The 1,153,433-nt window shown below is 38.8% G+C and overlaps 2 protein-coding genes, 1 non-coding gene and 2 pseudogenes across 5 annotated transcripts; 2 read left to right on the plus strand and 3 right to left on the minus strand.

Moving 5' to 3' along the window:
* Positions 1-208,796: 208,796 nt before the first annotated feature.
* Positions 208,797-209,096, minus strand: LOC123784292 (small ubiquitin-related modifier 2-like; annotated as a pseudogene).
* A 31,473-nt stretch (positions 209,097-240,569) lies between these two features.
* Positions 240,570-873,496, plus strand: LSAMP (limbic system associated membrane protein). Of its 3 annotated transcripts, XM_045785137.2 has the most exons (9): positions 240,570-241,167; positions 569,433-569,665; positions 640,086-640,211; positions 823,900-824,034; positions 833,234-833,354; positions 833,820-833,968; positions 840,880-840,915; positions 859,671-859,703; positions 865,500-873,496. In XM_045785137.2, the coding sequence occupies exons 1-9, from the start codon at positions 241,013-241,015 to the stop codon at positions 865,595-865,597; spliced, it is 1,086 nt and encodes a 361-aa protein (XP_045641093.1). In that variant the 5' UTR covers positions 240,570-241,012; the 3' UTR covers positions 865,598-873,496. The 3 variants fall into 3 exon arrangements, with proteins under 3 accessions (XP_045641093.1, XP_087717737.1, XP_045641092.1); XM_087861611.1 differs by lacking the exon at positions 840,880-840,915; XM_045785136.2 differs by lacking the exons at positions 840,880-840,915; positions 859,671-859,703.
* On the plus strand, positions 748,348-748,511 carry LOC123784471 (U1 spliceosomal RNA). Its single transcript, XR_006777462.1, has one exon. It is a non-coding gene; the product is annotated as a U1 spliceosomal RNA (small nuclear RNA).
* A 57,886-nt stretch (positions 873,497-931,382) lies between the features above and the next one.
* LOC123784242 (large ribosomal subunit protein eL33 pseudogene) lies at positions 931,383-932,755 on the minus strand (annotated as a pseudogene).
* Positions 932,756-934,434: 1,679 nt separating this feature from the next.
* Positions 934,435-1,032,839, minus strand: GAP43 (growth associated protein 43). The gene is made up of 3 exons (XM_087861294.1): positions 1,032,705-1,032,839; positions 978,693-979,299; positions 934,435-934,640 (listed from the first exon to the last, which is right to left on the minus strand). The coding sequence occupies exons 1-3, from the start codon at positions 1,032,732-1,032,734 to the stop codon at positions 934,552-934,554; spliced, it is 726 nt and encodes a 241-aa protein (XP_087717420.1). The 5' UTR covers positions 1,032,735-1,032,839; the 3' UTR covers positions 934,435-934,551.
* Between the last annotated feature and the right edge of the window lie 120,594 nt (positions 1,032,840-1,153,433).

A 1,153,433-nucleotide genomic window follows, 5' to 3' on the forward strand; every position in this document is an offset into this window, starting at 1 on the left:
GGATTATATATATATATATACATTGTGTGTGTATATCTATCTATGTGTATGTGTGTGTATTGGATAATATATATATATATACATTGTGTGTGTATATCTATCTATGCGTATGTGTGTGTGTATTGGATTATATATATATATATATATACATTGTGTGTGTATATCTATCTATGCGTATGTGTGTGTGTATTGGATTATATATATATATATACATTGTGTGTGTATATCTATCTATGCGTATGTGTGTGTGTATTGGATTATATATATATATATATACATTGTGTGTGTATATCTATCTATGCGTATGTGTGTGTGTATTGGATTATATATATATATATATATATATATATACATTGTGTGTGTATATCTATCTATGCGTATGTGTGTGTGTATTGGATTATATATATATATATATATATATATACACATTGTGTGTGTATATCTATCTATGCGTATGTGTGTGTGTATTGGATTATATATATATATACATTGTGTGTGTATATCTATCTATGTGTATGTGTGTGTGTGTGTATATATATACACACAATTTGTCATGAGAAGAGTTCCTTAATACATTGTTAAATAAGTACAAATTTTGAAACTTTAATACATTATATAATCTAATTTGGGAAAATGGGTGTATATATAATCATATGTATATGCTCACATTTGTATAGAACTTGAAAAAATGTCTGGAAAAATGTCTATAAAATGTTGACAGTGATTATCTCTGGATGGTGAAACTTCAGATATTTATTTTTCTCATTATACTTTGAGCAGATGGAATTTTTCTAATAACCATGTATTGCTTTCATTATCAAAAAGTTAAATCTATGTGTATATGTAATACATAAATATGTATACATAGATATGCATGCCTAGTTTGACGGCTTGCACCATACTAGAGCAAATACACAGCAACCACAGACTATGATTTGGTCAGAGCTCATGCAGTTCAACACTTAAGCCTTTGCTTTCTGACCAGATTGTGACAGTTAACTGGCTTCAAGTAAGAATAGAATCCTACCTAAAGTCACTTGGGTAGTTATCCAGGGATCATATACTTAAGGCCCGCATTTTCAAGATGTTCCACTTTTCAAAGAAGCTGGGTAGAGAGGTCCTAAGGAGCCTGAGCATTTATTCACAACTTGAGGAAAAGGGTTTTGGGAGCATGTAGGGTGGGAGGATGTGGTAATGGGTGCTGATAACAAAGCAGGTATAAGTGGGTGAGATATGAGCTGAGGGAAGCATTTTAGAGGGACTTGCATATGGTGGAAGATAAGTATAGATTTTAAAGATACGATTCAGATAGACTAGCAGGAAGAGTGGCTGTCAAAAGCCTAGACTTATAGTTCAGTCAGAATTTATTGAATGCTTATTTACCAAAAAGCCAGCCAAGCACTGAAGCAGAAATTTAGCAATCAGGTGTGAGAAAAGGAAGACATTCTGATGAAATGAAGAGGTAGAGTGTAATGAATGACCATTGAGCCCATGCCTGGAACACCAAGAGGCAAGACTGAGCCACCTCAGCAGAAAATCTTCCATTGAAGTTTTACATGCTGTCTTTCTTTCTGTCCCTCTTATTGCCATTACCTAATCTGAGCTGTTATTTTTCTTCTTAATTCATGCAAAAGTTTTGCGTATCTACCATTTATCAGACATTGTGGCAAATATTTGCATTTTGGTGACAAATAATACACAGCCCTGATCTTGGAAGCTTACAGTCTGATGGGAGAGTTAGAGAAGTGAACAGGTGCTCTTCAAGCATTTTAGCTGTAATGATGTGGAGAGACGGAATGGTAGCAGTTAATTCAAACTGGTGGATAGGAATAGTTTATTTGTTTGTTTTTTCCTCTATCGTATTTCTAGATTCCTTCAGTGTCTTCCTAATTGTTGGACCTTGCCTTTATTCCATTTGAAGCTAACTTAACATAAAAAAAAAGAAGCATCTTAATGCCGATAATAGATTAAAATGTTCTAAGAAAAGAAATTTAAGTCTGTCACTTACTTGTTCATGAACTTATAATAACTATATTGCCGTACATATTTTAAATTGAGTTCCTCATTCATTCATTTATTTAGCTAAGATAATTGTACCCCCTTGCACAATAAGCACAGAATTTGCAAAAATTAGTAAGATATGGTTCCTGTTATCTAAGAACTTATGGCCTAGTAATATGATAATAAAAATACATAAAAATAAGTACAATAAATGTATGATAGAGTGTATATGGGACATAGTATAAAGGAAGGAATTTCAAATTCTGAGAATAAAACTAACAGAAAAGTCAGAGTTTAAGCTAAATCTTAACATCAATTTGGACCTTACAAATTAAAGAACAGCTTTTTTTGCTAAAAGATAAACATGAGTAAGAGTTTGGATAAATGAAGCAACCTGTGATTTGAAAGAGAGGTTGACATTGAGATTGAGCTCAAGTTATTTGGGGAAAATTGGGCAGTGGAAATGAGTAGAGGTTAAATCATGACAGGGTCTCTTTATGATACTAAGTATTTTGTAGTCACTGATCTCCACTAAATGTTTCTAAGAGAGAGAGTGACATGACCAGATTTGGATTTTTTGGGCAGTGTGGAACAGAGATCACTGGGAGGCGAGGCCAGAAATAAGAAGACCAATTAAAAGCCTATTGTATTAATTTGGACAAGGGGTACCATAGCAAAGTGCTAAGACAAGTTAATAAAGGGAGGACACCGAAGCAAGAGCAGTTAAGGGTCTAGCAATAAGAATCTGTGAGACAATTTCAAGATTTTTCATTTGGTATCTGGATGGATGGTTGATAATCACCATAGAAGAGATTACATAAGATTATAGGAGGCAGAGGGGATGATGAGGAGATGTGGGGAGGCAAGATAATGAATTCAGTCTTAAGTATGCTGAGTTTGAGATGTTTTGGGGTGATTCAAACAGACAGTTGAATATATAAATTTTAAACTTAGAAGAGTCCTAAGCTAGAGAAATAAATTGGAAAACACATAAAAATTGCAATTGAAGTCATGGTAGTTGATCCATTTACTCAAGAAATATTTATTGGAAGTCAATTATAGGCCATAGAATCTTCTAGGTGCTGAGGATTTATAACTGAGCAAAATACAAAACAATTCCAACTTCTTGTAGAACTGGCATTTTTGCAGGAGGAGCTAATTGGTAATAAATAGGTAAAATGTATAATATATCAATGAGTGATAATCAAGCCTGGGCTAGGGGGATAGAGAGTGCAGAGGTGTTAATCGTGGCAAGGTGTGCAATTTCTGAAGGGACCTCACTGAGAGGGTGGCGTTCAAGCAAATACAAAAAGAGGCAGTAGAAAACCTGATGATTTAAGTTTTCAGGTCTCTTTTGAACTTAAAAAAAATGTTTGAAGATCTTTTTATGTAGTTGCAATATATGTTTGGTGGTGTTTTAATATGGAACTATCGGAAAAATATGCCTTAAGCGGAAATTGTAGCTTAATTGCTGGAATAAAGGAAATTACTAGAAATTTGAGAGGTTTACTTAAACAGTGAAAAAGGATATTTGAAAGTGAGGTGTTTTAGTAAACCATCTTTTATGTGGTTTCTATGTGTATATTTACACACAGATCTTTCTATCTGTATATATCTTCAAGTAACTGGATCATGTCTTGAAGTTCATGCGTTTGGTCTCTAAACAAGTCTGCAATGGCCCTTCACCATGATTAGGCTGTAATATTAGGGACCCTTATATTCTACAAGGGCTGAGATGGAAAGATCATAGAAGAGATGCCTAGAAACTTCTAAAACATACATCTCCAACACCTTAATGGCTTATGTGTGGGGGGGTGTTTTATCACAAAACTTGATATTAGATACTTAAATTTACTAAAAACTGTACAGAAGTAGTTTAGTATTTTCTTCCCGGTGTAAGAAAGACAAAATTTGTGGTCATTTGATTAATTTCCAAAGAACTGGAGGAAAGTGTTAATCTTTTCTATTTATTTATGTGATTATTTTGCATTTTTCTAATGAAAACAGTAAGATTATGAGTGACCAGTTTGGCATTATTTTAATATGACCACACACTGTATCTCCTGTCCTAACTGGACAAGTTAATTTCTAGGTGTAAGAGAAGTTTTTCCAGATATCTTTGTCATTTTTGCCTGAAAGCATTAATATATGTTATTTATTCTTGTTGACCAAATTGTTCTCTTACTAATATCTAGATATTTATCATCATTTAATTTGGAAGTCACAATTTTCTTTAAATATTTGCAGTGCATAACCTTTGAGTATGAGCACAATTATAAATCTCATACATTCTCATATATAGAAAAGGTTAGCTGTTCATCATCTTTATGACTCCCAAAGACAATACCAAATATCCCCAAGTTGCTCCAGGCCAAGTGTGCTCCCTGAAGACCAGCTTACCCTGTCCACGTACACTCTTTCTCTATAGGACTGTCATTATGATAGAAATCCGGAAATCTCAAAATTTCCATTACCATCAGGTATAAATCTCTTACTTAGCTATTTCTTTCTTTCTGTTAACCAGATTATTTGTGTGTTGTTCTCAGTTATCATTGTTCCTTATTAAGAAACTAATTCTCAGATACTCATCTAAAGATGTCCTTATGTTCAAACTAAATTTCCTTTTGCTGTTTCTCTTTCTATTTTTCACATAGCACTTTTTTTTTCGCTCTACGTAGTGGAAGTGTCCAATTGGACACATTACATAACAACCAGTTCCACAGGCACAAATACATCTATTCATTATACTTATAGAGTGTAGGGAAAATTTTGATTTTTTAAAAAACTTTTTCCTTCTTGCCTGTCAGCTTTCCCCTTCTGTTCCACCCTGCATTATTATCCATGTGGGGGGTACATATGTATTTTCCATATGTACATTTCCAGTGTACACTGTGCATAGTTTTTTGGGTTTTTTGTTTTGTTTTGTTTTTACTACAAATCCGTATTAGGTGGACACTCCTGGAGTCCACAAAATGAGTTCATTGTGGGCCATGACTTGGGTTAAGCGGCACAGAGGTTTAGAATTACACTGCTAGCCACACCAATGCTACCCTTCAGTGGTGTGGAAAAATCAAGTGTTCACTGTATTTCCTTTTTGAGTATTGTTATCATAAATCTCTCCATGTTCCTAGACTTCTCACTTAGTATAGGGTGCTTCATCTGGCAAAGTAACTGTGGCTTTACCCTCTACTGAAGACTTCTTGATTTTAGGCATGAGGGAACCAAAGATAGTCAGTACCTGCAAGCTCAGGATAAGCTACACCGTAAATGCACAGCAAATATCTCACAAAGATACAGTAATTACCCAACAAATACCTCTTTGCTAAGCAATGAATTATAGAGCCCAATATCCTGTAATTACAAACCATTTATATATCTGTTTAAATTACTGTGGATGCCACTTAGCGTAATCACTTTGGTGATTAATCAAACATTATGTGCGGTATGGAATACTTCAGAGTTCACAGGTGTGCATGTTTTTCAAACGCTTGCCCTAAAGTATCAAACCATAAAGTTGCTAGCATTTTCTTTTCCCCATATTTTGCAAAAATTTCTCTAATCCCCCATTTTTCTTAACCCATGGCTGTATGTTGGCTTTGGAGACATTGAGGAATCTACCACCTAGGTTTCAATGGTTAAAAAGCTTTGTTTTAATGACGACAGTTTTCAGAGCCCTAACATGCACACACTTTGGAAGGTTAAACCAGAAATAAACTCCTCTTGCCAAATATGTGTTTTGAAGTGAAGCTTTAGTGGCATATTCAGCTTCTGTTCTCTCGAGTGAGACCTTTAACAATATTGTCACAGTGCGTTCAAGAAATTGGGCCAAGTGCCTACCAAGGTGTTCCTTGGGCAGGGTACAGATCTGCCCTAAAGCCATGAATGACAGGGATTAGTCCAGGACTGTTGCTCTGAGCTCTTGCATTTTTGGCTTCCAAAGACTTTAATCTTCCTGGCAACAGTAAGTAAGGGTCAAATCGGATTATTCTAAACCAATATGAGAATAATTTGAGAACAATAGCTGGCTAGGGAGAGAACGTCATGCAACTGAATTACAGCAAATTATACAGTCTTGCCTTGGAAAGAATAATTTGATCACGAGACCTGCAAGTGACAGTTATTACTGATTGCAGCAGGCACCTCAGCAGTTCATATGCAAGCCTCCTTGGGCAATAAGCTACTCGATCCCCTTGGTTTGCACATGGTTCAAGTCTGTGGATATGCCGATGTTTACATTATATAGGAACATTAGTTAACATTTGCTATGTGGCAGGCTTTATCGTGTTTTATTGGTATTAACTGAATTGATCTTCATGATAACTTCGTAAGACACTTCCATTGCCCCATTTCACAGATGTGGAAACTGAGTGTGGATCTTTTAAGTAACTGGCTCATGTCGACTAAGTGGCAGAACTGGCTTTTCAACCCAGACAGCCTGACTTCTAACTCTGCTTCTAAGCACTATGCTATAGAAGTCTCTCCTTAAAGTAAAAAATGAACCCTGCTTGAAGTTATACTATTGATCACAATGGTATCTTGCATCTCAGCTGTATTCAATCTCAGAAGTCACATTCTTCCTGCCAAAGCTTTTGCACAGCTCTCATTTGTGCAACCATGCAGGAGTGTCTTAGAGCCCGAAATTTTATTACCTAGTGGTTTGGATCCAACTAACACCACTGTGTGGTGTGAGAGAATAGATCAGGGGATAAATAACTGGCAGCGAAACTCATTGGTAATTTACTGTCCCGGCTATCAGGTAATTTACTGGCAGCATGACTTGTGCCGCAGAATCTATCAATTGCTTGCTTCCTCTTCTTGTCTTCTTTTTCTTCCTCTTCTTCCTCTTCTTTTTGTTTTGTTTTGTTTTAATCAAGAAAAAAGCACCATCCTTAGACTGTAAAAACTACAGAGTTGAACTTCAGACATTAGGAGTTTCCTTCCTCCGGCTTAAAAAGGCAGGAACCGAAAACTGAAAAGCAGCAAACTATTTGAGGAGAAATTTGATAGGGAAATGTCACAGAAATCCTGGAACATAAAAATAACTAGTGGAGAAAAGGAAGGTAAACTGGGAATGCAGGCACTAGAAAGAAAAGCTAAAAACAAAAATACCTTTATCAGCACCAGGAAAAGAAAAACATTTTTTGTTCAAATGGATTTGCTCTTGCACGTCTGCTTTTGGCAAGTGTAATAATAAAGCACATTTGACTTAAGGAATATAAACATATGTATTGGGTCATGGTGGACTGGCTTTTTATCCAAGGCTGAGGGGACAAGTACAGAGGTGTGCTCAGGGTGCAAAAGTAGAGAGAAGGAATTTTAAAAGTACTAATTATTAGAAAAGCAGAAAGTTAGGAAGCATGGGAAATCTGCAGAGGGACAATGGAATCATTTTATCATTTTTGAGAAAGCAGGAAAGGAAGAAATTAACTGGTAAATTGTTATGTCTTGAAAGTGGAGAGAAGCCTCTTAAAGGGACTTTTTTTCAGGTCAGACAGGTCCTAGAAAATAGACTGAATAAATTGATTAAAAGGTTTGAGGGAAGCTCTTGACACCAATTTGAAGCTTGAGGTGTACAGGCAAAGCAATCCAATTCATTCCTGCATTCACTGAAACATGTTTATTGAGAATTAAAACCACATAAGATAGTGTGCTAAGCATAACCCCTACTCTCCACAGATCAGAATTTAGTGAAGGCAAGAGAAATACCCTTAACTAGTAATGTTTTAAAATTACTGTGTTAGGACACACACACACACACACACACACACACACACACACACGAGTCAAGAGAATATTGATATTGCAAGGAAGAGATAAAAGATGGTTGGGAAAGATCTAATGACAGAGGTAACATTAAACCGGCCTGGTAGGTATACTTTTACAGGGGAAAGGAAAGAGTCTAGTGCAACCTGCTGAGGACCAGGTGTGACCCTTTGGATACGTACGGGATCCACAGTGTTTATACTGCTTCCTTTCTGTCAGTAAACATGAAGTCATTCAAGACATTTTTGATAATCAGCAATGAATTAGGCCTTATGCAGGCTACTCAGGATACCAAGAAGATGCTGTCCCTGCTTTAAAGGGTTATGAGCATAGTTGGAGTAAGATAATAGACCAGTAAACAGATAAATTATGATACTGCCGGATATGACTGATAAATGCAGTCAGAGCATTAGGGAGTAAAACTCTGCCTAGAGGTGACATTTGAACAAGTCTTAAACTGATGATGGGAGAGTTTGGCAAGTGAAGGAAAATATTCTAGGGTGAGAGAACAGTATGTGGAAAGGCCTGGATTGTGCTTTGTAAACCACAGTAGCCTGTAGATCCCACATCCAACTGCCATCGTTGGTTCTCCTTGCATGGGCTTGATTCCAATATTGAAGGTCTCTGAGGAGAAATTGTACCTGTTTGCCCTGTCTTCTGTTGATTCCTTTTCCCCTAAATTAGAAAGTGGTACTCCATGGAGTGAACCTATGGTCAGAATCTTCATTTTTTGCGGAATTATATTCTACTGCACACCTCATTAAACTATAATTTTACATCATTTAAGACAATAATTTTGAAGTCAACACAAGGCATCCTATGTCATGTACTCCATCTTTTTAGCTCTATATTGAAACTTTTTGCTTCCTTGCTTTGAGCTGTCATCCTGCATCTTATTGCATGGGTGTGTGTGTGAGTGTGTGTGTGTGTGTGTGTGTGTGTGTGTGTGTGTGAAACAGAGAGAGAGAAAGAGAGGGAGAGAGTCTGAATTATGTATTTCTAACCTCAAATAAACATTTGGTTATAGAAAATTTCAAACATATTAAAAAGTAGATAGAATGCTATAAAGAACACTACATTGTTATCAACAAATTTCAATAATTACCAATTCATGAGTAATTTTGTTTCATCTATATTCCCACCCCATCTCTCTTCTAATAATTTTGAAGTAAATCTTCATCATATCATTTCATCTGGAGATAGTTTAGTACATATCTCTAAAAGATAGCCATGTTTTATTTATTTATTTTTATTTTTATTTTTTAGGAGGGGGCTGCAGAGGGGGATGGAAAGAGAGAGATAATCTTTAGCAGGCTCCATGCCGAGTGTGGAGTCCGTCACAGTGCTCGATTTCACAATCCTGAGATCATGACCTGAGCCAAAATCAAGAGTTGGACACTTAACCAACTGAGTCACCCAGGCACCCCTAAAAGATAGGAATGTTTTAAAACATAACCACAATACTACTGTCAATCTGTAAATTAGCAATAACTCCTTAATATGAAATATTCATTAGTATTCACATTCCTCTAATTGGTACGTAGATAGTTAGATAGATAGATAATCACAGTTGGTTTGTCTGAATCAAGTTCCAGGTCATTTCAGTTTCTTTGTGCTTAGTTAATAACATTTCTTCATCTCTTTTAATCATCATCAGGGTCAGTAAATGATAGCTGGTGAACCAAGTACAGCTTACAACCTCCTTTTTTTTTTTTTTAAGATTTTATTTATTTATTTGACAGAGACAGAGACAGCCAGCGAGAGAGGGAACACAAGCAGGGGGAGTGGGAGAGGAAGAAGCAGGCTCATAGCAGAGGAGCCTGATGTGGGACCTGATCCCATAACGCCGGGATCACGCCCTGAGCCGAAGGCAGACGCTTAACTGCTGTGCCACCCAGGCACCCCACAACCTCCTTTTATATATAAAGGTTTATTGGCACACAACTATGCTCATTAGTTCACATGTTCTCTGCGGCTGATTTCATGATAAGACTTCAATGTTGAGTGGTTGTGACCAAGATTGTATTGCCCACAATGATCAAAGTACTCACGGTCCCCAGACAGGAAATTTGCTGGCTCCTAATCTGTGGTTTCCCCCCACCCAACTCATTTTCGTCTCACTTGAAATGAAAAATTATTGAGGATAAATATCATATATACTTTGAGTACCAAGCCTGGCTGTGGAAGGAATGTGCCCCACCCTTTAATAACAAAATTACATCCTACAAACTACATATTCTTTTGAAGGAATATAGAAGAGAAACAGAAATAAGAAGGAGACAGCTTGGCTCAGGTCTTCACAAAGTGGAAGTGACTTGCAAAGTTTACTCTCCCAGGTCCCCAACATTATTCGTACTTGGCTTTGCCAGTCTACTCAAAGGTGCTCAAGTCTTGGGGACTAACGCCCACGTCTCTAACTCAGCTTTTTATCAGCATAATAATTTATAACAACAGTGATAAGATTTAACATTTAATTTGGAATTCAAGTGTATTTCTAGCACTGCTCTAAATACTTTACATGTATTAATTAATTTAATTTGTTCACACACTGTTATTAACTCCACTTTATAAAAGTGGAAATTAAGGCGTAGAGAAGTTAATGGAAGTGCCAAGCTGACCAAAAATTCATGTCAGCTTGCCACTGTATTTCCTCTTCTGTTAGAAAATCTACATGGGGAACCAGGTATTATCATCAGAAGGTTGCTTGCTGAGCATGGATCAAGAGCAAAGCAATTTAGGTAGATTTTCTTAATGGTGAAATACATCAAGATATACTGGTATAATCTGTACTCCATTCCATCAGTAGACATAAACGTGCCAACAAGAGATCCATATTCGCTCATCAAGGAACTCTCTGGCCTGGATAATGCTGAAGATACACTGACATCATTTCTTTGCCTTTTGGCTTCCTTTATGAACCTATGCTAACCATTCTTTTCTTTTCTTCAGGTTGGTTAAATAATGTGATTGAGTTTCACCTTTCATTTTCCAGTCCTGCTCCTGTAAGCTTTTGCCCAAGTCATCTTACTTAAACTTAGGCATTTCCAAATCTGCTTAGCTTCATGTTTTATAAACTCTCTCTGGCACTTCTACAGATGACTAATCTCTTCCAGTCTGTGTTGCTTCTTGCTAATTTCACTCTCAGTGGGTAAACCGATTTCCATATTCTTGGAAGCACTTTACATTACCTCTATCTACTTACTAAACTCTTGAGAGGATCAACTCTGTCAGAAGGATTTTTAAAGGTAGTTTATTTAATTTCTGAGTCCATAATAGTATACATGAGCACAGTCAGAATTGGCCTTTTACATCTACTCCAGAAAAAAGGGCAAGAGTTATTTTAAAAGTTCCTAGATATTCTTAAGTCTGAGTGCCAAACTTCTAAGACAGGACAGATCAAGGATGCAGAAAGACAAGTTGTCCTTCCAGTGTTGGTATGAAGCCTGACATGGAAATTTCTGCCTCCATGCTTGTCAGGTCTCCCTGTCTTCAGCAGGTGCAGCTAAAGTGTAAACTATAGGATCATTCTGGCACCACATGGCCACCCAGACTGTATTAGCAACTTTGTAGTCATTGTCACTTTCCTATTTTACTTCTCTGTGGATATGAAACGGGAATATATGAGAGAAATTTGAAAGGTAGGTTTAGGAACTCAGCTATATGGTAAGGTCAAATGAGTTTAGAATGATAATCAACCAGTGAGAAATTCAGTGTAGTGGTTATTACCTAAGAAGCATTTTAGAAAGAATTAAGTTATATGCTGTAATGTGTAGCAAAATGACATCTTCTTCCACCTCAGTTGCTACCCCTGGGTCTAGTATCTTATTGTCTTGTGAAAGTCAAGTCTTGAGTGTCATGGAAAGGGTCTATATTCCATGGTTAAGTCTATGTGGGACAAAGAGATAAGAAGAGTCAAAGGAAGCAAGACAAACAAGAGACTGAGAGAGCAGGACATGGGGTAGAGGGTTATAATCATGAGAAAAGAAGGTCCATGGACTCACGGGAATGTTGGAGAACATCAGTGGAACTTTCCATACATGATAGGATAGGTTCTGTGCCAATGTTATTTGGATTGAAAATTCAATCCTGGATTATCTGAACACTAAAATATGAAAATTAGGCAGTGGGTTTATAAAAGTTGGAGGGAGGTGTTCCTTAGCTTATCCAAAAGAATATTCTGGCCCAAAATGGAGTCTTCTGATACCCTCCTGTATGTCCCGTGTTATCCTGTCTTTACATACTGGGATGGACTCATTCTACTTATGGGGCTTCTTTTAATGATGTGAAGAAAATTCTTAACCATTGTGTCTTCAGATGCTGAAAGTTCAAGTGGAATTGTTTTCTATTGATTCTTATGGATGTTTACACTGTACAATATTCTGCAAAATGCTGATTGTCTGCATTACTTAACATCTTAGGAATAAATTGTTTTTGCTTACTTCTCCCTAAAGATTTCCAGCAACCTTCATTATTCCTTCTTATCCACATTTCTACCTTGCTACAAAAAAAAAAAAAAAAAAAAACTTAATTTCTTAATTGGAATGCAAAATAAATACAAATCCTTCCCTCCTCCCCTCTACCCCTTTCCCACAGAGTAGAAATATGGATGCCATGATACTTCCGGTGTTAAATCTTGAAGTGTCATTCTTCCATCAAGAGTGAAAGGTTTATAATTTCACACCAATTCTAAGGTTTTATTTTCATTTTGACTGCTGAGTATTTGGTGCTTTCGAGAACTGCTTTGTATAGGGAAGAAGATGATCACAGCTTTTACTTATTTCTAAAATGTTCTTACCCATTTATTGTATAGCTGTCAGATACTACAATAAGACTTCTATTTTTGCAGTTGCAACAGAAATGACCACTTCCTTTTAGTGAGACTTTAAACCACATCAAATGGGTGGGATATGTGCCTTATTATGGGTAGGTTTGATAACACAATTACTCTGAAGGCACAACTACATGAGCAAAATGCTTGGATTTTTTGTATACCAGGATGAGGGACCAGGCTATAATGGCAGGACAGGGCAGGAAGCTCCATGGAGGTTTCTATATTGTGCTTTCTTCCAAGGGAGAGCTGGAGAAAAATAAACCGCTGCCTGTTGCCTTAACGACCAGCGTTGCTTGTGACCTTCATTGAATGTCTGCATTTTTTAGCAACATTGCTGAGTAGGAGGAAGGCATGGATTGGAGAAGCATATTCTTGGAGACTATTGTGCACAGCCTAAATAACCATCATAATGCATAAGTGTAAAAAAACACAAAGCCGCCTAATTGTAAGACTTGAGTTGAAAGAGAAATCTGGTGGTATCAACTGGGGCCTTTGGCTCTGGGGTTGTTGAAAAGGTTTTGTGTAGGAAGCACTGATTGGCATGATTATGGGTCCAGGAACCAAGCTGCCAGCTGTGGCTGTGGATGTGAAGTGCTTCGGCCATCTTACCTGGGCTCTCAGAGTGGGGATCAAATAGATGCTGGGGACTGGGAAATGCATTCAGTTTCATAGACCTTGTGGCACAATAGGAAAATACCTAGATCAAAAAATAAAACAGTGGCTGAAACATTGTCTAATTATAGCTTCCTAGAGTCCTTCTGCTTCACCTCTCCAAGTCACACAGCACTGAAATGGTTGAGGGACAGGCGAGTTGTCTCTGTATACAAATGGACTTGGTCTGACCCTGGCCAGTGGCATTTAGCAAGACAGTTATCCTTTCATTCTTTACTCTCCCTCTCTTCCATTTGGCAGTGCTTTAGCCTCTGTCTGAATGACATGAAAGAATGTTTTCTAAGTTAAACCAGAGAAACCTGTAACTAGAAGTAATGGAAGTGAACATACTAGGCAGTATTCTCATATGGTTTTCCTCACCCATGCAGGGAACACTTGACATATTTCTTGGGAAATTGTGACAAAATTATTACAAAGATGACCCTTCCTATATTACTCACTCTGAGCTTAGGTGCTTGACTGTTTTAAGGCATCTTTTTAAAGAAACAATTCCAATATGCACAAAACTATTGTCTTCCTGCTTTGAAGGAGAATTCATAAAACATTGTAGCTTAAAGACAGAAGTATTTCCATTTTTAGGAATAGATAAATAAGCACATGAGTGTATTCAGTTGAAAAGGGAATCTGAAATTGGTAGAAATAGGTGTGCAATAGGAACAGGACACAGGAACCAAGCTTCGCATGAGGGGGGCAAATAAGTCACAAGCTTCCTTATGATCTGACTGAATCTGCCTTTCCTGTGAGCCCACAATGGGCCTGGAACTATTGGTCAGCTATAGATCTTGGAGGGGACAAACTTTGTTAGGAAACTGATTTTACTGTTTCGATTCCTTTCAATAATCACTAACTTTGGATCCTGGTGAAGAAGCTGGGGGTCAGTCATCATTGTTCAATGTGGAATCCTTCTTGTATTCATTTATTTAACAAATAACTGTGGTAGAAAGGAGATTACAAAATGGTTAAAAAGCAGACATGATTCCTATCCTCTTGGAGTTTAGAGTCTAGTCAAAGAGGTAGACATTAAACAAATGAGCACATAAAATAAGTACATAATTATATTAATTGTACAAAAATATACATTTGTATCAATTGCACAATAATATGGTTTTTATAAGATACCACAGGACAAATCCAACCATTCTTTAGAGCAAAAACTGGTTATGTGTAGCATTAACTGCTAGTTGTTTTTCGCTATCTAGTCTTCCCTTCTTTTGCAGTAATAGGGTTTTTCACTGGGTATGTGGCCACCCAGATAAAGAATACATTTCCAAGTCTTCCTTTCAGAAAAAGTATGGCCCAGTGACTTAGTTCTGGCTAACAGAATGTGAGTGGTAATGTTGTATTCAAGTTTTGGGCTGTTTCCATAAAAGCAAGAGACAATGTCCTTCCCTTCCTCTTCCTCCTGACTGAAATGTGTTTATAATGATGAGACATAAAGAACATTTTGGACCGTGGGATGGAAGCCACATTTTGAGATTTGCAAACTGGCAAGACCCAACACCATCCAACCACCATACCATACCCAAATCATCTACCCGAACTTTTATGTGAGAAAGAAACAAACACTGTTGTATTTATCAATGTATAACCTGTATCCATAATATTCCTCCTCTCTTAATGCACTGATACCAGTTTTCATTTGAAAAATATCTTCATTACAAGAAAACAAAGTGGCCATTTGGGGAGGCATTTTTCCTAGTGAAATTGCCTAGGATATTCTTACATTTCTAAATTTATATTTCTCGCAAAAATTGCAGCACTCTATAATGTGAATAAAACCCATATGATTTCATTTGCACAAAGTTCTAAAACAGGCAAAACAAATCTATGGTGTTAGGGGCCGTAATAAAGGAACTTAACCATTCAAAACAGCTTCATCTCCTAAAGATCTTGGAAAGCAGGGAGTCATATGGCTTTGGGAAAAGAGCTGAGAAATCGAGAGATGGGGGGTTAGATGCTAGAGAGCTGAGCTTAGGCATCACATAATCAGGTTGCTCAGGTTTGTGAGATGGTGAAAGAACTTTAAGTAATGGCACCCAAGGAGAAATCTCAGAAACCTCTACATTATATAAAAATGTTTCATCTCTTTTATTCCATTCTAGAGAGAATTAACTCACTGGTTATACTTAGAATCATTAACTCAATTTACTCTTCATAAAATTACATTCTCAAATAAATTCTAAGAATTTTCAAATTTTCATTTGAAAGGTATTTCTTATGTTCCAAATCAACTGCATAAATGCATAATTGTATTTTTACATTGATTATTTAAAAGGAAATGATATGTGAATAGAATAAGAATTTCTTGATGCATTTAGCAAACCAGTTTGAATGATACTCCAGATGACAAATAATGACACATTAAGTGTCACACATGCTATGTATATCCTTTCCATCTATAGTTCCCCAGAGTTTATTTGACTACTAATATCATGAGAGAGATGGTGTCCACTAAGGAAAATAACCTGAGAATAGAATCTACCACATTTATCTACCCCATGTATTTATTGTTTAAAATATTTTATAAACTTCCATAAGAAAATAGATTAATGACATAAATTTCATTGCTGAGGTCTGAGCACCTTAGTCACACAGCCATTAGAAAGTCCTGTACCTACATCAGAGGAGACAGTAAACTTGAAGTTCCATTTATCAACTTAAGTGAATTTAATGTACTTTGTCTCATAGCCTTGCCATCTTTAATCAAGGATGGCCAAGTCCTTTTGTCATCTGCTCTCTTCCATACTTTTATTCTTGTTCTGACCATCTAATTCCTCTCTTTCTATTGCTGTCTATTCTGAATTCATTTTTCTATTCCTGTCAACCTTTTCCTCTTTGTATTCTGGAATGTTTAACCAGTGATAACTCAATTTTCAAACATTTTCAACACCTTCCCTTCACCACTTGCTCTAATTAAAGCCTGATTCACTCTCAAGGATATTGCTTACCCAAGAAACCCTATAGAAAGTAGAAAATGATCATTTTGCCAGTGAATTCAGATCATCCTTGATCATTGTTGTTTATTCTCAACCAATATTCTCTGATCTCAAAACAAAACAAAACAAAACAAAACAGATCTTCCTTCAGTTCTCATGCCATCTGTCTATTTTCTACCATTCTTGGTCTCTATCTTTCCAGCTCGTTTATTTCTCATTGCTCCACCTAAACCCTGTCACCATCCTGTGTTTTTTTTAAGGTTCCATGTGGCTAGTCAATGCAACATTTTAATTTCCTAATTCTTTGGCTTTTTTAACTCTTACAAGTTTCAACTCAACCTCATTGCAATTCTTCGTTCTCACACTAATAATGGATTCAGATTTGTCAATTCTTAAAATGTTCATTTCTTACATATTAAATTTTCAAAATTCCATTTCCTAACCACAAGCACAACCCTCAACTTTCTTATTTCCCTATTCCAACTATATTACCTTTGATCTCATCTTACCCTCTGGTCCCTTAACTTATCCATTTCCTCTATAGATCTCCTATTTTAGAGATCAAATGAGGAATTAAGAATCTCAGTGTAAGTATATTAAGACTGAGGATTCCTGGTAAAAATCCAAGTATAGATATACACAGACAGTTCAGAGCTCACAGGATAAATCTGGGTTGGAGTTATAATTTGGGAATATTCAGCATAGAGATGACATTTAAAGACATAAGTCTGGATGAGATCAGCAGGGAGAAGTGTTGATAGAAAAAATGGACTGGGAACGAATACTGAAATATTTTATATTTTTAAGTCTGATGGAGGAGAAGCCAGCCAAGATGTCTGAGAATAAAAGAACAATGAGTTAGAAAGACACCAGGGGGTTGTGTACCATCATGGAAGTCTAGAGAAGAGAGTGTTTGAGGAGGGAGAATGTAATCTATTATATGGAATGCTGAATTTGATAGAATAAGAACTTATTCTTGGAATATGGAACATGGAAGTTATTAGAAGGAAAAAAAAGTTTGTTGGAATGTGATGTTGGAAACCAGATTAGAGTGCGCAAAAACAAAAAGGGTGCCTGGGTGGCTCAGTCAGTTAAGAGTCCACCTTCAGCTCAGGTCATGATCTCAGGGTCCTGGGATTGAGTCTGCACCAGGCTCCCTGATCAGCGGGGAATCTGCTTTTCCCTCTCCCTCTGTCTCTCCTGATCCCCCTGCTTGTGCTTTCTTTCTCACTCTGTCAAATGAATAGATAAAATTTTAAGGAAAAAAAAGATGAATAAAAGATGGGGAAGGTAGGGTATGAAGGAGAACAGAAAAATAGTAAGGGAGCCCAGGGAAATGATAGTTAGAGGAGCTAGCTTCCTTCCTTCCTTCCTTCCTTCCTTCCTTCCTTCCTTCCTTCCTTCCTCTTCCCTCTCTCTGCACTCTCTTCCCTCTTTCATTTCCCCCCTCTTTCTCTCCTCCTTTCCTTTCCTTCCTTTCCTTTCCTTTCCTTTCCTTTCCTTTCCTTTCCTTTCCTTTCCTTTCCTTTCCTTTCCTTTCCCTTCCTTCTTTCCTTCTTTCTCTCTTTCCTTCCTTCCTTCTTTCCCTCCTTCCTTCCTCTCTCCCTCCCTCCCTCCCTCCCTTCTCCTTACAAATGAGAGATACTGAGATTGTTATTCATGTTATTCAAACATGAGTAGGTTTGAATTTCATATGGAAATGATCTAGTGGTAAAGGAAGTGTTTACCAAGCAGTTAAGAAAGAAAAAATGAAGGAGCAAAGTCCTTGAGAAATTATTTGAAGATAGAACTTTGTCTACAAGTGGAGAGATTTTCCCTTTTCTGGACGAAAGAATGTTTTTTATAATGAATTAGGAAGGCTAAAGATGCAAGTTGGGTTTTCTAATTTGTTACCTCCAAAAGTTCATTTTATTAATGAAGTATAAGGCAGGTCATCAATTTAGAGTGAGGTGGGGAATGGGAAGCTTGAGGAAAGTTAAGAGTTATGAAATAACATATTCGGAGAGGGGGGGAAGCATATTTCTTGAAGAAAGTAATAGGATTTTGGCAGTGGTCAGCGTCCAAATGAGTTTATGGTCATGAATTAAAGTGAAGCCAGTCAGCCTGGTTGTATGTTCTTGTTTCTCCCCTCCCCCGCACCATTCAGCTGCTCCTGCACAGGCAAGGCAAAGGAGAGGTTGGTTTCAGCAAGGTAGGGCGTGGTGGGGAGGTAAATCAATGAGATGGAGAGGAAGAGAGAGAAGGGAGTTAAGGTCGATCATAATGAGGACCAATGGAATTCAAGACAGATTACTAGCCCAGACAAACATAAAACTCCTATTCCCAATTTAATTTTTATTTTCTTCTTTAGTCTACCACTGTGTTTTGTTTTGTTTACTGTTTCAGGACTTTCTCATGATGTTCAGACTTATTTCTTCAACACAACAGTCTTCCTAGGAGAAAGATACCACATCCTATTTTGCTTTTGTTCCATCATGAGAATAGGCATACTGTAGGTGCTCAATAAAGTGTACTGAATCAGTGAATAGAGCATGGGGGCCCAACTCATCAAAAGTTTTACATTAAAATTATTATCTCACTGCCAGAAACTTATCACAAGAAGTATTTGTTTAGTGTGAGTATTTACAGATCCAGTACGGTAATTTTAGTGGGATTTTAATTTGGGTTTTATGTAGTATTCCCAATCCATCTGTTAATTGCACTGATTACATCCTCTGGCTGATTACACTGAAAATTGCTATCCATGCCTCAGGTCAGGCAATGAGAAAGTTGTGGGTTGAGTTGTGAGGGAGGATAAATCGGTGTGAATTGAAGTAACAAGCAACTGAAAATAAAGGCAGGGGATGTTTGGAGAGAGTGTGCTGATTAGTAACCATGCTGAGCATTTCGCCTTCAACAAAATCTAACTCTGTGGGCTGATGGAAAACAAATTGCTGACTTACTGCAATAACACATTGTTTCTTGTAGTAAACTTGCCAACTCTCCAAATTTTATTTCATTTTATTCGAGTATAGGGAACACGCCCCTAAGTCCATCCATGACGATTGTTTACTTACTGCAATAGCTGGTCACCAATTGTTTAAATTCCCCAAATGAGAGTCATTTAACTCTCTGATCTGACCTCTTTGGATGTCCAGGGAACTTGTCTGTATTTTGCAAAGCAGTGTAGTGTAGTCCAAGACATACGCGAGGTTAAGAGCAAGTCCTAGTTAGGCTTGAGTATTATCTTACTTGAGTATTTTCTTGAGTATTAATCTTATGTTTAGGGAAGGAGGAAATTGGAAGGAAGAGTGAGAAACTAATAGTCTAAGTGAGGATTCTTTTAGGTCTAGTGTGTTCTCCCAAATATAAGAGCCTTGCTTAAGGCCAGTAAATGAAACAGTCGAGAGGAAGAAAGAGAGAGGAATGTTTAAGCTAATCTGTATTTGGCTGATGAAATATGCTGAAAGTCTCTATCAACCTGCATTTATACCTGCTTTGGGCCTTTTTGTATTTGATATTTTGACTTGGATAACAAAATAGAGGGCCTGCTTATTAAATTTTCAAAAGTCTAATTTGTGAGGGATATCTCATATTCTGAATAACAAAATAAAACTTCAAGACTGTCAGCTTAAACAGTGAGCTAAAACTAACAAGCTGAAAATCAGCGGGAATAAATGTGAAGTCCCACACTTGGATTAAAACTTCCATTGCACAAGACAGGTTGGGGGAAATGTAACTTAATATCAGTTTATATAAAAACAGACATCAACTTTTGACGCAATTTATGATAAAGAGTAAAGTGATCTTACACTGAGTTCAGAGATGTATAACATCCAGATTTGGGGAGGTAAAAATTAAAACATACTCTGTACTAACTCAGTTACATCTGGAGTATATTTCAAAGGACCCATTGAAAACTGGATAGTAATCGGATGGTTAAAAAAAAAAATCTGTATACCCCCATATGAACTACCCACACTAAAAGCAGGATATTTCATGGGGGCATAAGAGCCCTCCTTTTATTTCAAGAGGTCTTGAGTAGAAGTGAAATTAAACTTGTCCAAAGACCAAAACCTTCTTCATCCATTAGACTTAACTTTTGGCTCCAGTTTAAGGAAGTTTTTTGGTTTGTTTGTTTTTTGTGTTTCCCCCCGTAATTAAAGTGTATTCGAGAATTAAATTTTTTTGAAACAGGGCTCACCCTGCTGGCATGGAGCCTGGAAGGCAGGCTGGTAGGATGAAGAGGAAGGGGACGCTGGCTTTGGGGGGTGGAGGGCGGGGAAGGGGGTGTGGCCTGAATGTGGGTGATCTTTAACCTCCCTGTGATTCCAGGAGAGGATATTGGATTTAGGAAGTTAAATCTGGATAGTGAAAGTGTGTTCCTTGGTATTAGCCATCCTGGCCGGTGTGATGCACACAGGAGCTGTTTGCTGTTCGATCAGCTGGTCCTTGTCTGATGGACAGGTGTTGTTCCCAGTGAAGCTGGCTCAGCTCTCTTTGTTTTGGTTACTTTGAAGCAGAGGGACTAATCCCCTCTGGAGATATTTGCTTGTTTTTGCTGTCAAAGCAATCACACTTTTCCCTTTGTATCTCTTGGCTTGTTTTTTTGAAGTTTAGCTTCACAGAAAAATAGGCCTCGTGTTTCCTTGGTGATTCACTGGGTCTGGATGGCCCCTCCTCCACCCCTCAGAACAGAGGCTGATGGGTTCTTCATCTGGGTGTGCGTCTTAGCCTCCAGGAAGAACGAACGATCACATTTTGGGGCAAAACTTAAAAATTCCTTGCAAAAATACCTCTCAGATGTCAAGACAGGCCGGAGCCACTTTTTTTCCCCTTTATCCTTCCTTCCTTCCTTCCTTCCTTCCTTCCTTCCTTCCTTCCTTCCTTCCTTCCTTCCTTCCTTTTTCTTTCTTTCTTTCTTTCTTTCTTTCTTTCTTTCTTTCTTTCTTCTTTCTACTTTTTTTTTTTGAGGTGTCTTCTATATAAAAAAACGGAGAAAATGTTAAATACCATTTTATATGACAGGAATTAATGCTTTTATCAGAAAAAAATACAGCAACTTCACATTAACCCTATTTGGTAAAAGCATCAATGGTCTACATGTGAGGCTTTTGCCATTACAGTTATAGCGAATTGACCCTTCTGGCTATTTTTATACAGGACTCTTTTCCAAAATAGGATTATTGTCAGGGCGTGGACTTAGAAACATATTTATAAAAATTGAGCTTGAATTAAAAGAAGGAAAATGTTATAAAATCTTAATGTAAATAAAACTACAAATAAATGTGCCTGCTTTTTTCTTTTATTTATTTATTTATTTATTTATTTATTTATTTATTTATTTTAGAGCGAGAGCATGTGCATGAGGGTGGGGCAGAGGGAGAGTGAGAGAATCTTAAGCAGGCTCCATGTCCAGCGCGGAGCCCAACTCCGGGCTGGATCTCACAACCATGAGGTCATGATCTGAGCCAAAATCAGGAGTCTGATGCTTAACTGACTGAGCCACCCAGATGCCCCATGTGCCTGCTTTATTACCTGAATGCATTCTGTTAATACCATATGAAATGAAGAATTTCATTTCAAATATAAATTTTCTCTGAATGCACATGGCTAGTCTATAGCCATTTATTGCTGCTATGTCATACAGCTAGAATGAAAATGCCCTATAGAATCTTGCTATTCTAAATGTAGAACATGGACCAATAGCAGCAGCCTAATCTGTGAACTTATTAGAAATTCAACATCTCAGGCCCTAGTCTGGACTCATTGTATCAAAACCTGCACATTAACAAGTTTCCCAGGTGACTCATACATATGTTAAAGCTTGAGACATACTGCTCTAGAACTTATACGCTCAAAAACTTGCAGTCATCTAACATCTAACAGGCAGAGCCAGCTTTAAAGTGGGTGTCACTGTTTTAACGATAGCATCTCAGAAGGGTTGTCATGCCCAAACCATCCCTTGCTAAACTCTTCTTTGTTTTTAGGATAAATCCTATAGTTTTTAGAGTGAAGGCCAATGTTTCCCCACCCCCAACTTCCTTACACTCCCCTAGAGGGTTTTATATGTTCTAGATCAAGGGCATATGTTTGTGCAAATGTCCACAAATTTCAGGATGAAGAGAAAAATTTCTAAGAGCTCCTGGTTATACAAGGAAGATTCTCCTGAATCTTGGGGGACATCTTTTGTTCTCACTGGATTATTTACTTTGGGATTGATTCTTTTACTTCTTCCCAGTAGATATTATGGTAGAGATACTTTGGGGTTTCCTAATGGGTAAGAAATGTGTCCTTCTTTCCAGCAATAACTTAGAAAAAGCTAATAGGAAATCATTGTGTGGACCAGGGAAAGGAAGCCTGACACAGAGAATATAGTTCAGACTCTTGTCTTTGCAGAAGTGTCTTCACTACTTGTACACAATCCAGACCAGTTCATCAATGGGAATTTGGACCCAAAGCTCTAGTTAGGAACAATAATGTTCATACCTGGATTATTCTCTAAGTAGATCTCCATCAGAAATCTCACATATGGTAGGTGGCTGAAAGGATTCACAACCTGGAACCAATCAACAAAACACAAACGGCATCTCTTAACACATTTGAACTGCATCTCTTTAAAACACTTGATTCACTTTATGCAACTAATATTCTTGGAAGGCGTGGGCTATCATATTAAGTGGATCTCAGTAGTTTGCATTAATGAATGATCTGAGGGCTACAGCTGACGGAATGGGGGAGTCAAGTCATGATGGAGCCCATCACCCAAGGGAAGAGAGTAACCAAACAGGAATCATTTTCACACCGAGTCATCAATAGCATTAAAAGATTACTTACACAGTTTTCCTCAGGTAATACTTCATAACCAAGCTATTCCAGCAAAGAACAGCAAGAGAACAGGTAGGATGAGGACTGTTGCTGTCAACATAACTCTAGATACTTTTTCTAGATCGTGAGTGAGCATAGTCTACATTGTACTGGAAATCTGGAATATCTCCCGATTATCAACTCAGGGTTATGCATGTTTTGCATGTGAATTTCCTGTTTGCCTCAACACCTATGAAGAAGGAAACTTCAGCTTTTTCTTATTTAAGATTAATTAGCAATGGCGTAAGTTCAGTCTGTTAATTTAATGAGATGATGCATGTGGAAGCACTTGGTAAACTGAACAAGACAGCACAGATATTATATGTGTACATGCAAACAGATGGCCATTGTCTCACTGCAGGTCAACCCTGATTGCAACCTGAAAGCATGAGATGCAGCTCGTTCTCTTTAGACTTCACTTTGTTATTTATCAGAATCTGCAACTGATGAGCAAGCACCCCCTCTTAGGAAATCTCTCCCATTTCTTCAGTTCTGTTCTTTTGCTCTGCTTATTCTGTAGACCATCCTAAAAAGTTCCCTCTCCTCTCTTGGTGTTTACATTTCTTCAAACACTTGTAGACAGTTATCATACGGCACCTCAGTTGTTGCTTTGCCAAGCTATACAGATTTTGTCCTTTCATCTTTCCTCATAAGTCAGTGCCTCCATCTCTTTAATCATTTTTCTTGCTGTTCTCTGAATCCCATCCAATTTGCTGATATCTTTTGGGCACGGAGGTGCCAAGAACGGAGTGTATGGTGTGATTAAGGAGCCGTGTCCATCACTTCTCAGCCAGATGGGACGGTTGTTACTTCAGAGGACATGTTGAATGTATATCAGGGCTTGAGATAAAGGGAAAGGAAACAGTAAATCCTGAAAAAGTAATTCTACAATCCGTTGTCCCTAGGGAAAATAAAATAAGCATTTAATTAAAAGATGTGTTTCTCGTTTTGTGACTAGCAGATGCTGTTTGGGTGAGAAAGGCAGAAAATGGCATCATTTAATAAGTTAAGGAAATACTGTATCATAATGTCATAAATTAGACCTTTTCTCACATTTAGGGGAAAGAATGGTAAACTATGAACAATATTATCTTGAGAAATGCCTTTCGTTATTTTACTCGATATGAAAGCAGAAGGGAAATTTGAATCAAGTCATTTAAAATATTTAATACACTTGTACCATGCTAATGCAGATAACACCCGATTAATAAAATGTGCCCCACAAAAGAGATGAATTCTGTAAATTTATATAGAGTTTCCATTAAAGGTTTTAGGTATGTTTTAAGATTTAGGTTTAGTTTTACTTGCAGGATGAATGAGAAATGAAAGTACGAATATTTGTTCTCTGGAAGGCCCATAGTTAATACTCAACAGCCAGTATTTTCTAGTGTATTAGACTGAAGCCGAATATAGATATTTCAGCCAGATGCTTTATTGAAGCTGAGTTTCACTGCAGCCCTAATTTATCTTTAGCGTTTTGCTTTATGCTTATGTTTAAAGTTTTTACTGTACTCATTGAACTGTGCTTGATCATTAATAATGGCAGCTATCTTTAATGAGATGCATGTCACCCTATAGCAGGTGGTATGGTCTAATAGTCTGAGCATTGAATTATGAGTTAGAAAGAAAATACTTCTTATATAGGACAATATTGTGGAATGAGAAAAACACAAGTGTCTTAAAAATGGAATAACATTTGAAATGGCAGCATGAAAAAAACAAGCAAGTTTTCCTGAATGATAATTATGCCCCCTTAGTTCCTGAAAAGAGACATCGTAATTCACATATTGCTGTTATGAAATCCAGTAGACGCTTGGTCAATAAAGTGCTGACATTTTTAGTTGAGATAGTCCATCTGTTACTTTGTGCTGTAAGGAAGAGGGAGAGAGAGATGGTTATTTCATAGCACATGCATTGTCTAGCACGAGAGCTGCCAGAGAAAGTAACTTTGCATGTCCTTACTTCTTAGAACTCTGAGAGTATTTCTGAGGTTGTGTTGTCCTACATACTACCCACATTTCACCAATGGTGATTCTTAGATAAGGCCTTGTTAAAATGATTATTCTTAATTATTAATTCATATCTTCCCTTTGATACCTTTATCCTAAAATATGGGTTTGAGAGATGGGAAATAAAATCAAGATTTATGGGCAAATTAAAAAAGCTCCATTATTGGATTAAAAGGAATCAAGGTCTGGGTTCAGTTCACCCAGCAATGGGAACATAGGAAATGCCTTTGTCTTTAAATGGAATAATTATCCATGTTCTCTTTAAATATCAGGGTAGATGGGGACACGGGAATACCAAGGGGAGTATAACATGAGGTGATAGTAAGGAAACCGCTATACAGAAAAGCACAATTATGTACTATTGTTTTTCATTGTGTGGTAAAGATAATCATATCTCCCTGCATTTCTTTCATCTTCAAGGTTCATTCCTAAAATATGTTGCTTTAGAAAAAGGATTCAACTCTGCAAGCATGTCAGTGTTGCTGGTAAGATTCAGAGGCGATAATGGGAAAATTGCTTGTATTGAGTGAAAAGGAGTACTTATATTTAGAATCTTCTTTCATAATAGATATAATATTTGGAATTTTTAAAACTTAGTAGATAAATAAGGGACAGAAAATTAATCTAACCCCAGCTGGGGTTCTGTTATCTCGTGTGGCTATAACCCAAGTGTATGGTTACCATCACTTTTCTGATCACTTTTTTTTTTTTCCTGGTCTACTTCTTAATGTATCTGAGATAGGAGGAATTTGTGCCATCTCCTCTCCTGCTTCTTCATCTCAGCTGTCGCTTCTGCTTAGTATTTTCTCTCTTCCATTTTGCTGTGCCGTGGCTCATTGCACCCTTGTTGCTGGTGGGTCAGAGAGGCCCTGGGTGGCAGACACTTTTGTGTAAAGCTGAGACCCATTCTCCCACAGAGAGGGAGGAGAACGCAGGGTAGGTCTTTTTTTGTTCTCTCGTCAGTTACTCTCCCCGACAATAGTACTTGAAAAAATTACATGTGCATATGTATCATACCACTAAAACATTGGGAAACTATTTTAAAATTAAAAACGTGTAGAAAATTTTAACTTGTATACTAGAGCATTCATTGTTTAAGAGAAATGTGCTCAAGAAGTTAGCGTTGGCTTGGGGATATATCTTTGTTTACAGTCTGCTTTATAACATTACTGTCTCAGTCCTTGATCTTTCTACTTTTAAGAGGGGCTTTTCTTGTTTAAACGGTTGGCACACATCTCCACCACATTTCAGGGCACTTCATCCTCTATCCACAGGAGCTAATCTTAGCCATCTTCCTACTCCTAGCAGGATATTTCTCTGTCTTTAATGTGGAATCTATTTCTAGAGAAACAGCCCAGAACAGACTTGAGTAGCTTTTGTCTAACAGAACAGTCTAGGGTGTCATGGGAACTTCATTTTGTTTCCCATGAGATCATAGATTATTTCATCAATATGCCCCCTGCCCTGCCGCTCCTTTTTTAGTGTCTAGAAGTTACTTGCGAACTCAGATATACACAAACATATGCACATAGACACATACTCTGCTTGCTCAAGAAGGAAACATTGATTCTCAGAAACAATTCTTTCTAAATGTGAGTACTCAAACTAGTATTCCCCTATCCAAATTCATTCCACAACTATATATTTTATTGGCCTATATGGTTTTTGTTTACTTTTAGAATTGGAGCTAGCATTAAAAACTGGCACATTTCATAGAAGGTTCAAGACATTTGGCTTTGCTCTAAAAAAACATAATAAGATTTAGATACACTAGACCAATAAGTGTACATAACAAAATTTGGCTAAACTCAGGAAGCACTGCCTCCTTCAGACAGGAACTGTGGTCTTTATTCAACCGCAGTCTCTGTTAAGTTCCTGTTACCACTCCCAACATGGAGGCCATGCTAGCTTCATCACTTCGTTGTTTTTGTTGTTTTTCCTGATCCACTTCACTTCATTGACATTTGTTCCCTCTCCATTATAGGCTATGGTCAAAACCCATAATTTTGAGTCATGGAATATCAATAAAATGTTCCAATTTTTGGCTAAACCTGTTCAGTGGCAGTAACTACAATTCAAATTTGTCCTGTTCCCATCTATAACAAACCTACATCTATAGGAAACTTACATTTTTCCACCTTAAAGTGGAAATAGTGAGTGAAACTAAAAAATCTACCTGATCAAAATAATAATTTTAAAAATAAAGAAGGGGTAAAGATGTAGAAAAATTTATCTAGGGGCACCTGGGTGGCTTGGTTAAGCGTCTGCCTTCAGCTCAGTTCCTTATCCCAGCATCCTGGGATCCAGCCCTGTGTTGGGCTCCCTGTTCAGCAGGGAGTCTACTTCTCCCACTTCCTCTGCCTCTCCCCCTGCTTGTGCTCTCTCTCTTGCTCTCTCTCTCTCTCTCAAATAAATAAATAAAATCTTTTAAAAAGTTATCTAATGAACAGGGGATCACCATTGAAAACAATCTTAACTGTTCATGTGACTAGGCAAGGACAAGCCTATTCCATTTTTTCCGTAATTCATAACGTCCTTGAGTAGGCTCTACAGACAAATATGTAACAATTATAAAAATGCATAAGATTCCTTGCGGAGAGAGAAAGCAAAGTAAAATTCACATTTTCTCAATTCTTAAAATGTGAGCTACCTGGTTGTGGTTGAGGGAAAAGAAATCACAGAATATTAGCTCTGGAATGGATGGCTCTTCTTCCACACCTCAGAAACTACAGATAAAGAAAGTGAGAATCAGAAATGTTGAATGACTGGCCCATGGTCACACTACTCACCTTTTGCAAGGTCTGCAATAAAAGATCTTTGGCCAAGACATGGTGCTGCCCTTGATCATTAGAGATTGTTTTAGCACATGCAGTCGGCTCAGGTCTTTTATGATCTTTTATACCCGCAGGCTGCAAGATGTACTTTGTTTTAAATTTTCAGGAAGACTTAAGTTGGAGGAAGGGCAAGGAAGATGGTCACACCATGGACTAGAGACTATCAAATTAACGTAGTTTTGATTAGCATGGAATGCTTCACCTCTGAACCTGTTAAGCCGTGAGACTAATGAACTGAGTATAAGCCATTGCTCTTTTACCAATGCAACATGATAGACAGAATGGAGACCTGGTAATAGCTCAGATTTAAATTCAAGTTCTACCTAGTGTTTAGCTTTAAAACCATGTCCAGGAAATTTAATCTTTCTGAATTTTAGCCACTTTAACAGTACCATGAAGAGAATGCTACCCAGCTTGGTGGACTGCTCATTTATTCATTGAACAAGTAGGTATTAAACCCCTACTATGGATCAGGCATTCTTCTTAGTGCTAGTAGTGAACCAGAAAGCAAATGCTCTGCCTTACCTTACCTTCCGGAGGGCAGGATAGGTGTATGAATTAAATAAATATCAACAATGGTTCCTGGCACAAAGGGCATGCTCAATAATATACATTTTTCATTCTCTATCCTATATTCTCCAAAAACAATGCCTAAAATCAGGAGAATCTTTGCTGCTGAGCTTCAGTATAGATTGGGAAAGAAAAGCATATAAATTGCCAGGGACAGGACTCTGTGAAAGCCAGCCAGAATCTAAAAGAGTTATTTTCCTACATGCCAGAACAAGGTAGGTATTATAACACAGTAAGGGTTAAGTGCACAAGTACCTCCAACTACCTACTTCCCCATGACAACATGTGCAGTCTCTTCCTTATAAAATACAGAAGCACGCCCGATATTATTTGTATTGCAGAATTTTTCGGTTGTTCTTAGAGAAATATCACAGATATTTTGCTTTGTCATTGTTTCTTTGCGTAACCATTATAAAGTCAAGAAAGCATCTCACACCTCTAAGATTGGGGGTGGGTGTTTAATCAGGAAAAAAAATCTTATACCTTCTTTTGATCATCATCTGTGAAAAAGAGAATGGAGTTTAAACAGAATTAGGATGTTGGGAAGAGATCTTGAAGGCGTCCAGGAAGACTAATGAGAGAATCATTTATATTTTTACCCCAAAGAAAATGATCTGTTGATAATTGGGGAAAGAAATGAGAATCAGTTCTTTGGTAGGGCTCTTACATATGTTATTTCATTTAATTCTCACAACATGCAATCCAGTAACATAAAATATAAATGATAATACAGCTGGCAAAAAACCACCCATAATTTTAGTATAATTTTTGGTTATACATGTTTTGCCCCTGTTTGAATAGGAAACCCATATTTCTCCACTGTATCATAAATGTTATTCCCTATAGACCATTAGCCATTGTTATATAGGTCTGAAAGTGTTTGCCTGAGCTCTGTTTAATTTTACTCCAAAGTATACTTTCTTTCGTGTTATGTAGAGCTGTTTGATATGGTGAGTAATGTTGAGAATATTGGGTGGATATTATCAGACATCTACTTCAGGCATGCTGCTAACTGCTACAGGGAGTGGCTTGAGCAAGCCCCTTGATCTCACTGCGCTGTGGCTTCCCCACCTATGAAATAAGAGGAGATTAGAATAGATTACCTATAACAGCCTTGCAGCTCAACAAAGCCAGATTCTCAAGGAGTGTGTGTATGTGTTTTTAAATTAGTTTTACTTGAAGACATCTGACTGCCCCACTCTTTCAGAATACTGGAAATATTCTGAATTATCACGAAAGCAGGGTTCCAATCTTTCCTCAGAGATATTTATTATTAATTCTAAAATTCTGCCCATACATACCTGTGTTGGCACGAGCTCCAGGTAAAATGATGGACTAGGAAACAGGTGCCTACAGTTACGCATCTCTTGTTTCAGAACCCCAGATCCTCAATTATGAGAATGCTGTCTATTCCCCAGTATCTTCGTTGTTCTCACCTCCACTTTATCTCTAGCCTTAACTTCTCTTACCTATCTGATGGCTAACCCAGGCTAAATTATTTCTGAAAAATGTGCCATTGCCCTTTACATTCCGATATTGTAAGAGTAGAAATCAAGGACTAAATTTCCATTGCAATTTCAAGCTGTAGCCAAAGTGAGGGTTGTGGCAGGGATGGGGAAGAGATTTCAGTGTATTTGAGTTTTCTGAGTGGCCTCTATCAGATGGCAGCAACAAACATTGACGGATTTAATTAATGGAAAGCCCCCAGAGAATGCCTGACACATAGTAGGAATTCAACAAATAGTAGATGATCTTTTTCTTGCTCTGCAAGCCAGCTTCATGTGTTACATAATCTACCCAGATTCCTGGTAGGTTTGTCCTCTTTTAAAATCCCCTTGATGTCTTTGAAACCTGGGACAGTGTTTTAGAGTTTAATGTATCAATTCTACAAATGAATCACTTTCCTCTTGCACTTCCTTTTATCTTCCTCTGACTCTTGCTAATCTTTTATTTTATTCTTCATTCCCGTGTTTTCTCTCATTTCTCTTTTTGAATTTGTACCTTTTACATCTCCAGAATTGCTGTCCCCTAATATTCTTATTATCCGGCCCACCTTGCTTGTGGCCATGGGGCAAAGTATATTCTCTTGCTCGAGGGAAAGTCTGGTAATGTGCAAAAGCACCACACCTGAGGCTAGGGAAGACTTTAATACATTTTCTAATCTCTTCTTCTCCTGTGCCCCTCCTCTGTCTTCCCTTGTATTAAAGTACTGAGAGTCAGGCTTCCCCCCCACCCCCATCCCCGTTTTCTTTTCTCCTGCCTTGTTTTATTTTGTTTTGCTTTCTGTCAGCTTGTGGAAGACAGAGAACCAGGGATGTATGATTAGCGAGCCTGATAATATGCGAGCAGGAAAACAGCCGAGGGGCGGGCAAGCACCCAGGAGCCTGCTGCTGCATCCACGTGACATCCACCGAAAGGAAATGTATTCGCTTCTGTAAAAGTGCAGTCAGCTGCCCGGGGTTTGATTGCCCTCCTTCCCAGGTCTTTGGCTTTCTCATGCCCATTGTTTATTCTCCCCCTCTGCTTTTCTTCCACTTCTCTTTTCCTAGATAATTGTCCTCCCTCTGGATAGGTGGCAGTTGTAACGATGGTGGTGACAGTACTTCGCTTGTTCACAAACTCCATCTATCTTGATTCCTGCGTGAGAGCTAGGCTTGCTTTTCCTGTGAGGGTTCCCATTTGACAGATGCTGACCGTGAAGCAGACAGTGGCAAACCCCTTCTGCCTGCACTGCCCTTGTCAAAGTGATGAAGACTGAGGCCCTTTGGAATGCATATCACACTCTCTTTCACAAATGTGGACCCCTCTGTGAGCCACAGCAGTATTTATCCAGGAGTAAAGGTCAGATATGTGGACCATCACTCTAAATCTGGGTAAGCTGACAGCCATTGTGTTGTACTACTCTTGCCTTCTGGGTAAGATGATATTTATTTAATTCCTTTACTTTTTTTTGTAAATTTCTTCCTTTTTTTTTTTTTTTTTTCCTGGCAGAAATGGTATAAGGGGAAGGTAGAGAGCTGGCTTGGATGTTTTCCTTCTAGTAGGAGGAGTATCTCTTAAGAGAGGTGTTAAAGTGCATCTTCTCTTCCTTACCTTTACCCTAATCCCTACTTTTTCCCCGTCCTCCTAGTTGGCAAGAGAGTCTCTCTTTTGTGGATAAGATTTACAGGAAATGTTTCTTCCTCAGCTGAAGAAATATTTAGACAGCAGCAGAGACAGACTTGAATCCCCCACCAGCAGCAGACCTTCTGGTCTGATCCAGTCTTTCTCATAGGAGAACTGAAGCATGAAGGATGTTTCTCAGAAGTTTTAAAATTACCTTTAATCATCACAGTACTCTCCTTGGAGGCTGGTCTTGGGGTTTTTTGGTTTGTTTGTTTCGGTTTTTTAGTTTTGTTTTTTTTTCTCTTCACTGGCTTAATTGTTGCAGAATTCTGTCATTTTCTCTTCTTTTTCTCTTTTTCGAGGGTAGGTAGGAAGTCTACGCTAGGTTATCAGGCACGTGGCAAAAGATGCAATGCCTGCTTCATAGTCTAATTGGGAAACAGTGTTAAAGGAAGGGATGGTTTCATGACATTGGGTTTATTCTTTGTCCAAAAACCAGGCCAGTAGATGAGGTAGCACACATAATAAAGGATGAGAAAAGGAACGAGTGAAATGATATGACAGAGAAACAAAGCTCTTTCTCATAAAAGGGAACACGAAGGAAAAATTGGAGGCAGGTGTGCAGTGCAGGTATCATGGTGGTGGCTTGAGCTTTCTCAAACACCGGAATAGCGCTCCTCCTGGTTCTTCGAGCGCGTTCCTGGGATAAGCAGCATATCCCCGGAGCTTGTTAGAAAGCCCCTCCACAGATCTTTTGAATCAGAATCTGCATTTGACAAAAAAGCCGGGTAACTTTTGGGCATGGCTAAAAGCAATTGGTACTTATTCTTCCTGGTTCTGCCTTTTTGTGCCTGGCCTTTTTGCTTGTACCTGCCCCTTTATTTCGGCATGTCCTTACTGAGGATTTTCATCTGACTTCTTAGCTGCTGGATCAAACAGTCTGTTTGAAATAAATTGCATAATACCAAGAGGGAATCAGTATTTAGCTGGCAGAACACAATTCTGATGTCAGGCTAAGTATCTCTGGGGGTGCTGGTTGTGTATGCTGCTGGGTGCTGTGGTTAATATATACTTTCATTCTTGAAAGGCAGAAAATAGATCAATGTTTCTTCATTTCCTTGGATTTAAGAGTAACACACGCCAGGATTAATAGGTCTCAATTTTTTTTTCAAAACATTAAAATTTGTTCTATGTTGTCAGGACAATAAATCATTTACTCTCTGAGTTCTTCATGCTCAAGGAATAGTGAAACAATTACCAACTCTGGTCCTAAGATTAATTCTTCAAAACAATATTTGCTGATACATTCTTCTCCAGGAAGTACGACCATTTTATTTGCCAGTTACCGTGGGTTAATAATGAACTCCTGCAACTTGACCTATTGTTTGTTATTGCTTTATGCCAGGAAAACACAATGAAAGCATCCAGAAAATTCTCACCAGCTGTTTCCCCAAGTGCCATGACACCATGTTTGTTCTGCATATTACCATATAATTAAGACTCTAACCTGCTTTGGCCCCAGAGTGCGTTGCTGTGGTGTTGAGGTCTTTCTAGCATATTATACTCAGCATTCAGTCCTCGGGGCTATTTGTTGAAGGTCTTACTCCCATTTGATATTAGAATAAGAAAAATTTAGGATGCTTTTCCCTCCATAATTGAATACAGAGCCAAAATAAACTGGGGTTTTAACTTGTGAATTGGGATACTATATGATTCAAATCAAAATAAAAATCCATTTGGCTAAGTAGGTTCAACGCTGGGAGAATTAAAATTTCTTTCATTCCGTCATGTCTACCACTGTGACTGGGTTAGCTGTGGTGTTTGTAGTTCAGTATTTTAAACTCTCAGTCATTAATTGTACAGCAGAGGATTTGATCAACCTAGCAGAAATTTGATTTGATTTTTAATAGAATAAAAAAAATACCTATTTCTCTATGTCAGGGGAACTCCATGAACACAGTAGGTACACAAAAACATTTGTTTTATTTCCTGGATTAACAATAAAGATACTGAAATTCCACCCTTTTCAGTAGTTATGCCCAAAATCAAAGTAACAGAATACAAGGGAAATCGTTTCTTTTCCTTAATATTAAAGATAATGCACCACGCTAGAAGAAAAATTCTAACATCAATAGTCCATTAATCCATTTCTAAGAGCTATGCCTTTGCCTGGAGGTACGTTGATTGACCTTCAGGGTAATTTTAAACCCCAAACACCACATCTGAATTGGATTCAAAACATAGATCTTTCTTGCTGAGCACAATATTCCTTTCAATTCAATAAGAATTTATCATGTGCCCAGCATTATGGTAGGCAAGTGAAATGCTTAAGATAGAAAATATGGTCCCTCCTCTCAAGACAACATATGTTATTTCATAAAGGAATTAGAGAGAATCTGAAAGAATACATAAAACTGAGACTTGTCAATAGAGATTAAGTCGTTGTCTGTTTCCAGTGAGCTGGCTCTCCTTCTACATGTCCTCTTTTGCAAAGCAGTACTCAAGCTATCCAAGCCTCAAATTCAGATTTCACCTGATCTCCACCTTTTCTCTTCTTGCTTTTTTCCACCAGTCATCAAGTCCAGCTGAATCTACCTTCTTACTATTTCTTGATTCAACATCATTCTCCCCATCTCTTAATGCTGCTACTTTAGATTGGTCTGTATCACCTTCGGCTTGGATCATTACAGTAGCCCTTTAACTTTTTAACTGGATTCTCTGACTCGGGCTTACTACCCCAGCAGCTTCCTAAAACATAGATCTGAAGTTGATGCTGCTGTTATTAATATTACCTATCACTCACAAGGTAAAGTTCAGACCTTATGTTCTGGAGTTAGACCTTCAGTTTTGTCTCTATCAACATGGATACTAACACCCTACATTCCCACCAAAACACATGTAGCTCTTCCAGCATCTGGAGTTTTTCTCATCCTACGCCCCTGCCTGTAGTGATCTTTTTTCTCATCCTTTTTTCCACTTGACAACTAACAAAACACCTTTCAAATTTCCATTTGAGAAAGTATCCGCCGGTCATTTTCCTAAGCAAAACTGACCTTCCTCTCTTTTAGACCCCACCCATAGGCTGGGCACGGTTCTATCCTTATCCCTACTATGTCTTCCCATTCAGTTTTAAGACAAGGATCCAGATGTTTGTCTTGCCAACTCCTGGAAGAAGGAGAAGAATATAACAGGTGTCAATACAAGGCAAGTGAGAGGATGAATGACAAATGAGTGCCAAGAGAATGAATGCTCAAAATATGATATTCCTGGGGAAGAGTATCTGAGAGGAGGTTCACCTAGTATATTAGTTTCCAATTGCTGCTGTAACAAATTACCACAAACTTTGTGGCCTGAAACAACATGAATATATTACTGTATGTTTCTGGAGGTCAGAAGTCTTAAGTGGTTCAACAGGGCTGCATCTCTCACGGAGGCTCCAGAGGAGAATCTTTCCTTGCCTTTTCCAGCTTCCAGAGGGTATGTGGTTTCACTGGCCTTCGGCACCACATCACGCGGATCTCTACTTATGCTGTTAGATCTCCTTCTCTAAATGGTATGCCACCCTCTTCCACCTTTAGTGGAATTTGTGATTACATTGGGCCCACCAGTGTCATTCATGATAATCTCCCCATCCCAAGGTCTTTAATTAATCACACCTACAGAATTGCCATGTGAAGTAACACATTCAGATTCCAGGGATTATGATGTGGATATTTGGGCGGGGGGGTGGCATTCTGCCTACTATACCCAGGACTAAGCCATTTCTTAGAAATTGCGAATAATTTCTAGGCCCATTGCACTGAAAGGAAGATGGGAAGTAACCCTGCAGGTAGGAGATGGCTGGTGTAAAAGAAATTATAAATAAAACAAAAAACAAAGACCATCTGGGGTTCACAGGTAAATTTATGGGCTGATACACATGCCAACATATGCCTCATATCCAGTGAGCATGGATATGCTCATCATGCAATCATTCCTGATGCATCTCCAAGTCAAGGCCATTCACTATACTCCCTGGACTCCATTTTGTCCTTGCACTTTTTCCAAAATGTTTTCTGACGATGAACCTTAGCTTGATTTCACGTGTTATGATGTCCAATGGAGGTGATTTTCCCCAGTTGTCTCCACCTAAAAAGGGTTCAGGCTGGCAAAATTTTCTATTTCTGCAAGCTCACTTCAGTCTTCTCAACACAGCTAGGGACATTCAGCTCTGTCCTATTCAAAAGTACCTTCAGAAATCGGTTGGAACACTTGAGGGGAGAATGTGAATCTTTTTAGTTTGAGGTGGTTATGATTTTCCAAAGAGTTACTTGCTTTGTTATTCCTTTGAAAAGCCTCAGGAAAACTGTCAAATTGAATCCAAGCATGCTCATGGCCTGAAATTCAATTTGTTCATTGATATATGTCTCCCTTTAAGATTCTCCATCTCTCTTCTGAGGTCACAAGTTGTGTGGCCTAACTTTACAGTATTGAAAGCGCCTTTGATGCTGTTGCACACCGTCATCTTTGGCTGATAGATAATTGTGAGTCAGTCAGACAATTGTTTAATTTCTCTGCTTCTATTCCCTGTCCGATGGCCCTCCCTGTCCCTATTCATTAGCCCCCTCTATACCATGACTCTGAATTCTCTAAATGTGTGTTTGTGCACTCGTGTGTGTGTGCGTGTGTGTGTGTGTTGGTATGCTGAGAGCCAAATATCTTTTCTTTTTCCATTTAATAAGTGGATTCAGAATATAATAAGACTATGTTCTGAAATATCAACACTAATCCTCTTGCCCTGAAGGAAATGGTGTTAGGAATCTTGAAAGTCCTTTATCAGACTAAACTCTATTTCTCTATAACTGGGAATCTCCTTATATCATAAATACTTGTCATGCACATGTCTTCAGCTGACAAGACAATGCTTATCAATCATAAAATTTCCAAGTTATGTAGATGTCTCCTATTCTGTTTGTACTGTCACGTGGATAGTGCACAAGAGGTTGGAAGCATAGATGTGAGAAACCTGACTGGGTCACTCCCCTTATATGCTTGAAAAAACAAAGACATGTTTCTCACTGTTTTTAAGTAAGAGATTGTTACTCATGCAAAAACAGTTAATAGTACTTAGGCACTCATTTTATTGTGGGACATTGGGTGAGCGGAAAAGTGGCATGAGGTAACTTTCTTGCAAACTCAAGTTCTGAAGTGTTGACTGAATTTGATTTTTGTAGAATGGCTAACAACCCGAGGGCATTATTCAGAGCTGCCAGTTATATATCAAGACGCTCTCTGAATTTGGCTAAGCTTATTAGGGATAGCATTATCATTTATAAGAAAATTCCGTGAGGTTTTTTTAAGTACATGGAGTCCTCGAGCAATATGAAAAACACACACAGTGAACTAAGAGATAGGCAGTGCTTGGTCTCTGGAGAATGACAGGTTGTCTTGACCCAGGCTGGATTTGAAGCTGAGGTTCGAGATATTGCAGAGCTGAGTTTTAGATCACTAAGTAATCCCCTCTGGCTCATCTTTCTGCTTAGTCTGTGTCAATTTTTTTTAAAGTACCTGAATTACATTTTTATGTTGCTCTATAAATAAAGTGATTGTGACATTTTTAATACATTTAGAGTTCCTGTAAGTCATTGCTCCTTTCACTTAATTGAAAGGTGGGTTGGATCTTTGAATTTGGTAATACAGTATCAAATGGTGTTCAAATCCAACTCAGAAATAAACAAGCTCCTTCAAATTTAAGTACAAATTAGGACTGCTCAAGTCATAATTCAAAAGCATCTTTATTCAAGGAACTTACATCATTATATAAACTATCAGAGAAATCCACAACCAAATATAATGAACTGTTAGCTCTTTGAAAGTAGTCAGCCCATTTTATTTTTCTTTGTTATCCAGGAGCCCAATTGATTGTCTGGCATGCATTTAATTATGCATTCAACAAACATTAATTTATGCCCATCATATGCCAGGACTATTCCAGGGCTTGGAGATAAATAAATACCATAGTTCCCTTTTTATGATGAGCTATGTAGAAAAAGCTGTGGGACAATGTAGGATAGTCCTTTGACTAGCCTGGGGAATGACAAAAGATTTCCTAGAAGAGATAATTCCTGAGCTGAGCCTTGCAAGAGAGGAGAAGGTTGCCAAGCCAAGGACTGGGCATTAGTGGGAGGCCATTCTGAGAAGTGGGAAAGCTTCATAGGAATGGAGTTTTCAGTGTGTGGAATAGGAATGGCAAGAGATAGTTGTTAAGAGGTAGCAACAGGACTGCCCTGAAGAGCCTGGGATAAGATACTGGTAGTTTGGGTCCTAACCTGAAACTCACAGGTAGGTGCTAGAGAGTTTAAAGAAGTAACAACATGTGATGTGATTTGGGTTTTAGGAAGATGACTGTGACAACGTTATGGAAAACAGATTGCTGTTGGAAGATAGTGTAAAACTGGAAGCAGGGAGATTAATAAGAGATGTTTCAGAATTCAGAAGGTGGCTGTCTAATCTAGAGAAGGAAAGGTAGGAATGTGGGGGGCAAAGGAAAGGGAAAAGTCAAGGATAACTTTTTAATTTAATTTAATTCTATTTTATTTTATTTTTTTTTATTTTTGCCTGAGCATTTGAGTGGATGGCAATGGTATTAGCCAAGAGAGGGGACAGTAGAAACGCAGTAGTGCTTAGAGAAGGAAAAGAGGTAAGAGAAGAGGAATGCCGTGGAGGTTAGGATGATGTCACTACAATAACATGATAAATAAAATACTGATGCACAGCATAATGCCTGTTTGTGCACAGCAGTGCATTGCCATTTTCTTTTAGCAGCCCATACCTTTCATCTCCTTCTAAATGAAATATGCTTTAACTATACCGTATTAACATGATGAACTCCTGTGCCTTTTTTGGTTATGTCCCTCTTAGCACACTTTTTTTTTCTCTTCTTTGTAATGTCCACATTTTTACTTTCCTTTCTGACATGCCACTTACCTCTCACGTCTTAGTATCCCTGTCTGTGTTACAAGGCTAAATATTAGCATTAGAGATTCACCTGCAGTCTCCTTCCACCTCAGTATCTTATTCTATGAGTCTTGGGTGTATCTTATCCATACAGACCTTTTTTTTGCAAATAATTTGATATGCCTTGGTCAGTATCAAGTTGACTATAGGAAGGGTCCAACAGCGGTGGGAGCATCTAAGCCTGAACAAGTTGCCCAAAGCTAGTAAATCCCCCCGCCAATTCTGCTTATATATTTCCTTTATAAAGTTTAAGAGAAGGAACCTCAAGGAGCCTTGGGACAGAAAGAACAGTGAATAGTAAGACTCCTCAACCTATTTCTGGATCTTATGAACCATGTAAGCACCTTGATTTGTGCTAAAAATCATGGTTTTCTGATAATTATGCAACAAATGTCTTGATCATTACACAGTGGAATCAATCCTATGACGGATCTACCCAAATATTTTAATATCCTCGTTATAAAAAAATGAGTAATAGAGGTACAGTGAGGAAAAATGAATTGTCTGGAAAGAAAAGAAGGGAGCTACAAGTTTGAAAAGAGAAGGTAAGCTTCCAAAACACAACTTTTGCTCCTCACTCAAAACTGTCTGCTGTAAGTAACAGCGTCAACAGATTTGTGCTTTTTAAGTGCACAGATGAAATCAAAGATGAGATATGGTATCTGAGTCCCTTCTGCACATATCCACTTGGCTGTCTCCCTTACCTCCATGCAGGCTTTACTTAGGTAGTATCTTCTTAGTGAGGTTTTCATGGCCCTTTATTTAAAACAAATACACTAACCCATTCAACCTCCTCATTTCCTTTCCTTGCCACAGTTGGCTCCATATCACATCTGTTTAACAAACAACATATTTAACTTTTTAATGTTGTCATATGCCCATGTCCCCCTGCCCAAATAGGATGTTAAGTGATTTGAGGCATGAATATGCATCTCTTCTGTTCACTGCTGTATCTGCAGCCCCTAGAACAGCACCTGACATTTAGTAGGCACTCAGTAATATTTGCTGAATGAGTAGTCAATTGTTTTAGAGTTATATGTATCTCTTAACATTTTTTTTCTGAGAAATTTGTGATCATTTTTTTTTTTACATTTAAAAAAAGGAACTAAAATTCATATATAACCAGGGGGCCACGGTGGCTCAGTCGGTTAAGTGTCGGACTGTTGATTTCCACTAAGATTGCGAGATCTTGGGGAAGTGAGATCAAGCTCCCTGTTGGGCTCTCTGCTCAGCGAGGAGTCTGCTGGAGATTCTCTCTCTCCCTCTGCCCCTCCCCCCACTCATGCTTGCTTGTTATTTATTTATTTGAGTGAGTGAGAGCGAAAGCGAGAGAGAATGAGTAGAGGGGAGGAGAAGACTTCCCACCCAGCACAGAACCGGATGCAGGGTTCAATCCCAGGACCCAGAGATCATGACCTGAGCTGAAGGCAGATGCTTAACCCACTGAGCCACCCAGGTGCCCCTCTCATAAATAAATCTTTAAAAAAATAAAATAAAATTCATATATAACCATAAAATTGGGAATAGAAGGGTGATTGTATTAAGAAAGATGAGAAATACCTTAAGTAATTGATCATAGAGGATTTCCATCAATTTTTTTTTAAGAGGGAGAAATCTGTTTCAAATAGGTTAACTTTAACTCGTGATTCTTGGCATTACAAAATTCTTTAGATTTCTTGTGAAGTGTGTTCTGCAAATATGCATATAATGGCTTAGTTCAGTGGAGAGGGAATGTGGATCTTGTGAATATTTTGCTTCTGTTTTTGGAAGCTCTTTATTCTCATTTAAATCATTTGGATAATAGTCTCACAGTTGTTCCCCACTGTCAGTTAGATTTAGAGTTTTGGAGGAAGCCCAGAAAGAAATGAATGAGTAGGCAGAGTGCTAATTGATTACACATATAAGCAGAATATTGTCAATTTATTAATTTCTGGTTCATGCCAGTTTTTCAAGGAGTGGGGAGGAAAGGCATTCTGTGACCCAGATGGACTGGTAAAGTAGGCAGAAGAGGCCCTATGCCTTCTACTGAGTCTTGCTTAACCTGAGCATTCACACAGACTTGATCATTAACTGTAAAACCATAAGGCTGAATCAGAGAAGGAGAGAAAATAAAGAGAGGAGGAGATTTAGTCTTTAGATACCTCTTAGACGTGTTTTCGATTTTGATATGTTCGTGTGTTCATTCATTTATTCAATGAGCATTTTTGGATTGCTTTCTCTGTATCAGACACTGTGCTCTACCTAGGTAGTAGAGGAATTCATTCATTATTGGAAACATTTGTTTTGAGCCCCTTTTAGTACCAGGCCCTGTTCCAAGCACTAATGATAGAGAAGTGAATACATCAAAGTCTCTGCTTCTGCTGAGCTCACGTAATATGAACAGAGAATGACAATAAGCAAGAAAACTAAAATAAAAACACAAATATCATCAGATACTGGCAAGTGCTATGGCAGAAAGTAAAACCAGGAAAATGGAATAGAGTGAGGGTATGGAGATGAATCTGGGAGGAAACAAATGGTGATATTATTTTTAGACATGGTTTTGTACTTGAGAAAGACAGCTCTATTGATAAATGTGAGGGCCAGCTTAGATAATGGTGAGATGGTGTCTGGTGATTAGGTATCATTGTAATTGTACCAGACTGAAGTGGCAGTAGCTGGGATGGGGGTGACTGTGAGATACAGAACAGTCTATATCAATATATAGGTCTATATATGTATATGGATATATATGTACATGTATTTACTTACATATCATATGCATGTACGTATATAGATCAGGATAGAAGATAGATGATCGATAGATAGATAAAAGATAGATCTAGAGAGAAGTATATGGAGAGGGAGTATACTTTTAAAAGTAAACTAGTTAGGCCTCAGTCATTCTTTAAATCTTTATTGAGCAGCTGCTTGATTTGGCCCATACACTAGACACTCAGACATGCTGTACGTGTGTGTAGATACACGAGATTTTATGTAGGAAGGTCTGTTGTGTAGGAAACAACGTGGACTCTATCTGCCACAGAGAATACTTAGCAAATTCATGAATTGTGCCTATCATGTTTTTTGTGTCTTCTTAAAAAAGATAATTACTTTTTAGAGTGTGTTAGTAAAGGAAAATGTATTTTCATTTTAGAGTCATGTTTGTATTACATAAGCAAGTTTTCTTTTCCTGGGAGGACACAAAGCCTGGTCAGCCCTACTTTTACTCATAAAGCCATCAGACTTTCAGTAAAGAAATTGCCTTGAGGATGAGAAGTGTTAGCTTATATATAATTCAAAAATTACTGATTGTTTCCCATCCAGACTACCCTGTCAACAATTTACCCACTAAATCCATACACACACACACACACACACACACACACACACACACACACACACACAATAATTTTTTAAAGGGTTCTTCAGTACTGATGAGTTTCACTTCAAAATACTTTCTCTTCCCATTAGATTGGATTACTGAGCCGAAGAGTAGAGAGTTTGTCCCTTTCTGACCAGGACATTGATGAGCCTCATAAATTAAAATTTATGTCTTCCCTTGTTACTGATGTGCCACCTGGCTCTTTTGAATTATCACAGCTACCAAATGAATTTTATAGTCCATTGGGGGCTGTCCATGCTTGTTAAGGTGATATTTCCATCTCTGGCGTAGCATGGAATCTCATCTCCTCCTTGGTGAATAATCACAGTGCCCCATCAGCTATCTTTTGCTTTTTGCAGTGGTCCCTAAGTTTCGTATCCTCTACTTCTTAGAAGGCCAGTCAAAAGATGGAATTACAATCAAACCCTAACAGCGCTGTTGATTATCTCTATTATGTATCATCTTCAGACAACGTGAACCTCCGGTTTAATGACATATATTCCCTAGATGAGTTCTATTTCCATTTGGCTTTTCCCTATTTCTGTGTGTTTTTTTTTTTACTACTTTCTTTTATTTTCCATTTCTCTTTCTTCCCTTATTCTATTAAAGTCACTTAGATTCACTCTGCTGGGAGATTTATTTATATCATCACATTTAATTCTTTCAAGATAGGTATTTCTATTCCTAGATTATAGATGCAAGAAGGTTGCTCAAGGTCATGCAGGTAATAGGAGAAAAGGCCAGAATTCGGCTTGTCTTCTAGGATTTCAAAGGCCATGCTTTTCTGTATCTGATACTGCTTCTTAGGAAAGCCCTCATTCCCCTCGTTCTTCTAACCCTCCCTATAGCATCTCAGCATCTCACAGCAACCTCTCCTGGGAGAAGAGAACATACCATAATATTCACTTCAGTATCTCTCCAGCAATTTTCTTCTAAGTCATGAAAGCAATATGAGACGATAAAGAACATAGAATTTTGACTTAGGAACTTTGGTTTTGAGTATAAAGTTCTGAGTATGTTTTGAGTGTAGTTCTAACTAGGTGAAACAAATTCCTCTCAAGTAAAATGACCTAATACCCATAGAGTTTTGGAGTTGTGAATGGACTGAAATGAGGCTATTTAGAGATGTCCATGGCAGTCTGACTGACTCACCCAAAGGCATAAAATGCCTGAAGATCAATGGTTTGAAATCTCCTGGAAGTTTCTGCAAATCAAATCCTGGGAAATACCAGGGACCCTGTCTTTCCAAGCTGTGTTTATACAAACCACTCAATATGTTGTTCTAAGGTAGGCTTTCCCCCTACAGTATACCAAAGTCAAGCTTTATTGTTTACAACCCAGGGAATCTGACTAATACAATACCCAACTTACAATTCCCCATGAGTCTGATTCCTATGGTATCTCAGCGAGACAAGATTCAAGGTAGCTACCACTCTGAAGCCAAAATGGCTAAACTGAGATCATCAGCAAGGTGTTGCTTATGAAACTATTTGGTGGTCTCATCTAGTTGGATTCCAGAGATATCATATTCTGTCCTTCTCTTGTGGCCTGACATTCCTAGATTGGTCATAAAGCTCAGTAGAGGGAACCCCAGGGCCAGCAGTAAATCAGACCAGGAGTAGATTCTGAGAGACAGCTCTACACGATCAGCTCCCCTGAGCTTTCCTAGCTCTGTGGGATGCCCACACTCAAGGAACTGAGGATGACAGTATGTTTCAAGGTTGATTGCTAACTGAAAGCCACTTTGATCTTCAGCAGTGCTGCCTTTGTTGAAAAGGAGAGATAGGGGTACGTGTTCTAACTACTAGGTATCAGGTAAGTGTGGGTAGGCAGAGGTAAAGCGAACTTCATTGTAATGCAACAGTTACTGCAGATTTGTGACTAAAGCCTGTAAGTCTCTGCCCTTAAAGAGCTTCAAGCTCTAACAACTGAGTAAAACAGGGAAGAAAGAGGTAAATATTCTCCAAGAAATTTACCTTTTCTCACTAGCACAATTTGCCTCATGAGGAATTTTTAAAAATACTTCCTATAAATATTATTTTCTTAAGGTAAGCCTCAAATTTTGGATTGGTTTGGGTTTGTTTTGTTTGGAAAAAAATGAAGGGAGGGCTGTGTGTGTATTTGTGTGTGTGTGTCTGTGTTTGATGGCTTAGGTTCTGGTTTGTGATTAAAATAAAATTGAAATTCTGAATTTGGTTGGGAGATGACTGGTTTCCCAGCAATCAGTGTCAATATTAAACTGTTTTCTGAATGGATCTCTTTTTTATTATTTTATGCAGCATAAGCAGTATACTTGAGGCTGTACCATATGTGAAGAAATGAATATTCCCTTCATTTTCAGAGATATTTGGTCTATCAAGGGTGCAGTGATTTTGGGATAATACATAAAGTCAAGATCCAGATGGCTTGCCAATATTAAAGATCTATTTTAGGCATATAATTTTCAGGTCTTAACTCATCGCCCCTTAGCCAAATCCAAACGCAAGTTAATTATTGTCTTTTTCTCTAAATTCCCTCAAATAATTTGACTTGGATACAGAACTCTTCCCTGTTGCTGGGTGGTAGTTCTGTTACTGCTGTTAGACATTTGCTAGGGCCTATCTGAAGCATGAGTTAATGGATCCTAACCACTACTCACTTGCCTCATCAGTTATGTGAGACTTGGATAATTCATCCTTTGAAAAAAATAAATGAAAGTTGTTTATGTCACTTAATTAAAAGATGGCAAAAAAATCTAGCATTTCATAGTTTGCTTGAAGAAAAAAAAATACAGATATAAGGAGGAAGTTAAATGGAGAAAGGGTAAAGTGAGTATTCCATTCAGGTCCATAGACTACATGGCTCTCATTTATGGCTGCACATTAGAGTTGCCTTCAATACTTTTATTTTTTTTTTATTTTTATTTTTTTTTTATTTTTATTTTTTTTAAGATTTTATTTATTTATTTGACAGACAGACAGCCAGTGAGAGAGGGAACACAAGCAGGGGGAGTGGGAGAGGAAGAAGCAGGCTCATAGCAGAAGAGCCTGATGTGGGGCTCGATCCCATAACGTCGGGATCACGCCCTGAGCCGAAGGCAGACGCCCAACCGCTGTGCCACCCAGGCGCCCCAACCTTCAATACTTTTAAAAAGACCAATACCCTGGTCACCATCTAGACCATTTAAATGAGAATCTCTGCAGGTGGAGCCTTAGCATTGATATTTAAAATAGCTTCTTAGGTGACTCTGGTCCATAATCAGAACTGAGTACACTCACAGAATTCCTATCTCAAGCGACTCAATGATTCGTGTCACATCTGCCCCCCATTCTACATCATTAGCTGTAGAGAAGATAATGCCTAAATTACACATGCAAACTGTGCAAATAAGCTTAACCTAAAAATTCATCACCATGCAATAATGTTAAGTTTCCTCCAAAACATTCTTACCTTCTTTTCATACGTAAAATAATCAAGACTCTTAGGTTGTTTCTATGCTGCATTTCCTTTCTTCTGTAAGAACTAATATAATTCCCAGCTATTTTAAATCTTGTCATAACAGTTAATCCTACTTTTAGTTCTTTTGGATGACTGCAGAGCCACCTGGAAAGAAAACAACATATTAATTTATGAGACAAATCAGAGTTCAGAATGTCTCTTGAGTCAGGAGCTTCTGGGGACTTTGAAAGAGATCAAATGCATGTGAATTTGTCCAGTGAAATTAGGATTAGGGACACAGTGAATCAGTTCTGCCATGTCCTAGTGGCAGCAATGTCTGCATAATCTCACCAAGCAGGCTCTTCCTCGTTTGATCCTTATTATAACTCTCTGAAGTAGGACAGAATGGGGTTTATTGTACCCATTTTATTGATAAGGAAACTGAACCTTAAAGGTGGTTAGTGGCTTTTCGAGTAGAATTCTACTGCACTGTTACCTGCAACACAATGCTGCTGTAAATGGGATGCTTGCTTTCTTTATATTTATACTGGCATTTGCTTATATGTAAAAAAGCTATTGGTTTTTATACGTTAACTCTGCACAGACTCCTGTCAAATTTCTCTTATTGGTTTAATGCTTTCTCAGTTTTTTTCCTCTGGTTTTATAGATATATAAATATGAATAATGACAGTGTTGGTTCTGCTTTACTTCTTCATCTTGCCTATTTATAGCGATCTCTAATTACAGACCCGTGTTAAATATTTGTGATACTACATATTCTTTTCTTGGTACTAACTTTAATAGGAATGCAATGAAGTGTTTTACATCTAAGCATGATACTGGCTTTTATTTTGAGAGAAAGAGATTGCATGTGTGTGTTTATTATGTAGGAGCTTGTAAGATATATGTATGTATAAATGCAATATTAGCAAGAATCCAACTCTTATAACTCAACAACTAAAACACAAACTACCCAATTAAAAAAATGGGTGAAGGACTTGAATAGACATTTCTCCAAAGATATACAAATGGCTAATAAGCAAATGAAAAGATTCTCAACGTTATTAGGAAAATGCATGAGGGGAATAGAAATCAAAACCACAATGAGCTACTGCTTCATACCTACTGGAATGACTATATATTTTTTTTAATGGAAAATAAGAAGTTTTGATGAGGATATGGAGAAATTGGAGCCCTCATATATTGCTGGTGGAAATGTAAGATGGTAGAGCCACAATGGAAAACACTTTAGTGGTTTCTCAAAAAGTTAAATATAAAATTACCATAGTCCCCAGCAATCCCATTCTTAGGTATATTCCTCAACCCGAGGATCTTGTTAAGCACTATATTGCCCCACTCCTGCAAATTCAGATATGGAAGCCCTAATTCCTGGCATAACTACATTGTAGCTACATTGGGAGATAGGGACTTTAAAGAGGTAATTCAAGTTAACAGAGGTCATAAGGGTGTGGCCCTAATTCAAAATGACTGGTGTCCTTATAAGAAAAAAAAAGAGATTCCAAGATTGTATGCTCACAGAGAAAAGGCCATGTGAGGACACAGTGAGAGGGCAGCTCTCTGCAAATCAAGGAGAAACACGTGAGGAATAACCAGCCCTGCTGCAACCTTGATTTGGGTCTTCCAGCTTTCAGAACTATAAAGAAAAAAAAAATATGTTATTCATGTCACCCAATCTATGGTATTTTTGTTATGGCAGTCTTAGCACACTAATACAGATATTTCAATAAAGACTTGTACATGCTAGTTACAGCAGCAGTACTCACAATAGCCAAAATGTAGAAACAATATAAATGTCCCACAACCGATAAATGGATTAAAAAAAAATGTATCTCCATACAATGGAATATTATTCAGCCACAAAAAAGAACGAAGTACTACATACTACATACTGTAACATGGACAAACCTTGAAAACACTACACTAAGTGAAAGAAGTCAGACAGAAAGGATCACATACTACGTGATTCCATTTATATACAAAACCTACAATAGGCAAACCCGTAGAAATAGCAGATAAACAAAAACAAAAAGATTATCTATTTTATTCAGATTTATTTGCCTAATGTGAAAAGTGTGTGTTTTTTAAACATCTGTTTAACATTTTTCAACATATTTTTATACATGATCTCTTTTTTAAAAAAGGGTTTACTTATGTATTTGAGAGAGAAAGCATGAGCAGGGGGAAGGGGCAGAGAGGGAGGGAGTGTCAGACTCCCTGCTGAGCACAGAGCCTGAGTCGGGGCTCAATCCCAGGACCCTGAGATCATGCCCTGAGTTGAAGGCAGATGCTTCACCAACTGAACCACCCAGGCACCCCAATATTTGATCTCCTAGTACAGTGAACAGTATTAATAGATTTACCCATTGGGAAAACCCTTGCAATCCTTCTATGGACACCAGTTCATGTTCTGCTGCATGCTGCTGGTAATATTTTATTTCGTATTTTGCCTCTGTAACCATAAAATATATCTATGATTTCTCTCTTTTATGGGACTGGTTTGACACATCTTAATATCAATGTTTTGCTAGCTTTGTAAACAGAACTTGAAAGTGTCCCCCTCATTTATGCTCAAAAGCAATGAAATAATATCAGAAAGATTTTTCCCTAAGTGGAAAAGACTGGAAGTGTTTTTTGTTTTGGTTTTGGTTTTGGTAGAAGTGGGGGTGGTTCATGAGAAAAAGAGGGCAATTTTTTAAACAACTTTTCCAGTTTTTTTTAAAGATTTATTTATTTATTTTAGAGGGAGAGAGAGAGCACACGAGCAGGGGGAGGAGCAGAAGGAGAGGGAGAAAGAGAATCTCAAGCAGACTCCCCACTGAGTGCAGAGCCCCATGGGGCTCAGTCTCAAAGCCCTGAGATCATGACCTGAGCCAAAATTAAGAGTCTGATGCTCAACTGACTGAGCCACCCAAGAGCCCCCATTTTTTTTTCCTTAATAGTACACATCTGGCTAGGTTCTCCAGCTCTTCTAGGGCCTTAGAAAACAAAAACAAAAACTTAAGGAACCACTCAATGAATTTTCACTGAACGTAACTTTGTAACCAGAATACAGATATTGAACAGAATTTTACCAGCATCCAAAAGCCCTTTGGTACCCACTCCACTTGATACCCCACTCCCAGGGGTATCCTCTTTTCTTACTTCTGTCATCATACATTAGTTCTGCCTACTTTCGTTCTTCATATAAATGGAATTATACACTGAATACCTTTTGCCTGAATTCTTTCCCTTGACATTGTCTGAATTCTTTCTCTTGACATTACAGTTGTGAGATTAATTCATATTATTACATTGTTTATTAATTCTTATTGCTATATCATATTCCATTATGTGAAATGTGAACATACCACAATATACTTTTCATTCTTATGTTGATAAACATTTTGGGTAGTTTTCAGTTAGATGCTTTATGAATATTTCTGTTCTTCACATTGTAGCATATGTCTTTCTTTAAGTTATGAGTGAATATCTATAGAATATATACCTAGAAATAGAATTGCTGAGTGGTAGAAAATATGTACTCAGGTGTAGTGGATACAGCAAAACAGTCTTCCAAATGGCTGTACAAATTTATATTTCTGTCAGCAGTGTATGGGGCTTCTAATTGCTCCAATTCCCTACTGACCCTTGGTAATTTCTATATTTTTAATTTTAGTCATTCTGTTATGTGGATATTGCTGTGTATTGTGGTTTTAATTTGCATTTTTGTAAAAACTAATGAAATTGAGCACCTTTGATGTATTTATTGGCCATTTGGATAGCCTTTTCTATCAAATTTTATTAATTCATTTGGTCAAATCTTCTATTGGATTATCTTTTTCTTATTGATCTTTTTGAGTTATTTATGTATTATAATTATGACCTCTGAGCCCTTTGTTATAAATATATTACAAATATCTTCTCCTGGTCTCTGGGTTACTATTTTATCCTCTTTTTGATGGCACTATACATACTTTTTCCTTTATGTTACCACTTTATTCTGGCTCAATTTTACTTAGCACCCAAGTTTTGCAAATATCAGTATACATTTAAGGAAAAAGTCTCTTATGATGCTTCTGTGCATTTTTCTGTGAATAGTTCCCCATTCTTATTTTTAATTTTGAGTTTTTATGGTTTTTTTCTCTTATTTTGTTGGCTAGGTTCACTAGTATTGTATTAGCCCCTCCTTTTTTTTCTTCTCAAAAAAGCACATTTGGATATATTTACTGGTTTTGTAGTTTTTAATTTGTTAATTTTTATTTGGCTTTTATCTTCATTAATACATTACTTTCGTTTCTGTTAATTTTCTTTTGTTGCTCTAATTTCTTGAGTTGAATAATTAATCCGTGTATTTCTGTTCTTTCTTTTTAAGAGATATAAGAATTTAATTATATAAATGTTCTTTCAAGCACAGCTTTCTTTATATCCCTTGGATAGGATACATAATGTTTTCATCATTATTATTTTATAAACTAAATGTTTAAAATAGTGACCAGAATAATTTAGGAAAGCAGAATCTTCAGGTCTGGTAAGTTGTCAGAGAATATTTTTCTCTTCAAATTCACCAACTTCTCTACCGCTGTGACATGTCTTCGTTCTGTTAGGTCCTGCCGTCCTGATCAACAAGAGTTGTGCCGGCTCGCAATCAGCTTGGCAAGTGTGTAGCCTTCTGTGGTGATGTCGCATTTACCCACCTGTTTTTACCTGCTCTTCTCCATCTTTTCTCTGTCCACATTCCATCCTGAAGCCCATCCTACCTGCCTCCTAAAGAGGTGGCATATACCAACCCCCTTAGTGCTGTCTGCCCTCTTTTTTCTCTCTTCGTCCCCAGGGAAAGAGGCCCCAGGATGCTCATGTGGCCCATGTGCGAGGGAATCCAGTGAGAGATTGATTTTGATTTATGCATTAATGAACATTCCTCATAAGTTTTGATCCAAAATTGTTGGTATCTACTAGTTACACAGAAGATGGGGTTTCCTTCCCCACTTTTCATTTGCCTGCCAGCTTTCTGTGGGCTCCGTGGGGAGCAGAGAATGTTCCCTATCCTGCCATCTTCACCCAGACTTCTGCAAGTGTTAGTTTTACAGACAAATTTTATAAATACTGTTTTTGTCAGAAAACACAGCATAATTATTTTAAGCGAGTGATTTAAAAAGATGTCTTCTGTCTTTTTCTATAATTATTTAATGAGATGATCTCTCTCTCTTTCTTTCGGATTGTACCTCTTTGTAAAGCAAGGTGAAAACAATAAATGTATGTGTTCTTGTGAATACTTTTAATGAGGTGACAAAATAAATTTTGATTATACAGATGCTCCCTGACAGCATCCAATTCTAAGCAAACCCCATTTATTTAAATATTCCCCAAATCATCTAACACAAGCCTGGTTCCCATAACAAGTTCTTTCTGACACCTTCTTACTAAGACACTCCATAGCTCCTCATGGCCTTCTTCTTTTGTTGCAATGAATTAGAAATCTTTTTTTTTTCTAGTATAAGTGTTTCTGATGACTTTTACAGTGGGATATTGACTAGTAATATATTTCTCTTTAATTCATAAATATCTTCAGGACTATTGAGTACATATTATTTGATATAAAATAAATTAACAGCTAATATTGTTATATATTATGCATAGTTAACAATAAAAACTAATTATAATAATATGTGACGTTTATTTTATTTTTTTTGGTAAGATTTTATTTAAATTCCGATTAGTTAACATGCAGTGTAATATTAGTGCAGGTGTACAATACAGTGATTCAGCACTTTCTTACAACACCTGGTGCTCATCACAACAAGTGCACTCTTTAATCCCTATCACCTATTTAACCCATCCCCCTAACCACCACCTCTCTGGTAACTATCAGTTTGTTCTCTATAGTTAAGAGTCTGTTTCTTGATTTCCCTTGCTCTCCCTCTTTCTTTCTCCCTCCCCCCAACTCACTCTCTCCCTCTCTCTCTTTTCCTCCTTTCTTCCCTCCCCCTTTTCCGCCTTTGCTTGTTTTTTTTTAAATTTTTTATTGTTATGTTAGTCACCATACAGTACATCCTTAGTTTTTGATGTAGTGTTCCATGATTCATTGTTTGTGTATAACACCCAGTGCACCATGCAATATGTGCCCTCCTTAATACCCATCACCAGCCTATCCCAATCTCCCACCCCCCTCCCCTCTGAAGCCCTCAGTTTGTTTCCCAGAGTCCATAGTCTCTCGTGGTTCATTCCCCCTTCTGTTTACCCCCCCTTCATTCTTCCCTTCCTTCTCCTACCGATCTCCCTGCTATTTCTTATGTTCCATAAATGAGTGAAACCATATGATAATTGTCTTTCTCTGCTTATTTCACTTAGCATAATCTCCTCCAGTCCCATCCATGTTTCTGCAAATGTTGGGTAATCTTTCTGATGGCTGAGTAATATTCCATTGTATATATGGACCACATCTTCTTAATCCATTCGTCTGTTGAAGGGCATCTCGGCTCCTTCCACAACTTAGCTATTGTGGACAATGCTGCTATGAACATTTGGGTGTATATGGCCCTTCTCTTCACTATGTCTGTATCTTTGGGGTAAATAGTAGTGCAATTGCTGGATCACAGGATAGCTCAATTTTTAACTTTTTAAGGGACCTCCACACTGTTTTCCAAAGTGGCTGTACTGACTTGCATTCCCACCAACAGTGTAAGAGGGATCCCCTTTCTCCACATCCTCTCCAACATTTGTTGTTTCCTGCCTTGTCAATTTTTGCCATTCTAACTGGCGTAAGGTGGTATCTCAATGTGGTTTTGATTTGAATTTCCCTGATGGCTAATGATTTTGAACATTTTTTCATATGTCTGTTAGCCATTTGTACGTCTTTATTAGAAAAGTGTCTGTTCATATCTTCTGCCCCTTTTTTGATTTGATTATCTGTTTCTCGTGTATTGAGTTTGAAAAAGTTCTTTGTAGATCTTGGATACCAGTCTTTTATCTGTAGTGTCATCTGCAAATATCTTCTCCTATTTCGTGGGCTGCCTCTTAGTTTTTTTGACTGTTTCCTTGGCTGTGCAGAAGCTTTTTATCTTGATGAAGTCCCACAAGTTCATTTTTGCTTTTGTTTCTCTTGCCTTTGGAGATGTGTCATGAAAAAAGTTGCTGTGGCCGATGTCAAAGAGGTTACACCATATGTTCTCCTCCATGATTTTGATGGATTCCTGTCTCACATCAAGGTCTTTCATCCATTTGGAGTTTATCTTTGTGTATGGTGTGAGAAAGTGGTCAAGTTTTACTCTTTTGCATATAGTTGTCCAATTTTCCCAGCACCATTTATTGAAGAGACTGTCTTTTTTCCACTGGATGTTTTTTCCTGCTTTGTCAAAGATTAGTTGCCCATAGAGCCGAGGGTCCATTTCTGGGGTCTCTATTCTGTTCCGTTGGTCTATGTGTCTGTTTTTGTGCCAGTACCATGCTGTCGTTGTGATCACAGCTTTGTAGTATACCTTGAAATCAGGCAGTGTGATGCCCCCAGCTTTGTTTTTCCTTTTCAACAATTCCTTGGTGGTTCGGGGCCTTTTCTGGTTCCACACAAATTTAAGGGCTGTTTGTTCCAGTTCTTTGAAAAATGGCATTTTATTTTGATTGGGATGGCATTGAAAGTGTAGATTGCTCTGGATAGCATAGACATTTTAACTATGTTTATTCTTCCATTCCATGAGCATGGAATGTTTTTCCATCTTTTTGTGTCTTCTAAGAGTGACCTGTAGTTTCTAGAGTATAGATCCTTTACCTCTCTGGTTAAGTTAATTCCAAGGTAACGTATGATTTTTGGTGCTATTATAAATGGAATCGATTCCCTAATTTCTCTTTCTTCAGTCTCATTATTCGTGTATTATAGAAATGCAACTGATTTCTGAGCATTGATTTTGTATCCCGGCACATTACTGAATTGCTCTATAACTTCTAATAGTTTGGGAGTGGATCTTTTGGGTTTTCCATATAGAGTATCATGTCATCTGCAAAGAGAGACAGTTTGACTTCTTCTTTGCTGATTTGAATACCTTTTATTCGTTTTCGTTGTCTGATTGCTGTTGCAAGGACTTCTAGTACTATGTTGAGTAATAATGGCAAGAGTGGGCATCCTTGTCATCTGCCTGATCTTAAGGGAAAGGCTTTCAGCTTTTCCCCATTGAGAATGATATTCACCGTAGGCTTTTCATAGATGGTTTTTATGAAATTGAGGAATGTACCCTCTATCCCTACACTCTGAAGGGTTTTAATCAGGAAAGCATGCTGTATTTTGTCAAATGCTTTTTCTGCATCTATTGAGAGGATCATATGGTTCTTGACTCTTCTTGTTGATGTGATCTATCACACTGATTGATTTGCGAATGTTGAACCACCCTTGTATCCCAGGGATGAATCCCACTTGGTCGTGATGGATAATCCTTTTAAAGTACTGTTGGATCCTATTGGCTAAAATCTTGTTGAGAATTTTGGCATCCATATTCATCAGGAATATCGGTCTATAATTCTCCTTTTTGATGGAGTCTTTGCCTGGTTTGGGGATCAAGGTAATGCTGGCCTCATAGGATGAGTTTGGTAGTTTTCCTTCTGTTTCTATTTTTTGAAACAGCTTCAGAAGAATAGGTATTATTTCTTCTTTGAATGTTTGGTAGAATTCCCTGGGGAATCCGTCAGGCCCTGGACTCTTGTTTTGGGGGATGTTTTTGATCACTGCTTCAATCTCTTCATAATTAATCATTCTGTTTAAATAATCAATTTCTTCCTGTTTCAGTCTTGGTAGTTTATAGGTTTCCAGGAAGACATCCATTTCTTCCAGGTTGTTTAATTTATTGGCATATAGTTATTGATAATAGTTTCTAATGATCCTTTCTATTTCTTTGGTGTTAGTTGTGATCTCTCCCCTTTCATTCATAATTTTATTAATTTGGGTCCTTTCTCTATTCTTTTGAATAAGTCTGGCCAGTGGCTTAACAATCTTATTTATTCTTTCAAAGAACCAGCTTCTAGTATTGTTGATCTGCTCTACTGTGCTCCTGGTTTCTAATTTATTGATATCTGCTCTAATCTTTATCAGCTGCCTTCTCGTGCATGGGTTAGGCCTGTTCTTCTGTTTGAGCTCCAGCTTCTTGAGGTGAGAATATAAAAACTGCATTTTAGATTTTTCTATTCTTTTGAGTTAGGCTTGGATGGCTATGTATTTTCCCCTTAGGACTGCCTTTGCAGTGTCCCATAGGTTTTGGACCGATATGTTTTCATTCTCGTTGGTCTCCAAAAATTGCTTAATCTCCTTTTTAATTCCCTGGTTTACCCAATCATTCTTTAGCAGGGTGGTTCTTAGTTTCCAAGTGTTTGAGTTTCTTCAAAATTTTTCTTTCTGATTGAGTTCCAGTTTCAAAGCATTGTGGTCTGAGAATATGCAGGGAATAATCTCAGTCTTTTGGTATCGGTTGAGACCTGTTTTGTGACCCAGTATATGGTCTATTCTGGAGAAAGTTCCATGTGCACTCAAAAAGAATGAATATTCTGTTGTTCTGGGGTGTAGTATTCTATATATATCTATGAAGTCCATCTGGTCCAGTATATCATTCAAAGCTCTTGTTTCTTTGTTGATTTTCTGCTTAGGTGATCTGTCTATTGCTGAGAGTGGAGTGTTGAAGTCCCCTACTATTAATGTATTATTATCTATATGTCTCTTTATTCTGGTTAAGAGTTGGCTTGTGTATCTAGCTGCTCCCCTGTTGGGGGCATAGATATTTATAATTGTCATATCCACTTGTTGGATACATCTTTTAAGAATAATATAGTGTCCTTCTGTATCTCTAACTACAATCTTTGGTTTAAAATCTAATCTGTCTGATATGAGAATTGCTACCCCAAGAATGACAGCCTTGCTGGATAAAGGATCCTTGGCTGCATGTTCTTCTCACTTAGTGCTCTGAATATGCCTTGCCAGCTTTTCCTGGCTTGCCAGGTCTCTGTAGACAGGTCTGACGTTATTACGATGTTCCTCCCTCTGTAGGTGAGGATTCTCTTCCCCCTGGCCACTTTCAAGAGTGTATCCTTGGATCTAATATTTGCAAATTGTACTATTATGTGACATGGAGTTGGTCTGTTCTCATTGATCTTGGGAGGTGTCCTCTCTGCCTCTTGGACATGAATGCTTGTTTCCTTTGCCAGAATAGGGAAGTTCTCAGCTACAATTTGTTCAAATATCTCTTCTAGACCTCTCTCTTTCTCCACCCTCTTGGGGATGCTGATGATTCTGACATTGGAACGTTTCATTGAGTCAGTAGTCTCCCATAATCTACATTCTTGAGATTGGATTTTTTTGAGCCAAGTTTCCGTTTTTTCCTTCTTTTCTATCATTCCATCTTCCAATTCACTAATTCGTTCTTCTGCCTCATTTACCCTGGCCGTCAGAGCATCCAGTTTAGACTGCATTTGATTCATAGCATTTTTAATTTCTGCCAGATTTGCTCTCTTTTCCACCCTTAGAGATTCTATATTCTCATTAATATTTTCATTAATATTTTTTTCAAGCCTACACATCATCTTGACCATTGTTACTCTGAACTCCATTTCTGACAATTTGGTTATATCCATATCCACCAGTTCTGTGGCAGAGGCCACAGACTCTGTATCTTTTCTTTGTTGGGGGGGATTTCTCCTCCTCGTCATTCTGATGAGGAGAGGTTGCGGAGATGTACAGAGCCCAAATTATTGACCAGGACCCAAGCAATGTGCACTTGTTTTATAGGGACCTTAGGGATGTGGGCTACTTGATTTTTCAGCCTGCCTTCTGGGGGAGGGGCCTTTCGCGCCCATACTCAGGCAACCCTGTTTGGGTAGAGTCTCCCTGTCCCCTGCGAGGGGGGATGGGGATGGGCACAATGCAAACCGGTATTTCCGGGCTTTTGTTCTCTGGCAGCTTTCCCTGGCAGTTTTCTGTGACTCTTCTGAGAGTCAGAGCAGTAGTGGCTGTATCCTAGCCTCTGTCTCAGAACAGATAGATCGCAGTCCGCTCTCCACTGAGCTGTCCTGCCACTTTAACTCTGTTTCTGTTGTTGCTGCTAAAAACCCCGCAGCATCGGGTTGTGCACCAAATAGCCGCTCTCCCAGTCCTTGCTTCCAGAGCCGGCTTGTCTCTGACCTTTGTGCTTCTACCACCACCAGCCGCCCCCAGGTCCCGCGCATGCTCCCGCGCTCCCTGTTGCAGTGTGGTTCGCGCACACTGGCAGCGCAGGTTTTCAGTCTGGTCGCGTGCTCCTGCTCCCGAGCTCCGGGTTTCAGACTGGTTCCAGTGAGCGCTCCAGAGTTCTGGTTTTCAGTCTGGTCACGTGAGTGCTCCCGAGCTCCCGGTTTCAGTCTGCTTTTTTGCGGGTGCCGGTCCACGAGTCAGCCCGCTCCCCAGTGCAGGTAGCTACTACTTCCCCATGCCTGAGCGCGTGGGCTCCCTTCCCCTTCCGTTTATCTTCCGATATCTGTGCGCAGATTCACGGCTCCCCTCTTCGTACCTCAATATTCAGTGCCAGAGATGTTCAGTTGTAGAGATCCAGATGTATCTTCCTGTGTCTCAGGCTGATTTTGTGGGTGTTCAGGATGGTCTGGTAGATATCCAGCTTGATTCAGGGGACCAGCTGAAAAAATGTCCCCCACTCCTCCGCCATCTTTTTTCTCTCCAATATGTGAAGTTTATAGAACACTTTTGCGTATGTGTTTTAATCCTCAACTACTCTTTAAGATAACATTGTCTTTCATTTATAGGTGCAAAGATTGAAGCTCAGAAATATTAATTAGAAGTTATATCATTAAATTGTTAATCTATGGATTTTATGCCCTAATATTGATACTACTAAAATAGTTACTAATCATTCTAAGAAACCCATGAGGAAACTGAGGTTCAGAAAGCCCAAATGTATTTCCAGTGGTTGCATACTTAGCAAGGGGCAAAGCCAGGGCTCATCCCTAAACTGCATTGTTCCTCACCCCCCAGCTTTATTGAGATACAATTGACATATAACATTGTGTAAGTTTAAGGTGTACAAGTACAACCTGTGGATTTGACACATAAGTATTTTGCAAAATGATTAGCACCATAGCTTTATTTAACACCTGCATCACATCACGTAATTACTATTTCTTATGGCGAGAGCATTTAGGTTTTACTCTCTTAGTAACTTTCAAGTGTTAATACAGTATTATCAACTGTAATCACTATGTTGGACATTAGATCCCCAGAACTTACTCATCTTCTAAAAGGAAGTTTGTACTCTTTGACCAGTATCTCCCTCTCCCCCACCCCCAGCACCTGGTAGCCACCATTCTAGTCTCTGTTTCTGAGTTCAGCTTTTTTTAGATTCTACATATAATTGATATTACACAGTATTTATCTTCCTCTGTCTGACTTATGTATTTAGCCTAATGCCTTCAAGTTCCATCCGTGTTGTTGCAATGGCAGGATGTTTTTCTTCTCATGGTTGAATATATACATATCTATATCACATCTTCTCTGTTTATCCAGTGATGAACACTTAGGTTGTTCCCATGACTTGACTATCATGATAAATGCTACAATGAATATGGGAGTTCAGATATTTCTACAAGATCCTGTTTTCATTTCCTTTGGATATATATATACAGAAATGAGATTGCTAGATCATATGGTAGTTCCATTTTTGATTTTTTGAGGAAGAACCATTCTGTTTTACATAGTGGCTGAACCAATTTACATTCCCACCAACAGCGTGCAGGATTTTCTTCTTCACATGCCCACAAACATCTTGTCTTTGGTCATGGCCATTCTAGGAGACATGAGGTGATATCTCACTGTTGTTTTGATTTGTATTTCCCTAATAATTAGTGATGTTGAGCACCTTTCATGTACCTGTTGAATATTTGTATGTCTTCTTTGGATAGACATCATCATTATCAGTGGCACACTAATAGTTAGATGCTGAGAGGAGAAGAGTGTTTCAAGCAAAAACAAAGACTGCATGGTGTTTTTGAGGATATAGGATACATTTATTCCTGCTTGAGTGTGTTGTTAGTGAAAGAGAAACTAGGGATAGGGCTGGAGAAATGAGCAGAGCAGTAGTGTGTGTGTATATTGTGGAGGAAGGGGCAATATTCGACTACATTTGAAATAAAGTGAAAAGCTATTAAAGACTCACAAAGAAGGGTGCCATGTGAAATTGTGTATTTTTGAAATACTGCTCTGACTGTGAAGTAGAAAATGCATTTGAGGAGAGTAACACCAGTGATAAAGAGACCAATTAGGAAAGTATATTAGTGCTCTGAGAGAAATACGATATTGCCTTGAATGACAGTGGTGACAGTGACAATGGAGAGAAATAGAAAGATTTGAGAGATTTATGAGCTAGATTCCATGGGATTCAGTTATTGATTGGATTGAGGGGGTGGTAGAGTGAATGGAGTCAAGAATAACAACTAAATAGCAGACTTAAACAACTACTGGGATATGATAAGTAGAAGTAAATTTGTTGGGGGATAGATTTTTAGCTTTGACATGCTGATTTTCAGAAGTGTCTGTGTATAAGCACTTAATTATGTTGTTGGATATTCATGTGTAGAGCTCAGGAGACATCTGGTGTGTGTGTGTGTGTGTGTGTGTGTGTGTGTGTGTGTGTGTGTGTGAGTCATCTGTATATATTTGGCAATTGATGCCATGGGATTAGAAAGAACTATCCTGTGAAGTTTCTAAGAGTGAGAAAAACAGAAGAACTAGAACCACACTTTTAGAAATACCAGTATTTATATGTTAAGTACAGGAAGCAGAGCATACACAGAAGATTGGCAAAAAAGCATCCAAAAAGGGTGATGCCGTGAAAATCAGCAAGTAGGAGTAGTTCAAGCTAAGACATGGAGCCAGATAAGAATGCAGGGTGGCGTTGGATTTGGTAGAGACTCAAGGATGTTGAAAATCTTCTTTCCTGTTCTTTTAATCTTTCCATTGAGACAAAGGGCATCTACAGTGTCTTCTTGGATCTCCCTTTCTTTTTATACTTTTTCATGTTTTTCTTGGTCATTGATTTTGTTCCCAATTCTGCCAGTGGGTACTGGCTCCGTCCAACAAAGCATACCCCATGGTTTTTTTGGTCATGACGTTGTCCTGGAAGGGGATATCAGGTGTTTATCATGCATCTTCAGTAGATATTTCTGAAAGATATAATCCTCAAAGCAGTGCCTCTATGGCCAAAAACATCTTTCTCTTGATGATATTGGTCAACTCACATAGTGTTGCTTTCATGAGTTATGAGGAAAAATGTCTGGTTTTTACTCTTACCAAAAACACCTATTCCTCAAGGAGTGACGAGGAGGTACACAAGGAAATAAAGAGACAAGAAAATTCTATATTGTCACTCTGAACATATATGGAGAGACTGTAGAGCAAATGGACCTTGTGGTTAGATGTGGTTATTTATAGGACTGGATCTGGTTACTCAAAGGGTAAGAGAGCTCACAGATGTTATCATACTCCCATCTAATTCCATTACATTTTCAGGCACCTGCTTGAAATTGCACTTTTAAATAAATATTGCCTGTTATATATTAAGTTAAAGGAAATATATTTTTGTTATTGTTTTGGTAGTAGTGGTAGTAGGAGTACTAGTAGTAGTAGTAATAGTGGTAGCAGTAGTAGTAGTGAAAGTAATAGTTGTTGTCACATTGGACGTTTCTGTTCCCAAAAGGTAGATTGAAGCCAGTTCTACATAATTTTCTAACTTCTAGTTTAATTCTACAGACATTCAAGTTTAACATTTTACCCAAAAATGATGATCTTTAATAAAATAGTGGGAATGTTGATATTATTCTCTCTCCTAATCTATGTTCCACCCCACTTATTTTTTATTTACTTATTTATTTATTTATTTTGCTTCCTCTCACTTTGTGATCGTTAGCCATTCTGATAGTTTGTATACATGAAGAAGGAGGAGGGGTGGATGGTATTGCTACATTTTCCTTTTCTGGGTCCTGATTGTTTCTCATTTTATTTTTTCACTTACCATGTTTTTCCTCCTCCTACTCCATCTCACAAAAGAGAGAAGGAGAGTGAGAGAGCAAGAGTTTTTTAATATGTTAAAGAAAAGAAAAACCTTTGAAATGATACCGTCTCTGTCACTTCACTCTCACTTTTTAAATTATAAACTAAAATAAAATTTGGCATATTGATAAAAGCTTCCAAGGCTACTGCCTGCTGCATCCTGGTGATTAGGTATGAGAAGGTTGCCTTTCTCAGTTCAGATAAAAAATATGCAAATGATGATATTTAAACCAAAATGACAGTGTAGTAGTGGAGGGAGGAGCACATTTTTTCCCCTTTCTTCCTCACTCTTTCTCTTTTCTATGGCTATCTAGGGAACAGTTTATAACTTCTTGGATGAAGAGTTGACAATTAAGGAAAAGTTCATACACAACTGCACAACAGTTCTCCACCTTGGAAAGAAAACATTACTGACCTTGACTCAGCTATTCTAAAATGTTTCTTTTTCACTCAAATGATTCCTTAGGCCTATGACTTTTCTGCATGGGCAGGAATCTAACATGTTTTTAGCACTTGTTATGGGCCACCCTTTATGTTGGGTATTTAAATATAATTTTCTTTCAACCCATACTATAATCCTCTAAAATAGGCATCCTTATCCTCATTTTCACACATGAAGAAACTAAAACATATTGATATGACATATCCAACATTAACACATTCAAGATTACTCACTGGTAAGTGAGAGATGAAGGATTGGATCTGTTTGGCTTTAAGTTATGTACTATTGTCTTTTTTTAAAAAAAGATCAATTGATTGATTGATTGATTGATTGATTGATTTATGAAAGAAAGTACAAGCAGGGGGAGGGACAGAGAGAGGGGGAGAAAATCTCAAGCAGACTCCCTGGTGAGCATGGAGCCTGGTGTGGGGCTCAATCCCTGAATGCTGAGATCCTGACCTGATCTGAAAGTAAGAGTTGGAAGCTCAACTGACTGAGACACTCAGGCGCCTCTATACTTTTTTCATTATACAAGAAAATAGATATACTCAGGGTGAAACTAAGGAATGGTCAATGTCTTTGTGCATTAACTTGTGTCTGAGCAAAGCTGAAGACTAAACACAGATGTCATATCTATTTTAATGACTCCCAATCATCAACATGGATGATCTCCAGAAAAGATGCATACATCTCATACAGAGCCTGGAGGGGATGTAGAGATAACTTCTAACCTGGAGGGGATGTAGAGATAACTTCTAACTGGCATATGTAGAGACTCTGTGGCCACTCTCTAGAATCTGAATCTGAGCTTTGAATTTCCATCCTATACTCTGACATATTTATAGTCACAGTCAATTTAATAAACTGATTCAGTCTTAAGTTTTAATACGTATACAGGCCAGAGATTGGGGTTTTCTAGAGTAAACAATCTAGGAACTGTGACTTCACAAATATCGTGAATGTTTTGAAACTTAATGGGTGAAGAAGAAGAGTGTGAATGTAGTTTACTACACCTTGGCTAGATATGATGTGTGAATTTGTCTGCATGTATCTAGAAGTGTAGTTCTTTGCACAAAAAAGGCTGAAAGAAGAACTGGAAAATTGGAATGGGTAAATTTTCCAAACAATAGCTATACTTGTTGAGTGAAAGGCTCTCAGACTGCTCAAATTCTAAATTTCTATTTTTAGGATGCATTTAGTCTTAAAGTGACACTAACTGATATTGTAGGGATAATTCAGCCCTTAGGATACAAGCAATTTCCCTGTGAAATGCTGAGGTCACATGCAATCCCTGCTGGATCCAGAAGCAGGCAGGAAAACTCATTTTCTCACTGAAAAAAGCTAATACTAACTGACCAAGGATTAAATTTTCTCATATTCCTGATATCACTTAAATATTATATATTTAATTAAAACTTCAGAGGAAGAGGGGGAAAGAAAGAACAAGGTATAGCCAAAAGATCTGGCGCCTGCTCCTTTGGGCAAATGGCTGAATGACTATAGCAGTGATACTTCTGATGATGTTTAAAGGGCCACATGTCCTGTTCATATCTCATGGCCTCATTATTCAACAGCTTCTAACAAAACTGTCTTTTTTATAATTTCTTTTTTCACAAAAATTCAGTCCTTCAAATGGAGGGAGGTAGCAGTCTATCTCTGTAGTTTAAAAGAAAATAGTTGAGTAGAATTGGACATCTGTGTCTTTCATTTTATTATGTGGAAGAGACAAAACAAGGAGGAGACAGGAGGTATGGTTAGCTGGCACTTTGCCTGTTGTGAAGACCATGGGAACCCCAGCAGCTTCCTCTAGAGACAATGCATCTCTTTATTCTTTTATCAAAGAGAATTCATCATGTTGAAAGTCTAAACTCCTTTATGAAAGAGAGAGACCTGATGGTGCTTTTTTGTCTCTCATCACTCATTACTGTTTGATGTATGAGCCTTTTGAGAAGTAGGTAGCATGAGACCAGGAACCTAATACCATGACCACCCATTTCCCTTCCTCCACCCACATGCAATGGGCAGAATGAGAATGAAATCTTGTGAATTTGGAATATGATTCACCAGGTTTTATGTGAGAGAGAAAATGAAAGTGGTCATCAGGTATCAAGTATAGTTTCATGTTACAGACTTTAGATTTTCTATGAGATATAAATGAGATTCTTTTTTAGACAAACTTGACCCAGAATCTACTCAACATGTTTCTAATGCTTGTGCTTACACAAGTAATCATTTTGAGGACTCAAGGTCAACAACAAGATTGTAAGGGTGCCATGGTACTCTTTTTCCTTACAATTCACTTAAGGTCAAAAAAACCACCAAATTCATCAGTAGTCATGTCTTTAACCCAAATTTGTGAGTCTTATGTCAATCAACATAAGTGCCCCTTCAACATATGTGCCAAAAGTTGCATGAAGAAATGGTTCCCAGTTCCTTTGGGCATTGGTTATTTCTCATCTCGCACAAGCAAATAGTATTTATTCTGACATCAACTGGTACACTGCAATTCAATTCTGGCACTAAAGACTCAGAGATAGTGTGAAACTCCACAGGTTTAAGGATATGGTTTTCACCAGGACTTGCCCTTACTTCAGATGCCAGATGCATGTTGGGAGTCTCTAGGCCACTGGCACTTCCAACTGAGTGCCTTCAAATATAGGGGCTCTTATGACCCCCTTAGATTCAATAATTTACCTTAATACCACATTGAACTCAGAAAAGTGCTGTACTTAGAATTTTGTTGTAAAGGATAAAAATTAGGACCCGCCCAATGAAGAGATACATATAGGGTGAAGTTTGGGAGGGTTCAAAACTCAGAGCTTCCTGCCTTCTCTTCATGAAATTAGGGTGGGTCCCCCTCCTAGTGCATTAGTGCATCACTAACCAGGAAGCTCCATCAAGCTCAATCAGTCCAAAGGCTGTCTTGGAGTTTTAATTACACAGGCATAACTGATTAAATCATTGGCCACATGTTCAACTCAGTTTCTAGCTTCTTTCCCCTCTCCATAGTTCAGGTGGGCTCAAAGTCCCAACTCTGATCAAGGGGTTGGTCTGTCTGAAGACCAGACACCAGGCTGTAACCATCTGGGGGCCCACCATAAGTCCCATTAGTGTAGTCTCATTTGTGAGCCAAGGGGTTCATGAATAACAAACACTCTACTATGGCAATTCCAAGGGTTTCATTTCAGAAAGTCTGGGCTGGGAGCCTGGGACAAAGACCAGACATTTTTTTTTTTTTAATTATACAACAGTGTTAGATCTTGATAGATCTTAAATATTATGCAATTATAAGAGTGTTTGTTGACCCTTGATTACAAAACCTGTGTGGCAGAAACAGAATGAGCTCTAGAACTGGGTTCTGTGGCTTCCTGCCATGTCCTCTGCTCCCCATGTCTCTCATTTCATTAGCTTATAGTAAAATGCCCTCCTAGAACTGTCTCTATCACATGCATACTGAAATGGCTGATTTGAAATTAAGCACAAAGTAATTCAACATGTGGTAGGGTTTTTCTCTCTTCCTCTCTCCCTTCCTATGCTACAGCCAGAAGCCCCTTTTATCCATCAAAATGGAGAGATGGTTTCTTAGACTAAACATTTTGAGGGGAAAAAAGCTGTGAAGCATATGTAATACATATTTTTTGGAAAAGGTAGCCCAACTTCCTAGAAAGGGTAGCCAACGTTTCTGACAAGTTGAGTTTTTGAAAGACCCTTGACAGTTTCTGCCATTTTCCATTTTGTGATGTTCTTATTCAAACCAGTAATCCCTACATAAAATCCTACATATGATTTGATTTTTCAAGAGGATGTAGAGAAAATGGCTTGTCCTTGATGATACACTGTTTAGATTCATTTTATCTTACTCCATTCTTTGAGGGAGAAAGACCAATACTTTCCATTTTCTGAGAATCCATCAATCTTGTCCAAATACCTAGGTGGAAATGGTACTTCACTTGTTCTTTATGAATTTCTCTCTCTTGTCCTAAATGAGAAAAAAAAAAAAAAATCTTGTTCTCTCTCTACTGATCTAACCACAGAAGACACTTATGAACCAGCCTTGATGTTTGCTTTCACACACACAGGTGGCCATATTTATACATTAGCAGGATTATGAGGTTCCTACTGATCATTTGCACTTGAAGAAAATTGTGGTTTTATCCAAGATCTATTTCTCTTTTGGCTTGACTTCAATTGTTTGTACTTGCCTGCTCTGATTGAAATGCTAAGCTTTCTTTGTATTTCTCTTCGTCACCCATTCATCCTTCCTTCTCCTTCTACTTTCCATCATTCCAAATATTTCAAGTATAATGAGAGACTGTAGCTTTCAATATTGTTAAAACATCAAAATCTTCACTCTTATTCTACATAAAACTGCTACTTACTTTTCTTTTATTGAAATATAATCATTATACAATATTGCATTAGTTTTAGGTATACATCATAGTGATTGGACCTTTGTATGCAATGCAAAATGGTCACTTCGGTAACTCTAGTAACGATCCATCACCAATATTATTTTTTAAGATTTTATTTATTTATTTGACAGAGATAGAGACAGCCAGTGAGAGAGGGAACACAAGCAGGGGGAGTGGGAGAGGAAGAAGCAGGCTCATAGCGGAGGAGCCCTATGTGGGGCTCGATCCCATAATGCTGGGATCACGCCCTGAGCCGAAGGCAGACGCTTAACCACTGTGCCACCCAGGTGCCCCCATCACCAATATTATTGACTCTGTTCCCCATGCTGTATGTTACATCTAATGATTTATTTGTTTTATGATTGGAAGTTTGTGCTTCTTGATTCCCTTTGCCCATTTTGCGTTGCCCCCCCTGCTGTGCAACTACCAATCTTTTTTCTGTATCTATGAGTCTGGGTTTTGTTTTGCATTGTTTTTTAGATTCCACCTCTAAGTGAAATCATGCAGTACTTATCAATTTACAGTCCCACAAATAGTGCACAAGTGTTCCTTTTTCTCCACATCTTCACCAATACTTGTTATTTCTTGTCTTTCTGATAACAGCCATTCTGACAAGTGTAAGGTGGTATCCCACTGTGGTTTTGATTCGCATTTCCCTGATGATTGGTAATGTTCAACATCTTTTCATGTACCTGTTGGCTATCTATTTGTCTTATTTAGAAAGAATGTCTATTCAGATCCTCTGCCTATTTTTTAATCAATTTTTTATTATTAAGTTAATTGAGTTTTTTATATATTTTGGATATTATATCTTATCGGATATTATTTTCAAATATCTTCTTTCACTGGGTAGGTTGCTTTTTCATTTTGTTGATGGTGTCTTTCACTGTGCAAAACTTTTTAGTCTGATATAGTCTCCTTTGTTTATTTTTGCCTTTGCTGCCCTTATCTTTGGAGTCAGATCCAAAAAAAACACAAACAAACAAATGAACAAAAACACAAACAGAAACAAAACATACTGCTGAAACTGATGTCAAGGAGCTTACTGTTTATGTTCCTCCAGGAGTTTTATGATTTCAGGTGTTACATTCAAGTCTTTAATCTATTTTCAGTTAATGTTTTGTATATGATGTAAGATAGCGGTCTAGTTTCATTCTTTTGCATGTAACTGTCCAGTTTTCCTAACACCCTTATTGAAGAGACTGTCTTTCCCCTTTGTATATTCTTGCCTCCTTTGTCATTGATTAATTGACCATATATGCATGGTTTTATTTCTGAACTCTTTCTTCTGTTCTACCTGTCTGTTTTTATGCCAATACCATACTGTTTTGATTACTATAGCTTTGTAGTATAGTTAAAATTCAAGAAGGTGATACCTCCAACATTTTTATTCATTCTCAAGATGCTTTGGGTCTTTGGGGCCTTTTGTGTTTCCGTATAAATTTTAGAATTATTCATTCTAGTTGTTTGAAAAATGACATTGGAATTTTGATAAGAATTTACATTAAATCTGTAGATTGCTTTGGGTAGTATGAACATTTTAATATTAATGGTTCCAATCCATAAACACAGCATATCTTTCCATTTGTTAGTGTCCTCTTCAATTTCTTTCATTGATGTTTTATAGTTTTCAGTGTAGAGGTCTTTTATTTCCTTGGTTAAATTTATTCCTACATATTTTATTGTTTTTGATGCAATTGTAAATGGGATTGTTGTCTTGGTGTCACTTTTTGATAGTTCATTATTAGTATAGAAACACAACAGATTTTTTTGTTTATTAATTTTGTATCATGCAACTTTACTGAATTCATTTGTTCTAACAGTTTTTGGGTGGGGCCTTTAGGTTTTATTTATATATATTATTATGCCACCTGCAAATAGGGAGAGTTTTACCTCATCCTTCCCAATTTGTATGCCTTTTATTTTTCTTGCCTAATTGCTATGGCTAGGGCTAAAATACTGTGCTGAATAAAAATAAAAAGAGTGTACATCCTTGTCTTGTTCCTGATCTTAGAGGAAAAGCTTTTAGCTTTTCACCATTGAGCATAATATGACTGTGGATTTGTCATGGATAGTCTTTATTATATTTAGGTGCATTCCCTCTATATTCACTTTGTTGAGAGTTTTTATCCTAAATTGATGTTGAATTTTGTCGAAGGCATTTTCTGCATGTATTGAGATGATCATTTGATTTCTACCTTTAATATTGTAATGTGGTGTATCATGTTGTTTGATTTGCAGATGTTGAACCATCCTTGCTATCCCTGTGGATAAATACCACTTGATCATGGTTGGTGTATAATCCCTTTAATATATTGTTGAATTTGGTTTACTACTAGTTTGTTGAGGACTTTTGCACCTGTGTTCATCAGGGATACTCACCCATAATTTTCTTTCTTTCTTTCTTTTCTTTTCTTTTTCTTTTTCTTTTTCTTTTCTTTTCTTTTCTTTTCTTTTCTTTTCTTTTCTTTTCTTTTCTTTTCTTTTCTTTTCTTTTTGGTGTCTTGTCTTGTTTGGTTATCAGGGTAGTGCTGGACTCACAAAATTAATATCGAGGTGTTCCCTTTTTTCAGTTTTTTAGAAGAGATAAAAATAAGAGATATTGATATTAAACGTTTTTTTGAATGTTTGGTAGAATTCACCAGTAAAGCTGTCTGGTCCTGGACTTTTATTTACTGGGAGGATTTTATTTCTGGTTCAATCTTCTTACTTGTAATTGGTCTTCAGATTTTTTATTTCTTCTTGATTCTCATGGGAGACTAAAATACTTCAGTATTTTATTTTCTTCTTTCTAGGTTGTCCAATCTGTTGTCCAATTTATTGGTGTATATTCATAGTAGTTTCATTAAAAAGTTGTATTTCTGTGGTACCAGTTGCAACTTTTCTTTAATTTCTGGTTTTATTTATTTGACCCCCTCTCTTTTTTTGTTATTGTCATACCTAGCTAAAGTCTTGGCAATTTTGTTTATCTTTTGTTTATCTTTTCAAAGAACCAACACTCACTTTCATTGCTCTTTTCTATTGTTTTTGTTGTTTGTCTCTATTTCACTTATTTCCACTCTGATCTTTACTATTTCCTTCCTTCTACCAATGTTGGACCTCATTTTTTCCTTTTCTGGTTCCTTGAGTTGTAATGTTAGATTATTTATTTGAGATTTTTCTTGTTTCTTGAGGCAGGCCTGTATTGCTAGGAACTTCTTTCAGGAACAGTTTTTGCTGCATCTCATAAATTTTGGTATGCCACATTTCTGCTTTCATTTATCCCTAGGTATTTTTTTTTAATTTAGCCTTTGATTTCTTTGATGACCCGGTGATTGTTCAGTAACATGTTGTTTAATCTTCACATATTTGTGGCTTTTTTCTAGTTTTCTTTAGTTGATTTTTAGTTTCATACCATTGTAGTCAGAACAGATGCTTGAAAAGATTTCTTTTTTAATTTATTCAGACTTTTTGTGGCCTAACATAGGATTTATCCTGGGGAATGCCCCATTTGCACCAGAGAAGAATGTGTATTCTGTTGCTTTTTGTTTGTTTGTTTGTTTGTTTTGGGGGGGGAGCGTGTGTACACACAAGCGGGGGAGGGGCAGATGGAGACGGAGAGAGAGAGAATCTTAAGCAGGCTCCGCACTTAGTGCTGAGCCTGATTTGGGGCTCAATCTCATGACCCTGAGATTATGATCTGAGCCCAAATCATGGGGTTTCCCTGGTACATAATAAGTTGCTTTTCTCTTTCTGCTTTTAAGATTCTCTTTTTATCTTTAACTTTTGACGTTGTAATTATTATGTGTCTGGGTTTGGATCTCTTTGTGTTCATCAAATTTGGAACTCTCTAGGATTCCTGGACTTGGATGTCTGTTTCCTTCTCTGGGTTGCAGGAGTTTTCAGCCATTATTTCTTCAAATAAGTTAGTTAGCTTCTCCTGTGTGTCTCTCTTCTCCTTCTAGGACAATTTGAATGTTGTCCTATTGGTCTCTTAAGTTATCTTCACTTTTTCAAAATTCTTTGTTTCATTTTTGCTGTTCTATCTGGGTGAGTTCTATGCTTTGTCTTCCAGCTCCTTGATCTGTTCTTCTGTTTCATCCAGTGTGTTGTTGCACCCCTGTAATGCATTTTTCAGTTCAGTTATTGTATTCTTCAGCTCTTTGACTTCTGTTTGGTACTTTATATGTCCCCATTGTTGCACTTGCCAAGACCTATCAGTGTTCTGAGGGAAGGAATCTCATTTAACACATCATTTCAAGCTGATTGGAAGTCAGACCCTCAGGCATCAGCTTTTAAAATATGCAAATATATACAGTCCTGTGGGACTACAATCAAACCCTGCTGGCCTCCAGTTTGGGGAATCTGTAGTAACCCTTGGGCAACAATTACAAACATTGAGGCTGCAGATGAATGTATGTGCTCCTTTTCAGGAGGCCTTCTTGAGCTATAGTGAAGACAAGGAGGTGTCCAAGGATGCCATATCCCTGATTACATTCCCTAAGAGTGCCTCCATGGCCTCTAGATGTGTGGAAAACCTGAAGCCTGTCCCTCAGGCTGAAGCTCTATGATAGGTAAATGGGCCTTTTTCACAGGAAGACTAGGGGTACATCTGTGTGCTGTCTGTTCAGTATCATGGGGAAGTTGGCCTGCCAAGAACTATCTTTCTGTTTTTTTTTTTGTTTTTTGTTTTTTTAAAGATTTTATTTGTTTATTTATTCAACAGAGATAGAGACAGCCAGCGAGAGAGGGAACACAAGTAGGGGGAGTGGGAGAGGAAGAAGCAGGCTCCTAGCGGAGGAGCCTGATGTGGGGCTCGATCCCGTAATGCCGGGATCACGCCCTGAGCCGAAGGCAGACGCCCAACCGCTGTGCCACCCAGGCGCCCCTATCTTTCTGTTTTTTATAGTCCCTTGGAGCTCAGTAACACCAGGCACTTTGGCCACCATAGCCAATCAAATAAGCGGCATCCCCAAGTGGTTTTCACACACTCACTGTCTAGCAGGGTCACTGTAGAGTGTAGGGGACAAGGCACATTCTTTGGCTTGTGAAAGGAAGCCAGAAAATGTCTTGTCTGGGTGTACCCATGATCTTCAGTGATGCTACAGGAGAGTACCCTGTCTGTGCATGCCCAGAAGACCCAGGTTGGGGCAGGAAGATGCTGTGACCACTTGTACTTGCTAGCCCCAGGCAGGGTGCTGGGGAGTTTGAAACTGCCCTTGCTGACTTTAGCAAGGGAGTGAAAAATGCCATGACCATTCACACTCCCCTGCCCCTGGCTGGGGCAGGGGAGCACGACAACTCCATACATTCTTTGCTCTCAGCAAGGCAGTAAGAGGGTGCCATGCTGAAGCCTGCCTGTCTGTGCTAACAGGGTAGGTGGAGAGCACACAAATGGCATCTGCCAGCATCACATCTCCAGACAGCACCACCTGTCCCCTGCCCCTCCAGCAGATGCCCTTAAACTAGCAAGTGAATCTCTTTCACATACATTCCAGATGCTTTTCTTTTCTTTTTTTTTCCAGATGCTTTTCTTTTTTCTTTTTTTTTTTTTCTTTTTTTAAGATTTTATTTATTTATTCGACAGAGATAGAGACAGCCAGCAAAGGAGGGAACACAAGCAGGGGGAGTGGGAGAGGAAGAAGCAGGCTCATAGCAGAGGAGCCTGATGTGGGGCTCGATCCCATAATGCCGGGATCACGCCCTGAGCCGAAGGCAGACGCCCAACCGCTGTGCCACCCAGGCGCCCCCCAGATGCTTTTCTAATTGGTGCTTTTGTACTGTATCCCAGAGCAAGTGAGACATCATGCAATCCCTTTGAAAAGAGAATCTCAGTTTTATATAGCACTTTGGCCATCAGTTCTCTTGGTTTTCTAAGCCAGGAAGCTTATCTCCCTGAAGTAGACCCCAAGGGTTGGGGTGCCTGATGTGGGGTACTCATCCCTTGCTTCTCCAGGAGAACATCCAGAATGGTGAGACCCTCCCTACTGTGTGTCACTGTACGAGGGATGGGTATTTTGGTGAGACTGTGTCTCCACCTCTCCTACCCCTCTTGATGTGATCCTTTTATCCTGTGTAATGGAAAACCTGTTCATCTAGTTTTCAGATCTATTTCAGAAGGAAATGATCCATATGTAGCTGTAGATTCACTGTGTCCATGGAGGTTCAGAATTCTTCCTGCAGTACCATCTTGGACCCCTCTTCCTGCTACTTAATTTTTTTTTTCCCCAAAACATCACCAGTCATGAAACTGCTTCTCAAAAATCTTTTATGTTATCCTTCATTAACTTTAAAATGAAGTACAGATTTAGCCTGGCATTCAAGGTCTTTCATAACAAGATTTCTCTCTAATCTTATACTATCATATATATAATCTGCCTCTAAACAGGCCTACAAAGTGTTGTCTTGTTACCTGTCAGTGTTTTGCCAATCGCTTTTATTTCCACTGTCTAAAGTGACATCTCCTCAAGTGATAAAATTTCATCATCTTTGAAGATCCAGCACAAATATCTCTGCCAGAAAATCATTTATTCTGTCCATCTGAACTTCTTTTCTTCTTTTCACGGACAATAGACTTTTATTGATGACCCGCTTTATGGTAGGAAGAACATTAGTTATTAGAAATACAATTGTGAATAATTTAGCAGTAAGATTTTTTTTTTCCTTCAGTATTTTTAAGCACAAGGAGAGGCAAAAGAGAGGCATAGCAGTGTGCAAAGAATGTTATGATGGAAGATCCACGAGGTTCTATGGAGATACATAAAAAGGGAACTTGGCCCAGTCTTGAGCCCTGAAAGGAGGATTCTACGAACTGGTGACATCTATGCCAAGGCTGGAATCAGAATTTATCACATGTAGGGATGATTAAGGATGAGGGAATAAGGTTCCATGCAGATGGAAAACATGTGTTAAGGCCCAAACATTTAAAAACAAAAAAACAACAAAAACACAGAATATTTGAGGAATGGAGAAACTTTCCAAATAATCTGAGCATAAAACAAATTTAAACAGTGATAAAAGCTGACACTGGGAGGAAGTAGAGGTTTATAACCGTTGTTATCAAACTACAATAAGAAAGTTTATCCAGTGAGAAAGTGGTGTACAGGACAAGAAAGGAGAGAGCTGTAGTTCGAAAAAATTTAGATCTAAGTATCTTCGGTATACTGATGGTCACTAACTCAACAGCAAAATATGATATGACTCAAAATTCGTATGCAGGAGTGTGAACCTAAAACATGAAGTTGAAGAATACCAATATTTAAGGAATGGTCAAGGAGTCTAAGCAGAAATGGCCAGAATAGCAGGAGGAGAAACAGAGTGTGTAATGACACATCAGGAAGAGATAAGGCTAATCAGTAGAGCTAAATGCTCCTAAGGACTTGTGTACGATAAAGAATGAGAAGTGCCTGTTAAATTTATTGAAAAAGGAATCAATGGGAGCTCTGGAAAAAGCATCTTCAGTGGAACTATGGGGGCAGAGCAAGACTGCCCTGGATTGAGATGTGAGTGGGAGTAAGTAACACCGCAACTGAGAGCTGTTATAGGCAGACTGGCTATGAAGAAGTGAAAAGAAGGACATTGGCAACTAAAGGTAAATATGGGTTGAAAAAAAAGATATTTTAACTTATGAAAGAGATAATATGTTTACATACTACAGAGAAAGGTCCAGTAGAAAGTCAAAATTCAAAATACAGAAGAGAGGGAAAATTCTTATAAGTCTCAGAAAGGAAGGGAAAGCAAGCAAAGCATTAGCCTTAAACAGGAAGCTAATTGATTATTTGTAACAAAGGCAGAAAGTTAGGTGTGAATCCCCAGTAATATGCCAGTTTGGAGGGCAGAAAGTTAGGTGTGAATCCCCAGTAATATGCCAGTTTGGAGGGCAAGGAGTAGGGAAAGTCTCTTTCTGATGACTTATATTCTCTCCAGATTTCTATTATATTTCACTTATGGCCCCTTCTAGTACTTGATACCTGTCCCATAAGGTTTGGGTTTACTCGTTCTACATCAGCTAGATTATAAATCAGTGCTGTCCAAAACATATATAATGCAAGCCACTAATGCGAGCATATATGTAATTTTATATTTTCTTGTAGCCAGATTAAGAAATGCTAGAAAAAGAAATTATTGTTGTTCTTATTGAAAAAAATGCAAATGTATTTGTTAAAGCAGTTTTGGATTCACAGAAAAATGAGCAGAATGTACAAAGATTTCCCATATATCCCTGGCCCCCAAACATGCATAGCCTCCCCATCATCCACATCCCCTATTGGAATGGTACCTTTGTTAGAATTAATGAACCTACACTGATATATCAGTATCACCCAAAGTCTATTGTATTTACATTAGTGTTTAAGGAGGTAATTAATTTTAATATGTTTTATTTAACTCAGTGTATACAAATTATTCAACACATAATCTACATAAAAATTAATGATATATTTCACATTCTGTTTTTTTTTTTGTACCACATATTTGAAACCTGATGTGTATTTAACATTATATTAAATCTCAATATAGACCAGCCAGCTTCAGTAGGCAGATGTGGCTAATAACTACTGTATAGGAGAGTACAGATAAAGATGGCAAGTACCATGAGAGCCTTTACTGTTACTTTCCTCTACTTTTAATCTCTTTTGTTCCCTCAATGCTTGTTGAATTGAAATTCCATAAAATGAGAACATCAAAGTAATCATAGGACATTCAAGAATTTCTTAAAGAATACTTAATTGATCCAGTAAATAAAAATCAGCAGTGCCTACATAGTGTTTGTCAGCTTTGCTGCCAGAAAAGTCTTTTTTTTTCCCTCTTAAAGACATTTGGAAAACTGAGTTTATCTTCATGAAGGGAAATGATGCTATGTGCATTTGCGCAGTATAGATGGGATTAGGAAGCTTTGTGACTAAATCAGGCTCGGTTGCTCTACCCCAGGCTTTCCAACTTCTGCCTTTCCAGAAGAGATTCTGATTCAGTAAGTATACATTAATACAGAACTCATCTGATTTGATGGTAGAGCAGTTTTTCATCTTTTCAGTAAACTACCATCTCCCTCACAGGTGGACGGTTTGGATTAGTGGAGGATGCGGGGATTGCAGGAAAATTGCTACTGGCTAACCACACTCAGGAAGCAAATAAGCATTGAAGGTTCCTCTTCTCCAGATAGTCCTTGTGCAGATGGAAGACTGCTTTTCTTAGAGATAGAGCCTCTGGTACTGCCAGTGTGCTGCATGAATGAATGAGTGATAGAATCGTAAAATGTTGGAGTTAGAAGTGACCTTAAAGATCATCTTACTGACACTTCTACATCCTTGTCTCCCAAGTTCTTATTTTATAAGTGAGGAAGTAGACATACTACTGAATTTCTTCTGATTCCAAAAGCAGAATTGAGGATTGCACTGAGACTTTCCCTAGAAACACATTTTGCTTAAAAGTGTGGTCAGAGCAGACTGAAAGCATGCTATACCCTACAGAATAATTCCAGGACATGTGGCTTATGTATTTGCAACTGACAAAAAAAATCACTCTGACAGATTCTCTTCCTCTAAATAGTTAAGCTTTGTGTATTCTTGAAGCATCAAATGTGTCCCTTTAAATGGATTCTCCCATTTATTTTGAATTTCCTAAAATAAAAAAAGAGCCCCGCTATGTATGGACTTCTTTGTCAGTTCCTGCCACTGTATTCCCAGCTGTGGCTACTGAAGAGCTCCCAACAGATTGCTCAGCTTTGCCTAATTCCTGAATCATTAAGATTCAGGCATGGTGGTATATTAGAAACTAATTCTCTACCAGCAGGAATAAGAAAATTAGTCTGTAGCCCTATGCCAGGTGTCCCTTTTCTCCCAAGGACTGCATCAGCACCAAGCTGAGCTTTCTTTCTCTAATCACTGCCCCTCCCCTTCCCTGTGTATTTCCATTCCATTCTCCTGAGCTGCCTGCCCTTCTGGGCCTCTTGCAACAAACCCCAAGTCCAAGCCCAGTTGTGTAGGCCTCTAGACCCCTTCTCACTCTTGCAGATCTCTTCCGTCAGGCTCTGGGTCCTATTCACAGCATCATCTGTCACTGCTGTGGTCCTGCTTAAACCCTGGTGGCACTCCCTGACAGCGGGGCACACTCAGTACCCTCACCTGCTGGGTATCAAGCCAATCCCTCCTTGGCCTGCCTTGTTTCTGTTTCTTTAAATCAGACCTTTTGGAAAACCCAGCCTAAACCTAGAGGATTCACTGTGTTATTTTGGAGCTAGCAATTTGGCCTTCAGACTCTCTTGCCTTGGAGTTATCACATCTACCCTAGGATAACTCCTCAGAGGCTAGATTTCCTTGTTTCCAGATAGCTTCCTTCTCCCAGCTGCTCTGCTACAAGGTACAGCAGGGCTCAGGCTGAAGTTATGCAGAGTATCAAATCCTGGCCAATCGTAGAAACAAAAGAATAAATACTTGTTTATGTTCTAGTATTTCATTTCAGTGGGGAGTCTTCCTGCAGGATTGTTATACTTTTAGTGTCTTTGATGGCTGCCTTACCAAGAAAAATCAATCATCTATCTAATTTTAAACATCTAGTTTAAAAGGTACTATCAAAACTTTGGCTTTGGTATAGGGTCCCATAAAGATGAGAAAAGAGATTCTAATACTGTGAGTTCTGTTTATGTAGAAAATTACAGATACTTGGGTTGGTTGAGTAAGAATGGAAACACACATGTGGTACTACTCTTGACTTTTTTTCTTCTGCTTTCACCTTTTTTTTTCCTTTTTCTTTTGAGATGGTAAGAAGAAACCCACCGTACAAAGTCGGGATAGATTTTTTAGGCATGGAAATCTCAATTATCAGGACTGTGCACACTGAAACACACCCTGACTCCATATATTAGCCTGCAGAGACTTTGTCATATATTAGGGCTGCAGCAAAGAATGTGTTTATATAGCCATGTGGAAAATTGTCAGACAATATATCACTTGAAAGCTGTCATATAAAGTAAAACATTAAGAAGAATATTTATGGGGTTTTTGTGCTGTCCTAGCATTACAACTCCAGTAAATCATCCTGTAGCATGTGCCCCTCTTCCCTTTCTGCCTTTGTAAAAGTTGTGCAAATAGTCGGTTGGAACTTGGAAAGTCACAAGCCTCATAGAAACGTGAATTGGAGAGTGGTGATTAAAATGCCATCCTGTGGGATGTTAACTCCCTAGCCTGTGAGCACCAAACTGCACATTTCCCCTGTGTACACTTTGCACGCTCCTTGCATGAAATTAAAACTAGTTTGTTATGGGGAGATGGCTGCATAATACAAAAAAAAAAAAAAAAAAAAACATTCCAATTCCCAAATAGCCCTAGAAAACTGCAAATTAAAAAGATATCAAGTGGTACCAGTCATTTGGACAACGTACTGACACTGAACAGTTAGAGACATTACTCTAGTAGTTTGGGTTTAAGAAATGCTGTTAAGTAAGTAAAGGAAGAGTTTATCTTAGAGCAGCTGTGAAGCACTCTTGCCCTTTTGGGTGTTTTCTAGGTCGGTGTTGATTCCTGTGTCAGGCTCCATGCTGCCCTCGCTGAGTGGTAGGAATTTCTAAGCAAAAGTCAGCAGCTTTCATTCTGACAGACACCACCTTTTCAGGAGAAATAAAATAGCGAATAGTATTTCTGGGTGCAATTTCTGACATTCCATCCATGTGAGCAACGTTGTTGACTTGGCATTCAAAAGTAGCTTTTTTATGTTTTATGTTTTACCTGAGATGTATTGTGAGGTTGCTGGGGGGGGGGTACTCATTCAGCCAGAGATGCTAATGTATTCACAACTTAGAAGGAAGAGAGAAAGAACCAGAGTTGGGTTTTGAGCACCATTAATATTCAATCCAGAGCTTTCACAATAGGGACCCCTGGCCGACATGACAGGCAGGTGTGTGGGGCAGCCACAAATTCCGGAGGGGAGGGTGCTACTCAGGTCCCCATCTTCATCTGCATTTTGTCTCTGTACAGTAAGCCTTGCAAAAGAGAAACCGATAAGTACTTCTACGCTTTTATTTTCTCTCTCTTCCATGTGTACTTGTTCATTTGTACAGGGATGGGAACTGATGTCCTTCTCTCATTTGAAAATCTCATATCTTTTCATCAAGCCTGCTGGTACAGCAAGTACAAAATGCAAAATGTTACCATAGGACTAAAAGAAAGAAATGAGCACTAGGTGTAAAAGCTAGCTAAATATGACACAAATTTTCATATCTTATATTTTACTCTATTGTTTAAGAAGCCATACATAAATAAATAGAATTTTTCTGGAATGTCATGAATGAACACTGTGAAATTCACACTACCGGCTTGCAATGAAGACCAGTATGACTAATCCATAATTCAGTAGTGAGCATGATCCATGTTTCTATGATCCTACATGAAAATTGTGCATATATTTGTAATTGCTGGTTAATATGCTTACTTCCTTTAATTCCTTTAATTCTTATTTCCTTTAATTCCACCAAGGTATTGAAACACATTCCTTAGGTTTCCAAATCTTCCCTACCTAAAGGTTGTTCCTTAAAAAACTAAAAAAAAAAAAAAAAAAAAAAAAAAAAAGATCATGTGTTTCAAGCCAACTTCCTTAGATTAACTTCTGAATTTAGGGAAGTGAGTAATATTGATAACAATTGTCAACATTTACCTTGAAAACCAAATCAGTGCAACACAATTTGCATATGTAATATAAAACTGTTCATAAAATCAGACTTTACATGCTTTTAGTAATTTGTGTATTACTCACAAATGGCATAGAAATGGAGAGAGTGCATATGTTACCTAGGAATAGAGCTGAAGATAAAAGATCATTTATTTAGGGCCTTCCAACCGACAGGTCAAATTTGTGATCTTAGAGGAGTTTTGTTTTCATTTTTGTTTACTGAGTTTGTGCTTGTAAAATAAATATCTGGTAACAAGTATTGTTATTCCCATATTATTATAGAAAATTGTGTCAAGAAGCTGGCTATATCTTTGTGTCATCTCATCATCCTCTGAGTCTCCTACTAGCCTGTGAGATTTTTTTTTGTTTTAAGATTCTATTTATTTATTTGACAGAGAGAGACAGGAGAGAGGAAGCACAAGCAGTGGGAGCAGGAGAAGGAGAAGCACAGGGAGCCGACACAGGGCTCAATCCCAGGACTCTGGGATCATGACCTGAGCCAAAGGCAGATGCCTGAGCCACCCAGGCACCCCTAGCCTGTGAGATTCTTGAAGGCAAAGACCATTGCTATTTTTCTCTGCACTTAATGTAGTATTGACATATAGTACACATTCAATAAGGTTTATTCAACTAAGAATGCAAGCCCCTTGGCTTGGGAGTCACACAGATCTAAGATCATAAATGGGTTATGCCATATGATTCAGGTAACCTTAAGCAAGTTATTCATTATGTATTGGTTTTAGCATCTAAAAAAAAAGAGAGAGAAGAAAAAAGAGCTACTTCTTAAAGTAATTTAAACTTTAAGTAAAAATAGTTTACATTAAAAGAGCTGGCACATTTTCAGCACTCAAAACATGTAACTTCTTTCTCCCCTCCCAGCCCTCTGCATTGGTATGGTAGGAATTGGAATTTAAGTCGAAAACAAGAAAAACTTGCTAATACAGTTGTCCCTTGAACAACATAGATTTGGACTGTGTGGGTCCATTTATACATGGATATATTTTGATAAATATATTGGGAACTTTTTGGAGATTTGTAACAGTTTGAACAAACTTGTAGACAAACTGTGTACCCTGAAATATCAAAAAAAAAAAAAGTTAGGTATTATTGTAGCTATATAATAGATGTACAAAATATGTGTTAATCAACTCTTCATGTTATCAGTAAGGCATCGGGTCAGCAGTAGGCTATTTGTAGTTAAATTTTTGAGAAGTCAAAAGTTATACACAGATTTTTCACTGCTGGGCGGGGTGGGGGGGGTTTGGCATCCCTAATCCCTACATTGTTCAAGGGTCGACTGTACAACGCTCTCTAATCTTTCCGACCAAACAGCCTTTCTTTTGTTTGATATGCATATGGTATAAAGAGAATTTGCCTGGAATCAGGAAAAGTGAGTAGGCAGAGGAGAGGAAAGCAAGAAGGAAAAATGTTGATTTGGCCTTTGGAAATTTGATGGGTTGTTGGAGATGCGTACTTTAAAATGCCAATGATAAGTACCCTGGATATCAGGCACAGCTGTGATTCAGGTTGGTACGTGTCCCTGCACTACTCACTGCCTCTTCATAATTGAATCTTGACAGTGGTGGGTGGATGCTATTTTAGCTATTTGAGCCTTTGAGGAGCTAAAAACTCTAAAGACAGATTCTTTCTCATTTAAAATGAATATAGCTGGGTACCTGGCTGGCTTAGTTGGAAGAGCATGTGACTCTTCATCTCAGGGTTGTGAATTAAAGACCCATATTGGGTGTAGAGATTACTAAAAAATAAAATAGACTTGAAAAAAAAATGTAAATGCATAATCCAGGGGAAAAAGGTAAAAATATTTTTAAAAATAAATAATAAATAAATAAAATGAAAGTAGCTTTATTTACTTTTTCTCGTCATTGAGACAATCCATACATATATTATACAAGTATGGATTAGGTACAGGGGGAAAAAAGATAAAATAATCTCTTATAAGACTCCTTGTCTGAGACAACCACTTTTAACACTTTGGTTTATATAATATTTCAGTATTTTTCTTTGCTAACGTAGAAGGAAACTGAACTATATGCTATAACACATTTTATTCTCCCCTTTTTCAGTAAATATATTATGGAAAGATTTCTATGTCAACAAGAATAGACCTACATAATTATTTTTAATGGCTACATAGAATTCTATTGTATATTAAAATCATTATTTGTTTAATCATCTCCTTATTAATGAGCATTTTGGTTATTTCAAGTTTTACATTCTTGTGAACAATGCTTGTAGATCTTAAAATGCAATTTTGTTATTAATCTGATTATATTTTGTTATATAATTTTGGATTACATTCTCAGTTGAATTGTTGGGTATAAGCGAGTACAAATTTTGGGGGCAACTGGGTGGCTCAGTTGGTTATGCGTCTGACTCTTGATTTCAGATGAGGTCATAATCTCAGGGTTATGAGATTAAGTCCCATGTCCTGTTCCGCACTGGGTGTGGAACCTGCTTAAGATTCTCCCTCTCTTTCTGCCCCTCCCCCACCCCGCTTGTTCTTGCTCTCGCTTTCTTAAAAAAAAGAGAGAGAGAGTACAAATTTTAAATTATGATTCATTTTGCAGACTGCCCGACGTTTGAGCCATTTTTCCTTTCCACTAGGGGAATGCTTAATAGATCCAGGTGCTGACGTATATACATGGTAATAATGAAACACTCTTTCGTGTTTGTGAAATGTTTTCATATTCAGCGAATCATTTGGCCCTTGTAACTATCCTGTGAGGTAGGCAGGGCAGCTATAATATACAGTTGAGTAAATTGAGGCAAGCTAGTACATGTACTTCCTTGATGGTCTGACAAATGCTGCTTGAAATTTGTCTTTCATTATCATCTCTTCGTGGAAGTAGAATGATAGTTTAGTATATTTATAGTTCAGATCTATTATTTAAAAATCTGTGATCTCTGCTAAAGGAAACTAGTGGGTGCCAGTTAGCCTTTCATTTGCATGTCATTTGCATCTAGTCATTTGGGTATCATTTTTACAGATATTCTTAGTCCTTACAAGAAAAAAAAATACTTTTTTTTTTAAAGATTTTATTTATTTATTTGACAGGGAGAGAGACAGCCAGCAAAGGAGGGAACACAAGCAGGGGGAGTGGGAGAGGAAGAAGCAGGCTCATAGCGGAGGAGCCTGATGTGGGGCTCGATCCCATAACGCTGGGATCACACCCTGAGCCGAAGGCAGACGCTTAACCGCTGTGCCACCCAGGCGCCCCAAAAAAATACTTTTTTGAGTAACAATAACACTCAAACCTAAGGCCCATGCTGTTGAGGTACTTAATTACTTAGAAAGAGGGGCTGAACCTTCTTGGTGAAATTTATTCCTAGTTATATTATTCTTCCTGGTGCAATTGTAAATGGGATTGCTTAATTTCTTTCTGCTACTTTGTTATTAGTGTATAGAAATGCAACAGATTTTTGTGTATTAATTTTTCCTCCTGCAACTTTACTGAATTCATTTATTAGTTCTAAAATAAGTCTGAGATGAAAAGGACAGCATAGGGAATTTAGTCAATAAAATTGTAATAATGTTGTATGGTGACAGATGGTAACTATACTTACCCTGGTGAACATTGTGTAATGTATAGAATTGTCAAATCACTATATTGTGCAACTGAAACTATTATAACATTGTATATGAACTATATTTCAGTAATAGAAAAGAAAAGAAGAGAAAATAGAAGCTGAACCATTCAATGCCACTTTGCCTCTGTTGGCCACCTTCCCCATGGATTTTCTTACTAATAATGTCACCATTTCAAAAACTCTTATAAGACTTGATTTCCCTGCAAATACCCTGGCCATAGCCTGGATAAATAACCCTTCACTTAATACCCATTCCATAGCTGAGACAAGTCTGAAATATTCAAGCAACATATTAGTAAGGGAAAGTCAATAGAGGATATTTTGTTGCTGTGCTGTTATAGATATTTGAAAATCTAATGTAAATCATGGGTTCTCTTACTGATTAAACTACACATAAAGTCTGTATATTAATAAAATTCATGGATTCTTTAGTGTCCATATATGGGCCACAAATAATAATCACTTGTTGGAGATAATCTGATTTGAAAACCATATCTTACTTTCTTGGGTTACTGCTGATTTCTTCTTAAAAACTTGTTCTTCCTTGAGTGTTTCTTAGTAGCACCCAACATTATATTCCTATATGCCTTGACTCTCCAAAGTACAGATCAGGAGAGGCCAACATGTATTAGTTACTAAATTCAGACCCCCTCTCCAACAATTGACAGTTTCTTCCCTGACCTCATCCATCAATCAATGTCCTGGTTCTACACAGACATCAGAAGAATAGTCATGTTTCTATATAATACAGCCATCATAACATGCATACAACAAAAAGAGATAAATCCATACACAGCTTGGGGGGGAAGACCTTCCATTGCTACTCTGGTTTTCAGTTTCCCTCAACCTCTTTCTAATGTTTGATGTTGTTTCCTTTTTATTTGCTGAAAGAATTTAGAGTTCTATTTTATTGTGTTCTAAGAGATTCTAGGACTTGAAAAGCTCTTCCTTTCTGTATCTTAAACAGTTGCTAGGAGACACCAGCTAAACAGCCTATAAATCAATAAACCTGGGTCTTATGTTTTGTGGAAGTAGAGGGATAGTGTATCCCTGTGTGGGAGAGAATATACTAGAGATTGCTAAGCAAACTACTCAGAGACAAGATCTCCTAGTTCTTAGCAGAGGATGAGAGAACAGAATAACAAAGATGATTTTCTGAAGAAGTTCTGAGATGAGATAGAAAACTGGGATTTGATGAGAGTTGGTATTAAAAGAAAGAAATTGCTTTCTGTAAAGCCATGTAAATTTTCACATAGGGATGAGTGAGGTTTGAGGTTTAGAGCATCTTTATCAAGATTCTTTGCAGTCCCAATTGTGACATTGAAGAAAAAAAGGAGTGTCTCTGTCTCACTTGGCAGTTTGGCAGAACAGCTTTCCCCATTTTTTCTATGTTTAAGTCTAGTCAAAGTTTGTTCATCTTCTACCCCTCAAAAAATAAATCATGTTCACTGGGGCTTGTACCATGGGTTCCCTTTTTAGTACTTCATAGTTCTAGGGCAAGGCTACAGTAGGGTTTTGCTTTATTGTGTGATTTGAGCAGCGATAAAAAGACTGCCCCTCACTTTTTTGTGTTCACTCATCTGTCTATGCCTCTGTTTTCTCAATTATAGGTTTATTTCCTTGCCTATTAAAAGACTGTGACGTATTAAGCACACACTGTTTGGAAAGGAAGGAAGGAAGGATGGAAAAAAAGGAAGGAAGGAAGGAAGGAAGGAAGGAAGGAAGGAAGGAAGGAAGGAAGAAGGAGGGAGGGAAGGAAGGAGGGAGGGAGGGAAGGAGGGAGGGAGGGAGGCAAGAAAGACCCACTAAAAGATAATACTTCAGTTTTAAGCAAATCCCTTAGAGAAATTAGTTGCTATACTTGAACCAGGAGCCTCAGCAAGATGAATTTTTGGGTGAGGGTTGAGACCCTGAGAGGGGAAATAGGTTACTTACTTCAGCAGTTTTGTCAGAGGTCAATCGGGCCAGACCTCTAAGGATCATACAAATTCAGAGAGGCCAGAAAGGAAATTAAAATATCCAACTTGGGAGGCCAATTTGAGCTGTTCATTGATTCCAGTACAGAATTAGTGCTCTGTAGCTCTGGTCTCCACAGGCACATTCCACCTCAGTGACCCCCTAGTTACTAATGTTTTTAAAACTGTATGCTTTTTCACTAATTTAGGCTCTTAAATAGCATCTTTTCCAAAACCACACTGTAGAAAACCCCAAAGCCATACAAACAGTAACGACCATAGCATTTTTTCACAATCATCTTGGTACAAAAGATGACTGCTTTGTCTTTCATAAAGTTTTAGCATCAGTTCATAAAAGGCTGCCTGGGCTTGCTGATTCCCATTGACCTCAGCTCCAGGACTTACTTAACCCTCAGCCCCAGGAAATCTCCACATTGCTCTCCAGAGTTAGGTATCAGAGTATGGTGTTAAATGTTGCAGCCTTGGGAGAGAGCTGGATGCCAACTGTGATGATGCACTGTCTTAACATTTTAACTTTGGCAGGTAACTGGTCTGGGACTAAGTTGCTCCATTTGTATAAGGAGGATTCATTCATTATTATCAAGCAGTCACTTACTAAGAACCTACTGTGTGTTGGGCACTGTGAATCTAGATAACCCTTAACTTCCTTTTTGATCTGTAATCCTCAGGCTTTGTCATTCAGCCCATAGCAGGTCTCATCACTGAATCTAGTTTGCTGCTGCTAATCATGATATGGTCTTTCTATCCAGTTAAAATATTCCTTATTTCCCAATGAGTATTTGAGGTTCTATATCCAACCTTCTCAAAGACTGGATGTTCTCTATTTAATTTCCAGTCCCCCCATGATCATTACTGCCATGCTCCTACCTCCTACCCTTGCTTGCTAGCTACTATTGGAAATTAATCTTGTTGTCCCTTTTCTGTTTAAAAAGATACTTTGGCCTCTGGCCCAGCATTCTTGAGATTTGCACCCTTTTTTTCCCCTGTAGGTTGGTCAGAGTCTTGATCCCTGAATGATCATCCTTCCGGTAATGCACCCAGCCTTACTTTCATTCCACAGAGGGGCTCCACGGGGGGCATATTTGGTGCTGGCTTTCCCTCAATGGAATGATTCTGCGACATTCTAATCCCAGTTCTGACAGCTTTCTGATTAAATATACCAACCAAAAAAATGGAAAACGCTTATGGCAAATCTTCAGGCAAATACAGCATACTTGGGTTGGTTTGTTCTTGCTGCTTATTGAAATAGAAATGCCAAACAACAAGCACTCCCCATTGTAGCCAGTAACAAACCAAAAGGAAAGTGCCACATTTCTGTTGTCTCATCGTCTCCTTTTCTCTGTGTGTGTGTGTGTGTGTTTTTAATTTTTGATTCTGTGTCAAATATCTGTCTGTGCATAGCCTTTTTGCTTCCTAAGTACTGACTCTCTTTGGAGCTGTGGTTTTAGAAACATGCACACATATATATGCAATTAAATGCAGGCTTTGACTTTTCGCCTGGGAAACTGGAAGGATAAGGTGAGCTAAGCTTTTAATTACAAGTACCCATTCTGGGAGGCAGGGAGTTTGAGCTTCCTACGGCTACTGCTGCTTAGCCTAATCCCATCTTTCAGGGAAGAAAAAGAAAAAGCCCACATGTATCTATCTACAAAAATGTTGACTTAATATATTCGACATTTTTTTTTAATATTTGCTAAAGTAAACTCTGCTTGAAAACCAGAGGAAAAAATACTACTGTTGTTGTTAAGGTGAAGGCTTAATGTGCCTGTGGTTCTTTGATTCGTCTTAGATTATTGCATTGTTCTATTTCTGTTTTGTTTAAGATTGTCTCATGATATACAGACATGCTAGTATTCTGCACTTTTATAACTGCTTTCATCCAGAATCCCAAATCTCTTTACAAATACTAATTACTGTGATCTAATGTCACTGGAAATTGTTAAATATGCTCCAAAGAGGTTAAACACTTTAAATCCCGATTTACAAATTAAAAACTAGAATGTGGAAAAGCTAAGCTGCATTTGGGGATTTAAATAGGGTTTTGGTTGAAACAACTGGAAATGACAGCTGTCAACCCAATCCCCTAGTCCTTGAAGCTCATTTGATATCCTACACTTCTTGAATTATTATACATGTAGGAAGACAGGTTGCCATTGTGAATTCAGACACTGAAGATCTTTTTTTTTTTTTCCTGCTCCAAATCATATAAAACACCTAAAAATATCATTGAGGAGTTGTGCCATCTTTCCAGGTCAAACTTTAAGATATTATGGAAGTCATGTTTTTTAAACCATGGATTATAATCAGTGAAATTATTCCTTACTTCTTTAGCAATTTCTAGACATCTACCACCTGGATTCAGTTTTATAAGTTTAAAAAAATAGAGATACACATACACACATATATATGTATGTGTATATTGTATGGGTATGTATGTTACATGCATATATCTTTGTATTCATATATGTTGTATGAATATATACACACAGAGAAAATAAGACAAACAAAAATATTCCCACTTAAAATCTTGATGTAAGGGACAAGTACATGAGAATGTCTTATGTGTTATACAACCATGTGTCAATATATTTCTAGCATTTTGCCTTCTTATTTCTAAAGACTTCTCTGTATTTTGCATTTTGGTGAAGCAGGAAGAGATAACATCTCTACACATGAGCCCGTAGTCTAACTTCATCTCAGTATTACCTTATTATATTTTCCTCTCAGCAAGAGATGCTTCAGAGGCCAAACTATAAGTAGATATATATAGACTAGAAAGTGTGTCTAAAGAATGAGACTGATCTGAGAATAGGTAAGAGGTGGAAAGAATTTTTATTAAGACTTTCATTGGCTTGAAGTAAATAGATATGCCATTAGGAGATATCTGAGTAGATATTTGGAGAATGAGAGTAAGAACATAAGATATGTTCGGCTGTGTATAGATAGGGAAATTAAAAGACTGCCATTGGCACAAATATTCTGTGAGATTGCAAAGAAACCTTGCCAATGCAGTGTGCAAGTGGTGCCTCATTTCCTCCTGAGCCATAGCCTAGAGCATTAGATCTTGTGTCTGAATCCACGGGACATATTTTCCTACCTGGATGTAAATCAAACAGTATTTTTAGATGGAAGTGGGTGACATTAGGTAGAAGACATATTGGTTGGTCACTGCTTAAGAGGCCAATAAAACAATTTATTTAGCTGCCAGAACACTCTTCATGCTTGTCAAATAATTGGAGCAATATTATTTCCTATTCATGAACACCCTTTTATTAGAATTTCTTTTATTAATTTTTAAGTCTTCCTAAGTATCCTTCCAGCATAAAGTGATGACTATAACCTAATAATCTCTCTACCAACAATGATTTCCCTCAAAATTTCCTTCGGGTAAAAGATGAGCTCAGATTTCATGATGTCAAATTCCACGTGTAGAATGCTATTCCATAAGCTGAAGTGATTCCTGCCCTAGTCTCATGTGAGGAAAATCCTAAAAGTTTTGTTCCAATTCTATGCTAGGTTTTGTCACATGATTACAGGCATAAATATCCCCAAACCTGGAATGTGTGGACTCCAGTGTTCAGGTTTTCTGGATTGTGTCTGATAATTGGATGATTTGGGCATAGATTATATGTGAGAATTAACATGAGTTTGAGTTATGTATGGCTTATGTCTATATTTATATAGAAGCATCTCTCTGTATTTATCTTTATTACAGGAGTTAATGAAAATAAAGTACATAAGAGTCCCTGGCCCATTGTAACTCTTCAGTAACTATCACTGTCACTGCTGTTGTTACTGTTGTTTCATTTGTCATTTTGTTGTAGTCATTATGTGACATAAAAACCTTCACAGGGAGATATGAACCATCATGTGAAGAATACCTGCTTGATTAGCAACCCTTAGATTGGCGTATCACACACCAACAGACATCCGAACTAACTCTTTCCCAGACAACTGTGCTTCATCTCACTTCAAACGCTGGCATCTTCCATTCTAGAAGATCCCTTCGTGACTGACAGTTCTATTTCTCAGTCTGTCTCCTGGGAAGGAGCTATAGGCCATTCAGAATGTGAGCCAATATGTATGACCGTCTAGTGATCTTTGAATAACTGGTCCCTGTGGAAGGTGCATTTTTAGTCTGGCCAGTTATTAGCAGGATTCAGAGAGTCCAGGCTACCAATGACTTTCACTGGGGGCTTTTCCTTTGGCTTGACGAAGCCCAAAGAACTCCCACAAGCTGGCCCTGGAGAGTCTGATACTATCTCATAGCTGCAGGTCCACCTGACAGCAGGCGCATGTCTCAAGTTACCCACTTTCTGATTGATGCCTAGGGAAAGTGAAATTATACTGGTGTGGAACTAAACTTTGTATCAGAATGAACCCTGAGTCATAGTCCATAAGCCCAGGGTTGTTATCCATTATCACACATGGGAATAAGTTTTCCATCTTGTCACTGCCTATGCAGCAGCTTCTCTAATTTTTCTCGTAACTGCAGTTCTGCTCTCCAGTCTTCAATCTACCTGAAGACCTACTACCATCATCATCTGTCCCAAGAGTATGTATTGTTAACAGATTACATCTGCCAGATTCCTTAGCTTTCCACCAATTAATAGTGTTTTATGGCTATTTAGATCATGGACTTTGGAATCAATCCAACTCACTTCGTATCTCTTGTCCGATTTGCTGGTTGGTTGGTATTGGGCAGATTATTTAACCTCTCTGAGTCTTCCTTTCACTGCTTGTAAAATGGTGATATTAATAACCACAATTTAAGGAGTTTCTGTGAGGACTGAAAACAATGGTGTATGTAAAGTAGCTAGCAGTTGTTTGATTATATGAGATGAATAGGCAAAACAATGCAATATTTTGGTGTGGATGGGAACTCAATATCTCTGAGCTATCACTAAATAGTGCTTTTTAGGCCTTTTTCCCTTAGTCCCTTCTTCAACCTCTCTCTCCCTCTTCTAGGCTCTTTGGGATAGAATAATAGAGTAAGGAATCATCTCTGTCTTCCAGCTTTTGGGGGCAGAAAAGTGTCAGGTAGAAAGAAGAGAAGTACAAACAAATTATTATAGGAATTCTGAGGAGGGAGAAACTGACTCTGACTAGTAAGGGAGGTGTCAAAGAGGCTTCACACTGCAGGTAACGTTTGAGCTGACTCTTGAATGACTAAATGTGATTGCTTAATGATACAGAAAAAAGAAAAGAGAGAAAGACAGGAAATGTGATCATAGTCAAATACATTTGACGTGCTGTAACTTGTCAGGTAGTAAGAGTGAGGTCAGCAAAGCAGCAACTGTGTGCCGAGACTGTGAATATAAGGGAGGCATCTGTTCAGAAGGATTTGGTAAAATATTCATTTACTATTTCTCTCTTGAATCTGGCAGAGACCTCAAAGTCAGCAAGCAGAAGGCTAGCCGTTAAATTCATATTTTTGTTGTTGTTTTTAGGCATTTGTAAAGTCCGTAATGGAATGGATTTTTCTCTCCAAGAGGTACATTTTTCTAAGCCAGAGATAAGGTGGTTTGCAGTGTTATTTTCAAGGCACCCCACCCCAGTCCCTCACTGTACAAACAAATCTATCCACATTCAATATATTTGTTGAATCATAAATAAAAATAACAATGAAAGCATAAACAGTCCTCTTTCCAAATATTAATCATGACTAACCTAAACTTGTTTTGGTTTTTGAAAGACATAAATAAGAAAAAAAAAAATCCTTCTTGGCAATACAGTTGCTTGTGCTTGCACAAATACCATTTCAAAGAGCATTATAAGAGCCACAGCAGTTGGTGTGAGAGAGGAGAGATTAGCAGGACTCCATTCCAGGAAAATCGTTATGGTGATCACTTATCACTTGTCATTACATATAAATCCTATTGGTCCTTTTGCCTCAGTTTCAGCTTGGACTTAACTTACACTTGAGAAATCATTCTTTATCTTCTCCTCTTCTAGAATTTACTTTATTCATCTGAATGGCTGACCATTTACCCTGACTATCCTACCACCCACCTTCGGCCTCTCTCTCACTCTCTTCTCTAAAGCCAAAAGAAATAATATTTTTGCACTTATAGGTTCGACAGCACATACACTGCTATGTTGAACAGGATACCTTATACGATTTAAAGCATAAACAAGGTACTCGGGATAGACTACTGTAAACAAAATGTCATTGGATCACTCTTAAAAATGTCATATTGTTAGAATATTTAGAAATTCTGTAATCAATCATGGCAAAATCCATCCCCCACCAAATTTGTACTTGGATTTTGGAATAAAACTAACCTGGATATTATCTTAGGAAACAGATGTTGTCCCTTTCCTTTTTCATCATTTCCTTGCTCCCATATATATCTTTTAAAGTATATATATATATATATATATATATATATATATATACATATATATATATATATATATATATTCTTGCCATACTCTAAAAATTGATTCCTTTTTTGGCTATCATGTACAGGTTCTTCTCCCTGTATATGACTCTTCCACCCTGTATGTACATCTATTCCTTAATGGAACTTTGGCCTGTAAAATAGCTGTAGGAGAAAAATCTCCATATTCAACATCAAGCTCAACATTGGACGTATAATGAGATCTCATTGTTGATTAAATGAATAAATGAATGAATGAAAATTAATAGCCAGGGATGCTGGGACCTATGAAAGGTGGAATTACAATAGAGTTTCTACTCTTCTTATATCCTTTGTATATACTCTATAGCAATAACTTTTTTTTTAGCAGTGTTTTGAAGATACTACTAAATTGTTTTCATTAATGCATTAGTAAGTTTGCCAGTACAGTCATAGGAAGAAACCCACAATTTCAGGACAAAAATGAATAAACTGCTAAAGACCATTGAACTGACTTTCAAATTGGTTATAGAATACAGCTTTATATTTGAAACACAACTACCACTACTTCATTAATATATACATATATATATATCCCTTTGAGATGCTCTCAAGGTACCCTCCCTGAGAAAGACCATATTCTTTCATAAAGTTGTGCAGCAGAAAGTTTCCTGTACTAGTTTGCCACAGAGAGCTGTAATTCCACCTTTCAGTTAAGGAATTATCCCCTGATCAAAATGTTAAGAGGAGCGGCACTAGCTCCTATGATCAGGTCTTAACAGCTTAGCCTGGATCTATTTACAATAACCTGGGATTTCCTTCCAACCAGGGGAGACAGGAGACAAATTTTAGTGGGTAGATGTATGAAAAGACAGGTTAGGAGTTTTGTATTTAAGTACAAATGGACCAGAGTATCAGACTTGAAGGCAGGCCTGGATGTGGAAATGCACACTGAGAGTTGGTTAGAACAGCGGATGGTGGGTTTGGTGACGAAAAGGGTAAAGAAGGCATGGAATGGGGGGAGCTATGAAGATACCTATTTTCTCTAGGGCTGAACATAAACACTTCAGTCAGGTGAATTACACTTGTACTGTACATATTAATAAGATAAATATGTTCTCACTGCAAATGATAGCTTGTTGAAAATGAATAATATCTTCTTCTAGGCAGTAATTTCTACTGATTTACTATTAAGACAGCATTCCTGAGTAAGCGTGATTTGTATCCTACATGACAGATAATCTTTTCTTTCTGTCTCTAAGAATATACATAGCACTCTTTACAAAAATAGAGTCAAATAGAGCAGGACTTCTGAAGTCTTTGAGATCTCTGCTAATATTTAATGCTTCATTAATTGAAATAAACTTAGTACTCTTTTTCAATTCTGGTGATTTTTCTTAATATTTTCTACCCACCTCAAATAAATAAGCCTTTTAAACCGTGTTAGTAAGAATAATTTTACTTTATTATGAAACTTTTGTCATACCGAGATATCAAATGACAGGTATTTATTGAGCATCTAGTGTATACCTGGGAATTGGCTAAATCACACCACTTTGTAATTTACCAGCTTTAAGTAGACAAAAAGTAAAGACCAGAAAATAGTCTATTTATTTTATAATAAATATAGAATGACTACAGAGGAGAAGAGCTCTATGAAACAATTCATAATTAGAGCACCAGTGATGGCCCTTTGTAACGGTGTAATGATTCTTATGCATAGGTCACTTCTGCTTTTTGATGGTCCTGCAATTACATTCCACTTTTGCCCTAAGAGTTTCCTTATCTTTTTTCAGTATCCTGAATGTACACACTGCTTTCAACACAATCAGACCATTATTGCTCAGACTTTCCATGACCCATCCTCTCTCCTTAACCCATCCCCTGCCCTCCGCTGAGCATTATTTTATTTCCCGCATGCCCAAACACATGTTTTCACCTTGTACTCTTTTAGATCTTTCCTGGCTCATGTGTCCAGGAGCCCTAGGGTTCTATCATTTCTTTTCTCTCTTTTTTTAAAGATTTTATTTATTTATACGAGAGAGAGAGAGAGAGAGAGAGAGAGAGAGAGAGAGAGAATATGAGCGGGGGAGGGGGAGAACCAGAAAGAGAAGCAGACCCCCTCCTTGCTCAGCTCAGCAGGGAGCCTGATGTGGGGCTGGAGACCAGACCCTGGGATCATGACCTGAGCCAAAGGCAGGTGCTTAACTGACTGAGCCACCCAGGTGTCCCTATTGTTTCATTAATGACATCAAACCTCAACACTAAGAAGTCCATGAGGTTAGAAGTTCCTGTTTTAAATCTTTTCCCATTTGTCTTCAGAATGGGCTGTGCTTTTTTTTTCTTCATTTATTCTAAATTAAACTCTTTAGGCGTGGATTTTACAAGAATTCCTCTGCTTCCTAAATCCCTAAATCTACTTTCTTTCCCAAATCTATAAGCCAAGTGTTACTTGTCAGTTCATTGATTCTGGCTTGAGAGTGGAGAAAGGAAAAGCCACCAACCAGATAACTTTCTGTTCTACTTTCTCACTTTGTGAAAAAAGATATATCTTGTGTCAGATTTTTTTTTTTTTTTAAAGAGTAGAACTGTTCCTAAAGATAAAGACTTGGAAAGAAAGTGAACTTCTTAGAAGAATTATGCCACATGAGATGCCACCAAGTGCATTTTTGAGGTGCTTATAATGTATATGCTAGAACTTTTCATCACAGTTTACAATGAAACTAATTTGGCATTGAAAATCAAATCTATGACTCTAGCTAAAGTAGATTCATTATTAAAATATAAAAGCTGGGGCACCTGGGTGGTGCAGTCAGTTAAGCGTCTACCTTCAGCTCAGGTTATGATCCCAGAGTCCTGGGATCAAGCCCCAAGTCAGGCTCCCTGCTCAGTGGGAAGTCTGCTTCTCCCTCTCCCTCTGCGCCCCCCCCCCCCCGTTTGTGCATATGCTCTCTCTCTCTCAAATAAAATCTTATATATATATTTTATAAAATATTACATTTGTCAAATGAAATAATGCAAGTACTGCTCAGATCAGTGCTGAGCACATACAAAACACTTGGTAAATTTTAGTTTTCCTTCTCGTTTTTATATATGTGGCTTTTCTACACCCTCAGTGTCCTCTGTGTGTGTGTATTTAAAATTTACCTACGTATTTGTTTGTGAGGTATTATAATAATTTTTCTTGAAAGCTGAGGATATTTAATGACCAGCATATGGCATATGATATCACTTTATGAATTTCTTCAAACTTAGAGGCGCAGATCAATACATTATAACCTAGAGCGCATGATGAAATATGTAATGAGTAGCGATAAGGCCCATAAAGGCCCATATATCAGTTCCTATAATGCACAATAATTTCCACTAACAATTCTGACTTAGAAGCTAGTAGATATAGACCTTTCTTCTACATGCTTTTTGACTCTAGAATTAGGGACAGCCACAGATAGAACTTACATTAGTGTAGTGCTTGGCAAGTCACTCAGCCCAGCCCTCTTTTTGGTAAGCTTCCTTCTAATTTTAAACTGTTCAAAATTGTATGTTTCAATGACTACTTCTTGCCTCCTACTATATTTACAGAGTTTCTAATTCAATCCTCACAACTTCTAGGGTAGCATTTATTTTTGGTTGTTGAATAAACTAGAAGGCTGTGAAATAATTGCTTTTGTTTAGATGCTTTCACAGCATTTCTATGTTTTCATAATACCCTTTACCTTCTTTCTAAAATCCCAGTTTCATGTCTTTATCTTTGATATCTATCATCTTCCTAAGAGCCATTTCCTTTATTTTAATCTCTATATTTATTTTGCCCATTTATTTTGCGCATTATGAAGTAGAACTAAGGTTACAGTAGCACACTTCTTGCTAAGTTCTCAAAGAAAAAAGATGGATTAGCTACACTCCAACAGTCAGAATTAAATTTAGAGAATTAAAATAATACGTAATTATTTATAAAAGAAAGCTCTAAATAGACTTCAGTGTACTTTCTATTAAAATACAAGATGTTTTATTTCACTAAAATTAGCATTATTATATTACTCGTTTATGAACATAAATACAACCTGGATGAATTAAAAAATAAAACACCTTTTCTCAGTAGCCCCACATGCTTCACAACTTTCTGATTCATTAGAACACAATTCACAGGTCTCATGACACTGAATACCGCCACATGCCAGGCTATCATGAAGCAATGTGTTTCTCTAACTATAATACTTGGAATTGTGCATTAGTTTAGTTTATTCAAACTTGTAGACTTTGACTGCTACCTGACTCAAACTTCTGCAAAACTCTAGATGTCCCAATATTAATTCCACATTTACATACTTATAATCTCATTTATCCCTTCTGTTCCTAGGTCATGCATTCTATTTTTTTCAGATTTCATGACTTATTTAAGGTTTAAAAGAAATTATTTATGTTGAAGTATTATTTACTGAACAAATATATTTCAAAAGTTTATTATATACAGCACTGTTCTAGATATTGGGAATGAAGAAGTATAAGTAAAATGTTCCTGCTCTCACTAATAAGCACTTATTCTACTTAGGGGAAGTAACTGGTAAAAACTAAATAGGTAAATTTTATAATAAGTAGGGTGGTGTTAACTGTTACAGAGAAAAATAAAGCAATTAAGAGGAATGGGGATTCTGATGGTGATGGTGTTATATAGATATGTGTGTGTGTGTGTGTGTGTGTGTGTGTAGTGTATGTGTGTGAAGTTACTTTTACTAGGGTTGGCAGGAAAGGTTTTATGATAAGATGACATTTGGGCAGACACTAAAGGAAGCAGTGGAAGAAACTGTGAAGCTCTGGAGAAGGGTTTTCTACAAGAAGAGAACAGCAGGTATGAAGGCTCTGGGGGTGAGTCTGGTTGGTATGTTCAAGGAATGTTAAGGAGGCCAGAGTGTCTGGAACAGATTGAAGGAAAGGAGTGTGGTAAGAGATGAGGTCTGAAAGTAACAGGTGGATCTGAGAGAAGGAAAATTATGTTTGTACCTCTAAGGCTTTTGTAAAAATGCTGAGTTTCATATAGGACTACATGGTCTCCTTTGTTGTTTTTTTAGGTATTATTATTTTCTTTCTTTCAACTTAATGAAACAAATTTACCACAATAAAATGCACTAGTCTTAAATTTTCAGTACTAGAAGTCTTGACAATTATATATTTGTATATATCCATGTAACCATTGCCCCCAATAAAATAGAGACCATTCATATCACACGAGAAAGTTCCTTCATGCTCTTTCCATTCTGTTCTTGAACTCAAATAAATGGAATCAAATAGTATATACTCTTTTGTGTCTGGTATCTCTTGCTCAGTGTAATGTCTATGAGAGTTATCCTTGTTGTTACATAAATTAATAGTCCACTTCTTTTTATTGCTGATAGCACTCTAATGTTTATTTGTTTATATTTTTTATGTATCCCTTTTCCACTGCTTCCTTTAGTGTCTGCCCAAATGTCACCTTATCATAAAACCTTTCCTGCCAACCCTAGTAAAAATAACTTCACACACATACACTACACACACACACACACACATACACACACACTGTTCAGTAAATATTACTTTTTATGTATTCCCTTTTCCTGTTGATGGATATTTGGGGTGTGTCCAGTTTGTGCTTGTTATGAATATGGTTGCTATGATGTCTTTCTGAGGATGTATATTTTTATTTATTTGGAGTGTATACCTAGCTGGCCCATAGGGTAGATGTATGTTCAACTTTATAGTAAACTCCAACCAGCGTTATATAAAGGCTGTGGTTGTTCTCCACTGATATTGCTAGTATTTTTTTTTATTCATATAAGTGGGCATGAAGGGGCCTTTGTTGTTTTAATTTGCATTTCTCTTTTGGCTAATGATGATAAACACCACCCTGCATTTGGTGGTCATTTCTGTATCTTCCTTGTGACATGCTGGTTCATGGGCTTTGTCTGTTTGGTAAATGAGTCTCTTGTCTTTGTATTGTTGATTTGTGGAAATTCTTCATATATATTCTCACAAAAGTGCTTTTTTCAGATATATGTATTCTCAATATTTTTCCCAGTGTGTAGTTTGCCTATTTCATTTTCTTAACGGAATATTTTGATGAACATAAGTTTTTACTTTTGATGAAATCTAATTAATCATTTTTGTTCTTTTCAGATCAGTACTTTATATGTCTTGTTTAATATGTTTTCACAAGTTCACAAAGCTATTTTCTATTTTCGTCTAGAAGTGTTATAATATTAGTTTTCACATTTGGTTTGTGATGTATCTCATATAAATTTTTGTATATAAAGTGAAGTAGAGATTGAGGAGGGGTTTTGTTTTTGTTTTTGCTTTCATAGAGATCATATCTTCCTAGGCTTTCCTTTCCCTATTTTGTTAGCTCAGTGGTTTGGTTGAACATCAATTGATCATATATGCCTTACATTTTAAAAAGACTACTAATTCATGTATTGACAATATACCATGGGAGATACAGGAAGGGAAGAAGCAAATTTAACTCTTAAAACACTATTGAAATAATCTGATGATAAGGTTGGAGAGTAATGGCAGCAGGTCTAATTTTTGGACATGTTTTGAAGACAAAACAAGATTGTTTGTAGACTGGATGTGGTTTGTGAGAGAAGAGAAGACATCAAGGACAGCTGCAAATTTTTTGACCTGGAAAACCAGTAAAAATATGGAGAGATAAAGTTGCTACTTATTAAGATGAGGAAGACTCTATAGGGTGGCAAAATCTAGAGATATACTTATGCCTGGACATGTTCAGAGATGCGAACACTAATCATTACATTTTTTTGAACCATTTGTGATTTGACCATTAGGTTTTTTTTTTCTTTTTTTATATTTCCTCAGGAATCTTTATGGTAATCTAGATTCTTATATCCAACTGCCTACTAGGTATTTTTACCTGAAATGTTTTCAAATACCTCAAGATTGCTATGTTTAAAATTAGACTTAACAACTAACCCAATCCTTGCTCCCTGCAATTTTTTTTTTTTTATTGGCTGGATGATATTTAAGTCAAACAAAAACTAGAATAATTCCAGATGCTTTGCTTCCCTCTCCCTTACTATTATATCTAAGTCTTATCATTTACCAAGCCCTAGAAAAAATAGAAAAATTAAAAATATATGAGAAAAAATAAACTTCATTTATATTTCCTTTATAGGTCTTCCCTAAGAATTTTTGAGACCACATTCATAAAAGTCCCCACTAACTTCTACCCCCTTGGTTTTGCTCACTACGAAAGTCTGGCTCTGCTGAAGAGTAGTAAATGCAGCACATATTTGGATGGCCTGAGTTAGAATCAGGCCTTGGTTAGAATTATTGTTCTACTTTTTCCTAGATGTAGGACCCTGAGACAAATTAGGAACTGTCTTTGTAAAATGAAGTTAACATTGGCAATGACCTCAGATTAAGTTAGGAGCTATGCCTCCCAATCTAGGGCAATATTCCTCCCAGGGGTATTAGACAACGTTGAAACCATATTTAATTGTAGAGCTACAGGAATGAGGAGAGGGGAGTACTACTGGCAGAGACCAGGGCTGCTGCTGAATATTTTATTATGTACAAAGAATTACTCAACTCAGAATGCCAATAGTGTCAAAGTTGTGAAACCCTGGTTTAGATCTGTAATTACATTTGGTAAGACATACTTATTTTATGTATATATCTTCCCCACTAGACTATACCCTCCATAAGGAAAGACTGAGTCGATTTTGTTCACCAGTATATTCCCACTGCCTAGACTAGTGCTTGTACATGGTAGGTGCTCAATAGAGAAGCTGATTGATTTCCATATATTTGTTTATTCATCTGTCTGTTTCTCCACTGGATTGCTCTCTCACTGAGGGCAGTGGGCAACAGCATAAAGCACAGTGCTTGACATATGGCCCCCAGATGGGCCATAATATTTTTTCAGATAATGAAAAAATATGCAGATTTTCTGTAATTTTAAAGAAGGTGAAATGTGAAGTTAACACATACTGTCTTTTCTCTTTCAAAATCTTCTTCTAATCCAATTTTTTTCTACATTCTTAGACCAAACACACAGCCCACAAGAGTAATTTGTGTGTAGTATAATTAGTCCAAGACTAAAAGATTTTGTTTCAGGGCAAAAGAAAAATAATTTTATTTCTTTATAAAATACTTTTTGGTCTAATTATTCGCATCTAAACAATAGAAGGAGGTGGTATTTTAAGTTTCAGAGAAGGAGCTGTCTTTCTCAGTGATCTTTCGCATGCTAAGAGCTCATAATTTAACAGTGGAGATAAACATACAGATAATCATTATACAATGAAAAAAAAGAGAGAGTATGACATTGAGTTCTCAATGCCTAAAATATTGCCTGGTTTAGAGTAGATACTGGCTAGGTGAAGTTAAAAGGACCTGGTATAAGCCTGACAGTAATAAAGTTCAATACATATCCACTTTCACTTTTCTCCTAATGGGTAAGAACTCAGTGTGTGTAAGTTTTTTGTGTGTATATCCTTAGCATTTCTACCAGGTCTTTCATAAAGGACCTGGCTATTTACTGGGGGATTAAGGGATCACCATGTTTTGAAGCTTTGCTGAGGCTCAGTATGAATTCTGGGGAGGAAAGACAATGAAAGGAAATATACTTTCTTTCATTGGTTTTGTCCCCATATTCTCATAGATAAACACTATCCTTGTCCAAACGAGACCAACTTTAATTGCCAGACCCTATCCCTTGGGGCTTCAGCTCCATCTTTTCTCTCCTCATGAAATTACTTTCCTCTCTCCTCACCTATCAAAATCCCACTTGCCTCTTAATATCCAACTCAAAAGTTAACTTCTGCCATGAAGCCCAGTAAGTAGGTCTCTCCCTCCTTGAACATCAATAGCACTCCATACTTCCCTCTTTTTGAAGGAAGTCACAATGTACAGCCCACACTTAAAAAGTGGGAAGTTATACTCCACCTCCTTAAGAGTAGAGTATCTAAATATTATTTGGAATTGTTCTACATGGAAGATTTCAAGGCTCTCCCAGAGAAGCAGAACCAGTAGGTAGGTAGGTAGGTAGGTAGATAGATGATGATAGATGATAGATAGATAGATAGATAGATAGATAGATAGATAGATAGATAGATAGATATAACTTACATGCCTATGGAGGCTGGAAAATCTGAAATCTATGTAGGGTAGGTTAACGCACTAGAAATTCTAGAGCTGATGCTCCAGTCCAGAGAATCCAGAGACGGAACAACTTCTTCTTCCAAGAAATGATAGTTTTGCTCTCAAGGTACTTCAAGTGATGGGATTGTTATCATTGGATCATATTATCAATAATAAGCTCTTTTGCTTAAAGCCAACTGATTGTAGATGTTAACCATATCTATAAAATATTTGCATAGCAGCACCTAGATTAGTGTTTAATTGAATAACTGGACCCTATGGCTTGGCCAAGTTGACATATAAAATTAACCATCAAAATCTCATCTCTCTTATTTATTTATTTATTGAATTATTTATTTATATCAGCATGTATTCATGGACATTTATTTTATACATCTGGTTATAATCCAACACTATTTTGTTTATGATGTTGCTCAAATTGTTCCAGCTTTGGCCATTGGTAGCTTTTTTCAGTTTGCTACTGTGTGCCTTTGACATAATCTCACCATTTTGTGTGTGCGTGTGTATGTGTGTGTGATCATGTGTGTATTTACCCCTTCTTACTTTCAGGCACTACAAGATGCTTATCTAATGTATTCCCTGCCCCAGTCCTAGGATTAGCAATTTATCCAAGGAGCCCTGGTTCCTTTTATTGGAGAGTGGTATTAAAAACCAGATTTAGATGTTAGATGTGCCTATTGTTATTGGAATGTATTGTTTCTAACCCTCTCAACTCACAGAACAAGGAAATATATGTGTATCTACTAACCTGTATATACACACACATACCTATACATATGCTTCCCAACTTAATCCATTACTACATGGATCATACTATCTTCTGACCCTAGCTTCTCTGGAGACCGCCCCTACTCCAACAGTAAGAAAGTTGGCTTCTACAATCTACCATCCACTTACTAATTTCAATTCCATTGTATTTATACAGTGGTTTGAGAATTGTTAATCTGTACCCCCATGGGAAGCAACTTTATCAACTTCCAAAGTAAGGTCATCACCTTTCCCCCAACGCTCTTCAGTAAGGTTGTTTCATACATTTGTAATACAGTTAGATTATTATTTTTTTCACATTCTGTATTCCATCTGGGATCCTTAACCTTATAAATGATTTTTTAAGGATTTACATACATTAAAGTTCACTGCTTGTGCTACAAAGTTCTGTGAGTTTTAATAAATTCGTACTGCCATGTATCCATTATTACAGTATCATACAGAATAGTTTCATCACCCTAAAAAAAAAACCAAAACATGCTTCAACTATTCACCTCCCCGCCCCACCCTGGAATCCCTGGGAACCACTGATCTTTTTACTGTTTCTATAGTTTTGCCTTTTCCAGAATGTTATATAACTGGAATTATACATTATGGAACCTTTCAGTTATGCTTCTTTCACTTAGCATTATGCATTTAACATTCATCCATTTCTTTTTGTGACTTTATCATACATTCCTTTTTATTGCTGAATAATATTCCCTTATGTGACCATAGCACTTTGTTTGTTTCTTTTTAACCTATTCACTTTTTGAAGCAATATCTGTTGCTCCTGTTTTGGGACACAGTAATATTTGATCAATAAAAGAATGGAGTATGGGATCAAGTGAGCAAAACAGTGTCTTTAGACTTAACGATTTAGAAAAGGGGGAAGTACCTAACTCCTTTTATTTCAACCTTGACTTCCTTCATGCCTATTCCTTCCTTTCCATCACCATGTCTACTTACTGAGAATTTATTTCCAACTGCTTATCAGTGAGGAATGTAGCTTTTGAAGCTAAAAGACAATTTTATAGAATTGTTATACGTAGCCTGAAATAAATCTGAAATTCGAGAACAAAGAAGGGTACACTATCATACCCTTTGCACTGAGAATGTATGGACAAAGCCCATTGACATAAAAGGAAAAAATGAAACAAACATATAGCCATCATGAATAATTGCAAGAAGATCACAATTAGTATATTTTAAGATGCTACAAATAAAGTTCCCCATTTCTGGACACTCTTGGACCAGGACTTTAAAATACGAAATTTGATATAGATGGACAGGAGATAAAACATCTAAAGAAGATAATTCTATCTAAGCATTTATCTTTAACAGGAAATTGATGAAAATTGCATATACTATGTTTTTTGTTTGTTTTTAATCCTGTGCTCAGAGAGCCTTAAAATCTCTCCGGGTTGGAAGGCAATACCCCTTATATATTGGAAACAGAATTTGTACTGCGGCACCATCTCTGAAGCAGGAAAGAAAACACACCATCCTCACTGAAGCATGCCAATTCCAAGGCTGATTCACATTCCAAATTGAGTTGTTTTTGCCTTTCTTAGCTTTCCTTTGAATCTGTTTCCAAGCTATAATCTGTAGACAACTGTTCACCCACATACCTGCGGTTAGGCATTGTGAGACAGCTTTACCTTTATTCCATATTAAATGTAAAAATTACTTTAATGCAGCACTGAAGTAAAAATGCTGTAGGCACTCCAGAAAATAAAAGCCAGAAATTTCTAACTTAATGGTCCTACAGAACAAAAATCTCAGCTTCATAGTGTATCCTATGCATATCAAAATGTACATTTGACATAAAGCTGAAAGATAAATAAGATAAACCACTTTCATCTTACTACTTATTATGAAGGAGTTGAAAATATATATCAAGGGCAAGCCAGGGTCTTAGTCCTTCCACAGTTTTGCTCCCTGTGTATCTCTCTGGGCAGGGAGTTCTTAAGTCAGATTTCTGAAATGAGCACAGAAGAAGGGCAGAGAAAAGAACTTTGCTCAAGTGTATAATCTGGTTGAATGTGTCTTTTTCAATTGTATAAATTATCAATGTACTTTTATAGTAAAGTGGTTTAATACTTTTCTTTTTTTTTAATTGTGGAAGGTACTTTCATTGATCAACAATTGTTTTATTGAAAGCCTACTTTCGTGGTATCTGACTGGCTAAGTAGGTAGAGCATGCAACTCTTGTTCTTGGGGTTCTGAGTTCAAGCCCCCCAGTGGGAATAAAGATTACTTAAGAAATAAAATCTTAAAAAGTAAAATAAAATAAGAAAATGAAAAGAAAGACTGCTTTGGCCATGAAAGCTGATAAATTCTGAACAGACACCAAAATTCTAGGTAGATAGGCCAGATGTAGTACCTACTCGGAGAAAATAGACTTATAAGATGTTAACAATATGACAAAATATGATTAAGTGTCTGATAAGTAGTATAGACCAGTTGTTCCCATGAAAAAGACAGTAGTAACATTACATGAGAAAATAACAGGATCTCCTGGAACTATTGGTACAGTCAGAATGTCATTAAGAACTCAGAACAGAAAAAACAAACAAACAACAACAACAAAAACAACCTCAGAAAAGAGAGAGAGCGCATAATGGACCAGGGTATTTAAGAAGGCATCAAGAAGAAGGCAACTAAACCAAGGTATTGATTAGATTGTGATTCATAACAAAGCCCACCAGAACTTAGTGGTCTAAAACAACTAATGTATTTTGTTCATGATTTTGTGGATGGCAGGTGATTGTTCTAGTCCAGGCTGTGTTTGCTGATTTCTACGGGGTTTTTCATGCATATGTGGGCAGCTGGTGAGTTGGCTGATGGCAGGTAATTCAGGATGGCCTCATTCCCATGTCCATTGATTTTATACTGTCAGCCAAAGTATTCCTCCATCATGCTAGCTTAGGCTCATTAATATGGTGAGCTCAAGATTCCCAAAGCAACCAGATTGGGAAGCCCTAATGCAAAACCACTTTTTAAGTCTCTGTTCAAGTCACGTGTGCTATTGTCCCATTGGCCAAAGCTAGTCACAAGACAAACTGGAGAAATACATGACACATTTTGACTGAAAGAACTACAACTTCAATTTGCAAAGTGATATTCAGGTGAGGATGGGAAAAGTCTGTGGCCATTTTTTCAATATAATGCAGTATATAAAGCAGTGATCAAAGATGTAGCTTCAGTATAGTTAATGTTGAAAAGAAGTGAAGAAACATAGTTGTTTGCCCTTGAATGAGCCACTGCAGGGATTTGCTAGGGGAAAGAAGAGATGACTAAATTAACATTTTATGAATATTAATCTAAAAGTTGGGTTGACTATAGAGGAGAGAGAATTTAAAGAAACATTCAGTGCTTGTGAAAGCAGGAAGCAGTATCTGACACCTATCAGTTGCTTACTAAATGATCCCTATGTCTTAATCTGAATCCAGATGTGAAGTAATTAGGACGTGCACTCTGGTAATGGTATGAATGTGATGCAAGTGCCAGATGTGAGAAGCAATTTTGAATGAATTATTAGCATGCCTTGATTACTGATGGATTTGGGGGTTAGGGGAGAGAAGTAGAAGGAAATTAAAAAGAAAAAGATAGCTTCAAGGTTTCATACTTGATGACAGAGGAAGATTGGTAATATATTAACAGATACAGAGATGGAAGGAAGAATTCACTGGAATACATTTTTGTTTAGACACATTAAATTTTAGTGGATGGCAGCATATGCCATTGATCATGTTCAGTGGGGCAGTGGAAATATGAGTGCAAAGCTTGAGAAAGAGTCAGGGATATATAAATAAACAAATACTATTGTCCATCTTCTACATAAGGATAATTAGAAAATGTAATAGTTGGTTGAGGTGCCCAAGACAGAATACAGAGAGAAAAACAGAGCATGGAGATAATCATTGGAGGAGAAAAGGAGAAAAGAAATCAGAAAAGGATTATTAAAAAAAGAAAAGAAAAGAAAAGAAAAGAAAAGAAAAGAAAAGAAAAGAAAAGAAAAGAAAAGGCAGGGGGAGTAGTGGTCAAAGGATTAAAGATTGAGGTAGGGAACAATGTCTTATAACGTCAGAGAGGCCAAATAGGAGAGTCCAAAACAATTTCCTGAGTTTTTATCAGAAGTATTAGAAAGTAGAAATTAAATTTTGTTGTTTCAATAGGAACAGCAGTAACAAACAAAAGAGTTTGACATGAGGTTGTCAGCAATGCAAAGGAGCAGTCTAGAAAGATAACTGAGGCCTAACTCCCACTTGCAAGATACCTCTCCTGGATCAAGGAGAAGATTTATTCACTAAACTGTGTTTCAGCTCATCAACTTTGCTTACTGATTGCACCATTTGAACCAGAGCTATTTGACGTGATGATAAGAAAATTTTCTGACCCAGGCAGATACATGGGCAGAGTCAATATTTTCTTCATTCATTTTGCTATCATTTTCTGCTTTTTAAAGTGATACCAAAGTTTGTTATTTCCTAATGTTGCATGTATGTCCAGTGTCTGCTCAGCCGCTTCTTGATTGTGAGTTACAAAGGCAGTGAAAACAGACAGATTGTTAGGGCTCACTGTTTATGTCGTGGTCATGGTGGATGGGTTCCCTTAGAGTTGCACAGCGCAAAATGCGTGTGACCACTTATGACAGCTTAGGATGGAAGGAAGTCATCTCTGAATGATTTACACTCTATTGTGGAAGAAAGGCATGCAGAAAGAAACACACACGTACATGCAGCCACTGGAAAAATCCCAAAATACTGCTTTCACAGAAAGATCAAGCAAAGGAATCAGTGACAAAGAGTCGTTCAAGAGATTCTGGGATGTTTTTGTTTGGAGGAGAGTAAATAGAGAAGGTACCCTGAAAGAAAGCTCATGTTAGAGAGAAGTAGATGACAAGGTCGGAAAACAAAACGTGTGGGTCTCCCAATTCCAGATTCCATAGTTTGGATAACATTCCTAGGCTATATAGAAACTTGAGGAATGGGAACATTTTCAGAAGAATTCACAGTCAAGGGAAGCAGTTAAGGGATGCTTTCCTAGACAGAATAATTACTTTTTTTTTTTTAATCTTAAGTGTTTTATGTATACACACACACACACACACACACACACACACAGAGTTTATGCATATATACTTATAGAGAGAGTTTTATACATATATACAACATAAACTCATCTGCTTGGCCTAGGTAAGTATGCTGAGATGAAGCAGATCTAGGTGATATGCCCTTCACATTTATTTTACAATGCATTTCTGGATTTCTAGGGACATCTTGTAAATTGAATATTTTTCACATGAATCCTGGTTTTTCATCTTTGTAATATAAGAAAACTTAAGTACGTACATTGTACAAAATTCAACAGTTATTAAAAATGAATTGACAGTGATCAGTGCCCAGCATATTGTTCTAGCATTTCTTATTCTTCTACTTCAGATTAAATGATGTAAGTTACGACTGTCATCATCTTGTTGACTTGTTTAATTTGAAAAGCAGAGTTGTCGTTGAATTGATATGAATGAATCAATGGCTAATCAGTTTAAATAGCAATCATTACTGAACATATTTATGGGAACTTAATTACTGTACAGTAGTGCCATGTCAAGTGTGAAAAAGCATTGAAATATACTAGAATGTGTCAACAGGCAATGTCAGAAAGTGCAATGGACTATGAACCCATTAAACTTTTATATTTTTATGTACTTTACTTGGACAAATCATCAAATCTCAGTGATAACTTGTAAAATATGCAAATTAGTAATATTGCACTTCCAAGCAACCCACGACACATTCTTGGCCTATTTGTACATTCATTCACTGTATTTAACACAACTTACCATCGGGGTTGCTGTTGTTGAGTGCAGATTCCAGAGTAGTTCATCTAAAATTCTGGTGATGATCTAGGCAGGTGGTGAAAACTATACCTATTTAAGCAATTCCATGTACATCAATCTTATTTCTTTGCCATGTTTTGTACTTCATAATCTAGTTTATTTTATTGGACAAGCTTGCCCTAGAAAATGGGAACAACACACATGAGACAATGGAAAGGCAAATGTTCATGCAAAGGATCGGAACTCTGTAGAGTGTTTAGCATGGCTGGGAAAGATTGGGTCTGAGTTAGAAGCTGAAATGGGGGCTCTGTGAGCAATGAGGGGAAGGAGAAAGTGCCTATAGTAAAGATTATGAGAGTAATGCAAGGATAAATATCCCTACTTCAGAGTTCTGAAATGATTTTAGAATCAGAAATCACAAGCATAGTCATGGTAGGAAGGCAACACTTACTGAGAGATGTTTTTACAGCTCTCAGTTTTATCTGTCTCTCTCCTGTGTCTCGGATGCAGACAGACACACCTACCCCAAACAATGTGAGCATGCATACACTCCAGGACATAGCCACATATAGAAAAGTACACATCCTCTTTCCTTTATAATTAGAGACAAAAAACCTTATTGCTACTCTTATCATTTCACTACTCCTCTCCCCAGAGTCTTCTGTTGACCTTTTATTAAAAACTCCATTCCAAAAGCCAGATCATCAGTTAGGAAGGAAAATCTTCTTCTATTAAATGGAATCTTTGTCTTCTGTTTTAAATCAAAGGTGAAATAGGAAATAAAAGCAATCTGCTTCTTTAAATCAGATTTTTATCTTATAGTCTTAAAAGCTTATTGACAAGAACACTTGTGTCTTGAGGGCTTTTATTTTCCATCCATTCTCTTTATAGTTTCTATAAGAGATATTTTGTATATTTATACCCTAATTAAAATGGTGCTTAGAAAATGGGAGGAGGAGTATGGAAAAGGTAAGGAAAGTTCATTTTAATCAGAAAATAAATTTTTGAAAGGGAAACAAATTGACTTGGCAAGAGAGGCAAAAATCAGAACACATGGTGATTGGGAAAGCCAGAAGGAAATTAAATAAGGTATATAAGTTTTAGCCAAAAGCTACAGAACAACTCTTACTGATGCAGGTTTTCTCTGTTCATATTTCAGCTGCTCCTATGTTCACTCAGAGGTTTCATATCTTTTTTATTCCTCTTAAAAAAAAAAAAGAACAACCTCTTGGATTGATTGCTGGGACAATTGCACATGTAATACAAAATGCTTCTTTTCTAAGTTCGAGCATTCTAGGGCCATGGAGATGCAAGTAGTTGGGGATTACTGGCTCACAGTCAAAGTTTAATTCCCCCAGGCTCCTGAAAAATGGAAATTTACACCATCTGATCTGTACACTCAGTTTTTGAGAAAAGATATACATTCCTGTGTTTATGTGCTCACATCTATAACCGAAGAGTTTAGCTTATCGTGTATTCATTCTCCCCTTGACTCAAACATTTCCAAGATCCAAGCTAATAGTTACACTGTAGGGACAAGGATGTATTAGTCACGTCTGCTAACATACTTAAACACACACACACACAAACACACACATAAAGGAAGGAATGGTGAGAGAATGCAATCACACCAAGATGGCAGTACTCAGAGTCTTGACTTTAGAATTACTGGACAAAAACAAAAGTTTCTTCAAAATTTTCTTCCATCAAAAATATATATAATGATATCCATATAAATATTAGTGTTGAAATAAGTGATCAGGTAAGTAAAGAAAAAAGAAAATCATTCTGCTAAATTCAAAGAAAATGTGTTCCAGAGACTGGAGGATATTATAAGTAACATTTCTTCATTTCTTCTAATATTTTGCACTGACAAAGTGAAGAGAAGAGCTGAAGTAGCTGGATATTGAAAGTTGTTGATGAAAGAGCTCTGAATTGTCCATGCTAACTCTCTAATGAATCAGGTTCCCTGGAAAATCATTCTTTTCTTTCTTCCACTTTACCCTAAAGATCTGATTCTTGTGTTTTGTCCATTTAATAAGATAAGCATCTCATTCAAAGGGAAGCAAGCTGACCTTAAAAATTTCAGGCTTGTTGGAATCAATCTCCACTGAAAGGAGCTACTGCTGTCTCTGAGATCAAAAGTAGAACATGAAATCCATACTGGCTCATTAAAATCCTAGACTTCTTCAGGACCATCTGTAATGATGACAAGTAGTAATCAATGTGATTGCAATGTGTACTTAATGTTTTCCTATATCAACACATGCATACATGTAGCGTGTTTTAGAAAGTTTGGAAGTATTTCAAGACTACTTTGCTCTCAAACGTTCAGACTGTATCATGGTTTCTATTACACGGTATAATTGAAATGGGTGATGATCTAGGTAGGAGAGAAGAAGTGGCTATTTTGACTTTTTCCCTATTGTGGGCTTTTTTGGGTTTCAGCAGCCCAATGCTCTAAGGCTCCAATGTGATACCCAAAGATACTAAACATAAGCCAAACCAGTATCTAGTGTTAACACCCAGAGATGATACACCAGCAAATGTTTCCTCTGGGAAGCCTCTGAGGATCCCAATTACTCTGAATCAAGAGAGAAGTCAGTCAGGCTTGAAGAAAGGGGCTTGCATTTAAAATCAGCAGAGAGAGAAAAGTGTGATGAACGGATGAAGTTTCTTGGCTTGTCAGAGCTGCTGAAAACTATTACTGTCAAACTTACCACCTCCTTTCTACCCCTCCTTTACGGTATTGATAGGAAATGCAATCAGATCCATTCTTCTGCATCTTCCTGCAGGAGCATGAGGTTGGTTATTGACAGTCTCTAAATTTCAATCTGAGATGTTATTTTTCAGGACCGAATTCTGGAGAAGTCCCTATATCCCTCCTTACTCAGAATTAAAACCCAAAAGGTAGTTCCCAGGATAAAGAAAAAAAAAGGAATGTCTCCAGCCCTGTTTGCTGCCAAGGGACTTAATGAAAGATTGCAGGCAGCACATCCTCTTTAATTGAATTTCAGCTTGTTTCACACATGGGAGTCCAGTTGTCACAAGGGAATTCTAAACGAACACATTGTCCTTCATGGCTATGGAGACCAGTGTAGTGGAGGATGAGAAGAGCATTATTCACGGTGATTGTCCATGCCTCCTTAGAAGGGGTCAGATGGCTGGAGTCCTTGAGCAGCGAGACACTGGAGCTGTGCTTCCAGGATGCATTTGAGAGCCTAGCCAATCAAATGTTACTCATTCTTTAAACACAGCCCTCCTAGTGGCTATAGTAAGAAAGTGTATGCATTAAGGAGAGCAAATGATGTGATGAGCACCTGGTGTTATATGAAACTGATAATTGATTGAACACTACATCTGAAACTAATGATGTACTATAAGTTGACTAATTGAATTTAAGTTTTAAAAAAAGAAAGTGTATGAACATTCCGAGTAAATAATTTCTTCCCTGGCTTCTAAAACCAGCTGTCCATCAGTATCTTAACATATTTAGGTATCTTTGGTCAAGTAACTTTATTTTAGATTGTTTTCATTTTTTAATAATGAAAAAAATTTTAACGATGCTATAAAACACACAACATAGAATTTACCATTATAACCATTTTTAAAGGTACAATTCAGTAGTGTAACATATGTTCACACTGGTGTATAATAAATTTCTAGAACATTTTTTGTCTTCCAAAATTGAAACTCTGTACCCATTGAGCAGAAACTTCCCACATCCCTCTACCTCCAGTCACTGGCAACCACCATTCTGTTTTGTTTCCATGAGTTTGACTATTTTCAATACCTCAGGTAAGTTGAATCATATATTTGTCCATGTTTTGTGTTTTTATCCAAGTAGTTGACATATAGTTAACACTGGCTTAGCATTAATTCCACAAAAATTGAGTTATACTGTTGTAGCAACTATAGTAAGTCCTAAGAAGTAAGTTCCAGCCCTCATGAAACTTGCAATCTAGTGAAGGAAGCTAATATTTGAAGAGTCCCTACGGTGCAGTGCAATGTATACCATAACAGCGATATGTACATACATAATAGCACTTCAATTAACAATCTTAATTGTTTTTGCCTAGATACTTTCTACCATGATTCCAGATCAGGAAATTTATCTTCCATTTTCATATTCTCACCACAGGTCTTATTCCCTGAACAGTAAGATCATATTTATATCTTTCTATTAAAAGTCCAAGACTGCTTTTAATGTTCTACCCTTTCTGTATTGATCGATAGTCGTAAGTATTGTTTATCACTTTTTATTGTTGGAGAATCATAGTGAAAAGCACCCCCCCCATTCTACTTTATCAACTCTGCAATTCTGTATTCTAGCTGATGTTATGTGAGCATTTTTCTTTATTCTCTTAAGATTGTATATCTTCTGTCAGGCATTCTTCCCAACTCTTTGAGAAGTACTGTATAGTTTCTAGAAATCCCTCTTTTTGCTATTAAATGTTGCTTCTTGACATTTTTTTTCCTTTGAGATACCCATAGATTAGTCTCCACTTTGAATAGCTACATTCAAAAATCTCTTCCAAAATATTAACCTTTAAATGTAGGTGGAGATCCACTTGTACCCATAATTGCTAATCAGATTTTTAAATCATAAAAGTGAGGATCTTGAAGGGATACTCAATATCATTGGCATCAATGCTCTTATTTTGAAAATGAGGAAAATGAAGCCTAGACATAGGAAATGACTTGTCCAAGGTCAGAGTCTCTAAAGATATATTCCAGGTTTCTTCTGGCTCAACCATTTGTTCCCACTTGAATCAACAGAGTGGGTAGCAAATGGTGGGTTTGATGAGTCTTGGGAGGCACAGCATCACCCCTTGAATAAGTGCTCTGGGAAAATAATAAACCTCTGAATCAGCTTAGCAACATACATAAAGACGGTTCTATAAGTGATTGTGCTCATATCTTCCTCCTCAGGTCTATGATAAGATGCCTTGAATTTATTAGTGCCAATAAATCCTCTTTAATATAATGTGGCTCATGGGAAGTAGCTGCTTCTTCAATTGCTATGAGAAGAGACATATAATAGCTTTATTTTAGGTAATACAGATTTTTTTTCCTATTGTCTGTGTCATGTCCTTCCTCTAAAACATTCTGAATCTCCTTTACCCATTCATTCATCATTCCACAAGAGATCATTGAGCTCCTAATGCATTCCTGACATTTCATTTGGCATTGGGCATAAAACAGTGAATAGGATAGACTTGGTCTCTGCCTTTATGTCTCTTCTTTCAGAACTATCTAGCAAGATTATTTGTGTTTTCTACCTGCATTGTTTCTTCTAGGAAGCCTTTGGAATTCCTTGTTTTGTTTTGTTTTTTAAATAAATGTGAGGGTGAAAGAATATTCCTCAAGCTTTTTTACTGTGTCCATGCATAATTAGGACATCACATATAAGAAAACGAAAGTGACAGAGACCTCCTAAGACACTGGAATGATAAGTTTCTTGTCCATTTCCTGAGATTGCATATTAAACCAAAGTTTTCTGCCCTAGAAATTACCAGTGTGAATTGTGTCAATTGTTTGTTTTCCCCCTAGACCTGTTCACTTGGGGGGTGCTCATACATTCAGTAATCCATAAGCTAGTTACATGGCCTGTAGGTAGTAACATATCTAGTTAAACATTATATATCCATAGTGCCTAAAATAGTGCCTGGAACATAGTAAATACTTGACACATATTGTAGAATAAGTGAAATGAGCTTCAGAAAAGTGCTGGTTATATGCTGGCTGGTCATTTTTCTTTCTCGCTTCTAGAACTGCCATTAACCTGAAAAGGGGTTTAATAATTTGTACTGATTTGCAGGAACCTTGCTGTAGTTATAGCCTTCTTAAGGGAAAATGGTTTTCTGGAGTTTTTTTCCTACAATATTTAATGATGTTTCTTCCACATCCTGCTGCTTCCTTTCCTCAGCCTCTTTCCTAGAGGTGGTTGCCATTCTAGAAGCCCAGACATGTGCCCCAGTTGAGTGAGACCACCTCAAGTCATCTCAGCAAGACTTGCTTTGGGGCAGAGGTTGGAATTAGCAAGGGGGGCTGGGGCTTTCATACTATAGCAAAGACCCACAATCTAGTACATATTCCCGCTTCGCGTTTTATTTTTTTGCCTGGCTGATGGACTACTTTAGAAAAGGTATGAGGCAGTGAATTAAAAAAAATGCATTGAATTATTTTTTTTTTCATTTAGTAATTACTGCACTGCAGCAAACATAGCTGGGTCTGAGTGAACGCTGACATCTAATTTTCAGGTTTTGAATTGCTTGGAGAAAAGCAGGTCTCTCTGTTTTCATCTACTAACTTTTCACTGTGAGGTAATTATGCAGAACAGAGTATGGTCCTGGGCGATGTTTAACATAGGCAGGTCATAACTAGACAGAAAATGGACACTTACTTTTAGGATAGAAATAATTAAAGGCTCATAATTTTGAAAGAGCAGTGATGATGTCATTTAATAGACACACACTTGCAAGGAATTGCATGCTTGAAAGGCATGTGTTTTTCCACTTTAGATCATTCATAAACTATCAGCCTAATTTGGAAGCAAAGCTTATTTTCTCTCTTCATCCTATTGTTGGTGGCACATTTCTGTCTCCAAGAGGAAGATTGATTTATGCCATTCTATTGATTTTGTTCATTTGTACATGTATATAGATATATATTCCTTTTTTTTTTAAAGATTTTATTTATTTATTTGACAGAGAGAGACAGCCAGCGAGAGAGGGAACACAAGCAGGGGGAGTGGGAGAGGAAGAATCAGGCTCATAGCGGAGGAGCCTGATGTGGGGCTCGATCCCAGAGCACCAGGATCACGCCCTGAGCCGTAGGCAGACGCTTAACGACTGCGCCACCCAGGCGCCCCATAGATATATATTCCAATGGGTTGATTTCCTCAGGTTGCAAATGAACCAAGGAATTGGGAAAATGAGGATCTAAATGGAAAATAGCATGGAATCATGAATTTGGAATTTTCGGGGTATAAAGAAGTTTAAAGATCATATCTTAACTCCTTTTTTATACAAACTCTACATTGCAAGAGTTAGGCAAACTTCACAGTGTGAGCAAACATTTCTCATGATACTACCATCACTGAAGACACCAGCCACAGTTCAAGGGTCCTAAAGTTTACTCTCATTTCAGATCAGCTGGCTACAAGTTCAGGGGTTCCTACGACCAACCTTAAGTTTGATAACTTGCTAGACTGACTCACAGAACTCAAGGAGGTGTTATATTTATAACTGCAGTTTTATTATAATGCAAGACTATAAGTTAGAAACACCCAAAGGAAGAGAGGCATAGGGAGTAATGTGGGAGGTTTCAAAACATGACATTTTCATCATCCTCAGGGACATGTTATTCTCCCAGCATCAACACCAATGATGTTCACCTGAGCTCTGATGTCCAGAGTTTTTATTAAGGTTTTATTGCATAGGCATGATTAATTGAATTATTGCATTCTGTCTCTAGCCTCCCACCCCCACCTTCTGAGCACCAACCATTTAATCACATGTGCGGCCTTGCTGGAGTGTCAGCTTTCATCCTGGGTCATCTTCTTGGCCATAAACTATCTAGGAACCCACTACGAGTCAGCTCGTTAGCATAAACTATAAGTTGTGGTTGAGGGGCTCACCATTAATAACAAAACATGCCTATCACTCAGAAAATTCCATAGGTTATAGGTTGCCCCCCAGGGGCTATGACAATGGCTAAATCTCTCTTTGGGTGAAGACAAATACCTTACCACACAAACGTACACATCCCAGCATGCTGATTTGGTTTAAGGAAGTTCAAATACATTACAGGAAAGAACTAGGTATCAAGGAGAGATCTCCTGGCTCCTTGACCAGAATTTTCTTCCCTGCTCCCCAAAATGTTTACTAGAATATGAAATCTACTCTATAGCAGCTTTTATAGGAAAATATCTTGAAAAATGCTAATTATATAAGGCAATGGAAGGGTGATTATTGATTTTAGACTTGAAGGTTTAATTTGCATACTATGACCTCCAAGTGAGAGTGGGAACCTAATAAATCAAGACAAATCTTTTAGTAAAGAGAAAGGGGTAAAAAGTGGAGAGAAGTTTCTATAGAAGGGTAGCTGGCTTTCTGTTCTGCAACTCAAGAGGAACAAACCAGGACAGCGTTGTTTGGGTAAAGGTTAAAAAAAGGGTGGTCGTGGAAATTAGGGAAGATCGTTGCTTTAATGAAACTAGGGATTTTGAGTAAGTCTAGTTAAAGATGAAACTAAAGAGTAACATACAGTCTGTTTATCTAATTATTAAGAAAAGAATCTACAAATATACTAGAGCTGAGTAACTGGATAGAAGACCTTAGAATTAAAAAATAGGTCATAAGAACCCTCTTGCTCTTGTGTTTTTGTCCATTTAATGCAGACAGTGGATACAGTGTAAAAATACTTGCATGATCGTAGGATCTCTTCTTTCTTATTCATATATAAAAGCGTATATATATCACATGCTAAATTTTGTGTAAGAAAAGGGAAATAATAAAATATGCATGTACCAGCTTAGTATAGTAGATATAAACTAAATAACTAAAGGAATTATTTATAATTATAAGGCATTGGCAAGGGAAACAAAGTAGAAGGGGTGGGAGAAAATGTGAAACTTCTAGAGTATAATTTTTTGTATAGTTTGGACTTCTCAAAGATTTTTGGTGTTCTTTATATTCAAAAACATTAGAATAGGAAGAAGATAACTGGCCACAGCCAGAAATAAGCAATCCCAGTTGTCTTTTAAATGAAGATCATAGCCACATGTAAGGGAAAAAACAAAGTACTAATCCGAATATTTTAATGTAATTATATATTTAAAAAGATATGACTTACGTTCAATAAAGTTCATCGACTATCTTTCGAACACATACCCTCAATCTGGAGGGAAGAACTGCAAACAAATCTTAAACTTGTATTTATCCTTTTGTTTGTTTGTTTGTTTTTGGTTGTGATGTGGGTATAACAGTTTTGAAAGTACTTTGTGTGCACTGTAGCAAAGGAGTAAATGTGGTGATGGGGAAGTCAGCGAGTGTGGAATATGGAATGAGGGAAGGCAAAGAAGAACCTGACGGGATTGGATTGGAATCGGAGATAACAGATTTCCTGTGTTTGTTGAAAGTGTAAGAAGCAATGACATCTCAGGAAAAATGAGCATACTTAAAGCCTAGATGTTGGTCTCTAAATGTAATTGTCCCTTAAAAGGAACCAGGGCTATTGGGAGGTATGGCTGAGTCCAGGACGAGGGCAGGCAAGGTATAAGATGAACCTATATCATTTGATTGTTTAGGAGGTTATAACAACAACAACAACAACAACAACAACAAAACAGAAGAAAACAAAACGAAAAACAAAGCAAGCATGTTAAAGGGACAGAGGGGCCAGCTTGAAGGGACTTCTATTGTATGCATCTGGTGCAATTTCAATATCAGGAAGCATAATGGATTATAACACACTGAATAAAATAGGAATCTATGAATGCATACTGATCAATAATAGGTAAACAAACAAATAATGGGGAGAAAAGGAAAGCTCTTCCTAACTGATGCCAGCTGATCAATGTGGAGAGAATAGTGAATTTGGGAAAACACTATTTGCAACAATCACAGAAAAAAATGTTTTAGGCAAGAATTATCAATGGATACTAAATTTAGGGAGAAAAGTTTTATGAGAAACAGAGTATTTGCATAGTCCCAAACTGTTTCCCCACATATTGCTTATTAGTTGCAAGGGGAAAAGTAGTTACTAGTGGAGAAATTGGACAACACTCTGACCTGGTGATCAAAATTAACATCACCAATGAGTGACAGATGGGTAAGGTACCTTCAGATAGGATACCCAAGGAGGACACATCCTTTATATAATACTCCAACTGGGCATATATTACCTAAAATGAAATTAAGAGGAAATATCAGATGTGACACCTAAATGCAGTAAATAAACCATGAACTGCTGGATCTTCACTGAAGGAGAAAAATGCTAAAAGGGGCATAAGTGGGTCATTTAATAAAATTGGAATATAAGCTGTAGATTAGATAAGTATTGTATTACTATTAAATTTTATGAATTTAAAATATACATATATACATTTATTACATATATATTACACACACATATATATAATACATATCAACATTAAATTATTTAATGAGAGAGAGAACAAAAGTGTCAAAGTACAAACTGGTAAAACTGGGGAAAGTTATACAGATGTTCTCTATGGTAATTTTGCAAACTTCTGTAAATTTGAAATTATTTTACAGTAACATTAAATTTTTTAAGATTTTATCTGTTTATTCAAGAGAGAGAGGGAGGGCAAGAACGAGAGAGAGAGAAAGAGCGAGCACCAGTGTGGGGGGAAAAGCAGAGGGAGAGGGAGAAGCAGGCTCCCTGCTGAGCAGGGAGCCAGACATGGGGCTCAATCCCTTAATCCCAAGAAAGACCCTGGGATCATGACCTGAGCCAAAGGCAGACACTTAACCAACAGAGCCACCCAGATGTCCCTAAAAATTTTAAAAAGGAATACAAAGGCTAAGTTTCCAAGGAATGAACCCCTAAATTCTTGGCTATGGCAAAGTTAGGAAGTTTCTTATATCACTACCTTAAGATCCCTTTTTGAATAAACCCCTTTAAAAATCTTTCCTTTTCAGATCAGACCAGCTGCCTTTCATGAATCTTGTCTCTTAATTTGCTCTTTCCTCCTAATATAGTGTTCCCGTGGGTAATTCATGTGCTGCTTCTTTTGCTTCCCTTGCATTGTCATAATCCAAGGGAGGCTCCCACAAGAGCACAAGTGGGCATGTGTACAAATGCCTCAAGAGACTTGGGCAGGTTCCCAGGTCATTCCTTCCACCAGGGACCTTTTCTTTCTCAGCTCCAAATCCAACTTTTCACTCAAGGTAAGCAGCCAGATGGCTCTTCGCTTCCAACAGGCCCCATGTAATAGGAACTCACTTTATGTCTTGTATAGCTGTTGAGAATTAACAAACCTGCCTGGCCAAATTACATATTACCTCACATTTGTGATGCCTCCAGCAGCTAAGAGAACTTTAGGGATATCGTTTCATTTACTCTCCTGTGGTCTTTGGCAGTAGATAAGGAACAAGGATCACATGCTCCATGCTTCAGAAGAGAGAACCAATGCCCAGATCTATCACGTACACGATTCATGGGCCCAGCAAAGCCTTCTCTTCAGAAAAGAAACATTTTGCCTGTTTGACAACAATGTTTTGCTTTGAAAAATCCTTTTGAAGTTGTAAGGTAGAATAAGAACTAAAAGGAAACAATTAAACATATTATTATAATGCATCCAATTCAGGTCACCATGGATAGAATACCCTTATAGCATGTATCAGAGTCTTCATGTGTGCATATATGTACATATGACCTCCAGCACGTGATGCTGTGTGTGTGTTTCACTTGTCCTGCTAGAATATAATGTGTTTGATTTAGCAGTGTCTCAAGTTCCTCTCAGCTCCACGTGTCATTCTAGCACAATCCTTTTTACATGAATATTATATTCTTCCCTGTTATACTAGAGATTGAAAGAACAGTGGGAGCACATTGTAGAAGGGGGTTCATCACCACTATCAGTATGTTTAGTAATAACAAATTATGTTTTTCTATATACATCACTGGAGGTCTTGAGCATTGTTAACTCAAATTTCTTGATTCTTCTTTTTGTTCATGACTTATTAATAGTGTTGATTTTCTGTCTGCTCTCTGGACTTCACGTCCTTCTTTCACCCTTTCTTCAGCTTGATCTGGTTGCCGCACAGTTTTCTTCTAAAACCCTTTGAGTATTGTTTGAGCCTCTGCGTCTTCCTGAATTTTCCTCTGTATCTGCTTTTCCTCCTTCAAACTTAAGACTGAATCTTTGAATCTGACCCTAAGGTCTAGTCTTTCTTCCTCAACTAACAGTTACTAGATACAACAAGGATGCTGTGATCTCAGAGCGACTTCAGGGTTATTTCCAAGTTGTTGAGAATGGTTATTTTAACAGGGCTTTAACACGGTAGTCCTTAAAATTTTTTCCCCTGTAGGGAAATATTGTGAATTCGTTTCTTATTGTGTGGCCCACATTTTTTTCATTGAGATCTGTTAAAGCAGTGATTAGGAGATACTTGTTAATGGTGCTCAAAAGCTAGTTTCCCTTTCATGCTGCACACAACTACCAGGTGAATGCTGAAGCTTGAGCTCTGGGTTTTGGTAGGCAAAAATAACTGAGACAGGTTTTGGTACAATTTCCCCCTTAATGTTACCCACATAATGTAGTGTTACATACGGCCAGCCTCATACAACAGTAATTCAGGGAAATTATTGATCTTTCAGTGCTAGACATTGAACCAATTGTGTCAACCAGTTCTTTACTCTATTTGACAAATATGTATTGAGCACTACAGTTAAGAGGCGTTGTTTTAACAGAAACTAGATGTGGGGGATACAGTGGTTAATGAAACACTGCTCTCAAGAAGCTTGGACCTCATAGGAAAAGACAAATAATACACAGAACAGACAATGACTAGGGTAGCTTCAAGTAGTAATAAATTCTATGAAGAAAAACAACAAAAACGGGGTATTTTTGTGTGACAAAGTGAGGGATTAAGGGACTATGAGGGAAGTATTAGATTGGGTATTCAAGGAAGGTCTCTCAGAGAAAGTATCCTCTGCATCGAGACCTGGATAATAAGGGGCCTGCCATGGAGAGTATAGATACAAAGGTCCTAAGACTGGAAAGAAGTTGGTGAATTTGAAGAACAGAAAGTAGGTCAGGGTACCAAAGGCAGCAGTGAGAGAGAGGTGCAAGATGATGTCAGAAAGGTTGGTAGGGCCAGCAGATGCTAGACATGATAGACTGACACGAGGATTCCTGCCATTTGCGATTTCATGCTTATTGTGCATCTATGACAAGCAGATACATCGGAAGAAAGTAAGTAATTGTACAGAGGGGATGAGGCAGGTAAATGATTGATCTAAGAACATAGCTGTGCCATTTAGTCTTAGGGCAACATGAATTTTTACTCAGGCCTTTTAGCTAAAACATCTAGAGCCACTAAAGGAGGAATTGTGGGATCATTTTGGGGGAGAGTTGTGCTGGATTTGAAGATGTCGTGTCACCATTTCCAGCTCTTGATGGGTCTTTCAACAGGCTAAGTTCCAACAGGCTACCATACCCTTACTCCCAAGGAGTATGCACTGGTAGTGGGAAGACCCCAATTTTACACAAAGACAGAAAGAGTTTTCCTGAGGCTTCCTCCGAGTAAAAACAGTTTACTTAAATAAAATTGCATTCACCATGCTTTTGGAGGGGAACAGTGGTAGTGTGTCAGGAAGGAAAAATTCTTCCTCTACCTTCAAGCTCTTCCAACTGGACTAAGAATTAAATTTTATATGAGGCAGATTAACAGGAGAGAAAAAAGATAAACAACTCAGTTTTACTACATGCTCACAGAGTCCCACTAATGAAATTGAGACCCAAACAAATGGCAAAGGCAGGCAGTTTTTATACATTTTACACAAGAGACAACGAATTTATGAGGAATTGATAAAAGTAGATACATAGATGGATAGCAGGGGCGCCTGGGTGTCTCAGTGGGTTATTAAGCGTCTGACTCTTGATTTCAGCTCCTGTCATGATCTCAAGGGTCCTGAGATCAAGCTCTGCTGATAATGGAGCCTGCTTAAGATTCTCTCTCCCTTTCCCTCTGCCTCTCCTCCCAACTCTTTCTCTCTCTAAAGACAAACAAAAACAAAAGCAGATGTTAGGGAGCTTTTATTAGTAAGGAATTCTAAGCAAAATTTGGGCTGAGGTAGTATATTAGTGAAAAATTAACAGGGTTTGTTTCTATAGAATTCTTGGACTTAAAATCCCTATCTCTGGTGATAAGCGTGTCTTTTTTTTTTTTTTTTTTTTTTTTACTTCTTAGTACAGGGAGGGTAATTTCTCGCATGGGAGATTTGTTTCTGGCTTTCAAGGGGCCAGAGGAGAGTCTGAGTGTCCATGAATCAGCTGTTTCTTAAGTAACTTATATTTAAAATAATTAGTTTGCCAAAATAAATAAAATAAAATAACCAGTATGCCAAAGTGGCACATTTGGGGTTGGTGACCCTTGGCCCCTACAGTAGTGATAATCCCAAACAGCAACTAATGAACAATTTCATCTGTATTTTGTTTGTAACTGTATTATATTGGTTTGGCACTGAGTTTTACTTCTTCGTCATCTAGTAGCTGTATCACTACTAGCCGAGTCACTTAACCCCCCCCAAGTCTCATTTTCCTCTTCTGCATAACTAGAGTAATAATAGTACTTAACCTGACAGGATTGTTGTGAGAATTATATTAGTGAGGTAATATATAAAGAGCCCTCAGCACAGTGCCTCTTACCTAATGACCACACCACACAGTTAAAGAAGTTAGCAATAATAATAACCATTCACATTTGCATAATGCTTAAATTTTACAAGACATCTTCTTATCCACGATGCCATTGGATGCTCACAATTAGTCTGTAAGGTTACAGTTCTTGCTCAAGTTCATGCAGCTTTAAGTGGTTCAAAACTGATTTTAAAATAAATCCCTATTCCTGAAGAGTAGGCATTTATTAGGAGGAAGGAGGCAAGGGAAGGCAGAAATATGTAATGACCTAGAGGCCAATTAAGTAGTAAGGGGCTTCAACATAGGGTTAACATTTTTTTATAGATAATGTACAAAATAATGTTTTATGCATTGGCAATAAAATGATCAGTCTATTTTGTGAGTTAACTAAATGTCATTAATGCAATACCTTTCATTCTGTTGGAAAAATCATGTTAAAGATTCATAGCCAAATTGTGTTCCAAATTAGATTCACACACCATTCATTAAGTGATGCAGATGATCTGGTGTATTTCTATTTCAGACTTATTTTTCTGACACCTAGCCAGTTCTAGGAAACAACATGGCCCCTCTTCAATAGATATACAGCTACTCAAATGCTTCACACAGGAATGGAGGAAGGTTCTAATGCCCACTTCAAATGGCACAGAGATTTGGAATGACATCACCAGCAGAAATGTATAATTAATGTGCTTCTGTGGAGTGCTTGGAGTAGTCTTAATAAACCCTGTGAGTTGTTAAGCATTCAAACTGGGATTTGGCTAATGCTCTGGGACACTCCTCCTCCAGCACAACTGCTTTCTCTCCTAGGATAGGAATAGAGCCAAGTGGACCAGAAGTGGTGCTAAATAGATTGATAGAGAAATGTGTGTGGCAGCGATATTTTCCTGTGCTAGTTACGTTGTCTTCATTCTCATCACCCTACCTTCAGGCATTTTCTCTCTTTTATTCAAGGAACAGTGGAGACACCATCCTTAACAGCCTTGTTATGCCTTCAGGTCAATGCCAGACATTCAAGGGTCACTGGCTTACAAAGGGAAGAACCCTATCTCGTGCTGCCTCAGGCGAAATACAGGACTGGAATGGCTCAATGAGCTACCTTTGTGTTTTTTCTTAGCCAGAGTTAACCTTAGGCAAAACTGTAAAATAGTTGAAGTCTGAAGTTGATCTTTGGTTTCTACCTTTCTACACCCCGTTCCTCTTGTTTAGGGTTTCTCCTGTTACTTAGGGCCTATACTGCAAGACACTGTGGGGAAGGTTATAGAAGATAATAGAAAGTTATAAAGCACAGTCCTTCTTCAAAGAAACTTTTGTGACTGAAATAGCTAATGATACTACTGATGCAGGCTAGCTGGGTCCAAGAACCCAGAGGGGGTCCTACAGGACCAGCCAAGAGGATCCTTGGCTATGTGCAGAATAGAAATCAAACACAAGCCTAGAAGAAGTGGGAGCAGAGTTTAGTAAAGATCTAGAGAGATCGTAGATACGGACAGAGTGTCCAAGAGCCTCAGAAAGGAGAGGGGAATGAGTTTCATCTTTGCTTGGAGCCCGGGGTTTTTATTGAGGATGGTGGTCTAGTAATCCATGAACAAGGACAAGTGTTTAGGATTTCTCCATAAGTCACTTATGCCCTAGAGCCGGGGTCTTGATGAGTCAGTGGTCTTGAGGTTCATGACCACTCCACCCAGTCACTCCACAGAGGTTATCTATTGTGCTGGAAGACTCCAGAGAAATCGTTAACTCCATAACCTTTACAAGAAGTACATACATTATCTGTTCTATAAGGTGTGTGTAAGGCGGGGAGGGGTGTAGGTCCTAGCAAGAACAGAAGCAAGAAAAGGAGAGAGAGAAAAAAAAAAAAAAAACACCAGTTTTTCTTCAGGTCCCCTTAGTTTCCGTCTTACTATCTTTTCTGGCATGGAGAAGGAGGGTCTCTTTACAATAGGAGAGTATTTTCCAAACCATATGCAGCTGAGGACCACCAAGCCTGCCTATGAGTGAGATAAGGAAATGACCATAAATGACATGGCCTGTGGTGATTTGTCTTTGGAAGAGCCACTGGGTTGACACATCATACTGAATGTCCTTAGACCATTACTTACTCGTCTCTGGGGTAAAGCACAGGTATTATAAATCAAGAATCATGACTTAACCCTCTGGGCATGACAGAATTACCTAGTTTACAGCACCTGACTGCTGCTCAAAATAAATGCTAACACATGCTTATGATTTTGGTCACAAATACTAGAAAATTCTAACATAATTTGCTGTACCTCAGTTTGATTTATTTATACATTTATGTAAACTGGCTCTCTGAGCCGCTTCCCAGAATTCAGTAATGTAGTTAAGTTCTCCAATAGCAAATAATTGCCAAAAAGAAAGGAAGCTGAGAAATATGGAGCATATTTTCAGCTCTAGTTATCAATGAGATACAGAGTCAATAGTTTTCGGTACTGCTCCAATGAATAGTGGGTTCCCACGTGGAAGAGGTCACACTGCTGAAAAGTAAGAGCATAAAACCATTAGGACTCATAGATGGTGACATCCCAGAGCTCCAACTTAAGAACCACTCATACATACACACACACACACACACGCACACACCCTACCTAGATTCCAACCCTCTTAATTCAGTCTATCTTACATGCAATTTCCATTACCTACAGGTTTGGGGTAGGCAAAAATTTCCACTACTGGTATTGAAATCTGGACTACATTCTTGTTTCCATCCTCTTTGACGCAAGTGCAGTGCTTTCTAGAGAAAAACTAGACCTAGAATTGGAAAACTTGAGCTTTAGTCTTGACTTAGCCATTTATTAGCTCTGTGTCCTTTAAAACATTGCTTGTCATCTCTGAGTCTTAGTTTATTTTACTCAGAAAAAGAGGTTAATTATAGCTTGCTAATATTATTAAATAAACAATCTGCAGGTGTATAATGTATATCGGAAAACACCCTGTAAACTACAACTCAAATGTTTATGTAGTTGTAATGAGTTTAAGTTGAATGGAATTCAGAGCCTGTTTTTGTGGCTATCTTGGCTGGTGGTAAATCTTTTCACCTGGTGATTAGAATGGTTGAATGGTATGAAAGAAAATGAAGTCCAGGGGCGCCTGAGTGGCTTAGTCATTAAGCGTCTGCCTTCGGCTCAGGGCGTGATCCCGGCGTTCTGGGATCGAGCCCCACATCAGGCTTCTAAGCTGGGAGCCTGCTTCTCCCTCTCCCACTCCCCCTGCTTGTGTTCCCTCTCTCGCTGGCTGTCTCTCTCTGTCAAATAAATAATAAATAAATAAATAAAAAAAGAAAAGAAAATGAAGTCCATGTTCAGTTCAGTGCATTCAGTTGCAAGTAACCAAAAAAAAACCAAAAAAATTCATAGTGACTTTTAAAATAAGGATTTATTTTTCTCATAAATCAAGAAGGCCAGATGAAGGGGGCTGCAGCTTTTAGTTCAATATCTTATCATGGCTACAGCATATATATAAGCAATATTCTTGGGTTTTCCTTTATGATTGTAACATGATGGCTTCACATCCAGATACTTGGTTCTATTCAAAGCAGAAAAACGAGTGGAGGTATTCCAGTCACAAATATATTCTCTTTCATCAATAAAACAAAGGCTTTCCCAGGAACCTCCAGCAGATATCCACTTCCACCTCATTGACTAGAAAGAAGGTACTGTGGCTACCTCTTTGTGCAAAAGGGACTGAAAGGAGTACGTTTCTACCTGTGCACAATGCCGCTCTGAACCTAATGTGGGCTTTCTTGCAAGGAGAGGATAGAAAAAAGAAAAAGAAAAAAGAAATTGACTCATGTTATCTGTCACAAACTAAAACTTCAATGAAATGATTTAAAATTGAATTATTTTCCCCAACCAGGCACCAGTATTGTCTTTACCTTGAGACTTCAATCACCAACATCCCATGATCCAAATGTGCCAGTTCTCAAACAGGATGACTGCATTTGGTGTTAAATTTGCTTTTCTAATTACTTACTCTAATTGAGGAACAGTTAGCTTCTTGGAACAGAAACCATCCAAACCGTGTTGTTTGCTGATATGTCTGTAACTACAGAAATCAGCAAATAGGAGGAACCAGATTAGCAAGGCATTGACTTGTGTGCACATCTAAGTTTACCAACAGTAGCTAATTAGTAGTTGTATCTGGATAAATGATAAATGGCAAAAACATGGCAAATTAGCAACTGTGACTCCCATGCAGGCAGCTGATTTTAGTTGTATCTGTAAATATGGCAAGAACCAATAATGTGCTTCTTACAAGTTTGGAGAGAAAGATGCAGGCTAATGTGTGCATAAAAACTTTCTGGACATTTGATGAAGGTCATAGAGTCATGACCTTCGTATCTCACTGTGTTTACCCATGAGCCTTTCTGTATCCGTAGAGATAAATGCAATAACATCAATGTGGTCAGTTTATAGTACTTGTATGATGAGGATTCTGTTCTAGTCATAAGCTTTAAAAGGTGATTTTAAGGAAGAGCTAGTATTCAAAGGTGGGGGCAATCTGGGAGGAAAACGAAAGTGTAGAGAGATGTTTGGAACAGGAAAAATCATCTATCTGTATCATTCAAAGGTCCAGGATGTATTTCTTTAGTTCCCTTCATCAGTTTTCTACATAGGTACAGAAATATGAGTAATAGTGAATGCAGCTCGAGCTTTGGAACTACAAAGAAATTAGACTACTGTATGGACATTTTTAGAGCTCTTGTAAGGAGTATAGACCTGCATGGTCCTACTTGTCTCAAAATATTTAGATATTTATCCCTATGAAAATTAAACTATCTCTTAGCAATTTGATTTATAAGAAAGAAACATGTCAAAATTTTCTCAAAGCTGAAGACATGTAATATTGAACAACTTTAGCTTTTCCTTTTAATCACTAACATCAAAGCAACATCTGGCTGACTTAGTCTAGTGCATTGATTTGATTGAAATCATGCCCTGTATTGGACACTGTAAGAAATCCTGATTAGGATCCTTACAGACTTTTGTAGGACATCATCAGTCAAAAACCCATGCAATAACAGAATGGTTTTGGCTACAGTTTACTCTGTGATTTCATTCCTAAATTCTAAACTACAGGAAAATAGGACTAATCCACTTTGCTACTTCACTTTTAAAAAATCCAGAGACTTTTAGAAGATCTGGAAAACTGCAGCTCCCCTACAAGCTTAGTTGCCTCAAGAAACTTTCCAAGGCTACTTGACAGGTTTTTGTGTAGCCCAGCCTGCCTTGTCCCCTTAATTAATAAAGTGGAACACAGACACAATAGATCCATTAGTACGCTAGTACTTACCTCACTGTTCTGCGAGCCACGAGAAGCTTTGAGGACAACACCAGAACACATCCCCTGCGCAGATGGAAAACTTTTTAGCTCAGTAAGATTATGAAAAGCATTATAAACACTGGAGATATTTCCCCCCGGGGAAAAAAACTTCTTTAGTAGTGTCCATGCAGCATAACATGAAAACCCAACTGCTGCAGTGCTTAACTGAAGAAAATGCAGGTTGTAAACCTGCATAGAAGAAAACCAATACAAAGCATAGTTTCTATTTGCGATACAAAACCAGCCTGAGTGCTGGACAGTGATAAATGGATTGACCATGACCAGTAAAGTGAAATATAATTTATTTTTTGCCTGTCAACTATCCCTTTATTTGAGTAATCATCATGTCCTGTTCTCTTTTAACTCTGCTTGCCCACATAGGCCCAGGAGAAGGTATCTGACTTAGAACTGGCCAAGTAGAACACCTCACCGCCCCCCAACCCTGACCATAGGGATTGCTTCAGGAGTGGTCATGTGACCCAGCCTGATGCCTTGGTGTCCTCGCCAGGCCATTTATGAAAGGTACAGGGCTGAAATGCTTCTTAGAGCTGTGTGTAGCAAACTTACCCTCTATATGGAAAGAAAATATGCCTGAGAGTGAAACTGGTAGAGAGAAAAACAAAGCTGGGAGATGAAGGGACGGAGAGAGGGAAGGAAAGAGAGAGAAACAGAGACGGGGAGAGAGTGATTATTAATAATTTGTGGAACTAGACCCAGCTGTAGTAGAAACAAAATCTATTTTTGGACTTTCATTGCCAAGATTTTTTTTTCTCGACTAGCTTGAATTGAGATTCTCTCACCTGAAATTTTGCATATATACTGTCAAACACACAAAATTGAAATTACAAGGAGTTCTAGAAAGCAGCTTGTAGATTTAAGGGTTTTTTAGAGTACCAGAATGTCATCACATAGCAAGCCAAACCAGAGTCTGCCTTAGCTGTGGTCTGGCTGAGTCATATAGGGAATCTGGACCTGCTGACCTTTCCAACCTGGCTCTTCCAGTGATCTCATCACTATTATTCCAAATCAGACCTGCAGCAGTCTCTGCCCTCATTGACACCAGGCTCTAAGCTAAGTGACGGAACACTTGTTATGATCATTTGAACTCAGAGCCCAGAACAGTGGTAACATTTGGATACTCAATAGGAATGAGCAAGACTATGTCTGTAGCTAGAGGATGAAATTACTTTTGCTAGAAATAGTGAGAATTGAAGTTACTGTTATTTAAAAAATTCCATGAACATGAGTGTAGTGCTGTCAGTTTAAAATTTTATGGTATCTCCTGTCTAAGGCAGGAAATGGTCCTATGTTTATCCTGAGAACTACAGATTGTGGGGAGTAGGTCTTTTGCAGAGTTTTTCTTAGGGACCTAAAGTTTAGGGGCCCATTGCTTCTCTACTCCCAAACATTTAACCATAAGCAGTACTGGATGTAAGGGCTTCTATATAAATAGCATGAGATAAATGGGAATCCTGAATTGTGAATATAAAACAAAACCTAAGGAAAACCAAAACTATCTACTTAGTTGAAAAAGAGATGACTTGCAGTGCTTATCTGTCAAAGCTTTTAACTAAAAAGCCACAGGACACAAAGGAAAGGGATGCTGCAGACCAGACGTTAAAACCCTTTCCAGATCAGTTTCCCTTTGTACCTAGCCACTTGATATGCATTAGTCCAGTGGTTTTTCTACTTAATAAGCATGTTGTGGGGCTCATCTGGAAACCAGAGTCTTGTACACATTGGCTTTTTAACAGCTCCATGAGGGAATTGATCACAGATACTCTCTGGTTTTAACCTCAGAGCATGGGGTGGGCTTAGTTAAGTGCACTCACTGTCAATATTTCTCCCCCATACATAATGCAGAGCACATGCTCCAAGTGCTAACTGGGTAATTGGGAGTTCAATACTTAGGAGAGTGAGAGAGGGAGACTCTCACGTTATGCTTTATAACCGTTGCTGTTTAACACTTAGATCAAAACCTTTAAGGCAATCACACCTTTGGTGCATTTTACTTTTGCAAGAGTTGCTAGGAGTGTTTTGTTTTTATTATAACTTACTCCCTATGGAGAAAGTAGTAGATGTCATGGGTGAATGCATTAGGACGTGTCATACTCTACATGATGCTTGTGGAGCTAGTGGTGGTAGGGTCAGAGGGCACCTGCTGGTCTGTGGCATTCTTAGTCACAGACTGCTATAGTGTCTGTACCTTCTGATTTGGCATCCACAAATAATTTTGTCTCTGTTTTTCTTCTTTCATCCGTAATATGTATACACATATATTCTCTGTATACACAACAGAAAGGACTTAGACTATGTAGCAAGCTATGTTGACAGTGTGCTATGTTCAACCCTGCACAAACACTTGGGGGTCAATTAGGAAACTACAGATCAATCAGTCTTTTACCTGAAGTGAGTCTTACGCTTTAGGGCATCACCTGATTATCTCCCAGAGTCAACGCTTTACATTATTTTGGGGAGGGGGGGCTCTCTCCAAAGGTAAGTAGATGGTACTACTGGTGAAGCAATGCCATGCTTAGGGTAGCCCCAGTTGTGGGCCCCAGGGGCCTCTTTTCTCCAAGGCAGCTCCCATGAAACAGAAAGCTAGGGTTCGCGTATCAACAAAGGGTATCTCAGCACAGATCCAAGCCCTAGAGGTATGAGGAGAGCTTATTCTCTGCTTAGAATATATTCAGTTTGACTTCTTCAAGATCTCTGAGCACTTCATTGAGTCTAGCAATGCTCAAGGATTAGTTGGAAATCTTGCAGCTAAACAACAATTGTGAACTCCCACAGATCTGGGTATTTTGCCAACTCTGTGAGTCAGAATTATTTGGATATATTTCAGACAATCTACTAGTCCACTTTCACAGAGGCATTTGCCACAATAAGCCAGGTATAAATTATAAATGCACTTTTTAAAGCAACTTCGAAGTAAGTGAGGTCTTCATTTCTTGATCTCCACCTTGTCCTTTTAAAGAGAGATAGTGTAGAAGAAAGAGTCAGGATATGGGATCAGGAGCCAGAACACTGCATTCAGTCCCTGTGAACTTAATCACTGGGTGTAACGACCCAGTTATTAATATTCTGAGTCTTAGTTTCCTTTCAAATGAAAAATAAGAAAAGTTTACATTTGATCTAGGGCTAGGTTCAGACACTGTGACAACTAAATGTTCTGTTTACCTTACTTTGTTACACCCCCGTAAGGTAGGCATATCATTGTTCCTGCTACACAGATCAGGGCACTGGGACACAGAAGTTAAATTTTCTGTCTGAATTCACAAAGGTAGTAAGTGGTGAAATGGGGATTTCAACCCAGGAAAATCTGACCCTAGAGCCATTTTTTTTTTTGTTTTTTGCTAATTATTATACTCTACTTCTAATACTACTAATTTCTTTATGAGGATGGTCATAAGCATAAATTAAAAGCATCCATGAGAATATTTTGTTAACCGGAAGGTGATGCATAGATATAGCCAACATATTATTTTTAGTCAAATCTAGAAGTCTCTCCTCCTACTCCTCAGTGATCTGCTATTCCCTGGCTGCTACAGCTCCTAATGTAATGACTCATTCCAGATGTTTCTGCTGCCCATTAGTTCTTCCCTATTCCAGTCTCTCAGAATTCTGCTCCTGTTTGAAGTGTTGTCTATGCTCAGTATACTCACAGTCCCTGATATATTCAGTATATTTATTTTTCAGGTTAATATAATCATGTTTTAATAGATAGTGCCACCCCAATACCTCAGTAAAAATGGTGTTCTATTAGATAACATGATAAGCCTAAGTAAGGGAGAAGATACCTTTAAGTTAGTGGGGTTCTTCCATAAACTACCCCTAGAGAAGTCAACTCTGTAAGCCAGGACTTCCCAGCATCTGGGCTACAGACCACTTACATCTGAATCATCTGGCATATATAATCAAAATTCAGACTCCCAGGCCCACTTAGGGATTCTGATTTAGTTGCTCTAACAATATTCTCAGTTGACTCTTAAGCATACTCTGGTTTGATGCTCATTGCTCTACAGTTAATTATAGATCCCATTCTATGCTATCATACCGACAGTTTTATATACTAGGTGTCTCCTTTGAGGGGTATCAGGGACAGTTTGCTCAGAAGAGTGTTGACTTTCAAGGATCAGCATAGCATCAACTTGAAAAAGGCTGCGTGCAGCTTGCATGAAGGGGTAGAAGATGAGTTGTAAAACACATAGAGTGATTTATTCACTAAGAGGGGTCTTTTCCAGGACACCTGGGTGGCTCAGTCGGTTGAGCATCTGCCTTCGGCTCAGGTCATGATCTGAGGGTCCTGGGATCTAGCCCCGAATCAGGCTCCCCGCTCAGGCGGAAGTTTGCTTCTCCTTCTCCCTCTGCCTGCTGCTCCCCCTGCTTGCTCTCTCTCTCTCTCTGTCAAATAAACACATACAATCTTTTAGAATAAAAACAAAGAAAAAAGAGAGGTCTTTTCCTGGTCAAGGGTCAAACAACATTTTCTTGTCTTGGCTTACATAACACCTTTCCTGGAAACAACCAGCAATGCAAACAAACCCCGCTGCTTTACTTAGCTTCGTTTGTTTGTTTGATGGGTAGTTGATTCACTTGCAAATCTTTTCAAATTATTTTCATTTTCCCTGAAAAAAATTAATAAATATGCAGAGACATGTATTTTATTTTTTCAAGATTTGTTTATTTGAGGGGGGAGGGGCAGGGAAGAGGGAGAGAGAGACTTCAGCAGATTCTGTGCTGAGCACAGAGCCTGAGGCTGGGCTCGATCTCATGATCCTGAAATCACAATCTGAGCTGAAACCAAGAGTCAGTCGCTTAACTGACTATGCCACCCATATGCCCTCAGAGATTTTATTTTAAAAAGAAGACTTTTCCAATGTTCCTCCTGCATACCATATGAGAGACAAGAGAGATAAAAGAAAACTTCCTCTAGGTCTGACTAGATTGCAAACAGCCAATGAACAGGAGGGAAGGGGTCATTGAAGCAATCTCTCTCTGACATGGCACTGAATTGTAACACAGGAACTTTTCCTGTGACTGAAAGGGAAGGGGGAAAAAAAATCAACCGTCCTAGGAACATTGAGGTCTACCAAACCATGTACTCTAAGCAGCTAGAAAAATCTGAAGTCTCTCACTTTAGAGGTGTTGAAGATTTTTCAAACGCAAATGCCAGAAGGCCAGGACCCAGAGTTGAAAGAGAAGAGCATGATTTTTGTTTTTATTTTCAAAGGAGAATAGTGTCTTCTGGAACCACCGTGAATACATTATTTTAAGTGGAGGGAGTTTCTATTTAAGGGTCTCTGAAGGCAAGACAAAATATGTAAGGTTGATTGTGACACTTGAAAGCGCTCTCATTCCCGAGGGTCTGCCAGTCATCATACGCCATGCCCATTCTCTCCCAGCTGTAAAAAATGGCCCCAGGGTGCAGTATTTGACACAGAAAGCTTCAGTCTCAGAATATTTCTCTCAACCCAATTTTCCTTAAAATTGGTCTGGCCATTAAGTTAGAAGACAGAAAATATAACCTTAGTGAGGGAGATACATTCACGGGGACATCTGCCACTCAAAGCCACTATATTTCCACAGGCAAGTCTGTCGTCCATAAAGCACTGAAAGGCTCATGTCCATAGAAGAACATATGAAACATCGAATTTTGGCAACTGTTAGGAGATGAGTTCATGGAATTTGCTATAGATTTCTTTGTTTGAACAAATTGGGAACTGCTCCCCTGAGACCCCACTCATAGCATTTTAAAGTTTTCACTGAGTTACAAAAACAAAAGAAATGATCTTCTGGTTCAGAGGCTACACTATTAAATCATTTATTTACAGAGACTTAACTACAAAAAAAAACTTAAAATCCCATAAAATATAAATAGCATAAAATATTTCACACCTTTTGGAAATCTGTACATACACTTGATCCTCTGCGAATGGATGCACTTGGGCAGCTTCAAGGTTTTTAGCAGGTCTTCCTCCCTCTTGGTAGATGTTTACACACCAGCGGAACTGTTCTGTGCCGTAGCTGGTATTCTGAGTAAAGACAGGAAATCTTTAGGAACATATTGAAAATGGAAATCTGTTATTAAAATGAAATTGTTTTTCAAACTTCTGACTGAACGACTTTGGGAATACTTCTAGAAAAACATTTTCTATGATCCGACAGAGCCCCTTGTTTAGCCCAAGTTCATCAACCAATTGTGTTATTAAGATGTCTGATGCTTACTTTTTCCCCATTTGATCCGTAGAGGTATTTTAAGATTTTATTATTGTAAGGTATGTCTATGATTTTTCACTAGATAGATAGTATTTTGTTTCCAGATTCCATGCATATGGCTTCAACAGAAACTATATGCCTCCGTTACTATCTACGGGAATCTGTCATCTTTCTGTCAGCTACCCCTTCATGCTAGGGATGTGGTGGTAATGGGGAGGGTACCAGGGCTTATATCTGAATAAAGTATTAGAGAGAATCTTTCATTTAACAAGGATTTTATGAATGTCTAATAGGTGCCAAGCACAGTTCTGGATGTGGGGGTACAGTTGTGACCCAAAGGAGCAAAACTCCTCCTCTCAGGGGGCTTACATTCTAGTTGAAGTAGAAAGATACTGAGCAGTTAAACTACTAAATATGTAGTATACCAAGGACGATATGGAGGAAAAGCAAACTGGGCATAAAAAGTGATGATATGAAAGAGAGCAGGTAGAGTTATATTACTATATTTTGTCAAACAAAGACATGAGCAATTGTGAATATGCACTTACATAACAATAAAAAGGAAAGAAAGCTTCCAGTTACAATTGTAAGATGTCATCAGTTGTAAGATCCATCCAATTGTCAGAGATGTTCAACTTAAAAACAGAAAAGGTTATCTTGAAGAAATAACATGTATAGTGGGCTGGCAGGAAAGGCTCTACTGATAAAATGATATTTAAGCAGAGACCCAAGGGAATGGAGGCTGAATGATGTATGACTATTAGAGGGAGAGGATTTAAACAAAGAGACCAGCAGGTGCAAAGTCCCTGAGGTGGGGACGTGCTGTGAATGCTTATGTTTGAGGTATAACAGCAGGCTACTGTGGCTGGCTGCAGGGAAGTAGGCAAGGAGTGGAGCCCATAGGGCCTTCTCGGCCATAGTAAGAAATTTAGATCTTGCTCTGAGTGAGAAGGAAAGCCAGAGGAGGTTTTGAGCAGATGAGGACGCAATCTGGTTTAGGACGCCAAAGCATTACTCTAGCTGCTCTCTACTCTGTGGAGAAGGGGCAATAGGGAAGAAATAGAGAAAGCAGAGCAACATGGTGGGAAGCTATTGAAATCATCCATACATAGGATGATGGTGGCTTTGACTAATGGGTATAATGTTGCTGTGAAGTTTTAAGTGATCAGATTCTTGGTGTATTTCAGAGTTACAGTCCTTTAGAGCAGGAAGCTTTGTATGACCCAATTTTTAAAAGGCAATATTATTCTCTATGGATGGCAATCATGCTTGTTATACAGTTGAACCAGTATCTAGGGCACTTCTTAGAAAGATAAAATTGATGGAATTCTATGAAGCTGCAGAATTTAGAAATAGAAGATGATGTCCATGACATCTGGTGGAGTTCTGAGGGATTTCCCATCTGGGCATAGATGCTAGCTTAGAACTAGGGATTAAGAAGCAGAATTTCTCTGGAGAGTGAGAACAGCCTGTGTGCCTAAGTAGTGAATGCGTTGCGGAAAAATAGAACCAGTTGAGACTGGATGAGGAAAAGTCCTGAGATTCTATAATCTAGTATTTTTATCCAGCCTCGTTGGTGATCCCAGTCCATACCGTTCTATGAACTCTGTGCCAGGCAAATCAATATTTTTAATCTATTTTTATGTTTGCTTTAAAGAGTATGCTGCTTAGTAAAATTCTACTTTTTTTATTACTGAGAAGTAAGGGGTAATAGCAGGTGAGTGAAACAAATTTAACACTGGGGCCTGAGAGTCGGGCTGCAACCTCTTATGTACCTGGGTTTGGGAAATGTACTTAACCTCTCTGTACTCTCCATGGCAATGTCTGAGAAACAATACTAACAATAATACTTTCCTCATGAGATCGCTGTGAGGATGAAAGGAGATCACATCGTTTTGGCACCTAACACAGTTAGTGGAACATAGTAAGTTTTCAAGAAATAGCTATCATCATTGTTGGTACCATAAATGCATAAGAACATAAAGAAGAACATAATGTCCAGGAGACCAACACGGTGGCAGCAGTCGTCTTCCCAGCTGGAGAGCCAAGAGGAAATCTGCTGGTCTCTTACAGAGAGACACATCTAACTCCAAAGGGAAGGACAAGGATGAGTTCAAATTGTGGCTCTTCTCCTGCCTGGGTTTTCTTAACCTCTCACAACACTGTGATTTACATGGCAACCTTGGTTCTCAATCTAGTGTCGCCTTGAGTCTGTGTCTCATGGAATCTCAATGTTAGCTGGTGAGAGTCTTTGAGTTAGTTATGGAAGCAGGTGGGAAACCTAGAGAAATAATAGAAGACTTGCTATTGTGGGGTCCTTAGAGGATCTCTTTAGTGATCACCTGGGGATCATCCTTTGTTGTAACTCTGCACAGTTGGTGGCATCGCAGAGAATCCCTGCTGAATTTGGCTGTGTTGAATTCGTTGAATTAAACTCTTTGAATTCCATTTGGTGTCCCTCCTGTTCTGCTTTTGACTCTTGCTTTCTTCCTTCTCTTGCCTGCCTGAAGCATCATCTGGTTCCTCTCTTGCCTCTCCCCTTTCATTTTCCATCTGTTTGTCTCTCACTTTTCCCCATATCCTTTGTCGCTACACATTCCTATGGCACCTTTCACCAAAGATCTGCAGAGTTCAGCATGGTTGTTACTTAGTAGGTTTTCTAAGTAGAGCATTCATCATTTTTTCCATCATAGGAGCAATTAACTCCCTGCTGCCCTTCACCAACCTGTAGCAAGCGGCCATGCTGTTCCTGGTTACTTTAAGGCGGCAGGGGGCTAATTGTTCCCTTAGTCAGTGTGGTGGTAAACTCTTTTTATGATGTTCGCAGGTTCACACCCTGCTCTTAAAAGAACCTATTTTTACTAACTTCTTGGCTGATTACCACCCTGCCTGTAATCCACTCTTATGGCAGGAAAGGTACTGTCAAGGCAGCTCCAGGCAAAGTAGGATAATACAGTGTTTTTTGACACCTTTCAGTGTGAGCTCGGGCTCCCTTAAGTAACAGAGACAGCCTGCATTATTATTTTTAAGGAGAAAGATGTCACTGTGTATGAGTTTGTGTTCACTAATGTGCAGATTTGGGAGGCCATCATTTTCTATTTTCCTTGGATGCATTGTCAAAGAGATGGATAGAGCAGGGGCGCCTGGGTGGCACAGCGGTTAAGCGTCTGCCTTCGGCTCAGGGCGTGATCCCAGCATTATGGGATCGAGCCCCACGTCAGGCTCCTCCACTATGAGCCTGCTTCTTCCTCTCCCACTCCCCCTGCTTGTGTTCCCTCTCTCGCTGGCTGTCTCTATCCTGTCGAATAAATAAATAAAATCTTTAAAAAAAAAAAAAAAGAGATGGATAGAGCAGAGTGGGCCCTGCCTCACATTTAATGCTACAAGGCCTTGAAAAATGTAGGCATTCCACAAAGGCTACGATTTATAAACAGTGTGTTCATATCCGCCTGTGCATTTGTTGGTCTGTAGTTAACACCTGTATGCATTGTGAATGAGTATTAGACATATTCACAAGAAATGCTAAGTGTAGGCAAGGCAACACATATTTCGAAAAAATCTCTGCAATACCTGTGGGGGAAAAATCTGCATGCTCTTGATATTAGGGAAACAAATATGCACAGTAAAAATGTTATCTTGTCCATGAAGCCCAATTATTGATTAGCACCTGCTTGTTCTGCCTGCACAACATACATCCTAAGATACTGCCAACAATGAGAAAGACAGATTTCCCTACCAGTACCCAATATACTGTGGATGTACAATACATATTAAGCCACTACTGCTGCAGTAATTGAAATATAAAAGAAAATGTATCAGAATTGATTTACTGACACTGTTTATGAGTATGTTGATTCTTTTAGGTGAATCACCACACACACACACACAGGCACTATTCTTTTCCTTTTCTACCTAACTCTCCTCCTCTCCCTCCTCCTTCTAACCCAACTTTACCTCCATTTCTAACAGCTGTCTTTTCTGTTGGCCCTTTAATTGTTCTTTTACATTAAATTATTTCAAATTTGAGATTGTCTTAATAATTTCCAATCAGTCCTTTGCTTCAGTTCTCTCTCCATCTCTCTCAGATTCATCACTGTCTCCAATCCTATAGCCTCTACCTTAGGGCTTCGTTGGCTTTGAGTTGCTGACCTCAGTTTCTCCTACAAACCATTCATTCTTCATAAGCCTCTGGACAGTCTTTTCTTTGTCGCTCTACCCCACCCCATCAGTATGGTTCCTGAAGGCCTGGTTCACATTTCGCTCCAATCCCAGGACTCAAAACCCTCTGTCACCTGCCCACACCATTTTTGCCCAGTGACATCACTTGTTGTTCTTGCTTTGGGTCTGCCTCTATTCCCACCAAACCCAGTTGCCTCACACCCCTTCACACTGATGTGTATTTCCCTCACGGTGTTGTGGAGTCCGTGTACAGATTGTCCTGCCCGCACCCCGTCAATGCATGAGCTTCGTTTCTTTAGGAGTGGCTCGGAGCTCTCACCTTTCTGGAAGTGTTTCTGGAGATTGTCATATATCTTTCTGTGTGTTCTTCTGCTTTGGGTCGTTGTACTTTAGATATTAACATTGCTGGCAGCTGGTTTTCATTTGTTGTACTGTTACCTAGCAGCCTTTCTCGAGGAATTCTAAATGTGCATTTTCTTTTTTCCTGTGAAATTATAAATAATGCTTATCACTGACCTTGTTTACAAAACGTTTTGCATTTTGCTATGCCTGGTATGGAATTATATACATAATAGGAACTAGATGAATGTTTCTTAACTAATTCTTCCCTTACTTCCTTAATGATACATTCTTTGTGCTGCTGTTTCTTTTCATGTGGGTGTGAAATCTCCCTAGCTAGATTATAAACCCCCTGAAATCGCACATTTTTAACTCTTTTATAGAGCTCTACAATCAATGAGTAATCAAAATTGTCTTGACATACTAATGAAATTAATGATTTTTCCATTAGTTATGAAAAGGTTTATCCTTTTTTTTTTCTTGCTACTGCTTCTGTAATGCATATTGCTGTTCTTTCCAAGGATTTTGGCTACTAATATTATCTTTCAAAGAAAGTTTTACCTCCTTGAGGGCAGGATTGACTTCTGTACCTGTGTCTTCATAGTGCACGACAATGAAAAAGTTGAGCTGAAAAAGCAGTAGTACTAAGTAATAACTTGCTGATTAGACCTTAGAAGAGATGAGACTCTTGTTTTTTTTCAGTAAATAGCCTAACATAGTCAGCAGTTAGGAACATGGACTTTGGAGCCAAACTGCTTTGAGTCTGAATCTGAATACTACCCCTATAAGCTGTGTGACTTGGCCAAGTTACTAAACTTCTCTGTGCCTCGGTTCATGCATTTGTAAGTAGAAATTGCAATACATCCCGCTTCACAGGGATATTGTGAAGATTATATTGAGCTAATGAATGTAAAACACTTATTAGAAAAAAAGCTTGGTGTGTAATAATTGCAACAAGGTATTTGCTGTTCTATCTCGCCCTCAAGCACGATAGTCCAGTAGACAGTTTTCAACTTAACTTTGATCTTTGGTGACTCAGATAATCAGACTCTGCTGTGGAGCTTTTCTTATGAATTAATGTTATAAAGAAATAGTAGTACTAACAGTGTCTCATGATCCTTTTTCTGTGCAATGGTATTAATGACTGATCCTATTAATATAAGCAGCTCCAGGAATGCTAGTCTATAAAATAACAAAAAAAATGAACGATAAGGTCATATAAGATCTTCAGAGAACATGCAGAAAATACACCTTCAAAGTGCAAGTGAAACTAGCATTTAAATTGCTACTGCATGGCACGTATTGCGTGGTACACTGGGTGTTATACGCAACTAATGAATCATCGAACTTTACATCAAAAACCAGGGATGTACTTGTATGGTGACTAACATAATATAAAAAAAATATTTAGGGGCACCTGGGTGGCGCAGCTGTTAAGCGTCTGCCTTCGGCTCAGGGCGTGATCCCAGCGTTATGCAATCAAGCCCCACGTCAGGCTCCTCCGCTATGAGCCTGCTTCTTCCTCTCCCACTCCCCCTGCTTGTGTTCCCTCTCTCGCTGGCTGTCTCTGTCAAATAAATAAAATCTTTAAAAAAAAATATTTCAAAAAATTGCTACTGCAGTATTCAGAGCTCTTGATAAGAAGGATGTATATAAGCAGGCGTTGGTATTTTGGGGATGGTGGCTCTGGAGAGAGGTACTTTTCTAGAGTTCTTCTTGGGAAATTGTAATTTGAACTTATGCTTGGCGTGGCTGGGTCACTCATGATATATCCACCCTCAGCCCAGAATTCCTTCCTCCTCCTGTAACCATATCAGGCCTCCACCCACCAGGCAAACCCTTATTCATATTTCGGAACTTAACTCATGTATCATTTTCTGATTGTCCCTCTACCTCCATAAAATCAGTTCTCAAACCATCTTCCACAACTTGTTCATGTTCCTATCATTACGTTTATTACCTGTATTCTAATATATTTGTTTACATGGGTGTCTTCTTTTAGCTTCGTTACTTTTGGACGGGGCTTTAGAAAGTCCTCTATCCTGAGTTGTCAGCCTAGTTTCTAGTACACTTTAACTGTCCAAATAAAGTTTTTGTTTGTTTATTGGTTTTATGGAATTTTAAAACCCTATATAAAAATGTTGTGGAGTTGTTGAATGGGAAATCAAAACAGAGAACCACGAACATAAATTAGTATCAATAAGAAAAAGACTCTAACAGTAAATTAGAAAAGAAAAGAAAAAAACACATAAAGCAAAGATCCTTCAATGAAGAGTGTCTCCTGAAAGAGGCATATAAATGCTCTAATAAAGGTCTATTTTCTATAAGAGTTGGAATGACACAAAACAGAAAAATCTTCTCTGTTTGCTCACAAAAAAAACTAAAGGCTTAAAAGTAGAAGTCACAGAGCATTAAATTGGAAGAGTGTCTGGGGCAGGAAGCAGTACAGGAATGAACTTTAGGGTTTGATGGTTTTGGTTTCGAACTCCAGGTCAGCAACTCGTCATGTGACTTTAGGAAACTAACCCTGAATCCTAAATTAATCCTAAATTTCTTAGTCTTCATTTCCATCTGTGGCAAATGAAACCTACCTCTGAGGGCTGTTGTGAGGCTTAGGTATCCCAAGTTAAATGCTTGGCTTCTGTAACTGCCAAATAAATGTTAACTATTATTATCATTAATATAAATAAGATCCAAGTTTATAAGGGGAAGAAATCTAACATGACTATTATCTTAGTTCAATTTAGCAAACTTCTTGAGGAATACATCCACAGAAACTTGTTAAAAAAAGATTCACATAGAGGTATTGCTAGAAATGTTAGTACCTGATATTCATATACTTCCACACTCAGTGTTCATATATGTATAGCTTCATTTTCAGGCCAATTTATTATTACATACAATTTGTGGGTTTTTTTTTTAAATAGCATTTTTAGTACAGAAAAAATAAGTCTTAATGGCACAATAGATGATGAATTGTCTTTTCAATGAAATTAGATGTAAAAAGTAGATAGTTTTAAGTTTTATTAATTGTTTAAAGGTTTTATTTATTTGCGAGAAAGAGTGAGCACAAGTGGGGACGGGGCAGAGGGAGAGGGACAAGCAGACTCCCCGCTGAGCAGGGAGCTTGACTGGGGAGCAGGGCTCCATCCCAGGACCTGGAGATCCTGACCAGAGCTGACGCTTAACCATCTGAGCCACCCAGGAGCCCTTTTAAAGATTTTATTTATTTGAGAGAGAGCACGGGGGCGGGGGGGGGTGGTGATGCAGAGGAAGAGGGAGAAGCAGACTCCCCACTAAGCAGGGAGTCCAACTCAGGGCTCAATCCCAGGACCCCAGGATCATGACCTGAGCCAAAGGCAGATTTTTAACTGACCGAGCCACAAAGGCACCCCACAACATGGTTATTTTTAAGGGAAGAAAATTTAGTTTGTAACATGGTTTCATTAGCAATCATCTCAATAAGTTCAAGGGACTGGCAACCCAGCAAAAACAGACTAAAGTGCTTACCTCTTTCATTATTGTAAATGTCCACTAGACCAAGAAGGTTGGGTCAACTCCAAGCCTGATGTATTGTAGAGACCTGATTGAAACAGTCTATATCTCTTATGGAGATCTTCCTCCACACAATATGAGAATAAAATGTCACACAGTCCCCACTTTAGCATGACTGCGTATTATTTTTACATTAGATTATTATGTGTTTCTTCAGAGCACCCCTTCTGAGATAGGTTACACATCCATTTTCAGAAAAATCGGAATATAGCAAACTTAGTAACTTTCCCAAAGTCACAAGAGAGCCAAGCAGAGAAAAATTCAATGGACAAGGGTCAGAATGTAACCTGACACATTGTAAATTTTCTGGTAATTAGTTGAGAGGTACTCCTTAAAAGATAAAAGAAATGTGTGTCCACATATATCAGGATTAGGAGATATTTGGAAGCTTGAAACCTCCTTAATAATGTATTTCTTTGTGGACACATTTATTTGTAAATTATATCTCCTTCTTCATCCTCCTCCACCCTTTATTACAAAGGGGCTCCAAACAAAGTATCCCCATAAAAACATGGCCTGTGCTCCTCATACTATTCTCCTGCTTATACACTCACGGCCTTAGTTTGACTGCTAAATCAATTAGTCATTACCAGGCTCCTCCTGGCCTGACACAGAGACCCTTTTAGTTGGCAGAAGACAAAAAAAACAAAAAAAAAAAAAGACAAAAAGATTGAAAAATTATAAATAATTGTTTTAGTAGATTACTACTTCATTTGCATTTACTGCTTCCTCCCCCACTTGTGAATAGAACAAGCTGAGATTTCCAACTAGCAAAAATTTCTCAAATTTCTCATTGGCATAAAAAATAATAAAACTTTCTTAAAATGTTATAATAGAGTAATGCCTTTTATTTCTATCTAATACAGTGTCTATGTTGAAATAATCCAAAGCAGTTTAATGATTTAAAAAATAAACACTATTTCTCATCTGCCCTTTTCTACATAACCTTTATTATGTAAGATAATCACTACTGGGATTCTGAAATAGAGCTAGCTCTTATGTTTCCTATTATGGTTTTCTTAAGATTGGTTCTCCCTCCCTTTAAATCTCACCAGAGACAACTTCCCCCTCTTGGGAGCAAAAAATAAATTCTCCTAGGAGAATTGTGAAAGACATCTGCTATGGTTCCAACTTTCTCCAATATCTATGGGGATCTTGAAAGATCCCAAAGAGTCACAGGTCCCAGATATCTTGGAGCTGGATGTAATCTGCCAGAGATGTCCCAAACTAAAGACCATAAAAAGAGACTGCCTTTATGATAGGTAAAGTTGTGGACAGAGAGTTTCTTATAGTATAGGATTTGAGTGGGCCCTTGGACTTAACATGAACTACACTCTCAGATCCAGCAAGAAGTAAATAGTATTATTAATAACTCCTCTAAATTCATAATGTGTGCCTCTATATCCTTGGTGGACCAAAATAGATATCAGAGTTCTTATAATAGCCTGGTTCGTTTTGAGGTTGTTTTCATACAGTCTTTACTTCTGAGTAGCAGAGATTTCAAGGATGAAGAAAAAACTGGGGCACTGCTCACTTCATTTTGTCGCCATGCCAAATCCTCACCAGCATGGAAGCCCTTCTGTGAGTCTCACTGTCCTGAATACCTAGGTATGAGAGCTTTGTGTCTCTCTCCTTGGTCCTGAAGCAAAAATAGTCATATATCACACGCAAAAAGTTGGCAATTGCATACTTTGTAACAGAGTGTGATTTTCTTTTTCTATTTAGTTTAGAGATGCCTACCAGAATGGGAAAGAAAAGTAGACAAAAATGCAGTAGAAGTTGATTTAGAAGGTGAACTTGCACTTAAAGCAGGTGCTCAGTTGGATACACTAGTGTTAGTTTCTACAGTTACAAAAGTATTCTTAAAGTGAAGAAGGCAGCAGGTAGTGCAAATATTACCTAAATCCTTAAATATTCAAAATATAACAATTAGAAAATCAGAGAAGTTTACTCACTGAGGTATGCAGGTTTTACTATATCAGTTTGAATTCAGAACAAAGGAAAAAAATTGATATTTTATAATTACACTCACAATGTTAAATAACACTTGGATTATGAAACTTAATTCAAGGTATTCAGGTGATCACAACTACTATCCCAGTGGTAGAGATTCATTTATTCTGCCGGAGAAACTTTTAACATATCAATTTAAATCAGTTCTGCCCTTTATGGGAAGGGAAAATAGAATAGTCTCCCAGGGCACTGATAAAGAGAAACGTGTATCCTTCCACCCCCTGTCAGATCTAGTGGTGAAGCTGAGATTGTACCTGCTTAGTTTTTAATTGAACCAGGACACTGGCTAAAATTATACCCTCCACTGTAAGGCTTTCCAAGACATCTCTTTCCTAATCTCCTTCTCTTCCCCTGAAACCTACCTACTGCCCTTTCTCTTGGCTTATTAGAGAATGAATGTAGGCAAATACACAGGAAGAGCCTATGTAAAAACAGGGAAGATGGTAAATGCCCCTCTAGGAATTTTCTTAGTTAAAAAAAAAAAAAAGATATTTACTCCTCCTTCTTAACCATAGCCCTTTCATGAGCTTTCCATTAGCTTCAAAGCTAAAGTGGATTTGAGCACCAGGCTTCTCTACGTCACTGATGCTCATTGCCAATGTTGTAAAGGAAGAATGGTCTCAGACACTGGCCATTATGAAAAAATTCTGACCTCCCAGGGATAGCATAGTATTTTCTGAAGAATCCCCAAAAGATTAGAAAGAAAAAAATAAATACATCACCAAAGAACTGCTGGGGGACAATGACATTATTTTAAATAGATCTATAAAAAATATTAATACTATGCTACTTGTCTGAGAATTTCAGGACATCAAAATCATTTTTTGCCTTGTGTCTCAGAGAAATGTACATATGCTTTACATATTCAGGATTTAAAGAGAAACACATCTTTTTTTGCAATAAAAATCAGTCTGGGTGGTTTGCATTCTGTCCTTCCTCCATTGGGTTTTTGTGCTTATACATTTCAAACATAAATAGGAGATAAATGCTTTTTAAAACTAATTTTTTATGCTGTTAGTTCATAAAACACATTTTCAGTGATGTTATCTCTTTGATGACTTGTGATCAGTTTTATTCTACTGTATCATAATTTCAAAATAATCACAATACTGCTCTTATGAATCTTTATTAAAATTTGAATTATTTTGACTTCTTTTTCAACCCACCATGTATAATCTCCCAACCACTTGCAGCCATTTCTCTGCCTCCTCCATCCTTTCTGTTTCTCTCTATATAAAGTATGACCTCTCCAGAAATCTGAATTATCACAACAGCCCCAAACCCATCTCTTTCTCTTTTCTGTGTGGTTTTCAATCTGCCCTGCTCTCCACAGTTAAACGGCATTTTAAAAAGACATTTTGATGATAATTCACCATCTTTTAAAGCTTTGCAGGAGATCCTTTCTTTCGGTGGAATGCTTTAAGCTGACAGTTAAGGCCAAAATTTATTGACCATAGCCAGTTTTCCCAGCCTTTCATCTTATTAATTTTCCATAAGTCCTTCTTTCTGGATAGAGTGTCATGTGAACTGTCTACAGAACATCCTCACCCCCTGTCTTTTGGATTCTACTCATACTGTGCTCAAAGTCTAAATTCCCTGCCTCTTCCCCTTTGCTTATAAACATTGAACGTAAGCCCCTCTTCCTCTTCCATGAAGCCTACTCTAGCATAACTTCTAAGAGTAACCCATAACTCATGCCTTTATCATTCCCTCGGTCAGTTAATTTTCTCTCAGATTATTATGTAAATATTTCCCCTGTATACCATCTAAACTAACAACTCTCAGCATTTCCCTTTCCTTTGAATTCCCAAACCACCTAGCAAAATTCCAAGGGGTAATGGAGTGAATGCACAAATGAAACATATTATTAAAAAATAATTGATAATGAGATACCCTGATTTCCATTAAAAGTGTATTTTAGTCCCAATAAACTATATTCGTTGTTAAGATGTTAAACATTCAAAGCAGTGCATCACTATCAGCAGTAGGCATTTGGTCATTTGTAGTTTTAAGGTAAGAAAAAGTGATATTGGTTCACATCTGTGCATTTCTCTTGTTAAATGTATAATTTAATAAATTGTGACACTATGTTTAAATGCCCCATTGTTATACTCCTATAATCACTGTTTTCTATCTTTTTTTTTTTTTCCTTTGTACTATTTCTGGGTCACTTCAAGGTATAGTGGTAGTAAGTTACTTTGGCCTGATCACTTTGTGTTCCCCATCCATAACTATTCTAGTCCTATTTTCCATTATATAGCCTTCAAGTCCTAGACTCTTCCTTGGTCCTCAAACATATAACTTAACTTTTCTATGTAAAGATAAATATTTTCCTTGTCAGGGAAGACACTATAATCCATGTAAACCACTTGCTTACTAATGTCTATATTGGAGAAGTGAAAAACCAGTAATTTTAAAACTGCCTGTATTGATATGAATAAAAACTAATATTCCAGTTTTAAAATGGAACTTGTAGTTGGAATGTACCATGGTACAGCCACTGCGGAAAACAGTTTAGTGGTTCCTCAAAAAGTAAATACAGAATTACATATGACCTAATAATTCCACTCCTAGGTATATACCCAAAAGAATTGAAAGCAGGTATTCAAATGGAAACTTGTACGTGAATGTTCATAGCACAATTTTTAATATACAAAAGATGGAAGCAACCCAAATATTATCAATGGATGACTAGCTAAACAGATGTCATTTATCCATACGATGAATATGATTGGTCCATATAAAGGAATGAAGTACTGATTGATATATGCTACGAAGTAGATGAGCTTTGCAAACATGCTAACTGAAAAAAGCCAGTCACAAAATTACACATATTGTGTGATTCCATTTATATGGCATATCCACAATAGGTAATACTATAAAGACAAAGTTGATTAGTGATCGCTGATGCTTGCAGTAGGAAATTGGAGACAGAGGCATGACAGCTAAAGGTTACAGGGTTTCTCTTTGTGGTGATTAAAGTTCTAAAATTGTGCTGATGGCTACACACATCTATGCATATACTAAAACCTACTCAATTTTATGTTTTAAGTGAGTGGATTATATGGTATATATTGTACGCTATATAAAAAACACTTTTAAGATGGAGCTTAGAACAAATGATTTTCTATTTAGATAAATAGCTATTTACGTTGAGGCATTTACTCACAAATAATGAAGGAGTAAAAAAACATAAGCAAGTTTCAGTGCTGTTTCCTGGCATCCTAAGCCCATTGGAAAGGAAGTAGAAGAATCCTTGCCTTAACTCACATTAACTGTTACAGTTTCTTTCCAGTCTAGGAAAGCACGTGTTAATGTTAAGGAAGCCAAGGGTCCTCAGAGAGTTACATCCCTGGACCGCCTGTCAGAGGAAAGACAGGAGGTCTGTAAAGTCCCAGGTGAACAGAGTAGCAGTAGCATGGTCCAAGTGTGCATGTATTTACCATGGGTTATATTGGAGAGAATCCATCCAGTCTCCCCTTTTTTATAATGTTAGCAGGAGATAGTCTGATATTTATTGCCATAGGACAGCACTTTAGTGCCAGACAACCTAGCCACTTGGAGGGTGACCAGCTGTTTGAAGGTGCCTGATGCTCAGAACTCTGAAGGTAATAGCATCCTAAGTAAAACCAAACCAAACCAAACAAACAAAAAACCTCACTAGTCTTTTCAAAATACATAATGTTAGTGCCTAAATTCAAGTTATTGCATTCCAAAAAAATTTTTTTTCCTCTTCCATATTTTATTCCCCTGGCCAGATTTGTATCTAGAATTTATAGCCTTTATTTCACAGAATGACCTATGATCAACAAAGGAAGTCACAGTACACATGGTATTTAGTTAAGAGGAAGAAGCCCTAGAGTGGGCCAGTTCCAGGGATGGTTGACGAAAGCATTGCACTATTGTCCCCACCTTCTAGTTTCTGCCCCGAATGATCTCATTTCACGAGTGACCAAGACGATTTTTCTGCAATTGCATTTCCCATGTCCAGGGAAGATGCCATAAATGATATCTGGGGCTGCAACTGTCCCTGATCCTTCTTCCCTTTGATTCCATTCCCAAACATGAAAAATAAGGAAATTATAAACGTAAACACCACCTGTCATCAGTTGCAAATTGTTCCCTCCCACAAAAGACTTTTTTCTGAAAACACAAATTCTCCATATTACACTTTTTTTTAATTAAAAGAAATAGTTAAGAGTAATATTAAGGAGTTCTAGATTCTGATTTACTTTGTTGATTTCCCACTATTGTTTAGTAGGTAAGATTATTAATGCAAAGGCTAATGAAGCTTTCTGATGACTTCCTAGTATATACCCTCAAGTGACATGACTTTCCTTTCCTTCACCCACCCAAATTAGAGTAAAATAATAGCACACCAAAGATTTTCTCAGTAAATATAAAAAGTGCCATCTACCTTTTCCAATGTTAAAAACTAAATAATATATGTCGCATGAGTCATATACTAATGTTATTACTAGGTGCACTGGTAGCATCCATATAGGTTTGCATCTTCTAAATGAAAAATAGGGGCAAGTATATACACAGGGCAGTTGGTACAAAACACTGCTGTGCTCAGAAATGCAGTTTGTAGTAAAATTTTAAAACCATATACACGCATACACACATACATAGCATAAATTTTCAAATCTCTCCTTTTCCCTCTCTCAGTCTCATCTCTAAGTTTCCACAACCCTTCCACTCATGGTATTTTTAATGTAATGTTGATGTTCTGGTGTAAATCTAAGTGTTGTGCTGCTGAATACTTGTGATTAGTCACAGTTGTTTGTTCAGTCACACCCCTCCTGATAATCCTACACAGTCCACTCTGGAGTGTGTGTGTGTGTGTGTGTGTGTGTTTCTTGGTGGTCATAGCATATGACTGCAAAATTGCTGGTCTGACAAATGACTTTATATTTCTCTTGGGCAAAATTAAAACACACAGACACACAGACATACACACACATACACACACACACAGCAAAAACATAGACGTGCTCACATTCATGCTCCTTCCATCTTCTGTCTCCTTCTCCACACACCCTGCACTATTGAATGGTGTCTTTGACTAGAGCACATGAACAGAAAAGAAGAATGGGCTCTTGCTGAAGAGAAGAAAATCTCATTGATAACTCTTGGACTGTTTGCTCACTTACCTGGAAATGGCCCAAAGTACCTCAGTATTAAAAGGAATGTGGAATTTTCTCCTGCTTCCCCAAGGTAGGAGTTAGGGAACACCAGGTTTCTGTAATCCTGATATGTAAAACTATTGAAGTTTGCCCAGACTGAGATTAAATCAAGAGAAAAAAATATGTTCCAGGCCTAGCAATTATCTGTAGTCAGCTCACTGAGAAATATGCCACCAGGCTGAGAGTTACTTGGTTTCCCCTTTATATTGAATATTTTCTCATTTTACACTTTTTTCATTGTTAACTTTTGGAAGTTTATGTATTTGCTAGCCCACTGCTATTTTTTTTTTCAGGAATAAACTGTTACTATTCCCCTATAATGACAGAAATTCATATTTTCATTTTATTTCACAAAAGTCCCAAAGAGTGAATGAATCCTTCATTCCTCTTCACTATAAAAGAAAAGACAGTCTATGTTCCACTGTGGTTTTTTACAATAAAACAAAATCTTTCTCTATGGTGGTAAACATTAGAGCACTGTGCATCATTTTGTCCTACAAAGAGGGGTGTCCTAGGATCAGGAAAGGCTCAGAAAGGCATGAATGACACTACCATAGTGGGCATACAAATTAGGACTTTATTATAGATTCAGAGGGTACCTTCCTAGTGGGGTTGTATAAGAACTTGAATGTATTGTAGTCAGTTTACTGGACTTGGAGGATTGAGTTAAACGTAGGAAATACTGATATAGATCAGACTGGATAGTCACAAAAGAAATATCCCAAGATTTCATATTGTGGACATGTTGCCCAATACTTCTCTCATTGCCCTCTGCCACGCTCCCCTATCAAGAGTAACAGCTACAGTAGAATACTTAGATATGAGTGTGAGTTCCTGGGTTGCAGACATTTATATGGTGTTATTAATTCTGGTTGGAGCTAAATCCCTTCCCGAGTAGACCAGATCAGTGCTATGGATTCCCGCTACACATAACTCCTGGAGAGCAGAGAACTATCTTTTCCTTCTCATCATGCAGAACACAAACTTATTTTTTTAAATTTAAACTGATTTGCTGGAATTTAAGAGAATTTAAAAGGTTTTTCATTGCCCTTACTTACCCTGACTTTTCCTCCCACCTCAGGGTGAAATTGTATTGCCATTTTGTGATGGAAATGTGATTGGATGTTATGTAAACTTTAATGTGTCCCTTATCTGGGAAGACTAAGTTAGTGTCAGCCATAAATACGTTAGTTCACAATAGTGGGTTAGATTTCTGATAAAAAGAAAATCCCCACAGAGTGGAGAAAAAAGATAATGATCTTGGACTACTGCAGTGGTGGCTGCAGCAGCTGGCAGACAAAGGGGTTGGGGAAGGAAACCGAAAATATGAAGGCCTTGGATGCCCATTGGTACAAAGCCTGGCTGCAAAGGGAGCAGGGAAAACAGATGTGACCTACTTTTTAATTATACCTCAGGCAGGCATCCTTGGGACTTAGTTCTGAGAAATTTAGAAACTTGAAACTTTTTTTTATAAGAATTTATTTATTCATTTGAGAGAGACAGAGAGAGAGTGTGTGGTGGAGGGGGTGGCACAGAGAGCAGAGGGAGAGAGATAAGCAGATTCTGTGCTGAGTGTGGAGTCCATGCAGAGTTCCATCCCATGACCCTGAGGTCATGACCTGAACCAAAAGCCAGAGTCAGATGCTTAACCGTCTGAGCCACCCAGGCACCCCAAAACTTGAAACTTTTATTATAAAGTTTTTTATAGTAAATATTGGGGAGAAAACATGAGTCAAGGAAAGCCTTTATAAATATATATGTTACATATATGTATATACACACATGTATATGCATACATGCAAAGGTATTGGGTGGTTCAAAAATATTTTTCTTTGTATAGGTCAGGTTTTGACTGAAAATAAGTGATAATATGAAGAGAAACAGTTCTTGATTGAACAAAGTTTTTCTATATAGAAGCAAAGTGACTCACAGTCAAAATCAGCCATTTCAGGCCAGCTACTACATAAACATAGGTAAACAAGTGAATCGATTAACCAAACAACTATCTTTCATCCTTAGAGTTTGGAGTTCTCAAAAGACCTTGTGACTTCATGGGGGGCAGAAAAAGTTATTTTTGAGTTCTGATGCTAGTACTTGGCATTCTATTCTCAGCATAAGAGCCCAGGCCTATTTTTACCTTGTTCATTAGAAACCGCGTATGGCGATGTATTTGTCCCAAAAGCATTTATTGTGAGCCTACTGCGGGCAAGGCAATGAATGCTACTAATGCACACATGGATTGCACAAATTTCCTGCCTTCCAAACCTTATTGTATTGGAAGGCAGATGTGTAAACACATATATAAAATAAATAATAACTGTAAGCACCTATTCCTTGCTTGCTGTGTGCCAGATCCTGTTTTATGCACTATCTCTCTCCCTCCCCCCTTCTGTAGATGTATGTACTTATAATCCTCAGAGCAGCTTTGTGAGGAAGGCAGTATGATTATCCCATTTCACAGTTAAGAAATTTAGGCATAGGGAAATTAACTTGTCCAAGGTCACACAGCTATTAAATGGTAGAGTCAGGATTTGTACCTAGGCAGTTTAGCTCCTGAGTTCATGTTTGTAACCACAGCGCTATGATGGTAAAAACATAAGGGATATAAATGTGGAAAGTTGTTGGTGGGAAGAAAAGTTGTCCCAGAAAGAGGAAAAACTTAAATTGATTCTTTAAAAAAATATGTGAGAATGAGGGTGAGGAAGTGAGGGAAAAGTCAGGGATTTACTCCCCTGGTAGAGTTGTTTTTGTTAATGATTTCTCATTTTGCTAAACAAGACTTCTGTATGTTAGTAAACAAGGCTACTTTCATTCAGTCAACTGCACTTCAATTAAGAATAAGGGGAAAAATTGGTTTTCCTAATATCCCATAAATTCAGTAGTGTGATGGAAGGGAAAAAATAGATACCCTGGTTGATCAATTACATGAGGTGGAGTGAGGTAGGGCATCACCTGATTTGATGTAACATAGAAGTAATAAGAAAACATGTACCTGAGCTAAAATATTTCCACTACTTATGCTTTGGTGGTACAGCATTTAAGGCAGCAGATGCTATCTGGAAGGGAAAAGCCCTTTGGTGGTCATTAACACATTAGCTAACATTATGTTTATCAGCTCCCTAGCAGAGAGCAGAAAGCCGGAATGCTAGGCAAGTGAGGCAGAGGACAAATTGGATATGCCTGGTGGGACCAAAGAATTCGAAGAGGAGAAGAAAAGTGGAAGAATGGTCTAGGCCTTACAGGCTATAGCAGGCCCATATAAACAACAATGGCCAGGGCAGTGGAGTGTGGGCAAGGGCAATACTGAAGCCTCAGTTGTGTAACCAGATTTTGCACTCACATGCCCCGTAGTGTTTATCTTGGAAACGTAGTTTAGGGAGGAGAGGGGAAGCTGAAATATTCATCTGAAGGAATGGAATATGAGGAAACAAACCAGTCTTTGGATACAAATTCCTTATGTATAGTAGAGAAGTTAAGACAATAGCACTAAGAGAATATCCAATTTTCTGAAATTTGAAATCCAGGATTATTCTCGTCAGTTCAGTCATCCCCCAATTTATGGTGTAACTGTCACACTTTTGCTGCTTTTGATGCCAGACATTATCTTGAAAACTCTGATAATTTTCCCAAGAGTATAATGCAGCTTGCAGGAAAATGCTGACACTAAGTGGGACAGGTACCTCAGTATTCCCTCTTCTCTTTCATGAAGAATGCTTTGCCTTTTCATTGCTTTGTTCCCTCAAAGATAGACAGATGGATCCAGAGAATATATATGGCAAGGGTTGTCAGGCTTAGCAAATAAGAATACAGAACCTCCAGTTAAATTTGAATGTTGGATACTGATACATTTTTGGTATAAGTATATCCCGGATATACTTATGCTAAAATATTTAGCATCTGAAATTCAAGTTTGATGGGATGACCTGTATTTTATCTGGCAAACCTATATATGGCAGATTACATACAGCATAGGCCTTGGTGTTTAACAGAAGAGGAAATCAAATCCCAATGCTGCTACCTAGCAGATGTATGGCTTTAGGGAATTTACTTAGTCTCTCTGAAACTGTTGCTTCGTTTGAGCAATAGAGATAATAATAAATCTATCAAAGGGTTGATGAGAAAATTAAATAAGCTAATACATGAACTCTGGTAGAGGCCTGCAAATTGAAGTCTCAATAAATGATAGCTCAACTTGGGGCATAACAGCATTCAGAGGGTACTATAAAAACTAGTAATAGTTATTAATGATGGAGTTTAATTTTTTCACCTTCTGAACGGGTTTTCACTATCTAGATGCATAATCAATGTGTAATTTCCATGTAAATTTTAATATTTTTAAAAAATTTCTGGAGGATTTTAGAGTTGGTTTTTATGTTAAATATTTCAAATTCTAACTGAAAGCAATTAGTGCCAACTTTCCTTTGCAAATTCATCCTCTAAAAATTTGCTTGTTGTGTGCCTGTTTGATCCTCAAAGTTGTACAGTCACTCTAACAATTACCACTCTCCATTTATAGCCTATCAGTGCGTGTGAATTGTGCAGTACTGCAACTCCCACATGGTTATTTGTCTCTATGTCTCTCTGCCTCTGTGTCGGTGTCTCTGTTTATCTTTCTCTTTGTCTCAAACACACACACACACACACACACACACACACACACACACACACCTGCCCTTGCCTAGGGAAAAAAAGAGACCATTTGTCTGTCTCAAAGAGAATAGGGTAGGGTTTCTAGAGATTTTTTTTTTAATGCATTTTCTATTTAAAGAGGAGAGAGAGAAAGAAGGAAGAAGAGAGATAACCCCCAAGAAAGTCAAACTATCTATTTATTTAGTTATGTGTTTTGGGTTGCATTTTGCATTAATCGTCACCACACACAGGAGCCCTGCAATTTATTATTGGTGATAAGTGTGGACAGTAGCTATTATTTTCTCTCCCTGTTCTAAAATGTGGCATAGTGGGACACTTAGATTTATGGAACATGCATTATTCAAAACTCTAGTTCTGGGATGGCTCAGCAGGAAGACTCCCAGTTATTTCCATATCTTTTCTTCAAAATTCTTCTTTACTTGCTTTCTTTGTTTCCGTATCAGGGTGTTAGAAATCACTCAAAACTCAGAAGTGGGAGAATCCATCATGGAAATCTATCAGTACAGTATCTTTCACAACTGGAAATAACTATAAACCCCCTATTCTACACAATCCACAGAAAAGCCCTGGAGGAAGAAAGTAGATTTTCATTGGAAGTAATGAGATAACCACCTAATTCTCTAGCAAATTCCTTAAGTGTTAAAGACCCAAATGATACAGTATCATTTTTGTTTTGTACCCCCCAACCCCCAACTTGAGTGTGCTAGTAGCCAGGAATTATTCATCATCAATCATTTAAAGGTATTTTTTTTTTACCCAATATCCTAGTTTTACACACATATGCAAGATATTTGAAAAGAAGAAAAACAAATCAGGAATCTAAAAAGAATATACAATATAAAAATAATTAAGAAATGGAAAATATCTGGGAAATAAAGTATATATATAATGTGCTGTATATATTAACACTGGTATATGTAATGAATGAATTCACAAGTGAATTTATATATATAAACCCTTTGGAATTTTCAGAGTTCAATACTTACAATTGCTACTAGTAGTAATTATCATTGTATTTTAAAATTTCACAAGGCGTTCTATATAAATGAGAATGAAGCGTGAGTAAAAGATATTCAGTTTTTTTGCTCGTAAGAAATCCATTTAAAATGATTCTGGACTAATACGAGAGGTGGAAGCTCTCACAAGGTTGAGTTGGAACACCCACCATTGGGCGAAGTCTGAAAATGTCATTTGGATGCCATGGTAACCTATGAAGAATCAATAGGATAATGTAATCCTTGGCTATAAACAATACAGAAGAGAGATAATACAGAGTTGTGGTTAGTAACCTGAGCTCAAGATTGCTGATGTATTGTTCTCATTCGATTTGACAATTATTTCTCTAGCTTTTAAAAGGTTAGTTCTCTGCCTGACTTTATTCAGATTTGTAAGGCTTTGAGTTTCTTAAGGGCAGAAGCCATACTTCTTATTCTGTGGCTCTTAAATGCTTTGGGCTGTCATTCATACTCATTTGTATGTTTATGTATGCAAATAACCACTTACAGTCACTTTATTATATGTCAGCCACCATGCTATATCTATCTATCCATCAATTGATCGATGTACAAGATCTTAGTGAATGCTTACATCACCTTGAAATTTTTTAAATTACTATTAATATCCCCATTTTTATAGATGTTGAAAATGTGGGGAAAAGTTTGGTTGCTGAATTCTTTTTTTTTTAGTTTTTTTTAATAATATTTATTTTGTTATATTAGTCACCATACAGTACATCCCCAGTTCTTGATGCAATGTTCCATGATTCATTACTTGCATATAACACCCAGTGCACCATGCAATATGTGCACTCCTTTATACCCATCACCGGCCTATCCCAATCCCCCACCCCCCTCCCCTCTGAAGCCCTCAGTTTGTTTCCCAGAGTCACAGTCTCTCTTGGTTTGGTTGCTGAAATCTTAAGCAGTTTATCAACATTGAAATAAGAGAGAATGAGGCTTTGGTTCACTGAAACCAGCAATTACCTGAGAGGGTTGCATGCTTTACTACAGTTCTCTTGACTAGTCTTCTGGGAATAACCCAGCAATGAAAGTACTATCCATTGGGTTCAGGCTGGATCCAAGTTCTGCCATGTGAGCTGGGCCCCTTCCCAGGCCCACTTCAGTATAGCATAGTGGTTAAACACTGGGACCAGACTGCTTGGGGTTAAATTCCAGTTATACTGTTTATTAAAATATAGCCTTGAGAAAGTTACTCAGGTAGGAAGAGAGACAGTAGCCATGTCCTGGGTTTGTTGTGAGAATTAAATGAGTGAATAACTATGTGGCACTTAAAGCAGTGTCTGGCACATAGTGAATGCTATGTAAGTGTTAGTTATTTTCACTATCTGCATTCTTGTTGTATCCTGGGTGAATTGAGACGTCAGGATTTTCTCCATTGGGAATAAGCAGGCACCTTTAGATAGTGCAAGGGAGGATCCTGGGCTCTGTTAAATAGGGATGGAGAGATAAGATACAACCTTGCCTCTCCATTCCTGTCTTCTCAGGTCAGTTCACAATTTTCTAGGGAAAACAGGGATGACAATTCAGACTATTTGAATATCTATGATTCTAATTGGAGAGAATGAGAACACGCTACCAGTCAGATATAAAATGGAATTCAAGGTGACCTCCTAAGTGGCAATCTTCGGAAAAGAGCCTCTTCCAAGAGTTGCAGTTTTGTCCTTCGATGGCTTATCACATTGTAGGAATATTTTGCTCATCGGTAAGAAGCAGCTTTAAAACAGAACCCCTTCCTTTGTGTCCTGCTTGATTGGTGTATATAGATGGGTGGTTTGGGAAAAGTAAGGATTGGTAGAGAAAGAGAGAAAACAGAACAATTAAAAGCGTTCTGAGAAAGTTACCTCAATTTTTCCATGTTTACATTAGAATTCCAGGTGAGACTAACACCTCTGAGGCCAGTATTGGGTTAAGGAAGGTGGCAAATTAGTGGGTTGAAGCACCTATTTACCAAAAACTCAAGAAAAGTTATTGTCTGACCTGTGAGCTACTTAAGAATAAGCTTAAATTAACATTAAAGCTAAATGAATTTTTAGTTATTGGAAAAAAAGAATTGATAGGCTAGTTAGAAGCAGCATTTTAAGAACATAACTTGTATTTTTTCTGCTTATATTAGTAATTCGTGTTCATTGATGCATATGTAAAATACATCTAATCTCAACAACCAGATATAACCAGTCTTAACGTTATGGTGCATAGTCTCTCTAACCTTTTTTCTTTGAATATATGCATCAGTGATATTAATAGTATTTTACAATCACTGTGGCAATAAAAATATATAAATCAATATATAAATCCCAAAATTTTAAATTCCACCTTATTTTCTACACACATTCAGTTGTATATATTACAGATTTGTTTACCAAGTGATACAAGCTGTGGTGTAATTTTTTCATTAACTCACTCTAATAATTTCCTAATGAGTTGCCTTTTAGAGATAACTGGTGCCCTTTGCTCTCCCAGGTGTGATCTTTTATTTGATACTATGGCCAACAAGGAAGCAATGCTCCAATGTGCATCGTGACTTGACATAGTAAACCCTATCAAACTCTCCTAGTGATGTTTTCATTAAAATGATCATCGTTGGGTGATTGGGGTTCCAATAACTGTGGAGTTTCTCTTTTTTTTAATTTTTTTAAGTAGTTTTTTATTATGTTATGTTAGTCACCATGCGGAGTTTCTCTTAACATCAATTATATTGTCAATGGTACTTAATCTACTTGCAGTTTCTGCCAACTGACAGAAATCACAATAAAACTATTCTAGCCTTTAACATATTGCTTGCCATGTAAAAATATAGTAAATAGCTTTATTATTGACTCGGTCATAAGCATTGTTTATTAGAAAGTTATATTTGAATAGATGGAACCTGCTCTTTCAGTCCAGATCAGTAGTGCCCCTGGGCAGTAAGAACTGAGATCTGTTCCTAGGTTTCTTGGACCAAAATTCTTGCTGTGCTACTTCAGTTTTAAAAAATTCTCTTTGTCTCAGTTTCCTTATCTATAAAGTGAATATCCTATTCAACAGGGATGATAAAAAGGATACTCCCACAGGAGGTTACCACTGGTTCCCAGTGGAATAGACTCTCACTTGCCCCATCTATCCCTTAAGCTTCCTTTCTGTTTTTGGAGTGTTGCCCATCAGTGTCTAAGACACCAGTCAGTGCCTATAACAGCCTCCAGATGGGTTTTTTTAATAAGTTTGGTGGGTTTTGTTGTTGTTGTTGTTTGTTTGTTTTTTGTTTTACTTCTTCTCCCTTATCTCTTGGCTTTCCCAGAGTCCAAATCCTTCAGAGATGAACCAGATAAGCCTCAAACACTTGCCCACCAGGACACTAGCCTGTTGCTCCCTTCAGCACCTGGCTGGCAGGAGGGATTAACAAGCGACAGTGTGGCTCACAGGACGTATAGACAAAGGATATTGCATTTAAGAACCTTAGAAGAGTGATTATTTACCCTCTCTATGGAAGTATCATGATATTTTAGCAACTGCTAGGACTATATAGGTGTGCTTGTTGACTATCAGCCCTATATACATGTATATATGAGCACCCATACTTCTGTTAATATATAACACTATATAGTAAACCTTTTGTATAAAGCCATCTTATTTTGAATGATAAAATGCCCTGAATAAAATTTGGGCCTTCTTTAATTTTCTTAGTCTTTTCAGCCTTCTTGAGAGATGTGGATTTGGTCTTTTGAATTCTGGTGTCAAAGGAGTAAGTCATCAAAAAACATTTTTTGGGGAAAAAAAAAAAACTATCCTTAGTTTATCAGGCACTTTTTTTTTTTCTTTTGAGACATGAAGACTTATTAGAAGTCAGTGTGTAGGTACAGGGAAGTATGAATAACTGACATTGCAGAAAACACCAGAATAACCCAAAAAGAACAGCAAACACAGAAGAAAAGATGCTGTGAGTATTGGGCTTTTCATAGTTCCCTTGGTTTATATTTGTGTTTTAAATAGAGAGATATTGTCATTGCCTGGACTTATGGTATGCAAATGTTATACTATATCATTCATTTGCTTTCTACTTATTGGTCATGAATATGGATGCCGTTTACCCTGTAATTAAAATAGACTCTAGTAATTTACACCTGAATTCAATTACAGCCTTAAAATAGGTTCTCTACTGATATTGTACAAAGTAACTCTGAGTTATATTGCTCTTTTTCTCATGCTGAGTAATAATATTGGCAAAGTCTTGTCCTACCAGCCATCCAGTTCTCTTGCTATTGCACACAGGCACTCTTAGAGGCTTCTTCCCACATTTCAGCCTCATTAACCCTAGTTTGATTACACATTATGTTTGGAGAACATCTATTCTACTTCCTAACTCATTAAAAAAAAAAAGACAAAGTAAATATATATATTTTTTATATTTCTATACATTTGCCATACATCTGTTGATACTTATCAATTTTCAACCTATTTTACTGCGTCTCTCCCCTGTAATATATAGGACTCTAGCAGACAGATATTTGTCCAATTTGTGTTGGCATCACTGTAGCAAGCATGCTGGCTTATGCATTGTAAGTATTTTAAAAATGGGTTAATGTATGAATGGAGTGAATGAGCAAGACATGCAATGTAACAAATGCCGCAGTGGATAAAATTATCATCTCAGTGCTTATTCTGAATGGTTGTTTTAGAAAAGATAGGAGGTATGCACTTAGGTAGAAGTATATAATTATTGTCTTTACTTACGTTTACTTCAAAGCATGAAAGATGTATTCTAAATGCCTGTAACTCCCTCTTAAAAACACTTTACGAATCTGTCATTCATTATTTATCTAAACTTTTTTCTCCATCCTATGTCTTGTAGGAAAATATGTCAGGATGTTTACTATTACCTTTGTAAAACAGCACTTCCTTTGATTAGCTCAAAGACAAACTACTTCAGGCCTCAAAGGGGGTGTTCTGTTTTATTATTCTAGAATTTTGAGTATAAGGTCACTTTCATCCTATCCATAACTCTCATTGGTTTAGGACTCATATTCCTCAGTAACCTCATCTTGGCAGTAGGAAGCATTTTTGGAGTTTGTGTCTACCATCACAACACATGCACATCACTACTTGCTTCCATTCCCTTGCTAATTTTAATCACCCAGGTGTGTGTTTTATTTTTTGAAAAAAAAATAACAAAAATTCTGTATGCCATTTTAAGTGGGAAGAGGTATTATTTTGTTATAAGTACAATTATAATTTGGATTTTATTTCTAATCTCCTTCCTAACAAGCAATAGTCTCCTACTGCTTATCTTTTTATCCTACAGGAACACTAGCCCAGATTTTTCAAGGATTAATCAAGACAGTTTCTAATATCCCTTTCTAGGTTATATCTGTTAGGCCTGCACTTAATGAAAATTTTTTTAATAATAATTTTTCATTATGTTATGTTAGTCACCATACAGTACATCTCTAGTTTTTGATGTAATGTTCCATGATTCATTACTTGCGTATAACACCCAGTGCACCACTCTATATGTGCCCTCCTTAATACCCATCACCGACCTATCCCAATCCCCCACCCCTCTCCTCTCTGAAGCCCTCAGTTTGTTTCCCAGAGTCCATAGTCTCTCATGGCTCATTCCCCCTTCAGTTTACCCCCCCTTCATTCTTCCCTTTCTTCTCCTACCGATCTTCCGATTTCTTATGTTCCATAAATGAGTGAAACCATATGATAATTGTCTTTCTCTGCTTGACTTGTTTCACTCAGCATTTTTTTAAAGGTATTTGAACATGGTCAAGTAGAAGTTATTTATTAACCACTGTGTTTGTGTGAGTTTGAAATCGACAGAGCCTTTAAGGTATTTTTGCATTTTAATGTACATTGAGGAACTTAAGAGTAATCTAAAAACCTAAAATTTTCCCATATTCCAGAATTTATAAAAACAGTAGTTTAAAACAAGAAACAACAAAGATACCTGGGTATGTCCTCTATACTTTTTCACCCAAATATGTACTGATTGGTTTGTTTGCTATTATTTTTACCTATATCTGCCTTCTTTCATCATTATTTCATTTTTGTTGTTGTTGTTGTTGGTTAACAACCTTCAATTAACTGACAGTTATTATAAGAGGCTTTAAGAAAATCTATATAAATAATTGTTACCAATTTTTCTTTAATCACATAATATTTACCTTCTTTTGGGAACCCTAGCTAATTAATGAGCACATGCCTACACTTCAGTAGATACTATGTTCAGGATATGTCTTTAGTTTTCTCTGTCTGTTTTTAATTAGAACTAGAAGGAATATTTTATAATGAAGAATAGTAATATGACCCCTAACAAAGAAAATAATTTTAAAAGAACAACAGCCAGCATCTATTGTGTTTTTCCTATGTATTATTGTAAGTGTTTTCTAAGCCCTTTAAATGTTTTAAATCATATAATCCTCTTAACAAACTTCAGTGAAGAACAGAAATGTTGAGTAACTTTCCCAGGGTCTCACAGCTAGCTAATGGTAGAGCCAGGATTCAAACCCAGAAAGTCTCGATTTAGAGCCTGAGTTTGTTTGTGTTTTTGTTTGTTTGTTTGTTTGTTTAGAGAGAGAGCGATGTAGGGAAAAGGGAGAGAGAGAGAGACTCTTAAGCAGGCTCCACACCCAACACAGACCCAGTGCGGGCTGACACAGGTCCCAAATGGGCCCCATACAGGGCTCAATCTCACAATCCTGAGACCATAAGCTGAGCTGAAATCAAGAGCCAGATGCTTAACTGACTGAGCCACCCCGGTGCCCCTAGAGCCTGGACTTTTAACCATTTGATGACCCTGGCTCTCAACTCATTTTCTTGTGGTGGGGTTGAGACTATACTCTTCATACCTATATCTTTGAGTGATATAAGAAGAATCCATTTTCTTTTTCACTAAGGAAGAAGTGAATCCCTTATTACTGTTTCTAACTTTGTTGCTAATTGTTGAGTCCCAGAGAAATGTTTCTATGTGATAAATTTCCAAGGATTCTATTTATGAAGTACTTATCATCAAGTAATAGTTATAATATTTGCCATAACACATTTTTTTTCAGTGAAGAGCACATAGCAAAACCAAAATACCTAATAAGAATATTTTGATTATGCTTTCTCTTGGGTCTTCATAATTGTTACTCTTGGATTTTTTTCTGACTCTGATTCAGAGATGCCTCTCAGGGTCTTTTGTATACAGTAGGTATTCAAGAGTATTGTCAGGAATGAATGAATAGCATAAGTGACAGATAAATTCTTGGATTTCTCGTGAAATTCAGTTTTAGAAACCTATCTCCTTTGCCTCCTCAGATAATACAACTGTTGTTGCAGCATTAATTTTATCCAGTGTGTACATTTAGCTCAGCACAATTTTAAAAAACATCCTTTGTAATCAGATAGATGTAGATTCAGAGCTCCAGCTGGCGTTGTAGTTACTTCAAATGGTCATAGTAGTTACTTCAAAGAGTGGAGAGTTAAAGGAGATAATCTACATGAAGTACTCAATACACTACCCTCACTTGGAGGCATGACATTAATAGTGTATAACTACTCTTCAGCAATAGTAACAAGAACTGCTTTCAGGTACTGTTGCTTAATTTTTTCCCCTCACAGTTAGTATGCTCTTAAAATATATTTCTATTAACTAAATTTGCATAATGTTAGCTGTAAATATTTTCTCTGGTATAGCCTTTTGTTATGCATCAGTTCATTGACCAGAAGAGTCTTGCAGAGAATATAGTTTCTGGGTACCATTAGGTTTATGATGTATGTGTTTATTTTTTTGTGATTAATAATAGAAAATGGTAGAAAACATACACTATGTGAGAAAAAATGAATGTTTTCCTTGGTCGTGTGTTTTCCCATGAGGGATCTATCTGTCCCCATGGAGGATCTATCTGTCCCCATTCAGTCCCACATTGTCTTTGTGAGCCCCACCAAGTCTTCCTTGCTCCTCTGAGATTGAAAGGCTGTCATCATCATTCTAATACTTGCATAATTAAACATAGTGCATGTCCAATCTGCCAGTCTAATGCGGAAAGCTGACATTCTGGCATGTTCACGTGTGTATTCCACGTGCACCCTGCGGGCACCTCTCAGCACAGCTATTGAGGAATCCATAAAGAGCTGTGGGTCAAAATTAGGTGGGCAAAAGAAGTAGGGGTATGGGACAAAGGAATGCTTACACTGGGGTCTTAACTCAAATACTTAGGCTTCAGGTTTCAGGAAATTACAACAAATGCTTGGGTAAAGATTATGCTTTTTCTATTCCCAAACATATTACTAATTTGGGGGTCAAAATAATCATTAAAAGATTGAGGTAGTATTTGCCATAAAACATTATAAGAATGGAGTGGAAGCAAGAATCGAACATTTGTTAAACTTCTATGACAATCCAGATAATGAGCAAAGTATTTCTATACATATTATTATATTTAAAACTCACACTAGTTCTACAAGGCAAAGAACATTTAATCCATTTTAGAGATGATAATTTTGGCCCACAGATGTTAAGTAGTTGTTCATATAGCTGAAATATGAAAAAAAAGAATATTTCTGATTCTAAAGCCCACAAGTGCTTTTAATGCATAGTACTGCTTCTACAGGAACTTTGTGGATAAGGAAGTATGTCAGCAGTTAAGAACATAATTAAAGTCTTCAGGGAAGACACAGTGAGAAATTGTAAATCTCTATTATTTAGATGGTTCCAGGATCTCAGCAGAATGAACTTACTCTTCCCACTGCAGTCTTCAAGAGAGAGGGGTTGATCTGTGAGTCATGATGAAAGGAAAAGGAAATGGTTGAGCAGTGGATAGGAAAGAAATTTGGTCCACTTGACCTTGTATTGAAAGTTCTTACCTTGAAGTTGTCCCAAGTCTGCCTGAATAACGAGAGCTGTCACGAGGGAGACTGATAAAGACTGAATGTCTGACACTGGCAACAATAACATTTCATCATTGGTAAAAATGTTCCACAAGGGGCTGATAATATACCTAGGGATCATGCATGACTTATTCACATAATGGCATGGCTCGCATTCAGAACAGCCTCTGAAGGCAATGGGATATGGGCTGACAAAACATTTCTGCTCCATCAGCAAAGACATCTTTGTCCAGCATAGAGGCTGATGAAATAACACTACTTGAATCCTCTTTTGTGTGTGTCAGAAGGTGGAAGGATGAAAGGTTAAGGCAAGATTTAATGGTTCTGTGTACTATATATTGGTACATGAAATAGACTTTAAGAAGCAAGAAGTAGATAAAGGTCCTTTGATATTCTAGAACTGATTGTACTGAGGAGATCCATTTACATCTCAGGCCATGTGTGGTATCCTTTGAAAATTAGCAGAACCACCTGTGGATTTTGTAGAGTTTAAGTATGCAGTGCAGTAGACATTTTTATCTGAAGGTTTGGCTTTACTTTAAACTTTGTATAAAAGACATAAAGGAAGATAGTCACTTAGAGTTATTTGATTGTCCAACATATTCCTAAACATTCAGTGATACGGAGAAATGGGCATTTCTTTTATATGGGTAAAAATGTAAATTTGTACAATGATTTTTGAAAGCAAGTTAAATATACTTATTAAAATTTAAAATTTTTTCATTGATTTAACAATTCCTATATTACAACATCCACACAGAAATAGTCATACAAGTACACAAAGATACACATACACATATTCATTCCAGTGTTTATCACAATGCCAAAAATATTGTAAATTATCTCAATTAATAAGGATTAATTATATAAATTTTGGAAGATACATATATAGACTACTAAACAGTTGATATAAAGATTAAGATAGATCTATGTCTAGATATAGATAAATATCCATGACTATTGTCTGGTGAAAAAAAGCAAACTAAGAACAGTATAGTCTTATCTCATCTTATAAAATTAAAATAAAATAAAGTGTCTGTACGTGTGTGTGTATTGTTTTACAAAAGTAGAAAATAGAGGTTAATGAAAAAAATGAAGAGGTCTATACCACATAATTATTAGTGAGTAATAATTAGTATAGGGAATTTAAATTTGCCTCATTATACATTTCTGTAACATCTTATTTTTCATAATAAATAAGTGCATATATATAAAACATATATTCATATTATACATATATATATATACACACACATACATATAACTTTAAATCAGAAAAATAGATATGTATTTGTGGACAACTACAGAGTAAACAAAGGAAAAAGTAGAAACCCAGGCCTAAGGAAGCTTTTAAAGCTGTTGGCTGTGGCAGAAGGACATGGGTAGTACTGTTAGGGTCTCCAGTGTGTACTAAGGAAAACACCATAAAACCTCAAAAGCACAAGCCAAAAATACCTAAGATTTACAGTTCTTTGATATTTCCCAGTTCTTCCTAAATAATTTTCTGAGTGTCTTCGTATTTCTCTGTCCTCTGTGTTTCTTGCTGACTGGTGTTCCTACCTGGCTTTTAATGGATCAGAGGATAAGCAGAAAAATCTCCTATAAGAAGAAAATAAAACTCAACAGTTAGCAGAGAAGCATTTGAGGTTTTGATGTCTGTAGCCTTGAAATTGAGGGAGGTAGGGCTTGATGTCACTGCACATTTCTAGATAAATTATGAAGTATAGAATTCTCAGCAATGTCTGTTTTTGAGCTTATGTATGGCCAATGTTAAAAGAAATTTTTAAGAATTTGTAAAAAAGAGAGACACCTAGATGGCTCAGTCAGTTAAGCACCCGACTCTGTTTTGGCTCAGGTCATGATCTCAGGGTCATGAAACTGAGCCCTACATCAGTCTCCATGCTGATCAGGAGCCTGCTTAAGATTCTCTTTCTGCCCCTCCTCCCTCTGCTTGTGTGCATGCTCTCTCTCTCTCTCTCTTTTTTTTTTTTTTTTGTGAAAAGAAATACACATTGGTAGTCTTATTCTTTTTAAAAGGCTAGTTGTTTTTTAAAAAGGCTAGTTATAAATAGTTATCTGCTTGGAACCTTACATTTGGCTTCCATTTTATTTTTTTAAATAAAATATATATTTGATATCTAAAAATAGAAATGATGCCACAACATTTGGGTGAGCTTCTATAGAAATTATTTCTTGAGAACCGAGAAATACACTCTGACCATTTCCAGAGAACCTGGAACTTTATATAGTACTTGTCTTTCTCTAAATTACCTTGCTTAGCATAGTATTTTCAAGATCCATCCATATTGTCACAAATGGGAAGCTTCCTTTCTCATGGCTGAATATTTCATTGTATATATGTGTGACATCTTTTTTATCCATTCATCCATCAATGGGCATTTGAGTTGTTCCATATCTTCACTATTGTGAATAATGCTGTGATAAACGTAGGAGTGCATATATCTCATAGAAATCTTGTTTTCATTTCCTTTGTTTATTACCCAGAAGTGGAATTGCTGGATTGTGGGACTTAATTTTTTGAGGAACCTCCATTCCTATCAACAATATATAAAGTTTCCCTTTCACCACATCCTCACCCATACCTGTTTTCTCTTGATTTCTTGATGATAGCCATTCTAAGAGTTGTGCGATGTTGTTAAATATCTATGATTTTGATTTGCATTTCCCTAATGATTAGTGATGTTGAGCATCTTTTCATGGTTGACCATTTTGATGTCTTCTTTTTGGAGAAATCTTCATATAGTTCTTCTGCTAATTTTTTTTTATTGGATTTTTTTTTTGTTATTGAGTTGACTGGGTTATTTATACATTTTATAATGTATACATATTTATACATTTTAAATGTATTTATACATACATTTTTATTAACCCTTTATCTGACATATGGTTTTGAATTTTTTTCCCATTCTGTAGTTTGTCTTTTCATTGTGTTAATTGTTTCTTTTGTTGTGTAGTTTTTTATAATTTAAATTCAATTAGCCATGTATAGTACATCATTAGTTTTTGATATAATGTTCAGTGATTCATTAGTTGCGTATAATACCCAGTGCTCATCACATCATGTGTGTAGAAGCTTTTGAATTTGATGTGGTCCCGTTTATTTTTGTTGTTTGTGCTTTTGACATCATACCTCCAAGATTATCACCAAGAACAATATTGATGAGCTTCTTCTTCTAGAAGTCTTATGGCAGTAGGTCTTATGTTTAAGTCTTTGATTCATTTTGAGTTAATATTTGTGAATGGTGTGAGATAGAAGTCCAATTTCATTGTACGACGTGTGTTTCTACAATTTCCCCAGAACCATTTGTTGAAGAGACTATCCTTTCCCCAGTGTATATTCTTGGCTCCTTTGTCAAGTATTAGTTGACAGTGTAAGCTGGTGTTTAAATCTAGGATGTCTATTCTGTACCATTGGTTGATGCATCCATTTTCTGTGCCAGTACCATGCTGTGTTTATTACTGTGGCTTTGTAGTATAGTTTGAAATCTGGAGGTGTGTTACCTCCAGCTCTGTTCTTTTTTTCTCAGGATTGCTTTGGCTATTTGGGGTCTTTTGTGGTTCTGCAGAATTTTTGGGATTGTTTCTTCTATTTCTGTGAATAACGTAAGCATTTTGATGGGGACTGTATTGAATCTGTAGATGGCTTTGTTAAAATGGCCATTTTAACAATATTAATTCTTCCAACCCATGAGCATGGGTTGTCTTTCTATTTGTTTTTGTCATCTTTAATTTTTTTCAGCAAAGTTTTATAGTTTTCATTGTATAAATCTTCCACTTCCTTGGCTAAATCTTTTTTTTTAAGTATTTTATTATTTTCGATGCTGTTGTGAATGGAATGGTTTTCTTTTTCAGATGCTTCATCATTAGTGTAAAGGAATACAATTGATTGTTGTATGTTAATAGCCTATATTCTGTATGTCTTGTGTCCTGCTACCTTACTGAAATTTTCATTAATTTCAACAGGTTTTTTTTAACTAATTCTTTGGGATTTTCTATTTATAGGATCATATCAAATAACGATTTTACTTCTTCCTTCCTGATTTGAATGCCCTTTATTTCTTTGTCTTGCTTAATTGTTCTAGCTAGAACTTCCAGTATTATATTGAATAGAAGTGGTGAGGGTGGGTATCCTTGCCTTGTTCCTGCTCTTAGGGGAAATACTTTTCTCCCCATTGAGTATAATGTTAGCTATAGATCTGTCATCTATGGCCTTAATTATGTTGAGGTATGTTCCTTCTATATCCATTTTGTTAAGGATTTTCTTCATGAAAGATGTGTCAAATGCCTTTTCTGCATCTTTTAAGATGTGATTTTTATCTTTAATTTTATTGATGGGATGCATTATATTTATTAATTTGCATATTTTGATTCAGCCTTGCATCCCAGAGATAAATCCTGCTTGGACAGCATATATAATATTATTTGTTCTTGAATTTGGTTTGGTAATATCTTGTTGAGAATTTTTACATCTTTATTCATCAGGGATATTTGTCTATAGCTTTCTTCTTGTATCCTTATCTGGTTTTGGTATCAAAGTAATGCTGGCCTTATAGAATGAGTTTGGAAGTATTCCCTTCTCCCTGATATTTTGGAAGAGTTTGAAGAGAATTGGTCCTACTTCTTTAAAATATTTGGTAAAATTTTCCAGTGAAACTGCTTGGCCCTGGAGTTTTCTGTGTTAGTAGTTTTCTTTTTGTTTGGTTGTTTGTTGTTTTTTTTACTAATTCATTATCTGTACTTGTTATTGGTCTATTTGGATTTTCTATTTCTTCTTGATTCAGTCTTGGTAGGTTGTGTGTTTCTAGAAATATATCCATTTCTTCCAGGTTGTGTAATTCCTTGGCCTATAATTGTTCATTGTAGTCTCATGATTTTACGTATTTCTACAGCATCAGTTATAATGTCTTTCATTTCTAATTTTATCTTTTTTTTAGTCTAGCTAAAGTTTTGTCAATTCTGTCTTTTTCAAAATGAGCCCTTAGTTTCATTGATCCTTTCTATTATTTTTCTGGTCTCTGTTGCATTTATTTCTGCAAAAGATCCTTATTTCCTTCCTCCTGCTAAATTTGGATTTATTGTTCTAGTTCCTTGAGGTATTTAGATGGTTTGAGATCTTCCTAATTTCTTAATGTAAGGGTTTATTGCTATAAACTTTCCTCTCAGTATTGTTTTTGCTGCATCGTACAATATTTGGTAAGTTGTGTTTTCATTTTCATTTGTTTTGAGATCATGTTTTTTAAATTTCCCTTTTGATTTTTTTTTTTTTTTTTTGGCTCAGTGGTTGTTTAGAAGTGTGCAGTTTGGTTTCAACATGTCTGTAGAACATCTCACTTATTATTGATTTCTAGTTTCATACCATTGTGGTCAAAAGATAGTTGATATGATTTCAATCTTTTTGTTTTGTTTTGGTTTTGAGAGAGAGAGAAAAAAAGATGGAGAGAGAGAATGCAAGTTGAGGTGGGGAAGGGTCAGGGGAAGAGGGAAAGAGAGAATTCCAAGCAGGCTCCACACCCAGTGAGGAGCTTGATCTCATGACCCTGAGGTCATGACCTGAGCCAAAATCAAGAGACACTGCTCAACTGACTGACCCACCCCAGACACCCCGATATAATTTCAATTTTAAATTTGCTACAATTTGTTTTCTGCCCTATCGTATGATCTGTCCTGGAGAATGTTCCTTATGCACTTGAGAAGAGTGTGTATTTGCTGCTGTTGGATGGAATATTCTGTTTATGTCTATTAAGTTCATTTGTTCTGAATTGTGGTTCAGTTCTGACATTTCCTTGTTGATTTTGTTTGGATGATCTATCCATTGCTTATAATGGAGTACTGAAGTCTCCTACAATTATTGCATTGCTATTTCTCCCTTAAGATATGTTATTAATTGCTTAATATATTTCAGCACTCAGTTGGGAGTGTATGTATTTATAAGTGTTATATCTTCTTGATTCATTTACGTAAGGCTGGAACCCTGTGCTTGAAGTCTGTTTTATGTGATATAAGTATAGCTACACCCACCTTATTTGGGTTTCTTTTTGCTTTGAATAACAGCTTGCATCCATTCACTTTCAGCCTATGTGTGTCTCGTAAGCAGCATATAGTTGATTCTTTTTTTAAAAAAATCCATCCAGCAACTCTATGCTTCTTGATTGGTGAGTTCAAATCATTTACATTTTGGGTGATTACTGACATGTTACGATTTACTACTGCCATTTTGTCTTTTGCCTTCTGGTTATTTTGTCTCTTCATTGTTTCTTTGTCCTTCTGTTTCTGTCTACCTTTCTAAGCTGGTGATTTTCCACGGTGATCTGTTCAGTCTTCTGGTTTTTTGTTGTTCTTATGTTTTGTGTCTCTGTTCTAGAATTTTCCTTTGTAGCTACCTTAAGGTTTACATCAAGCATCTCGTAGATAAAATAGTCCTTTTTCTGCTGCTATCAGTTTATCTTCATTTTCCTGCAGAGTTTCTGTTCTTTTACTCTTCCCCTTTTATATTTTTGATGTCACAAATTACCTCTTTTTATGCTGTGATTTTTACTAAGGTTAGAAGCTATAACCTTTATGCTACAGTTAAGAGTTTAATATAGTATGCTAAAAAAAGTTACAGTATTCTATCACCTAATCAGAGTTTTGTGGACTCTCACCTTTTCATTTCAGCTTGAAGAGCTCCTTTCTACCCTTCTTGTAAGGCAGGTCTAGTGGTGGTGAACCCCTTCAAATTTTGTTTGAGAAAGCCTTTATTTCTCCCTCATATCTGAAAGATAACTGCTGGATTGAGTATTCTTCTCTTTCAATATTTGAATATGTCATCCACTCTATTCTGGCCTGTAGAGTTTCTGCTAAGAAATCTGCTGATAAGCATAATGGGTGTAATTTTGTAAGTTATTGTACCTCTCCATCCCACCCCCACTGGCTACTTTTAAAATTCTTAATTGTTGACTTTTGACAGCTTTAAGATACTGTGTCTTGGAGAAGGTGCTTCAGCATTGAGATAATAAGGTGTTCTATTAGCTTTGTAGACATGCATATCTAGTTCCGTCCCCAGGTTTGGGAAGTTCCCAGCTTTTATTTTTTTTAAGTATGTGTTCCACTCCCTTCTCTCTTTCTTCTCCTTTTGGGACATCCATTATCTTTATGTTGGCTTTCTAATGGAGTCAGGCAGTTTTCATAGAGTTTCTTCACTTTTTAAAAAATCTCAGTTCTTTCTCTTTTCCCCCCTTAAACATTTCCATATTTCTATCCCTGAGCCTGCTAACTCTCTTTTCCATATGACCTGCTCTATTCCCGTTGCATTCTAAGGCATTCTTTATCTCATTTATTGAGTTCTTCATCTTCAAAATTTGTTTGGTTCCTTCTTAGAATTTCAATCTCTTTGGTAAAGTACTCCTTCTGTTGATTAATTTTATTCCTGAGTTTATTGTACCACCTTAGTTTTTGTGTTTTGTTTTGTTTTGTTGTTTTGCTGTTTTATGGGTGTTGGTTTTTGTTTGGTTGGTTGGTTTTTTGTAGCTCATTGGTTTTCTTCATAATGGCTATTTTAAACTGTTTATCAGATTGCTTTCTCCCACATCTTTGGATTCAGTTCTGGAAAATTGTCAGTTTCTTTTCGTGATACTGTATTACCATGATTTTTCATGGTGTTTGATGAGAAGAGCCCCTGCATTTGAAGTAGCAAAGAGCTTTCTTGTTGAGGCAATGCTTTGTTTACTTTGATTCTAACAGTTCAATGGGTCGGTAGCAGGAACCTTCCTTTTGTCTTCCAGAAGGTGGTGCTATAGCACTAGTTTTTGGTTTCCCTTAACAAAGCTGACCTACCCTAAGGCCTGGACCCTATGCATATGTTTAAAAAACAAAACAGAACTTGGTGGCAGAGTGGGGACCAGTGTGTATTTAGCACTTGGGGCTCTGGGTATGCCCATAGCCTGGTGGGGAAATCCTCAAGTGGGTGAAGGAGAACCCCGGATGTGCATGGGCAGTCTCCACTACTTTCCAGGGAGATGCTTTCCTACAGTTTTCTTTGCCTACATCCCTTTCCTTTCCCTTCACCCCAGGCTCTGGGGTCTCTCTTCAGAGGGAACAACTGGTCCCTCCAGTTGCAGCACACTTGAATGGGCATGTCTCCACTCACCACCTTCACCCCCCACCTCTGCCAGAAGGGTCATGATGGCTTGCTGATGAGCTTACCACTGCCTTCTCTGTGGTCACCAACTCCACTGTCACAAGCTCCACTGCCCCTTCCCTTGCTCTGCCACCTCTGCAGTCCAGTCCAACAACCCAAGGTGCACAGACGGATAGGTATCTAATGTATCCTTGTATGCTGTACATAGGCTTTTGAATTTCTTTTTATTGTTTTTGGTTTTGGATGTCCAAGTAGTTATAAATCAAAGGGGAGAGAAAAAGGGAACAACTCATGCTGCCATGATGTTGACATCACTCTGAGCTATTTCTCCTTATTACTCCAACTCCTTTGTTTGAAAACTAGTGTTTACATACTTATTTTAAGATCTTAAAGGGAGGTAACCATTTCCACTTCAGGCCAGATAAATATTAGAAACTCTTAAATTTTATCCAGGGACCCCAGAAGTAAACATGTGGCAAACCCTGGGTAAGTGTTCTGCCCAAGGTGTATATCCAATAATTACCCAGATAATTCCTGAAAATAGGTCTAAAAACTGACCCCATATCTATTTTGAAATTAAATGGTTTTAGAATATGTATTTAACTTCTTGAAACACAGAAAACCCTATTTTTGTGGGGAGGGTATGATCCCTAGATATCCAGAAATGACATTGGTGGAACAGAGCTTTTTCTAATCAAAGTGCTGTGCTATGATTTGAGTTCCTGACACTATCAGTCTTGGACCCCAGATAAGACTCTCTAAATGAAGATTATAATGTAGTTTTGGCTGAATGTGTAATAGACAGCTTTACCCCATCTTTCTACATCTAAGTGCCATGTCAAAAACTTGTTAGGGAAAATGATTTGTTGTGAGGCCGCAGGGCTTGTGGTAGTTTTGAATTCATTTTTGTGCAAACAGGGTGGGACAAGTTGTTATATCTGTACTGGTCAGATAGATGTTGAAAGGGAGTTATCAATTACTCTACTGACAGGACCATATCATTTTGAACACAGCCATAGCTAGCCCAGCTCAACCACAGTTAAGGTAGTAAATATTCTGCTTTTAAAATATTGCATCCCCGAATTTTGGGCTGACAGAAATAATACTTGATACTGTATAAATAACAATGCCGGCCATGTACCATTTTACTACACATCCTCACTCTGGCACTACTCTTGTTATTCTTGTCTCTTTGCTTGTCATTCTCCCAGGTAGTTTGTAAGCATCTTGAGGGTGGAGATCATGTATTGTTCATCTTTGTATTCCCAGAGTGTAACTTAATGCCTGGCACAAAGTGGGCTCTCATAATTTTTGAATGAATTAAAAAATTGTATTAAAAGGCTACAACTAAAGACACAATTAGCCAGTACTTTCTATAGTAAGTATGGATGGACTGTGGATATATGATTTACTCTTCATGTTTAAAATCTCTACATAATTTTATATGCTAACTGGTTAGAACTACCAAGAAAGAAATAAATTTAGTATTCTTTCTTAGAAGATATTGGGAAGATTATGTAGATCTTTCATGGATTTCATTTTATTGAATTATGTCACTTCCTCTAGTCTCTTTGGGGGGGAAACTCCAAATAAATTGTAACCTCAGTAAAGGTACATACCATACATATTTTGCCAACCACTTTATCTGCTGTGCCAACAATGGTGCCTGGCATATAGTAGGTATTTAACATGTAATTGTTGAATTATCACTGAGCATTTTTGTTGATTTACACCCAGTCTCATTCTAAAAATGATAGGGGAAACCTTACATAAATAGATGCAAGTAGAAAATAAATGTATGAAAATTGGAGCAAGGGGAAATTGGGTACAAAGAATAAGTTGAAGGAGTAAGACAAATATATGAAAATACATGAAGTAATAGTCTTGTACAGTTGTTAAATATAAGCCCCCCCTTTTTTACTTCATGAATGTCAAAAAACAAAACAAAATACCCAAACCAGTAACACTGTAGCAGATGCTGTCAGCGCTCCGCACATGTTGCCTCAGACTTTCAGTGTGTTCCAGCTAGTGTTCAGGTGACTATTCCTGCTTCTGTGGCTAGGACTCCTTACCCCAAAACTTCAGGAACCAGATGAAAGTCCTGAGAACTTAACAGCGCAGAGTAGCCTCAATTGAAGACTAGCAAGAGTTGGTATATAAATATCCCTATCCCCCTGTCACTTACGAGTGACCCTTCTAAGGCACGTGTTTTCTGGTTGTTTTTGCTTTAAATCATTTCCCACACTCTCTGTGGAATAAAGTTTCAGTAGCCCACTCTGGTAGCTTTTTCATTTCCTTCCACTTTCTGTAATAACCTCACTCTTTCTTTGCCGTGTTCCCTGCTCTTTCTAAATAAACTACTTTTAATCTAATCTTCATCTTAGAGTGTGTTTCTTGTTAAAACCAAAATAAGACATATAAATAAAAATTATATTCTAAAGGTGACAAGGACAAAATAAGCCATATTGGCAGGAAGAAAACTTTTGTGAAAAAAAGCTGCTTCATGGACACTCCTAGAGTGGGCAGTGGCTGATGTATAAAACAGCATCTTTGATGATATTGATCAGGCAATGTCTCTGTCTCCTATGATCATGATGACTTCTCACTATAAGAAGAATTTGAGGAAGAGAAAAGAACAGTTAGTCCAGCTGCAGAAAGCAGAAATCTTTATTCTGGATTCTCTATAAACTAGTATTAGGATTATTCTATCTTTGCTCACTTGAGTATCATTCCATTTTCAGCCCATTCCTCATCTGCTTTTATCACTTTGGTTTTACCCATTTGAAAGCTGCTGTTCATTAGCTACTTGTTACAGTTTTGGCTGACATACTGCTCACTTTCAAATCTCTCCACACATCTGGTGTCACATGTTTTCCCTGCAAATTTACCTTCCAGAAGAAAAGTTGTCATGCATGATCCCTACGGAGATGAGCAGCCTTTCCTTTGTTTTCTCCTGGGGAAAGAAAAAGGAAAAGATGATGTGCTGACACATCGAATATTTAAGCCAAACACTTCATTAATGTACTCTAAATGTTTTATCAGGAGTCTGATGGGCAGTGGTAGTCTATTGTATGTTGCTGGTCTTGGACACAAGTAGTTGTCATGTCTCCTAAGCATCTGCCATACAATTCTAGCAAGTAACTCTGCTTGGCTTTTTTAATACCCCTGTTTCTTTTGTCACCCTCTAATTCAACAAAAGGCAAAAAACAAGATTCCAGGAAAGCAAGAGTTAACAAAAAATTGATTGAAGTGAGAGATTCGGGCCATGCTTAGATAACTGAAAAATAAGCAGATTGTGCCATAGTTGGTCTAGTTATTTTAGCTTCTTTGACAGCTCGTTCAGAGTACTGTAGTCTAGCTGTGATTAATTGTTTGGCTATCACTTGTTAATATGGTAAGATAAAAAAAGGAAAAAAACAACTATGCTGCTGAAGATTGGGCATGTTCTATAGACAGCAAAAAACTTCAGAGTGAAATATATTGGTGAATAATTAAGTGGTGACTGATCAGTGCAAACCACCAGTATGGAAAATTCAGCATTTCTCAATGCCTGCCACCCTCCCTAATCTCCCTTCCCCAGCTCTCCCTTCTCCCTTCTCCTTTTTACTCATCTGAATATGTGCTATCCTCGGTAGGTACCAAAGCTGTCAGTTTGTTTATATATGGTAAACATTATCACTAAATGTTAATGGAGAAACAACACTTGCCTCTGTCTAAATTAGGTAAAGCAGTATCACTCTGGATCTTAGAAAACAGATTAAAAGAAGATAGGTCCCTGGGGGGTGGAGGTCAGCACAGAGTTGGAGAGTAGGAGGACTATTATAGGGGATTTTATTAATAATAAACATTTGCTGAAAACTCATTTAGTGCTAAACTCACTATTCAACCCCCTTTATGCTATTCCATGTTTAATCCTGACAATAATTTTGAGTTAAGAACTACAGTGGTCCCTCCTTAACAAATGAGGGAATTGAGGCAGAGAGTTCAGTTGTCTGAGAGTAAATGGTAGAGTTGGAATTTTTACTCAGACTGATTCCAGAACTAACAGTCTCAAAGGAACCCGAATACTCAGGGAGCCAGGTGAATGTAAGTGATGGATAGCTCACTGCAAAATGAAAGACAAAATAAATGAGAGAAGAGCATGAAGAATCTAGAAATCTTCAGCAGCTGGGTATGAGAAGAGAAAGATGTTAGGTTCCAGCACTTCCAGAAATTCCAGCAATACCAAAGAAGAGAGTTCCCAGGAACCCAAGGACATTGACTATTGGATCAGAAATGGCTTGGATCTAGGCATCGAAGTCAGATATTCAAGAAAACATTATTATCAACTAAGTAAAAAAATAATGTCTGTACAAACTTGTTTAGTGCTGCATGAATAGATTTCCTAGATGTCGTTAGCAACTTAAGAATAGCTCCTTCATTGAGACCAGGTGTGTTGCCTTCCTCAACACTTGTTTCTGAGTTGTAGACTCACTTCTAGGAGGGTCAGGAAACTGAGGAGCCCTGCTAGCCATCCAGACCGTGCTTACACAATATGGGCAGCAAGTCAATTACTTTTTACCGGGTTTTATATTAAACTTACTTCAAAGATTGTTTTCGATATCAACTTTAATTTGCCCATGTTGGTAAGAAAAGAACAATAACAATAACAAAATGTTATTTTGCTACATAATCCAGGTACTGTAGAAGAGGTGGGGAAGAACAGGGTAACATTTTTAAATGGAGTAATACTGAATATTGAGCAGAGACCATTATCATAAGTTAATGAACAGGGGTAAAATTGGTTAATCTGTATATTGTAACTTTTACAGATTATTTATATGAAAAGGAAAGGTTCAAGAAATCCTACAGGTTCTTTTCTTCTCTTAGTTATTTTCATTGTATATTTACAGATAAAAGTTCTGAAAACTACTTCAGTAAAGAAATCCTACTAATTTTGTTTAACTTTCTGTTTCCCAAACTTAATTCAACCATAGAATCTATATATTTTTTTTCAGAGAATGCCTTTTAATATCTAACTGGTGAATCTTAGATACAATTTTGGGGAAAATTTCTATGGTTTAATCACTTCATTTTAGATAGGAAGAAATTAAGAGGTAATTCATATAGATATGGATATAGATATAAACATTTATTGAGTCCTCACCATGTGGCAAGCAAGTATTCTAGGTCTTTGGTAATGACAAAAATCCCTGCCCTTATGAAGTCTGATGTTGCCTGTGACAAGTTGTCTTCTCTAGAAACAGAACAGTCTCATTGATAAGAGACTCCAATTGGTGAGTTTCAGAGCATTCCTAAGAATCAAACTGATATTTCAAATAGATTAAAAACTGAAGGGAACATATGATATCCCTTCAAATCTGAGACTTCAGATTTAATGAAGGCTCTATCAGGATGAGATATGATTCAGATATTGAGTTACATTTATATAATCCAATATAGCCTTATAAATCAGTCACATTTAATAAATATTTATATTGTTTTAACTGTCATTTTGTGTGTTTCAGGGTTCTCAACTCTAGTTCAATATTTAATAGATATGATTTTCATTTCTTAAGTAATTTGTATAGTTTTATTTTATTTTTACAGTTAAAATTTACTTTGCCTATTTCTGTAAGATTTAAAGATTATGTTTTGATCCCTAATTTTGAAATATTAATTCCTACATTTTCACAATTAAATCATTAGTAAGTGACATAATTCTCTCCACCTACCCCCCGACACAGTCTAGATACCCAGATATGTGAAGGAACCAGCTTAAACACTTTCCACTTAACTTGCTAACACTGTGCACCCTGCCCCCATGTTCTCCTGCAGATCTGCCCCATCCAACCTGCCTACTCAGCAGGAGTTCCTCCACAGTGGCTGCTGACATACCTCATTCTACAAGCAGCCCAGACAATGACCTGTGCCATTTCCTGTCCTAGAGAGAGGGGAAGATAACCACATACACCAGTTTGACTACAGCCCCAGCAGTAGGCTGAAGGCAGACATTTGCTCTTAATTGCTAGCCCATCCATGGACAAAAATCTCGCAGAGAATAGCACAAGTAGAGAGCCCTTACCTCATGGTCACTGCAACCCCAACAGGTGGACTAGGGGCAGTCATCTGGTCTGACTGCAGGTCCTGTCCACCAACAAAAGCCTCTTAAGGGACAATGCAGGGAGAGTGCCCTGCAGTTTGCTGTGACTGCAACACCAGCAAATGGGTGGAGGGTAGGCATCTGGTCTGATGTAACTAAAAGCACAAGGCAGCCTCAGAATGGCCCCTTCATGGCACAGGAACTAAAACCTGTCTACATCAGGCAAAGTGGGCCATGGCAGTTTACTGGACTAACAGCAAACACAGCTCAGCCACAGTAGTAGAGCACACACAACACCTCTGAAGCACCTGGTTCTAGTGAATAGAGAGCATTGCACTATAGGGTACCACAGGACCTCTTCTTCATAAGACTCCTATTTTCAAGATCAGGAGACACAGCTGATTTTCCTCATACATAGAAACAAACGCAGAGGTTACAGAAAATGAGGAAATAGAAGAATATGTCCCAAATGAAAGAACAAAGCAAAATCACAGCAAAAGAATTAAATGAAATGGAGATAAGCAACATGCCTATTGGGGATTCAAAGTAATGGTCATAAAGATACTTACGGGACTTGAGAAAAGAGTGGAGAATCTGAGACCTTCAAGAGAGAAAAAAATTTTAAAACTCAGAGATGAAGAACTTGGTAACTGAAATTAAATGTATACTAGAGGGAATCAGTACTAGATTAGAAGAAGTAGAAAAATAGATTACCAAGCTGGAAGACAAAGTAATGGAAAGCAACCAAACTGAACAGCAAAAAGAATGACTTAAAAAATGAGAATAGGTTAAGGGAACTCAGCAACACCATCAAGTGTAATAACATTTGTATTATAGGGATCTCAGAGGGAGAAGAGAGTAAAGGGGGCAGAAATTATATTTGAATAATAGCTGAAAAGTTCCCTTTTCTGATGAAAGAAACAGATACCCAGATCCAAGACATACAAAGAGTCCCCAGCAAAATCAACCAAAGGAAGTCCACACCAAAATACACAATAACTAATATAGCAAAAAGTAATGATAAAGAAAGAATTTTAAAAACAGCAGGAAAAGACAGTTACATACAAGAGAAACCCCATAAGGCTATTAGATGGTTTTTCAGCAAAAACTGCAGGCCAGGAGGGAGTGCCACAATGTATTCAAGGTGTTGAAAGGAAGAAAACAAAACAGAACAAAACAAACAAACAAAAATAAATAAAAACAAAAAAACCTGCACCAAGATCTTATAATTACCATTTAATTCATTCAGGCATTGTTCTAGGTGTTATGGATGCAGTAAACAAAATTCCTTTCTTAAAGAGTTTGTGGAGTTTAAATAAAATATCATGTAGTAAAAAATGTTATGAATAAAAAAAGTGGAATAAGACCGTATGTGAAGCATATTTCACATATGCTTTTAAGTTATTACATTTAATTGAAATTTATGTTTAAAATAAGATATCCAGGGAAAGACATTTTTATAGATTATATGAATTGAGAACTGAAGAAAGTAAAAAAGCAAGCCATTCAAGATGCCTAGGAAGAGTTTTCTAGGGAGAGAAAATAGTAGGTAGTAGATAGAATTGCCTTGAGGCAGAAGGTAAAGACTATCAAAGAGGCAGTAAGTGAAAGATAGTAAGTGGGGGACAGTAAGTGAAAAAAATAGTAATAGGAAATGAGCTCAGAGAAAGGTAGTAGGTGGTCAATAATGTGGGACTTTGAAATGAGAAATCACTTTTAAGAAGTGGGTAGTTTTAAACAGTGATGAGATCTGACATATCTTGAAAGGATTACTCTAGTTATTGAGTGGAGAATAGTGTCTATGCTAGAGAATATCTTGTGGAAGGAGAAATGCCAGTTGGAATTATTGCAGTAATCCAGATAATAATCCAAATAAGATAAAAGTCTGGGACCAACTGTGATGGTTATAAGGTCAGTTTGGGGATATATTTTGAGAGAAAAGATAAGATCTGTGCGTGGGTTCAATGTAGGTATAAAAGAAAGATACGACTCTAGAATGACTCCATGATTTTTGACATAAGCAAGTAGAAGAATGGGTATGTTGAAACTGTGATGGGAAAAACTAGGTAAAGAGCAGGTTTAGTGGTGGGGTCCACTAGGTAGCATTTAAAGCCTAAAGACTACATGAAATTACTTGAAGATTAAGAAAGATAAAAAAGAGAAGTAGTGCAATGCTAGGTCCTAGGTCATGTTGAATGATGAAACAATTAGAATGAACAATTAGATACATGAAACACTTAGAACTATAACAAAAACAGTTAACACTAGAGAAAAAAATATAAATTTTACATTTTAAGAACCAAGATACAATCCCTACAGTGATATAATTTTCCCCCAAGGGAAGGCTTTGGGATTACCTTTTGAGGTCTGACCCAGCCAATTAGGCTGTAACTCTTATTTCCTTGAAATTTCTACCTATACAGGGTCCTTCTAATATTTCCCCTGCATCCTGAGTCCTAAGAATTGTTAAGAATTAAAATATCATCTCTTCTTGAGATATTGAAGCTATATAGAACCCTGGATCCAAAATCGGATATGAGGTAGGCCTTAGTGCAGCCTATTGATCATGTGAAGTTTGAGGATCACAGCTCTTGATTGTTCAGCTCCTAAGGAACCAAGAGTCTTGATTGCTGGCAGAGTCAAGCAACCCCAGGCTCCACCATATCTTCTTCATAAGGCAGTATATGTCTTCCTTCATATACCCAAAAGGGAGAAACAAGTCTCTCTGACTTTTCTCGTCTCCTCCTACAGGATGGGAGACACTATGAAAATCACATCTAGCCCAAAGTATTAATTCTAACCAGATGCTGGCTTTACTAAGAAAGAACATGAAAAAAACCAAGCTGTCAGAATTGAATTGAACATAAGGAAGAGTGCTTGACAACAAGGGTTGTTACCCTGCTGAAATACATTATCATTTTCTAAAAATGTTAAACATTTGAAGAGGTTGTAGGCCTCCATTTTTCTTTCCACAAGACTTTCAAAATCCCAAAGTATTTCTAGTCTAGAAATGTTTTAGGTGTTATTTGGATTGAAGGGCAGTGGCCATTCTAAATTAATATCCTCCAAGGTCTCATCTAGTACATGATTTTATTATTTTGTTTCCTTGGGCGGTTTAACCTCATTTACCTTTGATGTGGCAGAAGCTTTTTCCCTCTTTCATCGTATTTTCCAGATGACTGTGCAACCATTAGAGAGATGCATGGTATAAAGAATAGGAAGGGGGAAAAAAAAAACAGCAAAGAAAGTCCACAAGGGAATAAACCAAGTTAAACAAATAGATTTTGTTTCATGTTAGAAAATCAAACCGCTATCTCTTTATCATGGTAGGTGAGGAGGCTAAGGATTTCTGTGGGAAATTACCTGTCCCCGATCTTCTAAATCTAGATACAATTAGTTATGGTTTTGTCTCTTTGTTTGTTACAATATAAAAGGAAAATAAAATTACAAATGCTAAGGTACTTAGGACCCAAAGTATGCAAATATTACAGATTAAAACCTTGGAAATAGAATGTAGAATAACTCACAGTGCGTCGCTGATGAGATAACAGTGCTGGTTTATGATTATGAATCATAAAAGCATGACTAGTCAAAGAAAGTTCAATATTATGGAGAAAGTATTTCATTACTTGAGACAAATGGAAATGGCTAAACAAGGATTGTCTTCCAGGATTTCAGATACTCTGAACCCAACTCAAATTTGTGAAATTTAGTTTTAAAAGAAACATTTACTAAGTTAGCAGACTGCCACTGTTGCTCACCCTTGTTGTATGTGGCTTTGTTAAAAATAAGAGCTATTCTAACCCTGTGGTTTTCTCCTTTCCTTTTAAAGAAGATTCTATTTGCCTGAGCCTCTAACGTTTTTTTCTGCCTCATTACTTAATGCATCCAAGCTTCTCTAAGAACTTACAAATAACAACATGTTTGTTGCACCTCATTCCAATTTTAGTTTTCATTCAGTTTTCTTGGTGTATCATCCTACTCTTCAATTGTCCAGGCCAACATCTCAGAATTTGCAAAATTTGCCAAGGGATTCTGTGCTTGTCCTACAATTAATCATTGACATTAACTGACACAAGGAAATAGGCATTATCTTCTCTGTGTACACATAGCACAGTCAGAGAGTATTCTAGACATACAGTGGAGGTGTTTAAATTATAAGTTATAGATTAGCTTTCTAGATCCCTCTAGCCACTCCTGCCTGGATAGATGGATCCACTCTTTCCACTCTATCCACTCTTTCTAGATTCATCTATCCACTCTTGCATAAGTCCTGAACTACAAAGTTTGAAGCAGCAGAGTCTCTTGGAAACACAGAAAAGTCATCACAGAGAAGCTGCTATGTGTGCAACATCATGGGTGGTAGAGGTCTAATACCCAAGATGCTTCATGGTCTCTTTTACCTGCCCTGTTTTCCATCTATCTTCTTCCTTTATTTTGTTTCTTTCTTTCTCTTTCTTTCTATGATATATTTATATACCTAGGTATAATCTATCTATCCTGTGTAGAGTGCATTAGGTAAGTAAGTCTGGGAACCCAACAAATTTGGCATTATCTTTGGTACACGATCTGCAAAGTTAAGGCAGTTGAATTCCTAGAGATTCTCCCAAAGAGCCTTGTGTCTTTGAGTGAGTGTGTGTGTGTGTGTGTGTGTGTGTGTGTGTGTGTGTGTGAGAGAGAGAGAGAGAGAGAGAGAGAGAAAGAGAGAGAGAGAGAGAAGAGAAGAAAGCAAGAGAAGAGGCGAATGAGAGCTGAGAGATTACTTTAGCATTTCTTCAGCATTTTTACTTCATGTGAGGACTCAGGGATTTCAATATCAAAGGTATTTCACATAACTCTGAGGTGTAGGCCTCCCTAGAAATCAAGAGGCTTCATCTCACAGATAAAGAATTCAGGGCCTGGACAGTTCAGGTGACAGTACCCATTAATAGCCGAGCTTGCATCTTACACACACACTCCCTGATCTTTCAATCAATCACAATCCTTTCCTCCACCCTAGCTTAAATCTAAAAAGTTCTTCCTCTATTAAGAGAAACATAAATCAAATATGAATGACTATAAAGTGCAGAAATATTAAAAGGGAGGAAAAATGAAGGGCAAGTACAAGTACAATTTAAAAGTTACCAAGTTTTCCTTATTTTTTCCATCTTTAACATTTTTAACTCTTTTATGAAGTAAAGCAAGTTTAAAAAAAGCACATTTGGTATGGTTAGTGAGTTAGTTGAACCTACTTATCAACAGTTACAGGATATACTGCCTATCACAGTAGAATATTTTCAAAACGTTTTCAAAGTCCTCGAAAAACTAGTTGAGAAAGTCACCTAATACACTAAGGTTAGTGCAGTAGTACCTATAATTTCATGACTACCATCAGTGTGTAGGCCTTAGAATAACCACAGGAGGATATGATAGTTTTTCCTAGGACTGAATAAATGGTGTTTACATTAGCTTGTACCAGTTTTCTGATCCTAAGGAAACAACTGTCACCATTTTTTCATCCACATATGTCACTTTATAGCAAGGTTAAAATGCCTTCTGAGGTGCCCAACAGAGTATCTGACATTTAGCCACTCTTAAGGTCGTGACTGTGGAATGACTGTTTTTTATAAAATAATGAGAATCTTTTTCCCTAGTTCCCAAACTATATTAGCATGGGGACCTCTGAAGGGCCATGTCCAAGTGTGCTCATGATTCCTTATGGGCCTATGGAGCAAGTTCTTTCACATAGAATCAAGCAGACATTCAGTCTCAATATTCCCAGGTTATCGGGAGGTACTTGAGGCACATGGGGGCCCATCCCCCTGTACGTAAAAGAAAATAAACTTTGATGAAGGCAGTTGTAGAAAAAAGACCTCTAGACAAGGTGCCTTAGTTTCCTTTACTAAGGACACTTCCAACCTTTAGTTCTAGGATATGTGGATTGTGTAAATCCACTAAAGATAGCAGCCTTTCCTTCCATTTGAAACTTTCCTATTTTTCAAAAACTAGTTAACACAACAATCTGTCATTATTTATAATCTCACTGTCTTGGCCTTGTACAATATCTGATGGATAGGAAATCCTATTATGTCAAAAATGAATACATTTTAGTTTACAATTTTGTTGAGTCTTATAAACTATTTTTTTAACTTTGATTCCAGTATAGTTAACATATAGTGTTAAATTAGTTTCAGGTGTACAATATGGTGACCCAGTAATTCTATACATTACTCAGTGCTCATCATGGTAAGTACATTCTTAATCCCTTTCACCTATTTCACCCATCCCCCACCCACCTCCCCTCTGGTAACCACCTATTCTCTACAGTTAAGAGTCTGTTATTTCGTCTTTTTTTTTTTTCCCTTTGTTCATTTAGTTTCTTAAATTCTACATATGGGTGAAATCATATGGTGTTTATCTTTCTCTATTTGACTTATTTCACTTAGCATTATACTCTAGACACATCCATGCTGATGCAAATGGCAAGATTTCACTTTTTTATAGCTGAATGATATTCCAGTGTGTGTATGTGTTTGTGTGTGTGTGTTGTGTGTGTATCTACCATGTCTTCTTTATCCATTCATCTATTGATGGACACTTAGCTGCTTCCTAATTTGGCTATTGTAAATAATGCTGCAATAAACATAGGGGTGCATTATAACCTTTTAAATTAGTGTTTTCATATTATTTCGGTAAATACCTAGTAGTGCAATTACTGAATCATATGGTAATTCTGTTTTTAATTTTCTGAGGAAATGGTGACTGTACCAGTTTGCATTCCTGCCAACAGTGCGTGCAGGTTCCTTTTTCTCCACATCCTTGCCAACACTTGTTGTTTACTATAAATTAATTTTATCATCAATTCCCAAAGAGTGAAACTCAGCAAAAAATTCAAATATCTTTAGGAAATAGTATTCATGATTGCCTTCCTTGCCAAGTTTTTTTAAGTTAGTGAACAATTTCATGACCATAGGTCACTTAAAGAGCGTTCTTTCAGGGGAGCTGTAAAACCAAATACCATAACACATTTCTTTATGTAAAATAAGTGTGTCTGATCTAAATCATTTATTCGTTGTGCTAAAAAGTAGAGGATTCGTTTTCTTGGTTCAATTTTTAAACAAAAATGAGATAATGTGTGACATTGTTATTAAAATCTCATCCACTATTATTTGCTTTAGATAGGGGAAGGAATACCACAGCCCATGGGCCAAATCCAGCCCACCACCTGTTTTTGTAAATAAAGTTTAATAGGAATACAGCTGTGCTCATCCATTTATGTGTTATACATGGTTAAGTGTGCACTGCCACAGCAGAGCAGAGTAGTTGGGATAGAGATTTTATGTCCTGCAAAGTCAAAAATATTTACTTTCTGAACTTTTACAAAAAAAAGTTTTCCCAGCATTGTCCCAAGTGGTGATTCAATGGGAAGATAGCTTCTATAAATCTCCTAGTAGTTTCTGGTTACATATCCTGGTCAAAAAATGTGATTCTTGATATTTCAAAAGCCAAGGGATCTGAAGTCCTAACCAAAGTTTGAAAGGCCATGATATATGTGGAGAAGTATTTTGTCTTGAATCTAACATTATCATGCAGAGTCAGTGTGCCCATCTTTAAAAAAAGATTTAATATGAATTTTATCTTCATTTCCATGAGGTTATGTCATTTACTTGTAGTTGTTTTTTCCACCACCCTTTCTGTTCCTGCCATAGTACTTATACTAGTTATCTATGGTCTATGTGAGAGACAGAATGTGTGCACAAGATGAAAAATATTTTTTTCTTGACTAATTTTAATGCATCGATTTCTTTGCTTTCCCTGAAAATTATCCCTACTTTTAATCCACAGCAGGACACTTTAACAGGACATCATATGAGATTTCATTGTTATTACTATGTGTTATCTTCTACTTTACTCTTCAATTCACAGTCACTTTCTTTTTCCATGTCACACATGGTCTTCCCCAATACAGTGGTGTTTGGTGTTTATCCTTTGCATAGTTAATTCCATTTGAGTAGAAGAGATAAAACATAGCAGTCCTGGTCGTGAGCAAATTGTCTTGTGGTTCTCCTAGACTTCAGAAAAAAAAAAAATTCTCTTAATTGTCTCTAGAGCTTTGACTTTTATTAATTATTTTAAACAAACCTTTTCTATTGAAAAGAGACCCAGAAACAAAGTACAATATTGATCATTTCAATAATATTAATCATTTTAAGTATCAAGCCAGTTCCTACTGGACCTGTCATTGGATAAATCAGACACTAATGATAAGCTAAGGGATGATGTAGGTAAATAGGAACAATCACCTATGTTAAAGAAATCTTGGTCAATCTGATACATGGTAAGAGAGGTATCAAAATCTATAGCAGTGATTAGGGAGACACACTTACAAATATCCCAAATAGAGTATGATAAGCTTCTTGAGGGAATGAAACTAATACATCAATCCCTTCTGATTCTCTTAATAGTAAACTAAATTTCCTTACTAAAAATGCAGTAAATGCTAAGAGTTGACTGATGAAAATCCTGTAGGACATTAAGTCTTTCTCAGTAGATGAACAACAAAAATTAAAAGTGTTATTTCAAGTCCTTCGTAAGTATTGTTGAACACTCACTCATTCCTTTTTCCAGCACTAAGAGTACCTTGCCTGTTTAATTTTAAGAAAAAGTAAATGGCCATTGATTTTTCTAATCTCTAATGATGCAAACTTAGAGAAATTGAACAATTTTAAATTTACCTTCTTATAGAAATGTATGCCACTTTAGGTAAAAGTCTTTATGAGCAAGAAACATAACAAAGGATGAGAATATGAAATATATTTAAAATCACAATAAACGTCTAATAAAGAATAGAAAGATAAAGTTCCATTTGGCTGCCAGTCTAACCTATTACATTGCACTGTCACATGAGTCTTATAGTGTACATTTCATGGACAAAGTCAGATCATTAGAGCAACATGAGAAATAGATGACATGTTTGTCTACAACAGTTTTAGTCACCCTATAGAAAGATTCATTTTAACCTCTGCTCACATAGTTCTTACTACAATAGAGAAATGAACACAGATTTTCATTTTCTGGAGAGTCACCCACTCAATTCAATTCCAACTTTCAATTAAATTCTTAGTAACTATCAGATGTCAAACACCGTATCTTAGGCACAATTGCAAATTACAAAAATCCATTCATTCATTCAATATATGTCTTTTAAGTATCTCTCATGTAATTTGCCAGGGTCAAATATGAGAAATGAAAGTCACAACTCTCCAGTAACTTGTAAACCAAGTTGAGGAAATAAAACAAATGCACTAAAAATTGTGGTACAAGGCAACATGTGACAAACATTATTCAAATACTATAATCAGAAAAATTACCAAAAAAACCTGAAAGAAATCATTTCTAGCTCTAGGGATGAGAGACGGTCCTGAAGAAGATGGCACTTAAGCTGTACTTTAAAGAACGTGTAAAAATTTAACAAATATAGATGTGAGGAATAGAAACTGGCATCCCAGGCAAAGGGAATGGCATAAGCAAGGACATGAACTTAGGAAATGTGAATGTGTATTAATGGAATCAAGTGTATTAAGAGAATGTGGCAAAGGTGAAAGGGTATTAATAAATCAGTCCATATGTTGGGAACGGGTACAGGTGAGGTAAGAAATAAACAAGAAAAATGTAAGGTAGGGTCAGATTACAGAGGACCTTGAACGGCAGGTTTAGGTGTTTGGTCTTCCAGAGGCAATGGAAGAATTTTAAGCAAGGGATTTAACTTCATACATTAATTTGGCAACACTTGTTAGGAGAGAAAGTAAGGGGGAAAGAGATGCCATCCAGGGGCTGGCTGCTATGTTAACAGAGTAGTGAAGAACAGAGTTTATAATATCAAGCCAACACAGTGGATAGACGGTAAGAGAAAAATACTCAAAAAAGAAGTTGGTTCAAGTAAGTGAATCTAAAAGCCCTCATTTTATCCATTTTATATTCATTTAAATGTGCTGACAAGTGTGAGGAGAGGTAGAGAAAATGTGTTAAGAGAGCTCATGAGATAAGAAAGAATTTATCCAAGGATGACAGGAAATTTTTGGTTGGCTACAAAATGTTTTGCAAAGAAGAAATCATCATTTTTCTAAATTTTAAAATGGGTTTTGATATAATATTTGTTGAATTCACTATTATATATATGCACATATATATTATCATACATATACATTTAAATATATATGTTTATTATACAACACACACATAATTTGGCACTCTTAATAAATTCACCTGTACTACTAAAATTTTTATGTTAAGTTAGTGTTATTTTAGGGTGCTATAACAAAATATGACAGAATGATTGGATTATAAACAACAGAGATTATTTCTTACAGTTCTGGATGGTGGAAATTCTAGATCAGGGTGTCAGCATGGTTAGAGTCCGGTGAGAGCCCTCTTTTGGGCTGCAGACTGCTGACTTCTCCATGTATCCTCACATGGAAGAAAGAGGGCCAGAGAGCTAATGACCTAATTACTTCCCAAAGGCCCATCTCTTAATGCCATCATATTGGGGGTTAGAATTTTCAACATATGAATTTGAAGGGGACATGAACAGTTAGTCCATGACAGTATTTAAAAAATGAAGTCCATGTTTTCTGTTACCCACTGTTTTTTGTTAATACTTATTATCTATTGCCTATTATGGTGACCTGATTATCAATTTAAGTAAGAGACGATTGAACGTGTATAGATCTGTATTTGTTATAGGTGTTTAGGCTTCATTAAGTAGCTTCTAAATCAGCCTTAATTGTTTGCCACACATTAGTTCTTCAATAAAATGGCACAGTTTTAGCTGAAGTTCATGAATCACCAACTTTAGTCTTAATGAATCTGTCTTCCTTAGAGCATTATCTCTCTTTGTCCCATCTTCTTAAACACCATCAGTTCATTTGCAGCACATACTAATGCATGGTATAAACAGAACTTGTCAGTCTACAGTGCCCAGGTTTAAACTGCAGAAAAATGAGGATTGCTTTTCTTTCCTGGGGCCATGCACTCAGCAATGTCTTACTTCTGCTCCCATACTCTATATCCCAGTGACTCTTCACCCTTCTTTTGGGTGACTTCTATACGTCTTCAGTAAATTTTGGAAATATTCAGAAAGACCTCCCTTCCTTGGTTCTTTGGATACTCTCTGCCCAGATCAAATTTCCCTTCCTTCCTATAGATTCTGCCATATCTGACTTTTGGGGGCCCAGTGATCCCCTTACATATCACAAATAGTGTGTGGAAAAGTAAAGTTTTCTCAGCATTTAAGTAAATTTGATTAGGCTTTACCTGAACTGAAAAGTATGTTTAAATTTAAAAAAATATATATATAAGAGCAATGGTTGGATTTAAAGAACAAAGATTTCAGATCTGAACGATTACCTAAAAATAGACTTAGCTTGGCTTAGGAGGCTGTTGATTTCTCTCATCCCAAATATCGAAGACTTTAATGTAGAGGAATACACAGTTGACCAGAACACTCAAATAGCAACTCCAAGGTTTGTTTGGTTTAGCAATAAGGATTTTGGGGGTGCCTGGGTGGCTCAGTCATTAAGCGTCTGCCTTCAGCTCAGGGCGTGATCCCAGAGTCCTGGGATCGAAAGGCTTCTCCCCTGGGAGCCTGCTTCTTCCTCTCCCACTCCCCCTGCCTGTGTTCCCCTTCTTGCTGGCTGTCTCTCTCTGTCAAATAAATAAATAAAATCTTTAAAACCAAAACAAAAAAATAAGGATTTTGGCCTTCAGGATCTCTCATAACCTATGTCAGATTTTTATCTGCAGGCAGAGATCCTACAGTCGTTCCTTTCACTCCAGGTTAGGTAGACGTTTGTTCTTCGCATGGCCTTGACCTTAGTGATCTTTATTTCTCTAAAACCAAACTATCTGCTCTTCTATGTTTCTCTATACTTGGAACCCTAACTCATTGTTCTTTTTCCTATTTGATTTACCTAATCACCAGTAGGACTAATCCTACTTTACGGAGTAGCCAGGGGGAATTACCTCTACTTTGTCTGTAAGAGCCCTGTGGCCTGCAAGATACATCAACTTCCTTTCTTGAGGGTAAATCCACCTTACATCATCATCTTATATTCCCATCCTTCCTTCTGTTATTAAGTTCCTATCCAATGCAAGAATTTGACTCCTACAAACCAAATGCTAAGACCATGTGCATAACTAATGTGTGGCACCTGCCCTCAAAGTATTTATAATACAGTGGGGGAGAATCACTCCAGCAAAGATTCTGTTTAGTGAATCTGCTCTCAATTATCTCTAGTGCTGTGACTGTCCAGTGTCCCATAACCATATATGTACAGTATCAAATTGTTTTACATCTAACCACTAGGTCCTAGAGGAATAATGGGAGTCAAAAATTTTCATGTGAAGAAAACTAAGATCATAAAACAGAGGATCCTAGAATTACTGACCAAACTTTAATAGGCATATATTTTAAAGTAAGTATTAGCCACCTTTGCACAGGGAGAAGAAAAATTTCATGACATGAAATTGAACCAATAGTAAAAAGGCATTGTTACTCCTGATCATTTAAAAATATTGTTCCCTTTCTGCAACAGTCAAAACTTTCACTTATTTCCCATCAGAGTAGTCTTAAAGATATGAAGTTTTATGTCATTTCTAGCCCAGGGGTTGATTGTCTTTTGTCCTATCCTTTCAAGGACTGCTTTTATTTTGTTTTAAACTCAATATTATATTTCCATTCCATACATATTCTGAGAGGTCATAAGGCACCAACACCTTTTATGCAAATCAAATAAAAATGTACAGGATGTTTGGTTTTTATTTTCAAAAGTGGATTCACATGTGCTCCTTGCTGCAGTCTGCACATGCAGACACTTAAAAATAAGTCCAGTTCTTTGGCCTTGGCATCCTAACTCCAGTGGGCATCTTTTTTCTTTAGAAGGCAGAGGCCGCATTATCTTTCCTCATTATGTTTAACAGTGAGTAACCACAGGGTGGTATTTTCTCAGAACCCAGTATTGCTCCTGCATTTTGGCACCTGTATTTTGAATATTTGGTATGTCTTTAGTTATATTAAGGAAGCAAAACAAAGGTATTTCATTATTGTCCCTTTGGACATCTTACTGAATTTCACAGAAGTTCTTATATGTAGATACTTAAGCGCCAACATTTTATTACTATTTAGGATTCATTGAACAGATTTAAGATTCTGTAGCCAGTCTCCCACCCCCTTTCCTACCCATAATTAATGTTTCTCTATGCTCAAAGTACTTGAAAGGCTTATTTTTAATCCCAACACCTAGAAAATAACTCCTAGATAGTTTACCCACAGAATATACAATAAAGCATGGTGGTCAAGAGCATGGTTTTGGGAGACAGATAGACTGGACTGAAAACTTACCACTGTTCTCTACAAAATATGTGATCTTGGGGAAGCCACTTGACTTCTCCAGTTTCTTCCTTGCTAGCACTATCTCACATGCTTATTATTTACATTAACTAAGATGATGATTATAAAAAAACACTTAGGGCTTGGTACTTGTTAGGTGCCCAATATGTAATAACTATACTTATTACTTATACTTATTACTTATTACTTATACTTATTACTAATTACTTATTAGTAATACTTATTACTAATCACAGCCAGAATCATAGTCTCAAAACATGCTCCCCACAGCTCTCCTCACTACCTAAAATATCTCCTTTATAGCAACTCCTAGTATTAAGACACTGTCTTGAGAAAGGCACTGCATAGTAATACACCCACTAGTTTGGTTTAATTTGTTATAATAGCTGATTGTACCTCACTTTCAAACATGGCACAGAATAATGCCAAAAGGCCCAAACATTTTGATAAAAAGATGAAGTATATAGAAAATCTAGAACATGGAGTGAGGATGGAAGAGAACAGGACTTGGAGGCAATATACCCATTAAATTCTGGAAATGCAGCAATGCCAGGGTACCTGAAATTCAGATTTACTTGTCTTCCTATTTTCTACTCCATCTACTTCTCCTGAAATCCAAATAGTGTTGCCTAATCCAAAATACTCTCATATGAAACACAGGAGGCAGATGTTTCTAAATTATGGTAAAATTTAATCAGTATATTGATGACAATAATCGCTTTAAATGTAAATAGTACATGTACATATGCATACATTATTATGTTAACATTAATAGATAATATTATTTTAATTTTATAGATAAGTAAAATTCAAAGGATTACCTACCAAGTTCTCACAGGCAGTAAAATTTGGATGACATAGGCCCCAAAATGAGAAATAGAGAAATACTTAACTCTAATTCTGGCTCAGCCAAATACCTGCAATATAACCCAAGGATGCTGAAGCAGCCTCAGTAGTTTCTCACTGTGAAAAGTAGATAACATAGTTTTTTTCCTTTGCAGGGTTTTATGAAATCATGCATAGAAAGTACAAGATTGTATGTGGAAACGTGTAACACAGTGCATGACATCTTGTGCTTCTTCACCAACTGCCAGTTTTCATCTAACACTAAATTCCATACCCTTCTTGCTATCCCATGGGAAGACACACCATTACTGCATCATTTGTACTTCTAAGTTGAAAAAAGAGCTGGGCCTCTTAGTTTCTCCCCTAAATCTGGGACTTTCTACCTTTCTCTGTTTATCCATCTATTCATCCATCTATCCTACTCATTCCTCATCCATTTATTAATTTCCTATTTACAACACTGCATTACATTCTTCTTTCTTCAGCATTTTCTTTTCAGTCAAAATACTTAGGAGTTAAAAAAAAAGTGGTTATGAAAAAATAAAAAAATTAAAAAGTGGTTATGCACATAAAGATTGTTTTCAAAGTCTTGGGCTTCTAATTACTACCAGAATGTTTAGCTGCTACTACACACTCCCTACAGAAAGCTGGCCCTTCTTGAAAATGTAAGAAGAAACAGTCAACCCACCAATGGATTCTAAAATGCTTTCTACATTTAAGAAATATAATCCAACTAAAGCAGTATAGGTAATAGGGAGGACATGTTAGACTATAAGAGCAGATACCTAAGTTTCAATAGCTTAACACAATAGACATGCTTGGATAGGTATTCAGGGGAGCATAAAAATTCTCCTAGTGGTCATTAAGGGATCAGGTTCCATCTTGTTGTTCCGCCATCCCACAGAGCCACGTCATAATGAAAATCCAGCCAGAGAAATAGTAAGAAACAATCGTGGAGGAGACACACAACATTTCATGAAAGCCTTGGTCTAACAGTGAGCATATCACATTTGCTCATGCCTATTGGCAAGACATAGTCATAGACACACCTCGCTAACAAGGGAGGTGCCTAGCCACAATCCTATTACTGGAAGAGAAAGCATAATAGAATTCACTGAACAGTGAGAGATCACTGCCATAGCGTATCAAAGAGAAGCTATATTTCAACTGTATTTTTGTTTACTCTAAAATAACAACTTGCTAGTCTACTGATACTTATCCCATTTTGCTGAAGAATCCCTCAAGGAATAGTAATTTATTCTGCCTGTTCTCCAGTGGATAACATGTTATTTGGGAGTGTGGGTGGCATTAGTTGTAGAAGGGGGGTGATCTTTCTTAATGTAATTTCAAATAACAGACCCAATTTAGTGCAGCACCAGCAAAGTATTCAATTAAAAACACATTATTAAAATAAAAATTAATGTTCTGTTGCCGAACTGCTTGGCTGAATGCACCAATTAAAAGTTTTCTTATCTTCCCGACCTCCTCTCCAATCTCTTTGGGAAAGAGAAAAGACATACACACAAACACACACAATGTTCTGACCAAATAAATTGAGGTTAATTATGAACTTTGTCCCTGAAATACTGTAATCTTACAGTTACCTACAACATTTGACACGTGTTGTATGGCAAATAATTGTTTTTTAAAAAGCACATAATGCAAATCCCCAGAAGAAATCTCCGCGCAGGTAGGCCTTATTCTGGCTCAAGTGCTGTGTGCGTTGAGGCTGGTCCTCACCCAGGCCTGCAGGTCACGTGAATCTTCCACAGTGCCTGCTTCCCAAAGGCCTTGTCCTTCTGTTTCTGGATCTTCCTCACCTGCCCTCATGCACAAGAGGGATAGCTAGAAGCTGATCCTCAGGTAGTCTTCTGCTGTTCCCTGTGTTACACATCCTTCTTTGGGTTGCAGACCTTAAATCCACAGAAAACGATCCTGGAGCCAGTCAGTTGGCTTGTCCACATAGAACATGAGGATGAGCTCCAAAATCAGGCTCAGGTCCAGCTACCTGACCATCTTCTTAGTGAAGCCCAGCTGGGAGAACTCCAGGGTCATCCAGTCCTCTGAGGGCTACTTGAGTGTGGAGTTCTTCGTGGAGCTCAGGTAGGGTTGGCAGAGATGTTGTCCTCTAGCCGTACATGATAAATGCCTCTGGACTGTGCAGACGTCATGGGGGAGCAGTAATTAAGGTTCTGTTGCATTTTCTCCTATTTAAACATTTTCTTCTCCACTTCTTGTTTGCAGGGTATTTCATATCTAGGCTCCCCTGATAGCGCCTGCATATAAATTTGCTCTACCAATTTCCTTTCACCTCTTGGGAATCCTACTACAGAGGGTGTGTTTTAGTGTTCATCCACCTTCAGGCAATTCCTTTCTCCTCAAGATCTATTTGTGGATATAAGAAATACGGGATTCTGTGAAGCAACAAGTTTTCCAGGTAGATCCAGTAGCCATTTCCCTTCTTCCTTTAATCTTTTATCTTTCAGTGAGTTATCCTTTCTATTCTAATGGAACATTCTGTCAAGCTTATCTGTAAAGGTTTATATTCAGAGGAGCAGTGATGATACCCCCACTATTGAAGAGCAGTGAGAACACACAGATGATCACAGCAATTGGTGTGGAGTTACAAACTAGCTTTCTCATTTGTGTGTATTTGCATGTGCTGATAGATACATGTTTTGTGAATGCACTGAAGTCAAGTCTCCCTTGTTTTGTTTTTTTTAATAATAATTTTTTGTTATGTTATGTTAGTCACCCTACAGTACATCCTTAGTTTTTGATGTAGTGTTCCATGATTCGTTATTTGCGTTTAACACCCAGTGCTCCATGCAATATGTGCTCTCCGTAATACCCATCACCGGCCTAGCCCAATCCCCCACCCCCTCCCCTCTGAACCCCTCAGTTTATTTCCCAGAGTCCATAGTCTCTCGTGGTTCATTCCCCCTTCTGTTTACCCCCCTTCATGCTTCCCTTCCTTCTCCTACCAATCTTCCTACTATTTCTTATGTTCCATAAATGAGTGAAACCATATGATAATTGTCTTTCTCTGCTTGACTTATTTCATGTAGCATAATCTCCTCCAGTCCCGTCCATGTTTCTGTAAATGTTGGATAATCGTTCTTTCTGATGGCTGAGTAATATTCCATTGTCTATATGGACCATATCTTCTTTATCCAGTCATCTGTTGAAGGGCATCTCGCTCCTTCCACAATTTAGCTATTGTGGACAATGCTGCTATGAACATTTGGGTGCATATAGCCCTTCTCTTCACTACGTCAGTATCTTTGGGGTAAATACCCAGTAGTGCAATTGCTGGATCATAGGATAGCTCTATTTTTAACTTCTTAAGGGACCTCCACACTGATTTCCAAAGTGGCTGTACCAACTTGCATTCCTAACAACAGTGTAAGAGGGATTCCCTTTTTCCACATCCTCTCCAACATTTGTTGTTTCTTGCCTTGTCAATTTTTGCCATTCTAACTGGTGTAAGGTGGTATCTCAGTGTGGTTTTGATTTGAATTTCCCCAGTGGCTAATGATTTTGAACATTTTTTCATATGTCTGTTAGCCATTTGTATGTCTTCATTGGAAAAGTGTCTGTTCATATCTTCTGCCCATTTTTTGATTTGATTATTTGTTTCATGTGTATTGATTTTGAGAAGTTCTTTGTAGATCTTGGATACCAGTCTTTTATCTGTAGTGTCATTTGCAAATATCTTCTCCCATTCCGTGGGCTGCCTCTTAGTTTTTTTGACTGTTTCCTTGGCTGTGCAGAAGCTTTTTATCTTGATGAAGTCCCACAAGTTCATTTTTTCCTTTGTTTCTCTTGCCTTTGGAGATGTGTCTTGAAAAAAGTTGCTGTGGCTAATGTCAAAGAGGTTACAGCCTATGTTCTCCTCTACGATTTTGATGGATTCCTGTCTCGCATCAAGGTCTTTCATCCATTTGGAGTTTATCTTTGTGTATAGTGTGAAAGAGTGGTCAAGTTTCATTCTTTTGCATATAGCTGTCCAATTTTCCCAGCACCATTTATTGAAGAGACTGTCTTTTTTCCACTGGATGTTTTTTCCTGCTTTGTCAAAGATTAGTTGCCCATAGAGCCGAGGGTCCATTTCTGGGGTCTCTATTCTGTCCCATTGGTCTATGTGTCTGTTTTAGTGCCAGTACCATGCTGTCTTTGTGATCACATCTTTGTAGTATAGCTCGAAATCCGGCATTGTGATGCCCCCAGCTTTATTTTTCCTTTTCAACATTTCCTTGGTGATTTGGGGCCTTTTCTGATTCCACACAAATTTAAGGGCTGTTTGTTCCAGCTCTTTGAAAAATGTCATTGGTATTTTGATCAGGATGGCATTGAAAGTATAGATTGCTCTGGGTAGCATAGACATTTTAACTATGTTTATTCTTCCAATCCATGAGCATGGAATGTTTTTCCATCTTTTTGTGCCTTCTTCAATGTGTTTCAAGAGTGACCTGTAGTTTCTAGAGTATAGATCCTTTACCTCTCTGGTTAAGTTAATTCCAAGATAACGTGTGATTTTTGGTGCTATTGTAAATGGAATCGATTCCCTAATTTCTCTTTCTTCAGTCTCATTGTTCGTGTATAGAAATGCAACTAGTTTCTGAGCATTGATTTTGTATCCTGCCACATTACTGAATTGCTCTATAAGTTCTAGTAATTTGGGGGTGGAGTCTTTTGGGTTTTCCATATAGAGTATCATGTCATCTGCGAAGAGAGACAGTTTAACTTCTTCTTTACCAATTTGAATACCTTTTATCTGTTTTGTTTTGTCTGATTGCTGTTGCAAGGACTTCTAGTACTATGTTGAATAATAATGGCGAGAGTGGGCATCCTTGTTGTCTTTCTGATCTTAAGGGAAAGGCTTTCAGTTTTGCCCCATTGAATCTCCCTTGTTTTAAAAGAACTCTAGGTCCTCCAAAACCAAATGACCAGAATGGTACCTGTTTGAACTGGTTTTAAAATGTGACAAGTGGAGTCATAACCTCAATTTCTAAATTAATCCTATTTGATGTGCTTTGTGATGGGGTATCAGGAGGTGAGAAAATAGTTATTAAAATTTTATTTAAATGACCAATGCAGACAGCTATCAGGAATGGGCTCTTGTCACATCACAGTTTAGAAAAAAAAGCCATAGGTTCATAGGGAATTTTGTCTGGAAAGAGCCAATGAGATTATGCATAAACACAGGTGCATAAACAAACATACACACCATATATACAAACTCAACATATACACACCTGGATACAAAGACACCTCCATACTAAGACACACCGCACATCTATATACTCCAATTAGAAAGAAATTGGGAAGAAAACTAGAGGAAGAGGTCTTCATGGGTAATCTTGAGGCTATATTCTGAAGCTGCTTCATTTTTCCAGACTTTTAAAATTGGGCAGATGTCTCCTGGACAGTAATTTTCATTGAGGCCACAGCCTAGAGAACGTAGTCTTTCATTCTAGGAAACTTGTACATTTGGTGCAGAAGTAACATTGTGTTATGTAAGCTGCTGTGCCACCAGAGGCCACAAATGCTTCCAGTCAGTCTCTCTGGCTCCACAGGACAGCTCTCAGTCCCTAAACAAACTTACCCATCCTGGACTAATGGTTTCAACAGCATTCCGTTTCTCTATTTGGACATTTGTAAAGGGTTAAATTATGCCTTTCTCAGGAGGTGACTCAATTGTTTAACTCAAAATTAACTTAAGTGAATGTACCTTACTCCTAATACTTAAAATTTAAAAAGAAAAACTCCATAAAAGGTTTTATTTATGAGAATTTATTTTTGAATATGGTTTCTATTATATTGTGGATAAACAATAACTCTTAGGAAAAAAAAAAAAAGCTGCGTGAACAGATTGCTCTCCCAGTGGGAATGAACTCCAAATATCAGGGAGAGGGATGACCTAGAATCTTGAAAAGCTGAAACATTCCCAGGAGGAGGCAGCCTCTCAGGTATTTTCTTCTCATCTTTGCATAGCTTCTCATCCCTGAGAAGTGCACAGTAATGAAATAGGTCAGCATGTGGAGAGATATTAAAGAGGTGTTATCTGCCCTGTGAATCATGTCATTCACTGCTTTATGTTCCCCTAGAAATGGAGGAGAAGCAAGAACTCATTAGAGCAAATCAGGCCCAAATTTACAAGCATGTTTTGACTCTCTTGTGATGGATTCAGCTTGGAGCTCTGCTTTAGGTTGGAAGGATGATAGAGGTCAGATGCTGGGGAACGGCGAAGGGGAATCAGCATGCACCTGCTCTTTTTTTAATATTGTTTATAATTCACCCATGCTTCAGATGTCTGTCTTTACATTATACATAATACTGGGTAAGTGTTGTCTGGGATAAAATCAAGCCTGAGTTACATGTACTGCTTTCTAGGAACTGGCAGTCAGGAAGGGACAAGGAGAAATGTTAATGTCCACATTTAATTTGAAGGTGTACATGAGTTATAGTTGTGTATATATCTGACTCAGCCTCTGACATTTATCCAAGGGCTTACTATATGAGGCACTGGGCATGGATTATCTCATTTCATTCTCACAAAAATCCAATGAAATGATTATATACTTGGTTCCATTTTGCAGATAAGGAAGCTGAAGTAATGAGCTCAAGGTCACCTACTTGCTGCATGTAATCTCTTCAAACTTTTATGTGTTTTCCACACAATTGCCAGAGAAATCTTCCTAGTACAGATTTGAGCTGGATTTAACTCCTTATTGGCTTCTCCCAGTGATCCCTACTGCCTTGTAATAAAGCTATGGTGGATTTGAGACCCTAGTGTCAGAGCCCTACTTTGTTGCTTTATTGGCCTCTGCTCTCTCACAGGAACCAACTGTTTTTGCCTTCTTCTCTTGCTATTTCTCCACATTACTTACACTTCCTGGTGTCTGAGCCTTTGCTCCCACCTTGTGAATCCCTTGATTTCTGGGAACTTGGGATCTAATCTTCTGCCTGCCACAGAGAAGAAAGGTCAGTCAACATGGCTGTGCTTCTGCCATGGCACTTGCTGTTTGTTCAGCTTTTATACTGGGCTGTCTTTCTCTGACATCTGTACCTGCACCAGTTGTCCACAAGCCATCTTCCCAAGTTAGCTGCCTATGTTAGTTTTCTAGGGGCACCATAACAAAGTACCACAAACTGAGTGGCTTGAATAAATTGTCTTACAGATCTGAAGGCTAGAACTAGGACATCAAAGTGTCATCAGGGTTGGTTCCTCTAATGGCTGTGAGGGAGAAGCTGCCCTTCCTCCCCCCCAGCTTCTGGTGGTTTGCCGGAAGTCTTTGACATTCCTCGGCTTGTAGATGCATCACCTCGATCACTGCCTGCATCTTCACATGATGATGCCCTTGTGTGTATGTGTAAATCAAATCCCCCCTTTTTATAAAGAAACCTGCTGAAAACAATGACTCCATCTTTGACCCTCCATCTTGTTCATGCCTGAGAAATGACCTGCCTCGTAGCTACATGTTCCAGGCTCCCAGGAGGTTAGTGTATGTCCTGACCTGAATGTGGGATGGCTTGTTCTAATCTTCCCTAAAGTGGCACAGAGAAGGCTCCACTTTAGATAAGCAGTAGAGGTGACTGGTCCACAGAAGGCCCCACTTTAGATCCTAGTAGAGATCCTCCGGCTCACAGATGATGCCACTGGCGATACTACCCTTCGACCTCACCCTCTTGGCTCTCCTTTATAAAAGCTGGGGATTAAGGTCCGGACTGGGCGGAGAACGGGGGCAGAAAGGAACTATGCTGCTGCCATGAATAGTCCTTTCCCTGAGTCTCCTTGTCAGTTAAGTTACCCTGACTAAAGCTCTGTAAATAGTATGGAGTGGCTTGTGTCATTTTTCAATCTCAAAGTGCCTTCTCAGTCTGGAGTATAATTTACTGTCCCTCCTCCACCTTCTAACAACCTGTCATGTTGGATTAGGGTTCACCCTGATGACCTATCTAACTAATCACATCTGCAATGACCCTATTCACAGATAAGGTTACATCTGAAGTACTGGGGGTTAGACCTTCAACACACGAATGTGGGGGGACACATTTCCACTCATAACGCTGGCCCATTATTTATGCATGGTCTGTTATGGCTCCCTTTGATTTACTGTGCAACCACCAAGTCCTACATTTTTATACCCTTGTTACTATATGCCACATCTGGTAACTTCTGTATCATGGTAGGCATTTAGGAGATGAATGCAGTTAGAAAAGATCCTAGTGTGAGTCAAGTCTGATGGTCAACATCCAAGGAACTGCCTTACAGCTCAGAGAACAGAGAGCATTTCAAGTCACAATTATTAGGAAAGGAGTACTTTGTAAAATTATTTTTTGGTTGTGGAGTTTTTTGGTTTTTTTTTTTTTTTCATCTTAATTATGAACTTGATGCATTGGGCCCTATAACTGTCTGCAGAGTTACAGCTTAATCATATACGATGACGTATGGCCGAATAGTAGAGCTGGAACCAAGGAAAATGTCATTAAATCCTTCCAAATGTCATCAAGACAGTTTTTTGGATCAAATTAGATGGATTAAATGTTTCCTTCCTGCATCTGGAACAAAAGTGCAAAATATAGCTTATCAGTGTCTCTTTGAATTACCATGTAATTCTACAAACACATCACTTTACCCATGTAACCCATCATAGGGCATTCACAATAACATTAGGACTTCGTAGGGACTATGAATTTGGCCTGTTAAACCAATGAGATATTTTTAGCTTTTGGCAGATGTCACTGTGGCTGTGTTTAAGAATCGCTTTGTCCTTTTACATTTCAAACCATTTTTTAAAGGTTAAATAGAGAAAAACCTATTTTTGAGCCAAGGTTCAGAAAACATTTTAAAAGATTGTTTTGAGGTTTTGTAGTTAAGTTGTACAAATCTGCTCTGATCCCTATTCCAAAAGGAAATTCATTCAGTATTTACTAGCAATTAAAAAGAAAGAATATTTTAAAATGCCAAAGGAATAAACAACAGAGGAGAGAAGGAGAGTTTTGTCTTTGGAGTAAGGGTATTAAGATTAGAAAGTAAAAGTCAAAAGTTTGTAGGTAATTGGTAGAGAATAAGGACTAAGTAGGTTTTTAACTACTTTCTACATTCTAACTGTTTCTATTTTATTTCCCTGCTCTGTTATTTGCTATGGAACTATGGAAAATACTTGGACTTTTAGGAGAGCCTACTCAAGCCAGTCCCCCATTCATATGTAGAAAGTCACTAAAATTGTTGGTCAAAATACTAAGAGTACTAACTAATTGTTTTGAACATAATATATAAAGTCAAGCCTACATTTTTGAAATAGCCAGTATCTTGGATTTAATACCATTTTTCCCCATGGGTGCCAATTGTTTCAATCATAGCTGCCCAATACTTTATTAAATTTAGCTGAAGTTGGTCTACAGTGCAGTTTGGGAGATTTTGACATTTGCTGTCAGAGATTTAAGGTGTCACTATGACAGGGACATGAAAAGTTGGCAACACAGACAGAAATAGGCAGTGGCTTTTAAGCTTTTGTGTCAAAAGAAACCAGGCTAATAATATTGGAATATAATGGGTATAAGAAGAGGATTAGGAGAAGAGCTCATAGCATAAGTAGATAAGGACACCATGGAAAAATGACAAAGGGCACAGGGAAACTCCACAGAACAAGACAGGACAGAAGTCTTATAGGAATGCAAAATGAGATAGCATGGGGATTTATGGAAAAATGACTGAGATTGTTATACTTTTAAAACTTTTCATCCATTTAATTAATAATGAAAAGATTAGAGGACTATTTCCAGTAGTAGAAAACTAAATAAGTAGTACTTTTTTTAAAATTTTATTTTTATTTATTTATTTATTTATTTTTTATGTATCCAAATGAGTACATCATCTTATATGTCTCCCAAGAGGCAAGGGGGCTCTTTAGAATAGGGAGAGATGGGCTGCTCGGCAGTCATTTAATGCTTTCCAATTGCAGAAGAGAAGAGAGAAAACAAGGAGAAATTCAGGATTGGTAAATGCCAAGAGGGAGATGAAGACAAGGAAATAAAAATTTCCCAAAGGCATGCTTTAGCCAGGGAAAAAAGTCATGTCCTTTAAACAACTTTTCATAACTTTTTACTACAACTCATGATTTTAAAATAATTGTTAATTATTAAAGATTCTTTTGGGCAGGTTTTGTGTCCTTTCTATCAAATTTTATTATCTTATATTTTGTACTAAATATTTAACAAGTCAAGTTCTTTAACATTGATTTTCCTTAGATTTCTCACCTATAAATGTAGATAATACCAGTAACTAGCTCTTAGTGTTGATGGAATGGATTGTTAAAGAAGCTTCAACACAATAAATACTCATCGAGGAATAGGAATAGCTGTTACTATCCATAATAATGAAACATTTTTTATGTGAATTAAATAAACAAAAAATATTGCCACCGTCTTCCAAATTGAATGTGGTGTGTGTGTGTGTGTGTGTGTGTGTGTGTGTGTGTGTGTGGTGTGTGTTGGCACCATTTGTATTTCGGGTTGTCAGAGGATGCAGTGAAGACATTTTAAATCTGTACTTTAAAAATTTCATGCAGTGTCTTGTCTAAAAATTATTTTCTGTCATTTTTTGTTTATTTTAAAGGCTATTTTAGAATGCAGTTTATATCAAAGGTAGTTTGAAAAGGCCTCTGTAGGAATATGATACTAAGAGAAATGTAAGGCAATATATACACACACACACACACACATAGACACGCATATGTGCACACACTCACCCCAGAGACTATTTAGTAAAATATCTCACCATAAAGACCAAGAGATGTCTTTTTACCTTTAAATATTTTTTAATCTTTATTTAAAACATATGTTTGAACAGTGGGAAAAATCCACTTTTTCAATTGGCAAGGGCAGTCATGTTTGCTCTGTCAAAACAGTTTGAAATAGAATTTTTGATTCTGAGACCCTTTAAGACAAGGATTAAGTGTTACTCATCTAGTATACTCCCTGGCTCATTGTAGGCACTAAATACATACTTCTAAATCAATGAATGAACCAATCAATACATGAATGGGAGAATTAAAAGCAAAAAAGTTAGAAGCAGAAAACTACGAAAGGAACAGAACACTGACCATACATATCCTGATTTCCCCCCAGTTGTTTTTCTGTTTACTACTTTGACAGGGAGATCCTGGGGATATATTTTTAGAATTCTGAGAAACTGTTTTTTAAGCAAGAAGCATGTCACTCTGAAGTCTTAGTGGTAGTTGGCAGCTTAGAAGCTTCGTGTGCTTTGATAAATTGAATCAAGGGGCACTGAAAAGCAAATCTAAGCCCACACTCACAGACCAAATCAAAAGGTTGTAAGAGGACTTAATCAAGAAAAAAAGCACACATTTAATTCTTTTTTTAAAAAAATATTAGACTATACATTTAAAAATATAGACTATATATGTAAATCTTAGCATATAAACCCCAGGGTGGCAGGGAGATTCTTCTTGGCACCTACATAAGATCTTGCATGTTTCTGTTTTTTCCTTTTTGTTTTGTTTTGTTTTGTTTTGTTTTACTTCAGTAAGTTTTTATGGAATGAGTTAATGAATGAATTAATGATATTGTAAAATGTTAAGATGTTAAGGAGTTATGAGTATCGGCTGGTAGAGAAAAAAGATTGACCTAAGTAAATTTAAGACTGTGCACAAAACAAAGGAAAGCTTTGGACGAATATAAGGAAGACTGAAAAGAAGATGTTACAGGTTCCAGAGAAAGTGAGCAGCATGGAGTGTGGAATGAGGTTTTGGGTCAGGGTTTGGCCATATTAAGGCTTATTTTCTCTAACCAAAAAGTGTTTAAGCAATTCGGGAGAAAGGCAGAATTTAAAAATCACAACAAAAGCAAGTTATGTATTACGTTCCTCCGCAGACCTCATAAAAGAGCAGTTTACTCTTGCATGTTCTCTAAATGTTTGTAAGAGAGAATGGTTTAGGGGCGCCTGGGTGGCACAGCGGTTAAGCGTCTGCCTTCGGCTCAGGGCGTGATCCCGGCGTTGTGGGATCGAGCCCCACATCAGGCTCCTCCGCTATGAGCCTGCTTCTTCCTCTCCCACTCCCCCTGCTTGTGTGCCCTCTCTTGCTGGCTGTCTCTATCTCTGTTGAATAAATAAATAAAATCTTAAAAAAAAAAAAAAAAAGAGAGAGAATGGTTTATGGGCATACAGAGTTTAGATTCTGTCCCGTCTCTGAATCTTAACTAATTCACTTAAAAAACAAGATAGATTGGTATACCTGGCAAACTAAAAAGGCTGTTCTGCAATGGGGGTCTTTTGACTTGGAGATTTGAGTTCTGGGTTGGTTACTTGCAAAATTAACATAACTGAAAAAGCCATTTAAAAAAAAAGCAACTAGAATTCAAATAAAGGCCAGACTAGTCAGATCTCAGTTTCTCTAAACTCTCAGCTTACCTCACCAGAAAGGGCTCAGTGGCAACACCACACACTGGCAAGTGATGAAGGAACCATGTTATGGTCAAGAAATTGGGGCTGTCTCCTCCCATGATGTACAGTTTTCCCCTCAAGTTTACAGCTTCACAGTAAAGAGATGATAACCATCATTAGTGTATTAATAAGAATAAAAACCAATAAAGATGAGGGCTTAAAGTGATATTGGACTGACACCTTTAATTTTGCAGGTAAGCATTATAAGGATAAATGTCTTACTCAAGGTGACAAAGCTAGTCAAGGACAGAAATGTGAATAAAACTCAGGACTCCTGATTTGTTTATGCAGCACACTTTCACTGTATTATATACCAAAAAATAGTTGAGTATGTGGACAACAAAGAGAAGGATATGGTTGAGGTAGGTCCTTGGATAGCCTAAAAAAAGTCCATTTATTGGATTTTCTAATTTTATGAGAACAGTCTTGATCATCACTGTATCTCCAATGAGTTGCACAAAGTGTGGCACTGGTCCATATATATATTTTGAGATGTAATTTACATATAATAATTTGTACGGATGTTAAGTATTCAGTTTAATGAATTTTAGTCATTTTATTTAACCATGTATAGAATGTAACCAAGTACAGAATACAAATATTCTGTATATGAGTCTTTTGTCAGATATATGTATCATGAAAACTTTTCCTCAGTCTGTGTCATGCCTATTCTTTTTCTTAATAATGTCATCTACGATACCCCAGAAAATTCCCTCTCGTCATTTTATGGTCAATCTCCCCTTCGTCCTCCTCACCCACAGAGGTGACCACTGTCTGATTTCTATCACCATAGATTAGTTTTATCTGTTCTTGGAAGTAATATAAATAAAGTAATCGAGTCATGTTTTTGTGGCTGATTTTTCACTCCTCATAATGTTTTTGAAATTTATTTATGTTTTTGCCTATATCAGTAGTTTCTCCTTTTATATAGTAGCATTTTATTGCATGAATATAACACATTTTGCTTATTCATTCAGTTGGCAGATATTTGTGTAATTATGAATATGAAAGTTGCTATGAACATTCTTTGACAGGCTTTTTTTGGACTTTTTTGGACATTTTGAACACATTTGCATGCACTTGTTGGCCATTTGTATTTCTTTGTGACGTATGTATTCAAGTCATTAACCATTTTGTAATGGGGTGTGCCTTTTTATTATTTTTCTTTTCCTTACTGTATTATAGGATTTCTCCAATATTCTGGATATGAGTTCTTTATCAAATAGATGTATTATGAAAACTTTCTCCCAATCTGTTTTTTGCCTATTAATTTTCTTAATGCTTCTTTTAATGAGATGTACATTTTAATTTTGATGAAGTTCAATTTATCTTTTTTTTTTCCTTTTAGAGTTACTGATTTTGTGCCCTGTTGAAATCATCTTTGCCTACTCCCAAGGTTACAAAGATATTATTCTTATTTTTTTCTGTGCTTTATGAATTTAAATCTAAGATTCATCTCAAATTAATATTTTATTTATGAAGTATAAGGGTTGAGTTGTTCCAATATCATTTGTTAAGAAGATTTTTCTTTCTTCCATTGAATGAACTTGGTGCCTTATCTGAAGATCAGTTGACTTTATATGTGTGGGTCTATTTCTGGACTTTCTTATTTTCCATTGATCTATATGTTAATTCTTTAAGTCAATTATTCCAGTCTGTTGCTTATTGTAGCTTTGTAATAAGTCTTGAAGTAAGTCCTTTAGCTTTCTTTAAAAGGTTGTTTTGGCTATTCTAAATCCTTCCTATTTCTACCCAAATTTTAGAATCAGTTTGTCAATATCTGCAAAATACCCTGTTGGAAATTTGAGAGGTATTACATTAAGTCTATAGACCAATTAAGAGAGAAAAACACATCCTTAAAATATTAAATTTTGTCAGTAAACATAGACATAGCTCTTCACTTGAGTCTTTCAAATATCTCAACAGTGTTTTATAGTTTCATTGTGGACATCTTGCATCTTTTTCAGTAGATTGTTTATATATTCAATATTTTTAATAATATTGTAAATAATCTTACTTTTTTCTAATTTTTGTTTGTTTCTATATATAAACACTTGATTTTTTGTGAACTTGAATTCTACAGTTGCACTGACTTTACTTAGTCCTACTCCTTTTGTAGATTCTATAAAGGTTTTCTATATTTACAATTATTTTGCCTGCAAATAGGGCAGCTTTAATTATTCTTTTAGATTGTTAGGCTTTTATTTATTTACCCTGGCCCGTTGTACAGAAGGGGAACTCCAGGAAAATATAAAATAGAAATGATGAGAGAGGGCATTCTTCTTTGGGAGAGTACTAGGAAAGCCGTATTTCTACATCAATTGAGATGATTATATGGTGGGTATTCGTTGTTGTTTTCTCTTTATTCTGTTTGTATGGTGAATTATATGAATTTTTTAAATGTTGAACCACATTTGCATACCTGGTATAAAATCCATCTGTTCATGATGCATCACTGTGATTCTGCTTGCTGTACTCAGGTTGTTTCTATGTTTTTAAGATTTTGCATCTGTGATCATAATAGATATTAGTCTATAAAATTTTTCTTATATTTGCCAAGGTTTGGTATCAGACCATATTAGTTGAATAGTGTTTCTTCCTCTTTCAGTTTTTGGAAGAACTTATGTAGAATTGGCATTATACCTTACTTAAATACTTGATAAAATTTCGGTGAAGCCATTTGAGCCTGAAATAACTGGGGGAAAGTTTTTGATTATGAACTCAATTTATTTATAGTCATGGGGCTATTTAGATTGCCTATTTCTTATATTATTACATCAGTTTAAATAAATGTGTTGTCCAAGGAATGTTTCCATTTCATCTAATTCGTAGAATTTATTGGCATAAAGATTTTTTTTATCCTTTTATTTTTTGCAATCTCTAGTAATGTCCCTTTTCATTCTTGATGTAATTGTATTTTCTTTTTTCTTGATAAATCTTACTAGAAATTTGTCAAGTTTATTAATCTTTTTAATGATTCCCCTTTCAACATTTGATTACCTGTTGTTTGTTTTATCTTTTGTTGATTTATATTTTTGTCTCCATTATTTCTTCTATTTCCTTTGGGCTTAATTTGCTCTGTTTTTTTTTGTTTTTGTTTTTTTTTAATTTATTTATTTGACAGAGACAGAGACAGCCAGTGAGAGAGGGAACACAAGCAGGGGAAGTGGGAGAGGAAGAAGCAGGCTCATAGCGGAGGAGCCTGATGTGGGGCTCGATCCCACAACGCTGGGATCACGCCCTGAGCCGAAGGCAGCCGCTTAACCGCTGTGCCACTCAGGCGCCCCTAATTTGCTCTGTTTTGTCTAGCTTCTAAAATAGAAGTCTTATTTATTTTTAAATTATTCCTCTTTTCTACTATAAACATTTAAACTCTAAATGTTCTTCTAATGCAGCTTTAGCTGAATCATACAGATTTTTTTTAAATTAATTAATTTATTTATTTGACAGAGAGAGAAAGCCAGCGAGAGAGGGAACACAAGCAGGGGGAGTGGGAGAGGAAGAATCAGGCTCCTAGTGGAGAAGCTCGATGTGGGGCTCGATCCCAGAACGCTGGGATCATGCCCTGAGCCAAAGGCAGACGCTTAACGACTGCGCCACCCAGGCGCCCTATACAGATTTTTATATACTATGTTTTTATTGTCATTCATTTTGTGGCCTTTTCTAATTTTCCTTGATTTCTTCTTGACCTATGGGTTATTTAGAAATTTGTTGTGATGGGCGCCTGGGTGGCACAGCGGTTGAGCGTCTGCCTTCGGCTCAGGGCGTGATCCCAGCGTTGTGGGATCGAGCCCCACATCGGGCTCCTCCCTATGAGCCTGCTTCTTCCTCTTCCACTCCCCCTGCTTGTGTTCCCTCTATCACTGGCTGTCTCTATCTCTGTCAAATAGATAAATAAAATCTTTAAAAAAAAAAAAAGAAATTTGTTGTGAAATCCCAAATACTTTAGGATTTTTTATATAGCTTTTAAAAATCAATTTCTAATTTGATACCATTATATCCAAAGACTATATTCTATATGATTTTAATTATTTAATATTTTTTAGACTTTTTATAGCCTAGCTGGTTGTCTGTTTTGGTGGGTAATTTATGTGCACATGCAAAGACTGTGTACAGTGGTTGGGGTAGAATTATACATATACAGTTGTTGGGGGGATGGTTATGTATAATCTCTGACCGCAAACATGGATTTGTCTACTTCTCCATTTAATCTGTCAAATTTTGCTTCATGTATTTTGAAATCTTGTCATTGGGTACATACACTTTTAGAATTGTTATAACTTCTTGATGAGTCGACCCTTTTATAATTATGAAATGTTTCTTTATTTCTCCAGTAATATTCTTTCCCTTGAAATCACCTTAGTCTGGTATTAAGATGGCCAACCAATTTCTTAATCTTAGTGTTTAAATAGTATCTTTAACACAACAAATCTTACTTATAGAATTAAAATTTCTTAATCTTAGTGTTTGAGTGGTACTTTTTTTTTTACACATTTACTTTCAATTGCTCTGCCTTTACACATAAAATCTATAGTTATGTCTTTTTTATATAATCTTATTATCTCTGACTTTTACATGGAATGTTTTGTTTATTAACATTTAATGTAGTTATTGATATAGTTCTATTTTAATCTCCTGTCTTCATATTTGGTTTTATTAATCTCATTATAAAACATTTCTCTGGGTTTTTTTTCCTGCCTTCCTTGTGGTAAATCACATTCTTTTTTTTTTTTTTTTTTTTGGTATTCCATTTCTACTCCTACATTTAGTATTTAGATTTATATCTTTGTGTTGTGTTTTTATGCTTTATCTAGAGCAGTGATGTCTGAAATAACTGGAAATTTTCTATATCTGTTCAATCCAATATGATGGCCACTAGAGATATGTACTTACATAGCACTTGAAATGTGTCTACTGTAACTTAAGAACTGAATTTTTAATTTTATTTAATTTAATTAATTTTTACCTAAATTTAAGTATCAACATGTAGCTACTGATTACCCTATTGGAGAGTATAGGTTCAGATTTTATAATATGAGTCTTAGAGTCATTATAGCCTATCTTCAAATGATATTATACTATATTACAAACAGTTTAGTGGGGGTTTTTGCCACCTTCTTATCTTTCATGCACTTCATTTCTTACATTTTACTTTTACATATGCTAAAAATCCCTAAATATATTTGATATATTATTATTATTTTCTTTTAAATGCTCTGGAGTCTTTTAAAAATATACATAGGTATAAATACAGACATAAATTGAAAGATCTTTTATATTTTCCCAGATATTTACTTTATGTTATGTGTTTCGTCCATTCCTGCAGATCTGGGGTTTCATTTGGCATCATTTCTCTTCATTTCTGAAAAACTTCATTTCTGAAGAACTACTTTTAGCATGTCTTATAGTACAGGGCTGCTGGAGGCTAATTCCCTGAAGTTTTGTTCTCTGAAATGACTTTATTTGCCCTCTTTTTTAAAGAAGAGATAGATCTATATATAATATTCTTAGGTTGACTTTTGTTTTTAGCACCCTATATTATTGCTTTCTCCAATAATATATTCTCCAATTATTTTTAGTGGTAAATCAACCATCATTCACATTGTACCATTGAAGATAATGTGTCTGTTTTTTTGCTGACTGCTTTTAAATTATTAAATTTTGTTTTCAGCAATTTAACTATGAAGAGTTTAGGCGTTTTTTATTTTGTAGTACTCTGCATGAGGTCCACTGAGTATCAGATGTGTGTTAACATCTTTCAACCATTTCAGTCATTCTCTGCTATATTTCTTTAAATATTTTTTTTACCCTATTCTGTATCTTCTTTTTCTATACTCATGGTGGGTTTGATATTGTCCTACAGATCTCAAACAGTTCTCTCTCTCTCTCTTTCTCTCTCTCTTTTTTTTTTTTTTTTTTTTTGGCTTTAGTTTGGATGCCTTCTCTTGATCTGTTTTGTTTTGTTCATTTTAAACAAGAATTTTATTTAAACAATGAGATACTTGAAAAAATATCTAGGAATCTTCTTTTAGATTAATTTATTCCTACTTAAGACAGATCATCCTACATGGTATAGCTATGTACAAAAAGTTATAAAATTGTCCTTGGTTTTATAGTGACAAATGGAAAGCATGGGAATTTTCCAATCAAAGTATGCAAGGATTTTTATGTTGTTCTTTTTTGTTTTGTTTTGAGAGCAAAATAACTTACTGAGATATAAAGATAGGAGCTGAATGCCACAAATGGAGAAGGGGATATTTTCATAAAATCAGTATTTTTCCCTATCTCATCTCCATTTGGTACTGACCAAAACATATCATTGGCCATTTAGTTAAATGCAATATGCTTGTCTATATACACCAGTTACTTAATGTGCAATAAAGGATTGGGGAAAGGGAAAATGAAAGAATTGAGAGAACTCTACTGTAGTAGTCAGGATGAGGTGGAAGCAGATCGCAGTTTTCTAATTGAGGTTGTCCTTTTGGTCTGGAGGAACAGAGTTCTGGAGTAAAGTAGCAGGTTCCGTTTTTAGTAAACACCTTCTGTTTGCTGCTGGAACACATTAATTGTATCTTCATCCTCCATCTCCAACTGTGCAGGAATGTCTGTTTCATTGATTGCCTGCCCATCCCTTTGGCATCTGATTTGCCTCGTTGACAAAGCTCATTGACAAGCCTATTGTTCACAATAGGCTCTCATTAGTTTACTAAGTGCCATGTGCCTCTTAATCTTAAATGGCACCACAGAACCATCCAGACCCAACGCCTTCACATTAACATGATCCTTGTTCCCAATCTTGACTCCTTCCTTGGGCTCTTCATTTGCCATGACATGTGCCACATTATTCTCAGTTGCTGCTTCACAAAGAGGTCCAGGCCCTCACTTGAACCAGTGCGCACAAGCAGCACCAGGAGCTCTGTCGACCTATCTTCCAGGATACTTACTCTTTTCAGATTCCAGTCTGCTGTTAAATCCATCTAATGAGTCCTTCATTTATGGTATTGCATCTTTTCTGGAATTTTCAGTAGATTTTTGATTAATATAGTTATGTTTTTGCTAAAATCCCCCATCTCTTTACTCACATTGCCTACTTTTTCTACTTGCTCCTTTAGATTTTTTATTATACATATTTTATTAAAAATTCTGACATGTGGGTCATCTCTGTGTCTGCTTCTCTCCATATATTCTCTTTTGGCCATGATTCACATTTCTTATTTGTCATGCAATTTTATGGTGCTAAGGATATTTTGTGTAAGGAAACAATACAAAATGGATGTAAATCATTTATGTCTAGAAAAGATCTGGAGTGGAGAGCTAAATAAATCTGGTCTTTAGTTGAGATATGTTTGGGATTTGTTGCAGCTTTAGCTTGACCACAGGCTTTAAATGTTTTAGAAGTGGAATTAGAATGAAACCCTGCAGACTTGGGGTCTGAGCACTAGTGAGATCCATAGATTTCTATGCTTCTCTGCCCAGTCCTAGTTGTTTAAAACATGAAGGTTTCTGCTTTTATAGCACTTCCAGCTCTTCGTATTTCTAGGAAGTTTTCTTTGCTCTCTTCCAGTCCTACTAAGACTTTGTATGCCCAGGAAGATCTTTATCTTCCCAGAATGCCTCAGAGCAGTCCTTCTCAGAACACTGTCTGTCTCCAGCTCTTAGAAGCTGAAATCTTGAGTTGAAATTTATCCCCCTCAATTCTCCTCCCCTGCCTTCAAGCTTGTGGAGAACTGCCCCTGAACAGTCAGTAAAGACCCAGGCAATAGAATTGGTGAGTGCACATTTACTCTGTGACTTCACTAGAGTCTCAGAATCCCAATCTTTCTTGGCAGCCTACATACAGGCCTTAAAATTTTGTTAAAGATTCTGCTGATTTTCTGTCTGTGGAGAAAGTTTGCTTTTCTCGCTAGTCAGCCAAGGAGAATAGCTTTGTATGTCTTTTCTCTTATGAAGTAATCATCACTGGAGTTTAGCTTACTTAAAGAGCCTTTCAATGTTGCTTTTCTCAGGGGTTTAGGAAAATTAATATAGTACCTCACGTGATTTGTTTTTGCTTGTTATGGTGAGAGTTACATTCTCTTATAACTTCCTACTTCATAATATTGAGTTCGCAGGAGCTATGGGAACTCAATACATTTGTTAATGGAACAAAGGAATGCAGAAGAGCAGGCTGTCCTGCGTTAAGTTTTCAAATTCTAGGTCTGTTATTAATTTGTTCCTTCCTATATTCTTAAGCAAGTTTTTTTTGACCTTCTGTTTCCTCACATGTAAAAAAGGGGATAGTAACGATACCCAATTTGTAAAATTTTTTGAGGATTACGTGAGTTATATAAAGTACTTGGAGTGATGCCTGAAACATAGTAAAAATTATATGAATGCCTGTTACTTTTATTTTTTTTATTTGTAATAGAGTTTTCTTCAAAAAGTGTAGAATGTGTTCAAAAATCTCAGCAAGATAGAGGATCAAGATAATTAGCCCCACACACACACTTTGTAGAGGGTGGAATTAAAAACCACTACCAATTATTAAAAGAAAAGGTATTTCCATAAATAGAGCAGTGTTTAATCAACCTGGATAACACTTTAACAATTGAAAGGGGTAATCAGCCCCTCTGGCATTGAGATATACACTGTCATCGCTGGTCTGTGTACCTCCTGGAGTTGATGAAATACCCTACATAGCAATGCACAGCTGATTCTCTTACCTTTCTTTATGCCATTCCTCAAGCAGCGCTGGTCAACTGCGCCTTGTTCTCAGCTCCTGATATTGTCTATAAATGAAAGGAAGAAGCTGCAGAAACCAGATGGAACATTTTTTTTAGCCTCCAGTTTTTCTCTCTTCTTAATCTCTCTCTTTAAAGGCTTTCCCTCTTCAAAATCTCTCTTCTTACATTTTATTACCATTATGGTATCTTCCAGTTATCTTCCCATTTTCCCCTCTCCCTTCTTCTCATATACCTCAAGTCAAAATAACAGTAAGTAATAATAATAATAATAATAATAGTACTAGTAAGCTATATAGATTAGGAAGATGAATGCATGATGTGCTTCAATAAGTGTATCTTTTTATTAACACCTATTCAAAACTCTAAAACTGTGGGAAAAAATTAGAAGTGGAAAAAGGTCTTTAAAAATTAGAAACCAAACCAAACCAAAACCCCAGAATCATCTAAGTCAGGTCTAGCTTGTCAAAATGGCAATCTGGAAAAACTGTGACTCTTATCCACAAACTGTGTTTTCTTTGGTTTTCTCGGGCTATCAAAAGGCTTTCTAATTACCAAAAAAGTGGTCAGCTGCAAGGTTAGCATGTTTCCTATCATTGGGAGTATTGAAATAAACTCCATTCTCTCAGCTTGATTCTCCTCTAACACCCCCAAACAATATACAACTCTGTCTAGCACTCTCAGTCTCTCTTTTTCACATACATACACATACACACACACACACACACACACACACACACACACACACACACACACACCACTGAAAATAATACATCTATTCTGATGCACTTTCAGATCCTGTGACTGCTGGTTCAGGGAGGTATTTTTAGACAAGGGGCTCTTCCAGTATAAACAACTTATATGTAAGTCTGGCTACATTCCTAATGAATTTCTGAGAAACAAGAGTTTTCAGGATACAGTATGTACATTTTCTGAAGGAAAAATTGAAAGTGGGCAACCTGTACTCCCTCCCATCTGCTCCTGTGCACTCTGCTAAGCAAGCAAACAATATCGGTCACAAGGTCTGCTCCACCTACCCCACTGATGGATTGTTTTCTCTTTGCCTTGTTTTCAAGGTTGATACTCTCTGAGCCAAACAGGCAGGCAGCTGCAGAGGAAAGGAGCACAACTCTCGAATCCTGTAGATAATTGCCAAAGGCAGCTGAGTTCAGGAGCCCCACCTGTTAATGAGCAGCCAATTATTTATATGCTTATAAATCACCTTTTAAATACTAACAAGCACTAATAAATTTTGGCTACTAGTTACCATGGTAACCGACTATGTCACAAAGGACAAGGAGACTACTGACATATGAACAGTGGGTCAATGGCCCAGTACGTCCTGGGACTGCCATTTGTACTCCTTCACATGAAACTGTTATGTCTTAGAACAACTTAAAATCACATGATTAAGGAGGCATAGGACATGATGAAATGCCTGTTTTTCCTCTATAGCCCAGAGAGTCTAAAGGGAATAGAATGTGTCCAACTCCCCACGAGCTATGGGACACACTGCCCTAACTTGTTAAGTGGCAGTTCCTATGTATAGCCATACAGCTGGTCTACTTAGGCCACCTGCTGTCAGATATTTTATTCCCCAAAGCTTCCTAGGCTGCTGGGTTCCACCAGTCTGAAGAGGTTTTCCTAATGCATTCAGTTTACTGTTGCAGATAGGTAAGACAATAGGCTCCTTGTGAGATGCTCGGTAATATTTAGTGAAATGCAAGGAATGGTTTAGGATGAAAAAGAACATATTTTTGCTCCCAGCAAACGGACAGCACTTTCTCTCTTCTTTCAAAAGCACAGTGAGAAGGCAACCACCCGTGACCCAAAACTCTTTTTATAGTAGAGGAAGAAAACCACCTTCTGCCTTGAACTGGCTTTCCAAACTAGATATAGGGAAGCTCACCACAAGTGGTATGGGGTATGAAATAACAGCTCAAAGAATCCGATGGTTTCAGGGCATTAGTGAATAGTGACCTAATCAAGCAATAGAGAAATGTGATTATAATCATTTTGCCATGACTGACCCAGAAATGGCTTTTTACCCTGATTTCTGAAAGATACTAGTATTCAATAGAAAATTGAATTGCTCCTACTACAGAGAAGTCCCTTACCCTTCAGCAGGTGTTCAAATTGATACCTTTAACCTCCCAGCTGCCTACTCTAGGCCAAAGAGCATGAGCTTTAGATTAGGATTTATTAGTATCACTATCATTTATATGCCTCCCCTCACCTGGAGGATCAAGGAAATGCATGTAGCTCTTCACAAATACATTGCTCCTTCTAACTTGGGGTATCCTCTGTTCTCTGCATCCTTTATGTTATGGAGGGGGTAGGGGTTCAGAGGCTGCACCAGATTTATTTTATATACTTATATATCTAACTGAATGTACATACCTGTTATGTTGGAGTTACACATATGCCACTGCCAGGAAATTTGCCTGCTCTTACCACTACAACTTTCTGTGAAGGAGCATCTCCTTCATGTTGGGCTACTGCCAGTCCTTCTTCCATCTTCCTATGCTTGCTGGGCTGAATATTCAGATAAGGATTTAGAGTCTCTACAAAGGGGCAAAGATAAAATCAAGTTCTGGGTAGTATATTACAGATATACACCATTACAGATGTTCACCAAATGAAATATTCTGGTATGAGTAGGGTGACAATGTGAATAAAAATCCAGTGGAAGAAAAAACGTAGGACTGATGAGAGGTCAAAAGAGGATCAGTTATGTTGAAAACATTGTCAGATTTAAACAATGCTTAGATGAAAGGGCGATCAACCATGTGGATTGTAGGGAAAAGTTTGTGAAGGAACTTATGGCCCTTTGGTCTTGCTCCAGCAGGTTGGTGGGGAGGTTGGCAAGGTGAAGGCGTAATTTGTAAGTGTATGCATGACTGATTTAATAAGAACCGAGTCATTTGAAATGTCAAGGAAAAGCAAGCTAATAGCCTATGCAGATAGGAATTTAACACAACACCCCACCCCACCCCAATCTATTTCTTGAATACTCAAGTGGAAAGAGTGGAAACTGGAAAACAGGACTCCAACCCTACTGTCCTTCTGAATAGCTGTGAGCCAATGGGCAAGTTGTTTCAGGGTCTTAGGTTTCATACCCCTTTCTGTGTACTTTATAAGGGTATATGAGTTCATACCAATATAATTAATGTGTAAATCTATGAAAGGTGAGTGTCTCTAAATAAAATATTATCCATGTGGGAGACAATAATAATACTAATGATAATAATGACCTCTCCAGTCTTTTGGCAGTGGGCTAATATTCTCAGAATTGATGAGAAAAAAGATATTCAATAAAATACATAGAGAAACTAAAACAAGCTGCTCTGAATTAAACTATAAAATGCCAAAGGAAGAAAGAGTGGGAATTTTTTTAAAGAGAATAAATAGGTGCTAACAGGGTAGAAAGAAGAATTAGAAGAGTCAGACCTAAAGTGGCCGAAATACTTACTAGGTGAAGATTCTGGATACCTGGTTCTAAGCCTAGTTCTGTCATTACCTGAGTGATATGAAACAGTTGCTGAATCTCTCTTAGACTAGAATTTCTCAACCACTAACAAAAAGATCTTTTATCAAATGAAATTGAAAGTGAAACCTCAGTGTCTAAAAGCAGTTTCAAGTCTTGTTTCTTTGTTGAAACCTTTCTTGGCATTCTCTTGCCCCTATTCCTCGCTGTGGCCTTGGATCATCCGTTTAAAAATCAAAGATTTTTGAGGATCATACTCTGAAAACCAGGGAAGTGGATGGCATCTGATGGGTTACTTTTGAGATTAAAATAGTCCTAGAAATGTTTGATATCCTTTGAGAAGGAAATTCAAATGGATGTTAAAGATCAACTGGAAAAGGTAGCTGATTGTTGACTAAGCTTATTGTTGACTGGTGTGCAAACAAACATCTGGAAATAGTATTCACCATACAAGAAAGATGAGTTCATGGGGAAGTAATGTTCCCCCAAATCAATATTTTTCTAAGAAACCTATAAGTATACAGTTGGCTATTGAACGACATGGGCTTGAAGTGTGCAGGTACACTTATACACACATTTTTTGGATAAATACAGCACAGTGCTGTAAATGTATTTTTTCTTTCTTGTGATTTTCCCAATAACATTTTTTCTTTAGCTTACTTTATTGTAATAATACAGTATATAATACACATAACATACACAATATGTGTTAACTGACTATGTTATTGGTAAGGCTTCTGTTCAACAGTAGGCTATTAGTTAAGTTTTGGGGGAATCAGAAGTTATATACAGATTTTCAACTGTTTGGGGGATGCCCCTAACACCAGTATTGTTCAAGGATCAACTGTAGTGGGAAGAGGAAACGTGAAAATACTCCTGAAAATAACTTGAATCAGAAGACTGAACTCTGCATATTCATTAATAATCAATGCAGTCTGATCAAATTTGTGACTCAGAGGGGTGAAATGACCCAACGCAGCCCAACAAAATGTTGTTAGAGATAAAATCTCTGCCAGTTTTTGTTCACTCAGGCTTCTTTGTTCTATTTCCCCCTTTGCCTAATAATTCAGTGAAGTTCTCGTAGGGAAATATTGAATGCAGTGGTCCACTCCTAGCAAGAGGAAGCTGGACACATATCTAACTGGGTCTGTTCAGTCTTTTGCAACCATGAGTAAAGGAGGATTTGGAGGGCGGGTGGGGGAGGAGCTACCTGCCTTTTCAATGAAGTCATCATTTTTTTCCAAAGATGTTTGTAAAATGCTAATCAACAGTGCTTTATACAAAAAGTTCACACAGCTCTTGCCTGAATTTCAGAATAGGATTGCTACTGTTTGGGGGTTTTAAAGCTAGTGGGAAATTCTGAACATTTTCACCTTTTCTTCAAGGCTGAAATTTCAGTTTCCAAGTTTGAATTCACCCAGTGGTCTGTTCACTTCCAGATGGGCTACAGAGTCAAGAGAGGAAATGAAGAAACAGAGCTTTGGATGGGAAAACACATTTATATGATAGTCTTCTGACAGCTCTCATCTGTATATTGTTGATGCAGTAACAAGCCCATGAAACTAGATGTTAAAATCTATGTATTTTTAATCTTGAGAGGTATTTTAAATATTCTGAATTTTAAAAGTCTACTCAAATATTTCAAGTTTCTCTAACACCCAGTTTTGTTGGTTTTCAGATCAGATGCTTTCACTAAGGATTATAAATCAGACATTTGGCTGAAATCTCACTTGATGTGCCTCATAATCTTGGAAAGTCAGGTTACTTTATGGCTAATATCAGAAGGGGCAAATGATGACTAAAAGGAACTGGAATTCTCTCTCTTTATTGAGGTATAATTGACATACAATATTATACTAGTTTCAGGTACACACATAGTGATTCAACATTTGTACACATTGTGAAATGATCACCACAGTAAGTCTAGTTGCCACCTGTCACCGTACAAAGTTAATACAATATTATCGACTATATTCCTCATGATGTTTATAACATTCCCATGACTTACTGACTTTATAATTGGCAGTTTGTACTTCTTGATCCATTTCACCCACTTCACCTCTCCCCACCCCCTTCCTTCTGGCAACCACCAGTCTGTTCTCTGTATCTATGAATCTGGGTTTTATTTTGTTGTTTTGTTTTGTTTTACACACATGGAATCATGCAGTCTTTGTCTTTCTCTGTTTGACTTATTTCACTTAGTGTAATACCCTCTAGGTCCATCCCTAGGTCACAAATGTCAAATGTTTGTTTGTTTGTTTGTTTGTTTGTTTGTTTGTTTGTTTTTAATGGCTGAGTAGGATAGATAGATTCTTTATCCATTCATCCATTGATATACACTTAGGTTGTTTCCTTATCTTGGGTATTGTAAATAATGCTGCAGTTAACATAGGGACACATATACCTTTTTAAATTAGTGTTTTCATTTTCTTCAGATAGATACCCAGTAGTGGAATTGCTGGATCATATAGTAGTTCTATTTTCAGGGTTTTTTTTTTTTTTTTTGAGGAAATTCCATACTGTTTTCCAAAGTGGCTCCACCAGTTTACAACATTACCAACAGTGCACAAAGGTTCCCTTTTTTCCCCACATCCTCACCAACACTCGTTATTTCTTCTTTTTTTGATAATAGCCGTTCTGACAGGTTTAAGGTGATATCTCATTGTAGTTTTGATTTGCTTTTGACTAGTGATTTGTAATGCCTAGTGATGTTGAACATCTTTTCATTTGCCTGCCATAGTACGTCTTCTTTGGAAAAAATGTCTCTTCAAATCCTCTGGCCATTTTTAACTGGAATTTTTTTTTTGTTATTATCAAGTTGTATGATTTTTCTTGTATATTTTGGATATTAACTCCTTATTAGATATATGATTTGCAGATATCTTCTTTCATCCAGAAGGTTGCCTTTTCATTTTGTTGATGGACTCCTTCACTGTGCAAAAGATTTTTAGTTCGATGTAGTCCCATTTTTTTTTTTTTTTTTATTTTTTGCTCTTGTGGCCCTTGCCTTTGGAGTCAGATGTAAAAAACAAAAACAGGGGTCCCTGGGTAGCACAGCGGTTAAGCGTCTGCCTTCGGCTCAGGGCGTGATCCTGGCGTTATGGGATCGAGCCCCACATCAGGCTCCTCCGCTAGGAGCCTGCTTCTTCCTCTCCCACTCCCCCTGCTTGTGTTCCCTCTCTCACTGGCTGTCTCTATCTCTGTCGAATAAATAAATAAAATCTTAAAAAAAAAACAAAACAAAACAAAAAAAAAAAAACATTGCTAACACTGATGTTAAGGAGTTTACCATCTATGTTTTTTTTTTGTTTTTCTCCAGGAGATTTATGGTTTCAGGTTTTACACTGAAGTCTTTAATCCATTTTGAGTTATTTTTTTTTCTATGTGGTGTAAGATAATGGCACAGGTTCACTCTTTTACGTGATGCTGTCCAGTTTTTCCAACACCATATATTGAAGAGACTGTCCTTTCCCCACACTATGTTATTACTTCCTTTGTGATAAATTAATTGACCAAATATGCATGAGTTTATTTCTGGGCCTTCTGTTTTTTTCTTGATATATGTATCTGTTTTTATGCCAATACCATATTGTTTTGATTACTATAGCTTTGTAGCATAGTTTGAAATCAGGTAGTATAATACCTCTGGCTTTGTTTTTCTTTCTCAAGATTGTTTTGGCTATTTGAGGTCTTTTGTGGTTCCATATAAATATTACAATTACTTGCTGCACTTCTGTGAAAAATACCATTGGAATTTTGATAAAAATTTCGTTAAATCTGTAGATTGCTTTGGGTAGTATGGACATTTCAACAATATTCTTTCAATCCGTGAAGACAGAAATCTTTGCATTTATTTGTGGGTCTTCTTCAATTTCTTTCATCAATGTCATAGTTTTCAGTGTATAGGTCTTTCACCTACTTGGCTAAATTTATTCTTAAGTAGTCTTTCTGATGCAGCTGTAAATGGGATTGGTTTCTTTATTTCTATTTCTGATAGTTTGTTTTTAGTGTACAGAAATACAACAGATTTTTATGTATAAATTATATATCCTGCCACTTCATTAATTTATTAGTTCCGACAGTTTTTTGGTGGAGCCTTTATGGTTTTCTATATAGTATCATGTTATCTATAAATAACGACAGGTTTACTACTTTCTTTCTAATTTTTATCCTTTTTATTTCTTTTTCTTGCCTAATTGTTGTGGCTAGGACTTCCAATACTATGTTGAGTAAAAGTGACAAGAGGAGGTATCCTTGTCTTCTTTCTGATCTTACAGAAAAAGCTTTCATCTTTTTACCATTGATTGATTACTTCAATGACCCAGTTGTTTTTCAGTAACAATGCTTTAATCTCCACATATTTGTAGTTTTTCCAGTTTCCTTCTGGAATTGTTTCCTGATTTCAAATCAGTATGGTTGGAAAAGGTGCTTGATATGGTTTCAAACTTCCTGAATTTATTGATTCATTTTGTGGCCTAACTGGTGATCTATCATGGAGAATGCTATATGTGCATCTGAGAAAACTATGTGTTCTGGTTTGGGATGGAATGTCCAGTGTACATCTATTTAATTTATCTGGTCTAAAATGTTACTTAAAGCCAATGTTTTTCCTTCTTGATTTTCTGTTTGGATGATCTGGTCCATCGATGTAAGTGGGGTGTTAAAGTCCCCTGCTGTTATATTGCTGTCAACAACTTCTTTATGTCCATTAATATATGCTTTTTTATATTTTGGTGCTCTTATGTTGGGCGCATATATGTTTATAAATGTTATATCTTCTTGCTGGATTGACCCCTTTATCACTATGTAGTGCTGCTCTTTATATTTTATTATGGTCTTTATTTTAAAATCTATTTTGTCTGATGTGAGTATAGCTCTACCAACTTTGATTATTTGTTTGCTTCCATTTGCGTAGACTTTTTTCATCCCTTCACTTTCAGTATGTGTGTATCCTCACTTTTGAAGTGAGTCTCTTGTAGTAAACAGTGTATAAATGTATTTTGTTTTTGTTTTTGCTTTTTTTAATCCATTCAGCCACTCTATGTCTTTTGACTGGGGAATTTAGTCCATTTATATATAAAGTAATTATTGATAAGTATGTGTTTATTGCCATTTTGTTACTTGTTTGATGGCTATTTTTATAGTTCCTCTTTGTTCCTTTGTTATTAAATAAACTTCCCATTTTCCCTTTGTGTATTTGCTCTAAGTTTTTGCTTTGGGTTACCATGAGGTTTACATATATAATCCTATGATAAGATAGTCTATTTTAAGTTGATAGCAACTTAAATTTGAACACATTACAAAACTACATTTTTACTCCCATTTTATATTTTAATATCATATTTTGCATCTTTTTCTATTTTACGTATACTTTAATTATTTTATTTTTAGTTAATTGTACTACTTTTCTTTTTTTAATTTTCATAGTAGCTTTATAATTAATTAATCCACCACTTTTACAACATATTTACCTTTTCTAGTGGGATTTTTACTTTTGCATGTTTTTCTTTTTATTAATTAGTGCCTTTTTTTTCAATTTAAAGAAAACATTTAACTTTTCTTGTAAGGCCAGTTTCGTAGCAATGAACTTTAGATTTTGCTTGTCTGGAAAACTGTTTATCTCGCCTTCAATTCTGAATGATAACCTTGCTGGGTAGAGTATACTTCATTGGAAATTTTGTTTGTCTGTTTGTTCTGTGTTTTTCTTTCAGCATTTCAACTATGTCATGCCACTCTCTTCTGGCCTGCAGAGTTTCTGCTGAGAAATCTGCTCATAGCCCTGCAGGGTTTCCCTCCTATGTACCAATCTGTTTTTCTCCTTTGTTTTTTAAGACTCTCTTTTTTATCTTAAATTTTTGACATCTTAATTATTGTGTCTTGATGTGGATCTCTTTGGGTTCATCTTATTCAGAACTCTCTGGGCTTCCTGGACCTGGATGTCTTATTTCCTTCCTTAGGTTTGGGAAGTTTTTAGTCATTATTTTGTCAAATAATTTTCTGTCCCTTTACCTCTTTTCCTTCTGAGACCCTTATGTTGAGAATGTTTTTCCATTTGATGTTGTCCCATAGGTCCCTTATGTAATCTTCTTTTTTAAATATGCTTGTTTCTTTTTGCTGCTCTTTTTAGGTGAATTTTATTGCTTTGTCTTCCAGCTTGCTGAACCATTCTTCTGTTTCACCCAGTCTGCTGTTGAATACCTCAAGTGTATTTTCTTAGTTCAGTCATTGTATTCTTTGGCTCCGTACTTATATTTGGTACTTTACAGTTTCTCTCTCTTTGTTGAAGTTCTCACTGTGTTCATTCATTCTTCTCCTGAGTTTGGTGAGCATTCTTATGACCATTACTCTGAATTTTTATCAGATAAGATTACTTTTCTCCATATCATTAAGGTCTTTTTCTAAGGTTTTGCCTTGTTTTTTTTCATTTGAAATGTATTTCTTCATTTCCTAATTTTGCTTGACTCTCTGTGGTTGTTTCTATATATTAGTCAGAAATGTTACATCTCTCAGTCTTGGAGAAGTGGCTTTATGCAGGTGATGAAACATTCAGTCTTACCCTAACTCTTTGTTTTCTCTCAAAGCTGTGTGATTGTCCAAACAGCCTGCTTTATTCTTGATATAGTGCCATTGTGGAGGGTATGCCAAAACCTGTCAGTGTTCCAAAGCGGGGAGGGGAATCTCATTTAGCACCTAGTTTTGGCTGATTGGAAGCTGGACCTTCAAGCAGCAGTTTTTAAAATATGCAAATATACACTGTCCTGTGGGACTGCAGTTATAATCCCTGCTTGTCCTGAGACCAGAAGTTCTGTAGGTGTTCTTTGGACAACAGTTACAAAAATCAGGACTCCAGATGAGTATATAAGCTACTTTCTGGGAGGTTTTGTGGAGCTATAGCAAGACCAAGGTTGTGTGCAAGGATGGTGTCTCCTTAGTAGCTCCTCCTTAGCCTCTGGATGTATGGAAAATCTGAAGTCTGTCCCTTAGGTTGAAGCTCCAGGATAACTAAATAGTTTTGTTTTGTTTTGTTTTGTTTTGTTTTGTTTTGTTTTTCCACAGGAAGACTGGTTTATGTTTCAGTCTGTTTTCTGTGCAGTCCCCTGGGGGCAGTAGACTGCCAAGAACATTTCCTTGGAGCTCAGGAACCCCAGGCCCCTTGGCCACTAGGAAAAAGTGATCAAAGAGTGTCCCCTGTGTGAATTGCATATGTACTCTGGCTTTATCAGGGCAAAAGCAGAATGTGGTGGGTGGGCCATGCTTCCTGGCTTCAGAAAGGCAACCAGGGGGGGGGGGGAATGTCTTGACTAGGTGTGCCCACATTGCATGTGAGGAATACAGCATGTGTGCCATCTTTAGGCCAGGAACAGGAAAATGCCATGACTTCCCATGCTCTCCAACTCCAACCAGGGAGTTGAGGGAATATTGCAACCACCACTCTCCTACTTAAGCAAGGTAGCAGCAGAGTGCCACAAATACTTGTTCCCACCTGTCTTTGCTAGGGAACAGGAGGGTGCTGCCTCAGAACTTGCCCACCTGTGCCAGTTGGGTGAGTAGAGAGTTTTAAAATGGCCTCCACCAGTGCCTTCAACCCTAGGGAGTTTCAGCTGTCCCCTATTTCTCTACCCTATGCTTTTAGATTAGCAAATGAACTTCCTTCACATATAGTCTAGGTGCTTTTCAAACTGCTGGGTTTTTTCCCCCTCCACTGGGTCCTGAGGCAAGTGGGACCATATATAAGCTATTTTAAAGGGGAATGCCAGTTTCCATAGCACTTTGGGTCCCTTGAACATCAACGCCATTGGTTTTTTGAGCTAGACATAGAGGAGGGTGTCTCCCTACTGCAAATCCTACGGGTTGGGGTATTTAATATGGGATACCCACCCCTTGTTCCAGGAAAAGTGCCGGACTGGTAAGCTATCTTCTGTTATGTGTTACTATACTAGGTATGGGGTTTTTAGCAAGACTGTGTCTCTGCCTTTCCTACTCCTCTTGTTGTGGTCCTTTTATTTATTCTTGTTGAGAAGCAGTTCATTTGTTTTCAAAGGGAAATGATACATATGTAACTGTAGATTTGGTATGTCCGTGGGAGGAAATGAGTTTAGGATCTTCCTACACTGCCATCTTGGGGGTCTCTCAAACTGTCATTCTCATATGTTTCAGCTCTTTCTTGCCTAAGCAGTTGAAGACCTCACTGCTAGTCCCTTCTCTTTTTTTCCTGTCCTCCCCTCCTCCTTTTTTTTTTTTTTTTTTGGTTTCTCTCTAGCTTTCCTAATTCTGCCTGTAAATGTGCTTATGTGAGTGTGTACATGTCTGTGTGCATGTGAATGGTATGAAGAGGAATAGGAGAAGAAAAAAATATATGTATTAGGTTTAGCAATTTGGGGAGAAAATAGAAGGAAATATTTAAATATTTTTTTCATTATTTCAAGTCCTTCTTATGAACAGAGCTGACTGAGACAGACTCTAAAATGAATATTTAATTTGGACAAATAAGTTATATTATACTTCACTAATCTAGAAAGAAAATGAAATGTGTAGTATGTGTAGAGTGTGTGCAGTAAATCAGTGTGGAGGTACAGAGGAAGTGTGGTCATATGATTGTATATGTTGTCCTCTAACATCTTCACTCTCTTCCTATTTGGTTTCTAGTAGGAGTCAGTGCAAGTCCTCTGTTACTTGACTCCTGTGTGCCTCTCCAGAACTCCTACTAATAGTCTTCTTCTAGACATACCAACGAGCTTGCAGTACCAATTAAGTGGTATAATATATGATTTTCTTCCCACTCTTCCCTCTTCTCAATGAAAAGAAATGTATTTAGCTTTGGCATCCCTTTAACCATAGAATTTTCTTTGAAATTATTTGCTCTGTTCCAGAATCTTGAGAACACTTAATCAGTTTCACCTTTGTGCCCGCAGTATTCCTCCTACAAATGTCTGTCCTAACATCTCAAATTTCTAGTATGCTAATGTGCTAGTTTGGATGACATTCCCTGTTCTAGTAAACTATGGAAGTACAGTATATGTAATTCTTCCTCGTATTCCCAGTATCTGACAAAGTACCTGGCATCTAGAAGTTATTTATGTACATATATTATATAATATTAGAGTAACATTACTTAATATACCATCTGTAGTATATATAATATTATAATACCTCATAATTAATATATATTATGCTATAACCAGCATATAATTATATAACAATAAAGACATAATTAATATATATTTTATATAATATTATATATAGTATATTATAGCAATATACCTATGTAAACTATACACACATACACAATGTCATGAGAAAGCTCATTCTTGCAGGAGGCTCAGAGCATCTAATTACTCGCCAGTTATTTGCATTCTGCCTTGATATGCTGGATTTTAGGACTGGCTTGCTGTGAAGGCAACCTCTGGAACAACATAGCTGGGAGTACAAAGAAAGTTATAGGAGGCCAGAACCTGTGGCTGGGTTACTGAGTCTAGAGGGTGAAGGAATGGCCAAGTAAAGACCACTGAGCACATCCTGCCTTTGCTGAGATGGTGCCAGGAGTGAAACAAGCCTAGAATTCTGCAAGGGGGCTGATAGAGGATTGAAATGCCTGGGGCTGATTAAAGCAATGTCAAGAAAATGAAGTTGTGGTGACATTCATGGTTTGAAAACATTAACTTTACAGAACTGTTTTCCTAAGGCCTTTGGGCAGATTCTAATTTGATCCAGCATCAATATCTGCTTGGCTCCAAACTGTTCAGCATCTGCTAATTTTTCTAACCGCTTTAATCATTTTTGGGGCTCTGCTTTAGAACCTCTCCAAATCTCCTCCTTCTCACTAAAGGCTCAAGTCTTCAAAGTCTATGCCAATTTTAATAAAGATCTAAAAGGATTACCTTATGTTCCTAATTTAGTATTTCTGTTTAATATTCCATTCTTTGTCTCACTTCATATATCAAAATGCAGAGTGAGAATCCTTGAATTTCTGTGAGCCAATGACTTACAGAACAAAACATTGAAATTCAATCTCAGGTCACACATAAGCAGAAAGTAATTTGTGTGTCTGCCTTACCCAACACAGTATGCTGTTCTTGAGGACAAGGACTTTGTCTTTTTCAAAAAATTTCCCCAGTACTTTGTATAGTACCTATCTCCTTTTTTTGTTTCTTTGTCAAACATAAATATTCAGGGTGAGTTTAGTATTTTCATTTTCAAACACTCCTAATCAAGAGTGCTTGGTAACTGAAAACCAAGTAGGAAATTAAGAAGAGAAACACAAAATGTTGTCAGTAGATATATTAGAACATTTTTAAACCTGTGACTCCCTTTTTCATGTCCCAGTGTGAGACATGGGGTAAATGGTGAGGTTAAAGTTAAAAAAGAAAAAAAATGAGATAGTACTAAAAAAGGTAAAGTAGTACAAAGAAGGGAAATTTTGGGAATAGGAACTAAACTGAATATGAATCAGAAGAAATCAGGAAAGAAATCAGGGAAGCTGAAAAAGTGAAAACAGAGCAGAGGGCAAAGACAAAGATGTTACATGCTACAACAGAACACTGTGTGAGTGACCCTCCCCTAATTTCCCCAGTGATCAAAATCTGTCATATTTCAGCCTGTCAAGGTCTGGACATACAGCCGAGGTTAAATGATCTTCCAAAATCTGACATAGCTGAACTAGATGCCTGGCCCTTCTTTGTCTTGTCCTCAAAGGTCTCATTCACACTTTCTGAAATTGTAGCCTTCTCTAAATAATCTATTTTTAGTCTTATAGGAATAGATGTGATAGTTCGGATGTTCCCCAATAGCAAGTCTTCAGGCTAGTGAACAGATCATTAACTGAAGCATCACCCACTTATGATGAGGCCCGAAATTTTAGGTTGTCTCTGATGACTTTAACCAAATAGCTATAAATGGCTAAGAAATATCACACAGGGAGATAGCAGAAGATTTCAGTAGATCTTGAGAAGTTATAGGTAATATTTCTTTAGAATAAGACTTAATGAGAAATGTAGGTACCACTGTGGTTTCTGTCTTTCAAGGATGTGGTCCATTTCATCTAGGTTGCCAAATTTGTGGGTATAGACCAGCATTGCTTCTGAAAAACAATATGTGGTCCTGAGCCCCTGCCTCCCACAAAATACTCATTAAAGTTACGTCCTTATTATACTTTCTAAATATTTTGGAGGAATTAAAATAAAGTGCAGTGTGATGCCTACACAGTACAGGTATAATTCTTACACTAATTACTCTGAAGAGAAGGTTTTTGCTCAGTTGTTCTAAATGAAATTGAGCCATTTCTACAAATCCCTTTGGAGCACTCACCATCACCAAGCACCATGCACATTGTGCATTCAAAGGCAAGGCATTCAAACTTCTATCCTTAAGGAGTTTATGATGCAGTGATACTAGTTTATAACCTACTACAGTGAAATAGACTGAAATGTTTGCAAGGAACTCTGATATGTTTGCCCGCTGTGCTACCAAAATGTTTCAAGTGTGTTCTAGGAGGTTAAAGCAGTGGGCAGGAAGGGATGGTATTTGAACTGGGTTTTGATTAGGGAGTAAGAATTTGCTGCTTAAAGAAAAGTTGGAGTGACAAAGTTGGAGGAGGGGGTAGGGAAATTCTACCCAAGAAAACACATCAAGCAAAGGAAGTCAACACTCTTACTCAAATACACACTCGTGCACGCACTTATGTGTCCTGGAAGTCAGCATATTTCAATCAGAGTTCTGAACTATTAAGAAGAAATGCTTTCTGGGACTGGCTTTGTTAGGATCCATTGTATGACCTTGAGCTAGAATTTTAAAGTCTCTGAATCTCGCTTATTCCATTTGTAAAATGAAAAAGCTAGGTTCTATGATGGCGACAGCTCCATCCAATGAAAAAAACTGGGAGATATAGTTAAAACCTGTTTAATCTGAAACTCACGATTTAGGGGATACAAGAATAGTTTATGAGAAGTGATCCAAGCTAGCTGATTTTTAAATTTCATATAAGGGAAAACATTTTTGACTTTTATTGGTAGGAAAAATAATAGCAAATTTAATATTTCTTCCTACAAATTTCCTTACTGTTTGATAACACATGTATCTTAGGGTATAAATGTAACATTTTTCTTTTAAAATTAAGGATATCCCCCCCCTGCCAAACTTCAGATAAGAAAAGGCGCTGCTAAGACTTAGGACATTGACGTATAGTACATTATAACACTGTGTCTGGCTCTGCCTAGGCAAGTGGAGATGATAAAGAAGCAGTGCCGTGCACAGCTTCAAGTTCCAGGTGACAGCGAGGATTGAATGGTTGGAAATACAATGGGGATGTACCAAATCTTCTGCTCATATCTGAATATCTGTGGGATTTGCATTTGTCAAATATGAAAACCTGAGCTCAGAAACTGCATGTAATACCAAAGATAGCACCAGACATATTATCCTTCCTCTGCAAACATCTCTCCAAGATTTGGGGCTCAAGTTTCGTCTTCGGTTCTTTGGTACTTCATTTGCCCCATCTGGAAGCAACAGAAGCACAACTAAGAAGCAAACTTGAAATTTAAACTCTGCCAATTACATTGTTAGGTTTTAGGTGAATTAATAATGAGTTAATGAATAAAAATTAACTGGTTGGTAATCACCCAACTGTCCAGTTTTCCATATATTTGTGGTGGACATATTTTTGCACATGTGCCTCTGTGTGGGGGGGTGTATAATGTTCTATATCTTTTCAAATTAGATTTAAAATGTTTCCTGGGGAAAAAATGAGAATTTAGTGCTGGTTACTGAAAATAATTCTTTTCATTTGTAAAATGCTTGGATAACATCAGAATCTCAAACTGTATTTACAAATTGGAATAACTTATAAAATGGCATTTTAGGGAACGGATTCTATTTCAGTTGTTTACTAGAAAAACATATTAAACATATGTTTAATCTGCTCTCTTCTTAAAGGGCCATCATCTGCTAATGATGAAGTTATGCCCTGTGATGTTAGAATTTCTCCTGGGAACATGGAAGTCATGTTATACCTGTAGCAATCATCTCTCTATTCATCTGTTGATGAATCTCTCTACTCATCTGTTGGATTAGTGACAGGCCTAATGGAACTTTGGATGAGACAGAAAAGCACATTGGGGGGGAGACCACCCCTCTCCTTCAGTGAATTTATCATTCTATTGCATACATAGAGATGTCCTAAGTTTTGTCTTCCCTGGTTCTCATTGTCCTTTGCTATTGATCCAGACCACTTAGTGATGAATACAGGCAGCACTCTCTTTCTATTTAAAGATCATGAATATCTATTATTGTTTTTATGTTTATTATCTTAATACCTGACATTTATAACATCTTTCTTCCAAAGAGCTCTCTGGAGTGCAATAGGGTGCCAAGTGAAGACAAATGAATGCAGAAGCGCTTTGGGCTTTACAGATGAAAGGAGATTCACTCTGGATCTGCTGCTTTCCAGGAACAACTTCTCTTGCTTCTTGTTTTCTTGCTTCAGCATGGCATGCTCTACCCATGGTGCAGTTCTCAGACTCTGCTCTTCTTTATCTTCTTTTGCTCTTTGAAACACACACACACACATTTGAACTCTCATCTTTATCCTGATGACTCCCCAATCTGTATTTCACTACTGGATCCTTTCTTAAAACCCTGCTTCATATTTATAACTATCTTTTGTAAACTTCTTCTTTAATATTTAAACAAATCTAACATTCCCAGCATAAAGCTCATTATTTATTTATCATTAGAAAAACTATCTTATAACTTTATTTGATATTCCAAATGCATTTTGAAATGTACAGAATTTTTTTAAAAAAAGGCCGGTCCCCAGTTAGAAATAGATTATAATAAAGAAAGGCATACAAAGCTCAAGGGTAGAGAATTATGATAAACAAACAAGTTCAGTGAGCAGAGCTTGGGATATTTTGGACTGTAAGAGTTTGAGGACAAGATCTAGTGAGAACTAATTAAAAAAAAAATCTAGGGTTATGTTAGAAAGAAATTTAGGATAATCAACCTTTAGTGAGTAAGGTCCACTTTAGTCCAGGTGTTACATATATTTTAGATATTTTTTTATGTGTATCACATTTTTAGAGAATGGATGTTAGAGAATAACTAATGCTATTTTATTTATGAGTAATTATAAATATAAGCATGAATACTGAAAAGATCATATGGTTTCTTTTTGGAATTTTTTTCTTTCTTAATTATGCACATCTGGGAAATTCATACCAATTGAGCTAATGCAGCCAAATCCATTAACAAGCACTCTCCCTCCAGTCAGTGTAGCTAACCAAGTGGCAGTGCGGCTGCTACACAGCAGGTAGTCCTCCCCCTCCCCCACCCCCAGTATACTACACTCTGCTTTTTCAACTCCCTGATCTCTAGCAGTGATAACCCCATTCTCCACACACCCAGAGGGATTCACAGGACTCCTTCTGGATACCTTCCTCTTAACCATTTCATGTATCCAGTTAGTCAATGATTCATGTAGACTCTTCCTTTGCATCTCTGACATTTATCCTTCTTCTCCGCCCTCACTGTGAACTCATTACTTTTCAAGCCCAAGTTACTGAGACAGTATCCTAATTGGGCCCTCTGTTTTACACAACTGTTATACTGATTGCCACTTTTAAGACCTTGCCCAAGAAAATAAAACACTTCTTGTGTGCTAATGTATTAAGTTTAGATTTCTCCCATCCTGTCTTCTAAGACTTTATAATTCATCTCCTCTCTCCTCATCCAAACAAGTTTCATACTGCTCTCCAGCCGGGATCCTTTCTGGTCAGGAGCACTTTCTTCCTTGTCCCATTGCCTTGCGCCAGGATGTTGGCTCCTAACTCAGCATTCATCCCTCTGGTTTGCCCTCCTGAATTTTATTCCACACTCATTTCCAACTGTTAACGTCCCAAACATCCTTAAGGACCCAGTCCTCAAGTATTACTTTCTCAGGTGAATTCTTTTTTAAGATACAACTCTGTTACCATCTCTTTCAGAAAACCTTCCCTCCAGTCTGGATTAGGTGGCCTCCTTTATGGGACACAGTACCATGTAAGCATTTGTCCAGTTCATACTCACTGTCATTATCCAACCATTTGTAATCCCTTTCAGAACTAAGAGCAGGGGTCTTTCCCTGTGTTGCTTTGTGATCTCAGTGCCTAGTATCTTGACTGACATGTAAAAGGTTGAAGTGAACTCCACATGTTCAAGTTTCTTTGCATTTAGAGCAACTTTTCTGAAAATTTCAGACTTAATTGTATACTGTTTTTGAATCATTCACCAATCTATTTGTTGATCTTTTTCTAACAAGGTTGAACATTTCTTTTTTATTACGGAGGGATCTTATCCTAGAGCCCATAGTGAACGGTTCCCACAGATCTTTCGGAATACCTACTTACACAGAACTGATCATTAAATTCTTGTTATTTAATTAAGTAATCAAACTATTAATAATATCATAAGCCAAATATATCATAAGCCAAATTAGTAGGAGTAGAAAGAAGTTGCAAACCATCATTTAGTATTGTTTCTTAGTAACAAGGTGGTTATTTTTGTTCCAAGAAAAATAATTTTACTCATTTGCTATATGCATTAAAATAAGTACCAACATTAGACTGTCCCACATTAGCTGGTGAACAAAAATGATCTATTTTAAGAAATAATAAATCACATTACAAGTTTCCCTTCACTTATTATCTTCCTCTCTCATTGCCCCTGTTGTCTTATACTCCCTCTTGTTCACTTAGTGCTTTCAGATCCGTATCTTCACACCTGCTTATCGTTTTCTCTATCCTCCTAGTTCCCCAAACTGTCTAGTCCTTATATCCAAGCTAGATATTTTCTACATCAAAGCTCTAACTATAACCTATTTTTCCTGAAACAGCGAGTATTCCTTGTATCAGCTCATTCTCATTGCTTCCAAACATCACAAAAGGCTTCTAAAGCCACTTACCAACCTGATTCTAGCCTAAGATCAATACTCTGTCATGCTTTCTTGCGAGAGAAAAAGAGAACACCACTAAAGAAAAGGACTCTAATTTTGATTTTGCTACTGGAAAAAAAGTCTGTGTGAAAAGTTTAACTGATAAATTGTTGTTGGATATGGGTATTGGAAATATTTACCAAGTGTATTGGATGCAGTCTATGTTTTTGAATTGTCTGTATTGTCTATATTTGTTTCTATCTGTGTGTATATATTATATAAAATTTCACTGGTATTTCTCTATTCCTGACCAATATCTATCATCTGTATAGAAACTTTTTTTTTTAAATAGGCACAATATATTGAGTTGATGGTCTAAGCTAAGTTTTCTTCTTCTCGTGAGGGGATATTATGATTTAATGGATTAAGATGATGTAAGTTCTTTTTTAAATTTTAATTTTAGAGCTCTTAAGTTACTTTCACAGTTGTTGACTCAAAGATTCTTACCTTGTCAGTAAAAAACAAGATTTACTAAAGGGCTCTTCCATTTGAAAACAAACAAAAAAACCTTCTCTATTTATTTCACCAAATAGAGATTTACTGGGTTTAGGAAACTCCCCTTGTATAATATTCACATCCCTTCAAAAGCTGGAATTTACCACTCACAAGCAAGTATAAATAATTTTACTTGGCTTTTTTTTTCTTCCAAGAGAAAATGGGAATACCCATTAAAAAAGGAAATGACTTTGGGGACACCTGGGTGGCTCAGTCAGTTAAGCATCTGCCTTCAGCTCAGGTCATGATCCCAGGGTCCTGGGATTGAGTCCCATGTTGGGTTCCTTTCTCAGTGGAGAGCCTACTTCTCCCTCCTCCTGCTTTTCCCCCTCCTCATGCTCTCTCTCTCTCTGACAAATAAATAAATAAAATCTAAAGAAAGAAAGAAAGAAAGAAAGAAAGAAAGAAAGAAAGAAAGAAAGAAAGAAAGAAAGAAAGAAAGAAAGATAGATAGATTGGAGATGACTTTGGAGAATAGGATATTAGGTGAGTAGCCAGAGAGCTGTTGTACACTGTCTTTGGAGAGCATATAAGGAAGAAGAAAGGAGTGCTCCAGGTGGGTTAGAGGGTCAGGAATTCCACTCCAATTCTTCTGCTTACACAATCTGTAATGCCCTGGCAGCTCTTAAAATCATCTCAGGCATTGCCTATGGTTCTAGAGCCCCAAGGCTGGACAGAGTGCAAATCTATTCAAACAGGTAATTGGGGATCGGTCTTTGCCTTATTATCTATTTGTTCAATTGACGTATCTGCCTTTTTGGTTTTTGTTTGTTTGTTTGTTTTTTAATGTATCTATGGACTGTTCTGATGATCTGTAGATCTAGCCTTCAGGAAATGGGCATTTCTAAACTACAGCCCAGCCTACTTGTTTAAATGTTTCATCGGTGGCATAAGGATTAATATCCTGACAGTATTAGGCAGACAGCGTGGTACAATAGAAAGAGTACTGTTTTGAGAGTTGTACTCTCTGAATACTGTCAGTGATTCAAAATAATTGTAAACTCTAGGCTTCCATGTTTCAGCTGTAAGATGGAGGGATTGAGCAAGGAGATCTTCGGGTCTTTACCAGCTTTTAACAGTATGCAATGCTTTTAGTTTCTTTTTTTCTTTTTTTAATTTTTTTATTATATTATGTTAGTCACCATACAGTACATCCCTGGTTTCTGATGTAAAGTTCAATGATTCATTAGTTGCGTATAACACCCAGTGCACCATGCAATACGTGCCCTCCTTACTACCCATCACCAGTCTATCCCATTCTGCAATGCTTTTAATTACATATGCTTCCTGATTTTCCTCTAATTTCTTTAATTTATTAATGAGAGCTTAATAGGTTGGAGTCTAAGCGTTTTTTCTGACAAGTGGGGTGATAATACTTTCATTGTTTATCTCAAAGTGTTACAGTGAAGGTAAAATATAAAACTATGTGTGTCACTATGCATTACGAACTGCAAAGTCCCATACTTGTGCATAACAAATTATTATTGTATATTTCTATCTCTATTATGAAAGATACAAGATACTTCAGTGTGCAACCAGCAGAGGGAGACAAGTTCAGATTAAGTTCTTCTTCAAACAGAAGCAGTTAATTGCTATGTGCACATGCATTTTTAAAAATTAAAATGAGGTTCATACTATTGCCAAATATATCACCAGCTCAATGCACTATCTGTATATTAAAGTTACAGTAACAAATGAAGAGAAAGAAAACACAAAAAAAATTGGGGGAGGGAACGTTTGATTTCTGTGCTTACTTTATTATAGGATTCAGAGATAGCTCTCCTACAAAGCATGTAATATTCCTGTGACAACTTCCTAAGCATGTCCATCTGGAGGTACAGACTATTTGAGTACCAATTTAGGAACCAATTCAGAATTCTAAAAGTAGAATTTCCAAATTTCCTCTGAAACTAGTTTCTTAACTTTCTCGTTTTATCAGCCTGGACTTGAAGGAGGAAAAAAAAATACACACACACACACACACACACACACACACACACACACACATGGGGGTGGGGGAGAGAATGAAACCTTCTATATCCAATTAGTTGACAAGTCCTATGAGTCCCTCTCTGAAATGCCTCCAAAAGTCTTCACCCCTTTTCTCTTTCCACTGCCTTGCCCTGTGACTTGCTTTTATCATCTCTTGCCTGTTGTATTTCAGAAAGGTTATAACTGGTCTTCCTTGAGTTTGACTTGCCCCAGTCCATCTCCCATTCCATTGCCAGTTATCTTCTTAAAACACAAGTCTGATGGTGTCACTTGCTTAAAGCCTTTCTTTAATGACTCCCTTTTGCATATAGAATAAGGACAAACTCCTTGTCTGCAAAGACCCTCACTGACTCCAACTTGCAAAAATCAGTCATTTTCCATCTCTACCTCCACATCCTTTCCTACAACTTACTTTCCCCACTAACATAAAGTCTCTGAAGGAAGGTCTTCATTCCTCATCATTATTAGAAAGAAATGATGATGCTTATTCCCTTTCTCATCTGTCTTCTTTATTAGTCTTCATTTTTTAGCAGTTTTGTTAGTCTTCTAACTAGTTTCTCTACTTCATCATTCTTCTAACCTCTAATTTCTCAGTGCCAGAATAATCTCCCTAAGATGCCCATATCTCATCTCATCTCCTTCACAATTTAAAGTAGCCTTCCAAATAGGAGATGAGGAGGTGTAGTGTGATTCTACATTCAGGCATCCAGGATTCTTCATTATGTAGCTTCTCTCTTCAGCCTTTGCTCTCTCTTCCGTGCTGCTAGTCAGGTAAGTCTCCCTCCAGTTCCATTCTTTGTTTGGGATGGTTCTCATGGCCATCTTTTGCATCCTTTGCATAAGGTGTTGCCTTCCTCCAGTCTCCTCTTATGCATCTTCCAAGGGTTACCTAAAATACCATTTCTCCAAGAAGCCTTTCTCATATTACCTTTTCTAAACTACCATTGTGTTTTGATTCTGCTCCCTGCTAATTTACTACTCACTTGTTCACTGGCTATCTTATTCTCTGTTTCATATGTCTTTACCTAACTTCTCCATCTGAGTTGTGGGTCCCTGAATTTTATCAATTTGCAGTACTGCTCAGTACCAGAGAGGACTGCACATATATGTTGATTAATTTTGGTCCTGTTCTGTATTGGAGAGCCGCTGGGAGAGGCTTACCTTATAATTGTACAACGATGAGTTTAGTCCCTCTCTAGGAGGGGCTTTAAATGGCATTCCCCTCATTAGATTCCATGAGGGCAGGGTGTCAGTTGCGTACATTATGTTTCTCCAGAATTTAGCACAGTAGTTACGTGGTAGGTCTCAAAAAATTGCTTATTTTAGTGATCTTTATAATCTTACGTGGCAAGACCACTGATGAGACACAGCTTGTGAATCCTCTTCCTCTCACACAGGCAGTGTTCCTATATTCATTGTTAATAGGAGAGGGCTGAGAATGTGATTTACAGATAGGAAAGGAAGATACTTTTAAGCAGCAAACTTCTGGGACCTTTTGAATAAGATAATGACCTAACACTAGACTACCCTGCAGCTCAATATTGTCAGTAAACTCTTGAGAAAACATATTAGTGTTATTTAAATGATTGATAGCCTCAAGATATTTAACTAGGCATTCCATTTAGATTTAGTGGGATAACAATTGCCTGATAAATAAATACAGACATATAAGAAAATATTTAGTGGCATCTGCTCATTGTGTTAGGTACTTCTTAATCTGTAGCAAAGCACTTTCTTATATTGACATTTAGTTAATATATAATAACCATATTAAGGGTAAGCAAAGTTTATAGCTGAAGAAAAGCACCAACTGGGACACAGTTTTTTTTTTTTTTTTTTTTTCTTGACTATCTGCAAGGAAACACCAGAATTGAACTGGTACAGTAGAATTGAACTAGTAGTAGTGTGTGGAAAATACTGATCATTTGTGATAGAACATGGCCTTTTGGGAGAGGGTCTTCCCATCATGAGCAGGTCTAGTTAACTCAATCTTTCCTCCATTTCTGTTGCTACCCCCAGTCCAAGCCAGTTGCCACCGGATGACAAAGATTAACTTTCATTTGTCTCCTATTGCTCTTCTATAATCTATTCTCCAAATGATATTTGAAGCAATCTTCCTCTCAATCCCTTGCTTAAAATCTTTTACTGATCCTTCAAGTCACTAGAATAAAATCTAAATTCTTACCATCATCTCTTCATTATGGCCCCTCCTCAATTTCTAATTTCATCTGCTTTTTCTAGCTATTTCCCACAGCATACACATAAGCCACATTCCTGGGTCACTGTTCTTATTTTGTTTTCTTGTGTATGGTGTATGCATCCCTGCCTCAGAATCTCTGCACATGCTATTTCTTTTATCTGGAAAAGTCTTCTTGCAGATATTTGCATGTGTGCTTCCTCAGATTTCAGTGCATACATTCCCCTCACCATACCTTTAGGCCATTTTCTCTGTGTCACACATATTTTTCTCCATAGCATTTACTCTCCCAACATAATCTTAAATATGTATTTACTTGTTTATTGTCTATTTATCCATTAAGGATGTAAGTTCTATGAGAACTGAGTCTTGGTCTGTCTTGTGTAACTATCATATCAATAAACACTGAATGAATAAATGACTCATAAACCTACTGGGCATGTCAAAGTACAGAAGAGCACACCTGCCTCCACTCTTTCTCATTTCTCCTTCGCCTATTTCCTGAGTATAGGTACCCACGTCACTAGGGTAACCACAAATAGAGGATATAATTGTCTGATTGCCTACTTGTACTAACATCTTGCTATACTGAAGATGCTTTTACCACCATCTTTCCAGATGTTGCAGTGTTCTTCCCATATGGCAGAGATAGATGAAAGAACAGTAGCAGTGCAGATGCAGCATTACTTAGCAGTTGCCACCTCCTTGTCCATGGTGACTGACTGGACAATCCAGAAAACAGGAAGATCTTAGGGATAGTATGTACGTATCTGTGAAATAATAAGACATATATATGAGAGTAAGTTTGCTGGTGTGGGAGGACCCAAGTAGCAGCTCAGGAACCTCAAAGACCTTATGAAAACTTGGACAGATCCAAGTACTGATACTTACCAACACAGAGTGAATGAGCGAAGAAGCAGAAGACCAATATGGTAACAATATACCACAAAGCCATGAACAAAAAGCAAGGCGTGAAAGAGCAATTTTAATTGTGCAGACTACAGATTGAGTGCTTTACATCACTGAGAGTTCTGTAGTAAGGATTTGAACAATATTTAACTGACTTGAAGCTGATTGATTTTGTTAGGCAGTGAGGCACATGTGGATGAAGCTACCGTATTCAAAGGAGCCAGATTCTGAAGGAAATTCACGTGAGATAGTGTCATGCTTATGAACATAAACTGAGGTACTTGAATATTGCTAAATTATGATGAAATCATTGAAAATGTCATAGCAGGAATCCTAAGGAGAAGTATTAACAGTTCTGCATTTCTAGTTCATATGGAAATGCTAATTCCACTTACAAAAGTAAAGTACAGGCATGGCGTTATTTTGATTAAGACCTTACAACTGTAGAAATGTAGAGTGATACATTAATAATATTATAGACATGTTTAGCATAAAATGCAAGCAATGTAACTAAATTAGTTGTACATTCCAGGCTGCATCTGGATTTCCTGTGAGCCTGTTACGTTACAAAGCTAAACAGAAGAATAAACCTTTCATGCTTCTTAGGGTGCTCAGACGTTAGCCAGTTTTTGTTTTTTCTGCAGCATTTGTCCCTGGAGAGTGCCAGAATCTTCTAAAGCCTCTTTTAGAAGGCAGTATGTTATTTTAAAGTAGTAGTTAAGATCATCTTACTTGGGTGATGATGGCTGTTTCACATGGCTAACAGCCATACTTGCATCACAAATAACCCGAAAGTATGTTCATTTTTGCCAGCCCTCTTGGAAGAATGCAGATAGTGGTGTACAGAAAAATAGCTTGTATAAATTTCAGTAACTCGTCTATCTGTTTCCTGCTTTACGTTTCTTAGGAAAGCAAGCAGAGGAGTTCATATTGGAATACATTTGCGGGAGTGACCATTAGGTTGAGATAAGTTACTCAGTATATATATATAATGACTATTGGATTTATTAGAATTTATTAGATCTCAGTGAGAGATCCTGGAGGCAGGAAAACCAGAAGGAGTCCACAAGGGAGTAAAAAGAGGAAAAACTCCGAGAGAACATAAAGTTGAAATGCAAGTCAATGGTACACTCACAAATAGGTTTATTACTTTATAAATGATGGGATAAGCCACGTGAGTGGGCTTGGGCAGTCATTCTTCTGTTCTCACATTCATCAATTATAGAGTGCTGCTGCTGTGCCAAGAGTTGGGTTAAGAAGTTGTATTTGAAGTGACTCCTGGACATAAATTATAAATATTAAAGAATTAACTTATATATTAAACTTTTTTTGGAAATTCTTCAGAAATCCAGTATAAAATATCAGTCTAAATTAGAGAATTTTAAAAAAGTAGTCTTCTTAAAAAATAAATAAAATATAGTCTTCTTTTTGTGTTTTACTTCCAGGGAACATAGTAGTAAGTCAATTTAGTTTAACAAAAGTACCAATGAATGGACTTCAATGAAAATATTTTAAAAAAACTTTTAATTACATTATGTCATTTATTTCTTTTTTTTTTAAAGATTTTATTTATTTATTCGACAGAGATAGAGACAGCCAGCGAGAGAGGGAACACAAGCAGGGGGAGTGGGAGAGGAAGAACCAGGCTCCTAGTGGAGGAGCCTGATGTGGGGCTCGATCCCATAACGCCGGGATCACGCCCTGAGCCGAAGGCAGACGCTTAACCGCTGTGCCACCCAGGCGCCCCTATGTCATTTATTTCTATATAAAAATGTACTTTTGATTTTGTCTTAGGTTAGGCATGTCTATTCCATTTCTGATTACAATCCTGATTAACTTAATACATTCTTTTCTCAGAATGATTGTAGTGACAAACTCCAAATTTGATTGATTTGCTACAAATTCCACATTTCTGTTACTTTGGTGTGAATTATTTTGAGCCCCAGTATGTTAATCTTTATGTTTCATCTTAGTATCGGACAAGTCCTACTGGTAATTTGAGATCACTTGTATAGACATTAGTTAGCAACCCTTATACAGAATCTCCTGCAAATCATATGCTACCACCCCACTGTACTTCCTTCTTGCCCTGGAAAAAACCTCTTCATTTCTTCATTCAAAGTGTAGCCCACCGATATAAGGGGATACTGATACTCTAGTTCCCATGGGAGGAGAGGGAGGTCTCATACCATTTACCTGGCCTCATCAATGAAAATAGATTTTCTAGTAGCCTCAGTCCTTTGGGTCTTTATTTTCTTCCTTCTGACATTGGAGAAACACCACTCACCCAAAGAAGACTATTCTTCATCTCTAAAAGCTCAAAAGAAGCCCACTGGTGATTGTCAAGCCTATTGGCAGGGATGGGTGGGGGTGGGTGCTCTTTTCGTTGCAATCTTTGCATAGAGTTATATGTAATCCATGCATCTCCATTTGGCACTTGAAGTTCATTTTCCCGTTGATACTGAGAACCCAGGATTATGGGTCTTGTAGTTCACCTAACCACTTGACTTAATAATTTTTTGTGGCAAAAGGGGTTCCAAGTTTTAAACGGCTGAGTTACAAATTAAGGGTAGAATATCACTGGTTTATTATCTGGGCACTGCTTATCAGCACCAACATACATACAAAAACACTTAAGAAACACAATTTTTTTCCTTACTTTCCTCACATAATCTGTAGGAGTGCACCTACCTTTTAAATTGAGAAAGTTCAGCAGATAAATTCTTTGAATTCTGGGGGGACAAGACAGGTGTCAGCACAGTAAGTGCCTCCTTAGGGCTTGGACTCTGATGGGACTTGATAAGAATTCCTAAACAGGGGGAATGAAGCATGAGAGACTATGGACTCTGAGAAACAAACTGAGGGCTTCAGAGGGAGGGGGGTGGGGGAAAGGATAGGCTGGTGATGGGTAGTAAGGAGGGCATGTATTGCATGGTGCACTGGGTGTTATACGCAACTAATGAAACATTGAACTTAACATCAAAAACCAGGGATGTACTGTATGGTGACTAACATAATATAATAAAAAAATATTATAAAAAGAAAAGAATTCCTAAATATATTCTCCCTTCCACCCCATGCCCTTAGCTGATCATTTGTGTTACTAAGAGGGGTGAACATAATAACGTGTGTGTATTTATTTGTATATATGTAAAGATTTAGGGAAAGTTGTATAAGAAACTGGAAATACTTGTTGCCTCCACGCAAGAGAAATGGTTGCCTGAAGACAGGACTAGGAAAGAACTACAATCTGCTCTGCGGCATCCTGTACCACTTGATTTTTGCACCATCTGAATGCCTTAACCTTTCAAATAAATAAACAAAATTAAAAAAAAAAAAGTCCTTGGCTGGTCCACTCCTATCTTTTATCCTCAGCATCAGTAGTGAGGGAGATATCTAATAAAAGTGTAGGGCTGTCACATGAGTGACTAACACTGTTAGCCCCATGGTCCTTATCACTTGGCTTGACTCCTGGAGTAGAAGGAATGACAAATGATGGTAACCTGCCTGCCATTTGCGGGAGTGCGGACGTAGCCTCAGTGTGGTCCTGTAAATGACAAGCTTTCTGATATACAAATCTCTTCCTTACATATGAACATTTTGAGAAACAAGTGCCAGTAGCAACCGAGGTAGCAACAGCACCATGACATTTAGACAGTAATCTTTAGTACCATTCCTCACGTGTGGGACTGAGTGAGGGTTTCCTGGAGAGTGAGGTTGATGGAGGGATTGGGGATCAGCTGCTGAGGCTGGCACTTGGAAAAGACAAACCAGGCATTCACACTCCAGACCACTCAATACCAGCATTGTCTCCAATCCATCCTTCATAAGGGGGCTCCAAGAGGGGGAGGGGATAAAGGAAGAAGAGAAAAGAAACCTTTTTAATCCTGTAAAAGAAAGTGCAGGAGAGAGGAAAGAATGAACAAGAGGTGAGGATGAAAAGCCATTGGCCAGGAATATTTAGTTTTGAAATCAACTTTGGCTTTTAATCTTAGCCTCCCATGTCAAGTTTCTTCTGTTTTATGTTCCCCATCCCATCTTTGGGCACCGGTGCCCCTCCACTCCCCATGCTTTCTTAGCCTCCTCTGGTTCACTCCCTTCTTCTGTCCCGGTTTGCCTTCTCCTTGCTTTCTCTCCTTCCCGGCTCCTTTTCCTTCTTTCTCACCCCTTTCCGCCCATCCTTTCCCACACTCTTTCTCCTGTGCTTTTACAGCCTGAGTCCCTCTCCTTCTCCCCTTTCTCTTGCACAGTACATCCAAGCTCCATTCCCTCTTCTTAAGGAAATCAGCCAGGCCTCAGATGGAGCTGTTGTCCTGACAACCTAAAGGCGCATCAGGCTTTCACTGAGGCTGGCGGCTGCTGAAGGGGGCAGTTGTGCAAAGCGAGGGGCCAGGCCGGAGGGAGGGCGGAGGGGATGACGTGGAGGGGCTGTTGAAATCCGCGGGGGCGGGGGAGGTGCGAGCGGAGGGGAGGGACTGGAGGGAGAAACAGGAAAGGGAGGGGGGCAGGGACTCTGGGCTGCTGCCGCTGCTGTGTGGGTTTCTTTACACTCCCTGGCAGGCTTGGTGCCGGCTCCTTCGCCTGCCTGCCCGCCCGCCTGGGAAAGTGGGTTAGGGAGGGAAGGAGCTCAGCGCAGACACTGGCAAAGGAGCATCCAGCCACAGACAGACCAGAGAAGAACACCTTCCTTTTGCAGCTTTCTCTTCATCTTTTCTAGAGGGTTTTATATTTGTACTCTCTCCTTTTAAATTGTGTTCCTTTGACTTTCCCCCGCTCTGCTTGGGTTTTATGAGGCTTTGTTAAGTCTTAGACGGAAGAGAGACTGAGCCAGGGAAAGAGAGGCAAAGTGGAAAAGAGCACAAACTGGCAAAGCCCGTTCTGCTTGGCTGTTGATGAAAGCCCCGTGTTTGTAAAGCCCTCTCGGCGTGAGCAGCACGCACACACCCTCCAGAGTACAGCGCGGACCTGCACGGCGTGGCCACCATGGTCGCCAGAGTTCAGCCTGATCGGAAACAGTTGCCGCTAGTCCTACTGAGATTGCTCTGCCTTCTTCCCACAGGACTGCCTGTTCGCAGCGTGGATTTTAACCGAGGCACGGACAACATCACCGTGAGGCAGGGGGACACAGCCATCCTCAGGTAGGGCTTTCGGGCAACTTTTCTGCTGTGCGCGAGAGTGTGTGTGTGTGTGTGCTGTATGTGTGATCTTCAACTCCAGCTTCTGATGCTGCAGGCTTGTGTGTGTGTGTGTGTGTGTGTGTGTGTGCATGTACACGCGCCTTTTACTGCGTGCGCAGGTATCTGCCAACAAATTTCAAGGGAATTCTGTTTCCCCTCAAGGACCAGCAATGTTGGTTAAATGTTGTTTGGTTTCTTAGGACCTTGTTTCTCTTACCAAGAAAGCCTAACTTCACCTATGGTATTAGTGACATTTGGGCAGTATTCTTGCTTTGGTAATTTCAGATGCTTTGCACTTAAGAGTTTTGTTGGGATTCTTTAATCAGGAAAGAAGAGTTGTTGAATTATGGCTCTCAGAGAGTGATACACAGTACTGCATTCTCTGTGCTGTGTGTGTGTGTGTGTGTATGTGTGTGTGTATGTGTGTGTGAAAGGGGGGGGGGATGTATGCACATCAAGGCTCTCGCTCTGCCCCAGCAGTAGTTCTGACTGGAGACTTTCTGTAAGGATCATCTAATTGACATCCAGAGCAATAAATCAATCTTAGAACTTTGGTTGGTTACTGAGCCTTTTCTGGAATGTGTATGGACATCAACACATGAAAGTAGAGAAGAAAAAAAAGGAACTTGCCAAATTGCTGATATTTAAGAATAGCAATGTTAAGCGCAAAGGTTAGGCAAGAATTAACCTGGCGTAAAATGGGTATTTCAAATTGATTATTGACCTTAAAGTCCTATCTCTGTGTGGCTCTGCCAAACTCTGCAATATAATTTGGGATTGAAATTTGGAAAGGGAGAGTCCCAGTCCTTGGGAGTTTGACCCCTATAAGGGACAGTGAGCTGGAGAAACTCATATGGAACCTAGCCATAATTCTATTTCTAAAAAAAGCTTCAAGCTTCTTTTCCTATTTTCCTATGTTTCTCTTTTCTCTTCCCCTCCTCCACCCACTGCACATACCCGTAGTCTTTTTTTCTAGCTTTCTTAAATTTCTATCAGATACCACTCCCCCCCCTCAAAAAAAAGAATGAAAAAAATGTTCTCCTTGGAGATTCTTTAAAATCTCATTTTGTCCAAATAAAATGACCCAGTGTCAGTCTGTCCATACAGTTAATATTGCTTGTTGCGGCAATAAAAAACAGTAGAGGGTAGAAAGTAAACCTCTAATCTGTGTGCAAGGAGCTGATAGTGCATAAACCCTGGGGCATCAGGGAGCAGTTCTCGAGCAGAGCTGCCTACAGCAGCAAAGTTTTCTTTCCTTTCCTCAGAAATAAATTTGGTTGGCTGTCACAGTGTCCTGCTTTGGGATCTCTAGCCTTGTTAGAGAGGAATGTGTACGTGTTGTGTGTTGTGTTGTGTTGTGTGTGTGTATGTATGTGTGTGTGTGTGTTGCTGCAGATTGTAAAAACTCAGAAAATCCTAATGTGTAAGTGCTTGTTTCTTCGTTTCCTGAGCATTGAGTGATTTTGAATCCCAAAGATCCTACCATCTAAAGCAGATTTTCCCTACCAGCTTTCCAGCCCTGTAAACCTGCATGTGTGATTTATCCACATGGAGTAATAAGATTTATAGAGTAATTTATCTGTTTGCAAAGGGATTTGGATATGATGCCGAAAATGTTTTTTGCAAACACATAAGCATGCCATCCCAACTGCTAACATTCATACTCCCTAACATCATTAACCCTTACTAGTGAAGCACTCTATATAAATTTATGCTATCCCCAGGAAGACTTGTTTTTGCTGATTAGGAGACTGAATGTGGGGAAGGTGAATACCCTGGATGTGTAAGTTTTTATTTAAATGCCCATGAACTTTGTAAGTCAGCATCGCCTTTATCTTAAGCTATAGTTATTAAGGAGTTAGGTAAACATCTAAATGTTAATTCAGAAGAAAAAGGATGTTCTTTTATTTTCGTATAGCATATGCATGGAAGTCTATGTCTATGAGAGGTGTTTTACTATATAAATATCTACATATGATATAGATGTGCTTCCATGTGTCTCTGGCTTAAAAGAAATGGAGTCTTAAAGCATTACACTTTAGTAGACATTACAATGTGGAAATGGAGGGAGTGAGAAATGAGAATAAATATAGAAGCAGTTATTCACTGGGAAAGAGAAGATAGACAAACAGAGCATGCAGAGAAGTCACCTGTGAGAGTCCGTTGCTTTTCCAGACCTCACCTAATGTGCCCTCTTTTTTTAAAAATTTCCTTTGCCTTGGGCAAGGCTTTTATTTCTGGGTTGGTGGAGCTCTATCAGAAGTAACTATGGAGAGAGTTCCCTTTGTTTTCTTAGCTGACCTTCTTCTCAATCTCTAACTGAGCCCAGTAAGCTTTGTGGGTCAGTCTCCCAGTGAAGAATGGTTTTCTTGCTTTCTGTTTACAAGTCTAGCCTGGGAAAGGCTTGCTTCTACTTTATTTGTGACATTTTACTGGGAGCATGAGCTTCCAGGGGAGGAGAGGAAGGAGAACTTGATTCATTGGAAGCCACAGTAGATGTTTGGCACTGAGAAAGTGAAATGGCAAGGAGAAAAAAAAAATTGTCTCAGTGAATATGTGGCCCTGAATAATCTGAAATGGCAATGGGAGACAAGGAAGGTTTATAATTCTGGTGGCCCAGTGACAGGAGTTTGGCTGACCATCCCCAAAACATTTACCTTTACTGCCTTACTCCCATGAAAAGAAAAAAAAAAAAGTGTATTTTTTGGGAACTGTTGCTCATTTTTGTATAATTATGATAGGAGATGAATACTAGTCTTGGGGTCTTGCTTTGTAATTTCTATCTTTTGGGGGGAAAAAACAACAGAAGACTATAGAATGAAGGTGACAGAACTACATGGAAAGAGAAATACTCTCATGTGTACCAACCTCACCCTGTGTATCCCAGACAAGAATCTAGATCTTCAGAGGTTCGTTATGAGGTCCTTTAAGAACTAAAGAAAACCACACACCATCTTCTGTCTTAGGCATAGACAGAACTGGTCTGTAACAGACCAGTAGGTGGGTTTCTTCCTAGATACTGAACCAGAATTTGCATTTATATTTGTATGCACAGTAAAGTGTAAGACATACCCACAGGACTTGACTTGTGGGAGTGTGTCAGGTGTTTTTCCGAATAGAGCCCACCTGCCACCCCTCAACAAGTGTAGGAGTTCATCCATTACTGGACATGACTCTAGCACTGGTTTTTCTAACTTTTTGCCCTGGCACACAGGCTCCCAAAGAGATTCACCACCTGGTTAATTTTGGCAGGTTGAAATCATATGGCTCTCTTGATAAGTCAAAGGAAAGATGGAAATAGTGTTCTAATCTAGCCTTTAAAATTTCACCTCTAACAGTCCCACTGACTGTATTTTTAATATCAATAGCATATGTCTAGAAAGATAATTATAAAATAATTGATTCTAATGTATCTGTTCAGAAGGTAACTATGTAAAAATGATGTATATATGCATATTTGTACATGTTACCTAAGTGCGTATATGATAAAATGCAGAGGTTTCACTGTTCTGGGTTTAAATATTTTAAATTTGAGGTATTGAAATTTTATTTATTTCACAATTCTGACCCTATTTGATGTTTGCAAGATACTATGATACATTTTATGGTGATAACGGTTTTCCCATTTAAATGTAAATGTACTTAATAAGAGTTAGGTATAAGAAATTAAGTTAGTTTAACATAGCTAAGTTTTTAATTTTTTCAAAATTCTAGGTCATTATTCTGTTGTTTTTATACTAAGGGGAAAAGAGGAAACAACACAAAAGATATGATTATTTGACAGTGCAGTGTGAGAATTTTGTGCAAATTTCAAGGGAAAAATGGCTTCTCTTCTATAAGGCATCTGGAACGCCTACATTTATAAAGAAAGTGTCAACACTCAAACATACTTCTGACACAATATGTGATTTTTCTCCCACTTGTAATTCACTATTTGAAAACAAACTTTGTGGGCATCGGTCTTTGGGGAAAGTTTGTGACAATTATGAAGTTTTCTTTCTCTGTGGCTAAATCACTAATCAACATTTATTGGTTATTACTGATACTTTAAGAACACTTCATTTCACATTAAATCCTTTATCAAGTATATTTGGTAAATGATAGAGTATAGCACACTATATCTTGTCTAGGAATACGGCATATTCGACATACTTTCTAACATTGACGTACCTGTGAATTGTGTCATTTGTTGTTACTTATGGACAGAGGAACACAGCAGCCTCATGTGACACATGCAAATTGTGATCATTTGTGTTTTTATAAATATGAAATGCACACACCTCACATAATTAGGTGGTTTTCCATTCTATGTCATCTGACTTTGAATGAATTATTTGTAGAACTGTGGAGTGAACAACCAAAGGGGACTGACTTACCACTCAGTTTAGTTGGTGAGGGTTAAACATTTGTGTTTCTCAAAGCTAGTTCTACATAATAGCAAACTCGGGAAAAAAGAGGATTAGTGCATATTTTGCTGTGGTCTTTGAGGGCTCCAGGTACAAATGTCTGTAACTCATGTGATAGGAAGTTACCTGTGTGCTGGTACCCCTTGCTGTCATCGCTTGTGCCTTAGAGAGCCCTTCTCTTCAGGCCGTTACTTATGGCTTACGGCCGTCTGCCCTGTTTTCAGAGTGCCCTGCTTGTTAGTTTCTACGACGCGGAAGACCTGGACTCTAATTTTGGCTCCATCCTTGTTTGCTACATGACTTTGAACAAATCCCTTAAATATTTGAGCTTCAGTTTCATTTATAAAATGCTGAACCTCCCTATTTTAGTTACTGTACTTACTGCACAGAGTTGTTTTCAGAAGCTCAGAAGAGATAAAGTCGGGAAGTTTGTTCAGTTGTAAACTGCTACATAAGCATCAGAATATTAGGCATTTTCCAACCACGTTCAACCAGTTGTTCTGCATTTAGGGAGCTCTTTTGCTTAGACCAATGTTTCTCAAACTTGAAGGTGCATCAGAAGGTGTACCCGGAGTGCTTGTTATAACACAGATGGCTTGGCTTCTACCTGCAGAGTTTCTGATTCAGTAGGTCTCTGGTAGGGTCTGAGATTCACATGTCTAAGAAGTTCTTGATGACGCTAATGCTGCAGGGTTGGGCTGCACTTTGAGAACCACTGACTCTTGCTACTACAAGTGTGTTCTGCAGATGAGTATTTTAGGTATCACGCAGTTGCTGTTTAAAATCCAAAATCTCAGGGTCTATCCCACACCTAACAAATCAGAATCTGCATTTTAACAAGATCCCCAAATGATTCACAAACACCTTAAAGGCAGAGAAGTGCTGCTTGAGACCTCAACTGGAGACCTTTCAAAAATTACTGAAGCCATATATTTACCTTCAGAAATTCTTATTTAATTTGTTTGGGGTAGGGCCTGGCATAGGTATTTTTTAAAAACTGATTCTGATATGTATATAGAGTTAAGAACCACTGCTTTACCATTTGAGGAATCTCTTTTACAAACCACCTTTGGGGCAGTAAAAAATTAAAGTCATGTTGTATGGCTTGGGAAATATGTCAACGGCAAAAATGTACAGATTGAATTAGGAGAGAAGAGTTGAGATCTTTACCACACGATCCCGTAACTACAATGCCATGGAAAATGGAGTGACTTTATTTTAATATGGATCCAATTTACATAGTATCTATTGAAATAGCATTAAAACTTGGTTTTTAAAATATTATTGTCCTGTGTTCTCACTTTCATTTATATCAGGCAAGACACAAAACAGTTCCATGTTTTTTTCAGGGCTTTCTCTAAGAGAGAAAAGAGATAATATTTGGTCAAGAAAAATAGTCTTCAGTGTTAACTTATTCAAACAGGCTTAATTGTGTGCATTTATGTTGCCATATACACAAATATATGAGTTACAGTATGAAAGTTACATGTTTGTGGACTTCATCTCAATTTTACATGGTGATCAATCTTTAGCTGAAACTTAGGATCAAGTCTTTGTGTCATAAGTAAAGACTGTCAAGTATATAGTAAGTTCAGAATCCTTAACAAATACTCAGAAGACCTAGATCTAAATAGCTTGAAGTAGTTTGAGCTATTAAATGAGAATAACTGACAATTACTTGGCTTACTCCAAAAGCTATTTTTATGATGATCAAATGACCTATGTATTAGAGTGTTTTATAAACTATAAAATGGCATAAAATATAAGCTCTTAGTAAGATTACTGTCATATTCATGGTAGGAAATAACCTTTAGAACATTAGGAAATTTGATAAAATGGGCTTTTTGTTTTTATTTCTATAGTCAAGGATGGCCATCTGCTCTATATTTTGTATCATTTTTTCCCCTTTAAAGTCATTTAAAGTTACATGTATCTTAGAATATTAGTTGAGTTTCTTATCCGGAGTACAGGGCGAGTGAGGGTTTTTGTAGTCACTTGTAATCAAAATGTTATCTCAAGTTAATGAGTGATTAACCTTCACAAAAGAAAACACGTTCCTTCAGATTTTGTTAATTTTGTGGAAATCTAGAGTAGGAAAGGCCTTGGAGATTAGGCAGTCCACCATCTCATTCTATTTATTTATTTATTTATTTATTTATTTATTTATTTATTTATATTTATTTATTTGCTTATTTCAGAGACAGAGACAGAGTGAGTAAGGGGTGGGAGAGGGGGCAAAAGGAGAGGGATAAGGGAAGCAGACTCTCTGCTGAGATCCTGACCTGAGCCAAGTACCACCCAACCACCCCCACCTACCACCATCTCATTTTAAAGTGATGTAACTGAGGGGGAGCCTGGGCGGCTCAATCGGTTAAGTATCTGCCTTCATCTCAGGTCATGATCCCAGGGTCCTGGGATTGAGCCCTGAGTTGGGCTCCCTGATCAGCGGGGAGCCTACTTCTCCCTCTCCCTCTCCCTCTGCCCCTCACCCCAGCTTGTGCTGTCTCTCTCTCTCTCTCAAATAAAAAATAATAATAATAATAATAAATTGATGTAACTGAGAAGAGAACAATTTAGTTGGTTGTCTAAAGATTTGAGTGATTAGAACTAGAATTCATGTCTCCTAATTCTCATTCAGAGATTTTTATTCCACAGTAGCACTGAAGCTATCTTTCTGGTTTTCATGCTATCTCATGATACGCTATTTAAACTTATGCCACGGGGCGCCTGGGTGGCACGGCGGTTAAGCGTCTGCCTTCAGCTCAGGGCGTGATCCCGGCGTTACGGGATCAAGCCCCACGTCAGGCTCCTCCACTATGAGCCTGCTTCTTCCTCTCCCACTCCCCCTGCTTGTGTTCCCTCTCTCGCTGGCTGTCTCTCTCTCTGTCGAATAAATAAATAAAATCTTTAAAAAAAAATAAAAAATAAACTTATGCCAGAAGTGTCTTTCCCTTTCTTCTCTCCTTTCTCTCCTCCCCTCTCTATCTTTCCCCTCCCCTTCACTTACCTCCTCTCCTGTCTCTTCCTTTTTCTACCCTTCTCTCCCCTTCTTTCTATACCTCTCATCTCTGCTCCTCTCCCCTCTTCTTCCTTTCCTCTTTTCTCTCTCTTATCCCTGAAAATCAAAGCTAAACTTTCTTATGAATGATCCTCCAGCTATTGCTGGTCAAGGAAGAAGTTTCAGTAAATACTTTACTGTCCACTGTCATCTGTCATAGGCTTTCTTTCTTCACTTGATGCTTCTATCTTATCTTATTTGCAAAGCCAGTCTTGTACCTGGCAGAACCTATATAACCTTTTTTTTTTTTAAGTTTTGTTTTGTTTTGTTTTCTTTTCTTTTTTGTTTCTGGTACTCTGCCTGTACTCAGATTTCTTATCTGAATTCTTAACTCTTTACCCCAGTATTTGACTTGGGTTCCTCAACCCTATTACCTCCTTATTGTTACGTATGACTTACTACCTGGTTAAGTCCCCTTTTACTTGTCCCTCTTAGAGACCCTGATTAGGATGACTGCACAGTGAGATCATGGTCCAAGGCTCTGCCTCCAGTTTGTAGGCTATCCTTTACACAACCTCAAGGGATTTTCTACACATTGCAGTCATTGTAGATTATACTTAAAATTCTTTGAGGGAGGTAGAATTTATTTTCTAATTTGTACAGAATTTATTTTGGGCTAACAGTGGGGCTGCTGGTGGTCACTGGGAGGAACTCAACATAGATACAGACCAGTCTTCTGGGATGGTGGAGGCACTGGATGCTAAGTTCTACTGCAAGTGCCTGGGGGTTTCTTGTGTGTCATGTAGAACAAGGTTTCATGAAGCTTTCTTAACAGGTGAGCCAAGGGAGGTCCAGCATGTTACCAAAAAAAAAAAAAAAAAAAAAAAAAGTACAGAGCACCATAAGGGGAAAATAACAGGTTAGCAACTCACAGTGAGCTCTACAGGTAGGCAGGCATGTGTCACAGGGAGGTATGTCAGCTCGTATAGAGACTTAGTCACAAGGCAGAAATTCAGAGCAGAACAGAGTCCATGGCATAAGGGCTGGCTTACACGTGGCAGAGCCGTCAGTAATAAGGGACTTACACCCCAGACATACTACCAAGGTGGCTAGCTTGGTCAGGGATATAAGCGAAGCTCTGTATCAAAGCTGCTGTAACCAAGGGGTAACATGAAGAACTCTCAGAGCGCTGAACTCTACCTTTTTCAAACTTGTTTGGGATCATAAAACCTGGTCTAGTGAGGTAGGGAAAAGATAGACATAGAGGTCTGAAATGAGGTAAGAGTTAACACTACTTGCTTTTCCCTGACTTAGGCAACTTTCCCAGATTACATCTTTATTCTACTTAATCCTTTCAGACACCATGTAGTTGGCAGAATCATGGCCCTGATCTCACCTGTTTATCCTAGACCTATTGTTTTCCAGTATCAATCTGAAAATATCACCAGATCCTTCAAAGTCTTCTCTTATCTACAACATGAAGTCACAGGTCCTTAGCTTGGATAACTCTCATGCCCTGCTACCTCATTTCATCTACTAATTCAGAACCACTTACATTCTCTGGTCATGAGCGTGTGAATGTGTATACACACACACTTCCTTCTCTTACCTTTGTTCATGAAACTCTCTCTACCTAGAACCTTCTCTCCCCTCCACCACTCCACTCTTTCCAACCATACTTCTTTGCTAGGTTACCTCCTTGCTGCTCCTTCCAGACTCAAGGCTAGTTTTGGTGATATCTCATTCAGGAATCTTCTCTTATTCTCCCAGATTGGGCTAAGTACTCTGTTTACTATTGGTGATAACCTCTCTGCATATCTTTTTTTTTCTCTTCTAGTCTTATTGAGGTACAATTGATAAATAAAAATGTATATATTTAAGCTGTACAGTGTGATGATTTTATACACACACACACACATTATAAACGGTTACTACAATCAAGTTAATTAACACATCTATCACTTCACTTAGTTACCTTTCTTTGTGTGTGACAAGAACACCCAGGATCCACTCTGCATGCAAATTTCACATTACAACACAGCATTATGGACCATTGTCACCACGATGTACATTAGATCTCCAGAATGTATTCATCTTATAACTGAAATTCTACCCTTTGACCAATATCTCCCTATTTCTACCACATTCCAGTCCCTGGCTACTACCATTCTATTCTCTGTTTGTATGACTTAGACCTTTTTTAGATTCCATATATAATTGAGATTGTACAATATTTGCCTTATCTAACTTTTTTTCACTTACCATAATACCCCCCCAGGTTTACCCATGCTGTTGCAAATGGCAAGATTTAAAAATTTTGTGTTGCTAAGTAATACTCCATGGTGTCTGTGTGTGTGTGCATGTGCAGAGAGAGAGAGAGAGAGATAATATAGATACATCTCATGTTTTCTTTTTCCATTTATTCATCCGTGAATGCTTGGGTTATTTCCATATCTTGGGTATTGTGAATAATGCTGCAGTGAACATGGGAGTACAGATACTTCTTTAGGACACTGATTTCCTTCAGATATATGCCCAGAAGTGGGATTGCTGGGTATATGCATACCTTAGCTTAAAATTTACTACACTTTAAAGGCACTGTTGTCTTGCCTCAAATGTACAATCAGTCCTTCAAAGACAGGTGTCTCATCTACTTTCATTTTCCATCCAAGAATTTAGCTTAGTACATGTAGGTGCTCGGATAAATATTTATTCACTGAATGAAACAGAGACGAGGTAGTCATACTGTAAATCAAGCTGATCAGAAATTGGTTTATGGAAGAGGAAATAAGTTTGAAGGAGAGAGCAGAGATGAATCAAGATATGTTAGTGGTAAAACCAACCACTACTAGAGAAATTACAAATGTGTGGTTGAAGAAGGTTAAGTAGTAAAATCAGAGATGGATTATTTTCTTATCCCTGGTTGGGGGGATAAGGGGTTTGTCTAGAAACACTCCCAACATTTCCCATTACAGCTACTCTTTTTAAACACAGCTTTCTAGAGCATGAAAAGGGCATATGAGGGAATTTTAGGGGAACCCAAAACTTTAGTCACAGGTTCCCAGACAAAGTGGCTCCATTCACTGATGGATGAGCTTTTGACAAAACTGGGAGCCACTCAGTGCACCTGAAGTGAGTCACGTCCAATGTCTGTGAAGAGCTCAGAATCCCAGGTAGTTTAAGAGAAGGAATATACCTTCTGGGAGCTGCTGAGGCTTTCTCCCTCTAGAGGTGGCTGTGAACTTTCAGGGACTGAGTTGGCAGGATTGTTGTGCAGCAGGTATATTCACCTCATCTGTTCTACTTTCTTGTGAAATGAGACAAAGTACAGATCACTTGCACTCATTTGACTCAAAGTAATGATTCATACTGAACAATCATGCCTACTTGGGTTTTGCAGTGTTGAGCTCTTTACTCACTCCTGAGGAAATTCAAACTTGACTGTACAGTGGACTTTTTAATAATCCCAAATTCTCTTTGTATGTTTTGCCATAATGCACAAAAGCATTATTTATATGAGGTCAGAGGAAAAGCCTATAACTCTGAGGAAAATGAAACCCAGCTTCTCATACAATAATGCATTGCTGTTTATTCCATTATAATTTTTTTGGTGATGCATTTCTATATTGAGTTTCTATATTTTGAACTTATCAAAAGTTAATAATATCTTTTCTAAAGTAGTGCTTTAGTCATGCTACTATTTGCCATACTTCTCTGCTGAGAACAGTATAGATAAAAATGAAAGTCGCGCAGTTCAGCACTAAGTTATGCGTAGCCAAATGTATACATGTGAAACTATTGATTGGAAAATTACTTGGTTTCCTAATTTCTAATTTTTGTGCTTCTTCAGTTATACTTCACTCTAGCACACTTATGTCAGACCTGTTTACTTCATGGTTTTTGAGTCACATATGGTTGCCAGTTTGTGGCTGATCTTTGTCTTGTGATAACTGAGATTGTTGTCATCTTATGCATGTTCATGATGTAATTATAAGAGCGTACCTTAAGGTCAGCATTTTTTATTGCAGAATCATTAACTTAGCAGATGTTTTTTTTTTTTGACTTTTTGACCTTCATTCTTCTGTCTTTTTTAAAAAGCATTTAAAAATATTTATTTAGTTATTTATTTTAGAGAGAGAGAGGGAGAGAGAGAGCATGTGAGCAGGGGGAGGGGCAGAGGGAGAGGGAGAGAGAGAATCTCAAGCAGACTCCCCGCTGATCATGGAACCCAACTTGTGGCTTGATCTAATGGCCCTGAGATCATGACTGGAGCCGAAACCAAGAGTTGGATCTTCAACCCACTGAGCTCCCCCAGGTGCCCCTCTTCTATCTTTTGTTACTCTAATATAATGAACTAATAATATCTAATATCATCAGCACCTCAAGGAACTGCCTAAAGTCTATAGAATATCACTAGATCAGATAAACTTCTAGATTGAACACCAAGGGATTTAGGCTTTAGTTCCACAAAACCTTAACTGCAGAAAGTTGGGAATTAGCTTTTGTTGTTTTAACTCCAAAATGGGTATAGTTCCTACTTACCTGTTAAACAGAGATTTTGGTCTGGTCTGACATTAAGTTTTTGAATATGATTGAGTTCATTAGAAGAAATGTGTGAATGTCACTAGTCGGATGGTGATGTGCTCAAATAAAAAAAAATTAAACCACATTATCTTATAAATATCGTGGTTTAGGAAACTTAAAAATATTTTTGCATTAACGCCTTATATTTGTATAAAAATAAAACAACTCAAAATCTAGTTCTTCTAAAACTAGAAGTATATATTTATATAGAATGTGTTATGATGTATAAACAAATTATTTCATAAATATACTTAATTACATTGTATGGATTTTTTGAATACAAGATTTAATTTTTTTTAGTTTCTTTTGCACATATTAATAATAATATATAAAAAGCAAAAGGATACATGTGTTTTTTTGTGTGTATGATAAATTTACATACAAACGATAGAAATGTGAATGTTATTGTGAACTTGGGTCATAGTATATGTTAATAGGAATTTAGTTTAATTTGATGTACCAATGTAGAGAAGTTTATTGCAGAAAACTAAATTTTCTAGGTTATCAAGGATATTAACAGGTACAATATAGAAGCAGCATCATATGATGTCTTTCTAAATTTGTTTTCATATGTTTTATTTTTAATTAATCATTATGCAAGTGCCAAAATTATTTTATAAGAGAAGTCAGACTTAATGTTTGTTGTTGTTTTTTTTCCAGACTTAATGTTTCTTATTTCTGTTATATCTTGGTTAACATACATAGTAGTCCCTAAGGAGTAAAATAAGATCGGATAATATTTCTTCTATTTGGGTTATAGGATAGACACTAATGGTGTATTAGCTAAGTGAGAAATAACTTAAAAAAATGTAAAGTCAATTCTTCATATTTCTGATCTCAATTCTAGACTGAATTTCCATTCTCTTTTATTCTAAGTCACCAAGAGATCTTGTGATCTGTTAACAAGTATGCTTGCTGAAAATGAGAGACTGGGCACTGAAGGAGAAGAATAAGAATTTAAATTAAATTTAAATTTGTTTGTCAAGTAAAATTACCATAGTTATACTTTTATGCCCTTTTCAATATTAAAGATTCAAGGCAAGTGAAGAAATGATTAGAATAATACAAACAAATTCAGGTGTAAGACTCAGATGCATTATATTCAGAGCAATAAAATGACTTGGTAGTATGATTATAGACATACTATTGCTAACATTTGAAACCCTGTAGAAAATAGAAACCATTTCACAATATTGGTGACATATAATATTGTCCTAGTTAAAAGGGGAAAATGATATTAAATCAATAACAACAACAAAAGCCTAACTACTAGAGCATTTTAAAAAGGAAGCAGTGACCACTGGGAGCCAATACGGGTTCCCTGGGAACAAAGTGTAATATGGTAAATAGATTTCTTTAAAACAAACAAAATTCCAGACTGGCAGATCAGGGAAATGCCATTTACTCTGAGTATCTGTATTTGGACAAGTTTCTCCTGATAGACATATAAACAGATTATTGGTCTATAATGAGCTAGATTGTTTCAGTTAATTGGATAATCATGCCAAAGAAATACTGATTGACAGTGGTGAAGGATTCTCTCAGTCAGTCTTCGGCCATGTTCAATATTTGGATAAAAACATGGGAAGCAAACTTGCTGCCATGTGTATAACACAAAAATAAGAGGATAGCTTTGTGTCATACTATGTGTATGGCACAAAGATAAAACGATTCTGTGTTTTGACAGAATTATAAGATAAAAATGGATGAAAGCTTATACAGAGATAAATTATCACTCTCTATATAAAAGAATGTTATTCATCTGTATGTGTGTTTCTATCACACTTCATCCCCCCCAAAAAAGAAGTAAAAAAAAAAAAAAAGAATTTAAGATAGTTTATAATTTAAATAGAACATAATTTAAATAAGTAAATCAGGTTGAATTCTTTTATAAATGGTCTTTCAAATAGTTTTATGACATGATGGAAATAACACAGCTTCTAAGCAAGGAGACCTAGCTCCAAGCATTCCTCTACCAATCCCCAGCTTTGTAAGCAAGGGCAAATAAGAGCAAATAATCCCTGCTGGGCCTCAAGTCCTCTATAAAATGAAAATGGTAATACTACTTACCCTCTTACCTCAGAAGGCTAGTATAAGAATGAAATAAGAAGGACCTGTAAAATAAGGATCTGTGTATATATATATATATATATATATACATATATATATATACACATATATATATATATGGGTATATATATATATATATACATATATATATATACACATACATACATGGGTATATTTATTTTATAAACGTCTCTTGCTATTCTGCCAAGTGGAATAGGTTTCCTTGTAAAGAAGTAAATTTTTAGTCGTCTTTATATTTAAGCAGAGGCCAGGTAACCGCAATTAAACAATGTTATTTAAACAGGACCAAAACCCCAAAACCATTATGTAGTAGAAGGTTGAAATGGATGATTTCTCATGTACTACCACTAATGTTTTCTCATTCTCTGATATTCTGTATTTCTTCTCTAATTTCTTTTGTGTGCATTTATTTATTTATTTTATTTTGCTGTCATCCATTATAACTTTGATTGCGTATGAAGAATTTCATTCAGCAATATATTCTCTAATCATTTTTCAGTGAGTTTTAATATCCATACCTCTACTACTTTCTTCTCACTGGAGAATTTGCAAACATGTTAAAAGAGAGAGGGACTGTGTTTCATTAAAATGGAAGGTCTATTTAGGTCTTTCATCTTTCTATGTAGAGCAATATTAAGACAACTGTAGTCTTAGAAAGATACTTTTATATTCTTGCAGCTTCAAGGAGAGAGGTAAGATTGATCTGATCAAGTGGGGACCTCCTTTCTTACACTGTTCGACAGGGCTCAGATTGTTACTTTGTTTACTCCCCCAATGAACATGATATAAAACATGATCCTACCTCCAAATTCATGCTTCCTGTTGGTTCTCTTTCTACTCTGAGGACAGAGGTATCCTAGCCCTTGAACCCTCCAGTCCTGGCTCCCTCTGAGCCCTGACAGGACTAAGCATGCCCACCTATTTGATATAAGAACCTTCTCTCTGCTGACTCCCTCAGTATCATCAGAGGTCATCTCCAGTAAAATGGTAGTGGAGTGGCAGTGTCCGAGGGCTTTACCTGTGGGGAAATCTGCTATTGCTAAATTGCTTTGTTTGTCTCACTCCCTTACTTTCTGTATCACCTAGCTTTCCCAGAAATAATGAAGCAAAAGAACTTGAATGTCTGATTTGCTGTGCTTACATGTCAGATAACCTCTGCTGCCAGTAAATATGAGGTCAAATAGTGGATAGCATCCATCAGTATAGCTAGGTAAATCACATTTCCCAATGTTGCTGAACCCAGTCTCTCTCACCAACTTCAGCATTTTTGCTTTATTTTTTGCGTGCATGTTTCCTTATTTTATTTCTCTTGGAAAATGACTTTAATTTGCCTGAAAGTTCACCTGTTAAAATTTGTAAACAGCAATTATCGGAGTATTAAACCAGTCTCTTTCCTGTTGAGTTGACAGGTTCTTAGCCAATTACCTCATCGTTACCTTAGCCATATTCATACTGAAAGAATCACTGATGCACCACTTTGCCTGCGGAACTGGGTGACTTTTAAATACATAATGTAGCATTTTAGGTAATAGTTTTGAAAGAGCTCAGAAAGTTCGAGCAAACAAAAGCGAGGATTTCAAGGGAGAAATGGAAAGACAGGGACAGGTTAGGGCCAAGCAGATTAGGAAAGGACCAGATGTCAGGATGTCAGTAAAACACACATAGCCCCATTCCAAAGTGGGCTATCTGTGTGTAAAGCTGAAAATATTCCCACAAATGTCAGTTTCCCAATGGAAAATTAGTGGATGCTAAAATAAAAATAGAACTTGTTAAAAGATAATGACAAGGAATCCTAAGAATTATCTAACAAAGTCCTAAATATGTCAGAGTTAATTCCTTGTGGATAATGTCTCAGTTTCACTCAATATTAGTCCCAAGAGAAAAGAGTTAGACAATCAGTTTCCAAGCCCTAGTCTCTTGGGCAACTACAGAATTTTTTGCAAAGTTTCCAAACTTCCAGATGAACCTTAAGCATTATCTGTAGACATTATATATCTCCCATGTAAATAAACTGTCGTTTTTCAAACATAGAGGAGGTAAGGATAGGTTCAATCAAAATCTTGGTCGGAAATGGAAATGAGAAGGCTGGCAGAATGATAGAGAAAGAGGGAGAGTCCTAAGTAAGCAAGATAAAGTATTATTGGAAATACAGATATAGGGAGGCTAGGAACAAATATGAAAGGATATGTGGAATTAAATAGATTTTCAAACTAAGATTAATTTGGTGGTTACATTGAGTTTGAGGGCCTGTTAGGTATTCAGGTAGAGTTGCCCATTGACAAGTGACTCTGAGAGCTCTGGCATTCAGAAAAAGAACTGCGTGACTGAGGATCATGGAATATTTCCCTATTAGGGGAGAGTTTTATCTATAGTTTAGATGAAATTGCCAAGGGAAAGATTATAACATGGGTAGTTAGTATGCATAGCCTTGTGCTGGACATTCTGTGGGGATTAAATAAATGTCTAACAGAAGTAGATTTACAGTGAAGCTTAAGCTTTGGGCCTCTTCACTTGCATGGACCGGCTATTCCGAAGCTTTGTCTCTTAATTTTAATCTGCCATTTTGTATTTTTTAAAAGAAAGACTCCACACTGTATAAATTTCAGGATCCACAAAAATCTGGATCCATACTTGTTCTAGTTCCTCAGGAACGTGTACAAATGAAAAATTAAGTGACAAAGCAATATATTGCTAATGATGGTTCAGATGGCTTTTCCAAAACTGCTGTGACCTGGTGAGTTACCATGGACATTTTTAATGAAAGAGCTGAGTCTTGAGGGTTGTGGTGAATCTTGAATGGGGATAGAGAGAAAAAGTAGAAAGCCAGGCATTGCAGTAAAGAAGTGAGGGTATGATACATAGAGTAACCCAATCTCAGGTTGTGGATTACCAGAAAAACACCAGGAGATCTTTGTCTAAAACTTCTTGGCATACCTCTTCACCTTGAGGAAGACTAGTAATTAGGATTACACCCCACCATACTGTAGACTACTTTGACTCGTCGTTCTTTACCATGAAATACAGCCTCACTCTGCTGCTGACAGCTCTATGTTGCTTCGAAGTTAGGAAGTATGGTTATAACGGCTCCAGGGTTCAGGACAAAGAGAGACACAGGGCAGTCACAGAAGATATATAGTCCCATTTCAGATTGTGCCACAGTGCTATTACAGTTTTTATTATTGATATTATTATTATTATTTTGCTTTCATTTTTCTTTATACTTAGTAATTTTAATGAGCCATCACTGAGTGATGGAACTCCTTTATTCCCACTGCTGTCACTCTATTCCAAACCCTTATCAGTGTATGACTGACTTCAGTCTTTCCATGTATTGAGTACTTACTTTATGCTAGGCACTGGACTGAGTACTGGCAATGAGCAGTTAGTAATATGGAGATGATAGTCTAAACTTCTAAATTTTCACCACTGTTTAGATTCTTCTACAAACACAGCTTTTCATCAGTTCCTTTCCTTGCTTAATAAACTATAATTGGCCTCCAGTCTGTCCCATCAGCCTCAATTTCCAAGCACCATCAGGCCTTAGTATGTCTCTCTGAAATATCCGTCCTCTCTTTTTGTCAGGAATGTTTCCTGATACCCCATGCCCACATTTCCTTTTTTTAAATATTAAAGTTTTATCTTCCTTCAGAATGTATGGTTCATTTTTCCTCCTCCATTTACCTAAATTCTATTCACCTTAATTCCTTCCTCCTATAAGAAACCATTAATTATTCCATCCTCAATTTATTTATTTTTATTTTTTTAAGATTTTATTTATTTATTTGATATATATAGAGAGAGTGCATAAGTGGGGTGGGGAGGGGCAGAGGGAGAGGAAAAGCAGACTCCCCACTGAGCAGGGAGCCCGATGCAATGCACAGCTGGATTCCAGGATCCTGGAATTATGACCTGAGCCAAAGGCAGAGGCTTAACCAACTGACCCACCCAGGTGCTCCAATTATTCCATCCTCAATTTATTATTTTTCCTTACTTATTTGTTTATTTATTTTTTATTTTTGGAGTTCGAGGTGATACCCAACAATTTAGTGCTTAAGTGTTTGCTAATGGCTTCATGCATTTTAGCTTTGTATCCCCAACTAAGATCAGAAGGTTGGAGACAACAAAATACCTTGGTCTGGGTAACCTCTCCATTAATACTTGTATTGATTTACTTACTCAAGCATATCATATTATCTGCAAGAGGAAGACAAAAAACTCTAGGGAAAATAAATGACTTCCCTCTGGTCAAATAACTAGTTATTTGTAGATCCTAGTCTACATCACTATTGTTTCTATGAAACCTTGTTTTCCATCTGCCCCACATACTGCCTAGAACAAAGCTGGACACATGGCAGGTCCCCAGTCATTTCTTTTAATGGTAGGCGCAGAGTGAAGTGTGTTTGTTGCTGTGTTCTATTCTATGGCCAGAGGTATGGAGTGACAATAGGACATTTGCTTTCCCTTTGTCAGAAGTAAATATGGGGTGATGAAATCTTTAGGGATAATGAAAATACTAAAGATGAACAATTCTTTTGAAATTATTTTCATGCTGATTTTGTATGATAATCACATTCCCAGAGTGGATGACTTGGCAAAAGCTTTATGACTTAGACATGTAGTATTGCCACCAGATCTAAATGCCAAGCCCCCTCACAGTAGGCAATGTATTTGGCTTGGCAAATTCCACTCTTTTTTTTTTTTTTTTCATTAGTGAAGTTGGCCTCTTGGGTATGGCATTTTTAAGAGTAATGCAAATACCTCCTTTCCTATCAATAAAGCTGTGATTTACAGTATTTAATCTAGTTGAAGGGCAAGAAAAATGGAATTCTGCATGCAGGAGAAATGAAATTATAATAAAATGGCACATTCCCCAAAGTTTTCTTAATATGTAGAGTATTAACCTGGCACCGAGCCTTATTTGCTGCATACAGAGCTCCATCAATCAGAAGAATGGGAAGCCTGGCTTTCCAAGACTCTTATTAAAGCATTGGACTTGCTAGGTTCTGTAGATTTTATTGGGTAAATAACATGATATTTAATCCACAATATCTCCTCTATCATCTTTTGTAAGACTGAGTCTCTGTGTAAAACCTAGAGATACTCCTTATAATTTCTGCGCTGTAGTTGTCTGAGTTCTACGCTTTATCCACGTACTGCTATACTCTATATCATCAAATGATCCTCACTTGATTATAAAACATTCAGCTTTCATTAGTAAGAGCTTTCTTTGATTCCCAGCCCCCCACCTGCCCCAATTGCCCCTTGGAGAAGGTCGGGCTATGGAAAATTAGCAGTGTTTTGTCACTAGCTTAGAAATGCTGGAATGAAATTTAAATCTTTCCCCAATGAACTATAAACTGCTCTCTCTTGCTCAGCCTCAAAACTTGAGTGTGATTTAATGTTTATTCAGCACCAACAATATACGGGCACTTCAAAAAAGCATTCTGTTTATCTAGCACTCTAAAGTTCTAAAGACGTGTCACATACTTTGCCTAATTAATACTCACCAGACCCTAGTGAAGAAGGAAGGGAGGAGGTGCACATTATCCCCACCACATACACTGGAAATAAAGCTCAGACTTTTTAGCAAGATAATTGAAGACAGTGGCCGCAGGACATGAATAGAACACAGTTCCCTGGTTCATTCTGAACTAACCAATAAATTATATTACTTATTTTTCTCCACTTTCCCTTTTTAAATCACCTATTTCCACCACGTGTTTTAGAATTGAGTTCATTCTTTTCTTAAATTTGTAAGAAAACAAATATTTTTATCTTGCTATATTCTTCTCCCCTTTGTGCAGTGTTATCAGTGCATTCCCTTTTCCCATTCTTCTTTCACTTATGATTGCATTTAAACTCATTATTGTAAGAGACATCACCAGAGGGATAGATGGTGAAGACATTAAGATGTTCTCTCTCTCCCTCTCTCTCCTCTTGTTCCTGGTGCTGTGTTCAGTGCAGGCTCTCTGTTCTCATTGAGGCTGCCGTTTCTTTGCTGAATCACTGCTTTGTATTCAGCCAGGGACCATGGAGTATTCCCAGTGTATTTATTTTCTGTTCCTGAGCTGAATGCTGGGTGCTTTTTTGTCCTGATGCCTTCTGCAAAGGAGTTTAGGAGGTGGGGGGTGGAGGGGAGAAAAGGAGGTGGAGGGGTAAGAATGCCAATAAAGCTTTCTCTATCCCCCAGAGGAATGTGTGCAAACGTCTCTAACATTGCTTCACTCAATGTTCTCCTCTCTGCTGCCCTTGCTCTTAATTGGATCTAGACCCTGGAGAAAATCACTTTGTTAATAGGATGGTTAAAGACAAAGAGAGGTGGAAGATGGCTATGCTCGGTCCTGGCAACTTGTTCTCTCTGGGAATAAGAGTCTCAGATCCCTAATGTCGGGAAGGGGTTCTGCTTTCTTGATCATGAGGACATACCATTTCCCTTCTGTTGCATTTTTTTCCCTCTCAAAATGGATTATTTTCTGTGTCTCCTAAAATACACAAAACTAATTTGCTTAGAAAATGAGTAATCCATTCCCGCAGCCACTTATGTATTTATCCATTTATTTATTTATTCATATATTTGACAAATGTCTGCTAAACATGTTTTTGTGCCTGTTACTATTCTGAGAATACAATAGTAAATGAGAGAAATAAAGTACCTGCCCTCATGGGGCTTACATTCTAATTGAGAAAGAAAATAAGTATTCCAATACGTACATAACAGTTACAGCTTGTGATAGTGCTATACTTGGAAATCAAAAAGATGTAATAATAGAAACTATGAAGGGGGTACTTTGGATAAAGTTTCCAGATATAGCCCCTCTGAAGAGGAGATATTGAAGCTGAGACGTAACAACATTTACGTAAGCTTATCAGCACTGTTTATTTATTTTTAGCAGTCTTAATGAGGTATAACTTACATACCATAAAATTTACCCATGTAAAATGTTCACTTCCATGATTATTGGTAAATGTACAGAGTTATGCAGCTATTACCATAATCTAGTTTTAAAAGATTTTCATAATCCCCAAACAATTTGATTCCTTAAGCCCATTTTAGTCAACCCCATTCCCACCCCAGACACTGGTCACTCACCAATCTGTCTCTGTATATTTGCTTCTCCTGAACATTTTATATAAATGAAATTATACAATATGTGTGTGGTCTTTTACATCTGTCTTCTTTCACTTAGCATAATGTTTTTGAAGGTTCATCCATACTGTGTCATGCACCATAGTTTTTTTCTTTTCTTTTCTTTTCTTTTCTTTTCTTTTCTTTCTTTTTTTTTTTTTTTTTAGAGAGAGAGAGAGACAGAGAAAGAGAGAGGACAGAGAGACAGAGAGAGGGGTGGAGAGGGGCAGAGGGAGAGAGAGAATCTTAAGCAGGCTCCGTGCTGGGTGTGGGGCATGCTATGGGGCTCAATCTCACAACCCTGGGATCATGACCTGAGTCAAAATCAAAAGTCAGATGCTTAACCAACTGAGCCACCCAGGTGCCCCAGGCTTTGTTCTTTTTTTTTATGACAGAATAGTATTCCATTATATGGATATGCCATATTATATGTAATCATTCTCTAGTTGATGGACACTTTGGTGCTATTATGGATACTGTCACTATGAACACTTGTCATAGCATACATTTTTGTTTATTTTCTGTAGATATCTAGGATTGCAATTGCTAGATTGTATGGAAAATTTATATTTAACTTTTAAGAAGTCACCACATTGTTTTTCAGTGTACCGATACCATTTTACATTCTTATCAGCAATGTATGAAGGTTTGCTTCTCCACATCCTTGCCAACTTTTACTGATGTTTTCAATTTGGTATAGCCATTGGCGTGGATGTGTGTATTGGTATTTTACTGTGGTTTTAATTTGCACTTACCTAATACCTAATGTTGAATATCTTTTCCAGTGCCTGTTAGTCACTTGCATGTCTGTTTTGATAATATGTTATTCATACATTTTGCCCATTTTTAGTTGGTGTGTTCATCTTATTGAATTGTAAGACTTTTTAAATTTATTCTGTATGCAATTCCTTTATCAGATATATAAATTTGCAGATACCTTCTCAGAGTCAGTGGCTCATGTTTTCATTTTATTTTGAAGTACAAAAGTTTTTAATTTTGATAAAGCCAGTCTATCAAGTTTTTCTCTAATGATTTGTGCTTTTGGCATCAGAACTAAGAACTTTTTGCTTGCCCAAAGTTACAAAGATTAATCTAGGTATTTTTCCTAATTTTTTTTTATGCTTTTAGCTCTTATGTTTGGGTCTCTGATTCACTTTTCATTCCTTTCTGTGTATGGTATGAGGTAGAGTCTAAATTTATTTTTTTCAGTCTGCATATCCAATTGGTTCAGAAACATTTGTTGAAAAGACTATCCTATCCCTGTAGATCTGATTTGACACCTTTGCCAATATATTGATTTTTAGGTTGCTCTATTTCAAAGAGAATAGTGACCCATGAAGCTGAAATCTGTTATTTTGTCCTTAGATCAGTCATTGCCATAGGATGCCTGAAATGTATAGTAATACCTTTCTGTTTCTGCCCAGCTTTCTAAAAGATATACAAGAAATGGTTCTTACATTAAGTACCTACTGTATTAGGCACAGTGAGATGTGAGAACTTTTTTTCTCTCTCAAAAAGTTTTTGATGTGTATGCCTTAACATACATATCAATAAAGTTAGGTACAGTGTCACTTTTAAAATATTATAAAGAACAAAATGAAGCAGTTAGAATTTTTAAGTCAAAAGAAGCTAACATATGAAAGTCATTTTAATGAAAGACACCATGATAAATACATGACTGGTTATTTAGTTGTATATCCAGAATGTTGGCTTAAGTTTCTAAGTAGCCAATACAGGTAGAATACCAAGAATTATATCTAACACTACGTTAAACAATAATCAAGTTACCCTAGGGGTGCCTGGGTAGCTCAGCTGTTAAGCGTCTGCCTTTGGCTCAGATCATGATTCCAGGGTCCTGAGATTGAGCCCCGCATCAAGATCCCTACTCAGCGGGAAGCCTGCTTCTCCCTCTCACACTCCCTTTGCTTGTGTTCCTTCTCACGCTGTCTCTGTCAAATAAATAAATAAAATCTTAAAAAAAAAAAATCAAGTTACCCTACTTTTCTGGTCCACAGTGTCTATTTTTGCCTTTATGTTGTTTGTCTACACCCTAGTAATTTACACAGCTGTGTTTCCACCACTCTGCCTTGCTCCTGTTGATGCCCATTTTGCATTGTTTAAAGATTACTCTTTTATCCCCAAATAATTGTCTTTGAAATCTTGCTTGTCTCCATACTCTGAACCTTGCCCCCACTTTACTCCTCTTCTGTTGTTTTTTTTTTCTTTTTTTTTTTTTTCCCTAGGACCATTGTCTTGACTTAAACTCCAGCACACCAATTTTGTAGAAAGGAAATCAAAATTCTTCTAAAATGAGTATTACTTAAAATCTCACTAACCTACTCCCCAAACTTTCCAGAAACAAAGGAAATGATCTAATTACTATAAATTCAAAATACAAGCAGTAAATGATTTGTTGAATAAGAATTTAGGGAATTTAAGAAGAGAGAAATCACTCATAATGGGCATGGTCAAGGTAAGCTTTGAAGATAATATGGCAAATAAAGATCCTTGAAGGATGTTAAGATTAAGTTTGTACAGATGTGGGAAGATTGAAAAGTAGGCAACTCCAGACAGTATCATTTGTTTATTCATACATCCATTCATTCATCATCAGGTATAATGCTAGAGAAAAAGAAAGCATTGGTTGCTTTTGGAGAATATGTATGAGTCAAGGGGAAACACATCTAGAAAGATGACATTAATATTGACTATTTAACATTCAAATAGAGTTAATCCATAATGGTTAGGGGGAAGAAGAACATATGTTTCTGGATGAGGAAATAACATGTGTAAAGGTAGAGACACTTAAAGGTGTATGGAGAATTCAGGGACTTGAGAGTGGATTGGTATGGTTGAAGCATAGTATGCATGTGAACATGAGCAATTGAGGTACACCTGGGGAAGCTCAAGGTGATTTTAGGAAAATGGTGAATCTTTACTGGGAAGATATGAAGATTGCAAAGAGAATCAAAGTAGATCTATCTGGAAATATAGAATGGATCAGTTGTGAGTAACCTTAAATACCAGGTTTGGGAGTCTGAATTTAGTTTTGTTTTGTTTTTTTAATGTATTTTTTTCAGGCAAAGGGACATGATTTAGTAACTCATATTGCTATAGTTGTGGCCTATGAGATACTTTGAAGGTGAGGAAAGGTTGGGAACAGGAGCATCATTTAGAAGCTTATTGCAATATCATGTGTTTGATGTTGAAGAGATAAACTACAGTAGTGAGAAGAAACTGAAATAAATAAAAAGATATGAACAAATATCTTGAAAAAATGATCAACAAACATTTGTGGACTTACATGCCAAGGATGAGTGAGGAGTCCAAGATGTCATTGAAATTTCAAGCTTGCAAATAATTAAAAATTAAGGAAGGGGAGAATTTTTGGTGAGGGAAAATGATGAATTGGGTTTTTAGATCTGCTGATTTTTTGAGATGGCTTAAAATATCTGAAACTTTTTTGCTAGCCAGCTAAGATAAAGGACTAAATCTCATGAGTAACATCAGTACTGAAGATTGGATTGGGAAGTTTTACAGCATAGTGGAAAAAACAGTAGTACTTTAAAATAAACATAAATGGCATAAAAATTCATCCACTGTGGTTGTACAGGAAAATGACTATGTGAAAGTCCAGGTACCAGTGAGAGGGAGTGAAAAAGAATAAATGCATAATAATGAAATAAATGCCCTAAAAATGGTACAACTTTTAAAGATTGGATCAGTGATATGTCAAGGGGGGTTAGGTTATTAAAGTAACTGTGATTAGACTCAACCCTGTGACTTCTGTCTCTCTAGGAGGCAATTTTTTCCTCTGCAATGTACAGAAGTGCCATGGAGCCTTGCTGTGACCTCTCCAACAGAAAATCCATGAGGTCCACAAGATTTGGGTCCTGGTACTTAGAGACAAAAAGCAAAACTTTTTTTTTTCCTTTCCTTTCCTTTCCTTTCCTTTCCTTTCCTTTCCTTTCCTTTCCTTTCCTTTCCTTCCCTTTCCTTTCCTTTCCTCTCTTTCCTTCTTTCTTTCTTTTTCTTTTCTTTTCTTTCTTTCTTTTTCTTTTTTTTTTTTTTTTACTAATGGAATCTCAAAGATACACAAAAGAGTTGTGTTGACTTCTTGTTATCATTTATCATAATCAGGAATGACAAGTGAAACAAAGAGTTTCATTCCCTTAAAGCAACAGGGAACTAAGCCAGTTGATCAAACAACACACACACACAAACACACAAAACTCACAAAAAAACAAAAGCAGAAAGACTAGGACATAAGCCAAATCCTCTTTCCCTTCCTTCTCATCCCCCTGTCCTATTTCTGATTTGTTTTCCTGTCAGCATCTTCTCCACAGATCGATTCCTTTTCATCTAGTCCCAGTGATTTTTAAGCAAAGAGAGAAGCTTACTCTTTGCAGGTGAGAGATAATCAAATTGAATATTACACAGCCCCTGAAGTGCAGGCAGCTGATAACAAGCGCCAAACTCAATATCCTGACAGATGTTGTCTTGGATTGATTAATCTTTGCTCTCACTCCAGTATAGCCATCCTCTAGCATGGACAGCACAGCCCCTTGGCCCCATCCCAAATGGGTTTTTGTGTGTCTGGGGCTGGCTCAGAGAAACAGCCCTGTTAAGAGTGCAATAGAATCCCTTCCTTTTGAGGAGGAGGAAATTAAACCCCACCTTACCTACCTTTGTTTTGAAATCCATTGTAGTAGAAGGCCAGATTCTGGGCTTACTTAATGGTGCTCACAATAAAGGAATAAAGATCTCTCTCCTCTGAGTTTTTAGTTGAGCCAAAAAAAAAAAAAAAAAAAAAAAAAAGGTTGTTGCCTCTTGAACTTCAAGAATTGAGGGATGCACATTTTTGTGGTAGAAAAAGTAGTGAAAAGTAAAAGTAGAAAAGCAAATAATTACAAAACTGCTTCCAAATGTGAGAGAAAAAAGATTTATTCTTTCTTTAATTTCCGTTCTTGCCTTATTCTTTCCCTTCCTTCCTTTTGCCTTTTCCCTCCCCACCATTGCCTTTTTTTCCCACCTGTCTCTTCTTCCTTTTTTCTAATCTTACTTGATTCAGTTTAACAATATGTATTATTAGTGTACTCTCCAAATGCTGAGAATATAAAGAGGACCAAACAAAAACCCAAAAAGTCTCTGTCATCGTGGACATGCCTTCAACTCAGCAAAGGAGCCAGGAAGCAGATAAGTCACAAAACAGCAATGTAAGAAGCCTTTTAGCAGAGTACCATGTGCTGTGGGGCAAGAGAAAATTGAGGGAGGCTTCATGTAAGAGAGCAGATTTGTCCTGGGTCTTGAAAGATGGTTAGGTATTCATCAAAAGGATAAGGAGAGGAGTGTTTCAAAGAGAGGTAAGCATATGCAGAAGGAACATGATGTATTTCATGTAGTGTGTTCGCTATATACCAGCGCCACTAAACGGCAGTCTCAAAGTAAGCATGTATTCCGCCTTGAAAACTGTAACGGATATACTACCACCTGCCTTGATACAGTCACTTAACTTCATTGTTTTCTTATCCCCATTTTGCTTCTATACCTCATTCTTTTTTTTTTTTTTAAGATTTTATTTATTTATTTGACAGAGATAGAGACAGCCAGCGAGAGAGGGAACACAAACAGGGGGAGTGGGAGAGGAAGAAGCAGGCTCATAGCGGAGGAGCCTGATGTGGGGCTCAATCCCATAATGCCGGGATCACGCCCTGAGCCGAAGGCAGACGCCCAACCGCTGTGCCACCCAGGCGCCCCCTCATTCTTTTTCCAAATGCAGGATCTCAAACGCGTGAGCTAGTGTTTAGTTCCTCCAGCTCTAACCCTTGTGCTCCCGTAAAACCCCCTATATAGCATTTACATGTCAATACAATTATAAGTAAAAAATGCTTCTTTTCCAGGCCTGGTACAAAACACATGTTGGCACCTACCAGGGAGGGGTTCTGCATGGTTTGGAGAATGAGCAGTTAGGTAGCTTGAAGCCAGAAAAAGTAGTGAGAGTAGCCCAGGATGGATCTTGAGAAGGAGATGGGCTAAGAAATACGTTTGGGCTTGGAGTAGAAAATGCTAGAAGTAGAGACAATAAACAGAACAAGTAAGAATATGAGTTCCTTGAGACTTGTCCTGTCCAGGTTTGTGGTCCCAGCATTGGCACAGTTCCTGTCATATAGAAGTGCTCAATTAGTGAATCATTTATTTCAATAATGCTGACTGAAGGCAAATGGCCCAGAACCATTTCCCACTCTACCTTGGTTTTATAGAATAAAGTAATGTTTTAATCTGTGGAAATAAAACCCATGTGAATGATAACTTTGCTTCTTTGAATTTATGTATGATTTCTATGCTTAGAATTGTAAGAATATACAGTGACGCCTTTGTGAATGTCATCCTTAAAGGAAAGTGTTTGAATTGGAATAAACATTTTACTTTAAAATTTATAAAATTTCCAGAATACATTTGCCCCAGCCCTGTTCCTTTCATTCCCATCCCCCAATAGACCACCTGTCTTTCCCCTTCTGGCGGCTTCTCAATCCATCCTTTGCCCAAAGCCCTGTTGACATATTACAGAGCTTTCATTTGCATTCTCTGCAAGGGCCTATGTTAATTTGACATCAGTGACATTACAATGCACATGAAGGGTAAAGCATTATTATTATTTATTATGATGCTTTGAGTTTACACTTTACCTGTGGGAAGTTTCAAATGCCTTCATCATTCCAGTCTGCAGTTATCATATATACATATAATTTGAGGACATGTCAGCTCTCTCTCCAAAAGAGAAGAAGAAAATGAAGACAATCTGGGTTACTCTTCCTGCCACAGTTCCAGGAAACAGTCCCCTACCCTAATCATTTTGTTGTACATATTGAAAAGTACCAACGAACCTGTTTCTTGGTCTCAAACTCATTGACCTACCTATATTTATTATAGCAGATTTAACTTGGTCCTCTGATCTTTGTCAGGTTGGGCTGTTTTATCTATAGCCCACCTTCAGCAATATTGTGAAGTAGGAAACGTTTGTCTTTATTTTGTCAAGTAACTATTTTTTAGATACATCTCCCTATAAACCCTTACTCCTATAATTTATTACCTCAGGTGACCTCATGTGGCCTCAAGCCACCTCTGTGAACCTCACTTTCTTCATCTGTAAAATGGTCATAATAATAATGACTGTCAAATAAATATAAATCTGGCCTTAGATAGGAGAGACTTTAATTAGAAAGCAAGACTATCACAATAGGGAGAGCACTGTGATCTCAGAAATCTTCAAGTTTCTCAAAATCAAACAAACAAAAGTGTTATTTGATAGGGTAAAGGAGAGGTAAGCAGAGATAAGCAAAATCTTTGGAGGGGAAGTTAGACAAATAAGGGGAAATGAACACTGGGGTATGGTAGGAAAGTATTTCTCTGTGGTCAGCTGATTCTCAGGAGAAACTGATAAGGGGGCACAGTTCGCTTTTTTAGTGCTTGCTCAAACTTGGTGATAAGCAGAGATCAAGGGCCTGTAGGAAAGACAGAAACTTGGCTAAAGTTTGGTCAGGAAAATACAAAGTAAGGGTTAAAAAATGGGTCATTTTGAACTGTGAAAACTTGATCACTGCTGCTCAGGATTTTTGTGGAAATTAAGTGGTAGTGCATATGCAAGGAGTTGAGCATGGTGATTGCAGCAGACCACACAGTAGAATTCAAGGAACTCACTGAATTTTGTGAGCAAGTAAAGATAGGATACAACAAAAGTAGTGTGATTCCTCCCAAACTCCAATTCCTTCTAGCACCTCAAGGCACACTGAAGAGTCTACTTAGGCTTTCTTATGAATTAGATGATTTTTAGCTGAAATATAATTCCTATTGAGATGAGAAGGACCCAAGTTTGCATGATTGCTCTGTTTGCTCCAAATTGTTGATATGTAAGATTGCTTAGGTCAGACATATGTTAATACATGTCCAGTGAATGAATGAGTAAATGAATGAATGAACTAACTGCCTTGAAGGCACAAGGCAGGCAGCATTGTGATATGCTGAAGGAATTGTGCAGTAAACCACAGAGGATGGATGTATTATTGAAATCCACTGTACTGCAGGATGGAGCATTTTGAGAAACCTGCTACTGAAGGAATGGGGGATATTTTAGGGAAAACTTAGGATTCTAGTGCCTTTTTTTGAATACTTCTGTCATTTCTGCTTCCACAGTGCCCATTGAATAGTCCCTAGATCAGCTCTAAAATCCACCCTCCAAAAATATAAATTCTCTGAAATGAAAATTGGTATGATCTGACAGTGTACAAGGCCCTTTAAAATGAAGGGGGCAAGTAATGTCACCAAGACGGGTACATAGGTTGTTAGTGACTTTACTTCTAGTCATAAGAGGAATGAACAACTATTTAAGGAACAAGATACCTCGAGAGAATCCTAGAACACTGGAGTGAGACTGAAGCACCCCCCTCCCCACCAGCACCACAGAGACCAAGACAGAATGCATTAAAGGAATAAGAGAAGAGGCTACACGCTGACTACATTGCCCTTTCCCCATGCCAGCATTGGACCATTCAGAAAGGTCTTCTCTGAGCCTCTGGTTCTTCCACTGTAAAAGAGAATCCAGGAGGGACAGCTGGCTGCCCCCCAGCATTGTGGGTCACTTTGTGGGAGCCACTAATGTGACCTCATACCATAGGGATTGCAGTGGAATCTGTGGGTCTCAACCACTGGGGATCTGACTGGGACGGAGAAGGTGGAGGACTTGCAACAACCAGCACACAGATCTTGGCAAACCAAGTTCATACCTGCAATGCCCAAGTGTTAATCCCAATCAGCAGCTTTGCTCATCTGTGGAACCAAGGAAAGGGCTTATTTTGACCAGAGAACTCAGTGGGGTGCAGATCTGCCTGATTTTATGGGCCCTGGAGCCTGTTTGCTCTTGCCCAAGCAAGGAGCTAAATCACAGCCCCACCCACTGCTGAGAGTGTCTTCTGGCCCTATTGGACCAGAAAGGCTATGGAAAACTCCTTGAAGCAGTGTGGCCCAGGGGCACTTGAGCCAGAAGGTGGGCAGACAGAGATGATCACAACCATAGTGTTTCAGTATTTCTTTTTCTTTAGTGCCTGCAGGTCTTGGTCACACAGCTTCAAACAGTGGAGAGGTAGACCAGACGAAGAGTGGTGGGCAGCAAAGCAAAGTTTATTAAATGGTAGTACAAAACTCCCGTAGAGGGCGGGGGCCCAAGAGGGTTGCCGTTGGAGTTTCTAAGTCTAGGGGTTTTTATAAGAATGTTGACGGGTTATTTTAATCTGATTAACCCTCCACCTATCGCCCAATCAGGTTTTTGTCCATGTGCTTATGTACCTATCAGGTAGTTGTTCACATGGCAAAGGGTGGAAGGCTCCTTTCAGGGTGGTATAGAATAACAGGGTGGGTTCTTTTTCCTTTTAAGGGTAGTTTCCTCTTAGGATGGGGACCCCTTGCCCCTGCCTGCCTTTCTTACAACTATCCTCCATTAATAGCAAAGCCAATACAGGGTGTGGAGAGTTCCTGAGTTACACACAGGCAGAGAGGATTAAATCATAGCCAGGGCTGAGAATCCTGGCCTACCAGCCAGAGAGCCTATTTGGGGAACTGGGATTAGCCTGAAGTGGGCCCTCTCCCTTCTTGCCAGGCAAGGGAACTGAGACCACCCTGCCCACTATGGAGAGTATTTTCTTGTCCCATCTGACCAGAAGGGCTAGAGAGAACTTTTGGAACCTATGTGGTTCACTAGCACTTGAGCTGAGAGGCATGCAGGGAGAGCTGAGAGTTTATAGAACAAAGCCAATTGTCCTGTTCAGTCAGGGCGCTTGGGTTGTGGGTCATCTTGAGTTAATACAACAAACAAAGAGCTCAACTGACTTTAGAGCTGCTTCTCTCACTGCATCTGGGTAGGGAATCCAACTGATAGCCCCACTAATTGCTGAATACAGCCTTCAGCGTGTTGGACCAGGGAACCTAACCAGAGCACATGGGAAGCTGCATCATCCATGCAACAGCCCTATGTACAGTGGCACTTGAACAGAAAGCATAGCCTGTGGCTTCCCCAATCTGCAGAGCAAAACCAGTGGCCTCACCTGACCAGGGAATTCAGTGTACACTCTGGTCTGATTTGGGTCATCAATGAGTTGTATGGACTCTGGGTCCCATCCTGATGCCCTGCCAGGGGCAGGGAAGCTAATTCATAGCCTCATCTACTACTGAATATAGTTCCCAGTCCCTACCTTTTAGTAAGTCTGACTGGAGAATCCAGGCAGTGGTGGAGCCAATCCTACAGCCTCACTTGGGTAGGGAAGCAAGCCAGCAATCCTATCCAACTGTTCTCAGCCAGTGGCACACCCACCATTCCTCTCCTAAGAGCTTGAATAATTGCCTCACCCAAAAATAGACCATAATAGCAGGCCCCACCTGCCCAAGGACATTGCCAGCAGACACACCCAGAAACCCAAACTGAGCTGCTTGATGAAGAATCATCTCTGCTAAAACAAACCTGTCAAGTTTGGAGGAAGAGTCCAATTACTCAAATGCTCAGAGTCCATTGTAAGGAATCAAGGATCATAAAAAATCATGTAAATATGACATAAAAGAGGAAATTAGTAAAGCTCCAGTAACTGACCCTAAAGAGATGGAGATATATGAACTGTCAAAGAATTCATTTTATTTTATTTTAAGATTTTATTTATTTATTTATTTATCTATTTATTTAACAGAGAGAGAGCACAAGCAGGGGAAGCAGCAGAGGGAAAGTGAGAAGCAGGCTCCCCCCTGAGCAGGGAGCCCAACGTGGGGCTCAATCCCAGGACCCTGGGATCATGACCTGAGCCAAAGGCAGACATTTAACAGACTGAGCCACCCAGGCATCCCAAAGAATTCATTTAAAAAAAAAAAAATTAGCGAACTACAAGAAAACCCAGACAGATAACTAAGCAAAATTAGGACTACAATGCATGAGTGAGAAAACAAGAAATTGTCAAGGAAGTAGTAAACATAAAACAACAACAACAAAACCACCACCAGCAACAAAAAAACTCCAGAACTCAACCAGACCAAAATCCCCCCAGAAATCGTATGGTTGAAAAAATTCAATAACTGAAGTGAAAAATTCAATAGAGCATTTTCAAAAATAGACTCAACCATGCAGAAGAAAGAATCAGTGACCTGGAGGATAGGACATTAGAAATTACCCAGTCAGAGAGCAAAAAGAAAAAAAAGAGAATGAAAAAGAATGAAGAAAGCCTCTGGGAATTATGGGACATAATGAAAAGAAAATATACTCACATTATGAGAATTTCAGAAGGAAAAGAGAAGGAGAAAGGGACCAAGGGTATTTAAAGCAATAATGGAAGAAAACATTCTGAACCTAGAAGAGAAATGAATATCCAGATCCATAAGCCCAAAGAAACCCAGGCAAATAGGTTAAACCAGAATAGGGCTACGGAGAGACACATTATAATTAAATTATCAAAATTCAATATCAAAGAAAAGTCAAAATCAAAGACAAAGAATTTTAAGGGCAGTGAGAGAAAACAGAGAAGTTACACATGAGGGAACCTCCATAAACTGTGGGCAGATTTTTCGACAAAGACTTTTTAGGTCAGGAGAGAATGAAGTGACATATTCAAAATATTTAAAGAAAATACTTGTCAACCAGTGACATACCCAATGAAGTTGTCCTTTGGAAACAATGAAGGTATAAAGACTTTCTTGAACAAATAAAAATTGAGGGAGTTCATTACCACCAGATCTACCTTACGAGAAATGCTTAAAGGGAGGGTTTTTCTTTTTGTTTTGTTTTGTTTTTGAGTAGGAGTAAAAGAATGCTAGTTAACATCATAAAAACATAAAAAGATAGTATAAATGTCACTGGCATTGGTAAATTTATAGTTATAGTTAGATTCTGCAATATGGTAATGGTAGTACATAACTCATTTACAACTCTAATTTGAAAGTTAAAAAAATGAATGTAACAAAAATGATCATAACTCTAATGATCTGTTATTAGTTAATATAAAAAACATGTACATTGTAATAGAAAGAACTTAAAATGTGAGGAGGAGAAGTAAAAGTGTAAAGTTTACAAATTCTATTGAAATTAAGTTGTTATCGCTTACAAATTTAAAATATTTTGTATTAGCTTCATAGTAACCACAAAGGAAAATCTTGTAGTAATTACACAAAAGAATATGATAAAGAAGTCAAAGATACCAATACCAAAAGACATCAAATCACAACAAAAGACAATAGGATAAGAAACTTGGGACAGGGGAGCTACAGTACAATCAGAAAACAATTAACAAAATGGCAATAGTAAGCCCTTACCTATCAATAATTGCTTCAAATGTAAATGGATTAAACTCTATAATTAAAAGACAAAGAATGGCTGAATGGTTTAAAACAAACAAACCTAAATTCAATAGTATGTTGCCCAGAAGAGATTCACTTTAGCCTTAAAGACACACACAGACTGAGAGTGAGGAGATGGAAAAAGACATTTCAAGCAAACAGTAACCAAATAAATGCAGGGGTAGTTATATCAGGCAAAATAGACTAAACTAAAAATGGTAAAAAAGAGACAGAGAAGTCATCATATAACAATAAAGGGGTCAATAAATAAAAAAGATATAATAATTTTAAATATCCACCCAACATTGGAGTACCTAAATATATAAAACAAAAATTAACAGAGCTAAAAAGAGAGACAAACAGTAATGTGGTGATATTTAGGGTTTAAAGTACCTCAACAATAGATAGATAATCTAGGCAGAGAATAAATAAGGAAACAGCCCATTTGAAAAACGCTGTGGACCAATGGACCAAACAGACATAAACAGAAAATACTCTTCAACAACAGCAGAATATAGATTCTTCTCAAGTGCACATGGAAGTTTTTTAAGGATAAATCATGTTAGGCCACCAAAGTAGTCTTAGTAAATTCAAGGGGATCAAAATTATATCCATTATCTTCTCTGACAACATTGGCATGAAAGTAGAAATTAATAACAGGACAAAAATTGGAAAATTGGTGAACACATGGAAATTGAAAACTTTCTTGAACAACCAGTGAGTCAAAGAAGAAATGAAAGAAATAGAAAAGGTTTCTTGAGACAAATGAAAATGGAGACACAACATACAAGAACTTAGGAAATGCAGCAAAAGCAGTTCTAAGTGAGAAGCTCATAGCAATAAACACCTACATTAAGAAGCAAGAAAGATCCCAAATAAACAATCTAACCCTATGCCTTAAGAAACTAGAAAAAGAAGCACAAACTGAGCCCAAAGTTAGCAGAAGAAGGGAAATAAAGATTAGAGTAAAAATAAATGAGACAAAGAACAGAAAAGCAATAGAAAAGATTAACGAAACTAAGAAATGGTTCTGTGAAAAGAAAAACAAAATTGACAAACCCTTACCTATACTAACCAAGAATAAGGGAAAGTACCCAAATCAACTAAATTATAAATGGGGAAGGAAACACTCCAGTGGATATCACAGAAATTTGAAGAATCATACGAAGCTACTTTGAACAACTCTATGCCAACAAACTAGACAACCTGAAAGAAACAGAAAAAAATTCTTACAAATATATGGTTTATCAAGACTGAATCAGGAAGAAATAGAAAATCTGAATAGATAATTACTAGTAAGGAGATTGAATCAGTAATCAAAACTCTGCCATGGAAGAAAAGCCCAGGAGCAGATGGCTTCATCGGTGAATTTTACCAAACATATAAAGAATTAACACCAATTCTCAAATTCTTCCAAAAGATCTAACAGAAGGGAACACTCCCAAATTCAGTTGACAGTACCAGCAGTGTTCTGATACCAAAACCAGAAAAGGAAACTGCTAGAAGAGAAAACTATAGGCCAATATCCCTGATGAATATAGATGTAAAAATTCACAGTAGAATACTAGCAGACCAAATTCAGCAATGCAGTAAAAGGATCTTACACCATGACCAAGTGGGATTTATCCCTGGGATTGCAAGATGGTTCAACAAATATGCAAATCAATTAGTGTGATACATCACATTAAAAGAATGAAAGAAAAGAACCATATGATCATCTCAATAGGCACACAGAAAGCGTTTGACAAAATTCAACATCTATTCATGATAAAAATTTTTGACAAATTATTTATAGAAGGAACATATCTCAACATAATAAAGCCCATATATTGTAAGTCAACAGCTAACATCATACTCAATGTTGAAAGATTGAAAGCTGGGGCACCTGGGTGGCTCAGTCGTTAAGCGTCCGCCTTTGGCTCAGGGCGTGATCCTAGCGTTCTGGGATCAAGCCCCACATCAGGCTCCTCTGCTGGGAGCCTGCTTCTTCCTCTGCCACTCCCCCTGCCTGTGTTCCCTCTCTCGCTGGCTGTCTCTCTGTCAAATAAATAAATAAAATCTTAATAAAAAAAAAGAAAGATTGAAAGCCTTCTTTAATATCAGGAACAAGACAAGGGTGCCTATTTCACTCCTATTCAACATAGTACTAGAAGACCTAGCTAGAGCATTCAAACAAGGAAAAGATATAAAAGGTATCAAGACTCTAAAGAAAGAAGTAAAATTGTTCCTGTTTACAGATGACATGATTTCATATACAGAAAATCCTAGAGACTCAAGTAAAAAACTAAGATCTAATTACTGAATTTAGTAAATTTACAGGATACAAAATTAACATACAAAAATCAGTAATGTTTCTATACACTAACAACAATTTTTTTGAAAAAGAAAGAAATCTTTTCCTTTCACAATAGCATAAGGAACAAAAAAATACTTAGGAATAAATTTAACTAAGGAAGTGAAAGATCTCTACTCTGGAAACTACATGATATTAATGAAAGTTATTGAAGAAGACGTAAGTAAATGGAAAGGTATTCTGTGTTCATGGATTGGAAGAATTAATATTGTCGAAAGGTCAGTACTACCAAAAGTTGTCCATAGATTTAATGCAATGCCAATCAAGATCTCAATGGCTTTTTTTTTTTTTTTTTTTTTTACAGAACTAGAAAAAACACTTCTAAGTTTTGTATGGAGCCACAAAAGACCTTGAATAGCCACCAAAAAAAAAAAAAAAAAAAAATCCTGAGAAAGAAGAAATAGCAGGGGGCCTCATACTTTCTGATTTTAAGCTATGCTATAAGGCCACAGTTATCAAGACAGTATAGTACTGACATAAAAACAAACAGATCAAAGGAATAGAATCAAGAGACCAAAAATAAACCTAAGCATGTGTAGTCAACTAATATTTGACAGGGGAACCAAAAATATTCAATAGAGAAAAGACAGTCTTTTCAATAAATGATGCTGGGGTAATTGGATATTTACATGTAAAAGAATGAAACTCAACCCATATCTTATACCATGCACAAACAGTAACTTGAACTAAAGACTTAAATGTAAGACCTGAAAATATGAAACTTCTAAAAGAAAACATAGGAATAAAGCTCCTTGACACAGGCCATGGTAATGATTTTTTGGATATGACACCTAAAGCACAAGCAACAAAATAAAAAATGAATAAGTGGGACTACATCCAACTAAAACCTTCTGCATGGCAGAAAAGTCATCAACAAAATGAAAAGACAACTTACAGAACAGGAAAACATTTGCAAACCATTTATCAAATAAGGGGTTAATATCCAAAATACATAAAGAATTCATATAACTCAACAGCAAAAAATAAACAAACGAAAAAACCAAACAAAACCAAAACAAATAACCCAACTGAACAATGGACAAAAGACCTGAATAGAAATTTTCCGAAGAAGATGTATGAAAGACCAACAGGTACATGAAAAGATGCTCAACATTACTAGTCATTAAGGAAATGCAGATTAAAACTACAATGAGATAACACCTCATGTCTGTTAGATAATGGTCATCATCAAAAAGACAAGAGATTTTGTCATCTATGTGTAGAAAAGGGAAACTTGTGCACTGTTTGTGGAAGTTTTTATAATTTATTGGCACAACTACTATGGAAAACTTATGGAGGGCCTTCAAAAATTAACAGTATATGTGATCCAGCAATTCTGTCTCGGGGAATATATCCAAAGGAAACTCAAAAAGATATCTGCACCCCCATCTTTATAGCAGCATTATTTACAATAGCCAAGACATGGAAACAGCCTAAGTGTCCATCAATAGATGCGTGGATAAAGAAGTTGTGGTATATCATTCAGCCTTAAAAAAAGAGGAAATCCTACTATTTGTGACATGGATAGATCTTAAAGCATTGTGCTAAGTGAAATAAGTCAGAGAAAGACAAATACTGCATGATCTCAGTTACATGTAGAATCTTAAAAAAAAAAAAGCAAGAACAAGCTCATAGAAAAATCAGGCTTGGGGTAATCAGAGGTGGAGGGTTGGGGGAAGGGATATTAGAGGTAGGTGGTCAACAGGTATAATCTTCCAGGTATAAGATAAATAAGTACTAGGGATGTAATGTACAGCATGGTGACTGTAGCTACTCTGGTGTCATATATAGGAAAGTTGTTAAGAGAGGAAATCCTATGAGTTTTCATCAAAATAATTTTTTTCTTTTTTTTTTCTTTTACTGTATCTATATGAAAAGATGGATGTTGGCTGAACCTATTGCAACCATTTCACGATATATATAAATTAAATAAAAATAAAAGGAATACTTTTTTCAGACAATTATGTAAAAAAAATGAAGAAATTTCTCTTTGAAAAGAATAATGTACGTTCTTTTTGGGGATCATTTTTTTACCCCATCCCCCTTCCCTAACTGCTTTCCTTTTCACCTCTTTTAGAGTAATGTAAATATTAGTGACATGTATGTTCTATAAAGGCACAGAAAGAACTATTTTCCAAAATCTGTTTCCTATGTTTTTTTTCTTTTCTCTTTTTATTTTTTTTTCCCCTTGAGATTAAGTAAGTTACTGTTTTCATGAATCAGCCTGTGCAGACTGGAGCCATGAGTTTGCTATGGAGACCTTCGCCTCTTTCATGGGGCATCCTCTTGAATTTTTCTGTGCTTACTAAGGATACCCTCAACCACAATTGATGTCTGAAACTTTTTCTGTGGATAATTTGTACTTAGAGTCTTCACTGAAGAGAGGCCTCTCTCTTACCTGTGAAATGGATATGGGAGACAGGGGAGGAGAAAATGCAGGGTATCAGTGTTGATCCAGTTTAAAGTATAGCAACCTTGGGGCGCCTGGGTAGCGCAGTCGTTAAGCCTCTGCCTTCGGCTCAGGGCGTGATCCTGGCGTTCTGGGAGTCCCACATTGGGCTCCTCCGCTGGGAGCCTGCTTCTTCCTCTCCCACTCCCCTGCTGTGTTCCCTCTCTCGCTGGCTGTCTCTATGTCACATAAATAAATAAAATCTTATATATAAAAAAAAAGTATAGTAACCTTGTTCGTGGTGACTGAATTATTCGGTTCAATGAATATCTAATCTAGGAACAATTAGATTAAACCTCTCCATCCTTCATGCAAGCAAGTAAGAGGGCACATAAACACATGGGGAGAGCATTTGAATATCTTGTATAAATATTTTAATGATTACTTAGAATTTCTGTAAAGACTAGGATAGTGCCTAACATTAAGTAGGTGCTCAGTAAGTGAGGAGGTGTTTCTTTGTTTTTTTAATGATCTTTTATTAAGCATTAGTTTTCAGGACTTCTAAGTAAGTTGTTAATTTTTTTAGAAGAACTTAAATGACTGTAAATAAATGTAGAAATATGATTTTATATAGCTCTCATATTTATGATATTATGTATATGTTATAACACACACACATGCACGCCACCAAAAGAATGCTTTTTTTTCCTCCCCCAAAGCACGATTAATTCTAAATCATTTGTAGTTTTTCTAGTACTTAGTTGTTACAGTGGGATAGTGCTACGGTTGCTGAAACTACCGTAGACCAGGATTCTTAAACTTTAGCCTGCATGAGAATCACCTGGAGGATGTGTTAAAACACAGATTGCTGGGCCACACCACCAGTGTTTCTGATTCAGTAACTCTGGGTGGAACCCAATAATTTGGTTTTCTTGTAATTTCCTAGGTGAAGCTGAAGGGGCTGATCCAGGCAACCACAATTTGAGAGTCATTGCTGTAGTCAAATGTTGGAACAACCCAAGTAGTCAGCTACTTTTATTTTTCCAGCCTGGTTCCTTGCAAAAATTTTAGTATTAACGTCAAGGCGTGAAGTCCTGCTTCCTCACTAACACTTTGTTAGTGCTTGCACTTCATATTTATTCCCAGGTTTGTTTCTTTATGTCGAGGAGAATAAGAGACTCTTTAATTTTTCCCTGATTCTTAGGTTTATTTCATTTTCTGTAATGTTTAGAAAGTTACCAACTCATAACAATGTTAAATACTAATGCTATATGTTAGTTATATCTCAATAAAACTGGGCGGTAATAATGTTAAATGTTAAAATTATCTATTTTAAAAATATGGACCTTAGTTATCCCTTAGATTCTTAATGATATGAGTGCTTCTTTTGATCGAAGCCAAAATTGTGATATAATTAGTGATTTCTAAAGATGCTGCCAAACATATAAACTGTCAGTGCTTGTTTAAGTCTTGCTTGGTGGTAGGTTAAGTTCTCAGTAAAAACCTGTTTCTTAGGGTGCCTGGGTGGCTCAATCGGTTAAGTGTCCAACTCTTGGTTTCAGCTCAGGTTGTGATCTGATGGGTGGTGAGATTGAGACCATGTCCAGCTCTGCTTGAAAATTCTCTCCCTCTGCCCCCCCCCACATGCTCTCTCTCTCTCAAATAAAAAATTTTTAAAAATTGCTAGAAACTTGTTTCTTATTGAGACACGTCCTTGGTTTCTCAAAACATTTCCTATAAAGGAGGACGAGAGTTCGAGTGAGTTGCCAGAGATGTGGAAACAGACATCAGTAAAGCAAGTATTAGCAATGCCCTTAATGTGGGAGACTGTGATATTAGGACTGTATGTCCTAAGGGAGTTCTAGGCAGGCAGAGCCAAGAAAATCCTCTGTGACTTTTCCTAGAGAGTGGATCTTTTTAACTTAATGTAATCTATCATGTTGCTTCCCTGTTCATTTCATGATTTCCTCTCCATTCTGGCTGTTGGGCAGCATAATCATGCATGGACAATATTAGGACTTACAGCTGGGTCCAACCAAGTCCCGCTGAAGGAATAGTTCCAGGGGAGCAGATTTAGTGGTAATAACAGTTTCAGTAAAACCTTACAGCCAGACACCTATAGCCTGGAAGGATAAAGCTGCTATCGGGGAGGGGGAACCACTGCTAGAAGGAAGGTGGTAAATTGAGAAAGTCATTATAAAACATTTGCTGCTCACACTTCAGAAGTACAGGTGAGACCAGGGAAGAGAAGTCTTGAGAAAACTCCATCTCTCCCACAGGGTGACCAACCTTGGAGGAGAGAGTAAAGAGAGGAGATCTGATGTGAATAGGGAGTTCACAGAATTCCTCAGATGGGCCAAACGACAACTCGTGCACTTGCCTGATCACATTTTATTTCACTGTGACGTGAATTTTGCTCTAAGTTTTGGTATGAAAAGCAGTTAAGGAGAGTGTTTTAAAAACAGGAGCTAGAACTAGAAGAAAGCAAAGGAAGTTTGTGCCAAGATCAGAAAGACTAATTTGGTAATCCTACAAAGATTTTACACACCAGCAGTTTCAGAGGTGAATTCCAGCAGGTGATGGAAGAAGGTTCAAGGAGCTTCCTCTAACACTAATTCTCCTGTGCTGCAGCGTCCTTCCGCTTTGCCAGAGTCCACTGGAATAACATAACACTGGACGTCTTTGTGTGAAACTCCCTTTTATAATCTCCTCTTGGTAATTCAATATTTAAGTTAGCTTCTGTTGGTGGGGGCTAAGAAGCAAGGGTCTTATTTAGAAGAAAAGATCTGTTCTTTCCATTCATTATATCAGTCTATGAAGAGGGCTAAGCATCATACTACTTCAGAGTTATGATTTTGGTGTTAAATGGAGATTTAGCCAGTGAAGCAGAAGAAATTGTCTTGATGTGATGAAAATTGTATCCTAATAATGAAAACTCAGGAAAGACTGGAAAGTGAGATTCACCTGAGGTCCACTCAAAGACTGTTCTTGAAAGAGACCATTTAAAGAATCCATGAGTCCTCTTCGAAGCCCTTGGCACCAGCTTCAGTGAGAAATGCCCTGGCAGAGAAAGCAGAGAGAGCTAGGGGATCTGAGCATATATGTACAAGAGAGCGGGCTTTAACACACCAATAACTCTCTTTTATTCCGAATAGGTCTATAAATAAGTGTGTTTCTCCTTCAGTTCAGCTCCTCCAGAGCATTTACAGCTCCTTAATTAGACATATGTCTGCTATTTATTACCATTTAAAAGGCCAAGATGTTAATGTCCCATTGTTGAAAATTCCAAGTAATTAATAATTAACTAAATAAGCACACCTTTTTCTCTACCTACCTCAACTTTAATTGTCTCCCTGTATTTATGTATTAATACGGAGTAATTAAATGATGGCAGGGAAAGTGTTTCAGAGCTGGCATCAGCATAACAATGGATCTGTTGCTCACCCTTCCAGTCTTAATTAATGCTATTTCTAAAGGGTAGAATGGAGAGGGCTGATTCTACTTGTTGCCTTTACTTTTCCAGGTTACCAGGGCAGTTTCCCAAAGGTATAAATTGGAGCAGATAACTTTAACTTTCATCTTTAAAAGGGAGGCATGATGAATGAAAACTACAGACCCCAGCATGCAAAGCAGCTTCCTGGTGCTGATTAAAAAAAAAAAAAAAAAAAAAAAAGACTACATAATGAGTTGTTTCATTTCCCTGAGATATTGCTCATCAGTAAAGGGGAAGATGACCGAGGTCACTGTAAAGTGCCTTTACACCAGATTTGGCCTGAAAAACTATGCTTTGTCCACACCTGTCTTACATTGTGCCTGAAGGATCCAGCAGGAAAATGCTTAAACAAACAGCTGGTGGTTAAGCTTTTACTGTGTCTCGTAACAATGTCAATGATAACCTAAAGCTTTGTACTTAAAAGCATCTCTCATCCAAGAAACCTGAAGTGCTTTGCACATGATAACTCAGTAGAGCTCCGAACACATCTCCAAAGGAACTAGGAGGCACATACGATCTCTGGTGTGAGTGGAGAAACCAATGTAAAATAATGGCAAAATACTTTTATTTTTCCCATTTCTGCAATGGGAAATAGACTCAGTACCAGTCCCAGGAATAGGATGTATGTCTCCTGACTATGGTCTGTCTGTCTAGTCACTGGCCCACATACTTAAGGAGGAATTCTCTGTGAAAAAGACTCTACAACTAAAGCAAAGAAAGATTTATGTTTCTATAGGCATAACATATCTGAGAATCAGTGAGCTAACTTATTTTCAAACTGCCCTTTGTTATGGTTTTATACAGTTATGCTCCTGGTGTGATGGACGTTGACTTTGGAGTCAGACTGACTCAGCCACTTAACTAGCTGTGATATGTTGTACAATCTCTCTAACCTCTCTGAGCCCATAAACTGGGGAAAATAGTATCTATCATGCATCATGGCTCTGAAGATTACATGCCTATTTTTGCTACACCTAATTTGTGATGCCCATAGTCAAGATAGGATGCCTCTCAGTATGTTGAACACTAACGTAAAGCCTGTATTAGTCATTCAGTTGTGATTGAGTTCATAGGGAGAAAAACTCAATGTCCACTGCTTTTTCTCAAGATAAAATGTCAGGGAAAAAAAAGGTGCTAGATATCCTTCTCCATTCAGATTTCATTTTTGGAAGTTACACATTGTAGGGTTGTCTATATTAAATAAAATTCTAGTTTAGTGAATTTCTTCAAAGGAAAAAAATCATTCTGCATTTGTAAGAACGAACACAGAGTATTGATGTCTCATCCATCCATTTATTGACTTACATTATTATTTACCATTTTACAAGTGTAACTTTTTATATAAATCACATTTTCCGATGATAAACAGTATATACTCATTTTGTAAAATTTAAATGGCACAGATATGTGTAAAGAAGGAAAACGTGAATATTATTTGGTGTTTTTCTTTAAGATTTCTTCCAAGAATGTATTTCTCAGAGTGCATGTTTTGTCTCTAGTCAGTTTATAAGAAGTATTATGACAAGAAGCTTGTGTGATGGATACCTCAAAGGTTATTCCTCAATAAATTTACATCAGGCCTTGATATTTGCCTTCTTATCTACCATGGCTCATATAATAGTATGTTTTAATACTACATAAAATATTTTCTTTAAAAAAAAAAAAAGACTTGTTTACAGTCTAATTGTGTTCCTAGAAGTTTATGGTTTAGGAGACTGTCACTAGAATGGGTTTCCCTGTTGAATGTTGGTTGTATGTGGAGTGAAGAACAAATCCACCCATGGCCACCTGGGCAGCTGGACTTAGTAGGAACTGGCCTCTGGATTGCTCCTGTCATGCTCAATTTATAGATCCTAGCATGCAGATCCATCAGATTACATGACAGGGCAAATCAAGCATGCAAATCAGGTACCACAGTAATAAGAGTACTACATGAACAATAAATAACAATATCCTAAGACTGAACAGCCCAGGTGACTTCACAAGTCACCATTTGCTTTCCTCCAAATCCTTAGGCATAGTTACACCTTTCTTATAACGTAAGCATCTGTTGCAAAAGCTTGAATATAGAGAATATAAACTTGTGGTATCCCTCCTGGGAAAACAAAACAAAACAAAACCAATAAGTAGCATAGGGATTCCCCAAAGGCTTGCTACCATTGAGGATCAATTTTATTTAAGATTTACAGTATTCAATATTGAGATTCAACTAAGGGTCATCAGTTGTTGTAGACTAAGGTCTTTTAAATTTGACTTTAATTTTAATTACCTTCATATTTCTGCATCAAATAGCAAAGCTGTTTCTTCTTCATTCTAAATAGTCTCCCCTCTGTATCTGCTTCACATAGGTGTTTGATGGATGCATGGTTGGGAAGACACATACATAAATAATGCACCGGTGTAGACAAGTTAGATGGAAGATGAATAGGGAGAAGGATACATGAATGGATGATGAACTGATGGGAATGTACTGTATGTTCCCTTTACAGACAGATATGCTTGGCTATTTCTTTTTATTAGTCTTTTTAAAGAACTTGAAATTTAAATAAAAAAATCAATTCGTTAAAGCGAAAGTTAATTTTTTTTTCATACTCTTACAGCAGATGCTTTGAGAATCAAAGACAGGTGGCTTAAGAATTACTAAAAAGAGCCATCACTTGTCTTTTTCTTTCTGTATATCCTTTTTTCCCCCATAATTTCTTATAACTGTTTTTCCCCTTTTTACCTCTTTCTAATCTGCATCTTCCTTTTCTATACACTTATATATTCTACTGCTCTATTTGTTAATCTTTACTCTCAGTCTCCCTGCTTTTCTCTTTTTTTTTTTTTTCACCTAATGTCTATCAAACGATGATCATTTATTTCAGTTTTTGCTCTTTAGTATAGGGGTGCAGAATAGAAGGAAACAGAAGGAGGTAGGCCTTTAGAGAAGAAAAATAAATGCTTTTTAAATTTCCCATTTTTCCTTTCTCTTGCAGTAGTAGACATTTTCTACCCAACTCCTAATCAAAGAATGGGAAGAAGATGCAGAGAAATGGGAAGATAAATTGGAATAATTTGATTTAAATGTCAATAAAAAATAGGAAAGGCAGGAAATAAGTGTATGTCAGTAGAGTAATAGGGGGGTTTAGTGAGACATAATCAAGAAGGAAATAGCAAAAAAGGGTTTATAATGATATCATTCGTCCTGAAAGAAAGCCATGCCTCCAAGAATTTAAATCCAATAACTCTTTGATGTCACTTATTCATTATAGGCTATACTTTACATTATTTACTTTAACCTGGGTGTATAGTATGAGTTCCAAGGCATAGAAAGAGTTGAGTGTTTGCATACATCTCTTTGTATGTTAATTTATTCATCATTGGTATTCGTGGCCTCTATACCTTCTTTCATTCAGTACATCTCCAGAATCCCCTAAACTTTAAGTAAATGATTATTCCAAGAAGGAAAGAATTTTGGATACCATGTCCTTTGTTGACCTTTCATTTTTTTAGTAGATGTATATTTCTGGATTTTAGCCAGAACTAAAGGAAAATATAAAAAAGAGATAGAAATTTAAATGCTGTGGGAAAATCATACTTGGATTTGCAGCAAAGTGATGTGGGGAAAATCCAGAAGTCTCTTAAAGTGTTTGCCGGAGGGTCCAGATAATTTTCTAGACTAGGACATCACTAATAAATTTAAATTTTAATTGTTTCTAGTTTATCCAACTTTATGTAGTTCCTTCTGCTCTCCACTCTTTGATTCACATACATCCCTATTGACAGATCAGAAGGGTGGATTCTCTTCCTTCTTAGTTATTAACTAACTACATGATCTTGTATAGGTTTCAATAGCTGTGAATTTAGTATCTTCACCTGAGGGGATGGAAATGATCAATCTATGCCACTTCTTATGTGCCCTATAGATTTTAATATTTGAGACTCATTAAAAATTTTCCTCTTTCTTACATTATCCTTAACACTCTTGTTGATCACAAAAAAATGTTCATTTTAGTAGAGTTGTTTTGCATTTTCTTTACTTGTTCATTTGAAGTCAAGATGTAGCACTCCTCTCCAATTATTTATCCTATTGGAAACATTTCGTATTGCTGATGTGTTTGTTACTATCAGTGTGCCAGTCAGATAAGACATCTCAAAGAGTGGCACTTTTGCAATCTAGACAGAGAAGTCCCCACCACTGTCTGTCTCCCAGACAGTCCCCACCTATCATCTGCCCATATCAGGATGATAAGTAAATGGCTCATCTTCCCCATACAAATAATTTAGTAGCTTGTCTGTCTAGAAGGTAATGGCATAGCATCTGCAATTCCTGCAATTTTGATAGTGTAATATAATAGGATATAAGACACCCCCAAACTGCAACCCAGACAGCCCTGTTGTTGAGAGTGGGAAATTACTCTGGCCTCCTATTCACAGAAGTTTTGTGATCAGCACCACCTGCCTATGGTTGTTCTTTGAGTCTTTTTGACCTACCTACCTCTAGGAAGTAAATCCATTTTTTTTTCTACTACCTATCCCATTGATAGTCCAATTTGAATAAAAACTCCTAGCTCTGAATAAAATGATCTGGATCTGTTTTTATTGCTATTTCCCAATAATAAATATTTGTTTTTGTACAACGTTATATCTAAAGTCCTAAGTTGTATTATTATACTGACCTCGGATACTGGAGGATGAGACATTTAAAGGGAGAAAAATAGATTTGCCGTATGTTTGAATACTATACACAGGACAAGAAGAAAATTTCTAGGAAAAAGAATGACCTATATTTCTCCTTTTAAGCATGGCTTTTTATATTTAATCCAACAAAGACAAGTTTGTTTCATCCTTGGAATCATGTGATCTGAGGTCAGCTGATGAGAAGAAAAAAAGTATATTTTATTCAATTAAATGAGAGTATTTCTTTTGTGATCTATAGAGATGCAGCGTGGTTGTCATCATAGTCATTATCATCATTATCGTTATCTTTGTAATAATAACGAAAACATGTCTTCCTTCACCTGCACGACTTATTTGTATTTACCCACCCATTATTCATCCATCCATGCATACGTCCATCAATTAATATCACATGCTTTCTATGCATATGTTTTGTAAGGCACAATGCAAGGAACTAGGAACTGTCCTCAAGGAGTTTATTTATTTATCTATCTTTTTAATTAATTAATTAATTTATTTATTTATTTAACAGAGAGAGACAGAGAGAGCGAGCGAGCACAAGCAGGGGGAGAGGGAGAAGCAGGCTCCCTGGGCTCCATCCCAGGACCCTGGGATCATGATGTGAGCAAAGGCAGATCCTTAACCAACTGAGCCACCCAGGCACCCCTCCTCAAGGAGTTTAAAATGATCATCTATTCAAGCCAAATAGGTCTAGTTACAATTGGACATATACTTTATTAGAAACCAGTAGGGCAGGCAGAAATTAATACTGTCTGAGACTTTAGAAATAGAATTTCAGCTTTCACTATTACATCATAAGAATGAGATACTTAAATTCGATTTTGTAGGAACTGAATCTAAAACGTATAATCAATATATTCATGGAACTCATAGAATATTCATATCCATTCTTGCTATTAAAAATCTACAGTAACATTTCAAATGAACTCTTTACCATTTGTTTATTTGTTTTTTGAACTGTGAATTAAAACATTAGGGGGAAAATACTTTTTTCATAAATCTCTTATTTTTTTTTTAAAGATTTTATTTAATTATTTGACAGAGATAGAGACAGCCAGGGAGAGAGGAAACACAAGCAGGGGGAGTGGGAGAGGAAGAAGCAGGCTCATAGCGGAGGAGCCTGATGTGGGGCTTGATCCCAGAATGCCGGGATCACGCCCTGAGCCGAAGGCAGACGCTTAACCGCTGTGCCACCCAGGCGCCCCATAAATCTCTTATTTTTAACACGTGAATGATTCTAAGCCAAACTTAAATTTTGACACTTCTCATGTTGTTAACTAATCACGTTTGAGAGACATTCACCGTGCCAGTCTTTAGAAAATATGTAAAATAATAAGCCTATATGTATTCAACCCATAAATTTTTGGGAGCACATGGAATTATTTCAGTTAGACTTTTAGCTAGATTTTATTAATGTGGACTTAGTTAATGCATGTTCTCCGGGTTGTAAGTTGATTGATTTGTACCAAGAAATTTTTTTTAAAAAAATTATTTATTTATTTGAGAGAGAGAGGCCACAGGAGCAGGAGGGGTGGGGGGAGGGAGAGAGAATCTCAAGCAGACTCCACACTGAGCACGGAGCCCCATGTGGGGTTTGATCTCACGATCCTGAGGTCATGACCTGAGCCAAAACCAGGAGTCATTTGCTTAACCCAGTGTGCCACCCAGGCACCCTCCAAGGAATTTTTTAAATAGCCTTTGAAAATAAACAATATTTTCCAGATTAATCTAGCCTTATTGGTAGATATTTATTCAGTAAATATGTATTATAAAAGGAAATTCTAGGATGCATAACTAGGTGTCTCAATGTTTTTTTAGTGATTTTTTATGGAAATAAAATCCATTATTCCTTGTTTCCAACAACTCATCATCTTTTGTACCAACCCTGCATCTCAACCCCACTGTCCTGTGTTTCTTAAGTGGCAATCCTGACTGTTTTAGGTATAGACTCCCTTTTAAAAAAGAATTTGCTCCCCCTGCGTAACCCACCTGGCTTCCCCTGCTGTTACCATTCATTCAAGGATAGTTCTCCAGACCTTATTTCTACCTTTTCTGACCACAGTTATTAAGGTGGAAATGGTGTCTGTCATGATGAGGATTTCATTCTGTTAGATGTTTTATGTCTCTAAAACCTTCCTAAAATGCTAGTCTTTAGATGAAATGTCTTTCATTTTTCAAATGAGCATTGTTACCTCTAGGAGACTGGTTGTTCTTGTTATAATTTTTTAAAAGATTTTATTTATTTATTTATTTATTTATTTATTTATTTATTTATTTGAGAGAGGGGGAGGGAGAGCACAGAGGGAAAAGCAGACTCCTCACTGAGCAGAGAGCCCAATGTGGTGCTTGATTCCACGACCCTGAGATCATGACAGATGCTTAACCAACTGAGCTACCCAGGCACCCCTGTTCTTATTATAATTTTATAATAATTCACATATGCACGTAGTTAGTGCCTGCAGTATGGGTATTTGGGGGCATTAAAATTTTATAATGAAAATCTACCCATTGATATACATGTGTAGAAATTATTGGGTTCTTATCCATTTTTGTCATTACAAAGGAAACTCTTTAGAGGCAGACCATGAAATGCTGAATTGCATTTATTATTAATTTTAGGAGAATTTATTGAATTTTCATTGGATGAAGGGTATAGGAAGCGTATCAAGTTTTCTTTAAAGGGGATATCTATTTCTCTTAGAATGAGTATATGAATAATATGAAAGAATAAAATAATAATTTAGACTAATATAGAAGAGATGTTACATCTGTAAAAAGAAACGGAAGGAAAGACAATGACCCAAGTTATATGCCTACTTGTAAATATTTTGGACCTTTGGATAAGTAATTTAACCTGTGTGGGCCCCAATTTCCTCACCTATAAAATAAGGGACTTGAGCTAGATGTCCTACAATTCATCATTTATTCAGAGATATGCAAGTAAGAAAACCCAGCTCTTACTAGCTTGAGAAAAAATAATTGTCTCTACAGATACGAATAAAAATGGCCTCAAGATGCAGTTGAATCTAATTTTCTAACTTGTGTACACTCTTATTTTTTCTCTATCCATCCCCTATTTCTACCTTTTCTCATTTCTGGCTTCTTTCTTTTCTGCTGCTCATCGGCTTTTCCCACATATTAGAGGACTACAGTGTTGCTGGTAGTGCTGGGCTTACACCCATAATTATAGAATTATAACCATAAAGGAAAGGAAACTTTCCATGCCAACACCATCTAGAAAATCTCTGGGAAGGTTATCATTAGTCTTTGTTTATTGTCCAGGAAACTTTAAGCCTCTTGTCTCAGCGTAACTATTAATAACACTCTTTCACACTCAGAAGTCTAGTTTGGGCAATAAATTATTTAATCACCCTACCTTGGAGAAGACTGATTAACTTAGCTTAGGTTTTATGGGATCTCCAGAGCAATCACTGTGATCAGAGGAAGGAGATAACAGTAGTTGTCCATGTCTGGCTCATATGTTAACAGTTAAGGCAAGAGACTTGGGGTAATGGAATTGGCAGCTTTCATTCAAAACATAGAGGAATGAGGGGTGCCTGTGTGGCACAGTCCATTGAGCGTCTAACTCTTGGTTGTAGCTCAGATCGTGATCTCGGGGTCGGGAGATCGAACCCTGAGTCAGGCTCTGTGCTCAGCATGGAGTTTGCTTAAGACTCTCTCTCTCCCTCTGCCCCTCCCCCGGCACTCTCTCTCTCAAATAAAATAAATGAATCTTTAAAAAAAACAAAAACAAAAAAACATAGGTGGATGAGTCCCCTATGGGGCAGTAGTCCCCGCAGGTAAGAGTGGCTTCAACCAGATGAATAAAAAGCATGAAGATGTACTTACTGCATAGGAGAAGCACATATATGTCTACTGTGTCATGAAAGAGTGCAACATATATACAAGGAATGCTGAACAGAGGCACAATCATCATTAGATGGGGTTTTATAGCATCTAGTCTTATACATAGTAGGTTTATTTTTTTAAATTGAAGGTAATCATAGGACATACTGTAAATAAAGCATCTCAGTTTTATGTATATATGTGTGTAATGATGTGTATATATGTGTATCTACACATACACACATAAATATGTACACATGCATACATATTACCTATATAGTCACGTATATATGTATATATATAGTTTTATAGATATAGTTTTATATATATATGTGTGTGTATATATGTGTATATATATATATACACATATATACACACACACAGCTTCAATTTGGTTTAATGTCCATGAATAGTAATTTAAGTATTAGAAAACTAGTATTATGATTGTGTTGGTATTTCTATAAACAATTAAAATGACTTTTTGTTTAAACAAATATCTTGGAGTGTTCGTGTGTGTGTGTTAATTCTTTACTTCTGATCATTGAGATATTGAGATAAGCTGATTTTAAATTAAAGTTGCATAAGTAACGTGCACACATTTTGCTTTTCCTAGTCAGTCCTAACCTCAGTCATCAGTTTCATAGGATGACAGTTTTCAGGGAGAGTTGAGATCTTTCTTAAATGAGAAGTGATTATTCATCAAAATAGAACTGCAACCAGTACCTTAATGAGTGGATGTGCTAATGTCTATTCATTCTTTAGACATATTAGCCTAAATTTGTTTTTAGCCCTAAAATGTGAAATCACAAATAAAATACATAATTATCTCTTTAAAATAGCATCATATCAGCTGTTCTTACAGTATATTTAGGCTATGAGTCACCAAATGTTTTCCACAATGAAGAGAGTGAAGTGTATTATTGAAAAATGACAGTGGTTGAATTTTCTATTTTGGTTTTCTATATTGGGCAATGGAAGCATGAAATAAGATTGTTCATGGACTAGCAAGTGGTTTAGTTCTTTTCATAAAAAGAATTACCTACTGTATATCAGGTATAGTACTAGGTGGTGAGGATGTGAAAATAATAAGACCAAGCCTCTGATCTCAAGATTATAATCTGTAGAGTGAACAGACTTGCACAACTCAATAAATATGTATAATGTGTGTATATATACATGCGCACACAGATATATACACACACATGTAAAATATACATATATATGATTCTATATGGCAGAACATATGTAGCCTTTACTTGGTCTATTTTTCATGAATAGTGAATTATTAGTATGAACTGCTGTGCTCCGAGCTATTCAAAGGAAGAAAAACCTAATTCTGCATAAAGGAAGAGCCAGGGGCCTGGTTAGGTGTGCTTTGCAAGAAAAGATTACAGATGAATCTTGAAGGATTGGAAGAGATGATCAAGTCAGCAAGGGAGGGTGTAGGGTGATATAAAGAAATCACTCTAGATACAGAGTACAGCCCAACAAGCTTTTACCTATCTAGTCTTTCCTGGATGCTATATGGAAGCTCTGAGATACTCAGTATGTGGCAAAATACAGAGAAAAATTAAGTAACCAATAACTTCTTAGAAGCCCTTACCATTTTCATGTCTCGGATGTTCTGGCAGCCAGAGTTGGCCCAGGAAAATGCAAGGCTAGAGCAGAACTATAGCATTACCATCAGTGGGCCTTCTCTTGGGGGATCTGTACTTGTGTTATTCCTTTCGAAAAGTGAGGGTTTAGAGATGGGACATTTTTTGCTTGTAAGTCCATCCCATGGCACTTAGTACATATGCACAGGTGACTAAACAGTAGGATCAAACCATTATAGAGACTTAAAGAAAAGTTAATAAACTTACTAAAGAATGAGTCATAGTGGAGTATGAAAAAAAAATGCACTCAGGAAAAAAAAAGTGCTATCTATAAGGAACAAGGTCAGAAGTGGGTGGAAGTGGTACTAATGTTGGCAACCCAAGGGTGGAAGAGCACCTGACTTTTGGGAAGCTTAGTGAGAATGCCACCACATTTCTTATGACTCACTGGTTGTTTTTTTTCCCCCTCCATAATGACAAAGCCTCTGTTTTTTCACCCATCCTCAACTGGAGTTTTGCTAGATTGCCAATTTCTAGTGCTACTACTTTCTGATTCTAACCCATTTGCTTCATTATGTTTCTTCTCTTTTCCAGAGTTTTCTGCAGTGAGTTCCTGCCAATTTCATTTCTTCAACATTTCTCAACTTTATCCCTTTATTTTCCTTCCCTGTCATCACTACCCATACTCAGGCCTATGTTATTTCTTGCTTGTATCATTGAAAGAACCTCCCACTGACTTCAGTGCTCAGTGTTGTACCTCCAGTCTATTCTACAGACTGTAGGCAGAGCTTTCTAAATGTGGTTCTACTTTAATTATGTCATTGCTTTTCTTATACTACTTCGGTAGCTCTCCATTATTTTTAGAATAAAATTAAAATTTCTTCCAAAAGCAAACAAACTCTTTGTAATCTTGCCCCTACTTATCAACTTCCTAGTCTCATTTAAAATTATTTTCTGCCTACCTTCTCTTCCCCTCTCTGCCTTTCTCTGGCTTTCAGTCCATTTGAAATTAAAATATACTGAGCTGTGTCTTCTAATGTGCCATTTTCTCTTTCACAGTTCTGTTTAAAGCACTTCTTCTGTCTAATTCCAACTCTTCCTTCAGTCTTTATCTCAATTTTCACTCCTGGGAAGCCTTCCCTGAACCACCAGTGGTCTTGGTTAGGTAACCCCTGTATGCCCAACACTGTTGGGTTCATTTATTTCATTATGTTTCCCCCCTCCAGACATTGCCAACTCCTTGAGAACAGTGATATTTTATTTATTAGTGCACTTAGTGCACAGGCTGTTACATATAGGTACTTAAAACTTGAGTGTCCCTTTTATACTGAGATAATATTCAAGATGCTTACCTTCTAAATTAAAAACCTTGTCTAAGATTCTAGCAATTACCAAATATTTTCACCTTCCTTAAATACACATTTCTAAAGTTTCTCTGAACACATTCAGTATTTGGGTAATTTTCTCATGTAGTCTAAGGATTACATGGTTCAAGGACCATCTCTTTCTTTATTCGGTAAAATAAACAAAAAATCTTAAAACTTCGTATCTCTCATGGAGTTTTATGAGATAATGAGTCAAATTAATAAGACAGTTCTTAATCACACATGGTAATCAAATAACATCTTCCGTCTCCTCATTTCTTCCCTCCTCAATGAGCACTCACTCTTAACAGTAAGTTATATATTTTTTTAAACTATCTTTTTATTCAGTGAACATTTATTGAGCAAATACTATTAACTAGGCAGTGTTACTATATTGAGGATATAATTGTCAAGCTCAAGATTATAATGCAGTATTATAAAGTCTAATTATGTCTTTATTTTATGTTTTAAATTTATGGTTCATAGTTCTTTACTTGTTTTTCTACATCAGAATGTAAACTTTGGGATGATAAATCCTATTTTATTTACCAATTCTGTATCATAAGTCTGATACTGATATAGAATGCTATGTAAGAGATATTTAACTCTATTTTAGAAGTTAAATATTCACAGAGAAGACAGCATGAGAAAAATTTATAAAACAATATACAAAGCACTCAGGTCAAAGTCAGACATCATAACAAATTTACTCTCCTAGACAAGGAGAATATCCATCCTTTCCTGGGTTTATGTAGGTAACCAGTGGTTGAGTTTGCCCTGAGTCTACCATCCTAGCCATGGTGGAAACATACAACTACCCATGGCAGAGGAGAAATGTGCTTTCTTTGAGTACTGCCTGTCTATGAGGCTTTGTTCAGAGCAATTCCCATTTATGTTATACTGCACTCATTTAGTAAGAACTCAGGCATTTAGCAGAACTATATTGCTGCCTGTTTATTCATTCATTCATATATCATCAAAATAATTTCTGAACATCTACTTCTTGCCTAGTGATATTCTAGCACTGGGCAATAGAGCAGTGAACAAAACATACAAAAATCCCTGCCCACTAGAAGTTAATATATTCCAGTGGAGGGAGACAGATAATAAAAGAAATAAAATAAGTAAACATTTTAGTATGTTCAGTATGTTTAGATAGTGATAAGTACATGGAGAACAAAACTTAGTTGGAAAGGGGTGTGCAGAGGTGTATTGCCAAAGGTGTATGTGTGTACGATTTAAACAGAAAAACACTCCAGGCTGAAGAAAAAGCAAGTGAAAAGGCCATTAGCCGGGAGCTTATGTGGAATAGTTGAGGAATAGGCAGGAGACTTGTGTTCAGGAGTGAAGTGAATGGTGGAAAGAGAAGGAGACAAGGTCAAAGAAACGGTGGAATGTCTCTAGGGTTTTGTAGGTCACTGTTAAGGTGTTAACACTACGCTATTAAGAAGTTTTTGTTTTTGTTTTAAGATTATTTATTTATTTATTTTTTAGACAGAGAGAGAGAGCAAGCACAAGCAGGGGGAGTGGCAGAGGGAGAGGGAGAAGCAGGCTCCCCACTGAGCAGGGAGCTCAACTTGGAGCTCGATCCCAGGACTCTGGAATCACGACCCAAACCAAAGGCAGACGCTTAACCAACTGAGCCACCCAGGAGCCCTTCCGTATTAAGACTTTAACTCTGAAATGTGAGGCCATTGGAGGGATTTGGGAAGATAAGTGACATGATCTGACTTACGTTTTCAAAGGACCTCTTGGCTCCTATTCGAAAATGGATGGCAGAATACAGGATGGAAGGTTGGAGACTGATTAGCGTATTTAATATTTAATAGTATTATAATAGGAGAGAGATGATGATGACTTGGCAAAAGTGATAGCAATGGAAGTAGAAGAAATTATCATATTTTGGGTTTGTTCTGATGACAGAAATGAGATAATTTCAAGATAAATGAGACATGGAGTATGACAGAAAGATGAATCCAAGGTATTTTGGTGTGAACAACCAGAAGGATGGAACTTCCAAAAATTGAAATAGTGAAAACAATGTTCAGGGCAGATTGTAGACGGAAAAGATTGAGGGTTTTGTTTTGAATGTAGTAAGTTTAATTGCCTATTAGACTTCCAAAGGGTGATGTTGAGTAGAGAGTTGGATAAAGAAGTCTAGAGTCCAAGGGAAATGTCCAGGATGGAGATATGTTGGATGTAATGATAAATCCTACAGGAGATGGATGGTAACTCTGTGCTTACCATACCATCTGTGCTTTTTAGAAATGTATACTCTACTGGCTGGACATGATAGACACATAAAAGTAATAAGCAATGCAAAGCAGGAGAGGCAGTACCAGAATGAATGCTGGAGAACGCAGGTGCAGTGACACCTCAGAGAAGGGAGATGTACATTCAGGAAAGGGTCCAAAGAGAAGATGTGTTTCGAAATAGCCTAGCAGCAAGTGTTGAATTTCAGTAGGTGCAAAAGGGAGAGGTATCCCAGGCTGGGAATTGGGAACCAAAATTCTTGAAACACAGGTCAGATCTTCCCATCTGTCTGGGAATGTATGTATGGAAGTCCCAAATTAGATTATAAAAGATAGAATTGCTTAAGAAATGATGTGGGCTTGATCTGGTCAAAAAGTATCCTTAGAGCTTTTTGGCTTAGTGAATAGCATTTTCTAGTATGTATACTAGTATAATACTAGTAATGTATTGTTTTCCATAAACGAATCTGATGGCCACATGGAATTTTACTCAATTGTGCAAATCCAGCTTTAATACTTCCCCTAAAATATTGTCCATCAGAATACCGAAGTCTAAATGATAAAGGGACAGAAATGTCTGATTCCATAGCTTTGAAATACTTCCACTATTTTAAGATATAAGTAGATGTAACGAAGTTCACATAAAATTATTATCATGTTCTCAAGTTCATACTTGTGACCATTAGGCAGCAGCCATATTAATGTTGTAAATTTGGATAGTCTGGGGAAATATATATCTTTTTGCTCTAGGCAGACTGTTTTTGGCAATTTTCCAGTGACCAGTAAAAACCATCCTGCAGAAGAGGAACATAACAGTAGGAAGTAAAGAGGTTGAAATACTTTAAACCTCAAAATATGTTTGCCATCCATGAAGTGGCTACACTTGCCCTGTTTCTAGTCACACCTTAAGTTTTCCAAGTAGACTGTATAATCTGAGTCTTTCTCTGGAGATAATACAGGGTGCAAGCCCCTTCAAAGGAGGGATTTGTGCTTGCTGGCAGCTCCCAGAGCTCTGTTCTGTCTAGTAGTTAAGATCCCCAGAGTGGCTTATGGGCTTTGTGTAATTTCTGTCTGCACCCAGACAGCCGGACTTCATTTCATTTTATTTGCATTTAATAATAAGCTGCCTTTCCTTAGCTGTTAAATTGTGAATTATCAAACACTATCAAATCCTCCTTCCCATATTCTGAATACACTTACTTTGAAACAGACCCATTGGTAACATACTGGTTCCAGGGAAAAGCTGGGCTTTGTGCCATGTATTTCAGGGTGGGAACTACTCTGATATATTTCTTTTGGGGCTAAAAAAAATGCCATTTCTGATCTAATGTGAACACTGGGAACGGCAGAGCGAGCTTTGTGGTGGATTCATCTTTAATTATTAAAACAGGAGAGATCATTCATGCCTCTTTGAAGTTCTTATTTTATTTTCAGGAAAGGAAATGAATGTACTAGTCACTACATGTGAGGCAGGGTAGATAGTGATGGTAAAAAGGAAAAAAAAGGAACAGAATAACAGAAGGAATAGAAAATAGAGGGGAATCGTAATTACAAAGAGGAAAGGAACTGTAGAAATGAGAACAAAGGGCAGAGTTGGCCTGGTTGGTAGGAAGCTAGTGCAGGGTTCTCAATAATATTTGGAAATAAGTAGATTTGAGATCTTTTTGCTGAGTCTTTGTCAGTCAACATAAATACAACTGTATGTTGGCAGCCAATGGGCTTATAAGAGCTAGTGATGAAAGAAAGGATGAAGGATGAGGGGGAAAGATTTTATATATTAAAACTTCTTGAGGAATTATGTCCTCTTGCTATGGATTTGGGAGGAAAACCACATATTAGTTCAAAAAAAAAACTGAGGAAGCTAGAACGGAGTGAGGAATTGTGAGAAAGAAGCAGTCACACCCACAATAAAAAGTCACTCAACATTGAGCGCCAGAGATCTCAGTATGTGGTTTTTCTTCCTGTCTAAAATTGTCCAGTCCTAGTAATTAGAAATTGAGCATGATGAGGGGGCTGGTCTGAGTCACACTTTAATGAATCAAAATTATAGCAGGCTGGCATACATTACATGGAAGCACTTGTGTGTGTGGTGGGGGTTGGGGCAAGCAAGGTGTCATTTTTCAGGAGAGAAGATTACTAAAGCTCAAGGTGTATTGAAGGAATTTGTCATGGGTCTAGGCTAGGAGTAGCAGAGGGACATGGGATTTAGGTGCATTAATGGACTCTATGATTGTTATTCTCAATGTTGTTATAATCATGGATAATGTTGTATACATATATCAAAAACTAATTATCATTTAGTTGCTTCTCATGCTTGAGGAATTTGAACCTTTTCTGGCTTACAATGAAATAACCATAAGATAAAGAATGGGTTGGGACTAGAACAATGTTGCTGATGTACACAGAACCTGGCTGTTTGCCACTGTAATAAGGTTCCTCCTTATTTGATTGTCCTCTAACCTGACATATGTGGAATTGAAATGAATTTTCTCTAATCAAGAGAGAAAGACGGAAAGGAAAGAAAAAGCATTTGCATAATGGGTGCCTTAGATACAGAGAGCCCTATGCACCTGGAGTAAAAGGATCAGATTGACAGATCCTCCAGCCGTAATATCATCAGTTCCAACCCAGGACTTGCCCATGAAATGGTGCTCCAATGCAAATGAAACAACTAAAGCCTTGCTTCCTTACTGTTCCACATAACTGTATAAATGTACAATTTCATCTATTCTTAATGCTACCAGCCTTGCAATACACCACAAGCTGATTAGAAACATTTCTCATTTCATCATGGCTTTCTATTTAGTTTATCAATGGAACATTTTCTGTACAGATTCACTTTATTAGCTCACAGCCGTACGTTTAAAGGATATCTTAGATTGGACTCCCCCAGAAGAGTGGACCCTGAAATGAGGAATTGTGTCTAATTTATCAGGAATCATTCCAAGGAAAAACCGTAGATGAGTAGGAAAGTGGGTATTGAAGGGGAGAAATCACAAGCATGAGTAAAATATCAGGCGGACTACCACAGATGGTAAAGGCATGCTTCAAAGTTGTCCTCACTGAAGCAAGAGAGCCTGAGTATCCCAGCACCTTCAATCATTGGTTAAGGCTTTACTGGAGGAACACAAATTTGGGGGCACTTCTAGTGCTCCATGTTTAGGCAAAACAAACTCTAGCGGCCTGACCATAGCCCACTGACAAAGAGCCTCACTTGCTGGCTTTTCTGTTGAACCTCAGTGGGAGACAATGTACATGACAATGGCAGAGGATTTGAGGGGATATGAGCAGAGCGCTGACCAGCACTACTGCAGAGGGTACGGCACTTCATAGGCTCCATATTGCCTGCAAAATATGGAGATTGTCATTACTTCTTTGTGTTACTCTTGCTTTTTCTTCAGTGCACTCCCACCCCTCAGCCCATTCCTTCCAGCTTTTCAAATGCACCACTTGTTATGTGTTTTCTTGCTTTTGTAACATGGCTTTCCTTCTCTGGAATGCCTTTAACTAATCTCTTCCCTTTGATTGGCTGATGCGCTCTTGCCCTGTCCTTGATGTCCTACTGGAGCTGTACCTTCTACATGAAAATTTCCTTGATTGAACCTGGAATAATTGACACTAGTTCCATCATAAAACTGTAGCACCTTTAGTCGCTAATATAGGACATATCATAGTGCATTGTAATTTTTCATTTCGATGACTGCTTACTTTGGCTATAGTGTCTATGTTTTTATTTATCTTTGAAAACTTAGAACACTTGATCCATGTCTGGCACATAGTCAGTATCAGTGAATCTTGCTGAATGTAACTGAATGTATAAAAAAGAATTTGAATGTAGGAGACATTGAGGATTTTACTTGGAGGATCTTTTTGAGTTAATGAAGTCTAAGCTCCCACCCAGTGTAAAAATCTCTATCTAGTTCATCCGCAACCAGTGGGATATTTGGTGTGTTTATTTTAAATAATTTTCCAACCCAAACTGTCACCTTTTGTTTAACTACGTGTCCTGCAGCAGTAACAATGCTGGGAGTGTTTGCTCCTTGGATCCCCCACCTCCACACTCTATATTATATTGTGCCCCAAATTCTTTTTTAGTATTTTAGATAAAATTTTCACAGAAATAGTAATAGTGCATTCACGGTCAACACCTTATAAATTGAGAAGTCAATAGAGAGTATCAACACAGGTTATAGATTAATATCATGCTCAAAACTGACCCTGTCCCGGCCCTGGATGTTTCACGGACATTCAGTCTTGTTTGTGTGTTTTCTCCTGCTTATATCAAGGGAAGGATCTCCTCTTGCTGAGTCTTTTCCTATGACCCTTTGCAATTCGTGTGACCAAACTTTAGCAATGCAGTTTATGTCTTTCAAGTTGTTTGATGTGAAGAGGAAATGGAATCTAAATAATAACTGAATAATGTTTTGTCATCATCAGAAGGACAAAGAATGTAGAACTTAGACAAAATATAGGCTTGTTGGGGTGCCTGAGTGGCTCAGTCAGTTAAGCATCTGCCTTTAGCTCAGGTCATGATCCCAGGGTGCTAGGATAGAGCCCTGCATCCATCCATCAGGCTCCCTGCTCAGCAGGGGGTTTGCTTCTCCCTCTTCCTCTGCCCCTCCTCCCTGCTTGCACTCTCTCTCTCTCTCTTAAGTAAACAAATAAATAAGATCTTAATGAAAAAAAGACACAGGCCTGTTATAGAGGCAGAAATCATGGGTGATCCAGGAGAGTTACGAGGTACAACTGATATAAAAGTGATTGCAATGTGAATTTATCTGACATCACTGTAACCAAAGAAATCCCTTCCTGCCTGTTATTTTTCACTGTTAGAAAGTATCAGAAAGGGGGGGGGGTAATCAGAAGGGGGAATGAAGCATGAGAGACTATGGACTATGAGAAACAAACTGAGGGCTTCAGAGAGGAGGGGCTGGGGGAATGGGATAGACTGGTGATGGGTAGTAAGGAGGGCACGTATTGCATGGTGCACTGGGTGTTATACGCAACTAATGAATCATCGAACTTTATATCAGAAACCAGGGATGTACTGTATGGTGACTAACATAATATAATAAAAAAACATTAAAATTTTTAAAAAAATTAAAAAAAAAGAAATGTGAAGCTTCAGTGAAAAAAAAAAAAGAGAGAGAGTATCTTTTCTGCTCTTTAAACAACTCTCCTGTACCCACTAGGACCTTTATCGTCCCTTGCCTATCCTACCACAGCTGGAAGTTGGCTAGCTTTTGGAATAGACACTAGAGAGCCTGTGTTTGCATTTTTTCCTCCACACCATCTGTTCACAGAATGGATTACAGTTGCCTCCAGTTAAAAAGCAGATTGTCTTGGCCCAAGGTCAGGTGAGAAGTCTCAACATCCTGTTTGATTGTTGAAAACCTCTTCCCCATCCCTGCAAGATAGGAATGTAACATCTGCAGTTAGAACTTGGGTCCCTTGCCTGGGTCCTCTGGCTATTGCTTAGCAGCTCTCAACTGGAAATTCACAAAAACACCTCCTCCTCTCTGGCCTGGCCTCCTAGTTCTTCATTTCAATGTGTTTTCTATTAGGCTCTTTTTTTAAATTTTAAGATGCTTGCTGTCAGCCTTGATTTACCTTCAAATGTGCTTATGCTCAGAACTTTCAGAGCTGTGGTCCCAATATACATTAGGGCTGGTGAAAAGACCTACAGTCGTCTTTTGCCAAATCACTTTGGCATCACGTTCAAAAGATAATTTTGTTATGTTTTTGTCTCTTTACTTTGTTTATTGGAGATCAGGATCAGAGAAAGAGAAGGTAGTGAATCTGAACATTAAAATCTTCCACAGATTGCTAGGCCACCACTTTGGAAGAGAGGTAAAAAGATGCTTCATATATATATTTATTTTCTATCTACCTCCTTCTCCAGAGCTTTCTGTTGGCTTCTAGTAAAAGAATTTTCCGTATCTCAGAGCCCTTATTTTCATTTTATTTTATTTTATTTATTTTTAAAGATTTTATTTATTTATTTATGAGAGTGCGTATGCGTGAGTGGGGAGGGGAAAAGGGACAGGACAGAAGGAAGGGAGAGGGAAAAGCAAGCTCCGAGATGAGCATGGAGCCTGAGGCGGTGCATTTTACTGTATTCCTTGCACCTTTAGGAGTACTCTCAAGTAATGGGAACTATAAAAATAAACATTTGAATGCCAAAGATGTAGCTAACATTGCTGAAGTCTGCTTACGTGTACCCTACTATTTGGGACTCTAAGAAGTTATTTCATAGACACATAACATTTTACTGTTTGCTGAGAATTAAAAGGACTTTAGTCAACTTTCTCATGTAATATGGAAACTGAATCTAGAAGATGGGAAGTGTCTTGGTCAGGTTATGTAGCTAATTTCAGTTCTCCCTGATTTTAATCTTCCATTTTAGACTCTTGGAGAGAGAGAATCAGATAAACACAGTAGTACCCCTCACCTTCTTCCTCTTTGGTTTTGTCTTTTATTTCCTCCTTCTCAAGGTTCCTGTGGAAATAAAAGAAGCTAGATTCTGACCCTGTGACTGAGTAGAGCTCAGTGACTTACATGCACCCCTGCTTGTCCTATAATCCAACCAGCCTCGGAGACTGCTTAGCTCCTAGGATCTCAATAATTCATGGCACACATTCTGGTCAGTGTTGTTTTGACATACAGCTTTTGAAAGTGAAGGGAAGGAGAGGAAGGGTGAAGAGAACTTTGCCCTGGGTATCTATGCTGGACTTCTTTGAATTGGGAAAACATAATCACTCAAAAAATAGTGTGAGAGAATTGTACCTTCTAAAATATATTACTCAAAATTAAATGTTTTTTTTTCTGTGTAGGAGGACAGGTGGTGATATGCAAGAAAAGGGAAAAAAAATCACAAAACACCCCCTCAAAATTACCTTTTCTTTGCCTAGGATTTTTAGATTGTTCACATGTACTGAGAACAATACACCATCTGTCATCAATATTGGGAATAATCCAACTGATTTGTTAACTTTATCACTCCATATATCCCACACTACCCAATATTCCACATTAATGGGCCTGAACATATATTTGAAGATGCAATAACTCCCAACCCCCACTGCGCATCAGACTCACCTTGTGAGCTTAGCACAAATAAATTAACATAGGTGCCCAGCCCCACTCAGAAATTCTGAGTCATTTGGGCTGGAATGTGGGTCATATGGCAGTTATTTCTTCGAAATCTTTCCAGGTGGTTCTAAGGTACAGACTGCTGAGGACAATGATTTAGTGGTTCCATAAGCCAAGGCAATTGATATGTGAAGTGGATGAAATACAAGAATATTCCTCAGAATGAAGACAATAAAGTGAGAGGTACCCTCTTCCTGAGTTGAGATTTGAGATAGCAGAAGCCTAGGAAGTAACCAAAGTCTGGAGGATCCTGCTGTAATCTTTTGTTCTTCCCCAAAACACATGACATGTCATTTTAATCAGAGGAAGATGGTAGATTACTGCGCATTGCCTAGCAGAGATTGGCCAAATAATTCTCTGGCTTGATGAATGAATTTCTTCCTAAATAAGGAAAATGGATTTGTACTTATTTAACAGTCTTTTTATACGGCTTGGTCTGAGGTTAGTAGGTTTCTATCTCAGATGAAGGAGGAAAGTGCTAGTTAGAATACAGCTATTAGACACCAGTATACTAATGAGCAAACTATGCATGTCATCAATGTGTGAAAAATGGGTAATTGTCACTAATGCCCTGCTAATGTGTTCATAATGATCTGTCAAAGTACTGGAGCTAATTATTGTCATGGCAATTTGGCCCAACTTCACTGGGATAATCCTGGCATTGGTGAACAAGAACATACATTGCCAGTTTGTTATCCACATTGAGTCTTTTTCCTCCTTATATAGAGACGCTGTGTGTCATTTCCTATATACTTTTAAAAATGTATTTACATATATCACTTTCCTTTTATTGTTTTCCAAGCTCTGTGTTTCATCCCCCCATTTCCTTTTTTTTTTTTTTTTTTTTTTAATCACAGACTCAAACAGCCCTACAGTCTCATCTTGGTTCTACTAAAAGGGCAAGTCATTTCATCTCTCTGAGCCTTTTTTCCTTAAGTATAGGAATAATATAACTAGATAGCTATAATGTCCTTCTTACTTAAAATAATAGACTTCTAGAATGCAAGAGTTCTTGCATGTCTGCTCTATGTCTGTATCCATAGAATCATTTTTACCAAGTTTGTTTATCACATGATGACTCATTTTGGAACCACAGGTTGCACAGCAAGCAAGGTTCCTGCTATTAGTAGGCAGTGGCATAGGAAATGAAGTTCACTTGCTATAGAGATGTAGAGGAGGGAGAAGAAAATAACCTTTAAATATGAAAACATACTTCCAAGTACATTGCAGGGTGACAGTGCCACCTCCAAATTTTCTCCTAGAATAGTTACTTTTACGGAATAGTTTTTCATTAACAATCTCTTAAATAATAAATAATTGTAGCAGTGCCTAGGATCTGTATAACATCTAGTGAAGAGATCAGATCTCTTTTCATTTCAGTTTATAATATCCCTGAGAGATAGTTGGGGCAGATAATAATTATCCCTTCTTTTTTGGTAGGAAGCAAGATTTGGCCCTTGGGCCGTAGTTTGCCAAACCCTGCCTTACAGTCTTGCCCATATTGTGTGGTCCTGAGACACTTAGGCCAATAGGTACACTGATGTTCACATTCAGGTGCTCATAATGAGATATTAATGTATCAAAATGCATTAAATTAACATTTAAGAGGTGATCTCTGTGCTGTTCAACTTGATGACCATTGAAAGCAAGACTCATTTCTTGCAAGGGATAAATTTTCCAATAAACAACATGAAATCTTGAATAGCAGATTTCCCAATTCTGTCCAAAGGTCATTGGGCTCCAGATATAGGTTGTTGTCCAGACTATCTCTAGCTTATACAACTGATGTGTTTCTGAAAAATAATGCTAAAGTTAAAAATCTGTGAGGTGGGGGCACCTGGGTGGCGCAGTCGTTAAGCGTCTGCCTTCGGCTTAGGGCGTGATCCTGGTGCTCTGGGATCGAGCCCCACATCAGGCTCCTCCGCTAGCAGCCTGCTTCTTCCTCTCCCACTCCCCCTGCTTGTGTTCCCTCTCTCGCTGGCTGTCTCTCTCTCTGGCAAATAAATAAATAAAATCTTTAAAAAAAAAACCTGTGAGGTGATTTTTCCCCCTTTTCTTTCCCATATAACTTCATCTATGGCTTCCCCTGGGGGGGAAAAGTACTGTGAGACATAATGAAGAGTGTGTCTTTTATAATACTAATATTCCCTTCATTTTTGGTAATGAACAAATTTGTATTCACTTCCTTCTCCTCTACAGTCCTCAATGAGAAAAGTTATTCAAGAGATAACCAGTATGCATGATCTTTCATACACATATAATGCACATACGCATATGGCTACATACCGCACAGTGGTAGATAAGTCAGTTAGTTAATACCTGTTTCACTGGTCATTCTGAATGACACTTAGACCTTGTATATCTGCAATAGAGTCCTTAGTTGAAAAAGACAAGATAAACGCTTTCTAGGAAGAACCCACCGATTTATTAATATTCTTCACTTGTTCGGATCTGATGCAACAAAAGGGAGTAAAAAACAAAAGGAGTAAATAGCTTTTTTAAAACAAATCAAGTATTTCTTCCTATATGAGTGCCAGTGAAGACTGAATGCCTAAGTACATTTTGTCAGAATTCAGTTCAATGTGCATGGTTTTGCCCTGTACAGTAAAGAACATAAGGTAAGAAGCAGCCTTTGATTTAGGATTCCGACTTTGCTGAATTAATCCTATTAGTAATAAGGTTATAAGTCCACACTGTTTTTACTATAGCAATAGCTGTAAAAGACAAAAACAAAAAGCAAAAACTATAATCAGTCCGAATATTCATCGATAAGAGAATGCTTAAAGGTATCATGATATATTCACCTTATGAAATAGTTTGCCGTCATTGATAAGAATGAGTTAGATCTGAATCTGTTGATGTGGAAGAATGTCCACGACTCATTAAATCATGGAGTCACTTATATAGTGTGTCCCCCACTTTGTAAAAACAGCACCCACGGTATGTGTATAGGTTTAGATGAGCATGGAGAAATATGAAAACAAATATACATCTAGGCTGTTAAAATTGGTTGCCTCTGGAAGGTACCAAAGGGGGAGGAAGGCATAGATGTGTAGAGATTGAGAAACTTATTCATCAAGTTAACAAAGAAAATAGACAGGGAAAGCATGCAGATAAAGGAAATACAGGGCATAAATACATAAATGTATCCTTAATCTTAAACAGATAATACCAGTTAATGAGGTGAGGCATACATCAATTCTATGCCAACCAAGATATAAGAACACATTAATTTTAATAATCATAGATTATATAACTTTAATCTGACATATAATAATAATAGCCAGGAGTGCCTGGGCGGCTCAGTTGGTTAAGCTTCTGACTTTTGATTTCGGCTCAGGACATGATTTTAGGGTTGTGAGATTGAGCCTCATGTTGGGCTCTGCACTTAGGGTGGAGTCTGCTTGAGGTTCTCTCTCTTCCTCTGTCTCTGCCCCTTCTCCCACTTGGGTGCTCTCTGTCTCTCTCTCTCTTGCTCTCTCTCTCAAAAATAAATAAATAAAAATAAAATCTTTAAAATTAATAATTATTAGCTAAAACCATAATTTTAAATATATGATCCAAGTACTGTGCTCAGCACTTTATATGAATTATCTTTTTTTGCCACCCATAGCTGCAACTGACAACTCCAGTTTACAAATGAGAAGACCATGATTGAATCATTTGTTCATACTTCTTGGTCTGAAAGAGGTTGGAATCTGCCTTAATCTAAAGCCATTGTTCTCAGCAACATGTTGCAATCACACAAAAGGTATGGTAGTGTCCTGGAAAGGCTCCAGGTACATAGAATTTTACACATGGGAAAGCCAATGATTATTGAATGCTGAATCAGAAATTCTGAACATACAAAGGAGTCTGGATGAAACCCACAGTTCATGACAATGACTTACTTTCTATCCTTCAATTCTACATTTGCCTGCAAGTGGGTGTTTTCCTTTATGACATTATCCATGGTTATCCATGTTAGACTAATTTCCTTTCTTGTCAAAATATTTATTGTAATCCTGCTTCTTCTGTTTACTACAAATCTCTTTGTGCTGATTTATATGGCTTCTACCTCTGGTGAGATAATTTTTTTTTTCCCTTCTTAAACCCTCTAATTTCCTATAAGCACTTCTTCAATATCATTTCCAGGTAGACCAACTTTTACTTCCGTTCTACACGCCCACTTGATCCCAAGAGATTTTAATTTGAACAGTTTTCTAAAAATGTAAGTTATCATGTCACTTTTCTGCTTAGGATTCTTTAACATCTTTTCCATAGCTTTACAAATAAAATCCACATTCCTATCCCGTCCTACAAAGGCCACACATGGTCTGCCCTTTTTCTAACTTCCAATAACATGTATTCTACTGTCCGTGACTCAGACTAGCTATACTCTCTTGTTGAAATGCCCAACCTTGGATCTCTGAGCCTGGGTCCTTGTCTTTTTCACCTCAGAGAAGTTGTTCTGGCTACCAAATGACTTCTTATACCAGCAGACTGTTTTAATTCTCAGCATAACTCTGAGAACATATAAGGATATATTCTTGGTTGTATCAGTGAAAAATGATCATCATTGTCTATTTGTAATTACTATAGCAATAAAATTTATAGTCAGTAATACAATTAAATTATTCACCAGTGCTTTTATGTCTTTAAAATCTACCTGAAGTAAAAGCAGCATTCAGAATGCCTGCAAACACACAAATGCTTTTAATAAGAATGAACTCGTTCACATCATGGTAGGACTCACTGTTTTTTTGTCTAAGCAATTATGGGTGGTAAAAGAACAAACCAAGTATAAGTCCTGTTACATGTGTTACTTCTGCCACCTAGAACTACTTGACCTTGGCCAAGGTTAATTTAACTTTGTCAAGTTCAGTTCAATCAGTTGTAAACTTAAAATGATACTATTTATCATAAAGCCGCATCTAAAATACAACCTAGGTGAGGTGGTTCTCTAATTGAGGGGTGCGGGGGTTGGGTTCTCATGTCAACCTTATTGCAGTATTTACAGTTGTAACTGACATTTATTTGTATAATTAGCTTATTTGTTGTCTGTACCACTGGACTGTAAATCTCATGATGTCAGGGATAGTATCTATCTTGTAAGTCTGTGAATCTTCAGCATCTAATTCAGTCCCAAAACACAGAAGACCCTCAATAAATATTTATTGCAGTAATTAATTAAGTTCTTAATGAGGATCAAATAAGATGATATGTGTGGTATCTTTTTATGAATTCTAAAATTCACTACAAATGTATAGTAGTAAATTATTCTCCTTACTACTGTAATTTCTTCTTATTCTTCATACCACAGAAGGAGGACCACCCCTAGGGTGAGTGGGTTTCTGGAAAATATTGTTTGTAGAGGCCTCCATCAATATGAATTTAAAAAGTTCCCCCAAATTAGTATGTCTGCACCATTCTGGTAGCCCAATGTCATGTGATCCCTTGAAGGAAATACCACATCAGCCCTCAGGAGCAATCTACTAACTAGGCTGCCCACAAGGAACTGGGCCTGGCCATGGGACCTCAGGTTGACTCCATAGTCATGAGTCTTGGCAAACATTTGGTTGACTCCACATAGAGAAGAGCTTCAGAGTACACTATGAAGAGGAGAAACAGTTGTGCCTGGTTTTAGGCCTCAGAGAGAAACAAAAATTTTGAAAACGGCATTCCAGATTTTAGGCCCTCTTGAGGCAGAGGGACAAGGTCATGGCTTTTCTTTCTTGGGTCTGGGGTAGAAGAAAGGTGCTGACATCTGGGGCATGGTACACTCAGAGAGATGTGCTACATTAATTTGTAGCTCTCATTCTGGCTTCCAATTAACTGGTTATTTTCAAGCCAGATGCATTCTCTGTTTTCCTATTGCTTAAAGGGGATCAGTGATGTTTTTTCTATTCTCTCTCGATAGTCTATGTGTGTATTTTTGTGTGTCATAGACACACATATTCTTTATGAAAAAGAAAGAGCTAGATGGAATTTACATATTAACAGTCATAGAAATAAAAGGTGAATGAGCTATGACTTTGAAGAAAGTTTAGGATATCGGTCAATAAATTCAATAGCAAGGTTTTGTGTGATAGGGGAAATAGTATTTGAACTGGTAGGGTGAAGAAAGGAGGGAATACAAAGTGAAAGGTTTGAAATTGTTGTCTTGGAAATAGTTAAAATAGATAAGAGAGATTCTGTTGATGGCTATCTTAAAATATGGAGCTAAAGAGTTGGATTTTATTTCATATCTGTGGAGAGGTTATTGAACATGGAACTGATTGACAAAAAAAGTTTTAGAAATATTGATTTGGCATTAAGTAATGGATTATATAAATATTTATAGGTGTTAATTGACCCCACAGGGGCATCTTTGAAATATGTTCTCCTTCTTCAGCTTCATTTAAATTTTGTTTTGGCATCAGTAAAAATACCTAGTCTGTGGATATCCAATATGTAAATCAAAATAGTGCTCTTACTAGTTAGATGTAAAAACTGCTCTGAGGAAAAATGCTTAAAGACAGATTGGCAAATAGTACAGAAATGTTCTTTCTTTTGCTGAACCCAAAGAACCATTAACCATTAATTGAAGAGGTTGTTGACAAAAATTAAACTATGGCTTTCATGGAATGTCTGTGTAGTTTCAAGGGTAAAACTCCAGTATCACTATAATTGCCTGATATAAAAGGTGTTGTCATTGTTTTGTCTTTTGTTTTGGAAACATCAGGTCAAGCTGTAGTTTGGCTTGTGAAAATAAAACACTTTGTCACTGTAATAAGAAGGAATTATTTTTCATCACGCATTTTATCCATAATGAGAGACACAACGTTTTTCTATTTGAGAAATAGATAATTAGATGCAAGAATACCTCATCATCAGTATTTAAAATTAATTCACCCAGTGGGTGTTTTACCTTATTATGATTGTATTTATCAGAATTCAAAGAGTCTTCCTTGTAAGGAATTGATAAGACATACAACATTTAATTGCAGTACCTCTCCAACTTACAGATTGTGTTCCAAAAGTTTCTTGGCAAGCATTATTCTAACTAATTATTTTAAAGTTCTGAAAAGTAAATCCTGCTGTATTAATAGCAAAACTCCCTGAATATTAAATGAATTTAGTGTATTTTTGGAGTCAAAAATTATAAAAAGTAAATTATATACATAGTAAAAATATGCACAATAGTTATTATATCCTACAAAGAAAGTAGTCATAAATGATAAGCAGTTCATATAAGTGTTTACATTTTGAAGTATTTTTGTGTAAAGTGATATTTTAGTGTATAGAAAAGTATGTTGGGATTTTAATCATGAGACTACTATTGGATTCAATCACTAAAGTAATAATCTAGAATGCTCTTAGAGTGAATGTGTTGATTGCATCCAGTTTCTTTACAATACTTAATTTCAGGAAGATCGCTTGAGTCTCAACTATAAAAGTCAAGACAATCCCGTATAGATATTACAAATGAAATCTACCATTAAGCACTGTTGTTATTATAAATAACAAAAAATACTTTATTGAAAAATGAAGAGAAAGAAGGAAAGATGCAGCATTTTATGTATACCATGATGTGCACAATATAAAACAAAAACCAAACTAATGCATAAAATAATCTTATAGGAAAAATATTAAATGTTAGTAGTGTTTATCATTAGATGGTAGGACAAAGGGAGTTTATTTTTATTATTTTTATTTTTAGGTGTATTAATGAATTTCCTAAAATTGATCAACACATTTTCTTTTAAAAAAACATAATAAAAATTGTTTATTTTTAATGATGAAAGGATTTATTTTTTCATTCATTCATCATTCATTCATTCATTCATTCATTCATTCAAATACTATCCCATCAACAAACGGCAGCTCAGAACTATTTAGCATGAAATGCAGCTTAGAGTCCTTTTCCCCAGCATTGGTTAAAATAGCCTTTTTTTCTTCTCTCAGTAATAATATAATGATGATCATAATAGTGATGATAGAGAAGACAAAGCACGTGTTTGAAAAGCATTACATGCATTTCAAAGCAATTGTCACATAGATTTACTCATTTGTTTCTCATGATATCAACTCTGTGTAGTAAATGACTTATTTACCAAAGGAAATCAGTCGTTTTTTGGCTGGGTCCAAGGCAGAAGGATTAAAGGAGCTATACAACTGGCAGGGAGACATCTTGCATCTTGGCTGAGCCATTATTTATTCACCCAGGGAGTATATTCATCACCACTTCCTTGCTCTCAAAACCTCCATTGGTAGTAATTCATACTCTGGGGTCCTAGAAGAACTTGTGACCGCCAGTTCCCAAGTCTAGATTCAGTTTCATAACTTGTAGAAAAATCTGTAAGCTGATTGTAGTTTAGGTGATACCAAAAATGCATCAGCAAAAAAGTGTTAACAGTAGCTTCAAAAAGCAAGAAGTGATTGTCAACAACAGGGATTTTTCTAATCATCTTATGTTGCACTTTGTTGTTCTTGTTGAAATTTGATGCATTTTAGAAATAATAGAGCAAGATAATAACCAAAAATGTAATAGCTAAGGTGTAGATGACAAGATGTTTGGTTTCCGTCGCTATAGTTGACTTGTTTAGTGACTTGGGGTCAGACACTTTATCCCTCATTTCATTTCTAGTAAAATATATTTAATGTTGTAATAATACTTGGTAAGCTCATTGAAACTTCTAGAAGGTAGGTACTAAGTGTCAGGTGGCAGTATACCCATAAGATGACCAACACTTCCCAGTTTCCTCAAAGCTTTTCGTGAAAATCAAATGTCTCCACGCAAAAAATAAGTACCCCCTTGAAAACATTACAAACCAGCTTCTTATTTTATTACAACTTTATGTAGTTTTATTGAAAATGACTACAGAATCATTGCTCTCCTCAGCAGAATAGAGAAACTTCCATTGTCCTGCAAGTTTTTTTTCCTTACATGATCATAAATGAATACCATAGTCTAATCTCTTTACTGTTGATCTGTCTCATCATATAAGTTGAGTGCTACATAGATGACACTTTCTTTCGTGTATGACATTAATGATAGAACATTGAACTAGACATTAAATGGAGGAAATTAAAGAGGTTATTATAATACAATGTGAGAATTCTTGCTTATTTTGTGTCACCAGACTAGGATTTTTAAATTTTGTAGATTATTGTCTTTGATCACATTGTCTACTCAACCTAGAATGTTCTTCATCACCTTTGATGTGTGAGAAACCAGTTGTTGGTTTGTAAGCTTCCCAGGTGTAAACTGAAACTGGACCCTCTATGTGGAGGGCATGGAGAGGCAGAAGAAAGAGGCAGACCACTCCAGATTGGTAGGTGGCAGTTTTAATGAGCAATGGTATTAACACAGGAGAGTTGCTGTGGGCAGCTGCTAGGTCGGGTAGGCCTCTATACCCACCCACCAAATCTTAAAAGTTTATAGGAAGGTTTTAACTGATTTCAGTCATGTGTACTGCCCGATGATCTCAAAACCACATCACTATCTCGAGGTTGTGTCCTTGGAGCAGCCTCTGAGGGTGAGGAAGGCAAGAAGAATGCACCTTCCAAGGATGGGGAAGGGGTGGGGAGCTTATGATTGCTGGGTTTGAGCTGATGGGTTAACTAGCGGTCATGTCTTTTTGATGACCTCCCCCAACACCAATCCAGCATGAGACATGGGTATTGATTATAGACTCTCGATTTACAGTATGTGATAATGCAGATGCTCCCTATTTATCCAGATTATTGGAATCACCTTTTCTTCAATATGCAAAATTATTCAACACACATTTCATTTAATGAAAGAAGTTCAGAAGTCTTCCTTACATTTCTGAAAATAGGGTGTTATTTGGGGAAGGTATGGTGGGGGGGGAGTTGGGAAGATCATGTGAACCTCTGATAACTTTTGTCACGATTTTTTATTGTGGTAAAATACACATAACATAAAATTTAATGTCTTAACCATTTTTAAGTATACAGTTGAGTGATATTAAATACACTCGTATTATTGTACAACCATCACCATCATCTGTCTCCAGAACTCTTTTTATTTTGTAAAACTGAAACTCTATATACATTAAGCAGTAACACCTCATTCCTTCTCTCCCGGCTCCTGACAACTACCATTCTGTGTTCTGTCTCTATGATTTTGACTACTCTCAGTACTTCATGTAAGTGAAATCATACAGTGTTTGTCTTTTGTGACTGGCTTATTTCACTTAGCATAATGTCTTTAAGACTCATCCATGTTTTAGGATATGCCAGAACTTACTTCCATTTTAAGGTAGAATAATATTCCATTGTATGTGTATGTCACATTTTGCTTATCCATTCATCTGTCAATAGAAACTTGGGTTTCTTCCACATTTTATCTATTGTGAATAATGCTGCTAGGAACATGAGTATGCAAATATCTATTCAAGATCCTGATTCTTTTGTATATATACTCAGAAGTGAAATTATTGGACCATATAGTAATTCTATTTTTAATGTTTTGATGAACTGCCTTACTATTTTCCAAAGTGACTGCATCATTTTACATTCCCACCAACAGTGTGCAAGGTGTTCAATTTCTCCATATCCTCACCAGCACTTCGTGTTTTCTGTTCTTTTGATAATAGCCATTCCAGTGGGTATGAAGTGGTGTTTTATTGTAGTTTTGATTGTATTCCTGTAATGATTAGTGATCTTAAGCATTTTTTCCTATGCTTATTTGTCATTTGTAAATCTGGAGAAATGTCTGTTTAAGTCCTTTGCCCATTTTTGAATTGCATTGTTTATTTTTGTTCTCTCGTTTTACCAGATTGCTACATGGTCTGGATATTTATCTCTTACCAGGTATATGATTTAGAAATATTTTATCCCATTCTGTGGATTACTTTTTTACTCTGTTGATGGTATCTTTTGATATATGAATCTTTAAAATTTTTGTGAAGTTCAATTTGTCTGTTTTTTTCTTTTACCTATGCCTTTGTTGTTAAATCCAAGAAATCATTACCAAATCCAATGTGGTGAAGCTTTTGCCTGTGCTTTCTTTGAAGAGTTTAATAATTTAATATCTCACATTTAGGTCATGGATCTATTGTTTTTCTTTTTTTTTTAATTTAAATTCAATTAGCCAACATATAGTATATAATTTGTTTCAGATGTAGAGTTCAGTAATTCATCAGTTGTATGTAACACCCATTGTTCATCACATCTCATGCCCTTCTTTTTTTTTTTTTTTTTTTAAAGATTTTATTTATTTATTCGTCAGAGATAGAGACAGCCAGCGAGAGAGGGAACACGAGCAGGGGGAGTGGGAGAGGAAGAAGCAGGCTCATAGCGGAAGAGCCTGATGTGGGGCTCGATCCCAGATCGCCGGAATCACGCCCTGAGCCGAAGGCAGACGCTTAACCGCTGTGCCACCCAGGCGCCCCATTTCATGCCCTTCTTAATGCCCATCACGCAGTTACCCCATCCCTCCACCCAGCCCCCCTCCAGCAGCCCTCAGTTTGTTTCCCAGAGTTAAGAGTCTCTTACAGTTTGTCTCCCTCTCTGATTTCTTCCCATTCAGTTTTCCCTCCCTTCCCCTATGATCCTCTGCACTGTTTCTTATATTCTACACATGAGTGAAACCATATGGTAATTGTTTTTCTCTGATTGAGAAAATACCCTCCAGTTCTATCCATGTCAGTGTAAATGGTAAGAGTTCATCCTTTCTGATGGCTGAGTAATATTCCATTGCATGTGTGTATGTGTGTGTGTGTGTGTGTGTGTGTGTGTGTGTGTGTGTGTGTGTGTATATATATATATATATGTATATACACATATACACACACACACCACATCTTCTTTATCCATTCCTCTGTCAAGGGACATCTGGGCTCTTTCTATAGTTTGGCTATTGTAGACATTGCTGCTATAAACAATGGGGTGCAGGTGCCCCTTTGGATTACTACATTTGCATCTTTGGGGTAAAACCCTAGTAGTTTAATTGCTGGGTCGTAGGGTAGCTCTATTTTTAACTTCTTGAGGAACCTCCATACTGTTTTCCAGAGCAGTTGTGCCAGCTTGCATCCCCACCAACAGTGTAAGAGGGTTCCCCTTTCTCTGCAAGTAATGGATCTATTTTAAGTTAATTTTTGTAGATGGTGTTAGGTAAAGATCTAACTTAAATTTTTTGCATGTGACCATCCAGTTTTCCCAGCACCATTTCTTTTTTCTTTTCTTTTCTTTTCTTTTTTTTTTCTTTTCTTTTCTTTCTTTCTTTTCTTTTTTCTTTTTTCTTTTTGAGAGAGAGAGAAAGACACGTGAGGTGGGGGCAGAGAGAGGGAGGGGGAGAGAATCTTAAGCAGGCGCCACACCCAGCATGAGCCCAACTTGGGGCTTGATCCCACAACCCTGACATCATGACCTGGGCCAAAGCCAAGAGTCGGAGGCTTAACCAACTGAGCTACCAGGTCCCTCCACCAGCCCCAGCATTGTTTTTTTAAAAACGATTGTCATTTCCCCCATTTAATGGTCTTGGCACCCTTGTCAAAAATCATTTGGTCATGTATATAAGGATTATTTCTGGACTCTCTATTTTGTTGAGCTGTATGTCTGTCTTTACAGTGGTACCACACTGTTCTGATTACTGTATCTTTGTAGCAGGTTTTGAAATCAGGAAGTTTGAATTCTCCAGCTTTATTCTTCCTTTTCAGAATTCTTTTTTTTTTTTTTTTTTTCCTGTCTATTCATGGTCTTTTGAGATTCCATCTGCATCTTAGGATGAGTTTTTCTTTATCCGCAAAAACTGTATTTGGGATTTTGATAGGGATTGCATAAATGTGTAAATTGTTTTTGGTAATATTGACATCTTAACAATATCAAATCTTCTAATCCCTGAACAGAAATGCCTTCCCATTTATTTTTGTCTTTTTAATTTTTTTTCAGAAATGTTTTGTGGTTTTCATTGCACAATTTTTTTTACCTCCTTGGCCTGTTCCTAAGCATTTTACTTTTTTTGATGCAACTGTAAATGGAATTTTTTCTTTTTATTTCCTTTTTGGATGGTTCATTGTTAAGGTATAGAAATGCAACTGATTTTTTGTGGACTTTGTGTCCTCCTACTTTGCTGAATCCATGTATTAGTTCTAACTTTTTTTTTGGTGGGATCTTTAGAATATTTTATGTATAAGATCATATCATCTACAAATAGAGATAATTATACCACTTTTGTTTTGGATGTTTTTATCTATTTTTTCTTGATAATGTCTCTGGTTACAACTTTCAGTACTATGTTGAAGAGAAGTGGTAAAGCAGGTGTCTTTGCTATCTTCCTGATTTTAGGGGAAGCACTTTCCGTCTTTCACTTTTGAGTATGGTAGGGTTTTCATATATGGCTTTATTATGTTTTAGGTAGTTTCCTTCTATTCCTAGTTTGTTGAGTGTTTTTACCATGAAACTGTTATATTTTGTCAGTTTTTTCCCTGAATCAATTGAGATTTCTTGTGTTATTTTTTCTTTTTTCCCCTTCATTCTGTTAATGTTTATAATAGTCATTTTATATTATAATATTATAATGACTATTATAATAGTCATTAAGTTTTTTTATGTTGAACCACCCTTGGATTTCAGGGGTAAATCTTACATGTGCCACTGTGTATAATCTTTTTAATGTGATACTGAACTTGATGATGCTTTGTTGAGGATTTTTGCATCGATGTTTTCTTGTAGTGTCTTTGTCTGACTTTGGTATCAGGGTAATACTGACTTTATACAATGAGTTAGAGAGTGCACCTTTCTCTTTGTATTTTGGGAAAAAATTGAGAAGGGTTGGTGTCAGTTCTTTAAATGTGTAGTAGAATTTACTGGTGAAGCTATCAGGTCCAGAGCTTTTCTTTACTGGGAGATTCTGCTTACTGATTCTATCTTCTTAGTAGTTATAGGTCTCTTCACATTTTCTATTTTTCATTGTTTGGTCTTGGTAGGTTTTGTGTTTCTAGGAATGTGTTCATCTCATCTAGGTTATCCAATTTGTTGGTGTACAATTGCTCATAATACTCTCTTATAATTTTTCTTTTTTCTATAGAAATGGTTGTACTATCCCCACTTCCTTTTCTAGTTCTAGTAATTTGAGTCTTCTTTTTTTTTTTTTTTTTAATTCATCTAGCTAAGGTTTGTCAATTTTGGTGATCTTTTTGATAACCAACTTCTGTTTTTTAAATTTTATTTATTATTTTTCTAGTCTTTATTCTACTTATCTCTGTACTAATCTTTATTATTTCCTTCCTTTTGATAGCTTTGGCTTCTTCTTTTTCTAGTTCCTCAAGTGATAAAATTAGATTATTGGTTTGAGATTTCTTTTATTTGTTTTTAATGTAACCCTTTTTTAGCTCTAATTTCCCCCCTTAGTACTGCTTTCACTGTAATTTACGAGTATTGATATGTTGTGTTTTCATTTCCATTCATTTCTACATATTCTCTAATGTCCCTTGTGATTTTTTTGATCCATTGATTAAAAATGTGTTCTTTTTAATTTCCACAAATTTGTGAATTTTTTGTTCTACTTCTGTTATTGATTTTTAACTTCATCCTGTTATCATCCTTTGTAGATATCTAACTATTGAGACTTAATTTGTGACTGAATATATCATCTTTCCTGGAGAATGTCCCATGTGCACTTGAAAAATATGTGTTCTGTTGTTGGTGGGTAAAGTGTTCTGCATATGCCTGTTAGAGATAGAGTTGCTTTGTTGTGTTGTTCATGTCCTCTCCTTCATTACTTATCTTCTGTACGGTTTTCTATACATTCTTAAGAGCAGGATATTGAAGTCTCTAACTGTTATTGTAGAACTGGCTTTCCCCCCCTCCACTTCTTTCAATTTTTGCTTCATATTTTGATGGTCTATTATTAGGTGTATAAATGTTTATAATTGTTATATCTTCTTGTCATATTGAACTTTTTTATTAATATATGTCCTTGTTTTTTTGTTTTACAGAATTTTTGAGTTGAATTCTATGTTGTCTGATGTTAGTATAGCTTCCTCTCCTCTCCTTCAGTTACTATTTGCATGGAATATTGCTTTCCATCCTTTTTTTTTTTTTAAGTATGTGGAATAAGGGGATTTCTTTTTTTTTTTTTTTTAAAGATTTTATTTGTTTATTTGAGAGAGAGAGAGAGACAGCCAGCGAGAGAGGGAACACAAGCAGGGAGAGTGGGAGAGGAAGAAGCAGGCTCCCAACTGAGGAGCCTGATGTGGGGCTCGATCCCATAACGCCGGGATCACGCCCTGAGCTGAAGGCAGACACTTCAACGACTGAGCCACACAGGCGCCCCTGCTTTCCATCCTTTTATTTTAATCTATTTGTGTCTTTTAATTTAAGGTGAGTCTCTTATAGACAGCTTATAGTTGGATCGTGTTGTGTTTTTTTTCCCCCATTCTACTCATCTTCATCTTTTGATTAGACAGTTTTTATGATCAATATAGACTACCTCTCTACCAAAGTATGAGCCTAAGGGAAAAACTTACATTATTCTCAGGTCCTTTCTCTACCTGTGTCTTCCTTTGGGCTTGTGCAGTGATTCTCTCATTTCCCTGGTGTATGTGGTTGCTCTTAAATATCTTAGTCTTCAATATCTAGCTCCCAAAAGAGGAATTAAAATGAGGGGAAAGAAGTTGCCAACTCTTTAATCCTCTTGAATTTACTTTAGCCAAAGGGGCAGGAGTTTGCAATAATGATAGGAGGTGCAAGAACAATGGCCTCCTCCTCTTTCTCTTCACACCTCTGATTGCTAGCAGCCGTCAAAGCACAGATCTCTGATATTTGGAGGACAAGGTCCTTTTTGCCCGCTCTGGTTTCCACAAACTGTGCGCAAGCTGTTCCATGGACATGTATATTTCTGCCTGCCATGGGGATGAGGTGGGGTGGGAGGATGGGTAACTGCTGCTGTGTTAAGAGCTGAAATTGACCAGAATTTATCATCCAGGCCTTCCTCTGGAAATTCCATGTTTTCAATAGACTCCAGAGTTCCAAAATAGTTGTATCAGCTAGATTCTGCCAAGGCAATTGTTGTCTAGGTCAGGAAGACAGATTTCTGATGTTTCCTATGCCACCATCTTCTCAGAATCCTCCTGGTTTTCTGATAATTTTTATGCTAAATTCCTGCTCTTGTTGAATTCTTTATTGTGTATTTATAGACTCCCTTATTTTAGCTGATGTCTCGTCTCTGCCTTGAATTCCCTCCTACACCACTTCTCTTCTATTCTTCAAAACACTACAACCACAAAATTGTTATGTGAATAGTTTTTAAAGGTTTGATGATAATAAAGGGACATAGAACATAACACATAATAAAATAACTTAAAATTATAGTTTTTCTATTTTAATATTCTTCTGTCTTCCTGACTTCACTAGTTCTTTGTATTAGTTTGCTAGAGCTACCATAACAAAATGCCATAGACTTAGGTGTTAAAAACAATTGATATTTATTAGCTAACAATTCTAGAAGTCCAAGATCAGGGTGCCAGCCCTTCCCTTATATAAGGACACTAGTCACATTAGTTTAGGGACCTGCTCTAAATGTCTCATTTTGAAATGTACACCTGTTTAAAGGGTTTATTTCCAAAAATGATTACATTCTGATGTCCTGGATTAACCTATGGATTTTGGATGAACAAAATTTAACCCGTAATAATCGACTTCCCCTAAGACCCCAGACTACCTTTATGTCCCTTAGGTAACCCTTCTCCTCCACTTCTCCAGATTCCTATGCCAATCCATAAAACAGTTTGTCATTCTTGAGCTGCAGGAGGGCAAGCCCACCTTCCTGTACTTTATTACTTCTTGGTCTCTCTTTTCTTTGATGGACCTACCAGGATGGGGAGAGGGAACATAACCAAAGAGTACCAAAAACATGTTTTCTAAAAGATAAGAGTAATTCTCTTCTTGGAATAAATGCTTCCATCATTGTGACTCAGATTACAGCTAGTGTTGTAAATAACATTTTTCTTCTGACTACTCTACGTGCATCACATTCAGTCTTTTATTAAAACTATTTGCTGCATCTGTCTGCCTCAACCTGTAGGTTGTAAGGTCTTTGCAGGCAGAGGCTATGTCTTATTTATTATTGTATTGCTCACAACCTCTGTCTGAAGACCTTTATATCATAGGATCTTTCTCCTTTTTTCTAGCTTTCTTCTTTATGCCCATGGAAGAGCCATGACTTCCTTTCAATATTATGCACTTAATAAAATTATTTCTTCTTTAAAATTTCAGGCTAAACTTTCACACATTCAGTCTTAAGCTTTGTTTTTGAATTTGTCCTTACACCCTACTTATGTACTTCTATTAGCACAAATTACCTTATATCAGCTCCAGAATGTTCACTTGTTAATCTCATAGCTGCCTCAGTTTATTAAAAATAAGCATTCTTTTCTGATGAGGTAAAATTCTAGTTTATTGGCCATGAATTTATGTTCCATCTTTTAAAATACTTCCTGTTTTTGAAATCTTATATAGGGAAGATTATAGCCACCTTTGGGTTTTTCTTCAGTTAAATTATATATATTCACACACATATATACATATATACACACGTTCATGTATATACAAATGTGTATATCCATATGTATATGTATGTATATACATGCATACATTGAACTATACATGCATATTATGTAGGCCTTGAAAATACAAATATTTTTCCTAGAAATAATTGCAATTCTTATATTCTGATTTCTGTCTGTGATGATAGAGACATTTCTCACTGCTCTGAAAAATAACTCCACAATTAATAGAAGTACTGACTCCTATTATGGCTGGTCTTTTTTTTTTTTTTTTGTAAGATTTTATTTATTTATTTGACAGAGAGAGAGCACAAGCAGGGGGAGCTGAAGAGGGAAAAGCAGGCTCCCTGCTGAGCAGGGAGCCCGACACAGGGCTCGATCCCAGAACTCTGGGATCATGACCAGAGCCGGAGGAAGTCTCTTAACCAACTGAGCCACCCAGACGCCCCTATTATAGCCTGTCTTGAAGGAACATTCAGTCACTAGTTCTTCCGTTACTATGTCATATTCATAGTATATCCTAGAAAAGTGTTCAGTATAATTGTTGACATTACTTTTCCTTTGAGTTTGGGAGCTAAGAAGCCTGTTTGGCTGGTGTCAGCTTCTTCAAGCTAGCCATCTTTTAGGAGGCTTGTAAAGTAGATTCAAAGCCGGGTTTTTCCAAATACTGTCCACTTTACCTTGAGCATGTTTTATTGACCAAATCTGAATTCTTTTTCTTTCAGTTGATCCCTTAGTTTGTTTAGAATCTGCATAATCACTGTCAGTTGTGGATATTTGTTAGAACTTTTCACTTGATGATCATCTTTTTCTATATTGAGAAATATGTATGTCTTCTGACGTACAAGTGGACTACATAGGTATTAACAAAAGCGTTTTGGAGGGCTTACAGAAGAGTCAACATGACTCCTGCCCTACTCTTGGCAATCACCTGTTTTGGAGTTATGAGTGCAAGGTTGTTTTCAGTTCCGTTTCAATGTATATTAGCATGGTTTTAACCTGTCAGGGGATGTTCTCCACCTCCTGGATGCACAGCTGCCGAAGAACACTGTGGGCACCCTTCTGAGCCTCTACCAGTGCTCTTCTCACACTATTAATTAAATGAGAAATATTATTACAGCATTTAAAGGAACCTATCAGGCAGCTAACATTTTCCACCCACCTGCATTTACCAGAAGCAATTTTGCTCCCACTCACTCACCTGCCAGTCATGTCCTTAGGTTAAGAGAATATTTGTTTGTGCTTGCAGACCCACATATTCAGAGATGGCATATAGTCGCAGTGATTATGCCTGGAAGAAATGTGTGGGGAAACAAAGATAAGAGAACTAGTGAGTAGTTTCTCTTGCTTGTAAGCAGTGGGTTTTATATGAAATAAAAAGAAAGGCAAGAAAATGAATAACTATAAAAAGAGGAAGAAATACCCTGTTCAGAGATGAAGCAGCTTAGGTCAGAAAGAAGTACATTTAATAGGAAGTGAGGAAATAAAAGGGATACAAATCATAAGATATATTTGCATCCTAACATCTTTATAACGGATGGCTGCCTGATCCTTCTTTTTATGTTTTATGAAGTATTTAGCACACACAAACTCCATCCCCAGTTTAAGAAATAGATCAGTGACTCTGTTTTGAAGATGGCAGTTTGTTGTGATTTCTTTAATTTAAGGCCTCAGATACACATACTCAAAAAATATAGGTTATATCCATACCTTTGACTCTTCCCAATGAAAGGATCCAATTATCTTAGTATTAATCTAATCAACTGCTGTTATACAGGTTGTTAATGTCTAATGTGCCAGTTGGAATTATTTAGCAAGGTATGGCAGTAATTGTTTCAGGTCCAAGATACGTCAGCTGCCTTATTCCCGAAGTCTGGCAAATCGAAGCTATCCACCCCTCCCCCATCATTCATATTTTGTGAAGGGCTGGGCAATGCAGATAGCAGGAAAAAGCCTCAAGACGGGCCAAATCTCTGTCTTTATTATTTCGGCCATTTAAAAACCTTCAGTATCTTGATCCCGTTTATTTGAAGCACACCAAGTGAAAGATAGAAAGACTCTGCGTGTGTGTGTGCGTGTGTGCGTGTTATGCATGTGCGCCTGTGTGTGTGTGTGTGTGTGTTTGATAAGGAAATGCCAAAAAGATTACAATGTGGCAGAATAAATAGGTCTTTGGTTCTAGTACTTAGAATATTCCCTAATACCCTTTTAAGGCAAGGTAGAGAGGCTAACTCTGAAGAGCACAGAACTGATCTATCATTTCTGAATTCCCAGCCCTTAACACCAAATAGTTATTCAGTAAAATGATTTTCCAAAACCATAAATGAACAAATATGCATTACTTCTCAGGCACTTCCTCCATACCTCCTTGGGGACTATATAACTGGATTTCTTTGATCCTTTGAAACTTTTCTCCATGTTCCTTGAAACTTTATTCACTGACATAAAAATATGTGTGGGGAGGATCTTGAATGACAGTTTTGTTTTGTTTTGTCCTTTGTTTTGTTTGAATGGCTATGTAAAGACAAAAACAGTGATAAGCAGTCTGAGTAGTTAATGTCAAAAACTATCGCTGTGGATGTAAAGACACGCGGATTCTCATTGTTCATCATCCTGGTCTTCACTTTTATGAAAAGTTGATGAGTCTTGGAAGGAGATGCTTTTGATAGAAGTAAGGTATTGGCCTCTAGGAAATTGAGTCTCTCCTGGACCATTTCACTAGAAAAAGATAAAGCTTACTTCACTTCAAGTAAACTGTAGTTTATTGTCAAGGCTATTGTTTTGGAATTCATCATCCTAAGGATTAAACCTAAGGACATTCTTGTTGAGTTCTACCTTAAAGCTCCTTTCCCTGGTGTTTTATTTTCCTAAGGGCTGAGTAGTGAAGTCCCCCACTGGCACCACCCTCTCAAAAACAGCTGCTGAGGGGCATAGGCTATGCAAAATTTATACAATTGAGGTACTTCCAGCTGAGCTGACTTTGACACCTTTGACATGTATTCTGTGTCACCAGGACGATGTGGTTTGATTCAGTATGATGCCACAGGGCTTGTTGAAGATAGGCCAAATCTATGTCTTTATTAATAATTTTGGCCATTTTAAAACCTTCAGTATCTTGGGGCGCCTGGGTGGCTCAGTTGTTGGGCATCTGCCTTCAGCTCAGGGCATGATCCCGGCATTATGGGATCGAGCCCCACATCAGGCTCCTTTGCTGGAGGCCTGTTTCTTCCTCTCCCACTCCCCTGCTGTGTTCCCTCTCTCACTGGCTGTCTCTGTCAAATAAATAAATAAAAATCTTTAAAAAAAATTAATTAATTAAATTAAATAAAACCTTCAGTATCTTGATCCTATTTGTTTGGATCACACCAAAAACATTTTATTCTTTCAGCAACTACTGATTCAAGGGGAAATGATTTTTTTTAAAAGATTTATTTATGTATTCAAGAGAGAGAAAGAGAAAGAGAGCATGAGGTGGGGAGGGGCAGAGGAAGAGGTAGAAGCAGACCCCCTGCTGAGCAGGGAGCTAGATTGGGGGGCATGGAGCTGGATCCCAGGACCCCAGGATCATGACCTGAGCCAAAGGCAGACGCTTAACTGACTGAGACACTCCGGTGCCCCAAGGGGAAATGATCTTTACGCATTGATAGATGGATTAATTAATGAATTTAATATATACACATAGTATAAATGTACCTCAGCTTAGAAGAGAGCTGAACTCAAAGTAATATATATCACAACCTGTGTTCTCTATAGGTTTAAAAGATAATCTGCAATATATTTAATAGTAATCAAAATTCAGAGGTTCAAATAAATCAAAATTTCTTTCATGGAAACTAGGTTTTCCTCCCCTTAGTTTAGTATGGCAAAAGCAATTTTATACATGGTACAGATATCAAAGACAGATAGGCAGATATTTAAATGTAGTCCAGAGTTTATAACTGGACTATTTATTTATTTATATCCTACATAATTCCAAAAATACTCTTTGGTGGAGAAGAATAATTACCAAATGCATTATTCAAATCCATATTTGTTCTGTTAATAATTCTTAGCTTTTTATTTGTACATATTACTATTTTTTAAAAATCATTAAAATCAGTTAGCACCTTTCATTAAAGAATAATGTTTGAACATCTCACATTTTTATTTCATAGTAGCGACTTTGATTTAGTCAACATTTTTATATAGAAACAGGTGTGCATAAAGACAGAATGTCTTTTATCTAATATATCACTCATATCAAAGTCTTAAAAATGCATTCCAACTGGTGAATTTATTATTGTATTCCAGTAATGAGCAAGCATATCTAATGGCCTTTTTTTTTTTTTTTTTAATTCTTCCATTAGATGTAACTTGGCATAACAAAGCTTTCGTTCCTCCCAAATGTGAGCAGGCTCTTAGGCTTTTATGCCAGTCCCTCTTATGTGTCCTTAAAATTGAGGTTAGTGCCTTCTTCTCAAGGTATCCGTCCTCACACATTAACTCACTACTGAGGTCCCATGAATGCCTACATTGAACGAAGGGACTTGGCCTGCCAGAATGCCTTTTCCTTTATTCCTGAAAAAGCAACTAGCTTTTCCTTTGGAGAACTGCCACTCTTGTATTCCACCTGGTGCTATTTGGGTTGTCAACCATGAAGCCTTCTTTACCTTGATTAGGGCAGCTAGACTGAACAGCTCTTCTCAGTAGTTTTAATATGGATTATGCTCACGTGAAGATGGAAAGCAATTGGAACTCATCCTGAAGATGAAACCTAAGGAGACTGTTAGTGAGTCTTGCCTCAAAGCTCCCTAAAGTTTCCCTGGTGTTCTACTTTTTTAGGCCCTGTGTATTCAACTCTCTTTTTAATTTAGTCTTACCTTGTGAAGCTAGTCAATTCAATTTTTTTTGTCCTTATATTAGTCTCAGTAGAAATTTTCTGTTGCTTTCAATGAAGAACATGAACTGATATGCATTTTTCTTAGACTCTGTTTTCAGTGTTTATTTATTATTTACTATTATTAGCATTGGAACAAGATAATTGGGCCCAATGGTTGTAAACCTTACCTAAAATCCATGTAGGATATACATAAAATTGGCCTTTAAACAACCACTGGCTTTGCATGCTTGACCATCTCTTTGAGGATTGTATTCTGTATATAAACATTTCTTTTTATTGTCTTATAATGTACTGGGTGAATTATGGTTTCAAATCTCCTAGACCCAGTCTTCTGGGAACGATTTAGTTACCACTGTGCATGATTTTGGATTATCTACTTTTACCTTTAAACCTATAGATGTCATCCATTTTCAGTATTTGTGATAATCCAAGCGGGATATTCATTGTCTTTTTTGAACTTGAAGAGACTTTGGTCCCATGAAGTCTCCAGTAATTTCACAAAAGATTCATATTTGTCAAAGAATATTCTGGTAATTTACTTCTCAAGGCAAATGTTGAAAATGATTACTTTTAAATGAATATAACTTTTTTGCATTTAATTACATAAAGATTAATTAAATGAGTGAAATCTGCTTTTATCTTATAAAATTACAGTTTTCAGCATTGACTTTAAGAAGTAATATTGGGGTAGTCAGACCTAGTGATCTTGTTTGGCAATTTGCTGATCTTGCTGTAAGGTTAAATAAAGGCCTAACTCTTTATTAGGTCTGTAATTATAAGAAACTGACTTCTTATAGGAAAAAAATGAAAAGATATTTTCATATACTAATTCCTAATCAGCAGGAATTCTTATCTTTTTAAAAAGAATTATCTTAAAAGAAAATTTACAGTAGACTATGTGAATTTGCTTGTTTTCTCCTTATTGCAGTTATTACTCAAATCTTAAAATTCAGAATATGTATGTACATATAAATGTGGAAAACAAATATATGTTCTGAACCAAAGTTATCTTTATGTGTGGATTTCATTTTATAGGATCAATAGCTTAATAGAGTCAGCTACTTATTCGAATTAATATAAAAGCAAATTGGATATTACCATATAAGAAACAAGCAACATCTGTAGCGGAATGCTGGAGAATTAGTCATGCCATTTAGATGTAAGTGTTGTTTGCATTTACCCAGTCTTCTAAATCCTCTCTTTCTCAAGGAAATAGAACACACACGCACACACACACACACCCTTTTTCTGCAGCCTTAGAAGTCTTTGATGGCTTTCTCCATCTTCCTGTGTGGAACTACAAAACATTGGTGATGCCCCCAGTATCTGTCTTGGTGTTTATTTCCTTTGAGAATACGTGGGTAGTAGATATATGTTCGTCTTTTCTCTGACAGACTTAAGGCAACTTATCATAAAATGTTGCATTTACATGCGATGCCCAATTCAGCTTTAAAATTGAAGGATCTCTTCAGTCCCTCTGAGCTCTAAAATGTTATGATTCTGTGATTCTGAATACAAGAAACTATTGGAGCTCTCTCATTGCCAAGAAAAGCCACCAGAGCTGTGATTCTACAAATTCAGCAAAGACAAAGCAAGATCTTTGGAAATTATCAAAGCCATGGCTCAGGCAGTAGTGGAAACAGTCGAGCCTGGAATGGCTAACTTGGTGGTCAAGGTATTTCTAAGAAGGTGGTTTAAATAGGATACAGGCAGAGAAATTGAGAGCATCAGCAAGGTCTGCAGTTTGCATTGCAGTATCTGATCTTGGAAATGCCTGCTTTGGAGTTTGATTCAGGGATGGTTTTAGAAAGGATCAGGGATATATGGCTGGAAGGGATAGGACGAATTCAGGATTCCCATCTGAAGATAAAGCAAAACTTACGATTTTACTTCTTTAAATGTTTCCTGTTCGGGGTTAAATGTATACATTGGTGGTAAGTGGCTCTAGCTTCAAAGGTTGAAAGAAAAGGGTGAGAAGAATTCTAGCAGATCCTGATAATATCTTTTCAGCCAAACTCTATTAGTGATACTCTAGCTGTCAAGTACCAAAAACAAACAGAAACAAAAAACACATTGGATGGCATTGAATGGATATGCAGTTATCTTAGAAACTCTTCTACAATGATTTTCATGAACTTTCTCTTAATTGAATCATTTAGTTGATAGATTCAAGTGATTATTTCCTGAAGTGGGTCTCATAATATATAATCAAGTGTTTGTATGAATATGGTTATACCTGTACACTTACATAACTAAGGCATTCCATTATATTAAAATATCAGATGGAGAGTAAATTATGTGACTTTATTACACAATATCCCAATACTTAAACCTACACACTTTTCCTCTTCTCCCATATTTGTTTGTCACTGGGTTAGATAGGAGCAGAAAGAAATTTATACTATCCAAATTCCAGCTTAATTTGTCAAGATTCTTATATAACAATTCAATTCAGTACAGAATTACGGAGTGTTCTCATGTATACATGCACTGGATTATCTGGGGAGCTGTGGGGAAATCAAGTGAGGTGGAAAGACTTGATCCCTGCCTTCAAGGCGTGCACACTCCTGTTAAGGAAATAAAACTTGTGAACATGAAGCAATTAAATAGCAATACCAAGACAGTGTATAATAAAAGTGTTAAATTAAATATCATCAAGCACCATAATTATATGGTTCAAACTGTAATTCTTATAGGCAGAACTCACCAGAGTTAATTGATCATTTTGAATAATTCAGCAAGAGTAGAGGGCTATAATTTATCTTTGTCTTAATTTTCCCAGCTAGGTCACCCAACCCTTTTTATAACTTAGTCACATTCCTAGGCATGCGACATTATTAACCCTTGTTTTCTCTTGATTTGCCTACAGCTGTATCTCTTTCTCATGATCCCTGTGTTTTTGCTTAAGTATGATACCCAGGTTAAGTAGAGGTTAGACTATAGCTAATCACTACCATCCAGAATGTATTCTGAACACACGAACAAGTAGACTCCGAGGTCTACAAATTCCAACCGAATGAGTTTTAGAAGAGGGTGAACTCTACTTGTGTTCTTAACCAGGTTTGATATGACATTCAAATCCTGTACAAAGAAGTAAGTACTTCTGTGTACAGGCAACTAATGACAAAGGGGAAAAACTAAACAGCTATAACCTTGGACAGGATCTGAGGCATTCCACTTTGGGGCAAATAACCCAAGCATATACACTGTCAAATCCCAAAAAAGTCTTTTACTGCCTTATACAAGGCAGTAGAATAACTGATGCTTGTTGGAATGGAATACATGTGAATTAAATAAAATAAATGATTGATATATTTTATAATTAGTTACAAGAAAAACTGTTAAAATGAAAGCATGTTTTGGAGATTAAAGAGATAACTTTCAGTTATTTTAATGTTTTCCTTTGAAGCATACCACATTTTCTGGAGAGAACGATGTAAAGGAATTATTACTGCATCTTTAACAGACTATTTCCATATTAGAGCTCAAAACTTGAAAGGAGATTTATTTAATGGCCCATCATTAGTCCTAGAGCTGTCTCTAGCTGACACTGTAAAGTAAACAAGACTGCTTTGCCTTTTCTCATTCCTATCTCCACCTGTGACTTCTCTTGCTCATCTGATTGTCTTTGTACTGCTCTCCCTGTGACGTCCCTAGCTCCCTACGAAAATGCTCCCATTCCACTTGGCCTCCGCTGGCAATTCCATGCTTTCGATCTGTCTCGTCTTTTCCTTTCCCATCCCAGCTCTCTTCTCACATACATCTCAGAGCTCCGTTCTCTTCTAGATACCTTCCTAACCAATTCTCCATTAATTAAATGTGTATTAATGAGTGATGTGTGGTTTTTAAAGGATCCTTTCTGTTGACAGTTTACCTTAATGGTGGCAATGTCAGAGAACTCAGGCAATATTTTTAAGACAAGTGGAATTTTCTGCTTAAATCCTAGAGTAGATGTCTGCTTCTTCTGTTTCTACATATGGTGAAGCCTGATTAACCTTTTAACCAAGTAAAAAAATCATGTCACAACAACTGAAGGGTTAGCCAAAATTACCTCTGACATCGTTGCCGACATTTTCACACTCCGTTACCTGAAAATTACCTGAAAGAAGATAATATTCACATGTTGCTGATATTGGTTTATTTTAAAAAGGGGCTAGTTGGTGTTTGTCCCTGAGAAGAAATGAGGTAACACCTTCGTTTGGCTTCTAGTTACTACTGTTCTTGAACAGTTCAAGAGCTTCCAATGTGTTTACCCAAAGCACGTGTGAGCCAGAGCAGCCAGTTTGAAGGGAACGATAATGGAGAGCAATCACGTCTTTTCTGTTTTCAGCAGCAATCCAGATAAACGGACAGTGGCTTTTGGGACTGTGCTTTTATTTATTTAATTAGTTCATCACTGCCATGCATGATGTAGTTGGAGTATTTTTCTAATCGTTAGAAAGAGTGTTTGGTCCAGGCTAACACTCTGACTTTATTCAGTTAAGAAAGAACATAATCACATAATGTGAGAGCTAAGGATGGATGGCTACATATGTGAATATGCTGCTGACTCTGGAAAATTCTTCAGAATCCTTTCCTAACATAGCAAAGGCCAACCCTCTCTGCAATTTCCCTGTCAGGTGCTGAAGCCACCTTTCCATTATTCAGGAATTGATGCTGCTGACGTGTTCTCATTCTGTTTCTTCTCCCTTCAGATGTTTAGCTTTTGATCATTTTTGTTGTGTTTAACAGCACCTCCAATGAGAAGTGGGGTGTAGAGAAGAGACAAAGGCAAAATTCCAACAAATCAGTTGTATTGTGTGTAGGGCACAGCAGGTGTGCTGGCTTTACTGTCAACAATGCAATCCTTATAGTCTCCTCCCCCAGACCCAAACTCCCAAATCCCTCCTGCCTTTATGCAAAGTGTTTCAGCAGACTCTCGGGCAGTCTTCAGGGTTGTAAGAGGAAATTTCTTTACAAAAAGTACTGAGGTAATGCTGTACATAAATCCCCTAAGTCAGTATAGAGTACGTAATATCATCGATTAAAACTTTTGAGTCTTTAAGCAACATTTAACTTCTGTAGGCCTCAGTTGCCTTATCTGCCAAACCCTGGAGATTACTTGAGCGATACAAAGACACACTTATATTTCAGGTCTGCCAGTATTTATTGAGCACCTACTATGTGCTGTGATAGGAAATCTATTAATCTGATGTTTGGTCTTTTTTTTTAATCTCCATTTCTTTTTTTTTTTTTAACTTATTTGCTCTAATTTTCTTAATCAGTTCATGTCAAAAATAACATTTGCACCAATAAAAAATGTATAAAGAAGATAGTAATAACCTCCCTCAATCTTGTTTCCTTTCAATCTCTGTCTTCCCTGAAGTATTCAACTTTAGTACCTTGGTATATTCTCTTTTTTACATTACTTCATGTTCATAAAAATATACAAATGCATCCACATAATCAGAAATCATAGAACTGTACTTCACCTTTTTACCTCTTTTAGGATTCTGGCTTATTAGGATTAGTCTCCGCCCCCTTCCCTCCCGCCAAAGACCTGTCCTAACCAGCCCAGTATAAAGTCAGGATCCCACCAACTACCATTGCCTCCTCACGTACTCTCTGTGTGCAACTATACTACTTCATTTTTTTTTTCTTCTATATCACTTATCACTATTGGATATACTGTATATTTTACTTAATTATTTTTTGGGGGAGGTCCCTACCCCCTAGAATATAGGCTCCTCGAGGGCCAAATTTTGTTTTTCTTATTGCTGTAATACATTTGACAGTCAATGCTCAACAATTATTTGTAGGATGACTATAAATATATATAAAGAGCACATTGCTTTGGGGATGGTAATTTTGCTTTTTAAAAAGTGGGATTATACTGAGCAAATAGGATCTGTAGTTTGCATTTTGTACTGAGCAACCCAGCAAAGACAATAGATACACAACTAACTCATATAAACATTTTTAATGTATATAATATTCCACAATATGGATTGTACATTATATGTAACCATCATCATATTGATAGACATACAGTTTTTACATTGGGAAACAATATAACATATTTTCAATGTTATCCAGTATTATCCTTATGAAAGCTGGTGCTTTCATTTCTAGTAACAGCTAAGTTATTGATTGTTTTTAGGCCTGGACTTTCTTAAGCATGTTACGTGCATTAACTCATTTAATTTTTCCCATAGTCCTATACAGTAGGTTTAGTTTTAATTTCTATACAGGGGGATACGGTGGAGGGAACTGAGATACAGAGAGATTAAGATACTTGCCCAGAATCACACTTCTAAGAGACGGAGCTGTGATTCAAACCCTGGCAGTCTGCAGCCAGACTGCTCTCTTAACCATTATGCTGATTACAAAAGTGGGATGGGTTTATCAAAGATAAACATGTTTTAAATGTAGTAGTTAATGCCAATCAATTACCAAACAAGTTGTGGAGTTCATACTGTCACCAGCAATAAATGACTCTCTGTTTCCCTTTATCTCTGTTTTTATGTCATTTTATTATTTTTTAAAACTTTACAGAAGTAATGGATTAAAAGAAAAGCTTTTCTTGAAAATAGCTTCTAGTGAGGATTAATCCTGTGGTTAGAAATGAATGCTGGTGTGGTTATGTTGTTTTACCAGTGAAAATGCCTGTAGCAAATGCCTTCAGTGAAATGGGAGTGAAGGCTAATTGCTACTGGTTACGTAGTCATGTACCTTTAATTTAATACTAGGGATACAGGGATTTGGGAATGCCTATTCCTAGCAATAGAGGTATTTCCAACTGCCACTGCCCTTTCCTTTACATAGGACAGGATGAACCAAACCTTGAATGTCAGGTGCTTTGTTAAAGAGGCAGGAAGTTGGACACATGGTAGTTGAGCCATAATGCTAAGTACACTTAGGATGTCGGTGTGTTGGTACTGGGCTAGAGATTCACTTAGTTCATCCTCGAGAGGTTTCCAACAATGCAGTTTGGCTGAGTTTATTCTAACTAGGATCAAATCCATTGTATTCAGGCATGAAGAGAATATGATCTTTTAGTAAATGAGTCTATATTATAAACAATGGGCTATGAATAAGAAATGAAATAAAATTTATTCGTTTGTCATATTGCCAACCTATTATGAGTAATTTCTATCCTTTGGGTAACCATGGAATTTGTTCGAACGGTGAAACGTTTGAGAATGGAAGGAGCGCTCCCGCTAGTTACGCTGGGTAACAGGTGTACACCGAGATTTTTTTCCATGCAAGTCACGATGTATGACCCTTCGACATATCCCAGACTTTCATTTTTTACTTTTTCTACATATATGCTTCAAAGTCTACTTGTGAAAAAATATGGAAAAAGTGATGGGCAGTGTTATTTTCTATCTCATTTACTTCATGTCTGCCATTTTCTGCCCTCTTTCCTTCTCTTATTTGTTATTTCTCCATCTTTCCACATTGCCGTATTCCTCCATCCTCAACATGCAATTGACAATTCTTCTAATTGTTCAGATTGTAGATAGGAGAAAAAGACCTGAAGCCTGCTGTGAGTTTCTTGAGTTGTAGTATGGATGGACCATGGAGCAGTGGTCCTATCCTCTTGGTCTGGACTCTGCTTGCCCTTTATGTACTGTCACATTACCTGTGGTTTGCATTTTAAAAATCCATTGTATAGACTATTTCTAGAATAGAAAGTCTTCAGTCCATGAAAATAAACATATCCAAATATTTTAAAGGCACAGAGAAAAAGAGAGATAGACAGAGATAGGCACAGAGAGAAAGAGAGAAAGACTGAAATAATAGTGAAAAGGAGAATGGGTGGAAAGGTATCCTAATACAAGGGGTCACATCCTTCAATTATAGTTCATGTCAGTCCTCCACACACGTCTTTACTGCCTGACTATGTTAAACTAGACCTAAATGAATCTGCCTATAAGTCTAAAGAGACCCAATATTTGTTTTCTGAAGCAGTTATTTGGCTGACCTACTAACTGTGAAAATGTTTCTTCAAGTTAAGGGCAAACTTAGGGAAGAAGAAGCAAGTTCTATATACAACATCCGAAGATTGACCTTCATCATCAAAGCTCATTTCACGAAGAGTGAATAGAAGGAAATACTGTTCTTATTATGACTTTGTTCTATCTTGTGTTCATAAAATTATCAGCACTTCAGCTCTAAGCAAAATTAGAAAATGTACTTGTCGTATATTCTTCTAGCAGTACTCTGGATAACACAAGTCTTTAGTGGAAAGTTGATTTTCTGTGTTATGGTTTCAACATAAATTAAGTGTACCACTTGGCTATTTTTCAAAACTATACATAAATAAATCATTTGTGTTTGTTTATTTATCAAGTTTGGGAACTGATCTTAGGTATAGAGGGACTTGTTGTATAACAGTCTACTCTGGTGAGTAAAATGAACATATAGATTTAAAAGTATCGGGAAAGGGAAGGAGACGCTTGAGAATATGTCAGGAGACTACTGGTGTAGGAACACTCCCGTAGGAAGCAATCAGCAGTTATTACTATCCCCAATTTTGTTTTCCCTTCTCTGTTTTATTTTGCATTTTTCTTTTTCATCACATAGTTATACCAGCTCCTTCAGGCTTAAGACCAGCAACTGACAACTACCATGCCAAAGTTTAGGGAACACTTGCTGGGCTTCCTGGGCTAGGTACATATATTAACAATTAACATTTTTTCTTCTCCCTTAGGTTAATCAAAAGAGGAAAAAAAAAAGAAGTTCTAAAAAAATAATATTTGGAAATAGGAGTTGAATTAAAGATCTAAAAACTAAAATTATGGAAATTAATGAAATTGTGAGCACAGTTTTATTTTTCAACTTAACTGAATATCCATCCCAGTTAGCCTGTTCCTGGAAGTCACTGGAGACATCCCATTTCAATGATTGTCATTCACATAAGGTAGTTATTTCTCTGTTCATTTACAGAAAAGAGAAGATTGACGTACCCTGAGTCTTGAACCCTGGGGCGGGTGTTTAGTTATTCTCATTTCTCCAGGTGACCCCTGCTCTGAGGGTTGGCAGTCCTGCAGAATTCTAATTTCTTCAACTTTACAATAATAAAAATTACTTCATAACTATAATAATGGTGATGATGACAACAATAGTATTACAAGGTTGATCTCTCACTTATGGTTGATCCCTTAAGTAGGTACATATTTCTCTTTATAAACCCCAGCCTTCACCATGCTTTAATGCCTTGTTTTTGTTTCTGTTTGTTTGTTTATTTGCCTTTGGCTGCTATTTGGTTTTTTTTTTTCTAAAGATTTTTTTATTTATTTATTCGACAGAGAGACAGCCAGCGAGAGAAGGAACACAAGCAGGGGAAGTGGGAGAGGAAGAAGCAGGCTCATAGCAGAGGAGCCTGATGTGGGGCTCGATCCCATAACGCCGGGATCACGCCCTGAGCCGAAGGCAGACGCTTAACCGCTGTGCCACCCAGGCGCCCCTGGCTGCTATTTGGTTTTAAATAATCTTGCCTCATCAACCAGAGCAGGCAGATAGATGGTACTCTCTGTGAGAGGAGAGACCAGGCCTATGGTTTTATCCATAGTACTTGGCACAGTGCCTCGCACAGGGTTAGTGTGCAGTAGATAGCTGTCGAACAAAGAAAGTACATAAGTGCTTATGTGGGCACACACACACTCAGACAAAGGTGTCACAATCTGTTTGCTTATAGACTAAAAGAAAATTAAAGTAAGTTTTACAAAATGCTTCCAGGGAATGCTATAGAAATCAGAGTGAGGCCTAAATGATTTTAAGGAAATCTATGTATCTCTTGTCATTGTTTCTCTGCTGGAAATTTGAGAGTTAGCTAGACTTGGCTTTGAACTTTGAGTGTTAAGCTGACTCTATAAATATTTATCCTTCCAGTTTCTTCTTTAATATCGGAATAAAAATACTTAAGTCTTAGAGTTGTGTATGGATTAAGTATACTTATGAAGCCCTTGACACATTTTGTATCTAGATAAATAGTTATTATTCCATTGCATGAAATTTAGATTTGGGATCATCTGGGGTGGGTTTTCTAGATGTTAGCATTAGATGAGTTTCAGATGTGACAATTATAAGAGGTGGAATGGAAGAGGCTGGAGGTAGAGATTTCTTTAGTAAGTATTGTATGGTTAATTTAGGTTTATAGGTGTAATAAAATTTTCTCTGTTGAAGGGTGTCTCAAATCTCTCTGCAAGTCTACATTGAGTTTCAGTATGTTTCCCCTCCTCTATTCCACTTTGACTATCAATCAGTTATTATACTTTGCATTGGGACTTATCTTGTCCCAAAAGCCACACGTTGACTAGGGATAGTCTGGGTCATTTGCTTTTCCTTTTATAATGTACAATTATAATCTTTCTTTCACTCAAATCTTTATGCATGTCTCTTGTCTGTATCTCTGAAATCGCAGATGACTTGGACTAAAAGCAAAAGTTCAGCGCACTTATGGCCTAATACTTGTAGCCAATCCATATGGCAAAGCTACCTGGTATTGAACGGGGGATGGTGGTACCATTACTCAAACGCGGTCACAGGATCCTCCTAATTTTTTGTTTGCTTGTTTGTGGTACCTACATGATGAGCTTATCACTCTACAGTTCAAATCCTTGTATTTCTTGAAATGTTACTTTTTGCACAACTCTTACCTTAAAATTGCGGCAAAGAGATTTTCACATATTATAGATTCTTTCTTAGTCATGAATAATAAATTTACATTCTCACAGTGTCTATACAGTGATGCTGTAATTGAAAACTATCCAGGTTTATGTGGAGACATCAGGTGGCTGAAGAATCCCTACCTATACATGATTGAAACCAAGACAGACCACAGGCTGGTGAATTTTGGCTATCTCTGTATTTCAGAGTGACCTGCATCCTGTTTTTGACTTCTGTGGCGTTGACCCAGGCTGTGCCTCTTGGAAGCTAAGTAATTTATGAGACATGGCTAAAGTAGTTTTTGTGTTTGGCTGCTAATAATCAACACAGAAAGCCATGCTATCAGTAAACTCTGAGTGACCCGAATCCATCATAAAAACTGCTTTTGGCCAACTGTGCGGGACATTTTATATGCAGCACAATACATTTTACTGACTCTGGCTAAACTGGCTGCCTTAGGTGACTATCTTTGTTTCCATTAAAGTACTTGTATTAGGAAATTACCTGAAACCTAAGAAGTTATTTTCTTTGCTATTAGAATATAAATAACAGGTGGACCCTGGTGTTTATTACATTGCTTTCCCATTTCCCATCAATCCCTTCAGGCCAGTCAGTGGCAGATCTAGGGTGGGTTTTGCTCTGCCTGCATTGCCTACTTTCAGGGTCACAAACCTGTCCTCTCTGTAACTTAGGGGCTCTTTAGTGACCCATGTTTCACTGTGTTTGCTCTACAGCAGATGTCTGACTCTTTAAAGTTTCCCCTGAGCAAGATATCCTGTCTTTCCAAATACATCACAAGTAGGTGCAGGAATTTCACATTTTCCTCCCTTCCACTCTAGGGATCAGTGATGAATGGTCACTGCAGTCCTTTTTTTGTTTTGTTTTGTTTTTGTTGTTGTTGTTGTTGTTGTTGTTTTTAATTTCCCCCCTTTTGTTTGCTAACCCTATATCACTCACTTTGTTTTCAAATTGTATCTCCCTTGTATTCTAAACACTTAACATATAATGGAACAACTCTTCATCTCTCTTTCACCTTCTTTCTCACATTTTCATTTTGGAAAGAATTCATTAATATTGACTCTTGAATCATGAAAATGATCCTCAGTCATTGAATTATAGAGTCATAGAATGTTGGAGCTGGAAGGGAGCTAAGTTATATTTCTCTTACATCTATGCTTCCAGTCGAGTATGTCCTGGCTTGTTGTAGCTGCATGAAAATTTCCCCCACATAGCTTCAAATGTCATAAAGCATGTCACATGCTCTTGATGTTTGGGGTTTTGCACTAAAACCCCAAACATCTATTAAATCAAGCCCATTCACTCGCTAAGACTATGCTGCAGCTATTCTAGCAGCTTGAAATGGTGCAGGGGGCACTTCCAAGTATAAGCATTTGCCACTTGAAAGCTTAGAGAATGTGATTTGAAGGGCACAGGGATGGTCCATATCAAAACATTCCTCATCTGTTGGAAAGAGACCTTTCTTGTGGGAAAAAATATGTTGTTATGCATGTATTGGAGAAATACATTGAGCTGTTCTCTCACAGACTAGCATCTTAGTATAAATTGGTTCAGATCCTCCATTTTCTTTACTGTTTGACTTAGGAGAGAGTTCCTAGAGATGGATAAGCAAAAGCAAAATTTGAAGTGGGTTCTGGAAACAAGGCTAAGCAGATTAAATTTTGACTGAAGAATAGGGTAATGGAGGCTAGTGTTAAGAAAAGCACTAAAACCATGTACACAAAATTTAATTGTTCCCAGTAACAACTCCCAGCCGTTCAAGTTTCTCTACCATGACGTTGAGAAGAGAGGACCTGACCAGCGCTTTCCAACAGCATAACAACTGAAAGGACTATTGTCAGTCTAGCTGATGTCAGGAAGTGATCTCAAACATTAGCCATGTACAGACTACACCATCCCATCTTATACACTTTCCCATGGCATCTTAATACTGTTTCTCTTATTTTACATTTATATAGCCCTTTCTCCTGAGGAAAATTACAACTCTCAAATGCTGACATTGTTACACCTAGCCCTGTTTGTTGTTGCTTATCCAGGCAATACATATTTAGCTCCTTTAATCTTTCCCCATAAAATGCATCATTCCATTTCTTTAATCATTTCAGTGCTATCCTCTGCACTCAGTTCTATTTCTCAACACATTTCAAGTATCAGGAATCCTGACAGTAGTCTAGCCTAACCAGAGTCAAGGAAGGTGGGAGTCATTTCTCTATATTTTTGCTCTGTCGCAACATAATGGATCCTTGTATTCAGTTCAGAACAGGATCAGCCCCTTTGGCAGCCATATTACTTTGCAAACTGATATCTAATTTGTCCTCCATTATCAGCTCCGGTCTCTGTCAGTGTTGCTATTCTCCAGGTTTCTCCTGCCCACTGAATTATTTTGCTGAAGATATATTGGTTTTCATATTTCTAAGCTGAATTCATTTTGTTATTTTTGACTCATATCACTACCCTCTCTGAGTCCATTTATATAACATCTTAGGAGCTTCATGGTGCCTGCCATACATCTTAACTTATCACCTGGAAGTTCCATTAATGAGCTATTTTTACTCTTTCCTTACCTAAGGGATCATTAACATAATGAAAATAACCCTTCTTCCAGGTCATTTTTAGAGAGATTTATTAGGACCTGAGCTAAGAATATCCCCAAAAGAAAAATATCGTGCAACATTATTTTCATACATAACAAGAATAGTATTTTGACACCTTTCCATTTTGAATTAGGTGAATTAGTGGGAATTATTTTGTTAATAGGGATTTTTGAGAATTTTCTAATACTTACATATTGTCGTAGAGACTACATTTTACCTATGCATGATTTAGAGTTGTTAAAACAAAAATCACTGTTGAAAGTGTTTAAATGTCATTATCTCAGTTACTTGGAGGCCATCTGGATCCCTAAAAGGATCATTTAGCTTTTCTTTCCTCCATATGCCACACAAATAATCATACCAGCTTCTCTTATAGGAATACTGATCATGATGTATACAGAATTATCAGAAATATTTCCCTTCTATTAAGAGCCAAAGAAAACTACAAAACTTCTTTCTAATTGGGTGTGGTTACATAGTATCACTTTTGAAAAGTCTAGATTTGGCAAGTTGGAAAGAGACTTGTGATAAGAATTCCAAGGTTGTGAGGTTTACTGAGCAATGAAGACATTTGTTCTAATAGAGCTTTGGATCTGTATTTGGAGAGTATTGTCTGTAGGCTGTGTGACAGGTAAACACTGCTATTTTTAATATGTATATAGAAGTTATGGGTTAGTAATAAAATGTGCCTTTTTTTCCTAAAGCAAATACTATCATATGAGTGTCCGGTGTTTTTGTTTGCTTTCTTAACATTAAGAAAGTCCTTATGTTGGAAAATGTTGCATTCACTGTTCTGGAAAAAATATTTCAACATAGTGTCTCATCTGTATAAGGGGTATGTTGGGACGGTCAGATTCTGAAATCCACTTTTCACTGTAAAGTTTATTTGCCATGACTTGGACATTGTCTCTTTCTTTCCCTCAGTCATAAGGGGTAATGGCTTTGATTGCCACTGAGATATCCAGGGATCTTTGATAATTAGTTACAACAATGTCAACAATAATAATAATAAAGATAAGAGTGATAAATTGTTAAATTCTCATTATGTTACAGGCACTGTGTCAGGCACATTCTTACACATTGCCTCTTTTAATCTTTACTATAATCCTGGGATACACTTTTCTCTCCAGCTTACATATTAGGACTCTGATCTTCTGAGAGCATGAGTAAGTTACCCAAAGTCACACAGGTTTTAAGTGAGTGACAAGGATAATTGAATGACAAAGCTAGGACTATTAGATTCTATAATCCTTGCTCTGCCCACAGTGCCTAGAATGATTTCTGGCCCTTACGTATGTTCTCCCCTACAACTTGTCACTGTAAAACAACCATTATACCCAAGACTCTGTGGGTCAGGAATTTGAGAAGGGCCCTAATAAAGATAGCTTGTTCCTGCTTCACAATATCTGGGACTTCAACTGGGAAGACCCAAAGCTGGGGGTGACTTGATGGCGTGGAGTGACTAGACAGTACAGAGATAGTAGTGTCTGGGGCATCTTCGTTTAGATACATGGCCATTGATGCTGGCTGTTGGCTGGTTCCTCAGCTGGGGCAGTTGGCCACAATACCTATAGTTATTCATGACTTTATGTGGAGCATGGTAACGTAAGACTTCTCACCTGGTGGGTCAACGCTCTGAAGACAAGTGTCTTCAGAGAATCAGGCAGAATCTGTACCGTCTTTTATGACCTACACTTGGAGATCATTTAGTGTCACTTCCTCTGTACTCTGTTTGGTCAGCTGTTTCGTAAATTTAGCCCAGGTTCAAGGGGAAGGGGATGTAGACCCCACTTCCTCTTGGGAAAATGTCAATTTACAGACATGTTTAAAACCTCTGTAATTCAAGTATTGATGTGGTTTCTTGAACTCTGTTATGGCTTTAATTTATTTACTGTGGTTCTCAATCATGACCGCAATTCATCACCATTGAGGAGCATGATAAACCTATCAAGTTCCAGACTCCATGCAAAATATTCTGAAACAAAATTACTAGAAAGGGAGCTTGGGAATTTGTAGTCTCATCAAGCTCCCGGTGGTTCTTAGACAGCCAGTCTCACCTAAGCACCAAGTTTTACTTACACTGCTTCTATAGGTAGAGATGTTCTTAAAAGCCTGCAGCCAGGCCCACTCTTGGTAGGATCGCCCCAATCTGTTGGGCGTCTGTTATTAAGGCTGCTTGTCTGTCATCTCTACCTCTTCTCCCTGCCTTTGAGGGGCATTGGAAGCTTTACAAAACACCACCTCTACATTTGCAAGAGGAATCCTGGGAGCTCCCTTCCCCATCTTCTCATGGATAGATGACAGGACTTTAAGCAAAATATCTGCTGGAGCCATCACAGCGGGGGGTGTAGCAGCTTCAAGCTGTCAGTTGATAATCACTCTACTGTGAATGGTTGGGCTAGTGGCACCTAGTGATTCAATTTGCATATTTATAACTTGTGTGCATAGAACTGCCACTTTGGGGTGCCACTGCAGCAGCTCCACTCCAATGAAGACATCTTCAAAGAGCCTCGTCATCTTCCTTCAGCATTTTTTTGAGGTTTAGAACCAGAGGAGGGTGGCAGTCCACACCTCAGGAGGAATGGCTGATAAAATCTATTAACTCTTTCCTCCTCTTAGACATCATCTCTCACATCTGCATCAGCAACCAGTCCCCTCCGTGGGAATTAGAGCTCTGCTTAAATTAAACATAAAAGAGAAAGGATGCTTCTATTTTACCTGCCTGGGTTCCAGTCTTCAGATTATCAAGAGTTTCGCAAGCCCTGGTATCCATGCATGGAGCGGGAGAGAATAGACTATAAAGGATCATCTGGGGAGGATGAAGAGGTTGGAGGAAAATGCTTACAAGGAAGAGCTTTCTGTAGCTTTGAGGCTGGTGACCAAGTTACTAAGGAGATTGTCTTGCAATTCAATACGAAAGGCTATAAAGAGAACACTACTGCGTTCATGCACTGGGCAGGAAGGTCAAACTCTGCTTGCTGAACTTCCTGGACTCCAGTCCTCCCAAATCTCAGCCGCTGTTGCATCGCTCTATCTGTCGGAGACCTAAGAGATGACAGTCAGTAATAATCATGTTCTCCAAATCCTCCAGAGAGGTGAAAGTCTTTGGGAAAAGTAGATAAAAATACGCAAAACCCAATGAAAACCATGTGATAGTCTTTTAGGACTTGAAGTAAGGTTGTTTAGGGCAAGAAAGCAAGAAGGTAACATTTTCTCTTCCTTTCTCTCCTCTTTGGTGATTTCAGACTGGGTCCAGCTAAGTGTATCTTCAAAAGTGTATTTCTTGAACAGTCTGCTTCAGAATCTTTTAGGAGTTTTATGAAAAATGAAGATGTCCAGAAACCACCTTAGATCTACTTAATCAGCAACTCTGGAGATGGGACCATAGAATCAAAATTAATGAGGAGTTGCCCAGTGACTCGGAAACACACTCCAATTGAAGAAGCATTAACCTAGATCCCATCATTGCCAGTGTTAGGGGTGCCAGGAATAGTGTTGCTAAAGGTCTCTATTAACATGCACACACTCTTTCTCTGTCCTTGTCATCCCAGGGGGACCCACAGGCACTAGGAGGGTCTTTTGAAGTTTGATGGTGTTAAGTGGTTGACCTTTATGAAGTAGTTAGAGTCTTCTTTGATATTAATTAGTCATTAGGTCAGCAAACATTCTAAAGGACAGGGCTACCTACAGTGCAGAATACAGTAAAAATGACTCTTTGGTTTTTGAATAAAAGTTAGAGATTATTTTCTATATTTGAAACCAGTAAAATTGCTTGTCCCAATGACTACTAATTTTCGCCAACCCTGGAAGAGCCAGTAGAAGCTGTGTAACATTCAAATCAAATCAAAGTCCCAACAGATATCAAATTAACAAAATCAATGTGCTTTAATAAATGGACACTATACAAAGATCATGTGAGTTAATTGCCCTATTTGACTAAATTTCTTAGAAGAGTGATGTAGAAAAGAGAAATGAAAAGTAGTAATTATTCAGCAACTTATATATGCCAAACGCTGTGCTGTCTTTGATATCCAAAATTTCATTGAATTCAAAGCAAGTGGGGTTTTTATTTATATATCAAAAAGTATCATTTTAAATAAGATTCTTTTTTAGTAAGTTAAGATTCTTACTGCTTATTTATTATGCATGGCACTAATTGCCCCCCTCGAGCCCCACTGATAATAAATCACTAAAAATAAAATGGATTGGAAATACAATAAACTGATTAGAAAAACAAAATTTAGATGTAGTGCCATCTAATATTTGAAGTGAAGTTAAATGGTACATTTGTTCTAGTCCAGTCTTTACCATTATATAATAGTCCTCCTCCATGGTATTTGGAAAATGTATGAACACCTGGTGTTGGCAGAATTACTGTTGAATTTTGAAAATTTGGACATCCCTCCATTTGTGACTTTTTTGATAGCTAAAGATTTGCATATGTAGCATCAAAGAATTTTAGATTTGGCTAAAACATTTCCTCTTTAGATGAAGAAGCCAAAATACAAAAATCATATTTATTAAATTGTTGGGGTTTTTTCCTGCTAACAATTTGTCTTATTCTTAATAGGGGGATCTATCATTAAATCTTTAATTTCCAAGAATTTCATAAAATCAGAAACAAACAACTAGAATTATTTCGGTTGAACAATTGTAATAGAAAATAATTTAAATGAATGTTGAAAGACATTGTGTGTGGATTTCTCCACTTACAGCTGATGTGCCTTGGATGACTGAGCTTTAGTTTCCTTTTTTCTTTTTTTTTTAAAGATTTTATTTATTTATTCGACAGAGATAGAGACTAGAGACAGCCAGCGAGAGAGGGAACACAAGCAGGGGGAGTGCGAGAAGAAGAAGCAGGCTTATAGCGGAGGAGCCTGATGTGGGGCTCGATCCCATAATGCTGGGATCACGCCCTGAGCCGAAGGCAGACGCTTAACCGCTGTGCCACCCAGGTGCCCCCTGGGCTTTAGTTTCTTTAACCCTAAAATGAGGATAAAAGATGGATCAAGTTCATTGGGCTGTTGTAAGAACTAAATTAGAAAATGTACATTCAGTGCTTAGCATAGAGCTTATTGAAGTTCAATACATGTTTCTAATTATTATTTTAAAAGGTAAGTTTATAACATGTATTAAATTCTACCTTCAAACAATAGTCTATTCTTATTAGAAACTACCCTATAATTCATACATTGTAGTAAGCCAAAAATGCCTTGCCCTACATGACTCTGAATTGGGTGACATTTTACCTTGTTCATAATTACGAAACATTCTTGATGATAATGAAATTCTGCATTATAAAGATCCGGAAATTCAAATTCATTTGTTTTTATTTCTACATACATCAAGCTGTAGTCTTAAATTGTAGAGTCATGGAGGTTTATTTCAATGATAAATAGTAAAAATTATTTACCCTTAATTTTCTACAAAAAGCATATAGAAAAATACACGTTTTTAAATAACTGAATCAGATAAAAATGGGCCATCTTTGAAGAAAGATAATTACCTTATTTTCATTGACCATGTATAATAGTACTATCCCTTTCTCGTTTTGCACTGGTAAATGTCAGTGTACAGAAGGGCCTTTTCTGTTGACAAGGTAGTAATGACGATGCCCCATCACTCGTCAGCTGTTCTCATTAGCGCCTAACCACCTTCATTTATTACTACCGATTCCCTCATGTTCAGTATATTAAATGTTAACAAATCGTTCTCATTTTACATGACAATTCTAATAATTAATGATTATAGAAGCATATTAGACACATAATGCCATAATATATTACCTGTAATGTTAATCTCTAATTTGAGTTCCTTTCATATGTTGGAAATAGAATATGCTTTTTAGAGGTCAGAGCAGGAACACAAATGTACCTCTACACCTCTTCTTCTCGATCTTATGCCTATTAATTTAAGTCAGTGAAGAATTCTAAATCTAATTTTCCATTAGTGGTGTCAGGATTGCAGGAAAGATCTCTGAGGCCCAGAGAAGAATAGCTGAAATTCATAATGGAAAGAGATTGAATGTGATGAAGGAAAATATTCTTGGCCTGACATCTCTTTAGTGCCCAAGTGACTATGGGAGACCATTTCCTTTGCATGATGGATTACCACTCTTCCACCTCTCCAGCATTGGGAAAGGATGATGAAAGCAAAGGAGCAAGCCTAAACCCTTGGGTACTCAGCTAATGAGCACCAAGAGGGCCATACACGAAACACTGGGAAGGAAAATACAAGAGGAAGGGAGGTGAGGGAATCAGTGCCTCAGAAGCAGGGAACGGAACTGAGTTAACTGATGGAGGGTGGTTACACAACCATACCTGAAGTGTCCTGACCTTTGTAATGTCTCAGCATGAATTAGGATGGGTGTGAGAGACTCACTGATGTCCTCAAGGCACATGTCACACAGACTCCAACCTAATTCACTCTGCCTGTTATAATTTTTTAAAGATTTATTTTCTGGTTACTTTTATTTTTATTTATTTATTTATTTAAACATCTATCACACTCTTGGCCGAGTGTGTTACTTCGTAGTAAGAAGCATAATAAGGTGTTAGTAGGGACTGACATTCTACTGATCCTGAACTGCCTCATCAGCCAGGTGTGAGTCTCGAATTCAGCGTGCTCTTTATATACTACTTAGTTGAACAAATATTTACAAAGCGCCGTTGTATGCCACAAAGCGTGTCAGAAGCTGGGAAAATAGAAAATCAGATGGCGTTTTTGTCCTTGATAACTTTAGGGTCTGATGAGAAGAAATAGCCATATAACCATAAACCTTGATATGAAGGTATTGTAGAAAGGACAACAGTGCAGCAACTAAGATAGGAGGTTTCCAGGATAAAATCCTGGAGAAAATAATCTTTCGGCAGAGTCCAAAAGAGATATAGAAAAGAATATTCTAAAGATAGAAATTAAGATGGGCTAAAGTATAGAGGAAGAAAACCACTAGAGTGTTCCTGGAAACAGCAGTTGGGTCTTACTAGAAGAGAAGGTGCAGGAACACTGTAGGATATATGGTAGCAGAGGAAGGCAACAAATCATAGAGGGTCAGGTAGGACCTTGTTACTGGAAGTGTTATCCAAGCCCTCAGCATTGGCCTTGGCTGGAACTTGTTGGAAATGCAACTCCTTTGGCCAGATATTCTACATCAGAATTTGGATTTTAACAAGATCCCCTGGTGATTTGTTTGCACAATAAAGCACGAATAGCACTGGGATAGTAGTGTTGGACAGATCTGAGGAAGACTTAATTGGAAGCTGAGGGACCAGAAGTTTTCCTCGACCAGTCTCTATCTTTCTCTTTTCCTTCCTCACCAAGAATAGACTCCTGAGTGGTTTCAGGTTTAATTTGAGCCTCGAACTCCTGCTTTCTGCTGCTTGATTTCAGTGACACCAGTCCCCCACCCCCTAATCCTTACCATTGCAAAGCTGGCATGGAAAGCCTTGGGTATATGAGGATAAAAGGAAGGTAGCAGGGACACTTTGAAAAATCTTGAAGGTAATGTTAACAACTTAATAGTCTTCCACTGCATATTTGTTGTCAGTTTTTCACATATATTTTCCTTACTTCAGCCCTGTGAGATCATGATCAGTCTTCTCATTGTGCAGATGAAATAATTGAAACAACTGATGTCAATTATTGAAAGTCACATGGCTGAGGGAGAAGTGAAAGAAAGAAAGAAAGAAAGAAAGAAAGAAAGAAAGAAAGAAAGAAAAGAAAAAGAAAGTAAATTACCTTTCCTAATATGAAGTTCAATGCTGTTTCCTCTTATCTAAGTTCTTCTCCTAACTCATGAGCTCATGGAGTCCTGACCTGGATAGATCCTGGTGCTGCCTTGTATTGTAATATCATTTTTCTTAATATTTTATTTTTTAAGTAATCTATACACCCAACGTGGGACTCAAAGGCATAACCCCAATATTAGTTGGGGTCACCTTCTCCACCTACTGAGCCACCCAGGCGCCCCAGGCTTCATTTTGGAATGAAGGATTTAGAAGACACTCAGAGCAGAGGTCCACTAGGGGATGGCTGTGTGTACCTGTTTAAGGAGTTGGGATTCAGTGACATGTTAAAGCAATATAATTCTTTTTACTCTTTAAGCAGTTACAAAGGGAGGCAGAACAGAGCCAGGACAAAAATTTAAGTTAATTTTAGATTAACTCTAAATAAGAATAGGGATCAAATCCTGAGTAAGTCACCTTGCTTTCCTTTTTCACTGCTCAAGGGTATAAAAGACCATGACTGCAGACCACTGCATAATGGCCAGTTTAAGGTTTAGAATTCATCTTAATGACTGAATTAAAATGTCTACATAGATAATCTGATTGATTAAATTGAAACTGGTCACTACTTATATAGTTAAGTTGGAAATAAAGATTCCATTGAGAAATGTTCAATTTGGAAATATGAGTAGAGTAAAATTTCCCACTCCTCAATTATTCAGCCTTTGATAATCAGTTGAAAATGGTGATAAGGGACTTGTGGAAAAATCACGAATGTCTTTAGATATGTTTGTGCACTCTTCACTCTATTTTCTTTGAGGGTTTGAAGTCCTAATCCTTTCTTTGACTGGTGGAGAGAAAGTGGAACTTTTTTCAGCATCGAAATAGGAGGGCTTCTCTGCTCTGGTGGTTCCCAAATAATAGTTTGGTCATCAAAGGCTCAAAATAGCTCTATATTCAGTTCTTTGGCAACTTTAGCTCAGAGGCAAATAGTGTTGCTTAAAGCCTACACCCTGAGACTCTGCATACCGTTAAAAATTCAGAGAACAAAATCACAGAGAGAAAGGATAATATTTAAGAGATGAGCTTAAGGAAGAAGTATGAAGCTTAGATCTTCTGTTTGTTCCTATCGTTAAGAGATGTCTTTTCTAGCTTAGGAAATTCCACTTCCTACTGGACATAAAAAACTTGAGTTGTCTCAAGATTTGAGGGACTGCTATGCCTTCATTGAAATCAAGGATGTTAGCTTTTAAGGACAATATGTGACTTTCCCTCTTCATTCACTTCATAAGACTAGGAACACCAATAAGGTAGGGGATAAGAGCGTGTGGGTAGAAGGAGATTTGATTAGAGCAGAGGGCAGCTGGAAGAGAGAAGTATTGACTTCTTGTCAAATATCTGTGTATCTGTATCTATATATATAAAATTTTATAAAATATATAAAATATACATATAATTTAATTTTTAATATATATTTTATTTAATATATATTTAAACCAGCTGGATAATGTGATAAAAGATCTGTGGTCAGATTTTCTACAGACGGCCAAGAAAGATTAAAAAAATAAATGTACCGGGGCGCCTGGGTGGCTCAGTCGTTAAGCATCTGCCTTTGGCTCAGGGCGTGATCCCAGAGTCCTGGGATCAAGCCCCACATCAGGCTCTTTCACTGGGATCCTGCTTCTTCCTCTCCCACTCCCCCTACTTGTGTTCCCTCTCTCACTGACTGTCTCTCTCTGTGTCAAATAAATAAAATCTTTAAAAAAAATAAAAAATAAATAAATGTACCATCTTGGATTATGGCGTGTGAGAGGGATGCGAGAGGCTGAGGGGTCCAGTCTAACCCTGGAAGGGCAAAAAATGAAATCACAGTCCGTGTAGCCTGTGAAAAAAGGAGGCAGTTAAGATGGAATGTAAATGACTATAAAGTCTTAAATATTACAGATAATGCCAAGGCACACTGGTTGTTTTGGGCCAGCTTAGAGAAGATAAACTGCAGAAAAGAAAAAATAATTTCTCTCAACTCAAGAGGAAGTACTTTTCACACAGGAGCTATGGGCACCAAACATGACTTGCAAAAAGATGAATTTAAGGCAATCAAGAGCAGAGCATCCAGGGGGAAAAGAAAGCCTTGTTTGTTGTGGCTCAGGTGTCTAAGAGCTCAGAATGAATAGACTGTGACACTAGGATTATTAATGAAAAGAAGTTTTATTGACTACACAGTGTGTAGATGTCTATATAGGTCTGGCTAGGTAATCTAAAATAGACTTCTGGGGTCTGAGTCTGAAGTAAAAACAAAGATGGGTAATTTGTGTAATACCCCAGTCTGCTTAATTCCAAAGGCTAAACTCAAGGTTTGGAAAGAGCTTTTATAGCCTGAATATCCCAGAGACAGAATTAAGAAGGAAATGCTGCTTCAGCTCAGAGCTATACGTGTCTGGCGAGATGTTCCCCATCCCAACTTTAGCAGATAAATAGAATAAATCAGTTGAATCCTATACTTGGATTTGACTCATGTATAATCGTTACCAAAAAAGGGGAAGCTCTGCAGTATGAGCTGTGGCATCAGTTTGTTGATCACTGCCTTTATTCATTTGTTCACTCATTAATGTACTCGTTCATATGTTCACTCGTTCTATAGATAATACTTGAATCCCTAGGAAAGGATCAAGGAATATTCTGAGTGCTGGAGCTACAAGTTGTCACCACAGAGACCTCATCTTCATGCTCACAGAGCTTATAGACCAGCAGAGAAAGAGAGATAAAAACAAATGCTAAACAAGATGACTTCAAAAGACAACATTACAGCGAAGGAAGAAAATACTATGGCATTATGGAGATCCATTGCTTAAATAAAATAAAGAGGATAGACCACTTAAGTAGAGTAGTCTGGGAAGTCCTATTTAGGTGTCATTTAAATTGAGACCCATGGTAAGAAGAAGCCAGGTTATATCAGCAATATACATATATTTAGGAGAATGCAAAGGATATCTAATTTATTTCAGAATATGCAGATCAGAGATTAAAGAGTAATTTCCTAAGGTGGAAAGTCCTTAAATTTTTTAAAGGGAAGAATCTCTCTGCCCCCTTTCTCTTTCTAATTATTTCTATTTCTTTATCACTCTAAAAAGTGGAAACTAGCAGTTCTTTATGTGTCCATGAAGTTCATGTGTCTCTGTCTTCTTAAGCACAACAGAAAGCACATCTAGACTTCTATAGTTCTTAAAAAAAAAAAAGGTTTTTATCCATCAGAGCTCAAAGAATTGTCTTTAATACACTGTTGTGTGCATGGTTGTTGCTCATTAAAGACCAATTTAGGGAATGGAGTTTTGTTTAAAGATGGTAATTGCTAAATATATACTTTTTGATTTAAGTATGAAATTAAATTTAATGAGTCATATTCTGTTTTATGATTCTTTTCTAAACACTCTAAAATGCTTTATTACTCATTCCACGAATAACTGCCATTCACTTGACTAAATCAGGTATGAGTATTAATCCTGAGACTAGCAACCCTGAGTAGTGAGTCATAGTGTTGATTCAAAGATGAGATTCAACTGAAAGCAAGACTTCTGTCCCTATCACTAAAATGTTACTTACATAAATAACAGTATAGGGGAAAACACACAATGAGATATCACCTTACACCTGTCAGAATGGGTTGAATTTTTAAAAAGACAAGAAATAGGGGTGCATGGGTGGCTCGGTCAGTTAAGCATCTGCCTTTGGCTCAGGTCATGATCCCAGGGTCCTAGGATTGAGTCCCGCATCAGGCTCCTTGCTCAGTGGGGAGCCTGCTTCTCCCTCTGCCTGCTTCTTCCTCTGCTTCTGAGCTAATGCACTCTCTCTCTCTCTCTGAATAATAAATAAATAAAATCTTAAAAAACAAAGACAAGAAATAAAAACTGTTGGTGAGGATGTGGAGAAAAAGGAACCCCCATGCAGCTGTTGGTGGGAATGTAAATTGGTATAGCCACTACAGAAAACAGTATGGAGTTTCATCCAAAGGTTAAAAATAGACATGCCATATGATCCAATAATTTCACTATGGGGTATTTATTCAAAGAAAACAAAAACACTAATTTGAAAAGATATATGCACCCCTATGTTTATTGCAGCATTATGTACAATAGCCAAGATATGGAAGTAACCTAAGTGTCCATCAATAGATGAGTAGATAAGGAAGATGTGATATATATATGTAATGGATTATTATACAGCCATGAAAAAGGATGAGATCTTGCCATTCGTGACAACATGGATGAAACTGGTGGATATTATGCTAAGTGAAATAAGTCAGAATGAGAAAGACAAATACCATTTGATTTCACTCATATGTGGAATCTAAAAAACAAAACAAATGAATAAAGAAATAAAAAAGCAGAATCAGATGTAATACAGAGAATAAATTGATTGTTGCCAGAGGGAGGGTGGTAGAGGGATAGGCAAGATGAATGAAAGCAAGTGAGAGATACAGGCCTCCAGTAATGGAATGAATAGGTCATGGGGATAAAAGGCACAGCATAGAGAATGTAGTCCATGATATTGTAATAGGGGTGTATGGTGAGTAGACTTGTGGATGGTAGCTACACTTGTGGTGAGTATAGGATAACATATAGAGAAGCTGAAACACTATGTTGTACACCTGAAAACTAATGTAATTTTGTGGGTCAACTATACTCAAATAAAAATAAATAAAATTTAAAATAAAACAAAATATGATGGACTTTGGAAACTTGGAGCTAAAAAAAGAGAAAACATTTTTATATATTTTTTTGTTTTCTGACTAGATTGTAAGATACGTGAAGATAGGAGACAATGATTTATGCCTCTTTAGAACCCTAATTTCTAGCATATACAAATGATGAATGTTAACTAACCTTTAAGGCTGTGGGTCAAACTGTAAAAACTGTGTTTAGAGCTAAACTGTTTTAAATCCTGGTCTGCAATTTGCCAGCTCTTAGAGGTTGATCTAATTGATATGTCAACTGAGCCTCACTTTTTTCACCTATGGAATAGAGATCCAACTACCTTTCAAGGTGGATTTGGATATTAGTGATACCTTAGGCAAAATAACCATGCGACAGCTATTAATATTTAAAAACAAGAAGGAAAACAGGCGGACTGTGCTCTTAAGTTCTGTAAGCGCAGAAATGGAAACTGTGTCTTTCTGTATCCACAACTCTTGGTTCTTAGATCTTTCTGTAGCCACAACTCTTGGTTCTTAGGAGTAGATACTCAACAGGTATTTGCTGAATGAGTGAATAAATGAATATTATGTTTGATGATTTGAGATGGGTACGAAGGTAAGAAATACAGAGAATTGAAGAATTTAAAGACCGCACTGGATATCATGGCACCTACAAATTTCTTATTGCCTCCAGGAGGAATACTGTTATATTATCTCCAGAAAGAAAACTATCCCTTTTATTCATAAAGTACTTCAAAAGAAGCATTTTCAATTATTCTTACTTTCCTAAAGCAATTCCCCACAAGTCAAATATACAGAAACTTAATCAAGTAAACAATACCGAAACACTTCCTCAAATGTTACTTGGAGGAGTTACCATGCAATGATTCTTTGAACAATTGCAGTTTGGCCCAGGGAGGGAAAGTTGAAAATTGCTTGGGGTCTTTAGTTCTTAAATCTTCATGGGGAATAAGTGAAGTTTAATGAAGCTGAGAGATTGTTCTAAATGAGGCAGTTGAGTGGTCTCTGTGCTTAGAAAGCAGGACAGTATGTTCTAAGAATTTCTGAGGGCCATGATCAAAATCTGTAAGTTAATCTACATGCCTGTTGGAAGAGTTAGTATCAATATAAAGAGAGGGAAGATTCTGCTTTTCCAAGGACCTGAGAATCTGAGAGAAAGGGCTGTTTTATACTGATGGTAGAAATAAGGAGACTTACCAAGGAGGAAGGGAATTTATCCAGTTACAGAAATATCTGGACCAGATAATATGAAGAATAGGGTAGTGTAAAGAATACTGCTTGTAGGGGTGCCTGGGTGGCTCAGTTGGTTAAGCATCTACCTTTGGCTCAGGTCTTGATCTTAGGTCCTGGGATGGAGCCCTGCGTCTGGCTCTCTGCTCAGCAGAAGTCTGCTTCTGCCTCTCCCTCTACCCCTCCCTCCCGCCCCCGCTCATGCTCTCTGTCTCTCAAATAAAATTTTTTGAAAAGAATACTGCTAATAATGCCTCAATTAGACGTTTTCATTATGGTGCCTGCAATGAACGCAGCCCTCTTGGAAGGAAATTGTACCATCCTTCACCTATAGCCTCTGGTGGGAAACTATCTGTGTTACCATGCTTTTGCCGTCCTGCCCAGACTATTCTCACTTCAACCCTACCACAATTCACTGGAGTGGGTATCTGCTAACTGGGAATTGAATCTATAAACTGGCCGATGCAAAATGATAAAATGGGCTAAAGAAATTTTTTCTGGACTTTGAAGTGGAGGTATTACTGCTATATGGCTTAGTTAGGAAAGGAAATTGAAGCTGAATCATGCGGCGAACCCATGAGTTAATGGTCTTAAGGAGCTCAAGTTGTGACTAACCAGAAGTTATGAAGTTATGAAGTTGAGAAAAGGTATGCAAAGGTAAGAGGAAGGGATTCCCAGTGCAGGCGGCACTAGGAAGAGAAGTGCACATCCAGAGAGAGAGATCAGTAAAGAGTAGCTGTCATATTTCTGATCAACGGATAGTAACCATCTCCTGTTCTTCCTGCAGCCTTGCTCTTGTATCATTCCTGCTCTTCCTGAGTTTGGAGTTTTCAGTTTTTTTTCCTGGCTCACTGGACAGCATATGTTCACAGTGAGAACCTATTCTTTGTGGTAAATATACTTTATAACCGAACTATCCAAATTAAAACTTGTATGATGACTAAGCAGTCGGTTTTCCTTGGCACATTCTCAATTTTATATAGTTTGTCCCAATGTTCACACACAACCAGTAAAGTTGGTTCTGTTAATGGTTTGGGAAAATACGATTGCTGTATTCTTAGTTGGCCTAATCTAGTTTGCAGAGAAGTAGAGAGGGGAGAGAGAAAGGAGGAGGAAAGAAGATTGGGAAGCAGAGGAGGAGGGTGGAAGGGATAGAAGGCAAAAAGGATGGAAAAAAGAAGACTGAAAGAAATAAGGAATGAAGAGTTTGAAAGATTTGGATAGGAGAAATATGATCTAATCAGTGGTTAGCAAGTCCCCTTGAGTTTGGAGTTTTAAGGGGATTTGTTCACCAGGGCGCCTGGTGGCTCAGTTGAATGTCTGATGCTTCGTTTCAGTTCAGGTCATGATCTCAGGGTCCTGGGATCGAGCCCTGCAACAGTTTCCGCACTCAGTGGGGTTCTGCTTAAGGATCTCTCTCTCCCTCTTCTCCTCCCCCGGCTCGCACTCTTTTTCTCACTCTCTCTCTAAAATAAATAATTTTTTAAAAAGAGATTTGTTCACCAATAAGTCTTTTAAAGTTACCATCTGTCAAAAGGAATAAGACAGTCAATTTTGAAAATTTTGCATGCCCAAATACATAAGTCCTAAATCTGGGTAAACAACATGCCTCCAAGTATAATGTAAACTAAGCAGACTCAAATAATGTTAAGAGAGAAGTGGTGTTTGCATGTGACTTGTATACCAAGAATCCATGTACTACTAATATTGTCTTTAAAAAAATGTGTTAAGCCTCCTTACAGAGCCCAAAAATATATTAAAGAAAAATGTCTGGATGTCCCTGGTTGAGTTCACATAAAGGAGGCAGGCATATTTCCATATAACAACTCAATGGAATAGTTATAGCCATTTCAATAATACAATACAATAAAATTTAGCTTTATATTGGGTCATAAAATTACTATACCAGAAGTGGTCAACAGTTTATCAGTTCCAAAATGGCTAGTGTAGGATGTGACTGAGAAAGGTGTAAAATCCCTCAAATGTGTCTAATTATCCCAAACTGTATGCCCAAGGGAAATATTCTCCTAACCCTTTCTGTTGATCAGTTTATGTTATAAAACATATGGGTTGATGACCCTTACAACATAGTTTTGCTTCAGTGGATAATGTAACTACAGATCTCTTTTATTGTCCTATAAATACTCCGTCTTCCCTTGAAATAGTATTGCATTCATAGTGTGTCTTTCTCAAATTATTTTCTCGTGTCATTATTTCACATATTAACTGAATATCACTAAGCCCTACATTGTAATGAATGAATTTTGGAAAAGAACTATTGAAAATGACTTAGGCTTTAGAGCATGGAAGTTTGTTGAAAATAACTGGGACCAAATTTAAATTCCAAACCCTGTCTCACCAGCAGTCGCAGATTTGACCCAATTAGTTGGTTTTGGAGGAAAAGAAGAGGTTTAGAAGCCATTTACTCCTTTCTTTTCAAGCTCTAAGAATGAGTGAGTGTGTGTGTGTGTGTGTGTGTGTGTGTGTGTGTGTGTGTGTGAAAGAGAGCAGCTCTGAAACGACACTGAGATGAAAGAATGAAAGTCAAGGTACTTAAATTTGAACCCAGGTTCCATCACTTACCAGCTGTATGATCTTAGCAATTAATCCTTCAACTCCATTTTCTCAGCAGTAAAGTATCAAAAATAGAAACTTCCTCATAGAGTTGTCGTGAAGATCAGTGAGAAAGAGCCTGAAATGCCCCTCACGTGGTACTTGGCATGTGGTAAGCAACCAGTAAAGGCGAACTGCTAATAAGGACCATAGCTATTCTTGATGTAACCTGTTCCTGTATGTAGAGCGAGGGATTTCCTTTTTTAGTGTCTCTCATGGAAAGAGATCCTCACAAAGTAATCACCGAGAGAGGTACGGGGCAGGTTTGGCTCAGAAAGTTCTTGCATAAAAGAAGATTGGAAGAAAAATGCATAGCCCAGATGCCCTCACAATGATCCTAAAGGCTGGAGGAGAAAACTCTGAAGGCAGATGAGGGGACAAATGTGGAGTAAGTGTATCCAAGTGTGGTATTCCAGTCACTACCTGCCATGTGCTATTGCTGCCACTGTAATGGAGGCTGGGTTTGGGGTAGTAAATGGTGAGAGGGAGAGAAAAAGCATCCTTTTTTTTCACTGAGATATAATTGACATATAATATTGTCTTAGTTTTAGGTATAGGACATAATGATTTGATATTTATGTATATTGCAAAATGATTACCACAATAAGCTTAGTTAACATTCGGTATCAAGAGGACAGTAGACAAAAGAAGCAGAAAACAGGGTGGAGAGAAGCAGGTGAGAGTGAGGATAATTGACATTTAAGCTTTGTCTCAATATTTGATTCCTGACCCATTCTGACCATGATTTCTGAGCAACACAATCAGCTAGATGCCACAGCACCCTCAGAGAATCTAGTACTTCTGGCTTGTGCCAACTGTCATGCATGCTGACACAGCTGTACAAAGGGAGAAATGGAGGAAAGTTTAACTGGTGGTACAGATTGATGCCTTGCCAATGTTATTAATTACTGCCATTGTTTCCAGGGGCTGCCACACTGGAAACATAATAGCAGTTTTCTCACACACTTACCTGAAAGGCTAGTGTCTGACATCATTTCAGAGGAGTAGAGGTTGGGGGTTATAAACATAATGTATTGTTTCGCTGACAATATGCAAATGTTTGGAAAGTCTTCCAATTTTAACGAAGGAAAAAAAAAACAACATAAATTGTAGTCAAAGAAAAAAACAACAACAAAAAAAACCCCACGTTGTTTGGTTTTCCATCTTCCCTGGGGAGCAGCTGCTGATTTCACTCTAATTTTAGCTGCTATTGCTTTGAGCTAAACTTTCCATTTTTATTAAAAAAAAAAAAACTTTGAGTCTAGAGGATTACAAGCTCCTGTGCTTTTGATTTTTAATAAAAAGCGAGCATTTACCTCTGAACAGTAGCAGCAAGAAAGGGAATTAAACCTGAGGCTAGTGAGCTGACCTTTAGAGGGGTGCCGATCCAGAGGGAGATGAGAAATCTAACACACATCCCTTTTCTTTCTCATGTACACATTCTCCAGCTAATATTTTTCTTTTTATATTTATTTAAATGGGAGAAATCATTTGATTTTTTTTTTAAATTTGTTCACTAATGTTTGTGTTTCATGAATTGGCTAAGTGGATGTAAGTCCTTCCAAGTGCTATGCCTACTGGTATGGTTGGACTTTCATATATAATATGAAATGAACGCTGATGGTGCTGGTAAGATACAGAATAGAAAGAGAAATCACATATCCATCTCTATACAAGACTACTGAGTGGGGAATCTGGGGTGATGCATGACAGTGAAACTAATCGCTCCAACATGGCTGACAAAATACTACTTGCAACTGGGAATATGTATACCCAAATTGCAGGGAAATCTCATTCTTTAATCTGTTCACTTTTTTATAGAGGAAAGGAAGCATAGTAAATTTAGTCTAATTTGCATATGACTTTTCTGTAAAACAAGTGTATTCCTGTGACATTAAATGAATACCACTGTTTAAAGAAAAATGGGCTATGATCCATGAACTCAGTTTACAAATTACTGTTTGCATTCTTCCCCAATCCTCCCCCACCACCAATTCTAAGCAACAGTATTTTGTCTCCGCAAAGGAGCTCACCTGTAACTAGCTTAGGATACAAAATGTTGAGCCTCAAACTCGGCTCTCTACTTCTTTTGCTTTGTTCTGCATTTCTCCTACATCTTATGGAAAGAGTCTCAGCTCTTTCCATAGGGTAGAGTAAAGGTTGGGAGTTTGCATTTCTTTTTGAAATCATTCATAGCTTTAATTTTCTCTGTCAAATGGATCACTACTCTTACAGAATTTAGCTCTCTTTATCATCCCAAAATGCTTCACTTTCAGAGAAAATATTTAAAGATATAAATGTTAAAGTATCCAAACATAATATATTGCACTGGGTTTTGTTTTCATGAGTTTTGCCTTCATGTGGGTACTGGTGTTAATTAGATGTGTACCTTGAATGCTATCTGCATTATGTTTAATTACTTTTGTTATTTAACTTTTCTTATAATTTTAAGTTAGCTGAAATTATACCATGGGATAATGGAAACCTCTCATGGAGCTAATTAGACAAGGAAGGATCGTTTATAAAGGTCAGGCTGGCAGTTGGCTTGGGTGAAGAAGGGAGTTTACTGGGTAGAGAATAGCAGTGAGGGGACAGTTTATACAGAGTTAGAGAATCTCAGACTGGAAGGGCTTCAGAGATGGTCATGCCCAAACCCTTGCTTCTCCTGGGATAGACTAAGTGGAAACAAGGTTCTGCATCTGTCTATGGTTTGCTATGAATTCTTTAGATGAATAACTTAATTTCTTAATGTCTGGTTCATACAATCTGTTATTAAAACCCCAGCTTCTGATTAATGCCATGTAGGTTATCCAAGGGGCTCAAAGGATTTGACACAACTTTGCTGCCATAAGCAGTTAGTTGTTTGTTGTTTTTTGTGTTTTTTTTTAAGATTTATTTATTTATTTGAGAGAGAGTGTGTGTGAGTGGGTGCATGGGGGAGGAGGGGCAAAGAGAGAGGGAGAGAGAGAATCCCAAGCCGACTCCCCACTGAGCACAGAGCCTGGCATGGGGCTTGATCTCAGGACCCCGAGACAATGACCACAGCCAAAATCAAGAGCCACACACCAAACCGACTGAGCCATCCAGACACCCCATGAGTGTTTTATTACTGAATTTACAGAAGACACTTGGATTCACAGTTTAAATGAAGAGACTTCTGACTTTGTAAATGGATTCTTGATCCAGTTGCTCACTTCCAAACCTCTTTTCCTGCTACTATTAAAAACAAAAATCATAGACTGTATCTGTTGCCTTCATTTCTCTTTTAACAGCATGCAGACTAGGTTGTGCTCTTTTCATCACAAGAACAGTACTCATGAAAATCACTCAGTTATCCCTCCAGCCAAATTAAATGTTCCTCTTCTCTACTTTCATTCTCCTTCACTTCATTTTGATATCAACTCTTATTAACTCATACCTACCACCTCATTTTTGAAGCACACCTGCTGTATTTGTCTTCCCATTCGCCCTACCCTATTATCTCCCAAATATCTTTTCCTCCATATATTTATTCTACAGCCATTTATGATCATTTACAGTTTGCCAGGGATTTTGCTGGGCAGGGAGGGTACATGATGAATAATAAATGATTCTAAAACAACCAAAAAATATAGCAGGGAGATAATTTTGTAGAGAATATAGGATTGTGTGAAATTCTGCTCACAAGTAAATCCCAGGGATCAGTAGTTTCAATCTAGCAGCCTCAAGCTTCACTAGGACTGATGATGGTTCTGAATTACTTGAGTGATCACATGTCAACTTTCTAAACTATGGTCAAGGTCCTGTATCAAGTGTCCTTTTTTCACCTATTAGTCCTTATTAGTCCCTGGGTGTCTCTGCAGAGACTATAGTTGCTGTCATCTCTATGACTTGGTTGAAGTTTATCTATCCCAGATGTTACACTTATCTTCTCTAACTGTTCAAACAGTACTTTCTTTTCTAACCACCTTCTCTCTGAACACTTGGGCTTCTTATTTGAATACACTGACATTATACCCCCCTCTGAACACTGTTAGTTTCTGAACATGTCTTTGGTAGTCCAAAATTTAGCTATTTATCGTATACCAAAGACACATCAAGGACATGAATTCTGGAGTCATCATTTCATCATTTACTAATTGAGTGATGGCTCCATGCTTCTGTTCTCTCCTTTGTAAAATAGAGATAATAATAGCCTCTACCTCCTGGAGTTCTGGATAGAATCAAAGGAGGAAATAGGTAGCTATGTAGGTGACAGAAAAATGGAGATATTCCTTCATCACTTAGAACAGTTCTTGGAACAATAAACGCTCAGCAAAGTGTCAGATGCTATTATTATTTTATATTTACATTTGTAAATAACTATTCTCTGTGTATATGTCTTATGTCTTATATCTTTAAGCATAATATTTTTAAAGGTAGTTTCTCTCCATTTTATTTCTCCCGTAGCCAATGGAGAGCTGTCTATGGTGCTTGTCATATAACAGACACTAAAATTGCCTGATTGTGGTGTTTAACAGCTATTTTTTTTTTCCTTTGGCTCTGTGTCTGTCCCCAATATAGATCCATAGATTTCCCTCTTCTACTTTTTAAAAATGTATGGTATTTGCTATGGGTCTCAGTTTAAGAGACTATCTAAAACTAGTATAGGACTAGAAAAAGAAGACATAGATGAAACTGGGCCCTTGTTATATCAGGGGAAATTTTTGATTCCTTAAAATGGCTTCAGGAAGGAATAAGCATGTGAGTGAATCTTGGAGGCTTCAGTGCATAGAATTTGAGACATAGACATTAGGATATGGATCAAATCAACTCAGATGGAGGGGCTGGAATGAGCAAAGTCTGGAAGGCCAGAAATTATGGAGACAGGTTTAGGAAAATTGCAAATCATTCAATTTTGTGGGTAAAGCACAGTACTGGAGGGGGAAAAAATAGAAAATTTGGGTGAAACACTGAATTTTAGGGTCATTTTTTTAAGCTTGAATGATATTTTTATCTGGTTTATATTTTTTTAATATCATCATTGTTTAGTAGATTAAACAAAATCTAGAAGTTGATTTTGCTTTCTGTTTTCTGAGAATTGTGAGACTCTTTTTTTTTTTTTTTTTGAGGGAAAATGACTCATTCTTAGGCCTTATGTATGGCATGTTTGAATAAGAGGAGTTCAGTTTTATATAAATGTTGACAGCTCTAAAAACAGCAGTACTAATGGTCAAGCTAAGCTCTCCATACAGCAACCCCAGAGGGCTTCCAGAAGCAGGCAGGGGAGTTCTGAGTAAAAAATGGCCCCTGGAACTACCTTATCTGTCTATACCAGTTAAACCCATAACTATTTTCTGGCACAGCCAGTTTCCATAGATACCGTTGTTGAGTTTTGTTTTCCTTTCATTAAGGTAGACTCATTTCACATTTTACAGGATGGGAAGTGCTAGGTAGTGAATCTCCTCTGAGCTCCCACTGCATTTCCTTTTCAACTTTATTTTAGTATTTGGCATGTTGTGGTGTAATTTATCTGTTTATGTGTCTGTCTTCCCCACCAGCCCTGTGAGCTCTATCAGAAGTTTCTTGAAATCTTTGCCATGTTTCAGGCATTGTACTAAGGGTTTTATATGGATAATTTATTCACCTTCATAACAATTCTATGAGGTGGATACTATTGTTAATCTCATTTTATACGTAGAGAACTGATGTATATAGAGGGTAAGAAAATTATCCAGCTTGTATAATTAATAGATGTTAGAGCTAGGATTTGAACTCAATGTTAATTCCAGAGCCTGGCTCTTAAATATCATCCATGCAGAAATGAATATCTATCAACTGAATGTATGAATAAATGGAACTAATGTTGTTATGTGCATTTTGTTAGAAAGAACATCGGGTAGGGAGCTAGGAAACCTGATCTCTAGTCCCAGGTTTGCTTCAAACTAGCTGGGTGACCTTGGGCAATTATCTTAACTTCTTTGAGCCTCATTTCTTGGTTATTGTGAGAATTAAGTTTTATGACATGTGTGGAAGTGTTTAGCAAAAAGCCTGGTACATTCTAAGTTTTTATAAATGCTGGTTTTTCTTTCTTTCTCACCCTTCTTTGCCCTGAGAGTCCTGTGAACCAACCTTGACTTTTCTAAAGCACATGACATCCTGTCTCCATCTATGCCCAACCCCCATGGGCCAGAAGGTCCGTGCCCTTACTTGAAGGAGGGGGAACGTGGGCAGCACCAGATGATTACTGAGAGAGCAGAACTCACTGAGGTTATTGCAGCTGCCGCTTCAGTGACCGATGATGGCAAGGGGCCACCACATCAGCGCAGGGCCCCATGTGTCCATGCTGGGTGCACCCGCCTCAAGTCACTCTGGATCTCTAATGTGAGTTACACATGTAATTGTCCAGGCAGCAGGCTAAAATATCTCCACAGATAGCAAAGTTTCATCAGCAGAAGGGCACATGTTTCATGTGACTCCAGCAGAGCCTGCCAAGTGTTATAAAGCTGTGGTGATTAAATGAAGGACAAGTTAGAAAGTCATGGAATAATATGTTGTCCCTATGGCCAGGCCTCCATGGGTTAAGCAAAGCAAGAGGTTAAGGACCCCTGAGCCTGTCAGAAAAAAGATACCCCAAAAATCATGTTTAGCTATGGGGTCCTCACTAGAATGTGCTTTTCTTCCAAAGAGCTGAGAGTCTGTATTTTTGTTACAGAGTCCTTAATATTGACTAAATAAGGTAAGAAATCACATTTTATTGTTTCTTTATTCTATTTTTAAAATATTTATTTATTTATTTGAGAGAGAGAGAGAGAGAGAATGCGTATGCATGGTGGGGAGGCAGAGAGAGAGGGAGAGATCAGCATGGAGCCCAGCACTGGCCAATCCGACGACCAAGAAATCACAACCCATGCCAAAACCAGGAGTTGGATGCCCAACCAACTGTGCCAACCAGGCACCCTAGAAATAATATTGTGGATAAAATTTTGTTGGGGAGCAATGGCATGAATGAAATACACATATTCTGTGAGTGAGTTGCATGCCTACAGAGCAAAAGAAATGAACACATACATGTTTGCAAAAACACACTTTAAAAAAAATCATTCAAATAAAAACCTTATTATTCTCTTAATGTGGTATTGTTCTTACTTCCATTATCCTTCCAGCTGACCTCAAGTTCCTGACATGAATCTTCTGTTGTGTGTATGAGGCTAGAGACCATACTTCTTGTAAGGAGTATAGACAGCTGCTAAGCCCTGTGTGATCTTTGGCACCTAAGAACTGCTTGTGAGAATTGTGGATAGGTTAAAAGGCATAGAAAATGGAAGAAAAAAACAAGGAAAAGGGAAAATGAAATAGATTATGAAAAAAATGCAAGGAAGAAGCAAGACTGCAAATAAAGAATTCAGAATGGAAAAGAGGGAAAGAGAAGGAGGTGAGCATGGTCAGGAGAGGTATGTGTCTCGAGCAGTCATCTATGGTGCTACATAATGACTGACTCTGTTGAGGATTCCTAGACTGACTCTTCAGATATTAATGCTCATATTAGGCTTAGGATATTTATGTCATATTCTCTAGACAGGTCAAAGAGAAGTCCAAAGACCATCAGGGTTGCTGAACCAACGTTTTTTAAAAAAAGATTTATTTATTTATTTGAGAGAGAGAGAGAGAGAGAGAGAGAGAGCATGCTGGGGGTGGGGCAAGAGAATTTCAAGCAGACTTCCTGCTGAGTGGAGAACCTGGTGTGGGGCTGGATCCCATGACCCCAAGATCATGACCTGAGCTGAAACCAAGAGTTGGACACTCAACCAATTGAGCCACTCAGGCACCCCTTGAGCCAAAATTTTTAAGGAGGACTTTCTGCCTGACCTACTCCCTTTACTGCCATCTGTACCCAATTCCCACATAAATACATTGTTCATGATCCAGCACAATGTTTTTATTTTTTGTTTTAATGTTTGCCTTTTTGGGGGGAGCTGGCAAGGAGAGAGAAATGGGAATGTACAGGGGCATTTTGAGTGTTGTAGCAAAAGGGTTGAGATGCACAGATCTAGACCATCTTTTACCTGCTTATTGACAAGAGTGCAACTGAATCAAAGTTATTATTTGTTGATAGATTGAATCTGTTGCTTTCCTTTCCTGCATGGCCACTGTATCTGAGATGAAGATTAAATAAATAACTTGGTACCATTTGCTCCTCATGCAGGCATTAGTTGTTGCTCAGAGCTTTATTTCTTCTAGATTAAATAGATTGTTTTAGTTTGTTCCTTAGTTCAATCAAAAGGTATTTATTGAACAAGTACCGCTAATATGACCACTACTACTGCTATTAATACCATTATCTCTACCACTATAACCACGAGTTACCTTTTATTAAGAACCCATATTATTATGGTTTACCTGCTTGACACATCATCTTATTCATATTTTACAACAAACTTTAGGTGTATATACAATTATATGAGCAACCAGGGCTCACCTAAGTTTTGTAATTTGCTAAAGTCATGGCATTAGTAATGGCAGGGCTAGAATTCAAACTAAGATGTATCTGGCTCTAAACCACTCTCTAGATCACTATGGAAGAAAAAGGGTTGGACCCATACAAAAAAAAAGTAATAATAACACAAATAAATAAATTGCTATCCTCTAATTTAAAATTTCCTGGATGAGAAGACAGATATATAAATAACTCTAATTCATTGTAAATGGTGTTTGATGTTCTGAGCAGTGATTTTCAAATGATGCATCAGAATCACTTGGAGAATTTATTAAAAGTGTAAATTCCAGAATGCAAACAAAAAACCCTGGTTTGGGATCCAGGAATCCATAATTTAAAAAGAAAAATGTGTGAAAATCTCTGCTGATTCCAAAGCCCATCCAACTTTGAGAACTGCAGTTTATCCTTAATAGTCAAGGCCATATATTATCCCTTCTAATAAGAAGGGATAAAGAGTAGGGACCCCTGGGTGGCTCAGTCAGTTAAGCATCTGCCTTCCGCTCAGGTCATGATCCCAGGATCCTGGGATCGAGCCCTGCATTGCATCGGGCTCCCTGCGTCCCCCTCTCCAGGTCCCCCTGCTTGTGCTCTCTCAATCTCTGTCCAATAAATAAATAAAATCTTTAAAAAAGGCGGGGGGCGCTAAAAGGTAAAATAGGTTGAATGAGAAGACGTAGAGATTGTGGAAGTCTGTTTGAGGTTGTGTAATTGACTTAATAATTTCCAGGGTTATCTAAGTCTTAGAAATCATGTCATGATTTTTGGAAAATAGTTGTCAGTAGCTCTAGACTAGCATCTATCAATTCTATAAATGGCTATCCTCAACCCTTGCTGGCTTGAATAGATCTTACGTTTTAAAGTGCACTTAAATTGTTGTACTTTGCTACCATAATGTGATGTTCTAACCTTGCAGTTTATTTAGTCTAGTAATCTAGTTACCATACATGAAAAAAAAAGAGTTTATCATCATCATCAAGTTATAACTGTCAACATTTTTGCTTAGACATTATTTGTATATGATCAAGGCAGTTCACTTCTCTGGGCCTAGACTTCCCATCTGTGTAATGAGGAGGTTGCACTAAATAAACTAAAGTTGTGAAAATACATGGAAATAAAAGTATGGGCCATCTTCCCTCAGTACACTATTATCTTAAGACATTTTTCTTTCCAATTGAGAAACTTCTTCACAATTCAGTAAATATAGAATGACTATTTCAAAGGCCAGCTCTGGAATAACTAGGAATCATTCTGGGCAGACTTGAGCTTGTGTCTGAAAAGCTATATATACAGAAAGCCTGGAGGATCGAAATAGTCCAGAACATTTCAGGACTGGACAGCTGACGAGTGGGTAAAGGTTGCCTGTGCCTCACTCTGTCAGCTTGTCATTTTAATGAATATCAGGATCACCCACACACCAAATCAAGAAGCCCAAGACCTCATCTTCACTGAGAATGAGCCCCTCCCAGAACCTGGTTTAGTTCTGTGAAGCAGTTTCAGCAGCTAAAAGTCCCGCTCCCGCCAGCCGCTGCGAGGACTCGTATTGCAGGATCTGCGACCTCTCTTGTCCTTGATTATAATATAGGCGAAAAACTGCCTTGAAAAGATAAAGATGTTTTACATGATTTACAGTCTGACCTTAAGATGCTCTTGACGGTATGTCTGAAGGAAAAGAAGGAACGGCTGTTCCCAGACAGGTTGAGTTCTTTCCTTATCAGAAGGGTTAAAATAAATATTCTTTCTCTTCTATGCCTTCCCAGTATTTCTCTGGCTGATAAAAGGGGAGATCTGTGTGTTGGACTGAGAGTTATGGGGAAGCAAATCTGAAGAGATGCGACAACTTTTTTTCTTTGCCAGTGCACATTAAGTGTGAGTTTGCAGAAAAAGAGAAAGAAGGACTTGTCAATCAGAAATGGGGTTGGCCGGGAAAAGCAGAGTCACTAAAGCAAGGGCAGTAGTGCCCACCAAAGCAATAGCCAAGGAAAGTCTTGGCTGGCAGACTAAGTATTCTAGCAATAAGACCAGTTTGTTTTGTTGGCCAGATTATTGTAACCAGATGCCATGAAACATTTGACTCATCCAGTCATTCTCCTTGTTCTGATTCTATGCCCTCTAAACCAAGCTCAGATCATAATGTTTTTCCAATGAGGAAAAGACACCATGCTGAAAGTCTGTGTGGGAATTTTCTTCCCCATTATAAAATAATAGACTGCCATTCTTTTTTGAGTGTTAAAGTGTTCATTTGGCTAATGAGCAAATGCTCATGCTAAATACAGTGACTAGTTAAAACTGTACTGTTTAATATAGTAAGTAACCACTAGCCAAATATTAGCTGTTTAAATTTAAATTCATTAAAATTAAATTTAAAATTAAACTTCTAACTTCAAACTACATTTCAAGTGCTGAAAGCCACGTATGGCTAGCGGCTACCATACTGAATAGTGCAGATTATCAAACATCTTCATTATCGCAGAAAGTTCTGTTGGGCAGCTCTGGATTAGAAAGGAATCCTCAGTTCCTTTGTCAGATCATTCTTGGTAATATGCAATAACACACATAGACCTAGCTGTGCCTCAGTTTGCCTTTGAAATAGGAGATGGATGCTGTCAACCACACAGGAATTATGTGGGCATTTTTAGTGTAATTGCTAATTGATGCTTTATAAATAGAACAAAGAAGAGTGTTTGTATATTTAAATATTAATATGAATAATCCTCCACATTTTCACTGTGTTCCATAGGAGCTCTATTTAGCAGTTTTAAACCTCTCCATCTTTCCAGCATCTTGTTTGTAAAATGAGGTGGAGGGAAATACTGAAAGGTTGTCCTGAATCTTGTCAAAGAATTATAGGCTACTGTAAATTTGTAAAATAGTCTAATATTAAATATGAACTTCTGAATGAGGAAAGTTTTACCAGCAAAATAACTAATGATGATACGTCATATTTGTATACTGCCTTTCCAAAATGCTCTCATATGCATTCTTTAATTGATATTTAAAATAACCCTATGAAGTAGATTGGGGGGGCAGGGTGTGTCTTTTCATCCTTATTTTACATGTTCAAAGAAGTTAAGTTACTTGCTCAAGGTCATATGGTTTGAGTATCAGCCGTAGAACTTTTGACTTCTAAGTTCATTTTTTATTCTGTTTTACCACCCTATTCAGTTATCAGGACAAGTATTGTACTTTAGAAAAGGCCACAATAAAAAGAGAATAGAAATGTTGAGGATTTGGAGTCATGAAATATGGGCTGAAAATATCCCCCATTCTTACTCCGGGCTGAAGAAGTACACCTGAACCTTTGGAAGTCACAAGAGAAGAAACTGCTTTTCATCTTCCCTTTCTGCCTGCTTCACTCATAGAACTTAGCTGGCATTTATTTCATTCATTAATCCAATGGGAACGAGCACTTTTCTTATGCCAAGCACTTGTTAAGCTGTGGGGGATAACAAAGAGGAACAAGACTGCCACCAATATTGAGGGGTCTACATTCTGATGGGGAAAGGGGTATACATTAATTACCATCCTGTAGCATAGATGCTAGGATAGTGTTTATTACAAAATGCTCTGACAGTGCAAAGGAAAGGGTGACTAATTCTTTTTCTTTTTTTTTTTAAGATTATTTATTTATTTATTTGAGAGAGAGAACAGAGCTATGGAGAGAGACAACAAGTGAGGGGGGGTTGGGGGAGATGCAGAGGGAGAGGGAGAAGCAGACCCCCTGCTAAGCAGGGAGCCTGATATGGGGCTGGATCCCAGGACCCTGGGGTCATGACCTCAGCCAAAGGCAGCTGCTTAACCAACTGAGCCACCCAGTCACCCCAAGGTGATGAAATCTGTCTAGAGGTGGGTGGTCATGAGAAAAAAACTCCATGTTCTTTTTAGGTAACATGTGAGCTGGACCTCAGAGGGCAAGTGGGAGCTAATAGGTAAAATTTAATAGAAGTGTAATAAATACCATGAGCAAAATTATTTGATTTAGAACAAATAAAAACTGTATATGTATTGTAGTTACTGTATTCCTGGCATTTTGTAAGTACATTAAACATCTCTTCATCTTTATAGCAACACTATGAGATAGGGACTGCTATTATCTGCATTTTATAAATAAAGAAACTGAGGCTCAGAAAGGTGAACTAATTTAAATAAAGAAACTGAGGCTCAGAAAAGTGAACTAATTTACTCTAGGTCAAATATCTCATAACTGATATAATCAGGAATCAGATGTACTTAGCCAGATTCCAGCATTGTGCTCTTAACCTCGTAGTGCTGATAATAACATATAGTCAGTTTTATAAGCTGATTTTTCTTCCCTTTTATGGTATATCATAAGCTCTTTCCAAAGTCATTAGAATTCTTTATAAATGCTATTTTAATAGTATAAGAACCTATCCTACTGATGTATTATAATTTGTTTAACTAGTCCTTTATTGCTGGACATTAAGTTGTCTCCAATTTTTGCTATTTTGAATAACAGTACATGACTATTTTTGTGATTCAGAATTTTTTTTCACAGACTCAAGCTTCACAGACTCACAAAAAGCGTCAGAGATTTCCTTGGTACTAGCACCGTACTGAATGTGCTGTATTTTGGATTATTCATTTTGGGAATTATCTTCAGTGTATTGAACAACACTAAGTTGCTACTTCTCAAGACCTGGATCTTTCTAGGCCTCTGCTACCTAGTTAGAATATTCTGAATGATTACAAATTAGTTTTAATATTAACCTAAGAAAAATATAATTAAGAAAGCAAATCAGCTGAAAATGTTATTAAAACCCAAACAGAGGTGATTTTTGGATTATCTGCTCTTCTGAATTACTTATTACATTGTTCCATTACATATGTCCATTTAAGTGAGTGCTGGCAGTTTTTGATTGCTTTGCCCTAAGTCGAATTTGGCAGAGAGAAATGTGAAAGTTTAGGTTAAGATGTGAGGTTTTTTTTTTTCCCCTAAATTAATGCAATTAAAATTACTAAGCTTCGCTTGACCCATACTGATTGTACATCTCTTTTCTTGCTTGGTGATGGCATCCATTTTAAGGGAGAAACCTAGAAATGCTGAGTGAAGAACACACACCCTTCATTTCTGAAAGGTTCATTTCCCACTCCTGCTTTAGATTGACAATGAGTTGTAGTTCAAAGGCTGCCCTGCAGGGAAGCTCATATACCCTACAATTTAGAGGGCCTGAGATGCCTCATGGGAAACTTGGTAAAACATTCTATTTAGAGACATGCCTGCTGATATGACATATATTTTTATAGTTATACCTCTTTATTGCTGGGACATAAAACCTGTTTTCACTCAAAATGTGCCTGCTTTCAGAAAATAGAATAAGAGACATGCAGAAAACAATGATTCTATTATCGTGTATTATAACTTTTGTTTTATAGTTCTCTTCTGCAACTCATCTCTTTGCCCGGTAGCTATGGAGTCTGGACAGGAAAATCTACACCATTTCTTCCACTAAGCCCAGGGATGAATCCCAAGTTGTAGACTAGTAATACCTGCTTTGAAGGACACTTCTGTAGCCCTCGTTAACTTTTGACGGGTCAGGCCATCTGAGTACAAGTGCAACAGGGTCATTCAATTCTTCATTCCTTCATTCCCATTAAAAAGCCATCTTTACAATCATCACTTCAGAAGTACCAGGTATGTGCTAAGAATTGTTCCACTTGTTGCCAAGAATATGCACATGAGTAGAAGATTCTGACCTTACCCTCTCCATCTCTCTCAGCAAATGATCATCCTTTGTAGGTTTTTGCATGTGGAAATATTCTCCACTTCCTAACTAAACATTCTAATCTGACTATACCTTCACCCATCCCTTCAGCCACCCACCTTCTGTTACAATGGAGTAGGGGAGAGGGAGGGTGTGGTATGCTTCTAAGAATAATTCCTTCACTCCCCCCACCCCCAACTCCCCACCATTTCAACCTCTTTGGAGGTTGGGGATGGCACCTGCATTTATGTACCATTGGTTTTTCAGGGTCAGGCACAATTCTGGGTACATGATACTCTCTCAATAAATATTTGTTGAATAAATAAATAAGTGAATTTTACTCTAAAAGACTGATAGCCCCATGTGGAAAATTAGACGTGTGCTGGGCACAGAATAAAACCTCAAAATATTAACTGAAGAAAAAATAAATTTATGATTAAAAACACTGAAGAAATAAGTTCAATATCAGAGACAGAGGGAAAATATTCTTCAGAAGTTCAGATTCCCTTAAGCTGGGAGACAAGAGCATTTTTTTATTTGTGATCATACTTCAAAGTATGCTAACTTTGGTTTCTCGTGGAAAACCATTTTCTTCTATTACATTCACTAGGTTAGATAATTTCATGTTTCAGTATCCTATTACAAAATGAGTCTTAGGAGGACACTCAGGATACACACAGAATTGTGATGAATATAAATAATATAATTATTTTTTTGTAATTAAAAACCACTTTTTCACTGTTTTTTTTAAATATATTTTTAAAAATATTATTTATTTGAGAGAGAGAGAGAATGAGTGTGGGGGAGGGGCAATGGGAGAGGGACAAGCAGGCTGTCTACTGAGCAGGAAGCCTGCTTCGGGGCTCGATCCCAGGACCCTGGGATCATGACCTGAGCCCAAGGCAGATGCTTAACCAACTGAGCCACCCAGACACCCCCACTGGGTTTTGATGTTTGTGCTTTCATTAACAATGTTATATATTTCTTCATCTTCCCCTTCTTCTTTTATTTTTAAGCTAGCCCATAAATTATTTTACCTGAAGAAGATGAAGGATAAAAAGGAAATGGAAATGAGACTAGAGGTAGTAGATTGTGCTGGAGTCAGACTCTTTTTATATTGTTATAAAGTTTTTAATTTTAATTCCAGTGTAGTTAATGTACACTGTTGTATTAGTTTCAGGTGTGTAATACAGTGATTCCACAATTCTATACATTACTCAGTGCCTATCATGATTAAGTGTACTCTTAAATCCCCTTCACCTCTTTCACCCATCCTCCCACCCACTACTCCTCTGGTAACCTTCAGTTTATTCTCTGTAGTTAAGAGTCTGTTTCTTGGTTTGTCTCTCTCTCTCTCTCTCTCTCTCTTTTTTCCTTTGCTCATTTGTTTCTTAAATTCCGCATATGAGTGAAATCATACTGTATTTGTCTTTCTCTGATAGGCTTATTTCACTTAGCATTATACTCTCTAGATTCATCCATGTTGTTGAAAACGGCAAGTTTTTTATGGCTCAATCATATTATACGTGAGCACACATACATATACATAGATACACACCACATCTTCTTTAACTGTTCATCTGTCAATATACACTTGGGCTGCTTCCATACTTTGGCTATTGTAAATCATGTTGCAAATAACATAGTGGTACATGTATCCCTTTGAATTAGTGGGGTTTTGAGGGGGGGGGCGTAAATACCCAATAGTACAATTACTGGATTATAGGGTAGTTCTATTTTTAGTTTTTGAGGAACCTCCATACTCTTTTCCAGAGTGGCTGCATCAGTTTGCCTTCCCACCAACAGTGCACAAGGGTTCCCTTTCTTCCACATCCTTACCAATACCTGTTGTTTCTTGTGTTGTTGATGTTAGCCATTCTGACAAGTGTGAAGTGATGTCTCATGGTTTTGATTTGTATTTCCCTGATGATGAGTGATGTTGAGCATCTCTTCATGTGTCTGTTGGACATCTATATGTCTTCTTTGGAAAATTGTCTGTTCATGTCTTCTGCCCATTTTTTAATTGAATTATTTAGTTTTTGAGTGTTGAGTTGTATCAGTTCTTTATATATTTTGGATACTAACCCTTTATCAGATATGTCATTTGCAAATATCTTCTCCCACTCAGTAGGTTGCTTTTTTAGTTTTGTTGATTTTTTCCTTTGCTGTGCAGAAGCTTTTTATTTTGAGGAGGCCCCAATAGTTTATTTTTGCTTCTATTTCCCTTGCCTCGTGAGACATACCTAGAAAAATGTTGCTTTGGTCAATGTCAGAGAAATTAGTGCCATGCTCTCTTCTAGGGTTTTTTATGGTTTTAGGTCGCACATTTAGGTCTTTAATCCATTCTGAGTTTACTTTTGTATATGGCATAAGAAAGCGGTCCAATTTCATTCTTTTGCATGTAGCTGTCCAATTTTCCCAACACCATTTGTTGAAGAGGCTTTTTCCCATTATGTATTCTTCCTCTGTAGATTAATTGACCATATAACTATGGGGTTTATTTCTGGGTTTTCTGTTTTGTTCCATTGATCTATCTGTCTATACTGTTTGATTACTACAGCTTTGTAACGTAACTTGAAGTCTGGAATTGTGATACCTCCAGTTTTGTTTTTTCTTTACCAAGATTGCTTTGGCTATTTGGGGTCTTTTGTGGCTCCATACAAATTTTAGGATTGTTTGTTCTAGTTCTGTGAAAAATGCTGTTGGTGTTTTGGTAGAGATAGCACTAAATCTGTAGATTGCATAGTATAGAGATTTTAACAATAGTCATTCCTGCAATCCATGAGCATGGAATACCTTTCCATTTCTTTGTATCATCTTCAATTTCTTTACCAGCGTTTTGTAATTTTCAGAGTACAGATTTTTCACCTCCTTAGTTGAGTCAGATTCTGTTTGATTTAAGGGCATCTTGGCTCAGGCTTTCTAGGACTTCTTTATTCAAGATGAAATGAGTTGGTGTAGGGTAGACCATATAATGCTGTGGTCCATTATGGCTCTCCTCTTCCTCTTACCTCTTTTCTTAACCCAAGAATTCTGTTTTCTTTTATTGGCTTATTTGTGTAAAAGAACTCATCCTAAAATGAAATCTTTCTGCTGTAACAAAAAAGATACTGTGAACTGTAATTGGGATATATTATGATTTTGAGGGAACTATAGTATAATTATGTACAGGCTGTATTACCATCTGTAATTCATTGGCTTTTGATTGAAATGGGGAAGGACATTGGAACTATGTGCCTAAGCAAAAGGATGTTGCTGTGTCCTTGATCTTTATTTAAAAGACAAACTTCTTATGCAAAATTAGCTCTAGATATCTGGCACCATCTTGAAATCTTAACATCTGAAGTCAAATACTTTTACTTCTTTCCCTGATCCTCATCTTGGATTCTGTAGCTCAGCTTGTGACTTTCTTCCCCTTCTCCATAAGGAAATCATTAAGAAGCGTAAACAGTAACATTCTTGCATAAATTTCTGTTCATTCTAATTCTGTATCACATACACACTCCCTGTAGGTACCATCAACACCATTGCCTTACTCTAAGTCCTATCAGCAATCACCAGACTATTATAATAGGGTCCGTAATATTTACCATACCCAAGACTTGCACCAAAATTCATTTCCCCTATCTGTTGCTAGTGAACTCTTCCTAAAATTTACATCTGACCTTCTCATTCGCCTGCTAAAAATCCTTTGTTTTGTCTTTATTTTAGATGATTACAAGCATGTCATACAGACCCATGCCTTGAGGCTCAGTTTTCTCTGCCATAGCTCCCTCCCTCACCCCACTCATCCTTCATGCTTTGAACGTCAGCAAATGTGTCTTGTTTGTTTCCTAATGGACTCCATGTGGTTTCACAGCATTGGCCTTGTAGTTTCTTTTGTCTGTAACAACGTCTTCATGTCTGAATGTCCAACTACTTTCACCTACTAAAAGAAACCTCCCTGATTATGAACGTTCCTTTCAATCCCAGGTCCCATGTTATCGCTTACCCCTTCCTCTGTGTATTCCTGTATTTTACCTGGTTTTCTATGATTATAAGTATATTGGAATGAACTATTTGCATCTCTCCTTCCTTCCAATTAACTCTTGACTCGCGGAGGCAGAGGTTGTCTCTTACTGGTTCTCAGGTCCTCAGGATGTGGTACACAGCAGTGTAGCTTAATACATTTGTAGAAATGTGTGAACATTCCACCAGATATTCAGAGCTGAGTTAGCACAGCCAATGAGAGAACATATTAATAACCATGCTCCAATGAGTAAGGTAGAAGTTATTTATGACCTGTTCATGATGATTCTTGACAGGTTTTATAAAGCTTTGCCCCTAATCTTATTCCTCCATGGGTATTACCCCAGCCCTGCATTTGATACCCTTTTATTTACCTTTAAGTGATGGTGTCCCTTAAATTTGTTTGACTGTTCTAACACTTTCATCAGTTCACACTTATTTTTCACAGTGATATAAGAGATAGCAAACCAAATATCACACACAATAGAAAAGATTGCTGTGTGCATCCAGTTGTTAAATCTGTTGTGCTCTGGGCATGCTCGTGCCAGTCTGCACATACAGATTATTCCCTTGCAGGGTTAGTGACTGTAACATTTTTGATTAACCTCTCTGTACACTTCACAAGCACTTACCCTGGACCATGTTCAGATCATGAAGACACCCTGAATCACTGAGATGTTGCTGGATATCTGTTGACATAGTTTTTACCAGTGTGGAATAATTCAGTGTTCCTCAAATTTAAGGAGAGTCAAAATAGCATATTTTTCTTGTTTTATTCATTTATATCTCAGACATAACGGACAATGAATTACAAACTAAAAAGAAGAAGAAGGAGAAGAATGAGGAGAAGAAGAAAAGAAAGAGAAAAAAAATCTATTAAAGATTACTTATACCTCCATACCAAAATTTTTCTATTCACAGGCACACATTCAATTCTTCAGTGTTTTTACCTTGAAATAAGCAGAATGATGCATACCTTTCATATATTTTCTAAGCTTTAATGACATATGGCAAGTTTTTCAAAATCTTTATTTCTCCCAAATATCTTCTATGGGACGTAAGACTTCTGTAGTTTGCTTAATTCAACTCAGAGACAACTTGACATTTCAGTTACTATTTACCCTCCTTCAAGATGAAGTTAGGCATTTGTAAGAGATTGAGAAGGCCTCTCTAGTTGTTTCATTTTCCAGTGTTCATGGGCACACGTTAATTTCAGAGTTCATGAAAAAAAAAATAAAAACAAAAACAAAGTCAGTATATATGTAATTTAGAACTATGAGCCACTTACAGCCAAATGCCAAAATAGTTTAGAATTCTAGAGTCTCTAATTTAGAAAAATTGTGTATTTGGTAGAATGACACACACACACACACACACACACACACACACACACACACATATATATGTATAACTAGTTTTTGCATCTAGTGTATCCTAATGGAAAAATGCTGGGAATGGCCAGCAATCCCTGTACTCACGGATGAAAGATTACTCCAGACTTTGCCATGAAAGAGAGAAGAGCAAGGGGGTCAGCGCTCAGAGACAAAGACCCTTTGCTGTTCTTCGCTCCCGCTTTTATTGGTCCTTCAGGATAATCACAAATCCTTACCACTTTCTCAAGCACTTGATGTGTCGCAAGGGGTCTTACTGAAACTAGTAGGATCTGTTTACGGAAAGATACGATATGCTAATTGGGACATGCTCCATTCAACATAGCCCAAGGGACAGCGCTACATCTTTTAGATCACAGGGCAGCTGTTTGGGCTAGGAAAGCTTCGGGAAGGAAACTCCCCGTGGCATTCCAACTGCTGAGTGGTCACGTAGGCCTCGGCATTCCAAAGGCCTACACCCTTCTCCAAAACCTTCCCTGCCCTTAGCGGCCTCCGGCCTCCGTGTTACATTTTGTTACATTTTAGCAAGCCAGGTATTATGGCTGATTTCATGCTCTACATTAACCTCAACAGAAAAAGTTATTTTGGGGTTTAGAAAGATGAAAGCTGAGGACTAGGTCATGGAAGGAGGAGCTGGTAAAATGAACATACTTACAAAGGGATAGGGAATTATAGGGGGAAAAGTTACTTATGTACAATTTTGCCTAGGACTATCCTAGGTATGTATACGTACTGGGAAGGAATATTTTCTGAAAATGTGCCAAAGTAAACAAAATGAGCACATCGTGTAGAATGCCACTGGGAATTACATAACCTGTGGACCCTTTCTGTTGCATTGTCACAATTATTATTGCTTTCATTTTGGAACACATTCTTCCTTCTTGACAGAATGCCATGATCTCTACAGTAAATGAGTATAGTTTAATACCTGGAGCCATTGAGCTGCGATGTCTTTAACAAAGAAGAGACCCGAGCTGGAGAATCTACCTTTCCCTACCAAACAGAGTTGTTCTGGATGGTGGAAATGTGGGTGAATTTTGACCATGTTCACACAGCTGCAATTGACCATTTTTCTCCAGGAGGTCTTTTCATTGGGGTAGAAGGAGGAACTACCAATTAGCATCAAATTGCCAGTTCTATCTTGATGGTTTTATGTCAAGGAAATATTTTGCTTGCTGTCTTTATAGTATCTAAAATCATAATTTTACACTTTCATTATTTTTTTTTTTCATTTACCTTATAAAGCCTTAATTTCATGGTTTGGTAGGAATGCTTTTTACTATGAATATATGTATGAGGAATGAGGCCCAATCATATCTCCAGTGACTCATCCACTGAAATTCATAAATCTCAGGCCATTATTGGAAATACCTCTCAGTCCCTTCAGGGTGGACAGCTTTCCCAAGAAACGGTTTGAGGAAGAGATACAGCCTTGGAAATCAGCAGTTTACCTCTTTCTAGAACAAGAGAATATAAAAAAAAAGTTATTGACACAATCTTCTATCTTCCTTCACCTGCATCACTGGATTGTGTTTGTTATGGTCTCCCTCGGTCTTATTTTCTTTCTGTTTGTTTGTTTGTTTGTTTGTTTGTTTTGACCCCAGGTACAGGAGGTTGAGTTAATCTTCTCCTGAGTTCTGTGTCAATTGTTATCAAAATTAGTTTGGTTGTCATAGGATCATATTTTCAGCTGCAGCCTCCAAGTAATTTGATAGTCTGTCTTTTGGCCTTGGTGAAATACTTTAAGTCTCAAGCATATAAGTGTGGCTTTTTAATTGCATATTTCCATTCCTGGATTTTCATTTCAATAGACATTTTTAAACTGATGTGATCCTGGTTATGGGTGGTATCAAATTTTTTTCTTTCCATTTCTAAATATTAAAAATACTGTTTTAATTCCTCAAATATGTGAGAAGTGTACTTAATATATTAACTTTCGTTGTTTTTAAATGAAATAATATTCTGAGTCATTAGGTCAGTAACCACGTATTAAGAGGTTATTTATTGTTTTGGGTTTTTTTGTTTTGTTTTTGTTAAGACAGACACAAGCGACCTGAAAGAGTTAAGTCATTTCCCCAAAATGAGCACCCTGTTTCCAGAAGTTAGACTGGTCTTATCTTAGAATATCACCTGCAATCTTACGTGATGAGTTAGACAAGACAGATCATTGCTATAAGTTAAAGTGACTCTATTTATGATACAAATCAAGTCAATGGGAGAGCAGAGAATAAATTCCAAGACTCCTGAGTACTTATCCAGAGCTCCCTCCATGTGATTATGTGTTGTCACGTCCTGTGTGCTCTGGGATCAAACCCTTGGGGACTGAGGCCAAGCTCTTTTCGTTGCTTTCCAAGATGGCTTTGCCTGAGCAAGGGGAGGGATGACTGAGTGCTGCTGCACAGCCAGCCTGCTTTCTTCACCTCTCTGTTAAATGGATGTGATTAAAATGTGCCTTAGACACGGGAGCCTAAATAATGGGGCTGTGTTTCCTTGTGGAGTTCAGTAATATTTACTGAGCCCAACAGCTTCATTTTCCTTGGTTTCTGCTGCATTAATGGCTGGCTTCAGGGTGGGAGGTGAGAAGGGGGGGAGTGAAGAATTGCTGAGAGGGACTCAGATGACGCGGTTAACGGATGGCCTTATTAGAGACACTTTCCCTAGGCCTAAGTGAAGCCTTTTTGTCTGAGTCGGCAAGAAGTGGGTCATTTTCCTGAGCTGTCAGGCCCAGTGCTTACTTGGCTTGTGGCTGTAGCTGCAGCAGGCTGTGGGTGTCCCCACTGGCTTTTGGTTTCCTGAGATGTGCTATGAAGGCCCTGTCTGTCTAGGTCTTCCTAGAGCAGGACAATACTTCCACATAGACCATTGTTTGTTTGCTGGACCGCAGGCTGCCTCATAACTCTGCATGCCTCATGCACAACCAGCCACAGGCAGGAATCTCTGAATCTCTAACTCTAAGGCTGGGCCCTGATCTGAGCTGGTGCGGTGGTCCCATGGTTCCAGATACCTGGAGAGGAAAGGAAATGCTGTGGAGTCTCAAAATAATATGCACACCAAGAAACATCTGTGTATGTAGGATAACGAGCAGTCCTAACTCATCGCTATTATTTCCCAAAGTAAATACATGTTATGGTGAGTAATATTTAAATTCATTTAAAATATTTCTGAATTTATAGCCACTTCCCATCACTATGCAATTTTCAATCCAATGGATATTGAAAGAATAAGCATGGTTCCATGTGGTTCTATACCGTTCTTTTACAGTGTTTTCATAGTATTTGCTAAGAATTTGCTCTCCATCAATACTGTTTCCAGTATGTGACGTGCTGTCTCCTGTAGGCTCTACCTGTCACAGATTATACATCAGTGACCTTTTAGCAAGTCAATAGTAATCCTTCCCCACTCACAAGCTGCTGTTTTAGAAGAATTCAGTCATTGTGTTTCTACATCTCCCACTCCACCAGTTTAGGGCCTTATGGGTGGTCATTCCCTAGGGATATTGAAAGGGCAGAATACTTAGCCGATCAAAACAAAAGGCAATCTACAGTCTGTTACTTAGCAAGACTCTGTACTCTGTGTCATTTGCATTAGTTTGCATTCCCCTGTCACTCCCGCTGTTTTTTTGTTTTTGGTTTTTGTTTTGTTTTGTCTTTTTAAATTTTGGTTTCATTGTCTCCCCACTCTCTACACACCTTTCTTCCCAAGTCCTTGAGCGATTGACATTCATATACCATATATCAGGGTAGACACCACTCAATTTCGTACGTACACCATATATCAGGGTAGGCACTGCTCAGTTTTAAAAGAAACCTCTACAAAGGCAGGTTGTACATATTTCTGATTCTTGAAGCAAGAATGTAGCACAGGAGGGGAAACTTTAATGTACTAGGAAATAAACCAGTATCACTATACAGTCTCTTGCATATTTAAAAGTCATAAGTGCTGGGGCGCCTGGGTGGTGCAGTCGTTAAGCATCTGCCTTCGGCTCAGGGCGTGATCCCAGCGTTCTGGGATCGAGCCCCACATCGGGCTCCTCTGCTGGGAGCCTGCTTCTTCCTCTCCCACTCCCCATGTGTGTGTTCCCTCTCTCACTGGCTGTCTCTCTCTCTGTCAAATAAATAAATAAAATCTTAAAAAAAAAATAAAAGTCATAAGTGCTTAGTTAAGCCTGACTTGAAAATCATTTCCATCTCCAGCATGAAGAAAAACAGAAAATAAAGTGAAATCTGTGCCTTGAAAATAGTTCTCAAAACATATATAACATACTTAAATTGATAGATAAGGAAATAATTTTATGGAGCTGTTTTTTCCCCAAAGCCACAGATTAATGACTGTATCTTTACACATTAAGAAAAGAGCACTTAAATACATTTTCTATTGAACAATACTGCCCAGATTTATTTGTGCCTCTGTGCTCTCCCCTTACTCCCTCTCTTCTCTAGCAAACTCCAGAAATCGGAGAAAAGCTCCCTAACTTCCAGTTTTTTCACTTCTGAACACATACATTTTTCAAACACATTTAAACATGTTGGAGCCAGAAGAATAAAGCTGCTGGTTTTAAGTCCATGATTTATTTGCTAAAACTGGGCATGATTTTGGGCAGAAAATTAGAAAGGGGAACAGAAGGAGGGTTTCTCCCTTCTGTCCAGGGCTCTGCAGGGATTTCTGTTGGAACCAGAAGAGAAGAATCAGACAGAAGGTTTCTTTAGCTTCCAAGAGATAGTAAGTCAATTGTTGCATTATATTTTAGGTATCCGTGTCTGCAACAAAAGCACAATGGATAGCTAGATGGATTTATAGATAGATACCTAGATGGATGATAAAGAGAAATAGAACATGCATTGAAGAATTGTGTCGCAGAATGCCTTTTGGAAGATTATTTGGCTGCCAGAGATGCCACACATAAAGAAGATAAAGGAGAGCCAATAAGCAGGAAATCTATTATGCCTACAAAGTTGGTGGGTTCTGGAAGAAGAGAAGGGGTGGTCGTGGGAGTATCACAGAAGAATAATGAAGATAAAAATTAGAAAACATGAGCAAAACTGAAATACTATGCTTTTTTTCCCTGCCTCCTGTTAACTCCAAGGATAAACAATTACTTTCGCTAAAAAAGATCATTTTCGGCTAGTTTATTCTTATCATATATGAAGAAGCCAATGTACAGAGAAGTTAGTTGACTTCATCAGTTTGCTTAGTGTGTCTTATAATAATCTTGAGATTTCTACTCTCAGTTTATCCAGAAAAACATTTCTGAAGATGAATGAAAGTAAAGGTATTGAAATGTAGCATGCTTTATGATCATTGTCAAACCTATCACTTAGATTTTAGGTAAATCAATACATACTATGATATTATATATCATTACCTATACAAGAAACATTCTTGTTTTTGTCCCCCCAGAGAATGACATGAAGGTTTCATTTGTCAAATAGAAAATATATATACATACTTTATTATATAATAAATATATAACTTATATATATTTATATATATAATTTTTTAAATATCAGGCAGTATTTTCTTTAGTATGCAGAATATTATATCATGACTCTGCTCTCAGATAGGGGTCTGGACCCTTGCCCTTTGTTATCTAAAGCAAATTTCTTGGACCACACAAATGATGTCAGATCCTTGGGAAGTTCAGTGGTCTCCCCAAAATTTTAGTGATTCTGATTAGAAGAGTATTAATAACCCTTGTGGACTTTAGTCTTATAGCTTTCCTCCCCTCAGTATCTTCTATCTGTGTGTCTCATCTCTCTTTCACCCATTTTCAATTTAGATGCAGAATTTGGTCTCTTCACTAGGATAAAAAAAAAAAAAAAAAATCCAGTCACATTTTGTTTTGTTTGTAGACCTTGCAGAAAATTGGAAAGAACGTACTGCATGGTGCTTAGAATCCTTCCCATACCTTTTCCCTCCACAAACAGAGACAATGGATACTAGAAAAATAATTATTTGAGGGCATTCAGGACATCTAGCTTTCAGTTCAAGTCTGCCCCTACTGACTGTGTGATTGGGGGCTTGTCATTTAAGTTCTCTGGACTCTTGTTATTTGAGTTTCTTATCTGTAAAATGAGGAACTTGAACTATTTTTCCAGGTGTTTTCACAGTTCTAGATTCCAAGGGCCTGCATGGCATAAGGGCTATGTCTTCAACTTTGAATCCACCACAATAATTGGTCTGATGTATTACCCATGGGAATGGATTCTCAGTAGATATTTAGAATTAAAAGAAAGAAAGAAAGAAAAGGAAAAGGAAAAGGAAAGGGAAAGGGAAAGGGAAAGGGAAAGGAAAGGAAAGGAAAGGAAAGGAAAGGAAAGGAAAGGAAAGGAAAGGAAAGGAAAGGAAAGGAAAAAGAAATCCTTGTTCTGGGATAGGCCTCACACCTGAAGAACTCACATGGACATGAAACTACCTCACTTTGACAAAGCAAACACTGCTTTAGTCAAACAGTGTAGCTTTAGGCTATTCCCACAAAATCTCTTTTAGTGCAAGCTGTTTTGTTTTTAGGATATTTCTTAAAGTAAGTAAAGCTCTTATGGTTTATTTTCTTTATTTTTTTATTTTTTAAAGATTTTATTTATTTATTTGACAGAGAGAGACGGCCAGCGAGAGAGGGAACACAAGCAGGGGGAGTGGGAGAGGAAGAAGCAGGCTCCCAGCGGAGGAGCCTGATGTGGGGCTCGATCCCACAACGCCAGGATCACGCCCTGAGCCGAAGGCAGATGCTTAACGACTGCGCCACCTAGGCGCCCCAAGCTCTTATGGTTTAAATAACCCACAAAATTTATCAGTTTTGTCTTGTTTGGTACATAAGAAAAGAGTCTTCTTTATATTCAAAGTTCAGTAGGGAATTGACAAAGGGAGGAGATTAGCAGCTGCAGTATATTTTCCTCTCATGCTCTTTAGCAGTTGATCTGGTTTGTCTGCATATGATTTGGCTGCAGTGACCATACTGACACTGGTACTCATACTGATACTCGTACTCATACTTATTGCATTATGTGGCCAGAATATTTTCAGTGCACCCAGCACACACAGATGTGGATCTTGTATACTCAGTGGAAAAGGGTGCTTTATTCGAAATTGTATCTTAATGTCCCTTTCAAGTTTATGTAAGCAAGTATGTGGGTTTTCTAATATGTTATTCTAAAGGCAAGAAAAATGCTTTATTCCCTCTTGTTCATCTGAGGTTTGAAACTTTAGGAGTGTATTTCCTTACATAATGTCTCATCAATGCAGCTATTTTCATAGCAAAATACTCCCTTAAATCCCCTTTTGGAGACTTAAGGGAGGAATCAATATATGATACCCATTTTTGCCCTTCTGAGTTCTGATCCAGTTTAAAAAAAAGATACAGAATCTCTTCTGATATGATGAGATGGTGATTTCTTTATTACTGATAATGCTAACTGGAACTAAAGCTATAGAACTGTGACTAAACTGATACGCCAACACTTCCTATCCCCTCTGTCTCCCTCCAATTTCCTTTGTCCCTGATGTCTAGACCTTGGGACTGACCCCAAAATAGAAGGTTTAACTCCACAGAATAGGCACACTTAGAATTATAGCTTTATGTTTTTCAAGGTAGAGAAAGAATAAGTAAATTCCTGTAGCATGCAACTGTTAAATGGGGGTCAGCTCCACCTAGTCAAGAAGTGTGGCTCCATGGATGTCACTTGATACCTAAATAACTCAATCTTAGGGAGTTGGAAGGTCAAGGCATTACCGTACTGAAAGTCCTTCAAGGTGGAAAATAGAAATCAAGAAAAAGATGCTCCCCTTCAGCATTAATTTTATTCAGAATTCAAAATTTCTTTAGTGTTGGCCAGATGTATATGACTCCCCAAGAGTAGGACAATTGTGTGATTTCAATTGTGGACACTTTTTCTTTTTCCCTCAACTGTTAGGATACAGTTTCCATGTCCTCTTTTATCACTCTCTTCCCAGTAGTATTCTGTCAGTCTTGGGTGTTCCACACAAGGCCAGTCTTAAATCACTAAGGCCAGGAGATAAAACTTGTCCTGTTAATTTCCTATTTTCTGCTCCCTTGCCAATGAGTTTTAATTGAGCTCCAGGAAAAGATTGTAGGAGAACTAAGGAACTTAGGGCTCCTTTGATCTGGCCTGTAGTCAGCATAAATGCTCTAAGGTCTATTGGCAACAAATTGAATTTCTACACCCTCTGTCACCTTCCCTCACTACCCCCTGTGTCCAGTCACTGTGGGCTTGAAAGTTAAGTGCAGGTTACTTTTGTTATTTGATGTTAATGGTGAAATGGCTGACCCTATAATATCCCACATCAGGTATTATCCATACAACGTATAAATTAACCTTTGGTTCATAACATTTCTTAATATTTAAATTTAAATAGCAATTTAAGCTTGTAACATTGTGTGTTGCTTTTAATACCTTGAAGCACAATAGGAAATGCTGATTACTATAATGCTGAATCTGTATGAATAGCATTTAAAAATCACCGCCGCTATGGTAACCAAAGGAAAAAAATCCTTACTCTTTATTATAGTCTGTTAAATGTTGTCTTTTTACTTCAGATTGATTTCCACATGCTTATATTCAGTTCATGTAAAATCACTTTTCTGAAATAGAAGTGATTATTTGTTTTGCTTCTTATTTCTGAATCTTAGAATATTCAAACACTTTAGTAGACTATAGTATGATTCAGCAATCAACCTTTGAAATGATCATAGTAAAATCAGGACTCAAAAATCACATGGAAATATTGTTCCCAAAACATTGTCCTCCCAGCCTATTTTATGAAATTCAACCATAGTTGAATAGTTAATGATCTTCACTGACGAATCTACTATATGGACTGATTATAACCAGCATTCAATGTCAAATGGTTTTTCTTCAGCTACTTACGATGGGTGTGGGTCCTTATACTCTAGTGTTACTACGTACGTGTGCAGGAGGTATAGATCCAAGATGATGGCAATGATGATGATTATTCCTTCTTTCATGTATTCAGTTATTCATTCATTCACCCCTCAGCTAGACAACTGAACAACCAATAAGTAACTAACATCTACTGAGGACATGGTGCATAGCACTATTTTTTTTTTTTTAAGATTTTATTTATTTATTTGACAGAGAGAGAGAGACAGCCAGTGAGAGAGGGAACACAAGCAGGGGGAGTGGGAGAGGAAGAAGCAGGCTCCCAGCAGAGGAGCCTGATGTGGGACTCGATCCCATAACGCTGGGATCACACCCTGAGCCGAAGGCAGCCGCTTAACCGCTGTGCCACCCAGGCGCCCCATAGCACTATTTTTATGTTGTAGATCACCTGGAAGGATAAAAAGTGTGTTTTCTAGTGTATGTAAAATAATACATGCACGTGGCTAAAAACATTAAAGTATACAGTAGTCTCCTACCTTACCTGCCCCCAAATTCTACTTCCCAATTTACCATTTGTTTTGTTGTGTTGAGTAGCTCCATATATTTCACTGTAACACTTATAATGATGTTACTAGATTGATCAGTTTTAGATATTATCTGTTAACTTTATGTTATGATAAAAATTTAGCCATTTAAACTATCCGCTCATTTTCCCAACCCAATATGGCTGTAAATATATTCTTAATTTTCTTACTAGTTACTTCCATTTTTTGTTCCATGAACCATAGACAATATTTCCTATCCCTGTCTTGTAAGTTAAGAACATTTAAATTTTTGCCTGTTCCTCTATCTTGTTTCTCAACTTTCAAAAGAATTTTTTAATGGAAATAGGAAATAAAATGTTATTCTAAATTTCTATACTCTTCCTAGTTTATAGAATTTTCAGGCTTGGGAGATAATCTTCAGGGCTACTGATAACCTCTATTACAATTTAAAATGAAGGAGATCCGTATGTGAATATTAGCCCTATTCTTCATAAGGTTCCTTGATATAATTACAATCTAGATACGGTACTGTGTATTGAGTCCTGTGAAAGAGAAATCATCTCGGTGGCAGCACCAGTAACAAGGGACAACCAGAAGAGGTATTGCGGCCTCATAGGAAAAAGCAAAAAGATATAAGGTGAACAGTCTTTGAAGAAAATTGTGGTGGGTGTAAGAAAAGGAAGGTGGCACAAGTGAAGGCCTTTGGGTTGGTATTCATTCATAACAAAGAAAATAAATAGAGAAAGAAATAGTTTTTGCTTCCTTCTGTTAAGGTTGGCACAAGAATGTTCTAGAGGTAATTCTTCATAGGATTTGGACTTAAAAAGGTTAATGTGCTAGCCTTTGGGTTATTGCACATTGCTATTATTCTGAGCTTTACCCTTATTTGCTCTTAGGTTCACTATCTCATAAATGAACACTTTCAGGAAAACAGAGACACTATGTGAGCAAACCATTTAACCTTGTGATCTTCAGTTATCTTCCCTGGAAAATGAAGGTGGGGAACAAGATCATTTATGAAGTCATTTTTTGGTGTTAAATTTTATACTGTGGATCAGAAGTCAGAAGGCTAGACTAAGATAAGCTGAGGTTGAGTAAAAGATCTATGAACAATTTCTTACATTTGTAAAGCACACTAGAAATTATAAACTCAAATGTTCACCTTGCCCTATTGATTTCTCGGACAACTCTGGAATATGCATTGGGTGTATTTGCCTAAGATCTTATAGTTAAATAATGGCTTAGTCAAGATTACAAACCTGTTTTCCTTCTACGTAATAGACTTTTTTTCTCATTTATCTCATGAGGTAGACAGCACACCAGCACACCCTGTCTTTTATCCATATTCATAATTTATGTCCGTCACATATACTGTGGTATATGTGGACATCACATTGGTGTCTTGTAAACACCACTTGAGAAGCTATGGTTGATCTCATCTTTTTATTCTTGTATGCTGCTTTTGCATAGTGAAACCCAGGATTAAAGGTGAGTTGACTTGATGCACTGACTGTTAATATTTTGGGGGAGATTAGGAGCCTTGTCAGTGAGATACTCTTTACTACTCGAATTTAATTATAAAATGTATATTTGATTCAAACTACAGAAATGAAATAAACAAAAGAAGTACAAGAGATTATAAAAGGTAAATTTTAAATGAACTCACTGAGGATCAGGAGAGAAAATACCTTCTTCTGTACATCTTTTGTGAGCGGTGTCACTTTACATGGATGGTGTTCCCAGAAAGAGTATGTTTCAAAAGGTGACAAATTATAAGTCTTTCTAGGATTTGATTTTTTTTTTCTTTTTGGCTAAAATTATTGTTACACGATTTACTTTGAAAATGATTGCTGAGTGGTGACCTTAAAGGTAGGGCAATTTGTAGGGATATGGAAAAGAGTATGAAGAGAGATAAAGAGGAAAAAATCCGAAGAATTGTTGCCTGGCAGATCATTCCATAACAATGGGAGCTCTGCCAGGCACTTTTATGCTTGAGTCAAGGACTGTTTTTCCCAAGAAAACTGTAGATTAAATGCAACTTCTGAAGTCTGGTCTGTAAACGGATGTGTCTATTTCATAACTGGGGAACTCTGCCAAAGTTTCAAGCACCAAGAGTTTATCTGAAGCGCCGGTGAGCACAGGAAGCTGCAGTGGAGCATGAGAAATACCTGGGCTTTGGAGGAGGAAGGAAAGAAACCACCAAAGCTTGATTGTGTATCTGAAATGAGCCTTGCATAAGTCCTGTATCCCAATTCTAACCCAGGTCATTTCCCAACCTAATATTAGTTGTGGCAAACCACTGAAGCCAACTTCTGTTAGGATGAAGACATTCATCATGGCATCTTAGAATGTGAGGAATTGAAAACACTCCAGGTATCAACTAGGTCAAAGCACTCATTTTGCAAGTGAAGAAACTGAAATCCAAGGAGGTTAAGTGTCTTGTCCAAGGTTAAATAGCTTGTTAGTACGGTATTTGAGATTAGAGCCCAGATCTCAGGACTCCTAGGCCAGTGCTTTTCATTAGATTCAATATAGTCTGTCCATAAGGTGTCTCCCAAGTCCATAAAACAGAGTCCTCAAAGACCTAGTTCTGCCACAAAAAATCTAAGCTGGTCATTGTTTTCTTTTTAATTCTGTTTCCAATTCACCTACCCATATGTGTCAACACTAATTAGTAAGGCACAGGCTTCTAATTTCGAGCATTTATGTGTAGACAAGTAGACAGATTAGATTAGGGTAAGGAGGCAAAGATGAGTATGTCCAGCAGAGACAATAACTTGAGAAAAGACATAAATGTGAGAATTTGGCTGGTATCCTGAGCAACTAGTGCAAAGACTAGCAGTTTCCTGTTGGACAGAAGGGGTACATAAATTTAAAGATATAGGTCAGGGTCAAGATATCTAGAATCTTCAGTGAAATTTCAGAATTTGGGATCTCGGAAACAAGGAAGGATACTGGAGATTTTTAAAAACAGTGGCTTGTCCTAACTATTCTCAATTTGACTAATGCAATAGCAAAAAGTAGAATTTATTATACTAAGGAGATTTTAGAGGCACAAAGACCAAGTAAGAAAGTATTTTTATGTCTAGATTATTTTTACGTGTTTCTTGGGGAAGATGGGAGAAAATTCTGCAATATACAGATTCTGATTTTTAATGTCCACTTATTCTTGAATATGGTATAGCACAGATAGTGAAATTCACATCAGTGTAGCAGGGGTCAGTGTACAGGGACATGCCATGTAAGGATACTGCCACATAAAATGTCTCTTATGGGGGCACCTGGGTGGCGCAGTCGTTGAGCATCTGCCTTCGGCTCAGGGCGTGATCCCAGCGTTCTGGGATCGAGCCCCACATCAGGCCCCTCCGCTAGGGGCCTGCTTCTTCCTCTCCCACTCCCCCTGCTTGTGTTCCCTCTCTCGCTGGCTGTCTCTATCTCTGTCGAATAAATAAATAAAATCTTTAAAAAAATAAAATAAAAAGTCAAATAGAAGAATTTTTCTGAACCTGCAGTTGGGAAATGACATGCATAAAAGAAATAGAGTAGAAAGATAGGAGAAATTGATTACAAAGTCAATGGATCTTCAGTAGCCTTTGCTGCATCATTTGGCTATTGACTAACCGACCATCTCCCTAAATGAGTTGTGACAAACTAGGGAATCCTGTAACTGTTAGTGAGTATTCCATTTTTCTGGGAAAAAAAAAAAAAAAAGTTTGTTCTGATTTCAATATAGGCAGGGATTGCTGTTTAGACAGGTTAACCAAATTAAACAGGTTTGGGGAAACAGACTTTTCAGAGCCTTTTTATGTTATGGTGCATTGTGAATAACTAAAAAGTAGTACAATATGCAGTTGTTTGCAAATGTTTGACAAGAAAAGTCCCTACCATCAATTTTTGAGAACTGTTTATTCATATCGCAGGAGAATACCAGTCTTGATTTGCCCCTCTCTCTTATAAATTGGTGTGTTCTCTCTTGTGTTAGGCTTTCTCTGATTGCTGTCGATACTACTCATTGTTTCTTTCATGGAATTTTATAAAACAGATAAACAGAAACTTTCGGTTCTTTCTATGAGTTTAGTTTCCATCTCTAAGCATGCACTGTATTTTAGAGTAAATCATTTCAAGCCAACCTAATAAACCCATGGGATTTAAGACTGAAAAAGCACGGATTTGTTTTTACTGTTTGTGAAATGGCTTAAACATTTGTAGAGATTTGAACTTCACTTCATTTATTCTCAAATGAGTTGGTCTACTATTTGCTTGTTTGTCTCTTCTTGGAATTGACATGTCTTAAATACTAGGGCAGTTAACGCAGGAGCCTAGCTCTTGTTGGAGGTCCCCTTATGAAAAATATTCTACCAGGTGATTTGGGAGCAAAGAAATTTCTCACTGCCTTATGCCAGGAAAATGAATAGTGCTGCATAGAAGACCCAAGGGATCAGAGTAGGTTGAAAAAAATTCAGCTAGTGCACGTTATGAGGAAGTCAGCAAATTGAAACTCTTGGTGCTTTTAGGGGCTTATCACAGAAAACCTTTAGACTTTGTGAGAGAGCACAACAAAATGGAGTGAAGTTTTCAGTTGGCTTTTTAAAGTTTAAAGAGTTAGAAATTTCACAGACCTTCACTCCACAGGTCCCCAGTGAAGATTGAACAATGTGAGAATAATCCTATGTGCACCAATGAATATTATATTTTAATTCACTGCTGGTAATGGTCAATGGTGAGGAGGAGGGCACAGGCTGAATGACAGTTCTGCCTTGGTTTGCATTTTTTTCTTGCTCCTTCCCTCATTCCCTCCACTTCACTTAGACAACATCACAAAAGACACCAGGATGGTCATCTCTGCCTTCTAACCCCTAAAATAAAGAAAAGAAACATACTCTGTCCTCTTTTACATGGTCATAGTATCCTACAAATTTTTTTTGCAGCACTGTCTGTTCTCTTTCAAGGTCAAAGTTATTAGAAATGAAGAGGAAGTATAATGCTTCCTGAGTCTAAGCCAGCTGGTTTGGAATTACATCAAGTCTGAGGCTTGTGCAGTGTTCTTAGCCAGGGAGGCTGCCCATTAATGCTTGTGGTTGAGGACAAACTAAGAGCTCTCTCGGATAAGAGCAGGCAGAGAAATCTGCATTGTGGGGTTAGCGATTGGAGCATGAGACGATCAGAATGGAGGTGGGGCTTTGGGACATGCTGGTGATGAGAATGGGAAAGTTAGATAAATGGTCATTGCTTTTGTTTTCCATCTTTTTCGTCTGATAAGAAAGAAACATTTTAAAATTTATTCCCTTCCCAACATTCATTTTTGTTCAGGTTTATTTTTCTAGTGCATTTTGCTTTCAGAGTCCTTAATATTTTACGTCTTTACCGTTAGTCTTTGGAAAATGCTAAATCCATCAAGCTGCAGTAAGTGATGGAGCCAGATACAATACACACCAAAGGAAATAAACATTTGACAGGCAGCCCCTCTCCACCGGTGCGCACAAGCACACAGGTACCATACCAGAGCCTGATATTATGCCCTCAACCCACTTTGACAGAGGGATTTGTGTGCATTACAAATTAAGGCTTCGTGCTTGGGAGCACGTCTTCTCCTATTACAGGGTCATGTTGTGAGAGCTCTAGGTGAGAAAATCACAGAGGAGTGCTCAACAGTTCTGACCTCACCTCTACAAGGCAAACAACACCACGCCAATATCTTACCTGCAAAGGGGAATTTCTGGCTCTCTGCATGTGACGCCATCTCCATTTTCCCTCTGGGGGCTTGCACACCCACACATGCACAAACACACTCCCATCAATCTGTAAACAGTTAACTTTTTACAAACAAGTTACACAAAAATGTCTAAGAAAACATGACAAACTTCAGCCGATTCTGCAAGTGTCTATTATGAGGCAAGCAGTGGAGACTGGAGGGGAATATTCTGTCTTTATCTAAATGGGCATAGATAGAAAGGAATAAGGTAGTCATAGCTAGTGATGACAGTGTCTTTTTATGCACCTGTTAGGCCCTGGTTACCCTTCATTTTTTAACTGACAGACATGGTATCAAAGTAGGAAATGCAAAACTGGGACCTGGGAACTGGGAACCACCAGTCTCTGGTGTTAATGTTCAGTATTAGGTTCTTGTACTGATAAAAACTAGCTAGATGCAGACTTTCTTTCACCCCAGACCCTGTTTTTGCATGATACAGATGATTTGTGTAGCTTTTGGTATAGTTTAAAAATCACTAGTTTCATTGAAAAATGTGATAGCAATTCCTCTGCTAATCAAGGTAAATGAACCATAGTCAGATAGATGGAAAGATAGACCAAAAAATGAAAGGGAGGGAAAAAAGGGGGGGGGCTAAAAGGGGTGAGTTAGAGGAAGAGATTAAAACCACAGAAGCCTCATCTGAGGACATGAGCCTGAAAGAGAACAGTATCGTTCTGAGCCTGAGTTACTGTAAGAGCTGTGCCTTTCTGTCATTTTTAATGGAATGTTATTAAAGACAAATCTGGAGTAGTGAACCCTTCAGTGCTTTCTTTTAATTTATTTATTTCTGCAGAAGGAAACCCTGTTAACCCCAGCTGATAATGTATTCAACAGCTTGTATCCATGGCAAGGTTGTTTCCTAAAAATTTTATGGGATAAATGTAGTTCAACATTTGCACATATTTACACGTGAGGTCTCCATTTCAAGGTCTTTGGCTTAAGTAAGAAAGTCATCCCAAGGCAGGATGTCTGCCAGGGCTACAGAGTATATTCCATATGCATCGTAAAGCTCACCCGTTTCCTAGGACATGAAGAGGACATTGCCTCCAGTGACCTCTTCTCCTCTTGGGACTTCAAAGTGTAAGCTAGGGCTGCTGTGAACCCCACAGGACACTTGCTACAGTGAAGCCCTCTGGGTCATGTCTCAGGCCTAGGCTGGCTCCCCCACAGTCTTTGCCCTCCTTTTTGTAAGCCCTAGAGATGAAGCCTGCTTTCCTTTTCTCTTTAGAAGAGCTCTACCCCCACTATATGTTAACTAACTGGAATTAAAACAAAAACTTAAAAGAGCTCTGCCCCTTGTAGCTCTTTTCCCTGTAGGAACTACTCTAGAGTGGCATATAACCGTCCTGTCTCTCAGATTGCAATTGAATCTGCACAAGCCTTTTCTCTCTCTCGTAAGGGTTTTATAGCTAATATTAGTGTAGGGAGGGGAGTGGTAGCAAGAGAGAGGACATTCTTTTTTACCTTCTATTGACATCTAATGAGTACCTCACTTGACCCTATTTTAGTTGCAGGGGATGCCATGGTCTAGAAACAAACTCACTATTTTCATGACTCTTACATTCTAGTGAGAGAAAACAATAAATATCATGACCTAATTTTTATATAAATTCTAGGGGAAAAACACTGAAGCAAAGTAGGGCTTTGGGATGGGGAATATTTTGGAAAGAATATTCTGCTCTTTTAAAAAATAGACATTTCTCAGGAGGAATTGCATTAGAGCAGAGTCCTAGAAGAAGAGGAAATGAGCCATACAAAAGTATGGAGACAAAGCGTTCCAGGGAGAAGAAATGGGAATGGCACCATTAAGTTTGGAGTGTTTGAGAACTGACAGGGTTGCCAAGGTATCTAGAGGAACCAGAGTAAAGCAGGGCTTGGTGGTATGAGGATGGCCTCCTGTAGAGTCACCAGGAAGAAGTTGGGATTTTCTCTCTTGTGTGGTGGGAAGACACTTCAGGAGATTGGCATGAAATGATTTACATTTTAAAGGTCACATGGTTCAACGAAGGATCAGGAAATTAATACTTAGTCGATTTGGGGCCAACCCAACCCTGAAGTTCAAGCTTCAAATAAGAACTACTCAGGAATAGAGGATTTTATTTATTTATTTTAAAGATTTTATTTATTTATTTGAGAGAGAGAGTGAGCTCAAGCAGGGGGAGAGGCAGAGGGAGAGGGAGAAGCAGACTCCCCACTGAGTAGGGAGCCCAATGTGGGACTCGATCCCCGGACCCTGAGATCATGACCTGAGCCGATATCAAGAGTCAGGTGCTAAACCAACTAAGCCACCCAGGTGCCCCAGGAATAGAGGATTTTAGTCTCGGCTTTGTGATTAAGACCTTTACTTTATTTGTTCCTTTGAGTATTTATCCTTGCAAGTAGCAAGGTCCTTCAACAACTTACTAAGCAAAGATACTTTACTACAGTGTGAGGAATTCTTGGGATATATACTTGTCCCGGTTCATTTTGTTTTCATAATTGTATCATATTTTATGTTTCTTTGAATACCATTGATGAGCAGATGATTTAAAATTATGGGTGAAGTTGGTCGTTTCAGAAATCAAGTCTTTTAATTTCATATGCAATTGATCATTTTAGGAGGATTCTGAAGTTTGGAGACTCTCCTATGGGTTCTTTGGATTGGGATTCCATGAGAAAGAAGTGACATTGCTGATGGGCTGTCCTATGTACAACAGGGTGACAGGCAAGGAGGAGTTAACCTCAGTAGTTAGCTTTTCTTCGGTACCCAAGTAGCAGTGCCCTGGGCTGGAGTCAAGGATGAAATAAAAATATCTCACTTGGTGGTAGGAAGGAAGATAGGCTGAATATGTCAGAAATGGTCCACAGCTTCTGTAATGTATTAGCCTTAGAGAAGATAAAATTTAATTTTAAATTTGAACAGAATCATGCAAATGCATTATTAGCAAATCGCATGTTTTCCAGGTCCTTTTGAGTGCTAAAGAACATATATGTTTTCTCCTAGGAAAGAAATATAGAAAAAAAATCCTAAAAGTATGTACTGAAAGTTCTGTAAGATCGATACATAACAAATGATCATTTTGGGGGCACAGAACTCTGAATTAAAGGGTCCAGATAGTGAATTACTCCACAAGAGGAAACACAGCAATAGAGAAGCAATTTCAGGCATGAAACAGAATGATCTTTACAGTGATTTTCCATCTTTATTTTTAGAAGACACAAATAATGAAAGTGTTTTCCCCATACTTGCCCCACTATTCTAACCGTTCCTGACCGTGTATAAAATCACAAACCTATCTATAAATAAATGTCTTGAGAAAGTTGGGACCATCCTAATGGGAAGCGAAATAAGAACTACAGAAGATGGAGAAGGGGGACATGTGATTTATTTTCATTGAGTTAGACTCCTCAGACCATCACACCCTCTATCTGGACTTTTAAAAAGCAAGTCTTATGGGTTTCATTATAAATCATCTTTATTTTTTCATACTATCTCTTTAAAATTTGTTCACTGGGATATTTTTCCCCTTTCTTTGACCAGAACTTCACTGATCACTCAGATAGTACAAAGTCCTAAGCTTTAAATACAAAGGATAGATTTGCTTTATAAGTAGACTGTTAAGCCCTGTTAGTCAGTCAACAGTTTTGTCTTTATTCCAAGGTTCCTCCCCCATCTCAGGATAAGGTCTACTTCAGTCAGGAAAAGAGGATACCAGCTTCTTTTCTCTTTCCTTCCTCTTAGTAACTATTTTTTCTTTTTTACTTTTTTTTTTTTTTTCAATTTGTGTAGAGTTGGGGCTCTGGGGAGGGAGAAAGGATAAGGAGAAGAGGAAACATCTTATTGGTGCTCTCATAAGACAATTTTACATTCTGTAATCCTGGAAAAAGTTTAAGCTGACTCTTTCTCTAGTGGACACCTTCAAGGATTCTTAGAAGACCCCATTCATCTCTGGAAAGCACTCACCTGTAGCTCTTTTGATCACACTGAATGCCTTCCTCTCCCAGTGATGACTGGCTTCTTCTAAAGCCCTATAGGAATCCAGTTATAGAACTTCAGTTGATCTTTACTTAACCCTGCTTTTCTCTATAGTTTGCCCTTTCGAAAGGACCTAAAAGGACTTCATCCTGGCTGTCTGCCATGCAGTGCATGTATCTCATGCACAGGAAATACCCAAAGATTCTTGGAGATACTGGGGAGTGAGGACCATAGAGTATAATCACTTCACCGTAGCTCCACTTTCAACCCATCTCTTACCCTTCTGAATGCTCGGGTGGAAGTCAGATACAAGTCCATTGTAATCCCTCACTGCCTATAAAGCTCTCAGAGAGTCTTGTTGACACCTCTCTTGAGGTGATTGGGGAGCTGTCAATCAATTGGGAAAAGGGATATAGCACAGCTTATTCCAAAGAGTTTCTCTTTTTTATATCCTTTAGCTTTCAAAACTTTTATGCTTTTTTTTTTTATGTTGGTGGGAAGTTTAAGTCTTCTAACCTACCACTGTTGTTGTTGTTTTTTTTTTCTAAAATGAATCTCACGACTCCCTTTGATATTTGATATTTTTCTTCACCAAAGCTTACATTGTAACATTCTCAGTACCTTGTTTAATATGGGGAAGGCTGTATGTTCGTTAAAATCGCCTCAATAATTGTCCTTCTTATTGCTTCATTTAATGAGGAACCTTGCAAGTGTTCTGATTTAGACTTAGGTTTTACCAAAGTGTATACTTGAAATTTATTTCACCCAGTCTACTGGAAGGGTAACCTGAGTGTTATGGCTTTATCTATAAGCAGCTTGTCTCTGTGGCATAATTTAATGGCTCAGAAGACCTTTATGCCTTTTGATAACTATCTCCCCCTGTCTCTGTCTCTCAGTAACTTGTAAGGTTTTTGAAATTCCAAAAGAAGAGAGCATTTGCTTTGAGTTCACGTTAGAAAACCTGAGTTTAAACCATTTCCATTTCCCTTCTCAACACCCACAGGATTTCATTGCTAGTAGAACAAGATCTCTCTGAATTTTATTTACTCATTTGTGAAATGTGGTCAGAAATACCCTCTTACCCAATCCTGTTGTATTGATTAAATAAGATGATGAACATTTAAGGACAGCACAGGATTCAAGTATTCACCAAATGTGATTTGTCATGACTACTGCTGCGCCTGCTGTTACTACGACAGCAGCTACTACTGCACTCCATTCATGAGAGGGAGGGCAGAGAGATGCCTCCACAGGGTGGAGGAGGGGTACGTTGTTACAGAGTATTGATAGGACCAAGATGGTCAAAAGCAGGATGAATGCAATAAGGAGCTTGTTAGAAGAGAAGTAGAAGAGAGAGTAGAAGCACTGAGAAGGAAACTGGCAAGGGGCCCAAACTAAACATTTCCATGAGTTTGCCTTAGGTTTGTCTTGCCTAGAAGAAAGACATTGGATTGGCTTCAGTTTAGGTCTCAATGTCAGCTGTGCAGTGGACCATGTGTATATACTTCTCATATTTCCTTCATAAGGATATCACTGCAATTCCTGAGTTAGTGGAAGATCTTCTGTTTGGCAAAAAGATATATTGCAACATCCTTGGCTTAGTTATATTCCAGAACATTTTTTTGTTGTTGTTCTGTATGGTCTGCTTAGTGGATAGTTAAAATTCATATACCAGAAAATATAAGTTTCAGAGACTGGAGGCATACATATGTACAGATTAAGGAGTATGGGGACAGGGTTCATAGCATAGCTTTCAACTTCCATCATATCCATATGATATATGAATGATATGTGTAAGATGTAACTCGCATCCCTGCTATAGTGAAGCCATTTAAGGAAGTTATATTGTAATTTCCTATTTCATAAGGAAGAACCCATGAAGAAAGGATATTAAGAGAAAAAAAAAGTGTTACAATGACCTACAGATACCGATTAAGTTAGTTTTAAGAAGAGTTTATCTACCGCTGGCTAAAACAACAGAGGTTGTGCGTGTGTGTGCCTACGTGTGTGTGCACACGTGCACAGATACCCAACCTATAGGCTGTTTCCAGGGGCTGACTCTCCAAGAAATATTTTGTAATTACATGGTGTTCTTGCTCTTGGAAATTGGCGATGGAAGAAACCAGAGGCAACTGGCTCTGACCTTCACCTCTAAGCCCTTCCCTCTATATCTTATCCTCTTTCTCTACTTACATCAAACCAAGTTGTCATTATTTCAGTTAAGTCCTGCCAGCATGAGCCTAGTCCATGTTCTGAGCATGGAAATTTATCAAAATTATCCTCCTTTTTAGTAAAGAGTGAAGACATTTTTAAAGAGCATCTTGATTTTCTTATAGAAAGTAAACAAAGCAGCAGCATATGCAGAATCATTTACATAGCATCCCTTTCCATAGTAACAACTTACATAGCATCCCTTTCCATGTTGGCAGTGTCGGAAGGTTAATTAAGGGGGCTGTTAATGTGAAGAAGGATGTTTACATTTCAGATCAACACCTCTCAAGACATAAGTGTAACTAACATTTATTGATTAGTACTGAAAGATAACGTAGACAATGTGAGGAAATACCCAATAGCCATAGAAAATGCAAAGTCAGATCCTGGGGGGAATATGCTCCAGGTTGTTGCGGTACACTAAATGAATTAATCTTCCTCTCAAAAGATGTAACTAGTATCTTTAGATTTAACGGTGCACCTAGCCAACATAAAGAGATAGATGCTTGGATTTGCATTCATGCTAAGAGTAATGTAGTAATAGCATTTTATTATTTGTGTAGTGTTTTATATTTTACAAAATGGTTTCATGTTCAAATTTAGTCCTCACAAGAGTCCTATAAGGTGGTGCTGTTGGGCCTGTTTTTCAGATGGCAGTTTAATGCAGGCTCTAACTGCCATGTGTGAATCTGGCCACTGTAGAGATAAAGTATGGCTCTTCTGTTTGCATTTATCAGTTATGCTAGCTGTCGTGCTTTCTCATCTAATTACAAAATGAGTAATTGTCATGAACACTAAAGGAAAGGGACTCTCTCACCAAGTTCCCTAATAAGTACTTCTCTTTGCAAACAGCAAGATGTCAGTTCATGTGAAGCTTGAAAAATAGATTGTAAGAGTTCCAGAAGAAGTACAAGATGTCCTCCCCAGCCTCTCCTCTACTCCACGTCCATGCATCTTTAATGTCCTTCTTTTCCCCCCTCTTCAGTCCTCCTCAAAATTCTCCACAAAGCTCTTCAGTCTAACTTCCTGTACTTCTTGTCTTCCCTTGTTTCCGGAATCCCACACGTCTCAGGCGTGTATGGTTTCAAAGCTTGTGGTTGCTGGTTTTTCTTTCGTATTTATTCTACCACCTGCATTTCCTTTACCCTCTCCTTACCCTTTCATTTTCATGTGTGAGCTCAATGTCTTCCAGTTTCTTGAGGACAGGTTAATTTAATTTACTTATTACATGGGTATGTGTCAGGGAAAAAAATTACATTTCTTGGGTTTTCACAAGAGGCAGCATGTCATTCTCATTCTGCTCTTTAAATTTGTACTGAGTGATCGCTTCCCCTGGCTGGAGGAAAATGAACAGAATCGTGAAGGAGGGAAGCAAGACTATTGAAAAGAAAGAGGAGCCATAGGACAGAAGCCCAGGGAATGCTATCAGTTGCTCCCTCCTGTAAATGAACCACTCTCAGAAGATGCTTATTTTCAGATCTGTACCAGTTCATGTAGAAGCCCCAGCTGCTAAGCGTCATCCAGTAACACAGCACTTTTGAAACTTCCCGGCCAGCATCATGGAAATGGATGCCAGTACTAGGTCTCTTTCCTCAGTCAATTGAATCCTGACCTGCACCCAAGCTACTTTAAGGAAGGAGAACAATGTAGCACGTATAAATGGGGAGTTACAGTCACCAAGTCCCTGAAATTCCTCCTCTTTCCTGTTTGTACAGGGAATAAAGCAGAGGACTGGGGCTCAGGAACCTAGATCTGGTTCCCGTCATGTTCACTCACTGGTCACGGGACCCTGAGAAGCTTCACTTCGCAGAGCATCTCTGTGATGAGTGTCTTCATCTCTAAAGTAAAAATACCTGCCATGCTTTCCTGACTCAGCTGTCATGGCAGGGAGCCAATATGATTTAGGTGAAATATGTCACCTAAATATTGATTTAAAACTATTATCATTTTTTATTGTTTTGTCTTCTATGGTGTAAGTATTTCTGGTCAGATTTTGTTTTGTCTTAGGTTACACCAAAACAAAAAGTTCACAAAAACCATCAGTAATTGGAACCACTAGTAACTGGAACCACTAGTGTTTTGTTCTTGATTTTTTTTTTTAAATTATTTATTTATTTATTTATTTGAGAGAAAGAGCACAAGCAGGGGGAGCTGCAGAGGCACAGGAGAAGCAAGCTCCCCACTGAGCAGGGAGCCCAATGTAGGACTCGATCCCAGGTCCCTGGGATCATGACCTGAGCCGAAGGCAGACGCTTAACTGACTGAGCCACCCAGGCATCCCTGTTTTGTTCTTTAAATATAAAAGATTCCTTATAAATGCGTATATTAATTACAGGGTGCATATTTAGCCCAAACTCAGATTTCTGAATTATTGTTTTCCTAACCAGGACTGCCCATAAATAATGATAAATGTTTGCAATGTATCCCTAAAATTTCTGACGTGTACCAGAATAGATGATATTGGAAAAAAGGGTAAATTCAGCTAATCTATCGTAGTATATGCAAAACTCATTTACAACAGGGCGGAATAATCATTAACTTATGGAATTTGGGGAAAATGTGTCTCCAAAAGTGCTTAGCATTTTAGATGAAATTTTCATGTACTGTATAACAGATTTCCAAAATTCAATACAGATAATATATGCTCAGCAGTCAGCAATATACAAGTAACAGTGTTATTGAACATAACTTTATTTCTTCAATAATTACAAGCAATAAAATACAATAACCAAGAATATCTTTTCTTTAGGCAAGCACATAATTCTTTTTAAAAATGTGAAAATTTATATAACTTTCCAAGATTTGAGACTACCACAAGCAAAAATCAGCACAGAGAATCCTTCACATGATACAGTCACAATTACTAATGGGCTTCCTATTTCTTCTAAAGATGGTTTCAGGCAGAGACTATAGTTAAACTAAAGAAGGGATATTTATCTGGGGAGAGAAGTAAACTTTCCGGGCAGCCGAGAAAGCCCGTATCCGGGATGCCATTCATTGTGGAAAGACCCTGTTGAAAATCAGGCCTTTTGTGAGAAGGAGCTTTAGGCAGTGCTCATGTGTGATTCTTTTTCCTCTGGAAGACAGACTTTTGTGACTCTTAATTTACTAAGGGGTGACATGTATATGTTTGAGAGCAAGACAGAAGGCTCTCCTGCTCTCTCATGGTTTCCTCTGTACCTTTTTTTTTCCTCAGGGACTCATAAAATTTAATATAATTTTAAAATATAGGACTAGGGCCTGAATGGCTCAGTCAGTTAAGTATCTGACTCTTGATTTCGGCTCATGTCATGATGTCAGGCTTGTGAGATTGAGCCCCATGTTGGGCTCCCCACTGGGTGTGGGGCCTTTCTGGAATTCTCTTTCTGCTCCTCCCCCTCTGCACTCTCTCTCTTTCTCTAAAATAAATAAATAAATAAAATTTAAAAAAATAAAAATAAAAACATTTAAAAAATAAAATATAGGATAAAAAATGGTGAATGCATTCCTTTGACTCATGTCCAAATTTTATTCAAGTGGCAAGTACTAGCAAAAAGATTTCTTTATGAAAACTCCCCTATGATAAAAGCAAACACCGGATACAAAGACTTGCTGACAGTTTTGTAGAATGAAGCATCACATACACTCTCCCAGGGCTCTGGCGGAATAAGGGTTTTCTCCATTGTCCCTTGAGGCTGACCATAGGCCAGAAGAGCCACCCATCTTATGTGAGGCAGATGAGTTAATACAAAAGGGTTACCAAAGCATTCAATTTGGGAGATACATATTCTAATTCAATAATATGTATTTTTCAAATATCCATTCAACAAAAATATGTAGAGCAACAACCATGAGCCATGCTAGGTGTTGCGTGTTGAGTTATAACCTGATTAGCATCAAGCATGGACAACTTTATCATCCTGGGAGCTAATTTTGGTAGGTATGTGTCCAACAGAAAAGGGGTTTCTTACTTTATCTATGGCCACAATTATGTCACAGTAAAAGTAATTCTCAGTTACTTGAAACATAGGTAGTTAAATCATCAACTTAGAGGTGAAAAGAGCCATATGTGTACCCGTCTCCCCAGAGATGCCTCTGTTCCTGGCTTTTTATGCTTTACAAAATTCTTCCATTCCTCTTGTTTATTTCCCCCCACTGAATTCATGTTCCTGTTTGGTTGCTTTGCAGATGAGTATGATATGAATTAAGTATAATAACTTCAGGTGGAGAATAAGCAGTAAAAAAAAAAAAAAAATCAGCTAATAGTTTCATTTAAATGTCCTCAGTAGTAAAGAGCAGGAAGAGGAAACCTAGACAATATATAATCTAGGAGCTGAATTATTTTCAAATGGAATAATTTTCAGAGTTCCACAGAGTGACAATAGCTCTTAAATCACATGAAGGGAAAAGCTTATTTCAGCTTCTGGGTATGTGTGTGACTTTTTTTTTTGCTCCCCAAAGCTAGAATTGCTCTGATAATCAGCACACAGAAGGGTTGTCCCGCTGGGACTAAATTATAAATAAGAGAAACGTTCAGCACCCTCAAAGGATTTTACCTGTGGTAATAGTGCTTTCCATCTTTAATACACTTCACTTTTATTATAGGATTATTACTTTTAGCCCCTCTCTTAAATGTGTCATTTTGTCAGTACAATATCTCATAGAGAGAAATAGCATTAAATAGGGTTACAGTAATTATGAAACATTACAGTGACATCTTGCATATCACAGTACTGATATCAGGTAAGCATCCAAAAGATAGGATGACTTCTTAAAATAAGCAAGAAACATGACTTTCTTCTTTTGTATGGTAAAGGTAAGAATAGGCTAAGTCCGTCCTGTCTTTCTAAATATTTGGTGTATTTATCCTGGGGCATTTACAACCTTATACCCGGTGACTATGAAAACTCTTAACGTATGTAGACGTGGGTAGACTGATTGTGATCAACACTGTTTGCAGATCTGTAAAAACTGACACAAGAGGAACAAATGAATTGTTACGTTAAAAGCAAATGTTGAACGAGTACCAGGAGAAAATAGCTCTGGAAATTCTTGTATCTAGAATGATGCTACATACTTGCAAAGTTCAGTATATTATCTGAAGTAACAAGTATTGACTGTTAACATTAGCCACATGAATATTAGCCACACGCTGAGGACGTGTAACTTCCTACCTATTATGATTCACTTCTGTGTATAGACCTAATGTTGCTTGATCCCTCTTGTCAGGGACCATGTTCTGTTGCCTATTGTTTGATGATCATTCAAGTGTTCACTCATGTGTAGACAAAGTGTTCAATGCTGCAAGCCCTACTGCTACTACTGCCTTTCCCTTCAATGTGTTTGTCTCGTGCTCCATGTGTGCGAACCTTTGGGTGTCAGCGTCTGCCACAACCATGACTGAGAACGAATGGGAAGAACGTGAGTGCACTGGAGTCCTTTTCATTCCAGAGTTCATCTTTGGTGACCATTGGTGGTCAGCTCATTCAGCAATGGACACTGCTTGGCTGCCTCTCTCAGCAGGCTGTGTATAATGTTCTCAGTTCACCGGGCCAGCTCCATGTGTTTGTTCTTATATTCTTTTCTCATGGGATTTGTTTACAGACTTCAGTCTTTAAGCTTAGTATCTACCACAAAGACCCTCTTCTCTTAATAATACCCTATATATCTATTACCCATGAAACTCCTTCATTCTTTTTTTGAACTGCATTTATTTTCAGCCTAAACTAACTCTTAAAATAATCCTTGCATCCTGTGTTGACTAATCATGCATAAAGTAATGTGTTTTTATTTCAGATTTATCTTTTTGAGAGCTTTAAAGGTACATCCAACCACATGAAGGAAGCAGGTGGATGCATTGACTTTCTTTCTAATTCTAATATTTCCTAGTTATAGATAACTCTTTCTTTGCACCACCTTCTCTCCAGATTTAAAAAAAAAAAAGTCCTAAACTATAGAGCACTCAGTACATTTAAAGAGATATTTTCCAGGAGCTATCCATCACATATTTACAAGGACAATATTTTGAATCCATCAAATCAATATTAATCACAATCAATCAATCAATATTAAAACACAGCCCCTTCTAAGTCCGATTGCCCTTAAAATCTACAGTCATGAGGTTTTTTGTTTTTTCTTTTATCTCCTTGTGTGTGTATATATATAGTTCAAGAACTTAATGATCACATATTTTCACCTTGTGCTTTTCCCTGATTTGGTCTTCTTCAGTTAAGAATAGAATGATCCTACCATTATTATAGCTTTCTCCTGTTTGTCCATTATGGGAATAAAATTAATTGTTATATAGGTCTCATTTTGGAAGAATGCAGGAAATAAAATATGTAAATATAGGGTAATGGAGGGGGAAGGGGTTGCTACCTCATACACCTCATTATCACTAGTGATGTTTAATCCTCTTAAGAAACAGATTTTGAACTTTTATCCATAATTCCTCTTTCAAAAATCAGGGGAGACTATTACTTTTCCTTGACGATATTTCTATATTAGTCTGAAAGTCTAAAAATGGGGTTAAAAAAAGAAAATGCGGTTATATCCTATACGATTTTTTTTCTTTTGTTGTGAAGCTTGAGTTAGATAAAGAATATTTATTTAAGTTGTAGACCTCCCCATCCCCATCACCACCACCTACAGACACACATTGGATTTTTCCACAGAAATGACTGAGATGGTTAAACATAGATGTTTTTCAGATCTCATTTTATGAAGAAGAGACAGGATAGAAATTTGTGACCATGTTTACAAGATAGCCAACCAACATTTTAAGCAGTTCAAAACTAAAAGCCTGTGCTGTGGGTATCAGTTTTTTGGGTGTTACTACTTGATGCTATTCTTATCAATTATGGAAATACTTTATGAGCATTGTTCCCTTTATATTCCCAGTTCTTAACAGCCCCTGGCATTTATTTATTCTTCTATTACATAAATCCTAGTAATGCAAACAGCAAGATAATGTGAAAAAACACAACTACAAAATACAGAATACAATAACAACTTATTTTTAATCATATTCCAATACAAGCAGCATGTCTTCCAAATTCTAATACATGGACTGTAATACATGGAAACCCTGAGAGGGAAGTTCAAATGCTGATTGGAAGGGGGAAATGCAAATTTTGAAAATAATATACTAAGTGTGAGTCAGACCAGGAAGGAAAACTGTGCTGAGGTGCAGTTTAGTGGGAAAACACAATGAAGAGGTGCAGTTTAGTGGGAAAACAGAAAGGATGTAGAGAGAAAATAACAGATTAGAGCCAGAGAAGAAACTTAAACTGAATCTTAGTGGTCTCCTGGGCCTAGTGTTCTGGCCCAAGGTAAACACCTTTACAGGGGTAATAGGAGGTCATCCAGGCTCTTCTGGACACACACACACACACACACACACACACAAAGATGGAAAAAGCACATTACACATATATGTAATTCACAATAATTGTAATTCTGAAATAGATTCCTCTAAGAGAGCAGTAAGTAATTTCTATCTGAGACTGAAACTACACACCCAAAAGAATTTTGGGGGTTAATGTTTCCTGTGTTATAGACCAGAGTGCCTGTTTTCACTCCTGGAATATATTTTATAAGAATATTCCACTTCTGTCAGTTGCCTTTGTGTATTAAGATGGTCTAGGTTTCCATCTGTGACTGGAGGTGAGAGGTTACAGAGCGAATCAATTTAGAAGCCAGGATGAGAATGGAAAATCAAGGAGTCCTTATCCAGTGCTGTGTTAGTCAAGGATAGGGTGAGGTAAAGATAGGATTGATAGGGACAGAAGTTTGGCTGGTGTAGCCGGTCACACATGAACTCACATTTGATATACAGATAAGGTCTTCTGTCCTGCTTATCTCTTTCTGAAATTATTAAGTGCTTTGATGACCTTTTGGGGAACAGTGAGCAATTTTAAGTAGTGTTCAAACAATGAATGACAGCACTTAATAACACCAGAAGGACTCAGGAAATCCAAGGGAACACATTAGCATGTCATAAAGTCCTAGAAATAATTTACCTGATTCTGAGAGGTTATTTATACTCAAAGTGCTGCTTCCGTGAAAGAGCAGAAAATTAAACAACAAGAAAGTTTGTTATAGCTAAGACATTTAAATCAAAGAGCAAACCAAAATTTCTGGATTATTTTTTCATGTTAATAGACTTTTCTAGCATGTATTTAGAATAGATTCCTACACATAACAGATGACATTATTTCTGTGTGCCCCGAATCTGTGGAAACCAAAATCACACAAAAAATAATGGATTCACCCGGCGAGGAATAGTTATTCCTAGTGTTTTTTAATGAAAACAAAGCAAAAAAAAAAAAAAAAAACAAGAAAATACCATGACTGGCAGAAATAGAACATCAAAGTAGTTCAAAGTGTTTGCTTCAAAATATAGAACCAGGACAAATTAGGTTAATTCTTTTTTTTTTTTCTTTTAATGTTCAGTTAGCCACTGTATAGTACATCATTAGTTTTTGATGTAGTGTTCAATGATTCATTAGTTACATATAACACCCAGTGCTCATCACAACTTACGTGCCCTCCTTAAGAGCCATCACCCTTCTTTATGAAGAAAATGCATCTCCTCGTTAGCCAGTGGGCCACCATATGACAAATTTGAGGATGTGTACTGAACACTACCTCTAGCCATTATCAAATAGTTAGCTTGGGAATAATCATTTGATGAGTGCAAAAAGACCATTCTAAATGGTTTTTGTATCAAACAGTTGGACATATCTTACCAAGTGAAAGAATCCTAATTCAAAGTCTTGGTGTTGTAGGTTTTTGGGTTTTTTTGTTTTCTAGTGTTATTTTTGCCTTTCTCCAAATCCTTAATTAGTAGCTTCAGTTCCATGATATAAAAGGACTCATGATAAGTTCTGTCCATGCGCAAATGCATCGCGAGACAGGAGTTGTATTGATATATATATGGTCCTTGTCTTTGTCACATCTACATTTAGTTGTTTATGGTTCCGTGACTCACAAGACATATAAATAAATAAGTGGTCAATGCTATCACAAAGACAGAAAAAGGGCTTCACTAACTCCTCTCACTTTTATATCCATCTCCTCTTTCACTCTGCGTGCTTTTCTAAAATCCCATTTCCATTTCATCACTGTTTTTATTTTTTTCTCTTTTCACAATTGCATCTTGCCCATCTTTTTTCCCCCGTACTCAATTCAGATAAATTATATAAGAATATACTCATTGTACTTCCTTACTTCTCTCCCTAGTATTTCTAGCTGTCCTTCTCTGTAGCAGAAAAGAGCCCAAGAATGAGTTTGGGTATCATTATTGGATTACTCCTCTACAAGACAGTAGTAAAAGTCCAGCTTCTCTTTTATACTAACTACAGCTTGGCTCATTAACCCTCAGCAAATTGTATTTTATGCTCTATCCACAAAGTAGATTATACTTCTATGATATAAGATAGGAAATTTAAAAGAAAAATGTTTCCATTGTTTTCCTACTGTTAGTATCATAGGATGTTCTTGTTCAGTAATCCTAGAACACCTAGCCCCAACTGTTGACTAGCGCGAACAGATTTGTTATTTCCACCTGAAGAAATTTAAAATATGAAATTAGCTAACTGGGAGTAAGCAAATCTGGACTATTGCAAGTTTTGCAAACTCAGGGAAGATATTTCACTTCTCTAGGTCTGTTTCCTCTTCAATTCAGTTACGTATTAGAGATTAATTTTCACACTGAAAAACATATTATAGTGGTAATAACATGATAATCTTATGTATGGATACTGAAAATAATGTGTATCATATCAGAAAGGCTGAATTCTGTTTTTATTGGCTTAACTCTTAGTTAATTATCTTCTTGGTCATCAACTCTCTATAGTGGAATCATGGGACATCATTCTACCATCCTATAACATCCTAGGTTTCTGTCTATTTAAGGCTTCAAAGAATCACTTCTAAAATGCTAGTTATGAAAGGAATCTAGAGTATATATGGTCCAATCCTTTACTTTTACATATGAAGTAATTGAAGTCTGGAGAAGTAAACAGTCTTTGTCAAGATCTCAGAGCTAGGGCGCCTGGGTGGCTCAGTCGTTAAGTGTCCATCTTTGGCTCAAGGTGTGATCCCAGAGTCCTGGTATCAAGCCCTGCATCAGGCTCCCTGCTCCGCTGGGAGCCTGCTTCTTCCTCTCCCACTCCCCCTGCTTGTGTTCCTTCTCTTGCTGGCTGTCTCTCTCTCTCTGTCAAATAAATAAATAAAATCTTAAAAAAAAAAAAAAAATCTCAGAGCTAATGACTAATACAACCTGGGCTGCACTTTAAATTTTCCTGACTTTAGGTTATGGTATTGTTACTGCTTATTATATATAGTTATTCAAGTGGGATGTTTGGGTGGGTATGGAAGGGCTAAGAAACATGTTAAGATGTTACTTAACATCTTCTGTAAAGTGACATTCTGTGTTCAGAGCTCAAACAGACAAAAGTCACAACTGAAAGTTTTTCTGAAACCTTCCAACGTATGTTAAACATTAAAACTCCCTCAGCAAGTCAAAGTTATCCAGGGTTTAAGCAATTACAGTGCCCAAGTGCTTTCAGGAATACATTTTCTTGGACCTAATTGAGAGCAACTTAACCAATGTTTCATTTCATGATTAGCCACTGAAGGACCAAAGCTGCTGATGGCATTCTGACAAACTCCACTGCTAAGATAATCTCAACCTAGATCTCAAATACAACAAAGAACCTCTGTGATTCATCTTCCCGACAACCTCAGTTGCAGACAACTTGAGTTTCATGAGGCAGAAGGATGTTAATTCTTTGGCTACCCATGGAAATGGGGTGCTAACTTGAAGGGAAATTGCCCTTTCACATTGCTTAATGACAGTCCTTTTCCATTTTTGTCTATTACCCCAGTAAGGTAACAGCTTTCATCCCAGTAAAAGTCTTGTATGCTGAAAGGGTCCTAGATGACTCATTGGTCATTCACGTCTTATTAGGACACATTTCATACAAGACTCTGGTATAAAGGTATATCGTGCTTTGGAAAACTCGGTATAAAACTAAACAAAACAAGCTTTAATTTGTAAGCAAATAAACTGGATATCAGGTTTCATGGTGGGAGAGTTGATTATTCAAGTTTTAGAATTTATCCTTTTAACAATGGTTCAATACCAAAATTCTTTATAGAGTGCCCTCATGGAAACGTATATGTACTTCCTTTCTTAAAATCCAAGAAATATCGTTGTTAGGGAAGAGATCCATTGCACAGAAGAAGGTACACTTGTACAATGTTTGGGCAGTTCTTTTGACTTAAACATTAGGAGCCTTGAACCTATGCGTGCTTTTACAATTACAAATTCATCTGCAATCCTGACCCAAGGGATCATGCAAAAAGTCAAGTGCTTCTTCAGAAGGTGATCATATATATGTCCCTATTTGCCCAGGACAGTCCCAGTTTATACCAGTTGTCCTGCAGTAATTATTAATAGTGCTCCCCTTTTGTTGTCCAAAATGTCCTGGTTTGAAGTATGTGGTCACCTTATTGATAGAGTTCCTGCATAATGGAATAAGCTCAATGTTAGCTTGGATATAAAATAGTATTACACGAATAAAATTTAGCAAGGACTCAGAACACTGCCATTAGGACATTCATTCATTAGTTCATTATATGTTATTCACACTTTAGTGAATATTTATTGAGCATTGTTTGTGGGATGCTGGAGATTCAAACATGAGCTGAAAATGACAAAGTATATGATATGGGTGTTTTGTATTTCATTTAACATTTAATAAGAGGTTATAATTCACATTGTATAAGTGAGGAAACAGGGTTGCATAGGTTTCATATCTTATTATCCCACAGCTCAAACACAGAAAAGTTGAAATTATAGCTACTCATTGTAAAAATTTTGTACTTGTCCCTCCATCATTTCACCTTTAGGCTTAATTGAGAGAAGCATTAAAGAACCTTATTCTTAGTATATGGGAAGGAATGGACAGGGATAATGATGAAAAAGGAATGGGTAGAGCTCTACACAACACAGCAGCTTTCTGAGCTATAGGGACCATTCAATGGGAGGGCTTATCTAGGCCCTACGAAGGCAACTCATGATCCATGTGGATACACTAACAGGGACAGCATGGCTATCCAGCCCACTGAATGATCTGATGTTACATAGATTCTCCTGTCTGGGTGGACTGCCCATTTCATTGGCTATTTAAATCCCAAGAAAAGTTACTTTTTTTTTTTTAAACTCCACAGAGTGTTCTGCCCTCTTACCAGCCCTGTCTTCATTGTCTTCATCCTTCAAAAGAATAATATTTCTTTCAATGTACAGTAGTTTCTAAAATTAAGAATAAAGTCCAAAAGAAACAAAAGTGAAAGAAATAAAATAGAAGAGAGACAGTGAAAGGGAGAGTGTTTGAGAGAGAAGAAATGAAAGAATTTTAGTAATCCTGAAACACACACAAAATATTGAGGTCAAATAAAAAACTGGAAGGAATCTGTGCTTAAGTATTTCCAAGGAGCGATGATTTTTTCTGATGCCCTCACAGATTGCAGTTCCTTAAGGATGTTAAAGAGGTGCCATGAACGGTTAGGCTCCCATCCAGCAGCAGCATATAAAGAAGCTCGTTCTCTGCCTCCAAACCCCATCAACCCACATGAATTCCTCAGATACAGCTAAGAAAGAAAGAAGAGGGGGAGAAAAAGTCATGCCTTACATGAAGGATAGAGCATGGAGTTACAACTACTCTTTGAATTAAAGCAAGGAAGAGGAGTTTTGGTCAGCCAGGCAAGGAGGCCTTCATAGGTGGCATAACTACTATGCTAACCAAAAGGAGTACCCCTTAATATAAACAAGAAGGGGTGTTTATGTTTTATCTACAAGGAAAAAAAATGGCCATTCATATTAGTCTAGGAATAGGAAGAAAAAATTGGGAAAAGGATGTATTAGTTGAAGTTAGATTTAGTTGCATATTCCAGAAAGCTCAAATAAAGTGGCTTAAACAAATGAGGCCTTTTAGTTTTCTTTAATGTAAGATAGTCCAGAAGAGAGATCCAGAAATGAAATTATGTCACAACTGTCCTGAGCCTATAGTTTGACTCCGTCATCTTTAATATGTGGCTTCTATACTCAGGGTTAAAGGAAGTTTTTAGGGGGTCCAGCTTTTACATTGTCATCTCCCCTTCCAAGCACATCCCTGGAGCCTCTGTTTATTGCCATTCATACATTTCATGGGCCACTCCATCTACAAGAGAGGCTGCAAAGGGAAGGTTTTTAGCTGGGCTCATTGCCAATAATACAGATACTCTCTAATGCTTAGAGAAGGGAAGGATAAATATTGGGGCGAACACAAGTGGAGATTGCATTTTATATTGAAATGCACATGATATGCACTTGATGGCAGGAAAACAGAAGTTCCTAACCTAATGAGCAGTCCACTAAGGGAGTTGCTGTTCTAGTGTCAGTATCTCTGCCAGCTTATCTCTGGGATTCCCAAAGGGCCAGAGATGGGCATTGTCTTCTCCCCTTTGAAAGTAAAGAACTTTTCTATAAATCCTGACTGCTGCTTTTCTTCTTTCTGTTGATAAAAAGACTTAAGGAGAAAGGGAGAAAGAAAGACTTAAGGGAAACACTAGCAGAGCACATCAAGAAGCGTGAAAACACATTGGAGGGACAGCAAAATTAAATCATTTGCTGTGCTAATTCTTTTGCTTCAAAATGTGTTCTTTAATAGAGTTTAAGTAATAGATCCCAAATACATGATTGTGGCAAGATCAACTCAGGAAGGGGATGGATCTCTTCAAAGTTCATTTACATTGCTAACATTCTATTGTTAATTTCCACTTAAAGGGTATGGACACTCAAAAATGCAGCTTTTGCCTTGCATTCCAGTTCATTAGGCACTGTGGGAATTCATTCTTGCTGGTGTATTGCAAAAGTTCTTAGTTTTGAATCTCTATTTTGAGACAATGGTCAGAGACACTGCTTCAGAACCCTACATTGACCTTATCATAGTCTTCTCTAGGATAGGATGTCTGTAAAATAATGCATGTAAAGTGCTTAGCAGGTGCCTGCCTCCCAGAAAAGGAAAGCCCAGTAAGTGTTGGTTATCATTATTGTTAGCATTAGTGTTACTATCTTCTTGCTCCTTGCTAACATCCCCATTTGTAATACTTTTCTCACATCAGACAAAAGTGGGTTATATATACTTATTCTTTTCCTTTTCCCTTTCTCATCATATCCTCTGTTCTCCCTCTGTCCACTTCTCTGAATGCCTGAGACCTCACTTTGTGTGAAATGCCAATCTTTTTAGGCTGTTTTGGGGGATTTTTAAACAACTAAGCTCAAATCTGTGGACAGATGGCATACATACAAGTCACTAATCAATAGTTCACTTTCAATATGCTCTTCTTCCATCACTGGGCCCACCAGAAATAGTAATGAGACTTCCCTATTTATTGAACACTCTGCCATGTGCTCTACACATCCCATGGTTTCGTATAAGCCTGATCCTCAGATTTGTCTCTTGGTTTCAGCTCAGTTGTTGCTCTCTCCCAGTGATTTTGTTGCTTAACCTTTCTGCCCTCTCCCAAAGTTCTTGGCTTGTAAGCGGCATAATAAATTCCCATCTCATCATCATTAACTGTCAACTGGAAATCCACAGCCAGGTGAACGGTAGAATAGGAACCCATGTCTTGTCACTAAAGCATGCTGGATCTCTAATAGCTCATTAGCATACCATACACAAGCATCCTGCTTTTAATTAGTTACGTGGTGTGATAATTAAGTAGTATTTCTCTGCAATTTCCCCTCATGTGGGGAAAAAAGGGGGAGGGAAGAGGTTGGCTAGCAGTGGAAAGGGTGTTAAAGCTAAGTATAAAGTTTTAAATAATTGTGACCCTGGAGACAAAACAGCTAGCAAACTCTCAAGGGAAGAAAATAAAATACTTCCCTTGTGTTTAAAAAAAAAAAAAAAATGAAGAGATAAAAACCTCCCTGTTTCCATTCTTGCTGGTAGTAGTTTGAAGGAAAAAGCTTTTTAAAAATTTAAACCAAAGATAAAAACATATATTCTCTTTGATTTTGATATGAGACCACAACGCATGTGATAGTGCTAGCCCAGGTCCAGAGAAAAGGACAAGGGGAAGACAACTGCCCAAACTGTCAGCTGACTAAGGAACCCTAATGAGGCCTTGATTATTCAGCACCAGAAACATTTCAGGAAGCCTGTACGTGAGTGCCAAAGAATGACCAAGATAATTACACCGTATGTGATTTCTTCTTACCTGTAGGAGAAATGATGCACCATTTCTCTGGACGGTTGTCATGGCATTGGACTGTGGCGAGGCACTGGGGGGAGAAATCTCCTCTTAAAAATTCCATCACTTTGGGGAAATCTGGGTGGCTCAGTCAGTTAAACATCTGACTTTGGCTCAGGTCATGATCTCCGGATCCTGTGATCAAGACCCATGTCAGACTCTGCACTCAGCAGGGAGTCTGGTTCTCCCTCTGCCCCTCCCCCACTCAAGCTTGCACATGCGTGTGCGCATGCACTCTTTCTGTCTCTTGCATATAAATAAACAAATAAATAAATACATCTTTAAAAAAATACAAAATAACTCCATCACTTTGGAACCATTATTTAGATTACTATGGGCAGAGCAGCAGGACATATAAACTAAAGCCATGTTCGGCAGAGTATAAACTATTGGGTTCCCTCTGATGAGGAAGCAGATGGCAGGGCTACGAGCCCTCTATATGTAGATTTGAAAAGTTACCATATCATGAAAAGGACAGATGTAAACCTGTTAGGATATAAAGTACCAAATGGAGTTCCACATTGAACCTTAATGGTAATACAGTCCCGTAATCTCTTGGAAATTATGTCCACCTCAAACAAGTGCCAAATTTCCGATTTAAAAAAAATTCCAACGTGAACTTTCGCTTTTCTCCAGGTGACCTTTACTCAGAAAGAGAAGAATTGACAACTCTGGTGCTCTTGAGAACAGACTTTTTCATGCCAAAGATGATTTTCAGTAAAGTATGTGCAGCATTATAAATCTGTTTCAAATTAGAGACTAATCTCTAACCAGCTTCCTTCGACTAAAAGTTAGTATAAAGAGAATAATACAGAGTAGCGCACGGATGTTAGAAAACAGTTGCCAAATCACTAGGGACATTGTCAAAGAAAAAGACGACTCTAATATAGAGACTTGGAAAATGAGTGGCTTAAAAATAGAATAGGGCTGATGAGTTTAATGTTTACCCATCCCTGCCACCATCTTCTCTATCTCTTCTTTATCCCTCCCATCTCTTCTTTATCCCTCCCCTCTCTTGTTTTCTTGGTGTTCACTGCAAAGAAACACTGAACAATCTCCCTTAGCTGCTGTGAGTCTCCCAGAGAGTCGGACCTCAGAAGCTGAGCTGTGCCAGCATTCACCTGGCCTGCACGAGAGCCATGATTTGGTGTCTTGAAAGCCACTCTTTGCCAGTATGTGGGAAATATCACAAGACCATTTCGTTGCCCAAGGTTGGCAGGCTCTCAACTCCAGATAACTCCACCTTGGTCCAACGTGAAATGCAGATTAAGAATGTAATCTGAAAGAAGAACAGATGGAGAACTTTCTTATCTCTTCATCCCAGAAGAGTGAATTTTGAGGGTTCTGTCAGCTACAGAAGGAGAGACCAAGGAGGTGGCAGAAAGTGTTCCGCAGGATTAGCAGATGACTTACTATTAAAAGGTGATATTTCCCTTTAATGAGAGAGGCATGTGGTAACAGCAAAATGCAAGCTGATACTAGACATGTTCCACTGCTATCCTGCCTGGTAGAAACACACTGTCATTTTCAGAAGGAGCTTCTCAGAATTGATCTGTACTGTCCTCTGTACTTACCTCGCATTCTCCCAAGAGGCTGAGTATGTCCCATTGCCATCTGAGTGAAGAAGCTACAAGTGACTTTCTTCGGCTCTGAGTAAAAAGCTTGGCCTCAAAACCATGCTGCCATATTTCCCTTAGAAGTCAAAGGATGCAACAAAGAGAATACGCTTTTTATGTAGATTAATTAATATTATTGATATTAGTGGATATAGTCATTAATTGTTAGACTGGAGTCTTATAAATACAAGGTCATATTTCTAGAACTCTGTACTTCAAGACATAAAACTGTTGATCTAATAAGAAAGAATATAAAAATTGTAATCTTGGTGTGTGCTTATGGAAGTATGCCTCACTTTGTAGAAGCAAAGCTGAAAGTATTATTTAAACATGGCACTTAATACACCGTTTCTTACCAAATATGGGACTGTAAAAATACTCATCCTTTTTATATAGTAGATTAGTTAATTTCTACAATTGAAAGTATACATAGTTCATTATGATCACCTTTATATCTCTGTCCTGATCACATGCTTTATTATCTTTGCATTCATAAATTAAACAGATGGCCTTTTACAGTTTTTTTCTTCCTCTCCTACAAAGTGTCCTCTTCTCGATGTCTGTTGGAGAGCAGACAGGTTTCCCCAGTGAGGATGGGTGGAATGACAGAGCCCTACCCATAAAATATCTCCTTAAACAAACCATTGCTTTAAGAGCTGACAAAACAAGATCACTGCACTTTCTACTCACTGGGCACCCAGCAAAACAGTTCCTGTGAGTCCATCCGAACATCTTAGTCCCTGTACCTACTTCATGTGGAATCTAGAAGAGGGTTCCAAGCACAGAAAACTACATGCTCTATGGCTTGCTTTGACTTTGATGATTTCATGCTTCCCCAGTAAGTGTCTTTTTCCTTCTTCCTGCTGCCCTCTTAACAACATTGTATCCTTTTGAACATTTTCCCTGCTTCCTTAGCAAGTTGTGCTGAGTGATTTATGACTGGAAATTTACTACATTCTTTTCTGTGCAATGGTAGCTTTACAGATACAGTAGTCTGAGATCTAAAGAAGTTTTAGTAGTTCTGTTTTGCATGCACAAAAGGTACCTGCCATCTCTCTGGTACTCACAGAGAATATCAGAGTGAATAGAGAGTCACATGCCTATAGCCCCAAAGTTCAGAATCTCAGAGAGGGCATTGAACATTTCGATGAGTCAAAACTGTTCAAAACATCAACACATCAAAAAAAAATGCACTTATGGGCGGATTCAAGACAGCAATACAGAGTCAGGGAGGAAATTTATCAGCATTTGTATCACTTATCCCCTATAATCTAAGCCCAAGAAGACTAAAATCTCACAGCACCATCTAGAATCTATGGTCTATGATTACTACTTCCCAGATAGTTAAAATTAAATTTTAGGTTTAATATTAACAATTCAAAGACTCAACAAATTCTTCTCTCTCTCTCCTTTTCTTTTTTTAAGATAGATTTATTTATTTTAGACCGAGGGAGGGAGGGAGAGATAGAGCACTTGAGGAGGAGAGGGGATGAGAGAGAGAAAGTCTTAAGCAGACTCCACACTGAGAACAGAGCCCGACTTCGGTCTAGATCTCACTACCCTGAGATCAAATCTGATCCGAAACCAAGAGTTGGGCGCTTAACAGACTGTGCCACTCAGGTGCCCAAGATGCTTCTCTTTTAACACAACATTCTCTACACTTAGGTGAAAAACATCTAAAATGGCAAAAATGAGTAGTGTATTTCTACCTCAATTTGGATCAGAAAAAAATAATAAGAGAATGGTAAGGAATAGGATCCATTAGGCTCATTAGGGAAGTAATTTAATATTTATGATATTCTCAAATTGTTCTTCTATTGTATCTATCAACCACATAGAGTATTAAAATATTTGCTCAATCCTGTCTTACTTTAATTTAGGAAAAAGATGGGAACGTAGATATGCATACGCAGATGGAGAAACACAACACATTCTAGTGGCAAAGAGGCCGATCAAAATTAGAGCATTTAGGAAAGGAGATTTCCAAGATCAGTACATTCTGCAAACCTACCCACAGTTGGCTAAGAATTTTCTGAGGAACCTAGTCTTCAGAAATCTTGGATGCTAATTGACTGTGCTAATTTCCTAGAGAGGCAATTGTTTCCTAAACAGGAAATGGTGCAAACCACAGATCACTTCAAGCAAAGCAAAACTGGAGAGAAGAAAAAAAGAAAAAGAAATTCAAAGCTATGAGAATGAGCTAAAGTGGAAGGATGCCATGAAGAAGAAAGAATCAGATGACAGCTTTCTAAATAGCAAGGTGACATGCTGATAATTCAATGTGATGGTAAGATAATAAAAATGAATGAGAACATTGGCTTCATAAACAGACACACGCTATCACAGGACAGGGAAGCTGTAGCCTATAAGTTCCTATTTATTCTGTGAGGGGAGACTCTATCTGGCATTCCCCTCCTAAGTCTTGAGCGCCCCAGGATCAGAAAGATACTGATAACTGGAAATGAAAGAAGAAACCAACAACAAAAATAATTAAAGAACTTTAGAACGAATGAAGAAAGATTACAAGAATAAAATAGCTCTAGTTTCACTGTGATAACTAGGAAGGAATATGCATGATCACTATCTGCAAGTGCTATGTCAGAAAGCTGTAAACACTAAGGAGGCAAAGAAATAATTTCTAATACTGTGATACCAAGGTGTATGTGGCTAAGGGTAATAGCATAGAATTACACTATGCAAAACATGATTTGAAAGCTCTGGAATATACTTCAGGAAAGTTAATTGTGCACAAACTGTTTCACACGCTCAGAATGTTAATCAACTGCATCCTCCCCCAGGTGATGCTCTATCTTTGCCTACACCTCTACCCCCATCCACAAACACTCACGGAGAAGCACTTACTGAAGGCCGGACCTCCCACAGGTAATGCTGCCTTGGACTTTGGGCCTTGGGCCCAGGTTCTCCCTCCCCAAGGCACAGATACACACTAGTTGGCTTCTGATTCTCTGAACCTCACAAACATTGATCTGGCTCAGGCCAGAGAAGATGGGACTGGAGGTGGGAACCGAGAAGTGATGCTACTGGAGCAATGCAAGCCTTCTACCCCAGCCTCACCTGGGAGCCTCCCCAGTGATCAGCGCTCCGTCGAGGTGTCCAGGCACAGTTGCTAATGACCTGGTAGACCATGCAGTGGTCTCAAAGAGGGTCCCAAGAGTATGCACTGGGGTCTTGAAGAAATGATTAGAAACCCTATATTTCTATCTCATGTTTATTTCTGTATAAATTATATTTCTATTATATTAGTATGGCTTATATTAGTAAAGCAGTTCATGCATATTATTTTTAAAAAGCACATGTACATAGATTGAGGTCATGTGCTTCAATACAATTTTACTAAAAAAAACCTATGTATTACTGGATAGGATGGAGACTCCTAGAGCCTGGAGTCAGTCCTACCTACCACAAGGGGCCTCAGTAATAGCAAATGAATAAAATGTGTTTAAGTCCTTTGAAAACTTAAATGTGCTCATACATAAAAAGGGATCTTTATTAAAAGATTAAAAAGAAAGGAAAGTTTAGCATCCCTTTCCTTAGAGAGAGAACATCTTCCTGAATGCAAACGAGAGATTTGACCCTATTTGTGAGACAAATACTAAACTTGGAAATGTACCCTTTCAAGCAACAACACATACCTGGGAAATAGCACGTAGAACTTTGTGGAGAAAAACTATAGGAAAAAGGGAAGGATTTTGAGATTAAATAAAATGAGAACAAAGAAGAGAGAGTGCACAGTGATGATCTGCAGTGGGTCAGGCTGGTTGTTTGAATGGCAGGGAGTGAAGAAGTGGGAGAGTCACTCTCTTATATCTGAGGGTGTTTGTTACCTAAAGAATTCTCCAGTCATCTTCACACTCAACCTGCAGGAGACTGCAAGCAACCCTACCACATCCTCACACACCGACACCACCAGCATCACCAGTGCACATATTTATGTGCTGCTTTCTAAATAAAAACTAGTTCCATTCACTTCACATCATCTTGGCTTCTAGTTGTCATAGAGAAGTAATCTATCAAAGTGTCTATAAGCCTTAAAATAGGAAAACACAGGGGAGCCTGGGTGGCTCAGTAAGTTGAGTATCTGACTCTTTATTTGGGCTGGGGTCATCATGTTGGGGTCCTGGGATCAAGCCCTGCATCTGGCTCCCTGGTCAGCGAGGAATCTGCTTCTCTCCCTCTCCCTCTGCCCTTCCCCCCCCCCCATGCCTCTCCTTCTCTCTCGAATATATAGATAAATCTTTAAAAAAAAAATAGGAAAACACACATAAAATTATAAGGAACAATAAATATAAAAAAAAACTTTGGCAACATTTTTCAGTTTTCGTTTATGTGTTGTGTCAGGACTGAAAATAAACCGGTCTAAATCCTTCACCACGTGAGAGCAAAATAAAACAATTGAATACTGTCTTATACCCAGAGAGCAATATTAGACCATGCAAACCACATTTTGTTTGGGTGTTTCTAACTACTACCTGTGGCCCTATGTATCAGGAATAAGCTAAAATAAATGTTTTTGAGTACGTACAATTAATTGATTGAGGTCTGTGCATTGTTGGCAAGGGATCATTGGCATTTTCATAAAAAAATGAAATCTTGCCATTTGCAACAACGTGGATGCAACTGGAGGGTATTAGGCTAAGTGAAATAAGTCAATCAGAACGACAATTATCATATGATCTCAGTCATATGTGGAATTTAAGAAACAAAACAGAAGGGGAAGGAAGGGAAAAATAAGGAAGACAAAATCAGGGAGGGAGACAAACCATAAGAGTCTTTTAATCATAGGAAACAAACTGAAGGTTGCTGGAGGGGAGGGGGTGAGGGATGGGGTAACTGGGTGATGGGCATTAAGGGCACGTGATGTAATGACCATGGGTGTTATATGAAACTGATGAATCACTGACCTCTACTTCTGCAATTAATAATACACTATATGTTAATTCAATTTAAATTTAGAGAAAAAGAAAATAAAATAAAGACTAGTGAATCTGAAAAAAAAAAGAGAACATTGACATTTTAAGGTTAACATGTTATTGGATAGCTAAATGTATATTGTGAAAATATATCAGCTAAATGCATAGCAACTGAACAATTCTGCAGAATTTTGAATTTCTTTTGTCCTAATCACCAAATATGTTGAAAAATGTTAGAGCACCAGTGAACTAATATGTTTTGGTTTAAAAAAAAAAAAAAAAAGGCAGTCCTTGTGTAAGTCAAGCCAAATTTAAGAGTCTATAAATTCAGTGTAGTAAGGATGTATGTGGGATTTTTAAAAAATGAAATTTTTATGGGTCTCTGCTGGGAGCACCTCTCCTGCCACACTCCCTCTTCTCCTGAAAACGTATACCTGCTCGAAGTTCATCTACATCCGCTTCTTGGTCAGGAGCCAACCGCTGTCTACAGTAGTGCTAAAACAAGCAGAGACGCTGACAGATGAGAATCTCAGCAGCTTGGTAGCCCCATCCCCTGCCCTCACTTATTCCTAGCTGTAGCTTCCATCTCGGGGACATTTCAAGGATCATCAGTACGGCAGCCACGTTCTGTGGGGCTGGGGCTGCCACAAGCAGAGGTGGCTACTGAGACTGGAGTTGGGATTGTGTTTGGGAACCTCATTGTTGCTTCTGCCAGGAACCCTTCTCTGAAGCAATAGCTTTTCTCCGCCGCTGTTCCGGGCTTTGCCTTCTCAGAGGTCAGGGAGCTCTTTAGCCCGATGGTGGCCTTTCTCATCCTCTGCCATGTAAAGGAGCCGTCTCCACGTCCCATACCTGGGTCTTTCTCCCGTGTCTCATCTGCCCTGTTATTTTCGTTTTCCTTTACTTCCTCAGGCAGCCTGGGGAAAATAGTTGACTCACAGTTTGACAGAGGGAAGATAAATAAATGCTGTATTAATAAGATATCTTAAAAATGAAATTTTTATTGATGGAAAATATCATTCCAATAATTTTCCAGAGCGTTACACGTAAACCATTTGCTAAGAAATTGCAAATTTATGCATAAATGTGTTTCTGTCTCTCTCTTTCATGTTCCTATCGAGTAGTCACTTTATCTTATTATACATGCAAAAAGGGATCACTCTAGAAGCATATGCTCAACTGAGAGTAACAACTCTGTTTTACTGTTAGACAGTTGTGTTCCCTTCAGGAAGCAGAATTAATACATGATATTTTCCTGTTGGTGATTGTTGCTTCCTTAATTCAAACTATGGACCTAGGTGTTACTTAGAATATAATACATTTCGGGGCGCCTGGGTGGCGCAGTCATTAAGCGTCTGCCTTCAGCTCAGGGTGTGATCCCAGCGTTCTGGGATCGAGCCCCAAATCAGGCTCCTCCACTAGGAGCCTGCTTCTTCCTCTTCCACTCCCCCTGCTTGTGTTCCCTCTCTTACTGCCTGTCGCTCTCTCTGTCAAATAAATAAATAAAATCTTTAAAAAAAAAATAAAATAATACATTTATATTAAAGATATTTTCATCACCTAATTACAGTACAAGATTTTTTTAAATGATGCTTTTTTCTAGAATTCTGTTAAATTTGAGTAAAAAGGACAACCTTGAAAAAAAATTGTCCCTGACAATCTGTTTAGTACTTTTTAAAGATTAAAGTTTTCAAATATACTAATCTTTAAAATGGAGAGGATTCTCAATGGGGAAGAAAAAAAAGAATGAAGTAAAGCTTCCATATTTAACTATGTTATTGTTAATGCTCAGCTAATAAAAGGCATTTTAAAAGCTACTGAAAATTCAAAAGAGACCTATACAAATGATAAGAAAGATTATAATGAGGGTTGGAAAACAACTTGGGAGAAGATAGATTCATCCTTAGATTACTCATTAATTTTGTAGAAAGGCAACTGTTAAATTTAGTTCAGGAGGCCATAGAATTGCACATTCTTTATTCTTTTATGAGAATGAGATTAAGGACAAGAAAACAAGCTGGAATCAAAGAATCAGTCAAAAGCAAAGTGGGGTGACAATTAGGGTCAATGAGGATCGGCTTTAATTCCTCCCATTTTACCTGGTAATTGTCAGGTTATTAATTTTATAGTGTTAATTAATATTACTTACTTAATGAGGCACTGAAAATTCTGAGCCATTAAGGAAAACCCAAGTATGTTTCTGTGTTTACTGAGGGAGCAAAGAAATACTTTAAAAAAATCAATAAAAGAGTGGGAACAAGAAAAAAACACAACAAATAACATTCACTTTAGTATTAATTGATTTAACTAATATTTATGAAGTACCTACCATGGATCAGAAATTCTAGGTAATGAGGTTACAGTGATAATAAGCAAACCTAAAAATGTCCCTAGTGGTCATGGAACTTAAATTCAAACAATCAGAAAAATTACACTGTTCAGTACAATTTTTAACTAGGTATCTAAACTGATTCCATGTTCTGTTCTTGCTTTTGTTTAGATTACAGTTAACAGCAAATATTCAGAATAAACCTCTAATTTTATATAGGATGTACAGTAACACCTTTCATGTGATCCAAATTTGTTACATAAAATAGTCATACTGTATGTACTACTCTTTGAATAGTTACAAACTGAATCTTGCGTGACTACTCAACAAATTATCCAAAGAATGTTGGAAAGCAGAAAAGATAGAAGAGGGGGAAAAAAGAGGATGAAAGAAAAAGAAGAAAAGAGAATCTGTACTGGACTGACTGTGTCCTCTTCGAATTGGTGTTGTGATCCTAACCCTCAATGCCATGGTATTAGGAGGTGGAACCTTTATGAAGTGATTAGGTCATGAGGGTGGGGCCCTCCGAATGGGATTAGTGTCCTTATAAAAGAGACCTTGGAGAATTCTCTTGCTTCTTCTGTCATATGGAGGACACAGTGAGAAGATGGCCATCTATGAACCAGGAAGCAGGCTCTCCTCAGAAACCGTAAACGCTGGTGCCGTGATCCTCAACTTCCCAGCCTCTAGGACCATTAAGAAATAAATGTTCATTGTTTAGGTCACCCAGTCTGCGATCTTTTTTTTTCAGACAGCACTTGTGATGGAAGAAGAATGTTTTACGTATTATGTGTTTAAAGCCTACCACTCCTTCTCCCCCCCCCCACCCCTAGGTTTCTGATGGATAGAGTATATACGCACAGCTTGGATCTACTCCATTTGTAAATGTGTACCAATTTTATTTATCTGCATACGTCCCCTGTAACTCCAATGCTTGGTTCTCTGCTGTGGGGGGCATTAGGGAATATGCTTCTGAGGCTAAAGGGCAACCTCTGGCCTCCCATGCTAAGTTTAGAATTTAGGACCTCCACACTGAGTGTGCCTTCTTTGAAGAGCGCAACTTTGCTATGGAAACCACGCCCCGGGCTTTGCCCAGAGGGCCCCAACAATTGGAAACAAATGACCCAAAGCATGGCCGCTCCAGATGTGGAAGAGCAGGCAAGGAGTGCTGTTGCACGTGAGAACAGGCAGTTGAAGACAGGTAACACGGGCTTGTTTCCTGCTACTGGAGAACAGCCATTTGGAGTGACCTAGTGGATGTCAGGTTCTGAGCCATCAGATTCATTTGTTCTCTCCTTCCTCCTCACTTGGACTGGAGAAAGGGAGGGTAGGAAACAGGTCGAATTACTTGACTTCATAAGAAAATGAGGTGATGAAGACCCAGAAAAGAGAAGAAAGAAAGTACAGAAGAAGTGGATAGAAGGCACAGAAGAAGTGGATAAATTATTTTAGAGTTTTAGGTAAGATTAGGTATTTTGAACAGCTTTTACATACTAACCTGTGTAGGTAAGTTATATATAATTACAGCTGAAGGCATATTATATATTAATCGTGTCATCAGTATACTGTTCTGTTATTCCCTTCAACCAGTTCCTTGCCTTCACTCAAGCTGCAAATCATACTATCAAAAATTAAAAGATGGAAAACACCTGCGAGGTCATAGCTTGTCCCTTCTCTTGAGCAGTGTTAAGGAAAACCAGTGTTTTCCTCAGTATTTTGTAAAAGTGATTTTCTATCTTCCCACGCTGGCGTGCACAAAGGTCTGCCTTGCTGGTTGGTTTTGCACAGACAGGTTTTAAACACACTGGGGGAAAGCAGCTCTTGCTAAATGTTTTATAACGTGTCAGGAAACCTTTATCGAACATTTAATCCAAAACCTGGCTTTGAACCAGGGAGGCATACAATTCTGTAATTAATTTTTTTTACCTTCTTTTGCTAATCGCTGATAAAAAGCTTAATTCTATTAGCAACTCGACTTGACAAATTGCACCGCTCAACGGAAGCGTTTAGAAATTAATTATGCATTTTATTGCATTAGATTGGATAAACAGGGAAGCACCAGCAAGAAAAAGGAAAACTGGGACAGAAGGAAAATGGTCACAAATATAAACAATCCATTGGTGTCTGACCGTTTCCATTGTGACTCAGTGTGTCACTTAAAAAATAAAATAAACACACAAACTTCTCGAATGGCGCCTCCTATATAAGTATGGTTTCTCCTCTGGGCCATGTTAGTAATACAAATTTCTTCTTTTTCCTGAAAGCATACATCCCCCCCTCCCCCAAAGCCCAAGCTGATTTGAATTCCTAAAGGGACTTCTCATCTAATTGTCATGGAAGCCCAATCCTTCCCCCTTCTTAGATCCTTCAACTTCTAGTCCTAGGAATCTCAGAGTGTGGTCTTCAGGGATTTAACTAAGAGTAGCAAATTGTAACAGTAGGTGTAATATTGTAGCACCAAAGTATTAAAAAACTAGGAGAAAGGTTAAATTGGCTTCCACTTCACTTCTCTAGTTAAAGTTAAGTGCTCAAGCAGTCAAAAGACCATATGCAATTTTTATGGCTCTCCTTGTCTATAAATATACATGTTTCAAAGTGGCTGTTGAAAGAGACTTCTGGCGCATAATCAAATTGTGCTAGCATGTGGACCTCTACACTGTGTCTGCTCTAACCAAAGACTTTAACCCAGTAGCAAACTTGTCATTAAATTCATGTTTAAAGCATCATGCTCTTTCTCTCTGGTCCTCCTTTGCATCTCTCTGGCCACTCTTACTTTTCTTAACTTATGTGCTGAAATATAATTATGCTTTGAGATTTTCTTCTAAAATCTAATGCACTCAATTATTCATTTTTTGTTCATTTTCAGTTTCATAATTGTTAGGTCATAAGCATGTTATTGAAATGAATATCACCATCAGTGATGGTGAGCAGATCAGAAGAGGGCCTTGCCTATAAAAATCTAGAACTGTTCTTTGAAATGAGATGGAAATGTAGATAAAGTGTCATGTCACACAGAGCACAGGAGAAAGGTGCTTTTCTGATGCCCAACTTCAGTAATTGGTAAAGAGCCCCCCTTCTTCAGATTGGATGAAGGATGGGGTAAATTTCTTATCAAAAATCCTCTCCAGGAAAACAAAGAGATTGAGAGATTGACTAATACCCAATGCAAAAGTGAATATTCTTGGCAAATTTGTAAGTTTTTAACCAGGGAGGTTTGGGAAAAATACATTATGGGACAATTTTTGGGTTCTGGGAAATTTCTTGGGAAATAGTTCCAATCATTAGAGTTTTTTCTAAAGAGATTAAACTAATGAGTTCAACCACTACACAGACTGTAGTCAGAGTTTCATATAAAGCCATGTGCTAGCTTTTTTCTAATCCTGGTCAAGTCAGTGGCACTTGCTTCAAGTTTGAGTCTCAGCAGGATCTGTCTGTGACATTGTTGAGAAGAGGTGTTCACAGAGGAATGTTTATTCGTGTGAGGCAGAGATGGAGTAGACCAGGCCAATAGTCATCTTTACCATGGCATGTGGGGCCCCCCTCTTTTAATCTCTGTTGTAAATAATCTATTCCCTTCTCATTCTTGGTCTGGCCACATCATGCCATGTCCTTTTCTGAAATGCAAGTAGGCAGTAATGAGTGAGATCTGTATAAATCTATTTGTTGGATGAATGAATATAAGAACTGTCAAATCCAGATCTAAGTTTTGGACAGACTGCTAGTTATAAAATAGGTGCAGAAGCTTTTATCATCAACAGATAATTTTTTACCTTCTTTGTGTGGGATGACAAAGGGGTTTTGGATACTATGAGGTATATCACGGTCTCTGTCCTTCGAGAATACTCCATGTATATACAGGGTATGTTAACAGAGAAACTACTCTATGGGTTATCTTATTAAATGTCCTCCATGAAGGATGTGTACAATCAGTGCTGCTGGACTGTAGAGGATTTTGGCCCATCGTGGAACTCCAGGGAAAGGCAGTAATGGGAAGAAGCTCATGGTATTTAAATTGGGAAGAACTTGATAATTTGAAAATGTGCATGCAGTTACAAAATGTTATGATGATTGGGGAATGAGAATGATCTTGCTGGGCACTTGTGAGAAGGAAGTTATTACCATGCCCCTTACAGCAGCTTGAATCCTACCAGTCCACTCTGGTTTCTTGATATCGCCCTCCACTCTCAAATTTCAAACTGTGTTTTATCTATTTATTTTCTTTTTCCACTTCAAAACTTTGAGTTCACTGAAGCCCAGCAGCTGCTAATGTCCAATGTACAGCAACAAATGAGAAATTTCCATACTTCTAAGAGGAATACACATAGGTCTTCCTGCAGACTAGGTTCAGCTATATGAACAACAAAGAGAGATCTTAAGGGTTATTACACTGAATGTTATCTAGTGCTCTCTTTTTCCCGTGCCTCTGCAGTCTTATTTTGGGCTGCTGTGAATTGTCATCTGCAAAGATATGTGAAAGATAAAAGACAAATAATAGTAATAAAAACATGCTATATGTATTACATATGTGCAATGTTCTAGAAAAATGTGTTTCTCCAGGGAGTTTAGCTGATGTTTACAACCACCACAGAAACTCTTGGTTCAGAGATTGGATCTTGCTAATGGAAAATACCACCTCCCGTTTTCTTTCTTTCCATGGATGACATCTGATTACTGAAAATCACGTTATATGGCTGGTCAGTATGTGCAGATAGTGAAGGGCGTTTTATTTCTGTATTTGTTCAATTTGTAAAATGTATCCATTTTTTAGATTCCTTTGCAATAGTAATATATCAAGAAGATCCCTAGCTCTCTCTTTAGGAAGAAAGAGGAGGGAAGGGGTGAGGCCCTGTGCTATGCTCCATAGCTCTGATAATTTTCCAAATCTGGAATAGTTCTGGGACAACAGGTTTAGCTGAAGATCATATTGACCAAAAAACTCTAGAAAGGGACAGACTTACTTAAAATTTAGTGGGCTTTTCCCCCCATTGGTCAGGGCAGTGTAGACCAAAGAAGCCTCTGTCTTTGATCAGGACTTAAGCCTCTCTAACTCACTGGAGTCATCCCCTAATTCTTAACGATGGGTGTTACCGAATTGGCCTTCTTGGAGGCTGTTACAAATCAGAAAGAGATCCCTTAAGGTTAACTTTATGGTGACATTTGTGAAGTCAAGTAGACATTTATTGCAGTGAAGTTTTCCTTGAATTATTCACATTCATAATGCTAAAATATTTTCTTCGCAGAGAAAAATCCGAGGCATGTATTAAAAATGTTTAGCTACTTAGAGTCACAGCGACTCATGATTACAAGTGCCTCTAGAGATTTTTCAAATGAACCAACTACCTACTCACTACCCCTAGAGTGCGCCCTCTGGTTTTCCCTACAAATTATTGAGGGAAGCGGCATGGAAAAACACCAGTGATGAAATTCTCTAAGTCCTCCACAGGCGGAATAAGAATCTTCATCTTGCCAGTCACAGGTTACCTAAAGCCACTTCCCTTATGCCTAACTTTTAAATGGACGACTTGAAAAGTCTCATTTTGTCTGTATTGATTATGTGAGGGTTTCTTCGTGGTGTGAGACTACTGGGTTGTTTCTCTCTCGAAACGTCCAAACTGTCGCCAGTGGAGGCAGAACGCACTGTGAACTGCCCTAACCTTCTAAGTGTGTATGGTTGGGGTGGCCCTCACATTTGTCTCTTTGTGTTTATAGACTGCATGCACGTTTGTAGACAGTTGGCCCAGGATTGGCTGTGTATACAGAGGCTCCCCAATGTGTTTAAGAACAACGAATGTTAATGTTCCTAGCCAGCAATGAGAGGAGCAAAGACTCTCCTAACAAGAGCTGACACAAGGAGAAATACTGGCTTTTTGTCTGTCTTGTATGTTAAACAATTCATGAGGTTTGGGGTGGAGTGAGACATTTAATGAACATTGGCCGCTTGGGCTGCTTTACAGCTGGTGATTTGTCACTATTGGTCAAATGTATGAGAAGCAGAATGAGTGTTTCAGCTTGGAGGACTTAAGGCTTAACAAATAGTGCTCTTTACCATCCATTTAAATTTGAAGGCACAGCATGATTCAAGTGATAAGCACTGAATTTTGGTCTATCTAAAAAAGTAAGGCTTCCATAAGAAGAAACTAAGGTATTTGCAAATTGAAATCTTTCATAGAATCTTAGCACTGGGATTGTTTTTAGAAGTGATTCAACCTTAGCTGCTTTCCCATTACGGCAATCCCTCCTGAGGAATGGGTCAGCTATCCTTGCTGAAATACTTTGCTTGACCTAGTTCAGTTTCTTTAAAGGAGCTGCGCTCTATGGTCTTGATATGAAAGAAGTGACCCTCTAGATTCCAACTATCTTACCACACTGCCTATAGATGTATCTGTGACCTCTCTTTTGCTAATGAATTCACCTTCTTTCAGTGTGATTAACCTTACAGGTAAAGCACCTGTTGGGTGGTTTGGGCCCCCCATGACCGACTTCTATTAGAAAGTTTTTCTTGGTATTAAGGTGCTTGCTGCTTCTTTCCCATCTCTACCTTTTATATTAACCATGCCGTCTGCAGAACATTAACATTAAATTTTGTAGCTGAATTAGTAACATTAGATCCTAGAGTTTATGAAATTCTAATAAGGATTTCATCAGAAAAATCATAAGTCAAATAGAGGCTTAAGTCAGATGTTTCTACCTTAAATTAATAATAATGTGCTCCAGCAGAATATTGTTGCAGCTGATCTGTGTAAATGGCAGGGATGTGTTTTATTAAAATGCACACTGTGGCTTGGGGCAGCATGTCTTTGCACGGGGGCAGTGTGTCTTAGCAAGTAGGGGTCTGAACAGCATTGTCTTAGCAAGTAAGGCAACAGGACAAAGGTGGGCACATGGACAGCTAACCTTCTGTCCTTTGAAGGAATCCCACCTAGAGAATGATCCAGTCATCCATTCTCTGCTTGCATATTTTGTTCTACCTCCAAGAAGGAGGTGGGCACATGGACAGCAGTGGTTCCTTTTCCTTATCTTTCATTTTATAGCTTTCTTTTGTATTTTCTTTTTTTCATCACAATTTTGAACATCTGAAGGAGGACGTAGGGAATATGTCCTCCACTGTGGGTAATAATTTATGTTTAATTTCTATACAGATATGGTTCTTTCTTGGATATATTTTTTTGTATGGGTGAATTGAAAAATGAATGGATGGAGTGCCTGGATGACTCAGTTGGTTAAGCATCCAACTCTTGATTTTGGCTCAGGTCATGATCTCAGGGGAGTGAGATTGAGCTCCACATCAGGCTCTTCACTGGGTGTAGAGCTTGCTTAAAATTCTCTCTCTCCCTCTGCCTCTCTCCCCTACCCCCCTCACACACTCTCTCTAAAAATAAATTAATTTAAAAAATAAATAAAATAATAAAAAGGGAAGTGTTACCAAATACATAGTCAACAGTAGTGTGGATTTTTCTAGATTAGATAGAAAATTCCAAAAACTCCAAATATGGATTTGACATCGTGTCTCAGGCAGCAAAGAAGATGTCCTCTCACTTGAACCAAGTATTCATAGGGAAATAACAATATCATCTTTAAACTAAAATTGGAAAGGAAATACAGTATGAGTATTACTGTCAAGTACTCTGTTACTCATTTTATTGAATCTGAGTCTATTTGGCACAGATCATCATTCTAGGGCAATAAAAGACATAGGATTCAGAAGAAGATCTGGGTTTTTCTCTGGCACTGCTATCAAATAACTGAGTGATCCAGGGGAAGTCAGTTATTTCTCTGGATCTCAGCCTCCTTATTTATAAAATGGGGCACAAAGTAATGTTTATTTTGGGGTTCATGGGAAGCTTAAATGAGATAGTGCACTTGGAAGCACTTTACAAATTATAAATGATCATTTTAGTAGCCTGGTAATTGACAATATGATATTGTTATTGTGAAACTATAACAATAATAATAGTAAATTTATGCTATAAAGTAGTACTGGCTTGTAACTTTGGCTAAGTATTATTTAAAGGGGCTTGCTGGAGCAGTATTTTTTGGGACTTCCCCAAATATGCAGTTCCCAGAAGACTAGATATTGAAGGATCTTATCTAGTTTCCAGAAGCATCTGAGAACCTCTAGCTCCCAGGATTAGGCAGACAACTTTGCCAGGCACCAAGGCAAAAAGAATATCAGATAAAGTGACTAGATGACTTACTAAACCTTAAATCAGGGGATATTATTTTGGACACACCTTAGATCAACACATAACCCAACTCTCACATTATCAAAAGTGTTATTAAACTTTAGTGCATTTTAAAGACTCTTCTGATGGGGATTTTATCAGCCTGAAGAACAGATGCCAGTTTTTCACACATAAGGTCATATAGACCTGTGGGTATACTCATGTCTACATATACGCACAGGAGTCTTTGGCCTGGTGTCTTCCTCAAGGAACCTCAATGAGGCATGAACAGGGTAGGGTAGAGAGTTCAAGGCCAAAAGGGTCCAAAAGGAGCTGACCTGAAAATTAAGCAGCTTGGCCATGACATAGAAGAGAGCCTTGTTGTCCTTTGCCTGATTTTTTACCAAGTCAAGGTAATGTTTGCAGAAGAGAGGATATGGACTAAGTGGTTTATTCCGCCCCATAGGTCTTGTCCAAACACCACAGCTGCTTGGAATGGCCCTTTCTCTTTTTCTGGCTGTCAAAATCAACTCATCTTTCAAGGCTCTGGAAGCTAAAATCCCATTTCCTTTTTTTTTTTTTTAAGATTTTATTTATTTATTTGACAGAGAGAGACAGCCAGCGAGAGAGGGAACACAAGCAGGGGGAGTGGGAGAGGACAAAGCAGTCTCCCAGCAGAGAAGCCTGATGTGGGGCTCGATCCCAGAACACCGGGATCACGCCCTGAGCCGAAGGCAGACGCTTAATGACTGAGCCACCCAGGTGCCCCTCTGGAGTCATTTCTAACTTACCCCAGAAGGCAGGCCTGCCTTGTTGCTCCTAAGTAAAGTAGTTCTGTGTGCATCAATCTTTCCTTCTAATGTTTGAACTCCTAGAGGTAGGATATCTATCTGCTTCATCTTTGTATCTCTAGAACCAAGCACAATACCTGGCACAGAATTTGGTAACTGTCATTACCCAGGTGACTAATAGTATCACTTTTAAAGAATATATCCTTGAGAATATGTCCTCAAGCTCACCGCCCTTTTTGTTATTCTCCTGTGATTTTTCTACTATAGCATACGGACACAAGCCCACCATGTTCTATAGTTCTCTAGATGCAAATATTCATTATCATTTGAGCGAAGTGGTAAGTAATTGCATAAACTTTCTCAGATGGGTCAGTTTGGTCTAGCAAAGATTCCTGTTGGTTGGTTTTCATGATCACTTTAGGTTTAGTTACATTATTTCACCTATACTTTAAGAAGTCAAAGACCAGAGATAGACCTCCGTTGCTAAAGTCTCTTATTTTGGAATACATACTTGATTCAAGGCCACAATTCAGCTTGATATTCCCTCCTGCTTTCTACCCACACTCTTCTCCCTGGAGGGTGCCCATAAACTTATCCTCGTCCTAAAACTTCTTCCTTTCAAATGTTATTATATACTTTGCTCCCACAATTTCCCCAAAAATGTCTACAAATATCTCCATAATTGTATTTTTCTATGTCATATTTGTGGGACTTTTATTTCTCAAATCAGCAAAATGTATCTTGACATGTTAACATTGTTAAATACTTATCCAACCCATGTATTATGGTCTTAGAGGATAACACTGATGCCATATAATGACTTGTTTCATTTATAAACTGAGAAACTGTGTGACAGATACACCCCCAAAACATCTACAAAATCTGGAATATATATAGAAAGGTGTGATAGAACAAGGTAATGAGTTTCCTATCACTGATTATGGACACACAGAAGCCAACTAAATACAGAGGTAGGGAAATTACAGGAGCAATTTAAATACTAGATAATGGTCACTCCCAGACTTAGAGTTCTCTCAATGTTCACACCACTTTATTGAGATTGGAGTTCCATGACTTCACTTTTATGTCTTACTAAAAATGGTGTATAAGTCCTGCATGAATTATTAATACCAGACGTTTCTATATAATTTTATGATCTTGCTTCCTAATCACATACTCATTTTCTGACCATGTATTCATTAGTGAGAAGATGACCACAGTCCCTAAAAAAATTGAAGATAAGAAAGCTAATATTAGGTTTGTTGATTTCGGATATTCTGAAATGAACCTCATCCTCCATCCCTATTCCACCTCTGCAGGACATTTGCAGAGTCAGAGAGAATTTGTCCCTTTGTTGTTTTGGTGTTTCTAGAACGGTTCTCCCATTCTTTCCTCCAAGTGTTCACTTCCTGACTCTCCCTTCCCCCACCCTGCTATATGCATCACTTTGGATGTGACATAGGGGACCACGTCCCCTCCCCTCTCCTGCCCTGAGGTGCTTGTGGAGCTCAGAGAACCATGTGCAGTTGGGTTGTTTATCACGATGCTGAAAAATGGAAGGATGGCATCGCTACAGGAGCAGATGGCACTGTACGCTTGGCATAATTTTCTCAGACAAACTAGGACTAGGGCTGCAAATACTGGCATTTGCCTGCTATAGTCATTCATATCAAAACATAACAATGAAAATAAGATACTTTTGCAGAAAAGGTATAGAGACTTATTTTTTTCAGAGATTTAAAATTACGTGTGTTGAAGTGTCATAAGCTCCTGTTGTACGCATACAACATGTTTGCACTCCTAACATATTTTTTATCAAGTGAAATTTTGTATATGATGTTTTTGGGTTGGGTTTTTTTGTTTTGGGGGAGTTTTTCTGTATTTATCTTTCTATGTATTCCCCTAAATGTACTTAGGAAGTGTTATATCAGAAAATTGCATTTAAGCTTGTAGAATGTGTTTGGAACGTAGAAATAAAAATGGTAGTAGAAAGAATAAGAGTGTGTTTTAATTCTGGGAACTAGCAAATGTCTAAAAGAAAAATTTGATGTGGGAAGGGATCATTAATCTTTATTTTAGAAAACTCAAAGTTCTACTACTTATTAAATGAGTGGTTTTAAGCCAGTCAAACCTATTGATGTATAATTTTTCTCACTGGCAAAGTGAAGACTTTAGACTGGATGATTCCTAAGATTTCTAATTTTGTTTGATTTGATATTTCTGTGAGAACTAATGAAACAGTAATGCAGACCACCTACCTTTTGACCTGTGTGTGTGTGTGTGTGTGTGTGTGTGTGTGTGTGTGTTCATTTTCTTTTTTCTCTCCTCCTCCTCCTCCTTTTTCTCCTTAAGAACCATGGAGTGAAAGAATGCATTTCATTTCTGAAGTATATTCCACTTTTCTCCCCCCTTTCTTCCTTCTCTCTTCCCTTAGAATCAGTCCTTCTCTGTCTCAATTTTGATTTCCTTTGAGAAAATAAAAAACTCCCAAGAAAATGGCTATAGTCTCCCATGTGTTTGAATTAACAAATATATGTATTTATCCATTCAGCAGATTCCGTTGTAAGCAGGTGTTGGGCTACAGGGATACAGTGATGGCTAAGATATGTTCCCTGCCTTTCAGGAATTGACAGTCCAGTGGGAGGCATACTGCCTACATATATATGTAGTGTGATGTAGTAAATGCGAAAGTAAAACACAAGGGACAAAACTGATTTTGTTAAAATATAGGAAAAATGTCACAAAAGAGGTTACATTGGGTTTTAGAGGAATTGTTATGATGAAGAAAGAAAACACACTATATGCAGAGGGAACAGTATATACTAGAACTAAGGGTCTGATATATGTGGACAAAAACGAGAAATTTTATACATCTTGAATATAGGGTGTAGATGGAAAAGGTAGGAATAAAGGCTAAGAAGAAAATATGGGCCAGATTTTGAAATGTTTTGTTTTCCTAAGACGTTAGGATTTTACCTTTTAGGGAAAGAAGAAAACAGCAGTTGATTTTTTATTGTTGTTGTTTTAAAGATTTTATTTATTTGAGAGAGAGAAAGAATACATGAGCAGGGGGAGGGGCAGAAGGAGACAGAGAAGCAGACTCCCCACTGAGCAGGGAGCCCGACTAGAGGCTTGATCCCAGAACTCTGGAATCATTACCAGAGCTGAAGACAGACGCTTAACCAACTGAGCCACCCAGGTGCCCCTAGAATTTTTTTTTTTAATTGAAGGATAATTGACATACAGTATTATATTAGTTTCAGGTGTACAGCTAAGTAATTCAATATGTACATTACAAAATGGTTACCACAATACATCTTGTTACCATCTGTCACCATACAAAGTTGTTAGAATATTTTTGACTGTACTCCTGTGCTACACATTGCATCCTGTGTCTTATTTTATAACTAGAAGATTGTACCTCTTAATCCCCTTCATTTGTTTTGTCTATCCCCCCACTCCCTCCCCTCTGACAACCATCAGTTTGTTCTCTGTATCTGTGAGTCTGTTTCTGTTTTGTTTCATTTGTTTGTTAGATTTCCTATATAAGTGAAATCATACAGTATTTAGTTCATCTGACTTATTTCACAGTGTGATATCCTCTAGGTCCATCCATGTTGTCACAAATGGTAAGATCTTACTCTTTTTTATGGCTGAGTAATATTCCATTATATATACATACCACATCTTCTTTATCCATTCATCTATCAATGGACATTTAGCTTGCTGCCATATCTTGACCGTTGTAAATAATGCCACAATGAACATAGGGTCTTTTCAAATTAGTATTTTCATTTTCTTTTGATAAATATCTAGAAGAGGAACTGCTGGATCATTTGTAGTTCTATTTTTAATTTTTTTAGGTACCTCCATACTGTTTTCCATAATGGCTGCACCAATTTACATTCCCATCAGTAGTACACAGGGGGTCCATTTTCTCTATATCCTTGCAAACAGTTGTTATTTCTTTCTTTCTTTTTTTCTTTATCCATTCTGACAGGTGTGAGGTGATATCTCACTGTGGTTTTGATTTACATTTCCATGATAATTAGTGATGTTGAGCATCTTTTCATGTGTCTGTTGGCCATTGGTATGTCTTCTTTGAAAAGAAGAGTCTATTTATGTCTTCTGCCCATTTTTAATTGGGTTATTTGTAGCTTTTTTGGTGTTGAGTTTTATGAGTTCTTTATATATTTTGAATATTAACCCCTTATCAGATATATCATTTGCAAATCTTTTCCCATTTGCTGGGTTGTCTTTTTGTTTTGCTGATGGTTTCCTTCATTGTTCAAAAGCTTTTTTTTGTTTTGGTGTAGTCCCAATAGTTTAATTTTGCTTTTGATTCTTGCCACAGGGCAGCTGTTTTAAGTTGGTGTGGTTAAGTAAGTCTCACTGAGGCAAAGAGGAAAATGATAGCAAAAATCCAGACATGCAAAGATTAGTAGGAGGAAGAATATTCTAGACACAGAGATGAATTCTTGTTTTGGAATTTAAGTGGATTAAAATGAGGGGAACAGAGAATGTTTGGAAGAGAAGATAAGGACATGTTAGGTATCAGAACATGGATTTTCCTGGTAGGGAGTTGGAAATATATCTGGCTACATGATAGGAGATTAGATCATTGGAAATGAATTTGGGAATAAAAAAAGTTAGAAGAAATTTGAAGTTAAATGATTGAGGTTGAGAAAGAGATAAAGTAGCAAGGTCCAAAGAAGAACCCAACTGATATAACCAGAAGAGTTGAGAGGATAGTTGCTAAGACCCAGGGTAGCATAAGATTCCAGTGTGAAGAAACAGAGTACTCCCTCTGTGTTAGGGAGTAAGTAAAGGTCAATAAACCCAGAAGTGTTAAAGTAGTAGGAGAGGAAATTGAGGAAGATCTCACCTAGAGGACTTTATTTTGAATGTGTTTGAGGTGTGGACTTAAAGCAGAGTGGTAAGAGTTTAGGGCACCCACTATAGGGAGTGCATAAGAGAACTTAAGAGAACAAATAAAAGATTTGCCAAGCAGCATAGAATGTTCTGCTGAAATGACTACCCTATTCTGCTCCTTCTGCCACTCACCAGATTTATAATACAGACATACAAATTTCATAATTGTAAGTCTTCAGATCATTCATAACAGATTAAGTATGGTCTTCAAATAAAAAAGTACTTGTCATAAATTTCATTTCCATTTACTCCTCCATATCTTCTTACTATATCGCTGTACACATCTGGCTTGGTAGCGCCAAATGGTTTATGAAATAAGTAAAAGTCATAACTGCACAGACACACTATCTTTTCCTAGTCCAGATTCTCCCCAAATTGTATGGATACAGAGGGAAAATTTTGTCTGGAAGCATAGGCGTTCTTGAACCTTCACTGTTTCAGTGTAGCTAGTTCAAAGTTAAAACATTGCATTGAGTAGTTAAGACTTTGAGAACTTAAAAATTTCAAAATAATGCAGATGTTAGGTCTCTTATAGATAATTGAATTCTGTTTTAACCCAGGCATTGACAATTTGCTAACACATGGGAGATTAAAAATGAAAAAACAGAATGATCCATTCCCTTGCTATGCTGAAGAGCTAGAGTGTGCTGGCCCTATGGCAGTAGCTTCTTAAATCCAGTCCTCACACTGTTCTATTCCTCTCTTTGTGGCTTTGTAGCAGGAGTTTGACTTCCACGGGCTTTTTGGTTCCACGATTCCCCTGTTAAGCTGACCTTCTTGCTGGGCTCAGGCAGTGGGAGGCATGGTGGGAAACTGGAGAGTAAGAGCGATGAAACAGCTAGAGTATTTCTCTCTCTCTTTTCCAGTCGGTATCTTGGACAGCCTACTGAGTTTCTCTTGTGACACCGGATCCCCAGGATAGACCTGTATAATTCCAGTTTTTACTCCTGGGTTTAAGCATATCATCTCCTCTGTCTAGTCGAAGGAAGGGGTAGCTTTCTGCTGCTGCTAATCACTTTTTGGCCTCAGTGTCCCCAGTGACTTCTTATCCTCTTCTAGCATCTGTTTATCGAGTTCGTATATTAATTTCCTTCCCTTTTAAAGACTCATGAAAGATTGTGTTTTTTGCTTATACCTTGACTAACACAGTAAAATTAGGAACTTGTTTCAAGGTAAGAAATTCTGATATTTTAAATCACAATGAAATAGAATTCAATAACTATTGGAAGGTGTTTTCCTAACTACGATGCAGAACAGAGCAAAGTGCTGGATATATTCCTTAGAAGCCAACTCTTACGATTTTTTTTTCATGTTAAAATTCAGGTTAGATAGGTTGAACATATTTGGGCTGCAAAGATCAGTACACAAGGAAAGCATATTTATAAGTAGAACCAAAGCAGGAGAGAAAACGTATTTGGGGAAGCATGTAATGGGGCAGCAGAAAGAGAGAAAAATGTCTAAAACACAAGGAAAAGTGGGAAACCGGAGGATCTGGAGAAGAAAAAAAGGCAGTCTTTTCGGAAGCAACTTGATGAAGCCGACGCAGAACTTGCCCACACTGATGCTGTCCCACTTCTGGATCACTGGGCCTGCCTGGAGTATCCAAGAAGCTTTTTAATTTCGGTTCATGACCAGCCCTTTCCTTCCCCTACCATCAACCTGCTAATGCTTTGCTAATAATTGCCATTTTTGAAACTATGTTGGCTGTTAAAAATGTTTCTTTTTAATAAGCTGATTAAAAGAGGCTGCTTATTAGCATAAGCTCTTTGCTGTGCAGCCCTCTTCCTAATTAAAAGCACTCATCAGTGGAGACCTCGATGTTTCCTTCTCTCTGTGATGAGTTTTTGGATATTTTTCCTTGGCAATTTGTTTTATTTTACTTTTCCTTCTTTTCATAGTTTTCTGCCCTGTATTCCACAGAGACAGAAGCTACTGAGCAAAATAACACAAGGGAGGTGATGTGTAGTCTGAATATCTGAGAAAGGACTGGAAGATGCAGCCAATGAGGTTAAGTTGCATCTAAAGAGAAAGTCCTACTTTTATGGTGGTTGTGTAGTTGTGTCGAATTTCCAGGATCATGAGTTGCCAAAAGTCATATGTAGAGGTAAAAGGTGATGAATCCCAATCTGTTGTTCTTTGCAAAGGATTATATTCACAATATCAGTAGATACACCCTTAAAAACATTGCTTCCCTCAGTGTTGAGAGCACATATTTGAAAGCTTCCTCATGATGACCCTGGAACATGGGGATATGCAATGGATGACATTCACTGATTATAGGTGCACCCACCCCTCAGAAGTGATTCTTAAATATGTGATTAGGGAACTTGGGAAGCGATTAGACCCCAAGTGGTGCGATTGGCATCATAATTTTATGTATTTTTATGAGCAGAAGTTTTTAATACAAAGAAAAGTATTCATTTAGAAATTGCATAAAGAATAAATTAACAGAAAGAGTGGTCTGTAAGAAACTTGGAACAAAGGGAGTGAAAGAGAAGAATGTGTGTCTCACGTTGTTGAAGGGAGAGAAATTTCTGTGTAGATGACATGAGATTTCTTGTTCACTTGGCATGGCATATCATTTAATGCTTAACATTGTTTGTTTTATGGACCCTCTTGAGAATCTGATGAAACTTTTGCCTTCTCAGTCCAGTAAAACAAACATTTGCATATAAATACACTTTTATTTTTTTTGCAATATCTTGAGTTTCACAGATGCCTTAAAGCCCAAAAGTCCATAGCCATGAATTAAAAATACTTGATACAACTTCTGTAATTGGTGCTGCTAGCTATATAGATCATTTTTCATTTTGGCTTTAATCTCATCCTCATCGAGTGAACTTCTAATTTCAATTTTCTTTCTGTTGTGTTTTCTGTAGGGGAGAGATTGTGCCAACTAGATGTAGTATGAATGTTTCGCTTCACTTAGCAGACATATTCATCAGTGAAAATTACTAATATAGCATTCTTACTTAATATACATCCTTTTTTAATCTTGCTACTGTGGATTGCCCCTCTGAGTCTTTTTAACTCCAAGCTATGTGACAAGGTTTTCCTTTGATACTCAAAAAGCAGCAGATCCAGGTCTGGTGATGTGGTTTTCCTCAATAAAGTCTTATGGAAGACCTTATGGAATTTTATGGGTTTTATGGAAGCTCTAAGAGACCTGGCCTCTGCATATCTTATAAATAGCATTTATGAGAAGTATTGTTATGTCCAATCAAGCATTCATATCATGAATATCTTCTTTGTAAAGGGAAGATTAAGGGATATTTTGTTTTTGTAAAACTTCTTGACTTAGTCTCAGAACCACACTTCCTTATAAAGCCATTAACTATGCAATTTGGGGATATTTCCTATATTACGAAGATTTTGTAAAACCATGAAGAAATAATCCCATCGAGTTATTTTATGGGTATTAACAAACTGATTCTAAAGTTTATATGAAGAAGCAAAAGATCCTAGAATAGCCAGTACACTATTGAAGTAGAAGAACAGATTTGGAAGACTGCCACAGCTCAACTTCAAGACTTGCTATAAAGCTACAGTAATCAAGACAAAGTGATATTGGCAAAAGAATAGACAAATAGATCAATGGAACAGAATAGTAATAGACACATAAATAAAGTTAACTGATCTATGAATGAGAAGCAAAGACAATACAATGGAACAAAAGTAGTCCTTTCAACAAAAGGTCCTGGAACAACTGGATATCCACATGCAAAAAAAAAAAAAAAAAAAAAAAATTGAATCTGTATATAGACCTTACATGCTTCACAAAAATTAACTCAAAATGGACTGTGGATCTAAGTGTAAACTGCAAACTATAAAACTCCTAGAGATAACATAGAAGAAAAACCTAGATGGACTTGGGTGTGATGATGCCTTTTTACACCAAAAACACAGTCCATGAAAGAAATAATTGATAATTAAAATTAAACACTTAGGGGTGCCTGGGTGGCTCACTCAGGTAAGGATCTAACTCTTGGTTTCAGCTCAGGTCATGATCTCAATTTTCTGAGATAGAGCCCTGTGTCAAGCTTCACACTCAGTGTGGAGTCTACTTATCCCTCTCCCTCTGCTCCTCCCTCTGCTCTCTCTCTCTCTCTCAAATAAATAAGTAAAATTTTTTTTTTAAAATTAAAAACTTAGGGGCGCCTGGGTAGCACAGTTAGTTGAGCCTCTGACTCTTGGTTTTGGCTCAGATCATGATCTTGGGGTTGTGAGATCAACCCCACATCAGGCTCCACATTTGGCACTGAGTGGGCTTAAAAAACAAGACTCTCTCTCCCTCTCTCTTTGCCCCTCCACTCTCTCTCATAAATAAATAAATCTTTAAAAATGATTAAAAATAAAATTAAGGGGCGCCTGGGTGGCACAGCGGTTAAGCGTCTGCCTTTGGCTCAGGGCGTGATCCCGGCGTTCTGGGATCGAGCCCCACATCAGGCTCCTCCGCTATGAGCCTCCTTCTTCCTCTCCCACTCCCCCTGCTTGTGTTCCCTCTCTCGCTGGCTGTCTCTATCTCTGTTGAATAAATAAATAAATAAATAAATAAATAAATAAATAATAAAAAAGAAAATTAAAAACTTAAAAAAAACATTAAATACCTCTACCCTGCTAAATATAATGCCAAGATACTTAGAGGATAGGCCACAGACTGGGAGAAAATATTTGCAAAAGACACTTCTGATAAGGGACTTCTGTCCTCATATACAAAGAACTGTAAGAACACAATACTAAAACAAGCAAGCTGATTAAAAGATGGGCCAAAGATCATAACATATACTTTACCAAAGAGTATATACAGATGACAAAAAAGCATATAAAAAATTCTCCACATCATAAGTTATCAGAGAAATGCAAATTAAAACAATGAGATACCACTATACCCCTGTTAGAATGGCCAAAGTCCAGAATACAGACACCACCAAATGCTGCTGAGGATGTGGAGGAACTTTTTTACATGTTGCTGGTGGCAATGCAAAATATACAGTCATTTTGGAAGACAGTTTGGTGCTTTCTTATAAAACTAAACATAAAATCCATCTATTGCACTCCTTGATGTTTACCTAAAGGAGTTGAAAACTCATGCCCACACAAAAACTTGAACACACATGTTTATAACACCTTTCTTCATAATTGTCAAAACTTTGAAACAACCAAGACATGAAGGAAACTTAAATGCATATTGCTAAGGGAAAGAAGCCAATCTGAGAAGGCTACATACTGTATGAGTCCAACTATATGACATTCTAGAAAAGGTAAAACTGTGGGGAAAATAAAAAAAAAAAATCAGTGGTTGTCAGAGGGGGTGGGAAGATGAATAGGCAGAGCACAGAGGATGTTACGGGCTACAAAAATACTCTGCATGATAATATAATGTTAGATATATATCCTTATATATTTGTCCCAGCCCATAGAAAGTGTAACACCAAGAGTGAACCCTAAGCTAAACTGTGAACTTTGAGTGATAATGATGTGTCAATATAGGTTCATCCTTGGTTAAGAAAGAAAGAGAAAGAAAAGAAAGAAAGAAAGAAAGAAAGAAAGAAAGAAAGAAAGAAAGAAAGAAAGAAAGAAAGAAAGAAAGAAAGAAAGAAAGAAAGAAAAGTACCATTGTGGTGAGCGATGTTGATAATGGAGGATGCCACGCATGTGTGGGAGTAGGGGAGCATATAGGAAATCTGTCTGCTTTCCTCTCAGTTTTGTTGTAAACCAAAACTGCTCTAAAAAATGTCTTTTAAAAATGAAGAAATATTTTTATAATACTAAATGGCTTATAAATGACTAAATACATATACACTATGTCACAAAAGTGGAAAAAAAAAGAGCAATAGCAGCTAGATTATGTTCAATTAAGGGGACTTCAAGTGGTAGAATTTATAGATCATACACTTGTGAATACAAGGAATCATGGAATGTAACCTAACTGGTTAAATCTAACCTAGAGAAGAGAATGCAGACATGACTGTCTCCAAATTCATGAAGGACTGACAGAGGAAGGAATACAGTTATTCTCAATTGATCCAAGCGTCAGAACTAGGCTAGTGAGTATGAGATATATACAGGGGGTAAGGTAGAAAGAAACCAGATTAATATCAGAATGACTTAAAGCAAATAGATCCATCCAACAGAAGAATATTGGATTTTTTAAATCGTGTACTCTCTATCCCTGGAAGAGTTCAAGCAGAGGTTAGATAACCACACATCAGAAAGCCTGTTAAAAGTATTCTAAAAATTATACTTTTAAAATTATTCTTAATCTAAAATCTATGATCTCTTATGTAATTGTTATGTACTTGTATTCCACCACTAGTTGGAAGGTGTATTTTTTTTATATACTTAGGTGCTTCTTATTGTTTTGCAAGTTAATTTATCTTCTCTGCTTCAATCATTTAACAATTTAAATCATTTTTTACTTAGGTACCATTAATTTATTCAATAAATCAAATAACATACTTCTTAATATAGTATCTTGTCTCAAATTTAATTAGGATTTTAAGAATAGGATTCCTGGCTCTCAATAGATCTGATTTCACCAATCTTTTTCTTTATTTTTTTTTCTTTTTCTTTAAACATATGTTCTGGATCCTGTATTCTAGGATTTGTGGAACTCAAGTTATAATTCCAAAGCTTAGTGAGCCAGGAAGTCACTTCAGTTTTCTATAGTTTAGCAAGTGAACTTTATCAAGACAGAGACATATGGCTGTGTGTGCATGTGTGTTTCCACTTGAACATTCATTCGGCAGTATATCATGATTGGGACCCCAAGTCATCCACTTCACTCTCCCAGTGGAGAATTCTATATCTATTTCATAGTCCTGTGGTGAGGTCAGCAACCCTCACAGAAGAAGAGTTGGAATAGATTCTCTTTATTCTAGATTTAGACTATCACGGGTGACATGACACAATGCAAGTCTACTACTCATAGTTTCTAAAAGCGTTGCTATCCTCAGCTACATAGGGAGAGCTAAGCTGAATTCACTCTCGGCCTTGTGAATCATCAAAACCTTGTCAATTGGGTTATGGTTATAGGATGTCGTGTTGATGATGCATGGGGTGAGGGGGAAAATAAAAGCACAAAACTCCATCTGTTTTTAAGACTGCAGACAGACTAGCTTATCATTGCTGCTCTCCAAAATAAAACAAAAGATAACCATGTCATCATTTCATTTCTATTTTGAGTGCATTTTCTGCTGAAGTCAGCAAATGCCAGTACATATGACTGCTTTGATATCAGGTTTATATTTTCTTAGCTAATTTTAGAGGAGGGTGGGTGGACTAGAATCTCATAGGCTGATTTTACTGGGCACAAAGAGGAGAGGTGACTGCCGTGCATGAAACTGATGGTGACACTGACATGACAACATAGGGAAGGGTCTCTAGTACCACCCATTAAATAGGTTTTGTAAAAGGCATTAGACACAGTTATCTTCTTCCTCTTTTTCATTCCTTCCCCTCCTGGGTATCTTGCACCTGAGCTGTGAGCCAGGGGGAACTCAGACTTAGAAAATGTTGTTTGCTTAGTCCTGGTCCCACGTATGAGTAACCCCCTTCAGCAGTCAGGACAGGTACAGGTTTTCCTCAACTTATGTTGGGGTTCCATCCTGATACACCCATCATAAATTGAAAATATCATAGGTTGAAAATGCATGTAATACGCCTAAGCTACTGAATGTCGTAGCGTAGCCTCACCTACCTTAAACGTGGTCAGAACATGGTAGCCAACTGTTTTATGATTAAGTATTGAATATCTGGTATAAGTTATTGAACTCTGTACTGAAGGTGAAAAACAATATGGTGGTGTGGGTCCTGAGAGGTTGCGAGTGTGTATCAGTTGTTCACTCTCATGCTCACCCGGCTGACTGGGAGCTGCAGCTCACAGCTGTTGCCCAGCATCACGAGAGTATCCTACCACATATCACTGGCCCATGGAAAGATCACAATTCAAACTTTAAAGTATGGTTTTTACTGAATGTCTACTGCTTTTGCACCATCGTAAAGTCAAAAAATCGTTAAGTCGAACCATCTTAAGTCAGGGCCCATCTGTGTTGAAGCAGATCACAATTATGCAGGGATAGTAAAAAATTCAGAAAAATGTTTTCAGAATTACAGCTATTTTGTGCTTCTGTTCTAGAATCTTAGCCATTTTTCAAAAATGTCAGGCAGGATCAAAATAACGCTGCCATGATCAAAAGAACTTGATTAGCTTAGTGAAGGCCAAAATGCTTTGTTGTTTAGTGAACCTTTGAGGGAACTAATCCCTTGGTAGGAGAGAACTAGGAGATCCAGGCCCCAGAAGGCCAGTTGTAAGTACTGGACCCTTGCGGGCATCACTTATTCAGGTGGTCATGGTAAAGACATCATTTCTCTAGAATCTGGGCTGTTTCGCCCCCAGGAAATAGTTGGTGAGATCCAGAACCAATTTTGGTTGTTACGTCTTGGTGGGGGAAGTGCTGAATGCTAAGACATCTAGTGAGTAGAGCTGTAGGTGCCGTTAATTACCCTACGATGTACACGGCTGTCCTTCACAAGAAAGTATTATTCATTTTAAAATGTCAGTAGTGCCAAGGCTCAGAAACCTTCCTCGAGGAATTTCTTTGGACTGGCCTTTAAATGTCAGCCACCTGATACCCTGTCCCTCCATCAATTCTAAGACACACATGAGAACTTCTTTAGTACGTTGTCGAATTACGCAGTGATAGAGGCATGGGCTTCACAGTTAAATGACCTGGGTTTGAGTCCTGGTCAGTGAGTTGTGTGACCTTTGGCCACTTACTATCCTCTTTGAACCTCAACTTCTTCATATATAAAATAGAGTTAACAACGTCTCGAGGGTTTCTTGTGAGGACTAAATGCTAGTGTGAGTATTTAGTAAATGATGGTGAAAACAAATGAAGGGAATGGAAGTAGATATCCTGTAATTACAATACCTGTGTATTAGTTGGGCCAGGGGACATGTATGAAGCTCGTGTACTTGGCACTGTGCTAAGTGTTCCATTCCATACTTCATTACATTGTACAAATGGCGAAGCTTCTGGCTCTCCTTTTATTTTTTCTGCGTTGCTCAAAGATTATCAACAATTATTAGCATTGCCACCATAGAGGCTAAAAGAGGAGAGAAAACAAAAAAGTGTAAAATTTACCAAACCACTACGGATTTGGATATTTCATGTTCACTACATTGAACAAAGAGTTACACATATTAAGATAAGAGGAGCACTCTACTTATAGGGTCTATACGTTGCCACTGATACAGCTGTTAGGCTCACCTTTGCTTAAGTCTTTGTGAGGAGGAGTGGAGAGTGGATTTCTTTTTAAGGTTTTGTTTATTTATTTGAGAGAGAGAGCGAGAGAGAGAACACGAGCAGGTTGAGGGGCAGAGGGAGAAGCAGACTCCCCATGGAGCAGGGAGCCTGATGCGGGGCTCAATCCTGGGACTCCAAGATCATGACCTGAGCCGAAGGCCGACTTTTGGAGAGTGGATTTAATATAATGTTAAGATGGGACTAGCCCTCGTATTCCTACTACATTTTATTCATGTAGGCATGTTTTTGACGTTACCATCAGAAAGTAGTTTTAGTGTCTTGAGTTTTTACATTCCAGATTTTGAAATAGCAAATGTTATGTCTGAAAAAAAATGTGTATTATTTAAATTGCAGAGGCAGAGCATGTTTGAAAGAGAAATGACCTTGTAAATCATCTAGAATAGCTCTTCTGCTTTACAAATACAGAATCTAAGGCGCGTGTAGGTGAAGTAACATACTCAAAGTGTAGCTCAAAGGAATTTTTTTCTGAATATTTCTTGAATTCGTGTATTATTTCTTATTCAAATATATAAAGATAAAAAACTTTAAACAATGGACCTTTTCCAAATACTGTAACGTTAACGGCAATGTATGAGCCCAAAAGGTGTTAAGTAAGCATTTAAATAGCATTCAGTAGATTTTCAATTACAATCATGCATTTGCTATCATCTTATGATCTTGGGGGATGCTTTTTATCTTACTCATTTAATAACTGGGGGCTATAAAAAAGCCATTACTTAATGTTATGTAGTTTAACATTTCACAAATGAAATCAAGGTGGGCTCCAGCACTGAAGTTTGAGTGTCAAAATGGAGGTCAGCATTGGGAGTAAGGGGCATGGATAATCATTTTTTTTTCCATTTTTTTCTTTTAGTATATAGTATTCTTCTCTTTTAGATTTAATGTGAATTTCAAAACATAGATATATGAAACAATGAAGTTTACCCTTTATACTATACATTAATGGGCTGGAATGAATCCTGTTCCCAACCTTCTGACCAGTACAACTTGGGTAATTTGTGTGTGTGTGTGTGTGTGTGTGTGTGTGTGTGTGTGTGTGTGTGTTTTAAAGAAAATGCACAGCAGATTTAAAATCATAAATTGATAACATTAAAAAATCTAATTATAAACCAAATATAGAAAAATAAAAGTATTTTTTAAAGGGAAATAAAATGAAGAAAAAGTAATGTTTCACCAAAAAGCAAGCCTTTCTTTTTTCTAGTTACCTGTGAGTTGAGCTCTACTTTTCCTTAGTTTTTTGATGATGATCAGTATAGAGTGGAGAAACACAAGTGGTGTGCAGATATACTAATAATATTAATAATAAACACCACAGACAGTTACTGGACACCTACTATGTCCCTATTGGCGTTTTCACAGATGTTGACTCATGTGTAAAAGAGTGGTGCTTGGATGTGCGATCTAAAAGCTGGAAAGGAAGACACATTTTAGTCTAAATCTCATCACAGTAACTGGATTAAAATAATTTATACAGAATTTATTCTTCAGCCCTTTACTTAATTTAAATGTAAAAACAGAATATCGACATCACAGGAAATATGGAGGTATACTACTGTCTACATAGTAAAGCCACATCTTAGATTTATTCTGATCTCTTCAGACAAAAAAATGATTTTGTAATAAATATTCTAGTAACTTCATGAAGTAACATATATAATGTACCTTTTTAAAGTGAGTGACGCATAGTAGATCTTCAAATGTCATTTCCTCTTTTTCTTTACCTATACACATTATTGTTATATAAAACAACAAAGATTTGGAGACTAAGTTATTTAAGGCTTAGGGCAAAATCAGTCTCTGTCTCTCTCTCCTTTCTGTCTCTGTCTCTGAGTCTCTTTCTCTGTCTCTCTCTTCCTTACTCTCTTCCTCCCCCTCCCTTTCTCCTATCTTTTCCTCTCCATGCATTCATGCATGTGCATGTATGATTTCTAAGTTAATAAGAGCATGCTTTGGCAAGAAAACAGAAACTTGAATGTTGACCTACTTGAGTGGTTGGTCTGTAGTCTTTGCACTGTAATGGCATAACATGTCCCAAGTCATGTCTCTTAGAATATTTGTTCTGCAGAAACATAATTGTGTTCCATTAAAAATATATATATACATTCATGGTCAAAAAGTTTGGTGGCGGGGCACCTGGGTGGCTCAGTCTGTTAGGCAGCTGCCTTCAGCTCAGGTCATGATCCTGGAGTCCCAGGATTGAGTCCTGCATCAAGCTCCCTGCTCAGTGGGGAGTCTGCTTCTCCCTCTGACCCTCCCCCTCTTGTGCTCTCTCTCTCTCTCACTCCCCCCTGCTCTCAAATAAATAAATAAATAAATACATACATACATACATAAATAAAATCTTTAAAAAATAAAGTTTGGTGGATACCAATTAAAAGCCTTTTTTCTACAGGACAACTCAGAGCTTTTAGTATGTTTGCGTGGACTGTCAATTTCCAAAGAGCATATTATCATCTAAAATATCCCAAACATTTCCCAAAGCACCCACACATTCCATGAAACGTAATTTTGAGATGTGTATTACACTTCAGAGTTGAAAGTGATAGAAAAAAAGTTCTGCAAAAAATAGCGGTTTCCATTTTCAATATCAAGAAATCCAAGTACTTGTGTCCTCAATTCAAGAGCAGAGAATTAAAAATTGGGATGTGGAAGAAAAAATAAATTTTATTTTTCAGAAGAGACCTTGTTTTTGTTATCTTTTGGTTAACACAGAATAAAATTTCTCTCTTTTCTAATAATATACTTCAACAGGACTAATGCAGTCAGCTCTGATGGTAATTCTGTGGTTGAGTTTTAAACAAGAAACCATTTTCTTTTGATGGAATGGGATTTGTTATTTAAATGAATGAATGAAGTCTTAAAGCTAGCCATAATGTCCTTCACCATGTTTGTTTGTTTGTTTGTTTTTGTTTGTTTTTTGACAAGTTCCACCTTTTTATCTTTTCAGTCAGTATTTGGTCATTTCATGCATCATTCTCTGTGTATGCCCTTTCGTTCCTTCTTCTTTCTTCTAACATTCATGCCCCAAGTGAAGTTCAAGTGCAAAATGAATGAGCCTATACTCTCCAATCCATGGGATCTGTGATCAGACCTGTAAACACCTAAGAAAAGCCCGTGTTCAACATACACAAGAGGAGACCGAACTATCAGAGAAAGAGTGTGCATAGAGGTAGTTCGTGTCCAGCGCACCCCACTCCCAGATCTCTGACCTCACTGTATCTGTTTCTAAGGGCCAAGTCTTAAGGTATTGCAGCCGGTAGTCGTGCAGGGGCCAGCTACCAGTCAGCAGTTCTTTGCTCAAACCAGATTGTAAATCCAGAACTTCAAGTGGAGAATCTACAGTCAGCAGGAGAATTTTCTGCTGCTCACAGAGCATGTTGCTATGCCTTCTGGAACTGGGAGGGGAGAATCAGGTAAACCACGTGACCATTACAAACTGAACTGCAGCATGGAATTCATAGAGGTCACAGGATTTCAGTAATTCACCTTAAGCTAGTAATGTATTATAATTTCTATTCTGGCCCATTTTCCCCCACACTGCTTCATCACTTCAAGGTCCATCTTTTCTTGTCATAATCTAGTCCATAATTTCTTAATTAAAATGTGGCTGCACCTTTTTTCTTGCAAGCTCTCAGGTATTCTAAATGGTGGTTTTCTTTTCTACAAGGTTCTGAGGAATGTTTAAAGAAGGCTAGAGAAAGAATCAACTGTTTACCTTTGTCAGTGCCACACAAGTTGAAGTGGTCCATACATCTGAAAGGCAGGTGGGGTAAATAAACGTCCTTTGCTTTTTAATTTTTTGCTAATGTAGCAAAAAGATGCTTCCAGTTGCTACAGGCCCCTTCCTGGTTTGAGTAGTTCAGCGGGTGCTCTGAGGCCACCTGACATCCATCAAAGACCTAGCTAGTTTCATTTAACCTAACAACTCTACTTTCTTGGTGTTTAAGACCTGTGCTCATCTGAGACTCAGGACCTTTCTTGTCTCAGGTAGCACATCTACCCTGCTGCTAAAGAAGGAAGGAAGGAAGGAAGGAAGGAAGGAAGGAAGGAAGGAAGGAAGGAAGGAAGGAAGGAAGGAAGGGAGAGAGAAAAAGAAAGAAAGAAAGAAAGAAAGAAAGAAAGAAAGAAAGAAAGAAAGAAAGAAAGAAAGAAAGAAAAAGAAAGAAAAGAAAAAAGGAGAAGAGAGGGGAAATAAAGCTCTTCAGACCATCTCTTTCTTTAGCTGAACTAGCTGGACCTATGATTGATTTTTCTCGCTTAGAAATTAGATGCTCCACCAAGCCAAGACCTTTATAAAGCATCTGGGCAGCTTCTATAGGACTCAATAGATTGTCAGCAGGCTTTCCATCTAGATTTTGAATGGAGCAAGTTAACATTTTTTTTCTCTAAACATCTTTGGTTGAAGGGACTTTTACAAATTCCCTTTGCACAAATACAGATGGCTTCACTAAGAGAATGTCAATTTTGTTCTTAAGTCTAAGGAATCTAATTTTACAATCTGTAACAGACGTTGAAGAAGTAAGTCATATGGTCACGCTTACTACCAATTTCTTGGAAAGCTGTTACCTGGCAATGCTAGTGAAATGGGCCCAAACATGGGATGACTGTGGAATTGGAGGACTATATGTAGTACTTATGAGAGATGATCTGAAGGCTCTCCAGCAGCTCTTCTTGTACTAATTTCAAAACTCATGCGGAGTGCTGTTGGTTCAATGTATATTTCTCTAAATGTGCTTAGTTCATGCACCAAGGCTAGAGCCCTAACCTTGAAAGATGAACCATATAATGATTTACATCTACAAACTGTGTTTCTTTTTCTTTTTTTTTTTTTTAAAGATTTTATTTATTTGAGAGAGAGAGAGAGAGAAAAAATGATCAGGGATGATTGGCAGAGGGAGAGAGAGAAGCAGACTCCCCGCTGAGCACGGAGCCCCATGTGGAGCTCAATCCCAGGACCCTGAGATCATGACTGAGCTGAAGGTAGATGCTTAACCAACTGAGCCACCCAGGCGCCCCTGTGTTTCTGGCTGAAAATGTAAGGAATGCATATCAGAGACTGAAGGCTTAAAAGGGTAGACTATTCAAAGTTTGACAATCTATAGAACACCAAACAGAACCAAAGGAGTCTTTTACATATTGTTAGAATACAAAAGCCTCCCAGAGTGCCTGAGAAATACCAGGATCATTAACCTGCTGACATGTTTTTTTCCCCTCTTGACTGATGACTGAGATATATAGAAATTGTATGTTCTCAGCTGTGGTGAAAGTTCTTTCCTCCTTAAATGTGTCTTTTTTTCTGCTTTTCTCCCCCTTTGGTTTATTCTCGCCACGAAGTCACTACTGACTTCTCCACACCAATGTGCCCCTTCTCTTTATATAGACTTGCATTTCACACAGACTGTCAGAGCCTTTTAGCCTTTCATTGTGTGCTCATAAGTAGTTCATGCAACTTAGTTGTTGGTTTTCTAGTGAGTGTATCAGTTCTTGGAAGACACGGGTAATGTTTTTCACTCTTTCTGCATGCCCTGTATCAGGAGAGCGGAAGATGCAGAACTGGTCTCTCACCAAGCCTATGCTTCAGGATGGGAAGGAGTCCGTTTTCTCACTCGTGCTCTGCTATAATCAGTGATTGAGTTTGTCAGGACTTTGTCCTGTGAAAAGAACCAGACCTTTTCACTGCCTCAAGTGTTTACCAAAAAAAAAAAAAAAAAAAATCAGGCATCAGATCTAATTAATAATAATATAAAAGCCAATTTCACAGCCCATTACCTCAAACAGACCAATATGGGAAAATTGAAGGGGGACTTGAACAAACATGGGCGTTCATATTGGTGGTCTTCAGAGTGACCCACGGTCAGGTCGAGGAAAAGTGGAGCTTCCTTGTATTCCCTCCCCAGCTGATAGCTTTTGGCTCCATTAACCCAGACTGTAATGCAAAGGAAAAAGAATCAGGAGAAAATTGCAAGCCCAGCCTCCTCAGTTTGCTTCATGAATAAGGCTACAAACTCTTTGTCAGGTTCCTCCTCCCTTTACCCCTCCCTTTCTCTTTCCGTTTCGTTTAACTGAAGGCAATTCATCTCATTTTAATTAATTTTTACTTGAAGCATTATCACCCTGAGTATAAAGGCAGAAAGTTTTTTTTTTTAATTACAAAGCTAACGGCATTAATTACTAGTACAGTGAACGCATCGGCGCGCGCAAGCCGAGTGGGTTCCAAGGAGCTGAGGCAGCAATTGGTGAACATCTCAACAGCTGGAAAAGGCTTAGTCACAAAGGAGAAACCTTTCTATGGTAACAATACGAAGGCTGTCTTCACACTGATTGAGCCACTGTTTAATTGAAGGTGACACAGCCTACAGACTAGGGACAGCACTATTGCATTACAGGGAAAAGGTGATTCATAGAGTCTCTCGGGACTTCCCACCAGGTCTCCTGTCTGATAGGAAACTCAGAAATCAAACAAATTTTGAAATAGATGAAAAGAGCTGCAGTAGCATAGCCCTACAGTATGTGTGAATATGATATGAAGTGTCCTTTTCCCCACCCATTTGGTTTCTGTCCTATTAATTAAGAAGCAGACTCATCATGTGCTAAAAAGCTAAAACCCAATACCTAATTCATGGCTAGAGAGGACTGGCTAATATTGAGTGTTTGTAAGTTCAGAAGGTTTGCATATTAACCTGGTAAAGATAAGCGAACGTGTTTTACCTGCAAGCCTGAAAGGCTCAGTAGTATACCAGAGCAGAGGCTTCTAAGTGTTTTTCTTCATGCAATGTGTGTGCATTCTCTGTTTGTCAACCAAAATGTCATGAAGAAACATCCCTGCCACTTTGTCGACAGCTTGTAGAACAAGTCGGCCCCTAGTTCTGCCCCAACGCTTCCTTAATTTGCTGCCAAAGGATTATACACAATTCTGCATCTCTATCATTCTCTGCATGAAGCCCAAAAATTTTTTCCCAGCTAATCTCCTTTGATTCCAGACATTTGTACATGCTTATTTAAAATCTCCTCCCATACCACACCCCCATTTCCTTGTAAATCGGTTACCCTCTCTTTTTCTCTATTACATTTTTTAGTCAATACCTGATAATATTTAAATTGGTTCTGAAAAACTACCTGTACCATCTGTAAGATATGAAATTATTTAGGGAAAGAGAAAATCTTGCCTAATCTCTGAAGTCCTTAAAAATACCCATATTTATGGCTTATTCAGAAACTCTACCAAAGATAGCACAGCTCTCTTCCCTTTTAAGTTTTACCATCATTTCTCTAATACATACAATTTTAAATAAATATAAAATAATACTTTTTATTCCAATTTAGACTTATTTTTATTTTATTATTGAAAAATTATATATTAATTAGTTTCTATAGATGTAAAATACTTCAAAATGATTTTATATAAATGTAGCATTTGTAGCCTTACATATGAACTTACCCACAAATTATAAAAGTGTTTCTATGGGAAAAGCATGTTGCCAGTTCTAAATGACTGAATTATAAATGAAATTTTGGGATACGTACTTTGTATATTGGCAATTGCTGATAGTTATTGGTAATCAGGAGTGTAACTTAATGATATCCATATAGCAATTTATCTCTAGCCTAACAAAACTTAAAATAAGCAGGAATTTCCAGCTAATTTTACCTCTATGGTATTAACATTGATCCAGATTTATATTTTACTTGTAACTTCTCTGAGAATATATTGTAACTTTTAGATTTCCTTTTGTTTTCCTTAAATAAGTAAATGAATCTTGTGTTTTTACTTGAGGATGTGAGAGAAAAGCAAATGTTTCTGCTGATTTTTCTCTGAATATCTTAATCTTGCATAAAAAGACTATAATTCCCCCCAAGAAGATATTTTCAAAAGAAGGTTTAATATCCTTTGTTTGTGAAATTTCCATGAGAAAGCTTATAAAGCATAATGAAAAATTTACAGAGAATTAATTGCTAAATTTATTCACATTTTTATGAAACATGACGTTTATTTGGATTTGAATTTGTTGAACATTTTTATTACTTTCTTAATCCAGATGGTTTCACTAATCCCCGAAGCAACATGATGGGGCTGATACTTCCCAAGTGGTTCCTCAATTTATCATTTGAAAGAGCCTGTAGGAGATACTGGATGGGCTACTGAGAAGCTGCTTGCCCAAATGCTTCCAGCTTCCTTCATGAGTAAAGAGAGAATTAATGTTAATCTTCTTTTAAGAGTCCAGACTAGTTTTCTTTTTTTTTTTTTTTTTTTAAAGATTTTATTTATTTATTCGACAGACAGCCAGCCAGAGAGGGAACACAAGCAGGGGGAGTGGGAGAGGAAGAAGCAGGCTCATAGCGGAGGAGCCTGATGTGGGGTTCAATCCCATAACGCCAGGATCACGCCCTGAGCCGAAGGCAGACGCTTAACCGCTGTGCCACCCAGGCGCCCCCCAGACTAGTTTTCTTACGGTACCCACATTTGCTTTACTTGACGTGTTTTCTGTTTGACAGCACTTAGAATTGACCTCCCTTATTTTGCCACATTCTTTTCACACTTCACAAGAACAAAGCGATCACCACTGCCACCACAGCAACATAGCAATACGTAGGAGAATCACAGTGATAGTAGTAGCTGTCATTTAACTGAATACGCACTCTTTATACTTACCCAGTATTGCAATAATCAATTTTGGGGCCCATTCAATCACCCTATCAGGTAGATAGCATCATTACCCTCATTTTACATATAAGGAAAGTGAGGCTTGGAGAGCTCAAGACTTTGCACAAAGTGACATGATTAGTAGGGAGAAAACTTCACTCAACCCAGATCCATCTGATTCCAGTGCCTGAGTTGTAACTATTCTAATGATATTAATGATTAATGTATTATTAGCCTTGGCAACACTGATTCGTCATCAGATATCATCACAGCTGCTTTTCTGAAGGATGTCTTCTCTAGTACTTTGCAACCTCTTCAAGAAGAGTTTTGTTGGGGTGCCTGGGTGGCTCAGTTGGTTAAGTGACTGCCTTCGGCTCAGGTCATGATCCCAGGGTCCTGGGATTGAGCCCCACATTGGGCTCCCTGCTCAGCGGGAAGCCTGCTTCTCCCTCTCCCTCTGCCACTCCCCCTGCTTGTGCTCTCCAGCTCTCTCTGTCAAATAAATAAATAAAATCTTAAATAAAAAAGAAGAAGAAGAAGAAGAGTTTTGTTGAGTAGGAAAAACTATGGCCCACATGCAATAAAGAGGATTTAAACAACAACCACCACCACAACCAAATTTAGGGAAACTAACAAGAATGATGTTCTCTCACTTTTGAAGGCAGGCTCTACTGAACTTGTACATCCCATATTTTATACTTTAGGACTGGCTTATACTACTTTTTCCAAAAATAAACAAGCAAACAAAAAATTAACTTGTATTTACCGTGTACAAACATAGTGACACTGTTGCATATAATTAACATAAATTAATAGAATACAGAATGCTTTTTCTACAGTCTCCCTTGAAATAGTACCAGCATGACTAAATTTTGGTTCCTTTCAAAATCACAGCCATTGGGATGCTAAGCAAAACTTTGTGGTTGAAAATTATGACCCTTTAAAATGTGAATCAACTCTCAGTTCCATTGTTCAATACTTAATAGATATCAAATGGGGCTATCTCTTCCAGATGTGAGCTGTAACCCATAAAATTCATAAATAGGGTGACAGAGAAGAGAGAAGAAAAGAAGGGAAGGGCAAGATGGTAAAGCAAGAGAAATAAGAGGAGAGATAGGAGAAGTGAAAGAAAAATAGAGAAGGAGAAGAAGAGGAAAATCCTGTTATGAAAGGAAAATAGCTTGGACCTAAAATATAAATATCAGACATCAGTTAAGCGGGGTAAAGCTGGGCTTTGAATGTATGCTATACTCATTCATTTAACACATACTTATTAACCATATGTATGTGGTGTATCTGGTACTGTGTTAGGTTTATGGTAATGAAGAAAATAGACATGGAGCTTTGAGCCAATTGAAATTAAATTTCAATCCACAAATACTGTGTAAGTGCATAATCTGGTTAACACTATGATAAAAATATGCCTGGGGGGTGTGCCTTAGATTGTGTGGTCAGGTAAGACCACTCCAAGGAGCAGTTAAATTGAAACCAGAAAAATGAGAAGATTCTACCTGTGTGAAGAGCAGTGCAAGAGACAATACCTAAGTGTAATTAACAAGTAGGTGTGTAGGTACTACTGGAAGACATTCATAATGTAAGTAACTTCATGAATCCTAAACAAATGCTTCGGTGATGATATAGACACCTCACTATGAAGGGGGCTTGACGTTAGATGTATTTGAAGCAGAATGGCAAACCCAAGTTTGCTTTTCAAGGAGGACCCTTTTAGCGCCTTGATAATTGTGATAGAAGTTATCAGGATAAAACATTGGTTGCATGTTTCCGGAAAAAATAATCCATGACTTAAATTTGTTACAGAATGGAAGGAGAAGGAAGGAATGGCTGCAAAAGACAGATCAGTGGTGGTGTGGTATGATGGGAGAGGGTGGGAGGGGGACTTTATGGAGCCTGATTCCTCAGCGTCTACTGCAGGACAGGTAGGAAGAAGTAGTCTTCCTATTGTAATAATGCCAGCCATGCACTTTATGAAGCCCATCTGTGATTTGTCTACATTACACACACAAAACACAGAGAATAACCCTTAAAGGGATTAAGCCATCTAACATATAATTCTGCAAGGATAAGGGCCATAAAAGGATGAAGAACAGCTATTACTAGATGTCTCTCTCTCTAGACAAGGGAATACCCATGATGGTACTGGGGCCTGAGTGATCGAAAGATACGTTCTGTTGGCCAGAGGGTGGTGTCACTAAAAGACAATTATGAGAAAATTTTTGGGTGATAAAATAGAGCAAATGGACTGCTCTGTCCCTCTAGCAAAGATCAGCAAATGGACGAGAGAGAACCAAGGAATACCAGAAAGAAAATTTCATTTGCTGGGATCGCCTTCTAGTAGAAGTAAAGTAAATGGCAATTTGTCAAACTTTGCTCTCATCCCTCTGAGTTAGACAATCAGCTCTGTTGAGAAGCTGAGGAGACAGGCTATCGTTGGAGGAGGGGACTTGACCGTGAAGCATGAGAACAATCACCAGCTTAGCACCTAATGTTTAAGGGAAGTCGGAGGGGTGTCGAGATTTGTAGTGGCTGTTCTGTACAGCAGTTCATGAAGTTTTGGGGTAGAATCAGACATAGAATTTAGGAGAAACCTATTGATTTTTCACTGGTTGAATCAATGATTTTAACCTGAGAAAAAGAAAAATTTGAAGAGGTACCATGAAGAGCGTTCAATTTGATTTTGAAAGCTGGACAGCTAGATGCATAGAGCAGAGTTGTGAAAAGATTAAATAAGCCAGTCACACAGCCTAGAAGGAAAAATAATGGAGATTAGAGCTTTCCTTTTAGACATTGGAAGATGATTTGTAAAATTGAGTGTCTATTTTGGAGAACTGATTGTTATTTTAAAGAACTAAACATCGTGATATAAGACAGCTTGAGGAAGTGTTTACTTTCAGCATTTTATTTATTATTTTCAAATACACAGGAAATAATAGAATAATATAGTAAAAACTCAAATATTCAATTCCTGGATTCTATAATAATTATCATTTTGTCACATCATCTATATTTGGATGATGAATTTTAAAGTCAGTTAAAGATAACATATATTTCATCCCTAAATAATGAAGTTTTTAACTATAAAATCTGTTCCTGCATAGCCTCAGTACCATTATTACACCTAACACAAACAGCAATAATTCATTTTTTTCTTAATATCCTCTATTGTAAGGCCTATATTAGTTTTCTAGAGCTGCCACAACACGTTACCATAAACTAGGTGTCTTAAGACAGTGGAGGTGTGGTAGGGAGGCACTTCCTCTGAAGGCTCTGAAGGAGAATCTTTTCTGTCTTCCAGGTTCTGTTAGCTGGAGGAGTCCCTCGGCTTATGGAGGCATAGCTCCAATCTCTGTCTCTGTCTGTGGATAGCCTTCTTAACTGTGTGGTTTTTCTCTCTATATCTTCTCTTTTAAGAACACTAGTCACTGGCCACCTAAAGGATGATCTCATCTTAAGATTTTTAATTATATCTGCAAAGAACCTATTTTCTTATAAGGTCACATTCACAGGTACTGGGAATTAGGACTCAGGTATTCTTTTGGGGGGCCGTTAGTATATTCAGTACATGTACCTATTCCAGTTTACCCCAGATATTTTCTAAAATACTCTTTATAGCCAGTTTGTTCAAATTATTATCAAAGTCTGTTCACTGGACAACATATTTAAATTACAAGCTGAGAAAATCTGTTTGTGATCCGTAAATCAAAAGTACTGTAGATTCATTCATTTAACAAATACGGGTTAATGCTAAGCACTTACTATAGGCAAGATATACTGTTGTAGGTGCTGGGCGTACAGTGGTAAACAAAATAGACAGTGAGTTATAGGAATCAATCATTCTAGGGCTGGCAGCACTATCACTGAGCAACATGACCTCACAAGTGTCCCTTCAAGCCAAATAGGCTGAAGGAGGATGCCTCCCACACAGGGATATAAGGTTGCCTCTCCCTTTGTGCCTTTTGACCTCTGTAAGGTTGACAAGGCTTTTGCTTAGGTCTCAGAATTTCCATCACATGTTGCTTCATTGATTACATGTTTGTAGGTACTTTATAGATGAGGATGATTGATGAGGAAGAGGAATAAGTGTATAGGCTGTGAGGATTTTCAGAAGGAAAGGAACATTTTTGTATCCAGAAAAATATATCCTCTTTATTTGTTTGCCTTTCCCCTCAAATCAAATGTTTATTGTGTTATCTAGTTCTGGATTCTGCATCCTTTTGTCAGATTCCATTGGAATCTTCAAATAAGTTGAAAAGCTATAAGAAGAGAAAGAAGGAACTGAGGATGAGTCTATACTATTTTTTTAAAGAAGTATGATTAAAGAAGTAGAAGTATGATTTTTAATATTGCTCACCTGTTTCTTGGATGTGTTATGCAAATGACTGATAAAGAAATCTTGTAAAATGCTTGGATTTCCTTGGGTGAAGGGTCTAATTAAGTGAGAATTACTATTTTTATTATTTTCTGGGTATGGTTTAAAATAATTTTGATGGGATAACATGAATAGTTGTTCCTTGAAATAGCTAACTCGGCAGCCTAGTAGGGAGGCGATGATCTTGGACTTGTACACCTAGGTGAGTCATTAAGTAACAGAGAGAACAATGTAATTACATTTGACACCCTCACATGGGAGTCATACCCAGGGGTAGTACTACAGCATGAAACTTCAGGAAGGATTTTTTTTTTTTTTCTTAAGAAAGTTCATTAGAAAGAGACTGAGGGGAAAAGTTTGAAAATGAAAATTTATGAAATCAGCAAAGGAGCCACTTTCAAATATCCCCCTGGAGAAAGAATTAGAGCTGAAAGTATCAGCAGTTTCCAAAGGGTTATATACTCTTCCGTGCAGTTGGTATGCACGTAGGGTCAGACCTCAGGCAGCCACATTGTGGGAATGGAATCACCGTGAACCTTAAGAAGCCTCTCATGTAGGTAAATGCCATCACATCCACACAAAGTGTAATTAGGGAATGAGGCCTCTTTTTCTTATTGAACAAAGGTACTATACTATCCATATTAAACACCATCTTCAGAAGGATCATGCACTATATCACCACTTTAATAAAAACTGGTTCACTTTCTAAAAGATTTCCTTCAAGTCAATGTCCATGTGAACATATATATTACACGGTTGAGATGCTAGTGGGCAAGTTTGCTTTTTTTTTTTTCGTTAAGTAATCTCGATAGCCACCGTGGGGCTCAAACACACAACCCCGAGATCAAGAGTCAGATGCTCTAATGACCGAGCTGCCAGGCACCCCTATGGTTTGCTTTTCTATTTAACATGATTGCCTAACCATTTTCAGGAGCTTTCATATTTGTATATATTTTAATGTAAAGTGCCTTCATACCATTTGACTAAATTAATGTGCCACACTAGATCAGTCTTTTATTTTTAGACATTTAGATTTGTTCTAATTTTTGATTACTATAGATAAATTTTAATTAACTTTTGACTGATTTAAACAGTCCTTGATATAATGGAAGTGCTTAATAAATATTTGGTGAAGGATGAATACACTTGTTTTGTCCTTTCTTGGCTAATATTACTAGGGGTATCATTCTGATTTTGGAATTTCTATTACTTCTCCAAAGGGTTGTATATTTTACAGTGTTAACAATTGTAGGTATACCTTTTATTCTCAATCTGTCCAGTATCTGTTATCTGTTACACATTTAAAGACCAATCTAGGGGCACCTGGGTGACTCAGTTGGTCAAGCATCCTACTCTTGATTTTGGCTCATGTCACGATCTCAGGGTCCTGAGATTGGTCTCTATGCTGGGCATGGAGCCTGCTTAAGATTCTTTCTCTCCCGATACTTCTGCCTCTTTCCCCCTATGCACATGCTCTCTCTCTCTCAAAATAAATAAATAAATAAAAATAAAAATAAATCTAGGTTAATAGTTCCTTTAGTTTGTAGGCATTGCATTGGGTCTATTACACTAAAGAAAACTATTCTACGCTTTATGCCATTTATGTATTTTGAAAAGAGGATTTTTATCTAAAAAAGTCTATTTGAAAATGGGTGAGGAGATGAAAGGTGAGAAAAAAGAGCAACAGTCCTGGGATCAAGCCCCACATCTGGCTTCTCCGCTGGGAGCCTACTTCTTCCTCTCCCACTCCCCCTGCTTGTGTTCCCTCTCTCTCTGGCTGTATCTCTCTCCGTCAAATAAATAAATAAAATCTTTAAAAAAATAAAATAAGACAGGATAATTACATTTTTATATAGGCCAGTTTTAAGGTGAAATGAAGCAGTTTGTGTAAACAACCAGTTATCAGTATTTTAAATAAATACATGTGTTTTTTTGTTTGGTTTTGTTTTGTTTTGGGTCTGTCCCTGTTTCTTCATCTCAGGGTCAGGACTAGGACTGTGCTTCCTGAATCCCATTTGATACACTTTGAATACAGAATGGCTGCTTATTTTGCCCATGTCAGAATTGTTTTCCTATCCATTGTGCTTGATTACGGCAGTAGATACGTGGCCCCCAAATCCCGGATCTCATTCTTCAGTTCCACTTTGATAAATACAAATCCTGAAACTCCTAAAGATATGATGCCTGAGAATCCATAATGGTTGCTCCATGACACACCAAATGCTGATACCTGATCTGAATAAGAAATTGGTCTTTTGAACTGTCCACCCTCGCTAATGCTTGGCAGCACAAAATGTCCCAAAGTCCCAGTACTCTCGTTTACCAGTCTCTGATAAATTATGCTTTATTATACATTTTCCCACATTTAGCTCCTCTTCCAGTATCAGCTCCATCTCTTCTCATTGTCCCTCTTTCTCTGGTTCTTCGTTCCTTTTAGAACCATCTTTTTGTGTATGTGTGTGTGTATATATGCCATACACATAACACATAGTGTATACACATATTATGCATACACCTGTACACATACATATACACACATGCATGCATATATGCAAATAACACTTTATTAAAATGTATGTAGTTCTTTTGCTACTAGGGCTCAAGGGCAGAAGTATAAACTGTTACCAATAAAAAATTGGAGCCCACGCAGAATAAAGTTATAAAGCGGAGGACTGATTACACGGTATTGAAAATGAAAGCAGAGTGGAGGGGGGGACTACAGCCATTCGGAAAGCTGTCTCTGAATCCGTGCAAGTACTGCTGGGCACAGAGAGGACCTCGGTGCTGTCACGTTGCTTGGCAAACTGTTGGCGGGTAGGGGCATGGTGGTGGGATAAGGGAGGTGCGGTGCAGCGAGTTAAACAGTAAAATGGTGAGTGTATTCTGGTGACTAATAACTAGGAGAAACTGTTTCTGTACTTTCTAAAGCAGAGTTCATCCGATACAGCCAGTTACGATCTCCTGCACTCCGTAGGTACTAGGTTGACCTTTGATCCCTGTTGTTTTCTTCTGGCATTGGTTACATCATTAATCTGCATCTTCTTTCTCCTAAATCCAGTCTGTAAGTCTGCCTTTTCTAATATCTAGTGGCCTCTACTACTCTTGGAAGGTGATTACATCAAAAGAAGGATTTCCACTCCGGTTCCTCGTTTCCTTCCCCATCTCACACAGTTGCCTCCCGCTCCTGAGTACCGGGACCACATGCTCCCCGTTCCCTATTCTTTCTTGCGTTGTTAGCTTGCTCAGTAGCCTCTTTATGTGCTCAGAGAGTTCAAGACTAGACATGCTATGCACCCAGTTTTAAAGTGTGCTCTCCTGGGGCACCTGTCAGGGAAGCATCCGCCTTTGGTTCAGGTCATGATCCCAGGATCCTCCCTGCCAAGGGGGAAGCCTGCTGCTTCCTCTCCCCCTGCAGCTCCCCCTGCCTGTGCTGTGCTTTTGCGCTCTCTTTCTCTGTGTCAAATAAAGAAAATCTTAAAAAAAAAAAAAAAAAAAAAAAAGAATTTTAACGTGTGCTCTTCTTTCACCTGAACCACTATGGAAATAAAAGCCTCTGCCAAACGAACTAAATATTATTACTCCCTGGGTTATGGCCTGGTGTGGGAGCCCCTCAGCGAGTCCTCCAGTCCCCTCTTATTCCCTACCTAGCACGTAGATATAAGTAGCATGGTACAGAGACTGCGAACAGAAGCACCAGGCTTAGAAATACCTGATTTCAAGTATTAACCTGGGCAAATTACTTAAACTTTCTAATCTTCAGTTTCCTTATGTAACCAAAGATACTAATATCTTCATAGAGCTTCTGTGCAATATAAATAAGCAAATACTGTATAAAATGTTTAGCACGGTCCTTGGCGCACGGAAGCCCTTTAAAACAAGTAAGGAGAACACCATAATCCAACGTGCTTCTTCCCGCTAGACCGTAAACTCTCTGGAGCAGAGACATGTCTTAATAGCTGTGCAGAACGTAGTAGGCACTTAATTAATTTGGAAGTAACGAGTGCAAGAGTGCATGTATTTACGAACAAATTCTGAAATGAGAGCTCAGAAGATTAAGTAATGCGCCCAGGGGCGCCTGGGTGGCACAGCGGTTGAGCGTCTGCCTTCGGCTCAGGGCGTGATCCCGGCGTTGTGGGATCGAGCCCCACATCAGGCTCTTCCGCTATGAGCCTGCTTCTTCCTCTCCCACTCCCCCTGCTTGTGTTCCCTCTCTCGCTGGCAATCTCTATCTCTGTCGAATAAATAAATAAAATCTTTAAAAAAAAAAAAAAAGTAACGCGCCCAAAGTCACCCATTGTTCGAAGAGCTGGAATTTGAAGCCAGATATGTTTTATTATATGCTGCCAGTCAGTCTTCTGTAACATAAACGCTTCCTTTAGTTTCTTCACCTTGTGGAGGCTTAGCTCTTGCTTTTTCAAGCACAATTCCTTGAACTGTACAGTCTTGGTGATGAAAACAGCCATAAATCCTTGAGACTCAATATTAAAATGTTTTGGCTCAATTACCTGCCTGAATTTATCTGTTTGGTGAAGGTGTGGGCTCATACCATAACAGCCACCAGCAGTGAGAATTAATCTCCTGAGTCTTAATTAAAACAGTCTTTGGAGAATACAACTGCCTCAGGAAGTGCCAGAAATCTCATTTGAAAGCTTCCTGATTGTGATATGTCCAATGTCATATCACAGATTCAAGAAACTTGGGTGTTTGGAATAAGCTTTGGATAAGAACAGCCTCACTTGTAGTGCTTATCTGAACCACCATACCATCTGTTCCTCTCCCATCACGGTTCTGAACAGTACAGAGAAACAAACGTTCCTCTCTCTGTCCCACTTTGCATCTGAACATGATCTCCTTCCAAAGTAGTTTATTTCTCTCCTTTCCCCATCAAGTAAAGCAGAAACTAGCTGTGAACATTTCAACAGCACTGAAAAAATCTCTCTCTTTTCCTAATACCTCCTCCCCAGCACTCTTTCCCAAATCTCCTGTTTTAAACTCATTTCAGTGAAGTTTTCTATTTTTTCAAATTTTATTTATTTATTTATTTATTTTTACTATTCGCATCCGATTCATTACTACACCTACTTTTTTTTTCTAAACCGTTTCTTGTATGTCTCCCTTTCTCTTCACTTCATGCATTAGATTATTACCAAAATCTTTTTTTTTTTCCTATTTCTCTGCTTCTAGAATCTCCCATGCTCATACCATCTCAGACAAAATGTAAGGGTAATTGGTTTTAGATAATAAAGGAGGGCTACCAGATAAAAGAAACAAAAGATCTAAAAAAAAATAATAATAATAATAATTTGATCTTATTCTCTGTTACAAGATGTACAGTGCCCAGAACAAGAACAGTGGATATCAGTTTTTTTCTCTGTCCTCATCGGGACGTACTTACAGTATCGCATTCAATTCTGGGCACATTTGAAGAGTATCAACAAACTGAAGACAGCAGTAGGCTTGGAAGTCTTGGGAGGTAAGGGTCAAGTTAAAAACCCCTGAGGAAGTTTATTTGAAAATAAAGAGGTTAAAGGGAGACCTGACAAAGGAAGATTTAAAGGGATGTTATATAATAAGAGGATTAAACTTATTTTTTTTTTTATCACTTTTAAAGATAAAGCTTGAACCACCGATTAGAGACTAAGGAGAGGTGGCTTTCAGATCTCTCTACAGAAGAATTTTCTAATGGTTAATCTTAATAAAAAGAGATAAGCACCGTTGTGAGGTAGTGACTTTCCTGTATAAGAAACTGTTGCATGGCTACTAACTCCAAATTTTGTAGGAAATACATGTGTATAGAGAAGGGAAATAGACCACATGACCTCTTCAGGTGTCAGCAGTGGTGAATGACTGGGATTCTCCCATCATGTGAGCCTTTCTCTTCACCATTTTCTTTTCTTTTCTTTTCTTTTCTTTTTTTTCCCATTTGTTTTTGTTTGTTTTAAACAACCTTATTGAGGCATAACTTACATATAGAAGTCACTTAATTTAAATGAACATTTTGAGCTTTTAGAGAATTTATTTTTTTTTAGAGGAGTTTTAGTCACCCTAAAATTGAAAGGAAGGTAGAGATTTCCCATATAACCACTGCCCCTGCATGTGCATAGCTTCCCCCATTATCAGCATCCCTCACCAGAGTGATGCATTTGTTACAGTTGACAAATCTACACTGACACATCATTATCACCCAAAGTCCGTAGTTTATCTTAGGGTTCACTCTTGCTGGTGTACTTTCTATGCATTTAGACAAATGTACAATGACTTGTATCCATCATTATAGTATCGTAGAGAGCATATTCAGTGCTTTAAAAATCCTCTGTGCTCTGCCTGCCCGTTCTCACCTGCCAGTCCTGGCAATGACTGATCTTTTTACGATCTCCATAGTTTTGCCTTTTCCATAATGTCATATAGTTGGACTCACAGTAGTGGACTTTTGTTTTTGGCTTCTTTCACTTAATAATATTCATTTAAGTTTCCTCCATGTCTTTTCATGGCTTGATAGTTCATTTCTTCTAATGCTGAATAATATTCCATTGTCTGGATATACCCTAGTTTATTTGCTTATTTATCCATTCACCTATTGAAGAAAATCTTGATTGCTATTTATCACTTTCTTGGTGAACCCCTCTTTCTTTAATCAACTTAATTATCCCATCTATTATGGATTATCCTGATCACTGTGCCACTGCATATGTGTGTGTGTATAGATAGATATATATATCTATATTCCTATATAGATATATATATCTATATTCCTATATAGATATAGATATATCTATATTCCTATATAGATATAGATATATCTATATTCCTATATAGATATAGATATATCTATATCTATATAGGAATATAGATATATCTATATTCCTATATAGATATAGATATAGATATCCAACTTCTAGACAATTCTGGCTGATCATCTTCCTCAAAATCCACTCAAGGAGTCTTCTCTAATTAAACACACCTCTCTGAGTGCTTGGCAGGTGAATTAGTTAGGGTTCAGGCTAAGAATCTGTCACAAGTAAACCAGGGGGGTAAAAAAACATTGGCAGAAATGCAACAGATCATTTGTCTGTCAGATTACAGCTCAGAGGTGACCAGCCTTGCTGAGGGCGGTTTTGCATCTCCATTGAGTGGCCTCCATCTCTCTGACCCAGGCGTTTCTCCCCCTTCTCACCTTCTTGCAGCAGCGGGCTCCTGGAAAGGTGCCAAGGCAGTGCATGTTCAATCATTCAAAGTGCAAATGTGGAAATGGCACATAGCACCTTCCCTCACGTTGCATTAACCAGAATTTGGTCTCATGGTTGCACCCAACTGTAAGAAGACTGGGAAATAAAGTCTTCCTTAAGTGCCCAGAGTCCAGCTAAAACTTGATTGTAGGTGAAAGGAAGAATGGATATTGGAGAACATCTCACGGTTGACCAAGAGCGTCTCCTCAGCGATTATTTACTTGGGGGTTTGTTGCTTTCTTTCTTTCTTTTTTTTTTTTTTTTTCCTTTTCATGACAGTAAGTTTTGCTTTTCAGAAAGCAAACAACTTTATTTTGAATCATAATTTGCCATTAAATTCCTTTGAAATTTTAAGGATGAATTCATATGTTTAAAATTTGTAGCTCTTGATCTATCAATAATTTTAACATTGTCTTTTTTCAGTGTAAAGTCTCTGTGCTTTAATTTGTCTCAGAGAGAGAGAGAGCGTGCGTGTGTGCTGGAGCACAAGCAGGGGGAGCAGCAGGCTCCCCTCTGAGCAAGGACCCACCCCCACCCACGCCCCACCCAGGCGCCCCAAGTCTCTGTGCTTTAAAATAAATGTCCCTTATTTAAATAATTGGTAATAGTGAAGTTTCGGAATCTTTGAATATGGTTTTAAAATACACAAATTACACGGGACGCCTGTGTGGCTCAGTCGTTAAGCGTGTGCCTTCGGCTCAGGGCATGATCCCCACGTTCTGGGATTGAGCCCCGCATCAGGCTCCTCCACTGGGAGCCTGCTTGTGTTCCCTCTTTCGCTGGCTGTCTCTCTGTCTCTCAAATAAATAAATAAAAATCTTTAAAAAAATAAAATAAATAAAATACACAAATTACAATATGATACTGTGAAAATTCTCATATTACTGGATCTTTTCACTTACTGATGGGACCTAAAGTCTTTATATTGTCACACAGGTTACACTAGTGCAACACAACTTGGTGTTTAAGAGACAAATAAGTCAGGTTCCCTGCAACCTGGTGCTCCCCAGGACATGTACACAGGGTTACCCTCACCCATGTGATGAAGAGGAATGAATGCTACAAAGAACTAGCCCTTGCATAAACTGACAACTCTAAAACCTGTTTCCCTGATTTTTGAAAGCTTTAAACATTAGTTATTTGGTCATTAAATGCTTAAATAAACATTTGTTATATCTAGTCTTCTCAGAAGGGTGTCTTTGAAGTTCATTTTACTTCTGTGGTTTCTTTGAAGTTTTATTTTGTCTCTAAACAAAATTCTCTACATTAAATCTCTGCCTTAATAGGATAAATGCTAAAAGTGAGATTGCATAGTAATATCCTCAGAAGAATGCCAGTCTGTATGGATTAGTTCCTCAATTACTTCCATCTCTATGCTGTTTAAAATTGGCTTTTCCTTTGATTTTGATGCTTATCAGGAAATACTATGGTATTGCCATAAATGGAAAAACCTTCACCTTTTAGCATCTTTAAAATTTTCTCAAAATCATCACTACGGGGTCATTTTGCACCTAGAACTAAACTTGGTGAAATTTTTCAATTGGCTGATCATAAGCATTCTCTCAATTCCAACTTCCATTTCTTTGATATCACAGTGCACATGGTTCATTATTTTTCAGAAGTACCAGACTGTGAATTGCCTTGGGGCTGCCCAACAAACGGTGGCAAGCAATACAATCCTGTGTCACTGGATTGGGTAAAAGCCTTCCTCCTTTAGCATTCTTTCCGTGGCCTTTATCACAATCAGAATCCCCTTGTAACCTGACTTCTCTCTTCTCCTACATGTGCGGAAGCACTATCAGAATACCGACCCAAGCTTTAACCTGTAATACCAAGGTCTCCTGCTATGATCCCTCTCTGGGGCGTCCCTCATTCTTTGTGTGTATCTGAAAATAAAGGTTGGTAGATGGAAGAGTCCTCATTAAACAGGAGGTATTTGAGCCTCTTCCTTTAGCATACATTATAATCTGAAACTATTTGTCATTGTTTTGTTAGATTGACTATTTCTTTTCAATCCAAGACCCAAATCTGAGTATCTAATAAAAATTCAGTCATATACACATAAAGTCAGCACATTGCTGCCCACCATTGTATTTAAGGTGTGAATGATGGGTCAGTCTACTTTATCCTCTCTTTAGATTCTCAGTTTTTATTCTACCCTAAAAACCTTTGGCTTCCCAATATTTCTGGGTTGGCAAATTGTAAAGTCAGCCTCGCTTAATACAATCTTGGTTGCTGCCTTTTGATCAAATGTGCCTCACTTTTTATTTAGTCATTCAGAATTAGAAGTTGTCTCTACTACTGGCCGATATGATATATTTATGTTTCCAAATCATCATCATCGTCATCAAGAACCTCATCATCACAAGTAAAACCTGGAACACTAAAGCCAGATAGAGACATGTTATTTATTTCTAAACAGTTTCCTCTTACGTGAGCACTCAAAAAAATCCAAAATCTGTTCAGTTTGAAACTCTAAACTAAGGACTAAATCCCAGCTCACTGATCACTGTTTGCATTTCTTTGGGCTCCACATTAACTCTTCTTTGTTCTCCAAAATCAAAGTCCCCTCCCCACCAAACACATATGAACGTATATACACTGAAACCAAAGTATATGCAAGAGATATTTCAGTTTGAGCCTTTGGGGCTTACATTATCATGCATGTATGAAAAATTGGGAAAACTATATGCATTGGGGAAAAAAACAAATTAAAATGCAGATATTTTTAAAAACAGATTGGAATTTGGGGAGGGTATTTATGTAAAAAGCAATTGAGAAAAAAAACCTTTGATAAAATCTTATATACATTCATAATAAACACATTTTGTAAATTAGGATTAAAGGAAACCTTTTTTTTTTTTTTTACCTCATAAAGGAAATCTAAAAAAATATAACGAAATACTTACTAGTGAAATTAAGTATCACCTTGAAAATTAGTAATGAGACAAAGATGTTCGGTATCACAACGTCACACTGAAAGCCTCATAACCAGTGCAGCAAGACAAGAAAGGGAATAAAAGGCCCACAGGTCAGAAAGCAAGAAATAAAGCTCTTATTATTTGTAGAAAATATGATTGTCTACATGAAGCAAGAGGATTTATACACTACTAGAACTGCAGAATAGTTTAGGAAAGTGGTTGGATACAAAATCAATATACAAAAATCAATTGTGTTTTGTATACTTTTGTAGCAACAAAGAACCCATTTCCATATTTCTCCTTCTCAGGTAACTGTAGTGGTAGTACGTACAGTGATTGGGGCCTGGATGCGTAACTTGCAAAGAGATGGGGGCCTCCCGGGAAAAAGGCAGAAGTAACAGCATCCTCGGGGAGTTTATTTACGAGGAAAGGCTCTCTGGAGCAGGAGTTACCAGAACTAGTATTCAATGTCGGTAGGAATGAGCAAAGGATGTTGGATGGGTGGGACCAGGCTAGTCCTGGCTGCGGTGAAACGCAATACCGAGATCGAGGCTAGGGCGAACACAGAATTGCAAGTGTTGGAGAACAGATCAAACACCTCAGGGGAGGAAGTGAGTATATCATCTTTCCAGGCAACACCAGGGAAGGATTTCATTGTGTAGTTCACTGAAGGGGAAATGCTAGGGGTTTCTATGTGATGGAAGGTGGGGATTCTTGGTGTTTATGCCAATTGAGGATGAAAAGCTAGCACCCTGGATAGGATAGAATGAGTCAGTTGGTCTCAGTACAGTTGGTTAAAGTAAGTCCCACTTTTCATTCATCAGGAGAGGGTCTTCGGTAAAGGTCTGGGGATGGAGGGAAAGGAGTCCTTCAAAATCCATGGAACTTGAAGAGCTTCCGCTGGTTAGAGGAGTTGCAGTGAAACAGCATTTCGTTTCTGTATTTCCTGGGCAAATGCCTAAGTAAATGGAACATTTTCCTTTTACAGTAGTAATGTGGGGTGACTGGGTATAGATTAGAGGCCATTTTTAAGGGGTCTGTGAACCTGTAGGCAACAGGAAGCCAGAAGTACCCCCAAGAACAGAATGGCACACACAGATTTCTGCCCTGGGGGCTGGGGGCACTCTGGCAGCCACGCAGAGATTGTTCCTGGTGGGACTCACAGAGAGGAGTTGACTGCCCAAGACTCTTTCAGAGAGAAATCAATTTGGTTTTATGAAAAGACACTACAGCACAAAGATGAGGATGGCACAGCCCCTCCCTTCCCGAGAAGTGTTAACGTTTTGAATGTTTGGATGAGCTTGGTGTAAAGCGGCAAGGCTGTTTTAAAATCTGTCCTGGCTGGTGCCGCCTGTGCTTTACCCAGGCCTGAAGGAGGCTCCGCTGGGAATGGCCATTAACAGTCTAGGCGCCTGCTAGGAGCCAATGCATGCAAATGAGAAACAAACAAACTGAAGGTGGGATGGAGAGAAGGAGGTGCAGGGGGGAGGGACAGAGAGCAGATGAAACAGCGAACCCACCCATCCGATGAATTCTTCTCTGCTCTCGTTTCCAAACTGCACAGGCTTGGCTAAGCATGCACCTCACTTGTTAATCTCCTTTTTGCATCCCTGTTTTTGTGGCTGTCAGAACTCCATATTATGCAAATTGGGCTTAAGCAATTAAGGCAATAATGTTTCCCTTGAAGAGTTTGACAAGGTGGTGGGAGCTAGGACTGAATTTTGCAGACAGGAGCTTGGATGCTTATTTACCTACAAATAGAAGAGGAACAAGAAAAGGGAAAACACTGCAGCACCAGGCTTACCTGAGCTGTGCTGCCGATTTTCTTGCTTTTCCTTGGCGCGGAAAACAAGGGGTCACGCCACAGAACTAGTGGGTGGTAAATTTAAAACAAATGAACACTTTTCACAGGATGCAGCTTTAACCTGTTGAATTCACCATTGCAGAAGGACACCAAATCGAATGAAGTGTTCTGGCAGGATTTTAAAGACTGGACAATTTCATGATAAATAACATTTGAAGCCACTGGGGTTGTGTCTCCTCTGTTTGGGGCTAGGAGCCAATTGTCTCGCATCTGGAGAAAGCAAGTCCAGAAAGCTGGACTTTGTCTTCTCGTTGCACAATAAATGAGAATGTCACATTTACCTTCCTTTGAAAAATCCACTCTCATTAGGAAACCAGATATGATATATCAGACTCTTAATTGGGAATGGCACATTCCACATTTCTATACTTAGGGGAACAGTACCCAAGTGACACTGTCCTCAACTTGAGCATGTGGCCAAAAAAACCCTCTTATACTTTGCCAGAAATAGTTTTTAAAATATTTACTAAACTTCCAATATATGATTGTGAATATTCCTCTTCCTCCAATAGTGTGGTTGAAGCTTTCCGAAATGTCAGAGTATCAGTAGAAAATGGTGCCCTCTCTCCTGCCTGGCATTTAACTGTTCAACCTCTCATTAGTCTATCAACAGATAGTTACAAAATGACTGCTATGCATTTAGCTGTGTGTGTGTGCATGTGTGTGTGTGTGTGTGTGTGTGTGTGTGTGAGAGAGAGAGAGAGAGAGAGAGAGGGAGAGACAGACAGACAGACAAGCAGAGAGACAGAAATATAAAAAGTGAGACTATAAACAATAAATTATGAAGTGTCTTTCTCTTTGTTCCTAAGTATTCTATTACTATATTCCTCACTCCCAGTTTCTAATACACACCCTTTGTTTACATCATATGCAAATCATTTGCCAAGCTTTCCCCTTCCAAAAATATAATCCCTGTCACCCAATATCAACATCTATACTCTCCCTTTCTCTTAACTCTCTTTTTCTGATACAGTCAGCGATTGGTGGAACCACCTCCTCCCTTTCATAAATTCATCAAAACCCTGAATTCTGACCTCTGTTCCCTGAGATAATCTTCTTTTTAGGAAATCCAATTAAATAGCATTTCCTTAATCTAATCAAGTCCTTCTTCTGACCTCACCCTACTTGACTGCTCTGCAGCATTTCACAGCTAGACTTCTTGAAATTTTGCCTTGCTTTCAACCCATCTTTTTGATAAATTTCTGTGTCACTGTTCTTCATTCTATTTAATTCATTCACTCATTCCTTCATTCATTTATCTAGTAGTCATGTAATAGACCTCTGCGCTAAGAACCGTGATATGTGGAAGTTCTCATCTTTCTCCTTTAACCTAAGGACATATTGGTCACCAACGTCTACAGATTCCACCTCTCTAAAGAGCTTCAGATCTACTTTGTCCTTTCTGATTCTGCAGTCGCGATCTTCATCATATCTCATTATGAATAGTGACAACTGATGTTGTTTTGGAATATAGGTGAGGTTCAGTGGGGAGCCGATGGCCAAGAATTCTTGAGGCGTCTCTGGTGCAAAATGGTGGTTTATTAAAGCATGGGGACAGGACCCATTGGGCAGAAAGAGCTGCTCCTCCAGGGTTGTGAGGGGTGCCTGATTATATACTATGGGGTTGGGGGAGGTAAGGAAAAAGGGAGGTTGAGAAAGTCTTTCATATGTTAAAGAAGACTCACAGGATACCAGAGGCCTTGCTATTGTCAATCTAAGGTTGTTTTTCCCTCTAGCAAGGCATTAGCATTAAGATGGTTAGGGGGCTTCCTGGAAGAAGGTCACGCTTGTCCCACCCAAGAGCGGGGTCTGGGGGGAGGTTGCAGGGTGTCAGATTATGCCTTGTCCTCAGCCAGCCTCTGGTCCCTCATCAACAACTTCCTGATCTGCTTGAATTTAGTCTCACAGAAATCCTTACAAAAGAAAGTCAATGCATTTTTTTTAAAGATTGTATTCCCTACCTTTACCTTTTCAATACCATCTTTCCTTATTCTTTTATTCCTGCCTTGTACTTCTTCCATACCAGACTCTTCCTGCTTACCTGAGTAAGTCATTTTTGTTTATATCTGTGTGCTATTTCTCACAGTGTTCCTTATTGTGCAATAACCTCTCCCCTTTCTCTGGTGAAATTTAATTTATTCTTCACATCTCAGTTTAAATGCCACCTTCCTGTAATTTCTCTGGGAAGAATTAGTTACTTTCTAGACAGGTAGATATGTAGGTAGGTAGGTAGATAGGTAGGTAGGTAGGTATATCTATTATATATATAGGTATATCTATTTATACATATATAAAAACAATAGCATATATCATGTTATAATAAAGTCAGCTATACATGTGTCTGCCCACTAGACTAGTCTATTTGGGAACAAGGACTGGGTCTTATACTAGTGTTCAGTAGGTGCCCAGAAAACATCTACAGAGTTAAAGTGTGGTTCCCCGGACTCAGTTTCCCAGTGTTCTTGTGAAGAAACAGAGGCTCTTATTATTAAGAATAATGGAAAACAGATGATTTAATATTGGAAGAGAGGACTGTATTGAGAGAAAAAGAGAACAATCCGAATGATTGGGTTACAAAATCTGCTGTCCTGCCTGGAAAGTTAAACAGGGAAGGCTTTGAAGAGTTGGCACAGAGCTTCAAGCAATCTTTAACTTAATACGCTGACTCTGTAGAGTTGTAACTTACCCAATCTAGCTGAGTAAGGTGAGTTTGTATACTTCATACTAGTTTGTAAACCATGATTGCCTGGCACTGTAGTTTTTTAAAAACGGTGTTGTCTGCATCTTGAAGCAGCTGGCTCTATGTGAATATTGAAGGTGAGCCATTTGGACGGAGGAGTGACAAGGACACAGTTATAAATTCCATACCTAGAGCCTGCATTTGTGCAGCCCTTCTGCATCTCTCCCAAACCCATTCTGGTCTTTCCAGGGTAAAAAGCGCAGACAGAGACAAAGGTAGCATCAGGAGGTGGGAAATGGAACCCAGATAGTGTGTGTGTGTGTGTGTGTGTGTGTGTGTGTGTGTGTGTGTGTGTGTGTGTGTGTGAGGGGTGGTTACTTTTGTTTCAGGGCTGGCCAGAGGATCTATTTGATCAGAGACTGCTTCTTAAAAACTCTTGTTATTTGGAAGAGAGATTTTGAATGACCTCTAATCCCCCTTTAATTTAGTGGACCTCTTAGGAGATGCAGAACACTTGGCCCCCAGGTGAAGACAGTAACGGATTGAGAGACAATGGCAATAAAAAACCCAGGCTGGGGGAGGCCGCGGGAGGCTTTCAGGAGTTAATCAGCAGTAGCAGGGATGCGGCCACAAAGAATGGGGGAGGACAAGAAAGAGGTGATTTCTTGAATGAAGGAGTGCTTGGAAAGAGGGTAATCCAGAGAAGACTGCTGGAAAGAAGGAAGGGAGAGGACAGTGAGACTGTAAAAGAAAGATCCACTTCACCCCTTTCCAGTTTTACTCAAGGTAGGCACTGGCTTGGTATTTTGACAGGCACGATAAAGCAGATTTCTAAGAGGGAAAAACTCCTGCTATATTTTTCCCCTAAATTCTTCTCCTCTTGGCAATATAATTTTCACAGAAATTGAAATTTTAACTTGGCAACAATAGCTGAAATACAAATCCTTGAAAATGAACATGATGGCTTAGGTACTATATTGGGGAGAAGTAAAATCAATACTATTATTAATTATGATCTACTTGAGACAGGACTCAAATGTTTTCATCTGCCAATGGTAAATCGGCATGAAATGAAAGGGTTTAGTGAAGTTGTTATTAATTCAATCATTTCAACAAATACTTACTGATAGTCAGACACTGTATTAGGTTCTGTGAGTAAGGAGATGATTAGATCGTATCATAACCGAATATTTACTTACTAGAGCCAGGACTTACTAGAGCTAGAAACTGTTCTGGTTGTTTTGATAAGATGGAGCCTAACATCACCGTAACTATAGGTGAAACTTTGTCTTCTTGACTACTTAATTATCATCTTGGTCAAAATCATAACAGAATTCAGCTAAAGAGCCCTGCATATCAAAATTCAGCAGTCTTGAGAAGACCAGTAAGAAGATGCGGTGAAGGGACTGACCATTATCTCTATTTGTTATGGAAAAGAAAAAGTTGTTACATTTCTGAAATATGCACGTTATTCCAACTATCAAATTATTACCGCCTCAGTCATTTCTAATCATCAGTAGTATTGTATTTTCTTTTTAGGGCAATGGTGCTCAAAATTTAATGCATCTAAAAAAATCACTAAATGTGCTTTTTTGTTTGTTTTGTTTGTTTTACTAAATGTGTTTTTTAAATAGATTTCTGGATTCCATCCACCAAAGATTCTAATTAATGGATCTAGGAATAATTTATTGTTAACAAGCAGCCTGAATGATTCTGATATAGTTGGTCTGTGAACAATACTTTGAGAAACATTGCCTTATAGGGAGACCTTTCTTTGAAAATTTGTCCCCATTTTTTCTCCTAAAAGACCTTTCTCCTTGAACAGTGAAAAAAAAAAAAAATCCATTCATTTATTTTTGTACTTCCATCTATACCAAAAAGTCCTATATATTATTTCAGCTTTCTTTCTGCTAATTTACTTTGCTCCTTGTTCATGCTCCAGATGATAGTGATTGTGGTAGATTACCTACTGTTGTTGATTCATTGTCCTACCAATTTAGGAGAAAGTTTAGCAAAACTGGAGGTAGAGTTAGATTGTATATATTGGCTCCCCTATTTAATTATATTTCTGTTATATTCATCCAATATGACATATATGAATATGAATAGGACATGATGATTTAATCAGAAATATTAAAATAGGTCTTACACTAGAAAGTCTGAAAAAATGATTTTTGAGTCAGTGAAGCTACAACCAGGAAAATATAAATTACAGAGTATTTAAATAAAATAAATTTTAAAAAAATTTACACAGGCAATGGAATTGTGAGAAGCCAATCAGAGGGCATCCAGGCAACATCAAGATTAGCATCAAATACAGAGACAGTGGGAAGGATTTGGGTTACCCCGCCAAGGGATTGATCTCCAGAGGAGATAGAGCCATAGCTAAAGGTGGTGACCAGGGACAAGGGGAGAGAACTACCTGGGAAAAATACCATATCTTGTGTCCCTGTCCTCTAATTTTCTGCCAGTTTTCTTCTTACTAGATAAACTCAGTTGACAGGGGAGCCTGTGAAATGCAATGTGTACCAGTCACCTCCACAGTGATTCAAGAGAAGGTAGGGGGGTGAGGAATAGCTTCTAGGGTTATTAAAAGATAAACTGAGGCATATTAAAAATTTAGGAATTTATTTGAGCAAAAATCAATTGGAATCGGACAGTGACAAACCAGGAGTGGTTAGAAGCCTTCTGTCTTCTGGGAAAAACTTAAAGACAAAGGGGAAATGCAGCTGGGAAAAACTTAACTTCCTGGCTTTGCTTCCCCTTTGTCTTTATCTTGGGCTATGGCTTAAAACCTAGCTGGCTGTTTGTGATTTGTTGTCCTTAGTTTTCAGTTTTGTAACCTTGAAATATTTACAGGCTTAGATTTTGGTTTGCCAGCAAACCAAAATCTAGTATCAGGGCATTTGAGCCACCTCAGTCTAATGGCCTCCTTATTTAATTAATAAGACAAAGTAATAGAGCCCAGGACCAGCAGAGGTGAATATATCCCCAAGTTGACCTTAATGATTCTCCCGATCTACTTTAATGCCAAGAACTTTGTCTCTGATATTCTTTGTAAGTCCCTTCTTGTACTGTACCCAACCTGAACCTTCAACCGTGATTTACCTGAGCATAGGCAAGGTCGGAGGGGTGGGTGGCAGGGGTCATTTAAGAACGCTCCATCTCACTACAGTTTGCTTCCTTGGGAGTGTAGTGCTTGAGATCCATGGAAGTTGAAAAAGAAAACAACTTTTCTCTGCAGGTCTCTTCCACTGCTGACATTGTTCCTAGATTGCTCTGTGCAGTTTCTCTCTAGGGTCTCACGTGGTGGCCGTGCGCATTTGACCGTCTTCGCTTGATATATTCTGATTTATGCAGAAAGATCTTGTATCCATTTCCTAACAGCTGTCATCACTTCTCAGCCCTGATCTCTCTTGCTTCCTCCACTTCTTCCCAGTGTGATGTGTTTTTTCATGTTGACTTCTTTCTTTCCTGGGGAAGGGGGCTTGCTTTAGGAATGGCCAGTTCCAATTGCAGCTTGAATGCAACTACAAAAGGTTGTCAGCTCTCTGTCTGAAACTCAGCATGACTTTCCTATAAAAGGAAACACTGCACGTACTAAAACAGCGGCTGGAGAACTGAACTGGGGTCAGCAAAGAGAACACTGGAGCTGGGGAGAGTGTGGCATTTGATTCAGTTCCTAAAGAATATTACAGTTAATATTTTATTGTTTAGCCAGGGTTTTAATGTTTCACTTTCATGGTTTTGTATTCTTCATTTCACTTTAAAGTTTAGTTGGATGGTGTGGGCCTGAAGGGCGGGAAGATTTAGGTGTATTTTCCTACATTCTGATGGCCAAGCTTTCAAGTCTTCTCCAGCTTCTATTCTTAACATGAATTTGAGGCGGTTCTAACCCCAAAATGAAGTATATTGTTGCAAAATGGGATTAGACTTCGTCTAGCACAGTGTCTGGCTTGCGGTAGCATGATTTGATTTTGTTTTTGTAAATATATATATTTTTACAAGGTTCAATTCTTTTAGATGAGGGGCTTTTCATTTACATCTGAGCAATCATCGCATTATAAGACAAATGATACCTTGCTTTTCCAAAAACAAATGCCTTAATGAACTCTTTCTCTGCCATGAATTAATGATTTCTAGGGCTGTAGGTCATGTCTATTGTGACAAATAACACTATGGATGGAGACTTTGAGGAGAAGACTGTGTTCAAATCCTCCAGGTATCTGAACAACAGAGGAAAAATTGAGACAATAAGAAGTCAATTTACCTTCTTTTATGGGAGATGGGAGATAGCCTTATATAGTCCCTGGTCAACCTTGAACAAATCAAATGATTAGCACTGTTATTTGTAAAAGATGGTAACTGCGTATAGCTCAGGGTTTTACTGAGGATGTCGTGAGTTCCTGGGTGTGGAAGTGCTTTATAAACACTAAAGCATCATAAAAGCAAAGGACATTGATTAACATCACCCTCCTCTTCCCTTCGATTGCCCAAGAAACTAATCATCTACCATGGGGTTGTTCTGTCACAGTGCAGTGGTTCGCATATCATTACAAAAGTTACCTAATTAAATGGTAGTGAAAGCACCTCTGGTCCCAGTGTAATCCAATTACATTTACCAGGTAAAAGAAATTAGACTGAAAATATCATCTCTGGCTTGGACAGCTCCCTGTTTGTCAGGCAGCCTTTCAGAGCTGGAAAGCTGCTTTAGTGATCATCTCTTCCAATATCTTAATTGGTTCATGAGAAAAGTCACTGAAAACCAGGGGGGGAAACCACTAACCTTTACTAAAGTTGTAGCATTAATGGTAGGGGAGGGGGTCAGAAACTATCCATTTGCCTGTATTTGCTGACTCATCCACCTAATTCTTTAATTTTCCATTTTTCCATGTGTCACTTACTGATAATATTTTGATATGCCTTCCTATTCTCCCACTTGTTCTAATTCTATTCCCCTAGCACTTTGGCAGATAAAGGAGAAAAGAGTTGGATTGGGAAAGGAAAAGATACACTCAGAAAGAAGGGGAAAAAAAAAAAGGAAAAGTTTACTGGAGAAATTGGAGAAATTTCGAGAACAATGGAAAGCAAAAAGGTGATGAGGATGGCTGGGCAGACAGGCAAGTGATTAAAAAGAGGTAGATGGAGTGCTAGAATTTAGAAGGGATGTTTGATATTTCCTGCTCTTGCTCCATTTCCTTCCAGATCACGTTTACTCCTGTGTCACCACCACAGCATATGGTGGTTCTCAAGCCACTTCTCACTGACAGGAACAATCAGAAAGTCTCTGTTAAAGCCTTTGTTTGGCTCATGAATTATTATATTAATACCTTGCACAATGGTCGTCTGTTCTCATGGATTTAACAATCGTCAGGCCACACGAGCCACACTAACTTGTGTTGCAAAAATAATACCTCTCTCTGTAATAGGATATCTTAAACAGTTTTTAAGTTAGTTTATGTCTGTTATCTCATTTTTCCTCACAGTAATTCAGAAATTTAGACGGATATTTTTAACTGTTTTATAGATGAGAAAGCTGAGACCTGTGGATGTTAAGGGACCTACTGGATGGCAAACATCGAGTTAATAATGTACATCTAAGTGATGCAGGAGTTAAATCTGATTCCTGAACGAAATAATAATAATAATCAGGATATGGTTGAACAGGAGCTAGAGATGTTATTTGGATGTTTTTAACATTTCAGAAAACTTTTATAGTTTAGAAAACATGGCTTTTGAAGTCCTTTAAGAGCCTTGAAGTATGTCACTGGGCTAACTGAGGGAATTTGGGGTCAATAAGACAGTACAGAAAACCAGATGCAGACCAGAGTAGCTAAAGCAAGAAATCAGACCAGGAGAGGAAATGAGTTCCATTTCTCCAAACAAGCTTCCAGGTTCACTGTGGAACTCAGTTAGGCTGGTTGGGACCCAGAAGTTGAGGGGACTCCCCAGCTGTTCAAAATCATCTTGTCTCCCCAAGGTCCTTATCCTTCTTTGAATTGCAGACTTATTCAGGAATCCTGAGAAAGAACCACACAGTTGTAAGAATTCACAAATGACAATTTTATTCATTATCAGACTTTCACAGATTCCCCAAAGCCTGTCAACTGTGTTTCTCCATGTACACACACCCCTTGGACCACTTCAACGGAATCTCCTAGAATGCTTGCTTCTTAAAATGCAAATTCCTGATTCGCATCCCAAACCATTAAAACAGTCTCTGTGTGCGGTGGAGGCTAGGAATTTGTATTTTTAACAGGTCCTCTAGCTGATTCTTATCCAGTGTAACATTTGAGAACCTATGTTACAAGTATCCATTGACCCGAAAAAACCATCTGTCTTAGAAAAAAATAAATGTGAGACTGCCCCACAAACTCGGCCTTCCCTGTTCCAACATTAAACAATGTTTCCATGTAGCCCATATGAATGCTAAGATGAACACTGCCTCCAGGAAGCCCAGGGGTCCTTAGTTCTTGTGTTTTTCTCCGCGGAAGGTGCCCAAGATGGGAGGTCATCTAACAGCCTCACAGGGCATCTAAGGGAGCGCTTCCGCATTTCTTAACACCATCTGAAACCATATTCTAAGCCGCTAAATTCTGTTTACAAAATGTTATGATCCCATTTATACCAAAACTCCACCCATAGTTAACAGCAAATATTACTTCCTTGTAGTTTTCCACTGCCTGTGACACATGTACTTTTTTACTGTATCCCTCTGGTTTGGAAATATGAAGCCAGTGTAGTAAAAAAGTGAATGAGCCGGTCTATTTATTTCCATTAAAATGCAGGTACACACTGTTTGTTTATCTCCCTCTGGGAACAAGCTGGGAAACTGTTAGTGTTGGGGAAAATAATAATAATAAAAAAAAAAGTCTTAAGTGTTGACTCCACATTTTCAGGGCTTGATAAGTCCTTCTGAGTGTGGCACTCCATCACTTTTCTCAGCAGGGTATAATTACTCATAACTTGAAGGTTTTATCTCTGGGCTGCTTCTAATAAAAAGGGGGGGGAGAGAAAGCATATCTGTCACTCACTGCAAGTATAGATGTTTAATTAAGTATCACATATAATTGTTTCAGTCTCTTGTGTGACAATTGCACAGTCCAGGAGTTTGGGGTGGGGGTAGGGAGATCATCTAGCAGATTTATGAGGATTTATAAAATAGGGATTTTTTTAATGCATCCCGTGTGCATGCGCAGGGGTGCATGCACGTGGATGCTTCTGCTGCGTCTGAGGCTCATCCTGCTGTTTGGTCTTTGAGTCTTATGTTGCCTGATACTCATTTGCATTCTCTCTGGTTACCCTTCTCAGTGTTTTTAAGCTGTGAAGTAATGATTTCCGCTTCTGTATGTTCCCTCTCCTGTCCTGGCCAGGGTGTCTTGTATTCAGCCTTTACGTGTGCTGTATCTGTTGTAACCCTGCAGGACGAAAAGTAGAGCGGGCGAACTGGCCTTCTGCATTGATAAAAAGGTAGGGAGGTGGGATCGTGGCTCCTTACAAGATAGTATGGGCCATTTAAAGCCTAAGTAGACCTTCTGTGTTGGTTCCTTCGACCCTGGATTTAAACAGCTTTAGAAGTTTCCAGGCACTATGGTTGCAGGGTTGAAGCTCTAGGACTGTCCATCTCTGTTGGAGATCGTCTTGGGAACAGAGATGGTTTTGGAGGTTTGAGAAGTATGCTTTTTCTCTGGATCTCTGCAAATGCCCAAACAGCGGATTTCCTGAAACCCTGACTTGTAGTGTTTGCTAATTTCCATGATGTAAAGACTCCCATTATGGCCAACTGAGGGGCTCTGCTCTATGTGTTCAGGGTTTCTTCATGTTCCTCAAACTGTCAACATCATTCTCACCTCAGAACTTTTGCTATAGTTACTCCCTACACTAGGAGAATTCTTCCCTTAGACCATCACCTAGCTTTCTCTACCTTTCGTCATTTAGGTCTCCACTGTTATGTCACCTCTGCAGGGAGGCCTTCACTGACCACACATTAATTTTTTTTTTTTTAAGATTTTATTTATTTATTTAACAGACAGCCAGCAAGAGAGGGAACACAGGCAGGGGGAGTGGGAGAGGAAGAAGCAGGCTCCCATCGGGGAGCCTGATGTGGGGCTCGATCCCAGGACTCCGGGATCACGCCCTGAGCCGAAGGCAGACGCCCAACAACTGAGCCACCCAGGCGCCCCCACACATTAATTTTTATCCACCTTTTCTTCATAGCACTCATCATGACCTGAAACTCTAGGTTTACATGTTTATTATCCATTTCTTCAGTTGTTTTTCTTCATTATTGTATTTCCAGTACCTAGAATAAAGCTGGCATGTAGTAGATACTCAGAAATAATTCTTGAATCAAGAAATAAAATATATGATTAATCAATAGCATTGAGATGAAGACTGCAAAGACTTTATACAATTTTGTAATACTTTCAACTCTCAGTGTAACGAGAGCTATCCGTTCTACTATGTCTTCCGCAGGCCCCACTCATCTTCCTATCCTAGAATCTACTGAGTATATAGTGATTTTGTTTTTCTGTTGGACTAGGAGCTTCTTGGAGGAAAGCATCATTTCTTATTTACTCTTAAATTTCTCATATCTGGGATATAGTAGAAGCTCAATAAATACAGGGAGACTGACGATGAACGCACCACAATTTCTGTTTTTCTTATTTCCTATGTTTCAGGGATGGTTATCAATACATCCATAGGTTAGAATAAAAGGGGCCTGTGTGCATCTATCAGAGCCAGCAGGAACTTGAGAGCCAATAAAGAGACTGTATTTTTGCGACACAAACAGGCTGGAGGGAAGTGAGGACGTCCGGGGATCCAGTGAGGTTTGGCAGCTGCCAGTGGGAAGCATCTAAAATCCCCAGGGTCTCAGAGCAAGAAGAAAAAACCCTGAGGCTAAACAGATTAATGGCTTCCATGGGAGCCCCAGGACATGTGCAGATGCCAGACATTGCTAAATGTGGTATAAGATGTTATATTAGACCTCTAATCAACTGAACGTCCTATGATAGTCTCAAAGTTAACTGTTCCTGGGGAGTCAGCCAGAAAAAGGCATGACAGGAGGGTCTACTGAGGCAGTGGATTTCCCACATCTGCTTTTCCTTGTACCTAGCTGGATCACTGAATGAGGCAAAGAACTCACCCTTACAAGTGTTCACGGTAGGGAGAACATTTAAGGACATGTAGGTATGGTGTTGGACATCAGCGAGGAGATCCAACAAACTTCTAATGAGCCTATTGTTTTTGTATATTAGGATGATTTGCGTAGAAGAATGTGTACGAAGGTAAAATATGCCTTCGTAACTATGTAACAAAAAAAATTCAGGTGTGATGTACCTTTGGTGTGGTCAAGCAAGTATTGAGGGGAAGCTGTGTCCTGGGAAAAGAATGATGTTGAATGAGTCAGAGGGAAGTTTTAGAACTCATAACTTGCTGTATAATAACCAGCAGAGAAGAATCTCCTCTCAAGAGGGAAAGGAACAGGAAGAATACAGAGCTTTCATGTTGTGCTGAGTACTTCATACTTCGAAGAATATACAGCTGATGTCCTGAGACAATAAAAGATCATAGCAATTGAGAAAGGGGGGGTGGGTAGGGAGCAGGCAAAGAAGGAAGGAAAGGCAGCTCCCACCACCCCACCCTCGCTCCAGTTCTTAGAGGAAGTTAGTACTGAAAATCACTTTAAAAGTTCCGAAGTCTAACCTCTATATTTTAGTTCATTTTTCTGGTCCAGTTTTCCCATCTGTAATTTGCTTAAAGCTGCACAGATGGACATTGACAGGGATGGAATCCAAAAAGTCTTCAGTGTCCCCTTTAAGACAGTCTACTTTTGGACCATACTCCACTAGGATGTCCAGTTAAACTGATGCCGCACTACTTACATACTAAGTATATATGGAAAAAAATGCAAAATGAGTTGATGTAGATCTAGAAGACGAGAGAGTTGAAATCACTGAGAAGAACCATGAAAAACAGAGGGGTGAGGGTAAGGGCATGATGCACTCTCTGTTGTATTTTTGTTTGTTTGTTTTGTCCCAGAGAACATGGTCATTATTACCTGTAACCCTGAGCACCAGGGTGGCCCCCAGCCCCCAGAAGGAGTCTCGTGGGTAGGTTCTTTCTCTAATACTAACCCAGCTCTGTTCAAAGCCATAGGCTTGAATATACTCAGAGGTGTATCCAGCTGAAGCAAACCCTGCTGGTCGAATAGTTTTTCCAGACAGAGGGAGGGAGTCAAATACCAAGAAAGAGAAGGCAGGGGTAGAAATGGTAATTAAGGTCTTCTGAGAGTAAAGGGAGAGATTATATGGTATTCAAAGCAGGAGTGTGCAGAAATGGATTGTAGTCCTGTAATTCCATTGGACTAATTGTGAGTCCTTGAAGCTCCATTTCCTCTTTATAAGATGAGGGGATTTGTCATGATGTCCTAATGGTGCCAATGTGATGTAATTAAGTCTATTCATGAAATAATCCTTATCTTGATTAGGTAAATAGGACTTGATTAATTCCACTCTGATTAACCACTGCTTCTCAAACTGTGCTAGAGGCTTCTACCCATCCTACCTAGCAACTTACTGTGTTCTCCTAGTAGAAATGAAAAATGCCCCGGTATCCCTCAAGATAGAGATCAAGCCAAGATCCAAATGCTTTAAAACATTAAACAGTTCCACACATGGTTGTGGTTTGCCTTGCAAGTGGGATGGCATTGGTGGAGATAAGATGATGAGGGAAAATGGGAGGGGGAGGCAAAAAGGAGAGGTCCTTTAAAACTTCAAAAAGACTTTATACTTCTTTTCTGCCCTTTCATAAAGACTTCATCTGGCAGCCAGATTGCCTAAATGGTCTCCCTAAAAAGGCCCACCCTGGACTGACAGAGCCAGGCACACTCTCTCCAGCTTTGCTTTGCTGCTTTGATGCTGTCACATGTCCTTCATTTTCTACATTTCATTCATTCCTTGCCTTTAAGCTACGAGGATAAAAGTCCCTGGCATTAAAAAAAATCAGCTTACATTTTTTAAAGGGGTAGACAGTTCATGCAGTCTTTGATTTTTTTTCTAGGAAAAAAATGTTACTTTAAGGAGAAACTAGAGAGATTTTTTCTGGTTTCTTTTCCCCCTTTGCACCCTTCACCCCAAATCTTCCATTTTCAGCAGGAAGACACAGGAGCGAGTATAGTACAGGAAAGGGTAGGGGAATGATTGTCTGTTAGAAAGCAGTTAAACCACTACAGTGAATAAAAAAAAGCCTGAACATTCATTTACTGCTAAACAATGACAAAAGATAATTAGAATGTTTGAAAGCACTGCGCTGTATTCAACATCTGTTAAACGTTGGTTGAGATAGCTGTTTTTAAAATTAGGTGGTGTTGAGGAGGAAAGGTAACCAGTAGAGTACAATGCTTATAGCCATCACAATCTATATGAAGAGTACATAGAGATGTCTGATTATTGTATATGAAGGAGGGTGTAAACAGCAAAAACCTTATAGCAGGAGGAAACACTATATGATAGGATTCCTGTGTGTGGAAATACCCACTTAAATAATAAAATGTGGACATAAGGATACTCTCTAGATTATCTCTCCAAAATAATGAGCATAATCTTCAAATGTAGAGGACATGAAGAATCTGTAAGAAAAGGACAAGTAGCAATACTAAAGGATGAGAGTTGGCCAGAAATGAGTGTGAGTACACACATGGGGGAAAAAATAAGAATTGGTAAGATTTCCAGATAGGATAAATGACACCTGCAACAGGTGTTTAGAACCCAAATGAATAGGAAATGTCGAGGTAATCCTTAGATTTGAATAAGAACTGATGCTGCAGATATGTATAAATAAATGTGTACAAACCAAACCACACAATTCTAGAGATAGAGGAAACAATGATGAAATCTATCACCCAGCTATTAAACTCCAGGAGAGAAAACTTTGCCAAAATGTGAGAATTGAAAAAAAAAAAAAAATTAAGAAGACCTGCAAAGTTAAGTAAACCACAAGGAACCTGGAAGTTCAGGGTAAATGTCTTTTGAGGATCAAACAGACCGGGGGCTGGTGAAAGAAAACGAAACTGTCTGAATAACCAGTAAAGTCAAAGAATCTCTCACTGGAAGAAACAAAAAAAGGCATCTTTGGGAGAGAAAAAAACAATTAAGAACTGGAAAATCAACCAACCAGAGCAAGCACCAAGCCCAAAAGAAATCCACATAAGAGGATCCTGTGAGAGGTGCTCAAAATATAGTACTAAAAGTGGCTTTAAGTCAGGTAGCCAAGTCTTCCTTAGGAACCTGCATAAAGCTCAACTAGGGTCACTTTCGAGGGACAGAATTCTTTGGGGAATTTGTAGTACCGTTCGATGGTTATTGTATGAAGAGTGGGCTTGGGAGAAAAAAGGAAAATCAGAGAAGCTTATTTAAATATTGACTGCCTTTATTTATAAAATAGGTCAATAAGTTCCTGTTAGCCAATATTCCATTCAGAGCAATTAGGTAAAATAATGACAGAAATAATTGACTATCTTACATCCATACTGGTTTTACCAGTGGCATGCATGATGAAAAGAAGACTCAATCAATGCTTGTAAATCCTCCTTTGGTGAGAGAAAGATAGCACAGCTCCTCTAAGGAGAAGTAACATAATAAAACTATTAAGACTCTAAGTTCACCACATTTAAAAATTAATTCTTAAAAAGCTAAATGGGGAAGGGGAGCCTGGGTAGCTCAGTCAGTTACCCATTTTGCTTCAGATCATGATCTCAGGGTCATGAGATGGAATCCCAAGTTGGGCTCCATGTTGAACATGGAGCCTGCTTAACAGTCTCTCTCTTCCTCTCCTTCCCCCCCAAAAGACCCCCCAAAAAATCCATATTGGGAAATATTTTGCTCTTTTATTATGGGCCAGGATCTTAACTTAAAAATAGGAAATCAAACATAAAGATAACACACAAAATATTGGCTCAATACAAATGTATACACATTATACTTTCCGTGAAAAAGCCAAAAAGGGAATGATTAGTAATGCCTTCCAAATGGTGCCAGCATTTTGGGGGTTGTGAAATGCCAGCCCAATGGGAATAAACTGAAATAAACTCCTAAAACAGGCTGTAACTGATCAGAGAAGGGGGGGTAGGTTAGACCCAATACAGACAAGTCGAAGAGGTCAACAAAAGTATAACAAAGGATCTGGAAGCTGTTATATATATGTCATTTTCTACTGATACCATCTGGATTTGATATCAGTAAAGTTATCCAAATTTGGATATCATCAGATGGGAATTCATAACTAAACACAACAGGGAGACCTGGGTGGCTCTTGGTTTTGGCTCAGGTCATGATCTCCGGGTCATGGGATCAAGTCCTGCATCAGGCTCCACACTCAGTGTAGAGTCTGCTTGTCCCTCTCCCTCTGCTCCCCCCCCCCATTCTCTCTCTCTCTCTCTCAAATAAATAAATAAATAAAATCTTTGGGGGGGGGAACCAAACTAGACACAACATAACCTTGCTCTTGTTCAGCTGAACTGCACATGACAAAATAGAGTTCTACAGAAAGTGGAAAGTGAATTAAAGGGCCAAAGGAATGGGAGCCCAGCTGTGTGGAGACCAACCACATGTAGAGAATGTAACAGTTAGAATAGAGGAAAGCTGAGCTGAGATCGAACCATGATAGAAATGTTTAGTGAGAACACCACTTTTAAGAGAGCATGATACACCAACATTATGGGCACCACTGAAAACATGAAAAAAGTAATTTTAGGACAGGTAAAAAGAAGCTACATTGTGCATAACATATTTTAAATTCGTAGAACTTTAAAATCTTCAAGTGGTAATTGCTAAGTACATGAGCAATGTAGTAAAGGGTGTGTGTGATTTCAAGGATGCTGGTTCCAGGATGGGTTTTTAGTGGTAATAAGAGGGAAAATGTGAATATTCGAACGTGAAGGTTGAAAACTATGCCCTTTCACATTTGATTCTTTGGCGCCTCTGTCAACTAAAGAATATTCACTACTGGATTGGGATTTCACTTTTGGTTTGTTGTTTCAGGGCTTGAATTCCCAAAGGACTATGGGGAAAATATCAAGAGGTCAGACGACCAACACTATGACGCTTCAAATACACTATTTGGTGAAGGTGCTGAGGGACTCCATTAACAAAGGAGAATATTTTATGTACTTCCCTCCATCCTATGGCAGCCCCTTCTCTAGTCTCCAGCCTTTAAATGATGCTATATCCCATTACACAATAATTTTGTACATCTCCCTAGCTGTTTAGTGACTGGAAAGACAACTAAAACATGATACAATTTTTCTGTAACTTAACAAATGTGATGTTGCAATATATATTTGATAGAACATAGAAGAAAGGAAAAAAAGAAAGAGGAAGAAGAGGAAGAGAGGGAGATGATAGATGGATCTATCATAAGGTTACATGGTTAAAAGGTGGTGTTCAAGGTAATATGTAGGGCTAACAGAAAAAAAGGATTTTGGGAACCAAGAGGCTATTGACTCAGCTCTGTATGATGATTTTTGGATTGGTATGTTCATAGTCCATATTTCTAATCAATTTCTCTCTCTCCCACCATCTTTCTGTCTGTGTCCTTAACTTCCTCCCTGTTTTCTTACACAGATCCATATTTCAGAATCCTTCCAAGTGCTGCGCGTTTACATCTGCATGGATGCCTCTGCACGTACCTACAGCACATTCCTCAAACCTCCCTGCTTATTAGCAATAGACTCTATTGCTCCCAATCCCAGTTACCTCAGTTCAGAATGTCTGAGATATTTTTGACTTCCCCTTTTTCCTAGTTTTCATATGCCATTCAGTTACCTAGTTATATTGATTCTATCATCTCGAAACTACCCTTTATGTCTCTTTTCCACTTGCCTCTTAGATTCAGTGTAATGTAGTGATTGAGAGTGTAAGCTCTAGGGGCGCCTGGGTGGCGCAGTCGTTAAGCGTCTGCCTTCGGCTCAGGGCGTGATCCCGGCGTTCTGGGATCGAGCCCCACATCAGGCTCCTCTGCTATGAGCCTGCTTCTTCCTCTCCCACTCCCCCTGCTTGTGTTCCCTCTCTCGCTGGCTGTCTCTATCTCTGTCAAATAAATAAATAAAATCTTTAAAAAAAAAAAAAGAGTGTAAGCTCTAGAGTTGACTGCCTACATATGCTTGTGTTTCATAGCCTTCTTTTCCCACTTACTGCATCTGTCATCTTGGGCAAGTGACTGAACCCTTTGCCTCAGTGGTCACAAATGTGAACTAGAAATATGGTGATAAACCACATCATAGGGTTCTGTTCAAGTTTAAATTAGTTAATACATGCAATGCTTGATAAATTTATTTATAATTGTGGTGGTGGTTGTGGTGGTGGTGATGATGGTGGTGATGATGAAGATGATGATGATGATTTCAGAGCCATCTAATCTTTCGTAAGACCCAGTTTTCTATTGGGTCCCCCAGATTCCACTTTTTTTTTTTTTTTTTTTTTTTTTAGAATTTATTTATTTATTTGACAGAGAGAGACAGCCAGCGAGAGAGGGAACATAAGCAGGGGGAGTGGGAGAGGAAGAAGCAGGCTTCCCACGAAGGAGCCTGACGTGGGGCTCAATCCCAGAACTCCAGGATCACGCCCTGGGCTGAAGGCAGACGCAAAACCGCTGTGCCACCCAGGCACCACCCCCCCCCCCAGATTCCACTGTTTTTCTCTCAAGTTCAGCCTTCATGCTTCTATCAGAGTTGGAATCCTACAACACATCTGATAATGTTTTCCTCCTGTTTATAGGATGGCTCCCATGTCTATTAACATGGTATTTAAGGTCCTATTTTACTGGGACTCAGTATCCAACTACACTTTACTCTTGCTCATATGGCTGTTTTCCTCCCTACCCCACATGCCCTACTTGTTCTTTTGCAAATGTATCCTAAGTAATGATATCTATTTATCTTTCTTCTTACTATTCTTATTATTAGGGATATCTTTCTATCCAGGCTTTGCCTATTATAATTCTTTCCAGGTCTTCAGATAAAGATGTTGTCCATTCCTAACATCTAAATATTAATACTAAATATTACTAAGTTGTAGTACTAAAATCAACAACTGTCATTTATTAATTGAATGTTAACAGTGTACTGGAATTCTCTACTATTAGGTAAGCACTATCATCTGCATTTTAGAAATAAGGAAACTTATACTCTACAGTGTAAAGTAACTTAGTCAAAATCACCCAACCAGAAAGTTGGGAAGACCTGGTTCTGCTCTTACTAACCCATTACACTGCCCTGACTCCTGTGCATGTGTTTATTTCCCATTCAATATTCTTATCTCTTTCCCCATATTAAAAATCTCTCTAAGCTCTGTTTTACCTGGACGTATCTCAGCAGCCCATGCTGTGCTTTCAGCCCAATAAACAAGCAATCATGATGAATTGAATTGACTTTCCCTGGTGCAGCCAAAAGTGTGTATGGCCATGATAGAGGTGTGGGATGCTATATTAGCGTTAGCCCTGTTCCTCATTTATTCTGTCCCTAGAGGTCATATACAGATAGTCCCTAACTTCAAAATATATCAAAACTAACAGCCCACATCTACCTCAGTTTTAAAATGTTCTGTCATGGAGTCAAGTTTGGAAACTCAAAGATACTGAGAACAGGTGTAATGCTTTATGCAGATATAAACATTCATAGACCAACAGTCAGACAATAGTGACAGTGACCATTAACCCACCTCCCCCATCTCATGTTCCTCATCTGTTACAGATCTCTCTCATTAGTCACAAGTTATTGTGATGAGAAGGTCTAAGTCTCTTCAGCTTTGTCTTACCAAAGTATAGCACAATGCCTGATATATAGTTAAAAACTTAAGACATATATTTTAAATTTAGAATATATAGGGGTGCCTGGGTGGCTCAGTAAATTAAGCTTCCAATTCTTGGTTTCAGCTAAGGTCGTGATCTCATGGGTCATGAGGTCAATGCTCTGCATTGGGCTCTGCACTCAGCGGGAAGTCTACTTGAAAGATTCTCTCCCTCTGCCCTGCCCCTCCCTTATTCTCCCCCCCCCCCCCCCCGCTCTCTAAAATAGATAAGTAATCTTCTTAAAAAATTAGAATATATAAAAATATACATTACCATGCTCAACTCCCCCCTCCCCAAACTTAGATTCGGTAGGTCTAGCGTGGAGCTCAAGCATCTCTATCAAAAAGCAGACAAACATCAACAAAAACTCAGATGACGCCTTAGTGCCTTTTAGTCTCATTCTATTTAGAAATGATATTAGGATGGGTGCCTGGGTGGCTCAGTCGGTTAAGAGTGCCTTCAGCTCAGGTCATGATCCCAGAGTCCCAGGACTGAGCCCCGTATCAGGTTCCCTGCTCAGAGGGGAGTCTGCTTCTCCCTGTGCGCCTCACCCCATTCTCATGCTCTCTCTCAAATAAATAAATAAATAAATAAAATCTTTAAAAAAGAAATGATATTAGACAAAATTTGCTCTAGACAGTCTTCTTGTCTTCTCTCACCTTTCCTTACTCCTTCTTCACACACATGCAAACACCTACACTGAAACAGTCCAGTGCCATCCAGAGGCATTTCGATATCATCCTGTCATAGCACTTAACAATACTTTCTTCTTATTGCTTATTTTAACTGCCATACTCTTCCATTAAACTACAGGGTTTGTGAAGGCAAAGAATATTTTCATTTTTTTCAGTGTCTTATCTTTGGTGTCCTGCACGGTGCCTAACTATACATGAAGCCCAATATATATTCAGTATAAAATGGAATATTTTAATGAACAGAAAAAAACAGAAAAATGAGGTAATTAATTCCTAGAATGTGGTATCTATTTTCCTGTAGAAAATATATTTTATGAAAACAACTGTAGGAATGCCTGGAGTAGTAACTCATGACACTGGTTATTTGGCTGCATCATTGACCTCAGGTTTCATGAATGTTCTTGGAGGTGACCAGTATCTACCAGGTTATTTCCATGCTCTTTTAATTTAAAAGAACTTTCAAACCTGACACATTCAGGACCTACCTGTACAGAGCAGGCAGGCAATTCTCACTGAAGCTGAAATATAACATGTTCTGCTCATTCTTAATAAAGTTTGTATCTCATCATCTCTGAATTTCCTTCCACAAGTGTTCTGTAACAAAGGCTCCTAAATGCAGTCATTCCAGAGGCTGAAATGCAGTTGCCTGGAAAAACCTTATACAAATACAGATTCCTGAGATCCACAGGAAATCTTCATTTGGAAAATTTGTGGTAGGATTTTTAAATCTAAATCTTTAGACCTCCTCCTAAAGAAAATAGACGCATGGACAGGCTATCACAGTCTTAGGTCACAGGGGCTATGAGGTTGGGAGTCTGGTGTTTGAAAAACAAGGCTCTCTACCTCAGGATATTGTGATGAATGATAGAAACAATTGAAAGTGCTTTGGGGAAGTAAGGGGACATACAGATGCCAAGCATTTAGGAGTATGGTAATAGTTTTACTTTGTATTAGTTATACTGGTGTCATTATGCAGTATTTGCAAGGCTTTTGATACCAGGAGTGATGGGCATGCTTAGGGAACTGAGGTGTATTTGGCATGTCCTAAGTCATTCCAGACAGAAACTTTCTCTGTAGATATGAAATCAGATATTTTTACAACAATTATACCCGTTCAAAACTCATTATCAACGTTCCTTGCATCAACCTTTACATTTAAGCCCGGCCTCTGTTGAACTATGTATTGAATAGCACCTTTCACTGTGGTTGGAAATCTGTCCTTTGTTATTGCGTTGGTAGGACTCTAGTGAAGAGAAGAATCAGAAAGTTAAATAATGACCCCAATAAGACTACTTGAATTATGGTGCAGTGTTTTAATTTTTAAAGATAAATTATAACTGGATGCAGTAGGCTACTATAATACTTCTGCATAAATGACAGACTAAGGACTTAAATAATTACTTGAAGTACAAAACGTTTTGAAAATCATCTTGGACTATTCTTAGCTCATTTTCAGCAGCACCCATTTGCTTTCTTTCTTTTTTTTTTTTTTTAAGATTTATTTATTTGAGAGAGAGAGTGTGCAGGTGAGTGGGGGGAGGGTCAGAAGGAGAGAATCCGAATCAGAACTCCCCCTGAGCACAGAGCCCTTGTGGGGCTCAATGTCACAACCTAAGATCATGACTTGAGCCGAAACCAAGAGTAGGTTGCTCAACCGACTCAGTCACCCAGATGTCCCATCCTTTTTTTTTAAGATTTTATTTAGAGAGAGAGAGTTCAAGATGGGGGGAAGGGGCAGAGGGAAAGGGACAGAGAGAATCCTAAGCAGACTCTGCGCTGAACACGGAGCCCAGTGCAGACTGAATCTTATAAGCCTGAGGTCATGACCTGGGCCAAAAGTCAATAGTCAGATGCTTAACTGAGTGAGCCACCTAGGCGTTCCCTACTATCTTTTCTTGAGCAGATCTGTCAGTATTGTACAAACCATATTCATGGATCCCTTCACCTACCTTCAGACGCAGCAACTTTCAGGGTGAAGAGTGATAGCTATTTCATAGCACTGGCCCACAAAACACCGCATCAACTTACTATTCTGTCCTCACATGGTTAAAGGGATTGGTAATAATGACAAAAATGATAGCTATGAATTTTATTATGCTGTTGCTTTGCCCTACTTACAGACCAGAGGTGTGATTTGGTAACAAAAACATAACTTTTTCAAGTATCAAAAGAATTAGCTCATAAAACTACTAATCATCAAATCCAGTCATATCTCATATTTACTCCTTCTTAACTTCCTCAACCATGAGGATAAGTAATTTATTACCTCCTAAGGAGATTTTGTGATCATTTTCCCTCTGTAATAGCTAAAAGCAGTCTCAAATGACACCGTCCATGTTCTTCATCTTCCTGGCAGTCTTCTCGATGGAGCAGATCTTCTCAGCCATGACAGATACTTAACTAATTTAGCCCCATCTCTAATGCTTTGGGTTTTAAGAAAAAATATAATACAAAACATCTGGAACAAGAAACCTAAATCTTCAAACCTTCCTATCTTCAGGTTCTGGTAATGCACTCTCAATAGCGTCATGTATTTTGCCTCTCTTTTCCTTATCTCAATTGTAATCACGTGTTCATTTGAACAGTTAACTTGCTCGATATCTGTCAGCTGCCCCAAGTGAGCTCTAAGTTCCTCGAGGTCAGGGACAATGTCTATGTAATCCAGGGATATGTCCCCAACATAAAGCATGATATCTGACATTTGTTCATTGTACATAACCCCTCTGATGTCCTGGGGACTAAGTATGCAGTTATAATCTTTAAAACATTTGTCATGTGATAAAAATTATTGACTGAAAACTAGTAAACATCCCCAGACCTGAGCCCGAGCTGTTTGCTATAATGCTATTAAAAATATGCTAGATCTACCTGAACAAGTGCAAGCATGCTCTATAAAGAAATTCAGTGAAGAGACTGAGAAGTCAAAAAAGTATTTCTTTCTAGCAGCAATTGGTTAGGTATAATTTTATTACATTTTTCTGACATTAATATCATTGGGGACTGTCAAGCACCCTCATTAATTGTTTGTCCCCTTTCTAACTACCTTCGTCTTTTGAAATTCATCTTCCAATGCTCAGATATCAAGCATAGACAGGGTTTCCTCATGGAAGGTGCTTCAGAAGTTATGCACCCCAGTGACGTTACTAGTTTATCTTTTTGTGGAGCTGAGGAAGTGGATATGAGGAAGTGACTGTAGATGAAACTGTCTGCAAAGGTTTTTGTGGTCGCAGCTTAGAGCAGCAGGAACAGGAAGTAACCTGGGTGTGTAAGTCCTTATTTTCAACCATGTGGCAGTACTCTTGGAGAAATGTAAACTATGATGCATTTCTTGAGGAAATGGGAGGAGGCTGCTGCTGTCAAGAGGCTTTTTTTTTTTTTAAGTATTAAAAGTTGGCTAACTGAGACCCTTGCATAGGCACCAGAATACAACACCTTTTCATGATCTAGAAAGTGATTAAAACTTGATTTGCTAGACTCCCAAGAATTCAGACTGGTTCAGGAGAGGGGGAGTGGGAAGAAAAGACCAGGAGACCAGATAGCACGTAAAGGAGATTTAGGTAGGAAGTTTTTACCAGGAAAGAACTGATAGTTTTGTCAAAAAATGCCCCTTTAGTATCGCCTTTATCTGTTGAATTTTAAAATTTAACTGTTTTGTCATTATCCATTTTGGAGGCTAAAATAGTCAGGTGAGAAATGGATTTGGTTTATTTTGGACTCCCAAATGCCAAGAATGTGTTCCTTTTTTTCATTGGTAGCCTTTTTTAGGGGAGCAAAATATCTGTTACATGTCTTAATTCATGCTACTTCTTCTAAGCACTTACAGCAAGCACCCCCTCAATCATCCTGCCCTTCCCACTCTCTACCATTTCCCTGGTTTACATAATAAGGCTGAAATTATAATCGCCCCTAATCTGATCTGTCTGCTTTAAGTCTCTTCCTTTTTTCAAGCATGTGTGTGCACACGCAAGCGTGTACAAGTGTGCCTGCCACACAGACATACACACATATGCAAGACAGTATGACTGCCCTTAAAGACAGATGTTACTCTGTCCAAACCCTGCTTTCAGTGTTTTCTCATTTTCTCATTGAAAATCTGAACTTCTCTCCTACTTTTAAGGCTCTCCATTGATTTTACTTCCAGTATAGAGTAAACTCTGATAGAATTTAACATGATCTGCCACATATCCTAGCAGCTTGTTAAGGAAGCATTACCCTCTCCATCTAGATTGTGAACTCCCACAAGTCAGAGGCAGTGTTGTATTGATTTCTGCATCTCTATAATAACTAGGATGTGATTTTCACGTAGTAGGTGCTCAACAGATGGGTGACTGTTTTCAGCGATTTTGAGGGTGATCTCATGTAGGCCATTAGAAGAATCTGATAAAATTATCCCCCTTTTCTTCCCTGTGAGATGAATTTTTGCAAAAACCTTCAGTAAGATTTATTACAGTTCTCATCCCTGGACCATTCTTAAGGAACTGTTTTTATTTATTCCAATTTGTTTTTCTATTTACGCTGTCCCCTGATCTTGCTCACATGGTGACATTTCCCATTGTAAAATGCACACAAAACCCCTTTTGCTATGTTATAAAAACTTCCAGACCCGTTTTATAATTACTGAATCTCAAGAGGGCTATATCATGCCTGCCTTGTGGGAGCTTTCTTGTGTATTCATATACTCTATAGTACATGGATTCTTATTTACCTTGATCACAGTGAAGTGTTTCTCCCTTTGATTCTGGTCTAGTTTCTCTTGTCACTTATAAAATGTGGGATCCAAACATTCCTTATTCTAAATCTCTGAGACAAACTACAATTCAGAAATGTCAGCCTTGGGAATTACTGTTCCTTCTGCAGTCAGTGTTGCATACAAAGCTGCAATCCGAATACACAAGCACTGCACCTTAGAACTGCAATGCACTTCTTGAGTCTTCCAGAGTAGTGGTTTTAAACTATATCCCCATGACTGCTAGTGTTCTTAAAAGACTTCTGAAGATGTTACCTCCGAGAAGAGCTGCAACTTTTGCCAACTTTGCTTTTAAAACTATCTTGTATAACTTGGGTTCCAAATAAGATTTTACTTTGGAAAACAGCATCCACAACAACATTTCCAAAGCTTAAAAAAAAAAAAAAAAAAAAAAAAAGCAAAATCAACTACATTAGATGATTAAAAACAAAGGGATCAAAACCGGATATTAACTGTAAACAGTCCTTCAACTATTAGAAGTTTTTTAACACCCATTTCTAATTGTTCTTAACACCCATCCCACCTGAAAGTCACTTATGCAGGCAGAATGTTATTGCTTTCTTTCACACCCACTTTCCCTCATAAAATGGTTCAAGATTCTGTGAGTATTTTCTGAGTACCTCTGTGTGCCAGACATTAGATATATTGCTGGTTATAACTAGTTCAAACAAACAAAAATTAGATAGGTCCCTGCTATAGCCTGAATATTTGCATTTGCCCAAAATCCGTATGTTAAATTTGAATCACAAAGGTGATGGTGTTAGTAGACTGGGCCTTTGGGAGGTGGTTAAGTTACTGGGACAGAACCCTCATGAATGGGATTTCTGCCCTTATAAAAGAGGCCTCAGGACAGATCCCTTTTCTCTTCCACACTGTGGGGATACGAGAAGTCTGCAGCCTGGAAGAGGGCCCTCAGCTGACCATTCTGACACCCTGGTCTTGGACTTTCAGCCTCCAGAGCCGTCAGAAGTAGATTTCTGTTTATATGCCACCGAGTTTCTTGTGTTTTGTTACAGCAGCCTGAACCTGATTGGACTAAGACTGTTCCCTAACCACATGTACCTTTTTGTTTAGTGAACATTACTTTGTGATATCTGTTATTTCGGATACTAAAGAAGAGCCTTTGGTTGCTTGGTTGATTGGTTAGTTGTTTGCTTGTTTGGGGGGTTGTTGCACCCATTTATTAATTTGACAAGATCGTGTCAGTGGTTACATTGAGACTGGGCAACATTATGAAATGCTGTTAATCGTTCTTAGATATGTAGCACTCTGTCAGTGAGGTACTGTGCTCTAATTTTAGCATGGAATGGCTACTTCCACATTAGCCCTGCACTTAGCATTTCCTTCTTTTTTCTTTGTGTCTCTTTCTCTGTAGATTTGTGCCTTCCTGCCTCTTTTGAGGGCCAGATTATTTCTCATCCATCTGTGAATTGCTCCATTCCCTACTGTTTCTAGCGCAATTATTTGCACGTATAGGGTACTCAATGATATGTCTGAAAATACCAGTTATTATATGTCTGCATTTCTGACTCTCCCAGTGAGGAAAATGATTGAAATATTGCAGGTTTTTTTGTGCCTCATGTCGAGCTCTGTCAAGGTGGAGAATTATTTTTAGCAAGAATATTATATCATGAATTCCTGTGTCAAACAAAGGGTTAAAATTGAGTGACCTCCAAAGCTTCTTCCACCTCTTAATTTTTATGATTCTGTGTTATTGCACAAAGGTGCAATTTTATAAACAGAAAAATAAGTTTGCCTTTGGGTGTTAGGCTTTCACATCCTTCAATTTGAGTTTTCATTGGATTTACTATAACCATTAGCACAATGTTCTTTGCATTGTCCTGAAAGTCAGGGAACTTGGCTCTGCTTCTTAGCACAGTAATGCCTTCATTATGAGCCACCCTGCACAGATATCTGCTTGTACCTCTATGACATCCACTTTGACCCAATCTTTTTGTTTTTGTTTTTTCCAGAAAAAAAAGGGAATCATTCTAAGATGTGTGTGTACGTGATTCTATTTGTGTATGCACACGTGCTGACACAGATCTGTTTCTTCTTCATATTCCTTGGGGATGTACCTCTTATACAGTCATTTAATCCATGTTTATTTAGTACTTCCTTGATTCCTGCATTGTTCTAGATACTTTGGTAAAGTCAAAAAAAATAAGAGGACACGCCCACTTTGCAGAGCATAGTGTAACTAGGGAGACCTAAAAATACTAGAGAATGATAGTCTCAGATGTCTTGAGGCTAGTTGGATATACCATGAGAAAGGATCACCACATAGGCTAAAGACTGGTTCCAGTGGTGAATTATTTATTAAGGAAGAACTTTTGGAGTCTAGACTTGTCATATTGATGGGGAGGCCGTTTATGAAGGTGGGTGGTAGAGGAATGGCAATAGCCAACACAAAAAGGTGAGATATCAAAAGAATAAGGTCAGGTGATGGGAAATGGGTTGAAACAGAGGATAACCCACATAGTCAAGGTCCAAGATAAGAATGGAAAAGAGAGTGGGGATGGGCAGGATGAAGGCGATTTTTAAAGGAAATTAGTAGAGCTTGTATACAATGTGACAGACAACAGTAAGCCATTCGACATGATATGGGTTAAGTAAATATTGTATTTGAGATATATTTAGCTATATGTAGAGGAGGAGCAGAAAGATAAGAAAGCCATCTGAAAGTTGGACACAAAAATCTCCCTGTGGCTCATTATCATGGTTGTGGAAGTGAAGGAGACAGGATAAATATGAGATATGACTGGATTTGATGACCAATAATTTTATAAGCTAATTCTTTCAGTGCTTTTTAGTGAAGTTATGTTTTCTTACTGAACACTGCCTCTGGTCTATGAGTAGGGCAAAAGAATGAGCATAATAAAAGACATAGCTATTATGATTGCTATTATTATAAAATCCCCTTGAAGATTTGAAGAGAGAATAATAGTCTTAATGTGGTGTTTTGTGGGCCAGTGCTATGTTAAACAGCTATTACTTTTTACCCTAAGGTGGCTGCATACTGAAGATGGGTGAAGTGATACCCAAGAATATGGCTTGTAGAATGTGTAGGGATCAGCTCAAATTAAAGACATCATATAAATGCAAGGTGTCATTACCAACAGTCATAACCGTGTTGGTTGTCATTGTTGTCTTGGGAATTTATAAGAACTAATTGCAGTGGTCGCTCGTACTGTAGCCATAAGCTGTAAGAAATAATCTTTTGAGTCATAATATTAAATATGTCCAAAGGCAGCTAAACAGCCTTTGGAAATAAATGAGACTGCTTTGATTTTTACCTGTGACAATGCACAAATCTGGTATTTTCTGATTTGGAAAAGTTCTAAGTCTGGAAATTAAACTGTCAGAGTTGAAAAGTATGGGAATGTGAGGACCAAAAACTGTTTAATCAAAGTGCTAGATACTTTTTCAAAAGGGGTAGGAAATAGATTGTCCAATAACAATGTAACCATGTGAAATGCATCTTCTGAACAAGGAAAGATGGAAGAAGAGGGAGAAGGGTAGAGAAACAGGAGATTGCTTTTTCAACGGTTAAGGAAGAGAAAATATTTCTTTCTCCTTTCCACCTATTATGCCAGATATAATCAGCTGTTAAATAAACTCTATCTTTACCTTCAGTTAAAACACCTGCTTTTAAAATTATTTTTTAATCCAATAATGCAAGTTTCTGGGTTTTAAAAATATTTGATGGAAGATCAAAAACATATATACATCATAAAAAGATAGAAATAGACAGATTTCATCTTTAAGTTTAAATAGTTCTGTTCCTGCTATAACGTAAGTAATGACAGATTTACCTACCTTTTAAGTCCTGAATTATTAGTGGCACTGGATTGTGAGTTCTAGAATTACTATTAATGCTTTTCTAATAGATCTTTGTTATCCACAAGTTGAGCAGTGTGTAGCCACTTAATTGACAGACTGAAAAGGTCACAATATGTATCATGCTCTATTATTTCAAGGTTTGGGAGGAGCGAGTAGGAGATATACAGTAGGATTTACTACAAATAGGGGCTTCCTCTACTTAACCAGTGTCTAGGACGGTTAAGCTGGCTCTTTTAACTAACAAAATTCATGCATGTTGAAATAAGTAGATATTAAGATTTTTGAGAACTTAGTAGATGGCATTATTGACAATTTACTTGACTCTTTAGGTCTTATTTGAGAAGGTAGAACTCTCTTCTCTCCTTTTAATCATTCCTCTTCCTATTTTTCCAGTAGTCACTGTAAGTGTAGAGACTTTATTCTGTTTCCTGTATGGGGGTTGGGGGGAGACACCTCACTCAGCAATGCCAATGTAAGCAAACTGATCCTCATGTTTAGGTTATAGGTTATAGAGCAAAGCTTCAATCCTGACACACCACATCGATAACATCGATGATTCCAGAAGCAAACCTTGAGAGAAGATTTGAGAGCAACTATGTGCTTGCATTTCTATCCCATATCCTCTTTACAATATTGCTAGCAACTTCCATGGGAGTTTTCAAATGCTCTTAAACCTGGGTTTGCAGTTGTCTTTATCTTCACTCCATTTTCTCTTCTCTAGTACAAGTTTAACAAAACTATATCAGTTGTTTGGTAAGCCCCAGTAACAAATTCCAGATATTTGTATCTGGTTCCTATGGATATTTTTATCTCTATGGAAGTGAGAGATGCTGATAATTAAGGTAGAAGAACGTAAAGGCTTTGACAAAATTTGAAAGAAAAACCCTTAAGACAATGGAATTGCTAAATACCGACTTCTCACCTATTCTGCCTGGTGAAATTTTAACCCTTTTTGCCACCAAGTATGGAGGATTGTGAACGCACAAACAGGCAGCTACAATCACTATATCCTCAGAGGTCCTATGTTTATTCACCAACCCATAACTAAATACTTGCCCAGTACCTGACAGGCTATTGATGAATTAATACTTACAGAATAAATTTGGAGGGAGAGTGTAATCTAAGTATTCTGCATCTTTATTGTGTTGACGGTTACATAACTGAATGCTTTTGTCAAAATTAATAGAACCATACACCAAATTATTTTATTGTATGTAAATATTTTTTTAATGATTACACACTCACCTCTTAAAGGATCCATGCTTGTTCATTCACTCTCTCCTTTATTCATTAGATGTTTTTTGGGGAACCACAGTGCTTTGGGCACTGTGTTTTATTCTTAGGAGATACAGATAAATAATCTCTTCCCCTCCCCCCTAGGAGTTTGTCCCCTTCTCCACCTGGTTTTTATACTCCTACCTCTCGTAGTTCCATTTTGTTGTTAACCTTACCTCACCGGAGCCCATGGATCTTGGTTCCTTAGAGGACAAGAGGACTCAAATATTCTGGATCCTTGGGCTCAGATGCTACAGCAGACTTCAGACGACTCAAGACTAGAGTATAGTCCTATTTCAGTGATATCATGAGTGACAAGTAGTTTTGCCCATATATTTAAAAAAAAATACTTGCTGACAAAAGTATGTTTCATGTTCAAAATAACATAAAAACTAAAATCATCAGGTATAGTTCCCTGTAGTTCATTCAGTAGATCTTCATTTTGGGAGAAAGGTCATATGATGATGTTATTAAGTAAAATAGGAATAGTAAGAGTATCAGTGCTTTGAGTTGGTGATCAGACTTGGTTGCCTACCTGATGTAATTCAGTTTTGTTAAAATTTCCATTCACCCACATGATTCAGTGAAAAGTGACCTTTCCTCCAGCTCATAAACTGTGATTAATTTAACCAATTCCTCTTCTCAGTGATTGGTTTAGAATATAAAATAGCAAATACTTCTCAAACATTTGTTATGTGCCAGGTACTGTTCTAATTGTTTGCTTTGTCTTAACCCATGTAATCATCACAACAATCCAATGAGGAAGGTAATATTGACATCCTCATATTATAAATAAGGAATCTGAGGCACAGAGAAATGAAGCAATGGCACAGAGATAAACAGCTATGAATTGCAACACTGAATTCAAACTTAAGCCACCTTATTCCAATTACCATTTTCTGAACCACTCTTTTATTCTGCACATGACCCAATTCTGGCAGATGTGACATGAGAAAAAAATTTGCTGGGAATTTTTTTAGAGAGCATTCTTACACTTGAGTAGTGAACTCACACAGAAAGGAAGAAATTGCTGGGAGAAGCAAAGGCAACAATCCGACATGCCCCTCTGGAGCCTGCCCCCGCTCTGTAATTTGCCACAGTCATATAGTACATAAGAGGCAGAAGCCAGGATACTGGACTCTGGAGCCCATGTTCTTTTTTTTTTTTTTTTTTTTTTAAGATTTTATTTATTTATTCGACAGAGAGAGAGACAGCCAGCGAGAGAGGGAACACAAGCAGGGGGAGTGGGAGAGGAAGAAGCAGGCTCATAGCAGAAGAGCCTGACGTGGGGCTCGATCCCAGAACTCCGGGATCACGCCCTGAGCTGAAGGCAGACGCTTAACCGCTGTGCCACCCAGGCGCCCCTGGAGCCCATGTTCTTAAACACCCTGCATGACTGTCTTTTCCCAATCACAAAATTATTCCATAATAATAACCTGTTTATCCAATGTCTGTAACACAAAGCAAGTTTTACCTTTTATAATAGGAAAACCACACATAGAGATAGATATCTCTATCTCTATCAAGCCTTAAGTCAAAGAGCAGCCATATAGCACGTGCATTACACTATCTTATGCCACTAAGCAATTAGATTGAATCAAAAATACTGGTCTTGTCTGATTGATTTCTACAACAAGTTAAGGCAATTAATAGCAAAAATGTTGACATTTTTCTTACTTTTCTTGCTTTTTAATGCAGGTTGAAAATTATTTCCAAATTGAATTTTATTTAGTTATGCTTACTCAAACAGCTAGTCTTAAATATATATATGGTTTTTATTGCATTGGCTTATTGTAGAAGAACAGGAAAAATTTGGTGTCTGAAAAATGTAAATACTAGGGTGAAAGCACACATGCAAACACACAGGAAGCATAAGAGATGGTTTAAAGTCTAACAGGAGAGCTGGCTGTATGATCATGATTTCTCATAGAGGAGGAGTAGGTCCATCAATTACCAACAGCTGTGGGCTTTGGCCGAGTAAGTCATCAGCGCCCACCATTGGTGTTTACAGCCTTTAACAAAAGGCACAAGCTTTCCTCAAACTCACACCTATTTATTTTAAAAATGTACTGATCAGGCAGCAAGCATTAAAAAATTGATGAGTCTGGTTTCACCAGACCCATTGACAGTAATCAACAATATGTGTAGGGAGAAAAACAAATTAGATTTTTAAAACCTTTCAGCCGAAATCATCAATGATTCTTCTGATCCAACAAATAGTGGAATGAGTTTAAAGAAACAGCGCTATCATTTGGGGGTTTGCTTTTTAAATGAAGAACAAGGCTATAAAAAATAACTTTCATTTCTGGAGGGCCTTCCTCCTAAGCAGTGATGCCTTTCTCTGCAGGGAGTGGAGAGCATTGCTGGGCTCCACACTTCCTGGAAACATGCAAAAGGACTGTGTCATTCACGGCTACCCATCTCGTGGCGGGAAGCAGAGAAAGAGAAGGGTGTGCATTGGGAGTGAGGCGGGCTCTGGGAGGCTAACATATGCAAATGCCTCAGGCCCTGTGCTCAGCCCTCGCCTGAGCCTATCTTTCTCATTCTGTTTTCTGGTTGGAATGTAAACTGGAAAATAGAAAAGAGTCTTCAAAAAACAATTGTTCCACTACTAGATTCACTACAGGCCGTTTAGGGGAAAAAACAATTCAAGTTTGGGTGTTTCTTGCCTTTTCCATTTTTCTCCTATGTCTTTTTCTGACTGGTAAGTGTAAGGAATAAAACTGTTTGATCAACAAATCAGTTTTAAAGTCTTCTATATCTGTCCCCTTTAAGAGATTTCCATTTTAGAAGAAGATACATATAAGACAGGAGAATTAGATTTAGTGTTTAGAAGTATATACTGAATTGTACTGTGCTTTTTGGTAATTAAATTAAGAAACTGAATGTGCAAATATCTTGGCTAACCCATAATGGCTCCTTGATTTCCCCTAGGTATTAATCACGAATGCTGGAATTTGAGGCATCAGTGGGGGAGATGTTCAGGTCCTCGAGACTGTCCTCTGCTCCGACAACTCACACCACAGGGGTGAAAACATACTGCATAGCCAGGGGTATTCCAGGCAGTCTTGTCAGGATTCAGTAAGTTAATGCTCAGAGATCAGGTGTACGCAGAAGAAAATGCCTCCCTCCACATGACTTTTGGGGGACCTTCTTGGAGGTGGTAAACATCAAAATCATCTCATTAAGATTTTACATCCTGTTTCGGGGATGAATTTCTATCAAAGGTTTACTTGGCAGTCATGGTGAGGGGTGGATTGATTAGAACAAAACTGACAATAAAATGATGGATTTTTTTTCTTTCATTTCAAATGTAAATTAATGTCCTTTGATTCTTGGGAAATACAGCCACAGTTCTGCCACTCCCCGTGGCACAGAGAGAGCTGCCCCCTGGGAATATCATCTCCTGTACCCTAACAGACCCATTGGTTGTTAAAGAAAGAAAAGCTCTCGCGGAATCTTCCCCAGAACAAGAACAGGGATGATGGGCTGGTGGAGTCTTTGTGTTCCTTAAAGAAATATTTTTTTTTTAAAGATTTTATTTATTTATTTGACAGAGAGAGAGACAGCCAGCGAGAGAGGGAACACAAGCAGGGGGAGTGGGAGAGGAAGAAGCAGGCTCATAGCAGAGGAGCCTGATGTGGGGCTCGATCCCGGAACGCCGGGATCACGCCCTGAGCCGAAGGCAGATGCTTAACCGCTGTGCCACCCAGGCGCCCCTTAAAGAAATATTTTAAACAATTAGTTTATTTCCATTAATATCTCTTAAATCACTTTGAAAAAATACTTTCAGATAAACAGCCCCACTTGTCCTGGGTACATGGACCAAACTGCTGAGTCCGTTGGGACAAAGTCGTCCTTCCTTCTTTGATTCTACCTCTTACCCAGCTTCCCCTGCTTTCACACCTGGCTTCATACCCCCACTTTCCCCTCACTGCTCCTTTGGCCATTACCCAGTGCTGCTCTTCCTGATGACTGTGCCTCTGTTCCTGCTCTCCCTTTGGTCTTCACACTCACACACAGATTTTTCTCTGTCCTGTTTACAAATTGGCACTGCATAAAAACTCCACATACGGGATGAGGGCCAGGGGTGTTGAGAACAATACATGCCAGAATGCATCTCCATGGGAGCAGGGGCAGTATCTGCCTTGGTCACTGCTTATGTCACTGACACAGCAGTGAGATAGAGCAGACATTTGACAAATGGATGGGTGGATGGATAGAGAGACATGTGGACCAGGTACAAAGACTACACATGCTTCATAAGGTCCTGAGGCCATTCTAATTTCAATTGACTTTCATAGTTTTACACACACACACACACACACACACACACACACACACACACACGGGCCTTTTGATGTTACTGTTGTCTTATTTGTGCAGTTTCTTATGATAATGATATAAGTTGAGAGTTGATATGATAACAGTCCTCAGGAGCATAGACTCTGAAGCCGTTCTGGCATAAGTCTAAATGCTCCTTCTGCCTGTTGGTAACTCTGTGGACATGGGAAAGTCGCTGAAGCTCTCTGTGTTCCCTCTGCTTCAAAAGAATAGGGATAATAATGGTGCTTGCCCCCTCAAATTTTTGTAGGGATTAAATATGTTAGTGTGTAAAGAACTTAGAACAGGACCTGGTAGGTGGCCATGCTATGTAAAGAGAAGTTCTGATGGGATCCACTGAGGAGTTGTTACAATAGCAAAAACTGCTGGAAATATTTTTTTTTTTCCTGAGTAACTGTCACCTCAGTATAGTATCTATTCATTGATTCAGCATGTCATTGAGCAATGGCATGTGATGGGTATTATGGTAGTCACTGGGACTGCATAGGGAATAAAATAGACCAATTCTCTGTCCCCACTGAATTACCCCATAGTGGGAGAAACAAATTTTTAACGAAAGGAAATGCATAGATAGATAGATAGATAGATAGATAGATAGATATAGATAGGTAAAGATATCTCTACCTATCTATCTGCAAGTTGACTTCAGATGATAAAGGTTCTAGAGATGATGCAACAGGGCTAAGGGGCTCAGGAGAGCCTGGGTGGGGTGGGAAGGCAACTGAGAACCAGTGGTAGGAAGCTAATCATGCATAGAGTGGGGGAAGACATTCAACAGATCAGCAGGTCAGGGCCCCTAGTGATAAGGAGCTTGGCATTTTTGCTGCATCGAAGCTAGATGGGGGAAAGGGATCACAGCAGATGAGGCCTGCCTGTGGGGTCAAGTGGAGCTAGCCTGTTCTGCTTATGTTTCCCTCATAACTAAAAATAACCCATCTAGACTACTCTTAAATTTCCAAGGCACAGATAGAGCCCAAATTTTCTTTAATCATCATTTCCTGTCTAGTGGATTTCCAGGGAGGGGGAGGTATACACACACACACACACACACACACACACACACACACACACACACACACGTATGCACAAAGACAAAAGTCATATGCCTATCTTTATTTGGGCTTCTGATTAATCCAGTTTTAATCCATCTACCTAATTGTGCTTTGTTGTTTTCTCTTTCTTTATCCTCCAATTGCTCCACTGGGTGGGGGGTCTGGAGGGCAAACACATTCATTATTTGCCAGCAAACAAGATAGGAATTGCACTGCAGGGGACAAAATTAAATTTACAGCTTTCCCTTGTACATGTCATAAACTATTGATTTAACACAAGAGGAGAGAGCTGCAATGATGGGGCACAATGGCAGTGTGGAGCCAGGTTCTGGACAAGGAGATGTTTAGTGGTGACTGCAGATAAGGTTCTGGCTTCTGGGAACAGCCCCCGTCCCCAGCCAAAGGGCAAAAGGTAGGTAGACTTGGTTTATATGCTGAATGTACAAAATTTCAACCTGAGACCCTTCCCTGCTCGGAAATACCAACTCTATGCCTGGACAAAGCATTAGTGATCAGTATGGGGAAGTCAGATTCAGTGAATATTGCCATCTACCATCCCTGGTATATAAGAGCTGCATGGGATATTTTTTAGAGTTAAGTGAAGAGTCAGGCTCAGAGAGGCAATAGTTGATAAAGACCATCCACTTTTAAGTAATAGAATTAGTTCATTTCCTATAGGAAGCCTTCACTGAGACCTCAGCACTAGTCAGGGACAGTTCTGCGTGTTTCGCTAATACTGTACACATGGCAATTGTATTGCTCCCTGTTCCTGTCTTCACGAAACTGGAGGCTGCAGGTCAGAGGATGGACTATGTGCATGCTTATATCTGAAGTGATGAGAAGAGATCTGAAACATAAAGGTACTCTGTATCTATTAGTTGAATTAACAACCCCATGTTGATTTCCTATGAGACAAGATTAATTACAATAAAAACATCTTTTCCACATGGAGAGCTTCACCTCAAAACCTCTTCCTTGTCCTTATTTTCTTTACTGTTTGGCACAATTCTTAGGAGATGGAATCAAGAATGAAAGGGAAGGAGAATGGGCTAGAATTTCAAAGGATTTAACTGCACTGTCTGTTGCTCTATCCATCCTAATAGGGCATTGTTGGGTGTTAAATCTGACAATGGAAACCAGATGCTTGTTAATTGCATTTTGCGTGAGTAAATAGAACAGGAATTCAAGAAGCAGGATGAGTGGTTGAGTTAAAAAACACTATTATCCAGGGGCGCCTGGGTGGCACAGCGATTAAGCATCTGCCTTCGGCTCAGGGCCTGATCCCAGCGATCTGGGATCAAGCCCCACGTCAGGCTCTTCTGCTATGAGCCTGCTTCTTCCTCCCCCACTCCCCCTGCTTGTGTTCCCTCTCTCGCTGGCTGTCTCTATCTCTGTCGAATAAATAAATAAAATCTTTAAAAAAAAAATTTAAAAAAACACTATTATCCAACATTTGTACAAATATCCAGCATATTCATGATTCAGAGGCCCAACTCAAGCTGAGAATTTAGTGGGAACAGTGTTAAAATGCAGAACAAAAGTCAGTAATACTTAATAATCTTTTCTGGCAAACTTTAGCCTCAACTATGAATCTGTCTAGACAATTCAGACTCCCCGGGATGCATGTATGATTCTTATTTCCAAATGGAAAACATTCGAAAACTGCAAACTACATGTATGTGGCCTTCTTCGTTTTTCTTTTCTTTTCATGTTGTTTTCCCTCTTCTCCAAGCTCTTTCCCTTTTTCCAGACCCAGGAACTTCCAATCACCTGTTGATCCCAGTGGGGTCAGTGAACAAGAAGTCCAGGCATAGGGAACAAGTAGGCTGACGGCCAAGCCATGGCAGCCATAATGAAATCTGTGCAGAGGGCATCATAAGAGAGAGAACAAAGCCTAGAATTGCTGCCAGAACAGTAGGTTACAGAATTTATCAAGGCTACAACATCTTGCAAAATTAAAGCTTTAGAATGGAAAGTATATATACACACATACATTCCTCCACATCTGTGTGGACGAAAAGAATTGTCAGTGCATGAGTAACACACACAGACAGGTAATGCCAAACTTTTTATTTTTTTTAAATGAAATCTGTAAAATTCTTTTGCTTAATTCTTTAGAAACATAGTATTAAGATAGGGCTTGTGCCGTATTATAAAATGTGCCTGAGATTAAGCATCAGAAAACCAGAATTTAAATCCCAGATGAACCACTGGCTTTTCATATGACCTTACTATATGAGCACCCACTTTTGCATCTATAAAATTGTGACAGGGGAGTTGAGCCCACAAAGCGTTCCTCACAAAAGGAAACTGAGGTGTATCATAGAGAGGATAGCTTTTTAAAACATTATTCTAGGGAATCATTTCCCAACTCTGATTACAAAGAGAGTCTTAAAGAAATAATTTATGAACCAATCGAGCCCTCACTATGTCCTGACTTCATCGGGGAAAGATTTAGAGACATTGGCTACAAAATCCATCCCTCCCCCTGTTTTCTGGCCAGTACCAATTTTCTCAGAAAGGTTCTCCCAGGCACCAGCCGCTTCACCACATAGCATGGTCATGAAATATTGCCAACACTGACTTGTACACAAAATATGTCTACTGTCAATCACCAAATCTCTGACAACAATTCCCTAAGACCACTTATTGCCAGCCACATGAAGTTGTCTAAGATTTTAGTTAGGAGAGCAGTAATTTGTTGTAGACTGGCATCAGAATTCATTTTCATATGCCAAAATGCTAATGTGAATGGTGCAGAAAGAACCTTTGTCTCTGGGGGTAAAGGAGGTAGATCCATTAATGTGTTTTGGTTTTTTTTTTCCCCTGCCCTACTTCCCTTTTGTTTTATTCTCTGCTTGGGGGTGAGTTATTTTGACATGATTATGCATTCTCATTCCAGCATCCAAACCCACTATTCCCCACCCTCGCCTGCCAAACTCCATCTGTTTAGCCTGTGTGTGTGTGTGTGTGTGTACGCACACACTCGTGCACACACACACATACACACACACATACACACATGCACGTACTTTTTTTAGCTTTTTTATCAAAATGCTGGTTTCAGAACAGGTCCAATAAAGATAAAGCTTCACATCCCTGCTAAGTCTGGCCTAAGAATTCAACAGATATTTGAAGGAGAATCTGCTACATTGTCTCTTTTGTTGCATGAATACTAGACCCTGATGCTCATTGATTTAAAATATTTTTTTGGCACTAAACGCATCCATGAGATGGCTTGGAATCTCCATTTGTTCCATGGTGACTTTCTTGGCAGTCTCCAATGCTGGTGTTTGCTTAGGAAGGAGAGGTCTATGGAGTTTCTCAAGCCCATAATGTAACCCTTTTTAACACCTCATCAAGGCTTAGGTGCCTGACCTGATTAGCCGGAGGCAGAATAGTCATGAAGCTTAACAATGAGATTGCCGCAGGGTCCAACAATATACCCACTGTATGGTTCTCGTTCATTTTAAGTACAAATAAATGGAGATAACCTCAGATCGCTCATTTAGCTCACCCTATGCATATAGCATAACTTGCCGTTTACAGACCAGGATAGGAATAAAAATGTTTCTTCTGATAATATAAAAATCACCCTTGTTTATGCACTGGTGGATTGAACAGAAGCGTCCTGCAGAAAATGTTATTTCATGCTACTCCTACTGAGATCTAGTATCTCTTGCTTCCTTGCTGTGGTGGCTACAATGCAAAGGAAAGTGATGCTCCTTGTCCCCAAGCAAAGTGTATTCTAAAGCTCAGCTCTCCAGTATGGCAGCCCCTAGCCACATGTGGCTATTTAAATTTAAAATAATCAAAATTAGGTAAAATTTGAGAATTCACTTCCTTACCTATACTAGCTCCTTTTTAAGTACTCAGCAACCACATGTGGCTAGGGGCTATCTCATTGAAAAGCACGTATATAGAGCATTTCCCTCACTGTGGCAAGTTCTATTGGAGAGTGCTATAATTTTTCTAAACACAGTCTGTACAGTTCTTTCTGCTTATTAAAAACACAAATTTCTGTCATCGTTCAAGGCCTACTAAATCAGAATCTCTGGGGTGCAGTCTTCAAATCTGCATATTAACAAACTTCTCAAAGATTCTGTTTCTGCAGTGAAGTTTGAGTACACTTCATTGTGTATGTCCTTACAACCATTACACATTCAGATACAGTCACCAAAATGTTGCCAAATACTCTTTATTTAAAATAGTTCTCCCTTGCTCATTTTCTTCTTTCTCCTTCCCTCTCCCTCTCTCCCCCCCTCTTTCGCTGAGGTATGTTTTTCCCCATATGTATTTTGGGTCATAATGTAATTCCTATTGGGAGAGTAATTACTAAATTGTTTTTGTTGAATTGATGACCAAGAATCTTTATATCTTCTTTTTGCTGGTGACTGTATAGGTGGACATCAGCAGAGAATAAATTATAGAACGTAGGAGCACCTAAAGAAATTAAAAATTCTCACTGAAAACCTCATAAATCATAAAGTTTTTCAAATCTTCAGTGACGCCTTTCTCCTTCTACCATTTCTTTGATTATTGCTGTCTCCAGCAGTTACGCAGAAAGGTAGAATCGGGATCTTGGGGATGAATCTCACCACCAATTTTATATATTTATATATCAGATGAGATAAAATAAGGATAAGGATAACCAGCATTCCTTCCTTCAACCCCAAACCAAATTAGAAGGGTGTTATGTGACCTCATGCATTCTTTTACTCAACTTTTAGGTTTTCAGACAGGGATATCTGTTGTCTTCTGTGACAGTACAAACCTATCTGATCAGTTCTCATACGAGTCAGTCCTAGACGTCTCTTTCCCCTTCTTTCATTGTCTTTCCTGCAGTGTGGGATTATAGGTTTGCCACCCCCTGCCTGGGAACTCTGATTCAGACCTAAAGAGAACTGGAATTTTCACCAGTGTCCTAAATCACCACTATTAAGTCCGAAGAGCACATCCTGTACAGGAAAATTGCAGCGCCATATGGGCAGCCCTCTGCACTTCATATGTTATCCATCACATTACAGAGCCCCTGCCACATGTTCCTGAAGCGGCCAGGGAAGAGCTTGGCTCAGTGCTTGCTGAGTAGGGCCTCTTAATCTGTTTTACAGCAAACAGTTTTGCAATTACTGTGGGCATCATGGACCCAGCTGATATTTGAGCTTTGTCCTGACAAGTCTATAGCAAATAAACATATGACACAAAAATAATCCACTGAAATCAGTGGAAAAAGGAGCTAGAGAAATGAAGAAAGGGTTTATTGGTTACAAAGAGAGAAGGAAAAAAAAAAAGTCAGCTCACCCTTAAAAGAGGTTTTATTTTGACTAACTTATGTACGTATACACACATACATAGACGTTTTGAATATATGTGTATAGGTAGATATTTCAAACATATACTGTATATTTCAAATATGTATACATTTATATGCTCCATACACACACACTCACACTTACCCCTCTGTGTTCATTAAATATTTATCAAGCACTTACTATAAGTCAGACAACATGCTAGGCATTATGAAAGAAAAAAAGGTGATCAGAAATGGACCTTGGTGCCTGCCCTCATTAGAGTCTAGTGAATGAAAACAGACAATTAAATAGTGTCAGAGGTAAATATAAAATGAGAACTACCACTACGCTTCACAGAAGTGTGTCATGCTATGAGTCTACAGGGAGTTTTTGTCTTAGTCTGACCGATAAAGGAAGGCATTCATAATGAGGTAAACAGTTCAGCCACTGGGATATTTGTGATGAGGTCACATGAAGAGGTAACAGTTGAGGCAGTGGCCTGCAAACAATTGTTTTGCATCATATCCTCCAAATATGCATTTATTATGTATAAATTATCTATGTATGTTCCTGCCTATGGATATTTCAATATTTGAAAGCATAATTTACCTTTAAGTTTAGGTAAAAATAAATAGAAATAGAAGCTTCCCCCCTCCCCCTTTCTAGGCCCCAGGGGACTGTCTTGCATTCCCCACAGGGTATATACCTTCTACTGTGGAGACCTCTTTGAGGATGGCATTAAGTGGACGAAACAAAATGAGTAGGGGTGGGGAAGAATATGTGTCAGGGCCTTGAAGAAGGAGGGAGCAATGTATGCCCCAAGAGCTGAAAGGGGCCCAATATAGATGGGAGGGAGAAGGTAAACCTTAGGTAAACCTAAGAAGACCTTAGCTTCCAGACCAAGCATGGCTTTGTCAAACCCAGTGATGTCTTAGGTCACCAACCTAAGACCAATGGGAAGCTGTGAACTGTATCATCACTGGGTGAGAAGATTCCATTCGAATTTTGAAACCGTCGTTTTCAGTAATTGTGGAGAATGAGTTTTACCAGAGCATATTAAACCTTGAGCAACTGATTTTGTCAGTGAATGGGTCGCTTAAGACAAATTAAAGTTTATGAGAATACTCTTTGTGTTCCAAGCGTTGTTATTAAAAATGCCTTTCTAAATTAGTCAAGGTTCATAATGTACCAAGTGGCATAACAAATATAATTGAATCTTTGGTCTTGTAGTTCCTCAAGGTAGGCCAGCGCATATTTGTGATTGACAATTATCATGACAGTGCTCATCATCGTCATCATTCTGAATCACATTTTCCTTTGGCATATTGCTTTATTTTGTGAAAATGTGTAACAGAACAGGAAGTAAGCGCTTTACATGCATTAACTTTGTTAATCCTCACAAACACACTATGAGGTACGTAGCCCAGGAAAACCACTAGGCTGCTTATGTTACAGGTTATCATTGCAGGTTATTCCATCATATTAGCTATTTTGGTAGGTTTGTCCCACTTTTTGAATAAGTAAACACAGATTTAGAATGTTTACTATGCTAGAGTTCTAGTTGATTAGTTGGTTTTGACTCTCTGAAAACAAGGATTGGGCAACAATTTTGTATAAGATTTATCTTGGGTTTCCTTTCTCTTATATACAGAGTCAATCTACCAGATCTTGTTAGCCAATGTAATGAATGAGTAGTTGTTAGCCTCTGTAAATGTTACAATTTAGACTAGATTTTAGTTAAAGGCAAATTGTTAGAACTATTCTTAGAGAAATCTATGAGTTTGAATGAAGATTGAATTCCAGGCCAAGTACCCCTTTGCCCCTGGATCTTGTTCTCAGCCTTAAGCAAAGGCTGAGAGATAGATGATCTAATGGACCCAACGCCAGTTCTCCTCCAAATAATATGACAGCTCACCCATAATTTTCTTTCTTTTTTTTTTTTAAAGAATTTATTTATTTATTTGACAGATAGAGAGGCAGCGAGAGAGGGAACACAAGCAGGGGGAGTGGGAGAGGGAGAAGCAGGCCTCCCGCCAAGCAGGCAGCCCAATGTGGGGCTCAGTCCCAGAACGCTGGGAACATGACCTGAGCCGAAGGCAGACGCTTAACGACTGAGCCACCCAGGCGCCCCTCACCTATAGTTTTTTATGAATTTGTAGAAACATTATGATTATCATCTTATAAAAGCTTTTATTGTTTTGAATTAAATCCACTCTTGGTTTTATATGCTACCATAATTCTATACAAAAATAAAAAATAATTTTGTACATACTGCTGCATTAAAGTTGGAATAACAGTCTGTAGTCCATTTAGTAAAATGGGACAATTTGAGAGTTCCAGGTTGATCTTATTTTTTTTTCCTTAATTACTGGAATCATTATAGGAAAAATGTGTGGCCTTTCCAGCACCAAAGCTGTTGTCATTTTTGTTGAGTTCTTTTGCCTAGTCAATTTAGTAAAGAGATAGCACAGTTTGATAAGTCATCTCTTCTTAGGAGAAAGCAAGCCCTCCATAGCATGGGGCATAATTTACAGCCATTATTCAGGGGAAACCCTGCAGAGCTTAGCTCCTAAATATGGAATTGCTCTCATTTTCCTATAGTTGAGTTGAGTCATTAGCTAAGTCATGTAGGTACAGTCTGAGAAATCCCTTTGTGTTCTCAGATGGTCTGGAGTGGCCAAAAGATAACAGAAGGGTTTCAGCTTTAGAGGAACTTGAAAAGAGCATGAAATCAAACTCCAAGGAATTTTGGAACAGTGCAAGTACTGGTTTGAAACATTAAAAAAAAAATTTTTTTTGAGAGGATTCTTTTTTTCAGTTTAAAATTTTTTTCCTGACTATTTGTATATCTTTAATGTAGGTCCTTTTTTAAGTAAAAAAGACAGTTTAAAAAACATTACCCACAATATCATGGAAAAGTAAACACTGATAATATTTTGGCAAATTTACTTCTAATCGTTTTTCAAGCATTTATTGGTAGAACTGAAACCATGCTCAGGGGCTCTTTAATATAGGAAATGTTTACATGCTTTTTGGTGTATAATGTACAAAACCAGTAGGATGGAATACAGGTACTGGATTCTAGTCCACACTTTTCTAATGATATGTTTATAAATTTAGGTAAGGGGTGTGTGTGTGTGTGTACTTATGATGAATTTTATTTGGGGTCTCTGTTTTGCTAAATAAGTAAATTGGGCTTGATCTCTGGATCTCCTGCAGGTTCTGCTTCACATGATCTATAATTTCTATTACACCATTAGAATTCAATCTATTTGAGAATATCAACCACATGACTTCTCTGCCTGTGTATCTAGATGCCCAGAACAGGGAGCCTGGCACATAGATGTTGCTCATTCAATATTTGATCAAGTAATTTTTACAATAAAGGACCTAAGTGAAGATGCAATCAATAGCTTTTCTAAGTGAGACAAACTCAATTTAGTACAACTGAGGCACAATATCGCAGAGTGGTTGAGCAGTACAGGGTCATGGCTAAAAAGGCAAACTCTGAAGGCAGATTGCCTGGCATCACACACCAGCTCCTGCATTTACTAGCCATGACCTTCTACACATTCCTAAGCTTTAAAGTCATTGATTGAATCATAGAATGTGGGTAACAATTACAGATAAATTATAGTGTGATTATTAGGAATAAATTAGTTTATGCATAGAAAGCAGTTGGAAGGGTATCTGCCACCTAGTAAAGCCCTCAATAGATGTTTGCTATTAATCATAGAGTGTATTGCAAGTCTAGGAAATAAGAATAAGCCCAAAGAATGTGTTGGCATTAAAAATGTTTAAAACATCATAAAATTAAAACAACTTTTGTACCTAGAGGTTATATCAGACTTGACCTGGGGCAGGAACTAAATAAACAAGCTTGCTGAGGAAGAACAGTCCAAGAATTGTGTTTCGACTGGAGGTAAGGGATAGTTAGGTAGGCCTGAGGTCAGGTCCAGCATAATCAGATAACTTAAAAAGAAGGAAAACATTGAGCAGAAATATAAGAAATTCTTAATCCTTTGTTTCCCCAACGAATTGCAGTCTGACAGCTAGAGTCTTGTGTCGGTTCTGGATGCCTCATCTAAAAAGAAACACGCACCTAGTCAGCCTTCTCCATGTATCTAGAAGCAAGTGGCCAGCAGAGTAGGGAGATGAGGGGAGTTCTTTGGTCTGTGTTTTCAAGAACAGGTGAAGTTGAGTGACCTGCTCCTTCTCAGCAGTGTTCAAGTTCCTGGAGTTTGGTGTCCATGGGCAGGTCCTGGCACTAAGGCAGATACTGTGTCCAATCTGTGGTTCAATAGCAAAGTCAGATTTTCCTGTTCCTCCCCTCCACCTTAATTGAACAACTTGAGGGAAGAAACTGAACTGATACACAGAAGAAGCATAATAGACATTTTTGTATTTTCTAATAGACATTTTTGTATTTTTTTTTTAAAAATGTATTTAAAGATGGAGTGGACACTGACTTCTGTATTTAGAGTTACAGTGAATTTTATGTGGTCCCCCAGTCAAACCAATGTCCCACTGGTCTCCAGACCTCTGAAGACATCATTGTCTTCCCTTAGAATGCCCATTCCTGATAATTATATTTGGTTAACTCCCACACATCCTTAAAAACTCAAATGACATGTGACTATCCTTAGGAAACCCATTACTATGTCCCCTCCACCTCAGTTCAGGCTGAGATGAATAAATGCCCTCCTTTGTAACCCAGTCACACCCTATACATATGCATGTTTCTCTCATAATCTAATGCAGCATTCATAAGTTCTACTATTACTTTTCTGTCTCCCTCATTAAATTACAAGGTTCTTGGTGCCAATGACTTTGAATTTCAGCTCAATATCCTCAGGGCCTAACTTTGCTCAATGTGAGGAAGGATTTTTGAAATAATAGGGTTTAAAATGGGCTGTGTCAAGAAGAAGCTCTATACTAGTTAAGGATGGAATAGAGCCTATGGCTATATGCCCTGCCTCAACCGAGATTCTGTGGAATGACTTTCCCCATCCTTACCCAGGATCCAGTAGGACGCTACCTGGAAATACATTATGAGCCAAAGATAGTTTACATATGCTAAAGTAGTGAAATTGCTTTTCTTTAGTACATTTAGCAATTTAGATTTTTACCTGTTCAGCAAGTTTCTCTTCTCCAAATTAGTAGTTTGTATTAAACCAATATATCCTCATATTTTTCTTTATATTTTAAAACTTGCTTCTCACATTTTCAGGTCAAATTAAAAACTGCTTGTTCCTTCTCTTATGATATTTTCTAGCCCTTGAGGTAGATAGCTATGTGCCTCTTTTCATCACATCCTTAACCATTATGGTCTCTGTAACCATGCATCACTCAGCATCAAATTCCTTTCCCTGGCCCTCAGCCACATGCGGTCTTCCACCCTTTCTCTCCATCTCCATCTCTAGCTTTTCTTTGACCATTTTGTTTTGTTTTGTTTTGTTTCTATTAAGAGAGAAAGAGAAAGAGAGAGTGTAGGGGGAGGGGTAGAAAGAGAGGGAGAGAAAGAGAATCTTTTTTTTTTTTTTAAGACTTTATTTATTTATTTGACAGAGACAGCCAGTGAGAGAGGGAACACAAGCAGGGGGAGTGGGAGAGGAAGAAGCAGGCTCATAGCGGAGGAGCCTGATGTGGGGCTCGATCCCATAACGCAGGGATCACGCCCTAAGCCGAAGGCAAACGCTTAATGACTGTGCTACCCAGGCGCCCCAAGAGAGAGAGAGAGAATCTTAAACAGGTTCCATGATTGTAGAGCCCGACCCCAGGCTCGATCTCACAACCTTGAGGTCATGACCTGAGCCAAAACCAAGAGTTGAATGCTTAATGGACCGAGCCACCCAGGCTCTCTGGCCAGTCTTCTTTATTGGTCATAGAAATGGCCATTTTTCACTTTTCTTTCTGCTACCAGGTAGTTGGTATTTGAATTATTTCAACTAAAGCATCCATTTGCAACTTAAAAAAGAGTCATAATAATCCTCCTAAAACATACCTCCTTATTCTTGAGGCTGTTTCAAAGGTTCTTTAAACTAAATGTCTAAGGATATTTAAGTTGACAGGTGCAGACGTTAGACTCAATTATCAAACAATAGCTAGAGTCCACAATAAGAGAGAATAATTAGCTCTTTTATGAGTTAGAGATCTATTTATACATTGGAAATCTTAAAAAAAATAATTTGTTGACTTAAATAACCTCCAGGCCTTGATTTCTTGTGTTAGTTTAATTGAAAATGATGACTAAGCTCAGGCCTCTGCTGTGAAAAGCAAGTGTGTGAAATTCTAACACACTTGTGAGGTCAGGAGAGTATAATTTACCAATTAAAGCACGCTAAATGGTTTTAATAAAGTCCACCTACTTTTGAATCAGCTTTATACATTCGGCTCAACATTGTATAAGTCATGTAATAATTGAACATGTTAATTGCACTGAGATTAATGAAGGTCATTATTGCTTTTTCATATATACCATGAGTAATATTCAGTGCTATAGTAGAAATATATTTGCTGTTTCAACCATATGTATATTTTTTGGTAGAGTTGTAGATACACAAGGCTTTTTCATGTTTGTCACAGCTGCTGAAGTCAGTATGTGTATAAGAAATGCTTCCAGTCACTCAGAGCCCCCCCCTTTTAAAAAATGATATTTATTCAAGAGTTCCATCAAAAAAGAAGTGCATCACCATCCCAACAGCCTCCTTCCCTGAGATCTTGCAGAGTAACAGTACATATTCAGATAAATGAACCATTGAATGCTGTCTGTAATAGCAACAGCTGGCACCTCTCAGATAACGCTGAGCTGCCCAGCCCCCATAGATGAGAAAATAGGCAACGACTAAGTCGAATTTTTATAGATCTGAAGTCTGCTGAATACCCATTGAAAGAGAGCAAAATGTGCATTAGACCTCACTGACAAATGCCCAAGGTTCAACCTCTCAAACAGTTTTGCAGACCAACAAAAAACAGGAGTGAAAGAGATTATCTCCATCCTCAAATTTTCAACATGGTCAAAGGGACTGTAAAATCCTTCTGGTGAGCAAGCCAGGTTTAATGGTCGGAACAAATGCTTCTTTAGTCACAGGCCAAGCCTTCTGGATTTGTTGTAATTTCCTGTTAGGGGCAGCAAAGACAGTGCGCAACCTCCTCTCCTACCCCACCCTGCCCTCCAGTCCCCTTCCCCATACTGTTTTCTCTTCCTCTTTCCTTTCTCTTTCTTCCAGCACAATTTGAGCTATACTGCAGGTTCTCCTGGAGGCTGCACTTGGAGGGCGTGAGGGCCATATTGTGATCCGTTCTCCACAATTCTGCACATAAACCCACTCTCCAGAGAAGTAAATATGTACCCGAACTGCTAAGTGTAAGCATAATTGGTGCCTAGTGGAAGGTTGAACAGAGCACTAACAACAGATCATTAGGGGCTGAATAGATGATCTTATGCAATCAGTTGCTCTGTGACTGTGCCTTAGCATAGCAGTGGGCCCCTATTATAATTAGTCTTTTCATAGCCTGTGCCATTTTCTCTATTGACGTCTGTGATTGCGAATAGCGGAAAGTAGGTGCTGTTGTCCAAAATCAGTAGTTTGCTCTATGCACATACTACTGCAAACTACTGCCATTCTTTTGAAACATACTGGGGACTATTGTTCAATATCAGTTACTCATTTTTTCTGAGTCTGGAATAGACCTCTTTCTGTTTACCAGTCGCATGTTAAATTACTCTGACAGATGCACTTTTAAAGGCAAGTAAATTCAGTCCCTGAGATTAAATGGAACAAAGATGTTGGATGGCTTGTCATTATCTTCTGGTGTCATTAACTCACTAGGACTTATATATCCATGAATTTCCCACACAGCTAGAAACTGCCTTGACTTATTAGGGGCTCCATATCTACTGCTCGAACACTGGTTTGTGCTCCAAACAACTTCTTTTATTTGGAGTTGGGTATAACTACAGAGGCAAAATGACCAAAGTCCTTTATGTTGTAGCAACATATAAGGTTTTTGCTTCAAAATGTAGGAGAACAATGTAAATTTCTTGCATTTCTCCTCACTGGACTAACTTGAGTTCTTCCTAATAATCATAATCCAGAGAAGGTGAGCAGGAACTGACATTTTCTAAGCATTCATCCGGGTCTGCAAAGTAATTCTCTGTTCCATATAATAGGATATTGGCTAAATGGTCAGTTTGTGTGAGTAAATAATCAACGAATCCTACACAATTCCTTATTTGTAGTTGATGTTCTTGTTTAGTTTTGAGGGTACACATGCAAACTGCACACCATTCCTCATGAACAGAAGAAGCATACATTTTGTAGAAAAAAAAAGATCAAGGGTTAGGATATGATAAAGGAAAAAATGCTCAAAAAAAAAAAAATGCCACAAACCTCCAAGAAGAGTGTTTGGAAATCTTAGCATTAGGTGAAATTCGGGAAAAATGTGTAAGGACAAAATATTATATATTAGTTTCATTCAAATTAAGGGGAAGAATAAAGAAGAGCTAGGTTCAGATAAAAGGGGAAGAACAGAACCACTCTTTTCCAATTTTGAAATTGTCATTTAGGTAATGAAGAAAGATTTTTAAACTGGAAAAGATGAAGCTCAAAACATGCAGAAATACGGAAAGCATCTAACTAAATTGAGCTCCGTTGTCCTTGATCAGGTGAAATACGCCCCAGCACCTGCTGATAAAATCAGTAACACTGATTTGGGATTTTTGAAAAATCAAAGATAATGGACCAGAAGACCAGAGAGAGGAAAAACTGGGTCCCATTTTTTTTTTTTTTTAAAGAGTGAGGAATAAATGTCTCCAACCATATAATGTAGGACCTGTTACCAATTCTTAAAAAATATTACAAACAAATTACCAACTTAATTGTGAGAAAAGAAAATGGTGTTTAGTCTGAGCTGGGACAGGGTCACTGAAAATCAGGTGATGTCAGACTGCTTTTCTGACCATCGTACAAAACTGTTTATTAGAAGACTGGAGAATATGTAGCATAGATGAATGTTAGCAAAACATGAGAGAATATATGCCCTGATACCATTGGTGACAGAATGGAGAAAAATGAGTAGAATTTTTAAAAACTGAGTTAACCTAGAGGGAATTTCTTAAGGTAAGGATCAACATTTCTTTTAATGGGTTCTATGAGGAGATAAAGCACAGAGACTGGGCATGTAACAGGAATGTGGATGAACATATAACATGCTAAAGAGCAGACCTGGAATTTTAAAAGTTTTCAAGAATTTGGAATAATATACAAATCTCATAAAATAAGACTATAAGAATACATGCCAAGTCGAACATTTAGATATGTGGGGGAGGGGGGGAAAACTTTGCTGTCAGGTGGACTGCAGTTTCAGTTCAAATAAATAATCTGACAAACTTATACCAAAAATAAAGAGATGCTTAGGTTACATTAGGATTAAGGGGAATTATGATCCACCTGTACCCCTAACCATGAGATACTAGTTCTACAGTTTTCATCTTGCTCATTTTTTTTATGATTCATATTAATTCCTTCAACAATATTTCTAGTAAGTTGTGTTTCAGCCTCCTCATACCACAAAAACGGGGCATTCTATTTTTATATAGTTAAAATTGTCATAAATGTCTTCTTTTAGGCCCAAATTGATTTGCCTGTAACTTTTATCAAATAGATATAATTCTGTTCACTTGAATCACACAGAAGTCTTAATCCATCTTCTATCTGACAACTCTTTAGGTATCTAAGAATTTCTTTCATTACCCTCGTCAGATTGTATTTCCCTTTTGAAATATACACTATCATGTCAACATCTCCTCTTTTGTTAGTGTTGCCATTCACTGGTACAACACATAGTTACTATTCCAATTGATGTGCTAGTACTGGTGATGAAAAGAAAAATAAGACTTTTTCTCTGCACTCAAGGAGGCATTTTGTCTAAAAGGGAACAACATACTATTGACTTATATTGGGCTCTTTGTCAGCTAAGATCTCTAAGGCTTCTTTTGTTTCTACAAATAATAGCGGCTATTAAGTCATGTCTCACCTATTTTACCCATGCACGTCGTTCAGTGCCAAGCCCACTGAAAAAGAGATGCTTTGTGGTCTGGTAATATTAAATTGTCTTAAATTTGTAAATTCAAAGCAATCAGCTTATATTAGGGACCAGTTATATTCTAAGTACAACTCCTACTCTTAAGACCACCAGCCTTATGGTAGATGGAGAAATACAAATCAAGAATCACATTATAATTTTGTATATTTTAGAACAGAGATATGTAATGAATGGTCCTGGAATACAGAATAAAAAGCAGAAACTATTTTGCTGTTTGCTATTTCAGTGAAAAAGATTCATTCACAATTGCCCATATGGCACTTTTTTTGAAAGACAGTTGGCATATGAGATTTTATTTTTTAAGGACTGGAGCTATTTACCTGGAGAAGACTAGAGGATGATCTGAATGCTATCATCCAAATAATTGAAAGGCCAATATAGAGAGATAAATATAGATATTTCACTCTGGTTCTCTGAAACCCAGACTCATACAGAATGAGAATTCCAAAGTAGGCCTAATAGGGGTTTTGGAAAAAAGAGAGTACAGGGATATGCAGCACAGATGAATGTTAGCAATAAAGCAAATGTCACAATAAAGCAAATCAGAGGATTTTTTTTATATAAAAGTTATGTTTATACTATACTGTAATTTATTAAGTATGCGATAGCATTATCTCTAAAACTATACACATACCTTAATTACAAATATTTTAGTGCTAAAAATGCTAACCATCATCTGAACTTCAGCGAGTTATCTTTTTGTTGGTGGAGGAGCTCGCCTTAGTGTTGCTGGCTGCTGACTGATCAGGGTGATGGCTGCTGAAGATGGGGGTGGCCGTGGCAATTTCTGAAAATAAGACAACAATGAAGTTTGCCACATCAATTAATTCTTCCTTTCATGAATGATGTCTTTGTAGCATGAGATTCTGTTTGGTAGCATTTTGTATACAGTGGAACTCCTTTCAAAATTGGAGTCAATCCTCTCAAGCCCTGCCACTGCCTTATCAGCTAAGTTTACGTCAAATTCTAAATCCTTTGTTGTCATTTCAACAGTTTCGCAGCGTCTTCACTAGGAGTAGACTCCATCTCAAGAAACCACTTCTTTGCTGATTCTTTAAGACGCAACCGCTCATCCATTAACATTTTATCATGAGATTACAGCCATTCAGTCACTTTTGGGCTGTAATTCTAGTTCTCTTGCTATTTCCACCACATCTGCCGTTACTTACTGCACTCAAATCTTGAAGCCTCAAAGTCATCAGTGGAATCAACTTCTTTCAAACTCCTGTTAATGTTGATCATTTGACCTCTTCCCATGAATCATGAAAGTTCTTAATGGCAGCTAGAATGGTGAATCCTTTCCAGAAGGTTTTCAATTTCCTTTACCTAGATCTATCAGAGGTATCACTACCCATGGCAGTTATAGCCTTACAGAATGTATTTCTTAAATAATGAGACTTAAAAGTTGAAATTACTCCTCACTCTGTGGGCTACAGAATGGATGTTGTGTTAGCAGAGAGGAAAACAACATTGACCTCATTGTATATCTCCATCAGAGCTCCTGGATGTTGGATTATCAATAAGCAGTAATGTTTTAAAAGAAATTTTTTCTTTTTTTCTGAGCGCTAGGTCTCAATAGTGGGCCGGCTTAAAATATTCAGTAAACCATGTAGTAAACAGATGTGCTGTCATCCAGGCTTTGTTGTTCTATTTATAGAGTGCAGGCAAAGTAGATGCGGCATAATTCTCAACGGCCCTACGGTGTTTGGAATGGTATATGAGTACTGGCTTCAACTTTACGTCACCAGCTGCCTTCGTCCCTAATAAGACAGTCAGCCTGTCCTTGCAAGCCCTAAAGCCAGGCACGGACTTCTCCTCTCTGAAAGTCCTACGTGCCATCCTCTTCCAGTAGAAAGCTATTTCATCTGCACTGGAAGTTTCTTGTTTGGTGTAGCCACGTTTATTAATGATTTTAGCTGGATCTTCTGGAGACGTGCTGCTGCTTCTTTTTTTTTTTTTTTTTTTAAGATTTTATTTATTTGCCAGAGATAGAGACAGCCAGCAAGAGAGGGAACACAAGCAGGGGGGGTGGGAGAGGAAGAAGCAGGCTCATAGCGGAAGAGCCTGATGTGGGGCTCGATCCCATAACGCTGGGATCACGCCCTGAGCCGAAGGCAGATGCTTAACCGCTGTGCCACCCAGGCGCCCCCGTGCTGCTGCTTCTGCATCAGCACCTGCTGCTTCCCCTTCACGCTTTAATGTTATGGAGGCAGCTTCTGTCCTTAAACCCCAAGAACCCACCTCTGCTAGCTTCCAACTTTTCTCCTGCAGCTTCTTCACTGTTCTCAGCCTTCATAGAATTGAAGAGAGTTAGGACCTTGTCCTAGATTAGGCTTTGGCTTAAGAGAATATTGTCATTGATTTGGTCTTCTATCCAAACCGCTGACACTTTCTCCACGTCAGCAATAAGGCTGTTTCACTTTTTTATCATCTGTGTGTTTACCGGAGTAGCACTTTTAATTTCCTTCCGGCACTTTTTCTTTGGCATTCACAGCTTGGCTAACTCTTCGATGCAAGAGGCCTAGCTTTCTACCTGTCTCAGCTTTTGAGGCACCTTTCTCACTAAACTTAATCATTTCTAGCTTTGACTTAAAGTAGAGATGTGTGACTCTTCCTTTCACTTGAACACTGAGAAGCCATTGTAGGGTTATTAAATGGCTGAATTTCAATATTGTTCTATCTCTGGGAATAGGGGACCACAGGAGGGGGAGAGAGATGGGGAGCAGCTGGTTGCTGGAGCAGTCAGAATACATACACTCATGGATTATGTTCGCCATCTTACATGGCATGGCTGTGGCACACTAAAGCAATTAGAATAGTAACATCAGAGATCACAGACCATAGGTCACAATTACAAATATAATGATAATGAAAAGTTTGAAATACTGTGAGAATCACCAAGATGTGACACAGAGACACAGAGTGAGCAAATGCTGTTAGGAGAAGTGAGCAAACACACCAACGGCTTTGCTCATTGCACAGTTACCACAGACCTTCAGTTGGGACAAAATGCAATCTGTGAGGTTCGAGAAAGCAAAGTGGGATGAAATACGGTAAGCCTATTTAAAAGATGAGGAAGAAGAAATCAAAGGGGATAATAGAGAAGGTGAATAAATTCAAAAGCTAATTATTTTGAAAAGGCTAATGAAATAAAGTCTATGCAACACTTGATCAAGTAAAAAAAGAGAAGGTAGAAAAATCTTTGCTATGTACAAAAGACGACATAATTAAGATATGGTAGAAATGTTTATATAGTAAGAGCAATAATAAACATCTTTAATCCAACACACTAGAAAACTTTAGAAAAAAAATGATAAAACTTATTTAAGAGGAAATGAAAATTATTTTTTTACCTCCCCCCCCCCCATTATTTGCTTTGGTGAGGAGAACTAATACATGTTCTAAAGAGAATGACCAGGTTGATAAGCAATATTAAGGAGTCATTCCTTTGCCTGCCTTGTTCTGTAATTTAACTTGGGATTTGGAGAAGTTATTAGAGAGAATAGGGAGGTATAGAAGTGGTAATGAGAATGGGGGACATAATGGAAATAGAGGAAGGGAAGAGGCAAAGGTGAAATGGAAGGCTAAGAGTGTCCTACTTCTTTATCCAGCTAGAATTATTTTTTCACCCTTCTTTACTAATGCACAACGTTCTGAAGCATCCCTCCCTCCATTTCTTCTCACCCTCTCCTAACCCCTTCTATTCATCTATGTTTTACCTTCCCATAAGTAGAAACAGTAGGCAGTAGTTGAATGGTACGTAACAGGGAGAATTCTGTTTATAAAGAGGGGGTCTACACGTATGTCATAGTTCTGCCACTTACTGTACGTAAATTTTAATATAAAATAAATATGGTTTCAAATCAGCTATAAATAGAATTTCAGTCACCTTGGCAGTGAGCATATTTAATATATTGTAGTAGAAATGAATGGAACTTCAGCCATCAAGTCTTAACCAGTTGTGCAATGGGGTGCTCCTAATTATAAAAATAGCTTCCTGGTTGATCTAGCTCCACTGGATTTTGTTTTTGTGACTATTCCATTCAGGCAAGGTAAATCCCTTTTAGTTATCAAGCTCCAAGCCTACAGGGAAAACCGCTGATCATTTTTCCCTTCTCCCTCTTATTCCTATGCTTTCCAGTAACCTGAATTTCCCATTTTATTTGGATTAGTCGAAACATTCCCCCTCTATAGTTTCACTTAAAATTATGACCATTTCAGCAAATGAATCTCAAATACTCATTGTATCTACATTAGTTAATGTAAGCACTTAAGATTGATCTTTTGGACAAAATTATATGAATGTTATTCTGCTATAAATTTGTTGCTGTCTACTGCCTTAAAGTCTCAATGTTTTTGTGTCTTGTTACCATCATGTAAAAAATATGAATTACACTTCATACCTTCTTTAGTTTAATTTAGCTGATCTGATTTTCAGAGGAATTGCTGAAAATTAGGGTTTGTTTTTTTTTTTTTTAAAGATTTTATTTATTTATTTGACAGAGATAGAGATAGCCAGCGAGAGAGGGAACACAAGCAGGGGGAGTGGGAGAGGAAGAAGCAGGCTCATAGTGGAGGAGCCTGATGTGGGGCTCGATCCCATAACGCCGGGATCACGGCCTGAGCCGAAGGCAGACGCTTAAAGGCTGTGCCACTCAGGCACCCCGAAAATTAGGTTTTTAAACTGCTTACCAGTTTTCTAAGATGATCCAGTCATTCTGGCCTATTCAGTACTAGAGTAACCTTCCATCACTCTCACTTGGGTGTGTGATCTCATCACATTTAAATAACTGTAATTAGGAAAAGAAATTCCGTTAGTGGTTTGACTTACTACTTAAAAACAATCATGTGATTTTTCATTCACCTGTCTGTTAAAATGTGGTCCCATCTACAAAAACAGGTCCGGGTGCTCTCAAATGAGATTAATTTTAGAAACACTGTCACCTGGTGGTATATTCAAGTGATTGCACTTAGCTTTTCCTCAAGTTTTTTTTCAGTGTCCATGTCTACAGGAGAAATGAATCAACCTCTAAAAAACTAAACAAAACATCTTAATTTACCAAGTGTAATTCAGAGTGAGAATGACACAGACCTGTTCCATCATGCTATAAGACTTTAATTCAAAGACCGAAGATCATTCCTCATTCTGAAAAGTCCAGCCTAGCGTTCAGGGATCCTTTACGTTTCCCCTCCTATGTCTTTAATCACATGTATTTGTAAATTTGCAGAAACTTGAAGAAATCTTGGTGACATTTGGGGCTGATAAAACCATCTGTCTTTTATTGTGCCTCTTTGCTTATTTGTGAAAAGTAGAACATGTATTCCATAAGAACCACGGGCAAGATACTGTACCCCAAAGAAAAGTCTGTCTGCAGGCACAATGCTCCTCTCTCTATACTGAAATGAGTCATACAGTGCACGGCTGGTGAGAGAACAGAAAACAGTGTTGTCTCTTGCTACATCTTCCCCATTATTCCAGATATAGGAACCATGAGAAGCGTTATAAGTCTAAAAATATGTCTCATGTGCACTGTAACACAGTGGTCTGAATTGACCTTTAAGGGGGAGTATAAAGGTGCATAGCTTGCAGTGAATGACTTAAGCAATACAGCTCTACATAAAGCCCCGCAGCATACATCTGGCCATTAGCTAGCTTATGTGATCAGCGAAAATAGCAAACCCAAATATTTCATCCATTATGTCTGCTTTGAGGGTGAAGAGATAGTTAAACTTTTTGAAGACAGAATCTATCTTTACCTTATGCTATGAGATCTGCTCATGGCAGTTAAAATAGCCATTTGCCGTCTTCTCTGATGTGACGAAGGACTCCAGGTTGGCCTCAGAACTCTCAGTCCACAAGTTGGAGAAGGATCGTGTCTAATCTCAGAACTAAATATTTTTGTGGTCTTGAATGCTTCTGATCAAAATAAGTTTAAATGTGAACAGTTATCCTTTGAAAATCGGGCCCTGATATCAGGCCAAGTGTGTGATGGTGGCGGCGAAATAGTTGCACTTTTTGTGAGAACTTAACTGGGTATAACTCAAGATGCTGCAACTTCCTTTGAGTCTTCGGCCCTGAAGAAGATGAGGAAGTCACTACTGCCTTCCACAGCAGGACTCTGAGCAGATTCCTCACAGGGCAAGTTTCCCAGGACCTTAAAGACCCTCCTGAAAATGTATATTATACACACACACACACACACACACACACACACACACAATGATAAATACATATTTTCAGTTGACAGCGCAAACGTCTAAATGACTGTTATGATCAGAATAGTCTTTGGTGGATTCTCATTCAAACTGACTCATTCAAATAACAAATTGCCTTGGCGGCTACATGCCCACAAAATCCCCAATTTTAACCCAAACCTACATGAAAAAAGAGGCAACCGTGTAAGTTTAGTCTTCAGCAGCCAGGGCCATTACTCTCTAGCATGTCTCTTTAGCAAGGCATAGAATTAAATTAAACAAAAAACAAGAACCTATTGATCTTTTTATAAATTAAGTACTTTCTTCTGTGAATATTTTATTATTTCTTTGTGAGTCATTCCTGCTCGTTGCTGCATTTTCTTCCGGCCTGGAACCCACAGCACGGTTCTGATTATTGGTCCCAAAATCTGAGCAAGAGTTGTTATGCTATCTCCCTGAAAATCGTCTTTAGCAGTCTCACTGCTGAGGGGATGTATCTTTTAGAACAGAGACCAATTGCATCGATTTTTATGAAATTAGTCAATGTAGGTCAACTTTTTTGCCTATTTATAAAATATTTTATTTCCATTATTTCCCTACTAGTCTTTGAAAAGGAAGGAAGATGCCAAATGTTAGACCTGAAAAAAACAAATCCATAATTGGCTGAGAGAGAAACTCCTGAGGATATGGATTATATTTAATTTATCTTTGTATTTACCAAAAATGACTGCTACAGAATAGGAGCCCAGTGAACGTCTGCTGAATGACTTAAAGCCTTACAATCTTTAGCCTATGTGACATGATAATTTGCCAGTCCTGTTAGAATAACTTGATCCTCTATAACTGTGGTACTCAAAGTGTGGTCCATGGTCATTATCAGGACTTAGAAATACAGATGCTCAGGACCTACCACTGACGGGAATCTGCATTTTAACAAGAGCCCCTAGGTTCTTCATATGTGAAAACCCTGCTGCTCTATATGTCTGTTCCTTTATTAGGATGGTCAGGCTTTTTTTTCCTAAGCTGTTGCCCTATGAATGTATTTCTCAGTTCTGTGTTGATTCCTATGGGATTTTTCATTGAGAAGGACAGAGAGGATCTGTTTCTATCTCTTGCCTGTAGACACAAACATGCCTCCCCATTCTTTCGGGTGTTCTTTATCCTTTATAAGGGTATCATTATCTACGTTAACATGGGAGTGATCCTCTTTACATAAAACACAGTGGTCTCCACTGTAGAATGTAAAATATTTTATAAGTATTCAAAATTTTTCTGTCCTGTATCACATTCTTCTGAAGATTTATCAGTAATTCCAAAATAAATTGATTAGCTGGGGTAGCTAAAAATCAGTTTACAACTTGCCATATGTAGGGCGCCTAGGGGTCTGTTGATTAAGCATCTGCCTTCTGCTCAGGTCATGATTCCGGAGTCCCAGAATGGAGCCCCTCATTGGGCTCCCTGCTCAGCTGAGAGCCACCTTCTCCCTCTGTCCTTCATCCCACTTGTACTTTCTCTTTCTCTCACGCTCTCTCTCAAATAAATAAACAAAATCTTAAAAACAACAACAACAACAAAAATTGCCATGTATATATAGTATAGAGGACTGACCATTTATTTTTTTGAAAGATTTATTTACTTATCTTAGAGAGAGAGAGCAGGGTGGGGGAGGGACAGAGGGAGAGAATCTTAAGCTGAGCACAGAATCAGGGTGGGGGGGGGCTCAGCCTCATGACCCTGAGATCAGGACCCTGAGATCAGGACCTGAGCCAAAACCAAGAGTTGGACGCCTTTAACTGACTGCGCTGCCCAGGCACCCCAAGGACTGACCATTTTTAAAAGATGTATATTAACTTCTTTAGAAGTATGAGAAAAGTAATTAGTGCCCATAGTTTCTCAATTTGCAGGTCATTAGCCAAATTTTTATACCTGTGGTTAGTCTTAGAATATATATTATTGCCAACTAAAAAAGAGAGATACCCTTAGTATGTTTAAATTAATTAAATTGAATATCTGTAAATGACTGTAGTGAATTCAGTGGTGACCTGTTCAAAGATATGTCTAAAGTCCTCAGAATATAACCTTGTTTGAAATAAGGGTCTTTGTAGATATATTTAATATAAGGATCTCCAAATGAGATTATTTTAGATTATGGAGGGTGCTGACTCTAATGACGAATGTGTCTGTAAAAGACCAAAGAGAAAACAGTGAGAGACAAAGGGAAGAAGGCCATGCAAAGAAGGAAGCAGAGGTTAGAGTAAAACCTAAAACTCTCTTTAAAACCAAAGAATACCAGTGATTGCCAGCAATCACCGGAAGTTCGAAGAATCTGGAAAGGATTCTCCTGGGGCCTTTGGAGCTTTGCTGACACCTTGATTTTGGACATCTGGCTGGCAGAACTGTGAGAAAATAAATTGTTTTAAGCCACTAAATTTGTGATAACTTATTACAGGAACCATGGGAAATTGATATAATAGGCTAAATAATTTAATTGTTTGGTGATATCCTGACTGAGTGAGTGGCTTTGACAATGCCCAACGTCATAACACCCCTACTTGAATATCATCTTCTGGTTCTGTGTCTGCACGTGTGGAGGCACGCATATACACAGGAGGCAGGACACACGCACAGATGGATAAAGATTGATAAAACAATAACAGTAGACGAGAAGAAATGATGCTGCCAGGAATGGGAAAATGGGCAGGGAAAGAGAAAGGCAAAGTAAGATTTTTAAAGCAACTTTTGAAACTGTAAGGCAGAGATTTAAAAGAAACAAAGATCTAGAACAACTGTGTTTATGAAGAGCCATAACCTTTGGATGATGCTATTCCCATTACATCAAGAAATTATTAAATAGCCTTTACCCTCTAATTCAACAATCACAGTTTAATTGGGGGGCAAGGGGGAAGGAAGGGGCTTTGGCATTATTACAGTTATGGCATTGTGTCCTGTTATTATCTCTGGATTGACCTCTGTGTGTGTGTGGGGGGGGTGCATCGCATGCGTGTGTGTGACTACTAGGCATTCTTACCTTCTAGGAAGTGTCCCCTGCGCTCTTTCACAACTAGTGTGCATAGGGCAGTAGTCATTGGTCTGCTTGAATGAATAGCTTTGTGGTTTATTCTGCGCATGCTCCTATCCCTCGCCAAAGCTGCATGATCCAATAGGGTGTTGAAACTATTGATCTATTAGGTGTACGAAAGAAATGGGTGGTTTTTAAATAGTTTGCTCCATCTGTGTCACTAATGTGGGTCTTGCCACCTTGTAGCCTCACAAATCAATATCCAAATTCAATGACAAACTCTTTCAAAAACATAACTCATTAAGCTTTAGTGCTACTTAAAACAAGGACCTTGCCTGTGTGAGGCCATCAAATACTGATATTGACTCTCTAGGACATTTTTAAGGCTATTTATATCACAATAAAGGCGCTTTATTAGCCTCATCAATCAGAAGAGAGCAAATTCCACCCTGAAATCAACTCTGCCTGAGCCTGTGGAACGAGGAAGGGTGAGAAATTATGGGATGCATTATCTTCAATCTCATTTGAAACATCCTAATTGAAACAACGGACGAGCACGGTTTATTGCTTATAAAATAAATGAAGGAGGTACCACTCCTGTAATAATGAAAGTTTAGGCTTGTGGTTGTTTTTCCTCTACTTGACAGAGAGTTGGTGGTCAGCCAGCAGAGTGATTCCTGGTTTCCACAGTTAGAGACACAGTGCATCTGTCATTTGACCAAGATGAACGCGCTGGCCATGCAGTAGGGCTGCGCGCGGCTTGTAGCACAGGCCTAGACGGGTGGTTCCTGTCGTCCGTGACTTGGCGAATAGTACTGCCTTTCACGGGTTGGGGAAATGCTGTCCCAGAATAGTTAACAGTCCAGTCTCAGGAGCCACAGAGGATCGGTTCAAATTCTATCTGACCTGTTTGAGCTGAATTTTTCTCATGAAAAACAAGGGACCTGCATCTTAGGGTTGGTGTGAGAATTAACAAAGATAATACCCTGTGCGTAGGCAGCACTTGGGACACGCTCTCTGGTAACGGTATCCACTGGGACAGGTTCTCACTTCTGTTTGGGTATCTAGGACGGGTGTGAAAGGATATGATTGGTGGTGATGTTTGTGAGATAAAGAGCACCAGTTTTAATGTCAGACAGAGTTGGATTTGAATCCTAGCTGTGCCATACATGAACTGAGAATTCTTGGCTAATAAACATATTTTCTCTGAGTCTTAGTTCCCTGAGTTGTAAATGGGTTATGAACATAATAATGCCACCCTGTCAAAGTTGTTGTGAAGACCGGATGAAAAATGTATGTTGGTAATGTATGTTGAGTGCTTTCTATATGCCTTTAGTGCCTCGTACACCATAAATGTTCTATAAATAACCTTTTATATAATTATTGAGAGCCTGACAAAATTTTAGAAAGAAATATCTATGTGCATGTGCAGAGAATTATTTAATTTTGTAGATTTTATACATTTACTTAACAAATATTTATTGTCTCTTACAGCTAGACAGTGGGGATACAGAGGGGAACAAGACAGTAAACTCTCTGCTTATGGATCTTATAATCTGCATGGGGAAGATGGATTTGCACCCTTATGAAATAACTAACAGAGGGTGATGTGAAGGAGAGTAATGGGGGATGGGAAAAGGTGATTGGTCAGCACTGGCCCCTCTCCAACAATGCATTTGGACTAGGAAAGAGTAAGCAATGCAAATATAGGAAGGGAAGATGAGCACATTTTAAGCCAAAGTTAAAGTTAACAGTGCAGGATAACTTAAGAAAGTGTATTTGTAGAAGCATATATCCTAAGGCCAAAATAAACTATGAAATGATTCACTGAATGATACAAAGTCATTAATTATTACTCGAATGAAATTTTTGTTGTTGTTATTCCAGTTGAAGAGAAATAAAAGTGCTAAACTACTATAAGAGATGTAAGGGAGAGAACTGAGGGAAGAAAGAGAGAGGAAAAAAAAAGGGGACAGTTGTAAAAATACCAGATGATACAAAATATTCCCTGAGAGTTTTTTCTCTTAAAAATTTGGGGACTTTATCAGTCATGAGAAGTTCATGAGAAACACATTATGTACTGAAAGATTGTATTCTTTTTTGTTCAAGTCCTTATAGTACCTATTTCACAAAGGAAATATGAACAACTGTGTCTTATTACAAATAATCCATCAGGTGTGCAGCAGGGAGGTGAAGACAGTGTGACCTTTTGCATTCTCTTCATCCTGATCCTTATTGCCAAGTGGTGCTGGTTAGGGCTTATCATAGCTACTGGGTGTCCTGTGGGGAATGATGTGTGTTAGCAGGTTAAAGATGTTTGCCTGTCAAGGCCCCAAGGGACATTAATACTGATTTGGACTATTTTCTTTATTATATAGCTCTATTGGTAACTTGCTGTTGAGCTGCAAAAGATTAGAGCGGTAGTTCGATGTATGAGCAACGGTTATTCAAAGGGATTCTTGGACTTGAAAATGTGGGAGCTACTTGTATAGGACTCCGTCTCTACCTGTTTGGCATTGTTTATAGGGTGGGTTTATCATTAAGGAATTTTTGGTTACAAGACACAGAATACTTGACTTAAACTGGCTTCAGCAATGAGGGAGTTTATTGGTTCACAAAAGTGAGAAACACAGTGGAAGGGCTAGCTGCAATTATTAGTCGACTACTTTTTCTATGCCTTGCTTTACTTACTTCCCTGTTAACTGTATTCCTGAATAGGTTCTCTTCTCATGGTCATAAGATAGCTGTAGAGCACCAGACCTTGTATCCTTTATGTGTTGGATCCCTTGGGGGAAGAGCAAGCCTGTCTTTCCCAGCAGTCAGTTAAAATCTTAGACCACCTCATTCTGTTTTACTGGTCCTGACTGGGTCACATTCCTATCCCTGAACCAGTAACAGATCCAGTCTTTGAACTAGCCCTCGGTACCATCCCTACTGTCAGCAAGTGGGTCTGAGCCAACCTACAAGGGTGGAGAGATAAACATGTGTATCCTTAAATGGATCCTTAAGGGAAGTGAAGGAAGCCTGAGTGACTAGAGAACAATACGTGTTCGTAGAGCAACTTTGACTAGAAGAAGTAGGAGGATTTGAAGAGGAAAGAGAAGGATGATGGAGAAGAGGAAAGGAGGGGGAGTATCTACACAGACATGATCTGTACTTAGAAATATGTTTAGAATTTCTAGGTAGATAAATGATTTTTTAATTTATGGAAGAATCTGTGACTATACCACATATATTATTAAAAAAACATATTAACAAAATATTTAAAAAGAAGGACAGTGAAAGTAAAAAGGAAGCATAAAATATTTTTGTGTTTCATCATTATCATCAAAAAGATGCCCCTGTTCAACTTATATTTTCAACATAGTCACTCAACAATGTATAGAAAAATACAAGTATCTCTTTTCACAGCTCTGAAGCCTTATCTTTAAAATGGCAACATTTGTGGTCCATGTTTTAGTATTAGATACTTATTTATTTTTTTCAATCAGGCATTAGATGACTGAACTATATTTGAAAGGACAAGCCAGCTCTTGTTAGAACTTTTGCTGCCTATACAGTTGAGATTTAGTCAGCCCAAGTATTCCATCCATATGCCAATAACCTTGACTTTCATATACTGATTCACCCTACCAGCTTGTAGGATTCTTGACCAGCCAAATAACCTTCCAAGGGATTCCATGGAACATGGACAACAGTTTTATAATTAAGAGAAACAGCTAACAAGGTGGGGAGGAGGCAGTGGCAGATACATGAAATGAAGGAAAAAGAAAGTTGGCTTGATAGAGCAGCTGTGAGATGGGCTAGAAAGCATGGTTTTTGGTACAGTTACCCAGAGCATTTGTCTTCTTAAAATTTTGTCCTTGAATCTACTGAGAGTGTTCCCTGATATGCTTGGGAAAGCTTCTTCATCTTCATGTGTGGGCTCTGCAATAAAAGATTATTGGGCCGCTGTTTTGGGGGTGGTGTCAAGAATACAGTGAATATTGAAAGTGAGATTGATAACCCAGTTCTTCTAATTACCCTCCAGATGAACACCTCAAATCTAGAGTCCAGTGCATCTCTCAAGGCTTTACTTTCTACTGGACTGACCTCAAAAAAGAGATATCATATCCCCGCAGGGCTCTATGCATCCCTGGGGCCATTCAGGCAGAAAAGGTAGTATTTCCATGGAAACCTTGCATATGCTCATGTGAGCACATCCCTACCTGGCTTTTGTCCTTCTAGTGAGCAAGCCAAATGAGGCAATTTGTGCTGTGGCTACTGGAAGCAGGGATTGCATTAACACCATATCGTGTTAGCAGGATTATAGGGAAAGGAGTTTGGGCTTCCTTTAGGGAAGGTGATTTTCTACTGGGCCCTTGCCAAAGGTTGTACTGACTGTGTTTGGAGACAAGCTGGGCCATACCCTTCACATAACTGCTGTGTGCTTTGTGGCCAGCGTTCCTTTTTGTAAATAAAATCCAATATATCAGAGACCTACTTACCTTGGGAAAGGGGGATGCTATTTACCCAAGGTAGGAAATTGGCACTATATTATCAGAGGGTATTTTCTGAGCAAATATTTAATCAGAACCTCTCCTGTTTGTCTTTTTTGGCCTGAGGATGTTCTGTGAAGTGCAAGGCAGTTCCACTCTATGTTCATGATTTACTCAGAGCTTTGCCATAAGCTGTTGTGGATGCAAAAGGAAAGTTCAGTATTTTTAATTACATTGTGTAACTAGTCTGTTATCTGACACTCCTGTGTTGCCAAGTAAATTTTTATCAGTATTTCTTATTGCTACCTATCAAGGTCTCGTGAATCCATATTTTGTTAAGTTTTTCAAGGGATAGCATGGATGTAATATAATCACGCAGTCTTCGCACGCTCTTACTGTACTGTGGACATCTGTGAACTTACTGAATCCATTCTCTTTGTGATTTTATATTTTTTAGTAGCCTGAACGTTTGTTTTTGACAAATAGCCAGGAATGTTGTCATATTGCTGAAAGGTTTTTAGTTAACTCAGGTGACATATGATTGGCATTGAGCAAAAATATTGGTGACTTGTTTTAATGTTCTTTTTCTTTGTGGAGGTCACATGAAAGTGAGAATTAAAATTTCCCTCCTTTCTGCATTGTGTTCTTATCCTACTTATTAATCTTAGTTAATGAAGTACATCGTTGGGATCTTTTCTCTCCGTCTCCTTACCGAACAGTGTGAGGAACGTCTTATTCCATTATAGTGATGGGACACACCTCACATACAGTGATAATGATCACTTAAATGATACAACTGTTACATCTTTACTCCTCATATCCACCAAACTTAGGGCATTCCCTGAGAAAACGTTCCGTAAATGTTTATTAAATGACTGAGTGAATGTTAACCTTTGATAGATGCAGACGATCATACCAGAGATTCTAATTAAAAACTACAATGAGCCAATAAAAGTCCGCTAAGGGCCTGGATCACCCTGTGCTTTGTGGTGAGAGCACCTGGCCTGGTTGTGGTAATGAAAATAAAGCTAAGACTTGAGGAATCTGTTGAACAATTGACAGTAAACCTTTGAAAACTATTAGAGATGCTAAGCAGTATGATGTATGAAGTTGACCCTTAAGAATAGTAGCTTTAAAGGAAATACATGTTGCTTAAAATTAATTCTCCTAATAAATAAAAAACAGCAATAAAGAAGCGCTTCAATTTTTAGTAGTCTCCATCATAAAGTCAAAGGGTCTCACTATTTGCCTCATGAGCCAGTGTCTCTACAAGAAACATCCACAAACACTGAAAAGAAAATATTTGCTTACTCAGCTTTTAGACTGTCTAGAGACACTAATTCCCACTTTGTGAGAAGGTGTATTAAAGGAACTTTTTTCCCCTCAAGTTTTATTGTTAAATATGGTATTTTTGTACTTGCGAATTTACACATCTCTTGAAAATGATTCAAGACTTGCAAATGTATTCTGATAGTATTAATTTGAACATGTTTTTCTCTTCTTTTTCTGCCTTTTATCCACCTGCTAGAAAAAAGAACATTAATTGAGTTCGACTAAGGTGGAGTTCATAGATGCAAAGGAACGGGAAGGATATATCTATATCTTCTGACCAATGCACATATGTGTCTTGGATGTGATTATCAACAGCCACAGAAAATTGTTCAATCGTATCAGCCACTATATAATTTTAACATATAAACCAAACTTATTTGGTATCTAAATTAATTGAACTTTCGTGTGGTAAATTAAATAATAAAAGCATGTAAATTTCTCAATTTATTAGTAGGCAGTTCCTAGCAAATCTTGGAGATGCCTGCCATCTCATTTTACTTATTCCTTGTAAATGAATCAAAATACATGAATCCAGACATCTGAGAAGTTTATAGAAAGACTAGTTAGGACTTAAACCAGCAATTCTCATTTTACCTAGATTTCTATTTCACAGAATGCCTTGAATTTCCCCAGAGCAAGGAAGAGTTAGGCTCCAGACAAATCTCATGTGCAAGTAGTAGGATTTATTGACAGATTTTTAACATCTCTCCGGCTAAATTCTTAACTCCTGAGGAATAGATCAAAATTTTGTTCATATCTGCAGGCACCCAACATAGTGCTCTGACTCTTGACTTGGATGCTTAACAAATATAAACGAGGGACATAATCCATGATACTACTTTCTATTATTCATTAGACCTTGATTCAACCCTGCCTTACTTCCAACAAAAATTTGGCAGATGATGTCGTATGGGCCTGTCCCATTGATAATGCTCTTCAGAGGGACTTGTCTTCTGAAGTTCTGCCTCCATAGATCCTCAGATTTCGCCAGTTACACTGAGGCAGCTAGATGGCTCATGACTCATATTGATTGGCTGAGATTCAAGTTGAGTTTTCACATTGCCAAACAGAAAATCCAGATGTATTAGCTGTATGTTTCAGTTTCCTTGTTTCTATTAATGATTTTTCATTTCATATAGAAGCTTCAGATCAGTATATTCAAAGTTCGAAGCCATGTTTATTTCAGTTTCTCAATCTTCCAACCCCCAATCAAAAAACAAAAAAACAAAACACACCACCACCAACAAAAAGCCTTTTCTCTTCAACCATGGTATCTACAGAAGAAACCTGCCTGCAGATGATGGTAAAATGGAGTGAGAGTGTCGGAGTTCAGATTCTATTATCCACATTTTCCCCACAGTTACAGATCTCTTAGTGTATGAAAGAATATCATTTACCCTTAAAGAGCAATGAGCTCAGGTATAACCATAGATCCTAACTCCTTAACCCTTACTGTCTTTTCTCTTCTGGTTACTAATTAAAAATCATTTCTAGTTTTCATTGTTGCCAGAAAAAAATACCATCAAATACATTCTTCCAAGTTTTGTTTGTTTTAAGACTACCCTAGTTTATAAAGCTCATTATGAGTAGTGTATTGAAATTGAGTTCAGAGCACAACTCCTAGGAACTAATGTACAAAATGCTCCTCCATTTCATTGTTTTTCCAACTGAAATAGAGCAGCAAATATATACAATCATTCTGTGGAAACCAATTCTGTTGAGTATAGGACAGTCTAGTTGAGGGGAGTTAAAGAAAAGAGTCGGGGAGGGTGTTGGAAAAACAGAGAAGGAAGTCAAGACAGTGAAGGAGGATAAATGAAGGGGAGAAGGCCCAAGGTTGAAAATTCAGCCAAGAAAGAAGGATCACAAGAAAGAAACACAGACACCAAGAAAAGATAAAGGAACCTGCAGAAAAAAAGAAACGGAGGAGGAAAAAAAGAAACTGCAGTAAGTAATTAACAACTATGAAAGGGAGAGAAGTAAAGAAAGGAAAAGCAAACAGAATATCCCAAGAGATGGTATCTCTTGATTATTGTTGGGGAAAAATACATATGAAACAAATGAAGTCTCATTTTGTTCTCATAAAAGCTACATTATATGATGATATTTCAGAGCTGGCTTTAGATATGGAAATGAGTTTGTCACTGTCTTGCTCCCTATAACAGAAGCCATTCTCTGCTTTCAAGTGGGAAAGAGACAACAGGAGCTAGGACATCATACACAATGGGAGCACATCAGGCTAAGCCAGAGGTCCCTGGGAAATAAATGACCCTGAAATGCTACAGGGAGGAATTTCTTTTTCTAACTCTCTCCTTTTGAAAACCAAAATATCAGCATCCTTCCAGACACTGCTATCCGATTCGTGCTCCCCAAATTAGCAAAAGCCAGTCAGTTTTTTTGCTGTGCAAAACTGAGCGGAGTTTTCAAATGAAAACAATAATTGTTCACATGTGTAAAACGAATATTTTTGTAAAACTTCCAAATATTTATGACCCCAATTGTATTTTCTTCTTTGAGTACGTGCATGACTATCTCTGTGTCTACAAGCAGTCTTCATTTCTTTACTTAGCTCCTAATTCCATGCATTCTGTAGTTTTAAAGTTGAATGGAGAATATTTGCTATCTTTTTTATTTTCCTCACATTTTTACATTTTCATTTTGTGTTTTCAGATCTCTCTTGGCCAGAAACTTGTACACAACTGTAATATGCTTTTATAAATATGGTTAGTGGTAAATAGACTCTAAAATGTTTTCAAAGTTATTTACACTTTAATTAACTTAAAATGCTTAAATGTTAAGGATATATATTTAGATTTTTTTTCAAATGATTTAATCTGAATAAGCTTTTCAAGGCTTGAGACAAAGACTGCACCTGAATGGTTTCCCGAAGACTGGATTAGTTTGAGAATGTAATATTCTGATATAACTCTGGAGCAACTCACAAGGCTTTGGAGCCCACAAATAATGATCATGAATGAGAAGAAACGATGTCTTTGATTATCTGAGGGTAGGAAACTGTAAAAGTTCAAGTGATAAAGAAGATTTTGGGCTCTTTCTCCATTCAGGTTGCTCAGTTACTTCTCATTTTTGAACATTAGTGGATGATGCTGAGTGATACCATTGTTCTTTCTGGGTGAGAAGTTAGTCTTCCACCTGACATATGAAAAAATTTCGTGTTTGTTGATTTTATGCCTGGCAGTTATATTCTTTTTTTATTAAGGTTTTTTTTTTTTCATTTTAATTCCGTTATTGTTAAAATACAGTGTTATATTAGTTTTGGGTATATAATATAGTGATTCAGCATTTCTATACATTACTCAGTGCTCATCATGGTAAGGGTACTCTTTAATCCCCATCACCTGTTTCACCTATCCCCCACCCACTACTCCTCTGGTATCCAAACCCATAGTTATATTCTTATAGTTTCTGAGTGTGAAGGTCTTGTTCTCTAAATCATATCTTGCTGGGAAAGAAGGCATGTGGCCCCTTGTTCCACATATTGCTGCAGTTCTTTAATGAATTATAGACTTTTTCTCCAAATCATACCTTATATCATCTGACTTCAGTCATCCCCAAATTTATGGGACTATTGCACAGCATCAAAGGCAAGGCATTTAGGACATACTTCAAGGATGGTTTGGGTAAACCTAATTAATATCTGCTATGCTAACAAAGTTTCAGGGCAAATGGAGATTTTTTTTTTTCTTTTTTCCATTAATCAGACCTACTATCCTGGGTACACTTATTCATTTAAATTGAAACGTAATCCAATAAAACACTTTTGATTCACAGTGGTTTTAATGAGAGGCAAAGAAGAAAGTGTAGCAGTTAAAGTAGAATGGCTTTTGTTCTTCAAGTTCCATGGTAAATTAATAATTGTTATTACTCTTTTCAGTTTCTTCCACATCATAATATTTCCCATGTGTTACAGCTTTGCCTATTATTGGAATGTCATTGAAGTTGAAAAACCTAGACTTCCCTTGCTATTTCTTTCCATATGCTTTGTCAGATTACAAGTTAAATTTAGAATATATGCAGAGGGTAAACTATATCTCTAAGAAGAAATGCTTCAGCTGTGGACCATGTCTGAAGGAGGTGTCATAGGCCACTTTCTCAAAGCTCCTATTAGGACACAATCACTCTTATCCAAATGAGAAGGCAGGCCTCTCTACCTTTGGTTATATCTATCTACAAATGGGCAGAACCTGATCAAACACTAATAATGTACTGCTGTTTTTCTATTATTGATTTCACCATAGCAATTGCTTTTGTAATTTTTTGATAGATTTAAAAAACAGGTGAGCTATTTTGGCTTCTCCTGTTTGGAAAGTAACTCAAGAAAAGTTAGTCTTTCTTCTGAGTGCCTATAGTGGATATTTGCTATTATGTATCTCTTATTTGTTATTTGTTTAAAAGTCTTTCAGACCCACTGGATGTAACTTTCTAAGGGCAGGGAACATCTTCTCCATGTCTCCTATGGCTACCATAGGTCAGCATGAACCAGTTACATGTGGAGATAAGTGAAAGGAAAAAATCAGTGAGCTTCCTTTGGTTAAATTTGCGGTTGAGATTTGCTGTGATAAAATGACATGTTTTAAGAGTCTGTTCAATGGTAGATATATCATTTATTCATTTGTTATTTGTTCATTCATTATTCAGTAACTATTTACAGAACACACACACAACTTTCTAAATCATGGGAATATATAGAAGTGAACAAGAGGAATGTGGTATTCATACTTGGAGATTATAGTGGAAATGATAGACAGTAAAAACATAAGAAAATTACTAATAAAATATAAAATTGAAGTATGATGATATAATTCTTATCATATAGAGAGATGTAAAGAGAGTACCTAAGTGTCTCCTTCAGACTAGGGCATCAGGGAAGGCCTGTCTGCTAAGGTGACATTTGAACTAAGCTCTAAAAAACAAAAAGGAGCCAGCTGTGCAAAGATCAGAAGAGTGTTCTTGAGAAAATAAATGAAAACTACCTATTTACCCACTACTTGGTAATCATAATTAACTTGGTACTACTTGATAATCATCATAATTAACATTTTGATATATATCCTTTGTCTTTGTGAGTGTCTGTGTAGGTATATATGGGTATATGTATAGATGGGTTTTACTATAGAGTGTATTTGCTTTATTCATTCAAGAATATATTGTGAATATTTTTTCCAGCCCACTAAGTTTATTTCTACAACCTATATCTGAATGACAGCATAGAATTCAACCGAATTCAAATAATAATATTTAATCAGTTTTCGCTGTCATTTCCACTTTTATCTTATTTCCAGTGTTTTGATATTTTAATTTTTATATTTGTACAGCTGAGAAGGGGGTATATCGAAATAATGAAAAGTACAGGCTTTGAAAGCAGCCTGCCTGAATTTTCACCTGACTCTGCCATTTAAGGTCATACAGCTTAGGCAGATTGCTTCACCTATCAGTTTTGTCATCTCCAAAGTGGTCATAATAATAGCACCTCACTCATAGCATTGCTGGTAGAAAGTTTCATTGAGATGATACTCACATTGTGTGCAGAGGAATGCTTGGCATCACCTGAGAAACTCACTAAACGTGAGCTACCATTTATGGGTTCTAGAGAATTTGGCAGAGAATGAAGTTCACTGTACCAACCAGACATTGTCAGTTATTATCCTAATTGTGAGAGAAGTTTGTGATTCATTTCTAAAAGCCTGCAAGGAAGTTTAGGTAAAGTCAAAATTGTGTGGATTAAAAAATACTGCATGATACCCCCCCAGGAACTGACTCAAGAATAAATAAATTTTCATGACCTGTGAAGTTTGTGGTTGTTTTTCCTGGGAAGGTCAGAAAAGTGGCAAACTTGTTGCTGGGCTCAATATTTGTACATTGGCAAGTACTTATCTTTTACTCGCTGAGGTCTCAATGCTAAACAAGAATGCAATATTTCAGTTTTTAGCTGTAGGTCTTACAGTAAGCAACTATTATTGGGTGAAAAGGTCTGCAGAAAGGCCAGTGAGTTCAAGTAATGAGAAAAGTGCAAACAAATGAAACGTGATTGGGATGAAAAATTTGAAGATGTTGTGACCTTCATGACTCTAGGTCGTCACATTGCCCCTAGCTTGAGTGTTCTTAACCTGAAGTTCCCGTAATGGGCTTCGTGGAATCTGTCATCCACCTGAAATTGTTGATATTCTGTAATCAGAAGGTCACTTGATGAGCATACAATTAAAGTAAAGGGAGTTAGCGAGAATATCTAAATGGCTCCCAACCTCAAGTTATGATGATAGCCTGATGCATCCATCAAATTTAGCTTGCTTTTTGTGTTTTGTTTTCTGTTTTATAAACTCAGGGTCCAGGAAAAGCTTAAAAAGGTCTCTGATATTCTTAAAACCCCTGAGCCCAAACTAAAACTTTGCATGTGTTTGTCTATCTGGAGCTTTTCTAAGTAGAAGTTAAATAGGCTTAGTCAAATTTTCAAAAGTATCTGGGCACCAAAACTGGTTAAGGGCCGTTCATCTAGACTGCTGGATCGCTCCAGAAGCTGGCCTCAGCCTCCTGTGAACCTCGCTTTGGTGACTGTCCTTACATCGGCTTCCCAGAAGCTTGGGTACCTGGCTTCTGCTCCAAGTAAAGGGTTACTGGGCTCCTGTACTGTCTTTGAGTCTCCCCGCTGAATGTCTGTCTCCCAGAGACTGGTTTCCACACATTTGCTGCCACAATTCTCTAGCTGCAAATATTTTCTTCTCTTTCTTTTCTTTTTTTTCTTTTCTTTTCTGTTGTACTTGTGTTCATGTCTACTGACCACAGTGCAGAACCTACTTAGATTGAGATTGTATATATTCTTAGAGATTTTGCCAACATGTAATATACATTTGTTCAGGCACGTTTTTATTTCTTACTCTATAAACTAGTCCACACCCTCCACCATTCCTTTTGCTGAGTTAATTTCTTCCTCATTTGGGCTACTTTCCTACCTTGTACCTCTATTATAACACATCTTCGTTGAAATTTCTTAATCTGTCCCTAGGACTGTGAGCTCCTTTAAAAAGTGTATCATTTTGTCTCTCCATCCCTAGCACCCAAAGTCATGCCCGAAAAACTTTTATTATCTGGGTTGCCTTCGAAGACAGATATAAGGGTGTCGTTGACAGTGTTGTATGGAACATTACATGGCCTCCTCTTTATAAAGGTAAACTAAAGAAATTGTCTTTTTAGCCAAAGTGGCTTATGTAAATGATTATGTATCTATCCATTTTTGCACTAACTACCGAGAGCCATATTTATGATACCCCTATCGTTAAAGTGCTGAAGTCACAGCACGTATTGTGTTCTAACCTCAACATGTGTTTTATTTTATCTTTCTTATTGTCATTTTTCCTTTGCTTTGATTCCCTAGCTTCTTTTAGTAAATACTACTTGCATGCATAGTTAATCCATTTTAAATCAGTTTGGTATAATTTATAAGGTATGATACACACACACACACATACACACACGTAGTCATGTAATAATTTCTACACCCAGCCATTTATCTTATGGATGGAATCTAGTTCCCACTAAAATTAATATATATATACATATACATACACACACACACACTTTATTTGTTTTATTTTGTTTTCTTAAAAGCTGGATGTGTTCTCACATTTTATACTATGTCTTTATTCAACTGGTAGGTTGACCTGAGCGCCTAGTTCTTTCGTTACCCAGGACAACTAAACTTACTGCTACCAAGTCCTGAGTTTGACAAAATTGTTATGCAAATGGTACCTCTACAGTAGAAATAAGATGTGAAATGGCATTTTACCATGCCAGAATATATAGTGTCATTACTAAACATCCTTGCTATACATGTTTGTGGTTCTTGGACCAGAGGAAACTCAGCCCTGCCCAGACTTAACTGAATCAGAATCTACATTTTCAGAGATCCCCAGGGCATTTGTATGCACATAAAAATTTGAAACACACTGATCTGTATGATCTTATGGATGAAAAATTCCATTTTAAATGCTGAAAGTACAAACTTTATAATTGATGTGGTGTGGAAGTTTAGTGTAATGTAAAAAATAAAAATTAACTTGGATTTAGATTTGTATTTGAGTCCTGGCTCTGCTTCCTATTTTCATTTATAGAAACTCAAATTAACTCCTACTCTTTATCAGGCATGTATGTGGGTGATGGGGATACAAAGATAAGTAAGACAGAGCCTCTGGTCTCACAGAGCTAACTCTGTAATCCTAAACAAATCTATGAAAAGGTGGTGGATTGAACACACATCCACTTTTGCTCTCCCCAAACTGTACGATACTTACTGTAAAGGAACTCTTTTTCCTTAAAGACATACATACAAGGGGAGGTGGGGAGAACAAGACAAGAGAGCACAGCAAAAACAATTTTGGAAGCTGTAAAGCACAGGGATGAGTGAAACTGATTTAGCAGACAGGAATATTCTGAAGTTTAAGCCAGTAACAAAGAGAGCTGAAAACCAAACTAGTTCTTCCTATGAATTGTTCAGGAATTGGCAGTACCATATTACCATTGGAAGTTGGAGAATGATCAAGATTAGGGTGGAGGGAGCAACTAAAATAAGAGAAGTTGTTTGATGCTTAAAAGTGAATTAAATCCCTAAATCTCTTCTCTCCATGCTCCTGGCTGATTCTTCCTAGCTAAACCAAGCAACATAATTTAGGTTCATTCTCCTGGAGAAAGTAAAACAGTGTCTCTGTACTGGGGATACCGAATACAGTTAAAAGTAGGGTACATAATATTTGTATAGTAAATATGAGGTCCCCCACCCCAGTACTAATTTTCCACTGAGATTCCCAAATATTGGCAGCCAGATTTTACCTTCTATGCAGAGTATTGTATGACTCTTTCCTGGGGAATATAATTAATTCAAAAGAATAAATGTAGGGAAAAGGGGGAAGGCATCATAAAATAAATATCTGTGGGTCCATACTGATATAAACAAGTGATTAAGCAAATAAATGTGGAAAGAAACAAATCTCCCATGCAGAAGAATTCCAAATAATCTATGTAGATTTTGTTCCTTCCAGGAAATGGAGCATAACTTCCCACTCTTTAAATGTAGGCTGTTCATAGTGATTTCCTTTCAAAGAGGACACTATGAAAAGGGAGAAGAAAATGAGTTATTGTACAGGAGAGAAACCTGACAAACACTGTTTCAGGCAGATGATAGAGGTCAGTGTCAACAGTGACAAATCATATTGATAGAACGTACCCTTCATAATAAGAGGTAACAAAAATGGCATTTATCCCTGTGGTTTCCTCCCCAAGACCCATAACTCCAGTCTAATTATAAGAAAAACATCAGACAAATTTTATTAGAGGATCCTACAGAATACCGGACCACTATTCCTCAAGACTATCAAAGTCATCAAAAACAGGGAAAATATGAGAAAATGTCACAGCCAAGAGGAGCCTAAGGAGACATGACAACTAACATGGAATCCTGGTTGTGATCCTGAAAGAGAAAATGTACGTTAGGCAAAAACTAAGGAAATTTGAATAATGTATGAATTTTAGTTAATAATAATAACGTATCAACGTTAGCCCATAAATTGTGACTACCATACTAATGTAAGTTGTTAATAATATGGGGAAATTGTTTAGGGTTTATGGGAGCTTTATATTTCTTTGCAGTTTTCCTATAAATCTAAAACTGTTCTAAAAGTTTATTTTAAAAATAAATAACTAACAGGGGGGGAAAGGCTGTGCTGTTCCTCTAAGAACCAGCATAGGCAGATTGCTCTTGGAGCCAAGTTCCTGGTCAAGGAGATCCACCCATACATTAGAGTTTTGAGTCACCATTTCTTTGGTCATTATAACAAGATGCATTTATTTTAATTTACCAATTTTTCAGACATCACTTTTCCATGTTAGTACATACAAATCTAGTGTTTTGATTATCCCTTGCTGCACTAAAAATTACCCAGATCTTAGTGGCTTAAACAACCACCATTTTGTTTTTTCTCAAGATTCAGGAATTTAGACAGGGCTTGACTAGCTGATGTGGTGTTGACAGAAGTTGCTCCATGGTATTCAGCCCACAGTCGGGCTGGTCTGGAGGGTTCAGATGGGCTTCACTCAATTGTCTGTCACCTTGACAGGATGGCTAGACAGGTGGGCTTAGCTAGAATTCTTGGCCGGAGTGCTTAATATACATAGACTTTCCAGCATGGCAGCCTCATGGTGGTCAAACTTCTGACATGGCTGCTAGAGACAGTCTTCCAATAACTCACATTTTATTCCCCATTTTAAATATGAATAGCATATGAAGATTACCAGATATCTAAGGAATGGCTGAAAGAATATGAAAGAAACCAAAATAAACAGATAATAGCAACTTGAAGAAAAGAGAGTGGGTTCGAACAAAGAAAACTTTTAAATATCATTAACATTCTTGACAAGAGAAGATATTGGAGATTGAAAAGAGGTCTTGGAAACTTAAAACGTGAGGGTAAAAAGGAAAACTCCGTAGATAATGTTGACATTAGAAGCTGAGAAAATCTCTTAGGAAGTGGAGGCAAAAGACAAAAAAAAAAAATCGTGGCAAAAAGAAGAGAAAGGAAAAAAAGATTGCATTACAGGACAAATCGAGAAGACTACCATCCAAATAATAGTAATTACAAAACCAGAAAGTTGAGATAAAGAAAGGGAGGCAATCACTAGTGAAATCATTCAATAAAGACTTCCTAAACTGAAAAATATGAATTTCCAGATTGAAATGATTGAAAGCACATGGAAAGTAAACCCACCTCAAGGCACTTCACCTTGAAATTTCAGAACACTGGGACAAACACAAGAACCAGTGAACATCCAAGTGGGGGGGGGGATGGAAAAGCAAGTCACATTCAAAGGATTAGATGTTAAATGATTTTGGACTTTTCAATAGCAAAACTGAGGTTTAGAATTTGATGGAGAATATCATCAAAATTTGAGAGGAAAATGATTTCCAATCTAGCATTCTTTACTCAACAAAGTTATTATTATTATTTTCTACCCTCACACTTGGTTGATAGACATCAAATTCATCACATAATTTACACGTCACACATCTTAATCAAGAAGTTCCTAAGGGATGTGTTCTATCACAATGACCAAATAAGTAGAAAAAGAAAGATATGAACTAGAGAAAAATAAGAGATAGAACCCAGGACAGAGGCAAAGAGAAATAATAGGATTATAGTTCTTTGAGAAATGTAGGCAGCAAACAGTTGAGAGTGGACCAGATTCTATTCCCAACTCCACTGTTCACTAAGACTCCTGGAGAAATGTAACTGACCTATCTATGACTCACTTTCTTTCTGTAAAATGGGGATAGAGTACCTAACTTATATAGATTGTTGTGAGAATTAAGTCTTACATATAAATATATTTGAGCAATGCCTGGCACAGAATAGATGCTCGACAACTACTGGCGTTTACCATTTATTACTAACGCCCTTCCTTGCTTTGCCCCCCATTCAGTCCAAATTAAAAGTAACATTTTAAGAAAAAAAATAAGTCCCCCAAATGCACGCCACATTGTTTCCATTTTATCAGGCCATAAAATCTGAGCTAGACTAAAGATTCCATTTAAAGTGTTTCCAAAAACGCTTAAAACCTGCAAGCAATTATAAAGAAATGAATAATAAGCAAAACAATTCCTTCCACTTCATAAAATACTATTGAAAAGCATCTACATTTGCAAGTTATCCTGGATACTAAAAGTGGTGATATTTGACTGTTAACACAGTGGCATAAAATAAAAGGAAAATGTAATAAAATGTAGGGACTCTGCACCCTGCTGACATAATAACTAAACTGAACAGACCAAGGATGCCGAATTCCTAGCTTTATGACCCACGTGGAGGGATGTTCCAAAGCACATGTGGATCAGCAGAGTCTAAAATCTACCTGAGGGGTTCGCTTTCAGTATTTTCATTATGTGGCTTATTTGGTGGGTATCACAAGATTAGAAATGCTGAGAGTATTACTGTTAATGTTTTGTAAAAGCAAAGTTACTGTTTCTCTTAAATATGTGAGTGTAAAAAGTGGTACTACTGCTTGCATAAATGTCTGATTTTATTACATTTCAGGATTTCATTATACCCAGGGATCTCTGGTTTTCTAATAGCAGACCCTAAGGCACCAGAAAAAAACGCATTTCTGGAATGCATATATTTTGTGAAATAAGGGATAATATAATGAATAGGTTCACACTCAAAAAGGAATAACAACTTCCCTTTCTACCCTCATCCTGCCATGCCATGCACTGTCCAGCATTGCTCTGGGCACTGCTCCCAGCCTATGTTTCCAAAGGGCAACCCAACACAGAGAACACTGTGACACATGCAAAAAACAAAAGGGATATGTTATTCAGGCTGTTGCAGTAAGAAGGAAGGAAGCCTGGGGTTTGACAGGGGCAGGGAGTTATCAGACTCTTGTGGAAGTCATGAGGAAGAATGAGGACGAGTCTTACCTCATATTATGTGAGGGCAGTGGGGTCCTTTGCAGTTAGCCATTTCCTGGAGCATAGGGCGGGGAGATTTTCTAACCATTCCTGCTTTCTGGGAATGCAGGGGTTAGATAAAGTTCATTGTTTTCCACGTGGTCTTCTATTTCCTTTCTTCCCATTCAGAAGTTCTGCTCATTAACTTATATCTCAATCAGTGTTTTCCTCAGAATGGACATTTTTGGGACCCGCCTTATTGCCTCTTGTATCTTACAATTATTGACCCACTTGATTCATTTAAAAAAAAGTCTCCCATCTTGTCTTTCCTCATTCCATTTTTGTGGCTAGTAAATAATGGTAACAATAAAACAACAATGACAATATGTGTAACAATTATTGGTCATTTTCCATATGCCAGGTGCTACTCTAAGGTCTTTACATGTAGCGATTTATTAAGTCCAAAAACAATCCAGTAAAGAAACAGAGACTTAGAGAGGTGAAATAATTTGCCTAAATTGTTGTAGCTGATGTGTTGTGGAGCTGAGATGTAAACTTCCTCAGTCTGCTCGCTCCAACTACACCACTCTAATTTCAGAATCCCACACCGCACAGCAACAGATGTACCTGAGGACATAGCCCAGTGTGAGTTAGAAACAGTGTAGGAATCACTTATAAATCCTGAGAGTGTTAGTGAGGGAAAGCCTTCGTAGCTTAGAGGAACAGCTTCTCCAGCTAGGGTTTATTTTACTGATCACAGTGAGTTGACATTAAAGTCTACTCTCATACCTGACATACTACACAAGTGTTAATGTCGGTGGTCCCAGAATTTCTATTCTATGGGAAGTAGGTAGGAGGAAAGCATATTATTCAATGATTAACACACACCACTTATCTAATAGAGTCATTTTAAAAAACAGTTCAAACTTATGTACGTTTATAAGGGTATAATTTATAAATTATAAGCTCAGTGTGATTCCAATTAAATGTAAATGTGACTATATGACTTTAAATATAAATCACCAGAGATAAGCATTGTTAATATTGTGATGGTTTTTGTTTTATCTAGACTTTTCCATCGTTTCTGAATTTTTTGATGCAGAACAGATGCTTTTCATAATCATAAAACATACAGTGACCACATTTCTAAATTTCTAGTCTTCTCTGTCCTACATCATTTACTGATCTTTCAGGTTTGCTGTTTCCAGAAGAGTGGGAGAAATGGTGTGGGACTTGAGATGAAGAGAGAGAGAGCATGACCTAACATTTGTGAATGCAAATATTGTTATTTCTCCTTTCTATACCTTGTACTTAAAGAAGAGTCATTCTGAACATCTATTCTAGAATTTCCTTTGGCTTTTCATATCTGTTTTTTAATCCGATTCTCCAGTAGTTGTTCTGCAGCACCCCTCTCTCTCTCTCTCTCTCTCTCCTTACTTTCTCACTGTTTCTCACACTGTCTCACACTGAGTTTGTGTATGAATCTCTCACACTCTCTCATGCTTCCCTTATTTATTATTTTTTGTAGATACTTTTCTGGTTTCCTCCATCTGCCCGAATATACTAAAACAAAACAAAACAAAAAGTATCTGAACACTGGAATTCCAGAAGTTTGAACTCACAAGTACTTAGAAAGATATTTCAGAATCTCCTCTCAGAGCCACATAATTTTCAAGAATATATATGTGTAAAACTCAGATTTAAAATTTCAAAGACTAGTTGTGGCAGTTTTTAGGTAAAGATTGATTAAAATGTAAAAGGAAATATTTTACTTAAATCAGCTATTGGTAAATCCAATCAATTTCAAATCCCTGTTATTGAAATAACCTAGTGTGGGGTAAAAGAGAAATAAAGATATAGATATTGATATAGATATTGTGGGGTGCGTTAGCTCAGGAAGTTGAAAGAAGATTCCCTGGAGAGACAGCATAATTAACTCCCCTGATAGATCTCCTTTCAAAGCAAACTCTCCTCCCTTCCTTCTCAAAGTACTAACAATCACCAGGAGTTCCCAAACCTGCCTTGTAGATTCTGCCAGATCCGTTCCTTCCACCTGCAGACTTCCTGGGCTGGTTCCTATGTTTCAAAAAATCGCCGAGATATTATAAGCTATGGATCAAAAGATCCATCTATTAAAATACTAAATGGTTGAATAGAGATTGTAACATTTAACTATTAAACAAATTGTGATCCTTTCTGATTCCTAGAGTTTTTATTAGTCTTCATGTCATAGTCATTTGGAAGCTCATGTCCATCCCTACACCTCTTCTTTGAGTTCTAAGGAAAGAATGTACTGGCTGTTTCAGACTGTGTAGACAGGCTGAATTCTGTTCTCCTCTCACATTCTGCCCTCCATCATATTTGAGCCCTTTTGTTAAGGTGCACATATCTGCATACTCTGTATCTCTAAAGGAGTGATTGGTTTTGATCCGCTGTGATCCCAGCATCCACATTTCTAAGGGATATCCCTGTCCTGATCTTCAACTCTCTTGTTAAAAACATTTCTAGAGCTCCAATTTCTCTGTCAGAGCGATACAGCATTCCAGGTTAGAATGCAACTTTCTGTTTTGTAATCCAGCTGGAAAGTCTTATCCTTGCAAGAAAGCAGGCCTCATCAGGAGCACATGGCTTCTGTCCAGGTAAATCCCACTGAGTAATTATCTTTCACATAGTGGAGGAGAAGCTGTCTTACACTATCCAAACCCTTCTTTTCATCTCCCTATCTTTGCCTTTGAAAATTCAGGGCTGGTTAGCAGAAGCACAGTGGCTTTCACATGCTGCCAACTGTTGCTGGAGTCCCCTTGATTTTGCACCAATATCCATTATAGAGACCACCACAACCTCTCTGAAAGCACATTTTAAAACAGACAGCCAACATTGGAAGACTCATATCAGGAGAGTAGTAAAAAGGGAGTGAATTACCCAAATTAATGGATAAATTAGCAGAATTAAGGAAGCAGAATTTTAAAAACAACAGCCTTACAAATCTGTGCGAATAACACACTTAACTAATTTTTCATAACCTATGGCAAAAAAAAAGAAATGTGTATTAAAGTGGGAGAAGGGGGGCGCCTGGGTGGCTCAGTCGTTAAGCGTCTGCCTTCGGCTCAGGGCGTGATTCTGGCGTTCTGGGATCGAGCCCCACATCAGGCTCCTCCGCTGGGAGCCTGCTTCTTCCACTCCCACTCCCCCTGCTTGTGTTCCCTCTCTTGCTGGCTGTCTCTATCTCTGTCAAATAAATAAATAAAATCTTTTAAAAAAAAAAAGTGGGAGAAGGAAGGAAAAGACAAAGAACTATATTACTTTGTGAAGACCTGCTTTTATATAGGGTCTTACAGGTCCAAGCTTCAGAGTCGGGACATTCTGAAATCAGTATTTATTAAGTGATTCTAAATAAGCTCTTTGGACACTCTAATGCCGTTGATTAAGAATTAACCCCTGTCTCGGTGCAAATTCATGAACCCACACATGTAAAGAATTGCTTTCTCTTAAGCACCAGTCGGAATAAACTCCTTATTGGTCAAAGGAAGCCGCAACTCCCCGCGGAACCGTTTCTCAATGGCAGAGCCTGCTTGGCTGCACACAGTCCATAACCAAGTGTCCTGCAGTTGGCTCCCAAACTCTTTCTATTGAGAGATGCACCTCACAGTTCGTAGAATGTTTGAGAAGCTGGGAGGCCTTTGCAGCAGTTAGTCCTCTCACACTGGGCTTCTGCTGGGGCTGGAACAGAGTCTTGAAGGGTTGGCTGGCATCGTGTATTCCTTATTCTGTACTGTGTATCACCAGCGTGGGGGAAAAAAAATCTAGGCAAACTGAAAAAATATCTCTTCACTAGCCAAGAGCCCTGTAAATGCCTTCAACATGCTAACTGTCCCACACCCCAGACTTTCAAAAGGCTTTTACAGAGTAGATGGCTCTTCTGGGTTTGTGCGTGGTGATGCCCCTGCCTGTATCCTGCGCTGTTCTAACACTGGAGTCGGCTGTGAAAGCACCCAGGACATCCAAGGAACAGCTCTAATTCTGAACTCCCGCTAGAGCTGTAGGACGTTTCAGGAGGTCGGCAAGGGAACATGTGTTAAGTCAAGTATGATTCCAGCTTGTAGCATTCCAGCCTGAGAAGGAATGGTATATAGCTATGAGGTCTTTTGGGAAGATTTTGGCATGATCTCACACCCAGCATCACCAACTGGAGAGGTAGGGTGAACAGGTTAAGTATTTTAAGGTAAGATGAAAGAGTTAATTGTGTTTTCTGATTTTAGAGAAATTTGCCCTAGTTCACTTGTGGGTGGTTTGCAAAGGATCACATTGTAACAAGCATATTATTTTCCACAATATCTTCATCTTGTGCAGTATCTGATCTTCTATGCTATTTAAAAATGAAGAATTTAAGCAAAAATAATAAATATAAAAGGTTAGTAGCTGATGTAAGATTGTTAATCTCTTCTAATCTTACTTGTAAAATAATACCTGATATCCTACAAGATGGACAAAGACTGGGTGAACTAAATGGAAGAACAAAATGCAGGTCTGGTTTGCTATTGTTGTTGGCTTGTTGATTTTTTTTTTTTTTTTTTAACATTGCCTCTGGCAGATTTGCATCTAGCTTTAGCCTCCCGGAAACATACTTTGCTACACTGTGGAGAATGTTCTCCACTTATTTGTTGCTTGGGGCTAACAGGCTGAGCTGTTTTGCATTGAATACGTATCATTTGATCTTGCTTTATTTCCCTCTTGCTATTTTGTTGCCGCTAAAAGCTGGTGATTAGGAGAAATCTGTAAGTGAAAACGGCCAAAGGGTTTTGTTTTTTTTTTTTGACAGTTTTCCATATTTTATTTATTTTTTTTAAATGATTTTTTATTATATTATGTTAGTCACCGTACAGTACATCCCCGGTTTCCGATGTAAGGCTCGATGATTCATTAGTTGCGTATAACACCCAGTGCACCGTGCAATACGTGCCCTCCTTACTACCCATCACCAGCCTATCCCATTCCCCCACCCCCCTCCCCTCTGAGGCCCTCAGTTTGTTTCTCATAGTCCATAGTCTCTCATGTTTCATTCCCCCTTCTGATTACCCCCCTTTCTTTATCCCTTTCTTCCCGTACTGATCATCCTAGTTCTTATGTTCCATAGATGAGAGAAATCATATGATAGTTGTCTTTCTCTGTTTGACTTATTTCACTTAGCATTATCTCCTCCAGTGCTGTCCATGTTGTAGCAAATGTTAAGAACTCGTTCTTTCTGATAGCTGAGTAATATTCCATTGTATATATGGACCACAACTTCTTAATCCAGTCATCTGTTGAAGGGCATCTCGGTTCCTTCCACGATTTAGCTATTGTGGACATTGCTGCTATGAACATTGGGGTGCATATGGCCCTTCTCTTCACTACGTCTGTATCTTTGGGGGTAAACACGCAGTAGTGCAATCGGCCAAAGGGTTTTGAAATGATGAGAGTGGACTCACTGGCCAGTGCTCACACTGAGTTCTATGGGGACCACAGAGGGCCTGTGTAGAACTCAGTGATTGGGAAAGAAAATCAACTTAGAGTCACTTACAAGAAGCATCTACTTAATGAACAGTACATTCTTTCCTCTTTTGTGCTCTGATTCTGGCCTCTAAGTGCAGATTTTCTAAAATTCCTATTTTGTTACCCTCAATCACAGTAGTCTGTGATTAGATGTTATACAGAGGAAGAGTAATCCATAGGAAATTGTATATTTGAAATTTCCTTCATTGTTAGAGAATTTTTTATTGAATATCCACAGATTTTCATGCACTCAAATCATTTCTGCACTGATATACTTAGAGAAATTAGGAACTCTGACTTCCTTACTTTTATAGTTTAGCAGAGGTATAATTCTAATGTGAAGCATCATGTAACATAGTAGTAAGTCTTATCTAGACAAAAGAACGTTCATAAAGATTAAGGGACTCATATTACATAAGAGCAAAAGGTAAAGACATATAAATAAGCCATTTTCTTTGATTCATGGTCTCAGTTGTAAAGAGTATGGCAGAAAAGAGATGGAATGAGAGGAAGTGACACATAAAATATGAACAAAAATATATGATTTATACCATAGTTATAGATCACCATATTCTAGTTTCAAGACAGATAAATATAGTGATTGATATTTAGTAATTAGTGCAGAAACTAAATATTCCACTTCTGAAGAGGCCATCCACAATACCATTCCTGAAGTTTGAATATAAGGGTGTATCTTGAGCTAGAGTAGTTCCTTTAATAGAGTTCTTTGGGAGAATACTGTGATTCAGGGTAACAGAATAGGAACTCTAAGAAATCTTGTCTTAGAAGACAAAAAAGAGCAAGATGTAAATCATTAAAAATATTTTGTTAATGCTTATTCTTCTCTCATTCTGTATTTTGGGGAAGTTTTACATGATTCTAATGACTGATTTGGAGGCTGACATCCGAAATGAAAAGATTATATCTTGTAATAATCAGAGTAAAGAAATGTACCAAATTTACTAATATTAGAGAATGGACATAGTTTTATCTGAATAATAATAGTGTCCCATATTGACTGGAGGACTCTAGAATGTCAAAATTCAGTAGCTTCCCAGACAAGAAAGTATCAGTGAAGGAAATTTCACTTTATCTACCTGTTTATCACCCTGCTTGGTTGCCTTCTTGGTCATATTATTATCTTGAAGGAAAAAGTAAGAGCTAATTTTACAATGAAATATACTGGGGAGAGAAAAATTTTTTAAATTTTGTGAGATCAAATTAACCTGTTTCACTAGAGATGAACAGTGAAATTATTGGGTATGACTTAGTCAGAGACCCACTATAAGCTCATAGAGATTAGGTTATGTAGCTGGAGGTGGTTAGTCCTCAGTGTGACATCTGAATACTGATAAGAAAAAAAAAAGTTAATTTCTATCCTTAAATATGAACCTCTAGGGCAGGAGACACCAGTAGGATAATATCAAGGATAGTATTCAAGTCCACCAGAAAAGAAGAAGGGCACTGGTGAATTTGAAAACATCTTATGTTTTCACCACACAGGATATTTTTAGAATTTTTTTGAGTAAAGTTTCCACCACACATTGTATTTCTTTTTTTAAAAAATTTGTTTTTATGTATATAGTATAGTGTATCACAGATATATCATTAAAAAGATAATATCAGGGCACCAGGATGGCTCAGTCAATTGAGCATCCAACTCTTGATTTTGGATCAGATCATGATCTCAGGGTCATGAGATCAAGCCCCAGTCAGGCTTCACACTCAGCACAGAGTCTGCCCGAGATTCTCTCTCTCCCTCTGCCCCTCCCCACCCACTCGTACTCTCTCTCTCAAATAAATAAATAAACAAAATATTTTTTAAAATAAATAAATAAAAAGATAGTATCATCTCTTCCAGGCAAAGAGAGACAGAGAAAATAGTAGCATCAAATGAAGGGAAATAAAATGGCTAGATTAGAAGAGACAAAAGGGCTTTCTCCTGCCACACTTTTCTTTTGAAACCATTGGGAATAGTAAGATTTTTCTACCTTCAAGATTGTATTAGGAAGCAGAAATCTCTAAAAATGTGAAATGAGAGGAGAAAGATTCTTGGTATATTCATTCATCCATTGAATAATTATTGAGGGATTTTGTATCAGGCGTTTTGTGAGAAAATAGAGATGCAAAGATCGAGAAGACATGGTCATGCTTCACTCTTAAAATAGTGATGAGCTGCAGAGAAAGAATTAGAACGTTAGCACGAGCAGGGAAGCAACTACAGAATTAGAGAATGCATCACAAGGGAAGGCACACCTGAGATGGGTCGTGTAGTAAATACAACTTGCCAAACGAAAGAATAAAGTTCATGGCAGAGAGGGAGTGTAATGTTCAGAGATGAGGCTGGAAAGGTAGGTTGAGCTGACATATGTTATGCCAATCTCTTTGAACTGTTAAATGTACAAAGACCAAGTAAATAAGAAGTTTATATGATCAGCTTTATGTATGTTCTGTATGATGGATGAATGGTAGAACTGTAGGTGAGGGACGCAACATCGGAGGCCAGAACACCAGTTAGAAGGTGATAACACCAGTTGGAATGATGTTGACAATAGAGGAGAAGGATCTGAAACAATGGTAGTGATAGTATGGATGGAGATTAGAGGTCAATCTTAAGGAAAAAATATAAAAATATATTTGATTACATAAATGACTTGAAGGAGAAGGAAACAAGGACAGCTCTGTGGCTACTAGTTTAGATTAATAGATGGATTATGGTTCTATTAACCAAAAATTTAGAAAGAGGACAAGAATAAGATGGAAGATAATGAGTTTAGGTTCAACACATGCTGAATTTGAGGTACCTTCAGATATCTATGTGGAACAGCTGAATATGGTATTTTAGATATCAATATGATAGAGTATAATTAAAGGCAAAAAACCTTATGAAATATATGAGGACTATTCCATGAAGCCGGGAGGTGAGTGGAGAAAGAGGGGACGATTTGGAAATTGAGAAATACTGGGAGTTAGAAAGAGAGACGAGAAAATGAAGAATGAGTGGCGAATTGTGTTGAAAGCTATATAGAGATGAAGTAGGACAAATACTTAAAATAAATCCATTGGATTTGGCTATTAGTGGATAACCAATGTCCTTCTGAAAGTGTTCTTGATAGAGCCAGGTAAAGATGACTTGTCCTTGGGGGAGAGGGACATTAGGTAGTCAACGTAATATTGACTACTACTATCAACATTATGATTAATAACACAACATCAGCATCATGTTGACTGTTAATTAATCAATATAATTCTTGCTGCTACTCAGATCAGGTTCCTGAGCACATATGGAGAATCCAGCAGAGCTCCTGGTGTCATGTCAAAAGATAACAACCACAAATGGTGATATAAGTAATCCAGAATAAATAGAGGAATGATTTCAAAACAATGTCTTATTAATCTCCACTTAGATTTAGCTCTTTCTTTCTCTCTGCCTGTCTTTTCATTTAACAGCCAACTTTGAGAGTTGCTGTGAGAGAAGATGCCTCTTCTGTAATGTAATCTCCAAGGTAGATCTAGTGCTCTAGGGACAGAGAGGGTGGGAAAGTGAAATACAAGTGCTCACAGGGTAAAGAGATGGTGCTTTTGAATCATGTGACTCTTCTTAGAACTCAGAGTGTGACCTTCACCTTGAAGTATCTGCAGCTCTCTCTTTAACTGAGGCTGGCTATGAAATTTTAGAATTAATTATGTGATGGATGTAGTAGTACAAAGGGTAACTGGCCTTTAACTTCCTCTCTCTCTCAAGTCCAGACACCACTTACCTCCTCTCCCCTCCATCGCCCTCCCAAGGTCAGAGTTCTGTGTAAACTGGGGATTACAGTGGCATATATCCTCCAGTTTGAGTAGACTAAGTTATGTAGAGTAGCTCACAGATGGGTTTAAATCTCAAACTCCTCGGGTCTTGCCTTTATGCCCATTTCTCAGTAACTTCTGAAGCTCTTTTTGATTACTTAATCCCGAGTCCCAATCACATCCTGATTGTTGATATGGTCAAGACAGGCAGGCCTTCAAGGAATGGTTTAGGTGAGGGGAAAAAGAAACGATGGAGAGAGGAAGAAGAAAAACCACAAGAATTGGCTATCACACAAGGATGAAGACCGGCTCACGTCACTGCCCTTTAGAAGAAAGTGCTGAGGGGGGGGGGGGGGGACAGAAAACTTCTGGAGATAGGAAACAAAGGAAGCGAGGTGGGGTAGAAGGTGGGCGATGGAAAAGTGAAGGTGGAAGTCAGAAAAATCCCTATGAATATCATTCTCCATGTGAGAACCGTCCTTGTGATTTATAAGCATTCATCAGTGATCTATTGGCTTCTTGTCAGTAGGGGGAGGGGACCACTACATTTCCTTCAGCTGCGATGGATCTGTTTGATAATATGTGCTCCTTCAATTTGCAGCTTCCAGAGTTCCCTATTTCACATCTGTATCCACAAAGTACATTTAAAAAACAGACCTCTTTTGCTCTTTATATTTGTCTGCCTTTATTTCTTCTACCTCTACCAGGGAAGGCACACTAGACAGCGGAGCCCTTTTCTAACGGTAAACAGTCTCATTACTTACTTCTTTACTTACATACTTACTGATAAACAGTAAGTCTCATTACTTACTTCTTTACTTACATACTTACTGAATGTTAACTCTGTTATATCATACATGCTGTATTTATTAATTGCCATGTCTTAGAGGGCATAATTTGATCCAAATTATATCTAAATGCATGTAATGAGGAGTCGTATTATAATGCGGTTCTGCTCCAATGATAACATTTACATAATGCTGTATATGATAAGACTATAAAGTAAGGGGCTGGGTTTTCAAGTGAGACTTATGGAAAATAGTCTCCTGACTTTATGGCCATGTCTCATACAACAGAATGCTCATCCTAAGTGCATTATAATTTATTGTGAGCACTTTTATTTCTCCCCACTGCTGGAATGAGATAAAGAGTAAACTCAGCATAGTATAGAGCACATTTTTTTTCCTTCTAGAACTTAGCATACTTTTGATATTTACTTTGTAATGACTCAGAAGATAACAAAATTTTCTTTAAATAGCCGCAGAATTGTTTTTAATTGCATAGCGAGTAAAAATTTTAACTAGAAATCTGAGCCAGGATTCTAAGACTCGTTTTATTCTTTCAAAGGGAGAACTAAAGGCAGCTTCTCCCCGACCCCATGAGAGAGATTTTTCACAGAGAACAGAGACGCATAGCAAGAATCAAAACAAAAGCAAGATTTAAAATTGCTTCTCATCCTCACTCAACCAAGTGGTGAGGAAAGAGGAGAATCCGTAATTTAAAGGAGAGGAAAGAGTTATAGATACTTGCTGTTTTGTTGAGAGGATAATTGCCACTCACATACTGAGAAGGAGAAAAGATAAGCCTTGTTCTTGCAACCTGAGGGTCCATAAAGCATAGACTGTGACTCATTCAGTCCAGGAGGAACCCCAATTCTGCCAGGCAGTTTTCAGCAGATCACAAAGTACAGCATGGTCCAGCTGTCCTCTGTTTAGGCTGCCCTGGAGAGAGAGCCATGCGTGCGCTCTGACTGGGTCTGATGGAAAGTGGTAAAGCATTGAAGACCTAAGCTGCCTATGCACAGGTATGCCAAAAAAACCCTTAAAATTGTTCAGAGATGGCATTAGAACCTCAATTTACACTGTTGCACCATAATCATACTGCATCATCTTGCTTTCAATTTAACACCTGTGGGCTTTAGGGGACCAACTACAGATCAGAGGGGCCAGAAAGGTATCAGATACAAAAAAACCAAACCAAACCAAAACAAACAAACAAAAAAAAACCCAGGCCTGTAGAAGGAGATTTCCCGGAAATGGCTGTTAGTAAGTAAGGAATTGGATTAAACAGTTTCTGGACATTGCTGGATTTAGCCCAACAATGGGATTTACGCAGAATGAAATGCCCGAGATTCAAATTATGAAAAGCAATGGGGACAAGATTTTATTAGGCTCTTCCGAAGCTCACTGAGTATTCTAAATACTTTAGCCCATTTAATCATCACAATCATATGAGAAGACATTATCTGTGTTTTGCTGTAGAAAAATACTGAAGCTCTTTGGTAAGAATGAACCCTTTTAGGGACAGGCACTGCTCTGTATGTCTAAAATTAACCCATTTAAACATTACAACTACCTATTGAAGTAGAAACTATTATAGTCTTCATTTTACAGATGAAGAAACCTAGGCACAGCCAAGTTAGCAAATAACCCTGAGAGCAGAGAGCAAGGATGTGACGGTCTAGAATGCAGAGCGGGAAACTGGCTCCTTCTTCTCAGCTTGGACACAGAAACGTGCCCGTGCTGCCTTTCTCTGCTAAGTAACTTGACAAAAGCTACTAAACTGTGGAACCCCTGACTTTCCCACTCACTTATCACAAGAAAATGGAGAATCTTGAGTTACGGTGTGACTAAGAACATAATGATTCGTTTTCCAAACTGATCGAGACTCTTGGAAAGAACCTAGAAGAGCCCTTTCCAACCACTTATAAACATTCCTGGGATTGATGCTATCTGTGACTGCGATAGAGCTCTGTTCTCTCCTGGCCTCAGCCTCAATTCTTTTTTTTTTTTTTTTTAATGATTTTTTATTATATTATGTTAGTCACCATACAGTACATCCCCGGTTTCCAATGTAAGGCTCGATGATTCATTAGTTGCGTATAACACCCAGTGCACCATGCAATACGTGCCCTCCTTACTACCCATCACCGGTCTATCCCATTCCCCCACCCCCCTCCCCTCTGAAGTCCTCAGTTTGTTTCTCATAGTCCATAGTCTCTCATGTTTCATTCCCCCTTCTGATTACCCCCCCCTTTCTTTATCCCTTTCTTCCCCTACCGATCATCCTAGTTCTTATGTTCCATAGATGAGAGAAATCATATGATAGTTGTCTTTCTCTGCTTGACTTATTTCACTTAGCATTATCTCCTCCAGTGCTGTCCATGTTGTAGCAAATGTTGAGAACTCGTTCTTTCTGATAGCTGAGTAATATTCCATTGTATATATGGACCACAACTTCTTAATCCAGTCATCTGTTGAAGGGCATCTCGTCAGCCTCAATTCTGATCTCTTTTTTAGAATTTCTGTCTTCCTGTTTTCCATTCATTTCTTCTATATGAATGTAGAGACGACACAATTGATGTGAAAAGCAGAGGAGCACAGATTGTCCTAGAATTGAGAGGTTGTTGCGAGGTACTCAGGACCTAATTTGGTGGATAATTTCTGCTCCTTCTCTACTTGCTTTCCTCACCTGTGTCACGTGCATGGATATGCGTTAATGTTCCTTCTTAAAGAAAGTGAACCTGAAAATACAGCAATACATGTGTCATATCATGCCTATATAGGGATGCATGTGTGGCTGGACAAGTGCTCCCTACTGATAGTAAGAGAGAAAAAGCATTTCTAGGGAAGACTTTTCATGGCTTCAGAAATGACACAAACTCTCCTGGCTTTATTAGTTGCCATTGTGGATTCTTTTTTGCTCTTATAGGTGATGAATCATCCTAGTAGATAGTAACCCAATCACAGAAAGGGTGTTTGTCAGCATAGCACATGCAAATAACTCGTGCAAGTTGAATATTTAAAGAAATACATGATTGATCAGAGAGTCTGGGAAATAATACATATTTAGTGGGTGTCATCACACTCTGAAGAGATAAACTTTTTGAATGGCCTAGGGAAATCAGTGTTTTTCCTTCATGGCTGCCCCTATATATAACTATTTTCTTCTTATCTACCATGAGAGAATATGAATATGAGCATAGATATTGTTTTACATCTTATAAAATGTTTCCGCATTGCACATCACCTCATTTTATTCATGGAGTAGTTCTGGGAAATTGGGTAAAGTATCATTAGCTTCATTTCACTTATGAAAAACTAAGATACAGGGGCGCCTGTGTGGCTCAGTCATTAAGCGTCTGTCTTCGTTTCAGGGCGTGATCCCAGGGTCCTGGGATCAAGCCCCACGTTGGGCTCCGTGCTCCTCTGGGAGCCGCCTTCTTCCTCTCCCACTCCCCCTGCTTGTGTTCCCTCTCTTGTTGGCTGTCTCTCTCTGTGTCATGTAAATAAATAAAATCTTTAGAAAAAACAAACAAACAAAAACTAAGATACAAAGAGGCTAAGTGATTTACGTAAACTGTGTTCTGAAGGCCAGAACTAAAATCAGTTATCCTGTAGGAACTAAACAGCATGTCTTTTACCCTAACTTTCCATCAGAAGTGTACAGATTCCTAAATCATTATGCCCAGTAATAGAGTCATATGAATCTGGTTCCTGTGGTTTGCTCCTTCTGCATTCTCACCCTCTCCGGAACACCTGTCACTACTGTGTATGTTCAGATGCATGTGTGCATGCGGGCACTCGTACATGAATGTGTGCGAAGCAGCTCAGGTGAGGGGAGATCATCATACCATGTAGATACTGTATTGGTGTTAGTTGGACTAAAATTCAGTAGGAATCTAGAAAAATAAATTATCATCAAACTAAGATCAGTTCAAGAGGTTTAAGAGGTTCGAGAGGTTCAAGAGGATCAAGATTAAGAGAGCACACATGTGTAAGAACAACAGAATGAGGTCAAGAGAGTAGGCAGGGCTCAAAGCCATAAGTCAAGTCTGGAAGGCAGTAGAAATGGGAGCAAGGCAGCTAGAGAGCAGAAGCTTCTTGCTGCAGACAAGGCTAGCAGGAGCACCTAAGGGTCACCAGTGACCCACAATTCTTTTATTTCTGAGTTTAATCTTATAACATGGTAATGAAACAAAGATGACCCAAAATGATTAATAATTCAAAAATATTTAAATTTGGTTTTTAACTAATTTGGCATGTATTGTTTTTAATGTGTTTACGCAGTGCTGTTGGAATTCACTATACTTAAAATAATATGATAAAATCAGACTAAGGACCTCTGATGCAAGAGAGCTTACTTTATTCCATCATCTGCTGTTCCTGATTTCACGTGCTAATGCTGGGAATGCGCAGCCTTACCTCTTAGACGGAGAATCTTTCTTTCTACATTCTAAGATAGTTTTGATGATTCACTAAGGATTTTGTTTGTAGGGTTAAAGTTACAGTGCAAACAACATTAAAATCAAGGGCACACATATTCTTGAAGATTTCTTTTCCATTCACCTCTTGAATCATTACACATCTTACAAAAGGGAGAATTACAAATGTGAAAAATAATAAAAGTTAATTTAAAAACAGCTTTCCAACGAATAAAGTTTAATAATTTCTTTAAAACTTAAATTGCCCCAATTGAGTTGATTCTTCTTTATCTGTTCTGGATGTTATGGACCCATTTATATACAGAGAAAAAAAGAAAAAGGCTAAACTTAAATGATTTCTCCAGCATTAAATGAGGAAGCAACCAAGTTAGAGCTTTCATATTCACCATCAGTAGTGTACAGATCGTCCTTGACTCACAATGGAGCTATATTCCATTAAACCCATCATAAGTTGAAAACATCGTAAATCAAAAATGCCTAACCTATCCAACATCATAGCTTAGCCTAGCCTACCTTACGGGTGCTCAGAACACTTAGATTAGCCTACAGTTGGGCCAAGTCATCTAACTCAAAACTTATGTTATAATAAATTATTGAGTGTCTCACGTAGTTTATTGAATACTGAAAGTGAAAAACAGAATGGTTGTAAGTGTATCAGTTGTTCACCCTCGTGATGGCCTGGCTGACTGGGAGCCGTGGCTCGCTGCCAATGGCCAACATCAAGAGAGAGGATCGTAGCCATATATCAGTACCTTGGGAAAAGATCAATATTCAAAATTCAGAGTATGGTTTCTACTAAAAGTGTATTGCTTTCACAGTGTTATAAGGTTGAGATATTTTAAGTCAAATCATTGTAAGCTGGGGACTGTCTGTACAAGACTCTATTGATGTCTAATTATGCTACTAAAAGAAAACAGCAGGGGCGCCTGGGTGGCACAGCGGTTAAGCGTCTGCCTTCTGCTCAGGGCGTGATCCCGGCGTTCCGGGATCGAGCCCCACATCAGGCTCCTCCGCTATGAGCCTGCTTCTTCCTCTCCCACTCCCCCTGCTTGTGTTCCCTCTCTCGCTGGCTGTCTCTATCTCTGTAAAATAAATAAATAAAATCTTTAAAAAAAAAAAAAAGAAAAAAAGAAAACAGCAAAGGGATAATGTTTCATTTACTATTAACTTATAACTAGAGCATGACTAGACTTCATTGTAGTGATTCTGTCATGAACATGACTAATAATTCAGGGACTTTGCTGGTGACTATTAAGTAAGAAGCATATGCTTATAAAAAAAACAACACCATTGTACTGTAGATGTTTGCCCTATGCTTCCAGATATTTAAACCAAGAGACCAAGGTCTGACTCAGGGTTTTTCAGCTCAGCCCTGTTGACATTTGGGATGTTTTTATTGCGGAGGTTGTGTTTTATGTTGTAAGATAAGTTTAGCAGCACCCTTGGCCTCTACCCACTAGATGCCAGCAGCAACCTCCCCACTTCACGTTGTGACAACCAAAAAAATATCTCCAGATATTGCCAAATATCATCTGCATGCGTGGATTGCCCCCACTTGAAAACCACTAATCTCACATTCTTTCTTAATTTTAAAAACAAATCTCTTACCTATCCAGTTCCACCACCCTGGTCCTTATAGTTGAGAAGTATGAGGATAGACAACTGGTGATAGATTGAGTAAAACGTATTTACTTGTGATAAATGAATAAAACCAGATTATATTCCTGAGAAAGAAAGGGAAGTTTGGATAAATTCTAATGCTAAATCAAAACATTTTTAGCAGCAAGTAATGTTTGTTAAATATGAAGAGATATGTCTGTAGCAATTGAGCAGGCTTAATATCTGGTAGATCTGATTACTTATCTCATGGACATACTGTCAATAAATATGCTATTAAGCAATCTATTGCTACAGACCGAGTTTAGCATATCTTTTCTGCCTCCAATTATACTCATCGTTTTAGAAGCAGACTTAGGCAATATGAGTAGAATTGTCGATGTACCTGTTTGTATAAATGTGCATAATACGCTTGGTGTAAACTGTTTGCAGAGATCCAGTGCTTGAGATTTTTATGGGTGTATTGATTTTTTGTGACAGTTTTATGGCTGCAGATATACTGAACAGGGAAGATAAAAATTTATTTGCCTGCCTTTCTTGTAATTTTTTAAAGCTGATTTAAAAAAAAATAGGCCCATAGTTAAGGTAAGTAACTCACCTGATATTTGCGGGTTCATCGTTAAAGTGAGCAAACCACTAAACACTTTTCTAGTGCTTTAGGTTTCTTTCACTTTTTCACATTTGACATAGCTTATGAAGTTCCCAGGGATGATGTTTCTTTATAATAAAAGCACTGAGCACATACTTTTCTCTCCTTTACTTTCCTGTTACTACCACACTCAGTAATTCTCTTTTAAAATTCCCCTTTGTGTCTGATACTTTTAATTATTTCTTAAGAAATGTTAAAATAGTTATCCATCTGTTCTGCACCTCTTAGATAATTAACAAATATTTGATGTTTGACCTAATAGCAATGTATTAAATTAAATTCAGTTTATTTATTCTACATCTCAGTGGGTGCCTACTGTGTACATGGTGGGTGTGTACTGCTAGGCCCTGTGAGGGATCCATAGGTAAATTCCTGAAGGTTACTTTTATTAATAAGCTTATTAGGGAAGGTAAATACAGATAACACTAATGCAATGTAGAGTATGATGATGTCATAAGAAAGATCCATGAAAAAGGATAGTATACTAATAATAGAAGATTTCCTAGAGAAGTGGTACTCTGTATCATAACCCCATGTCCTCAGCGGCCTGCCAGAAAATCCCACCTGAAGTAGATGGACATTCTCTCCCTCTCTTCTTGGCACCAACACCCACTCTCTTTAAGGAGCAGTCTTTTCTAAAGCCGGGAATGATTTGCAAGATCATGAGCTTTTGAAGAAAACATTCTATTAAATCTAAACAACACATAACACTTACAGATTTTTAAAATACATCTCATCACCTCATACTGATCAGAATGGCTAAAATTAACAATTCAGGAAATCACAGATGTTGGTGAGGATGCAGAGTAAGGGGAACCCTCTTACACTGTCAGTGGAAATGCAAACTGCTGCAGCCACTGTGGAAAACAGTACGGAGTTTCCTCAAAAAGTTAAAAATAAAACTACCCTATGACCCAGCAATTGCACTACTAGGTTATTATCCAAAGGATACAAACATAGTGATTTGAAGAGGCACATGCACCCCAATATTTATAGCAGCAATGTGCACGATAGCTAAAATATAAAAAGAGCCCAGATGTCCACCAACAGATGAATGGATAAAGAATATGTGATATATATAGAGAGAGATATGTATCTATCTATATATATGTATAACACATATATGTAATGGATATATATCTATATCTATCTCTCTCTCTATATATATATACACACACACACACATATACATACAATGGAATATTACTCAGCCATCAAAAGGAATGCAGTCTTGCCATTTACAATAACATGGATGGAACTAGAGGGTATTATGCCAAGTGAAATAAGTCAGTCAGGGAAAGACAAATACCAAATCACTCGTAGGTGGAATTTAAGAAACAAAGCAGATGAACATAGGGAAAGGGAAGGAAAAATAAAATAAGATCAAAACAGAGAGGGAGGCAAACAGAAGAGACTCTTAACTCTAGGAAACAAACAGCATTGCTGGAGGGGAAGTAAGTGGGGGGGATGAAGTAATAGGGTGATGAGCATTTAGGAGGGCACTTGATGTAATGACCACAGGGTGTTATTTGCAACTGATGAATCACTAAATTCTACCCCTGAAACTAATAATGCTATATGTTGACTAAATTGAATTTAAATAGAAATATTCTTCATACTTTTTCAGCTTTAACCACAGCTAATATTAAAGATAAAGTCATTAGGTATCCAGTTCTGAACTAGATTGTCTGGTATTAATGCAACATTCTGGGTAGGGGTAATTCATTACTATATTATGATGGCATGGCATGAGAATTCTCATTTACTCTACAGGAATGCCTACTGCACAGTTAAGCCAACTTACCTCCTAGATGGAAGCTCATGATGCTTGCTAGTCTGTCAGTGCACGCTGGTACCCTGGGTCTCCATTAAATCAGCATTTCCTCATTTTTTAATAACTAGGTGTTCTGTGACTACCTTATGTGACTGATTATTTTCATTGAACAACCATAGGCTCTACAAATTGAGATTATTTTGACTCTTACCATCTTTTACTTATGTGCACTTCTTATAGTTTGAATAGTTGCCGCCTTAAATCAAGATATCGAAATTTTAAAAAATTAAATTAGTTCTGAAATTGTATTATTTTTGCCATTTTTTTCAGTATGAAAGTTTTAGTCATGTTGTGGAAAGATGATTTTCTAGTTCATAGAGTCAATATATTTACTTTGGAACTACTGACTACATAAAAGAGAACCTTTAAATATCTGGAGGAGTGGTTTTCCTTTTAAAAACACTACGTTGTTGGGGCACCTGGCTAGCTCAGTCAGTAGAGCGTGTGACTCTTGATCTTAGGGTTGTGAGTTCAAGCTCCACATTGGGTGTGGAGGTTACTTAGTAAAAAGTAAAAATTAAAAAAAGAAAAATACCACATTGTGCTCTGCTTAGCTTCTTGGCTAGCCATACTAAGTTAGTAAAAAGTGTGGGTGTATATGTATGTGTATATATTCTGATATGCCTTTCATTTATTTGTAAGTAAAAGATAAATTTTAAAAATAAATGTAAGATGAAACACAGTGTAAGAATAAGATGTTATGTAGATTGTCATAGCAAAATTTCCACATAATGTATTTTTTCAGTAGATACATTTTTGTGGGTTTGGCAATTTTGCTGTAATAGTCAATTACGTCTTTAGGTAAGATAAATCTGAACACTCTCAGAGAATAATTTGGAATAATGATCTGTGTGATAATTTGAACTTTTCCACGGACAAAAATTACTAAAATGTCCAAAGGACCCTAAACACCTAATTTAGAAACTCTCCCTTGTGCTGATAAGGAAATTCGTCCAATTCATTTGTTGATGTGTAGGGTTTGGGATGAGGAAGTGGAAAATAGGTAACTACATGTCCTCTTCTCTATAAGGGTGACACTGTCAATTTAACAGCAGGCATTTACAAAGTACCTATTTTCCATAAGATTAATTTTTGGAGATATCTAAATGAATAGAGCAAAATATCTGTCTTTACTTGATTTGTAGGCCATATTTATGTAAAATAGGTTATATAGTATTTTTTTTCCAAAATGAACATATTAGGGGCACATTTTTGGCTAGACATTATTCAGAATACATTTCTATGATGTAGCATAGCTGTTTGCTGCTGTGTTGAACTGCACAGATGAGAAAAGTGCAAGGAGATACATGATAGAAGATTAAAAATGCATTTACAGAGGCAAATTTCCATTCTTCTCTGTAGAAAAGAAAAACACAGTAAACCTACATCAACAACTTCATTTATGTTCTAGAAAGAAGCAAACACCCTATTAACTCATAAATGATTCTCAATTGAGAAGGGCCACAAATACCATGAGGGACAGAGAAACAATGCCACAAAATAATAGAACAGGAAAAGTCAAATCAAGTCTGGAAAGAAGCAGCAAGCATCCGTGAAGTTAGCTTTGTACTCCCTCATGGAGAAGTTCTAAATTATCAAACATATAATTAATCCTAACAATATCTCCATGGCAGAGAGACACATATTGGCTAATAGAGACACTGAATGATGACTTCATCTATTTATATTCTTGAAAATAAATAAGTAGAGAAAAAGAGAGACCTGCAGATCATGGAACTCAAGTAATTAAATAAAATTCTCATGTTAAATAAAATTTCAGTTCACTTGAAAATAATGGGCTTAAGGGGTCTTTTGAACCATAGTTGAAGTATTTTAAAAAGATTCAGCTTTTCTCTTTTTAAGACTGAGTTGGCCTCTGTGTAACACTGTAGACAGCCTGTAGATAATGCATCGATTTCCTGTCTATGAGTGGGTGCAGAATCTCTATGACTGAGTTTTTGGACCTGAGAGAAGACCCGAATTTGACTTAGTTTGGAGAATACAGAAATGGTATTTGAGTTGTTCTGTTGTCATGCCCCTGGCTTCTTCTCACCATCCCTCATGCCCCAGAGCTGAGCAGCTGGCTCTACAGTTGTGAACAGGGTCTGGGACAATCTTCCTATGGGGCAGACATAAATCTTGCCAAAGGGATACAGAGAGAAGTTTGTTTGTTTGTTTGTTTTTTGCTCGATTTTTCCATTTCCAGATTCTCACTGGAATTGAAGGAGAAAACTGCATTCACCACAAAGCATTGACCTCTTCCCCATTAATCTGTGTTCTTTGCCTCTTTCTTTCAAGTTTCAGAAAGACATCCTTTGAGGTTTTTAAAATAAGTAGTCATTCAAATAAACATGTTTTCTTCATTTTTCTTGGAATAGGAACTATGATATTGGTTACTTCATCTCCCATAAAATATTTAACTCATTCTGATGCACCAGAAATGCTGGTTATAAGCCATCTTGCCAGCAGACAACCTGCTGCCCTCAGCAGCTGGAACCAGACTTAGGCAAGATGATGTTAGCTTTGATTTCCTTGACACACCACCTACCTACTTACCTTCGGATCTTACACTTCTCACTCCTGGGAGAGGGCGTTCCAAACTTACAAGAACCTGAAGCAAACTCTGAAATCTAGTCTTAATTCTTACAGCGGTGGGGCGTAAATTGTATCTACCATCACATAGGACTTTAGGAAAGACTTATGAAAGAATTAATACAATTCAAACCTCAGTAAATGTGCCACATTATCACTTGTCAAATTCTCAGGTACTTAAACAGATGGAGTTCTGTGTGAATGACCTTTTCCTAGACAGGAAGAAGATAATCCATTGGGAAGCCAATAGCTATTTAATTTTATTTGCTTGCATTTTTCATACCGATTGTTTATTGCCAAATTGAGTCTAATACAATGACATCCATCTATTGGATGGTAATTAGTCTTGGGAGAAATAGTGACAATACTTAGGACTTTAAAAAATGGCATGACAGGGGCGACTGGGTGGCACAGCGGTTAAGCGTCTGCCTTCGGCTCAGGGCGTGATCCCGGCGTTCTGGGATTGAGCCCCACATCAGGTTCCTCTGCTATGAGCCTGCTTCTTCCTCTCCCACTCCCCCTGCTTGTGTTCCCTCTCTCGCTGGCTGTCTCTATCCTGTCGAATAAATAAATAAAATCTTTAAAAAAAAATGGCATGACAGTTATTCATCCTGCATATAATTATTGTTCTTGATTGGTCTCGTTGAGGCCAGTGATGTGGAGAATGAGTGCAGAAGCAGGTGGGGCTGAGGTTCTAATGTTGTCATTCTGCTCTGCCAGGTGTGTTGTAGAAGACAAGAACTCGAAGGTGGCCTGGTTGAACCGTTCTGGCATCATTTTTGCTGGGCATGACAAGTGGTCTCTGGACCCTCGGGTAGAGCTGGAGAAACGCCATTCTCTGGAATACAGCCTCCGAATCCAGAAGGTGGATGTCTATGATGAGGGTTCCTATACTTGCTCGGTTCAGACACAGCATGAACCCAAGACCTCCCAAGTTTACTTGATCGTGCAAGGTAAGGAAAGGTGGGATAGGTGGGTGGTAAGGGAGAGGTGAGAAGCAGAAAAGAAATGTGATGTATAAAACATTTGCAAAGAAACCTTTCTGAAAACAAATCTTTCAAGTGCATTATTGCAGTTCAGTGTCTATTTTCTCTCGGAAAGGACAGACTTAAAATAAGAGGACTAATGAGAAAATAAAAAGTGCCACTGTGAGCCAGTACCCTTGATAAGAATATTCTCTCCTAGCCCTAAATATAAAAGCACGTAGCAAAGGCTGTATTTATTGAAATAAGCTGGAACAGCATAACAAGAACACAGAATGCTTAGAACCATGTGAGGTGCACTTTATCAGCTATTAGGTACTGGGTGCTTTGCTGAAGACTTGATTTTTATCTTCAGCATAAAGAATGTTAATTATCTGTTTTTATGATAGTAAATGTTATTTGGAAAGATAAAAATTTCCGGAGGCCTTGACATTCTCTCGGCTGGCCAGCTTTCTTTGGAAATTGTATCTCCATTTAACACTAAGTTATTTGTGAGCAAGTCCAGTGACCAGGATCTGCAAAGTCAATGGGGACAATCTACTTCTAGATTGGGGTTTCCAAGGGCACATCTGAGTCCTGGTTTTATAGGATGAAACCCTTAAGTGGCATACACATGCCCCCAAACTATAGCTCTCATGGGTCCCTTTCCCCATAATTGCAGAATGAAAACAAAGCTGATCAGCTGCACAATTTTATTGCAAGCGAAGTCAAACCACCAGCAGTTTCAATCCATCTATCAGGAAAGATCTAAGCACTAACAAATATTAGGGCTGTGTTCATGTATTCTTGATTTACAATTTTATGTAAATTTAATGCAAATTAGGCATGGCCCTAGGGCTCCTGTCAGGATTCCAATGCAGTCAGTGGTGTGGGAAAGTTTGACTGTAGCTTCTATTAATGTGTTACGGAATTGATTATTGCAGCATTTAAATTATTGCTCTCCCAATTCCTGTGATTAATAGATTGAAACTGGAGTAAAATACATCAGAGACTGCCTGGTCCAGAGGTGGTTTAGTCACGTGACCTCTATCTTGGTCCATTTGCAATGGCTGACAGCTTCATTTTATTGCTTGTTAAAGGCATGTCTACTGACTTGCGAAGTTCCTATCACAGTCCAGGCATAGAATGTTTTCCCTGTAGTTGAGTACAGAGTCCTGGAGCTCCGTAACGTGATACTTCAGGGCTTGGATCTCAGGCAGTCCATTTGAATGTGTAAACATAACCAGAGATGTGTAAATATGTAAATGGGTTAATTTGCCAGCTCCCTCAAAAACACAAGTAGGACATATATTTTCTCTCTCTCTTACACACACACACACACACACACACACCCCCCTTCCTCAAAACAGAAGGAGGCTTTCTACCCCTGCAATGGCAGATGGAGGGGAGGTAACTAGTTTTCTTAAAGCCCTTTAGAAAAGATTTTATCTAATGACCAGCTCCATATTATATTATGAGGTTCCTACACAATTTTGATACCTTACAGGCTTTAATGTCACTGGAAAGCTACTAGAGACCACAACTAGAAAATGTGTATTGTACTATATTAAATAAAATTCGGCAATTTGAGTATATTATATTCCTTGGTTTCTAGATGAGGAGACAGAAGTTCATTGAATTTAGGTTACATGTTCAGGGTTACATGGAGAGTTCAAGGGGTGAGTAGTTTGGAGCCAAGCAGACCAAGAATCAAATCTGAAGCATTTTCTACTGGAAGGGAAATTTATTGTTATAACTTTAAAAACTACCATATTCATATTTAAGTCAGCTCTTAGCACCAAATGCTCCAAGCCCTTCCTTTTTTTTTTTTCTTATTTATCTGTGTACATTTTAGTTATGAACTAAATGTACTAATCCTGAGAGGGTTAGAGCTAGAAGTAAGTTAGATCATACTTGCATATACCTTCATACTGTGTTGGCAGAAGTGAAATTAACTTAAATTTAACTACCATGAAGTTAAATTTAATAACTTCATATTAAGTTTAATAAATCAATATTAAGTGATGGAGAAGAACCTACTAAGTGCCAGGTACTGTTCATTCTGTTGGGAAGCCTTTAAGGTCTGAGAATTAAATTGACATGAAATAGATTAACAGGAGAAAATCAAATTTAATTTCATATGTATGGGGATCCACATAGACACAAGATTCCAAAGACAGGCAGAATGAGGTATATATATCATCCTGAACCACTGGTCTGGGACTTCAAAGGAAAAGGAAAGCAATTCATAGGAAAATGAAGAAGAGTAAATGTTTGGTAAGCAGATGTGGCTGAGCCATCCAGAAACAAGGCGATATACAGAGGACTTTGATCAAACAGTGCTTGCAGGGGTCCTCATGTCTACCACCCCTAGTTCATATAATAATGTAGATAGTTATGGTGATAGCTCTCTTGCTGGAGCAGGTCCTCTATCTAAATTCTTCTAACAGTTAGGGGGAAGGTCAATATTTCTTCCTGAGTCATTGAGCTTTGATTATTTTTAGCTCTAAATAATCTGCATGCCAAAGGTACAAATCTTGGGGCAATCCTTTCTGAATGCCTATAGTTCATTTTCGCATTGGATTCTAATAATATTATTGTTATTTAGTAGGTATTAATAACTTAATATAAATATGCAAAAGCTTAAAGTTCAGAGATAATAAGGAGCCTGCCTAAGGCTGCCTATTAGCTTAGGACAGGCTTTCAAACCCATATCAGTGTGGCTCAAGATACTATTGTTTTATTTTATATTTTTTAAATCACATTGCTATGGAAGAAAAATGAGCAACAAAGCCTATACTTATAAGAGAGATGAAGAAAGGATCTTCTCCTCCTTGAGCCTAAGTCATGAAGGGGGATTTTTTAAATAATTATATGGATGTTGACATTTTATTTCTAGCACCAGATGGCAGATCCCCTTCCCCTTAGGACATTAAACCTTATGACTATATCAGTGATTCCATCCCATCATCCTGTTTTGTTCATACTGCTTCCTACTCGAGCTTTAACCCTGTGTTTTCACCATATCAAAGATTCTCTCTCTAGGAATGGCTGCCGTTCTTCTTCCTTCCAACCCCACAGCACCTTCGCTCAAAGTATGAGTCTTTTGAATTTTTCAAATTCTGCCTTCCTCACCCTCCATGATTTCTGCTCATCTAGTTTAACTAGTCATTAAATAAATATGGTACTCTTTTTTTCTTGCCTAATGGTGAGTCCACCTTTAGCTCCGAGATGTTATGAAATATCACAAAAGAATAGCAGTTGAGAAGGTGGGCCTTGAAGTCACACCGCCTGTTTCAAATTTCAGTTTTCTTTCTTGCTACTTAAATAAATTGGGTGGTAAACTGCTTAATTTCTCTAAGGCTCAGTTTTGTCATATATAAAACAGAGATAAAACTTAAATTTTAAATCCTCCAAATTTATTGTAGGGATTAAATTAGATGATCCATAGAAGCCCCTAGTCCAGTGTCTTGATATCATGTGTTCTCACCTAGAAAGATGATAGTAATGGTGATGATGATGGTGGTGATGGTGGTGGTGATGATGGTGGTGGTGATGATGGTGATGACGATGATGGTGGTGACGGTGGTGGTGATGATGGTGATGATGATGATGGTGGTGATGGTGGTGGTGATGATGGTGGTGATGATGGTGATGATGATGGTGGTGATGGTGGTGATGATGACGGTGGTGATGATGATGGTGATCTGATGGCAATGACAAGAACCATGCTGCTACTGCTGCTGCTCCTGTATCTGTCAGAAATATGGGGAGGGCTTACTTTTCTGGGCTCTTGCCCAGAGTCTAACAGCTGCTTCCACTTACTGCCTGTTACCGTTGTGGTGGACTCTTTCAGCTTTCATTTTAGATCTTTCCTGTGCATTTTCTTCAGTTGTCCTTTTCCTTAGCATTCAGTCTTTAACTTTACTTCCTTAGGATTCTGACAGGCTTCTTAGACCAGCACCACTTTAAAGTTCTTAGTTATCTTTATTAAGGTACACAAGTGAATATTAAGGAGAAAATGCAGCATGCTTCACAACAACACTTAAAGGGTTTGTTAAGTTTTAGATTGCTGGGAACTTCGCAGACTTTCTGATGAAGTTGTTCTGGAGACAGGGGCTGAGAATATGCATTTCTAACACATTCGAAGGTGACAGTGATGCTACCAATACAAAGACCGCACTTGGAGAAACACTGCCCTAAAAGAATTGTATACCTTAGGAACATCGGGAGAAATATTCCTGCATAATTGCATTAATTTCAGATAGTGTTGCACCCCCAAATACTCCTAAAACTAATCTCACTGGACATGAGACAGGGAACAGGTAGATTGACAAATACCTTAAATTTCACAGTAACATCTTAGGCCCTCTGAGATTGCTTGCCTAGCCTAGTTCTGTGGAAAGAAAATCTCCTCTCTTCCCAGACTGTCCATTTTCAGGTATCAAAGCCGGGAGGAAAAAAAAAAAAACAGTTGAGACAAAATTGCTCCAGGCTTCAAAAATCTCACCTGTATAAATTTATAAGTATTTGTATCCCCTCATGTTTTTCGTGTTTCATTTTCCCCGGAAGCCTCCTTTCTTTTTATATGTATTCCCACCATATCAGTGACAGTTTAACATCTCCAACATTTTCTTTTCTAGGTTTCTATCAGTTCATGAGGGTCATTATCCATAAAATATCCTGTGTTGAAATAAATATGCTACATGGTTCACTAAATTCAATCCTTAGCTAAATGACATCTCTACACACCTTCCTTATGAGGTACACAAGTGAAAGTTTTGCATCAGCAAATACACAAATCAATAATGATCTCTGGGTTGACTTGTGATTAGTGGTAGTAAATGTTGCATCTGTGGAAGCCAAAGCTATTCAAATAAAAACATGCATTTGAGATACTTAATGAATGGTGGGACTCTTTTCTCAAGCCAGATATTTTGGTTCCCACACCACCTTCTTTACAGATGGTGAGACAAAAGATTAAGAAAACATCATCCATCCTTCACTTTAATAAACAGAGTACTTTGACATCCTTCCTATTAATGATGTCCATGTCTTCTCCAGAGGTTACCCTCCTGTGATCTGTTTTTTCTGATCATGCCACAAATGGATCCTTTATGGGATTCTTGCATAACCTGCAACAAAGTCAACGTTTTGGTTTATAATACTTGTCAAAATATAGATTCCTGAGAACCATTCCAGAACAATTGAACCAAAATCCCTGGGAATACAGCCAAAATTTGCAAATACACTGTGTTCTGCAGGCGATTCAGATACATGTGAAAAACCAAGAACTACTGTTCCAGGGATCTAAACAACTAGTGCGAGGAATTAGCTGCTACCTGCCTGTTCATCTTCTTGTATGACACAGCATCAAATTGTATCTAAAGCTCTGTGGAGCAGGTACTAGAGCCTTATAATAGAAAAATTAAAAAAAAAATAAAATAAACACATGTCTTATTGAAAACAGATGTTCTTGAGTGCTGGGACTAGTGGCCTCAAAAATGAGATTTTTTTTTTTTTTAACGATAGCATTAAGAATCTCCATGTGTAGGGGCGCCTGGGTGGCACATCGGTTAAAGCGTCTGCCTTTGGCTCGGTGTGATCCCGGCGTTACAGGATCAAGCCCCACATCAGGCTCCTCCGCTATGAGCCTGCTTCTTCCTCTCCCATTCCCCCTGCTTGTGTTCCCTCTCTTGCTGGCTGTCTCTCTCTGTCAAATAAATAAATAAAATCTTAAAAAAAAAAACAAAACAGAATCTCCATGTGTATATGAATATGAAGGACACCCTAACATGACAGGATTTTTAGAAAGTGAATCTTATTTTTAAATATCTTATGAAGGAGCACCTGACTGGCTCAGTCAATTAAGCAATGGATTCTTGGTTTCAGCTCAGGTCATGATCTCAGGGTCATGAGATCTAGCCCTGCATCAGGCTCCACACTGAGTGTGAAGTCTGCTTTAGATTCTCTCCCTCCCTCTCTGCCTCTCAACGCCCCTACTTGCACTCTCTCTCTCAGATAAATAAATAGATAAAATCTTTGTGAATAAATAAATATCTTATTCACCATCCCTTGCAACATTTATCATATTTTCAAATTTTTATTACATTATTCTTGTGCCCAGGACCCGTACTAGAATGGTCATTTCCATATTGAGTCTTCTGCTCTTTTTATGCGATTCTAATTTGGTTACCATTGTTGTAGAAATGGCCTAATCTGCATATAATAACACTGGAGATTTTTTAGAGAACATTTTTTATTTTTGAAATGTATTTCTAAATGAATATTTAAATTTCACTATAATATTAAAGAGAATCCCAGACATTTTTTTTACCACCGTGATACAAATCATGTGCATGGATTCTGAGAATCTATTACATGTAACAATATTTATTGCAAAATTACCTTAATTAAGCCAATATAATTACGGAAAAAATATGAAAATGGGACTCCTTGTAAGATCATATTTGGCCTTTTTTTTCAACTCTATACACCTAAAAAGCCAAATTTCCTATATCTCATTAATTTTAGAATAGCCATATTGACTTACAATTATAATTCTGTAGATTCCCTTTTAATTTAATAATTGAAAACTCAACTGTTAAGAAACACAAATGTAATTTTTTCATGAATACTAGTCTGGAACTTATTGTTTCTAGAATTCTTAGAAGCATTTTAAATCCTATTAAACATTCCTAATTCTGACCTGAATGTATCACCCAGAACTCTAAGCAGGTATCTCTTTTATCTCTCCTAATCTGTCTTTTCTTTCCTTCTTTCATTACTGCATTCCCCCTTTAAACCATTTTGTTTCCACAGTTTTAGTTACACACGTCAACTGTGGTTTGGAAACATGATCCTCCTTCTGACAAATAGTCAGAAGGTCAGTAGAAGTATAACATCACAATACCTATGTCATTCACCTCACTTCATCTCATCACATAAGCATTTTATCATCTCATATTATCACAAGAAAAGAGTGAGTACAATACAATAGGATACTTTGAGAGAGGGAGACCATATTCACATAGTTTTATTGTAATATATTGTTATAATTGTTCTTTTTTTTATTATTACTGTTTTTCATCTCTTACTCTGCCTAATTTATATATTAAACTTTAGCAAAAGTGTGTATGTATATATAGGAAAAAACACAACATCTGTAAGGTTTAGCACTATCCATGGTTTCAGGCGTCCACTGGGGGGTCTTGAAACGTACCTCCTGCAGATAAAGAAGGGGACTACTATACTTCCTTTATTCCCCTTTCCCTTCCATCTTTCTTCTTTCCCTTCTTTAATCAGCATCATGTTGCATTGATTATTTTTTCAGTAACTTAACATTGCCTACCAAATTTCATATAAAATATTTGCCAGTGCATTCTAATTGAACTTAGCCTGGAGCTCTTCACATTTTTAACACAATCTAATAAAATAAAGAATTTTAAATCTTTTATAGTTGGATTTGATCTAGGGTTAATTCTGTTGATTATTGAGAATCCCAATGATTAATTGGAATTCTCATTTGGAGTTTATGTGCTGAAATCTACTAATTTTCCTACTCTTCAGCTTAATTTTTCAGATAACAGTCTCTTAATTGGCTATTATAAAGCCAGGTTCTGACTTTAAGGATATCACTATTAACATCAGCAATCAGGCAGCTAGTGTAATGGGAAGAAGTGACTTTTGGGGACTAAAATATTTAAGATTATTTTGTTGGGGAGGAAAAATTTTTATGTATCCTTCAAAGTTCTTCTTGAGATTCATCTAAGAATCATATTGACATGAAACAAATTAGCAGGAGAAAAACAAAACTTTAATAACGTGTACACCTTCTGTATACATGTGAGAGACCCAGGAATACTGAGGAACTCCCCAAAATGGCCAATGCTATCACCTGAAATGCGATCTTCAGCTAAAGACAAAAGGTGTTGGAGGTGGGGAGTCAGTTGTGGGAGCCTACCAGGAAAAGCACAGTAAACGAGAGTTAAGGTTGTGCAGAGCTAAGTCATTGCCTTCTCCACTGATAAGAGTTTCTAGAGATTTAGAATCAACACCCTCTTCCTGGTACAGCAAGGGAGACACCCTCACAAATGGAGATTTCCCTTACAAAGGTAAATGTCTCTTACAAAAGAATAACTTCTCAGTTTTCAGAGCCTCTGTTATATTTGCAGTTTTAAGTTGATATTCCACCTGATGGAAGGACTTCAAATTTTATATAAATCAAGCTCATCCCCTCAAAATTAATTACTATCTCCAAGTTTTCTATATGTATCTGCAGTGCACATTTTAGTTATCAAAAGAAATCAACTATTTATGTCCACATACTTTCTGTTCTAACTTACATTTGTCTTTATTGAAGATGACAAAAAATAAGGGACTAGAGACAAAGGTATTTTAGAACCGAAAGTTGGTTCAGTGTAAAAATTTGGACTCCATGAAAAGAAGAAATTTACCCGAAGACAGAGACCAATTAATGATCAGCCATATTCAAATCTTGAATCATTATACCATTACACCAATTTTAATATGTTATGGTCAGAATTTTGATGGTGATCAGGAAGAATTTGGCAGTAGGATTTGATCCATTTTGGAACTGCATATGCTGGATGGTTTAGCCATATCCAGTCTGCACTACAGATTGTTTCCCTTATGTTTATATAATATCATTTGTGACAACTGACAGGTGGGCTAGTTTTTACACAGACATTTTACCTATCAAGATAAGGAGAGCTACGCTTTCTAATATTTTTAAATAATACTGTAAACTACCTTCAGTTGTCATCATCTGTAGTATTTATGTTTTCTATACATTACCAAAACCAAATAAACAACCCACCAAAAGAAACCTGTGTACTCTTAAAGATATTAAAGGCAACTTTTTGAAGTCATATATTTAAGTCAAGAAAGATGGCATATATATTTATTTGTATTTTTAATATACAAGTACTTTCATTGTTTTCAGTTTGCTCTAAATAGGTAACATTTATTTTTGGGCAATGAGATGATTTGGGTTGTCTTTAAAATTTGTCAGGTCTTAGGTCTGTTTGAGTGATGAAGTATACGAAACACAGTGAGGCTCCTTTCCTTATTCTCAATCAAAATGCTAATAGGCAAACTCAAGTGTAGTGGAAAAGCAGCCCAACCTGTGCCAGGGCCTGCCCAAGTGGAATGCAAACACTACAGGGCCCAGGGCTCACAAAAGATGGACATCTGAACAAGGAGGCGTCATGGAGGATTATGACCTTAGCTACATTCAGGAAAATTGAGAAAGTTAATAAATACATAGAGGTTAATGATAACCAGTTTTCCATTGTTGGGGAAGAGAAGTATAAATATGGAAAGGGGAGAGCTAAAATAACCAAATGGTGTTGGATCAAAATTGGAATTACTAGTGTTTATTCATGAGTTTTAACAGAAGATAGATGATTAGATAGATAGATGATAGATGATAGATAGATAGATAGATAGATAGATAAATAGATAGATAGATAATAGAATGATATACACACATGTGTATGTTTTCTAGCTTTGCCCACTGAGAGGGCCTTTGAGCACTTACACCTCAGTAGCAGTGAGCATAGCTAGCATCCAGATGTTGATTTTAGAATATCACTCTTAACACAGTCAGTAATTTCTTTGACGTCAACCATAGCAACATTTTTCTAGATATGTCTCCTAAGGCAAGGGAAACAAAAGCAAAAATAAACCATTGAGACTACATTAAAACAAAAAGCTTTTACACAGCAAAGGAAACCATCAACAAATCAAAAAGGTAGCCTACTGAATGAGAGAAGATATTTGCAAATGATATCCAAAATATCTGAACAACATATATAACACAATACCCAAAAAACGAATTATCATTTAAAATGGACAGGGAAACTGAATAGACATTTATTCTAAAGAAGATGACCAACAGACACATGAAAAGATGTTCAACATCACCCATCATCAGGGAAATGCAAATCAAAACCATGATGAGATATGACTTTACATCTGTCAGAATGGCTATTATCAAAAAGACAAGAAATAACGAATGTTGGTGATGATATGGAAAAAAGGGTCCCTCATGTACTATTAGAACAGTACATTGGAAATGGGCACAGCCACTGTGGAAAACAGTATAAAGTTTTCTCCAAAAATTTAAAATAGAAATACCATATGACCCAATAATTCTACTACTGGGTATTTACCCAAAGAAAATGAAAACACTAATTTGAGAAGATACATGCAACCTTATGTTTATTACAGCATTATTTATAATGGCTAAAATATGGAAGCAGCCTAAGCAGCCATCAAAGGCAAATGGATAAGAAATATATATATGAATATAGGTATTTATATTCATATTTATATATATATAATATATATAATATTATCCAGCCATAAAAAAGGATGAGATCTTGCCATTTGTGACAACATGGATGGACCTAGAGGGTATTATATGAAATGAAATAAGCCAGACTAAGACAAATACCATATGATTTCACTCATATGTGGAAGCTAAACAACAAAACAAATGAATAAACAAACAAGAAACAGAGTCAAACCTACAAATGCAGAAAACAAACTGATGGTTTCCAGAGGGATGGGGGTTTGCAAAATAGGTAAGGTGGAGTGGGAGATAGGTTTCCAGTCATGGAATGAGTAAGTCACAAGAATATAAGGCACAGCTTGGGGAATATACCCAATAATATTATAATAGTGTTTTATGGTGACAGTTGGTAGCTACACTTGTGGTGAGCATATAATAAAGTATAGAGATCTTGATTCACTATGTTGTACACCTGAAACTAATGAAATATTGTGTTTCAACTATATCAAGTAAAAACAATTTTTTTGAAAATAAAATATCCCTTTCTAGTAAAAGGAACAAAAGTTACTTAGAGAAATAGATGATTCCAGGACTGGGACAAGGAAGGGACAATATAAACTTGGAACATCTTTTGTGTCATTAAGCAAGGAAGACTTCAAAGAAAAACTTGGCATACCAAAAGTATAGAGAAGCCAGCTTAAAAGGGACTTCTACCTGCCAATTCTGGGACAATTTGGTTATTAAAATAAATGACAGCAGCATATTATAAAGCTGATATAAACTAGATAGTAGTTGTTCAATACAGAGAATATAAAGCTCTTTCTTACAGTGGAATGTCAACTAATAAATGCAGAAGGAATGATGGAATTTGAAAATTATTATTTGTCACCGTTGCAGAAATAATCAGTTCAGGCAAGAAACATCAGTGGATTCTAAAAGTAGCACAAAAAGTGAAATAAGGGCTGAGTTTTTTACATAATCTCAAAGTAGCTCCCCACAAACTATTAAGTACTATTTATTAAGGGGGAAAAAAAAGAAAAAAGAAAAAAAGTACAAAAATCTAGTTGATTTCATTCAGAGTTAATACTACCAGTAATGGGACAAATTGGCATCGTGTGCCCAATGATAAAATACAGTGATCAAAATACGGCATCACTTCTGTGATATTTCTATCAAAACCTGAGTCTAATCATAAGAGGATGTTGGGCACACCGAAATGAAGGGCATTCTATAGAAGAATTGGCCTGTAATCTTGTAAGTGTCAAGGTTATATAAGTTAGGAGAGACAGCGGAACTTCCCCAGACTGAAGGAGGCCAGAGATGTGGTACATCTGGGTATAATATGTGAACCTACATTAGACCATTTTGCTAGACAGACATTATTGGAACAAGTGACAAAACTTGAATAGAGTCTCTGTGTGAAGAATATGTGGAGGTTCTTTGCATTATTTGTGCAATTTTTCTTAAATTTGAAATTATTTCAAAACAAAAGTAAACAGGCTCAATAACGCTTAAGGTAGGTGTCAGGGTTAAATACTAGTGAATAAAATCCAAAATTGTATTAAATACTAAATGTAGCATAATCAAGCAGGATTTTTTTCAAGCATAATCTATTATAAAGAAATATAACTACTCACAAATTTAGTGAACTTAGTCTATAGTAGGTATCTTTTTTAACATGAAAAAGATAAGTAGCCTCAACAGTAATTAATTCAGGAATAAGGCAGGGATACCAACAGTCATTACTTTTTTTAAAGATTCATTTATTTGTTTTAGAGAAAGAGAGCATGTGAGCGAAGGGAAGGGCAGAGGGAGGGCGAGAAGCAGACTCCCCACTGAGCAGGGAGCCCAGTGCAGGGCGTAGTCTCAGGAAACTGAGATCAGGACATGAGCTGAAATCAAGAGCCTGATGCTCAACGAACTGAGGCACCCAGGTGCCCCATCAACAATCATTACTTAACATAATTCCGAGGTTGTAGTCAATGCAATGGGAGAAGAAAATAAATTTAAAAATGTGATTGTAAGAAAAGAGGAGAGAAACTTAATATTCTTAGGTAAAATAATTACTAACTAAAATAAAAACCTCATAAATTAATGGCAAAAAACATTAGCACCAATAACCATTTGATAAGTTGTCTAATTATCTGAAGAAGTATATAAAATTAATAATTTTTACATTTGTTTATAAGAAACACATAAATTATACTATAAAATGGCCATTCATGAAGCTTCAACAATATAAAAACATTTAAGAATAAATTAAATAAACAATGTAGAGAACTTAAATACATAAATCAATAGCACTACCTGGGAAATAAAAGAAAAGGGTGTTTTGTATGTCCGTTTATTTTTTAATGGAAGGGAAATACTTAATTCTTGAATGGACACACAAATAATGTAAGGCAGACGTTTTCCCCAAGGTAAATACAGAATATTTTTATGTATCTGAAAATTAACTTTGAGGGATTTTTTTACTGAAATTATACTGAATTTATAAAAATAATTACAAATAGGTGGGCAATAAGGCAATAATTTTTTAAATTAATTTATTGGGACAGGAAAACTCTTGTACTGGTAGATGCTAACATATTTTATAAAGATAAAATTATCAAAACACTGTATTTTTGGTTTAAGAATGACCAAGTCTATGGATATAAATGAAACGTGTAAAACACTACCACGTATAATTAGAACACACATGATCTAGATTTATTTAAAATCATGGAGAAGTTATGATTATTCAACAGATGGTTTTAAATAACTAATTAAGAAAAAATAGAATTGTATTTTTACTGAAAAACCACTCATGAAAATTAATATCACATTTTTAAAGACTTAAAAGTGGAAAATAAAGGAAAAGTCTGGGAGAACCATCAATAAATATGTACCTTAATAGAGTGAAGAAGGCTTTCTTAATATAAAAGCAAGTGCAAAGAGCACAGAGAAAAAAATGAATAAATTTGACTACGTATATATAAATTCATAAAATTAAGGGAAGTGATAAAGTGATTTAAAACAAAATATGTAAAAAAAATAAAGCTTTAATGTTGTTGGTATATGAATACATTTCAACAGGTCAATAAAGAGAGAAAAAATATCAGTACAGAAAATATCACTAGAATTTGTCTAAGGGCATAAAATCACCAGTTTCCAAAGGACCCGTGGATATAGCAAACATGAAAACTGTGAGAACCTCACTTATAAGGAAATGCAAAGGAAAACAGCAATAAATCATTTTTTAGACCAATAATACTGGGAAAGGGTTAACAAAATGTGGTTAGCCTGAATTGGCAAGTCAGTACGAGAATTGACACTTTTATATCTCCCTGTTGAGAGTGTAAATTAGTGGAAACTTTGCTAGGGTATTGTGGGGATGTCTATCAAAGTTTTAAAACGTATTTGTATCATTTGACCCAGTAATTCCACTTCCATGAAAATCCTTTGAAATGCAAACAGATTTTTGTACAAAGTGGTCATCACCAAGTTACTTTTAAAGAAAAGTATGAAAACACCCTAAATATTCAGAATAAAAAATGAGGAGGTTAAGTGAAGGTCGTTTCCTAAGCAGAAATACCACTAGAATGGACATGAGAGTAGCTGCCAGCACTCAGACCTCTCCCCTGTGTTTAGAACTTTTATCCTCTCCGTATTGGGATGTAGACATAACCCCCCAGTGTAAAAGCAGAAATAAAATCCAAACGCCCTTAAACTATGGCTCGGACATGAGATCCAGTCCTTGAAAGTTGTACCTGCCAAAGACTTGGAATTATTAATAGATATTATTGGCACAAGAAACTTGAGACCAAAAGAGTCTATGTGGGTAATTGGTGGCACTGTGGAAGTGAGTTTATATATGGCGATACCTCTATCACTGAGGTTTCGCTAAGGCCTGGATCAAGCACCATCTTGGTAATGGTGAAATCTAAGGCATCGCATGTTCAGATTTACCAGCCGTCATGCTCCCCTCATGATTTTTTGGCTCTCTTCTGATTTTGCAGGCTTCCCAGTGATACTGTGAGTTGCAGTGTGTTCCCCCTCTGCACAGGACAGCCAGAGATGTTTTCTCTTTCTTCCAACTAAAAACTCCGCGTCACACAACTAAGCAGCCATTGGCTATCATGCTTTACAAAACATTTTATTTCGTGATAAATGTTTGCTATATATGGTTAAGTGAAATGGTAGGTTACAAAAACATATAACCCATAACCTGGATTTTGTAAACTATAATAAATACACATACCGTATGCACTCATACATCTATTGGAAAAAAAGAAAGAATGAAATACACCAAAGTTGTTTTTACAGTAGTTTTTTGAGTGTTGTCTTCATAGGTAAATTTTTATGTTATTTAGTTTCCAAATATGTGTGTGTGTTTGTGTGTGTGTGTGTGTGTGTGCATGTGTATCATCTTTGGAGAATAGCTTAAAATTGTTAAAATAATAATTATGATTATTGAAAGGGCAGATTTTTAGAAAAATTTTCAGAGAGCACAATTTCTCCTTGGTGCCTTCTACCTCCATTTTGTTGTTATTATTGTTATTTTGTCCATCCTTCCATCATTCCCTTGCCTGAGTGTTTTTCTAGTTTTTTCTTTTTTCCAGAGTAGAAGCAAACTCATAAAATTATCTATTCTAAAAATGATAAGGCCTAAATTTCTCATGTCTTGCAAAGATGCACTCTTTCTAAGAGAGATATTATAAAGATAATGTTAAACACACACACGTGGCGATGTCTTGGAGAAGAGGAACAAAAACAGAGATTTCATGTGAAAAGACCTTGTCAGTCTCCTCAAATCAAGTACAACTGTAGAATAAACAAGTTTTTGTATAAATTTCTAAGTCTCATCCTGATTTCAAAACAAAACAAAAGAATACAAAAAAATAAAAACCTTCTCCCTAGATTTTTTTGGATGCTGCTTTGACACTGCATTCATTTGCCTGTCTGCCCAACTGGAGCCCACAGTCTGACATTTTGGTGGTCTCCTTCCTGGCACCCTAAATTGAAGTCTATTTGATTTTATCTTGTTTTGACGTCTTCTGTCCCTAGCCATGGGTAACTCCATATTCTTTATCTCCATCTTATCTATAAGTTGCTAGGAAATGGGAGATCATAGCATTTTATTGAGTACCCTACAAATTCATGCTAATCTCAGCTGAGTCCTCATGCTTTCTAGAAATCTCCATTCATCACTGGTGGATTTTCAACTCAATTGCCTAAAACATTTTTTACTAGTCTTCCTTATTCTAAGTTTACAAACTTCCACTGTTCCTCTCTTCTTAAAGTTCTAATCTTTTTAGAATTTTTTCTATTTATGCTCTTTAAAAAAAATTCTATTAGATACACTGCTAATAATTCTCTTTTTTCTTGCAATCCCTTTCTTCTTATGTCCTGAAATAATGCCCTTAGTGTTCTGTCTCTCAGACTATGTCAACTTGAAATTTTTTAGTTGTATGATCTTATTTCTGTATGTTTCATCAGAACTGTCAGTGCTTCTCTTTCCTTTTCGAATTCTGTCCATTGGTGACCTCATCTTTAATGTAACATCTGAACGGTTTTATTCTAAGCCCTTGTTGCCAGGCAGGGGGGTTGGAGTAGAGAATCCTAGTCCAGAAATATTTCATAAGCATTTTTTTTCTGTCTACCAGCCACTCCATGTTTATTGTGCTCAAGTCAAAATTAACCACTCCTTCCAAAGCATCTCCTCCTCCTCCTTCTGATTTCCTTTTTTAAAAAGATTTTATTTATTTATTTGAGAGAGAGGGAGATTGAAGGAACAAGTGGGAGGAGGGGCAGAGGGAGAAGCAGTCTCTCCGCTGAGTGGAGAGCCCCATGCGGGGCTCCATCCCAGGACCCTGGGATCATGACCTGAGCTGAAGTCAGCCGCTTAAATGACTGAGTCACCCAGTCGCCCCACCTTTTTTTCAATAATGGCACAATTGATCTCCCCGAAAAGAGGGCTATTTCTAACTTGTTATCCCCGTCTATCCCAATCTATCTCTTCCATTCAATCAGTCACACATTTTTGTGAATCACGTTTTCTATATTCTCTAATTCAGTCCCTCATCACTTCTTTCTCATAATTATTTCAAGAAAAGTGGTATCTCTTCCTCTTATCTTTCTGTATGCTAAACTGGCCTGAATATCACTTCCAGATATTTGTCAAATATAGCTCTGATATTAACATTCCTTGTCTCAAAACTTTCAACTTCCCATAACTGTGCACAGAATAGTCTAGTTCTGAGTGATTTTTCCTCAACATATTGTTCAAAACTAACTTCTTCTTTTGTGCATACTCTGTATCCTAGATAATTAAACTCTTCCCCAAAGTTGTGAAAGTAGAGTTAGCCAGGCATGGAGTGTGAGAAAGAGGATTCCAGGTAGAATTAGGGCTTGTGGCTGGTAAGCTGGAACATGGTGAACAAGGAGGGATGGGAGACAAGAGGAGGTTGCCAAGATACACAGATCCTTGCAAGGTATATTAGGGTTTTATTTTGCTTTGGTGTTTGGAGGGTGTATTTGCGTCTTCCAGGTGTGATGGAAATCAACTGACAATTTTAAGCAGAGGACTAACATATGCCCCCTGAAGTTTTTATTTATTTATTCATTTTTTTTTAAAGATTTTATTTATTCATTTGACAGAGATAGAGACAGCCAGGGAGAGAGGGAACACAAGCAGGGGGAGTGCGAGAGGAAGAAGGAGGCTTCCAGCGGAGGAGCCTGATGTGGGGCTCCATCCCAGAACGCCGGGATCATACCCTGAGCTGAAGGCAGATGCTTAACAGCTGAGCCACCCAGGCGCCCCCCATTGAAATTTTTTTTAAAAAATCACTCCACACACTTATGTAGGGTAGTTTTTCTATCATGGCTTATTTAATTGTACCATCCACAAGCAAGCTCTCTTTTTTGTAACACTAGAAGCACTTTATCTCTCTCTGAACACATATCACTTTATACTTTATAACATGGCTATTTGAATACACATCTTATCTCTTCTACTAGTATAAGCTCTCAACATGCACAGACTGTGTCTCATTTCTCTTTGAAACCACACAGAACTTCAGAAAAGAGTAAGTTCAGAAAATACTGGATAAAGGATCAATAGTCTTACTTTCTAACAATAACATCCAGGTTCTTAGTGGAGGGTGAAATCATATAGGGAATGTTCACAGTTGATGAAAATTTTAGTCTTTACTCGTGATTCATCATCACCCTACCTTTATATGGAAGGAGAAAATCTTTCTAATTATTTGTGCCCTATTCCCTCTATCTTTCAAACAGCAATAAATCTCATCAACTTCTTTACAGTGGTCTAGCAAACATCACCCAACTAATAATTTTTGAATATTTTAAGTTTTCCCAAGAAAAATAGCAGTTTTCTCTTTTAATATTTGCTATAAAAAGAAAATATTAAATCTGAAAGATAAATACTATTTTCTATTAAATATCCAGTCATAAGAGCTGTACCAGGCTATGAGTTAACAAAAATGAGAGCATTTCAAAAGGCTCCAAAGCAGAAAACAGGGGTAGATAGCCCCTTCCTGAATGCTGTTTGGTAAGCCTAACAGATAATGATTTGTGGGACATTTTAAATTACTCTTCTGGATGGAATGGTTCATGCAAGGGGGACGTGGGATTATTCTTTAACATCCTGAAACATCTAAAAACCTATGCAATTTTCATTGATCTACTCTCTGCTGGATAATCCTGCTATTTAAAATCGATGACATATTAACTTCTCTCAGAATGCCTCTATGGTTGTAAACCATTCTTCATTTTTTGTTGAGAAGTAAATTTCTTATTCACCCCCTCCCCCCCACATCATTAAATGAGTTTCCATAGACTTCAGGGATACCACAAGTTTGTCAGTATCACTCTTATTTTTTCATCCTTCTCCCCATTTCACTTCCATTTCATAATCATGTTTGATAACTTGAGAGTATAGAGTTTTTTGGGACAGAGTAGTCTTCAAGAGTCTCTGAAAAAAAAAAAAAAAGATGAATAAACTACCAATCTCTGCACATGGTTCATTACCCATATCCCAGCAGAATCTTTCCTAAAAGTTCTTTAATAAAGAGAAACAAAACATTAGCTTGATGTTCCTGTTTGTTTTGTTTGACAGGGAATGAAGGGGAGAGTTTAGATTTTTTTAAGCAGCAAGATACAGGAAAGGATATGTCCAGAGTACAATAAATTCCCTGTATCTCTGACTCAGATCAAACTTCATAGCAGCTTATTTCATCACCTTAAAAGAAAAGTTATTTGAGTTACACTGCGTTAAAAGGGGGAGAAAAACCTGTTCAAGAATTCATCTTGGCCAAATGGCCCTTGATTGATGGGGCAGCAACAACCAGCGGGTATTTGCCAACTCACCATTGCCAAGTCCTTAGAGTGATTTTGCTGCCTGTGACAGCTGGTGTTCTCTATTGGAAGGCTGTGTCTGTATACATCTATGATTTGCATATTTATATACCTCGGCTGCTGTATGAGGTCTGCATTTCACAGCAGTTTGTGTAAGCTGTGCAGTCTTGCTGCTTGAGTGCCTCTGGGCATGGGATGGTAGAATTGGTTTGGGTAAAATTAGAATTTTAAGGTTCTGTGGGTTAGCCAGCAATACCATATTTTTGTTCATCTCCCTCTTCATCAGCTTTCAGTAATATTTTTGAAGCATCTCTGCATGGGCTACCATTTGAGGCAGACACATTATATGCTCTGTAGGAGGGTACAAGCTCAGATATTAAGACATCATACACAGATAGAAAGGATGACATCAAAGGAATGTATTTAGTCAAGTTGAAGCCTAAAGAGGGAATTGTGGGACTTATACACTGTAGGGAATTACTGATGCTTTTCCCTAAGTTGATTTAAGAAGGTAAGAAATTCTCTGTAAGGCAGATATGAACTCAGCTAAGGCTTCTCTTTCTAAATAGTAATATCACAGAGTGCCTGGAATAGGAGGGATTTCCCCAGTTATTTGGAAGATCAGTTATGGAATGCAGAAAAAATGGGGGAGGGCTCTGGAGGAAAAGAATACAAAAGCTTGAAAAAAACAGGAGTTGGATAAAACAAACAATGACTACTATGGAAATGAAGTGATTTTTAAGAACAGAGAGAGTGGTAGGTGATTAGGAAGAAATATATTAGGGTGGGGGATGTCATACGAAGAATTTTGAAAGTAATTGATATGAATATTAGTCTTTGCTTCCTGTGAGAAATTCTCTTAAGGTCAAAAAGCGTTATTTGGGTAGAAATCATGGTAGGATCTTCAGTGATGGAAAGATAATCTGAAGTAGGATATTTTTGAAGTCAGTTTCCAGAAAATAGTATTATCAGAAAGAGGGTATCCAGATTATAATTCTAATGGATGAAGAGAATGGGGCAATATTTTTAAACAGGCAAAGACTGTAATATCTGGCAAAAATATTCAAATTGTGTCAGAAAACAATACAGAGTTTAAAAGTTAACTTAAACTTTCTTCTAAGCGTGTTTCCACTCAAGTGGCGTGGAGTGTCATGGTAAGGCAATAGTCCCCATTTTGCAGAACCTACCCTATGTGTCAGACACTCATACACCTACAAACTTCACACAAACCCTCTAGAGTGAGTATTGTGAGCCTGGTTAAAGATGAGATAATGGAGGCAGAAAAAATTAAATAACTCACCCAGTTGCACACAATTAATATGTGGTAGTCTATGATTCAGACTTGGGTCTGTCTGATTCCAGAAGTTATTTTGCTTATTTGTTTGCTTGTTTTCCTAACATGCTGCTTCCTTGGACGCGGTGGAGGGATATAAAGAAAAAAGAGTGAACAGTTCTCTTGGGAATATTTAATTTGAGTTAGCAGGGAAATGGCCATCTGGAGATATTGCTTATACGAAGTACTTGCTGGGTTTGTTCTATGCGTACCTGTGAAATATGTGGTGTTAGGTATTACCGTCCCTATTTGAGGAATGGAATGGGTAAATGACTTGATTATGTTAAGAAAACTAGTTTGTGTCAACGGTGTTGCTGAAAGTGAGTGTGATTCACATGCCCTATCTGCATTTATCCCAGTTACCACCTGCTAGTACAATACCAGTCATTGGAACAGCATCTTGATTGCCTTACACAGCTACAGCAAACAACAATTATCACAGCTATCAACCAATTATAGAAAACAAAACCGAATATATAGTTCTAAAGAAAACTAGAGAAATAACTGCTTTTGAGGTATTACTATGTCATGAAATAATAAATATCATATTTTTTAAGTTTTTATTTAAATTCCAGTTAGTTACATACAGGGTAATAGTAGTTTCAGGTGTATGAATCTAATTGTTTTTTTAATCATCATGATTTCTCTTCTTATTTGGCTTGGCATGGGCACAGTTTGGACCCACTTTCAGCATACTGGCCATATAGTCCAAGTGAACAGCTGTTCACAGAATCCTTTGCTGGCTCAGTCACAAGCTGCAAACTGAATGCTATCTACCCATCTACAGTAGACGATCTTTTTTTCCCCGGATGTGTTGTCTTTTAAGAAATATCTATCAAAGTACCGCTGCTGAATTTTGTTCTTATACATCAGGTTAAAGTCTGTCTGAAAATCAGCTCATACATGGTAACTTTTAAAAAAATATTTTATTTTTAAAATTATTTTATATTATCTTAAAACTGACATTTAGAATATTAGACTAAGGACCTGCCAAAATGCCATATGTAGCCATAAAGATTTCGTACATAGTGGCTTAAAAGCATAGGTTGTAAGGTCAGAATGTATGGATGATATTCCAGTCTGATTCATTTGCTAGCTATGTGATTTGGTGCATCTCTTTTGTGATTGTGTTCCCTTTTCTGTAAAAAGTGAATGTAACAGTAACACTTTTATACTTGTGTGTGTGAAGACATTGAGAGAAAGTGTAAAGTCTTTTTCACATTACCTGACATGTAGTAGATGCTCAATTAATAGTAGTTTTGTTTTGTTTCAATTTTATTTACTTTACAAACAGGCTAACTATATCTGGGCTATTCTGTACTACTTCTTCATATTAAGAAAAATATTTTATGGGCACCTGGGTGGCTCAGTTGTTAAGCGTCTGCCTTCGGCTCAGGGCCTGATCCCAGGTCCCTGGGATCAAACCCCACATGGGGCTCCCTGCTCCGCTGGGAGCCTGCTTCTTCCTCTCCCACTCCCCCTGCTTGTGTTCCCTCTCTCGCCGGCTGTCTCTCTCTCTCTGTCAAGTAAATAAAATCTTTAAAAATATATATTTTAAATAACTTATCAGCCTGAATTTCCATAGGGGAAAAGGGTATAAATATATATTCTGTGTTTCTGAAATTTTTCATATTTATCTTGTGTAGAAAATGCCAAATGCTTATGCCATTGAAGAGGAAGAAATTATGCCTTTAGGAATTATGAATGAAGTTTGACATATCAAATTGTTGATTTTTATTAGAATATTCTTCTTCTGAGACCAAACCCTAAAAAGGAAGAAAATATGACTATAATCCACTGGCTTACTCTTCTACATCAGCATTCGTTTATTGCATTTGCCTAGAATTTGGACAAGGAAACAGCAAAAAGCCAAACAAATAACATCAGATTAAAGGATACTTCAAATTATGAGGGAAAAATACTTGGAGGGAAGGGGGAGTTAGAAGAAACATATTGATAGGACGCCATGCCTTTTGAAGAATAAAAGGTATTCTTTTTTTTTTTTTCAATAGACACTTCTAGAAGGTCTGTATTAAAATTAATCTTTATCTGATATTTTTCATATACTTACACTATTTAAAATGTTTTCATTTCCTAATTGATCTTTCATTTTGGATTCATATCTTCAGTGCAATGTTGGGCTTTTATAGAGCAGGATACACAGCTATTCTGTTTATTTTCCCTATAGTATAGATGAGTCAATCCTTTGGAAACATGATATAAATTAAGTTGCTTTTGACAATGGATGAGAATAATCTTTTATTCCCCATTTAGAAGAAAAGTGGTTTAGGCTGCTTTTTGTGTGTTTTGCCACTTCAGTGTGTTCTAGCAGCTTAATTGATTTAAAAAAATATACTGTGTAGTTCAGAAGGAGTACTAGGAACTATGTAGCAATTTCAGTTGTAAAATGCTTAATGAGGTTTGTCAGATCCAAAGATCAGGACGCTATAAACACATACCCAGATTTCATGTTTATATTAAATTAGGCAAATTTACTCTAATTTCTAGTTGGTTATTTGCACACACACACACACACACACACACACACAGAGCAAACGTAAAGAAACATGTACAGACACAAGGAGTGTTATAAAAATAAGATTAATTTATAAACAATATAAGAGTTGTTTATAAATTCAAATTATTTTTATCCTTCAAAATAGTCCACTCTCTTTGAGTGGTATCCTCTTCTTTGAAAGTTGTAATCCATTCACCTTTTTGGAGAATTTCTTGTTTACTGATAAATTTATGAACAATAAGAATTTTTGTTGGGGTGCCTGGTTGGCTAAGCAGTCAATAGAGCATGGGATTCTTGACCTCAGGGTCCTGAGTTTGAGTCCCACATTGGGTGTAGAGATTACTTTTTAAAAATTTAAATTAAAAAAGAAGAATTTTTGCTACTTTGTGAATACTTATTTTTTAAATTTCTCTACCAAGCACAGTATTACCCAGTTCAATCACACACTTGAATTATTGTTAGGATTTAGTCTTCATGAATAAATATTTGTTGCCTTGGTACCAGGTTACTAAAATCTTAAGAATCAGTTCCAAAAATAATTTCTAGAAAAAATTGGAACAATAATTACATTATTGAAGTAAAGATATAGTTTTCTAAAATGAAATTCCTGAAAAGCTCATAGATAACTCTGCTGTACTTATATTTTATTAAAAAATAAAAGTAGCTAAAAGAAGAAAGTAGTTCTGTGGGCATAATGTAAACATACTAGATATGTCTGTGTCAACTCACAATCACACATACACACAAATTATATCCACGTACCATAATGGAATAAATCCCATTTTATGATCTCTGTATTTAAAAAAAGTTAATATTATTGATGATATTCTACCATTTCAATTGAGTTAGACAAGAGAAGTGAAAATAGTGACTGTTAATAAAGCTATATACCATGTTATACATCCTATCTCCCCCTTTAGACTGAATGTCCTTATTCCTTGGTAGTTCTTCACAAATGGCACAAAGCTGAACACATATGTCTTTCGTTTTTCAAGGTAATCCATCATTCATCAGGAAAAGATATGTTTAAGTGTCATAACTAACAAGGTAATCTCCAGATGCCAAAAATTAAGGGAAAACACACTTAGGTGAACAGAAGTTAAAAGTAGAACTCCAGGGGCGCCTGGGTGGCTCAGTCGTTAAGCATCTGACTTTGGCTCAGGGCGTGATCCCAGAGTCCTGGGATCAAGCCCCACATCAGGCTCCTCCGCTATGAGCCTGCTTCTTCCTCTCCCACTCCCCCTGCTTGTGTTCCCTCTCTCGCTGGCTGTCTCTGTCTTTGTCAAATAAATAAATAAAATCTTTAAAAAAAAAAAAGTAGAACTCCACAGTAGTAGCAGAACTGGTCAAGTGCCAAGATACCCTATGAGGAGTGGAATTGATAGGACTGGTCTTCACACTTAAAGCTAGGAGCTAGAAAAGATCTGTCACTAAGAAAACTAGCTGTGGAGTAATTCCACCTCCCTGTTCAAGGACCTAGAATAAAAATAGTTCTGAATAACATCTGGAGCTGAGACTAGAAATCTACCTATACCTGCATAGGTCTTTCTTACTTTCAAACACAGAAATAATTTAAAAGTAAATACATATTGGGCTCAAGATTACCACATTTTGTTATTGTTTATTCAAGTGTACATAATAAATATACATTCAAAACTAATGATTATCATATATCTCCAGAAAAAACAGTCATGAGATAGGGCACCTGGGTGGCTCAGTTGGTTAAGCATCTGCCTTTGGCTTAGGTCATGATCCTGAGGTCCTGGAATCCAGCCCCGCATCAGGCTCCCTGCTCAATGGGGAGTCTGCTTCTCCCTCTTTTTCTCCTCTGCCTCTACCCCTGGCTTGTGCTCTTGCTCTCTCTCTCTCTCATATAAATGAATAAAATCTTAAAAAAAAAAATTATAAGACTACCCCATAGGGGATATCTTTGACCTAGCACTTATTCTTTCAGGTAAAAATTCCCGTTTAAGATGAGTTTACAGATTTAAAATGTATAAAGCTCATGAGAAAATTTGATGCCATTAAATATTTTGTCAAAGTCCAGTATATTGGAGTATTATACTTGCTGATTGTAGGATGATCTAAAAAGGACTTTAAAATTACTATGCTTAAATTTTTAAACAGGTTATCCATTAGGCATGAACAGGATATCATGAGAAAAGAACAGGTACATTAAGAAAACAAAAACAAAACCTTCCATGAAAGAGTTAAGTTCTAGGTTATACATAGCAGGAGCGTTAAGAAATTGGAAGCTAGATCAAAATGAGTCACCCAGGATGAATCCCATGTTGATAAACATATGGAACATCTGAAAAAGAAAATGTTATGAAATCTGAAAAATTGAATAAATTGCAAAATACATCTAATAGCAGTTTTGGAGAGAATAGAAAGAATTGAGGAGAGATATTAACTGATTTGGGTTTGAAAAAATTTCCAGAACTTAAAATATAAACCATAGATTAAAGAAGCATATTCAGGCAATTCAAAGAATAAAAATATTTACAAATTGAGACATGTTATGATGTGACTGAAACACATGGAAGACTAAGGAGAAAAATCCCAAAACATTCATAATTAAAGCAAGTTGCCTATAAATGAGAAACAGGCTGATTGAAAACCATTCTTCAGTAACAGTATATTCCAGGAAATAATGGAATAATTGTTTTTAAAGAGTTGAGGGAAAATAAGTGCAAGCTACCTAAAAATCAACTCAGGTAAAAACATTATTCAAGATTGATGGCAAAATAAAAATAGTTTCAAAACCAATAAAGACTATAAGGCTATAACACTCACAGACCTCACTGATATATCTCCTTGAGGGTAAAAATGTTTTTCATAAGAGAAAAGGTAAATGTAGAAAGAAGTAAAACACAGGAAGAAATAGGGGACAAAGGTATTTCCAAACATTTTGGTAATTATATACAGGTATTGAATTAAAAATAATGGCTAATTTGCAGTCATATCATCAGAGATATTCAAACTACAAACCAGGATAATCTGTGAGATTGTCACTGTATCTGAAAATGCTTTGTGCCTGACATCTAGAAATCTTGACTGGCTGCCCTCAGAACTCAGAAACTGGGATTGTTGTCTGCTCCAGTCGTTAACTGTTGTATTTCTATTGTTTCCATAGATATGCTTTTATTAAATACTTGGTTGCTTGCTTATATAATATCTGCCTAACTGTGGGGGCCCACCTGCATCACCCACTTCCTGAAATGAGACACAACTGTTTAATTGCACTGACCTATTCCAAGACCGAGACTGGCCAACTGAAATATGGAGCAATCTATCAATTTAGCTGCTGGATTGTGAAACTTCTTATTTGAAGTTTCAAAGTGGAACTGAAAGGGAGCAGATTTTGCCACCACAAAATATGTTTCTTTGCAAAAGAATTATTTTGAGCTAAAGGCAATCAAAACCCAGCAGATTTAAGAAAAGCTCTTTACCTCCCCCTCAACTGCCTAAATTTACATTGGAGAGGGGACCTGTACCCAGAAGAGAGCTATTAACAGAGATAACTTTTTACCTAAGAAACTTATCCAAACCTCTCCCCTGTATTCCCGTGAGCGGCTTTCCTCCCCTTTTCCTTCCTAGAGCTCAGCCCCTTTTCCTTAGCTCAGGGTGTTACATAAGCCTCAGTTACCTGGCTTCCTTTTGAGTCTTCAGATCTTCGTTGGGCTCCACTACATACATAATTTTGTTTTGCTTTTCTCCTATTAATCTGTCTTATGTCAATTTGATTATTACACCAGCCAAAATCCTAGAAGGATAGAAGGAAACTTTTTCTGCCCCTGTAGCATAATATTTCTTTTTTCCACACTTACTGCACATTTGAAGAGGGGTGAAAGGGAGCATCAATGTCACCTTGCTGGTGTTGACTTAGCTTTGCCTTGTGAATGGATAGAAAGCTGTAATTCTTGGTAGAAAATGACCCCAAAGAGAAAATGAACTGCTGTGAAGGTTATGGCAAGGAGGAAGATATGAAAGAGTCTAAGAAGGAAAATAAAAGCGTCATGAGAAAATCATATGCTGCATTTGTGTCATCAAACCTTTAGATTCAATACCCAAAGAATTAAGAGCGGAGACTCATACATTAATAAACCCATGTTTGTAGCAGCATTATTCACAATAGCCAAAGGTGCAAACAACCCAAGTGTCCATTAACAGATGAATGGATAAACAAAATGCAGTATATTCATACAATGGAATACTCTCCAGCCTTAAAAGGGAAGGAAATGCTGATGCTACAAATAAGCATGAGCCTTGAAGATACTAGGTTATGCTCAACGAACTAAGCCCATCTAAAAGAACTGGTATTGTGTGATTCCCAGTAAATGTAGTACCTGGATCGTCAAAATCCTAGAGACAATGTAGAATAGTGGTTACTAGGGGTTGGGAGCAGGAAGAAATGGGGTTATTTTTAAGGGGTACAGAGCTTCAGTGTGGGATGAAGGAAAAGCTCTGGAAATGGATAGCAATGATGGTTGCACAACATTGTGAATGTACTTAAGGTCACTAAATTGTACAGCTAAAACTAGTTAAAGTGGTAAAATGTTACATATATTTTACCACTATTTTTTTAAGAAATGAGAAAACATCTTGGGATTCACAAAAATAAGTAAATAGATAAAAATAAAAATGATGGCTAATTTGAGAATTAAAAATAAGTGGGAACTATAATACACTACAATGTCAGAGGAGATAAAAGGATGAGGAGCTGTTTGTTAGTTAAAGCTATCTAAGATCCTTGAGTTGTATGGGAGGAGCGATTTCAGGCTTCATACCACACACCAGACAGCTCTAGCCTGCCCCTGAGGAAAGAGCAACAGCAATAGATTTAGGCACTTGCACAGGGCCAGTCTGTGTCTGAGGAAGAAGCCAAGCAAATAAACAAAACTTCCTACAACTTCACAGATTGTTAATTATTGGCTGTCTGCAATTAAGGAAGGGAGAGGAATGCTGAAATCCATCCCCCTGCTCCAAGAAGAAAGAATACCATTCCTGCCTAAGTATGGGCAGGGCAGAAGAACTGAGAAAAATACCTCTTGCACTTCAGATCTTAAATTAAAACCAAAACACGTCAGTCTATCACTGGGAGAATTTATTCTTAGTGATGTGAAACAACATAGCCGAAATTCAGATCACCTCTACTTTGACCCCGTCCTCATCATTAACAGCCCAGAATTAAGAGAGATGGGCCTTTGTCTAAGTGGAAATATATTATTTATCTAAGTCTCTCTTCTATTATGCAGTTTGGGGCATATGATAAAATATTATGGGGCTATATAAGCAAGAAAATAGAATCCATCATTAAGAGATAATAGAGTCAATAGAAACAAATTCAGACATGACCCTAATATTAGAAATATTTTTAAAAGGCATCAATGCTATGATAAATATGTTAAAGGATTTAATGAAAAAGATCAGCAACATGCATGAAGAGATGAAGAACTTCAACAGAGATGGAACCTGTAAAAAATACCCAAGAGAAATATTATAAATGGAAAACACATCTGGATAAAGAATTAATTTGATGACCGTATCAGCACACCAGACACAAGAGAGAAAAGAATCAGTGAATATTAAGACAGATTATCGTAATCTCCAAAATGAACGTATGAAAATAAAATGTTGAGAAACATGGAACAAGGTACCCTATTTCTGTGTGAGACCATGAAATGGTAAAATCCCAGAAGGAAAAGAGATAATAAGACAAGAAATATTTGAAGTGATAATAGTAAAAAATTTTCCAAAATGAGTGAAAGACACAAATCTCCAATACAAGAAATCTGGAATTATTTGAGATCAAATGAGAGAAATAAATGATAGATAGATATAGATACACACACATACATATATATGCTTCATATGGTATATGTGCTTAATAAGAGTTAACTATCAGTGAGTACAGTTGACCCTTGAACAACACAGGTTTGAACTGTGCAGATCCACTTATATGCAGATTTTTTATACATACAGTAGTATAAGTGTATTTTCTCCTCCTTATGATTTTCTTAGTAACATTTCCTTTTCTCTAGCTTATTTTATTGTATAAATACAGAATATAATACATGTAACATACAAAATAGGTGTCAGTTGACTATTTGTTTTGAGTAAGGCTTCTGGCCAACAGTAAGCTATTAGTAGTTAACTTTTTGGGGAGTCAGAAGTTATAAGCAGATTTTTAACTGGGTGTGTGTTGCGGGAGGGAGGGTCAATGCCCTTACCCCTCCGTGTTGTTCAAGGCTTAACTGTACCTATCACCACCACCTGACTCTGCCTCTTACACAGATTGGGCTCTGTCACATAAGCACCTTAGCTGTGCATAGAAGAAAATTAAGACCAGGCCATGGCAGGCTGCTCCCTCAACCCCCTGAGGAAAAGGGACCTAAAGAGTTTATCAGAGTTAATTACATAATTTTCATTTTATAACCTATTCCATTAAGTGATCTATGCATGGTTCCCTTTTCCGTGTGACATGCTAGAAAGAGCATGGGCTTTGGAACCAAGAAACCAAGATTCAAATCCTGCTAATTATTAGCTACATACTTAATATAGGACAGGTTCTGTTTACTGATTTGCCAAGTAGAAATATTAATATTAAAAGTTCTTATGAGAATACAATAAGCATTATTACTACAGTGAAGTATGTTACGTGCCCATGCCCTATCCTAGTCCCTGGCTCTGCTCTATTCTTTTTCATTTTTTACAACTTGTGATTGAGTAGTCTCATGTCCTCTATATATCTTTCTACGAGGAAGTAAACTTCTAAATGGCAGAAATTTATTATTTTTAAAAATTTTTCATTGTGGTATTTTATTTTTATTTTTGTATGTTTTATAGTCCTGTGCCTTGGATATTAAAGGCATTAAAATTTTGTGAAATGAATGGGAGTTTTTTGTTTTGTTTTGTTTTGTCTTTTAAGAAAGAGTGCAGTTGAGCTCGAGGGAAGGGCACAGGTAGAGTTAGAGACAGAATCCCAAGCAGGCTCCACACCCAACCAAGTGTGATCTACACTGGCTGGCCCATCTCAGGACCCTAAGATCATTCATGACCTGAGCCAAAAGTAAGACTCTGAGGCTTAACTGACTGAGCACCCCCAGGTGCCTCTGAATGTGTGGTTTTTTTTTTTTAACTACTTTTAGAGTTTCTATCTCTCAGATTTTGAAACAACCAATTCATTAACACTTGAGGTTTTTTAGCTATGAAAATTTATTTGCATTATCTCTTTAAAGCCAGATTTGATGTATTTGTGTGTTTTTCCACCTTTGTACTTTGAAAGGAAGAGAGAAGAATTCACAATCAACTTTTATTTGGCTACCTTCATAGCTCTGCTAGCACAGAAGTGTATCGCTGGAATGAGTTAGGCGAGAGAGAACTGGACGGGGGGGACCAGAGGAGGTGATGAAAACAGAGGGAAGGAAAAAGAGGCAGAGAAAAACCCAAAGAAAGCTTTTGCATTTTCCCATCTCAGTACTTATTGGCAGCATTTTCTGCCTGGAGGCATTGGTTTGTCACGTAAATCACAGAATGGCTGTGGTCAGCCAGGAATCCAGGACTCAGGGAGAACTCCAAGTGGTGTGGCAAGGCAGCCATTCCTCCGGCAGGAGGGCAGCAAGCTCGGTTGGATCAGTGAGGACTCCTTATTACCCTTCCTCATGATTCACACCAGCCCCCATATGCCAGGGCAAGGAATTTCATCAGAGAGGTTTCAGGTGATTTTTCATCCTCTAAAACTGAACTGCAGCCAAGTCAACCAATGGAAATCCAGACACCTAATTAAAAGACCTCATTTACGTCTATTTGGCTACTTGTGTGTACAAGACCTTTAGGTTATCACAGCTGAGATTTGAATGAAAATTCCTATGTATTCCTATGTTAGAAAACACTGGCTCAGCCCATTGACTCCTCAGGAACTCTGCCGTGCCTTTCCCCAGGTGAACTATAATGTTTGATAAGAAATGCTGGAGGAAGAAGGAAAATAGCTCAGAAAAGAAGAACAAAGGTGCTAATTGTCAGAATTCTCAGGAGCTAGATGTCTTCTCCCACAGCTCTTTCACTTTGATAAGGAAAATACCAAGAGGGATCCAAGATAAGCAGAATTGAAGAAACACAATATTTTCCAAATTGCATTACTTTTAGTCCCTTTAAAAATGTGAGTGGCTGAAGAGAGCTGGGTAAGACAAAATGCTCGTACTTCTTCAGATGCCTTATCTCTGCAGGAGGCTAAACATCCCCTATGAAAATAATTTATCTTTTTAATCCAGAGAAAAAAGTAAAATAAGATTTTAAGGTGAAACCTAAATCATTTAACATTTCAGCTAACCAGGTGCTAAATGAGCTGCACTGTTGTTCAGACATAGCAAATTTAATTGCTGGAACTTAGCATTTGCAGCTGTATCTGTTTAAGCTCACATCTGTTCTTAATTGGATGGGGAACATGTACAGTGGTCTGCCATGGTGTCCAGGACAGAGGAGACCTAGAGCCATTGTTTGTTGGTGATGTCAAAAATAAAACAAAAACATTTTTACTAGTTTATGAACACCATTCATCTGTGTTTGGTTTCTTTCCTAGTGGCTAAGAGGCTGAAGGCTTGTATGTGTCTTAGAAACACATAAATCATTGATCTTTATTCATCTTTTTCAGGCATCTTAGTTTATCTTTTATGTTATGGTGCTGTAAATTGGGTTCGTGCTTTCTCTATTCCTTGGGGCTTCTTAATCTGAGTATCTAAAACACTAATTTGAACTCCGAAACTAAGTTTTCTTTTTTAACTGTTACAACCATACTTCACAAAGGTAAAGATTCTGAGTTTTCAAATGTGACCAACGGCTTGGATTAATAAAAGCAATCATAGAAGATGGTTATTTTCTACGAGTAGCAATAATGTATTGCTGGTAGAAAATTTAATTTGGAGATTAGCTTCAACGAGTGTTAAAAGCATAAGGGACTTAGGGATCATCAAGCCCAGTGGTTTTATACTTTTTTCCCCCCAAATTTTAAATGACAGAAATGCTTTAGTTAAAAGCTGACATTCAAGCTTAGTAGATGAAATGATTATGTTTAGAGCTCTTCTGGTTTAGAGAGCAGGGTGGAAGAGTATGGGAGCCCCCCTTTTTACCCCTATCTCACATTCTACCCCTCAGTATACTCCATAAAGCCCCTAGGGATCTAGAGAGTCTAGTGTGAAAGCCACTGCTCCAGCCCCCTCCTTTTACAAAGGAGGAAACTGTAATCAAAGCACTAGCTTGTGACAGAATTGAAACTAGAACCCAGACCTTCCTTGATTCATTTCAGAAATGACGCTGCCTCATTAGTTTTCTGATTTTAAAAGTAAAACGTATTCATGGTAGATAATTCAGCAGAACTGTCCCTTCTAAATCCCAGTAGAATATTCTTCCCACTGTACCATGCCACCTTATTACAGTTTCACTAGAATAAATGCCATTCGTTTTCAAATACCTATGTTAACACATGACATAGAAGGCATGGGCACATTACATTCACACAATATTCCCTTTTTCACCAAAACAGATTCATTTTGCCAAATCAATTCTCTTTATTTAATTCAGCTCATATGTGTATATGTGTATGTGCATGGATGCGTATGTGTGCATGTTCAAACCATAGCCATAGTTTTAATTTTTTTGGAGTGAATAAATTAACAGCAAAACTCATATCAAAATAGGTTAAGTAGGAAGGACAAGGAATGGCTCATGTAACTGGAAGATACAAGGGTGGTTTCATTTCAGGGATGGTTGGATCCAGTAGTTCAAATGATGTCATAAGGATCCCATTTTTCTCTGTACCTCTTGGCTATGATTTCTTCTTCTACGTTAACCTTATTCTCAGTCAGGATTTCTATATGCAATGGCAAAGTTGACCCTGAAGGAGAAAAAGATCGATCTCTCTCTGAATCAACCTCTTCGTCACCATCTCTTCTACCTTCTCCCACTCCCTTCTCTTTCTCCAGCCATTATAGCCCATGAAAAGAAAGACTCTGATTGGCCCTGCTTCAGTCAGGAGAACAGTATTCTGATTGGCTAGCACGAGTCAGATGACCAGCATTGTATCAGTGGAGCTTGAGTCAGATGATCAGCCCTGTACCAGTTGTTATGATAGCCCCACCAGGTGGATAAAAAGTAACAAACAACTGTACATGAAGGTAAATTACCTGTTCTTGTACAGTGAAAAATGACAAAAGAGACTTTTTCATGCTGAAGTTTTCCCCCAATAATCTAGTTACCTGGGTGACTGATTTGTGTTTCTTATCTGTTTCATATTTGCTTTATTGATAAAGGCACCAATAACCAAAGCCAAGTTCAAAGTGAGGGTTTCTAGGAAACAGTGAGTCTGCAGCATCCAGAAATAAAATAATATGTCAATGGATCTTGACTTTCAGTGGGAAATCTGTTCAGAAGAGATCTCAGCAGGGTTAAGTTTTAGTGTGAATGAGGTGTGCTAACTTTATAGAGGCTGCACCCAGAATTCTTCATAGCTCATTTTTATTATGCATTCCTTTATACTGTACATCAGGCTATGTCTCTGCCATTCACTTTATGAATGCGAACTTGGCATACAACTCAGTACATAGTAAGTTCTCACTAAAGATTTATTTAGTGAATCCACAAATCAGTGAATAAAAACTTCTCAAGGGATGGTGTATCTAGATCCCTAATGCCTTGCTGAGGATTTGTCTCTTGGTTACTTTTCTTCCAGTAACAGAAAAGAAAGTTCTGTTGTAAGTACTCGGGGTCTCTGGCAGATGAAGGAGATGTTGGCAACAAAGAAGATATGGCAAGTGGAAGCAAGGGCACTGGAATCATATTTTTTTAGTTCCCTCTCTGAACTTGAAGATGAATTTGCTATTAAAAAATAATAGTTATGCTCAGAGAGTTAATTAGAACTATTCTTCCAAGAATTCTTATTTCTGACTAATATCATTGTATAATATGTTGTGCTCTTTGCTTTCTATTAATAATAAGTACACTTATGATATATCTGAGTTAGGTCAGTTTTTCTATTGGAATCCTGTTTTTAGTTATGGGTTATATTCCTACATGAATAAGTTATTACTCTATACCAGATTTCACTGTTGCTCAAGCTAGTTCAACATGTATATTTGGTCATGGAATAGAATGGACAGAAAAGTGAATGATCAATTTGATCCATACCCAATTAGAAAAAGATAGCCTGATGACTATCGTGCATTCAAGTAGACGATCTGTGTTAATATGCAAAACAATGTACTATTACTACATGATAATTCTATCCCCTATTTTGTACTCTTTCTTATAGCAGGTGTACATCCCAGAGAGGAAAATAAATAAATAGATAGATGATGATAGATAGATAGATAGATAGATAGATAGATAGATAGATAAACAAAATTGGCATCAGAGTAAGAATTGAGAACTAGTGTAATCATGGAATAAGAAACATTATTTTATAAAAGGCAGGTCTCCAAGCTAAATGTAGCTGCTACCTCATAGTCTTGTGAAATCAAAAGAGCTGTGAAAATACACACACAGACACACACATAAAACAGGGGCCCTTTTCCATCTTTTAGTCCAACTGCAAATTCTTTGAAAATAGTGATGATGTAAGAAGAGGAAGTATTTCAGAACCTATATGGAATTTGCAACCTTAGCTTGAAAAATCCTCTCTTGACATGTAGACTAAGGGGATTTGCTATATAAGTGATTTTAAAAAGAAGCATATGGAATTCACTGTCACTTTTCTCCAGTTACTCATTACTTCTTCCACATACTTTTGAAGTAAGACAAATTTGACTGATCCTGGAATAGGTCACAGGGTAAGCCAGGACTAAAAATCATGGTCTCCAGTGAACTCCAAAGAGCCCTGTCCCTCTCCATTAGGCTACCTATGAGCTGAAGGCATTGCCAATTGCAGTCATGTTCATTTATGTATGAGGTAGATCAGTATCTTTCAAGGTTTGGGGAAGGAGACCTCACCCCTGAACCCTGACTTCCAGAGAATGCTTGCCTACATCATTCTAAATAGTCTTCTCAAATCATTCAAATACCAGATAAGGTAAGGGAACACACAATGTCTGTACCTCTTAAGGCAATGATCTGAGTAATTCTCACCCACTCTTGCTTCAAGCCATGTATTATTTTCACTATATCCCCAGTACAGCACCACACATGACAAATAGCACATGGTCAATGAATGCATAGTAACCTCCATTATTTTTGAACTTTTTTCAAAGGACTTTCTCATACATTATCTCTTTTCATCCCTCTTCTCCATAACATACCTTAAGCCAATATTTTTTTAACACTTCAGTAACACTGGAAAATTAAGGCATTATAGTGTTACTAATCTGCTCCTAATCAAATAACAAATTAGGGACAATCACAGTGTTTCTCTGAATTCAAGGCTAAGAATCTTTGTACTACATTCTTGTATTATCTATACTTATACTTCATAATATATTTTCATGTATGTAGAGCATGAAGAATATAATTGAAAATAAGAAAAAAGTCAATAAACCTTCCAAAGCCTTAAGCCCTAGAAAGGAATACCCTAAACACAAGGCACTGTGTTATTCTGCGATCTTGCGTTGGGACATTAACCACATGGTGGTAAATGTGACTATAAATGTCAGGCTCTTTGTTGCTAATTTTTCAGGCAAAAGCAAAAGAATGATCTCAGTTTTCCAAATGTTTAATCCATTTTTTTTGCAAAAAATATTTTTCTTCTTTTCCCTTGACATTAAGTGGATATAATCTTTTGTATTCTTGCTAAATCTTTACTCAGTGTTGATCAGCAGTGCTCATGTGAACAGTTTAAATATGTAGGTGGGGCAGAAAAATCCTAACTGAAGCCCTTTCCTCCTGGATTATTTTGATCTGCCTATGGGTAACTCCAAATAGGGCCAGTTTCTCTGGTGGAAATCCAAGACAGGTCATGGAGCAGCACACTCTGCCCTCTCCTTTTAAACCTTATACTCTGACCTAAGTATGTCTGTGGTAGACAGAATAAGGCCTGCACTCTGATGATGTTCACGTTGTGATCCTGGGACCCTGGGATATGTTACCTTCCATGGCAAAAATGACTTTTCAGGTATGATTAAGTTAAGAACTTTGAGATAAGACTATCCTGGATTATCCAAGTCAGCCCAGTGTAATCACAAGGGTCCTTAAATCACAAAGAAGGAGATGTGATCATGAAAGCAGAGTGGCAGAGAAGAGAGATTTGATGATGCTATGCTTCTGGCATTGAAGATGGTGGGGAACCAGGAGCCCAGGAATTCAGGCAGCCTTTAGAAACTGGAAAAGGAAAAGAATGGATTCTCCTCTAGAGCCTCCAAAGGACCACAACCTTGCCAACACCTTCATTTTAGCCCAGTGAGAAGCATTTCGGACTTGTGACCTCTAAGATAATACGTTTGTGCTACTACCACCGAGTTCCTGCTAATTTGTTATATAGCAGCAATAGGAAACCAACATAATGCAAAATGAAACATTAAGTGTATAAGATCGAAAGAAAAGCAAATTTAACAGTTGTCCCCAATCTAATACCCTCCGTTATTTGAGTTGTCTTTCAAAAACACACCAGTGTCTTACTCTTCCATGCAAAATCACTTGAATGGCTCCACATTGTGTACTAAATACCTACTGATAAAGTACCACAGTTTAGCCTGACCTTCATCATTCCCATAAATTTTGTATAACCTTGTATTCAAACCATGTATCTTTTTACATTGACTTACATTTCCCATGTTTCAGTCATATCAAATTACTTGTCGATTCCTGGAAAACTCAAGAATTTTACAACCTTTGAACCTTTACACATAATGTTCCTCAACCTAGAATTTCCTCTTTATCTCTTCAATTCTGAAATATTCCTGTTCATCTTAAATGCTATCCCCTCAAAGAGACTTTTCCAGCATTCATAAATGATCTCTCCTTCCTCAAAACTCTTTTGTTGTTTTTATTCCACAGTGTCACCCGTATCATTGTGCTATGCTTGTCCATATGCCTATCTCCTCTGATTGTAAGAACACTGAGAGTAGGGGAAAATTATTAGTAAATTTCCTATTGTTTTCTGCAAAATGCCTTGGGCTAGGAGCTCAATAACCTGGTCTAATTGAATTGAACACCTGATATTTGAAGTTGGGGCTATAGGTCTAGGACTAGGATATAGAAAATGGAGATCAATACTTAAAGTTATAAATTAAGAATTTTTACTTTTGGTAACAGTGAGCAACCAGTGATGGACAGTGTCACCAGGCTCCAGGATTCTTCTTTCCTTTCCGCCAACTCAGAGCCAGGCTGACTTGTAAATAGAGATACTTTACCCTGATCTCATTTCCAGTCTTTTCACTCTGCATTCCACTCTGCTTCCTTTAACGAAACTGAGTTTTGCTCAGAACTGGTTGATTCTCTCTACCAGGTTAGAGAGGCCAAAGAGCATGTACAATCACATCCCATTCAGCTAAGCAATGAGATGTGAAATAGGTTTGGGAGCACATGAGCACCTTGAACGACACCACACTGACTTGTTTGCTACCAGAATGCATGAGGGCAGGAAATGTCCTGGGTAACGGAGCCCAAATGCCTGGGAAGTAGTAGCAGGTGAGTAATTTCTTCTTAATGGGAGTTTAAACACTTGAACTGTTCTGCAGAATGTCTTGCCTTGTTGCCCCTCATCCTTTAACATTGAACTTCTTGGTCTCACTGACATAGTGTCCACCGATCAGGGACCTAGAAACATAATGCTAGCCAGGAGTTTTCTGTGCAACATCTTGGAAGGAAGCCATTCTTAAAATAAATTTATATACAGAAAGTATAAATTCTATGATTGTTTTCTTAATTTAAAATAAGTACTTATTTGGTGAAAGTTACAAACCTCCCCCCAAAAAAAGAAAGTTACAACCCAAGATGTTTGATGGATTAAGAAGGAAATAAAAGCCACATATAACACTTTTTCTATCTTCCTTTAAGTTCTCTCTATCCCTCCCCTCCCCCCACTTTGTCCCCCTCCCTCTGTTGCTCTTCTTTCTGTTGTCTTCTTCTTTCATCATCCTTCTTCCTCTCCTTTCTCTTCATTGTGAGCTCTATACACAGAGGATTTTGTCCACAGTCATTAACTATCAGTTAGGGTACCCTTGTGAAGCAACCATGGTTGACCGCTATCCACAGTCCTGAAATATTTGGATCAGTGACCATCATGGCATGGCAATTCTTCACCCCACGGCTACTTTCCCTACCACCCTCTTTTCTTCTTTTAAATCCAACCTTCCTCTCTTTTCTTTATCTTACTTTGCATCTTAGCACTTCTTGTTTTTCTGTGCTTTGCTCAACATTTAAAGATTAAATGGGTGCAAGGAAGCTCTGAAACAGTTGGTGGTAGGATGACAGCTGTTCCACTTGTGTTCCCCCAGGGAGCAATTTTACTCCATCAGGAGAGGCAAATTGAATTGTCCCCCTTCCCCAGCCCCCTGCACCATTCTGGTGATCAGCACCTGCCAGTGCCTCTCGACTGGCAGCCCTGGTATGAATGGAGCCTTCACTGAGTTCTGTGTAGGCCCCCAAACTAGAAGTGATATCCCTATGACTCTGCTGGCAGCCAGAGCTGGTCAAAAAGCCATTGTTCACAACTCTCTATGCTAAAGTCCAGTGGGAAAGAAGACCAGGGTAGTGACTTCAGTGAAAAATTTTCCTTTGAATTTTCTTTACTTCCTCAAGTAAAGACCGTTGAAGCTAGAAGGTGATCTTCATTTAAAAAAAAAAAAAAAGAATTCCCAAGCAAATTTCAGTCATTTGAAGGGGAGAATGCTGCTGCCTTTCCCAGCAAGTTCTGCCTTTTCAAAGGGAGATTTGTGCTGCAAGAAGCAGCTTTTGGAAGTCATCTCAGGAGAAGATCCTCTTTTTTTGCCTCACTAATCAGCCCTTTTGTGCTGTCTGGGTCCAGTGACAAGTCACATGGAACCTGCAGGAAAGCTATTTTAAACCCTCGTTTTTTGTGCCAAATGTATAGGAGGCTAAAACCTGACAAGGGAGGTCACCGTCATTCACCTTGCTGCTCCTGGGCTGGCCTTGATGATTCACGGCTCTTAGCTATGCCAGGTGCCAAAGCTCTTTCATTTTCTTTTCAATTGCAGATTCCATACCTCTGGAGGGGAAAATGAGGTTCCCAAATAATGTCCCTCTCTGCTCCTACCACCAGCTTTCTGCTGGAGGCAGTCCTGAAAGAAGATTTCATTATATCACCATTTCAAATATTTTGTACTTCTTTTATTGTTGTTGTTGTTGTTGTTATTATTATTATTATTTGACACTTTCCTGGAATTTCTGGAATTGTTGCAAGGAGCCATGTTGGACTTTTGAACTCTAATGTGCCCTGCATTGTGTCCTTCTGAGGCATAATTTATCTTTGACAAGATGCCATTGATCACGCCACTGATACACATGAATTTTATGGCTGTTAGAAAAAAGACAGCATTTCATAGCAACTCATATTTTGGATCTTTTAAAAAAAGAAGTCATTTAGATGTAACTGGGAAATATGCCTTTGGCCTGGGGAGAGCATAGCTGACTCCAAACCTTTTATTTTGCTATTAAAACTTTGGCTGGGAAGCATGTTTCAGTGGGTGACTGTGAGCCACATTATAACGGCCAGTATCTGGCATGGGAAATTCATCCGGTTTCCTGGTGCTTTTCTAGGCAAAACCACCCATGTTTGACACTATGACTTAGTGGATGCATTTTTTTTTTCTAATTTCCCCAAGAACCACATTCAGGCGTCGGAATAAAGGTAAATCTGAGTTACAGGGCTTTATCAGTCAAGGTCCCTGCAGGAAACAGATGGCACACTAAAATTGGATAATTTCAAAGGAGTTTAATAGAGATTATTTTTTAAAAATATTTGGGCAAGAGGCAGGGGGTAAGGAAATCACAGGGGATAGTGCACTGCCTTGGGGCTGGTAACTCCAGGAAGCTGTTATCACCTCTAGGTCTGAAGAGGGTAATGGGAGGAAACAGTGACTAGAAGCCAGAAAAAGAGAGCTGTGTGCAGAGAGCATCTGACAGGAGCTGGGTCATGTAGTGGGAGGCTGCCGCCAGCCCATGGAGACCTTGGTGCAGGGGCCAGGGTAATAAATGCCTAGACCACACTCTGCTCTGTCCTTTAACTCTTAGCAATATTCCTCACTGGTGGAAGTCAGTCCCTCAACTGGAAGCCAGAGGCAAAGATGCCATTGACATAATTCATACGGTCAGCCTTCCAGGGCACAGAGCGGGGGGAATCTGGGAAGGGACACAGTGTGCAAATGGACGCTATCCAACAAAATAATAATCCCTGGGATGCGTGCAACCCTTTACCTTTTCTTTAAAAGAGACAGGTTCTGTTAAGTAAGGTAAATAAGCAAGACCTTTGACTTTTCCTCAAAAAACAAACAAATAAACATGTATTGAGCCTACTTCTATGTTGCTGTCTGTTTTGGTTCAGCAATTAATGTTGATTTAAAATATACATGAAATAGAAATATAAAGTGAAACACTGCTGTTATTTTATCTAATTTCTGAAGGCTGATCAGTGATGTTAAAAATGTATTTATATGCATTCAGAATTACACTTCTCCAGAAAAGTTCATGGATTCATGAAAATAAAAGTTAGGAAATGCATGAAGCGCTCAGAGGCCCCTCAAATCCAATCCAAAAAATGGGGAAAAGGCAGTTTATGCATAGTCAGCAAAGGTAGCTAAATCAGAAACCATGCTATTATAACTTCTGATGCAACCACTGTACAGTCATAGAACTTAAGACAGAGTTTAAAAGGCAAATACCCTTTTCTGGGAGCAGGTGGAGGAGAGAGAGGTGGCAGATGCCACCAACACCTTGCTATAAATCACTGGAATGTTTCAAATACTTTCTTTCCCAGCTAATGGTCACTGGGAAGAATGGAACACTTAGGAACATAGAGAAGATGAACTGCCTACTCCCTGGTCTTGCTGCAGGCTGGCCCTGAATCGAGCTTTACTGTCCATAAATTCTACTAACAGCCACTTAGGTAGCCAAAAACTGCTCCCAAATTACTAACACTGATGCCTTCTGATTCTGTTTGGCAGAAAGCAGAGATAGCAAAGCCTGATCAATCCCATTAAAGCTAGGACAGATGGACACCCCTGGCTTCAAGCTCTAGTAGGGCACCGCACGCCTCTATCACACAAACACTGTATCTATCGCCTATTAATCATCATCTGAGAGTGAACCAAGGAGAGGTTCTGTGCTCAGCTGACCTTCCATAGCATTAGCTCTCAGACAAGTTACAGCAGTAAACCCCAACGTACTCATTCCTGCACTGTCTTTCCCCTCTTCTATTTCAGCGGTGCCCTAGTCTTCTTTGTTTTCAGTTCCTGTGTCTTCTCTGCGTCCTAGTTTATTTTGTCTCCTACCAAACAGGAAGCAGAAAGTTATTACATAGGAAAGGAGAAAGGAGTGAAAGGAGTCATGGCCTTGAAACCAGAGCTCTTGTTTGATTTTGGTAATACAGCTTCAGCTCTGTAACTTGGATGAGTTATATAATTTCATTAAACTGCAGTTCCTAACCTTTTAAATGAGGATGATAATACCTTGTCTAAAACAACGTAAAAGGACTTGATATAGGGTGTAATATATAATAAGTGCTAAATAAATACTTCAGTTTGATTCTCCCCTCTCTGGTCATTAAGGTAGTATAGAAGAAAAAGAAGCTCACAGGAAAGACTGTTGTTACATTTCTATTCGTTTACCTACTCACAGTGAAGTTATGTGACTCTGTTTATTTTATATTTCTTCTGGTGGATCTAAATCATGGCCCATAAATAAATCACGCTGATCTGAGATATGATTTGGGGGTACCCTATGCATTATCTTTTGTCACCCCCCACTTTACTTCATTGTTTTTTTAGAGTCTTGGATATAATTCACATAACTTAGTCCTCAGAACTGTACTGCACAAAATATTTCTTCTTTGGTAGACTGGTGACATTCCAGGACATTGTGTTTGGTGATTCTTTGCCATTTTATGTAAAGAATGTGTAGGCATGACCAAGTTTTCCAAGATGGAGACATTTGTCAATTCTACCAAGAGAAAGATACCTGGTCATTCAGAACTCCTACCCTTGATACTGTTTGACAATGAATCACTCCATCACCTGCTACCAAGATAGTATATTCAGCGGCAAAGTTTGTTCATAAATATATCTCTTTGACAAACATTTATTAAGGGCCTACCATATGCCAAGCACTGTGCCAGATACTGGAAATTCAGAGATGACTAAAAATAATAACAAAGCCCTGCCATCAAGGTCTAAAAATGTTTGGATGCTGAGGAGGTGAGTTAAGAAGGAAGAATAGAATATATATATATATATCTCATACCATATGTACATATATGTATATGTATGTATATGTATATAAAATATGTTTTACAAAATCTGTGGAAATATGAACAAAGTCTAATTGGCACACAGAGAGGGAATGACTCTCTGGAATATGAGAAAATTTTCACTGAGTTGGAGAGGTGCGCAAGGCTTTGAAGGATAAGTCAGAGTTGTTCAGATAGTCAAAGGGAGTTAGGAGTCGAAAGAAAGACATGGAGAGATGGAGAATTGGCTAGGATGTTCAGGAAGTAGCAAGTAGCCTATTTTAAATGGAATAAGAGGAATTTGAGGAGATAAAGCTGGACTAATCACTTGAGACCAGAATATGATGGGCTTTGAATACCTTACAAAGGATATTTGACTTTACCTTGTGGGCTTGGGTAAGTAAGGATTTGGGGGGAGGGGAGTGAAATGATGAGAGGCATATTTTATAAAGGATGCCAGGCACAGTGAGGAAAGATTGAGTCTATATCACCAATAGAATTATTTGCCTGTATGTAAGAGTTTTCTCTTTTGGACTGAGATGCAGTCTTTTCTTTCACCAGTTGATTTGTAATGCATAACATTGTACTGCTTCTGAAAGAGGATCATAATCTTTTAAATGTATTCGTTGGGACGGTAGTCATCAGTATAGACCAGCTAGTAGAGGATTTCCTTGAGGGCATCAGATGATTTTTTTGACTTGCTCAACTGCAAACATGTCCCAAAGGATAGGAACTGCATTTTGGCATGAGTTAAGTATTTGAGAACGGCTGCATAAGAAAGAATAAATAAATCAGGACTTACTTCTCAGCCCTTTGCAATGGGAGACGATTTGGACAAGTCTGAGCTGACCAGCATTCTGTCACCTGCCTGACTGGTGTACGAGTGAGCTCTGGAATCGTCACTGCATGCTAATGTCTGAAATACAAGAAGAGGTGAGGCTTGGGGAGAGAGAGTAGGAACATCTACAGTGCTTGTCTTTATTTCATGTGTGTTTTGGCTCTGTTCATGTCTGGAGCACCTTTGTTTTGCCCTTGGAAGTTCAGACAACACTGATTATTTGGGCAAATGCCTGAAAGGATCCGAATATTATGTACAACTTCCATGGCTTCCCAGCCATTACCATTTCTTTTCAGGGTTGCTGCGACAGAAGTATCTGATGTTGCTGGGGTGCTGGCAGACTCTGTCTGTTGTCGTTCCTCCGTCTGCTCCAGGCTCCCAAACCAGGGCCTTTGAGCTCTGCTCCCCATCTAATCTGCGCCTCCCTACCTAACGACATCCACTAATGTGCGCTAACAGATGTCTGAGGGAAAATTAGCTGTGGTGTCCAAATCAATTAGACCAGAGTTGCTGTGCAGGAACAATTGCTCTGTAGGCTGTGTGGGCTGTATTTTTTTTCCTGTTTCTTTTTTCCAAAGGTGAAGTCATGTAGCCCAAGCTGAGCTTCCCCGCTCCATATTTTCTACTTCCAGGCAGTCTACCTCAGTGCTTAATGGGTTCTGATTGGACCACCAGATGGAGGTGCCTCTACCAGGTGCAGGCTCCCAGCAACCAAGTTAAGAACAGGAGGGCGGTATTCGCCCCAAAGGCAATGCAGCCCAGAATAAGAGCCATGTGAGCTTCAAAAATACAGCTTTGGTATGTGTGTGTTTTTTTTTTTAAAGATTTTATTTATTTATTCGACAGAGATAGAGACAGCCAGAGAGAGAGGGAACACAAGCAGGGGGAGTGGGAGAGGAAGAATCAGGCTCATAGCGGAAGAGCCTGACGTGGGGCTCGATCCCATAATGCCGGGATCATGCCCTGAGCTGAAGGCAGACGCTTAACCGCTGTGCCACCCAGGCGCCCCTGGTATGTGTTTTAAATTCTAAGATAGGTTATGTTAATGGAGTTGCCTTATATGACTCTTTAGAGAAAGACTGACAATTATATGGGTGGAGCCAATTATATGGCTCGAGTAGCAAACACACCTATTTTAGCCCACCAAAAGGGATTTCTCTTTCCCATCTCCAAATGCAATCCATCAAGACCACAAGTAAGTGGAGAAAAAGAGCTTCTACTTCTACTCTGATGTTAGGCAGGCCTAGACTCTGACTCTGTATGCTGCAAGACTTTGGGAAGCCCTAAGCCTTGGTTTTTGCCTTCTGACAGTGATGCTGTTTACTTGCGGCATGGGGAATCTCTGAACCTCAGTTTAATTATGTGTTAAGTGGGTATAATAATAACCTCCATTTCAAGAACAATCTGATAATTAAATAAGACATTCTTAGAACAAGGCTTACTATTATATACATGCTCGATAAATGATAGCTATGTAAGCATCAATCTTTCCATTCCGCTTCTCATGGAATAGAAATTGGAATATTCCATTTGTGAAGAATTCCCACCTTTTTACTTTTTAAAAAACCTCCTCCCCAAGAACAAGCATTCTGAACTGTCTGCGGCTTTACACTTTCTTCTTTTCTTTTATTCTATTATCATATTCTCCCAGATGTGCCATCTGTTTCCATACTATGGTCACCAAACCACTTCCACTGCTACCTTCAGTCTCTACTTGTTTCCCGCCAGTGTCCTCCTCAGAGACACTCATTGTGCTTGTCTGTGTACTTTTGTGTTGTGAAAATAGACACTGGTTCCCAAAATAGAATCAAATCTCATAATAAAAATTAATAAAGAAGTACTAAAGAGAACGAAGGGCACTGTTTGGAGGCAGTTGTAGAAAGAAGTTCAATTTTCTCTCTTTTATTCTATGGGTTCATATTTGGAGCTTTATCTTGCTTAGGCTAGAAAATTCTTTATCATAATTAATAACTGCCTTTATGCTGCTCATAATCTTCCTGTATTACATCACTTATTTATGTATTCCCTTTCAAAACTAGCGAACTTTATAAAGCCCTCTTCAAGCAATCTATATATATGGAATGAACCTATATCCAAGAATCTCTGACATTTACTCTAAAGCTTTTTCAGAATTTGGCAGTCTGTCTTTCCCCCCTGCCTTCCATCTGGGAATGTAATCACCACAAGGCATTTAGTCTTTCAGGGGCAATTTCCACTGTTAGGGGGAAACAGAGAGAAATGCATTATGAGCCCTGCAGGCTCACCTCCTCTCCGATACACACAGGTTTTCTTCTCATTACCTTCCTGTGCATCTTTCTGGATCTGACCAACCAGGGCTATGAGAACTGAGAATTCTAATAAGTGAATAACCTCTTGATCAGAAAGTAGTGGGGTTTGTTTTATCTTTAAAAAAATTGCGTGTTTCGTTTTATTTTGGATTAGGGTTTGTTGGTTTTTGTTTTTGTTTTGGTTTTGTTTTTAAGTACAATTACATTTCTACTTTAGGTTACTAGCTGTGGCTCAGAAATAGAGACCTGCCAGACTCCCCATCTCCGTCTGTCCCCATTTTGTGCATGAAGCAGTTCCCCATGAACACACAAATATCACACTCAGCTCTGTCAGATCAGCTTCATGGCCACATTTATCAAAATTATCCCAGAGTCCCTTGCAGAGGCGAATATTAATAGGGTTCATTTAAAACCAAGAGTGTTACTAATGCTTTTTTCTATGTGCTAAATGGGAGGAAACAAGAATTACACAAACAACAACAAAAAAAAGGCAGGGTTGTTAGAATAGTTAATAAGGCGAGGTGAGATCTTTGGGCAAGGGGAAATAACGCTGAGCTTTCAGAAATCTTGATACATCAATTTACATATTATTATTCCCATTGCTTTCCATCCAGAAAGCAGAGCAGCATTTCTGTCAGTACACCACACACTGCCAGGTAATCAGCCCTGAGCATTTCCCCTGAGAACATTCTGTCTGTCCAAGTATCTAAAGAATTTTTACTTTGTAATACTGAATTATAAGGAGAATAATGTTGCCTTTGCCTTAAGTTAGTAAAGAAGGATCAGGGAAGTAGAGTAGAGGAAACTATGAAAGGGTAAGTGGAAAGACATGAAGAATGGATTATTTCCATTTTCTCTCCAATCATATAGTGCCATTTGCACACAGGCCAGGTGTTATTGGCAGGCCTGCTTCACATAGCAGCAAGCGAACATAGTGCTGTTCCTGGTAAGTTTTGTTGGATAGTATTTCACACTGTGATGCTGCTTCAGTGCCCAGGAAATGCCATTTTGTTGCCTTGTGCTGAGGCGACATCTGCTCTGAGTTAGGTAGATAGTGGCATCACTCCTCTCTCAGGCAAAGCAAAGAATCAGAAGCAACCTTTTCATGTCTACTGGCATTAAACTGACTCTAATAATTATGTATATTAGCCTGCCAGAACCATCATGGCTCACATTCTACATGGAAGAAAGTAAATAGGGCGCTGTCATAGATCCTTCTGCAAACACCTATATTAGAAGGTTTTTAATTAATTAATTAATTAGTTTTTAAAAAGGGATACAGTATCTAGATACGAATGTTTAAAAGTAATGGTAATGGGTTAAACCATCCTTTATCACTTTTTAATTAACTGGAGCAACATTCCAAGGAATGAAATTAATATACTTTCTGGAGCTGCTTAAGAACCTGATGCCATAGTTAATTTTCCTCTCTCGGAGTAGAGACAGAAGAGTAATTTATTTCAGGTCCAAACTCTTTATTGTGGAAACTACTATTGTCTTTGAGAAAAATGGATCATGCCATCTATATTTACCAGTAACCTGGTAAGTCACTGTCTGTCCTTAGTCTATCCAACACAACTCTCTAGAGCAGTGATTCCCAATCAGGGGTGGTTTTACCCCCTGTGATATTTGGTAATATCTGAAGATATTTTTGATTGTTGCAACTAGCCAAAGGATGGGGGAAGGAAGAGCTACTAGTATCTGCTGGAGAGTTACCAGAGCTAAAGCTTAGCATTCTCTCTTTCTTTCTTTCTCTTTCTCTTTCTCTCTCTAGATAGATAAATAGATAGATATAGATATATAGATAGGACAATTCCCACAAAAAAATTTAACCAGCCCATAATGTCAGTAGTGCCAAGGTTGAGAAGCCCTACACTAGAAAGATGTGTAGAAAGGTATAAAATTTCCAAACAGATCAGGGATGGACTGAAAACAAAACAAAACAAAACAAAACAAAAACCTTGGATCATTACTCTCCCAGTTCTTCTAGCAGGAGAACATAGCTATTTCTACAACTCTAACTGAAGGATTATCTTCCTTGTCCTATAAGATCATCCTTTGGTACCAAGCATGCATCTTTGAGAGACACACAGACAGAGTGCATGAGAAAGAAAGAGAACATATTGTCAGGTTAATTGACTCAGAGTTTGTTAATAGACTGACAGATGCCTGTTGAGAATATGAAGTAGGGGTTAAGAGCACAGAGTCTTAAAATAAATAGAAATTAACAGACATAGGAATGTAGCCCAGGCTAACTATGTTCCACAGTTTCCTCATCTCTTAAATGGAAATATTAATGGTACTTGTCTCCTAGAAGGGTAAAGATGATTCATTGATTTTATGTATACAAAATACTTAGCAAGTAATTGATAAATGTTACATATTGTTATCATATCCCTTAACATTTTCTCATAGTGAGGACATAAGAATAGGTAATCCTAGTGAGACCTGAAACCATAAAAATCTTAGAAGAAAACACTGGCAGTAATTTCTCTGAGATCACCCATAGCAAAATTTTTTCTAGATATGTCTCCTGAGGCAAGAGAAACAAAAGCAAAAACAAACTATTGGGACTACATCAAAATTAAAAGCTTTTGCACAGCAAAGGAAGTCATCAAGAAAATAAAAAGACAACCTACTGACTGGGGAGAAGATATTTGCAAATGATATATCTGAGAAAGGGGTTAATATCCAAAATAACTACAGAACTTATACAACCAAAAAAATAAACAATCTGATTTAAAAAATAGGCAGAAGACTTGAACAGACATTTTTCCAAAGAAGACATACAGATGGCCAACAGACACATGAAAAGATGCTCAGCATCACTAATCATCAGGGAAATGCAAATCAAAAGCACAATGAGATATCATCTTAAACCTATTAGAATGGCTTAAATCAAGAAAACAAGAAACAGCAAGTATTGGCAAGGATGTGAAGAAAAAGGACCCTTGTGCACTGTTGGTGGGAATGTAGATTGGTACAGCAACTGTGGAAAACAGTATGGAATTTCCTCAAAAACTTAAAAAGCAGAAATACCACATGATCCAATAATTCTCCTAGTGGGTATCTACCCAAGGAAAACACAAACTCAAAAAGATATATGCACCCCTATGCTTATTGCAGCATTAATTAAAATAGCTGAGACATAAAAGCAACCTAAGTGTCTATCAATGGACAAATAGATAAGGAAATAACACACACACACACACACACACACACACACACACGAATATTACACAGCCATAAAAAGGATGAGATTATGCTATTTGAGACAACATGGATGGATCAGAGGGTATTATGCTAAGGAAAGTAAGTGAGACAGGAAAAGACAAAGTCCATATGATTCTACTCATAAATGGACTCTTCAAAAAATGAATAAACAAACAAAAAGTAGACTCAGAACAATAAATACAGAGAACAGACTGATGGCTGCCAGAGGAGAGGGGAGTGGGATTTTGGCAAAATGGGTGAAGGAAAGAGGGATCAAAAAATAGGTAATCCTAAACTTGAGTCACCCATGCTTCAGAATGGTAGACAAACTTCTCAGGCAGTGAAAATCCTGTTCATCACAAACATTGTTCATAAACTTAATACACAATCAACTTCAATCAGTCTAAGGAAATTGTACGTATGTACATATGCTGCTCTACCGTAGCAGCATGTTAGAGGTCTATGGCAAGGAAAAGCAATCATGTAGTTTACTTCAGTATAAATTAATGCTCCAAGTATATTCAAGTACAATAACCATAGAGAAAGTGCTCCCATATTCAAGAAGCTTTCGAAACGGTTATATACAGGGGCGCCTTGGTGGCTCCATCAGTTAAGCATCTGCCTTCAGCTCATGTCATGATCCCAGGGCCCTGGGATCAAGTCCCACATCTGGCTCCCTGTTCAGTGGAGAGCCTGCTTCTCCCTCCCCCTCTCCATTGGCCACCCCCCCCCCCATGCTCTCTCTCTCTCTTTCTCTCTTTCTTGTTCTCTATCTCGAATGAATAAAATCTTCTAAAAAAAGCAGGTTGTACACGGAATGATGTCTTCTATTTGGAAGTCAGGGTTTGCTTTTGTGGTATTCAAAGCATATGCATGACTTTGTTTCTTTCTTGCTAAATTAAAATGAAATGATATCTCAGGAACTGTATCTATTGGGAATAGGAGAAGTTTTTGTTGGTATCAAGCATTAACTTCTACTGCCATTTCTGCTGGTTCATTCTTTGTGGTACACACCTCTAGAGCCTGATGAATGCCATTTGAAAAGTAAAAATACTAAGTTTTACCCCCTCTTCTTCCACTGTACAAACAGGCAGAAGAGGCCCCATTCCAGGGGACATTCAAAATGTAGCCATTCATTTGCAAACCAACCGAATTTTTAATAGGAATCATACTCACTTATCTAAACTCAGAGCCTTTGATTTCTCAAAAAAGAGAGAGAGTTTTGAGACAGAGGTGTTCCATCAGTTTTTAGCTAACCCTAGGACAAACATGTTTGATACATTGATGTTTATTACCAGACAAGAGTACAATTAAAACAATCACTTATTGTTACATGCTCTACTTTTGATTGTTTTTTTAGGATCTGTTTACTGTTTTGTTGACTAGAGAAGGCCTTAAAAATGCCTCAGGGCGCCTGGGTTCAGTCGGTTGAGCATCTGACTGGATTTCTGCTCAGGTGATGATCTCTGGGTCGTGAGATCAAGCCCCATTTTGGGCCCTGTGCCCAACACAGAGTCTGCTTGAGATTCTCTCCTTCTGTCTCTGCCCCTCCCCCTGCTGTGCGCCTGTGCTCTCTCTCTAAAATACATCTGTACATACATATATTCATACACTCTTAAAAAAAAAACACTTGACCATCAAAAAGACAAGAAATAAGTGCTGGCCATGTGGGGAACAGAAAGTCATGTGCACTGTTGGTGAGATTGTAAATGGTACAGTTGCTACAGAAAACAGTATAGAAGTTCTTCAAATAATTAAAAATAGAACTTTCATCTCTTTTGCTATGAGCTGAATAGGACTGTGCTAGAAACTGAATAAATTCATTTCAATGGGGAAAACAAAACACCATGTGACCTACTTCACCCCAGACACGTTAGAGTCCCTAAAATGAAGTCTCACGGACGATCCTACTATGATCTTTTCCATCTGCACCAAAGGTGTTCAAAAGAGGATTATGATTATGATTATGATTATTAGCTGATTTGAGCACCCTCATGGCCTTTTGAGGAATTGCTACGATAGTTAATAATGAGAGAAACACAGGTGAAGAACCAATCAATATAATAAGAATGGTGGATACAAAAATAAACAAGTGCTGGCGTGTGTGTCATGTACATTTCAAGGTTATGTGTGCTTCTCTGTGAGGGGGAAATGAATGGATGGTGTTTTGTCCAGATGAGCTGTACCAAGAAAGCAGTCATTTCTCCTTTCTTATCTGAAGCAGGGATTTGGAAGACAGATTGCTCTCATCAGCCTCTCTCTTCTGAATTCTTTTCCTCTGATCTGCATCTCTTAAGTCCCATCCTGTCAGTTGGGGGAAAGGCTTTGAATTCTTTGCTATCTGTAGAAATGCTAGAGTGAGGTCAGAATCACAGTGTTCTGCCAGAGCTCCCCTCCCCCCTCCCCCGTTTGTGTTTCCAAAGGTAAGACAAAATCATCCATACCCAACACACATTTGCTTTCTCTTCGGGCATGTTGTTCCACTGTGCTAGCTTCAGCGTTTTCCATTGCCTCTTTTTTAATTCCACTCCCAGTAAGCAGAGAAGGGGACCAGGACATTTTTTTTTTTTCCCAAAAAGAAAGAAGGTAAAGAGTTGCTGTTACCTGGAGCATAGGGACTCGAGACGAGGCAGAGCTCTGGTGACATACATTGAGGGCAAAAGGGAGGACTTTGAAAGGTGAACCTTACAGAGACAAGCTGGTCATTGAAAACTAAATTGCCAACTTGCCTCCAGTGAACAAATGCACCTGCCATTCGTATTGCAGCCAATTTGCTGTTTCTACTTTTATCTGTCTCATGCAGCAGGCTCCAAACTCTCAAAGGTTTTCTTGTGCCTCTTTTTGTGATGCCCAAACCAGCAGGACTATTTGATAGAGGCTTCTGTGTATGCATTTTTTCCCCACCTTCTCTCCCACTCATTGCGTTAAAATAAATTGAGACGGTAATACTCATAAAAGAAGTAAAGTTCTAAGGAGCAGCAGCTCTTCCTCCAAACCCTAATGCTACTGGAAACTGTCCAGCTTTTCAGGATGGTGCATGGCATCTACATAAAATGCAAGCACTGGAACCGAGCCACCAAGGGAGAGGTGCTCTGTGCTGCGAACACCTCACTTAGGCATGAAGTAATGCTTTTAATCCCACTCTCCAATAGTGAATAATAGCTTCTGGAGAAAGACCTCCTTTGAAGGATGAAATTTTACAAGCAAGGTCTCAGCCTCAAAACATTTTTTTCCATGTGCGGAAATGTTTGATAATGAATGATCATCAGGTGACCTTTTTTAATTACCTAAACAGGAGGGAGAAACACAATCTTTCCATAAAAAGCATTCAGAATGACAAATATAGATTTGCTTATTTGAAAACATCCAGTTCAATCATTTCCAAAAGGATTTAATTATTTCAACATGTATTGTCGAGTTTCCACAATAGCTTACATTGCTCAACCCCAAAAGATGCTTCCACTTACAGACTTCTAATTCTCTATGATGGCTTCTCTGAAGGCACCTCTATACATTTAAATATAGGCCATTTCAAACCCTGGCAGGAAAGAAAGACCTTGGAACTGCATCAAATTAATGTTTTCTTTTCCCCTCTCATGAAAACCTGAATATGTGAAATATTCTGATGTTGCCTTAAGGTTGGGTATTTTAATAGCATAAAAGAGAAATTATTCAATTATGGCTTTCCAATCAACTATAAATCTAACCCAACATAAGGGAAGATCTCAGTTATTAGTCTTAGGATATAGAGAAAATGATAAGCATGTGAGTAAAAGTTCTGTTCTGGTGCCCTGCCCTCCCTTGCCTTTCTGACTTGCGCTTCCTTATCTCACTTTAGACCAACCAAATGAATTGCCTTCAATTAAAAGTGGCAGTCCTGAGCAACTGTAGTATACATCTCAGAAGGGGAGCTGGGCTTCAACTCATCTGAAAGCAAAGACATTAGAAATAGAAAGAAAGCATTTAGCGTTTCACGCTATTGAAGAAATAAATATTACATAGATTTCTCTATTCAGAGAAATCACAGATTAAAGTACATAGAAATTACTGGTCATTGTTACCTCCCAAAAGTGTATTTCCAGAGAGTAGTCTTCTGTCTTCTATTGTTTTGTTCATTCATTCATTCTTTAATTTATTCATTCATTCATTTGTTCCCTCTTGTGTTCCAAAAAGTATCTTAAACCACTGTCCCCAATTTCCCAGTCAGGTGCCACTAACATGTTCCACGATAAATAACATTTATTATAAGCACATACTACACATTCCAGGCATCCAGTTAAATATTTTGCACACGCTAATTATCTTGTCTAATACTTGACAATCTTATGAGATAGGTTAAGTCTCTCATTCTTCAGATGAGAAAACTGAGTCAAAGTTTTCCCCAAGATTTAACAGCTAGTATATTGAGGAACTGGGATTGGAGCCTTGCTTGGGTTCAGAATCCAGTGTCCAGCCACTAAGTTATACTCTGTAAATATATATTGAAAGAGAGGGTTACTACCCTTGTATGTCCTCAGACATTTCTGAGTTATTCCTTTCATCAGAGCGTTTATCACACTACACTTTTGACTTTAGATCCTTGACCTTTATCCTCAGGAGTACAGGGAAACATTAGCTAAAGGGCTGTGTTGCCCAACTCAAGGAGGAGCCCTCCTGATTGACTTCCAAACCTAGACAGCTCAATAGAATAAGCTTAAACCACTGAGGTTGGGTAGAATCTTTTTATATAAGATATTATTGACCTATATACGAACTATAGAGATGAATCCCTGAGTCCCTAATTAGTTTTACAACATGTGCTAGACCAAGTGTAAACATGAGGTCATTGGATGTAATATAGAGCCCCACATGAAAATCAGTCATGTTACCATGCAATCCTGAGTCAATTTTATCTTCCTTTTTTGCTTTCTGGGGGAAAAAAAAAAGTTACTTAAAAGAAAATATCCTAAGCATATATACCCAGTATACTTTCCCTAAATGATTTAGTTAGTCCTTACATTATCTTGGAATCAGAAAATTGACATCTGTTATTTTTAGAGATGAATACACTGAGGTATAGAGAGATTTTTGTGGCCTGAAGGAGCCCTACTGGGAGTGAGAGGAAGTATGGGGCTCAAAATCTAGGTCCCCTTGAAGCCTTGTATTTCGTGAATGGGGCTGCTTTTAGATAACTCTGTTTACTTATGTGGGTCAGATCTTATTTTCTATTCAGAGTCACACATTTTCAGTATGTTCTTCTCACTATTATCCTGAAATTCTCCCTGGTTGGCCTTAAAAATAACTCATGTACTAGAAATATATTCAGTGAAATTCCTTTATGTTTTTCTTATGAAGGAATGATTGTGTAATAATGAGGCCTGCAGAATGCCAAATATAGAACCCTTTCACTATGGGAAAGCTAAGGACAGACTCCACCCTTTTTAGAAACCTTATTTGTTCTGATAAAGTATGATTTTGTATTTAAGTAAGGGAATAATACAGAGGTCTCTGAGTCCTTGCATGGATTATGTAACACAGTTTCCTTAAATATATCCTGAGGCATTGTCCTCCTCCTTTTGCTTGGGGGGGAGGAAAAAAACCCCGCAGGTATAAAAGATACCAAGACAGAGGGAAAGCCAAAAATATATCCTAAGACTCATGTATTTCCAGGCAGCTGTGCTATTTACTAGCAAGCATATGCAAATAGTGGGAAATTTGGTTATAGTACCTGGAGTACGAAATAAGCATTTTTAGTACAATATTTCCTCAGGCAATTTCTAGAAATATCTTGTACTGTTTCATTATCTCTATAGTTGTGAATAGAGGTTGTGACTCCCTTGATGGGAAATGCCATTTTGCTAATTCAAATAATATTCCTTTACACTGTGTTTGCTTAGATTTTACAGAGCATTTACTTTTCACACTGTAAATCTTATAGAAGATTATAAAATTCAAACTTGAGAATGCCAACTATCTAGGATATCTGACTTACAGGTCAGGGGTCTGGAAGCAGGTATGTCCCAGTTCTTAACACCAAAGCTTATAAGCAGAAGTAGGTGCACAGGTAAGAGAGAACTGGTCGGTGGCAGAGACACAAGCAAGGCCCAGAAGTAGGCGGACTTCCCTTTCTGACTGCACTAGGCTTCGATACCACAGAGCAGAGGAGAGGTTCCCAGTCTTAGCGAAGAGGGCCAGTATGCGGTGGGAGGCTACAGTTGGTCAGAAAATAAAGAAATGGATGAGTAGGTTGGAAGACGTGAAGATTGATTGTGTAATCATTAGCCATGGCTAGTGTAAGTCTTCACTGAGTGGAGGCAAAGACAACAGTCATGATTCACAAAATACGAAAGACCTTGAGAGAGCATCAGATCGTTTCCAGCTTTAGGCCAGTTTACTTCTAAACAAAGGTGGTATCGTTTGCTCCTCTTAAGGATGTTTTGATCAAGTAATCCGTGCTAGCCGCCACAGCATTGCTGAACTCTTGTGGCTTCTTTCTTTCTAACGAAGCCCAGTTCGGGTCAGGCAGCCCCCCGCTGCATAGCAGCTATGCCATCTGGACACGTGGCCCCACAGTTGCCATCACAAGATGGGCAAGGGCTGGAGCGACCTGTGACAATTTTGAGGGGCCAGGCCTAGATGCGGCTTACCTCACTTTCCTCAACATTTTATGGGCCCAAGCCCAGTTTTATGGTCCTCGACTAAGCACAGCAGTTTGGAAACTGCGGAGAAGCACAGATACTTGGTGAGCACTACTAGCCTCCTCCACCACCTCCCAGCAATTACCAGTGCTTGGGGGATACCGTTCTGCAGAGCTCTGGACACTAGGAGCACATGCATGCGTCCGTCCGGGGGGCCGATGCACTAAAGGGTGAGCTCCATGCAAACACAACCTAATGTAAGACGTGTCTGGGCAGGCAGCTAGTCTGGAAGCCAAGGATTAAATGTTAATGTGTTTGTCTTTTAGTTTTGCACTGCGATAGGGAGAATGTGTGGCATTTCAAATATTTTAATAAAGGATGTTAAGTGGAAGAGGATCAATCTGCACTGGGAAATACACACATCCGTGTAAAGTATCTCTTCCTTCTCCCACCGCCTTTTCCTTCCTTTGACTAATTGTTACCATTTTAATGAAGCAGTTTGAAGTTCCCTTCATTCTAGTATAAGTGAAATGTTCCTATTCCCTCTCATTAGGATCCATAAACTAAGGTGTACTTTGAGTCGAACAGTTTAGCATCTGATTGAGAAAGAAAGGTTATAAAGTTTTAATGTGTGAATGCTAGATTCCGGTGTCAGAAATAGAGTATATAACAGTTATACACATGAATGTCCTCCTCCCTAACGATGCTATCAGCTACCAGCATAGCAGATTTCTGTTTGGTTGATAATTTTTCTTTTTTACAGTGTTTTAAGACACTTCTAAAAACATTTGTAATAATTTACTCTACTTTGTAATTAGATTTAGTGATTAGAATCTTGCTCACTTACATAGCTGTTTTCCTTTAAATGAATGGCACCAGCTGGCTTATAGCTGAAACCTGATCTGACTCTCAAACTAGCAGAGGGGCCGGCATAAGGCAAAGCCCGATGTGTTCTGGAGCTTCATGAAAAGTTAACAGAGGGAGATGTTTTACATTCTTTTATATATCCCTTATATTCTTGTATATTTCTAACAACATATATGTATACACATGTGTGTGTGTGTGTATATGCACACACATATGTTACATATATTGGAGATTTTCTTTTAAATGTAAACCTTAGCTACTCTGGGCATACATTCAACTTACAGGACATGAAAAGTGGCCGACATTACCTTCTCTTACACAGTCTCTGATCATTAGAGGAGAGAAGCTAAAAATTTGCAGTTTGGACTTGAGCTTCTTGGGCTATTTTACCATCAGGAGAAATGTGATGGCTGTATAATTACTGAAAGAAAGCATTATCAAAAGGCTAAGAGAGCAATCACAAGTGGCTCTGAGTATTGTTTCTATGTAATTTTACACATGATATTGAAGATGCAGTTAAGTTATTCATTCACTCCTTTTACTGCTAGTAAGAGGCCACATCACACTAAGCACTGTGTTTTCGGGCCTGTGTGACAGGTATGAGTGATAACTCACAGAAATCAAAGATCCTCAATGGGCAATCTCCCAGGCCCAAATCATTTGCCAGATGAGGCTAAATGACTTGCCCAAGGCCAGAGGGAGGACGGTTAAGAGTAAGAGAGAGTGTACTTGCCCTTTCCCCAGGAATTGAAAAAGGAGCCTTGTGGACTGAGAATCAAGAATACTTCTGGTGGCCAACAGGCCTGGTTCTCAGTCCATCTGGAGTTGTTTGGAACCAATAAAAACCCAAGAATCCCACTCATGGCTACAGCACGAGTCTGCCTTGTGTGCCCTCTGGTTTGTTGGGAACAGAACCCGCATCGTGTCAGCTGCCTTCAGACAGTTGAATGGTGGTGGACAACAGGACTGACCAGGCCAGGGTGCATCCAATCGCATGACCACTGTGACCACCCCATCCGAATTCCTGCTCCACAACCTGCCTCTTGTGCTTGTGACGGACACAGGCTAAGAACAGGTCATGGTTGCTGCTCACTTTCCCCTCCAATGCTCACACTTTCCATAGAGTCTACAGAAACTTGAATGAATTTCCAGTGTTTTCTGACCTAGGCCGTATGCATAAGCTGCTAGCCCTGCTGACCACCTGGGCGCTATGAAATTCAGAGCTGATGCCGAGCCAAACAGGAGCGTTTCCTTCCGCTCCCCTCGCTGACATGTGGCTGATTCACACCTGTTCTCAGTCATGTGTGCGTTCTTTTCTCCCCCAGCCTTGCCCTCTTTTCCCAGCATTTTTTCTTGATATGAACCCGGAGTTGAACTCGTAGTTTAAACCACCCTCATTGGCAGACAGGGTCAGCGGACACACTGTGTTATTTAAGCACAAGCACTGTGAGAGGGAGACAGACACAGTCACGGAGGGCCCCGCCGCCTCTGAAATCCCTGGCCCGAGCGCTCTGGCCTCTCAGCATGTTACCTGAAGACTGCTCTTGGCGAGAATTGATCCACTCTCCTAAACACAGGTGTTGGGCATGTTTCTGTGTGAGACTGGGAGCCAGGTGGAGGATTTTGATAGCCAGTGTTTATTTCCTTAGGACGTGGAAGTTTGAATAAAACATCTTGGCAGGGTGCAGAAGCAAGAGAAGAGAAATCTTTGACATTTTTCTCCGTAACATGCCTAGGGCTCTGAACAAACAGTGGGGACCCGAGGTGCCTCCATGTCTAACTTCACATTTAGCTCAAGATTAATGAGACTCACCCGCTTCGGGATTCGTTTGTGAAAGCGGGGACAGAACATTTCTTCTCACCACCACCACCTGCCCCCACTTGAGTTTTAAGAAGAGGAGGGAGAGTTTGCATTGGCCAAATTGAGGGAGAGGAATGTGATAAGGCCTGTGAGGATGTCTCCAGTTTCCACTGTAAAATTGTGCAAGCTTTTCAAATTACAGGTAAGAATGTTATCAGCATTATTTTAAAAAATACCTCAAATCCAGGAAGCCAAATTCTCAACCATGTCATAGTAATTGAACTAAAAAATTGAACTAAATAATGCAGAGAAAACAGACTGTAGTAAATCAGACTCCCGATCTGCACGGGATCACTGTACGATCAGTGGCATTTCCATCACTGTACTGAGCTCAAGTACCTACCTGCCCAGACTTTCTCTGCAGCCCTTTAATTCAATCCACACAGTACCATCTCGCATCTTAACAGTAGATATCTAATCTTGAAATACCAAGGTCTTCCTAGATCTTCTCAACACAATCAGACGAGCTAGTTATGAGCTTTGTACTTTCACCTTCTAGCTTCATGACCTTGGCCAAGGGAATGAACCTCACTGAGCTTCAGTTATTCAACCAATATATAGGTGGGAGATGGCAGTAATAAAACTTGCCCAAGCCATCCCATCGGGATAGGGTATAGATCAAATAAGACAAGGCACCTATCAGCATTTCATAAATTGTATAATGTTATACTACCTCAGATATTGTTATTATTGATTATATTTATTATTTTTATTATTTCTCCTTTCTACTTGCTTATGTCTATTTTCATTGTTTAGTGTTCCTTTGTCCCTCTAACAGAGGGCAAGGAAAGATAAAATGGAGATCTAACTCATATTCATCAACTCCAGGCTCTGTTTTTTATATTTCCTTCCTCCCACAAATGCCGCATACCTACTTACCTCTCTGGGAATTTTTAAGCCTACTTAGAATGGCAGAAAGTATGCTATTTCTTCTAGTTATATTTAACATTTGCAACAATTACTGTATTTTTTACCATTACGTATAACTTTTGAAAAATTATTATTGGCATGAATGTATTAATTAATTCACAGTGAAGACTGTTTAGAAGGAAATAATGTGAATACTCCACATTCAGTTCATAATGGTTCATAGTAAGCTTTGAATAAGGGCAATGCAAAGAAAGAAATTCTAAAAACCTCCTGTCAATCCTATTCTTTATCTAGATATGCTATCTTCTGGGCCCTTGAGCAGTGGCAGGAAACAACTTTTATTATTTTCATTGTATTCAAGGCATGCTTTAGTTCACCCTAGTTGGTTTCTATTAGAATCTACCTCCTTCCCTACAAGCAGAGAACACTATATGCCTTAAGCAACTAAAGAAATAGAATTTAGGCTAGTAATGTGGGCATGAATCTTTAAGTTTAAGGGATTCTTACAAACACCATAGTGATTTCTACATATATCTGATTCCCAAAATGGAATGAAGAATCGAGATGCACAGAAAACCATTTAAAAAAATGTTACAGTAAGTATTCTTATTATTTTGTGGTAACCTTTTATTGGCACTTTTGTTGAAATAATAAAAACTGGCTGATCTAGATCATAATTTTCATTGTTTTATCTCATCCTCACCCCTGGCTATGCCTAGCACAGTGCCTGTACGTGTTATAGGCTCTCAGTAAATTTGTATTATTTCTAAACATAATAGATGGAAGATTAGTCTCTGAACCCTTTATACTTCTGTTCTCTTAACTTGTAGTTTATTTCTCTCTGATTTAAAATTCTGTCCTCTTTTGGGGCACTTGGCTGGCTCAACCAGATGAGCATGCAACTCTTGACATGAGGGTTGTGAGTTTGAGTCCCACAATGGGGGTAGAAATTACTAAAAAGAATTAAAAATAAAAACTTTTAAATTCTGTCTTCTCTTAATATAAGGACTTATCTATAGTAGTCTCTTAATAACTAAAGCATTCATCCATGGGGTACAGGTAACTTTTTCTCACCTTTTTTTTTTTTTTAAAGAAAACTAATGGAACACAGGGGGGAAAAATTTGTTTTGGCTAGCCATAATGTATTTTGTAGCTTTTAGGATATGTCAGGGTTTAGGGCTAAATCTTTACAGGCTTTTCATGGACTAAGGAGTGGGTTTTCAGTAGATGCCAGGAATATAGCCTGAGTTTTCATATATTCTAAGAATTATACTGAACAACTCCTTTAAACATAGAAAAATCCGGTTTTGAGTGCAAAGAGAGAAAAGCTGCACTTCTCTTTTCTCTGCTAAAGTCTGTGGGTACCATTTCTGAGCCCTTGGAATCCACCCAGTTGCTATTTGCTACCTATCCTAGGTAGCCTGATATTTTTGAGCTTCCCTCTGCCCGATACCCCCACTTCTGCCAGATAGCAAAACCATCTGCTGCTTCAGACGGTAAGACTATTCTGTAAGTACCAGAAATGATACAGCTATTTTGTCTAGGTAAAGGAAAAATAGTAGATTTATTTCTGACATCTATTGATTAAATTGGTTTCTGGATGTTTTCCCAGATTAGCAAAAACAAATATCCAAACAGCTGGAATAAGGGTCTGGGAATATGAGATTTTGGAGAAGCTGCTGACTTGTTGAGTAACTGCAGCCTCAGTGAACAGAGTCAGGATAGTCCCATTTGCTCTTATTTAGCAAGGCAATGACCCGTACATGAGAACAGCCATTTGACATCCCGCGGAGTATACATATTGCTGAAGCAGCAATAATGAATGCCCTTAGCTGGTCATGAATGCAAACGTTGGTGCTTGAACAATTTGTCCCCTTTCTAAACCAGCCCGCATACTTAGATTCCAGGGTAATTCTGAACATTTAATAAATACAGAAAAAATCCAATTTAATGTACTTTCTTTGTAGGTAGACTGGGGGCCTCAGTCAGATGCAGATCCCCATGCCACACATGTTGTCACCCTAAGTACACGTCCGCCACAGGGTGTATAGGGAATTCATAGCATTTCTTTGTACCATGGCTACTGTGTTTGAGTTATTGAGAACAGTCTGACCCAAATTAACCCTCCTTTGTGATGCTGGCTACTGTCTGGATGAGACCGTAGGGACTATTCTGGTGTAAGTCTGACTATCTGAGACCATGCCAGCAACTCACAGGGCCACTTGAGAATGTGATAATGTAGGGTTCAAAGGCCAAAGCGGATGTCTTGCCCAGCTTACACCTTTGGCCAACACAGTAAAACGCCAGCTGCAGCTCGGAGACTATGTTAAGTGAGGCTTCAGGCACTAACTTTTAGTTACATGTATAATTCAGAAATTGCTCCTTTCCGATTACAAAAGGATGGCTTTTTCTTGACTGCACGTTGTTTCAATATGTCATGTTCATGAGCTTCCTCGCTCCCGTTTCCCTGACTGTACCACATTACCACTCATATGGCACTTGGCTTTGTTTTATATATATTTTTTATCTTTTCCTCTAAATTGTTAGCATATTATCTCTAATTTCCTTAAGTTACTGTGTTCATCATTTAATGCAGGCATAAGTGCAGCATTTGTAATCACTCGTGACAAAAAATTTGAGTAACTGATATGTATAATGAGTTTCTTCTACTTTCAAATTCATCTGACACTCAAAGAATCTATAGTTTCCATATTTTCCCTACTCACCCATGAAATTTGTGTTTAAAAGGAATCATGTTCCTGGAGCACGCTCCTTTTCACGTACCTACTTCAGATCGCATGTTTCTGGCTTTATAAATGGATTCTTGTAAGAGTAAGAACTAATACTAGTGGAAAAGAAATGATCATTGCTGGTTGTTTTATTCTGCCAGGGTTAAGGCTGCAGAGACTGAAATTATAGTCGCAAAGTACCTGGCAACCTCTGTTGTCTATGAGAACAACAAATAAAAGAAGACCTCCCTTTTACTGAGACTTACATTACAAAGTCTGTAATGGTGATCACATTTTATTTGGAGAACTTTTCCTCGGGAGCCCAACAGTTAAACTTCTAAAATTTATTTCGTTTATGATTGTACATTCCCCCATCTTTGTGTCACTTTTTAATATTGGTATAAAATGTCTGGACATTGACTAAAGGGCTGAACATATTGGCATAGCTCTGCCCATTAGTAGAACTGGATACATATCTTTGGGGTGATTTTTTGTTAATGCCAATATTAATGATTAATTACGAATTATAGTAATTATCTAAACCTTCTGGCAATAATGGTGTCTGCAAAAATATAACTAGAATGCCATTAGCCATAGAAATGCATGAACTATTCTATATGTTATCTTAGGAAGAGTTAAGCCAACAGTGCTTCATTAGCAAGCTTTAGCATGTAATAAATAATAGCTACACTTAGAGAACTTCTTCCAGTTTACAGAACAAGGGTACGTGAATTATTTTATTTGGCTCTAATAGCAATCCTGTAATACTGATTATTATCAACTTTGCACATTACTTTCAATTACCAGATGAGGAAACTAAGTCTCGGGGAGATTTAAACAATTTGTCATTGATTTGTCTATTCATTCAAAATTTGTTAAACAGCTATGGTGTGCCTGATGAAGAAGTTTCAAAAGCAAGATTCAGAGAATATGTGGTTGCCTTGTGAGCCAGTGTCAGTGTAAGATCAAAATCCCTGGCTCTCAAACTGGTATACTGTGCTATATTCTCCAGTCCTATCATCCATATCCCGGAAATTACCACACCATGCAGCAAATCATGCTTCTTTGGTGTTTTCAGAAGCAAAATGCCAGATTAGATAGATGTTTGATGTTTCATAAGATGGCAGTAACGTATTATATTGTATACTCTTATTCTTATTGTTGAATTCTTGGATCGTGCTTATTAAACCCAAGTGCTGCCCAAAAAAACATCCTGTAGATTTCTGAACCCAACTCTTATATAGGCATGCCATACTTTTCCAGTCTGTTACATGTGCAAAAGCTAGGGTTTAAGCTTCTCTAGCCATACCAAAGAGAGGTGAGAAATCAGGAAGGGATAGTGCTGTGGTTTTAAGAGCCCCTCACCACCACACACACAGTAATACCTGCACCTTGCCCAGACTGCAAATAAATGATAACTAATGAGACCAATTTGTTAATAATTTGTGCAATTACGAATAACATTTTGAATTGAATACAAATTATAACTGCTAATTATTTGAAGTTAGAGAAGTGAGCCAACTGACCACTTTTCTCTCTTACTCTGGAACTGATTTATTATCCTGCTCTCTGGTCAGTTAGGGACTATGGATAAAGGTATTTAAACATTCATAGCTAGAATTAGATGGTCTTGCAGACCTAGGATTATTTTTAAAGCAATGTGTACTGGCAGGTCAGAACCAATGCTGGACATGCAGCTAACTTGGTTTTGTGGAAACCCAAAGGAGTACCTAAGCATAGATGACAGTTTACCCATATGAACAGGTTCCTCTTCAATTTTTCCCTTATTATGACTACTTCCCAATTTGTACCAATTAGGATTCTTTGGTTTAAGCAACAGAAATTGACTGGCTAATTAGATGTAAAAACAGGGCAATTCTTTGGAAGACTATGGAATAGCTCACAGAATCAAAGGAAAAGCAGAAAATACTGCTTTGGAAAACACAGAGGCCATGCATCTCTAGGGAGGCAAGTTGCAGACACTAGTGAAAAATAATAGTCCTTTCAGGTGACTGCCCTTTCCTGATATGTATTAGCTAACTGTTGCTGCTGAATAAACCACTCCAAAATTCAGGGGCATAAAACGATAGTTATTTTTTATTTCTCACAAATGTGCAAGTCAGCAGATCCAGGCTGGGTTTTACTACAGGTGACTCTCTTCTTTGAATTGTCAGATTTAGCAAATAAAAATATAGGATGCCCGGTTAAATTTCTAGTTTCCATAACAAATAATTTTTAGTATAGATATGTCTCATGTAATATTTGGAACATACTGTACTAAAAAAAGTATTTGTTGTTTATCTAAAATTCATATTTGACAGAATGCCCTGTATTTTGTTTGGCAGTCCTATTTGCCATCTCCCATCCTCCTTCCCTTGAGACCAACAGGCTCAGCTGGGCATGTTCTTGTCATGCAAATGGCAGAGGCACAAGACCAAGTGAGTCCAATCGTGCCAGCACTTCTCAAGACTCTGCTTGTGTTCCCTGTGCTTATATTCTTGGCCAAAACAAGTAACATGGTCCAGGGATGGAAAAGCATGCACCATCCACTGAAGGAGGGCATGGATGTGGATATAGGAAAGAGTGAATTGAGGCCATTAACACAGTCTACCACTGGTTGAATCAGTTTCAACCTCTGTTGTGTCATTTCTTATAAAAACCAGGTTCCAGGGAGGGTAAGTCCAAGTAGCCCAGCTTAGGTCACGCACCCACTCCTTGGCCAAGGGAGAAGAGGTCATTTGATTGATGGTCCCAACAAACCAGTGGTAGTTGGTGAGACGTGTTTTCCCCAAAGGAAAACCAGGGTTGTCTTTCCAGACAGAAGATGGCATAGATTTGGGCAGGTAAGATAATATATGCCCACTCCATTTATGTCCCTGACTTTGCCTGCATTTCCACTTTTGGTCAAACATAAGAGATGTTAGCCTCATACAAAAGAGAAGGAAGGCACAGTAACCTAGAGAGCTATACAGACATGTGCAGGCAGGTCTAGGGTCCCACAGGCCGGGGCAACCCCTGCAGGTCTAGTGGAGAGAGTGGATAAAGGAATTACAAGAAGGATGAGGAAGGGCAATAAAAGCATGAGAGGCAGAGGCAGATTGACTGTGTCATAACCCTACTTACTGCTGCTTCATTGCACAGCTGAAGGAGGCCATGTATACACATGTACCTAGATATTAGCATTATTTTAGAAACTGTCATTGAATTTGCACTGCAGGGACAAAATGTACATTCTTTAACACAGAATTTATGTAGATTTCAATGAAAGAGTATCACCTACTTAGTAATTCAGATTTAAAAATTACAACTTTTAGGTGTGGCATACTTTTTTTTTTTTTTTTGCAGTGGAAACCTTGAGAATTCCTTTGAATAATGAATTTCACTGATGTCCTGAAAGAGGATTATCTATATTATGTTTTTCATTCAACATTTTAGGAAGTGTTCATCTAATAAACAATTGATTTGGGGACTAGCAACACATAGTAATAGTATGGTGTCCAAAAGATTAATGACATATTTTAAAGTATTTTGATACAATTACTTGGCATGGCAAGTAAGGTTTATATTTATGTATTTCCCAGAAATACTGCTCTGGCCAAGTTGGTACCGCTATGTAGGGTAATTCTGAAAACCAAAACGATATATACATTTTAAATAGTTTAGCCAGTTATATTGGGGCAATTTACTAAAACATCATGGGGGGGAACATAGTTATAGCTCACACCATAAATAAATTCCAGATGATTTAAAGGGTACAATAAAAAAAATTGAAAGAGAAAAGAAGAGATAGTCATAAGTATTTAACTGATTTTATGTTAGGAAAGTACCTTCTATGCATAAAAGCAATGGAAGAAATTATTTAAAAAGCTCAACAAAGAAATTTAAAACTTCTACAAAACAAAAATGGTCATAAAATTAAGAAGTTAGGGATGAATTAGGGAAATTGCGAATAATATGATAACAAAAGGTCAATTCCCTAGGGTATAAGAAGCTCTCATTAATTGGTAAGAAAAACAAAATAATCCAGACAAATTGGAGAGATTACTGAAACTGAATAGGTTGTAAACATCAAATAAATGGTTCATGGCATTACATTTAGGAAAATATAATAAGGTACACTAATATCCTGTGAATAAAAATTATTAGGCAATACTCCAGAAGAAAACAAAATAACTACCCAGAATATGTGATGACCCATGAGCATAAGTCAGTATTACAGTCATTTTGATAAATAAACAACTTATGTTTACTGATGCAAATAAGATTATCTTGTTAAAAGTATTTCCTGTAGTCATCCTTACTGAGAATTAAAATAGAACAGAAATCCTGTTTGGAACCACTAATGCAAAAGTGAACATGATCTGGAGGAAGAGTTAAGTTTGGGATATCTATAAACCTTAAATTTTGATACTAGCTTATAATTATTTAGCTGTGTGATTTCTACCCATTTTGTCCCTACGTCTACATCTGTGAAATGGAAATAATGAGAATATTTTTTACTTCCCAGAATCTTTATAAAGATTTTATGAGGTAATAGAATAAAAACTTTGTGTTACCACATTCATGTTATATTATTGGTGACAGTGTAGACTACATGAATTGCTGTGGGAAGCTAGAAAGGAACTCTTAAGCCATTAAACTAAAAAAAGTTATATATTTATATGTATATACATACATACAAGTATGTATGAGTGACTGCTTGTAGAAAAGAAAAAAAACAAAGTTAAACTCTGAAAGTGTCTATAATTCAGGAAGTTGGACACCAAGTTGATCTTCTTTCCTATGATCCTAACCTACACAAACATTTCTCGGCCCCATGGTTAATTTTTTCTTTATTATTATTAAGAGCTAAAAAAGTTGATAGTGAACAAGATGGTTAGAGGAGTAGCTAAAGAAATATTGTTGAAAGCTGTATTTTACAGGTTCAAAATAAAAGTTTGTTCCTTTCTGACAAAAACTCAATGGGATGACTTCCTTGAGCTCAGAAGAGTTGGGGCAGGGGAGTAGGGTGGGAATGGATTTTCATTAATTTCTTTTTTCAAACATTCTGTGAGTAACTGCCATGTTTCAAGTGCTATGGTCTGTAAGATTCACTGGTCAAGAAAACAAACCCTCTCACCTGCCTCTTTCCGTTTAGTGACAGGCACAGGTAAGTAATCTAGCAGTGATGATTCAGGGCTGTGGTGAAGAAATAGATGGCTCAGTGTGAGAACACAGGAGGGATGCTTCACCCAATATGAAGTCAGGAATGGGGTCAGGGTGGGGTTAGGGATGAGGGTGGTAAATGACAACATGGTCTTCCTGGAAAAAGTGAGAAAACAGGCCGACAAGCTGAAACCTGAAGGGAGAAAGGCGCTGACCACATGAAGGGTTGGAAGAAGAATATTCCATGTAGAAAAAATGGAGTGTTAAATACCTGGGAGTAAACAAGCATAGTATCTTCCAGGAACCAAAAGTTGTTTGATCCGACTAGACAATACAATGAAAAGGTAGTAGGACTATGACTAGGGAGATAACCAGGGGCCAGGGGCCAATCACATTGTGAAGTTTGAATTTTATCTTGAGGGCAATGAGATTAATCAGGGCATATTATATTCACGTTTGCAATTTAGGGGGGAAAAGCTTCTTATTGCAGTGTGATGAATGAATGACAGTGAACCTGAGGAAAGGAAGGCTAGAGGCAAAGAAATTCATTGTAATGCTCTTGCAGAATTCAGGCAAATAAAAAGAAATGCTTATGCTGGTGGGGGTAGGGATTGGGAATAATGAATGAATCTGAGAGAGATTTAAAAGGCATAAACCACAGAACTTGGGACCTTTTTTACATGTGGACAGTAAAGGAGAGAGAGCAGTTAAGGGAGATAACTTTCTTTTTTTGCTTGGGCAACTGTTTGCATGATGACACCATTCCCTGAGATAGTGAACAAGACTACGAGTGTTCTGTAGGAGGGAAGAAGATGATTTCTGTTCTGAGTATGTTGAATCTTGAGTATCTGTGAGGTATCTGACGAAAATGTAGAAAAGTAATTGGAAAATAGGTGTAAAAGTCATGAGAAAAATCTGGGCTGCAAATACTGATTTGGGAGTTATCAATAATATGGCCTTAGCGTCTAAACCTAGAGAGTAGATGAGATCACTCACCATGAATGATATGAAGGAAGAGGACAGTGATCAACATTTCAGAAGTACAGATATTTAAGGAATAGGTCAAAATAAGCCCAAAAGTTAAACTGGGAAGGCTGGCCAGAGGAGTAAGACAAAAAACAGTTGAGTTTGGTATCATAGAAACCAAGAAAAGAAAGGACTGGAAGAAGGAAGATGTGGTCAACAGAGTCAAATACTTCAGAGAAAAATGGGGTAATAACAAAATTGTTCACAGGACCTAGAAACAACATGGTTCAAATTGGTGAGCTTCCTGAGAGCAATTTCTTGGGAGGTTAAGGAGAGATCCAGATTGCACCAAAGGTTGAAGTGTGAATGGGAGAAGATGTCATGTAGGACAATTCCTTCCAATGTCTACATGAGTAAATTTCTGACTATTGAACACAAACACTGTCTGAATCTCCAGTATCTAAGATCCAGGACCTAGGTATATTGTCCTTAATTAAAAGAAACAATATGATTTGATGGCCAAAACATAGCCTTACACTCAGTTATTCTAGGTTTTATTCTTAACTTTATCATCACCTGTCTATGTAACATTGAACAAGTGGTTCAACTTGCATGCCATACAAAAGCAAAGTCCTTAGATACATATTCCTCTTATAGAAAGAAAGGTAATTATGAGTAAATTTTATCACAGATAATAATTCACTGGAAACTTGACCACTAGACATCCTTTCTGTTTTGCAAATTTGCATATTTTTATATTAGGAATATGAAGTCTCTTCCTCTATACATTTTTTTTAATCCAAACACATCTGTATTTCTTCTTTCTGTTCTGTGGCCTGTCTTGCAATTCAGAATTAACTACAAACTGAGTAATATGAGTTATTATAGTTATTACATAGCTTCCTGTTGCAGATTTTAGATTATTGAGGAAGATGCCTAGAATGTCTAAATCTTATTCTTGAACACCACCATAGATTTTTAGTATATTGTAGTTTTTTGGAGATGTTCAGAACACTGGCTTATTTAGCTAGGAATTTAAAACAATAAATATTAAACAACAGAACAATTGACAGTCAGGAGCCCTGAATTCTAAGCCCAGCCATATTTTGTGACGGGATTGCCCTTGGCAAGCCGTTATTACTCTCTGTGCCTCATCTTCTTCCTTAAAAAATGTGTATAACTTTTTAGGCCCTCTTAGTAAAAGCTTGGGAGGGTTTATTGCAAGTCAATGTGCGAAAATGAGAAAAAGACCCATAACCCCAGTAGGTAAAAGAGAAATAGAAACCCTATAGATACTGCTAAATAACAGGAATCAACTATATTCCATTTCTGCCATTGGGTTTGATTTAGAATTACTGGTTTCTACCCACAAGCCCTGTAAGATGTCATTGTAAGAGAAATGCTAATGTTAAGAGTCCTCCTCCCACTTCCTCGTTCCTCCACTCTGACCTGGTCAGTTGTCCAAGTATCATCCGTGTCTCCTAACAGATCTGCAGGGATCGTATGGTTGTCAGACAGCTATCTCTACAGGCAGAAAATGTTCCTGTTTCATTTGTCACTACAGGGCAGAGAGAGTGAGAAACAATAAGAGTTTTTTATTATTGAACTCTTTTATGCTGTCTTGTTCTCCTCTCTCACCCTGACACATACTTTCTCAGGACCAGCATAAGCAACTAAAATTTAAAAAAAAAGAAAAAGAAAATCACAGTCAAACCATAAACTCTGCTATTTGTAATCAGTGCATAACCTCTGTGATGAAATTTGTGAGTAATTCACTTTCCACTTAAGCCTACCAATATGAGATCTAATGTTGCCGCCCTGAACACTAATGAAGGAAGTCAGACAGCAGTACAGCTAGCCCTTGGGGACTCATTTCTCACACCACCAAAAAGTAATTTCCGTCATTTTCAGCCATCTGGTAGCCTGGATTGTGAAGATGAAGTTTCATTCAAGTGTAGCTTGAGAGTGTGGGCCCTGGAGTCTTCTTGGATTTGAATCGGGTTTCTGCTTCTTGCCTCGTTCTATCTATACATCAGTTTCCCACCTGTAAATAAAATCCTCATAGGATATCATTTCTTTCTTATAAGGAGTTACTGCTATAATACTTATAAGTACTCTACATAGGATCTTACATATAGTAAGTGCCTAAAGTTACCCATTATTAAATTATTAATAATTGTGTTAGTGAGGGGCACCTGGGTGGCTCAGTAGGTTAAGCAACCAACTCTTGGTTTCAGCTTTGGTCATGATATCAGGGTCATGAGACTGAGCCCACATGGGGCTTCCTACTCAGCAGGAAGTCTGCTCAAGATTCTCTCTCCTTCTGTCTCTTCCCCTCCCCTCTACCCCAACCCTTACTCACACGCTCACTCCCTCTCTCTCAAATAAATAAATAAATAAATAAATAAATAAATAAATAAAACCTTTAAAAAATAATAGTGGTGGTTAAAGTATTAGGCGTAATAGTATTATTTTTGTGATGTCTGTGACAGAGGCCTTATTAATTCAGTTTTTAAGCTCTAAAGTGCCTCATCCAGTCTGTCGCATAGCACGGTGATACTTAGAGGCTTTCTGTTAGGATTCACTGATGGTTGCCTTATGTGGCTAGATTATAAGTAAACAGGTACTGCCACATCTTAAGAACACAGCTATGCAACTCATACTAAATAACACTGTTTTTCTTTTCCTGACATTTGGAGGAAAGATTGGACTCTATTAGTTTTATACACATAAGAAAATAAATATAGATACCATGTAGTGATAAGAAAAATGTATTAATATGTATAAATGTATATGCTCTCTAATATTCAAATAAGGTCTATTCTAATGAGAAAAGAGCTAAGACATTTTCATTATACCCCTCTGTGAACTTCCTACACTACTTGCTCATAGTGGAGAGATTCTTCTTTTAGTAAGACCAATGCTTTTCATCTGCCAAGTCCGTAAGGAGGTCCTAAAGCAGCCTGGCTTCTTAACACAAAACTTCAAATGGTTTAAGTCATAAAAGCATTTAGCTCAGATTTGCTATTTCCAGTGGCATGGACCCATGCTGCAAAGCTGGTTTTATGGGCACGGTTACATATTCCATTTGCTTTTGTCTTTACAGTTCCACCAAAGATCTCCAACATCTCTTCGGATGTCACTGTGAATGAGGGCAGCAATGTAACCCTGGTCTGCATGGCCAATGGCCGTCCTGAACCTGTGATCACCTGGAGACACCTTACGCCAACTGGTAAGCAACCGTCTAGTCTTCAAAATACCACACATCATGTAAGATATCCTCATGTTCTGAGATTCCACTGGATCAGAAAGGCAAGCTAATACAATTGCAACATAGGACTTGCTTAGGTCCTCCCTGGTCTTTGCTAATGTGTTCACCTCTATAAAGTCTACAACCATTTCTTATTTCATTTTCAATAGAACACCACCTCAAGGCAACAAATACAGAAGAATTAAATGCATTAAGTGGCCTAGTATTATGTCTAAAATGTATGCCAGTTTTGTGCTTGAGTGTCTTGGGGCAATGTTTTGTATGAATTAAATTTACTTAGTTCTTTGTATATTGTTTTGTTTGGCTTTGCTTTTTAACTATAGTTTCCTAATATGTTGCACCTTGTGAAAAAACCTCTCAGGAATAATACAGAATTGTTAGTGACTTCTGCTATCTTGTCCTTGGCATCTGTCTCTGTGGAGGGGGATCAGGCATGAACTAAGCTGCATGAGCTCATGATGGGTTCCTAGCTATTGACGCAAATTCAGTAAAACTCAGAAAATCCTTTCCCAAGAATGTCCTCTGCATCGTCCCTTCCCCCTTCCCAGCACTATCACCATAACTGAATTCTCAGGCCCTGCTGCTTTTTGAACGTTTCTTAAATACGGTGTCAAATTCCTTGGGTCAACTACCTACATACTCTCCTGATCTACAGATTACATTTTCTTATATGCAGCCCCATGCTTTTACACATGGCACAGTCTTTGTAGAAAAGGGCCTGCTATTTGATTTCTCAGGAAGAGGGGCTATGGATCAATAATTCTTATAAAATGTAATTTATTTTGGTAGATAGCCCTCAATTCTTAATTGATTTATATTTGATATTATCTTAAAATTGCCTTATATAAGGATTTAGAGATTTGATTAGCAATATGGTCATTTTGGAATGAACATCATACAAATTGTTATGCAAAGTGAGTCCTACATGGAAGCTATCCTGGGGTATTTCTAAAAAGCCAGGGTAGTGTTTACTTAAAGCATCTTTAAAATCTGTATTTTGTGGTTGAGAATAGGGGCCTTCGTGTCATATTAGCTCTCAAATTAATTTTTCAGGTGAATTTGGACCAGTCTATGGAATAGTCTCTTATTTTGGCAGCTATTAAAGGCTTCTATTTTCTTATGAGAGTGTCACTCGGAACCCATCCTAATTGTTAATGAGTGCAACTTGTCATTTATTGACAATATATAAGAGCAATAAATGAGGCACTTATTTGGAAGATCAATCTCAAACTCATTTCCTCTCAGAGCCGTTTTATACTTCACATGGAAAAAAATGCATATGGAAGATTGTCTGAAGTGTGAACCTCTGGATATCACACACCTTTCCCATGGGTTAAATTAAACATCCAGAGCACATTCTGCCTGGATGGAATTATATTATCCTCCAACCCCACACCTACTCCTTTCCAATGTAGAATTGTTTTTACTGAATGACTATTTGGTATAAAAGCTATTGGCCCATATTTAAAGATGTTATAAAAATATCCTTTAAAATCATTGCATTTACTATAATGTTGTTTTGAGAGATTGTTAATTTTATTACAGTTTCCTTTTGAAAATGCCCTTTGAGGAAATTCCTCTTTGTTTTCAGTATTTCTACTGCCTTTTTTCTAAGCAATGGTTTGGTTTTTTTATGAATGAACTCAGTGAATTTTTATAAATGATTATGAGTCCATGGATTTGACTATTACTAACCTAAGAGCCAAATTTATTGCCTATTTGTAAAAGAATTTAGGAAATCATATATAAAATACACTTTAATAAGATGAATTTTAAACAAACTCTGAGATTTTATGGCATCAAATTCATATAGACTGTGCTCTTGCTTTCCTCCTGTTTTCTTACCATTATTTTTTATACTGTTTCACCTTTTCTAATTAATTTAAACATCTATATAAATATATTATTTATAATCTCATTTTTTGTGGAACAAGTGGTAGAGAGAAGAAGGAAGGAAGATAAATTATATTCAATTTATAAACAAGGAATGAATTAAATTAATAAAAAGACTTTCTTTTGGTGTACTACTAACTATTAAGTAGTTGGGTTTTTAAATGTTTTTATTTATTTTATTTTTTTTTCAGGGAGAAATGCTATTCATGACCTGAACCCAAAGATATATTCTTTTTCATCTTTTGGGTTCAGAAAAATAATGAGATAGAATCAGAGTTTCAAGACTTTTCCAGGCTGGACCTAGGAGTTTAGATCTTCATGGCTAACACTAGGAAACTTTTTAATGGTAATGAATATCTGATTTGAATCCTGAATAACCTGGTATCCATGTGTTTTAAAGACAATGATAGACCATATCTTCCAGAGTAAAGGTAGCATTTACATACATTCAGAGAACCCTGGACACTTCAAAACCAACTTGAAAAATCAGAATACTCACAGGGATTTCCAATAGTAATGCCAGGGGGTCAGCAAACTACAGTCTGTGGGCTAAATCTGGCCTGTCCTGCTTTTGTATTGCCCACAAGCTAAAAGTGGTTCTTAAATGATCAAGTGGTTGGAAAATATCAAAAGAAGAATTTTATTTTTTGACATGCAAAATATTTGACATTCCTATTTGAGTGTCCATAAATAAAGTTTTATTGACACGCACCATACTTACTCATTTTTGTGTTGTCTATGGATGCTTTTGTTCTAAAATGGGAGAATTTAGTAGTTGTGACAAAGATGGTTTGGCTCACAAGGCCTAAAATATTTTCTATTTGACTCTTTAGAGAAGTTTGCAGACCGTTGCTCAAGACTATGGCTTAGGGCACAGACAAGGATTTTCTGCACTCATCTATGACCCCATGAGGCTCAGGGGTATCTTCCATCAAGTTCCTAAATACAGCTTAAGGGAAAGAACTTTATTCTTCTATAATCCTCTATCTAGGCCCTCTCTGTGGGTCAAATTCTATTCTGTCACATGCAAAACTAGCTCCATGCTTCATTCGCAAACTCAAGGGCAAACTCCAGTTTCCCTTCCAAAGGGTCTTAATTCCCAGGCCCACTCTTTCATCTCTTTCACATCTGACCTAAATAACCACCTGACCATAAACACATTCCTTGTAACAGGAGAGAAAATTTGCCTTCACTGTTCTATAAGGGAAACTAGGTTTATTGTGGGGGTTTTGAGGTTTTTTTTGGTTTCACGTGGGTTTTTTTCCCTTCTTTTCCAAATTTGGAAACAGGCAGTGATCTTTTCAGTCTATAACATGAAACCTTTCTTGGAGGCACTCAAGGAAGAGACTCTACTCCCTGTGTGACAGCAAAACTGCCTGCAACCCATGGCCATGTGAGCAAAAATATCCAGCTAGCTTTGTTCAATTATTAATTGTGCCTTCAACAGTATAGAATGTGACTGCCTTGCAGAGGAAATGTACCTGTAATTAGCTCGACCCCACAGGGGCATTGAGCCATGAAAGGGGGAAGATTCTATGCAGGGTTCACACATACCTGATTACTTGTCATTTGATGACACAAGGGGGAGAAAGGAAAGAGGGTGCAAGGTGTATTTTTATTAGGAGAAGAATATTTATTATCTCTTAATTTAGTTTTTAAAAAACACTTGGTTGTGCCATTTTGTTTCTCTTTATTTTGACATTTGAAATTTATTTTTCAAATACACTGCAAGAGTTTTTAAAGAGGGAAATTTTAAGAATGGTGAATCTTTTCATATATACATAATCAAAACATACACCTGACTTGGAGGAAAAGAGTTAATGAATTCCATGGTTGATTTTCTTATATTTCTGATTTCTTCATTTTTCTCTTCTCTCCAGTTATTCTCTATAGTCAAAATGATATGTCACATATACAGTTGTTAAATGTGACCTATTTTCTCCCTTAATTAAGTTAGACTTTCATAATCCTGTAACTCCCAGAGGGCAATCGCACCGTAACATGTATTTTCTATGGACTGTTTGATCTCCCTTCTGTGAGCAGTGCTGCTCCCATCTTCATTTAACTTTGTTTCTCCATCTTTCTTTTCACATTCCAGAGGAAGTCCCTTTCTCAAGTGTGCCTCACATGGTATCAGGATTGCCCAAGGTTACAGAAGGAGTTTCTATGCATTTCATTTCTACAAAGGATTTTTGCATCCTTAGTAGCTTTCTATACCTGAAAAATTCAGGCACACTGAGGACTTAGCCCTTTAGGCTGAGACCAACTTAGCAGGTGCTGTAAAATTCTCTTGTCCGAGGAAAAAGCTAGATTTGACATCAATATGGAATATAAATATATCACTTGAGAAATATTTTGTGTTTTGATAGGGTAGTTAGGAAAACATTGTGCTGGAAGGAGCTAAGAGGACTACAGGGCATCTGGAATCCCATTTCTCATTGGATATTGGGTTTTAATCATTTGGTCAGAGATTCCCTTTCAGTTCTTTTCCAAATTTGAATCCTTGCCTGATGATACCCTTGAATTCCATTAATGCTCTAGCCCTATCTGTCTTACTTCTAATATTATAGATTAACCAATTCTTAATATACGTAGCCTAGACTCTGCCCTCATGGGTTTGGGAAAAATATATAATGTTAAACGAAACTCATTTCTTTAAGTTGATTCCCAGAGGTATGTGTTGCAAGTAACAAACACCAGCTCTTGTTAGTTAGCATGTTAGAACTAGTATGACTTCATATTTCACACAGTGAACATGTGAAATGCAGTTCAAGTTTGAGGAGATTCTTTCTCCAGGGTTTTCTTGTATGGACCTTCCAGAAGGTTCTTTGAGTTAATTTTGGTCCTTTATGGATGTGGAAGAATCAAACTGGTGACTTTACAGGTAAAGGCTCTTGACCATATAGTAGTAATTTAAGTGAGAATGATGATTCAACCTGTTATGCTGAATGTTTTCATTTGTTTCTTGCATTTGAAGAAAAATCCCATTTTCCCTTTACAAAGAGCAGAAAAATGAATAAAAAATCCTGCTCTGTTTTCTTTTTAATATCTTACTTGTATATTGGTTTTAAAATATGTCGTCCACCAATACAGAATAATATTCAGATTAATCTTGATCTCCATTTCATAATTTGTTCTTTTGGCAAAAAAAAAAATTCATAAATGCTCACTTTGTTAAAGGACAAAATGAAAAGAAAGACGTGATCCCTGCACAAATGGAGTTTATAGTTCAACAGGAAAGCAGAGCATTGAACTAATAATCACATGAATAACCACTTAATTAGATTTATACAGCATAAAGAAAAATTATAGCATTCAATAAGACCATAAAACAAGGCCGTATAGCAAAATCTGCAAGGCCAGCAAAGCTCCCCTGAGGGGAGCTTATGCTGAGACCTTAAGGATGAATACAACCTGGCCAAGAAAAGAGGAGAGTGAAAAGTATCCTAGGCAGGGAAGAGAACATATATAATAATGCATTTAGGAATACAGGCAAGCTTCTTTATGTGAAACCATGATGTTAGTGTTTTTTTTTTATACTAACCTTTTATTCTTTAAGCACATATTATTATTTCCTTTTACTTTTTAAAATATTCCTGTTTTCCCTTTCAAAGAGTGGAAAATATAAAGAGAAATCTTGCTATATCTTCTTTTCAGTACCTTACTTGTGTATTGGTTTTAATATACAAAGTAGTATATAGCACAATACATACTGGGATATGTACATGTTCCCAGTATAGCAGGCATATAGGCGGTTATTTATGTGTGTGAATATCTTAAATTTAAGTCAGAAACATATTCTTTGCCCATACAGGTGATTCCGTAATAGCCTAATCAAGTAAATACAAATTCTTTTTCAGTAGCTTTACCATTAAAACAATTGGGTTATTTAGAAAATGAACACGATAAAATTTAACCACATGATCACTGGCCTCCAACCCTTAAAATCCTGGAGAGACTCACAATAACTGACACTGGCAACCTGCAAGCCATGGAAAGAGCTCCATAACCAGATGTGCTGGCCATTGTGATAATGTTGGACAAATGCTCTCCTCCCACCTCAGCACCGCACTCTTGCCCTACCCAGATTTGTCATCAGGTGCCCAGGGTACTCTTCCTGAAGAGAAATGAATCACTGTGGATGTGTCCTTGGGGGGACTAGCTTGGACTTGAGTGCTCCAGGACATTTTGGAGGCTTGGGTCAGGAAGGGACAATAAAGCTTAATTACAAACTTTGCACATCAACTAGGAAAACAGAAGTACAGAGTCCACATCTCTCAGAATCTTACTGTTTCAACTCTTCGTTGCCATTATTCCGAATAGTCTGTGTTTTACAATTTAACAGATATAAAAATAGAATTTGTCAAAAGTTATGAGAATTAAGGTTAAGTTCTTAATAGAGTGTTAGATAGTATTGATACTATTTTTATTTATTTTAATTGTTAGTTATCCATATATCAGTTTTATATAGTGATAATTTGGGGGGAGACTGATAATTTGATTGAAACAACCCAGTGTTGGGATGCCTGGGTGGCTCAGTCGGTTAAGTGTCTGCCTTCATCTCAGGTCATGATCCCAGGGTCCTGGGATTGAATCCCACATCGGGCTCCTTGCTCAGTAGGGAGTCTGTTTCTCCCTTTGCCTGCTCTGCCTGCCTCTCCCCCTGCTTGTGCATGCTCTCTCTCTCTCTCTTTCTCTGACAAATAAATAAATAAAATCCTTTAAAAAAAAAAAAAAGGAAAGAAAGAAAACAACCCAATGTCATCTTTATCCATCCCAACACAACAACCAGGGAGATTTTTTAAATGCTCTCTCTCATCAAAAGTAGTCTTAATATTTTGTGTCTCACATTATATTACAATATATTGCATCAACATACCCACTTGAGGTGTTCCTTTTTTCAAAAGGTCATGACAACAGCATCTTAGGGCAAGATTTTCTAGCATGCTTTATCAATGTGTTCATTCTCCTACGGGACAGTCTCTCAGAATCTGGCTGTATAACAGCAAATACCTTATTTACTATAGCTATATAAAACCTATAGGTTGTAAATTACAATGCTTATTATTTTTTTTACAAAATTGGTGTTCTAGGTGATAATTATAACATAACACCAAAAAAAAAAAAATGATCGGCAGTGTTCAGGAGCAAACCATTGAACAGTAACAGAGGGGCTGCACGATAAAAACAAAACAAAAAGAAAATGGTAAATTATAGATTTTTTTTTGGAGAAGCATATGAAAAAGATCAAAGTAATCATAGAATTGTTGAAATGGGCAGATATTAGAGCTACACAAACTGCTATAGAAGAGGAGACAATAGGACTCGCATGGTATTTGATAAGGCTTACTTATACAAGGAAAAGTCAGGGTAGGTTTTATAATTCTGTGGACCACCCACAATGAACTTGGGCATCTTGACTGTGGATGTCAGCTAGGGTCTATCCTAAGATCCCTCAGGAGATGTCCGAGTGGGACTGATTTAGGTCCTTGCTAAGAGGGGCAATCCTGGGTCCCATGAATCAAGGCATTTACCCAACGTGGTCAGAAGCAAAGGCGTTAGAGGACAAGTTCCAAGAGATTGTAAAGGGAGGAGATACAAATTGTCTAAGCCAGAAACTTGAGAGTGATCCTAGCCTCTTTTGCTTCCTTTGCCCCAGCGGTAATTCATTTGACACACTGTCTTGATTCCACATCCTTACTGGCTATCAATCTATTCCTCCTTCCCCATTGTCACACTGTAGGTACACCAACATTTTTCTCACCTGTATTTCAGTAGTTCTCCAGTTGAACCCCTTGCTACTAGGTATTTACCCCTCCTACAAAAACACTATTTCTTAATATAAAATTGGTCAAACCCTGACTAATTTCCCAAGTTTCCAGTGCCTTTGGGATAAAGTTCAAACTACTTCACATGGCCTTAAAGCCCTTCATCAACTTCTTCTCCTGTGCATAAGCCCTTAACCACTCAGCTTTATGCATTAAGGAAATTATACTACTTATAGTTCAAGAATATGCTTTGTCCCCTTGCTTTTGAGCCTTCACACATCCTGTTTTTTGTCTTAAAACATGATTTTCATCTCACCTATGTCATCATTTTGCCAGCATAACTTCTTGCAAGATCTTCAAAATGACACTTCCTCCAAGAAGCCATATAAAAGAACTAACAAAATTACATTTTAATTATGTGTAATCTCTAGATTGTAAGATCTGTAAAAATGCAGAACTATGTCCGACTCATATGGATATTCTCAGCACATTGTACTCAACCAGTCAATCAATTAATTGAATTATTTAGGTAAGGGATTTTTAAAAATACTATTATTGGGAAATAACTCACAGCATGCAGTGAAAACTAAATACACATTAATAAGTGATTAAAGCATGAATGAATGGAAAGCAAACTTCAAAGAATATGATAGAATTATAGAACTAAAGCTATCTAATAGCTTTATTAATTTCTTACGGAGAAAGCTTTGGAAATTTCAAGGAAGTTTCTGTCTAGGCCCTATTCAGATCCTTTTCTCCTTGTGTTGCCTTGATGTTCTGATCTGCTTCTGACTCTTGTTATTCACTAGGCTCCAGAGAATGCTCTGAAATCTTCACATTTTTGTATCAGATCCTCGAATACTCTCTATTTCACCCAATTATTATTAACGATTGTTCATTTCCTTCTGAGCAGTTATCACACAGAGTAACTGTCTTAAACATTTGTTTACTTTTTTACTGTCTATTTTCCTCATGAAATCAGACCCCTACATATCCTTAGTTCTCATTGTAGTGTCTGGCACTAATTGAGTAAATACTCAATACTCAGTGGATGAATTAATGAATTACTTATTCCAGATAAAAGTCAGACTCTGTGTTAGAAACTGCTTACGGTTTAGACTTTAAGAACAGAATCTTCTTATATAAACTAAACTTTTGCTTTACTATATCATATGCATCTCAAATATATGGGACAGTTTCTTTCCATAGGACGCTCTGTGCAATGTCTACTGCAATTTCTGTATCTATATCTATATATCTATATCTATATCTATCTATCTATACACACACACACACACACACACACACACATATATATAGTGAACTAGTGCTATAGTGGGGGTTGGGAGTTTGGTGACAGGCATTCAGGCCGACCCTGGTTTTAATAGTAGAGAACAGGTTGAGTCAACCTGAATAAGGATCCTCCCCTGCAGAGCTGTAAGTTTTATAATATCTCCTGTGATTCACTGTTATAAACTGTCCCTTACAGGGGTAGCCATCTGTGGCATAATTTTCATCTCCACTATTAGAAAATCAACTGGATTCCCAAATCTGGTTGATCGTCAGAATTACCTGGAGACAAAAGTTTTTAGAAATACAGATTCCCTGGCTCAGCCCACACATAAAGCATCTCTTTTGGTGAAATTCCGGGATTCTATGGGAGGAGTAAAGCCTCCCAGTGAGTCCAGTGACTAGCCAGGTGAGCAGAATGATGACTGTGTAAGCACAGGAGGGCAAGATCTAAAGGAGTGCTGGAAGGTCATCTGGAGGATCTGGTTAAAATGCAAATTCTGATTCACTGGGCCTGGGATGGGGCCTGAAATTCTGCCTTTCTAACAAACAACCAGGTGAAATATGGGTGCTTCAAATCCATGGACCACATTTTAAGCATCATCTTGGATCTTGAGATCAGAGTAGGCTGGAAGGTAGCAGGATGTGTAAATAGCCTAGCACAGAGAAACACCTAGGTAAGTCCCACAATGTACACAGTATTCACCAAATATTGTTAAAGTGTTTTATATTTTAATTTCTCTGTTCCATCCCAGAAACTCAGAGATAATTCAGCGAATAATAAGAATCACTGTAGTTTTGAGAAATAGGATTAATCCTTGCCTATCAAGTTTGGACCATGAGCAACAGAATTGGCATCATCTTGGAGCTTTCTAGAAATGCAGAATATTGGACCCCATTCCAGACCCACTGAATCAGAATCTACATTTTATCAAGATCCCCTGGTGGTTTGTATGCACCTTCAACTTTGAGAAGCCCTGGACTATGGGTGAAGAGTCTTTCTTTGTGTGCAGAGAAAGCTGCTTTCCTAAGAACTTAAAGTGTAGAAATGAAAGAACTTTCCCCACTTTCCCACTAACTAGTAACCCTAAACTTCACCCCTTTCTCCCTTCCCTCCAAATGTATTTCTACCAAGAAACCAGAAAAAAAAATGGTGTAGGGGCGAGGGTAGGGTTACAATACTGAACCATTGAATATTTATCGCTTGGAGAGGAGAGCATCTGATGCTTTACCTACTCTATCAGACGCTGCTAAATATTGCAAGCAAATTTAGCCTAGCATGTGAAGAAGTGCTGCCTGAATGACAGGAGCCACTTTTCTCATAATCTTTTATAATGGCTTTATCTGCAAAATTTAGACAATATTACGTGCCCTACCTGCCTCATGCTCTTGCTCTGAGGGATCAAATGAGATGAATATGTAAATAGTTTGAAAAGTGTAAGGCTCTCCACGAATGTAAGCAATTCAGAGAAAGAGTAAGTTGGTAGGAAGAATACAGAGTTTAGAGTGAGAAAACCCAGGTTCAAGTCTCTGCTCTCTACCATTTACTTTTTTTGGGGGGGTTGGGGGTAAGTCCTTTAAGCTCTCTGCTTTTCATCCATAAAATATTAATATAATGCCTGCTCACTGCTAGGATTCCTGTGTTGTCTCCAGTGATATAATGTATACGAAAATGATTTATTAATGATAAAGCATGATTCAGGTGCTGTTATTACTATTATCTTAGATACTGCAAGGCAAACGAGGGACTTTAATTACAGTAGTCATTTTTGTTACTATTTGGATAGTAGAAAGGACTAACTACAAGACTATACAGCTCTCCATTTGACCAAAATAAGTATTAAAACCAGAGTCTCCAGATAGTGTAAAGCAGTGATTCTTGGAGTGTGTTCCCTAACCCAGCAGCATCAGCATCACCTAGGAACTTGTTAGAACTGCCAATGATCAGACCCCAACACCAGATCTAGATGAATCATAAACTCTAAGCCCAGAAACTACAGTGATCTGTAGTGTAACAAGCCCAGGTGATTCTGAGGCACAATAAATTTAGAGAACCCCTATGCTAAAAATGCTCCTTTTTGAGACAGTCAGGGTTGTGTGCTATTTTTACCAAGCATGTGTAATAATAAATCAGTAGAAATGTTTTGATGACCTGGGGGAGGTGGGTGTGGCGTGTGTGGTGTGTGTTTTAAACTATTTGATATATAAAAGCACTATCACATCTCTGTGGTTAGAATTTTTTATCACTTTAGATGAAGAGGTTTAGAAGTAACAACTGCACAGAAATCCAAATCCCCACTTTGTCTTTTTCCCTCTACAGTCTAATGATATTTGAGGCTAACATATCACTTAAAATGTGCACACAATTCTGAAGTCCTCATCCTTCTCTAGGAATATTCATTTTCAAGTCTCCCAGTGCACTGAGGCTGCAATTAATTCTAAGAAAACAAAGAAACCTCAGTAGGTAACTCAAATGGGATGGCTCTGCCTTCAGAAGACATGCCAGTTAAATGCCCCCATATCGTTTAAGAAACATTAGTGAGAAGCAGACTCCTTTACAAAAACCACCTGGCCATTTCCTTTCTATGTCTTCATCCACCTCCCTTCATTTTATGGACTCAGATCAGGTATTTTTGTCAAGTTGGTCAACAATTCAAAAGCCCAGAAAGCTCTGTGAAATCATATGAGTGTTAAATTGTGGCTTAGTCTGCAGTTGCCTAAAGTGTTAAAATCTAATGAGGGGAAGAGAAAAGGAAAAAAAAACAACTTTAATAATTCAGTTGGCAAATATCAATGCAAATCAGATCTAATTCTTCAAGGTATTCTAGTAATAAAAACGGAAATGTCAGTCTTTGAATGACATCAGTCCTTTTTTTTTTTTTTTTTTTTTTAATATTTTTGGGGCCTGGTCACTGAGGCTTTATGCTGTTTTGACTGTGGAAAGACAGATCCAGATCAGGGAATGAGGGATTTGAAAGGCAGACAGGAAAATAGTTACTGAAAGTTAGTCTTCATAAAGCAGTCCAGGAGATACTTTGCATTTTTAAAAATTCCTTCCACCTGATTGATAGATAGATAGATAGATAGATAGATAGATAGATAGATAGATAGATATAGATAGAATGAGCGAGCCAGCCAGCCATGGGAAAATTGCTTCAAATTGCAACAAATTATAAATTCCAGAATTTCACCTGAGAACAAAAGTCATTCCAAATGTAACATATGGTACTGAGGACCTGGCTGTGCATAGCTTAGAGTCACTTGATATGGATACAGAGATGACAATTTTGGGGGTAACTCTGGAATTTAGACAACATACTTTAGTAGCCATCTGGGAGAAGATAGGTGAATTCACTTCTTTCCTTGAAGAGAAAAGAGGTGGACATCTTTTATTTTCTAGCAAAGTAATTATTTTGATGACTATGCTTGCCATACCTATAATGACTCCTATAAGCCCACTGACTTAAAATAGTTAAGTAAGCCCACTTGTATTTTTTTCAACTCTCAAATATCATAGACTAGGAGTGCTTAAACAACAAAGATTTAGTTTCTCACAATTCTGGATGCTAGAAGTCCATGACAAGGAGGCAACATGGTCAGGTTCTGGTGCGAGCTCTCTTTCTAGCCAGTAGATGGCCAGCATCTCCCCGTGTGCTCACCAGACCACTTCCCACAGAGAGGGAGAGCAAGCAGACTTTCTGGAGTCTCTTATTATAAGGGCCCTAATTCCACCACGAGGGCCCCGCCCTCATGACCTCATTGAAACCTAATTACTTCTCAAAGGCCCCATTTCCAAATATCATCACATTGGGGGTTAAGGCTTCAAATAAAAATTTGAGGGAAACACTAGTCAGTCCATAGCATGTAGTATCTGATCTCCCGAGGCTAGCCACCTGGACGCCTGGCTTACCTGTCTTTCTCTAAGCTCCTGAGTGCCTGAGACTTGTCATGGCTCTGTTGTCACATTTCTTTAAGACTGAACAGATCCCAGAGTTAAATCCTCTCTTAAACTCAGGATATGTAGCCATCATCCAGAGACCAAATGGGAATGGCATTACCATTCTATTGCTTGAATCCAGATGTCCTGTCAGTAGAGGAAAGGTGTCTTCTCCATAATGTCAGAGAACCGGCAGGAGATCCAAAGTGTACCCCACTCAGTTATCCTTATAACACCCCCAGGCCAGGCTGACAGGAAATTTTTTTTTAATAGTGTGAGCAGCTGTAACTCTACCAATGGCAGTTCTGTTGCTGGAGGAGGTGATTCCCCCAGAACATTTAAGCACTCTGAGTTCCCCACAGGAGGCTGACTCAGCGGCTGAATGTCAGAGTGGATCAGGGGCTGTGCTGAGGCTCATGTGCTGAACTGTTGGGAATGCATGGGATTCCTCCCTTGGGTCTCTTTCTTGTCCATGGTATGGTTCTGCAGAGAAAATGTCTGGCAGCAGCAGTAAACCATAATCTTATTTTACCAGGCTGTTTAAGGGTGGGTGACTGGGTGACTACAGGAGGTGAAAGTTACCATGGGCAGCCTGTAACCACCACATCTTGCTTCTGACCTGATTCTAATGGAATCTTCTTACAGAGATAGGCTGAGTTGTTTTAGCAGATCCAGAAATCCATTTGTGATCTCAGCTGCTTAAGGTGGTACCTTTCTGAGTTGGAACAGAGTCTCCATTTTACCAAAACACCAAGATAAGGAGCTCATTCCTTGTCCTTCTTTGGAGCATCTATGCATGAGTTCCGTCAGATTTGTATTAAAAAAAAAGGTTATTCAGGTCTTTTCTCACCACACGTATTATTACTGTTACTATTATTACTGCTACTTCTGCCACCACTAGTAATAACTTTACAAGTTTGAACTACCATTGTCAATGATGGAATGCCTTCCTGCCAGTCATGTTTACATTCTGCATTTGTAATTGCCAATTTTTATCGTATCTACTGGCCAATCATCCATGAATAATTCCATGAACCTTCAGAACCCCTTCCCAACTCAAGCCCAGAAGCAATCATTTACAAATTAAGAACTGGGCCTGAGACCATTGCCAAGGGGCATTCTTGATTTTCATCAGGGACAAAGCAAAATCTACCAGATATTAATAGGTTATTTGTGAGAATTTGTCCCCTTGTTGGCCTTTCATAGGAAACCAATCAAACATGCAACAAGTGATATAAAGATTATTTATACATTTATTCATACATTTATGCATTGATAGACACATTTGCTTATATTATTTGTATGAATTTGGTATGATTGTACCTTTTAGGTTTTTAAAAATAAATATTCCAATACCTTGAGATTTCTCAGTTTGCATCAGTAAGAAACTAAGGTACAAATCTGCATTCATAAGACCCAGTTATAGTCACGAATCACACAGTTTTCCTTGGAAATGTTCATCAAACTATTCTGATATCTGCACCATCGAAATACATCTTTGTATTAGTTTTCTAGGGCCACCACTGCAAATTCTCACCAGCACAGTGGCTTAAAACAACGGAAGTGTATTTCTATCATTGTTCTGGAGGCCAGCAGTGTAGTCAGGATGTCAACAGGGCAGCACCCCCTCTGAGGCTCTAGGGGAAGATCCTTCCTTGCCTCTTCCAGCTTCTCATGGCTCCTGGCATTCCTTGGCTTGTAGCAGCACAGCTCCAATCTCTGCCGGTGTCCTCACACGGTCTTTTCCTGTATGTCTTTGTGTCCAAGTGTCTCAGCTCTCCCTTTCCATTCTCTTATAAAGTCATCAGTCACTGGATTTAAGTTTCACCCTAAATCCAGGATAATCTCATTTCAAGATCCTTAAATTAAATACCTCTGCAAAGATTCTTTTTCCAGGTAAGTTCACACTCATTGGTTCTGGGGGTTGGATTTGGACAAATTTTGTTGGAGGCCACCATTCAACCTACTACAATCTGCTCTGCAAAGAAAAAAAAAAGAAACTTAGAGAATAATGAGATTCAAGTGGAACAAACCTAATTGACTTTTGAAAGGCAAAGTGTGGGAAGCTCCAGGTATTGCCATATTCAAATCTAATGTAATTAGATCTTGCCTTTATTAGCATGTGAGCTGAGGAGAAGAGATTTTATATACTGCACGGTTCTCTGAGTTAGCCTATGAAGACCAAGATCTTTATAGAAAAACATAAAAGAAGTACACGTTGTTGCTAAGAGGATAAAATTAGGAAGTAGGCCAGCCTGGTTTGGAGTTTTAAATATGATTTGCTAACTGTGTGACCATGGCAAAATGTCTTCCTTCAGCCACACAATGACCTACAAATGGGGGGGAGGGGAAATATAACCTTCTCATTATTGTTGTGGTAATTAAAGAGACAGTATTCATGGAGCACTTCCCACAGTACATGAACTATTAAGCTCTTAATAAAAATAGTTACTGTTATTATTGTTCCATTGACATTTCTAATGGGAAAAGGTGTGGTCTATGTGCAAAGCACCAATCTGCAAGTGACCCTGCTGTACAAAGGACCCCCCCCCCAAAACGGCCAGCTAACAATAACACATCTTCATCTTTCCTTCCCCCCAGTGCCTTAGCTATAGAGGAATTTTTCCATGTCTTAACTGGGCTTGAACACAGTGAAATGATGGATCTTGTTCCTTCAAACATTGCTTATAATAGATCTGTCAGGTGTCCTATTTAAACCCTAATGGTTTTGCAAATAGCAGAGCTTACGAAACACCCAAATTTGAGGTGAAAAAGAAATATTCAACATAATTCAGAGGCAAGCAGTCAGTGTGAATTTAGGGTAAAAGGTTAGCAGAAAAGACATTTGTCTACAGCTGAGAAACAGAATCCCCATCTGGCTTGACCTGTGTGAACTTTCTTCCTATCTGAACATCTTGTCCACACAGGGCTAACCTCCAGTAGCCCTTGGCTCGTGTCTCTTTCCTAACCTTAGTCATACTTTCTCTTATCCTCTGGGTGCACTGGAATGTTTTTTTGCCAAGGGATGCTTTCCTGTTTCTGTAGCGAAGTGCAGAGGGAAATAGGGTGCATGGCGTAGCTGGGCAGGCAGCCAAACCTACACATTCAAAAGGCCTGTCAGATGGCATCCAAAGTTTCTTTCGACCTGGCTTTCTGCCTCCTCATTTCTCCTTCCTAATCTCCTTTTGTGTTCTCCACTGTCTGGCACCAGAAAAATATTCTCCATCATTTTCTTTCTTCCTTTTATGCTCTAACTTCAAGTTGTTCTAATACTCTAAGTCAAGACTTTAAGAAACAGAAGTTTAAGTAACTCCCATCACTGGTGCATAAGTACACATGGTGCAGCAATTGCCAGCTTAGCGCTTCTCTTGCTGGCTTGGACCCCTTGGTTCAATATTAGTAGAGCCTCTGTATGAAATTACTTCCTTCAATCTCATGAACTTCAGTAGTTTTCATTTCAGGATCACCCTATTCCTCATAGATGAAAAGAGACCATTGCTTCCAGAAATTAGAAGCCAACAAGAAAAGTCAGAGGAGGAGAACAGTATGATGAATGAGTTATTGTTTAGGAAGTGTGGTAGACAGAATAATGTTCCCTTGAGATGTTTCCATTCTGGTCTCCAGAACCTGTGAATATGTTACCCTACGTGGCAAAAGGGATTTTACTGATGTGATTAAATTAAGATTTCAGAGATGGGGAGAATAGTCTGGATTACCTGGGTGAGCCCAATATAATCAAAAAGATCCTTATCAGTGGAAAGCAAGAGGATCAGAGTGAGGAAGGAAATATGATCACAAAAGCAGGGGTTACAATCCAAGAGAGATTTGGGGTGCTACACTGCCAGCATGAAGATAGAGGAGGGGCCATGAGCCAGAGACTGCAGGCGGCTTCTAGAAGCTGGAGAAAGGCAAGGAAACAGATTCTCACCTAACGCCTCCAGAAGGAATGCAGCTCTGCTGACAGTTCAATTTTAAGCCTTGTTAGACCCATTTTGGATTTTCCACCTTCGGAACTGTAAGTGGCTTATTGTTTTAAGCCACTAAATTTGTAGCAGTTAGTTATAGCAGTAATGGGAAACCAATTCAAGGAGCGACCCCTTCCTATTGTTCATAGCCAGACACACAATTATGTAAAATTAGTTTGAACTGTTTTGGGGGAAAATCAGATACTGAAAACGTCTGTACGGAATTACTTGTTTTGTCCTAATGGGTAATTGAAATGCTCTGATCAATGGTATCTTCACATATTTTATTACTGGTGGCTAATATTCAAAGAATTGTATTTTGATAAAATAATACAAAAATATACTAAAGGAAACTTCTTTTTTCTTTCCTTTTCTTTTTTTTTTTTAAATGATCCACAAACACTGCCTCAAGGTAATCTTTGTGACCATCAATTATCATTGTACCATTGAAGCACAGAAGCACCTGTTAGTGGTGACATTTCCAGGTGACGAACACTAGATAAGCCATCATTTATTATGACCCAGTGCCTCAACTATGTCTGTTACACTACAGCTTTGGGAATACTGCCTGCTTCAGAATTAAAATTTACTCATTTTCAGTATTTCCCTTGAAATTTCCTGGAGAGTGACAGGATGAGAGATAAAAGGAGGTCTCGTGGTTACGATTAAGTGCAACTATTAAAATACTGAAACTAGAACTCACCATCTGCTAGAACAGGGGTTAGGTCAGCAGTTGTTTTGTATTAGTCTTCTTTGATGAGCATGTGGGATGTCCTTGATTCCTGGTGTTACGAACCTGCTGTACAGATACATTATTTTTCTTTTCTTCCTAACACTTGATAAAATGTGAGTTACTTGAGGGAAGAGCCAATATCTTCTTTTTTCACTCCCCTTCTCCATATGTTATACCTATTGACACTTCATAGAATAGAACCAGGTTCTCAGCAAGTAGTCAATGAATAAATAAGTTAATGTCAATTTCCTTAAATAACAATAGCTACCATTGGTGCAGCACTCGGTGTACAACGTGCTTCCCCACCCACGCTCTAGTTGACGACCCAGACATAGCACGAGGTGGGCATCCTTTTTTGAGGAGGCACAATGCTAATGAATGAGGCCCATGGAGTTGGACAGCCTGGGTGGAATCTGGACTCCATCACCCCTCATCTGCAGTTGTGGAGGAAATTTACTTCAGCTTCTCATACCTCAGTTTCCTTGTCTCCAAAAAAAAAAAAAAGGTGGGGGAGGGAACAGTTCCTATCTTACTGGGTTATTGTGAAGATTAATTGAGGTAGTACCTACAACATGCTCTAGCCTGGGGCCCAGCAGGTACTGAGGGTTCTAGAAATCATAGATTGCTGCTGTTCTCCTTTGGTGGAGAAGGAAAAGGAAGACCAAAGACATAAAATGACTTACCCAGAGTCCCTAATAACAAAATGGACGATCTGGCTCAAATCCTACTTTCTTCTGTCTATAATGTATCAATATTTGAGTGTTCAGAATCTGTTTTTTAACCTCTCTTCTTTTTTCTTTGTTGTCTCTTCCCAGCACACACACATTTTTTCTCTCTCTCTCTCTACACACACACACACACACGCACGCACGCACATGCACATACACACCTGCATCACTGCCCAGCTTCGATTGCTGTGGCGAAGCACTGGGGAGCTCCACATGTCCCTGTCAGGAATCTGCTAATGGCAGATGACAGCTGTGCAATGACAGAAGCTGTGTGCTTCAGGGGCCAGGCCCCCGCAGAGAGGAACGGTTTCACATCCAGCCCAAAAAAGGCACGCGGCTTTATCCTCCTTCCCGTGTGAGCCGATAGCCATCTCCCTGCCCACCGACCACTGTGGTCATACGGTGGTTGGTTTACCTGCCCTTTATAAGCTCCGCTAGCACCAGGAAATCAGAAAACCCCCTCGGCAGAAGGGGCTCACCAAATTACTCCCGGGCTACAAAGGAGGCGAGGCGGCCCTCACGCTTCCAAGCCTTAGAGACAGAGATCGGTATCTTGTCAAATGAAAGGCCGCCTTGAGAATTTGAATCACTTTTCTTATCCTTCTCTCCCCTCCAGCTCATCCTCCAAAGCAGGCTCTCTAATTTATGAGATGTTGGGGACCACATATTGGGATAAGCACAGCATATTAGCTCTGCAGGAGCTGCCAAATAGGACAGTAGCTATTTCGCAACTTAGGTTTTGAGGAGAAGAGAATTTGACAAATGGTCCATCTCCCTGGAGGATGAGAGAGCAGCAAGTCAGCTAGCCAGAGAAGAGGATGATAAAGACAAGGGGAGCACAGACTGATACTCGCTTTTCCAAAATCTCTCTTTACCTGGAGGGAAAAGAAACGTGGTTCAAGTTGCAAATCCTGCTGCCTGTGATCTGGAAGATTCCCGTCACTGAATGTGCAGCCAAACAGCTCTCTACGCAGGAGCTGATCTCAAAGCCTCCTCGTCATTGCCCACACCCCAATCCTGGCATCACTTTGCAAGGGATTTGTTTTGTATTTGCAATGTTAACACTCTGAGCAGGGGAAAGATGCCAGCCCTGTGAGCAACAACAACACAGCTTGGTAATTGGTTTTTAAACGCTTTTTTTGCTTTAAATTGATACCATGGATCTTTTATTCTTCCTCCCTGGAGGAATTTCAATCTTTTATTTTTTGAAGGGTGACTTTTCCTTGTCCTATGAGAATTAACGGACAAACTTGCCATTTCTGGTTGAGAAAGGACTCTAACAGGAGATACACATTATCCTACTGAGCCGGCTGCTGAGAAGGAGCTGGAACCAGGGAACTGAATGCTGAATCCCAGTTCTGACTGCCCCTGACTCTCTGTGACCTTAAACAGACCACTCCTCCTCTCAGAATATTTCAGACTTTTACATACATAGCAATCACCTGGGGGATTTTATTAAAATGCAGATTCTGATTCAGCATGTCTGGGATGGGGCCTGGGGTGTTGCATCTAAGCTCCCTGGTGATGACCATGCTGCTGGTCCATGGATCCCATTTTGAGTAGCAAGCGTGGACATTGTTGTTTCTCCAAGTGTGGTCGACTGACCACCGGAAGTTCTGCCAAAGTGCCTTCCAATATATATTCTGACTCCAGCATCTTCTCACTAAATATTTTCATTCCCATTATGTCTCTGCTGAACTACTGCAGTTGTCCCAACTTCCACTTTCCACCCCCTCTGTTCCCTACCCAGCCATCAGAGCATTCTTTTAAAAATGTAAATAAGATTAGATCACTCCCTCAGCCCCACTTAAAACCCTTTAATGATTTTCAGAATCTCTTAGAATAAAATCCAAGGATTATTATGGCCCTACGTGATTTATCCACTCTCTATTACCATCTCCTACCATTCTCCTTCTCCCACTCTCTCTATCCTAGTGGTTCTCAGCTACAGGCAATTTTGCCCCCCAAGGGACATTTGGCATGGCTGGAGACATTTTTGACTGTTGCAACTGAGTGGGTATAGTGGGTAGGGGCCAGGGAAGCTACTGGAATCCTACAATGTACAGGAAAGCCCCATACAACAAAGGATTATTTAGCTAAAAAATCAGCAGTTCTATTGTGGAGAAACCCTGCTGTGACCACACTGCCCTGCTTTCTATTACTCAAGATTACCGAGCTTCTTCTTACCTCAGGGCCTTTGCACTTGCTATACATCTTATGCCTCAGACTATACAGATGCACATATACATGTATATATATACACACACACACATATGGATACACACATGCACACACACACACACACACACACACAATCATTTTTATCATTAAAGTCTCAGTTTGAATACAGCATCCTAAGGAAAGCTGGGATACCTAAAGGTATCCCAGATACCCTTAGCTAAAATAGCACACATTCCCTGCTACTTTTTTGCCACTGTGCTGCTTTATTTCCTTGTAGTGCTGTCACTATTTGAAAATTTATTATTTACTTATTTATGAGATTTTTTGATCTGTAGCTCCATAGTAGAGGATACCCAGGACGGTATGCACTTTGTTCATCTTATTTGCTGCCATATCCTTGGTGACACTGCTGTACCCTACAAGGGTGCCCAGGGCGTATTTTCTGCTCAAAAATATATGTAGAATTAACATTAACAAATGAGTAAACATACAACTAAATCTACTTGGGTGTTTATTTTTTAAAATGTAGAATTCTAAGCCCTATTGAAGACTTACTGAAATATAATCTTTTAGGTATGGGATCCAGGAATCTACATTTTAACAAACTTTCCTTGTGATTTCTATACACACTGGAATGTGAGTTCCACTGGGTTAGATAATAACAAATAACTAACTCTTATGACTCACAGTGAAGTGCTCACTTGCCAGCCTGCACATGGATCTTGTCAGCAGGCCTACTTCTCTTCTGTCCTGTTGGAAAAAGGCCAGGAACCATGTCTTTGGATTTATCTCTGTGGGTGGAAGATGGAAAGGAAACTCCAGAGCATGACTGACCCAGAACCCCATCCATCTTGACCTTGAGATTGACTAAACCTGTTTTATTTTTCTTGAGGGTTGAAAGGACAATGAGGGAAGGGAAGGAAATAACTTCCTGAGAAAATAGCAATAAAGTGAGGAATGAATAAAAGATAAACAGAAAAATATGAAATTATCCTCGAGATAATGAGTATCATGAGGACTTTCAAAAATTTGTGGGAATGTTTCTGCCCACAGCCCTACCAGTGGCTGTGAGAGATTACAATCAACCAAAAAGCTTGTGAGTGATCTCACACACAAAGCTAATGAGCCATCTATTTCCCATCTTAAATTTACATCATCTTTTTTAGTGGAAGGAAAAGACTACATTTATCCCCGTTACACACAATCTTAGTAGATTTGCTTTATTGTTGAAGTATTCTAACAAGGCTGTGATCTTGAATTCTTGTTACAATAGTCTAAACAAAACATCAACTCCCTGAAGACTTTCCTTGAAATCAAAGATGTTGGGGGATTAGCTGCGTATGTCAGTGTAGAAGTGGAGCTAACCCTTCAGCTACTATTCTACCATCTAACTACTTCTAACGTAGTAAAATTCAATGTGTGATCATTATTATTACTGTTATTCTGTAGTAGCTATTTTAATCTGTTTAGTTATAATCAGTAAAGTTGACTATCATGTTCTTTTCTAGATCCTTCAAAGTGACATCAATTCTTTAATTCTTTGGGAAATTTTTTCAATCAGTTATGAATTCTCTTTACCAGTCTACCAGTGTGGAGTCACCTCTGGCCAAATTTCATTTTAGATTCCAGTATACAACAAGACTCTCAAAAGGAGAATTCAGTCTTCATGACTAAGTTGATGTTGTTTCTCTTCTCCATAGAAATTCCCAGAGCATTTCACTACCGGTATGTAGGGATCACTTATTCTATGCTGAAATGAAGGTGCCTTTCAGCAGTTAAACCTGGCCACTGTGATTACTATTCAACAGCACAACAACATATCAGTTACAGACAAGGACTAAAAACATTAAGAGAAAGTTAGCCTTATAAAAGGGTCACAGGATCCTGACATTTTTATAACTCAATAATTTTATAACTGATATGACTCACTCCTAAGTTGGGTTACCAAATGAAGTTGCATTTGAGGTGGTGGCAGTTAGTCGTTTTTATCATAATGACTAACACTCCCTTCTTGCCCGCTGCAAGTATTCTTTATCCTCTTTAGGGTCACTTCTCAGGACTCCCCAGGTGTAAACTCATGAAATTCCACCTGGTTCCTCCCTCCTGCTCTGAAGCTGATAGTTTTTTTTTCTGAATATGCCACTATTAAGAGCGGGAGATCTGATGTTCCAGACTGTCTCCAGTTTGCTGTTGCCACTGCTGCAATGCTGAGTTGCCACTGCTCATTTCCAAAGGCCGGGTTCAAATCACAGGGGTGGGGGAAAAATAAAAAGTTTTTAGTCTCAACTTCCACCATATGGAAGCTCCAGAACCTGTACTCCTAATTTTTAGACTCTGAAAACAGAACTCAAACCTGGAAAGCAGTCTTCGCTTTTTTTTCCCCCGAAGTGTATGCACTCATAAGGACCCATCAGCACTGATCTTTTCCTGTATATCATGCCTATGCTGAGATAAATCAGCATTTGCATCTTGAGTCTTTCATTTGTCAGGAGTAAAAATATCGCATATCAATAAGAAAGGGAAAAGGATGGGAGAAACATGATCATTTTACATTTTACAGAGGTACTTCATTTTTTACATTAAAAATTTAAAAATACTACCATTGCAGAAGTGTCACAATTTTCAGGGCAAAATGTGAAGAATGTATGTTCATATCTACAGTGAAAAATAAAATCTGTCCCTTTAAGAACATAGGGGAAACAATCATGAAAATAAAAAATCGAATTAGCATGAAGTGTCATGACTTAGAAAACTTTCAAGAGACAAGTTATTAACAAATTTCAAAAGTGAAATAGGTGAATTTAGTTTACATAATCATTAAATGTTAATAAGATTATCTGAACCTGTGTAATATAGTCAGAAATTTAGAGGACTTGATTCCTTTATGGAATACTAAATTTCTTACATCTCCTAGATGCACTACAGATCAGAGGAAACCTTGGCCATAGGTAACACAGCAGTTGGAATGAAAACCAAAAGAAGAGTTTTTCCTAACATCTTCAAGGTTGTCAAAAGAAAGTGTTGGATTTTACAATGGAGCTAAGCTCAGGTTTATGTCATATTCGAACTGCGGCTGAAAAACTTTAAGGGGTTGTTGTTTGTTTCTTTCTCTAAGCATTTATTTATCACCCTGTCTCAAGAACCTTTGTGCTTTACAAATATTGACTTATAAATAATAAAAATAACCCTATTTGGTACGTAAGGGAAATTTGAAATTATTCCCCGCTTACAGGGTGAAACACTGAGGCATAGACAGCTTTGAGGCCAGATATTTGCATGCTCGATCAAGCTTTAGAAACCTGACAAGTGCTGGAGAAATTGCCACCATCTATACACCAATATCAGCCAGGTAGAGAGGAAGAAGAAGCAGAGAAGAGGGCTCTACCAACTTTTCAAAGTCCTGTGACTGAGGAGGCAGAGAGCCCTGAGGGAGGTCAGTGTTATCCCGACACACAGCATTAATCTGGGCAGCAGATAAATTTATGAGTAGTCACGTCATGGCAACTTCCTAATTATCCATCTCAAGATAGCTTTGATTTGTCATGAATTTACTTTTACTTCGATGTACTCCATTGTTACTCTTTAGTCATTTTTATGAACTATGTCAACATCACGTCATAGACCTCTGCAAAGGAAGGCTATCAATTCAAAAAATCCATTTTTGAAAAGTTTTTATAAAGAAAACAGTTTAGAAAATAGATCTTACTTTTATATTTATTTGCATTATGAGAAGACTCATCTCTGAGGTTTCAAATGATCAGAATCAGCGGATCATCTGATTTGCATGCTGACTGTGCTCCTGAAAATAGAGGAAGGAGGGTGGCTCTGACCGTGTGACCTACCTGTAGGAGCCCAAACATGTATTTTTTAAACTGTAAGGTGAAAAGGCTAGCAGCTACAGCAGCAAAAAGATTTTTGACCCCAGGGAGAATTGCAATTCTGTGAATCATCACTACATCACCCTCACCCACCCTGTAGCCCTCATTAACCAGAGCTGTCATTGCAAATGAGGGCTTAGGCAGCCATTTTGATTGGGTCGCCATCTGTGTGTGTCATATAGGCTGATGCTGGTGCAAAGTTAGAGATAGGGGCTGAGAACATCTAATCTGGGAAAAACAGCTTGAAATGTTATTCTTCAGCTAACATTCATACTTTGTAGGGTATGTCATAACAAAATTGTGTGTGTTGCACATTTTCTTCTCAAACTATACTGATGGCAAAGAAAATAACTTAGTTCCTGTAGCCATGCTATCCACCTGTCCCCTTTCAGAACAAGACAATGGGCTCTTTGTGGGGGAAAAAAATCATAGCATATGCACAAGCAAACATGAGTGGGGAAAAGGAGACAGTTCCAGATGATCTGCTTTACCCCAGAGCATGGCATTGCCTTATTCCTGCCATCTGAGCTTGCAAAGGTATTGCTGGGCATGGGCCAACCTCAGCACATTTAGCACGTGCAGTGCAGTCCCAGGGCAATCCTTCCAGTGCTTCAGCCTGTCTATCTTTAAATGGCATTCTTTCTTTCTTGGGTTCAATTCTGCTTTTACTCTACCTATAAGGAAGACTAGGCTAGAGAGAGTGACTAGAAGCCATTTTCCTTTTCCCAGATGGACAAAGATATTTGAGGATGTTAAGATTTCTCTGTAGTCTCTTGATGATTACAACAATAAGATTACTCTGGGTCAAGTACTCTATATATACATGCATATATACATGTAAATAATTGTTTAATTGTAAGATATATATTACTCTCCCTATTTTACAGAAGAGGATACTGAGTATTAGAGGGTTAAATAACTGAAATCTCATAAGTGCTATAGATGGTACTTGAATGCACATCACATGATCATACTGTGAGTTATGACCTTGGCAAAGCTTTCCAAAGTCTAATCTCTCTTCATTTTTAAAATCATGCTATGAAACACAAAACTCTGAGTTTTTTTACCTTCTTTTTTTCCCCCAAGGAAATAAATGCACTCAAACATTCATTTACAAAATGCTTTAGAAAAGCAATTGTTTAGAGGAAATGGAAGCATAGGCAAAAGAAAGAAAGAAAGAAAGAAAGAAAGAAAGAAAGAAAGAAAGAAAGAAAGAAAGAAAGAAAGGAAGAAAGAAGAAAGGAAGAAAGGAAGAAAGAAAAGAAAGAAAGAAAAGAAAGAAAAGAAGAAAAAGAAAGAAAGGAAACCATTTTATCAATGTTTTTAGATAAAATGGGAAGATGTCTTTACCTATAGTAGCCAATCTACCAGTAATTGGCCTAATACAATATTTCTCAAAATGTGATTCAGGGCTACTTATAATCAAAATCACTAGGATTCTTATTAAATGGAGTTTCCTGGAATCACTTAAGACATAGTAAGTAAGAGTCTCTGTGGATAAGTCCCAAGAATCTGCATTTCAAGCATAACCTCCTGGTGGTGCTGATGTCCACCATGGATTGAGAACAAATGGCCTAAGATCTTTTTATTGTTTCTCATCATGTTAGTGTGACAAGTTACTGGAGAATGCTGTTGATGATAGGCAAATGGTAAGTTTTAGCTGAACTAGGTTGTGGCTTTCCCAGTACCACTTAATGCAGTCGTAGAGCTTGTTTTGCAAGCTCTAGTGCATTATCACCAGCCCATTAGATCTAATCTACTTTTGGAATTACTGAGGAACTGGAAGCCTATCCGTGCGTTCAGGCTGTTAGAACAGATGACTAGGAAGCGAATAGGCATTTTAGAGAAAAATTCTCTCACATGGTGACCTTGTTTTCAAACCAACGTGCCTACTACTAGGTCACAGAGTTTATTTAAAAGAAATGAGCATTTATCAAAGGTTTTGCAACGTGTGCTAATCAGAAGCTGCCTGTCAAGTTGAAGTAGCATCAAGAGGCTCAGAATAAGGGCTCTTGGGCGTTAAATGGTTCCTACCAAATACCAAACCTATTATCATGATTGGCTGTTATAGCCCTCTAAACGGCAAAGTGATTAAATTGGTCGTTACGAAACCCTAAAGATGCATAATTTTGACAAATAAGACTCAAGTGCAAGGAGATTTTTATCTCACTGACTAGATTACTTTTCAAGGAGGAATCAATGAAGGAATGTTTTTTTAAAATCTCTGTCCGCTGTATGGAAGCTGCTTAGCTAGGAACTGGATTCTCTTTTGATCTTTGGGGAAACCTCTTTGTGAGTCATCTTAACACACTCAGTTCAGGAACCTTTCCAGATTGTAACACTGATTCTAGATGTCCATTCTGTACAACGACTCGTCTTCATTTACATTATAGCCCTGAATCATACGTGGAATACTCTTTTTGATAGTTTTGCTGAGTATCAGATGCCTCTGACAGAATCCTGGATTTATTCTGAGTCACTCTAACTTGCTCTAAGTCAAGTCCCCAGCCTAGATTTGATCTACTTATCGTTACCAATAGTAATGGCTAAAATCCAGGACTACAAAATCAGCTGGTTCTGTGCAGTCTCTTCTACATCGAAGAATCAAAGAAAAAACCAAAACAAAACTGTGACTAAATCTCACCAAAAAAATGTTTCCGTCCTGGAAACATACTACAGACCCTTATAACGTATTCCTGGGTCAGTGCCAATAAGGATATACCAGGTTGTACCCAGAAATTCTAGTGCACAAAGTTGTTGTTGTTTTTTTCTTTAGAACTATAGAGAAGACTGATCATATGAATCCAGTGTCTTGATAGAATACTTTTTAATTATTGACAGATGGACAGAGAGAACATGGAAAAATAACTCAAACAAGAAGATTTATATGAACTTTTGGATTTGGCAGCCAGATATAATACTAATATAATGTCCAGTATCAAGCTGCATTTGCAGTAAGATTTGTCATCAGTAGAAACTAAAAATACTCTTTATTGAATACTGATATTTGTCAAATTACTGGTGGCTTCTTGGGAAGAAGTCCCTTCTAAATACCAAACTATCTGAGGTATGATGCAAACTATAATTGTGGTGGTTGATGTTTTCTTGAAACAGGAAATCACCAGGAAGGTAACCAAGATTTATTCTCTGTTTACTTATGTCATATACAGAGAATAGACTATTCACTCTCCCCCTTTTTTCTTTTCTTCTCTACCTATGAATTTCTTTCACCTTCTTCAGTTCTATTTACCATATACCTTAAACTGTGCTCCTCTCGTTTAAAGAAATGCTATAGTTTCACTGGAGAGAAGGGAACACCGCAAGAGAAGGGGAATCAAAACATCCTGAAGGGTGAAAGAGTTATAATTGTTTTCAAATACATTTTTAGACAGTCATAACAACACAGGAAACAGAACAAGATAGATGATGTTGATGAATATAAACAAGGGCATCTGGATGACTTTTTTTTTTGTGACTCAACTGCCAGAACCTTTATCAACTCAGAGCTTACAAAATATCAGCCATGTTGATGATCAAAAGTATTGTTTTCCTAAGAAAAAGGAAGGATATCAGAAAAGTATATAAAGAAGTCAGGACGTGTTTAAATTTGTATTTCTCTAATTTTCAAATGAGATTTCAGATTCTACTCTTCACAATTATTCATTATCAAGAATGCCTTACCCTGTGGCCATTCTATTCTCTGCTTTGAGAGCCAATTTTAACTTGTCCCAGAAGCAAGTTTGGGAAAGCACTCATACCTTGCTACTACTCTTATCGGTGCAAATGGACCCAAATTAAATGCTATCTAAAAAGAATTAACTATGTCATTTTAAGTGAAATATAGCAGCTCATAATGAAAATAAGGTATCCATATAATATTTGGGGCATTTGAAGTGAAAATTTTTATGTGATTTTGTTATCACTACATTAAGGAATAAAGAAGTCACCCATTTATAGTTGTTTACATTTATCTGGTTTCCATGTTGTTAGAAAGCTTTTGGATGAGGTGGATCTTCTCATATTTGTAGAGGAGAAAGGACAATGTAGACATTATCAGAATAGAAATTCATCTAGATAGAGAGTGATTACAGAGGAAATGCATATTTGCCTTTAGAAAAATCACAGACATATAATTTCTAATTGCCCTTATGTATAGAAAAGCTTAAAAGGAAAGTAGAAGTTCTGGCATGCTGGAAGAATTTCAAGAGTTTGAATATTTTCATGTATACAGTGATAGGGAAGCCATTCCATGCAATGGTTTAAATAGAAAGAAGCTGTGTAGTTAAGTATTTTCTCCTAGTTGCAAAATACACCTGTATTAAAAGTTCCATATCAGAAGTATCATTTGTAGGTATGGTGCACAACTCAGTATATACATAAAATAAGTCCTGATACATAATCATTATCATAGCATAAACATGAATTCATAAATAATTTAAGAAGCCTCTCTATAAATGAAACATTGTAAAACTATTCTATCTGATAAATGGTTCCCAAACTTTGAGGATATTAATCCTAATAATATTATTTGTTTAGTAGATTTTTTTCTTTTTTTCTATTCTTATGTGAGGTGGAGAAGGTAAGGGAAGGGAATCTAAGTGAGTCAGGAGAATTAACCCTACCCACCACTCTAGCCCCTGGAATCTCAGTGGCTTAACACAATAAAAATGTCTTCCTCCCTCACATTACAGTCGTAGGTGTATCATTCTCTGCTTTATAGCTCTGCCATCCTAAAAAATGGCCTTCAAGGTCATCATGAAGTGGGAAGAGGAAGAGGACAGGGAAGGCCATGTTCTACCTCAGCCCAGAAGAAGCACACTTTACTTAACTCACAATTCATTGGCCAGAACTCACTCTGTAGGAAAGGCTGAAGAAGAAATAAAATGAGGTATGGTGAACACAAGGCATTTTCTGTGCTTCAGTCAGCACTTCCAGCCTCCAGATTGTCATATACTTCTCTTACCACACATAGTACCATCACCCCCTCCCTAGGGGAGGCAACCCAGACACTACGTGCACCACAAATTCCACAGTCTTACTCATGAGGTCCAGATATTGTTCCTCCCCATCCAACAAATGAGGAAATAAAAAGATAACTTGTCTGTCTCTTCACCTCTCCTATCATACATACACCAAATACACAGTGATGGAACAGAGAAGGTGTAACCTCAATAAACTCTTTCACTGGAGAAAGGAATGAATGGGAGGTACATATTGATCACAGGTCCAAACCGATTTAACATCTTTAACATCCTACCAGGCTTCTGATCTATGGGCCTCTAGTCAGCAACATGTGCTAATAACTATGCTCAAAGTTCTTTTGAGACACAGTACTCAAACGTGTTTTGTTTCTTTTCCTTTCTGAACTCTATATCCTTCCCCCAACAACTTGATGGCCCCACCCTTAGTTAGATTTTTTTCCCTGAGTCTCTTTAATCAACTGAAAGGCTTTATTGGCACTTTGTTACTCTTTTAAAATCATATTTCCTAGTACTGGGGATCAAGAATCTGTTGGATTTTCTAACCCTTCAAAACTTCAGATTTCTGGACTTTGTTTTCTTTTGCTTCTGCTTGCAAACTTGCCGACTCTCTTTCACTCATCTCTTCCAAAAACAACTGTATTAGTTACGTATTGCTGAATAAAAAATTGACCCCAAATCAATTTTTTGGTTTTATTAGCCAAAAATAGCAAACATTTATCGTCTCATAGTTTCTGTGGATATGGAATCCAGGAGCAGCTTAACAGGGTGCTCCTTTCCCAGGGTGTCTCATGAGATTGCAGCCAAACTGTCCACTTGAGGCTACAGTCTCTAAAGAATTGACTGGGGCTAGAGTGTTGACTCCTAAGTTCACACACACACAAGGCTGTTTGGCAGGAAGCTTCAGTTTTTCACTCCTTAGGGCCTTCCATTGTACTACTCGTGACATAGCTTCCTCATGCATGCATGTTTCAAAGAAAGGGAAATAGGGTGAGTGAGCAAGAGAGCACCCAAGACTGAAGCCATAGACTTTTATAACCTAATCTTAGAGGGGACATGCAGTCACTTCTGCTATATGCTGTTGGTCACACATACCAACATTAGTGTGTCATGGGTACAAGGTATGAATACCAGGAGATGGGGATCATTGAGGACCATGTTAGAGGTTGGTTACAACAGGCAACCAATTGTAGCAAACACAAGGATTTTTTTTTTAAATGGTTTTTTATTATATTATGTTAGTCACCATACAGTACATCCCCGGTTTCCAATGTAAGGCTCGATGATTCATTAGTTGCGTATAACACCCAGTGCACCATGCAATACGTGCCCTCCTTACTACCCATCACCGGTCTATCCCATTCCCCCACCCCCCTCCCCTCTGAGGCCTTCAGTTTGTTTCTCATAGTCCATAGTCTGTCATGTTTCATTCCCCCTTCTGATTACCCCCCCTTTCTTTATCCCTTTCTTCCCCTACCGATCATCCTAGTTCTTATGTTCCATAGATGAGAGAAATCATATGATAGTTGTCTTTCTCTGCTTGACTTATTTCACTTAGCATTATCTCCTCCAGTGCCGTCCATGTTGTAGCAAATGTTGAGAACTCGTTCTTTCTGATACCTGAGTAATATTCCATTGTATATATGGACCACAACTTCTTAATCCAGTCATCTGTTGAAGGGCATCTCGGTTCCTTCCACGATTTAGCTATTGTGGACATTGCTGCTATGAACATTGGGGTGCATATGGCCCTTCTTTTTACTATGTCTGTATCTTTGGGGTAAACACCCAGTAGTGCAATGGCTGGATCATAGGGTAGCTCAATTTTTAACCTTTTAAGGGACCTCCACACTGTTTTCCAGAGTGGCTGTACCAACTTTCATTCCCACCAACAATGTAGGAGGGATCCCCTTTCTCCACATCCTCTCCAACAATTGTTGTTTCTTGCCTTGTCTATTTTTGCCATTCTAACTGGCGTAAGGTGGTATCTCAGTGTGGTTTTGATTTGAATTTCCTTGAAGGCTAATGATTTTGAACATTTTTTCATGTGTCTGTTAGCCATTTGTATGTCATCATTGGAAAAGTGTCTGTTCATATCTTCTGCCCATTTTTGATTTGTTTATTTGTTTCTCGTGTATTGAGTTTGAGAAGTTCTTTGTAGATCTTGGATACCAGTCCTTTATCTGAAGTGTCATTTGCAAATATATTCTCCCATTCCGTGGGCTGCCTCTTAGTTTTTCTGTTTCCTTGGCTGTGCAGAAGCTTTTTATCTTGATGAAGTCCCACAAGTTCATTTTTTCCTTTGTTTCTCTTGTCTTTGGGGATGTATCATGAAAAAGGTTGCTTTGGCCGATGTCGTAGAGGTTGCTGCCTATGTTCTCCTCTAGAATTTTGATGGATTCCTGTCTCACCTCGAGGTCTTTCATCCATTTGGAGTTTATTTTTGTGTATCGCAAACACAAGGATTTTGAACATCTTTTCAATCTGCCCATTCCATAAGCATGCAGCCTACCTCACAAGTTAACACAGGTGACAGTCTTACTCTTTTGATCGCATCTCATTTCAGAGATCACACATCTAGTCCTTAACTGGCCACCAAACTTTCAGTTTGCTCACCAATTAACCACTAAACCAAAATTACATTTTGTATTTTTTGTTACGGCAGCAGTTTACTCTTGGTAATGAGTACCGTTTTTTTTTTAAAGACAGGATATTTAAATAACAGCTAACAAAACAAGGCACCACCAAACCACAAACAAAAAAAAACCCCACTAAATTATCTTAAATGTTTCTTGTTTCCAGGTTCCGTTATAATCTATTCTCCCTAAAGTGATGAGAATTTCTTCTGTGAAATATGTGTTTGAACATATCAGTCTGTTAGTGAAAACTCTAGGGCCCCAAACCTTCAGGACAGAGTTCATTTCCTTACTGTTGCTTACAAGGCTCTTCATATACCAATCTTAGTCTGTATTTCCACCTTAGTCTCCAACTAATCCCCCCAGATATTCCATACTTTAATCCCACAAACTGCTCACTATCTATGGAATATCATAAGCAGTTTCATTCCTCTGTTTTTTGTACATGCCAAGTACTTTACCCGAGATTTCCTGCCTTCCCCCAGAAACAGTATAAAGCCCTCAGGTCACTCTTCATTTATGCTACTATTGCAGTGTATACATAACTTTACTAGAGCACTCTTACTATGTTTTATTTCATTGTCTCCTGAACTATAATATTTATTCCTCAAAGGAGCTACACTAGAAATTACTTTCCATTACCATAGAGACTTTATCAATCGTACTTCCTAACTTACTGGATTCTGAGCAATGATCATATACTAAATGTTTATTAAATGCAAATAAGCAAATATGTGAATTAAATGGCAAGGATCATTCCTTCTTCTTTCTATCCTTACCATAAAGCTAAGCTCCCTAAACTCCTCATACCTATAGCAGACACTCAATAAATGTTTAACCATTGTAAAATGGATGAAAATGGCTCATTCTTCTAATTGTACCTGTTCTCCCTCAATGATAAAATTTATTTATATTTCTATTTATATTCTATACCTTCTAAAAATTTAACTCCAGTACAGATCACTACCCTGAGTGTTAGGGCCATATAGCTAACTCTCTGATAATAATTTCCATTTGAAATTCCCCAAATGAACTTGAATTCAGTATGTGTAATATTAAATTCATCATGTTTTCCATTCATACCAATTTTTACTCTTGCATTTTCTTCTCTGTGAGTGGCACCACCATTCACTCAAGCCAGAAGCTTGAGTGTCGTCCCAGACTCTTCCTAAATAGGAAGTGTTCCCCACACCCAATTTGTCACCAAGTTTGTGACTTAAATATCTCTTGTTCTTATTTCTCAGATTTTTCAACTTCTTATGATGTTTTGTGCAGAATGCCACAAGAACCTCCTAACTGGTTTCCCTACTTCCTATCTGACATTCCTCCAGTTTATTTTCTACACTGATATAAAAATGATTATTTTACAAGATAAATTAGGCCTGCGCTATTTTTGTTTTAACTCCATCAGTAGTTTCTTATTACCTTTATGTTAGTATTATTACTTTTTTTTTTTTTGGTGTTCAAAATATATGTACTTCTAAAAAATTTTATTTAAATTCAATTGAATTAACATATAGTATATTTTTAGTTTCAGAGGTAGAATTTAGTTATTCCTCAGTAGCATATAACACCAAGTGCTCATTACGTCAAATGCCTCCTTAATGTCCATCATCCAGTTACTCCATGCCCCCACGCACCTCCCCTCCAACAACTCTTACTTTGTTCCCTGTAGTTAAGAGTCTTTTGTGGCTTCTGTCCCTCTCTGTTTTCATCTCATTTTATTTTTCTTTCCCTTCCCCTATGTTCATCTGTTTTGTTTCTTAAATTCCACATATGAGTGAAATCATATGGTATTTGTCTTTCTCTGACTGACCTGTTTCACTTAGCATAATACCCTCTGGTTCCTTCCGCATTGTTGCAAATGGCAAGATTTCATTCTTTTTGATGGCTGAGTAATACTCCATTATATTTATATACACATCTTCCTTATCTATTCATCAGTCTATGGACATCTGGGCTCTTTCCATATTTTGGGTATTGCAGACATTGCTGCTATAAACACTGGGGTGCAGGTGCCCCTTTGAATCACTACATTTGTATCCTTTGGTTAAATACCTAGTAGTGCAGTTGCTGGGTTGTAGGGTAGCTTTATTTTTAACTTTTTGTGGAACCTCCATACTGTTTTCCAGAGTGGCTTCACTGTTTGGATTCCCACCAACAGTGTAAGAGGGTTCCCCTTTCTCCACATTCCCACCAACACTGTAAGAGGGTTCCCCTTTCTCCACATCCTTGCCAACATCTGTTGTTTCCTGAGTTGTTAATTTTAGCCATTCTGACTGTTAATATTATTACTTTTGTGCTGACATAGAGAACACTATGGCTCTACCCTCGACTATCTGGAGACACACGTCTTGCCTCTTCTTTTTCTCCCTGCAGGGCACAAATGTGGGAGCCATACCTAACTAACCTAATAATTTATTGTCCTTAGAAGATACTATCCGCTCATGAAAAATGCTATTTCCTCTACATGACTTTTTCTCTGACAAAATGTTAAGTACTTATTCTGAACAACCCTCCCAATAACCAGCCCTCTTTGTAAATAAAATCAAAATGTATTTTGTAATTTACCTATTAATTAATTTACTTATATTGCCAAATGTTACCTTAGATGTTGGGATTGTCCTATAATGCCTGAGGTGATCCATCTCTGTTTTCTTTTTTGTGTCTTAGAAAGCCAGGTTTTTAGTTTGGTTTTAGTAAGAACAGCAAGAAAATGATATAAAAAGTTTGGTTTTCCATAGCTTCATTTTTAAATAGAATCTCAAATGACCTTCCTGGATACTATTCATACTCTGTCTTAGACTAGATTAAAAAAATGCGTCCATGAGCAATGATTGGTTAAGACAGAGAAAAGAGATAACGATTCGCCCACGGGAGGAGGCGAGGCAAGCAAAGACGGTGACAAGCAGATAAACAGAAAAGGAGGAAGCCGTTGGAAAAAAAAAAAGCTTGAGTACTTGAAAAGCCTTGGCTGAGACAGTGGGGGAGATAAAAAGAGAAAAAGGAGGAATACAATCAGCCCTGCTAGTAATTGGAGAGGCTGGAGGAATGGGGGTGGGGGTAGAGGCTCAGGGGGGAAAGAAGAGCAAAGAGAGAAAATGAACAATAACGGTGAGGGGGGAGGGACATAGGAAGAGGTTGAAAAAACGAGAAACCAGTCAAAGAGGATAGAAAATAGGAACCTCTGGGGTCTCACTTCTCAGTTGTTTCATTAACTTATTACCACAAGAATCATGTGTAATTTGGAGGATTTTCCCCCCTTTCATTTAAAGTAAATAAATATTTAAATAAGGAATGTCTGCCTTATGAGACAGAGCTCAAAATCAGGGTGAACTTACAATATGCATTCAGATGATTTTGAAGCTCAGTTCCTAATATAGGAAGTTAGAGAACTTAGCAAGTGTACCTCTGAACACATGTCATAATGTCGGCATTTCCTGCATTTGCCTCCCATCCCTGACATTCTGTCTATAAATGTTTTCTTCTTTATACAATTCATCCTTGACCGTCTACCAGTTGCGTAAGATGTTACTGCCTCTCGTTTACCAGTAACAATGGATGGAAGCCTGAGAATGTTCCAATCCTCTCCCTTCTCTATCTGAAGAATGGATAGAGTGATTATTCAGTTTTATTCGATAGCTCCTCCTTCCTTCAAGGCTGAATACAATGTGAAGGCATTGATGTTTCAAAATTGCCTTTCTTTACTGGAGGAAAAAAAACTTAGAGTGGTTGAGATGGGTACACTTTAGACCTCCAGTTCATACTTTTCCATTGTTAGTGACATCTTCACCATTAGACACCTCGTCACACATAGGTAGGTTTCCTTAGCAATCTATGTGAAGATTTTCTTGTGTGACAATTTAAAGGAAGGTGCTGTAAAAAGAATAATGTAATTTCCAAAGTTGGAGTTCTGCTCAAATCTGTGTGGATTTGAGGGGTTTTTGTTGTTGTTAAATAATGCTCTCAAAAATCAGGTCGGCAAGAGAACAAGGGACAATATTGACTAAAGTAAAAAACAATTCAGCAAGTGACCTTCATGCTTCTAAGCAACTAGCCAGTCAGAATTCATGGCAGGCAAGATACCATCCAATCAGTATTCATTTCACATTATTAGTAACCAGCTGATGTGAGAAAATGGATGAAAGGCAGCATTCATGTATGCAATGATTATAAAATAATGGATCAGAATGTAATTCTACAAAGCTACAGCGTTAACAGGCTTGGAAAATGTATTTTGCAGCTTTGGAAGAGATGACATTTTTTATAAGTTCTTAATATCAATAGTAAAAAAGAATAGAAACCCCCCCCAAAAAAACTAAAATTTATGACATACCTGTCGCTTTCTATTTGTTGCCAAAAACTCAACTTTAGATAAATATCTAATGACTTGTTTAAGAAAAGTAGTATTTCTATCAAGCTGTGGGGAATGTTAATTTCCCAATATCTTTCCAAGAACTCAGCTTTGGAGGGCAGAAACTTTTAGACCTATCTTAATTTCCATTCTGTTTGATCAGTAAGCTCACTTCTTTTCTTCTGTCTAAATATTTTCTGTGATGAAAAAAATTTGTATGAAACAACTTTCATTTCTCCCCAGGAATACCATGCCATTGTTGGGTTATAGTTTACGGAGTTAAAATGGGAAGAGAACTCAGTCTGGGACAATGGCATTTTGACCCAGGGTTGAAAACAACTCTCAGAGGTATTCCCCAAAGCTCTGGTTATCACCAGTGAAATAACAATTCACCTCTCTGTTTTCTTTTACTGAAACTGACACTGTAAGTAACAAAATGTAGTGAGGTTTCAGAGAAAGGAAAATGACCTTTAAATTTTCTGAAGCATAAAGGCCACTTCATGCAACAGAGAACAGCAAGAGATACGTGGCCTTAGGAGGTGAGTGAGATGACTCAGATTAGGGAATAAAAAGGGAACGCAGCTGGGACCTTTGGGCTTGTCTTTTCTGAAAGCACAAGGACCAAGGTCTCCTTTAAATGGAAAACAGAGATGGATGAGCTTCAAAATACTTGGTACAGATAATAACCAAAGGTCTCAGTAATTATTCAAGGTATCTAAGAGTTCCAAGATGGGTTAGTTAACTTGCCGTATTCCAGTATTTTCCATTATGCTTTTATAAAAGCAGGATTGAAGGGAATATATGTGAAAATTAATATGGAAATGTTTCCTACTATCTATAGTCTCAAAGTAAAAATTAACACAATTTTTTTTACACTAAGTGAAAGACAAACTCTAAACTGAGGATATCTATAGGACTTATTTTTCTTTGATATAGAAAAAAAGTTGAAGAATTGCAAACATGATCTCTTCAGAAGGTCAGAGAACTGTGGCAATTTTTCAAATTATAAAGAGATGATTTTAGCAGCTAAATTCAATAGGAGAAAAATAGTTACAGTCTACTTTTTTAAATATCATTATGAAACTCCAAATAATAACAAATGTACAGTTTAAATGAAGTGATTATTTCTTAAAAGGGGAGTGAATTGGCAAAGGATGAATAATCTGAAAACTTAAAAGAATGTTTTTCTACATATCAAAATCTCTCCCAGTTCTAGGATAAAGTATAAGTCTTGGAATCTAACATGGAGTCATGTATTTTATATGACAAGCTTAACTTACAATAAGGTGCAGTGAATTGCAGGTACTAAATCTTACCAAAGTTGAAATACGAGTTGGTTTTACAGCCAAGGAATATGTGAATTTAACTTATTAGGATATGTAAGAAAAATAATGAAACAAATATGCCAATGATGAAAGGACAGCCTTAAGCAGAAAGATCATAAGCCTCATCAAAGGTCCTTCAATCTCTCCAATCTCTCTTGCACTTAGAATTATTTAGCAAACATTTATTAAACACCTATTGTATGCAGAGATTAATATTTGAACTTAATGGAAAATATACCATGATTAAAAGGAATAATCTCGGTCCTTTCTTTGTCTACTTAGAGGAGAGTAATCTGGTAAATGGTGATCATAACTCATGGAATCACAGTATTCAAAGAAACTTCATTGTTCATTCGATCCTTGGAGATTTTAGAAAATGGAGATTTGTTAATCTCCCTTCGAAGCTCATTCCAAGGTTATGTCAAAAAACTATGTACTAAATCTCTAATGAGGATAATAGCCACTGTCTAATTCCTGTTTATATTCCCAGGCCCCAAGGTACTTGGAAAGAAAATCATAGAACCATCAAAGCCATGCTTTCTAATACCAACTCAACCTTGCTGCTACTGGGAAATACTTGTATCTAACTCTTTCTGAATAACTCGTATACATTCCATAATAGCTGTAACAAGAGTTTTCCATTCTTTTCAAGTTTTTAAATTTCACAGTATTTTTAGCTTCTCACTTTGTTCTGCCAGATAAGCTAGAACCTTGGGCGTCAGCATTTTCATCTTCCCTTTTCTCTTCCTCGAACTGTCCCTCCCGAAAACAAATACTAGTACCAACTAAAGATTATTCTAGGATCAATGGAGAAGCTCCAGTAAGACCAACTACCCTAGTCTTTTCTTTCCTCTCTCTCCGTCTGTGTGCACTTTTTCCTATCTTCCAAATATTCTACTGTGTCAGCCCTCATATATTGATCTTATTTTGCCTTCACTTCTCTCTGTTCATTCTTAGCTCTCTGCCTTAAATGCGTAAGACTTCATTTTATTGATTATTTTATTTTACAATGTCATCCCTCTTTACCAATAAATAAATTTCTTCTTCATTTCAGTCAAATTTCTGAAAACAATAGATCTCATCTTTGTAGTCACCTCCTTCATTTTCAGTTAAATTTGGCCATTGCCAGTTTCTTCCTAATTGCAAAATTAAATGGTCTTGCGTTCATCTTAATGCTCCTTATTTCACAGAAGCACTCAGTCTCTTAACAATTACTTCCTCTTAAAACCTAAGACTCCATCATTTCAGCCACTGCTATGCCCTACTTCTTTATTTTTTTTCCATCCTTTCCTTTCCTTTTCTTTTTCATCTTTTTTTCTTTATCCTTTCTGACCTCTCTTCCTTTTTCATTGCAAATTTATTTTCATTTTCCCATCTGTGAAATGAGATGACATTTGTTTGTTCCCTTGGATGAGATCATCAATGGGTACAGTTTGTTTACTTAGTAGTAATATGATTAATAATACTGTATTTCTATGCTTATTTTCCCCTTGTAATTTGTCACTATCATAGAAGGAAAAAAATGTGGTTGGTGCCTTGCTTTTCAAAAATTCATAGTAAATTACTGGTGAATCATTTTTGATATGGTATAAAGACTACTGGATTAGAATATTAAAGACTGTAGTAATTTAGCCTCACTGACTTTGAGTTTCCTCACCTGCAAATGAGGATTACAATTTCTGTCTACATCATTGTTGTGATAATCAGATGACACATTGTACATAAAAGCATCTTTAAATATTAAAGCACTATTTTGATCCATCATATATTCTTACTGGGAACCAATGTTCAATGTTATTTATTTATTTAAGTAATCTCTAGACCCAATGTGGGATTCCAACTCGTGACCCCAAGATCAAGAATCACATGTTCTAACTGAGCCAGTTAGGTGCCCCCCGAAGTTAAATAGATCCATATATTGCCACAGTTGTCCTCTAGTTTTCTCTTTTATAGGGGACATTGCTTTTGCTTCTGCCATATGAAGGAAATGACTATATTCCTTGCCTTAAGACAAGATTATACCCCTTCAAATTCCTTCCAATTCCTAGAGCTATGGCCTTGGGGATTTTACCTTCCATGGCCATTCAAAAATAATAGCTATTGAGTCTGTCCCAACTTCTTAAATAACCTAGAGTGAATTTAATTCATTCAACTCTTCAAGGCTGTGAAACAATATCTTCTTTCTATTTTAGTTCGGTCCTCTTTTCTTCTTCAACCAAAACCACTGGAACTTGCCCCAGTCAACTATTCATATTTAAACTTGAAAGGGAGTGGGGGCAGGGATAGAGAGAGAGAGAGGGAGGGGAGGGGAAAGGAGGAAGAGAGAAAAGGAAGAAAAATGGAAGAAGGGAAAAAAGAGAAAGAGAAGAAAGGGCAAGAGGGAGGGAGGAAGAAGGGTTATAAGACAAAGATTTTCAGTGTTCTGTTATGTTCACTGGTGCCGTGTTATTTAAAAACATACCTAGGGGCATCTCTGTGGCTCAGGCAGTTGAGCACGGGACTCTTGGTTATGTTTCAGGTTATGATCTCAGGGTCACGAGATCAAGCCCCATGGTGTGGTGGGCTCTGTGCTCAGCAGGGAGTACACTGGAGATTCTCCCTCTACCCCTACCCCCTGTGCAAGTGCGTGTGTGAAAGCGTGTGTGTAGGGGTGTGTGTGTGTGTGTGTGTGCGCACTCTCTCTCTCAAAGCATCATACCTAGTTTAGAAAATAAGAAGATATTTAAGCTTAGAGACACTCAATAAGGAGGAATAATTGAGGTTGGATCTTCATTAGTAAGTACAGTTCCAGCTGGTGGAGTATGTCAGTCAAAAAGCATTTCAGGAAACAGACAAAACTGGGATAAAAATTGAGTTGGTAAGGTATAAAAAGAGATTCTGAGTAATCGTGTCTGGCAGGAACCTATAGTAACATTAGAGGGATTAGGCTGAATCTGCTTTAGAAAGATAGAATCCTGGATACCATGGTTTGGAAGACACTCTAGATACCATGTGGCTCAACACTCTTTTGTTGATGTTTGAATTAATGCTATAATATTCCTTCTGAGTGGCTACTTATTCAGAATAAATCTAAAAATTACAATGACAGAAAATCCACTCTTTTCTGAAGCAAACTAATCCACCTTTTGCCGCACTGTAGAACAGCTATAGAACGTACTAATGATTAATATGAAAGAGGGGAAAGTCAAAGTTCCTTGTAAGATTTCAAACAGTGGTGATGGTATATTCATTAGGGTTCTCCAGCAAAAGAGAACCAAATAATTGCATTTATATAAAGAATTGACTTATACAGTTATGGAGGCTAAGTCCCAAAATCTACAGTCAGCAAGACTGGAGATACAGGAAAACCAGTGATGTAGTTAATAGTCTGAGTCTGAAAGCCTGATATACCAAGTGAGCTGATGTTGTAAATCTCAGTTGGAGGAAAAGAGAAAACTGATGTTCCACCTCAGGCAGAACAAGTTCCCTCTTCTCCATCTTTTTGTTCTATTGAGGTCTTCAGTTGAGGTCCATCTTCGTTAGGGAAGATGGACTGCTTTATGCAGTCTACCAATGTAAATGTGAATCTCATCCAGAAACATCCCTACAGAGACACCAAGAATAATGTTTGATCAAAAGTCTGGCACCACGTTGCCCAGTCAAGTTGAAACATAAAATTAACATTGAGAGTATAGTGCAGTGATAAAGCCAAAAAAGGAGTTCCTTTGGCAAGAAGGTATTACTGGTACATGCTGAGCTTGAGTTTGTGAAGACACATGAAGATGACTATATAGATGGCTATAAATGATAGGCTAGGACTTGGGAAAGAGATAAGGATTTGAAATATAGATTTGTGCGTTATTTACGTAAAGGGTATTAGTGAAGGACTTTTAAGAAGTTAATAGCATAGGATACTGCTAAGAGGTTACTTAGGGTGATGACCAAGAAAAAGTCAACAGTTTGATGGTTTTAGAAAACTCTATGGTTAGAAAAGTAGGAGGATAACTGGGTGGGCAAAGAAGTACAGAAGCCAAAAGAATAGCTATTCTTGAATAAGTCATCTCTCTTCACTGTAGCTATACTATTACCTCCCTTCTCTCTTATTTTCTTGAACTTTCGTTAATCAGCCTCCTGACTTTATAGATTTACTGAAGTTGATTTCTCAGGTACATTACATTCTGTGTCCCATTGGCTTTCTCATTTTGTCTTGTAAATGCAAGAATCCTCCAAAGCTTTATCCTTTAATTTAGTCATCTCTGTAAATCAGAAAAATGCAAAACTATATCCCAATTGCTTTCAGTAGTTTCAGACCTGTATTTATAATAAACTGGCCAAAAAGCCCATCAGAATATCCATGTTTGTATCTCAAACACAAAGTATCCTAAATAGAACCAATAAAATCCAGTAAAATCTCTGTAATGGCTCAGGAAGACTCCAAGATGCCAAAGTACAAAACCTCAAGAACAACTTTCATTTGATTCTCTATCTTGCCCCTTGTTATCCTCCATTTCCAAGGCCAAATCTTATCAACTTTACCTAGAAAACATCCTCCATATTCATACCATATTATTGCTGTTACCACCACCACCATTCAAATTCAAGAACTCATTGTCACTCTCATGTGGTATTAATCTCCTACATGAACTTTCCATATCTAGCCATTCTCACCTCTACTCTGTCCTTATCGATTGCTGCCAAATTAATCTTCCTAAAGTACCACTTAAATCATGTCATGCTACTAATCCAAAGTGTTTAAGTGTTTTTTATTACTCATTGAATAAAATCCAAACTCCTTAAAATAACATTTAACGCCATCCACCATCTGTTAATATCCCACATTTCTAGATCTATCTTCCTTTTCTCCCTTTCAGAGATTCAGTACTGCACTCAAACCACATGTCCTTTTCCTGTCTGTCCCAGTCACTTTGTTCATTCTGTTTTCCTTGCCAGTAATGTCCTTTCTACTCATTCTCATCTGTGAAGCCTTTCCGATTGCCCCAGGAGAAGGCAATGTATGATTCAGATGTTTGGGATGTATCTTAAGTGTGTTATAGACATTATCATCATAAATTCTCACAATAACCCTGTCATGTACTTACTCTTTTCTAAATTTTACCATTGAATAAGCTGGCATTTATATGGGTTTTTTAAATTAGCCCAAAGTAACATAAAATACTCAGTTTTCCATGTTTGTTCTAATATCAAAATCAGTACTCCTGGGGCACCTGGGTGGCTCAGTTGTTAAGCGTCTGCCTTCAGCTCAGGTCATGATCCCAGTGTGCTGGGATGGAGCCCTGTATCAGGCTCCCTGCTCAGCGGGAAGCCTGCTTCTCCCTCTCCCACTCCCCCTGCTTGTGTTCCCTCTCTCACTGTCTCTCCCCCGTCAAATAAATAAATAAAATCTTTAAAAAAAATTAGTACTCATAACCTTAATCCAAATATGTTTAATTTTAGCATCACCCCTTTTGGTACAGTTATTAGTCCTATGGCTTCACTGAAGCTACAGTAGTGGGAGAAAAATTTTAGTAGTGACATATTATATACTTCTAAAAATGCCTTTTTCTTAGTCTGGTTTATAGAAACATGATTTACATACAGTACAATTCACCCTTTTTGGTGTACAGTTCTATTAATTTGGCATTTCTACCTTTATTTTTCCAGGGTTCTCCCTTTAGAGTCAGGTGATTTAGTTTTACAGTTTACCTTAGTTGTTTGATTTAGTTTCAGCAGCTTTTGTCTTTCCTTTTGCCCTACCTTTCTTTGGAAATGCTGGATGTTGTCAACATTGTTTCCAGTAACTTGTCAAACACTTCTTTATGAACTGGTAGAACTAGTTCATAAAATGAGAAGCTAAATAGTATATAGGCAGAATTCATGGATAGTCTCCCATTAGATCTTTCCTATTACTGTCCTACACCTAATGAAATTTATACTCTTCAAAATTATTTTCTTCATCTTTACCTAATGGATGTATAGAATTTGAAGAATGTATGTAGTGATATAGTCACAAAATAGCTAGAAAACTTACCTTCTCAAATGATAGTTAAAAGCACTTTAGAAAGAATTCATAGGGGAAAATGTGGGTATGGAATCCATTTTTTCAAAAGGTACATTTCTGCTAAATCTATGCAGATGATTTGTCCATACATTCTTTTATCCAATAAACATTTATTGAGCACCTTCTTCTATGTGAAAATCGTGAAATTTTCCCTTACACAGCCTACCATCTAATAGGTATTCTAATAGACTGATTACATATATAATATGTAAAGGAAATCCCCAGGGTGATAATGACTGACAAGAATTAATGGCTAAGTTAATTAAGTGTTGTAGTCATCAAAGGAGTAGAGAAACTTTATATTTTGTATTAACGTTTAAGAAGAGCCAAGAAGATAATATCTGGCATATTATTCATGCTCAGCAGCAGTGAAATAATAATAATTAGGAAAAGAAGACTTGATGCAAGAATGGTTCTAAAGCTTCATGGTATCAGGTCAACCAGTGCATCAGAAATAAGAGAACTCGTTTTCGCATAAAAACAAGAGTCCTTTTAGTAATGTGAAAGCAAATGAGAAAGTATTCCCCTGTAGGGCTTGTGAAGATAAGATAAAGCCCTTTTAAAGAGCTTTATCATGAAGTTCTAACAATAGTTTTCCTGCCATTATAGTCTAAACAGATCATTGCCCTAGTTTAGAAAATCATCTTGGGTTTTGACCTCTCTGTTTATTATTAAATTAAAAAAAACCCAAAAAACAAAAACATGTACAGGCATAATGCATCATAATATACCTCTCATTGACATTGTACAGGCATAATTTTGAACTTTTCTTTTTCTCTTGAGAGAGAGCACAGGTGGACAAGCAGGGATGTGGGGTGGGGGTGGGGGACAGGGGGAGAGGGAGAGAGAATCCTAAGCAGGCTCCGTGACCAGCAGGAAGGCGGAGCCTGGCCTGATCTCAAGACCCTGAGATCATAACCAGCGCTGAAATCAAGAGTCAGCCACTTAACTGACTGAGCCACCGTGGTGCTCTGAATTTTGAACTTTTAAAATGAAGAGTTAAGAAACCTGTTTTGCAGCCCTTTTCTGATTCCAGGCCCACTGCTCCACAGCTTCCCTTCCAGTGATATTCACTGCCTATCCCACATGGAATTAATTCTCATGCCTCAGAATCCACTGAACACACCCTTTGATTTCCTAGCCCTGGCATGCCTTGGAGAGGTTGAATGAACTATTTCCATTACTCTGTCTGCCTCCTTTCTGTCTCCTATTCGCAACTCCCATAACATCATTAAAATAAAAAAGATGGATTAAATGAATTATGTAGTCATTGCTACAAAAACCACATAATGCATATATACAATAGAGCTCATGACAACACATATATCACACAATTTAGAGGAGGAAGGATTCTCTCACATACCCCACCTGCTAACCAGCAGTACCAAAATTATCTTTTTAATAAGTAGGTAAATATCCTATTTTTAAAGAATTTTTGCGAGTACGAAGTGTTGTATTCCCACCCTAACAATCTGAGTTTTCACACCCCATAGAGATTTCTACATAGATTCGTGATATATACATTCAAATGCACAGCTAAAATATTCAAATATACAAAATAAGTCAAAGCAAGAACTTTTTTGTTCTGACCTAAAAGTATCTCATTAGCGCAGATGTCCAAGATAGACAGCCCCAAACACACGAGGTCCAAGGGCATGAAAGAGCCTTACTTCTGTAGACTAACAAATGGATTCATGCAAATTAGTGTGTGAACTTGAAGATATTATTGTGACAAACTGATTGGTATACTCACACTGCCAAGGGGAAAACACCAGCTAGGCAGCATTATTATTGCCACTGCCATAATTATTGCCAAAACCATGAGACCTTAAAGCTTTCTGGATGAAAGGCTTTTGAGGGAAAAACAATCTGTCCTAGGGTTTGCTCTGTGGACATGAAATTACTTTTCAACCTTTTCTTCTTATTTATCCAACTCATTTCAGAAGATGAAACACCTATTGCAAGGTGAGGAAAGAGGCTTCTGGGGAAAAGAAAAAAATAAATTCTTTAAGATGGTCTTATTATTTTCTGTTCATTCTCCTGATCCTTTTTTTTTCTGCCTATTTCCCTGATTTTAATTTGTCTTACTCCTTTTCTGTGCTTTTGCCCTCAATTTTTCAGCATGTCCTGTGTCTTTTCTCTCAGTGTCTCATCTTCCAAACTCTCAGAAGTATTGTCAGTAGTAAGTCATATCTTCTCTACATTCTTTTTTGTTACTTCTTTAAAGCATCTCTATGAATATTGCTTCAGAGAAACCATGATACCAATTATTGTGGCTGAAGCAGTGACAGTAAAAGTAGACGTATTTGAAATGAGGGCTATGGAGAAGCAGTATGATGGGTATGATGGCTAAGAGTACACATTTTGGAAGCAAGCGGGTTTGCATTTGAACCCACACACTGACATTTACTAGCTGTGACAAGGCCAGTTTATTCATTCACTACTCTGAGCTGCACTTCAAGCAGATCTTATAAAGAGTTAGTAATATCTAGCCTATGGAATTGTTCAGGATTGTTGAGATAATAATATAAAGCATTTAGTAAACTGCCAGGAACCTAAGAGACAATACAAAGTAACAGCATTGAGATGGCGGTGAAGATGATCGCTATGGTGGAGACAGTTGTGATGTGGTGATTATAGACTGACTTTTTAGAGTCTCTTTGTCAATAGAGGCAGTTACCTTTGGCCATTTGAATTGCAGGTACTTGATAATCATTTGCATATGTAAAAGCAGGAAAAGAAGCACTCTGCCATAGCACTTGTGGTCTTCCAGAGATTTACTGCACACATGCCTCAAAAATCCAAGCACTACTTTGTCCTCCCTACTGTTTTTCCCACTCTTTTTTTTTAAAGATGTTGTTTATTTATTTGAGTGAGAAAGAGAAAGAGCATGAGAGGGGGGAGGGCCAGAGGGAGAAGCAGACTCCCTGCTGAGCAGGGAGCCTCATACGGGACTCCATCCTGGCTGGGACTCCGGAATCGTGACCTGAGCCAAAGGCAGTCGCTTAACCAACTGAGCCATCCAGGTGCCCTGTTTTTCCCACTCTTATCGTAAAATTTTTTACACAGTCAAAGGAATATCTACACACATGTACGTTTAAAATAAAAATAATAGGGGCGCCTGGGTGGCTCAGTCGTTAAGCGTCTGCCTTCAGCTAAGGGCGTGATCCCAGAGTCCTGGCATCAAGCCCCTCATTGGGCTCCCTGCTCTGCTGGGAGCCTGCTTCTTCCTCTCCCACTCCCCCTGCTTGTGTTCCCTCTCTCGCTGGCTGTCTCTCTATCAAATCAACCAATCAATCAATCAATCTTTTTAAAAAATAAAATAAAAGTAATAAAATTAATATCCTTGTACTTAGCACCAAGCATCAAAAGGTATGGAAGGTTATGAATATTTTAAAGCTCCCCCATAGCTCTCTCTGATTGCAGCCTCTCTCCTTCCCACACCGGAGGTAATGACTATCCTAAATTTGCACTTATCATTCCATTGCATTAACTTATAAATTGTATAGATGGATGTATCCCTAAATAATATATTAAGTTTCCTTGTTGTTGAATTTTTATAAATTACATCATGCTGGTAGATTCTTTAGAGATTGAGGTTATTCCTAGCCATTCTTCTATCTATGAGCTTTTGGGTTATCTCCAATATTTAGTCTTAGAACTATGTTATTGTTGTACATGCTTCCTGGTGCACGTAAGAATGTGGTACTTCAAAGCATAAACTTAGGAAAATGTAGGATATGTACATCTTCAACTTTATGGGATAATGCCAAATTTTTTCCTATTGAGATTGTATTGGTTAGGACTAGGTTAGGATGCTGTGAATAATAAAAAATTAAGAATCATAATAGTTTGGGGCGCCTGGGTGGCTCAGTCGTTAGGCGTCTGCCTTGGGCTCAGGGCGCGATCCCGGTGTTCTGGGATCAAGCCCCATATCAGGCTCCTCCGCTGGGAGCCTGCTTCTTCCTCTCCCACTCCCCCTGCTTGTGTTCCCTCTCTCGCTGGCTGTCTCTCCCTCTGTCAAATGAATAAATAAAATCTTAAAAAAAAAAAAAAAAAGAATCATAGTAGTTTAAAGTCATGCATATCTGTCTCAGGTTCAAGAAGTTTGGAGGAAGCCAGTCCAGAGATAGTAAGATATGTCACAGTATCGAAGACACAGGGTCCTTCTGTTGTATAGGTCACCTCATGTATGGTTTTCATCCAAAGTTCACGCAAGATCCAAAATGGTTTCTGAAGCTTCAGCTGATATATAAAATTTTGGCTGGCAAGAAACAGAAAAAAACAAATGTATAGCCCTTTCCCCAAAGATGCACACAGCACTTTTTTCTTGTATCCCCTTGGCCGGAACTTACATGGCCATGTCTGGCTTCAAGGGAAACCAGGAAATCAAGTCTTTATTCTACCTGGCCATGGATCCAGTTAAAATAAAATTACTGATGAGAAAGATACACTGGGAGATAAGTAGCAGTCTCTACCCATATTAAGTTGTACATTCACCAGAAGACTAAAACAGTTTATTTCCCCATGTATTTGCCACACTTAAAGTTATCAGACTTTAAAATTTTTCAAGATTACATTAAATCTTATGCCATTTAAAAAATTACACCTAATTAATACTAAAGTTTCATTTTTCATATGTTTATTAGCCATTTGTATTTCCTTTTCTATAAACTGCCTGTTCGTATCTTTCCCATATTTGTGTGGTTTACCTTATTCTTACTGATATTATGAGTTTTGAATTTATTCTGAATAATAACCCTTTATCAGTTATATAAATTGCAATTGCAAGAAAAAATATCTTGTTAGTGTCTTAGCTTTTTATTTCTTCAAAATGTTTGATGGAAGTTCTTTTTTGAAAAGCTTAATATAGTTGAATTTATCAGTCTTTTCCATTATTGTTTAAACTCTTTTATTAGAGAAACCTTTCCTAACTTCATGGTCATCAGACATTCCTACAATTTTTTCTAAAAGTTTTGAAGTTTTTATCTTTGCATATATGCATTTCAATGGATTAGAATTGATATTCTTTATGTGTTTCTGAGTAGAACTATAATTTCATTTATTTCCCTCTGGATAAATAATATAGTCTGAAAATGATCATAAGAGTTTAATTTTTTCTCACTAATTGGGAATGCCAGTTTGATCATATGCAAGGTCTCTTACAAACAAAGATTTGTGTCTGATAACTAGTTTTCTATTCCTTGTTATACTTTCTCTGTATATTTAAATATCTGTATATTTGTCTAATATTTATAAATAGACTTGCTATTGAATAAATAAGGACCCTCTCTATATCTTTTTTTTTTTTTTTTAATGTCTAGGTACTTTTCCTATTTTTAAATTGGGTCATTTGTTTTTTGTGTGTGAGGTCTTTTTTGCGTGTGTTTGGTGGTTTTTTGTTTTGTTTTGTTCTGTTTCTTTGTTTCTTTGGTGGCGTTTGGGGTTTTTTTTTTCACTTAAAATTTTGTTGGTCTTTCCTTTTTCTTCTTTCCTTGATTAGTCTAGCTACGGATTTGTCAATTTTGCTCTTTTCAGAAAACCAATTCTTAGGTTGGTTAATCTTTTATATTGTTTTTCTGTTCTCTATTTCATTTATTTCTGCAATAATATTTATTATTTCCTTTCTTCCGCTAACTTTGGGCTCAGTTTGTTTGTTTTCTAATTCCTTAAAGAGTAGAGTTAGATTGTTTAATTGGGATCTTTCTCAATTATAAATGTAGGGATTCATTGCTATGAACTTCCCTCGTAGGACTGCTTTTGCTGCACCCTGTAAGTTCTGATATATTATTTTTCCATTTTCATTTGTCTCAAGAAAATTTTTCATTTCCCCTTTAATTTTTGTTCCAGTAGTTGTTGGGAGAGTATTGTTTAATTTCCATGTGTTCATGAATTTCCAGCTTTCCTCTTGTTGTTGATCCCTGGTTTCACACCATGGTGGTCAAAGAAGATATTTGGAATTATTTCAATATTCTTAAATTTTCTAAGACTTGTGTTGTGGCCTAACATATGGCCTATCCTAGCAAATGTTCCATGAGTGTTTTAGAAAATGTGTGTTCTGCTATTGTTAGATAGAATGTTCTTTAGGTATTTCTTAGGTTCATTTGATCTATAGTATTCAAACCTGCTGTTTCCTTATTGATTCTCTGTGTGGATGATCTATTTATTGTTAAGAGTGGGGTATAAAAGTCCCCAACTATTCTTGTATTACTACCTATTTCTCCTTTTAGCTCTTATTTTTTGTTTTATATATTTAGGTGCTTCAGTGTTGGGTGCATAAATGCTTATGATTGTTATAACTTTTGATGTATTAATCCCTTTATCATTATATAATAACTTTCTTTGTCTCTTTTTACCACCTTTAGCTTAAATACTGTTTTGTCTGATAGAAATATAATATTCCTATTTTTTTTGTTGTTGTTACTATTTGCTTGAAATGTCTTTTTCCATCCCTTCACTCTCAGTCTATGTGTGTCTTTAAGGCTAAAGTGAATCTCTTGTAGGTAGCCTATTTTTGGATTTGTGTGTTTTTTTAACTCATTCAGTAATCTTTTAATTAGATAATTTAATCCATTCATGTCTAAAGTAATCATTAATAGGTTATATTATATAAAATATTGAGGACTTAATATTGCCATTTCAATTGTTTTCTAGTTGTTTTGTGGATCTCTTTTTCCTTGTTTCTTATCTGCTGTCTTTTGTTATGTTTTAATGTATACTGATACTTTGACTCTTCATCATGATCTTCTGTATAATAACTACAAGATTCTCCTTTGTGGTTACCATGAGGCTTACATAAGGTATCTTAAACTTATAACACCCTATTTTAAATTGATAACAACTTAACCTCAGTAGAATTTGTAAACTTCACACTTTTACTTCTCCTTCCACCCCAACCTCACATTTTAGATATTGCTGCTACAATTTACATGTTTCTTATATTGTGTAAGAACAGATTATTGTAGTTATGGTTAGTTTTTTTTTTACATCCATTCTTTTTAACTTTTAAATTAGAGTTGTAAATGAATTATGTACCACTGTTACCATATTGTGGAATCTACCCATGACTATATATTTACAATTACTAGTGAGATTTATGCTAACTTTTTATGTTTTGTTAATTAGCCTTCTTTTACTTCCAGTCAAAGAGCTCCCTTTAACATTTCTCATAAGGCACTTCTAATGGTCATGAACTCACTTAGCTTTTGTTTGTATGAGAGAGTCTTTATCCCTCCTTCATTTCTGAAGGACAGCTTCACAGTTATTTTCTTTCAATATTTTGAATATGACATCCCATTCTCTCCTGGCCTGAAACGTTTCTGTTGAGAAATCCACTGACAGTCCCTTGTATGTACCCTCTCTTTTCACTTTCTGCTCTTAAAATTCTGTCTTCATCTTTAACTTTTGATAATGTAATTGTAATGTGTCTCGGTATAGCCTAGTTTGGGGTTTGATCTACTTTGGATTCTCTGGGCCTCCTGGGTATGGATGTCTATTTCTCTTCCCAGGTTTGGGAAGTTCTCAGTCATAATTGCTTTAAAGATACTTTCTGTCCCATTCTTTACCTCTTCTTCTGGAATTCTGATAGTATAATTTTTTTACATTCTTATAACCTGTAAACTTTCTTCACTCTTTTTCATTCTGTTTTCTTTTTGCTCCTAAGTAATTTCTAATACCCTATCCTCTAGGTTACTGATTCTTTCTTCTACACAGCTGAATCTACTTTTGAAACTCTGTGTTGCATTCTTTAGTCCAGTTATTGTATTTTAAACTTTAGGATTTTTTTCTTCGATGGTTGCCATTTTCTTGTCAAACCTCCCATTTTGTTCATGCATTGTTTTAGTAATTTTGTTCAGTTGTCTGTCTGGGTTTTCTTGTCCACTAAACTTCTTTAAGAGAGTATTCCAAATTATTTGTCTAACATTTCATAGATCTTCAGTTCTTTGCGGTCAATTATTGAAGCTTTATTAGTTTCTTTTGGTGGTTTCATATTCACCTGATTTTTTGTGATCCTTGATTCCTTACATTGGTATCTGCACATTTGCATAATTGGGCTCCTCTTCCAGACTTTATAGGTTTGCTTAGTCAGAGACAGTTCTTCACCAGTCAGCTCAGTTTGGGTTTCTGGATGTGTTTCCTGGTAATCTCTTTGGGCAGGTGGGGCCTGCTATTATGCTCTATTTTGAGGTTAGGTAACTGTTTGACCTCTGAGAATGGGGATGAAGGGTTGTGCCTTTGGCTGAGAACAGTTGGATAGGACTGCTGGCTTAGTTCCTTATCCAAGTGAGGTTGTAGGATGGGCTCCATGATTGTCTGGATTCTTGGGTGAGGCTGACTAGGTGTTTGGGACTTGGTACTATATATTCAGGAATAGTTTGTGCTATGAATTAGCTTCCCTGCCCTAGCAGGGCAGCAGGATGGGGTCCAAGGCCTATGCAGCTTGTTTGAGCACCCAAATCAAGATAGAGTATACACTGAATTCTCTGGTCAGGTGAGGCCACCAGGTTTGTCCTGCAGACAGAGGAAGCCATGGCTCTACTCTCTGTTTAAGTGCCATTGTACATAGGTATGTTGAATGGGTTATAAAGCTTCCTGTGTGCTCTCATTGGGTTCTCTAGCTGGACAGGCTGAACACTGTATTCAGTGATGAATGGGGCTGTAAATTAGATTCCCTGACTGGGGACAGTAGAAAAAGCAGCTATAAAGCCAGCCAAGCTCTTTGCTTCTTATCTTAATTCAAACCAGCCCACTCCCCAAATTTCCTAGCCAAACAGGGCCACTAGCTTTGCTTTGCTTTGCAAACTGTCACCTCTGCCTGCCTTTCTCTCACCTCAAGTGCCACTGAGCTCCACAGCTTCCGGGAGTTGTTGCCAGGCCTTCTGGTCAGATGGACCCAGAAGATACTTCACAGTAGGTGGGGACTATGTCTCAGCTCCTTTGCCTGGGAATGTGGTCTATAGGGGCCATTCTGTACTACCCTCAATTTCTCAAACAAGCTCTTCAGTTGGGAGGTCCCCAGCACTACCCTCAGCCTTAGCTGTTAATTTAACCCCCTGCCTGTGGGTAGCAGTGGAACCCTCCATGCCCGATACTGACTTTGCTCTGGGGGTGATCAGCACTGCCCACCCTTCTCTGGTCTCCAGTTCCACTGGGCCACTCAGCTTCCTGGAGTTGTTATCAGCCCTTCTGGTCAGATGTGATCAGAAGGCACTCTCCACAATGGGTGGGGCTGTGACTCTTCCTTTCCTGGGCTTGGGCAGACTAGGCTCTAGCACTGGCAAAATTTTTCATTTGAGGATCTGAATCAGGCAGATCTGCACTCCACCAAGTTACCTGGTCAGAGTGCACCCCCCCAACTTAGTTCTTTGGATAAGAAAAACTGCTAGTTGGAATTACTACTTGGACACTGCAGGTATGAACTCAGTCTGCCAATATCCGTGTGCCTCCTTCTCTATTACAGTCAGATTCCCAGAGGTTGATCCCTGCAGATTCCCCTGCAGCCTTTGTGGTATGAGATCAAAAAGGGGCTCCAGCAAAGCAACCCCAATTCTGGGTTCTTTTTTCCTACTGGAGGAATTGGTGGCTCAGGGAGACCTTTCCATGTAGTATTGTACTGGCCCAGGAGAAGGGTAATGTGGTCAATATATAGTCACTTTTCTTACCCTTCTAATGCTATCTGTCTTCGTCTCTGTAGTATAGGGGGTTGCTTCAGCCTCACTCCCATGCTCTAAGATTCTCAGTGGTATCTTGTTCTCAAATAGTTGTTAGTTGTTCTTCTCATGAGGAGTAAAGTCAAAACCTTTCTCATTATCTGGGTGCATCAGTATATAGACAATTTTGTTATCTGTGCATAACAGATTCCTTCTAGTCTTTACACTTCTTGTCCTTTGCTACTGGCTGGGATCTCCATTATAATGGTGAACAAAAGTGGTGATAGAAGTCATTTTTGTATTGTTCTAATTTTAAAGGAAATAATTTTTAATCTTTTTTTCTTTACTAAGTTTTTATTGTAATTTCAGTATAGTTAACATACAGTGTTATATTAGTTTCAGTTATACAATGTAGTGATTCAGTAATTCCATATATCCCCGGTGCCCGTCATGACAGTGCACTCCTTAATCACCATTTCCTATTTCAACCATCCCCCGACCCACCTCTCCTCTGGCAGTCATCTGTTTGTTCACTATAATTAAGATACTATTTCTTGGTTTGTCTCTCTCTCTCTCTCTCTCTTTTCTCCTTTTGCTTATTTGTTTTGTTTCTTGAATTCCACATATGAGTGAAATCATATGGTATTTGTCTTTCTCAGACTGACTTATTTCAGTTAGCTTTATACTCTCTAGTTCATTCATGTAATTGCAAATGACAAGATTTCATTTATTTTTATAGCTAATATTCCATTGTGTGTGTGTATATATATATATGTGATATATATATATAGCTATGTGATACACCTCTTCTTTATTAAAGGAAATATTTTTTAACATTTCACCACTAAGCGTAATATTTTATGTATGTAAACTAGTTACTTACTTTCTGTATGTACAGTTACTGCATATGTGTATGTATGTGTATACATATGTGTATATACTGCTTATACTATATGTATATAGAGAAACTGCTTCATAACTCAGTAAACTACTATTAACTGAGGAAATATAATGTACAAAGCTTAATTTAGTTATATGAGATTCAAAGAAGGGACACAAATCCTATCCCCCCCAATTTTACTACATATAAGAAGTGATGAGAAGTATATAAAACTAGGGGCGCCTGGGTGGCTCAGTCATTAAGCGTCTGCCTTCAGCTCAGGGTGTGATCCCAGGGTTCTGGAATTGAGCCCCGCATCAGGCTCCCTGCTCCACTGGGAGCCTGCTTCTTCCTCTCTCACTCTCCCTGCTTGTGTTCCCACTCTTCGCTGGCTGTCTCTCTCTCTATCAAATAAATAAATAAAATCTTTAAAAAAAAAGTTTAAAAAAGAAGTATATAAAACCAAAGACAATAAAACACAGAAAGCAATAGGTTCCATAAGAAAGGTGCTAGTCAGGGGGCACCTGGGTAGTGCAGTCGTTAAGCATCTGCCTTCGGCTCAGGGCGTGATCCCGGCGTTCAGGGATCGAGTCCCACATAGGGCTCCTCCGCTGGGAGCCTGCTTCTTCCTCTCCCACTCCCCTGCTGTGTTCCCTCTCTCGCTGGCTGTCTCTCTGTCACATAAATAAATAAAATCTTTAAAAAAAAAAAAAAAAAGAAAGGTACTAGTCAGGTAAAATGGAAGCTCAAGGAACACAGTAAAAGCTACCAGCTGGAGACTTATCAGGAAAATCTTTGTGACTGAGATGGTATATAAGGTGAACATCAAAGAATGGGTAGCGTTTGAATTGGAAAAAAACATTCTAGATAAGTGAACAACATAAGCAAAGGCCTCCATCTCTTGCACCTATACTTTGAGTAAAGTTAAAAGCCAAATGCCTCTTAGGGGCACCTGGGTGGCTCAGACTGTTAAGTGTTTACCTTCAGCTCGGGTCGTGATCCCAGGGTCCTGGGATTGAGCCCCATATCAGGCTTCCTGCTCAGTGGGAGCCTGCTTCTCCCTCCGCCCCTCCCCCTGCTCATATACTCTCTGTCTCTCTCTTGAATAAATAAATCTTAAAAAAAAAAAAAAGCCAATGCCTCTTAAACAGATTCAAACTAGATGTATCCAGTATACCCTCATGTCAATCCAATCTTACACTGGAAGTCAAATCTAATACCCAGAGTTTTGTTCTAGCACTGTCAGTCTTCTCATACAAGCATATACGGGATGAGACGGGTCCTTCAAGTGATAACAAATAGGATTATTCTGCTTGATCACCTACCTTGATAACCAGAGTAGATCCAAACATCCTTTAGTTGCCTCCAAATTTAAATCTACCCTCAAATGATAATGTGCTACCCCTGGGAAGGTTCAAATGAATAAATGAGTAGGTGAGAGCAATTCTCAGAAGACTCCCTAATTTTTGACAATTTTGGTATTATTAAACAAGTGCAAAAATCTACAAAGTGTTTGAAAGCAAGTAACCATTTGGATGAATTATACATTGTTAAAATTCCAATCACATTATTTAATAGTGCACTTATGTGTTATTTCTGGACCCCTTCTTACATTGAACCATAGGAATCTATGGCCCTTCACAACCGAGGTATTCAGAATCTTTATAGGATGGAAAACAATAAGAAAATTAAAAAAGGAAACCTTTAAATGCATAGATAACCTGAGTCCTCCTCATATCATATTGCTCAGTAGCAATTTTATCCCTGGCTAATGTATTACTCATAATTTATTGCAAATTTATTAAAGCTCGGTAGCTCAGAAACCTAGTGGCTCATGGATGATTCTCTAATTAGTGGAATTAGAGGATGATACTCTTTCTTTTGATTAATTGGCACATGTGGAGACTGGGTGCCCTCTGAGGCCTTTCATTTGCATATTAAGTTACCACATATCCATGTGCTGAAATCTGAACGGCTGGGGGCTCCATCTACCCATGTGAAGGCAATGTCCTGCGGATCTAATTAAATCACTATGTGTTTGCCCTTTTCCCTTTTTTACCCACGTTAGCATAATTTTCCAAGGAGTAACCTAAAAAGTAAAAAAAAAAAAAAAAAAAAAAAAAGAATAAACAATTTATGTGTATGTAACAATTTACCATTTACAAATTCCTTTATATATATTATCCCATTGAACCCTCTTAGCAACCCTCTTGAGGACATAGACCTTTACTCTGATTTTATAAACAGTTAGATTGATAGGCCTCCCAATTTATAGGGTAGTAATTGAGCAAGCTGAGACTCACACCTGTATCTTCTTACTCCAAGGTCAGAGCTATTTTCGTTAAGCCAAGTTGCATCATTAGAGAATTATCCCAAATTGTATAATAAAAGACATGAAGAAAATGTTGCTCTTCAAACACTGGTCATGTTCAGTACAAACTACCATTATATTCATGGTTTGGGGGAAAGGGACAGGCTAAATGGAATTGGTAAAAGAGAATTTAAGCATACTAAAGGGGAAAATGGGGTTCAATGAGAACCACTGTGCAGAAGGTAGTGACTTCTAGATTCTTCATCCCAGGATTTCAAGCCAAGACTGGATGGCCACTTGGTTGCAATTCTAATTCAAATGTCAGCTGTGTGGTTGAGCAAGTGGATCATTAAGATCACATTGCTGAGCTTCTGTGGTTTTAAAAAAAAAAAAGTAATATACTATATTACTGGGTCAAAGAAATTTGCAGGCCAATGTGTTTGCTAGACATTTGTCAGAGCCTGGACACAAATAAGGGAGTTATTTTAGACAGTGGGTAGTTCTAGTAGCCAAAAGCTATGCAACCATCTTCTGGGCACATGTCACAAAGCATATTTTCTTTGCTGGAGAGAAGCAAGAGAATATATTTGGAAAGATTTAATAAAGGTTCTGAAGGACCCTATTGGTATAAATGCCTATTATTGTTGTCAGTGTTATTTAAGAACAGCAGGAGGGAGGCATTTCAAATAGAAGTTCAGCTTCTATTCCAAGAAGGCCCTCCAGATTCAGCACTGTTGCAGTCTGTAACAATCTGTGAAACTGGCCCCAGGGAGGGAGTGAGGGAGAAGGCTGAGCTGCCCCACATGGTATTCTCCTTGCCAGCACAAGGAATGGGTTAGGGGATGTTTCTGTGTGTAATTACTGAGTCGCTTCTCATTTCGGTCCCACTGCCAGAGGTGAGGCCCCCTTTAATGGCAGCTTGGGAGAGCAAGCTAGATCAGCTCCCCTAGCGGTGATATACACCGTGAATGTGCTTCAAACTAGACTGGACTGAGAGCAAAAAGAAAACGTGTACTTTTCTTAGTGTTTCTTGCTGTGAATTCTAAAGGAAGCCCCAGACCTGAATCTGTACTCCACCTTGAAAGGAGACAGATCTCAAGTCTTCAAGAGATGCATGAAGAGAAACTGGCATAGGGCCCCCTAGTTTCTCCATGAGATAAAATTATGTGAGGGTGGCCAGCTTGCTGTGATTTGGTGCTTCCTAACTCATCTTCCGCTGCCTATTCTGACATTAGGAGATTGGAAAACCACATATCTGCATAGAAATGACAATATGAGAAGATCTTAGGAGAAAAACTCTGTTGCTTAATGGCCTATACCCAGCTTTTCTCCACAGCGGCTCCTCCTTCAACTCCTCTCGGTCCTCCTAAAACAGCATTTGCCTCTTGGTGATGCCAGCTCCCTCACCTCGTTAAGCTGCTGCTGCAAAGGAGACCGGGGATTGATGGCGGACAAGTTTAAAGTGGCTCACACAGAGCAGTCAAGTTTGGCATGTGGGAGGCTGCTGGGGAGATATCACCGCAGGCTCGGGCACATCAGCTGATTGAAGTATTGAAGTTGCTGTGAACTGACAGCTAATGGGGAGCCTTTTTTTTTTTTTTTTTTTTTTTTGGGATAGCTCTTTCATTTTGGGTGCAGCTGGATTTTAAAAAAATTTTTTTTTGATGGGGAAAAAAATTAATGATTTTTTTTATTTGTTTGCCTTTTGTTAACAGTTGATTTCAGGATATTCCGGAGGCATTATCTTGGCATACATTATCTTGTCTGATGAAAACCTTGACTGATAAACTCTTTAAGCCCTAACTCTAAGTGGTGAATATGCCAGACTCCAGGGTGCAGCTGAGGTGCCAGCCACGTGCTGGAGATGCCATTATAATGACTCTGAAAGAGTAGAACTGGCAGAGAATAGCAGATAAAAAACTGGCTGAAATATGTTGGCAGAAAAAATTAAATGCTGATGAGGGGGCTGCCTTAAAGATTCCAATGTGTACCAGTAGCATTTTCTTTTCTTTTTTTTTAAATACTGTTTTATTATGTTTAGTCACCATACAGTACATCCTTAGTTTTTGATGTAGTGTTTCATGATTCATTGTTTGCGTATAACACCCAGTGCTCCATGCAATACGTGCTCTCCTTAATACCCATCACCGGCCTATCCCAGCCCCCACCTACCCTCCCCTCTGAAGACCTCAGTTTGTTTCCTAGAGTCCATAGTCTCTCGTGGTTCATTCCCCCTTCTGTTTAACCCCCTTCATTCTTCCCTTCCTTCTCCTACCCCTCCCCCTTCTATTTCTTATGTTCCATAAATGAGTGAAACCATATGATAATTATCTTTCTCTGCTTGACTTATTTCACTTAGCATAATCTCCTCCAGTCCCGTCCACTTTGCTGCGAATGTTGGGTACTCGTTCTTTCTGATGGCTGAGTAATATTCCATTGTATATATGGACCACATCTTCTTAATCCATTCGTCTGTTGAAGGGCATCTCAACTCCTTCCACAATTTAGCTATTGTGGACAATGCTGCTATGAACATTGGGGTGCATATGGCCCTTCTCTTCACTACGTCTGTATCTTTGGGGTAAATACCCAGTAGTGCAATTGCTGGATCATAGTGTAGCTCTATTTTTAACTTTTTAAGGGACCGCCACACTGTTTTCCAAAGTGACTGTACCAACTTGCATTCCCACCAACAATGTAAGAGGGATCCCCTTTCTCCACATCCTTTCCAACATTTGCTGTTTCTCGCCTTGTCAATTTTTGCCATTCTAACTGGCGTAAGGTGGTATCTCAATGTGGTTTTGATTTGAATTTCCCTGATGGCTAATGATTTTGAACATTTTTTCATGTGTCTGTTAGCCACGTGTATGTCATCATTGGAAAGGTGTCTGTTCATATCTTCTGCCCATTTTTTGATTTGATTATTTGTTTCTCGTGTATTGAGTTTGAGAAGTTCTTTGTAGATCTTGGATACCACTCTTTTATCTGTAGTGTCATTTGCAAATATCTTCTCCCATTCTGTGGGCTGCCTCTTAGTTTTTTTTTGACTTTTTCCTTGGCTGTGCAGAAGGTTTTTATCTTGATGAAGTCCTACAAGTTCATTTCTTCTTTTGTTTCTCTTGCCTTTGGAGTTGTGTCATGAAAAAAGTTGCCATGGCCGATGTCAAAGAGGTTACAGCCTATGTTCTCCTCTATGATTTTGACAGATTCCTGTGTCACATTGAGGCCTTTCATCCCTTTGGAGTTTATCTTTGTGTATGGTGTGAGAGAATGGTCAAGTTTCATTCTCTTGCAAATAGCTGTCCAATTTTCTCGGCACCATTTATCAAAGAGACTGTCTTTTTTCCACTGGATGGTTTTTCCTGCTTTGTCAGAGATTAGTTGCCCAGAGAGCCGAGAGTCCATTTCTGGGTTCTCTATTCTGTTCCATTGGTCTATGTGTCTGTTTTTGTGCCAGTACCATGCTGTCTTGGTGATCACAGCTTTGTAATATAGCTTGAAATCTGGCAGTGTGATGCCCCCAGCTTTGTTTTTCCTTTTCAACAATTCCTTGGCGATTCAGGGCCTTTTCTGGTTCCACACAAATTTAAGGGCTGTTTGTTCCAGCTCTTTGAAAAATGTCATTGGTATTTTGATCGGGATGGCATTGAAAGTGTAGATTGTTCTGGGTAGCATAGACATTTTAACTATGTTTATTCTTCTGATCCACAAGCATGGAATGTTTTTCTATCTTTTTGTGTCTTCTTCGATGTCTTTCAAGAGTGTTCTGTAGTTTCTAGGGTATAGATACTTTAGTTCTCTGGTTAAGTTAATTCTGAGATATCGTATGATTTTTGGTGCTATTGTAAATGTAATCGATTCCCTAATTTCTCTTTCTTCAGTCTCATTGTTCGTGTATAGAAATGCAACTGATTTCTGAGCATTGATTTTTGTATCCTGCCACATTACTGAATTGCTCTATAAGTTCTAGTAATTTGGGCGTGGAGTCTTTTGGGTTTTCCATATAGAGTATCATGTCATCTTCGAAGAGAGACAGTTTGACTTCTTCTTTGCCAATTTGAATACCTTTTATACGTTTTTGTTGTCTGATTGCTGTTGCAAGGAGTTCTAGTACTATGCTGAATAATAGTGGTGAGAGTGGGCGTTCGTGTTCCTGATCTTAACGGAAAGGGCTTTCAGCTTTTCCCCATTGAGAATGATATTCGCTGTAGGTTTTTCGTAGATGGTTTTTATGAAATTGAGGAGTGTACCCTCTATCCCTACATTCTGAAGGGTTTTAATCAGGAAAGGAGCTGTACTTTTTCAAATGCTTTTTCTGCATCAATTGAGAGGATCATATGGTTCTTGACTCTTTTCTTGTTGATGTGATCATCACACTGATCGATTTGTGAATGTTGAACCACCTTAGCATCCCAGGGATGAATCCCATTTGGTCACGATGGATAATCCTTTTAATGTACTGTTGGATCCTATTAGCTAGGATCTTATTGAGAATCTTGGCATCCATATTCATCAGGGATATGGGTCTGTAATTCTCCTTTTTGATGGAGTCTTTGCCTGGTTTGGGGATCAAGGTAATACTGGCCAATAGAATGAGTTTGGTAGTTTTCCTTCTGTTTCTATTTTTTGAAACAGCTTCAGGAGAATACATATTATTTCTTCTCTGAATGTTTTGTAGAATTCCCTGGGGAATCCATCAGGCCCTGGACTCTTATTTTTGGGGAGGATTTTGATCACTGCTTCAATCTCTTCATAATTAATCGGTCTGTTTAAATAATCAATTTCTTCCTGTTTCAGTCTTGGTAGTTTGTAAGTTTCCAGGAAGGCATCCATTTCTTCCAGGTTGTTTAATTTATTGGCATAAAGTTGTTGAAAAAAGTTTCTAATGATTCTTCCTATTTCATTGGTGTTGGTCATGATCTCTCCCCTTTCATTCATAATTTTATTAATTTGGGTCCTTTCTCTATTCTTTTGAATAGTCTGGCCAGTGGCTTATTGATCTTATTTATTCTTTCAAAGAACCAGCTTCTAGTATTGTTGATCTGCTCTACTGTGCTCCTGGTTTCTAATTCATTGATCTCTGCTCTAATCTTGTTCAGCTGCCTTCTCGTGCATGGGTTAGGCCTGTTCTTCTGTTCCAGCTCCAGCTTCTTGAGGTGAGAATATAAAAACTGCATTTTAGATTTTTCTATTCTTTTGAGTGAGGCTTGAATGGCTATGTATTTTCCCCTTAGGACTGCCTTTACAGTGTCCCATAGGTTTTGGACTGATGTGTTTTCATTTTCATTGGTCTCCAAAAATTGCTTAATCTCCTTCTTAATTACCTGGTTTACCCAATCATTCTTTTTTTTTTTTTTTAAGATTTTATTTACTTATTTGACAGAGATAGAGACAGCCAGCGAGAGAGGGAACACAAGCAGGGGGAGTGGGAGAGGAAGAAGCAGGCTCATAGCGGAGGAGCCTAATGTGGGGCTCGATCCCATAACGCCAGGATCACGCCCTGAGCCGAAGGCAGACGCTTAACCGCTGTGCCACCCAGGCGCCCCTACCCAATCATTCTTGAGCAGGATGGTTCTTAGTTTCCAAGTGTTTGAGTTTCTTCCAAATTTTTCCTTGTGATAGAGCTCCAGTTTCAAAGCATTGTGGTCTGAGAATATGCAGGGAATAATTTCAGTCTTTTGGTATCGGTTGAGACCTGTTTTGTGACCCAGTATATGGTGTATTCTGGAGAAAGTTCCATGTGCATTCGAAAAGAATGAGTATTCTGTTGTTCTGGGGTGTAGTGTTCTGCATATATCTATGAGGTCCATCTGGTCCAGTATGTCATTCAAAGCTCTTGTTTCTTTGTTGATTTTCTGTGTAGGTGATCTGTCTATTGCTGAGAGTGGAGTGTTGAGGTCCCCTACCATTAGCATATTATTATCTATATGTCTCTTTATTCTGGTTAAGAGTTGGCTTGTGTATCTAGCTGCTGCCCTGTTGGGGGCATAGATATTTATAATTTTCATATCCACTTGTTGGATACATCCTTTAAGAATAATATAGTGTCCTTCTGTATCTCTAACTATAGTCTTTGGTTTAAAATCTAATCTGTCTGATATGAGAATTGCTACCCCAGCTCTCTTTTGAGGTCCATTGGCATGAAAAATGGTTCTCCATCCCTTCACTTTCAGTCTGGATGTATCTTTAGGTTCAAAATGAGTCTTTTGTAGACAGCATATGGATGGGTCATGCCTTTTTATCCAATCTGCAACCCTGTGGCATTTATGGGAGCATTTAGGCCATTCACATTGAGAGTGATTATTGAGAGGTATGATTTTAATGATGTCATATTGCGGGTGAAGTCTTTGTTTCTATAGATTGTAAATTTCTGTTTTGAATTACTCTTGGGGTCTTTTGACTTTTATAGAACCCACCCCCCCCCTTAATATTTCTTGTAGGGCTGGCTTTGTGGTCACAAATTCCTTCAGTTTCTGCCGGTCTTGGAAGATCCTTGTCTCTCCATCCATTCTGAATGACAGCCTTGCTGGATAAAGGATCCTTGGCTGTATGTTCTTCTCAGTTAGAGCTCCGAATATGCCTTGCCAACTTTTCCTGGCTTGCCAGGTCTCTGTAGACAGGTCTGACATTATTCTGATGTTCCTCCCTCTGTAGGTTAGGATTCTCTTCCCCCTGGCCGCTTTCAAGGTTGTATCCTTGGATCTAATATTTGTGAATTGCACTATTATGTGATGTGGTGTAGGTCTGTTCTCATTGATCTTGGGAGAGATCCTCTTGGACACGAATGCTTGTTTCCTTTGCCAAACTAGGGAAGTTCTCAGCTACAATTTGTTCAGATATCTCTTCTAGACCTCCCTCTTTCTCCATCCCCCACCCCCCGGGGATGCCGATGATTCTGATATTGGAACGTTTCATTGAGTCAGTAATCTCCCATAATCTACATTCTTGAGATTGGATTTTTTTGAGCCAACTTTCCATTTTTTCCTTCTTTTCTATCATTCCATCCTCCAATTCACTAATTAGTTCTTCTGCCTCATTTACCCTGGCCGTCAGAGCATCCAGTTTAGACTGCATTTGATTCATAGCATTTTAAATTTCTGCCAGATTCGCTCTCATTTCCTCCCTTAGAGATTCTATATTCTCGTTAATATTTTCTTTGATATTTTTTTCAAGCCTACACATCATCTTGACCATTGTTACTCTGAACTCCATTTCTGACAATTTGGTTATATCCATATCCATCAGTTCTGTGGCAGAGGCCACAGTCTCTGTCTCCTTTCTTTGCTGAAGATTCCCCCTCCTTGTCATTCTGATGAGGAGAGGTTGCAGGGATGCCCAGAGCCCAAATTATTGACCAGGACCCAGGCAGTGTGCACTTGTTTTATAGGGACCTTAGGGATGTGGGCTTCTTGATTTTTCAGCCTGCCTTCTGGGGGAGGGGACTGCTATGCTGATACTCAGGCAAACCTGTTTGGGTCGGGTTGCCCTGTCCCCTGCGAGGGGGGATGGGGATGGGCACAATGCAAACCGGTATTTCCGGGCTTTTGTTCTCTGGCAGCTTTCCCTGGTGGTTTCCTGTGACTCTTCTAAGAGTCAGAGCAGCAGTGGCCGTATCCTAGCCTCTGTCTCAGAACAGAGGGATCACAGTCTGCTCTCCACTGAGCTCTCTTGGCCACTTTAAATCTGTTTCTGTCAGTGCTGCTAAAAACCCTGCAGTGTCCCGGGTTGTGCGCCCCACAGCCACTCTCCCAGCCCTCACTTCCAGGGCCTGCACATCTCTGTCCTTTGTGCTTCTAACACCGCCAGCCACCCCCGGTTCCCACGTGCGCTCCCGAGCTCTCTGTTTCAGTCTAGTTCTAGTGTGTGCTCCGGAGCTCCGGTTTTCAGTCCAGTCGCTTGCACGCTCCCGAGCTCCCAGTTTCAGTCCGTTCCAGTGAGAGCTCTGGAGCTCCAGTTTTCAGTCTGGTCATGCTAGAGCTCCCGAGGTCTTGGTTTCAGTCCAGTTCCAGTGAGCGCTCCGGAGCTCTGGTTTTCAGTCTGGTCGTGCGTGCATTCCGTGCTCATGATCTTGGTAGGCTCTCTCGCGGGTGCCGGTCCGCGATTCCGGCCGGCTCCCCAGTGCAAGTAGCTACTACTTCCCCATGGAGCGCAACGGCTCCCTCCCCCTTCCGTTTATCTTCTGATATCTGTGCGTGGATTCACAGCTCCCCGCTTCGTACCTCAACACTCAGCGCTGGAGATGTTCATTTGTAGAAATCCAGATGTATCTTCCTGCATCTCAGGCTGATTTCGTGGGTGTTCAGGATGATCTGGTAGATATCCAGCTCAATTCAGGCGACCAGCTGAATAAAGTTCCCCTACTCCTCCACTATCTTTTTCCGACCCCCCTTTAGTTCCCAGTAGCATTTTCTTAGGAAAAAGGAAGAGTCATAGAGCTGGAATTCTAGGAAGTACTAGTCTCCCACTTGTCTTCCCTACATTTGGATTGGTAAAAGAAAGCTACCTTTCCAAATTAAACTAAACTATGAAATCTACAAGATTTCCTAAGGCTGCAATAGTGGCTTAAACAATAGAAGTTAATTCTTTTACAGTTCTGGAGCTTAAACATATGAGATCAAGGTGTCAGGAGTGATGTTTCCTTCTGAGGGCTGTTCCAGAACTCTCTCCTTGGCTTTAGAGTCACCTTCTCTCTGTGTCTTCGCATCATCTTCCCTCTGGATACTCAGTGTCCAAATTTTCTCTTCTTAAAAGGACACCAGTCACCTTAGGTTGGGGCCACCCTAATGACCTCATTTTAACTGAATTAGCTCTGTAAAGACCCTACTTCCAAACACAGTCACATTTTGAGGTATTAGGGATTAGAGCTTCAACATATGAATTTGGTGGTGATGACAGGGACACAACAGAATTCAGCCTATAACAAGGGACATAAGTAAGAGATACAAATCTTCAGTTTGTCATGGGGCACGTTCAGCCACTCAGTATGGCCCAGACCCTGAAATATCATCTTTCCTTGGACTCTCTTTCTCATTCTGTTGCCACCAGAACATTCATGCTCTCTTTTCATGAGTGGGGGACCTATCATTCATAGTTAGATCATTAAAGTCCCACCTGCATTCTCCCTAAATTCCAGCTAAAATAAGTCCATGAATCTGGTTTGTTTGAATAGATCTAATAATAACCACAAAAGTAATGGTAATATCAATGATAAAGTTATAACAGCTGCTATCTCTTAGTGAGTGTTTACTCGTGTGCCAGTCTCAATGCTAAGTACTTCCAAGTATTATCTCATTCGGCCTCATTACAAATCTGTGAGGTAGACACAATTATTACCCTATTATTACAGGTAAGGAATCTAAGGCACAGGGGTCCAAGTTCAAAGGATTAGTTAGATGCTGAGCTATATTCAACTAAAGCCAATGTCCATACTCTATACTACTATAATTTATTGTATATAACCAACCATTTCCTAAATCAGGCTTTTAAAACTATCTTTTAGTTACAAAGCCCTCTATTTTTCCAATGAAACTCTTACAGACTCTTACATTAAGCTCTATTATACAGAACAGACATACAGCACATAAATTGAAAAGTGGAGTACAGAACCCTTTCCGTGCAGTCTCCCTAATTCCTTTTATTGGACTGTCCACCAATTTGAAAACCATAGCCCTAAATTATGTCTAAGGTCCTTGCGCTTTTAGACTCTGGCTTGGAAGGCTTGGACCCTGAGTCCTCTCCTCTCATTTTCTTCTCCTCCCTCATTTGGCTTCATTACAAATCTGTGAGGTAGACACAATTATTACCCCATTATAACCCCTATATTGTGTCTCCTGCTCAAGACAGAATCTGAGGCTAAAATCTACAATTACTTGTCCAATGTTTTGTATAAAACCTTTGAATTAGATTATTAGTGGCATCTACTTATTTATATTGATAAAGAAATAGGTAGGTCATATTAAGAGTATAAAATACAGATTACTGCTAATGAGAATAGGAGCATCTAGACCAGGAGACATTTCTAGAACCTGTGTCCTAAATACAGGATGTGGTTTGCTGAGGAAGGAGAGGGAATGGCAATTATAGACACCCCTCCAGGTATGATGCTGAGTGCTCTGCATGGGACTTATCATTATTCCCCGTCACAGCCTGTGGGGAGATCTGCACACCTCCTGACCTCACTTCTACTAGCTTCCCCTGACAATAGGAACACCCAGAAATTGATCTCATTCAAGGGGAAAAGTTGTATCATTTGGAGACAAAAATAAGAAAAGTGCTTAACGCTTCACTTACTGAATCCTCTACAAAAAAAAAAAAAAAAAAAACAGCCTTTGCAGCCACCCGTCTGCAGGAATGAATCCTGCCATGGAATATTATCTTCTCATCCTCTCTGCCATATGTTCAGGCAATCTGTGTTTCACAGTCTATATTAATGCACTGAGTCAGAGACAGTGGGGTTCAGTGGGCTAAGCAACAGTCTGGAAAATGCAGGGGTGTGAGTTCTAATTCCGTCCTTCTCCTAGCTTGCTGGCTGACCTTCAGGGAAGTTATATCAACCTCTCATTGCCCTCCATTTTCTCCTCACATATCACACATGGTTTACAATGTCTGAGCAAATTGAAGAGGAATACTAACAGTGTCAGCATAGAATTTCACAAACCTCTTCAAAGTTTTTAAATGCCTACCATTTAAAAAACTAATGTTCTGGGGTGCCTGGGCGGTTCAGTCAGTTAAGCAGCTAACTCTTGATTTCAGCTCAGGTCATGATCTTATGGTCCTGGGATTGAGCTCCGCACTGGGCTTCCAACTCAGTGGGGAGTCTGCTTCTCTCCCTCTCTCTTTTCCCCCTCTCCCTGTTCTCTCTCTCGTTCTCTCTCAAAAATAAATTTTTAAAAAAATTCTGTTCTGAGCTTATCAAAGATCCTTAAAGAAATGATTTCCTATCCTTTGGTCATTTGTAATCTAGTTAGAAAAGAAAACATATATTTATAAGATATGTTAAAATCTAGTTAGAAAATAAAACATGTTTATAAGGTATGTTAAAACATATATTTATAAGATACTTACAGATACTCATTGTCCCTCTCAAAAATTAAAGTTCTGTTAAGACACTGAATAACAGTGTATTTATGCAACACCTCAAATCCTTCATAAAAATGAGCTAAATATATATGTGTGCACATATATGTGAGTAAATAAACCAAAAAGTAATTATTTTCATCTCAAAAAATATAATAGGCTCAGAAATGTTTATTACTACAATCCTGGCAATCAGAATTTTTCCTACTGCTTTCAGGGACCAGAGGAGCTTCCTTCCTCTCTCAGTCCACTCTTGGGAAACATGAGCAGTACACACCTGAAAATGTTGGACAAAAGATGGAAGAGACATAGAGGTTGCCAACAAGGACTTTCCATAACAAGATGATAATTTAATTACAGTTGGAAATCATGTGGTTTAGGAGAGTATGTTTTTGAAAGCTATTCTGCATAAGAGAGTCACCATGCTTTCCAGAAAAAGGTACAAAATGGTCTTTGAAATAGAAGAAAATGAATCATTAAGTTCATTGAAATTACACCATCCAGGCATTTGAGGCCAATATGGAAAATGCAAGTTTCCCAGCTCTTTGTCCTGGCACAGAACTCCTAGCGGTGACATACTTGTCATGTAGTATCAAGAAACCTGGTGAATTAGTCATTGTCCCCAGTGTCACTTTGAGGGTTAGGTGGTACTATCCAATTGCCACAGATGTATTGGGTTTTAGGTCTTCCCAAAGAAGAGAGTAAAAATAAAAAGTAAATATATTGGTGATGAGGACTCCAGATGCTCAGGGTGCAGTTTGGGGTCAGGATAGAATTAATTGACAAAGGAACCACGGAATATCAGATTGGTCTATGGCCAAAAGTGTTTGAGTTAGTTTCCTAAACAAACAGGCACTGTTTGCCAACATAAGGCACATGTGTAGTGGTTGTGGCCTTGGGAATAGATGTGGTATGGAATAGACTCCTGCATCTATCATCAGTGGAGCTTTCTGGTTGTCTGCTGTGAATTTTGACCTCTATGGGTACTAGACTTCCTCAAATATAAATGTCAGACCTCTCATGGGTATCTTGACCCCACATATATTATTCAGCTATTTTAAGCTAAACTTCTCTACGATATTCACAATGAGAAACAGAAATAGTATCAGGGTACTCAAAAAAAAAAAAATCAGGCAAACATAAATGTTTGAGGTATTAACTTTGACCATAAATGATTGTGAGAGTACTTTTGGACTGGACTTCTCAAAAAGCTGAATAAAAGTAGGCTTTCAAGCTCTAGAAGGTTTATGGCCTTTGAAGAATACTGGATTGACTTTCAAGAAATCTATAAGGAGATTAGGGCTGAAGGGATGAATATGTTAAATCCAAGAACCTCTGAATATTCTGAATGTGCTAGGGCTGAATCTAGACTGATATCTTTTATAGGGAAGAAGTTAAAAAAAATTGTAAAGGTTTTCACTGTAAGTCCCCAAATTTTTCTTTCCCTTCTTGCCTTTTGGATATATTCCATCATGGAAGCAAGCTGGCATGGACGTAATTCCAAATCTTTAGTGAATTATTTTCTACATGATAAGTATACTTGTCAGCACTTTCATGGAGGATATCTTTAGAACAGGGATATCTTCTACCAAAAAATAGGTCCTGTCTAGGAATAGAGGTGGGCAACCAGCTGAATATAAAGAGTCAATTAAAGTCCGTCGTTCAGAAATAGTGGATTCAATGGGATAGGTACTCAATCGTGTCAATCTGAATGATGCATATTGACTCATACTGAGATTGGAGGCCCTCTAGATTAGGTGTGTCCTGCAGAACTCTATGTGCAGGTTCAGGCCCCAATCCCCTGATCAGATACCCACCTCAGTGCTTTGCAAGTCTTCCCCTCCTGTCAGATTGTAACTTTTACAGTATAACTATATGGAGATAATAATCATGGAAGAGGTCACAAGGTCTTTTTTTTTTTTAAGATTTTATTTATTTATTAACACAGAGAGAGAGAGAGTATAAGCAGGGGGAGCAGCAGGCAGAGGGAGATTGAGAAGCAGCCTCCCCACTGAGCAGGGAACCCAATGTGGGACTCGATCCCAGCACCCTGGACTCATGACCTGAACTGGAGGCAGATGCTTAACCGACTGAGCCACCCGGGTGCCCCAGTCATGAGGTCTTCTTAAAAGTTATCATAGAGGGTAGTGTGTCTCCAGGTGAAGTTCTGGGCAAGAAGATGTGTCATGGTAGCCTACATTTGAACTGGGTTATACCCCTGGTAACCCTGTTATATGGCTCAGTTTAAGTTTTTCTCTTTGACAGTAGCTTGAATTTTTTAATAAAATTATTGGAAAAAAAGATCTGATACTGGCCTAATGAGAGCTTTAGGGTTATTTATGTATAGAACCTCACTCCTTTCACCTGCCAAAATAGTTGAGTGAGGAAAACTACTGACCTTCCCAGGATCAACAGCATTCTTATTGGAAATTTTTGTTAATGGCAACTCCAGGGACACATGAGCTCCCTACAATAGGCAGGATGTGGATGCCATGAGAGCAGCAAGTGGAGAGTTTTTTTTTGTTGGTGATCATTGAGAGTACCTGGCTAATTCTGACTATTTCTCAGATTCCAACTTGGATGGCATTTCATCCAGAAAGTTTTTATCTAGTAACACATATACACAAAGCTACCTGCTGGGTTAGCACCCCTTCTTTTCCCACTGGTAGTTATTACAATGACTTGTTTAAATGCCTGTCTCCCATAACTGTAAGTTCATTAAGAGCAAGTACCATGCTGATTTTATTTACTGTTGAATCCTTAGCACTTAGTAAGTATCTAGTATATAGTAGGTGCTTGATAAATATTTGTAAATGAATGGATTAAAAGAATGAATGAAGTCTGATACCACTTGTTTTCATGGGATGGGAGCATGGGTGGAACAATTGTAATTTTAGAGAAACAACAAGAAAACACAGAAATCCTATTCAGGATGCAAGGGTTGAGTATGCGGTCAAAATGTACCAAGTTATAAGATAAAATATCGGAAATATTAGGAAGCAGACAGGTAGAAGAGTGATGCCAAAGTACAGAAGGCCTAGCATAAATTATCATGGACTAAATGGACCAAAAGGATCAGGAACCAGCAGAAACCAATCTGGTAACAGGATATAAGGCATTTAAGAGAAAATAATTATAGAAGCTACTTCAAGAGACTGGCCCAATGTCTTATTCTTTGATCAGAGCCTATCCTAAAGGTAGAGCTACTAAATGCTGTGCTCTGGAAAGAGAATGCCTTTTGCTTTGCCAGCCATCTAAAATCATTTGTTTGGTTAAAAACTCTTTTATTCTAGTCCATATTTGGCCCTGACATGGAGAGAGCTCGGCCATAGTGCAACTCAGTGTCTGTGTCAGTGTCACAGCTGATGCATCCAAGAGAAATATGTTAGACCAGTACTCTTTCTCTCTGCATTTGTCATGTTCATGTCAACTTCTCCGGCCCCTTACTAAAATAGTAACTTGGTTACTTTTGCACATTCAGAACTTGGTTTTTCTTGCTCCTCATTGTGGTGTTCCTGTACCTGGATAGCTAGCAGAGCAGGCAGGTCAATTTCATCCCATCAGTATAAGCTTACAGAGCTAAGTACATGAATGCCCAGAGGTGGGGGAGTGGAGGCAGGACACTTGTTTGTCAGCAAAGGCCCAGTGTGACTGTCTGCAGGAAAAAGTGGGCTCCTGTCTTGTAGCCCAAATGCCAGAGATGGATGTGGAAAAGTTACAGATGCTACAAATAAGCAGTCTCAGAAAATAAAGTAAGTAAACAAGCAAGCAAACAAATAAACCTTCAAACAAATATTCATCAAGTATCTTACAAACTTAACATGCCAGCTGGGAACGAGAAAAAAGTATTAGAGGATAAAGCAGAAAAGAAACAATTAAAAAGCAAATGAAAGATATATTCTTAGATTATTATATGTGATACAAAAGAAGTAAAATAAACAGGTGATATAAAAGGAGATCAAGGGTACAAGGGCAATTGCTTTAGCGAAGGAGCTCAAGAATGGCCTGCCACAGAAGGAGCCATTTCACCTGAGACCTAAAACGTAAGAAGGAACCAACCATGGGAAGAAATGGGCAAAAAGCATTCCAGACAGAGGAATGAAGAGGACCAAAGGCCCTAATTCAGGCAAGGACTAAAGGAATAGAAAGCTGGACAGTGTGGGTAAAACACAAAGGAGCAGGCACCGTGTCATAAGACATTGGAGAGGGGGGTAGATGTTAGATACTGCAGGGATTTGATGGCCATGGTAAGGAAATATGCATAATTCCAGGTCTTTCTATTTTGTTTGGATTCCTTAAAACCTTACTCTTATAATTTCTAATTTTTCTTCAGGTCATGTTTATGGTATCTAGATTGATGAGCTTTGTTATCCTGATAAGGAAAAAATTGGGGAACAGGAAACCGTGACTGGATATTATATTGCAGAAAACTCAAAAATTGCTGATCCAAAAGAAATTTATATTTGGCTTATCATAGATTCATGTATAATATATAAAAACAGACTATATTATTTCTTCACTCCATTAAGTTTCTATCACTGCTCAGTTTTGCTAATTAACATTGGTCTGATCCCACTACATATATACATATGTGGTTGGGATGTTTAGAAAAGGGCTCAGGATGAAAATTTGCCATGGGAAATCAACCCAATAATCAAAATTTGATTGCATTACTTTATCCAAAAATAAAATAAAACAAAACACATGTGTACAAAGAAAAAAGTCAAGAATTGAGTAACAGGATTTGAGATGCAATCACAAAGGACACGTCCCTAGGACCATCTCTACTGGAGGATGGGTGAGATGTAATGGCTGAGAAGTGGCTCTGAATCAGACCGAAAGAAGAACAAATCCCAGCTCTACCAATTGCTGCCTATTTCTATGACTTTGGGCAACCTCCAAGCCTCTCTTTCCTCATCTGTAACTTGGGACTAGCAATGCCTTTCGCATGGTGTTTTTGTCAAGAATAAATTAAATAGGGGCGCCTAGGTAGGGCAGTCGTTAAGCGTCTGCCTTTGGCTCAGGGCGTGATCTCGGCGTTCCAGGATCGAGTCCCACATCGGGCTCCTCCGCTGGGAGCCTGCTTCTTCCTCTCCCACTCCCCTGCTGTGTTCCCTCTCTCACTGGCCATCTCCCTGTCACATAAATAAATAAGATCTTTAAAAAAAATAATAAATTAAACAATAAGCACACAGAGACAGTATATGATAAGCATTCAGTAGTGGCTTCTACTATTATAATAATTTTCTTTAAATCTCGAATTTATTTTACCTGTTGTTCTTTGGTTTTATATATCTTGTTGTCACCTTAGCTTCTTCCTAAATCTGGTCCATAAGAGATTAGGCCCTAAACAAGTTTATTGAGCCTGAGAGACCACCAGGACTTTTTGAATAAGCAAGGAAGAAGGGAAGCAGAAAGGAACTGGAAACCAAATGATGAAATCTACATTCAGTTAAATCTTGTCTTAATACTCATATGTGGAATTTAAGAAACAAAACAGATGAACATAGGGGAAGGAAGAAAGGAAAAAAAGAGAAAGAGGCAAACCATAAGAGACTCTTAACTATGGAGAACAAACTGACATTTGCTGGAGGGAGGTGGGTGAGGGATGGGCTAATTAGGGTGATGGGTATTAAGGAGGGCACTTGTGATGAGCACTGGATAGTGTATATAAGTGATGAATCACTGAACTCTACTCCTGAAACCAATATTACATTATATGTTAACTAGAATTTAAATAAAACTTGAAATAAAACAAAACCAAAATCTTACCTTTGTAATATGACTTGTAATATCACTTGAAGATAAGAGTATTTGGAAATTCACAACTTTTCAACTATAACATTTTTGCTGTTAAGACCTAATACAGAAGAGACTGAATTTCTCTTGGACTTGACTATCTGTCCCCAAGATTTTCTCTACTTCATACTTAAGTGCAGCAGTAAAATGAGTATCATTTTTCTGCATAGCTCAGTCAAGACTCCACCTATACATAGATGTGCTTTCCATCTGAGCTTTCTATCCTTAACACTCTCCCAAGTGTGCAGTCCTAGAACAGATTGCTAAAAGCGGCCCTCCTGTCAGCCAGTAAGATGCCTAAGTAAGCTGTTACATGACAAGAATGCACAGTAACATAGCTGGTAATATGTCACCTGTAAGGCTGGCTTATTCCAAGTTTATTACTTTCTCAGTTTATTCTTCTCTCCCCGGTTTATTCACAAACTTGTATTGCACGTAATTGCCAACTTACTGATTTGAATCTAAGAATCTAAGCATATTAAAGGCATGGGTTATCAGGCAATTATTTTTTTAAATTATTTTTATAAACTTTTAAATTAAATTATAATGTGCATACAGAAGAGATTAAAAATTGCATATGTTTTGATGACTTTCCACAAAGTGAACACACTAGTATTACCATATCCCATTTTTAAGAATCGAAACACAACCAGAAACATAGATGACACCCTGTGCCTTTCCCAGAAGTAACCATTAGCAAGACTACTTCTTTTACTGCAGATAGGTTTTCCTGTTTTGTTTTGTTTTGTTTTTTAAATATAAATGGGGTCCCATAATATGTATTCTTTCATGTTTGGCATCTCTTACTATTATGTGTATATGCCATCTGTACCATCATGTCATTTGCAATTAATGACAACCTTATTCTTACTTTATAGTTCTGATAACTCATTATTTTTCTTGCCTTATTACATTACTTTAAATGTTTATACCAATTCATCAGTGAAGCACCTGCAGTTTACACTGTGGGAAGATTTTAACTGGGAATTAAATTCCTTCAATAATTATTAAGCTACCTAGATTTTCAATACATCTTGTACCAATTGTGGTAAATTGTTTTTTAAGAGAGATATTATTTTCATTCAAGTTTTCAAATTTATTGCTACTACCTTGTTTACATCTAATTTTTATATTTTTAATGCCTGTAAGTTCTGTAGTATTGTACACCTTCATTCCTGATATATTCAGAAGTTTGAGTGGGTTTCTTTTTGTTAATAATCTCACATAGGGCTTATCAATTTTATTAGTCTCTTCAAAAAACTAATATTTAGCTTTAATTTTTAATAATATATTTGCCTTCTGTTTTATTAATTTCTATTTTTTATTATTTATTTTCTCTATTTTATTGGGGTTTGTCATTGATTTTATAGCTTCTTGAAAGAAATTCTTATACCATTATTTCCAGAATTTTTTTATTTTCTGCTGTATTTAAATATACAAATTTCCTTCAAATACTAATTTAACTACATCCCTTAAGTTTTGATATGTCTTGTTTCATTATTATACTGTTTAAAATATTTCTAATTTCCACTGCAATTTCTTTTCTTGATCTGTGCCTTATTTATAAAAGTGTTAATTTGACATATCTGGGTTTTTCTAGTTGTTTTCCATTATTGGTTTTTACCTTACTTTCACTGTGGTCAGAAAACATACTCACTGAGAGATTTCAATCCTTTGAAAGTTATTGAGTCTCACTTTATGGCACAGGATATGGTAAATTTGGGTAAACGTCCAGGTGCACTTGGAAAACAAACAAACAAGCAAACAAACAAACAAATATGTTTTATGCTGTGGTTGTGTGGAGTGTTTTATATAGATCAATTACATCACTATGTTTTTCAAATTTTCCATATACTTATGTTTTTTTTGTCTGTTCATTTATCAGCTACCAAAAAACACATGTTGAAATATTATACTTGTGGATTTTTCTGTTTCTCCTTTTGGGTCTGGTGATTTTTGCTTTATATATTTTGAGTCTTCGCAATTAGTTATATCCAAAATACAGGATTATATATATTCTATTACTTTATTATTATAAAATGTTCTTCCTTATCTCTAGTAGTAATCCATGCCTTATATTTTCTTCTTTAATTCTGATATAGCTAGATGAACTTTATACTTCTATTTAGAGTATGCATGGCAGGGCATTTTTTTTTTTTAACTTTCAGCCTTTTGGTTTTTATATTTAAGGCATATCTCTTTGAAGCAGTATATAATTTGGTAATCAGTCTGACAATTTATATTTTTAATTGCAATATTCCATGTATTTAAACTTAACGTAATTATTGACATTTGTATACTATGATATTATTACTTTTCTCTTGGTCCCATCTATTTTTTATCTTTTTTTTCATCCCTACCTTCATTTGGATTAATCACATATTTTAAAAATTATTCCACATTTGCTAGTTTGTTCATTATATATCTTTAAATATGATTCTTTGAATGAAGACTGCAACTTGCATCCTTGACTTATTAGAGTCTAAATCAGTACTTTCACCGCTTCCAAGATGAAGCAAACTTTCAAATCCATTTACCTACCTCTCACCTTTATTCTATAGTATATTTTAATGCAACATATCTCTTAAACACTGCAAAATGTTCTTATTGTTTTAAACTGTATATATTCAATTAGATTGACCACACACTTGTCCTCTAGGGTCCTCATTTCTTCTGCATTACTGTGCTTCTATATGGAATCATTTGCTTTGTGCCTGAAGAACTCCTGTTTGCAATTCTTTTAAAGTTTACTATAGTTCACCTGCTAATAAATTCTCTGTTTCATTTAAAAAAATATGGTACTTTGCCTTCATTTTTCAATAGATTGCTTTACTGGTGTAGAATTCCTGATTTTTTTTTAATTTACATATAATGTATTATTTGTTTCAGGGGTACAGGTCTGTGATTCCTCAGTCTTACACAATTCACAGCACTCACCATAGTGCATACCTCCCTAGTGTCCATCCCCCAGCCACCCTATTCCTCCCACCCCCTCCACTTCAGCAACTCTCAGTTAGTTTCCTGAGATTAAGAGTCTCTTATGGTTTGTCTCCCTCTCTGGTTTCGTCTTGTTTCATTTTTTCCTCTCTTCCCCTATGATCCTCTGCCTTGTTTCTCAAATTCCATGTATTAGTGAGATCATATGATAATTGTCTTTCTCTGATTGACTTATTTGGCTTAGTATAATAACCTCTAGTTCCAGCCACATCATTGCAAATAGCAAGATTTCATGTTTTTGATAGCTGCATAATATTCCATTGTCTATATATACCACTTTTTCTTTATCCATTCATCTGTCGATGGACATCTAGACTCTTTCCATAGTTTGACTATTCTGGACATTGCTACTATAAACATTGGGGTGCATATGCCCCTTCGGGTCACTACATTTGTATCTTTGGGGTAAATACCCAGTAGTGCAACTGCTGGATCATAGGGTACCTCTATTTTCAACTTTTTGAGGAACTTCCATACTGTTTTCCAGAGTGGCTGCACCAGCTTGCATTCCCACCAACAGTGTAGGAGTGTTCCCCTTTCTCTGCATCCTTGCCAACATCTGTCATTTCCTGACTTGTTAATTTTAGCCATTCTGACTGGTGTGAGGTGGAATCTCATTGTGGTTTTAATTTGTATTTCCCTGATGCTGAGTGATGTGGAGCACTTTTTCATGTGTCTGTTGGCCATTTGGATGTCTTCTTTGCAGAAATGTCTGTTCATGTCTTCTGCCCATTTCTTGATTGGATTATTTGTTCTTTGGGTGTTGAGTTTGATAAGTTCTATATAGATTTTGGCTACTAGACCCTTTATCTGAAAAGTCATTTGCAAATATCTTCTCCCATTCTGTCAGTTGTCTTTTGGTTTTGTTGACTGTTTCCTTTGCTGTGCAAAAGCTTTTTATCTTGATTAAGTCCCAATAGTTCATTTTTGCACTTGCTTCCCTTGCCTTTGACGATGTCTCTAGGAAGAAGTTGCTGTGGCTGACGTCGAAGAGGTTGCTGCCTGTGTTCTCCTCGAGGATTTTGATGGATTCCTGTCTCACATTTAAGTCTTTCATCCATTTTAAGTCTGTTTTTGTGTGTGGTGTAAGGAAATGGTCCAGTTTCATTCTTCTGCATGTGGCTGTCCAGTTTTCCCAACACCATTTGTTGAAGATACTGTCTTTTTTCCATTGGACATTCTTTCCCGCTTTGTCGAAGATTAGTTGACCATAGAGTTGAGGGTCCATTTCTGTTCTGTTCCATTGATCTATGTGTCTGTTTTTGTGCCAGCACCATACTGTCTTGATGATTACAGGTTTGTAATAGAGCCAAAAGTCCGGAATGGTGATGCCACCAGCTATACTTTTCTTTTTCAACATTCCCCTGGCGATTCAGGGTCTTTTCTGGTTCCATACAAATTTTAGGATTATTTGTTCCATTTCTGTGAACAAAGTTGATGGTATTTTGATAGGGATTGCATTAAATGTGTAGATTGCTCTAGGTAGCATAGACATTTTCACAATATTTGTACTTCCAGTCCATGAGCATGGAACGTTTTTCCATTTCTTTGTGTCTTCCTCAATTTCTTTCATGAGTGTTCTATAGTTTTCTGAGTACAAAATATTTGCCTCTTTGGTTAGCTTTATTCCTAGGTATCTTATGGTTTTGGGTGCAATTGTAAATGGGATCGACTTCTTAATTTCTCTTTCTTCTGTCTTGTTGTTGGTGTATAGAGATGCAACTGATTTCTGTGCATTGCTTTTATATCCTGCCACTTTAGTGAATTCCTGTATGAGTTCTAGCAGTTTTGGGGTGGAATCTTTTGGGTTTTCCACATAAAGTATCATATCATCTCCAAAGAGTGAGAGTTTGACTTCTTTGCTGATTCAGATGCCTTTTATTTCTTTTTGTTGTCTAATTGCTGAGGCTAGGCCTTCTAGTACTATGTTGAATAGCAGTGGTGATAGTGGATGCCCCTGCCATGTTCCTGACCTTAGGGGAAACATTCTGTTTTTCCCCATTGAGAATGATATTCACTGTGGGTTTTCATAGATGGCTTTTATGATACTGAAGTATGTACCTCTATCCCTACACTGTGAAGAGTTTTAATCAAGAAAGGATGCTGTACTTTGTCAAATGCTTTTTCTGCATCTATTTTTCTTGTTCTTTCTTTTATTAATGTAGTGTATCACATTGATTGATTTGTGGATGTTGAACCAACCTTGCAGCCCAGGAATAAGTCCCACTTGGTCATGGTGAATAATCCTTTTAATGTACGGTTGGATCCTGTTGGCTAGTATTTTGGTGAGAACTTTAGCATCCATGTTTATCAGGTATATGGGTCTGTAATTCTCCTTTTTGATGAGACCTTTGTCTGGTTTTGGGATCAAGGTAATGCTCGCCTCATAAAATGAGTTTGGAAGTTTTCCTTCCATTTCTATTTTTTTGGAACAGTCTCAGAAGAATAGGTATTCTAAGAAGAGAATAAAGAATTCATCTTTAAATGTTTGGTAGAATTCCCCTGGGAAGCCATCTGGCCCTGGGCTCCTGTTTTTTGGGAGATTTTTGATTACCGTTTCAATTTCCTTGCTGGTTATGGGTCTGTTCACATTATCTATTTCTTCAGTTCAGTTTTGGTAGTTTATATGTCTCTAGGAATGCATCGATTTCTTCCAGATTGTCTAATCTGTTGGCATATTGTTACTCATAATATGTTCTTATAATTGTTTGTATTTCTTTGGTGTTGGTTGTGATCTCTCCTGTTTCATTCGTGATTTTATTTATTTGGGTCCTTTCTCTTTTCTTCTTGATAAGTCCGGCCAGGGGTTTATCAATCTTACTAATTCTTTCAAAGAACCAGCTCCTAGTTTCATCGATCAGTTCTACTGTTCTTTTGGTTTCTATTTAATTGATTTCTGCTCTGATCTTTATTATTTGTCTTCTCCTGCTGGGTTTAGGCTTTATTTGCTGTTTTTCTCCAGGTCCCTTATGTGTAGGGTTAGGTTGTGTATTTGAGACTTTTTTATTTCTTGAGAAAGGCTTGTATTGCTATATTATACTTTCCTCTTAGGACTGCCTTTGCTACATCCCAAAGATTTTGAACAGTTGTGTTTTCATTTTCATTTGTTTGCATGAATTTTTTCAATTCTTCTTTAATTTCCTGGTTGACCCATTCATTCTTTAGTAGGATGCTCCTTAGCCTCCATGTATTTGAGTTCTTTCCAACTTTCCTCTTGTGATTGAGTTCAAGTTTCAAAACACTGTGGTATGAAAATATGCAGGGAATGATCCCAATCTTTTGGTACCAGTTGAGACCTGATTTGTGACCCAGGATGTGATCTATTCTGGAGAACGTTCCACGTGCACTAGAGAAGAATGTGTATTCTGTTGCTTTGGGATGGTATGTTCTGAATATATCTGTGAAGTCCTTCTGGTCCAGTATGTCATTTAAAGCCCTTATTTCCTTGTTGATATTTTGCTTAAATGATCTGTCCATTTCAGTGAGGGGGGTGTTAAAATCCTCTACTATTATTGTATTATTGTCGATGTGTTTCTTTGATTTTGTTATTAATTGGCTTATATAATTGGCAGTTCCCATGTTAGGGGCATAAATTTTTACAATTGTTAGATTTTCTTGTTGGATAGATCATTTAAGTATGACATAGTGTCCTTCTTCATCTCTTATTATAGTATTTGGTTTAAAATCTAATTTGTGTGATGTAAGGATTGCCACCTCAGCTTTCTTTTGATGTCCATTAGCATGGTAAATGGTTTCCCACCCCGGTAGATTCCTATGACATGCTCCCATGCTGCTCCTCCCAGGGGAGAAAGGGGAGTCTCCCTAGATCAGGGGCCTAGCTGTGCTGCAGATCATGATTTATGGCAACTCTGAGCTGAGAGCCCACTCCTCAACTCACTCTTTGCAGCCAGCTTTTCCCGCTGTGATACCTGGGAGCTCTGCCTCACTCAGGCACCCTCAGTCTTTCTGTGACCCCGAGAGTCCTGAGACTACACTGTCCCAGCGAGTGTCCCACCCCCCCGCTTGGCCACTGGAGCAATGTCCCTCACCAGAGCAGACTTGTAAAAGTTCCACTTTTGTGCTCTGCTGCCCTATCACTTACCAGTAGCTGGCTGACGACAGCTCCCTCCCCCACCCCATGGTCTGTCTTCCCGTATATCACCTCAGGTTTACTTCTCTGCATGTCTTACCCTTCCAGAAAGTGGTCTCTTTTCTGTTCATGGAATTGCTGCTATTCTTTTCTTCATTCTTCAGTTGAGTTCATAGGTATTCAGAATGGTTTGATAACTGTCTAGCTGAATTCCTGGGACCAGACAAAATTTAGGTCTCCTACTCCTCTGCCATCTTGCTTAGAATTCCAGACTGATAGATATTTTTCTTTGGTGTTTTAAAGGTGCCATTCCATTGTCTTTTGCTTCCACATGTACTGTTTAAAATTCATCTGTCAGTCTTATTGTTGCTCCTTTGAAGGTAATATGTCTTTCCCTACAAGGTGTTTTAAAACTTTCAATTTCCCTTTGATTTTCAGTAGTTATAATATGATAAACTTAGGTGTGGTTTTCTTAAATACACCCTTCTTAATGTTTATAGAGCTTCTTGGATTTGTAGTTCAATATCACTTGTTAGCTTGGGAAATTTCTGGTTAAGTATCTCTTTAAATATTGCTTCTGCCTGATTTTACCTCTCTTCTCTGCTTCTAAAACTCCAATTACACTTGTTGCAGACTTTCTGTTATGTTCTGTATATCTGATATACCCATTGCTGTATTTCCTTTTATTGAAAAAAAAAAAACTGTGCTTAAATCTGGGTGGATCAAACTGTCTTCAATAACTCTACTTACTGTTATGTCTATCTTTTGAGTATTATTTCAAATTCTGAGGTTTCTAGTGAATTGTTTTTAGAGATTTCATTTATTTTTAAAGTTGTCCAAGTTGTCCTCTATTTTCTTAGACATATTAATTATAAGATGTTAAAATCTGCCATCTGATAACATCAATACCTGTGTCACTTATGGGTCTGTGTGTGTGTGTGTGTGTGTGTGTGTTTTCTCTTTGTTGCTAATTATTGAATCCTATTTCTGGGCAGGTTGGATAATGTTTTAGTGAATACCAGAAATTGTATTAAACAATATTAGTTAGAGACCCAGGTGATGCTATCTTTTTCCAAGATTTGTTTCCTCATTCTCAGGCAATTAGAGCATGTGCAGCTCAACCTGACCCAGTCAAATCTGATCTATTTTAGATGTATTAAACTAGAGGAATACTCTTCCAAGTCTCAGTTGAAAGTCTACGCTACTTTACCAGGCCCCTAAGCAAATTTAACTTCAGTTTTTATTGCTCAGTACTATGAGAATGACATTTCTGCTTAGATTTTTCTAGCCTCTTAGCAACTATTTTCTTCCTGGTTTCCTAGCATCTTGCCCCCCATGCATATACATCTTGGAATTTGACATACACCTTTAGGGGAAATTTCTTGTAGATCCCAGGATCGTGACCCCTCTTGTTCTCACTGCATTGGTAGCACTATGTATGTATGTATGTATGTATGTCTCACTGGTTCAAGGACTGCTGCTTTCTTTTGGCCTCTTAACCCCATTACTTTGAATCAACAAATGTTCCAAAGGAAAACAAAACAAAGTAGCTGCAAATATGAGACTTACCTCAATGGTTACCCTCCCTTTTGGGATCTTGGTCTCCCAAATCCAGCTGTCCTAGTTGCTTTCTGATGAATCTGAAGAGTTTTGTGTGGTTTTTAAAATCCAACTTTTATAATTTTTCTCAACAGAAGAGTTAATATAATACCAATTACTTTGTGATATTTAGAAATGGGAAGTCTCATGACATTAATTTTTATATTGACTATGATGATTTTTTCAATCAAACTGTAATAAATATGTAAGAACATTCAAAGAGTGTTCTTTTTAGGAGCTTGACTTTAAAGCAGTCTTTCCTTCAAACTCTTTTTGTATTTAAAAACTTTAGAAGAAGAATGTACTAAAGGTGCCTTAACAAAGGATTTAACTGATTTGAGTAGGTGATAATGTCAATAATAACTGAAAAGTAAAATTTGTTCTTGATGATCCATCTGTGAATAATTGAGAGGTGTCTACTTGAGCAAAGAGTTTCTAAGACAGTAAAGACTCTATTAAATTGAAACTGTTTTTAAAAAGATGTTAAATAATTTTATTTCTTAAAGCTTAAGTCTGATTTCTTCTAACGTTTCCAGTTACATTGTAAGGGAAAAGTTGTTGGACTCTAAGACCAGAAAAATTGATGGCAAGGTATTTGAAATGTCACTGGTGGTTCTGTTTGTCAGTATGATGTAGTAAAAAGAATGTTGCACTAGTATGAAGGTAATATGAATCACAGTTCAATGACTCTGAAGTTTCAAATTTGTATGACCTTTGGTAAGTACTTCCTTCTGCTTCTCATCCCTCCACTTCTACAATTTCTCAATCCTGGCACAGCCTACAAACTTATATCACAACGCTTAGTCTTCCACTTGGGAGACAGAGACTCGTGATCCCAGACCCCCATATGTGAATACCTAATAGGACAGTTCCTTAGTCTGAGCCCGGATTCAGATTAATCTTAGAAATACTTCTAGCAAATAATATTTCATAAATGTTTTATTGAGTATCTGCCATGTGGAAAATGTTTGATTAAGACTTTTAGGGATGTACATGAGCCATAATTTGAGTTTATAGTTAAGTAGTCAAGTAGACAAGACAAAATAAGAACCATAACAGTTGTAAAGAAGTTGCTGAGAATACTCAAAAAATGGAGCCCATATCTGGTTAGAGGAGTGTAGCAAAGCAAAAAAGAAAATTAAAATAGGCTTCATAGAGAAGATAATATTTGGATCAGCGTTGAAGAAATACATAGACTTTTGATATATAAAGGGAAGGAAGGGGTTGCAGATAGGGAAACTATTAAGATGGCGCAAATCATCTGAGCAAACGCATAGTGGGAGGAAACATGGATGGCCCCAGTAGGCTGGAGAGAGGCCCTGTGCTATGGAGATTAAACAGCTCTGGCTTGAAGTCAGATAGTCTTGGATTCAAATTCTGACACTTGGAAAATATGTGACCTTGAACAATATCTTAACTCTGGGTCTCAATTTTCTTAACTGCAAGATGTGGATATTGATAGTAACATACAGAGCTAGTGCAATTATTAACTGAGATAATTTGTAAAGTGTTTGCCACAGTGTCCAGCACTCCGTAAGTGGTAGCTAAGATTACTTCAGTATTGGCAGAACAAGGCACACTAGGGTCTCAGAGCCTTTGGAACCTATCATTTTGTTTGTTTCCATGAGGAACAATTAAACTATCTGGAGGTGGAGTTTCAGGTTGCTGAAACTTAGCTGATGAAGTCCTCTTTAAAGTTTGGAATTGACAATCACCCAAGGGTTCAGTGTGAAACATAGGGCGGAATTTCAAATAGGCAAAACTGTCATGTTCTTGATAACAATGCACGTATCCAAAGAGATTGTCTTTAATAGCCTAGGGTCAATATGTTCTTGCTTTCAGTGAGAGCTAATACCTCACCTTCAGTTCTTCATCTCCTCAGCAGCATTAGCAAGGACATTCCTACTGGAAAGGGTTTAGCACAAATTCTAAATGCCTCATCCAGCAGCAGCTTCCTTCCCGAGAAGCCCCCTGGCAAGAGTATACAGGCAGAAATTTATCATTACCACCAGTCATCATCCCCATTAAGTACTGTGGGGAAACTACATTAATGATTGTTTTTAACACTGGACTGGAAATCTGTGTATTTGGTCATGTATCATTTTCTTCTTAAGGAATCGCTAGGTTTTGAGCCACCAGAAGGATGGCTTCAGGGAACTTGTTCCTAAATAAGCCTGTTACAAGGAGTTGCACTCTCCCTTAGGGAGAGACAGAAGCAGTTGCAAGCAGTTGGGAATTTCCCCAAAGGCTTATTTGAGGACGGGTTCAGATATTCTTGGCCAAGTAGGATCCTCTAAAGAACCTGTTAAAGGCCTTCTGAGGGCAGCAGTGAGGGCAGATGAAGAAACTCTAATCTTCGTATGTGTACTTTAGTTCCTGTTTCAGATTAGACCTGAGAAGGTAAAGTAGCATCTCTCTAGAAAATGCCTATTTAAGTGAGAACAGCTTTATCAAGATATACAGCTATTACTTAAGGAAAATCTCCTCAGTGGAAGCTTAAGGAGGTAAAATCCCAAGGAGTTAAGAGCAGACAACTTGTCTGCCGGTTTTAGGGGATCCTAATCAGTCTAACAATAGCGGCGGAAAAGAAAGAAACCAGCATTCAACATATTCTTTCATTGAGGGTGGATGCCCGGATTGCGGGAAATGCAGCTCATTTTGACTTCCGGTGAAAAAGGGAGGAACTGCCAGCTTCCAAACTTGATAGACAGGTGCGTGCAGCTGGTCCAGGAAGTCCAGAGAGAAGCCAATCTGGATGAAGTATTCTGAAGAAAAGTCAGAGCCAAATCAAGGAAGAATGAGATTGGACCCATAATCTAAGTCTTAGTCCCGTGGACATCCCTGAACTTTCCTCCCAGGACACTCGGACAAGCATCTGGTGCTCCTGCCTCACTGGCTCACTTGCTGCACCACAGGTGGAACCTTCTTCCAAGTGTTTTTTCTTGACTTGTTCCATTACTGAAATGCTTTTCTCCCGTTTATAAATGCTCACCTTTCAAATCTCATTTTAAATGAATTCATCTCTTGAACCTTACAACTGAAAATGATATTTTCTTCCTCTGAGCTCTTCTTATGTTGTTCACCCATGCAGTTCACTGAGTACTTTTTTATTGCATTGTATTATGCTTATTTGAGTTTATGCTCATCTCCTTTCACTAGACTATGAAATCAATCTGTGAAAGCACTAATGTTGACAACTATATACAAGAAGACTGTTACAGCCATGGATGCTAGTTTGGTTCTACTTTCACCTGTAACAGAAACCCAAAAGTTCAAGATAGGTCTTTATCCAGTGTTTCCAAAATGTGGCTACAGATCACTTGCATGAAAATTTACTGGAGTGCCTTTAAAATTCTCATTCCTAGGCTTCACCACGGATCTACTGAATCAGAATCTTTGGGGAGGGGATCTGGAAATATGCATTTTGACAAGCATATCAAGAGCTTTTAGTGTATACTGAAACTTGAGATGAGGGAATCATTGTGTTTATGGTTATTAGATGAAGCAAAAACAAATGATGTGAGTGAAACCAGAAACGTTGCAGTTCAAATTTTGTATACAAAGATTGGAACACTTTTCTGCATGTTGCACTCTTTTAAAGTACATATTCTCCAGTGCCCAATTGTTTTGTAATACTGTGAGATAATTATCGGCTTATAGAGGAGAAATGGACTCAATCATCATGGTTTAGCTTTGAGTTTTTACAAGCGGACCATTTTGCTCCTTCATATGCCAGTAGAATTATCACTCTCGGTGATGGGAAATACTTGCACTTTTATAAGGGAGTCAGGTTTTCATATAAAGAAGAAAGTGATGACACACACTTGATGCTGGACAACATTTATGATGGAATTCAAAGAGACACTAAATTTGTTTGCAAACCTACTTCCTTATTTGTTTTCTTTCCTTAACCTAGCCTTCCTTTTCTGTCTTTGTAGAGCATGACTCTGCTATTTCTTCCTTTATCAACTAGCCAGTGTACTGGTTCTCTTTTGCAGTATGTCCTTTTTAGTAGAATTTATTAAATAATATCAAGTTATTATAGGGAAACTGTAATGAAAAAATAACATTAAGTTTTAAAAAGAAATAAAACATTATCCTTCAAGAAGCAATCTGATATAGTGAAAGAAGCATGATGTTAACTTCTGAGATGAGGTCAGTGGGCACTTGTTTTGTTCTATTTTAGGTTATACATTTCCCCCGCACTTTTTTTTTTATTAAGAAGACCTATCTTAAGATGGAGAATCTTAAGACCTTGATGCTAAATTTATTTTATTATTTGTGAGAACCCAGATTTTCATTAATGGAACGTCTCTATTCACATACAAAACTAATTTTGTGACCGGCATTAAATCATTTTGTGACCCCTAGTACTTGCTTTTACGGTCAAAGAGCATTCCCTTTGTTATTTTGGTTTCTATATATACCAAAAGTCATAGATTCAGAATCTGAAAGTCAATGAAGCAGATAGAACAAAAACTATCAAGTTCTGTATTCTTAAATTAATATTTACTGAATACCTGCTATCCTGGTGCTATGAGTTCAAAAATAATTAGACAAAGTACTGAAATAGATGAATTCGGTGTTTTATAAGGAAGATATTCACAGGTATAAAACAGTATATTTCAGTTGGGAGATTGGCAGAGATGTTTGTTTTGATAGACTTACATGACTGCAGTTGTTCGCATACTGAAAATCACTATTAATCCTTCATATTAACATGACCATTAAATAAGATGTACCCATACAATTAAGGTTTTGTGTTTTATGAGTCTTCTTTTGAATACACATTTTATGTAAATATTTCTTAAAACCTTCTATAATTCAAAACTCACATTATTCAGGACTAATTCTACCAAAGACAGTATGGATTGGTGTTTTGCTTAGCTAAAGTGGTGCCTCCATTTTGTAAGAGCATAAATATAGTTTACAGTTTATTCAACATGCCATCTCTGATAAAAGTTACCAACTTTCTGTTAAATATTTGCGGAGATACTCATTACAAAAGGAAACTGATATAGGAAATCTAAATGGTTGGGTATTGGAAAAGTCAGTTCAAACATGGAAATCATAAACATATATATCTCATATATATATATGTATATATCTCATAAGCATTTCAATATTTCAGTGTACGTAAGTGAGTGTACATTCATATCATCATGTCTTGACTTAGGATTATGGTAATTTTTGTGAGTCTGCTCATTAGAGTTCAGTGTCATTTTTCTCTTATAAGCTATGCCCATAATAATTATCTTCAATTTCCTGTTTTAGATTCTTTTAAGTGCAATGAAAACCTAAAGACCTTTGTAAAAATAACGTGAGTGCAGTATTTTTGCAGTTGCTTTCATTCTTTTACAGTTGTCTTACACACATCCAGTACAATAGTACTGTTTAAGCAACTTTTCTTTAATAACTATTTCCAGTGTATTGAATATAGTTCAAATAAAAACCTTTTCTTTCACACATATATTGCAGTAATGTGCACAGTATTAAGTTACTTAATTACAATTAACAGTACAACCATGAGAAACAGATTTGATAATAAACAACAATATCATAGTAAGCAACTTAGCTGTAGAAGAAGTATATGGCCATACAGAATTAGCCAATACCATTTGGTATGCTGTGGACATCCATTTTAACAGAGGAACAGAGTGTTAAGTAAGGCAAATGTGGTAAAGTGAACACTGATTAAAAGATGAACCACTGTAGGGGTGCCTGGGTGGCTCAGTCGTTAAGCATCTGCCTTCGGCTCAGGGTGTGATCCCAGAGTCCTGGAATCGAGCTGTGCGTCAGGCTCCCTGCCCCGCTGGGAGCCTGCTTCTTCCTCTCCCACTCCCCCTGCTTGTGTTCCCTCTCTCTCTGGATGTCTCTGTCAAATAAATAAATAAAATCTTTAAAAAAAAGAGAGAGAGAGAGAGAGATTAACCACTGTATTTAAAAATTTGTATATAACACAAGACATTACATTGTTATGCCACCATATGTCATTTTTTAAAATTACAATCCACATAAAGAACTATTCCATTGAGCTGTAGTCCCTGTACATTGTTGCCTAAAATTCCAGAAACTGACATCATGTGCTGCTACCAGTGATTTGGCAGATAAAGTGGTATGTTCTCCTTGAAGAAAAATTTTATATAAAAAAACACTAAAAGTACATCAATAGATAGGATTCATGTTTTCAGGTTAAGCTATGCTTTGTGATCTAAAAATTCTTAAAGATAAATATTATTTTAATGACATACTTAGTATAATTCATGAGTATATGAAAGAGATACAACTTGGAGAAAAATTAAAATTAATTAAAATATTTGAGTATAGTTCATGTACTTAACTGACGACAACTATTGATTGCAGCTTATCTAAGACAAGTTCCTCAGGTTTAATTTGCACATTTCCCCAAACTTTTTCCTGGGATCAGAATTCCCAGAATTTAGCTCACTTCAGCATGGGAGCTCTACTATGTGCTCTGTTAAATGTATATCCTGCATGTGGAACTGTACCAGAATATTATCGGAACTTAATCTAATAATTTTAAACAAATGGATTGAATAAATTAACTTTGGATATGAATTTTCCCCCTGACTTAAAGACCCCAAAAGGCAGTTTTTTAGATTGCTCCTTTCCATTATCACCTAGAAGTCTCACTTTTCCCCCTTAACTCTAGATGATAGTGATAGGTCTTTGTCAACTCCCTGAAAGGCCAGAGTAAAAATAGCCTTCTATCATCACTTCCAATTCTCTGTCCAGAGTAAAGTCAAAAAGAGTCTGTCAAACCTATCATTTGCCATTTTTCTAATCTCTTGGCCTCCATCAGGAAAATCCTATTATTTTGGCAATAATATTATTGTGGTCATAATATTGTCACTGTCTCAAGCAAACTGAACATTTAAAACACACTTGAATAGAAAGAACAAAACAGTTGTACATTTAATGATTTTCTCTTAGTAGGACATCATTTAATAACCACTGTATAATTATAAGAAGGAGAATTGATCACATAATGTGCCAGGTATTATGTGCAGGTGATAGAGATGTACTGAAATAAGGAGCCCAGGTAGGATCAGGTAATTTGATCAGGTCCAGAGTCCCATGACCATTATGTGGCCGATCCAGGATTCCCTTTCTATGACAACTCACCCTTTCTGTGTTCTCAGAATGAATTTACAAATAGTAAAGGTGGGGGGGGACCATCCAATTAATAAAAACATGAAGTGCTTAGATTGAAGGACTCATTTTGTTCTGATTTCCAAAGTGCTAGTAGCAGCAACTCAAATCTATGCCATGCTGATCTTTGCTTGCAATTTAAATCAGACCAACACAGTCTTTGACAGGACCCTCTCTCCTGACTCAAGTAAAGAGCCACATGAAATCTAGTCTCTTAGCTATCCCAGCTACCAAGGAACATTACTCTCTAAAGCAAACTTGAGATATTTTAAGTAGTAATTCACTGAAAGATACTGGAAGTGTTATAAGAAAGTATGGCTCTTTCAGACTTCCAGTTCAATTTACTTGTTTAGAGAGGTTTGGATGTGACTTACAGAGAAGGTTAAAGACCTTGCCTGGTGGGTGTTCAATAAATGTTAATTGAACTGAATTGAATTGAGACCCAAGTTCAAATCCAATTTAATACCAAAATAGTGAAAGTTTGGTCAGATCACAAAGTCACAACTGATGGGATTGCCTGGGACAGGTATTACAGCATGTGTGGTGGGAAGAAAGGAGAGGAGACTGGCAGGACACCTCGAATTACGCTTTGGGTTCTGAAAGAGTGCTATTTACAGCCAAGAGGTGTCATGACACCTTGCTAGCTTTTACAGATACTAAAACATTTTGCTATTTCTTGAAATTGTCATGATGTGAAAAACCTTGTCTTTTCTTCTCCTACTCCCCCAAAGACATCCCCCATCCTGCCACCCTGAGATAAGAGTCTTCTCATAAAATACAGCAGGTGCAGAGCTATATCTCAAAATCAGAAAGAAATAAAGTGGCAACTACCCAACCAGCTCCAAATAAGGTAGACCTTTTGAAATCATGTCCCAAAGCAGTGGAGAGAGGGGTGATGAGATAACTTGGTAGAAAACAGCAGAGCCACCTGTCTTAGTCCATTCAGGCTGCTATAACAAAATGCCATAGTCCCGGTCGCTTATGAATAACAGACATTTATTATTATTTATTAAGGAGGGCACCTGTAGGAAATCTAAGATCAAGGTTCTGGTAGATTCAGTGTCTGATGAGAATTCATTTCCTACATAGTTGTCTTCACCACAACCTCACATGGCAGAGGGGCAAGGGAATTCTATAGGACCTCTTTTATAAGAGTATTAATCACATTAACTAGGGTAGATTCATGGCCTAACCACCTCACAAAAATCCCACCTCCAAATACTATCACCTTCAGGGGTTAAGATTTTAACATATGAATTGGACTGGGGGAGTTTGCAAACATTCAGACCATAGCACCACCTATGCCTAATGGACCTCCATTCTTCTAGGACCAGCATCATGTGAAGTATAGCTCACACTCTGTCTGTCTGCTTCCCTGAAGACCATGAAGGCAAGATTGTGGTTTGCCGTAGTATGCAATTCTTTCCACCTGACTTTCTCAAGAGGATCTTTATCCCACATCACTTTCTCAGAAAACAGAGAAGTCACATCTCTCAGGGCCTCTTATGTCTCCAGTTGATTCACCATCTTGGAATCAAGACTTCCATCTGAAACTAAGCATGGTACAAAATTGCCTGCATTAAGTAAGCTTTACTTCCTCTGTTCCCTTCCTCCTTCTCCCCTCTCCTTTCTCATTTTGCAAACAGGTTGCAGCCAAAGAGACTGTCAAGTATCTAGCACAATGAGAGCCCCTAGCACAAACCCCTAGCACAGGGTTTCTTAGTCATTAAACCAAAAGAAAATCTGTGTCTAGGAGTTCAATATGACCACATAAAAAATTGTCCTTCCATAGTTTATTTATCAAGCTAGACTTTCCTTTTATTTTATTTTTCAAAATTATATTTAACATTCCAGAAACTATCATTCTCTTCCCCCCGCCATTGGTGAATTTTGTGTATTTGTCTCATTCATGTCTTGCCCTTTTTCCAAACAAAATAATTCAGTGCTCACTCCTTGAATTTTTTTTTCTTAAAGCTTGACCAATTTTCTAATTCTACTCATCACATGTATGTAATGTTTTCAAAACCCTCCCCAAAATTAGCCGGAGTAAGAAAGGGAATACATATAACATTTTCTAGCTGGAATCTGTCTGAGAGATCATCAAGTCTGGAATATTCATTTTTCAAAAATGGTATGGAGGCCTAGACAAGCCAATTAACTTGTCCTAGACTGCAGAGCTGGTCAATGATACACCCAGGACTATTACGTACACAAGTCTTCTACGTATGGAAGCAGAGCCAGATAGAAGTAATCTGTGCAGAAAAGAAAATAAATTGTCAGACACTTATCTGCCTAAACTGTTAGTTCATCAAGTACTGCTACCTTATATAATACAGTATTCCATTTCTCATGGTCCAGATATTCAAATAAAATATAGTATACTTGTATTTTATGTAGGATTTTTATTCAGCTCAATCATACTTTTAAAACACAGTATAAACTATACATTTAAAGAAACCATTTGAAGGAACTATTTTAGGGTAAATAGATTTAAGCTCTTAAGTTGAAAAGCCATATCTAAAATAGAATTATGTTTTCCATAGTAAAAATCTTCCCTAGTTCCTCAAGCCACTACTCTATCTTTCTCCTTTCGTCTCAGTGCCAACAACATGAGAAAAATGGATTATAGTTATTGCCTCTGCTACCTTGGCATATATTAATTCTACTTGATGACTTCCGTCCCAGACACTCTTCTGCCTTCTCCCCAGAAAGTTAACAACACCAAATGGCACATCCTCATTTATAAGTACTACAGCTTTTGACACAGTTGACTCTCCTCTCCTTGTCACCTGAATATTAGAAATACTCCTCATTTTTCTGCCACTGGTATTCTCTCTATATACACATTTTCAGGGCTGCTCTTCTGCCTATGTAGACCAGAGCTTAAAAGCAGGCTGTAATGAACTCTCAGCCTGAATTTCCATGCCTACTGATCATTTTATTTGGATGTCTTAGATTCTTCAATTTCAACATGGCCAATAGATCTTTTTAACAACAACTAATTTCTTTTAATGTTAGCAATTCTTTTCTTATGTATCTAGCACTGTCTTCTTTTTTCTCTTTTGTTAGGGAACAAAATTTAGTCATTCACAAAGCCTGTTGATCTTCTCTCTGTAACATCTTCCAACCCATCCCATCCTTTTCATTAGCACTTACGTGAGCCAAAAATATAGAGTTCCACAGATATTTCCTATCTGCAGTCTCTCCAACTCCAAACCATTCAAAATTACCACAGTAGAGTCAAATTTTCTAATGCTGTGCTGCTCTGCTGCTGTCACTACAGAATGAACTCCCTTCAGTGGTTTCCCATTGCTCTCCTAGTAGAGTCCAAACTCAGTTTGGCGTGCATGGCTATGACAGAGCATACCCATACCCATACACACTCAGAATACTCCCTTTTGTGAGTTCTGTGTCCCAGCCCTCCTTGGTTGCTAGCTCTCAATGTGTTCACTCCAGTGCCTGCCCCCTTTCATTTTCTCTTTCTGCCCCTGAATCATTAGCAGTTGAAAGAATGCTCAAGGACTAGTTTTGTTCCACCTCCTTCCTCTGACAGCATCTAACATGTCACCTCCTATCTCTATCACCTCTATCACCTGCCTCCTATTCAACATGGAGAATTAATTGTGCCAGTGCTTTATGTCTCCATTTGAATTGAATTGTATCTCTTCAATTTAATATGCATTCCTTGGCCATTACTCTCTTATTTATACAGTGACTTGCACAAGATCACTAATCAGAAGACATTTTTAATTGGATTAGGATTTCCCTAGTAATGAGTAATTCCATAGTCATGAGATAGATATAAATTTTAAATGATTACCATGTTAGAAAAGACTAAAAATTGATAAAATAGCATACCTAGAGATGATCTATAGAACCATTCCATGTGTTATAATTTTTCTTTCAAAATGGCCACTCTATGACTTTTCTAATGTATAAGTTGTGCTATATGTGCAGCACAAAATTTAAGTAATCATTTTTTTGGGCTTTAGCTTTCGCAGTGAACTGTCTCTCCTCTCTATCCATAATTGACTCTTCAGTGATTCTGGAATCTATCCTGTTATCTTATTGCACATTTTCTCCACTACCTGGAATGACCTGAAACCCCCCTCCAAAAAAACCCTTTTCTTATATTAAAAAAAAAGTATCCATTTAGGCCCAGCTAAAATTACAATTTCTCTATAAAATTTTTCCCTGTCAGTTAGAATTACATAGAAGATAAGAGTGTGGTAACTGTGGTCAGAAGACCCAGGCCCAAAATCTGTATCTTTTATTTCCTCAGTGATTCAAGGTAAAACAAATTTTCGTTATCTAGGATATGGAAATAATCACAGTATCTTCTTCATAAGTTGTTGTCATATTTTAAACAAATGATGGCTATATTATTATCACCTTATTCTCACCTTAGTGTTACCAAAGCATTTCCTTTGTACCCCTGTCATGGCACAGCAATTTTCACAGTCTTCCTTATAATGTCCTTCTATAGCTTTTTAAAAGATGTTATTTATTTATTTGAGATAGAGAGAGATAGAGAGAACACAAGCAGGGGGAGCAGCAGGCAGAAGGAGAAGCAGGTTCCCTGCTGAGCAGGGAGCCTGATGCGGGGCTCGATCCCAGGACCCTGGGATCATGACCTGAGCTGAAGGCAGATGCTTAACTAACTGAGCCACCCAGGCACACCTTGTCTTCCTATAATTTAAGTATATCTTTGTTTCATCTTTGCATCCCATTCAGTGCTATGTATATTTTCCTTGCTATGTCTTAGAGTTGGAACTAATAAGTTTTGGAGACAGATAACACTGAGTTAAAATCTCCACTCTGCTACTCACTAGCACTCTCTTTTGGGGCAAGTTACTCGACATTTCTGAGACTCAGTTTCTCCTTTAATAAACTTGGAGTGAAAATAGTTTCTACCTCATGGGAATATTATTAAATAAGGTAATGATGACTGATACAACAATTTGTGTAGGATGAGGCAGGTGCTCAAAAGAATAGCTGTATAGTAGATATTCCACAAATCTTTCTTGAAATCAGTGCAGATATTTTCATGGGAGATCTTTTCCACAATTTTAAAGGTGGGTCATGACAAGGAGAAAGGAGAGACATGGTGCGGGGGGAGGGTGCTCTCAACAGGACCCTCTCTGGTCCAAGAGCTCATTTGTACCTACAGTCTGACCCTATGCCTCAGAGCATAAGAATCACTTTGATCCAAACCCCTGACACTTGATTTCATTCTTCTCTTTGTGAAACAATCTCATTAGAGAAATCGTGCTGCTGAGAAAGCAGGTCACTCAGCTGGGGGCAGGCAAAGAAAGTTTGCTCGGCTTAGTCATGACCTCCATGAAAAGTGAAGTGTTAGTGAGGAGCCCTGGGATTTGCAGCGTGCCATGGCCGAGGTTTTCACCAGAGGCCACTGGGAGTTTGGGCAGAAGGAAAAGTAATGAAGGGGTTGACTGAACTGCTGCTGTGTGTGTTAGCATCAGTTCTCTCCTCCTGGTTTGTAATGAGCTCTTTCCCCATCTGGTGGGAAATCCCGGATGGAAGGAGGAAGCAGGGTGCTGCCAAGGGTGATATTGGCAGTGATATATTTAGAATAAACACCCAACTGGGTTGCTCATCATCTGTAGTCAACATTGACCTTATCATATTTTTTGCAAGAACAAAAATGTTCATTAGAGAACCAAGGGGCTAGCTTCATTTTAAGACTATTTCTTTTTCTTTCTTTTTTTTTTTTTATGATATGTTAGTCACCATACAGTACATCATTAGCTTTTGATATAGTGTTCCATGATTCATGCATATAACGCCCAGTGCTCCATGCAACACGTGCCCTCCTTAATACCCTTCACCAGGCTAGCCCATCCCTCCACCCCCTTCCCCTCTAAAACCCTCAGTTTGTTTCCCCAAGTCCATAGTGTCTCATGGTTCATCTCCCCCTCTTTTCTCCTCCCGTTCATTTTTCCCGTCCTTCTCCTAAGATTATTTCTTTTTAACTAATGCATAAAATTCTGTATCTTGTTATTCTTATAAAATGCAATAGCAAATAATAATCATAAAAAGCAACAACAAAATATGCCATTAAGATTTTTAGGTTCATATCCTCATCTCATGTATCCAGATATGGAGGACCAGATGACCTCCCCAAAACAAGCCAGGAAAAGCCTCCATGGTATGAGGGTGTTTAGAGCCAGAAACTCCCAAAGGCAGATATCACTGTGAATTTCCTCGCATCTTTCAACGTGGAAAAGGCAAAGGTTAGCACCTAAGCTGCCAATAAAATATTTTGCTACACTTTAAAACCTTGCAAACTGAAAGATTCACAAAAGTTCATTGGATCATGGGATATAAAATGACACAAAGTTAAGAAGTAAAGATAAAGAATGCAAGTCCCGTTCAGTTGGAGTGGGTTTTCTTCTTTCATATCTCTCTCCTTTTAGTTACTATACACTGAGTTTCCCAACTGGATCTCCCTCGAGATGTACTGACTAGAAGACAGTCCTACCAAAAAAAACCTCCACTTTTCACTGGTAGCAAATTAGCCACATAAAATCCATATTGTTACCCTTGAATCTTTCAGTATCCCTCCTAGAGGTGGTGCTCAAGTAATAAACGTGAAAACAAAACACCCAACATTGCCAGACCCATAATAGATGCATAATAGGTGCTCACTCTTTTCTTTTCGCTGTAGTGCCACAAGGTACCAAGGCAGCATTCTGACTCTCAAAAAATCAATCTGTAACTTTAAATGAATAAGCTTTTTCTTAATTCAACATGCATCAGGCCCAACTGTAAAAATGGATGGAGCTGATGGTTGGAGTCCTACTCTAAGCCACTGGTTATATAATTTACTATCTAACCGACGCTTTTCTCCATTCTGAATTCTGTACCCCGACGTCCCAATACTTCACGAGACCTATTTTACATGTCACTCAAAAAAGGACCTGGTAAATTTACAGCTCTAGTGTATAAACGTTCCTGTGTGTACCTATTATGTGTCAGGCACTATTTCTTTCAGGAATGCTGGTGTTTTTAAGATGACTGCTGCCATAAAACTATACTTAATCACTAAACCCTGAAACCAAGGGTAGAATTTCAAGAATCTAGAGGATGCAGGAGTGGGGAGGAACCATTTAGCCCTTTCAAGTTATCTTGGGGCTTGCTACTTTTACTACCAAGTCATAGACACAGCCCTGTATATCTTAGGAGGGACTCTTTTTTGCTTTAATGACATTATTTTCCTTTATACAATAAATTCAGAATTTCATAGCACTTTTGAGCAGGAAAGGAATTTGTAATCCACTTATTTAACATATAAAATTTACTAATCTAAGATTACAAAACTGGTTAATGTCTGAGCTTCTGCAGCACACCAAATTCTTGACTCCCTGCCAAGATATTTTATAAACTCCACCAGGCTTGCAGTTCTGTGTGCATTTTCACCTACCTGCTCAGTAGATCTGGAACATTTCCTCTTCAGAGCCACCACCAAGCAACTAAAGGAGAGGATTTCTTCATATTCTCAGCTACTCCACTACTATATAGAATGTATAGTTTGTTCAAATGTCACCAGTTTGGGGGCGCCTGGGTGGCTCAGTCGTTGGGCGTCTGCCTTCGGCTCAGGGCGTGATCCCAGCATTATGGGATCGAGCCCCACATCAGGCTCCTCTGCTGAGAGCCTGCTTCTTTCTCTCCTGCTCCCCCTGCTTGTGTTCCCTCTCTCTCTGGCTGTCTCTCTGTCAAATAAATAAATAAAATCTTTAAAAAAAAAAATGTCACCAGTTTGAGGATTGAGTACTGAGGTTTGAGATAATGTCACAAGTAGAGTCACATATGGCCTCTTTAGCTTTGCCCAGGTTTATAGCTCTTACCAATCCTTACAGACCATTCCTGCCTCTTAAATGTTCTATGCCCCCTCTTCCTGGCTCTTTGGATTAAGGTGTTTTTGTTTTTGTTTTACTACTCTGCCATACATTCTACTCTTTATTCCTGAGTTAATCAGTCATTTGCCTTAATTTCTCCCTTTAGGGTATTGCTTTCTAGTTAGGGGCTAGGACACCTCTTTAGTTACATTCATGGTCCATAATAATCAGCCAAGATTCCCATGAATATTATTATAGCCAAGGGGTACCTAACTAACCATGTTCAACCTCATAGTGTATACACAGTAAATCATAAGTCGAATAGGGAAGAGAAGGCCCACGGACATTCCATTATTTGTGACATTAGTCTTCTTACATGTAAATCCTTACCTCTGTATTCCTCGTTCTGCCCTTCACATCTCAAATGAAAATAACATTCTCCCAGGATTCTCATTCTCTTGCCATTTCCTTTCATTGGGCTGTGACCTGAGATGCATGATTACAGAGTGTAATTTCCATATGTTGGGATCAAGTATCCTGAATATTCTAGACCCATGATCTTCTTTCTCTCATTCTTCTCCTGTGTGCCTCCTCCCCACCAATACCTCCTCCAACCTCTCCCTGCCCCCAACAATCACTCCATTGCACTCTGACTTTCCTGCCAGGGGTCATCTCACTTGGATAAATTCAACAAATATAAAACAAATCCGATGATTCACAATAAGCATTTAATATTTTAAAGGCAGCTCCCTATCTTCCCCAAAAATCCCTGATTTCCTTTAAGTAATTAAAGCAATTGCATTTTCGCATTTACATGGTAGCAAAGGAAACGTGGTGTAAACACTTTCCATAATCCACAGTCTTTGGGCAGAGGACATTTTTATCAATGTGTTCTCTTCATATCTTCACTGTGAGGTACTTGGTACTGTCTTCTCTTGCTTTTGCCTCCTTCAAGAACCTGGTGAGAGGTTCTATACACAGTGATGTTAAATAAATGCTTTTTGAATAAAGTAATCATTGAAGATGCAAAACTTGTGAATGCATGGTGGAATCTGAATTCAAAGGACCAGTGGTTCCCAAGTTCTTTCAATGGAATGAGAATTGTTTAGTGAACTCTTTCCTGGATTTTTAAAAAAATTTTAATATATCATTCATATATGTTGTCATTTTGTAAATATTGGACAGACCCTATGTGGAAGGTACTTTTCAGCTCATGGGGAATACAATTTCAAACGAAGCAAGAGTTCCTCACTGCCTTCATGAACACTCTGGTACAAGGATGTGTTGTGGGAAGATAGTTAATTAAAAGTAATAAATAAAATTTAAAAGCACGTTATCATGTAAGAAATACATGGAACAATGAAAATCATGGAGCAGGATATTGGTCTCAGGAGTATGTGGAAAGGACAAGGTTTCTGTTTTAAACAGGGTTGTCAAAGTGAGACTCACTAAGAAGGTGAGATTTAAGCAAAGACTTGAAGCAAGGGAGGGAAATAATTTAGTGGTCTTCTGGAGGAAGACCTTTGCAGGCAGAGAGTATAGCCAGTGCAAAGCCTGGGGCATGCCTGGTGGGTTTAAAGAAAAGCAGGAAGGTCAGCATGGCTTTAGTAGAGTGAGCAAGGGTAGAAGTAGCAGGGGACAAAAGAGGGGAGGACAGAGAAGGAAGTATGCAGATCCTTATCTTCAGGAATGAAATAAAATATGACCATGGTTTGATGGGGGTAGGCTGGTTCTTTCTTTGGAAAAGAAGAACGACTTTCTGGGAGTGGATGGCCAGGCAGCAAGCTGCTGTGTGTGGGAGGCAGGTGGGAGGAGAAAGTCATAGAAAGCAGCAGATTATAAATGCTCACACAGATCCCTCAATGCACATCTGTTATTTCAGAATGTGGTGAATATTTCAACAAGTCAGCTACCATAGCCAACTTCTCAGCAAGCTGTTTCACTCCAGTGCTCTCTAGTTCCTTCTTAATTATGCTGTCTTTAATGCCAACTCTCCCCTCATCTTCTTCACCATTCCCTATCTATTCTCTGTGGCTGGGAAGAAACTTTTGAGATCAGTCCTCCATATGATGCATGATTTCCCCTAAAGCATCCTCAAATAATGTGGTCAGCTAGCCTCTGCTTGAACATCTTCCCCTTAAGGGGTGGAGGGCATTCAATTTGCCAATTAAATCATCCATAAATCAATAAGCACTCGTTCATATATTTATCTGCACATTGATTTCACAAATATGTGTTGAGCATTTCTGATTTCCCAGTCTTTATTCTAAACAATGGATATAGAGCAGAGAATAAAACAAAGTCACTGTCATCGTGGAACCTATATTGTAGTGGCAAAGGGACCAATAAACAGATAAACAGAATTTCAGATAAGGGGTGAGTACAAAGAAGGCAAAGCAAAGTGATGTGAAATGGACCTATTTTAAATTGGAGTGAAGTGATTGAGCAAAACTTTCAGAAGTCTGGAGAATAATGGTCTAGGCAGAGGACAGCAAATGTGAAGGTCCAGAGTCAAGAAATTAATAAGCTTTTAACATGTGTCAGGCCTTGTATTTCACAGTAAGGCCATGGTTCTCAACTCCTGATGCACATCAGCATCCCTATAAAATAGGTCAGGACTCCAGAAGACCATGCCCCTGTAAGACCTCCTGAATCCAAATCTCTGATGATGGTAGCTAAGTATGCCCTTTTTTTTTTCTCCAAAGGCTCCACCAGATGTTCAGCCAAGTTTGAGAACCACTACACTAGTGAGACAGCCAGTAACACAGCAAATAGTTGCTCTGTCCTCATGGAACTGTGTAGGTGATCTCACAACATTAGAAGCTTGTTTATGGATATGTTTGTTCAAAACCCATTTCCCTGTGACTTTCTCTCATTTACTCTGTCCTCTGGGACTACAAAGAATTTCAGTTGAACTTGAATGTAGCAGTCCTTCAGGTATTTGAAGACAGCACTTTTACTATGATGTTCCCTTGATCCCTCTGTATGAATGATGTCAGACGCTTTACCATCCTAGTCACTCTCATGTAGACATGTTCCAAGTGCCCACATTTCTTTTTTAGTGCAATGCCCAGAATTAACACAGAATTGCCCATGATCATGGAGGCAGCATCTGCTCATTTCCAGGCACCTGTTTTCCACATTTCTTCATACATCCCAACAATAGTTCAACACACCCCTTGGATGGACTGTGATGCTTCTCTGTTATTTCCTTTTGTATCTTATGTGTTTAACATTTATGTTGTTCAGTTCTCTTTCACAATTTGCCCTTTGGACCCAGAGTTTTCCTCAAATAACATGACTAAATGCATCTTATTTGACTTATAAAACCCCTCCTTTTAAAAACAAAAACAAACAAACAAACAAAAACTCTTCCTTTGGTTAAGCCTCTTTTTCCTGTTTTCCTGCACTATGCAAAGCAACATCTTCTATCCATTCATAAATAATATTATTCAGAAAATGTTGATTGATCCAATTAACTGGAACACTCAATCAGTGGCATTCCATTTTTAGAATAAAAAGGGAAATTTTAAATAAATGAGCCAATAACGGAGAGTTTAATTAAGAAGAATTTCAAAGTATATTTTATGGTCAGTTCATATTAGCAAGCTACATTCCAAAAATGTTTGTAATGTTTCTGATCCAAATTGTTGTACAGGTTACAATTGTCAAAACAAAAACAGTTGTACTTACCAAGTAAGTATTCTCCTAATGTTTGTGCGTCCTAGAACGAAAGTGCAAATGGAAGCCCATGACTTAATAGATACATATTTTAAATCTACAAGGAAAAGGAGGGAAAACTAAATGGGAAGAAATCAGAGAGGAAGACAAACCATGAGAGACTCTGGACTCCAGGAAACAAACTGAGGGTACAGAAGGGGGGTGGGGAAACCAGGTGATGGGTATTAAGGAGGGCACATGTGATGAGCACTGGGTGTTATATGCAACTAATGAATCGTTGAACACTACATCAAAAACTTATGAGGTACTATATGCTGGCTAAGTGAACATAATAAAAAAAATGAAGCTACAAATCAGGCTTTAAAAAATTATATCCTATAATTTACAAAATTATTTTTACAATGGCGTGGAAACCAAGTTTGACTGAAAATTCTTGAGTGCCTCAGAGTTCTGTGCTAGAATTAAGAGCTGAATCTTGTAGCCTGGCTTGTAGCCTATCCCTCTCCTCTTTCCACACTTGGTTTTGTCTCATAGCACAAGCAACTTGGTGAACATGTGTGTGGCACTCTGGCCCGAGTATTTAAGATCCATACACATTCTCTGTAAATAGTTGTCCCTTATCTATCCCCTGGGCCTGGGAATTCACACACCTAGGATATGGCTTACCTTCTAAAGAATGGACTGGAAAGGAATCCCAGGCAGAGCCTTGGAGGAGACCAACTGCCATTTAGGTGAGGGATTTGGGGGTTCCGTATACCTAGAGCATGCTGTGGGAGGGCATGTCCCATTGGTCCCATAGATTCCTTGTCTCCTGAGAAGGATAATGACAGGAGAAAGGGCAGAATAAGGCCTGCTGGGTAGCACCCGCATCAAGGGATTCCCTAGCCTGAGTCTAAGCATAGTACAATACTAACAGAAGAAGTGAACCTCTATGTTTTAGAAGGACTTTAGTTGCAAAGACTAAAGTAAAATGAGTTTCTAGTTAACGTTAATTTCACCCAACATCTTTTTATGCATAATTTCTAATGTGGTTTTTAAAAGGACTATTATATTCCCCTATAGTACTCAGTAAAGAATTCTGCAGGACAACAACAATAACAAAAATCTGTCCTCCTTCATCAGCCTAAGCAATGTTCGATGAACATTATGTTCAATGAAATCATCATTCATAATCATCATTCAAAATTGTCCTTTACCCAAATCCACAATGGGGCAATGTCTTCACTGTTTCTAAAAGGCCGAGTGACTTTAGATAAGTTGCTTTACCACTCTAGTAAATGAGAGGGCAATGTTTGGGCAATCTGTAAGTTTCCTTTCAATTTCAACATTGTCTGTGCTGTGCTTGTGCATTCACTGTTCTAGAACCATACAGAACAAGCCCATTGATGTTTCATTTCCACTGAGAATTTTAGTCAAGGCCAAAACATTCAAATTATAAAAAAGCAAAACTGATCTTATGCTAATGTGAAACTGAATTAGATTCCTAGGGATTCAGAGAAAGCAGCATGACTACCCTATACAATTCAGTTGGTAAGCATTTAATAACCACCTCATGCCAGTCCCCTTGCTAGGTACTAGACAGAAAACAGAAGACAGGTGTCGGCAATAGAAACACATCAATTTAGGTAGTACCCCTCACCTGAAGAAGTTTAGAAACAGATAATGTTAAACCTGTTATAATACAATACGGTATGGGTTCTAATGTAAAAATGAAAAAAAATGCTATGAGTATTATAGAAGGGGGAATTTTTCTCTGGTGACTCACAATGAACTTGACACTCAGGCTTCTTCTAGAAAGCTAAGTAGGAGTTCACTGAATGGAAAAGGAAGGAAAGGCCATTCTAGACAGAAGAGACAGTATAAGACATGGAAGCATGCTACGTTCAGGATATAATATAAATTTTCAGTAAAGGAGAACATTGTCGATAATAGTAATAGCTAATGGGATATAATAGCATATACTATATACTAGGAAATGTGCCCAGCACTTTATATGGATTTTCTGTTAAGACTTCAGAGGAATGGGGGCGCCTGGGTGGCACAGCGGTTAAGTGTCTGCCTTCGGCTCAGGGCGTGATCCTGGCGTTATGGGATCGAGCCCCACATCAGGCTCCTCCGCTATGAGCCTGCTTCTTCCTCTCCCACTCCCCCTGCTTGTGTTCCCTCTCTCGCTGGCTGTCTCTATCTCTGTCGAATAAATAAATAAAATCTTAAAAAAAAAAAAAGACTTCAGAGGAATGATATCAGCAAGATGGTGGAATAAGAAGTTCCAGGCCTTGTTGCCCTGTAGAAACACCTAATTTAACAATGATATGTGGACCAGAATATCTTTATGAGAATTCCAGAATCCAGCTAAGAAGTTTCAGTAGCCCACGTGAGCACAAAGCCAAGAACAGTTGTGTTGAAACAGGTAGAAGAGCAATTTCACATTTTCTGCATCAGCTGTTTCCCCAAGCTGACACAGCTCAGAACTGGGAGAAATGCACCACCTCACAACTTTTCCCTCAGGGGAATAAGAAGAGGGGAGTATGTGTCCATTGTTCCAGCTTTTTGGAGAGCTGCCTGAGGGATTGGTTTTGTCCTGCTTCACCTGGAGTGCTGATGGAACAGACATAGTTTGGATGCCTGCAGGCTGCTATGAACAAAGAATATCCTGGGGGATGGCTTGCTGTGGCTGGCACAGTTCATCATTATCAGGAGAAAGCACATAATTTGAGGCTTCTCCTATGGGAGCAAAGGAGAGGAGTGGGGGTGGGTGTTCAGCATTTTCACTTTTCAGAGGGCTCCTCATGGAACTGACACCTATATCTCCTGACTCTGGGTGCTGATGGGGAACCAGCTGACTTTGGATGCCTGGTGGCTGCTGAAAACAAGGAAGAACAGAATAACTTGCTGCTGTCCAACCAGGGAATTTACAGTGCCATAGGTAGACACCAGAGGGAGCAAGAGATTAAGAGGTCCTGAAAAAGAAACGAGCGTACCTCTCTAAATGAGAAATTAAAGGCACAAACTCAGGAAAATATCATCACCCAAAAAAAGTTTTCAGAAGCCCCAGAATCTCTAGCTGGGCTGATTGGTGAGGGCCTTCCCTTTTATGAAGCCAGTTCATAAAGACTGGAAGAGGTGTTATTTTTTTTTTTTTTCAAATGTGCAGACCCCAACACAAAGTTATGAGACACACAAAGAAGCAGGAAAACATTTTTCAAGGAAAGAACAAAATAAATTTCTAGAAAATGGTCCTAAAGAAATGGGATATATTAATTACCTTGTAAAGAATTAAAAATTGCCATCATAGAGATGCCCTACAGGCTCAGGGAAACAGTGCATGAACAATATGAGAATACCATCAAAGAGACAGAAACATAAAAAAGAAATAAACATAAATTTCAGAGCTGAAGAATGAAATGAAAAATTCACTAGAGGAATTCAACAACAAATTTGATCAAGCAGAAGAAAGAATCAGTGAATTCAAAGATCATTTGAAATTATCCAGTTTGAGGGGAAAAGGTGGGGCTGAGGGAAAATGAAAGAAAAAGAATGAAGAAAGCCTAAAGGACTTATGGGACACTGTCAAGCCGATCAATACATGTATTAGGAGAATCCCAGAAGGAGAAGAAAAAAAGGATCAGAAAGCTTATTTAAAAAAATAGTGGCTGAAAACTTCCCAAATCCAAGGAAGAAAGTAGACATTCAGATTTAAGAAATCTAAGAGACCTAGGAAGACTCAAAAATTCTATACCAAGACACATTACAATCAAATCATCAAAAGTCAGAAACAAAATTTTAAAAGCAGCAATATAAAAGCAATTGGTCATTTACAGGAAAGCCCCTCCCCCCATAAGAATATAAGTGAATTTTTCAACATAAACTTTGCACACCAAAAGGGAGTAGGATGATATATTCAAAGTACTGAAAGCAAAACACTGTTAACCAAGAATATTATGTCTAGCGAAACTACCCTTCAAAGACGAAGGAGAAATAAAGACTTTCCCAGAAAAACAAAACCTGAAGATGTTCATCACCAGTAGATTTATAAGAAATGCTAAAGGGAGTCATTCCAGCTGAGATGAAGGGACACTGAACAGCAACACAAATGTATATGGAAGTAAAAAGTGTTAGAAAAGGTAAATACATACGTAAATGCAGAATATTTTAATACTGTAACAGTGGTACCTAAGTCACTTTTACTTCTAGTATAGGAGTTAAAAGGCCAAAATAGAAGAAATAACTATAACTATAAAAAAGTAATGGATAGGGGCGCCTGGGTGGCTCAGTCATTGGGCGTCTGCGTTCGGCTCAGGGCGTGATCCCGGCATTCTGGGATCGAACCCCACATCGGGTTCCTCCGCTGGGAGCCTACTTCTTCCTCTCCCACTACCCCTGCCTGTGTTCCCTCTCTCACTGGCTGTCTCTCTCTCTGTCAAATGAATAAATAAAATCTTTAAAAAAAAAAAAGTAATGGATACACAATATTAAAAGATGCTATTTGTGACATCAATTATATAACATGTATGCAGAGGGGGAGAAGAAAAATAGAGGATTTATGTACAATTGAAGTTAAATTGTTATCAACTAAAATAGACTGTTATAACTGTAAGATATTTTATGTAAACTTCATGGTAACCACAAAGAAAATACCCAGGGAAGCTATACAAAAGAAAGTGAGATAGTAATCCAAGTATATCACTACAAAAATAAATAATAAATGAAACACAAAGGAAAACAACAAGAGAGTAAAAGAGGGACAAAAGAGATACAAGACAGAAAACAATTAACAAAGTATCAATAATAAGTTCTTCCCTATCAATAATTACTTTAAATGTAAATAAATAAGTTGTCCAATGAGAAGATGTAGAATAGCTCAATGAATAAAAAATCAAGATTAAACTGTATGCCGTCTAAGAGAGACTCACTTTAGATTTAAGCACACACATAGGCTGAAAGTGAAAGTATGGGAAAGATATTTCATGCCATTGGTAACCAGAGAGCAAAAGTACCATACTTACATCAGACAAAATAGACTCTCAAGTAAAAAACTGTCAAAGAGACAAAGAAGAACATTATATAATATAACATTATATAATAAGAACATTATTTATAACATTATATAATGAAAGGGTCAATTCTCCAGGAAGATATAATTATTATCAGTACGTAAATATCCAACATCAAAACACCCAAATATATGAAGCAAACATTGACAGAACTGAAGAGAGAAATAGACAGCAACACAATAATAGTAGAGAATCTCAATAACCTATTTTCAATAATAGATAAAATATCCAGACAAAGGATCAGTAGGGATGCAGAAGATTTGAATAACATTATAGACCAAATGATCTGTCAGACATGTACAGAACATTTCATCCAGCAGCAGCAGAATACACATTCTTCTCAGGTGCACAAAGAACATTCGTGAGAATAGTTCATGTGTTAGATTACAAAACAAGTCTTAACAAATTTGAGAAGACTGCACTAAATAGTGATAAATAAATAACCCAATTAAAAATGGGCATATCTCCAAAGAAGACATACAAATGGCCTACAGGTATATGAAAGTTGTTCAACATCAGTAATCATTAGGGAAATGCAAATCAAAACCACAGTGAGGTGTTACTTCACCCCAGTTAGGATGGCTACTATGCACAAAACAGGACAAAACAGAAGATAGCCAAGTGTTAGGGTGTGGATAAATTGGAAAGTAACTTTTCTGCACTATTGGTGGGAATATAAGATGGTGTAGTTACTATGGAAAACAGTTTGGAAGTTCCTCAAAAAAGCAACAATTTAATTGCCATCTGATCCAGTAATCCTACTTCTGCGTATTTACCCAAAAGAATTGAAATCAAGATCTCTAAGCGATATTTGTACTCCTATATTCATTGCAGCAATATTCATAATAGACAAGAGAAGGAAACAACCTAAATGTCCATTGATGGTTTGATGAATTTTTTTAATATGTGATACATGCAATGGAATATTATTCAGCCATAAAAGGAAGAAAATCCTGTCATAAGCTGCAACATGATAGTACCTTGAGGACAATATGCTAAGTGAAAAAAGCCAGTCACAGAAGGACAAATACTGTATAACTCCACTTACAGGAGGTTTCTAAAGTAGTCAAATCCATGGAAAGAGAAAGCAGAATGATTGCCGCCAGGGGCTAGGGAAAGGGAGCAATGGGGAGTTGCTGTTCAATGAACACAGGGTTTCAGTCATGCAAAATGAACGTGTTCTAGAGATCTGCTAACAACAGTGGGCTTACAGTTAGCACTTTACTGTACACTTAAAAATTTGTTAAGAGGGTAGCTCTCATTTTATGTGTTTTTTACCACAAAATTTAAAAAAAAAAAGACTGACAATGACCCTACAAATAGCTATCACTGTCTAATTTTGCAGATGGGAATTCTGAGATTTAGGCCAACTTTGTAAAAGTCCTCACAGCCAGCAAGTGATAAGCCGTGATAAAGTTGAGATGTAGTTTCCAGATGCTCTAGGCCACCATGCTGTTTTCTTCTGTTTCCCTTAAGTGAGTTTAAAGAAGTATGCTTTAAAACATCTCATATACCTTGCTAAGGAGTTTGCATTTTTCAAGAATCATTGAATCTTCAGGTTGAAACAAACTTAACCAAAACACATACTCTCTCCTTTCTCTCTCTGATATATATATGTTCCAATGTAGATTGAAGTACAGTACATTATGCATAATACATATGAGAGACATTTTTATTTTTCAGGGATGAATGATTATAGTACAGTCAGCTTTTTAATCCCAGATTGGGCCACTCCAGAGAATCCACCAAATTTAATCTATATCAGAGCCTATCTCTTTCAATCTGGGGTTTCTGTAGACACTGAGCAATTAGGAAAAAATAGCAAAACGTGTTTTGTAGCATTCTCAGATGTGGGAAAGGAAGAAGTAAACAATGGAGATGCTAACTCCTCACATCTCAGAGAGCCCATTCACAGTCGTTCATGGATATACACTACACAACACACACACACACACACACACATCCCTTCAGAAGTCACATTCTCACACACGCTTCACATCCAGACCCAAGCCAAAACGGCCCTGTAGATTTGTAATGGAAAACAAAGTGTTAGCCAACAGAACTCTGGCCTGTTTTGAGGCAGTTATAGCCTTTCTTAGCTGGTCTGGTCGAGCTACTTTAACTATATGTATTTTTAAGTCTAGTAAGCACAAGAAAGAAAGGTCACTTGCAACTGTTTCCCTCAGGGCTAAACAAACCAAGACGTATAGAAACGGGACTCTGAATACTTACCTGGCAGGGGAGATACCATGATCACGAAGGTGGTTTTCCCAGGGCGAGGCTTATCCATTGCACTCCGGATGTGCTGACCCCTGCGATTTCCCCAAATGTGGGAAACTCGACTGCATAATTTGTGGTAGTGGGGGACTGCGTTCGCGCTTTCCCCTGTTGAAGAAAAAATATAATTAAAAAAAAAAAAAAGAAAGAAACGGGACTCTGACTGGATCATGTGGGCATTTAATTTCTGGATTCGCAAAGCTAAATTTAGAATGCCCTATTGACAATCCAGCATACAGCAGGACAGTCAGGGGGAAGAAAAGCCGAATTTCCCAAGTATTGTGTGGCATGTCCTATAGGAAGTGGACAAGCATCAGCTCCTCTAACAGCAGATGATGCATCTGTCCTCACCTACCCCAGAGGTAGTGCAGATCGTGTTCAGATTATGGATTAAATGAGATAGTGCATATATAAGGAGTTTAACGCAATGGTTGGCATATAGAAAACACTAAATAATTGGTATTGATTATCTAATCTGGTCAAATTTAACTCATTCCAAACTGCTTTTGAGGCAGTTAAGAGTATCCCCCATCCCTTTGAGCTATATGCATGGTGAAAGTAGAAACAAAATACTGTCTTTCTGGATCTTGTCCCTAACCTAAAAATAAAGCCATCTGGGGATTTACTCTGAGCAAAGAAGCCACTGAAAGCAGCAGTTCATCATCACTAAGCGAAAGCCACAGTCAGGATCAGAATTATTGAGCTGACTGTGGGCTATTCTGTACCTTTCATCACAGCCGTGCCAGTAGGAGACTAACAGAGGTATGAGTCTTGGCCATAGACAAAATAAAAAGCTCCTCCCACCCTCACCTCAAAACTTAGCAAGCTATCCCAAGAGGTTATCATGATCTCAAAAGTGTTGCTCGAGTGAGTGAATCTGACCTTGTTTTACTGAAGGAATGCAATGTTGTGCCAGATAACATCATTCATTTCTCAGCTTTGGGAGAAATCTTTGAGCATTTGATTTCACTTGGTGATTTTTGCCATGTCCAGGAAGAATAATCCTTAACCTTTGTATTGTTTGGAATAATATGATCTTATCTTAGACTTATGCTAGTAATCTTCCTACGTAAGAATCCGCCAATAGATAGGGGTTTTAAAGGCACTCAAAGAATAAAACCACTTCTTTTGTCCTTTGCTAAGAGTCAGTGACCACTGACATGAATGATCAGAGAGCCACAGAGATCAGTAGGTAGAAATATACAGTTGAGCTAAGCAAAAGAAGTCAATCAGAGAAGAACAATTATTATATGATTTCACTCATAAGTGGAATTAAGAAGCAAAACAGGATCATAGGGGAAGGGATGGAAAAATAAAATAAGATGAAATCAGAGAGGAAGACAAACCATATGAGACTCAACTATAGGAAAAAAACTGACGGTTGCTGGAGGGAAGGTGGGTGGGGGGATGGGTTAACTGGGTGATGGGCATTAAGGAGGACATGTGATATAATGAGCACTGGGTGTTATATGCAACTGATGAATCACTGAACCCTACCTCTGAAACTAATAATACATTATATGTTAATTAATTGAATTTAAATTAAAAAAAAAAAAGAAATATACAGTTGTACCTGACCACCTATAGCCACAGCCTTGGCTCTGGGTTCTACTCTGCTTCTCTTGCAGCTTTTATTGAAAAGTACTTGCATTTTGGTTTTTTTTTTTTTAAAGATTTTATTTATTTATTCGACAGAGAGAGACAGCCAGTTAGAGAGGGAACACAAGCAGGGGGAGTGGGAGAGGAAGAAGCAGGCTCATAGCGGAGGAGCCTGATGTGGGGCTTGATCCCATGATGCCAGGATCACGCCCTGAGCCGAAGGCAGACGCTTAACCGTTGTGCCACCCAGGCGCCCCAGTACTTGCATTTTGAAAACTGCATCAACTTAGAACAGGAGGTGCACTTAAGAAATAATAATATATCATTAAATCTCTCTGATGAACAAAAAAATTTTATCTCACGGAAGTTGCTGAGGCCGCAGATTTTTAGTCATTCGCGTATTTGCAAGGTTAAAGTACTATACTTAATAAAGCAAATAAAGTATTTTATAATTTTTCAGGCAAATAATAAAAATGGGAAAAGTGAAGAACATTCTATTCCATTTTGAATATCCAATAGACACCAAATTAATCTTTCTTCCTATTGGTGATACTATTCTTACCCAAAGCAAGATTTCAGATATCTAGAAGTTATGATGAACTTGAAAAAGTTGTTCATTAACTTAAAAAAGTGTTTGATAGAATGAAGAGGAGTGGAATAAATGGATAAGAGAGTATGAAAAATATATAAAGACCTTTAAGGATGGTACAAAACAGAGAAATGGGTTATACAGTTCTTGAGGAAAAGAAAAAAACTAAAAGTAAATGCATTTTAGAAGTATCAGCAAAGAAGAGGGTGGTAATAGCAATACTTTGAGGGGTACCTATGGAAAAGTGATAAGAAGAAATCACCAAGAGACTAGTCCTGTTTCTATAGAGGTTCTATGATCCTTGGATTGGAACATTTTATTTCAGAAGGCAGCAACAATATATGAGCAAAGGCAAGTAATAAACAATCAGTTAAAGTGGTGGAACCAAAGGGTTGGTTGCAAGTTAGAAGTATGGAAGCAAGTGTCTAGGGATTGCCCAAGGCTATTGAGCACTTTTTAATATCCTATTTCAACACTCGCCTTAATATTTTATTTTTCCCTTAAGTTTCCCAACCTACGAAATATCTGAAACCATCCACATAAGTTACTGTGTGCCTTGGGATGCAATCATTTTCTTCTTCCCAGCTGCAAGCCTGAGGCAAGTTTCAAGAAATCATTAGCAGAGGCCCTTGTTCCTCTACTCAGTATTTTGCAGAACTGTGGGTCTCTTACTTAGACTTTTTAATATACACATTGGGGATCTCATTCATTGGAAAGTGAAGGTATCCTTTATAAGGAGAATGTTATCACTTTTCTATCCCACTATTTTCTATCCTCCCCCCATCTCCAGAAATATAAAGGCATTTACGTAATGTGTATAATTCTTTGATGACAGACAGACAGACCCGGATGTAGTTTCTGATCTTGGGCAAGTGACTTACAGTCTCGGAGCTTTAGTTTTCACATCTACAATGTGAGAATAGTATCTAGTTCATCAGATTGTTGTCATGAAAAATAAAATGAATTACATTCATCTGTATCCTCATCCTAGAAATACCTTCAAGTTCCTACTGTCAAATAAAATGCCTGGAAAGCTGGATTTAAAAGGAATGAATGAATGAGTGAAATTAGTGTAAGAGAATGAAAGTTGCTAAGAGACTAGATCTTAAATGTTCTCACCATCACAGGAACAGCAAAATGGTAATTACGTAAAGTACATGTTAACTCACCTTATTGTGGTAATCATTTCACTATATGTATGTATCAGATTATCACGATGTGTACCTTAAACTTATGAAATGTTATACATTGACTATATCTCAGTATATAATGGGGGGAGGTATGTAAAAAAAAAAAAACCTAGTGTAAGAGAAGATAAAGATTATCACTAAACACAATAGAAATTTTCCTTAGTTTAATACATCTTATACTACAGTATTATACATGACTGAATGACTTTTATGCTCTTGATCTGAGCTGTACAGAACAATTAAGATCTGTTAAGTGATGGGAATTTCACTTGAGAGGAAGAGTTAATACTTGACAGGTATGTTATAGAAAGTTAAATTTCTGCTTGCTTATTGTATATTTCAGGTATTTGCCTTTGATATCCCATAGTGTAAACAGATGTTTACTTTGTATCTTGACTGCTGAGCCCCTCAAAGCTCCCCATTTTTTCCCATTCTGAATCCCTCATAGTTCACGCCCCAGCTGGTTAAGCAGTGGACTTTGAAAAGAAGAGGCAAGTGGAGGCATCCCCTTAAGGAAGGCCGAGTATCCTCTGTGGCCTCCTGTGTCTGCTTGCATCTACTTCTCTCTTGCATAATTGGTGTTGGACCTCAAACTTGAATTTTCTACATTTCAGATGTACTCCATTCTTCCATAAAGTGAACAAATGAACAAACAAAATAATCTCATTCATGCTCTGCCACATGAGAATGACCAGAAACAGGGTAGTCTGCCCCAGGCATTTCTGGTGACCTATAGATGACTTGTGTGCTGACTGCCCTTATTAGAAGGTGGAGGGGGGACTGTAAAGTATCCTCCAAACTGAGAAAGCACTTTGAGACCAAAAAATGAAGCAGGCAGCTCCACACAGTTTATACAGAGTTTTATTCAGGGTAACTTACCGACAGGGAGGATTGGGCAGGCAAGGACCTGGATGCTGTGCAGCTATTCTCTGCTAAGTTTGGACCTCAGTGTACAGATTGTATAGAGTGAGGAGATGGGCGAAGGGCATCGTGGTGAGATCAGAGGGTTGCATACCTTTGATTGATAGCTAACACTTAACAGACCGCATGGCACCATCTATGTGTCAGGAGATGCAGGGGAAACTATGTTATCTGTACTAGTTATCTAAACAAATTTAGGGAAGACCGGAACAAGGCTCCTCACATTCTGGTCAGGTCCTACATTAACTTCTAAGGGGCCTGGAGCACACAGCCCTGAGGGAAGTCGTTGCACTACAAGAATAGGATGGAGGACCAAAGTCAGAATTGTCACCACACCTACACTCCATCCCCAGTATTTTCACGGCGTGTACATTCTTTACATGTCATTCTTCCACAATGACTCTAGAGCCAGATACTGGCAGGTAACTTGCATTCCTATGCCACAGCAGCAATAGAAGCTGCAGCATGAGGTTAATATACCTAGAAGGTAAAAGAAAATACTTAGAGCGATAGCTTCCAAGCACCCCAGTAAAGAGGTGAGCCATCTAGTGAAGGCATCAGCAAGAGAGACCCCTTCTGTGGGGGGAACATTAAGTCAGTAACATTACTGTCATAGGAAGGTGTATATGAACAACATTCATGTCCTGTCCCTCCTGGAGCAGCAGTTAAAATATCTAAAGCCATGCCATTTTATAAAAACACCTTTCTCATTTGAGCATTTTCTTGATTGAGTAGAGAAATGCCTTGGTAAGAATTATTTAACATACAGACTATAAATTTAGCCAAGGCCTGAATTTCTAATTTTGCACTAAGACTGGCATATTGAGATAGGAAAATAGATGCTGGCCATTTCCACCAGACTAGACTTCGGTTCCGTCAGGACCTTAGGGATGGTAAGTTATGGGGCTCCCAGAAAGGGTGTCATATTTGTGCCCAGGAAAGTGCGAGAAACCTAGCGTGTATTGCCCCTATCCATAAGGTAGATACAACCATAAGTTACTTCTACATCCCCAAATTCTGTTTTGGGGGGTAGAGAAAGCCCCCACCTTTATAAATTTATTTTCTCATCCTGTCCAGTCTGTATCTAATATTTTATGTATCTTTTGATATGGAGAGTAGGGCAACCATCCCATATGTCAAGGGATGGCAGAGATATAATTAATCCTCTCAATACATAGAGGGGCTGTTAGTCTTAATATGCCATGCTCTGCTCATAGATGTTCCAGGCCATCCCAAATGTGGTAGTTAGTAATAATCTTGGAGTCATTAGTTCCCTGCCAAATTATATTAAAAACGTATGTGTTAGTGGAAGGTAAGTCAAAAGTAGGGGATGTCTGACTTTTTCTCTGCAGGGGTGGGGGGGTGGTTACTAGACTTAATCACCATTCTAATTCCATGATATCGAAAGGTATCACTGCCCATGGTATCCTTTCTGAGCTGGATAGTGACAGCATTCCACAAATCCCATAGTCTCAGCAAATGTGAACTGCAGCGTAAGTGGTGGCCCATGATAAGTGTTTCCCACAACAACAGGGAGGGAGGGACAGCAGCAGTGAGTCTAGAGGCAATAAGGCAAATGTTTTACAGGCAATAAATATGGCAAATCTCCATTTAGCAACAAGACAGTAGCTGTTTGGTCCCCATTCCTGGAGGAATGATACCATATATTTTTGTCTCTTAACATCATCAGAGGGTGTGTCTATATTGTACATAGGTGTTTAGGTTGCCACCCATAATAAAAATGCCACTTCAGTACCAAACATCAGAGGTCCAGAAGCAGTTCTTTGTGTGTATGTGTTGGGCCCTGACCAATACAGAACAAGAGGTTAATGATAATATCAGATGTGAGCCCTTGGCCCGAAGGAGTTAGGATGCCATGCCACCTTGGTGGGGGCAGGGGGGCCACTCCAAGCCAGTTTCCAATGAACTAGAGTCTTACCAGGTGGGAGGACTTGTGGCAAAACAAAATGAGTTCCTTATAGGGCTCAAACCTCCCAGCAGTATCTGCACCTGCAGCACCTGAGCCAGGCATGCTATTTGTTCGGCATTCGTGTGCTGATGTCTGTCTCACTGTGGGCTCTCATTAAAGAGCTGAATCTCTTCTGTTAGTTGTGGAGGCCATCCTTCGAGGAAGCTGGCTGGTGATAATGTCTTTAACGTGTTTTTTATTAGTCCATTCATCCTTTCAATTAGGCCTTCAGCAGTGGGACTGTATGGCAGGTGCAAAGTCCATAATATATCCCAGGCCTCTGCCCATTCTTGGCCTTTATGGCAGGGAAAATGTGTCCCTTGATCACTATCTATCTGAGTTGGTGTTCGTATGTGCCGTCCAGTTTTGTTAATCCTTTTATAGTTGCGGCCTGATTGACTCTCTTATAAGCAAAGGCTTGTACCAAGTCCTGTGGAAATGTGTGCACGGGTCAATGCATATTTGTGCTCTTCTGATACTGGCGAAGGGCCTATAGAGTTGGCCTTGCAAATCGGCACGTAGTCCACCTAGTTTGCCCCAGTGTGTGGTGCAACGGCCATCGCCTAAGGTGGCACTGGAGGCAGTCCTTGTCAGCAACTCACTGATCAGACTATTTTAAAAGTAAATATAATCTTTTTACTATTTTCCAAGTAGTTTTGGGACCTCGGTGTCATGATTTGCAGTGGACCCATTCTGCTACATCAGACAGGTCAGCATTTCCTTTAGCAGAAGGACTCCCACCCAGGACTAGAGCATCTGCCTCCATGATTACCTGGCAATGTGGATGGGGAGTGAGTGGACACACGCCATTCACGGATGGCTACATTAGGTTTAGTGCATACTCCCCAAATACTTTTCCCTAGTTCCACTCCCTGCAGGTGTCTGTTTAATATAGTATCCACATTGTTCACCCTTTCCACACTGCTCAGCTTTCAGTGGGAAAATTGATGAGGCATGGGTTCATACATCAGTACCATCCATACCACTCTCAAGTCTGCCCAATGACTACTTTGTTTCGTTCTATCTTCAAACCAAAATACGTCAGAATCCAGTTGGATGGCAGAGAAAGGCCAAGTAGGTCTCCCTGGCAATTCCCATAAGTGTACCATGTGTCTGTGTCTGCTGGAGGCAGGCATATCCCTTTCTCTAGTGGGGGGAGAGAAGGCATAATGTCAGTGACTTCTGGAACTTGAGCTGGGTAGACATAGGTGACCAGCCCCACTAACAAGTGCAGTTCATGAGATAGCAGGCTGGTATTACAAGTGCTCCTTTGCTACAGAATGATAAGCATGCCATTTCTGTAAGGTGCTTCCCTGGGCACAGGCACTCTAAGGTTTGCTGAACATGTCTTTAACCAACAGACAAGTTCACATCATCACAGGCAAGTCAGCAGTTAATCTTTCCACCTGTTCCAATGCAAGATACACAGCTAATAGTTGTTTTTCAATGGGACTGTAGCTGGTTTCTGTTCCCTTCCATCACTGGGACTAGAATCCTAACAGGATTTGTTTCCCATTATGTTGTTGCCATAAGTCCCAGCCAAATCCTTCTGGATATAAACTTATATCTATTTCACAATTCACATCTGACACTAATGCCCCCAGGCTTGTACTTGTTTTACTGCCATTTTTGCCTTTAAGAACACCTCTTGTTGGTTAACATTCCAATCCCATCGACTCCCCTTCTTAACCAAGGTGTATAAAAATCTTAATATCTGTGCTAAATGGGAAATAAAAGGTCTCTAGTTACCCAATAAAGCAACAAAAGTCTGTAATTCCTTTGCCATTTTAGTGATTGGGAAAGCTTATATTTTATCAGTGACCACCTCTGGGATCACTTTTGTCTTACTGACCATATGATGCTCAAGCACTTTACTGAATGACCAGGTTCTTGGAACTTGTGGGTGTTTACCTCCTATCCTCATGACTTTGAGTACTCTTATAATGATGCAGTTGCTTGAGACAGGATAAATCATCCCAAGTTAACATAATGTCATGTATATAATGATAAAGCACAGTTTTTCTCTGGCAGTCTCCATTTTTCCAAATCTCTGGCTACCATCCTATGACAAACTGTGGGACTGTGGAGATACCCTTGGGGCAATGCCTGGAAGGTCCATAGTCTCCCATTCCACGTAAAGGCGAATTGGTCTTGTGATTCAAGCCTTCATAGAATGCTGAAAAAGGCATCAGCCAGGTCCAGTACAGAATGATAGGTCTTAATGGATGCCATGATTTTCTCAAACAATAAGGCTATATTAGGCGCCATGGCATGATTGGGCAGAATAACTATATTGAGTCCCCTATAATTTATTATCGTTCACCAGGCCCCATTAGATTTCTTTACAGGCCAAAACAGGCTATTGAATGGCCTTTGAGCAGGCCTGATTACCCCTATGTTTTCTAATTCTTTAATGGTGGTGGTAATCTCATGTCCCTTCCCCAGGCAGCTTACATTGTTTTATGTTAATTACTCTCCGGGGAACCAGCAGCTGTATAGGTTCCCATTTTGCATGACCTGCAACAACAGGTTTTACTACCTGGATGCACAGTCTGAATTCACCTGTCTTTGTCTATATCCTGTAAAACATCTATGCCCAAAATAGACTCAGGAATGGAGGAAATATGTACTAGAAAACAGCAGGGAGGGAACCTGTCAATCTGTAGGTTGAGACAAGTTTTTCTGACCTTGATCATTTGCTACCCATAACCATCGGTAGCCTTTATTACTCCCCAAAATTTTGACAAGTTACTATATATAAGTGTGGATTCGATTCTAGTGCCTATTAGAACTGGCATAGTCTGTTAGTGCAAAACCAATAAATGATTATTTCAACCTGGGCTCTCTGGTCACCACCCATTGCACATGCACTAGTGAGCAATGTTGGCCTGACCCCTAAACTCGGGAGGTAGCAAGTATCCACCCCTGAAATTCCTCTGTTAGCAGAGGAACTCGGTGACACATCTGGCTTTTTTGAGCCTTCCCTCAAGGGAGTAAACTAGTTTTCTTTAGGTAATGCTTTCCATAGGCTCAGCAAGACCAAATTGAGTTGTTTGTCTGTATTTTCTCTTGGAGTCCCAGATAATATAAAATCTTGCCATAATTGTTTATGAAAGATCTTCATGGCCACCCTTTCTGCAATCTTATCGTTGCCAGGATCATTTGTCTTTGTTTTTCAAGCCGTTTCTTTCCTTTATAACCAGATTCTTTCAGTCTCACTTGTGTCAGCACCATAGCAGCTATTGTAGCAATGGGTTAATTAACCATAGACACAAAGATACCAAAGTCCCATACCATGCCCGGAGTGCTGACTGTAAGGTAATGGTGTTTCATACCAGCAGTAAATAATTCTTCATCTGGGCCTCTAAAATGCTGGGTGTAAATGACATGTTTTATTCCCAGTTCACGTATAATTTTTGTAATTTTTCCATAAAGGTTCAGCATAATGGAGGGAAGGTAACATTTCCTTCATTAGGCCAGGTCATCTTAATGCCAGCATTTATCCAATCAATCAGTTTAGCTAAGTGCCCACCATTCTCACCCATGCCTGCAGCATATAATCTTTGTCAAAAGGCAGGTTAAGCAGTGTGACTAAGGCCATTTTTGACATCTCAGACCCATTTAACATAATACCATCTCCCCCAATATCCCATTGCTGTAACACCCAAGCTGCCACACTTTCTCAGCCCTTTTGCTTAAAGTGGCTTATTAGCTGTACCAATTCAGTGGCAGAATATTCCCTCACAGTTGTTTTCTGACTGGTGGGATTTTCTTCTCAATTATTCTCAGGCTCATGAGTGGCCTGGGTCTTTTATTTGAATCAAAGGTCATGCCTATAACTCATTTTCCTCCTCTATGATAATATCCTCCTCGCCAGCGGAGTTATTATCTCACAGATCCCATACTTTAGGGTCCCAGTTCTCTTGAGATAGAGTAGTTCTGACTTTACTGTGTGGTCGTCTGTGCCCATGCATCTTTGACATCCTGTGTGCCATAATCTCTAAGCATCCCTCCTGCTGTTGGATTCTTTTGGACATAATGTCCTCATGAGAGGAACATGCAGCTTACATCTTTTTCTGAAGTCAATACTTCTCTAGTCTATTCTAATTCTTTCCTCACTTGTAATTCCCTTTCCATGGTGTCTCATAATGCACAGAGCAATGGCCAAGCTACTGCAGCAATAGCTTCTTCCTGATCCTTTTCCATTTCCATCTGTCTTTCATTTTGGATAGGATATCTAACAATCCCTTGGACATTTTCAGGGCATCCCCATATGCACTACTGGTCTGAAATGCTCAGACAACCTGGCCAAGTTTCCCCACATGGAGGTGGCTGGCCAGCCTGGAATTTCCCCCACAAACAATGGCTTTTCCCCCATGGACAACAGTCTTTCTTCCAGCATGCCTCCTGTTCATGCTTGTTTCATTTTCAGTCTCATCCTCGCTGGCTCACCAATTGTTAGATGAGGGGGGACTGTAAAGTATCCTCCAAACTGAGAAAGCACTTTGAGACCAAAAAATGAAGCAGGCAGCTCCACACAGTTTACACAGAGTTTTATTCAGGGTAACTTACCGACAGGGAGGATTGGGCAGGCAAGGACCTGGATGCTGTGCAGGTATTCTCTGCTAAGTCTGGACCTCAGTGTACAGATTGTATAGAGTGAGGAGATGGGCGAAGGGCATCGTGGTGAGATCAGAGGGTTGCATACCTTTGATTGATAGCTAACACTTAACAGACCGCATGGCGCCATCTGTGTGTCAGGAGATGCAGGGGAAACTATGTTATCTGTACTAGTTATCTAAACAAATTTAGGGAAGACCGGAACAAGGCTCCTCACATTCTGGTCAGGTCCTACATTAACTTCTAAGGGGCCTGGAGCACACAGCCCTGAGGGAAGTCATTGCACTGACATGAATAAGATGGAGGGCCAAAGATGGAGTCAGTATTGTCAGCACTAGAGCCCTTCTTTACCCTATGAGCTAAAGTTAGCATAATATTCTGGGGTTGTATGTAGTACAGGGTATTATCATCCCCAGATCACTTCCCCAAGCTAACATTTAATATTTAAAGGCTGCAGCAAGGTGAGCTCAGGGATTTTATATACAGTGATGGGGGGGGGACTAAAAATGAGAAAATACAGATTCAAGATCTACCCCAACGATTAATTAGCTGGGTGATCTAAGTCATATCGTTTCACTTCTCTAGAATTCTTTTTCCTCGTCCATGAAATAGGAGGAGTCGACCTAGTTGATCTCAAAGGTCTTTTCCAGCAACAAAATTCTGTAGTCAGCAAAAACTCTTAAAACTGGGCAAGCAGACACTAGAGAAGCCCCATCTTATTTCTCCACTTCTAAATTTATCACTTCAGTCGTCAACAAGACATTGCCCAATATAAGGGAGCTGAGTTAGGCATATTTAATAGCATGGGAGTTGTCTCAGCCACGTTAGTAATGTCAGACTTTCACTCAGGCGTTTGGTCACAGTTGAAGAAAACCAGAAAATGGAGGGGTGCAGCAAATCCCGAGTGTTCTAATTTCAGCTTAACTTGCATAACAGCATGGAAAGGGTAAGAGGGCATCCTTTTTTCAGACAGTTTCTATATCACAGCAAGGCTTCAGCTTCTCACTGCCTTCTGGCTTCCCAGTAAATAAAAGAAGTAAACAGCCCCCATCTTCTGCACCCCACCCCCTTTTAAGGTGATTGTTCTCTCACCCCCTTTGGAGTCCGATCCAGGATACAGTCCTTTCAAGTATAAAAATGTACTTCCAAGTCCCAACTTCCCAGCAGTGCAGAAGAATCCTAAGAGGTTAAGAAGAATGAAGAAGCTTCTAAAATCTATGTGCCTGAGAGTACTTAGTGCCCCATTCTTCCTGACACAATAGATCTGGTTTTATGTGGTATACAGCTAAAAAGGCCACATCTAGAAGTAGCACTGAGCAGTTCCATCTCCCTATAAGAGAGATGCTTATCTGTCTAATTTTTCTCTTAGAGGTAATAGAAGGAAATATAATAAGAGAGAGGAGGAGAAAAGAAGCTGCCCATCAAGTCCTCCTCTAGATTTAGATTCTGTTAAAGAAAAAAATTTTCTGACACTCATTAAAATGGTAAGGAAAACTTTATTCAGAACTGTTGCAATGCATGTTGAGACCATCCCAGTAAGGGAGAGAGATTGAGTTCAACTCCAAATATAAGAACAAATGGGAATTTATAGTCAAGAACCTGATTGGGTCAGGAGATTGCGTTGTGGGGAAGGGTGTTGGCAGATCAAAATTACTAAGAAGAGACATCAAAGGTTAAGAGGGATTTCTTGCTGAACTGACCTAACAGGATTCTTGCTAAAGGCAGACCAAGACGATTAGATATCAAGGGTGGGATAGTAGGGGATAGAGAATTTGATCAGATATTGAGGGTGATCAAGGTAGGGGGATTCTCTCTAAACTGACTTAGCAAGATTTTGGGGGAAACCAGGCTCTGCAGTTCCAGCAACAGAGGCCAAGACTGAGATCTAGTCAGAAAGATGGCTCAGAGGACCCTGACTAAAGTTTGGTCAAGGAGAGACCAAACTTTGGTTAAGCTCTTCTAAGCTCTGTTTTTGACAAGGTCTTGACTTTGGGGCTTTTAGGTTTGTCTCTGCATTGTTCAATTTCAGCAAGAATTCTGCTAAATCAGTTTAGCCAAAATCCCTCACCCTTGAGATCTGGTCACCCTCAATAGATGGACATCCTCCACCATCTCTCAGGTGATGTCCAATCACCCTGGCCTGCCTTCAACAAGAATCCTGTTAGGTTGGTAGCCAGAATCCCTCCGCCTTTACTCTGATGTTTTCTTTTAGTAATTTTCCATCCACTGACCCCCACCCTTCTTCCTTGGCTATAAATTCCCACTTTTCTTTGTTGTATTCAGAGTTGAGCCCAATCTCTTCCCCCTACTGTAAAATCCCATTACCGTGATCTCTATACCTATCTTGATGGTCTTGAAAAAAATTGGCCTTACTGTCTCACAAGTGTCATGAACAATTTTTTCATTAACAGGTCTGCCAATTCTCTGAGTCTTCTGTGTTTTGGGGGCTGCCTCCTCCTCCTTCTTTTTAATCACCCTAACTCTTATATTTGCACTGCCATAGTCACACAGTGATCTTATGAAACTTACTGATTTAATGGTCTTCTATTTCTGTATCCTTTTTTCTTTTTTCTTCCTTCCTTCCTTCCTTTCTTTCTTTCTTTCTTTCTTTCTTTCTTTCTTTCTTTCTTTCCTTCCTTCCTTCCTTCCTTCCTTCCTTCCTTCCTTCCTTAGTTCATTCTTTCTTTTCTGAAATGTTTATGCTTTGGATTTGTGGAGTTTGGTTCTCTGAACATTCTCTTCTCAAGGTCCACTTGGGGCTTTCACATGATTGTGGCTCAGTGTGACAATGAAGGGTTTTAGCCTTTACTCTGTGCAAGATGCCATGCTAGAAGACATATGTGAAAAAGATACAGGTCCTGTCCTTATGGAAAAACTGATGTTTTGTGGCAGAGCCCACATAAATGCATTACTCTGTTTTATCTTCCATATTTCCGTGTCAGAGAGATTCTTCATCAATGGAAAGGGAATTTACTGTTTTGTTGTTGTTATTGTTTTCCTTTTCTCAAGATAATACTCAAAAAGCTTTGTTGAAGAAAGGCATTTGCAGGACACATTTTTTTTTTTTAACCTGAAACACCTGTGCACCCTTCAGCTGTCTGACAGTCCTTGCCCTGGGGGAAGCCAAAGGCCAAAGGACACTGGCTGTTGCTAGCCTGCTAAGCACCCACCACAAGCCTCTGCCCCCGGGGGCATTCAATAAATATTTGTAGACTGACAGAAGCCTGCAGGTCAGTAAGGATGTGGCTTTGTCATGCATCCAGGTGAGCTGGAGATATCAATACAACAATTGAATGAAATGGAGAGAAATGGCTGGAAAATGAGTTGGTACAGGTCTAGAGGAATATGAAGTAAGAGAAAAAAATGGTATCAATTATATTTTCTCTCTTCCCTTAGGGGTCACTTAGTGGGCAGATTACACAACTGATAAAGATGAGTTTTTTCATCTCTTTTTTTAAATCATCAACATGGAAATCCTGTAATTTATTGAAGCATCTGTCCTCCTTATAGCCTTGTGCTATGGACTTTGAAGAGCACATTAAAATAATACAGCTTGCCTGCCAGAATAAACATGACATTTTCTAGATCATCAAGTTTTACTTAAAAATCAAATTGGGGAACATCCACTTCTGGAAAGACAGAGTAGACATACTTATCCCTATTTTTCCAGAAAAGTGCAATTATAAAACCCAGCATATTATATATAAAACAAACATAGAAGACTCTGAAAGTTGGAGAGAAGAGACATTCTAGGTGGGGACCTCAGGATGTGAGGAAAACATGGTAATAAGTTCCCTGGGTTTTGCTTTTGGTTTTGGTTTTGGTTTTAAGGGTTATTTTTGGTTTTCGGTTTTGGTTTGTATGTTTGTTTTTGCTTTTTTGCTTGTTTTATATATCCCAGTTTTGGAGTTGCAGAAGCTGGTAACCTGGAAATGCCAATAGACATAGACAAAAGAAGCCCCCACAAAAGCCTGCTTTCTCTAACCAAAAGACCCAGAAAGAGGCAAAATATCAAGACAGAACACTTTTAGACAATAACTGCTGTACTCCAGCTAAATACCACAGGAAATACTGGCTCCAACCCGCTCATGCCAGGAAATGCCAAGTAGAGAGCCTAGACTTCAATAATCATGTGGCTGTAATGAGGTGCCGTATTACCCCTGCCAACATGTTGTCAGGGAAGACCAGGTAGACAGCTGAGATTTTCATCCCCACTGGCCAGTAATGTGCCCCCACCCACTCCCTGGGTGCAAATGGAGTCCATGTGGAGAGCCTGAACTTCCACACCCAGCCAGTAGTAATGAGACCCCCCCTTACCTCCACAGCTGGGTTGGTGTGAGACAAATGGGACAAGTGGTATTGTAACTGTTGGACATCCACAGGTGAAAAAGAAGAACTGAGCATCAACCTAACTCTAACATATTACACAAAAGTGAATTCAAAATAGATCACAGACTTACATGTAAAATTTAAAACCATAAAACTTCTGGGAAAAAAAATCTTCATGATCCAGATCTAGGCCAAATAGTCTTAAACTTGACACCAAAAGCATGATCCATAAAAAGAAAAAACTGATAAGTTTGACCTCATCCAAATTAACAACTTCTACTTTGGGAAGGATCCTGTGAAAAAGACTAAAAGACATATTACAGCACGAGAAAAACCACTTGTTTAACAAAGGGCTGATATCTAGAATATATAAAGGACTCTCAATACTCAACAGTAAAAAAATAAACAAAAAACTCAATTGAAAAATGGACAAAAGAAATGAATGGACATCTTAGTGACTAGGATTTATAGATGGCAAATAAGCATGAAAAGATGTTCTAGATCATTAGTCATTAGGGAAATTCAAGTTAAAGGCACAATAAGGTATCACTACACATCTATCAAAACAGCTAAAATAAAAAATATTGCAACACCAAATGACGGCAAAGATGTGAAGAAACTATTTACTCATACATTGCTGGTGGGAATGTAAAATGGTATAGCCGCTGCAGGAAAAAGTTCAGCATTGTCTTAAAAAAAAAGAAATTAGGGGCGCCTGGGTGGTGCAGTCATTAAGCGTCTGCCTTCGGCTCAGGGCGTGATCCCGGCGTTCCGGGATCGAGTCCCACATAGGCCTCCTCCGCTGGGAGCCTGCTTCTTCCTCTCCCACTCCCCTGCTGTGTTCCTCTCTCGCTGGCTGTCTCTCTCTGTCAAATAAATAAATAAAATCTTTAAAAAAAAAAATTAAACATCCAGCTACCATATGCCTTAGTGATTGTACTCCTGGGCATTTATCCCAGAGAAGTGAAAAGTCATGTTCATACAAAAACCTAATGTTTTCACTAATGTTTATAGCAGCTTCATTCGTGATAGCCAAAAACCAGAAACAACTATTCAATGGGTGAATAGTTTAACGGTGGTATATCCATTCCATGGAGTACTACTCAGCAAAGAGAGGAATAAACTACTGATACACACAGTAAACTAGGTGATTCTCCAGTGACTGACGCTCAGTGGAAAAAACCAATATCAAAATTTATGTACGCCATAATTCTGTTTATATAACACCCTTTAAAGGACAAAATTATAGCAATGAAAAACATAGTAGTGGTTCCCAGAGCTAAAGAAGAGGTGGAGATGAGGGGGGCAATACTGTAGCTATAAAGGAGCAACATTAGGGATCATCATGGTTATGAAGATGTTTCATATTTTAACTATATCAGTGTTGATATCCTGATTGTGCTATTATGCTATAGTTTTACTACTGGGGGAACTGGATGGAAGGTTCACAAGGATTTCTGTATTTCTTACAGCTACTTGTGAATTTATAATGAACTCAAAATTAAGAATAATTTTAAAAATCAAGTGGGAGGGTAGAAAAGTTAGAGGAGACATTGCTTACATTAAAATACACTTACATATAAGGGTAGAATGCAAATTTTCCCTGAATTTTTAATAAAACATGAAACATCAAGACATTTTACATTTGAAATAGAATTTTGAGACTGTATTGCAGACCCCTAGGAAGAAGCATTTGCATGACTCTGTTTCCCAGTGTCCCTGGGTGAAAAGACTTGAGGAGTGTTGGGTGGAAAGAAGGGAGGATTTAGAGAAATACCTGGATCCTACTTTTTATTAGCCATGGGACTTCCAGTATTTTACTTAATTTCTCTGGGCTTCTGTCCCCTCCTCTGTAAACTGGGAATACTAAAAATGTATTCTTCCTTCCTTCCCAGTGTTATTACAAGGCTCAAATGAGAGAAAATGCATCTGTAACTTGAGAAAGTGTTGTTATTATTAAGTTAAACACTGATATGAGCACTGTATCAAGGATTTAGATATGTCTTAACAAGCAAAAAATAGCTAACCTAAACATATTAGTGCAAAGAATAGGATAAATATATTTGTGTTGGCTTTTTAGAAGAGGGAAACACAGATATTGTAAATTTCTGTAGAATGAGCTAGGCTAAAGCAAAATTACCTACTCTTTAATAAAGCAAACATCTCATTAAGGTCTATTTATCTTGACTAGTCTCCTACTTTTCACCCAAAACTGATGGAATGCAGATGATCGCTTTATTGATTTGGAACATTTAAAGTTTTATCTTTGTGACACCATCTCCCAAAAATCAAATAGAAGAGACCTGCATCCTATTGAACTGATACCGCTCATTCTAATAAGTGATGCACTTCTTGATTTAAAAAAAAAAAAAAGGAAATAGAAACCTACAGATTGAGCCAACACCTAGAAATAGGAGTATCCGAGGTATATTTATGGGAGATGTACGGGTGGTGGGAATCTTCTATTGTTCCTAAAGAAAAGACAAGTAGTAGTGTGAGTTAGGTGAATAACTATACCAAGGGAACAAGAATAAACACCTGGGCATTTGACACTTTAATCATTCATTTGATGAGAGCTTTCAACTGCTTCTTTATACTCATAAGTCATAATTGAATCAAAGAAAGAGTCATTTGCATGATTGTGCAGACTAAGAGAAGCCAAGATAGGGAACTAGCAGAAATGTGGGATCTGGCAGGTGGGCAGGGAATCAGAAAGCTAGAACCAAAACTTGGAATTCTAGAAGGCATTTGCATCAGAAATCTGTGTCATTGGGTTGATAAAAAGGAGGTGAAGACTAAGGAAGGATGAGAAGAGAAGGTCTAGAAAAAGATCACTTCCTAGTCCTAGATAGGTATTTAATCTAGATATGCCATTAGGAAGGAAAAGTATGTATAGGAACAACCCAGGAATGCAGTTTTTTACCGGAATTAGGGTCTAAGCTGAAACTTTGAGAAAAAGGCAAAAGTAATACTATTTAAATTTAAGTACAAAGTCATGGGAGACAAAACAACAGCAAGGATGACTTGGTTTGCAATCCTGAAGAATGAATGAGCACCTTACGTCTGTTGACTTAGGGTAGGAGAAAATCAGTGCCTGGGGCAAAGGTCGATCACCTAGGTAGGTTGGACATGAAGACAGGTAAGCCGTAAGTGGAGGGGACTTCAGAAAGGAAGGTATAAAGGCTCTGATGTAGATTCATTTCCTGCAAATTCCTTATCTAAGATGACTCAAAAATAATACTCTTCGCACTCCTTAAAGAAGATACAATATTAACAGTAATCAGAGCAAAATCACTACTTCTTGTCCTTTTGCTTTTACATTTCTTTTTTGTGCTATGGTCATAGTAGAAATAAGTTCTATACAAATATCAAAGGCTGCATATCTGAGAAATCACAGGAAAAATGTCATGCTATGATAGCAACTTCAAAATCAGGCTTATGGAGGATCTGTACAGGAGACTACCCCATTCTTCACTTTGTTAAATACCAAGATAGATTCATGCATTTTGGTTTTTGCCAATCTGGTCATCTGCACTGTTTTATTCTGAGCCTTACAGACAGACAAATATTAGCAATTTCATACTAGCATAGTAATAGTAACATAAGTGATGATGAGTCTATACTTGAATAAGCTTGGTGAAACGTGATCTTGTAAGGTATGCAGTGAACTAAAAGCATTCAGTCGGATGTTGGGGGATAGGTTTATGGTGCTAGTTAGGTGATCTTTTCCCTAAGAAAATATAAGGCATATTTTCTTATCCTCCCCTTATGGTTACATATGCTGGCTTCAAATCTCTTCATGAATTAAGTGCAGGTTGCTAACACTTTTAACATTAAAGATCCATGGATTGACAGTTGAAGTCAGCAGTCATATGGGGACAAGGCTACATTGTCTGATTCAAAACTGCCCAGCAAGTGTCATGGTGATCTTCAGGATAAGAAGGCTTTGAGTACTCCCCAAATGGTGTCATGTCTTATTCAGCAGTAGCTGGGACATACACCTTCCTTTTTCTGTGGCAAAATGCTTCAGAAACAAATCTGTGATTTTGCTTTGATTACAAGCTAAATCATTTCATCAAAAAACTTTTCACTATTGAGTTTATACTATACTCACAAACCAGTTCCCAAGTACTGGGGAGACAAAAGTGCCTTTTGCTATTTTATTGTTTCTAAGTGAATTTTCTTTCATGTAGTCAAGCAGATCTGACTGGGGAAGTAGACTGCAGTGAGCTTGGGGGAGACCGGAAAGTCAGAAGATGGGTAAGGAAAATTAGGAATGGAAACTGGAGCTGATGTCAGAAACTAAAAAGGAACCATATTCAACTGGGAGCAACAAGACTTGAGGGTGACTGTAACAAATAAAATTGGGTGTTGGAGTTGTTTAACAGTATAGGGCTGAAACAACCCCTGGCACACTTTTTGTAGGAAAAGGAGTTTGTTTTTAATATTCAAATTACTCTGATATTGTGCTAACATGAAATTATTAGGATTGTTGTTTAGCTGTTTACTTTTTTTTATGTAGAACCTAGCTAAGAATTTAAATAAGCCTCAAAAGTTATTTTGCTCACTCTTTGAGATCAAACTAACAAAGCCATAATTAGCCTCCTTTAATGCAGTTTAATATGTAATACCTGCTTATTGGACCACATCTTATGTCTGAGCTCCCTTGGAAAAGCATGTCTAAAATAAGGAACAGAACTTAACATTCACTGAACACCTGCTGTGTGCCAAAAACTGTGCCAAACTCTTTATACATAGTAATTTATTTAAAGCCCTCAGCAAACAAAGCTATTAGCTTTACTTTACAGATGAATAAATTGAGGCTTTGATGGTTGCAGTAACTTGCTCCTGGATACACAGCTAGTAGGGGAGAGAAATGGAATTCCAAAGTTAATGCTCTTTCTGCTCTTCCATGCTGCTCCCTCTTTGGATTACAGAGCTATGAACTGCCTGCTCTTTGAAGTTTACTCTTTAGATGGCTACATGTTGCAATAACTAGGATAACAACTAATAATAAAGTTGGTCTCATAGCAATACCTACACCCAGACAACATCTGATTCATTTAAGTCATTTGCTCTCAAGAGCAATATTATTTTCCTCAAGACTTACATGCAAAAACAATAAAAGAAAACTGAGGGGAAATCAAGTGTAATCTTAGTACCATGCTTAATAAATGCTAGTCTCAGATAGATGAAATGGAATAAATAAAAGTAACTTCACTTAGTTACCTCTGCTTTCCCAAAGACAAAGTGACACATGTTACAAATGGCAGAGCTCCATCATTGAATGCATTTCTGGCATAACACTGAAGGAGAGTGCCGCAGAGCAAAATTCCCAGGGCTGGTAACCTCATCAGCTCTTTCTTCCTTTTGGCATTGGCAAAAGCCTGTAATCTGGATGGGAGCTCTAATTGCTTGCCAGAAGGTTCCAGCACCTGTTTCCATGGTCCAGTGGTCAGATGAACAGACTGAATGCCAAAAGTCATGTTTGCTATTTCTAGTTCTGCCATAGCCTCGTGACCTAGGCATTATGGCTCTCCCTAACCTTATCCCACCTCCCCAGCATTCCACAAATCAAGAATGCCTACTGTTTTCCCACTCCCAGAGCTCCCTCGCAAAATATCCTTGAGGCTTTGGACTTCCTAACACCCTAGAATGGGAGATGTTCCTGAGATGAGGGGCCACCAGAATGAGACCTCTTTCCTTGGAAACTGCAAGTGCCAATTCAAGTGAAGGCAATGAACATCTTGGCTTCTTTTGCTGGGTTCTCAATGCTGAGCCTCCGATGTGTTGTAAATATGTGACTTCTCTATGGAAGGCTGTATTTTCTATAGCACATGTTCCCAAGTATGCTCTCTATAGCAGCACAGCCTGTGACTTTAATAACTCTCAAAGCCTTTTCCTAGTTTTGTGTTACTGACTCAATAGCAAAGGATCAATTTATATTAAAGACCAAATATTAAAAATTCTAGGGAGGACTCTGGGGTATCTATTTTGGAATTTAATTGAAATCAGTGTAATGTTGTTCACAGATGAAAAACCGAACAGGTATATTTTGAGGCTTGTAACGATAGCTCTGTATTGTGAAATGAAACCCAGCAGGGAGGAAAGTAAAACATCGATTTTTTTCAGGATGCCATGTGTCCGTGCACTAAAGGATGCTTCCCAATATCATCACTATCTCATATTAGAGCAACTGTGAGTTTCCTGTCTTTTGAAGTATCTAGGAGAGAAAGATGATGCTTTTATTGTCTCCCCATATCCCAAACTTTTGAGAAAATTTTTAAAGTTAATAGAGATGGATCCCAACCCAGAAATGGGTTGTATTCCAAAAGTGCATGTTTGGTTTTTCTTTGTACCCTGGAATGTATTTTCTTACAAAAGTAAGATTCTTCTTGATGATTAAGTTACCAGAAAAGCTATACAAAAAAAGGACTTCTTCCGTGATATGCCTGAAGTATGTATCCACCATGTGCCAAGCATGTTCTGGGCCCTGAAGATCCACGAATAAATTTCCTCAAGGAATTCAGATTAATGTGAGAAAGACACACTGCGATAGTAAGCAGAATTTAGTAAGGCGGGATAGGTGCTGTGAGGATTTGCAAAAGTGCTCTGGGAGTCCAAAGGAGGGACCGACTAAATCTAGTTACCGAAACAGTGTCCCTGGTAGACTGAAATGATCAGGTTTGCATTTTAGAAAGATCACACTGATAACGAAGTGAGAGAGGAGACTAGGACACAGATTAGGAAGTATTTCAAAGTTTTGCTAGCTTAATAAAATGAGTTGTAAAGTATTTCCTGTGCAGGAAATAATGTAAATATACATAATAAAAATATAAATGCAAGAGTAATATGGTAAATTTGAATTGTTTTTATTATTTTACTTCTTAAATGTTGAGTGGAACTCTCCTACAAATTTATCTGAGCCTGGTGTTTTCTTTATGGAAAGACTGAAATCTACCAGATAAATTTCTAAAATGGTTACAAACTATGTTTTCTATGTCTTCTTGACTCAGTTTTGCAAATTTATGTTGTTTTAAGAATTTGAAATTTCTGTCTAAAATTTTTAAGTATTTGGCATCATGTTTTCTAATTTTCCAATAGATAATTCCTAGAATAAGTATAATAGTGCCTTGTTTTTAATTTATAGTGACATCCAATTTTTGATTAGCATCTGCATAAATAGTCACTTTTTTATTCCTAATACTTATTTGTTTCTCTTTTTTTTCCTTTTTTGATCACTCTTGACAGATAATTTTTAATCTTTTTAAAGAACAAACTTTCAGTTCTGGTGATATTTTCTATTATTTGTTTCCTATTTTTTCCTTTTCCAATACTTTGGGTTCTTATTTCCGTCCTACTTTCCAAGTTTATTATGGTTTTTTGTTTGTTTGTTTGTTTGTTTTGTAACTTCTAAAAACACATGCTGGAAGTCCATATTCATAGTTTATTTCTTTGTAACATAAACAATGTTATAGGTTACCCTTTAAGAATTGCTTTAAATGAAACTCACTGGAAATGCTTTGTGGTATTATTTATTATTTTTCGTTCTTATTTTATTATGATTTATACTGTTGTGCTTGATTTATTTAAAATTTCTAAGTGCAGAGGGGTTTTTTTCTAGTTAAATTTTGTTACTAATTTCTAATTTAATTGCATTTTGACCAGAGATTGTGATCAATCTGTAGATACCAGTCTGATTTGCTGAGATTTGCTTTTTCATTCTTGAATGTGTTCAATTTTTGTAATAATTTTATGCTTTTAGGAGAATTTGTATTCTCTACTTGTTAGTGAGGATATTCTGTATATGTCCAGAAATTAATTTTAGTTTCCTTTTTGAGATAAGACAATGTGTTGAACTAAGGTCATGATAATGGAGAAGGGAGAGGATGTGTTGGGGATGTATTTAATAAATTTTATTTGATTTTTGTAATTAATGGGCTGTTGATACAGAAATTGAAAGTCTAAGATGATTTAACAATATTTTGACTTATGTAATTGAGAATTTAGATGATCTACATCAAGAGAGGAAATACAGGGGGATAAGCTGGTTTTGTGGGAATGGGATGAAAAGTTGGGTTTTGATGTGTTGCTTTTGATATGCTGGCGTGACATCCAGTAAATACGTGTAGGAAATAGTTGGAAATAGGGATCCATGGGAGGAGTTAAGATGGCAGAGAAGTAGGGGGACCCTAGGCTTTCTTCATCCCTTGAACACAGCTGTATTGAGGTCAGATCACTTGGAACACCCAGGACATCAGTCTGAGTACTGAAAGAAGGATCTCTGCCACGGTTGGAGGGAGGCAGTGTGACAGGTGCAAGGTGCATGGAAGTAAATTGGAGGAGAGAAAAACAACCTGTGCTGCTGAGGGGAGGGAATCCTTTCTGCCGGGAGAGAAAAGTGAAAGAGAGAGGGGTCGAGATAGTATGGCGTTGGGACCACACAGGAAAACCTCTCCACACCACGGACTGGTGAGCAAGGGGATCTGAGGGTGGCAGGTTTTTTGCAAACAGTGTGTGGAACTCAAACTCTGAGGTTTTGGAAAGAGGTACCCATAGCTCACCAGAGAGACCTGGCCTTGAAACACTATTTTGGGAGGCATCCATATCAAGGGGGTAACTGTAGCCCAAGTAAAGTAAGTAGAATGAGAAGAGAAGGCAGCCAAGGATATATTTTGAAACCCAAAAAAATGTATTATTATACATATGCCTTCCTATCTAGTATTTTGCAGCTAAATTGGCTTAAGGCAGTAATTATGTAAGTTGCTGTTGGCTGCCATTACTGACAGTGCAAACCCAGACCTGGAACATTTCTAGTGGCAGAGCCGCCAAAGGTTTGTCCAGAGTAGCTATAAGCAGTGAATGCATCAAATAAATGCAGTCCTGCTGCTTTAGCTCCTTTTACTAAGCTTAAATAGATGAGCCTGCTACTCACTACTAAAGTGAAGTTGAACACAGAGGGGTGGAAAAACTATGTATGGGTTAAGAAATAACTTTTTTTTTTTTTGCCTTTTCAAAATTGAGAGGGGGAAAAGGTAAACATCTCAGCAAGGAAGAATTCCAAATAAATAAGGAAATAGTTTATACTACAGAAGACATTTTTGACTCAGGGATCTATAGCCATAAGCCAAAATCAACTGTTTTCATCTTCATGCAAAATCCACTGTATTAGTGTCATGGGCCAGGAAGGCACCCCAGTAGAGACTAGCACTTTTCTCCAATTTACCATTGTTATTTCATTTGCAGCTTTTCCCTTGATGCCAGACACAAAGAAGTGGAATCAAATCAATGGGGGCAGCAAACTTCTCTTCTTTGGGTTTTGTACCTGCTTGTTTACGCTTCCATCCTATCGCGACACAGAAAAGCAGCAAATATAGATGATCTTCAAATCCCTGGTCTTCGTGCTTTATGGTCTGAGCTTTATGGGAAAACCTGGCTGTGGTGCCAAATAGCAATTTGAGTTTAGGTGAAGCTCTTATTTTTGTCCTGCCTCAGTTTTCTCATCTGCAGAATTTAGGCTTAGAAAGAGGCATCTCTAAGGTTACAACCCACACAGAAATTTTCCAATCCATTGAATTTAGGGAAGACTAGTAATGAAACAAATATCCTAGGAATAGTTAAGTATGATTCTACATCCAAGTTATTTATCATGCTTAGAGCACCACTCTGAGGAAACAAAGAACTGTAATCTGTAGAGGTCCTTTATCTTCTTTCTACCTTTCGCATCTTAAGAAAATAGGACATTCCTAGTGGTCATCAGGAAGACCATATTTCAGTATGGAAGCTGGGTCTCTCCCTCTGAAGTAAATTAGATGTGAATAAATATAGACTCTGATGCCATTTTTAGAGAATTCTGTTGTCGCCAGTAAGCATAACTTAAAGTGAAGCCAGATGCCATGTCCCCTTTTCAGGATGCTTTAAGAATCTAGATTGTTGCGGACTATACAAAGTTGATGTTTGGACTGTGTATAGAGATAGACACCAAATCATTCTAATCAACAGAGTAAAACAGTATAACATTTAGATTTCATGGTAATTTGACAAATAAGATTTAGTGGATGTGCAGGAATGAGTTATTGAAATTGCTCAGTCTACACCTTTTATTGAATACTCGTTGTGTTCCAAGGACATGGTTTAAAAATAGACATCAGACAGTTATGCATGCAAGGGTAATCACAGCTCTCCTAATAATAATCTTTAAAAATTACCTCTCTCTTATTCACCAAAGAAAGTAGACTCGGTGGTTTATAGGAACTGTAAATGCTCTGCCTGTTCTTTCCAAAGTGAGGCATCCTTCCTTTATGTAATTCATTTTCTGGAGTGCTTCCTAGGAAGGCAGTGCCCTCTGAAACAAACAGGTGTTGAAGTAAATCTGATGCAAATAGGACTCCTGCTGTCACAGAGACACATGCTTTGTACCTATATAAATGCATTTCTCAGAAAGTTCTCACTGTTGAGAAAAACCATTTGAAAGGAAGCCGAGCTAGCTAAAAATGTTATTCTTTGTACCCTGAATACATCTGTTTCTGCTTCAGATTGGCTGCCTTAGTTATATGTGTGTGGTGTTTAACATATTAAAATGAGGCTTCTTTTATCCTTTTCTATGATTTCAGGACAACGCTTTCCTTTGGGTTCTAGATACTGAACTAATTTGTCTATACTTATACTGTGGTGCCATCTGAGATGCCCATGGCTCTCTGCAATGATGCAGGGCTTCACATGACCTTTACCTGACAGCCCCTTGACATCTGCAGCCCACACTCAGAGTGACCAGAGAGAACTTCACACACACTAGTTCCTCTCTTGCCTTGCTCGAGCTTCCTTGGTGGCTCTTTAGTGGGGTGATCACTAATACAGATTTCCCACAATCTTTGAACAAAGAAAAGCCCTGCCATGTCTTAGAGTGTTCTACTAACTGAGGTCCACCTGATTCAGGCATAGCAGGGAAAGATGGATGGTTGTCTGGTCACTAGCGGGGTCTCAATCTAAATGTATCTTGGTAAGCTCAAAGTCTCTTCTGGATGCCTGAATGTATTCATCAACCTGCAAACTCTAGGACACGTTTGGAGAAATATATACTTGTACTAGAGTGGTCTGAGATCCAATCTAAATAGCTTATTCAGACTTCAACAGAATCTTCAACTCCATTTTCTTGGCTTATCTGGAAATTCAACTCCCTCTAGAAAACCCTTAAGCCCAAATCAAAAACAAAACTCTGTAGGTGTCCCCAGAACAGTATTTCCCAAAGTGTGCCTCAAGTCTTGTCCTTTTAAATATTCTGGAAAATAGTTACAGAGTCAAATAAATCTGGGGAACACAGTGCCTTTTATATTTTGGAAATTTACAGCGCATGTGGATATTAAATGTTTTAGGAACTCCTACAACTAAAAATAATCTATTAATTTTTTTAATCCGATGTTTCCCAAACTTCTTTTGGAGAACTTTCTTATTTAGAAAGTTTTTTTTTTTTGCAAAGCCTGAATGACCCTGAACACTCACAGAAAAAGTCAAGAGCTCCCCCTTGTTCCAGGTTCTTGAATTTAAGCCCTTAAGTTGGTGGTCTTCCTTAAACTTATCTTAGCCCCTAGGACATCCTCAGGAGGAATAGGATAGACCAGAGATTTATATCTGGAGTGAGATTCGATCTAGGGTGGAAGGTCAAGCTGCTCAGAGTTGGACACTCACAAACTGCTCCCATGTGAAGTGGCATTTTGCCTACCAGCGTCGCTTCCTGACATTATTCTTCTCATAAACCAAATTTGTCCTCCCAATTTAATTAACATAAGAAATTGGAGGTGGAAAAGCCAGTGATTTTTGCCAGAGGCACTTCAGAATCTATTCTAGCAGGCAGTGAATCAGTGCTCATCTTTTTGTTTTAAAGAAAGTCCAGACGCTCTTAAAATGTGTTCTATTTTTAACAAAACACTATTAAACTGTCACATACCCTTCTCTCTGTTTTCTTCTCCACTGCTGCTGATGGTGACCAAGATATTTGTATGGGAATAAAAGCTGTCTCCTTTATATTCAACTGACATCTTTACTTCCCTGATATTATTATTTTGCATTTCTATAGACTTTATCTTTCCAGAAGGCTTTACAATAATTCATTAGTTATTCCTCACAGCCTCCCTATTAAGTAGAACACTATGATTTGCCACTTTTACATTTCATTTTCCTCTACTCAGTCCCTCCCCCTCTTCTCTTCATGGAGAAAAGGGAAAGGTAAATAACTCAGGGCCTACTATGTGTCAAGCTTTTTTATCATGTAATCACCATAATCCTCTAAGAGTAATAAGATTTCTAGATGGGATTTAGTTATTAGATTTATGCTGCTCTACCTCCTCCTTCAAGTTTTCTGTAAAGAAAATTCTATGCAATAACAATGGCCAAATGAGGGCACAAATTATTGGCTTTAATAATAGCTGGACAAGCATCTGAGGAATACCCCTCTCCCAACCCTTGTCCCTGCCATACATACTATGGTGCAACCCTATTCCATTTAGGGTTTCTCTGCTAAGAGGCACCAGTGGGAACCTTAGGCTTAGAATCATAAATGAGTCTTTTTATTCCCTCCCCACCCTACCCTCCACATCTAAAAGTCTAGGACTGTGTTTACCCAACCAGTGGCAGAAGCGAGGAGTGGGAATAGAAGCAGACATGGAGATCCAGCCCCAAGGACAGGTCTTGCTTGGAATGTGTTTCCAGGGAATGCAAAACACACCCCTCACCACCCATGCATGAGCAGAGAAGTGCAGGTACAACTAAGAAATCTACTTCAAGGCATGGAAACTTTGCATTTATAAATCATGGGCATAAGGAATTGAGGTTCTGTTCTATCAAAGTACAAAGTTCTTCCATTGAGGCTAATGAGATGTGGGTTACATGGGAAAATAGTGGATGTTGCATCCCATATGACCAGTTCAGAAAAATGAAGAGGACAGCAGAAATAGTCCTCACTTCTCAAAAGTGGTATTCATTATCAACATCATTTCACAGATGAGAAAACCAAAGCATAAGGTGATTAAATGAATAGTACAAAGTTGCATAAGCCAGTGAGTGGCCGACCAGACGATCTCTTTATACTGCTTCTGACAGGGCAGGGTGGTCAGTGTCCAGTGACTCTTGGACCCAGCACCACCAGCCCTGCAACTACTGCTTTCATTTCTTTCTGCCTTCATGTAATTTTTATCTCAGGCACCACTGTATGTATCCAGAGGGAGTATATTACATCTCAGTTGTCTGCGTAGAAGAGATTGAGCGCCCACCTTATCACCACGCCTACTGGAACTAGCTAGCGGTCAATTTGAGTATAATATCTATGTGGCAACTATTTTGATAGCTTATGGTCATTTTTTTTAAAGCTATAATGCACTTTCTTTGTAGGAGACCTCATTAGGACCTTAATATGGGGCTCTTTTTAAATTTCACAGTCCTAAGAACTGAATTTAATGCTTTGCTCTCTTATTTTTAAACCTTAGGAGATAAGGAGAAACCAATTCAAGGGAGAAAGAATTTTGGAAAAATCAGAAAAGTACAAGAATAACGGTTAATAGACTGACCATGAGAACATAGAGAAACAATAAGAGCAGATGCAAAATTTAAAACTCAGGGCAGAATAGAGATATTTAGTGAAAGGGCAAATAGCCCAACAGATCCCTCAGTGAATTTCAGACATCAAAAGCTATTACAATAATAGATAGTCATACTTATAACCTTGGCTCTTTATGGAGAGAAGTTGAATTAATAGCAGTGTTTTCTGTTTAAAATGGCAAGAATATATGTGTGACACATTTAAGAAAGGTTTCCATCCAAAGAAGTTAAAATGTAAAGTGTTTTACTGCTTAAAGATGGAACCCCTCAGCTATTAAGAAACAAACAAACAAAAAACTTGGCTCTCCAGAATGAATCATTTCCAAAGAGTCTTGGATAAATATGGTCTTACAGATATATTTTTATTCTGCTTGGGAAAAATATACTGAAAGGGAATTACAAATTTGTCATATGTCCTTTTATGTATTAAACACATGCATCCCTCCTCAAACTACTTCCATTCACCTGCTCCTCTGCTCCTCTCACATTTCAGGGATCCACTCAAAGAAATGCATTCCCTCTTGATGCACTCCCAGAAAAGGCTTTTATATTAAAAATAATCTGTTGTTTGTCTATAATTCAAATTTAGCTGGGCATTCTGTATTTTTATTTGCTAAATCTGGAAGCTGCACTCAGGAAGTTCTAATCATCAGCCAGTTTGTGCAACCAATGAAGGTTCTGCTGTCTCTGCAGAGGCACCTTACGCCCAGTACTAGAATTTGCTGGGAGTCATCTGACACCATCTGCCTGATCACTTGATGAGCATTTGGTCTCTCGGCTGTTTGTAGAAGATATTTGACCGACAACATGAAAATGATGCATGCCTAATGTTCTTAGGGATGGTCTACCTGGCCCCTAGGACCTTGTAATTCACAGTCAAGAGATTGAATTGTTCTGATGTCAAGAGCTGTGGTTTGTGAAGTAGAAAAAAAGACACATAGAAGTACAATCTGATAGTTAAAGAACAAAAGCCTGTATTTATACCTGACGATTCTGGTAATTGTCATTGGGAAGGAAGCATAGCACAGATTTTTTGAAAGGCCATGAATAAACACAGTTGTCCATTTTTTTACATTTGTCTGAATTTAGCAAGGTGTATTAACCCTTAATTTGCCCTCCTTTTCATTCTCTTTTTTATTCATCTGCATTTAGTTCTCTTGAGAATAATGAAAGGAAATCAAAGTGCCTTTGTGAATTTTGACAGCCAAGTGCAAATAGATTGATTAAAAACATGGTGTTTCTTTTTAAAATTTAAATAGAGGAAAGATTTGTGGGTAATATGCATAATGTGTGTTCACTGGCAACAAGCTAGCAGTGGGAAGAGGGAGAAAATATGGAGGCACCATCAATGTTCTGCTTTTAAGTACAAGATTGATTTTAAATTTTTCCTGCATGTCAGTTTCATTACAGGCAAATTAATCCTTCTTTCAGTGGCCTGAGACTTTTATCTCAGCTCCTTGTAGGAAAAAAATATGTGTCACTAGTTTTCATTTTTCATGAACATTGACTTAAATTTGAACGCTGAGTTAGTGGTCCTAACTCAGAATATGGTAGTTTTAAATAAGATGGTCTGTCAAAGAAGTCTTTTATTTTTGCCTTACTGTGTTCTCTATCTCCCCAGTTTCCAGCATAAATGTATAAAGCTCAGAATTCGCTCTTTTTTTTTTTCCTTCTCATAGAGAATTTCAGTATGAGGATATTCCTTCATCCAGGGAACAGCGAGGGTCTTGGACAAGCTCATGTATGGTTAGGACCTACTTCATTTCTCTACTTCCCACCTCTGTCCTTAGGTGCTGCATGAAAATAGGGACAAAGTAAGAGTATGGAAGGAGGTATAGTAAGGTACAGACAATGTCCAGAGGAAAGAAATTGTAGACAGTGAGGAAAATGTTAGGGCTCTGCTGGATGAATCAGAGATCTGGGCAAGATTGCCCTAGATGAAGTAGGTGCATAGTAGACTTTTGTCCAATTACACTAAAAGAGAGATGTGTAAATTCTTGGTCAAGGGCTGTTGCAATGGAGAGGTATCCACTCATACTTCTTTAATTCAGATTATAGTGTAGAATGGGACTGTCAAAATTAAGAGTAAAAAAGAATAAAAAGGAGAAAGTGGAAGTAGCAAAGGAGAAAAGAAGGCCTGATGTATAGCATAGGAAGAATCAGAAGGTGGGAGGGCATTTGAATGGATGACAGCCTGCCTGACAGGAGATAGCTCTGCAATTAGGGCACATTGCAGCTGTGGAATATATACATGGTGATTCCCAGCATCAGCAAATGGGTTCTTTGGGGCCTAAAACTTCTGTAATTTATGAGTCCTCTTGAAAAAAATAATTTAGGTATAATCTGGGTATAAAAGTCAATTTTTATTTAAAGTAAAAATAGAAGTCATAATAAATTATAAACTGTAAAAACTTTACATACCATAAACAACAAAATTGAGAGAATATCAGTATTTATGAATTAACTTCTGATATATACCTAATACTTTTATCCTTACTTTTTTTTGGTTGTATACATTTTGCTGGATTCCTTAGAAGAGTATACTTTTGTAATATTTTTCATAGAATAAATAGAAAGAGGTCAATTTTTCTCCTACTACAGATGATTAGTTTGTATTATATTATTGACAACTTAAAAAGTTTTTTTTTTTTTGAGGTTCACAACTGTTATTGGCAATATCATGCAAATGTTTAGGAATATTGTCGGTTTGGGGAAAAAAATCTCTGTTGGGATTCTTTCATCTTTGAACTATAAGATACAAGGACATTCAAAATTTTCTCATACGGTGACACTGTTTGAGTTGACAACAGTCTTTAACCAGTGTGTTGCCAATGTTTTAATTCTAGTGGCAAACTTAAAGCTTTATATATTATCCTTGTTGGTTTTAGTATTTTGTGTAAAGTTGACAACAAATTTAAGTATTTCTTGATTCAATGATATGGCAGGGTTTTACATACAAATTCCTATACTGCCATACCCAATATTTGTAGTAATGTGACAGACTACTTCTCTAAAAAGAGGAATGCCAATAAATGTCATTTCACACAGTTTACATAAATATGTAAATAGTATATAACATTTATATATAATTCTATAATTATATACACTGTCATCAAATATATTCATGAAAGAAAAGGCTTTGCCATTTCGATAATAGCTGAATTATCTGTGTATATGTTTTCAAATATTTTATTGAAGTATGATATACATATTGAAAAGTGCACATTTCATATTTGTATGGTTCAATGAACCTTCACAAATATGTTTCCATGACATAGGTATTCAGATCAAGAAAATTGTTAGCCACCTGTAGCCCCCCTCTGGCCTTCCAGCCACTACCTCCCACAAGAGTAGCCACTATTTGCCTGCTTTTATACTTTACATAAATGGAGTTAAGTAAATCTACCTCTGGTTCTCAGCCTTCCCTACACATACAACTAGGAGTATCTTTAGGAGTAAGATAAATTTGGTTGAGTAAATTCTCCAGAGGACACACCTGTTGGTATAGTTTGCATCATGATGGAAACACCTCTTCCCCATCCAAAAAAGTCTACCTTCTTCCTAACTGAGCTTTCCACAAACTCTTTTCACATCAAAGGATGTGTGGAAAGATGATGACATCATTACAGCATAATGGACTGGGATGCTCATGATGAGGGGAAAATTATTGAATCCTGAAGTGTTCAGTATTTCTGTACATGTGGACCCAATTCCTGTCACTTCTGTGTGACCCAGCATGCTAGTTGGGAAGGTCTCCATTGGAGGACTGAGGCTGCTCAACTTTCACCACTAGATACCCATCCCTTTGTTGTGAGAAACTGTTTCCGTATGGAAACACCTCTGGGAGGATATAATACAATAAGCCTCATCAGTCATTTACACATGAGTACATAAAAGCTTAATCATTATATCTCTCATTTTCAGTTGTTTTGTTTTCTGGAAAAGAGAAAAACTAGACATGTGAAAGTTTTACACAGGAAAAGAACAGGAGGTAGGCTTTAGAAATGTAGAAAAGAAAGCATTGATAGTAAATGAGAAAGCTTAAGAATGAAACTTCCCTCAAAATCCAGGTTCAACCTCTAGCACCTGTGAAAATATCTTATCCTTGACTGGAAAACTAAAGAGTATCCTCATGCCTACTGTGCCCTGGAAGAGATGCCTAACCCGAACTACTAGTGCCATATTGTTTTTTGGAAGGTTTAGGTATAGTAGGGAAGTAAATTGTTCTTGTTGAATTACCATGTAGAATTAATGACTATTAGTCTGTAAAGTCATTAAAAATTTTAGCTGGCTGTCTCTCTAGTACCCACCCTATAAGTTCGGGGAATTATCTGTGAAATGTCCCAGAGATGGCACATTAACATTTTCTATATTGAACTTGTCTATAGAGCTGTGGATGCTTTTGAGATTTAGGAATTCAGGTAGAATCTTATTCTAACCAACTTGAAGGGAAATCAAAATTGCTGTGTTAGTTCCAAATCTCATTAAAATGGAAGTTTACTGCTACAGAGTATGAAGGGATATACTGTTTATTGAGTTTTTTATTTGTTTACATAAAACAAGTGTTAGGTATGCACTGTGTCTGCAAACAATAACAAATGGGAGAGATGAAAAAGAGGATGTTCTTGCCAGTTCTGAGGGAGTAACTAAAATTATCTCTTCCACTGTAACTATATTTAAATGCAACACAACATGCTTTTAACATGATTTATATGTTTTTCATATTGTTTTAGAAGTGATGGAAGCACAGATAGGGTTTCTTTTATACTATTCAAACTTTAGGGTTCCATGTCATAGGCAATAGCCTGGTAGAAATGCCTAAGTCAAATTACTAGGGTGATAGTGTTTGTAAGCAGTTCAGATATAATAAGTAAATTATTTTTGCAGGATTATCATACAGAGTTATAGAATATTAATCTTTAAAGCCATTGTCAGTTTTCACTCTTGTTTCACTCTTTGAGGCCTTTTTTTTTTAAGGCTCCATGCTGGGCTTGAACTTGCCACCCTGAGATCAAGACCTGAGCTGAGATCAAGAGTTGGACACTTAACCCACTGAGCTGCTCAGGTGCCCCTAAGTCCAATTCATTGAGACTTGAATGCCACCTCCGTTTATGAGTTACACCTAATTAGAGGCCAAATCAGAGCTGAAAACTAGACCTTCTGAGACTTAATTCAATGATGTGTTCATATTAGAAATATCAGTTTTGTTTGGAGTTGGATCTTCCCCCCAGACTTTATGGCTTGCTTTCCTCCAAAGTTCCTAGACTTCACCTAAATATAACCCCAGTTTGAGCACCAAATTCCAAGTTTTGTTCCTTAGTGATTCCCCCCACCTCCCCACCGCACACACCCCTAGTAGTGCATGGGATTCTTAAAGTTCACCAACACAACCCCTGGCATTAAGAATAATTATACAGATATTCAAGCTTAGATTTTGCACTCCGTTCTAAGAAACCAGTATTTCCATTAAGTAGAATGACCACTAACTACATTCAGTTTTCGACACCAGGAACTTTGCTCGTCCTCAGGTTCCACCTTTCAATTCCAGCTTGCTGTAGACAGAATGGAAAGTGGAACCCTAACAAAAGCCAGCTGGAACATGTGTGCTGCGAGAGTGCTTTAGGGGGAGTGAGAACATTCAGCGGCTCATCAGAGGATGTAAACAGGCCTGCTCTTACTTTGTTGCCTTCCTTTCCCCCTCTGTTTATCCCCTCTGTGCACTACAGGACCTAGTAGAGCTTAGCCCTGAGAGAAACCCAGATTGTTAGTGCTCAGAAGGCTGGTATGTGGTAGCTGTCTCTTATTCTTCTGAATTTACTTTTTCCAGTCACAGACTTAACATACATGGGGCTTCCATGCTAAATATTCTCAACAGTCCCATTTTGCCACATAGTTGATGTCTGCCTTTTCTAAACGTATCATACTTCCAAACAGTCTGAGATCAGGGTGGTAGAGGGGGAAGGGACTGTAGAGAAATAGAAATCTGTTCAACCTATGCATTCTTTGAATTTTTCAGAACACTTTAGAAAGGTTGTGAGCTTTAAGAGACCAGGCAGTAAGCATGGAAGTCTGGTTCTCAAGGAGAGTAGGGTTTCAGTGAAACAATGGACCATGGATTGGATTGGACTAGGGACAGTTTGGGTATATCCCCCTCTTCTCTTTAAATGTATTAGGAAGATACTGAGTTGAGAGAGAAAATGGGAGACTTGGAACTCTGAACAGCAGAAGGATGATTTGTACCAGAATACAGAGTGTGATGTGGGGTCAGATGCAGTGTAGAGTAGCAGAGAGGTGATAAAGAGGTAATTAACAACTCTATTCTAAATAAAAGCTAGGTACGGGAACAGATGGGACTAGAAGCTGCAGTAAAGGCCTGGGGTGGTAATAGGAAGATAAACACAAATGTATTCGAAGTAGCTTTTAGTACGGCTAAGTCAATGACAAGATAATTAACTGGCACTTAAGAGCTTTTACTTCTTTTAAATCTTGCTGTGGTTTTTTTATGGTTTATGAGGGAAAAAATGAAATAGCAACTTTTATGCTGCTTTCTAAATCAACGGAATTGTGTGTATAAATAGCCATACACAGATCCTACATACATATGTATTTTAAATGAGAATATGAAAGGATAAATTTTTCCTTTCTTACTCCTCATTGCCTGATCTAAATCCAATCAAATGACAGAGTGAATGTCACTGCACTTTCCTAAAAGAATGTCTATTTAGCCAATGATAGCTTCAGGCTATTCAGGCTTAATACTTATATCAGTCAGTTCTTGTCACAATCATGCTGTGTAACAAATCACCTTCAAACTGTACTCTCAAAAATAAACATTCACCCTCCTATTCATAAGTTTTCAAGTTAACTTTGTCTCACCTGACCTAGGCTGGCCTCAGCTGTGTGATTATGCCTTGGGCTGCAAGTCACTTGGGCTTGGCTTCAGGCTGCACTTTGGGTTCTGGTTGACTTTACATGTGTTCATGCTGGAGCCTAGGCTTCCAGAGCAATCCATGTTATTCTCATAGCAAGATGAAGGAGCCCAGGAGAGTCAGCTGAAATATGTAAAGACTACATGAATAAAGGTGCTTAGAGTTCTGCACAGCATAGATTAAGCGGAGCAAGAACTCTTTATAAGTATAGTATTTGGTACTTACTTTAAATTCTCAATAGGATTGACTGTATGCTTTTCATATTTACACTTTCAATCTGAATATAGGAGTATAGAATTTCTTTGATCCAGCAAACTAACTACTACTCACCATACTGATTTCCAATCTGCTGTAATGGTTTTCTCTGAGTTTGGTACAGTTAGCTAACAAACCATGAAGATTCATGGCCCTTCATCTCAGATAAAATTTTCAGGAATAATGAGGAGTGGTCAATATCTTTTACCTCATCACAGCCCCATTTAGCATCAGACGGCCTCAGCTGTAAGCAAAAAGGATTCCAGAAAAATTCTGATCCATGGGACCTTGAGGCCTCAGGTATTTCCCCCTCATAAAGTGAAGACCCTTGAGACATAGGAGATGAGGCTTCCCTTGCTGGCCATGATATAGGTCAAGATTTTAGATTCAGTGGCAAAAGCATATCTTAAGATACTTATTATTAATTGAGATATCCACTGATACTTCACTCGACCACTTCTGAGCATGACTGTGTTTACTGTAGCCAGGTGAAGCAGATCCTAGTTTACCTGTGATTCACAAAGACAGTATGTAATTCACTGATCTCCCGGAGGTCACCTACTCTAAATTCCTACCTATTTCCTACCCACTCTCTCCTTTGTCACTTAAAATATCATAGATATGTGTAGATATCAAATGCCTGCTGAATTGATAATTCATTAAATGACAAAGTGATCCCAGCTTCTTCTTGTGGCTCAAAAATACCCAACCCAGGGGAGCCTGGGTGGCTCAGTCATTAAGCACTGCCTTCGGCTCAGGTCATAATACCAGTGTTCTGGGATCGAGCCCCACGTCAGGCTCTCTGCTCAGTGGGAGGCCTGCTTCTCCCTCTCCCACTCCCCCTGCTTGTGTTCCCTCTCTCGTTGCCTTTCTCTGTCAAATAAATAAAATCATTTAAAAAAAAACCCATCCTATCCTTGTCCCCCCAAATTAACTGCAATTTGGAGAAATGAGTTAAACATATTTAAAAGATTCATCTTTCTACATAAATTCATTTAATATAATTGTTCTACTTAATGGAAAACCAAAACAGCAACATCTGAGTTAAATGAAATTATTAAATGGATTAAATAATTAAATTATTAAATGATAAAAATGCTTTTTATCAAAAGCAGTGAAGTGGTCTTAATATATGCAGAAGTTTGTTTTTTGCTATTTATTAAAATAAAGTTCATCTTTACCTTGATTTGTATTATTTTTATTACTTTGATTTATATTCTAAGATAAAAATCAGCAAGCTATTCTTATAGTTTCTGATACTTGCATAAATATATGGACATAATAAAATTATACAAATAATATACACAAAGGTAGGGAGAAAGGCAACTTTCATATAGTCACTCCTCTAATCATAGTCAGCTCCACCTTAAAGTATTTATTTAATATTATAAAGTATTAACAACCATTTAAAAACTAATTGAATTTGCTGAAAGTTTTATAAGAAAATTATTTGGGTTCCTATGAAAGCCATTCCTGTTTACGTAGGCTATTACTTTGCCCCATGTTTTAAGGTCAAGATGGTTCAAAGAAAATGTGTTGTTCTAATATCAAGAACATATAAAATTCCTTGTATGTTAATTATTGCTGATGCTGGCTTGGCATTTGTATTAGGCCTCTGTCACAGGAGATTGGTTTTTAAAAAATGATTAAAGTTGAGCATATTTATCTGAGGGAACATTATTGCTGAACTCTGTTTACATAGGCAGCAATGAAACATTCAGCAGTTTGAGCAGAAAAGTTGACTTACTATCTAAAGGTGGTTTCCAATTTCCAAAATACATAAGAAAGGACAACACATTGTTAACCTGCAAATGACATCCCATCCTCAGAGACAACTGCTCCATTTCATCTTGGGTCACAAGTGAGATGAGTTTGTGGAGATGAAGCTCTAGCCTATTCAGCCAGCCCCATTTGCCTACTTCGTTTCTGACAACCACTCAAGAAGCGATTAGGAATAGATTAACTAGAGACACTAAAAGTCAGAAATGAAAGCAGCATTAACGAATTTATTTAGGGAATATCCAGAAACAGAATGCCACTAGTATTTCAAGTCAGAGGGGAAAAAATGCAGAATTTAGAGTCAAATTTTTGGCTTTTGTTCCTTGGGCATAGCATTTTTCCATTCTATAACTATCTCTGGCTGTTCAAATTTCAAATGGTGCATGCTGTCCTTTGTATCACTGCTGCTCAAAATATGGTCTAAAGACTGCTAGTTGGTAAAATGTTAACTCTTTATGAATATGTGTTATACATATATAAATATGTATACATTTATGACATAAACATAGAAATTGATAGTTAATGTTTGGATAAACATACTTACCTGATGAACCAGTAAAAAAGTTCACAGACCATATTTTGAATAGTAGTGATGATTAGCATATAATGTAAGAAAAGACTGCAGAGCAATAGGTGTCAGAAGATTTAAATTTTAATTGGAGCCACTGTCAACTACTAACTTCACCTTTCTGGTCTCAGTTACCTCAAATGTAAAGTGAGGAATTAAATTAAATCTCTAAGGTTCCTTCCATAATTAACATTCAATGATTCTATTAAATATGCTTTTGACTTTTGAATATACTTTTGTAATATTTCACCTTAACTTTTCCTCATTCATTTATCCTTACTAACCTTTAAAATTAATGCCTGGAAGAAATTGCAAAATATATCATAGATAGCAAACATCTGAATCACCAACATTTTGCCTAGAATTTGTTAAAATAAGACTCCCTATTAACTTTTATTTTGTTTTATAGGGTAGAAATTAACAAATTACTTATAATTTTCATTTTAATGTTTTTATATATGGGCATAGTAAAATTATAAAATATGCAATAAAAATAAGGAAGGAATGACCAGATCTTATATATTTGCCCTGCTATTCATGTTCAACAGTAACTCCGTAGTCTTCTTAAACAGTTTCTCTACCAAGAGGGACTGAGTCAAAGAAGAAGATTTAGAGAGAATCTGTGCTCTCAAAGAATAAATCTCCACCAAAGACGAGTATACTTAAAGAAAAATCTCTGACAAGGATTTAAAGAAACCAATCCTCCATTAAAAGCCGTGTTTGGGTAGAAAAAGCCCTGTTACTGATGAAAACTCCAAAGTTACTCTTTATTGGGTGCTTTAAGAATTCAAGTGCTTACTTTATACTTGATAGGGAACTATAGGGGGATGACAGGGCAAGGGCAACCTTGTCTTCCCACCCTCTGGCATACCGGGAACTCTCCATGGTACTGCTTCATATCCTAACAGCATCAGCCTGCATGATTCTTGGTTCTAACTTCAGTCTTGGTTTTCTAAGTTGCTTCCAACATCCTGTTTGATAAAAAGTATCTAAATGAGATGCATTAAGTGGCAGATATTTGCCCCTTCCCCAAAAATGTTTTGCCTTCCAAATTTGACCTGTGCTGGTCACAGCATGACTCCTTTATGACTCCAGCGTTAATTTTGACAAGGGGCTCATGTCTATAGCTGATATTAAACCTATCTCCTTCAGTTCACCCTTAGTCTTTTCTTGGTTGATATAGCCTCACTTTCCCTCTAGTCTTCTAGTCTTTTCTTCAGAACTGAATATCGTAGAATTATAACATACAGAAGGGGATTGAAAACATCTCACTGACCCACTTAGACTCATAATCATAATGGATTTTGACTTTGCTCACTCCACTTTCCTGTTCACTGTACCACACTTAAAACTCTCAAAATTCCTTTTTATAAAGATTTTATTTCATTGATTTATTTGACAGAGAGAGCACAAGCAGGTGGAACAGTAGGCAAAGGGAGAAGCAGGTTCCCCACTGAGCAGGGAGCCTGATGCAGGGCTCGATCCCAGGGATCATGACCTGAGCCAAAGGCAGATGCTTAACTGACTGAGCCACCCAGGCACCCCACAACTCTCAAAATTCTCAAATACGGGTCTGGTTTTGTTGTATATAAATCTCTCTCCCAAAGAAGAATAAAACCCTGCAGGACAGGAACAGACCAATGCAAATCCTGGCTTTTTTTTTCCCCAGAACACCAAGCACATTGCAAACGCACATAGTAGATGTTACATTTGAGTACCTGTTGAATTCTTACAGCTTGCTATCTCATTAGTTGTTGCCCTTCTTTTCTGTAAGCTTCCTCAATTTTTATGTTTGGGTCATAAAGATAATGAGTTCAATTTAGCATGTTTAATATACTTTCTTCTGTGAGAGTCTTACTTATATTTTGCACATACTAGGTGTTAAATAACATTTCTTTTTTATTCAATTTGTCTGTGTTGTATCTACAGGCATCTCTCTGACCTTTGAAGAGTGCTTCTTTACACTCAGCATCTAAAGGAACTGTTCTTTTGTTTATATTTGCTATACTCAGAATATACTTGTGTTTCTTATAATCAGTCTTGCTTGTTCTTTTTTCGATGTTGCTGATTTCCAGGTTCATCTTCTTATTGAATATGTGTATCTGTTAGATTGTTTTCTCCTCTGCTATAGTATTTATTTTTTTAAAGCTCAATCTTATTTTAGATGCTTTTGGTTCATATTTGTAAATGTGTTGGCATTCCTTCATTATTTTCTGTTCTCTGACATTTGCAATATCTTTAACATTTTTCAAGGACACACCTGCAACTTCTTCATAGTCATTCTGGTAAACAATTATGAACCTTATAATACTCCCAACTAAAGAGATCACCAGAACTAGCTCTCTAGTCATTCATGATAAATCTTTACTAATTAACAGCCTAATAGGATTAATTTCAGATTGAATTTGAATCTAACTAGAATATTTATTATCTATTTCATATTTATTGAAACTCAAATATATGAGTTATCCTGTGTTGACTTTTATTGCTTGTTTAAATTACATCCAACATAAAGCTATCAGAAATGATGTCCACCATTTGTTCTTCTCGAGATAATATTGCTTACCTGTCACCTTGATATTTAAGGTTGCTCTGTATGAACATCTGTTCCTTTTTAAAACTGCTTTAGGGGGGCGCCTGGGTAGCACAGTCATTAAGTGTCTGTCTTCAGCTCAGGGCTTGATCCCGGTGTTCTGGGATCGAGTCCCACATCGGGCTCCTCCGCTATGAGCCTGCTTCTTCCTCTCCCACTTCCCCTGCTTGTGTTCCCTCTCTCGCTGGCTGTCTCTCTGTCACATAAATAAATAAAATCTTTAAAAAAAATGAATAAATAAAACTGCTTTAGTCAGCCTCCAAAATCATTCTCTTTACCTAATATGAAGATTATTTCCATTCACCCATTATTACTACATTTTTTAGATATACATAGAGCTCTCTCCTTTGTTCATAACTTTGCAAAAATCAAATTCAATCACTGTGACATCCAACTATCAAGTCAATTGTAGGCATCACATACTCAGAGTCACTGATTTGTTAATGTCCAAATTTTCCAATTACTCCATTCTCTGCTTTTAGGAGCCATTTTTGCAGAAACTTAATTATATCCTAATCATACATGGTAATTGTTTTCTTATTAAAACAAGATTTAAGAAATTAGTTAAGTCTCTCAGCCATTTGGACTTATCATTAATGTCATGTCCCTCATTTATTTTTGACTCTATTCACTCAGTTATGTTCTCATATCCCTTCATGAGGTTTTAAAAAAATACTTCTTTTTCCAGTTTTAACCATTTATGCCAACCCTAACTCCTTCTTTTGTAGCCGTTTTTTTTTTTTTTTTTTACTTCTAAGTTAAAATACCCTACCATTTCTTTATGGAAACAGTGGCTTAATAGTGAATAAATAGAAAATAGCCAGGATTACTACCCCACACTTGATTCAGACCCAGGATTCCTACAGAGCCCCAAATGAGGACTCAGTGCTTGCTCAGGAACCCCATCAGCTGCACTTGGGGTCGGTTTCTATGCACTCACTCTCTGCATACACTGCCTGTGTGATGCACACTGTAGGGCCAATTATATACCCACCCCCTCCAGCCCATGAGTACCCACACAGTCTTTTTTATTTTTTTTAAGATTTATTTATTTTAGAGAGAGAGAGAGCATGACGGCCAGCAGGGGGGAAGGTGCAGAGGGAAATGGAGAGAGAAACTCAAGCAGAGTCCATGCAGAGTGCAGAGCCTGATTTGGAACTTAATCTCATGACCCTGAGATCACGACCTGAGCCAAAACCAAGAGTGGGATGCTTAACTAACTGGGCCACCCCCCATCTCTACAGTCTTGTTATTGAGTATTTCCCAATTCTTGTTCCACCAAAATACAGGCTACCAGGAATCTCTTATCCCAACCACTTTCTTCTATTTACATTTCTACTTACCTTCTTGCCTCCTGACTCTCAAATTTCTCATGGTTTTAAATCACTTCTCTTTTCTTTTACCCAAATGAGTTCTAATAGACTACAGTGTAACAAAATCTTCTGTTTATTCAAGATATTCCCAAACCATAGTCAGTGGTCTACTTTTTCCAGAAGCAATTGATGAAAGAGGACTTTGGGAACTGGAAAAAAAAAAGTAAATAATCCCTTGGAATTTAGTGTAATAAGAGTTTACCTTTATTTCTCTTTATCATTCAGTCTTATCTGCCTGATTCTCCCTATATCACATACAAATTCTTGCATATAGCCATCCACCCACATGCCCAGCATGAGGAAGGAAGGAAACAGAACTGGATTTGATCAGCATAACGTAAACTCAGCAGGATGAGTGCACTGGGGCCAGAATATCACAACCATAAGAACAGAAATGGGAGTCCAAAAGTAAGAATTGCAAGTGAGGGAGGGCAGGGGGTTGGGGAGAATTTGCCAGCAAATTCCTTTAATATTAATACTACCTAGTAAAGCAGTACCTACTTTATATTAATGTGATAATAGAAATTAAAATTTCAAAGTAGAGTAACTTCATTATTATTCAATTTATGAAAGGATTAACTATAATATTTTAATAGCATACTCCTCTGTGCTATTTTAAATATGACTCAATTTACAGAAACTTTATTACATAACTTTTTAGGAACATGGCTCTTAAATAAAGTAAGGTGTATCAAGAATGGGTTTAGGGAAAAAACAGGAAATTGAGAATCAAGAAAATCACTTATTGGGCCAGCAATTATTAGACCAGAATGTGTCTGGAGAAATCCAGAAAAAAATAAAGATAAACCTCAAGAACTTGGGGAGAAGAGCTAATACCTTATTCAAATTTTTACTCCTAGGACCTGGCACAAAGTAGCTGATTGTCTTAGGGCAGGTTCCTTAAACACAGAGCCTAAGACAGGGATATAGGAGTTTGTGATTTATTGAGAAGTGTTCCTCAGGAAAAAGTGCTAGAGAAGTGGAATAGGGAAGGGGAAAGGGCTAAAAGAAATAGTACCTCAAGAAAATTCTCACCTTGTCCTGGTCCATGGAAAGGCTCTTGTTTACACATAGCACTGCAACATTATCCCACCATGAGATATCCCACATGGGCTTTTTGAATCCTAAATCAGTCCATCATTATTCACTTGGGAACAGGTAAGTTGTAACCTAGGTATTTATGGACATCTTTGCTCCCATTCACCAAAAATCTCCAGAGAAGGGCACAGGTATGAACTACTAACTGTAGTTTTCATGTAAGCTAAGAAATAGGTGTACCTTCTGGAAAGGGAATCCAGACTGGCTACCTAAAGCATTGACTGCAGTTACCCATAAATATTTATTAGATGAGTGAAGAGATAAGTATGCCCCAATCTGACTCTAAACCAACTTCACATTTTATAGGACTTGGGTATTTTCTGATTTTTTAAAATATTTATTTATTTATGTTAGAAAGAGAGAGAGAAATAGCACGGGGTGTGGGGAAGGGTAGAGAGATAGGGAGAATCCTTGAGGAGACTCCCTACCAAGTGGGGAGCCCAAGGCGGGGCCCAATCCCAGGACCCTGAGATCATGACCTGAGCTGAAATCAAGAGTCTGCTGCTTAACCAACTGAGTCACCCAGGCGTCCCTATTTTCTGATTTTTTGTTATGACCATGAATTTTATTCAGCGTACTATACATGTCCTATCTGGCTTAATCAGTGTCATTTTGGAACTCACATTTAAATAACAAGTGAATGTAAGCAACTACCAAGTCCAGGAACACAACCAGTCAAGAAGCAATAAAAGAATGTTTGCTCTTACTATAGCTTTCATCGACATGGGTAAAAGCATCAAGGCTCATAAGTAGCTGGATGCATGAGACCATAAGTAAGGTGAGCAGAACTACACTAGTAGACCATATTAAAGCAAGGATCCAAACAATGCAGAATGGCTCTATAATCCTGGGCAAAAAGAATAATTGGAAATACAGGGTAGGAAAGTGACACCCAAACATGAATTGCTCTTTCTTAATAGGCCTAACTTAGGTCCTCAAATGGTAGGAGGCACAGGGATAACTTATTTTACTGATCCTGGGGAAGTTTTCAAGGACACACAGGCTAACAAAGAGCAATGGTTATGTGTTAACTCTTTACCTGAACATAGGTATACAGCCAATTTTAGCAGCAACATCTGTGAATGCAAATGGTGAGACTATTAAAATGTTACTTGTTCATTTAGGACATTAATAACTTTAGGTGTAAGGATAATATAGTCTCCCTAGAAATGGCACTTAAAGTACCTTGTATGTTATTTTGACACAGCAGATTTCAAATGTTTAGGCTTCAATCTAACCATGATCTTTTAGTCTGATTTTCTAACTCATTAAAAATATTCTCCATTTGCTACTAAGTGATTACATAAATTTTATTCATAATCCTGAACTTAGATTTTCTGAATGATTTGGAGGTCTTGGTAAGTAAACAGAATTGTCAGTGTGGCCCTTTATTTTGTAGAGACTTTGAGTATCTCAAGAGGAAAAAGGTGGTTGTCAAGTATTTATCTCTGTTAATAATATCCTTTGGTGACAAGCAACAGAAACTAACTGACCTAGCGTAGGGAAAAGCAGAGAATTTATTAGAAATTTGCAGGAATATATCATAGACTTGAAGGGAAAGCTGAACAATGTGTCTTTGCTAAGGCAAAAATAAGACAACTCTTGAGCAGGAGACGTTTGGGGTCTTTCTCTGTAGCATGATGCTATTAATGAAACTCGTCTAAATGTGAAACTTTCCATTCAAGTTTCACATTTCCAGGAGAGAGTTTTATTAGTATAGCTTAAGTTGTTTTCCCCCTGGAATCAGGTACTGTCCAGGGGCTAGTAACACAGAAATGGTTACCAGAGAAATCACTGATATCCAAGCATCCATTCATTTTATGCTGGCTTAAGCATTAGGGTTTGTCCCTTGATGTCTGCGGTCATCAGTGTGTTCAAATCTGTGTGAGTTTTTAAATTTATTTTTATTTATGTGTTTCTTTAATGGGTCTTAATGTTTACACATAATTAGAACATTTTTAGTGTGGAATTAAATGAATTTAGATTCATAGGTACCAAGATTATATTTAATGCTAGCATTTTAAAATCAAATAAGCATTTGATCTGTAATACAAGGGTTGCCATAAAAACTTTTTTTAAGTGAAGGATTAGGGGGAAAAGACTATTTGTGATACCCAGTGCTTGTATGTATGACTCTTAGTTTTACCTGGGCTTCCTTTTTGAAAATCTTAATGAGATGCCATTATTTCTCATCTACACATTGGCTCCCCTGAAGAGCCTTCCACCTATCTAGTCCCATACTTAGTGGAGTATATTGCAGGCACTAATGACATATTTGTTGAGTGGGTGAGAAAACAAATGACTACATCTCCTCTTCCTACCTTCTAACATCAGCTTTTTATTTATTATTAACAATATAAACTAGTGTATACAAACTCTACAGAGACACATAAAACCCAGATTGGTCAGAGTTTACACCCGATAGTAACTAATAAATGCTTCAGTGATGAAGGTGGAATTTGAAATTCTTTAGCAGTATAAAGTTGGAGCTTTATCTTTGGGTTCCATTTACTCATTTATGAGTAAGTATCCAATGGCTTAGGTAATTTAAAATTGACAATTTCCATTAATTTTATTAAATGCACACACTTATGGACCTGTGTCATGGGTGGAATAGTGTGTCTTTACAATAAATCTGAACACATTTACCTGCTTGGCTGGACTTGTACTTCTTGGATCATAGAATTTGCCCTGTGTAAGCCCAAGGAATGGTAGTAGTGATGCAAACTTGACTGAACTTGCAACCCCAAAGGCATGAAAGTGGTTATTTAGGACCTATCATAAATTCACTGTCGTGTGGCTTTTGTCAAAATCTTGAGATGTGGATACTACAGATTTGGAGTACCATATTCAGCTTGCAGATGGTGCTAATAACAGGGCTTCAGAAGCATCAGGATCTACTACTCAGCTTGACCCCATAATTCACCAAAGCTAATTAGATTCACCAAATCCTTTTTAGCTGCCACATATGGAGATCCATTCCCAAGTAATTCTCACTTACTTCTGGAGTTGTTGACATGTGGTATCACTGTTATCATTATTACACTTCTGTTATAGAATAGCACCTCCTCAAAATACCAAGTAAATTTTTCATTGGTTAATTTCTAAAGCAGATGCATTCTTTTACTTTGTTTGTCACTCTTTATAACTGGAACAAAAAATACTTCATTCCTTTTTTTTTTTTTAAATACAAAGTTGTATCTTATGACTAGTGGTAACAGGCTTGGTGCAAAGTACCCTCCATCACCTTTCCCTTACTCGTCTCCCGCCTAGATTACCTCTGCTGAAATACACTACTTGTTTGGAGAGGACACTGATGAAGAGTCTCACTTCCCTGTGAAAGTCTCCCTTCTAAGTCATGATTAACTCTCCATGACTTTGTGGATGCTGAGGACTGTCATTTTAGTCATTGGCAGCCACACTCATATATATGGTAGAGCAGTTGTGCCTCTGGGTATGGCTCAGGGAGATAGGGCTCACTGGCCTGATGGCATGCATCCTACCACATTGTGTTTAAATATTCTATTTATTTATTTCTATGTCAGAGAGAGAGTGAGAGAGAGAGAGAGAACACAAGCAGGGGGAGCAGCAGGCAGAGGGAGAAGCAGGTTCCCCGCTGAACAAGGAGCCCCATGTGGGACTCAGTCCCAGGACCCTGGGATCATGACGGAGCCGGAGGGAGATGCTTAACCAACTGAGCCACCCAGATCTCCCCCTACCCCATTGTGTTTAAATACCTGAATTGTAGCAAAAGATGAAAACATTTCTTTCAGCACACATTACTGCATGTCATCATCATTTGTTTGCTTAGCTATCTCTCCAGTGATCAGCCTAAGAGTGGGAGCCACATTTTATTTACGTTTGCAGCCCCCTCCCCAAAATAGCACTGTGCCTAGTAGTAGTGATGATTCACCTGACCAAAGGATTCCGTCGCTGAAGTACCCACAGAAATGACCATATGATTGGGAGCCTTAACCATAAAGTCATACGTTTGTGGCAGCAAAGTGAGAATAAAACAAAACTTCAAAATGAGAGAAAGGAGAAGGATGTGTTAAAAATCTAAGACTTTCCTCTACTGCCAGTCAGGAATTGATGCCTTTTATGGAATGAAATACTACACTCTGGGCTTGTGTTCTTGATGGGATCGGCACATAATACCGATAAGATCTGAGCTACATTGTCATTCATTTCTTATTTTTTATACACATTGCATTCATGTATAAATGTTTGAAAAAAACTACTCATTTTGAAATGTTATGTCTGTGAATAAAATATGTACATGTATTTGAGACTCGGTTTGACACTACAACAGTATATTTAAGATAAACTATTTATCTTCCACAAACACATTTCAGTGTTTTAACACATCCATTTGTTTCTGGAATGAAGGCAGAGGCATGAGGATGGGAGGAAGGGAGGGTGAGAGGGAGGCAGGAAGGAGAAGGCAACAGTCAGGGAGCTTTGTGTTTTGCTATTTCAGCTTTCCTCTTGATGGCAAAATCCTAACTGGAATATGGTTTTGTTATCCCGGATGTCAGTTCACAAATCATGAATTAAGCAGCTCAAGCCAAGTGGCACCTAGCAGTAAAACTGGCATTTCTCAAAATATTGGCAGATCGAGCGAGCAACTGTTGATTTTAAATGTTTAATGAGCAATATGTTACTTATTCCGGTAATATTGTTGTGTTTGCCTAACCTTTCTCAGACTGCCTCCTTCTGCTTTATTGCTGGCAGGCTTCCAAAAAGGAAGGGTTGAGTTAGAGAGGGGAGAGAGTACAGTCAGAATGAGGAAAACCGTAAGAAGAAAAAGCTAATTAAAACTGCTCTCCTGATAATGGGGAATTAGCCACGTCTTGTCGGAATCATAACTCAAGGACTTATACAGTGTTATGGAATCCCAACATGTTGTTCTTCACATGTTTATGATCACAGAGGGAGAAAAAAGAATAGAGAAAGGGAAAAAATAGACTGGAAAGAGAATAAAACTGCTAGCGGGTGGTTGAAATGAGCAGTACAGGGTAACTGGGAAGTCCTGAGTGGTATCTTCAAAGAGAGATCCTGATGACAGCAATCTGGGCGGAGTTACTCTGCACATGATTATGATGAAGGAGTCTTGGTCCAAAGAATGAACCCATGGCAGGATTACAACAGAAATAAATCAACAGAGTAAAGGAGTCAGGGGAAATCAATAGTAACTTCATACTCTGCGGCAGAAAGCGCTTGGCTTCTTGGTTCCCCGTACAGATAAACACTATGGAGACATGCTCTCATTCCTTCACAGTAGTGATTGGTGAGTCCAAATACATCATTGGTCGGTCTGTGTGGAATACCTGACGGAAATTAAAACTTCGTCCAGGTTAAGTTAATGAGTGCTATACAAACTGTGGGTATGATTTGTTGCCCCAAAAAGCAATTCATTTTCTTTATCAGAACCATTTCTTTTAGCAAATGTGAATGCAGAACTCGAGGAGTTACTGAGTAAGTTGAAATCCTCTATAGGTCTAATGCAGATAATTCATGCAGAAGATCTGGATCAGTAGGGGCATTAAAGTGGAGATAACCATATGACTGATTAGCATAAAAAATTAGCTACAGAGACAGATCTCCCGAACAGAGCCCTCATTATAGTTTGGAACAGAAAGGAATTCCTCAGTGCTCTAAGAATTAAAATGAAAGGAGAAAAAAAAAATCAATTCCCTATTTGTGGAAGTTAGGAGAGGATTTTACCTTTATAGAAACACACCATCAACCTGCTGTTATGCTACTTACAGAATTAGGAATATTATTTCTACCCTTCAGAAGAAAAACCATGTAGAAGTTCATCCATGGTCGTATTTTGTAAAGTTACTTCAAAATATATGCCCATTTGCGTTCTTCCATGATTATGCTCCTGTAGAGATGAACTGTGATTTTCCTTAATGCAGTCATAAGGTCTGCTTTTGTTATTGAGTTCAAGAACCCTGGGAGTGTTGCTAATGAGATCAGAAAAACAAGGACAGTCCCCATAATCTAGCAAGCTTTGCTTTGTCCTTTGACCACAGTCTTTAACCCTGGCAGTGACCCCTCAAATGAATATTCAGTCACAATAGCAGTGGCTTGTCAAAAAAATCATTTCAGATTCATCATTAAGGAGTCATCATTTATTGAGTATCTACTATGTGACAGGCACAGTGCATAGTGGTATTTGGGATAATATAATTATTCCGTACCCTCTAGTAATAGGTTTCTATTTATAGAGATATGGCTAGAGTGCAGCAAATTTGATAACCCATCACATTTGTTAAAATGAAATTCAGTAACTGCTTATAAAACCCCTACTCTAATCTCTCACTCAATTAAATATTTCAGTGCAGAAATGAGTGAGGGTATTAAAAAATCTTATTTGGGAAATGAAGATAAAGAATACAATTGAAACAAGTAAATTCAAACGATAGATTAAGGTTACTTGGTTTGCTTCCTCCAATAGAAAAAAATGATATCTCTTCTGAGAAAAATATTTGAATGAGGATCTCTAGAATAATTTGTGATTTGGACTGAAAGGAAACAGTCTGTGTTACATTTCACTCACTGTCTAATTTCTAATCTATTTTTTGAAGTTGTTATAAAAAAATAAGACAAACAATGTTCTCACATATGGTTGTTGTGAGAATTACCTGAAATAATGTAGATATGTATAGAAAACCCCATATAAATAATAGCAATTTCTGTTAACAGTTTTCTCTTTTATTTGAAGAAATTCTTCATTTATTTTGTCTTGTTTTGTTTAAGCACCTACTACGTTCTGTGAGCTCCTTCCTTGTTAATAAAATACTTATCCTTGAGATCTCCATTTACATGGCTTTTTCTTAGGTGAGCTTGCCTTCTTAGTATCGAACAGGGTTGTAACGTAGACTTAACTAAATTCTCTCTCTCTCTCTCTCTCTCTCTCTCTCTCTCTCTCTCTCTCACACACACACACACACACACACACGCACGCACACACCACAACCTCCACCCTCTGCACACACATACACGTTTGGGATGGCAAGCTTTGTAAGAGTAAAAATGGGTTGATTTCGTTTACCACTGTGTCTTCAGCACCTAGCACAGTGTCTGGCATGTAGTCGAAAATCAAGCATATATTAAGTTGAATGTAATTATAAATGAATATACAAGTCAATAGATGAAGAGGGGAATATAAACATAAATAGGCCTGGAGACCTAACTTCGTGAATTTCATAGTCTAGTTAGGGAGACAGAAATGTATACAAATGATGACAGTTCAACCTGACCTAGGCCACCATAATTGTAGGAGCAAAATTAATGGAGCATAGGAGAATAAATTAAAAAAAAAAACTGGAGGTTAACAATAAGGGTAGTTTCAAGCAGGGATTAGGAGGAGGAGCAGAAGGGAACATGCTGAGAAAGACTTCATAAAAGAGATGTCACTTGGACTCGTTTTTGAAGGTTGAGTAGAAATATCCCAGAAAGAGGAAGAATGTCTTTCTGGAGGAAAATGGACAGCAAGTATTTGCATTAATCTGTACCCTGAAATCTAAAAGCTCCAAATCCATTGTGTCAAACAAAACACATTGATGTTTTGCAATAGTCACAGGCAGTATTAAAGTCTTGGTTAGATTTAAATATGCAATAAAAATTCCGCAAAGGCTCCAAGAGGGAAGAATAAACCTATGAGATGGCAGAAGCTCAGCATGTGAAAGTGTTTGGGAACTCTGGCGTCCCGCAAACGGGTAGTGGTCAGTTCCTTTCAGCATGCACTTTCATGGACTGATGACTAGGGGAAGATCAAACGCTGGGGTGGTCTGCAGAGGGGAAAAGGAGGAGCAAGCCAGAGATTCTCTAGCAGCCTAAGACAAGAGTGCTATGAAATTTAACTGTGAATTTACTTGCATATATGTAGTGATTACTAATTGGCACACATTACCTATTTTGAACTACTTAACCATCTTATAAGGCCATCAAGAAAGGTATTGACCTCTCTCTTACAGATGAGGAAAGTGAATTTTGGAGATTTTTAATGACTTGCCTAAAGTTAATGGCAAAACTATACACTCAGGTTCCCTAATCCAGTTTCCAGACCGTTATACTATTCAAGTTTACTTATTTTGTAAAATAAAATGAAACAAACAGCAGAATAAGGTAGAATGATCAGAAAAATCAGATGCAAATGGTAGAGTAAATTTTCTGAATCTTTTGCTATATCAAAAAGTTTTCAAATCTAATCTAATTAGACTTTAATCACCAAATATCTCATATTTTTGGATATATACCTCTCTGTTTTTCTAGACTTCTTCCATCTTGAGCTACATATCTCTTTTCATTCTAGTCCCTTTTCCATATTTCTGAAATAGAACTTCTGCTCTAGTTTAGAAAGCATGGACTTTAGAGTTAGACCAAGCAAAATGCAAATCCTGATTCTGCCACTTACTAGCTTTATTTTTAAAAACTTTTTAAAATGTTTTATTTACTTATTTGAGAGAGAGAGAGAAAGATTGGGTTTATTTATTTGAGAGAAAGCGTGCACGGGAGCTAAAGAGCTAAAAGGAGAGAGCAGGAACACCAGAGCCTGTGAGCAGGGGGAGGGTTAGGGGGAGAAGCAGACTCCGCTGAGCAGCGAGCCGAAGCTGGGGCTCCATCTCAGGACCCTGAGATCATGACCTGAGCCGAAGGCAGGCGCTTAACAAACTGAGCCACCCAGGCACTCCCTACCACTTACTAGCTTTATAATCTTGAAAAATGAATTCAGATTTCCGGTCCTCACCCACACTATAAATATATTGTGATGTTGTATTTCCTGAATTAACAAGTTTGTGTGGAATGGCTTAGCACATGCCTGATTTATGGTAAGCTCTCAATAAATATTTATTTGGTGAAGCAGTGTTCCTTTCTCTTCTCTACTATCTGTGCAATCTTAGGCCAGATACTTAATAACTCTGAGCTTCGGTTTCCTCATCTTTAGAGATAATAATGCTTTTATTACAGAGCTTCCAAGAAGGTTAAGTAATAAAGTTAATGTGGCATTCTTAGCACATAGTTTTCACTCAATATATGCTTATGGATCTTTCTCTTCCTTTCTTATTTTCATTCTGCACACCATTTAAACTCTTCTCTCCATTTTCCATCTTCACGAATCTCAGGTCTGTTTTCTTCCCCACCTCCTATTGCTGTCCTTCTCCTGGCACTCATACCCCTTCTCTTTTCCAGATTCTACTTCTGATTTTTTCCTGTACGCCCCTCACTAGTACTCCCTTCTTCATCCCTAATGCCTTTCCTCTTGTCTTTGCCAACTTTTGAGAGCTAAAGTAGAAACCAGGTGATATCTAAAGGTGACAGATGGAGAAATCCCACCTACCTAGAGGACTTTTCAAGCTGATCCAAACACTGAAGGATAAATGATTTCGATGTCTTTGATTTGGGAGCATAGAGACAACAAAATGCATTGAACAATAGAGATCCTCTTGATTCCTGCCTCCCCCATGTGCATGTACACACACACACACACACACACACACACACACACACACACGCATACACACACACACATAAGCTTGCCCCAAAATTATGCATGTGATCACTTCCTCACTCATTCTTGTGAGTCCTTTTATCTTTGTATTTATATTTACTTTTCTTCACTCATTTTCAGAACTTCAGAAATAACGGAATATGTAAATCAAAAAAATCTAAGAAGAAAGAAAAAAGGACATAAAAAGGGAGATGCTGAGATATGAATGACATCTTGTCATGAATGTTTTAGTTCTTTTAGAACCAGCAGCATCCTCTTAACACTACTAGACAAGCTGTACACTTGTTCTGAGCAGCTTGTAGCTTGCTTCTTTCTCACAAGGCACTCTGCTGCATGGTACAGGGATGTTTCTGAGTCCAGCTGGTGATCGCTTTATGTCCTGAGGCAAAAGGATTGATGGTATGTGCCATGGTTTTCTAGCTTGTGTAAAGCAGATGCTATTCCTGCTCTGCTCATTCACATGGATGTTTACATTTTCCTAGACTCTTACAAAACTTCAACAGTACCTCTGGAAAGTCAGGCAATAGGGCACCTTCGACTGAGATATAGAAAGAAAAATGTAAGGGAGAAGGAACTTGGAGATACTTTCTCTCTCCCTTTCTCTCTCTCTTTCAGCCTCTCCCTCCTCTCTCAATCTCTTTCTCTGTCTCACACACACACATACACACACACTACTTTCATGTTGGTTTTCTTTGGGTGGAGTTGGCTCTTGGCACACTGGAATCATTTAAGCAGGGGTATCCTGTGTTTGGTATCTCTTTTATTCCAGCACTGATGGCTAATATTGTTTTCCTTTAAGTCCCTGCCTTTCCTGAGACCTTCTAGGGCTTTGGAATCTTCAGTGGTGAGGTTGACTTCCCAGGGCTACACCTTTCTAAGGATGATTGTCTTCTGATTCCCGGTAGCCATTTTTTTCTCTGACCCTGCTAAATAGACTTACTCTTAGTCTTGAGTATTGACCCAGGGCAAAGAGGAAAATTTAAAATAAGTTGGTGGGGGCAGGGTATCTCTGTGCTTCCGGGTCTAAACTGTATGGACATTCCAAGCTGACAGTCCCTATGAGAATGCCATGCCATTTTTCCTACAGTCCTTCAATTTTAAGAACTCCCAGGCAGCATAAAATAATAAAGAGTTTTAATATGAATTTGGGATATGACTACTCTCAGAGGAAAACATTTCAACTCTTAGAAATATGATTTTTAGTTTCATAATTTGAAAGCTCCATGACTGGTTCTTGTGCATTTCTCTCCCATCTTGTTGTTGAGTGTTTACGTGTGATTTCATATAATGGTTTTTCTCTGCCGTGGGAACCAAATGCTGGGCACCTTACACGTGTGTGATCACCATCTCTCCAGCAGGCAAAAGAATGCCTGGGGCCTTTTCAGCTTTTTTAGAAAGAAACAAGTATGAGGCTATTAGTCTGATTCTAACTTCTCCTGCATTTCTCTTGGGAGCAACTCCACAGCAAGGGCAGCAAATCTCTTCCCTAGAAAATAGTTCAGTTCATACCCACAGCCAGAGCTTTGAGAGCCTTCTTTCCGTGGTGGCTAGTTTATTGAGGCCGGGGCGGAGGAACTGGTGAATCGGGGTGCCTTTGTGAAGCTTTCATACTCAAATGTACATCGGCATCACGCCCATGGTGTTAAAATCCAGATCCCTAGGGCTCACCATAAACCTACTAGACTAGAACTTGTGGAACTGAGCCTAAGAGTCTTCCTTTTTAGACATTCCCTAGATGATTTTCCCTAGTTTGGGAGCTACAGCTTTAGAACGATATTTAGGATGACCTAAAATGAAAGTTGACTCATAGGTGTTGACACTGTAATTATTTGAAAATAATTACTTGGATCCTAGGTCATAGAATGATATCTCTAAAATACGATTTTGTTGTTATTTACTGTATTACCTGATTTAAACACAACAGCCCAATGAAAAATGCAATTCCTCAGACTTTCACGTTAGAGTCTATTCCTTTATACCACAGGTTGCCACATTTTTTTCATAAAGGGCCAAGTAGTAAACATTTTAAGATTTTCAGGCTGTACAGTCCATGTTGCAACTAAACTCTGAAAGTACTGTTAAGTAATAAGTAAATATATGAGCATGGATGTATCCCAATGAAACTTTATTTACTAATACTGGACTTTGAATTTCATATAATTTTCAATTGCCACAAAATATTGTTCTTTAGTTTTTTAAATCATTTATAAGTGCAAAAAACATTCTTAGCTATGGGTTATACAAAAACAGGCAGCAGGTCAAATTTGGCCCATGGGCCATAGTTTGGTAACCCCTTCTCTGCACCTCTGTTGCCTCCAACTTAAGACAAATTTGAAAGAGAATAAATCACAATCTTACGAAAAAATTTTTTCCAAAACATTTTTGGTTATCAGTAAAATAAAAGATATCTATATCTGTTTCTGTATGTTTGGCAATAAAATGTTTTTGTTTAGAAAAGACAACTATGGGGGCCCTTGGGTGGCTCAGTCGGTTAAGCGTCTGCCTTTGGCTCAGGTCATGATTTCAGAGTCCTGAGATCAAGTCCCACATCAGGCTCCTTGCTCATCGGTGAGCCTGCTTCTCCCTCTCCCTCTCCCTCTCCCTCTGCCTGCTGCTCCCCCTGCTTGTGCTCTCTCTCTCTCTCTTGCTATCTCTTTCACACTCTCTCTCTCTGTCAAATAAATAAATGAAATATTTTTTTTAAAAAGGCATCTATATTAAATTTCCAGTCTTACATTTTATAAGTGGTTCACCAGATATAGGGCAGGTTATTCAGAATCTAAGAGGTTAAAGTTCTTAGAGACAGTTGCAGCAGAAAGAGAAAGAGGTTAAAAATAAACTAACATTGAATGAGTGTCTGTTGTCTGGGCATTGTTCATCATATTCAAAAGTAGGGAACTAGGACATTCAAATTAATGAATATTGGCAGGAAGAGCAAGTTCAAGTTACTGATGACATGTTATCAATAAAATGGTTCCCTAAATAGTTGTGCCCCCTTTCCATTTTAGCATTGTCTTATTAGGCTTTGTTGTATCTTCCTAGCACAGTGCTGGGTGTGTAATAATTGTCAAATTAAATTCTCTAATATGCCTTCTATTCTGAGGAGCTGGTACTCCTCAAAGATTACAAAGGGAGAGCTACACTTCCTAGATTTCTCTCTCAGCCTCCCTCATTCTCTCTCCCTGTCTCTCTCTCTCTCTCTCTAGCTTGAGAGAGAGTGTTCATCTGTACTAGAAACCCAAGGATGTCAAACAATCTCCCGACCACATTTGGTTTTTCACTTACGGCTATCGAGTTTGGACAGTCAGGAGTTGGTCTACGTCCCTTTTCATTGCTTGACTGTAGTTTATTCCTTGAGCATAATTGCATTGATGTGTCCTTTGGAAACTATTTCAATGGTTTTCAAACTATTGGCTAAGGAAAATTGTTGTTCCAGAAACCAAACTTAGTGGTTCTGCAGCTAAAATGGAATATTGGCATTCTTTGCTGATTCATAGAATTCTGCTGAACAGAATTTTATTGACTGAAGGTTGTCCCAAGAAACATTCTTAAATTTTTTGATGTCTATAACATTTTTTTCTGAATTAAAAGCTAACAGTCCAGTTTGGATAAACACAAAATCACATAATCAAATATTTAGCTTTCTGTATTTGGATTTGTTGTTAGACAAAGAGTACTATGATTTTTGGAGTGCTCTCCTACCTGAAAAAAAATTGAGAACCTGTATCCTGAATTGAAACTTGGAAAAGTTACCAAAAAAGTATCTTTTCCAGCAAGTGGAGACTAAATCTATATGATTAAATTTTGTAAAATTACTTTTAAACTTTCCTTCTACCAAACTTCATTTTAAATGTGCCTCAAGTTTCATATTTTTGACTCTGGAGTAAAGACTATATTCTTGCTAATTTGGAGAATAATTCCACATTCCTTCTAACCCAAATTCAGTCACTTACCTTTCTCCAGCTTTCCCTGAATGTATTTTACTCTCCCTCTCTCTTATTTTCTTCCAAATATCTCTCACCCTTAAGTTGCTTTACGATATTCCAACTTTGACTTCTCAATGGAGAGAAAACAGATGGCTCGATGGCCAGTGCTTGGATTGGGGAAGGAGGAGGTCAAGCATCTGACTGTTTTGGAATTGCATCTTCTTTTGATTAATGTGAATGCAACCTAGACAAGCTTTAAGCTTTAACTAGCCTCATGGAGCCCATGCAGTCCATAGGTAACCAGCACCCCCATTTCCCATGGCAATGGCCAGTAGCTCTCATCCATGACAGCACTTGACGGCTGTCTGGGTAGACATTCCACTAGGTAAGAATTATATAGGAACAAAACTTTCATCATCTCTGATGTGCAGAGAAAGCCTTGGTCAACTACCCAACCCTAAACCTAAACCTATCATTCCTTGGACCACCTGGAATGGTATCAGGACCAGGGACATTGGTTTAAAAAAAAATTATTTGGGCTTCTACTCCTGTAAAGAGGACTAAAGGTTATCACTGTGCTGTCAGGAATGACCACTCCAAAATTTTGTGACTCTTAAGCTTTCAACCCAGCCACCTTTGCAATCATGTGCTCATGTATTCACTTACACTCAGTTGTGTAGAATGACAGGTAATCACTTAGCATGGTTGTATTATGTCATACCCAAATGAAGTCTTTTTGTGAACAGGGCTAGGCTCAACCAACCGCTGTCAATACCTTGACTGCCAATGGACTGATTTCGTCAGTATCTATAAGTCTACTCTAGGCTATTACAGTCTGGTAGTATTTTCTCCCTGCTCTTATGCTTCTCCATGGTCTGCTTTGCTTGATTTCTTTCTATGACCTCCCTGTACCTTCTTGTTTGCTGCAGGATCTTCCCCTCCCACTTTTCTACCTTCACATCTTCCCTGTGGTGTCCTCTGCAACTGACCACGGCAAGTCAATCAGTGGTCCGAAAGCCACTGCTAAGTTTGCCTTCGGGTAAAACCACCTGTCCAAAGAGGGTGTTTTGAGGTGCTTAACTTTTTTCACCTTGAAATTGTAAGGTTTTTTAGGCCAGGAACCTAAAATTTCTTCAGTAAACTTTGCATTGAGTGCTGATATAATCAGGTTCAGCCTTTAGAAAACCAACAGTGTTTTAGAATAGTATACAAGGAAGCAAATACTGACGAAATTTGAAAGCCTAGGATTTATGGAAGGTATTCCAAGACCTTCTACTGAGAATTTATCCAACTCTCTTCTGAAGAACTTGCTAATACTTGTTCTTATCAAGATGTGAATCAGCAATGTTAAAAAACCAGCTAGCATGACCTCAAATGGACCTAAAGACTTTTAATGTGTTTTTTACCTATTCCAGGACTGACTTATTTGGGGGTATATACGACATTTATAGACACGTCCCCTTTTTCCATATCTGCACCTAATTTCATATCAAGATTTAGATATTAATAAGAATGATTTTCTGTCTCAGTATTTACTACTTCCTTCTTAGTTACGTCAAACATTTCGATATGCTAAGCCAGAGTTGTATAAAATGTGATATCTGAACTCTGACCCCCCCCATCCCTAGCAGTGTCCTCTTCTTCCATTCTAGACCTTGTAGTTCCCCAGAACCTATTCCCGCAAGTACCTATCCTGATTGCCTGCAGGCTGACAAGTCCCTTAGGTGTTAATTGAGAATTAAGATGTTAACTGATAAAAGGTATAACCACTTGCATTAATATTTGCATTGCAAAAAGAGTCTTAATGGGAAAATAATTAAGCTTTAAAGTTTGATTTCTTTGAGGCAATTTATCCTGCCTGGCAACCTGTCAAATCTCTCCAGGCAGGCAGCCCCCGCTTTGCATCACCTAATCTGCCGGCCCTCATGCTGGCCACGTGTAATTTCAGTGTAACTCTGCAGGCAGACTGTTAGAATGTGAAAGGGGATAGCTCAGAATCCTATGTAACATGATCCAAAGAAATTTAATCTCTCATCTGTTTATAAATTAATTTACTCTTAGAGGATCTTCCAATACTTGAGGTCAGTAGCCATCCGTCATTCTGCAAGTTCACAGTTAGTTTATCCACTGATCAAAGAAGATTTTGTAACAAAATTCATGCATAATGGAGGTAGGAAAGGCAATTCGCAATTTCTTGCCCAACTTTGCATATAAATGACCTATTCTTGGTTACTTTTACAATTTGAAAATCTAGTGGCCATGCCCAGCAAAACACGGTGAATTGCAGGACAGAAAGGAAAGGACAGCAGACAGTTGGGAATTGGGACCCAGGTTTTGTTTAGAGTTCTAGGCAGGCCAGCAGGTAGTAAACATTGGCTTTTGTCAGGAAGCTAGTGTCTAGAACTGGTAGGTAAGATGGAGATTGGTACCAGGAAGAGAGCTGAAACTTTTAAAATATGGTATAATGGTTAAAACACTCTAGTCACATAGACATGGTGGCTTTGCCATTAACTATCAATGGGATGCTGGGAAAATTCTTTAACTTTCCTAAACATAAGCAACATCAGTTGTAAAGAAAGAAAAGAGAATATGCCTATAGGGATAAATGAACTAGCATATGTAAGCAGCTCTGTGTGACACAAAGTGATACCAACTAAACGGAAGTTTGAATTGTTAACTCAGGACAGGGAATGGAGTGTCACGTTCAATGCAGAATGTTGATTCTTCTGATGAGAACTTAGCTTTTCTTCTTCAGTCTCCCCTGACCTAAAAATTGGATTGATCCCTGATCACGGGTCAAGGTTAAACTTGTCAGCTAAAGTTAATTGAAGTCTCTTGAGAGAAGAAAAGGGTTGTGCCCCTGAATGGCAGACTACTAAAATCGGGTGGATGGTTCCCAAATGTAGGTGTGCCCGGGGATCACCTAGGGAGCTTTATTTGCACATGGATTTCTGGGCCTTACCTCTGCTGGTTCTGATTCAGTAAGTCTTTGAAAGGACCCAGTGGTCCACATATATAATAAGCTCCCAGTGGGATTCTTATATAGGTGGTCCACGGATCACAGTTTGAGAAACAATAGAGTAGATGCTGAGATAAGCTGATTACTATGACTGGACACAATATTTGCATAATGTTTCTAAAGTGAAAGCAAAAGAAAAAAATACATTGATTCACATAGCTACTGTTTTATTTTAAAAACAGTGACAAGAGTTTAAAAATCCATCTGAGGAAATATTTTCTGCAAATATCAGATGCATGGAGGGCATTTATAAAGAGTATCGAGTAATGTATTAGACAATGTATTTGACTGAAGTTTATGAAATACATAGAAAATGTGTTCAAAAGAGTAATTTTTTATAGTCTTTATAGAAAAACCTGTGGTCTCACTTCAGTGAAGGCATTTCTAAGAAGTGCATAAATAATCATAGTCCAACTGGCTTGCTTTCTAAATACGTGATCCTTGAATAGACTCCAGAGGCTCTTAAATAAATGGATGGGAGCGTGCTGGGTAGACACGCTGTCTCGTCAGTTCAGATTGCCATAACAAAGTACCAGAGACTGGGGACTTACACAACAAACATTTATTTCTCACAGTTCTGGAGGCTGAGAAGTCCAAGATCAAAGTGCCAGCAGGTTCGGTATCTGGTGAGAGCTCACTTCTTGGTTCATAGATGGGGTCTTCTTCCTATGTCCTCACATAGAAGAAGGGGCAAGAGAGCTTTCTGGAGTCCTTTTTTAAAGGGTACCACTCCCATTGATGAGAACTCCACCCTCACGCCTTAGTCTCTTCCCAAAGGCCCCACATCTTAATACTATCACTTCGGAAGTGGTATTTCAATACGCTTTGTGGTTATTGAGGGTCTTAAACAAGCATTTGACAGATCCTAGGTTGAAATCCATTAAAGCAGTTCAATCTCTGAATAGTTACTCTCTGCGGTTGCAGTGAGATCCTTATAAGGTAGGTGTGAGAAGTGAGGGGGGCAAACCTTTCAACGGAGTGATGATGAAACGACTTCAACACAAGGCTGGGAAGTTGTCAGTTACGAGCAAATGCTTGAGTACATTTCAGCACTTGGTTGAGATAGAAAGTCTGGGCTCTATAATGTGAAAAAAAAGGACTGAGCCTGATATATTTGTATGACAGGTATTTTGTTATCACATGCTCTGTCCACCCAGAAAGGTCTCCATATGGACCCTATAAATGTTATACTTTTAGGAAATAATTGTGTTATGTTTGCATGTTAGCTGCTGCAAGACCTAAACCACTAGCAAACTTAAAAGTTCCCAGTGAGAAAGGGCTATAGCTGAGTTTTGCTTGCTGAAGGAGTATAAAAGAAGAAACAAAACTAGGACAGAGGATGGTTTCTTTCTACCCTCATCTCAGACTCTTTTCCTTTCCTGGAGGACTTACAGTTCATATCATTAAGGAAACGCAGCTTGGGATCATTCTCAGACTATTCAGGTCCAAGGTCTATGACCATAGCGGGACACAGAGATTTATGGGTAATGGTGCTACATCTAGGCTGGCAGGCTATTAGTCAGTGACAGAAATACAATAAGAAGTGTCCAGTCTTGGAGGAAGGAGACATCGACAACTAGATTATGATGGGCCAAGTTCCTGGTTTGGCCCCACGTTAGCCCCAGCTGGGGACTGGAGTGCGATCTGAGCACCAGTGACAGGGACAGAAGACTCAAGCAAACTGGTGTGCAGAGTGGAGAATTGGTAGGGAAAAACTATCTGAGTGTGCATATAGGCATCTGCCGCCTTCAGGGTCAGCAGTGAGGTCCAAACCCCTCTCTATAGTGAGGAAAGAACTTCTAAGGAAGGCCAGGCCTAATCTCAGTGCTTCAGGGCAGAGCGGGCTGGGCCTGCCGGTCACAATTCCGTACTAGCACCAGTCCGACAGTACAGAGGGTAGGCTAGAACCGACAGTGCGTGCGCACGGTCACTAAAACTCTTTATTGTCCAGCTAATTAGAGGATTGTTCTGTTTTTCTATAAATCAACTTCCTTGCTGGTATTCCTCCTGTCATTTGGTATTGGTGTCTTATTTCCGTATTAATTCTTCTCTCCTTACGCCAGAAATAGAAAAAGCTCAGAGATTTTCTTTTTCATTATGAGAAACCTACCCTGAGGAGAGAGCCGAAAGGGTGAATATGTCTTTCCGCTATACTGGAATTATTAAATCCAATTCCATTTTTAAAAAACTTTTAATATAAAAGCAACATATGATTTATGTCAAAAATTCAAGCAATATAGGAGGGCATAAAAATGAAGGGAAATTCCCTGACTACACACTTCTGGCCCTCCCAACTCCATAATCCAGAAGACGGCCACCAATATTATGTAGACATTGTGTGTATACAAACACATGTGTTAAAAAGCATCTATATGAATGTGTGCATTTATGTGTGAATACAACTTTTCTAACACAAACGAGATAAACTGTAACTAGTATTCTATAATCAATATCTCTTAGGTAGCATTACATGAGTTAAATTTTCTTAATTAAGTGAAAACATTCATATAAAAAGCATGACACACAGTAAGCATTCAATAAATACCAGATAATGCAAAGATTTTGTGATAATCTTTTCTTCGCTTAGCTTTATAATTTTACAACTATACAGCATTCCGGAAAACTATAGATTAGTTTTGCTTGTCTGCCATTTTCATATGAGGAGATTTATGCTGTATTTATTGTTTTAGTTATTTCATATAACATTATGTTTGGGAGATGATCCATATTGCCACTTACAGCTGTCATCTATTCATTTTCTTTGTTGTGTGGTATTCTATTTCATGAATATGCAACAATTTATTTACCTTCCACACAATGTGGGCGTTTCCTGTGCTGCTGGGAACGCTGCTGAACGTGGCAGTGGCGTTACTGGGTCACGTGATGTACTCAGCTGTAGCAGATACTCTTCTACTCTCTCCAGAGAGTCAAACCAGCCTCCTGACTCCAGCATTCAACTTTGGAAAAAATGTGGCCCTTTTATGTCATTTTTATTATAAATGCATTTTTCATCTTTTCCTTTATGTATTTATTTCGTCGATGAAGGTTTTGTACTACGGAAAAATGTTTACTTTTTAGGTGGTGAAACTAATCTCTTTTTTTTATGGCTCTGTGTTTCATGACTTGCTTAGGGGGTATTCCCTCCTTCAATATTATCAAATAGTTGACTGTTGTATAGTTTAAGTTTTAATTTTTAATTATTTGGCAACTCTGAATTTGTTTTGGTGAATAATATGAGGAAACCTTTTTTTCTCAACAAGGGATAGCCTGTTGTTTCGACAGACACCGTTTAGCAACAATAAAAGAGAAAGCTCATTCATTAGGTAGTTAGTTACAGTATTGATATGTAAAACTATGTTTTTTTAAAATATGGCTAATACCAGTTAGCTAATAGCAAAAAAGGACCCTATCCACTAGAAATAAGAAAATATATATTTTGCAAATTCTCATGACTTAGGAAGAAAAAAAATTGATGGATGAATAAAAAAGACTTAACTGTGATATCTTATTCTTGGATAGACAGAATCAAGATTATAAGCCTAGGGGCGCCTGGGTGGCACAGCGGTTGGGTGTCTGCCTTCGGCTCAGGGCGTGATCCCAACGTTATGGGATCGAGCCCCACATCAGGCTCCTCCACTATGAGCCTGCTTCTTCCTCTCCCACTCCCCCTGCTTGTGTTCCCTCTCTCGCTGCCTGTCTATCTCTGTCGAATAAATAAATAAAATCTTTAAAAAAAAATAGAAGATAATTATAAAGTTCATCTGAGAAAGATATATGGAACCAATCATGAAAATTCAAAGAAATGACTATTCATATCTTAATTAAAATATATTAAAAGCTATGGTTGGGGGGTACCCAGGGTTCAGTTGGGAGAGCATGCAGTTCTTGATCTCAAGGTTGTGAGTTTGTGAGTTCGAGCCCCAGGTTGGACATAGAGTTTACTTTAAAAAAAAAAAAAAGCTATGATAATTCAACAGGTATAAATCCAACAGGTATAAAAACTCATTTTATTACCCACTCTCCCCCAACATAGACTAAAAATTAAAAAATAAAAATAGTAGGCGACTAGCCCAAGAATAGACAAAAAGAGTCAAGATACGACAGAGTCGAGAAATAAACCAAATTGTAAATAGGAGTGGCATTTCAAATCATTGACAAAAATATAATTAATAGTTGGGGTTCTTTTTTTTTTTTTTGGCAAGTTGCTTTCTTGCTCTGCTTACTTCTCTCTCTCTTTTTTTTTTCTTTTTTGAGAGAGAGAGAGAACAAATGGGGAGAAGGGTTAGAGGAGGAGAAGCAGACTCTCTACTGAGCAGGGAGCCCATGTGGGGCTCGATCCCAGGACCCTGAGATCGTGACCTGAGCTGAAGGCAGACACTTAACCAACTGAGCCACCCAGGTGGCTAATTAGGTGCCCCTAATTAATAGTTTTTAACAGAAACTGGTTCACATATAATTTCCAAAGCCTTTAATACATTTCCCGCTTTTGTGAAATAAAGTCAAGGCCTTCCAGAACTGTTTAATTGTATTTATCCCTGATGAGAATGTAAGTTCCATAAGAGTTAGAATGATATCTTTCTTCTACCTCCTATTTCTTATAATTACTGTTTATAATTGTACTTCAGAAGCCATGCTCTGCTAGTCAGACCACACCCCGCTTGCATATATGTTTTTAAGTATTTAGGTCTCTTATACTAAAAATTTATATTTTAAATAATTAATCTGACTCAGCATTTAAAGCACCCATCTCTAGCCCCTCTGCCCCCTAGATGGTTAGTTCCTTATTTTTATCTATAGTTGTCTTCCTTGGTTTATAAAGACCTCAGAAAATAAATGAAAAAAGACATGAAGTGTAAAAAAATAGGAAGTTTTATTCTTCATTTATATCTACTTGTTTTGACGGGATCGCCACTTGATTCCCTTTAAGGATTCAAATTCAACAGGTATAAAGACTAAATTTTAGGGGCGCCTGGGTGGCGCAGTCGTTAGGCGTCTGCCTTCGGCTCAGGGCGTGATCCCAGCGTTCCGGGATCGAGCCCCACATCGGGCTCCTCCACTGGGAGCCTGCTTCTTCCTCTCCCACTCCCCCTGCTGTGTTCCCTCTCTCGCTGGCTGTCTCTCTGTCACATAAATAAATAAAATCTTTAAAATAAATAAATATAAATAAAAATAAAAACTAAATTTTATTATCCATTTCCCCCCAACTTAAAAATGTCTTCCAGTCCACAGAGCAGTTAAACCAAGAAATTCTGGGTCACCCCTTTCCTTCGCTCGCCACTTCAATAAAGGGGAATTTGTGAAAGTAGCGCCTGCCCGTCAGATTAGGCCAGTCTGGTGGGCTTTCTTCATTTCATCCCTCCCAACCTCTGTGGTGGCCTTTTTCTCTGCCTTTGTTTTTATTTAAGAAGAAGTGGAGGCAACATCCTCATGCAGTGCTTTTTAAATGAAGTGACTTGTCAAGTCAGAGACTGTGGCAGTAATCTGAAAGGCAGTAAATTTAGCGACCCTCACTTGCACTGACAGCCTGTCACGCGCTTGAAACATAAATAGCAGTGGAGACAAATCGCTGCTGTTTTCCTATTAAGCTTTGGCCCGCTAGCCTCGTAGCATTCCAGGAGCGCGTGGGCCCGGCCTGCGTGAGCCACCCAGAGCAGCGCGGCCCGCTCCTGGTCTCTCGCCCTCCGCCTCGACGCCAGGCTCCCGGCACTGCAGCTGGGCCCCTCGGTCCCGCTGTCATCCATCTGCTTCACCGAAAGGCCAGAAAACCCGGGCCAGGATTGAGGGGTGCTGGTACACAGGGCTGCAACCCAAGCCGAGTGCTGGTGGGGGTAATTCCTAGTTCCTATGTTTTGGGCTAAAAGCAAGAAGCAAATTGCCAGATTCCTTAGGACTATTTGTGTGGAGCCTGGAGCTGCCCGACTTAGGTTAAATGGGAACATTCTAAGAACATCAATTTAGTTCATGCTTAAGCCATTTCCTTTTCCGACCTACCCCCACTTCTTACTCCACTTTTCTCTTCATTATTTATTTATTGACTTTAAGCAAGAACAGTTCTTTAAATTGGATCGAACAGCTCATTCAGCAGTGAGGCTAGCCGGAGAAGTGAGGAGAAGATTCGGGGGTGAGCCCAAATGAGGTCACTGCAACATGGGGGCCTACAGTGAAAGGGCAGAGGGCCAGATGGGGTTATTGCCTGCTTTGTTTTAATTACCTTTCAAAGGCTTCTGTGCAGTCACAAAACTGCGCCTAGCAGTCCTTCCACAGTGCAATCGCCCTGCTGAGTTTAACACATTCACTTACAAAATGCTGATTGATTTATGTGACTCTTGAAAACAGCAACCGCTGTTCCTCTTCTCTCTGGATACTTAATCCTCAGCCATGGCAGAGGCGCTCATGACAGGTCGCGTGACACCCCGACAGTTCTGATGTCAATGGTGAGAGATCTTGGTTCCTGCTGCCTCTGACCATGAGTTCTAATCTCTGAATGAAATCATCCAGAAAACAGACACTTGCTGGAATTTCTATTTTTGTTTTATTCCAAGGGACTCTCCTAAGTTTTGTTGTTTTTTTTCCCAGTTTTACCTCCTTGCCTCTTCTTCCCTACAGCCTTAGGAAAATAAAAATGAAGTAAGACAGTGAGTCCCTGCTTTATGACGTCATGCGATGTCATACAATGTTCTTCAGTCTCTGCTACAGTGGTCTGAATTCCCACCCATGTATATGTTACACATTTCATCCACATGTAGCCCCAGTCTCAGCAACTCCATGTTTCCAGATGCCTAAGGAACGTACTCTCTAGGATGTTCCAAGAAAACCTGTTACTAACCATGTGAAGAATGGACCTCATGACCTCCACTCCAGATTAAGCACTTCTTCCTAATTTCCCGAGTGGTGGCCATTGCATTTAAGCCCAGGAAGTCCTTAGCTTTCAACATACACACTGCATTAGAACACAGTTCCTCCTGAAGAGAACTCAGATGGGCTACAGGAGGCCCCAGGGCAAGCGAAGTCCAAGTATGTGGCACACATTCCCTTCTGCCCTCACAGACATTACCAACCTTTCCCACTGAGCCCACACTCTGCCTCGGAGTCCTTCTCAACATCATCCTCCAGGCAGCCCCTGCCAATTAGTCAGGATTGATGATGACTATTTGACATCCTTGAAGAACCATCTCCACTTTCAACAGCAGTCACAGGGCAGCTTAGCACGATACAATGTAGGATTCAGCACCAAGAAGCTGGTACTGAGTCTAACTGCTATTGATATAAAAAGGACTTCATTTTTTTTAAAGATTACTTATTTATGTATTTAGACAGAGAGAGAGAGAGAGCTGGAGCAAGGGGAGGAGCAGAGGGAGAGGGAGAAAAAGAATCTCAAGCAGACTCCACACTCAGTGCAGAGCCCAACATGGAATTTGATCTTACAACCCTGAGATAGAGACCTGAACCAAAATCAAAAGATGGACACTTAACCAACTGACCCACCGAGGTGCCCCAAAAGGACTTTAAACAAATAAAATTTCCATGGGATTCCATGCTTATACACTGTGTTTTTTCCAGAAATGAAAGAAAGAAGGAGTGGGAGGTAGAGAAGGAAGGAAAGAGGGGAGGGAGAGAGAGAGTGAAGAAGAAAGGGAGAGAGGGAGAGAGGGAGGGAGGAAGGAAGGAAGGAAGGAAGGAAGGAAGGAAGGAAGGAAGGAAGGAAGGAAGGAAGGAAAAAACAAATTATAAAAAATGCCATTTGACTCAGTACCTTGTGGGTGCTGGAAAGCTCCATTGTGCCTTCACTGAGATACAGAGGTAGGAAACACAGTAAATCCAGAGTCGTCAGACCACCCCTCACATCATGCTGCTCATTTCCCCTGCATGGAGAACTGTTTCAAACAGCCGAACCAGATTGCCACACCGTTTCACAAATTGCCAGCTGATTTTCTGCACTTGTGTTTTTCAACTTCCTGAAAACTCACTCTTCCCAGTAAGTCTTTCCTAATATAAGAAGTCCATTCTACACTGTTCCTGTAGCTCCTTTCCTGCCTGTTGGCCTATGTGTGCACCAGTGGCTTTGGTGGGGCCTCTATAAATAAGTAAATGATGCCAAACTTCTCAATTATCAGCTTTTTTCCCCTGATATATTGCTTCATTTGATTCTTTCAATAAGGAAGTTAAGCGGACAAACCTTATAAAAACTGAAGCCTGTCTTTTACTTTCTTTATAACTGAGCCGCGTTGCTTTCACATTGAGAACTGTTTCACATTCTCACACTCCCATTTTATACTCAGTAGACAGAAGTAGAGCAGATTCTGAGAGCTGAGACCAGCTAACTGTAGCATCTCATGGCACTGTCATGATAAAGGCAGACATGCCTAGTTGGGAGCCTGGGCTCCAGAAGCCCACAGACAGGTTCAAACCTCTGCTCTCCTAAATAGCACTATATACCTGGGCAAGTTCCTTTAGGGTCTTCTCTAAACCTGGATTCCCATGTTCCCTCTTCTGTAAGCACTCGAATGCAGTATTGTGCATTAAACGAGATCATATCTGAGTCACCTAGCACAGTGCCTAGTACGTGTTTCTTAAGTGGTTGCCCCGTCAACAGTCACTCTGCAATATTTCTGGAGCACCCCAGCATCCAGCATCGTGCTGCACACCCTGGTGGGGAGGGGTGCAATGATGAGCAAAACCAGATGTGGTCCCTGCAATGGAAGAATCGCTATAATCGATACAATTCCCCTTGTAAAGAAATGGAACATCAGGAATCCTGATTTCAAGCCTAGCATTTAGAAGGGCAGAACAGTTTCTAAAAAGGGACACCAAAGAGGAGGTAATGGTTAAGTACGAGTACAATAACAGAATGTCATGCCCCAGGAATAAAAAGGGTGTGTAGATGGCAGCTTCCGGTTGGATGCCGAGCTCAAGCTGTCAACTAGCTGATTTTTTGTATGTGAAAGCAAAAAATACAAACCATAATGAATTGGATCTCTCTGGATGCCAAGAAAAATAATGCCAGGGCGTTCTTCATTTGGCTCATGCTCATTCATAGAGCCAAAGCCAGTTGTGAATCTTTTCTGGCATTGTGTTTGCCTCTGGTTTCTGGATACTAACTACACCCTTTGGGGCTGCAGAAGGCATGGGGCCAATTTGCATAATCCACACCCTGTTGTGTCTTCCTATTCAAATGGGGAACATTTCTACAGGAGAGTAACCAACCTCTTCCCTTCCATGTAGCTCAAATATCTCAATAGTCAAATGCCTCATTCTCTAGAGAACTCTTTCTTTCATTTCCATCCGTTGAACTCTTCCTTAAAATCATCCCTATTGAATCACCATTGTATGTCTTCAATGCAGTGTTCCTCCCCGTGTCTCCTTATTCTCTTAATGATTGCTGCTTCTGACGACTGTGTCTGCCCCCACCCCTGTCTTCTTTCAGTCATGGATCATTTACCACCCCCCTCAACCCTCTCATGATGAGCGGTGAGAGGTGGGGATGAGAAGCGGTTTCAACCTTTGGACAGGAACACTGTCAAATGCTAAAGGATCTCTCAGCTGGGATGTGAAGCTGAGAAACAAAACTTCAAAGGATCTAGAGAGAGACATGGCTGGAAATATAAACAGAACCCCATGGCAGGCATATTTCTTTTTAGATTTCTTGTGGGTTTTTTTCCTCTCTTCCATTTTTTTTTAGCATGTTTGTGTAGAACGTGATGTGCAAAAAAAAAAAAGTAGGGAAGGAAGCAAAGACAGGAACAGGTGAGTATGTCCTTAGGGAAAAAAAGAAAACATGAAACGTACTATGAGAACAGAAACTTGTTACAGCATTTGAAGTTAGCACAGAAAACTTCAAATGGCATCACTGATTTGCAATCCTTTTTTCTTTTATTTTTAGAGGTAGAAGTTCATAGCTTGCTTTTGCTCACCCTGTTCACTCTTCTTTCCAACCACAGGCCCACACAAACCATGCATACGAGCACACGTACCTTGCAAGACAAACTCCATTCCTTTGCTTTTCATTAGTCTTTATGTGTGTTTGTGTTAAAGCTAATCTGTTTACATCCCCTTGTAAATATTCAAATTTAGGAGAGTAAAGAGAATGTCAACTCCATTTCAAACCCACCTTCCCTTCTGTGAAAGAATGATATGCAGAGACATTATACTAAGACTCTTCTCAGAAGAGGGGGAAAAAATGATTTCTCCCTGTCCTAACATGTTTGAATCCTTGGAATGCTACATTTTTAAAGTCCTAAGACGCTCAAATTTTAACAAGTTTTCTAAATGCTATTTCCTGTACCTCAAATAAAGAAAAAGAAAGATATCATAATGGTTAATAGGATAGTAGTCTTTTTTTTTTTAACTTCAAATAGGGCAATTGTCATCTTTGGGGAATTTTCAAGAATAGGCCTGTTCTGTTTAGTAAGCAAATATTTGGGTGTTAGTGAATTTGTGTGCCGTTTCCTAAAAGTTCAAGTGAATGGTTAAATGTAAATAATATAATAGCTGTTTGTCTGTATGCGCGTGTGTATGTGGAAAGGGGAACGACGGGGGTGGGGAGAGAACGTATTTGATTGCAAATGGCTGCTGGCTTCCAATTGCCCGGCTGACCCTGGAAACCTGAATCGGTCAGCATTTGGGAGGTGAACTCCACAAGTTTCACCAAAGCACAGGACTCGAAGCTGCTAAGTCAGTGGCAACTGGCATACTTGAAGTGCTCTGATTCCTGGCTGACTTGCCTCTACACTGGGGAACACAGAAGAGAACACTCTCGCCGTTAGCTCTAGGCCTTTCTTTCTGACTTATGAAGAAATATTAAAAGAACTAATATGTACAATTTGAGTAAACAGTGACTACGAGGGGATATGCTAATTATGTGCGAGAGTTTGAAAGGTGCACCCACTGAGGAGGACGAGAAGTTATTTAGCCTCGTAGCTGAAAATGGCCAGGAGACACGAAAGCACATTAAGCAAAGGGAGATTTAAACTAAACACCAGATCCCAGAATAAATATAACACTCGGCGACGTGAGCAGGCTTGTGGAAATAGGTTGAGATGTTTAAAATACCAAAATATTAAAATTTGCATTTCAAGTAAACATTTATGCCAGGGCAGAAAATAATAGAAAGGAACAAGAGAAAGGCCCACGTTGTAGCCAGAGGGCTTTATTCTGCCAGAGAATTCACAGCAGGTTAAGTGTCACGCTGTGGCCTGAGAGGTTGAAAGGTAGAGGGAAAAGGCAACAGGACCCTTGGGTTGAGAGCTGCTCGTCAGAGGGATCTGAAAGAATGGAGGGGGAAAGTGCCGAGGGGGACAGATACACAGGGGCAAAGGGAGGGGAGCAAGAGAAATTGAGCACATTTTAGAATTCTGACTCAAGTGAACAACGTGTCCTCGATGCTTTGAACAAAAAACTGCACTTGATCAGATAAAAGGTATATCACGGTGACTGTTTCCACCAGGGGCTCTGTTGGTATCGCCATACTTTTTTTTTTTTTTAAGATTTTATGTATTTATTTGAGAGAGACAGCACCTGAGAGAGAGAGCACAAGCAGGAGGGAGGGGTAGAGGGAGAAGCAGACTCTCTGCCAAGCAGGGAGCCCGATGCGGGGCTCGATCCCAGGACCCTGGGATCATGACCTAAGCTGAAGGCAGACGCTTAACTGACTGAGCCACCCAGGCGCCCTTGCCACGCCTTTTTTTGGAATGATAACTCCATACAGCAAATGCATCCTCAGGACACAGACAGAGATGCCCCGTCCAGCTTTTCAACAGCACAGGACTCAACATACCCTCTCTTCCCCAGTGAAAACGTGCTCTGTGAGGATCACAACGAGCGGACTGATACAGCAGCTTCTCTTACAGAATTACTGAGCCACCTTTCAATACTTCATTCTCTTAAGCTGTATGACGTCTTGAATCTGACTCTAGTTTCTACTTGTGTTTCTTAGGTTAGTTCAGCTAACTCAACAAACTCATCTCTGCCAAAGCCTATGCAACAGAAAAGCTCCCGTTTCCTCTCAGATCACTGTGGAGTATTAAGAAATGCTCAAGTGAGGTGGGCAGATAATGTGTTGTGGGCAAAGTCTTCTGTGGGTGTAAGAAAAATAGGCTAACAAGAAGTGCCTTGGGGCTCCTGGGTGGCTCAGTCGGTGAAGTGTGGGACTCCTGATTTCAGCTTAGATCACGATCTCAGGGTCGTGGGATGGAGCCCCAAATTGGGTTCTGCGCTGGATGTGGAGCCTGCTTAAACGTTTTTCTCTCCCTTTCCCTCTGCCCCTCCCCCTGCTCCTGCTCTCTCTTAATAGTAATAATAATAATTATTATTATATAATAATACATATTATTATATTTATATAATATAAATTATTATGTTTATATTATATAAGTTTATATAATATAAATTCTCATATTTATATTATATAATATTATTATTATTATTATTAAATTTAATTTAATTAAAAAGAAGTGCCAGGAAGTATGAGTTTAAACTGAAGGATCCAAGGGGTGAAAGAAGAATGACAAGAAGGGCCCAGAGGTGTTGTTTAATATTTTAAATTCTTATCAAGTTTGTTGGGTGGAGAAGACCATCTAGCTTCTCTTACCTGTATTTGTTTTGTAGACTGAGACTCCCCAGCCTACTGAAACAGCTCTGTACATGTGTGCTGGGGAACGAGGCAGTCATCGGAGAGAAGGAGAGCTGTCAAGGGAGAAGCAAAATGATCTTCCTGCCTTGTGGATGGGGCACATAAGAGAAACTCCCCTTCATCTTCAGTGGTATTGAGGGAGATTCTTCCTGGACATGTGGAATTGAAAATTCATCCCATGAGGCTCTGTTTTATTATCTGCTTACCGGGAAAAGTGGGATTAGTAAAACCTATATTAGAGTGTAAGAATCTAGATCCAAAACCCAATAAACACCAATTTATTTTCTCCAGTTCATCTTAATGTTTACCTTCATAGGCGCCATCTTCCCAAACTGGTTGGGCCTTAGTTGAACGGCTAAAAGTCATCTTTCCCTCTCCTGCAACAGGTTTCTATCTTTTAGAAATTCAAAATGCAAGGTAGGGATTCACTGCCCACCATTTCTAGGTATTTTATGTGAATTGAAAAGAATTCAGTGTTATTGGCTATCTCTAAGAAGACTGCCCTTGTTCCGTCTTTCACTGACAGCTCAGGACCTACCCAGGAACGAGGTTGATGGGTGTAGGGCCTGGCAGGGCAGAAATCTTACACCATTCAGAAATTATTGTGAACCCTTCTTTCTTTTTTTTTAAAAAGATGTTATTTATTTATTTTGGAGAGATAGAGTACACAAACGGGGAGGGACGGGGGGAAGGGCAGAGGGGTGCTCAGCGTGGAACCTGCTGTGGGGCTCTATCTCACGAACCTGAGATCATGACCTGAGCAGAAACCAAGAGTCAGACACTTAACTAACTTTAGAGACACCCAGGCACCCCATGCTCTTCTTTTACTACAATCTGCCATTATTCTCAAAATCAGTAATGTTGTCTTACTGTCAATTCCACCTCTGCTCTCCAGATTTTTAAAAAAGATTTTATTTATTTATTTTTGCGAGAGAGAGAGAAAGAGAAAGTGGTGCACAAGGCAGGGGAGGGGCAGAGGGAAAAGCAGGTTCCCCCCTGAGCAGGGATCCCAATTTTGACTCAATCCCAGGACCCCAGGATCATGACCTGAGCTGAAGGCAGATGCTTAACCAACGGAGCCACCCAGGTGGCTGTGAACCCTGGATTTTTTAAATGAGTTTACACTTATTTTGGCCTGTAGTTGTCAACATTGCCATTTGTCTTCAAGGTATTTGCTTTTAGCTACAATATTTTAGCATCACTTAGTTGACATGACTCTCAGTCCACAATTGCAAGTATGAAGGAAGGAATTCTTTTCCCTCCAAGCCCAAATTCTTCCCAGCTCATCCAATACGGTGGACTATTACCCTTCCTAAGATTTCTGTTTTCTTTCCTACTACATTCTACTTCTGTAGCATGTGAGTCAGGTCTGACTGCTTCCCTGAATGTGGAGAAGAAAAAAGGTGAAAACATAGACAGGGGAAAAAAATAATCTTTTATAGATAATCTGCAGCTATTTATGTAATAGACTAATCCTAAAACATTTTCAGTAGAAACGTGCTAGATGATGTGCAAGACTCCACAGCCAGATAATTCTACATAACTACTGCCTTTTATTTTGGGGATTGCATAGTTTCCTCAACACTAGTGATAGTGACAATTGACAGAAGACTTGAAGCTCAGAATAGTGCTGACAGTTGTGTTATAGGATGTTATCAAAGAGGCCCTATGTTCTATTGGGAGCCTAGTTAACAGGCTTGGCTGACATATTTAGACAGTGAATTTGTCTCTGTGCTGACTGTTATGTTGATTTGGCCATTGGGGAATTTCCGGAAAAGGAAAACAGCTTGTGGCATTTGAGCAAAGCTATTAATTGGTACCATTTAGTGCGGGATGACCAAGAGCAAGATTTCCTCACAGGGCAGGACTGTGTCCTTTTGCACCCTGCCCAGCTGCTTCATCCTAACCCAGCAGCAATGGGGTTTTGTAATTTGGTGTAAAGAGAGTTCAATTTAGCTGGAGTTAAAGTCCGTAGGCCTTTTTGGCCAAGCTCCTCCCCTGCTCAATCCCCTTTCCTCTTCACCTTCTTTTCCCTCCATTTCTTTTCCTCCCCTCCCACTTCCTATTCCTGCTCTTCCTATCCCCACCCCTGTCCAGGAAGAAAGTCATTTAATCAATTATACTCCACAGGAGAGGAAGTAAACAGGCCTACCTGTCTTGAAATTTCATTACTAAATGGACACATCCAAGTTTGTGGAACTTTCCAAAAAGGACCTCCAGACCCCTAATCCTAACTGATTAAGCCAATGATATTGAGCTCCCTACCACCCACCCCCATGTGCACAGTCTATCACAAAGCACAGCATCAACAGCATATCTTCATGGATCTGGTTCCTAGCCTGAAAGTCTCAATGATGAAGCAGTTTGACACCAAGCAAGGAAACCGTAACTGCAAGACAGGGTTTTGAACATGACCTTTGTAAACAGAATTCCACATAATTGAGGGAGAAGAGTGAGTTTCTCAAAAGGAAACCGCTTTTCCTAATAACAACTTTGGTTGGAAGCGTGCTTTGCCACATGGTGTAACTGATGGTAACAGAGCTTCAATGGTAGCCCCTCTGAGCCCTTACAACTCTGTGCCCATTTCCCACTGTGTTCTGAGCCATAACCAATGCCTAATGGTATAGATGCATAAACACTCTAGTTTCTTGACACTCAGTCCGAACAACTTGAAGTGGGACGTGTGTTTCCCCAGAGTTCCCTGACAGATTAAACCAAGTTACCTTCTGTGGGATGTGACCTGTACCCTCTCTTGGCTTCTTTCTCTTCCAGGTCCCATTTTCCTACTCACCTACTGGTTTTTCCTGAGAACACTCCTTCTGTAATCACATTCACTTGACTTTTTGTCTTAGGGTCTGCTTCCGTGGGACCTGACCTCAGACAAATGCATTGTCAAATTATTAAAAAGCCATATGCATTTACCGCTTCTGAAAAGAAAACATAGGTGTTCTACTGTGCATTGGAAACCTAAAAAACAATCACGCAAATCTCTGTTTTTCAGGGAGAGAGTTTGAAGGAGAAGAAGAATATCTGGAGATCCTTGGTATCACCAGGGAGCAGTCAGGCAAATATGAGTGCAAAGCTGCCAATGAAGTCTCCTCGGCGGATGTCAGACAAGTGAAGGTCACTGTGAACTGTGAGTACGGCAAAAGCCAGCAGGTGCTGTGTGCCCAGCGCCCACCTCCACCACGAGCAAGCGCTAAAGATCCCATTAGCAAAAGAACATTGCATTTCAAGCAGATGCTCCTGTAGTGAGGGATGCACATTTATACATTGGACACATCCAAGGGCAGGACTTGGCCTTTGAATTAGATAAATCAACTCTACCGACTCTAAATATAACCCATAATGCATTTAACAATACAGTCTGTCTTCTACTCAGACTACAGAATTAAGAAAACATGATCAGACCGCCCTAGCATTTCTGGCAGTCACTATTTTGGTTTTTGTGGAGAACAAGGTCACGCCACTTTGGAAAAAGAAACAATTCATATCTGCTTCAACTGGAATTTCTCTTATTGCATTGTTTATCAGAAGGCAATACCCCTTGCTCTGCTAGTGAACTAATTGGCCTTGAGAACAAATTCAAGTCACTGTGGTCAGGTATCACGTGTCCCTGATGGCTACCAGGATACCTGATAAATTAGGTTGGTTATCTATTTGTCCCAAAGTATGGGCATTAGAAACGAAGATTTCACTAAGATGCATAGGTAATGGGCATCCTTTGAACTTCGCAGATGAAAGGATCCTTAGATGTAGTTCAAAAGATGGGGGGCGGGGGTGGAGCCATATGATGTATGTCACCCAGCAAAGGAATAAAGAGAATTCGTTTACCCTGTTCAGTTAGGAGTGACTTTTCACATCATTCAAATTCGAGTTCCCACATCACACAATTGTGGCTAGTGACAGGGACAAAGGGACATCCTGACAGTTCTCCCTATGCATTGAGTGCACACACAAAGACATACAGATACATACCCTGCACACCATATATACATCTGTACATATAACACGCATACACGCATGTACATAGGCACACAGAGACACGTGCACAAGCACGTTAACCCGTATTTGAAAATATACTCTAGACCATGAAGAGTTACTTTCCATAATCTTAAGCCCTCCGTGCAGTTACCTGTGTACCAGCGAGTCTATATAAAGTCCCTGTCACGGTAGATAGAATTGATTCCATTTTAGGGTTTGAGACCCTGAAGCCCAAGGAAGTAAAATTGCTTTTCCAATGTGGAAGCAAATATCAGAAAAGGGATTCAGGCTCTGGCCCGTTTGATTCTAAAGCCCATGTTCTCAGGAGGAAGAGGACGAGAAGGCGTTTTCAATCCTTCGTTCCTACTATGTGCAGCACTGCACTAACGGAATTACATTTAACTCTCACAGTAAACTCATGAGATAAACATCATTAGTTCGACTTTACAGATTTGGAAAATGAGCCATAGAGAGCTGAGGAAACTTTGACCTGGTCGATGCCGGGCTACACCATTTCCCCTTGCCCTGCTTTAGCCTTGTGGCCTTCTGAGACGGACAGTGAAGTCTCCTTCACCCCATACCTAGAAGAATCCAGTACATAGGACTCTGCCGTACACACTTATGGCAATCATTTCCAAGAAGCAAGGGGTACATTTGATGAGCTCTGAAGTGCTTTTATCCTGTAGCTGTCTGCGATTTTCTTTTTTAGTAATAGAGTTTTGAAATGCCAGTATTACTATTCTTTTTCAGTGCTGGGTGTGTTTCAAAGACACATTAATGATCTCAATGTTATAAAATGCTTTAGGACCTTTTTTTCACATGAAAGGCGATTTCTCTGGGTGTTTATCTAAGTTTATAATTAGGTTAGTTAGGTTCTTTTATGTACACACAGCCATGCCATCATCGTCCACCTCTTCTCTGACTTTTAGAGTTCAGATTTCATTTTCTCTTAATTGACCTTCATCTTAATTAGATTTCTGAAAGTCCAATCATGGAGTACATAGAAAATATTTATGCTTCCATTGTGTGAAACATCAAAGTGGTCTGCATTGCAGATGGTTCCCAAGATCAAAGCCAGCCGCCTGGGCCCTATTATTATTAGCGCAATTAGTCTGACATTGCTCCTTCTTGACTGTCCCCATAGTGTAACTTAGAGCAGAAGAAAATACTGATAATTTTTAAGAAAAGGCTTCTATGAAGATGTGAGCTTTTCCTAGTGATGAATAAACCACGGAAGAGATAGACAGAACCTCAAGATTCTGAAAAGAAATCTAATAACAAATTACATGGAGTTTTATAATGAGCTTAGTTAAACATACAGAATGTATGTCCTAACCAGCAGGACCTAGCACATACCTAACCTTATAAAAATTGCTCAGTGAATGTTGACTGGTATGAGTAGGTAAAAATGAGTAGGTAAAAAACTCACAGGTAGAGTCTCCCCTCTTAACATTTCTCCAAACTTCGTAAATGAGATCAGTCACAAATCAGGAAATATATTCTAATACTAGTTTCCTTGGTAATCACTTTTTTTTACCAATACTTCGTAAGCTGTGTTTATATTACATTAAAACAACCAGCCATTGTACCTGTTGTACTGTTCATACACTTTGTCCTATTTAAATGTAGTTGTATTAAGTAGATGACATCTCCAGGATTGAATTACAGAACCAGGTCTGGCTAGCAAAACTTGTTCCTACCAAGAAATATCCAGTATTACCTGCACCACTTCATCTAAGCCTACGTACTGTGAAAGTGTCCCATTATTTAAACTGATTCCTCTTCCTTTTCAAAACACAGGGTTTGGAATTAGTTCGGGGGATCAGGATGGCTAAGATAAATAATGGCTAAATAGCTTATTGTAATGAAACAGACCCTGAGTACCACTGAAAAAACATCCCAATGCTGGTAATTTTCTCCTACGAGCATTTCATTGATTCATTTACTCAGTTGCCAAGAGATACTTGTTGCAGGACACTGAGAAGCTAGAGCAGTGAACGAAAGATGTAGACACAACAGTTACTCCTGTTTACCTCCTAAACTGGATTCTGCAGTCTCTCCTTTTTACTTCTCTTGGCTAATCCTTCTCCACAGTTGGTCTATAGCATTGCATCTAGCCATGTGACGTGCAAAATCTATTTTCTAAGTAGTGAGAAGTCCTGGAGTTTACAGAAGCTAAATTATTGACCTGAAATCTCTTCAACTAAATAAGCTTATTACCAGTACACTAGATAGGACTTCTGGTTTCTTGTATCTTACTTACAGTGCAGCTGCTCATTTCTTCCAGATACAATCCCTAGGGACAACTGTCCTTTTCTTACAGATTCCCCCAATTTCAGTTCTCACGGTGCATTAAAAGTAGCTGCTTATGGGTTTACCTCATCCTACTGCCCAGTATCCTGAGGATAATATCAAGTGCATAGTCAATGGTCAATGAATGCGGACTGTTAAGTTTATTCGAATTCTTCTTATACTGAACTCTTTTCCTATTTCTGCAGAAATACTTCTCCAAAGCTGCCCCCAACTCTCAAGCCTTTCCTCCACCCCATTTACCAGCTAATATTCCTACTTTCCATCTTCTCATAACGATGTCCCCAACTAGGTTCACACTACCATGCTCTAACTTCTTTTCCCTCTACTTGTCTCCCTTTAAACTCAGCTCTGCCTCCACGTTGGTGTCCAGAGCTAACCTGGCATTTCTAAAGCTCACCCTTACATTTGATAGCCATTTATTAGAGGAGGCAGAGGTTACTTATCATAGAATCTACAATTGGGACTGGAGACATCCACTGTCTCCAGATAATATATATGCATCTTAACTGAACTCTTCAAAGCTTTGATTCAAAAATCACTTGATGGTGAGACTTCAGGAAAATAACTGCTCATTATGCAACCAGACTGGCTACTTTCTCTGGATATTCGTAGCCACAGCTACACATTCTCCATGCCAACCTTTAGTTTATTCTTTTATTTGGCACGGTTTCAGTAGAGACGTGTCCTAATGCTTAGGACTCTATTAGGGTACCTTTAGAGGAAATATTCAGTAGGAATCCAGAGTATTGCAAACTTCTACCATAACTTTGCAATGTGAACAAGAACCATAATTTTCTGAATTCCTTCAGAGTACCGAAACTGTGCTAGACGTTTTGGTGATTCACTGCAGTCATCACATTGACAGTGGCTAACCAAGGAGGATGGTGTATTGGGCCTGAGTTGCCCCAGCGAGGAGGTATTTACTTTATCACTGACATTATTAAGTATGTTTAGTTTAGTATTGCTGGGACATGGGGATTAAAAAAAAACATTAAAACATGGTGAGTTAGTTCTATTATTGTATCTAAATTCTCTAGAGATAGTACCTTTCTTATTGCCTCCAATCTCTGCCCTTCCCCCATTGGTCCACCATTACATACTAGCCCTGAAAGATAATCAAATCATCCCTCTGCAGAGAGGACAAAAACAGAGCTCAGAGAATATAAGCATTCTTGGCCATAAAATCAAAGAACTTGTGAGTGGTAGCTAGAATTGGGATTCTAACCCAGTTGTAACTCCAAAGCCCTCTTTCCTTCCAAAACACCATGTGAATAATAGTAATACAAATAATAAATACAAAAAATAATAATAGTAATAAAAGTAATCACCTCAGGTGTTACATGTGCTCTCATATACATTTCATTTGATCTTTACATCAAACCTATGAGACAGATCACAGGGGTCATCCTCCCCATGCATAGATGGGGGGCCCCAGGAGGTCAACATGTCACCCCTAGGAGATGAAAACCTTAGTGGCACAGGCAGAAATTGATCCCTCAACTCCTGAATTCTAATGTGGATTTATACCCCCTATGTCACTGGATGCTGTGCCCTTTTTGGTACCCTTTAATAGCACAAATAGAACATTTACCTTTTAAGCTACCAACATGTTCCCCTAAATGGTATTTTTCCCTATTAGGAATTCATTTCTCTTTAAAGGAACTCATTCAAATGGAAGCCCAGAGAGGTTCAGAGCATGGGCTTCAAACATGGGTTCAGATCTAGACTCCATCAAATGCTGGCTATGTGAATTTGGACAAGTTATTAACCCTCCGTAGATTTGTCTTCTCATTCATAAACTAGGGTTAATAAGCCTTATCTCTGACAGCTATTATTTGGATGAAAAAAATACCTAAAGCCTAGTAGAGTGCTGATACATGGTCAATGTCCACAAATTGAGACCTTTATTAAGAATTTTGTTCTTTTATATTATTATTCCAAAAAATCAGGATGATTAAATGAATGATATTCTGTTTGCTAGGCCACGGTCATTGTTATCCTATTCATTCTAATTGAAAAACTCTTGTTATTGGTGATATAAGAAGAAGAAAGTCCTTATTAATACTTTTAGAACCCAGAATTTTGAAGTAATGAATACTGGAAGAGTCCTTTGAAAATTGTAGGCTATTCCAAAGTCACATAAAGAATAACAATGAACTCTGTGCCGCATTTTTATTAAGCCACATTTTTATTATAACGATATTTTGAGCATGGACATCTATTATTCTAACTATACTAGGCATGCTGCAATGTGATTTGTAATAATTTTCCTTAGCCTCACCTATACAAAATTCATTACAAATGAATTTTGAAATGTTCATTCCAATAAGCCATGAGTGAACAGACCTGCACCATTGTGTCATCTGAGAAATATTAGGAACAATGACTTCTTTGTACATTTATCATTATCTGCGAGTTTACCTTGGTAGGAGAAACTTCCTAGATTTTCAAGGAGAGAAGCAAGTGTTTGGCCTTTGTAATTGACCAGTGTCATCCTATCCCCAAATTAATGCACCTAAAAGTGTTCAGCCCTAATTCGCTGTCACTCTTCCCATACTGGCATCTCTGAGGAGCTAATAAATAACTTACTACATAGTTATTCAGGTTCTAAACAAATGGAGAAGTAAGTAAAGGAGATGTATGGGAGGCCCAGTTGCCCCCATTATTAGAGATGAAGATGGTTAGAGATAGTACTTAGTGTGGGTGACTTATCTCCTCAAGCATGGCAGCCCTGGAATGGGGCAGGCCTACTCACCGGAGAGCAGGAAGGAGAGAGCCCGAGTAAGACTTTAGTGTGGAGAAGCAGAGGAGAACCCATGTTCCCTGCCAGAAGGTTGGTCCCAAAAGGAAGCAAGGAAAGAGATTAGCCAAAAAAAACCTCATTTATTCTTCCCACATTTTTCAGTCAAAATCATTCTTTCCTTGTGGGTCTCTGAGCAAGGAGGTATACTAAATAAGCTCCCACCACATAGAAGGAAACATCCAGAGTAAGGAAGAACTCTCCCACAAAACTGTACAGGCGGGACCTGCATCCCTGGTCCCATGGTGGAGGGACTGGACACCCTGTACCATGGCATTATTATGTTGAGGTGCCACAGCCATGAGTTCCAGAAGTGGAGGTGATGGAAAGTGTGGAATCGGACCCAGGTTAGGGCTGGCTTAGCAAAAAGGTAGTCATCATTAAGGGTTTGTCACTCATAACCATGTGGCTCCAGAAACTCACAAACACTGGTTAAAACTCATTTTAAAAACTGAGAAATTAAACAAGTCAATAGAATCACAAGCAAGATTATCTCTCTGGCCAGCATGCTACAAATTGTGGAGTCATTGGCAGCTTCAGAATCGACTACAGTGAAGAGGTGAGGATGGGAAACTAGTATTTGTTCATGGTCATCATTTCTCTTCTTATGTATCTTTTCACAGTGGATGGTGTCACTTAGATGCCAAACCCAGAAACTTGGGTGTTACCTTTGACACTCCTCCTTTTTTCCCTCATCCTTCACATCTATTCTTGCCAATTCTGAGGCTTCATATCTGTCCATTTCAATTCTGTCCCTTCCCTTCCATCCCCTTTATCACAAACCTAGCGCAGGCTATTTTGGGTTTCTTCAGTACTCTCAAAGTGGACATCCCTTCCTCTGGTTCCAGCATTTTATAGATGACGAAGGTGAGGTGATGTGACCCTAGACAAAGCACTATCTTCTGTAATGAGGAAGGACAGTGAGGTATAGAGCCTGGATTTGAGCTCATGTCTATCAAACTTTAAATCCAAACACTTAACCTCTGTTCAGTGCTCCATCTCTATACAGACGCGTCCCCCACCAACACCACAACCACCAATTATTCCATTAACTTTGAAACTAATGTGCTCTAATGATCCATATAGCAAATCACCAAATGAAAGAATTTTAAGTGGAATCTTGGTGATCATTTTAAGCTAACTTGTTATTTTGAAAGAAAAGAAAGAAAAAGATCAAACTAGTGCAGCCAGTTGAGCAGGCCGTAGTTCTAGGTAAGAGAGGAGTCAAAATCAGACCTCAGGTTTCCTGTTTCTGTTAACCCTAACTTCTAACTCATGGAACAGATAAACAAGTTATAATTTTGAAAGTTAGTAATTTAAGGGTTAAATGAGTTATGGGTATGAACATACACTTGGGTCATAATGATACCAACTGCCCATTTGTGAAGGATGGGCAGTTTTGACTAGAATTGTTTGTTTGGGTTTTTTTTTTGTTTTTTTGTTTTTTAAAGCTGGAAGGGATACTAGAGGTCATTAAAGTGTAGTCCCCTCACTTTATAGGTAAGAAAACCAAGGCTCAGTATGATAAATTATGTGATGGGAGGTCCACACAACCAAACTGAAATTAAATTCCAGGACTCCTAGTTTCTTTTTTTTTTTTTAAAGATTTTATTTATTTATTTGACAGAGATAGAGACAGCCAGCGAGAGAGGGAACACAAGCAGGGGGAGTGGGAGAGGAAGAAGCAGGCTCCCAGCGGAGGAGCCTGATGTGGGGCTCGATCCCAGAACGCCGGGATCACGCCCTGAGCCGAAGGCAGACGCTTAACCGCTGTGCCACCCAGGCGCCCCAGGACTCCTAGTTTCTAATCCAGGGCTCTTTCCACTCATCTGGCTGCTTTTTTGTGTCTATACAAAAATGAGTAGATAGGTCTAAAATAAAACAGCCACCTCCACCACCCGCTTTGGCATATCTGTCTACACATGGGCTGGTGATGCTGATCCAAACGTGCTTTAACTCCTCCTCTCTCTGGCAGTGATTTCAAGATGTCCAAACTGATGTGAAAATGAAATGGGAGAGAAAACTGCAGACTAACTTCATGGTTTTGTGCATCATTTTAAGCTACGAAGATCAGAGTCTTCTATAGGCAGGCAACTTGGAAAATAGTTTTGAATATGAAGACAAAAATCAAAAATGAGTGAGCCGAACCAAGTGCTGAGGAGTAGAGATTTAACTGAATCTTGTGTCCTAGAGTTGACTTTGCTAATTTGCTAAATAAGCTTTCTCCTCTACAAAATCTAAACAGATTGTTTGGGTCTATTTTTGACTTATGCACAGAGCCAACCTGCCATTTTCTGGCAAATGGCCTTTGGGTGGAAACGTCTTTTTCTCCTTGAAGGTCCATAACCTGTACAAATACAGCATCATCAAGCCAGGAGCTTGAGTCTACCATCCCAGCTCACTCATGTGGACCCATAACGCGTGTTGCACCCTCTGTAGGATTGTTTGAAAGAATCATGGCAAATTAGAATATCACATGTGTTTCTGAGCTCATTCGAAGCCTGCTACAGCTTCGCAGGCCCAGTTCTAAGCAGAACATATCGAATGAACAACTGCCAATGAGCACAGAAAACTGACAGGCCAGGGAGGCTTCACTGCGGCAGGCAGACTTGCACTGCCCACTCACACACAAAAGCACGAGTTACTTAGGTCATAGCAATAAAGGAACACTTAGGAGAAAAAAGGTAAGCATCTAACACTAGTTTGTTTGTTTTTTCTGAATTCCTGCAACAATATCAGGCTGAGCTTATGTTGGGAGAACTTGAATCCTCTATCACTTTCACCAGACTCCTTACTACCATCTCAAACTATAACAATAATGATGATAATATGGATGATGAAAAGAAAAATGTTCAAATGAGACATTTAAAATCCCAAGTCCTTTAGTATCACCACTTAATTTATGAAAAGAAAACACTATGTAAATATTATAATCTATGGTTAAAATAATCGATGGTCTATTGGAGTAGGGAAAATGAAATCCTAGATTCCATTGCCATAAAACTCTGTTAAGTGTCCCATTTAAATAAAGCAAGTCTACAGTTTCATTAATCATCTCTTATTTTTATTTCATTTTCTAGTGATCAGTGCCATTCAGCTGATCACAAAATTCATGTAAATGAGGCTTGAAGACTATTCCTTTCGTGCAGCTCTCCGGTCAGATAGTCCTTTCTGAGTGCATGGAAATTCTGCAGCACCCTCTGACTCTCCCGTCAATCTGTGCCTGTCTTTTCTACAGATCCTCCCACTATCACAGAATCCAAGAGCAACGAAGCCACCACAGGGCGGAAAGCTTCACTCAAGTGTGAGGCCTCGGCAGTGCCTGCGCCTGACTTTGAGTGGTACCGGGATGACACCAGGTATGTGTCAAGTGTGCCGGGCCCCCTTTGCTCTACTAGGTGGTCCTGGGGACAGAACCAAGCCCTGCTGTCATGATGTGGGTTTACACTATTCAACTCTTTGTTTTCTAAATCTCTTTCTCAAGTGCTTTGGGGCCTGTAGCTCTTAACCCAAAGCCCCAAAGCATTCAGGTTACATGCAAAGAGGGAGGGAGTTGGCTTAATGGGTAGTTTCCACCAGCATGTCTTTCTTGCCGGTAGCAGAAACCAAAGCCCAATGAAACTCACCCATTCCTGAGTCTTCTCTGTCAATGGACATTGATTCTGATGATGTGGGGCTGCATGATTCAAATGAGGAATTGAGCAGGAACCACAAGCTCTAACTACTACATTTCTTTCCATGTCCTCCAATATCACGATGAAAAAAGGATTATTGCACCAAGTCTTCATGAGTGTCTTTTTACTCTTCTGTTTTTGAACTTGTAGGATAAACAGTGCTAATGGCCTTGAGATTAAGAGCACGGAGGGCCAGTCCTCCCTGACGGTGACCAACGTCACTGAGGAACACTATGGCAACTATACCTGCGTGGCTGCCAACAATCTGGGGGTCACCAATGCCAGCCTAGTCCTTTTCAGTAAGTATGCCAAAGCAGGGCCTGGCTCGGGGGAACTAAGTCAACTGAGTTCTCCAGTGGAAAACTTGAAAATCACTCCCTTACCTTATCATCTACCTACCTACTAAAGGTAAAGTTACACCAAAAATAGGAAGATAGTCACTGAAACAAGAACATAGGCCCTCAATCCCTATGCATAAGGCAGGATTTATAAATGAAGTGAACTCTCAATTTCCCGGCTTACTTTTGCTAACTACCTTTTTGTGTTTTTTTGTTGTTGCTGGGTTGTTTTTTCATTTTTGTTTTTTGTTTCATTTTGGGTTTTTTTTCCCTGGTTGATTTAACTGTAAGAATATTCAAACAACAGAAATCTCTTTAGGAACAGAGGTGATGTAAGATCCTGGAAAATGGATGGCAGTTTAAAAATGGCCCTAGTGAGAGTGATTGAGGAAGAAAAATTTCATGAGGATGGATAAGGTGCTGGGAGAAGGGAGAGGCTGGGAAAAGAAAGTGTATTTTTAACAACACAAGAGAAACGGTGGAGTGAATGATTAAAACATGATAGAAAATCTGAAGGAGGAAAAATGGTTGCAGAAAGGTTTCCATATGACAGCAGGAAACATTACTTATCTGACATATTTTTGGAAGAGATAAAATGGTAGGAGAGAGGAGCTTTTCCAAAGACCGGAGAAGATCCTAAGGCAGACTGAGGAGGCCTCGGTTGTTCTAGCTTCCTGGTGTTAATAGGAGAGCCCATCTCAGAGCCTGGCTCTGTAGCAGCTATTATGGTCAGCTCTCTGACCCCTTGCCTTGCTGGCCCTGAGGCTATGAGCGTAGACACAAATGCCCTCTGGGAAACAGAAGTATGACAGGTAAAATTAGGAGAAGATGATATATTTGGAATAAGAAAGCAAGTCTACAGTTTCATTAATCATCTCTTATTTTTATGTAGTTTTCTATTGATCAGTCCTGTTCAGCTGATCCCAAAACTCGGAATAAGAAAATGGAATTTGGAATAGGAAAACGTTGAACAGAATAAGTAAAACAAACAAAAGAGTTAGCACATGCTGAGCCAGAAAGTTCATTTGGACCAAAAGAGAAAGTCCAAAACCTTTACTCTTATTATTTTGAAATAACAAGCCACTAGGAATTTTTTTCTGCACATGTTCAGTTGGAAAAGCTAGAAATACTATGATGACCAGGAGAGATGTCTCCATCTTGCTTTATCCGATTTAGATGAGCCTACAAGAAAAAATATATATATTTTTTTTAGGAGAAAAATCAATTTAAGTGAGAGTTCTCTAGAGATGCAGTATTAAAGCCATTTTATAACTGCTCAAGATCCAGCTCTGCTTATAAAAAACAACCACCACAAACTATTCCAAATTTGGCCTTCAGTTTCTCATCCATAACTCCCATTGACTTCAACCTATAACAGTTTGAAGGGATACAGTCATACAAATGCTTGAAGTTTAAAATTCATATGAATTTTAATATGAAGTTTAAAATTCATATCCCTGTTTACTTGTCTCCAAAGACCAAACATCAGTGTTCTCTACTTCAGCTGGAGACACCAATATCTCAAGACACTTGAGAAGGTATTTATTAAGAAATGTAGTTACTTGTTTCATTCTTGACATCAGGGATTCCGTAAGTGGGGGAAAACAGCCTCAACTCTAAATTTGAGATTCTGACGTATCTAAAAACAACATACACTTAATAAGAGGTTCTATAGGAACAATAAGAGGTTTTATAGAAAAAAGTGGGACCATTGGGTTAGAGAAAGTGAGCCACTATAATTTGCATTAAAGTATCATTTTTTTGTATCCCTCCCAGAAGTGTGCTAATATATTTCAAATAATAAAGAAAATGACACCTATAGACTGAGAGATGAAGATGAAGGAGGATGGAAGGGTGGAATACTTGAGAAGGAGAAAGCAAGGGTGGGCTAGGTCAAAGATAGTGGAAATACTGCTAGAGTTGTGGTGGTGGTGAAGGCAATTGCCCTATTCATAAAAGTTCCCTTTAAGGACCCCCCACAGTAAAATTAAGAAATGCTAAGAATCTTACAAAATTTCTGTTTGTAAGCTGAGAATCACAGACTTGGGCAGGTGTATCATAATTGTATTGTCCCAATGACTTCACAGAAGTCACCTGCAATTATGCACTTGAGAAGTGCACAGCGCCATGATTAATGGTGCGCCATTTCCCCGTGGGTCCACACTGCCCTCTGCAGAACAGCCCTCCCAGGCACCCGCTCTGCATTTGGCAGCATGTGCATCAGCATTGGGTTTGGAACTGGTTTCCCACCTTATGGGGAAGTTTAGGAGGCATCACGATGAAAATTAGTGGAACTACTGCCCTCTTTCTTAGACCCAAGACCTAAATATGGACATTTTTAATGGAGAAGCTGTGCTTCTTACCTCACAGGAAGGGCACTTCCACCATGCCCACCCCACTGTGACCATTTAGGTTTAGGAGACCCCTTGTTACAGCCATCATAGCTGAATCCTTGGGAATACAGCTCTATGGAACCCTATTTCACACAGGCAAGAGAGAAAGAGAGAAGGAAAGGGAGGGAGGTGGTGGGGAAAGAGAAAGGGAAGAGAAGGGGGGGTGGAAAGGAAGTATCTGTGTGAACAGATTGCCCATTACTTGGACCCCAAGTAGCTGGGTTGAATGGGAAGAAGGAAGACACTGCTGGTGCTGGTACTTTTCCACAGAACAGGGTCAGGAGGGGAGAGACGCTTGGGAGGGGCGGCTGCAGCAGCCCTGATAGAGAGCACTGTGTGGGCAGCGGGGTGCCGTGCTGACCCAGCCAGTCCAGAGCAGACGAGGCAGCTGGTGAGCTGTTGCCAGCCAGAAAGAGGAAGCAAGGAGAACTGGAGAGCCAGAGCCCCTGAAGAGTTCGCGATTCTCCGTCTTCGCTGGGGTGTCAGCACATTTTCAGTGTCCACCTCAGTGACATGTGCTGACTTTTTACACAGTGTCAGTTTGCGGTCACTGATTCATCTTGTCCTCCTCCACATACATACATATATACACGTCTCCACTCTCTGTTCAAATACTGATCTCCAAAGGGGTCAAAGTAATTAAATGAAAGTGCAAGAATACACTGTATTCATAGTAATTTTTTCCTAAGCCAATGGAAGCACTCCTTTCTCATTTGTCTCCTTCTCCACACATTCCAGCATTGTCTGTCAAGAATCGGTACTACCTCAGGCTATAGTATATCCAAGTTTATATATTTTTCTCCATCTTGGGAAACGCATTACATTGGGCTATTTTTCTGAACACATTAACGCAATGGTACAGTGTGTACAGGCAAAGATTCGGCTCCATAGTCCTTGTCAGCTGTGGAGATACGCACCACATGGAGGAAGATTTCTGTGAATGCCAGGAGAAGGTCCGTCCTCAGCATATGGAACATCACAGATTCTGTGTTTGCACACTGATGACTACAGTGCACCCACAAAGGAAACCTATCTTGTTTCCATGCTTATGCTGAGTTACTTTTAAAACAATGGATAGGGAGGCAGGATAGGGTGATGATTTTAATGTGGTCACTTCTGACCAAGTGAATTCTTACAAGGGCCTCTGCACATGTACTAAACACTTACCATACATGATCTCATTTCATTGTCTAGACAACCCTAGTAGGGACTCCTACTTCTCCATTATACAAAGAGGTTAAGTAACTAGAGCAAGTAAGTAAAGCTGCTGGGATTTAAACTGGGGTAATCTGTTTCCAGAATCCAGGCTCTGGATCAATAAGTTATCTAGGTTTGTGCATGTGGAGAAAATGTTAGGAAATGTATCTTTTGTTGTTTGGCAGTGAGGAGACATATAATTTCTTTCTCCTTTCTTCACTTAGTGAGGTCTTTCCAGGACTAAAGACTGTTCTGTCCCTGCCCACCTGCGACACTGTGTCTGCCACCTCCCATTTCCATTTCCATTAACCCCCACCAACAAAGGTCCACTGGATTAGTTAGATCTTTGATTTATCTTTGGCACATTGAGATTCCTAACTAATATTCCAGCCCAGTGATCAGTGCTTGACCCCAGGAGGGGAATATCCCCACATGTTAAAGGACACTCCCCTAATCAGTCACCTTCCGCTTTAGAGCAATGTGTGCGTTGGGAAGGCATTTTGCAGCTATTAAGTACAAAAACATAAACATTCAAAGAAATCTACACTGAGCCATACCACATCAGTATGTAGGAGGTTTTCAAATTTTCTTTTTAATTTTAGAAGATCATTAACTTGTAAACCTATACTTGATTAAATTTCAAGTATTACCCAAGCAACCCAGCGCTGGAGAGAGCCCTTAAAATGAGGGCCTCCCCCACTTGTTTAGAAACCGTTTTAAGTTATTACCTTGGGGGCTCAGGGTTTAAATAGACACCACTTGATGATGCTAGTTAAGACTTGGCAAACCTCTCTACCAGCTACTTCTGGATGCCACATAATTAAACAGTGTGAGCGGCTTTTGGAACACTACCCACATGTAGTTTGGAAGACTGGCTGCAAACTTTTTACAAGGGCTCTCTGTGGCTACAATAAGAAATAGGTGGGCATTGGGACTTGATTTCATTTCAAGCATGGGTGTGGAATATGCTGACTTCCAGAAAGTTTACAGAACATCTGCAATACCCATTGAAAAATAAAAGAAAATCATATCTGAGTTAATAAATTACCTCCATATATACACCTTACCATCAGCTCTAGCCTTTGTCATTTAAGTGCTTTTAATTCAGAGGTTTTTCTTGTTAAGTGTTAATGCCCCATTTATCTCATGGTGTTCCAGCAGAATCAACCAATAACACACACACACACACACACACACACACACACACACACACACTTAGCAGATAAGAAACCGATGATCAGAGTTAAGGGTCTGACTAAGAGCCACAGCATATATTTCTGGGGTCAGCCTTAGGGCTCTGTTCCTAAAACCTTCCAGTCAGCTGCTAAGCTCCGCTGACTTCCCCAAATGTTAGCAACCAACAGACAAAGCACGTAGCAGCAAAGTTCCTGTCCTCCCCGACTTTTGAATTTCAAACGTTGAAGAATTTCTTTTTCATTTTAAGTGACATCATTTCACTTTACAGTCTTACAAGAGCCCACAAACGCTGGCATAAATTATAAAATGCAGCAGAGTGATGGTGGAGGAATAAGGATAAAGAGCTGGGATGGGGAAGCATCTAAGGAATAAGTCCGTAAGATGGAATTAGAGAATGAGAGTTACTAGTGGTGCATGATAGGGCTGCGACGATGAGAACAGGGTGGAGCTAAGATGATGAGAACAAGCCCGGAAATGGTTGAAAAGGCGATGAGAGGAGGGCGGGTGAAATGATTTTCGCAATATAAATGGTCTTGTGGAAACGAGGGCAGAGTGCATTTACCCAGCTGTGAACAGTGTGATGAGAAAATATTAAGCTGAGTCATTTAAACAGTCTGAATAATAATAGTAATAATAAAAATAAAATACAGTTGATAGAGTATCGTATGGGACAGTAGTCTCCAGCTGCTGCATAAACGCTGAAAGCAGTTTAGCTGTTTATTTTTGAAGCTGGAAACTTAATACCAAATAACCAGTGGAGGTTTAAACCATTTTTCTACTTGACGCTTGTGTAACTAAGACACAATTGTTCACTGCGCTATTATTGACCTGTTCCATCTTAATGCACTTAGGAAACTTTGGCATTTAAGCTACAACTTTCAGCCAAGCTAGAGAAAAGCTCACTCTGCAAGGAGACCGGGTTTTCTTGGCATCCAGATGTACTGAGTGCCCAAATTCCAGGCAAAATATACTCTTGCTAAACTTACGGTACCGTACGAGACGGCCGGCAGATCAAATTTGAATATGATCTTGATTTTTGTTTATTTCAATTTATCATGAGTACTTATGTAACCAAACGGCTAGGAGAAATATAAAGTGCGGGCTAATTCTATTGCACCGGGGTTTCCGGGCAGTAAGTAATGCGTCCTATCCCTAATACACCATTCTGCCTCTCTGGAAGAGCCTCAGAGGAGGATTTAGAGTTAAACCTGGGGTTTTGATAAGATAAATAGAGGCTTCCTTAAAGCCTGAGCTCCGCCTGCACATTCAATTTATGATCAGTAGCTTGGGGATGGGACCGTGAGGGACACGTAAGCTAAAACTCAAGTGTTCAAAAAAACACTTCATCTTACTCAACAGGATGTATCATCAAGTAAATTTGATTGGTTGATCAAATTTCAGGTGAGATTGTATTATCATTAGAGATTGTATTATCATTAGATTGTACAATCATTAGATTGTATTAAAGAAAAGACAAAATAAAATTATATCATGCCAGTTTACTTATTTCCTTGGCATTACTCTTGCACTGGTATTAGTAATATGGAAGTAAAAACCTGAGGGAAAAGTTGAATTAGTATTTTCCAAAATAAATTTTCCACATACTTGGCTAAAGCTGATATGAGCTGTAGGGCTCAGGGAGAGGAAAGGAGTCCTTAGCTATCATGGGTCCATCTGTCATGAGTTAAAGAGACCAGAACCAGGACGAAGTCGCATGACTGAATGTGATCACTACCAATTTAAATACCCTCCACCCAGCCCTCCAAAAAAATCTATAATTTTGGTGGTAAGTTTTTTCAGTGTAGGGTAAGATCCTGTTTGTAGGGTTACCACAATAAGATGTTGTTTCCTACTCTAGCTAATTTTTTTTTAAAAGGCTTTAGATTTAAAATTTTACTAATAGCTTTCTGATACTTTAGTGTTGGCAAGAAGAACAGACAAATGCTTTATGGGAGATATAATCCTATAAGCATGGAAATTCATCTGTTGTATAATTATCTGAGTAGCTAATATATACATATAGAAAGAGATACAGATATAGATATACATAAACTCTCCATGATGCTTACTATTTTTCCCCTTTAGAGCGTGTTTCACCCACAATCCCCCACCCCATTCAAGGTCAGTATGATTTTTATGACTGTAGTTCTGTTGCTGGGTCATTCTCCATCATCTGTAATATGCAAAACACACAACGGGGAATACATATTCACAAAATTCACATACAATGGAAATCTTTTCTTTCCTTTAAACCTTCAAAAGAAAGTCAATCAATTGTCCCCACACCAGTTGATAGGCACGTAACAGATCTGTCATCTGACTCAAGTTGGTCAGTTGTTGGCGAGATGATGCCAAGCTCAGAAAGCAATTTTCTCTTCAGTTAATATGTATGACAGGTAACTGTGAACTCACATATTTGGAACACAGCCCGTTCTGTTCTGCAGCTCGTAAAAATACGAACCCTCTAACTGACCACCCTCATATTTGGAGGCTTATACAATCTGCATCTGAAGTCCTTGGTATTGTGAAAATGAATTTATCTAGTGCGGTCAAAGTTTGAACTCAGCCAGATTACAAGGACCTTCATTTTTCTTAAAATCTTGGCCAATTTGAGGGCTTTTCCTTTTAAACATAACTATTTTAGAAAACACAAATGAAAAAATAAGGTAGTCATTCTGTATTCCTTTTCATAAAACTTTCCACACACTCAAATTAAATTTCACCTCCTACATTACATTTAGATGCAAGCTGCAGCCCCAGCCTTCTAGCTTAAGGCTATTTAAAGGCAAATTGGCAAATAAAATTAAAACAATACAAAAAATCTGAAATGAAACCAACCTACCATTGAAATTAAATTCCAGAAAAGTGATTTGCAAATAACACTCAAAGACCTGAGAAAAAATGGAGAGTAGGCCATGCGGGGCCTAGTGTGGAAAAAATAAATCCAATTAAACAAGATTATTGTATACACTGTGAAAGAGTGTGCTCAGAATTAAAGGTAGGAAACTGATGTTTTTTTAAGTTTGAAGACGGATCATGTATCATTAACACTCGTCCAAACTAAAAATTAGGCCAAAATTGGGTGAGGATATTCAGAGTATCAATAATGTGATGTTTTGCGTATGTATGTATTCACATATATGCAAACTTATTTTAATTATATTTGCAATGAGGATTTCAAGGTTTTAAGGATCAACTAGACAGCTTAATAAAAAAGTTATTCTTAAATATTAAGAAGGGTCCAAACTATTTTTAGAAGAACTGTTGAATAAAAGTGTTCCCTAAAACATTAATGAAATCTGTTTCTTATCCCAGCTACTAAAAATAAGGCTTAAAATGTGCCTGTTTTTTAGACTTGACATGAAACTTAGTGTTCATGGAAAATATCCCATTTTGAATTTCTGACATGCCACAATTATTTTAAGACATTTGTCTTCTAGTGTTGCTGCAGAGATTGACACCATTTTATCATGTTGCCATCTTGCAAATATCTTGATGTGACAAACATATACATACGCATTTGTCCCAACGGATTACATTTTCAAAGAGGTCATGCTCCATCCAAGATGAGCTTTGAACGTTGTCACTACGCCTCTCTGTGTATCCTTTGTGAGAGCAGTTCTGCAGCCACAAACTCAAATATTTATCTGATCATGCTTTATGATGTATATAACATGGGACAAAATGAAGTCAGTCACGATTCACAAAGGACAGCTGTTGGATATTGAAAAACAGTCTGGACCAGGAATGGAGCATGTTGGGTTTTGTTGAACTTGGTATTTTCCTGCAAACTGAATTGTTGATTGGAGAATGACCCTAGTTTGATTTTACGTTGTAGATAGACTGTAGATAGCTTCTTTAGATCCAATAGTTCTAGAGAATATAGTTTGTCTCACTACTAATACTTTGGGCTTCTGCTGGTAGAAATTGAAAAGCTGTTCATGGAGACTTGGCATAGCTGATGTGCGAGGCCAATAGAGAAAGATAATGCCCTCTTAAGTTCCCTGTGTCTTACAAGGACTTTAACTTGTAAAAAAAAAAAAATCCTTTTTTTTCTCTTCGGTCCAGTCAAGATGACAGCCCATGTGAAATGCAATTTTCCGTGGAAACAACTATTAACATATAGGATCCTTAACTCTTTTTACAGTGCCACTGGAGTACCAGAGTATCTGTGAAAAGCATGTCTGCCTCACTTTGGTCATATCTACAGCACAAAACACCTTCATTTAAATACCGTATATTATTATTTGGTAGAATCCTACGTCTCAATCCTGAAGTGCTTAAGGTGTCTATAAGCAGTCGGTTGATGCAAAGGTCCTTTTCCATCCGCCCATCATAAAAAAAGGGAACCTTCCCCTCTTATGTTCCAGTAACAGAAATTCATGTTTAATTTCAACTGCTTCATTGTAATATCTTTCATTGGAGGGTCTCCCGCACCCCCACCCCCACCCCCACTCTCTACAAGGCTCATCAAGCTGACTGGGGATAAACATCAGAGTCGCAGCAGGAATGCAGTCCTAAACCCCTTCAAGCTGTGATTAAACAAAAACAAGGCTCAATAAATCAAATGTATTTCTCCCGGGTTTCCTTCATCATATTGCTTGATTTTCTGCAGTGATAATAATAATACTGGAATTACACCAAAGGGTAATTTGTATTGTCTGTGGCCAATCAGAAATTTTCAAATGTCCTTTCCTATTCAGCCAAAAACAAGACCAAAAAAAAAAAAAAAAAAATCAGTGTGCTTCCCTGCTTAATTTAAAAGATATACATAAATAAATAAAATAGTGTTCCATCCTTGATCTGTTTCTGATAGGTGTTTTTTCCCATTAATTTTAATTTAGGTTTATTTATTCTGAAATGAGTCCTGAATTGCATATATTTGCATAACTACCTCTGACTATATCGCTGCAGAAAAGCCACTGAATTGTAAAATGAGGAGTCAGCTGTAAGTGACTGAGGGAACTTTTCTCACTTTGTGAGGCTCATTTCCTGAGGCCTCTGAATCCTGGGAGGTGATGGTACTGCTCTCGTCTCCTCCCCATAAGCTCGTTTGTGCACAGCCTTTCACGATGGAAGTGCACCTAGAGATGCCTTCACATTTAGAAGGACCGTTGAGTTCAAAAGGAGGTGACAAAACCAGCTGCAGAAAGTTAAAACGAAGTGAAAGAAGAGAAAGGACAAGGACAAATTACCATTGTGTTGTTTTTATCACCTGCAGGTGAGGAATCCCCTTGAGTGTGGGACTCTCTGGGCTCCATCAGCCCATCCTCCTTCCACCACTGCAACTTTAAAAAAAATCAATAACCCTGGAATGTGTCTCACTTGCTTGCCTCCCATCTGATTATTTATCCCAAGTGAACAGCCTTTCCATTCACTAACCCCGCGTGGCGAGTGGGTTTGGGAAATGTTGAGATTATCTTCCAGGCTCAGGCTTTGCACTGGGTTTGTTCACAGCTGCTTGCCATTCAGTTCCTGTTTTTCCATTGATAAAACACATTGCACATGGCTGGGTTTGCATGATTAATACAGCTGTCTAAAGCTTTCTCAGAAAACAAAACAAAACCCCCCAAAATTAAAGTTTAAAAAAAAATTAAAATCCAACCCACAAACAAACCAGGCATGCAGAAATCTGAGGTCCACCTGGTGTGTTTCCTCCCAAAGGGAGCCTGGTGTTGTTACGGGCGGGCCTGGCATCAGAACAGCCAGATCCATCTCCAGTAAAAGGAGGCCATATACCTGCCCTCACCTGGCACTCCTAGACCAGACTCCACTGGGATGAAAGGAAACTGGGAGAAAAATCCTAAAATCAATACATGCTGTAAAGATAACAAGACAAGCCCTACAGCTTCATTTATTTTCTATAGGATGTTATCCCAGGTATCAATGAGAAAATGCCTCTTTTCAGCTCCTTATTATAACAGCAGTGCATTCTCCTATAATAATAACAATCACAATAATAACAATAGCTAACATAGAGGGTGGGTGTCTCCTGTACGAATAGAGTTCTGAGGGTTTTTGCATGTTTAACTCAATCCCCACAATCCTAAGAAACTAACATTCACCTTCTCCCACACTTCTTAATGATCAAAGTACACCCAGATCCCAGTCTACACCTAGGGGCATCCAGGCACATATGTAAATCTATAGCGCATTATAAATAACCATTATGTATGCATTTGCATTCATTAGATATGTATCTGTCTAATGAATTTTAAACACTCATCTAACTTATTTTGTGTATTATAATAGTTATAATACACAATACTTTTACCTTAATATCCATACACTCTTACAAAGTCTATTTCCAGACATACTCAACACAGAGACTTATGCCCAAATCACACAGAGTTTTATATGAAAGCATTCATCTTTAAAAAACATGAGAGAGCTATCTGGCATCAGCACATCTAATTTCACACACTTATTCAGGCTGATTTACATACACACCTCTATTAATCATGGATAATTACTAGCATTGTTCTCTTTAATTCAGTTTTTCCAACTGTGAAATGGGAAAGAAATTATATTTTTCATGCCTACAAGCTCAGAGTGTTTATTAAGTAATACACGAAAGAGAGCTTCACGTTCCTAGAAAGAAAGCATATTGAACTTAAAATAATCATGCTCAGATACACATACTTCTTATAATATTTAAAAGTACTGATATTTAAAGACACACTTGTATCAGATCGCCTGGATGTTAGCTAGCTATAGGTTCAGTGTGGCTTCATTTTAGTTTGTGTATTACGGATTCTAGGAACGTCTGAAATGCCCACTGCTAGCAGGTTTAAATACGGAAATATCCCAAGGCCAAATAAAAAACATTGTTTATTATTTTTCACCAATATGATAATAGTACACTTAGAGAAGCTTCACATTGCACCATTCTCTGTTGTGTGGTACGCGCGCACACACACACGCATTCATACTTTCAGTGAGGACTCGTCAGGCACATTACCACCTGTCAGACTGAGCCCAAGTCATCACTCTTACAGAATCTGCCCTTTTTTCTGGTCAGAGGTGTAAAGCACATCCCAGGGAAGGTTTTAGTTTTCAAATACGTCTCTCCTTTCCCACTAGCTGGTGGGAAGAAAAGGGGCCTTGCTTTTACGAATAGTAGTTGGAAAGTAGGGTTAACACAAATTCACAGCAAAATCACGGGCCCTGACTAACTCACATGAAGATCATTAAGAGCTGACATTAGTACCTGATGCCCATCTCTGATTCCCTTACTGGGAGCAACGGGCTGACTTCCCCCTGATTTTCTTCAGTGTCTGGGAACCAAGTGGGATAGTTGTGCCAATACTTCACCGAGAATCAATACTTCACCTGCCAACACAGTGATTCCAACCCAACTGTAAAACAGGCACTTCTCAATGTTGAATCCATTTCTGTGCCTTACTCTTCTCAGCTCTGCATTCTTCCTACTGCTGTGTTCCCTAAACGTTTCCAGTCCTCTCCCTGTTCAAATTTGCCAGCAAGAATAAACCTGAAATGTATTCACACTATTATTTAAATGTCCAACAGCAGCCTGGAAGCGTTACCTCTCTCAGAATTTACATTTAGCCTCAAGCTAAATGGCTAGAAATCCTAGAGCGTCAATTTAAAGGTAGGAAATTTTTTGTACAGGGACTCTTCTCTAACGCCTTTTCCTATTTTCCTGGTCTGCTTCTGCCTTCACCAGTCAGACTTTCCCGGTGATCTTCCTGTACGTAGGCTTTGCTGTGCTATGTAGATTTCGAGAGCCAGTAGGGATTTGAAGATGAATATTTTTTTGAAAATCCCAGCTCCCACTAAATTTTAATTTGATGGAAATATTTCTCTTCTATGAGCTTTATGGGGAAAAAATCTTTCAAAGTAACAATTACATTTGGGGATTAAGTTTAAGTAATTGACAGTCTTGTCTTTTTAATTAAAAGGAATAAAGCTGCCTGAGAAGAGCTCAGTGAGATTTGCAGCAGGAAATGTTGGCATGATGCCCCAAAGGGCGAGAAGACCAGGATCTGGAATGGACAGAAAATGCTGATGCATGTCTCTCTGGTATTTCCAGTGCACCCCCAGCAGAGCTGGCCCCGGTGTTTGCATCAGTGTGCCATTTAGGGGGAGGGTAGCATGGTGCTATGAGAAGCATTGCTGGATGTAGCCAGGAAGGAGGTCCTTTCTTTGGGAGCTTTGCTCTACGTTCAGAGACATTGTGTGGAGCAAGAATCTTGAAGGAAATGGCACTACTTAGAGTCAAAAAGAAAGAATACATACTGTTCCAGGAACTCAAACATCAACAGTCTCAGCTTCTGACAAATGCCCTAGTATAGCCCCCCCCCAAAGTATAAACTTGAATTTTAGTCTGCCCCTTGGCTCTCTCTTTCTTTTTACCTGAAATTTGTATTCCTGCTTTCTGTACTTCTTGATTTTCTTTTTCTCTATATTTTTCACCATATTCACCTCACCTTACATATATACTTTTTCTTTGACATCCTTCAAATAAAACCAAAGAAAAAGTTTTGATAGTAATAGCATTCACTTCTAAACACTGGTTAGCAGCCATGCAAGCAAAGCCATTATCCCATCTATCTGGAGGACACATCTACTTCTGAAGAGGCAAGATACAAATTAACCTTAGTAACAACTTCCCTTATACAGTCACTCTATCCTCACAGTGGTCTTTCATCATCACAAGTCATTTGTAGGTATTAAATTAAACGAGCACCTCCGCAAGGGGGGAAAAAATCAGCTTAAGTGGTCCCACCTTACATCTCCCCTTGTATACTGCTGTGAAGAAACACACCTGCCAAGTAAGAACACAGCATGACATAATGAGTTTGGAATTCCAATTTAAGGTGTTCATATGTACCCAGATGTATGATGGGAGTAGGCAGACCACTCACTAGGACTCCACTGAGAATTGTCAGCTTATATCCACCGCAAGTCAATGGGGGGAGAGACTTTACAAGTCATTTATCATGCTTCCTAATTGGACCCTGGGGAGCCAAGCATCGCCATAGTTTACTACACTGTTTTGCTTATTACTATGCTGATTGTAGAAGAAAACGCTTCCCACATCTCTGTAACACATATGTATGTTTTAACCCTTAGACATTACCACTAACAGAGTATCTTTACTATAAATGATAGCTGTCAGTCCATTTTACTTTAACTGTCCCATGCTTGTGACAATGGTTCTAAATTAACCACTCACTTTGCAAACCTTGCAGTTCCAGCATGATTTTTTAAACTGCCTAAAAGACACTGTTTGGGGCAACAGTAGCATCTTATGGGTTTAAAAAAAAAAATAGGAAATAGCTGTGTCTTGGCTAACTGTCCATTCTGTGTACCATCCCATCCGCTTTAGCCCACAAAGCACCAAGCATTCCCAGCCATGTTCTATGTTGGAAAGCTGCTTGGCCATCCTAAAATGTTTTCTCGATTATACATGTAGAGTTTGTATGACTTGGAAGCAGGGAATGTTTGAAAAACAGAAACAACTATAGAAAGAAAGGGAAGAAAGAAGGAGGAAGGAAGGGAGGGAGGAAGGAAGGAAGAAAAGGGAGGGAGGGAAGGAGGGAGGAAGAGAAAAGGAAAGAGAAGAGAAGAGAAGAGAAGAGAAGAGAAGAGAAGAGAAGAGAAGAAAGAAAGAAAAGATAAGAAAGGGAAGGAAGGGAAAAAGAAAGAAAAGAAAGAAAAGGAAGGGAGGAAGGAGAGATGGAAGGAAGAAATCAAACGGTATCTTGTGTGTTGAATTGCAAGTTAGAAAGTAACTTGGGAAATTTGTTCTGTTTTCCTCCCTGGAGTTCCAGAACACAGGTAAGTTCATCATTGAAAGCTGCTCATTGTTGCAATGCTGAAAAAGAGCAATCTCATTCATTAGAGGTTGGTCTTCCCTTAGAGAATCAACCCTCCCCTGCTAAGTTGGTTCAATTAATAGTGTGACTTGTTCTGTATTTACGTGTACTCTCCACTTGCTTTTGCTTTGTAGAGTTTCTTTTGGAGTCCACGTTTTCTTTTTCTTGAGATTTCTAACCCTTAGGAACACAAGAAAGAGACTGCATTCTTGATGGGCAGTGCAGGTAATTTCTGGCCCAGCTTACCTGACAATGTACCATATGTTGATTACACCATTCATTGGCTCAAAAAAATAAGTATCCTAGTACTTTCTATGGGCCAAACTCTGAGCGCCGTCTTGGGAACGACTGTGGAGAACAAGCCAGACACAACCTCTGCCCTAATAGAGCCTGCAGACCAGAGGGGGCAGTGGATGATGTGTTCAGCAGTCGCAAAAAAGTTTGCTACATTTAGGATACCTGTGTCGTATTCGGGGAGCACAGAAGAGAGACACCTTAGCTAGCCTGGACTGATCGGGGCAGGCTTCCAGGTAAAAGGGAAGTTTAAAAGGTAGAAAGGAGGCCGGTGGTGGGTATTAAGGAGGGCACATATTACATGGTGCACTGGGCATTATACGCAAGTAATGGATCATGGAACAATACATCAAAAACTAAGGATATATTGTATGGTGACTAACATAACATAATAAAAAATTATTATTAAAAAAAATAAAGAAATAAAAGGTAGAAAGTAGAAAAGAGAGAAGCAAACATTCCAGTACATACCAAAGTCTAGAATTCAGAGAGAGTTGAACAATATTAAGTCTAATTAATTTTCAAAATCTGAAAAAATATAATTTTTCCCAAATAGTTTCTTACTTCTCCTATTTTGCCTCTGGGCTGTTTTAAAAAGAAAAAACATGTGGCAAACCAGTGGGGTTAAAGGTAAGGGAATCCACATTCCCACCTCTGTTACCCTCTCAGGACAAGAAAGCATCTGTTGGCTTCATTGTACAGACGTGTAGGGATACTGCATACTGTGTGGCAGGTAGCGCTGTGCTGGACGAGTTTTCTGGAAAAGTGCCGAGCGCCTATTATCTGGCAGAACATCTAGAGAAAACTTTCAGCCTCTCAACAGGGAGATTGGATGGTAAATTTTAATTTTCGTTGTAGGAATGGTCAGGTTGTAAAGAGCCATCAGGATTTTCAGAACCTGGTGGTGATGTTAATTTGGAGTCAGTGACACAGCAGGAGTATGAATCACGGAGACTTCCTGGCATTCTGAGTAATAAAGTCACTTGGGAAAGGTCCAAAGCAGAACCGCCTTTACCAGGTTCTGGACTGGGGTGGTTAGTGCCATAGACGTAGGTCCAAGGGTAGCTCAGAGCATACCACCATTTTTAATCCCTTATCTTCTAACTTCCAAGAGCTTTAAAAGCCCTAGGAAATCTCATACATTCGTTATCTCTGCATTCAAATTCTGCAGGCCAGTTACCTTGTTTTATGGTACTTGGACACTTTTTCTTTATTTTGAAAAACAGAAACAAATGAAAACACACATTACATGGATTAAAGACAGTCTTGAATCCCTTAGAATTTAAAGCTAAAATGTATTCTAAAACGGATCTGCAATTCACAATTTAGGGCTGGGAAATGAAAAGAGGAAGAAAACCGGAAAGGATGAAAATCTCTAGAGACCTACCCAAACCTGTGCTTTTAATCCTTTTTAGCAAGTCAAATAAATGAAGGCACAAACGGCTTTAAAATATACATAAAATGTATGTTTTTAAACATGGAAAATATAATCTACTTTGTACCAACAGCAAAGTAGATTTGGGGCTAGGAGGTAGTTCTTCATTAAATGAGAAGACAGGTCTTTAATTCCACAAGGTCAAAAGGCTAGAATCGTACCTACAGGTGCAAAGGGCATATTCTAGATGCAAGGGCAGAAGTCCTTGCTTCTTTCCTAAGACAGAAACCGCGCAGGTCTGGCCCTAATACCTTACTGACTGACAGCTGATTCAAATAAATTTACTTCTGGAGTTTTTCTAATCTTATATGTATTTTTAGGTGGAGTGGCCCAGGGAAACCCCTTTATTAAACTTAGACCCTTGGGCATTCTCTAACATTTTAATTCATTGATTATTAAAAATTAAATTTCTCAGGCTAAATAAGAAATCCATAGGATTTGAGAAAGCTGACTTGCTGTAAGAGACTTAATGAAGCCCTCTCTTTATGGTGGGGGTGCCCAGTGAGTCTACACTTTCTGTAACAACCCGTATCACCACTGGGCAGAGCCCATAGCGGTTAGTCAAGTCACACACCTGTACTTACTGTACAGTGCAATTGTATCAAGCCTACAGTCAGAAGGACCTCATAAGCCCGTATAATACGTTTTTTATTGCATTGTCGTTTCATGTCGTTAAGACTATGTTCCTTATAGAAACTCGGCCTTACGTACTTTAGCTTCTGTTTGGTTTTTCTCTGTGATACCAGCCAGCTAAAAAAGAGAAAAAAATTCAATCTCCTTGTAACGATGTCAACCCAAAACCAAATATTATTTTCTTTTCCCCAGATTTAGAGAGTTTTTAAAAATACATTGATTTGTTTTTATAAATACTTCTCAATTCTGATAATAAATGTTATGCATTCTCATTATGGAAGAATTTGAAAAGATGTGAAACTATAGAGAAGAAAATAAAAATCATATACAATCTCTCTCCTCAGAGATAACATCATTAATATGACATAAACAAATGTTTCGTCTGAAGGTTTGAGCTTAAAATATTTTAGTTAAGAGGCGCCTGGGTGGCTCAGTCGTTAAGCGTCTGCCTTCGGCTCAGGGCGTGATCCCAGGGTCCTGGGCTCCCTGCTCCGCTGGAAGCCTGCTTCTTCCTCTCTCACTCCCCCTGCTTGTGTTCCCTCTCTCGCTGTATCTCCCTCTGTCAAATAAATAAATAAAATCTTTAAATATATATATTTTTTAGTTAAAAGACCTAAGCCATTCTGACTTTCTGCCCTTTCTGAGGCCGGGCGTGTTTCTGTGACTTGCCCAAGCTCACAGCCCAGGCAGGCCCAGGAGCGGCCCTCCTGCCCCGGATCAGGGCTGTCTCCACAGCTACGCACACACCCGCAGCTCTTCCAGATTCCAGTCAAACCTGACTCATCCTACCAGAGGTTTCCCTTGTGTCCCCTCCAGGATTTCCAGTGAGAGTTCCCCCTTTCAGATGTGGGAGTGCCTACATCCTGTCTCTAAATTGGTGTATTAGTATTTCCCCTTTTATAAGTTTGTCTCTTTTTAATGAAATGAGCATTAAAAACATTTTTTTCCTGATGCTCTTTACTGTAGAACACTTGGTTTGTAGGGGATTGGTCCATAAATTCATAAGAATAAACAGTGAGTCTCAAATATTTTTTTAAAGACTTTAGTTATTTATTTGAGAGAGAGCACGAGCAGGGAGAGGGGCAGAGGGAGAAGCAGACTCCCTGCTGAGCAGGGAGCCCAAAGTGGGACTCAATCCGAAGACCCTGGGATCATGAACTGAGCTGAAGGCAGACGCTTAACCAACTGAGCCACCCAAGGGTCCCCGTGAGTCTCAAATATTTTATTCACATTATACAGTAAGAAATTATGTCAGCATTAATTTTGGTTTGGGCTTATTCTTCATTCAACAAGAAGTTATCACCATATGCCCAGAGTGACAAATATTTGCCTAAATAATTCATGGCTCCAGCACACTCCTACATAGCATCGAACACGTGAAGTCCATTTTAAGGCAACTGTTAAGGGGAAAAGCCCTCAGAAGCATTTGAAAGTAAGTATAAGATTCCTTTCATGACCTAAAGTTAGGTAAGGGAAGCCAACTTCCTTTCTCAAATATGGATAACATACTAAGACTTCTTAGTTTCCTCCAGCCAGTTTGAGATATTCTCTTAGTAATTAGGATAATAGTCCTCCTATGGACTAACTAAGAAAATAGAAATCAGGGTACCTAACTGGCTCTCTCCACAAAGCATGAGACTCTTGATCTCGGGGTTGTTAGTTCAAGCCCCACGCTGGGTATAGAGCTTACTTAAAAAAAAAAAAAAAAAAAAAAAAAAAAGCAACAATAGAAAAAACAAAATAGGAATAGCCTTAAGATTAAAGTTTAGGGGCGCCTGGGTGGCTCAGTTGTTAAGCGTCTGCCTTCTGCTCAGGGCGTGATCCCGGTGTTCCAGGATCAAGCCCCACATCGGGCTCCTCCGCTGGGATCCTGCTTCTTCCTCTCCCACTCCCCCTGCTTGTGTTCCCTCTCTCGCTAGCTGTCTCTCTGTCAAATAAATAAATAAAATCTTTTAAAAAAAAAGTTTAGACCTACTTCTCTATTTCAGCTTTTCCCCCCTGAACTATGCCCAGAATGGTTACTGTGATTCTCAGAGAACATTACTCCAGAGGTAGTAGGCATTAGGGTTTGTATAACATGAATACAATAAGTGGGAGAAAATAAAAAACTCCAACAATCTAAAGAGAAATCACAGGCATATTTTTTTCTATGTCCAAAAAACCAATAATAATAATACTTGTAAGTAGAAGTTGCTGTTGCCTAAAGCCTCTGAGTGGAGAAACCTGCGAGAAAGAAATTAATAACTTTCTAAGCTTGAAAGCAGTTTTGAAAATTGAATTAATAAATGTCCTGCTTTTAAGCCACTATAATAATAAGGGTTTTGTTTTTCAAAACTGTGACAAAAATAAATAAATAAATGTCAGAGCACATAAAACATAAATTCCCATCAAGGAACCTTACAAACGTTAGCTTCAGGTCTTCATCATCAGTGAAGGAGGAAGAGGCTGCATGTAGAAGCTTCTTCATTTCCATTATTAAATTTCTTAAGGATTTTAGCCCCATGCCTCTCTCACTTGTTCCAGGGAACTGGAGGGTAAAATCCCCAATTGAATTGGGACCTTTCCTCTCTTCTGAACATATAGTCTTAGTAGATCTCCCAGAAGGGGGGAGAAAAACAGTGCAATTAATCACTTGAAGTCCTCCAACTAACATGTCATTTTCAAAACCTAAGGCGCATCAGCTGACCAGCCTCATACAAAGAGTTGTGCCATACACAACGGAAGAGAGCATGTTCCCTTGTTCAGATGGCTGTGGCAGATTAGGTGTTCAAGTAAACATGGAACTAGAACAACCACACAAACAGTACAGACCCCAAAGCTCTGTACATCCTCCCCGGGGCTGGGAATGAGCGCTTAGAAGCAGGGAGTTCGAGGTAAGTGGTTAAGAGTCAAGAGTCAAAGCACTGAAAATCAATTCTTCTCTTTACGGATTTGTTGTACCCTCATCTCCTCTACCAGATAGAACTCAAAGAAGGCAAAATGCCAAAATTGTTCAGAAACATAGACTTAAACATTCCCTAGGGCAATAAGGGATTTTCCAGACTGTAATGTCTATAGAGTTTCCAGGGACGCATCTCTCTCTCTTTCATACCACTCACTTCAGTTTCTGGGCAGAGAAAGAGAGAATAAATCACACCACATCATGGAAGATGAGAGGTAAGAGGTCTTCTGGTCTTTGAACAATAAAAGAAGCTTGGGTTTCTATCTTCTAAGGTTTCAATTTTCATTAGTTAAGAGGATATTCTTTTTTTTTTCTTTTTCCTTTTTTCTTTTTTTCTCTTTTTTCTTTTTTCTTTTTTTCTGAGAGAGAAGGATGGGGGTAAGGGGCAGAGGGAAAGGGAGAGAATCTTAAGCATGTTTTATGCCCAGCACAGAGCCCAACTTAGGCCTCAATCTCACGACCCATGACTGAGCTGAAATCAAGTCAGACCCTCAACCAACTGAAACACCCAGGCAACCTCAGTCCAGAGGATATTCTTAAGTAAAGCTCAACCACCCAGAAAATTTTCTACCTGAGCAAATTTGGGGACTGATGAAAGGACTTCCTCATCCCATTTGGCCCTTCAAATGCCTGATTTCCCAGCCGTAATTTTGCCTTTCCACTAGGGCATGATGGTTCCAAAAGAAGAATAGAATCTTCTCCTACCTAGAATCCTAGCTAAGATAGGTCTTGGTACTAAATGATTCAGTCACTCTTTCGTTTGTTCATTCCTTCATCCACTTATCTATGCACGGGCATTTATTCAGCAAATCTATAGGATACCTACTCCATGCTAGAGAAATAGTGAGCTGAGACTACAGTAGTGAACAAGGAGACATGCTGTATACCAACTGAGAGAATCTGAATGTTGAAAGTCAAAGGCAGATTAGTATAAATGTGTCATGACACTTGCCTTTTCTAGTATTAAATTATTTCCCCCATTGCTTCCTTATAGCCCATCAGCAGGAACTAAAGTCTAAGCATATGACAATATTGCTTCCAGAGCATTCTAGAACTTTCTCTGTACTAAACTCCCCAAAAGTTTTGTTCATTGTATGCTATAGTGGATATATCTTTTTATTCTTTGGACCTGCACTGCCATGCTTACTTTTTAAATGTATTTGCTAAAACATATACTTTTTATACATTTATACCTAAAAGGTATAAAAATCATAGGTTTCAAGTGTATTCTAATGAGTGTGTCCAGAAAATCCGTACAGAAATAATATCCTTGGCAAGTCAGTTTTACTCAAGAATTTGGAATCACCTTAGCACTACAGAAGGAAGAATAATTCTCAGTAGCTTAAGGACAATTTTTTTTTTCTTTTCTGTAAGAATAGGAAAGACTCCTTTTGGAAATGTAACGTTTCTTGCTGGCTCTGGCTGGAAAAAAAGTTTTTATTTTCCCCACTATTGCCACCTCGTGGACAAAGGCAATTCCTTTAGACAGCACATAGGAACATGTCTTTGTAGTACCACAAGATGGCAGCACACAACCATGTTTTCAAAATGCCAGGCTCAAACCATTCAGGGTTTCACTTCTCAAAACAGAATGTTCTATTCCAACAGAAGAGGATGAATAGGAAATAAAGTACAAAATAAGTTCTCTGTTTTGTTTTCCTAAAGATAAATGGAATTCCAAGTCTTAAGATCATTAATTAGTGTTTCACTCAAAAAGAATGACATCTTGCCATTTTCAACAACATGGATGGAACTAGATGGTATTATGCTAAGTGTAGGAAGTCAGTCAAAGAAGGACAAATATATGATTTCACTCACATGTGGAATTTAAGAAACAAAACTGATGAACACAGGGAAAGGGAAGGAAAAATAAAATAAGATAAAAACAGAGAGGGAGGCAAACCATAAGACACTCTTAAGTATAGAGAACAAACTGAGGGTCGCTAGAGGAGAGGGGGGTGGGAGGATAAGCTGGATGGGTCATGGGCATTAAGGGGCACACTTGTTGGGAGGAGCACTGGGTGTGGTATGTGGGTGATGAATCACTGGTTCTGCTCTGAAACCCCAGTGCTGTACTGTATATTAACTAACCTGAAATTTTTTTAAAAAAAAAAGGAAAAAAAAAAAGATCATTAGTGTTTCACAAACTTGTTTAGTTATTTCAATAGGAGAGCTTCCTAAAATTTAACTCATAACCTAGTTTGCTTTTTAAGGGTATTTCAAGCAAATGCATATGTTTTTATCTGATGTTTTGTGAGATTTTCTTCATAGAGTCTAATATTTGGACAATGTTTTTAAAATCCTTCTTTTAATGAACTCTTATAAATTAATTAGTAGGGGAGTTTCTGTTCCCTAAGAAAAATATTTAGCCAGGTAGACTCTTATCCAAGCCCGTCACTGACTGGTTAACCCAGGCGTATTGCTGGCTTTCTCCTGACCAAAATGCTGTCTGGTCAGTCTGCCTCCCGATCACTTCAGTGTGTTAGCCTCCCTTAATGTTTCGTTCATCCTTACTGCCGCAGTAGATTTTTTAATTATTATTATTACTCTTTGGATCTGCACTGCCATAGCTTACTTGTTAAGATATATTTTTCTCTTTTCCACCAAACTTTCACTGAAAGTCCTCTCTAGAGGGGATTTTACCACAAACCTGATAATAATGACTCTTATTCACTGAGTACTTACTATGTATCTAGCAGCATTCTAACTACAGTGTGATAATTAACTTATCTAACCCATAGCACAAATTTATAAGGAGCACATTGATTAAATTCATTTTACGAATAATGAAACTGAGGCCAAGAGAGGTTAAGTGATATTTTCTAGCTTAAGCAGAACCATTGGTCTTCCTGCCTGCCCAGGGTCCCGAACAGTTGCTTGGAATTGTTCCCATGAGGCCTGTGGATCAGGGATGGAGCATGAGAAGCCAAGTGTTCTTTGAATAAAGATGGTCCCATTAGGGATCTAAGCCTCTTTGGGTGAAAAGCAGTCACTCCATGACCTTGCAGCACCCTTATAAATTTCAAAGAATGATAAACTAAAAGGCTTGACCAAAGAAAGAAGGGAAGTTGCCCTTTGCACAAGAGCAGAGCCAAGCTGTCCCCAGTCGATACTGAATCATTGAAATATCCCAGCAAGAACCCTAGAGTTATAGAGGCTATAGTTACATAGCCTTGCTTTCATAAAAATACCAGAAGGGTATTGTAGGATAGTGGGCAGGGTTCTAGTTGGAGAAGCAAGAGCCCTCAATTTCAGTCTCAGCTTTACTCTGTGTGACCGTGGGTAACTGATTAGCCTCTCTGGGCTTCAGTTTTCTCACACTATGCTGAGTACATTCTCTATAGTGCCTTGTCAACAATGTTTAAGGCAGCGTGTTTATTTCAAAGAAAAGTAGTCAGAGTAGGTGTTATGAAAGAAAATAAGTGGCAGTGTGTTTAATATACAGTTGAAACATCAGTGGTCAGATGATCAGCGTAGTCAACGGGTAGAGTTGTTTTATAGGAGAGGAGCAGAATTCTCTGTACATCCTTCTGTATAGAGGACTTCTACACAGAGGACTTCAAGTACCTGTGCAAGGAATAGACTAACTCTTCAAAGACAGAAGGACGGGTGCCAGTGACTTTGAGCCTCTTGGAAAGTGCATGTGGAGGCCCACCAGCAGTCACTATGCAAAAGAACATTCACACTAGTATCCCCCCAGCCCACATCTGACCAGTTTAGGCAGACTGTCCTTACCTGTAGATACAGCTTGCTGGTAGGAACAGCTTGGCTTACACTAGTTTTGCTGATGCCGAATTGTAGCCAAACATTTTCAAAACTTCAGACACTAGGAAAATTGTGCCCTTCTTATAGCCATCATAAGAATCCCGGAAAATAGCATGCTGTTTGAGGGCTTCTCCTTGTGACCTCCTACGGATAGACAAATGGAAGATCTGTGAAGGAAATAGATTGCCCTGAACCTCAGAAATTTTGCAGACCTGATTCTGAAGGTCTGACCCCTTTGTGCTAAATCAGATCATAAGTTATCTACTCAGGCTCTCTGTTGTTTTAACAGGCTCAGGCTCAGGCTCTGTGAGGAGGAGGCTTGCCCTATATTTATTTTTCTCGTATATCAGTGATTCTGCATCTGCTCTGGCCCATTGTGCATCCAGAGTGCCTTCATGCATTGGCTGTACTACAAGAGGGAACAGGAGCAGAGACAGCCCCTGCTTCCACGGAACTCACAGTCAGGTAGTGAAGACAGGCATTAACCAAAACCTCAGACAAAGGTATTTAAATTAAAACTGAGATGAGTGTCATGAAGGAGAGCAGAGCTTATAACAAAGGGGCTTAATTTTACTAAGGAGACTAAGGAAGACTTCCCTAACTTCTGGAGGATGAGTGGGATTTCTCATGGTGATAACATTGGGCCATTGGCCCTACAACCACAACAAAAAACATGATCCCATGGAGGATGAAGGAAGGCTTGTGGCCTGGGATGCAGAGATGAAACCCTGATGAGGCTGGAGAGATGAGGGAGTAGAGCCATGGATGCCATGCTAAGGATTTGGGTCCTTATCCTGGAAGATACACGAAAACATGAACAAGTTTCAAGCAGGACAATGTGGTAACCAGATGTCCAATTCAAAAAGCTCTCTTTAGCTTCACAGTTCAATCACTTTACTTCCTTAGTTGAAGTGTGTTATTGGGGGGTGCAAGGTCATGTCCTGATCATAGAGAAGACAATCCATATCCCATAGCCATGGTTTGGGCTCCTATATCTAACCAACCATTCAGATGGTCCTGAAAGTCAAAGTGGTATCCTATGGAAGTTTTCCACATTTACTTCTAAAGATCTAACGGTATCGTTGTTAAGTTGATAAAGATACTCAAAAGAGAATTCAGGTATTTGACCAGTGTGAGCTCTTCCAACCCTGAAATTTATACATTCAACAAGTATTTATTGAACACATACTGCATGTCAGACTCTCATCTAGGCACAGGAATACAAGGTTGAGAGATAGACGTTGGTGCTGCCCTCATGGAACATATATTTTAGTGAAGGAGGTAAACTTTAACCAAGCAAATAAGTAAATTTATAAAATGGTACCAAGTAGTGATAAATGCTAATAGTATTAATAAATCAGGGTAAAGGAATAGAAAGTGACCCAGGGTACCATTTTGATAAGGTGATGGGAGAAGTACTTCCTGAGTTGGTGTCCTTTCAGTAGAAATCTGGATGGAGTGACTGTGTGGGACAGCAGAGATGTGGGGAAGAAACATTGCAAGCGCATAAAACAACAGGTGCACAACTTGTAAAGCTGGAAGGGATTTAGTGTGTTAGGAGAAAAGCAAGGTTGACTGGCTTGAATGGAGTAAACCAAGGGCAAAATGGCAGGAGGGGGTTGGAGGCCAGACACACTCCATCATTCCATTAAATTGCAGTCAAGAGTACGTCTACATGCCATTCTCAGAGTTCTTGTGCTTGTCTATACACATAACATGTAACATCAAGTGTTTGTAGTTGGAAATTTTTGCCACCTCCAACTGCAAAACATTTGTTCCAACAAAACAATCTCTTTCCGTGTGCCTTTCTTTCAATCTCTACAAGTACGTGTTTCTATTAGAATGTGCTTTCCACCTTTTGTCCCATTCTCCTTTCAGTGGAGAGTACCAGATACCTTTGTGCTTATTCTCAATTGATAAAAAAATTTTTACCTGTTTTTTGTTTTGCTAAATGTTTCTTTTTTAGAAATTGGCACCACCGTGCACTTCAAGCAAAAAGGTATGGTTCTTATTTCTGATTACCTACTGTATGATAAAATTAAGTTTTCTTAGCCATATATTGGAGTCTTATATGCTTGACTTTATTTCATCTCAATAATTTGTGATAATAATTTCCATAACATATTTGTCACTATGTTTTCCAGATTGTGAACTTTCTTAGTCACAAAAAGTCCTGATCCAACCCATGACCCCTATATCGCTTTTGAGAGCTATTCATTTTTAAATCTCGAACTGAATGAATTATTCCCCCTCCCACTTTCCTATTCTAAGTGGCCATGGTTAATTCTTGTAGAGTTGTGCTTTTGGCAATGTTCACTGCCCAGTGACCAGGCTCTCAAAAGAGATGGAGAGCCTACTTATGGTCCCTTTTTGACTGTTAAAGTAGATACATTGCTAAAGGAAATAGAGCAGCATCTCCTAAAATGAAGCATTTGAACAGTTAATATTCTCCCTGCCTCAGTAACCTCCCCCTTCTGCAGTATACCCAGGCTGCTGGGGTCTCCCAGGAACACCACCACATGACTCCATCAGCCACGTGACACAGTAATCACCCACATCTCCCTACAAAGACAATGCAATCAGACAAAAGCTTCATAAACTGGAACCTACAATGCAATTGCTAGTTCTGAGTTGCCCTCTCTACAGCTCCCACAGAAATCCTTAACAGTGTCTGTCCCCAGACCAAATTTATGGAGGAACCTGCATGGCCAGACAGCAGCCTCCTTAAATCCTCATGGCCACTCACTTGGATTGGTAATTGTCTCAGATGAAGATGTTTTCTTCTGTGGGTCTCAAAGGGGATGAGACAACCAAGGTCATTCTCAACAGTGAAAACCTATTCTTGTGGGACTTAGACCATACCAGTGACCAGCAACCACAGAGATCATGGACACTTCTTACTCTCAGGAAAGGGTCAGCACCTTGTTTATGGCCAGCTCTAGCAAATCTTCACAGAAGGCAGCAGAGACAAAGCCATCAGAAATATATACATTGAACCAAGATCATTTGGGACAAGAAGGTATAAACTCCTGTCCCTTTCAGCCCTTCTTCTCTCCCCAATGCCATGATTATCAATTACATGTGAATTTTAAGAGGCTAGTGTTAGTGGAACATATGATACCTTAGGGTTTTGGAGAAATAGGGCATAGGGTTTTATTTCAAAGACCACCGAAATAAATTCCTAGTATCACCTAGTGTCAAAGAATTCTAAGTATTGGCCTAAAATTTCAAAATTTTGTATGACAAAATATTTGATGCTGTTTTGATGGAGAAGATGTCATGGACTTTACCATGAGAATACTTTAGGCTTATCCAAGACTCACTTTATAGAGAGGGGGTTCAAACATATGGAATTATATAGGAGGAGCCCAAACTTAATTCTAAGACACATTGCTCAAATTAAACATCAATATATCCCCTCTTCTATGCTCCAGCCTCGAGATGAGGCTTTAATCCCCAATTCATTCCAGCAGAGGAAGCTGTACTGGCTGAACATAGAGAGCAGGTGGCGCCAAAGTCAATCTTATCGGGCTTCCCTTTAAACATGGCTTCCCAGGATCGGGAAGCGCCTTAGCGTGCACATCTAGGTATCTAAGACAGATTTTAGGAGATTGCTTTTCTCCTTTGCTTAACAACTGTTTTGTATTTGAGGGTTTTTTGTTTTATTTTCAGTCTCTTGGTCAGCCCTTAATAATTCTAAGAAGAATTCAAACCTAAACTCACCTGGCTTCTTTTCTTGTATGGCTCAACTACGTGCGGGAATAAGATTATTATTGACCTTGATTCCCTAGAGGCTGAAAGGAATGCCCACTGAAGCTGTGATTAATGTTTTGGGTTTTTTGGGGTTTTTTTAAGAATGATTATTTTGAATGAATCTAGTCCTAAATCTAGGATATGAGCCCTAAGTACTCAGGAAAGGCACAGAAATGGATTAGCTAGATTTGAATGAATTGCAAAGTGTCTCCAAGTGCATGCTCTCTAAAGCAGGTGTTGGAAAATCGCCTTGTAGTTTCTTTGAGCTTTTACTGAAAGACAATCAATTGGCTGAGCAGCCTGCATCAAATTCGTGTAGAGACTTGCCGAAAATTCTCGTATCCCACAATTCCGGGATGTTTTTATCAACCTTGTCCTTAATCACAGACTCCCTTGTAAAAGCGTTGTTGTGGCAAAGTGCAGTCCAGCATTCCCCTTGATACAGAGGCTCACTTATCATCCTGTCCTGAGGTTGAGAAGCTTGACCTGGTGTGTTGACTCAAGATTCTGAATCTTGCTACAGCTGAATTTTGCCCCTTCGGGTCAAACTTTAAAAGCCTTGACCCAATTCACAAGCCGATGCCTTTGTTTCGGGGGTATTTCATGTCTTTCTGTAATCCAAGCTTCTGCAGTTAATAGCAATGATGATGATGCTACCATTTATTGAATGTTTACTAGATACCACACATACAAGTGTGTGCACACACACATAAACACATATAGAATGTGGCTAAATGCCAAGATATGATTTTTGTCTGTTGTATGAAAAACATGTAGCAATTTTTGAATTGTGGTTTTATTTGCCCATCTATTCTTAAGGCTAATTTATGTTTACAGACTCTTGCTTTCATTATATCTGTCAGTATATAAAAGCACTTGCTGAGCCTGGCCATCTGGTGTGGGAAATAAGATTTATCATTTGCATTTCCACAAATAAGCAGAAATTTCATAACTATGAACTAAAATGTAATTAATGATTTTGCTGATTATTCTTCCCTGAAATAGCCATTAACTGAAGTAGTCTCCTATGCAGTCATATATATCTATAATTGCATCCACACTTGTGATGATTCTCCAACCATCATTCATTTACCCTTGCATTTTTTCAAGCTATTTATTTACTCTCAAAACCAATTATGAAAAGAGCAAGTCATATAAGCACATCAAATAGCTATATGAGAGCACTTAATAAATAATAATTGATAGAAATGAAGATATCCTTAACAGATCCATGAAATGCATTTCAAATATATAATAATAATTCTACTAAGGATAAAATTAATATTATTAGCACAGTCATATTGGGATTCCCTGTATGTATCATAGACTAGCATGTGAAAGTAACTGTTAATTCTCAGTTATGTCTATTAAAAGACCAATAGTATGTGTGTACGGTATATCATATGTGTATATATAAGTATGCGTATAGCATATATACTTCTCGTTGTATCTGCGAATATATGTGTGTACATACATTAGCAAGATTGGTATCTGTGAACATATTTATTTAGGTTCATATATGTGTATATTGTATTTTTCAGTGGTGGAATTTTTGCTTTCTCGAGTATTTACTGCCCTTCAAATAAAATGATAAGACTAGGCCTTTTAGACTTCCCCAGGTACCAGTCAACTCCAAGACATCTGAAAGATAATCTAGCCTGTCCCAGCACTAAAAGTGAGATTAAGGACATAGGCAAAATTAGACTCTTTCTAAAACCCTTCTGTTTCACACTATCCTTAGGGCAAAACAAAAATCATTTTTGCTTGGTCCTGTAAGGCCTCAATTTGTGTGTAGTCTTTCTCTGTTTTAGAAGCTGTCCTGACCCACTAAGCCAAATAAATGTGCCACAGAGTTCATGCCATTTAAAGCACATAGAGGAATGAAACTGATAGGCACACGCATTACCATCTGGCCAGAAGCCCCAGGGAGTTGCCATTGAGAGAGCTTGAAGGTCACAAAGGCCAAAAAGGATAGCAGTGAAGGGCGAGGAGGGCAGGCTACGAAAGGCATGGAGCCGAGCCTCTGAACACGTGTATTCTAGTGCTCGGCCCACAATTCCCAGCAGATGCTTTATGCAGGATACATGATCTTCTCGAACCTAAATTCCTCACGAAAGGCGTGAACCTGAAGTTAGAAAAGTGTCTTTTATTAATACAACCCTACAGCCATTCAGAAACTTAAAGAATTGACTGATTAATATTTAACTTGTCTACTCTGTATCTCTGTAGTTTTCCAGAAAATAAAAACTCATTTTCTACTATAACTATACTGTTCAAAGTTTGTATAAATTCCTATTTTTAGAGTAAGTGGTATTTTTATTATTCTCAAGAAGACATTCTAGTAAAACATATTCTATTGAACATCATCTTTTTCAAAGATAACAGTTGCCTCCATGTCGTGTTTTGTTTGTCCTGGCTATTATTTTAAACACATCCAAAATTCATCTGCTGAACATTCCACTCCTTCACTGTGTCACTTCACCGCGTAGGGGTGACAGCAAAGACTGGAGCCAGCCGCCTGGGCCAAAACCCCAGCACCTCTGCATACTAGCCGTGTATTGTGTGCAATGCCTCTTACTATCTCACCGTAAAAACGGTTCGTTCCAATGCCTGTCTCATAGCATGGTTATATGCTTAGATGCTTAAAGCATCTGTAACAGCTCCTTATAGTAAGTGCTGCGTAAGTGTTGGTTTTATTTGGTTGTTTTGCCATTATTTATATAAAACACAGATTAGGACAACATTCTTGAATTCAGCATTTTCCCTGTTATTTGATCTCTGATCTTATTTGTTTGTACACATTTTTGGAAACATTAGCCTGCCAGAGGACGCTTCCGTTGCACATGCAAACCGTCATGGGTTTAAACACTCATGCACACACACACACACACACACACTCACATGCACATTCATTCCCACACACTGATCTGCGTATGCGCCCTCAAAACTGCAAAGTGGCCCGTAATTAGTCACATTGATTTCTCTTTCAAACATCATTGTCTAAACATACAGTCTTAAATCTAAAAATCTTTTTTGTGAAAAATACTAACATTTTCTTCTTGTAATGGATATGAACAGAACTTACAGGAGAAAATGGAGTAAGCAAAGCATCGGAAACAAGCTCTTGGGGCTTACATTTTCTGCCCCAATTCTCTCCTTTATCAACACACATATGCCTTCTCCACTTTCCTCTCCATTCCAGTCTCCCGCTTAGATCCAAACCCACACACCCGAAATTGTGTCCACATTGGGAAAACCAAGATGGCAGTAGGAAACGCAGAGGCTGCCGCTCGGGGTGGGAGGGGCAGGTTCTGGGCAAGTTTCAGTCTCAGTTCTGCTTCTGGTTTGGACCAGCTCCTCACCTCTCTAGGTTTGGTTGTCGTTGTTGTTGTTCCTGCTGCTTTTGCTTTTGATCTTTAAAGTGTCACATGAAGAGTTTAGGCCAGATGATTCCCTGCTGCCTCTTAAGACTCTACAAGGAGTTGACTTATTTTCTACCTTGCAGCTAAGGTGCCATTCAGCCATAAATGTTCCTGGGAAACAGTTCCCCTTCCCATTAACAAATACATCATTACCGCTTCCCCCCGAGAAATGAGAGTTGCAGACTGGTCCCATGTTTTATTGATGGAGATACTGTGATGAACCAGCTGTAGGAGCCCATGGCTGGCTGCTGAAGGACCCTCACCAATGCTTGGAATCTTAGCAAGGGCTGGCATCACAGTGCTATGCAGAGCAGAGCGTGCGAGAGGAGCCTGGGTGAAGAGGACCCCGCTGCACCAGCAGACACATCAGTGATAGCCCTCCCCAGCAAGAGCATTTTATATTCAAAAGTGTTCAACTACTGATACCCCTTGAGATACTTACAGCTCAAGGAGAAGGATTTAGGAGAGATTGGGAGCCCTTCTTGGGCCATACATATGTGCACTGACATTGAGGTGCTGGTTCCTGGCCCATTCTTACCTCTGATACTGTCAGCTGTCAGCTGTAACATACAGTGAGGCTGGATGTAACTATTCTCTTTTCTTTCTCTTTTGCGTTGCAGGGCCTGGCTCGGTGAGAGGAATAAACGGATCCATCAGTCTGGCCGTACCACTGTGGCTGCTGGCAGCATCTCTGCTCTGCCTGCTCAGCAAATGCTAATAGAATAAAAATTTAAAAATAATTTAAAAAAAACACACAAAAATGCGTCACACAGGATACAGAGAGAGAGAGAGCGAGATGGGGGGAGACTGTTTATTTTACAACTTTGTGTGTTTATAAATGAAGGGGGAAATAAGAAAACGAAGAAGAAAATATACTTAAAACCATTTTAAAGTCCATCAATAAAAATTTAACTATAAATCAGGGTGGGAAAAGTTCTACAAGGATATGTGTATATCGAAGCAAACGTGTACTCTATAAAGACTACATCATGCTAAGGACACCCGGATGTTGTAAAAATAAGACAAGCGAAGAATTATCAGATGTATATTAACCCCCCACACACACTTTATCCTTCCTTCATTCTTTTTCATCTGTGGGAAAAGAAAAAATAAGGTCTTGCCTTTGGTGTTTCTATTTCCATCATCTTTTTATTTTGTTTTCCATTTGAGCTGACTCATAGCCATTTCAGACTATCAGTGGAATCCATGCTGGAATCCTGTGTTGAGCCTTTACCTGGCTTTCCTGCCTCCACTATCTCTCCAACTTTTAAGACCATCACCTCCCTCCCCCCCTTCCCCAGCCTCCAGTGTGTTCTTTCTCTCCCACATCCATCCCAGAGACTCCCTTTATACCTCCCCACCCCCTGGCTGCTGCTTCTCTTCACTCCCCTACCACACCCCCCAGCACTAGTCATGCCGCAAATGCTAGAAAGTGCCATTTTAATTTTCTCCACTGTGCGTGCGTGCTCAAGTCTCTCGCTCTCACGTGGGTGTACATGTGTGTGAGCGTGTGTGTGTCTCTCTCCAAAGCATGCCAAGGGAATGGTCCATGTGTACATAGACTCATTGTGCTGTAGATACTGTCCCGCATTGTAATCGTGAGATGCGGCTGCGACAAGTTGCTGGGGGACATGGTGGGGAAGGAGGCATGGAGCAGAGGCCCCCACCTTCTCCCATGGCTGTCACATGACATCAGTGTGTATCCACACCAAGCTGTGCCCCTTCTAAGGGCAGAACCTCATATTCCTCCTAGTCCAATCATCAGAACCCAGTCGAGAGTCACTCAGAATATCACTGTAAATGAAAGTGCCTACTATTGATGGGGTGAGCAAACAGTAGAAAGAATCAGTGACGTCAATGAGGTGACCTAGGAGAGAAGGTTTCTGATTTCACTCTTGTTTCATGATCTGAGGAATTCACGTATTTCCTGGCTTTTTGCAGGCTTGGACCTGCTCTGCTGCAGGAGTGAGTAGCGCGTGTTGAGTAAATCCCAAGAATCAGGAAGGTCTCCAAGTGTTAACTCCTAATGAAAGAATGATGAGCCACATGGAGATCCTAAGCAGCCCTGTTGTGCCCCTTCCCTGATCTTCAAATAGCACTGCATTTGGCCCATGGATTCCCTTGAGCAGAGATTGTTTCCTATTTCAGATAAAATAAAGTGAGAGTGAGCCAGGCAGGAAAAGTAGACAGATGCGCGGGTCCCTATGCATCCTGTAGAGATGTTGGCAGAGCTCTATACAAAGCATTGACCGTAACAAGAAGGGATCAATTCCTTGTGCTCCTTTGCAGATTTTTGTCCTGGTGTTGTAAGCTAATACTTTATTCGGTGGCCTGCACAATCTTCTTTTTTGCTCCACTGGTAATGTTTGCAGCACCATTGTTCATAGTAGTCCATCATTATCCTAGGCCAGGCCGCTGGAATATATTCCACCTTCCCTGCTCACTTTTGGCTTCTGGTTCCTGAAAAAGATACTGTGGGGGATATAATGCCTAAGTTTACATTGGCAAGAGTCATCTGAAATGTGAGTTAGGTTCTTAATCAAAAGAACTGGGAAACTTGTAATAATTTAGGCAGAAGTTGTATGCATACCACAAAGCTTGATATCACCACAGCACCAGGATTTTCTTAGGAAAGGTCTTGCAGAGAGAGCTGGCTCTCTGTCCGTAGATATCTTTGTCAGGAAACCGACCATTGCTTTCACTTAAACTGTAGGAGGCATTGGAAGTGACTCAGTTTATGAAAAGACGGAGGATTATTATTGAGGTCATCATTGAATGCATTTCAGAAGAGCGAAATATGGTACCACAAAAGTAGCTATCACAGAATATAAAACAGGAAACTTCCTAACTTCAAATAGAAAAAGGAAGGAAAACAGGAAGAGAGGAAACGAAGGAAAAAGAGGAAAAGAGGGAAGGAAGGAGAAGAGGGAGGGAGGAAGGAAGGAAAGAAGGAAGGAAGGAAGCAAGCAAGCAAGGGAGGAAGGACCTGAAATTTCTACTGATAGAGTTTATTGATTGAAGGCTCTTTGCGACGAGCCTGGTCTTTGAAGGTAATGATCTCTTCGATAAGCAACATTTTAAATCTGTTCTAAGGGATTCTATTGTTTGTTTTAGAAAGCTTATTAACAGCCTCCTTTTATGATTTTACAGTTTAGACATGAAACAGAAGGGCAAATTGGGCTTGAGGATGGATAAGAATATTTGTGGCAGATCCTCACATAGGACAGAAATTCTTATCCCAGAAAGTAGCTACTAAAATATAGGGAAGGTGAGCCATATTCTTATCCAGCATCAATTTATTGACAATCGGGGTTTCTCTAACATTTTGGTCTTAGTACAGGAATAGAAGTTTATCATCATTGATGGTAAATGTTCCCCACATATTGAAGAGCCAGTCACATCCTTAGGTGGAAGCTTTAGAGGAATGCATGCTAATTTAAAGATATATAAGAAAAGAAAAGTAGCAGGAGTAATTTGGTTTAGTATCAGTTTCAGGAACAGATCCTTGTGGCATGTGACATATTTTAATCATACGCCTACACTTTGTATTGCCCCCACCCTATCGTAGTGACAAGGTCTTGATATTATGGAAGGAGATTCTCCACTGAAGGGAATGTCCACCTTGTCGGCGCCATTTGTTCCCTGAGTTTCAATATAATGGACCATATATTAAACATAGTTAAACATATATTGAATATTGTGGTGTTTGCATATATCTCTGGCAGGATCTGGGAATTAAAAATGTCCTGGCTCCTGCTTCAGAGCAAACATTGGCCCCAGAAATCTCCTAGGTTTGAGAATGTCTCTAAGCAATGTGAAGAATGGAGGAGAACATAATTTGGAGAAAGGTCAGGAAAAAGGTAGCAGCCAGAGGACTGACACCAAGAAATTGAGTCTGAACATGGAACTTCTTGGAATTTAGTTCATCATATTGCTATAAATCCCTTCAAGAATCTTATCCATTGGTAATCAAAACTTGAAATCCTGCACTGAAAAGAACCAGCTGATGGGAAATAATATCCTGAGAGGAGTGAAATTCATCAATCTGAATGGCTAATATATTTAATGTCCTCTGTATGCAAAACGAAACTCCACCACTCATAAAACAAAATCCTTAGAACCGACCTTCAGTTAACGAAAACAGAAATGACTAAGGGCACTTCCTGAAGAACGAGAACTATCCTAGGTTTTACAACTGCAGAATTATATCCTCTGTGCAATTGTTCATCAGAAGGTGTTGCCTTGTTGGAGGAACAGTCTTACTTGTTTTGAGACATAAAATCCCTGTGCCCTAGAAGAACTAAGGCTTAGGGAAAAATTGTGTTTTCTGTTGGGGAACAATTGTCCTATTGACCTTTGCCTTCTCTTCCAAGTCAGACAGACTTCTCCCTTGCCATGGGCATTTTTTTTACTACATATTCAGTCAACTGGGGCTATTCATAGAGACCTTGTAAAAGTACTCGTGATTTTCATGTTCTTGGAGACAGAAACACAAATCTGTTTCTCCTCCAAAAATGGACTTACCTCCTTTGCACACAAAAACTAAACTCCTCAGCATGAAATTATTTCTGAGTTATTACCTACCAAGTTGTTAGCTTCTTAACTACTCCAGAGTCACAGCTTCCATCCCCGGGTTGGTTGCGGTTTGACTGTTTCTATTGGCTTGTCTCCCGGAATTTCTCCTTTTGTTTTTTGCAGGCCTTGAATTATTTGTGGAAAAATAATATATATGTGTATGTAGTTTTTTTAATCTTATCTTTACAGATGCTATATTTACAATATTGTATGTATTTTAAGACAAATCTAGAATAATGGTTGAAACTTAAAGAAAAGTATTGAATTTGGTTTAAAAAAAAAAAAGAGCTATGCTTCACTTAGAAAGATACGGAGCCCCATTTTTTCCACTTCGTAATTATTTGTTTAAGAGGAATCTGTTTGTGGACCAAGTTCCATGGGATTAACCATGGCTTTATTTTTCACTTCATCTTCATAACTTTTAAGCCTGAATTTAGTCTTGGTTACCAGTAACTATCATTTTTTATAGAAATATAAGTGCAGTGCTATATCTGACCTATAAAAACTATTAATATTTTGAAGACAAATGTTAAACATACCACAAAAATAGTGAGATAGGACCCTAAATTAAGAAACGCAAATTCAGTTCAGGAAGCCTTCTTCTTTCTTACGTACTTAAAATATTTCTCTTCCAAAGACTACATTTGCCCCAGTGATGTAAATTTTCCATCATGGTTGGCATAATATCTGTAAACATCTCACTAAATGCAAAATGGAGTTTACATTTATGTGCATACTAGTGGAAGAGAAGTAAACTATTCTCATTTGCATGTAGCTGTGTTGTCAAATGAGGCCAACTGAAATTCAAGAGAGAATTTGTTTTCACCCAGCGATGTACATCACTTTCCTGCTGGCAAGGAAGCTGGTGTTAACGTTAGGTCTAGGTTTAACATTTACACCAGCGCAAATGTTTATGGATATTATGGAAAACTTATTTTAAAATCTTGATTTCCTTTCAGTGCATTTACATACTGTGTGTTGATTAATAAATTAGGCACCAATCATGTGTAAATCAATGTAAATCACTAGTTTATGTACATAATATAAACTATGTAAACTTCATTTTTCATGCAGTGCCCAGGTTCAGCTAAATCTATGAATCTTAAAGAAAAAAAAATCAAATAAAAGTAAATAAAAACTAAAGCACTTCCCAGGTCAGAATGGGAAGGAGTATGACTAATGTCCTGAACAAGAAGGTTGCCTCAGCAAAAGGAAGCAGACCCACAGAAACTACTAAAAGTCAACATCCTGCTCAAGTCCCAGGAGGCCACCTCTTTGTTCCTGAGGGACCAAAGTGGAGTTTCTCCCAACTGTTGCCACAGTTGTCTCACCTGACCCCAAAGCAAGGGAAATGAGACGGAGGAAGGAGTTTTAAGGGCTCATGTGTCTGTTGCATCAACTCCCAGTGTCTTCTTGTTACTTCTTACCTACCATCTAAGATGGCTTATTTAAATAGATCCAAGGTAGTCACCTACAGCTTGGTGGCAAAATATTACTCAGTTTTTATTTTCCATCAGACAAAGACATTGGGAAAGCTTCTTTGTCATCTAGATTCTAAGAAATTGTAAGATATAAGAAATATGTTATATCCTTGAGAAATATCTTGGCAAGTCACCCTAGGAAATGATTACTTTTATTTAATCTGATAGACCTATATTTCTACATATCTATCCTGACTATTGCAAATGAGGACAGAACTACTCTAATTGGGAGTATCTCTCTCAGGCACCTTCTCTTCGAGTCTTTTTGAAGGGTCCGATGTGTTTAAGAGAGTGACATATATGTATTTTCTACAATCTGAACAGCCACAAAGAGCCACCAAAGAGATAACTTTGGGAATCATATGAACTTTCTGCATGGACTGTTACAGAAAGAAATTTAGATCAAATTAACATGACACTTAAAGTACACTCCGCCACCCAAGTTAAATGGCAACTTTAAGGTGAAGCAGAAAGTCAAGAGAATTGGATTCTGGCTAGGGTCTGGCCACAAACAAGCTAGGTGACCTTCAGCAAGTCATTTAAGCTTCCTGAGACCTGGTTTTCTCATCCTGAAAGTAAGGGATTTCGATGACATCTCTAAGATCTCTGTCAGCTCTAAACTCTGATTCTGGAATAAGAATTTCACGCTCATGTAGCATGTGGCCAGCTGATCATTCCAAGCAGCTGTTTGTCTCCTCCAGTTTGGCCTCTGTACCACTTTCCTTTCTCAGAACCATCATTCCATCATCTCCGTTTCAAAAGCCAAAACTTCTAGATTACAGCGGCCCTGGACTGGTTCTAAAATTCTCTTCTTATCAAAACTTCTTAGCAGTGTAGACAAGGGACACATTCGGATGATACTGAAGGCATTGAAATAGCTGGAGTTGTTTCCTTATAATAAAAAATCTAACTGTTGAACTTTATTCTAATAACCTTTCATAGGAAGGAAAGTAGCCAGATTGCGTATTATGCATGTTGTGCATATGAAAGGAAACATCAGTTGTTGTTGTGTTGTTGTTGTTTTTTTTCTCATCCTGGGCCAAGTGCCTCATTTCAGTAAATGTGTGTCCTTGAAAACTCTGCTTGTGCTGATGGCAGTTAAGCATGTGGTCCCAGGCAAGTTCAAAAGGCTGTCCCGTGAGAAACAAGCAAGACAATACATTTTGTTTTATACGGAGTTTCTCATGGCATGAGTTTTCTTAAACTTGACTTAGAGGCTGTGAGGTCAAGCAAGTGGACAGAGAGAAAACAAGCCTCATATTCAAAAAGTACAGGTCGATATCATTTAAAGAAGACAAGTTAAAAATAGGACAAAAAGAAACACATTTCAGGAGGTGACAGAGTCGAATACAGTAAGAGTTGTTGTGAAGGCCAAGATCAAATATGGCGGTTCAGTGCTCTGAGAAGAGGGTACGCAGGAATGGTGCTTCTCAGGCAGTTAATGAGGAACCACTTTCTTGTACCATGTTCTGAATGGATTGAGCAGAGGCCCACTTGTTTTAACCCATCAAAGTGTAGCCCCACACTGTCCTGGAGGCTCAACTTAGCTTTTCATTCAGTGCCTAAGAGAACAGAAACAATCTGAGTCTCCTGTGTACTGAAGAGCAGGGATTATCCATGACTTCCCAGCATTAGTATCACTTGATGCAGATGAGGATGTGGGATGGGCTTAGAGCGCTTACCAAGCTCTCTGTAAGTGGGACAATGACTGCCCAGAGGATGACTCCCCATTTAATGGTTATTTCAGAGGTGTCTTTTTGAGTGGTGCTCCTGGATCTACTCCTACGGCTACATTTTCCTCTGCACAAGCCTTCTCTATGTAAAGCCAGGCACAGAGTTAAAATCTGCTTCTTGCAAATGAAGAAAATACGTGGAACTACTAGCTTCATGGCACGCGGCAGTAATTCTAAGCTATCTGTGGCCTTTTTTGGACCCACTTCCCTAAGTCTTTGCTCTTCACCAGAGAATGTAAATGGTTCATTCTGGTGATTATGGCCAAGTCCTGCTCCCTAAGTATTTGCTGGGATTGGGGGAAGGTTAAAGGGAAAAAGATGCAGGGGGAGAGAAGCATGGGACAAAACCTCCACCTTCTTTCCCTCCACCCTGCCTCACCCCTTCCTTCTCACTACTCTACTGAAGGTTGTATAAATCCTGCTCTTGGTTAGAATTCTCCTTATTAACAGTGTTATATACATATAAATATATATATATATATAAATATATTCCTTTTTTTTCAGCCCTGTAGACATAAACAGAACTTTTCCTTGATGATACAAACACATGGCCATTTTTTATTTGGGTTTTTTGTTGTTCAAAGTTTATTTTTGTTTATTGGATGGATTTTTTTTCCCTGGATACTAGCTCTGTGAAGGAAAATAAAAAGCGCAATGTGTGTTAAAAAAAAATTCAAATTAAAAAAAGCTTTTTTTCTTTTCTTTTAAAATGTATTTAAATTCTGTTCCTCTCTTCTGTTACTTTACACGTATGAATGCTCTGCTCTTCTGTGATCTTAAAACAAAATGAAATAAACGTGAAAAGGAGATGTGTCTTCATTGACCTGAGTCAGTGATCTTGTGGTTGACTGCACTGCCTCTTGGAGGTTTTCATGAATCAGATAGGAAATAAAGCCAGTGATAAAAATAATGTGAGGAAGGGGTGGACAGAACACCAAAGAATCACTTGAAAGCTCCATCAGTATCTTTCCTATCACAGAAAGAAATGTGGTATTTACAATAATTGTCTTCATCTAAGCAAAGAGGTTCTTTGCGAGTTTTTCTTTTTCTCTCATAAGGGATCATAAGACAGAGCATTAATTACCATTGGGAAGCTACAGATAAAGCATTAAGAAGTTCGAGATTGTTAGATTTGAGTGAGACGTTAGGACATGATCCCAAAAAAACATTAGGGAGTACACTCTTCCTTTAAAGTCTCCATAGTAGGGGTATCTTTAAGGATTGGTTTTAATAACATCCTACCTGATAGCAGTAGAAGGAACGAAATTACTTTCTAAAGCCACCTATTTTTTTTCTACTTATGAAAAGGAAAGTTTGTTTTCTATTCTTACGGAGAGCCATTACCTTCACAAAATGTGTCCAGAATCTCTATAGAAGTTCTATAGCATTGCACAGGACAGACAGGAGATCCCAAAAGAAAATGAGAAATAAGCAAATCACAATCCAAAGAGGTGAAGTTGGTTCATTGTATATCAGAAGTGATTGGGAGGGTCTGAAGTTTGACTCTTACTAGCCAAAGTAGGTCAGGAAAACACAAGAGAACTAATCCTGCATCAGAGTGGGTGGCTGGGGGAGAGGGTGAGGAAGTAAGCACTCATCAGCTCCAATAATCAGCAGTCTCAGACAGACGCAAAACCCCTGGTCCCTTCTGGTTTAAAGAGACCGTTTAAGGCCCAATTTCCCCAAATTTGAATTTTATATAAAATTCTGAAAATGCCTTTCTTCAATGAGTTCGCCAAACTCAAAGTTGAAGACACAGTTCTCAAACAAAACAACCCTCACATCAGAAATGAGGGTGGCCTGAGGTCCCTGAAATAGTGGCTCATGTCTGAGCCATGATTTCAGAGTTCCCACTATCCTCTCAGATGTAATAATTTCTAGAATGTCACAGAACGCAGGAAAGTGTTATCCTTATAATTACAGTTTTATTACAGCAAAAAGATGCAAATCAGAACAGTTAGAGAGAGACATAGGGCAAAGTCTGAGAGAATCCCAAACATGAAGTTTCCTTTGTCCTCATCCCAAATCAGGGCACACTACCTTCCCAGCACATTGATGTGTGACAATGCCCAGAGTGTGGCCAACCAGGGAAGCTCACCCAGTCTTTGGTGCACAGAGTTTTTATTAGTTTTGTCCCTTAGGCATGACTGATTGAATCACTGGCAGAACAGCTGAACTCCATCTCCAGGTTAGACTGATATCACTAACACGAGACCCAAACCCCTACTACTCTAATCACATGGCTGGTCTTTCTGGCATGGCCAGCCCCCATCCCGAGTCATCTTGTTGTCATAAACTCTCTAGGGGCCCACCAGAAGTTATTTTATTAGCATGAACTACCAGGTGTGATCGAAGGGGCCCAACATGAATAACAAAGAAACTCCTACCACTTGAAAAATTCCAAGGATCTAAAAGTTACCTCCCAAGAACCTGGGGCAAAGGGTAGCCAGTCTTTATTATATACCTTCCTTTTCCAGTCTTATCTAAAAAAAACAAAAAACAAAAACAAACAAACAAAACCACTTGGGAGTCTCTAATAGCATTGTCCCCAGGTGGCTTGAGATTTTATTTCCTTTTAGCCACAAAAGCTACAGGGTTAGAAAGTTAACGCCACCTTAAGCCTTTGCCTTCTGAGTGCCTCAGAAGAAATTCCTTGTTGTATACCCACTTTCTACTCCCTTTATATCCATGTACTTAAAAGTATGTTCAAAACAGCAACAGAGAGCTGGGAAGAAGGTCAGTCTATGAATCTAACCTCTTAATGAAAGGGCCATGTCTTTTTCACCTTTGTGATCCTTTCAGACCTAGCATGGTGAATGGCTAATAATCTAGCAAACATTTGTCAAAGTAGAGTTGAGTTGTGTTCAATGCAACCAACACATGTACTGCATGTGGAATTCTTTTCTACCAATCACTGCAACCTCACCACAGTGGCAGAAGACTTCTAAATTCAAGTCTATGGAACAAAAGGCAGATCCCTCCCTCACACACATACAAAATTGTTACACAAACATGGAATATTTGGCTGCCTATAAGCCCAAGAATGGAGACTTCACGGTCTTTGTGTGAAGAGAAAAAGGCCCTTCCTCCACCCCCCTGCCTAGTTCATTCTCTTCTACTCCCTAGATTGGCCCATTGGAGTAACCTTTCATCAGCCAAACTACTTCCTGGCCCCAAAATCTCAGACTGTTGAGGATCTTTAGCAAACCCTGGGAATTGTGTTTGAGAACACTGGGGACGGGAGGTCTTCTAACTTAATCACCTCGTACAGACCCAACCATTCTCAATGAGAAGGTGCTGGCTGACTTGTCATGTGCTTTTAAAACAAGATAGCTTTTACTACATAAGGTCGTAAAATTGGGACTAGCCGCGTTACCTCTACTTTGTGTCATTCTACCTGCTCACCGTGCCCCTGTCTGGCTTCCCAGATCAAATGCGAGATCCATTGATCCAAGGAACTTCTACCTTGGGTCTGTCCGCATGGAGAAGACGCTCCTACTAGCGGGCCCAGGTACCAGAGGTGGACCTAAAAACAGAAGGAGTTAGCGGTTCCCAGAAAAAGAAAGACAAGACAGCTTTCAGGACACAAGAGAGTCATTTTAGCCCCCCAGCTATTTTTGTAATCTATGCCCTACGAGCTCTTCTTGCCCAAGCACACTTCCAGCAGAATTTCCTAGGAAGTGTTAGAATGACAAACAAACGCAAAAACCTCAGTAGTTCAAGATTTAAGGGGACAGATGGGAGGCAAAAACTAACAGACTCTATCAAGCCAGGAAATCGCGTAACCCTACCAGAGACAATAAATCAATGGTAAAACTCCCAGTGCTGTTCCAAAAGTAAAGATTGATCCAAAGTACATTCTTGAATTGTTTTTGCAGGATCGAAACCATGCCCCATAGGGTTAATGAAGTTAAAAATAGCAGAAAACGTACACCTTATTTTTTTCAGAGGACTGTTTCTCCCCTAATCAGGTATTGTGTCTTTTCAGAACCTACTCACAAATCCATTGGCTGTTTTTAGAGAAGCCTGAACTCAAGGTCAACTGAAATGATTCCAGCCTCCCAGCAAGCAAAATCCTGCATTCCTTACCCCGAGATAATAAGTCCAAGAGCCCATCCAGTTTATATGGGGCTCCCTGGGATCAGGCTCATAGCTCCATCTTATCAGGCAGTCGTCTCTGCTTCATTATAATGTCAAAGTCTCCGTTAGGAGGGGCACAAGCTTCGTTAACATAACATAGGGTGCCTGTCCCGGCAAACTTTCTAAATATGCCTGAGCGACCTTACACCTGACAAAGCTCCTCTTTGTGACTCTCTGTCCCAAACCCTAAATAAAAAGAACCTACGTGATCACCCCTGCTCAGGGAGCCAATGTTTGGAAGTTATTCTCCATGATCTCCTTATTTGCTGCAAGTAAAGATTACTTTGTGTGACGACCCCTGTCCCCCAGGTATAGTGTCTTCCTGTAACTCCGGAGGAGGGAACTTGGGTCCCAGACCCTGATCAAAAGATCAGGAATGGGGAAGGACACTGGTCAGGTCAAGAGAAATGGTGCAGTTATGGTCCCAAGCAGCTTCAGCTGAAGAGTCTAGAAGCTCCCAGGCAGTTGTCGATGCAAAAGGGCCGATAGTAAGGTCTCTACTACAGCAGCTGCAGGCTCCATCCACAGACTTCTAATGCACCAACATTTTGACTCCAAATCCTTGGATTTTGAACATACCTCTCTGTCCTTTTATTCTTTCCTGGCTGCTAGATAATTAGTGTAACCTGCACTGCTGAATTTTTGCCTTGTTCTTAATATGTAAATTACCAGGCTCTATACCAGCAGTCATGAGATGGAATAGCTTCAAGTAGCATCGATTCACCCAGATATGTTAATATTTCAGCAAATTCTGAAACAAAACAAAACAAAACCTCCCAGAACCAAGAGGATTCACCAAAGAAAGGATTGAGAACCCTCTGGAACAGAGACACTTCCCACTTGCAAGACAGTTGGGCTGTATACTTGAAAAAGCTCCTCATAAACATGGCCCCCGGGTCTGGCCAATCCTTGTCCACTTCGCCTCTCACCAGCCCGGACCAGCTACAATACGCTGCCCTGAGCTGGCTTCACCTGTCCTGGAGAGTTATGTAGCCGGGCCAAGAAAGAAATGAGCCACGAGGAAGCCTGGGTCATAGCCATTAGATATACATGGGCTTTCCCAAGACCCCTACACTCACTCATCATGCAGCCACATTCTAGGACTTGGAGAATCTGTCTCAGGGCACGCATGACCAGTGGTAAAATGTGAAAAGATCCTCTGCATCTACTAATCTTTGTTTTACAAACTACATCTTTCAATGAAAAAAGCCTGGCTTAAGCTTTCTCTTCTAGAAGGATCGTATCCTTATTCCTAAGTAACAACATTCTGGTATTTTCCCCTCTTTAATCCTAATTTGTGATAAAATAATGGTACTTTCAGGATGACAAGATATTTGGATATTAAGTAGTTGGACTAGCAAGGACGCCAATTACCTAATTCTGCCTCACATTCTAATTTTTTTCTTTTTTTACGAATTCTTTTAAATTAATATTTATGAAATGTAGTAATATGTACCTGCATTTTTTCTGTATGAAAATAAAACCCGGGGCGCCTGGGTGGCACAGCGGTTAAGCGTCTGCCTTCGGCTCAGGGCGTGATCCCGGCGTTATGGGATCGAGCCCCACATCAGGCTCCTCCGCTATGAGCCTGCTTCTTCCTCTCCCACTCCCCCTGCTTGTGTTCCCTCTCTCGCTGGCTGTCTCTATCCTGTCAAATAAATAAATAAAATCTTAAAAAAAAAAAGAAAAGAAAAGAAAACCCATACAGTTTTGGTATTATGTCTCTCCACTTTTTTGATAATATAATCATGCAATATTTATGTATAATATGTTTGTAGTCACTGTTCAGATTACTGTTTTGCATTGATTCACGTTGTAAATTAATACTGAGAAGAAACAAGAGATGAAAACGCAGGAGAGTTAGTTTCCCGGTGTGGTTAGTGTTAGTGACACAGGCCTGCAGCCCCGGGGCCACTGTGAAGTGTCACGCCAGATCTTAATTGGAATGAGCTTTTCTTTGTTTCTCTCTCTCTCTTTTCTGTTTAAAGTACCCTAAATAGGCACTAAGGTTTTCATCTTTCCAAAGTCCCTTTGAAAATAAAGAAGTAATAAAGCAGAGGTTAAAACAAAAATTCCTGGTGGATACAGTCACTGTTTTCATTAACATTTTAAATGGTTATTTTTAATGGTACATTTAACTAAAGCTAACTTATCCATGGGAAGAGAATGTGGCCATTAAGATTGGCATCTGTTGAGCAAACTGAGGCCCGTGTTCGGTGATGCATGATTACAACACCAAGAATATTACATGCTAACAGCAGCCTCATTAGCATTAATTGCTGCATTTTGTCTCACTTAAAACCTCCTGTCTATAGAACATTTGCTAAATACGTTGTTTTTGAAATAAATACACCCTAAAATATTATCACATCAATAACAACGGAACTAATCCAAGATCGGCATGGGTGATGTACTGATGAGAAGAAAAGAGAGCTAATGCTACCTCAGTGACCTGACAGTGGTGACATGGCCTCACGATGTCCACCTGAAAAGGGTTCACACAGAGGGACGTGGCACTGCAAATAGAAGGTCACTTCTCACTGTTTAACAAGTTGTCCAAGGGGAGTGGTAGGAAAAACCTCTGGAGAGGTGTGAATACACGGATGCCAATTCCTGTGCATTCATTCATTTGCTCGTTTGTTCACTCCCAAGTCTCCATGAAGGGACTGTGGGCCAGGCCCCATGCTGAATTATTCACCTGCTCCCCGAGGACAAGCTCTTGTCCTCCGGACTTTATGTCTGTCTGGGGAGATAGACTTTTTTCGGGTTTAAAGATTTATTTATTTGTTTATTTTAGAGAGAAAGCGCACGCGAGAGAGACAGAGACAGCGGTGGGGGGAGGTGCAGAGGGAAAGGGGAGAGAGAATCCTCAAGCAGACTCCCCGCTGAGCGCTGAGCCTGACTCGAAGCTCAATGCAGGGCTCGATCCAAGGGCCTGAGGTCATGACTGAGCTGAAATCAAAAGTTAACTGACTGAGCCACCCAAGTGACCTGGGTTTTGTTTGTTTGTTTGTTTTTTGTTTTGTTTTTTTAAAAGATTTTTGATTTTTTTAAAGATTTTTAAGTACTCGCTACATCCAATGTGGGGCTGGAATGCACAACCCCAAGATCAAGAGTCACATGCTCTACCGACCAAGCCAGCCAGGTGCCCCGGAAGACAGACGTTTAACGAAGATTTATAAGTCAATCATTTCATGATGCAAATAAGGTTTTTTTTTTTAAAGATTTTATTTATTTATTTGACACGGATAGAGACAGCAAGAGAGGGAACACAAACGGGGAGAGGGAGAGGGAGAAGCAGGCTTCCCGCTGAGCAGGGAGCCCGATGCGGGGCTCGATCCCAGAACTCTGGGATCATGACCTGAGCTAAAGGCAGATTCTTAAATGACTGAACCACCCAGGCGACCCGCAAATAAGGTATTTTAACAACCCTTTCATAGTCCTGCCATTTGGTCAAACAGACTATGTGCACCTAGAGCCGTGTGTAGGTGAAATTGGTGATGAGGGAGCAGGAGGCTGGCTGAGGACAAAGCATAAGCTGACACCCTGCAACCTCCCCTCACCCCCCACTCTGGGGTGGGACTTGAGTGACATTCTTCCAGGAAGCCCCCAACCATCTTAATGTTAATGCCTTGCTAGAGGGAAAAACAACCTTACCTTGACAAAGGCAAGGCCTCCAGTATCTTGTAAGTCCTCTTTAGCATATGAAACCCCTTTTGAAACCTCCCTTTTTCCTTACCTCCCCCAACCTCATAGTGTATAATCAGCCACCCCTCACAACCCCGGAGCAGCAGCTCTTTCTGCCCACGGGTCCTGTCGCCGTGCTTTAATAAACCATTTTGCACCAAAGACATCTCAAGAATTCTTTCTTGGTCATCGACTCCAAACTCCACCCCACTGAACTTCACCTATATTCCAGAACTACATCATTGGGATCACTAAAAATGGGGCTGTGAACACTCTTTACAAATGAAGAGGGCAGCATTTCAGAACTCTTCCACATGCAGTGTCCTAATTCCTCCTTTGCCTTTTAAACTGTTTGTTTCTGAAGGTACTTCTGCTGTTCTCTCAAAATATGTCACACACACACACACCCCTACGTCCATAGCAATGTTTCCTCAACTTTTAAGTTTCACAGCTGTCCTTCGTCATTATTGATGAGGTTATGGAATACACATGAGGTTCAGTGGGGTGGAGTCCGGAGCCAACGACCAAGAAAGAATTCTTGAGGCGTCTTCGGTGCAAAAATGGTGGTTTATTAAAGCACAGGACAGGACCCAAGGGCAGAAAGAGCTGCTGCCCCAGGGTTGTGAGGGGTGGCTGATTATATACCATGGGGCTGGGGGAGGTAAGGAAAAAGGAGGTTGAGAAAATACTTTCAAATGTTAAAGAAGATTCCAAGATACCAGAGGCCTTGCCATTGTCAAGTTAAGATTGTTTTTCCCTCTAGTAAGGCATTAACATTAAGATGGTTGGGAACTTCCTGGAGGCTGCAGATTATAAGGACATTTAATTGTATCTACATTCCCTTCCAAAAGCTAGGTTATTGATAGAAATGCTTCATTCTTGTAAACTGCTAAAGACATTTGTAAACGGAGGGATTGTGGTATCTATAGGTTAACTATTTCTTTGTCCTTGAGGGCAGCCCGGAGTGCCTGAGGAATGTCACATACATCCCTTGGGGGGGGGGGGTCGCGGGGTGACAGTTGCTGCTTTGTCCTCGGCTTGCCTTCTGTTTGCTCATCAGTTATTCCCTCTGGAATTTCCCCCATTTATGATCTGTCACTGAAAACAGGTTCAGTGTTTTGGCTACACCCTTGTCAACACACCATTCATTACCCAGTTATTTGTGGGTCCTTATCTTTGCCGGGCTCTGTGCTAGGGCTGGGATGCCCTTGCAAGTGAATCGATCCTGTCTCTACCTGCTTACTCAAGCTTCTGGCTGAGAATGTTGTTGAAAGAGCAGAAAGTGAGGAGCAATTGTGGCAGTGAGTCAGCATCGCACATCGAAAGTAATGGCCGTGACGCTCATGTGGGTGACTTCGAGGGCTTGCTGCCCGGAGTGGAGACGATGGGAATATGTGAGTGCGGTGTGGAGGTGCACACCACTGAAAGCTGGCTTGGGGAGAGGAGGAAGGGGAAAGAGAACCTCCTGGAGAGTAAATGGTCATGAGCACAAAGGACTGTTGCAAAGATTCAGCAAGGAACCCAGATCGGGAGTAGGTTAAGGTCGTGTGGAGAAGGACAAGGGGAAGACTTCACAGGAATACACTATTGATGATGATGATGATGATGATGATAAACTATTTTCATGTCCTCAAATTTTTATATGTATTATTTTCGTTAAGCTTCACATGAATTTGGGCGGTCGCCAATATTATTAGTCCCATTTTACGTAAGAAGAAACTGAATTTTTCAAAGTTAAATGATGGCCCAAAGGAAATCAATAGACTGGAATCCAAATTCAGATCTATAGGCTTCCACAGGCATTGCTCTTAACCACGTCACTATCTTCTAGCACGAAGAAGAACTACCAGTCTGAATACTACATATTAAAGCATCACGCATGCAGTAATAATGATGGAGAACTAGCAGGCCATGTTTCATAGACAAGGAAACTGAGCCTCAGAAAATTAACTGTCTGTCCCTGTCACATAGCCAGTGGGACCTGGGCACCCCATCTCTGGGCCTTCTGGTCTATTGTTACTGTGGTTTCCACCACAGACCTCTTTCTCTGTGGGACCCAAAAGAGGATTCTCAGTTGTCAGCTTCAGTAGCCCATGTGAATACGCCGAGAGAGGGTAATGGGCTGAATTGCGTTCCTTCAAAATTCACAGTTGAAGCTCTAAGCCCCTAGTATCTTAGAATGTGACCGAATTTGGAGATGGAGCCTATAAAGAGATAATTAAGGCTAAATGAAGTCATAAAGGTGGGGCCCTAGGCCAATGTGACTGGCAATCCTTATAGGACGGGGAAGAGACACCAGAGGGGCTCTTGCACAGAGGAAAGGCCACGTGAGGACACAGCAAGAAGGTCGCTGTGATATTGTGATTTATTAGAAATATGTATTTGCTCACTCAGATGACTAAAATATATTTCTTATACAAATACATTTGGTCTAAATTCATGGTTCTTTTTTCTCAAGATGTGGCTCTCGTAGCTCTCAAAACTCGTAGCTCTTGGAATTTACTGAGTGATAAGAGAAATAGGCACATCTTTTGTCATGACATTTGGTTTCTTGTCCTCAGTTCTTAAAATGGCTTTATGGCTTCGGGGCCATAAAGGTGAAATGGGTGTCACGTTATTCATTAACAAGTCCCTTTACACCACAACTGGGTTTATTTGAATAAGGTGACTTTCGTAAAGCACCTAAGGATGGGGGCTGATTGCCTGGAAGGGATCAACCATGAACAGAGGGTTGTAAGTTTCAGTCACATCCCCCAATTTCTGGGCATGGGGAGAGGGGCTGGAGGTTGAACTGATCACCGATGGCCACTGATTTAATCAATTATGCCTGTGTAATGAGGCCTCCAGAAAAACCCTGAAGGACTGGGTTCAGAGAGCTTTTGGGTTGCTGAGCGTACGGAGGTCTGTGTTCTCTGAGAGCGTGTGGAAGTTCTCTGCCCTTCTCCCCACACCTTGCCCTGTGCACCTCCTCCTGAGCTATGCCCTTTCATAATAAACTGGCGATCTAGTAAGTCAAATGTTTCTCTGAGTTCTGTGAGCTGCTCTAGCAAATTAATTGAACCCAAAGACGGGGGTTGCTCCTAAGAGCTTCCAATCTATAGCTTGTTGCTCAGAAGCCGGTGTAACAACCTGGGCTTGGGATTGGCATCTGAAGGGGAGGAGCCGTTGTGTGGACCTGTGCATTTAACCTGTGGGAACTGACACTGTCTCCAGGTAGATGGTGTTGGAATTGAATTGTAAGACACCCAGCTGGTGTGCGAGAATTGCTTGTCAGTGTGGGAACCCCCTACACACTCACACACACACACACACACACACACACACACACACTGGAAATCCGTCTCAGAATCCCATTTAGTGGTCATTTGTAAGACAAAGAGAGAGCTCAGGAGAAACCTACCCGGCCAGCCTTGTGATCTTGCACCTCCAGAACTGTGAGAAAATAAATTTCTATTAACTGAGCCACCAGTGTGTGCTGCTTTATGGCAGTCGCAGCAAGCTAATAGAGAGAGCAAATTCATTGGTCCATGTGAAGTTTTGCTAAATGTTTTTACTTTTCAACCTTAGGGTGAAGTTACTATTTAGGGACATGTATTTCTACTCTCACTCCAAATCTAAAGGCAAACCACTGAGTCCCATAAAATAATAAGTTGTGTAGGGGTGTAGTAGGAGTGACAAACAAAAGTTAGATGGTGTATGTGTGTGGGGGGGAGAGTAATGTGTATAAAATATTAGACTAGAGAGAGAGAGAGATGCATTTCAACTGATTTCTACCAATAGAAAAGACATTTAGAGAGGTTCCCACCCCATTCCATAATATAAATATAAAATTCATCTGAATTCTTTGCCACGAGCTCTCTTTGTGGCACAGAAGCCGAGCATGGAACTGAGCAGCTCACTGACCACTATGGGAAACTAACCTTGCCACAGCTTCAAAAAACCCCAATTACAGTATGGGTTCTTTGGCTGAACCCTGACAGAGGATCATAAGAAAATATACTAAACAGATCCAAGCAGAAAGAGATATGAAGGAAGAGTGAATAGGAAACAGGAAATAAAACGTAAATGTTTGAATGTTAGGGGATTAATTAAACAATCATTTAATGATTTGGAGATCCAGTGTTAATTGGTTTTGAAAAATGGTGGCAACCATGTTTTTCCCCCAAGCATTGTTTCGCCCTGGCTCTGGGGAGCATCTTCTGACTTTACAAAGCATGTCCACATCCATTATCTTTTTAACCTCACAACAGCTTACTGAGACAAGAATAACGTAACTCTCCGTAATTGATAATAACCATGTTACAGAAAGGTTTTGCATTTTGAGGGACCAACGCATTTTTCTCTATTAAGAACTTATCTGCATCACAGTCCGTTGACCGCAATGAGAAATGGTTTCTCTCCAAACTGCATTCCTTGAATGTCCCAGGCAGGTCCCAGAATAAGGGTTGAACACCAAGGATGTCCACTCTCTGGAGAGCTCCCTCTGAGTGACCCATCAGATGTCCATCCCCTCCATTCAATCATACAGATAGGTAACCACTTCTCATATGGCAAAAATCTCATATTGGCCAAAACATTTTCATAAAACCATTTGTTGTGGTAAGTGAGTTTGGGCAATACTGCCCACGCCCATATGCATTGATTCATCTCCTGCCAAAATAGTTTTTATCATCTTGTCCAGGCTTTCTAAATGTGACCCCCCTCCCTCAAATTTGGAACAAGATTGGGTAATGTTGGCAAAATAGTAGCTGAGACTGAGATATGGAAAAATCCCTTTCAACCTCTTCACCGCTTGTACCCAGCTAGAGCTAGCACAGACCTTGCAAAATCTCTTCTGTCTTTTGTTCCTCCAGAGAGGAGAGCGATTAGGTCAGGAGCTACCAATGGGATTCAAAAGAACCCATTTTCGAGGCTATATGTTGCCGCGGGGCTTTGCTTTGTTTGTTTGTTGATAGGTAGGTAGCAGAAGCCTTTGTGAGCGTGCTCGTCACACACATTTGGATTCTGAGCAGCTACGAGTGTGTTTCCCAAAGGACAAGCCAGCCCGTAGAGGTCAGTGGAGAGAGAGACCCTGTAAAACCTGGATCAGATAAGGAAAGCAGATGCGGCTGATGGCGCCGCGCGAGGGGGAGGTAATCCGCCTGCGCGCCCAGGCTCTGTCACACGCTCGGAATGTACGGCGTAATTGTTTCTGCCTCTGATGATCTAGTGATGTGCGAGACACGAGAATATTAAAACAAGACAGAAGAATGGAAACTCATTTCTAGCAGCTGCCAAACAAAATGGGATGTAAAATAGGAGAGAGGGATATTGAAATGTTCACAAGGTTCACTTCACCAAAATGAAACTTTACCTCTCACGGATGTCAAGTCCTCCCTTCTCTTTCATGCATAAGTCCCCTCCCATTTCCCTTCAAACTGTTGCTCCCTGCCTTCTTTCTGCATCCTTTGCTGTCACTCTATTCCCTCATCACTGTCATTTTGCCTCTCTTGCTTCTTAATTTCCTTCATTTTTCCTATTCCTTTCTCTCCTCTCCATTATCCTGTCACAAACATGCTTTTATAGCTGTTCTCCCCCTTTCTCTCTCTCTGGAGCTCTCCTCTCTCTCTCACACATACACAACGCACAGGTACAGGCACACACACACACACACACACACACACACACACACCCCTCATTGATTAGTAATTAACCTGAGAACCACATCTACCCCACCAGTTGAATGGAGCTGTAAAAACGCCCCGTTTGAAAAACACTCAAAGTGACGCCGCGGGGGCTGAGGGTGGGCGGTGGCGTGGGCGCCGCTGCGATGCCCTCACCCGCCGCGAGGGGGCAGAGGTGAGCGCTGGCGGGCGAGCGCCGCAGCTAAGCGCAGCCCGGAGCGCTCGGAGGGCGGGCTCGCCAGGTTGCTGGTTGGGTGTCACCCATCACAGCGGCTGACAGCCCGCGTAAAGATTCTGCCCGCGTCCCGGGCTGGCGCGGAGGGGCGCCGCGAATAAGCAAGCGATTTCTGATGAGTGCGGGAGGGTGAATTCCGCCTCGGGCTAGTTCAGATATATCTCTTCCAGAAACAAAGGAGTGAGTCATGCTGCCTCTGATTAAGGAAGGAAAAGAGGCAAAGCGGGGCGAGCCCGCTGGGTCCCCCGCAGCCGTGCGTCTTTCCAACGCTCCAGCTCGCTGCCCCCAGTCTTGGCCCCCATGGTCCGGACAGCCCAGTGCGGCACCGGTCCCCGCGCCCGCTGGAGCTCATCGTCGTCCCCCTCCCTGGGAGCTGAACCAGTCACCCTGCCAGGTCAGGAGGAATCTAAAAGGCAGCGTTGTTTGGCCACTTGGGGGACCGGCAGTTGTGGAGCCGGTCCGCAGACTGTGTGCAAAATGCAATGCGTTTGGGGGAGAAGGTTGATTTGCAGCCCAGAAGGGGGAGCCCGGCGAGCAGCCCTCCCCAGCGGGTGCGACCGTGAGCAGTGTCAGTTTGGCGGACTGGGCGGCAGGTGGCGGTAACGCGACCCGTCAACCTGCAACCTGTCAACCTGCACTCTCTCCATAGCTGGAATCGGAGCTCTGCGAAATGTGTTTGTCATAGGTCAGCCCCCTTGAGGCCCCAACACCATCTACACACCGTGTGCACGCACACAAGGGGTCCTGGTGTCCCTCTAGGGTTCCACTTTTTCTAACATATTCCAAAATAGGGTGAAGAGGGATAATAACACTAATAAAATAGTAATAAACGTTTGTTGAGTGCTATGTGCTAGGCATGTACTGTTTTTACATGATAAATAGTAGAATTATAGTAAGAGTAAAATTATAATTAATAGCAATATGCCAAAGTAACGTTGCTTAAGAAATTAACTGTATCTTATTTCTTTGGTTTCAGGTTGAGAGCATGAGAGGTATTTTTCCTTTCCAAGAAGGTAGCTAGGTCTGGGGAAGGGGGGGGGTCCCTTCTCCTTCAGATGGGCAAGAAGCCTTACTCATTTCTTTATTTTTAGGAAAGGTAGGATTGTTTGGCTACCTTTAGACAGGATTCAGCCTCCAGATTGTATTCCCCCACAATGTCTTTTTTATAGGAATTTTCTTGTAACTGTCCAGACTTATAACTTCCCTTGAACAAGCAGAACATCTGGAGACACCGGACCTAAAAGGCAACTGTGGGTAGAAGCTGAGGAGCTGTTACTACCATTAGAAGGGAGGCATTCTCCACAGTACCCACTTCACCTTATTGTCTTTCAGCTCTTTCTACTGTATGCCCTTGTGAGGCATGTGAGCATGCGATTCCTGGGTACTAGGGGCTTGTGGAGATGGAGGAGTGAACTATCAGAGAAGAAGGATTCTCCATGGGTTGAAGGGGAAGGGACCGGCTGATCTGAGGAAAGAGTTGAATTCAGGAGCCTGGCAAGAATAGCCTGATAAGGGTGTCACCAATAGACCTGGTCCCTGCTTACACATGGTGCCCCTGAGGTGGGGGGTGTCCAAAACTAGAGAGAGAAGAGTGTTGTGCTATCTGGAACCCCAGGCCTGGGAGCTGTGGTGAAGGTCTCTTGTGATAGCACTGGAAGGGGCAGCACCAGCAAAGCCTCCTGCCTTGGGACAAGCCTGTGGGCTTGATCAAGGAGACAAACAGGGATCACCCACAAGAACTTGTTTAGAGATGCTCCTGAGTTCCTGGGATTCTTACATGATCCCAAGGGAGGTGGAAGGGACCCCCCGCCACACACACACACCCTGCCCCTTACCATGACTAAGTTTACCTGCCAATCCTGATAAGCGGGAGCTGGACCATCATTCACTTTGCTTTAGACAAATAAAGAAATGCAATTTTTTTTTAAGTATCCAAATATTTGTAACACTAATATTTATGGAGAGCTTCTCAAGCTAGAAAATGGACACCATTGTTACCTGCACTCCATATCTGAGGAAAATAAGACTTAGGTAAAATGCTCATAATCATACAATAGCAAATGACGGAGCCAGGGCTCAAATGCAAGTATGTGTGTGACTCCAGTTCAGGGATCAGCCAACTTTTTCTGGAAAGGGCCAAACAGTAAATCGGTTTTCAGCTTTGTTGGCCATACAGTCTCTGTTGAACCCACTCAACTCTGTGTTATTATATAACGTGATACATAAATAAATGAGCATATCTGTGTCTAAATAAAACTTTATTTATGAATACCCCAAGGTGAAATTTTTGTAATCTCTACTTGTCACAAAGTATTATTCTTTAAATTTTTTTTCAACAATTAAAAAATATAAACCCCATTCTTTACTTGGCTTTCAGACTGTACAAAAACAGGCAGGAAAAAAAAAACCCACAACTACACGTGGTGGACTAGATTTGACTTGTGGACTGTAGTTTGCCAACTCCTGCTCTAGTGTCTACACTACTCTGTATAGTTTGTAGGTACGTTCTGCCTCTGGACCTAAATGAGCCAGCCCTGGTAGAGAAAAATCAAAGACACTTTGCCTACTCACATTTCAAGAGCTTTAAACTTCCTAAAGAAGTAGCTTGTTGACTCCAAGCCATGATTACATCAAGGTTATATTCCATAAGGGAGGATGACGTATTAGAAAGGGGAGTGAGCTTGACGTTAGAAAAAGTGGCTTCAAATTCCAAACTGTGTAACTTTGAGCAAATGACCCAGATTGTCAGAGGTTCGGTGTCTTCATTTATCAATCACAACGCTTACCTCAAAGGTTAACTATGGCATTAGATCAGACAAAGCACATAAACTATATAGTACAGACAGGGAAGTTCAGGATTTGAGATCCTTAAACCTTATTCAACCTAGGGGACTTTACCTAAGAAAAAGAATATAAAATGTTTATTAAAGAACTAACCTCTACAAGTAAATATTTATTCAAAATGAGAAAAAAAAAACTCCCAACAAATATTGGAGCTTTAGAGATGCAGGTAGTTTTCTTATGATATTTCTCCAGGGAATTTACCAAAAATGCCTACATGCAGAATTGCCCTGTTTATGACCTGGCTTTTCCTCCTCATCAAGGACATGCTAAAACCCCCAGCAATGCACAGCAGTCATGGGGGTCCATGCAAGTCAGGGTCCTGAAGCTTAGTGCAACACTGTGGTAGCAGCAGTGGGAATTGATCAAATAAATACACATATTAAAGAAAATGGGAGCTAAGTTTCTCATTGTCAGAGAAGGGAGGTGGAAATATTGAAATCAGAATGAACTCTATAGTGTTGGGATAAAATCAGAGGTATTGGTGTGAACTCATGATTTTCAGTACACAAATAGAAATGATAGACAGATGCTAGTGGGTATATGTAGAGGTCAATGTATGCACGTATGTGTGTGTGCGCATACATAACCTCGCACTATCCACTAAGAGCAGCAACAACCCACAAGTATTGAGCTCAGTTCCCAGGCCTTGTTTTCTAAATACTTAACTTGTTTTATTTCCTCTAAAAAAAAGGAACCAGGGTCCTTGGATAAATGGCTGATTCCAGGACCGGAAACAAGAAAATATAAATAAACCTCGAACATTTTATTGTGTCAAAAAGTTAAAAAAAAAAAAAAGGAAAAGAAAAAAGAAAAAAGAAAAAGCTCAGAGAATGAGAGAGACACGTGAAAAGGACACAGAAGCCTGCTTAAAAGGGCTTTCACTGGCCGAATCTGGGATAATTTGAACATTAAGCTAAATCATAATAGCAACAGAATACCAATTGTTGAATAAAATAGGTGAGTCCATACTGATATAAATGAATGAATGAATGGATGGTTAATGAAGAAAGTGATATTTACATAGTTTCAGAATAACCCTCAGCCCACCCCTACCACACACACACACACACACACACACACACACACACACAGTGAATGCTCATCAGATATAGAGGGAAGAGAGGAATGTGCAGTGGAGAAATCTGGGAGACACTATTTTAATCAAGGGATCAAAGTGAACATCATAAGAAATGGCACAAATCAAAATCATAGGCACCTGATAGGATGCAGAGCGGAAGCACAGCATCACCTCCGTAATGAACTATTCCAGATGGAAGGAAACTTGAAGGGCCGTGATCACTAAATGCAACTCATGTTCTGAACTAAATCTTTTTGCTATAAAAACCATTATTGGGATAATTGGCGAAATGATGGAAGTCAGGAAACAATAAGAGTAAATTATCAATGTGAATTCCTGATTTTGATGATTGTTGTGACTTTTTTTTGAAATACAGTACACAATAAAGCACTCAGGGATGATGAAGCAATTGTGTTGGTAACTTATTCTCAAATGGCTCAGGGGAAAAAAATATCTCTATAAGAAACCCTGAAATTTTCTAGAACCTTAAATTTTTAAAAAATTGAACACGAATAAAAAGAAAAGAAATAGATTATAAATTTCATAAGAACAGGAATCATGCCTTATATTTTTTTTGAAGCCCTCATAGAAATTCATAGATCCAGACCTATGTACGTATTTGACAAATACTGTTGAATGGAAACTTATTGAGTGAAATGGGCAATGGGATAATACTTCAAGTGTCAGACTACCACAAAGATTGTCTCTATTAATTTTTTAAGATCTAGGAAAACATTTATACAAGGCATACATCTCTGCTATGCATGCATGCATGTATTAACAGAATCTGATGTTGAAAGCAAATAAAACATACAACAAAAATAATGTATGTGCCCTTAATTATAAAATAAATATTTTCTTCCTTGGTAATCAGACATAGTAACAATCTGAGAAATACTGAAAAGTAATGAAATACCCTTTTTATAATTATTTCAATCCATAGAAAATTTTAGGCCTGACCATAGAGCTAAAAGAGATGTGATCTGATATAGAAATCAAAATGGTAGTGAAAAAAATTAATATTCTTTTTTACTGTATAGAAACCCTAGCTACCATACTGCTTTGCATATTTATAAGTTACAGTTGTATCGGAGAAGCAGAACCACTGTGAATAATACAGAATCAGGAAGTTATTTTAGGGGTGATTGTTATTTCTCCCATATATGCAATCATGGGAATGGGTTAAGCAGTCTACATAAGGCCACTGCCTCTGCGTGTGCTCTTGGGCCTGAGTCAGCAGGGCTAATAGTCAAGAAGGGATGATGAAATGGGTAGAGGCTGTGAAATGAGTAGAGCAAGAACAAATTGGGACCCTCGCCTGTTTCTTATGGCCTCCATAGAAGAGACTTACAGGATAAGCTGATCTGCCCACACACTTAGCCTCAGAGAAGCTGGCAGGAGCTGACGGAGCTCTAGGCCAGCAAGGTGAGCCAGCAGATCGGCAACCCGAAGAAGCTGCAGCCACATCCGGTTCCACACCCAGCTTCAAAGCATCAAGATGGCTGGTGCTTCTCTTCTGCTTTCCAAATCTCATACACGTTTCTCGGTGACCAGCCCTAGCCTGGAAACAAAGGGAATTCTTGGAATGTGGTTCTAGCTCAGCCAAGTAGACATAGCACAGAGGTCCTACAAGGTAAATAGAAAAGCAGCTTCAGGAGTTACAAAGAAAAATAAGACACGAAGAAAAGCTGCCTATTCCCATCTGTCTGGCATAAGTAGCAAATACAGAAAAGGCCAGCCACCAACAGTGATGCTGGATGATGCTTACCATGTTGAAAACTGTACTTTCAGTTCTGACCTTCACAGCCTGCCCCTCCTCAGGACTTCTCTACTTCTAAGACTGACCCACCATCTACCCAATTTATTAAGGCAAAAATCTAGGAGTCAACCCTGACTCCTTTCTTTCCCTCAACCCATCAACTAGCTTTGTCAACTCTATCACCAAAATTCATTGTGAATATTTTCAACTCTACGGCCACCACCATAACACAAGGCTGATATACTATAACTTTCTAAATAGTTTCCTGCTTATATTTTTTTCTTTTCTAATCCATTCTCCATATTACATCCAAAATGCTAATAAAAAAGATGAATCAGGGGTGCCTGGGTGGCTCAGTTGATTAAGTGACTCTTGATTTTGGCTTAGCTCATGATCTCAAGGTCATGAGATCAAGCCCTGTGTCAGCTCCATGCTGGGCGTGGAGCCTGCTTGAGATTCTCTTTCTCCTTCTCTCTCTGCCTCTCCGCTCATGCTCCACAAAAAAAGATGAATCATACTACATGTTAAATTTATAATATCTATATTTATTATATTTATTATCCTGGATGTCAACATGAGATTTTGGGGGCAGAGCTAAATTATCAGAGAGAAAAGGTGCTATAGTGGAAAGTGCATGGGCTTTGCAGTCAGAGTCCTGGGTTCAAATCTTAACTCTACACCTACCTGCAAAGTGACCTTATAGAGACAAAAAATCTGCAGCTCTTAGAGAAGGGCGACGTCTAGTGTGGACAATAATACCAATCTTACAGGATTTTTGTAAGAATAAAATGCAAAGTGCTCACCTAAATCTCATTGCCTTTCCCTTCCCATACCCACTGTTCTCTACCTTCCATCCCCTCACTAATCAGGGGAAGAGTCATCCTTGAGTCCTCTTTGTCCAGCCCCATCCAGTTCAGCAATCATTGACCACCTTCATATTAGGAATTGCAGTGCACGTGGAGGACCTGTATGCTACAGGGCATGTGATACATACTATCTAACGGAGCGGTCCTAACCAACAGATGCCTGCGTTTCTGGTTCCCCGGTCAAAACTTCACTGTTTTGACAAGGATCCCAGAGAACTCTAAGCTGATATAAGCTGATGCTCACCCTGTGGTGATCACGGACTTGTTGTTTCAAACTTGCTGATTCAAAATTAAACCCATAAATAAAATACGATAATCCAATCTGTCTCCTAGGTTTCATACTAAATAAATAATTAAATAACGAGTGAGTGGCTTGAAAGCATAACATGCTGAATAATGTAATGTGTTAGGGGACCAGGTCCTCATGAGGAGGTTAGAGTCAGAATTGGCCACAGGCCCAAAATGGGAATTGTTAATCTTTATATGGGTATAAAAACTAATTCAATGACCATTTATTGAAACTTCAATACCAATGGGCTCCAAACTTGAGATCATGTACTCAATCTTGCAAAAGCATGTACCCTCAAATGTGTATATTTATTTATAAAGTATGTACTTGCATTTCTGTATGAATGTGTTACATATAATTAAAACCATACACAAATAATAAATATTTTAGAGGGTGAAATAAAAACATATAAATAGAAATCTAATATTTTCTTTTTGTACTCTGTTGGATCAGCTTACACATGGCCTACTTTAGAGCCCACTGATTAAATGAACAGACCTATTTATTTTTCAAATATTTTAGCAGATAAAAAGGTTAATCCCACATGTTACAAAATATGCAATGAAACAAGTAAATTATCTTGGATTTTGGTATGACCAAGGAGGAAGGATGGGAAAGGAACAGTGGATGTGTGACCTTTCACCCCATCCCCGCCCCTATTAGCAACCCCAGTTAATGTGGGGGGGTGGGGGGGGTTGGGAGGAAGCCCTGCAAAAAGGTAAGATAAGCAATGACTGCACACAAATTCCCTTTGGATATAAGCCACTTCCACTTTATATAACCAGACAATGAAAAGGGATTCTAAGTTTGGAAAATTGGGCTAAGGACTGAGTTATGATAAAGTCTGCATCAGTTAGGACTGTGGCTACTCCAACTGCTTCTGGACTTAACCTGAAGCTACAGAGTATGGGGTCTGGCCTCTAGCAGCTGCTAAGCACCTGGATAATACTACCCAGGAAGTAGTATATTGGAAGTGTGGGGTAATCAATACTCTATGGGGCTAATTTCGACCAAGGACAGACAAAAGATGGAAGTCGCCAGCAGATAAATCTTTCTTCTTACCCCCAAGAGACTATACTAAATTAGTTTGGACCAAGCTGCCCTATCTAGAAGACATCCCACATGTCTAAGCCACAGGCTATTTTCTTAAGAACTGTGGCTAGCTTAGTAACATGTCAATTTGGAGCAATGATCTGGTCACATTTGGAACTTCCCCTCACTTACAGCTCTTATGCTGAAATATCCCACCTACGATCTGTATCAAGTGTCCCCACAACTCTAGCCATACTCTTTGGACCAAAGGACACCACTTTAACAAAAACAAAAACAAAAAAGATTTCATTTATTTATTTATTTTAGAAAGACACGAGACTGAGAGCATGGGGTGGGGGGCAGGGGGGGGGGAGACAGAGGGGAGGGAGAGGGAGAGAAAGAATCAAGCATTCTCCCTTCTGAGCACAGAGCCTGACACGGGCAGGCCTGATTTCATGATCCCGAGACTGTGACCCCTGCCAAAACCAAGAGTTGGACCTTCAACCAACTGAGCCACCCAGGCAACCCCCCAAAGGACACTTTTGATTCTTCCTCCAACATTGGCCAGGTGGCTGCCTGTGGTAGGTCAAAAAGAAAAGCTGGGTCAGGTATTTTGCTGAGAATTCGGGTTTGGGCAATGTGAACTACCCAAAGTGAATGATGTTTATTATCTGTGTGTGCGGAGTTGTTAGTCCTGAGGGCCAAAGTGGATGCCATGGTGGCAAAGCCTCCCTAGTGGGAAGAAAATAGCAGACACAAAGTGACAGAGGTGCAGAGATGCCAGAGTGAGGCCAGAGAGAGTCATAAATCAGCCGCCTTTGCCTCTTTGCAGTTCCTAGACACATTTCCCCCAAAGCCCAGCTAGTCTTTATTTCTCATGTTTAAATTATGGGAGTCCTCTCTGTACATCTTTTCCTTTTACCAATATATGTGGTTCTCTGTTCCCTCCAACGAACAACAACGTCCCTGACTAAAGCATGACTGCTATACAGTATCTGTCATAAGCTTAGCTCAGAGAGCAAGTGAAGCCTGATAGGTCTGCAATACATCCAGTTCTCCAGAAACTATAAAAATCTGCCTCTGGATTCAGTCCAGCCAGCAGAGAGCTGCTAACCGGATGAATTTTGTATTGCCAAACATTTTCCAAGCCCTATAGGATAGCGTTTTCTGAATTGTGTCTAGTGTGATACCACCAGTCTTTTTTTGAGGGGCTCTTTAAGAAACAGCCCTGTGAAATACCTTACTTCAAATGTAAGAATGTTGTTGAGGAATTTGTTTATGATTGTGTATCCTTTTTATAAAACCCTCAGGAAAAATGTCTTTATAGTCTAAGAAATAAACTTATTCCTTCCTGAGAAAAAAACTTGTTTGCTAAGATCTTCTAGTCTTACAATTTATATAAATTGATGCTGGAAAGCTTGGAATAGGAATCTATTTTTGCATTAGTTTCATTTCTGATTCTAATTTATGTCTTGACCCACTGCTTAACTTTTTTCTTTCTCATTTGCTTCTAATTTATGTTATCTTGATGTATGGCATGCATCCATGAAGCCATCTTAAATCTTCTTTGGAGTAATGCAGATATAAAATAAAATATCCCCAACCGATCACCCAGAAAGCAAACCCTGTGATATTATTTATGATAATGCACTTGAAAAAATTAGAATGGTTAACATCACACAAACTGTTAGATAAGTCTTAATATGAGATGAGCATTCTAAGGTAACAAGTCCCATGAGTTGGCTAGGTTTCAAAATTGTACGTTTCTCCATCAGGGAGCTATCAAAGGCACCATCCAGTACACAGAGACTCATTACGGAATAAGCTCATGGAGAACATCAAGAAACCAGCGACATCCATCACAGTTTGTGTCTCATTGATCTGCAATTTTAACAATGGTCTGGGACTCCCTTCAAAAGCATGGTGGCATTCAGTAACAAAAAGAAGACAATGTAAAATTAACTTTATCAATATGGTCTGCTACAAAGCTATGTTTGCTAATACAATTGAGTGAATTTAGGAAGTCTTGTTAACCCCTAATGTGAGCACCCTTTTATTTTTCTTTCCAATGCCTAAAGCAAGGATCAAGGTGACCTTTCTGAAGGCTCTGTAAATTCATGGCAGAACCAATGCTTTTTATATTGCCTATCAATTTGTTAAAATCCTCCTGTGCTGTTCCAATTTTCCTCTCTGAATTTTTCTTTTTTCTGTCTACAACTATTTTTGAGTTATTCTAATTCATGGTACAAGGGAAAGGAAGCTGTTCCTGGCCTCTAGCTTTATTTGCCACCTACCCATGGCAGACTGTACAATAAAGTGATGGATCTTGACTAATCCCATGTTTTGCATCTGATTAAAGAACAAACCCTGCTGTCCTTTCAATGCAGCTATGTCCAAATTTGAACCCATAATTTTCCCTGATAAACCAACCCCCTTCCTTCTCTTCCCCTATTTTTGATCTGAGACAATGGGGTCGGGAGAGGGAGAATTTGGTTAGTAAGTTCCTGCATCTTCTTCAGTGAAGGAAACTCAGATTATGAGTACGATTTCACAAGAGGAAAAGAGAAAGTGGCCTCACGGGGTAGAGTTTTAAAAACCATTAAGCTGTGAACGTTGAAGTCTTCTATGTACAGGGCATGGAGAGAATCTATATATTACCAATTCACAGACTTGTAAAGCTTCCTGAGGGAGAGGGACATTAGAGACTACCTAATTTCCTTTTAGGGATAGAGACACAGACTCTAAGAAGTATGACAATCCCTCCCTGTATGGCAATTTGTTGGAAACAGGATTATGAGCCATGTGAGCAAAGGTCCAAGCACTTGGGCAGTGAATTCAAGGCACGGATGATCTATGCTCCCATATCTTCTAAGACTCACTTCTCACCTCCCCACACACAGTCTCTTAGAATGCAACATGCAGATCCAGACTTCTGAGGCTTTGTTGATTCTGTTCCTTCAGCTGGGAACATTCTTTCCCCTCATTTCTGCCTATTAAAATCTAGCTTTTGATTCAGATGAAATGCCTTTTTTTCTATGAACATGTTCCTGATTCCCCAATAAGATTATTCAGATTAGGAAAAATACAGAATGGTAGTTAAGAGCAGATCCTTAGTTGAGCGGAAACAGGATATTTGTACAGTCTCGAAGTATATGTCCCAAGATATTAATTAACTAATTGTAAAGGAAAAAATCGTAATTTTATGACACAGAAATTTAGCCGACACCACCTTAACCAAGTGTTCAAAATGCAAGTGTTCACTAGTAATAAGACATGTTGGCATCGCGTACTCCCTGAAATGAGTCTCTAAGAAGGACACACCATCTCCTACATGATATTCATGTCCAAAATGCATACCTTCCATCTAATTGTGAGAAAACATCAGCTAGGCCAAAATCGAGAGGCGTTTTACAAAATGACTGACCAGTGCTCTTCAAAAGTGTCAAGTTCATGACAGAAAAGAAGGAGAATCTGTCACAAACTGGGAGAGACTACGGAAACACAAAAACTAAATGCAATATGTGATCCTAGACTCAATCCTGGAGCAGAAAAAGGACATTAGGTTAAAATAGAAGAAAGTCTAATAAAGTCTGCAGGTCAGCTAATAATATTGCACCAACATTCGTGTCCTGGTTTCTCCTAAGGGCACTGTCGTTATGCAAGACGTTAACATCAGAGTAACCCGAGTGAGGTGAATATGGGCACTCTTTGTACTATTTTTGCATCTTTTCTGTAAGTCTAAAATTATTTATAAGTGAAATGCTTTTTAAAAAAAATTTAAGAAAAAAAAAAAGCACATCCCCTGAAGCCAGCTGGCCTGGATCTAAATCCTGTTTACCATGTATTAGTTGCATGACTTTGGGCAAGTTATATTTCTACGTCTTGATTTTCTCACCCTTAAAACAGAGGTAGTAACAGTATTTACCTTATTGAATGGCTATGAGGATTAAATGAGTTAAAACATATTAGTGCCTTAAGACAGTGCCTGGCACTTTATAAACTCAATAAGCATTGGTTATTTTTATCATTTTCCCTGTATTATATCTGCTTTCCTCCATGCTTCCATAATACTCTCTGTCATTATCAGATCACTTAACACATAGTTGGCCTTACATTGCAGACTATTCATAGTTTTTAGAAACAAGCTTACCTGAGTTCAAATTTATGCTTGAACATGGGTTTAGGCAAGTTACATATAAAAATTGATATGAATATAATGTCCAATAGGTTTTGTGAGATTGTGATATAATGTATGTGAACTGTCTAGCAAAGCCCACTGACTCACAGAAGCCATTTAATACACATTAGCTATGTTTCCATTTCGCTTCCTCTAATAAACTATAAATATATCTTATACCTCTTGACAGGCTTCACTCACCCTAGAACCTTCACTGCCACTACACACAGAAATACACAAACATACCATACACACATCATATAAATAATACACACATAGACACCCCCACACATGGACTAGCACAACAGTATGCACATAGTAAATGCTAAATTCGTGCTTTTTAAAATGACTAAGTGTACCAGTAGATGGATTTGCTCCCTAACCCTATGCTCTTTTTTTTTCTAGGAACATGGCCCACATTTAGTCTCAGAGGTTTCAGTCCTACTGACAATATGATTTCCACCTCCCTCCAAACTATGGTTCTACATTAATAGAGAGGAAGGCAATGCCAGGACTAAGATGGGGCCATCAGACAAGCTCCTGCAATAATTTACAATATGGAAACAGACAGATTAGGTCAATTAACTCTAGAAGCTGGATCAGGAGTATACTGTTACTCAGACTGAAAGCCCCTTTTTAGAACAGTGATTATAAATTATAAGTGGAGCAGAGAAGTGCCAGTTTGCAGGGAACAGAAGAGTGCAGTAGAAGTGAGAGACTGAGTCCCTAGAAAGAAAGAGAAAGAGAATGAGAAAGAGAAAGAAGGGAGGGAGAGAATGAGAGAGAGAGAGAGAGAGAAAAGCTTCTTTGGACCCTGAGAGCTTGTAGTTCTTGCTACATATCCACGGGAAAGCCTGGTTGCACATCCTGCCCTTGTTAGGATGTGGGGACATATAAGGAAATCCAATACATTCCCTCCTTTTGCTTAAGCTAGTTTGAGTGAGCTTCGATTCTTTCTAACATAATATCCCCGACTAAGATAAAAGTAAAAGTAATAGCTTTCCCTAAATATCCAACTTTCAGTTTGGTGTAAAAATGCATTTATTTATTTGTAGACCTGTTTCACCTTTACTTCATTGCAGGAAGATCATAAACTATTTCTGTAAAAATCATATAAAGATTGACAAATTCCAATTTTAAAATGTCACAGTAAATGCTTTTATAATCCACATATGAATCAGGGCCCCAAACAGTCCAGCCTTATGTGGTGTGGTATTCAAAGGAACCATAAATCTAACTCTACGAGTCTTGGAAAATGATGTAGATTTTATTGTGGGTTTTCATATAGGGCCCAGTGAAGGGGTTTTATGTAAACTACTCTCCAAACTGGAATGCTTTTGAAAGAGAGAAAGTTCCCTTAAAAATTATGCTGGGTCAACAGGCAAAAACCAAGATGAACTCAAGCAAATCTAGATAGATGGTCATCCTAGCATTATGCCATCTAACACAGAGATCCCTTCTCAAATATTTCATTTAGTTATGTTTTTCTTTCCCTGCATCTGCAAACTCACAGCAGCCTCTACATCACTCCCTCTTACTCCAGTTCAGGTGCCTCTCCCCATGCTCCTCGTTTTACCCTCTTTCTTTGTCCCCTGAACCCTGCTGCCCCAGCTCCCTGTGGGAAGTTGGTGTGTCGTCCCCCCTCCCGCCCCCGTCGAGGCCTTCTGACCTGTACCAAGCCAGCCTAGAGAGTCTGGAGGACACAGTCACTGCACGTACCCATTCCTCCCTTGCTTCCTGACAAGAAAGGCAACCAGTACCCTTGATACATTTAGTTTCTCTGGATGATATTTTACAAGAAATATCTAGTGAATACAATTCTCAACTTCATTACATTTTTCTTCTACTTAACATTTACACTTCTCTGCAAAGAGGAAGATCAAATATTGGATGTTCAAAGAGTCTTTTCTTGACTATCCTTTGACTAGCAAATCAACCTGTTTATTTACTTCATCGTTTTTAATATTATCTGAAAATGTTAAAATTTGGTATGCTTATTTATTTCCAATTTCCCTCCACTAAAATGTAAGCCCTCTGAGGGCAAATATCTTGCCTACCATATTCTCCTCTGGGACCTTGGAACAGAAGCTGTGCCCCAGGTCTGAGACCAAGTCCTCCCCAGCCTTTTCCCCACATCATTAAAGGGGGAGGACAGATTCATGCTCTTGATATTGCACTCAGCTTCCACAGTACTCCTTCAGTCTATCAACAGGGTTCATGATCGGCCATGTACACTCAGAGAAAAATAATCTCTCCGCCAAAATGGATCAAAAGTGAATCTAAGCAGTGGGTCTACAATTAGAACTTTCCTAAGCCATCCATACCAGCATCTGGAGTCAAGAGAAATGTGAATTGAGACCAAACTCATGACACTTATAGGTCTTATAGGGGAAGAGTGGACCCTAGAAACATATTCTTCCCTACTCCACACACTCAGAGCCTTGTCACCCCTGGGATTAATCTTAGCAGGGCTTTCATGTCTCCTTATGTCTGTGAGAACAAGAAATTTCCAGATATTCTGGTCACTTCTCATCTCCTGAACACTAATCCATATTAGACTCTGTATATACCCTATTCAGTCCCCTTTCCCCTGACTCCCAGGTTTCTTCAGAGAAACAGAACTAATAGGAGATAGATTAGATATATATATATATACATATGTATATATATGTATATATATATATATATATATATATATATATGGAATTTACTTTAAGGAAGTGGTTCATACAATTATGGAGGCTGATAAGTCCATAATCTGCAGTGTAGGCTCCCAGACAAGAAACCCAAAAGTGCCAATAGGGCAAATGAAGACTGAAGGCAGTCTGCCAGATAGTTCCCTCTTGCTGGAGAAAGTCAGTCTTTGTGTTCTATTCAGGCCATCAGCTGATTGGATGAGGCCCACCCATATAATGGAGGGCAATCTGTTTTACTCAAAGTTCACTAACATAAATGTTAATGTCATCCAAAACACCCTCCAAATTGACACAAAATTAATCATTACACCGCTCCTCCAACTTCTGAAATCCTTTCTCAGGTCTTCTGGAATTGGCGGTTATTGTTCACAAAAGTCCCCTTACCATAATCCTGCTCTGTGAATGCCCCCTTCCCTTTCTCCTCTGATGTAAACTTTACCCTCTCTTGAGGATTCGGCTTTGTCTGCTGCACTCTCAAGTGGTGAATGTTCCTTCCCGCACAAGGCTGGTGCCACTGAGCCAAGTCTGAGTAGCTGTTCCCCATGGCCACTTGTAGACCATTCTCCCTTTCTTCTCCCTGAAACCTCCCCCAACTTTGAATCACATGACAGTAGTTATATCCCCTTAAGCCATTTACCCTCATTTCTCAATGATTTTTACTTTTGACTCACTGTAATTCTTTCTAATAATATGTTGCCTTTATTCTTTCATAATTTCTATACACACTAGATGATCCTTTTAAAACGCTCACCTCTCAGTTTTTTTAACTCTTTGAAGACCAGCTTGTTCGTCCCCAACCTCAGTCACTCACTCCTACATTATCTTTTATTACCAGTAACTGCCGACCCTCTATAATCTTACCTGCTTGCTTCTTATGCTCTATCATTTTCTTAATTTCTGCCTCATTCTCTCTAGTATCCCAATCTGCACTAATAAAAGACAAAAAAAAATTAGCACAGCTAATTTCTGTGGTCAGTCACTAAAATCACTCTCTTAATCTCCACTTTTTTTGCTTCCTTGTACATTCTTAGCTAAATTCTATGCTGGACTCTAACTCTGCCTACTCCAAACTACACCTGTGCCATTGAACATACTCGGAGAAAAATACAGAAACTCATTAACTTGAAATTTATGATCTTGAACCCCGAGTGGATCCCTACTACTGGTAAGCAATCAAACTGTATGATTCACTTCCTCTCCCAATGCATGTACATCTATTCAGATTTTTTCTTCTCTTTCAACATCTCCTTATGCATTCTTACCCTCAGCTGATGACTTAGTTTCCCATTTTCCTGAAAAATTGAATCAACAGAGAAATGTCCAAACATTCCCATCACACCATACTCCCATCTACCAGCATCTGTACCTGCATACACCACTTCCCTTCCTGTTACAATGGATGGCATGTCCATACTCTTATACAAAGCTAAATTCTCCTTTTTGTGGACTGTATTCTATTCATGCTTGTCTACTCAAGGACTTTGATCTAGCAAGTCCTCTTTTCTCTCCTAATTCTCCAAATATTTGCTCACTGCTGAACTGTTCCCATAGCCACATAAAGATGATGCCCCTACTCCTGTAACCCTCAGTTTAAATCCCCAAAGAACAAAGACAAATGGTTGAGCTTGGGTTGATGTCCAGCTATGGTGAAGGGAACAAGGTCGCAGAATAGAAATCTGGCTTCCAGAAGACTAGAAGAAAAAAAAGTCTGCTTCGATGCCATTAATATACATATTATGTGACTATTTTTCAGAAAGGACTCGGCATAACAAAGTGTGGTAAGTTCAGGAACAGAATGAATAGGAGGAAGCAGAAGGAGATAAAGAGAAGGGCACCACAGGGCTAAAAAGGTAGGTTCCCAAGTCCAGGGAGCCAAAGAGAAGTATTTAAGAACAACATATCAACTCTAGACCAATTGGCAAGGGTTAGGATCTGTGAGAATCAGGAACAGCCCTTAAGCAGAACAAGAGGTAGAATCATTTTTATAGAATCAAAGACTTATCTGGAAGAGAAAGATAAAAAAATAAAACCTGAATTAACAAATACATAAGTGATTTTTCTTTTTTTTTTTTGCATTTTTAAAAAGGTTTTATTTATTTATCTGACAGAGAGAGAGCACGAGCAGGTGTAGCAGCAGGCAGAGGGAGGGGGAGAAGCAGACTGAGTGGGGAGTCCAACGCAGGTTCAATCCCAGGACCCTGGGATCATGACCTGAGCCAAAGGCAGACGCTTAACTGACGGAGCCACCCAGGCATGCCTATAAGTGATTTTTAAAAGTAACTTCTAAACATAGTGTATGTTAGAATAATGTTTGCTATCAAATGAGATTTCTTCAATGGAATCACCCAATAAAGGAGAATTACTACCACAACCAGTTTCAAAACTGGTCCAGATTATAACTGCAAAGCTGTCAGGGCAAAGCTAGGGCCAAAACCTTCAAGCACACAAGTCAGTAGTCTTCTCTAACACACAAAATAAAAGATACAAAAGAGGATCTGTGAAAATAGGAGGAAAATGAGTTTCAGTTTGAATCAATCCTAACGAGATCATCTGGGGAAATATCCAAAGTACCATATAGTGGGTGATCAGAAGCACGTGTAACAGTGATGTTAATGAAAGAAAGCTCGAGGGGTCAGTGTGAGGTGGCAGTCAGAAGTGGCCAGTTTGGCCTACATAACTCCAGAGGAGAGGAAATTGGGTGCCCTTTCCAGTCTTCCCAGGGAGGTTGGGTTTGGGAATGTGTGTTCTCTCCAGACCTTTAGCACCACTGAAGTGAGATGGAATTACATCATTAAAATAAGCTGAAGGACTCCTGGGTGGCTCAGCCGGTTAAGCATCCGCCTTTGGCTCAGGTCATGATTCCAGAGTCCTGGGATCCAGCCCTGCATCGAGTTCCTTGCTCAGCGGGGAGTCTGCTTCTCCCTCTGCCTACTGCTCCCCCTGCTTGTGCGCATGCTCTCTCTCTCTCTCTCTCTCTCTCTGGCAAATAAATAAATAAAATCTTAAAAAAATATAAAATAAAACTGTGTTTTGATTGAGAGGCAGTGGGTAAAGGCAAGGCATCAGCAACTGGGGACTAAAGACTGAAGATTTGGTTCAATGCCCCCAAACTCTTTTCATTTCTTAAATTGGTCTGTCCCTCAGTATGAATTTGAGAGGATATTTAATTTCTTCTTCTGAAACAGAATGGAGGATTATCCTCGTTTTTTCTCTCCTGAACAATTTATGTAAAGATCCGTTCGATCAGAAGTCAATTCCTGAAATTCTGTTGGCCCTTTCAGATTGCAGAATTGCTGAAAGTTGTTTTACCTTTGCGAGGTGGCTGGTTATGGAAGTTGGATAAAAGAAATGGCATTGAAGCAAATGCTGAAGAATGTGAGGAAATGAAGTCGAGGGCCTTTCTGACGGATGGTACCAGAATGGGCGAGATGTATTTCAGGCCTGGCAAGAAGGCTGATCTGGCTGACCCTAAAGCATATTTATTAGCCTGGGGCTTCTTAGTTGCAAGAAACAGAAATTCACCCAAACTAGCTTAAGTTAATGGGGATTTCTTCAAAGAACTGGAGTACTTCATGGAATCCAAGGGCAGGAAGACTGGCTAAGCTTCCTGTCTGTGTACAACTAAGAAAAGAGCAATGGATAAAGAACGAAGGCATCTAATGTTTTGTTTTTTGTTTTGTTTTGTTTTGTTTTAAGAGAAAAGGAGACTGTGCATGGGTGGGAGCAGGGAGTGGGGAAGCAGAGGAAAAGGGGGAGAGAGAGAATCTTAAGCAGACTCCATGCCCAGCGGGAACCTGTGGCAGGGCTCAATCCCACGACCCTGAGATCATGAACTGAGCCACAATCGAGAGTCCGAGGCTCAACCGATTGAGCCACCCAAGAGCCCCAAGTCATCTACTTTTCAGCTCTCTCTTTCTGGGTGGTTCTCTCATTTTCATACATAACTGCATTTTGGTTCCATTTACCCGCTTCTCTCTGCGGAGTGCTCTTTTCCTTCAGCACTCAACACCTATAGGCCCTGAATAGCTGAGGTGAAATGACAGCCACACACCCCTGGATCAACATTACCATCAAGGCCCGGTAGTAGCCCATAACCAACTGAGTTGTTGCTACCAAATCCAGATTCCTTGAACTGAGGGTGTGATTGGTCCAGTCCAGTCAGTTTCTGCCCCTTGTCCAATCATCTGTGGTCATGGGTGGGGCCACGGAGCTAATCCGGAAGACCCTGCACAGAGCTTTTACAGAAGGAAATATAGAGGAAGGTAGGAAATCGTGAACAAAATGAAAGTTTAAAAAAAAAAAGTAACTTGGGCCTTTTTCAATTTAGCCTTGAATGCTAGGCTGGAGGGCTTTAATTTTTGTATGGCAAATCATTTAATCCATTTATTTGAGCCATAATTTAAGCCGTTTAAGCAAAGAGAATCAAACAAAGGATTGCTGTTATACAATTACTTCAGCAGCAGGAGAAACTGAAGACGGGGATGACTGAAGCCACAAAGACCAGAGTGAAGATGGCAATAACCTTAGCTTGGCATAATAAGATTTTAAACTGACTGATGACAGTAAGAATAGAAACAGAAAGAGGGATTTGAGAGATTCCTGATAGAATTTGTTGCACCCTCGTTGTGGGAACCAAGATAATGTATATGGATGCATGTTAAGAACAGAAAGGAACTGTATAAATGTAGCAATAAACACGTCTGAAAATAAAGAATGAGAAGCATGCAGATGCTATGTTGATACCAGACATACATTTGAAGGAAATCCATATGATAAAGTCTGACAAACTATTGGAAAAGCAGGTCTGGAGCTGAGGGGAGAGTGCAGGTGGATGACAGGGACAAATCCTCCATGACTTGACTTGATCGTGAGAAAAGGGAGTGAGTTTCCTTTAAAATGGCTGGTAGGGAACACAGGAGTGTCTAAGGCAAGTAAAATGATTTTCACCTATTTATTTAAAAATTGTAAGATTCCTGCCTCTTACTTTCTTTTTCAAAAGAGCATAGGGTATCTTTACTGGCCTGATCATGAGAATTTGGCTAGGGCTGGGAAAAAGAACTCGGTCTTGCTGGCCTTAAAATGATTCCTCTCCTCTGCACAAAAGGGGAAGGAATGGGCATGACCTCACATAGCTGCCTTTCATGGTTCCTCGCTAAATTTTTGATTGTGTAATTTCCCTATTGCCAGATGATTATGCATGGCAGGCTGATTCAGAGGCCATTGTCTGTTTTGAAATGAACCCCTAGAGTGCACTAATGGGATTTTATGCCATTAATGCTGAATAGAGTGGGATGAGAAATCACTTTTCTGATCTGTCTGCTTCTCGCTCTCGGGGCTCAATGAGAACACAAGTGGCTACCGTGAGAAAGAGAATTCATGGAGACCTTGGCCGCTTCTGGCCTCTCCCTAAGCTCCTGCAGTGAATTAACGTGGCCTCACCTGTCCCATCTTTTTACCTTTTCTGGTTTACTTCAGGATATCAAATCATCAGCTCCAGTTTGTCAGGGTGGCGACTCATCCATCACCTTCTCTAGAGCCCACTTTATCCAGAATAAAAAGCCTTGCGCCACGAGGATATTTTAAACCAGGGACAATCAGCTTTGTACGTCTGGCCCTATACCAGCTCCTTTTTGAAGACTTTCCTTAGCAGATTTTCCTTCTCTGGTCCTTCTAACTCCTCGAAGAATCTGTTTTTGTGCCTTGTGGGCAAAGAGGAGAGATGAGCTAAGCCATAAACTGAGCTCTTCATACTTCCTCTGTCTTGCTCCCATATAAATCACCCTCCAACTCTACCTGACAAGAGCAAAACCTGAGAGAAGGGGCGCCTGGGTGGCACAGCGGTTAAGCGTCTGCCTTCGGCTCAGGGCGTGATCCCGGCGTTCTGGGATCGAGCCCCACATCAGGCTCCTCCGCTATGAGCCTGCTTCTTCCTCTCCCGCTCCCCCTGCTTGTGTTCCCTCTCTCGCTGGCTGTCTCTCTCTGTCAAATAAATAAATAAAATCTTTAAAAAAACAAACAAACCTGAGAGAAGTGACTATCTTTCCCTCTTTTCTTACTATTGTCTAGAAGCGTGTTTGCTTTCAATGTGACCACGTTAACAGAATTCTTTTGCAACAAAACAGTCCCACTGCTTTGAAGAGTTTCTTACAAATTGGTTTCATCTGTATCATCACACCCTTTTGGTGTGGGGGATGAAGAAAGCAAAGAGGTGATTCTGCACTACCATCCAGAGCCATTTGTAAAAATTAGTCCTCTGCTGGGATGAAGGAGGATTTGGGAACTGCAAGGCCAGAGGGTCAGCTCAGGTGAGAGTTTCAGAGATTAGCAAAGGAGAGATTCGGAGCCTAGCTAGGACCTGAAGAACCAAGGATGAAGCCCATGGCTGTTACTGTTACTAGCAGAGCTCCTGCTGCATGGGCACAAACACTATCTCTGTCCCTCAGCTGTCAGTTCCTGCCTCCTAACATCCATTCCCGCCATGCACAACAGGATGAAGATTCCCTTCACCCTTTCTCCCAAGTCCCGGGGAAGGTGAGGGGCTCCCAGCTAACCTCTAGAAGGTGTTTAATGTAATCCTAGAAACAATCTGAGATGTAGGCATTGTTATTACCAATTTACAGACAGGTAAATAAAGCTAAAAGGTGGAAAGTAACTTGGCCAAGGTCACACAGGTCCTAAATGAGGAAGAAGTTTAAAATCCAAGTATTTTGCATGACTCATACCCTTTCTACTACGCTACACTGATTTCAAGCTCTTAAAATTAATGTAAAATTTTATATGTAAAAATTGAAAACCTGATGAAGAGATACGTTTTAATTATATACATATAACAAATGCTAATTCATGGAGATATTTAATTATAGAATTTATACATGCAGTTTTCTGAATTTTATAAAATAATAGTGCTAATTAAGCACTCAATTGTATAGGCAATGATCCATGTTCAGGGGGAATTTGAAATAATACTAATATTAAGACAATTCTATTTTAGGGTGGGATGGTTGGTTGATAAATTGAGGTGGGAGTAGAAATAAAACTTGTCTCACTTCTCTGTATGTTTTTTCGTATCCAGAGTATGGCAAAACTAAGGTAATATATTTTGTGCCTACTGGAAATTGAATTTAGGAATATGCATCACCACAGAAAACCTAACTCAGAAATAATACCCTCGTAAGATATGTACCAAATGCCACCTAGAAGTGGCCATTTCCGTCCCTGTGGACTGAGGCACCGCAGCAGCGGTGGGAGTTTATGCTGGTCTTCACCGGGAAGGTGCATCCTTCTGCCCGATTTTCAGTTCACCTGGATAACTGCTGAAATGATTTGGCTTCTAGTTGGCTCTGTGAATGTGGCAGGCAAGCGGACAGAAACAAAACACCTCATCAATGACATGCCCCTGTAGAAAGATCTGTGGGAAGCATATGAATACCTGGTAATTGGGATGATTCTGGGCACACTAGGACGATTTCATGGCAGCATGGCACAATCTGTGAACACTTTGATAAACATGTCACTCCTGGAGAGTGTGAGGCAGTCGGATGAATATTTTCATGCTATGAATAAATGTGTGAGTGCTATGGCCTCTGCCCCCATCCCACCCCACTACCTTTTAACCATGCTGTGAGAAAGGGAAGGGAAAATATATATGTTCGTATATATGTATGCTTATATACGCATATAAATGTATATATGTATATATAGGTACACATGTGAACATATACACACACTTCCACATAAATATATAGTTGTGTCTACAAAAAAAAAATGGAAGAAAAAAAAAAGGCTTTTATCCTAAAATAGAGGCTTTGAGATAGATCTTTGAAATGGTGAGTTCTGAACTCTGCAAACAGGGCAGGCTAACCCACTGGACATCTCTGCAGATTTGAATTAGTCTGCTTTTGCTGATAAATGTCATGGAGTGATCTGTTTCAGACAACTGGGTGGGAACTTTAGTTGTCCCAAGCAAGTATCTGCCACCACCACCATCCCCTCGAATGTTCTGGCGTTGAGTCATATTGTCCCTAAATGTCTGAGAAGACAACATCTAGGTATGTAGTAGGCAGTTTAAGCTACAGGATTGTAGCTCAGGAGAGATATCTAACCTCAAGACACAGTTTTTGAACTCACTGGCACACAGGAAGTGAATGAAGCAATATAAAAAGAGCAGACTGCCCAGGGAGGACGTACAGACCAGGAAGGAGTGAGAATTGCAGACAAAATCTGGAAACATTAGCACTGAAGAACAGGTAAAGGGAAAGAATACTTGAAGAATAATGAAATGATCTTTTCAGGGGTAAAATATAATCAGGAGAAACCAAAAAGAGAGAAGGTTTTAAGAGGGTGTGTGGTAGAGATCAAATATATTTTTTATTCTTCTAAATAATTAATAAAGAGAGAAAGCATCTCAGTAAAAATGCCAAGGGAGATACTAATACTACTAATACCCCCTGTGTACCAGCCCCTGAGATAATCATTTTGCATATGTGTTGGAACATGAAAACATTTCCTGAACTTGGGTTTTATGGATAATGATTCAAGATTTAAGAACTTTTTAGAAATGTAGAGCTATATGTATATTTCCTGAGGAATCGTGGATCCTAATTTTTTTGCTGCCAGAAACTTGCAAAATGACCTGGAACAAATCACTTCACCTTTCTGGGATTTTGTTTTGTCATCCATAAAATAAGACAGAGGGTTTGGAAATATCTCTAAGTCTCCACCCAACTTTACGTACATTGATTCTGGTAAGTGCCATTATAGAACATTGCATGCTACATACAGAAGTATAGTCTAGTGGTTAATGAGTTCATCAGCTAAAGATCCAATCCAGACTCCAGTGCATTTATTTACTTATTTGTTGAAGGACCTTATGGAGATTATTAAACTTTTCTGTGCTTTAGTTTCTTCATGCGTAAAATGTGGATAATAATAATAGCTCCTGCCTTGCAAGGCAATTGGAAGAATTAAATTAAATAAGCTAATGCTTATAAGGGCCTTAGCATAGTTCCTAGAACACAGTAAGTGCTCAATAATTGTTTTGTATTTGTTGGCAGTGATATTGTCATAATCATCACAGATAAGGTAATTAGGAGCATTGATATCTTTAAATTCCTATTTTGCAATCAGGACTCAGCAGGAAAGAACCAGACCAGTAGGAGAAGAGCTGCTTTAGACTATGCTTGATTGAGTAATTAAAATCATAGCTTTAAAAGTGCTCAGTTAACAGCCAATGAGTAGGCAAAAATTTTAAGCATTAACTTTTGTGCCATGTTCTTTCTTTCCCTATCCTTGCTTATGTTGAGAAATCAATCTGGATTTCAAGTAACAAGGAAAGAGGGTAGTAAAGGCCTGTGCATTGCATCAACACCCTGTATTAGTGATACAATGGACAATTTAATCAAGGCTTCTACTCATGATGATGTTTGTAAAGTTGGGCCACAACCCACGCTAAAACCACTCAAGGCTATGGCAAGGTTGCTCTTTGTTCAATCAAAGATTTGTCATCAAATATGTGCTCCAGTCAGTTCCTGACAGTAAGCTTAACAGTGAGCACCTGTACTGTGAAAAATACTTCCAGCATAAGTGCATATTTTTAAAAAAATATGTGTAGAATATCCAACGGCCAAATCATTCAACCTTGTGGGAGAATTTAATGTGTTTGCAATTTAAGAAGGATCTGCCCAGATTTCTATGTCCCATGATTCCTTCCATTCTAAATCTATATTAGGATAAAGACAGGCTGCTGATAAATGATGTCAGCTGAGCTACAAGGCCTCCTGAAGAGTAGGTAATTTGGACCATCACAGGGAATCTTAATGACCACACCATATACACCTGTTTTGTTTGATTTATTTTTATGTTTTTTCTCGTTTAACTGGAAGTGGTACTGCACAGCACAATTTAGAGTTGTGGTTCTCAAAATTGGTTGTACATTAGGATCATCTGGGGATTTTTTAAAATATGATGTGCCCAGGCTATGCTATATACCAATTAAATAAGAGTTTCTGGAGCTTGGACTCAAGCTCAATAGTTTTTAAGGCCACCCAAGTGATATAATGAGCAGCCAAGCTTTAGAACCAGGGTCTTTGAACACTGCTGCTCAGCCTTACAAAAATCTGATTCATTAATTTTCATATGTAAAGACATATGTTTGTAGGGGTGCCTGGGTGGCTCAGTTGGTTAAGCATGGGACTCTTGATTTCAGCTCAGGTCATGATCTCAGGGTTGTGAGATCAATCCCCTTGTTGGGCTCTGTGCCGGACATGGAGCCTGCTTAAGATTCTCCCTCTCCCTCTGCCTCTGCCCCCACTTCTAAAAAAAAAATCATTTGAGGAGCTTGTTAAACAGGCCAATCCCAAGTTCTTCTACCCCTAATTTCTGATTCTTGCCTGGGACAGATCCTAGAAATATAAACTTTTTAAAAAAGATTTATTGATTTTTTAGGCAGGGATGGGGCAGAGAGAGAGAGAGAGACAATCCTGAAGCAGACTCCCCGCTGAGCACGGAGCCCAACATGGGGCTCAATGCCAGGACCCTGAGATCATGACCTGACCTGCACCACCCAAGGCACCCCTAGAAATGTACATTTTTTAACCAACATCACAGGCTTGGGGTTGGGATATTATAAAGTTACAGAAGCGTGGGCTCCCTCCCTGGGTTTTCTGATCCAGAGAATCAAGGTAAGGCTTAATACGTCAGTAAACTCTTGCTTCATAATGAATCACCTCGAAATGTAATGACTTGAAACAGCAGCCAGTTGTTATTGCTCAGAGGTATAGGGTGCTTCCTCTGGTCACAGCTGGCTTCACCCATGCCTGTGCCTCTGCAGTCATCTGGGTTTTGACTTTGCTGAAGTTGGCTGGAGTCTCTCACGTGTTGGGGCTGGCTATCTATTTGCTGTCTGTCATTTGGTTTGGGATAGCCTTGGTTCTTCCCCATGTTTCCCCTAAATCCCTCTGCGAGGCTGGCCCAGCTTTTACATGGCAAAGAAGGCAGAGCAATAGAGAAAGCAGAAGCCTGACAGATGTAGTCTCTATGCCATAGTCTATGCTTGCAGTCAAAGCAAGGACAAGGCCAGTCCAGATGCCCAGATTGAAAAACAGACTCTATCTCTTAAGGTGAGCAGGTCTAAAGTCATATCACAAAGAACATGGACACAAGGAGAGATCAGGAGCTGCAGCCATTTTTGCAATAGACAGACCAAATACAGGCATCTATTTATCACTATTCCATGTTCTTTCATGAAATTGTCACAATAATCTGATGAAGTATGTAGTATGGGCCTTGTTTTACTGAAAACAAGGGATTGCAGGCATCCCAGAGAACAGTAAAACCATTGCTAATGATGTGTCGGGACACATTTCAGGTACAATTTGCAGATAAATATTTTAACTTAAACGGAAAGCAGAAGAGGAGATCATTACCAGTTTGGCAGGGAGACCAGATTAAAGTGTAAATGTGCTGATTTTGTGAGATGGAGCTATTTTATAAAAGAAGTGGTTGCATTCCAGATGCTGGTTCATTTAGATCTCACAGCCCTCTTTTGAACCCTAATCCTGATTTATTTGATCAGGTTCTGACACAGCGGTGCATACGCAGTTGATGCAGCCATGATCTGGCGCATATACTCGGCTCCGTCTCGGGCCTCAGCAATGGGAAACTGGAGGATTATACTCGTTTGACCTTTGGGGAGAAACCGCCTGGTGATCTAGTTAATTGAGGTTGCAAGGAAGACTGTCAAGCCTCTAACCCCGCTGGGATGATTATATAATATCATTTTGTGTTTTAAAGCCTCTGAAAGAAAAGTTAACTTTTATAAAGGGAAAAGAATACATAGCAATGAGGGACAAGAGCTATGCTTCTGGCCCTGCACCAGCCCCATTTAACCTGCTGTGCCATTTCCCATCTCTGCCTCTCTTATCTCGGTAGTTAAAGCAGGAGCCTACCCCCTCCTTACAGAACCGAGGGGAAAAGCTCTATTTTTATATGGCCAAGCAGAACTGCCTTTTCAGCACATCAGGGCAAGTGAGCCAAATGGTTTCTCAGATAAAATCACAGCTCATTTTTAGACCTAATGTCATTTTTTACTTTTCTACCTTAAAGGTGTGTTATAGGACAATGATATAAAATGATTTAATGCTCTTTTGTATTTATTTGACATTTCTTACACAATTAATTTGGTGGCAACTCCACGTTTGTCTCTTATCGGGAAATGAACTTATTTTTTTCTGGTCTCTGGGCCTATTTTCACTGAGGTATCAACAGAGCACTGGATATTTGGGGGGCTTGGGTGAGAGGCTGGTCCAGCCTTTATTTCCTGTGAGACTGTGAGATCCTTAGAAGAGTGCCACGTGTCCTTTCATCGTCTCGTGGCCTAGTTCAGTGCCTGATACTTAGGCAAGGAGTGTAGGACATTGGATCAGAGATTGTAATCTGGAAACAGACTTCCCAGTTTTGGTTTCTGTGAATGCCACATGCTGGGGACTTCGAGAAAGTTACATTACCTTTCTGTGCCTTTCAATGTTCGTCTCTAAATGGCAATAAAAGTAATGTCTACTTCGTATTATTATGAGGATTAAACTTGGCAATATATATAAAATACTTAAATGAGTGCCTAGAATGTAAGTACTCAATAAATACTAGTTATCATTGCTCAATAAATATATATTCCGTATATAGAAAGAAATGTTATAATAGTATATCATCTGACTATAGATTATATTAAATGGAAGAATTCCTCAGGGAAGGGAGGACAATTTTTAGAACCTACAGAAACAGTGTTAATAAATAGTCTAGGGCTTTTTTTTTCTCTAAATGCTGTTTTGCTATCTTGCCTGCTATTCCATCTTTAAGTTTTATGTAGTTTTTCCTTTGTGCACATAAATGCAATTTCCTAGTTTCTTCCCACAGGAATTCTCCCATATCACACGATTTATAGTCTGATTTCATGATATTTATAGAAGCTTACAATGAGCAATTATTATGGTTTTTACTTAATTTATGCTCTTAATTTATTTTTAACATTCATTTAATTGAGGCTATTCATGGATTCTCCAAGCTTAACATTAGAGTATCTATATTCTGCTTGCAAAACACTGTTTTTGGTTTACTTTTAAAATGATATTAAAGGATGGAAGTCTCAAACCGCCTTTAGCAAGAGAGGCAGAAAAATAAAAAGAGCTTGGGCTTTGGAATCAGAGTGGGGTTCAAATCTCAGCTCTTCCAAGAGAGGCTTAAAGTTCTTTTTTTTCTCTGAGTCTCTATTTCTCCATTCCCTTCTGTCTCAGAGAAGATTGTATTTACTTGACATTCTCAAGATTGTTAGGGTACTTGGCACATAATAGGTACTCTGTAAAGGACAGTACTAAAAGGGTTAGGCTTTATTCTAGAAAGAGATCCATGTTTGATAGATAGGCAGTAGCTTTTAAGTGAAAGCACTATATATAAATTGATCAGTCTATTGATTGATTTATTGATCGATTGATTTTCTGTTTCCACCTCAGTAAACCGGGATCACAACCCCTGGGGGCCCTGCTATGCTCCTGTGTGATTGCTATGTCACTCCTACGATTGGGAGGGGCACATGGATGGTGGCAGGAAGGGAGCTGGGGGAGTGGGTGTGTACGTAGAGCAGGGGCCCAGAGGCTACACCCGAAGCTGCTATTTTGAGAAGTGTGAGGTCAATTCATGCTTTATTCTTGTTTGCTGACCCTTCACCAAGCCCATTCCGTGGAGGCAATCGCTCAATATCCTTTGAGCCTCGGAAAACGCTTATCTAGTGGAGAGAGCAGACACTGGCAGAGAAAGGACAGTCACATCCCTTGTCCCAGAATGGGCCATTCCTACACTCTGTTTCTTTCAGATCTGGGGACAGCAGGCATGGTTCCTGGGGAGACGAGCACTTCCCCTCCCCTCCTGGAGCCGGGAGTAAGCACCTGGCACACCCACCAACCCACATCTTCTGCACCTGCTTCCCCTTCTTGCCTCCTCAAGGTCTCTTCCCTAATGGGGAAAAGGTGAGCATGGAAGAGACTGCTAAAGGCCCATGCATATTTCAAAGGGAAAAGCCGAGGGACTCCATTAAACCTCATACACTCTTCTGTAAGCGCGGCAAGAGACTGAATAATGAAACGCTCAGAGCTGCTAAGGCGATTTCAGAGCAAGATAGGCAGATATAAAATAAAATGCTTCTCACCATGACAAAACCTCCATTTCCTCTCCAGCTTTCTCTCTCAGGCGGTTCTTTTCAGACTTCCGACATTCGTGTGCCTATCACCACAAAATGGCATGGGAGGCCATATAGCAAAGTGGTTAAGGACAGACCTTTCCAGGCCAAGAGTCCCGGCTGGAATCTGGTTTCTCACATTGACTGGCTGCATTACCTCAGAAGGTACTCCACCTGCACGGCAAGATGAAAAAATTCAGGATCCGGGGGATAGTGACAAGGACGCCCGCGTTGGAGTAGTGTGAGGAGAATGAAGTACGGCAAAGCACGTAAATCTCAGAGCACAGGTACTGTCTGGGAAATGATTTTTCTTTGTATCATGTATTCCTCCTCCACATTCTTTTCCTACGTGTGTAGAAACTATCGTGTTCTCCCAACTTCTTACCAAACTACGGCTGCGCAAGGCCTCTGCCCGTCGGTCGGGTCAGCAGCCAGGCCTGGCGTTTCCGGCACCAGCAGCCTGTCTCCCTGACAGACGCAGTTGCCGAAGACCCAGTCCTCTGTCTAATGGCCCTAGGGAGACAGGGCTTTTAAGCCCACATTTGCATGCAACAGGCTGGAAAGCCTTCATTAATGGCCTCTGCACTGTCAGGACTAGTTAAGTCAGTAGGTGTGGAACAGGCGAACTTCTGCTTTCTGGTCTGGCGGGAAAATAGGTCTCTTTTCTTCTTCTTTCTTTAGCTACCTCCACACGATGTAAAAATCACTTTCGAAGTGTCCAACCATCCATATTTGTCATTATCGACTCAGAGCCCAAGCGGGTATCTCTTTTGAATGCCGGCATTGCTAGAGTAGAAGAATCGAACTATTTTCCCAGGAGTGAGCTCTGTGTAAACTCCCTAAAGGCAGAGATGGTGCGGACACCGACCGAGTTGTTCTGGAATCAGCTCATGAGTAAAGCAGCCTCCAGATTACAGTATTTTCTCTGAGCCATTGTGAGTTCCTACTCATAAACCGTCTTCATTCAGTTCACTCTACCAGAATACCGTAGACTGGGTGGCTTATGAACAACACAAATTTATTTCTCACAGGTCCCAAGTTCAAGGCACCAGCATGGTCAGGTCCTAGAAGATGCTCTTCTCGGTTGCAGACTGTTGACATCTCACTGTGTCCCCACGTGGCAGGAGGGAACTCTGCAGGGCCTCTTTTGTAATCGCACTGTTCCCACTCATGACCTAAGCAACTCCCAAAGGCACCACCTCCTAATTCCAGGGGCACAACACAAACATTATTACAAGACTACTTCATAGCCTTGGTCCTGGAAGCTGGCAATGCAAAGAACATTTTAGTGATCCCTGCCCTTAGTGTCTTGGAGTCTAATAGACAACTGAATTCAGCATCTAATGGGCAACTCACCGGGCAGACAACGGAACGGGGGATTATAATGCAGTGGGGAGCTAGCACGGAAGTTAAGTGCCATGGCAAGACACATGTGGGAGGCCCACTAAAAGCAGATGGGCATCAGGGAAGGCCTCCCAGAAGTAGCGGTGGCTGAACTGAGTCCTGAAATGTGCAAATTAACCGATGGTTTGGTATAAGATACAAGTTTCTAGTTTCATCAGAGAAAATTCTTCCAAATAAAAGGCTACATATTGATCTCATATCTCATCTTTTTATGAAGACTCCCCCCAGCTCTTCTATCAAAAATTAATCTCCCCTGTTTTTGATCTTCTATGGCTGATTCACATGTGTCTATAATTTAGAGCTAAACCTGGTCTGCAACTATTTCAGGTCTTTTCACTCCCAGCGAAGTTGTAGTCTTCTTAAAAGTAGAGGCTTTAGCAATGTGAATTTTACATTTCTAATATTTTCTGCGAGGTTTTGTCAAAGGTCGCCTATCTAGAAGACAAAAACCATGGATTCTACTTCTGGCTCTGAAAGTGTTGGCATGACTTGCTGAAAATCTTGTGAATAACAATTGCCAATTTCAGCTGCCCCATCTATAAAATGGGGATAATATCCCTCTTTCAGCCACCACATAGGATTGTGTAATGTTAATGACAGAATACTTCTATGCTTCTTAAATAGTAAAATACTGTAAAATTGGTTTACTAGACATGCCTCCTAATAATTGCCTTTTATTTAATATAATGCTAGACATTCTGTGCATTGCTGTCTGCATCAGTCAGCATAGGTGAGATTAGGCTGTAGTAATGAACATCTCCAAAATCTCAGTGACTGAAACCAACTAAGGTATATTCTTATTTAACTTGTCCCCCAGTCATGTGTGGAAGAGGGGAGCTCTGCTCTTATACTCAGGGACACAAGTGATTGGCCTTCCTGAGTGCTACCATTTGCAGAGACAGAAAGAAGGAATTTGAGAGGCGCACATGGGCATACACTTGTGTCTGCCAAGAAGTCACTACTACTTACAACTCAGTGGCCAGAGCTAGACATATGATCCACACACAGCCACAAGAAGTACAATCCTAATACGTAGCCCGAAGGCAGAGAGCCATGGGGACTTGGTGAACAGCAGGAGTGTTCTGATGTACTGGGTGTTAATGGTCCACTGCCTTTGAGTGCTCACAGTGTAGTGAAGAAGATGGACAAGCAAAGACTGCACAGTGACTATAGAAGAAGAGGTGACTTCATGGAGCTAAGGGGCACAGATAGTGGATCCATTCATTCATTCAAGAAACATTTATTGAACACCTACACTGTGCTTGGAACCAGGGGTCCCAAGAACCCAATTCTTGCCTTCAAAGATCACATGGTCTTGACAAGATAAAGAAAGAGACAAGAACATGAATTTAGTGCCACTTTTGTGCCAAGCTCAGCAGTATATTTCTGATTTAATCCTCACTGCAATCCTACAAAATTGCTAGTGTCCCCAAATTTCGTGAAACCCAGTCATCTCCAAGGTCCCTGTGTTATGATAACAGCTGGAATCACAATGAGATCCATCTATTCCAAAGCAGTGCTCTTTCCCCACGGCATGCAGACTCACTGGTCAGAGAGAAAAAATGTGTAAGCAAAAAATTACAGCATGGGAAATAGAACAGCAGGAACAGTGTATGCAGTGTGTACTCTGTGGGCCCTGGAGAGGCAACTAAATGCCTGGGGAGTGTCTGAAAGGTTTCTCCATGGAGGTGACATTTTAGCTGGGGCTTTTGAAAGATGAGTCAATATTTGCCATGCAGAAATCAATTCAGTCTAAGTAGTAATAAATGGGGCTTAAAGAGGCAAACAGCCAAGTTGTTTATCTAATGTCAAATGTCCCCGCGATCACACATTTCCATCTGTCTTCCTTGCCACCATCCTTCTAAATTATCAGATTCATGACCCTACAGCCACCCTCCATTTCTCTCTCTCTTTCACCCTTTCCATCCCATTGGCAATCTATCACCAACTTCGGATAAATTCTTCCTTGTGTTATTTCTCAAGAGCGCACTAAATAACCAAATCTCGAAGAGGGTGGCTGTCCAGAGGACAGGAGCATTGCCTGGTGTAATCATGGACCTCCTATCTGCTTCCATGGCTGAAACAGACCTGTTTCCTCATCCTCGGCAGAGCCTAAGCCAATGTTGTGTGAACAGCGCAAAGCCGTTTTCCTCACCCAGCTTCAGCAACTGCCAGTTTCGCTCTGTCGGGTGCCAGCAAAGGGAGAAGGAAGAATGAAATGTGATTGTTTCTGAAGGTGTAAGCTAAAGCTGGAATAACAGTAAAGGGAGCCCTACTCATAATAATGATGCTTTAGCATTTCCCTGCACAGGCTTCTGTCTTGTAGCTCCTTATAAAAATGTAAGGGAAGATTTTTCTCTCTTTTTTTAAAATTCCATTTTCTTTTACTAAATGAGCCAATCTAATGTAGAAGAGATGGAGAAAGAATAAGTACAGAATATTAATATATATTTTGAGGACTCTGGATTTATGTTCTACTCAGTCTCTTAACTATTCCACCTGGTTATACCAATCGGAACATCTCTTTTCTTTTTTCCTGGTGGTCAGCATTATAAATTTTATCATCAGCAGAAAACCCGGCTATTGTTTCTTTTACTTGTGATGAAATATGAAACAGAGACCAAGCAGCTAGAAATGATCTGAAAATTTTGTCAATGATGCATGATTTAGCTTGCTAGTACTTTGTACGACTTGAGAATCTCTTGGGTAAGGGCTCACCACCGCCCGCCCCCTTAAGGAAGATTTAGCCAGCAGGAGGCCAAAGATGGGGAGGGAGGTGCTATTCGGCAGGTAGCATTGTATTTCCTCACATTTTCTAAGCAATTTCATTTTAACTGAATGTAAAGTAGTCATAATAAACCTGAAAGATGTCCTCTAAACTGGTTTGGAGATGTTTGAAAAGATTCTCCAATATGAGATTTGGAGGAGTCTTAAATAAGGGGAGGAACAGTATTAGTTCTGAATCTACATAGCTAATGAGGAAAAAAGGTACTAATATATTCTTAAAAGATTTGTGGAGAAACTAAGGATCAGGGCTCCTTGAGTAATAGGACAGTGATCATCGGGGGGTAGACAATTTGGCAGGAACATAATATGTGTTTCCTGATTCTGAAAACATGGATATTTCGTATGTTAATTTTTCTAAAATGAGATTCATCTTCAAGGATGTACATACCTAATGTGATAAAGTTCCTGATTTTAATTTTTTTGTTGTTGTTAAAGAAGCAGTTATTTAGAACTATTTTAGTGGCCATTTGTGTGAAATGTCTGTTCAAATCTTTTGGCCAGTGCTTAATTGAATCATATATATATTAAATTCATATTACATATTATATAATATTATATAATATATTTATAATATATATTATTTATATATATTATTAATATATTTATAATATATAATATTATATAACATATTATATAATATTATATATACATATATATAATTCTAACTGTTGATTGTAAGAATTTTTGATATATTCTGGATACAGTCCTTTTTCAGGTTATATTTGTATGTATCCAGAGTATATCAAAGAATTCTTATAACTCAATAGTAAGAATAGTAAGAATACACATGAAATATATAAAAATATATATAATATATAAAAAGTTTTCTCTCTCTAGCTTGTCTATTCATTTTCTCTATACTATCTTTCAAAGATCAGATGTTTTGATTGCATTCATTTATCATTTTTTTCTCTTATAAATCATACTTTTTGTGTCCCGTATAAGAAATCTTTGCCTATTCTAGAATTACAAAGATTTTCTCCTACATTTTTAGGCATTTTACAGTTTTTACCTTGAAGTCTGTGATGCAGTTTGAATTAAAGTTTGTATACGATTTCATGTAAAAGCTGAGGTTTATTCTATACAGATATCTATTGGTCTACTGCCCTTTTTTGAAACAACTATCTTTCCCCATTGAATTACCTTAGCTTTTTATAAAAAATCAGTTGAATATATAGGTGAGGGTCTATTTCTGAACTCTATTATTTTCCTATGAGATATGGCTACACCATACTGTCTTAGTTACTGTAGCTTTATAGTGAATTTTAAAATCATGCAGTACGAGCTAGTTCTTTTTCAAAATTGCATTGCCTATTTTAGGTCCTTTGCCTTTCCAAATAAATTTTAAAATCAGCTTGCCAATCTTTCCTGAAAAAAAGAAAAAACTTTCTGGGATTTTGATCTTTAATCATCCATGAAAGGCAAACTAAAAGTACAGTGAGATACTTCTACACATCCAATACAATGGCTAAAATTATAAGGACTGACAACATCCAGTGTTGGTGAGGGAGGATCTGGAACAAATGGAATTCTGCTGGCATTGCTGATTAGAACGAAAATGGTATAACCACTTCAGAAGACAGGTCATCAGCTTCTTAAGAAATGAAATGTTCACTTACTATGTGGTCCAATAATTTCACTCTTATTTACTCAAGAGAAATGAGAACACATGTTAACACAAAGACCTGTACATAAATGTTAATAGCAATTTAATTAATAATAACCTCAAACGGGGAACAACCCAAATGTCTAACAACAGGTGAAGGGATAAACAAATTATACTGTATGCATATAGTAGAACAATATTCAGCAACAGAAAAGTCTGAATTACTGGTACATCTAGTACAGTAAACAATGTGGATGAATTTCAAAAAGATGCTGCTTGAAAGAAACCAGACACCATGCGATTCAGTTTATATGAAAATCTGGAAAAGGTAATTCAAATATATAGTGATAGAAGGAGGACTCAGTGATGCTGGGGAGTTGGGGTAGGGTTGGAAATGGACTGGGAAAATGCAAAAAAGGAAGCTTTTGGGGAATAATGGAAATGTTCTATATCTTGTGGTAAGGATTACAGATTACACAGGTGTATACATTTTTCAAAGCCTATTGAACAGTACAGTTAAAATCTGTGCATTTAATTTTATGTATATTATACATCAATGAAATCACTTTTAGAGTTAATACTATTGACTCCTATTTCCTTCTTGAAACACTCTTCTTTCTCAAGAATTTTACACTTTCATGGTCTTTCTCCTGCCTTTCTGGTTGTTGCCTCTTGGTTTCCTTTATTGGTTCCTAACTATGAATGCCCTTGGGCTTGGTCCTGAGCATTTTCTCTCTTCCCTGGCCAGGTCAGTTGAAATACTCTCTATAATATTTAACTTTTATAGCTCCAGCTTAGCTCTCTCTTCTATGTTAGAGACTCATAAATCCATCTTTGTATTCAGCACCTCCAATTAATGTATCATAGGCATCTCAAAATTAACATATGCAAACTAAACTCATTTAATCTTTCAAACCTCTTTCTCCCTCCCTCTTTGCTTTCCCAGAAAATGGCACCATTGTATGCAGTTGCTCATGACAAGAGTTTGAGAAATATCTTTTATACCTCCCTTTTCCTCACTCTCCAGATAGTCTGTCAGCAAGCTTTGTTGAATTAACCCTTAACCATATCATATATATTAGTCACCATTCTCCAGAGAAACAGAGTCATTACAGCATGTATATAGAGAGAACGAGATTGATTATAAAGAATTGCCTTGCATGACTATGGAGGCTGACTAGTCCAAAATCTGCAGGGTGGACTGGCAGGCTGGAAACTCTGAAAGGCCAGTATTCTAGTTTGAGTCTGAAAGCCATCAGGCTGGGGAAACAGGAATAGCCAATTTTCTGGTTTGAGTCAGTCTGTCTGCTGGAAAATTCTGTCTTACTTGGGGAATGGTTAAACTTTTTATTTGTTCAGACCTTCAACTGATTGGATGAGGCCTAACTACATTATTCAGAGGTATCTACTTTACTCAAAGTCTTCCAATTTATGTGTTAATCTAATCCAAAAACACCCTCACAGAAACCCTAGAATAATGTTCAATCAGTTCTCTGGATACCATGGCCCAGCCAAGTTGACACATTGAATTAAACCACCACACCATGTTTAACTTCTTCCCGCCTCCACCACTCTTTCCCCCATCCCAGCCACCGTCCTCTCTCACTGGTTTCTCATTTCCATTCTTTTTTGCCCTCCAGCCTCATTTTTCAGAAAATCAATCCCCTTTTCATAAGATATGGAATCACATTGACTCTCTTGCTTGAAGTTCTTAAATGGCTTCTCCTTCTACGTCGGGTACAATGTCCTTATCAAGGCGACAGTGACCTAACAGCGTGGCTCCTCTACCTCATAGTCTCAAGCTGTCCCACTTTCCCTTACGTGCCACCTCCCAGCCATACTGCTCTGCATATGTTTGCTAGAATACAGCCAGATCGTGCCCACTTCAGGGCCTGAACTTACTGTTTCTGAAGCCTCATTTTTTCCTCCTCCCTTCTTCCCACAGCTTCCTTCTCCTCAACTCTTATTTCTGGTGTTTCTGCTTATTCCCCAACATCTCCCATCTAAGCAATAACTTTGGCCTCCTGACTAATCTTCCTCTTCACAAATTCTTTGTACCCTGCAGTATTGCCAGTTTTCTTCTTAAACCACAAATCCAGTCTCTAAAATTTCTGTAGTGTAAGGTTCATAATCTTTTTTGTTCTTTAGATCCTTTGGCAGCTGGCTAAGCATATGTACCTATTATCCTCTTTCTCAGAATATTGTCTGAAAATAATAATATGTGTACAATTATAGCACAAATCTATTGTGAAATAGTTACTGATTTTTTTTCCAAAATGTGTGATATGGTTATTAATGTACTTCTTTGGTAATAACAGGATGTAGCAGTAGATCTCATTACCAAAATTTCAAAGAGGTGATTAGCATAAACATCTTTTCAAGGTATCTGCAACAACTGTAATATGAAAAGAAAATAACTGATTTCTTTTGGCGACAAAGTCACAGGTACTGTTGGTACCACTATATTTCGTTAGCTACATTCATAATTGAAAATGTTATGCTGAGGTTCTAAACCTCAACATTATGGTAATGGGAGGAAGGAGGCTTGAGAAGCAAATAGATTCAGATGAGGTCATGAATGTGGAGCCCCCATAATAGGATCAGTGCCCTCATAAGAAGAGGAAGAGACAGCAGAGCTCCCTTTCTCACTGCCAAGTGAGGATACAGCAAGAAGGTGGCCATCTAAAAGCAAAGAAGAGAACGCTTACTAAGAATCAAATAATCTGCTGTCACCTTGATCTTGGACTTCCCAACCTTCAGACTAAGAGTAATAAATGTCAGTTGTTTAAGCCCTACGGTTTATGGTATTTTGTTATAGCAGGCCAAGCAGACTGAGACAGAACGAGACACTATGTTTCACATAATAAAGATTTATTTCACTTTTCATCTGAGTGTACAAAGCCATTTAATTCTACCCCAGATGGATTCTAGTAGTTGAGTCCCTGTATACCACTGTTTATACAGTAGAGTCCAAACTCTTTAGTTTTCTAAACTCTTTCCAAGTATCTCCAACACTTTTTTTTACAGCCTCTTACGTGTATAAAACCATGTATCCCTTTGTATTCTCATTTATGGTCATACAGACCTCTTGCCTTTTCCAGTCATTTCAAGCTCTCTTGTATGTTGAGGTCTGTAAAGGTGGTCAGTCTAGGCTGGATTTCTTTCTCCTACTTCTTCACCAACAAACTTCCACATCACTGAAGATTAAATGTCTCTAAATTCTCCCCCTCCTCCAGGAAGTCTTCCTTATTGTCTGCACAGTTTGTGTGCATCTCTCCCTGGTTCTCACATCACTATTCCTCTACAGTAGTCATCACAAACTTGCACTGTCCTTGTTTTACTTTGGCACCCTTTAATTTTATGGACCACATCTTATTTCTTGTGGTATCTCCTTTGTTTGGGCAGTACAAATGTATAACACATTTCTGTGGAATCAACTCATGATGACCTGAACCTGGAGTAACTTCTAGGCTGAGCATGGACACGTAGAAGTGATTCCATGTGAGTTGCACTGGTAATAGCTTCAAAGTAGCAGACGAACACTTGCTTAATAATATACAACATGATGTGGTAGGTCCAACTTAGGCCTCTCAAAGACTATTTGAAGAAAGTCAAGCTAAAAGAGGAAAGAAAAAACCTGACTTAGTCTTTTCAAAAATACAATAAAGCATTTTCCGGTCAGGCTTTGGGTGCTGGCTAATCGTCCCTATTTTAAAGGGCAAAACGAGCTCTTCCTCAGTCCTAATTCCTTTGGAAGAGATCCAGGATAGACACTAGTGACAACTGATTCTGTATTATAGCTGTTAAAGTGAGCCTTCTGTGTTTTTGTTTTATTTTTGTTTTCAATTTTTGGTTTCTCACTTTCTGCATCTTATCAAATTATCATATACATGTGTGTATATATGTATGCACATACGTACATATTATATTTGTGTTATGTAGGCATATACACATATGCACATATATGCAGTGTTTTCTAGTCTGGGCAAGAAAACTATACTAATTTTTATTTCATTCAACACCCACTCTATTTCAGTATAACTGTAATATACCCAGAGTAAATATTTTAAAATATTTGTTCAGCATAGTTTGCTAATAGCAAAGGATTCATGCTCATTAAGATGTGTAATTACTTTCATACCATATGCTGTTCTGATATAAATTAAGGTTTGATATTTGAGAAAGACACCTATGATTTCAAGACTAGATCACACTTGATATCCTGTTCTTCTAAGCATATAACATGTGTTATGACTTTCAGTCAGAGTTTGGGGCTGGAAAAAGTACCATTGGCATCACTGAACCTCACTTCCAACCTCAGCTCTATATTATCCTGTTTTCCTCCTCTGTAGACATAATGGTTTTAACTCTCAGCATTTTCAGTTTATGCATTAAATCTTGAAAATATGTGATCAACATGTGAGGGGGGAGGGATATGTTATATACTTGGAGAACAAATCACCATGCTTATGCCACAGATGTGAAAATGTCCAGGGGCCAAGAGAAACAAGGACCAGCTGGTGGGAGCATCACTCAGGGGGTTACTTATATGTAGGAGGTTATTGGGACTGGGGCAAGCATAGAGGGGTTGATATATCAGGAGTCTTCTAAGTTGTACATGGCAGAAATACAATTCAAACTCACTTAAGCACAAAAGGGTATTAACCCTTATAACTGAAAAGTCCACGAATACTACTTGCTTCAGGCATTGTTAGAACTAGGTGACTAGACAATGTTACCAGGGCTCTGTCTTTTTGCCATTTCTCGGGCAAGCTCTCTCCACATGGTGAACAAACAGCCATTATAAGAGAAAATTCCAGGGGAGGACTTGGTTAAGTTACATGCTGGTGCCTAAGCTAATTGCCGAAACAGAAGATGTGATGGGCTGACTGGCCAGGCCTGGTTCTAATATCTATTCTATATTGAGAAGAAGGAAAAAATCCAGAGTCAGCTTCATTCAAATTAAGTGGGCATAGATTCAATATAAGAAAAAGGTGGTCTATTACCGGAAGAGTGTGAAAAGGTGAGATGAACAGATGTCCATTGCTAAGTAATGTTGTGAGAAAGTGGTCCATGGATGAAGCTATAGTCAGGAGAAACCAGTTTTATAAAAGTGAGAAGGTCAAAAAGTATGTGCTAAATTCAGGGAGCAAATAAAAAACTTAAGTGTGTGGTTGCAGTTTTGAGAGAGATTCACTCATTTGCTGTTTACTGAGATTCTGCTCAATGCCAGCGGTGTCTTCAGAGCTAAAGACAGAAACAAACAGCTGAAGTTCTTAACTTCATGAAGCTTACATTGTAACGATGCAAAACAGGTGAATAAAACAATTGAGTAAAGGGTATAGTATTTATTATTATTATTTATCAATTTATTTATTTTAGAGAGAGAAAGCGTGAGCGTGAGCAGTGGCGGGGAGGGAAGGGGAAGAGGGAGAGGGAGAGAGAGAATCTTAAGCAGGCTCCACACCCAGCACAGAGCCCGATACCGGGCTCGATCACACAACCCTGAGACCATGACCTGAGCCAAAATCAAGAGTCCCACACTTAACTGACTGAGTCATCCAGACACCCCAAGGAAATAGTATTTTAAATAGAGACAAGATTGTCTCTACCTGAAATACTTTCACAGGAAAGGGTGATACAAAATATTGAGTGAGTTGATCATGCAAGGCTTTGGTTGATGCTATTTGAGAAAAGACCCGAAAGAGGCAGCTAGGGGAAGAGCATTCCAAGCAGAAGGGGACAGCAAGTGCAAAGGCAATGATGAAGCAACGGAGGGCCAAGACGCAAAGTCAGGTGTGGAGCAAGCAGGGACAATGAGGAGGTTGTTGCTGGAATCTCTCAGCCATCTGCTATTTAGTGACTGAATTGCAACTTGTAAGATTGACAGGGCCATTGCTGCTCCAACTTCATCGCTGGTGTGCTGTGAGAGTGCTGAAATCTCAGGCAAGTAGTTCTTCCTCTTCTTAGGAGCCTTAGCTGCAACTTGGAGCTCTGGCTCCTGTGGGACGTTTACAAAACCAAAGGAAGGGAAAAGGAGGTAGAGACTGACAGGCAAGCATCAAAGTCCATCCATTCATTTATTCATTCACCCATTCATGTGTTCCGGAAGTATTTACTTGATACCCACTTGCTATTTTCAGACACTCAGGTAACCATAGTATAAAACTGAGTAGGACAAGAATTACACACCTAAGTGGTTTATAGTCTGGCAGGAGTCGTCTGCACAGACAGGGTGGGCTACATTGGCAGGGGGTGGGGGGAGGAAGGCAGGATTCATAGGGCCAGGCTGGTAGGAGGTCAGAGAGTCAGCAAGGGCAGCACTGCAGGGCAGTGTTGGTGACCTCGCATGGAAAGGGCAGAGGCTGCCCAGCCTCCTGGGGTGGAGGTGACTCAGTGCGCAGGTGCTGCCTCCTCCGGCTGCCGCTCGGCTTTCCCCGCGCTCACTGAACACCCCAGCGTCTCCGGGCTCTTCACCACCTCCACTTACTCAAGGTCAAGGGAAGGGCTCTGGGGGTAAGAAATCAAGGACAGATGGATGCAAATTTCCTCTTTTTGTTTCTACCCTGCATCTTCTTTCTCCAACATGGTGGAAAGGAAATTTTTTAAAAAGCAGAATTCTACCACTGTGGAAGGAGCCAAGACGCCCTTCAACAGACGAAAGGATAAAGAAGATGTGGTCCGTACATACAATTAAATATTACTCAGCCATCAGAAAGGATGAATACCTACCATTTGCATAGAAATGGATGGAACTGGAGGGGATTATGCTAAGTGAAATAAGTCAAGCAGAGAAAGACAATGATCATATGGTTTCACTTATATGTGGAACTTAAGGAATAGCAGGGAGGACATTAGGAGAAGGAAGGGAAAAATGAAGGGGGGAATCAGAGGGGGAGACGAACCATGAGAGACTATGGTTACGGGGAAACAAACTCAGGGTTTCAGAGGGAAGGGGGGTGGGGGGATGGGCTAGCCCAGTGATGAGTATTAAGGAGGGCACGTATTGCATGGAGCACTGGGTGTTATACGCAAACAATGAATCATGGAACACTATCAAAAACTAATGAAGTATTGTATGGTGACTAACATAATATAATAAAAAATAAATTAAATAAATTAAATAAATAAAATAAAAATAAATATAAAAAATTCCGAACAAGAGGGATACCTTCTTTATTATCCCTAAGTATAAAGTGAAATAGTCATCTTCTTATCTACAGTTTAAACATAAGTTTGCACTCATGGTGAGTTAATAAAGGAGCACTTAGTTCTCGCAACACTTAGTAATCATTAGCTCCAGGTTCTAAGAGGCCCTGGTTGATCAGCTTCTTCACCAACACCAGTTTTGAAGTGACCAAGTCTAGTTGCACGGCCTCACGCTTCCCAAGCCAATGCAGCTGTGAGGGGTGGTGAAGCCCCCCGGGCATCACAAACTGGTGGTTTGGTTTGGCAGGCCAGTGTTCTTCTTCTTTACTTTTTTAGTTTATTTCCAGAGTGTTTAAGTAGGGCATGAATTCTTCATTTTGCCACAGCCCCAACCAACTCCATATTGCCTATATCCACGTGTTTCACCATCTCTACCTTCACTTGAAAGCAAGGAAATTTCTTAAAGTAATTCTATTTACTTCCTAGGAATATTAGACATTTAATTCTGAAGTCCTCATCTGCCCACCAGCTCTCAAGCCCTACAGTCCCTGCGTGTCCCTAAAGAGCCCACGTAGTCACAGCTGCCAGTCGGCAGAAAAAGTCTGTTTAGAAAATGACAATTCTAGCATTCCCTTTGGGAGCCTCAAGGCCAGGATTAGGGTGGGGCAAGTGAGGTGCTTGCCCTGAGTGAACTTTAAGGTCACATCAAAAAAATCCGTAACTAAGATAAATAATATTTTAATGCACTGTTTGAAAATCGAAACGAACGCAATGATAAATGCAGTAGGGTAAACAAAATGCCAACATTTCAGATAAAGACAAGTTTCTGTTTGTATGTCTGCAACCCTGCATTTTTGCACGATGACATCAGTTCTTTTCAATCACCCCTCGTTCCCTGGCCTGATGAGGGAGAGCAACCCATGGCCACCCGTAGGCGGGTTTATGAGGGGTGACAACGGTGTGCCAGCAGGTTGGGCAACCGATGTTAGGCTTTGTATGGAGTCATGTCTTTGTAGAGATTTATCAGCCTTCCCAGCTGGTTCAAAATATAGGATAATGTTCTAATAAGCGTATATGTATATGTTCTAATAAGTTGCACATTTTCCTCTTTACCTCGGGCGTCCATAAAGCGCTGGGAAGCAGCAACGGGAACTATGAATTTTAAAGTCCCCTGTCCGTCATTTAGCAATCTGTATGAAAATGTCTGTCTCGTGTGGAACAGTTTACACAATATGTGCATTATGAACCCATTTTAAACACACATCTACATATACATAGAGGTATAGATAAATAAATAAGTAGATGGTGTATAGAAAGGGAAGAAGGCAGGGAAGCAGACAGACTATATAAAGCTGTACCTCTAAACGTTAAAGTCCTCAACTGTAGGTAGAAAACTTGGAGCATTTTTATCTTCCTTTTCTTGTTTATATTTTTTACCTCTCTACAATGAAACAGTATTATTTGGGTAATTAAACAATAAAATTATTTTAAGATTCTTTTGACAACCCCATGTGCTTTCATAGTCTCATCACACGTGATATAATGTTAACCAGAAATGTTTTTCTTGGTATGGAAGCCTCTCACCTCAACAGAAAGGTACTTATTAAGGTACCATCTGCAACACTAAATATGCTGTAATTACCAACAATGACACATACCTGTAAAATAACAAATCAAGTAATCAATCTGCTGGAAAATGTACACTCAAAATATGTTTGCCACTTTAATAGAATTCTCCAAGAGCATTTAGTAACTCGTCATTCTCATAGCTATAATCTCGCCCTCACTGCTGCTGCTGCTGAATTTCTTTCCAGGGAAACAGGACAAAATTGCAATTATATCAGAGTAAATATGTGACTGAAAGAGGTGGTGGTGTGGATGCAGGCCTTACCTACATGATAGGCAGGAATGAGTTTTAATCCCCTAGGAAAAAAGTTAGGTGAACGTTTTCGGGGGGGAGGGGTGGATTATTTTGTTTCGTTTTTTTGAAATAAAGAAAGCCCACATTTCTAATGCTTATTAGCTAATATTTAGCTAGAAGGGTCACCAGTCATTAAATTATTTTTATAGGCAGCTTAGCAGAAGCTGTGTTTCCATGACAACAGACAATGTATGGAAAGGTTAAAAACAAGTTAATGGGATTTGTGGTGATCTCAATAATGCTCTATGGAAATCATTAATCTGATTTTCCTATTTCTCAGGCTTCCATGCCAACTGCAAAACTGGATTTTCTGGGGCTGGCTGATGTTGGAAATAATGCATTTTCGAAAGCTCCAACGTGACTATTTCCTTAGGCGTTGAGACAGAGAGTTTGAGAATTCTTCCCTGATGTCTCTATGAGCTGAATATGGGCAGGGACCACAGTAAAAGACCTCCGGAGCACCTAAAACTGACCAAGCAAAATGAAGTTTTGGTCAGAGCAGCAGGCACAGTTTTATCTCATAATTTGCTCATAATTAAATATTATATGAGGAAAAGAGATACCAGCCTGCTTTCCAAATTCCTGAGCTAAGTCACTGGATGGATGATGGTGGAAAAAGATTGAAGGATGGGCAAAGTGTGAGTAGAGTGATAAGAATTGTATTACATCATGACTGAACATTTTAGACCCAAATAATACAGCTCAATCAAAAGACTACTTCATGTAGACACGGCCATAGTTTTGCTATCAGTAGAATATTGGGAATAGTGCCTAGAATATGGTTTTATTACTATTTGAAAGATGCAACTGTTGATGCTGAGGCCTTTTTTACTTGTCCTCAACCTAGCTTTAATTCTTTAAAAAGATTTATTTATTTATTTATTTATTTATTTATTTATGAGATTGGGGGGGAGAGAGGGGGAGAGAGAGAGCACACAAGCTGGGGGAGGGGCAGAGGAAGAAGAGTCTCCAGTAGACTCCCAGTTGAGCATGGAGCCCAACTCAGGGCTCAATCTCAAGACCCTGAGATCATGACCTGAGTGGAAATCGAGAGCTGGACGCTTAACTGACTGAGCCACCCAGGTGTCCCTATTTTTTTTTTAACAAAAATATAAGAGAACAAATCTATACCTTAATTTATTTACTTTTCAGTGAGTTTAAATCCTTGAAAGGTACAGCATCACACGGATTCTGTGGCCAGTAGCTTTAGCAGGAAGGTGGCTTTCGAATTTGGCACGAACCTTGCCACTGTTTCCATGAGCACGAGTTACTTTTCCCCAGATTGCTCTGGTTTTGTTTGATTTGCCACCAGGAGTCACTGTGCTGTTCTTTGCTTTGTACCCATAAGCACAGCTCTTGCCTAGATAGAATTCAGTTTCACCTTGAGCATAAACACCTTCCATTTTAAGAAGAGCTGTGTGCTCCCCTGGTTCCACAGACCTGCTTATATCCAGCAAAAATAGCCTTGGATCAGGCTTCCAGACATATTTGTCATTTTAGGAGTCCTGTTCCCAGCAAGCCTCCACAGGTTCCAAGATGGGGGAAAGAGAAAGTCCAGCCTAGTTTTAATTTTTATTGAAGTACTCCAGATAGATATTTTAGAATGAACAAATTATGTTGCTTTCTGACCAGAATTTAGAATCTATTTCTGTATCTTGAATGGTCTATACGAGCCAGTATCACCCTGAATTTGTGTGTGTTATGTATAAGTTTGAATCACATTGTTTTGTGTCAGTGTCAGTCAGAGGACTGCAATTATCCTTGGTATATCTTTTAGGATTATTACAAGCTTCTCTGATGTGTCCTCCCCCATCTTGAAAATTCTATTAAGGAACCAAGAGTTCATAAAACAAAAAATAAATATTCACACGTAAAAAAACAAAATCCCAACTTTGACACAACCGGTAAGACCACTAAATGGTGTCTATTAGCATAGACTTAAAATGCTATTGTTTTCAGTGTGACCATGGATCCATTGGAAAAAGTTTAGAATTATACTTTGAAAAAGAAGTTGAACCATGCTAAGTCACAAGAATGTTACTTTTTAGTATAGATTTGGGAGAGAAATGAAAGCATTTATCCTACCAAAAAAACTTCAGGATAAAAGAGAATGCCTAAACAGTATACTGCCAGTATGACTCCAACCCATGGAAGACCTGCAACACCTTATCTCACACCTGTTGAGACCTTCATCAGATTATGATTGAGTCCCAGATCCTTGCTCCAGAGTCTTCTGTGGAAATCACATCAACTCAGAATGAAGTAAAAAAAAAAAAAAAAAAAAAGCTCTTAAATTGTCCAGGTGTCACTGATACTTTCTGACCTTTTTCTGTGTGGCTGTTTCTCCCAATGAAAATTTCACTCAGTATCAGTGATGAGGAAAGACCCCTTGATCCAGTGAGGACTCAACCCTTATGTGACATCAGCTTTCTTCAAATTATTAAGTAGGCACTAGCTCCACACAGAGCTGAGTAGAGTTACCAGGGCGTAGGTTGGTCCTCCTAAAAACACTTACTTCCATGCTCTTCATTATTGTGAAGGCTTTGACACAATTTTCTTTTCCTTACCAGGCAATTTTATGTGAAGATGAGTGTAAGAAGCTGAAGGGAGTCCACTGGCCATGTCTGTCTATGAGAGGACTCAGGGTCAAGGCAGAGTAGGACTTGTTAGGAATTTGCTAGGGATTGATTTAGGAAATTTAGAGGGAAAAGAACAGCAACAGACACGTCAAGATTTAGGAACATTACTGTTTCTCATGGGAACTATTTACCTTCTGACAGAGAGTGCTCAGAAAATGGGAACTAGGAGGAAACTTGAAAAGGATGGATGTGCTCAATGTACACCTTTTCTTTATATAGTATCACCACTGCAGGAACAATGATTATAAACAATCGAGAATATGGCAGCTGCCTTGCGTGGGGATAAGTCCAATAGGAGTATTAACTTATTGAAGCTGAAAGAGATATAATGTATTATGTCAATATTTGGATTAAAATAAAGCATCTAAACAAAAGCCAGGGGTTTTCTAAGAGTTATGTCTCTATAATATTCCATTTAGCAAAACCTTGAATAACTTTCCACTGCATAATTCTCCAGAGTCATGAAAATAAGGTGATTTGAGTAAAAGCAAGTCTTAGTGTCTGTCATGAGCTGAATTGTGCCCCTCCTCCCGAAATCCATATGCGACCTTATTTGGAGATAGGGTCTTGACAGAGGTAATAAAGTTAAGATGAAGTCATTAAGGTGGGGTCTAATCCAATAAGGCTGGTGTCCTTGCACAAAGGGTGAATGTGGACATACAGATACCCACTAGTTATGTGAAGAGACACAGGAAGAAGGGATGGCCATGTATACTTTGAGGAGAGAGGCCTGAAACACATCCTTCCCTCTTGGCCCTCAGAAGGAATCCATCCTACCAACACCTTGATTTTGGACTTCGAGTCTCCAAAACTGTGAGAAAATAAATCCATGTTGGTTAAGCTACCCAGGCTGGGGTACTTTGCTACAGTGCCCCAGCAAACTAATACAGTCCCCAACAATCCCATCAAAGACCAAAGCGATGGGTCCTGACCAGAGTCTTAGGCTTCATCCATCTTTTCCTTATCAGGGTCATTGATATCAGACTGGGAGGCCAGAAAGAAGATGAAATGTGAGACCCCGATATGTCAAATCAACTAATGAGAAGGTGGAACAGAAACACAAAGCCACTGGAATTTGATTACTCTCATGATTTATTAATATTCAGATTGAAAAAGGAGCCTTAGAGCCGCAAGTTACGCTAATTGGCACATTTGCTTTATTTATTTATTTGTTTATTTATTTATTTTCAAAACAAACTGGGTTTTTGATTTTTTTCTTTTTTGTTCATTCCATCACATTAAAAGGAGGAAAAGAAAAATGGTTTTGAATTCACTCGATATTTTGGACTCCTCAGATGAACGGAACATTGCACACACACTTGGAACAGAGAGAGATAGAGAGGAAAGTGGACTCCCACAGGGCCACACGCACCAGATCAAAAAACTTGGATACAGTGCAAGAATTTCCCAAAATGATTGGATCATCATTACCAAAAACTCGCCATAACAACACCAAGAAACAAAAAATGTTTAAGCCACACTGTTTGACTTGGGATCTTTCCTGCTTTTTTTTTTTTTTAAATGTTTGCCACACAGAGAGAAAGAGGGCTAGTGGGTAGGAGAGGACAGACTCACGGACGTGAGCAGGACAGGAAGGGAAACTTCAGAGTGGAGTTGAGAAGAGGGTGGGGAGAGACAGGGTTCAGGAGAGGGGAGGGTGGGGACGTGGAAAGCCATTTCTTAAAGTTCAGGCATGTTCTTGGTCCGCCTCACGTTCTTCTCCTTTACCCTCATCCTGCCGGGCACTTTCCTTAGGTTTGGTTTCATCTACAGCTTCTGAGGAAGAAAACAAGGTGGGAAGGGGGGAGAGGGGGTTAGTATTTTATCTCATCTGTTCATATGATAATGCAATGCATTTCTACTTTTCATACCATTTCATAAAAGATTTAAGATAAAAAGAGATTTTGCTACCCCAGTAATATAATTTCCAAGTTCAGAAGATGTTACCTCCAGGAGGCTGTTCAGTGACAGGTATGGACGAGCACAGGAACAAAGCTATATATTGGGGGAAGGAGCCACTAAACAGAAATTACCATGGTCTTTAATCTCTCAGCCTTGCAATTAAGATATCCATTCTTAGGCTCTTCAAATAAAGAATCAACAACAATCTTGTATCTCTTTTCCATCAATGTCAGGCTAATTGTGACATAGTTTTCGTGGATCATTGAATAGCCATTCCAACTCTCTCACCTTTTATTTGTGGTGTTATAAAGGCTGAAAGTAAAATACTTGAATTTCCAGATCCCCTTGAAGCTAGGGGTGTCCATGTAACACAGTGACGGCCAATTAGATAGAGACAGAATTCCCTGAGGAGGATCCCAGAGGAGGTGGTTGCCCTTGACTTTCTGCTATTCCTGATCCCTGAGACATGGATCAGCACTTGTTAGTGTAGCAGCCATCTCGTGACCATGCAGACAAAAACTATACACCAAGGATGGTGGGGCAGGAAGATAGGGGAAAAACTATCATTGAGTGACCTACCACTCCTACACATCTTTTCCTCAGAATGTTTTTTTTTTTTTTAATGATACAAATAGCTAACCTCTAAACTAAACTATAGTAGTTCTTAGTTTCTTGCAGTCAAGGAACATTCCAACTGAATATACTTATCCATAAGGCAATGTGCTTTGCTTAGCAAGGAAGACTGCATCTTTTTAAAGGACAATTTTTCCCGAGGAAGTTGGCAAATTTTCTAAGTCTTCTGCCTGGTTTCCTGATAGACTCAGTCAACTGATTTCATGTTACAGGCAGTTTACTAATATGCCAGATAGTGGAAAGAGAATTCCTTTGCCCTATAACACCTGTGTTGGTAACCTAATCTCCCTGTGTTGGGTGTCCCTCAGACTACCCCCAGGCTCAATAATTTGCTAGGGGGACTCACAAGACTCTGAATATAGTCCTATTCATGGCTATGCTTTACTACAGTGAAAGGATATAAAACAAAATCAGCAAAGGGAAAAGTTGCATGGGGTGAAGTTTGGAGGAAACTATGCTCAAGCTTCCAAGAGTCTTTTCCCTATAGAGTCATACAGGATGTGCTTAATTCCTCCAGCAATGAACTGTGACATGTATGAGATGTTGTCCACTAGGGAAGCTCACCTGAGCTTACAAATACCGAGTTCTTACTGGAGGCTGGTCATATGGGCACCCTCCACGTAGCATGTACCAAATCCAGACTCCCAGAAGGAAAACAGATGTCCAGCATAAACCACATTGTTTGCAAAAAGAGTTTGGGCACACTAAAGACTCTTAGGGAATGGTGAGAACCCTCTCAAAATCCAAGTTGCTAGATGCCAGCCAAGGATCAACTTCACAAGTAGCCTTTCTAAGAATTGAGAAATGTTGAGACTAGAGAAATCGGGGCCTTATAGGAGACCATTAGAAGAGTTCATATAAACGTATGTCTCTTTTAAATCATTCAGCTATATATTTATATTCAGATAAAGCCCAATGTGCACATCCAAATAAGACCACCACTGGAAATACATTTTTGGAATTCTTTCTTTGGAACAAGCGTCTAATAATATTCTTTTAAATCTTTTAGTAGCAGAAAATGCTTATCTCCTTGAAAATAGATTTGATTTTTAGAATCAAATGAGGCTGGCCTGGTAAATAAGGTAGCAGCTATGATGGATAATTTTAATACTATGATGACTCATTTTTTAAAGATTTATTTATTTATTTGAGAGACAGAGAGAATGCAACTGGGGGAGGGGCAGAGGGAGAGAGAGACAAGCAAACTCCCCACTGAGTGGGGAGCCCAATGTGGGGCTCTATCCCAGGACCCTGAGATCATACCTGAGCCGAAATCAAGAGTTGGATGCTCAACAGACTGAGTCACCCAGGTACCCCTAAAATGACTCATTTTTGACCAAAGTTTTTAAGTCTGATTTATTTTGGGGATTTGTCATTGACCGTAAGTTATTTCCAAAATGTAATTATAGCCGTAAGGCTACCTACCATTACTCATAAAGATATTTTAAGGCTATAACCTTCTAAGTTGACCATTATCGGCATACCAATCATATTTTCCGGGAAAAATTCTTGTATGAAAAGACTCAGTTCTGATCACTGTAATACTCAATGTACCAGCATTGTTCCTCATGGATTATAGAACTTTGGTGCATTAATGAATCAGCTGATTTTCTGCCAGAAGAAAGTTCTCAGATTTATTTCAGTGAGGTTCATTTATAGTGATTTGGAATTCTTTTAGAGAATTTACTTTGTTCCCCAGCCCTGCCCAAAGCTTTGGATACCACAGGTATGCCCAAGGTTTACTATCCTTACCACCCAGAGAACAATGTATTTAGTGCCCTCTTCGAACCACAAAAGAAACAGAACATTGATTTAAAGAGGCCAGAAGCATATAGAAGTTTCAGTTGTAGGAATAAGACAAGACTTCAAGCGTTTCTTTCTAAAATAAAAACTTGGAAGCTATGAGGTAGTTTTTGAGGGAGATTAGGGAACTTGAGAGAAAAGGTAGAAGCAGGATAGGGAAGGTGAGAAGAACTGTCTGTTTGTGGAATAAGAGAACAACATTCCAAAAGGGAAAACAAAAGAACAAAGATTCAAGGAATCCTGAGAAGCAGCCACACTTTCTGTCCTCCCTTTGAAGTGGAATCAGGTTAAATTCTCCCAAATTCCCATACTTGCTTTTGTTACCCTTCACCTGCGCCCCGGGAGAAAGGGTGATACTGGCATACATCTGTTTATTGTGACAGGAAGTGCTGCTATCCACTCCCTATTAAAAGAGCTTCAATATCTACACATTCTTTCCTTTAAGAGCTTCAAAGTATTTGAAATATAATTATTTACTCATTTATTGTTCAATAAGTTGTTATTGAACACCTGCAATGTGTCAGACATTCTAGATATTAAGAAGAAGAGGTGAAAAAAACAGTAAATATTCTTGCTCTCACTTAAGCCTTTCAACAATATACCTTTAACAGACAATGAAATCCATAATCATTAGAATGTTGGCAGAGAGAGGGCCTCAAAGAACATCTAGTCACTTGACATAACTCTTCAAGGGTAACAACAATATCATTTTGCGCAACTTTGAACTCCCCTGTGTCTAGCACAGAACCTAGTGCAGAAAGGGCCCTCAGTAAACATTTGTTGAATGGAAGAATGAATGGATATTCTCACTTTATAGGTGAGGAAACAGAAGTCCAGGTATTTCCCTAAATCATATGCTTTTCTCATGACCTAGCCAGGACTAAAACCTAGAAGTTCTAATAATCTTGGTTTCCCCATTATATCAGGTGGCCAAACTTAACCAGAGGAGGTCAAGATCAAATCAGTTTTATCAATTCAGCATTAGAAGCAAGTAGCTAGGGTCCACAGGTTTTTAGTGACCTACAAAACTTCTACAATTAAAAACAAATCGTTGGCTCCAAAATTTAAAATAAAAACCATAAAATTAAAACTGATTAAGTTCAATTAGTTGACTACAAAAGGGAACAGGTCAGTCAGTTTGCTGGAACTCAATTTAACTGAATACATACAATTATATATGCATTCTATTTTATATGAGATGAGAGGAGTTTTTTAAAAATTTTATTTACATTCTATTACTGAATAATGAAAAAAGGGGTCATATTTGTGTTAGAAGAACGGATGATTAGCTGGTAGAAATAAAATGTGCCAAGTCAGTGGATTCAGCAAAATTTTTATAGGCCACCAGGAAATTATGGGGAGAAAAAATATGAAGGAAGGAACCAATCTAAAGTGAGAATCTTCTACAGCCACCAAAGTAAAGCAAGCTAAGAACTCATAATAATATTTTTTAGGACCTACACAAAAACAGAAACAAACAAACCAAAATAAACTTACATGCAAATGAAGGAAACAGTAATCGGATGTGGAGCACACACCTGCTCTGGCTAGATTCACTTTGAGGGGAGACTGTGCAGGCGTTTCGGCAAGGTTCTAACCTTCGACAAAGGGGAAGTTATTGGAAACAGAACCCGAGCTATGTGTACATGGGTCCATTTGAGCCTGAATGCCAGAGAGAACTTCTGGATATTGCAAACTTGTTCCTTCTCCTTCTGATGTCAACTCTAGACAAATCATTGTAATTGTTAAGCCATGTTGACCAGATACTTGTGTATCTACAGTTTCTTACGTGTTCCATTCAGCAGCCTCACTGCCTGGAAAGAACCACGAATTATGACTTTCCTGACCCGCTGTAGAAATCGTTCAGCTGTAGCTAACATAGCTGGGCACTTACTCTATGCTCACTCAGAGCAGTTCTACACGTACTTGGGCCACGTCATTGAATCACTGCAGCTCTTTAATCATCCCATCTTATAGCTAGGGAAGCTGAGGTACAGCGAGATGAAGCAGCTCCCCTAAGGCTGAACTGTTTGTCAATAGCAGCAGTCAATTGCATCCTAGGACAGAGACATCTAGGCAGCTTCTATTTTAGATTACCCCTCCTCCCCCTGCCACGGCCCTGCCGCCATTATCTTTGCCCAAGCAGGATGGGAAGGCCCAGAGTGGGAACTAGAGTGGGGGGGGTCCATGGGCACCTATACCTGCAGCCTACAAAGCCCCAAAAGTGGCCTTAATAAAAGCAGCTCAGAATGGAAGGAAGAATCTTGATTAGTCTTGAATAATATGAAATCTGGTCTTGGCACTCTCTGGTACTAATTACATAATTGTAAATGCTAGAGATGAGTTAATATGTAATCTTTAGTAGTTTGTGCAAGAACTTTGATCACCATGGTGAGTGTCAGAGATAGATGAATGGCTGAGGCCAGCTGGTCACTCCAATTATCATGATCCAATTAGGGTAAATAGTCACATTCCCCATCTAGAGGATCAACCTCCCTCTGAGACAGTTACTGCTTAAGAAGAGGCTGTGGAAGCTAAAGATTGAATGGGGTTTTTAGTACCCAGTAACACAGAACGGCAAGTAGAAGTAAATGGGCCCAGAGCTAGCAAACAAGGAAAGCCTGGAGTTGCTCATGGGATTGTTGAAATCCAGCAAGTTCAAGGGCAGAAAATGCTTTCTCTTCTTTGGGTTAGCTCTGAAGAGCATTTTGCTCATATTAAACATGGGAACCTCGTATTATGGTTAAGACATTATAGTAAAAGCAAGATTAAAAGAATCACAGGTTATTCACAGGAATCACAGGTATTTCAGGTGACCAGTGAACTTATTCTCATTAATAGACATTACTATTCGCTACCTAGCAATGGGTCTCCCCCAAATCAGTCTTCACCAAGGGAAATCAACTTCATAAACTCAGTTTTATTATGAGGCAGAATGTATTCCCCCAAAACAAACAAACAAAACACCAAACCAAAAACTGAAAATGCATTTTAGCAGTCTGGTCTAAAGGGGGAAAAAGTTGTTGTTTGAAAAAAAAAATGAAATTGGGCAATTGTTTATAATCATTGATATTAAATACATTAAATATTTAAATTCTCAAAAATTATATGTAGTCAATTTGAACAGATGACGGATGATGTTCGCATCTGGTAAAGAACTGTAAACTTCTCTGGCATTGGCGTTTTAGCCTTGACAAAACCATTACTTTTTTCAGACCCAAAGACTTCTTAGAAATGATCATGTTCATTGGGGGTCCCCATGAATTTTACCATGTCTGTGTTAAGAAGAAAATTAACATCACAGACAGTAAAGTCATATATTCTTAATGTTCTAGAGCTGAAGACACTAAAAAAAGGAAGAAAAAACGTGTTCATTCATTCATTCATTCATTCAGTGAAAGGTCCCGAGCCTCACTGTGAGCCACACACCATTCCACACATTGCAAACACAGCAGTGGCGCTACAGCAATGCAAAGACCAAGTAAGAATCTCTACTTTCCTGGAATTTATATGCCAGTAATCACTAGCATATTTATATGACGGTAATTACTGTCATGTGTTTTGTTTGTGGGAGAAGGAGCAGTAAAGGAAAAAGTCACAGCTCGACAGGAAGAACGCAGCCCAAAGGGCATCATTTCTCCTGGATCTGCAAAGTCGAGTATCTTTAATAAGCCACATAAGTTTCAAAATATGGAAAACCCGGGTAGTTTTCACATTCTTGATCCACAACCACCATTCCTAGGAAAGAGTAAGCCCGCATTAAAACAGCAAGAAAGATGGAAGTCATTTCTGTATGCACTTGAAACAGCGTGGCGGTGGCCTTAAAAGAGTAAGGGGACCCAGGCGGATGATGTCACAGTGGTCCTTGAAAGACGCATGCCAAACTGGCTTTCTGATCTTTATCGAAATCGAGTCTGGAAGCAGCTCTTGACTTTACGCATCCCATTCATTTCCTCGAAAGGGTGAGAACAGCACGTCTGCGCATCCTGTTGGTGAGCAAATAGCAGGAGCATATGCAGCAGCGGCTGCTCGCGCGCTCAGTCGGCGGCCGGCTGCAGGCTGCAGTGCGGCTGGAGGGATGGCGGTGTTCCCAGCTGCCATCGCCTACCCTCAGCTCTAATGGCCCTGTTTACTGGCTCCGCTCCAGGCCCCTCCACAGCCCTACATTACTGAAATTAGGTTGAGTGGATTTCCGAGTAAAACATTATCTCTTGGGACCTGCCCAGCTCTCCCCAGCCTTGTCAACATTGATTAAATAGAAGCTGCTATCATCCTGGGGCCATGCCCACAATTACTCTACCAATCACACTGGGCCGCGGTGTTTGCTTTCCCTTTTTATTTTAACTTTTCTTGAATATTAAACATTATCACCTCAAAGGCTCAAAGGAAAGTAATTAAAAAAACATTCTGTAGCTAACTCACATACATCCCTTTGTCGCTTACGTGGTCTTCCTCTGGAGCTGTGGACTAGATGTCAATCTGGAGCCTGGATGGTGGCTTTTGATGGTCACCGGGATCCACATTTTGAATGCCCTTTTTTAAACTACGTTTTACATTTTAAATTCCTTTGAAAGCACTGAGCCAGTTACACCATTTTGATGTCAGCAGAATGGTGCAAATATTACCTATGCCCCCACCTCTGGCTGAGCCTTTGGAAGAGAGGATAATTCTATTGCTTACAACACTATTTACTTGAGGATTTCAAAGAGTAACAAACAAAAATCACCAAGGAGAAAACTCAAAGGCAGCATGGTGGCAGGGTCCCAGTGATATCTGACACATACATACACATGTTTACTTCTCTCAAAAGTTTAGGCCTAGGACCAAGCTGATTTGTATTCCAACCCTGACCTCGCCACCAATCAGTCAAATGATCTCAGAGAAGTTACTTTTCCTTTCTTTGTTTCCTAATCTATAAAAAATATAAATAATATTGACTGTCCCACCTTATTGCAGGTTGTTTAGAAGTTGAAAGAAAGTATTTGAGAGGACTTCATAAAATTTAAAGTGTAGAATGTAGTATGTTGAGACTTTCATCCAAGCTGTGAGATTCAGGTGAAAAACACCCATCAAGTTTAACATTCTCATCCCGGGGTGGGGGGGGGGGATTCCCAGGGGGATAAAAAACTTCTTTCCCAGATAAATGATTAAGAGGACTTCTCCCCTAGAATGTTCCTGTAGTCTGACTCTGATTAACAAATTAGGATACAAGTGATTTATTAATTAAATAACTATTCAGTTACAGAGCTTGGGAAAGAATCTAAGATCTCTAACATTTGGAGCAAAAGTTGGTGTTTTTTTGGTCCTCCCTTCCCTCCATTTCTCCTTTCCTTTCCCTCCCTTTCCTTCCTTCCTTCCTTCCTTCCTTCCTTCCTTCCTTCCTTCCTTCCTTCCTTCCTTCTCTTCCTCCCTTCCTCCCTTCTCTTCCTCCCTTACTTCCTTCTTTCCTGAAAGAAAAATGACCCAGAGATTTTTGTTTTGAAAAAACTTAAAACAAAATTCAAAGAACATGCAAGTTGACTGGCCTTGAAAACTTCTTAAAGATTCTCTCTATAAAATGTCTGCCAAACCATCAAAATTAGTGTTCTATCTTCTTCCCCCATTAGAAACATGCAGAAAGATTTTAAAAAAATTGCAATTTATGTGGCTCACATTGTTGCCCTAAATAATTCTGAGACAAGATGGAATAAATATATAAAATTAAACTGTTAAAATTATTTCTGACCATTCTCACAATGAATGAGTCAACTTTTAAAGGTTAAAAATAAACACAAAAATTGGGGGGATTTTCAGTCAAGTAGATTCACCCCTTCATACTTCCCCTTAGCTCAACGATGTGCTGAGCTGGCAGTTGAATCTGGAGATCTAGTGAGACACTGCTTTCTGTTAGACCCGTTAGTCTGTGGGAGGAGTGGAAGATGGGAGTCAGCAGAAATAATAATGGTTCCTAGGACACTGAGAAATTTGGAGAAGGGCCATGTTAGGGATGGAAAATTGATGTTGTGACATTGAGTGTTGCTAATACTGATGATCAGAAACAGTTTAGCCTAGAAATTGAGTTTGTTTTCCTCTTTTCTGTAGAATTGTATATTTTTAAAATAGTTCAAAACTCCATCTGATAGGAGTTCAACTCTCCATTGCCCCTTTTCACTTCACGGTACCCAGGTGAGGAGAATCCTAGCTGGAGAAAGGCTTAGCTGCGTGTCTCTAGCCTTTACAAACTCAATCGTCTTAGAGGCCAGGCAGACAACATTATGAAAAATCTGGCCACTGGTAAAACCAGCAGTAGGGTCAAAAGGAATTCAAAAATTTCAAAACACTCTACTAGAAAAATAAAAGGAGCCAGGGTGTCTGGCGTAAGACTTTTTAATTGTACGAAGAAGATACATTTGTGGACTCTGATTTCAAAATGAAAGAGGTGCCCTTTAATCAGAATAAAACTCATATTTGTCTTCAAGAACCAACTTTAAATCAGGAGACCTGAAGAATAATGCCTCTTCCATTTTGCTAATTTTAAATTACAGATCTTCGACTTCCAATGGGGTTATGTGCCCCCAAACCCCATTGTAATTTGAAAGTATCATAAGTCAGGGGTGCTTGGGTGGCTCAGTCAGTTAGGCAGCCAGCTCTTGATTTCGGCTCAGGTCATGATCAGGGTTCTGGGATCAGGGGAGTCTGCTCACTAGGGATCTGCTTGAGGATTCTCTCCCTCTCCCTCTGCCCTTCCTCCTGCTCACTCACACACATGCTTGCTCTCTCTCTCTCTAAAATAAATAAATAAATCTAAAAAAAAAGAATCATAAGTCAAAAATGCATTTAATACACCTAACCTATTGAACATCATTAATTAGCCTTGCCTATCTAAAACAGGCTCAGAACATTTACATTAGCCTACAGCTGGGTAAAATCACCTCACGAAAAGCCTACTTTATAATAGAGTGTTAGATATCTCAAGTAATTTACTGAATGCTGTGCTGAAAGTGAAAAACAGAATGGCTGTGTGGGTGCAGAATGGTGGTAGGTATATCTGTTGTTAACCCTTGTGATTGCCTGACTGACTGGGAGCTTCAGATCACTGCCACTGCCCAGCGTCACGAGAGAGGATCGTACCACATACTGCCAGCCTGAGGAAAGATCAAACTTCAAAGTACGTTTTCTACCGAATGCGTATCACTTTCACACCATTATAAAGTCAAAAATCGTAAGCCAAATCATCGTAAGTCGGGGACCATCTGTATTCATATTTCAAGATTTTTTTAGTGAATGAAGTAAAAAATAAGCAATGCCTATTTCAGATTTTCTAAATGGCCTACCAAAGCAAAAAGAGGTAGCAGAAAATTAATTCACAATATTATCTCTCCCTTTGCTTGCCATTCAAGTTTTTGCTACATCTCTACATCCCTACTTAGGCCTTTCGGATGTCCTATGTTCTTTGTCACAGATGCTGTTGGTACCCTCTCAGAGGCCCTCCCTTTGTCATCTCCCAGCTGCTGCAGGTGTTGGCTGCCAATGGCCCACTCTTGCCCCTTGAGTGAATCACCTCAACTTGGAGTGCCAGAAAGTTGATGCCTCGTTTGTCCCCTGTGACTCTAGTGGCCTTGTTTTTGGGCAGAACAGTCTGCTGTGCTTGTACTTCCAGGCTCTCGGTGGGGTCAGGCTGAGACTTCACTTTTCCTGAACCCACATTGTTGACTGTCTTCTTCCCCTGGTCTGTCCTCTTTCTTGCTCCCCTTCCAGATGTCCACCAATAAAGTATTCACACAAGAGTCCCGTCTCAGGCTCAGATTTTAGAGAATGGGACCAAAGTTATTCCTTCAACTAAAAATTAAGGACTGGAGTTGGGAGGCAGGCCAGACAATGACCTTAGTGAATGTGTGTAGCCAGTCTTCAAGGTTTGAATCATTTGGGTTTGCGGCGTAATGGTCCCTCATGACATAGCTCAAATGTTGTTTCCTCACCTTCAAAACTATCCTAGGCATAATTAGTCAGTTCCTTCTCTTTATTTATATGGAAATTTTATCCCTTGCATTATACATCAGTTTGCGGTATCCTTTTGAGCCTTCTTGACTGAATGTGAACTAACTTTTCAAAGGAAAAGGATACATTTGCTAGAATTTAAACTTCATAAAGGCAGAGGTTTTTTTTTTTTAAGTCGGTCTACCTTTTATTAAAACCATGTTCTGACAATTATAAACAAAGTAAATAATAAAGCACTTCCCTTCAGCAGGGAAGACCACTCCCACCAACCCACACCACTCTTGGTATGACACTGCTTTTAGGTTTTAGCATTCAGGCTAACTTCTCAAGAAAGCCATCCATAATCCTTTTTTTTTTTTTTTTTTTTTTTTTGACAGAGAGAGACAGCCAGCGAGAGAGGGAACACAAGCAGGGGGAGTGGGAGAGGAAGAAGCAGGCTCCTAGCGGAGAAGCCCGATGTGGGGCTCGATCCCGGAATGGCAGGATCACGCCCTGAGCCAAAGGCAGACGCTTAACGACTGCGCTACCCAGGCGCCCCCATCCATGATCCTTTAGACCAGTTCCTCTGTTACGATCCTCAGGCAGAGATTTCTTTTTTTTTTTAATTAATTTTGTTCACTAATAAATCCCAAATGCCTAGAAAAGTGCCTGACACATATATATATGTTTTAGTGAATCAATTCATTTACATTAACCCCAACTCTCAGTATCATACTTATAGGGGAAAGAAAATATGGAAAAGGAAAATCCCAAGAATGCTTTGTGACATGTAGATAAAACCTGTATTGCCTCAAGCAGAAAAACTGTGGATCTGTAATGTTTGAATAGCAGGGGTCTGTCTGAATTTCAAAATGTTGGATTATAAAAAGGAATCTCAACATTATCCTGGTTCATAGCCATGGAAAGCATTATCTAATCCTTCAGCTCCTCCTCCTTTTTTTTTTTTTTTTTTTGGTTAACTTTAATTTTATGTCTATCTTCTAATTTTATGACAAATTACTCAGATAAAAAAAATCCAAATGTAAAAAATAGATATGTACTAAAAGCATAACTATTTTTAGATGATGGCATATAGTAGTGAATAAGAAAGCTGGTTCTAGAGTCAGACTATTTGCATTTAAATTCTATCTCTGACACTTACCATGACTTTGAGTGAGTTTACTTAACTTCTTAACGCTCATTTTCCTTATCTGTAATTGGTGCTAGTATTGTTACCCACGGGTTGCTGTAAGATTTAAGTATGTTAATTATTTAAGGTATTTAAAAACAAATGGCATATTTCAGTAAGTGCTCAATAAGTGTTGGCTATTATTACTAGTGACTGAACAAGAACTAATGTTGGCTTAATGTTTACTATGTGTCAAGCAGTGCATTAAGGGGTTTCACATATAAGTATTCAATATGCAAATCCCTGGCTTTTCTATTTCCTCTTCGGTGGGAATAATAGTAATACATATCTCATAGACTTGTGCCGAGCATTAAGTGAGAGCAAACGAGACTGCCACTACCTTGCTTACCTATGTGCCTAAGAAATGAGTTATCATCTCCCTCTCTCCACTAATTCATGCTTATCCAATCTTAGTGCACAGCCCCAGTTTTTTTTTTTTTTCCAAATAGCCCAAGGAAGGGAGGGAAAAGTCTGTGACTTAAGAAGTTTTTTGCTTGTAGAGTGAAAAAAAAAATCATTCTTTGAAAAAAGGCTTCGAAGTCAAGGGCCAAAGTCCAGAAATGATTACAACAGCAAAGATGACAACTGACCAAACTAGAAGGGCATGATTCTATGATGTATGATGCAAGAATCAAGGCTGCTGAACAGTTATGTTTCAAAAGGCAGGAACTTCTCTGCTATTGCCTCTGCTTAAGAACAGAATAATCTCTTCTACGTCATACCCAAAGAACAGCAGCTAATTGATTTCAAAAGGAAATAACCTTATCTTTGGCTTTAGCTCCGTTTGATTCCATAAGTTTTGTAGCAAAAGTTTACCACACTGAATGAGCAAGAACTAAGTCACCCCCATCCCCAGATGTGTAGCACATCTTGATTCCAGTAAGCAACTTACAGAGAGGATGGCAATTCTCCAGGCACAAGACATCATTCCAGTTTTAAGAAAAATCTCCTTATTTGATAATAATGACCGAATCTAAGACTTGAAAGGGACCTAAGACTTCTTGTCCTTTAACCTTAAGGAAAATGATTAGATACAGTGAAATTTTTCAACTCGATTATGAGAAAGATCTTTTCATTTCTAAGAAGGCTTGTAGTCATCTGGGGACAGGGCCTATGTTGGGGGATAGGTCCTTAGGGGCTGTGTTGAGACTGCTCTGATGGGTTTTTCTTCCTACTTATGCACAACACTCTCATTTCTGGAACTTCTAAAGCAAGGAATTATAGCAGACTTTGAAGGATAGAATAAAGATGGAGTAGGAAAGACTGTTCTCTTTTTAAAATTCTAGGCAAGGAAATACCATACTTTTCGGAATCTTATTAAAATATGGTTAACTTAGCATTCCTCCCACCAAGGCTTATCTATAATTTCTTCTGCTGCATTCTGGAGAAAGTTAATAATTTTCAAAAAATCAGACGTTCAGGTATTTGATATTAATTATTTAGGTCCTTACTTAGGAGATGGGAAAAATTAAACAGGCTTATTATTTGTTGGTCATTTTCACTGAGTCTATTCTCAGCTTTTCTTTCTCACAGTTTTTCATTTTCATTCAAACAAGCTGCTTCAATATTATACCAGCCTTTTCAAGTTTGTTTCTCCTTAGGTATTTCTATTATAGTCACCATAGATCTCATGTAGTGATCAGTTATGCAAGTGTAGTCATTTGTGTCTGTCAGACCTAAAGAAATTTAATGAGCAATCTTCTGGGCTATACTGGTTTTCATTTAAAAGTTGAACTAATCAGGGGCGCTTGGCTAGCTCAGTTAGAAGAGCATGCAACTCTTGATCTTGGGATTGTGAGTTCGAGCCCCATGTTGGGTGTAGAGAATTCTTAAATAAATAAAACTTTAAAAAAATAAAAATTCAACTAATCATTTGTAATGTTCTAACATAGACTAAGTTAATATGCCTATTATAAAGATTATGTTTGCAACATTAGTTTTTAAAAACAAAAACAGATCCTAGGTTGCCAAATCCCAAGATCTGATATTTGATTAAATGATTTGATTATCTGACTCCAGGGTTAAAATACAGAAACCAAAACTAGACATAATTGTAACTCTGTCAGAGTCACTCCAGCAATGACTGTAGTAGCTGCCTAAAAATTTTTCCTACTTGTGAATATCTGTTGCTTAGGGAACATTTAGATTTTTAAATAAAAGCACTACATCTATGAGTCATATTCGGCTTGTGTCTTGCTGTGACTTGCTATGATGTGTTTGGGTGGTACTTGAGATTAGCCAGACCATTATTTAACTTTGTTGCTTAATTTTCCCTTATGGCTGTATCTATATAGTACAAAAGAAAACTAAAGACGTGGCAGTTGCTAATTTTATCAATGCAAGTGGATAAACCACATACTTCAGTACAAAAATACAAAATCTATATATATTGTCATAGAGTTGGCTTGTAACTGTTCATAAAATTACAGAATAGTGGAAGCTGAAGGAGGTCTTAGAGATTACCTGATCTCAACCCCTCACTCCCTCTGGAAAAATACTGATGATGGAGAGTCTCTGTGACTTGCCCAAAGTCACATAGCTAATTAGAATTCAGATCCTGCCATAATACCATAATACCTCTCACAGCCTTTGGGGATGAGTGGATTCCACTGCTTGATTTTAACTTGCATCTCTCCCCAGTGGTCCTAAATGCACTCCATACATTTTCCCAACTCCATTCCTTACCCCCTTTCACCAACTCCGTTCCTCCCCCCTTTCCCCTTTCTCTCTCACCTCCCTTCTCCACTCCCTCCCTCCATTCCTTTTCTCCTTTGTGAAATGAAAGGTAAACTCAATATAATTTTGCTTTGAGGGTTACCAGAAGTACTTTTAGATACTCTGGATGTTTTCAGAACCAGGACTAAGGATCACTGTCGTATCAAACTTCGATATATTGTGTACAGATTGTGAGGAATGAAGCAGATATTCTATGCAGTGAGGAAAAACACGGGGACCTTTAAAATTAGTAACTTGGGCTCAAAAGTTATCATCAACTACGGTAGGTTTCAAAAACTAAATGACTAAAGAGTTACCAGATAATAAAAGTCCAGAATTGCTAAAATTACTATAAATGCTGTCATATCTAGGAATCTGTAAAAGACTATTACTATGTCCTGAAGTAGAGGAAATAAAAATGCATGTCATCCCCTCACCTACCACCCCCTTCACTTCCCAATGGAAGCTGAGTGTTAAAAACCAACTGAGAAGGTTTAACTCAATTTTGAAAGTAATTTAAAAAGTATTACTGTAACAAGAAAGCCCTATAAAAGGTGTTTGTGTGATATGCTTCCATGTGGATAAATAAATGCAGTCCCATCTTACTGGGACAATTTATGTTGCACTCATTGTGTGTTTTGGCTTCCTGGGGCCTGTCAAATTATGGCACTGCCTTTGATTGAAAAATTGCTTTAAAAATCAATAGCACTCACTGGAACACAACCAGAACCATATTGAAAAAGTAATATTTGTATTTGTACTGATTTTTCTCTCTTTAAGAGTCAAAGAGCTGAAAGTTCTTTACTTAGTGGCAAAGAACGTAATAGCTTTGGCTATTTGAGGACATTGGGACAATAAGCAGTTAAAGAATAAAGATTCACAATGAGCCTGGGTTTGCCTGGGATATAAAATCATACGTGTTCTGCCCATCATATAATACTCCCATTTGAAAGCTCATCCCACTGAAGGCTTTCACTCTTTTCTCCACCCAGTGTTTTTCTCTAAGAAAGCCATTTTCCAAGGCACATCTTATGTCTAAAATCTACCTTCTACTCTCTTCCTTCTTTCAAAACCCTATTTATTTGAAAGTAATCAGACTATGTACATATAGAAACTGTAGAGTAGAAAGAGGCGTTGGAGACCTGCCAGCAATGCCTCACCTTAAATACAGGAATCCCCTAGAACACTCCTAGCAGATGGACAGCCTCTGCTTCAACAGGCCATTCCAACTTTAACAGTAACTTATTCCTGATACCCAGCTAAAATCTACCTTCCTTAAACCTTCATGGAGCACTTCTTTCTAGAATAACATGTGAAAAAATATAGCATATATATATATATATATATATATATATATATATATATATATAGTACATATATGTATATATATATATCTTGTACAAGACAGTCCAAAAACACAAAGATAACAGCCTCCTTGATTGAGAAGCTTACAAACCTGTTCTTTTCCCCTTTGATCAAACTGCATGAAAAGCCAGTTGTAGTTATACTTTCATTTCTTCACATCATCTTTTATTACTCTATAAGCTGACTTGAACTTTACCATTTTTCTGACAGTACTCTCCTCAAATTCACACATATATATTCCAAGTCATAAGGTGTTTTGTCATTTACTGTTGTTCTAGATCTTTTTTTGACAACTACTCCTCTGACAGCGTTGACCTTTAATTGAGGTCCATGTTCCAGAATACAGTGACAGTTAAGGATTTCCCCAACTTTTTGTTTTCTGAAGTCTCCCCACCCTTTTGTGCTCCAGAAAATGGCTTATTGCAAAACACCCTTCTCCCCAAATATGGCTGTACACATTTTCTCATGATTCCCAGAAGACTTGTGGGTAACTCCCTTGTCACCCAAGGCCAAAGATGGCTCTTCCCCCCTTCTTCCCGCATCTGCTGACAAAGCCAGACACAGACCCTCCAACTGCTCCTTCTTTGTCTTATGAGTAGCTGAGATTAGAACTGTTTGTCCCTTTGAAACAAGCTAGACACAGAGATAAACAAATCCTGTTCAGCTAACCGACTATATTTCCTCTGACTGTACAACAACCTCAGTTGTAAATCACCCCACCTGTAACTTGACTAGACTACTCCTCCCTATAAGTCTAAGGGAAAGCCAGCCCCTACCAAGCCACTATGATCTTGGGAGTTGGAGTCTCTATTGCAATAGCTTAAATAAAATAATCTCTTTAATTGGTACATTTTTGTTTCTTAAAACATTCCTTTTTTCTTAACTTTAATGAAGACTGTGTTCTAGATTTATTTCTGCTGTTTCCTAGGTTTGCTCTTGCCATTATGGGTCTAGTTTCTATTCCCTGTCCTCTAACATGACAGCAATTCAAGAATCAATTCTACATTTTTTTGTAGTCTCTGCAACAGAAAACATTCTAATGACTTCAACCCTGACCTCATAACCAAGTAACTGCCCAATTTATATCATCACCATCATATTATTAATCCTTATACATCATTGAAAACATATTACTTTCTTTATCACAAAATTTTAATGACTCCTGGCCTCATATACATTAAGTTCCAATTTCTACTGCCAAATATTTCTCCATATCCTTGGATCTACTCCTGGTTCCAACCCTATATCTCAATCTATACTGGACATCACACAATCACTATTACTACAGATATAACCAGTTTAGCCTTATCATTCCTTAAAATCTTCTCTTTATATGCACATATTTGTATCTGTTGATTCTTCTTTCTCAGCAACCTATCTCTCTACTTGAGACCATGAAATGGAAAGAAAAAATAAGAATAAGAACTGTATTGATACTTTTGTTGGAAAACTGTGCCAAACTCAAAGGGAACAGAGACTAGCCATATTACTACTGCTTGTGTATACTGCCCTTTAATTCTGTCTAGGAAGGGGGCAGTGGAGACATTAAAGTCTGAACCAAAGCAGTCATCTCTTAATGTGTCTTTCTGTTTCCAGGGTGGCCCTCTTGAAAGTGTTTTCCCTACCACTGACGGTGGTAGCTAAAATAGTTAATTAAAGCCAGCAAATGATAATGTGAAAGGGAGAAGAGATGGTTACTGCCTGAACAAATTCTCTGACATCATAACAGTTTGAAACAGGGGAAATGTCTTTCCTCTTGTTTTAAATGAGAATGTACTAAATCAAAAATTTTTTGGTCATAGTCTCACTATAATTTTGCTTAGACATGTTTGATGTTTGCACTCTGTTTGACCCGTGTCTTTGCCATCACTGCTGATTTGGGTTACAAAATTTCCAAAGAGTAGTAGAGAAGCTTTTTAAACTTTTTTAAATTTAAATTCCATTTAGTTAACATATAGTATACTATTAGTTTTGGGGATAGAATTTAGTGATTCATTAGTTGCATATAACACCCAGTGCTCATTATAACAAGTGCCCTCCTTAATGTCCATCACCCAATTACCCCATCCCTCCACTGACTTCCCCTCCAGCAACCCTCAGTTTGTTTCTTATAGTTAACAGTCTCTTATGGTTTGTCTCCCTCGCTGTTTTTATCTTTTATTTTTCCTTCCCTTCCCCTAAGTTCATCTGTTTTGTTTCTTAAATTCCACATGAGTGAAATCGTATGGTATTTGTCTTTCTTTGAATGACTTATTTCACTTAGCATAAACCCTCTAATTCCATCCATGTCATTGCAAATGGCAAGGTTTCATTCTTTTTGATGGCTGAGAAATATCCTATTCTATATATACACCACATCTTTATCCATTCATCTGTCGATGGACATCTGGGCTCTTTCCATAGTTTGGCTATTGTGGACATTGCTGCTATAAACAATGGGGGACACATGCCCCTTCAAATCACTATTTTTGTGTCTTTTAGATAAATACCTAGTAGTGCAATTGCTGGGTCGTAGGGTAATTCTATTTTTAACTTTTTGAGGAAACTCCATACTGTTTTCCAGAATGGCTGCACCAGTTTGCATTCCCACCAACAGTGTGAGAGGGTTCCCCTTCCTCTGCATTCTCACCAACATCTGTTGTTTCCCGAGTTGTTAATTTTAGCCATTCTGACAGGTGTGAGGCGGTACTCATCATGGTTTTGATTTGTATTTCCCTGATGCTGAGTGATGTGGAGCATTTTTTCATGTGAGTAGAGAGGCTTTTAAACTTATCCAGGGGCCTGGGTCATCTTGTCTCATGTTGAGACCAAAAGCAAGAAAATACTAGGGATAGGAAAGATAAATTAGGAGTTAATTTTGTTTTCTAAGTTAGATTTTTATGAGATCTTAGAAGGAGAATTGGTAAAATCAGGGAGATGTAGTAATAAATTTGGGGATAAAGATAGCATTGAAAATAGAAGATGTGGGAGAAAATGAGAAAAAGATTTTTGACTGAAGTAATTTAACTATAAATTATAATACAGAAAGAAAGTCTATGGATTATCAATCCTTCCAGCCAAGGACTACCAAGAACACCTGCAGTTGAACAAAGTCGGGTTTACTGACATTATACTCCTAGAGAACATAGACAGTGGGAAATCATGAGGCATCACAGTAAGACAGGGTTAGAAAGGACTTATCTGGACTTGTGCTAGGGGATTTGGAGTTGGATTCAAGGAAGCAGAGCTTTGGTCTGAATTGGATGCTACCATGAAACAGGGGTCATTTTATGATTGGGCATCCCAACAAACATTATCTAGAAGGAAGGAGGAATGAGGTGAGTGTGAGCACTCACATTAGCCAGCTAGGGAAATATCTGGCTATTTTCTGGTTTAGACAATGCCCATAATTAGTCTGTGTTCAGATATGATTATGGTGGTCTTGAGCCATCACACGAAGTCAGATACTGGCATTCTATAAAATTGGTTATGTCAACAGGAGAATACCAAGGCCGATCGGTGAGTGCCAGGCCAGCTCCTAGTTATCAGGAGCTGCTTTTCTCTTTCTCAGAAGAAATAGGGGAGATTAAACTTGACTCTTCCAGATCTGATGTGTCGCTGTTAAAGCCCTTCCTTGTATGTGCCTGTATCCCACTCCAGAGTTTTCCATCTGGTAATACTTAGGGATGTATGATTCCCCCGAGCATTGGAGAAAGAGAAATTACATTGATTGTCCAGAGACGGTGAAAGGTTCTACCTCAATTCAGTGCCATCAGTTGAAGCCTATCCTGAAATGCTTTTACTGGCTCTTAAAGATGTTTATGGCTCCCAATGGACTAGTGGCGCTGTTTTCTAATTTAAAATATTTTAATTAAATAAAATCCTTTGTGAAGAAGAAAGAGAAGCCAGATCGGGGTCTGTCACCTCAGTTGTTTTCGCACTTCACCGATATGACAAGACAGCAAGGTTGGCTTTTCTACCCTCTCTCTCTTCCCCTCCTTCCTTTAATGGCCTGTCAAAAGGAACTTCCATCCTGTGTTGGCATTAATGCCTACTGTAAATAAAGAGGAAATGGGAGGAAAGAGGAGGAGGGGAGAGAGGGGTGTGTATTATAGAAGCTAGATTTGCAGCTCAATTGCAAGGCATCTCTCGGTGTCTAGACACCAGCTGCCTGGTAACCATGGAAACCCACTAACTTTGGCTGATGGGCTGAGGAGTAACGACTCTCAGGAGATCCGGTGGGAACATGGTGCTGGGGGTGGAGGAAGGAAGGTGGGAGTAATGGCAGAGAGTGTTAGAGTAGTATCAGAGAAAGAGAGAGCAAACAAAACTCTCTTTGTGAAAGGGTGGCATTAACTTTGTTACTGGTTTTCTCATGCACATTAGACACATGGTGACAAGGTACAAATCTGCCATACCCAGCAGGTGTCAGGACACAGGTTGCTAAAGATGAAAAGCTGAGCTGGAATGATTATATTCCCATCAACCTCCTGCCAGCGCCAAAGTACTTCCTCAGTAAACTAAACCTTTCCACAGCAAACAGACATGATCAACAATTGTCTCTGGAAGTCTCGGGAGTAGGAAATTCCAATCCCCAAGACTGGCTGCCATTTTTACAAGCCTCAGCGATGAAGATTAATCACAGCCCTTTAGACCTGAAGTGTCTTCCCTGCCTTCTGCTCCCATTTTCCCTTGTTATATGCAAGGTTTGGGCTGCTGTTCAGATAAAGGATGGTGGTGGGAATCTTGAGGGGATGAGTAAGAAATGAAGAGTTACCAATCTCGAACAAAATCATCAATCATACTAAGTATTCATAAACAGGTTCCTATCATCAGAGGTTTCCAATCCATAGATTTTAAAGCTTTCCAGTTGTGTGCTATACTCTTGGTTCCTTCCACCACCCATTCCTTCTGGATTGGGATTTTCAGGCAGCACTACCCCCACCCTCTTATCACCTAATTTTGTCCCCAGCCCCACTTCCTACCTACATGTCTCCATTCCACCTCACCACAAACAAACATACCCCAGGGACCTTCAGGTTCTTTGCTCCTGCAGAACAGTCCTTTCTCACCAAAGTTCACCACAACTATACAGACTCGATTTTCTTGTCTCCCAGTGTTTTGCCTTTACTCAGGCAACCTTGCCCATGTAATAGACTCTAATAGAAGACCTGCGGGCTTCATTAGAGGTATCTGGGTCACAAAACTGCTTTCCAGTTGTGCGAAGCTTATAGATGGCATGAAAGTTAATCTTTGCCACTCTGACTAATCAAAACCAACAGAGATGCCTGAATATATACATATACACATATAGTCTGCAGATCTGTATGCAGCGGTTTCCTCCTGAAATGCTCCTGAGTGGGGAAAAAAATGCCCCAATCATTATCATATCGAGCTATAATCAACATTAGGCAAATTCAACATACTTGAAAAAGGGCTACTAAGAGGTAAATGCTGACTTCACTGTAATTTATGATAAATAGAACATTTCAATCCACCAGGGACTCTTTATTAGACATAAAAGCTTCCATGACTTTGACTGGATGATTTCACATGAGAGAAAGGCAGCTCACTCCTAAGCGAAGGTGTGTTTTTGTCAGCTATTTCCAGTCAGGGCAGAATTGCTAAATTCTGAATTGCTAAAATGATTCTCTGCTTTTAGAGATGTGTCTTTGTATGGGGAGATGAAACCGATTTCAACCCTCTGACCTGTGCTCCATGTAGGGAATGACTGTGAAGCGGTGGGACTAGGACACAGAGCTGGTCCCCTGGTGCCACCAACACAGCCCAGGTATAGTCATTGTCCAGCTGCCAACATCTCTGGTCAATAGGAGGGACAGCATCACCCGTGAGAACCATATGAGCCACCAAGGAATTTGCAGGGCCAAAGGAAGATCGGGGAACATCTGTCCAGGTGGCACAGGAGAAGTTTCTTTAGTGGCAATAAGGAGTGAACCAACTGAATGTGAGAGCGATTTGGGGTCACCTTTGCCACCTAAGCATTGACCATCGGGATGACTCAGTTACTCTGTTTGACTAAGTAGGTATCTTCTTCCTCACCTGTTGAATCACGCATGCTTACTGAGCACTCACTACCTGTTCCAGTTGCTGGGGATACAGCAGTATACAAATCAATAATGAAACAAACAATCCCCTCTCCTCGTGGAGCCTATATTATACTATAAATAGATAAGTGGAACGTATAGCATGTCAGATGGTGCAACAGAGAGATAATAATGGGGGGAAGAGAATAGAGAACGCTGGGATGAGGGTGGGGTGACAAGATCGAACTAGGAAAGTCTCTCTGAGGAGGTGACGTGTGAAGAGAAGCTGAGGAGAGTTAGGGGCTGGATGATATGAGCCTCCAGAGGAGGAAGATTTCCGGGCAGAGGGCACAGAAAGTGCACACACCCTGGCTGCTGGAGATGTAGCAAGGGCATTAGTATTGCTGGAATAGAGCAAGAAAGGGAAAGTAAAAGAAGATGAAATCCCAGCAGGGACCTAGGGGGATGTTAACTGTGGAAGGCTTTCAGGCCATTGTAAGACTGTGGCTTTTGTTGAAGCCAAATTGATGTTAGAGAAATTGAGATGGGCTCAGGTTCTACATGTATTTTGAAGGTGGAGCCAACAAGATTTGCTGACAGATTTAATGTCATAAAAAAAAAAAGGGATAATTCAAAGATATATGGCCTGAGCGTCAGGAAGAGATGGGCTTGCTATTTCCTGAGATGGGAAAGACTCGAGAAGGCACAGGTTCAGGGAGAAAAGGCAGGAGTTTGGTTTTAAAAATATTTAGTGTTGGATATTTATTAGATATACAAGTTGAGATGTAGAGTAAGCAGTTGTCTGGAGTGGGGACAGAGGTCTGGGCTGCAGATGGAACACTGGGACTTATCAGATTGTAATCAATAATTACAGCCATGAACCGGGAGAGATCACCGAAGGACTAGACGTGAATGGAGAAAAGGAGGTCCAAGACTGAGCTGTGGGGTACCCAACATTTAGAAGCCAGGGGATGGAGAAGGAAGGGCAAAGGAAACTGGAAAGGAATAGACAACATGTGAGAAAAATCAGGAAGAGGTAATATGCTGGAAGAGGAGTAACGAAAGCATTTCAAAGAGTAGAAAGTGATCAACTATCAAATGCTGTTGGTAGGCCAAAGATGAGGTCTTAGAATTGACCACTGGATTTTAGCAAAGTAGAGGTCATTTGTGACTTCGGCAAAAGTTGTTTCAGTGCAGGGTGGGAGGGTAGGTGTGATTGTTGTACATTCAAGAGAGATTAAGAAGAAAATTGTAGACAGTGAGTATAGACAACTCTGGTTAGGAACATAGACTAAAGGGCTAGACAGCCTGAGTCTGAATCTGGAAACTACCACTTCCCAACACATTTGTTTTTTGTTTTTGGTTGGTTTTGCTTTGTTTTGTTTTGTTTTGAGAGGGGGGAGGGGCAGAGGGAGAGAGAATCCCATGCAGTCTCCATGTTCAGTGGCACAGAGCCCAGTGCAGGGCTCTATCTCATGACCCTGAGATCATGACCTGAACCGAAATCAAGAGTCCCACACTTAACCAACTGAGCCACCCAGGTGCCCCTCCCAACAAGTTATTTAACCTTTCTGTACCTTGATTTCTCTATCTATGCAATGAGGATACAGTACCTACCTCACAGGGTTGTTGTATTGGACATAAAATGCACAGATGATAATGCTAAGTATTAACTAAAACAGTCCTTATCATGGCTTTTCTCAATCCTCAATAAGATAAGGTCCTTGTGAACGAGTTCTATTACCAGTTCTGGAGATTAAAATCATAAAAATTATTGTTTGAGCAACTGTGATGAAAATTCTGCTAATCTTGATCACTCATAGTGCTTTATGACAGATTTGGATGGAACTACCTCAAGGGAATGTCATATTTCATTTTCCACATAGTGTAACATTCTGGTTTAGTAAAAACAGTTTAATAAAATACACAGTGATCCAGAATATTTAATGAGTGTGAGCTTTTCCAAGCACTAATATTCTTTAACTCTGAAAGATCCCAAAGATTTTTTCCCCGATCACATTAAGCTTCCGTGGTGGTTCACATAAAGTACTTTATGTGAATATATAACACTCAAAAGTGTTATGGCATTGATACGTCTCTGCTACAAAAACAGTTCATCTGGCATTCTGTCAAACAGTCATCTGTATCAACTAGCACTTCTGCATTACAATAAAAATTGACATTTGTATAATGATCCTGAAGTATTTTATGACTATGATTACTATACTTCTAATGTTGTGTATATTTTATGATGTCCCAAACCTTTCCCAAATGGAAATCCAATTATAACTCAGATGGCAATTATTAATCAAAACATTTGATTAATCAGAACGTTCCATTCCCCAATCACATTGAGGAACATAGAATTTACTGTAAATGTGTTGCTCCTTTTCTATCTTGAGGATTCCCGAGTTAAGTAAAATGGGAAGAATAAAAGTAAAAGTAATAAGAGAGGGAGCAGAAATGAGACCCTGATGTACCGACACTCGCTAGCCTTGTGGCCTAAGAGAAGTTGTTTCGGTTCTCTTACTTCCGTAAAAGTAACAATGATGCCGCTCATCAAGGGTCAGAGCAGAGAGCCTGGTACAAGACAAGTCAATGTTCCCTATGTTGTTACCAACAGCACTTTAATTGTTGCTGCTGCGGTTGTTCTAGGGTGAGGACCTAATAAGCGAGCACCAGACCAAAGACTGAGCAATTCAGAGCTATCAAATATGCATTAGATGCAAATATGCATTGGCTTCACATGTTAATTAAGGCTTGAGTTAATATTAGAACTATAGAGTCGCCATTGTCTTTGTGAGGAAGCCCCAATTAATTATAGGAGCTCAATAAACATACGGGGTATGTGATATATTCGTATGGATTTACTCCAGATGGATGGCTTTTAGGGTGGGGCTGGACTGTCTCCACTCTGATTTCTGGGCTGCCTGCAAAGGCAGCCACAGCCACTCAAGGCGTCAGGGATGCTCACACAGGCTCCTGAATGACTGCACTCCCCTAAGTGACAGGGGGACAAATGGCTGCTGTCTTACCACACATCTCCCCTTCCCATCTCCTCCACCCTCCCGCTAGCCCACCAGGCACGTGCCAGCAATGAGCTGCCTGCCTCACTGGGATCCTCAGCTCCATTAATAAGCCCTGCAAGGCTGATAATTGGGGATTTGTGGAGCCCGCAGTCTTTCAATAAGCCAGGTTGTTATGGAAACCAGAGGCAGACCTCCATGTCCATGCTATTGATCCTAAAAAAAATAAAATAAAAGTGGAGTGTTGGAAATGATCATTTCATCCACTCCCCCCATCGTTTATTTCAGAAGTTCACCTCCAGTTTGCACACAGGAGAATTCACAACTCTTCTCTCTTCAGCTTTCCTTCCCAGCACTCCCCCACCCCTTTCCTAATTACAACTGAATGTGTTTTTCACCTCTAGCAAAAAATCAGCTGAGCAGGGTACCACAGGAACACCAGAGTAGATGCTCTAAATTTAATTTAACACCATGGCATTAATTCTGATTATCTGAGCCAAGAAATCAGTGATGAATATCAATGTGCTTTACCCACCGTTAAAAAAAAAAAAAACCAATAAAAAAACATGGCCTTAGAGTTTCTCAGTGGCCTCTCAAGAGGTATTGTTCTGTAGCAAGATGGCCACCTCCCACAATGAGTCATGGTATTGTGTTCAATGAAAGGAGAGTCCAGCTCTCAAACCGTCGGGTAAAAGGGGACAGTTTTCTTGCACTACTTTTAAAAATTAGCTGACAGCCTCCTTACAATAAAAATCCGATTATTGCTTTTGGTTAATGAATTCAGGCATGATGCCTGAGCATACCTGACTGGACCGGCTGTAAAGAGTACTAAATGGATCCACCCCGGAGGCTGCTGAGGCCTCAGAATCAGGGAATCAGCCCTTAAACCAGAGACCAGGACACCATTGTTTCCTGCTGAACGTCCCATCTCTGACCAGCAGAGGGCACCAGCGTAATTCCGTTCCCAGCCGCGGAGCTTGGGTGGAACGCTGTCAGGAATTACTCTCCAGGAAGAAATGACTCCAGGCAAAGTGACAGAGCAGATGCGATCAGTAGGGTTGGCACAACCTATTGTGAGTGGGTCCTACTTTTATGCCATCCTGAAATTAATTTTTATTTTTCAGTCCTTCGGAAATGATTAAATAGTCTAACTACTGTTCATTTAAACTGCTTTAAGGAATAAACTGAAATTATTAGTCTTTGAAGTGAATTAGTAAGTGTAGATTGTGCTTTGTATAGATCTTATAGACACATCAGAGTCCTTGTTGGAGAAAAATAATATAATGAGGCAAAACCTTCAACCACCCTCTGCGCACCCTCAATTCATTTGCACTGTCAAGTCCTTTGACGACTTTAAGGCTTTTTAATAAGCAGGTCGACCAGATCCACCTTCCCCACGTGGACACAAACTACCAGGGCCAGTATGCTTACCCATACTCTATAGTGACGCTCATTTCTTTCCTTTGGACACTACCCACCATCCTGACCTCTGAATTCCTTCTCTGCAATTACAGACTGCAGCTGGCAAGTAGGCACACTGTTTTTTACTGGTTCTGCGTTTCTTTTTTCTTTAAAGACCCTTATTTTGTTTTTTTCTCTCTCAACCAGACTGCAACTTTCTTGACAGCAGATATTTACTTTTATACATCTATATCCCTCATCGTACCTAGTGCAGTATGGAAATTATGCATAGTAAAAAATAAAAGTCAATTGAATGATAGGAAAATTCAGTTATTGGGACATCTGGATTTACTGCCTCTATTCTGACACACATTGTGTGACCATGGGCAGACCATGCAGCTTGAATCCCTGAGCATGTTTCATCTTTCATGAAAACCTACATCTCCTGAAGGTTGTTTGAGTACAATGGATCTTAATCTTTGTGTGTCATGGTCCCAGCTGAGTATCTGATGAAAGACAAGGACACAAGAATGTCATCCATATACACTCATAATATAACACATTGCAAATGATTTTCGGGGATTAAAGGACCCTCTTGAAGCCCACCCATTTTGCAGGTCTAGGTGATATTTAAGTTTCCTTTTAGGTCTAAGAGTGTAAGACTGAAATCCAAGATGTTATAGTTTATAAGCCGGTATCTACCTAGAAAGAGTATATTAGCAATTTCCCTTAAGGGACCTCAACAGTTTCTGTTGAATCCCTAGATCACAGTTTCCGAGGGACCAATTATAGGGGGCCTAAATTAATCCTAACATCACTACCTGTGGCCTTGGCTGACTTCCAGGCTCAATCATTACTGATAATGTAAGGACTTGGTAATCTTGCTGAGCTACAAGGTAGGCCAAATAGAAGAGTCTCCGACTCCCAAAAGAGACTGCAAATCATTATGTGTCTCTCTTGCTGGCCATAAAACATGTCCTATTTGCCCATTAATTTCCTTTATAAAATCAGAGGTGTAATGCCATGGGAAAAAAAGTTTCCTGATAGCTTTAGCTGAAAGGAACCAGAAGCAATGGTACTTTCCATTGGGCACTTACTATGTGTTCAATAAAATACCACAGTAGGCACTTTACATGTCATCTACGGGATGCTAACGACCACCGAGTTCCGCAATGAGGACATACGTTATTTCAGAGACAAAACTCATGTTGAGCTAGGGGCATAAAGCTGGTTAGAGACAAGGCCTTTCATTCGAACACAGGTCCAGTTCTAACACCTGTGACCTTCCCCTTGCACTGCAAGTCTCTAAGGAAGAAAGGTGGCTAAATCCACGGCTGCTGCAATTCTCTGCCTACTGTTGCAGTATCCACTAAGCAACACATTTTTCTTTTGTAGTACTTACATGGTCTTTGAGATACTTTACTTTGAATTGTCCACCCCCCCCAAAAAAAAATTCTCTTTATTTACTGGATGAAAGAATCTCTTCCACTCTTTTACCTATGGATAGATGACAGACAATCCTTGCTTCTCTCACCTCCAATCTGAAGATCTGCCCAGGGGATTGCCATATGGGGAGAGAGGAGCACTGAGAACTATTTATTTCAGATTATCAGAAGAGAGGGAAGGCAAAATGATGTTCACTAAGGACCTACCTGTACCAGGTTCTCTAAATATGTTACATTACTAAATCCTCACAACAACTGTTTGAGTGTCACATTATTACCTCCCTCTTAGGAATGAAGAGATTGGGGGTTAAAACAATCATGACAGCCACACAGTAAGAAACCTGGAGATGATCCCAGGACCCAGTACTGTCTGACTATGGGGTGTTTTATGTAAAAAAAAAAAAAAAAATCTGAAACATGCCTTGGAATCCATAACGAATTTGTATGAAAGGAGCCATCCATTAAAACTTGTGGGGAATGAAGCTCAACTCTTTTTTGCTCTGCTGCCTGGAAGCCTGGCAGAGGCCGCACTGGCTGGGGACTGATGCTGGAGAGGGCTCTAACGACAGTGATCCCAGGCCGGGGGATTTGGTGGGGGGGCTCTCCTTGGGGAGTGGCCCCATCTGCCACTTAGATCTGCTCAGAGATAGAAAATCCATTTGCTAGGGAGATCTTCAGGCCTGCTATTTGTGAAGTCAAGAACAGAGAGCACTAGAGGTGGAAGACACTTCCAAAACCATATCCTTTTATCCGAGAGAAAGGTAAATGTGTCCTGCCCACTCCAGAGAGCATGTTTCATCTAAAGCTACAGGAACCCCATCTCCTGGTGCCTAGCTCCTGCCTTTCTTCTGCTCTTCCCTGCCCCTCCCATGCTTCATGCTTTCCTCTCTTCCTCTTTTCTACCTTCTCTTCTTTCTCTATTTCCTTTATTATTCTTTCTGGTCCCCTGATAACTTTTTATTTCTGGTCCTCATCTACTTTTCTACTCCTTTTTTCCAGCCTCTCTTATTCTTCTTCCCTTCTACTTCCTCTCTCCTCTTTGTTCACTGAAGGGTCCCCACCTACACCCTACCTGGTTTTTCTAGGGGCCCCAACTTCTTTTCATACTTCAACCAATTTCCCTTCTGAACCAAACATCCAGATGCAAAGTGTCAGGGTGCCTAGGCCATCAAAAGGATTTTTCTGATTTATAAAGTCTAAACAAGTTGGGCTGTAAGCAATAAAATTGGTTTCTTGCCTTAAAAACTCTTAATTTTTATTGTGGGTCTTCAAATTTGAAAACTGAAATAATTCTGTCCCTTTCTCAAGCTGCTTATGAAGCGAAATCTCTCCATAGGTGAAATTCATGTTATTAGTCCATCAGTGATGTCCATCAAGGGTTATCTATGTGCCAGGGGTTGGGACATCCTGAGGACTGGGGCTACAGGGTTGAAAAACGCCAAGTCCCTGCCTTTGAGGAATGGGAAGTCTAGCGAGAGATAGAGAAATAAGTCATTTTACTTTATTTTAAAGATTTTATTTATTTTTGTGAGAGAGAGAGGGAGGGAGAGAGAGCACAAGCAGGGGGAGCAGCAGGCTGAGAGAGAAGCAGACTTCCCTGCTGAACAGGGAGCCTGATGCGGGGCTCCATCCCAGGACCCTGGGGTCATGACCTGAGCCAAAGGCAGGTGCTTAACCAACTGAGCCACCCAGGCACCTGAAATAAGTCATTTTAGATAGGTAAATATAGTCTTTTTAGACACTGAAAGTGACATGGAGAAAACAAATTGGGTATGTGGTAGAATTAAGGGGGCTGACCAGGATGGTAACGTTCTGGTCAAATGGTCAGGAAAGTCTTCTCTGAGCAAGCAACTGCAAATGGAGATCTAAGTGCTAAGAGCCAGCTAGGGAAGATCAAAGGAGAAAGCAAGTGCAAAGTCCCTGACATAGGAACAATCGGAGTGTGTTCTAGAGGCATTAAAAATGTAGTGTGGCTCAAGAAGAGTGAAGAAGGGCAGAGTAGAAAGACATTAGATCAGAGAGGTAAGCAGAAGTCAGATCACACGGGGCCTTATAGGCCATGGTAACCCTTCAGATTTCATTCTAAAGGTAAGTACTGGAAGGCTTTATACAGGGCATTCATATGGATAGGTATACATTTGTAGCTTTGTTTGAGTGGTCTGCAGAATAACCTATTAGACTGGGACACCTGGGTGGCTTAGTCCATTAAGCATCAGGCTCTTGGTTTCAGCTCACGTCACAATCTTATGGATCATGGGATCAAGCCTTATGTCTGCCCCACACTCAGTGCTGAGTGAGATTCTCTCCCTCTCCTTCTGCCCCTCCCCCCACCAAATAAATAAGTAAATCTTAAAAAAAAAAAAAAGGATAACTATTAGAAATTGTAAGAAGAAATCAAAGCCTCTCAAACCCTAAGCCTAAGGTTATCATGGCATGATTGAATCTACTCCTTTTACCCAACTGGGTTGTTTCACATTGTGATTTTCATCATTCAAGTGACATTTAGGATGTTAATCTTTGGAGTAAAATAAGATTTGGCCCCATTGCCCATGGGTATTTCCCTTTCAGGCATCCTTTTAGACAGAGGTACAAGCAGTTATTATCCACCATGGCTGAGGAGTAGAAGAAAGAAAGTGGCAGACTTTTTTTGAAATTTTTGAGACAGATTTTGGACTTAGTTTTCTAGAAATCTTTTTTCTTTCTTTCTTTCTTTCTTTCTTTCTTTCTTTCTTTCTTTCTTTCTTTCTTTTTTTCTTTTTTTTTTTTTTTGGTAGATATTTCGAAACCACATGGATGAATTCCTTAAATGGTACCGCATCACAGAGGATGTTTTGTTTATACAATTATGTTGAAAATTGTAGAACTAAAAAATACTATTGCATTATTTATCTGTTTCTTTTTCTCAAAGACCCAGAAGCTACAGATGCAGTAATTTTATTTAGCCTTGGTTAGTAACCCTGGATGAGTCCCTAACTTTCATTTGTTTACAGTTTGCAATATGAGCAAATTCTTATAGATTTCAACAATTTGAACAACTCCTCTTCAAATGTGAACAATTAGAATTTTAACAATTCCTATAATATATCTGGGAAGATCATCTGTTGGTAAAATAAACAATTCAGGCTATGTATAGAGCGGATGCTTGAATGAAAAGAGGAGCTCTGAATTATGCTCAGTTGAGTCTGAATCATGCCAACATTCAATGACTTGAAATTGCCCTTAAGTTTAGAACAGCAATTTTCAGTTATTATTAGTCAGAATGTCAAAATTCTATCACGATCCAGCAACAGTTAATGGAGGAAAAGGGGATTACGGGATAGTGGAGGACCCGGATCTTTGCCAACCTGCCTCTGCAAGACAACCCACTTTCCAGAAACCACTTCTGAGGTGCTACCCCCTGGAATTTCAGGGCTCCAAGGAACACAGTTCAAAATTCACTAATATTTTAAAACAAGGTTTTAGAAAATAAAACCTTGTGTTTGTGATTTATAAAATAAATTTTGCATCACTTCCATACTGTTTAGAATCAAAATAAAATAGAACATTGTGTACCGTACCCAACACCATGCTGAGAGGTTACTCAGACCAATTCTATCTGTGTCTAAACAACTGGACTGTAATGAGGAGGAAGAGTGTTATGTTGACCTTCTAAATAATACACAGAATCTACTACTAACTCAACATGGCTCCAGGTATCCATACGCATGGTGAAGACCAGCTGCAGTGAGTGAGATCGACAGGTTTGGACCTGACGTTGACCATCTTACTGGCCATGTGTAGAAAGTCAGTAAGAAAGAGACTTCTTAATGTATTTCCCATTTAGAGGGGAAGGATAGCCCCAGAGTAAAAGGAGCCTTGGGCCTCATTTCCCCCTACCATTCCCAATCAGATCAGCTCGGTTTGGGGGTTTTGTGTACATATATTTGAAACTCATTTGAACAAATGGTACCCTGGCTAAAAATTTTTTAAAACTTATGTCCTCAATAATGACTCACTAATCTGATCCTACCTTCTGTGGCTTCGTGGTGTCACAATGCTTTGCCTAGGATTAAAAGCACCATGCTCACTAAAAATTAGTATGAAGAAAGGAAAGAGGCAACCCTCCCTTTCCATTAAACGTTGGAAAAGTCAGCATGGCCATGATTCAATCTGAACCCTGAATTCGCCTCTGAAAAGATAAAAAGCCTTTCAACTAATTAAAAAGATGCAGCTGAGATCACACTTTTGAGGGCGATAAATAGGGCAACAAATGTATCCATTCCTTCTGCAGCAACTATTTCCCTAGTTGTACAGCAGGTACGATTCTGAACTTCACCCGTTTCCTTAACCTTTGATAAGTGTATAATGCATAACAGAAATCACTGCACAGGTTAAAACTAGTTCTCAAGGCATATGTTACACGTATATATGTAAGTTTGTGAGTGTTGTAGATAGTTATTTATGTGCTTCCATACCGACACACTGGGAGCTGATAACTACTATTCCAGTATTTTAGTCACCAAAAGTAAAGTTCATTAACTTCTAGAATATATGCATTTGGGATATGATGGAGCTGGCTCACACTGGCTACTGAAAATAAGTTGTTAGCATCACTTCCCATCTGTGTGTTCTCTGACAACACATTGGTAGCCTGAAATCAGCTACGATGGGAGTATTTATACCACAGAAACTGGCAAATACTACAAATCGGGGCTTTTTCAATTTGGGTTTTTGTTTTGTTTTGTTTTGTTTTGTTTTGGAGAGCCAGTTTACTAGTCCATCACTGCAGATATCTGATAAACCATCAATCATGAACGATTTATGTTTTGGGTTTGTTTGCTTGTTTGTTTGTTACACTGTAACTATATCCATGTGCAATCATCAGGAAACTCAGGGCAAATGGCCAGACAATGACTACAATGAAGATAGGGAGAGAGTGGGAAAGAGAAACATTATTCTACAATACCTGAAAATGTGATAAATGCTCCTTCTAATCATCTTTCAAACTAATCCTCTGCTGGACACTTTTGATGTGATGCAGCCAGAGTTTTCAGATTAATTGGAACGCGAAAAACTATTCATTTATTGTGTGATACTCTTGCAAAAGCCTGCTTTATCAGGATGTTAGGAAAGTAGAGAAGGGTTTCCGCTTATAGATGTTCAAGAGCAATATGTAATTTGACAACTGCACCCACCTTGTATCCAGACCACACTCAATGTAGCACAAAGACAGTGTTACATCTTAAAGGTCTACCTTTCTGCTGGGGTGAGAAACATGCATAAATAGCTAATCAGAGAGTGACAAGGTTTTGCTTCATTTTTACCGTCTGCCTTTCCTTTTTTAAAAACTGGCAAGAAAGAGGAAAATGACCTGTATTTTCCAAGAGAAGCCACGTTCTCTCCACCTAATATAGTTAAACCCTCCAGGTTCAAGGAGAAGGAAGAAGGGAAACAAATATCTTCCAACGGCTGCTTTTCCTTCTAAAATGATCTGATTACACCGGTGGGAAAATGCTGCAAACACATGGCTAAACTCTGGGTTTGCTCAGCCTTTTCGACTGGACAAGACAGTTTCACAGAGTGGGGCCCTGTCTTTCTTTTTATCGAATCCATGAGAGTGGCTTCAAGTTAGATTTATATGTGGGAAGAAATCTATTCAACCTTCCACTCCAACGTTCCTTATGGTCTGTAGCCCTAACGGCTCACAAGCTGTAGACAAATTATGTTTATACCACTGTGGGGAAGGAGAATAGGCAACAGGAGTGGGAAAGCCTGTTTTCTGGTCTCTGTCCCAACACTGTGGGCTTGGGAACATATTAACAATTCATCCTATAGTGGGGCACAGCGGGTTCAGGAGACTCTTAACACCCTGTGAAGATTACTTAAACATGTCAGATGAGGAAAAGGAGCCAAGGAACCTGGCAGATCATCCCTTCTCCGGGTGTACCTGTCACACACTGGCACAAGCCTCACACAGGTCACTCATGGGGCTGGAATGAAATTAATCACCTGCTTTCAGAGGGAGCAGCTTTGGTTTCCTCTAGTTTTCAATATGTTTCTGAACATGATGCAAAATGCTCACTTTGGTTTCCGAATGGCTGGAAATATAGCTACCTCAGGGATGACGTATGCCTCTGAGTAACAGCAAAATTTCCAGCAAGCTCTGTATTCAGCCTCCAAAATAGCAGAGAGGTTGACAGCAGCACAGCTTTCTGGTTAAGCACTTAGAATCTGCATAGAGGTTGGCGCGGGTCATAAATGGGCACTGTCGCACTATTTTAGAAACAGTGGTGATCCTGAGATCCTCTGTCCGACATTTTTGTTCCACGAAAGGGTAAACTCACTCCCAGAGAATGCAAGGAATTTGCCTGCCCCAAGTGTTCAGGTTAGAATCCAGTCTCTTAGGTCAGTTTAGGACTTTCCCTATTATAATACCATTGTTCGCTCATCCTTAATTCATTAATCAAATACTTACTGGCTGCCTTCCATTTCCCAGTCATTGTTACAGGTGCCGGGGACTCAACAACAAACAGGACATGTCATGGAGCTACTTTTTCCACTATGGATTCATCTTCAAAAGCTGCTGCTAAATTATGACTTGAATTAAGTTATTTTTTATTTTTGTGTTAGTTCAAATGGAAGGTAGTTTCTCGAGATTTGTTTTTTTTTGTTTTTTTTTTTTAATAAAGATACCCCTTTTTTAGTAGATACATCTTGTCCTTCAAGACTCAGCAGAGGTAACAAACTGAGGGTTCTAGAGGGGAGGGCTGGGGGGGCTAGCCCGGTGATGGGTATTAAGGAGGGCACATACTACATGGAGAGCTGGGTGTTATACACAAACAATGAATCATGGAACACGACATCAAGAACTAATGATGTATTGTATGGTGACTAACATATCATAAGAAAAGAAAGAAAGAAAGAAAGAGAGAGAGAGAGAGAGAGAGAGAGAAAGGAAGAAAGAAAGGAAGAAAGAAAGAAAGAAAGAAAGAAAGAAAGAAAGAAAGAAAGAAAGAGAGGAAGAAAGGAAGAAAGACACAAAGACTCAGCAGAGGTAACCTCTACACCAAGAAGTCTGCCTGGACTCTTTTCCCCTATTTAGCTTACACAGAAGTCTCATTTTCACACACTATAAATTTCATCACAAACAAGTACAGTTCTGACTCCTAGACCCCCCCCCCCATTTCACCATACACTCACAGACACATTCCAGTGACACATCCAGCAGAAGAAGGAGGGGTGCCCTCTACACAGATCCTCTGAGAGACCCGCAGGTGTCCTGGAGCCATCCGCCCCTCCCCCCACTCATGTTTCCTTGATGGCCTTAAGAGTGGAAAAACATGTAGTTCATCATTCTTCCAGATTTTCTCTGACAGCCTGAACCCACGGGCAGGCCTTTCCCTATATGTCAGGATCTCTGTGTGTGTGTGTGTGTGTGTGTGTGTGTGTGTGTATGTGTGTATGTGTGTGTGTGTTGTGTACATATGTGCTAGTGAGTTGGCAGAAGAGTGTGCTACAGGCATAGACACACCCTGTACACAGATATGCTTAAGCATATCTAAATTATATTTTTTACCTTCTCATATCCCAAAGAGAAGATTCTTGCAAGGCTATAAAAATGTTCATCTCTACTCTCTCTGAAAAATACACACACTCACCATGTACCAGCGAGAAGGGACTATTTTAGGGGAATGGTTTCTGATTTCTATTACAAAATCCAAAAGTTTCTACTAATACTGGAAAAAAGTAAAAACAAAAAACTAGCCTCAGAACTTACTTGGCTATATATATATATAAATATATGCCTCCAGGAAAGAACATTAATACTGAACATGATTTATAAGAAAAAGCAACTAGCCTTCCTAGGGTACTTCTTTTCCCTTGAAGACATCTTAAGAATGGTATTCTATTCCAAACAGAATAGTATGAGGTGATCAAATGAAATATTTTATCTTCTACATTCCCCTAATTTGTCATTTGAAGATTGAAAATCTGCGTGAAAATTGCTAAGTATTCACAACTTACCTGTGCCTTGCTTACACCATCTCTTCTGGGAATGTTTGTTAGCCCCATTCCAACCACCTAGGCCTGTTAGCTAACTTCACTCATGTCTAAGATCCAGTTTCTATGACCGCAGAATGAATAAAAGAATTGGAGGAACACTGTACTGGGCCTGTCCATACAATTTTTACGTTTTAGTGACACTCTACTGACAAAAATTTTAAAGTGTTTATCAACCACAATTGTCTGTCAGATGCAGCCATTGTTCTACACAGGAATCCAAGCTTCCATGTACTCTTGGAGCTGCTTTAATTATTTTAATAAATTAGATGGGTATAAAAATAAAAAGTAAATTAAGTCTAAGATGAAAATGAAACTATTAACAGCAGATTATGGCCACTGGAGCTATAGCTTTTCATCTCAGAGACAGGGTTAGGAGAGATATAAGCAAGAGTCTAACCATATCAGAAAACATCATTGTCAACTCCTCATTTTCAGTCTCAAATATAAGGTAGGTTAGAAAATTTCATTGAGTTGGGTTTTTTTGTTTTGTTTTTTCGCAGTCTCCTGAGCCTCCAGTGTAACCATAAACTTTCTTAAAGCTGACTCTTCCTGGATTCTTTGCCCCTTTATTTCAACATACTTATTATCTGTCCTGTCCCCTAAACCCATTTTCTAATAGTTTAGAAAAGTAAGGGACTGCAGGAAAGCAAGGACGGTTGAATAAGAGACCATGCGGCCACACCTGAAAGATTCCTCTTCAGTCTGTCATTGCATACTTGCCTTTGGAAGCTAGAAGGCACAGCAGACCTAGTTGAACACACTTACTTTGCAGGTGTTGGACCTAAGCCCAGAGGGTAGAAGGGCTGGCCTAGAATCACAGCAGGACCTGAATGAGGACCCAACTCTCTTGACTGTAGGTGACTGTATGCTGAAAATACAGAGCCCTTGCACCAAATACGGTCTCTAGGATATTGGATCAATTAAAAACATGGATTCTATTCGTCACGCTCATGAAAACAACTTATGGGCAATTCTTTGAAATAAGCCCAGAAATAAATTATTTGCTTGGAGCACCAAGCTTTATTGCTGTGAGACCAATAACTGGCAAAAGCTGTTTTGAAGAAGGCAGAGACTCAGATTTTCTTGATTGTAAGAATTGGTCTGAGGTTCAGCACCTGGTTCCGTCATTTTCTCATGACACAAAATTCACACATGACTAAGAGGGTTGGCAAAACTTACACATCCTCTCAACCCCCCCCTCCTCTTTATGCAGTCTGTAAACCATATCATCTTGGGAGATCTTCAAGGGATCAGGTTCTGTAGCTTGAAGCAGCACCATTGGTTTCCTTCTTCCCCTCCTTTTATGTCTGGTTATAGCAAGCTTTCCATTCTTTATTTAATGAAGCTATGATTGTGAAAAGAAAATACGAGTAATGACCACTCAGTGCTTTCTAGTCCATTAAATTGAGTGCTCTGCTCTCTCTCCGTGTTTAGCCAAATGGACTGTGTAACCATTGCTGCTCTTAGTTCTGTCTCCTCCTCTTCCTTTTAATCCTTCTGGGATGCTGTGTGCATGTGTATGTGTGTAGAGAAAACGAGTAAATATATTGGATGAATATATATTAGCATCTGAAAGTATTCTTTATTTTAAGAAATACTCTTTCATTTTCAGTTCCAAATATAGTTCTGCACTTTAAAATTAGCAGTTACTTACATGCCTTTCTGATTATTAACTTTTTTTATGAGGCAACAGTAATTATGTAATATGAGCTATGAAAGAATAGATAAAAGGCTTCACAATATGAATTTCTTGACTCTAAAACATCTCTTCTTTTCTTGCTTACATTTTTTAAATTGAAGAGAGAGTGATTGCTCTCCAACCTGCCCTCTCTATTAAGTCCTTCATATTATTTTAGTTACAAATATAAAGGTATCGGGGTCCTTTAGAAATGTACTTGCCAAAAGGGAGGAAAAAGATATAAACAAGAATTTTAAAAGATACTAATTTTGATAAGCCAAATTCAGGGTAGGGATCACTTAGAACACATAAAATTACTGTCATCTGATTGAGATCTGAAAATTTCACTTTCTAATGTTCAGCTCTCCCAGCATATTCAGTGGATTCAGTAGTACTTCTATTAAGAACAACCAATTTCAACTGATCTTTATTGTTCTCCTAGGCTTAATAAAACAGTACTTGAAGGATTTTCAAACTAGGAACCCAAGATTCAGAAGTAGTTTAATATTTCCAATAATTTTGGGGTGCTGGAGCTGTGAGGGAATTATGTCCAGGAGTATGCATAACTAGTTACTCATCTGTAAAAGTGATCACTCATGATTCCTGGACAAGAGCCTAGAGGACCCAATTATACAAATGAGAGGGATGTTCTTAGGTTAAGATACAATGTTGGGGTTCTTAGATCTCCCCCTTGTCTTTGTTTCTTTTGGAATAGTACTCGTAGGGGTGTCAGGGTTCAATGTAAGGCTCTGCACCTGGTGCGGCTTCTTGCTAGCTGTCGACAATACTTGGGTGCTGCAACCTCTCTGAACCTCAGACTCCTCCTCTGTCGAAGTACTTACACCACAGAGTGTTTGTGATGACTACATGGGGTAATCCCCATTTAGCAGTCAGCACAGGGTCAGACACTTGATAAATGCTCCTTAAGTGCTCTCCATTATAAAAACTATGCATTTTAAACCTTGAAAAGAACCTTAAAAGCCAATTCTCCTAGCCCCTCCTCTTAAAACTGAAATCTAGAGAGAAGCAATGACTTGCCTAAAATCTCACAGCTGGTTAACAGAAATATTGAGATAGAACCCTAGTCTCCTTATTCTCGTCCAGTGTTGTTTCCTCTGCATTATCTTACTGGGCACACAGGACACAGAACACCCCAGGAAAGTCCTGGTTGGTATTGTCCGACAATAATCAGAAAATGTCTCAATGGCTAAGAAAAAGAAAAAATACAGGAATTGAGATAAAACAGCACCTTAAAAAAGACGTAAAGAACTGCAGGGCTAAAATTAAGGTGAGGATTTAGAGCCCTATCAGTTTGACCCCTGATTCGTCACTGACTGTGTGTCTGTGAGCAGACTATGCATTTACTTTGCCCCTATTCTCAGAATATAAAAGCAGAAAAGAAAACATTTTCAAGTGCCACTGGATTGTTGTCAAGAAAAGCCGATAAAAATGATTACTCTAGCAATATAAAAATGCCCCATAAAAACTTAATAATCAACAGTTTTAAGCAGCATGCCACTTAGTATCTGACGGGGTGCCCATATTTTATAGACATCATTTATGGACTTGCACAACCCAAATTTTCACTCTTTATGAGTTGTGTATAAATTTGGGAAGCGGTTGAAACCACATTTCAAATCAAAACTGCTTATGAAGCACCCTGCCAAATAAGTGTAAATATCCTTGGGAAATCTCACATCTAACACAGAGCTTGGCAGAAGACGGTCTGTCCTTTGGAGAGCTGAAAATGTTATGGAGGGTTACCCTGGGCCTCAGGAAAACTTTGTTTGGAGGAACATAAAGAATTGCCCCAAATCCAGAAACATGGGCTGGACACTTAATTATGATTCCAGAAACTATAAATTTTGCATCCATTCTTTTGACTAACAATTTGGCAAGAGACACACATATAAAAAAACTTGTTTTTAGCATGCTTCAAATTGCATGAAGCACTGTCTCATTCATATTTTGTCCCATGGTGCCTTGGCATACAGAAGTAGTCCATACCTTCTTGCAGAATTTAATTTAGTTGAGATTATTACTATGATTGTTTTCAACACCACTCCCTGAATTTCACCCCACACCCACTACTGGATCGGGACTCCTTAAGATCAGTGGCCATTTCTTACTCATCTTTGTGGTTCTAATGCCTAGCACAGTAGAAATTTAATATAAATGGAAGGGGGAAAAAAGGAGGAAGGAAGGGAGAGAGGGAAGGAGGAAGGAAGCAGAAGAGGGAAAAGGAAAAGAGGTATGACAATGACAAAACTCCCGTTTTACCACATGAAAAGATGCTCAACATCACTCATCATCAGGGAAATACAAATCAACACCATGATGAATACCACCTTACACCTGTTAGAATGGCTAAAATCAACAAAGGTAACAACAGATGTTAGCAAGGATGCAGAGAAAGGGGAACCCTCTTACACTGTTAGTGGGAATGCAAACTGGTGCCGCCACTCTGGAAAACAGTATGGAGGTTCCTGGAAAAGTTAAAAATACAACTACCCTATGATCCAGCAATTGTACTACTAGGTATTTACCCAAAGGATACAAAAATACCAATTCAAAGGGATATGTGCACCTCAATGAATATAGCAGCATTATCAACAATAGCCAAACTATGGAAAGAGTCCAGATGTCCAATGACTGAAGAATGGATAAAGAAGAGGTGGTATGTATAAACAATGGAGTATTACTCAGCCATCAAGAAGAATGAAATCTTGCCATTTGCAATGACATGGATGGAGCTAGAGTATATTATGCTAAGTGAAATAAGTCAGAGAAAGACAAATACCATATGATTTCACTCATATGTGGAATTTTAGAAACAAAACAGATGAACATATGGGAAGGGAAAAAGAAAGGGGGGGGGAAATAAAACATAAGAGACTCTTAACCATAGAGAACAAACTGAGAGTTGATAGAGGGAGCTGGGTGGGGGACGGGTTAAATGGGTGATGGGTATTAAGGAGGGCACTTGTTGTGATGAGCACTGGGTGTCATATGTAAGTAATGAATCACGAAATTCTACTCCTGAAACCAATATTACACTGGATGTTAACTAACTAGAATTTAAATAAAAATTTGAAGGAAAAAAAAAAACTCCCTTGTTTTGAAGATCCTTATTGGTGACTCTGGTTAGAAAGAAGTAATGAGACCATGAAAATGCAGCCAAGTTCAACATACAAAAACCCTAGGGTAATGCAGAGTTACACCTGTCACTAGTATCAGTCAAGTGGCAACCATGGCAACCACCTCTTCAACCTCTCTGATTTCTAGCCACCTGGATGTATTACTTTGGTAGCACTACATCACTGAATATGGCCACAGCAGAAATTTTGGAGTCCTCTATTGGGGAAAGTCAATATAGTATCACGGAGAAGAGACACAGCAGAATTTCTTCACTGAGAGCCCAACGAGGAGAGTGACACTGCTCAGCAAGAGACACCAAGGACACTATCACTGGAGTTGGCTTGACCTCATGGCTAAAGGGGAGCAAGTGTCCCAGATATGCCTAAACACTCCTCCTGCTGTAAAGGAATTGTCATCAGAAATGCACTGAAATCTTCAGGCCACAGGCATATCAAGAGATAGGCAGGTAGAGGGGCAAAGCGGAGAGAGGGAGATATAGTTGGAGGCTTTTAGAAAACAAAAGGAAAGAAAAAGAAACTAACCAACTCCAAAGGTTAATGTAAATGGCATCTACATGTAATAAACCCATAAATGGTCAAGGAAGTAAAATAACATATTTATAATTTACAAAGCATTGCCATTTGTATTAAAGCAGCAATCAGATTTGGTCCAAATTTTTTTACCCTCCTGCTGACAGAAATTATTGTCCTGAATTCTCTCTAGTGACTTGTTTTGCCCTGAACCCTGTTCCACATTCTCTGCTTGTCTCTCTATACCCGTCCAGGCAGCCATAGAATCCTACAGCAACCCAGGGTAGCCATCCATTTCCAGACAGTGGAGCTCAATTGGAAATACTGTTATTTTAACTTGGATTAGAATGAAATCCAATGGGAGAGAGAAGAAAATGTGGTACAGGGCTCCTGGGAATTTGGGCCTGCTCCGCTGTGATAGATCTCCCTGTCACCTCTAGTTCTTGTGATTCCTGAGACTCACCACATCGGGGTAATTTGTGCTTGTCGCATACAGCAGGCAAGGCTAATAGACACATCAGTCCAGAAAGAAGCTACAGGCAGCATTTCAGAATCCAACCAAGAAGACAATACCCACCCCAAACTCAGAAACAATGTACAATAAATTGTCCTTTGTGATTACCTTTAAGTTGAACTTCACCTACACTTTCGATTACCTTTCGATGTATATATTAAAAATTAGACTAATTGAGACATTTTTCAGTTGGAATCTGTAAAACTTAGGACAGAGCACAATCTCTATTTGCTTTTGAAAACCAAACCCATGTTTAATCAAATAAGTGAATGGAGTATGCGAGGTTGCAGGAGGAATAAGAATGAGTGAACAAATCATTATCTATAAATTAAATCTAGTCAATTTCATTCATTCATTCACCACTTGATATTTATTGAACATGTACTACATAAAATATTAATTCATTTGGAATTATCATACCTTGCAAAATAATAAAACTGAATCTCCTTAAAAATATATTTTAGACTTCTTATTGATTCAAGGTCTCCTTCTTTCTATTAATCCAAATCATGAGTACATACCTGAAATCACATCATGTCTTTGTTTATTCTCACAACTTTAGAAATTCCAATTAAAAAATATGACTTCAGCCACTCAAATATTTTGTTTTTAAAATCATGATTAATTTCTAAATTTATGAGAATGTGATTTCCAGCCATCATATCTGAGCCTATAACCTTAAGCATAAAGAGAAGCAGTTAACTCTCTTAATTATAGAGAACAAACTGATGGTTACCAGAGGGGAGGTGGGTGGAGGGATGGGTTAGATAGGTGATGGGGATTAAGGAGCACATTTGTTGTGATGAGCACCAGGTGATGTATGGAATTGTTGAATCACTATATTGTATACCTGAAACTAATATAACACTGTATGTTAACTGGAATTAAAATAAAAACTTAAAAAAAAAACAAACAACAACAAAAAGTAGTTAACAAGGTTGGTTTTGCTGAGAAGATTAAAACCAACACCCCATTCTTTATCACGTGCCTTACCTTTTCTAGGGAAATATTCCCATCTTCTTAACCACAAGGTCCAGCCCCTGGGGCAGGTATGTAGTTAGCATAAAAATTTAGAATGAGTCACTGGTAGAAAGAGGCGTGTGATTTGTCTGGAGCTAGAGAATGCTAATAACGGTAATAATTAATATAGTCTGGCTTCTTACTTACAGAATTTTTGGGGTAAGATGAAAGAAGTAGACTTGACTATACCTAAAATAATCATCTGCCAATTATAATATCTAATTTAGTATCTAAAATGAATATCAAGGCAAATGTTCAATGATTACTTTCTCAATACAATGGTCAGATGCCAAACATTTCCCCATGTGGTAGGTCCTTTCTCAAGGGCACAATGTGGTCCAGTCCAAATGTGGGTCCTTGGACATGTCATGGGTTAAATTCACAAAGTTCGAAAGGAGTAAACCCAAACTAGTACATAGACACAGAAGCAATTTTATCTTCAAAGTCTTTGAGGCTGAAAGGCATTCATGGGTCACAGTAGGCTAGAGAAAAGTCTTGGAGACTGTTGGCCTCCTTCATCCCATGGATGGTGAGGGTGAGGGATGGGTCCAGTCTCCAGAGGTGACGTTCTGTTAAACTGAGCTTGCTCTGGGAATGCTCTGTCCCAATCCTGCACAGGCTCTTTGGGCCATAATAGTGAAAACACTCCAGCTTTCAAGTTAAAGCTCCAAACAGAAGAGAATCCAGTTCCTTTTTATAATCACAGTCAACCCCCAATTATTTATGCATATGGTAGAAAGTAGTATCTTCAATAGTAAAATGATAATTTATGTTTGACTTCACAGCATGTTCTATATTTGGGGTTTTTCTTTTGTTTTTGGCAACATCAACAGACTTATTTTCCTAATTAGTTTGACCCTGATTCAATATTACAATTAACATTCTCTGAGCATACACACACATACGCACGCTACTCACCAATTGATGGTGGGGAATATGCCCAGAAACATACTGAGTGATAGGCAAAGGTGGTCTGAGATTATGTTTTTGCTGCCAGCAATTCACAAATAGATCATCTGGATCAATAGGGAGTTGGCTGTACTTATAACCAGGCACTTCCTAGAGCCAAATAATCATATTAGCTAATTCCCATCTATAAAATATACGTAGCTCCGTAATTACTTATTAAACTAAGTGTATCCAGCACACGGATTACTTTCTTTTGAACCGAGGATTACCTAGTTTTACTATTTATGCCAATTCAATTAACAAGATGATTGCCAGAGCTCTCCAGTACTGGCGGCCACACAGACCTTCCCGAGTTCTCTCTCAGGCTTGGAGATTTGGGGAATCTAAGTGGCCAGAGTCAGCTCTCCGCCCCGCCACTCTGGGGAATTAAGCGCAGCTTCCCAGGAATTCCTGAAAGGCCTTCTAGACTCTTTCCCTCTCCCTCGATGGCCCGGGGGGGCCCACCCGCCCGTGGCGGGAGACCCTCGGGGTGGCTCACCTATCTTTTCCTCGGCTTGGCTGCTCTCCGCAGCATCCGTTGGAGGCTGGGCTGTTGCCTTGGCAGCAGCGTCCTCTGCAGCAGGGGGGGTGGCGGCAGCAGCAGTGACAGCAGCAGGCACATCGGCTGGTTTAGGCTCCTCCTTGGCTGGGGCGTCTTCTGCCTTGGAGGACGGCGAGTTGTCAGTGGAAGCTTTAGTGGCACTTTCTGTCTCAGCAGAGCCGGCCTTCTCCTCTGAGGGGGCAGGAGCCTGGGGGGCTGCCTGCTCTGCGGCAGCATCAGGGGCGCCCTCCCCCTTCTTCTCCTCGGAAGGAGTTTCGCCTGCCTTGCCGTTTTCCTCAGGCTTGGGGCCCGAGGCAGGGGCCGCGTCAGTGGGAGTGGGACCTTCTCCCTCCTTCTTCTCCACGCCATTGGCCGCGGGGGCTTCATCCTTCTCATTCGCTTCTGCCTCAGCGGCTTGGGCATCACCCTTCTTCTCTCCTTTGAGCTTTTTCCTTGTTATGTGTCCACGGAAGCTAGCCTGAATTTTGGTCGCGGCCTTATGAGCTTTATCTTCTGGTTTGATGCCATCTTGTTCGATCTTTTGGTCCTCATCATTTTTTTCAACCTTGGTGCAGAAAAGGGGGGGTTAAAAAAAAAAACAACAACAACAGAAGAGGTGAAGTGATGTGCTTTTCCTTCAGATCACAGCATTCAACAAATATTCATTAAATGATTTCTTCCGTGTCAGGCTCCATATTTGAAGTTAAGAAATCAACAATACCCTGGATTCAAATCAAGCCTTTCCTCTCTCCTTGGTGGGGAATTAAGTAGAGCACACCTTATCTTACGGGAAATGTAATGTCCTTCTGGACTTCCAGAATCACTGGCATTATTATATACTTACTTCTTTCCCCAGATCAATGTCTCTCCATTACAAAACTTAAACCAGCCTTTTGTTGGCCGTACCTTGATAATTCAAATTACATTCATCCTAGGTTTTAATCAAAGAGCTCCGTAAGAAACCGTTTTGCAGAGTTTCTGAAAGAGAACTCTGTGAAAAATGTGATGGCTTAGAAATTATGATGGAGAAGTCTATTTGTTTCCCCAAGATTTCAAACCTGGTCAGGAAACCAAGAGATAGAGGCAAAGAGCATGACAAATAAAGGTTTAGACGATAAATCCATCAGGGTTTAGTGCAAAATGCAAACGGGTTTCAGGCCTGGGAGGGATTTGTTCAGAATGTGACAACTCAGCAGGCTGGTCCCAAAATGATGCCTACTTTCACCTGTATGTGGTCTAACATCGGTAATCAACATAGAGACCTTCAAAATCTGAATGCAGAAAATGGCCATTATTTTTCAGTTAAAAAACAAAAGAATGGAAAACACTGTTTTCACTTTTGAAAGAGTAGCATATATTCTCTGAATCATAATTTCTTATTCCCAAAGCAATTTAAGCCTAAAATTAGTTTTATGTTATCATTAATGGAGTCATCCTGGTACTGAAGGCAGGAGATTAGAACACACTTTTTTTTTTTTTTTTTTTTTTTACCATTTGGTTGTAACATTTATAGAATAACATACGCTGCAAATAACTTTTTTTCCATAAGGAAATTAAATCAGAAGATAGGCAGAAAAGGTATAGTCATGGAAAGAAATGCATAAGGAAGTACACAGAATTCTATATAGCTCCATTGCTCGCCATGGTACCCTAATGTGGTTACCTACCGTCTCCATTCACTTCTTCCTTTAACTTTGGAACATTTAACTTTTGTTCACTTTTGTGAGCAATGTTCTAGGCAATGGGGAAATACAGTGGTGAACAACGTAGCAAATTTCCTTCAAAAGACTAATAATAGAGGAGTGCTTATCAGGTATCATTGTGTTTGGCCCCAATCTTGACTTGGGCCTGATCTTTACTCTGGTTTAGGAGCTAAGCCACAGCAGGCCAACACAAGGATATATTTTCTGTCATACCAGCTCTGCCCCAGTGACCCAGATCCTGTGAATCATGATGTGGGTCTGTTGGACATTCTTTGGACAGGCCTATGGGTGTGCTGCTATGTGGGTTTCTCAACATGCTAGTGAGTACACAGAGGTATTTCTGAAAATTAGCCAGATATGAGAGTAAAAGCAGGATCGACAATTTTCCAGTAAAATTTAAGACAAATTTTTCTTCTTCCTCAGTTAACTATGCACGTATCCATACAAAGAATGAAGGAGTGGATGAAAAGCGTTTCGGAGAGGCCCATTCCTCTTCCTCCTCCCAGTGCCACGCTGCGACACTGTTCAGCTCTCTGATGCACCACCACCCTCCCTCCATCCTGCTGCTCTTGATAACTCCTACTGGGATGCACACAGCACAATCTGGGGCACGGGAGCAGCTGTCCCTGCCAGGAACTCTCTGCTTGGAGATGGAAGCATAACCCTGTTAAATTAACAGTTGTGAATGGAGCACAGAGCCAAGATGTTGTTAATTTATTTTACTCTATCTTGAGTTTTCTGAATGAGGCACAGTCTTATATGATAGGACATCTGTACTTGGGCATTGATGCCAAGTGGCTCTTTAATACAAATACTACTGCTTGTGAAAGTAGACAAACTAATTATTTCAGAGTAGGCAGGTGTGCAGGAAAAAAAACTACAATTTTACAGTCTCTTTTTCTCTTTAAGAACACAAAGCAAAGGGGATGAAACTTTTAAAAAGCTAGAAACATAAAAAGAAGGAAGCTGAGAGTCTGCATGCTATAATGAAAGAAACTTTACATGGATTCTTCCCCCCAACCCACCCATCTCCCTTTCGCTCTCTCCCTCTCTCTCTCTTTTAATTTTTCAGATTATCTGCCACCTTAACTTTCCAAATGATCAGGGCTTGAGATTTGTACATCGTATTTATGTTAAAATATCTATTTAGAAGGGCTCGGAGTAGGCTTGGGTGCCAAGATTTTGGGACAAGTGTCATTTGAACAATCCAAGAGTATAAGGAACACAAGAGAAGAAGAGGTAGGTAGGAAGGGAGAGAATCAAGGAAGACCAAAGTTAGGGGAGAAGTGAAGGCAATCTTGTAAGAGCTAGGCACCCAAATAGGCAGATAGAACCAAAGAGGAGTTGAAAATATTCCATGGGCTTGCAGCTCATTCTGGAGAAACTGCTGGACCACTGAACATCATTAGAAATTTAGAGAAACTGAATTTTAGAGATTTGTTGAAAAAAAGAACTCAAAAATGTTTCAGATAGTCAGAGGGAAAGAGACAGAGACAGAGACAGAAAGGGAGGGGAAGAGAGAAATGGAGAGGAGAGGACAGAGGAAAGAAGAGGGGAGGGAGGAAGGGAGGAAAGGGAAGAAACCAGCCTAAGGTAAGTTCAGACTTAGTGATTGAATAAAAACATCCAAAGACAAAAATATTTTAAGTGAAAACTGGGTCTTAAGCTAGACAGTGCTACATTGTGAGTGTGCATGCCTTTCTTTTGTACCTGTAATTGATTCTATTAATATGACTTAAACTATAGGTTATTTTCTTATAAAATTCCTTTCACAGTATTAAAGGTAATTGGACTAAGAGCAAATTTTCTTGAGAGAGGAGCAAGAAGCAAGAGAACGTTTCCCAAGAGTGGCTGCAGGGTAACCCTAACGTGTCAGGCCACATAGAGTTTTTCCAATTGGAAGTAGAAGAACTAACCCAAGACAAAGGTCATTTGAGCCCAGAGAAACCAGAGGTCACTCAGCAAATTAAGCACAACTCTTTCAGTTTCTAAAAATGGTCCCAAGAAGTTAAGTGACTTGCCTAAGTTTATAGCATGAGTGAGTGAGTGAGTCAGTGGCCCATCTTCTACTTGAACTCGGGTCCTCTTCACTCCCACCCAAACCCAAGTCTGATTTTATTGCATTAGTAACCTAGAATAGCTTAGGCTTTCTTGTGACAGATAATCCATAAAGCATCATGTCAACACCACCACTCATTTACTCAGTTAACAATACTGAGTACCTATGCTAGGACTATGGACACACTAGTGAACAGATAGATGGTACTGTATCTACCCACATAAGATTCTTTTTAAATACGCCTTTTTGGGGCACCTGGGTAGCGCAGTCGTTAAGCGTCTGCCTTCGGCTCAGGGCGTGATCCCGGAGTTCCGGGATCGAGCCCCACATCAGGCTCCTCCGCTATGAGCCTGCTTCTTCCTCTCCTACTCCCCTGCTGTGTTCCCTCTCTCGCTGGCTGTCTGTCACATAAATAAATAAAAAAATCTTTAAAAAAAAAAATAAATACGCTTTTTTGAGGGGGAATAACCTCATGCTGCTCTAACAATCAGTAATTTCTAAATTCACATTAGACACCTGATCTTATGCCCATTTTGTAAAGTAAGGCCAACAATAGTCTACACAGTGCGTTATCGATGGAGGAGATCTGGAAAAAAAGAGGATCCTGGTATTCAATAGCTAAAGAGTGAGTTCATAAGTCTCATCAAGATAGATTTACTTTTGGGGTTCCTGCCTGGCTCAGTTGGAAAAGCATGTGATTCTTGTTCTGGGGTCGTGAGTTTGAGCCCCACACTGGGGGCAGAGATTACTTAAAAAAAAAAAAAATTCTACTTTTTCAACTCAGTCCTGTGACAAATAAGCTTTATACTGAGCTCTGATGTTTTCTGAGGGAACTTCAAAATTCTTTCATTTTTGCATGGGGTTGTTGCTATCTGTGAATTAACTGAGGAAGATGTTCCAATGCTGTGCATTATATGTAGGAAGAGTCTCATTATAAGTTGCAGTAACTTTTTCAGGAATCTTTACTTCTATAGCTTATTGTTTTTATTGACCAATTTGTTTGGGAGCTCTGTAACCTAGAAGGTCTTAAAGGAATTCAAAGTATGTGAAATCTTTATCTTTCATCCAATGCTAAAATCTTGGATAATATTGGCCTGAAGATGGATACCACCATACTAACTCATTGGAACCCAGTACAATTTCTCAATCCATTAGGTGAAAGGGCAATAATTTTCAACAGTATTTAAGAATCACAGGTAAGGGGGCGCCTGGGTGGTGCAGTCGTTAAGCGTCTGCCTTCGGCTCAGGGCGTGTTCCCGGCGTTCTGGGATCGAGCCCCACATCAGGCTTCTCCGCTAGGAGCCTGCTTCTTCCTCTCCCACTCCCCCTGCTTGTGTTCCCTCTCTCGCTGGCTGTCTCTCTCTGTCAAATAAATAAATAAATAAATAAATAAATAAATAAATAAATAAATAAACAAATCTTTAAAAAAAAAAAAAAGAATCACAGGTAAGAAAGCCAAATATAAGATGTAGTTATTTAATATCTAACATTGTTGCTCTGGTTAATAGTTTCCTTTCCCTCTGGGCAAGGGGGAAGGCACAACTTAGGATTCATTCTAAGATATACAAACATTTGCATTTATTAAGTTGCAAAAGAACTTTAGGCAAAAATCTATGAATGCCTGACTTTCATAACTAAAATAGCATCATTTGTTCAACTGGGACATCTCAATTCATTCAATTATCATAGGACTGCCTCTCAATTTTCCAACTGTCATAGGACTACCTCAACCTTCTGAGCACAGAAAAACTTCTGCCAGCCATAAATACTACTATTAAAACACTTCAAATTTTCTCTTAAATAAGATTGAATTGTAAATGCTTTTAAAAAGTCATTTGTGTATACCAATTTTTCTAAGAACATCTTTAGGAAATCAAAATATTTTCTATCTGAGCAAGAAATATTTCTGAGAAGCAATATTGAAGGGTCAGAGACATCTTAAGCAACATTTTCTTTATCGTACTATAGTTTTCATGCCTATCAGGATCTTATGCAATCTATAAAGGAACCAGAATAAAGTACTGATGATATATATAAAATCTGGCAGACATCTACTGTGGCTCACTTTAGTTTTATTAATAATTTATTGAGATAAAATTCATATAGAAAATTTCACTCTATTTTTAAGCAGAGTTTATTTTAAATATAGTTGGCATATACTTTAGAAAAAAATGCCCAAGCATTAAAGTTCATGCTGAAGTTTCTGTATTTCTTCAAACCTAGTCAAAGATCAAAGATCCAGTGAAATACCCCTTATGGAGGAGAAAAAGGAAGATGGACCAACCTCCCCCAGTTGTGAAGATAAAATGCCTTCAGGTTTCTGGGCAGTTGTAAGGAAGAAAGTGTTGTTTAAAAAGATGAATCGACACAGCTGGGATACAGAAGGTCCCCTCAACACTCAGTCTGGTTTGAAGATCTCACTAAGGGTGTGAGGCAGTGGGTGGGAGGAGCAGAATGCCGGTGAGAGCAACGAAATTGTATTTTTTTGCCAACAACTGTCATCACATTTTTAAACTCCGATTTTCAGGGGCAGAGGGTTAAACATCGCACTCTTGGTTTCAGCTCAGGTCATGATCTCCCAGTAGGGTGATCGAGCTCCACATCAGGCCCCTCACTCCGCGGGGAGTCTGCTTCCCCTCTCCCTCTGCCCCTCCCCGAAATAAATAAATAAATCTTAAAAAAACAACAATGACAATAACTCTGATTTTCAGTCCAGGGCAAAGTCCTTTTTTTTAAGTTTCTGGTCAGGTAGGAGCTCAGCAAATATGTAAGGACTAAGAGCATGTAAGACATCAAGAGTGATTTTGCAAATCCTGGCAGAGTGGGAACTCTCTTTTTCCCTTCAAGTAAAAGGTGCGCGCATTGGTGCAGTTCCAGAGTTACAATAAATGAGGAAGAAATGCTCCTTGTTTGACTATGTATGAGAACTAAATACCCCATTTTGGAAACTGGAATAGTCATGTTAACTTTTCAGATAAGGGCTAGTGATCAAGACATGGGTCTTTAGCTCACTCTCCTATATTACTTATCGGACACGCACAGCCCACCTGCTACAGAATACGAGGTGGCACGTGAAGCACAGGGTAAGGCGCTACTGGAAGAGAACTCAGTTTCCTTTCGAAAGAGTCATCTTTTATTTTGTATTATGTATTTGTAACTCTTTCTGTCCCACAGAGACAGAGAGAAAAGGTAAAGGGCACATGATAATTGGTGGCTTCTAAAAGACAAAAGTCAGCACATGAAAGACCTTGCCCATTTTGCTCACAGCAGGATTTCCAGTTTCTAGAATGGTGTTTGGCACACCGTACGTGTTTGATTAATATTTATCAATGTCATTTCAGAAAGATGATGACAGACAAGGAAGTCTGAGGCTCCATTTTGTCAACTTTCCTTACAATCCTTCATTTCAAAGCGATGGAATTCAAGAGCATCTGACTAAAACAGGTATGTGTCCCCCAACACCTGAGGACTGACCTCATATGGTGAGGTGGAACACAAAAACCAATTACAGAAATGAGTAGAAATTAGACAAGAAGAGAGATTGTAAACCTATCAAATGGCACTGATAATAATTTCAAAAGGCACTTTAAAATGGCAATAAATCTAAGATAAAGACAACTGACTTATATTGATCTTATCTATGAATTGGCTAGAGTCATAGCCATCAAATTATTTTTCAAATATATATCTCTGATTCTCCATTTGTAAAACAGGTGAAAATATGCATTGGGGATTGTTGGAGACTCCTCCCCCTTCCTTCTCTTTTTATTTAATCTGTATAATGAGCTCCAGGGCCTATGATTGTGAGCTGGGGATAACGACTAATCTCTTAGTTATTCAAAGAAGAAAGCTCTCCCTCCACAAACTGGAGCTGTGGAGAGCCCCAAGTTGAGATGAGGCACACACTTAATACTGGTCCCTCTATCAGGGCATGTGGTGGACAGAATTTGACAAAATTCATTCAGAAAACCTTTGAGTACGGCAAACATGGTGCCCAAACAAATACTAAGAGTATTTGGGAGGAAGGCGCTCCATTCTTGAGCAGTGGGACCAGCCCCTCCGACAAGCGTTGTCCATTGTAGTTCACTACCTCTCTAAGTACTCACTACCTCTACAGGTGTTCACTGCCTCTACAAGTGGCGCGTGGAAAGGAGGAAAGGGCAGGCAAGGTGAGGGAGACACTAAATCCTGCTCTTGGAGAGGTCTCTATGCCTAGAGAGGCCACTGAGCAGGAAACAAAAGGAAGGCACTCCCCATCAAGGGCTGAAAAGGCTGGGCTCACACAGGAGACTGTGAGAGAGACTGGGAGGCTTCTTCTGCTAACACGTGGACAAAGAGGGAGAACAGGCAGCCAATAGATCTGGGAAAAGACAGAAAAGCAGCCGACCAAAAGACCGCCCTTTGCACCACCATCACAGGTGATTTGCTCCCAGGTGTGAGTTCCCAAGAGTAAACCACACCCCAAGCTGCCAGAGAAGGTGCTCAGAGCCAAGCAGCGGGGAGAGAAGCCCTAGAGCCCAGGGAACCTGATAGAAAACTATCCTCCTTCCAGACAAGATGCTCCAAATGTCTCGTGTTGGACACTCAGGAATACAAGACACAATGAGTATTTGAATAAATTACTTTATTCTTTCTCTTATACCGAATAGTGATTACTGATTTGTTACTTCTTAATTAAGCCTCTTTCATAAATTATCTTCTAAGTCAGTCCTATTTGATGTATTTTGTTCAATGAATACATGAATGAGAGAGACCCCCCTCAACCACTCTAATACACACCTTTCTTCATGGTCTACTTAACTTACTTTTCCTTCTCTGTGCTTATGATTACCTGACATGTTTTTATTTCATTACTAACTGACCCTTCCCTGGACTGTAAATTTTTGGAGAGCAGGACCTTGTCAGTTTTCTACAACCCTCAAAACCTCGGTAGCTAAAATAGTGCCAGCTCGTGGTTGGTGCTCCAAAAACACTTATTTGTAGTTATTGTCAAGTGACTCTGTGCCACCCTGCGCCAGTGACCAGAGGGCATATCTATGAGCAGCAGGCTGCCGACTGGCCAGGTGTCCTTCCTTCACTCTGGGACACTACTGCTTGGGGTCTCTCTCTCCTCTTACGCATATAATGAGTACACAGCATATTTAGGTAGCATTTCAATCCAGTCCTCATCATAACCATGTGAGGGTCACATCACTGTGTCTGTTTTATAGTTACAGTAACTGAGGAAGCAAAGGGGCCCGTGTTATCCAGCCTTGAAGTGACAGGACCCTCCCTCGATCCTACTCCTCGTCCAATTCATTTTAAAGAATGTAGCAAGCCAGGATTCCCTGGTGTTTAAGAGCACGGGCTGTAGAGTTCAATGTGTGTTGGGCTGGATCTCAACTGTCACTTAATCACCACCTCTTGAGCTTGGTTCGTTAGCTTCAGTGACCTTACCTGTAGGACAGAGGGCAGAACAAGTGTCTCACACTGGATTGCTGTGAGGATCACAAGAGTATGACAGATAAAGTTCTTAGCACAGTCCCTGTCATGTTCAGAAAGGGCTAGCTGCTACTTTTTCTCATCTTGATCATTGTCCTCATTACTATCATCTCACAGTAATTTCTTTTTTTTTTAAGATTTTATTTATCTGAGAGAGAGAGAGAGAGAGATCACAAGCAGGGGAAAGGGGTAGAGGGAGAAGCAGACTCCCTGCTGAGGAGGGAGTCTGATGCGGGCCTCAATCCCAGGACTCCAAGATCATGACCCAAGCTGAAGGCAGACACTTAACTGACTGAGCCATCCAGGTGCCCTCACAGTAATTTCTACATTATCATTAAACTAAGTTAAGACATATTAAGAAGATAAGTAGTGAAGAGGCCCAGGAGGACAGGCTACCCCAAAATATACCACACTGGCATATTAATTATTTTGAATTGAAACTACTTGGGAAACAACCAGTTCAAGGACACTCAAGCCCTCTTCTGTCCCCCTAAAAGCAGGAAACAAATTTCCCATATGAGAAATACCTTCCTTGTACTAAGAAGTAAAATGATATCCTTATCACCAGAGATAGGAACTTTAAAATTGAGAAAGCTGTAGAAACAAACCTTGTTATTTTTTCTCTAATCTATTACCTCAGCCTAAATTCTTTTTAAGAGTCCTTATTAAAGTTCCCAAACACCTGTTTACTTTATCCTGTCAATTACTCAGACATTTATCGTTCCTTTGTCTAAAATGTATGAAAACTGCCCACCCTGGTCATTTCTTTGGATCTCAGTTTCATTATTGGGCCTCCATGCACATGTAATAAAACTTCGGGTTTTTCTCCTCTCTCATGTTAATTTAATTCTTAGCCAAGCTGGAAGACCTTGAAAGGTACAGGAAAAAATTTTCCCTCCCTACCATACTGATGAGGTTTGGCCCTAAGACCTTATTCATCTCCATGATTACTGGTATCCCTACCCAAGAAAGGGGAGAGTCCATTTCCTTAACTCTACAGTGCTCCAGAGCTATCTATCCTCAAAGAGATAAGCAGAAATCTGTCTAAAATGTGCCACAATACTCAATCCACTTCTTTTTATCCTAGGGAAGGGCAAGGATCTGTTCACAGTGTCAAGCATAAACCATAATCCCTCTCCTCTGCCACTGAACACACACCAGTGCTCCCTAACTATATCCATCCCTAAACCTCCACATGGTCCAGCACCTGATGACGAAAATTCACTTAAACTGCAGGTCTCTTCATTTTCAAAATAAATACCCTTCACTTGACAACCCCACCCCCACACACATACACACACAAAATCTCATTCAGCTACTATTTCATGTATCTATCCCATGGATCGAGCTCTAGACCTTACACATTAATAAAACGATTGCCTGTGTCGGTTCTGAGAGCTACTCTGTTTCCTCATGTCTGGTCATACTCATACCTGGGAAAAGTTGTGGATGCAGCTGCCCAACATTTTGTGGGGGCTTAGCTTAGGAACACCTGGTCCTGAGCAGAGAGGATTCATGATTTGGGATTTCCAACTCTATCCAACATAATCCCACTGGAGAGTTAGTAGAACTCCTCCAAATGTCATTGTACCTAACATCTAGTGAGGGTACATAACGTGTCATCAGAGCACGTGTCATTATAAAACCTAGCTGATGGGAGATGGATAAGAACTGGGACTCCATTTGCTAAGGAAAAAAAAAAGAGAGAGAGAGAGAGAGAATAGCTTGAATTTTTGTATTACCAGTTACGAAGTACTTTCAACTTCATAAAACTGTCCCTCTAGGCTGAGCAAGTGTGCTATCCCTTTTGCAAAACGAAGAAACTGAACAGAATGGAAAGCCCCATAAATGGTAGAATGGTCTTAACCCCCAGCCTCTAATCTACATTTTAAGGAACTTGACAGAGAATTCAATCTAAGAATTCAACACTGAACATTCAGAAGGTATCATCAAAGAAGTAGCAACCCTCACATCAGCATGTAGACTTCTCGAAGCACTTTTTACTTAATAGAATTAGGGTGTAGATCTCAGGACAGAGGTGGCTCCAGAATCTCTGTGTAGGAGGGTTAGGGGCAGAGACCCCTTTGGAAGGTGGAGTTAGGTGATTCTGCCTGAAACTGCACTTGGAGGGCAAGATTCTTACTGTAGGCTTATTTATGCGAGGCAGCTGGTGGGATGATTCTACAGGACTGCTGCTATCGATCAGCAATAGTTCCTACATGCCTTAATGTACTAGATCAGTCACCAGGTAAGCGACTGCCCATTTACAGCAGTACTTTAGAAATCTTTCAAAAAGTGCAAGTATGGGGATGCTTGGGTGGCTCAGTCGGTTAAGCATCTGCCTTTGGCTCAGGTCATGATCCCAGGGTCCTGGGATCAAATTCCTCATCGGGCTCTCTGCTCAGCCCAGGAGCCTGCTTCTCCCTCTCCTTCTGCCTGACTCTCTGCCTACTTGTGATCTCTCTCTCTGTCAAATAAATAAATAAATAAATAAATAAATAAATAAATAAAATCTTTAAAAAAGGGGGCAAGTATGTCTTCTCTCTGATTCTAGAAGATATGTTGTGGTATTCTTCCACGTGTGGTAAAAAAAATGGAGTGTTTTTGTTGGGGGTGGAGCAGGGATGTCAGGTAAAGGACATAGAGTCTGAGGACAAGACTTCCATTTAACGGGGTTTCTATTCCCAAGCTCCTCGACAGTAAATCATAACTTAGTCTAAATTTGCTCATGATGTGTTTGTCTTTGTCGTTCTTCCTTATCCCTCCCTTTGTTTTTGGCATCACTTCTCTCTTGATCATCAGTCACTGACGCCCACTGATTACATGTTCCCTGGCATGGTTTTGGGGTCAAATGATTTGAGGTCAAATCCCAGCTTGGCCACTACTCAAATGTATGAACCAAATTAAACTACCTAATTTCTTTAGAATGTAATATCTTCACCTTCAGATTAGGATATTAATACCTACTGTGCAAAATTTTCTGTCAGATGGAAGAAAACAGTATTTGTAAAGTGCCTAATACTTGAGAACTCCATAAATAATTGTTTGGAAGAAGATATTATGAATGAAGTGAAAATCACTACTTTCTGGAGACCAGGGACTGAGTGCATTATTTGATAAATGTTTTACGATTTTCTTTCTTTGATAGCTCATGAAGAAATTTTTTTCAGGGCTATGCACATTTCATAAAAACAATAAATGCCCCCCTCCAAAAACAACAACAACAACAACAAAACCTTTTAAAGGTAAAGACTATAAAATATCATCAGATCCTTGGAGGAAATAATCGTAATAATAAATTGAAAAAATTATATAGTATTATGTGCCCAGTACTCTTCTTCCAAGTATTTTGTTACATATTTTATATATACACACACAAATATATTTATTAAATATATATATTGACTAGCTTAATTCTAACAAGGCTATACAGTGGGTACTATTATTTTACAGATAAAGGAACTGAGGCACAAGACATTAAGTAACTGCTCAAAATCACATAACTAGTAAGTGGCAGAGCCAGGATTTGAACTCAAAAGACTTGTATGGGTTGCATGTGAGATAAAATCATCCTAAGAAGACAGGGCTGATCTAATTTCTGTCAGGTTTTCCCTGCAGGTAAGGTGAAATGTGGAGAGGAGGATGGGGGAATTCAGAGCAGGACTTTCCATGGCCAGTGCCTGCTAGGGCTGGGCTAGCTCCGAGTGTCTAAAGGACCGGGCTTCAGAGCTATCACCACAATTTCATCTTCCCCTTTCAAAAATCTCTTTACAATAGAAAAGTACAAATACATTTTCAAAGCAGGGGCTGTGGTATCATGACCTCATCACTCAGGTGATGCCATGACTCATTTTCCTTGTGAAGATGTTGACAGGAAAGATTCACACTTGAGATGTTGAGAACAGCCCAGAGAGACCAGGTTCCCTATTAATTCTGAAAGCAGGAGCGAGAAAATATCAGAGATCAGAGAAAGCAATACTGAGGCAAGTGGCAGGGAGAGGACTCCAGGTCAGGAATTAGGGCTATTTAATTATATGAGAAAAGCACATGAATGAACTAGAGTCACCTATATGCATTCTTAACAGAAGGAAGGGGTTGAGTGGGTGGTAAAAGCAGGTTCTATGATTTATTCCCAAATCTGAGGATTTAATTCAGCCAGAGTTCCTGAATTAGACATTGCCTTTTCCTCGAACCAACTACTCCCGTTCTTTTTCTCACAACTGTAGTGAAGCAAACAGGGAAATCCATCTAGAACATTCCATGTATGTCATACTAGTTGCTCTGATTATATCCTCAGAAAGTGTCATACTAGTTATGCCACATAGTTCATTGGAGGAATTTAGTGACAGGATTCATCACGGCACAAAGAACCAGCATACGTCCCATTTTGTGGTTCTGTAGGGAGAAACACCGTACTGTTCGGTGCCACCGATAAGAGAAATTTCCCTCTTCTCTCTTTTTGAAACTAGACAGGAAAATTCTACGACTTCTGAATTAGTCTGTATGAGCTGTACAGTGATTTAGGATAATCTGATCTTTGAGCCAGAATAATTAGGCCAAACTGGATAAAAATAAGGAAATATTAAGTCTGATTCTGAGGTCTAGAGGTGAATGAAAATGACTTTCCTTTCTTTTTGAGGCATAGACAACTAAGAGATGTGACATAACCCTCTCCTAAGTGATATTGCACGACCCAAAGAGCCACACAGAGCACCAAGTCATCTGGGCACTGTGAAACTACAAAAAATGGCGGGCTTTACAGATGTGTCGCAACAGGGAGAGGCCTCGGAAACTGTCCCGAGCTTCAAGTCCGATGAAGGTAGGGTGATGCCCCCATGCTTCCCTCAGTTCTGATTTACTCCTCAGAAATCAGTGATTCCCCATATGCCTATGTATGCTCAGGACTAGAGCCAAAACTAGGAATAAAAGAGTCCAGGGTTGGGACGCCTGGGTGGCTCAGTCAGTTAAGTGTCTGCCTTCTGCTCAGGTCATGATTCCAGGGTCCTGGGATCAGCCCCCATAAAGCTCCTTGCTCAGCGGGGAGCCTGCTTCTCCCTCTGCCTGCTGCTCCCCCTGCTTCCGCACTCGCATGCTTTCTCTGTCCGACAAATAAATAAATAATATCTTAAAAAAAAAAATTCCAGGGCAATCTGATAAGCATTGTCCCTTGTGGTTGGGGCAACTCAAGTTGGGGCAACTCGACAGCTCCAAGCTAGAACTCCCTACTTTCTACCAAAGCTGAATTCGCAGTTTAAAGTCACGTAGAAAAGCCCAGTGAGCCTGGGACACCTGGCTGCGCCGTCAGTTGAACAAGTGACTCTTGATCTCGGGGTTGTAAATTCGAGCCCCAGGTTGGGTGTAGAGATTACTTAAAAATAAAATCTTAAGGGGAAAAAAAAAAAAGCCCAGTGAGCTTAAAAAAGTAAAACTGCCTGGTACGTCTGCAGCCTCGCTGCGTGTAGTCTTGGCTGTGCCATGGTGTGCAAGCAACCCAGGAAGGAACAACAGAAGGTTTAAATCACTGTGGAGAGTTAAGGGACTAACGGGGGTGGCTGGCAGCGGTAGCGGGGGGTGTGCAGGGAGAACTTGGACAAAGATTCCACCTTGGAGCATGATTCCCTTATTCCCTTATTACTGTTATTCCCTGAAAGCTAAAACTATAGACACTCTCTTAATTGGTCTGCCTTCCATTCTGTTACACATTTTATCAGATTAAGCGAAAACAGAATTATGGTTTTATAATTTGTCCACTTCCGCAACCCCAAACCACCCTCTGCCCCTCCCAAAACACTTAAAATATTCCCATTGCTTATCACACTAGAAATAAATTCATTTTTTTAGCATTTGAGAAATTCATGGAGCGGACCCAGTCTGCCATTCCAACTTCTTGGGTCAGCAAACCCCTTACTTTAGCCAAGTAAAGACATGCAGCTCACTGAACACGCACTCACTCCCCAAGTTCTCTGACTTCACCTATGATGTGGCCCCCCTCAAACATTTCTCTGTCCTGTGTCCGCTAAGCCCCCCTGCCCTTCATGGCTCATCCCAATCTTTACCTCCTTGACAGGAGGAGAGTTTTCTTGCATCACCCTAAATGAACAGTCCAGGGGTCACCAAATTCTTTCTGCAAAGGGCCAGAAAGTAATTTTGTTTTGTTTTCTGAGCTATATGGTGTCTGTCACAACTCCTCAATTCTGTCATGGTACTGTAAAAAAAACTATAGATGCTGTGTAAATGAATCAGCATGGCTATGTTCCAATAATACTCTACTTATGAACACTGAAATTTGTATTGCTTGCAATTTTAAAGCGTCACAAAATATCATTACTCTTTTGATTTCCTGTTGACCCCTTAAAAATGTAGGGAAAATAAAAACATTCTTAGCCCATAGACTGTAGTTTACCAATCCTTTACATTAAGCTCCCACAGCACTCTTCGTTTTATTTTCCTTTATTTTGTATTGCAATTATTGGTGTACTTATGCCAAACTCCATTATAAGATCTTTGAGGGCAGGAATATTGTCTTATTAGTAGAGGCTACGATATTGTGACTTTTATTAAGAGATATATATTAGGTCTTTGTCCCCATTTCTGGCACAGAGTTCCTAAAACCCTTTGAACTGCCTGTGAAGACTGCAATAAAGGCGGCTTCTGTCAGGTTAATGAGGCGACTTGGGGAGAGCACCTAGAGATGGGGCTGGTGGCCTGGAGAACCACCAAGTGATTGGAGGGTTGGAACTTTCCGTTCCAGCCCCCTGACCTCTGGGGAGAAGTGGGAATGGGAGGTCGTATCCATCACCAGTGACCAATGATTTAATCAATTCGGCTTAAGTAATGAAGCCTCCATGAAAACACAAAAGATCAGAGTTTCAGGAGCATCCCGGTTGCTGAATGTATGGAGGTTTGGGGAGACAGGCACCCTGGGAGGGGGCAGGGAACCCCCCCCCCCCGCCGCACCCTTTCTCCAAACCTTGCCTTGTCTCTTCCACTTGGCTGTTCCTGAGTTAGACCCTTTTATAATAAACTAGGGATCTAATAAACAGTTTTCCCGAGCTCTGCGAGCCACTCTAGCAAATTAATTGAACCCAAAGTGGGGGTCCCAGGAACCTCTGACTTACAGGTAGCCGTTCAGTAGTACAGGTAACAGCCTGAGCTTGCCATTGGTGTCTGAGGAGGAAGGCAATTTTTTGGAACTGATGCTATCTCCAAATAAATAGTGTCAGAATTGAGTTGAATTGCAGGACGCTCAGGGGGTGTCCGGAGCATTGTTGTTCGTAAAGGGAAGCCCCACACCCACGCTGGAATTGGGTTCATCACTTTGTGCCAGGCACTGAGCTAAGTGTTTTACGAGGAAAATACTGTAACAACTGTGTGAGGGAGGTACTATTATTTTTAGTGAGGAAATGCTATTATTATTTTTATAGGTGAGGAAATAATAAGGAAGATAGAAAGTGAGTTCACAGAGTAACTTAGAAAGCAAACGCAGAGGCCCTTCCAGGGCAGGCAAGCTTCAGAGAACTGAGAACTGAGTGGCCCTGAAGCCTGCCTACCTTAGAAGGATTTCTGTCCTGTTACCCCTTCGTTGTCTGCTCAATTCAGAGAGGGCACAAAGACACTGAGACCTGCATCCAGGTATCACACGCAGCTTGAGAAGAAATGCAGGGCAGAAGTGAGTGGTGGGAAAAATGCACGGAGAATTGCCGAGCCCCAGGGGAAGGGCCGTGCCTGTGAGCGAGCATCGGAACAGCTGCACTCCCAGAAGGAGAGAAACGAGCTGCAGCTGGGAGGACACTTGTGGGAGAGAAAAAAAGACTTTTTTTTTAACCATCAGAGCTGAGTAAGTTGCTTATGTGCGAAAGCTTTTGTGGAACCAAGTTAGATGGTGCTAAGTCACTAGACAAAAGATCACACCCTCCAGCTCCAGAGACCTGTCTCCGGGGACCGTTTCTAACAGTCTCAGGTCTGAGTGAGGACAAGGGAGTGAAAGGCATCTAGATTAGCTGAAGGGAACACAGTAACCTGGTAACAGGGGGGAAAAGGGGGTTTCTTAAATCCCCAGGGCTGTTCTATCAGTGAGCAAGAAGAGACGAGAAAGCTGCTGGGAGTTCTGCGGCTCAGCACTCAGATCAGCAGCATCTGCACCACCAAGAGCTGGGCGCCAACGCACTCCCTCGCCCCAGCTCTCCTAATCAGGATCTGCATTTTCACAGATCTTCCGCACATCATAATGTGGAAAGCACCGGCCTATAACACCAGCCCAAACAGACCCGTCCCAGGAAATGCACCGTTCCTTTTGAATATTTCTTTACACAAAAGTGTAATTTCAGAGGTGCTTCTCTTCTCTTACAAAGCACAGAGAAATAAGCCACAGGTAAGTAGCACAAACCATGGACCAGGAGACCAGGGCTATAAACATGATACATCCCAACCTTGCAACCTCATGGAAGTCCCTCCATTTCCCTGGGCCTCAGTTTCTCTGTCTGTACACGAAGGCAGTTCACTAGGAGATCTAAGACTCAAACATTCTAAGTATCAGAGTCCTAGTTGTATGCAAATGTCTCTATGTTCCATTTTCCTATTTCCCTAGAAAAGAAAGCTTCAGAAAAGTTGACTGTCATCCAATCCTGCCACTTGGAATGGAGAGGGTCTTCCCCACACACTGTCACTTAACTTCTAAAATCAGTTATATACATTAAACATTCATGAGACGAAGATCATTCTCAAAATGTGCCAATCTCCAAAGGCGGCCACCGAACTGAGGGAGCACAAGATTCGTCCACTGACCAGACTCTTGAGCCTGCACAGTTCAGGACAACTTTGCTCATGTGCTTCTATGAACCAGTAATGACCCACTTCATCAGGAAAGCAGACACCACCTTCCTTTTGGTGCCTAATTTCAACCCTTTCAGAATGCAGGAGCACATCATTCCTTAATCAGCCAAAAGCGCCTCTTCCCCACCTTCCCCAAAGCCTTGACGTGATCTCAAGAGTGAGGCTATTCTAAATGAGCACCCTACTTCACAATTTTTAAGGCCTCATTGTCAGTCTCTGGAAAATCTGAATGAAATTTACTGTCCTAGTTGGGGGGAAAAACCAAGACTGCTAAAAATAAACAAATAGAAGATGCAAATCACTCATTCTCTGCCACAGTTGGTTTTAACCTATTTAAGCAAGAAAAAGAGGTCAGAAAAAGAGAGAAAGCTCTAAGTCCCATCGGCTTCCTACCCTCATTACTTACAAGTGTGGCTGGTCTTCCTCTCCAGCTCCTCTACTCTCCAGGTCCCTTCACAGGCTCTGACTCTAGAGCAGGGGCCCAACCAGGCCTTAGAGGAGCTAACCCCACACCCTAGCACTCCCCTCCTCTTCCTCAGAACTATCTTCTCAAGTGGACCTGAAGTCACTTACAGCCAGAGACAAAGCCCATCACAGAGTAAGCGCTCAATGTTCAATACATATTTTTGAAGTAAATTTCTAGGCCCAAGATGGAGGTGCTCCTGCCCCTGGCACCATGTCAGTAAACTGAAAGTTAGTTTTCATGTCCCTGTAAATGCTCCACTTGACCAGAAACACAGTATACGCAGTCAGCCCATCCCTAAATGTCAAGCCAACCCTGGGCTCTGTATTTATTTCCTGTTCCTCATTCTTTATCCTATAAAAGCTTCCTTTCACCCCACATTGCAGTTCTCTGGGACCCTTGAGACCAGAGACTGCTGGCTTCATGAAGTGTTAAAGTCTGTTTATTAACACCTAAATTGACTTCTTAACCATCTTTTAACAATATTATTGGATGAATGAACGAATACATGTTGGTACCATGTGTTTCCAAGTTAAGACAAAATCTCACACCAAGTCTAAATTCGGCCACGTCTCCAGCAGAAGTCATCTCACTTCTCTCCACCTGCTTCAGTGACCCTCCTTCCCCCAGTAGTCTACGGAGCCCACATTTCGTCGTGGGAAATGGTAAGCGCAAATGAAGAAGCCTAGGATACATTTCTTTCTTTTTTTTTTTTTTAATAATGAAGGATCATTGTCTTTGGCTCTGACCTAGCTTGTTTTCTGACTTCTGTTATACTCTAATGACAAGGCATTGCTGCTTAGTTTCCAAAGGTCTTTTCCTGCCGATCAACAGAAACCTTCCTCCCCTTCTGGGGCTGGAGAAACAGGGGCACACAGCCGGAGGAATGCTAATGTGCTCTTTGCAGCCTCCAGGCAAGGAAAACTGGGAGGGACAAGAAGGGGACTTCCAGTTGACCCAGCTTTCACTCTCTTCCTTCCCCACCCGCAGAGTAACCTTAATGTGACTGAGGCCCAGTCCCTGTGAGCAGCGGGTGAAGGCCAACAGACTAATGAAGGGCGAGGGAGGGAGCCCGCGCGGCGCCCCTGGTACTCCTCTCTCGTGGACAGGCCCGGGGCTTTTGTTCTCCGGGCCACCAAAAGCAGCAATTACCGCCCAAACAGGAGTTTGCGGAGCCTCGTTAGAACAGCTCTTCGCGGTGTTGCGGGGAACAGGAAGCCTAGCCCTAAAGTTTCGAGGCTTTAAAAGAGGGGCGGTGCGGTCCGAGCAACGCCCCGCAGCAAGGCCCCGCCCACCGACCCGCAGCTCCGCCCGGAGCCGGGGCGGTGGCGCGGGGCGGGGCCGGAGGGCGGGGCCGGAGCGCGGGGCGGGGCGGGGCCGGCGGCGGCAGCCCGGGCGAAACAAAGGGATGAGGTCACCCTGAAGAGAGGCGGGAGGGAACGCCTAAAGGGGCCAGAGAAGGAGAGGCGAAGCGGGGCAGTGGGACGGAAACCCGAGTCCAAGTGCAGAGGGAGGGGGCCGGGGGACAAAGGCTGAGCAACGACGCCCGACTTGGGAAGGGGAGACCAGGCGCACAGTTGTCTGTGCCGCGAGAAACCAGGAAGAGCCAGCTTTCCTGAGGAAAAATTTAAAAAGTTCGCTTAAACTCCGCTGCTCCCCGTCATGCTGTTCCACAAACTCCCACGGTTTCTGTCAGTTCTTTGAATTGCATGATTTAAAAAAAAAAAGTCTGGGGTGCTCTAAGCATGGGTTCCTGAATCTGAAGTAGTATGTGATGTAGTTTGTTCATATAATTATGTTTATATGATTATTTTTCTGTTGAATGTCCATAGCTTTACTAAGAAATAAGAGATGGCCATTACCCCCCCCCCCCACCCAGAGTAAATATTACTAGACTGCGGCATTGTAGGAAAGAAAGGGAAAAAGAGAACAAACAAACAAAAAAACACCTAACATGCAAATGATACCAGGGTTGAGGAATTCTGTAACACCTCTTCATTTTGGTTAATAGGTTAATACCTGTCACCCTAACCAGGATATTTTGAAGGAAAAGGCCAAAGGCTAGTAAGTTTTGTTTGAAGGAAAACTGAAGACTTGATTCTGAAAGACCAAGAAATGGGGTTGGAGTGGAAGTTAGGGGGCACTGCCACCCACGTGTGGGCATGGAAGTGAGTGGAGAAAAAGAATTCCTGGCCTATCTTTGGTTTTGTCTGGGCTGACACTGAGGCAAGTCGCCAAAGGAGCAAGCCTGTATCTCACTGCAGAAGAATGTTAACTAATATTCTAGGGCCACTCTTGTGCTTGGTTAACCCCCACCCAACTGTAAGTTCATGGAGGGCAAGGACTTTGGCTGGCCATTTCAACACCAGTTTCTAGCATAGTTGATAGGACATAGCGCTCAGTAAGTATCTGTGGAGTAAATAATTGAATGGCCACAATAATACCACATAATCTCCCCTCTTCTCTATAAACTGACCAGTACCCAAGAGGCCTTGGATCAATTTTGCCATCTGGTGGTAAATATAGGTAATTGACAAAATCTCTTACCAGTGTTCCTTTCTTCGCTCTGGGTTGGTAAACAGACACCCAGTAAGTTTTTCTCCTTAGACCTAAGCAACTCACCTCTCCTATACTTCCATTTCAGGTCATCACATGCTCACACAAACCACTCATTACCTCTTTAATCCTCTTTTTCCCTGTTTTCTCTCTGCCCTGACCTTACCGCATACCCAATGGTATTTCTCCTAACTTTTACCCAGTCAGCTTTGGAAATTTCCTTTTAACCACTCCTCTTTTTATTCCTCAAGAGAATCCCATTATGGGGGCGCTGGGTGGCTCAGTTGGTTAAGCTTCTGACTCAGCTGAGGTCATGTTCCTAGGGTTTGTGGGATAAAACCCCAGGTGTAGGCTTGGCACTGGGCTTGGAGCCTGTTTAGGAATCTCTCTCTCCCTCTTCCTCTGCCCCTCCTCTCTAAAAAAAAAAAGAAAAAGAAAGAAAGAAAAGAGAGAAAGAGAGAGAGAGAATCCCATTATGAACCAAAGTTGCCTAATAAACAAGAATTTTGCTGTAGTTTTCATTCCCACTACTGCTGAACGGGGTAGCAAAACACCTTACCAAAAAAGGGAAGTTTGTGTATTTTCTTTTTCAAATGAAATTAGATACAAAAACTGGTTCTATTACCCTCTAAAACCCAGTAACATCATTGTTTTCTCCTGTGCTTCCATTACAAATGTACCGAATTTGAGCTACATTTGGCTTAACTTGAATTTTATAGACAGGTCTAGAAATCTTAAGACTATTTTGTTATTTCTGTGGGGAAAGCACTGTACGTTTCAAGTTTAACATTGTATTTTTGAAATACAATCCATTTGTAACTAGGGAATGGCTTGTTTTTCTAAGAAGCTGTCTTCTAAAAGGCTATTCCACTAAGACACTAACACTTTTACTTTCTAGGAAATCGGGAAAGACTGATGTTTCCATTTTTTTAAAAGATTTTGTTTATTTGAGAGAAAGAAGGGAGTCAGCATGCAGGTGAGTCAGGAGCTTGGAGGGGAGGTGCAGAAGGGGAGGGAGAGGGAGAAAGAATCCGAAGCAGACTCCCTGCTGAGCGGGGAGCAGATACCAATACTGGGCTCTGTCCTGCAACCGTGAGATCATGACCTGAGTGGAAACCAACAGTCGGACACTCAACCAACTGAGCCACCCACGTGCCCTGATAATGTTTCCATTATTGCAAAATTGAGGTTTAGGGCAAATTAAATGATTTTGCTCCCCCCCAAAATTTCAAATCAGCAGAAAAAGTGCTCTTTCATCAGGACTAGGGATTTCCAAACCTCAGCATACATATTTACCACCAGGAGTGCTTGTGTAAGTCATTCACGGCCCCACCTCTCATGATGCTCACTGAGGGAGTTTGGTGTAGAGCTAGCTGCAGAGCACCTGAAATGCATTTTAATAAGTACCCTCCTGGGCTTAGACCACAATAAGGGCTATAATCTGACCCAAACTCCGGTTTGGGAGTAGCTTCCTTGATTTTATTGAAAATGTCTGTATTAAGCAACAGTGAGAATTTCCTATTCCTACCCCATTGCCTCCTGATTTTAGAGACAATTGGCACTAACCCACACATATGACCAAGAATTCCTATTCTAAATTCCAGTATGCGCAGACACACTGAACACAGACATGAAGTCTAGAAGAGGTCATCAAACCATGTCATTTCACAGCCAGGGGAACTGAGGCCTAGAGGTGAGGTGTCAGTGGCAGAGCTGGGGCTAGCCTTCATCATCTCCTGTGTTTTTTTGTTTGAGCCCCCAAGGCCACAGAGAATGAGAAGGCTGAATTTGGAACAAAGTAGATAACTGAATTAGATCATTAGCGTCAAAAGGCATGCTTTGGCCTAAGGCAATCAGCAAGTCTCTTTATAATCCTTCCATTCTGGGCCTGAATGATCCAGATTAGCAGACTAGATTGTTCCTGTGTTACATTTCAATCATAGAACCATGGTTTCGTGCTGCTGGGTAGTTTGTCTGGAATCATGAATGCAGAAAAGCATAGGCTGAAAAAAGAAGATTATGCTTCTGCCCCAGAAGCAAAATTCCCAAGTCAGGCATAACGTCATTGCTTATTATAGTTTGTAATGTAAATGCAAATTAACTAACAATGTTTTAGCACATTTACTAAGTTATAGGATACATACTGATCTGCAAAGTTTTGGAACATGTGAAGGTACAGACAGCCTGCGTGCAGGAGAAATCTCATCCTTTAGGCACACACCGAATCACTGTATAACACTGTACACGTGAAATTTGACACAGTTTAAGCGGAAAAGAATTTATACAGAAAGAAGGTAGTAAAGCTTATACTGATATCCATATCTGTGATAACAGACCTGTTCAATAAGCTATCCCAAAACAATAAGCTTACCTTGTTCAGTTTGAGTTTTGTTTTAATTTTTAGGGGTCACACTGATTTCCATATATTCACATAAATATATCCTCAGGGAAAGCAAGTATTTTCAATACAATAAGTTCAATAGTAGAAATAATTTCATCTAATTCTTCTTATATCCAAGGTAACACAGGCTTTTAAAATAAGGAATCATTGAATTCTAGTTGTCAGGGGAGGATCTAGGGACCTCCAAACCTTGCCAGCCCCCGCAGTGGTGAGTTTAGGAATATTCTGGTGTTCACAGGTCAAAAGTGTGATCACCTTGATGCAATCTGGTCTCACTGAAGTCTGGTTTTTATATCTTAAATGCACAGAGGTTTCCTAATTCATCACTTTCTACTCAATACATATTTCTTGCCTGAAAACTTTAGAATCAAAGATTTGTTATTACCTTCTCTGGATATGGAAATTTGCCCAATATCAGTAGGAATTTTTAAACACACCAAACAATCTGAATTATTTTCTGGGTGCCCCTGGACTTCCCTGCTAGATGCCCCACTGAACTTTTCATACTCTTTAAATGTAGGCACATTCAGTTACAGACACTAAAGAGACCTCCATACAGAATGTTACAGCTGCACTGCACTGTGTACATTTCTGGAAAGTGGACTTGGTATTATTTTCCCCCAAGAAACCACCAATTTACACATCTGTTCTTTGCAGCAATGGATATAATTACTACGATGCTGTTTGTAGGCACACGACCCTCTGAAGGGGCACTGGTTAAACATCTGTAAACAGGGATAAACATCATATTGTGTCTTTTTCTCAAGCAATTTGAGTAATTTTTGCGGGAGAAAAAAAACCACACACACAACATCTTTTGTCCAGTCAGTGTTCAGCAGTATCTGCCTTTCTGAGAGTGTGACTGTGTGAGATTGCTTTGCCCCCAGGAAGGCAGATTTTGCTGAAGTACTCTTTTGACTCAGGAACACAGTGTTCAAATAAAATAGGGCTTTTAAAAAAAGACTGTGAGAGAGGTGTGCTGAAGTAGTATTGGGTTTGCTCACCATTTCCTCAGATCTTCCTGGGCAGAGCTGAGCTCTTCACTAAAGAGAGTTTGTATTTCCTAAGTCTCTTTCTCCAGAGAAGAACGTTTCAGATAAACTTGTGTAATTTGCTATTTCATCCACTGTAGGTGGCTAAGTGGGCAAGTAGGTGATTTGCTTAAAGTCATACTAAAAAATGACTATAATAGTCAATATTTGAATCACTTGGTACTTTCCTCTGAGCTCCAATTCTGTTTTATTCAGATAGTGGCCAACTGAAAAATTAAGGTGAAAACAATGGAAACTTGAAATATAGGCTATTTTACAACAGGGCAGAAAACTTAAAACCAGTAAGAGCCAACAGAGCTGAGTTTTCCAGCCTTAAGAATGGCAGAATTATCTTATTGCAAAGGCAACGCATAAATGCTTACATACAGTAGATTTGGAGTAGAAGGAAAAGTGGACAGGAGAAAGACAATAATGTTTCCTTTCCACTATTGTTCCATATATTTTGTGAAATATTCTTTAGGAGTAATTTTTAAATTTCAAATGTTAAGTATCTGAAAAGTGAGAAGTGAATCTACTTTTTCATGGAAAAACCCATGAAAGTTAGTTTGTTTAACACAAACAAAGCTTTTAAAATTTAAAATGTGGTTTTTAATATAACAGCAATATTTTCATTTGGATGGAATTACCCAAACTCTAGGATTAGTACTAAGTTGAGGCTTCTGAGATAAGGCCCAGAGGTTGCATATCTGTAAACAAGGGAACTAGATGGTCAAGTCTTTTTCCAGCTCATTAAATCTAGGAATCTATAAACCTACTCCTAAGAGAAATAGGAACTTAAGGTAGAGATTACTCTTGGTAAACTCATGGCACAAAACACAAAGTAAGAGCAGAAACCATTTCTCAGAACTTCCTTAGCTTCCTTGACACTGGAAAAACTATCCCATAATTTGGTCAAGAAAAAAAGAAATGAAAATGCAGATCCCCTGATGTCAGTATTTTTCCAAATGAGGTGTACAAGTCCAGTCTCCAATGCTTAGTTCAGCCTTACCTCTCATTTAGCTGTCTGCTTAACCTAACCTAACTCTAGACCCTTCAGCTTACCTCATAAATTTTTTTACTTGTAGCTTCCCTCTACCAAATGTTATGAATAGCAGACACATTCACTGTAAACATGTATACAATTGTACAGAATCCGCTCTTTGGGGTGCCTGGGTGGCTTAGTTAATTAAGCAACTGACTTTTTTTCAGCTTAGATCGTGATCTCAGAGTAGTGAGGTCAAGCCCCATGTGGGGCTCCACACTCAGCAGAGTCTGCTTGAGATTCTCTCTCCCTCCCCCTCAGCCCCTCTCCACTCCCCCCACAAGTGCATGCACACGAGGTCTCTCTAAAATAAATACATAAAATCTTCAAAAAAAAAAAAAAAGAATCCACTCTTAATAATGTTATAGAAATTCTCCTACAAGTAAATTTACTAGCTGCCATTTCATCTCAAGATGGTGGTCTGAACCACAATTAAATCTTCATATCTACTAATTTTTATCAAAATCTGTCAACCTTTCAAAAGCGACAACAATAAAAGAGATATATACAAAATATTAGCAACTTAGTTGAAACATCTTAATAATAAAAATAATTTACTGAACACTAGATCAGAATCAGGAATATAGAGATATAGAAAATGCAATTCCTGCATTCAAACTATTTACTGTTTAGGTAAACAAGCAATAAAATGGTAACAAGAAACAAAATGAAAGAACTAAATAAATAGCACAATGTAGCATACATTCAGAATTAAATGGGTGGTACAGTTAGTATGTGCTTTGGAAATTCAGATGAGAAAATCACTGAGACTGAACGAAATAGAAAGGGGGGAATTCAAAGGGGAAGATGGGTTTTGGAGAAAGATGATGGATTCAGTTTTGATCATAAAGGTCTGGAAGGGGAACTCAACCAGATATATCCAGTAAGAAGCTTTTTAATACAAGAACTATAAACTTGAGAGTCCTTTATGAAAAGGTGATCGCTGGAGCCAGGAAGGTGAATGAGATTTCTGACAAAGAAATTAGAAATAAAAGGTCAGAAAGACTACGACCTTGTTCTGGGGGATATCTGTATATAGGAGACAGGAGGAGAAAGCTGATCCAGTGAAAACCAGCCTCTATAAGCATTGAGAAGAACCACAGTAGGAGCCAAGAGAAGAGAAAATCCCAAGGTGTGTCCAGCAGAGTCCAATGCAGTGAAAATGTTGAGTGAAAACTGAGAAAAGGTCTTCGGAAATGGAAATGCAGAGGTCACTAAGGACCTCAGACAGCAATTTTAGACAGGGGAGGAGAGTGGGGAGGACCAATTACATGTGTTTAAGAGAAGCATGGGACAGATAAAAGTGAAGGAAATTACTACACTCTTTTAAGTATATTGGTATATGGGTTGAAGGAAATAGAGAAACTAAAACCTCCCATTTCTGCATTGGTAAAGAAAATGGAATGAAGTGTAAGGAAAGAAAAATATAGAATTTACATATGAAATGAGTTTAAGATATGTTTGACTCCTGATGATAGGGTCCAATTCAGTGTTCCAGCATTCAATACTGCTGCTTTCTCACCATAGGTGGTAGTAAAATTTTTTTCTACCAAACAAACAAAAACCCAATCAACCAGCCAAACTAAAAACTAATGAGATAATCTTCAAACAGTAAGCCTAACATTTCAAACAAAGTAAAATAACAGCTCCTGTATGTGTGTGTGTGGCGGGGGGCAGGGTGGGGAGAGAGAGAGACTAAGGCTTCACTCAGCAGGAAACTAATAATGCTACAACTCCCAGAACTGCACCACGAGTCCTATGCTCCTCCTATTATGGGCCTCCTGGTATATGAGCTCCAAATAATTAAAGGTATCCCCATGTGGCAGAATTGAATTTTACTTTCTTCCACACACTTTTTCTTTCCCCTTTACTCTTTATGAGGAGTAAGACAAGATTAAGAAACACTGACTTCTTAAATATAAAATATCACAGTTATGCTACAGAGAAGGGGGCAAGGTTACCAAGCTAATGTCAGTTGGTATATGTGCAGCTTTGAAAACTCTAGGGACCGAATGTCTGAAGCTTGTCATGCTGACCCTCTAGAACAGAACAGGCACAGAACTATAAAGATCTGATATCCTACCTCAAGTCTGCATGGAACTGGGGTGGGGGAGGAGGAGGGACAAAGGGAGAGAAAATGGGGATGAGTGAAAAGAGAAAAATAAGGGAGCCCAGAGAGAGACAGGGACTCCCAGATGCCTACCTGAAGGAAACGCCTAATGAACTAAAAGGAAATTCAGTGGAAAAAATACGTGGTTTACGTCATCCTCTAAACTTCAGGTGTGTACGTAATTAGTACTGAGGTTTTCCTCTTGGTTGTAGATACACCTTAGCGCTTTCCCAGATGCTGTGGATCTAACCAAGAGCTCTTGCCAGTGTATGCTGGGATGAGTTCCACTCTTTCCCATATAAATACACCTAGTGAAGGAAGCACTCTGAGGATTGTGAAGATTAAAATGGCCACAGGGTGAGAGACATTGTAGCTTCTTGTTAGCTTCCTAAATTCACAGTATTTTCAAGATGGCTCCACCCCTCTGTAAGGCACCGGCTCCTGACCTCACATGCTTCAGAGTCATCTGAGGAGCTTGTAAAAGAAGTCTCTCCTCCAGAAAACTGCATTTTAAAAATCTCTAGGTGATGCAAACTCATAAACCACTGGGGAACATGCTGCTTAACTCACTCTTGTTGCTTAGAAAGCTCTCCTGACCGTATTTGTTTCTGATTTTTACTCCGAGCAACTGACTGAAGTTCTTCACCGAGAAAAAAAGGAAGGGGTGTTAGAATTTTGAGAGGATCCCCTGAATATACACCATCCCCATCCAAACAAATCTCTCATCCTCTTCTTTTTCTTTTTTATTCCAAAGGATATTTCTCCACAAGGAACCCTCTTGAAATTTAGGAATTTGCACCCTTCTGGACATTAGCTTTTCAGTCTTCCCTTCTCTCCTGCTCTCTCTGCTTTAACATAGGTCTCTCCCTAACTCAAAAAATAGCACGCTTTTACTACAATCTCATCTCTCTCCCTCAGTTCAGTGCCAAATTTCCTGTGTGTGGTCTCTGCCAATTGACTGTATTTCTTCCACCTCAATCCCCTCCTACGCCCCTACAATCTGGCTCTCATCTTCACCATTCTACTAAATTGCCCACTTGGAGGCTATCAACGGTCCTCCCACATGCAGTGGTCTATTCTCCATTCTCATCCTTCTTTATCGCTCTGATTTAGCCATGTTGACCATTCTATTTTGGAGCTTTCTCCTTACTAGCTTCTTTGATTCTGTATGCTAGTTTTTTACTAACTCATCTGTGTCTTTTTTAAAATTTTATTTATTTATTTGAGAGAGAGAGAAGCACGAGTGGGGGGAGAGGCAGAGGGAGAGAGAGAAGCAGACTCCCAGCTGAACGGGGAGTCCAACACGGGTCTCCATCCTGGATTCCAGGATCATGACCTGAGCCAAAGACCAACTGAGCTTAACCAACTGAGCCACTCAGGTGCCCCTGTTCTTTTCCTTTAATGAAGTATCTTCTGCCACTGAAGGGAGATTAAGTCTTTCCCTCAGCTCTTCTTTTTCTAACTCTCTCTAAACTGAAGCCCATGGAGTTGAATAAGCTTTCAATCAACCTTTGAGTCATTGCCCCTGTCTCCTCTCCCACCACTTCTGAATCTCCAATTAAGCATTTATTTCTGGATACCTTACTCATACAACCCATGCTGGAACTCAAAACCACAGTCTTCCTTAACAAACCAGCTCTTAACTTTCAAGTTTATCAATCTGCCAGTAGTATTTCCACTCTACTTATCTAAGCTGGAAATCTTACAGTCATATTTTATTTCTCTACCCATCACAGAGAGAGTTAGGGACATTGGCATGGGTTATAGGGTTCAGTGGATTTGAAGTGGGTGATGAAGTTCAATGTTAGAAATGGTCTCCAAGGCCAGAGAAGAAAGCAGGACTGAGAAGCCAGTAAAGGAAAACCCCAATCTCAGGCCAAGAAGGAATGCCTAATAGAGCAAGGGGTCAGAAACAGAAATTAAGGGTGGGAAATAGAGCTAGCAATCCAAGAACTAGGAAATTGAAAATGAGGAGCAAGTAGATCCGTAGGAGGGCCCAGAGTAATTGCCTAAAATAATGGCTGTTCTAATGACTTGCTTTGTCACACTATCTATGCCACCTGTCACCTGGTCCGATGAGTAGGAAGAGTCACAGACCACATGCATTGACACAGACTTTGCTTCGTGCCCCCTAGCCTCTGAAATTGGTCCATTTTCCTCAAAAGGGCACAATCAGCTTTATATTTCAATTCCACCTAGAACACCCCAGTCGAATGTTTCTTTTCCCTACTCATATATGAAAAGAGTACTGAGCTCTGCACTCACCTTCCTGCCTCCAATCTCCCCAGGCAACACTGCGCGCATGTGTGCCCTAAATACCTCTTCCATCATGTTACTCTTTTAGCCAAAAGCTGCTGATGACACAAATTTCTTACCAGAACAGGCCAATTTTTCTTTTTGGCTAGGCTTCATCTACACACCTATTCCCCCCCGTGCCCCTCCCCCCACCTACCTCTTACCATCAAACACTCTTCACTTTTCTCAGGATGGTCCCCTCAAAGCTCCACCATTTGCTCTGTCATCCCATGTAGCTGGAACACTATTTCTCCTCTCTCATCTCGACCACTCTCTACTTTTCCCGTCCTTGAAGACTTCATGTTCCCCCGCCTCTTCCAACAAGGATCTGCCATAACACCTGTATCCTTTAATTACAGACTGCCTTATTTCATTATTTTCATGAGTGTCATTCCTTGTCATTCCTCAGTTTGTACATATTTCTTGAACATCAGTCCTCTTTCCTCTCCTTAATGGTGAGGTTTACATTCTCTTGGCCATCACAATATGTCCTCATAGAGTTAGGCCCACAGCAGGGGTTCAGTAAATACAAGCTGGTTGTTACTTTTCTGGAAAAAAGATACTTAATATATAAAACAACATGAGAAGGGATTTCTAACAGAAATATGGTGTCAAATTGCAAATGAGTCTCAACGGTAAGGTCTCTTGTGATTAGGGTTTTTCCTGATTATATCTTCACAATAAGAAATGACAATCTACTTAGGGCACCACAGATTTTTCTGAGGGCTTATGTTTAATCCAAGATACCTGTTGAGCTTTCCCTCCTTTGTCTTGAATTATTTCTAGTTTTCCATTTCTTCAGAATGATTTGAAGCATGTACTCAGTCTCTCTCTCTTTCCCTCTCTCTCGTTATACCCTTTCTGAATCTCCACCTATGGCAACCATCCCTAAGTCCTTGCTACATGACCAAGGCGTACTATACAACCTTGAACACTATAATCTTGAGGTCTTCTTCTTTGACTTCCATCTTTGACCAAAAGGCATAGGTTAATTGAGCCCTTCTTGGCTTCAATACATAGGAAAAAAAAAAAAAAAAAAAAAAGGTTAAAGAAAGACAGAATGATCCAGTACAGTAGTAATTAGTTGTATAAGCTAAGCAAACCTGGGAATGACAGCATTGGAAGTTTCCACTGTGCATATAAACAGTTGGCATAAGCAGAGCTGCTTGCAGGAAAAATCTTTATAGGTCACAAATGTTGGACAGATTGGTGGCCTAGGCCAGACAATCTGTTTATCTAAGGCTGACTTACCCTTGGCCCTGAGTTTCTGGACCCTGACAGTGAGGAAATATTAGGAGAATCTGAAATCATGGTTTAATCTTACCAAGAGGCATAATTTAATATGCTTTGGTTTTAGAATCATATTTTAAATTTTAAGAGTTAGTCCTGTGTTTAATTTTTCTAAATTATTATTGAACCAACGTTCTGATAAGTGACGACTGACCATAACCTTAGACCCAAACTAGAAATCTCAAAAATCCCTAAAATTCCATACTTTGAGCTCTGTGTGTATATGTATGTGTTTGCATGCCGTTTTACTTTTCATTTTGTGGGAACTCTTAATGGCTTAATTCTTGCCAAGGCCAATGCTGAAAAGCCTTAAGAAATGTTTTTCTTGAGATGTCTCTAACCATTTTACAAATGTAGGAATTTCATTTTAATACTGTAGATTTATTCCAAAACTTAATTTATCTATGCAAATAAAACTAATCTGAGTTAATGAGGCTTCATTCAGTAAGAAGGGAAAGTGTTCTGCAATACATTAAGAGGGCTGGGGATATTCTTTGTGGTAACAGGAGACTAATACTCATTGGATTACAAATATCCAAATGTAGTATTTGGCTCCCATCTCTGGGTGAGTATGGAGAATGGTTACGTACAGGACCAAGACAAGAATAAAAAGGTAAAAGAGGTCACTAAATTAACTGTTTAGAGCTTTGAAGACTCTCCCTTGATTTCTGCATCTGACTTTTTGAATGACGAGGGGTAAGAACATTTTTAGTTGGGCCCCTCTACCCTTGTAAGTGAGGTTAACCTAATTTCTTTCATTTGAAGAGTGTTGGAAATGAACAGCAACACATGAAATGTTAGAGATACTCCAGCAAAGGCTGAACTCCAACCTAACAAGGATATCATGAAGAGGAATTAATGAATTCCATAGAGGGGAGAGCCATATCTGATTCATATATTCCATCTACATCTTTTAATTTGTAGTAGGCACTCAATAAATATTTCCTGATGAATAAATGAAGGATTTATGGATGAGTTTACTTCTAAAATATCTTCTAGCATTGAGATACTATGAAAGAAGTTAAGTGATCAACTGATAAACCAAAATAATATCGGGACCAGCCACACATGTGTCTTAAAGATATCTTTCTCTGGGGAAAGATGAAAGATTAAATAATAGCTTCTTTAGGCTTCCTGCTTCGATAAGACTGTCAGATGGATCCAGGTAGGCTGAAGACACCCTACATTAGCAGAGTTATCACCATACTTCTGTCTGGAATAAAGCCTCTGATGAAAACTGGATTTTGAGAATGCCAGTGGGGGACTAGATTTTAATTCAAGATCAGCTTATAACCACAGAACTCAGTGACTGACATGGTGCCATTTGCCATTACACATTTTAATCTTCAATTCCTACAAATCAAATTTCTTCTTAGAATGTCTTGGGATGTCTTTAAAAGGTTCATTTAAAAAATATATACCCATTTATAAGTCACCAATGCTATTAAAAGATATACACAGAATTCTAGCTACAACCATTATCATGTGGAGTCATGGCATACTCAGTAACTGTAAAGGATTTTTCTTTTTTCTTTGCAACTTGAATCTTTTCTAGAAGATCTTGCTATTTTTATCTTGGAATGTTTTTGCCATGTTGGCTCTTTGAAGATTAACCTGGAATGCAAATAAGACATGCAATAGATGTTCTATCTTATTCAGTGTTTAGAATGCCTCATGGTGTCTGACTTACTGCTACAGGTTTGTTATCCTTTCTCAACCAATGTTTGAACCCTTCCCACTCTCACCCATTCATCACCCTGATAGTCCTGTCCAAAGACTATCAGGTAAAATACAATAATCAGTCAAAGCCAGATGGTGCCAGTGGCAAAAGCAAGCATTTCCCTTACAGCACCCACAACACATAAATAACTAATACCATCACGTTTGACAATTTAATGAGTATAAATTTACCACAGCAGGAAAATCCTCCCCAAATATTTAAACAATTAAAATGTAAAAGAAGAAATAAATAAGCATTTTGTAGTAGTAGGCAGGACCAAATTTCTCTTCCATTATTCTTAGCAAATCTACCGTATCACGTGTCTGAGACTGACAGGCAGAAAGACCTATACGGGATGCTGCTGGTCACGATTAAAAGACAGAAATCCAGAAAGACATGGAGGAAGGTGGAATGGACATATTAGCTATAGCACATTTTTAGCTCATTGTTATTGCATCTGAGCAGAATTAACATTCATTCATTCATTCAAGAAATATTTATTGAGCATCTAGTAAGTGCCAGGCACTGTACTAGGTGTCAGAAGATAGGAGCAACGAAGAGTCAGGGAGTTTACATGCCCCCGGGGATAAGCCGATAATAATAAATGAATACCTTGGGCGGATACCAGGGCTAGCGAGAAAAATGAAAAGTATCAAAGGGGCCAGAAAGGGAGTGTCAGAGTGGATGCAGCTTCACATGGAGTGAGGAGAGAAAAAAATCCATGATGAGATCTACAGAGGTGAGATTCTAGCAGAGCCCTAAGGAAGTCAGGAAGAGAATCAAGAGAATAGGTGTGAACAAAGCATTTCAGGCAGAAGGAACAGTGAGTGAGAAATCCCGAGGCTCTTGGAGTAATACAGGAGAAAAATAGTAGCTCGGGCCTGATTTCTTGAGTATTGGGTTGCATCAGTCAAATTCTGGGGTGCAAGGAGTAGAAACTAGACTGCATTAGGACAATATTGGAGCTGACATTATTAATGGGAAAGACAGAGAATGCGACTTGAAAAACAGGCAGGAAGCAAGCTGAACCCAGGAAATACAGATAAGCCAAGACCACCGACTGCTTAGGACATCAGTGTATGGGCACCACAGCACAACAGACCCTGGATGCCCGCACCACTGAGGATAATCTAGAATTGTCACTGTATGTTCGCGTTGTTCCTTGAAGATTCAAAATGTCTGAGTCTAGATCTTGAGATGCTCCCATTCCAGTTACCTGGAAATGATGGGCTGCTTTAGCTTCTAAGTGTGAGGCAGGCTCCAAGTTCTATTCCTATTTTATTGGCCACATCTGTAAGACCGGCTAATTATATCTATGAGTTCTAGACTCTAAGAACCAATATATATTAGCCCTAAAGAGCACTGAGAGTGCAGAGTGTACAAAATCTAATCAGTGACATTAGTAACTCACTTTTCAGTTAACCAATTGAATGTTTATTAAACCTCAGACATGCATACATGTACACACTCATGCACGCACATACACCCCAAAGTCCAGAAACTAGTCCTTGAAGAATTCCTACCAAAAGATACTGAGACATAGGATTCATTTACTATAGATACAATAGCATCATCAACAACATCAACTCTAATGAGCAATAGCTAACATTAAGTGCCTATATATGCCAGGTATAGTTTTAAGTATTTTACATGAATTAACACATGTAATGCTTAAAAATCCTTTAGAGTTCTGACATTTCAGCCTTAATACTTGTGAATCTTCTCTTATTCACAAAACTGACCCTCTAGGCCTCCAAGGCAAGTTGGGTACTCATATCTAATAAGAAACACTAGTTTATTCCTATAATGGGAAGCTTCTCTGAGCAATAGGAAAATACAACTGAAATTAATAAAATTATTTAGGAGCACTCTCTAGAACACAGACTTTAAAATAGACACACATAGGTCTACCACACTATTCTTGAGAGTAAAGAGTGTTTCTTTTTAAAAAATTACTTCTATATTTCCAGGATTTCACATAGTTTCTGGCTTAGTACATGATTCATAACTGTCTGTTGAATGAGTGAATGACACCCATATATTATTTGAGGAAAATATTATCCCCCAAGATTCATCCTGATAAAGAAGACTAACTGAAAAATAAGATGAATGAGTCAAAAGGTGGAAAAGAGAAAAATAACTTTTAGTCTTCATTTGTAGAAGAATCCTGTCTACTGATGAACCACATAAACGCTGACATCACAAATTTAGCATATTTAGGAATTTGTGATCCTCTTTCATCCTCTGAAAGAAGTCGTACTGATATAGGAAGGAACTTCTGCTCATTCTTCCTGTGCTGAATGACCTTGATCACACAACTCCCAACATCTGCTCCCTGAAGGACCGGACATAGATGAGTGTTTCCAAAACTCTGCTCCTCAGAGGGGCCTCAGAGAAAGGAGGGGGATGCTGACCAGACAGATCTCTGAGCCACCAAACTCTGTTTGGCCACGACAACACCTTTATCTGTTTCACATATTTGGGATTCTGATAAATATCTGGGACAAAAAGTTTCTGTGCCTAAAGAGAAATTAAATAAACAAACAAGCTACATAAACTGTAAAATCCCTTTAGCTCTACTAGTCAATGATAATTGTCACCATCAGACATATAGTGGAAAAGGATGAAAATTTTTCCTGGGAGATTAAATAAAAGGTAGTAGGGTAAACTGCAGACCCAGGATGTGCAAATGTTGTACAGTGCCTTGTGAAATCTAAAAAGAGAACTCAGGAATGACACTGAAGCAGTGTCTAGGGAAACAGGAAAGGACAACACACAAATACACATATAAAATGTATATAAATGCTCTCTCTTTCTCTGCGTATGCATATGTTTATATGTATATTTATGCAACATACACCCATATACACAAACAATATGGGGGAGGAGGAATTACTAGGGAGGTTACTATAGTGATTGCAGTATGGAACCAGATGGGGAATGAAGAAATGTCTGAAATGATTTTATAAAGGAGGTGATATTTCAACAGAATTTTTGGAGGCAGAACATGGTTTGGCAGAATGGAGGAAAAGAAAGTATTTCAGGTGGAGAAAATAGCCCACTTAATGTTAGGAGATAATAAAAACTTGTATGTACAGAATGCTTCGAAGGTTTTGTTATTCTATCCTCTAGTCTTCTTGTACCAACATAAGGCTGACTTGTAGACCTTCCACTGGAATCCAGAGAGAAACTCCCTTATCTCCAATGTGGCTGAAATTTGGTTTAATCAGAACCACCCAAATTTTTGGCTATTCCTGGAGTATGATAAAATTACTGGCAACTTAAAATTTATAGTGGCCTGACACAGCAGTGTCTCTGGGTATAAATCAATTGAGAAGCCCAGAGCCTTGATGTGAAAATGGTTTCCCACCCTATTAAGGGTTCTGTTGAGAGAACAGTCTATGGAAAAGTCTGTGGAAAGTGGAAGCAAAAAATATATCGCTAGGTCAGTGGGATGGAAAATGAATCCTCTTCTAGAAATGGTTCCAAGTGGCTCCACCTATGTGTGGTGGGTCTCTCAAAGTTCTACCATATCCCACCAAACCCACCTTTCCAATGTTGAATACTTGCTTCTCTCATCTACTCTCTCAGCAACCCAAACTACTCAAGCATCTTCTCCACCTCCCACATAATCACCAAAATAAAAAATGTACAACTGAGAAAAGTGACTCATTTTTTTTCAGCTGAAGTCTGCTTCATCTTGCCTTCCGTATGTTCATCCATCCCTAAGCAGGCAAATTATTTTCTTTTGGTCCTTCCCAAATATGACTTTATAGTGAGCATTACCCCAACCTATAAATGAGATGTGTTTCCAAAGTTTGTTTTGCAAGTTAGCAGCTTGAGACCTAGAATATCATTTCCTAAAGAAATAAATTTGAAAGAGTGTTTAGGTTTTCCAGACCAAAAATGTATATTTAATCTTTATGTTACTTAGCTTTGGTTTAAAGGGACGCCCCCCCTTTAAAGTGACCTTTGGTTTAAAGAGACCCCCTTCCCTAGTGACCATGGATCCGTGTATGGATCATTCTTCTCCTTTCTTGATTCTCATAAGCATTCTTAAAAGGGAGACAGACTAAACTGAAAAATCTCCCTCTCCAGAATTCCAAAGGAGATCCTGTTTCTTTGCATCTCCATTCCCCAGAAGGAATCATATTTTTCTGTGTAAGAGACATAAGGTAGATGTTGCTAACTCAATGATTACCTGGCCATTTGTTTCTTCATTCCCCTGTAGGTAAATGGACTAGTATCTTCCCATTTGTTTACCAGTTTGGGGATAAATACAACAATATCAGACAGATGGATGTTTACGGAAGCACATATACAGGGACCAGGAAAAACAATTAAACATGATTTTTTTTTTTTTTGCAACTAGAAATTTAATAGAGTGAAAGGAGAAGGAGTGTGTGTACACGTACATACAGATATATAGGTCAGATCATTAACAAAGAGGAAGGATATGAAACCTCACCAAGATTCCTGTGGGAGCAGTACCAGAAGACACCAGCTCTAGGTATTAGTAAAGGGCTGATATTTAGCACTAGGCTTAGGAGGCAGATTAATGGGTTAAAAAGACTATAGCAATATATTTTAAATGGCTATCATCCTTAGCCCAGATCATAAGAAGTTCATAGTGTCAAGTATGGCTGTCTTCCTGTCAATGTGGAAGTATCTCTCTACAAAATGGTGCCTGTTATTTCCCGAAGCAACTAGCTGGCACCACTTGGGTGAAATCCAAGTCTGTGTGGTATTAGCTCTGTGAGATATCTACTAGGTGCCCAATTAGAAACTGTGTCAGAGTGAGCAGATTCCATGATTGATCGGTGGGAACTAGAAGACTTTTGCCATAGAGCCATCACATACTACTCACTAGACACTGATATTTGTCCATTTGCATAGGCTCTATTTACTCAACTTTTATTTAATGGGAGCCTAGTATGTGCAAAGCTTTGAACTAGGCTATATAGAGGCAATAAACAAAACGTGATTACTACCTTAAAGGAGCTCCTGGTGAAAGAGACAGACATTCATGTAAATAAGTATTTAAAATAAAGTCTGTTGAAAGTTGTAGCACAAATATATACTAACACAACAATGGCAGAAAGGAGAGGATCATCACATCTGCCTGGAGGATGAGGAGTCTCCACAAGAAAACCACTCCAGCCACATTATGGAAATAAATTAGAAATGTGTTATATAGGGGCGCCTGGGTGGCTCAGTCGTTGAGCGTCTGCCTTTGGCTCAGGGTGTGATCCCGGCGTTCCGGGATCCAGCCCCACGTCAGGCTCCTCCTCTGAGAGCCTGCTTCTTCCTCTCCCACTCCCTCTGTCTGTGTTCCCTCTCTCGCTGGCTGTCTCTCTCTGTCAAATAAATAAATAAAATCTTAAAAAAAAAAAAAAGAAATGTGTTATATAAAAAGAAGAGAAAGGAAGACATTCCAGGCAAAAGGAACAGTGTTCAGGAAAAGGAAAAGATGAAATAATATGGGTTATTCCATGAAATTATACAATTGCAATGGAGTGTAGGATATGAAGAGGGGGAGATTTTGAAGGTCAAAGAGATAAGCAGGGACCAGAAATTTAACGAGTAAATATTTTTTAAAAAATCAGATTGAGGGCAATCCTAAAAAGAAAATAAAAGAAGTTGGGTGATGTGTTAGAAAGTGACTTCCTGCACACCACTCAGAGGTATTTGCCACAGACGACCGACCTCTCAAGTAAAGGCCAAAGAGCATTCCTGGTAGAGGGAGTAATATACGCAAAGGCCTTGAAGAAGGAATGTTGTGTGATGAGTTTTAAAAATAAAAGTCCAGTACACTTGGTGACCAAGAGTATATTTTATAAGCCTTGGTGATAATGAGTTTGGTTTTGATTCTAAGTGGAATGGAAAGCTATCAAAAGTGGGGTTTTTTTTGGTTTTTGTTTTTTTGGAAAGAGAGTGATTGGGGGGCGGGACAGAGGGAGAGGAAGAGAGAGAATCTTTTTTTTTTTTAATTTTATTTATTTGACAGAGAGAGAGAGAGAGAGCGCGGAGAGAGCAAGCACAAGCAGGGGGAGTGGCAGGCAAAGGGAGAGGCAGGCTCCCCACTGAGCAAAGAGCCTGATGTGGGGCTCGATCCCAGGACCCTGGGATCAGGACCCCAGCGGAAGGCAGCCACTTAACTGACTGAGCCACCCAGGTGCTCCAAAGAGAGAGAATCTTAAATAGGCTCCATACCCAGCATGGAGCCTGATGTGGGCTTGATCTCAAGACCCTGAAATCATGACCTGAGCAGAAATCAAGAGTCAGACACTTAACTGACTGAGCCACACAGGCACTCCAAAAGCTATCAAAAATTTTAAGTGGGAGAGTCACATGATCTGATAGACCCTTTATAAAGGACCACTCTGGCTACTGAGGAGAGAACAATTGTAAGAGACTGAGGTTTAAGGAAAGGGATTAGAAGGGAAAGCTATTGCATTTGAGTTTTTTGTTTGTTTGTTTTAAAGATTTTATGTATTTAGTTTTGCAAGAGAGAAAGAGAGAGAGAAAGACAGCGCCTGAGTGGGGGGAAGGGCAGAGGGAGAAGGAGACTATTTGCTGAGCAGGGAGCCAGACGCAGGACTCAATCCCAGGACCCCAGGATCATGACCCAAGCCGAACGCAGATGCCCAACCAACTAAGCCACCCAGGAGCCCAAAGCTATTGCATTTGTCTCCGTGAGAGATGAGTGGGTTAGCAATGACAGAGGAGATGGAGAAAAGTGGACAGAGCCAAGACATGTTTTTGAGGTAGAAAGTGAGGTAAAGGGGGGCACCTGGGTGGCACAGCAGTTAAGCGTCTGCCTTCGGCTCAGGGCATGATCCCGGCATTATGGGATCGAGCCCCACATCGGGCTCCTCCGCTATGAGCCTGCTTCTTCCTCTCCCACTCCCCCTGCTTGTGTTCCCTCTCTCGCTGGCTGTCTCTATCTCTGTCGAATAAATAAATAAAATCTTAAAAAAAAAAAAAAAGAAAGTGAGGTAAAGGAAGAATGAAAGGGGCTTTTTACTTATAGAAACTGGAAAAAAATAGTAGCATCTAATGATAAAAGAGAGGGGAGAAATGAATCAGGATTCTGTTTCCCTTTAAATGGATGAGAAAGGACAAGAGATTTGGGGACAAGAAATGATGAGTCATCTTTAAGGTATGTTGAGATTGGGGATCCTGTTGGCCATCAGAAGAAGATTTCCAGGAGAGAGTTAGATATAAAGGTCTGGACCCCACGAGGTAGGTCTGACTGGAGAACCTAGAGAATTTGAGACCCACTAGCCCACGTAGGAGTTGTGGGCATCAATTAGATTACTCATGGAGCTTCTGCTGAGGAAGAACATACAAGAATAAGGACAGTAGGCTGGGTAACAGCACCTTTTCAGTTAGTAGAGAAAGAGGAGCCAAGGGTGGGGGGAAATAAGGAATATACAACCAAAGATGCAAGAGAGAAAAAGCAGCTAAAACAGGCATTATAGAAGCCAAGAAAGTAACGATATTCAAGAGAGAAGACAGGTTTCATGGTTTCAGATGTCCCAGTGAGACATCTAAACGACAGCTCCGCTTGTTTTTCCCAGAGCTTACTGGGACTACTACTTGTGTTGTATACTGCAGGCTAATGCAGAGCTACTGAAGAGCAGATATCAAGATTTCAATCAATATGTGTTTCTTGAACCAGACCCTGAACTTGATAACTTACCTTCAAAGAGTTTGTAACTAGCTGGGAGAAATCAGGTATGTATAAACACACATGGCCAGTTAAGTAAGGCTCTGTTTAATGTAGGCTGAAGAAATGGGACAGGTAGTATACAGTGTATGCTCCTGTAGATCTAACGGGAAGAAGTCCCAGAGAGCTGTGGGCGTCAGAAGGGCCTTCGAAAGGACAGAACGCTTGGTTCAGGACTCAGGTTGGGTGCGACTGAAGCAGGCAGAAAGGGGACTTGGGAAGTAGTGGGAATGACAGTGAAGAAAAGTGCAAGGGAACTAATACTTAAATTCATATTAGGTCTGGCTGGGACAGGATGCCACAGTGGAGAGGAAGCTTAGCTATAGAACATGTTATTTTGTAAGTTCGAAGGCCTTAGACACAACTTAGTCTAATATTCTTGTTTTGTATTAAAGAAGACAACTCAGGGAGATTAAATTTGTTTAAATTCACAAGCCTAGTCAATGGCAAAAGCCGTAGAAGGCAAGGCAAGAATAAAAGACTGGTTCCAGATTCTGAGGAGCCCTTAGAAACAATCATAAATAAATAGATTGGAATTAACTCTGTAAACAAAGAAATGCCGTTGACCTTTTGAGAAAAAGGGGAGTCACATATAAGATTTACCAACAGGCAGTGGGCAAAGCCAATGCCAAAAGCAAGGAATTTCAGTGGCTATCCAGGCTTTCTCACCCGGAGCTTCTCATCTGAACCACAGAAAACAAATACCTGAGTTGAGTGACGATCTTCTCTAGTCCACAAGGATGATGTATTCCCAGTACCAGTCTAGATGCACAGGAAAGAGGTTAGTTCATTATGTACAATCATGGGCCTTAGGGCTTGGTTGTCTTTTAGATTGCTGGTTGAAAAAGGCTGGCAGAAGAAGGAAAGGACAGATGTGAAAGATACCGCAGGTAGAATTTGGTAGCCAACACTATGGCTTTTGCGAGGGAAGGAAGAATAATCAGTTATTCCCAGGTTATGAGCTGGGAAAGTGGGAATGTGCTGGTATCTCTCAAAGATATTATCAACGGTAGAGGAGTCAGAGTTCTAATCTAGGGAGAAGATAATTAGTTTAACATGAGACTTTCTGAGGCACCAACAAAGAATAAAAGAAAAAAAAATATTTCTAGTATCTGAAAATCTTGGATTATGGGAAAGTCAAATTTTCTGTTGGTTTTCCTATGGTTCTTATAGTTTGGTTCTTTATGGATGAATTTTTACAATATACCCAAGTTCAGTCAAAGTAACAATATTGATAAAATATATTTACTAAAATAAATTTCAGTTTGTTCACAAGCCAATCAGTTTCCAATGTCACTAGAATGATAACATAGAACTGGAGAGCCCTGCAGAAAAACCCTTAAGTACTGAAAGATACAGTCTTGTGTAAAATAGGGCAATACCTGTGATGACCAAATCTGCATTTCTTTTTTAAGTCAAGAATCAATAGTTTTGGGTGCCTAGTTGGCTCAGGCGGTTAACCATCTGCCTCAGGTTCAGGTCATGATCCCAGGGTCCTGGGATGGAGCCCCACATCGGGCTCCCTGCTCAGCGGAGAGCCTGCTTCTCCTTCTCCCTCTGCTCCTCCCCTTGTGCCATGCTCTGGCTCACTCTTGCTCTCTCTCTCTCAAATAAGTAAATAACATCTTAAAAAAAGAAAAAATAAAAGAATCAATAGTTTCTTCCTGCTTAAATGAGGATAAACCTGAATTTGGTCCTGAGTGTGCTTGAATATACTTAAGTATACTAATGCCCAAACTTCTTGGATTCTTTCCTGAATACGCATGTTCTTGGGCTTACTGTGGGCTTATTGCATCTTCCAGCTGACGTTCAGAAGTGAAGTCGGAGCCATCTGTGGTCATTAAAGTTCCCATGACAGTTTTTACTAGAGGGTTATGGCCCAATTCCAAACTGAGTAATTCTGTTTTACAGCTCCTCCTCCCTTTTCAATTACAGTAATCTTCATTTCCTCCTCTATACTGGTTTCACCCCAGAGGTGTAAGGTATGAAGTTCAAGATGGAAGAAAGAATATGCAAGAAACTAGGTCTTCACGTTTTCTATACAGCTCTCAGTATGGAGCACAAATCTGGCTGAGTTATCAAAAGCTATCACCCCAGTGTCTTTCAATCAAAGGCAATCAAAGCCATGAGGAACACTGAATTTATACTAGCATGAAAGACTTATTCAAATGAATACTAAATACCAACCTGATTTCTCCAGAGTAGCCTTCCCAGGTGATCTGAGTAAACAAGTCCTTGAGATGTAAGGTTGAGGGAAGATTGCAAAAGGTACTCTTCAGAACAAAACACCTTTGAATACACCAAACCCCCACGTCAGATCTGACTAAACAAAAAGCGAATGTTGTTTTAAATGAGATGATATCATGCTCTCCTTCCTTTTGAAAATCTCAGAAGTTTTGAGAAATATTAATCTAATAAAACGAAGAAAAATTCTCCAAATGCCTAGGTAAAGATGAAATGGGGTTAAGTTGTTGATGGGTCACTTATAAAGTCTCACTATTACTTTATATCCCTCAAATAAAATAACACTTTCAAATGCAATGTCCACCAAATCATACCCAACGCCTATTGCTACCCCACCCCCAGCCTTACATGTAAGAGTCTGAAGAGCTAAATCGAGCTGCCTTCAATACGACACGCAGAAATTTAACTGCAATTTAATTATCAGAAATTGAGAATTTTCTTTTTAAAGTAATTCTGTTTTGATTGGTGGGGTGGGGAGGTAAATAATGGAGACAATTGCCCCTACTGGAGTTTAGATGGAACTGTGGAAGGCATCTTTGGAATAGCTGTTAAGGATCTAGTTTGGTGATTAGGAGATTTTACTTCTCGTCTTATACCCCAACCAGGTAAATTGGTTTCTGAACCAAAACAAAGAGTGGAAAGAGGATTTGCATTCTAATAGCTCCTACTCTAGGCCAGTTTCTAGGCTAGTTGTGCTAAGGGATTCTGAAGCCATTTATATTTAGATTCTGAAGCAGCCAATTATTGCTTAACCTTTGGAGATCATTTAATTAATTTATTTTTTACTTTCCTCAACTAGTTCTTTTATATAGCCATTAATGGGAAGATATTAGGGTCTTTCAAATTTTCATTTAAAAATAACACTTTCTGAAAAACAAAACAAAACAAAAATAACACTTTCTGAATAGTTATTGGAACTGGGATTATAAATAATGGATGTAAGGCTAATTACCAAAATTCTACATTTAGAGCAAACTAGTGCATATGGAGACAACAACTCAATATTTTAGAAAGTGCCAATTTGCTAAAAATAGATAAATATGATGATTATTGCTGGAATTAATTCAAGGACATTCAAAATGAGATGACTAATATCAAGGGGTAGCATTTCTCTGCTACAAATCCAAGGGAGATGTTTTAGACCTATTACTGCCCAATCCTTTTGCAGAAATGGACCCCAAAAACTAAAAAAGAAAAACTAGAGCAAAGCTACCCTACGTGAGATTAGCAAGAATATATGGTAGCTACTATTCTTCTTAGACAGGTAGTACTTGCCAGAGTTCAGCTCCTGGCTTGAAAATCCAGCACTTATCAGTTCCAGGTGTGGTGATTTGCCCTAACCTTTCTTTTTTATGGGATCAGTTATCTGTGTGGTTACTGCTTCCTTTGTGAATCATCAGGGATGACGACCCTACCAGTAAGAGGAATATGCAATACAGGACAAACAGAAAGCAACCAATGGGAAAAATTAGTGACCCACCACATCCGAGGTAAGTCCCCCCTGATCTGGGTAGCCACCCTATTATACACATATACATGTATATACCAGAGACTCTTTCTCAGCCAATTTACTCTCTTACTAGATTCACAGGTGTGGGCCTCCAGAAATCATCTGGAGTGTGACTTGGCCCTTCCTCCAATGACAGGTAATTGGTCTGTTGGTAACTAGGGGATCCAAGAAGGACCAACTGGATCCATCATTCTCATTCTTTCTCTGTATCCTCTCTCCCTTTGAATATGAACAGATGATATATACACACACACATATATACATATATATATATTTATCTCTCATTTAGAATTTTGAATTGTGAGATAGAGAAGCTAAGGTGATTAGTAACCGAGTGCTTTGAATTCAGTGCTCCAGAAATAAAGTCTATGAACTCCTGCTCTTTTGGTTCCTAGATCTACTCTGGTTTCTATAAGCTTGGCTGTTCAACTTCTTAATTTTGTGTGATATCTAGTTTCCCTTTGATAGATCCTTTTCATAAACTTAAAGTTGGTTTCTGTTACTTATACCCCATCAAAGTACACATAAATGATAGAAGTGTGTGTGTGTGTGTGTGTGTGTGTGTGTGTGTGAAGAGAGAGATATAGAAAGAGAGACTGAGAGACAGAAAGAGACAGAGAGAGAGGTAGCTGGAGTGAGGGATTAGAGGGTGATACTGACCCTTATTAAACTATAAACAAAATCAAAGACATTATTGTTTCCCTCTGGACACCAGCTTATTTTGAAATTTCTAGTTAATATCCCTTTCTATTAAACTCTACATAAGCCCGACATACGGAAGATTTTCCAAAATATGCAAATTAATTTTTCTATATTAGACTTTTACTTCTAGGAGAAACAGAATCTCCTGGACAAACTTGATTCAATTATTACATTTTAAAATATTTTCAAATATTACCCATATATTAAGAAATCAAATTCTTTGGGTTACAAAATTCCATTGCCTATATGACAATTTGATAAATTTATTTTATTAAATTGTAACTTATGTCATGAATCAGGGACACAGGAGAACTGAAATGCCCTTTGTAGAGATCCTGAGAGTTTCTAAGATTATATACGGCATTGGGTTGGAAAAGGTTCAGGACTGCGTATCACTTCTTCTGATCAAGGTTAATTCCTGATGCATCAAGGAACCTTGAAGTGGTATGAAAATGGTGCTCAGGTGATAATCTTTGAACTGTGCTTTCCCCCAATCAGGCTTCATCCCCATTGTCAGTAGCTCCCAACCAGCTCCACATGCCTATTCTTCTGCCTGACTGAGCCCTCATGTGATGAATGTGAGCACAGCATGCCTGGTAATCTGAGTGCTGCGGACCCGGTTTAGAAGTGAGGTGGGGGTGGGGATGCGGATGGGGGAAAGGCAGCCAGTTTAGCAAATGGAGAAGAGAAGAAATCTAAATGTGAAGGAAAGGCTAAAACAGACAAAAATAGGAAGAAAAATAGTGGAAATTCCTAAATGCATTTGAACTGACGCTTGGGGTTGCATGACAATTTGAACATTGGCTTATTTAAATTCTGTCACTAAAGTTTTTGAAGGAAATGATAAAGATATACTATGCTCCCATCCATTAGCATGGTTACTACTTACTCTGTAGAGAATAAGAGAGGAGAGGTGGGAATGGAATATGTATATATATATATATTATATATACATAGTTTATACAGAAAGCAAGGGTACTTCTTTGCATAGAACCATGAACACTTTGGGTATCAGTATGTGGAATTCCTCAGTTAATAATACCTTACACTTGAAAAACACGTTGTTTGCAAAACACTTTTATTTTTATCACTTTATTTGAGCCTCGCACCAATCTAGTAGAAAAGGCAAGTCAGGATTTGGAGTGTTCTTTTTATGTGCCCACTATATTGATGGATAAACTGAGGCTCAGAAAGAATAAGTTACTTACCCAGGGTCACACGACAAGCAATTGTCGGAGCCAGGTCTAGAACTCAGGGGAAGGGTTTATTTCACTACAAAGACATGAAACAGGACATTAAACAAAGAACATCTAAAAGAATAAGATCTGCAAATAATTAAGGATAGGGAATCTGGAGGGTCACACTCTCATACTACAACCCAAACTCTCTGCAAGTGTGCCACTCTGATTTAAGCCAACAGGAAAGGGAATTGTAACTTTGACCACAACCCTCTTGTGAGGAGGACCAATGGAATTGAGTTCGCATTTACACAAAGCCAGCTCTAAGTAAGCTCACAGGAATAGTCTGCTCCAAAACATCTCTCCTAATGGCCCACTATCCATTATGATGATCTCTCCCTTCCTACTTTTTTTTTTTTAAGATTTTATTTGTTTATTTTAGAGAGAGAGAGAGAAAGAGACAGCACAAGCGAATAGGGGGAGGGGCAGAGGGAGAAGGAGAGAAGCAGACTCCCTGATGAACAGGGAGGCCCTCCCTACCCAGGGCTCCATCTCAAGGCCCTGAAATAGTGACCTGAGCTGAAACCAAGAGTCAGAAGCCCAACCAACTGAGCCACACAGGTGCCCCCTCTCTCTTCCTACTTTTATTCCTTCAATTAATATTTTTTACTGGGAAGCTACTATGTGCTAGACATAGCTTAAAATATCTATTCTGTCTAAAACACCTCTTTGGAAAGTTGAAAGGAACACTCTTTTTTTTGAAGTTCTCTTTTCATAGCCTGATGCATGGGTCGGTATTACTTAATCAGAAAACTCCCCCTGGACCTGAGGAGGGAGAAAAAATGAAAAACTCCAAGAAAGAGATTGAAAGAGATTGACAGCAATGAGCAAGATATGGAATAAGGCTGTGGAGATTAGAAAACATTACCCAGCTTTAGCAGTTGAAGACAAACTTCACCTATAAATTATTTTGTCTTACTGCTCTTCTCAAGGCCCTGGCAATTCAGTCAGAGAAAATAAACTACGTAGAGTCTGACAAAGAGCAATTTCATGGAGAACTATGGTTGCAATTTGCCCTATATTAACTACAATAGGCCTACTTCAGAATCCAAATCCCTTCAGTCCATTCAAATGTAAGAAAGATAAAGTTGATCTGATTCTTAGTCCTGTAACAGACATTTGAGGGGCTACTTACCATTCAACCTCCTTTTAACTCCATGAGAGATTTTCCTTTGTGGAATAGTAATTGCATACTTCAGTGGGAAGGAAAGAAACCCAAGTGAAGGTAATATTGATTCTTGAGTACAGACCATGGTGCACAGGCCAACACTATGCATATTTTTGGAAATTTGTGTATCAATGAAGTAAATCAACTAAGTAGCGAGAGACTGAGTCAAGTTCTACTTGGAATGGTTGTGGAGCAAAGCACCATGTGTAAGCATTGTGGGGTCTTAAAGGAAGGGCAATGGAAGATCCAAGACTGGTAACCGTGTGTCTAACCTGGCACTCTGCTAACCTCAGAGGGTGGACTAGTTTGCTGGGTTGGTGGGGGAGGACACTGAACGGAGGTTTCCAGATAGCACCAGTTGCGGTAGTTTGGAGAACTGCAATATAAATGGGCTCATTTTGTGCCTGCTTTCATTAAACACTGACGGTTGTCATATTTATACGTCAATAATAAGAATCAATGATGATTAGCTTCATCTCAAAATTTGATGCCGACAGATTAAACCAAAATCTACTAGTGGTTCCATCCATTTAGATATGCCACAATTTATGGAAAGTTCGTAAGCCTGGTTTTATATTCATTTAGGAAACATATTATCCACAGATAAAACCAGTTACTGTACGTGTCAAACGTCATGATAGGCTTGAAGTAGAGAAAGAATTAAGATTCCACCCAAGCAGCTCACAGTAGAAACACTAGTTTATGAAAAAAAAAAGCTATATAATGTAACAAGCGATTTAATAGTGATGCTACGAAACATAGTATGGTTGCGAAGAAAGTGGAACGTAGAGAGGTCAAGAATGGCTCCAAAGAGCTAACTCTGACAGAGGAAATGGGAATTTTCCAGGCAGAGAGGGAAGTGTCATGCGGGCAGAATATACAGTATGAGCAAAAGCACCAAGGCCTGAAATCTAGATGTGGTATCATCAGGTTGGATGAGCGGGTATTTGATGATGGGACTAGAAAGATAGGCAAGACTAGATCATGTCATCCATGCCGAGAACTTTGTTAGCTTACAGTTAACAGGGGACCACTGGTGGATCTGAACAAAGGAAATAATATGACCAGATTTGCATTAGGTAAAGATAAGCATGATGTTCTACGTAAGGAGAATTGGAAGAGAGCAAGATGGAGATAGGAATTCCAAGCAAGAAGCTATTGCCTTGGTACAGATGAGAGGTAATGAAAGTCAGAACCAGGTTATTTGTGATGGAGTTGAAAAGCAAAGGATGGATCCAAAAGCTTTTTAGAGAGAATCAAAAAATGTAGTATCTGGACATGAGGATTGAAAGCAAGGACTGCCTTCAGATTACTCCCAGGTTCCTAGAGCTCGGAAGCTGGGTAGATGGTATTAGAGCATAAGGGTTGGAATCTGGAGGAAGACTAAGCGGTACCACACAGAAGACACAGAGTCTGGTTTTGTACATCATGAGTGCGGGTGTCTCTGAAATACCTAGACCTAGTGATACCCAGAGAGGGCACTGAGGAAAGATATCTGGTCTACAGGTTGGGAAATCACCATGGTGGTTAAAACTTCCAACATGGATGAGACCACCTAGAATTAGTGTGTCGAATGAGAAGAGAAGTGGATCAAGGTCATTCACAAGAAAATAATTGATATTTGAGGGGAAGAGAGTAAAAAGGTCAGCCAGGAAGACTGAGAAAAGCATATCTGAAAGGGAGGAGAGCCAGGGCTGCTCTCATGGGGGCCAAGTGAGGAAATTCAGGAAGAGAAATGGACAACAATGTAAAACGCCAAAGCGGTATCAAGTATGATGGAAACCAAAGAGTCTCTGGAGGTGGTGTCTTTTTTAGAATACGAGAACAGAAGCTTTATTAAAGTAAATGGAATAGTGAATGAGGAGGAATGCTAGAGAAGGAATCACCCTGACACCGAAGAACTGCTCACTGACAGTAGGCACACAACAATCCTGACGAATGGGCAATCCAAAGCCAAGACTCGCATCACACAACTTGGGCAATCCAAAGCCAAGACTCGCATCACACAACTTTCTTACATTTGTATTGATTTTGTCTTCACATGAATTTTGTTTAATCCCTCCAAAAGCCCTGTAGGGTCAGCAAGGTGGGGTTTTTGTTTGGTTGGTTTTTATTTATTTTTTTGTTTTGTTTTTTAGTCTCCATCTTATAGGAGGAAACTGAAGCCCAGTATTATGTGATTCATTCAAGATCGCAGAATGAGTAAGTGGCATAAACGGAGGACTCCCAGCACAGTGCTCTTTCCAACACCTCAGAGAATGTTAAGCGGACTTCAATACAATGGTGCAGAGGCAACCGACCACACTTCAGAAATTCAAAAGGGAGAATTGCCCACAATCACTTTCTTGATTGATAACAGACACGCTTGGTTGCCTGAATGCCTCTATGAGAGCTAATAGGGAAGTGAATAATTAAATGCTGTATCTTCTCTTGAGACGACCTGCGTACATGCATCCTTTGAAATGTTCCTTTCATATTAGAGGAAGATTTTAGACTTGTCTCACTCTATCATTGAGAACAAGGGGAACATTTGGTTAATATATATGCGCTCCTGTTGACCGAAAGACACCTCCCCTTCTTTATGGGGTCAGGTAAAACTGAAGTACGCGGATTAATCAGCCCCAGGCACTGCACTGACAATTTCACCACGACGGAGGCAAAGGAGACCCAAGCTACTCTCCCTCTCAGTGAACAGGAGCTCTGCCCTTTCGCATAAAACATGAAAGGAGGTTTCTGTAGTTTTGCCAACTCAGCAAGAGAGAAAATTAACCCTACATCTTCTTATCCCTGTTGCCTCAGCCTGGGTGTGGAGGGGGGAACTGAGTTGCAGACTGACAGCATGAAGGAGCTGGGCTCATTGTGTGTGCACCCTGGCATGGCTCAGAAGAAATTACAGTCACTAGATATGAACTCATTTCTAGATTTACCACGAATTTTCTAAGGTTCTCTGCAAGTCCAGATAATTTGGCAGAAAAAAAAAAAAAAGCCCTTAAATGATTTCTTCGTCTGTTTAAATTTGGAAATATGTGATAGAAATCACCATTAGGAAAAAAAAACCCAGTTTCAATTATATTAAGTAGAATGCCTCCATTTAATTAATTTACTTAGTCCCTGGGTGACACTGGGTGTGGCTCAGGGAGATTTAGGAGGAATCCAATTTATCACTAGGCGGAATCGTCTGCACCAAGCAGCAAGGCGGCATCCTTCCACACCTTTCCAACACTGCAAGGGAAAGGCGCAGTGAGGCTGGAATTCCAAACCACAGATCACACTCTCTCAGATAAGAATTACTTGTTTCACGAGGAAAAGAGCAGATGTTGGTGGGGTTGAGAGGTGGGGGACAGAGGGGCTACTTGCTTGCACTGGTATTCTTTACACTTCAATTACAATTTAAAATCCTTATTTTTAAACAAAGGAAGCACCTCAGCTTTCTGGCTTTGTGGACATAGATCACATCTTGCAAGTTTTTCATCATCTGCAATACGCATGGTAATTAAGCTATTTAAAGTTAGCCCCAAGACATTTGAAAATCAGAAACCAATAAAATCTCAGGGATTCTTTTATTTTATTCCTCCTTTGCCCACTCCTTTACCATGTTCTCATCACCACCCCACTCCCATTCTCTTCTTCCTGCTATAATAATCCATAGTGGTAATTAATGGCTAATAAAGATCATTTACGCTTTCTTCTCACCCACTGGCCATGTATTACAACTCAGAAATCTAAGATTGCTTCTTTATGCGGCTCAAGTGGAAGAGGAAGGAAGTGCAGTCCCTCCAGCCCCCTCCCACGTTTCTGCTGGATTTCATGGGTGTGGCAGAGTTTAGACCTTTGCAGGTTTTTGCCCTTGTTTTATTCCCTGTTAAGGACTAGGATGATGAATAGATGGCAGAAGGATAAACACAATCGGGTTCTGCCCTGAATGATAGAAGATCATTTCACCCACAAGCAGGAAACCTGTGTGAGACTTAAGTACTCATGCTATATAAATGCCAGTCAGTGTAGTGTGGAGCCCACGCCCTGAATACACCATTTCCTTCTGTCTGATTTAATGGTATCCTAAATACTGACTTACGTGAATGATACACAACAGTACTCAACAGGGCACATGGCCATTTCACACACATGTATATAATGCATGGGCAAATATGACAATTTCTATAGCTTTCATTTTCTCTCTTGAATATGATTTATGCGAAAACACACGCGGGCATGTGGGATCTGTGCAGAGTACATGCGTGACTGCTGTACATGAAGTATGCGGATGCTCCACACATTTACATGCGAATTTCTGCAACTCCCTAAACACACGATTTCAGCTTTATCACTTTGCGCATCACAGGGAATGCTTGAGGCTGGTAGTGAGATAGAACCCAAGCGAAGGCAGCTGTCCCCCTTTTGGGGAAGGGAATTCTTTTAGCTTCGATCCCCTTTCTAAAATTATGCTTGGTTTCTTTTGTCGTAGGGGGTGTGTGTGTACTTGTATGTGTCTACATGGGGTGGCAAAAAGTTGTAAACCGGCATATTTTTCTATCCAAAATTAAACCTTTTTTAATGAATAGCATTGGCTTCCTTAGGGCTCCGCCTTCCTAAATTTTATTTCCTCAACTCACCAGTGGGGTAACCTCAGAACGTTTCCTTGACAGTATACTTAACCCAGCCACCTGTATCCATTGCATTTATGTATTAGAATGAAGGAAGACAAGGAAAGGAAATGTCCTGGTTTGAAAAACGAGCCAATGGAAGCATCAATCTCTGGAACCATATAGCAGTTTAGGGAAGTGGTGCATGTAAGACCCCCATGCCCTTTTTCAAACACCCCTACACAAACCACACACAAACCCCCGGGGTGTCTGCTACTTTTAAAATTTTGTTTGTTTGCTTTACCTTATTTATTTTTTCCCATGCCTCTCCACCCCCTGCACCCACTGATCTGATATTCTGCTTCTGCTTCCCTTCCCCTTCCTCTCCTCCTTCATCCTCATCGCCACCCACCCCTCCTTCCAGGGCGATGGCTAAATGTGCAAAGCTGGCAGGCTGTTTCTTCTCCACTCCCCTCCACCCCCTTCGGATTCAGCGAGTGTATTACAAATTGCCCAATATCCAATACCTGCACAGGAATAATGCCCGAATCCTATCTCTTGCACCCCACCCCGAAGGCAATCAATCTGCAAAGGGCTTTTTTGACCAAGACCTGCCTCCCCTCCCACGAGTATGCACACACACGCGCACACACACGCACACTCACCCCCGTCTCACACCCATTTTTCTCTTTAACCTTCGCCAAAATCACTCAAACATGTTCCAATAAATGTTTGAAAGCTTCATGTGGAGAATGTCGGTTGCTGCAGAATACTGAACTCATCATTCCTGCCCACCCTCAGCCCAATCAAGTTTCTAAAATGTCTTTCAAGAAATAAGTGAGCAATTTGAAATAGAAGAGAAACCTGGGTAGTGGGGGAGGGAGGGAGGAAGGGACGCGGATTCTCACTAAGCTTGTATGTGTCCCTCTTCTGATGAAAATGAGTCACCATGCTTATTATCCAAAATGTTAGTCCGTCTCCGGTCACTGACAATCCCCGGAAAGATGCAAGGGTAGGGAGAAGGGAAAAGACCTGATTTCCAACAGGTAATACCCGGCTCGTCTTTCCCATCCCATCGGAGCCCAAAGCTCCTAGGGGCGTGGTCCACTCTCTCCTCCGACCAGCTGGTGCACAATCGGCTACGGATCTTGGGAAGGGGATTTTCCCCCTCCACACGGCCAATTTCTCCCCCAGCCCCAGTTGTCTTTAGAATCTCTTTTTTAAAAAACATCTTCCAAATCGCAGTTTCATTCATTCATTGAAAAATAAATAAATAAATCCTTCACATGTTTTTCCATGAATACCTGCGCCCATTTGAAGCTCATGCATGTACGAAATAAGGCTTCTTCCGCAGCACATGTGAGAAAATTGTACGACAGAACAAGCAACACTCATTACTGAACATGTTTCCTTCGACCCCGCTTTTTGCAAATAATGTAAAGGATTGCCTCCCCATCTTGTAGGTAGAGTCCACATCTTTTCCCCACACCCCTTTCTGTACCCACACCCGCAAAACCAGAGACCTAAAACGCTGAGCATTCGCCAAGAGCCCCCCAAATCTTATTTCTAGCCAAACAGGCATATTTTTTTCTAACCTCATCCTAATTAGTAGCAGCGTTCCCAAACCAGAGCATGAAAGACAGAATGGAATAAAAGCTGGGCTGCAACCATCAGTTACCATATGCTAAGGAAACGCGCGCACCATGGCCAGAGCAGAAGCAGTTAAAATATTTTTTTTTCCTGCCTTTACAGGGAAATATTGTAGTCTGGTAATTTCACAACAGCAAGAAGTAAAAATCTTTAGCTCTACCTGTTTGGTTCTTCTCATACAGCACAGCATGGTTGTATCGTCCCTTGCCTTCTTCCTGCCTTCTCTCCTTCCTCCTCTCTCTTTCTTATTCCCCCCCTCTCCACCTCTTTTCTGCTCGCTTGCTCACTCGCTCTCTCGCGCTAGCGCGCTCTCCCTCTCCCTCCCTCCCTCTCTCTCTCTCCCTCACACACACCAGGGCAGTTAGCAGCAACTGTAAGGTCCACAGCTACTGCTCATCGCACATGCTCGCTCGCTCTCTCTCCCTCTCCCTCTCTCTCTCTGGCTCTCTCCTCTCTCCTCTTGCCTCTCTTCCCCTCTTTTCTCCCCCTTTCCCCCCGTCTGTCTTTTTCTTCTCTTTCTCAGAATTGTTCAGTAGCTTTCAATGACTAATCATTTCCCCAGCCCCCACCCCTATTCTAGACAGTCACCCCCTCCCAGTCCCCTGCCAGCCTCATGAATATTTAAACATCTCCAATCTGGACCCAATTACCCACCGACTTTCCCACTGCATTGAGAGGATGGTGGGGTGGGGGTAGAGATGGATATTTCAGCCGGTTCAGGAGATTGGATGGAATGTGTTTTAGGGAAGAGGGGCTTGAGGAACGCTTGTATTTCTTTACTAACTCTTCTCTTTTCCCATATCATAAGAGCAAAGAACAGCTTAGTCAGACCTGTACCGATATAAGTTATATTTGCTATTTAGATTTTATGTAATTTAGTAATTGTGAGGGTTAAGTTCCCTCAAAAAAAGGAAATAATATGTAAATATCATACACTATGTATACTGTTCTCAGTATTCATATAATCTAAAATACATACATACAAGCTTAAATATGTACAAAGAACATATCTCATATATGCTCTAATATCCTTGAGAAATCCACATGAATATGTAGCATTTTAAACATTCTAAGCACTTTAGTTAAGAAATGATAACTAATGTTTAGGAATTAGCATTCATATCTAAAATCACACGGTGGTTCTTAACGTACTCACACCTGTTTGAAAATTGGGGTTTCTTCTAATTTTACTTAAAAAGCAGAGCACATTTGGAAAATAAGTCTGTAATACTAATGGTGCCCAAAATGATATTTTACAGTTTGGTCAAGAAGAATAAAAGTAGGGGCACCTGGATGGCTTAGTGGGTTCAGTGTCTGCCTTCAGCTCAGGACATGATCCTGGGGTCCTGGGATCCAGCCCCACATCAGGCTCCCTGCTCACCAGGGAGTCTGCTTCACCCTCTCCCTCTCCTATTCCCCCTCCCCTTGTGGTCTGTCTCTTGCTTTCTCTCGCTCTCAAGTAAATAAATAAAATCTTTAAAAAGAAGAATAAAAGTAAACTTAATTGTTGTAAGAAGAAAATATATATCATGATGTCTATGTCTTCAATTCCTTCTATGCTGTTTCATAATTTGAACAGAGGAAAGTATGACTTTAAGAAAAAGTGTATATAACACAATTTTTAGACATATGGTACTGTGTGATCTTGAGAATGTTACTGACCTTCTCTGACCTAATTTTCTAATCTGTCAAATAGGGATTATAATGCCAACAAGTTGTGAGGACCAAATAATATAATGTATGTAAAGCATACATTAGAGTGGAGCCATTCTTACTACATAGTAGCTTTATCTCAGAGACTGTACTTTTCTGAAATTTTGGTGGCATTTTTAATGCCAAAGAACTTATTAAACTGTTTCTTGTTGTTCATTAGTGACGACAAGCATCCCCAATTAAATGCCTCATACTCTTTCTAGTCTCTCCTAGACACAAGTCTAGTTAATAGGTGTCAACCAGTCAGCTTATTATCATACATATTATCAGGATCACTGCGCTTAATAGGTGCTTAATATATTTTAACAAAATTCAAGGTACATCCATCTCAGAATGGACTATCTCAGAGAGACACCCAAGGGGTGATGGTTATAAATTATCCCCAGAGGTCTTTCTGAGCATGACCTGCTTCAAATCCTTCCTTACGTGCTCTTTTACTCCCATTTGCCTCTTAATTTTCATATTTTATGATAAACGAGTTAAACTCCGAGTTTAATATTTTTTAATGTTATAATGAGTCTACTTATGGTCGCTTTCAAAAACAACCTTCTATGGATGTAAGTGTTAGAAGAGGACAAAGAATGGGTAAGAAATGGCTCCATCAGAGACATTCCAGTTGTGGATGACGATGGCCTTACCTGCCTGCCTGGGGCTGAAGAGTGGAGAAGAAAGGAAACCGAGGAGGTGAGGACTGGGGGCAAAGGAGAAGCAATTGCTTCTTTTGGTGTTTAAACAGACACATCACTTCACTGATAAGATCATTTTGTCAACTATGGCAACCTAGTTGGCCACAGACAAGGGCCAACTCCTTTCCTTTTGAATGCACTCCCCTCTGCCCTCCCAATTATATCTCGTTTTCCCTTTTATTTTTTGGAAGGGACCTTGGAAACAACATGACATAATGAAGTCAGACAGAGCCTAGAGCTCAAAACCAGGCATAGGCACGGACGAGCACTGTGACTAAATGCGTTACACCACCCTCTTGGCACCAGTTTCCCTGGTGGTTGACGTGCTGTTTCACACAATACCCAGAATGAGGGAGGTGTGATTGTTAATCCCATATTGATAGGGATACTAAAACTAAGTGAATTAAGTGCTTAGCCTCGGTCCCACAGCTAATAAGAGGTAAAGCTAGGACTCCAAAACCCTCTTAACCACTAAGCTACATGGCATTCAATGGGCCTCTACACATCATTACCTCTGGTCCTCAGGGGATTAGAAGATGCAGTGGAAGTTTTGTGTTGAAAAGACACCAGCATTCTGCAAGGTCCACCTGACAGACCCAACCATTACCTCAAGAGCCATGGAGAACAAACTGATACCCTCGTCCAACAGCAAGCGCTCTGTTTACTTCTGACCAAACATCACATATTTCAACCACCCTCAGGAGCCTCAGTATTTAGGGTCCTCGCCATTCTGGAAGTCACCCTCTGAACATACTACATTCAGTCAAGGAACCTCTAAAATTACTTTCCAGAAGGGAGCTCAGAATTCCAAATTCAGTTTAAATATTCTGGAATCAATTCCAATACATTTTTTCCCCTGAGCAATGGAGGTTATGGAATGGTAAGAGAGTGAGAAGGAGAAAAGCACACACTGATCTGATCTTGGCAAGTAAAATAAAATAAAATAAAATAAAATAAAATAAAATAAAATAAAACCAGTATTGTCCTGATCTCCACCAACCAACTATTCAGTGGAGTCACTGATCCTTATCGTCTTACAACCAGTCCCAGAAAACGCCTAAGTTTAAGCCCCATGGTTGAAGCTTATGTAATTTTATTTTATTTTATTTTTTAATTTTTTTTTTTTTAAGATTTTATTTATTTATTCGACAGGATAGAGACAGCCAGCGAGAGAGGGAACACAAGCAGGGGGAGTGGGAGAGGAAGAAGCAGGCTCATAGCGGAAGAGCCTGATGTAGGCCTCGATCCCATAACGCCGGGATCACGCCCTGAGCCGAAGGCAGACGCTTAACCGCTGTGCCACCCAGGCGCCCCTAGCTTATGTAATTTTAATTGGCAGGTTAACTCATGAGACTGTCAGGTTAGGCAGTAACATCATTCTAGAAGAGGGTGAAGAGTGGTGGAGGCCAGGTGCCAGTTCTACCCTCAGAACTTCATACTAAAGTTATATTGTTTTCATAATAAACCTGGAAGTCTCCGGGCTTTACGAAGGGCTCCATCAGAGTGTGTCATTTTAGGAAAAGGACTGGCACTTGAGAGAAGAGTGTTGGCAGTGCAGGTAGAAAATATGTTCATCTTTTTACGCCCCCTTTCAGGAGCCTATTTTTTTTTTTTTTTTGACTTTCAGTCTTAGCTTTTTACCTGCTGTATTCTTGTGGTATGGCTCTGCCATAACAAAGTACCACAAACTGTGGGGCTTAAACAATAGACATTGATTTTCTCACAGCTCTGGAGGCTGGAAGTCCAACGGCAGGATTGGTTTCCTCTGAGGGCTCTATAGGAAGTATCTATTCCAGGCTTCTCTCGGTGGCTTTGTAGATGGCCACCCTCTTATTGCCTCTTCACATGGTTGTCCTATGCACTTGAATCTTCCCTGTGTCTCTGTATGTCCAAATATCTTCTTCTCAAAGGACATCAGTCATGTTGGGTTAGAGCCCACTCATATGACCTCATTTAACCTCAATTACCTCTTCAAAACTCCTATCTCCAAATACAGTCCCATCTGAGGTACTGTTAGGGCTTCAACATACCGCTTTTGAAGGACCCAATTCCACCGATAACACCTGCATTCTCCATCAGTACTTTTGGATATCACTTACTTATTCAACATTTTCTGTGTTACAAAAACATCCTGCCCTCAAGGAGATACACACATATGTGAAAAGCAAAACAAATGCTGTTTGGACAAAACATGGTTCAATGTCAAATGTGTGTTACAAGAATTTAGAACATAAGAGAAATCTCCATGGAGTAGGGTAGACCTTCTATTTCGTGATTAGGATTTGGACAAGTACAGACGACATGACGAGTTTTAGAGAAGAGGAAGGGGTCACACTGGAAAAGGTAAAATGTACAACCGATCACTACATGATTAAGGGATTGAATATGCAGGAGAGGGGCAGTTGTAAAGGAGGGTTGTAAGACAGAACCTTAGAAGGGCCGGCCACACCCAGATGGGAAGAACCTCAAGGGTCAGGCAAAGGGGGTGTGTTAGTGTCCTAAGGCTGCCATACAAATTTCCACAAACTTGGGGGCTTAACATAACATAAATTTATTCCTTCAGGGGCACCTGGGTGGCTCAGTCAGTTAAGCATCTGCCTTCAGCTCAGGGCATGATCTCAGGGTCCTGGGATCAAGCCTCGCATCAGGCTCTCTGCTCGGAGTGGAGCCTGCTGCTCCATCTCCAAAAAGTCCCTCCCCCCCCACTTGTGCACTTTCTCTCTCTCCAGTAAATAAATTAAATCTTTTAAAAAAACATTCTTTCACATTTCTGGGAGTGCAAATTTAAAGTTAGCAGGATTAGTTCCTTCTGGAGTCTCTGGAGAAGAATACATTCCATACCTTTCTCCTAGCCTCTAGTGGCTGTGGGCAGTCCTTGGCATTCCCTGGTCTGCAGATCCATCACTCCAATCTCTACCTCCATCTCCACATGGGATTTCCCTTCCTCTCTCTTTCTCTATTTTTTTTTAAGATATTTATTTATTTATTTATTTATTTATTTATTTATTTATTTATTTATTTGACAGAGATAGAGACAGCCAGCGAGAGAGGGAACACAAGTAGAGGGAGTGGGAGAGGAAGAAGCAGGCTCATAGCGGAGGAGCCTGATGTGGGGCTCGATCCCAGAACGCCGGGATCACGCCCTGAGCCGAACGCAGACGCTTAACCGCTGTGCCACCCAGGCACCCCTCTTTCCCTATTTTTATAAGGCCACCTGTCATTGAATCTAGGGTCCACTCTAAATCCAGGATGATCTCATTTCAGGATCCTTCAAATAATTATATCTGCAAAGATCCTTTATCCAAGTAAGGTCCCATTCACAGAAGTGGGGGTTAGGATTTAGATAGTTTTTTGAGGAACACAAGTCAACCTACTACAGGGGATTAGACATAAGGTTTGTTACAGGAATAGTTTAGACAATACCTGTGGTAATGTTGTGTAGCATGGAATAGAGAAGGGAACACTGAGACGTGGTGAGAGAATCATGGCATTGCTCTTTCTAATGCCTAGTTCAGGGAGGAAAGGTGGAGAAAAAGTGAACTGTCACTCACTGAGTGCCTAGTATGTTCCAGGTATCACATATATCGTACTCTCCATATTTTGCCTCATTCACCTCACAAAACAATCTCCTGGGGGAAGAGAAAGATGGGAGAACTGAAAGTGGTTTGGAGATTGGGTCTGGGCAGCCTAGAGAATGAAAATACCAAACCCAGATGTGAGGAGATCCAGAAAAAGGGCTGATACTGTGAGGGAGGTGATGAGTCAGTTCTGAAAGCATTCATTTTCAGGAAGCATTGAAAGTTTCAAGAGTGTCGCAGGATCAGATTGTAAGAAGGAAGACTCAGAAGTTGTCTGAGCCTGCCAAAGGTTTCCAGGCAGATATGGCTACATCGGGATCCAGGGAGAGGCAAGCCGCTATGAAATGATGTCACCACATTAATTAGGCTGATAGCATTTCAGTATGGCCTCACTGCCAGAATTCATCCTGCTTCCTGCAGACAGACAAGGACCTGGATGATTTCTAGGGCCCTCTAAATCTCTATCCATCATTCCAAACTTGCCTCAAATCCTCTCAGAGTTTCTCCTTCCAGTGCACTGGAGGCCATTTGAATCTGTGAGTAGCCAATATCCTAGAACACAGAAATCTCAGTGAGGGAACCATGTGCTGGTGGCACGGGAGGAGAGGAAAGACATGTGGCCCGTAAGCTAAGACTCAGTAGCCACGCAGCACGTGAGCAAGTTTGTGATTGCTTGAGTGAACAAGTCTAACTCGGTGGCTTACAGAGTGTATTAATAGCAGCTGATGTGAAAATTCCATCAGGTTGCACAAACCTCCCACCTACACAGGATCAGGGGCTGAAATGAGAGTTTCATTTGATTTGGTCATGAAAAGAACCACAGAATGTTTCGCATACTTCTCTATTCCCCCTGAAGTTTTGTGATAGCTTATTTGCCAACCTGTCTCCTCCCTGTAATGCACATTCCTGGATGGCAAGCACCGTGACTGACCTTTTTTTTTTTTTTTTTTTTTTAGTCTCAGGGATTGAACTTAGTGATTCATCAGTTGCATATAACACCCAGTGCTCATTACATCAAGTGCCCTCCTTAATGCCCATCACCCACCTCCCCTCCAGCACCCCTCAATTTGTTTCCTATAGTCAAGAGTCTCTTATGGTTTGCCTCCCTCTCTGTTTTTATCTTATTTTATTCTTCCTTCCCTTCCCCTTTGTTCATCTGTTTTGTTTCTTAAATTCCACATATGAGTGAAATCATATGGTATTTGTCTTTCTCTCACTGCATGTCTTAGTTTTGTTTTGTTTTTTTAATTTGTTTCTAGTGTCTTCAGCAGGGGTATAGGTGGGTTTTATGGGACCTAAACCTTATGATTTAGGGGAGACTTCCTTAAGAAAATGAATATAAGTTAAGTATGAAAGTGGGTATTTATTTGGAATAAGAAACCACAAGTTATATATGATTTTTCCCATAAATATCACAAAATTCAGAAAAATAAATGTAATATTTTAAAATAACTGCCTGACACATCTCTGTAATTCCTACATTTTTGGCTACATGTTCTCTCATCATCTCTTTGTATAACAATGACTTTGTCATGTAATATTCTAAAGGAGAATGGAAAGATTATGTAATCTTTCCTCTAACATAGTTGATTGGGTTTGTTTTTATTCTTGATAGGTGGGGGCCTTAAACCATTAGATGGCACATACAGATGTGTTTTTGGTAAAGCGCACAAGCAGTAATACAAAAACACAGGAATTCTGAGAAATTCCAAATAATTGCTCTGGAAAGAGAAAAAATATGCATAGTACATTTATAAATTATGAATTATTAATTATGTGGCATTATCAAATTTATTCCTAACAGAAAAGAACTTCAGTTTTGGTTACGCTTTGGTGAAAACTGAATCTCTCACATTAAATTTTATATAGCTGATGATTGGAAAAATTTCCCACAGACTACATTTCAAATCTTGTTTTTCATCTTTACCACATGACTCAGGCGCTATGTGACATAAGCCAAGTGATGTTTGTATTTGAATTCAACCTCTGGTTCTGCACTTCAGGTTACCATGCCCAGTGAGTTGGCTCACTGTATTCCTTGGAGCCATAAATGGCTAGCAGTAACTTAACAGTACATAAAAGCCCTGAAAAGAAACATAAATACATCCCATTAAATCCAATCTAAATGTAACACCAATACAACCACATCTTACCCAGTTCCCAGAACTGCCCACAGCCACTCAACACAACCTGACATGAGGGAAAATGTTGCCGAAGGAAGTCTGAGTGGAAAGAGACAGAAGCTGAATGGGTTGTTACTAAAATATCTTACTATTTCAAAAGAAATTTTTTAAAAGATTTTATTTATTTATTTGACAGAGATAGAGACAGCCAGCGAGAAAGGGAACACAAGCAGGGGGAGTGGGAGAGGAAGAAGCAGGCTCCCAGTGGAGAAGCCTGATGTGGGGCTCGATCCCAGGACTCTGGGATCACACCCTGAGCCAAAGGCAGATGCTTAACGACTGAGCCACCCAGGCGCCCCTATTTTAAATTTTATACAAATGTACAGACCTGTGGCTTATGGCCCACGTGAGTGGGGAACCCTAATGCTTAAGCTGCATTAGCTTCTGGTTTCTAGTATTGACACAGAGCCATTAAGTCTTCAAAAAACAGTTGTTAAAGAACAGGAGGGTGGGAGAAAGGGAGAGAAGAAGGGAAAAAAGGAGGGAAGAGGCTGTTTGAACTAAATTTCCAAACATTAACTTTCAGGATCCCCACTGTTTTCATCTGTAATTGTGATTTTTGTTCTATGCAGACATAGCTTTGTTTCTCACCAGCTCCACACATATCCTGAATTTGTCCCATTCTAAACTTCCTTCTGGAGTGTACATGGCTTGGAGAAATGACAAAATGCAGCCTTCCTGGTGGGGTCCGAACATGAGGCTCTACATTTGTCTTCCATTAAATGTTAACTGCCACTATATGGGGAATCAGAGAGGTGTCCTCCAAAGACTATATCCCTAAACTCGTCACCTTTTATCCTCTCCCATGTCTTGTGATACCTCTTTTACTATTTTTGATGACTACAGGCTTTGGGAGGTGTTGTATACTATACAATGTATAGTTGGATAGTAAGAGAAATTTCAGATATATAGCTTTATGTTATTTAATTTGCTCAACCTGGCTTAAAGCACTGATAGATTTCACTTAAACATTATTAATTTCAATCTTCATTCAAACAGGGCAGCTCATCCTATAACACAATCCCTTGGCTTATTTATCTTCTCGTTCACTTTCCCCAGTCCACCACGATCTGTCAAGTCTAGGACTGAGCTTTTTTTGCTTAAACAACTTTGATCTTTTTCTGCCTGAAATCCAAGTCTACTCTCCTTTACATTAAAATTCTTCATAGTGAAGCCATCCAAAACATACTTAGAGTGGCTAATATACTCTGTCCACAGCATTTTCTTAAACAGACTTCCCCATTCTCTGTCCTTAAGGCTCTGGGATATTTATTTCCAACAATTTTCATCTGGTATTCCTTTAAATCCCTTCTAGTACCTGTTAGATCCTCCAAAATTCCTCTACTGATTACTTGGCTTTCTATTTCTAAGTCTCTATTCTTTCCTTCATCTCAAAGCCCCGAACTTCTCTAAAACTCAACAAAACAAAATTCCACCATTCAAGTTTTAAGACTCTTTGTTGTTTGAAATGCACCTCTCTGAATTAGCACGTAATAATTCTCCCAGACCATCTACAACTGCACTGTACTTCAGTCCACACCATAGTCTCTTTGACCCACTCAAAAATGTTAATATCACTAGAAAGTGATATTATATTCATATTAGTTTATATATATTTTAATTCATTGATTTAGGCACTGAAAGGTTTGAGTTACTGAAATTGGAGCTCAAACAATGTCATCTTGTCTATATCTCCCTGCCATGACCTAATGATTAAAGTTTTATTTAGTTTTTTTAAGATAAGGAAGTCTCATTTAGGTTTTGTCATCCTCATTCCTAATATCTAATACATTAGAGGAGTCTTTTCCCCTCATTTTAGCATATTGTTGTCTTCTGGGGGCCTTCATCAGAGTGGATGTGTTTAATGGTCTGAAGGATAATGAGGATATGGGGCCCCTCTTAACAAGGCTTCAAATAATCAGTTTCACAGAAACTAGACTCTGCATGCCTTCAGTCATTTGCATTGAATGCTCCCGAACTTCATAGATTCCAGAAGGTTGGATGATCCCTGTAAAGTCATCTGGCCCAGGTCCTCATTTGATGTTACCAAATGTTAAAACATCCTGTGCTTGAAGGAAAACATGTTTCTTCCAAAGCTTTCCATTTTTGAACTTGTGACAACGCTTGGGATATTTGTTGTCCCTATTCGTTGTCCTTATTCTTTCCTATAGAAATGGATATTTGTCTCCCACCTGTTAGTCCTCTTTGTAAACCTTGGGCCACTTAGGATAATACCCCTGCTTAAATATAGCTCATCCATGTTCCCTTTCTTTGCACATTAAGCATCTCTTGAGCTATTTTTCATTTAACAAGATTTTGAGTCCTTTCATTCTGGTTACTCTCCTATCTCCTTTTAACATACTACAATGTATCAGTAGTCCTTATAATGTAGCATCCCTACCTAATAAGTACACTTGAAGTGAGAAAGGAATAAATCAGTGCCATAATTTTAGATGTTCAATATCAATCAATACATCACAGAACTGTAAGAGCTCTGTGTGCGTGTCCCACCACCATGCCATTAAACTGTGAACCTACTCAGGGGTGTGCTGGCAAATGTTTAACAACCGGCTCTCAAGGGGCTAGGGGTGAGAGAGACATGATTTGCAGCTTTTGCCCATTTCCATGGTGTAAATACACTCACCATCTCCCACTTCAAGCTACAAATGTGGCATCACTGAACGCAGAGCTGGCCCGCAACGCACAGCAAAAAAGCATAGTATTTCCACCAAACAGATACGACAGGAATAAATAATCTGCAGAATGCAGACAATAGTCAAAACAAAACAAAACCAAACCAAAAAAGGAAGTGACACATTTTGAGTATTTATTACCTTTGTTTTTAATATAATTTACTTAATTTCAAATTCATGTAGTTTAATTTTTAATAATGGCTGTGTTTAACAACTGGCTTGCAAAATTCCTGAAAATTCAACAATTAGTTTGCAAAAGCTCATATGGCCATACATCATACCACTTATTTACTCCAACTGACATTTTGAAACATTTGTTTATGTGTGACCCGGCTAAACTAAGTTCCTCCTACACCTTCCTGAAACTGTCTAGTGCCATCGTTGATTTTTGTTTTATTTTTTCATCTGGATAAAATACTGCATATGTATTTTTATTTATTTTTGTCTTGTTAGATTCAACCAATTATTTCACCCTGTCAATAACTCTTTAGATCCTAATTCTGTCACCCCATATTTCTGTCATCTTTATCCCTTCTGGCTTCATGTCACTCACATATTTGATGAGCAAGCCTTATGTGTCTCATCCAAGGCACTGAATTAAAAAAAAAAAAAAAGATGTTTGACAGGACAGGGCCAAGGACAGAATCCCTGGCCATGCAAATAGAATTCTCCCTCCACACAGGCATCAAACCATTAATCAACATTGATTCAATGAGAGATTTGTCTACTTAATAGCCTTTGCATCCAGTCCAAATTTCTCCACCTTGTTTGTAAGACTCTCAAGAGATTATTCACAAAGTGCATGACTCAAGTCCAGAAACCCTCACTTTCTTCCTTCTCATGTCAGAGGAAAAGATTACCCTCCCCCTTTGCAAAGCTGAGCACTTTCTCCAGGATTCATCAATTATGCCTCCTCTCTTTTGTCTATTCAATCTGCCTCTTCTTCCACCTCCACCCTCCTAGCATGTGAACATAGCATATAAACAGTGCCGGAAAAATCTTTGTTTCTCTCCTCTGCTTTTGTTTCCCATTTGGAATATTGCAGATTTCCACTTTTTCCACTTTTCTTGGGCTTACTATTCCATCTCGCCCCTCTATTCTCAGCATGACCGATACCGTGACCTTGTTCCACTTGGAAAGTGAATGCATTCAGGTGAGACTTCACTCATTTGCTGCGTTGCCACCTTCAGACTTAATCTGAACCTGGCAAAGTGGAGGTGGAAGTTTCCCCTGCATATCTGGCATAGTATCTTCTCAAAATTCCTCAAGATCTTGGCTCTCCTATTCCCTCTCTTATAGCATCCCCCTCTTCCCCTCAACTGAATCTCTAAGCCTCATCTTTTGAAAGACTCTAGCTTCTTCCATTTCTTCATAAATAAAATGTTCTCCTTCAACTCTAGCCCTGCATCATATTCTGCCCACCATTTTTACCTCTTCATTGCCATTCCCATTTATTGGTGATTTGCCTCTGTGTTCACCAATCCATTGGCTCTAATTAGGTCCCCACAGTTGCCATCACTCTCTCTCTCCCTCTCTCTGCCACACACACACACACACACACACACACACACAGATACCTTTTCATTCCTTACCTTACAAGGCTTCTCTGCAGCTTCAAGACTAACCACTCCTTGAGGGTTTTTTTCCCTTTAATCTCCTTTTATCTTTGTTTCACTGACACTTATTCTCTTAATTTTCCTCCTCCAGCTCTAGATGCCTCCTCTTTCTTCTTGTCAGATCTCTCTTCCTCAATCACCACTTGCCTGGGCCTTCTCAGCACTGCCCACAGCTTCCTCCACCACCACCTCTTTCTGTGTGACTCCCAGTTCTGTATTTTCAGCCCAGACCTTGTTGGAATCCTGCTTCAAATACAGATCCCCATATGCATGATTCACTCTCCCAAAATGAACATCTTATCTTCCTCCCGCGTCCTCTCACCAAAATATGCACCTCCTCCTGGAATCTCTATTCTGGTCTATAGGACTGCCGCTCACTCACTTGCCCAGGCCAACAGTGTGCTCTCGTCCTCCTCACAACAGTCAGTCAGTAGGTCAGGAAACCCTCGAGGTATCAATTCTTTAGGTTCTCATTTCTTGTCTGATTTCTTTGTGATAGGTTTCTAATTACTTCCCTGCCTGTAATCTCTCAACTTCTTTAATCTATCCTCTATCTGCAGCCAGAAACATCGTTCTAAGACAACCATACCAGATCATGGACCTCCTTTATGTAATATCCTGCTTTAACTTCCAGTTAACTGCACGAAAAAGTCCAGGCTCTGTCTATCTACCTCTCCAGTGACAACCCCTGAACACCAAATTCACTGCATTTTCGAAAGAGGTCTATGCCTTAATTATCTCTGTGCCTTTACACATACTGACTTTGATTCAAAGAATAATTTCCCCCATGTTTAGTGATGAAATTCCTCATGTCACCATTTCTTATGTTACTATTCTTCCTGTACTGTTATTGATAGTATCTACTTACCTGGCTATCTCCATTGTTATATAGAAGTTAGGAAACTAACAAATTTCTTACAGGAAGAAATTGAATTCTATTTATCTTTGCATCTCCAGTTCTTAGCACACACCCAGCACATCTTGGGTAACTCAGTATATTTTCACTGAATGAGTAACTTTTCCTTACTTAATATTTTATACTCAAAGAAAGATACGTGGAAACTAGCATGATTTATTTTGGTGAATAGATGTGGGCTCTTTGGGATCAGTACTTTTTCATTTATGTTCTCAAACCAAAATTTCAATATTCAATTCTAGATAAATGTACCAATATTAAACTCTTTTTCTCCTCATTTTAATTTTTGAAAACAGATCTAAAATTTTTCCAAGTTCAACTCTTCTGCTCCAGAAATGGTACTATGGATAAAACTCTGCCATTTACATAAAAGTCATGGGTAAAAGCTTTTGGAGTGTGTGTGTGTGTGTGTCTGTGCGCGTGTGTGCGCACGCACGCATACAAATCCAGGGACAAAAGAGCTATTTTAGCTCTGTAAGTAATTAACTAAACCCAATTAAAGATGACTTCAGAATGTCATTTCTGTATTTCATAACAAGAAATATGGTGGTAGATGACTGCATTCTTTCATCTCATGGATGGAATCATTAGCGACCCAGGTTCTTTGATTTAAAGAAAATCTTTATTCTTATATCTTGAACTATTTTGTTCGTTTGTTTTCAATTCCATGTTTGTTGCCTCTGATAGTAAAATGGCTGCTGCAGCTCCTGGTATTATGGATATTTTCCAGACAGGAAAAGGGAAGAAACAGCACCAATATCTGACCCTTTTATAACAAAGTAACAACTTTTGCAGGATCCTTCAGGCAGATTTTGCCCTATGTTGTATTAGACAGATCTGAGTTGAATGACCATACCTGGACATCAGGGAGATGGGAAAAGTAACTATTTTACTTTTTTTTTAAGCTTCCACAGTGGAAGAAAAGTAAGGGAGAATGGGGTTGAAAACCAACCTTGTCTGCCTTGGGGGCAGGTGATCAGGTATGATCAGGTGTGACTGTCTGATTGCTGTTCTGTTTCCCAGTGTGTATTGGCTTTTACCTTACATTACTCCATTGTTTTCTTAATTCAAAAATTGTACTGAACTTGTCTCTGGATAGTTTGACAATGTTTCTGCTGCCTTTCCCACTTGCACAGCATGAGTTTTGAACAATTTTTCTCCCCTCACTTCTCTCCTATTCATTAGCATTTTTTAAAGATTTTATTTATTTATTTGAGAGAGAGAGAGAGAGGGCAGGTTGAGAAGCACAGGGAGAAAGAGAGAGAGAATCCCAAGCAGACTCCCCACTGAGCATGGAGCCCAACATGGGGCTCAATCCCAGGACCTGGAGATCAGGATCTCAGCTGAAACCAAGAGTTTGAGGCTTAACCAGCTGAGCCACCCAGGCGCCCCTGGTCATTGGCATTTTAGTAGGCAAAAATCTCATTTTTCCTACTCATCTTTCTAACTTCTTTAGGTCCATTTATATTATTTTGTCTTTACCAGTGCTGATAAATAACTCAAAATTTAATACAATTTGCCAATTTTACTAGAGTTCTGCTTACTTCCTTTTCTAGATCATGAATATAATACTAAATAAAACCAAATCAGGGGTGCCTGGGTGGCTCAGTTGGTTAGTGTCTGCCTTTGGCTCGGGTCATGATATCAGGGTCCAGGGGTCAAGCCTCGCATAGAGCTCCTTGCTCAGCAAAGACTCTGCTTCTCCCACTCCCTCGCCTTCTGTGATCTCTCTCGCTCTCACTCTCTCTCAAATTAAACATAAAAACAAATAAAAATGTTAAAAAACCCAACAAATCAGACTGTATAATATTAACCTTTGAATCATGCTAATGAAAACATTTCTCACCAACTGTACACATACTCATTTTATAATTTCCTCACATCTCTAAACCAAATCTTAAGACTTTTCGTAGAGTTAAAGAAGACCAGTACTAAAAAGAGCTTCCAACATTTTTCATTTTATAGGTCAGATAACTGAGACCGAGAAAGTCAAAATGAGTAGTTAGTGTTTGAGACAATGCTAGAAACCCTGGTATTTTGGTCTCCAGTTTGACGTTTTCTCCACTTGATTGAGGTATGAGTGGGTTTTGCATGAGAAACATTTGAGATAACAGAAACCCTGGGCCAGTGGGCCAGGAGCCAAGGAAATGGGCTATGGTATTAGTCCTGGAAAGGACAAGGACAAAGCCCAGCCGAAAATCATGGAGCAAGCTGAGGAATGGTTTAAGCAATCTTGGGCACAAGGTCCAATCTGGTAAGACAGGGCACAGCAGTGGGTGAGCCCTTGGGAGCTAGGCAGGTGGCAGTCATGATTCTGGGAGTTGTGCCCATATGTTGCAGAATCCCCGCCAGAAGGCTGTGTTTGGGCGAAGCTCCAGTTCCTGGAGTGGAGAGCTGACAGGTGCCAGGTGGGGTCCAGGCCCTAGCCAGATGTACTGCAGTTTGGAGTGCGGCTCTGGTCATGGGAGGGGATGACAGTCCCTGGATGACTGGTTGCAAACCAAGGAAGAGGAAGTTAGGCAGAAGTAAGAGAACATGGCCAGGGCCAATCTCAGGGGTCGTACTATGACACGGGCCATTTGGGCACCCAGGACTCGCTCACCCGGAGCTTCAGCTCGTGGATCTGAAGGGCAGTACAAAGTGCTGGTAAGGCATGAAGAAAACCCAACAACCACAGTTGAATTTTCAGACCTCAGGTCTTGGGTCAGGATTTAATTCAAAGTCTCACCAGCCTCAGTCAGCACTGGCTAGGGATGAGAGACAGGACCAAGCCTGAAGGTTTGCAGCACTAGTGAACACGGTCAGATCAGAGCACCACGCCCTGATGCTGCTAGAGTCCAATTTACACTTAAGGTTTGACCTAAAATTATTTTGGGGTGGGGGACAGAAGAAGGCATGTCAGGATCTACAAACCTCAATTTAGTATTTCCACTGGAAAAGTTTATCTTGCAGCTTTTTAAAAAAGCATCTCGGTAGTAGGTGGCGTTCATGACTTCATTATCTACAGTGTGTTTACAGATTTGTATGTCTTAATATAGTTACGTCGTTGGTTTGTGTTAATTTTAGATCCTCTTTAGCAGCACCTTAGTTCTCTGAGACTTTTAAAAAATTGAGACAGCATGGAAATAGCTAGAAGGACAGTATATGCATTATAAAAAATATCCATTGGAGATGGAGAGAACGCATGGCGGTCAGGATTCTGCAGTCAATACAACTGGGTCATTAAGGTGACCAAGATCACCAGACCATGAGACACTTGGTCCAATCATTTCATCCATCTTAATGACCAAAGCCAACCAACTGCACAATGATACAATCAACTGCTCAGTAACTATCCATTATGATGGCAGAAAACAAAACAAAACAGATTGGCAGTATTTTGGTCAGCTTAGTAAAGCTACATAGACAAGATTGCCAAGCATGTGCGGGCTCCTAGTTTTTATGCCTTTTGTGGTCGAGATGCATTTCCTTCATTCTGGTTACTTGGGAATGCTCAGCTCTCCCAAGTGTGTTTATTCCAGTTTGCTCTTTGCCATTAGTTTCTGCCTACTTTGCTTTCTTCAATTTATCTTGTTTGTGACAGATTTTTAAAGCAATCGGTACTTCATTTTTTAAAGTCATCATTCATTTTATATCCCTACTTATTTATCATGCCTTATTAGAAAATTTCTTTTTGTGTGCATTCCATTTTTCGGTGCTGCATGTATGTATGAGCTTTCCAATTTGCCTAGTTTCTCTTTGAAAGCATTAACTCAAACAGAAGAGTGGTATAAATTATATTTTACATATAAGCCAAATGTAATAGATACATATGTTTTTTAAGCTTTTGCCTGGATATATATTTGTTGACACGTATATCTGCCTACGTGGTTTTTGGATTAGCTATAATCCATGCCCAAATACGTAGACCATTTATTCTAGATATATTAGGTTTGTATCTTGCAAATGGATTGATCTATTTTTTTCCTCTGGAATTATAATTAATTGTATGTCCAGCTTTAATTTTCCTATCTTTTTATAGTCGTCAGATTCTACTAAGTTTTACCATTGTGTTGTACTCCTTCTCTCTTCTAGACTGGTCCACACAATACTTCATCGAACAGAAGCTAAATATTTGGTAATCTAATAGGTTTTTTTTGGTGTGTGTTTGGGGGGGGCAGACTAACTTCTTTACTGATTTCTTTAATTTATTGACATTATTAGAATTGCCTAAATACTTTGGTACGTGTAGGCACAGAAAATAATTTTGTGAAACCTTTATTTCCTGAAAAAATTTTTGGCTAAAGAGAAAGTTTTATAGTAAAACTATAGCTTAAAAAAAAAAAAGGTGAAAAGGATCAGAATCATCTCTATTTTCCAGGAATTAGCTTTGTAACCATCTGGTAATTGTTTTGAGTGTTGAGCTCTTTGTGTTTTAGGCGTGTGTGTCGTGTGCATGCATGCATATAAGTGCATGCGTGTGGATGCATTTTTGGGGGGAGGCAGCTACTGCAGTTGAACGGGAGTGATGGGGGACTCACTGCAATAACTGGATTGCAGATACAGCATGTGTGTGCCTCGGGCTCTGCTATAGGAACAGATGGTAGTTGAGGTCAGGTGAGGTCAGGTCTAACCAATTGGAGCAGGGAACTGATTATAAGGATGAATGGTGGCCAGGTGAGGGTGTGATAAGGGTCAGGGGAGGCAGCTGCTATTTGGGGTACTTGAAGTCAGAGAAACAAATTCCTAGGCAACGCATTCAGGCGTATGGGTGGGCTCTGGAAGTGGGAGTTAGAAAAGCACTTCAGACAGAAACTCACCATGGTCTGGGCAGCTTCCCTTAAGTAGCTAAAACAAATTCCAGTAGGAAAGATGCTGGCGTTTAGAGCCGACAGCCAAGAAAGAATTCTTGAGACATCTTTGGTGCAGAAAAGTGGTTTTATTAAAGCACGGGAACAGGACCCGTGGGCAGAAAGAGGGGCATGAGGTCATGAGTGGCCCGTTATATAGTTTCAAGTTGGGAGGGGGTTAGGAATAGCATGAGCCTGCAAGGTATTTTAGAAACAAGGTTTCCAGGACCTTCAGGGGACCAGCTATTGTTAGGAAAATGTCATTTATTACTTTTTAGTAAAAATTCAGTCATGAGTCCCTTCAGATGTATATCGGTGGGTCATATACTTGGGGGATGATTGCCAACATGTATCTTGGGGCATAGAGGTAAAGGAAGTTTCCAAAGGAACTTTTTTTTTTTTTTTAAAGATTTTATTTATTTATTCGACAGAGATAGAGACAACCAGCGAGAGAGGGAACACAAGCAGGGGGAGTGGGAGAGGAAGAAGCAGGCTCATAGCGGAAGAGCCTGATGTGGGACTCGATCCCAGATCGCCGGGATCACGCCCTGAGCCGAAGGCAGACGCTTAACCGCTGTGCCACCCAGGCGCCCCTCCAAAGGAACTTTTATATATTCAAGTAGATTCATAGGATTCTGGGGGTCCGGCTAATATTGCCTTTTGCCCTTAGCAAAGTATTAACATTGAGGCAGCTAAGTTCCTAAAGGAATGTCACTCTGCCTTTTTCAAGGACTTCCAATGAGCTGTTAGTTGTAAGGAAATTTAATTTTTCTTTTGCCTTTGTTTCCCACATCACCTGGAGGCCTTTTATTGTCAAAGTTCCAGACTTCTAAGGTTGTCCCTTCTATATACTAGAACTTCAGTTAAAATAGCGAATTCAAACCTTTGTTCCATGCATGGATTTCCTCTTACCCTTAGTCTACACGAACACAGTCATCTCCATAGTATAAAGAGCTGTCGAGCTCCTTCTCAGAAATACCGTTTTTTACCGTGCTGAACTGGGCTATTCAGAGATGTCAAAGACTCTGAGAGGTTTGACAAGCTGAAGAGGAAGAAAGTTTTACTCTTTACAAATACATGATCCATCTTTCAGGGAATCCATCTGTCGGAGTAGATTGACCCAAGTTAAGGACCTTTACACTTTCTTCCATACAAAATGATTCCATTGGTCTTGGAAAAACTTGGAGAGCTTGTGGTGGAAATGGTCAGCAGAGCAGATGCACTTATATCAACTAGTACTCAAGGATTACCTGAAGAATTTAAAAATTGGCTACCACTGCTTGCTCTAAAAGGTGTAAGAGTTAAAGATTCTATGAAGTTCATACTCATTTCATTAACCGCTTGGGAAAATTTAGAATTTGTGTATATGTCATTGTTATGGTAAGTAGAGGAAGGAGAAGGAATGGGGGATGTAGTATAATAAGAAATAGAGTTGGTCTTTGTCCCCAGTTTCTGTCACAGAGCCCCTAAAACCCTTGGCATGGCTTGAGTAATAGAGGAGGGTTTTTTATTATTCCTAACAAGCTCATTTTGCTCACCTGAGTTTATGCTAATGAAATGGCTTAGGATGGGGGCTGGTCATCAGAAAGACTAAACTGTGATTAGAGGATAGGAACTTCCAGCCTCATCCCCCAAATTTTGGGACAGAAGGTGAGGCTGGAGATTGGATTATAAAAACTCTTGAACAATAAGGTTCACAGAGCTTCTGGGTTGCTGAACACATCCATTTGCAGGGAGGGTGGCGTAGCCAGAAAGGGCAGGGAAGCTCTGGGCCCCTGCTCCCCATACCATGTTATGCATCTCTTCCATTTGGCTGTTCTGAGTTTTGTCCTTTGTAATAAATTGGTAAACATGTTTAAAGTGTTTTCCCGAGTTCTGTGAGCCATTCTAACATATTATTGAACTAGAAGAGGGAGTCATGGGAAGTCCCAATTTACAACTGGTCAGTCAGAGGTGCTAGTGGTCCGGTACTGGTGGGTGGCGGGAGCAGTCTTGTGGGAGTGAGCCCGTAACCTGTGGAGCCTGGGCTAGCTAAATGATAGCTGTTGTCATGATTGAGTTGAATTGCTGGACACCAAGTTGGTGTCAGAAAATTGGAGAATTGGTTAGTGTCAGGAAAAATACTCTGGAGGGGAAGATTAGTTTGAAGGTTTTTCTAGAACTCAATCAGTCAATTCATAAGTTAAAGACAAAACCCAAAAAACAAAAAAGCAGGCACAGGGGTTTTGTTTTAATGGTTCTGTAGATGTTTCCATACTAAAACTAAAAAAATCTACCTTATTAGTGGGTTAAAAGGAATGTGCAATTTAAGGGAAATTTATGATGCACTGGTTTACACAGTCTAATATAATTTTGCCTGTAACTAAGTTTAATTTCTACATATCATTCTGAATAAGCCAAAACAGCAGAAGAATACATTTATTCTTCATCATTTACAGAATGATAAAAACAGGGGCTGCTTGATCGACACTAAATTATAGTTCAAGAAAAGAAGAAAGCCTCTCTCACGTAGTAAAAGTAGCTGGATTCTTCACTATTCTATTCGCCAACTTTTTGAAGATGGGGCTGGAATTCCTAAGAAAAGGCAAGAACGTGATCTGTATTTAGCTATGATTTATTGGTGCTGTAAGTAAAAAGAAAACTTGAAAATAATGGCATAAACACAGAAGCGATTTATTGTTCTCATATAACAAAAGATATGAGAGATAGGTAGTCCGGGCTGATTTGGCCATTCAGAGGTGTGCTTTGGGACTGAGGCTCATTCTATCTTCCTGCCTTACCAACCACGGCTCAGGGCTTTCATCTTAGTGGTTACAAGATGATAATTATAATTACGCAAATCACATCTATATTCCAGGAAGAAATGAGCGAAATGACAAAAGCAAAGGGCAGAAGGAAAAAAAAAAGCCACTAGTCTGTCCTTCTAAGAGGCTTTCCATAAAGTTCCTACCAGTGATTTCTTCTTCTATCTCATTGGCCAGAACCGAGTTCCATGATGGTATTGATTGAATGTGCCGCCTCAGAATTCATATAGTAGTCTCTTATTATTCACAGTTTCCCCTTCCATGGTTTCAGTTACCTGTGGTCAACCGTGGCTGGGAAGCAGATGATCCTACTTCCCAAGTACAATCAGGTCAATAGTGGCCTAGAGCTGTCACAAGGCCCACATCATTCGCCTTACTTCATCGGGGCATGCAGGCATCTTATCATCTCACATCATCACAAGAAAAAGAAAGGTAAATATAGTATCATAACATATTGAGAGAGAGAGAGAGAGACCACATTCATATAACTTTTATTACAGTGTATTGTTTTTTTAATTGTTCCATCTTATTATTATTAGTTGTTAATCTCTTACTGTGCCTAATTTATAAATTAAGCTTTATCATAGGTATGTAGGTATAGGAAAAAACATAGTACAGATCTTCCTTGACTTATGATGGGGTAACACCTTTTTTTTTTTTTTTAAGATTTTATTTATTTATTTATTTATTTATTTATTTATTTATTTATTTATTTATTTGACAGAGAGAGAGAGAGAGCACAAGCAGGGGGAACAGCAGGCAGAGGGAGAGAGAGAAGCAGGCTCTCCACTGAGCAGGGAGCCTGATGTGGGACTCGATCCCAGGACCCTGAGATCATGACCTGAACCTAAGGCAGACACTTAACCGACTGAGCCACCCAGGAGCCCCTAATGGGGTAACATCCTAATAAACCCATTGTAAGTGGGAAATATCATAAGCTGATAATGCTTGTAATATACCTAAGCTACTCAATATCATAGCTTAATCTAGTTTACCCTATATGTGATCAGAACACTTCCATTAGCTTACAGTTGGGCAAATCATCTCACACAAAGCCTATTTTCTACTAAAGAGTTGAATTTCTCATGTAATTTATTGACTACTGTATTGAAAGTGAAAACCAGAATGGTTGTATGGGTTCAAACGGTAAGCATATACTCATTGCTCACCCTCGTGATCGCCTGGCTGACTGGGAGCTGTGGCTCGCTGCTACTGTCCAGCATCACAAGAGAATATCCTACCACTATTGTTAGTCTGTGAAAAGATCAAAATTCAAAATGTGAAGTACAGTTTCTACTGAATGTATATTGCTTTTGCATTGCGAAATGGAAAAATTGTTAAGTTCAACCATTTTAAGTCAGGAAACAGCTGTGTACATGGGGTCCGATACTATCACAATTTCAGGCATCCACGAGGGGGCTTGGAACATACTCCCTTGGGAAGGGGGGACTACTGTGTATTGAAAACCTAATGCCAGTGTGATGGTATCAGGAGGGGGAGCCTCTGGGAGGTAATTGGGTCATGAGGGCAAAGCCCTCATAAACAGAATTCATGTCCTCTTAAAAGAAGCTGAGAAACTCATCTTTTTGCCATGGGAAGTTACAGCTATAGGGTGTCTTTTATGAACCAGAAAGAGGGCTCTCGTGACACTCCATCTGCTAGTGCCTTGATCTTGGGACTTCCCAGCCTTCAGAACTGTGAGAAGCAAATTCTTGTTAATAAGCTACTCAGTTTACGGTATTCTGTTGCAGCACCCTGAAGGGATTAAGACATAGGACCATTTCTTGCTTAAGTTGGTGAGGAGTCAGTCCTTAGCAGTTTCGCTAAGCATATTGTATAGTTAATAAAAGTCATAATTCTGAGGTACAGATTAAAGGATAATGAATATTGTGCTAACCATTAGCACTGATGCTTTCACTAGTCATAAATAATGACCACCTACAAAACAAAAACATGGCTTCATAGCTTATAACCAAAAAATTCCAAGCTTTAAATATTACTCTTGACTTTAATATCCACTCCACAGGAAAATTATTCCTCTTCTTTTTTTTCTCCCTTTCCTCTTTTCTTCCCATTTTTTTTTTTTAAATCAAATCTCTTTCTTATATCTGATCTCCCTTTCTAGGCCATTTTGTCCTCTCTTCTCTCCTTACTTTTCTTCCTCTGTTTCCCTCCTTTGTAATATATACTTACTCTCAGTAAAAACTTAGACTTCTCTCTACTTCCATTAAATGAAACCCCTATTTCATTAATATCCTATTACATAACAAACCACTGCTGAAATTAGTGGCTTAACACAGGGGTCAGCGAACTTTTCTGTAAAGGCTGTATAGTAAACATTTCAGCTTTATGGGCCATGTGGTCTCTGCCACTGTTGTGCAAAGGCAGCCACAGATGATATGTAAACAAATGGGTATGACTGTTTCTCAATAAAACTTTATTTAGAAACAGGTAGTGGGCCAAATTTAGCACTCAGGCTATAGTTTGCCATCCCTTGACTTAACAATGATGTCTCATTTCTCATTATTTTGTGAGTTGACTGACTGAGCAGGGCAGTTTTTCTACTCCACATGGTATAACTGAGGTCACTTATTTGGCTGTATTTAACAGATAGTTCAACTGGAGATGGAACATCTTAAATGGCTCCTCATCCTCCAGGGCCTCTCCCCCTACAGCTTCTCGTTACTCAGTAGTCTGATCTGAGCTGTTTTACAGCAGTGGACCAGGAGGTCAAGTTCCAGATTGCCAAGTGCTTATGAAGCCTCTGCTTGCATCACTTTGTGAAATTCTCATTAGCCAACACAAGTCACATGGCCAATCCCAGAGCCGAAGTGGGGCAGGGCTACACAGGGGTATGAATACCCAGAAGCAAGGATCACTGGGGGCCACCAGTGTGAGGAAACACCACAGTCTGCCTTCTAGCCCTTAATGATGCACGTCTCTCCTGCATTCAAAGTACATTCAGTTCCTTCCCAGACCCACATATTACCATCCCACTTCAGCATCAGGTTCAGACTTGGGGTCCAGCACTTTGTCATATAAACCAGGTTCACATGAAGATGTGGTCCCTAGGATGTCCCCATACATCCAACATTCAATGGTGAAAATAGGAAAGGATTGCCTCAATAGATATTCCCTAACCGAAAACGGCAGAGGGGGAGGAGGCAGAAGGTGTACGGTTACTGCTCCATAGCAATTTTGTAATCCACTGGGACACATGTTACTTGGGGGAACAGAACGTTTGTTGCAATCCCTAGAACTGGTTCTTTAATCCATTGCTCTCCTCCACTTTTTGATCTTCTGGATTCTTGATTCCACTTTCGGAGATGGCTTTCCTTTCTCTATAAATATGGCTATGCCTACATCAAGTGGTCCTCTCAGACGGCTTCCTGCCAACAGTTAAGTTGGTGGCTCAGAGACATCTTCTCATTTTGACCTATTCCTCTGAGCCCAAGATTGATCCAACTCTTTAAAAAGAGCTGTGGACTTGTAGATATCCGGTTTTAAAATCCATTCCATTAGGCAAAACCCCACACCCACAAATAACGTGCCAGAGGTCTCTCCCTGATTTGAGCTCAGAATACGTGTTTTGTGGTAAAATACCCTAAAGATTCTCAGAAGTGATTTTGTTCAGGTGAGAGGATCTATGAAGCATTGCCTTAAATCTTTCAGGGGCCTAAACAAGGGATCAAACAGCTGCAACCTTGATTCTCTATTTGCCCTCAGGCCTCCAGGATGATAGCATCTTGGAGTTGATCCTTTTCCCTGAGGAAAATTCTTACTTTAAGATGTTTTACCCACTTGAAAGATGGAAAATGAGAAACAGTTATCTTGTCTAACTCAAAAAGTCCTGAGTTGGAAATATTTTCTCTATGTTCTGCTTGATAACTGAATAGTATTTTCTTTAGCTTCTATTTCTCTTGCAATATCTTAACGTACGTAGCTTAAAGCACCAAATGGCATATTCAGTATTCCACCTAAATTTAGCCAAATTCTTAGCTAAATTCTCAACTTCATTAGGTATTTAATTTTTCTATCTTCTAAGTTACCACTAATGAAGGATAGTTGGAAGGCAGGTAGAGACAAGGGTCCCGCCCTATGAGGAGACCACCCTTACAAGGATTTCATACCACTCTGCAAGGAGCCCACCACTCTTTAACATGTGATAGGTAGATGACAAAAACCTGATTGGGTGACAGGGGCATGGAGGATTTAATCAGATTAAAACAGCCCACCAACAAGCCCATAAAACCCCCCCTAGATCTAAAGGCCCTCTTGGGTCCCCTGCCTCTTGGGAAGCTTTGTATTGTGGCTCAATAAACTTTGCTGCCCACCACTCTTTGTCTGGTCTACCTCTCCATTCTTGTGTGTGTGTGTGTGTGTGTGTGTGTGCGTAAGATTTTTATCTACATACTTGACAGAGAGAGAAAGAGAGAGAGTAGTGCACAAGCAGCAGGAGCAGGGAGCCGGATGCTACCCAGGACTCGATTCCAGGACCCTCGGATCATGGAAGGCAGATGTTTAACAGACTAAGCCACCCAGGTGCCCTCTACCTCTTCATTCTTTGAAGTGGCATGACCAAGAACCGTGGACACCGAAGGAAAAGAAATCCTGTAACAACAACAGGTAAAAATTTCCTTCCTTCCTCTACCAATATATAATATAGGTCCATTTTTCTCCAACCTTTAATAGAAAGTTTAGTTCTTCCAGGATCCACTCACAGTCTTCTCATTTTTCCATCTTTCATGTAAATTCTCTATTAATCATGTTTTTTATTTTTTGTATTTCATGATGCTTTGAAGGATCTTGGGGCCTTGTTGACCCAGGAGAGACTGTCCCTCCCCTGGTCAACTAATTCCTAGAGATACCAGATGACTACCCTTCGAATATGCAAAGTAACTAATCCAGAGCCCATACCACCAACTACCCCCTTTGCCAAGCTCTCACACATCAGCCCCTGCCCTAATCACCGCAGAGCCACGGACGTATCACACAACTCAATCTCTACTCCCCAGAGCCTGCTGAAATTATTCAAACTAACCAATGCTAAACCTGCTTACCCTGATTACCTGCCTTGCCCGTTCTTTCCCATGAAATCCACAATAAAGGCTCTTATCCATGCTATTCCTTTACTCCTGTTTCCTGACAGCCCCTGGTGCCTCCCCATGTGGCCCCACATAGTGTAGCATGCCTCTTCACCTTGAGAACTGAAAGAGAACAAACTGCCTTTTCAATGGCAATCATCTGCTGATCTGTTGGCCTCACTGTACCTCAGGAAAAACAAATTCCTAGGTATAAAGAAATCCAATGTCATATACTTGAGGTTTTTGTTATAATAGCCCCCTACTTTTAGGTACCAATTTCTATGTTAATTATTTGTTGCTACATAACAGTCACCCCCAAACCCAATGAATTAAAATGTCCATTATTTTTTTATTTCTCACAATGGGGTGGGTTGACTGGCTCAGCTGAGCATTCTTCTGCTCCACGTGGTAGAGATGAGGTCACTCAAGTGGTTGCATTCAGCTGGGAGCTCAGCTAGAAGCTCACCTGGGAGTAGAATGTCCAAGATGATCCTCAAGGGCTTCACTCTACCTGACCCTCTCATCATTCAGTAATTAAGACCGGATTTCTTTATAATATGGCAGCTGGCTTCTAAAAGCGAACATTCCAAAAGATAATCCCGAGTGTGCAAATATTTATCAAGCCTCTGTTTGAGTCCTGCTTGCTACTATCTCAACGGCCAAAGCATCAGCTAGTTCATACTCTGTGGGAGGGGACTACCCAAGGGCTGAAAGTACTAAGAGGTATGGGTCCTCTGGGGCCATCAAGGTAATAGTCTACCATACTAGTATGATAATGCCATTCCAAGTTTCTTTTTGCTTTGAGGAAGAGCCGATGGAGTACAGCAGAAAATGCAGGCATGCTATGATGTGGTAAAGACAGAAGGTCTGCAAGACATGGATGTAGACAAGACAATCCAAAAGGATTTGATTTTTCACAACTCAATTAGCCATGCTGGCATTCTAAAGTCACAAATTTTCATTTTCCTAGAACACATCTTAATCGGGGATTAAATGGCATTATACTGACAGTAAGCTTTTATTTCATGGATATCTCCATCACTATTAAAGAGGCCTACTGTGGCTAACTCTATTTGGGACTATGAGGTTCTCTTTCTACTTAAAATTTTTGTTTTCATTGCTGTCATTGTTGCTGTTCCTTTTTCCTACATAGATTCCTTTGGTTACATTGACATTCTGAGAAGAGCTAGTCTTCAGCAATTATCCACATGGAAACATGTGCTACTTATGGCAGTCTGCTCTTGCTTATTTCCTGTCTTGCTAATTTTGTGAAATGGGTTATTTGTGAATAGTTACTTGATTGCAGAAATAACTTACTGAAGCCTAGAACTGTTGTAAAGACTTAGACAATTAAGGTCATCTACAGGAGTCTGAGTCAGTGAGATAAAAAGGGGATATCCAGGCTACCATCTGACTACCAAATATTTATATGTTTGGGAATATCTTTGGGCTTTTGAGTCACGTAAAGAGAGCCAAACTGACAGCTGTCTTATTGAGAGGTTAAAAAATAGCAGGGCCTCAGTCCCTCAAATTACTCATTCCAAATGTCATCCTGAGTCAGGCCTCTCCCCAATATAATTACTATTACGCTCTGTACATTAATCTCTGCTTACACCTTCTATTCTTGATATATTGCTGCTTCTGTGTCATGGGTTCATTTAGACACCCTCTGTTTGCAGTTCTCTTGCAGGTTTCAAAGTAGGATCCACTTAGAACACTCATGAAAATTACTTGAAGTGTCATTTTAAAATATAGATCCCTGGGCCTTGCCTCAGACCTACAACATCAGAGGTTTTTAGGTTTGAATTCAGGAATTTGGATCCTTTTTGACAAGTTTCCTTGTTTACTTCATGTAAGCTAAAGTTCAAGAAACACTGCTGTAAAGGGAAAGACAAACATAGGGTATGGTTCCCAACCTGAGTTAAATAATATTCATGTTTAGCTTGTGAGAGGAGGGGCAAGATCTCATTCCGGCAACATTCAGAACGGAGGTGTGTCCTTGGAGACCTTTTCATCTCCCTTCCATCTTTGCTCCCTCTCATTCTTCAATAATTCAACGGTCCTTGTCATTTGTTCAGCTAACACCATGAGCTGGGCCCTGGGCCTTGAGCCTCACAAACTCCTCTGGAATAAGGAATAGTACCATCTCCCCATGTTGCAACTGAGGCTATTAAGGTTCGTTGAAGTTATGGAATTTGTCCAGACCAGGAGCTAAGGTAGAGCTAGGATTTGAGCCCACATCCATTTTCTGTCACCTGCCTGAGAAACTCATTCACATCACAGCGTTACGGGTGTTAGGTTTCACATGAGGGACTGTCTGGTGGCCATCTCCATTTTTTTTTAATTGAAGTATAATTAACATACGATATTATGTTAGTTTCATGTGGACAACGTACTGATTCAACAATCTACATTACTCAGCACTCACCGTGGAATTGTAGTTACCATCTACCACTAAACAACATTATTATAATATTAGCTATATTCCCTCTACTGTACAGTTCATCTCTGTGCTTATTTACAGAAACTTCAATGCCAGCACCCCTCAGAAACACTTTTCTCTTTCCTTTTTAATCAACTCCAATTTCCTTTTTGTGGATATTTCTTCTAATATTTTGAACCAAAGAATGAAAGACTGATGGCTGGTGTCCTCTCCACCTCAGCCATCCAGCCATCTCTGGAATGTTTGTTGTTAGGCAAAATGCAGCCTCTTTGATCCGTGCACACCTCACTAAATATCTCCTTGGGGGGGGGGATGAGTAAAAGATGTCCTACTGCAGAGTCCTTTCTCCATAAATGACTGCATTGGAGTATACGCTCCATGTCCATGTTTTGGTCACTGTTTGAGCTCCAGTCCCTAGAAGAGTGGTTGGCGCTCCAGTACTCACTAAAATGTTGGTCGAATAAATGAATGAACAAGCTGAATTTTTTCCCCAGTTTTACTGAGAAGCAATTGTTATAGAATTTGTTATATTTTATTTGGCGGGGGGAGGGGTTGGGGAAAAAGGAAACAAAGACCATGACTAGGTCTGCTAAAGAGAACAGGCAAACACTTAGACCAACATCAAAGGCATATGCATTGGAAGAGGTAGGAGAGTCCAACCGAACATTACACCCGAGAAAGCTGCACCGTGCATGGCCTTCTCTGCCCAGGGCTGTCACTCTCAAAATGGCTATATTCGGGACAGACTTAGCCTGGGAAAAACAATGATGCTAGGAAGGATCCACCCCACCATCCTCCTCTTCCTTGGGAGCCTGCATTTCTACACCGGCTATGAAAGTAGAAAGGCTGTTTCTTGTTCACAGTGAAGCTCGTAGTACAGCTTCTGCTGCTCTGGTGCCACAGACAGCGTGAGCTTGCGCATCCTGGCCGACGAGGAACAGGTAACACGTGACAAGAGAGAGAATGAGGCTGGGGGGTGGGCAGCAGGAAGTAGCATTGCCAGGGAAGACCACATACTTCACCTCGCTCACTCTCCCGGCACAGCCCCGCCTTCCCTGGGCTGCAGTGATGCGGGGAAATCCTCGTTCCTTACAGCTTAGGAGGATTCTCCTTTTGGAGACCCCAAATGTGCTCATTTGGGCAATCTCAAACAGGATCTGGCTGCTCTCTTCCCCCTCCTCCAGGACCTGTGCCTCTGATGCCAGTCTGAGTGTGAGTTTTTGTGTTTGTTCATTCTGTGCCAAGGATGGGATGCATAATCCCTAGAATCATTTTCCCTTCTCCCAGAAAACATCTGGATCCGCTTCTTTTTAAAAATTTTTTTTTTTATTTTTAAGTAATCTCTACACCCAACGTGGAGCTAGAACTCACAACCCCAAGATCAAGAGTCTCATGCTCTACTGACTGAGCCAGCTAGAAGCCCCTAGATCCACTCCTTCTTGAAGGACTAATACATTTTTATTAATGTCTTACTCTTTATTTCCTCTTAAATGCAAACAATCAAGGGAGAGTTAGATTAGTAAGTTCCTAACACATACACATGAATTAATTCCTCAGGCAGTTGACGGGAGAACTGAGAATAAGAAAGCTGCCAAGCAGAGAAAAAGTATATGTGGGGTGTAGAGAGGTGGGGGACACACGCGCATTGCCTAAAATTCCCAAAGCCAGACTCTTCCTTCAGTATTCTCGCTTGGGACACCCCAAAGTGTGGTAGTTCAGCGGTAAGTTGTAGAGCTAAGCCCTCGAGCTCTGGACAAAATGGGTTCTAACTCTGACTTCCTGTCTGCGTATCTGAGTTACCGAATCTCTCTGAGCCTTAATTTCTTTAGCCGTAAAAATGAAGGGGGGTGGAGGGATGCTTGGGTGGCTCAGTCGGTGAAACGTCTGACTCATGATTTCTGCTCAGGTCCTGATCTCAGGGTCCTGGGACTGGAACCCTGTGTTGGGTTCTGCGTTCAGCAGGGAGTCTGCTTGAGGATTTCTCTCCCTCTCCCTCTGCCTCTGCCCCACCCCGCCTCCCCACTCACACACACATACACACGCTCTCTCAAATAAATAAATCTTTGAAAAAAAATGAAGGGGGTGCAGATAATGACACCTATTTCTTAGGAGTGCTGTGAGGCTCACATAAGATGATATCCACGGGCTGACTGGCAGTGGCCAAGGGCAGTGAGCTTCAGGCTGTGTTCGGGAGGATTCCGGGCTTGTAGGAGGTCAGAAGACCCCAGGTCACTTCTATCACGGCCGCTGCCTTATTCATCTGGAAGGGGTTAGGAAGGAGGGGTATGGGCAGGGTAGCACAGGGGATGCGCTCTGCTGTTCGTGCTAGCCTGGCCACAATCTGCCCAGAGATTTCTCTTCCAAGCTGCATGGCACGGAGGCATTGACCTCGCTATGCAGTGACTGTCCTCTCTCGCTGCTGCTGCTCCTGCCGGTACACAATTCCACCTGATTGCTAGTTCCTGTTGGGGCCTGGAACAGGAGATGTTACAGGTGAGGATGGAGTGAAGAAGCTTCCTTGGTGCCAGCCAAACTCCCTCAGAGCTGGGAACGCTACCAGTCTAGCGGCACATAAAAAGCCCCTCCCGCACAGGTGACCTTCAGTCTCTTGTCTCCTTCCGGCTTCTGCACAATACACAGGCGCACGCACATTTTCTCTGGCAGTCTATTTGCAAATCTCATCTCACCTTTTGCTCTCAGCTTCAGGCTTTTGCCAAGGAGTAGTGGAGAGCTAATGCGGCATTCGGATTCACCTTCATAAACAGAAGCCCCGATCTCCAGAATCACCAGCCGTCTTCCTAGCTGCTTCTTGCTTCGGCCTCACACTGTGCCCCTGGGTGGTCTTGTTTACTGGCGTGGGGGCTTCCATTAAACCCGTGGCTATGTAGAGAACATGGGGCAGCCCTGTGAGGCTGACGAGCAGGAACAGAGCAGTTGAAGCAGTAATGCCTCAGGTCGTTACCAAGTGCAGCTAATAGATTAATCAGGGCCTTCCTTGCAAGCTTTGAATATTAGTTTGAAATTAGCTTGGTTAAATACCCAGCGCTGGAGTGTGCATGCCGATGCATACACGAGGCAAAGGGATTTAGTGAGTCCCTTGAGAAATGCTCTTTTCCCGAAGACTTACTGCTGCACGCGCTCCTGGCTGTCCCAGCAAGGTGCATGATTTTATCCCCATGCGGACCCCCCAACCCCAAACCTGGGCTTCAACAGGACAGTGAGCAGGATTTGTTCCTGCCCAGCTGTAGGCAACGGTCTTGCGTCCTTTTTGGCTTCTCCTGTAATAACTGGGGCCTGGTAAGAAGTGAGTATGTGGAGGCTCTTGTTGCCTGAGCCTGAAACCTCTCTGGGGCACTTACTCTTATGCAATTAATCACTCTAAACCTCAGTTTCTTTCTCAGTGAAATGTTAATAATAGTATCTACTTCAGAGGGCTGTGGAAGGGTTAACTGAGGTAATGAATATAAAGTGGCAGCACAATGCCTGGCACATACTAAGTACTTAATAAATGTCAGATGCTATTAATAATCCTCTACATTTTTACAGCACTTAATTACTTTCAAGGTATTTTCACACAGTTCACATGATTCTCCTAACCAACCCACCAGGTATAAAATGCAAAGCATGTAGTATTATGCTCATTTTTACAATTATAAAACTGAGTTTGTAAATGATGAAGTGTCCTAAATTGTAATTAATGAGAATCGATTCTAGTGTCTTGTCCCCTTTTCCACCAGCCCTCAGCTGCTTTAAGAACCCAGGCTAAGAAAAATCTTCTGTCACATCAGAAAAAACAGGAGACTTGAATTGCAATATGTGCTTCTCATCAAATAACAACCTCTCTGAGTTTGTTTTTTGCGTTTGTGGTATTAGAGGGCTCCTTCCAGGACTGATAATCTGCGGTCTTTGGTTCTCCTTTAATAATGGGGCTGGTGCCAGAGATATGAAGGGAGGAGAAATGGCCCACTGCTTACTGGTCCCCACTCTCTACCACTCCCACGAGTATATCGCCTGCATTGTAGCTACTTTTGTGAATATGCTCTCTTCCAAGGAAAGTCAAGCTCCAAGAGCATAGAGGAACCATTTTAATTGTGTCTCCCCCAGAGCAGCTAGCATAATGCTTCCCACTTCGTATTCAATAACTACTTGTGGACTAATGATTTTGTACTTTTGGGTTCTCTAATTAAGTCCTAACTTTTTTAACGATTTTATTTATTTGAGAGAGAGAGAGAGTGAGCAAGGGGAGGGGCAGAGGGAGAGAGAGAAAATCTTCAGCAGACTCCATGCTGAACTCAGAGCCCCATGTCGGGCTCAATCGCATAATCCTAAGATCATGACCTGAGCTGAAATCAAGAGTCGGACGCTTAACTGACTGAGCCACCCAGGGGCTCCTAATTCAGGCCTAATTAATGGTTGTGTCAAGATCAGCCTCATTTCTATCAAGTATTTTGATTTTATGAGTCTAGACATTCAAAATAAAAAAAAAAAAACACAAAAAACTGCAGCTTTCAAAGGTTTTACCAAGAGAGTAGGAGGGGGACACATTTCTGTAAACCTACATATTGATATGGCTAAAAAAAAAGTTAGCTGCTTCAAATTTCCCAAGAACACCCATCATAATCATCAGTTATGGAGAAGAACCAAAAAGAAAGTCTTCCTACATATACCAGCATTGGTCTTTCAAGATCTTAGTTAAAAATGAGTGTGACTCTGAGAGCAAAACATGTACGAGACATGGCATGTCCCCTGTTTTGTACATTTGGATTCCAAAGCAAACAATTTTGCAGCTTTCATACAAATCAGGTAATGTTCTCTTAGTTAACAGTGGTATTTATATATGGCTCCGTGGACCATGATCATGAATAATTGAGGCCTAGACCACAGTGCATGCTACAGCCAACATTCCTTTTCCTTTAAAATTGAACTTTATCATGCGATCAGAATTGAACAGTGAACTAACCAGAAGATAATAAACAAAACAAAAAAAACAAATGACAGAATACCAAAAAAACTAACCAGAAGATAGGCTACTTGGAGGAATATCAGCACATGTAAGAAATATAAATACATGATATAAGATACCAATGTAAACCTTAACTGAATCAACGCATGCATAATTTAATTCTAGTTCTAGCTTGGGAAGACTGTAGAACAATTCATCCAAAACATTTTCTTAGAGACAAATACATTCCAAGATTCACATTCTGCTTTTCAGTGTATTGGCTCATCATCAAATACCCTCACAAACAACTTTACTCCAGGTTGCTTAGCAATTACCCATCTAATATTTAGTTGTTCTTACTTAAAAAATTCTTTAAATTTCTAAATGGCTATTATTATTTTTCAGATTCTAACAGCAGTAATAAGAATAGTCACACAACAAGGTCCTAAGTAAAATCCTTTTTCCAAATAGGTTTTTTTTTTTTTCATCTAACAACTTTTCTTTACATAAGAACCTCTTTTGAAACTTAGGGCTGAACATCACCTTACATACTAACTTGTCTTACTTAGTACTTTTTGACTATAAATTTCCCGTTTGGCCTCTATGAAAGACCCACTGATACAAATCTTCAAAATGGTTTTATTCTGAACCACTTGAAAGTATGTTGTAGAAATCATGCCTCTTTACCCCTAAATACTTCAATTTTTCTTAAGAAGGGCATGCTCTTACATAAACATAGTACAATTACTTAATTGAGGGTGTTTAATATTCACACGGTATTATTACCTAACAGAAGGTTCATTATCAAATTTTACCAACTGTCCAAGCAATAACAAATGTTGGTGAAGATGTGGAGAAAAGGGAGCTCCCCTGGCCTGTTGGTGAGAATACAAACTGATGCGGCCACTCTGGAAAACAGTATGGAGGTTCCTCAAAAAAATAAAAATAGAACCACCCTACGATCCAGGAATAGCATGACTGGGGATTTACCCGAAAAATACAAAACACTAATTCAAAGGGACACATGCACCCTCATGTTTACTGCAGTGTTACGTACAATATCAAACTATGGAAGCAGCCAAGTGTCCACTGGTAGATGATCAAGAAGACGTGGTGTACATATGCAGTGGGACATTATTCAGTCATAAAAAGAATGAAAGCTTGCGATTTACAACCATGAGTAAAATGCTAAGTGAAATAAGCCAAATACCATATGATTTCACTCACACGTGGAACTTAAGAGACAAAAGAACAAAGGGGAAAAAAAAGGAGAGAGAGAGAGAGACACAGCAAGAAACAGACCCTTAACTACCGAGAACAAACTGATGGTCACCAGAAGTAAGGGGGGTCGGGCGGTGGGGCGGGGGGGGGATGGGTAAAATAGGTGATGGGGATTAAAGAGTATACTTATTGAGATGAAAAATAAATAAATAAATAAAAATTTAACCAACAGTCCCAATAATGTCCATTACGGCGATCCTCCCCACCCCCGTGCCCAATTCAGAATCCAATCCAAGATAACACATTTCATTTGGTTGTCATGTTTCTTTAGTTTCTTTTAATCTGGAACAATTTCTTAGACTTTCATTGTCTTTTATGACACTGACATTTTTAAAAGAGTACAGCCCAACCGTTGGGAGTTTGTGTGGTAGTTCCTTACATTACCATGCAGGTCATGCATTTTCTAGTAGGAACAGTATGTAAAGAAATGCTGTATCAGTCAGGAGGCCCATGATGTCAGGTTGTCCCATGGTTGGTGACATTAATTTTGATCACTTGGTCGAGGTGCTCTGTGTCAGTTTTCTCCATTAGAAAGATTATCATTTTCCCCTTTGTATTAACAAGAAATCTGTGGAGAGATATTTGGAGACTATAGAAATATACCGTTCCTTACTGAACTTTTCACCAAAAATTATAGCATCCCTTGATAATTCTTAATTACTATGGATAACTGCAAAATGGTGGTTTTTTAATGTATTGTTCTTTCTACATTTATGATGTAACATTCTACTCTAAGAAGAGCTTCCCTTTCTCCCATTATTTATTTATATATTTATTTATTATCAATATGGGCCCATGGGTTCTTATTTTATTCAGTGGGCTATAATAAATGACTGTAATTATCCATTTCAAAGCACAAATTGTGACAGATTTGATCAGAAGGAGCTCTTTCAAGTTGGCTCTTGTATCCATTTGACATGTCCTCATCATTTTTCGATTCTTTCTTTACTTTACAGCACAGTAATATGTTCTGAGCTCATCTTGGATTTTCTCTGCCCCAGTCCTGGAATCAACTGTAGTCCCTTTTCGTGGAGAAATGATACTCAGAATTGCAAATGTAGGCATACAATTCAATGTTAAAACATAGGCTTTAAGAGATATTCAGTGTTTCCTCTGTTATGTCTGAAGTCCCAGTTTGGGCTAAAGCTAACTGTGTCCATAGAGCAGAACAGTGGGCAATCTGTACTGGCTGACCCAGTGCTATCTATCTTAACAAGAATGTGAAGGAGTAGTTTTAATAATGGCTTCTTGGCAGGTGCAAGGAGGGTAAAGAATCCTATATTAAATGTTCACATTGATTATGAGACATCTACTAATTTCAAAAACATCAAGATGTGAAAAAATTTGCATCTTAGAATCAAGAAAATAAGCAGTTTGTCTCAAAGAAGAGCATATCATTATGACTTCATACAGAATCATTCAAATGACTTAGGGAAAGCATTAAATAATGTTACAGACTGCTTTGTTTATATTTCTTCTCTCTCTTGTTATCCTTAACTATACTTTCTTTTATTTTCACTAGGCTTTAATAAAAGTATAGAGGCTAGGTCAAATGAGTCTATTTCATTTTTTACAGATACATGAAAAATGAAAAGAAATCACAGCCAGAGCTTCTATTCCTCAATGACTGAACTTAAAGAAGATAGATCATCACTAGAAATAGGTTGGTTTGTTCCACATTTTCTCATATATCTAAATTTTAATAGGCCTATTATATCATCTTAATGAATCAGAGAACTAAATGGATTTTAATAATAATAACAAGAATATTTTATGTGTGGATATGACTTTGTAGTTGACAAGCACTTTACAAAGGCAATCTTAGCAAAGGTAGCGGAGTGTAGTAACTAATTAGGAGAACCTACTGGGGATCTGACTGCCTGGGGTACAAGTCCTGTCTCTGCTACTTACTGGATTTGTGTCCTTAGGCAAATTACTGAACCTGTCTAGGCTTCAGTTTTCTCATCTGTCAAAGCAAGAGAACAGTAGCACCTGCTTCAAGAAGTCACTGTGAGGACGAAATGAGAGAATTCAGGGAGAGTGCACAGACCACTCCTTGGCACTGAGTAAGCCGCTCAATAAATGTTAGCGAATAAAAAAGTAGATCAAAGACAGGTCAGCGTTGTTCTAGAATCTCGAGTGGACACAGTTCCTTTGTACACCCCTCAGAAGACAATTTCCTATGTTTTCCCTACCGAAGAGCCTAACTGGATTTAACAGGAAGGATCTTCTTAAGCTCTAGGTCAGGGATGTGAGTGAGGACGCCGCACCGCAGGTGGGCACGGGCACTTACCCAGCGCTGTTTAGTTACCTAGCTCTGCACGTGACCCACTGCCAGCAGCTAATCCTTTGCCTAACCCAGCCTCTTTTCTCTCATCTACTATCCTCCCATTCATAGGAAAACCACGGTGCCTGCAAGCTAGATTCAGAAAACTGCGCAAAACTGTTTGAGTGGAGATTAGCAGGGAAAAGGGAGAAGAGCACACACTTAGCAGATTTGGCGGCCTCGGCTCAGGTTGTTAGTCCCGGATGACTCACGCTCTTGCCACAATGCTGGTCACAAGTGGTCCTGAAGGTACTTACCCTGGGACAATACCACACACATGATTACCATTTTCAAGAAAGAAGAAAAGGTACCTTTCTTCCACGACAAGGGATTCACCATTTCCCTTTGAATTCTTTAATTGGCCTTTCTAATTAGAGGGATTTGCTGCTTTATTTAGCAGTCATTGGCTGTGATCTCTGTGGTTTCTGCAGGCCTGGGCCAGATTGTTTGCATCTTAAAGGAAGTCTAGGGAAGCCCTACTCCTTTCTAGGCTTTCTTTAATGCTATTCAAGGGTTTTAGAGAACTGAGGTCAAGGATGATCCATTAGCGTGCAGAGGAAGGAAGCTGGGACTCCTCCGCCTATTTCTGAGTGATTACATCACTCATGCTGGCTCGGCTCCTGCAATGTCGTGTGAAGCTAGCTGTGCGTGAAGCAATACGTGTTCGCAGACTGTCACCAGGTCCTCTGCTATTTGCACAGCTCTGGTACTGTGAAGTTTTAGCATCTGCACTACTAATTCTTGGGAGAGTCTCCTAAGTTCTTCCTACACATGGTTTGTCTAAAGGTTCCATCTCCGGGCGCCTGGGTGTCACAGGTGGTTAAGGGTCTGTCTGACTCTTGGTTTCGGCTCAGGTCACGATCTCAGGGTCATGAGATGGAGTCTCGTGTCAGGCTCCACGCTCACTCACATGAAGTCTGCTTGGGACTCTCTCTCCCTCTTCCGCTCCCCCCTCTCTTGTGCACACACGCTCTCTCTCTAATAAATATGTCTTTAAAGGTCCTTCCTAACTAAAAGCTGGAAGAAAGGAATTCTTAATTTGGGAAATGTCAAAACATATGGCGACATGTGGGACAACAGCAGAACAGAGTCCACGAGGGGTTACCTACAGAGTGGCTTAAACAAATAACATTAGAACACAAAATGTAATTATATGATCATCATAAATAGCAATTCGGAACAATTACCTCGTCAGGGAAGTCTATTTCCACTGGCCCTGAAGAAGCCTCAGGTGTTTGTTCAAAGGGACCAAACTGACAAAGTGAAAGTCCTGTTAAAAACGAGGGAGCCGACAACGTTGAGTTTTGCACTTTACTCCCCGGGCGGCTCTTCTGCCCCGTGAACAACCTCCACCCAAACCACACTTCCCCTCACCCACAAGGGTCACTAATGGTAGACTCAGAAGTGTCTGTAGTCCCAGTGTTCTGTCTTGCTCTGGAGAGAGACTTAACGCTTTCTGGAATCCAGATGTATGGCTGCCTTGTCTCTTCTAGCTACCACGTTACTGACCAGGATCTGCTGTCTGGCCTTTCCCTGCGAGCGTGCACTTCCCCCACCTCAGGCTTTTCACGGCTATTCCCGCTCTATGATTTTTGTTCTTGAGTTCAGTGGCTTACCAAAGACCTAATTCAGCAGCCTGTCTGCCTCTGGCTCTTTAATTAACTCCCCAGAGGCTTTTCTTAAAAGTCATTCTGGATCATTGTGAAAGGGGCATTTCCTTAATATAAAGCTCCCTCCTCCTCAGGACGTATAGCTGAAAGCTGGCCTTAGCCGTCCTATACACGGCCTACCGAGGCCTCTGATTATGAAAACATGCTACTGGAAGGATCAAGGATGAAATAATTTCTTTCTTCGTGCTTTTTACTACACAGATGTTATTTGGCCATCTATTATCCTGAATACAATGCAAAGGCTACAATGAGGAATATATTTCCATTCCTGTCTCAGAAGGCTTACGGTCCAGAGCAACAGTCCCTAAACTTCATTGTGCATAAGAATCTCCTGGGGAGTTTGTTAAAACACAGACACCCGGGTGCCATAAGTCAGAGATGATAATTCCACTGCTGTAGAGTAGGGCTTGAGAATCTGCATTTTTAATAAGCATCGTCCCCCCCCCACCCCGAGAACCGATGCAAGGCCCCTGTGGATATTTTAAGAACACTACTCTAGGACAGAGATGCCCCAGGTCTAGGTGACCCCCTGCCAGATACACAGTTCTGGAAGCCACTGAAAGGAGGCAAAACATGCTGATACGTTTGGTTTATCTAAATAAAATGTGGAACTCATGTTATATCTGAATTTTTATTCCTATCAAGATGCTCAAACTGCTTTTTATGCTTTTACCTCCCTTTCCTTTGTCATAGGAGGGAGCATTCTGTGTCTCGATTCTAAAGATGGAGCAAGTGAAAACTATCATGCAGTCCGCCACACATCACACAGCAAGTCGGCAGCAGGTGCAAGTCAACTCACGGCCTCCGCGACGTAACAAGACAGTCTGCAAACACAATAGCTTCCCCAAGCTCCCATGTGCTTGGATTACCTAATAATGCACAAATGAGAAATGACCTGACTTTCTCAGGGTCACCAAACCATGGCTGGGGCCCAGGAATCTGAACATTTTAGAAAATCTCCAGATAATGATGCTGCTGGAAACCACTGGTGTGAGGGCACCATGTGTAGAACGTCAGACGAGTATGGGGTGGATCTCCTCACCTGTCTACCCACTTCCCTGTTCAACTTGAGTCCATTGAACTTGGTGCTCCTGCCTATACTACTTCTGCTCGGGCTAATCCACTATCTTTTCTTTTCTTGCTCTTATTTCCCTTTGGAAAAATACTCGGGGCACAATTCCATCTGCCTGCTTGGGGCAACAACTGCTCTCTTTCCATATGCGCTTGTCTAAATCCATTTACCTCCAGAGTGAAGCCTGGGGATTCTCTGGTGTATCCAAAGGATGCTGGTGTCAAGGGGCCGACTTGGAGTACAGGAAATTACAGGTAAGATAAATATATACATATTAAATAGGTATTACATATAATTATATATAAATTATAAAAAATATTAGATATTTACATAATAGATACAGAAAGTAGATGCACATTTCAAAAATCTTCAAAGTACCCTGCCATCAGTTGTCAACTCCAGCTATCACCGTCAACTTCCAATATTATATGATGCTTATAACAACACTATTTCTAATGGAAACTGCAAGGATTTTACTTGCTGGCTCTCAGTCAGAGAAATGCTTGAAGAAAGCCACGTCAAAATCATGTCAGGCATCCTAACACTTGGGGCACAGGCAGTGAGAGGAAATCTGTAAGTATCTGGTCAACATAACCTGAATGGGCAAGACTGGTTCACAGTCAAGCATGAAGAAAACCAGTGTTTGACTGGCCTTCAATTCCTCGTCTTTCTTTCAGTTCTGCAAATGTTTTCTTGTTAATTGTGCCCACAGTGGTCTAACCTGAACACCAGTATCCTCAACTCTGCAGTAAGTATTTTTTTCTTAAATACCTACCTACTTTTTTTTTCATGGTTTTTTCCTAAGGTGTAAACAGCCATTTTGAGGAAAACTGGGAAGTTGTTGATGCGGTAGAAAGTGAGGTTTTGGGGTCTACAGACCTTCATTCAAACCCTGCTTTCCCCCTTATTAGCTCTTTGTTTTTTTTTTTAAAGATTTTATTTATTTATTTATTTATTTATTTGACAGAGATAGAGACAGCCAACGAGAGAAGGAACACAGGCAGGGGGAGTGGGAGAGGAAGAAGCAGGCTCATAGCGGAGGAGCCTGATGTGGGGCTCGATCCTGTAACGCTGGGATCACGCCCTGAGCCGAAGGCAGACGCTTAACCGCTGCGCTACCCAGGCGCCCCCCTTATTAGCTCTTTGAACTTGGACAAGTTGTATGACCTCTGAGCCTCAGCTTCCTCAGCTATAAAACAGAGTTGATAACAGTGCCTCCCTCAGTGGGATGTTGTAATGAGTAAGTGAGAAAAGGCACACAAAATGCTTAGCACAGCGTGGGCCCACAATAAGCATTCATTAAAGGTTACATTTTATTGTTATTGTTACATTTTATTGTTATTATTACTAGTCTTGGGAACATCTGAGTTTTCACAGGTATTAGAACTTTTAGAAAAAGAAAGAAAACTCCTTTTATCAGTAAGCAAATGAATGAGGATTTTGGGGGCGCTAATAAATGTTCTTGCCTGAAAGAATACCACTGACTTCTGAATAAATTTATCCATTCAATAAAACTGTATTGTGCATATGCTCTGTGAATTATATCTCAATAAATTAAACACACACACACACCACCTGTATTGTGCACTCTTGACTATGCAGGGTGGGAGGTAGGGGATACTAATGTCCCTAGACTGTGAATGGGAGCAATCAGAGCTGACAGTGTCCTGACTCACCGCCTAACACATCCCTAGAGCGGACTTCAGCTCTCAAAGGAGCACATGCACGAATGAATCAGTGTCAGGAATGGTACCCAAGGTTCTGCTCTCTGAATCACCTGATAGCCATCCAGCTGCCAAAGGACAAATCCTTTCCCATTCCACATTCTTTCCTTGCCCAGCCCAATGTCAGGGTGGCCTCTGTCAAGAGTCTCCTTAATAAGGGGCTGGGAAGTGGTAATTATATGAATGCGGATGATAAAGATCACAGAATTTTCTATTTCATTTCATTTCATTTCATTTATCAGGAATCCCTATACCAACGTGGGGGTCGAAGTTACAACCCCGAGCTCAAGAGTTGTATGCTCTACTAACTAAGCCAGCCAGGTGCCCCAAAGATCAGATAATCAAAATGCAATTTCTTTCTTTCTTTATTTTTAACGCAATTTCTACATCTGCTATGACAGGTTGGAGGAGTGGCATGAGAAGCGGGGAAAGTAAATTTCCTGTGACTTTGGATTTGAAATGCACAATACACGTTCTCCATTACTGCAGGATGGTGGAAAGTGCTGGCTAGCAACACCCCCTTGCTGATGTAAATCTACTTCCGTGAGTTTTTTCCCTCGGGACTTAGAAGTGCTGAAGTTTTTTTTTTTTTTTTAATGTTATGTTAGTCACCATACAGTACGTCATTAGTTTTTGATGTAGTGTGTGTTGAAGTACTTATAGAAGTTTTCTGTCTATTGGTTTACCTTTTTAAATTTATTTTGGGGGGCTGGGTAAACAAAGATTAATTTTAGGCCGTAAATCATTCTCCCACCAATAAACTTAATCCTATAAAAAAAAGAAAGACAAAAGAAATAGACTCTCAAAGCTGATTCTTTGGTCAGAGTGAGATGTATTTTTTTCAATAGCAATGGAAAGGCCCCATAACAGAGTGGACAAGTCCTGAGCTGGGAGTTGAGAACCATGGGCTTTCACCCATGTTCCTATTGGTCTCTGTGACCTCAGGCACATATTATAACCTTTCTGGCCTCAGACTCTTCATCTGAAAAACAAAAGCATGTGATGCTTGAGATCTCTTCCACCTGGGGCACACCATGGGTGCACGAAGTGTGAGAATGTGACACGGAGCTCATGAAGCCACTTACGATTATTGAGTGGGTATCTTCCCAGGTTGCATCAAAGTTAGAGACATGCGGTTATTACAGAGCGTTGGACCTGTCCTTCTAACCCTGGATCTTGCATTTTCAAACCCTAAGCCTAAATGGCTCCTCAGACTGGCACTGCATTTGTTCAAGCCAGCTCTCGCATCTGCTGCTTCACAACCCAATTTCTCTACATTTTTATTAGTTGTTATCACCACCCTGTGAGGCAAGTATTATTTTTTCATTTTGCGGATTAAAAAAAAAATAAGGCTCAAAGAAGTGAAACACTCTATATTCCACAGCTGGTGAGTGGCATAACTTGGACTTAGACCAAAATATTTTGATTTTCATGTTAGTTCTCTTATGCTGTGCTTTTGCGATAATCCTGATTAAAGGGGAAAGAGCTATGAAGCCTTGGTGAAGATGTTGTCCGTTGATATATTTTTGTCATTTGTCACCTGAGGCCTTACCTACATCTGTGCCAATTAAACTGAGGCGCTGCCAGCCATCCCCGGGAGACACTGACCGTGAGAGACCTAGGGAGATTACTTACTCCAATAATACCACCAAGGCAGACCACGGCTAATTATTCTTGTCCTTTCCTATCTCCTACTGGTTGTACATCATCACCATTTGTGCGTTAGCCAAGCCAGAAACCGCAGTCATCTCTGACTTCTGTTCTCTTCTCTCCCATAACTGATAGTCACTAAATCTTACACATTCTTCTTCGGAAATGCCCTAAATCCATCCCCCCACCCTATACTCACTGCCATTTCCCACGGTCAGCTGGAACCAGCAGATCTCCCTGATTTAAACTCTGTTAGCACTAGACCATTTAAAACACACCACAAACTATTTTTCAGAGTTAGAGCTTTTACTGCGTGGCTCCTTTGCTTAAAACCTCCCTTCAAAGAAACAAACACGAACACAAAACCCCACCAGATTCAGACTCCGTAGTAGAACATTAACGTCCATCTCCAATCTACCCCCCTGTGTGATCGCTCTGGCCTTCTAACTCCGCAGAACATTCACCCTACTCCATGGCCCCATTTCACCCAAGAAAAGCAGATACGGAACAAAAAGAGAAGAAATCAAATGATCCGATTCTAGAACCACCAACATTTTGTCAGTGGAAAAGAAGCCAGCCAATGGGATCAAGATAGAGCAACCTAAAAGGTGAAAGGTCCAGTATTAGGGAAGCATATATATGGAGGACATTTTTTAAGAAAGATCTGCAGGGCCCCTGGGTGGGTCAGTTGGTTAAGCATCTGACTCTTGGTTTTGGCTCAGGTCTGATCTCAGGGTCATGAGATCAAGCCCCTCATTGGGATCCATGCTCAGTGTGCAGTCTGCTTGGGTTTCTCTCCCTCTGCCCCTCCCCTGCCATGCGAATGCTCTCTGTCTCTCCCTCTCTTCCAAATACATAAATAAATTTTTAAAAATCTTAAAAAAAAAAAAAAAGATGTGCGCATAGTAAAATGTTCTTGGTGTTATTTCAGGAACTTCCGAGGGCACAGAGGAGCAGAAAATGGGAGACTGGGTCAGAAAAGGGGGGGGGGGATGGGGCGCCTGGGTGGCACAGCGGTTAAGCGTCTGCCTTCGGCTCAGGGCGTGATCCCGGCGTTATGGGATCGAGCCCCACATCAGGCTCCTCCGGTATGAGCCTGCTTCTTCCTCTCCCACTCCCCCTGCTTGTGTTCCCTCTCTCGCTGTCTCTGTCTCTATCGAATAAATAAATAAAATCTTTAAAAAAAAAAAAAAAAAAAGAAAAGGGGGGGGGCTGACCTGCATGGGAGCATGCAGCAAATTGGATGGCTCAGCCAATCTCATGGAAGGAAAGGAACAGAAGAAATGTAATTGGATCTCATCTTTCTACCCAAGGCTAGTTGAAACCTAAGATTCTCATACATAAATTATCCTCCCCCTGAGATTCATTCATTCACTGAGTGTTTAATGTAAGTCAGGGGCTCAGCTAAGCAAAGGTGCCCCAGAAATTAATAAGCAAAGAAGAAAAAAGAGAGAACATTTAAAATTCCATAGTTGTTGTCTCAGGAAGCCCATAAGCCCATGTTTGAGAATGGCAGGTAAACAGTCCTAAAATAGTAAAAATAAAACAGAAATAAAGGCAAATACAGAAAGTTGAGGGTAGATAGAAAGCTGAGAGATTCAAGAAGTTTTCTTCTTATGGAAAATGATGTGGAAGACTTTGCCTTAATTAGACTCTTGGGTTTTGACAGTTTGTCTATCTCACATGTAATAAATATTAAGCTTCATAAGCCTGCAAGTATGTGTGGGATTACACCAATGATAGGTGTTCAAAGCCACACGTGCCAATGCTGTGGACTTCAGTCCCTCACCTGTCTTATCTTGCCCTTTGCAGGCAGTGCCAGGGCTTCTCTGTCATCCTGGGCTTTTGCCACCCCCCCTCCCCCACCCACCGCATCATTTGTGCTCTGGACTTAGCAACCTCTACCCCATCTAACGACCACTGACTGCACCTCTGTTGATCTCCTGTGAGTCTGGGACTTCTGAGCTCTCCAGTGAATTTTGCAACTAGTCCATTGGCCTTGGGATAGCATGGGTTTGGGAATGTCCTCTGCTCTTGGGACTATGAAGTGCACCCTTCCCTTCATTCCCCACAGTCCGGCTGAGTTCAGGCTATGCCTTTTAGTAGGACTTTACTGGAGCTCTGGGTGGCAGAAGGGAATCACAATCAATAGAGTTACCTTCAACTGCTTCTGGAAGTCCTGCTCTCCGAGCTCAAGGGTCAGGTGTGCATTCAGTTTCCTTATATCATTGCCTGACCAGTATAAGGCTTCCTGTCTCTTTCCATGTCTTTCTCTGAAGCAGGGACTGACCTAATTCCATCACCAGGAATCTGCTAAGTCTACAGTCCTTAGAATCTGATGCCAACAGCCCTAGGCTCAGAGAAAAGAAGCTGGACTTTGGTGAGGTGTGAAATCCTACTTTCCAAAGTCTCATTACCTAAATAAATGTTAGGCTTCATAAGCTTGAAAGTATGTGTGAGATTACATCAATGACAGGTGTTCTAAGCCACACCTGATTGGGATGACTGCCAATGGGAATAGCCACTTTCTATAAATGCAATGTCACCTCCTACCCACCAGAGTATGACCTTGTTCCCAGGTCTTACCAAGGCAACACTTCAGTAAAGATATTAATGTTAACAATAACAAATGTTTATATGTGCTGATTAAGTGCCAAGTACTGTTCTAAGGACTTACATTATTAATTCATCTAATCCTCAAAGCAATCTCACGAGAGATGTACAATTACTTCCCCATTTTATAGATGAGGAAATTGAAGTACAAAGCAGGTATGGAATTTGCCCAAGATCATGCAGCTGGTAAGTGGCAGAGCTGGAATTTGAATCCAGATGGTCTGAAATCAGAGCCCATGTTCCTGCCACCCAGTACATCATACAGGGTCACATCCCAGAGAAGACCTCCGCCCAAACTCTGAGTCATTCAGTGTTTGTTTTTTACTTTTAAAATTGAGGTTTAATTCATATACCCTATAGTTCACTTTGAAGTATGTGGTTCAGTAGTTTTTAGTACGTTCTCTGATTTGTGCAATCATCACCACAATCTAACGCTAGAACATTTTCATCACCCTTTCCCCACTCAAAAAATCTCATATCCAGTAGTGGTCAGTCATTTCCATTCCTGCTCCCCTCCCCCAACGCAACCTGCAACCACCATCTCTGTTCTGTCTCTGTATAGATTTGTCTGTTCCGGACATTTCATATAAATGAAAACACGCAATATGCAGTCCTATGTAACTGGCTTATTTCATTTAGCATAATATTTTCAAGGTTCATCTACATTGTATCATGTATGAGAACTTCATTCTTTTTTATTGCCTGATTATATTCTACTGTATGGATATACCAATTTTGTTTATTCATCAGCTGATGGATATTTGGAAAGCTTCCACTTCGGGGCTATTATGAATGATGTTGCTATGAAACTTCATGTACCACGTCTTGTGTATTTCTCTTCAGTATATAACTAGTAATGGAATTACTGGTAACTGTCAGTTTCAAATTATTCAAAATACAAGTCATCAAGAGCATAGTCTGCATGGAATTTCTACTGATTTGCTATCATTAGTCATCTCCTTGAAATGGTTTTTACTGTGGGAAATCAAATTCCAACCTGCAGTTCTTAGGATTTAGGACTGAGCTCAATGACTCAAGGATCTTTGATAACACACACTCACCCGCATTTACATATACACACATTCACCAGAAATATAAGCAAGGATGTACAGGCATGGGGTAGTCTACATTCCTACAGAGAAAATAAATATCCTCCTTGCCCCCACCCCAGCTTGTCCCCAAAGCAGCCACATTTGAAGCAATACTTCTCTAGCTCAAACCCGTATCATAATTCACATCACCAAACTGAACCCTTGGTTTCTCACTGAGAAGATCTGCTTCCTTCACATCTTTGGTATTATTGTGGAAAAACAATGCATAAATATTTGCTTTGCATTTTTGTAACTGTAGTTGTTTATGTGCTTTTTGTAGACCAAGGGACCAGTTTGCCCTAAAGGAGCAAGTCCTTCCCGCTTATAAGCCAGAAAACGACTTAGGTTCTTTCTGGTTCTATCAAGGTTTAGAAAAAAATATAGAGCTTGACTTTTTTCAGCTTGAACATAATGGAAAAATGCCAAAACACACAGATTTTGCTGAATGGGTTTAAAGTCAAAGTTAGTGCCCCTGAGGACTGCAATGCACTAAAAGGATTACATAAAGAGTTGACATATATAAAAGCGTAACAAAAAATTTCACATGTAATTATTCTAGGCGCCTGCAAACCAAACACTTTCCAGCTTTTTATCCCATTATTTCACATTAATCAAGGGTTCAGGGGTTTGCCTTTGGGACCACGTCCTACCCTTTACTTCCCTTCATCTTTCTTCACGGAATCTTTCCCACACAGGACATGTGCACCTAGCTATTTGAAGTGCAAAGTCAATGAAGGGAAACAGTCTGTATATTAACAAGCAAACCTCAGGGAAGGTCCACTAGTCATTTGTTTAGCAAGCTTTATAACACGTGCCTCTTACAGTCCATGATTCACTCCTGTAATTTCCCCTTATTACCCTGGTTTCCCTCAGTTCCTGTTCGCTGTTGCCAAGTGCCCCACTGCAGGCTTAAGTCAGGTTACTCTCCTCACAGCCACCTGAACGTGGCCCACATCGGCTCCCTGCAATTCTGGATAACATGCATCTCTTCTCCTGGGGACTGCCCTTTGGACTGAAAAAATACAAGTTTGAAAATCGAGCAGACCTTTAAGGTATTTGGCCCTGAGGTAGAGAGAATCCTGAAGAAAAAATAAATAAATATAAAGAATAAAATTACCCTCACAGCAATGATTTCCAAAGACAGGCTGTCCATTTTCGACACGCATTCCAAAGCTGTAGCCTTAAATTTCTTAAAATTTACTGGGTGGATGCCATTTGATCTTGGTGGTTTATCTGAATGTAGCTCACCAAACAAGTTTTGGGTCAGCATCTGTCTTGAGCTGTTCCCTCTTTTTTCCTTCTTCCATTCAGATGACTGACCTCTCTGCTAGAACTTTCCAGTTCTGAACTGTCCATACCGTAGATCTCTGTCCCAACCAAAAATTCTAAGAAATTCCTGAGTGGGATGGTGCCCTCTGCAGAACCAAGAGACAAATGGTTCCCTGGCTGCTGGACCTATTCTTGATGGTCGCTCCTTGTCTATTCGGCTTCCTGACCCACTTCTGAGCCTGCTCCTTTTGTGGGATGCTTGTCTGCCTAGATTTCTGGTTTTGATCCACTTAACTCACAAGCTATCTTTGTGCTCCGGCTTTCCTTTCTGCTAGGGAGAGTCCAGTCTTCCTTATCATCCAACTGCTGGTTGTGTCTATTTCTTCTTCTTGCAGAATCATCACTGCTTTTTTGGTCTGTTCACTATCCCGTGGCCTCTGCCCTGCTCTCCTGGTTCAAACATCCTGCTTTATCCCCATGTTCTACTGCTGCTGACGGTGCCAACACGACCTAGAATATTTAGCCCAACTCTATCAAGTATCTGACCTCTGCTCTGCAGAAGATACTTGGCCAAGATGAATTTAATTCTCTTCTCTTTTCATTCCCCCTCCCCCAAAATCTATATCGGTTACAGAGAGAAAAAAGAAAATAGAGAAAGAATATCAGAGGCAGCATTTTAAAATGATGATTTGAAAATTGTCAGTGAATTGGTAATGAATCATCATTTGATTAAAAAGATAGAGCGTCTTTAAATCTTCCATAAGTTAAATTCACTGAATTAAGTAAATTCAAATACGATTTTTAAAAGGGAAATAACCAAAGGAGGATGGAAGAAAATTAATTTGTCGATCATTGCCTAACATTTTAATATTAATACATTGACTGATTTTGGAAGCATTAGCAGGCCCAGTTATACATATAAGGTAGAATCAAAGGGACTGTCAGATAAAGAATTGGAAATAAGACATTTACTCCATTTTGATCATTACAGCTGCCCAATCCAGATGTTAAACTTAAGAATGAATTTAGGTTTCACAATTAGTTTGATTAGTCAAGTATGTTGATCATCATAAACTATAGTAGCTAAGGTTTTTTTTTTATGTGCCAAGAATTGTGTTAAAAGCTTTATGTGCATTTCATGACTTAAGCCAAGAATAACTATCATGTAGGTATTATTATTATTTTCATTATTTTACAGATTAAAATGCGGATGCCTGGATAAACCAGTTACCTCCTTCAACATCACCCAGCTGTTAAAAACTAGATTAGTGATTCCAATGCCAGGCTATCTGACTCCAAAGCCAGTGCGGTTAACTGCTAAGCGCGTCAGTAAGAGAATTCTCTGATTGCTCTTTTTATTCTTCATATTCTTACACTATTTGTTCTGCTTGAACATGAAGGAAAACTACGGTGTTGACTCATGGGGGCTGGGCTGCTCATGTCAATGGAGGGAGCAAAAGGTTAGAACAGTGAACATGTTCTTTAAAAAAAATAAAAGGTACAAAAATGTCATTTCCCAAGATATTTCCTTAGTCCCTGAACCGACTACCGGAACTGAGAGGCCAAAAAGCAAGTTATCTGTACATCTTTCCAGACTTCAGAAGGAACTCATCACCCAGAATATTTACAAGTCTCATGTGGGCAATGAAAAATTTGTAAATTCTTAGAATCCTTCTTTGCTTTATAATATCTATTATCCCTTTAGTTTACATGTTTACCAAATATGTTTGTTGTGTGCTCAGTGTTTCTGTCCTCAGTTGAGTTGCCCATAGCCGCCATCCTCTTTCCTTCGGCAGCTCACGACTGCTTGTGGAGTCCAGTCATGGGCCTTTATCTTTCCTTTTCCCGCTTCTCCTTTACATAACCACACCCACCTGTCTCTCAGCCGCCACCCAGCCCTCACGCTCCCTGTGTTTCCTCCTTTCCTGTGCAGCCTCTTCAGATCATACTCTTTTTTGTTCTCTTTTTCACTGGATTTATTCTCAGCATAAATTCAGCAGTTGGTTGGATTCAATTACTTCAAGAAGAAATCAATCCATTCTAAATGCTACTCTTTAATTGAATTCAGCTGTAAATTTCCCTGGTCTAATTCCATCTTCTCTGCTCACCTGTTGCACCAACCTTATGGTTTTATTACCTGGGTTTATTACCCTCTGTTTCACATGTTTTCATGAAGCCTTCATTCATCCATCCCTAAGTGTGTGGGCCGTCCTAAATTTTGTAGTTCATCCATCTATGGCCCAGGTGGCTTGTCTACAGCTGTGTCCGTCTGTCCCTTGAGCCAACTTGCATGCTTTCCCCGAATGGTGCTCCCATCCCGGCAGAACTTTCTTCTCTAGTTGCTCCCTTTCCCTTATCGTCCAGAGGAAAACACTGACAGGCATTATCCATTTACAGCTCCTCCATGCTTTCTTTGCAGAGCAGAGGCACGCTTTGTTTCAAGGGGTGGAGAGTGGCTGTTGGTTGAGGCTACCCAACAAGGACCACACACTTGACATAGATCTGGAGGAAAGTGTGCTGACCTTTGATCCCTTGCCCCCTTCTCTTAGACTTTATGTTAACACGGAACGAGGTTTTTTTTTTTTTTCAATATATTACTCTGACACTGAACTGATGTATACAATTGCCTGAGACTTCTACATTTCAAGACTCAGTATTAAGTTCTATGTGAAAGGTAAGCCATTTTAAAAAAGCAGATGAGTACATCTTTCACTGATAGTCATGCCAAAAATTATATTGTAAAGTCGTTCTTCTATTAGGTCAGTCTCTTTGTATAAGGCGTATAGTGGGACTGGAATGAAAAGATTTGGTCAAGTTCAGAACACGTGGTAGGCATTACCAGTGGTTTGCGGCCTGCCCACACCAGTATCTCCAGGGAGACAGTGGATTTCAGCTGCTGCATCATCAACCTGTTGCCAAGGAAACCAGAGAGGGCAAAAAAATGTCCTCAATGACATTCATTTTCAAGGCAGTCAAGACACCCCTGAAAGGAATTTCAACAGTCCTATGAAGGAAGCTAAAATAGGCTTCTAATTATAAATTCTAAGCCGTCTCCTCTCACACCAGGTTATACTGTCAGCTTAGATTTGTCTTTCAGTCATTTTCTGTTTACCGTGGCAAATATATTACAGTTGTCAGAATAAGGAGAGAGTGTTCCTGGAGGGAGGAAGAGGCAAGGGGAGAAAAGAGCAAAAGAGAGAGAGAGGCTAGGGGGAAAACGGCTCATGGTGACGTGGTTACAACACAGAACACACAAAGGCAAGTGAAGTCGTAAGTCCTAATCTAGGGGGCTGGCATAAATTTCAGCCCAAATTTGTCAGCTTTTAAATGCTTTCGTAACTGTGTTTTTGTCACAGCAGATACAGAAACACTCTGCACGTGCGTATCTTTAAAAACATGAGATTTGGTTCAGCATTTGTGGATTCTGATTTCACATGCAAGTACAAAACATGCAGGGCAGGACTTCTGAGTAACTGCTTTGCATGAGAGGGTTCCCTCCCCTCCAAATGTACAGAAAACAATGTGTTTAATTAATCAGTTTCATTAGTACTTATAAATCCCAGTATGTAAAGGTTTAGCTCTATATAATATTATGTTTGCGGACATACAAGCAATATGTGTGGGAGAGTGTGGACATGTCTAACATAAATCTTTGTGAGGACATTAATGAGTCTGTCAGGTAGAAGTTCCTAGGTATTGAGTTCCTGTCCAGAAAGTACCATTAGCATCTCCTCAGCAACCGACACTGGGCTTCCAATCTTTCCTTTCTCTCCAGCAGCCCTCACCCAGGCTGCACCAGCACACTTTCCTCCTTGTATAATTTAAAGCTTTTTCAGGTTGCTGGGCCACAACAATGAAGAATGTTCTCTGAGAGGGGTACCTATGGAATGGCCTAGACCAGTGCTTCTCAATCTCTCATGAACATATGAATCATCCAGATTCTACTTCGCTAGGTCTGGGTCTCCAGTAAATTTCCAGGTGAGGCGGAGGCTGCTGGTCCAAGATCCTAGACTACAGATTCCCAAAGGCGGCAGGTGATTCTGATTAATGTCAATATTGTGACTAGCAGGACCTAAGTATGCGGTAGCTATACTTTGAATGAAATGAACCTTATAACACCTCCCACCCCACCCCACCTCCACCCACACTTCTGGAAAGAACTCCAAAGTCTTGAGTTATGGCCATGGAACGTGAGCAGAAGTAATGTGTGTGCCCCTTTCCACCGTCTATTTCCCCTTCTGCTGGTAACCACTGGACCTAGGACATGGCGTCGCCCAGGAGAAGGAAGGACCCTGGGCCCCCAAGCCTTAATTCGCCCGTTGTTCAGTCACCCATTTCAGATTTTATATGAATGACAGATATTTATCATATTTGAACCATTATGCACTTTCTTTTTTGTTACAGCAGCTCGGATTTGCTTAATTACATATTTCTCTTGGAGGTGTTACCACATTCTACTATAATTGTCGGTCTCTCCCGCTGGAATGTAAGCCTGTGCATATTATAGTGACTGACACACAGTAGGAGACCAAGTTTGCCCTATGAATTAGTAAATGAAGATGGTGTTGTTTTTCAGCCATTTACTTGTTCAATTCATAGAGCACTTGCCATAAATATAATTTAATTCTCAACTCCCATAAAAAAAAACATAGAGAAAGAATCAAACTTATTTAATTATGCTTAGACTTTACTTTCTTTCTTTGGGGCTCAGCTGGTAATAGGTAGGGGGAGGAGAAAAGGTATTGCTACATCGGCTTCTTTACTTTCATTCGTGGCATGTGTGACCTGCCCATGACAGATTTGAGTTCCATGAGAGATCTGATTGTACAGAATGAAAAGAGGTGAAGGAAAGGGTGTTGAAAAGTAAATATACTTATCACACTTCCACTTTGGTGGAAGTGTATCAGCAGTGAGCCCAACTGCATGGAAAATTGTAACCTAAAGTGATTAAGGGAAAAAGCATATATGAACCATGTATTATATGTAGCTATATGGCTATATAATCCACCCTAGCTATATATGGCTAATAATCTACCTTTTATTTGGGCTAGCTTCTTATATCATACTGTGCCAGGCTTTACATACATCACATAATCTTTACAACAAGTCCTATAGAGTATTAACTTCATGTTACCGACCTGGAAGTTAAGTCTCAGAGAGGACAGGTGAATTGTCTGATGATCTGAACTCACTCACTTGGTTTCAAAGCTCAGTTCACTACACCCCCCGCCCCCACTTCATTACACTGAGCACAAAATGTACTTGAAAGACTTTGTTACAGAATATTTGAAAACAGAATTATCCTGGAAATTTAGGCCTTCTGGTGTGGTAGGCATTTTGTGAGACTTTATAAGCAAGTATACCAGAGAGACACGTTGTCTCAGTCTCCACTTCCATGAGAGGCAGACATGCTGGATGTGTGACATTCCTGTGGGACGGCATGGAGGCGTAAGGGACTGGGCATCATCACATGCTTGCTGAGACAGAGGCAGAAACAAAATAATTTGTTCTCTTACCAATAAAGCAGTGAGGACTGTGATGTCCCTTACCACATTATAACTCGGGTGAGGTACTGGGAAGCAAAACCTCAGGTCTTCTGACTTCTAAACCTCTGGCGTCCCACTGGCCTGGCCCTTCCTACACCTGGAGATGTGGGTCAGACACGCTCAGGGCTCCTATAAAAGAGTGGGATATTGGCCCTTTTATATTCCTTTATATTGATCTTTTAAACCATAATTGAGGTGCAGGTATCTCAGTTTACGAATAGATTTAACTGGGTAAATTCTTATAAACTCAATGGCTCCCAAATTTCCAAATCTAGCTTTACTTTTCCCTTTTATTTTCTGAACTATCCATTTGAAAATGCTTCCTTTCTGGAGTCTGCAATGAACAAGTATCCCTTGTATTTTCAACAGCCATCACAGGTCTCATCGTAAACCTAATCCAAACAGTTCTTCAAACATTATCCTTTCCCTCTGCAAATCACAATACCGTTTGCAATTCACATCACGCAATTTATTTTACTCGCAATTCATTAAGTATGACATCTCTAACTGGAGCCCAGGTGATGCCCAGGTAGTCTACAGATTACACCTTCAGCAGCAAGGATATAGATAAATCCCAAACTGTTTTGCATATGTAAATCTTGTTGACTTAATTGGGTTATTAGGAGTTAAGAATGAAGAGTTAGGAATGTGTCTTGCCACTCCATGTAACATTGAGGGTAGGGCCTAGACCCTTATAAGCGCTTGTGGCTCCTAGAGCACTTGCACATGTACCAGCCGCTTACAGATATCAGCCAAATGAATTCCACTCCTTTCAAAGTCCTATATTACCTGGTACAGTGCTGGCCCCCTAGCAAGAGAGATATATGGGGAGAATCCCATATATACAGTGGTAAGGTCTAATTTATTCATAGCTGTGTCCCTAGCTCCCAGCACAGGGAATGGTCCATACAAAGTACTCAAAAAATACATGTAAGTAAATGAATGAATGTTACAAATGTTTGCTGCATAATTTCCCTCTATTCGGCTTTCATTCTTTCACATCTATAAAGGAAATCACAGAGGTCAGCGCTTCTCAAATGCTAATGTGCATATGAATCACCTAGAAAACTTGTTCAAGTCCAGGTTCTATTATAGTAGATCTGGGGTGGGGCCTGACTCATTAAGTATGGCATCTCTAACTGGAGCCCAGGTGCCCAGGTAGTCTACAGATCACATCTTCAGCAGCAAGGATATAGAAAAGCCCATAAAAGATGCAGGGCTTCCACGTTTGAACTGAATCTTATCAATGTACAACAGCACGTCTTTCATAAAATGTGTTTAAAGAACTTTACTTTCCAGCCTCTTGGGAAAGAAGTCCCGGGGCACTAAATCTAGATGCACCAAGATGAGTACTATAAAGTTACTAAAACAAGACTATCGATATTCAGTCACTCGGATCTGCTCCGTAAGTATTGATCAAACCTAATTCTGCTTCAGTATTGAGTCTGATGAGAGCCTGCCATTTAAAGATCAAACTAACGGTGTTGCCATAAGGCTTTTTGTGTATGACAAAGAGGCAATTACATTAATGTCAGAAGGAATTGTTCAGGAAGTTTGCCAATGGGAATGAAGATTTCTGGCTACTGGAAAAGGATTTAAAAAATAACCAAACCTTTCAGTGCTGTGTGAGAGGTCAGCACATTATTCAGACTTGAATTTGTCTTCATGCTAATACCAAAAATGTCAAATTAACTGAATTGAGTTGAAGTCTTGGGACCGAGGAGAAGTCGAATGTAATGTTTAGCTATAATCATGCTATAGAGCAGATAGCATTTTAAAAATATCTCATGTTTCCCATGTTTTGTTTCATGCACAAAGGTCTATAACCCACCATACCGAGCATTTATAGAAGCAGATTTATTAGCTGTCATTTGACCACCTCTTATGTCTTCTCAGAAAAATAATCTTTGCAATTAGGGTCACTGTCTATACCCCAAATATTTCAAAATGCTAATTGGCAAGCTCTGTGCTATGCAAACCATAGGTACGGTAGATAATAATCGCTTTTACTGATTATTAAGCAGTGTTGTGCTATAGTCAAAAGTCTAAGGGCTCAATTCAGTTGTGAAAGGAACTGATTTTTCATTGGTTATTACTGCAGTAGATGCCATTGTAATCACCATTTCTGCAGTTATTCTGTACAGAGGCATCCAGTGTAGAAGCCCTGAGTTCCTCTTCAGAAAGCATAATCAAATTTACTCCACCCATCTGCACACACCATAGAGCATTTCGTATCTATTCAGGTAATGCCTTGAGCCTCATGCATGCAACTTTGCACTGTGTCCAAGATGTAAATGCACCATGACCATGTCTGAAAAAGCTTACTGGGTAGTTGGGTAGAATCGATTTTAGGGGATGATACAAATTAGATAGGTCAGCCCCATTTTCCTTACTCGGGCCCTAGCCTTCTTCCTGGTCTTGATCTTCCCCAACTTCACCCTTCCATTAATGAGTCTTGAGATTTGGGGAGAAGAGTGATAAAGAAGGATAGAAAAAGGAGAGCCTTAGAATGTTAGGGAAGGTGGTGCCAAAAGGAAAAGTTTTTGTTTGTTTAAACAAGAGGAAGAGAAACTAAGGGTCGGAGAGGAATATCTCATCCCTGGAGAAGCAGGGTAGGGAAAGGAGAGGGGTATGGATAAAGAGAGAAAATAAAGCCTGTTTTACGTGTGCCTAAAAGGTTTCACGACAGATGTAGACTTACAAGGAAAAACAAAACGGCAGCTTTCATTCTCTTCCACCCACTTTAACCTCCAAAACAAGTTCTGTGGAGATTTTAGTACTTGGATTACTGTCCTTATCCTCCACACTATTCCTGTCATAGTTCTTCACAATTTAAATGTCCACATAGACAATCCCAGTCCCCTTGTCCTGGTTCCTTGGTTGATGCCCTCTCTTTTCACTCTCAGACCCCATCACTATCACTTGTCTTTGCAGCTCATTGCCTCCAGAGCTCTGGCTACAATACTCGGTCATCGCGAGATCCTGTCACCTTTGGACTGTCTTTAACCCCTCTAGATCCCATATTGGCCTCCTTCCACAGCTGAGAGTCCACACTCCATTGTGGACTACATACACTTGCATGTATCCTGAACTCATTTGCCTCCCTCTTTCTTTGTCACAACAGCAACTTAATACAACTGTATGCTCCTCAATTCTAACTCTCCATCTCCTCTGTACCCGTCCTCTTGCAGCTGAATCTGGCTGGAGAAAAACACACACAATGCTTCATCACTGTCCTCAGGCAGGTCGGTCAAGCTGCCCCTGCTCTGTTCACTCTTTCACTCCCCAAGATGGTTATTTCATACCTTTTCCCTAAACCTCGACCACCTTCTCCCCCATTCTCAGTCTCATCTCCAGACTTTGCTTCCCTATTCACTGAAAACACAGAAGTAATTAGAAGAGAACTTCCACAACCTTCCACTACCATGTTTAACCAACGCCTGAATCCTGTGCCCGTACACTCCACTGTTCTTTTTGTTACTGTGGTCCATGTTCCTAAGGATAGCTAACCCTCCATTTGTACATTAACTAGGATAATCTGTATTACTTCTCTCTCTACTGGAGGATCAAATTTTCCTTTGCTATTAGGTTCTTCTTACCAGCTTACATAAATGATGTTATTCCTCTCATCTTAAAAACAATAAAACAGGGGCACCTGGGTGGCTCATTCGGTTAAACATCTACCTTCCACTCAGGTCATGATCCGAGGGTCCTACGAGGGAGCCCTGCGTCAGGCTCCCTGCTGAGCCAGGAGCCTGCTTCTCCCTCTCCCTCTGCAGCTCCCCCTGCTTGTGCTCTCTCACTCTCTGTCAAATAAATAGCTAAAGAAAATCTTTAAAACAAAACAAAACAATAAATCAAAAACATGTCTCTTGGCCCCACTTCCCTTTCTGGCTATCTCCCCTTTAAACTCATCCCAGGCAGATTTTGCCTCACCTTTGCACAGAAGCCACTCTTATCAAGGCTGTTAGAGACTTCCATGTTATTGATCTCCTCCTTGAAACATTTTTTAAATTTGGTTATCAGAACATCACATTTTCCTGGCTTTCTTCAAATCTTACTGGCCACATATTCTCTACTTCCTTTGCTGGTTTCATCTCACATTACCGAACTGTTAAACTTTGAGCACTCTAGGATCAGGTTTGGACCTCTTCACTTTTCCATCTATACTGATTCTCCTGTTGGTAATTTTATCTAATCTCCCAGCTTTAATTTTTTTTAAGATTTTATTTATTTATTTGCCAGAGAGAGAGGGAGAGACAGCACGAGCAGGGGGAGGGGCAGAGGGAGAGGGAGCAGAAGCCCCGCTGAGTAGGGACCCCAATGCGGGACTCGATCCCAGGATCATGACCTGAGCTGAAGGCAGATGCTTAATGGACCGCGCCACCCAGGCACCCTGAGTCTCCTGGCTTTAAATACCACCTATGTACTGATATTTCCAAAGTTTTCTCTCTAGCCTGCACCTCTCTGAATCCCAGACTCTAATTGCCTACCCAGTATGTCCACTTGTATGTCTACCAGGCATTTCACACTTCACATGTCCAACTCTCAAATCCTGGTCATTTCCCCCAAACCTAAGTGACCAAAGAATTCTCCCTCTAAATGACAACACTATCCTTCCACCCATTCAGACTCAAATCCTTGGAGTCATCATGACTCCCTTTCACTCCACAACTTATCCATCAGCAAATCCTTTTGGCTCTACCTTTGAAATATATTCAGAAACTGACCATTTATCACCACTTCACACTCTGATTTATATCCCATTGATTTCATTTGGATTACTGCAATAGTCTCTCTTAACTCCGACCTCCCTGGTTCAGCTCTTTAGCACGTATGTCTATTCTCAACACAACAGCCAAGGAATCATGTAAAAATATGTCAGATCATGTCATTCTGTCCCTAATCCTCCAATTGCTTCTTATCTCACTTCAAATAAAGGAAACTGTCTTTACAATAGTTAAGACCTTTTAGTACCTCTTTGGTTCCTCTTTGGCCTTCTTTCTTACTGTTTTCCCATTGTTTCACTTGACTAATCCTTGACCATTCTGGTCACATCCCACTTTAGGACATTTGTACTGTTCTGCCTGGAATAGTCTTCTCTCTGGATATCAACATGGCTTACTTCTTTACCCTCTTTTTCTTTTATCTCCCATGCTAACTACTGAAGTTTTCCCTGATACCTCTCAGATTGCAACCTCCAACCTTCCATTTCCCTTGCCTGCTTTATTTTTTTCATAGTACTTATCATTATCTGATACTATTTATTTTTAGTTGTTATGTTTATAATCTCCACACTAAAATATAAGTTCCATGACAGCTTGAGGTTTTTGCTGTTTGATCACTATTGCATGCCCAGGGCTAACATTCTTGATCCCTGTATGTATTTATTGAATGAATGAATGAATGAATGAATGAATGAATGATAAACAATTCTGGTGGGTTTTTTTGTTTTTGTTCTGTTTTGTTTTGTTTGTGAGTAGCATATAGTATTAGGAAAATCTCAACCCCAGATGTTTTTTCAAGAAGATTCTGAGGTTATTAATCTAACACAATGCTGAACATTCCTAATTAAATGGGGGAATATGTATGGTTATCCAGATGTTTTAATTACCCACAATGTACCCAAGTAATCATCCATTTCTAATCTCTTCCTTTAGTAATGAGAATGGTTTTAGGATAATTAGATTCCAAGTGACCAAGTCTGTGTTACTATTCCAATACTTGGTCTGATAAACCATTAGAACTTTTTTTTTTTAATTTAAAAACAGAAACCATTGCAAAATGGGATCCAATAAGAAAATTCACTTTCAGTCAACTATAGGAATCAGTCAATTCTATACCAGGCAATAGACATAGTAGTCACTAAAAGCACAAATACGTTCATTCCTTAGGGACAAGAGATACCTATGTGCTCAACTTCTTTTTGAATCACACTTTACATAACTCTTAGAATAAAATATTCACATAGCAATATATGTGAAAATAATACATGGAAAATTTAGGGGTAACCTGATATGCTCCTAGAAATTTGGTAGGTTATTTTTCTTTCTTCCTTGAGTATTTTCATTTTTTGCAATGATTTTAATGCCATTTGTGGAGAAAACTGTTTCCTATTGAAGGAGTTTCAGGTAATAATGTCAGGTGGGACAGAGTTTAGGTTGGTGGTATCTTTCGAGAGAGCTTTCTTCTTGCTTCTACACCTGTAATTCCATTTTCTACTTAGTAGCAAAAATAATGGCGAAAAATAAGATTATATTAATCCTTTGCTTAAAAAAAATTCAATGACTTCCAACTCTACCTGGAATAAAAACCAAATTTTTTTTTCAGACCTTTAAGATCCTGCATCATCTAGTTACTGTGTTTCTCTCTCTTAATCTCACAATACTCTCCCCTGTATTCACTTTCATCTAGTCACAAAGGTTAGCAAGATTCCCCCACCTCAGGACCTTAGCTCATTCTCTTCGCCTGGAATGGTCTTCCTCTGAAGATTCCCACAGGCTTATTTCTTTTTATCACTCTGTTTTTTGTCAGTTGTCATGTCCTCAGAGAGTCCACCCTGGCCATCCTATCTAGTAGTAGGTTTCCTATATGCTTATTCTCGTCTCCTTGTTTGTTTCATTCATGAAAATTGTCACAACTGTAGAGTTATTTTTACTCATTTGCTTCCTTACTTGCTTTTTGTCTATCTTTTCCACTGGGTTATAATCTCCATGAGGGTAGAGAATATGTTCTTCTTATGCCTTCTTCTTATGTATTCTATAGTGATGAGATGTAGAGATAGAGTCACTCACATATTAATAATAGTTGAAGGCTCAGAGTCAGTGAGATCACCAAAAAAGCATATGGATCAAGAAGAGGACTGTGGATAAACCGCTGTAGAAGTAGAACCCTAATATCTATAGAGCAGATCGAAGAGAAAAGGCCTGCTACAGTGATCCGTGATCAGTGGCTTAAGAAAAGAGAGGGAACTGCTAGAAGAGAAGCGGACAGGGAAGATATGCCATGTGCTCTGTTAGGTCCCCAGCAGCCAGTACAATGCCTAGTGTTTAGTAGGCACTCAAAAACATACATCCATCTATGGAATGCAAGATGAAAGAATAAGGAGAATGGGTTCAACAATGCCAAATGTTCTGAGGAAATCAGGAAAGATAAGGTTTTAGTAATTATGAGGCTACTGGCCACCTTAACAGGAACATTCACTTTCTAACATATTACATAATTAATTGGCTTAATTTGTTGTTTATTGTTTTTTCCTTCTGCTAGAAGGTATACTCCATGAGGTCAGGAAATCTTGGTTTATTCACTGACCTATCCCAAGCTCCCAGAACAGTTCCTGAACAAAGTCGAAAAGGTATTAGAAATGTTTAAAGCCTTGGTTTATATACAGAAAAGAACTGTTTTTCAGAAAGCTTAATTCTTTAGTGAGCCCAAACAATAAGAGCATTCCTATATTATCAAATCAGCCACTGTCTTACCAGTGAATCAGTTGGACATGAAGTGGTCCTAAGACTGGTGCTCAATCACCCCCACAGATTTGCTGCGTGATCTGGAGATAGGTGTAAATGTCAGCAACAATTATTTATTGTTCAATCTGCTCAGTGGAGTCCGTCCTTAAATCTCTAATGCAACAACAATAGCAAAGACCAGAGGGCCTGATTTCGTCTTTATCATCACAGCACGTACCCCTTCCTGCTCACTGAGGCTATTGTAAAGAACATGCCATACCACGAGAAATTCATTAAAGTCCCAGAGAGCCTGAACTTTTCTGCAGATCAAGGGTTCACCACCTGAGAGAAATCTACAAACACTTTTTCTAATCAATGGGACTAGTTCCATAACTGGCGGATTGTTGAAAAATGTAATTTACTCATTTTTATAAATTAGACTACGCCCCCAAAGGTTTTTTTTTTTTTTTCATTCATTTTTCACAAGCTTTCCTGAGAAACATATCTGTTTTTATTTCCTGAATTCAGTAGGGAAATACAAAATTGGCCTTTTCATGGTTTTGGTGGTTGACCCTTTTGTAGTTTTTTCTGAATATAGTTTTCACTTGGTCTCCTTATTAAATCTGAAATTGAAAAGAGTTTTCAATTGTCTCATGTTTAGATATTTCCTGATATTGCAGAAACTGCTCTATGCCAACTAGACTGTGGTAGTTTGGGATAGGAAAGGGGAGGGAAGATAATTAGATGGTGTGAAGAAATGTGAGTGAAATGATTGGGAGAGGAGAATGTTTGAGAGATTTAGGGAACATTCTGGAGGGAGAAATAACTGCCTGTGTGGGTGTTCGTACATGGAGGTTGAAAATTTTAAAACTCAGAATTTATACATCTGATTTTTTTATAACAGGTGTGTGTCACATATTTAGATGTCAAAAAACGATCACTACAAGTGGCACAAGAGCCAAAAGTATTCGATATGAGAACATCAGTTCATCAAGACCATCAAATAGAGGAGGCATATGTTCTGAGCACTCACCACTGATTGGTCAGCTGCTGTTTCCATGGCAATCCATGTACAGCTCAGACATTTTTTCTCTCCTAGTCTACATTACCTCTATTACATAGCAAAGAATGCTAAGATTAGTAAACAGACATATTTGGTAAATGTAATGTGGTACTTCAGTCACTAAAACTGTGGCTGATTATTCTAATTTTAGAATAGCTGCAGTCTATATCATACCCCCAATCTGTGGCAAAGCAGCAAAGAAACCTTATATTTTGTCTTATACTCGGGAAAAATACCCTTTGTTTAGACAGTCTCTCGAATACACCACACAGGTTTAGCAAAACAGTGATGTGTGCCTTAAGGTGGAAGGAGTGAATACTAGAGTTCTAAAAATTTCATAGATAGATGGATAGATATCGAGATCTCTATCTATTATCTATACATTTATATTTGAATTTTACTTGTCGAGTGAACACATTTATCTTAGGTGTGTCAGGCATGTGAACAGTTCTTTCGGACTAAAGCTAGTCCTCTATACTATAAATGTGAACCTAAACAAATAATAAATAATCACTACTCTTCAGAAATGAAACCAGGAAGATAGTTTTTCTCTCCGTGTATTGCTACAGTGCCCTTCTCTAAATGCAACCAAAATTTCTGAGTCCTCACTGTAGTCAATTTGCTGCTGTGGTAGAATTAACCATCTGTTTTCCATTCACTCTGCTTTTGATAGCAGTGCCAGGTTTGTCTTGGGGGGGATTTATTCCATCTCCATTCTGCGACCGTACACTGTGGTGGAGTCAACTGCACTCGTAGCTCCAGGGCTGGGTGGGACTTAAACCTAAATCTGGCCAGTCAGGGCTCTACATGCTCCTGGTGATTGGATCAAGGATGAGAATGGGGCCAAAGCCATGCCACGAGTCAGGTCCAAACAGAGTTAATTCTGGAACTTTTGCCTGAGCAGCCGGAAAGGAAACAAGCTTCATCCTCTGGACTCTATCTGGGAGGATGTGAATCTGAAGCAGCTAGAGAGACAGAGAGAGAACACCTGCTTGGGAACGAAGCCACACAAAGGAAGGCAGACACAAGAGACAGAGGGAGTTGTAAGGCAGGAATCATAATAGGACTTCCCTTATTGAATGCTGTAAGAATTAAATGAGTTTGTAATATAAGGTACTTAAGTGGTGCCTGACATATGGGCAGTACTCAATAAATGTTAGCTACTATTACTATTCACATTGTTGGAATCCTCTTTTAAAGTCAGTTTTAATTAGTTTTCTGTCACTGTAACTGGAAAGTCTCTCTCTCTCTCTAAATATATATCCCATCTCTCTGTATAGACGTATATATATAAAATATCAAAAGTAGTAAATGCTGATGTAAAATTTCTACTCTTTACCTAGTTATTCTGCTTATAGGCATATATCTGAAATGTGATTAAAGTGTATGCACACATATAACCACTGCAGTGTTATTTATATTTACAAAAAATCAAACACCTGATTTGTAAAAAAAAAAAAAAAAAAGGAAAGAAAGAAAGAAAATTTAAGTACCTTAAAGGAAGTTATACGGTCATATATTATGCTGTCATTAAAATGATGCCATTAAGTGTTTGTAATGAAAGAGGACGGAATATACAGCATGTACTTATAGTATATGTACATACAACATGATCTCAAGTACATGAAAGAATTATATAAGAAGAAGACTGGAAGAAAAAACACTAAGATATTAGTAACTGTTTTCTCTGAGTCTTGGTACTATGAGTGATTTGAATTTTTTCTTTCACTTTTCTATATCTTTTAAAGTGTCTACAATAAGCACTTAGTATTTCAAATATTTTTTCATTATCTGTACATTCATGGAATTTTATGCATTCTAAACAACAGATCTGATATTAACGTAGCCATATCGTTAGAAAAGTGAATTTAGAAAAATGCAGAACTACCAGAATCTTAGAAATGTTCTCTAGTTCCATCATTTTTAGAGATTTTGTAGGAAGCTAAGGCTGAGAAGTTGTAACTTACTCAACATTTGACAGTCTTTGGCAGATATTTTAAGACTCAGAAGACATGGATGTGAATCATATTTCAGTTTTTTTCATTTCTATTATAACACATTTTTTCTATATGCAGCAGAGTGGACTCACTGATCTAAATTTGCATCTGGTTTCCATAGTAACTGCTTTTGGGCTTTTAACATTAGGCACCACCTGTTGTTCTGTGGACAAACCACCAAATAACATCACAAATTATAGAGGGGGAAAGGGGTACATACACCTGTTTTCAAATAGCACTTCCCCAATGTGCTCTTCTCACTGATATTCAGCGGCGTACTAGCATACACCTAAGATAACGTCCTTGCCATTTCTGCACATACAGCAGCTGTAGTTCCTGAATTTAACAATATTAAGGCCTTACTTTCACGCACTGTGATGGCAATATGGAGCCACAAGCAGGAATAATAGGACATTAGATGTAGATCTATAGAGCTTTGCAGTCTCTTTCGTGTGATATTTGGGGATTCTGAAAATTACAACATAGTTAAGACTCTCTCACACAAATTTTCTGGTTTTCTACATTTGCACAAGAACACACACACACACACACACACACACACAGAGTCACACTTCTAAATATATCAAGTTATTTTAGAAATTGTGCAAACCCTTTTTCTCCGATTCATTTTTAGGCTTTCTTACTTGCAAGCAAACCAGCTGTTAGGGAAGACATAGGGATTTTCCTTAATTAAAATGATTTCTCATAGCTCTGATTCAAAGACCCTAAATTATGATAGCAAGAGTCTCTCTCCCTGGCAAGATTTCCTTTGCAAAGGGCAACAAGAATTTTCAGAAAGTAGCTTACTTGGGTTTTATCATCCCTTGGATATATGTGATTAAACCCTTAAGGTAAGCAAGAAAAGACTCAAATGCATTTTGAAAAAAATATATAATCAGCTGCTCAAAATGGTGTGGAGCATATATTGGGAGGGAATGTGGCTCACAGGCTAAAACAATTCATTGAAACAAAAGCATTTCCGTTAGTCAGACGACTCTATGTATTATTTATTTCTCTCTGTTTGCTGCTCAACATCGAGTGTTTCCTACTGGGGAGTTAACCCACCCTCCTGTCACCCGGCAGCTACGTGAGGAATTCTGAGCAGCAGATCAGGTCCTGCATGTCGATCTCAACTTCTGAGGCCCATGGTGCTTTTGTAAAAGCATGATTCCCTCTCCATTGTACCCTTCTCTCCCCTTTCCTCTCTTTTTCATTGTGAGGCAGAGGAAAGAGGGTGAGTTGTGAAGGCGAGTAGGCCTACTTAGAACCCCAGCGCCATATGCATTAGCCATGTGGTCTGAGTCTCAGGTCTTTCCACAGGGAGGTAATACCACCCACCCATCTCACATAGTAGAGGGATAGTAAAATGTCAGAAAGCAAATATTACTGAGCATGATACCGAGTAGGCACACACAAGTTTTATTTCCCTGCTCTTTCTCCACTTCTAAGGTTTCCCTGGATCCTCAGTTGGAGGTTAGAGAGGTCACCTCCTGGGGGCACTCAGAAGCCCAATGCTGCTTCCTCCCACTCAGCTGTCACTGAGCTTGTCCTTAGTTCCTCTTTCTTACTAACCACAGGAGTAGCTGCAACAGCAGCAGGAGTGACCCTAAGGCTTCAGGGAACAGTTATAACCAACAGTTATCACCTGCTGTTTCAAAACTGTGGAAAACTGAATATAACTTCCAAATCCCTGAAAAGAAGCAATCAAAATGGGATTAAAGGAGATGGTATTTGCAAAGTGCTTAGCATAGTGCCCAGCACACAGTAAATGCTCAGTAAATGTTATCCATTCCCATAAATTATTTTTGGAATCAATGAATGGCTAAGCAGATCAGTAAGGGCTCCACTGGATGTTAAGTTGAACAGTATTAAGTGAACTGATAATGATGGTGACCATGAACATGAAACCAAGTTCTGTTTAAATGAGAGGCTGCAGAGATGAAATTTCAGATGAAATGTGAAGGGTAGGAATCTTACTTCTCTCAAGATGGAGCAGTAGGTTAGATCAAGTTGAGACATAAAGTATAATAGAGACATTCATTTCACTTTCAGCCGAAGTCAGCACAGAATGACTCCCCCAAGTCTTCCACTTCGGATTTTAGAAATATTATTCTGGGGCATAATAATGTCTAATGTGAACAAGAGTGAGAGATAAAGTTCTGAACTTTTCATGATAGCTGCACGCTCTGTCAGCTTTATCATTAACATAGGAAAAGAAATAGATCAAAAAGAAAATGTTACATTGCCGGTCTAAAAGCTACAAGATGAAAGTCGCTCATTCCACCCCCAAATCCTCCCACTGTGTCTGAAGGAATATTGGTGATGACTAAAATCTCTTGCTTAGAACAGTAACATTTTGGAGGTCAGAAACATCATGAAGGTTCTGTAAATTAGAGACTCTTACCCTGGAGTCCATGGGATAAATCTGGGATGATGGTAGGCAGTCTATGAACCCTCTGAAATTATATGCCGTGTGTGTGTGTGTGTGTGTGTGTGTGTGTGTGTGTGCGCACGCTTGCTGGAAAGCTGGAGGTGGAAATCAGGGCACTGATCTGGATTTCTCCCTAGATGAGGATGTGCCTGAGCTGATGCCAGGGGACTCAAGAATAAGGAACCAGCTCTTTGTAAACGTTTACTGACTGGAAGTTCACAGGAGGTAAGTTCATCAGGGGTGAAGCGAGCCGTGAACATGAGGGAAGCTGCACAGCCAGCATCCCCATCTTGGATCAGACAAGACCCTCATTTGCACCGATAGTGTCGTCAGCCCTTATCAGGCAACCAGGCCCAGGAAAAACTACACCAGATCAACTGCAGCTCTCCTGCTCTGTGTGGCTCCTCACTTCCGAAGTATTTTGTATTTTTGTTATAAATAAATTAGAAATCCAATCATGCTTTGCAAAGCTCTGCATGTGCGGTCAGTTCCTGCTAATCCGTAATACTGCAACAGACATGGTTCTGAAGAGATGATCTGTGGCTTTTACCAGATTCCTGAAGGGTCCTTGACTTCAAGGGTTTAAGAAGCACCTTGCGAGATGAACCAAATAATTTTACAGATAAGGGAAGTGAAGTCTTTGGGAAGTTAGGAGATTTGTCCCAGGACAACTGGCAGAACCATGACTAAGAAACAGTTCTATCCAAGCCCAGATCACCACTTCTGCCATTCAACCCTTGCAGAACCAAGTACTTTAGGGGCTGTCTTGGTCAATTCTGGTTGCTGTAACAGAATACCATAGACCGGGTGGTTTAACTAACAAACATTTATTTCCCACAGTTCTTGGATGCTGGAAGCATGAGATCAGGGTGCCAGCCTAGTCAGGCTCTTGATGAAGTCCCTGTTCTTAGTTTATAGATGGTCATGTTCTCCATGTATTCTGACAAGGAAAGATCTCTCCGGTATCCCTTTTTATAAGGGCTTCACCCTCACGACCTAACTACCTCCCAAAGGTCCCACCTCCAAATACCATCACCTCAGGGGGCAGGATTTCAATATATGAATTTTTGGAGGGACGCACAAATTCAATCCATCACAGGAGCCTCAGGCATGATCAAGTGAACTAATGTCAATGTCACACCACTCTAAGTCAGGAGCCAGAATAAATTCCGTGCTTTGTACATCTATCTCATGATCTTGGTTTCAGAGAGAACAAAATAAACCGGGGCAATCAGATAACTAGACAACAGAATCAAGGCAGTAAATGAACCATAGGCATAAAAACTAACATTTGTTTCTGTCAACAAGATGCTTTCCCAGAAAAACCCTTGCTCCACACATCATGGAGAGAGCAGCCAGCGGCCGCTTATGTGTCTCCCTCCTAGTTTAGCTGCACGTGGAATGGCCTTGGCAGTCCAAACTCTTCTGATGGATTTGTGCCTCCATCTCCAACAACCTTCTTATTTTTGTTTCTAATAAGACTGACCCACGAGACTGCTTCTGGGAATATTCCAGGGAAGACCACTTATCACAGACAGAACTATTTCACTAAAGCAGGATCTCAACTCAGTGGTTCCTTCAGGCCCCTCCTTCTCACTCCCTGCTTTGGGTCTTGGTCCCTCTCTACCTATTTTTCCTCCTCTGACCTCACCACCTCTTTCCGTTTGGGTCCAACTTTCTTGCTGCCTTTGGTTGCCTATCTTCCTTCGCAGGTTGCTGAGTATCGAACTCGGGAACTAAATCCCATAGTTTGATAAAGATGTTCTTGAGCTATTCATCAGCAAGGCAACAGAAAGGCTTTCTGGGATTTAAGAATATAAGACATGCTATTCTAAAGTGAGACAAATGGCCCATTTCATGCAATGGTCATGTCTTACAAAGTAACATCAAGATGTTTATAGAAAAACATGGTGGCTCTCTATGAAACCAAATTCTAGTAGGGAAAAGATTCTGAACATTGCCAACTTTCCCTTAATGACCCATTCCATTAGTAACAATATAAAATGTTTACTAAGTACCTGTTATATGCCAGGCATTGTGCAAAGTTCTTTAAGTGCATTTTCTCATTAAATATCACAAGTGTCATTACCATCCCCATTTTGTGGATGTGTAAACAGGTTTAGAGAGTTTAAGTGGGTAACAAGTGGTATAGCCAAATTCTAACCCAGGCTGGTCTGCCTTCATAGACAATTTAACTACTATCCATATGATACACATACATTTAAGATGCTTAAAACATAGTATCGACAGTTATAATTTTAACCATCTTTTTTTTTTAATGTTCTAAGCACTACATTTCTTTTTTCTTCTAATCCAAGTCTGTATCAGCCTTTATTTTTGTTTTGTTATATGATAGTCACCATACAGGACATTATTAGTTTTTGATGTAGTGTTCCATGATTCATTGTTTGCATATAACACCCAGTGCTCCATGCAATACATGCCCTCTTTAATAGCCATTGCTGGCCTATCCCAATCCCCCCCCCCCCCCGCCGAAGCCCTCAGTTTGTTTCCCTGAGTCCATAGTCTCTCGTAGTTCATTTTCCCTTCTGTTTACCTCCTGTTCATTTTTCCCTTCCTTCTCCTAATGATCTCCCTGCTATTCCTTATGTTCCACAAATGAGTGAAACCATATGATAATTGTCTTTCTCTGCTTGACTTATTTCACTTAACATAATCTCCTCCAGTCCCATCCATGTTGACGCAAATGTTGGGTAATCGTTCTTTCTGATGGCTGAGTACTATTCCATTGTATATATGGACCACATCTTCTTTATTCATTCTTAACCACCTTTTAAGGTGCTAACAAACTCTATGCTGTTACTACTGAACACACTGTTTCTGTGAGCCTCTCATGAAAGATGTTCTTTTCTTTTTTTTCTTTTTTCTTATCTTTTCTTTTTCCTTTCCTTTCTCTTTCCTCTCTCCCTTTCCCTTCCCCTTCCTTTTCCCTTCCTCTTTCTTTCTTTCTCTCTTTTTTTGAAAGACATACTTTCAAATTTAATAATGTAATACACCTAGGTTAGCATTTGGTGAATGAATCCACATTCATTTTATCACACCAGGAGACTCAAAATCTAATCAGTAGGAGTCCCAGGGAAAAAAAGGGGGGGCAGGGAGTGATGAGGAACAATTTCTCAAAGAAATAATACAAGAATGTTTTCTAGAACCAAAACACATGATTCTCAAGCCCACTGAATCCTCAGCACAGTAACTGAAAGAAAGATACTCTTATCATGGAAATGCCAAACAGAAGGAATAAAAACAATTTCTCAAACTTCACAGAGAAAAACAGGTCATACAGGAAAGAACAGCTTCGGAGTTCTTAGCAGCCATTCATAAGAATCTGGAAGATAATGGAGACCTACTTTCAAAGTACTTCAAATGTCAGTGAAACATGTTTAGCCTAGAATTCCTGGCCCAGACAAACTAGGCATCAAGTGTGAGAGAAGAATAAAAGCTTTCTTCATGAGGCTGCTAGAGGCTGTACTCCACCAAAACGGGAGCGAAAACCAAGAATGAGAAATATATGGACTCCAGGAGACAGGAGATCCAACGGCGTGGAGCCAAAGGCGATCTCCAGAGTAACTGCGAAGCAAAGGCCCAGGATGGTGGTTCAGTAGCAGAGCAACAAATCTGCCCGGAGTAGGAAGACAGGGGTCTCAATGATGAGCCATATTCACATAGTTACAGTAATAAAAACCCTAAATACAGACTTAACAAAAATAAAGAAATGTGCAAGACGTGAAAGATAAAGCAAAAGAACTTTATTGACAGAATAAAAGAAAGGCTCGGGTAAAGGAGCGGTATGCCATGGATCTTGATAAGAACATTAGATTTTGTAAATATGACAAATTTCCAAAATTTATACAAGAGCAATTTTTAAAATGTAATCTGGTTAGTTGTTTCTAAAGTTCTAAAAAGCAAGTATGTGAAAATCACAAATACATTTGGGGTGCCTTTTCTCCCAGATATAGAAATTTATCAGAAAGTTTAAGTGATTTTGGCATCAGCCAAAACCAGATGCAGGTCATAGGTAGGAATTAAATGTCTGATAATTAGGGTGTTCAAATGGAGTGGGGGACATAATAAATCAGCAACAGCTAATGATGAATAAATAGCTTATAGTAATGTGGGGAAAGAGGCACTCTCATACATTGGGGGTTGGAGAGCAAGGTGATACAACAAAATCTATCAAAATTCCATGTAATTATCCCTTGGCTGTGCAATCCTATTTCTTGGTATTATTGCTAGAAAAGTAATATGTATAGCAATATTTGTTGCAAGATATTTTTATTACAGCAAAATACTGAAAACAACATACATGGGATGGAAAGTGATTTCCAAAAAACACTGTTAAGTGCAACAAAGTACGATAGAGATATGTAGTATACTGCATTCGTGTATACAAAGGAGACAACTGTGAGTGTATGTGCGTGTGTTCATGTATTTGGACCTGTATACTCACTATATGTACATTTATCTTTGCTGATCTCTATATAAAGTATCCTTGGACACTGATAAAATTAGATTTTTCAGAGAGGGGAATGGATGGATGGGTGACAAGTGTGAGATAGGGATTTTCTTATATACCCTTTATGGCTCTTGAATTTTGAACCATGCAGCCATAATGCTTTAAAGTAATTAAAAAATAAAATATATTAAAATCAATTAGTATTTTCATAATTGGTTTTGGGACTGAGTTGGCTAATTCTTTAATATCTGAGCTAAATATTGCCAGTATGAAGCATTGCTTGACACAGCTAACAGAACCAGTAAGTCCCTTTTCCTGGCACTTTGGATATCATTCTGTTATAGCATTTATCACACTGTATTATGATTCACTGTGTATATTTCTAGCTCGCTTACTATAGTGTAAGGACTTCTACGGGGTGGGAACAGATAGATATTCATAGATTCATATATTCATTCACTCATTAGCTAACTGCTAGACAAGGTGTTTATTCAACCCTATATCTTTCGTGCATGGCCTGGCAACTGACATATAAGAATTCAATGCACCACTTTTGAGTGGATGCATGAATAAGTAAATAAGGTGAATTCAGCAATTCATTACAGGATTCAGGATGATATATCCTTAAAATTGGTAATGTTCGTAATCCTAAGGACTTCCATCTTTTCTTGACTCAAAAGTTAAGTTGCAATCATGTTGAATATACATTTCAAATCCTCTATAAAGAAAACTTTTAATTTACCTGCAGAAAGATAAAAAATATTCATTCAAATATAAAGGAGATGCTAAAGTATCTTTAAATATTATTTTATTACTTTTCCCCTGATATATTTGCATATTTGCAAATATCATACTCGTATCAAACAGAATAGACAGAAGAAAATAATATTTTTAGTGCAAAATGTTTCATAATTACAAAGCATCACTCATCTCTTGGGCCAAATGTTTCCCACAATAGCCCTGGGAAGCAGGAGATTTTGATGGAGCTAAGCAGATAACAGCAGTGTGAACAAACGATTCCTACCAAGTCATACAACACATCGGTCGCACAAATGGATTTCACCCGAACAAATCTACGCTCTCGGGTCATTGTTTCATCTATTTCCTCTCTCAAATTAAAAATGATATTAGGCTGAACGTGAAGAGGTCACAGACACATATTGATAAACTCACCCAAACAGCTCTGCTAAGGGGGAAGTGGTATTAGAAGAAATGAGTTGAGCCCCGGCTGGGGACTGGCGACTGTGTGTCAAGGGGGAATTGTGCTTGAAAAACACGATCGCAGGTAGTTTTTAAAAGAATTCCTGAGATCTATGAAAAGATTTGTCAAAACCCAGGATTTCTAAGGGAGTCAAAGTGTCTCACAGCTCCCTCTGTTTACCTCTGTATTAGCCACTGTATCTTACTCATATCATAATGGATTTCCTGCCTGCCTCCCACCGCAGCCCCCTGTGCGTACGTCCTAAGAAAAAATTATATCATCATTTTTTGGTTTTAATCCCCAAGGCTCAGCCCAGTGCAAAGCATTTAGTAGTACTTAATAAATATGCAGAGCGAAGAATACAGTTCTTGTTCACAGTCAGTATGATATAGTGGAAAGTAGTTCTATCTTTGGCTCGGCCCCTGAGCGGCAGATTCAGCTAACACATGGAACAATAAACCAAATTTCAGTTTATTCTTCTGAAAAACGAGTGGGTCACTAGCTGACTTGTGATAACATCTTCAGTTGTAAGTTCCATGATTTTATGTACGTGTGAAGGAGGTGGGATGATGACAAAAAAGAAATAAAACATAAAATACAGCGGTAAGCATGTATTAAACCATTACCCTGCACCTGGATCCATGCTAAGAAACGTCTTTACATTCATTTTCTCATTTAATCCTTGAAACTACCCTATGGTGGAGAAACTATTGCTATCTCAATTTCACACATGGAGAAACTAAGGCACAGAGAGGTGAGTAACTTGGACAAGTTCATAGAGCTATTCTTTTTTTTTTTTTTTTAAAGATTTTTAATTTATTTATTGGACAGAGATAGAGACAGCCAGCGAGAGAGGGAACACAAGCAGGGGGAGTGGGAGAGGAAGAAGCAGGCTCATAGCGGAGGAGCCTGATGTGGGGCTCGATCCCAGAACGCCGGGATCACACCCTGAGCCGAAGGCAGACACTCAACCGCTGGGCCACCCAGGCGCCCCTCATAGAGCTATTCTGACTGAGGAGTTGAAGCTTATCAAGCACACCCCTATTTGGACTCTACCTAATTCCAGTTGCAAAAAGATGGCTGTTATTAACAGCAACCTGAAAATGGAGATTTAGCCCATAGCATGTAGGTACTAATGATAGATTAATAATATGATTTATGCCTTATGAAGAAATCCAATTTATGTAACTATATAATATCCTTCTCTTCCCTTTTTCCTGGACTTTGGAAGGGCATAAATACTTAATACTCTACTTCTTTTTACCAGGCTCACTGCAGGCCGAGATGTGAGTGATTTCTGGGTGGGCTTAGTCAGCTATAAGTAGGTCTGCAATCAGGGTGGAGGAGTTCAATATAATCCATCCCATTAATACACAACTTTCATTTAGAATTATCAGGAGCGTTTGACACAAAACGGCATTCCTAAATTTTGTGACTAAACTTTATAAAGTCTTTGAATCATCACAGCATTTATGGGTTCTTCTATTCCGTCAGTCTCCTGTGATTGGGCCACCTACCTAACTCAAGTGCCATAAAGGATACCAAGAAGGTCTCGGTCTCTGCTTCCATAAACTTACTTCCGGCAATGGCATGCACTTGCGTATGCAATCAACACAGGCATGTTGCTTGAACCGGGAGATTATGTTATAAAATGGCAGTGCTAGAATTCAAATATAGTTCACTGTGGCTGAAGCTCGGACTCTTAGCAACTAAACTATATCCAGCTTCTTGGCTGACAAGTTCCTCGATATCAAGGATTGGAGTATGTGCTTTGTTGTAATGTCATATTGCCATATACAGAGCAGAACTCAGTTAGCGTTGCTGATGATAGTATGGAATAAAAAGTCAAATTAAACAGAGGTATTATAGAGAATATTCCCTTATGTGATGCACTGAGAAGAGCACAGGATCATTTCTGTGGTATTCCTGCAAAGACAGAATGACCTGAGGCTGGTCATGAGGAAACACCCGAGAAGCCCAGGTTGAAGGTCATTCTGAAGGTCACCGGGATTCCATCAAACTTCCTGCAATGATGGAAATGTCCTATGGTTGTGCTATCCCATTTGGTAACCATGAACCACATGTGGTTATTGAATGTTTGAAATTGCTAGTGTGACTGAAAATGGTATTATTCGTTTTATTTAATATAAAGTAGTTTTAATTTAAATACCCAAATGTGGCTAGTGGTTGCCATATTAAACAGCTCAACTGCAGACCCTCCATTGCCTACTGAGAACATGAAAGACAGGGAAAGAATGAGGAATTGTACACAGACTGGAAGAGACTAAAGAGACATGACAACAAAATGCAAGGAGTTCCTGGATGCCATCCTGGACCAGAAGAAAAGAAGAGTCATCACTGGGACAGTGTGCAAAATTGAATAGGATCTGTGTTTTGGTCAAAAGCGTGTTATCATTACTGATGTCTTGACTTAAAGGCTTGTACAATGGTTGTGTATGTGAATGTGCCTGATTTGGTAAATTGGAGTGTTTTGGGGTGATGGGGAATACTGTTTCAGCTTGCTCTCAAATGGTTAACAAAATACTAATGATAATGGAAGTAGAATATATTGTGTATATATGTGTCAACGTCTATGTGAGTATGTGTGTACACACAAACACACATATATGAAAATACATGTCTATGATGTAAATGTATGCACACTTTTGACATACATACAGAGAGACAGAGAGAGCAGGAGGGAGGAAGGTAGAGAGATGGAGCAAATACCGTGAAATGTTAACAGTGAGAAATCTGGGTGAAGGGAATATAGATGCCCTTTGAATTGTACTTCAAGTTTGAAATTATTTCATAAAAATTTAAAGAAGAATTAATATTAATAAAAGTCCTCTGGACGTTTGCCTTTGTCTTTAATCAACAACAGTCATTCTCTCATTCATTCAGCAAGCATTTATTAAGTATATGGTTTGTGTCAAGCACTTTAGGGGATACCCAAGTGAATAAGATAGTTCTCTGCCCTTAGGGAATGTATAGTCTATGAGAGGTGATAAAACATATTTGTAACCATTACACTGCAGTGAAAAATATTAAAAGAGAAGGGCAGTAAGTATGGTATGAATTTATTTTTTTTCTGTATGACTTTATACTACGCAAAGGGTGACTCTATATTACACAGACGGAAAGCTTATTTGAAGGATTTTATCTGTCTCAAAGGATAGGAAAGCCTTTTTAGAGTAAGAATGGTGTAAGTGGTTATTCTTGTCAGTTTAAATAGTATCGTCTCTAAAGAAACTTGAGGAACCTAACCCCAAAACAGTGACAAAGCTCAAATCCCTTTTATAGTAAGCTCATAGGTAGTCCTGCGCCCTAAGCTTGAATACTTCTAGGGACAGAGAAATCACTACCCTACCTGAGGCAGCTCATTCTGTCATCAGACAGATTTATCCCCAAGGAAAAAGTCTGTCTACATCTCTCTCACTCAATCCTGTTGGTCCTACATCTTTCATTTGGGGCTATAAAGAACAAATCTGACCCCTGTTCTTCTGTATGACAGTTCTCTGCATATTTTAAAATAGCTGAATCCTCTTTTCTCCAAACTAAATATCATAAATCCTCAATTTTTTTGAGTCTCCTCATGATCTCATTCATAGTTCTCTGAACATGTAAAGACTTTTCTATATCTTTCCGAAAGTGTGATGAGCCTCAATGAGTTCAACATTCTTCATGTCATGGGCCCAATATTCAAGAACGGTGGGACTATATTGGCTCCTGCTTTTAAGACAGGTATGTATCTAATAGACCCGGAGACATTTTTGCTTTGAAGAAAGACCATACCATACTGCAGACTCACATAGAGCTTACAGATAACTAAAAGCTCTCCTGCTTGGGCCGTCTCCCGTACTATTATTGGGTACTTGGCTTTTTAGGACCCGGTGTAGACCTTACATTTTATCTCTATTACATGGATATTCTTAGCATTCAACAAGCACTCTAGTTTGTGGAGATCCTTTTGGGTCCCAACTTGACATCCAAAATGTTTTATATCCCTTCCGGCTTAATAGCATTTCTAATTGTAATGAGATTAATTGCTATGTGGTCACTATTAAAATTTAATTGTAATAATTACTGTAAAAATAAATTAGAAAATGATTTATGTTAAGAGATAAATCACAAAAGATATTAAAATACAGAATTATGAACATGAATGAAAAGATCTGGGTGTGTATGATGAGAAAGAGAGAGAGAAAGAGAACACATTGAAGAGAGAATCGTAAACTAAGCAATCAGTAAAGGACAGGGGAACAGGAATTCTACCCATGTGCCAAAAGCGATTACTTCAGAGAGAGGCATAGCCAGAACTGCCCCTGCATCCTAAGGCAGTTAATAATAAGAGCTACCCAAAATTGGGGTGCCTGAGCTATTGTAAATAAGGCCTTAAATCTGGTGCCTAAAAATTTCAATGATTCTTCCACCACCTAAAGAGAGACTCCATATATGGCAGACAATACTCTCTACATCTGGCCCAGGCCTTAATGTCTTGCCACCCTTCTCTGCCTGGAAAAACTGAATGTATATCCACTGGACTCCAGATGTAAGAAGTGACTTACAGTTCCCAGAAGAAATGCAACTCTGCTTGCCTCAACACCTCTGCACATTTTGGCATCCTTCCCTCCTTCGCTTGAGAAGACCTTGACTCAAGGCTTAGTTAAGGCACCATTTACTTTCAAAATATCTATGCCCCCTACCCCATCTTCATTTATTTGCCAGGTCTATCTATTTTGCACATATGTCTGGTGGAGGATTTCTTTTATTAAATTACAATTATCTCTTTGTCTTTTTTTTTTAAGATTTTATTTATTTATTTGACAGAGACAGCCAGCAAGAGAGGGAACACAAGCAGGGGGAGTGGGAGAGGAAGAAGCAGGCTCCCAGCGGAGGAGCCCGATGTGATGCGGGGCTCGATCCCAGGACCCTGGGATCAGGCCCTGAGCCGAAGGCAGATGCTTAACGACTGCACCACCCAGGCGCCCCTATCTCTTTGTCTTTCTTTAGAAGCCCCTGCAGGAAGGCTAACAGAGTATCTGGCATATAGGAGATGCTCAGCTGATTGTACTGAATGATTGAGGGGGGAAACCCACGGAGTGTCAGCCTGGAATCAGGTTATTGTATTAGTTAGGAGTCTTGGTTGTCAGTATGAGACACCACTCAAGTTAGCTTAACCGTAATAGTGGGAAGGGGAGGCAGAGAAGTGTCTCTCAGAGATTCCAGGAAAGGAAGGGAGCCAGACCCCTGGAAGGTCTGAAGCCAGGAACTGACAAAGCATTAGGACATTTTCATTCTCTCTTATTCTTGCGTTTTGCAGATCATCGACTTTAGTCTTCTTTCTGGTTACAGAACAGCTTTTTGCATCCCGTAACAGTTCCTGCCATTTATATCTGGGAGTTCCATCTGCATGTCATGACTAACTCACAATCTCTCTGTTCCACGTCAAATGTCTGGGGAGGAAATCTGATTGACCCAGGTTGTATTGGCTATTGCTCATTATCCAGTTGGTAGAGATCAGGAAGGAGGGGGCAGCAGCAGTGTGCAAATGCGGCTGCTGGTGAGCAGTCCACCCCGCGTGTTAAAGTAAGCGAGGGCATTCTCAGAGAAGGGAGGGGTGTACACCCACCCACAGGCCATCAAGCCTGCCAAACAATCCAGTGACCTGCTGCAAGGAGGGGAGCTTCGCTTAATAAGCTTGGATTTTATAAAAAGGGATTCTCTGGGGTTTTCATGTTGAAATAGCAACAGAAGTTGACTCTTTTTTTCTTTTTTAGCAATGGTTGGTCTAGGGCTAACCTATCTCAGGCATCCGCTAACTCAAGTTGTTATGAATTATGTTTGGAGGAGTCTAGAGAATACAAAGATGTGTGCAAGTGGGAGGAACATCTTGGAGTGAAACTTTGTGATAAAATCTGCATTTTATGTTCACTGGTGATTTGTTTTGTATTTTTCCCTGATGTTTTATATTATAAAAGACTCAACTAGTTTTTTTTAATGATTTTTTATTATATTATGTTAGTCACCATGCAGTACATCCCCGGTTTCCGATGTAAGGCTCGATGATTCATTAGTTGCGTATAACACCCAGTGCACCACGCAATACGTGCCCTCCTTACTACCCATCACCGGTCTATCCCATTCCCCCACCCCTCTCCCCTCTGAGGCCCTCAGTTTGTTTCTCATAGTCCATAGTCTCTCATGTTTCATTCCCCCTTCTGATTACCCCCCCTTTCTTTATCCCTTTCTTCCCCTACTGATCCTCCTAGTTCTTATGTTCCATAGATGAGAGAAATCATATGATAGTTGTCTTTCTCTGCCTGACTTATTTCACTTAGCATTATCTCCTCCAGTGCCGTCCATGTTGCAGCAAATGTTGAGAATTTGTTCTTTCTGATAGCTGAGTAATATTCCATTGTATATATGGACCACAACTTCTTAATCCAGTCATCTGTTGAAGGGCATCTCGGCTCCTTCCACGACTTAGCTATTGTGGACATTGCTGCTATGAACATTGGGGTGCATATGGCCCTTCTCTTCACTACGTCTGTATCTTTGGGGTAAACACCCAGTAGTGCAATGGCTGGATCATAGGGTAGCTCAATTTTTAACTTTTTAAGGGACCTCCACACTGTTTTCCAGAGTGGCTGTACCAACTTGCATTCCCACCAACAATGTAGGAGGGATCCCCTTTCTCCACATCCTCTCCAACAATTGTTGTTTCTTGCCTTGTCTATTTTTGCCATTCTAACTGGCGTAAGGTGGTATCTCAGTGTGGTTTTGATTTGAATTTCCTTGATGGCTAATGATTTTGAACATTTTTTCATGTGTCTGTTAGCCATTTGTATGTCTTCATTGGAAAAGTGTCTGTTCATATCTTCTGCCCATTTTTTGATTTGTTTATTTGTTTCTCGTGTATTGAGTTTGAGAAGTTCTTTGTAGATCTTGGATACCAGTCCTTTATCTGTAGTGTCATTTGCAAATATATTCTCCCATTCCGTGGGCTGCCTCTTAGTTTTTCTGACTGTTTCCTTGGCTGTGCAGAAACTTTTAATCTTGATGAAGTCCCATAAATTCATTTTATCTTTTGTTTCTCTTGCCTTTGGGGATGTGTCATGAAAAAGTTTGCTTTGGCCGATGTCGTAGAGGTTGCTTTTGATGGATTCCTGTCTCACATCGAGGTCTTTCATCCATTTGGAGTTTATTTTTGTGTATGGTGTGAGATAGTGGTCAAGTTTCATTCTTTTGCATGTAGCTGTCCAATTTTCCCAGCACCATTTATTGAAGAGACTATCTTTTTCCCACCAGATGTTTTTTCCTGCTTTAACAAATATTAGTTGCCCAAAGAGCCGAGGGTCCATTTCTGGGTTCTCTATTCTGTTCCATTGGTCTATGTGTCTGTTTTTGTGCCAGTACCATGCTGTCTTTGTGATCATAGCTTTGTAGTACAGCTCGAAATCCGGCACTGTGATGCCCCCAGCTTTGTTTTTCCTTTTCAACAGTTCCTTGGAGATTCGGGGCCTTTTCTGTTTCCATACAAATTTAAGGACTATTTGTTCCAGTTATTTGAAAAATAAGACTCAACTAATTTTTTTGATAGTATATTTAAAGAAGAGTGAGCGATCGATTTTACTGGAGCATAGAGAATGTGGAGGGAGTGACAGAATTTTAAAGTTCCAAAGCTAGTCTAGAGAGCTAAGTTAAGAATCTTCAGTTTATTTGAAAGAAATTTGGAAGTGCTGAACATTGTAGATTGGGGAAATGGCATGACTGGAACTAGGTTTTAAGATCTCTGTGACAGGGGTGCAGAGAATGAAACGAACCGGAAGATGATGAGTTAGGAGGCTGTTGTATTTGCACGGAAAATGATAAAACAAAACAAAATAACAACAACAACACAACAACCCTATGCCTACATGGTAGCAGAAGAAACAGAAGCAAAGGGATGACAAATACAACCTATTTGAGTCAAGATACATTTCAGAATTTATGAACATGATGACCTTTTCCCCCTAGGTTCACGGACAAGCCCATTCACGACCCTACGTTAAGAGCCTCTGGATCTGAAGTTTGTACCTCTTAACCCCTTTATCTTTTTCACCCATCCCCTCGTCGACCTCTTCTTCGAGAGGCACTGGAAGTAAAGTAAAACAATAGGAAGAATTTTGAAACAGATCGGATATGGAGGTGAGTTTGATCATAGATGATGTGACAGGTTCAAGCCTTGATGACCAGAAAAAGCATGTTGCCAGAAACAGAAACTGGAAGTCAAATAGACAAGCAAGCTTCACCGTGTGGGATGGGGGCGCAGAAGAGGCCATGTCTGGTTTAAACACTTCGCCTGAGATTCTTGTGGGACAGCCATACAGACGTGGGGTGGACACCTGTATTTGTTTGAACATCTACCATTTTCCAGGTAGTGGATGTATTTTAACTCACTGAAGGGTCACTCAAACCCTAGGAGAAAGCATTTTCTTTATTTTACACATGAAGCCTCTGAGGCTCTGAGACTTTGTAAACAGGTCCTTCAGTCCATTAAGCAGCAGGGGCACTTGGGATCTCAGCGTGCTGGACCACAGACCCGTGTCCTCTACTATCCCACAGAGCCTCCCTGCAGGTGGCTGTGAAGACCAGGCTGGGGCTTAAAAGGGCCATTCTAGTCAGTGCCAGACAGCTTACAGCTGAAGTGCTCTGCAAATGGTCTTTGTGCTTGTCTGGTCTCCACGTGCAGGTTATACATTCTTTAAGGGTAGACCTGACATCATAAATTTCTCTTGCCTCCTTCCACAGCACCTCCTGCAGTTCCAGACACAGAAGAAGCCTCACTGAACACGCAGACTGATCCGTGGTTCCGGTCCCTGGTGATAACTGCACAGCGTCTTCACTTCGAGGCTGTAATCCTCATGAATCATGCATCTGGACGCCTCCCTCTCCTTCGGTCCGGTAGCAGGTATAACACAGGAGGGGAAGGCGATGATGTTGAAATAACAGCAAAGTAACCAGTTTCATTCTCCACCCTTAACACCTCTCAGCCTCTGAACCCACGTCCCTGTCCTCATGAGAATGCTGAGGACTGTCCGGCCAGGCCTGCCAGAGGCTTTCAGCATCCCTATATTATGTTGTCAGGGCTCCCATCCCGTATCTTCACCACTCTTTCCTGTACGATTCATTAAATACCCCAGCCATGACTGAGCTACACTGTGACATCTGACCAACTCAAGTTTGCCAACTCTTGCCACTGTCCCGAAGCAACTGGTGGCTACTTGACCTGAGACAGGGAATGCGAGAAGTGATTTGCAGAGATTATCAGACACATGAGAGAGTTACTGAGACCTGAGCATGCTTTTTAGGAATAAACGCAATTTAAAATTGTCGGCTAGACTAATTGTCCCCCCATGGCTTCCTAAAGAGCATAATGCTACCAGTAATAAGACCTACCATTTAATTGTCTTCCCTACTATTTTGGGAACTCGCTGGTGCTTTAAATATGTTGATCTGTTTAAGACCAAAGCCAGTTTCCTCGGAAAAATGTCTGGTTTACTCTAAAGTCTATGCAACAAAGAGTAGAGGGATGCAAAGGGGGAGCGCCAGGGAACCCCTTGAACAGCTGAGAGATGGAGCTGCTCAGAGTCCCTGGATCCACACATCCCTGAAACCCTTTATGTTATGGGGACTCGGGGCCCCCTCTTAACAACATCATGTTTCTGTCTTGTTTACTATTATATCCCCTGCACCTGAAGTATAATAGGTGCTCCCAAATAGACATTGAATGGAAAAACAAATGAATCATCGAATGAAGGATTCCATGCAAGGTCTTTCATATTCAGCAACCATGGAAGGGATCCTAAGCCAATGCTCTGAGCAGTAAGGAAAAGCAACACTTGCTCAAGTATGGCATGCTATTCATCTTTCGCATAGTGTATCCCATCATTAGAGAGTGTCTGTTTTTAAATAGTAAATGTCTCTCTACCAGCAAAGGCATATTCAGCACTTGGCAATCGTTTAGAACGTAGAGAGATTCCAGTTATCAAATCCCTTTCTGCCTAGATAGCTAGCTGAGGCAAGACTATAGTCAGAGAGTTGAAGGGGGAGAGGGGGAGATAGGCCTGTGATTCTAGGATTCAGAGAAGAACCAGGGACGGAGGCTCCGCCTGCACGTTTCTACGGCTATTCCCTAATCTAGGGCCCCAAGCTGTAGCTGGTTTGGGGAGAATCCAGAGGCCCAGAGGCCACGAACTGGCCCTCAAAGGGAAGCACTGAAAACATAGCCCTGAACTGTTCCACTGCTGAGAAACCTCGGGGCATGCAGGGTTGAGCCAAAAGGAGCTTCTGCCAAGAGCAGCCGTCACAGCAGCAGAAAGGAGCCACTGGGAGTTCACTGAGGAGAGAATGGCTAAGGACATTTTACTCTAGAGATATCCATCCTCTTCGTAACCGAGCAAACTAGAGAAAATTAGAGATGATTGATCAGTCGCAATTCTCCTCCCTGATAAAAGACAATGACAATTACCTGCTGAATAAGAGGCCGGGGAAAGGAAGATCATATATATAACAGTTCCTTTGCAACTCTGCTCATATTCCAATATCTTTAGAGGGTAGCAAAAAAAAATAGGCAGAGGCTACAAATACCTAAGGCAGACATGGCTACCTGTTCACCAAATTTTCATTTTTTTCTTGTCCTTAGCCCATAAACAAACTAAATATCTTCACTCTCTTGCATTAGTTTTCACTAGAATAATCTCAACAGAATATGGAGGGAAGGGATATATGCTAATTCAGGGCGAAGGTATTATAGGATGCAGATGTGCTTTCTCCATACTCTTTCCCATCTGTATTCAGACAATGGGGGATGGCAAAGCCTGGGAGGACGGTAGAGCCATGATAATGGAAGAAGCCTTGGTTCTTCAATTACCACACAGAGAAAGCCAGGTGCTGACCGGAAACACTGACCTTGGACAGTCTGAATGAACAAGAAATAGCTTTTGTTGTATGGAGCCAATATGCAATCTGGGTCTGTTTGTTACAACAGCCTGGCTCATCTTAACCTAACACATGGCCCAAAATGCACCCCCCAGACTTATGACAAGAGATGATTGAGCGAAGTTCAGAAGGAAGAAGACAAGATCCCTTGGTGAGGAAGGCCCAGCCTCTATAACACACATTGCTATGGAAGAGAATCATCACCTGCAAGAGACATTTTCTAAAGTAATCTTTCCCTTCCTGAGAGTGACTTACAGACTTCTGGCTGGTGTCATTAGAGTGCTGGGGAGAGTGCAATGAACATTGAAGAGTGGGTGTGATGAAATTTACCAAAGTAAAATTGCTCAAGGATGAGCTGGAAAACCGAGTGTCTAAGTCTATAAACCTGAGATTCAGACCCAAGAGTTTAAATGGAAAGCAAAAACATGGGGGGCTGTAGCACAGCCAAACAATCTTGCTGCCCACCTCACTGCCTCTAGCTTCTTGTTCATACGGTGGAGAAAAGAGCATATTACATCAGAAAAATTCATGCTAGCTACATCTCAACTTCCAGTCCCTTAATGTAAATTAGGTAGAGGTGTCAAAATCCGTTAAGTATCCCAAATGATCAAATTCTCCCTATAAAACCCAGGAAGTAATTTGCCTTAGGGTTTTGGAACATGGTGTCAAGAGATGGCTTCCAAGAATTAGTAAAGCTATAATGACAAAATTATTGCAGTATCACTAAAGGGTTGTTCCCAACTTTGGATTCCCAGGATCATCATAAATCCTCAAAGTATGAATGGAGATGGGGGCTAATGAACTATTTTCAGAATTTTAGAAAGCCCTAATAGAATCAATATATTTATCAGAGATCATGTTGCAGTGACTACTTAAAGCACTTAGGTTCTTTGACTTGACCAGAAATATATCATCTAGCATGACAGCAATGCTTATTATCTTATGTTGATCAGAAACTCTGATCACCATTTTAGATGTGTTAAACTAAAATATGCTAGAAAACATTGTTATTAGACTAAGCCTTTTATAATATGGTACATATTATTAAAAGACTAATAACAAAAGGGCCTTTTGTTGAGAAAAAGAGTAACCAGATTCAAAAGTCAGGATAGGATTAAGGCATTCAGCCCTTTAGATCCAAAGGAAATAAATGAATTTCTTCAGTCCACCCTGAACACCTCAATATATCTGTATTTTTTATGGGCATTCTAAGAAAATTAGTAAGAAGGCCTGCCAAAGTGTAGATATCAGGAGGGAAGGAGGAAGGGTGCTCAGGGAAAGAGAAAGATATATACAAATACATATGATTATGTATCTCCATGTAATAATAGGAGACAGAACCATTCTAGGTGTGTTCTTTTCCCACTGTGGGAATAAATGAAGACCACACAAAGGAGACAATTAGGTTATTTACTCAGACCATACTATACAGCAAAGAATTCAGCCACCATCACTCACATTGGGCAGAGACTCAAAGGCAGGCAGGGGAATAGAAAGCTTTACGCTGAACAAGGGGAAGACTCCAGGTCCGTTCTGATTGGAGGCTGTTAACATAGGGAAGCTGGAGGTATGCTCACTAGACCAATCCTGTGTGACTGCTCTGGGAAGCATATCTGGCTTTCTCTCTCGTTGGTCCTAACTTGGACGCAGGGAGCAGAGGGACAAAAAATTAGGGATGTTGGCAGTCACTGACCAAGTCCTGAATTTTCCGGAATGACAGCCGCGGAGACTGCCTGAGGTCTGGCTCCTTGCACTGGTTGTTGCAGAGGCTGAAGGTCAGAAATGTGTTGTCATATGTGATCTGGCCATTGTTCATTTGTGTACAATCACCCTTTTCCCTCTGACAAACATTCTATGACCCAGTTTTAGGCCAGGGCTTTCACTTTTTTCTCCACTTCCTATCAACTCCTATTTCTACCTACTCCCCATTTTTTTTTTTTTGGCCATGGGCCTTTTAAATGCAATTCCCCCAACCTGGATAGTCACGTTACCTCTAACTGATATTAAGCACTATCCTCACCCCCATGGGCAGCTTAAGCCCCACTGCCAGTCATTAAGTTTTCTTGGATAATGTTTGCATTGAGTAATTTCACTTTCTCTATATTCCTGCTACATTTAGAATTTGTGCCACATCATTAAACACTTAATTATAAAATGTTTTCAATTGATTTTCATTAATTTGTGCATGTTAATCTTATCTCCCCAACCAGATTATAAGTTGAAGGCTGCTATCATAGCTTAAACTTTCTCTTTTATTTTATGATACTTTGCAGTGCTGCATGTAGTAAATACTCAGAAAATAGTTGTTAATTGAATACTATCTATGTACATTATTCAATTGAAGAGATGAAAGAAAGTGACTCATCATTCTATTTATTACCATTCCAGGTGCTAATTTCAGGCTCAATCACCCCAATTTTCTTAGAACTGCGGGATTTTATACACTAAAGTTTGAGGACCCTTTTCTAGCATCAAGTGAAAAGGAGGCAAGACTCCAGTGATTTTTTTCAACTTCTAAGCCCTGCATAGCAGTGAACCTTTTGAACAATTCATGAGATACATATTGGGTTTTTCAACAAGAAGGATATAGGGTGCTGGAGGGCAAGAAAAAATAGAAGTCAAATGGCTCCCTGAACACGTGGTGGAAGAAATGAGAACTCATGTGACAAGCTGAGTATGGATATTTTTCTGAGAACTCTCTACCTATTTCTGAGAGCACTTCAGGTAAATTAAGAATAGCAGCTAGAAAAGAATCAAAGAGGAGAAGTCGTAAATATTTTTTCATCCAAAACCACAGCAAGGATATATACGCTCCATGTCTGTGTGTGGGCAATTCAGCTGTGTCTATGCCTGAGAGACTATTCACTGAGGCAGCTCTTCAGCTGGGGCGAGCACCAGTGGTGTGTTGGAGTGGCTCATATCAGCTCATGAGAGCCAGTTGTAGGGTTTTCAGAAATTTTGCTAGCCAGTTGTTAAATCGTTGATAGCCTGGACTCAGCCATGTTGGGAATACACTATAGAAATTAGCAAACTCTCCAAATCAGGGTTTTTCTTTTTCCAAGCACACTAGTGCCAGAGAGCAGGGTCATCTGTCTCCCTTTCCAGAGAGCACCATCAGGGAGGTGGGGGGCGGGGATGACCTGACAAATTCTGCATTTTCTACCTTCCATGAAGAGTCCCCTAGAGTTAAAAGTATACAATGTTAGAGCTGCATGAGATCTTAGAGGAACTGAAGTTTGGAAATGAGAGGTAGATTGCCCAAGATCATGGAGCTGGCCAGATCAAATAGAAAGTCTGAAGAAACACCCAGTTTTCTTACTCTCACCCATTACTTTCTGGAAATGAATAAAGTGTCTGATTATTCAGGATGGTATATTCTCCTGCCTCCTTCCTTTCACATCAAGGAAAGCTCCTGCTGGTAAGACCAGATCACTCTCTTGTGTCAGAGCCCAGCTCATAAAATGCTATTAAGTGAATTACTGATGACCTAATTCCCAGCTGCAGGACACATTCCATTAGAGGCAGGCTGGCTGCCAAGTAGTGTCAGCAATGGCTGGATGGCAGGAGTGATTGAAACCATCCTGCCTTGGGTGGCTGGGCCTCGGAGAGTGCAGTTCATGGTGGGGAGGAAGTGCTTCTATTCCCCAGCATCAGTCCTAGGTCTCTTTCTGGGAACTGAATTCATCAGCTTCAAAGAGAACTTTCTTGAAATAACAAGGGTCACTATCATAGAAGCAACTAGAGGTAGTGCTTCCCCATCCTACATGTTGAGAACATCAGAAGATTTAACTGCTATCATGCATAGCACCACGTTCTATAATTTTTTTTTTTTCTATCCCCATCATTACTTCCTTCTTGCTTGCCTTTATTGTCAGGCTGTCCATCCTCCTATTTCTATATGTTTCATTTCCATAAAACACAATGTGTTCCTGGTTGGTGATACGGTGGAGAAGAGTAGGAATAATATGGTGTATTTATATTTCATTGACCTCAGTACTCCACAAATAAGAGTTGGGAAAGTATTTGAGGGAAAAATATATTCATAAATCAAAATTAGATAAGTCCCATGTGGGTCATTTTATAGCTGCTATTTTCTGCTCATAGAATAGGCACAAAGGTTAAATAAGATAAAGCACTCTGAAAGCTGTAACACAAAAATCCAAATGTAGAAAGACGATGCTAGAAGTTCAAGCAAAAATGGAAAAGTACTTAAATTTCAAAGAAATTTTGGGTTCAGTTAGCCTTTACAAGTGTCAGAAAGAATGTGGCAGAACAGTAGACCCAGAGTCAAGACACCTGGGTGCTAATGTGGGCTTCATCTCTAATCAACTCTGGTATTAGACAAGTCACTCATCTCCTCCCGACTCCTGTTTTCTCATCTGTGAAACAGAAAACCAGACTGGATAATCACCAGATCCTTTCCAGCTCTAAAATTTCTATCTTTACATCAAGATGAGAATAAACTGAAAGATCCTAGCCTATTCATTATATGCTTAAGACATCCTGCTCTATTCAGTCTTTCCTCTTCATCTCTGGTTTTTCTCCGTCTTTTTTATCTTCTCCATCTATTTCTTTTTTTGTTTGTTTGTTTTTTTAAAGATTTTATTTATTTATTCGACAGAGATAGAGACAGCTAGCGAGACAGGGAACACAAGCAGGGGGAGTGGGAAAGGAAGAAGCAGGCTCATAGCGGAGGAGCCTGATGTAGGGCTCGATCCCATAACGCCAGGATCACGCCCTGAGCCGAAGGCAGACGCTTAACCGCTGTGCCACCCAGGCGCCCCTCTCCATCTATTTCTCATGTCTCATTTTCTTCTTTATGATTTTATTTTGTCTCCACTGCCTCTGCTTCCAGCTATTAGTGGTGTCAACTGGGCACTTCCTAAATTACCAAGCTCATTTCTAGGCACTGTCACCCCATACTGACTACCACTACAAAATTATATAAGTACATTGGACTGCGCTTGGATAAATGAGGTGCTCATGTGTCTGTGGGTGTTTATTTGAAGTTAAGAACCCAGAAGGTTTTATTCAATTATCCAGGAGCTTGGCAGTATGGCCTTAAAGTAAACTAGAAGTCCAAAGAATCTCTGGCAAACCACCTGCCTGAGAATGAAAAATTAATAAGAATGAAATTCAGCAGATTCTTGGCATTCTGTGCTTTTATATTTTTTCATCTAAAAATACTAATATTCTACTATATTGCCAAAACCCTAGTGAGATGTTTTTATTATAGATATGTTCCTTAACCAACTGAGAGTAAGACCTAGAAAACAAGCCCTTAGTAACCAGCATCTCAATGACACAGAAACTATGACTAGTTTGAGCACATATGACTTTCTTTCTCCCTTCTAAGAAACAATTGCCCCTTTTTAATCCCATTACCTCCTGGTATCTTTCATCCAAAGGCTTAAAGCCATGAATTAGCCTTTGGCTTCCTTGTCCTTTCATTTATTCCTGAATATTTCCTAAGTTTGGAATGAAAACTGCAAGGCTCATGACTGTGCGGTATGCACTACACGGAGACCATAAGTGATAGGTATTTCAAAAACTTCTCCAGCATTTGTGATGCTGTCACTCTTCTCTCCATTGTTACATGCCAGGAGTCCGAAAGGGAGCCCCGACTGGCGCCAACACCTCCTGCATTTCAGGCCCATCTCAACTAGACAAGTTTCTCCATGCCCTTCATGCTCATATAGTTCTTACTCAGCCTGAGCCCATACACTTTTTCAAGCATTCTTTCTCACAATTCTAGCCTCTGGGTCTATTTTAAAATTAAACCATTAAACCTTGAACTCCTAATACCAAAATATTGTGGTTTAGTGAGTGGTAAAAATGGAATAGAGGCCAAGCAAAGCTAAGACCAATACAAAGGCTCTTATAAATTGCAGCAATAGAAATAACTCATCAGCGAGAGAAAAAAAAATGGAAAACCAGTTCACCGTGTCACTTGATGGACAACATTACCGAACTGGCATTTTGTATCAGGCCACTTGTAAAACCTTTTTTCTATTCTATCCCTACAGAAATTTTCCCTGTCTTTCTCCGTTCTGTTTCTATTATAAAAGGCTAGACCTCAGAGGCATCTTACACAAACTATTCTTTCCTTTCTTGTAGTATAATTAATGTCACCTTTCTTGGATTTCCCGTGGTATTGGTTAACCTGCTGCTTGTCACCATTGGTCATTTGCGAATGTATCTGCCTCCCCAATCAGAGCATACGCGCCTTGAAGGCAAAGAGAGTTGCACCCCTTTTGCACATACTTGGCTCACAGTAAACCTCAGAAAGTGTTTATTAAACTGAATTGGTTTCTCTTTGTAAGACCAGCAGGCACTCCAACGGCTTCTAATGGCTTTTTCGTTTTTCAAAGACTTCCTTTTTTGGAGCACACTCCACGTGACCCACAGTTATCTAGGGCAATGTTCAAGTGATTATAGCAGAAAGCTGAGATTCCACCAGCGCTCTGGGAGTTGCAGCCAGAGATCAGCAGAGCCACCTGCTTAATATTTTAAAGAAGCGGCATAGTCCTTTCATAGAGGTTTCTGCCATCGATCCCCTCTGAGGATTCATCACTCAGCCACATTTAACATTCACTAGGTCAGACCTTTATTAAAGCTGACATCATCTGAACCCTTGTGCAATTCAATCTTACCATAGATTCTGCCCAACCACCACTTCCTCCTCCTCCTCTTCATCCCCCAACCTTTTGCTAGGGATTCAGCCAGTAAATAGGTACTCCAGAGCCTAAAGCTTTCATTTAGTGACATTACAGGGGAAACGGTAGAGAGTGAAAGAAGTATGGCCCCTCCTTACACCAGCAGCGAACCCACAAGACTTGAGACTCTGGGCTGAGTACAAAGTCTCCCTTGCTTCCTGGAAATGAATCTGAGCAGCGTTATCAGCTGGGTGTCCCCCCACAAGGAAAGGGCGTTTGCAGTTGTCTGCGTAATTCTGTCCCTTACAACCTGAATCAGAAATGAGTCTTTAGAAGATACTTCTTATGCTTGAAATAGGCACCCCTCTGGGGCGCCTGGGTGGCTCAGTCGTTAAGCATCTGCCTTCTGCTCAGGGTGTGATCCTGGGATCCTGGGATCAAGCCCCATATCAGGCTCCCTGCTCCGCTGGGAGCCTGCTTCTTCCTCTCCCATTCCCCCTGCTTGTGTTCCCTCCCTCGCTGCTGTCTTTCTGTCAAATAAATAAATGATATCTTAAAAAAAAAAAAATAGGCACCCCTCTGCCTCCTGCTGCCTTATTTTTTACTTCTCCTGAGAGTGCGAGGTGACTGCGTCCAGGGATTTTTCTATTCCCCAGTTTGAGTCCTTGAATACCCACAGGCTCACCTCCACCATTCTCCCTACTCCGGTTTCCTCCCCCCCTCTTTTACTACCCCTTCCCCCACCTTCCCTCATTTAAATACAAATGCTCAGGTTTCCCAGAACCGGAGAGTCGACCAGACATCCCGTAGGGTCTCCATGGAAACCAGGAGGGCGTTGCGGTCTCCTGCAGCCCCAGTACCCGATTTGGGGTAGAGGCGTGGCAGGGTCTGGGTGTGCTACGAAGAGACTTTCAAAATATGAATGTGAACCTGATGAGAAATAAACTGCATTCAGGCAGAGAAGGTATAAAATGAGGTAGGAACGGAGGGGGCCAACAGATGAAATTTTCTCTCAATTTGGGTTTCAACCTAGGAACCCTCAGAAGAGACGCTGTCAGAGAAATTCCCAGGGTCCTCCCACTGGTCTATTTCTTAAGCAAACAAAAGAACTCAGCCTAAAGTGAAGATTATTTAGGGGAGTCAGTTTCTGAGTTTCCTTAGGTTGAAGCAGCTGCCACACCTTACTCAAACAAAACACTTCCTGAAAGCACTTAAAATGAGTAAGAGAGCCAACATCACTGCACTCCTCTAGTGTGCCTAGACGTTTGTCATATGATATTTCATTTTATCCTCGGGAAGGTGGCATTATTGATGTGGTTTTGGAATATAGGTGAGGTTCAGTAGGGTGGAGTCTGGAGCCGATGAACAAAGAATTCTTGAGGCACCTTTGGTGCAAAATGGTGGTTTATTAAAGCACAGGACAGGACCCGTGGGCAGAAAGAGCTGCTGCCCCAGGTTGTGAGGGGTGGCTGATTATATACTATGGGGTTGGGGGAGGTAAGGAAAAAGGGGGATTGAAAAAGTACTTTCATATGTTAAAGAAGACTCACAGGATACCGGAGGCCTTGCCATTGTCCAGTTAAGGTTCTTTTTCCCTCTAGCAAGGCATTAGCATTAAGATGGTTGGGAACTTCCTGGAGGAACTTCACAAATCCCACCCAGGAGTGGTGGGGGAGGGGGTGGGGTTTGCCGTCAGTTTCTGCTTTGTCCTCAGCCAGCCTTCTGCTCCCTCATCATTATGACCCCTATTTTAGACAAGAAAACTGGCTCAGACATGTTACTCTTCCAAGCTGATACTTAGTAAGGACAGGAATTTGAACCCAGATCTGTGATCACCAAAGTCCAGATTCTTTTCCAGTTATAGTCTAAACTTCCTGCTCTTATTTGTTTCCTAAATGATTTACCATAAGGCAATCACTCTCATTTCTTCACTGAAAAGAAATAACCATCATGACAGGTGTTCACAAAGAGACCGGAGCGGACTACCAAAAAAACTGGATTGGGTCCAAGAAGATCTGGAAGTAACAGAGTTGGGGACAGCTGCAATGGGGTAACCTGTGACAGTCCAAGAGTGGATTTCATGATGTGTATTCTTTTTTTTTTTTTTTTTAAGATTTTATTTATTTATTTATTTATTTGAGAGAGAGAGAGAACACAAACAGGGAGAAAGGGCAGAGGGAGAGGGAGAAGCAGACCACCCTGCTAAGCAGGGAGCCCTATGCTAGACTTGATCCCAGGACGCCAGGATCATGACCTGAGCCCAAGGCAGACGCTTAACTGACTGACCCACCCAGGTGCCCCCGATGACATGTACTCTTGGAGAAGTGGTTGGGATGATCATAAGAGATGGTGGTGGATAGTTATTCTGTCCATAGTCTTACATCTGATACAAAATCTTACAGAAAACTGGACCTCCAGAGTAGTTATACCTTGCTGGATTTCTATTTCCTTTCCTCTTGTTTGATATAACACATCCCAATTCTCCTTTGGTTCTTTTCCTTACCATATTAAGGTTCCCTGTACTACAGCTGACCCTTGAACATGGGTTTGAACTGTGTGGGTCCACTTATATGTGGGTTTTTTACAACACAGCACTATCAATGTATTTTCTCTTCTTTATGATTTTCTTAACATTTTCTTTTCTCTAGCTTACCTTATTGTAAGAATACAGTTTATAATACATATACTAAATATGTGTTAATTGACCGTTAATGCTATTGGTAAGGCTTCTGGTCAATAGTAGGCTATAAGAAGTTAAGTTTTGGGGGAGTCAAAAGTTATATGCAGATTTTTGACTGTGCAGGGGGCAGCACCCTAACCCTCAAGTCATTCAAGGGTCAAGTGTACTTTTCTATGTGCTGAAACAAATCACCACAAATGTGTTGGCTTAAAACAACATAAATTTATTATCTTAACAGTTCTGGACCTCAGAAGTCTCATAGGACTAAAATCAAGATGCTGGTAGTGCTTCGTTCCTTCTGGAGGCTCTAAAGGGAGAATCGGTTCCTGCTTTGTCCAGCTCTTAGAAGCTGCCCTCATTCCTTGGCTCAAGGCCCTATTTCCTCATCAAAACCAGCAAGAGCATCACTCCCACTTCTGTGGTCACAACTCCTCTGGCTCTGGACCTCCTGCCTCCTCCTTTTAACCCTTGTGATTACATTGGGCTCACCTGGATAATCCAGGATACTCTCTCCATCTCAAGATCTTTAATTTAATTACATCTGCAAAGTTCCTTTTACTATATAAGGTAATATATTCATAGGTCTGGGGGATTAGGATGTGAATGTCTTTTGGGGGGGGGGTAGGTGCATATTGTCCTTACTACAAACTGCATGTCTTTTCTATCATAAAAATGATGATCCTTTTTCAACCTTTTGTCCTCTTAAATTATCACCCAGTTTGTCTGTGTCCTGTAACAGTCAAGTTTTTGTTTTGTTTTTTGCAAAAATTAGTCCATACTCACTATCTCTATTTCCTCCCCTACTATTTACTTAGCTCTCCAGTACAAATGCCTTCTGTTCTCTTCCTGATACAAAAACTGCCCCATCTAAGCTCAAAATTACCTTCAAATTGCCACTTTCATTCAATATTTACCAGTCTTAGTTCTACTTGTCAGCAGCCTTTGACTTTGTTGAACATCTTCTTCTCTGTGAAACTCTGTCTACTCTTGGGTTCCAAGACAGTACGCCTCCTTTTTCCTTTTTCTTCCCGACTCGCTGACTTCCTCTACTTGGTCCTTTTTATGGACTTATCATCTGGCTGTCCTTAAACACTGGAATGTTTTCCAGAGTCTTGCTGTTCAAAATGTGCTCTGCAGACCTGCAGAGTGAGTATCACCTAGCTGCGTGTTCAAAACGATGAAGATGAGGCTCGCCCCAGACCTACTGCATGAAACCTGAAGATCCCCAGGTGACTACACAACACTAACACCCGAGAAACACAGTCTAGGCTTTTATATTCAATCCCTTAACATACTTCCTGGAGGATCTGATGAACTACTGTTTCTAGCCACAGGTTCCAAATTTACATCATCAGCATAAATCACTCTTTGTATATGGAACTATCCATCAGATGTCTTTCTCTAGATGTTCCACAGGCACTGCAAACTCACCCCATTCACAAGGAACTCATCATCTCCAACCCCCCAGGTTCCCTGTTTTGATGAACAAGTTCTTACCCAAGTACCCAAGCCAGAACATAAACCCTGTCCTTTTCTCATTTCCACATTCACACTGTCATCTTGTCATGTCACTTCTCAGCAGTATCTTCTCACATCTCCAAGTCCAACCACTGATACATGTCACAATTGTATCATCTATTACTTCTTAGCTAGTGTCCCTGTCGGCAATCACAGCAGAGTACCAGAGCCTTCCCATGACTGTCAACTCCCAGTGCTTGAAGGCTTTCTAAAACACACACACACACACACACACACACACACACACACACACACACGACTTGATCAAAGCAGTATCTTGTTTTAACTCCCCTCCCCTCATCATATGCAGAATAGCAGAATATCTTAATTCTTTAGCACAATGACAAAGGTCCTCAATTTGGCCTTTTTCTTTCTCACAAGCGCCCCTCCCCACACTTGGATTCCTCACTGTATGCATCGTGCACCACGTATCTTCATGCTTCTTTAGCTCGTGTAATATCCACTGCTTACACACTCGCCCCAACATTTTACAATTGAGAAATTCTTCCTAAATCCTTTGAACTGAGCTGAGCCACCATTAACTTTTTCCCTGACTCTAATGTCTTCTCACCCCCAGCGGAAATGGGGTATTTGCTCCTTTATACATACCTAAGCTCCTTTATACGTATATACGTATGTATATATAGCTGGTGATTGTATATCTTATCTGGTGATTACAACACTTCTCACAATGTTTTGAAACTGTAAGTGCTTGTTTATATCGAAAACTTCCTGAGATGTCGTTTTTTTCTCATTACTTTTCTCCATATCCTTACCAGTTAGCGTACTCCTTAGCATATCTTAGGCATTCAATAATGTTTAACAAATTAATGAATCAAATAGACACTGGATTAGTTGATCAACTGATCCAACAGCAGCCCCCAGGTCTCAGATTACAGTGGCATGAAAACAGGGATGCCTGGACACAGTCAGCCCACTCAATGCTCCACCAGCAACTTTAATTGGAAGGAATCCTCAAGGCAGTGCTTTTAAGAGTGTCCAGATACTCAAATAAACACCATGGTGTAATAATACTTTCCCTGGTTTTTAGATGATTTCCTAAATTAGCTGGCAGGCTAAAAGAATTAAATATAAATCTTACTGTTGCAACATGATTAGAATTCAGCTCTTGGCTTTACATGGAAAAATGTCTGCTTGAAATATAAGAGTGTGGTTGATGTATAGTTACATATTTTTAAGAAATTGGTGGGTTTCTTCTATTTGGGCATCCCAGCCACTGGATGTGTGGTCACACTCAGCAGGAATGTGCTACTTGCTGCATAAATGAAGAGAGCCATCACTATGGCTATCTGTCTGGAGCAGGGGAACACCCCAAGTCCACAAAACCATCATAGTATCTGCTGAGACTTACTAAGAAAGGGATTCTTCCTCCCGTGGTTGGACAAGGAAGGTCATGGTTTCTGTGGGGAGCTTCAGGCTGCCATGGCAACTCCCAGTCTTTTTTCCACTTTCTATTTGTGTTATTTCACTAGGAGAGGTAGAAAGCTGTAATCTTTTCTCCTTCCCTCTGAGCCCCTCCCTCTTCTTCTCCACTGGGTTTAGGATGGACAGAGGTTAGCATTAAATCCTGCTTATGACTTTCTACACCTTGTGAGACATTGTGCAAGTCCTACTGATAGAGACAAAAAACACCGGGATTCTACTTCTTTCTCTGGAACGACACTGTTAGCTCTTCATCAAAACAACACATAGTCCTAGCCAGGGCTCCTCTATTCTCCATAAAGTCAAAATGCAGAGTGGGAGGAAAGGGAGTCAAGGTAAGGTAGCAAGAAACTAACTGGGCAAAAACCAGCTACAAAGATGAGCTGACAGTACGCACAATCCCTTTCAATTCAGAATTGCTAGAGTTGTAGAAGGTCCTAGAGGAGGGGTTCTTAAACATGTTGGCACATGAGAACACACGCAGGGGTCTTTTAGAGACATAGGTGCCCTGCCATGGACTGTACTAGAACCGAACAAGGATGACTCTGTGTGGTCAGCCTCAGGGAAAACCAGAGGAGAACACGAAAATAAGAAGTCTGAAACAAAATTCTATGAGGGATGTAAACCAAATCAAGGACTTTTTATAGGAGCAAAAGGCTGGTAGGAAAAACTAAAGTAGGATATCAGGGGCGCCTGGGTGGCTCAGTCGTTAAGCGTCTGCCTTCGGCTCAGGGCGTGATCCCAGGACTCCTGGGATCGAGCCCCGCATCAGGCTCCTCCACTGGTAGCCTGCTTCTTCCTCTCCCACTCCCCTGCTTGTGTTCCCTCTCTTGCTGGCTGTCTCTCTCTGTCAAATAAATAAAATCTTAAAAAAAAAAAAAAAAAGTAGGATATCAGGACAGAGAAAAAAGTAATGGATGGTTGCATCAACCCGGTAAAATCAAGGTCTAAGAAGCCAGAAGTAAAATAAAAGTAGATGAGGCCCCCAAATTAGGTTAGGATATAAATATTGGTATTATACATATCCCTGCCTCAGTCCTTAGGCTTGGTTGCCTCCCCCCCTTTTGCCTTTCTCTGCTTTTGCAGTTTTTAATTATATTCTACCATTTACTACTTTTCCAACTATAATTTGCCTCTTTACATGTTTAAATCCCTAAAGCCTAGTCTTCCCTTGCAAAGAATAGGTGTTCAAAATATTTTTTTGAATGAGGTACTCAAGAACCAATGTTTACAGTGCTATACGTGAGAGTATAGTCAGCGCTGCGCAGTCAGAATCATCCACTGAAAAGGACACAATCCTAACCCTGTCCTTGATAAGTAGAGATGAGATGCCTCCAAACATTCTTAATAAAACCAATGCATCCACTTCTGGGGGACATCAACTCAATCTGGGTTGCTGTTTTGGAGGCCCAAAGTCAATACTGGCTTTCTTCCATTCTGTCGAGAGGCTCAGTAGTAACCAGAGTATAAATGGGTTGATAATTCCATAACAAAAATATGTAATTCTTTCCCCAGTTTTCAATTCATTTAGTCACTCGACAGACCTTTTACAAAAGTGAGGAATTATACATTAAATATTTGGAGATACAATGATAATTGTGTTTGTGTGTGTTGTGGGTGTATTTTTTTTTAAGATTTTATTTATTTATTTGAGAGAGAGAGAGCGCCTGTGCGCAGGAGAGCCAGAGCACAAGGGGGGGGGGCGGGGCAGAGGGAGAGGGAGAAGCAGGCTCCCCGCTGAGCAGGACCAGCCAAAGGCAGATGCTTAACTGACTGAGCCACCCAGGTGCCCCACGGGTGTATTGTTTCAACACTATTTTTTAAAGGAAATGGGATCGTATGCAATACATAAAAACATGGATACTTACAGATATTAATTTGTGATAAATTATATGCCATAACTTCAATTTTAATTATACAGAAAGTGGTATATATCAAGAACTGTGGAGGTCCCAAGATTTTGCCCAACTTGTAAGCTAAAAAATTACCTGCTGTAGTTTACAGATGTTGGCAGAAGACCTGAGACTTCTGGGTGAGAGACAAACAATTTTATTACTCACAGCACATCAGGCAGAATGAGATTCATGTTTGTGCCAGCTCCCTGTGTCCTCTAAGACTCCCAAGGGTGACACAGGTAGGCATAGAAGAATACTGTGAAGTGACAGTTGGTGTTTTTGTTTGTTTTGTTTTGTCACAGCTGAGGAACCCTGAGCTTAGGCAACTCCAATCTTTTATACTGGGCTGCAAGCACACCCATCCAACATTTACCCTGGAGGAAGACAGTATCTTTACAAACCTGCCCTCTTCTCTGGAGCAAGACACTATCTCGATTTTCCTAGGCTCTTTGCTATATACCTCCTTGAAAAGATAGTCTAGAATCAGAAGTTGTCAGTGTTTCTGCTCACAGAATGTGCAGAAACACAAAGGATTCACAGAGGACTGTCTCCTGACAGTACAATGGTATAGGTGAGTGTGAAGATGGATATGTAAGGAGGAGGCAGATAAGAAGGAAGAGTAAATTGATAAAAGCAGATACCAAAAAGTAACGTTAGCACAGCTAGGATAAGAAGTGCTAGGTCTACCTAAGAGCAGGGGCTAGAGAAAAGCATGTAGACAGGTTGACATATACTTGAATCATGGAGAGAGAAGACCTCAAAAGATTTGAGTGAGAAAAGGAATCTAAGAAGCTTCTTAGGGAATAGAGAGGTCATTGGTCAGAGCATCTTCAGGTTGCAGTGCCAGCTTGAAAGACCATGTTTCTTCCAAAATCATGTTGCTAAGAAACAGTACCTAGCAAATCTGGGAGTAAAATAGGATAAAGATAAAAAAGAAAAGCCAAGTTTATCTCTGCAGCTATTACAAAGATACACACTAAAGCTATCCCACTCTCCTTGTAATGTATTGACTTACTGTAGATGTGAGGGGTAGATGTTTACCAGTGTCCAGCTTTTTGGAGAAGTCTCCAGCTGGTTCCTCTTAGTCCTACCCAGTCTGAGGATCTGGCGTCTTCCCCCTACCTCATCATAGCTCCTCCATTTCAGGGGCTATTGAGTGGTCTAGGTTATTGAAGGGGGAAGGGGTTTGGCATACTTCGGGTCAGTACTTACAGCTCTAACAAACAACCCAAAAACCTTCTAGAGGTTTATCCCGATAAATTTCATCTCTCATTCACAAAATCCATACATAATGTTCCTTAACAGGTGGTATGTTAATCAGCTTTCCTGGATCCACAAACAACCCCCAAATCTCAGTGGCTTACAGCAGACAACATTCTATGTTGGTGGCTGCAGGTTGGCTGTGGATTCTGTGTCTCTGTTTAAATGCATTTGGCTCTGCTCCATATGTCTTTTTAGTCCCCAACCCAAGCTAAAGAAGAAATCTCTGTGTGGTATGTACCATTTTCATGGCAGGAGGCAGAAGCAGGGGAAAAAAAAAAGAACCTGGCAGAATCTCACAGTGCTTTCTAAAGCTTCTGGAAGGTGGTGGCATATATCATGTACGCTCACATTCTTTTACTTCAAGTAATCACACAGCTGAGCTTAACAGCAATAGGTGAGATTCTTAAAGGGAAATGAATATATCTGTGAACAATAATATAACTAACGATGAGTGAGTAGTTTTCTTGGGAAATTTTTCTTCAAACTGTCCCTCAGGGATCTTTCCTCCATATTGTGTTAGCACCATTGTTTGGGGTGTCTGTGAGATGGAAAGAAAAGTAGCTAGCAGGAAACCTGCTAGAAAGCAATATTCGAGAGGTGTTAGTATGGAGGAAGGGACGTTTCTAAACCAAAAACAAGTTCAAAAAAGGATACCCAGGGAGGGAAGGGGTACAGGTCAAAAACACATGGCTTAGCAATTGCTGACTGTGACCATGGTGCCCTGTGGGTTGGGTCATTCAGGACACTCAAGAGAAACCTCTCTGAAAATGAGACAGGGAAGAGTCACCAACAATTTTTCTGTCCCTAGCAGTTGACTGTCTGCCCCAGGCAGGGATGAGTAGACAGAATCCCTTTCCCTCTGTCCCCGCCACCAGCAGGGAATGCTTGGCTGGCTGTGTTTCTGAAGCCCAGCATTTTGGTTCCCTCAATGACCTGGGCTCTGTAATCATGAGTAGTTCCTAAATGAACTTTTATCTTTGTATTTACTACATGGCCCAGTGCCAGAGGGGAAGTAGAAAAGTAAGGAAATGCAGTAAGGTAATCAGCCACAGGATCATCTTTGTGGAAGAAAGAACTTCCTTTTTATCTTTGGGTAGAGACAACAGAAAATTCAGACTGAGAGCAGGCAGTGAGCAGAATGCACATGGGAGAACCATCAGACTTCGGAGATCACTCTTGCCCTTGCCTGGAGCACTACTTCCTAATTCATCACTCAGTTAAGTAAGAGGGCTGTGTGGCTGGAGTAAGATTCAAATACGCAACAGGACATTGAGGAAATCCTGTGCTAACCAGCATCCCCATTGTATGTGTCCCCTAGTCCCTATCCAACTTCTAAACTCCCATGACTGCAGTGCAGATATGCAGAGATTCATTATTTGTCTATGTATTTGTTTAATAACCTCACTTCAACGTCCAGCTTTAAATTGAAAGCTGAAAGCTGTTTAAATTGCTCCATTATTCTAGGTAAATCCCAGAGCTTTCGGGAACTATGGGGAAGGCCGCATGCATTTGGACTTGGCACTTTAGCTGAAATTACACGTATGCATCAATGGCAAAAAGAATGCCACAATGCCTAAAAGCATTGCTCATTGTGACCCTTCTCTTCTTCACAACTTCTCTCCAAAAAATTGCCCTGTTGATTCCTTGGCTGTTTAAATATCATTACTATTCTAGGCACACGTGAGTTTTTGACATTCGGAATGAACGGTTTGCTTGCATACCCCGAACGGGAGCGAGATGTGAAGAAAATGATCATGAGGGTGACAGTACATGGGAGGACATGGTTTGTGAGACTCTATGAGTCGTTTTTGTAAAAGGTTTGGAAGCAGCAGCTGTATCTCTACTGCAAGGGATAAACTTCCATCCCTCAGGGGATTCACAGAACGACATATAAAACCCAAATGGCTCATGAGGAATGAGTGTCATGTTTGGGAAGCCACCTTAGAAGTAGAGCATTTAAGGACGCAGACCCTCCCTGTTTAGGGGCACCTCCCTCCTCCAGAGGCTCAGATACCTCTCCACACAGGTTGTGAGCGAGGAAAGACCCAGCCTTGCATTATGACGTGGGCCTGGAAAATGGCGTCAACCACTTCTGCCCACATTCCTTCGGCCAGAACTCAGTTGGGTAATATAATCTAGCTGATCACTTAGAAAGGACAGGAATTTAGTGAACGACTAGTCAGTGTTTGTAACTGACTAGTCCTAAAATTAAGAATGCAAACAAAGCATCCTCACTTTGGATCCTCAGTATTCACAAATTATTGCCAAATTCTTTCTTTCCTTCTGTCTTTCTGAGTGATACTACTACCCAAAAATCTTCTGCAGTGTGTGGAAATCCCGAGGGACAGGCCTCCTTTCCCCCCCCATTCACCTCTCTACCCATCCTCCACCCCGCATGGTAAAGACTGCTGGTGAGAGTGCCGTGTTGCTAAGTTGGGGGGTGGGGTGTCAGCTGTTACAAAATACTGCTTGGTACACTGAATTTTTAGCATTACCACTGTCCACTTTTCCAGCTTCTTCCACATTCACAGTATTCTAGAGTTAATTTCTTCCTGTTTTCTTAGTCTATGGCCTGAGCTTTTTTTAAACACTAGTGCCCACCCTCAGGGTTTCCTGCCACTCATCCTATAGGCATGACTGCATGCCAACTGAGGATATGAAACAGACTTAAAAATAGTACTTCTGTCCCCACCCATAAGTTTCAAAAGAATAGGTATAGGGATATTCTTGTGTGAGATAAAATTGGTGCCTATCCTCTGCCCTCAGCTTCCCCTTCATTTCTAATTGCTTCCTTCCTCCCACTGTTTTCCAGACTATCTGAATTGTATCAGTCCCAGGCATATGGGAAAGTGGGTACCACCGGATGGCTATTGTCAGTTAGGAAATAGCTACCATCCAAACACTGTTTGCTAATGATCATATTTAATGTGATAAAATGGATGTGAATATTAAGTTTGAACCATCTCGGCACCATCTCAGATTTCAAAAAAACAAGACATGAGAACTGACAGCTTTGCATAAACCTCTTTCTTTCTATTTTCTGTAATTCTGACATATTCACATTTCGCTAAATAAGAGTGAACACCACCATCCGCCCACTCACCAGGCGTTCACTTTATATATAGCTATAGATATTCAATGCAAAACAAAGCAAAAAAGGATTCATGTAGCATAGATTTGTGGTGGGGTTTTAAGCAGAGCAGGGGCTAACATTTTAATGTTTAGTTTTCAGTCCTGGCCTTGGTTCTACAGTAAGTTCTTGGTTAAGGCATTACACATCCTTGTCCTTCAGTTTCTTGTGTATTCATTCATTCAATCATGCATTCAATATTTTTTATGCACTGTCTGAATACCTGGAACTACGCGAGGTTCTGGGGATACAGAGTGGAATGATGTATTTGGTGCATAAGGGACTCAAAGTCTCATGGTTGCTACTACAGAAGTATATAATAATAAATGTTACATCTGGGGAGGACAGAGTGAAAAAGGCTCTATAGCCCTGGATGGTTTTTTTTTTTTTTTTTTTAAGATTTTATTTATTTATTTGACAGAGAGAGACAGCCAGCGAGAGAGGGAACACAAGCAGGGGAGTGGGAGAGGAAGAAGCAGGCTCCCAGCAGAAGAGCCTGACATGGGGCTTGATCCCAGATCGCTGGAATCACGCCCTGAGCCGAAGGCAGACACTTAACCACTGAGCCACCCAGGCGCCCCTGGATGGTTCTTGAAAGATGAGGTATTATCCACATAGAAAACTTGACCTCACGTACCTTTCTACCAAGCGCTCACCATGGGCCAGCACTGTCTGGGGGAACCACGAATGTGATGGGAGCTAAGGCTACAGAAATTGTTAGGGTTTAGATTTAGAAGGCCTTCTATCCCATGCATGGATTTGGGCCTTCTGGTCGGAAGACTTTGTGAGTAGAGAGTCACAAGATCAGTGTCTCAGAGCTAGTCTCCTACTCAGCACCATGGTAGGGAACACAAAAGGATTACATGGATTCGGAGGTTACGCCACTACTTGGCAACGCTTTTATTTATTTGCTCTCAGGTCCTTAGCTTCATACATGAGGTATTTCTGGGTCCTTTTCAAATGGTCGGGGTCACTCAGATCTATTTGTGTTCTCACCCTGAGCACTTTCTACATTTCAGTCACGGTGAGAGAAAACATTGCTCTTGGCCTACAGTTGCGCTCTCCATTTCTTTCCACTCCCCGGGTCTTGGGAAGTCCCTCCCTGAGATCAAAGCTCACGGAGCTTAATTTGAGGGTTCTGAGAGGTTCGACTGCTAAAAGGAGGTAAGGTACCCCAGCATACGCCTTGGATTTTCTGTGGGCGTCAAAGCTCAGAATGTGAACAGAAAGACGTGGAAGGTCCTTAAGTTGGCATTCTTCCAGAGTGTGGACCTAGCATTTTGAACAGGTTACACTGGGTTCCAGTTCACAATGGGAGTCCCTGCTTACTTTCTAGTTTGGCCACAACACACTGACCCCAACCACTGACCACTCACAGCTCTCATTTCAAAAAATTCTGGCCTAATAGTCACCTAATTCTGGCCTCAGTTAGGTTATTCTTCAGAATACATGTTTTCCATGGAACAATTTAAATATAATAGTTTTTTGTGACCTACCGAGAAATCCCACTCCCTTCTCCCAGTCCTGCCACCTATACTCAGAAACCCCAGTAGTCCTGGGAAAAATTCAAGCTTAAAAGACAGTCTCACATGGACCTCTTCTAAAGTTGTCTGGGGAAGGCTCATGCTCTGCCCCCACGCCCACGCTTCCCCCAGAGACACTGGGTCTGGAGAGCCTTCCTTGTTATAATCCCACCATGGATGTTCTGAACCGTGCCAGTGAGAAGAGGCTGAGCAAGTCCTCTCTGGGTGGGATACTGGGATCTGCCTGCCTCAGCAGCTGTCTGAGATCCTGCAGCCAAGGACGCCGGCAGCTGACTCCCAGGAAGCCCACGGAGCTGTGTTTGGGAGGTGGCAGTTTTCCCCACACCAGCTCCTGTGCATAGGGGCTGGGGCAATGCTTTTGACAGGAAGTAGCCACACTTTTTTCTTTTCCCCCCACTTGACCAATGTTTACCAGAGTTGGGGAGAGTGTTCTGTTTTTAGCAGGCCGAGTTAAAATGGAAAGTTCACTGAGAAACGCCAGTCCACGCTGATCTCAAGTGTATCTAATTAACACCTCCTATGTTTAAAGCTCCTTAGCTAGTGTTCTCTGAGCCAGGCCTCTAGCAGCAGAGAACCCGTCTCACTAACCTCAGTGACCTTCAGGAGGGTGACTGGCCCAGCTCTCCAGTTCTCTTCTTGTCCAAAGACTTGCTCAACAAGGCTTAGGCATTCAGAACGAAGAATAAAGTGTTAACCAGTTTGGGGATACCAGTGAGCTCAGCACAGGGTTAAGACAGGAGCCTCTGACATCCCATTTGCCTCCAGCATTTCCTGGGCTCGTGAATTGGGTGTTTTTGAAGCATCATAGTGGTATTCCCTGTTTAGGGTTTACATGCTTCCTTGCTGGCACTAGACTAGCACTAAAAAAGCGCTCCCCACCCCCAAACCTTGTGTCAATAATAATTTGCTTTAGATACAAGAGAAAAACTTCCTTAAGAGTGGTGGGTGAGTGTTCCTTCTAATTTTAAATAGGACCCTTCTCCCCAACTATATTTGTATACTTGTGACGTCATCCAGGGTCCAAAGCTCTCCCTTTAGAAATGAGGTGATTCTTTTTTTCTTTTTTCTTTTTTTTAAAGAAAGCTGGATCAAGAAGGATGGATTTGTGAATCATGTTTCATGGCCGTCTTGGGGAAAAAAATGAGGGTCAACGGACTGGCATCTTAAAAAGTAATATCAGAATCACTACCCTGCTGGTGTATTAGCCATGAAAAAACTTTCATCTTCAGTGGTTCTCATTCAGCTCTTCTGATGCCTTCTATCTTCAAGTCTTAATCATGGATTACAGGTTACTCTGCCATGCCAAGTGTTTAGGAAGGGTTTCTTTCTGACCTTCTAAACCACTCTGTTGGTGATAGAGGGCCATCTAGAATTAAGTAAAAGTGATGTGGGGGAAAATGCTTGGGTCTAGTCTGTGCGTGCCATTATGTCTGTGATATAACCTAAGCTATGGTCAGACTCACAGGTTAGCACCATCACAAATGGTGCCACCTGTGATGAGAGCATCCTCCCCTTCCTATTCCAGCTCATACTACTCACAGCCACCCCCATGCTAATGCTCCTGGCAACCTCCCTGACGGATGTCCCATGGGCTGCTCTTAGAGTTATAGCTATCCTGGAAATTTGCAGAAAATTCTTGGTGTGGGGTGCCTGGGTGGCTCAGTCGATTAAATGCCTGCCTTCGGTTCAGGTCATGATCCCAGGGTCCTGGGATGGAGCCCTGTGTGGGGCTCCCTGCTTGGCAGGATGTCTGCTTCTCCCTCTCCCTCTGTCCCTCCTCTCCGCTTGTGCTCATGCTCTTTCTCTCTCTCTTAAATAAATAAATAAATAAATAAATCTTTTTTATTTTTTTATTTTTATTTTTTTTTTAAGTTCTAGTGCAAATGAAGAGATGGGTCTACTCCTTTAAAGACCAGACAACTGAGGGGCTCAGGTCCCAGGTGTAGGCAACCTGAAAGTCCCTCTTGCAGGAAGACAGCTACTAACTGCAAAGAATTCTGATTCAAGTTTCCTGGGCCCTTCCATACTGCACTTCATAGGGCAACCAGTAACCTCAAGGCCCTTTTATCTCTTGACACCAATATTTACCCTTTTGTCTCAGTAAATAATTACTCAACACCCACTATGTGGCAGACATTATTTGAAGTCAGTGGTTCTCAAACTTTAACTTGCACCAGAATTGCCTGAAGGATTTATAAAACACATATTGCCAATGTCCCGTGGCCAGAAATTCTAATTCAGATCTGGGGTGGGACCCAGTTTGTGCTTCTGAGAAGTTCCCAGATGATAATTATGCTGCCAGTCCAGGGACTAGACCTTGAGAACCTCTGTACTACTTACTAAGAAACACACACACACAAACACACACAAATCTGTATTCTCTTGAAATTTATATTACTTTCTTTTCTGTCACAATAGCAACCTGGGTGGCCCATTTCAACTACAATTCAGTAGTTCAAACAATTAGCATGAGGAAAGCTGGCTTCTCTCTTCCTCAGTGCAAGATGGACAGTATCTTCAAAAAAGACATAATTGCTTGATCTCCATTCCCTGGAAGATGAAATAATCTCACCTCCCCCACAGGATGAGTCAAATCATTCTTTATAATGGTTATAAAGAATAAGACAAAAGAAGTTCAACCTTCATTTTAAAACAGGTAAACACCCATTTCCTTCCACAAGACTTTTGGGAAGAATTCTTCTGTAAAGAATTTACCGGAAGAAGCAAGCCTGAAGGTAGGAAAGCCAGTTAGAAGACAATTAGAGTAAGTGTGGCTAATAAAAGATCAGATTCTGAGTTAATACAAGAGTAGTGGAGGTAGGTAATGGGGTGGCCCATGAGAGAAGTTACACAAGTAGAAGTAACTGCACCTAAACACTCATCTGGAGTGTAAAGTAAGAATGAGAGTGATGTCAAGAGTGATTCCTAGACTTCTGTCTTGGAAGTCATTCACTAATTACTGATATTCATCAAACTTGAAAGAAAACAAGATGGGGGAAAAGAAAGTTTGCTCAGTTTTGAGGTTCATTATGCTACCAAGATGGCAGTTTTATCTAAGGAAGTAGAGCCCGGGGTGAGTACGAGGCTGAAGATAACATTTATGAGCCACAGTTTATCTATAGCAGCAGCTAATATGGCAGCGGAGGAGACACTGGCTTACAGAGCTAAGGTCACGAATTATGACACATCAACACTAAGTGAGTGGACAAAAGAAACCTACAGAGAAGACTGACAGAGATTACCAAAAAACGAGAACAAGAAGAGAACAATATTTCAGAAGCCAAAGGAGAAGCTACTTTTAAGAGAAGTACACATATGTCTATGGCCACAGAGAAGCCTAACAGGTTGAAGATTGAAAAGAGTTCATTTGAGTGGGCAGTTAGGTCATCAGGCAGCCTTGCTGAAGTGTGAGGGGCAGACGTTTAATTTCAGTAGGACAAGAGTGAGAGGAACTGAGATAGGAAGGGAGGTAAACGTACAATATTCCGTTGAGTAGCTTGGCCGTGAAGTGAAGAACATGAAGGTTGTAATTTTTAGAGAAAAGGATTTTTTTATTTCACAGCAGGCTGTAACATCTATAAATCAAGGGAAAAATCCAGGTGAAGAAGATGAAAAGCCTGAAACACAGACGGGAAAAAGAGAGAGACCAAGAGAATGAAAATGGCCAAGAACAAAAACAAACATGTAAATTCTCTTTGAGCTGGAGCTATGTCTCTTCCTTGAGGCTCAAAGGGCTAAAAAATTAGCCTGAGTGTACTAACTGATCTATCTATAGAAAAGGGAGGACATCTGCAATGGATACCCTCTAACATTTTAATGAAGTAGGAGGCAAAGTTGCTTGCTGAGATAGAGCCCCAACGGGGAGTCTGCAAGGAGAGAACTTTGGAGAAATTACTGTGGGGAATGGAAGAGTCCACCAGGGACACATGAAAAAAAATTAAGAGTTGTGCTGAGAACCCACGTACTGGACCAGGCTATGAATTAGTAATAACACCATTTTTCTCAACAGCATTCGATAGTCCAAATGAGGAGTGGACAAGGAGGAGTGAAGGATGACTTAGTGGGTGGTCTGCAGCATCGAATGACAACAGGGCTAAAAATCAAGGGTGCTGGGGGAGAAGAAAGCCAAGTGTTGGACTATGGAATCTAGCATACCTACAGCAGTAGATGAACTATGAATGGAATGATGGACTCAGAGAAAAGGCAGGGTTCAAAGTGTTAGAAAGTGAGAAGCTAAGAATGTAAGAGAGAGGAGAAATAATGTTCAGTACCTGGTGTGCTTATTATTTTATATTGATATAACACTGTGATCTAAGTGTTGTTTAATATTAATTCATTGAATCCATATGACAACACAATGAACCACTGTTATGGTTATAGCCCCCAATTTATAAATGCGAAAATCTGAGGCACAGAAATTTACTTGCCTAGGACCACACAGGAAGAGCTCGAATTTCAACCCAGGCAATTTGGCTATAGAAGTTGAACTGCTAATACTTGATCCTGCCTCTCCTTGATGCTTTAGATTTCAGAGTTGCTTTAGGCCAATAGCTGTCAATCTTGACTGCACCTTCGATGTAGCAAGTCTACACTCAAAACTCAGAATCTCAGGGATGGGATCAAGGGATCAACGTATTATAAAGCCCCCCAGGTAACTGCAACGTGCAGGCAAGGGTGAGACCCACCAATCCTAGACCTACATAAAGAAGTTAATATGATTATATTGATGGACAAATCAAAGTGGAGGAAACCAAAGTCAAAACGCTACCAAGAAAATGCTACTACCCGGTGGGATCTTGCAGAATTCAGAACCTCTAAGGACAATTAGATGGTACACAGATTAAGAATGGGGAGAAAGGCAAAAATCAAGATGATAATCTCTCTAGAGAATAGTGATGAAAATTAATGCCTAACTTCTAACCCCTGCCCCTGAGTATAGTAGAAGCATTATCCTTAGGTTCAACACTACATGAAACAACTGAGTGATCTTCGTGGGAAAAGCAAAGCTGTTATGTGTGAGCGCCACAACCCAGAGTACAGATCTCTTCAATTTAGTACTAGGGCAAGACATGGCTGTCTGCTACTTCTACTTGTGCACCTAAAATGAAGTTTGCCAACCAAAACACTCACACAGCTACCTAGAAAGCAAATACCCTTAGAAGAAACAAGCCTAGATAACTATGTAAGAAAGCCATGCCAGCGGACCTAACTCTTATGTATATTAATAACTGACTACAGATGACCAAATCATTTGTTTCATTTCCATGAAAATACTAACAATTCTAGAACACATTATTTTCTATACCACAAAAGAAAAAAATACTCCAGCTAAACTGTGATATAGTATCAGTTCTTAGATGCATCCTGATTCAGAGATATAAAAATCAGAAAACAAAGAATATGAGCATTTTAGAACTGATTAAATTCAGAATTTGAGGAAAACGAGTAGAACGAAAAAAAAGAAGAATCACAATAAACCAAACCACTGACCTCAAAATGAACAGAAATAATTCAGAACTTGAAAATATTTTATTTAGTATGCTCAGAGAGATTTAAGAAGATATTGACTCCATAAAATAAAAATAGTCTACTATATCAAAATTTTAAAAAATCTGAGTATAAGAAAGAATTTTTGGAAATTTAGAATGTGATCAATAATTTTTAAAAAATCAATGAAAGGGCTAATATACACTTGAAGAAATTCCCCGGAATGTAAAGCAACATATACAAGGATAGAAAATATAATAGAAAAGCTGAAAGTTAGAAAATCGTTGTAGGATACCCAAGACGTATCTAGTGCATGTTCTCCAAAGAAGGAACAGGGAAAATGGAAGGGAGGAATAAATTCTAAAATAATAGAATACGTTGTTTAGAACTGAAGCAGGATCCCAGTCTTCAGATTCAGGGCTGCTAGAATGACAAGCAGGGTGCAAGAAAATTTAAACTGTAAAGACAGACGGAAAAAATTTCTAAAAGCTTTCAAGAGAAAAAGGGTGTGTGTATTATTAACAAAAGAGTAATGAACAGATTGTACCAGACCTCTAATCAATATCATTAGATACCAAAGGCAATGCAGCAAATACCTTTTCTTCCACCCGCCCCCACACAGACACACATATCATATAAACATAGAATGCTATACTCAGAGTATCAGAAAAGCATGAGGGCAAAGTCACAATTTTAGGCATACGATTACTCCTTCCTTACCTTTCATCCACTATTTCTGAAAGATATTTCTTTTGGAAGTACTACAGCAAACTGAAAGAGAATCCAAAAAAGAGCAATACATGGGTTGCTAGATCCATGGGGTTAAACCAAGGGTACAAGAGGTGAAAATCCCAGCATGGCTACTGAGAATAAGGCTGAAAGGAACTGAGCCAAATAAGACCAGGTAATTAAGGACTCCTGAAAAAAATATGTTTTCAAGAAGAAAATGAATTTTTTTTTTAAGATTTTATTTATTTATTCGACAGGATAGAGACAGCCGGCGAGAGAGGGAACACAAGCAGGGGGAGTGGGAGAGGAAGAAGCAGGCTCATAGCAGAGGAGCCTGATGTGGGGCTCGATCCCATAACGCCGGGATCACGCCCTGAGCCGAAGGCAGACGCTTAACCGCTGTGCCACCCAGGCGCCCCGAAAATGAATTTTCTATAACACATAGTATAATTAGGAAACTTAGGGATAAAGTAAAATTATATGATTCTTTTACCAATAAAAAGTTAGAGTGTATACATGAAGAAAACCAAAAAGGGTCATGATTTTGAACAACTGATGGAGAATAAGAAGAGTTTTTTGCTAGAGCTATATTCTTTTTCAAGAGGTTCTAGTTTTTGACTCAAAGAAAATATTACCTTCTCTACAGGTATATTCACACTTGCTTCATCTTAAATGAATAGTATTTACAGAATTTATTGTATTTCAATTCTCAGAATCAACTCCATAAACAAAACACAGAAATATAATGGGTAGATTTTTTACTTTACATGTTGAAGAGTCAAGAAATAGTATCTACAGATAAAGATAGATATAGACAGACAGCTATAGTCTGTGTGTGTATATAAATCTTTAAATCTAATGTTTGAAGTTATAAAGGTAAGTGATAGAAGAGCTAAAAAAATTAAAATGAGCATAAAAAGAGTATAAATGGGGTAAAGTTTATCTTTTATAGTTGACAGAGATAACTGTGTAGAGTTGTTAAATAAAACAGTGGAAACAGGGTATATTATTTAGAGTAAGGGAGTCCACCAATAGGAGATCTACAAATAAAAATGCCCCAAGTGGGGATAAGATTGTGAGAAAGGGGGGGAGAGAGTTTATTTTTATTTCATACCTATATGACGCTTAGGTTTTTGTTACCACTGCTCTTATGATAAAAAAAATTTACAGTCAAGATGATAGTAAATATAAATGGCTACGAAAGTGAAAATTTGTTTGTACCTAGGCATTTCCCAGTTTCCCATGGCTATAAGGTGAACCCCTAGAACTGATGTGCAGATAACGCATAGTCGTCTAACCAGTAGCTCCCACATCTTCTGCCATCGTACAAGGGCTTATTTTGTTATATCCGCTATCACCAAAACAGGCAGAATTGATTTTTACTTCTTTTTCTCTGACTCCCTAGTGGGGGTTCTAATGAGCTGCAAAATGACCAAAAGGAAAGCTACTATTGGAAAGAACAGAAGAACCTTTGAAAGATCGTACTGATCCTCCGACTAGAAAATGAGTTCCTGAGTTGGGAGCTGTTTCGGGAGTGGCTGCCTACCACAATTCAGAGCCTTTTTACACAACTGGAAGGATGGATCCCTTTATGAACCTGGCAGCAATTTTATATGGCCTATAGCATCATGAAGCTGATTCTGAGTCACTGTTAGGGTAGATCGACTGTAAAACGGCATTAACTCCAATAAAATCCCAATGGCCAGGTCCAGAGCAAAGCACGGGACGGGAGCTCCGGATGCATTGCTTCACAGGTGGGGCTCAAAAGGACTTTCGTGACTCAGGATTAAGTGAGATTAGCAAGTAAAGTCAAACCATACTTTCAGCTGAGTCTTGGGTAAACTCCGATGCAGATCCTTGTATCAAACAAGTACAAATGCCTCTCACATTGTATCTGACTGTTTAGTGATCAATTGAGTGGAATGCTATGGGAAGGAACAAGGAGTCCTACGGGCTAATATAAGAGTGCAGACGGGGAAAGCTTACCTTCCCATCTGCTGCCTCTGGCACTCATTAGTCACACTGGCATTCAGGAGATGGCAGACAGGTGCACGGACTGGTAGGAAATGGAAGCTACAGAAAAGAAAGGAAAGGAAGGTATTTTTCTTAGACAACCACATCATGTGCTGTTGATGACTACTCCACCAAACAAACATTATTTGTGTTCACCAAGTTCCTACTCCACCAGAACCTGAGGAGGCCAAGTGTATGGATATTTTAGAGTAACCTTCTTACCCCTGCTCTTAGTCATTAATAATTCAGAATCGAAGTCTAATCTCACAATAACCTGCTATGAGATCAAGAACACCTGTTAAGGGGCGCCTGGGTAGCGCAGTCATTAAGTGTCTGCCTTCAGCTCAGGGCGTGATCCCGGCGTTCTGGGATCAAGCCCCACGTCAGGCTCCTCCACTATGAGCCTGCTTCTTCCTCTCCCACTCCCCCTGCTTGTGTTCCCTCTCTCTCTGGCTGTCTCTCTGTCAAATAAATAAATAAAATCTTAAAAAAAAAAAAAAAAAAGAACATCTGTTAAGGATTACTGAATGGTTATTCACATCTGGCTTAATTTTCTATCACCTGATAAAAAAAAAAGATATACCACACTGAATCATTACCAGACACCTGAAAATCCCACTACAGACTAGAATAGTGAGGTTTTCCTACAGTAAATATTGGAGTTTGTACAGTTTAATGCTACAGGGACAGGAACATGCTAGTGTATTGCTAACAAGAGGAATAGTGAGTAAGAGCATTGCATTTGGAGCGCGGTGACTTCTGCCGAATCTCAGTACTGCCACTTGCTTTGTGATGATTACCTCTTCAGGTCTGAATTTTCTTGTCCCATTTTATATTTAAAGAGTTAGACTAGACAACTTCTAATATTTTTTATGTATCTAAGATTACATAATAGTATGTGGATTTTGAAGGATAACTTCTTTAATTTCTTAATACAGAGAGCTGAAATGTTGGAAGGGTAGGGTAAAAGTGGATTCACAATGGAGTTATTTATTGAACAAAACGGAGAGGAGGACATGGTTGTGAGGAGAGACTTAGCTTGGAAAACTCAGAAGACAGACTTAGTAATCGAATAATGCATAACTGTAACTTATTTGATTCAATTATAGTTTCAACCTTCAGACTCCTTTGCACTAAAGGAAAATAATCATGTCATGCCCTTTACAATAGAGTCTGTCACACTGCTGGAGACAACACAAGATAGTGATATCCAAAGAAGTACGAAAGGGGGAAAGACCTTGGAGTCCCAGTATCAAAATCTTTGGAGGAGGAATTAACACAGTACAGAAAGTAGTGGTGACAGGAACTTACCCCAAGAATCAGAGAACTTTCTTTTTGTTGGGGTGAATGGGAAAAAGAAAGGAGAGAGAAGAGGTTGTTTCATCGTAATTAATTATAAAAAGAAAGCAAAGAGATGGAAAGATTCTGAGCTCAAAATCGACAAAGGGAGCCAATATCTCCACAGCCGCCCGCCCCCATGCTGCCGGCCAACATGGTTATCATTTCATAGCTACGCTGGCAATTACTTGCTACAATGTGGTACTTCAAAAACTTAGATTCAACCTCTAATCCACACAAAGTAAAAAATTTCAACTGAAATCTCTTTCGCCCACTTCTTGTACTGAATTAGTCTAATTTTCCTAGCCCTTCCTGTCACATGAACCAAAAAAGATCTTGCATCGGAGAGTCTAACATCATCCTTAACAATGCCTAGATTCTGATCTAACAGACTGAAATATGTATTGTATCTCGAGGAATGCCCTATATGAGATGTTCCCAAAACATCTAAATTAAGAGAAACTTGAGCTGAATTATAAAACGGATGTTCTGCAAGTTTTAAAGAACGTATATGGAACTCTCCTCCATATAATAACAATCTATAGGATAGATTGGGTGGCTTCCTCTGAAAAGAATAGATTAATGAATTATTTTGGCAGTTGGTAATATACTGTCTTCAGCCATCATTACTGGTGATCTCTTCAACTGATTTAACTCTTTTTAGTTAAATCTCATTATGTTTATACTTCACTTCCCACATCTAGGCTCATGGAAAGTAAAGACCACTTCTTATATTTATTTGCATTGCATAAAGCACCCTGCACCTAGCAGCGATAGGAGCTTAATCACCACACGAGTGCTTGGATTAGCTGACCTATACATTACCTAACAAACTCAGAAATTCTGATTTGATTACTCTGGTTATTTTTTAATTTGATTTGTTCATTTGCTATTATGTCTAAATATCAAACTCCTAAAACTGTTTCAATGAACAGGTGAGCCTCATTTGTAATGAATGTTTTCTATTTGCATGTCCACAGACAATAGAGAAGGCACTGAAAATACTTTTTCTATGATACTGTTTACTTTGTCAAAATGTTAGGAAACATTTTTATAGACATTGTTATTATAAATCTAAATCCGTGTGTTCAGATCAATAGGTTATTAATGCAACACCAGAATTAGCTATTTTTACTAAAATACGGATAATTTATTTAATCCCAAACCCAGAGTGTTAGAACACAAATGACAAACAAGGTATTTCCTAAACTATTAAGGTAGACCAATACTTTTCAAGCAGTTTTTTAGAGCAGTGGGACCTTTGCAAAATAAAATCTATAAAAATAACTTCAAATAAGGGACACCTGGGTAGCTCAGTCGGTTGAGCGTCCAGCTCTTGGTTTCAGCTCAGGTCATGATTTCAGGGTTATGGGATGAGCCCTGCATCTGGTTCCACACTCACAGGGAGTCTGCTTGAGATTCTCTTTCTCCCATTTGCTCTGCCCCTCCCCCTCAAATCAATAAATAAATCTTAAAAAAAAAATAACTTCAAATAAAGTTGATAAATTTTTGATGTGAAATTATCTCATGATATCAAATTTGCAAGAATAACTTATACATTCCACTAACTAAGGAGAACAAGGCTTTTTATGAACACAAAAATTTTAAGTTAGTAACTACAAAATCTTTGACTCAACAACAGATTTTATTTCCATATTTTATTTTGATATTTAATGGTAGAAAAAATCTGACTCACAAGGCTAAGAAATAACAAAGAACTATAGTTGTTGTGTTTTTTTAAGAATGCTTCTTCATCAGGATATTTCTCAATTAAATCCATCCAGAAACCTAAAAGCAGATGAATAGAAGATTTTTTATTCAAAAGTATAAACACTAAAATTATCCAAACAATAAGATTGTCCTAAAAGGATTTCAATGATCATCCACTCTTAATAATCATACTACTGTAACAATTTTAAAAACCATTTCCTCTAATGTATGGCATATATTGATGATATAATTCTGCAATTGGCCTGTCAGTGAGCCAGGCCCAATCAAACATAATTGAACTGGATAGCCCAAATCAGTAATGGTTGAAGCAAAAAGTACTCTCTCAGAGGCAGTGGAAATCACTTGCATTTCATGGAACAAAAGTCATTTACTGCTAGGGAGAAGACAGTCCTCTTGTGCATCTGAAAGGTAAGCAGAATAAGGAAGAGGAAGCAAGAACAGTCACATGACATAGTTTGTCTCACCTTTTTCAAAGGGCTTTTACATCATCCTCTTCTGGTTTTGCCAAGAATATAACAGATTTAAATGGTTTTACTGCACTCCCTTATGCAGACAAGGGTTTCAAGTAGAAATTTTATTAAAAACTTATAATGTAATACAAGTTACATTATATTTGCAACTTATAAGTTATAATTTATATATTATAAGCATTATTTATAATTATTATAAATTATAATTTATAATACAATTAATGAAGTTATAATTTATAAATTTATAATTAGTTTATATATTATAAATACAGTATATATTATAAATATATATAACCTACAATTTGTAATGCATTGGAAATTCTGAAATTTTGGCAGGAGAATTGATAAGAAGAATTTATTATAGTCCCATTATTAACTATTTAAAGTTTAAGACATTATATAAAGTTTTCTGTTTTCAAAAAAAACCCCACATAGTTGTGATGGATGTGAAAGTACAATGGTTGCTTTCTATGTTTTCTAACCAATTTACATAATTTACTGTTACTAAATGACACGTTTTCTAAGACACAAATGCTTTTTAAAAGTCAGTTATTTCTTATCACTCCTTATGTCTCATCTCCTGAGTTAAAAAGTCATTAGATCTAACACCCATCGTGATGAAAACTCTCAGTAAACTAGGAAAAGAGCGAAACCGCAACGTGATGAAAATCTACAAAAAGTCAACCGCTCAACGGTGAGAAGCTTGCAGCTCTCCCACTAAGATCAGGAAGAAGGCAAGGATGTGTCCTCTCAACTGCTTTTCAACATTGTACTAGATATCCTAGCTACTGCAATGAGCACATATAAGGAAATAAAAGTTATACAGATTGGGAAGGAAGAAATAAAACATCTTTGTTCACAGATGACATGATTGGGTGGAAAATCTGAGAGAATCAGTTAAAAAAACTCTGGGAACTAAAAAGCAATTCTAGCAAGGTTGTAGGATACAAGGTTAATACACAAAAGTCAGGTGCTTCCCTAATACCAGCAAGAATAAGTGGAATTTTAAATTAAAAAAAAAAAACACCATTTACATTAGCATTCTCCAAAAATGCAATACTGAGGTACAAATCTAACAAAATATGTTTAAGGACTATATAAAGAAAATGACAAAACTCTGATGAACAAAATACAAAAATAAATAAATGGAGAGATATTTCATGTTCATGGACAGGAACACTCAATATTGTCAAGGTGTCAGGTTTTTCCAACTTGAGTTATAGATTTAATACAATCTCAATAAAAAGCCCAGCATGTTATCTTGAGGATATCAACAAAATGAGGGAAATGACCCAGCCAAGCCAACACAATGTTGAAGGAGAACAAAGTTAGAGGACTGACACTATTTGACTTCAAGACTACCTAAAAGGCTATAGCAATCAAAACAGTATGATATTGGTGGAAGAATAGACAAATAGATGACAAAACAGAATAGACAGCCCAGAAATGGACCCACATAAATAGAGTCAACTGATGTTTGACAAAGGAGCAAAGGCAATACAATGGAGAAAGATAGTCATTTCAACAAATGGTGCTGGAACAACTCGACATCCACAGGCCAAAACAAACAAACAAACAAACAAACAAACAAACAAACAAAACTAAACACAAACCTTACATCCTTCATAAAAATTAACTCAAAATGGATCACAGACCTAGATGTAAAATGCAATAGTATAAAACTACCAGAAGGTGACATAGGAGTAAATCTAAACAACCTTAGATTTGGCATTGACTTTTTAGATATGACATCAAAGGCATGATCCATGAAAGAAATAATTGATAAACTAAAATTAAAATTTCTGCTCTGCAAAGTACACTGTCAAGAGAATGAGAAGACAAACCACAGATTTGCAAAAGACATATCCGATACAGGCCTGTTATCTAAAATATACAAAGGATTCTTGGGGCGCCTGGGTGGCACAGTGGTTAAGCATCTGCCTTCGGCTCAGGGCGTGATCCTGGCATTATGGGATCGAGCCCCACATCAGGCTCCTCCGCTATGAGCCTGCTTCTTCCTCTCCCACTCCCCCTGCTGTGTTCCCTCTCTCATTGGCTGTCTCTATCTCTGTCGAATAAAGTGTGTGTGTGTGATTAAAAATGGGCAAAGACCTCAGCAAAGAAAATACACAGATGGCACACAGCATATGAAAACATGCCCTACGTCATATGTCATCAGGGAAATACAAATTACAACAATGAGATACTACTATATGCCTATCAGAATGGCCAAAATCTGGAATACTGACAACACCAAAGGTTGGCAAGGCTGTGGAGCAACAGGAACCCTCATTCATTGCTGGTAGGAATCCAAGTGATACAGCCACTTTGGAAGACAGTCTGGTGGTTTTTTACAAAACTAAATACACTCTTTCCATGTGATCCAGCAATCGTGCTCCTTGATATTTACCCAAAGTGGTTGAGAACTATGTTGCACAAACCCTGCACACGGATGGTCTATGCATAACTGCCAAAACTTGGAAGCAACTGGCGTGTCCCTTCTGTAGGCGAACGCATTAATGAACTGCGGCACACCTAGACAGTAGAATAAATGAGCTCCCAAGCCATGAAAAGACCTGAGGGAGACTTAAATGTATATCACTAAGTGAAAGAAGCCGATCCTAAAAGGTTACATCGTGTATGAGTCCAACTATGTGACATTCTGGAAAAGGCACAACCACAGAGACAGTAAAAAGAATGGTGGTTGCCAGGGGGTATTGCAGTGAAATTACTCTGTATGATACTATAATGGTGGATACATATTATTTTAAAATTGTCCAAACCCATAGAATGAATAACACCAAGAGTGAAACAATATGGATTTTAGTGATAATGATACATGAATGTAGGTTCATCAATTGTAACAAATGTACCCCTCTGGTCAAGAATGTTGATAATGAGGAAGATTTTGCACGTGGAATGTCAGGGAGTAACTGGGAAATCTTTGCATATTTGCTCAAAATTTCTGTGAACCTGAAACTGCTCTAAAAATAGATTTAAAAAAAAAAGTTCTTATGTCATTAGCTGCGGCTCCTGGCTCCTCTGGGGTAGAAGTGTGTGTGTGTGTGTGAGTGGTTGTATAGAAAAGTGTCACTTTATTGGCACCCTTGTAATCTGCCCTTGGTGTTATCCGGTTGTGTTAGTTCAGTGCCACCTCTGCTCATCAGATGCTTTGTGGATTTCTCACATGCCCCCTCCTAACTGCTGGGGTCTCCCACCTGAAGCTCCCTTTACAGTATAAATGCATCTTCCCAAGCTGACTACTAGATCCCTCCATTAGCCCTGGCTCTATTGGCTGAGGTCTCCTAGCTCTTCCAGGCAACTCCTATAAGCAGCATCTAAGACAACCCCAAGGAAGTTCCTCTAAAGAGACCACACCAGGTCCATGGGAAGCATCCCCACACCTTTAGCCCCCACACACTGGGCATGAAGACTGTCACAGCTATAGCTACCACTCTTCGCTTTCTAGGAGCATAAGCAGCTCCAGACATGGCCTCAAGCATGAGTCAGACACAAGCTTACAGTTCCTTAAACTACAGGAAAGTTACTTAAGCTCTTTGATTGATCCCATTGAAGTCCCTCACACCTGCAAAGTAGGAGGACCCCCCCCCCCAGTCCCCACCACCTGCATTCACCTTGGGCAACGTGAAGGTAGTGAATTCATATGATTTGAACATTTCTCTAGGGAAAACTTTTCTCAAATTCTCAACTTCCCTTCTCTAGGCCACTATGTCTCCTTTATAAGCTTAAAGTATGTGTTCAGGTAAGGGTCGTAAAACAGTATTTTCAAGCCTCCTTTGCAAATCTTGTGACAATGGTTCATCGCTTCACTTTGGACTATGAATTCAGAATTGGCCACCTTGCTTTTGGCCCTGAACTTTCTGGGCACTCAGTATTAACCATGGGTTTGAAAGAGACTCATTTCAACATCTTGCTATGTACAAAGGTCTTTTCCATAATAATTTCCAAATTTATAAGTAATACATAAAGGTTCCCATACTCATGTGTTCGTAGTCATGAGCCACACGAGTGCTCCTAAACTAAGAACGGAGCACGCACTGAACAGATGTGCCTGAGCCTTGCTTGGCCTTTCAGTGATCTCTCTAGACAAGTGCTGCAGAGATGCGCAGGTGTGAATTCTTCTGTAAAAGACTAACATGGAACTAGAGTTTTCCAAATCTGTGACATGTCACACAAAGCTTAAATTTATGCAGGGTAATGACAGGAAAAGCACTATTCATAGGACTGCACAAAACCCAGCTCCTCTGACAATATAAATAATAGGTGTGGTCTCTATTATATTAACACATATAGCATGTTTGAGTGTGTATAGTATTATTTACTGTAAGATTGCACTTCTGTGAACTAAAAATACATTTAAAGAACAAAATTTTAAATCAGACATTTGTATAACAAGGTACAGAGAAGAGAATGGCTCTCAATGATTTTATTTAACTATTATTTAAAACTCAGCTAAGCTCTTTGGCACATTTCTATTATCAGCATAAGTAAAGAGTATTTTCTAAATAGATATTAAAAAGTTCTTACAATCTTAAGCCAAGGTCTGAAATGTGTGAGTAGATCAATAACCAGGTATTGAGATAAAGAGAGAAAACTCCATTTTTGGATTTGTGATTTGCTTATTTGACAACGCTCCAAGTCCCATGAAATGCAGAAATACTTACAAGCACTCAAAATGGTAGACAGATGAAGCAAAGCTGAATGAAACTAAAAATGTTTCATTAAAGGGAGAAGAGTAGAGATGGGGAGAAGCCAGAACCTTGGGAAAAGCCTCCCCTCCAAACATCCATCTTCAACCCAGACCATCAATTAGTATTTCAGATTTAAAAAGAATTCCAGGAATTATTAAATTCCATTAAAATATAATTTACTGTGAACGAGTTTAGTTGAATATCTACATAGTGAAACAAACTACATTCTGAATCTGGGTGTCAGCTGTAATGAACTCTGAAAGGGAGGGGTCATTCGGAGCTTCGGGCATTGGCAGAGGACGGCAGGGGACCTGGGTGGCACACCCCAGTAGGATCCAGTAAAAGCTGGAAGTTCTCCAAGAGTTTTAGGAAAATGGAGAAGAATCAGCAAAAATAAGAGAAGAGATGCATAAAAATGTCTCTCTTTTGAAAAAAATGTAAGACCCTAAAAAACTTCTGAAAGTTGCCTGACTTACATACTCGGCGTTCCCGCGGGGCCTCAGGTACCAGGCCCAGAGAAGAAGACGGGAGTTTCAGTCTCTCCTTTTCCCATCTCTTCAAGTGCCTACAGTCTGTCCTTCCACAGCTCAGGCTCCTTCCACGCAGGGTGAGGGAAGGGGAAGTGCTCACATGCCCGAGCATCTGCCGGGTTAGACGCCCTCCTTCTCTTTACCTCCCTCCTCAGCAACTGCTCTCCCTTGTTATTTTGGCTCATTGTTATATTCCCAGCCATCACTATTCACTAATTGTGTGAAAAGAATCCCACCAAAGGACTTCTATATCCTTTCCCTTCCAAGATGTTACACCTCTACCCATGGATCAGAGTGAGAGCACTAAACAACTTACTCAAAATGACTAATCAACAGGCACGTGTTGTCCCAATCCTTGAGAAAACTTAGCAGCTATTTATTCTCTCCACTCAGGAGTTCACTTTCAAGTCTTTGCCCTGCTGGG

This window comes from Ursus americanus, chromosome 4, assembly GCF_024610735.1.
Source record: "Ursus americanus isolate L20-20 chromosome 4, mUrsAme1.1.p, whole genome shotgun sequence".
Taxonomy (NCBI): domain Eukaryota; kingdom Metazoa; phylum Chordata; class Mammalia; order Carnivora; family Ursidae; genus Ursus; species Ursus americanus.

Coding starts and splice junctions, on each gene's coding strand:
- LSAMP (XM_045785137.2), top strand. CDS start 241,013: ATGGTCGCCAGAGTTCAGCCTGATCGGAAACAGTTGCCGCTAGTCCTA. Junction 824,035..833,233: donor AGTGAAGGTCACTGTGAACT/GTGAGTACGGCA, acceptor TCTTTTCTACAG/ATCCTCCCACTATCACAGAA. Junction 833,969..840,879: donor TGCCAGCCTAGTCCTTTTCA/GTAAGTATGCCA, acceptor TTTCCCCTTTAG/AGCGTGTTTCACCCACAATC.
- GAP43 (XM_087861294.1), bottom strand. CDS start 1,032,734: ATGCTGTGCTGTATGAGAAGAACCAAACAG. Junction 979,300..1,032,704: donor GTATGAGAAGAACCAAACAG/GTAGAGCTAAAG, acceptor TTCTGCACCAAG/GTTGAAAAAAATGATGAGGA. Junction 934,641..978,692: donor CCAAGCCGAGGAAAAGATAG/GTGAGCCACCCC, acceptor TTTCTTCCTCAG/AAGCTGTAGATGAAACCAAA.